We start from the raw sequence: 1063726 nt of genomic DNA on the forward strand, positions 1-1063726 counted from the left end.
TTGTCTAGGACTCAGTTCCGAATAATTATGTTGTACAGCGTAGCAAATAACACTTAGTCACATCTAAACATTTTATTCTGGTATTTCCATCGCAACGTTTCTTTGTGTCTTGAAAACGATGGTGTGTAAAATTGTCGATATGCGTTTATAGAAAAATTTGCACACGTCTATATCGCTTTACTTGCAAATTCATGGAAGAAGAAATGTGCACTTTTTCGGTATAACATGTGATACCACATGGGAGGCCAATGTCAAAATACGTCCTAGAGAAAATGATAAGTTGGGGGCTGAAGGTAAACTTCTGTAATAACTATAATGAACTTAAGAACTGTCCTAAATAAGCCTATGTGAATAAAGTATTAACTGGTCAAAGTAGAACTTGAAGATTGCTGTCTTCTGGGTTATTGCGCCGTGTAGTCTGGTTGATTTCCACCAACGTTTCAGAGGTCATACTGAACATTCATTGCCCTGACGACGGAGGCAGTATGACACGTATGAAACGTTGGTGGAAATCTACCAGACTACACGGCACAACAACCCAGAAGACAGCAATCTTCAGACTCACCGCTATGAAAACCTCAAATCCTACAAAGTATAACTTCTTTAACGGAGTTTATGAAATCAAAACACCAGAAAAATAATATTTATTCATAAGGCTTATAGGATGAGAAGTAATTGAAAACAGATTTATAGTCTGCCGTGAGAGTTGTTAACAATGATAGAACTACAAAAACTTTCGGTTCATGGGCTTACGGACGGTACAATATCCAAGACTACTTGCATAGTCTCATTTGTTCCGTTTTACAAAGAAAATTTGCTCAAGCGTTAGAGCTTCTCTTTTATGTCCAAGAAGTGACTGATTCGAAACGCGACCAAGAAGCAGACTATTCTGTCTGAGGATTTTCATGGTTTTTCCTAATACATCCATGCTGATGCAGGGATAATACCATTAAAATAATTCACGAACACTTTTCTCCTTTCCTTTAAGTTCTTCTAACAAAATCATCCTCTCATATTATTCGGAAAAAAAAAACATTTGCAGTTGATAAAGCATTAATAAATAAATTACGATCCATCCACACAATATAATTATGTACTCATTATCCTTTATACTGAGGACTGAAAAGCAAAGAAGAATTTACAGTCCAGGAACACAGTCTAACTCTTAAAATAGATATAAACCTATATAGGCCATTTGCTCAATGTGCCCCTAGACCTCTTTTTAATGTAAGAATATTTTAATCCACTGGTAATACAGACACTGAAATGCTACTTCAAGTAGTACGTCACAATGATTTCTTAAAATACTTAAGTAAATTTGTTTCGTAAGAAAAATTATCCAAGGTTTGCGTGTAGGCTGGTCGAATGCCAAGTGTCAAACACGTTTGAATATTCACTGCACACGACCCACATGATCCTGTTAAAAGTGACTCATCCTTCAAGCCGTGAAGAAGTATTAAATCACTCCGTTGGAAATGCGTGTAATCTGTCCAATATTTTCTTTTTGAGGCATGACTTTTCATTTATTATGATTACAGTAATGGCGTCAGTTATAATCGTCACGTCTCAAGGATACCGCTAAAATAAGAGTAGAGTAGTATACTCCAGTGGAGTACTGTTCTTTCCAAATAAACTTTCTCCTATTTTAGATATGTAATTGTCTTCATGTTAAAATAAACTGCTATACATCGCTATACATTCAGCATATCAAGTAATTTTTTAACAAAAGTTGTATAATTTAATGACATATATTAATCGTTTAGTAAAATGCTCGTTTTGAAGTTGTTTGAATTTTGCATCGATTATAATGGACTGGTAAACGTCGAAATTAAAATCTCCCTGCTTTAGTGTAGAGTACCAATATCAAATTTCATAAAAACTCGTATAGTTACGCAGATGACACATTTAGAGAGACACACAAACTTGCCTTCTCATTATGAATGCACGTTATTCAAATTACGCATAATACATTACAGGTTTAATCAGCTAAGAAACGAAGATGTCGCAGTTCTGCTTTGGAAAATATTTTGTTATTTTACGTGCATAAGCCTTGCAAAGAAACGTAACGGGCATAATAGTAAAGGATCCGACTGCCACATAAAGATCCACCAAAACAATGTGACTGACAAAGCGTTGCCCTGGAGGACTCTTGCACTTATTTGCAATGTTAAATTAAACCCATCTCTACTACCACATTTAGTCGTGGCTTGTATTTATAACGCCTAAATATTTTCATCTCTAATAATAGGCAAAAACCGAAGACTTGGAGACTTGTGCTTGCCTTTGCGGGAGGCCTGTAACTACCACCAACAAGGGATTCACATATTGCGTGAATAAGCAGAACATAAAATGGTCTTATCGAATGCGTCTGGTCTGTTTGTAAAAACAGCTATGACGAACGATTATTAAAATCGCTCCATCCTCACGGCTGTCTGTCTGTCTGTCTGTCGGCACTCACAAAACAATTCGTGTCACGACACATTTAAATTTTATACCGGACAGTTTTAAGAAAATTTTTTGAGCCATTTCAACTTTAATGTAGATGGAATAAATTTAACGACCACTTTATATAAAAGGGTTAAAACTCCATAAACTTATATAATATTAAAGAGAACTAGTCGTCTGTAACATAGCACATAATTTCACCTTCGGCAGCCTAGAAACCCATTGTTTTAGTGCAAAAAATTCGAATTTTCTCGCGAAGACTTCTGGAAGTTGAAGTATATAAACGTAGCTTTCTCGTGCTACCAGCCGTGTACGTTAGCTTAATGAAGAAAACACAAACGTTTAGAGAACTATTTTTTTAACATTTATTTAGCATGCCCCATTACAAGATTGCAATATTACATGTATTAATATAAAGCACTTTAACAGATTATACAACTGTAACGTCATGATACATTGTCACTGTTTGTACTTATGTTTCTGTGCTAAACTGCATTATAATCGATGGATTTAATGAATGTATTAAAATGTCCTAAATATTTCTGAACAAGTGCTTCATGCAACACTGGCCATGTGCCACCATTCTTGGCTATTGCATCTATTAATTTACGCCTTGGTTGTTGTAGGTTATCGCAGTCATAGATGAGGTGATCCACTGTTTGTGCCGCTTTCAGACATGAGCATGTTGGGTCGTCAATGATCCCAAACCTGTGTAGATATGATTTATTTTTGCCATGTCCAGTCAATTTTGCTGTCAATTCGGGACTTATTTCAATTTGTAGCTTCATTCTTTGTCGCACTGATGGGAAGAATTTCTTGCACACTGCTCCTTTATTGGTGGCGTTCCACTCATTTTTCCATTTTATAATCCCTTCCTTCTTTGTTTCTTGGATGATTGTACTTTTAGGCTTCTTTGCATATACTACATTTCCACCATCTTGTGCTGCTGCCTTCGCTAATCTGTCTGCCATTTCATTACTGAAAATTCCGATGTGTGCTTTGATCCACCCAAAATGAATAGTCCAATTTTGATCATTGAGATTCCTTAATATTTTTTTTATCTTAGATATTATGAAGCCGTGTTTGAAGTTATTTTTTAGTAGATCGAGAGTAACTTGACTATCTGTGTACACCGCTACTATTCTTTCCTCGATGCTGATTTCCCTTAAAGTTGTTACTGCATCCAAGGCCTCTAGAATTCCGATCTGTTGCGCTTGATTGTTTGAGCAGTGATCATGTAACTTAGTTTTTAAGCTATGAATTAGTTCTCCATTTTTGAAGAGAACAGCAGCAGCACCCACCATTCCCTGGTGTTGCTTCCATCTGTATATATTTCCACAGTGTATTTATTTGAGTCTTTCACTTCATCAAGAGTTATTCTTGGCGCTGGATGAGGCCATTCCTTCTTGTTTAATGGTGCTTCGTACTCAGTAGAGTCATCTTTCTCTTCATGTGTAGTTTTATATATCTGCACTGCTTCTTTCATAATAATGCAGATAGGTTTAATCCCGACAACGACACATGAGGCTTCATATGATAGTGTTCTGTAGGCTTTCGCTATTTTAATATTAACCAGCCTTTGTGCTCCTTGTAGTTTAAATATATTCTTCTTTTTCTGTAGGCCTTCTTCCCAATCAGGAGCTCCATATGTCAGCAAAGCTCCGTTGTATATTGTTCTCAAAGCTTTATGGCCTAAACCCAACTGCAGCTTTGCTGCTCTCGTCAGCATGTGTATAAGTTGAATAGTCTTTTCTGTTATACTCTCTATATGCTTGTGGAAATTGAGTTTGCTATTCAGATGTATTCCCAGGTATTTTATTTCGTTGACTTGTTTAATTCGTTTATAGTTTATGTAAATATTGATTTGTTTATTTGCAGATTTCCTTTTCTTTGTAATCAGCATGGTCATAGTCATGATCTGTACAGCTCTCTTCCTCACCACTCTTCCACTCGGTAATGAATCGAAGCAGTGTAGTGTTGGAGATTGCCAAGTCTATTCGATTGCGGGCTCTTCTAGTTTCAAATGTAATAATAAACATATTACTGGTAGTTATGAATTCTTCCAACTCTTTCCCTCTTTGATTCGTTGTAGAGTCAAACCATACCGTGCCTCTTGCATGTGTATCTGCTGCAATTATCTTCTTCCTCGTTCTCAGGAGATGGTTCTCCAAACGTTGGTGTTTTCTTCATTAAGCAACCTTACACGGCTGATAGCCCGACAAGAATTTATTATAAATAAGCGCAATTAAATAGATCTTATTTGTACGCTATGATTCAAGTACCATTGTTGTTTGAATCTTGTCAATATATCTTGCCCTCTTGCCCACTCCACAATTCTACCAAACAGCGCCATTAAATCCAAATCAGTACCTAAGTCCTGCCCTATAAAAGGCTTTCAGACCTCGCCACACTACACATTCACTTAGAAAATGGCAATTGCAATGAATAATCATCAACATTCCACGCGACTCACACTTAAAGGCCGAAGTTACACATCTTGAATATATTATTAAATCTGTAACAAAGATCTATTTAATCAAACTCTGTCGTTTTATTGTAGGTGCTACAGCGCACGGATCAAAGGACATTAACCTTAGAAAATTCTGACGTTACCGGAGCCAATTGCAAAGGTCAAAGTTAAAATTCTAAACAACTCGCCAAACTTGTGAAGTTATTTTTTATTAATTTGTTAATTTGGGTGTCACCTGTTTGATTCTTGTTCCCTTCACTTTATTTCAACTGCATCCGAGTATGCCCATCTGTTTATCTGTAGTGTCTTTAAAATTCTAAACAATTTTATCGGTATTTAGACCAAACTTTATCTGAACCCTCTTTAATAACTTAATGAGATATTCGATAACATATATTTAGCCCAAATGTAAGGTTTATTAAGTGATTTTTAGAAGAAAATCGGTAATATAAGGATTGAGACAAGGCTCCTTTGATCTTCAATTTGTTGAACATTGGGACTGCGTAATTCATCCCGTTCATGTGACAGTTTTGTGTGCGTTTTTATGTATGTTGTGTTGTCTGCACATATATTTATGCAAGTCGTCCCACATTACAGGATGCCTGCAAAATGCAGGTTCTTACGATGTTGAAGATATCGATGTTGTTCTGGGTTATGACGCCGTGTGGATTCGTAAGCAGATACCATAGCTTCGAAAAAATATTTTCCATCTTCAGATAGAGAAGAAAACTATGTTTCTTCGAAATATTGGTATGCAACTACAAATCCACACGGTTTCACAGCCCAGAACATCAACCTCGATGTCTAAGGAATTATTGTTATAAAATTAATTTTGTATCGTTACATCAGAGCTGGAAACTGATAGCTGAAGGTTAAAAACAGTCTCTTTCTTTCCATTTATAATAATTTTAATGAGGAATACGGACCATGTTAAGATCTGAAAATTACATTGTTTGACTGATAGCATTCAATTCGTTCCCATTATTATAATTAACAAAACATTGTGTATGCTTGTCAAAACCGTTCTGGTGTTAAGTTCTGAATTAACAGCTAACAGTTGATGGGTGATCCGAGAGGGATCTCCGACGCATTCTGACTGTCTTCTGCTTAAAGCATTTTACCTCTATCACCCGTCCTTCACGCTACGTTTGCATGCACTTTCAATTATGAAGCACAAAAAAATTTCCTGAAATTATGACTGATTCAAATCACACTCTTAAATATTATATGGCCTCAGACTTTGTTACTCGAAACCAAGGTTCCATTTATCAGTAACCTTGGTGTCGTCATTTAGAACTAGCATGCTGTGCTGTTTTCAGTAGTCTTATAAGGAAGGTACTGTTAATGTTTTATTATTTTTATCCTTCATCAACAGCTAATGCAATTTTTCAATACGAACTAATGACATTGTAGTGCCGGAGTTATATTGTTACAAAGTAAATGATTGGAAGACTGATTATTTACTTACTGTTAAGTTATTAATCGAACTGTTATTTGTAAGTTAATAGTTACTATTTAGCAAAGAAAAATATTGTTCTTTAATTGCTGGTGAATAATAAACAAAAAAATTAAAAAAGACATGACCGAAGCTGTTATTCAACATTCCATTTATCCGAACTAACATAAAGCCAAACGTAAACAACATTAAACAAAACAGAACTTGTGGCCTATAGTAGAAATTTCTACCAAATTTTGGACAGACATTGCTGTTGGAGGTTCAAGCTAACTATTAAGTCCTTTCTGTAATAATTCTAATGAAATATATCTAGTAGAATGTATCATTAGGCAAATATGTAGCTTTTATCACCCTCTCTCTCTGAAATTAGAAGCAGCAAGTTTGTTCTTTCTTTGGACAAAAAGCTCAAAAGTTGTTTGTGCTTGTCTGCCTGTTATTTTTTATGAAAACTCCTGTAATATTGCTACTTTAAGTACGTCGACATATTCCGATTTTCTTGCCATACATTCAGTCACGATTGTTTTGACACGCGGATTACACTAAAGTGTTTCTGACACTCTGCAATGTGCATACTACATTAACAGTACAGACTAATAAAGCCATCCCATTAAGTGTCCTCTAGGTGCACAGGGGATAGGAGGTACAGTTGCTGCTCGTTCTATCAGTGGTCAGCGTCACTCCCCGGCCGCGCTTTACCCCCGGGAAAGGAGCTTGGTATCCATTCGACTGGGGCTGGGTGAGCCCCAGAGCCGGGCTAGACGCTGAGGCTAGAAAGAAAATCCTCTGCCTCTGTCGGGATCGAGCCCGGATCGCCGAACCTGTAGTCAGTCACTATACCGACTGAGATAACCGGCTCACAGGTGAAAAGTATTATTAACCAATTTTTCTTCACTTTACCTTACATCAAATGCTTGAAGAACAAAATAGCCTTCTAACCCTCCCTAAACGTAGTAATGTATTATGGAATTACAGGCAAAACCAACGAAATAATTTAGATCGCACGGCTTAATTATATTTCTAATAACAGGATACCAAATTATCAGAGCGGTTAAGGTTGAAAAGTTTTATGCGAGAAGACAGGCAAATCAAATAAAAATGTACTTACATATAGGACCATTTGCAAACGGCGCATAAAATAAAGTCACTCATTCGATTTACTTCCATATTTTAACTTCATTTATTATCATAAAATATAAGATCAGTTTGCGTTACAAATTGTTTAACTTGTGAATCAGTCTTCATGCTTAGACCTACCTCTCGATAAGATTAATAACTTCTATATATTGTGTTACTATAAATTCATGTAACCAAAATATTGGTCAAAATGAGAAATCATCATAAAATTGCTGTTATGAAAAGGATCCAGCGAAACCGACCTATCATTAAAGCACAACTGACCTTCATTTCAATCAGTGACATAATAAAATATAGAGTTAAGAACATTACTGTATTAAGGTGCAAATTTGTGTCGTGTGCTCTTGAAACGTAACGTTTAGTGATTTAATTCTCTTGTCCTTATCACCACAAAATTATTTATTGTTTTTAACGATACTTTAAACTGTTTCGATTCAAGCATGAAGGGATTATGTGTAGTAAACGATCTGAAGGGAATATCGTGTTATACGTATGTATGTATGTATGTATGTATGTATGTATGTATGTATGTATGTATGTATGTATGTATGTATGTATGTATGTATGTATGTATGTATGTATGTATGTATGTATGTATGTATGTATGTATGTATGTATGTATGTATGTATGTATGTATGTATGTATGTATGTATGTATGTATGTATGTATGTATGTATGTATGTATGTATGTATGTATGTATGTATGTATGTATGTATGTATGTATGTATGTATGTATGTATGTATGTATGTATGTATGTATGTATGTATGTATGTATGTATGTATGTATGTATGTATGTATGTATGTATGTATGTATGTATGTATGTATGTATGTATGTATGTATGTATGTATGTATGTATGTATGTATGTATGTATGTATGTATGTATGTATGTATGTATGTATGTATGTATGTATGTATGTATGTATGTATGTATGTATGTATGTATGTATGTATGTATGTATGTATGTATGTATGTATGTATGTATGTATGTATGTATGTATGTATGTATGTATGTATGTATGTATGTATGTATGTATGTATGTATGTATGTATGTATGTATGTATGTATGTATGTATGTATGTATGTATGTATGTATGTATGTGTGTGTGTGTGTGTGTGTGTGTGTGTGTGTGTGTGTGTGTGTGTGTGTGTATGTATGTATGTATGTATATATATATATATATATCAATGTTCTAAATCTCTGAACCGTTATTCACCTGAAGATAAAAAGAAACCAAAAAAATGTCGAAACCTGGAGCCTTCCGACTAAAAATCTCGACTATTGCCTTTGCCTTCACACAGACCTGCTTCATATTCCACTATTAACTGAATATTTTGTTAGACAAAAATTTGGTTTAATAAGGATCCAGCTACTTGCATGCTGTTGAAATATCCTTTTGGTTCATATATGGTCATGTTTCCGAACTTTCTGGGAAACGTCTCTCATTATCAATTACTATTTTCCTTGGGCAATATTATAATTGCCATGTAGCCTACACGGAGTTCAGTTTTGCAATACATGTATTTAAAAAAGATTATTACTCAAGGTTAAGAGACGTGAAGAGCATAAATATGTAGTTACATAAAACTACAATTTACAAATCTAAAGTTATCCATTGTACAAAAAGTATTTTCTTGCTGCTTTTAACAGCAGACTAAGAACACGTTAAATTCAACCGATTAAAACACCTAGCTATACATTAAGACAGACGTTAGACCCATACAAACATCGAACTGTAAAGGCTTCTAACAACGGTTCTTTAAGTTCCGTACTCTTTCTCTGGACTTGATCCATTGTTAACTGTTCTAAAATCGAAGCCATTACTGAAGTTGGCTCTGCTCTGGATCAAGGATTCGGATTAGCCCTTTGGTTTGGACGAAACGGAATAGACAGGAGTAGAGCGACCTCCAGAAATGTATTGTTCTTGTTTTAGAATAATGAGTGATGGATCAGTCCAGGGAAATAGCAAAACTGAACGCTATATGTAAGGTTTAACATTTAATGCCGACCCCTACGTCATTAGCATACGGGTCATAGGTTACATGATGCCAGCATGGCCTTGTAAACTATCTCCTCCGTCCTTCAGAAACACAAGTGATAACGGTTCACAAATGTGGCTGCTAAACAGGAGAGCGCATCTGGAAGGTGAAGTCTTGTGTAATTTAAAGAAACCGCAACAAGGACTGAGGTAATGACAGTGTTTTGGGGACTAAGAGAGTTCTGATAATAATCTTCCCTGTTAGAGATTTCAGCAGGACGCAAGAAGAATTCAATGTTTGGTACGTAACCCGCTCACTGCACAGCATCTATCTTGTATCTAAACGTAACGACTGCAGAAAATTAATTAAGGTTTCTATTCACTAGTCAACACTCGTTTGTAATTTGACATTCATAAATTTATTTACGCACTTTGTTCTAAATTTATAAATATTTAAATTGTTATTACTTCTTATTACTATTCAATATTTATTTTAAGTACTAGGTTAACAATGGTCTCTAAATTATACAGGTTAAATAATGCAAGATAGTATGGAAATGAGGTAATAAATGGTGACAATAGGAACTTCTCAGATGGCTGTCGTGGCCTATTTCAAAGCATCGCCATGGCATTGGCCTGGAGTTACAAAACCACGACTAACGAAAGTCAGGATAGCCGAGACTTGAACCATGTATAGTTACAGACCTCTAGCCTCACACCTACCTAATCTCTGTTTATTTATTCAGCCTTCGTAGGCCTAACTGAGGATTAGTGGTACACATATATTTTGATAGATACTTTCCTTGTTTACAGTTGCCTAGTTTAAAAAGTTAGCATCAGTTGCCCTTTAAAAATAAATGAGCTGTAACAAGTCCAGAATAAGCATGTGATCATGTGGCCACTGTAACAAACTAACATACGCTTGGGTTCTAACCAATGTGATTATATCTGGCTTCGCCTGCTGTGTTCATTAGCGCCTGCTGAGTGTAATGCATGCTGTACTGTGACACACTCGAGTTTACAATTACGTAACTTCACAGCTTCTAAAAGTATGACTCCGTAAGATGAAAAGAAATACAGGCCTGACCCAATGGAGCAAAATAATTCTTATGAAGCCAACAGTCCCTCATCATCGCCTTTTATAGAACCAAGAAGTTCATTACAGTGCTCACAAGAGCCCGCCAATGGACCTTATTCCGAACGAGGTAAAATCTGGCCTGTATCATCATACACAGTTTCTTCAAGATCTGTTGTAATATTGAGTTATCCTCCCAAGTACACCTGAATCCCACAACTGATCTCAACTTTACGGTCAACCACTGAATCACAGAGATCACGTAATGCTGCTAGGAAGGAGTTGTGAAAGGTGGATTCTACCTTTTCCTCCCACACTCTTCTCTTTGTTAATATCAAACCTACTCGCCATCCCCAGGGCGTTTCTAAATGACCTCCTTCACTTGCCCACAGCATTTCCCAGGGCGGTAAATACAGACACAATATTCTTTCCTGCGGCGTGGAGGTCGTCTAGACATAGGCTACTGTAGTTAATTACTAGCACATTTACTCTCTATACTGCGGCAACACGGCCGTAATCGACAGTCGTATAGGTTTTTAAAAGAAAGTTTTATGATAAAAGATTTAAAGGCAATGAGTAAATCATGGTATATAAGACCAAACGTTTTAGTAATATAATATCATACTTTAATGATTACATAGGTAGTTTAGTGTAGATTTAAGCATAACTTTAAATTAAACACGTGTTTATTTGCCACCTTGGAATTCCGTAAATACTTACTCTGTTAGTACAGAGCCGACGCTCATAAATCGAGGCACATGGACAGAACACAACCAAGATAATAATTTCCGTGACTACTTATCTTAGAACAGATTGTACTTATAGAATGTAGATTTGGGTTTCCTATGGAGGTGGTGGTACCGATTCTTGGTTTCCTGGTTATGACACCGTGTAACCTTCTAGTTGGTTATCAACGTTTTGGAGGAACGTATCTCCTCCATCCCAAAGCGCGTCACAACATAGAAGACAACAATCGACAATTTATTTCGAGTTTCCGAAGCCTAATAAGAGATACGTCCTCAGAATTCTGGCAATAGACAAAGCTTCCCATTTTTAAATAATTAAAATTAAACATTACCACGAAAGTGTGCTGAAGAAACACCTTTCTTTATGCAAAAGAAACACGCAGAATATGATTATGAACCTTTAAATAAAATTTTAATTCTCTCTTATTCTAAACAAAGAAACCGAGAAAGACCATAAATGAGAAATAAATAATCTTGAACAATACATTATCTTGCTACGTGCAAACTATGAGCTCGCTAACTTAACATCCTAAGAAACCATCTCCAGATTATAGGATTGACCAGTTTCTGTTACTAACATCTAAACAAAGCAATAGAATTTTAATAAAATGTCCTAAAGACGGAAGCAGAATTTCCAAAACGTTATGCACGGTAATATTAATATTATTATTATTATTATTAATAGATATTATTCAGTATAATTTTAGAGTAATGATAATTAACTAACTAGATAGCTTACGGAACCCAAAGGTTCATCACCGAATTAACCAAAGACCTCCACCGCACCCTGTCCTGGGTCAACAAAATCCAGTCGCCTTCAACTCCTATCTCCCATAGATCCCGTTTGATATTATCCTCCTTTCAACGTCTAGGTCTATCCAGCGGTCTCTTTCCCTTAGGATTCCCGACCAATACCCAGTGCACCGCTCTCGCTTAATCCATGCGCGCTACATGCCCCGCACATCTCATTCTTACTGACCCTCACAATATTGGGGGAGGAGTACAAATTTTTAAGCTCATCATTATGCAGTTTTCTCCATACCCCATCATCTTCTTTCCTCCTCAACACCCTATTCTCAAACACCTGCAATCTGTGTTCCTCCCTCTGAGTGAGAGATCATGTTTTACAGCCATACAAAATAACAGGCAAAATTACCGTTCTGTATACTTTAATTTTCAGGTTCTGAGAAATCAGAGGGGAAGACAAAATATTTTTAATTGAGAAGTAGAAAGGATTTCCGGAATTTAATCTCCTCCTAACTTCCTCATGAGTGTCATTTTCATTTCTTATTGTTGTTCCCAGATATTTGAACTTTGTAACCCTTTCAAAGGACTTATTAGCCACCCTAAGATAATTCTGCCCGCCTGTCTGCTGACGACGAGATACTAACATGTACTTAGTTTTTTCTGAATTTACTTCTAGCCCCACCTGTCTACTAGCCTCTAGTAAAACTTCTGTGTTCCTCTTTATTGTATTTATATCGTCACCCAATAAGTTAACATCATCAGCATATGCCAATAGCTGATGTGTCCCATTCAATTGTAAACCCTCCTGCCTATCTTAAACTTTCCTGAAGGAATATTCTAGCGCAAAGTTAAAGAGCAAAGGAAATAAAGCATCTCCTTGTTTCAGACCAATCTTGATGGAAATATAAATATTTACCTATACGAATTTTGCTACAGGTTTCATTTAAGCACATTTTTATTAGACTCACTAGCTTCTTTGGTATACCAATTTCAATGAGAATATTGTATACAACTTCTTTCTTAACAGAGTCGTAAATTTTTTGAAATCTATAAACAATTGATGTACGGTCCTCAGAGTAATGCTTGTGTTCATAAAACAATTTACATGAATCTAAATGTGATTTTACTGGTACCCGTGGAAAAGTATGGTACTGTTTCCATTTTATTCTTTTTGTGCAAAGAAAATAACAACGTAACATTTCAATTAGGAAAATAACGAGTGGTGTTCGTGGTTTATTCTTATGGTCGCGGCAGAATAAAATACGTGAGATTCTTGCACGTAAACGCAGCATCCCCTTCCACCACAATAATTTCCATACATACCATACAGAAGTATAAGGCTAAGAATGCATGTTATCCTGCCAGTCTCACATTTATGTGGTGCATTCAGTCTTACAAAGAAATTTATTGAGATTGAGTCATGGCGGATCCATTAGATAGGCCTACAGCGTGAATGTAAGGATGTTAACAACATTTATATACATTAGTTTCAGTTTTGGTTTGATTTGTTTATTGTATTGACAGTCTGAATTAATGAGCCAATTTAAAGTCTATTAAGTTACCAAGTGTTGTTTAAAATTATTTTGTGACATTAAACTGTAGAAATAATTAACCACAATCTGAACTTCAAAGAGGAACTGTTGTTATAATGAGATAAACAATTATTTAACGATGCTGTTTCAATGACATGTTAAAAAGGTAGAATAAAAAAATATCAGTTAATAATGAGAGGCCCATGTGCTGGTTCAGAACTCTAAGGACTTCAGTTAGGATAACCAGGAAGCCTATTGACTGTCGGTAAACATTAAGGTAAAGGATATGTTTAGATGCGTACTTGTTTAGTTGTTACGTCATACTGAAAAGGCGTGAACTGGCTTACGTAGGAAGCGAAATTTGGAATATAGGGCTAATTCTTGAACGAAACTTTGTGTTCTGATTAATTTTTCTTTGGTACCTTTAAAGAATTCTTCATGCCACAGAAAAGTGCATACTTGAAAGATAATTCCCCAAAAGAAATATGCCGTATGCCTTCAATAACATTATTATGCACAACCTTAAACTGTTGGTAGCCGCAGGGCAGGTGGGGGCTTGGGTATTAGCTTGCGGTAAGTGAAGGCGGGGAAAGCAGAAGTCAGCTTGCTCATTCTTTTACGATGCGTCACCCTCCACTATAGCTACTCATCCAGCAGGATAAAAAAAAGAATCAACAACAGAAGAGATTTGCGTCATCAAAAATTACTACGAAGCACAAAATATATGAGCGATTTTTACCAAAATAAAGAACTTCGGAAGACGTTATGTGGCCCCATCCCACAATTACTATTAACACAGAATCGTTTTTAAGGAAATTTATATTTTGCGTAGGACGAATCTTAAAGAAATAGATACTTTATTTTTCGAAGGATCAATAATATAACTGTTTTACGATTTACCAGCCACTCTAGTCTCCAAAGCTAATTTCTCATTTCTGTGCCTCATCGCAGAGGCTGACTACAGAGTTATATTTGCATCGTGGTCCTGATGACTGTAGAAATTCCGGGTTGAGTTAACACCACGTACACATTTTAGACATAAGTGGAGTAAACGACATCCTCCGTCTGCCTCTTTAGAAAAGTATTTCGTTGAGAGTCCGAACCATTTTAACCTGTGGATGAGGTGGCATAGACATCGTGCAGGAATTGAACAGAAGTTTATTGATTTAGTGGAAGAAGAATTCAGAGAAACAGTGTTAGACTTCTCACCATGCGACAACGGCTCACCAGGATAAAAAGAGTGTCAGGATTCAAACTAAAGTTTTGTCTTTAGGTAGAAACATTTTGCTTTGTAAACACCAGAAATAAGTTCGTATTATTGTTGTTGATAACCGAGATTTGTAACTCACTTCTCTTTACCTGGAGACTTTATATAGCACGTAGGCACTCCTCAGTTTAACTAATACGAATGATTTTGTTGATCATGTTATTGTGAAGAATGACGCTTCAAGATTTAAAACAGTAAATTATTCTTATCTTAAGCATTGTTATAAAATATTTTTATAATCCACCTCACAAACTTTTTGGGACAGGTTATTTAACAATGTTACAAATTCATCAATTTCAACTGACTAGGAAATTTCTGAGACAGTAAATAATTATAGAACTTGTAAACATAATTTCGACTGAATGTGTTGTTTAGTTCCCCTAGGGAGACCTAAACGTAGATGGGAGGATAATCTCAGGCGGGATCTATCGGGGATAGAAGTTGAAGGAGACTGGATTTTGTTGGCCCAGGACAGGGTCCAGTGGAGGGCTTTGGTTAATTCGGTGATGAACCTTCGGGTTCCGTAAGCAATCTAGTTAGTTAGTTACTGTTGTTTAGTTAGCCTGTTTTCATTTAAATAACTCACTGAAATTAGGCCAAATATCTTTTAAGAATCCAGGTTTTGTGATCAGAAGTATAGAACGGAATAACCTGCAAAACACATTAATCGAAATTTGTCTGTCGTGTGAGCGAACTATGACCATCTTCGCTTAATGTAGTTCATAATTAGTGCCATGGACGCCTAATATAATGCATATATACACATATATTATATATTACTTTCGTTCTGTTGTACTGATGTCTCGTTTTCGGCAATTCATAAAATTTGTGCTGGATTTTTCCATAGTTTCTCTCAGCATTTATACAAATTCTCTTAGAGATTTTTAATAAGCACCTATATCATGCATTACTGTACCCTATTACCTATTTATTGAGACTGGCACAGAACACATGAAAATAATTTCAATTTCAGCTAGCAGAGAAGCTAAGTCTGCAATAATTATTTATATTTAAAGCCATTTATTGAAAAGTGAAATTCCACTTGAGGACTCAGTCACTGGACAAACTAATTAATGATGTGGGAACTGAAATTATTGCAGGTACGCATCTTTGGTTTATTCTAAGAAATGTCTTAGGAATGCACAAAACCTTTTGTTCCAAGAATGATTACGTTTTAGATTGTTCTTAATTCCTCAGAAATTTGCTGGCTTGCATCTTTTCAGAGAATCGGGATAAAATTCCTTCGAGAAGGGAGCTTGTACTGGACCACGAAACCACATAGCTTGTTTCAAATAAATATGCACAGACAAAGTGAAGGCGTGTGTTAATTAATGTTTAAAATTAATGCGAAAGAAGAGTAACTGAAGTATATAAACTGCAGCAACTTTTGCAATTTAATTTAATGTAATACACCAATTTGATTAAAAAGTACTTCTTCCGTCAAAGGTCTTAGTTAACGCGGCATTGGCGAGGCGAGTAACTGATAAATTTTAGATTATTTAACGACGCTTTCTTAACTGAATAAGTTGTGTATAGTCGAATCTTATGTTGAATGTGATTACGAGTTAGAAAATATGTAAAGAAAGCATATCAAGCCTGTTTATGAGACAATATTTTAAAAAAATATCTTGTAACGGCCGTCTTTACCGAGAATCAAATCAAAGATATCTTTTCGGTGTGGCTTTTTTCCCTTAATCTCCTCTTCGAAAGAAACAACTTTCATCTTGACACCGTTCTCCTATAGCACTTAATTTCCGAGCTAAAAAACCCACCATCACCATAACTGTGAGTCAGGGCTCTTTTCCAAAATTTAACCATCCTATGACCCCTTCCTGATCTCAATAAATACGCATGCAAAGTTTGGAGCAAATCGCTATAGCACTTTCTCCAACTACAAGCGAATAAACACATAAACCCACAATTTCAGCTTTGTCTGTAAGGTTATTAAGATAAGCTTCGGCTCTAAAGTGTTAAAAAGACCATTGTCCAAAATATTTCTGAAACAAAATTATGTACATGTAGAAGACGTACCCGAACTCCTTTCAGTTATGAAGATTGCTGTCTTCTGGAACGTTGCACCTTGTAGTCTGGTAGGTGGTAACGATAGAGGCACTTAGCTTCTCTGAAACGTCGGTCAACATCCACTAGACTACAAGAAGCAAAATCCCAGACAATAGCCATCAATATATTCATCGCCATGAGAACTACATCTTTCAGTTACTTCCATTTTGCTAAAAATATAATTTATAATATACCTTATTACTTAATCTTAAAACTGATTACGTATTTTATATTTCTGTCACGTATTACATAGAATGTCTTGTACATTACACGCCGTGAACATTGATGTAAAAACTAGTTAATGAAAATTAAATGAAAAAAAATTGTTATTATGGTTGTGCAGCATCTCTTAAAAACTATTGAAAGAAGAACAGACTAAAGCAAGTGTTCCTTAGGACGGAATACTGATATAAATATTTGTCTGAACGGGAAGGAACTGTTTGAAGGCTGTATAACAAACACTTTCGTAATATGTATGGTAATATTTACTGAATATTAATATAACGATCAAATCGAGTAGGATGAGAATTACGGGGCATGTAGGACACATTGAAGAGATGCTAACTGAGTACAACATTTAATTTAAAATTCCCAAATGGTATAATAGAAATTACATCTAAAACGTAGATGTAGTTGGTAATAGCTCAGTCAGTATAGTGACTGGCTACGGACTGGACGACCGGGGTTTGATCTCCGACGGGGGCAGAGGATTTTTTGTCTATCCTTTGCGTCCAGACCGGCTCTGGAGCCCACCCAGCCTCCTATCCAATGGGTACCGGGGTCCTTTCCCGGGGGTAAAGAACGGCAGGGCGGGATACTGACCACTCACCCCCCCCCCCCATCTAGTGTTGAGGTTAAGAATGTGTAGGAGCTGTACCTCCTCTCCCCCCCCCCAAACGCCTATATGGGGTATAGTGGAACAGCTTGACTTTAATCTTTAATGTAGTCGGTATGAGAGTTCGATATCTATTAAATTTGAGGAGTTAGTTGTGGTTTTTAATGTTTCGAACAACGGTGCATTGAAGAACCCTTCTTGTTAATAAGATAACACAGGCAGCGTCAGACCTAATAGAAGAATGTCGGCACTTAGAAAAAACTTCAGCATCTATTACTGCACCATTGTTTGCAGATGAAAGGTTAATACACAGGTCGAGATTACGACGCTGTTGTCTCATATTGTGGCTAAATATAGAGACTAATAACCCATTTCTGTACACAACGAACATCCTGTTTCTTAAAGAAAATTGTTTCGTCATGGTTTCTAAATTATACTTATTCCCTTATATGCTAATATTCTATAGAATGGTAATGCATAAAACAAAGATTGTTTATTCTACAAAGTGCTTTATTATTTTAACGAAAACCGTAAATTATAAACGAATATGCAACAGAATTTCCGCAACCTTGAAGAAATATGTCGCAATTTTTGTCAGTTAACTACTCTCTTGTAAGCTACTGTCACGATATAAGAAACAATAAACCCTTACTTCTTCTTCTGGGACTTGCTTTTAGCGTTTAATTTTCAGTAATGTCAGGGTTGTGAGTCATGGATTACCTTCCTTGCATTCTATTCCAGCAGGTCAGGTCCAATTTATCGATGATGGCTTTACTGAATGTAGAGGAATTTCTTGATCATCACCCTGATGATGGAGACAGGAAGTAAATCTGAAACACCTGTCACTTTTTATCAGATTATATTACGCAATACCACATAATCTCTTAGATTTTCTTTATCCAGAAGGCAAACAGTGGCCCAAATAACCAAGGGCCTTTTCATGTGTAATATGAATAGATTCTTAAGCATTTTTCGTCATATTTTGTCTAATATCTCAGGAAATAGGGAACAGGGCCAGAGTTTTTGACGTAAAGTGCAGTAAGAAAGGCAACAATTTAAAAAACTGGAACATTTAAATTTATGTTCCTTTATGGAAAATGCTCTTCTTTAAGTCTCACGTTTTCAAAATTAACTTATAGAAAAATTCTTGCCATCAAACTAGGAAACGAGGTAGACATTTAAGGGTTCCAGAAGATAAAAATTGTGAAGATGTAAAAGGAGACGGACACATCTGAGGAAACAAGAAGTCGGGGTAAAAATACAGTGAACAAATAATATTATATTTGGGGATCTCACGGTTCTCTCCATCATCCGGGAGAAGGAGGCAGCAGGGACCTGTGAAACGTTGGTAAACTTTTACCAGACTATGCGACGCTACAACTCAGAATACATTCAAATTCTTATTCTCTGGATTGTGACGTCGTGTGGGCTCGCAGGTAGATACCAACGTAACTTTAGACCGAACATGGAGACAATATGTTTTTTTTTAAAAAAATGGTATATATATACCTACACCCAGTAAAACAACATCAAAGTCGATAAGTACACTTTACATTTCGCTCCGAAGATGTAAATATGTAGGGGAGCCGGGAGCAGAACGGGGTATCAGCTTTATTTCGTCTGAAATGCGTTGCGATCTATCGGGTGAAATACCATAAGCATACAGCACAGGGTCATGTCATGTCAGTCAGCGCCATTTTGTGGTTACAGTTTCTGAAATAATCACCCATGCTGGATTTTGCTCCTACATTTTAGAAATTTTTCTTAACTTCAAGGGAAGGTAAAACCTATTTATTATTCATATCCACTTTGTTACATGATGCATATTAGAATGCGTTTTCTTGAAAGTCTTAAACACGACATATTTATTTATTTTCAAGATGTAATTTTTAGTGGGACAATCCTAACCTGAAAGAGTATACGAGGGGGAGGATGGGGTAGGGTAGAGGATCAAGATGAAGAGTGCCTGTACTGTGGCGATGTCTATTCGCATTCTATTGAAGGGTGGATCCGGTATTCGTCTTGCTTGAAATGAGCCCTTAACTCATGTGCAGGTGTTGGTAGTCACGATGATGAAGAGACGCACATGTGTGCTGTCTGTGTTAGGCCTAAGTAGATTTCAACTCTGTAAAGTTTCGACATTTTACGTTGTATACTTTACCATTTTTATAACCTACGTCATAATTATTAGATAAAATGTGTCTTCTTACAATTTCTTCAAATATATACCAACAATACCCCGTCTTGTCCCGGGCACGGAGCAAAATGGGGGCAAGTTACACTTTTGTAAATAAATTAATATTTAAAAACCTGTAACTCTTACAACTAAACTAATAACTCATTATAAATTTAAAATAGACAATAAATCCACACAAGGTTCCACCATGTGTTTGTCTTTATTATCGTCCCTTCCACATGCCTCCAAAGATTAAGTTCCCCGTTCTGCCCTAGGCTCCCCTATAATCTTGCGAAACTGACTGTCATGTAAATTTGTTTGCCAACGAGACACAACTGCCCAGACTGTCATCACTGCGGTGATTCTGCTCTTAAGGTCAATCACATAGCTTCTTCAGAATCGACCGAGTGCTTAGATCAAACAGACCACTGCGCTCCAAATCTTTATATTCCCTTCGTTTCTTTTGCCCGAAATTTAGAATAGGCTCATGCTCGGCGTGGCCTAACAATGGATAACACTTTTGGTCACCGATGAGTAAAATTAAGCGGCATATTGTGAACTTATCACGTGACTGGAACATAATAGCGCGTCTACGTGACAAGGGTTCAATACACGATAGCAACGGCAACTTCCTAAAGGTACATTCGGTTATCTGGGCATCCATAAGATGTCTTCTGGCTTTTGCCAACAGAAACATGAATAATAGCACATAAACAAATATGTTCCTTCTACGGATAATGTTTTACTCCTTGACAATCGTATATGGTAGATAAAGCTAGAAATTTAACACATCCTATTAAAATGGTGTCTGAAAGAAAAACATTTTCACTGGGCAAAGTTTTTTGTGACAATGAAGTCTCTCCGGCGAACAGCCGTGTAAAAGTGGAGTTAATGTTTAGCGATTCGAAGACTCTCTGTTTTCATCAGCAGAATAGTTACTCCATCCTCACAAGGATTGTCGTTCAATAAGAGGGCATTGGTTTAGTTGACGTGAAAACTTAAAGTCTTATATTGCTGTAACAATTTGTAAACTTCCGAATTCTTTAGACACGTTCATTATTACATTACCCATGATGCTAGTGTCAGTACCAAGCGGACAATTACATCCGTTTCCTTAAAATTTACAACACCTCAAGTAAAATCCCGTTGTCCATCGCGGCCTGTCTCATATTTTGTCTGTTGATATCCAATTTTGTACCTTTTTCTCGCCCATCGTACGAATAAGACCGTTCAAAAAAATCTGTCGTCTCTCATTTTCTTCCACGCTGCTGTATAGAATACGTGAAATTACGCGCCTGAAAATTCTTTATATCCACTTTACTTACGCTGCCAAAACAGGTCAGTCTTGAATTGTTTTGAGGTCGATATCACACAAACTGAAAATACGATGTCGCTTTTCTTATTTTTCGTCAGACCGAACTATAATGCTCTAAAACATTTGCCGAATTATGTGTTTACGTTTATTCTCAGCTCTGCCGTTACCTTTAAACAGTTAACAACAAGTCAAATTCAGTCATGTCAATTAAATTTCTCATATAAATGCCTACGAGATTTCGGTGGCTGAAAATAACGTATCCAGTTTCACGCCACGTGTAACTGGTAAGCCATGACTATTTTGATTCAGGTCTGAAATAGCAGCAAGAAAGAATAATATAGGATTTGAGACTTTCGCGGCGAATACAATCAATAAAATCTTCTCGGACAATCAGCCGCGTCAGCTGGTTATCGTAGTAAACCGACGTTTCGGGAACCAACTCTGTCCCCATCAGGGTTCTGATGTGACTGGATACCAGTGGTATCAGAACCCTGATGATGGGGACAGAGTTGGTACATGGAAGTACATACCCCATAAAGTGGTGAATAGATGGGATAATAATTATAATTAATTATTATTATTATAATTATAATTATAGGAGCAACAGGAACTGTCTCCAGGTCACTCAGAAAATATTTGGCCAACATCCCAGGCGAACACGACATCAGGGAACTGCAGAAGACCGCCATTTTGGGAACTTCAAAACATCATCCGTAAGACGCTTTCATAAAATAAAATTATATAATACATGTGGCACTTGCTGAAAACAATATGTATCCCGTAAATAGCTGCTGCCCTATGTACCTTATGGATAAGGTCTGTCTCGGATACATGGAAGTACATACCCCTCCCGATAAAGTGGTGAATAGATGGGATAATAGTAATAATAATAACAATAGAAGTGAATTGAGACTGAATTACCTCTTTGAAGGGAAATGAACTTGTCCCAGTTCTTCCACCACAAACCCCAGGTGAATGGCCTTGAGACTGAAAGCGAGTCTCCGTGGTGAGTGGCCGGCCGGCCACTCACTGAATATTGGCTCCACCGTTCAACTCTTAACTTCGGATACTGACTAATCATTCAGGCAAGGTCGTTCCAAAGGAAATATGCATCCTGCCGAGGAGCGTCATCGTTGCTTCACTACACACAGACTGGCGCAAAACGTCATGCTTAAATGACGCTAAAGAATTCTCTAGAAAACCCAACAGCACAAAGAAAATTATTTACTGATTACGTACGTGCTTAAAACCATTCCTCACTGTGAACAGTAACAGCCATGACTTATTGAGTCCGAGTATAAGGAAATTATAGCCTTTGGTTGCGTAGCTGAAGACATGTAAAACCATTTTTCTCTTAAAGTTGAGGCTTTCGTAATATTAGAGGTCTACATTTTGTTGGTTTTGCAGTTTTCATCACATCCTCTACTACCTTAAAATACGTCACTGTTTCTCACAATTCAAGATCCAAAACGACTGCAAAACGTCTCCTCAAGACAAATGACGAAGGTGTTAAACATTGGTGCAAATATCATCAACACAAAAACTCTCTGCAGATTGTCAGTTCTGTTCATTCAACTTCGTCCTGAAGCAGATCTTGTGTTGTAACAAAGGTTTGTTTTAATAATGAGTTGTCTAACTCATGACACTATAATGTGTGTATGTCCTACATGTTCATAATCATCATATCTACCCGAAACATTTTCTGGCCAAACTTAACTCAATAAGTAACACTGTGATCAAAACCGGAAGGTAGCTGACTGCCTTGAATGACTGATTACCCGAGAAGGCTAAATTGTTTAAGAGTCAGAAGTGTTTCATTTCATAGTCTTAAAAGTTTCCGATATAGTCAATGGCTGAGGAAAGTTGGTGCCATTTTCAATTTCTATAAAGTAACTGACGTGCTGATTTGTTGCGAAAATGTTGCTCGTGTCTGCCGACCTTAAAGTACGGTGACCTCGGATTTTACCGTCCCGTGTCACGTAACTAGCGTTTTGTAGAGTTGAAGATGCTAGGCCCACCTCCAACTCCCACGTGTTAGCCGCCACTTTGACCAGAAACCCACACACTTAAGCTAGTTGAACCTTAAGAAAGACGGACTTCAGTTGCTATGTACACTAGTATATCTTTGCAGTATTTCTGGGTCCCATGTAGAATCTCATAGTGTAATGAGCCAGAAAACTACCACAATCGGGCCTTTTCATCTTCCGAATGCAGGTACACTATGACAGAAGCCAGAAGTAAGCGGTCTAGAGCAGTCAATGTTTCTGTTGAGAATACAGAAAAACACAAAGGTCCTCTTGCACAGTAAGGGCTGAGGGTAGCGTTCGAGAAAGTACTGAGTTTGTCTTCAAGAATGAATTGATACGCGTTTACCGATGTGACATCTAGAGAGGTTACATCAACTATTCAACATTATTTGGTTCACAGACCAATTGAGAGAAGAACATATTCGGAAAATATTTCGAAATAATCTTCAAAAATACATCAAAATAAAATACTTTCATAAAAGTTAATGTTGTGGAATACATAACATTATGCAATAACGAACTCTGGCATTCTTCAATTAGTACAGTTCTGTTAGCGTAATTAGACCGAAAAGACAAGTACGACCGAAGAACTCTTTATGGGCCCATCAATGTCTGTCTGAATGTCGCTTTTTTAACAACAATGATCCCAAAATTCACTGCCATTTCTATTGATTTTTTTTATTATTATTACTGTCATTTATACGGTTTTGTTCCTACCGTTGTGTTGTTGTTACTGTCCTTACTGTATTGTCGTTATAATTTAAAAATAACCTCGGATAACATTAGTGTAACTGTGACGTAAGATCACGTTAGTAAAACAAAGACCAAAATAAAACACTGGCATTTGTTATTCCCTCAGTAGACCTGCTTATATCAACGCCCGTGTTGTAGTGTGAAGAACAGCTTTGAAATGTCAGTGTATAATCGAACTTCCAGTGACAGATACCTTGCAGTGGAGCCGTAGGAAGCTACAAGCTTTAAGAACATTATGTAGCTTTAGATTTTGATGTTCGAAATACATCCCACAATTTCTATAGACCATCTGAGGAAATTTACGATCCGCTTTAAATGTCCGCCCTGCAGATTCGAAAAGCGCTTTGTTACAAAAATTTAATTAGCTATAGCACCTTAGTAAAATCATAAGGTGTAATAACTAATAAAATTGCCGTGAGACTCTAATGAACTGAAATCCAGTTATCGTATTAGAAAACTACAAAACTCACCTAAAGGAATTACAATCTGTCAGCTTTAATTTCAATTTTTTTCCTGTTTATTCAAAATATTTTATCTGTTAAAACAACCTTTTGACATAGAAGGCTAATGGAATTATCTGTTGTGTACTCACATTGAATATCAGTACACGACACGACACTCCCCTCAGATAAAACATCAACATATAATGTTTTACATAGCTATGTCACAGAAGTAAAATAGATATGTTAAAATTTTAAAAATGTTAAAAGTTTAATTGTTTCATAAGTATAATATTAAAGAAATCATTATATTATTATTTATTGTATTTTAGTAAGCATTTGTAACAATTTTGGACAAAACAAGCATAAAAGTAAAACTTGATATTTAATGAGAGTGCAATAACCACGTAGACGTATCAAACCTGCAGATGGTCACATGCGGGCGAAACACATAGTTAGATAAAAACTTAGTGGTAAACTGTGTGTGTGGAAGTGACAGTTGAAACAAATATAAAGAATCTACTGTATGATATTAATATGACCTTGAGATCTTGTATGCAATTTGGTGACTACTATACCAGTAAAACTTATCATTGGTTGTGATACGTATTCCGTGAAGCTCATCACAAAAAAGGAGTAAAATTGGCCAGCTGTTATAATTATGTCATCAAGGAGCATTTAGTTCAGGAAAAAGTCAGCTAAGTCTGGAGAACTATTCTTGATGTGGTTGTGATGAAGAGAAAAATGGCGGTTCCCTGCTGGAAACTAATTCCCGTCCGTCCGTTCAGAAGTTAATCACTTCACTACCTGAAATGTCATGACACTATAAGCAGTTCTGATGTCAGCAGTGGGCAGTTTTGCAGCCTGTGCTAGACACTCATCTCATAGTCGTCCTCGATCTCACAGCAGGTTATCGCAAGTCCTGTTTCTATGAAATACGAACGTTCAATACCGTCATCACCAGAGCCCACATTGGACTTTCCCATTGGATGTGCAGCGAGAATAGTAGAAGTGCGTCGCGCAAATTAATTTCACGTATTCATTTTACTACAAATGTTGCCGACATGATTTGAAATTTCGAAGCCCTTATGCCTTTTTGGACCACGTACTCAATATAAAAGAAAGATTTTTATAGCCCCCAACTATCTTTATTAAATAGAAAAATAAATTACACAATATTTCGTAATATCTAGTTGTGCAGTATTGAGCGCAAAACTTGGTCACTCATTTTATGGGAGGAACATAGATTGAGAGTCTTCGAGAACAGAGTGCTGAGGAGGATATTTGGACCTAAAAGGGAGGAAGACAGATCATGGAGAAAATTTCATAATGATGAGCTTCACGGCCGGTACTCCTCACCTGATATTGTTAGGGTGATTTAATCGAAGGGGATGAGGTGGGCAGGACATGCGGCACGCATGAAGTGGGAGGGGGGTGTTTACACGGTATTGATTGGGAGGCCTAAAGGGAGGAGACCGCTACTGAGACCTGGGCGTAGGTGGGAGGATAACGTTAAGATGGACCTTAGGGAGACAGGAGTCGATGGAGCGAACAGGATGCAGCTAGCTCAGGACAGAGACCGGTGGCTGGTTTTTGTGAACACGGTGATGAACCTTCGGGGTCCATAAATAAAGTGGGCTATTCTTTACCAAGCCGAGAAACAATCGACTTTTCAAACACATTCTGCGCCATAGAGTAATTAGATCAGTTAATTTACATAATAGGTTATGTACAGAGTGGCGCACGAAATGATACCCGACTGAAAATTTAAATAAGGGATTTACTATTCATATAATGGGACATATATATCTATGAACACAAAGAACAATTTATGGAGATTTATCCTTTATGGATTACATGCTTAATATGACCACCGTTCTGTCGTGCAACTTCCGAAACACAAACGGCTACGTTCGTGATTACTCGATGGCACATATCCTCCGAAATTTCACCATACATTTAAACAATCAAAGCTCTGAGTTACATGATTGAGGCTGGATTTTTTGGAAACAGTTTTTCCTTAAGGTAACCCCAAAGGAAAAATTCGCAGGGGTTTATGTCCGGACTAATGGGTGGCCACTTCTGTCCACTTCCGTGGCGAGCAGGATATCGGTGGGAATCACACGTGGACCGAAAGTGTCGTGCAGGAAGTCAAAGAAAACGTTAGCTGTGTGTGGTGTAGCCTTCCGGGTTGATTTTCCCGGGCTTCTGTGCATGGCTACTCTGACAGCTTCAATGTTCTGTGAGCTACGCACACTTGCGGCACGTCCACGTTTCTTTCCCAACACTGTACCATCCTGTTGAAACTGCTGATGAAGTCTGTGAATAGTTTTTGGAGCAGGGGCCCACCGCGTACCAAAATGGGCATGAAACCGTCTCTGTGTTTCCACAACACTTTTTGTTTCCGCAAAAAACAAAACTGAACCGTAAGTCTTCCCTTGTCTGCCATCTTCTGCATACTGGCGGGAAACCGCGACATAATCACCGCGCGTTAGCGTTAACGTGGTTGCTGATTTATCGTTAAAACAAATAGGGCAACATTTCGTGCGCCATTCTGTATAAATGATACTCAAATTGAGTCCGATTATTTCACTACAGATGGAGAGATTTTATGCTCAAGTGGTTTAATTTGGGTATTTATTTTTAAATGCTTTTCCCAGCTTAGGATCCCAGGCCTTTCTTAATAACTGACGGCGTGCTCCACATCATTCAGCCCCGTGAAGCTTCAATTTACAAATATATATATATATATATATATATATATATATATATATATACGAGGCTCGTCCTTAAAGTAAGTTTCCCTGGGGCCGTTTACAGAAACAAAACACAATTTCATGGAAATATTTATTGCAACAGATACAGCAAGTGTCCAGCTATTTTTCAACATATTCGCCACCGGAATTGAGACATTTGTCATACCGTGGGACCAACTTTTGAATACCTGTGTCATAGAAGTCTGCCGCCTGGGATTGGAACCACTGTGTGACAACCATCTCCGCCTCTCTGTCATTCTCAAAACGCTGACGCTGACCGGACATTAATTTCTTGAGGTGTAGGAAAAGATGGAAATCACTGGGAGCGAGGTCCGGGCTGTAGGGTGGATGATTAAACACCTCCCAGCTGAACTCCTGCAGGAGACTTGCTGTCCGTCGAGCCGTGTGCGGCCTAGCGTTATCGTGCAGGAAGACAATACCGGCACTAAGCATCCCGCGCCGCTTGTTCTGAATGGCCCGTCGCAATTTCTGCAGTGTTTCGCAGTAACGCTCAGCATTCACCGTCTCACCTCTGGTCAGGAAGTCGAACACCGTGCACATCACTTTCCGCGCCGACAACGTCTGCTTGAATTTCGTCTTACAGGGAGATCCACTGTGACGCCAATGCATTGACTGCTGCTTGGTTTCTGGGGTAATGTGTGCAATCCACGTTTCATCACCTGTGATGATCCGGTCCGGAAACTCGTCGCCGCCATCATGGTACCGCTGCAGAAATGTCAATGCTGACTCCATGCGCTTTGTTTTGTGTTCTGGTGTCAGTTGCTTCGGCACCCACCTGGCACACAATTTCTTGAACAACAGGTGCTCCGTGACAATTTTGTGCAACAAGGAGCGGGAAATCTGCGGGAAATGACTGCTGAGTTCCGTAATTGTGAAGCGACGATTATCCATAATGCGTTCTCGCACAAGCTCCACAAGGTCGTCTGTAATGATGGATGGCCTCCCACTGCGCTTCTCATCATGCACACTTTGTCGAACTGCTGAAAATTGTCTGCACCAGCGACGCACCATTTGCTTGCTCATGACGTTAGGCCCATAGACCCGGCACAGCTGACGATGAATTTCGATCGGCGCTATGCTCTGTGCATTCAAAAACTTTATCACTGACCGCACTTCACAGTCGGCGGGAGCTGGAATAAGAACCTCCATCTTCAACAGCTGCAACGATGCTACTGTGAGAACGCGGGAAGTACCGTTAGTGCATGCGCCATGCTACGTCATTGCTCTATCACGTACGCACAGTCGCTTCGCTCAATATAAGGTTTGCTAGCTGTGGGACGAGTGAGAAACTTACTTTTGGGACGCGCCTCGTATATACATATATATACATGTAGCAAACAGGAAAGTACTCTCACAAAATACATCTTAATATTACCAGTAGACCTACAATAATCTGCCAATAATTTTTTTCCAATAACTTTATTAACTTAATGGGATAAGACATAGCAAGTTTGAAGATAACTTTCCAGTGAAAGTCGGTTATCAAAGATCGTTTTAGCTTTAATCTGGTGACCGTATTTCCGGCTACACATTGGCACCACGAGCGTAGGCTTCCAGATTGATGCTATGAAGGTTAAGTGGAATACAGAAACCCGTTTTAAAAAATATCGAAATTGATCTGTCACATATCCAGTGGCTAGACTCTGGTTTCTCACCGCCAAGAGGATAGAGCAAGTTTTTCTCCAAATTATTCGGGTTTTATTTATTAATCATCTTGCCACCATTGCCCTACTCATCTGTCACCTGTCTTCTGACGTGTGCGATGATCAAGACGAAGCATCACATTGTTATACCCTCGATCCTAAGTTGAAGCTTCATATATGACTAGGAGCTTGGTCAGTCTCAGAGTAAAAACAGATTATAAAATAGACGCTGCTGAAACAAAGATTTCTGACAGACAGCCACATGCTGAAGTCCTTTTCAGAAGACTAATATATGCACAATAACAAAGAAATGTAACGTTGAAAAGAAACTAAATTCTTGCCCAAGTATTGTTCAAAAGAAGGTCTTACATGGGCTGATTGCAAAGATATGAAATCAATAAATTCATAGTCCTGTAAAATGTCAGTGTTGAAAATCATCTTAAAGTGGCTGAATGGAAGGCCGACGCTTAGGTTGTAGTTAACACTGAAATTTATTCTTTATATGGACTGACCTCGACTAGGTGATGAAGTCCTTTTCTTTAAGATTTTGTGACCAAAATTCTATACAGAATGGAGCATAATTAGTTACCTTATGAACAAGCGGAATATTCTGAGCGCTTTTCAAGCTATCTTGGGCTTTATTTCTTGCATCAGCTGAATCTTGCACGGGAAAATATTTAAATCGTACGTCAAGATTCGACACAGCCGTTCGGATGATAAAATTTCTGCGAAATTCTCTCTGCTTTAATGAAAATGAATAATCGTTTTTTAATATCAATTCAAAAATCTGTGCACGCTGCTGGGCTGCATAACGGTTCATAATAATTTACCAGGCCTCTGATAACTGAAAAATAAAAAAACTAATAAATAAAAATTTAATTATTTAAAGTGGAGTAATGAATAAGCACCATTCTGTTTGTGTCTTCAAATATGAAATCTCAATTTCAAGCTGATAAAAAATTAAATATTTTGTTACTTTTGTTAGCCGATACTTCGTCCTCAATAGAAGTTCACTCGCAGTATTTTCAGTTTCCGTCCTTTGTAGTTGATGCAAATATTCACTAAACAACACACGAATAACATGTAATAGGAAATAAAATTTAATGGAATATGATTCATCTAACGACCTTGTTAATTTCAAGAACCTTGAATTCACACCCTTAAATGTTGTTTAAGTGAATATATTCTTTAAGAAGCCTATTATATTGCTCCTTCATGATAGGTAATAGACAATGAATCACTTAAAATGCTATGAGGGAAAATCTATATTGCATAGATTTTCCCTCATAGTTTATTAAACGGATGAAAGTGTTGACCTTCCTTCTTAAGAATTGAACTCAATCTCCATGGCAACAACCTTGAGTACTGTAGCAGCTCCTGACAAATTAGCATCTAATGAAAGACTGGCATATACTATACTATCCACAACAGATGCAATTCTAAGTTTACAATTACAATTCTACAGATAATTTTAGACCATATTAATTGTTTTATGCACAAAAATATTCTTCAGAGTCTCGTACACTCAGATAAATGACATAATAATATAGAACAATGTGTGGGACATTTACGCGATTCTAGGAATTCGAATTTACATTAGGGTGTTAGACATGTCTGTTTTCCACGAAGCTATATTGCACTCTCCGTTGTGCAGCAGTGTTATTTAGCCTGAAGGAACTATAATGAAGCCCACGACAGAGCGAAAAGAACTCCACCCATCACCATAATCAACACCCACCTGAGTAACATAACAGAAAAGTCTTTTTAACTGTACAGAACTTTCGTCTACCCACAGGACCACAACCAGCTCCCACTCTCAAGGAAAAATCATAACATAAAATATTATGCCCATTATATGAAATATGCATTTGTCAGAAAATGGATTTATCAAGTATCTGCACACTTCCTTGAATATGCAGAGAGTAAAATCTAGTAAATCTGAGCTTTTACCACAAGCGCTGTTTCCTTATGGGATCTTTGAAATAGATTAATTCCTCGTCAACTGTGGGATGAAGTTTTTAAAAGAGATTGCGGTGTGTGTCTGAAAAATATAAACAGATTTCGAATGCCAACACAGCAAACATGAATTCCCTTTGAGGAAGGTACGATTATTTTTTTAGTGCGTAAGTAAACTGAAGATTGTGCTTACACCAAACAAACGCCGTGGCATCAAACGTGAATAAAATTTGAAATGCTCACCGTGAGCATATAGTATGTAATTATAGTTCAAAAGTTAATATATGTTTCTAAACTGTGTATGTTTAGTAACACTTACATGTTTTTTAGCGTTAAAACGAAACACTGCTTTGGTTTAAAACGTTTCTGACTTTACATTCTAACGCCGCTAACATATGAAATTTGACATTTTGAAACTCTGTATACAAAGGCGACGATAATCAAAGCTCAGAAAGAACGGATCTTATTTCGAATATATTTATTCAAATAAACAAACAACACATGAAAAACTAAATCCCTGGTAGCAGAACCCGCAGGTTCGACACCGACAACACCAAAGCCCGCCACCGGCCACGATCCTGAGCCAACTCCATCCGTTTGCATTCCTCACAGCCCACCTCTCTAAGATCCTTCTTGATATTATCTTCCCATCTCTTTCTTGGTCTTACCAGTGGTGTTTTCCACAAAAATAAAGAAATACCAGCAACGCAATAAAAGCGAATTCCATCGTATCGAAAATATTGCATACAAATAAATATATGAATGTTTTGTTTTTTACACTACATGTTTCGTGTTAACTTGTAAATAACAATTTGAGTTTTGTTTTTCTTAGGGCCTTTACGCACCAGGCCCTCTGGGCTGTCCAGTTTATGGTATTACGAATATTTACAGACACTTGGTGGGAGTACTTCAACGGGGATCGGGTTATCGCAAGGTCTCTACCTGCATAGAAAATCGGGAACAACAAACATCCACGGCTCCAGCGGAACTTGAAACCACAGTCCCAGTGAACAAATAGGCCAAGACCATGGGCCATGCCATTGCTGACAACTGACAGGTCAAATACAAAAATCGAAGCTTGTCTTCACAAAGAGACTTATTTAGTTGAAGATGGGTTGTTGCGCCGCGTAGTATGGTAGAAGTTTACCGACGTTACAGAGGTCCTTGCTGCCTCCATCATCATGGTGATGGTCTAGCACCTTTGAAACGTCGGTAAACGGTTACCAGACATCACGGCGCAACGACCCGTAAGACGCTTATCTCCGAAGTCTCAGATATTTGTGTGATTTATATTACCGTACTGCATCGCATAAATCGCTGTAAAACATCAGCCCCACCCCCTGTGTGAATGGAATATTTACGACTGAAAAATCTTGCGAAGTGTCACTCAGGACTGAACGTTATCTGAGAATTAATTAGAAGAAGTGACAGAAAACAAAAGCCTGCAGCAACCGCTGAAGTCTCTGAGATGACATTCACAATGAAATGTTAATTAGCATTCAGCAATAAGTAACTCTCTGGTACAGAGCATTCTTTGAGAAATGTGTATAGGTGTAGCTACGGCAGTTAAGGCATGGAGTAAAATGTTACCTTGTAAAGGCATTATACTTCACTATTTTTATAAATTTTATAAAAAAATTAAATAATTTGTAATGTTTATAAAGCAATTACCAAGGATTTTTTTCGTAAACAATAAATAATATGCCTTTTCCTTTGTTGTTAATGTTAAACTTACAATCAGTAAAACCACCATAGTAATAATGTTGGTCGACCTTGTTGTTTAACAATCGTGAAATAACTATAGTGAAAGACTGTAATCTTGAGACTTGCGGGGTTAGGAAGTGGGGGAGGAAGGAGGAAAGACAGCGTCTGCCTTTAACGCTTCGGACTTCCTGCATTCCTCGCAAGTCTCAAGATTACAGTCGCGCACTGTACCTAAGGCTCATACGACTAAACTTGTTTTGCCTCCATGTGGGAAGCTCATGCGAGAAGCTTCAAATCGAGTCACAAATTGCTGTACCTGGATGATTAGTGGGGTGTAAAATAATTATGAATTTAGAAGTGGAATAAGTTTTAAAGTAAGCAAATACCTCAAGCATCACGCTCTAGCTAAAACGCCCAGTGTTGTTGTTGTTATCCTAGTTCATCTGTCTCTCGACTCGGAAATGGCTGAATGGATGTTCATGGTATATGTTAAGAAGTTTTGTGCAATTGAAGGTCAGTTCAAACTAGTAGTTTTAATTTCCTGCAATCAAAAATAAAATCGTGGCAGATGCTCAAACTTGTAAAGAGGGAGGATGATCTCCCGTGATGACGCCATTTGACAGTTTCCGCATGTTCGATGAAGTCATCGCTCGTGATAACGAAATCGCCCATACGCAAAAAATGACTCGACAATGGCTGAACGGAGTTTTAAGAAATGTGGTATGGGCGTTATAATATTAGATTCTACACCAAACTCGTACTATTTCTTATTACTGTTAATATTATCATTATCATTATTATGAGCCACGCACCGCAAAGGGTAAACATAGATTTAGTGTGTTATAGAACAATTTCCTAAGGAAAATATTTGGATTTAAAAAAGTAAGCAAAGGGAAGCTGAAGAAAACTGTATATGAGGAGATTCATAATTTGTTCTCTTCACACAATACAGGCATACCTCGTTTTATTGCGCTTCGCAGATATTGCGTTTTTTACAAATTGAAGGTTTGTGGCAACTTTGGTTGAGAAAATCTATCGGCGTCATTTTTCCAACAGCAAGTGATCATTTCGTGTCTCTGTGTCACATTTTGGTAATTCTCGCAATGTTCTCGTATTTTTTAGACATAATGCTATTGCACACTTAATAGACTAGAGTATAGTGTAAACATAACTATTATATGCACTGGGAAACCAAAATATTCATGTGATTCGCTTTATTGCCGTGGTCTGTAACCGAACCCGCAACATTTTCGAGGTATGCCTGTACTACTAGGTTGATCGAGTAAAAAGGGCGAGATGGCGGAATCTGCAAGACGACGTGGTGTTATAACCCAGAAAAAAGCAGTCGTAGAAACCTTAATCTGTCCTTCATGACCACATACTAGTATTGGTGAATGATAACAATCAGTAATTAAAATATTTCTATTCACTGGACCGATTTTCCGTACTATTACACATGAACACTGAGAGAGTGAATGTATATAATCGAAAGAAAAAGCAAATACTTGCGAAGTTAACATACAGTAGAGGTGATTTATTATTGTCCATCTATTTGTATGCATATACAGTATAATATCATCAAATTGCATAGTCTATTTTAGATCCTTAATGCCAAAATCAGTCAAAATTAGGAAATAAAATGTACAGACGGACAAATACTACATTACCTATTCGTGAAAAGTTTTCTTTGCGAAGAACTATGAAAGCTAAAAGAATGAAACCTTCGCAGTACGCTACCGGCTTTCTTACCAGAATGTACGAAAAATTCCTCTTTGTAACGTTCAATCTTATTAATATTTTTGTTTACTTAGAAGTTCGACGAAAGCAGATACATACGTTACTATACTTTCTCTTTTACAGCGAGGTCAATGAAGGCGGTAATAGATGGAAGAATAATTATAAACTAGGGAGAGTCAAAACTTGAATAGGAAGTGATTATGGCTTATTGCAAAACACGTCACATTAATAGGCTTAACATGCAGACGAGCTAAGCGAGGCCAGTAACACGTTGCTTCAATCGAAAGTAATGCAAACCTCTCGCATGTTACTGTACCAACTCCAAAGTTAGGTTGTACCGAATGTTCTCGTCCGTTCACTCAGTTCGACACGAAGACTCATTAAATAAGCGATCACACTTTTCCCTTGTAACCGTCCACAGATGCCATTCACAGTTAACTTCTACTTCCTCCATTTTTTAACACATTAATCTCGCTATATATTTTTAGACATACTAGTCTTCAAGGTAGAGGTTTCCAGTTCAAACCTAATTATCGAGGCGATGCGTTCCTACTACTTGATAACCACATAAAAAGACTACATTGCTTCACAATCCAGAAGACAACAAACAATTCACATTTTCTCCGTCGTAGAAACCTGTTAAGTGTACACTTCAAGCAATTTTACTATTCTTTCAGTTTGTTGATTTTTTCGGGTCTAAAGCTACCAGTTTGTTAGCTAAACCATTAGTGGGTTTGTTTCTCTTTCGGCGAGTAGGAATCAGCCCCTAACAAGTGGACTATAGTTCCCCTGCAAGTCACTGTGTATTCTCTTTGCCACTGTGAACAAACACCCAGGAACAGCTCGATTCCTCCATCCTAACGAACGCACATTTTACGGCGTAAATTCACCAACGTTCAGCTGAATAAGACTGTCAGCAACAGAAAAACACGGGGGACTGAAGAACGAAACGAAAAAATCTAATTTAGAATCATTATACTATGGAATATCTTAAGAGCAGACGTCTTGGTTATAAGAAGGGTTCAGATGTTCGTGACATGTCATATTTTTATTGAGGCTTCTATTTTCATTCTAAACTGAAATTAAACACTAACTGAGTTATCCTAATCACAATTATGCTGTTTTTATTTTGCATATAAATGCATATTTAGGTCATTTTTATGTGTTTGGTCATATTTGTAGTTAAATGCATATTTCTGTTGTATTTTAAGGATAAAAATCATATTTTGGTTGTATTTTAGGTATAAACTTTTACTTGTAACTAAAGTTCTCAGACACTTTCAGTGAATCCCTATGTGAAATGAACTGCCAACTGAACAAAGTGAACAATGAGCAGTTCAAAACGTTTTTCAAGAAATACACGACTCAGTTAATTCCAGACGAATTAACACTACGAAAAAACTATGTACCTGCCTGATATGAAGATGTTCTGAAAAGAATTACATGTACTGTGGGTGAGAATAAGATTTGGGTTTCGATTTATGAACGTCATGAAACGTTTGTGATGTCTGAAGTTACAAAACCACATTGTGCGACAATCTAAGAAGATTTTAATTTGAGACCTTGAAAATGCAAATCGCTATATATTTTAATGCTCGTTACAAACCATCAGAATTAAGTTTTTACATATGTCAGTGTCCTTCTTTAATTTGTGCAGCACATTTTACCCGCAATATTCTCCGTTGGTTTATAATAAATATGTGTATCCCATTGCTATTTTATACAATTCTGCCATCAGTTCGTTTGTCACCACATTTCGCCACGTGTCACTACCATTTCACACTTCCGAAACACTGTTTGCAGGATCATCATCAGCTCATCCCAACACACAGCTGATGCGCTGTATGAAAATATTCTTTACGCCACGAAGGAGCCTTCAATGTCTACAGCAGTCACCAATGGTCAAGGGCTAATCTAATCGTGAAGCTACTCATGCACGTGGATATCAAGTCTGCTACAGCGTAATCGTGTGGGCTGTCAGCGTGCGGGGCATCTTCGTGGGCACTTATCTGTTAACACTCCGGCTGCATACTTGACTTCTGTAAAGATGCTACGCCCCATGTAGGGGCTCAGGGAGAGAGACGGTATAGCTACAACTCAATCTCAACCTCGGCACTAGGTGGGGGTGAGTGATCAGCGTCACACCCCTCCGCGCCCCCGAGGAAAGGAACTCCGGTACCCATTGAATAGGAGGCTGGCTGCGCCCCAGTCTGGACACTTGACTCTTGTAAATTTTCTCAAACTGTCGCGCTGGGGCTGCTTGATGATGTACCCCAGATGCTTGACAGGCCTCATGCCTCCAGCACACGACACGACGGAGTCCCAGTGCACTGTGGAGAATATGTACCAAGCGTTATAAAATAGATAATTACGAAAACGTTACTGTATGTTTTACAAATATGGGTTTACTTCTTGATAAAAACATAAACTGATGTTATTAAACTAACAACAAGGTCTAGCAAGCATCTCCAGAATTTAATCTCCTCCTAACTTCTTCATGAGTGTCATTTTGATTTGTTATTGTTGTTCCCAAATATTTGAACTTTGTAACACTTTCAAAGGACTTATTAGCTACCCTAAGATAATTTTGCCCTCCTGTCTGCTGACGACGAGATACTAACATGTACTTAGTTTTTTGTAAATTTACTTCTAGCCCCACCTGTCTACTAGCCTCTAGTAAAACTTCTGTGTTCCTCTTTATTGTATTCATATCGTCCCCCAATAAATTAACATCATCAGCATATGCCAATAACTGATGTGTCCCATTCAATTGCAAACCCTCCTGCCTATCTTGGACTTTCCTGATGGCATATTCTAGCGCGAAGTTAAAGAGCAAGGGAGACAAAGCATCTCCTTGTTTTAGACCGTTCTTGATGAAGAATGTCTCAGATACATATTTACCTACTCGAATTTTGCTACAGGTTTCATTCCATAAAAGACCGGGATTTTTTAACCACGTGAGTAATTATCAGCTTCTAAAATAGTCCTACTGAATGAGGCAGAGACAAGAAGTTTATTGAAGCAGTCGCAACAATGAAAACGGGAACAATTTTTACGCTACGCTGTTAGATTGTTTGTTCTAGGTTTCCATGGTTTTGTAGGTTCAGAATACGAAGAGAAGTGAATATGGCTGGCAACAAGCGATTTATTAAAAGGAAGAAAGATTCTGACAATCATGAATCTCCGAATGACAAAGGCTGCGGCTGTTGGCCACGTTCCTTCTGGAAATTGGTAAGTAACATTACCTAGATGGATTTAACTTTATAGGTAACATTTTCCCGTGGCGTTACTTCCAGGGTGCCATTATCTCTTGCATATCATCTAGTATTTGTGATGTTATGCAAATATGACAGAGATAGAAATAAGATTTAAGCAATGACAAACCACATTACTTCCGTTTTAAGGTGACATCTACAATGTTACAAATACTTATTTTTGTTGTCCATCTCTCATGAGTAATGTTCCTGAGTTTTTGCAGTTACGAAGAAAGTAAAATCAGACTAAATTAAATAAGTAAAAGTAAAGCTGTCCCACTATACGCCATGTAGGCGCTTGGAGGGAGAGGTGTTATAGCTCCTACTCATTCTTGACCTCGGCACTAGATAGGGGTGAGTGGTCACCATCACTCCCCGGCCGCGCTTTACCCGTTGGATAAATTAAATAAATACTTGCAATAAATAAATTTAGAATTGTTTCTTCACGTAATCTGTCTAGAAACGTAAAAATGAAAACATATTAATCTACTATTTTTCTTCTGTTTTCAAATTTCTGACACTTGGCGTGTTGAAAACATCGAGGAAAAATACAAATTAAGGTTGTTTTAGAACAGGGCTTTGAAGACTTATTTGCTGTTTATTTAACGACGCTTAAACCAGCTCAGACAATAATTGATGATTAATAAACAATGAATTGGAAAGAATGTGGAAGAACGTTGCTGTGGCCTCATTTTAAAATAATATTTCAGTATGTTTCTGGAGGAACATTTACATCCGGTCTTGGGCCGAGATTTGAATCCGTGAGAACTGGACCCAAGTGGAAGTAACATGAGGCTGAAGGAGACTGAAAAATGATGGAGCTCATATCTCGTACTCTTCAACAAATAATTTTAGGGTGATCAAATTAAAGGCGGTCGAAATGGGTGGGACATATAGCATAAATGGGAAATATGAGAAGTTAATACATAATTTTATTCCGAATTTCTGAAAGGTACAGTGTACTTGATACACTTAGGTGTAGACGGTGTGCAGTATTAAAATGGGTCTTAAATCCGACTTGAGGACACGTGTGGCCTTGATTCAACTTACTCAGGGCAGACACCAATGACGAACGATTGTAAATACAGCAATGAATCTCTTGATTCCATGAAAGGCGAGGAATTTGTTGACCAGTAGAGAGACTATTAGCTTATCAACAAAGACTCTGTACCACATAGCTAAAAAGTTTTTTTACAAATTTGTTGCTGCTATTTTGGTTTGAAAAGTAAACAAACGTTTCAGAATAAGTATTATTACGTGCCTCGTGTTACAGATAATTTCTGAACGCTACAACGATAACAATCGAAGTTTTCTAATTCAGTTCGAAGATCGTAGATATTTACTAGAAGTCTGTGTTTCTGGTGTAGCTTTGTAATTCATATCTATGTTTTGTTTAACAGTGCCGCGGTGCCCGGACTTCCAGTAAAGTAAAAAAAAAAAACAGGTAAGTAAACTACAGTTTTGTAAAATTTGAGGTTTCCACAGCGGTGAGTATGAAGATTTCTGTCTTCTAGGTTGTTGCGCTGTGTAGACTGGTCGATGTTAACCAACGTTTCAGAGGTCATACTGCCTCCGTCATCAGGGCATGGCTTATTCATCGCCCTGATGACGGAGGCAGTATGACTTCTAAAACGTTGGTTAACATCGACCAGTCTACACAGCGCAACAACCCAGAAGACAGAATTCTTCAAACTACAGTTTTACACGTATCACTTTCTGCGCCACAGTCTGAATTTAAATGCCTGCCGTGCATCAACTGCTTAGGCCATTTATCACTTACATTTAACTCGCCCGGTATAAGGTAAGTGTTGAACCAGATAATTACGCCAGTTTCATTGCTAACTATTACTGTCAGTTGCACAGGTAAAATGTACTATGGTCTTACACTCCTGCGGTCGCTTCGTATCTCAGAAAACAATTGAGTTCACGAAATATGTGCATATATTGCAACACCCTACAGTTGTGGGTTCGAATCCCCTTACCACCAACAACCATCATATTTATTGCCACAGTCTCCAATAGCGGGAGACTGCCACAACATACTTTTTATTGATTTATGGGAAGTGATCTGTAGAACTGAGAAATCGCATAATAAAGAAACCAATTTGAAATACCTATAGAGTGGACACCAGACAGAATTTCAAAGTCGTGGCTATTCTTATACGATACGACAAACAGAATTTTTCCACTTTTTTGCTGCTTTCTGTCCAGTTTGATTCTTGAAGGTTTTCACCGGCAGCTACCTAGCTTTCTTGACGTTTCCTCCACGTTCTCTTCTATCTCTGCCCATATGACCCCGTAGTTTTCAGCAGACGATTTCCTGTTAAAGGTTTAACAATTGACCTCTACAAACAACTGGGAAACAACTGTTCCTCTTTCACTTTTTATATTAAAATCTACATGTTTTTAAAATGTCATACAGAGTTGCCCTCTTGAAATGTTCGGGCCATCTTCACAGAAGTAAGAATTATGTCAATATTAGAAATATTATTGAAGAAGTCCACGCCTTACATTTCTCTCCAAATATTAAATTTTACAGACTCATCACAATTTTTGTTACTGTTCTCTTCAATTGTGATTTCTCTGCGGCGATTAAACTACACCGGTGGACTTATATTCTTTGTGCATCTTAAGTACGCTACTCGCTGATACTTCTGTCGAAGAGGCCAGTTTTTCTGCTATGACTTACAATGTTATATGAGTGTTATTTGTCAATAATATTTTACAAATCACTTCTTCACATGAACGGATACCTTTCCCACGGATATGTTTCTGCCTCAATAGTCAGAACACACTCGCTGAGAAGAACGACAATTATTAGAAAATAATCAGTTTGTATATTTAAATCACAGGACGCGTTGTATGTAATATGTCTGATTTTTCGGGATCTTAATTGGCTACTATTGCATAATAGAAAGAAGCTGTGCAAGCCGTACGAAGGGATTTTTTCGGCCGTCAGCCCGTATTGTTTTTTGTAGATCTTCGTCTCGCATTGCACTCCGTACCCGATATCTCACCATCAGAAAATTTATAAATTAAGCTCTGTCAAACGGACAACAGTGTGATGCACTGTCACAGTCCTATAACTCTTCGATTAATCTGAATTTTGAATGATTATGGGACGAATAATATAGCAATGTAAGCAATTGTTGTGTATCCCGTTTGTCCACAGATCTGGGGCATCCAACAGCAACAAGGATTCAATCCCTAAACTTGTAGGCCACGGCATTAGCTCAGCACAAACCAAACGTAAAGAAAAGGGACGACCAACTCCCAAAGGAAAAAGACGATTAAGCAACGATTGTTTCAGAACATATACCATCATGACTAAGAAGATAGAAGACGAACTGCAAACTGTTAGATTAGCGAATTCTCGATTCAAGAAGGCTACAGGTCCTCAGTCAGACATGAAGCCACCTACTGAGTCCATAAGGTCACCAAAAACAACAACTAAGAAAGAGAGACGACTGACCTTAAACGAGACGAGACATTTAAACGAGGAGCTGTTCAGAACATACACCATCGCTACTGAGGATATAAAAGAGGCACTGCATATTACAGGATCAAAAAAATCTCCTTTAAAGAAGGCTACAGGTCCTCAGTCAGATAAAAAACCCAGGAAAGTCCGTATCTAATCTTTGAGGCACGCACGCAAAGCGCAAACCTACAACAGAAAAGGTAGGCTAAGTGAATGCCTCTGATTTGCCCCTAAACTTCCAAGCCAGGATATTACCTCAGCATAATCTACACCTAGGGAAGGAAGACAACTGACTCCCAAGCAGAAAAGACAATTAAACAAGGAGCTTTCAAAACATACAGCATCACTACTAAGAAGGTAAACTACGCACTGTAAATTGTTGGATTAGCAGATTTCTGGGTATTTTGAAACTCTAGTTTCTTATTGATTGGCGTTTTATCTAACTCTTACATACATTATCATGTGCAAGGGATCCCGGACTTACTATAACCTTGGAGATGCGTGAAATTATTAAGGCAGCTAGAGTATACATACTTCTTTTGCCAGTTAGATATGTTAGATAACGTAATTTATCTGTCGGAGGATTTACCTGTATATAGATTATTTGGGTATTAAACTGAATTCTGTTGTGCACTTAATTACGTATTAGACTGTATCTTAAGCACCTATCCTATTTAATTAGAGTGGACTAGGTGGAAGTAGTTATCGGTGGAATACGTTATTTTAACTCAGTTGAGTTCCACATACTTCACTATACTTCTTAAAACACAGTCCATTACGTAGGTAAATGTACAACAGAATTCAGTTTAATAACCAACCAACCAAAAAGCTAACTAAGGGCGGAGTCCTGCGCAAGCGCAAGCATCGTCTCTTCCTAGGTGACACCATTCCTGCGTACGAGGCATATTGCTGGAAATGGTACACGGTCTTAAACTAAAAACGGAAATTTTGCTAACGCTAACAGGGTTTCAGTTTAATACCCAAACAATCTTCTTCTTATACCCAGTTCTCTGCTACGTAGAGCATATTGGTCGCCTTGCGAAGGTTTCTAATCTATTTTTAGACGTTTGGTAGGGAATCCTTGGACGAGTAATCATACCATCGCAAGGCCTCTGCCAAAAACATGTCTGAGAAATGGCCGCTGAATTTTGCTTACGAATCATATCTTTCATGCTCGTAAGGTTTCTTTACATGCCGTAAATCTACGACATGGAACCGCCGGCTTTACTTCCCCTACGAAGGAAGTAGTGTTACGGATTTTTTTCACCCTTAAAAAATCTATCGATCTCGGCCGGGATGAACACGCAAATCTTGGGTCCAGTGGCAAGCACGATACCATCGAGGGCAACACCCAAATAATACAGGATGAGTCAAAAGTATGTTTACAAACTTTATTTGCTTGTTCCAGGATCAAAAATAAGAAAAAAAATCCTATGAACCTTGAGTCCAAAGTGTTACATTTTCGAAATAATAGCCAAAAGTAAGTTTCAATAAATTACTTTATGTCAAAGTGAATCCAGCTTCCAGCAAAGATTTTCAATTAACGTTTGGACAGGAATTGTTGGCGACATACTTGGTCCACACATGCTTCCATCGCGTCTAAGAGGACCTTCATATCGGCGATTCTTAAGAAGACACTTGCCACATCTCCTTGAAGTTGTACCACTAAATATAAGAAGAAAAATGTGGTTTATGCACAACGGAGCCCCAGCACACTTCTCCCTTCGCGTCAGATATTATGTCAATGAACAGTACCCTCAGCGATGGATTGGACGCATGGTCACCGAGGTCACCGGACCTGAAACCATTGGACTTCTATCTGTGGGTCACTGGAAGTCCGTCGTCTGTGCAACACCCATAAAATAAAGAAGACCTATGGGAACGTGCGCGGAATGTATGCCAGATGATTCGAGGAAACCCTGGTGTGTATGAACGAATCCGTCAGTCTTGTGTATGTCGTGCTCGGGCATGAGTGGAGAACGGAGGAGCAACCTTTGAGCATATGTTATAAAGAAACATCCCTGTCCTTATACTCGGCAATAAGGGCATATATTTAAACTTATTTGTGGCTATTATTTTCAAAAAGATGTATTTGTGAACACATGTTTATAGGATTTTTTTTTTTGATCCAGCAACACGCACACAAAGTTTGTAAACATATTTTTGAATTATCCTGTATATTCACAGATAAATACCCCAACAGGTAAATCACGTCATCTAATGCACTATCATACTTAACCAAAAGTCCTACTGGCACGTATCGTCATCGGTACATTCAACCTGGGATCCCTTCAACATGATACTGTAAGTAAGAATTAGATAAAACGCCAATCAATTAGAACCTACACTTTCAAAATCCCCCCCCCCCCCCCAACAAAAACCTATACTGATGTAATACACTCATCTACGCCACTTCTATAATTCCAATCTCTGCTGATTTATTATACAAAAATTAATTCAATAAAAGTGCAACAAGAAAGCTTAATTCCGCCTCCAAGTTTAATAACCCGAAAATATTTTAACTCAAAGACAGCTAGCATCCTAATAGTTTAGTATCTTAAACAATATCTTACAAAATAGCCACACAACTTATAATTTCCTCCAATAGATTCAAGAATATTTTTTAAACCCGTGAAAAAAGCATGTTTCTACTCTATGTTAAATTTCCTATGCTTCCATATACATTCCTATTATGAATAACTGTAAAACATTCATGCAGATTCATTCAAATATCATCTGTTTCAAATGTGTACACAATTTAGCAGGCGCATTTGTTAGTTTCAAGAATTGAAAGAGAATCGCGTGAAGACAACTAATTAGAGTCAAAACATGTAAAGCGGATCTTAATAAACATTGAGAGCATAATCGAAAACCACTGTGCAGACGGACTGTCAACCTAAAATTATTACTCATGTTCACCCTCTTACTATGTTGATTGTAGCTCACAAATTTCGAAGTCTTGTAAGTGTTATATTACCAAGAGCTAGTATATTTAACAATTTGTTTGTAAACACGTTAGCAAATGCGAATAAAATTCACAAACATTTGACAACGCTTCTAATTAGGAGGCAAAATATTTTGTTGTTCACGATGTTCCGGTTTTCAGAGTAGATTACCAAATATACTTGAAGAGTATGTTTATCATTACAACACTCATTCTTTATAAAATGTTACTATTATATAAAAAATTGTGATTTCTAAGAACCTGAAAATTAAAGTATAACAAAACAATAATTTTGCATGTTGTTTTGTATGGGTGTGAAACATGGTCTCTCACTCTGAGGGAGGAAAATACATTGCAGGTTTTTGAGAATAAGGTGTTGAGGTAGATATTTGGGCCTAGGAGAGAAGACGATGGGGCATGGAGAAAACTGCATAATGATTAACTTAAAAATCTGTTTCTCTCTCCCCGTATTGTCAGGGTGATTAAGTCGAGAAGAATGAGATGGGCGGGGCATGTAGCGCGCATGGATGGGACAAGAGGTGTGCACCGGGTATTGGTTGGGAAGCCTGAGGGGAAGAGACTGCTGGGAAGACCTAGACGTAGATGGGAGGATAATGTCAGGCGGGATCTATGGGAGATAGGAGTTGAAGGAGACTGAATTTTGTTGGCCCAGGACAGGGTCCGGTGGAGGGCTTTGGTTAATTCGGTGATGAACCTTTGGGTTCGGTAAGCCATCTAGTTAGTTAGTTAGTTAGTTAGTTATATAAAAATTTCCACTAAACTCGAAATTAAATTATCTTTCTACGTTGACACAACTAGTCTTTAACTTTCAAATGATTAGATCTTGTTGTTGCGTACTTTGAAGTGAATTATATAACTTGCTGCTTAAGTTCCTGGGTTCCTGATGCGATTTTAACAATTTAGAATGCATCAGGCCCATGATAAAATATAAATGATGGGATAAAACAATTTATATTTCTTATTTCTTGTCAGTACATTTGTGCACCTTTAAATGAAACACATGCGGAATGATTTTTGTGTGGATAACCAGAAATTTTGGAACCTTTGTTGTGACTCAGCTGAAGATGAAATACATTTTCAAAAATATTCCTTTCTTAAGCTCAACCCCAGGGAGAAAGTCGAACATACACTGAACTTCTGTGGGTGAAATATCACCTTGGATAGTGAGAAAATGTTTTACAATTTAGGGATAATAACGTCACCTTGTAAACTACCGTGCTAATTATGTTAAGGGAAGATCTGCCACTCAGGTAGTCTGTGTGTAAACATTTCGTGCCGCAACACTGTGCTAACCATTCTTTACAAATACACGAGAGAGTCACAAGTTTTACCTGTGCCTTCAAAAGAACCAGCCAGTAAGGGCCTAACAGGCTGTGGATAGGAAAATATTGGCCTGCCTCTGGTGTTACTGTCGCAGGCGAAGAGATAATTGCTAACCCTCAACATGAAAAGTGTTAGTACATACAAAAGTTATAATAAATGCCAAAACATCCGATTTTGTACTACTGGACAAATATATTACGAAACAACTTTTAAATTGGAGCCACACACTAAGACATATTCGGAACCGTGAAGGAAGAAGCTGATATGTAACCCCAAGAAGTGCGGGAATTATCTTTTTAAACATTTCTTCCCTCGCAGGCCAACAAAACGCAAAGGCGTATTTCCAACGAACCGAAGTCACTTTCGTGACATGTTCAAGATACAGAAAATAAAATCGAACAAATGAGAATATATTTGAAAAGCTTATCTAGATACATAATATATTATTATAAAAGTGGCCATGATGGTGTAAATTGAAATGCCTTCTAGTCTGTTTGTTGTTTCTTTCTTTTACCAATGTTGAACATTCTCCATTTTCTGAGGTGTAGGGGACTATTTGATACGAAAGACATTTCGGGAGTCATATTTACTGCCATTTCCTGTTGATAAACCCTGCACGGCCCACGTTCTTTCCTCTAGCCTCTGCGTCCAGACCGGTTCTGGGGCCCACCCAGCCTCCTCTAAAATGGGTACCGGGGTCCTTTCCCGGGGCTAGAGCGCGGCCGGGGCGTGATGCTGACCACTCACCCCTATCTAGTGCCGAAGTCAAGAATGAGTAGGAGCTATACCTCCACTCCCCCAAACGCCTAAATGACGTATAGTGGGACAGCTTTACTTTTACTTTAGACGGATGACAGTAATGTAATGTAATTGATACGTTTTGTATAAGAATTTAATTCTCTTATCCACTGTTTGATTTTCTGTTCCAGTTTAAAAAATAAATTGTAATTGACTTCAGCAGGATAATATATAAAACCAGATCTGAAAGCAGCAACAGTAGCATAAAAACAAAGAAATCACAGCGTGCAACGGTTGGTTCTTGCCACACGCAGACACAATTGTGCGAAATTTTTTTCCGTAAAGTGAACAGTGATATAGCAAAAACGTATTTGCTTTTCCTTTGCCTGTATTTCTTCATACGTAAACATGTACTTTCAGAGTCATGCGTCTTCGGTTCTCAAATTTTTTTACAAACGCGATTTTTACTCACAGAAATACCTTTTATTTTGGCACCACGTCCCAACCATGTGCACATATGTGTGGCTTGTTCCCTGACTCCATCTCACTCGGAATGATTTCAGAAGTAATCTGTCGTGTAAAGTATCGCTCACGAGAGATACTCAGTTGTAAAGCACAGTATTATACATAATGAACGTAAATGATCTGAGGGGCTTCAACATTTATTAAATGAAACTAGATGGTATAGATCAGTGGTATACAACCTAGGGTACGCGTACCCCCAGGGGTACGCGAGGACATCTTAGGGCGTACGTGATATTTAAAAAAAATATATATATTATTTTATGATAAACACTGAATAATCAGTAATATAATTGATTTAATTTATTTTCTATGTAGATTATATACTACGTATGTGTAACTTGAATTATACACCAACAACTTTTGGAGTACAAAGTTGAAGAGAAATTATATCTGGGGGTACGCGAACAGAAAAGGCTGAATACCGCTGGTATACAGGATTGAAGCTTATATAGGTCGGGCGAGAAGTGCTGACACTTGCGTAAAGGACTGCTTTTGGTCGTATGAGATGGACCTGTGCGAAGCACGTGCTAGAGGGGTGTCAGCTTCAGTTGGTATGTAGCTCTAGCTGTGTTTAGACCTCTGTGTCACCGCAGCTGAGGCTGTGCGACACCCACTACTATTGAACTCCCCTCTCTCTGCTTTCACATCCCACATTTAGGAGCCACGACTACTCGCGCGACTTCTACCACCGAAAGGAAAAATTTAAAAAAAAAGTTTGTACCATGCGGGAAAAGTGGCGTAGCTCCAACAATGCCCTCTAGAAGCACAATTATTGCTATGATAGTAAAATGGCGACTTGACACGAGAAAGAATTTTTTGTGCTAGAGTTCCATTCTACAAAATCTGTGACCACTATTAAACTGGGTTTTCGGAGCGAGTTTCACAACAATTCTCTTATACAGACAGGCAGTTATATTTCATTGTTACATTTTAAACTGCACCAGAAAGTATTCAAAAATATAAAGTACAATACACAATCGAATATATTCCATTCTTGTAGCTCTTACGAACAAAATAAAATATATTCAGCTGAATAAACTTTTACCTTGTTTTGCATTAACTGTAACAAACTCGACAAACCAGTTCTCTGAGATGTAAAAACCATTTATCTGAAGATAAAGGGAAACTTTACTTGAGACAGGCGGAGACACACACAGACAGGCTTTAGTCGGTAATGAGGGGGTAGCCTATACCATTGACACCCGCCTGACTTGTCGGTTGTCTGAAAATTGCTGTTGGTATATTATTTAAGCCGCAATTACATGTTATTATATTTTACAGTTATTAAGTATTCTTCATGTATATAGTTGAATAGAATCCTTAATAAGAATGGCTTGTCTGTAGCAGTTTCTCGACAAAGTACTTTAAAACTGCTTCCTATAATAGATACGAACACTAAGTAGTTGAATTATAAACCCCGGTATCAAATGTTGATCTTACATTTTTAAATTTTTAATTTAAGTCTCAAGACGAAAGCAAAAACATATCGAGTAATACTTTGACCACTACTAATAATATAGGTTATGCACTCGTAAGATTTATACAGGCTGTCATAAAAGAAATAAAATATTTTTGGCAAAGGAAACAACAAACAAAGAACGTCATGATATATACATCATTGTTATCACAGTTTAGCATTTCAAATGCTAAACACGGAGAGCAGTCTATGATTCACAAACTACAAATTGTTCATTATTCTGCGAAATATTTTCGGTTGTTCACTTCTTGGTTTCAGTTGCATTTGTGCAAAATATTTAAGACAATATTGATGGAGTTAAATTTTCCTATGCTAAAAATTGTAATTAATTAACACACGATATTCAAGTGCATTTTAGCTTTGCTAAATGCCTAGTCAGTTGTCTAAACTGCCCGAAAACAATTTTTGTGTCATTCTTTTAATCATCTAGTTCATAGTAATTTTAAATTAATCACGACTGTTTCCACCGACATTTCGTCAGGTTAAGAGCAGATGATTTCCACACATTAAAGGGTTTGTGGTCGATTTTATGTTGTTTTAATAATATTAAAAGAAATTGTAACGAATATAAGTAAAGTAAAGTTTGTTTCACTATACGCCATGTTGGCGTTTGGGGTGAGTGGAGGTATAGCTCCTCTCTTCCTTGACCTCGGCACTAGATGGGGGTGAGTGATCAGCATCACGCCCCGGCCGGCTTTACCCCCGGGAAAGGACCCAATACCAATTGTAGAGGAGGCTGGGTGGGCCCCAGAGCCGGTCTGGACGCAGAGGCTAGAGGAAAAATCCTCTGCTCCCGTCGGGGATCGAACCCCGGTCGTCCAGCCCGTAGCTAGTCACTACACTGACTGAGCTATCCCGGCTCATTGTAACGAATATAACGTTTTTATTTATAATATTAATCCATGCACTTTTCAAAAGGACTCACAATTCTTGACAGACTATATCACAGACGACTATAAACGTTAAACTTTTTAGTCGTTGATAAATAGTTCTCGTAGAGGAAACAATGCCCGCTTATTTAGTGGTGATGTGTGAAGACTATGAAGTAACATAAGTAACATGCCAGCCAGTTCGTAACTGAAAGTCAGCATATAAACAATGTTAATAATGTACAGAAGTTTAATGTAATTTTAATAGATAAAACTAAAGATATAAATAGACTTAGTGTAATTTAAAACGGGAGTATGTTATGTGAAGTCTCGAACATACGAGTCGGTTAATAGAGAACAACGAAGTTCATTCACCTAGCAACGAATGCAGCCGAAACCACTGAAGGCTAGAACCGCTACTTGTTTCTTCCTGTAGCGTTTTCTGTGATGAGATGTAACAAAAGATGGGATATCGTCAGTAAATATGGAACTTAATGGTCGCTTTCGTTACTATTGTAAGATTAATTAAATCATAGCACGCAAGTGTTCTAACTCTTCATCGTCCATTAAGTCATTCTGTTAAAGGAGGGGATTTCAGATACCACGAAAATATTATAACGTTATAAAGACAGATGTAGCACAAAATGACCTGGTTTCAATTTGAATGGCATTATTCTAACGGTTTCGTAACATTTAAAAAAGTAAAAAAATTGTGTATCGAAGAAGAAAGTATTCCAATAAGTAATTATTTCACAGTAGTAATAACAGCAATTACAATAATTAGCATCATCTTGACAAGGAAAGGTAACAACAAATTCAAAGGTTCAATGCAGTGAATTTAAGAGCCTGTTACTAGTCTCTATCATGGTAAAGACGAATACAGTCCAGGCCCTTCCACGGTATTTCTCTCAGATTCATTTTGGTATTATGTACCTATCTACGTTTAGGTCTTCCGAGAGGTATCTTTCCTTCAAAAGCTTTCCAGCCAGAATGTACTTTGGCAAAATAAATTGAAAAAAACAGTAATAAAAGAGGTTAGTTGGTTAGTTTGTTTTGCCAATACTACTCTATATTTTCCTATAATATTTCTGCAAATATTATTATGATATTATCCACCTGTCTTCGCCTAGGTTTTCCGAAAGGTGTTTTACCTTCAGGATGTTCAATCATTTTTCTCACTTCATATCTCCCCTACGAGAGCTAGATGTATCGCTCCAAAAATAACATCTGGCCAGGGTTATAAATAACGGAAGCCTTCATTATGCCGTTTTGTTTTTTCAACTTTCTGTCACTTACTTCCTCTTAGACCGAAATATCCTCTTCACCACTCTGCCCTCAAAGACTTTCAGTTTTCGTCCTTTCCATGTGATAGGCAAAGTGTAACACCCACACGAATTGACACGTAAAATTATAATTTCTGCATATTTTCATTTTAGATTTTAAGTAGCAGACAGAAAGATAAAGATTCCGAACTACAAGGTAGAAGGTATTCCTGGAATTTAAACTTATATTAATTACATCACGATGATGGCAATTTTGATTTTCTGTCGTACCTAACCCAACCTTTAGAAGCCGATGTTAATTCGTCAACAAATTTGTCGCGCTTCACGAAACTCAAAGGTTCATTATCGTGTTCACAAAAGCCTACCACCATCCTTATCCTGAAACAGATAAATCTAATTCATGCACATACACATTATGGCCTTAAGTTTTAAATTAATATTATCCTCCCATTTTCGCCTAAGTCTCCCAAGTATAATATCCTCTTCGAGTTTCCCGACTGAAATTCTGTATGCATTTCTTTATCGTTGTTTTCCTCAATTCGGCCACTCTAATAGGCCTAGTATAACAAGGTGAATCATAAAAATTCGAAGTCTCTCGTATACAGTTTTCTTAGCCTTCCTATTACTTCCTCTCTCTTAGATCCAGACATTCTTCTCTTTTCTTGCGCACCAACATCCTTAATCCATGCTCTTCACTTAGGGTGCAAGACCAAATTACACGTCTGTACAAGACAACAATTGAAAACTTCCCGTTACGTCACTGTACGTTTCCATGACAACCCTTATGTTTACGGCAAAAAACTTCTTCATTCTTCACTTAGTACTGTCAATAATTTCGAAAATATTTTCTAATGGTGATTGCCGGTACAAGGTCGTTAATAAGTGAAATCAGTCAACAGAGTCAGTCTTACGGCAACCAAAATATTACATTGCGTCGTACTAGAAGTTCAGTGGTTAGAACCGCGAAATCCTGTCCTTATATTAACTACAATCCTTTGTAGTTTTTGTTTTTTGTGGAGGCATAGCTTTATAAATTCATAAATGCCCCTATGTTAACACACTTTCGATTTGCTAGGCAGAAACGTGTTGGATAAACTACAGTGAAAAACAAATTAAAAACCGAAAGAAATCAGGCAGTGTCCATAGGACTGAATATGCGTTACGAGATTTGACATAAATTCAGATGTAAAAACACATTCTTGCAGCAGTTTGTGGTCGTACATAGACTTGGCAACAATGGCCACCGCCGACTGATTTCTCATCTTCACCGCCATCTCGTTCAGTGCCAACAATAATTGTAGTGGGCAGAAGCGAGCCCCATGCAGTTTGAGGTTGATGTCCTCTCGTAGCGGCGATCGGACTACCCACAACGGGATTCCTTTATTCGCCTTTAAGGCGGCTTTTTGTTGTGGACAGGCAGTCGCCTACGCAACGTGACTTCAACATGCGCTGTCTAACATTTATGTTTAATCAAAACATATATTAATTATGATACGTATAAGCCCATTTAATCTTTATGTGGCTGGGTCTGTATTGAATTGTACTAAGCGTTGTGTTTATTAGATTGGGAAAAACTTTAAAAAGCACACACAAGATTTCTGAGAAAGTAGAATTGATAAACTGAAATCACGAATATGATAGTAACTTTCGCTCTGAAGACAGCTCTCTTCTGGGTTCTGCGATAATGGTAGCAGTAAACCTCTGAAACGTCGGTAAACTTCTACAAGCCTACAGGACGCAACATCTTACAGCTCACCGCCGTAAAAACCTCAAATCCTTTCGACTTGTGCTCTGTTAGAATTTCAAATAACTAAAGCTTATTGTTGTAATATCATATATCAGATTAGGAATTGCCTAATAGTCTAATTTTGGGCATACATTTATTTTTAAGGTACCGGAAATTATGAATAAGTATTACTAAATATTTGTATGGATAGAGATGGTATTTAACTGCTGAGAAAAATTACTATAAGTAAAACCTAGAGATAAAACCACTTATCTCTCCACAAACTTGGTAGCGTCAAAGCAATAAGGTCAACCAGAACGCCTACTGATTGTATGGGACAAAGGAAAATGTCTAAAATATGACTTTTTACCGTACCATTTTATATTTTCTGTTTAAAATGCGCCGTCATAGTGGCCGCGTGGTCTGAGGTGTGTGCCCTGTGCCGCTTGGGCACTGGGACCATGGGTTCGAATCCTACTCAAGCCATGGATGTCTGTCCGCGTCTCATGTGTTGTGCTGTCCTGTATAAAGGTACAGGCCTTGCGACGGGCTGATCACTCGTCCAAGGAGTCCTACCAACTGTCTAATAGATCAAAGCCAACGAAAGTTGGGACCCGCAGATGCTCAAGGCACTGAAGAACGGGTCTAAGTATCCTAAGTAAGTAAGTTTCAAATGCGAAATGACGAATTGCATGCAATCGCAAATTTGTCACATAAAGTCTGAAACCTGAACATATGCAGTTTTCTTTGAATAATTTAAAATCAGATTCAATAGATTTTTAGTCATTTAACAAGGTTATAGGGGCCAGAAAAGTAGCGTAAGAAACTGTCTAATCGGACCTTCGGAAGACTAATAATTGACTGAGTCATTACATGAACAGTCTGTTTGCTAGTGACCTTAAGTAGGAACAGAAGAGCATCAACGAATGCTGAGTAATCAAGGATGGCCTATATAACCCCAGGAGCAAGGGGTCATGAACTATTTAATGACGACCCTTTTTAGGCACTGAAGGAAACACATAACGAACAACCTCGGTTGGTGTAGCCGACTACACAGTCGACATCAGCGTCCTGAAAATTATAAATGGCTGAAATCTAACCTCTACAGGGAGTCATTACTGCGCAGAGTTCGACGACTTCGTGTGTAATCAACCTTCACAAATATCCACGGAGCACAGATCTTCGTGAGAAGATAATAGTCGCTCAGCTGGTCTATAAATTTCGTGCCCCTCCTTTTAAGATCACTAAAGTCCCCCTCCCCTCTCTATTTCTGTTCAAAAGATTATGACATTTTTCGTAGATTACGAGGGTTGCTATCTCGCTTCTAACCTAAAGGACCGCTCGTCAGCGACTACTTAAACATGTTCGAAAAGAGGTGGAGAGGAAAATAAGAGTAAACTGGACTGTGTTATCGAAAGTGATTTTGGTAAATGAAAGGCTTGATGAATGAGGTCCTATGTAGAGCGCTCGCCGATGGGAACGCGCTACATAGAACCAGTTTCGTTTCGTAGTTGCCCCGAGGATGAGGGCAGAGATGGCTCTCGAAACGTTGGCAGAAGAAATGGTTCATTCACCATTCAGCCACCTGACGCGGCTTGTTACCCGAGAGTCTTTAATCAACTTCAGTCGCCGAGAAAGCTTCACTTTATATAAATAAATGGCTTATTTGTGCTTGTGAACGGGAAGTGTACAAGCTGGACTCCTTGGCTGTAATTGTCAACCCTGTTGCCCTAAAAAGCAACTGACTAAATTTCGAATTTCTTAATGACGCTAAAAGAGGCATACGACTCAAAGGAGAAATACAGAAATTGTACATTTAGTTTACGTTACAAAAGTAAGTATTAAAATGGCATTAATAAAATCTTGCACTGTTACTGATCGGGTAGGTTAGGTTTGCATGAAAGTTGCAACTTCAGAGAATGTCGTCTTGTCAGAAATCCATGATGCTACATTTTTTGGACACTTACGTATTCAAGATTCGTACTTATCTTTCCATCTTAATAAATTATTTAACACCTGTAGATGAAACAATAGGTCGTCTCTTGTAATTAAAATAATAATAAAGCAATCCGCGACAAACTGGAATCAAAGTGAAAGAAAGTCGTAGTGAATGATAAGAACAGTATAGAACGTTATTGGAAGGGCTGTAGGAAACTAAAAAATACTCGGTAGTATAAGCTATAATTGAACCCAGGATATTCCAAATACCAAATACTGGTGCTTGATTTAGATACGTCAATTTAGTTGAATTGAAAATAAAAAAGCAAAATTATATTACGAAGTGTAAATTAATATGTTTCAGTCAGAAACATAAATATTTCAACTTGAAATATAAATCGTAACCACAGACGCTCAATGTTGCTGAAAAAAAGCAAAGCGAATAACTGATTTTTTATAATACAAACAAAATTAAAGTAATTTAATTGTATGAATAACTGTTTAGGCCTTAAATTGTGCTTTTAAAGGATACGAATGAGTCGTTTACAGTCTCTTATTAAATGATTTGAATGAATATAGGAAATTTATTATGAAATTCGAAAAAAATAAAACAATATACTGGTGGGAAGTATAATCAGTTTCGAAAAGTAATTCGTCCTTGAAGTGAATTATTGAAACGAACGAAACAATTTCTATCTCACTGATGATGGAGGCAGCATGGACCTCTGAAAAGTTGGTAAATTTATACCAGACTACACTGTCAAAAGAGCTATCGTCAGACTCACCGCCATGAAAACCTCAAATCCTATGAAACATGTTTGGTTTAAATAAATTTCGTAAACTGCAACTGTTTATACTTATGATTCTCTGCTGTTTGAAAAAATACATAGCCCATTAGCTTCTAAAACGAAACAAACTTCATATTTCCTTTCTTTGCGCATTGCGTACTGGATAAAGACCTTTATTTTGCTTCAATACGTAAATTTCCCTCTCTACCGCTTTCTGTATCTAACGTGACGCAGAATTTGAGTAAAAAATAGAAGTATGACTGAAGGCAACGAAGAATGGGTGTGCGGTTAAAGCAAACAGTTGATCTTTTCGCTTTACCAGGTGTTTAATACTTATAAAAGATATTATCACGCACACCTTTTGAGATTGGATTCTAGAAAGCAATAGGGTGCCTTTATAACCCCCACACTTTCGACACACAGCTCTCCCCATTGTTGTGGCTCAGCGCTACCAACTGCAGCAAACCATAAAACTACCTACATAATAGATGCATTTATTGCCGTATCTTAAAAATTCCTCTCCCTATGACGGGTATTAAAGCATATTTCCCCATTACGATCTCCCTGTGGCAACATGTTTAAGAAGACAAACCTACAAAATAAACCTTTTCAGGCAGAAGACTACTTTATCAAGTTATTTGAATAGTTTAAGAAGCCTACATTCTTTTAAATCCCTTAGTATATAGTACGAGTGGATAATTACCGTTGAAATTCTACGGAAATCATTTCTTCTTTTCCTTTATTCCTTTGATGTCTTCATTTTCGTGATAATTCTAAAATATTTCTGATGGTACAACACTGTAAAATAGAATATTCTGACAAATTTGTCACGGACACCACACACACACACACACACACACACACACACACACACACACACACACACACACACACACACACACACAGTCATAAATAATATCTCATTATACATTCATTTATTTTAAATTTTTTGTGTGGCTAGCTGGAACTAACTATACGAGTTCTGAAGTGAATTTTTCAACCTGTTGTTCTGGAGTTGTTCATATGCTTGCCTATATGTAGGGGAGCCGGGAGCAGAACGGGGTATCAGCTTTATTTCGTCTGGAATGCGTTGCGATCTATCGGGTGAAATACCATAAGCATACAGCACAGGGTCATGTCATGTCAGTCAGCGCCATTTTGTGGTTACAGTTTCTGAAATAATCACCCATGCTGGATTTTGCTCCTACATTTTAGAAATTTTTCTTAACTTCAAGGGAAGGTAAAACCTATTTATTATTCATATCCACTTTGTTACATGATGCATATTAGAATGCGTTTTCTTGAAAGTCTTAAACACGAAATATTTATTTATTTTCAAGATGTAATTTTTGTGGGACAATCCTAACCTGAAAGAGTATACTAGGGGGAGGATGGGGTAGGGTAGAGGATCAAGATGAAGAGTGCCTGTACTGTGGCAATGTCTATTCGCATTCTATTGAAGGGTGGATCCGGTATTCGTCTTGCTTGAAATGAGCCCTTAACTCATGTGCAGGTGTTGGTAGTCACGATGATGAAGAGACGCACATGTGTGCTGTCTGTGTTAGGCCTAAGTAGATTTCAAATGTGTAAAGTTTCGACATTTTACGTTGTATACTTTATCATTTTTATAACCTACGTCATAATTATTAGATATAATGTGTCTTCTTACAACTTTTTCAAACAAATACCAACCATACCCCGACTTGCCCAGGGCAAAATGAGGTAAGTTACATTTTTATAAAGAAATTAATATTTTTAAAGAAACTCTAACTCTTACTACTAAACTAATAACTCAGTATGAATTTCAAATAGACAATAAATCCATTCAAGGTCCGTCCACGTGTTTGTCTTCGTTATTGTCCCTTCCACATGCCTCCAAAGATTAAGTTCCCGTTCTGCCCTGGGCTCCCCTACCTGACACTAAAGAATTAAATTAAAAGTTATCGACTGCTGAGTTACTCGTTAGAGGATAACGAGTGAAGCTGTCGTTTTATTCTACACAATAGCGAGAGCCGAATATTCTACACAGGAGAAGAGAAATTAAAAAGAAAGCCGGGGGCGTCCACTCACTAGACTTTTATACCTAAATCTGAAGCACGTACCCACTGTGGATTTAAAAACTAAGAAAATTTAATTTCAGTTACCTTCTACACGCACGTTCCGTTACTTCTTGTAAAAGACTTTCAAGTCCTGTACAAATGCATGCATCTCTTACCCCTGAAACTTGCATAATATGTTTACATCCAGTGGTAAATGGCTAACATCCAATACCTTGTGTTTTACTTTCCAATTACGGCAGGCGTTAAGATTCTCATTGACGTACAATACGTTCCATTATCGCAACCGGATACCTGAACGCACCATGAGAACACGGATACCGCTGGCGCCTCAACTTGTATGTGCTGTTACTGCAGGATAACTTAGAAAAGAATTTGTGTGTGTTTGAACAGCATGCGATTCTCGACGCTATGATCAGGCATAGCAACCTCATTAATCGCTGAATGGCCAGCATTGTGTGTTTCAGTGGCTGTAAGAACATGTAGCCTCTACACTCTAATTGGCATTATTTACTACTGCCTTTGAAGCCATGTCACAGACGCAATTATAGACACATTAAACTTTAGCTGTTTCCTTATTCTGTTCCTACTATTTGTCTCATTACTGGTCAATCATCCGTGTGTTCTTTAATGTATAGATGCAATTATCTACCCATCTTTTTGTCAGTCTGGGCATTTTGTCTAGTTTAACACCTAAACGCTGGTAAAGAATTCGGGTTATCATGACTGCGAGTAAAATGGCCCTGATGATGGAGGCAGCAAGCACATCTGAGACGTCGGGAAACTGTATCAGACCCCGGCTTCGTATTCGGGAGGTCCCGGGTTCAAATCTCGGCCCGGAGACCGGCTATCCTAACTGGGACTTTTCGATGTTTTACTCAGTCCCTCCAGGCAAATTCAGGGGTAGTACTTTAAATTAAGCCACGACCGCTTCCTTCCACACCCTTTACAACTCATTATTCACTGTCGTCCTCCCATTCGACGCTATACACTCTCAGCTACAAAACAGCGTCGTTAAATAAAACATAAAAAATACAAATAATGTATCACACTACAAGGCGCACGATTACAGGAAGCAGCTATCTTCGCTGTTAAAGAAATTATAAAACTACGAAAGATTGGATACCTTAGGTATGTATGCCTACGGGTGGAAGTTAAGGTTGAGTAACTGGCAGTTCTAAGGCATGGGATCGGATTCCTTAACTGAGGTTATACGCTGTGTTGTCCACGAGAATGCTGCGATAATAGGGTCCTCCTTGAATCAGAACATGACTGTATCGACACGCGTCCTACAAAATCGGTGCCCAGTCACATCCCCTTTCAACGATATGAGACCTGTGAAGTTGAAAAACCATGGATAAGCAAACTGATAAAATCAATTTCTCAAAATTTTATTAGGGTGAACAACTCAAAGTTGATGAGGCAGCAACAGGCATGACTCAAAGGAGAAATGCATACACAAATTTACTCGGAGTATATTAAATCATTGGACTATTGGAAACCTTGATACAGATGAGAGGAACTAAGCCTATTAAAACACACCTTAAAGAAATATGATCTGACAAGCTGAACTAGAGCCATCTGCATACGACACGCTCTAATGCCAGGCTCTTGTGATTATGGTGATGAACTTCCGAGTTCAACAAAGTCTGAATATTTATAGACTAGCTGAGAGACTAGACTGTTAGCTCGTTGAGAAGAACCTTTCTCTACAGCTAGTTATAAAAGCAGGAACTTGGTTTAAGTGACTGAGGATAAAATCCAGTTGTAACCCTTTGTATTACGATTCCACTATAAAAGGGAATTTATTGGTGATCAGGAACTCTCAACTACCAAAGGACGATCTTATGCCATTGATTTAATCGTTTTTAGTTAGTTAATTAATTTGTTATTAAGATAAAAATATCTTACCCAGTACATTAGTATAGTTTACTGTTTTTTGCAAATAAAACTCATGTTCCTTACTTATAATTATGTTTATTATTATTTAGTGTTCTGTCTGACGACAGGTCCATATGAACAGGATCCTTCTATCCTTTTCTCGGACTGGGACCTGTTCATATACGTTCTTGGCAGATGATCCAGAAGTGGTTTGCCATTGCCTTCTTCTGTGTGTGTGAATGGAGTAATTGTTGGGAAGCCACGGAGAAACCGGGGAATCCCCCGGAGGAAAACTCCGTGTTGCCTAGACCACGGCCTTGCCCAACACAAGTTATAAATTCGGGCACCGCCGGGAATCGAACCCGAGACCCCAGGATTACAAGGCCAGCGTTCTAACCGCTAGACCATAATTATGTTTAACCTAAAATTATTAAAAATAGCTAATATCGAACATAATTATCCTAGCGAATAAAATGATTGTTTATATTGGGAGAAACGTATGATGTCACGTTGTTTTTAAGTTAAATTAATTATATTTACGGACTACTTCTTTTGTTCGAGGTTTCGAACCTCGTGTAAAGGATGAAACACACGAACATATTCGTTGATATCTGGAAATGTACAAAGCACTTCTAAAGTATTACATTGCAGTTCCAAAAAGTTCCCCTTTCAAATTATGCATTGATCATTAGCTTTAATAAACATCTTATTAATCATAATTGAAAAAACAAATTATTGATAGCCTACATTACTTCGAAAGTCTCTCGTTTTCTGAAAAATAAATTACCTTCACATCTAACTCAGAAATGATTATTATAGCTCAGTCAGCAAAGTGACAAAATAGGACGACTGGCTAGAATACCATCAAGGACACATTTTATATCTTTGCTACAATGTCTAGATCGGCTCTAGCGGCCACCTAGACTCCTATCCGATCCGTACTTGGTGATCTTTCCCCTGGGGCTATTATTTTCTTTAGTGCGTAAATTTTATCACTCATTTCATTTCTAGAGCCGTGATTAGGGATGATTAAAGCGTCGTATCCACACGTACATGCCTCTTTCGTGGAGTTTTGGGGCTGGTGCAATTTTACTTCTTTATATACATACACGCCTAATTCCTTCTGTAGAATACCACAGGTGACGACGGCTAAACGTAGATGCCAGTTCTCATATTATAGTATACTTTCTTACAGCAGCACTCGATAATGGGAACATTTTTGGATATAAGTGAGCGGGGTACTAAAGGCGAATTTTAGAAATTAGTCAGCCGGATCTGGAAGCAAACGACACGTCGCCAGATAGTGGAGGTGGTTAGAAATTATGAATGTCTGGCAGGGACTCCCAGGTGAGACGGGTCGACTTTTAACACGCGCTAACCAGAGGAATGGCTGCAGGGGCACGTTCTTCCACAGGAAGGAAACCTAACTTCGCGTCCTGAATAACCGATTACAGGCAAGCATTGTCTGCTGCTGGCACCACACCCGGCCAAGGGGTTCCACCGCGGCCGATTGAATCGGTTAGTAGAACAAGGGTTCATATCCATTGCTCATATTTTTTCCGGAAACACAAAAAAGCTGTCCCACACCCAAACTACACTGCGTATCTTTATGTGCTTCTTATTCATTATAATAATAGTAAATAAATGTCTTTGCACGGTTTTAAAGTAATATTAGGGATATCTAAAGTAATATTAACTATTTTGGTTTATGGATTTCGGCCTTTTTCCTGATAAATTGTAAGAGATGTTTCTAAATAATTGTACATATTGACAAAGATCTTTATATTTATACAGACTTTTCCATGTATTTCCCATAATATTTTATGAACACAGACCACCAGATCTGCGGGAAAATCTAACGTTCATAAATTAAATGACCTAGAAATAATGAGATGAAATACGTAACATGAGTTGTTCGTCATTGTGTTTATTGTTAATGTCAGTGGGTCAGTGGTTTCATTCGGACCTTTATCGACTCACACATATTACATCACATTTCTCATCAGTATAAAGTCTGATTTAGTCTTGACATTCTTCTACACACTAGATGCGCCTTCTTAAATACATCTTCATGTGAAAAAATCGTGTTAGCGCAGTTATTGGACTTCGGCCCTTCTTCTTCTTTTTACCCTCACACCTTGACATTCAAAACTTTAACAGCGACTGCCAAGTTGCCCATGGGGGCAGTTAAGGCCACTTTTCTCAACCAAAAATATGAAAAATTTGGCTTTGAGCTTTGTTGTTGACAATTAAATAACCTCCTAACAGCATGACTATTTATATTAATAAACAGATAAATAAACTACTTTGTACAAGAATTCCCAGAACAGTCAATAGTCATTCGGATCTTAAGAAATTTACCGTTTTTACTGCAACATTTTTAATAATTGTCATAACAAATCCCGTAAATGGGCACACACCGATTCGAAAAGTAGTTTAAGAAATCGTAAACGATTAGATGTGTTACAAGTAATTTGTTTTTCTCATTAAAAGCTTTACAGTAAACTAACTGGTAGTACAATTCTAGAATGGAAGTGGAGTCATAATAAAATACGAATTACTGGTACTAGTATAAAGTCGTGTGTTATATGTTAGTAGAGGTACATGGTGTCGCAGAAAATACAGAGATGCACTCCGAAATATGACTGTGCAGTATTTCCTGAATTAATACATTCAGAATGAATCTACACCTTGTGAGTTTCTATACGTTGTGTATTAAAACAGCAAATAAACATTACGTGTAGAAAAGATTTCTGTCTTCTGGGTTGTTGCGCTGTGTAGTGTGGTTGATGTTAACCAACGTTTCAGAGGTCATACTGGCTCCGTCATCGCCCTGATGACGGAGGCAGTATGACCTCTGAAACGTTGGTAAACATCAACCAGACTACACAGCGCAACAACACAGAAGACAGAAATCTTCATACTCACCGCTGTGAAAACCTCAAATCTTACATTACGTGTACTCTTACAACACACGAATGCCAGCACAAAATATTCGATTTACAAATGTCAAACTAACGATTAATCCGATGAATTAATTTTAACAATAGGTATCTTGTTTTTAACATAATATATTTTCGTTAAAACAAAAAAGACATCAAAGACTACGGACAACACTCGATGCTTAAATAGGCCGTAGGGCCAGATTTATATTTGGTACGTTTGTTTCACATAGTGTACAAAAATTAGAGCGTAACAAGGAAGTAGTTCTTGTCTATCTCCCCATTCACATGCTTCATCCACTAACGTATTGACTTAATTTCGATTAAATTTATTTTTGGAAGGCATTAGCATTAATGCATGTTTAAAGAATTTAATGTTGGCTCGTATCAGCAAAATATAATCCATACTTTACATGAAACGCTGAATGTATCCACTTTTTCAGCAACATATTAAATCTGACTGTCTCATTTATTTACTTTCCTTCAGTATTAAAAATAAATTACACATATAATACAAATGTGTGTAGCAAATTACATATATTCATCCCTAATACTGCTTATAAATAAATACTCATATGTTATGTGTACCAAATATTTACCCTATTTTGCCTAGAAAGCGTAAAGAAAAGACGAACTATGAAAAAGAGAGAGAGAGAGAGAGAGAGAGAGAAATGCTGCACGCAAAACCTGAGGAGAGGAGATTTCTTGGAAGATCTGAGGTGAGATGGAGGAGTAGTAGTATTAAAATGGATTTCAAGGAAACGGTGCGGCCTAGAGCCATCTGACTCGGATAAGAATAGGCGGCTGGCTCTTACAAACACGACAATGGGTCTTTGAATTCCTTAAAACGCAGAGTGATATTAAATTATAAATAACTGTGCACTATTACTTAGATTCATTTATCATTTTTTCAAGGTTACTTTGTCTCTAATTAGCCTATAACTTCATATTAATGAGATTAATTTTCGTTTATCGTATGTTTAGAAAAAAGACGATCATGGTTCATATCGAATCTGCGAGAAATAAATGAAATTGAGACCGTTGAAGTGATTTGGTCACATCAGACAAATGCCATTGGACAGAAGTCCAAACAGAGCTACATTGATCATTGACATCCCCCAGTCGGAAGCAAATTATGCCGCCTTAACTGTGGAGACTTCTGCTGCTTCTAACATCCGGCCTTAATGAGAACATCGCTGGATATAATCACACACAATCACAAAGACGTTATTACTCATAAAGAGAACACTTACTGGCAATATTTCTCCATGGTAGTCATAAACCGCATCTCCCATTACGACTTAATGCAGTGTGTTATGTTGTTTCTGTTTCTGTTGTTGTTGTAACTTTAAATCTGAATCCGGATGCGCAGAAGCCTCCACTCAGATGCAGGCGGAGGAACAAGTAAGCCTACAAGAAATATGGCGATAGACTCTCTACAGGAGTTACGTACTCCAAATTGGTTGACAGAACTGATCTAGTAGCAATGATTACCTCAAGTTATTTTGCAAAGTTGCGTAATAAATACATAATTATTAAATAAGTGTTGTACTTCATTCTCTCATAAATTTCCTTTAATTACGATCAGTGTCAGCTTCAAACTTACCGAAATCAAATTTTTGCGTTTTTGGGGTTTCGGTAAAATGAAATGAATGCACATATATCAGTTTTATTTTTCAGATTGCATCTATTTGTGTACGTAAAATTGACAATGGAAACACTTATTCTTATTAAAGATATTTATGTGATAATATCAACTTGTACACATGGCACAGACTAACGAAACTGTATTCCGCGCTGCTGGTATATTTAATGGAGACATTTGTATGTGCCTAATGGGAGCATGTTTCTCTCGTGCCTTATTTATAAAGCTTGTGCTTTTCTCAAACACAGAGTGAGGAATATTATCCTGTTTTCTATCAAATAAGGCTAAATAATATAATCTATTTCAAAGCATAATAGACAGGAAATTAACATGAACCTAAATTACCGTGGCCATCATTAACAGCAACACAACGTTCGTCACGAGAATATTTATTGTCGCAAAACTTGAAGCACCTTTTTAACTCTTGCATGAAACAATGGAAATTATTTAGAAGTTGCTTCGTCTATGTGGTCATTCATGTATTAGACTTGGTGCTGCGTTGTTATTTATAATCTATAGCAAACTGGTCTTGCTGTTATAAATCTACATGTCTATGCAAAAGCCATTGAATTCACTTAACAGGCAGCGAATCTGAATCCAGCATCTACTTCAGTGGTGGATTCCAAACATGACAAGGTGGTCTTATGATTAAAAGAAACCATATCGTGACTTCCGAAGAAAATAAATAGAAATTACTGATATGTGCTTTTCGTGTCTCATTATGAAGTCAGCAGGTAGACTCTCAATTATGTTAAAGTAGATTACATTTATTCTTGCAGATGTGTTGTGATAAATATTCATTGCATTGCAACGTGTAAAGCCTGTCGTCGGTATGCGTAAGTAAATTCTTTAAAGGGCCTTCTTTAACTTCCGATTTCAATTTATCAAACGTATCAAGAAAACGCCAAAAGAAACTCCTTTAGCATTTATTATTAGAACTGAGACCAAATCTCTATACTGGAAGTCAATCCTAAACCATTTCGATCCGAATCCACATTCCCTCACACCGTTTCTTTTAAATCCATTTTATTATATTACTTTCCCGCTTTCTCGATATTCCAAAAAGAGTTACGTCCCCACAGCTATATATGTACGTCTTGTGCCCATATCCGGGCCAGAATATAAAAACTACGGCAGTGTAAACAACACACAAAATTAGCCTAACACCCTTGAAAATGAAGACAGTATGGTTCTCCGAAACGTTGGCACCTGCCTATGAGTCTACACAGGTCCAAAACCTAGAATATCACCTTCGTTAACAAAATTTTCATCTTGCTGTGAAGGCCACTAAATTGTCTTCTTCAATTATATCTGTGCCATGTTTACAAAAAAGCAACCCTTCCAAACAACTAATGTACTTTGTTGATAACCTGAACTTTTCTACCCAAACTCCAACTCTTCCTTCGCGAAAAATGAAACTGAAGGCAAGTTATTTAGTTAGCTTACATTATAACCTTTAAAGCATGGACAGGCTACGATCGATAATAATGCTGTCGCTTGTAGTATTTTAACAATTTAGGCAGTGACGAACACTTTTTAATCTGTTTACACTGCAAAGAATGCACTTTTATTTCCTTGTATTCCGTGAAACAATCATCTTAATGAAATACATAGATGTAAATCAGCAATAAATCTATTTTATGCAAATGTATGTATGATAAGCTGCTTTTGGAAGTATCGCCCTGATGATGGAGACAGACATATTCAAAGTACAGCCGTGAAAACTTCAAAACCTACATATTTACAAAAATGTCATTCAGTCATAACTAGCTTAGCCTTGATGACACCAGCTGCGAAGGTATTTTTTAAATTCCATATTACAAAATATTTGACTTCATACTCCTATAAGATTAAAATCTACCGCTGTTACATCAAAATCAACAGACCGCATAACCAGCTTCGACCAAACGCATTCTTTAATTTTTATCCTTTTGTTTCACATGTATGTCGTATCTTGGAAAGGAAACGAATTCTTGAAATTTACTAATCCAGCTTGCACTATAGTCAGTCCTAAACGCTTGACGGACGAGTATAACTGCGTGTATTTTTTAATATTATGTACTAAGTACGACTACAACAAAAATCATCTTCGGTAACAGCAGCAGGAGTTTAGAACAAGCTACAATCCTTAAAAAAACAGGTTTAATAGGTTCATTGTGCCTCAAGGTCCGTCAAGGACGAGCAGAGATCCTTCCTAACATCCCACTCTCTCTCACTCACCATGACGTGGCCTGCAAGTTCACAACCTTGCGATTCCTCCGATAAAAAAATTACAGGTTCTTTCAAACTGCCTAATCTTAAATTATTCTTCAGAAGAGTTCATGCCTTCACAAAGAATTAACAGCAGTTTGTCTAAAATCCCAGAATTCTGCTGTAATCATAATTTCACTTTTAGAGACATTTGCATGATACAAATTCTTCTACTGAGTAGAAGGCGTGAGAGAAGATACTCTTTCAATGCTGACTTAAATATTTTTATATCATAATTTGAAGTTTTGATAGTAGGTGGAAGATTATTGAATAACTTAATTCCAGCATAGTAAACTACTTTTTGATATTTACTGAGGTTAGAATTTGGCACATGAAGGTTGTATCTGTATGTTGTTCTTATATTGTGGATATCTGAATTTGTTTGACATTTTTCCATGTTATCCACTGCAAATGATAATAGTGAGAGCAATAATTCACTGGGCAGTGGAAGAATATTAAACTTCTTAAATAATCTACAAGAGGCTCTCCTTTTAGTGCCTGCCATTATTCTAATGATTCTCTTTTTAATATAAAATATTCTTTTGCCGTCCGTTGAATTTCCCCAGAAAATGATTCCATGACATGATTGAATGGAAGTAGGCTAAATAAACTAATTTTAAAGTTTCTGTTTTCATGAGTGCTGCAACTGTCCTCATAGCAAAACATGTCGAGCTTAGTTTAGGGGCATTGTATTGAATATGTGTTTTCCAGTTTAATTTGTTGTCAATTTGTGGGCCAAGAAAATTAGTTGTTTCTGTTTCTTCGATTATTTTATCATCATGCCCTATATTTAGATTTACACAAGTTCTGTTGTTAGTATAAAATTTGATGAAATTTTTGTCAAAATTAAATGTGAGTTTATTGGCTTTAATCCATTTGTTCAATATAGCAAATACAACATTTATGCAATTTTAAAAACAGTCAATTTCTGGATGTGAAATGATAAAATTAGTATCATCAGCAAAGAGTTAAGGTTTAGATTGAGTTGATGGTTGGGGGCAGATCATTGATATATACAAAAAAGCAGAGGACCGTGTATTGAACTTCGAGGCATTCCATGTATTTCAACGCCCCAGTTTGAGTAGGCGCTATCATTTGAATCTGATGATTTTATTTCTACTTGTTGCTTTCTGTCATGAAGGTATGATTTATATTACCGACCAGCTATACCTCGAATTCCATATAAATTTAGTTTTGATACTAATAATTCATGATATACAAAATCAAATGCTTTATTATTTAGTGCACTTTAAGATTATATCTGTGAAACTGAACAGGGCTTTATCAGTTGAGAGATTTTTCCTAAATCCAAATTGTTCACCTGCAAAGACGTTATTTGAGTTTAAGAAATCACTTACTATCTTATATATAACTTTTTCAAATATTTTATAAATGCTGATAGTAATGAAATTTGTCTGTAATTAGACATGCAAGATTTTGCACCTTTTTACATAGAGGTTTAACTTTTAAATATTTGAGTTATTCTGGGAAAGCGCCTACTGCCATTGATTGATTGCACAGATAACTTAGAGGAGCACTATTATGGTTTGTGTAGCTTTTTAGCAAAGTTGTATATATTTCATCATAACCACATGAATTTTTTAATAAGAAAGAATTTATTATACAGGTAAACCTCGATTTACGCCGGGGATGCGTTCCTGGAGGAACCGGCGTAAATTGAAACTCTTTTTATAATTTAAATCAACGGGACGACCTAAGTTCCTCAACAATTGACTTCGCCTTATCCGTGATAGCAATTTCAGTCAAGGGAATGTTTTTTCGATTCATGTCAACCACCCATAGCAACAGTAATTTATCCATTCTTTCTAAAATTTTACTTCTGCTATAACTCACTTGCGTTGCACTTACTCTCGTAGCCTGTTGCATTGACTGTTTTATTTTATATAAATTTTTCATTATGGTAGCCACAGTGGAGGGAGGCAACTTCATACTTCTGCACACATTACGACGGGTATCACCACCTTCTATTGTATGAATTACGTCCATCATATCTTCTAACGCAATAGACCTACGCAACTTTTTAGCAGCACATTCACTTCTCTTACCAGACATGGTGGCTCTTCTACAATTTATAAATATAAGAGAGTTGCTACTGCAGAATTGTGGTCGAACAACACAAACACGTTTAGCACACAGTTTTCAGCACATTCAATGTGTCAACAAGAAGCGAACTGAGCGCATTTTTCCTTACTCCCATATCAGGCTAAACGCAAATGACCTAACAGTACACACAACACAGAATTTTTAAAAATGTTGAAAATGTTTACGTGAGCCGACCCTTCGGCTCTAGATTGCATAAAGCAGTGTTTCACAACCTGCTACGCGAAGTACGTAAGAAAATAAAAGGATAATATTAACATAAATAAGTTTTCCCTGAGCGCATTTGGTTAGTGGTACATTTATTGTGTTAAATTAGAATTAGTGGTATGTCAGCGGAAAAGGGCGAGAACCCCTGGCGTCGAGGCTAACCGGGACGACCTCGGGACTGGTGAGGGCTGACTCAACTACGGATGTCGCATTAATACCAGTCCTTTTGCTGCGCAAACGCGGGATGTATAAGGGCAGGATTGGAGGGGATTTAAAATGTCTTGTCCGATTCTAACCAGCACTGGAGTCACTCTCGTCCGAACTGCCGTCTGTTGATTTATTGCAGTTTCTCGAGAGAGGTAGCTGCTTTGATAAAACGGGTGTGTTTTGTTTGGATATTTGTGTACTAGTTGAGTAGGAGGGCTCATCAAGAGTGGGTAGCTACCCTATCCCTCGGGGAAAGGAAAACACTGAGGCCAAGTAATTCTTTTTGGGAGTGGGAGACAGATTTTTTATTTATTGTAAGAGAGAGTTTTGTATTTATTGTAAAGAAAGTTATATTTATTTATTGTAAGATGATATGATATGGTTTTGCAGCAAATATTGCTGTGGTTTTGTCAAATTGGGTTTTGAGCTCAAGGGTACATATATGTTTGATTGTGTTTCTGAAAAGAAATAAATTTTGTACTTTTCTTTTATGAACATCGTATTTATTTACGTTCAATGTACCCAAGAGGGACTTTCAAGGGAACTAACGACAATAAGAACTAGAAACCCCCCCCCCCTACCTTCTTGACATCTTTGAAGGGGCGATTCGGTTTATAGGTATGAAAATATTCACCATGTGTATAATTCTATTGTAACGAACAGGCCTATAAACATAATGAGTAATACAAATAAAGGGAAAACATTTGCTATAACATAATCAAATATGTCGGTAATATTTTAATTTCAATTTAAATCTGAACGAAATAATAATTGTGTAATGTAAAAGTTCCCTTTCGTGTAATTTCTAATATGTACAAATATGGTGCAATATGGTAGTTGTATACTAAGTTTTATTTGAGAAACACGCTGTAATGTCGAAACGTCTCAAGTAAATCAATAAGCTACTGTCAACTGACAAAGCAGTTGTGCTGACGATTGCAACTAATAATATAACTAATTCAATGGAGCATAGTCCTTCCTGATAAGCTGATATTCGCTCAGCTATTTAAGAAATTCCATTGTGTTCCATGGAAACCAAATTACCTTTACACTTCACGGCGATGAATAAGCTGCTCGGCTCTCTTGGCGCCATGATAATGTTGGCAGCAAGTACCTCTGAAACGCCGGCCAACTTCTACCAGAGTACACAACGCAGCAATCAGAAGACAGACATCTTCAGACTCACCGCCGTGAAAACCTCAAACCTCAGTATTTAGGTCTCCAGCACCGTCATACTTCTCAAATTTGCCTTAAAATAAGGATAAACGCTTCTCAGCAACACCACACAAATCTATAAACACCACTCTGTTCTGTGGACATGCTAAACCGTCTTGTTTTATACGTCGGTCTTGTAAAATCTACACATCCCAACAAGCTAGATAGTAAACAGGAAGATGTATTCCCGACTGAATCGGATTTACATTTGTGGGGGCGCCGAGACAGTCAAAATGCGGAGGAATTTAGGTTAATGCAGTAGCTTATAAATAAACAAATTAAGTATAAATTAATATCACGAGATCGGTTTCCGGTGATTATCTGGACGCATTTCGCCGTAGATAAAGAAAATATGATTTTATGGAAACCTCAGTTTTATGGAGGTCCCGTGGCGATCCCCCCTTTCCGCTCCTCCTTAAACTCGGCCGTGCTTCACGCATTTCTTCACATGTTTGGAACAGCTTTTGAAACACACGGAACTGGATGCACGCTTCGAGGGAATTTGTGCCTGAGATATGCTTTCCCTGCTCTTTCATCTCTCCTGTGATTGATTCCGCCAGTTGCTAAATTAAGTGTAATCATTCTTTACTGTCACTAAAATCTACGATATTTCCCTCAGAAAGTAGACAAAGGACATATAAATATCAATCCATGAAGAGCGTGGATGCTTGAAATGAAAGTTGATTGAAGTTTATTAAGTAAAATAATTATTTGTAGTAAGATTAGTTTTAGTGGTAACTGCAGTAAGAGAGGTTGACAAGAATTATGAAAATACCACATGAACACTGATGATAGAGGCAGCAAGCATCCCTGAAACATCGGAAAATGTCTACGAGACTACATGACGCAACAACACTCAAGAGAGCCGTCTTCAGAACTTGGATAATTTTCGTATTTATTTTCAATACAAATAGAAATAGCCTGAAGATGACATCTTCTGAGAATCGAAACATATCTCTCGAAATATGAATGGTATAGTATAGCCTTGTAATAAATTCATTTATTACAGAAATTATTTTACCTTAAAATTCTAGAAGTTATTCCACTTCGAAGATAACAGAATTTGTTCGGCATTGAATATGGAGGCGACAGATTTCCCCGAAATGTTGGTAACTCCAAAATATACATGGCATCATAACATAAAAAACTATTATACAATCCACATGTTCCCTGAAGTGAAAATGTTAGATATTATCTTATCCCTTCATGGATTAACCAGAACACAGTTTAGATGGCGGTCTGAGCCTTTCGAGGAAAGTAGGATTTGAGGTTTTCACGGCGGTGAGTCTAAAGAAGGTTGTCTTCTGATTTGTAGCGTCGTGTAATCTGGCAGAAGTTTTTTTAACGTTTCACAGATCCTTGCTGCCTCCATTATCAGGGCGATGAGTGACGCCACCCTTTCGAGGAAAACTCATCAGTGAGATCGTGACAAAGAAATTGCATTCGCTACTGGATAGATGGTGAGCGTAATGAAAGTCCACGGTGACCTCTGCAACCTGATTCCGTGCTTATGCCAGGCTCGAAGGGTGGTGCCGTTTGCTGTTTGGCAGGAATCCCATCGACGGGTCGACGCGCGTCGTGACAGATATTAAGTCCTAAAAACAAGGACTATGTTGTTAGGTGATTAGTTCCTTGTTCATTTAGTTAGGTGAGGTAATACGAAATTTCGTCCTTTAATTATTTAACACCACATTACTTTTTAAATTATCATCGTAGCTTTATCCTGCCTTGTCTTCCTACCTTAACACGTTTCATGGTGTGGCAGGGGTATTTGGTCTACAGTTCTTTAATGTGGTTTTAATGTGAAAGCTGTGTTACACTCCATACAAACTGAGACCCTAATTCTGAGACTAAAACGTGTATAAACAGGATTAATCCACGTTATCCCTACAGTTAACAGCTTGTTTACACTTGCGTAAAGGCGATAACTGAAGCAACATGGTCTTTCTTCTCGACGAACATAGGAACTCGTGTTCATCAACGACCGAGTTGTTGATCACGCAGTTACGCTTCACGCACGAAGTAAATTCCTACATCCTCTTACGGTGCTTTTAACTCCGTGATGTTTCTCGTCGACAATTTTTTTTTTAATTGTACACTATAGTAGAAAATTATTTTCAAAAGAACTTGCTTTTGCGTTTGAATGCGACCTCTTTCTGGTCTGAAGAATAGATCACAATTTAAAAACTGTCCCTTCACTTAAAATGATTCCCCACCTGCAACTTTTAGTTTGTCGAATCCCTTGAAGCATGACGAGAGGGACAGGAAATGAAGTAACACGATTGGGGGAAGAGGAAAGAGCATTATTTTGTTAAAACGTCCTAAGGTTTTGCCCGCCCAAGGCGGAGATGGCGAAATTTTTATTTTCTGTTAGACAATTTGGAAAGACAAAGCAAGGGAGTAAATCTGATCAATTTAAAAAGAGAGACCTGCATGAAAAGCATATAATCGCCACTTAAAACATCAGAACAATCTCAGAATTTTCTTTTTTAGTAATACAAAATTAATCTTTACAGTTCAATTCTTGCCTCGACCAAAAAAATAAATAAAAAAACGTGTCTGTATTACAAAGAACAACCGATCAATAATGTTTGGGGACAGCATCTCTGTATATTCTGAGAATGATACTAATCTCACAAAATACGCTCTGTTGGCAAAATATACATTTGTTGATGTTAAAGCAGACGATACATACACTAACCACAGTAATTTAAGGGTTTGAGACTCGTCCAACTGCATGGGTTGTAAAAGTTAGTGTCATAACGGACGGTGAATATAACTATGAAATGGCAAGGATTAAGTAAGCATTATCCTGCCCAAAATTAAAGCCAGGATATTTAAAATATGAAGAAACTGTACCACTAATGCAACCACAACAGTCACCATGGGCAATATTAAGTGAGAAATAAAATCTTCCAGACTACGCCAGCAATATAACTCAACACAATACAGCGTCGTGCGCGTGTGGCTGTTTGCGTAATATAAAGATAACTGATTCAAAGTACATATAAACGGTATGGTGAAGCAGGCAGGAATAACATGTTAATTACACAGCCTACATTTCTCATTTTGTTTCTTTTCGGTGTGATGGAAAAATAATTCACGAACCTTTTGTTATAATTATGATTTTCATTGTTGTGTAAACAATTTACTGTGACGTTCATATTCTTAATGTTGAATGGGACTGTAATTAAAATGTCCAAAACAAGGTTAAAAAGAAGTAAAAAACAATCTTTTCGGTTGAAACATTTTGTGATGTTTGCATTTTCGCATTACACAGAGGAGGAAGGAAGTGGAAAATGCTCAATTAACCAAAATTTTAAGATTTTCAAATGTATTATTTAAAAACACTGCTTTAACTTTCAGTGCATAGTGGTATGTACCACCTACTCCACCATTCAACAACTCTGCATTTTTCAACACAATCCTTGGAGTAAAAGACGATTATTTCCCTAACAAAATTATAAAATTAATCTCTGTAATGGAGACGTGTTGTGTTTTCTTCGAGGTAAGAAAATCATTTTTAAATTCAATTTCGTTCGTAAAATGGTTCATATAACATGATCTTTTGACATATTATTTCGATAGCCTATGTAAGCGACTAAGACAGCCATAATCGATATTCGTTTGACTGAACTGAGTGAATATTTCTATCTGGAGTGCAACTCTTTATATTACTTATCTTAAAACAGGTTCCTGCTTATCTCTTACTCGATATTACAGATACTGGAGGCCTGAAGTAGGTATTAACAAATTTAACCCCAAAGAACATAACTAGAAATTAACTCTCTTTGCGTGGTTAAATATAGGAAGATCTATACGTGACATTTTCTACATTGTGACGAGGCTGCTTGGATATAAGAAGTATTGCGTGTCTCATGAGTTCTTACATTGTATTACTAACCTAGCTTTCTGATTGTACCCCCAAATTTAGCAAGCGAGGCCCGAGCGAACAATTCATATTGTAAGCTTTATTTAAGGTTCTCAAGGAGGTGAGTATGAAGATGGCTGTATTCTGGGTTGTAGTGCAGTACAGTATGTTAGAGGTTTACCAGTATCTCAGAGATCGGTGCTGCATTTATCATCAGCGCGATGAATAAATTCCTACCGTGTAAGATTTGAGGTTTTCACAGCGGTGAGAATATATTCATCGCCCTGATGACGGAGGCAGTATGACCTCTGAAACGCAGGTTAACATCGACCAGACTACACAGCGCAACAACCCAGAAGACAGAAATCTTTAAATTCCTACCGGACTACACAGCATTAAAACCCAGAAGACAGCCATGTTCGATTCATAGTGTTTTAACCATTTTGATGCCCAAAGGAAATGACAGTTAAATATTTAGGTTATATTATGGTAAATATCTTTTAATTTTTATTTTGCAGTAATTCTATCATGGATTGACAGAAGCAGATAACTAGCGCAGTTTATTTCCCTTGTGCCCATTAACGAAGTAACTGACATCATAATTTTCAACTCTCGAATGTCTCCGCTCACTCCTCAGTGCTACGAAGCCCAAAATAGCCGCATTACTAGAAATATAACATATAAAACGTTGCTACTGGAGCTTATCCATTCAGATGAAACTGACTTTAAAAGTTCTATCTGTATTTACCCACACTACAGTAAAAATCTGAAACGGTCCAGTTGCTGGAACTTTCTTTGCGTGCCTCGTTACTTTAATAACAACGAGACCCAAAAGGAATTTACAAAAACTCATGACGTTTCAACTCCAGAATGTTTAATGGACACCTTTCTGCTTCGGTACTCTTAAAAAGTGGGGAGAGGCAACTTAGAAAGGATGCCGGATATCAAATGAGGGGTTGGAGGAGGAGGGGTACAGTCGGTTTCATCGTCACTTGTCTGTCCATATACTCAGGTGGATGTTTCACGAGTCGTGACCGGACTATATAATTACATGAATACTATCACTTCTAGAATCCTTATGCAACTTCAAGGAAACAGTGAAGATACAAAAACCAAAGCATGTAACCTTTCATACAGAGCTAAAAGCAATGGGCTGAAGCGCTGGGAAGAGAATCAGTATAATTTATTCTTTATTGATGACATCAGCATCTCAGAAAATCGGGACGTCAGAAAAATAATACAAGAAGATCGTCTGTGTCCTCGAGTCGAATGAAGTCACAACGCCATCCTTTTAATACCTGTTGCCCTCACTTAATTGTTGATGTCACCATGGTGCCGATGATGCTGTGATGATGGGAGAGAAGAATTCCAGCAGACCTAGTAAGTGAGAATTTCTTAAAAGCCATGTCGTCATCGGACACAGAAAAAAACAACAGATTCCCTTGTGCCAGTGTTTCCTTTTTGTGTATTAGTGTTCGAGCTTTCCTCAGCCACGTAACTTATAGCATGTAAGCTATCATGGATACCTTGCACCAAAATCGCAGCTTCTGGTAAAATTTCTTATTCGCTCTTGGAAAACCCGAGAGTTTGGATTACAATGGTTATACTTCTTTCTCGCCAAATTCAATCAGTATTCGCTGTGTACCTTCACAGCCTCTCTTTCTTAGAAAGAAACAAGAAAAACTTTGACTCTCTGGGAGTCTAGACGCAAATATAAGGGACGTAGAAGAAGGACCAAACAATTTTTATTATTTAGATTTCCAAAGAAAAAAAAGTTGACAGTGGAACCACGGTTCCGGAGAATTTGACGTAAATACGTCTATACGGAAAGGAAGTTTATATATTGGCTTTATTCTAAATATTTCCTTTATATATGCTTTACAATTGAGATAAATTTGATTAAGACATTGCTTAATCAACTTGAATTAGTTACGCTTAAGATGAGTCTGTGGTAGCTGAATGTAATGTAAAGTAATGTAATGTAAGGTAAGGTAAGGTAATGTAAGGTAAGGTAAGGTAATGTAAGGTAAGGTAATTTAATGTAATATAATGTAAGGTAAGGTAATGTAATGTAAAGCAACCAAATGATAAAATTACACTAAATAATTTATATTTATCAATACAGGTCTACTGGGGCCACAAGTTGACATTGCTTCATACACAACCTAATATAGCCTATTAAATAGTAGGTTGAGTATGTTCTTCGACAGTGATGTTCGGAACATTTTATCACCATCTGGAATGATTCTACTGCCCACAGAATCACAGAATTCCCTAAAATTTGTTTGATAATAATTTCTTTGTGAATACAATTTTGATTCGTTACAGTCGTTAAAAAATGTTTTAACTTTACATTTTTGAAGGATTTATTAGATGCCATTATATAACGATTTTCTCCTATACTTAGTTTTCTCTTAGTTTACTTGAAAGAAGGATATAAAACATATTTTTAAGACCATTTTGTATAAGAAATACGAGACTCGTCGACCTGAAGATGGAGGCAACAAGGACCTCTAAAACGTCGGTTATCTTCTACCAGACCACATGGCGCCAGAACCCAGAAGCCCAGACTCTCAGCCGTTAAAACCTTAGATCCTACTAAAATTATACATGTCGGAAGCAGTTTTATTTATCCATGTCCAAGAAAATTTATTGTGTGTGTACTTGAAATTACCACAGGTAGATATATAATTTTGCATATACTTTTAATTAAATTAATTCCATACACACTAACGTAATCTCTTTACTACGTGTATTAATCTCTTCAGCCATGGGGTCTACTGTTGATCGCTAGTTTTTACTTATTTAAATATTTGTATTCGTCTAGGTTTGTAGGATCTTATCCTACTAAGGGTATTTGCCATTCTCATTTATGTTATTCTCCTTAATTTAATTTTTTTAGGTCTTGTCATAGCTAAGTTGGTTAGTTGTAGGCTTTTCAACACGGAGACTCGATTTCACTTCCAGTCAGTCCATGAGGGATTTGTGGGTGACAGGGTCCTTCCGTTTTCCACTTTCGTATTCCACTTTTGTTCCATATTCACCCATGTATCATATGGGGTATAGAGATCAAGTTCTAAGTAGTTATAGTCTCACATCATAGCAATAATAACAAAAGTCTACTTTATGTCTGTCACTCAATATTCGTGTCCCACTACAGTGTCTTTCCAAGGCACAGTTAGTATGGAGTGCCTTCAAATTCCATCATAAGTGAAATCTCTATATCGGTGTATGTGAGATCATACGAATAGGATGATAGCCATACTAAATGTTGCCTTTACCTCTAAACAAATTACGCGATATTATTTTTAGATTTCGAAAATTTCAATATAATAGCTGCAGATATTTAATGAATACATATGTTAAATTTCCGAAAGTAGATACTGAAATGCATTCATAAAAATATTGTTTTCATTTCGTGCGTACGAAAGGCATTGTATATAAGTGCAAACGTCATGCGACGACCTTAATTATGGCAGTTAAACTAAGGCCTTCGCTTAGTACGTATATTCTTTTGTGTTTATCGGTATAGGCCTACGAATTTCATGAGTCTTTCATTTGCCTACATTTGACGCGACCTTCCTTCTAACCAGTCTTCAAGCAAGATACTCTAAACACTACAAATATAATGTTTCGCCCTCGCTTGCAGCAGATAAAGGCAAGCCCTATCTTCAATTATTACTCAGCTGCGTTTTTGTTGTGTTAATGGATAATGGCTGGGTTATGAGAAGATTTACCTCACCTTCGCACAGTGATTGATGATTCTCAGCACTCTGTTGCAGCAACAGTAAGGAAAAAAATAATAAAAATTGCTTCCCACATTGTGAAATACAGCTGTTTCTTCAGCCTTTTGATGTAAGACACCACTTACTTGTCTGTGGATTTCGACGTAATCGATCAACTGCTTAAAATATATTCTGAATTAGTCAGGTAATAGCAGAAGTATAATGGAACAGCTACTTGTAGAATTGAAGATAATCTATGCCAAATGGAAAAATTATTGTTATAACCTTCTAGATTAGTTTGGTATTTCCATGAAACCTTTAGCAAAGTCCGTACAGGTAAGCATCTGTCTTATGCATTTCAAAATCAGAATGTTCTGAAATTAGGAGATGCTTTATCAACTCTGCTTTTCAATTTTACTTTAAGATACACAATTAAGGAGGTCCAAAAACATTATAATGGGATGTAACTATATAGAATATAGAGCTTCTGTTATAACCTAAAGATTCTACTGCTGCCTGCCACTAAGGTGAATCGCTTGAAGAAATGCCAGCATAATAAAGAATTGAGAAAAGTCTGATTCAGCAATAGAAATTTCAAGCCGTACGTCGAGGCATCGGCCGTTGAGACAAGAAACTGTATGTGATTACTCTAATCAACGCAGTTAGTCTTAGTGTATGATACAGACGTCTTCCGTTTGTGACTGAAACACACTTTTTGTGTGATAACTTTAAGTTGCAAACAATAAGTCATATATTAGACTAAACGTATTACACTACAGTTTGTATATTGATACGAGTTTTAAAGTATAATTATGAAACGCCAATAAACATTTCGATATGCAACTTCCTGGAAGTTTGAACATTTAGTACAGAAGAATCCGAGGAAATCGACCTTGACAGTTCGTTCCTTTGTCACCATTTCTCTGTGACTCACCAACATTTTATCACTAACATGCTCTCATTGGACACTGAATAGTCTGAGGCACTCAAACACCGTCATTAAATAACTATATATAAATGTAATGTATTTGCTTTTTTGTTCTGTTCGTCCCTTTATCTCAATGAGTATAATATTATAAAGAGGAAACATTCCAACCTAAATTTGTCAATTTTCCCGTCAACTTTTAATTACGTACTTATTACAAAATGATGAACAACCTATCTTATCTTGTGGAGCACAGCAAGTACTTCTGTAACACTAGACCATTTGTGCTTGGGAGGATACAGTTTTAAATCTCGATTCAGAGACCTTCTATCATAACAGCTTTTCGTCTTTTTCCTCAGTTCCTTCCAACAAATCCTCATTAATTCTAATGTAACACATATACTATTTTTCTCCAATTCGCATCGCATATACTTCTGGTCAGCATTTCTAATGTACCAGCATGGTAGGTGGGAAGTTATGTAAATGAAAACCTATTCCATCGCTATTTATTTTACTTTGGTGGCACTAACAAAGACATTTAGTAGCGGCAATTATTCCACTTACTTTATATGGATATGCAGATTTAGAATTATTTGTTATACGTTCAGGTTAGGAACTCAATGGCCATTATCAGCCAAAAAGATACTACATAGACAACTTTGAGGTAATTATGAGCTTGTTAAACCTATTTGCCGAGTATCTTAGAAGATATGGAAATAATCCCAGGGGTTACTGTCACTGCCGTGTACATTTCCTGATGTTATCGGAGTTCTTAAGGACAGTACTATGTTAATAGACAGACTAAGAGATTCGTGTTGAGGATGATATTTGAGGTTCTCACATCTACGAAATTATCAGTAACTTAAATTGAGGAATACGTTTAGTGCAATTAACTCTTTTTCTTCAGGTAGACCTGTAAGTTCTTTATATTAGCAACAAAGGGTTTACCTCTATATATATATATATATATATGTTCGAATAAATATTACATGTGCATTAATATTTATTAAACGGTAGAATATGAATGAACATTCCATGCATTAGCATGTTGGTCTACGATTACTAGTAACGTTACGACTGAGTCGTGTACGTCAATGTTTTGGTTTCTGGAGAAACTTAAAATCTAGAAAAAGGACAGAGATTTTAAATAAAGTTTTCCTAATTATCTTTCCTGTAACTGTCAGAAGAAGTGTCTTAAAATATGTCACTGTCACGTGATTTATAACTTTTCACTGTCTGTCGTTCGTATTCAAAGACAGGCCAACATAATGTATGCTTCTGACACATTACGTTTGCATGAAATTGTTAAAAACGCTTTGGACAGCACACGAACGTTTTATTCATATAAGGGTAAGGTCATCAAACACAGTTAACTTTTCGTATTACCACAATGTCCAATGTAAATCAGCAGCCCACGACTTCATTAAATTGTCTTCTGGAGACACGAGCTACCCACCCAGCAGGTCTAACAAGCAATTACTGTACTACGGTTTCGTGAACAGAATGTAGAAACAGGACGTATAAAAGAAGGTCTTGTCTGCTATTCTATCTGTATATGTGGATGAATTTAATATTATAAAGACCTACAAGTCGACATGTAAGATACAGCATTTTATTTTAAATAGTGTTCTTGGTTCAGGATAATGCCCATTACAGAAATTTTAATCCCGGTAATACTTAATTGGACTCTAAAAATAAGACTTACGGAGAATTTGTTAGCTGTGTGATTATTCACTTCTAAAGGAGGACTTTGCTCCATGTGCTTAGTTGGTCAGTCAGTCAGTCAAGAAAAGTCACTCACCATTACGAAATATGGTATCTGTGCCGTCAACTTTGTAGCAGTAAATTTGTATTGCAACACATTAACTTCAACAGTAAAAATAGTCGGACGCAAGAAACGCATTTGTAAAACATTAAAGTATACGAGGCTTATCAAAAAGTGGAATTTAGAAAAAGTGTCCATAGGAAGCACTTACAGGATCCTATAGACCTACATTCTGTTCTTTTTACTGTACTTACATTTCAATTAGCTATGTGCTGAAAAAATCTTACATAAAAGCTCCAGTCATTGAAACAGAATATTTGCTGAAGTAGTAGGAACGAAAAGATAACCGATTACCACACGAAATGCAGACTGAGGTCATGTGTCATGTCTTTAGAAAAAATGGCCAGCTCTTTCGAGCACGTTGAATTGTAAATCTGAACCGAATATGCTTCCCTATTATCGTATAATTGATTACACTATTAGTTATGTGTGGGCTACTTGGTTATAATAAAATTGTAACCAAGTTAATAAATAACCAAACAAAAAAGATAATCTTGTCGTTTGTTTTCTACAAAGTGAATCACCTTGAATGTTCTATGATAAAAAGTCGTAACCATATCATAGGAAAACAGAGCAAGAAGTTCACATGACGTTGTAAGTGGTAAAAACACTTAATTGTCAGTGCGGTGATAGCATCATACATCATGTAATCAGAGTAAAATAACAAATGTTCTGTAAAATAGTAAACAACCATTTTATTTATATCATTTTCAAGCAATAACAGATATCGATATTTGTTTACTAGAGCTACTAGTAAGAAAACTTCATACCCAGCGGTTGGCGGTAATTTGTTGATTTTAGCAGAAGTTCTAATATAATGTAACTAAACTAAATTACAAAAATAAATTCACAGTAAAGAGCTTAATAATCTTCAGAACCAATTCTTCAAATAACGCTGTTAATATGGTTATATCAAGACGTACAAGAAACGAAGATAGCTGTATTCTGGGTTGTAGCGCCGTATAATCTGGTAGACATTTACAAATTTATCACCCTGATGATGAAGGCGGCAAACCTTTACCAGATAACACGGCGCTATAACCGAGACAGCCATTTTCGTACTTACCGCCGTGATAACCTCAAATCCTACTAAGTGTGAGATGTTTATGCTAACGTTCGTGGTTTATATACCGACGCTCTTAGTAGATCAGGCAATATAACATCAAATTACAGTATAGTTAATAAATAACAAATTAGGTAGATCGTAAAAGGAAGTGGTCGTGGTCTAATTTAAGGCACAATATAGACATTTTCCAAGGCGATCTGAGGAAAACCACGAACGTCCTCATTTAAGATAACCGGTCTCTGAGCCGAGATTTGAACCAGAAACTACCAGAATACGAAATATAACTAATAATCACTCATCTGCAACGCTTAGGTCAGAAGTATGAGGTGGCTGGAAATGTAATGACAAGGGGAAGTTGGAAATAAACTTCTGATTAGCCTCTCCCAATAAAAGAGTCAATTTGAGACAGGGTCTTGATGTGGAAACTGGACTCGGCTACCTCAAGACAAGGCCCAAGTGCCTGCTCTTGTGGAGACGGCAACAAAGCTTGAGATTTGATCATAGCAAAGAACTTCTTGGCCAGTGTAGCAATTAATAATATTTAGAGGAAGACTTTGCACACCATGAAGTTAGACGATGCAAAGCAACAAGATGGCAACTGTCTATCGGCAGCTTCTAAGTACACGTTGGAGCAATAAGTAATAATTCAATCAGACACACCCTAATTACACTATTCTGACTTCAGTACTTATGGCTGTTCTCGGATTAAACGTTTAAGAAACTCGCATAACCACAACAAAGGAAAATTCCGTAACATAAGAGGTCTAATAAATCTTTTCATTAGTGCTGTAGTTCAAGGAGTTAAGAAAGTCACCAAATGAAAAATTACATTCATGATGACATTATTATTAGAAAAAAAACATGGAGGAAGATATACTGAAATTCAGCTCAAAATGTCATTTTTTTCTGTATTCTTCAGGCCTAAAAACTATTTCATGTGACATGAAATTTGTCCTCGCAGTCTGAAAGATGAATGAGGTTAGAAAGTGTATAAGAATAGAATAACAAAGACAATATTTGGAAGCAGTGATTAAATATAAGGAGTCTGAAAACAGTTGCATTATGAAAAGTTTGATAATCTTTACACTTCACCTGATACTGTTCTATTGAACAAATCGAAAAAGAAAGATGAGATGGACAAACATGCAGAGGGCTCACGGAGCACAAGAAATACATCCAAATTTTTGGTTGAAGAGTAACACGAAACCATACCACTTAAGAGACTTAATACTAAAGTAGTAAATAAGCTTAAGTTGAAAATATTTGAAATTGGATCTAACTGGACCAGGACAGTATTTTAATGGCGAATCATTGTGGTGACGATGATCAACCGTTTGGTTTCATAATGAACAATTTCTCCTCATGTGCCGTAACTATACTGAGTAGACTAATCAATCTTTATGACACATGCAAATACGAACGGCATGAGTCATTTTCTTTTGTAATACAAAAGAACATCTGCATACATTTCGTGAAAGGTTTTGTGTAGTAACAAATGTAATAACGGGTACCGCCTGCCGTAACGACTAATAAACTGATATGTCGTAAATAAATCATTGTCTCCACTGTATCTCACAGTAAACTGCCGTTTTTCTAAGCATTTTCAACTAACTTTTGTGACAAAACAGCTAAGATATGCCTGTGTTTCACTGATAATATATATTTTAAGTGCCGTGCAAAGCATAATCCCCTTTGAAGACTTAACGGAAATTAAAAGAGACTTAATGTAAATCTCTAGAAATCGAATAAATTAGAGTGGGCTTGTGTAAGCGTCAGCACATTATAATAAAAAAATCTTGAATTATAACTTCAATTTTGAAGGAAGAATTGCCACAAATATAAAAATGTAGGTTAACATAAGAAAATATTACAAATCTTTCCTAATGTAAGAGTGAATACATAAAATAACCCCTAGAAGAATACATTTAAGTAGTACCAATAATAAATTTCTTACACAAGTTAGCCAGACTAATTACCTGGCGAGATGTGAGTGCCTTGAACCACGTCCTTCCAAACCCTTAAATTAAAATCTCCCCCTACACATTTCCTCTTTTGTCTCACTACTTGCTCATCTGTTGTCATTTTATCACATCTATTTTCGTGTGATTACTGCAGTCAAAACAGAAGAAGATGACTAATGACATTTAATAGTTTATTATATAAATATGCTGGAAACAACAATTATAACGCTTGAAAGTCTCCAGACTTTGCTTACAGCACAGCTGATGGCGTAGGCTACATAAAGGAAGCGTGTGCTATGCCAAACGAGGGTCTACGTGGACGATGATATCAAATGGGTAGTTCCATGACTCGGAACGAAGGATGTTGCTTCATGTATGACCTTGACCCTCTTCACGCCTATACATCTTGTAAAACATAATTGAAAATGTAATGTTCGAATTAATTATCTTATACCTGCTCAGGGACTTAGCAATTACAAAGTTCTGAGAACGCATTACCCCCAAATATTTAGGATGTGTTACGAATTCACTCTTCTAATTCGAGGTTTTAGAATGACCGTAATTGGTTCCTTAGTTTGAAGTTAAACATTAATGCGGAACACCTCACAAAGCATCGTATTATAAATTGTGAGCTTTAGACAATAAAAACAATGTGGCTCATTTGAGCACCATAATTGTGGAGGGTAAACACGAGAAACTTCAGACAAGATAATTCACCTCACGATAAATCCGTGATATCCTAGATGATAATCAGCAATACTACATTATGGAGTTTTCTTGCAAGAGAAGCTAATGAAATTGTACAGAACAATGGAAACAAGACAGTCAGGTGACAAATGATTTAGCACAAGTTTACTGAAGGCAAACAAGATGTCCAACTTACTAAGACAAGGAAACCAATCGCTAGAATTGTAATGCAGTTTATTCTACGGATAAACTTTAAATTTATTTCGTAGTGTCACTGAACATTTGAAATTCTTTTACCATAAAAATGATCGGGAACTATTCAGTCTCCGTATTTCTGTTACAATTGACGACGATTTTGAAATTATTAATAATTATACAGAGAGAAAATGCATTTTTAAGTATCTGTCTCGGATTTCCTGTGTCATAAAGCAAGTCATGGTCAGTTCTTTGTTTTCTTTTTTTCATCAATCACGTATCATTGAATCATATAAGTATCTTTTTAATTTGACGATTTAAAACCTCAGCGTTTTGTACATCTCAAAATAAAGTGCACGATACGATATAGAAGTTATTTTCTTTGTTACGTACTCAAGCAAAAAATTGTGAATCATTCTTTAGCAGGTTTGTTTTAATTATATTTCTTTCTCTCCGATTTTCAGTAAAATCAATGTGGCTGATAAAATATAATTACAACTAAATAAAACGAATTTCAAAATAAAACATAATGGTGAAAAATTTTAAGGTTAAACAGTATGACTGCCAGAACACATAGTTTCATTGCCATTAGGTCTACATCAAAGTGTCATGGGTTAAACGTAGCGAACTGCAGTTTTAACTATGACGTCATTAATTCTCGGAGGCCTAGCCAATGGTCATTTGCCTCTCATGCTGAAGGAGATCAAAGATTGATAAAAGGAGACGGAGAAATTGGAACAAAAGAAACTTGATCCTTTATATATTCCACTATGTGCTGTTAATGTGATTCAGACAAGGTTGTTCAAACAGGACACTAAGTGGAAAGGAAGAAATGGGTAGCATATAATATTGTCTTGAAACCTCTCGAAAAGAGGCCACTTAAAGTACAAAAAATAAGACTTTTTGACGATATTTAAAATTCTTCATAGTGAAATTGGTTACGATGATATAAACCAGGTTAAAATGCTTCTTCCGAAAATAAGGATTGCTAGTAAATTTGGCTCGTGTCGGTACAATATAATTATAATTATAATAATTATAACTAACTCCCTGATAGCAATACCCTCAGGTCGAACACCGTCAACACCAAAGCCCGCCACCAGACACGATCCTGAGCCAAATCCATCCATTTACCATCCTCACAGCCCAACTCCCTAAGACCCATCTTGATTAATTTATACGAAACTAAGATCGGAGTCAGTTTTTCTAGGGCAGTTTATTGTCCATGTCACAAAATATAGATCTCACAAAGAACCGAATGTTTTTAGACGTGGTGAATATGTGACGAAATACAGACACTTAATTTGACTCTTGTAGTGTAATATTTGTAGTGCAATTAGCAATGGAACAATACATTTGCATATTATAAAAGCCGACATTAAAGAAATTTATTTAAGCATAATCGCAAAAGAAAATTAAAGGGTGGTAATGGTGAGCTTCACGCTTAGGCCGCATTTGCTCTGTCGTCTTTCGTCAGATTTGAGGCGATAGATGTATGATTAGACATAGGCCAGGTTTAGATGCTATTCCTCTAGTGAAACAAAATTTATTCCTCTCGCTTAAAACTTTATTTTATTTGCAATACGAGGTGCGATAGGAAAGTTTCAAGACTGTGTCAATAGAGGGCGAACCGGATGTAGTACGAGCTTCTGTCGCTAGGAGGTGCGACCTACATTAATAGTAAATCAGTGTGCCAGCCGGCATCATCGAATTAGCATTTGTTTCTTAGTTACGGGCGTTTTGGTAGTGCATTACACCGACCCTCCTGCGAATTCGGAATGGCGTGTGCATCAAATTTTGCCAAAGACTCGCCAAAACGGCTACGGAAACCTATGAAATGCTAAAGCAAGCATTTGGGGAGTCCGCAATGGGTCGTGCACAAACGTTTGTGTGGCATTCACGTTTTAAAAATGGCCGAACCTCTGTCGATGATGACGAGCGTTCTGGACGACCATCTTCGAGCACAACGCCCGAAAATGTTACGAAGATTCGGCAGGCCATTCACGAAGATCGACGTCGTACCATCAACGACTTGTGCGACATTGTTGGGATAGGCTATGGGACCTGTCAGCTGATTCTAAAGGAAGAACTCCACATGCGACGCATCATGACAACGCGCCAGCGCACACCGCCCTCAAAGTTCGGCAGTTTTTGGCCTCAAACACCATGGCCGTCATCCCGCACCCTCCTTATTCGCCGGATTTAGCTCCGTGTGACTTCTTCCTCTTCCCAAAGATGAAAATTCAGCTAAAGGGAAGGAGATTTGAGACGATAGAAGAGATTCAGGCAGAATCGCAGATGGTGCTTGACAGGCTGACAAAGAAAGATTTCCAGGGATGCTTCCAGGCTTGGCAGCGGCGCTGGGATCGTTGTGTTCACTCCCAGGGGAACTACTTCGAGGGTGATGGATGAATTTAATACCTGAGATAAGTGTACGGGTTTTTATAGGCGCAGTCTGTAGATTTTCCGATCGCACCTCGTATAACGATATAACATAAAACGCAAATCATTGACATTCTTCAAGTAAGGTTTCAGATTTCCAGTGTAACTTTTCTTGCTCTGACATATGCAAATTCATCAATTACATAAGTATAATTAATGGTCTATGCGATATTGCAGTCACTGCTAGGAGAACAAATGTCCGAGGAAAGGATTTTGACATCATTTACACTCCGGTTACCTGATATATCACAACGTATTCCACAAAGCGAGGAATTTACTTACATTAAAATATCGTTATAGTTGGTGCGCCCTCTGCAGCTGCCCCCTTGTCCTTCCTCTATGTGGACTAAAGTGACGACAAAGGGAAATAAATATTCCAACTGACAACAGCGTTGCCTTAACGGTGCAGCTGGACAGTTAGCGTAAATTCATGCAGCTGAGGCCCGTTGTGTTCCAGTTTCGTTCTTTACAGAATTATTTTGAGGATATCTAATATCATTCTACTAAAATTAAGTTACTGATATAATTTGGTGAACAGCATCGGATTTGATGTATTATAAAATACGTAGACACGTCATGTGAAAAGTTGAAGTATGATGAAAGAAAGAAAGAGGAGGAAACCCGTTTCAAACGGCTCCTTGGATGTGGTTATTGAATCTTATTTAAGCGTGGGTGATAAAGTCCTTGTACATTTTTATATGTAGAAGGAGCTCATAAAATGCTTTATAACCAGAGGCCAAACAAACAGCAGTTTCGAACGTGATCATTGAAAAGTCCCGCTCTCCAGATGGCCAGTGTCGATGCACAACTGTCACATGTAACAGAATGAAGCATAATTTCATACTCTAAAACGTCTGCGTTTTAAAAGATAGAGGATTCTTTGGCATAAACAGTATTAACGGGTAAAACTACAGGTTCTCGCAGCAGTGAGCATGAAGATGGTTGTCTACTGGGATGTTGCGTCGTGTAGTCTGGTAGAACCTGACTCGACCATCTGAGCAATCATCGCCCTGATGATGGAGTCTGCGGAAATTAAGTGAGCTTCTAAATGCCTTCCAATAGGTTAAAGACTCATACTAAGAAAATTGCAACTCGTATCATCTGTTAAGAATTTACTGACGAGCTAATCAAGGCAACGATAATTAACCCCTTAAGCAGTTAATGGTTATTCGGCTGCATGAGACATTTATTATCTGTATCGAACCCGTGGTACATTACCGTGTTTACGATAGTACGAGGGTGTTTCAAAAAGTAACAGCAAATTAAATATTTTGAGATATATAATTTAATTAGAGATACAAATGATTTGTCATTTTTCTACATAATCACCCTCCTTTTCAATAAACTTCTCACACCGTTACACCAACTTCTTTATTCCATCAGAAAAAAATGTTTTTGGTTGTGCCTTCAGCCAGGAATGTATCGCTTCTTTGACCTCGTCATTATTCCCAAATTAACGCGTCCTTCAGGGGTCCAAACACATCCAATTAAGCACGCCACGCCATTTATTGGGCAGTGTCAAAACTTTCTCTAAGAACGTTACTTCCCTGCGCGGGAGTTTGAAATGCCTGGGGTATTCGTTTCGTGAAATATTGTCAATTTGCTGTTACTTTTTGAAACGCCCTCGTACCTAACGTTGTCCTATCTTGGGACATTGTCATTTACGTCACATCTTTATAACTAATTCCCAAGTATACATTTTAATATTACCTTCTATATATACCGAAATTTTCCAAGTAGTCTTTTGACGTTTTCCCACAAAAATGTTGTATAATTTCTCTTTCCATTTACATCCTACGTTCCAAGTGTGTCACCTGTATCGATTTATACTCACTCTACGGTGAAAAATATTCTTTTAAAAAGTCTATTGTCACTCCGCTTTTTCAAAGAATAGCCCACACTCTTTATGGAACCCAAAGACTCATCATCGTGTTCAGAAAAGCCCGCCACCGGTCTCTGTCCTGAGCTAGCTGCATCCAGTTCGCTCCATCGACTCCTGTCTCCCTAAGGTCCATCTTAACGTTATCCTCCCACCTACGCCTAGGTCTCAGTAGCGGTCTCCTCCCTTTAGGCCTCCCAATCAATACCGTGTAAACACCCCTTCCCCCCCACTCCATGCTTGCCGCATGTCCTGCCCACCTCATCCCCTTCGATTAAATCACCCTAACAATATCAGGTGAGGCGTACAGGCCGTGAAGCTCATCATTATGCAATTTTCTCCATGATCTATCTCCTCAACACCCTGTTCTTAAAGACCCTCAATCTATATCCGCATTGATTTAACACCTTAAAATATCCATTATATTGTAACGTCATAATTCTACGTGCAAATATGTGCCTGAGCACTTTCTTCTCAAACAGCCTCAGTGTGTCTTCTCTTCACGTGATAAAATAAGTTTAAACACGTATTAAGCAAGGGATGAGACGATAATTTTGTTTTAATAATTAGATTCTAAGAAAAAAGACCAAAAACTTAATATATACATTAAACTGAACTGTGACAGGGATATCCAGAACTAACCTCTTATTTTAATCGTGAATGTAATTTCTCTTCATACCTGTTACAGTTATTTCTAGGTACCTGAATTTTGCAGAACCCCTACTCTCATTTTATCTAAAAAGACATAAATTTCCGTAATCAATAACATTTGATGTAAAAGTCCATGTTGAGTGGAGAAACCGTTGAACTTGAAAAGCCTTATCCCGGGCATGATCCTAGTTTATTTGCATTTTGCTACTATATCACACAGTTTCTGTGTTTATTGAATTTATACCGACACGTAATATAAAAAGTGATCGTCACAGCAATGCCATTTACTACAAAATCATGTAGAACTGTGAAAGTGTGCTGTCATGATAGGCCTATTGACTGTCAGAGAATCCTTTGCTTATAATGTTTTCCTCTTAGTTTCAGGAGTAAGTTGTATATAGTTTCACTTTCGAATGAATAGAATCAAAATTATAATTCACTCTTTCATGCGTCCGTTTTGTTGCCTGTGTCTCGGTTAAGTTTCGAATAGAGGACCTTCCAAATACAAAGCATAATTACCAACTGCTTGACGGTGACCTTCGGTAAACTACGCAAATTCCACAGTTCTAACACAATACAAACTAAACAAACTATGTAATTTACCATTAATAATATATTGTATTGCAATCACATTGAAGTCTATGTAATGTGGAGTGTTTGTGTACTGTTTTATAATCCGACATTTCAAAAGAAATCTTGTTGAAGTTGCAAACACGCTGTCAAATAAAAATCAGTTTCTATGAGATACTGATGACCTTGGAAACATCTTAGCAATCTTAATATATGACGCCACTGCATTATCTTCACTTGTCGACAACACAAACTTGTTTAATATTATAAACATAGGAGATTTGATGTGTCACAACAAATTACGCACAATAGCAGCAGAGCCCGTTTCGTCTTGTTTGTGAAGTCGTAACATCTTCATATATGTTCTTCATTTGACTAAGCCATCAGTGCGGTAGCAAAACCTAATAGTCCAATACCTATAGGCTAATACTAAAAACCCGCCACAGGATACGATCCTCGGGCATTTCCATACACATTTTATGCTCACAAACTTTCTCTCTGGTGTCATTTCCCAATATCTGTATAATTCTTCCAGTGTACGTACATCAAGAGTTTTCCAAACCACAATTCTGTATGTATTTCTTGTATCTAAAATCTGTGTCATATGTTTAAATATTCCAAACAATACTATGTGACGTAATGAATCAAAATATCCCACGCTTCTTTATTTACGAATGCAAATAATTTTCTGAGCAGCTTTTTTAAACAATTTTAATTTATTTTATTTTCTGAAACAAAATAATACTTTTCACGCTTATACGTAGAAACAAGTGGCAAAATTATAATTTTATATACATATCCTGATATTCAATATTTTGAGTGTGATCGGTATGATTATATTTTTTAACTGAATAACAAGCTTTTCCAAATTTATTCTTTACTCGACATTCGGCTTGAATGCATTTCTATTTTTGTTGTCTTCAGAAACAATCTTAAACGATTTAGTGTTATTTATGACTTAATTTAATGAAGGGACAATCACCCACACCGAAGTGTTAATTAAGTCTTTTTCCTTTCAATACCAGAATGACATCGGCAGAAGTGATTAGCCTAATGTTGCAGAACAGAGACGCTGGTTTCTACTACGCAGATGTGTAATTAAAACTCAATAATTTTTATCAGTGTTGGTAACATCACAAAATTTCTTACGGCCGCCATGTTCGAATGATGGAAGTTAGGTGTAGACCGACCAAGGAAAAAAATACTGGAATTGACCCCTCAGGGTAGAAGAAGAGAACGGTCAACAAGGTCACAGAATTCTGTGTAAGGCCAGAAGAGAACGTGGGATGAAAACTCGAGACGTTTTCACTCAGGCCTCCGCCCTTTTTACAAGGACGCCCCCTAATCGTAACAAAGAATCCTCGAGTTCCAACTGTTCAGCGCTAGTCCGTTAATTCTGTTTTTCCTTAAAAAGACAATGCCCAGTTTTCTTATACTAATTCTCTCTATAGCTTTGGTTTCTTTTTAAGAAGCTGACAGTTTCTTTGCTAGTCAAGAAATGTTTTATTTTAATTTTATGGATCAAGAACGTTGAATATTACGTTTATAAGAAGATAAAAATTTATTCTGTTTCGACTCTACTTCTTCCATGGCTGAAGCTAATTATGGTTGCAATATGCGACTGTCTTCTGCTGATAGGTTAGGTTTAAGGCAAGATTGAGGTTTTCACTGCGGTGATTCTGAAGATAGCTGTCTTATGGGTTGTTGCGCCGTGTCGTCTGGTAGAAGTTACCGACGTTTCAGAGGTCCATACTGCTTCCATCATCATCGTCCTCTTGATAGAGGCAGCAAAGACCTCTGAAACGTTTACAAACTTCTACCAGACTACACGGCGCTACATCCCATAAGACAGCCAACTTCGGCCTCCCCGCCGTGTGCTTAGTTACTTAGTTACTATTTTCGAAATGGAAAGGACAGGAAGAAGATACGGGAGGCCTAAAGGTGGGAGAAACATTTGTCACAGAAACGTGAATTGCCAATAAAAGTGGAACGTTTCATTGTCTCTATATATTTTTATTAATTCTCTTTCTTCCAAATTATCGATTATTCAACAGTCATTTTAAGCGCATTTCAAAACAGAATTGGAAAAGCCTCTGTTGTTTTGAACATGCCTGTAACAGCAGCGATTATATAGGGCCAACTCAACATGGCAGAATTAAATTAATTTCTGTCCGGTAATGTTCGTATTTGTTTATTATAATTATTACAAAGGTCCCTTCTTTATTTGAAAAACATGTATTTTTGCTGATTTTTACGAAACATTATATTTTTTCCATTGGAATTTGTCGACTGCTTAAAAATTATTACTTGCTCCAATGTCAAATGAATAATGAACAACGAATTAAGGGAGCGGTTGTGGTGTAGTTTACTGTGCTGTCCTGTAGCCACTCCGCATGGGGAAATAATAATTGCGCACAGACTTGAGGCAGACTGGAAGATAATACAAAAGAAGTGGATCGTACACAAATGGAATGTGACGACGTGGACTGCATTTATGTGGCTCAGGGTAGGGGCCAAATGACGGGATCCGTCGTGTTTGCAATTCTAAACAAGTCCCGTATTTATGGATATAAATTTCTCTTATTACGGTTCATTTATTGACGCTGTTAGTGTCTTACATTATATCCCTATAAGGTGAAAAGATAGGATTAAGAAATAAAATGGAAGAAAGCAATCGTGGCCTAATTTAAGGCATATTTCCCTGAAGAAACTGAGAAAAACCACAAAATCCTCAGTCAGAATAGTCGATTGCCTGGCCGAGATTCGAACCCGAGAACACTTACTAGCCGCTTGGCCGGAACACTACTTTATGAAGATTTTTCGCAGTTCTCAACAGTGTCGTCTGTTAATTTAACGTATCAACTTACTCGCCACTGTGAAACGTAAGAATGATTTAAGATGTATGCGATGCAGGAGACATCTTCAGTTACCTACGTTAAGCTCCTTTAACATTATCGCAGTCACCTTGCAGCACCACCGTCCATGTTTTCTTCCACGAGTATTTGGCGGTCTTTGGATCAGAATTGTAAAAGAGTTAAGGAGGTAAAGCGATGCCTTCTGATACTCCACGTGCTCGAAAGAGGGGAGAAGCACGTGAAGGCGTGGCTTCTATCACGTGGCTGCTGCGATCCGAGCAATGGCAAGCGAGAGGTGTGGCTTTCACGCAGGCGGGAATCAGTACTACCAACTTCTGAACGTTACGTTACCTCTATGAATCTTATGTATTTCTGATTACAGCCGCTTTTATTTGACTAGTAACAATCGGTTGGAGAATACTGGAATTACAAACAGAATAAGAAAAACATTTTTCTGGTGGGTGTTTCATCATCGTTTTTATTAAAACAGGTTATAAAATAAAATGTAATTACTTTGTTTCTATTTACAAGTGATGTTCTGAAATGATTTCGAATTTGATTTAACATTTGCTGAATTCATATGAAAACTTTGTTACAAAAATCGATTTGATTGGTTTGTATTTTGATAGGAAAGAATGTCTTCTTTATTTGTGTTATCATTATTAGCAGGTTTTCGATAACAATATCAACGACGTTCATTGAATAACTGTGCAAAGTGCGGTTCAAAATTTAAGGGAAGCTGCATATATCGAGAGAGAGATAGTCCGGGAAAATACGAACATCCATCCATCACATTTCATATTTAGCTGTAGTACAAATTATCCAAGAATGGTTGACATATGAACAGTCCCATGTCGTGGTCATATTCCACGGTTATTGTTCGGCAATCACCCATATCCCATAATTCATAACTTAGAGGGCTGCGGGAACAAGGGAACAGGAAGACGGTAGAACTGGACACTGAGCAAAATTATTTTTGTTTTACTAAGGGGCACTAGCATTATTTATATGCAAATCTTCATGTTTTATACGTACTTCCAATATATTAGAGAACACTATAATTCGGTGAAACAAGAAACTTCGGTACGTGATGTATTGTGACTGCAACTCACGGACGCATGAATACAACAGACACGTGCCAATCTTTGTGAATATATGCCGTGTTTTTTTTATTGCTGGATTACTGTGCGAGTTCACATTCATTTACCTCTTGCTACTTCATAATATCCTAATATGTGCGAGGCTCTACCGAGTCCGTGGTAAGGAGAGACTGACTGACACTCTTGCTTTACCATTCGTGGGGAATATATTTTTCTTCTTTGGAAACGAATGATGGATGTATGAACTTCGTCTGGTCATTTAAACACCCCCTTTCATTCTTTAAGGAAAATTATACCACTGAACTCCTTTCATCTTCGTTTTGAATGACTGGTTGGTAGCAGGTCTGAAAATCAAACCTTAACGACCGGCGACCATTGGTCAATGGGTCCATTACGATTGATTGCTCCTGAACGTACACCATCCACCCTGTTGCAAAAGTTGTCCGTCCTTGTCTTATTCCTTGAAGGCGCATGTCTACATGTGGTGCTGGAATTTGTATCGACGTTTGTCCAGCAACTACCCACAATGACATCCCCAGTGCTACATGCTTCAAGTTACATTGTTTTGAGTAAGAGCATACAGGAATGTGTCACAATCCGAACTCTGGTACTGTCTGCTAGCTGTCTGTAAAGATAGTGCTTAGTAAGCACGGCGTCATGGAAAAATACGTGCGAGTAGAGACGTAGCTCGACGCATTGTTAAGCTTGGATCTAGACAAACAGCGTGGATTAACCACACTGAACATGATTCGCTAAACCTGGCGCTTAATTTGTCAAAACAATACTCCGCTCCACTCTAAAAGAATGTCACGAAAACGTCCATAGCAGTCGTCAGAAAGACTAAGTGCTGTGAGCATTGATACTTTATTATCACTAGGATGTTTTCTCGGTATCTCACGTTCGTGGTCCAGAAGCACGTGAAACACAGGCGCCGCAGCAAACTTGGATATCCGTTTCTTCAACATTCGTAATGAAAGTTTAGTCGGATGCTTCTCCTCCTCTTCTGAAATTTTCTGGACGATTTCGGTTCTGCAAGATCTGAAGCGATGTACTGGAAGTTAACTATTGACAAGTTTCACAGATAGCCAAGCTGGAAGGGTTGGACAGTAATGAAGCCTCTTTCCTACACAAAATATCAGCATGTCTTCTGGGTGTTATGTCGTCGACGAGAGAGGATCGGGTCGAAACATCGGCAAATTTTAGTTTCTACGAGACTCCTTAGCATCTTCATACATGCCGCCGTGAGAACCTGGAATCTCACTTACGCAAAATGTAATGCTTACAATGCTGAGATAAACGTAGGCCTATTCTGAATTGGAGCCACTGATCGTGTGTACAGATGTTAAAGGGTAAAAGCTCAGTAAAATGAGAGATGATAATGTTTGTTCTCGTGTGCCAACCGTGGAGACCCAAGTTCGAGGACAGAGGTGGAACTTTTAGGAGAGGGAGCAGTGGACGAGTAGATTTCTTTATAAGAGGTTCCTTCTGCCTTGTATTATCATCTGTTTCATCAGACAGACGTAACCCAGTTACGCGGGCCGGGCACCGAGGTTCCCGTAAAGAAGGTGCGCACACCAGGCGTTAATGTGGTCTGCTGAGGTGGACGCGAGACGGACCCTGACTCCAGAGCGTCTAGGCATTGTGGTGAGATTTCAGGTTATCACGGCGGCGAGTATGAAGACGATTATCTTATGGGTTGCAGCGCCTTTTATTCTGGTAGAAATTTACCGACGATTCAGAGATGTTTGTTGCCTACATCGTCAGGGCGATCGCCCTCGTCTGGGTATATTCCAGGTACCAGAAGCAATCGCTTGGGCTTGATTCGCCCACTGAGATTTCGAGTTGGTTTGAGCGAATACTAGGGGCGTTGTTTTGCGATCTGTTTGTTTCATTGGTCGGAAAAATTGAGGACCTAATATTACAATGCATCAAGAAATCGGAAGGAAGGGTGCGGACTGGATTCATCTGACTCAGGGAAAGGAAGAGTTGTTAGCTTTTACGCGTAGACCTAGCAATAAATAGACTCAGAACCATGAGGCTCAACACAAACAAACAGACTAACATTTTCATAATCCTTCTACGCAAATATACATTCAACTCTGTACACCGAACGTAAGTATAAAAATGTAAAATTACGTTTGCCGCCTACAGAAAACATTAACTTCTCTAACTATAAATATCGCAATCAATAATAAAGTTGTTACTTTAATACCAGAGAAGGGAACTGAATGTTTTACTGTTTCAGCTTTTTACCACCTAAGTCTGCAATAAACAGGCGTAGACGATGTGAAAGACAAAACTGAATAACACTTGCCCGTTCCAAATAGGCCTAAATGCATATGGAAATGAATCACAACATGACAATGTATCGAAACATGTCGTTAGCAATAATTAGGCCCAATTTCCATTATTTAACAATGAAGGCTCTAAGAATTAAGCTTACTAGTTACGTAAAAACCTACGTGTGTGTAAGACATATTAAGTAGCCTATTCTTACAAACGACCTGAATGTTAATGAATGTAACCCTGTAAAGAGATTGGGTAAATTCAAATAGGCCACTTATTGTAGCGAGATCTATTGTATAATTGGATAAGATTTTTGTAAAGAGAAACGTTGGTGAAACTCGCCGAGTTTATCTGACAGAGTCGCCAAGGTCAGTGATGATACCGACATGGCAACATTCTAAAAAGGCATAATTCACGGGTATAAATCGTGATGTTATTTCTTCAGTTGCCTAAATTTCTTTGAATTCAGCCATATTCTACACTTCTGACCTCCTAAACTCACCTATTCTTACAGAACACTATAATCGATCCTACAGGCTTTAGGGGTTCTCGCCCTTTTTCGATGACGTGCCACTAATTCTAATTTAACACATTAAATGTACCACTAACCAAATGCGTTCAGGGAAAAATTATTTATAGTAATATTATCTTTTGATTTTCTTACATAGCTCGCGTACCACTCAACATTGGCTAGCCTACCATAGGTTGAGAAACGCTGATGTAGGCTATTCGTGAAAATCGAGACCTACAGGAAAAGTCATCTCATTTTGTTGTCAAAATATTTAAATAACCATAAACTTATTAAATTGGAAGGCAAACTCAAAGATTTAATTTTCTTATCAGCTAATTGCCCTTTGTATGTCTGTCCAAGCAGCAGACAGCTTGCCTGATATGACTAACATATTTAACGTTCCCCGTGCCACGCACGACCAGTGAAAAAAAGTTTACAAAAGTAAATACAGCGGGCATCGAAAGTGGACCTATTTCACACACACAGACAGACTTTGTTGTGGGTAAGTGAACATTCTTGCTTAAAGATATTGGGATGAAGTGAATTTAGCGATAGCATGAAAACGATTAGATAATACGTAATGTTGCGTAAGCTAAAGCATTGAAATAGTTCTTATAAATCTATGTAAACGTCATTCTTACACCCAGTAGCCTACAGTTTGTAAGTACCGCAGGGCCTAGTTTGGAAACTAACGACATTTATGTACTCGTAACTCCGTTTCTTACAACACAATCCCCCGCCAATCCTAAAAAACAATCTACATGCAGCAGAGTTATTGTTGAGTAGGTAAGTCACTTCAGCTATAGTACAAAAAAATTACCTGCCTTTTATGGAAACCGAAGGTTCACAAAAGCCCACAACTGGACACTATTCTGAGCCAAATAAATCCAATCCACACCCTTCAAACCGTTTTTCGTAAAACTAACTACCTGACTTAGGGAACACTAAAGTTCAGCACCGAATTAACCAAAGCCCTCCACCGGACCCTGTCCTGGGCCAACAAAATCCAGTCTCCTTCAACTCCTATCTCCCATAGATCCCGCCTGACATTATCCTCCCATCAACGTCTAGGTCTCCCCAGCGGTCTCTTCCCTCAGGTTTCCCAACCAATACCCGGTGAACACCTCTTGCCCCATCCATGCGCGCTACATGCCCGCCCATCTCATTCTTCTTGACTTAATCACCCTGACTATATTGGGGGAGGAGTAAAGTTTGTCCAGCTATACGCCATGTAGGCGTTTGGGGTGAGTGGAGTTATAGCTCCTCACTTCCTTGACCTCGGCACTAGATGGGGGTGAGTGGTCAGCATCACGCCCCGGCCGGCTTTACCCCCGGGAAAGGATCCCGGTACCCATTGGACAGGAGGCTGGGTGGGCCCCAGAGCCGGTCTGGACGCAGAGGCTAGAGGAAAAATTCTCTGCCCCCGTAGGAGATCGAACCTCGGTCGTCCAGCCCGTAGCTAGTCACTATACTCATTGAGCTATCCCGGCTCATACTGGGGGAGGAGTACAAATTATTAAGCTCATCATTATGCAGTTTTCTCCATGCCTCATCGTCTTCTCTCCTAGGCCCAAACATCCTCCTCAACACCCTATTTTCAAACACCTGTAAACTGTGTTCCTTCCTCTGAGTGAGAGACCATGTTTCGCACCCATACAAAACAACAGGCAAAATTATTGTTTTGTATACTTTAATCTTCAGGTTCTTAGAAATCAGGCGGGAAGACAAATTATTTTGAACTGAGAAGTAGCAAGCATTTCCGGAATTTAGTCTCCTCCTAACTTCCTCATGAGTGTCATTTTGATTTGTTATTGTTGTTCCCTGCAGGCGATTACACGAAGGAAAGTAAACTGGCTGGGACATATTATGAGAAGGAATGGGTTACTGAGTGATATCATCGAAGGCCAGGTTGAAGGAAAGCGAGGCCTGGGAAGAAGACTGATACAGCTAACCGACGATCTTAAACAAGGAAAGAAGATGAAGTTTCAGGAGTTAAAACGAGAAGCTGAGAATAGGGAAAACTGGAGAACTCTTTATGGGCAGAGCAATGGACCTGTAGTCAGACAGAACACTCAATAATAATAATAATAATAATAATAATAATAATAATAATATGGGGCACAAATCGGATCAGCAGCCTCCTCGTGGCGTGCCCTGGACAGTCTTTGTACTGACAGATGCTGCCGTCTGTGTGTCGGGCCAACCACCCGGCACGCAGTCTAAACTGGTTCCCAAAAAGAATCATAGTAAAGCCACTCCCAGCCGGCCTGTTTCGGATGTGGGCCCTAGAGGCGCTGGGAGTAGCACAAACCGTGGGGCCGTTCGCATGGTGTGGACGGACGATCTACGGCGTGGCCTTCTTGCGTGTCACGCCACCAGTGATCCTTCGCGGAGAGGATACATGGCACGGATGCATTCCCTTTGGTGCGAGATGCATCCTGAGCACTCCAGTCTCTCGCAACAAAACCTGCGAGACTATGTGAACCATCTGCGAAGGAAAGGCTTTGACTTCAAGCCGCAAGATCCAGTTGCAGCTACACCGCATAAAGCGGAAGAAATTAAAAATATCGCACCATGTCCCCCAGCTGCGACTGTTGATATCGACATTAAAACGCGGTTCTACCAATTGTTGAACTCCTGTGAATATCTGAAGGACAGGCAGCGAACAGTTCACCACAAGATATCGCTGCGGGCCAAACATCTGGCCGAAATGAACGAAATCTTAGATGAATTCCTAAAAAATGATTCTGATCTGCTTACTATCAATCGCGCCGTTTACGCTGCAGCCAGGTTATTAGTAACCCCAGCCCCGTTTAGGGTGGCAGAAAAAGCTGAGCAGCAAACAAAACGTCTGGACGCGAAGTTAAAGTTGGAAAGGCAACTGGTATCCAGAATTCACTGCGTGATTGAGTATGTAAACTCTGGTCGGAGATTTACCACCAAGCTGAGGCTTATCGCCCGCTCTCTCAAGGCCAAGTATCACACACTGAACAAGAATACGCTGCTGACCATCAAGCAGCACTCTCTGGACAAAATACGGGCACTAACCGCGGACAGGAAGAAGTTAGTGAAACGTTATAGGGCTGTAAAGGAGAACACCATCTTTCGTGTATGCCCTTCCCGTCTCTTCAGGAAGAACACTCCAGTCGTTCATACCCCACCAACAGCAACGCAGGTCGAGTCATTCTGGAAGAAACTCTACGAGACTAGATTTCCGTTGAACATAGATTCTCCGGCCATTGGCCTCTTTAGGCAGTTCTGCGATCGCCATTTAGAGGATGATGATGTGCCCCTAGTGATCACCGAACAAGATGTGAAACGTGCCTTTACTGGCAAAAAGAATTTTTCTGCTCCTGGAATAGATGCCATCAATAATTTTTGGTGGAAAACTTTCACGAGCACACACAAACATTTATCTCGTATCTTTACATCTTTTTTGTGTGGTACAGAGCCCATTCCACCTTGGTTAACAGAAGGGCGCACCGTTCTTATTCCGAAGAAAGGAGATTTGTCTAATCCGGAAAACTACCGACCTATTACCTGTCTTAATACTGTATACAAGGCGTTCACCTCCATCTTGAACGAACGCATACTGCACCATATTGACCCTATCTGGAAAGAGGTATATGAGCAGCGGGGTTCGAAACGTGGCATTGCAGGTTGCAAGGACAATCTGTTGATTGACAGATGCATCTGTCAAGATGCGGTCCATTATAAGCGCAACCTGTCAATGGCCTGGGTGGACTACAAAAAAGCTTTTGACACAACATCTCATGAGCTAATTGTCATCTTGCTCAAAGTGCTGAAAGTCCAACCTGACATAGTGAAATGCATTGAAAATCTACTACCGCTCTGGAAAACGCGCTTCATTCTAACATCTGGGAAGCGTGTAGTGTCAACCGAGTTGGTATGCTACCACCGCGGAGTGTTTCAAGGTGACAGCTTGAGCCCTCTTCTTTTCTGCATCACGCTACTTCCTCTTTCCGTTGTGCTAAGACGTGAACGTGGCTACATGTGCGGTGCACCTTCCATCCGTAGCCACAAAGTCACACACCTTTTTTATATGGATGACTTAAAACTTTATGCTGCCAGCGACAGTGGCATTCAAAGTGCACTGAACACCGTGCAAGTATACACTCAGGATATCGGCATGGAATTTGGATTGGACAAGTGTGCAGTTCTGCATTTGAAAAGGGGAAGAAATAGGGATTTCGGCGAAGACGTGCAACTCGTGGACGGAAGCATCATACACCATCTTGATGCCGAAGAGTCCTATACATATCTTGGTGTGAGTGAGAGTCACGTCCAAGATGTCTCCAAGGTCAAAGAGGCTCTGTGCAGCAAGTATAGACACACCCTACGACAGATTTGGAGTTCCGAGCTCTCTGGTAGAAACAAAGTCACTGCCACCAACATGCTTGCTGTTCCGATCCTGCTCTATACTTTTGGAGCAATGAAGTGGACAGTTAACGAGTTGAAAAACCTGGACAGGGCCACCAGAAAAATGATGACCATGCACCGAAGTCTTCACCCTAAATCTTCTGTCCAACGCATATACCTCCCGCGTCATCTTGGAGGTAGAGGTCTCTTGGGTCTGGAGAATCTTCACAACAGGATAGTTCTGGGCACAGCTCATTCCATCATTAATAGCTCTGACCCCCTTCTGACATTCGTATGTTCGCATGAGTCTGCGGGTGTAGGGGCGTTTATATTTCAGGCGGCAAAGAGAGCAGCAAATGACCTCGGACTTGACTTCGACACCAGCTCAGTTGTACAGCGAAGACAGTTGCCCCTCTTGACACTGACGTCAGATCAATTCAAGGGCACTGTTAAGAAGGCTGAGCAAACTTTGTTGCTCAAACAACATGCAGATAAACCCATGCATGGGGCCTTCTTCAAAAATGTAGAAAAAATGGGCTTGTCAAAACACCTGACGTTCGCCTTTCTACGGTCGGCTGGACTAAAGTCTGAAACCGAGGGTTTCATCTTAGCGTGCCAAGATGGTGTGGTAAACACACTTGTGTACCGCCGAATGGTGATGGGTGTGGGGGTAGTGGATACTGTCTGCAGGGCATGCCGAATGCAACCAGAGACGTTGATGCATCTTTTGTCGGCATGTAAACATTATGCCAGCTGCGCCTACATTCATCGACATAACGCTGCTTTACGTATACTCTACTACCACCTGAGACACTTTTACGGCATAGATAAGACACCCGTTTTGCCTTACGCTCCTGGGGACATTGAGTCCGTCGTTGAGAACGACAAATGTAAAATTTATTGGAACTATTCGTTCCCCACTACCAGGCAGTTAACAGCCACTAAACCTGACATCGTTCTCATCGATACCTCTGGATGCACCATGTATGTCATCGAGTTTTCGGCCCCGGCTGAAACCAACATAGTTGTGAAGGAGGCTGAAAAACGGACCAAGTATCAAGACCTTGTGTTTGAGCTAAGACAGCTGTACCCAGGATTCACTGTCAAATTAATCGTCCTTATAATTGGAGTTCTTGGAGGAGTCAAGTCGTCACTGCTGGCTAACATCAAGCTCATTCCGGCATGCCAGCGTAACGCTGAAGCACTACTCAGCCGGATGCAAAAGGCCGTGCTTCTTGGGTCGCTCCGACTACTGCGTGCGCACGACCCCAACTCACTGTAGCCGCCTATCTCGTGGTTCGAGCCGTGACTACAGTTTCATCTGGCCTGCAAGCATCCGAGTTATGACGGCAACACGCCTGAAGTTTTTGGCTGCTTGTGGACCAATTAAACAATTCATGTAATAATAATAATATATTAAGGACATGAGATTTGGTACCTGGAACATTAGGAGCCTCTATAGGGCTGGGGCACTGAAATCAGTGTGTAGGGAATTAGGTAATTATAAGTTAGACTTAGTGGCAGTGCAGGAAGTGCGATGGGAGGGGGAGGGCACGATCCCAGTGGACAATTTTACATTTTTCTATGGAAAGGGGAATGACAATCATCAGCTAGGGACGGGTTTTTTTGTTCATAGCAGAATTAGGGCAGCAGTTAAGAGAGTAGAATTTGTTAGTGACAGGTTGTCTTACGTAATTTTGGAAGGACGTTGGTGCGACATCATTGTCCTTAATGTTCATGCCCCAACTGAAGACAAAAGCGATGATATCAAGGATAGCTTTTATGAAGAATTGGAATCAGTATTTGATACATTTGGCAAGTATCACATGAAAATTCTGGTAGGAGATTTCAATGCAAAAATTGGGAGGGAGGATGTCTTCAAACCCACAATAGGCAGCGAGAGTCTCCATGCACTTAGTAATGATAATGGCGTCAGAGCAGTGACCTTCGCTACGTCAAAAGATTTAATTGTAAAAAGTACAAAATTTCCACACCGTGATGTTCATAAATACACTTGGACTTCCCCAGATGGCAGAACACACAATCAAATAGATCATGTTTTAGTAGATAAGAGAAGGCAGACAAATGTAATTGATGTGAGATCATTCAGAGGAGCAGATTGCGACACTGATCATTATCTGGTGGTAGCAAAAGTGAGGGAGCGGCTTTCAGTAAGTAGACGAACTAAACAAAATTTTGACACAGAAAGATTTGATTTGAAAAAATTAAGTGAGGGAGAGGCAAAGGAACAATATCAAGTTGAAATTTCGAATAGGTTTCAAATTTTAGAGACAAATGAGGATAATGAAAGTGTGGACATCAACAGGGAGTGGGAAAATGTCAGAAACTGCATCAAAATTTCAGCAAAAGAGAAACTAGGATACTACAGGAGAAAGCAAAATAAACCGTGGTTTGATGAAGAATGTTCAAAATTAATAGATCGAAGGAAGCAAACAAAATTTCAATGGTTGCAGAACCCAAACAAAACAAATGCGGATAATCTATGTAACGTGAGACGTGAGGCTAGTAGAACCTTTAGGACTAAGAAAAGGGAATACCTGAAGGGCAAAATTGCTGAACTTGAGACAAATAATAAGGAAAAAAACATCAGAGACCTGTACAGAGGCATTAATAACTTTAAGAAAGGATATCAACCCCAGACTAATTTGGTAAAGGATGATAGTGGCAATTTGCTTGCAGATCCAATAAAAATTGTGAATAGGTGGAAAAATTTCTTTAGCGAGCTCTTAAATGTTCATAATACTGGTGATATTAGACAGATTAAAATGCATACAGCTGAACTGTTGGTGCCAGAACCTAGCTTAGATGAAGTGGAACTAGCCATTGGGAAGTTGAAAAGTTATAAATCTCCAGGAATTGATCAGATTCCGGCCGAATTAATTAAAGCAGGTGGCAAAGGGTTGCATATGAGGATCCATAAGCTTATTCAGTTAATTTGGGATAAGGAAGAGATGCCACATCAATGGAAGGAATCCATAATTATTCCTATTTATAAGAAGGGGGACAAGACTGAGTGTGGTAATTACCGAGGAATATCGCTGCTATCAACCTCATACAAAATTCTATCCAACATTCTTTTGGCAAGATTAACCCCATATGCGAATGAAACTATTGGGGATCATCAGTGTGGGTTCAGACGAAACAGATCAACGATTGATCAGATCTTTTGCATTCGTCAGATACTAGAGAAAAAATGGGAGTTCGGTGGGACTGTACATCAGTTATTTATAGATTTCAAAAAAGCCTATGACTCTGTGAAGAGAGAAGTGCTATATAATATTCTTATTGAATTTGGTATACCAAAGAAGCTAGTGGGTCTAATAAAAATGTGCTTAAATGAAACCTGCAGCAAAATTCGAGTAGGTAAATATGTATCTGAGACATTCCTCATCAAGAACGGTCTAAAACAAGGAGATGCTTTGTCTCCCTTGCTCTTTAACTTTGCGCTAGAATACGCCATCAGGAAGGTCCAAGGTAGGCAGGAGGGTTTGCAATTGAACGGGACACATCAGCTATTGGCATATGCTGATGATGTTAATTTATTGGGGGACGATATAAATACAATAAAGAGGAACGCAGAAGTTTTACTAGAGGCTGGTAGACAAGTGGGGCTGGAAGTAAATTCAGAAAAAACTAAGTACATGTTAGTATCTCGTCATCAGAAGACAGGCGGGCAAAATTATCTTAGGGTAGCTAATAAATCCTTTGAAAGGGTTACAAAGTTCAAATATTTGGGAACAACAATAACAAATCAAAATGATACTTGTGAGGAAGTTAGGAGGAGACTAAATTCCGGAAATGCTTGCTACTTCTCAGTCCAAAATATTTTGTCTTCCCGTCTGATTTCTAAGAACCTGAAAATTAAAGTATACAAAACAATAATCTTGCCTGTTGTTTTGTATGGGTGCGAAACATGGTCTCTCACTCAGAGGGAGGAACACAGATTGCAGGTGTTTGAGAATCGGGTGTTGAGGAGGATATTTGGGCCTAAGAGGGAAGACGATGGGGCGTGGAGAAAACTGCACAATGACGAGCTTAAAAATCTGTACTGCTCCCCCAGTATTGTGAGGGTGATTAAGTCGAGAAGAGTGAGATGGGCGGGACATGTAGCGCGCATGGATGGGACAAGAGGTGTGCACCGGGTACTGGTTGGGAAACCTGAAGGGAAGAGACCGCTGGGGAGACCTAGACGTAGATGGGAGGATAATCTCAGGCGGGATCTATGGGAGATAGGAGTTGAAGGAAACTGGATTTTGTTGGCCCAGGACAGGGTCCGGTGGAGGGCTTTGGTTAATTCGGTGATGAACCTTCGGGTTCGGTAAGCCATCTAGTTAGTTAGTTAGTTATAATAATATATTGTTGTTCCCAAATATTTGAACTTTGTAACACTTTCAAAGGATTTATTAGCCACCCTCAGACAATTCTGCCCGCCTGTTTTCTGACGACGAGATACTAACATGTACTTAGTTTTTTGTGAATTTACTTCTAGCCCCACCTGTCTACTAGCCTCTAGTACAACTTCTGCATTTCCCTTTATTGTATTCATATCGTCCCCAATAAATTAACATCATCAGCATATGCCAATAGCTGATGTGTCCCATTCAATTGCAAACCCTCCTGCCTCTCTTGGACTTTCCTGATGGCATATTCTAGCACAAAGTTAAAGAGCAAGGGAGACAAAGCATCTCCTTGTTTTAGACCATTCTTGATGAGGAATGTCTCAGATACATATTTACCTACTCGAATTTTGCTACAGGTTTCATTTAAGCACATTTTTATTGGACTCACTAGCTTCTTTGGTATACCAAATTCAATAAGAATATTATATAGCACTTCTCTCTTCACAGAGACATGGGCTTTTTTGAAATCTATAAACAACTGATATACGGTCCTACTGTATTCCCATTTATTCTCTAATATCTGACAAATGCAAAAGATCTGATCAATTGTTGATCTGTTTCGTCTGATGATTCCCAATAATTTCATTCGCATATGAGTTAATCTTGCCAAAAGAATGTTGGATAGAATTTTGTGTGAGGTTGATAGCAGAGAAATTCCTCGGTAATTACCACACTCAGTCCTGCCCCCTTCTTATGAATAGGAATAATTATGGATTCCTTCCATTGTTGTGGCATCTCTTCCTTATCCCAAAGTAACTGAATAAGCTTGTGGATCTCCATATGCAACTTCCTGATTTCCTAAGGCCCATTTTAATATTATCACTCCATCTATAACAAGGTCTTTGAAATGATCTCCTAATTTTATACTTCCTAACCAAAATTGTCTTAAATTTACGTACGAGTATTTTATCTCCCCCATTGTGCCCCAAATGTGATAACACTGTATTGACCTATATTTTTCTATTCTGTCCTCGCCAGTTTATTTAATCCTCATCGTTTTATCCTGGCTCATAGTCTTAGAGTAACTATTACATTACATTTTCGAAGCAGGCTTAATGGAAGTTTAATTGGTGTTTTGCTGGGTATGTTTTATCGTATTTTCTTATCTTGCTATGCTTTGAATAGACCTGTAATAATTACGTATCTTCAATTTTTACTGGACCACTGTCAGGCTCAAAGTTGAACCATAAATATTCGTACAATTTCTACAACCTACAAAACACAAGTTAAAACGAACTACAAATTTCAAATCTTTGGGAGCAAGAAGTTGGAGTAATACTTGCTCACGCTACCTCCTGTTACTTCATAATATCCGAGTCGACGGAAGTTGTTTAGAGTCCGCGGATGTGTGTACGGTATCACGCACAAGACATACGGAATATGGCCTCGTTCTGGACAGAATGTTGAGTGAATGAAGAAGTAATTTGTGTCTACACACTCACACCATTCCTGAGATACGTCCTATGCTCTCATTATCTCCTCATTACTGCGATGTTGTTTTGGGTCCGTAGCGACGCAGGAATGTCCCCGGATGGGGAGAAGAAGCTGTACTTCATTTTAGCGATCATAGATGGCAGCATACGGAAGGAACGCCGCAAGAAGTAATATCCGTCGATCCGCGAATATATGTTCGTGAAATCTTCATTCAGTTCTCTTCTTTGTGACCTGCACAAATGCGTTGTTGGCTTATTCCAATCCACTTATTTTTCGAATAATTTAAAAATCCGAACAACAAAATGTATTATTATTATTGTTGCTGAATAAAATAAATATTAAAATATTATGTCGTATGAACTGAGGCAGCAGAGAACACTTTCTGGTACGAAATAACGTTATATATAATTGTTGGAATTTTGGTGATATTTTCGGCTTAAATTTCCAAAATTACTGTATATAAAGTGATGCTGAATGTAAGATAAGAAAATTAGACATGATAGACAGTTATGAATGAATTTATTAACGTAATTAAAATTTACTTTGAATGAGGAATGAAGTGAGACTGAATGCAAATGTCACCTAAAGGTGATGTAATTTACGTGTTTAATAATTAATTTAGGAGACCCCTAAACAACAATTTGTACCTGGTACTACTATTCAGTAAACCGAATATAGGTTCTTAAACTGCACGGATACGGAGATTCACACTGCCATAAAGTAATTTCTTTCATGAGTGAAGATAATTAAATGCATCATACATAATTGTATGATCCACAAGGATAAATTATGTAATTTAAGAAGAATCCACAGCTTATTCATTACACAGTTAAGGAATTACGGACTGGGCGTCCAGTGTTCGACTCGTGGCAAGGGCAGGAATTTTTCTTCTTCACTGCATCCAGATGACTCCGCGGCCCATTTAACTTCTTTTACAGTGTGACGTTACCTTTGTCCCACTCTGTACTTTCCTTTGTATCACCCTGTTCTAACCTTGCCTTTTTCACGTCAGAGTGCTCCCTGATCTTCTTCTGTTTTGCTATGATACACGGGGACCAATGTGAGTCAGTCTCTGCCCAGTGGTCTGACGATTATCGTCTCTTAGGTTTTTCCTGGCTTACAAAGGAGGCAGAGGACCGACACAGGTTCACGGGGCTGCTTGCTGATCCATGATTCTTTCCCGTGTGTGACTAATCTTGATTTGTGTTTTGTGAGTAAATAATAGTCTTATAAAGAAAGTGGGCCTGTGTGCGTTTCAACTCATAGCACATAGCGTGGTTTTTCGATTTTAATTCAAGATATTGTTATTCTACATGCACTTTTTTCTTTTGAATTGTTGTTAATCTGTCTCTGCAGGTTTTAATTGTTATGGATCTAGCACTTCCGAACCAGGATTACCTCAGGAAGGGTGAGCTGGAATACGAGATCACCATACGGAAGAGACTGCACCAACAACAGCTGAAGGTCCCCGGCCTCAGGAAATATTTACGTGAATTACCAGGCAGCGAGATTCACATCTTGGCCATGGATTCCATCGAACCACTGGGTGAGTTGCGAACATTACGTAATAAATTGATTGAGATTCAAGAAGTAGTAACAGAAGTTTGGGCTGCCAACGTCACGCCTAATCAATATGCCAGGATGAGGACGCGCCTACGTCATTTGACTTACAGGACTCGTGACCTAGCTAACAGGAAAGTTTTAGACCAGGCCAATACTTCCTCCCTAGAAGAATTGTCTGAGGGCGTTTCCCACTTAATGCCGTCAATAGAAGAGTTTCTTATTCATCTCATCAAGCCTTCGCAAGGGTCCACTCCGGAGCTCCGTTTTCTTGATCATGTTACCTCTAATTTTACCCAAGCCGGCCGCTTTAATCAGTTGCAGGTTTTGGAAACTTCTTCAGAGTCGGTAAACACACGCCATGTCGATACGCGCGCGTCTCCGTGTACGAAGTTGCCCATCACTATTGAGGAGGGGATTTTGTCTCGTTAACCTTTATTATTGAGTCAGTGTTGCATTTTTTAAACTACTCCTGGAAATACGTATTTATGCTGCAGTCTTCTCCATTCCTGATACTTCTGTTTTGCAAATTGTACACCCGTATGCGGCAGGCTCATTGTCGCGGAGACTTAGAGAGTCTATCGGCGCTGCTAAGTCTCTAGAAGGGTATCATGAGGACACGCTGGAAGTATTTTTCCCGGCCCCCTCTAGAGCTGCGTTGAAGCAGTTTTTCTTACGTCAGGGCGAGTTTCTAGCAGATTATGTGGCCAAAATTAAACTATACCTTAAGATTCTTCGTTTCCTGTGCTCTGAGTGTTATTTTGGATGGCTTAATTCCTACTGTAAGGTCATGTTTAGTGTTCGCGAAGGATTGCAACTCCTTTGTAGAACTTGAAAACCTTTACGTGCTCTCCGCTAGCTCTGAATATTCCTATAGTATGACGATCTCACTTCCTCCAGTACGGAATCCGCTACCAGTTTAAGAGGGAATGCGGTTATTGCCATCGTTTGGGACCATTAAACAAGGATTGTTCAAAGCGTCCTCCACGCGGATCCCTTCTCGTTCTAATATTCAACAAACGCCCGTGACCCGGACATGAAAAATAGAAAAGCCCCGGTCCGGACTCGGCCATATTTTTTATTTTTTAAAGCGTTTTCAAATTTGTGCGTTTTGTTCTCCGGATGTACCACGAGTTTGCATTCGCATTGCCGGTCACAAGGTTTGCGCTCTGCTGGATTAAGGAAGTTCTTGTTCTGTTGTTCCATTTGCACTCTATCGGGAATTATGTGATCTAGGGAAGATCCCTTCCTTTAGGGGATTGTTCTTGTGTATTTGTTTTGTTACTGTTTTGCGTACTACGTATATGTATTTCCATTTGTTTGCTGTTCAGTTTCTACTTCTTCAGGGGGCATTCTTCTCCGTCCTTACTCTTCTCATTACGCGTCACCCCCCCTCCCTCCCTCCCTCCCTCCCTCCCTCCCTCCCTCCCTCCCAAGCTTCTGCTGGATCGGCCTTTTCTCCCGAAGAGCTCCTCTTTCGGAACCTCTGCAGTGTCATGAGTCTACGTGTCCAAGAACCTGCACCGCAGCTACTGTATGGAACTTTTCTCCGGACTGTCCTCTTTAGAAGGGGGGGAGGGGGAGGATGTGACGTTCCCTTTGCCCCACTCTGTATTTCCTACCTTTCTTTTTACCACCTGTTCTAACCTTACCTTTTCCAATCAGAGTGCACCCTGGTCCTCTTCTGTTTTGCTATGATACACGGGGACCAGTGTAAGTCAGTCTCTGCCCAGTGGTCTGACGATTATCGTCTTGAATTTTTTCAGCCTAAATTTGGTGGGTCTTTTCCTGAGAAAGTGGGCAGAGGACCGACACAGATTCACGGGGCTGCTTACTGACCCATCATTCTTTTCCGCGGGTGCGTGCCTGTGTGTATATATATATATATATATATATATATACAGATATATACAGTGTCTCCCAAGAGGAAAGGTCGATATTCTGGGAGGTCATAGTAGCAGGGAAATTCTAGGCCCAAATTTATTCAAATTATGAAACATTCTTTTGATGAATATTTAAATAAGTAATAAAAACATTCGGTTCCTAAACTGATATAATCCTAGAGTTAGTAAATGTATTATGCAATATATTTTTAACCATTTATTTCGTTAACATACTACGAAAGTTAAATTTCATATTTAACTTATGATGCTATATTTATAACCTAATTAATTTAGCAACAGTGTTTTTGTAAATGTCGACGTGATTAAAGGCTAACTCAAAATCTGCATGTTTCTTATCTTCGAATTTATTTTATTAGGCCTACTGATAGACTCGGATGTAATCAATTTTCATGGCCGCGTCTTCTTCGTGCCATGTTGGTAGCCATTCGCTGCGACGTTCCCAGAAATCTTTCATAGGATGGCCGTCCCAGCTCCACGGTCGATTACCAGTCCCTTCGGGGAAGAAAGTACCCCCAACGGCTACGTTCAAGATGATTTGGAACTGTAATACAAGTCAATGGACACCCAAATATGTTTCAAATATTAAGGTTGCCTTATTATCCATAGTTACAATCTTAAAAACGATGTAGAACCTATTATAATTTTTGGTAATGGTATTAAGAGACAGTATTGATGAAAGGATTATTCTGGAACGATACGTTTGCTATTACGACGGACAGCAAGTCTCCTGCAGGAGTTCAGCTGGGAGGTGTTTAATCATCCACCCTACAGCCCGGACCTCGCTCCCAGTGATTTCCATCTTTTCCTACACCTCAAGAAATTAATGTCCGGTCAGCGTCAGCGTTTTGAGAATGACAGAGAGGCGGAGATGGTTGTCACACAGTGGTTCCAATCCCAGGCGGCAGACTTCTACGACACAGGTATTCAAAAGTTGGTCCCACGGTATGACGAATGTCTCAATTCCGGTGGCGAATATGTTGAAAAATAGCTGGACACTTGCTGTATCTGTTGCAATAAATATTTCCATGAAATTGTGTTTTGTTTCTGTAAACGGCCCCAGGGAAACTTACTTTAAGGACGAGCCTCGTATATTAATTTATCAGCGGATAGGCCTATGCCAGTTATTCGCCATGGGTTCTCTTGAACCAGATTTAACTGAAATAAATAAATTGCTTATTTAGTTATTTTTGTACACCAATGACACCTACACTAGTTTACCTATTCTAAGCTCTACTTAAATTTAAGTTCTAAAACCCACGTGGTGTGACATTATAGCTACTTCTCTTCCGTTATTGGTGATCATTTAACAGCACAGCGACTTAACAGCGGTGGCCATGCTTGCATTAAGTAGCACGCCGTTGAATAACGATGGAAGAATGGACATTAAATCGCTTTGTACGCAACAAATCGTACAGGTCGACGGTCTCACATCAGTCATCTAATTACAGAGAGGCTAACGGGTAGGAAAGAAACTATTAGACGGAAGGACTTCACATCGCCTTCATTTAGAGGGAAACATTATTTGGTGATTAGGCTTAGCTAAATAATTTTCTAAAGTGGTGTCAGCCATAATGGCGGCTGAGTGGTTAGCATTCCCGCTTCGTATCTGTGAGATCCCGAATTTAAACTTCGGCCAGAACACCAAACATTCTTACTAGGAGTCTTCATAATTTTCTCCACGCAAATACCGGGATAGTATTTTAATTTATTCCACGACCGCTACTTTCCACATCCTTTCCATCACGTCATTCGATACTACACAGTCCGATCTAGAGTGTCGCAAAATAAACCATAAATATGAATTATCAGCTGAATAGTGTCACTGCCCACTTCGTTGTAGTACGCACCACTAACAATAGTGCTTCAGTTCTTTATTGTACACTTTTTCTTTACAAGTTCCTGTGAATTTAATGTATTGTTTATTACGTTGTAGGAAAACCAACCATGATTGTATTATATCAGTTCGGATTAAATTTGAAATTTTATATTTAGTCAGGATAAAACATTGCAAAGGCTAGATATTAGTGTAAGGTAAAGCTAGTAGAGATTGCGCATAATTCGGGAAAAAATCACCGAAAATATAATGTTTATGTATTTTCGTACATAAGTGTACACACGTGTTCTTTGGTATGATAGGCATATTTAATGAACAATAATCCGATTGTTTTTTTTATTTTTGATAAGATAATGCAGTTTTTTCAGACATTCAATTTTACGCAATCTCTCCTAACCGGGTAGGTGAGATTGCGTACATGGGTAGGAAAGATGGTTTTTGGTTTGAATTACTTATTTCGACCAACCTTTATTAGAAATTGTTATTAGAACATGTATTAGAAACTTTATTATTACAGAAAATGAATAGTAATGATAATAAAAATAGAAATTGTTTTATTACTACAAAAATAATAATAATTGTATCCGACTATTTAAACTCAAAAGCACACATATTATTCTTCGTAATTTTAAGAAAGTTAGTCGGCCTATTGTAAGTCAAGAGAAGAAACACACTTAATCAAACGACAAACGTACTTAATTACTAATATTAATATACTCCGGATACCATTCTAATACAAATTCTTTCTTCTCTTCTGACGGATTTCTTTTCGACCACAATCAATACACTGTTGTTCATACATAGAGCATGAGATGCATTTTATCCAGTCCGATTTTCAAGTCGTAACGGAGTAATGTTCTAAACACTCTGCGCATTCGTCGTGACGTGGTCTGAAAGAAGTTCCATTCCATCGCTGTCTTCGCCAGATGTGGTCGATGGTGTAGGAGAATCATATTTCAACCTTCTACGGCCTGTACTTTCTTTCTTTCTTGTTAATTTAGATTGCCGTGACCTCACAGTCAGTCCTTGTTTCGTCTTATCTTTTGCTGTTTTCTTCTTTTTTAAAGCTGCTACGTTCTTCTTTCTTTTACGTTCTTGAACTTCTTTCTTTTCTTTCTGCGCATTGATGTACTCAGGATCAGTAACGTTTGTCGCACTCTGCTTCCCTTTTGCTTTTGAAGGCTGGAAACTGTGAGGAAAAGATGAAATTTGTTGGAAAACTTTTGTTGGTGTCACCTTAGCTTGCGTAGATGTTGACGGCTGACAATTGGGTAAAATGTCTGAGGGATACAAATTTACCATAGAGGGAACCGTTGATGTGGTCGGTGTGCTTTCAGGAGAGACAGGAATTTGAGCGGATGTGGTTGTTGGAACGGATGGAGAAAACGGAGTTGTGACTGCAGGTGTTGTGCTAGGAGTATGAAATTGTTTAGTGTTTCTTTGTTGGGCATCTACATCACAGGATAACAAAGAGGCGTGTTCGGGAATTGCATCTATGTTTAGAGGATAAATGCCAGTGGCACGAAAGTCATAAGTTGCGAGTTGAACGTTAGCGGCACGAGACCATGCTGAATTTAAAAGTTCGCCGAAATCCTCTCTTGTAATTCTTCCCATTCCTTGTCGAGCAGTGACAAACTTTCCACAAGCATCTTTGAAACAGGTTTTGAAAGGCTTAAATACAACCCGATCCAAAGGCTGTAGATAATGAGTTGTGACTTGGCAAGCAAAGGATGATAACATCATTATCTGCGGCAACTTGCAGCATGTCTGGGCTGTTCATATGAGAACTGGCCACCAAGTATCAGCAAATTTTTACCTGGCGGTTTTCGTGGGATGAAATGTTGAGTGATCCAATCCATAAATAATTTACTGCTGATATAAGCGCTCTCTCTCTCTCTCTCCCCTCATTACTGAACCTGGTGGTGCGCCTCTCTCACATTGAGGTTTTGCGTAAACGCCCCCCCCCCCCCCCCGCATTGCAACAAGCCAGAATAGTGATTCTCTCCTTTTTCGGCGCTGGTGACTACATGGACATCCTAACTGCCTTTCGTTGCAATTACTTTACCGGGTTCGTTATTCAATTGTAGGCAAATCTCATCGCAGTTCCACATGCAGCCTCGTTTCCGCAGAAGATCATTTTCGGTCAAAATAGATGTCATAAGACTGAAATAATTCTTAACTTCCTCACGATTCATGCCTTCTGTTCTTGCTCGACTGATTCCTTGCGATTTCCTGACACTTAAATCACGATTTCTCCGCATTACGATGCCAAGCAAACTTTCCCAGCCATCTTCTGTTCGGTATTGAAAGTATGTTTAATACCCAGTGTTTCTGCTAAAGAGTATGCCATAATTCTTACATCGCGTTGTGTTGGCGCAAACCCAACTGCCTGAAGTTTTTTGATGTGATCGGCTAATTTCTTTTCCGAATCGATACCTATTTGCGAATCTGGACCCAATGCATGCTTTTCAAAAACATTTCTCTTTAGCCTATTTCTCAAGGCTGATTCAGGAATATTGAATTGTCTACTTGCAGCGCGTAGGGTGAAAGAGTCATTTTTATAGCTTCTGTAACTCGTCGCAAATCCTCCTCTGACCAAGACCTTTTATTCGACTTTCTCACATAAACGTTTGGCATTGTGACCTATAAGGAGAAATACCAAAAATAATTAGTAATACTCTGCACTAGAAAAACAACTCTGAAAACAAAGTAGGAATTGCATGTATCATTCTATGCTATTTTATTCCTTAACTTATGTAAAATACAGGTAAACGCAGTAGAAAAGATGAAAACACAAAGAGAATACTTCATTTTTGTTCCATTTTGCAATTAATTGAGTAAACAAGTTTATTTTTTAATCTCTCCTCACATTGAAACAAATGAAAATCCTACGCAAACTCTCCTAACTAGCGCTAACTACACTCACTGGGTAGGAAAGATTGCGCACCCACGTGGTCGGCATGAAAATTTCCACATGACTCGCAACGGAATGAAACACTGGTCTCAACAAAGTACTAACTTAGAAACTATACTTTATTTGCAATTATTTATAGGTGAAACATTTATTTTGCTGCCAATATTATATCTGTGAATAAACTGGGTTCACGTTCGGCTAAAACTTTCAATTGACAGAACTGATTCACTGCATGTTCAAAGAAATTTATAGATATTTTGAAACGCATTCAAAACGCACCTGTTACATTAACATTACCCAAAATATTCCACTGTTTCTGATAAAACGCTGTTTGATAGACCAGCACTAAATTTTGTCAATCAGTCAGCTTTGATTTTGATTTAGTTTGGTGCATTTTAAGGATGACTTTACTAAAGACTGAAATGAGCTGTAACATACGCTTTTTGAAACGTTGAACAGACCTCGACACTTATGGTATACAAACAATACCTTGTATAAGTTTGTTTTATTAAGGGCCAATTTACCTAGAGCAGCGTTTCACAACCTATGGTAAGCGTACCACCGGTGGAACGCGAACCAAGTAAGAAAAACAAAAGATAATACTAACATAAATAAGTTTTCCTTGGTTAGTAGTACATTTAGTGTGTTAAAATAGAATTAGTGGTACGCCAGCGAAAAAGGGGCAAGAACCCCACATTTAGAGGCCAAAATGAATTTTTATTTACATTTTTAAGTTCTTAGACTGTCTGTTATGTGATTATTGAACTTGTGATTTGGAACTCGGAATTTTAGGAGTTTCTGCAAGTCATTTTCATTAAAATGTGCAGGGTGTGTGACATGCATAGAAGATGTGAGAAATGCAAGCAGAAGTTGAATTAGAGAGCATGAAGGAAAGAGACCTTTACAGATGTTTGTGTAGTTGAAAGGATGACATTAAAACGAATCTTAAACATATCTTATGAGAGGGTGTGGACTGGATTACTCTTGATTCATGAGAGGCACCAATTAGGGGGTCTTATGAACATGGTAAGGGGCCTTCAAGATATGTAAAAGGTGGTAAGTTCTTGGCCAACTGTACTATTGTTATCTTCTCAGACTCTGCTCTGTGAAGTTTGGTATGTTTATGCATTGCAGTAACTGACCATTTTTATGTAGTGTTTGTACCAAGCATAAGGGATACTTTGAAAGTCTTCCAATGTTGTAATGTTTCTCTACCTTAAATACAATAGATCGAAAGGCATTATGTTTTTCTTCTTCAGAAATATGCATATTAAGGACAGTAAAACGCAGTGAAGGACGATCAGTAAAACTGTGAATTCTTTTCTCACAAAATAATCTACTGAATATCTAAATTTCAGATTTGTATTCTCTGCCTCCGTGGAGATATGTTTTATTTCATTTTAACAGTATCGGAAATTTAGATAACTGTGGACATCATTATGTCATTAATCAAATTATTCTATGCTGTGCGCCCAACCGGTGATTGTGACAGGTTTGAAATAACACCCAGAGACCGGGAGGTGGTACGGCCGTAGGATTACAGAGGTTAATCCAAAATAATATAAAGGCAGTTCGAAATAATCAAAATATATTAAAAATATAAATAAAACAAGAACATGCAGGATAACGACAAACAACGAAACCAACAGCCAAACCAAACTCACTCGGCTCAGGCTGGGATACTGACCAGCAACTTTAGACATATACATAAACAAAACGCAAAATCAGACCTAGCTCTGAACAGGCCGGAAAACTTGTCTTTAGGTTCTCTCCGGTGAAGCATCCTGCGTAACGGACACACACAGACTGCCCGCCGCACTGCCTCATAAGGGCATCGAAGCCTGGGGCTCCAAAGATCGCGGAGATGGGTCACTCCGAGCCATGAGGCACTGCTCAGCTGAAAAACTTAAACAGATTTGTATAGCTATGTAGAATTATTTAAGAAATTATATTCGAATTATTTGCAGGTTAAGTTTTATTCGTATACGTTTTCCACCACAGTATGTTGTTTTAGTAAATTGTAACTGTGAGAAAAAACAAACATAGATTTTATTCTGGAAGTTAGACGTGTAACACTGAGCTTAATTCAGAAAAGAAAACATTTATAATTTAGCGATATTTGTGATGGGCAAGCAATCACTCATTGATGGATGATTTGACATGGAATGAGTCTGTATTGTATTAAACAAATGGAGGAATTTCATTTAACCCATCACATTAACTTCAGTGAATTAAATTCACACATGGCAATTGATTACTTATATACCAGAAGTGCCACAAATCAAAACAGTGAAAAAAATAGGGCAATGTGAGGGAAAACGCAACAGTTAAGGCATTTCGCGGGGATAACTAGAAAATGGGTGAGTAAGAAGTACCAAAAATTGACATATTTTTCAAACCTTTTTGTATTCAAGTAATTAATTACAATTAAAAATGAGATATATAAAGAGGCAAAACAATTCTTCGAATACAACCTTGCACAACTGGCATGTTTCCCCGACTGTATGGGGAAGATGCCTCTGCTTGCAAAGAGAACAGACAGACATTTAACATTTGGTACAATGCAAACTGTCAGAACTACAGTTTTTGCCACAGCTGACACACTGAATTCGGTCACATTTAGGGCCAATTTTGCGTAAAAGTACCCATTACAAACAACACAGAAATGATCATCATCCAGATTGTCGTCGCTGTCGCTTTTAGGTAAGAATTCATCAGCAGAGGAAGTTGACGAATTGAAGCAACGACTTTGCCCGGTTCATTGTTCATTTGCAGGCCGCATTCGTCCATACTGTGGATCTTACTGGGGTTTGCTAGGAAGCCGTTTTCCTGGCAAGTCTGTAAAAGCAGTGTACGTAGTTGTCTACTTCTTGCCGGCACATGCCCAACCCACGTGCGATAGACACACCTTGTGCCTTCCTCATTCCAAGTTCAGGATGACATTTCAAAAAATAACTGCATGCAGTCATAACCAGTAAGCCTTGTGACTCTGTTGAACCGATGAGGAATGCAATTTTTCTCAGCAAAACTGTAAGCTATCTGCCGTAGGAATTTGCTTGTTAGTGGAAAACCAGCTTCCTCTAGACGCTGCATATATTTTACAAGGGCTTTTTCTTGTTCTCTTCTAAGGCAGCCTGAAATCGTTTTAAGTTCAATGTGAAACTGAAATAATATAGGAACTAACCTTTATTAAGTAAACTGAGCAAAGAAATTTATGACGTAAAAATATAAAACGAACCTGCAGGGCCAGGAAACTCTTTCACGATATTTTCAGATTCAATGCGTCTCTTCAGGGTTCTATATGGGATCTTATATGTTTTTGACGCATTCCACAATGTAATTTTCCGTCTTCATGTCGGCCTATAGGAGCCACCTCTTGATGAAAATATGAACTGAAGTTTAAAGTAGCTGATGCAGCCTTGTGCTTCCACCTTCGAGCCTTATATGTAATTACATCAGCAAAACTAGCCAGCGCCGATATATCGCAGCCTTTGCTTTTTAGTGTTAATCATACTATTAATTACAGCATTTATAACTGAAAAATATCTAAAAGTCAAGCTTTTCAATCATACTGGTTTGAAAGGTCCCAAAATTTCAGTGTTTTAAATAAAAGTGTTTATTTTCAACATTGCACTTGCTGCATGATTAAGTGTTCATGTTTCCAGGAAGATGGATCGGCAGAGATGGTCCAATGCCTTGGCCTAAACGTTCACCAGACATAACACCACTGGATTTTTTCCTGTGGGGTTATGTCAAGAGCAATGTGTTCTGAACACCAGTTAACAGACTTGATGACCTGAAGCCCCGTATCAGGAATGCGATCTCGGCTATTCCAGCGGACATGCTCCACAGAACTGTAATCTTCCGCAAATCGCACATGGTTAGCTCAATTTGTTTGCGCACCACAATTTTTCAAAACCCCGAAGGGACTTTGTGGACACACTGTATTTTGTAATAGTGTGTCATCCTCTGTGATGAAAAATATTGTTACCTGATAACATCAGAAAACATCTTGTTAATGCAATCAGTATTTGTTGGTAACTATTGTTGTGAGCACTTTCAACTTAATGAAACTGTTGACAGAATATAAAATTAACAGTATTTCTAACTTATAGTCGTGTTAATATATAACATCATTTTAAGAACTGCTTATGATAATAAATGTCGGTCAGGTACTATAATGTATTTTACTCACCAGTGTCAGATCTACTCAGGCAGCTGATGAATGGTGAAAACCTGTAAAACACATATATATTATTCAAATCAGATCAGTGTTCAAAATTACAAAGTGTAGTGGTACAGCTTCAGGTAACACACAACACACAAATAAGAAGCACGTTTCTAGACTCAAGCAAGTTATCAGTTTTGTTTTAGCCTACTTTCCTTATTACAGGGAAACACAGACATGGTATCACAATACAGTGTCTGTCTATCCATGTGGTTATTCTCCTTAATTACTTTCAAATCTATTGACCAACTTTCACAAAACTTCTTATAAACATCATGTCACAAGCAGCCATGCGATCTTCACACTTTTTAATTTTTCATGTCATCCACAATGTCTAAATGGCAACAGTGCCAAACTCTTAGATGCAGGTGGCACCAGTGCCAAATAGTATGAAATAATAAAATTTTGTTCTCAAAGATCTTCAAAACGCAAGCAAATGCTACTGAGGTCATGTTGTAGAATATATCTTAACATGCCACGTCTGATGGCAGTAACTAATGAACCACTTCATCTATGCACATGTAATTTGGTATGGAGACAGACCACGCAAGAAACATTGTTTATGTGGAACATTATAAATATAGATATGGAGTGACATTTTGGAGCTACAGTTACAAATTTCATATACACTAATTTTGTACTACCAGACAATATGCACAGAAAGAATTTTGTAAGGTATATAATTATTAATTCTAATTACTGCTGCTTCTTCTTCTTCTTCTAAGGCGCAACAACCCGAAGCCGAACCTCGGCCTCCTCCCAATTGGGAGGTTTCTTTGTCGTTGAAGTGGGCATTTATGAGTATTGAGTTACAAGCCCACCACCGCTGCACACTTTCTATTTAATCCTGATTTGACTACTAGAGCCTTCTAGTAATGAATCAGGAGTGACTTTGGTGAGAAATGGCCACTGAATTTTGCTTATGAAACATCTTCTTTCACGCTCGTAAGTTTCTTTTACGTGCCCTAAATCTATGACACGGGAGTCTCGGAAATATTTAAAGGAATCCAGACATCAAGTTCTTGTTTCTATCAATGAACAGCACTCTACAACCAAACTTTACTGAACATCTTTAAACATAAATATTAAAACAACAATTTTCCAAAAGTTTGCATCAGTTTTAACCATTTCTCAACCTTCAACTGTGTTGAGTTAATCAACATCACTAAGTAGACTAATTATGCTCTGTATTTTACATGACACAAATTACATACAAATAATGTTAAGAAACAGTAGCCAGATGACATTTGGAGCGAACAAAACAGAATATTCTGTTGTGGTTAAGGCTGTCTGTCACATGTCAACACTTCCACCATACTGAAACATTGCAGATATTTTATTTTGTAACTGCAGAAACCCAGTTGCTTTCTTCACAAGCTATTAACAACTATGAATTCTCTGGACGAATTCTGGAGCACTGAATGAGTATTTATTAAGACTGTAAATGTAAGGATGTGAAGAATCATTCACTTACTTACAAGTAAAGGTAAAGCTGTCTCTTTCTATAAAAGTTTTGAATGAGATATTCTGAACATGAACATCCAGCAACTCACATTTTATACTAACCTCATTTTCACAAAAACAGAAATAAAAGAATCTACATTCGGCCATACCTTAATTATTGTACATTTAATTTATAAAATCCTGCAATAATGCCACTGACCTGTCAGTATTTTCATTACTTACTTAACTGATTCTTAGGTAAGTTATTGAAAGTGTTTCACCAGCAGAAGTTATATGGCATCGAACAAGATAAAAATATGACGACTGGTAATTATGTAAGTATTTGGAAGTTGGTCACAGACTATTTCGAGATACGCCACCATTCAAATGGAATGAATGTGGAAAGTCACTTAAATTCTCAGTCAGAGAAGCCAGTAATTCAGACATGATATAAACTAGGCACCTCTTACATAAAAAGTCTTAAATGCGATGACATCACCAACCTGCTTGAAAATTCTTTTATTTATGAAGCCCTTTTAGTAGAATTCAAATTGCACCACTTCACTGAGATGTGCAATTACATATAGATTCTTCTTCTTCTTCATTAAGCAACTTCTACACTTGTGGGTCAGCTTTTGAACAGGGATTTCCAGCTGTTTCTATCTGCGTATTATGTATGTACATTATTATTTCTCACTCTTGCTCTTCTTCTTCTTCTTCCTTGGATCTACAACCCAGTTGTGGGTCTTCACCACCTCCTTTTCAGAGGTATTTCTCACACTATCCAGTAGAATTTTACTCACCCAATATGCCCCCTAATGCCAGTTGCATAAAGAGTACTGCAGTTTGTCTGACTGCAAATATATTTTCTTTCCATCCATCATGGCTATGAAAACTCTACCGACTACAAGAAAACTCAATATTAAAATAAAACAAATCAAGCAATGCCAATATTAAGCTGGCAAAGGTGTAGGGCCTACACTTGAGACATATCAAACTGAGTAAAACTTTACACCATCAATGATGTGAACACCTCCTAAAATTAAAATGTATGTTCACAATCAATGCCACGTGCCATACAACCTGTTCATGATCAAAGGAAAAGCTAGAACTTTATATCAGAATTTGAAGAATATTTACTTGTATTCTAGGAAAATCATGAATAAGTTGAAATTTTAAAGAAACATGTAAACCTACATAATATTAATGTGAACTGGAAGGCAACAAATGTAGATTTTGATTGTGAGAGGCCTGTCATGAACACAACAAATATATGAAGGTTGTGGTTATGTTCCCAAACAACACTTGAAATATACACGAAATAAAACATTGTGGAATCACCTCATGAACTATTAAATTCAAGTAAGAAGTATCACATTCATCCACAACAAGTAAATCTAAAGTAATGTGACCTCACCCAATACAGTGTCCACTATGCATTGTGACAAAAACGCAAAGAGAGAAGAAAACCTAGCAGTTTATAGAACAGCAAACCATCCTTACACATCTAATGAGCAAAGGGAAAACTTGGTCTCTGACACGACAATTAATTATTTACTGACATACAAATATATACATAGAGAGATAAAGTGTGTGTGTGTGTGTGTGTATTCTGGATGGTGACTGCAAAATTTACCTGGCTCACTGTCCAGCATCTATTACTGATGTGTAAGACACCAAAGCGTAGCCTAATAGAATATCTCAAGAAAACACAATTGCATAATTTAAGGTTATGATACGACGCAGCATACTCTCTACATCTATATTAACAATGAAACCAAAAAATTAACTTACGTTGAGATAGATCAGGACCTCATAATGTGTGTTTCACAGACGTATCTTCAAAACACACAAACGTTCGTGCCTATTAAACATTAATATCAAACCCACGTGTAAAACACACAAACCGTGATCAAGGGCAAGGTTCCCACATCGTGCGATTTATTGAAATGAATTAAATTGTTTTATTGATAAGTACTAAAAAAATTATAAACCGAACATGAACCGCAAGAACCAGTTTCTTTGACCACTTATTTTCAAATATGCATATCCTATCTATTTTACTAATTTGTTGCCGATTCTTGTATTTCGAAAACCAGAATCCTTACTATGATTAGATCAGGTTATGATACAAACCGTGATTGCAGCACAATTCACTAGCCGTGTCCTGACATCTAGTGTGGAAGATTGAAATTCAAAGTATGCCGTCGGGGAGTAAACATTTATTATACATTGATATGTGTGAGCCTGCGGTCACACTGCAAGCGTATTCGCGCGAGTACGGGCGAACTATCAAACACGTTACACGGTATGTAACTGGTCACACTGCAAGCGAAGTTATCGCTCGTCGTTCAAACATGTTTGTTTCCATTCGCGCGAAGAGATGGATACTGAAAAATTAATTCATCTTGTGTTCAATGAGAAGGCTTTGTGGGACCAAAAAATGAAAACTTATCACAACAGAGAGGTTTCAAGGAATTTGTGGCTAAATATTGCAATATAAGTTTATTACAAACTCTTCCTTGCCACACATCAGTTTGAGGAAGATTTGCATTTTGTGGCAATTTCAATGATCCATTTCCGAGGGATATGTAAAAACTTGATGCAGCGAAGGTTCCTACGTCACTCTGTTTTCCGTGCCAGCCTATATCAACACACACAAATTTATAGTTTGCGTTACACACAGCTTGAAAAACAATGGAAAAGATTGTTTGTAATTATAAAACTGCGTCCCCGATTTTTTTGGACATTTCAAACGAATATGTTTCCTATCAATGTAGCCCACAGAATTAGGAAATTTTCATATATCAAAGAATTCAGCAGCGTTCTGATGGTGATATACAGTTTCGAAAATTACTCTGTTTTTTATTGCTTCCTCAGTAGCATTTAATATGTACTGGTATGTATTCAACGACATTCTGTAATAGTCATGAAAGCAATTTATCAAAACTTGTGTGAAATTCACTTTCACTTCTGTCTTGGTAAATATCATTCATCCAACATCGTCATGCGTTTCTTCCAGTTACTAAAAACCTAAGCAAACGGTTCTATTCTTCAAGCTCCATTTTCATACTGAAGGCTCGCGCCACAAACGTTCGCGCGATGTCGCTTGCAGTAGTACGACTATAAGTTCGCCGGAACTCGCTCGATAACGCCAAACAATTAATTCGCGGCAATACACCTGCAGTGTGACCGCAGCCTGATATATCCTTTAGTTGCGAAGATTCATTAAGTTCTAGTGCTCACTCAGAGATGGCAACATCAATATCACCCCCGTAGAATATTGCATTGCAATTGATGTCAATTATTATTATTATTGTTTATTAAGATTGAAATTCAAAGTATGTTTTAACCAAATGTAGTGTTGAAAACGATAACTCACTCTCACTTTTGAGAGTCTGAGAGAAATAATTTTCAAAAATCTATTGACATCAATTGCAATGCAATAGTCTACGGGGAGAAATTGATGTTGCCATCTCTGAGTGTGCACTAGAACTTAATGTATCTTCGCAACTATAGGATATATTACACGTATCAATGTAAATGTTTACTCCATGACGGCATACTTTGAATTTCAATCTTCCACACTAGATGTCAGGACACGGCTAGTGAATTGTGCTGCCATCACGGTTTGTATCATAACCTGATCTAATCATAGTAAGGATTCTGGTTTTTGAAATACAAGAATCGGCAACAAATTAGTAAAATAGATAGGATATGCATATTTGAAAATAAGCGGTCAAAGAAACTGGATCTTGCGGTTTATGTTCGGTTTATAATTTTTTTAGTACTTATAAATAAAACAATTTAATTCGTTTCAATAAATCGCACGAAGCGGGAACCTTGCCCTTGATCACGGTTTGTGTTTTACACGTGGGTTTGATATTAATGTTTAATAGGCACGAAAGTTTGTGTGTTTTGAAGATACGTCTGTGAAACAAACATTATGAGGTCCTGATCTTTCTCAACGTAAGTTAATTTTTTGGTTTCATTGTTAATATAGATGTAGAGAGTATGTTGCGTCCTATCATAACCTTAAATTATGCAATTGTGTTTTCTTGAGATATTCTATTAGGCTACGCTTTGGTGTCTTACACATCAGTAATAGATGCTGGACAGTGAGCCAGGTAAATTTTGCAGTCACCATCCAGAATACACACACACACACACACACACTTTATCTCTCTATGTATATATTTGTATGTCAGTAAATAATTAATTGTCGTGTCAGAGACCAAGTTTTCCCTTTGCTCATTAGATGTGTAAGGATGGTTTGCTGTTCTATAAACTGCTAGGTTTTCTTCTGTCTTTGCGTTTTTGTCACAATGCGTAGTGGACACTGTATTGGGTGAGGTCACATTACTTTAGATTTACTTGTTGTGGATGAATGTGATACTTCTTACTTGAATTTAATAGTTCATGAGGTGATTCCACAATGTTTTATTTCGTGTATATTTCAAGTGTTGTTTGGGAACATAACCACAACCTTCATATATTTGTTGTGTTCATGACAGGCCTCTCACAATCAAAATCTACATTTGTTGCCTTCCAGTTCACATTAATATTATGTAGGTTTACATGTTTCTTTAAAATTTCAACTTATTCATGATTTTCCTAGAATACAAGTAAATATTCTTCAAATTCTGATATAAAGTTCTAGCTTTTCCTTTGATCATGAACAGGTTGTATGGCACGTGGCATTGATTGTGAACATACATTTTAATTTTAGGAGGTGTTCACATCATTGATGGTGTAAAGTTTTACTCAGTTTGATATGTCTCAAGTGTAGGCCCTACACCTTTGCCAGCTTAATATTGGCATTGCTTGATTTGTTTTATTTTAATATTGAGTTTTCTTGTAGTCGGTAGAGTTTTCATAGCCATGATGGATGGAAAGAAAATATATTTGCAGTCAGACAAACTGCAGTACTCTTTATGCAACTGGCATTAGGGGGCATATTGGGTGAGTAAAATTCTACTGGATAGTGTGAGAAATACCTCTGAAAAGGAGGTGGTGAAGACCCACAACTGGGTTGTAGATCCAAGGAAGAAGAAGAAGAAGAGCAAGAGTGAGAAATAATCATGTACATACATAATACGCAGATAGAAGCAGCTGGAAATCCCTGTTCAAAAGCTGACCCACAAGTGTAGAAGTTGCTTAATGAAGAAGAAGAAGAATCTATATGTAATTGCACATCTCAGTGAAGTGGTGCAATTTGAATTCTACTAAAAGGGCATCATAAATAAAAGAATTTTTAAGCAGGTGGAAGATGTCATCGCATTTAAGACTTTTTATGTAAGAGGTGCCTAGTTTATATCATGTCTGCATTACTGGCTTCTCTGACTGAGAATTTATGTGACTTTCCACATTCATTCCATTTGAATGGTGGCGTATCTCGAAATAGTCTGTGACCAACTTCCAAATACTTACATAATTACCAGTCGTCATATTTTTATCTTGTTCGATGCCATATAACTTCTGCTGGTGAAACACTTTCAATAACTTACCTAAGAATCAGTTAAGTAAGAAATGAATATACTGACAGGTCAGTGGCATTATTGCAGGATTTTATAAATTAAATGTACAATAATTAAGGTATGGTCGAATGTAGATTCTTTTATTTCTGTTTTTGTGAAAATAAGGTTAGTATAAAATGTGAGTTGCTGGATGTTCATGTTCAGAATATCTCATTCAAAACTTTTATAGAAAGAGACAGCTTTACCTTTACTTGTAAGTAAGTGAATGATTCTTCACATCCTTACATTTACAGTCTTAATAAATACTCATTCAGTGCTCCAGAATTCGTCCAGAGAATTCATAGTTGTTAATAGCTTGTGAAGAAAGCAACTGGGTTTCTGCAGTTACAAAATAAAATATCTGCAATGTTTCAGTATGGTGGAAGTGTTGACATGTGACAGACAGCCTTAACCACAACAGAATATTCTGTTTTGTTCGCTCCAAATGTCATCTGGCTACTGTTTCTTAACATTATTTGTATGTAATTTGTGTCATGTAAAATACAGAGCATAATTAGTCTACTTAGTGATGTTGATTAACTCAACACAGTTGAAGGTTGAGAAATGGTTAAAACTGATGCAAACTTTTGGAAAATTGTTGTTTTAATATTTATGTTTAAAGATGTTCAGTAAAGTTTGGTTGTAGAGTGCTGTTCATTGATAGAAACAAGAACTTGATGTCTGGATTCCTTTAAATATTTCCGAGACTCCCGTGTCATAGATTTAGGGCACGTAAAAGAAACTTACGAGCGTGAAAGAAGATGTTTCATAAGCAAAATTCAGTGGCCATTTCTCACCAAAGTCACTCCTGATTCATTACTAGAAGGCTCTAGTAGTCAAATCAGGATTAAATAGAAAGTGTGCAGCGGTGGTGGGCTTGTAACTCAATACTCATAAATGCCCACTTCAACGACAAAGAAACCTCCCAATTGGGAGGAGGCCGAGGTTCGGCTTCGGGTTGTTGCGCCTTAGAAGAAGAAGAAGAAGCAGCAGTAATTAGAATTAATAATTATATACCTTACAAAATTCTTTCTGTGCATATTGTCTGGTAGTACAAAATTAGTGTATATGAAATTTGTAACTGTAGCTCCAAAATGTCACTCCATATCTATATTTATAATGTTCCACATAAACAATGTTTCTTGCGTGGTCTGTCTCCATACCAAATTACATGTGCATAGATGAAGTGGTTCATTAGTTACTGCCATCAGACGTGGCATGTTAAGATATATTCTACAACATGACCTCAGTAGCATTTGCTTGCGTTTTGAAGATCTTTGAGAACAAAATTTTATTATTTCATACTATTTGGCACTGGTGCCACCTGCATCTAAGAGTTTGGCACTGTTGCCATTTAGACATTGTGGATGACATGAAAAATTAAAAAGTGTGAAGATCGCATGGCTGCTTGTGACATGATGTTTATAAGAAGTTTTGTGAAAGTTGGTCAATAGATTTGAAAGTAATTAAGGAGAATAACCACATGGATAGACAGACACTGTATTGTGATACCATGTCTGTGTTTCCCTGTAATAAGGAAAGTAGGCTAAAACAAAACTGATAACTTGCTTGAGTCTAGAAACGTGCTTCTTATTTGTGTGTTGTGTGTTACCTGAAGCTGTACCACTACACTTTGTAATTTTGAACACTGATCTGATTTGAATAATATATATGTGTTTTACAGGTTTTCACCATTCATCAGCTGCCTGAGTAGATCTGACACTGGTGAGTAAAATACATTATAGTACCTGACCGACATTTATTATCATAAGCAGTTCTTAAAATGATGTTATATATTAACACGACTATAAGTTAGGAATACTGCTAGTTTTCTATGCTGTCAACTGAGGGAGCCCATCCATTGACGCTGTCTAAATCTGACGATTTAATTACATAAAAGGCTGCCTGGTGGTAGTTTAGACGACGTTTAACTCATATTTTAATCAAAAGATTTCTCCTAAATCCCGACAAAATATTTCTTTGTTAAAATGAAATACGTTGAGCGCGTATGTATACTTTGTAGCCTGTTAACGTTTTTTGCTCGTGGTTTTTTGTTTACGTGTGCTAAGACAAGTGTTTAGCTTCGTAATTTTGTTTTAATTAGAAAGTTTATTTAGTACTTATTATATAATTTCGTTGTTTTCCATTAGTGTGTTGTATATGAGTTCATTTAATGTGACTTCTTCAACTAGGCGATGACTGTTTCAAGGTCAAAGGTACGTGTACATTGTCTTAACAAAACTGTTGTTGTTCAGGACCAGATAATGGTACAGACACCAAACATATATCAAATTATGCAGAATTAAATGTTATTTCTTGCAGGATGAGTGATGAAGCATGGAAAAAAAAATCAGTTATGTCTTTACCTCCTGAAAATGAATTTTTAATTTTCTGTTTTTCAACTTTTTTGTACGTTAACTATAGCATTAGAATTATGATTTTTTTTAAATCTACTGTATTTAATGAATAAGTGTGGTTTTTTATGTGTATGTGTGTAAAATTATTTTTTTTACATTTTAAGCTGTGAATACGTGAAAATTGACATGGATGTTTAGACCAGAACAGTGGAAATAGGCTTTGGAACTGTAAGGGTTAAATTTGTAATTTTATATTTAGTCAGGATGAAGCGTTGCAAATACTAGAAATTAGTATACAATTTTTAAAATTGTTGCAGTACATCACACATATGAAGTTGCATGTCAATATTATATCCATCAATAAACTGGGTTCATGTTCTGCAGACAATTTCTGTTGTGTATGTTTGTTTTATTAAGGGCCAATTTACTTAGAGGCCAAAATGAATTTTTATTTACATTTTTAAGTTCTTAGACTGTCTGTTATGTGATTATTGAACTTGTGATTTGGAACTCGGAATTTTAGGAGTTTCTGCAAGTCATTTTCATTAAAATGTGCAGGGTGTGTGACATGCATAGAAGATGTGAGAAATGCAAGCAGAAGTTGAATTAGAGAGCATGAAGGAAAGAGACCTTTACAGATGTTTGTGTAGTTGAAAGGATGACATTAAAACGAATCTTAAACATATCTTATGAGAGGGTGTGGACTGGATTACTCTTGATTCATGAGAGGCACCAATTAGGGGGTCTTATGAACATGGTAAGGGGCCTTCAAGATATGTAAAAGGTGGTAAGTTCTTGGCCAACTGTACTATTGTTATCTTCTCAGACTCTGCTCTGTGAAGTTTGGTATGTTTATGCATTGCAGTAACTGACCATTTTTATGTAGTGTTTGTACCAAGCATAAGGGATACTTTGAAAGTCTTCCAATGTTGTAATGTTTCTCTACCTTAAATACTATAGATCGAAAGGCATTATGTTTTTTTTCAGAATATGCATATTGAGGACAGTAAAACGCAGTGAAGGACGATCAGTAAAACTGTGAATTCTTTTCTCACAAAATAATCTACTGAATATCTAAATTTCAGATTTGTATTCTCTGCCTCCGTGGAGATATGTTTTATTTCATTTTAACAGTATCAGAAATTTAGATAACTGTGGACATCATTATGTCATAAATCAAATTATTCTATGCTGAGAAACGTAAACTGATTTGTGTAGTTATGGAGAATTATTTAAGAAATTATATTCGAATCATTTGCAGGTTAAGTTTTGTCCGTATAAGGTTTCCACCACAGTATGCTGCTTTAGTAATCTGTAATTGTGAGAAAAGCCAAACGTTTATTTTATTCTGTTAGGCGTGTAACATTGTACTTAATTAAAAATTTATGATTTATCGATATTTGTGATGGGCAAGCAATCATTTATTGGTGGATGATTTGACATGGAATGAGTCTGTATTGTATTAAACAAATGATTGAGGAATTTTTACATGTACAGTGTAAACTATGTCGCCCTCGGTGGACTAGCGGTTAACGTGCTCGCCACTGGACCCAAGGTTCGCGGGTTCAGTCCCGGCCGACGTATATGGATTTTTAAGGGTGATAAAGATCTGTAGCAAAACTTCCTTCTTCCTTCGGAGGTGAAGTAAAGCCGGCGGTCCCATGTCGTAGATTTACGGCATGTAAAAGAACGAGATGTTTCGTAAGCAAAATTCAGCTGCAGTTTCTCACCCAAATCTCATGATTAACTGCTTGATGGCTATGGCAGTCAAATCGGGATTTAATAGAAATTATGCAGAGTCAGTGGCTGGTCACTCACTACTCACAAATGCACACTTCAACTCCAAGAAACCTACGAAAAGGAGGCAACGAAAATCCGCAACCGGGTTGTAGCGCCAAGAAACAACAACAACAGTGTAAACTATGCGTAAAAGTTCACTTAGCCCAACAAATTTACTTCAGTGAATTAATATTATAATTAACTTATATACTCGAAGCGCCACAAATCGGAACTGTGAAGGAATTAATTATATAAAATTTTAACTTGGCATTTAAATTGCGTTTTGTTGTAATGTTTAGTTGTGAGTAACACGAGTGGTTCTCATATCGTGTATGAAGCTGGGCATGACGGGATTTACAAAGTCTTAGTCGTTCGGAAGCTTATCCTCGCATTAAGGATGACTGTATTTCCCTGAAATACGATGCACGCAGTGGCCCTCCACTTTTTGAAAGTCCAGTATTTGCCACTTTAATGAACTCGTGGAAAGAGTGATACAGATGGACGCCATGATGATAAGCTGCTCTTAAACATGCATGTGAGCAAAATGAACTCGCGACCCAGCGATCCTGAAAACCAAGTCGTCCAAACAGCTTTCAGTATTATTAGGGATGCTGTTCAATTTGGAATTCCATGTCGATATCAGAGCCAATTTATATCGATTTCGAATCGTTTTATACGTTCGGACTTATAAGTTATGTAGGTATACGTTCCTGATTAAATTCGTCTTTGAACATTCTGTAACAGTTTTATTTGCGTGACAGAACTGTCGTGGTAAATCACACATTTATTTCTCTCTGATCAACTGAAATGTATTTGATTGTTTGTGACGAGTAGACGGCGAACACGACATAAGAAGGTCTGATTAATTTAGTTCCTCGTTCCCATTGAATACAGTGCACTTTTAGCATGTTCTTAGGCCCGTTTGCAACTGAAAGTTTAAAAAAATCTGCGCATTAGCTCCACAACATGTCTCTCCGTCCGTCCGCATGTAACAACTTTAGAACCACCAAACGGATTTTCGTGTGAAAGTTGATTTAGGCTGGTTTTATTAAAATTGTCCACATATTCCAATTTGGTTAAGATCCAACAAAATAACTGGTTCTTTACAAGAAGACAAGAAGATTAGTTTTCGCGCGCTGACGTGGTCAACCAGGGAATTCCATTCGCAGTAGTCAACGATCAGATTCTGGCCAATGCGCAAGAATTGTTACGCCATGCGTTTATTAAAAGACTTGCTATTTTGAGAGCTGCTGATTCAAGTGTGTTAGTAAAAGTAAAGCTGTCCCACTATACGCCATGTAGGCGCTTGGGGGGAGTGGATGTATAGCTCCTACTCATTCTTGACCTCGGCACTAGATGGGGGTGAGTCGTCAGCGTCACGCCCCGGCCGGCTTTACCCCCGGGAAAGGACCCCGGTACCCATTGGATACGAGGCTGGGTGGGCCCCAGTGCCGGTGTGGACGCAGAGGCTAGAGGAAAAATCCTCTGCCCCTGTCGGGGATCGAACCCCGGCCGTCCAGCCCGTAGCTAGTCACTCTACTGACTGAGCTATCCCGGCTCCTAAAGTGTGTTAGTCCGTCCCAAATTCTAAACATATCAGATACAGAAATTAAGCATCTGAAGTTTGTTTCTTTCTAAGGTTAATATATAATCCGTACTAAATATTGTATTTGCTGCTACAGCTAATGGAACAGTTTTGTAATGGATCTCTTCTATGAAAACTTAAAAACACTGTCTAAAAGTTTGCCAGAAGAGATGTGCAGGTATCAGAAAGAGAGAATTTCAAGTTTGTAAACAGTGAGCCACTTTCTTTGATTTCATAGTTGTTCTTCTTGAAGGCTTTTTGGAACGATCAAAGTTTGTAGAAGAGCCTTCGAACTGAGCCTCAGTTGAATGTTCCAATGCGTCAATGCTGAGGAAAGAGTTAAGTTACAGCAGGGAACGGGAGGCACTTTATCATAGGAAATTGGAACAAACTTGGCTACAGAAGAAGCACTTGAAACACTCGACGAACTTGTAATAGGAGGATGAATAAGGAAAGTATCAACCGGTGTTCACCACAGTTCCATTCAGAATGCTGAGAAATTGATGTTCAGTTAAGTGCAGTGTGAAAATGTGATCATCACTTAGTAGGTACAGGTAAATTCTGAATTGTCAAATTAATCAACTCTCAGAATCAATAACCCTAGATTTTGAAAACGAAATTTATTAACCGAGTTTGGAACTGCGGTCGACACGTTGTAGGTTGTTAAAGTATGGCGGGAAAGACGCTTTTATCAACAGTCTTGACTCATTATCTTGGAACTTCAGCACATAGATTATTGGGTGTTAAGCTCTAGCGTGAGGGAAGAATGTCTTATGGGCCTGTTCATGTCTGTCTGTCTTGACTGTTGCGGTTTTCCTACGATCTGTGTAACCCGCATGACTCGGAGGGGGGGGGGGTCATTGCTTGAACTCACTGTTGCAGCAGTTGAACTGAGGTCAATTTTGAAACACCTCATTTCACAACAGCGAGAATCGATACCATAGTTGGAACACATTGTTACACAGCAATCAGAACCGATGTAATACAGTAAATTGTAAATTGGTGGATTAGTGGTTAGCGTTCTCGCCACTGGACCCAAGGTTCGCGGGTTCAATCCCGGCCGATTTCGATGGATTTTTAAGGGTGATAAAGATCCGTAGCAAAACTTCCTTCGGAGGTGAAGTAAAGCCGGCGGTCCCATGTCGTAGATTGACGGCATGTAAAAAGAACCTTACGAGCATGATACGAGATGTTTCGTAAGCAAAATTTAGCGGCCATTTCTCACCCAATTCTCCTGATTTACTACTAGATGGCCCTGGTAGTCAAATCAGGATTGAGTAGAAACTGTGCAGAGTCAGTGGGCTGGTCACTTAGTACTCACAAATGCACGTTTCAAAAGACCAAGAATTCTCCTAAGTCATGGCCCGAAAACGGGCCGAAGCACCATAGTTGATGATGTTGGAATATATTGTTGCAACAATGGCAACTGAGGTAATTTTTCGCTCACATCACTGACCTCGGATCACATTATCGCAAAAACGACCTTGCACACCATCGTTGTTAGAGCTAAGGATTATCATGTAAACATCTGTATGCCAAAATTCATTTGGTAGATTTAAGGATTACCGTTTAATTACTGTAGGCTATATGCCTGTGTTCGTTTGGCACCAACTTCACGGAGGTCGAGAGAGTTCACAGTTGTATTGACCTGCACTGTAAAATGCTGGCCTTATTATGTATTTATGCAACAAATATGCAAGTTATGTTTTCATAATCGACAGTTCGAGTCTGATGGGTAGTGTGCGGCAACTTGCGAGTAGCTGATAACGTACATGATGCATAGCATTTCATGCGAATAATTATGATTTTATAATCGTGTGTTGTTTGCTTCTGTATTTTCGTATTCTACTTCTTTGATACTCTGATGTAGCATATCTTACAAACTATCAAGCCATTTGGACTATTTCTTGATTGATGTTTATCAGAACGTTTAATTATACATTACCTTATATTTTAGTCTGACAGTTTGTATTGAAGAGAGACGTAAATAAAGTTCTAAAGTGTTTAATATGACACGTTTGATTCTCATATGCACAGCAGTGGGGTAACTTGATAGATGAAATTTATTAATCACAGAGCAGGAATAAATGAATCGATGCATTAATTATTGTAAAATTTTTCATGAAAAGTAATCGTTAATTTATCATCAAATATGTGAGCCTAATAACACACCATCTAGAGTAAAAAAAATTGGTTCAGTGCGCTTTTCAGTTAGACAACTCAAAGTCAGGAAAATATATTCGTTGATGCTTTATTCTTGAGAGTAATTGAAATAATAGAAATATAAAATATAACAGGATTAAATATTTGTATTATGGACACCGAGAACAGAATTCTGGCGTAAGACCTACGAGAGAGTAACATGAAGATGGAGGTAACTACATAATGGGGAATGTCATCACTTTAACTTTCATCTGACTATAATTTTGGTGATCATATACAGAAGAATGAGGGGCGAAACGTAGAACATATGGGTGAAGGTGGGATATGCATTCACAGTTTTGGATGATAATGTTAATATGAAGGGCTGGACTGAAGTCATCTGACTCGGAATAGTGTACAGCGGCGGGTTTTGTAAACACGTCATTGAAAATTCCCGATCCATAAAAGGTGCTTATCTGAGTGAGTATGGGATTATCTCGAAGGATTTTGCTCCATGAAGTTCAGTTATCGTGAAGTGATTTTATGTTCATTATGCCCTTATTTATGTTGTTTGACTTCTGTGCTCTGAGTATCAGGGAATGTGATGCCTGTTTAACTGGTACTTTTTTGTTTAGTCCTACAGGTATGTCTGGTCTACTGTGTGCCATTGTAATAACTGCTATTCATTCCAGTACATGTTGTAATTATAGTCCTCTTAATACAGGATTACACTTTTTCTGTAATATGGTTTAGTTAGTTGTCTGTCTTAATCTTTATGCGACTGCGAGCTTGTGGTCTACTGTTTTACTCATCCGAATGTGTCTGTGTATATACCACCTTTGAGGTAATCGTCATCGACTAATCGTAAATGCCACATGCATTCATTATCGTTGTCATTATATTATTTTTTGTATGCAGGGAAGGTTAGGTTTTGTTGCGATTTTGCCGGCTAAAATATTTTCACTTCTGATGAAGGCCATGGTCCATTGAATTCCAAACCAGAATGGCTTGGAGAAATGTAATATGTCTGAACATGTATAGAAGGATGAAACGTTTCGGTTGGTATGTGCGATTTTTATAAAAATCTGTTTCCCCCTTATTCCATTACATCGAATTCTAATATCATTTGTAATTTGAACATTCCTCTTTAATACACTCCAGAGACTAAAAGCAGGAATTATACTTTTCATTACTGAACGTGAGCTTGTGTACACATTGGGACCCTCGTGCGTACTTTTTCCCTTAAAGTGCTCTCTCGAATATCAATGGACACTCAGTTGTATTTCTGGGATCACGAAACACATTTATATTATTTTTTTAAAAAATAAGGGCCACTATTCAGAACACGTAATTTTATACTTCCTGTGCTTTTAGGGTGTTGCCACCTAGGGATTTTGACATGTTAACGTGGGAAAATAAACTTTTTCCATCTTACAAGATGTCGGTCTGAAGCGCTCTAGCAAAACTGGGCACCACACTGTAAATGCCTGCATATACAAGATGCCACATAATTCTTTATCCAAAAGTAAAAACGTATTACAGAAAACTTTGCACACCCAGGCGTGGAAAATTAAAAGAAAATCAAAACATGGTGATGTTTCGTCAGTTCTCCACACGGGTTTTGTCACTGGCTGTGAACGTGTTTGTAACATGTCCGTAGAGGAAGAAGTTATTTGGAAAGAGATAAAAACAGGGGCCACACCAATTATCACTAAATGATACATTAAAGAAGTCGCGCACCGCTGGTGCTTAATGACGGGCGGCTGCATCGTGTAAGAAAACGGCAGTCGTGGCGAGCAAACTTGCGTTATTAGGGTAAATTCAATAAGTTTATGCAGCTCAGCTAACTTGCGCGCAGAATTTGGATTGGGAAACTTTGTGGAAAGCCGAGAGAGAGATAGATAGAGGGTAGACCTAATATTGAAGTGGTTCGCACAGAAGTAGTTTTTAAGGAACTGAACTGGTTTTAAGTTACTCATTAAGTATAATAGCGATGTTAAAAGTGTAGGCTCTTTTATTGGGGAGTTAATTACAGATTGAACCTTTCATGCAATGTAGTAGAATTATGGCAAATCTGAAGGTTACATATGACATTGCTGTTCCTGCAAATACGTTTGACAACTTACTTAATCACTATATAAGTGAAAACTTTACTGGTTAGTCTTATTTATCGATTTTATGTAACAATTATTGTGCTGCCCAGACTTCCAGACGCAAAGGCATACGCCAGTATTGTGAATAAGTATAAGGTGGGTCTAAAGAGTAAATTATATGAACGTTCTCTTAGGTACCATTTTGCAGGTCCCTAGAGACTACGCCACAACGCATTTTTTCTCCTACTTACATCTCCCACATCAGGTTATGTTCAGGAAAACCCCCATGGCTACGTATGGTAGTAAAGTTAGCCTACAAATGGACTATTTCCCATCTCGTCTTCTTGTACAAGGTAGATATATAGCCCTTCCCCTTTTCCACCAAGACCCTCTTCTCCCCAGCTACCTTGTTCATCTAATATTGTTTGCTTTTTATACACCTGAGGTTTTTTTTTGTGGCTAGGTTTTGGTGGTTGAGGTGGTATCGTTACTGTTTCGTTCATAAAAGGTGCCGAATTCAGGGTGAGCACAAAGTATATTTACATCTTTGAAGGCATATAGAAATTTAATGTCATAGTAATACATTATATATCTGGGCAACAACGCCAGCAAGGCATTGTTTGCCAGATAGTTCAGGTTTACGCTCGCGGCGAGCGTGGCTTTGTTGGCTGAAACTGGCTAACGATGCATTTTATTCGGTCGGCCCTGCTGTGTTCTAGTGTACGGAGTACCACTGAACCACGAAAGTAAGTCAGGACGTTTTATTTTTCAAGGTTTTAGCCGGTTTAACACGATTAGCATGAACTCTCCGCCCTGATCACAACGGATGGCCCGGCTCATGGTAACGTGGTGGTTCATCGGGCCAGTCGCGCACCTTGAGGCGGTCATAGGTGTTTACGAGGCATTAGTGAAATGATGATTGTCAGTGGAAAGCCAGTGCTACTATGTGGACGGACTTGGAATTGATCCTGGGGCTCCACTATGAGATGCGGCAGTCACATGTAGCCTTTATTATATTATTTGGATCTTTCTCGTGATACAAATAGTACTTTATAACATAACCTACTATGTGCATTGACATGTATTTGAACAATATAATTACATTTGACGTAATTGCACAGGTCTCCATGTCGTGATGTTTGTTTTTTCCGAGGATTTTGTAAGTGTGGTCTGTCTCTTAATATTCATGTGCTCTTCGCACCCGGTGAACGCAATGAATGTATACCTTCGTGGGAATGTTATGTCTGTCTGTCTCATGGCCTGAAGCACAAATATGTTTCGATGAAATATGGATGAGAGTTCTGTATTAAGAACATTTGATTTTGATGCGTGTCTGTCTGCTGTAACCTGCACTTTGTATGAACCTTGTATTTATCATAAACTGTTCACCATACAGAAATGTCATACAATAATTTTACCTGTGGTCTGTGTGACTTCATTCGAATTTTCCCTTGTATATGCACAAGGGAAACGTCTTTATCACAAACAAATAATTTGTACCTTAATTTAGTGCCACGTAGTTGCGGGTGATAATATTTGTTAACAATGGTCTTATATCTGTAAAAATCACATAATTCTATTCGCTTCTACGAACGCAAAAATGGGCATAGTTGTATGCAGTATAGTCTTACATATTCACGAAACTTTAGGATTTTACGGTGATCCGTATTTCTTCTAGAATCTTCTGAGAAAATGTTAAAAATTGCTGACGTTTTGGATGAACTTGCTGCTCATAAATGCCATTTATATTTCAATCAATCTGAGTACTGACGAAACAGACAGGCTACCGACAAATGAGGAATATAAAATCACATACTGGAGCACACGTTTCTGCTATGGTTTGTCATGTTTTCAAATTTCCTATTGGTTGAATATAATTTTCAGCTTGCTGGTGCATTACTTTACTCTGCTTTTCTGAGCCACATGACAAAGCATTAATATGCTTCGTACTTACACTGACAATGTCTGCTTTAGGTCACTTGATCACTAATTTCACGATAGGTTATGAAGATCCACATATGAGTGATATTTTATAGAATCATGCTGCTGCAAAATTGCTCAGTAGATATAGTGTTGTAGAACTGGAGGATGAAAGCAATACCATTGTTGATTCACGTGAATACACATACCTGTGGGCAATAACCAGATAGCTATCGTTTATAGTGTTTGTTCGGCTCAGAGGACACAGTGAATGACCATATAGGTCATCGAACCTCACACCATTTCGCTTCATTCTTTAGATGCATTTAAATACGTAGGTCGTAAACCCTTTGACAACTGGTAGCTTAAATTCAACACGTCTAGTAGTTCTTAACCAGCGAGTACTTACACCTGAATGCATAATTTGACATATAGCTGGTCAGCTACGCACTTATAGTAAACTGTGTGCAGTTAGTAGTGTTTCATAACCTCTTTAGCATGCAGGCTCTTTTTTAAATAGGAGGGATAATTTCGGTTTATTGGTTAAGCTTAAGGGGTAACAAAACTTAGTTGATAACCACTGAACAGGTGTGAAAAGATGTCGGAGCGATGAAATAAGATCAAGAAGGGACTGGAATTAAATACAGTTAGGTGTGGAATTCTTAGAATATTTAACTGAGATCTTTGGTAGTATTTAAAACATCTAATATTTTCTGAAATCGCAGAGTGGCAGAAAAATAACGTTTCTGTTATGTTACCTTGCGCGTGCTTACCGATGTTTCTTCACTGGTCACGTTTTTAAGTGAGTCTACTTTAACCCCTAATTATTTCATACTAGGTTTCATCGTGACAAAATTCATAGCTTAGAAAATTTCATACCTTTTAGAAGACGTATTCGTTTTGCGGGGGTGGGTGGTTCGTATCTCTCTAGTGCTGAATCCGTGCGGCAAAAATTAGCCATAAAATTTTGTGGCTGTGAATAACATGTCTTTTGTGCGTTCTTCCCCCGATACTTTCGGTTCCCCTGTCATTTTCATTCTTGTATCTGTTGAACTGAGCCGTTTAACGACCCTCGTCGTAGCAATAAATAAGATTGGAAAGCTGTTCTCTTTGGAGCACATTGAAATTCCATTTAACTTTCTTTACACCACAACACGGGCGGTTCCAGGTTCCTTCTTTGGTAACCACGATTAAAAGAAATATGGGCTTAGGCCACACTTACTTGACAGGACCAACAAAGACAATAGTGGTATGCATTGTGATAGGAGGCAATTGTTGTGATCAAACAATTACCTCGGTTCACATTGTGACCTCGATTCCTATTGCTTGCAACAGAATTCTAGAAACGGCCACGGTTATTGCATTAAATGTTTTAACAGTTGCCTCGGTTCCCATTATTGCAACAATGACAACCTAGTCATGCTGGTTGTCTAGTTACGGGGCCATAAGGTGTTCTTCGATCGCGTTGGAGTGTGAGGAACACCCAAAAAACGTCTGTTGTTGACTAAACTGATTTAGAATAGTGGAATTAGGATTATTCTTTCTTGCATGCCTAAACGTTTCGGGCTAAACATATTAGGAAGAAGTACATCTTTCGGAAGTGATTGTTTTCTAAGTTTTAGGTGACTACATTATTAAAATGCCTTCATTTCATCTTAACCCATTTTACTGCACTCTTGTACCAGGAATGGATATTAAAATTAGTAATATAGAGCGACAGTTGTCACACACGGAATCATATACATATTATACCCATTGTAAATATTTAATTATGCACATTATAAGAATACATTCAAATAAAAGGTGAATGCGGCATTGGGATATATGTTTTTCGTCGCGTAGTTTGGCGACGAAACGTTTTTAAGAAATCTAAGAGATGTAAGTTTCGGAATTGTGTGAAATAGTGATTACGCTTGATACCTTCACACATAACTGAAATTAGACCAAAGTTTAGTGTGAACTTTCTAAACCATATTCAATTCAAACCACTTGAACAGTTTCGAAGACGATACATGCCGTTGTGTGTTTGTATGCAAAGAACGCATGACAAGTTTCAAACTTTGTCTGCATGTAAAAGAAGTTTGGAAAAGTGCAGCCTTGCCGGAATAAACATAGTTTCCACTTGCTTTCTTTGCAAGTTTATATTCTGAATTCTTCTAGCTGTTCCGACAGCTTTGATTATTAATTACCTTTCTGCTCTTCTATTTCTTTTTTCAGAAGCTTATTGTGAGAGTAACAATAGTTCCAAGTACAGGGCGTTGGTTTTGCGTTTATATGTTACAAACTGTTCATTACGTGGCGACATATGCAATATGTGTCGACATTGTTCGCAACCTGTAATTTTAAGCTAAGGTACTTATGGAACAAAACGTTTCTTATCCTTATGAGACAAACATCTTTCAGCTGAAACATAAGAAACCATATATTATGTCAGGTAATCAGGTATTTAGGTAATATTCGTATTACCTAAATGCAATCAAACTCATGGGATAGTGTGATGGATTTGTGGGCGGATGGCCATACAATAGAATCCTGGCTGAGTGGGATTTTTTTCTTGCTTGAATTTTTCAGTGAGTTGTAGATTATTGTTCTTTTTCTTGGAAATAACTTTTATCTCTTCCGTCCTTCGAAAGCGTCCTACCAAATAGCTGAGGTTCGAGAAGCTAGTAAAAGTCTTCCAGAAAGGTCACGACTTTAGTGCCTGTGCAATTATTAATGGGAGAAATATTTAGATCTTTTCCAGCGGTCTGGTGACTTTCATATCAATATACAAGTACCAAGGAATTAGAAAGTGTTTAAAGCAAGTTTATATGGTTGCATAATTTTGTTACATAATGCAATATATACCTCTTTTCACTAACGAAGCGTGGTTATCTATTCGACACAGTGAATTATTTACATTTAAAACAATTTTTGGCGCAGAACTTCCTTGTCTGTAATACAGCTCAATTATTTCATCATAGTCCTCTAGGCGTTCGCACAAGGAGAGGGAAGTTAACGTCACTGACGTTTCCAGATTCCTAATCGCCATTCTTCTGTATCTATCAATCTTTTTTTCATTTGTCTCTGCATTTGCTTCCCTAATTCCTTTCATCCAATCTTCTCGGTCTTCCTTCTTCCTGGCTGCACTTGTATGGCCCGTCTGTTGTCTGCCATTCTTTGGACGTGTCTATACAATACTGTTTTGTTTTATAATCCAAAATAAAGTTTTATGGGGTCCGCAGTAGCCGCGTGGTCTGAGGCGTGGGCCATCTACCGCTTGGTCGCGGGGACCGTGGGTTCGAATCCCACTCAAGCCATGGATGTTTGTCTGTGTTGTACTGTCCTGTGTACAGGTAGAAGCCTTGCGACGGGCCGATCCCTCGTCCAAGGAGCCCTACCGAATGTCCATAGATCAAGCCAACTGAAAAAAGTTGGGGACCCGTAAAGGGTACAGGAAAATATACAAACATTGTTAAACCGGAAAAAGAAGAAGAAAATAAAAGTTTTATTTATATTTTTGTGCAGTTACATGGTTTGGAACTTCGTCTTTTCATTACATTCTTGCCGGTGGTCTCCAAAAATCCATTTCTGCTGCCAATAATCTTTTTCTTCTCAAAATGTCATGGTTCTAAACTATATAATTCAATATTCTGTGTTATTACTTTGCTGTAAACTTACTGTTCAGTTTTCCCTTAACTTTTTTATTCCGTAAACTGTAGAGGGAAGAGAAGATTACCAAATGCAAAACCGCAGGGGCGAGGCGTTCATGTTAGTAGTGTCAGGCGTGTTAGCCGTGCTGACACTTTAAAAAACGAAAAATAAAAAGCCTTGAGTCTTACTTCCGTTGTTCATTGGCACTTCATACACTAGAACGTAGCAGAACCCATAAGATAAAATGCATCGTTAGCCATCTCCATCCAGCCAGGTGTTGTTTGTTTGTCATTTAGTTAAGGCTTACGCTCGCTGCGAGCGACTGGTTGGCTGCAGCTGGCTAACGATGCATTTTATCTCATCGGTTCTGCTGTGTTGCAGTGTATGGTGTGCCAATGAAGCTTTGTATTTTTCATTTTTCAAAGTGTTTGCCCGGCTAACACGATTAACACGTCGCTCCTGCAAAACATTGAATTTCGATATTTCTTGCTGGAGATATTACTGTGATGTATTGCGGGGATATTTACATTTGGGTTACTAGATTTTTAACTGGCCGTTTTTGGGCTGTGCATTCTTGCTTGTTGTCTCCTATTACTCATTCATAGGCTTAGTTGGCACACAAAGAACTGAAGTTTTGTTTGTAATCTGTAGTATCACCACTCTTAAACAGCACACTAGATATCTCTCGTATTAGCAAACTTATTCACACACACCGTAAGTACAGGTGCCATTGTGATAGTGGAATTGACCAAATTTCGTACCCAGCCATAGCTCATTGGCTCAGGTGACATATTTTGATTGCATGTAATATATTTGCTGTTTGTACACGTATTGGGTTGTCCTGAACGTACACGTGAGGGGGGGGGGGGAAATTGTAAGTAGTTGTTTTGTAATTGTATTTGTAGTTAATGTTATACTGTTGATTTACAGTTGAGCCTAAGTAAGATTTTGCCAAATTTCTCTTCTTTTACCTGCCAGCATCATAAAAGTTTAAAGTAGCTTTCAGCCTTATTAAAGGTTAAAATGTTTCTCAACTTCTCCACTGTAGTTCAGAGCCCATGAAAGTCTTTAAATGAGCTTGCACCCAGCGCGTTGCTTAGCAACGCCTTGGTTAAGCAGTTAACAACCGTGGAGTAAACGGAATTCAGTGTTGGAGGGAATGAATTTTAAGGAGAACCGAGTATTGATTATGCATGTATATGTGTATATATACACACTGTGTATGAATTTGTAAATGCGAGAAGTCGTGCTTTTGATCTTCTGTTTTGTGTGATACTTTTAATTGAGCTACAAAACGCAGTTCAGTGATCGACCTATTAAAGTAGACCTACACTTTCTTGGTGTGCAGGGTTATAGCCTATAGATGTATTTGAACTTATGTAAAATCAAAATTGTTTTTAAGATGAGCGTTACTGGATTTTCTGAGTGTTCATTGTATCCTATTTTATGCGTATTTTACGCAGTGTTTCGTTTCATGAAGTTTTCTTTTGTAGACAGTGAAATTGATGTTGGTGGCAGTACATTAATTTGATATTTATTTGCCATGTTGTACTATCACATTGTTTGAAGATCTAAATGATTGGTTATGTTAATGTCGTTAAATCGAAGTAAAATACACTCTCATAAGTTGTGTAACCGACACGTAAGTCTGATTTGTGACTGACCCCATTGGCCGCGTGGTTTAAGACGCTTAGTCTGAGACCGTGGGTAGAGGTCATGCGATGGGCTGAACCCCTGTCAGAGGAGTCATATCAAATGTCTGAAGTAATTAATTATTTCAGAAGTTAATTTTCATTTGAAACAGGCGCAATCCATATAACTTGAAATCTGATTTGATTACTCTGATATGTTGACAGTTGCTACTAACCAGTTCAGTTGCTGCGACTTGACTCGTTAGAAATAAATCACTGATTTAATGATGCAGCAGCGAGACCTTAGCAGACATGTCTCTCATGCATGAATTGGAATGAGAAATAGAGCAAGAAACTATCAAGCCTCTGCGGTTACTTCATTTTCATTTCATTATATAAAGCAGTGTTTAACTTACATAATATGTGGTGTATCGAGTTGTAAACATGCGGTCTTCCAGCGGGAACACAAGTCAGGTGCGACTGCTTAATTGGCGTCAGATGAAACAGACAAGTTCAGTTTTGGTTCAGAAGTTATGGGTAGGGGACAGACACACGAACATGAGGTTGATATTGTCTGTCTTCACAGAATGAAAACATCGGGCTAAAAATGTATTAGCTTTTCGTGAGATGAATGTCATTAATTTTGTAAACCCTGATTCAAGTCTACTAAATGCCAGCTATTCGAGTAGAACTCTCCGTGTTTTTCTTTGTACTTTCCGCAGTGATGAGGTAAGCCTTAACAAAAGCCATTGCTAGAACGTCAAAACTCATTTTCCTCCCACCTCTGCATGCATATAACTCGAGAACGGCTGAACGGATTTCTATGAAATTAGATACTGGTAATTGTTACGGAACGTTATAGAGTTATGTCAATTTTTGTAAAATCGGACAATAACTGTCACTTTGCTTGAAAACATGACGAATTTCTGCACGCAGAGGTGACTGGGTGGGGAATTTCCAAGCTTCCTTGGTTGTCATGGTTAATATGACGAACGCACTAGATTTTTTGTGTGCATTTCATAACTTGTAAACGTTTAGAGATGGGCACATTGAGCTAGTTCCCTGAGCCGTTTAACAAAAATTGTTCTAGAATTATTGAGAAAAGTAGTACTCGACCACCATAATCAAGATTTCAGTTACAAACTCGCGTGTTTAGAACTTTAACTTCGTTTCCTGAAGGCGACAGCTTGGAATCTCTGGTCCGAGTGCGACAACGGTAACTTAAAATTGATGACCGTTTCTTCCCATATCCATTACAGTTCACAATTATCTTCTCATTTACATGTGCGTAAGTAAGAACAATTACTATTGGCCCTATAGCACTTAGTCTACTTATTAATTGAAGAGCGTTGTTGAAATAATCAGGAACATTGACTGATGTACTGAATGTCTTTTATGTCCATTGCAGGGACAGCGGAGGACGTAACAGTATTGCATTCGTTCGGGCATAATTTCCATTTCTGTCATTCCTATTTTATTTTTACTGTAACAAGTTCGACGGATACTTTTGTTTAATGTCGAAGGCGCCTATGCCACAAATTCTGAAAGCCACTGCCACGTGCATGTGTGCATCTCATGCATAAAAAAATCAGTGCAAGGCAAACGCATAAAATTGCACGTAGAGCGGTGAATCAAGTCGTTTTAAGGTCTGGTTACTTACAGAAGAGGAAGGGTGATAGGGGTTAAGCGAGACCTGAACTGAAATATCAAAGGCGGAGCTATGCGAAATATTAATAACCAGTTAATCTCCCGTTATATTTATTGGTGAACGACACACGATTTTTGCTTTTATATTACTGTTATTGGATTCATGGCTTCTGTAGTTTCAGGCGTGGTTACTGTCAGCGAACAAGCTTATCAGCTAGCTGCTGCCTTCCTTCATTTCTTCATTTCTTTCTTTCTTTCTTTCTTTCTTTCTTTCTTTCTCCCTGCCTTCATTCCTCCAATAACTGCAACGTTTCGCTGTGAAGGGCCCATTGTAAATATCACTCTCACTATCCATGATTCAAATAAAATGGTACAATAGTCAAGAAGCCGGGAGATTTCTGAATATGCTGGAGCAAACTCCATGTTTCTAGCCCCAGTTGTTAATTTCCTGCGTCTGTTTACTTCACACCGTACTTTATCGTGCGTTTTCTGTGTCAAACTGATGCATTTCTAATCCGACTTCTGAAAAAGTACGGTATTAATCCCGGGTAAAATTGTATAGAATTTTGCAAGTTTTTCTTTCGGGAAGACATTGGTTCAAGAAACTTTTTCCAGTTTAACTTTTTTGTGTTTTCTGGTGTTTTGTGTACCACACGTTGCCAGTCTTTCGTACAACACAACGCGCAGAGTTACGTAGAAGAAGCTCCGAACTCTGTACCTCTTGCCTATGCAAATCATGTTAAAAGAGAGAATTATTTGTTTCTGTGGTCTAAGAAATTACTTGGGTGTAGAGGGTTGTAACTAAATAGAGGGAGGGGTCAGTAATCGAAGTGGTGTTACTTGAACGAAGTATTCAAATCACTTACCGTCGCTCATAGCAACCATTGAGGATGCAGCTGACTATTTTTTCCTGAATAAGATGCGGATGCAACATACGGTCTGGTAATTAAAGATAATTTAATAGCTGTTCACTTTGATCTATGCTTGAAGGTAAATTCTGATGGTGACACTGTTTTCTTGGACAGATTTATAAATTATTTGAAAGAGGGTAGTATAATAATCTTGGGGAGTGCAAGGTACCGTTTATGTACAAAAAACGAAACTTCATTTTTCAAAATCAGACAAGAGTTGCGCTTTTAAAGCTTGCGTTTGAGCTGGACCAACTGGTTAACCAAAAGGAATACCAGGTGATGCGACTCCCTCCCTGTCACTGTCACCATAATCCCACAGAACCCATATAGTCACAAGTAAAACAGGGAGTCTAAAAAAGGAATAAAGCTTTCACAGTGGGAGAAGTCGAAAGATTAATGAATGAATAGATTGAGAGGGTGACACAAGAAGACCGCGCTTCCTGCGTAAGACATGCAGAACATTTTCAGGAGGAAGTATTTTCAAAAGAAGTCGAATGGGACATAATTTTAGAGCCCATTATTATAAGTTACATGACAGCGGCCCAGAGAATGAGGTAAATTACGAAGACAACAGTGACGTTATTGGTACTGGGGGCAGACACGACGACAACATCGATGATGATCATACATACTCCTTTAGCTGGTCCGCTTGATTATAACCAAATAGCAAGGTATGTGTTGTTAGCTTCGGTAGTCGATTCAGTCTTCCTCTCTCATTCAATGCGCGTGTCTTATAGTAACTGTGTATCCTTTACTTCTACTTCTCCCTACTCTGGTTAGACATCCGTATTTCGCTGTCAGGTCAACGTGGTGGCATCGCCGTAACATTGACCTGTTGATAACGTAAAGAGTGTAGCGCCGTAATTGCTCGTCCAAATTTGAACAAATTTAAATCTTAAGACGGAATACGTTATTTGGAACAACTTTTCCCTGTTTACATTGTTCCGTGTTTTGCCAAGTAACAGAATTCTTTTATGGCCCCGAACTTATGAGATATTGTGTTTTTGTGTTGGGTCAGAGTATTGTTGCCTTTTGATGCTAAATGCTTACCACCCATCGCGGATTTGCATATGCTTGTGACGGTGTTCCAGAGCATATATACAATTGCCAACAACATCACAGTGATTCGTTATTGGTTGTCTTCAAACGTCAGGAGCCGTGAATTCTGTAATAAGCACGTGGCTCAGCTCTACACCAATTCGACACTGCTGCTTTTGTCTGTGCGCAATTTATTCTTGTACCGACAACGGCCAATGCTCCGGTTCTCGCTAGTAGTTAGGCACCAGACCAGTGATATTGGAGGAATATAGCGTAAATGTGTAGGGTAGTGCAGTGTAGTATAGTATGTACAGGAAAACACAATTTTGGTTTATTATTATTCCATCCATTCATCATTTTACAGGGTATTTACTTCCATGCACCCGAGATAGGCCTTGCCCCTGAGGTACATAGTGCAGCAGCTATTTCTGAAATACAATTTGTTTTTAATATGTGTTACATGTATTATATAGATTTATTGTGAGGCATGACTATGTATACTATATATTTTACATAAGCATCTTTCGAATGATTTGCTATTATTAAATACCGTAGCACTGTGATGCGAACTGTTGGGGAGATTTAATAAGTAGGATTTGAGGTTCTCACGGCCGTGAGTCTGAAGATAGCTGTTTTACGGGTGGTAGCGCCGTGTAATCTGGTAGAAGTTTACCAACGTTTCAGAGGTCATTCCTGCCTCAATCATTGGGCTACAACCCAGAAGACAGGCACATTCGAGATTTAATAATTTAGTGTTTCCACACGACTTCACTTCCATACCAGTATATGACTTTAATGTGTAGGTTTCATATAACAATTGACGTGCATATGTTCCCTGGAAATACCACGCTAAAGTCTCCACACTCGACTGTTCTGGATTTGACTTTATTTCCTGCGCATTCAACAGCTACCCTAAAATAACAGGATTTGTGCATTGGTATCCCGAATGATTCTGTTAGCGTCGTGGATATCGTTTGAGTGAAGAAGTGTATAGATTGCGATAATGCTACTGCTGTTGACGATGGTGATAAATAATAAAAGCAATAAGTAATACCTGATTCTTCAGGAAACGGGAGTGTAAAATCTCTTTTACCCTACCATCCTGAAACAACTACTGTGTTTCATATGACAATACATGTTATTCTTTGTAGATATAATCGTTAATTGACGTTAGTTTTGGGTCTCTCCGGTTTTATTTACGAGTGATATGTAAATTATACATTTAATTCTGTAGAAACACACAGTTTAGATGTTGCCTGTGGCAGGTTTTCGAAATTCGAGCAGTGGTTAACGCTGTATCAAACATAGGTATTTAGGGTTCGGTAAGGTTTCTTTTTTTGTGTATAGCTTTGGGAAAATGTGACTTTGCAATATGTGCAGTACAGGCAAAATGTTGCCGTAAGCAGATGAGAATTATTCTCCAATTGAGAGGATTTTTACATCTGAACAAGCACAGCGTAGTAGAAATACACTATGTGTACTGCTAAAACAAACGCCACAAATTTTTAGAAGAGGATTGTTATTTAATGAGATATAAGATAACATTAAAACATTGTGTGTAAAACTATAGGCCCTTTTGTGTTTTCATTCATATTGTAGAAAATAATTTATATGTGTACTGTGTTCAGTTGAGGGGGGTGTCAAAGAATACACCATTGATATATATGTCCAATAATTGGGAAGAAAAAGAGGACACATATATAGTATGCGCCATAAAATATTCAGGTTTTTTCCTCCCCAACTTTTCATATATTTTCATGGCTTTTTCTTCTTCCTTTACACAAGCGACGTGAATATTTTCTTTTCTCTGAAAATGTAAAAAGTTTTTCTTCCCTGCTTCGCTTCTCTGCCCATTCCTCTTCCATTTCTGTTTTCTTCTACCTACTTCAGTTCCTTCTCTCTCTGCCTCTTCTTACTTTTTCGTTTCCCCTCTTTGTTTGCGGTAAGCAAGCGCGTGGCGAACAATCTTTTTGTACATATAATAAAATTACAGTCAATACATCCTTTTTTATTATCACCATTATTGTTTTATTAGTACTTTACTGTATGTTTCGGTCTATAACGGCCATCTTCAGGTGCTTTTCTTAGTCTGATTCGTACAGAATGCAGCATGAATGCTTTTAAGCTACGCCATGGATCTTATAGTTGGCTCTTCATCATAGAATTTATTGTTTTTAGCTCAAATTTGAAATGGTGCAGTAAAGATATAAAGTGAGAAATAGTATAAATAATAAAATAATTATGGTATTTTTATTATTAATATTTGAAAATTTCTTGAATGGTCAACTTAAATAGATAGAATTGAATTTAAAATCGGCTTATAATTGGTATCATGAGCCGGGATAGCTCAGTCAGTATAGTGACTAGCTACGGGCTGGACGACCGGGGTTCGATCCCCGACGGGGGCAGAGGATTTTTCCTCTAGCCTCTGCGTCCAGACCGGCTCTGGGGCCCACCCAGCCTCCTCTACAATGGGTACCGGGGTCCTTTCCCGGGGGTAAAGCCGGCCGGGGCGTGATGCTGACCACTCACCCCCATCTAGTGCCGAGGTCAAGGAAGAGAGAAGCTATACCTCCACTCACCCCAAACGCCTACATGGCGTATAGTGGGACAAACTTTACTTTTACTTTTACTTTTATAATTGGTATCATTTGAAATAGTCGGTGACTTATGTTGTGATGTTACAGTTCTAGAAGAGGTTACCGGTTGTATTGGTTCAATTTTAGGTGGATGGCATTAATACTGTTCTGTTAATATATAAAGAAGGAATAATTGTGTAAGAAGAGTGGTATGCGTCATTTTGTGTGGAATACCAACTTCCATAGTATAATGTGAGGTGTGTGTGTATTTATGTATATATGTTTGTATATATACTTATGTATACTTCGTTAGGAGCTCCAGTCTTTATGAACCAAGACTAACAATTAAGACGTGCCCCTTTCTTAATTGTGTTCTGCAAATGTAATTAACCTTTGTGTTATTATTTGTAGTTTTATACGGGGATAAAAGTAATGGATTTTCATAAAAGTTTTAACACAAGTATTATTTTTAAAACTCAGGTTTATTTATGACGTTTTGATATGTTGGCTTTGGCCTGTCTTTTTTCTTATGTGCCGTCGACTTCTTCTACAGGATGAAGCCTCCTTGCACCTCGTTCCTCCTTCCCGCCCCGTCCGAATATACTGTAAAGAAGCTACTAAATAATGGATTCCTGAGAGTTGCAGACTGAGTCCCACAGGAATACATTTCATTTGTACAAGAAAGCATTCATTTTTCGTGAAGTGGACCTTTGGGAATGCCTGTGATAGAGATTCAAAGAGATTGGCTTGCTAAAGTAGAAACTAAATGGGGGATCTTGAGACTTCTTGATTTATTTATAAAAGTTTTATGTTTTTGTTTTCTTTTCTTCTCAGTTTGAATGTTGTAGCTACTTGTGCCCAATTACTGAGCCTTCCGCCAACAATTAGTAGAAGCAACTGATTATCCATTCTTCTGATGCTTTGTTTGTGGTATTTCACGTAGTAAAGCGTATAGCCTATAGGTAATCCACTGTGAATACTTCATTAAATTTATGGTCTTATTTATCCTAAGGTAATATTTTGTAAGAATTTTAACGTTCCTATTTAAAAACATGGCAAATATAAACGTAAGTTATATGCCACAAATCATTAGACACTTTATTACATGTATGAGATTCCTTGTATAATGAGCAGTTTGTAAATAACCGGCATGTTGATTTTCTGCATGAACTATCTTCTTAAAATCAAGATGTGAAGTTTCTAAACTCCCTGGGCGCAGGACTGTAAGTGCTTTGGAGCAAAGCGTAAAAATTCTTCACACTTTGAATGTCATGATAGAATTCCTTGTTGAAGAAACATATTGTCGCAGGTTTTGGTATTCATTCGAACATTTAATAAGTTCCATCTCGGGCAATGCTTATGTAGCATCATATTTGAGTTTCTTTAATTGATTTGCCATAAATGACACACTTCATTACATTAAACCCAGTAATGAAGTTCCACTGAACAAAGGCCTTGAAGTGCTTCCGACTTTTTTTTATAGAGGATAATATTCCCGTCTTGCTGCATATTTAAGCTGAAAACATATTTAACTGATTTCGATTAAATTTTGTATTGCTTCGGGCGAGTTTGATCTTATTCCGTATCGCCCCATTATAGATATTATAATGCATTGTCATGAATGGTATTTTGTTGTATATTATTAAATGCAGGTCTACACCATATTACAAAGTGTGTGAAGTGAAACTTATAGTTTCCTTCCAAATAAGATTGATATTTTCTACCAAGTAACAGTTTTTAACAGTGAACTGTGAGAAATTTGATAAAGTCTCATGATTTTAGTGTAAACTGGGGTTCCAGTGGATCTACAGAGGCTGAAACTACATTTATCTGACAATTATTAGTGTAAAATCCGATACCACGTTCCACGGAAATTCGTTTTCTAGATTTCGTGTCGCCCAGACAAGCGTTCCTAACTACGTACATTGACCTTTCGTGGTAAGGTTTAATCTCCCGTGTCATTTATGAAAATTTATAAACATCCGGAATAATCTAATAAACCTCCATTTAAGCGCCAAACTATTCACAGTTTCTTACAAGATTCGCTGTTTCATAATCACACGTATGTTGCAGAATTGTGTATTTTTAAAACAATATGTGAGCTTCATTCGAAGTTTAAGAACACGCTTCTGGGTTAATCATTTATACGTTAAATTAAGGTGCATGTAGTGGTCTACCTGCCCAGTCTACAGAGCTCTCGTGATTATTGTACAGAAATGCTCGGATCTTTTAAATTTGCATGAAAGCCCTATGTGCGTTGATCGTAGGAAATTATATGGGTAATGATTAGTGATCTCTAGTTGCAGTATGTTCATACCAGGTTTAATAAAAAATCCATCATTTGGCTCAAAGGTACTAGGCAGTACAGTCACACAGACAACATGCGTAGGCCTAAGACATTCTATCTTTACAGAATAATTAAGTACAGTAGCCGGGACCAAACTATGCGTTTCGCGCACGTCATTAGCTTGCGGGCAGAAGTAAAACAAACTTATATGCTTAGTAAACTAGAGACATTACCGACACAGGAACTCTACAGCGAGTTACAAAGCATGTAGGATTTGAAGTTTTCACGGCTGTGGGTGCGAAGATGGTTGTATTCTGGGTTGTAGCACCGCGTAGTTTGGTAGAAAGACGATGGAGGCAGTAAGGACCTCTGAAAGGTTGGTGGTCAACTTCTACCAGACTACTCGATGCTATAACCCAGAGGATGGCAATCTTGGTAACGTCATGTAGGACCCCCAAAGCTCAGGCCAGTGTCAATTGGCAGGCTAATTAATCTTCCATAAGAGGAGGGGAATTTCTTGACTATATGAGCGACTTTACTTCCAAAGGACTTGTATCCATGGAACTTGTTTCCTCGTAATAAAATTTCATTATGTGAAGCTTGAAACTTAAAACGGCAATTTTATCGTAAATGTTCATTTTATTGAGCGCTGTTCGTGTATAAAGAATCCTGTACCATACAAATACTGCATACGCCAAAGATTCATAAATACTAAATACTATTCCTCTTTCTTCTTTCTTGTAAATTAATAAAAGATTTTCTGTAGTGTGTTTTGGACTGTTTATTTTAAAGTAGAATTAGTAATATGCCATAGGTTTTCACAAGAGGTTTATTATAATAACCTAGAGTTGGGAATTCCACGAAGTAATTTACGAATAATTTATAGGTTTACCGGATCTTTGTATGACTTGTTATGTTGAAACTGTTATTGAATTGGAATGTGTGCCTTTTGTAATAAAAGTGCTATTGAACACGTGTTTTAAAATAAGATCTCGTCAAAGATTACGTGTGTCGGAAAGAAACAAAGGATTTTTGGAATAGGATCAGTGTTGTGAAGAACAAATTACGAAGTTTTGAACCATATGGCTGGTGCACAGAAGTAAGGTGATGGCCACATTCCAGTAGCCCTCTGCTTGACTTTGATGTCCTCTTCGCCTCATTCCTTTTTTCGACACTGGACACAGAGCAGCTGCGATGTGCTCTGTTTTGTTAGGATCTTTGCTGAATCATTAAGCGAAAATGGTAAGTGATCTAGCGTCGCTCGTAAAACGGTAATAGTATTGTTATTTTTTTAATAAAATTCGTGTGTTATTCTTCGAGATTAGTCTTTAACGTTGTTTCTTGCCATACAAAGTGGCCGGGGAAGTTTACATTTACATTTTCGATAAAATGTTTCTTTTCTTCTTGGTTTATTTATCGCATTCGGTATATCCCAGATTTAAGTTGACATGTTGAAGTTTAGCTAACCATTTCAGCTCTTTCAGCAGATAGTGGGTTTATGTGAGTAATACTTTTCCTTGAGCGTTAAACATGTCGAGTTCGCTTATAGTATGGCAAATTCTTGTCTCATTAGCCTATCATGCGTTGAATTTGTTCACTTGTAGTAAGTACCGAGACTTGTGAGTGGCGAAGTCTCAGGTTTGACATGTTCTCCGCATCAGCTTTTATACAAATCGAGATAATTTTTTCATAAGGGCTTTGAACGATTCATGTTCGCATGTACACAATCATGTCAACTTATTTACATAACCGTGACTGCCGGAGGCATTTTGAATGTAATGTAGTTAGAATATTAATTAATTAAACAAAAGAACTGTTGTAATGAAGACAGCAATCTTCAGACTCACCGCTGTGAAAACCTCAAATCCTTCATAACTTTTGTAATATTTGTTTATAGAAATGCATTACACAACATTTTTGAACAGCGATTAGGATTATATCGAAGGTTGTACATTGTAATTGAATTTGTAGTGGGTCAGCCTTGTTTGAATCATAAACCACAAAACCGTGTTTGTTGATAACGGGTGCAATAAATTCATTCGTTGGTCATTTAATGACGCTGCAGAGGTTATACAGCGGTGACTGAAATAAGAAGATAATTGTGAATCTGCGCATTTGACTCAGAAAAGATACGATAAACCTCAATAAGGACAGCCGGTAACTTGGCCCCAGTTGGAAACTTTTACTCTCTCAATTTGCAGTTGCTTCGCCAGTCCGTTCGGTCTTTGGTTTAGAATATAATCGACTGGAGACGTTACTAATCACACTATAGGCTTCTCATTAAGCGAGTGAAATCTGATATTGCATGGCAAACTGAAATAAGTAAACTCTGTGACATTTCTTCTGTACCAGATAGGTTATTGTGTTTATGTCGCCGTAACATTAATAGTTTGTGAGTATGTAGTGAAAAATTCCTCAGAATCAGATTGAATGGTTGTAACGCCATATCCTTGTATAGGAGCCTCTTTTCTGAAAAATGCTGTGTGCTCCGAAAAGAATTTTCGTACAGAATTTCGGTTGCAGTTACACGTTAGAATAATAACAAATGTGATATATAAGACTTTATTAAATATGAAATCAGTATGGACCAGTTTAAGGTACAGGTCTTTTAATTTCTGTTTGTAATAATTGTGCACTATCTGCAAATATCTTAAATGTTGAAAACACTTAAGAAGTATATTTCATGATTTTTAATAACTTGCATAAAACATATGATCTTAATTCTGTTTCATCCTACTCTTATTTACACCGCTTGTTTACTTCAATATTCATTCGCACGTGTTATTTGATACGTGGAAGCATACCATTCGTCTTATTTTTACACCAGATACAGGCTACATTATAGATTAGTTGGGTAGTATTTTTGTACTGTACTTTTGCCATTCATTCACCCAGCTTTTGGAATGACAGAAATTATTTGCTTGACGTTAATTTTGAAGCGACTGTGTGCATGAGTTCCTCCAGATTCGACTACAATAGCGACGTTCTCATAGAAGCAGTGGTTACAAGAGGCGTTGCAGAATGTGTATGTAAATATAAAATTTACATTCAATTCTAGGCAACGGCAGGCTGTGCTAAAAAATACGGACTCTGGACGACAAATAAAAGAATTTACTTTTACACTTTTCCGCCCTATTTTAACGTCTCGCACTTTTTTGACAGATTCGTGATGATGATGACTAGACAGTCTCACAGTACTTGTTAAATATTAGAGCAATGTACACATAATTACTTGATGACCCCGACACATTTCTAGACAATATCATCCTCAGATGTGAATGATGCTTGTACGTCGAAATTATAGTTGAAATTTAACACAATTTTAAACTAAAAATTTTATGATGGAAGAAAGCCCCAACTCCAGCATCGGTTTAAGGCAATAATAATTTTAACCGAAACTTCGAAGGTTTCTACAAGAACAGTATGATGCTATAAGGTACCTGAAATTATTGTCATACCTATAATTTTTATTCACAGAGCGAAAAGAGAAACGTCCCGTAGTAAGATGATGACTGGCTTCAGGGATATTGCGCCATGTAATCTGGTACAAGTGTTCCGACGTTTTAGAGGTGATTGTTGCCTTTTTCGCCCTAATGATGGGTGCATCAAGTACCTCTGAAACGTTAGTAAACTTCTGCCAGACTACATAGTGCAACAACTCAGGAGACAGCCATCTTTTTACTAGCCGCCTTGAGAGGTGCTATCTACGTGCTTATTATTTGTTAATCAGTGGTAGATGTCAATAGTTTGAACTTCGCTTAATCGCTAAATAGCACTCTGAGTTCAACAGCAATTGTTTGGAGCGCCACTGGTATTCACAATCTCTGGTCTCCAGACATACGGGATATGGGCGTTTATCGTAGCAGTGAAATGAATCTCATGATCTTTCAACAGATGATAACAAAACCTACAGCATCCATACAATAGACAAAATCTTAACATAGTATCAAAATAGTACAACATTGTCAAAAACTTAAGCGTAATGAAACATCGCGGTCAAGGCTTGATGATAATTCAGTAGGCCTGTAGGATCAGAGAACAACTTAATATGCTTAGATTCCGTTTTGTTTAGCTTTCCTCAGTTCTAGTCTCTGGACACTTCTTTGCTGACACACACACACGTTTATTTTTCCATTTTGAAAGATGTATGTATTATATCATGTATAAGATACAGAAATTCAGGAGATACATTTGAATATTACAGTGGTAAAAGCGTTTCATCTCTTGGAGCTGCAAGCACTCTTTTGAATTGGATATTTCAGGACTAAGGGCATGATGAGACCATACCTTGAAGAAGAAGGGAGTGTGGAGGGAGGGGGTATCAAGGTGTATTTTATGGCAGAAAGTTGAGTAAAATTCACTTTTAGAAGAAAGGAGTGCAGTGAAGAAGGTGAAGGGGATAGAATGGTTAGAATGAAGAAAGAGAGAATAGGCTACAAGAAGAAAAAAGTTACACAATACACAAACATGTTTTTCCTGGGTTGCCGTAAGAAAACTTGCTTAGGGTTATGTACTACCGGTAGTAGTAGCCTGTATTTTATTACCGTAGTTATAAGTCCGATGAGGATATGCTTTATTTTTAAACATAAACTAGAAAGAAATATGGTTGATGTCTAGGAAAGAAAATACAGGCTTTAACATATCTTGATGTACAGGAGCAGCTTATATAAAATACAAGAGAAGAGAATGAAAGGAGGAAAATTGGATTTTTAAAAGCTCGTAACTCGGAAATGTTTCCTGGAGTTCGTTTCTGTTGACCAAATGTATGGTTTCAGTGTTTGGGGAGCCTGAGAGCGTTATCCAGTCCTACGAAATTATTAAAATAAAAGTATGATTTTCTATTAGTCTGCTAGTATTGTAGTTGACAACAGTTGTAACGGAATATCCGTTCATTGTTGCATATTCACAAATGAGATCCAGTATGAAAAAGTAATATCATATTTATTGTCCTGAAAAAAAACTGTTGTTAATGTATATTTTTCAAAATGCCTTTATCGTTGGTGATTATCTATATGACGAACACCTGGCAGGTTTTGCCCGCGAAGTAGAAGCTGCACACCACCTTAAAGAAGGTCTTGTTGCGTTGTTTTGTTTCCTTGGTACGATGTCCCGTTTGTCGGTCTAGTAATGTTTCAAAGCCGGGAGTTTATAAAATAGTCCGTCTATAGTTTTGGCAGTTTCAGTCTTGAAAAGTCATCAGAGAATGTGTCATAATGAGCAACACCTTATCTTTAAGGCCACGGGGAACCACGAAATGCCTAATGGTAGGCCAATTTCATATGGGTGCTTCTATTCCGCCTGCACCAGTGACTCAGTCGCTTCGGTATCTTACGACTTTGGCCATATAAGATGTAATTTTATTTATGTGTTTATAATTGATTTAAAACGACGCTATTAGTGTTGCGAATATATAGCGTCGAACGGCAGCGTGAATAATAAATTGGAAAGGATGCAGTAGGAAGTGATCGTCACATATAGACCGGAATTAGCCTAGAGTGATTTAGGAGAACCACAAGAAAAATGTGATTATAGCCAGCCCGTCAAGATTTTAACCCGGGTGCTCCAGGATACGAAATAGGTACCCGCCGTGCGGTTTAGCCCCTGAACATGTTGAAGAGAAGTGATTTTGTTGATAAGATAATTCAACGTACAATGGGCCTAGTCGGTTCACTCCCTAGTATTTAATTCCGCTTTTTGTGCCATTAATGCGTCACTGTGAGCAGTTATTTTCTGGCTAAGAATAAGTCATATGCAAAGGCATATACCTTTTGAGCTAGTGGGCTACCATTTGAACATTGTTTGATTTAAAACTTCATTCATCGAGGACAAATGGACAACTAGTTTTAGACAACGCAGTAAAGGTTACCTTACAAATACAGATATTTCCTAAAGACTGTCTAACCATTTTAAACACTGTCGTGTTCTCTCATCATCTAACGAATTTTGGTAAGATTTTATATGGGACACTACTTAAAAATGTGTTGGACGACGTCTGAAAGTTAAAATGTCAGTTTCCTAAGAGAGCTGCTGACTATCTCCAGCTCTTGAACCGAAGTCTTTTTTGAGAAGCTAATAGTCGCGTTGCTATTCAAAACATGTCCTATAATTTATTGAACCCGACGTTAGTTCATTACCGTGTTCACAAGAGCCCGGCACTGGTCTCTGTTCTGAGCAAGATAAATCCAGTCCATGCTCTATTTAAGATCCGTTTTAATACTATCCTGCTATTTACGCCTTGGTCTTCAAAGTGAAGTCTTCAATAGGCTATGTTGTTAAATTATTTAAGAATGAAAAATTGTTTTGTCAGGAAGTTGTATAAATATTATTAATTTATAAATAGTATATTATTATTGTGATTTTATGAGAGAAAATTAAGGCTAAGACAGTGGTGCTGAATTACTTGCCCATACTTTCATAAAACAATCGTCTTTGAAAAACAATGAATGCCATGAGCAGACTCACCTTTGTGGATACTACATTTACCACGGACGTAGTAATCTGCGGCTTCCTCTGTGAATATCACGGACACTTCCTCAGACAGCAGTTTTCCTATCGTGCTTTTGATGTGACCGTTCTGCACCTTAGGTATCCACGCTTCGAAAAGCTTACCACACTTCCAGTAATTTACTGCATGATGAATGTCTTCGTCGTAGCATACTACCACAAAATATTGTCTTCACTGTTTTAATACTGAAATAGACATTTATAGATCCCCACGAAACAGGGATGAATCGTATGCGAACACTTTATTGCACTATATAAAACGAACACGCGCCTCAGCGTGCACCTCCCCCTCCCCCGTTCCTCGGAGAATCTGCATTTTGCTACTTTTAAGAAGAGTCTACATCAGTTGGTGTTAGTGTGTGTGTGTTTGTTGTGTAGATTTACGATAGTACACATTTTAAATGTAACCTTGGTTAAGGGTGGAAAATACAAATCGGCAGTTAATGTACAACCCTACATCAAGAATCAAATTTGAATTTGACAGTAGGTAGAATATGTTACTTTTATCAGTACATAGTATATTATGAGAAATGAGATCTAGAATAGAATAGAATTTTGAATGATGGCTCCAGCTGGTAAATCGCGTGAAGGGATGAAGAGGTTACAAGGGGGCTTATACCGTCCATATTTACCGACTCTGCCCGGGTATATAATGATTATTATTCATAAAAGAGTACGTTCTCTTTTCACCTGTATTTGCATAGGGAAACCTAAAAGGTTATTCCACATATACTCTGACATATATTATAATTGAACGGTTTAGAGAAAAAGTGTACTAAGTCCCTTCCTTAAAGCTAGCAGTAAAGTGTGCAGGATTTATGTATAGATAATTTTTCGTCGCTGTGTTATGAATATAGCCATGTCTGATGCCATGTTACTGGCATAATAAAATTCTGAAACTATGAAAATTATTTTGTGTTGTGATATTAATTAAACTGTCGACAGGGTTGAATTGTAACTTAACATGTTTCTTACTTAAGCGAATACATTTTTGTGGTTATAGTAAAGGATTTATAAGCCCGTGAGCTGTATGAGGATCACGACACTTTTTTCTTTGCATATGATGCATATTAAACAGCCTTCCCATCCTCCCTCTTCTGTATCAACCCTTTCATCTAACGTCTCACTCTCAAGCGCATTGAACTAAGGGCGGGAGCATTAAATTGAGGTTGAACATGATCCCATGAGGTGACATGTAGACAATGTGCTCCTTTCTCTTGGACCACCAGACATGCCCCTCTGACGCTTTCCTCCATCTCACACCCATAGCTGTTGCAATTGTAACAAAACGTAGCTGTTGATGTCTTTCTAAACTCCACTCACCCCATTTTATCCCCACTTTCAATGAGAAACGAGTCTCATACATGAGAACAAGCGATCGTTTTTCTTTTCTTGGTGTAGCTAACCACCTAAGCTTTTTTAGCGGTTCAGAATCTGTAGTAGAAGTGTCCAAACCATACGCCAGGTTTGATGTACGGATTATAATTATATTGTATATTATAAACAAATACTTTCGGTAATAGGTTTAGGAAATTTGTTTCTTTTGCTGAATTAAGCATCAAGCACTGGATTGAGATAAGTGTCAGCTTCACGCCCTGGCCGTTTTAACCGGGGTTAACAGCTGACTGTACCAGTTGGAGATAAGGCTTAGAGGGTCCTAAACCCGGTCTAGACACGATGGCTAATAGAAGTTTTTGCCGCTGCCAGGAATAAACTTTAATTAAAATCTTGCCGGTGAATATATTTGACTTTCTGTGTCCATCTAAATCTCATATCTTCCAGGAGCTTTATAACCCGATGTGGGTTTTAGCGTTCTATACAAGTTTATTCCAGGCTTCTCTGTTGATGGCTTTCTGTTTCCAATTTATTATTTTCATAGTTTGTAAGTCTTCCAACACATCCTCCATACATCGTCTTTTCGATCTCCATCTCATTTTTTGTGCCTAGATATATAAAACTAGAGACACTGTTAAAGTTATATTCTGCTATACTCAAATTACGTACATTTATATTTTGCATTCTGGTACATACCATATATTTTGTTTTATCTCCATTAATAATAAGACCAGCTTGTTTTGCGTCTCTTTCTAATGCAATAAATGTTTCTATTAAAGCCTTTTTGGTTATTACCGTGATAACTGTATCATCTGCATATACACATATTTGCTTTAATGTGGTACTTAAATTTTCTCATACGTCTACTTTTCTAATAATCATTTTTAGTGTTAAATTAAATAATACTGCAGGTAATATATATCCTTGTCTTATGCCAACACTAATTTCAGATTCATCGGTAAATTCGGATTCTAATGTCATAACAGCTTTACTACCATTTAATGTCGTATGTATTAGTTTAATTAATTTATGTGGAATCCCAGCTTCTTTTAAGGCTTGTAACATATTAATTCTGTTCATCTTAATAAGGGCCTGTCTGATGTCAATGAACAAGTTACGTAGATTTATATTAAACTCAGTGCATATTTCGTAAGTCTGACTCATTATATGAATGTTATCTGTTGTACTTCTGTTATTACGTAAGCCATTTTGGTACTCTCCTATGTATTTTTCTGCATACTGATTTATTCTATTAAATATGAGACAGGACATAATTTAGTACATTTTCCCTAGTAGAGTGATAATTGTCACATACAGTTTTGTCTCCTTTTTATATATATATATATATAGGATGTATAATTCCGATGTTTCAGTCATCAGAATTTTTCTTCTTTTCCCAAATATTTATTATTAGTTTATGTATTTGTCTTCACAAAACAGGGCCAGCTACTTTTATCAGTTTTGAGGTAATATTATCTTTTCCTGGGGCTAAATCTGATATAACCCTACCATTATTCAGTTTGCGCTAGCATCACTGTCGTTTGACCTGCATTTTAATTCGTGATGCTAGTGATGTGATGATGGAAAGAACTCGGATGTAGGCCTACAATGAAATTGATTTTCAACTTCTAGCATCATGACGTCGTAAACCTTATCCAGCTAATTTCAGGATGTCTTAAATTTAACTCTTTATATAAAACCTTCATTAACAAGAGCTCCCAAAGTAAAGGCGTTCTGGGGAATATTTTTTAGTTAACGTTGATTCAATTTTACGTACCATTATGGACTCATTAAAGTCTTTGAGCTAACTTTCACACCTCAGTCTGACTCCATCAGCTGGCGACCTGAAAGTCTCATTTATGCTGGTGTAGCTGTGTTAAGTGTTCTTTACATATCTTTAAGCTTCTAAATCCTTTGCCCAATGTTATGATTTAGTATGGAAGATAAAACTAAGAACATTACGTAAGGCTTTATCGAGTAATTAGATTGTAGATTTTATATGGGGGTTTAAATGAACCGAAGTGTTTGAGACAAATTTTATATCAGCTGAAGCTGTATACTTCATAATACTGTATTTGCATGATGTGTGAGATTGTGTTTCCTTCTTAAGACTCTTGACAGCATTTTATTTGGACGTTAAACACTTCTTTACTAATTCTGTCACCAGTACCAGTGCGCATAACTAACTTCGTGCTACAGATTCTTCTTGAGCAGTTGATAGTTTTCTAGCTTGTCAAGGAATTCAGTTTTATTTCTATTTTAACTGGTTGTTTTACAAGGAGAGGGGGAGATAGATAGCTTTGTTATAAAATAATGCTCACTTTTATTACCTGTAGATGTGGTGGCAAGGATAGCAGTAAAAAGTGCGGTACGTATTATGACAGTAAAGATCTGTTTGATAGGCTGCTTTTCCACGAATCTCGCATTCCTACTTAACGAAGTTATAATTACATGTATAAAATTATGAACTTTATTACATTTAAAATGTCTTAAAATGCGTAAGAACAATAACTGTGGTGTTTTACAGCTTGGTCTTCCTATTTTATCTTATTAAGATCTGTAGAAATGTTATTTCATACCTTTATTATACGGTTGAGTCTGCAACGCCATATTTTTCAAAGTTCGTTTTTTCCATATCCGTAATTTTTTCACAAAATGAAAGTGCAGGTTACATATTAGGTGTCGCCTTCTAATCTTAATCGAAATGTCTGTCTCGTTGACAAATGCGTTTCTTTGAAATGCCTTGTGGTATTATTCATACTTTATTCCTCCTGCTGTATGTCCCACATTTTTAATACCCGTAACAATATTAAGAAAGTACCGCTAAAATATGATGGTGTTTGTTAGTTCCAGGGGCTATATTCCTTAGCACGCTGTTCTCAAACATCCTCAGACAGAAACACCAAGTTTCGCACTTGCACCACGTACTAGGCTGTTTTAAACTATTACCTTAACTTCCGTTACCATATAGTTGTCTTTATTTGTTCCAATTATGAAAATTTACTTTCGCGGATCGGAAAATTAAGGTGGCCTTACGATGTGCTATGCCTGCTGTCCCGTATTTTAATTGATTGAACGTCTTATAATTATGTAAATTTATATGGGATGCCCCTACTGAGAGGCTGCGAGACTGCCATTTTACTGGAATGTCTAATTAAGCCTGCGTATTAAACTATTTAAACATATGCATCGAAAACTACGTATAGCGAAAGTTACAGATATTATTATAGCTTCTTTCTGAATCATATAAATGAAATTCGGTTTGAATGCAGGGAACTTCTGTGGGAGTATTTTTCATTATATCAATGAATGCTCGGGTAAACATTAGCGAATTAAGTGACATTTTCTCAGTGTTCCATTATTTCTGTTAGTCACGTCCAGTACACATTTACCTCGATTTAGGTCGTGAGTGAATTTTGCGATACTTCCTAATGCTGCAGCATTTCCGACACCCGGGTCTGTTCTGTAGCCCACTAATGTTGTTTGGTTTGGCTAACCCTTGTGGTAGCCTACTGGTTTCCTGTTCCAGCACGCGCTCCGTTTTGAGACCACCTTGCCTGCTGGTCTGTTTGGTCGGGCACTTTGCATATCAATATACCCTTGTAATCCCTACCCGAGAATGCATATTCTAGTTTCTGAAGTTCGCTTCACCATCCGCTCTCATTATTGTTGCACGTTTTTGATTGGAACCATTTGTCAATCAACTCGAACAGGAATCCATATGTAGAATGAGGTTTCTGTAACCTCATTCAAGATTCAAAAGAGTTCTTTCATGCTTTTCATGTGTTGTGTGTCGCGTGGACGAACCGTTTAATATGTAGATGTTAGGACTGGAAAGGGATTTAACATTGAATTGCTTTCCATATTACATGTGACCGACCATTGATGGAAATTTACATTTGGGCCCATTGTCGACAAGAAAAATCCTACGTTTCTTGCATTTCAACTGATGAGTTTGTGAGTTTGAAAGCTTGTTATCCATTTTGCTTCTGAATGTAGGAAGTCAGAGGTTATTGTGGTCAGTTTTTTTTTTAAAGTTTAGTTTACTTTCAGCTACTAAATAGTTTGTATTGGACTTGACAACTTTTCTGGTATTGCACAGAGATCTCACTAGACAAGTCGGATAAAAATCCTTTTATTTCCGTCATACTGTATTGACTTGGCCATACTTGAGACTTCTATTAAATTATCTCATGTCATTTTCGTCTTAATAAACAAAGCAGTTGATATTCATATTGTTAAATATAAATGAAGATCTTCGAACGTGCTGGTAGTACTTGTAATTGTATTTGCAGACTGTTCTTTGTATTGTGCGGTGTGTCATGTAGGTAATAATCCTCGGAAATTCCACCTCGTGTTTCTGACTCCTAAACCAGGAAAGGTAGACAGCCAATAATTAAGATAATAATGAATTTTGCGTATATGAAGGCTGCGTTGAAACCTTTTGTGACCTGGTGTGAGAGTGAAAAGAATACTGTATATGCTATCATTGTTATTTGTATTATTTCTTACTGTTATTAATTGTTAGTGATAGTATAGAGTCCACTGGAGTGTTTCAGAGGCGAAGAATTACTTGACCAGCAGAGCGACTCCTAGCGTCTTAAAAAGGAATCTGCTGCATGAAGTTGATTGAAGAATATTTCCTTTTGTAGCCCTTTATCTCATACACAGCTTTGTGCATCACACTAGAGTATTGCACCACGTGTGGGGGAAATTCGACAGGGAATGCATGCAGTCGGTTTTGTAGCTCTCAGAATGAGGATTCGCTCTCTGTATTTTACGCGTGGAAATGGGAATGGCTGCTTGTATAATCTTACTTGCACAATCCAGAGATTTGTAAATTATGCACTGTGGTTGAAAGCGAAATCGCTGCAATTATTTTCTAATACTCGTGAGGAGCATTCTCTCGCTATGACGTAGAGTTCCTGTCGCATTTGTCAGTCGCTGTTGTCGGTTGTCTGGCGAGTCTTCCGCTGCAGAAGGCCGTGTCTTCTGGTTGTGCTCTCGCCTGCTAAAACATGTTCATCGTCTCAGATAGAGACATGTTAACATAATGTTTTACTCTTCTTGGATGACGTTTAATGCTGTATCATTTCCTTACTGTTAGCGTACTTACTATTTTCTTCTTAATTCCTTTTGTTTTATATAGTTGTCTTTTCTTTTCGCTGTATATTCCTTTTCTTATCTTCTATCCTATTAACGTTTCCTTCACTTCTTTGTTTATATTTACTTCGATTGCATAAAAGTGCCACGCATATTTAATTTTATCCATTCGCTTGTACCTAGTATGTTGGTAGTGACGTTTGTAGGGGAACAGAATCAATTCTGCGGCAAAATTGTAAGCCCATAATACAGCTAATTTTATTTCCTTTCATACTGTGTTTATGTATGAACTGAGAAGTAGCTTAATGTAAAAACATTTACAGCGCATTAGTTTCCATCAAATATGCCTAATTGTATCATGGGAAAATGTGTTGGAAACATTTCAATGCTGAGTACATTTAAAAGAAACTGAAGCCATTCGTTTAAAACGTGGCATGCATTTTTCATTATTGTCAGCATAGTATTTTGCCTCAAGCTGATAGTTTAAATTTAAACTGCTGTGACGTTATCTTTGTGATAATGGTACGGAATATTAAATCGAACTTACCCGCTGATGCTGATACCATTCATGCAATACGGCTTAGGTTCCTCTAGTTTAATACTGTATCTATACAATGCATATTGTGTATGGAGACATTACTGTGTTGAAATGGCGGTTACAACTTGTGTTGTAACGTGAAGCCTTTACTGCTGTCTGCCTGTCTGGTCCACGAGCCAGTAATCCTCTGGACACCCGATCTCAGCCTCTCTTAGTTCATTATTGTCGTAGTTTTCCTCTCTTCTCATTTGAATAGGGAACTTCTGCATGCATAAATTTACAATGGTGTGAGGAATAGACAGAGTTGTTATAGTCATCTGATGTTCATTTCGTAAGCTTTTGCATTAGAAGGACTACGCCAGAACCAGTTACTGGCGTGTAGAATGAATGTAATTGAATTATCGCGTGTAGGTTACTATGGTAAGAAGGTTAAGGGCAGAAATCCAGTTGTTTGTAGTTAAATGGAACCAACCATTTGTAAGATAATTGCAATTCTTAGTTTATTCGTGAAATGAATGATTTTTATTTCTGCGTGTGTTCATAGTCAGTAGGGAACGGTATTCATTGAAGGAATCAACTTTTTTGCTGCTGTGTACTTATGAAGGGGATGGAAACTGTGTTTTACATAAGCGGATAATTTTTCAATGAGCACGGCTAGTGTTTTATCCACGGCCGGCTCAAGGGTTTTTGGCACCCTAGGAGAACTTTCAGCATTGCCCCCTCCCGTCCCCCGCCCCGCTCACCCAACTAACTTCCAGAAATTAATATTGTGCATTACTATGTGCAATGTAAGAATGCAAATTTATCTCAAATCTTATCACAAAGTGACTACAGGTCTCGTAAGTGTAAGCGCCCGCCCTTCCAGTTTTTTATGACAGAGAACTTTCCTTTAAATAATATTTACTTTATTTTAATGTTTGCATATGTAACATCTAAGACGGTAAGTATAAGTGAACAAAAGCGAAAAATCCTATTAGCAGAAAATCTGTCATGCAAATGACGACGGCGGTTAAAGGAGCACAATCACGAGGCAGTCTGTTCGCCAGGAAACATGCCGACTGATTACAAGTCGACTTCGTTGCGCGCACATAAACCGTTTGCATACGATATCGGCGGTATGTTGCAAGTCCGCGAAGGCGAACACGCATTTATGGAGAAGGAACAAATTTGCTGGTACATTTGCCTTATTTGGCTCTATACTTGCAGAATAGTTCAGGCGTTTCCACACTGGGACAATAAGCTGCTTTCTTTCTAAAAGCATTACAACGATCATTTATGTGGTTTGATTTTCTGCAACAAATGACATTATCAGTGAGTCACTTGCCACCGCACATGTTTGAGAGCTGTGCTAATGTCTGAGAACATGAGCCACGTCAGAAATTTAAAATTTCCGTAGGGAAACAGTTTAGAAAGAGATAACAAAGACGGAAATCTACAAGAAAGGAATGAGAAAAATGAGTATGTGCCATTAAAACTTACGTTTTTATAAGTGTTTTATTAAGAGTGATGGTTTAGTCACAAAAATAACTAGCTACGGACTTCAAGATCGGAATTTGATTTCCATCACGACAAAGATGTCTATGTTACCGGGTTCCAGACCGGCCGTGGAGCGTCAAACTGGCCACTCTCTTCTAGCTAGTACGGAGGTTAGGAAGTCGGTGGAGCTTAATTTTCTGTCTGTCCTGTGGGCGTTCATTTCGTGGGTCTTGGGCACAGGGGCGGCAAACATCTAATTCAGTGATGGGTTTACAAGCCGCTTTTCGACGTTCGATTGGTAATACACCGTGTTACAAAAGTAGCTTTACAACTTCGCAGGAGAATATAAATTTATTTAAAGGACGTTCGCATTATTTTTAAATGCGCAAATTTTGCCAGACACGTCAAGTTGCATGTGCCATACCAAGAAAGCCGGTATTCCACGTGTTTCTGAAGACGCCGTGGAACAGATTAGGGAGAGCTTCGCTCGAAGTCCACGCAAGTCAACGAGACGTGCATCTCGAGAATGTGGGATTCCACATGTGACTGTGTGGCGAGTGCTACGAAGACGTTTACACTTAAGAGCGTACGGATTATCCATGGTGCAAGCCATTTCAGATGGTGATAAACTGGCTCGTAAGGAATTTTGTACTGAAATGTTGCGGCTGGTTGAAGACGACGAAGGATTTCTGGACTCGGTAATTTTCAGTGACGAAAGCACGTACCATGTCACTGGTAAGGTCAACACCCACAACTGCAGGATTTGGAATAGTGAAAATCCACATGCCTTCGCGACAGTCCAAAAGTTTGTTTTGTTGTGTTTTGCGCCCTCAGCAAAGATAAAGTGTACGGCCCCTTCTTTTTCATGGAGAATACCATTACCGGCATTGTGTATCTGGATATGCTCCAACAGTTCCTCATTCCTCAACTTGACGAAGATTACCAGGAGGGACGCATTCACTTCCAGCAAGACGGTGCACCCCCTCATTACCTCGGAGAAGTGCGCGAGTACCTCAACAACCGTTTCCCAGGTAGGTGGATTGGTCGAGCCGCAACAATAGCATGGCCACCTCGGTTCCCGGATCTAACACCTTTAGATTTTTTCTTGTGGGGATTTGCTAAAGATCGAGTGTACGTGCCACCTTTACCTGCAAATGTGGCCGAACTCCGAACTCGAATTACCGCCGCAGTTGCTGAAGTGACACCGGAGATGCTACACCGCGTGTGGCAAGATATTGACTACAAATGGGACGTCTGCCACATAACAAATGGAAGTCATATTGAACCATGAAGATCCGATGGACATAAAACTTGAAGTGTTTGACTACATTTCTATGTTCTGAAATTATATGTTTCTCCTATCAGTTCACCAATATCTCGCCCTCAAGTTATAAAGCTACTTTTGAAACACGCTGTACAATAAAACTATGGAGTCCGAATTCTTCTTCAGAAGTTAACAGTTGCTCATATAGCCTCACCTTTCACGAAACCTGAAGGTTCATTGCTGTGTTGACAAGATCCCGCAACTAGCTCCTATCCCTAGTCAGATAAATTCATTTTACAGATCATCATCCTCATCATTATTTGTAATCGTATACCCTATCTACGCCCAAGTCATCCAAGAGGTTTCCACCCTTTAGGTTTTCTGACTAAAATTTGTTTCCTCGTGCTTGCTACATGCCCACTCATATTATTCTCTTTATTAGACCGCCTTAATAATATTTGGTGAAGAGTATGTATTTTTTATAGTCCTCTCTGGTCAATACCTGACCGTCGTGACCCCTTTCGGGGCTCTCATGCGAAAGTACCACGGTGGGTTCACACTTCCTTCCGTGGCCAGTCTTTACCTACCAGACTGGAAGAGGAGACGCGGACAAACATCCATGTCTAGGGTGGGACTCGAACCCACGGTCGCAGCGGCCAGGCACACGAGGACCATGCCTCAGACCGCGTGGCTACTGCGGCCGGCCAAGAGTATATATGTTACCGTATAAGCCCGAATGTTGGTGAAACCTAGGATTTACCAGATAAACCTAGGTTTTACCAAGCAGTTTTGGTAAAAGTCCGGAAAAAGAACTACTCGCGCCTTATTTCGGGGTCTTACCAGTGGGTGTTGGTAAATGTTAAGAATTACCATAAGCAGGTAGTAAAAGGTTTAGGTTAGGTTAGGTTAGGTTGGGAAAAAAAATTCTAGAGCAAATCCTCTGGTGTTTTATGCATTTCCAAATGTTATAATAACTCACCTTGTTGGAACAAGTAAGTCTTGGAAGAGCAGTGAAAAAAATGTACTTTGATGATTGAAATGTCTCATAATTTTTTATTTCACATTTTTTTATTTCGTGCAATGTTTTTGACTTCTGTTAAACTTTTTTAAAAACAACTTAGATAAGGAGTGTTTCTAAACCCCGAAAATTGGGTTTTATCAACAGTGAATGGTATAACCCCGAAATAAGACGCGAATAGTTCTTTTTTGGACTTTGCTAACACTGTTTGGTAAAACCTACGTTTGTCTGGTAAAGCCTAGGTTTCACCAACATTTGGGCTTTTACGGTAACAAATACATTAAAGTTTCTTATTACCAGTGTGCAGTTTTCTCCTTTCTCCTCTACTTTTTCTCTCTTAGGTCACGCGTCCTCCTTAGCACTATGTTCTGTAGTTTGTGTAAACCAGGGAACGTCATTTGCAACGAGATACATAGAAGCAGTTCCAAATTTTGGGAGATGATGGATGTCATTCTGAAACTTGGAGGGTGCTTACAACTGGTCTGACATACATTGGGGTGAGGGGTGTTTCGGGAGGTTATTTTGAGTAAAAAATGTTGATACAACGTTGGCCCAATTTCAAACCATTGCGGAACTGTGGCGGTTTCAAGGTGCACGTGAGAGTATTAATCAGATGAATTGATAGCTAAGTTTTATAACTATTCAGAAAGGTCTTACACGGTTTTCAATGCACAGCCTTCTTTCCAGGCAAGAATTTACTGCCCGATGAATCAATCCGAAATATGATTAGGCTTGTACGTAAACAGCAGCATCTATAATCGGAAACAGGAGTTGCTCTCTCGTGTGTACTTTGGTCCTGTATTTCATTAGACCCCGTGAAGCGGAGATCGGTCCGGAGATCTTTGCGGCCAGAGTATTGGACCACGACTAGCATTCCAGCGATATTCATAACATTGATTCAAGTAAGCCGTAACTTGACCAAAATGTGGTAGTAATATTGAGAACCGAAACCGTCAGCATTGTTTCCATTTATGGAAGTACATACAAGTGGGCATTTGTTGTTTTCACACTTTAAAATGTTCGTAGCTCCGAAGCTGTTAAAAATACGACCATTATTGTGTTAACAAATTTTACTCGAAATTGCCTCTCGAATCACCCTTCGATGTATGGCGGACTGGTTGTGAATATCGTGTATAACACGTCACAAAATTCACTCCACTGACTGCTCTGACTAGCAGGTTTTCAATTTCGTTTGTAATTCTTATAAAACACACGATGTTGACATCAAAAGAGAGCCTGAGGTACACGATAAATGTCATTTTTTCTGGAAACGATGTAACCTATTATCTTTGAATTTCAACTCTTAGCTTTATTCTTGGTTGGGTAGAATAGCGTAGCCTCTTGAATATATATGGCGACCAATAAATTGCAGGCCTTGAACCTTAGGTTACACATGCTTGATTCACAAGAATTGAAGTACATATAAACAAGCTTCTGTTATTGGACATGTTTTAGCTCTGTTCACATGTATGTCTCTCTTGTTAATTATCATGCATTCCATTATCAGTAACGCTATTAACAGATTCTCGGTCTACGTCTAGCTGTCAGTTGTCATGGCCCACAGTTTTTATGTGTGTGTAGTTTTAGACGATTATTATTGTCACACGTGGAAGTTCTTAGTTTATTTATGGGTAAAAATGGAAACCTAGAGTCAGTCGACCGGTTCCCCAGTTTAATGTTGTTTTCAAGAAAATGGCATTGCCCGCCGTTCCTACTAGGAATAGATATCTAGACTGAGCCTGTACAGTCTGATTACAGAACGTCTGAGAGATAGATTTTTGTAGCCCAAATTTTAAATGATTAATTTTTGTATGTTATATATAGACTATCTGTTTGATTATATTGGCGTTTTATTTTTGTTTTGATTTATTTATTAAGATATTTTGTGTAATTGTGATATAATTAATACTGGTTATTCACTTTAATACATCTGCAATCTGTCAGCTTGTTTTAATTTCTTATTGTCTGAATAACACTTGGTGATTGATATTGTAGGCCTATTTATTATTTAGATTTTTAAAAATATTTGTTGAAGTACATTTAATATTAATTCGTTTTCTATTTTTATGTTTATTTTGGTTGCAGTGACTGAGAGTAATCATATTCCTTTCTGTTTTTGGTTGCCCGCTGCAGTTGCGACTCCCGTATGTAATCTTAGGTGTGATAATAGAAACTTTGTTCAGAAGTGACGTTGGAGTGCCCACAAATGAAAACGTGTGTGGAGATATTATTTCTGCTATCAGTTCAATGTACTTAAATATTCAGAAACATAAGTTAATATTTCGCAAAAAGTAACAGATTTTTAGTCAAAACCTCTCCTTTTAGGTATTTTGTAAATGGGGTTTTATTTGGAAATGATTTAGTGTGAAAGATGATGAATATTGCTTTTTATAATTTATATCTTAATTGCGTCATGTTTGTGTTTTATTGATACAATATTTTATTTTCCGTCTATACACAAACTTAAAATAATGTTGTTTAAAATTACTTAAAATTATAACATTCTCAGTAGATACTGCATCAACAAAAAACAAAAAACACAAAAAACACAACAAAAACACAAAAATGCAACAAAAAACAAAAAAACACAAAAAGCAAAAAAAAAACACGAAAAACAACAACAACAAAAAATGTAACAAGATGCAGTATCTACTGAGAATGTTATAATTTTAAGTAATTTTAAACAACATTATTTTAAGTTTGTGTATAGACGGAAAATAAAATATTGTATTGCTTTTTATGTTTCATTATATAAATAATCTTTGAAGTCAGTTACTCTTTCGTACATGCTGTATGTGTGTTAAGCATTTGGTTTAGTTGGTATGTAAGTGTATTTGCGTTCGTATTTCTGATTTACTAGAATCGTGACGGCGTATTTAGCTGTGTATCGTATTTATTTATTTGGTTGACATTTTGTTCGATTTTGTTCGTATATATGATGAGGCGCAGATGGTTTTGACTCTCCCTCTATTTCTTCCGTCTTTTACCCCCTCCCATACTTTCTCCCCGCGTATCTCAAAAGTAATATTAAATTTTTATAAGAAGGATAAAAAAGAAAAATAGAAAATTCTTTTTCAGAGTAATATAGGTTTATGGCTTCCATCTGTAAGATTACTTTAGACGTTTCGAAAGAAAGTGGACTTTTCTAAGAGATGACTTGGCGTGGGGTTGCGGGGTGAGGCGGAACACAGAAAAGAGAGAAAGAGAATGAGAGGAGTAGTAGCAAAGAAGAACCTTTTCCTCTCATCTTTTTTTCCGTTTTATTTTAAGAGTATTTTTGTGCTAAAAGCTGTTGTTATCAGATCCGCTCAGATATTGTTACATTTACACACAAACATACTTCGCCACCTAGTTCATAATATCCACGAAACAATGATTTTACTCTAGAACAGTATATTACAAAAGCGAAGCAGCGTACTCATTTCGCCCAGGCTTCATTTCAGATCATTATTTCCTTTCTGAGTTATTGTTTTGTCTGTAGATACTTGTTCCCTTCCTTGTTGAGTATTATATTATTATTCTTCCTCTCCACCCACTAGTACTCCTAACTCAAACGTCCCCCTGGAAGTTGGTACAATGAGACGCACATAATCACGACGCCGTAGTTGCAGATACTACAGCGAAGAGCTTTATTTAATCCGTTCACCATAATTTCTTGAAACATGATCACAGCTTCCTTGAGCCTACTGATGAACAGACATACTGTTACATATCTTAGTCGTAATTAACATATCTCGAATTATACTCGTAATTTCAAGTTATAACTACGTGAGTAATTTCAGTTGACATTATATACATTTTAGATGGGGTGTTACATCTTTATTTATGTCATTCATTTACTGTTTATCTACAATATTTATTCTCTGTAGTGTACAGATCCACGTGCACAGATATTACAAAATAATACAGTGAATCGTAAATTCTAAATTGATGCGCCCTGATAGTAAAAGTTTGAATATTATATGCGAGTTTATCCTTTGTATAGCAGAGAGGTTTGTTGGCGTAGGCCGGGCAGTGAGAATAGAATTTCTTCCTTTTGTATATAGTGCCTCTTGTGTGTTGCATTTTATTCAAACTTACTGCGAATCACAACGTTTTGTGAACTCTATACATATGTATAATAATCAGATTACCCTTTTAGTGTAATGTGTGCGTAAATATGGTTTCCTTGTACTTTCTGAGTGTAAGGATTCTTTTCTGATAGCGTGTTCGGCGTAGTGTATCCTCTGATATAGAATGCGGCATGTATTTGTATGTCGCATTCTAGGTTGCATGATTTGATTAGGACTAAGTAATTATTTACGAAATATTTGAAATAATTTTATAGTAACATACACTAATTAACCATGCGATATTGTAACCGTTGTCTCTCATACTTAGTGTTCGAGCTTTAAGTTCAGCATATGAATGAACCCCGATAATAGATATTTGAATTACACGTGAGCTTATTTCTGTAAAACTTACACTTCGACAGACTCAGAATAAAGTTCTTTTCAGAATAGAATATCCGGATTTAACCAAGGTTTCCTGATTTTACAATGCAGTACCTTCATGTGGGGTAAAATTCAGGATGAAAGTTATCCTCAGTACAGTATATTACGATTGTACTGTTTTATTATGCCATTTTTTAAAAAACCGCCTATAAGATGTTAGTTTCAAAGTCATTAAATGTGCCTTATACGCCGAATGGCACTTACATGTAATTTAAGTCTTTAAAGTTTAAATGAACAGGATAGTAGTCCATGTAACAGTTTAAGCTATTTCATAGTTCCATTTAATAACGCACATGTTTAGGGATCCAATATTTTTCTCATTTCCCACAAGCAGACTAATCTTGCTCTTAATTGAGGTCCATGTAACCATCTATAATTGAAGTCCATCTTTTTCGTCTTTTTACTAAATTCCACTTAGCATTGCGGCGCCATAGACTAGCGATATGAGATAGTGTGTAGTAGAGTGTGAATAGTTCCCAGGAAGGAATTTTAGTAATATGAAAAGCGTAGACGTGCCAAGAATGTGTAATATTGTGCGGACTCGATATCGAGGCGCTGTACTTATAATTCACAGTGTGCAATAAAACGAATGGAAGATTCTCATAGAAAATTAACCGGTTTTAATCTTGAGTATTAGGACTTTAAACAATACGATGTCCAAAAATATTATAAAAATTATTTTTTTAAATAAGTAAATTGTTTTAGGTTTTTCTCCTGATTCATGAACGAGTGTGCAGCTTTATAGCTGCAAATAGGCTATATTGCCTGTGGCTTAAGTTCGAAGTTGTAACACAAATTTCTTCTTATTTCGATAACAGTAACAAATCAGTTGTAGTCTGAATTGCTGACGCCAGCATATTAATATTAAGTCACAGACCAATTACTTTGTTTTGCGATGTGTAATTTAGTTTGTAATCTGATGGAGATAAAACGTGAAGAATGCGTGTGAAAGCTGTGTGTATTCGGTACGAATTACACCTGTCCAGTCATATTTAGCAAGTGTAAAAACCCTTTACAACTGACTAGTCGCTAGCCCCTCTCCTCAACCGGAACAAACCGGTCCATTGACTACGATACTATGGCCGTATAGTATGGTGGAATTTTACCAGTGTTTCAGAGGTACTTGCTGCCTCCATTATCATCAAACTGCACGGCCCTACATCCCAGAAGACAACCATCTTCGTACTCACCGCAGCGAGCACCTCAAATCCGACTACGCTGTTATTTGTCTGGCCCGTACGCTTTCGCCTGTCAGGCATGGTTTCAGGGCCTCTGGAACACATTGTAGTTGTAGTTTTATTGTGTCGTAGGCAAAGCAGACGGTAGTCTGGTGAACGAGAATTCGATGTTAGTTGCCCGATCGTTTCGAATGGGAGCTTTTTTGAACAGTCTGAACGTTTTAAGACCTAACGAGACGGCCATATGTTTTCCAATCCTGCTTTGTAATTGGGAGGATTGGAATCTTGGTCCGGAGACTACTTTTACGAGATTGTCTTTAGTCCTTCCAAACAAATGCTGGAACACCGTATATATTGTGCAACTGTGTTCTCCACTTCGTACATCAGAGTTATGTTTTTATGTAACCTGTGTTACAAAAAGAGTCTTGTTTAATAACTAAAGAGTCATATCAGTTAAATATCAGTATCGTACGAGATAACATCAAACTGTAACCTGGATCATCTTCACTTTTATTACGCTTCTTTCTTGTAAATACCCCTTGATTTATTCCGCAAACAATTTTTGTTTCAAACTGCACGATTACTGTGTATTTCAGTAGGCTACAGTTTGACTTGGAGTATGAACTCCATAGTACAAGGTTTCACATCTCGAAATTCTGCCGGTTACAAAGCAAATATTAAACTACCATCACGGCGTTGTGCATTGATGTGCTACTTTTGCAAATTGTGTCGTTTGTTTACTGTATTTTTCAATTTATGTTGTAATCAGCCAAATGTATTTACACTGTCACAACATGCTTTATGTCAATATACGTTAAATATTCCACATTTCAGTCAACCTAATCTGCATCCATTTGTAGGTCGGACTCTGATACAGAAATATGAGAGATGATCTTCGCGAAATGCCACTGGTACAACAGCGACGCGCGTTCTGAGGTAGACCGTGGCGTAGCGCGTGCTTAGGTTAGAAGCTGAGCGAAACGCACCATCGGAAACTTCAAAGACCATTCCTGACAGTGTATTGGGATGTCTACGTCGAATATGGAATTTACAGATACTGAGGAATGGCTGGTTACTCTTTAGATTTTGATTAGTAATTATTCAGGGTTCAGTCGATATTGATTATTGGTTATAGCTGGGCGTGTTCGTGGACGTCTGTACGCCACATTTATATTCGTGATTAAACAAGGGATGTTTCTTTACACTATACGCCATGTTGGCGCTTTGGGGAGAGGTGGAATAGCTCCTAATCATTCTTGACCTTGGCACTAGATGGTTTTGAGTGGTCAGCATCACGCCCCGGCCGCGCTTTACCCGCAAAAGCCCCGGTACCCATTGGATAAAAGGCTGGGTGGATCCCAGAACCGGTCTGGCTAAAGGAAAAATCCGCTGCTCCTGTCGGGATCGAACCCCGGTCTTCCAGTCCGTATACTGAGTTAGCTACGCCGGCAACAATCGAATTTGGGTTATAATTATTCCTTGAATAATTATTCATTTTGGCAAAAATCATGTTAATGATCTTGAGATATGAGTAGGAACTCCCTTGTTATTATTACCTAATTACTAAATGAGATACGTTACTTAATAGATAGAATTCTATTATCCGATTCGTCAAACAATTAACGCAGTGTTTGTTAAATTCGCCTTTGGTTTATCTCTGTTTTCAAACCGCATATTCACACTCGAAAATAAATGTATGCAAACTTTTACTCGGAGTAGCGGCCTGAAAGAAATGCCACTTGGGCGACCCAGGCGTAGTTGGGACTATAATATTAAAATCGATCTTACAGAAATATCAATATGCTTATGAGAGGATAGACTGGATTCAGCTGATTTAGGAGAGGGTTTCATAAAAGGCTAGGAATTTTATGGCCAGCTTGGGTTCTATCAGCTTCTAAAGAAGGATTCTGTATAATGGAGGTATTTGTATACATTCAGTTCTGCCTTTATTAAGTAGCAGCTATTCTTTCCTTCTGTGCAAACATGTTTTCATATTGTCTTATTCTCGTTTCTGAAGGTTTTATTCGTATGCGGTCCTGGAAGTCTTTCATAAAATACATTGTGTAAGTTTTGTCTCTTGTATTTCGCTGCTGAGTAATGTCATTTTCCCCACAACCTGTTATCTTACTGTCATCAGCAGCTGTTGATAGTAGTTTTATAGTGTAAGAATAATTCATCTGGCTAGTACATTTTCAAATCTGCAATGGATATGTTTACTTTCCGCCCCCCCCCCCCCCTTTAGGCCCAAATCAAAATAAAAATTGAGGCATTTGGGGTAACGGAATGCGTCTCCCTTGCCGTATGCAGACAAATAACCACGATACGGCCCGCATCTTGTTCTGCATTATTTTTGGTCTTCAAAAACATATGCTTTTGTGCGAGAAGAATTTTGTTGTGGAAGTAGGGATGTCCAGACACGTCTCATTCTACAGAGATGTCGCTCGTGTGTTTGTGTTCAATGTGTTGTTTCTAACAGGGGGTTGTAAGTGGTCTGTGATGTGAAGAGCAACTCGAATGTCAGCCGCTAAATTAGAGGCGTGTCAGTAGCTTGTTAGGCTCCCTGGTTGAGCTCTTCTGAAATCCAGTCCAGGTTTATTTGAGGTTCTCAGGGCAGCTAGTATGAAGATGGCCGTGTTCTGGGTTGTAGCGCCGTATAATCCGGTAGAAGTTACGAACGTTTCAGAGGTCTTTGCTGCCTCCGTCTTTCGGGCGATGAGAAACGTTTGTAAACTTTTACCAGATTACGCGGCGCTATAAGCCAGCAGACAGGCATCTTCCGATTACCGCCTTGAAAACCTCAAATCCTACATACGTATCTGTATGCGTTCGTAATTTAGTAAACTATTCGATATCTGCACTGAAATATTACTTCTACAATAACATTTTCTGACCTCATGAACGGCCCTTAATATTTCCGGTTCAAATGCCTTATTTATTTCAAGTTAACCTTATTATCATACATTAAGTAATATTACTCGCACTAGTTGTAAGAGGTGATGAAAAAGCGTGGTACGCATACGCAGATTGTCCATTTCAACTTGATTCGCTGTAACTTAACAGTGTCATTATACACTGATAACAATTCCGCCATCTGAGGACACGAACAATTCTAAATTCAGTCCTAACTCGGATTAAAATAATCTCAAACAACTCGAAATTTGTGTATTTTCTTGTATAACACCACGTCTTCTTGTGTTAGAGTTTTAGATTGTTTGGTCACAGTTTGGCCGTCCCTGAAGACAGAGACAGATATGCAACCATTATGGGCGTGGAATTGCCCTATCTTCCCTCATGTTGGCAAAGTGTTTTCCCCCGTTTCTTAACTGCTCGAATGCCAATATTTTTATTCCTCATGCATTTTTATTGTTGTGGACCCCAGGAAGGTACAACACCGTACAAGTAGTGTTACAAGATTTGGCCGCGTATTTTATTTTGTAACACGAACGGAGACCTGAGAAGTGTCCATTTGCATTGCATATTGAAAAGTATGTTATAGATTTGCCCGCATTTCGTAACAGCTCCTTTCCAAACATTCTGTAGGATTTGGTATCAGAAATTATTTGTAGTAATTTAAAATATAGTTGTGCTTTCTTACGGTCTTTGAGAACAAACTGCCGATGAGAATAACGATGAGCTTTGTAATCTGTACTCTTCATAAAGTATTATTAGAATGATCAGATCAGAAGCTTTAAATGGGTTGAGTATGTAACGCATTTGTTGAGAAATTCACAGACTGTAGGCCTATATATTTATTTATAGTTTATTTAATGCCACATACAGTAGCTCAGTGCCAAATGAGAGGATATTAATGAATTGGGAAGGATGTAGAAGGAAACGCTCGTGGCCTAATTTAAGGTACTATCCCGGAATTTCCCCGTAGGCACTGAGGAAAATTACGAAACATCTCACTCTGTCTCCGGGACGAGATTTGAACCCAGAATCTTCGTAGCTAATCACTTCCACGACTTTCGATGTGAAATACATATTGTTTCAATGGGAAAATCTGAAGGGAAGAGTCCACTTGGAAAAGCGAGTGTTGATGTGGGGATATTATTAAAATGGACACAGTATTTCTTTAGAAACTGGGTGTTGGGGTGGGGGTTGGATCTAGCTGACTCAGAGTAGGGGCCAGTGGCGGGCTGTAGTGAATACTGCAATGAACAGTCCATTGTCATAAAACTAAAAGGCGGGAATTTATTGATAGCTGAACTCAAGAAGGGTTCTGCTCAGTGGAGTACGGTAAGTTCGTTTTAGGTCTACATTCACTGCTTCAGTAAGTGACTTAATCATCAAAATTTTGCATACCTTAATTATTCTGCTAATGTATTCAGACATTTTGCGTATTTGTTTTCTTCGTTTATAGCGAAATGGTCTAAATTTGTGCGCGTTAATTTCAGTGATGGGAGATAGCATCATATAATAAGTATAATAAGAGTTAGTAATAATTTTGCGCGGATCGTCAGGTCGTTCATTGTGATCGTTAATAATTCTTAATTACGTTATAAGAAAGAACATAATTCTCTCCAACTTCTCTGCTGTCACAGGAATTCTCCCTCTTGAATTTATATTTGACAAATAGCTGTTACTCTGCAACACTTTGATGAAATTGAATTGCCTTTTTTTCATTACATTATCCCTCGTATCTGAAGAATCGGCATTAAATCTTCCTAGATATGATATCAAGAACTTCTTTCCATTAAAATGACTGTCATAAAAATCCGAAACAGACAGGAGTAAAATACAAGGGTGGGGGAAGTTTAAGGCCCGTAAATAAAAAGAAGACAGTTAAAACACACACAAGTGTTGTGTTATACTTAAAAATGAAGGCGTGCATCGGAATACACGAGAATTGATCACAAAAATAACAATCCTGCATGAGTATAAAAATCTCCCTTCCCCCGTTCCCGTTCTTGTATAACGGGAGGTTTTATTGCTTTGCCTAATGGAAAACATATTTTAAAGTAGACGTCACACCAGACGTACATTGAAGAGAGATTGTGTTTTAAAGGATGCTAGAGACAGAATCAATAAAACTAAAAAGAGGTGTTTAGTCACACTGAAATTCCGAGAAGTTGGTATGATACTGAAATAATGGTTTTAACGCATTGTCATTTGTTTCCAATTCTTGCTACCGGAGAGAGAAATATACTTTGCAAGAACTCGCAACGACATTGGAAGACATACGTTCTAGGAACATAATAAGAATTTGATTTGAATGTTGTAAATTATCATAGTTAATGTCATTGTATTAATAATTTATTGCGAAAATATTTGAATATATTTTTATCTGTTAGTTGATGTTATTTTATATAATAATTTCGGAGTGGTAAAATCAAAAGGGTGGGATCATAAAGTACTCATGATATGCCTGAGAAAATCATACAAATTGTTAATCGGAAAACTTGAAGAGAGGAGATCACTTGGAAAACCTAGAAGTAGATGAGAGGATATTATTAAATGGTTCTTAATGAAGTAGGTTTGAGAATGTGGCTTGAATTTATCTAAGGACTGGGTTCAGTAGTGGGTTTTGATTACGGTTGTGAACTTTCGTTTTTAATAATGGGTGTAGGATTTCTTGACTAGGTCAGCGACTGTTAGTTTCTCGAGTAGTACTGTTCTCCACGGAGTTGGTTGGGTTATTGGTTCGTTGATCGTGCCCTTCAGGGTTGCTTTAGAAGTATGACTATCTATTGAGAGGCACAGATTTTAGCATGTATTATTGACCTACTGAATGGCTGATATCGACGTATGAGTACTGCAGTACTTATACTAGAATTGTGACGACACAGAGAAGATTAGCATGGCCCCTGCGCAAAGATGATACGAAAAATCGTGTCACCTGCGTCTATAGGAATCGAATTCTGAATCTCCAGAATGCATTAGGTACAACTCTGTTTCATTCGTTTGTTTAGGGATATGCCGGTCCTCTGAACTTAAATAGCCGGTATACGATTTTCTCATTGGAAGTAAATGATTATAACGTTCCGGCATCGATTTATATCTGTATTTCGTTTCTACATTATTGTACACACATGCGAGGAGATATCTGGACTAGCAACTCTGTGGTAACAACTTTCATAGCATGCTGCCTCCATGAGCGTGCATTATGTTCATGAAATTAGTTTCAAGTTCTTAAGCATGAAATTCCATGCTATTCATATAATCCTGAAAACAACATGTGATTTCATTGAGGAACGTTTGTTTATAAGAGGGACCCAAATATCCCTTTACTTGTATAGACCTGTTACTCATACCTCAAGGCCGTTATATTCGTTGTTCAGTGATAACTCCATATGCTGGAACACAGCAACACCAATCAGATAAAATGCATCGTTAGCCAGCTCCACTGAGCCAGGCGTTCTTGGCCAGTTAGTTGAGGCTTACGCTTGCCGCCAAGTGTGTTAACAGGGCTAACACGGTTAACATGAACGTTCTGTCCCTGCCTGTCATGGGGTGTTTTACGTCTTCATACACTGTAATTTTCGTAGACATGCATTTGCCTGGTAATGCATAAGGGAGCTCCCCGCATTTCACCTCATATACTTAACAAACGTGCGGTTAAATGCAAACAGTTTTCGTTGAGAACTGAAATTGCAAGACGTGCAGTTTGGAGATGATGCCCAAACTTATGTTTCATATGTTTTTGTGTTGCGCATTGTTTCAAAATTTGCCGGTAATCGACTGCGAGATGGAAACTAGCTACAACTTACTCGTGAAGCAGAAACCTGCTTCAGAACGTGATTGTCACTCGGTCTTTAATATACATTTTAATGTTACATTCTCATCTACGCCTAGGTCTCTGACATGCATCTCTCTCATGTACGCTGCACGTCTTTTCAGTTTCTTCCTTGAATTTATCATCTTATTTTTACGAAGCTCGTGATTATGCAGTTTTTCCAGTTTCCTTTTATTTCCTCTCTCTTAAATCTGTAAATGCTGTTCTTATCAGCGATGGGAAATGGAAAGACCTAATATCCCGGGACTTGTCATTATGTTTATATTTGGCTCTTGCGATAAAAGTGGCCGTCACAAAACTGCATATTCAAGCCTGTGGGAGGACTTAATCTCCCCTCTTTTCTCTTCGCTCTATGCCAGAGCAAGAGTTCCTAGCTTTGTTGCGCTGCGAGTTGCGAGCTGTCTCCACTCGCCTGGGGTTCGCTATTCATAGCAAAGTTGTACGATTTCGCTGTGACCTTGAAGCATCGAATTTGTTGACGGCTACTGTAGTAGCTTTATCCGTACGATTAGTAGACTAACTTTCCATTTGTCAGTAATTGTCGTCTTCATATGGTCAGCCGTTATGTCATTCGGTTTTTGACTTTATACAAGAAGATTAGCCGAAACAGTGTATATGTAGGTGTCCGGTTGCCAGAAGCCAATCTCAGCAGAAGGAGGCTGCTCGCTTATAAGTGTATAGTGAATGATCACATAATATATATATATATATATATATATATATACACACACACACACACATACATACATACATACATACATATAAACCCAGCATGAGGTGGAAGCTCAGAAATTTGTTACTTTGTAAGTAAAATGCTTGATTAGAATTTTTTCGTATTTTAAATCTGTCCAAGCCTTGATTGCAGGATAGTGAAATTATACAGTTTCGTTACCTCATGTTCAGGGTATTTGAAGTGTTCTAAACACAGTCCTAGACTTATGATGGTAAGCTGTAGTGTTTCCAACCATAGCAATTTACAGGTAATCCTGTGAAGCTGTATTTTTATATTCATTTGTAATTTATATTGAAACCTATTAACATGCTAATAAGGAATCGAGGGGCATAGTAGAGCATAGTTTTCAGGAAAGGCCTTTGTTTTTTTTATTTAAAACACTGTTATTGGTTTTTATATGTATTTGTATCTGAAATAAACTACGAACGTAAATGTCAAAGGGAAACATTTTCCAATCCATAAACGAACAAAGGGTTGGAGTATAATAAAGAGTAGGTTACTAAAACAAAAACAAAAAAGCGATAATTTTTACACACAAAATATTACGTTGCTGCTGCAGTGTTTATAAAAAAACGGTGGATGGGGGAAAAAGAGTACTGGGGGTTACTGGGGTGGGGAGCGAGAGGTAAATGACAAAGAGTTTGTCATGCAGAACTTTTTCACTCAATTATTTCCTTTGTATTGTGACAAAAAGCCAATTTCCATCGATTAAAGGTTCATCGCGATTTGCATGGTTAATGGTTTTTTGACCTCCCGATCCCTCCGACCCCCTCTTCTTGCAACATTTACAACTGCGTTTGTTTGTTCACAGTTGGACCCACTCATTATTTGATATCCTTTACTAGTTCTCCCTCCTCCGTAATTTTCCAACTTAATTATTTTCTGTCTGTATCACCTTCTTCCTTAGTGTTACTCTGTGTTCAAGTTTTGACTTACCTATAAATTACAAATTCGACCTGTGAATTGGCTTTTAAGTTACTGCATGAAACCACAGCAATATATCCGTTTGTCTGGGGAAAGTGCTTTTAGTTCAGCCAACTTTAATTCTTGTTCGCTACCATCTTAATCTAAATTTGAATTGCTTGTTTTTTTTTTCCAATTACCAACAAGACAGTTGCCAATTTCAACATGTAAAAACTTGGCGGTACTGTTCTGAAGTGAACAGCAGCCAGCTTAATTGACATTTTGAATGGTGTGATACATAGAAATTTACTAAAATTTAAAAAATCAGAATAGCCAATTATGGCCAGGAGGTCAAAGTATTCATTTACGACAATGAAACAGAGAAATTTGTTTCATTGATGTTGCAGTCCCAGTTCAAAATTCCTCTGTATGTGTGTGTGTGTGTGTGTGTTGCCTGTAACTCCATGAAGCAGAATATTTCTTGAGAAGCTAATATTCTCTCAGCTACTCTGCCTACGGTGTAACCCGAAGTTTTTGCCTTGTTCACAAGAGACTGCCACTGGTCCCTGTCCCGAAGACCCATTTTAATCAATAAAATCTTCTCGGGCAATCAGCCGCGTCAACTGGTTCCCGAAACGTCGGTTTACTACGGTAACCAGTTGACGCGGCTGATTGCCCTAGAAGATTTTATTGGTTGTACTCGCCGCGAAAGTCTCAAATCCTATACCCATTTTAATGTTTCCCTCCCATCTACATCTCTATGGTATTTGCACAAAAATTAAAAATACAAGATATATGTGGACTGGAAGAGATGATAAATTAATGACAATATCAGCAACATGAAAGATGCTACATATATGGGTATATCCGGATTAGAACTGTCTGTTATGCTTGATATAGCCTATACAGTATCACAATACAGGTTTTGGTTTGTAAATAGAACAGTAGGCCTACTTACACTCAAGCTCGTTGCAATTGTGAAAAAAGACATTCTTCCACTTCGACTGTTGAACGAAAACTGACAGACTGAATCGAGCATGGCCTGCATGTGCTTTTATATGGCCATAGCGATATTGCGTGCTTATTAATCCAATCACAATGTATTGAATTTCAGCCATCAATAAAGATTTTAATGTGGGCTGCGTGACTTTTCGATCAGCCTTGACAGACAGATATATCTATTTTATGTAATAGAAGTGTGAGGGCTTTTGCGAGATCAAAGAAACCCTGCATAGCTCATATTAATATTATAACAGTTTTAGCAATAAGTCGTGTATTTAATTTCAAGGTCTTTCTGAGTGTCAGTATTGGCTTGACACCGAATGTATTGAAATATCAATAGAGTGTGCTGTTCGTACTAATAGCCGTATCAGACTTTTGTGTTATGGGAAACAAGGGATCTTTTATTTTATTACTAGCCACGACACTAAATCCTGTGTAAGCCAAACTCGCACAAATCATACTTTCAGATATGGCAACCATGAAGTTGCTTCGTAATAGCAAATAAATCACATTAAGTAATTTAGCAGCAAGTGTTGGTGTTTGCAGATAGGAAGGAGTTGTTGAAGTAAGTCTTACAACGGCCCTACATTTCGCTCATATCAGTACTCTGCTGTTGGCATTGGCATTTTCAATGTGTTATGCCTGTACAGTTGTCCAAATAAACATTGACCGATTTTCTGTAGCGGGAAATAATCATTCGTTCTTGTCTCTGTATAAGTCACACTTAAGCACATGCCACATTATCCTCAGGGTTATTTCGATTCCAGATGTAAATAAATCTCAGTGGAGCAGAATCCTTTTTGATAAGCTAATAGTCACTTAGCTAGTGAAGAAATTCTGCGGCTTTTAAGGAAACTGAAGGCTCATTATCGTGTTCGCAAGAGCCCTTCACTTGATATGGCATGAACCCGTCAAATTCAGTCTACACAATCTACTTCCTATTTATTCAAGATCTGTTTTAATAGTGTCTTACCATCCTTACCTACGTCTCCCAAGTGGTAATTACTCTTTAGATTATCCGACCAAAATATTGTGGGCATTTTTATTTCCCCACAATATCATCAATCTGATCCTCCTGGATTAATAACTTCCTTAACAATATTAGTTAAATAGTGAACATCATGTAGATCCTTTTATTGGATTTTCTCCATCCTAGACATCAATATGCCTGTTAAGTAATAGGTAATTTGAAACTTGTTAAGAATTGCCGAATTATGTTCAAGTACCCAATAACAGTTGTTCATGACGGAACGCGTGCTCAGGGGAAGTAAAATGAACACAACTACTGATTCTCATTCCATTTAGGGAATGTATTAACTCTGTGTATAGGAAACCTATACTGCATTGAATATTACAGCCAATATCCAATTTTTATTATTACCATCTCTATTACTGACGATTGATTGATATGAAAGTACTGTCTTGATTGCTTTATAGAAATAAAGTTATAGAGAACGAAGTTATGTTGTTTGTACTAGTGGCATCGATTTGTTTTCAGTGAATTGTTTACCATTCAGTATCATTGTCGTACCTGCGAAGAGAATTAACGAAGGAGAAATACTATAAATTAAAATTACGTTGTAGTAGTGTATTTGTATAGTAATAAGTATAACTTGCTGGTACCAGGCCAAAGGGATGTAAGCCCAACGACTGCAACAGAAGTGTGATTGACATTTTGCAGCCTATATTTCATATCGCCCGCAAGTTACCAAAACTGCCACTTCAGCCGTAAGTCGACGTATGATTGTATAACCATATTACATTTGTTTAAAAAAGAACAATAAACCAGATTTATGAGAAATTAAAAAAAAATCGTTTCATGAAATTAAACGACTTTACAGCAGCATGCATGCATTTAGTTTTCGGATCAGCGTCGTTCTTGTATCGGTCCATCGGAGGAAACTAGTAACCGAACGTCATCGATAAATAGTTAATACTACTGCTTATTATTGAGAGAGGTCTTGGGTTCAGTTCTCGGCCAAGAGGCCGGTTATCGTGACTGACAGGCGTCATGGTTTTCCTCTGCCCCTCCATATTAATGCTGGTATCGTGCCTTAAAATATGCCATGACATCTTCCTTCCACGTATAAAATGACGCTGTTCCCGGATGTAGCGCCAGGTAGTCTGGTACAGGTTTGTAGACGTCTCAGGGGTGAATGCGTCATATTCGCCGCCTCTTTCCATATTAGTCCCAGTACTTGATTACCTTCATCTTCCATTTCAACGTAAGTGTATAGTCTGTGCAGCTCAGAAAGCTTTTTCCCTTAATCATCATCATAAACTTCGGCGATTATATTTTTTAGTCTACTTCGGCTCCAACAGCGATCTCCAGGAATTTATCCCTTTGTCTTACGCATTTTCGTCTTTCTTATTTTCCCATTGTTAAGTACTAAAGGCCACGCGGTCTGAGGCATAAATCTCGTGCGCTTGGGCACTGGGACCGTGGGTTCGAATCCCACTCAAGGCATGGATGTTTGTCCGCGTCTTTCTGTGTTGTGCTATCCTGTGTACAGGTAAAGGCCTTGCGACGGGCTGATCACTCGTGCAAGGAGTCCTACCAAATGTCTAATAGGATTAAATGAATGAATGTGTACCTCAAAAAGACTAAAAAAAGTACTAAAGCCTCTAGATTATTTTTATGTATTAATTTGAAAGTTTGGATGGTGGAGGGATCGGGCCAAGGGAAACAGGTTCCTGTATAATTCATAAAATCCATCTGCATCCAAGCTGCATTCGTTTGTACCCAGAAAATTGAGTCAGCACGTTCCTCAGAATCGTATCAACCTACACGATTACACGGTATCGTAACCCAGAATTATTTTTTATGTTTTGTGTAAGGCTGTTTATTAGCAGCCAGGGTTTAATAATATAGGCTTACAGGATGTTCCTATGATGGTGTTTAGCATGGATGTTGACTTTTAGTAGAAACTCCAATACAAAGGTCGTAACCGGTACTCATCTTCTGCTTCAGTTTAAATGGCTATGGTATATTTTATATACTGACTGTGAGTATTGATATTAGGAAAGTTTCCTGGACTGAGAAGCAGTTGGCAGGCCTACTACCTGACATCTTTTCGACTGCTCCCGTGCAGCTGTTGTATTGTTTGATCTTGCTTTGTGAACATAACATAATATAACACTCTACATGAAAGCATGTAATTGTTAAAATTTTGTCTTCTTCTTACTCGGTCTGTGAACTACCTCTCCTGAATGGAGGATGTGAAAGGCCAAACAAAAACAATTAATATCTGCAACAAATTCAGAGATGCGTAGCTTTTTTATATTCGCTATTCTAGACTTACCACGCGACCGTGAAGATTCCGTACATAAGAACCACAATAAGGTATGAGTTCTCCAAATAGAAAGCTTTTGTAGCATTTTGTTCCGAGGACCGGAGTCCTTGAGAAGCTAACAGTTGTTTGGCTAGTCATGCATTTTCCCACTTACGTGTACATGTTAAGTCATTATATGATGATGGTCATGAGTATTAAATCTGCGGGTGTGGGGGGATTCGAAGCTATATGCTAACCCCTGAATGGCATGATGGATGATCAATCTAATCACGGTTAACCTGTAGGCCTCCTCACTAGAATTGTTTGGACAAGCTTTTAAGTCTGTTCGCCAACTGATACTTTGAAATATGTGCGTACAACCGCTGCGCCTATCCGTGTCCGTGTGTACGTCTGCATGTAACAGCTCGAGATCCGATGGACTGATTTCCACGAAATTTGATATTGGGGAATTTTAGTAAAATGTCTCGAAACGCTAAAATTTTTGGTTTAAATCCGACAACAATAACGGTCACTTTGCATGTGTACTCGCATGTACATGTGGAAGTGACTGGGTTTAAAATCTTGGGAATTCTATCGCCAGTTACAGAGACAAAGGTAAGGTTATGACAATCGAGACAGAATTATTACATTTTGCATATATTTCCAGCCTATCGCTGTGGTCGTGCGGTGGGGGGTATGGGTCTTGATCGCTCGGGAACTGAGATTGTGGGTTCGAGTCCCACTCAAGTTATGGACGTTTGTCCGCATCTTTCTGTGTTTTGCTGTCGTGTATAGGTAGAGGCCTTGCGACGGGCTAATCACTTGTTCAAGGAGTCCTACCAAATGTTTAAAAAAATACTAAGAGGGAGGAGGCCAAAGTCCCTCAAGGACTGTAGAGCCACTGATGATGATGTGATTATATATTTCCTGACTAGTAAAAGACACTTATGTTGTCACTAAAATATAGTATATAAACGTGTTTATCAGTTCAGCTGGTACACAGTCACGAGAACTCCTTGAAGAAATAAGAATTGTGGACATCCACCCAATTATCCTTAATACTGATATTGTGAGAACCCTAAGGCTGAAAACGCTCTGACATAGAGACCGACACATAACATTCCGTTACTGGTAGTCAAAAAATGAAGAGACCCATCCACCCGGGGTCGGGCGTCGATATAAATAATGTAAATAACCAAAGAATTATACCGAGTGATTTAAGTAAGAGAAGTCGGTAAAAATACTGAGATAATTTATAATAGACATATTTTGCTTTCTGCTTACCGCAAAGCTGCAATAATGCAGAATGCTGGGTCTCCCTTCAGTTCATTAGATATATTTCCTCTCGATGACTGCATATACTCCGAGGATGACTGCTCCAGCCCGTCACAGGTTAGGCTGTTGATGACCACAACGAGACGACAAAGCTTGGCAAAGCTTGTCAAACGCCATCTGATGAAGATCCATCTTCGAATGGACTTTACTCTTCTGAATCCTATGTTAAACTAGCTATGGTCGTTTCACGCAACCGAAACGATAAAGAATTCAAGGTTCAAGGAAAAGCTTTTGTTTTTTTAAGAAAATTCTAGAATATTGGATACTTTTCCTAAAATGTCCACGTCAGCTACACAACTTCTAAAGTGGTTGGGTTGTTTATTGCTATTGGAATCTCAGTGATATAAGGAAGAAACGATACTTTAAATGTATAGTACTGTCAAGTTCATAGGTGAAAACTAGCTTTGTAGAAAGGAGAAAAAATTATTGCAAAAGTTTTGAGCATATCAAACATCATGGCACTTAGAGAGTGATCGGTCTGTAAGAACATCGCCATATATTATCCAGAATCCTGCGAAGCGTTCAAAGATTCACAGATAGAAGACCGGATACAGTATTTTCAACGCAAACCATTGTTTTACGAGAGATATAACGACTGCAAAGGGAAAAAAGCAGTTCTGTACCACCTTCATATAAAAAGGGCGTCTCAAATTATACCGGGTGAGACTGCACATTATGCGTTGTTTTGATACCGTATGTAATAAATAAAAAAGTTTTACTCAGTTATCGTATCCTAATATTACTAAGCTGAAGACACGAAATAATTTTGTTACGTATTTAAGTTATGCTTAATTATATCAGAACGTTATATTCAGTGTATCACTTGTATAATATTTCATTTCAGTGCTATAAAAATTATATAGATAAGTATCCCTGTTTATTTTACCGACTTCAATGAAGCAAAGCAGCAAACAAAGTCACATTTGACTCTTGCAGTAGGCCTACTTATTCATTCCTGAAACGTCTCCTTCGTTTAATAATTCGAACATTAAGAGGTTAGGAGTACAAACCATGAATTTCATCGCGATGTACTAGTCTCAGTTTCTCCATCGGAAAATATTTCTTTAGGTGGAAAAATTCTCTTCAGAATTTAATTTTCAAGCAGAGCTACGACATCCAAATTACCGTCACTGAATGTTAACGTTTTCTCATATTGCTACAGAAGTACGAAGGCACGTCCAGTTCTTTATTTTATATTTTAAGGCACACTTAAACATTACTTATTAACAATTGGTTCCATAGAATAAGTTTGTAATACCTGACTCTAATACTAGTATATCTGACATCAGGATTCTTTGTTAAAAATGCAATCGGAACCAATGAATTGGTCTTCACGGGTGAAGACGGTTGTTTGAATAAATCACGTTACTTTGTCTCTTTTGAACAAGAGACCCTTTGGTGCTAAAATACATTAGGGAGCTAGTCACGGTAGTATTCCATTACGAAACACAGCGATTTAACATGGGAATCCAACAAATCAAATTCGCAAACAAAAACGGATTTCATAAAGTGTCTGCAACGAAAGAGATAAAAATAATAAAATCAAACGCACCAAACTGTATTGACCATTATATGTATTCAAATTCAACCCTTTCAATCTGATGAAATTTATAGCAACCCCCACACGATATCTCCGACACCCTTCGCACGACGGTGGTGAATAGAATCCAACCCAGAAACATACCACCAAATCACACAAAGAGAAAATGGCGGCAGGCAATGCAAGGTATTTGTAGTTTCCATACCAAGTGCGTTTGAATACTCGCCTCCCTCTAATCACGTAATCTATAACACCAACTTACCAATGCAAGGGACAAGCTGTTACTAAGTTTCAACAACTACGAAGAAAATTGAAAATTATAGTGAAGAAAGGCACAAAGTTACCGAATTTTTGGCCGATTATCTGTTAAGATATTTCTACCTTCTAAGGCGAGTCATACCCAGAGGAAAACAGTTGCATGAAGTCAGTTTCATGAAACTGGAAACCAAGGTTTCATCGGGAAAATGCCTTTGTTCCAAATTGGAGGTCACACAGATTCGTATGAAGCGACTGCTGCGCAACTCGTCCAACATGAAACTTAGCCAGAAGGTTTCTTGCAACTATCGTTTCATTGGGAACACTACGCTTAGATACGTGCTTTGTAGTTACAACCTGGTATTAATAACAGTGGTCAAAGAAGGTGTTCCATACAATCTGAAGTCTCTCGTCTGCCCTAATTGGTGTCAGATTTTGTTAACTTTGTCACAACTAGACGCGCGAAATCCTGAAGCGAGTGGCTTATCGTGCAGAAAGACGAAACTTATGATTATCTGTATTAAATTATTTGTACTATGCGAGTACTGTACGGCACATTCACACTGTTAATGTAATGTACCCAGTACCGTCTTCTGTTTCATCGGCGTTAACATTACCAGAGGATCAAACATTCTCCTTGTCTGATGACATGGCTGGACCAAAATAGTTTCTCTTGTGTACTGAACGGCAAGAAACTGTTAACAAGAAACTTATTACATGTAACTAATTTCATTCATGGTTTTTGTCTGTGTATGGCCAGCTCATAAATGTCGTTTCCAATCTAAAATGTGAAGAAGACTTGCTTAAAAATATAAACTGCTTTCTCATTTACATTCGTTAGTTTTCTCAGAAACTTTCAAGTGTCTGTCTGTCTGGCATGTGAAGAATAGCAGCTAGGTTACTACCCACATTATGGTAAGGAAACGGGTCGTGCCATCCATTATAAGGCTCAAGTCGTTAACTACGTGTAAGGAAAAAAAGCTGTTTGCTGTGGGAATCATACACGTGAGTACAAAGTGCAAAGTTGTTGATTGCAGGCGGCACATATAATTACCACTGCGCTTTAAAGGATTAAGTATAGTAATTGTCTTGTTTTATGTATTTAGAGGTTACATGGTTTTAATTGAAATATTCTTAATTAAGAATTGGGACTACACACCAGCAACCAAGTTGTAACCACAAACCGCGGATGATAAACCATTCGCTTGAAGGTGCTTTACCGACCTTGTTCGCAGAAATAACCATACCTGTTCATCTGAAACCCACAGCTAATAGCCACCTCGACTTGGAGTATCCATACTGGTTCTGATAACTTATACATTGATAAATGGTAAAATGAATGCTACAATATGCAGATGATTCTCGGAGTGTGTCTAGACGTTCAAATAACAATCTTGGAAAGCGTATTCCATACCGATATGCACATAATTTCCTCGTGCATTCTTTGCAAAGTACATTTAGAAATGTTAAATCTGCCTTGTTCGATAGTTTGGAACTTTAGTCATCAGATTGCAGCACCTAAGTGTCTTCCGCACGACTTTCCTCATCCGTCATTTTATCACACAACTCGTAGGTTATTCAAAGGTACGATTTTAAGGTCGTGCAGAATAGCATAACCTCCACATCAAATGTAATCCAAATCCGTCCACTGGTTCTGGAGTTGAATCGACTGGGCGGACTGACGAATGGACAGACATGACGTGTTGCCGCTGTGCACTTCATGCGAAAGTCGCATTACACAGAAGTCCGCTTGCCCAAATACACTGGGATAAATCGGCGGGGGGGGGGGGGGGGGGCTGAACGCTGGACTGGGAAGAAATGGTGTTTATTCTAAATTTCGGTGTGGGTACCTTTGTAAAGATACAGTTTTATTTATCACAGTTGAAGTAAACAGTAACAGTTATTGGAAACACAAGGAGATGACAGACATTCGGTTCACTTTACATAAATAGACTTTAGAGAATAATTTTATTATTAGCTTCATTGTTGACATGCATCTTAATTAACGAGTTTAATTATATACAACACCGGTGTTATAACCTAGTGATAATTATCATGCAGTGCATCTTACATTTATATACCCATATTACATAATTTACTGCTCTAAAAGATTATAGGATCTATAGGACTATTTACAGAAAATTACATGTTTCTGAAATTACGTTGTAGGTGGTGCTTGTGGTCATAGTGTTGTGGTATGTTATATGAAGTTCGTGTGGCCTTGTAACACAAAGGCCCACATAATTCGTTCTCTTCACCAAATATTAGGGAGATGGAATAAATTTGAGAATGGTTAGGCGTGGCAAAGATGAAAAATGCACATAGAATTCTAATTGCGAAACCTGAAGGGAAGGAACTTTTGGAATACCGACGTTTTTATATAAAGATGACATTCGAATAGATATCAGTTATGTGGTGAGAGTGTTTGCTGTATTTAACTGACTCAGGGCAGGTTCAAGCGGTGGGCGCGAATGAACATAGCAGTGAAGTGTCTACTAACCGTCACCAAATTGCAAGTTTCAAGGTCACAGAAAGACCGGAGCCCAGGCGAGTAAAGACAGTTCAACCAGCAGCGGAGCAAAGTTTTTCATTCATTTTTCAAGCTAGTAGGGTTTGGGGAAGGGGGAGGTGGTGGTGCAGTCCTTCAGTGGTTCTGTAGCATGCAATTTGGTGACGGCTGCTTTAGTGTTCTGTAAAAGGCGAGACATTTTTTGACCAGCAAAGTAAGTGTCTGGTTCCATTGAAATAGTGGAACTTTCAATAAATGATGGGCAGCTTCATATACTTTTAGCGCAAGTTAAATTTTTTATTTTCTCTAGGACAAACATTTTTCGTGCACACAAAGCCATGGAAAAACATTGCCTCCACAATTAATCCTTTTTAATCAGAGCAGGCTCTCCCTGTTGTATTTTTCTTTCGTGTCGTTCTACGGCGCACGTAGCAGCGTAGTCGGTATCCCTCTAAATTTTCCAACTTATCCTCTCACTGTCCCACGTACGCCAGAGCACAACTCTTTTTTTAGTACGGGTATTTAGATATCCGGAGCAGCGTGTCAATATATTACAGTTATGATCCGCTCGAGAAATTGCATGTCACGGGGGTGCCATAATTAACTGCCACAGTTTTTGCCACTATCCTCCAAAACTTTTTTATTCGGGAGGGGGACATTGTGTGGAAAATTTTCCTCAGTAGAGTATTGCTTGCATGAAGGTAAAGAAAAGAGCATGTTTTGCCCAGCTTTGCAGTATAGCTACTTAAAAATCACACGTTTTATTAATTTTTACAGTGTGAGGAGGAGAAAGAAGTGAAGTGTCGTCAAAAATGAACCCTTGTTCCTTATTAGTCTCCCCATCCCACGTAATTCCCAAGCTTTCCAGTCCCTTCCACTCCGTTTGTGCCGAGCCTTATCTGGTTGCTAAACTTTTTTTTAATAATGGAAGCTGATAAAAGCGGAAGGTTTTTATAATGAAATAAAAATTACGTTTAGGTAGACTAAAAATGTTCTTGTAATATGAACCACAGATCTTTATTAATATGGGAATATGTAAGTGTGTCACTATTTTTGTGTCTGGAAATAACTCGACCGACAATGGCGCTGCCTCTTGTAATTACTTAAATTAAAAGAACAAAGTTTAATAAAATTTTTTGTATAATGTAGGGCTGAAAATACTGTGAGTGTCATGTCTTACACGAAGTTTATGCTGTACAGTTTTACACTTGTCGTAACTTCTTCTTTCCGTTTTTGCTCAGCTAATATACTGTATCTTGCTCATACAGAAAAAAATACCGATTTTAACATGTCTTACTTAGTTCGTCGTATATCGTTTATCAGATATCATTACATCAAAGGCTCATGTGTATTTCCAAGGTCATAATTTCGCACGACATCAAAGTTCGGGTGGTCTCCTATGGATTGACATTAATTCATTGTTTGAATAAAATTGGTTAGCTGGTTTACAGATTTTTCGGACACTCATGGATATGATTTTAAATGTGCATTTCCGTATGTAGGCTAAAAACCGACAAAAGATTCTACAGATGAAGTGTTGTGCAGCGGGTTGTTACAGTAACTTAAGAAATTTAAAATAAGTAACGAAACAACATACTGCATTATATTGTTTTATGGAATACATCACATGTAAGTAGACTACAGTTTTACTTAAGTGTAGTTCTACACATTTTTTTTTCTGCATCTTTATTTCTTTCGTCAGAAATGCGTTTAAGCAGACCTGTTTTTTCTGTAGGGTAACTTAATTTTTCCATGATAATGGGCGTGTTCTTGGAAGTTCTGATTTTCTCCTTGTTGATATAGGCAGTAAACATCTTTGACGCGTCCGTCAAGTTCTAGCAGACTACACGTTGTACTATCCAACAAGACAGCCGTTTTCATATTTGTCGCCTAGAGGACCTTAGATCTCATTAATTCTTTCGCATGTGTGAAGGAATGTTGAGACAAGTCTAGGAAGCATATACGGGGCAAAAATATGTTAACAGAAAACGAAAATATTCATGTAGATTATTTTGTTAAATTATTTTTTCCATCCCCACTTTAAACAGTGTCTGTATATTATATATATTTTTTGTCAGTTGTTTCACTATAGTCTCATTTTAAAAATTTTGTCTGGTAAATTTAGGATTGCTTTTAATCCACATTTCGTTGTAGAAAATGTTACTGTCTTATCATTTTAACCTCATTGTTTGGTTGGATTTGATTGATGGGAGTGATGCAATGCTGTTACTATATCGGGGATTCTGTTGTTGATTGTAGTGGAATCCCTTTATGTTTGTAATTTGTCGTGTCGGGGCGTGGTGTCATGGAAACGTGCCGTCAAATTGCTCACACTAAATGAATTACACATGTAATGGTCCTGTTTGGAAACGAACTGCACCAGTAGCTGAATCGCCAGGAAGGACATGCGTCAATTCCGAACGTTATTGATAGGATTGGCCTAATGTTGCGTTATACACGACGCATAAGTTTCACCATAGCTACGTTTCCGCCTCGTGTACCTTTAACTAAGTAGATGCTAAATCCTGGAATTGTCTTTGAGCTCAGAATTCTGGAAGCACACTCTGTATACACAGGATTATTATATAATTGAAGGTTTTGGCGCGAAAGTGTTAAGTTACAAGACGACGACGACAGCTTTGTTAGCGTTTCATGTATAAAATTACTCCAGATATCTAGGCACAAAAATAATGAAAATCTTAGAAATTTATAGCGTCTGTGAACGCAGGTTTTTTAGTAATTAGCACAGTAGGTCTGTATTACGTTATTTGCAAGTTTCGCACGAAATAAAAAACACAAGTTTAATCCTTCTTGCTTTAAACGCTTCGATTCCGAAATTGATTGAATAAACTGGTCACTGAGGCTTGCTGATTATGTTATATTAGTAATATGAATGAGAGAAGCAAGCAAGATCATTTCGTACAAAAGTTGTCTCTTAGGGGAGGAATCAGAACTACAAATATGTTAACAGTCTCTATGCCGATATTTGTTTAAAAATATACAAAATTATATACAAGAAGTCTTAATATTATTGAAATTTAAACTTTAAATTATAATGAACTTCGTCAGCTGAATTCAGGATTTGTTGTTGGATTCCGCCAAATATATGTTAGGTGACTGTAGTGTTATAAAAATAATTTCAAAACTATTTCTGTAGCCTTGGAAATGTTTTTGCTTTAAATAAGTTTTGTTAAGAGAATACATGCAAATTCTATGTTTCATATTATAATATCCATAGCAAAACTTTAAAGTTGCTATTGAAATATTTTAACGCGTTTGTTGTATCGAAACTACCAAGTTATGTATGAAAGGAGTATACAGTGCTTGCTTACTTATTCAGTACGTGTTTTGACGGAGACGGGCAACGCCATTTTATGCCTCCAGTTTATTTTCTAAGTTCTTTTAAGTGGATAATTATCAGAACTCATGTGTACGAGACACAGGGTCATATGATCGCGCCCTCTCTTCTCATACCCATCCTGAATGAGGGAAGGTCCATGTTCTTCTTTTGTTGTTGTTGATGATGCACATCTTCCTTTTATGTCTTCTTTTGTTGTTGTTGTTGTTGCACATCTTCCTTTTATGTCGTCAGTATGTTTTCGCATGTAAGACGCAAGGATCTTGTGTTCGTATGGTTATGTCTCCGCGATACTGACTTGTGGAAAGAACGTTTGAGAGCAATGGTTGAACTTTCTGTGCTACTTCACCACTACCACTGTTTTGCCTCTATCAAGGCAAACTCATTCACGATTAAGGTATTTGGAACAAGTAAAAAAGAAAGTAATATGTTTCGAAATATCTTACGGCCACACTCATATCACTTGGCTTACTGCTTCTGAAAAGTGCGAATACTTTTAGACATTGTGAAAAGTCTGTCGTCGTCGTCATCGTCGAGTAGTTCTTAAGTCAGCACGTTAAAGAATTGTATTGAATTATTAGTTTTGTCATTTCTGCTGTTATTGTCGTCCGATGATGATAAAATAATTTTTACTGTTGGGGGGTGGGAGCAGTGTTTTACTATGAATTTCTGTTATAGCCTCCAGATGTTGGAAAACAGGATCAGAAACTGGTACTTGTTCTAAGTAATGCTTTTATGAATTGTATTTGGTTTGTTAATGTTACTTTTCTTTTCTGGAACTGAGGAAGTTATTCCTCTGAACTACCACTTGTTTCTTCTTCTGTCTTTGTTTGTGTGTGTGTCTACGTTATATTTGCTACACAATTTAGTTCTCTTGCTTATGGCAGTGTTACAGTTTAAGTCCATCGTTTTGCTGCTTGTATCGGAAAACAATATTTTCGATTACTTCTCTCTTTTTTGTGTCGTGGAACGGAACTGGCCAATCTGTAAGAGATAGCACAGCAGAGACTGTAACATTACCGTACATCACTTGCTACAAATCCTATTTCGAGAACATCGAAAACTTGCCCACATTTTATTGCTTCACTACTATCGATTTCAAATATTGACGGTTTTCTATAAAGAGCATAAAACATTTTATCTCGTTATGCCATAAACATGAAATGTCTTATATTGTGTTATTTACTGTTACACATTTTAATTGGATGTTAGACGTGTATGCAACCTATGATCCGCGGAATATAGGCCACTTTAAGCTGGTACAAAAGTTCGAAGATGGATTACATCCAGGAAACTGCGATACTGAACGTATTCTGGAGGTACGGAAATTTTATATTCTTTCTCAGTGCCCCAACTATCGCATTTGATAGTATCTTGTATTATTACTATTGTATTAATGCAATGTATGTTAAGTTATTTTATGTCATTTCCATTGTAGACCTGCTTAAGATCAAGTGATCGGCACAGCTGAATACAGAGCAGGAAAATTCAGACGTACATATTCTGTGTTGTATAAACTTTATGTAGTGTAAATGCACTTAATTTATACAACACGTTTATTTTTCAGTTTGTCATAATGTTTATTGCTTATTATTGATTTTTATTCAAAATATGTGAGCTTTGAAAGTGTTTTATAAAAACATTACAAAAATGTGCGCTTACCTATTGGAATCAACGCATTGCAGGACTCAAAGGAAAGAAAGTTTATTACCTGTTGACATTCCTGATTAGTGATTTATTTGCGTGAAATATCAGTTTGTGTGTCTGTTGTTTGCATTGTTTCATATTCCATTAATGAGGGTGTCGTCCGTCCGTCTTTCGGCGAATATACTTCTATGCTTTTAAGGAACAAATGTTGTCTACACGCATACAGATAACATTTTTCACTTGTTGATAACTGGACAGGCTTTAAAAACGTTATAACCATGTGTAACCTCATGGTGCTTCCTTTCGAGTGAGCAACGTAAATCTCCGAAGACGTTTATTGTTAAGTGAGGGAGACGCTTCGATTTTATTAGGGTTTGAAAACGGAAAGGGGTTACGTGGAGACGTACCCTTTTGGGTTGCTTAATAATGTTTCGAAATGAACGCACAAAATGTTTTGATGAATCACTGAAGTTCCCCGTCGTATTTATTTCTCACCTTTAATGTTGGCTTATTGAAATTGGTTTCGAGTACTTTCTGGAGTTGATAATTCGTAAGTATTGAGTTATAGCTGAACTGTTTTCGTAACTAAGTTGCTGAAAGAGTGTGATGGAGTTTCAAATTCTACAGAAGCCTCATGTAGGGTATATTTTACTGACGTATTCCCGTTTGGTCTGCAGCTAATTCGATTATATATAGGTTGAAATTCATTAGAATACTCAAGCAGCTTCTTACTCCAAGGTGCCTTGTCTATGGTAATATTTGCAACCAAAAATGATCTTTATGTAATTGCGGTAGAGCAAGTCACAAGTGTTCCGAGGCGAGTAAACGAACTGAACTTGTTTGTAGCTACGCTTCAAAATCCGAAGAAACTGTTTAATGAATTATTATTATTATTTTAATCTTTCTGTACGTTGTTATCCAAAGAATACCAAGAGAAGCCCATGACACGGCATGGTATCTGGTTTTCATTCCGTGGTTTGTGTATATTGTTTCCATAAACAAAAATGGCAGGGACATTCTTTCATGGTTACTTCTTCTTCTTCCTTGGCTCTACAACCCAGTTTTGGTCCTCGCCACCTCCTTTTCAGAAGTGAGTGACCAGCCCACTGCCTCTGCACAATTTCTACTCTATCCTGATTTGACTTGCAAGAACCATCTAGTAGTTAATCAAGAGAGACTTGGGTGAGAAATGACCGCTAAATTTCGCTTACGAAACATCTCGTTCATTACGTGGTTACTAGTCCTGCAGGATTGTGGTCTTCGTGTGATGTTTTATGATGAATGCTCACACTTTTTTGGTTGGCTGCTACGAGATGCATTGTTTCTTCTTGCTTTATAAACGTGGTCATTTTGGAAGGTAATGTTGTGCCCTATCCGTTAGTTTGTTCCTTCGTTCAGATTTTTTTTCTGTGTTACTTTACTGGTCTTTATGCACACAGCCCCTTGTTTAAGTTTGTGCATTCAACCGTACTAAAATTTCTACGGGCACATTTCCGAGGTAATATTGCTTGTTCCATTCGAATGATCAGAATATCTCTAGGCGAACCTTTGAAGTAGAGTAATGTATCGTGCTTTCGTCAGTACAGAATTATAGTCAGATGCAACTCTATTTTTGTAGGGGGTTTCAGTCTTTTCACGGACCGGCAAAACAGAAGTTGGTTTTAGCAAGATCTGTACAATCTCACATTTTACAGTAAACTGCTGCTGGTAGTTTACAGATATGATTATTATATCAGTTTTAATATATTTGTTTAGAGTATGGTCATTAAAGCATTATCTCGGCATTTGTGTGGCATCGATATGTGTCCCCGTCTTGTGTTGTACTGCCCTGTGTAGGTAACGGCCGACTCTCACCTCGTACAGGGATTTCTGCCGAATGTCGACAAAGTTTCGGAAAGCTGTTGTAAAAGTTCCGCAGAAATGCCAAGGCCCAGAATAGTTATATAGTGCCTTTGTAGTACTAGTAATTTGGTATTTAAATCTAAGGGACACTTCTGTTACCGTCGGGATTATAAATTATACACGAAGGTGCAAAGTGTTTAGTCCCTTAAGGGAAATTAAACGGGTGGGAGGTTGCTACTTGTAAAATAGTAATTTGCTAAGTTGTGGCAAAATATACGGTATAGTGCTTTGCTAACACGAATCTCGTGGCCGGCATAAATTACAAACACTGTTTTATAAGGTCGCTCGATGTAATAGCTGCATATGTGAAGTAGGCACAGGCAGTTAGTGACGTCATTTTGAAGCAGTAGTTATACATTTAGACTATTTAATTGTAGGGTTTACTGGAATTAAACCTAATTAAATGATCCATTATTATTTCAAGTCCCTTTGATAGTGAATTAATAAGGAAAAGGTAATATTATGGACATTTTTATAAGAAATTGACAGTTGAATTACAGAATTTATCAGCAGAGAGTATCCAGTTTTACAAAAAAAGAAAATAACAAACGTTGCATGAAACCATTATATGCCCAATAATGGTTCTACATGACTTTTATATCTGTCGTCGTGATCGAGAGACGTAACGCATTTATGAACACGAATATTATGTATAAAGATAATGGTAATGCGCAGTTTTACTGTCGCCGTTCCGCTTTGTTCTTATTTCGTACCATTTACATTGATTTTGTGGTAATTTCATATAAATTTATAAATTATTGCTATTTTATAGAATCATTTGGTCAGTATCGCACTTCTGAATGTTATATATAAATATTTATACTCCCGCGTTATTAAGAACAATCAGTAAATAGCTTATAACATGCATCGTTTTAATAATATTTTTAGTATAAAATTTAACACGTATTTGCAGCTGCTCTATTTTCAAATTGTTCTTTTTTCCTGCTCTAGTGCCTTAATGTTATAATTTAAATATTATTTTACAATAATTTACAAATGCTCTGTTCATCATGCTCCCCTCTTGTAATAATTATGTTTCACTTGTATTGAATACACTATGCATCAGTCACTCAAAATAATCTTGCAGGCAGTTTGTACAGTTGGCATATTTATATTATAACTATATATTTTCCCCAACAATGAAGAGTAACAGTGGCACGCCAATATTTTGTTTTATAATGTTCTAGATATAAATATTGGTCTGGCGTTGCAAAGGTATTTACACTTCATTCAACAGTTATTTGTTTTTCGCATCGGAAAATATTTTATAAAACTGTAAATTTTAATGAACGATAATTTATGCTCTGTGTGTATTTATGTAATGAACACTTCTTGATAAACCCGATAAATTTATGTTTGAGCGATGCAACACAAACCCGGCGTATTTTACTCTATACCTCCAAATTCTAAGTGTCATCGGAATGAGCTGATGATGAAGATTAAATATGATGGTAGACAGGAACCACATATTCTGTACATGCTGCTTATGAATTTATCCTTGTACGGAGATATCGGAGTTTAATCCGTTGAAGCGCTAGTTCGTCTAGATCAACGTTTCTCAACCTTTTTGCCCTTGCGGAACCCTTGAAATAATATTCATGTCTCAGGGAACCCCTACATAAAAATTATTATATATCATTATTGATATCTTTCTTTCTTTTTTATAAACTTAAAGTTTATAAGGAAAACTTAATATATTTTTTTCTGATAGCTGGTTTACGCAAAAAATTACTTACGTTTTTCTCAAGTTTATTGACAATACAAAAAAACTGAAATCAAACTGCCTGTTCAAGAGACCTCATACGGAGGTTTTCATTCACACAAAAAATAAACATAAATAACCAATATCGTATATAACACATATAAACAGAACGAAAACAGATAATAACTACTACAATAACTAAATCGTTTATTGACAGTGTTAAAAATGCATAAGATAAATCAAAGTAAAATGTCATATGAACAAATATATGTGTCAAGGAAATGTTATTTTTGAAGCCAATTTAAATAATAAAATTTACTTTTCTAATGTGTAAACTGTGCTTGTCTTTTGGTACACAAATACTTAATTCGGGGTCGAACTTTAGATAAACACACACGGATTTCATCTTCAACTGAAAGGAGACGATTTCTGTCTTTGGTCTTGATACTTGTTAAATAAGAAAAAGCTTGCTCACACATGTAAGAGGTTGAAAACTGCAACAATATATTTATTGCTTTCCTATGGGCGGCCGCACACCAACTGCGTCAAGACAAGCATCAAGACATGAGACAAAAGACGCATTCTTGCTTCATTCGTGATTCAGACTCGAGTCCGTTACACACCGAACTAGCACGTGTCTGCGTCTTATCACATCTTCTCTAGTTGATGACATGACGTTGTCCAGTGAGGAAGATATTTTGATGTACTTGTGGCTTAAATTACGTAAAAGAAGGAAAAGGAAGTGGATTCATGACTTTAATGAGTCCTGTGCTCAACATGGTGCGTACGTTTTAGCGCGCGACTTGTTAAACGATCCGGTAAAATTCCAGTCTTATTAATGAACCTCCTCCTTGTTTGAGTGGCCCGGTGACGAATAATCGTATATTACCGGGAATTTCTCAACCTTCTCCACTATCTTAATATTTGTTTACTCTTCACTCATGTCGATAACGTACACTGGTGCTGTTCCTTGAGTACTGATATCTCAGTCTTGACGCACAGAAAAGGAACATGCCGAGTCTCGCTGCACGTGTCTGCAGCATGAAGCTGACGTCAGCATCATGACTCAGACCGGTGTGCGGCGGTTTTCATAATCTCATTCGTTTCAACTGTGCTCCTTTCTTGCGTCATGTCGCAGACATCGTGTCTTGACTGTTACATGTCTTGACGCATGCCGGTGTGCGGCCTACCTATGAATGGCAGGATACTCTTCTTTCACAGAAATCCAGAACTTGTCCAGGGATAGGTCAGTAAATCTCATCTTGAGTACAGCTCCTGTACACTGACCACTAAAGGCGGTTTCACGCTGGCGCCGTATAGACGTCGCTAAATATATTTCTTATGATTATTATATTTCTAAATGACATAACAGGTTGAAGACTTTATTATAATATCCAAGAATTTTCCGAGAATATGTCGTACGTGTATAGTAAAATTACGAATATGAAATTAAACATAAAAATGACCCAAAAATACATTTACATATGATTAGCCTATCCATCACTATTTCTCGCGGAACCCCCGGCGATTGCTCGCGTAACCCCGGTTGAGAAACGCTGGTCTAGATAATAGTAGTACACTGTAACAAGACTGGAAAAATGTAATTAGGAAATAAAAGTGGACCATGTCAGCTCCTGTACTGCTCAAGCGCTACGAACAGTATCGTCCACATAAGCATAGGAACACGCTGAAAAAGAAAACCCTGGATTGTATCTCTTCAACTTAAGATTTAGTCATTAACACATAGCTACTTATCTACTTACTAACAAAACAAACAAAACAAACAAGGCAGTTGCAGTATAGTGTATATTCTTTCTGCAAAGTTTTGACTGAAATGCACCAATTTAAGTTTTAGATATTGTTTTCTTTCTTCTCTGCTAATCCAGTTGAGCATCGGAAACATTATCGACAGAACAGCATAGATCGAGATGATTGACCTGTATTACAAACTGATCAGTGTATTTAGTAGGATTTGAGGTTATCACGGCGGTGAGTCCGAAGATGTGAGTTGTTGCGCCGTGTAGTTTGATAGAAGTTTGCCAGCGTTTTAGAGGTCATTGCTGCTTCCATCATTATGTTGGTGACTACCAAATCACACGGCACTACGACCAAGAAGACCGCCATCTTTCATCAGTGTATGCCTGCCATTTTTGATGAAATGTGTCTTGGCGTGCTAGTTTTTTAAAGAATAGTTATTAATAGAAGATGTCTGTTATCTTACTTAAACTACTTCAGTTCCTAATCGTAAGCATCATATGCTATTAACGTCTTTTTTAACTACGTAAATTGGGAGCGGCATGACACAGTGCGCTTTAGCTTTGTGGAAGCATAGTGGATTCATACGCATAAGGTTGTGGTATCGAATCCTGGTCATGTCAGCTATCATCTGTGTTCCATGTAGCCGTCATGCTGTTATTTTACATATGCAAAGAAACACTGTACCATACTTCCGCATTTTTCGAAAATTTATAACCATGCATCATTATACGGCCCTATTTTAAGTGTTACTACTGTTGATCCCCCCCCAGAAAAAAAATCGTTCGTCTGCCATGTTGGTATTACCGATTGTAGGAAATTGAAAAGCACGATTTTAGGGTGGACCCCATTTGTCTAACGCCCATGCACAATTTTATTCAAATTCGTCCAGCGGTTTTCAAGCTGAATTGTGCCGACAGACAGACATGGTCAGCCCTATATGCGTTTGTTTCATACACATTATGCATATACCGCTTAAAATGTTAGTCCTTACCTCAAAGAATACACAACGTTTCTTTATTATAAAGGTCATTCGGTTAATTCTGTGTAGGGACATAATCGCCGTTTATTCTGAGAATCATGCGAAACTAAATGCGGAGTTACCTATTGTTAAAGGAAATTGTACCTACAGTCACTGCTAGTTTTTAAGGGGATAAATACACAAGTTGTGATTATGTTGTGAAAAGTTTATTGATTTTGCCCACAGTGCACAAAGTGAACAAAGAAACCGCATGTTTCGTCTCCAAATTTAATTAACTGATTTCGACTCAGTTTGATATTGGGAATCTGCGTTAAATGTCCCGGGCGAATGTAAGGCACTTTACACGTATGTTTTAAAATTGAAGGAAGGGAAAGTCGGGGTGGAAATTGGTAAGACATTAAATGGAGCATGAAGTTGATATTGAATGTAATAAAAATGTGAATCTACTTTCTCATTGTTTCCTACGAATCATGTTATTTAATTTTTCTCTTTGATGCACTGCTCCATAGTTAAATGCTTTTCTTCCTCTCTGTTATGGACCAAGCTGACCTACAGTGGCATCGGCATTAAATTTAATTAAACGTTCTTACAAGAATAACATTTCGTATCTTCCCGACAAATATGTGATTACTGAGTGACGAAACATTTGGTAACGTATTATAAGGTATATGGTATACGAACGCCGCCAGTTAAAATGCCTTTAATATCCTATTAAACTAGCCCGGTTGCTTTTAGTAATTTACGGGGAAGCTATTGTGAGTTCTAAACGATAGTTCATACCTCGTTAAAAGAAAAGTTCGTATCCTGTAATATTATTAGGTCGAGATATGTTTTTCCATAGACTTAATATCACCCGTACACGCACGATGCATTACTTTGTGACAGGAATTAAAGTGGCGTAATATATTTAATATTCGAGTAATCCGGTATTGAATAATGTCGAAGCCATTTTCCTAGACGTCAGACGGTTAAAACTTACGTGACAATGGTTGCGTGTTGAGAATTCCTCCACTACCATTTTCGTTGGCTGTTTGTTTGTAATTGCCACAGTTAAATATCTTTAAATTTTGAAAAAATGTGTCCCGTTTGCAGCTGTTTCATCTCATTCCGTTTTTATTACGGTGTAGCTACAACTTGTAAACACCAGAAACGAACAGTTCGGCCTGTAGGTTTTTGTACAGAAATATTTAATTTCCTTTGTATTGATATTTCGTTTCGTTTTGTTTAGAAATTCTTTGTGAAGCTTTATCCACAGAACACAGTGGGAGACAGAGATATAACTTAATTGTTTAAGCTTTTTATATAAAGCACTGACTCTCTTTACTCTACTTCTGTCATTGTATGACATTTTTAATTTTAAAGATGCTATTTATTTAGAACATTGATGTTACAAGTGACCCAGTAATTTGGCTTCTCATCAGTGTTCTGTTATTCTACGCCAGTGCTGAGTTTAGCCTACTGTCTTACAGCCTTCTGTGTTGCTTACACTGACGTGTGAGCTTGTAAGTAATGAGACCTGTAAGGAAAACGCTATTATTGGCCTGTTAGGTGTGCTTACAAAGAATAAGGATATCCAGGCAGATCTTCAGTCCCTGTAACTGGTTCCTTGTTGTGTTTCGAACCAGGTACTATTTGGATACGAATTAAAATTCTTATGGCTGTGCTATCCAACTCGGTACAGGGATGCAAGGGGGGGGGGGGGAGAAAAGTAGTTTAGCTACGACTGTAACTGGTTTATTAAAGTGTTTCTACTTTTTTAGGCCTGCTGTAGTGACCATATTTCGTACATCAAGGCCACGGAAGGACATCTCTTCCCTTACCGCGCCGCTCCGAGTCACTAGTTTAACGTTGCTGGTTTTGATAAGCTGCTGTTTCTGAGCTGTCTTTACTCACTTGGTTTCCGCTACTCCTGTTGCAACGTTGTGTGATTTTGCTGTGACCTTGAAACATGCAGTTTGGTGATGGCTACTATATCGTGCACTCAGACGATACCTGACATGTTTATTCTCCAATTTGCTGTCTTCATTGCGTGTCTGTCTGACCTAATTAGATCGCGTCATTAAGTACAGTACTTCTTCAGCTTGTTAGTCGACGTCGATGGTTATGAACATGTTTGGTAATTGTATTTTGTTACGATGTAACTGGCATCAGTATGAAAACCTGTCATTTGTAGAAGCTGAGGTAGTATAAAAGAGGGGCAGAAAGAGTGAAAAAGAAGAAGACTAAGATAAATGTGTGTTTCTCGTGGTTCGTGCTCATTATTCTGTCTGCGTTATTGCACGCGAGGGATCCCAGTCTCGTCCTTAGATTAGCTTGGAGTTGGCTTCAGTTTGGTTTGGTTACGTAGCTTAAAGGAAGGCGAATGTTTACTGTTGTGTCATTACTTCATAAAGTCAAGAAATCCTTATCTCTAACACATCCTGAGAGGAAAACTTGAATAATGGAATGGAAATCTAAATTGTCTGTCGGAAATGCAAGTCCTGTTAGTATTTATACCATGTATAAGTTTAGTTAATCCGTTTGTGCAATATTATCCATTATTATTTTACTATTATTGTATATATTATCAGTGTTTGCCTGTTATTGGCTTCTTGCTGTTGGCAAACACGTAAATAAATTAAATGAATTAATTGAATTGAATTATTTGGCCAGGCAGATGCACGCAGTATTGGTTTTTAAGGAATACTTTGAAGGGAAATTTGACCGACGGTCATACCTACTGAGAGTCAGAATATTTAGAGACGCTTCAAGATGTTTAGTTGCGCCTGCACCTTTTAAGATCGCAAAATGACTTTACTCTTTCTTTTTCTCGTTGTCCATTCCTTCGTAATTATTTTGATTGTTTATTATGTGGTTATATTCTTGACTCTTCTTTTCCCATTAATATTAATGCATTGGCTTAACTACAAAGTGGATAATCACAGAGAATGCTTTTTAGGTATAACTTAGCGGTTCTTTTTAAATGCAGATTGTAGCCTACAAACGGAGAGCCTTTTTTGTTTAATTACTACAATATAAATTATATTTGAGGAGGGATTTTATTAATATATATCCTGCTGACACTGACGAAAACGTAAAACAAACTGAATGTTTCCAACAGTTAACCACGTGATTTAAAGTTCTGTAATGTAGTATGTCGCTGTCTTTAAAGAAATTTACTTAGTTGCCACAATAAACAGCAGAACGTCTATCATTAAAAGACTGAACTTTGCAATGGTGATGCGTTATGTTATGAGGTAGTAACCGATTTCTTAAATATTACTAATATGCTGTTTCTTCTTTAATGGTATACATTTATAATAGAGGAAATGATGAGAGATAATGTCATATATTTAAACGAAACGTCATTTAACAGTAAAGAGTTTAAACCAACTTTAAGGTGGCAGTAGGTTTAAAAGCATGTTGTAGTTATTGAATATTGCTGTGTTACGTGTATCTTAGACTAAAGTTGTGTAAACTTTTGATGTGTTCTTAACTGTATAATTACATATTGCTAAATGAATATCGTATAAATGCTTCTGTACCTTTCATCTCTGTCTAAACTTTATAATATAGCCAATTTAATTATTTAATTATATCGGTCTCTGGCATATATCATTCACTGGTAATATATTATGGCGGGGATTACAATTCCGAAATAAGGAGTCGCTAATTTTCATATACTGTCAAAAGAAAATAAGCCGATTAGTGCTTGTAATAATGTTCGTTGTGGATCATGAGACAATTGTCGTATTAATTAATGCAACGTGCTGATATTGCTCTGACAAAAGAGTGAGCTGGGCGGCCGTAATTCATATCTTCCGAAACCGTAAAATGACTACAACTTATCAGTAACTGAAATCAGTTATTGATTTGGAAGTTGAAATCAGCGTAGGTGCGATCAGTTCAGTTTGTATTTGTATCCTCTAACCTTAATGGAATTGACTGGGATGTATGGAAGAGGGGAATAACAGACCGTGAATCTGGTATGCATTTGTATTTACGTGTAATAAGTCCATAAACTACAGAAATAGAACTGCGCATATCACGTCGATTACTACTCCATATTTGGCAGCGAATGTATGCTACAGAATAAATTATATTGCATCGAAAAAGGAACTGAAATTAAAATTAAACAGATATTGTGGTGTGAATTATACTGCTGTAAGACTTGAGGTTCTCACAGCGGTGAATATGAAGATTTCTGTCTTCTGGGTTATTGCGCTGTGTAGTCTGGTCGATGTTAACCAACGTTTCAGAGGTCATACTGCCTCCGTCATCAGGGCGATGAATATGCCAATAGGGTGTGAGGAGTTGGATTTTATTTTCGATGTCGTGTCCCTCTTCACCATGGTACCCGTTGGTGATGCTCTACGTCTCCTGGAACGGCACTTCGATGGCGACGTCTTGAGGCTGTTCCACCTGGTACTAACCTCTTCATATTTCAAGTTCGGCGGCCGGTTCTACGAACAGACCGACGGGGTGGCTATGGGTTCCCCACTATCACCTGTCATCGCCAATTTCTACATGGAGAACTTTGAAGAAATGGCGGTGGACGGGGCGACCTTCAAGCCCCTCTGCTGGTTCCGTTACGTAGACGACACGTTTGTCATCTGGCCCCACGGCCCTGACAAGCTCGCGGAGTTCCTCAGCCACCTCAACAGCATTCACGAGAGCATCCGGTTCACCATGGAGACTGAAAAGGACGGCCATCTCCCATTCCTCGACATAGACATTCACCGGAAACCTGACGGCTCATTAGGCCACAAGGTGTACCGGAAACCAACCCATACCGACCTTTACCTCAACTCCAATTCCCATCACCACCCGTCCAACAAACAGGCCGTGCTCTCGACCCTGGTACACAGGGCTAAAGCCCTTTGCGACCACGACAGCCTACAGAGTGAACTGGAGGCACTCACCACCACCTTCAGGAAAAACGGATACAGCAACCGTCAGATTCAGAAAGCTCTCAATCCGCCTGCGAGGCTGCCACCGCCTACTGAAAAACCAGCCTCGGTTGCCTTCCTGCCCTACGTCGGGACGACCTTCAACCGCATAAGCAGGTTGCTGGCCAGGCACGACATCAAGTCTGTTGGTCTTCCGCCAAAGAAAATTCCCAGTTTTCTCCGGCCGGTAAAGGACGACCTAGGACTGAAGACGCCTGGCGTATACAGAGTTCCCTGCGAGTGCGGAAAAGTCTACATCGGCCAGACAGGCCGTTCCGTTGAGGCCAGGATCAAGGAGCACGAACGCCACATCCGGCTCGGGCAGCCCGAGAAATCTGCGGTTGCTGAACACCGCTTCAACTTGGAGCACAAGATACAGCTAGAGGACACTTCTATCCTCTCCTCAAAAACCGGCTACATGGACCGGTTAATCAGGGAAGCCATCGAGATCGAACTTCATCCTGATAACTTTAACAGGGAAGATGGACTTCACCTGAGCCGGTCCTGGAAGCCTCTGATCCACACACTCCGAGGACTCCGAGAACGAGCAAGAGTGCGCCGCCAGAACCAACCAGACCACTAACTCGGCCCCTTTCAGGGCCTTTATCCATACAACTACACTCACCTTTCTCTCTCTACTTTCTCTCCCTCTCCCACCCTCGCCCACGTGCTACCATTGGTCCACTCCCATACCTGCTCCCATTGGCTCGGGGCAGGCTACACCTTTCACTTCCCTGCCTATAAAATCCAACTCCTCACACCCTATTGGCATATTCATCGCCCTGATGACGGAGGCAGTATGACCTCTGAAACGTTGGTTAACATCGACCAGACTACACAGCGCAATAACCCAGAAGACAGAAATCTTCATACTGCTGTAACTTTGAGACTGAAGAGAAATTTTGTATTCACTTAAAATGTCAACTGTACTGCCATATGAATGTTATTAGTAGGCTACATTCACCAAACAATTACAAACTTGTGACTTTGAATAGGTATTATTTACCCATGAACACACGTTTTGGAACACAACGTAATGCAAGACTCGTGTAATTTTTAAAATTATTTTGGAATGAACAGCAAATACGCTCATAATGAAAAAATTAGAACATTTTGGTTACAGTAAATAAGTTCGTATATTGAAATTATATAGGCGGTATAATAGCTTAGCAGGAGACTTAATTATTATAAAAGGTGAATTATTTTCACATCTTCGTGGTAGACGTAGGCGAGCTTGTGATAAGGGTCGGTCCACCCTTCTGTTTTGTGTATTCGTGTATCGTTTGTGCGTCTATCTGTCCATCATAAAATCCACCCTGCCATATCTATCAATCGACTTTTACTGGAAAGTACAGAATGATGTGAAAAAATTAAATTATAGCAACTGGAACAGTTACATTTGGCTTCTTCCGTGCCGACTGTTTTTATAGTTATCAAAAATGTTTGATAATTACAACTAATGGAGACTGAATGTGCATTCAAATTATACTGCCAATCCTGTTTTGTATGCACGATATATTAAACGTACAATTAGAATGAAAATAATACATACGTTGAATGAATCATGCATGCCTAAGCAGCAGCTTTACACATGATAAATCCTATTTTACTACTGAAACAAAAGAAAATTTAATTAGGAAATGCGTATATTATTTCCAAGTCATGATACAGCCTCTGAGTACGAAATAAAGCCATGTTGAATAAGGACTTAACAAAGAATAGTCCTGCATGTTGTGCAAAGTTTAATCAGTGAGAAAAGTGTCTGAAAATAGGAGGTGAAGTTGATGTTGTACCTTCTGTGTTTTGTTCCTTTTCTAAAGAACTGTTCATGCAATGGCCACAACATTTTGCAGGCATGCAGATCCACTGTGTCGTAAGACGTAGGTCTTTTCCGAGCCTATTTTGCCTAGTCTCTTAGGCCTGGAATGAACTATGTCTTTTTCATGAAATGCCTGTATTTATCGTGGAATGTGAATTGCTTTATAAATATTTTAAAGATCGTTTTCTTTTAAAAACAAGTATCTAGATGATGTCTACATAGTTCATTAAAATTGTGTGCTAGAATCTGAGATCTAAAGTGCCGAAGTTCACGCCTCTATGGATATATATGACCACGGTCTATTCGAATATGCCTTCTGTTAATTTAAAACGTGTTCTGCAACCAAATAATATTGATTGTGGCGTGCATATACGAATAGGCCTAATGTAATTACTTCTGTCGATTGTATTATGAAATAATTGGAATATATTAGGTGCCATCAAATTCAATAGGGAAATGGTGTCTTTCTTCATCTTCGTAGTTTATACAAAGCCTGCTTAGATAATTTTTAAGCTGTGTAAGATTTGAGGTTTTCACAGCGGTGAGTATGAAGATTTCCGTCTTCTGGGTTGTTGCGCTGTGTAGTCTGGTCGATGTTAACCAACGTTTCAGAGGTCATACTGCCTTCGTCATCAGGGCGATGACGGAGGCAGTATGACCTCTGAAACATTGGTTAACATAGACCAGACTACACAGCGCAACAACCCAGAAGACGGAAATCTTCAAGTTTTAAGCTGTTTATCGGAAGCGTTAGGAACTTTATTCATATGATGATTAGGCCTGCGTTAAAATTGCTTTGTTAATACAGCATATAGAATCAGTTACAGATTATGTGTAGTTCTTTCCCTACTTACTGACGCAGTTGATAACAATGATGTTGTTACACCGTTGTTTATTATAACAGACTTTAAAACTTATCTTCTGTTTAAATAATTCTATTGTGAGTTGTGTTTACATTTGCAGAGGAAGTAATGGCTTTCTTTGAAATTAGATGTAACAAATCTGTAATATCTTCAATTTGAAGTTGATTTCAACGCTACCTTTACATGTATTATTTTGGTACAGGTATACCTCGGAGATATTGCGGGTTCGGTTTCAGACCACCGCAATAAAGCGAATCACACGAATGTTTTGGTTTCCCAGTGCATATAAAAGTTATGTTTACACTATACTGTAGTCTATTAAGTGTGCAATAGCATTATATTTAAAAAAAAACAATGCGAGAACATTGCGAGAATTACCAAAATGTGACACAGAGACACGAAGTGAGCACATGCTGTTGGAAAAATGGTGCCGATAGATTTGCTCGACGCAGGGTTTCCAGAAACCTTCAATTATTAAAAGACGCAATATCTGCGAAGCGCAATAAAACGAGGTATGCCTGTACTTTCGTGTCTGATATAGGCTGCAATACTGCAGTTGGATTTTCGAAGTGTAATTAGTACTTATCAAATGCAAATTATTTTATGGAGTGGTGAGAGATTTTCTTTAAAACAGGGATCTAGAAGGCGATTGTTAAAATCATTTTAAGTGCTCTGATTTGAAGCGCTGCCATTTAGATCTATTAAGCCTATCCTTTCCGGAATTTACTGGATTAATACATAATGGGTCTAAACATCTGCAAATATTGTAACATCCAGGTAACTCCGTCGGTTACTGGAGTCATTAGTGTTTTAGAATTTTTTAATTTATAGCTTTTCCATACATATTGTAACGTGTATCGTGACCTGTGTGACTAAATTCTATGCGTCTGCTAATTCTGAGTAATGTCATAGGACCTAACATATTTTAGGTCTATATGCACACATATGAGTTAGTTATTAAAACTCCACTGGAATATTATTTTGGTCTTCATTTTTAACACCAAGACTGTTGAGAACTTCGTCAGCCTCATTATTTCTTTGGTATAAAATGGATTTATTACTTAAAAGTTTAGTTCTGTAATGTATTACAAACATTCTGTATCTAGTCTTGTTTTAATTAGTGAGACAGTACTTATAAACTGTTCTGCAATAGATAAAATTTTACTGCCTAAGCATGCATACGTTAAATTACCGTTTATTACAACAAACCTCTAAACGTTACTCTTTTGACTGTGCTAGAGGTGCCTGAACTCCTGGGATCGTATTTACCGTTTCTTATCGACACGAGGTACACCGAGTTTTAATTGAGGTCAATGTATTGCAAATTATCGATATTTTATTAAAAATTATGTTTAAAAATGTTTACATGTTATTGTTATTTTCTTTACCAAGTTACTTGAGTTGCTGTTTTTGTTAACACTGTTTAAAATTGCATATTGAAATTTGGCGGTAACCGTTTGTTCGTTATAAGGGTGATTACAGTTTTTCTAGAAAGTGTACCAGCACCGCCTCATGTTGATAACACTATCAGATTTGTATTAACAACTCAAAGTAAGAAACTCTGGAATTAAATATAGCTGATATGAGCTGTGTGATGGCCGTGACCAAGCATCTTATTATCGTACCCTTAGTCGTAATTCTATCTCTGACTCTTCTGTCGGCTTTGTTCATCTAAAGGTAGCTTTTAGTTAAAAGATATTTTGATGTATCGTTCATTTTAGGAGAACGTTGTCCTAGTTAAACTATTAATAGTTACAAATTGAAATTTGAAATCTCATAAACACTCAGAACACACAATTTTCTGTAACAACACAGTGGTGCCCTTAACCAGCAAAAACAGCTCCAAGTTAAACCATGACGAAAACTTTGTACTTTTAAAGTTACAGCAGCGCACTTAAGATAATTGGCCTTTTATACAAAGGTATAGCTATCACATATGTGTACACAGTGCATATAAAAACAAGGTATTAGTTCGGGATAAGAGTACGGACACACATGGGATGTTGCAGTTTAAGGTTTAGTAAAAAGTGGCACACGTCGCGAAAATGTTACTGAGCCCCAGGTTTTTATTTGCCTACAGCTAACCGACGAGGAAAGAAGATGAAGTTCCAGGAATTAAAACGAGAAGCTGAGAATAGGGAAAACTGCAGAGCTCTTTTTGGGCAGAGCAATGGACCTGTCGTCAGACAGAACACTGAATAATAATAATAATAACTGTTCTTTTGGCACTTTTGAGTCCAGTCACACCGAACTCCAGATAACATTACTAAATGCCTATAAAATGTCTCAGCTTTAGTTGCAGAAAATGAATCTTAAAGTAAGCCATGACCGCTTTTTTCTTTCGTACTTAATAACAAAGACGAGTGTTTTGTATGCCTTGTTGCAATTGAAGTATGCATTAATTGCTTGCCACTTGCCTTGCACTGTGTTCAGAGCCTGCTTCTCGGCTATGTAATATCGATTTCTTCTCTCCTGTGTTGCAGATGGTGTTTGATTTTGAAATTCAATGATTTCGCCGCAGAATTTCGAAGGTAAGTGAATATCTGTATTCATTAAAGTAACTGAAATGGAATTTCTTCCATTATGCAAAGATCAGTTATAAAGTCGACCAGTTACCTTTCCGTTGGATGTTATGGTTGTGACAAACACTGTATTTGTGAGAGTTACCTAATTGAAAGTGTTTCTTGTGAAACTTATGAACATGTAACGTTCATATTTTCTATTTGTTGGCAGTATGTTTGAGCTTAGCATTTTGAAATTACATAAATAATTTTAGTCCTCTGCCATTCTCCAATCGACAATATTGCACTAACATTGGTACAAGTAAAACTGTACTGACGATAAGAATTCATCATCCGACGAAGATTAATACTGAATATATTGAAGTTCAACACATAACACAGACTGTTACATATGTAAGGGTACTGTTTAGTAAAATTTGAATGTGTGTGTCATGGATATGCAGACTGGAGGCGAACGAAAAAGGTTGATATTTGTTAGATTATGCTTTCGGTTTACCACAGGTAATTTGGATAAAATGAACTAATCCGGGCATCTTTCGTTTAATTGATGGAACGTTATTTTCTTAAGGGATCCATTTTACTGGGTGTAAGTTTCGTTATTGGGCCAGACGCAGGTGCAGTAAATCTTGGAACTGTGGCTAATCAGCAATGGCGACGCCTTATTTCACTTTGTATCGATAGAGTCGATTTGGTATGCTAATCTCAAGATGTTGAATTGAAATTGGACAGTGGACACCGTTTCAGTTAACGCCATTTGAAATTCCTCTGCAGTTTCCTTTTCATTTCGGTTGCTTTGTTCTCGAAGGAAGATGAGATGGTGTAGTTAGACCTGGAGGCGTATTGACTTGTGGAAAAGTGCTGTGCACCAGTCCTCCGTTATTATGTATCGAGTGATATTTTAGGTGTTACATCATTTTCGGTTAAATTTGTATCTAAATTTTGTTGTGACAAAAGGCACCGGTTATTGTAGGAGCTTAAACTTAGTTTAATTAAAATTTCCATTCCCTCCCCCTCAGCTCCTCCCTTCCACTCTCTTTTGTCAAAAGAGAAAATAAAAACTTTTTGTTAGACAATAGTCAGACGAAATGAATGCTTTTACGATACCAACGAAACGAAAATCCATCCATTGTGAATGGCTTCAAGTTATTAGCATAGACACAAAACTTCGGAGGAGGCACGGAAGTTGGCACACTGCAATAAAACAAACTCTTTCCCATCCCTCCTACAGTCAACCCATAGCAGAGGATTGCTGTTTCTATTGCTATGTTTTCCAAGACCCTGACGTATAATGGCCCTTTTATAGTTGAAATAATACGGCATTCCCTTTCTCTACTTTGTCTGGAATTAATTTTCCAGTTTGGAAATAATTTTAAAACTTTTGTGTTTGCCTCTTCTGTTGTTTCAAAGAAATGCCATCATGTAGTTGGGCGGAGTTGTATATGCATGTATATGTATATAACCCAGTTGCTGGCTGCAATTCAATTAAACGATTTCCAGCACCTAATTTCCTTCGGAGACTTGTTTCACTATAGTATTTTGAGCGGAGGTGTGTCAGAAATGTTTCGTCATATTTTCAGTGCGGTTTATAGTAGCTGAATTGCAAAAACTCTGATAGGTCGAATTTTTCAAGTTGACAAACCAGAGACTATTGCTGGGGAGAATAGTTTTGAACTTCATTCGACACTATAGCGACGAATTTTGGAAGTATGTGTCCATCTTACAATATCGTAAACACTGGTGACTGGGACTTCAGGTTTGCTGGGACCGGAGCCAATTTCATAATTCTTTCGACAGTATGGCCGTGAATATGGGGGAGTATGTGTCCATATTACAATATTCCTACACATTAGTGGCTTTGACGTCAAGTTTGGTGTTCCCCCGTGCCCCCCCCCCCCCTTCCTTCATTTTTCCCGACGGAAAATTATCCAATTTAGTACATCACAATTCACTACTCTCCTTTCCCATTTAAACACTTCCAACATATTTGTGGACAGTTGTATACAACGGTACAAATATAAAATCAAAAGCATGTCAACTCCGATGTAATAGTCTGTCCTAATCTCCCTAGTGAAACTATTCAAGGTCATCCTGGTTGCTATATCGCTGCTTGCTACATTTGCTCAAAAATAGTGAACGTGCTAACATCGTCTATGTATGTTAACGAGCAGAAGGTGTGTTCATTCTCGAACATTATTTCGCATTGTTTTATACAGTTTTTGAAACATTTAGCACTCAAGTTTTTACTACAAGAGTTCATTGGTGAGTGCCGCCTCTTCAGACTTCTAAACCAAACCACAAGAAACCTCCGAAATCCACACTACACGACCCTGGATATCCGACACCAATCGCCGCGACGCCAACACAAGTCACTATATTTATCATGTACGAGTCCATAGATGCTACTGGACCGTGTGATGCGACGCCGATTGAGATTTCTAAATAAAGCCTTGAGGTGTCTCGGGTCGCTATAGGATACAGTGCTCACAAACCGACGCCGAGCATCACGAGGTTGATAATTGTAAATAACCTTTCCGCACACTGACCTTCCATAATCTGACTTGAACTGACCCAACCTAACTTACTTAAACTAACCTAACCTTAACCTAACCTAACGAAACATAACAACCTAACATAATATAGCGTCTTTTTCCTAGGAACCTATTATTAAATCATCGTTGCTTCTTGCATTCGATGTTGTCTTAAAATCGAGGATGTACGGTAATTGCTGTAGGTGATACTTTAAACATAGATGTCCTTGCATTTAGGGACAATTTTTCCTGGGATATTTAACGATACCTGTCTAAAGATCATGCTTACGATGAGCTTTCCGACACGTAAGACTGATAAAAAATGTAAGCATTTGTCCAATTGCCCCACAATTACACTGCGGATACTCTGCCTTTCTAAAATATACGCCAAACAGTGAACATTATCGTCCATGATATTAATATAACGAACGAATCAGCTATTGCTACAAATATTAAGTAACCAATTTAAATGATGTAACGAGTTAGTTTGCCCCAAGGTGAATATACATGCTATGAAAATATGATGAGCATTTGATTTTAAATAGATTTCTAAATAAACACCAGAGATGGGAACAAACACGTAAAATTGAAAGCTAGTTTGTAATAGCATTGAAGATGTGAGAAACTGCTTGGACTTGAAGCATGTGAGTCTATTGTTGTTAATTGAGATAACAGATGTATTAAAGGTTATTGAAGGTAATTAGTACATCGGTTTGGGCTTAATTGAATACTTATCTGTAGTTTAGGTAAAGATAGTATTTGAATGATTTATTTGTTGATTTAATGGCACATAGCGAAATGTCCCTTGAAATTAAAGGTACATTTTTAATTACGTGAATTTACCCAATTTTGTTTTTTTTATGTCTCAAAGAGTGTATAAGAAGAGTTTCTTGTGAGAACATTTTGAACACGCTGTTCTCAGTATTAAGAACTGAACAGATTTGCCTATCTTATGTGTAAGCAGCGGATAAGAATAACCTACAAGAACATTTCTTGTAATTGAGCTAAGTATAGAAGTAGCATAGTTTTAACCGACTATTCAATGTATAAAGTGACATTTGATTTCAACCACGTATTGTCATACTTTTTATCCGCTATGCCTTTGCTGCTCATTTGTAGTTAAACAGAAGAGCGAGCCTTAGTTTCGAATTAAATCGAATTTCTGACGGAATGAATTTTGCAGAATGGAATTGCCTACGAGTTTATCACTGTTCTATGATATTATACATGCAAGGACGTGTCATTTTCCGTCAAAGATTGCTGTTGTTTTCTTACTTTTTAAAGTAGCGGGAAAATTCTGAGTAAGGTATGATTGAATGGGTGTGGATATAGATCTGCAGGTATAAAAATCAATTAATATTCACTAATTATCAACGACCGCCACGGTGGTCTAGCGGTCACAACACTAGCCTTGTAAGCCTGGGGTCCCGGGTTCAATTCCCGGTGGTGCTCAAATTTATAACTTGTGTTGGGCAAGGCCGTGGTCTAGGCATCACGGAGTTTTCCTCCGGGGGCTTCCCCGGCTTCTCCGTGGCATCCCAACAATTACTCCACTCACACACAGAAGAAGGCAATGGCAAACCACTTCTGATCATCTCTGCCAAGAACGTATATGAACAGGTCCCAGTCCGAGAAAAGGATGGAAGATCCTGTTCATATGGACCTGTCGTCAGACAGAACACTACAAATAAATAATCAACGTTTAGGGGATTAATGTCGATTGGTCGGCACTTTGACGTTCTCGTAATTCAAATAGTTGTTACACTAGTCCTAATCTATGCAAGAAATTTAAATTCCTCTCATGCCCTTGGTTATTGTCATTCATTTTTTCATGTCGTTGGATGCAATCCTGCTATTCCATGGATCTGCGCTAGAATGTACGTGTTACTTTACTGATTGGTAGTACTTCATAAGCTTTGTGTTATATTGTGCAGAATTATATCAATTTGAAACCAGTGCTTGGTGACTCGGAACGTGAGAATCGTTTAACAGCGTGGAAACTATATTCCACAGTCTGAATTATATCATTTGTTTTGTTAGGTTACTTGTCGTTTTTGTCATATCCGAAATATCGCTAGTCACGTATTTGATTCACCGGTTATTATAATTCTTCCACCATTATATAGACAATATGTTTATTTTAATATCAAAATTCAATTTCACAAGTTTAGCATTTCTTCTCTTTTATGAAACAGTTTTATTTTCTTCTACTTTTCTTGGCGGAGGCAGTTTTTTATTTTTCTTCTCTTTCAGAAAATGAGAAACAGAATATTGAAATAGCTAAAAGTAAACTTTCTCTGGCAATGACTTGCGCACTCAGAGCAGCAGAAAATAACAAAAAGAAATAATAATAAGAAAAAAGCTTCGTCCCTCAACCCCCGCTCCTCTACCGAAATGGCGGAAAGAAAAACAAGGGGAAGGTAATATGGTGAATATGTGATGGGAGTTTGGAGAGTGAGTGGGTGAAAAAAGAGAAACAGTACGAGTGAGAAAGGAAGTGGATCGATACGTCATTTGGGCTGTTACCATGGCAGCATATAACCTCTCCCCCCTCCCCCACCCTCTTTTTTTTCTATACACGATGTTGCTAAAAACGCGAATGAATATTTTCTCTTCAAGTTTGTCTCTCTGTCTCACTCATGGGATGCTGTTGCTCTACCAATATAGTGGGTACTATGAGGTTCTCTTCTACCTATTTTATTTCCTTATCATGGCGGTGCTAGGCGATTCTGTCCGTTACTGGATGTTAACTTACAACGTTAGTCGTTTGTGTCATCTCAGTGTCTTGTAATATGGCTGTGTATCAGCATCCGTCTATTCATCCATCATCATTTTGTCGACTTCCCCTCTGGACTTAACTGTACAGTTGCACATTAAGCTCCCAGAAATGTGCAAGGGGTTGGAATCAGATGGAATCGCCGAATTTCTAGCAATTCAACCGGTGGAAGTTTTTTTATGTAAATTATTCGATTTGTAAAGAACTGCACTAATTTATATTAGCTGTAACATATTGCTTTCTTCTTACAGCCAAAAATTATTTTATTTGTGAAGCCATACAATTTCACTTTATTTGTCTGTTAATACTACGCTAATTGATATTGTTTACTAAAAACTATATAGAATGAATTAAAACATTTAAGAATGAATCGTTCAAACCTTTATAGATCTATAGGCTAGATCTCTTGCCCATTGACACAAACACTTAAGTCTTCATCCGGGCATCTTTCAGAGCCGTAAAGTGGCTACCCGAATGGACGGTCGTCTTTCAGCCGTCAAAGTATATTAACGAGTTAAATATTCTTGTGTCGAGATGTGTAACGCTGTACGCAGTGTGGATACATTTAGGAAACAAATTAATTCCTACACAGACATCTCTTAAATGCATAGCCTATGTAGTAGGTCTATGTTTTTCTGTTTTGTTTTTTGTGCTAGAAATAAAATAAAATTTTCTTAGATTAATTTCTTCTTCATTATCATCTATTTGTCTTATGAATTCGCCAACTAAATGTCTGTATCACCCTCGCTTTTTCTTTTCCAGTATTTGTTTGTGTTCTGATTTTATCCATCTTATGTATGAGATTTGAAGTGGAAATACGAACGCTGGGTCTTTTGGTTTATTGCACCTGGTAATCTTTTTCGCAATTACTAGTTCTACTTAGAATATGGAGTAGATGTGTTCTTTCGACACTTTGGAAACCATCTACAAGACTACGCTGCGTCATAATTCTGAATAAATCGTTCCTCTTCATTCTGTAACTCCATAATTCAGTGCTAACTTCGGCTGCCTGTCTTTACCCGGTCCTTCCCGACTTCTTTCGTGTAGTAATTTTAGCTATGTTACAGACCTCTCGTTTCTTATGTATTTCAGTTATTTGATTATAATTTTGTGTGAGGTTCTTGAAGTTCATATTTCTGAATTTTTCTCTTATTTTATCTGCCATCCCATACCCATGTTTGTCATGATTATAGGATAAAATATTTGGTTCTCTTAACGCCATATGTTTATGTTCTAATTGTATCAGCATTTCGTATATTTAAATATTCATAGTTAATAATATGTGTATTAAAATAGACTTCTTAAGAAGCAAATGTTTATAAATATATGAAAAAAATTGCAGTTTTTGTATTCGTGAACCCGGAAGTCTGTAGCCCTACTCGAGGCATGATGTCTTACAGAATTTGGTTAGTTTTATTAGGCAAATTCTGGAATTATTTCGTAATTCCCCCAAAACAATGTAGACGTTCCTTCCCTAATTATTGTATTTTACCATTTGTTGAAGGACGTTGTCAGTGGCTCAGACTATATAGCGTTGAATGATAGGATGATTCATGTATGATGATTCGGAAAGGATATGGAAGGAAGCGGTCGTGGCTTAATTTTAGATATTACGGTATCTTTGGAGGGACTAAGAAAAACTACGAAAATCTTCAATTTGCATAACCGGTCTCGGGGACCTCCTGAATACGAAGCAGGAGAGTCTCTTCTTGTAAGAAATGGACAGTACGCTCCTTGCTACAGTTAAAACTATTTTGTCCCAGTGCAGATGTTATGGAAGTATCACAAGTGTTTCTTGAATGAAACGGTGTAGGCTGTAAGAAAGATATTAAATTTGTTTCTGCGATCTTCCGTATGAAGTTACGTGTTAAATTCTCTTTCGCCGTGTTGATCTGCTATACATTGCAGCTAATTTTGTTTTGAGTGTTCAAATCGGTGTTGATTGCATGCTACGGAAATAAATGGCTTTTGCTTGTTATTGAGTGAGCGTGCCCCCGTTATGCTCATTAGTACCAAGAGGAAATATTTGTTTGGTTTTCTTATGCGCTATATTTTGGTTCTACACCGAAAACGTGGTGTAAAAAGGTTTAGAAGATAGTTGTTCAGTCACTGAAGTACCGTATTTCCTCCATGTTATACGAGGTGCGATCAGAAAGTTTCAAGACTGTGTCAATAAAGGGCGAACCGGATGTAGTACGAGATTTTGCCGCTAGGGGGTGCGGCCTACATTCATAGTGAATCAGTGTGCCAGCCGGCATCATCGAATTAGCATTTGTTTCTTAGTTACGGGCGTTTTGGTAGTGCATTACACCGACCCTCCTGCGATTTCGGAATGGCGTGTGCATCAAATTTTGCCAAAGACTCGCCAAAACGGCTACGGAAACCTATGAAATGCTAAAGCAAGCATTTGGGGAGTCCGCAATGGGTCATGCACAAACTTTTGTGTTTCATTCACGTTTTAAAAATGGCCGAACCTCTGTCGATGATGACGAGCGTTCTGGACGACCATCTTCGAGCACAACGCCCGAAAATGTTACGAAGATTCGGCAGGCCATTCACGAAGATCGACGTCGTACCATCAACGACTTGTGCGACATTGTTGGAATAGGCTATGGGACCTATCAGCTGATTCTAAAGGAATAACTCCACATGCGACGCATCATGACAACGCGCCAGCGCACACCGCCCTCAAAGTTCGGCAGTTTTTGGCCTGAAACACCATGGCCGTTATCCCGCACCCTCCTTATTCGCCGGATTTAGCTCCGTGTGACTTCTTCGTCTTCCCAAAGATGAAAATTCAGCTAAAGGGATGCTTCCAGGCTTGGCAGCGGCGCTTGGATCGTTGTATTCACTCCCAGGGGAACTACTTCGAGGGTGATGGATGAATTTAATACCTGAGATAAGTATACGGGTTTTTATAGGCGCAGTCTAGAAACTTTCTGATCGCACCTCGTACTATTTCGATTCTTAGTGCCATCAAATGTAAGACGCACCCCGATTTCAAATATTTTAAAATGTGAAAAAGCGCGTCTTAAAAAATATGATATGAGAATTAAGATTGTTTCTTGCTTATCCTGAATATATAGAAACCAGTCATAAAATAAAATTAGCGATATGGTTTATTGTCTGACTGTTGTTCGTAAATCGGACCAGGATACATGATTTCCAGCACCAGAAAGCTGGATTTTATTGAAACTGAACAGAACATCTACGCTGGGGCAAACTCCCTAAGAATCGTATTCTGTGGAAGGGTCTGGGCTGTAAAGCACGATGGATTAAATAACCCTGATTTTGAATAGGCATTGGGGGCCTTTCGAAAAGGGTGTAGTCCCCGAAACTGGTGTATTTTCGTGGATTGCAAAACCCCTCGGTGGCAGTTCAGATAATCCCCAAACCTGAAATGGTAGAGGCCCAGACATGTCCGAAATATTATAGGCAAGCCAAGTAGGCAATAGTATTAGGGGTAAGCCCTGAGGGGGAGAGCACCAAAATAAGGTGGCCTGGATCATGCAAAGGCCTGCAAGGACCAGTGAAGATGCATTTCATCATAGTCGAAGCCCTACAAGGGGAAACAAATGATAGGCAAACGTCTGGTGGGCTAGGCACAGTACAGAAAGGCCGGAGGGCATAGCCCCAGGAACAGGAACCGTAGGGGGTCAGGCCCCAACAAGATGTTAGGGCATGAACTTGTGGTGTCTCCAGGGGCGCGATCCCCAGAAATTACTTTGCCTCTTGGGTGGCGAGGCCTGTCGGGACATTCCCAGTCTTCCTGAGGCCTGGATTGTCTTAACCTGAGACGGTAGAGGTGGTAGAGGCTTGGTGGTGTCGAACCCAGCGAAGGCAAGGCCAGAGAATTGTATTGACGGTAGGAACATCAGTAATAATAAGATTAACAATAACAGGTTTACATTAATGCGCAACAATGACCCACGGTCATGCAGGTTGATTTTCTCTTGGAAAAAAAGGGACGGACATGGTCGGTCCCATAAGGTATTCTTCAGTCACGCTGGAGCCTGGAGAACACCTGATAACTACAGTCGAGCCCATTTTTACATTGGCAGTCATTGCTTGCCGTTAACTGGTGGACACTTACCAAATCAGCATTTGATAACATATATAGCAGACCCTCTGTCATGAATTTGTTAAAACTTTTCCGCAATAAATTCTTGACAGTTTCCGAAACTTAACAACGTTCCCTTGTTCCTCCGAAAGTTGCTCCTGTATGAATTGTTTTACTCCCCTGCAAATTTTCTCAGGGACGTGTTATACAGAGGCCAGCGAATCGGCTGGAATCTTGTTTTTCCATAAACATGTAAACGAACAGGTTGGCTCACAGCAATTCGCCTGGTCGGTTTTTGTGAAGTACCCGACTCGAATCTCGGTTGGGGCACAAGCTGTTCCCATCGCCGTTTTCCGTGGTTTTAATTAGTCGTTCCAGATGAATACCTGGAAAGTACGAGCATGGTGGAATGCTATGACTGCTTCACCCCCCCCCCCCCTTTTCAGGTTCTAGCAAAGGATCATCCATACTTTGTTCGAAGCAAAAAAAAAAAACCTTTTAAGTGACAGGGAGTTGTTAAACAATCTGCGAGCCTTCTATTGATCTAAATATCGGGTCGTCAATATGATACTTAGGTTCGATTCTTAATCGATCGTCCGGCTGTTGTGACTGCGATTTTTTGAGATTCTCCCCAGATGCAAGTCGATAGATTAAGTGAAAGTGGACTAATCGCCTCCGTTCTAATCCTTGTCTAGTCACTATTCATGACCATCTTCCAGTCTCATTTTGTAGTCTCCACGTATAATCTCTGATGTTGGGCCAACGTAATTAAATATGATAAATCAATTTCTGTCATAAGTTGAGGTTTATTGAGATTGATGGTTATACGGAGATTTTCGGAGCAAAGTACTGGTTTGGGTTATTTTTGGTTTCAATGATATGACAGTGCCAATGCGCCTGATTTGCTTTCGGAAAATACGTACCCGGTCCGAACTCGAGTTGACGTACTGACTATGCTAAATGATGTTTTTAAATTTACATATATTTTTTTTCAATCGAAAGCTGGGCCACTGCCTCTTCCCGTTAGCTATAATTTGCCGTTCGTTACCTTTCTCTCATTTTAGTCATCACTAAATAACCACATATTTCAAACTGTTGTTAAATAGCTGATAGAATAGTGATGTAAAGAATTACGATGGGTTGGATGTATAACTTTGGTTGGGAAAAAGTAAATGGATACATAATTGTCTTGAATAACTTTCACATGAAGAATCGAGAAGGTGGTGGGAGAAAGGCTTACCGTTGCGATGGATTGGATTTTGGTGTTGTCGGTTGCAAGTGCCGGACTGTGAGACAGTTGGCTCAGGTTTGTGTCCGGTGGCGAGGTTAGTTGTGTTAAACCACTGTTCACCCTCGGCACACCCTATTTTCTCAGAGACACGACGCACCACAGAATTTTGTCTCGTGGAGAGGGGGAACAAAACTATATATGGCCATAAATATAAATAATATACATATAAATTTTTCCTCATAAGAATGAGGGCATATGAAAACAAAAGTAGCACATGTTGAATTAAACAGTCGATGATGAACCAATGTGTGCATAGTGCGAATTAAATTACGAGAGATAAGCTGTTGCGTTTTTATAACTATAACGTGTGAATATTCAATATATCACGGAAATTTGCGACACGCTTGGAACCTTTGTGCGGAATACTGTGTTAAACCTCCGGCTTCTGCGATCAGTTAGATTTGTTAAATAACCTATGAGCGAATTTATGCCAGGTTTGGGAAAACTCTTACTCAAACGAAGAGACTGAATCCTGTTGTGATTTCCTGTATTTTAGTCTGCATGTCCAAACGATGAGACTGTAACCTGGTTTATGATCGCAGTTCGTTTTGACCCTCTTTGTGATGAACCGCCACAGTTTTCAAGCCTGTCTAAACTAAGAGATTGAATCTTGTTTTGCATATTTCTGTCATCCCCCCTTTTTATGAAGAGCCGCCACTGTTTTCTTGTCTGGCTGTCCAAACTAAGAAATTGAATCCTGTTGTCTGAGTGTAATTTTTAGTAACCCTCATTTTGAATAACCGCCACTGTTTTCAGGTATGCATATCCAGGCAAATAGATTGAATCTTTTGTGCGTGTATTTTATTAGCCCTTTTTTGTAAGTGCCTCCACCGTATTGAAGTCTGCATACCGAGACGAAGAGATTAAAACCTGTTGTGTGAGTATATTTTAGTAGTTTATGTGTCGAGCTCACGTGCTGCGATGCAGTAAGCCACATAAATGATAATGTGCTTATTATAATAGCCTATAGAGTTAAGCCCCTTAATATTCTATCAGTCTCAGCCTCTCTCTTTCCAACTGCACGCAAGCTGTAATATACAGTGTCTATTTCATGTCAGTCCATTTCCCTCACGATATTGCCTAGTCCCCCACCACTGCCACGATGTACTGAGTAATAATCTGTTTGGGTAACTGCGAAAAATGAGGAAAGATATAGCCTATTGATTTTTGTAGAATTGCCATTCCGTGTGTAATGGACGTCCATAAATACTGCTAGGGTGTTGGGTTTTCACAACGAAAAAAGAGACTACAGTTTCTGACGTAATATAGCCTAGTGTATTTGATAATGGTAACTAGGTGACATTTTAGGTTCTCACGGCGGCGAGTGTGGAAATTAGTGCCTTCTGGTGTGTTGCGCCGTGTAGTCTGGTAGAAGTTTTCCAACGTTTTAGTTTGCAATGAGTGATGGAATCGCTTTTCTCCTCTGTAAAGTAAGTCCTTTGGATTTTGTTGAAGTAAATAATAAGAATTACATTCGTTATCCTTCTCTGCACTGTCGAATCTTTATATATTCTTGACTTTCATGTGAGAGAAAACCCAGACCTTGGGGTTTACTTGTAGGGACATAGGCTCGGAAGTTAACGACCATCTACCACAATCAACTCTCATGTAGTTGGCGCATTTAGCAAAGGGCACCGAGATACTGGCCCGCACTTAACTGGTAGCATATGGGTTCATTTTGTAAATTAATTTCTTACCTTACGAGGGGTGACGTAACGATAATGCACTTCCAAGTCTTTTCGAACTCAAATATCCTTCTCATTCGAAACTATATAGATAACGTTAACAATAAACTAAAAATCACCCAGTTATCACCTCGTACTGCAGATAGCATAGATTTGTTATAGTTTTGAAAGCAGGTTTTGACTTACAGATGCATTCGCTTGCAACGTCTAAATATAGAGATAATTAACAAATCACATTTAACGTAGTTGAATTTCAGTTTCTGACTGGAAATTTGTGGCACCCAGTACGCGGTTCTCTTTTCTCGTGGTGTGTAGCAGGTGATGATGGTTGTGCGCCATCTGTTTGACCACTCTTTCGCTGTATCCTGAGTAACAACGGCATCTTCTTGTTCCTTTCGTTTGTCTTCTGTACGAGACGTGAGCGGCCGACCGCGACAGACTGCCTGCAAGTTGAACACCACACAGTGGCGGGTCTGATTTTTTGTGTCCTTTAACTGTTCTCATAGCTGTAACACCCATTATATTAAGTCCTATTTCGTATTCCTAGTTTCGATCCTTGTGAAGACTGTGTTTTGCATACTAACCCACATTAACACGCAGCGGACCTGTTTTTCTTCGCCCGGTTGTAGGCTATATCTTGTCTTGTTTGTGCATAAAAGTGTTTGTTGAAGATGGCTAGGACAATCGCCGTGATCATGGCGGCAGAAAGCACTTCTGAAACGTCGGTGAGCTTCTATCAGATTACACGGCCTAACAGCTTAGAAGACAACCATTTCAATTCTCGCCGTCATGAGAAACTTAAATATAACTTTTTCTGTCACTCTGATGTATTTCGTGGGTTATAACATGATAATAAGCGACGTTTCGTGAACTTCATTAATAGAAAAGCATATAATTAAGAAGTAGTTGAAGCGATGAGTTCGAAGAACGTGAAAAGAAGCGGTGGTGTGTTTAAAATACGTCGAGTTTTTTCCTGGATTGGCTGAAGATGGTCACAAGAAACCATAGGTGGTCTCGCGGCGCATACTTGAATCTCGTGCTTTGCTATGCGGAGCAGGAACGCAAACCGCGAAATATCGACGCTCGGCTGGTTTCTTCAGTGATGAATGGTGTGGAAGAAGAAGTAAACTTTTATTTGAACAGTTTCCTGTGAAAAGTTTTTAATTTTGTCTTAAGCATATATTTGATGATAATGAACCATGTGCTTTGGCAGTAATATACAGTGTGTCCGTAAAATAATGGTGGGATAACAAACAGTCATAATTTTGGAACAAAGCACGATAGAGACATGAAATAAACGTCAAAATAAAGAGAAACTCTCTGGTTCTTCATTAAACACACGACGGCATTCACACATAACAAGTGTAACTGACTCAGACTTAGGAAGCCACAAAACACATTGAACCTTCCTCTGCACCGTAATCCTGGCGACTAACAAGCTTCACGCGACTATTGACCTTGTAACACAGCGCGCATGCGCTTGCGCTTGAACCTGTTTACGTATCGAAAAATTGGAGAATTTCTCTTTATTTTGACGTTTATTTCATGTCTCTATCGTGCTTTGTTCCAAAACTATGACTGTTTGTTACCCCACCATTATTTTACGGACACTGTATAATAAAATTGTATAGAGGCTTCACATGACGACGACCGAAGTGCGATTAAATTCTTCACCACAACATCCAGACCGGCTCTGAGGCCCACTTAGCTTCCTGTCCAGTGGATACCGGGTTTTTTCTCACCTACCTTGAGTCATCCAAGTCCACACACTCATGCTGTTTTTTAGACCGATTTAGTGGACGTTGTGGCCGTGTGGTCAGTACAACGTCGTATTCGAGTGGTCCTGGGTTTATCTCGACCCAGAAATCGGCAAATATTCGGACAGTACCTGAAATGAAACTACGATCCCTTCCTTCTATGCCCATTTCTTCTCTTAATCATCGTATCATCCGACGCTATATTTTCTGAACTACTAACATCGTCATTAAATAAAATACAAATCAATAAATTTAGGATCCTGTCCAATACTACCCGTCCCATCTACACCCAAGATATCATGTATCTACAAGAAGATGGATGTCTTCTGGGTTGTGATACCGTCTAGCCTCATAGAAGTTGACAAGCGTTTCTGAGGTACTTGCTGTCTTCATCATCATGGCGATCGCGCTGTATGAAGATGTTTGTCTTCTGGGTTGTTACGTTGTCAGAAGATTACCCTCGTTTTAGAGGTAGTTGCTACCTTCATTATGAGAGTAAAATTCTACCAGACTGCACGTCGTAACAACCCCGAAAACAGCCATCTTTATGCTCGCCGTCATGAGAACCTCGAATCCTACATTTATCTAGAAGTTTTAAGAAACAAAATTTTGTACATATGTTTAATCGGTCCCATGCGTACTACGTGGCTCGCCCATATCATCATCCTTGATTTTTTTACGCTTATGAAACGTGGTGACGAGAAATTTGTTGTAATGCAGGCTCTCAGGCTCGGTGATCCAATTAGAGCACAGACCAGAACATAACTAATTGTATTCAATTGAATGATGTATCTTGTGTACTGGTGATTCGGTGAGGGGGCATACTCTGATGATGGAGGTGGTAAGCTCCTCTCAAACATCATTCCAGTCACGACTATGCGTTTTAAAGCCTACTCATATCTACCCTGACATTTCCGCGTCTAACCATCTTGATGATGTTTCTCTGAAACGTCAGTCAGTATCTACCAGACTACACGGTTCAGCATCCCAGAAGATTGCCATCTTCATACTTGTCGCAGTGAGAACCTCAAATCTTACTTATTAGATCAGTCTGGCTCATTGTTGTAATGTTCTGCAGTTTTCTCTCCACCAAGATAGTTCGGCGTGTCTTATTCATATGGTCTCTTTGTACATTGAACAAATGAGGCGTGTGTCGTAACATCACGGAAATCGAATAGGTGAATACTTGTTCTTGTGAAGAGATACAAAGAGAATTGGGAATGGGTATGAGGGTAAAGTGAAGCTTTGATTGTCTGTGAGCAAACCGAAGGTGAAGGTTTAGTACGGAGGTAGACCTACATAGTTAGCCCCTTGTAACGCACTTTCACGTTATTAGTATCGTAACGATCTTGTATTATACCACAAACAACGTTAATTAACAAGTAAAGCCAGTTGGCAATTATACCTTTACGGTTCTCCGAATCCATAAGCTCGCGATGTGACTTAATGTATGTACTTGATGAACTGCTTTATACCTTCATAATAAGCAGTTTTAGAAGCGTCGTATATTTTAATTGAAATAAAATGTTATATTGTAATTCGTAGTTACACTGGCACAAATCTCAAACTTCAGATGTTAGTGTTGATCTATTGACACTATTTCAGCAAGGTTAATTAATGACGCTCTCGAGTGGTCTGACAGTGGCTGATTCATTGCACCGCAGTTATTTGGACATTGTTTATTTCCTCAAATAAATCATGTGTGCTTTGCATGAACTATATAGTATTGGGGTGGGGGGTTGTGCTGTCAGTTTCTCATTTTGCCCATCAGCACGTATCTCTAAACTACTCATTGGGTATCGGTGAATTTGGTACAAGGGACTGCACAATACATTGTCGCATTTACCTAATCGACATGAGCGTCATTTTTATACATTACCTGCTTTTTAAGGAAAGCGACCTTCAAATCCTGAACTGGAGTTAGTACCAGTACTAAGTTTTGGGGCTGCTCTTAGAATGACATTCCAGACTTGATACGTTATTCCAACTAAAACCTCAGCTCAATAGTTAAGCTGCTAGTTGTACTGTGAGCTTGTATAGGCCATTAAGTTGTCATTATTTTACATTTCAGATTCTCTTCACCAGTAAGTAGTTCTGCGAAACGTTAATATTTTACTTATTACGAAAATGTTACGTTTCTTCTTATTTTGTTGAAACATTTTGCATATGGAGAAAATAATGTAACTTTTCCTGGATTTAAATAAAGATTTATTATATAACATCTGTTTAAGAAATACTATTTTTCATATTTATAATTTTTTAAATTATAAAATAATTACAGTTGTTGAATAAAGAACTACACCTCTGTGTTAGTAAAATTATGAAAAGTGAAGACAGTCGACTCCGACAGCGCTTACGGCGTCGTTGCAACTAGTAGCTTATTTGATTCACTGGCCTGAATCAAGTTCCGTTCTTTTATTCTCATTTTCCTTTATAAAGCATCGGAGAGGATTTGAATGCATTGTAATTAATTCGATTTTATACCGTTTATCCTTTTTTCAGTTATATGAAATTCGTGACACATTTATTGTTTATGCAGACAGCAACCATACTTCGGTTATACAATGACGTTTTATCTGCACCGATTGTATAGTATCAGATATGATGGAAAAAGATGATTTTGAATGCTGAAAAATAAAACATTTCAGTGGAAGCAATCGTGCCATGTTTGAAGACAGGCCTAAATTACTGGAATTCGCCCGGGGTGTCTCGGTAAAACTCAGTCAGGATATATGGTAGTCGTGCTCAGCGATCGTGTCGAGAGTAGATCGTAGTTTATGTGTACGCGCAGTCTTTTGCAAGTTGAAGTAATACCACAATTTTAACAATCGTTGAATGATATTCTTTTGTTGTGTAAAAGTGCTTCGTTATTCTCAATATTTATATACCTCCTACGCACCGACATTTTGGCCTGGACCTCTTGGAGTCTTTCCAAGGACGTTGTTTTTCGTCAAATGATAAATAAATGTATTGGTGACTTCCAAATTCGATAAAGATTACTCGCATTTCAGTTTCTTTATAGCCCTGAAGACTTTGGCAGTATATTCCTTCGAATCGTTAGTGTAACGTACAAGTCACAGAACCGCAACACATACTGTCGGATTAAGAATGCAGTACTATTTTGATCACTACTCATAGCAATGAAACTTATTTAATGAAATTCTTCCGTGCGTCGAATGTTGACACACATTGCAATTGCCATCATCAAATGCATATGGCCAGATTCACTCTGAAGACAACTGCAGTATTTGCTGAAACGTTGCTCTAGTGTCAACATTTGACGCCGTCTAACCTCTGAAGCCGAAGTTACATATTGCACTCCATCCAAAAAGTTACAGTGAAACCACGGTTCCGGAGAATTTGACGTAAATACGTCTATACGGTAAGGAGTTTATATAGTGGCTTTATTCTAAATATTTTCTTTGTACTCGCTTTACAATTGATTAAAGTAAAACAGTACTGCCTACCTTGAATTAGTTACGCTTAAGATGGGTCAATGGTAGCTGAAATATGTTATAAAATTTGTACATTTTAGAGTATCAACATATCGTGCAAACACCTTATCTATACAAGATTTTGATCTAGTAGTACTACATTGAGGAATTGACATCAACATTAAGCCAAACGCTTCCTCTATAAATGTGACAAAACTTTGATTTTCCTCCTTCTTTAAATCAATGTTAAAAGCTCCTGTCAGTATTATCGGCATTGTATTAGGATCTTCTGTGGCCATAACTGAAAACATCTTTGTATAATTTCTCAAGTGACTCAAAATAAGTCTCTTACAATCATCAATAGGTGTGTGGTTACAAATATACAGAGTTACAATTAAAACTTTTTCACCATTGACCATACACTCTGCCGCACAGATATCACCTCTCTTTTCAGCTGCAGCTATTCTGTAATCTGCTCCATCCTCCTTAGGTAACTTCATCAACAGATGTGGGGTAGCCATCGTAGTCGCTCCATGTTTCTCGTACATAGCCACTCCGCCTGCTTTTTGTTCGTCACGCATAAATTGCGTGATGCATTTATAACCTTCCAAATTTACAGTTTCATTGTTGTGCATCCACGTTCCGGTGAACGCCAGGATATCGGTATCAGTTATCACTGTATCCGTTGCTATGTCTTGCACATGAGTTTTCAAACTCTGTACGTTTAGAGTAGTCATTTTTAGATCACGAATACCAGCACTCCTTATGAATGCTCTCACCGAAGCAGTCAACGTGGGCAATGTATGTGTTTCTAACCGCCTCAGCTCAGTGCGCGTCCTCTACCTTTGGGTTGTTTTTTCCCTTGGCATGATAAAACACATATTCTGCGTTATGGAGTCTTTTAGTTTCAATGTCATCCATCTTGTACATAGTATGACGCAACAAACTAACGCAACAACAGATTACTTAGTAATTCTTATATAAGATAAGTACTTGTGATATTGTAAAACGTTTTTATCAGCACAAAATTATCTACTCTACGACGCACTTCTTCTAGAAGCGATTCACAGCTCAGCTCTTTCCGCAATAACGAAAGCGGATGTTGACGGCAGTAATGTAACGCAAACAATGCCGAGTAAACAGATGACGTTTCCTAGGTAACATAACAATGCATGCAAGCTGACCATTGTTGTCAGTCCATATTTACAAATTGTTGATATTTTCTAGGTAACCATCTTACACATTTTCCTGTCACTTTTTCGTTACACTTTTTCCTGTCACTTTTTCGTAACACTTTTTTGCGAAGTGGCCCTTCCATATAGACGTATTTACGTCAAAAATCTTAAGGAGAAGTTTATTCTATTAACCCAAAGTTTCTGTTCCGTTAATAACTTAACTTAGTCCACCATTGGACACTTTCCTGAACTAGTTCCATTATTATCTCCCATCCACACAACTCATTTGTACGCCACGGAGTACTGTGATTACCAGGAATTTTCATTCACGAATTAGTCTCCTGATTTCTGTAGTTGTACGTATGTTTCGTTTCAGAATCATTTGTGTGTTCTGTCGAATGAGGATCTCTGTTATACACGGTCAAACACACAACTATAAAATGCAATGTTGTAGCCGCTACAATTTAGGTGACGAGAAGTTTGTTTCAGAATACCATTACATTAGAACTGAAAGCAATTCAAGAACTATCTGGATTGCACATAAGCGTTGTCTTTCTGTACAAAACATTTGAAGCCGTAAAACAAAGTTAAACGGTCTCATTAAAACTTTTGCTGTTAGAACCTTACGTTGGCTTTAATGTGTACATTAGTTTGAAACCGCAGTTACATTTATTGTGTGAGAACGAAGCATAAGGAATTTAAAAGTACATTTACTTTGCGCTTGATAAGAATTCTAGTTTCGTGTAGTGTTGCAAGTAAAGATAATTTCTTTCTTCTCTGCTGATTGCACCAAGTAGACTTCAGATACCTTTAAGACATTTAATATAAGAATTATTTATTACTAAAATATTCATCGGTATAGTACGAGACTACATTATTGCAGCCATTACATTAGTGTGGATATTACGCTGAAGTCGGCTTCTGTGAAAGGTATTAATCTACTTTTCTCATTTTATAAGGTAAGATAACATCACGGAATCATATCCATGACAAAATCGACAAACGTGCTTGTAATTCAGTATGATGATCATGCCATAAAATGTCACATCGGCTTCGTACCTAACTTTTAATTTCCTGTCATAATCTGTACCAAAATACCCATGCCATACTTTAGGCAGCTCATCGCGGAAACCTGGGTGTAATTCCAGGTGACTTCAAGTCAGATTTGTTGTGCACAAACTAGTATTGAAGAAGTAATTTTAGAGTTCTTCGGTTTTGCCTTGCTAATCATCATAACGTCATTAATGCATATTCATATATCAACGCCACACGAGGAATACGATTGCCCTGACCAAGCAGAACATATACACTCAATCCTGTGTTGGTGATTTCACCTGAACCGGCGTTTGGTTGGTCTCGATAAAGGAAGCGTTTCAAACAATACCAATGTGGAGATCGTGCGTATTTCTTATGTAGGAGAGACTTTAGAATTACGTAATGTTATTGGGCGTCTTGAAAAAAATATTTAATTTATACCAAGGTACATTAAAGTTTATAACGTGAAACATAACAGCTGCCTGATGTTTTCATTTACTAAATCATTAGCGATTAGCATGATTAATTCAGAATTTGGATGGAATTTAATCACATTTACCAATTCTGTATGTTCTTCATTCTGTGTTTCGTAGAATAATTATTCTCACCTGTGCTGCTAAGAACCTTGTTTTTTATCTATGTAGTTGATTTAAATTTTTGTTAAGGCTTAACAGCATGCCCGTGCAGGATAATAACCTTTCTTAATTTTTATTCCTTTGTCCATTATTGAGCTGATTCAATGGCAGCATCTGGGTCTGTGGGAAACTGCATTGTTCAATATAATAAATTCATCTCGAGCTACCAACCGTGTAATACAGAAAACACCAACGTGTTGAGAACCATATTCGTCCTCGTCTTCAGGGTACTGCATTTGTTGAAACTTATATTCTTCATCACGGAGTGATTTAATTGAATTCTGTTGTTTCGACAAAAATATAAAATAATGTACAGAAATATCGGATACTGCACTAACAATGCCATGCAAATCAAGCTCCACTGACCTCAGCATCTGCTAGTTAGAGGGCGTGCGATATGACGTGAAATATTCCTTTGAATAATGCAAGCTTCAAAAGCAGTGTTATATTTTAATTATACCAGAAAAACTATTCTTATGTATGTAGTATCTAATAGACTCTTCTCCAGTTATTTTGGTTTCAGAAGAGTTTGATGAGCAAAACAAAAATTGAAATAACTCTTTTAGACGAACGTGAGATAGTTCTACAGTAGGCTCAGTCTCGGCAGCTTCTTAACAGATTCACACTCCAATAAAAATTATAATAATGTGCTTCATGACGGACAAACTGTATTGCTCTTCTGTATCAGAATGGGTGTAAGAGGAAGGTGCAGCGAAATAACGCTGAAACAAATCGTCTAATGGCTGCAATAACTTCAATTTTAATCAAATTAAGTGATACGGTAATAAATACACTTGTTTGAACAAACCACATTAGGATGCCTACCTACAAGTTAACCTAATGCAACATAAGAAGAACTTCGCCACTGATCTCTTTCTATACGCACTTCATTACCTCATATCAATATCAGATTTATTATGAACGTTAAGCCTTAATTTGTACATTCTACTAAATTATAATGCCAACATACAAATTAATCTGGCACACAGTGGCCATTCCTTCACCAGTGATATCCGTTTTATGCATTTACAAGTAGAATATATCTGTTGAATTTTTATCAAAGTTGGCATAGACGCTGTGCCATAGAACGCTTCTACAAACCCATAATCTCTTAAGTCTGCACACTCGGTAATACCAACGCAAAGGTTGGTCGAATTTGGGAGGTGGGCCATTGCTCGTAGACGTGGGGAAATTTTAGATGGGGGTATAGGCATAAACTTACATAAACGGTGTTATGATGTGGAGAGTTTTTGTGTATTCAATATGTGGAACGTTTTAAGGCCACGTTAGACTGCTTTGAATTTTGATATTGCGTAATCCGAACAAGACACACCGGTTATATACAGGGTGAGTCAGAAGTATGTTTACAAACTTCGTGTGCGTGTTCCAGGATCAAAAATAAGAAAAAATGTTCGTATGAATATGAGGTCGCAAATTTTTCATTTTCGAAATAATAGCCAAAAATAATTTTCAATGTAGGCCTTTATTGAAAAAGTATAAGGACAGGGAAGTTTCTTTATAACAGATGCTCAAAGGTTGGTGCTCCATTCTCCACACATGCACGATCACGACGTGTGCAAGACTGACGGATTCGTTCGTACACACCAGGGTTTCCTCGAATCATCTGGCATGCATTCTGCACACGTTCTCATAGGTCGTCATCATTGTTTATGGGTGTTGCATAAACGATGGACTTCAAGGGACCCCACAGATAAAAGTCCAATGCAGTCAGGTCCGGTGACCTCGGTGGCCATGCTACTGGATCACCACGCCCTATCCATCGCTAAGGGTACTGTTCATTGAGATGATATCTGACGCGAAGGGAGAAGTGTGCTGGGGCTCTGTCGTGCATAAATCACATTTGTCTTCTAGTATTCAGTGGTACATCTTCAAGGACACGTGGCAAGTGTCTTCTTAAGAATCGCCGATATGAAGGTCCTCTTAGACGCGATGGAAGCATGTGTGGACGAAGTATGTCGCCAACAATTCCTGTCCAAACGTTAATTGAAAATCTTTGCTGGAAGCTGGATTCACTTTGATATAAAGTCAATTCATTTAAACTTATTTTTGGCTATTATTTCGAAAATGAAATATTTGCGACCCCTTCTTCATAGGAAGATTTTTTTCTTATTTTTGATCCTAGAACATACACACGAAGTTTGTAAACATACTTCTGACTCACTCTGTATAATATTGTATAAATCTTATTGGAATTTCTATCCATTTTAATAAATGTTAAACAAAACACTGTGTCAAAACGCGACAACAAAAAGACTGGCGGATCTCAGTGACTATTTGACAATAAGTCTGCTAAATCAACAATATTTCCAGGTGCTTCACAAAAGCACGGGTTCGCTTATTTAACTCTTACATGTCATATATCTGTCTGAATTTGAAATGGTCTATGTTTTCTTTCGACATAGTTAATATAAGCACATTGAAATGTAATGCTTGTCTTAATCAGCATAATTATTGATAAATGAGTTATGTAAATTAAAAATAGTCATTTAGTTATAAAATCTATCACGATAGCTTTAAGTTAGTATGCCGCAAATTCACATGGAATTGAGGGGATGAGGTGTGAACCCAAAATAGCTACGCTTAAGAACGCGTGCCACGCACACTGACACGAGTCGCAATAGGATCAATATCTTTGACACGTTACATTAATATTACTTAAGTTGTTGGTTTGTCTTCATATGCCTCGTTGGAAGAAACAATAAAATCTACTTTACCTGGTCAAGACTAGCCCAGTGTGTACTTTTCGTTTTATGAGCGATACTGGACCAAATATATCACGAGAAGAACGTCAGTGTATTGTAATTTTCTAAGTAAAGGAAATGAAGCCTTCGAAATACGTTGTTCAAACTTTTTCGCGTCCGTGATTCATGTTACATGAAGTAATCTCATATTATTCAGGTTTACTAGTAATGCTAGGTCTGATTTTAATAAACTGTCACTCATCGTGTTACCCTATCATTGTCACTTTTTGTACTTGCCATGTTGCCTAAATTTATTAAACGGTTGTCAGCAAACATTACGGTCGACTGGTTACCATTCCGGCTTTATGTTTTGGAGGTCCTATTTTGACTTGTCCACAGCCGTGTATCATGATAAGGTTTTTCATTGTTGTCCTCGGTTCCTCTGTGGTATGCTTGGATCATGCCTTAAAATGAACCATAAACGTTTCATTTCATATTTTCTCAATTAATCACAGAAATTTGGAGGTTTTGCACCAAAATTTAACGTTGTCGGAAACTTTACAGCTACTAGTGTACGTTATGGCAAGAAAGAAGTTGCTGAATGTGTAAGTATGTAATTATAATTGTATAATTATTAATTAACGGTTTCTGCTGTTCTCGCCATACCGACCGAAAAATTTGAACTGAAGCGGGCCTATGTGTATATTCTCTGCAGAACGTCTTAAAGTGCAGCCATAGAATTCTTGTGCTGGAAGCAAACACAGAATATGAAGAAAATCTATTTGGCCATTGACAGTAGCTTGAATTGTGTGTAGATAAAGCCAGTACTCCTAACATCACTCTCTATGTTTTGTGAAATAGTGCTTCATTATTTCTAGGTATGGTTTTGTTCGTGTACGTATGTGGCCCTATTTGTTACTGTATTAAAAAGTTATACAGCTTACCGTTAACACATTGGTTAGAATTTGTTTCTTCTGCGTAGCTATATTTTACGGTTCAGTATCAACAGAGCAGAATCGAAATATGTGAATACGGTTATAAACTGTAAGTTAAAATGACTACGTGGAAGCGATCGTAAATTATGTTAAGGTATAATGATGATTTTCGCATGAAGTAACTTGGTAATATCTACAAGAAATGGCAGTCGTGTTGGCCGGTGTTGTAGTCGACTGTAGGACAGGGCACTGCTGGATTAAACGAAATTTCTGTATCTTATAGCTGTGTTGTTAGAACACTTTACGTTAAGCTTACAATTAAAAATGGTTTAACATTATTATTATTATTTATTATTATTCAGTGTTCTGTCTGACGACAGGTCCATTGCTCTGCCCAAAAAGAGCTCTCCAGTTTTCCCTATTCTCAGCTTCTCGTTTTAATTCCTGCAACTTCATCTTCTTTCCTTGTTTAAGATCGTCGGTTAGCTGTATCAGTCTTCTTCCCAGTCCTCGCTTTCCTTCAACCTGGCGTTCGATGATATCACTCAGTAATCCATTCCTTCTCATAATATGTCCCATCCAGTTAGCTTTCCTTCGTGTAATAGCCTGCAGAATGTTTCTTTGCTCGTTGACTCTCCTCAATACTTCTTCGTTGGTCACTCGATCCGTCCACCTGATCTTCTCTATTCTTCTCCAACACCACATTTCAGAACTCTCCAGGTATTTCTGTTCCTTCTTCCTGAGTGTCCAAGTCTCTGCTCCATACAGCGCGACACTCCATACGTAACACTTCACTAATTTCTTCTTCATCTCCAAGCCCAACTTGCTAGTGAGAAGTATCCTCTTCTTGACGAAAGCTGCCTTGGCCATGGCTATCCTTGCTTTTACTTCCTTGGTGCATAGAGCGTCCGTCGTGATTATGCTTCCCAAGTACTTGAAATGCTCCACATTCTCCAGCTGTCGGTTTCCAATTACAACGTTCAATGGTTCTGCTGTCGGTGCTATCCTCATTATCTTTGATTTTTCAATGTTGATTTCTTAACATTATTGTATAATGTTAATTTATTAGGTTATTTTTCGACGACTTTTCAAATGTAGGGCTTATCTAGCATGGAATAAAGTGGAAATATGCTCGTGAATGATATGTAGGCGAAGGATTTGAAAGGAAGTGGTCGTTGCGTATTTGTTGGTGCTGTTCCAATATTCGCCTTGAGAGACACAAACACTATACATGTAATTTATGCCTCAAGGCTTTATAGTGCGAAGTTTCACACACACACACACACATATTTATTTATTTATTTATTTATTCTAAGTCTGTGCTTACTATTGAACTTATGGTAATGAAACTCTTTATAAAGAAACGTTTTCATTCCCGGGTCGATATAAGTTGCATATCAAATATCTGGCACCGCGAAAGACTGGCAGAATATGTATTTCCTTTATATATTTATGTATGTTTAGGCCTATATGTTGCCCTCAAGATTCAAGTTTCTCATTTCACGTAGGTAAGCCTATGCATCTTTATTTTTTCTTTCGTGTATTTTTTGTTAGTTTCCTGTTCAAACTTTAAAATGAGCCCGAACTCCATCTTATTGGGAAAGTCTTTTCATTTTTCTTTTCTCGTCTGCCTCCTCTGCATATGTAAGGAGTTTTTCAATTTTTCCCTATTTTATGTTTCTACTTTGTGTTGTACACTCTCTCTGACGTTACAATAGACTTCATTTAAGCTCTTAATGGGAACACTACATGAATTCTTTATTTAACTTGGGATTACACTCCATATTTTGTGAGTCTGAAGTGCAAGATGATACCGATAGTTTGTTTACTTTCCATTGAGTGCATGCCTCAGTTGTTGTATACATAGCTCATTTCTAAGGAAACCTTGGACTTTTTTATATTCGTTCTACTCCGCCGTAAGCGATCAGTGCATGTGCGTGTGTGTGTGTGTGTGTGTGTGTGTGTGTGTGTGTGTGTGTGTACGCAATGTATGTGTAAGAAGTCTTGTCTGCTTTGGAGCAAACGGAATTCTGACTTGGTCGGAAAATTTGTATTTTCCAAAAATCTTTTCTGCAGTGATTGGACGAATTAAGTTCCCCCTTTGAAAAAATATCTGCATAATACTTTAATGGACTACGCCAAAGTACTGGAACAAATAGATCAGTGTGCAGTGGAAGAAAGAGTTGAAAAAAAGATGCGAACAAACCAGAAAGTGTGTGCTGCTTAGTAAAATATTATGTAGCATGAATTTCTGACTTGTGATGGGAAATTGGTGGGGTGTATGATTTACTGAGCTACACTTTCTGTTATATAGTAGTATGTGTTGTAAAAGGGAAACTTGTTTGAAACGGAACAAGTAAGCCTTACTTAAGATTTCTTGGGATTCAGTTATAAGTAATTTTTGTTGTTATAGCTAAAGTTTTGAAGAACTTTCGAAGTGAAAATCGTTACGCACCAAGTAGCAGTAATGGTTTTTATTATCCCTGTTCTTAAGCCCACATTGATTACCTCAGTCAAAAGGTAGCCAGGATAATCTGATAACAGGGGAATTTACAATCACAACAGAGTTTCATACTAGAATCCAAGAATGCACTGAAATCGTATAAAGATTAAAATGAATTTGTAGGTTCGTAAGACGTCAAAGATTCTGACTTCAAGAGCATCATTAACACTCAGACAAAATTAAAGGCGACGCACGACCAAATAATTTCGTTCTAATACATTGAATTAAAATGTGAAGAGGTCGATTCTAATTATTGAACATTTTATATTGATCGTATGAATAGCTTTCGTGAAAGCTTAAATTTGGCTATTGACTTTGAAAATGAGTCCATTTACGTCCGGAACGCCTCTGCGGTCCACCCGATTTGTAAATGTTCTCTTGGGTGCTTTATTTTAAGTGACCACTTGGCGACCTGGTTATAGTTGAGAGGATGCCTACCTGCTGTTCGCATGGATCTATTTTAGAAATTGGTTGAAGATTTGTGAAGGAGATTGCATCGGTTGTGTGTAATATCCAGTGTTGTAATTCTGCCATGACGCATTTTACACTCGTTATTTATTGATCAAATGAAGCAACTGTCATCCACGAAATTAAGATCCTCTACCTTGTAGTTAATGTTGTATTGCTAAAGCTTATCCCTAGGCTCTACACAAAGCATTGCAGACGTATGGAAGTGGAGGTAATGCTCCACACCTTCCTAATTACTGTAGATGCGGGTAATCAATCATCTTCACTCTCCAGTCGAGTTTTATTGCGAATGAGTCCCCGGTGTCATCCGATGGGATGGAGTTAGATCACAGAACCGAATTCGACGTAATGGCAAAGAGAATAATTCCTGCCTCTGTGGAGAATCAAACACTGATATCTCAGCCTATAGCTAGCTGTTTTACTGACCGATATGTCTTTAGTTCTTATCTTGTACCTTATAGTTTTTTTTTTGGGGGGGGGGGGGCAGTCAGAACTTCAGACTTCACATTTCATCTCGGAGCAAATTGGTTCTGGATCCAACAATCGAGAGCTCACATTTGTTTTCTGTAGACAACCATCAAATCTCTTGATGCTCGGTGCATGATACCAGTTGATTAATTACAGGAATGAAATTTAATTAAGAGTGCGGGGATTTAAAGTAACAAAATGTAATAAAAGTCGGCATGTAGTATGCCCACTCACTGCTGGATTCTTTCATGTTCATTGGGGCATTGTTTTGAAGACGATTCTAGGTCTGTAATCACAGCATTGATAATGTGACTAGCTTATCTTCTAGCTTACATAACTGGCTATTGTTAGAGGGCAGGAAATCGTGTTTTTACCTTGTTAATGAGCGTTATGCTTTATGCAGTCGTTTTCAATGTGAATTTATACATTTATTGAGTCATAATTACACCACTGGAACTCGGTTTAACGAGAACGAATGAACTTAAGTCGCTGGTGTTCGATTTGGGACCAGAATACCGTTATTCAATGGGCATAATGCACAGCTGTTCGGGACACCTAGCGAACGAGAGTCGAAACCGTGCGCTTGAACCTACCCGAATGATTTCCATGTATCTGAAGAATGTATTTACGGACAGTTTAGTCTGTGTTGTAATAAGTCTACAGTAATTAAGTAAAGTGTTTGTCTTAATTTGTAGTATGAATTTAAAATGAAAATGTAGTTCTGAAGCTGATGAACTTTAACGTTAACATTGATGCTTTTGCCAAAATCAAACTCAGAAAGATGTTCCATTCCATTTCACTGCATTAACATTACTCAGTTTGTCTGTTTTTGTGTACAGACGTTCAGAATTCTTTAATTTCAGTTTGTAAGTTCGATTTAGGTGTCGGGCAGAAGACCATGAAGGAAGAACAACTTTTTGGGGGGTGGGGGTTGTACGTTTTGCATGTCAAATTTAATATATAAGGTTAAGTACTATACTTTGAAAATAATTTTACATGAGCACAATTTTTAGATATGTCCGAGATATTCCCTGCATTGAGGCCCCAGCTACTTCCTTCAATGTCCTTTCGGATTCATTATTCGTTAATCATCCTGTCATTTGTTGCTTCATAATCTGAGTGACAGGCAACGACGTTAAATGAACCAAAAATAATGTTTTAACATTTTGTGTACTTTTTCCTTTTATTAAAAGAAATAGGTTTTCTATTGGTATTATGTTACTGTGTTTTACATTTATATTAGTGTTCCCTAGGTGGATTATTTGCTTTTATTTATATTTCTTCATTTATATTTCTTTGTGTGTAATGTTGTTTCTATTTTTGGTTTGCCTGTAGTTGGCTGTTATATTTAATACTGTACATATACATGTTTAGTTAATCTGGTTGTGTAATATTTTTTATTATTATTTCATTATTATTGTATGTATTATCAGTGTTTGCCTGTTATTGGCTTTTTTCTGTTGGCAAACACTTAAATAAATGAATTGAATTGAATTTGCTGTTTACAGACTAAGAGAGGGAGATTATACGTTCGTACTTTGCTTAGGGCCCACCATTAACTTAAAGCAGCCTTGTTCGGTTGTTCTCACCGTAGCTAGTACCTTGAAGTGTAACATTTCTCCTTATTCGTACTACTTTCCGGTTCACTTTACACAGTTATCCTTTCTTCATATTCGGAGTTAAATAATATTGAATTTATCAAATCTTCATTTTGTTAACCTATCAATCTCCCAGTCTTTATTATCTTCTCTCCAAGAAATTTTGGCATTTGGAGTCCAGTTTATGTTAATTAAACTCGAAAATATGCTGAAAATTATATTTGAAAACTCAGAAATTGTGTGTTACTTTCAGCTACACATATACTAACTAGTCCGTAAAGAAATACACAGAATTTATCAGTTATATTTCACCTGTCTATTTTTTTTATACCTGTGCATACGTATAAGCTGTCTCTGATCGAGCAAATGTCTACTGTAGTCCCTTTCTTCCCAGCTGTACATGCTTAACTAGTTGAGGAACTTGGTTGCAAAAATACCATGGTCAAAATTGTGGCGAAACCCGTTTACATGTTCGGGGGTTTGCTGACTTGACTGAAGTGTATTTGAATGGTGAAGTTTCCATTTATAGTGGTCTGAAGGCAGTCGTTTTGAACATTTGCAAACCTCTTACCGACAGCTCCCGAAACAAGTAAAACTGACAATCTTTACAAATCCGTAGCAAGGAGAAAATATCACTTGGCTCATCATTAGTCTGGAAGGCGCTGAGTTCTAAATTAAGAAAACAAGCACTTGTTGACATTTAGCCTCTTCTTTACTCTACAGAACACACTGGATATCGGTTCACATGTTGAAAATTACTATAATTTTCAACGTAGATTATAACAAAACATTCTCTCCCTGTCAATTTTTATTATAAATTTTTTTTTTCCTCTCTTGGAAATGATGTTCTCATATATAGAAGACACCCCTATTCACAATTTCAACGTCAAAGTAAACACGAGCCAAAGTATATTTTTATCTCTTTCATGAAAGAGACCACATCGGCTTTTCTAATTCAAACCAACTTTGATATACCCCCAGACGGTATAATTTTGTTGCGGTAATTACTAATGAACATCAGTAACATTCCAAAAAGAAGAGCCTCTCTTCTCTTCCCTTCTGTTTGCTGCGTAGTATTACAGGGGTATAACTCACTTTCATCTCACACATACGTGCAAAACGCAGCAGATTTTTACGGTCGTAATGTTACAGACATAGATTAAAGGCATACATTGTGGAAGAAGGTGCCTGGTGCTAATCTCGGCCGGACTACAGCTTATCATGATCTAAGGTTTTTTTGACATTTCTTAGTTCTGTGAGCCGAATGACGTAAACACCTTAAATTAAGTGACATTTTAGGTTTTGACGGCGAAACATATGAAGATGTCTGTCTCCTGGGATGTTGCGCCGTGTAGTCTGCTAGATGTTAATCGGAATTTGAGTTGTTTACTGTTTTCATCCAGGCACAACATCTCGGAAGACAGCCATCTTAATATCTTCAGGTAACTCTCATTCCAAACCTTTATCATTATTGGCTTGTTCTTATCTAATCCGACGCTATGTAGTTGAAACAAAGACGTCAGACATCTTCGAAAGCAGTTATACTTATTTAAAACATTAAAACTCAGAGTCGATTTTACAGTTTGGAATTCTTCGGTACCCCACAAAAGACTACCCAACTGCATATTTTGAAGGCCCCCGTTTCGAATCTCGGTCGGTAGTCCGACTAGTAGTTATCGTGAGTCCTTTTATTCCGTTCCCCGAATCGAATTAGAAGCTGCCACTTTCAAACAGGGCAAGACAGCTTCTGGCATATTTTCAGTTGATCATTCGTGATCGAATCATGCCTCATTCAACACTGTCTAACCTCTGCATTTTGCATCGCGTTTTTAAATAAATAATTACACTAAGATTCCTGAAACAAACTTATTAAATACGGTAATGGGCAGGGCAGCTAGTGTTTTAATAACTTTCGTTAATATCAATATTTGATATTAACTTTAGTAACCTCTCGGATTGTCAGCGTTACAGGCATTTCAATTACGCTTTGTCAGAAGTCAGTTAAAATGGAGCCTCATCTCTTTGCACAATCTTTTATAAGTTTTTTCTGGAATATTTGTTTATTTAACGATGCGATGTAAAATGCAGAGATCAGATGATGTTGATACATACGATCACGAATGATCAACTTGAAATATCTGAGAAGCTGTCTTGTCCTATTTGAAAGCTTCAGCGTCAAATTCCTTGTAGGAAATGAGGAAAACCACGTAAATATCCCAAATATATCTATATGTAAACAATCTACATTTTATGAATATAGTTAAAGATCGTTTATCATGTTCAAATTAGTTGTGCATGGAAAAACACAGAGCCCGTCATTTTAAGTTTGAGTGGTGAATAGTTAGGCTTATTAAAATTTGTTTAAACAAAACCTGTAGTAGAGTCCATATAGGTAAACATTTGTCTGACAACGTCTGACGTGTTTCCTATTGAAAATTGTCTAAAACAAGGAGATGCTTTATCGCTGTTATTTTTCAACTTTGCTTTAGAATACGCAATTAGGAAGGTCCAAGAAAACCTGGTGGGACTGAAATTAATGGGACACATCAACTTCTAGTCTATGCTGATGACGTAAATCTATTGGAGGACAACGTAAATACCATACGGAAGAAACACAGAAGCTCTAATTGACGCTAGTAATGAGGGATTCATGTGGAAATTAAGAGCAGATTAAATTCGGGCAATGGCGTGCTACTGTTCAGTTTAGAACCTATTGTCTTGTCGTCTGCTGTCTAAAAGATTAAAATATACAAAACATGTAAGTTTTCCTGTAGTTTTGTATTGGTGTGTGACTTTGTCGGTGACACTAAGAGGAACGTAGACTGAGGGTGTCTGAGAACAGGGTGGTGAGGAGAATATCTGGGCCAAAGAGCGAGGAAAACTAGGAGGCTGGAGAAAATTGCTTAATGAGGAGCTTCATAAGTTGTACTCCTTTCCAAATATAATTACACTGATCAGATCAAGGAGGATGAAATGGGCAGGGCATGTAGCCCGCATGGTGGAGAAGAGGAATTTATGCAGGGTTTTGGTGGGCAAACCGGAAGAAAATAGACCACTAGGAAGACCTAACGTAGGTGGAATGATAATATTAAAATTGATATTAGAGAAGCAGGATTGGGCGTTATGGACTGGATTCATCTGGCTTGGGATAGGGACCAGTAGCGGGTTCTTGTGAATACGGCAATGAACCTTCCGGTTCCATAAAATTTTGGGAATTTCTTGAGTGAATGTTGGCGTCACTTAATACAGTGTCCTGAAGTGATGTATGGTAACACTTTCTTAAGTTATTTTACGTAGAATATGAAGCAGTTTATGTAGCAGCTGTTTAAAATCTCTGTGTATTTAATTTTCGGTTTCATGGCTATAATTGTTGGACCATTCCAGCTGGAAACTTAAAATTTGACCTGCTTCTTCCGTCTCTGGAGGAAATCTGTAACTTATCGTAGTTTATATTCGTTTTTATGGTCTGCTTCTGTGATCCCATTTCATGTTTGTAGATGTTTCATTTCCAAGGGCTTGTTATTTATTATAATAATCCCGGTGTAGCATCCGTAAAGTAGACACAGTCATTGCTTTATAAAATTTGAGTTGATTATATGTTCATAATTATGCATTAGAATGGCTTGGTTTGTTACCTGACATTTTGATAGGACTTCAACAACGCGACAATTGAACATTAAATAGTCCGAATATAGGAACATTGTATATTAATATCAGTACATTGACCAAACGTTGATTGATACCGTATTGTGTTCAGCTTTTTATAACATGATGGATATTTCAAAGTTTAAAATCGATAATTGGCTGTCGACTGCAAGATTGACATGGGCTATTTACAGTAAAAGGCAAACAGCGATGATAGGTCACATTTGTCGTATATGCTTCAATAATTATTAAGTAAAAATCTGTTGGAATAGTCGAAGCAGCACTTGAACTAGTGACAGGTATTTGAAGGTGTTATTTATGTTACAGATACAGTATTATGCACATAAATCAAAGATAGTTATTGAGTGTTAACAGTGTGTGTTACAAACCTGTAGGGCATCGGTTCTGAGCCGTTGGTACATGTAGAATACCCTTAAGGGGTACTTGAGATACAATTCTGAACACAGTTATGAGTGTTGAGGACAATCAAAAGTGACGCAACTCATTTCAGAAACATTACAACAAAGAAACAAAAAGAGTATTATGTAAAGTGTTAAAAATATCCACCACATTCAGCGAAGCGTGCGTTCCTCTTTTCCTCATGTTTGATGCAACCTGGTGAAGAGTTTCTGCACGCTTCGTGTGTCACGGAAATGGTTCACCAGACGAGATATTGCAGATTATTTTTTTGGCACAGAAGAATCGGGAAATGTATCCCTAATCTCATTCTGGCAAGTTACGAAAGAACAAGATGCCAGGTAGTGTTTGACAATGGACGCTCCTTGCATCTGTTAAAAATACATCCTTTCACTTCGACTGTTGAAAGATAACTTACGGACTGGTACGAGCAGGTTACAACACTTGTATGGCTCCTTTATAGTCACAGTGATATTGTGTGTTTGTTAATCCAGTCCGATTATATTGAATTGCAGCCAATAATAAATATTTAGTATCGGTTTGCGTGTCTTTATCATCCTATATTACTTATTGAAATAAAGTGTCTACATACTAATCTAATTTACTTAATATACTGCCTCATTAGGATTTGAGGTTTTCACAGCGGTGAGTATGAAGATCGCTGTCTTCTGGGTTGTTGCGCCGTGTAGTCTGGTAGATGTCCACCAACGTTTCAGAGGTCATACTGCCTCCGTCATCAGGGCGCCCTGATGACGGATGCAGTATGCTCTCTGAAACGTTGGTGGAAATCTACCAGACTACACGGCGCAACAGCCCAGAAGGCAGAAAGCTTCATACTGCCTCAGGTTTTTCTAATTTCCGAATATTTATTCTTTTTTGGCGAATATTACTTTCATATGAGCGGTAACGGTTTGTTGTGTACGTTTACATCCCTTTGCTGCGCCTATTCAAATCGCATTGTCCTTCTGTCTGCCAATGTAATAACTCGAGAACGGCTGAACTAATTTTTATGAAAATTGGTATGGGCGTTTTGTCATTGTGGTCTGTTCCAAATTTTTTTTTTTTTAATTCCCTACAGTGGGTAATACCAGCGTGGCGGATCGTCGAACTTGCAAGGTGTGAGGATAATCTTCGCTATTACGTCGTTAAATCATCCTCTCTGGTGACATTATTACGATGATTCGGTACGCCGCCCTTGGTGGCATCTACACAGTTGGTGGTGGAGAATGTGATTTTAATCGGTCTCGTTGAAATGCTAATGCCGGGAAATATTGACGAATCATAGAAACTGTGCTTGGCTTCGTGTGCTTCATACTGATCTGGGGTTTATTAAACAACACTGAATCCATCGTGAAGTGTTCACACAATTCTCGTCTCTACATTACGTCTTAATATAGACCTTTAGGTAAAGAATCAGAATTTTGCACACGGAAACCGTTATATTTGTATTTATTGCTTGGACATCCCTGTAATATACAGAATCTAAAGAGGTGTGATACGCATTCGTGTGATACTTTGTAAAATGCAGCTTTGCATCGTCATAGTCAACAGCCCCTCAAGTTATTCACGGCATAGTATAGTATTTTACATTGCATTTTCTGAGAGTAAGAGGGGCATATCGTTATACCTCTTCGCTGCAATAAGATATGCTATCTTGTTGCATGTTTCGTTATTTATTTTGAGAAGTCTCATATGATTTTCTGTGATATATTTTAAAAATAATTGCTGAAGTTTGTAATTTAGTCAACATTGAAGACAAATTCATACTGAAGTGATAAATTACTTTTGTATTTGAATAACTGTATTGTTTCTGTAATGCTTCCAGCAGTTGAATTTGGTCTACACCTGTGTAGATCATAATATTAGAGAAAACACTGTAATTTTTTTACTTCGTTCAAGGCCATGTCCTTGATTCACGTTTAAGTAATTATGTTGTAGCAACTCAGGGTCTTTTCGATTCCGGAACTCAGCAGTATACCTCAGGAACCTATGGTTGTATGGGTGTGCAATTTTTTCCCAGCTTATAAATTTTTTCTACTATAAAAGTACACTCGTGGGAACTAAGAAAGATGCAGCTATGGGTTTGATATCATATGACTATCTAAAATCTGACGCTGTTCTGATTAACCAACTTCACCCCTCAGTGACAATCTGATTAGAAATGTTATTTCCCCGAGGGAACACTCTCTGCCTAAATATGCCGACATTCCGGACGTAAGACTGTCAGTTAGACAAAATTACCGCCAAATACTTTACCAGAAAGAAACGTTTTTAAAAACATGTTCGGTGACATATTCTCCAAATGAGAAGAGTTAGAACCTACTTAGAAGAGTATAGTTTTTATATGCGTGTGTGTGTAAGCGCGCACCCATGTGTGTGTGTTTGTAATATTTCTTGGTTTCTGGCAGATGTTAAAATAAAGTGTGTGTTGTTCACATTATAAAAGTGTGTTTCAAGAATTCCAGAGGCTGTGTTTATAAAGTATACTACGTCAATAAGATCATCGCTTAATAGACGTATTCAGTATCATTCCGGCCCCGTGTTGTAATCGTTTTCAGACATGTATCCCGAGGTTACTTGGATTCTAGTGTAACAACACTCCCAAGACATCGACATTAACCGTGATTCTGACTTAAGCCAGGACTGTCCTGCCGTACTTATCACTTGACATAAATCTTAAGAACCAGTAAAAGTAAAGTTTGTCCCACTATACGCCATGTAGGCGTTTGGGGTGAGTGGAGGTATAGCTCCTCTCTTCCTTGACCTCGGCACTAGATGGGGGTGAGTGGTCAGCGTCACGCCCCGGCCGGCTTTACCCCCGAGAAAGGACCCCGGTACACATTGTAGAGGAGGCTGGGTGGGCCCCAGAGCCGGTCTGGACAAAGAGGCTAGAGGAAAAATTCTCTGCTCCCGTAGGAGATCGAACCCCGGTCGTCCAGCCCGTAGCTAGTCACTATACTGACTGAACTATCCCGGCTCAATCTTAAGAGCCAGTATTATGTCCAATATTATCAAAAAGGAGTGACGAACAATAGTTTTTCAAATGCCCAAGAGGTTCTTTCTTGGACTTCAGGCAGCCACAAGGTTCATCGCCATATTTACAAAATAATCTTTCTCCTTCATGTTTTCCGACCTCAGTGTTATATGCGTTTCTAATTTCCGTCATACATACTGCTAAATGACCTGGCGAGTCCATCAGTATTGGACAAAGGGTGGAAATTAAGAAGCTTTTCTTCAATATATTTTTGCTTGATATTCTTGGGTTAAAAATGGCCTCCTCAGCGCTATAAACTCAAACGCCCCTGCACCTGTGTGCTGTCCTGAAAATGAGGCACTCCATGCAAAATAACACACACATGTATATGTTACGCATTTCTCTTGCTTCACATTTTAAGTTTTAAGTGTATATTGACGTTTAGACATTCCTATATCCAGCGTGCTACAGGAATGTCCCACAGCTTTTTAACCTCGACTCTGACACAGTAGAGTCGCAGGATGTTAAAATAAGACCGATACATGCATGGGATTTTTTTTTTTGGGGTCTAAACAGCTGCGGCATAATTGACTCGGGTCCCTTTTAAATTATATCTTCTAATATCTAAACCATTCGTGAATGTTTAGTTCATTATGAAAACAATATTTTCGAGTACTGAATTGATTTAAATCCGTGGCGTAACAGCTCCAGAGAGCCAAAGCTGACTAGCTTGACTGCTGGCCTCACGTTCACATGCCTAAGCAGAGGTGAGCGATCATCCAACCAGATATAGGATGACGTGTGGTCAGCACGACGAACCCCCAGCCATTGCTAGCTTTCCTGACCGGATTACGCTACCCATTGTAGCTCCCCAATTTCCTCACGATGCTGGGTTGGCACCGGTCCCATACACTGGTCGAAAAGCTCATGAGAAAATTTCTTCTCCCCCGAGACTCGAACCAGCGCGCTTTCCGTATCGCCGGTCCGAAGCATGATGCCTCAGACCGCGCGGCTACGGCGCGGGACTCTGAATTGATTTATGTAGTACATACTTGTAAGTTTCTGTTCCGCGAGAATACATTAGACCTACCCGCGGAAGAAGAAGGACCTCAGAAGTAATCCATTAAATGAAAATGAGAAGGGCAGCTGGAATATTCTCACGAACCGAAAGTCCACGTTTTAATAATAGTCTAATATTGGCCTATCTCCATAAATTTAGAAATAGGCATGCTTTAATCCAAAATTTTATTTCAACACACGTCTTCCCAAACGTTAGCAATGTAATTGTCGTTATGTGACATGTTCTTTGTATTCTTTGACGTTTCGGAGCTTAGCTGTATCTCCGTCTTCAGGTAGGAGGAACTAACGTCTTGGAGCAGCGGTATTCTTGAAAAGCTAACAATCGCTCAGCTGGTCAAAAGATTCACTATTATTAATGGAATATTAATTACCATATTTCAAGAGAACCTTTAAGTGGCGTCTGTTTTGAGCTAAATAAATCTAGTCTTCTCCAACTTTTATGATCGTTTCTACTATTTTCTTCGCGTGAGTCTCCAGTTCCAGTCTTCCTTTCAGGATTTCCAATTAAAATGTTCTATAACATACACTTCTCACGTCTTAAACACTCCGGCCATGTCATCTTTCTTGATGTGATTTCTCAGGCAATATTTGATGAAGCGTGCAAATTATGAAACTCATTATTCAGATTTCTTCAGTGTCCTGTCATCTGTCTGGGATTCACGTATTCTACTCAGCACCCTGATCTCAAACACCCTTAAATAAATATAAGGAACGTTACGAAATTTGTTTGGTCTGGTCCATGAAATTAGGCCTCTTCCTTGCCTGTATCCCACACCACCACCATGCATGATTTTTACAGCAGTCCAACTCTTTGTAGCAGTGCTGGATGGATGGCCAGCCAGACTAGTCGCAAAACTTTAAATTTCGGTATTGTATATGAGAATAGTGACGAGTACTAAGACGTGTTTATTGTGTGTTCACTGAAACACGAAATTCCTCCTAATCACGTACTGGTCTGCATAAGCGCACAGAAGCAAATCTTGGCTCAGTGTACTGGACATGGGATCTGGTATTTTGTCTAAAAAATATAGCATTATCATTACAAACAAGAACCATGCTCCACTTATCCAGAAGGTTTGTCGTAGTTCGATGAACCCAGATGTGGAGAAAGAAAATGAGTTTTGTAAATGAACCAATACTGGTCATCATGTGTCATTTACAATACGAATATTTAGGGTACTTTAGAACTTAAGAAAGGTAATGTATAGCGTCGAAAAACAAATCTTAATTTAGTGAAAAGTTAATCCGTACAAGTTATATTCCTAACTTGTTATTCAGCTGGTCAGAAAGTCCTGTTCTCTGCTTTTGTGAAAGCAGTAGGTCGTAACCGTATTCACAAAACCCTGCCTTCTCTGAACCAGTTTAATCCGTTTCATTTCCCACCACATTTCTCTTAAGATCTGTTTGTATTGAAATTAAAGCCTCGGTTTCCCATATGGTATTTTCATCTGGGGTTTTCCAACAAGAACTTTACATTATTTTTTCCCCTCATATATCCATCCGTCGTGTTCTTACTTATTTAAAGACTCTGACAGTACTGTGTGTTGTGTAGAACTTGTGAAGCTGATTATGTCACACCCATTTATTTGGAACATAATATTTATTAATTCCAAACAGTGCTCTCTGCAAATTCTCAGACACCTTAGTGACAGACCGAGAGACAATTTTTAGTAATTATATTACACCATAGGTAAAATGAATCATAGTTATTTTAGATAAAAATATTTAGTTGAATCATAATAATTGCGCATTTCCCAGTTTAATTTCTATACTTTATTCATAACATTATTATGTTTTATGGCGACGATTTGTTAATCCCACGCCCAATGCCAAAGCTTGAGAACCGCCCCTTGTCGACTCTCCGCAATTGCTTACCCAGCATGTTCCCAGCCGTTTAACTGATCAGGAGGCTGTCGTCCCAGGGCGTTTCATATCACCGTTGTGACGTTTAATACGTATTTAACAATGTTATGAGTTGTGTCACTTTTGTATGAAGTTTATTTATTCGTTGGCTACTGTGTTTTTAGTTTATGTGAAGAACAGGTTGAAAGATTAAACACAACGGAAATGAGTAATTATCTAATATATATCTTTCATTTAAAGAGGAATGTCCATATTTGAATGAGATTATAAATGGAAGAATATAATTGCTTCGTTTTGAATAAAACAAATATGTATATTGCTTCTCTAATTTGTTTTCTCCTCAACGGAACTAGAATGAGGACGTTATTATTATAAATTCCTTTTTGTGTGGAACGTTGATAACATCTAATACCTAAAATTCTTTCTTAAAGGTATACCATAATATTTACATATGACCTACAATTACTTTTTGTGCTACCAAAAATTTAACGAGTTTCTAGGTTCGTTCAGATTCAGATGAGAGTCTATGAAAATTGCTTCGTCTGTATGTGTCTGTCTGTCCGCCCACATTAAATGACTAGACAGTGACTTAATGAATTTTTATGAGGTCTGATATTGTGGAGATTTACTATAATTTGTTAGCGAGTTCCAGAATTGATTATAATCGGACAACAGTAACGGACACATTACATGGCCTATTTGCGTTTCTGTACGCCGAAATGACCGGTTGCAGAATCTGCAGGCTACCGTTACTTCTCATGGTTACTATGGTTACCTTGGTTCAAGGTCAAATTCTGAGGACTCTGCTGGAATTGTTGCGGAGCGCAAAGTCCTTACCCAAACGTATTGGAGCTAACCATAATCGTATTTTGTATGAAACGTTTACTGTGCTCTAGCAATATTGACTCTGTACCGAAGAACTATGCCATGAAGGTGAATGTATGTCTATCTTACATACGATGTTGACTCCTTTGTTTTAACAATTCTCTTTGTTTACATTTTGTTTTCTATATCCTTTAACCTAATCGTAGTTAATAACTCTGCAAGAAAATGTAAATTTCAGGCATTGAGAACGCAAATAACAAACCAAAATTGTATCTACAAAGGTATTAAAAACAGACTTCCCGTTTGATATGTAAAAAAGTATAAATTCAAATATGGTATGTGAAACTCTGATTTTGCTTGTTTTGTGTGGTACGAAACGTGGTCTATCACATCTACAAAGGAACACGGATTGAACTTGTTTGAGAAGAGGGTGTTGAGGAGAGTATTTGAGCCTAAAATTGGAATAATGAAGGGCAGGGCTGTTCTTCATTAAACATTATTAGTATCGAAATCCGTTCAGTAGTTTTGTAGATGAATAGTGTGGACTGACGGAAAACTAAGACAAACGACCTGCTTATTTTAAAACTATTCTTTAGTAAACACAAAAATTGATGGATTAAAAATGACTTGGAAAAGATACAATGAAATCACAAAAACAAGTGGAAAATTGCATTATCTTCCCACAAACTAGGAAAATATTTACTCATTTTGTAGTCGTTGTTAAAATAACGCATAATAATGGTCGTAGAGGAAACGTCGTTAGGATCTTGGCGATAAAACTATAGCTATCTTTAAAGTGTATGAAGTGACATCTTATATGTATTATTAGTAGGGTGTCATGGGTATTGTCTGTGGCTGGTAGATTATAGAAACAGTTACGGGTTTGACTTATTAGACAGGAAATCCAATGAAAATATCAGAGTCAGTTTTAATAGGAACCGGGATAGCTCAGTCAGTATAGTGACTAGCTAAGGACGACTGAGGTTCGATCCCCGGCGGAGGCAGAAGATTTTTCTTCTAGCCTCTGCGTCCAGACCGGCTCTGGGGCCCACCCGGCCTCCTATCCAATGGGTACCAGGGTCCTTTCCCGGGGGTAAAGCGCTGACCACTCAACCCCATGTAGTGCCGAGGTCAAGAAAGAGTAGGAGCTATGCCGGCTCTTCCCCCAAGTGCCTACACGGCATATAGTGGACAGCTTTTACAGTTTTAATAATCTTCAAAGTTAGAGGCAGATCTGGACTGATCATATACAAGGAAGATATCGACTCAAATACAACTTTGATAGTAACTAGTCCGTGCGGGAGGGTCGATAAGGCCTAAACATTTGTGAGATTTCAGGTTCTCACGGCTGTGTGTATGAAGATGGCTTTTCTGGGTTCTTGTCTTGTAGTTTGGTAGAATTTCAGAGGGGCCTGCTGTCTCCACCATCAGGACGAATCACCTACACTACACGGCATAACATCCAATAAGACATTCCATCTTCGCTCTAGAGTTTAGGTTGCACATGGTTCCAGTCTCGGCATAACTACAACCTGTTCTGACTGCGGAGTTTTGTACTTTTGCTCGGTCCAGGTGAATGCTGTGATATCTTTAAATAGGTCATAATCGCCTCTATCCAAAACCCATTCCGTTTCCATCAGTTGTCATCTTCCACTCATTTCGATGCCATATAAGTTTTGTAATTGAAACGATGGCATTAAGTAACATGATTATGTGTAGTTTGTTATAGTCGTTATTATTTTCGCAATTTCTGAATATTCTTATTGTTTTGAAATTCCGGTATTCAGATATCTTTATGGAGCGCGCATATATTCGAAAGTCTCCTCACAATTACAATGGAAATGTAATTTATTTTGCATGTGGAAGAATTTGATTCTGTCCTTATGGCAGTCGATAATATGACATATAACGTCAGGGTGTTGTGATTTCAGCTTCTCTCGGCGGCGCGTTTGAATGTGGCTGTCTGCTGGGTTATTGTGCTGTGTAATCGGGTGAGAAGTTTATCGATGTGTCAGAGGTAAAGTCATCGTCCTGATAATGGAGGCATCAAGCACCTTCGAAACGTCAGTAAACATCTACCAGGTTACACGGCGCAACAAACATTTTTGGGATCCGTGTTGCTTTGTAATTTCTTTTGTGAACTTGATTGAATTCCTGAAACATTTAGTGGCATGCGCCCCTCCAGCGGTACTGTAGCAGTCATCTCTGCAACGTAAGAGTAAAGCATAGTCATATTAGATTTTTTATTATGCTTTGAGCAGGCATATAATTTAATTCCAAAGTGACTAACCAGTTTATTTTTGTTTTACCGTCATCCTATACTTTTAGCATTGGCTTCCCACACTGAAATAAACAGCTTGGCATAGTAACGGTTTTAATGATCAGTGTTTCGTGTGAACTCGCCTTTGGGCTACGACCTGAACACTTAACTTAAAGCCGCTAAAGAGAACTTGAAGCACATAATTTTAAAATTATACAACATGCCGACCTGGTTGGAATTTTAATATGTTTATTTCTCAACAGATCTGACTACGTCTTCAAGAATGTTTTTGACGTGAAAACGTCTTTAAAATCGATGCCGGGTGTGGGGAGGCAATCGCGCCCAAATGAGCGACAGTTTCTGTCGAAGTAATTTCAAACTTCAATAACTCGGCTAAAAATAGACATAGCGCCGCCATCTTAGTCTCGTTTTAAAGAGGAAGGATGAAGGTTTGTGACAGTACCGCTCCGACATTCGTGGCGGCCGGACGTCGCGAACTGCGCACGCGCAAAGTGAACCCACGATTTTTGACTTTCCGGATTATACACGTGTCCATAAACGGGATCATATCTCAGAGACTAATTATCCGATCCGAGTGAACCAAGTGTTGTTTTGAAGAGGAGTGTATATGTTGCAACTCATCCTGACCTCCAAGTGTGTATCTCAAAAACTCAAAATGATACGAGGCTGTGAATTTGAAAAAAGTTTGAAAATTTCCCGATTTTCTTAAAATGTCGTGATATATGAGGACAAAGTAAAACCAGAATTACAAAAATCGGGCACGAATGCGTAGAGCACAAAATTCCAAAGAGAATGACACCGAAAACGCCGGGCCCGGACCCAAAACCAACGCGCAGTACTGCCGCGAATATAGGCAACGTAAGCGCTCTCGGACAACTCAGGCGGCATCTGACGAGCCTGGGTCAAGTATGGATGTGTACCAATTAAGAAATAATCATTTATAAAAATGATTATATTTACAATATCATTAAGTTAAACTATTAATTATTAACTAATATTTTCGTTAAGAAATTTGCAAGAGGTATTCAAATAATTTCAAAGCCATATGTATCCTACTTCTCATACCACTATCCTGTATTCAATAAATGTAAGTTGCAAATGAATTAAACAATTCAAAACAAAATTTTTGTTTAATTTCAATATACTATACACGATTGACGTTTTCACGAAAATAACTGCGGCAGTGTCCGACACTGCCTATCAATTTTTTTTTTCCGGAAGACCAGAATCTTGTTTATATTTGTGAACAAACACGCACACTTTGTTATGTAATTAATGAAGTTGTAAATAATTGCTGGGCATGTAAGTGTAATGTAACGTTTCTACTTCGGGAAGAATATGTAATGAATAAAGCGCTTGTCACACGTCATGTCATGCATGGAGAGGTGAAGCAGGTGAGTTTGCTGCCTGGCTTTGTGTAGAGCAAGTATTTGGTAACGGCAACTCCACAGATGGAAGTTCTTTTCTTTACTGCCTCCACGTTGAGTAATACCCCCTCCACACTGCTGCTAACCCCGAAATTCTCCTCTCAGACTTATTCGTATGCCATTGACTAGTGGCGAGGAGTCTATCTTATATTCCGTTCTTTCTTCATTCTAGTCGACATTCCATCTGCTTCGCTATTTAATTTCCACTCTGTCCTTCGTGCCTACATTTTCCATGATAAAAGTGTTACCAAGGCATGGACATCTTTGTTTTGCTATTCTGGATGTTCCTCATCTACATAACTGACTCTACAGTTGTCATTATAAGGCGCATTGCAGTACTTTGCGAACGAAGTGCCACTGCCAGTACAAAATGTTTTTCGGTATGAAGTGGGTTTTTCTTCGCCACCAAATTTCATGCTTCAAGGTCACAGCGAAATCCTGCAACATTAGAACACGAACAGCGGAGCTCAGGCGCTTAAAGACTACTCAGAGCTTGCACCGTAGCAAAGCTAACAACGCTGTGTCACCCCTTCACATTCTTAATTTAAAATAGATTTAGCACAATCCTTCCATCTACGCTTAGGTTTTCAGTGTTATTATTTCCCCCATGCGTGGTATATGTCCCGTCCACCTAATATTTCACTATGTATTTTTCTGAAGTATTGTATTATTTTCTGTTTGAGGGATTTCTTTCGTTAGCATCGTGTTTGCAAACACTCCCTCAGGGCGAGAAATGAAGTTCCACACTCACAGCATTTTAAAGTGCCTATAAACTCCATATACACTATTTATTATATTCTTAGACTAGAGGACACAACTTGGGAATCTGATAGGAAATTGAATGTGGAGTAAACGGGTCCCCATAAACACGGGTCTGGAAACGCTTCATAAAATGTTATAGTCGATGAAAGAAGGGAAAGCCATAATTGTGTTTGTTGGTACATTTTAGAAAGAAATCTCTAAAAGGTTGGTTATCCTAAACAAGGTGAATGCACAGATTCCGTGATCTAACTCCGTTAGATATTTATTTCTGGGAGACGTTAAAAGTTGAAGCAAAAACCAGTTGCAACAAGGCAAGACCTGAACAACAGAATTTAAGATGCATGCAATAGAATTCAACAAAATGGGGACTAATTGCGAGTAAATAGCTCAGTATTAATCAGGTACCATCAGGTGGACGAATTTTTGAGTATCTGTAATAAATACGTTTAAATGCTTTAGGTTTACCAGAATGATGTGGTATCATTTTAGTTTTGTAATTTGCAATCCTGTTGCAGTTATGTAGGTTAGAAGTTAAATTTGGTCTACATATTTTATTAACAAACATCGATAGAAATCTGTTCCCTGTCTTCGTCGGCTGTAACACATTTTTTGAGACGTTTTCGTACTTGTAATTATAGGAAATTTGTTTACATAGGATACTTGTATGTTGTATGATTTGGGGTTTTCACAGCGGTGAGAATGAAGATTTTAGTCTTCTGGGGTGTTGCGCTGTGTAGTCTGGTCGATGTTTACAAACGTTTCGCCCTGATGACGGAGGCAGTATGACCTCTGAAACGTTGGTAAACATCGACCAGACTATACAGCGCAACACCCCAGAAGATAGAAATCTTCATACTTGTATATTGCTCACAAGTTTTTTAAATGTAGTTTAGAGTTGTGGTAGGAAATACTTACAACTGTTTTTATTTGTAGTTGTATAGTATTTCAGGGGTTAGACTTTCGTGTTAAGTAATAACTCTGGTTAGACGATCTGATCCATGCTCTTATCATATTAGCGTGTTGGTAATATTGTGCCTCATTTAAAACAAGGTTCCAAATAGGTGCTTCTTAACACTGCTCCGCTTCCTGTATCCACATTTGTTCTCTGTATTTTTATTTCAAACGAACGGTGGTGGTTTTCATTTATTTGTCTCTACTATTCCAGTCAAATGTGATGTTTGTAATTCCACGAAGGTTGCGATTCAAATGCGATAAATATAGTTCATGCCAGTGAACACTTCCGGTATCTTTACGGCATTGAATTCGATTGCAGTGGTTCCATTAGGGACAGCTTAAATGAATGAAAACACGCACTGCGGCAAAGGCTCTACGAACGGGAACACATTACACTGTAGATCGTTACTAGACAAAAATAATTTGAGAATTGTTGAGTATCTGCGTATGAATCGTAGCGAATAGAACTTCAGTTATCACATTTAATCAATATTAGTTAAAACTGCGTAATGCATTAACTGAAGGGCCCTTACAATTAGCCTTGTAATTTATTAATTTCAAAGGAGATATTCCGATGATTCAGTAAAGTCTGTCCGCTAAACAAGAGTGGAAAATTGCAGTTCAAAATGCTTCATTTGTGATTTGATGCATCTAATTGACATTAATGTTTATTTCGGATGTGGACTAAACGTCGTAAATTTGATCACACTATATATATGTGTATATATATATGTATATATATATATATATATATATATATATATATATATATATATGACGTTGGATTGTAAGAAATTATTTTTGCGTTACTTAAAAACCCTCCAGAATAATAAAATGTTTCCAACACAAACTGTAGACGATACGTTTATATACCAGTGTTAGTATATGAGATATTTTAGTCGATAAAGATCGGTTTAACCTCAGTGGATGTGGAACCTGTACGAACGAAGATTAAATTCGCCCGGCAGCTTTTAATTGGGCTGCAGTATTAAATTTAACCAGGAATCTGTCGAGTAACGCCAAGAATGAAATATATTAACGGTGAGACAGGATTTGTGCAAAGATTATGTGACGATATGCAGTGGAACAGATTTTTATGATGTAGAGTCCTTTGTACCACTCCACGCCCATAACATGAATACACTGGCCTTTCGTAGAGTTTGGGATGCGTTACTATATCTTAGGCACCGACATTTATTTTGTACAGCTTTTACCAAGTAAACGTTATATAAATCTCTTGCCATTCATTGAATAAATGGCAACATATTTAAAACTAATATTATCGTTCTTGGCAACGGAATAACCTACAGCACACGAGAAAGCTGGAGGAAAAGTTAATGAGGTTAAATCAAATCAGTAAGAAACATCTACGAGAATCGACAATCTTCTTAGTAGGACGCGCCAGTGCAAAGCTGCAGAGATGCAAATGTGATTTGGCTATGTGGAGAACAGCAATGGAAGGAAGCAGATGGAAACCTGATTTGTGATCAGAAAGCAGGCTGTGCTGTTTGCGGGCAAGGGGCGAACATTGCTTGCTTACTTATATACAACACGACTTCCTCATATAACTTCTTATAAATATCTTATAACGCTTTGAGTTACAAAGAATGATAGTGAACGACAGAGGTGAAGTAAAGACTTTATAGACCCTGTTTCATAGCATTATCGCCCGCTGTACTGCTGGGGGAAAAATGTGGGTCTTGGGTGGTCCGCACGAAGACTAGTTTTTACTCTCATAGTTGAAAGGAAATCTCATATCACTGTGCCAGGGATGGAACACTTTACTAGTCATTTTATAAATTATCTGTACTATTCGGTCTTGCCTGGGGCTTTCCTAGGGATAATTTTTATTTGAAAAGAAATGCAGGCCTGCTTATTTTTATTAAAATCGCGTAAGCTGTGGAGTTGGGAAAAGAATAAAAACTCCTATGTATGAATTTATTTCCTTAACCTGAACCATTTCTTCCAGATACTTGCATTTTATTTCAACTTCCATCTAGTTAGGGACACTACCCAACGGTCATGCAAAACAAACTCAGAAAGTATGTTAGAAATAGACGAGAAACTGATCAATATGAAGTTATTGTGTCAATTCTTTCACGAATCTCATTTTTAGGTTTGTTTTATCCCAGAAGTACCATTTGTTTCTTCTTTCATGTGATTATCCTTTATCAGCTACATAACTTCGGATGACCAAATGAATTGGGAAGATCGTGGGAGGAATCGGTAGTGACACTTGTTAAGATGGGCTTGTAATTTTCCTTGGAGGGTTCAGAAGAGCTACTAAAGGCTTCAGTCAAGTAAATATATATTCAGATAGGTTAAAGTAATAAATTTGCCAGATACCAGACAGAAGCTATTGTTGGTATACCTTTCTTAAATCTGTACCATGCACGAGGGCAATTTTCAGCAGCGTGTGTACATGTAAGTTTTCCCAAACTCAGCGTATTTTTACTAACATTGTGTCAGTCGATTAAGTTCAATTACTGTGACAAGAACAATTTAATATCTGCTATTTCTGTATCGTAACATCGTTTAAAAAGGGCGCAGATATTCACTGAATTCAAAAGTATTGATTTTTATCTGTAGCTTGTCAGTGTGGTGTTTGCGAGCCGTGTGGGGCGCATACAAATGTAGTTGGGTGAATTCACAAACGGACGCTCGGGTATGGAAAGATGGAAAAGTCTTTAACTAAAGCTACAGTGACCTCGTTCAGGCAAATGTTTGCCGTATAACCTTCTTACGTGGAATAGACTGAAATAAGGGGATCATTTATCGCCTTTGCATTTTGATTTAGCTTCACAATATACCATTACGAAGGTCCAAGAAAATGATGAGGGATTGCAGATGAATGTAACACAATCTCTGGACGCTAGTAAGCAGGTCAGTCTAGAAGAAATTAAGAACATAAATTGGTATTCGTGTATGTTTATTTTCTGAAGATGACTTTCTTCTGGGTTGTAGCGCCGTGTAGTATGGTAAAAGTTTACCAACGTTTCGCTGGAAGTTACTACCTGCATTATCAGGGCGATTATCCGACCATTCGACACTATATCGTCTGACCTACTGACAGCATCGTTAAATAAACCATGAATAAATAAAAAAATGCTGAGTTCTCCCATTCGCTGTATCTTACCTTAATGTGGCTTTGGAGTCATCATTTCTGAGTGGACTAATAAATACCAAGAGATGACATTGTTCATCTGAATAAAAGTATGAAGGTGGCTGTCCTGTGAGTTGTAGCGCCGTGTAGTATGGTAGATTATTACAGACGTTTCGGAAGTGCTTGCTGCCTCCAGAGGTTTCTATATCAAGCCGATTCCTCGCGCGGCTTACTCGTCGCTCTGATGATGGAGTCAACACTGACATCTGAAACGCTGGTAAACTTGTACTAGGCTACACGCACAACCCAAAAGACAGCCATCTTCGTACTTACCGCTGAACGCTGAAGTCTTCGTATGTTTATGTCTCGTCTGCGGAATACAGGACAGGGTTATGTTATAAAAATAACTAATAAAATGGCTTGAAAATATCTTGAACTTATGCTCTATCCATCCATAAACATAAATTACATGCTTCTTTAGCTGTGGGGTGATTATTGCTCGCATGACTTCAGATACGATGCATTAAAAAAGCCATTCCGCAGGATACCACTGTTGGTACTTCGCGGGTAGGAGGTATAGCTCCTACTCATTCTCAACCTCAGCCTTAAAACGGGGTGAGTGGTCAACATCACGCCCCGGCCGTGCTTTACCTCCTTGAGGATAGAAGAAAATTCTTTGTATCTGTCTGTAATCGAACCCCGATTGTTTAGCCCGTAGCCAGTCATTATACCGACTGAGCTACTACCGATCCTTTACATAGTTTGAAATGATAGTGGGTAAAAGTCTAAGCAGATTATTTTTGTGTTGTAATAGATGTAGTAGGGAACGTTTGTAATACTTTTTTCACTCGTGGGAAACCCTGGATTAAATTCTCGGCGCCGAAACCGGCTACTCAGAATGAGGTTTTTCGTTACTTTCCTCAGTCAGTACAGGTAAAATGCGGGTGTTAGTACCTTATATTTTGACGTTGCCGTTTCCTTCTACACTTTTCTAAATTATTGTAAGTTACTCAATAATTCTATAATTTGTCGTTAAATAAATGAAGAGAATCAATATAATTTTGTGACTTATTTCACGTTCGTTCTTTAGATGGCCAACTCATATAACCTGCCTACGACCATATCTTCGGTTTGCCTGTTGCTACGATTGTGAAACTCATTTTCTAACTCCAAGGGAAGAAGAATGTGTATAGATTCTTGCTGAGAATGTTGGGACCTAGGGATGAGGATGCAGTGGGAAAATAAAAGAATGTGCATGAAGATGGACTTACACTTTTTAGTCTTTACCAAATATTGCTTGGGCCAGTTCTGTTTTCAAGAATTGCAAAGGTTTATATATTAAAGATACACGCTATAATACGACTTGCATAATGTCTGAACTTATCTTTATGAGTAAGCAATTGGCTGCTGAGTCTCTCTTTCTCCCCAGACGATTTTCGCTAGACCTGTGTTAGACGTCTAAATACGTCACAGTTTTTCGTAACTGTGTATTTACTAATACAGCAGCAGTAGTAGCTCCATTTAGTTAGGTATCGGGGGAGACCGTGCTGTCTCGAGCGTCCGTGGCTTTACCAAGAGACGGAATTGAGTTTAAAATATGGTTTCATTTCAGTAACACCCTTAAAACTTTGGTCATCTGTTCTCAACTTGTGTGGCTCGGTGCGGTTGTTCTTTTCTGCGCTTCCCTCTCCTTAATCATCGCTGTAGCCAACATTTAGCACACATTTTCTCGTCGCCCCATAAACATTCTGCGCGACTAGAGAAAGTTCCGACCAGAAATCTTAATTTAAATCCACATTTTCCTCATTCATTATTTATTTTAACTTTTTTTAGAAGGGTAAAAGTAATTTTCTCTTGAATATGGAAAGACCAGAGATGTTGTTTTTCTCTCTCTTGTCTTTTATAACCTAAAACAATGACTACACGCGGAGTGTAGCATCCTAGAACTGTGAATACTATACGTTTTCTTTTTCGGTTATCTTAATTTTGCGCTTGCATTTTATTGCGGGATAAAATGTAGTGAGATTCTTAAGGCCATATTTTATTGCGACAAAAATCGCCAGTAGTTCCATTATGCACGTTTTATTAATATAAAGTTACGTAAAGCCATTAAAATAACTGCTTAGAAGTTGAAGATTGGAATCAAATTTCCATTTAAGAACGATTCTGTGATCTGAAGGTTTGTTAATTATGTTGCACACTGTCCACTCAATGACGTACCTGAATTTTGATATACACAGAATTTCGGGAATTATTTCGACTGTTGGCTTCAGTTGATTGGCTGTTATTATAGTAGCAGATTTATTTTCTCTTTGTTTTAAGGATTAATACCAAGAGTGCAGTTGGAACCCGAAGCCCTTTCAATGTTAGTATTTTACGCTAACCTCATTGAATATACAAAACAACATGGAGAGGGACTGAGGAAAGCTGCGAAATATCTAAATAACCATTGTCTTATTCTGTAGAAAGAATCGAACCCTGAACTCCCGAATACGAAGTTTAAATTTAAATAGTACGATTATAATGTTATGCCCGCGATGGGTGTTCCAGTGTGAATTGTGGGTTCGTTTTGAATAGGTAGCAATTTATTATTACCTACCTGTGTGATCTTGTCTGTTGTTTAGTCAGCTTAGGACCACCGTGTATATTTTTTGAATAAAGAATTTCATCCGCGGACCGCCTTTGACGAATCCAACACATTTCTCCGGTATCATACTGAGGAAATTAAACTTTAGACATCCCACTCTAGATAACACACTAATTTAAAGGGGGGTCTGTATTTTATTGTTTCACCCAGTTTTCAGGAGATACCATGCATATGTTCAGTCATTTGTGCCACCATATATTTGAAACTGTGATAAATATTGTTACAGTGACATCTTACCCTTGTATAGAATTTTGATGTGGGATGGATTCTGTGTTTGCATTTGACGTTCCATGCTGATGTTATTGTCAAGATGTGAACCAGAGACCATATAGCTGAACGATTTAATCATGTACATGATTGCCAATATCCAGCTGCTGCTATTATTAATATAAGCGTAATAAAAACCAACATTTCTTCTCGGCTCATAGTGCGTAATAATTACATTTGTTCGGATGAACGAGTTCTATATCAGTTCTGCATAATCAGTTTCTAGTTTGAAAATAACGTCCTATATAGTATTATTCACTGAACGAATGTATTTCTGGTCGTTGGAACTACCCGCCTCGAAAACGACCATTGTAATAATGTTAGAACCACGGTGTTGTTACAACTATACAGTACAAGTGAGACGCATGGAATTCTGTGTAACTGCAGCATCATCCCAGTAATGAAACTTCCATTCTTATATTGCTTGAGAGACGAGATGATGATTCCCATTTTCGGAATCTGCGATCAGCAATTAACTTCTCATGTGCCAACACTGTCAGTCTCCTCACTCAGGGGAATGTAATCATCGCCTACCAGCACCATCAGCCCCATTTCTGCAATAGAACCAACAGGCTGTCATTTGATGATAGATATAGCAGTGCAAGATCGACATAACTCTTTACCTGTTAGTCAAATGAACACATTTTTATCGGGTTGTATTAAACTTGCCGTTTCTTCCGTTTGTAGAAAAATATGAGAATCAAATATTAGTGGGAGATTAGCTTCGTAATAAGACGAACGGCAGCGGACTATAACCCTTGTTCTTTCATGTTGGCACATCTCACATGGTCAAAAGAGCCCGTGTTATTTTATGTTGGGCCAGTTTTATACTGTTTACATTTCATTTGTATATTGGACTTAATTTGGTAGTAGTTGTGTGTGTGTGTGTATTGCATGAACGGAAGAGCAATTATTATATTCCTTAATTATATCTATGCTGTATTTTAAAATACAGGATAATTATTGTCTTCTTTTTAAAGATATTTGGTTGAATTGTATGTTGTAGTGTGGCATCTCGGTGTGTAATGTTGGATTCTTGGTTTTACGGTCCGTCACTTTCAGTACACTCTTTTCACGGCCTGTTCACTTAAATAACATGTTTCGAACCAGTGTGGCCATCATCCACAACGACGCACCACAACACTTGCAACTCAGAAAACACGTCGAGACTCACCAGATGCTTAAAGAAATAGCATTTTAATTTTAACCGAATTAACAAAATTATAAACATTTTAATATATAGTTGTCATTATTTCTGGAAATCGGGAAGGAGATCCTTAGTGCAATGACATCGAAGCAGGGAAATGGACCTGATGATGGCCAAATTTCTTCGAAACATGTTGTTCAAGTTAACAGTAAAAGAATGTGTGAAAATTGACAGGCACATAAAACAAGAATTGTATGTATACTTCTAACACGTATGATATTCCTTTTCCAACACGACGTGCCGTCTGCTGGTGATTAAAAAAAGACTTCCAGCAGTAGCAGGAGTGGAGTGCTGCAGCGATAGTGTGTGTGTGCCAGAGGCGAGTACTTTGACTGGAATTAATGACGAATTGGGTATTCGATCATGTTCCGAACTTTTTAATCAAACGTTGTATTATTTATTGGGTTACGGTGAAGATGTCTTGCATTATTAATAAGAATCGAGACCCAGTTAAGAGGTAAATAGTTGGCGCAAAAAGTAGAGCACAAGTATTTTGAGCCTGAAAAAAATTAGAGCTTCTGTTGCCATGTCGGTCGTCATGCATGAATTGTGTCAAGTTTTGTAATCACTGTGACAACAATGAGTCATTTAATTTTCATATGTGACCTGCGAACACTAACAATAGTGACGAAGGAAATCTGTGCAGTGGGATTTAGAAATGAATGGGTCATGTGCCCGCCCTTTGCCACAGGTAATCCCACTATCATTTTATTTGAAAATTTCATGAATGTATTACGGGGCCCAGTCACAGTCCCGTAATTGCCTGCTGACTGTCTTCCATAATATAATTTATATTGAGGCATGGAAAAAACTCATTAGAGCATTTAAATTGTGGTTGTGTGCACATATTGTAATCAAAACTATTAGCGAAGTTGTTACAGATTATCAATTTTTAAACAGTCATGACTTCTCATGAGCCTCTAAAAGTTCAATAAAATCTTCTCGGGCAATCAGCCGCGTCAACTGGTTACCGTAGTAAACCGACGTTTCGGGAACCAACTCTGTCCCCATCATCAGGGTTCTGATGTAACTGGATACCTCGAACGCCGCCTGTGTATATACCTGCCCGGGACCAGTACTCATCAGTATGCAGTCACATCAGAACCCTGATGATGGGGACAGAGTTGGTTCCCGAAACGTCGGTTTACTACGGTAACCAGTTGACGCGGCTGATTGCCCGAGAAGATTTTATTGATTGTACTCGCCGCGAAAGTCTCAAATCCTATAGCCTCTAAAATATATTCAATAAATATTGTAGTGCATTTTAATCTTTTAAAAGTAGTTTCAGACAGAAGTTGTAGGTTTGATAAATAATTGATCACTGTTGTGTTTAGTCCTTCCTTGGAATAAAAGAATCGGCCGAATATCCTTCACTTGTTTTGCTGTAGAATATTGTCATGTTAACAGTAAGGATTAAACAAGCGTTCGACTGTTCATAATTCTCACCCCCGTCAATTTGATTTCATGTGGACGACCCCCTTGTGAGGAAAAGCCTGCAGTCTCTAGGGAAAGAAATAATGACCTTCACGTGACATGAATTGCTCCATATTGCAAGGACAACTATTTATTTGAATCAGCGGAAGTTTCCTGTTGAGTCATCATTTCTGAGATTCATAAGTGTACACTTTAAGAGTATTTCTTGAAGAATCTTATGAAAGAATTTCACTTCAGTACCGACTTGTTTTATTTATGAATAAACAAACGACATAGCGTATTTTCCTCATTCTGTAAGACAGGGTACGTTTAGGGTAAAATTATATCCCGTGTCATTTACTCTATAAAGTTTTGTAATTTTGTAACACGTAGTAATAATATCAGCGTGTTGGGATGTGGTATTGCCATTTGCGTCATATAATGCAAAGTCTTCAAATTGTGTGTGCTAATAGATCTTCGAAAAATTTGCAACGTATATAGGACATTGTAGACTGTAAAAAAGTAAACAACATAGTGGCCGCTATGTAATCTGTAGGTAATAGCTTATGACCGATGTGAGCGAGGCATTTTAAATTTGGTTTGGAGATTTATCACAAGTATTCATAATTATTCTGTATTACATTTGTATATGTTAACGATAACAAACATGGTGACAGTGAAGTTATTTCGTTGTCGAAATTTGCCATGGTGGAAATTATGCACAGATATGGATTAATTAATTGTGTAATTATTATTTGACTAGCTTTGTCTGCGGTGTTACTGCTGGAAGTTCTACAGATGCTTACATATCTTATCAATCTTTCTTCCCCAAAAGTTTTTCACTGCCTGATCATTTTATACACGTCCTTTAATATCAGAGGAAAATTTGCCACCCCTTTACCCTAGAACATACATCATTACAGTATAATCTGCAATAATTAGTGTGAAAGATTTTCGTCAGGATTCTGCCAATTCGTTCTGCATGAATATAAATAACAGTTGGGCCCAATCTTAATCATCAGGTTAGTTGCACTCTAAATTTGTTTAATTCTGAATTGTATTATACAGCGTCAAACTAAGAAAAGTATTTAAATATTTACGGGGTATTTTCATTTTAAGAATACATTAGAGTTGAGAGTTCTTAATTTTTTTTAGGAAAATTCTGAAAGTAACAGATTAAAACTACGAATTCTTGAGAAAGCAGGTGTTGACATTCTGTACAAATTACATATTTTGTTTCTCTGTTGGTGGCAGTATGTGTAAGCCTTTTTCAGAATCAACGTTTGAGCAAGAAACGTGGACTTACCCATTAAATCAATATTGATGGGGCGGATAACTGTCCTTTTATTTAAAAATTACATTACACTGCGAACCGGTCGATTGTCCATTTTAGTCTCTAAAGGAACCAATAAATTTCAATAATGAAAATCACGGGGCCGAGAATCCCTAAACAGGATTACCATGCAAACGATATAGCAGACATATATATCGTATTATTATTATTATTTTCCCATAAGGTCGAAAACCGCTGAGCAGTATTACCAAGGCAGTTGTAATAATCGTGCACACGAATGTAGCGGACATCGCTTATTATACAGAATGGCGCATAATTAATCATCCCATTTGAAATAACTGAATACTTTTCTTTTTGCTTTTTATTTTTTAGAAATAATGTAAAGGCTTGGAAAATGATTATGAATCGTTATACATCCCAGCAGCATGCAGCAGTTATTGAATTGTTATTTCACAAACAATTGCTCAATTTCATTGACGCAGGACATCCATTCTCTTCCGTACAAGATTCAGCTAGTGCAAGAACTGCAGCCGAGAGATCATGAAAAGCGCCTAGAACATTCCCGTGTTTTCTACAGGTGATTAATTATGCGCCACTCTGTATTATATGTAGATAGATTCTACTGTCCTCATCTTTCAGGCGGAATAATTTTAAGGAATGCTTACAATGATTTTTGTAAGTAGAAAACAGTGAGTGAGTAAGGTTTATGCGGTGATCAGCGGTTGCACAACCCAAGACGCAATGCGAGAGAGAATTCCACTAGGAAACTGTCGTAACGAATCGCACGGCTTGTGTGCTGGCTCTTAAATTCTACGAAACCTGTCATTCAAGTAATTGTTCAATAAACACAGTTTGTCAGCAAAAGAACTGGTTTCACGTGTTAATGTGCGTAGACAATGTTGCAAAATGGACCGTGTTTCAGTTCCTGTGTCCTGTTTCCCAGATGTGAAGTTTGGCCTGGAATGTTTTGACATGACTTATGTTGATGAAACAACTTATTTACGCATGGTGTCTTCAAATTCGGCTCGTCCATGGAGGCAGTCAAATCCATGAGATAAGCAAGATCTTCAGTCAAGTTACGCAATTCCTTGCCTTAATTTCTAGGAACTTGAGATTTCACTTGTAAAATCGCTTCAACACTTTTCCTTCACTCAACCATCCATCTCCGTATAAATGTTTCAGATTCCCATATTGCACATCGATATATTCGTGAAATATATTAACCTGTCGATGATTAACTCTTCTTGATATGAAATTAACGTAATTAACAGCCGAAGATATAACATGTGCAAACTTATCGGCTTGACACACAAATTCTGCTGGTATAGTGTACAGTGAAACATGCACAGTTGATTTGCATCCACATTCATAGAATTCAACTCGGCTTTTATTTCTGTAACTAAACCAGTCTCACTTATACCATGCAGGTGCTTTGTTTGTAGAAACCAAATGAAGTTTGCCAAAAATGAGATATTGTGACATTGTTTTATTTATGAAAGATAACGTCTCCAGTAAAGTTTCATTCACTGGCTGAATACCGAACATTTCTTATATTACATTCAACTCAGCATTGACTCCACTTACAAACAGCAAGTTGGGCTTTATCTGATACATCGGTTCTTTTGACAACGGTCCGAGGAAAATGCCACATATTTTGAATCTCTGTCTATTGGACTGTGTTGTGAGGTCTACTGGTAGTTCGTCAATATTGTACGACAAGAAAGACTGATGTTATGAATGTCGTTAGAATTGTTTCGGCAAACATATCTATAGCTGTGGCCAAACATTCTTTAACTGACTTACTATCCGTGTGCGACAGAATGTTCCGCATTAATCTCACGGACAATATTTTCATCTTTCAGCTTCTTTTTACAATTTACGTCTGTTGTACATTAGTGCCTCTTTCGGATTTTCTGTTTTATTTTATCCGAATTAGCCTTAAACACATTCATATTGGCGATGTTTAGCTGGCTACTTTCATGTTATGTTCTTTTACGTGTGACCACTACTAATCCCTCGCAGGTCAGACACATGGGATTGTCTTTTAGGAGTACAAAAGGCTGTTTAGTCCACATTTCCTGAAACACTCTGCCTTCGGTTTCTACGTTTCTCTTCATACACCACGCCATTTCACATAAATGTTTTTTAAGAATAAAAAGTATTGAAACAATGCAAGAACGAAACTCTTGTAACATCGAATTATCCATCAGCATTAAACGTACTGAACAAATTACCTTACAAAAAATACTGTTCCACTGGGAACGAGGAAAATATAAATTGGCACTGCAGCCAGAATAGTTAAATTTGTAAGGCCTATCCGCAACATTTACGACTTATTCGTATTCTTAACGTGTGTGGTTACTTTATAGGTAAGCAGAAGTCACACAAAGATTGTGCTGCCTTCTTCATTGCTAGAGTTGTTTGAAACATACTGACCGAGCAGCAGCCATCTTGCTAGTGACGTGCTGCGCTTTGTCCACACTGGGCTCAGCCATGGACTGTAATAATAATTATATACGAATATTGATCTGTCAAAGTTTAAAAAAATATTTATTTTAAACATCACATAGTCAACAGCCGTGAGTTAAATAATGAGATTAAAAGTTGTAAAAGCAGCGCGCGGACTCCATATTAGCTATAAATTATGTACATATTCCAGTTATACCTAGTTGAATTTGTATGAATTGTGTTTACTCGAACGCCAGGTACGTGCCATGGTGTGCCAGTAGTAGTCTAGTAAAGTTAAAAACAATGTCATATCGACTTTCGTTTGTGGACCGTTTTATTTCCTTTTGATTGATTGTTCTGGGAATTTCATCGCAGTATGTAGCCTATTGTAAAAGAGCGACCCTGTTATGTAGTGTAATTTCACTGTCCTTTCGTAACATAGATCTCATTTGTGAGATTTCAGGTTCTCACGGAGGCGTGTATGAAGATGACTGACTTCTGGGTTGTTGCGCCGTGTAGTCTAGACTACACGGAGCAACAACCCAGAACGCACCCGTCTTCATAGGTATCGTTTGCGTTTCATTATCGCAAACTTGTTATTAAGTGTGAGGTTTCATTCGTAAAATTAAATTTGTTTTCTTTATGCTGACCGAACCTTGACTCAGTCTATCATCTCAGAGCTCCGGTTTCAGCTACAATGTAGTTTATGAGGATTGTGTGGTTGTCAATTGCTCTTTGAAATGTTGTCATACTACCAGTGCTGTATATTTATGTATCGCTGCTCATGTCCTTTGCGATAGACCTGGGCAATCAGAACGTTGTCACAACCTTGATTTTTGATTGAGACTTAACCGCTGAGTGGAAAATTTAGCATAATTTGGACCAAACGAGTAATTTAACTCTATGGAACAGAGTCCTTGGGAAGGAGCTTTTTGAAAAACTAGAGGTCGCTTAGCTATTAAAGAAATTTCTCGCTGTCTTTGGAACCTGGCCGTGTATTGTCGTACTTGAAGCTGGGGGATAATCTATTGTTTGTCGTCAGAGTTCTTACTCAGTATATTCGCTGCTACCTTCTATATCTGGAGGCTGTCTCTATCCGCAGCATAAGGATTCTCCATACTATCTGAACAAGGAATAAATTTGAATGTCGCTTCATTTGTAGATGCTTCATGTGAAAACATGTTCACGAATTTGCCTGATGAAAAACTGATGTACATATTAATGTACGAGGTGCGATCGGAAAGTTTCCAGACTGTGTCAATAGAGGGCGAACCGGATGTAGTACGAGCTTCTGCCGCTAGGGGGGTGCGGCCTACATTCATAGTGAATCAGTGTGCCAGCCGGTATCATCGAATTAGCATTTGTTTCTTAGTTACGGGCGTTTTGGTAGTGCATTACACCGACCCTCCTGCGATTTCGGAATGGCGGATTTTCATGAACAAATCAAATTTTGCCAAAGACTCGCCAAAACGGCTACGGAAACCTATGAAATGCTAAAGCAAGCATTTGGGGAGTCCGCAATGGGTCGCGCACAAACTTTTGTGTTTCATTCACGTTTTAAAAATGGCCGAACCTCTGTCGATGATGACGAGCGTTCTGGACGACCCTTTTCGAGCACAACGCCCGAAAATGTTATGAAGATTCGGCAGGCCATTCACGAAGATCGACGTCGTACCATCAACGACTTGTGCGACATTGTTGGGATAGGCTATGGGACCTGTCAGCTGATTCTAAAGGACGGAAGCGGCAGTCAAAGTGGCGCAACCACAACTGGCTGCTGCATCATGACAACGCGCCAGCGCACACCGCCCTCAAAGTTCGGCAGTTTTTGGCCTCAAACACCATGGCCGTCATCCCGCACCCTCCTTAGCTCCGTGTGACTTCTTCCTCTTCCCAAAGATGAAAATTCAGCTAAAGGGAAGGAGATTTGAGACGATAGAAGAGATTCAGGCAGAATCGCAGATGGTGCTTGACAGGCTGACAAAGAAAGATTTCCAGGGATGCTTCCAGGCTTGGCAGCGGCGCTGGGGTCGTTGTGTTCACTCCCAGGGGAACTACTTCGAGGGTGATGGATGAATTTAATACCTGAGATAAGTGTACGGGTTTTTATAGGCGCAGTCTGGAAATTTTCCGATCGCACCTCGTATCTGAAACTGGGTTCAAATAAATTTGAAAACTTATGTGTAATCGATCTACAGTATAGAACACTGTGCTTCCCCGCTTATTTTATGAGCAGTGCCTTAGAATTTACGTCCGTATTGATTTACCTATTTACATTTATATTCGATGTCGTCTGTGTAGTAACTTCACCTGTTGTCTTCTTGGTGGACTGAGACACGTTGCATATTGCCCTTACAGATCAATAGAAAGGAAAGAAATGAGGTCCAATGTCAAATGATGCCAGATTATTTTCTTTTGTAACATATATACTGGGTACTGGGAACAACCCGTTCTTCAAGTGCCTGAGCACTGCGGGTCCCAACTTTTCGGTAGGACTCCTTGGACTGTCGCAAAGCCTCTGCCTGTACCCAGGACAACACAACATAGAAAAACGCGGACAAACATCCATGGCTTGAGTGATCTTCGAACCCACGGTCCCAGCGACAAAGCGGCACAAGGCCCACACTTCAGACCGCGCGGCCACTGTGGACCCCAACATATATAAATTAGGAAACTATTTAGAAATTGATAGTGGCTGCTTTCTGGATTGTTGCGCCATGTAGTCTAGTAGAAGTTTACTGACGTTTCAGAGGTCCTTGCTGCCCCCATCATCAGAGAATATGAGTCTTCCCCGTGACTACACGGCGCAACAATTTAGCCATCGTGAAAACCTCAAATCCTATTTAGAAATTGTTCCAGGCCACTTTTTAGCCATTTTATGTCTATTTGTATTAGCCGTGTGTAATATTACTGTTACAGTTCGATCCTGTCATTTTGTGTAATTTGTTACTTTTTAACAAAGTCTGGTCAGGTGAAATTCCTGACTAAACTGTCACTTACATAAAATCTCGAGGGATGATTAAGGTTGGCAATCAGTTTCAGTTTCAGTGTTTCGTAATCTAGAGGACGTAAGGTTTTGGACACAGAATATTTGTATTCTCATTGGTTATTAATGAGATATGTTACGTTTGCAATGAACATTTCCCCAACACAAACAAGACTGTCTGTCATCTCATGACATGTTTGATGGTGTAATGCAAAGTATGCTTATTCTTTATTTAATTTCGAGATCATTAATTCATATTAATATGTTTTGTTGTATCAGTACAAATAAAAAGTTGGGAGCATTGATTCTTTTAATTCTTTAGCTCTATGATAAATGAAGAAGTGAAAGTAAATTGGGTACAAGTGAAAACCGGCTTAGTGAAGCTGAAAAATAGAAATACGTAACGTGAAGCTTGCTAAATACTGGTGCAAATTATTTTTGTCATGTTTTGTTCATCTTGCTTCGGCTGTATTTCAATTATCGTAGTACATAATGAGACAGGGTTGTACTTATTTATAAATTGGCATTCTTATAAACGTCCATCGTGCGCATTTCAAATTACATTTTTAGGAGACACACAGTGGAAAATTGCAGGGGGTATATTCATTTATAGCTTATATAAAAGTAAAAAGTGATGCCTGGCATGACTCGGAACTTTGTACTAGAAGGAACAAGCTTTTTAGTTTGTAGATGTATAGGACAACATGCCTCAGTACGGAGATAGGCGTGTTTGCAGAAAGGTAATATTTTAAGTGTACTTTATAACAATCTTGATAAGTGGTATCGATTCTATACCGAAATCTGCATTGACACGTATGAAGGCCGTATTGCATAAATTTCTCCCCACCGTTAATTTGTTTTTAGTTTTACTTTTCACTGCATGTATGCGCAACGAGAATGAGGATTAGTAATATTGAGTCGTTAAAAGATTTTTCAGTCCCTAATATTGCTCGAGTCATTTATCTTTGTGTCATAAAAGAGGGGGCCGGGAGAGAGGAAAATTAATATCGCACTGCGCACGCGCTGCTCAGTGCTGCCATTAAACATGATATTTATCTGTTATACTCACTGTTTAAACAGTGTACACGCACATGTAACAGTGCACTTTTTTGTTGACCGGTGAATATCTGCTTTGCTGTCTTATTGCATAAATCAAGCGATAACGGGTCCAGCCAAAATTACTACTGTGGACTGCAGACGCCATGTAACCTGACATGGACAATACCCGATTCTAACCTAACAGGAAGAAAAGAAACAGGTGTTTTCCGGTTACAAATATATTCTTTGCTGCCAATGAAATTAACTTTGTCGTGAAGTGTTAGAAATAGAAGGGTTAATGTACATAAGTAAATGCTGTACTTGTCTCAGCAGGAACTCTCTTAGAACATTGGTATAGACTGGGAAGCAAGTTTTGAGACAATTATTTTTTTGAAACAAGAAGCTGATAACTGCCAGAATATATGGTTTAAAGAATATCGCATTTTTAAGGTAGATTTGATGTATAGAACATATCTTTGAGTTTCGGCATTAAATTAAGTTTGCGGTACTTTTTGTCTAGCCTTGATAGATCTAGTCATGTAAATTTGAGGCAGTGCAGACGGCATAGGCTAAAATTTTCCCACAACGTCTTGTTTCGTGTAAAATAATTTAAAACTTATATTAGGTTCACTTCTTTTGATAATTTTTTTAAAGCAGTAACCGAGTGAAAATTTTAATACTATTATTCACAATTATATTTTGAGTAATATGCTATAAACATCAAAAATGTTTCAGAAATTTCCTTTAGTTTTCACATGTCTATCTCACCTGGTTTCGATAAAAGTTGTGCTGTGTTAGTAACTGACTTTCTTATACACAAACTGGTTACTAAGTTTGGAATCTTCATCGCTCCATTTCATGCAAGCAACTGTTAAGACATCGCATGCTCTTCGTCATAATTCTTTATTAATCCGTACATAAACCTGACTTCGAAGCGCGAATGATGAACTGTTAATTTTACGTTCCAGGCTGTCTTAAAGTTAATCGGAACTTTTCAGTAATTTATATTTCAATTGGGTATTATACCATCCTTTTTCTTTATCATACTCGGACATTAGACTAGGCATTGATATTTGCGAACCATCCGTTTACATGTCACGTTTATATTCGTTACTTTCAGCAAGTTTTTAAATTAATGCGTTGTGGGAATTTAACGTCTGTACGAAGATGGCTGTCTTCTGAATTTTAGCACCGAATAGTCTGATAAAAGTTTACAAACGTTTCATAGGTCCTTGCATCTACCATCATCAGTGTGAAGTGATGGAGGCAGCAAGGACTTCTTAAACGTTGACAAACTTTTACCAGACTACACGGCGCTTGAGTCCAAAAGACAGTTATCTTCGTATTCACCACCGTGATAACCTCAAATCCTACGTAATACCTGTTGTTTGAGATAATCTGTCTGACCTGTAAGAGCCATAATATCAGGAAGCAGGGATTACAGCAGGCATTCATCTAACGATTATAACCAACATACACATACGTACACACTCATACTAACATCTGAGACTTATTCTGCTACCACATTATCTTTTTTGTTAATAATTAACTAACTTTTTATGAATATTTTTACTTTCACATAAACAAGTTCATAAAAAAGTGATTTTGGATAGAGCGTGTTGACTGAAAAGTTTTTAATATTGTGCGACATGGGTCTGTAGTTCGCTCAGTATATTTCTTGGGAACAAGTTTGTAATAATAATCGTTAAAAGCAAATGAAAAACTCTGTGAGTAACAAGCTTTATACAGAGAATTCCAAACTCTACATGGTACAACATAACTCGTGCGACCTCGACATTTGATGAGTTAACTTTTTATAATCTAACTTGACGCCTACAAAGTTTTCTTCTTTGAAAAGTAAAGTGTATGCTAAAGATATTGAAGAAACAAGAGGGGAATTGTGTTTTCTTGTAAGGTATTTTACGTTTTTTATATGATGGTTATAATATTGAGTTTTTACATAACATTGTGTCGAGGATGTAATTGTAATGTATGATCTTGTTATTGTCTTTCTTCATCGTTACAACAATTTCTGTAACATAATGATGTCTGGAAGATATTGCATCGAACTCGAATTTTCACTCATCACGATTCTTTAGCATCGAGACTTATTACCGTTTGATTAATGCAGGATTTGCATCTTACATTTTGAGTACATGCATGGTTTGTACTTATTTAGTGTTCAGTTAGCGCGTAACAATAATTATGCCATACTTTTATTTTTGTGAACATACTGATCTACTTTCGCCTGCAACTCTTTGTAGCATGTCTGCATTAGAATGATAAATGCCGTGATTGCGGAGAGGCAGGTTGAAGTATAAGGTTGCACATAAGAGTAATTTTAGACATCTATAATAATTTTAGTATTCTTTTCTTATTCGAAGCAAGAATAACGTGTTAGGTAGAAGTCTTGCCTGGCAATTTCTCTGTTGACCCTCCGAAGCCCAGTGGTAACTGTGTACCATCTGCGTTATCCATCAGTAATTGAATTTTATATGTATGAGTTTCATATGATTATCGGAATGAATAACTTTTATTTCGTTAAGACTGCTCTAACAAGTTGGTCTTTGTAGTGAGGCTTGGTTTTTTTTTTTGAGATATGGGTTGAATTCTTTGAAAGGCCCGGTACTTTGACGTCTTTCGGTCTTAAAGGGTTAACAGGTTATTAAAGCTTATCTAAAACAACAGTGTTATTTATTTGTCTGCCTTTCTTAATTGTTAGATTTTTATAACAAGTTTGTGTTAAGTGGACCCCTTACAACAGCATGTTTATAGTCAAGTTGCAAATGGAGTAGATGACCTCAAAAGTAGCATGATGTTTGAACTTAGAACTTCAGACGTTTCTACAGGTCACGTTCAATAACAAAATTTTAGCCAGAAAAACTGGACTGACAGACTTTTTGGGAAATTAATGTAGATGTAAGGATAATATTAAAAGATATGTACCACCATTGTGTGTGAGCTTGGACTAGAATGAAGTAGGACAGGGTAGGCCCAGTGAGACTTTTCTGAACACGATTCCATGAAAGGTGGGGCATTTCCCTGCCAGCTAAGAGACTGCCAGATACTCAAGAAGGACTCTTTTCCGTGGAGTTCACTTTCAGATTACTGAATCAAGGAGATGTCTGCCTTTCACCAGACTTCACAGCCGAGTAGGTAGCACTCTTCTTCCTGTTCGGATGATCTCGGGTTAAAATTTCGTCCTGGATACCGGCTATCCTGATTGATACTTATCATGGTTTTCCTCAGTGCCTCCAGGAAAATACTGGGATAATAAGCGTACCTTGAGTCAAACTCTGACTTCTTCCTTCCATGTACATTTAAATTCATTTGTATTAATCATCCTAACATTCTACGCTATATTGTCTGAGCTATGTACAACGTCGTTAAATAAACTATAAATAAAATACATTTGCTGGGTTCTACCTTATCCTGTAGGTGACTACCCGTATTTTAACTTAATGTACCTTGACGTCATTATTCCGGACTGTTAGCAAATGTTGACTGACATTGTCCACCTTAATAAAAGAATGAAGATGACTGTCTTGTTGGTTGTAGCGCAGTGTAGTCTGATAGAATTTTGCCGATGTTTCACAGGTTACCAAAAGATACCGCCACACATAACTTGTTAAAGCATACTCGAGAATTAATTTTGAATCGGTTAAAAATTTTATGTCGGCTAGATCTTTTAGTTGTTGTTATTATTATTATTATTATCCGTGGAAGGTTCAAGCAAAAGTAATCCCAGTGGTTATAGGGGCAACAGGAACTGTCTCTAGGTCACTCAGAAAATATTTGGCCAACATTCCGGGCGAACACGACGTCAGGGAACTTATTATTATTATTATTATTATTAAAATTAAAGACTTACCTTCATTTGTAACAGAAACAGACGTCTGACGTATTTGGGAGGCGGGATTGTATAATATACCCCTTGAAGAACTAAGTTCATCTAAATAATGTGAAAAAATTAAGTTCTTAGTTCAGAAAAGAAAAGAAAAAACAATACGCATCTCCATTACAAGATTTGTTGGTTGCTGTGTATTCTTTCAATCGTTAGAAACCCAGTAATATACTCTGCAGGAAAAATACAGAGTTACCGAATGTTGTGGTACGTATAGGTAGGCTTATCGATGTGCTTAACGCGTTGAGTTATAGTGGGCTGATGTAAGAAGGGAATTCCATATCCTTTCTGTCATGGCATCCATCAACATCACTCACCATTCATCAATATAGATGGTTCGCAAAATGTAATCTTAGAAGCATCAGATTTCTTAATATCGAATATCGATTTGCCACTGTAATAAGTTTGGATGTTTCATTTAATGAAATGGTCACAGAAGATTCTTCCACAATGAATGAGCCAGTTAACTTAGGATTCTTCCACAAGCATTCTAGCTACTTTGCTCGAATCCCGAAGTCGGTAATTCTATATAGTATTTTGCTTTATATCCTAAAGTTAGTCACTAATTATCAGTTACTTCCCACCAGTTGTTGCAACTTATATCCTATCATGGAATGACCAGTAAAGTTTCTGAGGTCAGAGCTTCGACATGACCTTGAGTTTAAATAGTGGTTTAGTCCTTCTAGTTTTTATAACTACAAGGCAGACGTAGCATCGTACATATGGGCTTATATCAGTTCTGTCTTGTGTTGTGGACTTACCCGTCAGCGACTGTTCCAGAGTCGTAGCGTACAGCAACTATGTGTCTGTTTTGAAAGGGTTACGTGTTGTAGTCTTAGGGTGACCACATGGTACTCGTACCCTCTCAGTTTGACCTTCCTACTAGCACCTGGCGTAACTTCTTCAGCCCAGCAGCCCTAGTAGCTCTCAGCACCTGCTCTCTTCAGGACCCCAAATAACGATGTCTACTGCTTCTTCAGCGTCCGTAGCACAACTTCGTTCAGAGGGGAAGTAACGCTGGTGGCCCCATGTCGTATATTTACGTTATGTAAAAGAACCTTACGAGCATGATACGAGATGTTTCGTCAGCAAAATTTCAGCGGCCATTTCTCACCCAAGTCTCATGATTCACTGCTAGATGGCAGCCGAATCAGATTTGAGTACAAATTGTGTAGAGTTACTACTCTCATGAACGCCGGAACGTCCATTGGGCGTTGCCGGACACGGAAATAAATAAAAGCTTGACAATACAAAACTCCGATATAAATCCATTCTCTGAGTGTTTGAATTCGCGGTCTCACTGTTCAGGTGCTTCCAAGACCTCTCGGCACCTATTGTCACACTACGTTAAACGTTTTTTTAAGTGATCGATGCGTCATCCCTGTGCATAATTCTTCCTCAGTCCCCTCGCTCTTGAGGTAGATGTCACACTTATTATAACACCGTATGGTTCTAAAATTGTTCTTTGTGGTGACATCGTAGAAGTTGTTTCTGTAACTTCCTTCAGATTAATCCAAAAAATATTGCGTGTAACTTGTATTTAGGGAGTTCCTTGGCTGTATGTCGGACTTGGAACTAGCTATATGACTGAGTTTTTCATAATTTTCTTTATTCCTGCGAAACGAATGGTGGGAATGGTACCTTCAAGCAGCCACGAACGCTATCCCACAATCATTGGGCCGTACTTAATTATCCTAACAACTCATTCCATCATACATAATTCTTGACAGCGTCTTAAAAATGTTGCAATCCTTTAATCTGTTAGTTTTATGAGTTGTTCATTATGTATAAATTTCTTCTCCAATTGAATCTTATATTGTATTAGTGTGTACTATCGAAACGTCGATTTTTACGACCATCTGATTTTGCTGACTGCCCGTTAAGAGTTCATTAAATATAATAGGCGCAAAACTATAGATCATACCATAATATATACATGTACTTTTGCTGTATTTTATATTGATGAAGTGATAAGTCATTGAATTGTGACATCTTGGTAAACCGATTTGAGTCAGATTACGAAATAAGTTTGCATAATTTTAATGCATGCAGGTTTTTACGCGGAGGGACCAAATTTGCGCCAAATAAGTTTATTTAAACGATGTCAGTCATTTCTTTGATAATGAATTAAATACGGCAGTTTAACATACCAATTTGTAGAATAACATAAGATTGAGAATTTAGCTTGGAATTTTGTATGGACACGCAGATCTTGCAAGAGACGTAATTTATGCTACATTCTTGTTACTTTATTTGAACAAACGATGTTAAAGGATGTTGATTGTGATCTACTGGATCGCCACGCTGTGTGAACATTCCAATGTTTCAAGGGGAACTGAGGAGCCTTGAGTCAGCCTGGCCGGCCCCGGGTCTCAGGATATCTCGAAAGTACAACAGGGATTATAACCACTCAGCCGCGAAGTTTCGGTGTTTTAATCGCTGTTATTGATGGATCGCTCTTCATGGATGGATGTGTAACTCAGACTATAATGAGATAAATATTTCATTCATTCTCATTCTTTAGAAACATGCTTTGCCGCTCAAACGCAGACAGCTAATTCTCTTTGAAGAAACTTCTCATCGTTCGACCGTTTTGAACAGTCGTAGGTTTTTATCTTCGTTCTGCTCAGAAATGCACTGTTTCAATCATACCGAGTTAGCTGATGTATCTCTACAGTTCTGGATTTGTATTCACAGGATACCTGTCTCGTCTGAGACTTCTCGTTGGGTTAGGGCTCGACAGCACCAGCAGACATTGTCTTCAGGTAGTTTAGGCAGACAGTCATAAATTTTTTTTCGTACTTTCGTCCGTCTTTCCAAACAGTCCGCAAACAGATATTCAGTATTTGTAATTTCTGTTTGCAAATGGGAAACAAGATACGTTTGCAGGTGTGGACTTGTTTCTGAATGTCATCATTCTGTCGCGAGCTAGTGCTCAGAATATGGATAAACGAGAGCGCGTTGAAGCTTGATATTTTTAAAACCATTTATTTGTAGGAACACTACGAAATCTTTTGGTGTTAGTATGACATTTCTGGCGTCATTTCCATCTTTGTCTTTCATCTGTACCTTAATTTTTATATCCAATCCTCGTTCCTTCTTCGAGAAAGTGTCTAGTTCAACAACGTCTATGATTTCTTCATCGCCGCGATTCATTCAGCAGAAATACGTAGCTATCGCAGATTGCAGCCACACGACATTATATTTTGAAATAGCTGATCAGCGAGATGTTTGGGCGCGAAACATTTGCAGGTGTGTACTAACCATAGTCTTTTCAGCCGAATGCCCGAAGATTTCCTTGACGATTGCTTTTCCTAATCTTATGTACTCGCTGCTCATAACTACCATCTTATCTAATTTAAGAGATGTCTCTGTAGTTAAAGTATTAAGAGCATCATTACAGAATCTAAAACGCAATAAGTTTACTCTTTGAACCACACGAGAATATGTCAGTCGCTTAGTGTACTTGCTGTGACAGGTGAGGGTTTACAGGAAGGGAGTAATGTTATAATTGAGAGTATGTCTCTGTTGAATTGGGAATGCAACGGGCCCTTTGTCCATCCCCCATCTGATGATCTCCCCCCCCCCCCCATTCTGATGAGTCAGTATGGAGCAGTGTTGAAATCACTTCACACAATTCCACACAAAAGCGTTTCAAGTTCGATGCGCATGATTGGTTATGGTCGTGCTGTACTTTCATTATCACACCAAGCACGCCCGCTCGAATGTATTCTTACCTGCATTGCACTTATCGTTTGGCGGAGCCTGTACCCAATACTGTGTTATTTTCTCGTGAGATTACTCCAGCCCAGTGATTCATACAAAAAAAATCACCATGCAACCATTTTGTTTCAGACGCATGGCCCATCAGATGCTGATGTTAGTTTTTGTTTATCGTATAACAAATGATTTTGTTTACATTGTTGACCCACCTTGATAGATCTTGCATAGATTATTAGATACAGATTCTACGTGGGGCTTCAAATAGCATGTGTGACGTTAGGAACCATAGTAGTATGCGATGATATTTAAGGATTCTAGTCCGTGTTTGAAATAGAATACCATTGAAATTATGCAGTATTTTAAAACGTGTTTAACTATGGGAAGTGTTTGGTACCTGACAGGCCATTTACCGGAAAGTGTCTGCTGTTTAATAGCCACTTCCTTAAATGTCTTATCGACGTAATGTATAACGTAAATGCCTCACAAGGACTATGCGACGTTATATAACGCATTTGTGATATAAATGGGAAATATTTTATACAGATGAGCTGAGACAAATTACTTCATCTGAGCAAAACTTTAATTCAGAAATATTTAATTATTACTACCACCACTGTAAACCCGGCAATAGAAACATGGCTTAGGCGTCAAATTACAGGCAGGTTGTATTGTAATTGACCCCTTCCGAATAAAGATACTGACAAGATTCCAGCCATTTGTTTCAGTACTACCCCTTTCCCGACAATCATTCTACGATATCTCATTTTCCTCTCCATAATCTTAGCAGTTGATACGGATACCCTCCATATGCAGTATAAACCCGGGTTTTCTCTGATACCTGTCCCTGAGCCCCGCAGAATAAAACTCCTGCTTTGCCTTTGATGAAATAAAATTTAATTAAATATGTAACTATGCACATTTTAGTGACAGTAGCTTCAGATATTGTATTAATTTATTGTTGTTGCGTAAGCAGTACGACAATGATTGATCGATTGTAGCACGACATGCCATCTGCTGAATTGAAATTACATTAAATATTTAAGCTTCGTGACCGTGACGACGACGTTTGAAGACAGATGCAATTACGAGGTGTTGCAGAGAATAATAGAACCATCGGGAGGACCAGTTTGGTCATGATATGGGATCCCGGTAAAACGTATCTCGTTTCGAATCGGTACTGAAAACTTTGCTTTCATATACTTGCAGCTTATGTCCACTAATATTAGAGACAGCTTTTCGCGATCCTTTAGTTAAATGATTACAAGTTGGGAGTCAGTAAAATAGTTTAGCTGCGGACTGGACAGCTGGGGTTCTATCCCTGGCTTGCTCAGGGACTTTTCTCGTTGCCATCACTGGGTACTGACGGCTCTTTCAGTTGGTGTAGAGCGACTGCAGGGCGACGCCGATCACTCGCTTCCTGCCAGTGTCGAAACCTAGAACTCAGAGAGTTCACCTTCAAGCTCCTTGTACGCCTCCATAGTCTGATGCTAAAGAGTAAAGACTAATCATAAAGGGAAAGACAGACAGACAGACAGTAGTAGTAGTAGTAGTAGTAGTAGTAGTAGTAGTAGTAGTAGTAGTAGTAGTAGTAGCAGCATGGTTATACTTGACCTGTGTACTGAAAACTGGCTCCGAAAGTAGTTATATCGCAAAATAGTGTGAAAATTGTAGAGTTAATCGGAATATAGACGCTATTTTACAGATTCACTCAAAAACATTCAAATCTTGCACAGCACGCATTTGTATGTTCAGGTTCGTTTCTCACTTATTTTGTTTATTTAATATTGCATTGCAGGTATTTAAATTTTCTCTAGCACCAACGCATTTGTTATTTATACGGTTCAATTTTAGTTATCTAAGTGTGAGTCTAAGCAATTACTGCCCTGATCAACAAATCGAACAGTTCGAAAGTTTGAGGAAAGGCTTGTGGCTTTTACCGTTAACTTTTAAGGAATATCTATAATCCTGATAACCACCATGCATAATGCAACAAAAAATTAATAATACTGAAATAAAATAAAAACAAAGATGCATCTGACAACGTATTTTTTACCCGTTTCTCTCAAACTGTGATCGTCATTCTGCGCTTTGCCTCTTGTTCTTAGGATGATACTGAAATACCATGATTAGTCCTCATTAATGATGGTGTTTAGAAAATCAGGTTCAGCGTCAGCTGTTTGTACAAAATCCTTCGTCTGATTTTTTCCTCATCACGCAAAAAGTGTGGCATAAACTTCGCGCAAGTTTTTCTCTTACCCAAGTCTGATAATTATGGATCTTATCGTTTTATTATTGTTCTCATTTAGTTCACCTGCCATAAATCTTAGTGTCAGTCGGCTGTCTCTTGTTAGTAAATTGCTCACTTTGTCCACTAATTCGGGGTTGACGGTCATTTCCGGTCGTCCACTACGAGGTTTATTTTCCACATCCTCTCTGCCCTCTTGGAAACGCTTAAACCATCGAAATGTTAGTGCTCTGATTAAAACCTCATCCCCAGAAGCTGTTAGTAACATTTCATGTGTTTCAGTGTCGATTTTCCCCAACCTTACACAAAACTTGATGTCACGTTGTTCCATTGTGCGGTTTCTGACGACTCAGTAATACGCGATGCACGGATCACTTCCATACGAAACAACGACCCAACCCCAAATGGTTACAGTTAGCGGCACTGCCAAAGTAACTCTTCATACGGCGTACTTTTATTTTGTGTCAGTTCCATTACTTTTTTGCACACTGTGTACATTATGCACGATCGTTTGAATACTGGAGTAAAATCTGTTCGTTTTGAATTGAGGTATTCTTCTAATTTGTAGTCTTTTACGTAGTTAATGACGTTTCAAACGAACGTTTCGAATGCATCGTCTCTGTACTTCGAACGTGAACATGAGGGCGACGCGTTCTTCATAAGCCTGTAACCGTTATAGCCCAGAACACTGCCATCCTTATTATCACCGGAATGGAATTTTGAAATCTTATAATGTCTGTTTTTTCTCTGTAAACGTTTTGTAAGGACGTACGTTAGGCTACTTTTTGTAGGCATACACATGGAAACGAGAGACACTACACAACTGTAGAACGACGTGCAAAGAATAGTTTTGTGAACCGAACCCATGTTACTTTACATATATCTTACATTTCTTGGCCACTAACTAGTCGCCCTGACAAATTTGAAAATATTTCACTAATGAAGTACGTACAAAGTAACGAATTATTAAAACTCTGGAACCCAGTTTCCCTAAGATCCATTTTTTATTACTTTCCCACATAGGCGAACTTTTTCCTTCAGATTTTGTTACTAAAATTCTGTGTGCATTTCTCATACTTACCATACGTGCTACATGACCTACCCGCCATATACTCCTAATAATATGTATTGCAGAGTATAGATAATTGCATCTCTTTACTATGAAATTTATTCTTCAGTTTTCTTTAATTCCACCCTTCTCAGGTCCAAATATTCTTATCAGCACCCAATTCTAAAACTTCCAAACTCCATATTCTTTAATTAGGATGAAAGATGAAGCTTCACACCTGTACAAAATAACAGACAAACTTGTAGTGTTGTATTAGATTGTAGGCTTTGGGTTTCTTGGTAGGAGGCGGATAGACTAACGATTCTGAACGAGATTGTAGCATGCATTTTGTAATTGACTAACTCTCTTAAATATTTATCTTGTTGATGCTATGTAATTTGGATGTTTTGGTCTGTTGGCTTCATGTTGTGTGCTTGTAGATAATTAATCTACGTATAAAACCTTGGATATGCCTATGAAGGAGGTTTTCACTTTCTGTTAATCCACCTGGTAGAACGCGGGATCAAAGCAATTCTCCCGATGTGTATTCAGTCGTTGCTTTAGGCTATTTGACCTGAATTCCAGTACAGCTGAGGCCGCACGCCGAGATGGAAAACTTTCTCATGAGTGAACAAATTATAACCCTCTCTCACTGTTATTAACCGTGGATAGTATTCAGCTCATTTATGCTGTTTAATTACTGATCGATTCTTTGGCCAATTGAAAATGACGAGAACTGTGAGTAGATGTGAATCTGAAACTAACTAGATAGCTTATGAAACCCGAAAGTTCATCACCGAATTAACCAAAGCCCTCCACCGGACCCTGTCCTGGGCCAACAAAATCCAATCTTCTTCAACTCCTATCTTCCATAGATCCCGCCTCAGATTATCCTCCCATCTACGTCTAGGTCTCCCCAGAGGTCACTACCCCTTCGGCTACCCGACCCATACCCGGTGAACACATCTTGCCCCATCCATGCGTGCCACATGACCCGCCCATCTCATTTTTCTTGACTTAAAGACCCCGCAGTTTTCTCCATGCACCATCGTCTTCTCTCCTAGGCCCAAATATCCTCCTCAACACCCTATTCTCAGGCACCTCCCTCAGAGTTAGAGACCATGATTCGCACCCATACAAAACACCAGGCAAAATTGTTATTTTGTATATTTAAATCTTCAGTTTCTTAGAAATCAGACGGGAAGACAAAATACTTTGAACTGAAAAGTAGCTAGCATCTCCAGAATTTAGTCTCCTCTTAACTTCCTCATGAATATGATTTTGATTTGTTATTGTTGTTCCCAAATATTTTAACTTCGTTACGCTTTCAAAGAATTTATTAGCCGGCTTAATATGATTTTGCTCGCCTGTGTGCTGATAGGATACCAACATGTACTTAGTTGTTTTCTTTATTTACTTGTAGCCCTATCTGTCTGCTAGCTTCTAGTAAAACTTCCTCTTTATTGTGTTGATTTGAAAGGTACTGGTAATTGCCTATTGAAACATATTTCGTCGTCATTTCTTTCATTGCATGGTGTATACGAATATATTAGTACTCTTCGCACCATAAATAGGAGTAAGGTAACAACATTCTTGGCCGTGGCGAACATTCTGCTCTAGAAGTGAGGTCCTGAGAAAATATTATTACTCAGCAGCTGTGAATGTCAGTTACATTCTTGTACTAAAATCAACACTGTAAAATACAATAAAAAGTTCCAACTCTTTTGTAGTTAACAAAAATCATTGCAATTAAGAAGTTGATTAAAAATACGATCTTTGTTCAAGTCGTCATTGCTTCCACGGACTGTGTTGGCGGCAGAAACACATCTGGCTTAGGGGATGACCTTGAAGCTACGATGCACAGTAAAAGAGTAGTGTCTCATAGGCCTAACTAAGAATCGCTCGACAAGTTTTAAGTTAGACACCCTCACCAAATTGTGTTCAAATACTTTCACTAAATTCTAAGACGAAACATTCCAACGTGCACCCTGTGACACTTGAAGCTTGTGATTATTGCGTTGAATAAGACAGGCCTTAAATCACAACGCACCTTATAATATGCCGTGCTATTTACACTTATGTATGTAGATTATAATACTCATAGTGCGGTAATAACGTACAGCGTACATGGGCCGACGTAATGGCATGCCTTAGTATTGCATTCCCCCTTAGTTCGTTGTGATTTATTATTATCGGTTATCGATATGAAGGAATCGATAATTACCGGTATTATACATTTCGCACATGAAAGTTATTTGTAGCTATTCCAGTCCTCTACATGTTTGTGTGTCTGTGTAAGGGCCAAAGGATAATAACTGTTGTGTAAGGTCTTAGGAATTCATGTTAGAAACACCCAAGAAAACTAACTGCGTGGAAAATGGCTATTTTGGGCTATGAGGTTGACTCATCACAATTACTCTCAAACCAGGTACTTTATCCACTTCAGATATAGTTCCATACTTTTATGATGACGGCTGCCTTCTTCAGTGGTATTTCCTATAACCGTTATAATTGCTGTATTTCTGTAACTCGGGTTCAAGAGTCTCGTTCGTGAGAGCAATGTTCACCATGTGAGTGTTTTTGGCATTAAAGTATGAGGGTGTTTATATCGCGCGCCCTATGCTTCTGGAAAAGATAGAATATTAATATAAACAGGACAGAAGAAGGCGAAAGGGTTAGGAAGGGAGGATGCATAATGTTAGTACAGGTCTGTTCTGAGAAAAGGCGAATACGAAAGGTTAAATATTCCTGTTTCTGAAGAACATTAATTCACTCTTTTGGAATGAAATTTTACTTACTTGTTCATGTATTTACATGAACGCACATCTTTCACCGAACGTTGGATATAATGGTTCTAAAATTTTTGTATTTAAATTTTACTTAATCATTAAATGCCACGTCAGTGTACCATATTATGTAATTCAGAGACAACAAAGACGATGGGACTGATTTCATGAGATGCTGTTAAGTCGGAACAGCTAAGTACTTTTAATTTCTGAATTTGCTGCTGGTGATGATGGCTAATTCTTAAATTATTTACATTTACCGTGTCAGCTGCATATTTTACATATTCCAATGCCATGTAAGATAAGCATGGTTGGATGGCTGGTATGGCTTTTGGAAGGACGGATTTATGGTATATTTCAAAGTATTGTCTCAGCATTCAGTTAGAGACGCAGATGAAAATTGTAGATACATGGCTCTGAGTTTGGAAATGGCCTTCAGATTCGCCGCACAGCTGCAGCGTGCGAAATATGGGAGGGGCAGGAGGGGTAGGTCGTTATTATGCGTTCTTTGCACGAAGTGCATAGCGATAACGCGTTATGGGCTGGTTGTCCGTTCAGTCAGTCGATTCACCTCGAGAACCACTTGACGGATTTGGATGAAATGTTATGTGGAGGTCATGCTCTTCGGCACGACCTTAAAATCGTGCTTTAGACAGACGAGGAAAGTATTAAGACATTAAGGCGCTGCGATCTGGCGGTTGAAGTGGTAACTATGGAATAAAGCTGAGTTAACACGTCTAATTCACACTGTAAAGAAATCATGAGGATATTGTGTGTATTCTGGTACGGACTACATTTTTCGGGCTTGTTTGAAATCTAGTATTATTAACAACTTCGTTTTTGTTAAGTGCATATAGCTTCAGGGAATTCGAATATCGCATGCTTTACGTTGATAATCAGGACAAATAATTGTATTTTATATTTCGTTTATTTGATTTATGGCATAAGATACCACATCAAAAGTGTCAGATGAATTACGACCTTGTATTGTCATCGTGCTGTGGTCTTTTAGTGAAGTTTCGTTGAGTATAATTTTCCGTCATTCTGTAACTCCTTCCATGCCTTGTTGGTTATGATCATATTGTGACCCTCTTCATCGTCAGAAACTTGTAAGAAAACGTAGTTACTCTTATATTTCACTGGCGAAGTTTGAAGTCGCACAGCTTTAAACATATTCGGAACGTTTTATTTGTTTTGTTTGTTATCCCCTCCCCCCATTTCCTTCTTTTCTTTATTGTTTATAGCTAGGTTTCTGGTGTGGGTAGACATTTATTATTTTATTATTACAGTCATCTGTGCAGCTTCAGCTCCGTTTATTGAAGCACTAGATAGAATCAAGTACTTGGGAACAATAACAAATAAAATGAGATTTATATGTAATCAAAAACAGAATCATATAAAATGTGTTTCTAAAGACAGAAACGGAACCAATATTAAAACGTATACGGTTTGCTGAAGGATCTATTTGTCACTATAGTATGATTTTTTAATGTCTCGTTTATTTCTTAATTTCGTTTATTATTCCCATGCCTCATACCCACCATATTTGTCTTGTTTATCTAATACCAAGACTATCGTTGTCTCAATCATATTCATTCATCGCATATATTCGCAATCTTGAAACTTAATTTTTCATACACATTCCTAGACACTGGTGTGCACGTATTTGAATCGCCTAATTATCCGGTTATTTAGATCGGGCACTGGACGTTTTTCAGAACCAGATAAACCCAATGTATTTTATTATTTTGTTGGACTGTACCCATAAGTGTTTTAATAAAAAGGACAACGCTTCGGAGGTTGTTTCTACCTTCGTCTTCCTGTGGGAGGATCAAACCGCGATTGACCCAGTCCAAGGTTGAGACTAGCTTGAGTAGAGTTTTGGTTTCCTATCCGAAGACGGAAATGATAGACGGCGAATAAATTCCAGCAGAATAATTGTACACATTGTGTGACAGCATACTCAGAAACCTGCAAACCTTAGATCAATCCAGTCCATCCATACCTTATTATCCCATTTTTAATTAAATTTTATTTTTATCTATGTCTGGGCCTCCCAAGTGACCCCTTTTCTTCATGTTTTCGGTCTACAATTTTGTATTTATTTCTAATCTCCATGCTCACAGTATAGGTACCTCATTGTCGTCATACATTGTATTTATAGACCTTAAATATTTTTCGTCAAATATGGCTGGTTCAGAAAATTCTGATCCTATAGCACAAGTCGTTTTGTTCTTTCTGTTAAATGAAAGTACAGAAAATCTTTAAGGTACCACAAAGTTTCTTGTTGTTGTAGACTGATCTTTTGATTAAAGTTGCTCGTAGCGGCAATCCGTTGGCTCTTTGTGTGGACGTTTATCAGTGTCACGTTAAAAAGGCTGACATTCTGCGTGACAACTCGCCACATTGTTTATATGTCTTTTTACTTTGTTTAAGGATATCTGCTTTTGATGCATTAGTTCTCAACTGATACCGTAAAGGGATTCCTTCTTTCTAGATGTTTATGATTATAGCGCTGGAGTATGTAACTAAGACTGCAAGGTTGTTATTCTTCCATTGTTTTAGTAATATGCGTATATACTTACTTCATTGTCCAGTTGTTTGTAATATCTTTTAATACATAAGTTACATAAATTATGGCGTTGTCACGGAATTCTAAGAGGCCCGACATTGGAAGAAACTATTTCCATGTCATTTAAATAGATATGAGTTGACCATGTAAACGCAGCTGGGATGCCAGCGGTAGGCTGCTGACTAAAATACCAAGGATTGATCCTAATGGTCGTCTGTTCCAAAAGAGTGGCGATCCCTACCTCTTTAAACTACTAGCGCCGTTTAATTTTGTGGGCAGTTTTCTGTTTAGATGTAAGTTTATCGCATGTTTCTAAACGTCAGCTTCCAAACTGCTATTTCCACTTTTCGGCTGCCGCAATAAGCACAGTTTTAAATGAATTTTTTTCTGTTGTAAGTTACAGGCTTTTTCTTCTTATTGTAGTTCCGATTTATTCTCATTTTCTATGACGTTTTTCTTTAGGAGGCAATTTTTCTTTCCCGAATTTAGCCCAGCTGCCAACGCCGGACTTCATGATGCGCAACTAAAACATTTGTTTTTGGAAATTACCTATTTTTCTCTTCTTAGACGAAAAAGCAGTTACAGAATTATAATCTCTACGGTGTTTTATCAGTATTTCATGGATTTTAAATATGGCGTAATTTAGAAAGCGAGGACTTAATTCTTTCTACTTGCTCGCAGTAATTAATGTTCCAAGTAGGACTGCCGTTTGTGGCTAGTATGCAGATGAAGTGTGAAGCGTTATTACTTGCTTGGCTACTGGAGCGTTCCAGATGATGGCAACAACGAGCTGTCTAGACTGGAGGTTTGGAAATATTACAGTTATTTTGCAGTAATGCTTTTGTTTTGACATTGTAAGTCACCATGTGTCTAACTCGAAGGGACACGAACGTCTTCAGAAAAAGGCAAACCTTCTTTTTCACCTGATCTGGAAATTCTCTTTCACTTAAGATGAATGTTAATAGCTGGCATCTAAATCATCTGTTATTTGTCCGTATCCTGAGCTATTATATTTCACTTCTTATCCTCATAGCCAGTTTGTCTAAAACCGGATTTGCTATCATTTCATCTACGTGAGGGCACCAATAATCTCTTCTCATAACGTCTACAACCGGAAACTTCACATGCTTTCCTTGATTTCTCGTGCCCATCCCATTTGTCACTTATTCATTGTATTACACTTAAGATATAATGTGACGAGCTGGCATTGATGAGTTCTCAGTACTTAATATTCTCCAGTATCCTGTCTTGTATTTAGTTTACAAGTTATAAAACTGTTCTGCAAACTCATTCCGAAATTTTGTTCTATTAAAGATAATAAAGGATTTTCATTCATTGAATCTGTTGCAAGTGCCTGAAACACATAATAATTAAGAAATAGTTTGTTCTGCGAATTATAACTGGAACTATCGGGAAGCCATTGAAGCACCTGCTCACATTTGACGTGGTGGGTTGCAAACAGCCTAATACTATGAATTTTTTTATAAGTGTTCTGTTTCTTATTGTTTCACCTTATTTATATAACTGTACAACTTCATTCAAATTTAACTACGTGTTTCGATTTTTACCTAAGGCTGGAGTCATTCAGGCCCACCACGAAGAAGACTAATGGAATTCACACCTTCTTACGACATTGATGATCAAATGTCGTATAAGCTGTGTTGTTCACTTTCGAGCACAGTGACCGTTCACTCTCTGTGGCAACGTTAGCACTGGCTTCAACAGTCTTGGAAAGGAAGTGTATTTCTTGCACGAGCTTTGGATGCTCATCCCAAGGCCTGCATTTGTAGCTTGCTTACCTTATTTTATATGGTATCAGCAAGGAAGCGTATTCTTGTATCTGTTCTCCTCTGTTAATTTCTGAACCAACTGAAGTATCTTAATTGAAATTACTAGGCGCGTCCACAAAGTAAGTTTCCCACTCGTCCCGCAGCTAGCAAACCTTATATTGCGCGAAGCGACTGTGCGTACGTGATAGAGCAATGACATAGCATGGCGCATGCACTAACGGTACTTCCCGCGTTCTCACAGTAGCATCGTTGCAGCTGTTGAAGATGGAGGTTCTTATTCCAGCTCCCGCCGACTGTGAAGTGCGGTCAGTGATAACGCTAGGCCGCACACGGCTCGACGGACAGCAAGTCTCCTGCAGGAGTTCAGCTGGGAGGTGTTTAATCATTCACCCTACAGCCCGGACCTCGCTCCCAGTGATTTCCATCTTTTCCTACACCTCAAGAAATTCCTGTCCGGTCAGCGTCAGCGTTTTGAGAATGACAGAGAGGCGGAGATGGTTGTCACACAGTGGTTCCAATCCCAGGCGGCAGACTTCTACGACACAGGTATTAAAAGTTGGTCCCACGGTATGACAAATGTCTCAATTCCGGTGGCGAATATGTTTAAAAATAGCTGGACACTTGCTGTATCTGTTGCAATAAATATTTCCATGAAATTGTGTTTTGTTTCTGTAAACGGCCCCAGGGAAACTTACTTTGTGGACGAGCCTCGTAGTATTATCATTATACTACTAGTGGACATTCTCCCTTTCCACCTAGTAATGTCCTGTCATCAATAACACCAACTAACGAACTTGTGATGTGAGGGCGGCATTAGATCCACCACTGATACACTACCAGAGGATACTGAATTTTCTATAGTTTAACTCTATGGAGCAAAGACCTATAGAAGCCAACAGTCACGCAATTATTCCAGAAATTCTCAGCCCTTACCGACGCGCGAAGTTTCATCGCCTTGTTTAAGAGAGCCCACCGCTATTCTCTTTAAAGAGGCGAATTAATCCAGCGCACATCCAGGGTGAGATGTTGACTATTCGTCACCAGGGACAGAGGGGCCCTGGGGTCAACCAGTCCTTTTTTCCGATTGGTATTTGTGATAGAAATGTCGAAACGTGAAGCTCACCACTCTGTTTCATGTGGACTTGAAGTCAAGAATTTTTTTTTTTTGTACCTCAGCTCTTATATGCACTGCTGTGGCTTGGTTCTGAGGCACTGAGGACGTTTTAACTTTATTTTCAGTGTGTAACGAATTAGTCATAAGTCCATTCCGCTCGAAAAACTTATTGAAGGCCAGATGTGGTAATGAAGTCTTGAAAGGATGCGTGGACTGTATGATTAATTCTAGCGTACTGTTAAAACTTGGGCTCGAGGTTAATTGTAGCGGTTCACGAGTTGCTCGTCCGTTGTGCATTCGGAAGTTAATTGAATTGAATCTTGAATTGGCTACGGCGACTTATATTTTTATATTTGTCGTGATTTCCTTAAGAAAATAGGCTACCAGTCTCAGACTGTCTCGCACAATATCATGGAATCATTTAAATTGTTATTCACAGCCGTATTATAACCACCGTAATTTATATTAGTCTCGCTGAACGTCGTTGTGTTGTGATTAGCGTCCCTGGTTTATTTTCGGGATTTCCTGTATTCGATTCTTGCTCCGGAGACCGGCTTTCTCATTGTTTCCTTTAGTGGCTTCCTGTGCTATCTTACAGTTGAGATAATTATGTTACCTTTAAAATATTCTGGAGGTCATTATTTGGAATAAGTCTGTCAATCGACATTGTTTATTCAATGTTCTTCAAAATCGTCGTTAAGTAAAACAAGATTGATTAGCCCCAAAGTTATATTCGTAAAATTTACGGTAGCAAGTTGCAGACACATATGTAATGTTAATTCTTACATCGAAACTGAGACGAAATAACTGTGCTGTTAAACAGCAAGAGTGACATAATTGGCTTTTAACGGCCCGGAGACCTGTTTTCAAGCTCAGGTTACATCCGGTGAGATTCATGGTGGATGAAAATGCACTCGAACAGACTGTTCTCCGAATTTGATTTTTCCCTCGTTGATCATCATTCAACCGTTGCTCCACGTATCACCATCCAATTAACACATTTGACCCTCGGGTCAAAATTTGAGACTTGGTCTCTTACCCACGCACTTGTCTGGTCTCAGAGCATAGGTAGTTTTCTAGTTATTAAATAATGATAAGCAGTTGATAACTGGTAACTATTTGTGACTATGAAACGTCGGGAAACTAATACCAGACAACACGGCGCAACGTCTTCAGAAGATAGTCGTCTTAATTTAGATTATATTCAGCCTCTACAAATATCTTTATTCCTTCCAATCTCCTCGCTTTTCTGTTCTCGCCGTGAGAACCTGAAATCCCACCTAATATAAATGACGTCGGAAAGTGCAGATCATCTCAACAAATGATTTTGAATTAATGAAACTAATATTACCAGATATGTTTTACAGAGAATAACGTAATTGTCCTTAAAGGGTTACTTATTCGCCGTGTATTTGACTCATGATTATGAAATTCGGATAGATTAAGGCAATATGAATCGGCGTGTTGGGATTAATTAGGCTCAACCAAGATGAAATGTTCTTGTGGAAGGGACACAGACATGACGTCAGATGTCTACAAAAAGAAAGCCTTCTTGGCGTAATTGACCACAACGAAATATTGTGGGTGGGGTGATTGATGCGCCATAATTTTATTAGCGGTAATCAAAGTTGGCTCCAGACAAATGCGTCAGAGCAGAAAATTATTTCCCATGGTTTAGATTTCTTGTTAACATTTAAAATATTTTGAAACTGGGGTGAATTTGATCGAGTGATTAATTTTAAGGATACTGCAAATAAATTATATGAAATAGTTACTGAAGACATTTGTTAAAGTGTGAATAGACAGTTACAATTATCATATTTTCTTAAGATCGATATTGCTTTAGAAAACTTAGATTATGGTTTTACTTCCAGTGTTTGCAGCTGGGTCTTATTTTGTGGATATGATGTCTTCCTTATGTGCTATTTATATAATATTCAACTGCCTTCTGCTTAGTGCTTTGAAGGCCTTTACCTCCAGTACATATATATATATATATATAAATATATATATATATATATAATGTCAAGAATACTACACGCATACCTATAAATCTGTTTTTGTTTTTCCTGAAGCTAGAACAAAATTTCACCAGCACACGCTTTGCAGTGTTGATTTCCGGTGTTGAAATCCTTACGTAGCACTTCTGAGCCTCCTCCCGATGGAGTAGTCGCTGCATCATAGCCTCTTTTATTGCTAGTTGAACCAATGGCTGTGTCCGGATGATTACGTCTGTATGACTTGAGTATGATGATTCATCAGTCTTAGCGACACTTCGCCCTGGCTGTACATCAAAACGGTTTCGTTTCCGCCTGGACTGGAATAGAATGTCATTTATTTCTTGTGTCACTGATGACTCGCTTTGTGTTTGTGACAACTTCTTGAGTACTTTATCATTGTATAGAAGGAAAAATTCTGTAGGTTGGACACACTCATTAAAATTTCCTCCCATATCTGTTAATGAATTTTTCTCAAGAACAGGAAATATATCTTTTTGGCATTGTTCGACTCCTCGGATATATATCGAGATTGAGAGAGAGAGAGAGATATCCAGCCAGACAGCCAGCCGGGTTAGCTGTCAGTATAGTGACTGCTTACGGACTGGACGACTTGGGTTCGATCCCCGTGAGGAGCAGAGGATTTTTCCTCTAGCCTCTGCGTCCAGACTGGCTCTGGGGTCCACCCAGCCTCCTATCCAATGGGTATCAAGGTACTTTCCTTGGGGTAAAGCGCGGCCGGGGCGTGATGCCGACTACTGAACCCCATCTAGTGTCGAGGTTAAGAATGAGTAGGAGCTATACCGGCTCCCCCCCTAGCGCCTACTTGGCGTATAGTGGGTCAGATGCGAGTATGTGTGTGTGTATATATATATATATATATATATATATATATATATATATATATATATATTCCCAGTTCAGAAGTTGTTTCCGCCATGCTGCTTTTATTGGACGAAATTTCTAAACATCGCTCTCTTATTTTCTCATACAACATATTTTTTTCATAAAACCTTCCTAATGTTACGACGAGGTAAGATGTATTTGGAACAGCGGCCATTAGCGGAACCATCCCCGCAGTCTGTACGTGGGTTAATTTGGGGCAGCGGTAGAGTGGTACATGGGAAAAGCGAAGGACTTGGTGAGAAAGCTGTAGACGTGCTTTGTCCACCATGAATTCCACTTGGACTGTCCGAACCCGGACTTACACGGTGGGAACCTGGCGACTAACCGCCTGAGCCCTTATAAATCTTCTTGACATAAATGTGTATCAGTACCAAGAGGAGAAGAATACAATACTAAACTCCCCTATAACTACAATTTTATAACCGATGATGAATTACAACTTTATAAGTTAATGACGCTTTTGGCAGCCTCTGTGAAATGAAAATGATAATCCGTCGAACACTTTCGTTACTCGCCTGAAGAGACTGATGAAAACCACGAAATGTGTAGAATGAATGGTTATCCGGGTGAATTTCGATTCAAAACCGGCCTATGCAGCATAATCGCCACACTAGCGTCCACAGTCGTCACTGTTGATAAGTTCTTGCATTGGAATAAGAAAGTCCTTTGTCGTTCGTGGATCCAGCTGCAGGTGAAGTTAGAGCAGTTGCATTGCTGATTCTTCTTACGTTTCTGTGCAAGTACATAATTGAAATGTCACATTTAATTGCAGTGCGTCAGAAATCTTTAGCACCCCTGGTCTAGACTGCCGGGAAGCGGTGAAGGATGACAAGATAGAATTCTACCCAGCAGCAAGCATAATGGTTCATTGCGCGTTTGTAAACAGCTTCCATACCTCCGTTTAATCGATCGTACTATGCTGCCCGTCTTTCAATTTAACATCGAGTCTGGAAATCAGAGAATTGTTTTTAACCATTTAGTTGTTGTGCAACAGCTGTTAAAGGTGTTGCGGGAAAGTTTTGTTATGTCACAGTTTCTGCAGAATAGAACGCTGTTCTTAGTTATTTTTCGCGTTCATGATGAGCGAAGAACACGTGGAACCGTCCATGTCTGTTTGTCTCCTGCTTTTTTCCTAGGAACTAAGCAACCCACATGGCCCAGGGTGTTTGTTATAGCTCGTTGCAACAGTGGGAACCGAGGTCATTGTTGGACACAACATTGGGCCGAGGCCATTGTTAAAACACTGTTGCAAAAGTGGGGAACGAGGTCATATATGAAGCACATTGGTACAACAGTGGGAACGACGTTATTTTGGGCACACTCCACTGACTTCGTACAACAACGACCTTGGGTGCCATTCTTGAGTAATAATGATCAAGCTCCATGGTTCCTTTGAATCATGGCTGTTAACGAAGCAACCTGCAGACATCACCGCCAGTGTTGTGACTAGAAGAACATCTTCATTAACATGCATAGTTAAGTTATTAATTTTATTAGGTCGTGTTACTGTTGTTGGCTCCTCAGATCTGATACTTTTAACGAGGGTTAAGAATATTTAAATTGTTCTGAAGAGAACCGTTGGTAGATTTGCAGGTACATCACTCCATGTTCAAATTGCACATAGACATGTTTCTACTAGAGTGTGTGCATCTGAGAATAATTTTAAATAGTCGTTTAATAAATTGTGATTATTAATTGCAGGTATTAAAATACACATTTGAGAAGCTGAATGGTGAATGCCCATTTCCCGATAAGGAATCTACTTAGCAGGGGGTGAGTATCATAAAACTTTTGATAAATCTGTTACCAAGTAAATTATTTTCCAGTTTTAACTTGTTTAATTAATTTCCATCGAACCCTGTGAGCATTAATATAGTTCTTTGATAAAGAAAGGATTAAGTGCACATTAATTTTATTGCCGTTTGCATTTAAGCCGTACTTTAGAAATAGTTTTATTTATATGCATTCAGTATTACCAATGCAGTGGTTGTAACAAATGAGCTGAAGCACTTTGATGAAAAAAGGCGTCATTATTTCTTCCGAGAACTTGTTACTTAATAAGATTACACCATGGTTTTAGTCTGCTTTACCCTATTCTTGATGAAACGTCTAAGCCATTACTTAAACTAATGTAAGCGAACCTCTCGAAAGCTGCTTACTGCCTTGTGGGTGAGAGGTTTCCGAATAACCATAATACATTAAGGGTAAAGTAAAGTTGTCCCTGGAGCTTAAGTAAGCACCACGCCATGCATTGTAGGGGGTCAGTGTACAGCGCCTCTTATTTTTAACTTCAGCAATACATAGAGGTGAGTGGTTAGCTCTTACCCTCGACGAAGGAAACAGTTCCGATTGGGTAGGCGGAAGAATGGGTCCCAGCGACGGTCTTGACGTTGTGGCGAAGAGGGAAATCCTGCCCTGCCGGGAATCGAACCCTGCCTACCAGCCTATAACGCAGTCTTCTTACGAAGAGTCACCTTCCATTACGAACATAATTTTCGCAATTCGTGACTCGGTATTTATTGAGAATTAATATGTCGGAGAAAATGTTATGGATCATGTGCACAATACATTTACAGTTTTATATTTACTTCTTCAAGAGCTGGGTAGCTCAGTCAGTATAGCGGCTGACTACGGGCTGGATGATTGGGATTCGATCCCCGCCAGGGGCAGAGGCAGAGGATTTTCTTGTAGCATGTGGAGCCTACCCAGTTACTAGTTACTGGGGTTTTTTTCCACTGGGGTAAAGCATGGGCTGGTCGTGACACTGACCACTCACCCCCATTTAGTGCCGAAGTTGAGAATGAGTAGTAGCCATACCACCTCTCCCCCCTGAGCGCCTACATACCGCGTGGCGTGATAGCTTTATTTACTTCTTCACAATCTTGCCGAAATCCCTGAACTATTCGATATACGAGATCGTAGATCTTACTACTATATATTGATGTTAGGGCGAGAAGAGAAGTTGGCTGTTGTGGGTGATAAAATTGGAGGCGGTCTTCTCTTTTCTGCTTCTTGTTATTAGAAGATGGCGTAAAGACATTGCTTACTTGACAGCTTCTACGTGTCTTCGTATTCAGTTATGTACACAGCAGAAGCAATGGTTCGCCCCTCTTTTACCACAGAAGACACTTGTACGTTTACGGCTGTACACATTTTAACCACTGAACTGACTGTACGTACGATCATGGTATCTTATAACCCCTTCAGCTGTCATGCTGCTTACTGCTATGTCCGACAATACGATCCTACCAAACAATTTCATTGGAAGTGAACAAGTTGGAGTAATATTACTGGCATTTTCACTTCGTACTTGGATACGTTTTTATTTTATTTGTGTTCTCTTGTATATAGAGCTGTGCCCGCATAACACAGCGTTCTTACGATATGCAGATTTCTTGCGTGTGTGTCCATGCCCTGATGACTGAGGCAGTATGACCTCTGAAACGTTGGCTAACATCAACCAGACTACACAGCGCAACCCAGAAGACAGGAATCTTCATACTCACCGCTGTGAAAACTTCAAACCTTATATTTGTCAAATGACTGAGGCCGTTCTTATGGAAATATTTGTAGGGGAACAGGTGGCGCTAACCCTGCACTTCTTGACGCCTGTGACACGCACGTTCACAAATGCACAGTCGTGTTTACCCTTTGGCCGGTTTTCGCCCCAGGAATAGGCTCAGTGGTTGAGAAACGCAATGAAATATTCAAACGTGTACGCATGACTTTTAACTGTAGAAACTTAGACTGAAGACAGTAATTTTTTAAAGATGTGTGACAAAGGTTGATTCTTTATACGTGCATCATGTTTGACACTGTCCAGATTCGCCAGCATTTTATACACACGACGTTTCGGAAGTTGGGTCACCATCTTCCTTGAGGTGACTTGTATTGTTCTATTAAGATTTCGTTATCAGTGGCAAGCTAGTTTATAACACAACGAAACTTAAAAGTCGTATTGTTTGTCTGTAAGGAGGATATAATTAAGAAGGCGGCGAACTTAATCGTTTGAGGATCTGAGGAGCCTCTTGCATATACTACCTACCTTCGACATTCACGAAGTAAGTAAACCTCTTGTTGTCAGACAACGAAAATTTTATTCCTGTTCATACTATTCTTAGGCATGGTATGATGAAATTCAGTTAAAATGTTTTATACGACCAAGCGTTTCACGGCAGTAATCATTTGGATTTCACCGTAACGACTGTCTCAGAGCTTCTATTTTTCCTTTCAAGGCAACGGTGTTTCTGCATAAGACATGTTTTGAACGTTAGTTGCAAAACTTTGTCTTTATTATTTAGCACGACCATCATTTTTAACAAGATTGCTGTTTGTACACATCTCATTCTGTGGTTTGTTTAAGAAGATTGGAAACTGTAGTTATTCAAGGAAGTTTTTAACTTTCCATGAGAAGTTTTGCATACTCCAATTCAGTTTTGTCATATGAAAAAAAACAGTCTTTGTTTCACAAGGTTTTTTATTTACTTCTGTGTGATCTGTAACAAAAAAAATAGGATATAGTAAAGCATTAGAATTTCTGCCCAGACATCTTGGATGCGTGCTGTAAGCCTTCCCTCCCTTTTGCTTACACGTGAACTTTGTTGATATTTAAATTAATTTTTGTCTCTCTCGTGTTAGAGACAGGTATGCTTACAGCGATGTATTAAGGGAGGCAGTGAGACACTGCATCATGCGAAATTGACGCAACTTGCTTGGTCGGTATTAATTATGTTAGACCACTATAACTTGAATCTTATAAATTAAAAGAATTACAGGATAGTAATATAGTTGACGTACTGATTCTATATATAAGTTGGAGTTGATCGGCGACTGAATTAAAATTACAGAAAATTGATAATTTGTCATACGTATTTTTTGTAATTCTTACTCGTGTGGTAATTAATCCATCCGTTCCAGTATTCAATGTGTTTTCGTATTCCTTCGTATAGGATTGTCGACTGATCTGAAATGATATTGTTTAATGATATATTTTTGTGAAATATACACTTTTGGGCTATTTAACATTGATATATTTATTTGCTTTTATCTAGTCTTTACTTTCCGTCCTTACTCTTTGATGTAAGAACATTTTATTTTTCGACACAAAAATGTTACTCAAGTATTAGCAATGAAGCTTATATAAATATTAAATAGGTCTAGTTGTAGTTTCCATTTTCTGAGTACAATATCTAATTTTCATTATAAAAGTCTGACAAGGAAACTACACCCATATCTAAAGAAATGTCAACAGACGTACAGGAACATCATTTCACTATGTCAGAACAAGGCAGAATCAATTTGATCTTCTTGACATGTTGCCCGATCTTGAGTGTCACGAAGTGGTGTGGGTGGGGTGGGGGTTAAGACCTACTTGAACTGATGGTCTAGTTTCTCTCTGAATGTCTTTGGCTGTGGTCTTATATGGATACTTTCTTTTTTCAGTGCAGAAGAGGCAGACTCTTGCCTTAAGTACGCTGGCATGGTTAAACAACGTCCTTTGAATTTAAAGATTGAGTTAGGAAGTTATACAGTTACGCGATTTAAGACGGGCCTGGATTATCTTGTGCACCTAGGCCAGTGGCAAGTCCTTGTGAAACGGTAATGAGAATTCGGGTGTCATGAAAGTGGTAGAATTTCTTGGCCTCACGAATATCAATAACTTAGAAAGAAGAATGTGAGACAAGCAGCCAGTCAGTTACGTTTGGTATGTCGCACTGTCGTTCTTTTTCCAGCATGAATTAAGGTAACCGTGATTCTTTAAATATCATAAGTGTGTCAGGTAAAAAGTAAAGTAAAGTTTGTCCCACTATACGCCATGTAGGCGTTTGGGGTGAGTGGAGGTATAGCTCCCCCCTTTCTTGACCTCGGCACTAGATGGGGGTGAGTGATCAACATCACGCCCCGACCGGCTTTACCCCCGGGAAAGGACCCCGGTACCCATTGTAGAGGAGGCTGGGTGGGCCCCAGAGCCGGTCTGGACGCAGAGGCTAGAGGAAAAATCCTCTGTCCCCGTTGGGGATCGAACCCCGGTCGTCCAGCCCGTAGCTAGTCACTATACTGACTGAGCTATCCCGGCTCTTAAGTGTGTCAGGTAGAATATTATAATTACTTCGAACTTGTCTGCACAGCCCGTTGAGGATTACGGCCATCTCTAAATTTCGATTATTTGAGATCAATACTTTAGCTCTTACAACATGGTTGAGTTGCTGGAGTGTTTCAGTAGATGGAGTTAATTTTTTGTGCGTTTGGGTGTAACAGGACTGCGAAACGATGACATGACTAAGAGAGAAAAGAGAGAGAGAGAGAGCTACAAGCGGTTTCGTATTAAAAAAATACTTTCAGTTTCCATTTTGTACTTTGAGAGCTGCAGAGAGGGCGGACTTTGAAGATATGTAAGGATGAGGGGAAACGCAAAGTAATGTAATGAATACAGATCACCTCAAAGACTCATCACTACAACCACCGACTACTGTTTGATAAAAATGTAGAATGGAAAAGAAATAAAACAAAAAATGGAAGGCACAAAAGAAGAGATGCTAAAAATCTGTTGCTCATGAGTAGCCTATTTTATGCGCACACTGGCATTTTATGATGATGATTTTTTCCCGGATTAGTTTGCTGTCTTTGTCTGTGCAGACAGAAGTTGGCCTTGTGGGCCATTTACTTGTTACATGTCCGGTTCTCTCATTTTAGCTATATATCAGTAATGTTACAAAATTCGGGGACAATGACGAATAACTTTAGAAATGTTCTGAACTACTTAATCTACAGATTTCGTAAATCACCTTCCTCCCCCCTGCTGCTCGGCTGGATTCCTCCGACACACACACGCGCACTTGCTCGCGTACACACTGAAAATAGATATTTATTAACCAGTGTGCTGAACAGAAATGTTACCTACATGAGATTTTACTTTTTAATGGCGTTACTAACGCTGTGTAATGTCGTTACTATGTTTCGCAGGAATGTGAAGGCTCCATCCTTGTTGTAGGAGACGGAGACCATAGGTTCCTCCGATAGATTGGCAAATGACCATAAAATAACACAGCTCCATAATCCAGAACTCATTGCAGAAAAGGAAATACAAACCTACAGTGAAGGAAAGTGTTAATTATGGAGCATGTTCTGACCATTTGCTTCAAGCTTTGTCTAATTGTTTTGCAGTGTTTATTACTAGAAATTGGTGGTTTTATTTGCATGGGGACTAAGGCAGAATTCATGCGAAGTGAAGAGTGATTGGTTTTGAGTACAGTTGTTTAGGGATATAAAACGTGCACACTATGTAGATGGGATTAAAATCCGGTTTGCACACGCCTATAGCTTACCACAGTGATTCAGAGGGTTAAGAAAAGCTGTTTGAGATAAACGTAACTGCGTACCGCCTACTTTAGCAGTCAGTATTTTGTATTTAAGCCTTTTTTGCGATTTTCAATGTAAAGAGGAAATATTTCCTTAAACATCATTAACCAGTTGATCTTTGTACTTTTATTTTTCAGATATAAATCTCAGGGATCGCACTGTCGCCGTGTCTGTAATTAGTCACATGTGAGCAACATTTCATACTCACATTGACATGCCTGTATACAATGATTCATTATACTTAAGTTTTCACCGAAAGTGATTCATTAGTTATCTCCATACAAGCTAACCTAAAGCTAAACTCATAGATTTCGAAGAACCGCAGTATTATTTTGCATTCTACCAAAAAAATTTCTTGACATAAATTACAGATTCTTCTTGAATATATTACTACTCAAAAGTTCAATATCATATTAGTACGCTAGTAGTGTTATATTACGAAGTAATGATTGGCTACTATAAAACTAGTAATTTTAAAGATGCATATTGTTAAATAATGAAAATTGTTATGAAACATCTCAATGAAACTAAATAAATGAAATTTGTCTCTCATGCCGTTCATAAGAATGCATTTCAGATTATGTTTTATTCGCACGCAGTATAAGTTTCTTCGGGTTTGTCAGGATCACAATCGACATTTTCTGTAATCGAGTTATCACACCATCATGTAACGTCTGTGATATGGCACATTGTAATTTATTTTTACTCTTTCAAGTTTTTTTCTCTCATGTAGACGTATTCAATGAATGATATTTATAAGACATAATTAAAAGGTTCCCACTTTTGCAAGAAGCAGGCCAGGACCACCCAAAAAAAGTAGCAACTAAATAGAGCTTGCAATGGATTTGTAGCGCTTATGAACACTGAAATGCACAGGCTTGCACATTGGCCGAAGAATAAATTGTAATTGGCGTTGTTTCAGAATACTTAGGAAAGCGTATCGGAGTATCTTTAATGGATAATTGCTGTGCTACTGTCGATTTAGGACTCGCCCGGGATTGAACTTTTGGACACTAGCGTGTAGTTTCCTGAGCTGTGGCACTGCAACATTTGCCTTTAATAATAATAACAAATCAGAACAGGACGACGAATTCTTGTTGCACCGACCGTACGAGAAACTTTAACGCTTCCTTACGCGGATTTGTGGAAGCATTGTAGCTAGCTTTGGGCATGTAATATGACGTTCATTTCAACTTTTCTGGTAGGTGGAGTGAGAAATCGTAAAAGTTTTTATTTGCACTTATGACTACACGTAACAAGACAGCTGCAGTTTATAACGACATTTACGCTGTGAAGATACGCGTGGAATCGTACCTATTATGATTTATTTCGGTATATTTAGTTATAAATTTGCACTTGAGTCGGACATCTTTCTAATCGTAACAGCGTATTAACTGCAATCGGAATAATTCTTATCAGTCATCGCTCTGGATCTTTCGTACATGTGGCGATTTCTCCAGTGTGGTTTGTTGAGTGCCGCTAATCCACAAACATTGTAGGAATGTAAAATAGATGTTTTACTACACAACGGCTTATTATTATTATTATTATAATATAATATATTAATATATTTATTAATGATATTTGCGACTCCATACATAACTCACAGTGCCTTTTATTTGCTGATGACTTAATTATATATCGTAGTATTAGCGATGTTTATGACTGCAAACTGTTACAGGACGATATTCATTCAGTGCAAAATTGGTGTCTTGTGAATGGGATGCAACTTAATTTAAGTAAAACGACTGCTATATCGTTCACCCGAAAGACAAACAGTATTTACTTTAATTACAAATTGTGTAACAATCTGGTGGCACGCTCTCATTGTGTTAAAGATCTCGATGTTCTATTGGACTGTAAGCTCTATTTTCATCAGCACATTAACTACATATATACACATAGCTTAAAAATGCTTGGCTTGATTCGGTACATTTCTTCTTCCTTCTCCACTGTTGATAGCCTTTTGGTTTTGTACAGTACTTTAGTCCGTTCCAAAATTGAGTATGCATCCGTTGTTTGGAACTCTGTTACTAATACTGATTCCTTTAAATTGGAGAGGATTCAAAGGAAATTTGTAGCTCTATGTTACACTAGATTCTGTAATGGCGTTTGTGCCTATAATTATGATGATATATTAGTCAGATTAAATTTTTTATCGTTGCATTTAAGGAGGAAGCTTTTGGATGCCCTTTTCCTCATTAATGTTTTTAAAGGCAAAATTATTTGCTCATCTGTTTTTGATACAGTTAGTCTCTGCGTACCCACTAAGTCTATCAGAGACTACTCTACCTTTACTGTACAACGCAATTTCAAGGCTAGTCCCTCTGCCAGATGTGTTTCTGCTACCAATGCAGTCTGTAGGGGCATCGACATCTAAAGATTGTATTTTGCTTACTGATGTCAGTCAGATTTTTAAACACTAATCATTGTTTTTTATTGTTTATGTAGTATAACATTTATTTTGTATGTTGTTTGTTCAAAATTGAACTGATTTTAATTTAATTATTATTTTACTTATGCATAATATTTAGTTCATTTACTATTTTGCAATAACTTAATATTGTACATTTATATATTTAGTTCATTGTATGTTTGCTTTTGTATTGTAATGTTTGTATTGTTGCTAGTGCTTGGCTGTTTTTCGCTTTTTTTGGCTGTTGTCAAGCACTTTAATAAATTAATTTAATTATTCCTTCTATTCACGACTTTATAGGGTATTTACTTCTATGTACCCTAGACAAACCTAGCCCCTGAGATACATAGTGCAGCAGTTATTTCCGAAATAAATGTTTTTAATATGTGTTACATGTACTATTATACGGTTTTTTGTGAGGGATGACTACATATTTTATGACACTGTCTTTCGAATGATGTATGAAGATCCTATAATGGAAGTTTTCTGAAGGTCCCTGATGTGTTCGCCCGGAATTTTGGCCAAATATTTTCTAATTTATTTGGAGACAGTTCCAGTTGCTCCTATAATTATTGGGATTATTTTTGCTTTCACTTTCCACATTCTCTGTAGTTTAATGAGAAGGTCCTTGTATTTCAAGATCTCCGCTTCCTTCGTAATTACATTCTTGTCAGTTGGTATTGTTATATCAATTAACAGACAGGTTCCATTATTGTTTTGAATTGTATCAGGTTGTTATTATTATCATTTCTTGCCGTAGCACTATTGTGCAATTTTTTAGTAGATTTAATAATATTGTTTTCAAACGACCTGACTTCTGGAGCACGATTCGCCCCTGCCCGAATTCCCTAATTTATATAAGTTCTGGGATTTTCACATAATTGTATACTTGTCATCCACAGTCTAATATAAAAGTTTGTGTTCCTGCTGACAGTTACGAGATACTTGTGACAAAGTATGTAGCCTTGAGGAATATAGGTAGTATACTATATCATTTCTGTTCATTTTATAACTAAGAGATATAGCCGATCAAAGCAGGGGAATGGGTGCAGGGAACATAATAATAAATCTCATTTTAATATACTAAGCTAATACGTGTATGGGTGGGACATTGCAATATATATTTGTAATACTTTTTGTAGTAGTTTATGTCTGTATACTGTCATGAATAAGTCTGTAGTTCAAGATCATTCTAGAAACGTTTATCGCTGTTAGAGGATCAAGGAACTATAATACTCCGAAAGAATATTACCGTGGCCCATTGGATTTTGACCCGAGCCAGCTGAATGCTGTCCGTATTTTCACGCCTTTTTAAAGGTCAATTTTACCCCCTTTCATACCCAAGTGTTATAGACCAATCCCCTCTCCAATTTTTTCATATTTACCAAGCCCGTGCTGCATTTTTCGCCCATCATTCACATTTATGTAGTACCCTTACTGGTAACCGAATAAATTAAATTCCTTCTTCGTTCCAAACATTCTACTGAGAACCTTGTTTTCAAGCATTCATTGTGTTTTACTTCGGAACCTGAGGAACTAATCGTCACAGCGATTATAACATGTAAAATTAGAATTTTGTATTTTTGTGCTGTTATGATTAGCGGTCTTAAAGCCACATATGTTTGTATAATTATTTTTGTTTGCTTCATATGTATTCGGATTTCCGGATCTGTATCTTGCCTCCATGTTGCTTGAATATTTGATTAAATTTTTCAACTCTTTCTTGCCCATTGTTTTTGTTTGTACTATAGGCTACAAAGTTAAAGGTCAGTAACCTACAATTGACGTGTAATTGAAGAACATAATTACTAATACGAACAGAAGACCCGTCAACTCACATGGGGGGGTGCATTATTTGTTTGTGATTAATTAGCTTTGCTGTCAGTAGCTCAGATACATCAGTGTTGAATGACGTGATGATTTTTGAACATTGATTTAGAAAAGACGTGGAAGGAAGCGGTTGTGACTCGTCTGAATAGTGTATCTTCTGGTCCTGATTTCAACCCGGGGAACACCCCCCCCCCCCCCCCCAATATGAAGCAGGAATGCTAACACTATTTTACAGGAGATGCGTTTAGTGCTATATAGTTTTTCTTAGCAGCACTTTTGACGTCACTTCCAGTATGGATACAAATCAAACAACACAGGAGAACAAGTTCTTGTACTATATGGGTGCCTTAAATTATAGGCAGTAATACGAAATCTTTATATATTCTTTCAAATATGGTCACACAAAGCTGGATGTGCAAAAATTGGAGATAATAATAATAACTGAACTTGTCTCTTAATCGGTATAGCAATACCAACCGACAGAAATGTAATTTAGAAGGAAGCGGAAAAGATCTTGAAATACAAGGACCTTGTCATTGAAGTATAATAATAATAATAATAATAATAATAATAATAATATCGTGAAATTAGAAATGCTGGTAAATTAATTTCTTGTCTTAAGGCATCAGCTTCCCGACATCATTAACGGAGACGGTCAATGTACTTCGCTGCACCTGGCACATTTTATAATTTGTTCTGATTGACGAACAGTCTTAATTTCGTATGTTCTACTTAAACAAGTTAGTTGAGTTCCCCGGAACGTTAGACTTTGAAACTGAGCTGAATACACCAATTGTCACAGTGCCTGTTTTCACAAGCCTTACAGACTTAATTGTCTCGTAAATTTGTAGCCTTCCGAGCAAAAACCCGGAGAGAAGGAATTATTAGGCCGTGTTTTTATTATTCAAGGATCGACGATTAGAACAACTATAAAAGCTTTGTTGGAAAAATATACAACACACAAACTAAAAAAAAGTAGAAAGGGAACATTAATGTCCTCCATAAACAATGCTAACCCCATTCATGTTTTTGATTTGTCGGGGAAAACAAAAAGAGTTTGATGCTAGCCCTCCATCGTCCCCTCCCCCCTTCCCCATATACACAGAATAGAGTTTCAAAATAAAAAAGACCTCTATGATATACAATGGCACACTTTGGCCTCCACAGGAGATATTCTGAACATATTCTGTCATAGTATAAAAGGCGCATTTTGGCAGGGGTTATAAATCTTTGTCTCCTAGACAGAGAGACGAAATCATAGACAGAGAGCGAATAAGGGAGTTGGGTAAATTGTGAGAGAAAATAATGGAATGGAAAAATAAAGGTACAAAGAAGAGAGATGCGGTTATAAAGAGATTTGAGGGATGGGAAATAATGTTAGTGAATGCTGGAAAGTAGAAGGAAAAACTTGAAGGAATACAGTGGATTCTGAAATGTTTCTGGTGGGGAGAAAGAACATTGCTCCTATGAAAATGTGACACCACCACATAATTAAGGTCGAAACAATGACCAAACTCATTTATTTTGAATACTATTTTGTAAAATCTCGTGATAACACCTTGTAAATGCGTCTTTGTTTTCGGCGGCTTCCTAATTTTAAAACGTGGTAGACCAATTCTAAGAAACACGATGAAGTAGGAGGTTGTGCAATAAACATTAGTTATAGCCAGCTGAGTTAATTACTGGATTTGTAAATATTAAACTCGATTCATATTGAGTATGAGTTACACAGGCACTGGCGCGAGGAAAATACGACATGACGTAGCCTCCGTGGGCTCTTGTATAATCGCAGCGATATTGTGTTTATTAATCCAATCTAATTGTATTGAATTTCAGCCATTAAAAATATTTTAATATGGATTACTTGACGTTTAGATTATCCTGTGTATGTTATACCTGAGCTGTGACAACACTGGCTGAGTAGAACCTCGTACACCACTTAATGAACAGCTGAAAGGGGGGGTTAAGGGCACATGGGTACAAGCTTGTTTCCGCTCTCTACGTTATTGCTATTTTAACATATTAAGGTGTGAAGAATGCCAAAAAGAAGTCTGAGGGAAGGTGACGACAAAGTTTGGGCAGGGAGCAGTCGTGACGGAACGACAAACACAGGAAGCCATTCCCGTGACAGTCGGTATTTTGACCCGAATGCAGAACAACAGTAAGGATGCGGAACATAAAAGTGTTTTTACTTACTTACGTAACCCAGAGCTTGTGAATTTTAGAGCGAATAACACGATAAAGTGAGAATACGGTTATAAGATGAAATTTGAGAGTTTCAGTTTTCGTTACTGATCAGTTGGCCATAACATTCACATACTAAGTTAGTCTCTGTGTTTGAAACCAAGCTTACTGGCTGAAAATTGTTAATTGCTTTGGTATTACATGAGATATTACCTTCTATCGCGGCCAAGTGGATAGCATTCCATATTCGTATTCGGAATATCCCAGTTTCAAATATCGAGAGACTGGCCTTCTTGACTATTTCTCGTGATTTTCTTCAGTCCCACCAGTGAACTGTGGGATACCTTAAATTGGCCTACGAGTGCTTCCTCACATATCCTCTCAAATTCCTTAATCATTATCGTATTATTCCATACTCTGTAGTCTCAGTTGTTGGCAGCATCGTTAAATAAACCAGAACAAAAAAGGACAATATAAATTAAAGGAGTGATATGTAACAACCAGCAAAATCAGTTGCAGTATTCATGAAATGTTTCTAATGTCGACCTTATTTAATACACAATATTGTAAAAGTGTACTCCAATGGAGTACGCATATCGTTATGTTATAGATCCGTTCTTTCTTATTGGCCATGATATTTCTTACTGTTTATAAACATTCAACACGTTGAGAATATGATTAAGGAATTTTTTAGGACGCGACTTAGTAGATGAAAGTGATGACGTTTAATTTGAGATTCATATAAAATATTCGTAGTGAAATTGGTCCAAGTCGAACCAGAAATTAATTTTTGCTCATTATTTAGGTTGACACCACAGTGCCACACTTAATTGATGTCCGTTTACTAGATTCGGAGATGAAATATTTGAACGACAGGTAAATGCGTTCACCTTGTTGAAATATCACATAATAACTAAACTAGCTCTTGATACATTGCTGAAGGAATCATGTTACAGGGATTTGCTGTATACTACAGTAGTTCTGCATACCTCATAACCACGATCTGCTCATAAGCCAGGACCTGTTATGGAATTTGACTGAAGCCTGAGGCATTGTACTGCAAACGCAGTATTTAATTTTGGGGTCGTGGGAATATTAGATGATGGGCGTAGCTATCGATCAAATGTCAAAAGCTCCGCGTTCGAAGGCTGCTAGAACGCTGTTTACATTAGGCACCTACTGTTTGGGACTCAGCTTTGCGACCACAGTTGCTGACAAAATGTGGGGGAATTGTGCCTGGCTCTCATTCCTTTCAGAGTTAGAAATCTGAGTCAAGAATAAAACTTAAACAAGATATTTAATACACGTTACAAAACTATTTTAAGCCTAAAGTTTTATGGCCGATCTACTGCACAACAGAGTCGAATAAGATATTAAATCTTTGCGTAAGCTACACACCCAAACCCACCACGTTTACAAATATCTCCTGTTTTTTTTCCCTGACAATAATTGAGCGTGTATCCCACTCCGATGTTAGACTCTTTGGTTCCTCTACATTTTTCGTGGTCGACCGTGAGTTCATTTTCCGTCAGGTTCAAAAGTTTCATGCGTGAATATCGAAGAGGTGGAATCCTGATTACCTGCTCTGTTCATATTACAGTTTCAACAACCCCTAACTCTTGCAACGTGCTGATCACTCATCCAAGGAGTCATACCAAATGTCTAAACACATTCATGATTTCAGAATTACGTCGGAATTTGAACAGACCTCAAGGCCCAATCCGTAAGAGTTGATGATGAAGAACTGTCCCATATTAAGTTCATTCTTCATTTTATCCCTCCTCGTCACACGTAAACGAATCTCTTCGTATAAATTGGTAACGAATTTTTGGACGTATTCATGCGTTAAATAATTAGAAACGTTCTCCATTAGGTGTATCACTTGTGATTATGTGACACGGACTGTATGTTCCGATTAATATAAGGCAGGCACTGCCTTTGACCGCTCAAATCCTGATTTGAATCCCAGTGGGGTAATGGAAATGTGTTTGCATTGTCCTGTGTTGTGTTCTTACATTGGAGTCCTACACATACCAAAGCCTGAAGTTCTTATTTATGCATTTATTTATAGTTCATTTAACGACACTTTCTCAGTAGCTCAGGCTGTATAGTGTCGAATGAGAGCATGAAAGGGTGTGGAAGGAAGCGGTCTTGGCCTAATGTAAGATACTATACTGGAGGGACAGAGAAAAACCATGGAAACCTCAGTCAGGATAGCAGTCCTTCCGGGCCAAGATTTGCAAAATTGTTCTTTTAGCGTTTCGGAAGCCGGAGTTTGCTTCCATCTTCGGTAAAGAGTGGAGGAACAGGGCAGAAAGTCTATCTAATGGACAGTTTGGTTGAGGTGGCCACAGACTTGGTACAGGTCTGAGACTACCAACATTTTAGAAGAACGTACCCCTCCGTCTGGAGATGGTGTGGACTTTCAACAAACGTGCTGTCGGGCTTTTGAATGTAAGTAATCATTTGCTAGTAGAGGTTCTTATGTAGGTTTGCGTATGCGTTTCTTTTCAATCATGTGGTTGTGTGATATTCTATTTAGCGGGCGAGTTGTTTGTATATGGTAAAATAACATTAGATCTTTGAAACTGTATAAACAGTCACACTTGCATGTTAACATGGTTTTCGAGTATGAACAGGCACGAACAGTGGTCTCGTAATATTGTAACCAAGCCAGGAATTATAGTTACCATAATGTAGTTTTGGATGGTGGATTTGTTTTTATGTTATTTAATTCCTTGATTCACCTCCAGACTTGATAGATATGTCGCAGAATGAGATACAAATATGACCATGGATGTCGGGTACGTAAGGACTTCGAAGTGATTCTCCTTCGTATTCGAGAAGTCCAGTTTTCGAATCTCGGTTTGAGAACCTGCTATTCTGAGGCATGTCGTGTTTTCTTCCCTCCGGGAAATTCTGTTAAAAAATATTCTGACCTTTTCCGTTTCATAATTCACACAATCGTCCTACCTATGACCTGAGGAAGTTGATTAGTCAAGAACCATAAACATTATCGAGTCTTTCTGAACGAGGAGTAACAGAACACTTGTTTTGTGAACCGTTCTGGAAGGATTGAATTGTGCAACTGGTCCCTGGATTGAATACTCTCATTTGGCTTCTCTCTTCTGTTCTGCGGAGACGGCAGATTTATCTCACTTTGTGCTAGTCCAGACACTTTTTTTATGGCTGGTTTTACTCGAGTTCAGCTATGCCATTCGTGGTCGTCCTTTTTCACTGGATTACTTACAGACTTTGGCATACAAACGAAACACGTACAATAACTGACACGGCCAATTATTGTCCAGGTTATGAGAAACTGTAAGAATGAAAGTAACACTTTTTTTCCCTCATACTTCGCAAGTTTTTTGTGTTTTGGACAGAGAAAGTGTATCAGTGGTCTTGAATGTTACGCACCACGAGATTCGTGTTGTTTGGTGGTTCCTATCTGATGCCTATTCCCTACTGTATGAAAGCTTTCTTTAATGGTGTTACAAATGGATGCGCCACGCAGATAGGTGTTTGTTTCAGTGTGACAACCAATAATAATATTGGGGCAATGCAACACGTTATTCACGCACTGTTAGTTCTTGTTAGGTAATCTGTTACATACCGAGTCGAAGCCGATTTTAATCACCAGCCACATAAATTGAGATTTTCCTGTGCTTTTCACAATCTCATCTGGGCTATTTAAGCATAATACCTTCAAGTGGGCGACAGTCGCCCCCCTTTAACTTCCCCGTACATATTATATCATATTTAATATGGTAAGCGCTGTAACTATTAAAACATTGCTAAATAGCCCAAGAATCATCATTACCGTATATCAGGGTTTTGCTTGTATGGTGAGTGCTTCGAATACCATTTCTTCTAGATCTTCTTTCCTGGCCGCGTGTTTCCACCTCGTGTAAAGTTCTGCAACAGTGATATTGCGTAATTAGTATATTTTTGTTACTTCACGATCTCTTAATTCTGAATATCCCACTTAAATCCTTCGAAACACGAAGCTCCTGTGAACAATTTCAAGATAATGTTCCTTCCTCGCATCGGCGAAAAGTATTTATTAATATTGTTTAAGGAATCATCGTCGTCATCCGTCCGCATCTTAGGTTCAGCTGTCATTTTAATATAATAATAATAATAATAATAAGTTAAATTTCTGTGTTGTTATATTTGTCAACGGCACAGAGCTTGTGCCAGGCAAACGCTAGTAAATATGTACATTAAACGAGAACAAATGAAGAAAAAACTAACCTAATACAGATGATTAATCAAATCACTTTCTCGTATTGAGATAGTATCCTCAAAGAATGTACTGTTTCTGCTCGAGTGCCCGAAAATCTGAATATGTCGTTTGCAGCAATGTCGCACCAAGCTGAGGGACTGGGTATTATGTCATGAATTATTATTATTGTTATTATTATATTCTGCGGACTCGATAATTTTCTCCTGTAGCTGCTGAGGTAACACCTAAGTAATTGAATTGAATTATCATCTTGTACATAAGAACGTGTCCGCGGGACAGTGTTGCCTTCGCAGTCCGCAGTTCTTATACATCTGTTTCTAGCAACGCTACTCGCAGCAGCACTATAAATATAACCATTGTTTTCGATTAGTAAATTCTCTCACTTACATCTAAATTTTAGAGGGTATTTCTGCATTTTTAAATGTATAACATTAGTATAATTTAATATTCTGTTATAAACTAAATATTCCTTTATAATAAGCCATTTTGCATAGAATATGTTCCCTCTACTCCGCGGGCCGAGTGTCATCTGTTCACTATCAAGTTAATTATATTGAATTTTGCGCTCATGTTAATAGTTGGTCCTAAAGTACGACATGCCTCCAAAATTATTAGTTTTGTGTATTTATCCGATTTTGATGAGATCTCTGTGTAGGGCCTACTGTTTTGGTGCACTGCGATTTATCCCTTATGTAAAGTGGCAAACAGGCGTAAGTAGCTCTCCGCCCAATATAGATCAATATGTTAATATGCTTTTAATCACTGCGTAAGCCGATCTCAGCCGCTATTGAAAATTGGAGCAAAGGAAGGTGAAACCTGAGATGTATTGTAATACGAACTTCTACAACGCCGCCACCCACAGTATTTGATCACATAGCAACTTTGTTCTCGGTCAAGGGCACCCGCTTTTCCTTTCTCCTCCCTTGTATATTTTTAGTTCATACTGTTGGCCGCATTGGAAAGAAAGGCCCTGAGATGTGTATGCTTATCTGAACTCTTAATGTTGTACACGTTGAAGAGGTGAACCCCTTACGGGCACGAAAGGTTAAAAAGCGAAAGGCCTTGGCCGAACAAATTCATTTCTTTATAGTGGTGATCATGTGACCAACATCATTGTCTTGTGTACTGAACTAATACCAGTTTAAAGCCGCATTATCATTGTAAATCGCATTGAAAGTGCAGATTTTATGAAATATATTCATAAACTGAATTAAATGGGAAAACTTCTTTACGGTGTTGAAGCCAGGTTCCTGTCAAGTACACCACCACAAAATAGACCTGATTCTAGACTCACGCCAAACCCTCACACCGCCACACCCCATCATAGACGCCACCATAGGCTTGTTTGTATTTCTTACTACCAGAGTTTCCACTATCAGTACTTGGGTCTAATTTTGTCTCCAACTCATGAGTGGTGCATTCGCCCAGTCGTTGGCGCCCATATTAGAAGCACTTTGTCTTGGTTTGTCTCTGAGAAAATTGTAACACTTGTGTTTATCCATGAATAATTTTACTTTATCTGCAACCATTTCATGGATCTACTGTGTTTTGTGTATCAGAATTATTCGTTGTGGGTACAGTTAAGAACATAGTATGTGTCGGCTATGTAGAAGTTTCAATTACTGATGAATGGTAATTATAATTGAGTCGCGTTGACTTCGATGCATGCCTACATATGCAGTCAAGGCGTGTCAGATAGTTTTTTCTGGGGAATTTTCAAAATTCTGCGGATACATCACTCGGTTGAGTAGAGCGAGTGTTGGCACTTCGTCGTGCTATGTATAAACTGTCTATCGAAACAGGTGTGTTTTTACGAACCTGTTTCAGAGTGAGCAGCCTCAGAAATCTGGGCTGCAGGGAATCTCGATCTGTGATGTGCTCTTTATATGCAAGTTTATATGAATGTGGCGTCCGATGGGACGAGGTTCGTTACTTGGTGGTTTTTAAAATGAAGAGTAACGATGTCATGTAGAGACACTAGCGTCGCCACAGCTCTGATATGTAACGTGTCAGGTTACTTTGGGTCCATTAGAACCCACCCTCCCCTTGCTTCAATCTCAGAACCCACGCATGTGTCTACGCGACCCGACCGCAACCTTGTTATGCCTTCATTATTACCCTTGTAATGGTCACCATATATTTATTACAGCAAGTCTAAGCCTAGCCCCCCCCCCTTCCAAAAATATGCCCCTTGATTTTTTGTTGGATGTAGTGTTCATGATAGACTTAAGATTCCTTATCCGAATTTAGTCATTACTTTTTTGTATAATGTAGGTCCATACTTTTATTTCTGTCACGTACAAGATAAAGTTAGTTGAGCCACACTCTCGAAATTAGTGTTTTTTTTCGATGTTGGTTATCTGGATTTTAACGCCATGTGGGTTTGTTAGATACCAACTTTTCAGAGCAACGTACTGCCTCCATATTCAGGGTTGATTGGTTAGGTTTTTAATATTTTATAACGAAACTATATTAGTTTATTTTGAGGTCCTCTATAAGTTACAAGTACTCATTTGGAAGCATTGAGTCAAACACGAAACACGTAATGGTTTTCGCTCCAATTCCAAATTAGCTCATCACGCGTTCCACAGTACTAATGTCCATTAGCTTCACTTTTTCCTTCGGTTTATCTGTTCGCATGTTGTAACTTCGTTCTAGATGACGGATTTTTACGATATTTGACGATCTGCAACGCATTAGTAGAATCCAGTTTTGTGCTCGTTAGATATAATCTGGACTGTCTCTTAAAATGAAAATCTGAACCAAAATCAGTGAAACTTTTCGTGAGTCTTGTCGTATTTAACCCGTTCCTATCCAAAAAAACCTTGTAATCTCTTTCAAGTATCGTCTTTGCTTTCTTGTTCATCATTAACCGTAGTGTTAATACTTTTATATTTTGTCCCCTATGTCTTTTTCACCCAGTTTTACCCAGGTAATCAAGTGAAGCTGATGGTATGGGCACGACATGTAGCACGTTTGGGAGCTATGAGAAATTTCTTAAAGTTTGATTCAGCAAACCTGGTAGGAACAGACCACTTGGATGAAATATTCATAGGCTGAATGGCTGTGCTGTGATATAACGATAGACACCTCAGGCTATTGGATGTAGTAGCTTCTTTGTTGTTGATAACAGAAGATGGCTGTCTTCTGGTCTGTTGCTCCGTGTAGTCTGGTAGAAGTTTACTGACTTTTGAGAAGTATCTCCCTGTTGATGGAGGCAGCAGGGACTTCTGAAACGTCGGAAAACTTCTACCAGATTACACGACGCAACAACCCAGAAGACAGCCATCATCACACTCACCGCCATGAAAACCTCAAATCGTACATGTTGATAACAGTTTAACTTCTAACCGGATCTCGACCTCTAAAACGTCAGTGTGTTTTATCTGTCTATTGAAACTTTATGCTTTTAGAAACTTGCCTGAATTTCTACAGAGGGTGGTTGGCATTCCTACTTCGTTTCCGGTAGATTCTGGTTTAAAATCTTGGCCGAAGACCGGCTATTCTCTCTGAGATATATGGTTGAGGTGTTAAGTTGTTTCCGTCATTACCTTCAGGCAAATACGGAGATGTAGCTCACATTAAATTGGGCCACAGGACTTCTTTCTATTTCCTTTCCGATTCATTGTCCTGTCATTCGTCATTACATAGTCTGAGCTACGGAGGGCCTCGTTAGACATCTCGTAACCATAAATAATTTTACTGTGTTTTTCGTATTCATGTAAATTTTTGAAGATTTTGTTGCTCGCCTGGTCATTACAGTAATTGCGATTGACAAAATTTGCAATCATTGATATGGACAGAAGATAATTCTACGTTCTAGTTCAATGTAGTTTTTGACAACTTTTTGCTGACATCTGTTTCTTCGTTTGTTCATACTAATGGGAATATGAATGTATTATTTGTTATAACTTACGGGGCGGTTCTTATATTCAGACGTATTGCGTTCTGTCATGTGACGTGTTTTGAATCTCTAAGGAAGAGTGTATTAATATGAACGTAAGAGCAACAAATTTGCACACGTGAGTAACTGTTTGTTACTAATCTTCGGCCGTTTTTGTTCCAAAGCTTTACGAGGACCTTACAATTACAAATTAATCTACTCTGTTTTTAAGATAATTTTCATCTTTTTTGTTTAATGTCTTATTCCAGCGGACACATCATTAGACCAACCGGTTTTCTGGTTCCACGCTTATTCTTATTTGTGAAGCCATAGAACTAAGTCGGTGTTTCCGTGGTTGTACCATGCTGAGTGTGCACTTTTTTCGTTTTCCTTTGCAAGAAACCAGAAGTGAGGGAAATAAAAGAGTGTAACCTACTAATATTTTACGTAGTGTCTGGTGTATTATAATATTTTATTTCAAATTTGATCATGTCGGATAGGAATCTGAGTTATTTACCATCGTTAAACGATTAGATGTGTAGCATTAATGATTTTTATTCTTATTTAATTACATGCTTGACGAAAGATATATTATGGGTCGTATAAATTTATTTTGGTACCGACTGAGTCTGACACGAGTCGTTTTTGTTGCGAGACTAGACGCTTTGCACAAAGGAATCAGCTCGTCTTCAAGCTTTTGCAGTTGCATGGAAATATGGTAGAAAATACCGAGAGATGACGTGAAATCAGAGACCGTAGCGTGTAACTCAGACTATATAATTCTGTATAATAATTTATTGTATTATGAGCCGGGATAGCTCAGTCAGTATAGTGACTAGCTACGGGCTGGACGACCGGGGTTCGATCCCCGACGGTGGCAGAGAATTTTTCCTCTAGCCTCTGCGTCCAGACCGGCTCTGGGGCCCACCCAGCCTCCTCTACAATTGGTACTGGGTCCTTTCCCGGGGGTAAAGCCGGCCGGGGCGTGATGCTGACCACTCACCCCCATCTAGTGCCGAGGTCAAGAAAGGGAGGAGCTATACCTCCACTCACCCCAAACGCCTACATGGCGTATAGTGGGACAAACTAAAAAAAAAAGACTAATTTATTGTATTAAGTTGTATAATTTGTGTCATATAACAGTTTTGAAGCCTTTTAGGTCGAATTTCAAACGATTCATTTGTTTAATATTTATTGTACATGATCGTAGTATTTCTCTAAGGTGGCTGATGTCTGCAAAATGGGTTATTAAAAAATATTTCATTCTGAGGTTTTCGGTTAGAAATTATGTAGTTATGTGTGCAGTCTAATACATCCCAACGGTGCTCCGCAGATTGGGCGGCAATCTGATGTGGACGATACTTCTAGCAGTCTTGCGCAACACCTTAGTTTCTGTGCTTTTTGAGTTCCTGAGCCGTTTCAGGTCCAGTGGAGCAATTATCGTGCCTCAGAGAAATAACATGGTCGAAATTTCTTGGAGGACGTAGTTTGTGGGTCCAGGGGTGTGAATAAAATGACTTTTCAAGCATTTGTGCTGAACACTTTGGATGATTTATTATTATAGGTCCACTTTGTAGCGCTATTAAATCACAGCAAACACAAGTAATATAAATATATTCTCAAACAAAACTGTTAAAACTTATAAAAGACACTAGTGCCATAAGTGTTAACAATTTTGTTTGAACATATTTTTATATTCTAATACACTACACAAGGAAAGAAGATGAAGTTCCAGGAATTAAAACGAGAAACTGAGAATAGGGAAAACTGGAGAGCTCTTTTTGGGCAGAGCAATGGACCTGTCGTAAGACAGAACACTGAATAATAATAACACTACACGGTATGCAAAGTTTTATATGTGCTTTATAATCACATTTGACAGATGTTTACGCTTAGATGAAACGAATGGTTACTGATACTTGATTAAATTGCTGTTTTTTTTTCCTTTAGAAACTTAGGTGTTTGATTTTGATTTATGACTGAAGTGAATTTCTGTGGTAAATATTGTTGAATGAGTTACGATGTATGCAGGAAATTTCCTCTGCTTCGACAAGTACATATCAGCAAAGCTTTATTCTTCAAACTTGAAATTTTTTCATCCCAGTTAAAATCAGATCTTAGCAATATCATTAGTTACTTCATTTAGTCGATTTTTGATTTCGTGGGAAAAAAGGGTCAATATTCGAAATCAGTATTCTGATTGGTCGCTTGTTTATAGGTAAAACGTTCCCACAGCCGTTGGAAACACCGCGTAGCATGGCGTGACTTACGCTTTTCCCTTCACTAAGCCATTTGAAATAGTTAGGAGCAGTTCGTTGGCAGAAGAATATTAAAATTGCCAACTAATTTTCTGGAGTAATACCGAAAAAGCGTATGAGGTTCCAGCTGTGCGTTCCAGTTCCCACACTACAGTTCACTTCAGAACTCTGCTAAGTGGAAGCTTTAAATCTGAGCCAAGATCTCCGCAGTAATGAAGTAGTCTTTCTAATAGCAGATGATCGTATACGAATTACTGGCATGAATTTGACAAATGAAATGTAGGAATTAGTTGTGGTCTTTTACTAGGTATTGATATTCCGCTATTGCTCTCTGGTACAACCACGGAAACCAAGTACATAGCAAACGTCACTGTATTTGGTGTCTCTAAGTTCAGTAGTTTTGAGAGAATGTGATAGATACCCTTGGAGGCAGTGTCACGAAATAGGAGTGATCAAGTTGGCGTACTCAGTAGAGCAGCCTGTGTTTTTGGTGAAAAGATTTTATCTGGTAATTATATGCAATTAGAACTGGAGCGTCTTTTTAGAAAGACCCTGCAGATTTGAAATAGCCGTTCATATTTCTACCCGTCTGGTTGCTAGACACAGAGGGCATTGTATTCTTCTGCTACAAAAACAATCAGCAAAGTGAGGGAGCTGGGTCGTAGAAGAAACTCTCGTATTGCATATGTATTTAATTCTTGGCTTGCATTTGTTGTCCAAGACTTATTAATAATTGGTATTCAGTAGATATATTTTTATCGTTAACATGAATGTCGATGTTTCTGCAATATTGTTTGTTATATTTCATATGTTGGAGGATACCGATCATATTCGTAGGTTTAGAACATAGGCTTGCTCATTTCGTTTTCCTGTCCCACAGTTGGATAATCACATTTACTGTTGCTGTACGTATACAAAGTCCCGAACACCGTGGTTTTGTGTACCACTCATGCGTGAAGAATTTAGCAATCAAGCTTTTCCCCCCCTAAAGCATTGCTTACTTTTTTAAATCCAGACCCTAATCTCGGCTCGGAATGCTTCCTTGTTTGTAAATTAAAACCTTGTTTCAATTGGTGATTTTTTTTTCGTTTTAATTCTGTTGTTTACTTCGAAATTAAGAGTAATGTTTGGACTCTTTTTTAATTTACGATATGCAAAAATAGCTTTGGTCATTTTGAGGGACGTGTGATCGATAGAATTAATTACTGTACTACTATTTCTTTGATTTTTTCCCTAACGTCCAAGACATATCGAAAGTTGGAATGACCATTGCTTATTTTCCTGGCGGATTTGCATAGGAATAAGCTATGTACGACCCGTGATTTTTCAAAACTCGAGAATTTCATTGAATATCCCTTTCAGGATGCATGGACAGCATTATCCAAAATAATTATATAAAATGTAGCGGGATAATAATATTCACAAATGATGCGTTGAACTGACATGAGAAAGTTTTGGCGATAGTTGCGAGACTACGAAGCCAAAATATTTGGTTTCTGAGGACGGTGGTTGAAATTGAAAGTTTGGCCGCAGTCTATGCTGACTTCCACTATGCATTAATCCTGAATATATACTTGCTCGTTCTCCTATCTGATATCCATTATGTAGTGCGAAGTATGTTGACAGTGTCAGTGGTTTGTACGTGAATATCCGTGGTTTCTGGTTTCTGTGAACTGTTCCTACAAAACACACTGTAAAAGTGGCGTGCGGTTGTGGTATGTCATCTTTTTTGTCCTATGTACTTTGAAAGGGAAGTGGAAAACAACGTTTACAAAATTAGGCATTGTTTTGTTTATGACAGCTTGATATTAGTGTCAAACCTGTGGCTGTGCTGTGTTCATAACCTAAACATGTATATTATACTTACCGGTTTAAAATTAGATTAACGCAACATTACATGAGTTCCAAAACTAAAATAAATAATCCGTAACACATTTCAGTAACTCATTCTCTGCCAAAGCATTTCTTGTAGCGTTTCAGTGGTATGGTTCGCTGTGGTAAAATCAGTTAATAATACTTTCGGTAGTTTTGATTTCAGTGATTAACGATAACATACCGTGAATTGACACTTCGAACGGTTGCTGTTTGCCATAAGAGTAATATGGAATTTGAATGTAATGATTCACGAAGTGTGCTATGCTTCGTATTTATTTTCCGTAATGGTTTTGCTTTGTAATATTATGATTGAACACAGGGTTCGAAAATCATTGGTACCAGTGCCAACTCTTGAGATAAATTAAGGTTTTACAGCACCTGAATAATTTATCTTAATGGGTTTCATTTGAAGTTATAAATTGACGATAGTCAACTGATGGAATTGATCTCGAATAATTTGATTTCTACCGTAGTTTGTTTATGTTTAGCAGTATGTATTTCACCTATCTCTACTCTGCAAAGGAGATTACATTTTGTAGTTTGGATTATAAATTCAGAGAATCTCCGAAAGATCCTTAATGTTACTTTAACGCTTTGTACTTTTCCGGGTGGAAGAATTATTGGTTTTAGTGCGGATTCGCCCTCAAACACCTTCCGACAAAATGATGACGGAGATCCATCCATGATGCTGTTGGCCATTCCAGTTCTTCTCATGTTTTCCTCCGCACTGCGATAAAAAACAAGGGCGAAACGTTGCAAACAAGGGTGAAAAGAAACTCGGGCAGGAATGTTTAGCAGAGAAAGATTTAGGATCATATCGAATACAAAATGCTGTCTTTAACTCATAAATACCATATACGAATATCTGTGAATGTGTTTAAAATATGAAAATAATTGTTTTCTAAAAAATCGAATGAGAATAATACACTTTTCACAAACGTCATTTATAAGTCACAGGCCTCAGTTTCTGGAACAACCAATGGTGACAACAGGGGCCGTCTCGAGGCTTACAGTAAGACAAGAAATGCTGACAAACCAAGTCTGTAGAGTACAAGAAGCTGTGCGTAAGCAGCCCGTAAACAGCTTTATGAGCTCCACTTCTTTAATCTGAACTTGGGCATAAAAACATCGAAAAGGGACACTTGCCGTACTCATGACATACTTAGAGTTAGTATATCTCTCGCTAAAGGAGAAATTTAATTTTGATTTGAGAAAGATTTGGCAACACATCATAATCTTGCTTATGCTCCTTGCCTGTCCATAGGTAGAGATAAGGAGGCTGAGGTGAAAGATTAAAGAAAATCGCTTTGATATTTGATATGCAACAGTGTCCTCCTTCGTATGCTAGAAAATTCAGTTGTTTTTATAGCAGATTTTTATGGATTTATTGACAATCCATGGATGCAGAATTGGTCAGGCGTGCTGCTGCATATGGAGTGAGGTAGAGGGGAAAAATTAATCGCATCTTGTCGATAGACTTCTGTTAAGTATGTCCCGTTACGTGAAACATTTTGCGATGCATTCTGATACGTGTGTAGGAAAAGGAATTGTTCAGTTACACCACTTTTTATGCATCGCTTGTACCTGTTAAGTTTTATATCACAACAGAAAATAATAATAAACCGTGGCGTAACAGCTCCAGAGAGCCAAAGCCGACTAGCTTGACTGCTGGCCTCACGTTCACATGCCTAAGCAGAGGTGAACGATCATCGAACCAGATATAGAGTGACGTGTGGTCAGCACGACGAACCCCTAGCCATTGCTAGCTTTCCTGGCCGGATTACGCTACTCATTGTAGCTCCCCAATTTCCTCACGATGCTGGGTTGACACCGGTCCCAAAATCTAATGAGAAATTTCTTTCCCCGAGACTCGAACCAGCGCGCATTCCGTATCACCGGTCCGAAGCATGATGCCTCAGACCACGCGGCTACGGCGCGGGACTACACCACAAAATACTCATGTAAAATATTCATTTAAAACTCCATATTGGTGAAGCTCTTTTCATCGTCTTCAGTAGTATCTGGAAAGCATTGTCGTTTATAATTTTCGAGAAAGGTTTCCGTAACAGAAGTGAATACTACACGAATTAGATTAAGAAGGTCAGATGATCGCTTTTCTTGTCCTTGTTAACTGCTAAAAATCCTGTGTAAGGCATAGTAGACTTAAGTCGGTTTTAACCGTTTCCTGGACGTTTCCATCACACTGCACTTGAACGAGAATTTTCAAGCAGTACAAGGCGCCTGTGCCCTTGGTTGAACGCGAGAATTTGATTTTCGATACTATTTTTCGGCCAACATAATTAACTTTCTTCATATTAATAATGTTTTTGAAAAGTTTTTATGACAGAAAGAAGTCTGTTTGTTTTAAATGAATAATTCGAGAGGGTTGTTTTCCTGCTTTTCTCAATATTTACATTCAGTTATGTTGGTGAAAGACTGCAGCGTTGATTTTATTCTGCCTTTCTAAGAGTGGTCTGTAGCTGACTCGGTATGTGTATGTCCCGCTAACAAGAATTTGTTAGTAATTGTTTCTGAAGACTGGTATTTTTCATAAACGACATGCACATTGACGTTGTGTGGTTATTTTTGTTTCGTGTGAAAGGGTAGTAAGCGACATGTTCAACCAAAATATGATTGGTGCCATATATTTCCTGTTATTGTAAATTAGGGTAAGTGGCACTAAAGTATGTATAAATTGTGTAATTATATTTGTATCAATATTTGTATCAATATTAAAAGAGTCGATAAACCTGGTTTGTGAAGAGTTTCCATGTCTGTTTTCGTTTAATGAAGACTTGTTTTGTGGACTTATGCGGCATTACCCTCCCACTGCCCATATATTCCTTTTGACCAATATTTTATTACATTCCTCTTCAGCGCCACATAGTGGTCGCTTGATGCATTAAACAGTTGTCAATTAATGAAACAGCAAAAAAATAAATTAAAAATAAAAATTGAGCGCTTATAAATATTTTAAGCGGTTGTCAAACAACCAATCAGCTGTGGGCACGGATTGGTTATGCACGTTGAAGACAGGTTATGGTCTCATAACAACACGAACAGAGACGGAAAAACAGGTCTGTACGAAATAGTTAAAAACCAAAGATTGTGTCAGTTTTAGTCACTGTGAAACCATCAGGTCATTTAAGACTATCGATTGTTCACATTGTGTTTTCTGCCTAATTCGCCGGGCATGTGTTCTATCGTATCTTGCGCCAGGTACACATCGCCTATATGAGTATCCTTTATAGAATTCAGTTGTATGTTCGAATGTGATTATTGTGCCTATTTCTTAGTTTATTTGACGACGCTTTCTAAACTGGCTGTATACATACTGTTATTAAATTTGAACAAGTGTAGAAGGCTTTGCTTAATTAATGTAATTACTATTCTCGTATATAGCTGTAATTACTGATGAAAATCATGACAAACTTTAAAACCTTAATAAGGGCAGCGAAGTCTCGTATTAATACATTAATACTTAGTTATGTAAAGTGTAACAGTATCCGTCTTTGCCATGTTTCAGCTTGCTTACTGTTAGTGTGTGTATTCCGTAATTAACGTACTTGATAAATAAAACACAACTTAGTTAAAAGAAATAAGTAGGATTACAACGGCCTAGTGATCATTCTTAATATGTATCTGAGTGTATTCTCATTCTTCTTATTAAAGAATAAGCCATGAATACATTTATCGGGAGTGAAATCTAATCGAACGTTCTACGGGTTTATGCCGCACTTATAAATGCGTTGCATGTAGGAATTTCTCTTTATAAGTCGTGCTACGATTTTCTGGAAACCAATTCTATAGAAATTCAGTCTAAAAATGCTTAGTGATTTAATTATAGCTCATAAAAACGCTCTTTTAACCTCCTTTTCCTTTGCGAATCTAAAAGTTTTCCCTCTCTCCTTTTGTCATCCGTAATGAAGGTCGTATAACTTTTGCTGATCGTTCTGTGAGAAAGATCTCTGTTATCTCAGACTCATCGAGAGTGTTAAGAGGAAGCTCCGATCACCACGAAATGTCATGGACTGAAATACTTATTATAACATGTCCTTATTGTTTGTGTTATGCTGCTGTTAATTTATTGAGTCCGCCTGGTTTTGGCTGCCTAGAAACGCGAAGGAGTCCATTCCCTGAAATTTTCTCCTCTGGGATGTGTGGGAATTAGTACTGATAGTTGTATCCGGGCAAGGTCGATTGTGAATAATTAATCATGATGGTGCTAGTGAGCATAAGAACTCTTGTACAATATCGCCTGTTCAAAGTAGACTACGAATTCAATTTGTGCACTTCTGTGTCAAAGAGGGTAGTGACCAGTCGCGTTGACTAATGTACATAATCAATATTGTGGCAGTTAACGGCTGGTATTTGAAACAGATTTAAGTTCAGCCATGCTGATCCTTTTTCTCCTTCCGCTGCGAATACGTGGGCTCCACGGTCTTGCTTCCTTGCGCCCCTTTAATCTTTATTCGCCTCTCGCGATGACAAGAGACCAACATTAAATAATAGTACGGTAGGCCTATATGTTAGACCTACGTGTCTTGTCATCTCGACACAGGTTTTCTTGGTTTTCCTCTGTCTTTAAGCAAATGAAAAGATGGTTCCCAAGTCCCAAGTTGCTCTCCCTAAATTCATCAAAATTCACCGCCTTAAATTTATCAAAATTTACTGCCCTGCAACGGATGTCTCTAAAATTACTTACTCTTTTTTACCTTCCAAATTTATTGCTCCAGATTTTTCTAACAAGCAAGTCAAAACTCCGCCGTCTCTGCTATCATACTCACTAATTATTGTCCTAACGACTTCACTTTTAATCTAACCATACAAGAAGGACGAGCGGGCATTACCTGGGGACCTTTTAACTATAAGATGCTCTTTCTACCACCCAGAAATCGAAGTGGCTCTCACTTCTCCCTCGCCAATTTTTCTCTTTGCTTCTACTCTTCTGCTATCCTTCATATCTCTCTCTCTCCCTCCCTCTTCTAACTGTATTTAAGGTGTGAGTCTTGTAGTTCAGTCGTGATATTGACTGGCTGCTGGCTAGACAATCGGGGTTCGATCCGAGACAGATTTTTATTCTGGTCTCTGCGTCCAAACTGGCTCTGGAGCCCACCCTGCCTTCGGCCTTCTGTTCATTGGGTACCAGGGTCGGCTGGGGCGTGATCACTTACCCCCTTCTAGTGCCGACGTTGACCTCCTCTCCCCAAAGTGCCAACATTGGCATATAACGGAATGACTTTACTTTTTAATTTATTTAAGGTAGAATAAGGATGATGGCTTATTTTAACTCAGATTTTGGTCTTTATGCCACTTACAGGGACGGAATGGGGTGGAGAGTTGTCGTGAAGACCAATATTATATACAGAAATGGTACTGTTGTGACAGAAGTAATATTCGTAAACTGACTGTACAGTATGTGGGAGAGAGATAACAGATAGCTCGCCCGTCCTATGAATTCTAAAAGGAATATAGTTACGGTATGAATTTCTTTTGTAAGACTTATGTTCGGCGTTATTGTTTCGTTGCTACAGTTACAGAGCTCATGCAAGATAGGGAAGCCCGTATTTTCTCCAAGCGCTAGCACTGCTGCCTTTGTTGAATTCTACAGAACTGATGCACGAACATGCAGAATACACGTCCTGAAATTTCTGGCTGCCATTTGAACAATTCCTCTAGTATGACTGATAGAGACGCCCACGGTGTATCTAACTAACTAACTAAATCCCTGGTAGCAGAATCCGCAGGTTCAACAACACCAAAGCCCGCCACCGGCCATGATCCTGAGCCAACTCCATCCGTTTGCATTCAATCCATCAGATTCATCTTGATTGTATCCTCCCATCTCCTTCTTGGTCTGTCCAGTGGTTTTTCCAGAAAGATTCCCTACAAAAATCCTGTATGCACCCCTTGCCGTCCCTCGTGCGTGCTACATATCCAGCCCATCGGAGCCTCCCTGATTTCACTATCCTCACTATGTCGGTGACCCGTACAATTCACGCAGCTCCTCGTTATGCAGTATTCTAAATTCCCCACTTGTTTCATCATTCCTAGGTCCAAATATCCTCCAGAGTACATTGTTTTCAAACACTTGTAATCTATGTATTTCCTTCAAGGCACCAGACCATGTTTCACTACCATACAAGACAACAGGCAAAATTATTGTTTTATATATCCTGATCTTCAGTGTTTTGGATAGTAAACGAGGTGATAACAGTTTTTGAACTGAATAACAAAAGCGTTCCTCGAATGTTTTCTATTCTTAATTTCATCATGGACCTCATTTCTGCTTTTTATTGTTGTTCCAAGATACTTAAATTTCGAAACATTTTCAAATGATGTGTTGCTACGGTGTATCTAGCGAATTATTTTGCATTCTTTGCACGAAACACATTAAATGCGCTCTTGTCAGGCAGGTAGAAACCGTTCTTCTGTTCTTTCTCATCTAATCCCTGTTTCGATTGAACTCATACTAAACATTTTCAATATAATTTAGGTTCGAATCGGTTCGAATATGAAACAAATCAAACTTGAAGTTACCTTTCCTTTCAACAAACACCTCATTGCAGTTGCTAAGCCTACTTCACAAAATATACGACCGGGACTTATTAAGATCTCGATCTTGCGTTTTAAACATTTTTCGATAGGCTTGTACTTAATTTTTAAGGAAATATAACGGCAGAGATAAACAATTTCTGTCAGTATTCTGTAAATCTGTAGTGCGCTTTTTTAAGTAATAGATTTACATCTGCAAAGATTGAACGTAAGGGACAGATAGGTATGAAACACATACATATCAAAAATGCGTGTTTTGGAAATATATTATATGCACATCGCTGTTTTACGCCCTTTTCACTCTTTTATTAATTCTCTTTGGCCAGTCCCATGTTTAGACGGGAAGAAATTACGGGGTTCGAATGTCCTTGAAAATTGTCAGTAGATTAAAATGTTTCCCTAGCTAAAAACTGTTTTATTTGAAATGCAATCCAAACTACACAAGAAGTTATAATTTTTAATGACGTCAGTATAACAAGACAAACGAGTTTTCTTTTTATTTGATGCGAGGAACATGCAAAACAGCTTTATAGCAGATGCTGAAAATGTCCACCATCTTTTCCAAGAAATTAATTCACCATTTGTAGTGTATTTCTTGTGACTTTACGAAGTGTTTGTGGGTCACTGTTAGCAGGAATCTGTTATAGTTACTTTGAAGCTTCATGGGTCATTTGTATAAAATCTTTCTTTGAGACATTCTTTCAGAGAAAAGTCTGGTTGGATAAGGTCTTGAGGCCGATGTGGTCAAGGGCCACGCTCAGCAATGCCTTCACCGAGGAACGTTTGCAGTAAAACACGTTAGACAAGTCCCTGTAGCAAACACTCCCTGTATGCGGTTTTTTACCAGTAGTCTTTTTGTTTTATTCGGCAATTTCTTGTCAGGGCATCCTAAATGTTTTACTAACAGAATTAGACAATTTAGATAAGGAGCAATGTTCGAGATTCTTATGATTTTGTTTATATCGTAGTATGTGATTGTTTTGGAGTTGCATTTTAAATGGCACGTTCTGTATAATTACAAATTATTCACAATAGTCGAAGCTTAAGCCCAGCGGCGCTTTCGGATCCAATTTTTATGTGAACTCATTTTTACATGTCTTTGGACGTCGTCTCCAATATCTTCATGTGGTTTGCATTCGAGCCCACATCATGGATTTCGCTTTGATACCGTTCTTGTCACGTTCAACATTTTTTGTTGATTTTGTTTTATTTGCGTATTAAGTTCAATATATTTCATTCCTGTCTTATGTCCTAGTTTCTTCTTTTTTGTATTGTGCCATAACCCGCTAGTGGCATGAAGATCAGCATCTATGCTGATTCAATTCTTTTATGCTGTTGTAAACTGATAAAATAAATATTTATTAATAAAAAACTAAGGTATCTTGTTAGTATATTATGTTATGTGTAAATTTATCTATTTTTATTTTTAAGTCCAGTTTCTGTTAATATTCTTGAAATAAAGTCCTAACGGATATGGATTTAATTTCCAGCGTTCCAAAAACTTATTTTAAATACTGTTGTTTTATGTCCAAGACTGCAAATCACACAAGAACGTGCTGTGTTACGAGTTCGAATCAAGGTGCCTGAGTACAGAGAATATCATGTAGAGCGAATTGGCCGTCTGGAACATTGTATAGTTTTATCTTGTACGCCACATTAGAATCTGCTGTGGAACGCACACAGCGTTCTCTCCAAATGCCACAATTTTAACTTTTTTCAGAGATAAAGACTACCGGAGCTTGAAACCGAAAATTTATTCCATACGAGATTTTAATATAAGACATGTATGTTGGGACGTACAAAAGTTTTTCGATGTTGGTCTTCTGGGTGTTCACGCCGTGTGGACTTGTAGGTAGATACCAACGTTTCGGAAGAGCATTCTGCCTCCTTCTTCATGGTCGACAACAGCGTAAGACCTATTTACCTTCACGTCCACACAACTTTGGAACCAAATAGACTAACACTGACATCTTCGCCGCCATAAGAACCTTAAATATGTCCCAAAACTTATCATAATCTAGTCGTACGTAAGTTTTGAGGCAACTTTATGAATACTTCGAATGAGCGTGAAATTTGGGTGTAGTAGTAAATTAGGACGGTAATATGAAATAATACTTCGAATGGAAGAATAACTAGCGTATGTTGGGTTATAAAATTGTAACTACCCGTTCAGTAAATCGAAGGGACCGTGAAGAATGAAGCCATAAATCGTTTTAGGATAGACAGTGTTTCATATTGTTTCGGTAGAATACAGGCCTATGCACACATTTTATATTCTGTATGTATTGTATAAAGAATACTCTGCTCACTCACTGGGTTTTTTCTGATTTACTAAATCGAACACTTACTGTTAATCAGTTCGATAATCGTTAGGTGGGATACAAATTATTCTCACATTGATTTTTATGGACGTTTGATTTTCAGTGACATTGCTTCCATAAACTGACAGTCAGAAAATTTAGTAAGTCAAGATGCGAATTTTTATAATTTCTTGAAGGAAATGAAAATAAGTCGGGCTAAAATAGTTTATGAGTTGCTTACGCTCTTATGTGCAGAGGTGGGTTCTAAAACTGGAAATCCAACAACCAAAGTTTTAAAAGTTCATTAACCATAGAAGTTTAGAAATGTTACAAGTCTGCCATGACTACATTATAATATTCAGTTTAAAAGTTTAAGATTCAATAATCTTATGTTATAATAAAGTTTGTGATAGATTCCATGATCATATTATTTTTTTATTTTCAAAACTGGTCATTGAAACCGTTGCAGGGTTATTGACATTTATGTATTTTATGTCAACGATAGAGTCATCTGCATCAGTCGGAAATACTAAATGGATGTGGGTCCAAAGAAACATACTAAAATTTTTGCGTGGCTTTGTTACATCACAGTAAGAGGGGTAAAGGCAATGGGGGAAAGACGCCTTATGCGCGATCACTTCCCCTCCCTCCCCGTACCTCGGCTGGCTGGCCCAAACGTGAGCCTGAGAAATCTGCAGTGGCGAAGCATTGCATAAACACAGGGCATCGCATTCACTTCAGCAATACTACAGTGTTAGATAAGACTACAGGTTGTATGGACCGGCTCGTGAAGGAAGCAAATGAAATTCGACTGAACTCCTGTAACTTAAAAACACACGGGTTTTTTTCACATTAAGCCGGTACTTGTAGCCGGTGATGAACATGTTATCCAATCGAAAAACTTGTAAAAAAGTAGCAAGTTCATCACTCTGCACACCAGTTCCTATTGGTTAACGTACAGCCAATAATAATACGGTACAGGTATATACGTAGAACGGACGGGATCTCCTACAACTTCAGTACCCTGAGGACGAAGGCGCAAATGGTTCTCGAAATTTGGTGTTTTCCTCGTTCAGCCACCTGACACGACTGGCAGCCCGAGAAAAAATCATTATACTTGAATAATGTTCCCTCTGTAAATAATATGCGTTTTCGCACCTATGCACACAGACATACAACTTTCCCTCCCCCCTGATCTACAGTGTTTAAGAAAAGAATATTTTACCCATGTATGGGACCAAATAAGAAGCATTACCGAAACGTATTGCATAGTTCCGAACAACCACTCCGTGCTAACCGAATATACATACTGAAATTGAATAGGTGGAGGGTCTGTGTTTCTCGTCTGAACAGTGTTACAGCACCGATCTGCCTCGGACAGCTCGAACTCAGGGATGAAGGGTTTTAATTCTTCTGGAGTCCTATTTTTCTTCTGTGTTGTGTTGCGTAAGTATAGGCCATTTTCATCCATTGCCCAGCTGACAGAAGTAAATAGAAACCTTCATATATAGTAGATGATGAAGAAGAAGAAATAAATTGTCTTCTGTTTATTTGAACTTATAAAATTATAAGATTATGCTGTTATTATAAGATATTGTGTTCATTGTCATTTTTTTTTAAATCGGTTAACTGCAGAAAGCGACAACATATTTTTGTGTTCTCCTAGACCAAATTTTTTTTTACAGAATATGTTCCAAGAAATCTAGGGAGTAATCATCTATACGCATGTGGGTTTATAATTTCTTTAGCCATACACCAAAGACACTGAAACACGGCCACCGTTAGTGACTACGGAGCATTAAGGTGGGAAGGAAGGTGAGCTGGGAGGCGGGTTCTGTTTCCTCGTGTCGTCTAACCCCATCTAGGGTATTTCTGAAAATCTTCCTCAAAAAATGTTCCCTAATTTAACCACCTGTGGCTGTGGAGTAATCCCGCAATAGTCGTACGCCGTATCAACTTGGTGGTTTTTTGATAACCCGTATTCCCGTATCCTCATATCCAGCTTCGACGCTAAGTGTGAGGAAGCTATCTGGGACATTGATGTGCTCCGATGAATGATATCTTGTTTTATTACACTTGTTTAACTCATTGTGTATGTGTCATTGGCAAATTCGGATTTGAAAAAGCTGACACGGAACCGGCAGACAATTTTACATTCTCCAGTTGAAATGAGAATTCCAATGATTACTTAGGGACAAACGTTTTTGTACATGAGGGAATTATATTAACACTTAAGAGGGTAAAGTTTGTTAGTGATAGGTTGTTGACAGTTTCTGATATGTAAAATGTGAATATTAAAATTAAAAAAAAAGATTTTGTATGGACGTGGAACTTGATCTCTCACGTTACGGGAAGGATACATATTGAGGATATTTGAGAGTAGTCTGCCTAGGAATACGTGTGGGCCTAAGAGGGATGAAGTAACAGGAGGATGGAGAAAACTGCACATTGAAGAGCTCCAAAATTATTTCTTTGAGGATAAGATGAGCGGGGAATGCAGCACGTATGACGGCTGTGATAAATAAGTACAATGCTTTGATTACAAAGCTTGTTTGAAAGAGACCAGTCGGAAGACCTTTGTGTAGATGGGAGGATAGTATTAAAATCGTTATAGGGATATAAGGATTGGATCTACCTGGCTCAAGATACGGTCTGGTGGCGGGTTCCATAAAAGGCGTGGGATTTATTGACTACCTTTCTGTTCTAATATATTCTCAAGACGGTCTCTGCTCCATGCAGTTTGTTGGTTCTTAATTATGTCATTGGTAACAGTTATAGGGCAACATTCCGATCGAGTGGTTAACATTCGAGAGGGCCTGTTTTCAAATCACAGTCCTGAAACCGGCTATTCTGGCTGAGATTTTATGTGGTTTTTTCTATCTTCCCCTTACCGGCAGATGTCATGATACTGCCTTGAATTAGGCTACAACCGCTTCTTTCTGTGTCCTTTTCAGTTTATAATTTCCTGATGCTGTATATCGACGCTGTATAGTCTGAGCAACCGAAGTCGTCGTTAAATAAACCACAAATGAAAGAAAAGTGCGCATGTTCATGTTTTTATCTGTGCACGTCGCTCACTGAATCTGTTCGTGGGCTTAGTTCTGGTTCTGTACGTAAGACCTGCTAGACTGCATTGGTAATATTGTTCCAATGTAAGAAAAGCATTTGTAGATAGTGTTTTGTTTTGTATTGATATGTTGTGGGATGTGACGCAGTGCAGTCATGACGCACAATGACACAATATGAATACTGACTGCCGTGTAAACCTCTAACGTCGTAGTAATCAGATAGAAATTAGATGTGTTTTATCACTATCAGGTTTAGCTGGTTGCCTTCAGCTAAGTGAGATTAAAACTTGTGAAATCTCTGGCTTCTGATGAAATCTGGTAATTCAGATCTTTGCTGAAATATGTCATTCAAATTTAGATTTGGTTTTCAAATAACTTGGGCCATTTTGATTGAATTCTCTTATGCATGTGTGTGAAACAGGAGGGTTGGAGGGGGGTGGTTCAAAGACCTCACTTTCGAATACACAGGTTGCAGACATAATATTCACATAACGTATAACCTGTCACATCAAGGCCTTTAGATAATGAAGCTGAATGTGTGTGTTACAGAAGCAAGTGTCTGTATATCAGTTTTAGCCATTACATATTCATAACCAGGCGCACTATGTGAAAAGTTGATATTGATAATTGAAATGAAACAATTTTATTTCATGCTCTATACATCGTATTGCACATGTGCACGACGATACTGCACACAACACGAAGCCACCTTATCCGATAATATCAGGATCACTTTGCCTTTCGGTCAGAGTTAAAATAAATCTGAATTTACGTTTTATATGTTGCATGATGTATACCGCAGTGAAATTTACGGTTCTCACGGCAGGAAGATGGCTGTCTAGGATGTTGAACCGTGTTGTATGAAAGAGATTGTTCTATGTTACAAAAGTACTTGCTTTTTCCATTATTAGGGTGATGAATAAGCCGGGTACCCCACCACCAACCCAAAATAAAACTAAGGACAGAGTCCTGCGCAAACGTAAAACACCGTTCCTTCTGGGCTACACCTTTTATGCTTACGAAAGTTATTGCCGGAAATGGTAAACAGTGCCTTAAAACTAAAACGAAGATCCCTTACGCAAACGGGCAATTTGTCGTGGCACAAAGCCTTGACTATTCAAACTAATGGCTGTTGCTACTGGTGGGAGATTATTCCATCAGGCAACTTGTCGTTTGTGAGAAGATTATGGTTGGATGGCTGTCTGGGATTTGACCCAGAAGTGGTGGGGATCTCTTCAGCAGATGACCTCTGCTGCTTGAGGAAGGAGTGGATCACTTCAGCTCCATGATTGGGGAGGGCGGGCCGTGCTCCTTTAGGATTACGCCTTGGAATTTTCCTTATAACTGAATAAAATCACGGTAACTTCAGTCAGGGTAGCCAAGTACTTAGGCCAGTCATTGCGCTGACTTGGCCGTCTTCTCAAGGACATCCGCGGTTGGCCTGCTGAAGACCAGCCATCCTGCCCTCGGTTTCTCACGGGTGACCTTACTCAGCCCTTGGTCCCTTTCAAGTTGACGAACTGGGTTCCCCGCATCAGCTAAGTTTGAGTCGAAACTCTCAGTCATTCTCTGATGTGGTCGGCGAAGAATGGAATGTTCAAATTCTCTTGCATTGACCTGTTAAGCGCGCTAGTCGGAATTTGAAGACAGGGATTCTAACACTTGCAACATTCGCACGTGACTGCAGGCAGCTGATCTCCAGATAGGGCTTGCGTAATCCATCATAGGACGGATGAGCTGCTTGTAGATCACCATTTCTTATAGACAGGAGGGGGCCAAGCACGCCCACTCTCACTTCGCTGACGTGCTACATCAGGTGAGCTCGGTGTCAATGGTCAGCCCAAGATATCGCTCTATTTGGACGCATTGTATCGGCTCTCCGAGAAACTGCACTGCTCTGGGCTTTTTAATGCTTTTCGCGGACTTTGCGAAGAGCTCAGCGGTGCTCTTAGAGACGTTGTTACGAATTGTCTAAGCCCGTAGCCAGAGCTCGAATCGAACGAGGAATCCCTCAAGGTTGTTATGAATCTGATAAATTAAATATTAATGAACGTGTGTTATAAGAATTCAATGCAGAGTTGTGATTTCCTTGAATATGGCTTTGGGTGTAATCTATAAATTCTAGAGCGTTATGCATAGGTAGATTTGCCCGAAATCATATGTAAATCTTACGACGTAGTGAATACGGGAATGTATCCACTGTATTTTGTGTCGTCTACTTCCCTTGCCTTAACGCTTTCTGCTTCTGTTACGGGTTACGTAGAATGAATGGTGGTTATGGAATAGTAAAGCTGTCGTGGTCTGTTTTAAGACACAAAACTAGCATTTGCCTCGATATGTATCTTTTTTTCTCCTTTTCATAAGCAGTTCGTACCGACTGTGGACCTCCGTCATCGCTGGTGTTGTTAGCAAGTTCCTCACGTTCTGTCTGCAAGCATGTCTTGAACACTGGTCCGGTACTCCAGCAAGTGGATGCACGGATGCACACATGACGCACTGCTGCAAGCCTCTATTGCTGAAATCTGTTATCCTTCTTCTTATACGTTATAGTGACATGGCCACCTACAGACCTTATCTGTCACCATCCGTCTGCATTCACATATTCGTCTTTTTGTTGGAATCGTTATTTTGTACGACAGCCATGTTCTTCTCAATTGTATGTAGCCCTATGCATTATTGATGTCGTAAGTTGGGAGGTCTCCTGTTTTATGCAAATTATATATTCATCTATGCTGTCGAAATAATTCTGTTTCTTGTCAAGAAAAATTATACCTGTAAGGGATCGAACTGTTCGTAGGTATCATACAGGAATTGAGAGGTACGGTCGACTCCAGTGGAGTTCATACTTTCTGCAAATATGTCCTTTTCGATTCCAGAACTCGTTGGCTTAGATAAGAAAGTATTATTTTAGCACCAGTCACACTGCATAGTCGGGTTACATTTAGTTGTATCTCGTTAAATATTTGACCTGAAGAAGTCTAAAATAAAAGTTGCATGTCCTAATGAGGTCTACATATTAAATAATGTTAATGTAAAATTTTGCGATAAACTGTTTGCAAAAGAATTTCTAAATTATATTTCAACTTATATTAAAAGTTTGCCCTCTCGATACTGAGTTTAATCAATATTTATTTATTAGTTCGGGGTATGAAACGTACAGACACATAGAATAACGCTTACGACCTGTCCATTACGCACTCTTTTTGTACATTTCGTACAAACAGTGCCCGGTTATTCTTGAATGAACATCTCGTGAATATCGTAAGGAAGCAAACTTGGTACAGATATTAACTAAAAATCTATTGCGGTAGAGACAGAAACTCTTATACTAGTTGCGTACTCATTATTGTTACTGTAGCGACTGGATGAGACTGTCTCTGTGGAACTGGGTCTCTAACGGGCTCTTTGTGCACCCCCGCCCTATATATTCTACGAGTAAATACAGTTCAACTCACTTAATGTTGTATATCATGTATTTGATAGACTTGTAGAAATTGTTGGGCCTACTAGGCCTGAAGATGGCTGTATTCTGGGTTGTTGCGCCGTGTAGTCTGGTAGACTCATCGCTCTGATTTTGGGGGCAGAAAGGACCTCTGAAACGTCGCTAAACTTCTACCAGACTACACAGCGCAACAACCCAGAAGACAGCAATCTTTGGACTCACCGCTGTAAAAACCTCAAATCCTACTACTAGGTCTATTATCGATTTGCGTTACTTTGTTAAACTTCATGATACACTGTTGGCTGCGGATGTGTTTCGTGTCTTCTGAGAGTGTAAGTTTGAATTTGAAAGAAACCGATAGTGATCCTTTGTATCACAGAGTATCATTAAACTTAACCATTGGAGGAAATGGAAAGCAGTTGAAAATTAAGCAGGCACGTGGAATTCGGTTTTGGATAATTTATCTTTTAACCCTTCAGTGACGGCATTTGTATCTGATGCGTTACTGAACTTTAAATGCATCGATTGATTTTATAAAATTATAACTTTATAGTTTTTTCCATAAAACACACAATCCCTTTGTATCATATTTTCATTTGAAGATACTATCACTGTTAAAATTATATATAAAGTACAGTAGCTGGCATTTGCATTGCATATTATTTAATAACAAAACGTGAAGGTGACACTGCTTCTTTGTTTAAGTTCTAAATTAATTAACTGTGTTTTTATTTTTCTGTTTGTCCCGTTTGAATACAGATATCACATTAGATATACATGCTTGTAATTGTCTGTATCACATGTATCGGGTAGCCTTCTTTCATTAATATGTGCCGTAATATGTATCTTTTTATCAGTCGAATGCTTTGATGTAGTCAATGAAACTAGCACACATTTATCTATCAAATTCCATGTATTTTTTCAGTGATGTTATTGATAATAGAAATATTGCCATGAATATGTACGCCTCTTTGTAAGCACGATTGCTGCTCTGATTATGCGTCCACCTGTTTCCCTTATCAAGGAATTCATTTTTCTGGAATAAGTTTGTGTGTAGATTTTATGTAACTAATGCATCTGTAGTTAGGTATTAGTATCCTTGTATTTTCTTTCTTACGTAGGTTCTGTCATTACCATTTTTCTGGAATATGTTAACCTTCCGACATCGATGTATGGAATTTGTTGCTTTATTATTTGATAATTTATTCATATAATTGCTTACATATATTGTAGAACCTTTCAAGGTGTGCGTTTGATAATACGTTTGTTATTATGAAGCTGATTACTTGATACTTTACAAACTTTGATTAATGCTATCCAGTTAATTACACATACAAAACAAAATACGCATGGAGTTCAGAAAATATACCTATTCAGAATTTTCCTGTTTTGAACTTCAAGATGATGTTCTTTAAGTAAGCATCGGTCGTCATCATATTTTATAAGGTCACGAGATGATAACCCTAAAAGAAAGTCTAGCTTGGCTGACGCAACACTGTTCCCTGTTTCTACAAAATATTTTACCTTTCAGTTCGTATACCTGATACATCTTAACCATTTGTTTGGAAGGAAAGGAATAGGCCACAGTTTTTTGTTGTTAATTATCCTTTTGTTCTTATTACTGTCCCTGTTTCTGTACTTAGTCCTTTTGCATATCCATATTTTATTAGGAGTGCACTTCTCCCTGTATAATCAGTAGTGATTTAATGCGGGTAAGTTGGTTCTCGAAACGTTGGTGTTTTCTCCATTAAACCACCTGACACGGCTGGTAGCCCGAGAAGAATTAATTAAACATAATACTCATGTATCCAATATCCTAACTTAAAGGGTAAACTTTTACTACGTTAAACTTTGTTGAGTCTGGAAATAAATATGTTGTTGTGGGTGTGGTAAAAGGGAATGTACTTTACTCATGTGCCTAAGATTGTAGATATTTTCTGAAGAATATATCTTCTTAGTGGAGCCAGTTTGGTGATAATGAGCATATTGGAAACGTACTCATGGGCGGTAGAATACATTGTTAACGTAGTATATACGAATTGTAATTGTTCATTTTTCTTTCACATCTATGCAGTTTTGTTTACTTGGAGAAAAGTGCATTTTTGTTGGCAGAAATTAATATTGGACGGAATGTAAGGTGCTTGTAGAATATCGCGGCCATGTTCAAGATCAAAATTAAATGCACTTTATTAATATTAGGCCTAATTTCGTGTTTGAAAAATGTATCGTGTGTTGCAGTAGCGAGAATAGTATGATCGTGAAATAATTTACCCCTGTTCCATATGTGATGCGTCTTTGCGCGATATATAACTTGAATGTGTAAATATAGAGTGAAGGGTGTAAAGCCGTCAGTCGTAAAGTTTGACGTGGGTCTATTTTCAGAAGTGACTGAAAAAGTAACAGTAACATTTATGTTGCCGTAAATTAGAATTGCTGCTCGTGTTATTTCGTCTTCACGGCTGTTCCTTTTGGAAATAGCAAAATCAAACTAAACAACGCTTGATATATATGTTTTGTGTGTGTGTAAGAGAGAGAGTGAAAAACAAATTATGATGTGGGGTTTGGTGAATGTAAGAATGTGCACAGACAAAGCAATAAATTGTCTGCTTCATAGTTTTTTTATGTTTCAGTCACATTTCTTCAGACTCGCTTTTACACACCCTATAAATCTGGTCCTTCAGTATTTCTGGTCTTTGAAATTTTCCTGTGTTGTATGTATTTAGATAGATCTGCATGAATGACTTAGATTTTTGTATCCAGGTCGTATTTTCTCGTGAAACCCAAAAAAGGGTGCAAGATTGGAAGAAAAGACGAGAAGAAAGGTAAAAGGTGATCTACAATAACTCTAGAAGGCGATGTGTTTTTGAAGGGAGTTGTACCTATGATACTGCCATGTTTTCTGTTGCTCGCGAAATTTCGATTTCCTGGAATGACGTCGTAAAGAAGTTTGTATAGCTCTGGTGGGATGAGGAGAGGGCAGTGTCGAGAAGTTACATCTGCGGAGAAGGGAAGAAGGGGGGAGCAAACAACGAGGGAAAGAACACAACGAAATTGATTGAATAATCAAAAATGCAGAGAATGGAGGAAAAAGAGAATGCATGACTGTCTCTAAACACGAAAGAGTATTATGCCTATGTGTTACTTACGAAACATAATGTGTTCAAGATATCATGCCACTGGACCCTGTCCTTTGCCTTTTCAGTCCAGTCCACACCCTCCCATTTCTTTTCATTGAAATTTTAATAACAGCCTCGTTCATGCCCCCGTCCGTCAACGTCATGTCTTTCCTTTGCGTTTTTGCATGCGTTCTACACATCATGCTTTCTTCTTCCTCTGAGAGACTCCAGTGTACGTGCATTCGGCCGATAAAGTAGTGTTTTGTAACTTTGATTGGAATTCTTTTGTAACTCATTACGAAATCTCGAAACTACACACATTAGCTATTGTGGAGTGGGACTTTCGTGTTTTCAAGGACACTGCACTGTGAATCGACTGAACTTTTAGGTTGGAAGGGCCTTTGTCAGTGGAAGTCTGACGATACCTTTGTCTCTGTTGCCCTACGCTAATATATCATCATATTCAGTTAATGTGTAAGTGACTATTTGTTCATTGTGATGTTGTTAATTGTATAATTCTCGATCAACTTGCTACTTATACGGTACTGCAGCCTCATAACGTTTTTACCATTAAGGACCTGTCTCGGCTTCTCCTATATATTTTGAATACCTTTGGTTTTATCAGTTCATTGGTGTATGTCTGCTCCCCTCTTAAGATGGCTGATTGTCATCATTAGGGTTCGGATGTTCATGACATGTCATATTTTTATTGGGGCTTCTATTTCCATTCTAATTGAAATTAAACACTAATAGGGTTATTCTAATCACAATTATGCTGTTTTTATTTTGAATATAAATGCATATTTAGGTCATTTTTATGTGTTTGGTCATATTTGTAGTTAAATGCATATTTCGGTTATATTTTGAGGATAAAATTCATATTTTGGTTGTATTTTGGGTATAAACTTTACTTGTAACTACATTTCTCAGACACTTACAGTGAATACCTATTTGAACAAAATGAATAATGAGCAATTCAAATTTTCTTGGAGAAATACATGACTCAGTTAATTCCAGACGAATCAACACTGAGGATAAACTATGCACCTGCCTGTTATGAAGATGTTCTGAAAAGAATTATATGTACTGTGGTCGAGAATAAGATTTGGGTTTCAGTCGATGAAACAACGGATGTCTGCGTCAGATGTGTTGCGAATGTCGTTATTGGCACGCTCTTTGCTGGTTGCGCTGGTGACTTATTCCTTCTTGATACAGTAAACCTCTCCTATATTTTACTGTAATTTTCGATAACGCCATGAAACGTTTGTGATGTCTCAAGTTACAAGACCATATTGTGCGACAATCTAAGAAGATTTTCATTTGAGACCTTGAAAATGCAAATCGTTATATATTGTAATGCTGCCAAGAAAGGAGAATTAAGAAAGGTACTTAATATCTTGAATTTTGTTTATTTATTTGTAATTAATGAATTTGAGATGCATGAAAGACTCTTTCTTAAAATTTATCTCATTTTTATAGGAGCACGTATACTCAACATCTGATGCTAATCCAAAACGAGGCATTTACAACTTAAAGCGACTGAGATTTTTAATTAAAATTGTTAGGAAATCAAGTAATGTAATAGTTGTACATGCATATGTAAATAAATAACATGATGTAAATACAAAGCGTTTTTTTAAATTTTAGCGAATAATTTTTCATAACAAATTATGTCAAATTTTGCCTTTTTGGGTCATATTTCGCTCTTTTTTGGGGGGGGGGGGGCATATTTGCATTCATATTTCTCGGTATTTTAGGTCATGAACATCCGAACCCTAGTCATCATGCTTGTTGTATGATGGATTTTTCTCGGGCTCCCAGCCGTGTTACGATGGTTGAATGGAGAAACCACCAACGTTTCGAAAACCATTATCGTCCTCGTCCTCAGGGTACTGAACTTCAGGACGAAGATAGTTTCCGAAACGTTGGTATTTTCTCCATTCATCCACCATAACACGGCTAGCAGCTTGAGAAGAATTCATCGTACTTCGTTGCCGTGAAAGTTTCAGCTCATACATCTTACTCGTTGGTATTTATTTGCCATACTAGCGTTTTACTCTGAATGTCCCGAGTTTGATCACAACCGTCGCTAATAATATAAAAATGTAATAAATCTGTCAGTCTAATCACAGCTAGTCACCTGAGTACTTGAGCTGAGCCAAATCCTGAATCGTCATGTAGGCCTATATCAAATATAAAGACAAAGTCAAAGGACAATGCCCAACGTTGTATCTGTATAATGAATCAAACATTGTTGTGTCTTAGGGGATTATATTTCAGAAACAGAGTTTCAGTGGTGACAGGGGAGTTTGTATCAGTGCGTTGGACAAAAAAACATAGGCCTATGTAAAATTCGGTCGATATATTGCAGGCATAATTCTCAATCCTTTGCTCATACTACGTATATGTTATATTATAATTTTTAACGATTCGTGAGTTCGTGATGCATTTTTTCCAGGAAGTGATGAAGTAGCCGAGATGTGTCTGGCCATCTGTCGGAATTTTGTTGTGCAAAATTATTGAACAGATTTACTTGGCGTTTGATGTAAGCTGTGAGGATTTACAGCATAAGTCGTCGGCGGAAGTTAAATTTGGTCATCGGTCCAGTATAGTTCGAAGGATAAAAATGAAATTCATCCTATATCCTATATACATAGCCCATCGTACAGAAATGTGCACGTCATACAATATAGACCTGTTTAAGGTCTACACCTGGTATTTATTATCACTATTGTACGTGAAGCTCAAATCAAACTTCAATTCTATCGGCATTTTTTCCAAAATCTGTCAGTCATACGTAAGATTTCGTAAGATTGGTACCTGGCATAAAATGTAATTTTATAGGAGTCTGCACTTTTATTTCAAGTATTTTTGATGTGGTGTGTATTTGACGAAATTCGAGCAAAGTAAAATATTTTTTATTCACTACTTATGTCTGTCTTTGTCAATTCTGCTATTCGTTGCGAATATTTAACGCTATTTTCACAGGACTTTATCAATAGAAATGATTTTATTTGTATCTGTGCAGTAAAAGAATAGCAAGACTTTAGAAGAATGCTCGTTTGCAAAGGAGCCCATTTAGAAAATATGTGTACTCGACTGGAGTACTAAATGTTCTTGTCATGGTGTTGCATTGGAAACCGTTCTGAATCAGTAATCTTGTATCAGGTTGTAAGCGATATGCAGTATTCTTCTAATAATACAACATTTACTGTTCTAAAATCCTTATAATCACGTAGAAGGCCTACTTATATCGATTTTGCGTTTGTGAAGCATGGTTAATAGATTAAGATATTAAATTGTAGTATAGCGTAACCACTGTTTTACAGTATTTTATATCCAGAAAAATTAAAATTACATGCATTCTGAGAGGTAAGTTTGGCTAGAAGAACGTTCAGAGACGATAGCTCGAGAACTCCGTCTATGCATTTATATTGTAATAATTTTGTCCTTTATGAGTACGTATGTGCAATAGCCTAGTTGTTTTAAGCAGGTAATAAACTGCGCTTGGTACACAGCCTTCGTGTAACTTAAGTTCCTCACATCTTTATTTTTCCTTTGAAATATACTTCATCAAAGACTTCTATAACATGATGACAAAATTGCATGACTGTGTTCAGAAGAGACTTAAGCGTTTCATGTACACTCATTGGTTTGCGTGAGTCTCTTCCTGTAAACCGTAGCACCTTTTCTTAGTAGATTTCCAATATATTCAAATTTTCATAGAAATATGAATTCCACGTATTAAATCGTTCAAACAGTCAGCATGAACGGACTTTAATACCGGGGGAAATGAAGAAAAACATAATCCATCAAAGACAATGAGGCTTGTCTTTTCCCGAAGCCCGTTAAATATCACGGCCATGGGACTGCGAAAAGCATCTAATAATAAGTTGTAAAGACCACTGTTCTCTAGGATTTAACGTACGAGTTGCTTACCCGTGACCTGCATTATAAAGGATTTCACAATAGTCGGAATCATCAGAAAATTGTGATTTTATAGAAGGTCATTTCTTCCTGTAATTCGGCAACCGCTGTTAAGTGTATTGTCTGTTCCGATTCGGTAGGCCTATTAAATAGTGTAATATGGATCCTTTTGGACATTTGGTACGACTTCGGGGTATCCGTCCATCGCAGGGCTTCTGTCTAAATAGGACATCAGCACACGCAAATATTGTTGAAGAGTTATGGCGGCACACCAACCCCATTTTGTATATTGTGTGTTGGGGGAGGGTAGATGGTTTTTGGCATTGATTGGCTGCGACAACTTCGAACAAATCGACCCAAACCGAAAAATGTTCTACTTGATGTTAATAATTATCGCTCTTTATTATTGTCATTTACTTTAAATATATTTATTATTTGAAATAAATTAAAATATATTTCATATTTTTATATGTAGATTACATGTAATTATTTCACAGTATCCAAATCAGTTTCCCGCAATCCAGAGATCTCATTGCATACGGAATATTTTTATGAAATATGACCGTCATTTACAAACATTGGATGTCAGCAGAGAAAATATCAGATTTAAAATAAAGCTAGACATCAGTAATTATATAATTATGAAAATCTTTTTTCCGTTTAATATCTATGTGTTTCCCATTTACAGTCGCCCCTCTTTTTTTGCAGAAAAATTCATATGGTAGCAATAAAAGTAAAGGGGTAAAAATGTTTTTCTGCAAAATGGTTGTTTGTTTCCAATTCCATTCAGTAGATCTTGCCTGTCCTCTGTCTGCCCGAACATAATGAAGAAAATGTAAACTGAGACAGAGCAGAAAGAAGGCAAACAATTATTTATCTCATTATGGTTATAATTATAATAGGTGAAAATTTCGTGGCACACCCAGATGGCCTCCGCGCCTCCACACCGGTTGCGCATCACTGGACTAGGTGAGCGGTAGACCATGAGATTCTCAAGAAAAACTCTGTTCCTTGTAGTTGGTTACGTATTCGTTACTGTATTAGGCTATTTCTTTATTGTAAATCTAAGACATGTATCTACACTTTATTTTGGCTGACGTACGCACAATTAACACTTTTAAAAGTTGTGCCCTGTGCAAAGAGGAATGTGATATTTTAATTGTATTTAACTAATGGACGTTCGATAGCATTATTCTTATATCAACCAATTTCCGTAATGATGCCAACCAATTGCGTTTCACTTGGTGAATTTGTGAGACGGCTGCACAACACTGCATCTGTTGAGACGGTTGTCTGCAATTAATTAAACTCTTTCGTTTATTCCGGCCGAATTGTGTTATTGAATAACTTGTTTATTGTGCACTCTTCCCTCTTCTTGATTTATGTAAATACCCTTCACCCGTGTCACGACTGCTTTACTTTAACCTCGTAACTGAAGCCTAGGCCTTGAATATTTTCGTAATATTCCTTGCCATTTTCATTGTAGGTTACCACAATCTTCAGATTTGAATGCCAGTGAGACTGTCGTTGATAAACCGTAGCATCCTACCGAATTTTCGCTCTGATATGGTCGACTCTTCAGTAAAATTGAGTCAACTGGAGCAAGTCGGCGCTAAAGCGAGTGTAACAGGTGGTGGTGTGGTTGTTGGGTCTGGGGGCTCGGGCGGTTGGTCGGTTGGTCCCCCGCTGTTGCCCGCCCTCGTGCCAACACCTGACGCCGGTCTGCCGGCCGCAGTGGCCCGAGGGGACGCGGCATCTCGCGCACCTGTCGTCCCCTTGGCCCCTTACTTCTCTTGTGAGGAAACCAAAGCCTCCTGAACACGACAATTTGAAGCCCAATTGTGTTACTGTGTATGTAGAAAGCGTAATTCTGTCTGCAGCTTACTACTGGAAATTAATTCTACGGAAAAGACGATAATAGTCGCTCAGCTGTTCAAACTTTTAAAATCTGTGGCTTTGGTAGTTAATAGAATTATTGTAAATGAGTCTTTGTTTTAACTAACTAAACATCCCTGGTAACAGAACCCAGAGGTTTAACTTCGACAAATAAATGCTTCTTTTCAGTTACCGAGGTGTTGATTTGAACCATGGTAACCATAGTAACAAAGGTTACCGTAGTGACAAAAATAATAGAGACAACTGAAGTATCATGGGCCGTTGTTATTAGATTTTTACCGAAATTGGAATGCTTGGACAAATTTTATTAAACATTCCAATATTACATTTTATGAAAAAGTTTTCAGTGGGCAGATAGATGTAGCGGGCTTGATAGGTGTATTTTTACAATTTTTAGTTTTAAAATGGCTGTCTTATGGGTTGTTGCGCCGTGTACTCTGGTAGAACGTTTCAGAGGTCCCTGCTGCCTCCATCATCAGGTCGATTACATTAGCGGGACTTGAATCAACATGGTACTATATAGGGATCCAGGATTCAGCTGGCCCATAAAGCATTAACTCGCGTCACGTTAACTTACCGCGATTTGCTGGCGCCCTCTGCAAAGAAACCTTACCGACAATAGTTTAATTATAAATCAGTAACTATACCTTCCGTACTGTGAGATTCTGCCTCATATTAGGAACTTGAGTTCTTTATTTCCTTTCGAAAATAACGGCTAGACTATGGCGAATTTTATGAGCTATGTATAATATGTGCAAATATCTTAAAGCCCGTAAGACTTGAGGTTCTCACAGCGGTGAGTATGAAGATTTCCGTCTTCTGGGTTGTTGCGCTGTGTAGTCTGGTTGATGTTAACCAACGTTTCAGAGGTCATACTGCCTCCGTCATCGCCCTACACAGCGCAACAACCCAGAAGACGGAAATCTTCATCTTAAAGCCCATCTTCAGATAAAAAGTAACATGAAAATGTAGTCCTGCAAAAGAAATATCACGCATGATGTCCTTTATCCCACTCATTCCTTTTACTACTGATCACCTTCAACGTCCCATTGAAACATTCCGCGTCCATGTCACTAGGTCTGAGGGTAAAGTTACGTCAAACACCACGCCATGAAGACGCATGGGGGGCTGGAGGTATATCTACACATATTACATCGACATTTTATAGGGTGAGTTGATTGGTGAGCTTTGTGCCCCAGTGCGGATATTCTACCCTCGATTGAAGAATTCCCCGTAGGACCTACAGGATAGGCGACTGGGTGGACCCCGTAGCCTGTCTTGATATGGTGCCGTACAGGAAGATCCGTGCCCCAGCCGGGAATTGATACCCAGTCTTCAAGCCTGTAGCCACTTTAGAAATGGGTCATACGTTATAATGAAGAATTCACGCAACTCCCTTCGTAATTTCCTCAGTGAAGTCATGTAGGGAATGGTAAATGTATCGTCTGCATGGATCTTTTCCCCCAACATAGGCCTACACTTAATGAGTTTAGGGTCCGGTCTTTCTTATTCCCTCGCGTGCCTAAGTTAGTTTCGGGGGGAGGGGGTTCTTGTCTCTGTGCTCCATCATCATCATCATCATCCTCATCAAAACCACGGCAAGCGCTAGTAGTGTGGTTGAAGAGGACAGTGACTGAAGTGGTTTCGAGGTCCTTCGGTTTTTTCTTGTAGCGTGTTGGTTTTACTGCCTTATAAGTACATTTAATAACATACTGCTTTAGATACAAATAAGTTCGTTTAATTATTGGAACAAACATCACTCAATTGTTGCGTGTGAGTGTTAACTTTCTTGTTAAATGTATAACTGCATTTGATTTAATTGATAGTTGTGTTATTGACAGATTTTTGGTACCATCGTTTGACCAGAGGACTTTATTTATCTGTTTTGCTCCTAGGTGCCAGCAGCGAATTGTATTCGTGGTGTACCTGGCTGCGGTTACTTGTTCATCTAGTTGGTGAGTAACAGCACGTATATTTAGTGTATTGGTGCCGATGGATGGCTGTTTTATAATGTTTCCCAGGAGCTTCAAAATCGAAACTTGCCTTAATAATATTTAAGAATTCAGTCCGTACCTCAAAGAAACCCCAATACTTCCACCATTACAAAGATCAATTTGTTAATGATTTCTAAGGAAGTGATCCCTGTTTGTAGTGAGAATCACGAAACCCATGAATGTGAAATAAAAAGTTATTGATTTGTTGAAGGTGTTACCCCTGGACTTAAACAGGTTGAGATAGCATCGAATGATGATATGAATAATCAGTTGGAAAATATATGGAAGGAAGCGACCGTGGCCTAATTGAAGGTCTATCTCGTCATTTGCCTAGAAGGACTGAAGTAATACTACAAACAGCCTTAGGATATCTGGTATTGATATTGAACCCCAGACATCCCGAATACTAAGTACACCCTCACTTGAGATTAAAGTATCTATTGTGCTGAATACGTTTCTTCGTAGTCTCGTGGATGAATAAACATGATTGTTGTTGTTTTATAATTGTTTACTTACTAGAACTTGAATAACAGGTTTAGAGTCTGTGTTACGTATTACGTATTATGGATATGGATTAAGGATACTTAGGTGATCCGTTCTTCAGTGCCTGAGCATCTGCGAGTCCCAACTTTCGTTGGTTTTTATCTATTAGACAGTTGGTAGGACTCCTTGGACGAGTGATCAGCCCGTCGCAAGGCCTGTACCTTTATACAGGACAGCACAACACATGAGACGCGGACAGACATCCACGCCTTGAGTGGAATTCGAACCCACTGTCACTGTGTCCAAGCGACACAAGGCCCACACGTCAGACCGCCCGGCCACTGTGACGGCTGTTCTATATTTTTTTAGTCGTCTCTGGTCAATACCTGAACGTCGTGACCCCTTTCGGGGCGCTCATGCGAAAGTACCACGGTGGGTTCGCACTTCCTTCCGTGGCCAGTCTTTACCTACCAGACTGGAAGAGGAGACGCGGACAAACATCCATGCCTTGAGTGGGACTCGAACCCACGGCCAGGCGCACGAGGACGATGCCTCAGACCGCGTGGCCACTGCGGCCGGCTGTTCTATATTAGGAAACTAAAAACAAGATTTTTTTTTGCTAGGTTTCGTAGTGAATAACTGTTTAACATCATGCCCTCATCTTTGTCTCGATGATCACATCAAGAACGAGATGGGCGGGGCATGTATCGTGCGTGAGGAAAATGAAACTTGCGTACAATATTTTTGTTTGGAATCCTAAAAGGAGGAGTCCTTTCAGAAGACCTGCGAGGATAATATTAAAATGCAACTCAAGGATATAGGAATGAAGAGTGCATTGTATTCATCTGGCTCAGGACAGGGACCAGTTCCCGGCTCTTGTTAACACGGTAATAAATCATCGGGTTCCATTAAAGTCGGGAATTTTTCAACTAGTTTATCTTATTGTCAGATTTTTAAGGACGGCTGTGCTCCATGTAGTTAATGTCCTCTTCTTTGTTTTTAAACCGTAAAACAACACCCGTTTATAATTCAAGATTAGAGTGCATAAAATGATCATTTGACCATAAAGTAGGTGCTTAATACTAAGGAAGTAGAACATAAAATGTACAAAGAATCTGGAACTCCGATCAGCTCATTTGCTATCTCCTATTAACCCAGCACACCATGTACTGTGGTATCGACCAGCTGTTATCTTCGAAACTACCTGGCATTGAGTTCTTACAATTAAATGAAAAGGATAGCAAATTAATACCACGAGAATTTTCTTTACTGTTTTTTCTGGTTCTTCAAATGATTTAGTGGACAGGCGGCCCCATAAATGGGCTAAGAATAAATTTAATATAATGCTGAAGTTTATTTTATCCCAACAGTTTCTTTGTGTATAGATATTAGGCCTTATGTAGTTTCGTGCTAATTCTTCTTTCAGTCGTGAATTGAATAAAGATCAGTTGATTGTCAAGATTAAGTTACAAATCCTAGATTTTTTTGTAAAATTCCCGCATGAGTTGGATAACTAAGCGCCATTACATTCTGGTCAAAAACGACTCTTTTTTACCAGCCTAGTATCTCCCATCATAAATTAATGTTGCTATGAACATTAAACATTGTAGACCTGTCACATATATTTTAGGCTTATAAATAAACATAAACTAATAATTTATTATGGAGCATGATAAGGAATTTCAGACAAGGACTTGAGTTCATTGTACTGGTATTAAACGCCGTTTTATTATATTTGTGTTTCAAGGCCTAAATTTATTATTTATTCCAAAACCATTTCTGAGAACTTTAGAATTTATTCTGACATTGTGAATTAAGAAACTAAGAACAGGAACAAAAGAAAAGGTGTCCCAGCAACACAAATTTTAGTATTATGGCTACTAATCAAATTACGCTATTTGGAGCCGTGAAATTTATCTCCCAGACACCACGTACGAGTACATGTAGCCAAACCTCAGTTAGCATGAGGGTTGTGTGAAGTCAACTTTTTGACATTTTTAAGGCAAAAAGGAAAGCAGTATATCGTATTGTCTTTATGTGGACCAAGGTGGTATTATTCAAGGCATCCCTCATTTCCATTTTCCGTTTCACCTGTTGTTGGAAGTATATAATGCAGATAGATATGCCTTTCCATTTGTATTGATTATGAGAGTGCTGAATTGTTGAGGTGATGTAGAACTCGGGACTATCTGCTGAGCGTAGGTTTCTCCATTTACAAGATAATCTTCTAGAAGTTCGTTCTCCCCATTGCTTATCCGAAAAAGAATATTATTGGGTCACATCTTCGACCTAGTCTGAAAGTCTCGGTAACGGGCCACGACCATTCATCTTGCCCCTAAGTCCTGATTTTTAATTGTCGATCAAACTGTTTGAACATATTTCTCTCCACTCGTGGTCTGACTGGTAGCTACTAGTTGTAACATTACTGCAGCTGTAATGATGACCATAAACTAAGCACATACCAGACTACATGACACATCCCAGAAGACAAGTTATCTTTCCAGTTTCGTTTACTCTAACAAGAGTTGCCGTCACGCGGAGTGATTAAGAATTAGCTGCTTCAGTAGGGGAAGATCGTATAGTACCGGACACCTAAGGATTTCGGGGCGGGGGGAGGAATGTGTAATGTGAAATTAAAAAATCTTATTAATTTTCACAAATTTGAACTTTTTTCTTCCTGAAACATGTATTTTAAATAAAACAAATTGTCAAAAAAGTAAAGAAAAATGTGTTTAAACAATTGTTTACATTTTCAACATTACAAAAATTGGCATCTAATATCGGACATTACTTTACTTATGATGTTTTCTTGGTTTTGATAGAAACTTTTAGTTTTTATGAATCTTAACCTTATCTATAGCAAGTTTCATTTGATCTTCTGTCCATTGTCGCCGTTTATTTTTTGCATTGGGCTCGCTCGTCATCATCGACAGAGGTTCTGCCATTTTTAAAACGTGAATGCCACAGAAACGTTTGTGCACGACCCATTGCGGACTCCCCAAATGCTTGATTTAGCATTTCATAGGTTTCCGTAGCCGTTTTGGCGAGTCTTTGGCAAAATTTGATGCACACGCCATTCCGAAATCGCAGGAGGGTCGGTGTAATGCACTACCAAAACGCCCGTAACTAAGAAACAAATGCTAATTCGATGATGCCGGCTGGCACACTGATTCACTATGAATGTAGGCCGCACCCCCTAGCGGCAGAAGCTCGTACTACATTCGGTTCGCCCTCTATTGACACAGTCTTTAAACTTTCCGATCGCACCTCGTACAACAAAAGTAAAATAGATTAAATAATTATTTCACTTACCGGAATTAGTTGATACAGCCTTCCAAAAATAAACATCGTATCTAAAAATTTGTACAAATTGAAAGGTTCACTCACAGCGGCTGACCGGCTCAACGGATTTACTCAGACTAGGGAATGTCGTCTATGACGAACAGAGGCGAGACTCCGATACTTGACAAATGTGACTAACTAGCGACGTTTCGGCAAAGTAAGCATGCTGTCCGGTACTATACGACCTTCCCCTAATGGTGTAGAGTTTCTATCACTTATGTTGGTGCAGTTTCGATTCTCGTACTGTGATTTTAATTTTTCTTGTTTGTCTTTGATGCCTAGTCGTAAATTCAGTGCAAAAAAATGTGAGGATTATAGAACAATTAGCCTCATGAGCCATTTGTTAAAATTACTGTTGAAGATCATTCATAGGCGAATATACAGGCTATGCGAAGAAAAGATTACTCGCACCCAGTTTGTATTTCGAAATGCTGTGGGAACAAGGGAGGCACTATTTTCGATCCAAGTATTATTTCAGCGCTGCAGGGATGTCAACTGTTTCGTTGACTACCAAAAAGCCTTCGATAGAGTTCGGCACGATAGGATGGTGGAAGTCCTGAAAAATACTGGTATTGATGGAAAAGATTTGCGTCTCATTGTGAACCTCTATTGGAACCAAACCGCTAACATCAAGGTGGAAGGTGTCTGTTCAGAAGACATAAGAATAAGGCGTGGTGTTCGGCAGGGATGCAATCTATCTCCAATTCTATTCAATCTCTTTTCGGAGCACATATTCGAAGAAACATTGTAAAATGTAAACGCTGGAGTGCTTGTGAATGGAGAACGATTAAATAACATTCGGTACGCGGATGATACTGTTGTGTTCGCCGACTCTCTGGAAGGTCTCCAAGAATTGATGGATCATATTGTGAAGACCAGTACCAACCACGGCTTAGATCTTAACATCAGAAGAAATGCTGTATTACACGATCAGCTAGTAGTTACTATTTAAAAAAAATAGAATATCGAAATATACATACTTGGGCAGCACAGTTAATGACCAGTAGGATCACTCCTTGGAAATAAAGTGCCGTATCGAAAAAGCCAGAGCCACTTTTATCAAAATGGGATAAATGTTCAGGAGTAGAGACTTAAACACCAAGTTAAGACTACTCAGATGTTATATTCTCTCTGTGTTTTTATACGGCGCTGAATCGTGGACGTTGACCGAAGCTTCTTCAAAAAATATGGAGGCCTTCGAAATGTGGTTGTACCGACGTATTCTCAGAATTTCCTGGATTGTCCGTGTAACCAACAAAAAAGTTCTCGAGAAACTCCGCAAAGACGTTGAGGTTGTTAACACCATAAAAAGTGAAAGTTGGAATATTTCGGTCATATCATGAGAAACAGTGATAGATACGGGCTGCTTCAGCTGATAATCCAGGGGAAAGTATTTCGAAAGAGGGGACCTGGCAGGCCAAGAATCTCCTGGCTTCAGAACCTAAAAACTTGGTTCTCGGTGTCCACTGGAGGGCTGTTTCAAGTAGCAGCCAGTAAAGCTCAAATTGCTATGCTGATCGCCAACATCCGGAACGGATAGGCACTTTAAGAAGAAGAAGAAGCCTAGTCGTAAATCGAGGGATAGAATTTTGAAGGACAATTAAACAAATCGTAAAGATCGTCAGCCGGATTAAAGGGACGCTGAATGAAGTGTCCGGTTTATTATTTTGACGATGAAACTCAGGGCATAATAACAGAAAATGTTAACATGAATAGCTGGTGCGTACGACTTTGTCCGTTTGTCTTAATCGATTCTAAATATACCCTCCAGTCTATTTTCACACTGAACTTACCAAGGTTCCATATAAATGCTATATGCCATGATATTGCTCTCATGAACCAGTCAGTGTTTGTTCGAAAGATTTACAGCAGCAGTCTGTAGCTTTTGCGGTTTCTGAAATATTCTGTATATCCGCATAGAACATGGGGGAAAAGAGGTGTGTTGTTGAAAAAGGTAATTGTGGTATTTGGAGTATTATATAATATTTGAAATTGTACTGACATTTTATCTGTTATTAGAATCTCTATAACCAGAAGCGGTTCTCTTTGTTATTGATTACGGATCGTATTGTACGAGAAACGGGGAGGTAAAAGATAGCGTGCCTCAAATTCTCCATGTTTCGCCTTAGGTATTCAGACATACCAGTCATTCCGAAATTGTTTGTATTTCTAGAAAGCATCACAAATGAAATCGTGCTTTAGTGCGGGGTTAATTCTCCTGAATTGTGGTTATGTGAGTGACGGGATATTAAGTATTGAACTGTGGGGCTGTGATAGTGGTGGAATGGACATTCCTATATTTTCAGATTGTGGTCTTCTGCGTTATGACACCGTGTGGTCTACTTGGTTGTTACCGAAGTTTTAGAGGGACAGTTTGCCTGTAACTTTAAATTTTGCCGTGTGAAAATAGTAAGTTGTTTATAGGCCTTTAATATTTCAGTCTCACGCTCCGAGTCTGAAGAAACCTAATTTTCTAAAGAAACAGGTACAAACGTAATGTTCCTAATTCAAAGAAGGTAATATCACCCGCTGATTCTCATGTCTGTTGGAGATATGCTATACATGCTGCTTGTCTTAAGAACGTATTGAGAAATGTTGTTTTGCCACTCCTATGTTTATTCGGAGAGAGATTCACTCTGTTTGGCTAAAACAACACAATTACGAAGTAAACATCAGGTAGGTAAGATGCGCGGACTATTTGATAGTGACCTGGTGTCCGTTCAGTAACATGAAGTTGATCCCACCTGCCGTCGTATCAGCTTATTTTTTTACAGTCTAGTCTATCTGGTCTAGTTATAAAATATAATTTATCACTTAATTTTAATTCTCTTTAATACAGAGAAAACTCCATGTGACAATCATTCTTGAGAAGCTGATGGTCTCTCAGCTAATCAAGACATTTCTCACCGTTTATGGAACTCGAAGGTACACTACCGCGTTCACAAGAGCTCCCCGCTGGACTTTGTTCTTAGCCAGATTCATCCATTTCACGCCTTCACACACCATTTCCTTCAGACCCATCTGTCTAGCATCCTAGCATCTACACTTAGATCTCCCAAGTCGCCTATTCTCTTTGGGTTTTCCGTTTTAAATGTCTCGTAACTCTCACCATTGATATATACGCCGCTCTTCTCACACTTGTGTTTCTTGATAAGATGATCCTGACGTTTGGTGAAACGAGTAAATTACGAAGCTTATTATGCAGTTTTTCTCTTTCTCCTTTTGCTCCCTCTCACTTGGGTCTATATATTGTACTCAGCAGTTTGTTCAAAGACATTATCCATCTACGTTCCTTCCTTAGAATATGAGACCAAATTTCAATTGCATGCAGAACACCAGGTTTCACATTTTAATATCTACATATTTAGATAGACTCACGCGTGAACTCAGAAAAAAAAAACAAGCATGAAATGAATATTGTCTTTCGGTATGTTGCTCTATGTAGTTTAATGCAATTACCGACGTTTCTCAGTGTTTCTCATCTTCCTGATGATGGACATAGCAAGTTACTCTGAAACGTCTTATAGTAACTACCAGACCGTGCTACAGCACCTTGCAACATTCCAGAAGCCAGCTGACTTGATAATCATCGCCGTGAGAACCCCAAATCTTATCAATCGAGGGCATGTTTTCCAGTTCAAGAAAAAGTCTCCTGTCAACGAATGCCACGAGCTCTTGTGCACGTGCCCTTTTTTATTTTTGTCAGCCGAAAGTTTTGGGAATCGTGGTTTTAAAATGCCGAAATAACTCGCCCGCATTTTCAAAAACACTACGTTTACATTTTCTCCGTATACTTTATCGTGAAGGACGATAGAGGCTTAGCACCGTTTCTGTGTAGGAGAAGTGTCGCTATGATTCATCAGCCGTCATAAAACACAAAATATATAGGAACGAAATTGTGGTGTGAACACCTGAAGGAAAGACATTATGCTTGCGAACTGGGAAGAGGGGAGACAATAATGAGAAAGTGAATATTAAAGCAATGGAATATGGATTGAAGTCTTATAGAATTGATTCTACTGACGGGCTGTTCTAAACCGAGTAATGAATATTCGGGTTTCATAAACGTCGGGTTATTTTGACCAGCAGAGCGACTTCCAGCTTCTTATGAAAGGCCTTGCTTTATGAAGTTCGTTAATAGGCATTCTGTTGGTAGCTATGATGCCATGTGTTTTAGGTATCAAATGTCTTAGAATTTGTATATTTATTAAATAGGTTACGTGATAATACTTTTTTAACCAATCTACGTTCACTGGTATTGTTTCCACCTCGGAACTACCCACGAGTACATCGTTCTTAATACTGAAAATAGGATTTAAGAATAGTTCGTTTTGACATCCAGTGATGTGACATATCTGAAAAATCGTGACGTTTGGTATGTTCATTAAAAAATTATTGAGGGACATTTGAACAGCGTGCTTCTTGTTATTACTCGTCTGCCTTGACAGGTGTTGAAAAATATTCTGCCATTCTTAAATTAAACACAGAAGTAAACGCATCATTTGGGCGTGTATCAGTTTCCAAACGGAGTATTTATGTGCCAGATGCATCTATCTTCAATATAACCAGGCCTTCTCTGAAACGTTGCTATGTAAAATACAGGCTTCTCTTTATAGCTTAGAATATCTAGAGAACATAGGCTGCACATTTCTCGTTAACTTTGTGTTTGCTGTTTTGTGTCAAGAAAGCGTTACTCTATGCTTCACTTTACATGTGCCTGTCTTTATAATAATTTACGGGGCTGTATAGACGAAACTATTCATCGAAAATCATCAGGACGAACAGTCTTTTCGTTATTTATCTGTTATGTGGTTGGACCACACTAGGGGAAGAATATTCCCGATAGACTTATTGGAATTCGCACAATGGAACGGAGCTTTAAATAATTTTTTTATGCATGAGGCAGTCGGCCATTTTCATCAGTTTATGTGAACGGTATGAATAAAACAAGAATACATTGCATACTTGCAACATCAGTGTATTCCACACTTTAACGATCCAGTTCCTACCACAAGGAAAAGACAAATTTCTCCATTACAAAGATCAATTGTGTAATGCTGTTTATTGAAATAATATATCTGTTTTCTTCGAGGATCAGTTGAAACTCATATATACACTGTGGGAAAATTGCAGAGTTATAGGTAGTAAAAGCAATTGGTACATGTACTTAGTAACGATTGTCGTTTAAGTAGCTAAGAGGAACTGTATCCATTGTGTATTTCTGCTAGTGGAGGCACCTTCGGAACATTTGGACGCCTTCACAATAAGTCGGGGCGACCTGACGCAGCGCTGCCTAAAGAACTCTCTGCATAATTGTTTATGTTGTTGATAATGTACAAAAGTTGAACAAATGAGATATGTTTCTTTAGTTGATCTTAAACACCAAATAGATCCAATACGGAAGGGCCAGTGCTTCTGGTCGAGATGTCTCATGCTTAATATTGAGAAGGATAGGAGGCTGGATGGGCAGCAGAGACGTGTTGGATGTAGTGACAAACGTTCCGACTGTATTTGAACTTGACAGTCGAGTCTGTTGCTAGTCACTTGACTGTACGAACCATTACGATTTATTTATAGCATTAATTGCAATTATAATAACGGTATGCATTTCATCGTGTGACACTAACTATATGCATTGATGTTGCATGATACTGTACGATATGTAAATTTCGTCATTAATTTGCAAAGGACGTATTTTCACGGAGATTAAATCTTTGTCGTATGAAGCAGGTTCATTGACTGCTGTACTACGGATGGACCTGAGGATGACCATATACGGTCGAAACATGTACGTTGACACAAAACGAACATTCCAAAGACTTTGTCTTGGTATTGCCACTCTTTGGAAAGTAAACAAATAGTTTTGTACAGAACGCATAAAGCCGTACACGTGCAAGACTAGCATAACTTGTGTAAATCACTCGTGTGTTTTATGTGCCGTTTCGATTTTAGTCTGTACGATTAATGTTTTGGAACCGACGGATATAATAAACCTCATGGCTTTCTTTGGGCTCAATAATATTGACATGCAGTCCTCATATAACTGGAATTATTACGCAACTGTTACACATGCTTCTGTATAGTTAATTTGTTACTCCGTTTTCCTATCTTAAATTGATTATTCTTACCTATGTATTATGTGTAAGAACTATCTTTATTTTCTTCCAGTCTTGTGTTATTTATGAGGGGATTGCCATGAGGGTAGGGCGAATCGTTCATGTCCGTCGGATGTGAGACTTATTACTACGCACGCAAGCGCCATTGCAGCCTGCTGTTTTCATTGCTTTATCCATTTGTCTTGTAATCACATCCGTACCAAGTGGCATCAATCGTACTTGCCACTCTTGGTCTCGCCTGTGGCTGTATTGATGTATGGAAAGATGCCATCCCATTGCTGAATGTCACTGGTCGTCACACATTATATCTGTATTATAAAGCCATAGGAAATAGAACGAAATGTGCTTGTTCTTATACATAGTTTTCTGTCATCATTTTCATATCTGTTTGTCCGCTTTCCATTTGCCTCTTGATATTTTATTTACTTGCTCATGGCCGTGTCGTTATCAGCAAAGGAACAAAATTTACGCCGCTTTAATTTTAAGTCGATTCACCTACTTAGTCTGCAATGTTGAGTTTATCAAATGGATGAGAACTGCATGTGTGGTTAGCGAATAAGAAGTGAAGAAAATTGTCGAAGCCTGAAAAATATCAGGATATCCGATTTCGGCATTTATTCTGCACACTCCAGCACTAACCACTTAATAATCACAACAGGGATTCGAATTTCGCTTTTAGTGTTATTAGGTTGGTATAAGAAATAAGAATGCCATGGAGGTACATTATTTATGTCTTGCGTTAAATTTTGACCGAATTGGCAAATTTCATGCGGTTTAATTGGAAAGATGGGCTGTGGTACTGGAGTTACTCCGATGACATTTTATAAAACTGTACTTTAATCAGTTCACACATCGATGTCTTGCGGACATTTCTGGCTATAACAACACCACTTCAGGAACGCTAACAGTTTTTTGTTGGAAATATCCGACATGTTTTTATGCATCCTGTGTTCAAGAATACAGACAGATGCGGCGATTGTCTGAGCAGATGAGGTTATGTTCAGAAAATACGCGTAACTGGCCTGTTCTAGATAGAATCTCGTTACATATTATTCTTTGCGTTTCGTAAGTGACTGGAGGTAGTAAATTTCTTCTGAATCGAATATTTTATATCACTCGTTTATTCCCTACACTTTACTGAATTATGGTAGCTCATGTCCACCATATTCGGGGAATGAAGGTGAGTTTGTCTTACCAGTAGATTGCAGCCTGTGATTAGGCATCGCTGACTGCATTCTGTTCTGTCCTTCATACGGTAAACGTGGATACACGCCAGCTGTAAACAATGGCGTTGTATGTCGACGCATATTAGAACCGTTTAAGTTGTCAATCACTGTTAACCCATGGACACCACTCCACCATCAAAACACTCCACATTCGTGCTAGATACTTCATAACACATAGAGTAAGCTGCCCATATGCTATTTAATCCTCTTTTCATAGAGGGATGCCGGTGTTATTATAGCATCTGACATTTAGAACCACCTGTTTATGCCGCTCTTGATAATCTCTCTAAAATATATTTTTAATATACCAGAAAATTTAATATTCGCAAACTTTGTAAACGTATGCCTTTCAATGAAATAAATGTATTCCTCATAAAATCGAATTATTTTTATATTACTTTAAATATTTTTTTTTAGTATAATTAACTTTCATTCGTTGATGTTGTATCCAACTTACATTTCAATCTGTTTCGGTATTCGATGTTCTTACTATTTTTTTAGGCCTAAGAGCCATTACTTGGTGTGGTGGTGCGTCATGCAAAAAGCTAATAGTTTCAGGTGAATGATTTCTATGTAAATTGATGTTTTCTAAATGTTATAATTCCTTTTATTTTGTATCTACCAGAGATATACCTCCAAAAAATGTCATCGTAAGAGATTTTCCTGTCCAATGTACAGTTTTGTGAGTTTAACAATTTTATTACATTGCATTGAAATAAGATCTTAATTAATATTGGCATAAATAACCAGTACTTTGATTCCTGTTAGTGATTAAACTGATAATGTAAATGAAAACATACTTCTGGTCCACTTAAAAAATGTGATCTCTGTTTGGTGTCTCTTTCAGTTTGAATTCTACAGTTTTAAATATTTATGTGCGCATAATTTTTTTTTAAAATCCTTAAATTGTCAGACGGGGGGGGGGGGGGGTAATTACGAATATGCCTCCGCTGTAATAGAAATGTTGTGTCAGAAGTACAGTATAATTAAATGTGTTCTTATTTTATTACTTGAGAAATATTTATATTTTTTAAATTGTGTAATAGCCGGCCGCAGTGGTCACGCTGTCTGAGGCATGGACCTCGTGCGCATGGCCGCTGAGACCGTGGGTTCGAGTCCCACTCAAGGCATGGATGTTTGTCCGCGTCTTTCTGTGTTTGTATAGGTAGAGGCCTTGCGTCGGGCTGATCACTCATCCAAGGAGTCCTACCATTGCCCAAATAGATCAAAATGAATAAATGAAAAACCTCGACACCTACGGGTAAAAGAAGATGAGAGAAAGAAAGAAATTATGTAATCATTTACTTGCTGTGAAATAAACATAATTGTGAAGTTCTCTTCAGGTGTTACCTGTAACAGCATTGGTAATGAATTCATTTTCTTAAATAATTGTCATTACTGTTTTTACTTCTGTATTACTTTTGCAAACTTCGGGGTTGCAGGTACTTTACTTTCAACTCTAGAATTGTTTATTCTCTTCTTACGAGATCTTGTGAGTGGTTTATTTGCATAACTTGGAATGAGTTTGCTTTGAAACTGAATTATTTGTAATGTTGGCAATTGTACTGATTGCATAAAGTAAAATTTATATCCCGCTTCCATTTATTATTTATAGTACGCTCTCGATTAGGTCTGTATCAAATACTTATGCATTTACTATTTTTATTAATTTTCAGAGGAAATGTAACTACAGAGCAGTAGTCAAATTACATTTTATTTGCAGTGTTCTACTACGAGGTGAATACAATGGAGCATTACCCGTAGTCTGTATTATGGCGAAGTAGAAAGTGATTGGTTACAAATGAAATAATGAATGGTGTAGGAAAGTGTAATGTTTGGTTCAGCCCATTTGAAATTCCCAGTCGTATATCTTTCAGCTGTAATATTAACACGAGCACGTGCAAGGGGCTGTGTGTGTCAGCATTTATAGTAATTTGAACCCACACATATAATATAGTTCGTGTTACTTGTACATTGATTACATTCGGTATGTCGTTTAGGATTTCAGAAAACACAAGTTATGCTATTACAGTTTTAGTCACTTGGATGTCCTTCACTTGTATGCACCTTTATTTCCTACTTTATGTGTGGTCATTGACATGTGACATAAACCTAATCATATAAATGGTTAGTTCTATACAATGAATTAATTTATGTTCGTCCGTTATGCGTGTTAGTTGCTTCGACGTTTTGTGAATTCCTTGCTTTGTCTATCCTTATTGAGGTATTTCGCGGCTATTCTTAGGTTTTACAGACACGTGCCGGACTGTTACTAAATAAGTCACGACCACTTCCTTCCACGTCCTTCTCACTTCACTTTAACAAATCATTCTTCCACTTTACGATGTACTACTATTGTGTGTTAAATATACTTGAAAGACGTCGATAAATAGGTATGGTTATACAGCATCTTAATGCTGTTTTTGTTTTACTGTTCCTGACTCTCTTCGGAAAAATATTGTCTTCTAATCATATGTAAATTTTAGTTTGTGGCAAATTGCAGGTACGAAATCTCTGTTATTAACCGCCAATACGAGGAAGATAGTTTGTAGTCAGTTATGATACAGTTTGTAATTAAGTCTACGGTACTCTATACAGTTTATCTTCACACCGAGTGCTCGAAGATATTTAGATTTTATGTGGATCTTGTGTAAGTTATTTTTGTATCTATGCGTAAGGTAGCTCTGTCGAAACATAGCAACGTAGTATTATAATGGTTTCAGTTTTGTCTGCTTCTAGCAAATTCGGGCGTTGTTTCATGAAGATATCTTAGAACAGAGTGGCTTATTGTGGAAATTTATTAGTTATTTCAGATTTAATCGATAAAACGTTCCTTTGAATCAACTTAATAATAAATGCACGGGAATGCTTTTCACCTAAATGGATAGAAACCCTAATAAAAGTAAAGTAAAGTAAAGTTTGTCCCGCTACACGCCATGTAGGCGTTTGGGGTGAGTGGAGGTATAGCTCCTCTCTTCCTTGACCTCGGCACTAGATGGGGGTGAGTGGTCAGCGTCACGCCCCGGCCGGCTTTACCCCCAGGAAAGGACCCCGGTACCCATTGTAGTGGAGGCTGGGTGGGCCCCAGAGCCGGTCTGGACGCAGAGGCTAGAGGAAAAATCCTAACCTAATAGTATTGAATAATAGCTACATTTCTGTTGGAATGTAGAAGTTGGACAGAAGAAATATGTGCAGTTGGTTCCGCCAACATAACGAAACGTAAATGAAAGAGATACACGTGGCTGTCTTTTTATCGCGAGACCGAGCACTGGAGCGGACTATATCGTCCGCGTCAGTCGCCTCCGCAGGTCCACTACACTCACTGTAGCGTTAAAAGAACTGATGTAATGCTCCCTTATTATTACCCGTTTCAAGTATATTATAGTGTAAAATCGAGCACAAATAAAATCGGTTCGAAGTTCAAAATTAGTGCTGTTATGTTTAGAACATGTTTAATCTGTATTGACCTATATACTGCGCTTTCAATTACTTTTCAGAGACAATTAGGCGGCCGGTTGATAATTACATAACGGAAACATAATTTGTACTCTTAAGTATAATTGCGTATTAAGTTCTGTTATGAATTGAGCTTGTCTGTATTTGTATAATTTGAGGTTTTCAGAGCGGTGAATATAAAGATTTCTGTCTTCTGGGTTGTTGCGCCGTGTAGTATGGTAGATTGCCCTGATGACGGAGGCAGTATGACGTCTGAAACGTTGATAAACATCTACCATACTACATGGCGCAACAACCCAGAAGACAGAAATCTTCTTGTCTGTATTTATTTTGTCTCAGATGTGTGAGCATGACACATGTAGAAAGATTAGTAATTACATGTAGGCTGTATTATAAGTTTATAGGATACGCACAGCCTTCATTTAAATTTGCACAGGATTTTACTCGCTGTTCGAAATGGTCGCACTACTTTAGGAACTGTCGATGCCCTACCCTGTGTATTTTGTTGAAAATATGGGAGGTTACGCAGCCCTCAGATCTCTTCATGGGGAAATGGGAACAGGTATTTTATTTGCCTTGTTTTCTTTCTTTAACGTGGAGTCATATAGTTGTATTTCTATTTTCTTTTCTTCCTCATCTGGCTCTATTCTGGTCCTCATTTCCACCCCCATACTCATTTCTCACCCTCTCTCCACTGTTATTTTGTCTTCCCCTACGCATTGTTCTTCAGCTTTACAATCACATCCTCTTCCTGCCATCTTTATTTTCTCCCCTCACAGCAACAGAAAAGTTAGTGTGCCTTGCTTCTAAATGTAATTAATTTTCTGAGACAAGTATAATCGGGCTGGAATTTCATGCAAGACCATTCTGTTTATCATTTGGTCCAATAATGTTAATGATATTATTCTTTGTTCTAAACGCAGTAGCTTGTTTTATATATCCATTTAACTATTAATTAAGAATGTAGTATTCTCTGTTATAACACCGTTGAGTCCTATAATTGAATACCAACTTTTCCGGTGAGCGTGCTGTCCCCATCTTCAGGCTTAAGACAATCGAAAATTTCACTTTCGCGAAAACAGCAAATTTCAACCTGTTCCTTGGTTGGCTGATTTATTACGTTAAACGTTCTATTTAAATGTCCCTTTCAGCTTAACTGCTACTTATTGCGGTATAGATAGTTAGAAGTACCAAATGCGTCCAGACAAATAGTGCGCAGGCCTTAATCTTTTCGAATTGTTTTCTTTACCCACCTGTGTTTCCAGTTTCTCTTTGAGTTTGAAAAGTTAGTTTCCCCTGTATTTCATGAAAGTTTGTTACAATAGTATTCTTAAAAGTTTGTTTCTTACTTTCAAATCAGTTATTCAAACTAAGCTTTTAATGCAGCTTGAAATAATGTATTAATAATTAAAATTTCAAGTATGTAGGAACATTAAATCTCATTGTCGTTTGTTTTGAGTTCTCTGTAATTTTGCTTTCTTCTGTGAATAATGTTGCTTTTACGAACACCTTCTTGTCGTATTATCGAACGTCATCACATTTGTAGTCATTTATATAGTCTCTGTATTCTGACCGCGCGTCAGGAGAAGTCCACTGGGAACAAGAAGCGACGCACTGAGTATGGGAGGTGAAGTTACTACGCACTCCCGCCTATTCCTATTCCAAACACATTATACTCCAGCAGTGTATGTGTTACCGGCAATGTGTAGAATGCCTAAAGTCAGTAGGCAAGGTATGAAATAAATCGTAATGTTAATATTGTTTGGTTGTGTAAATTAAAACTTTTCCATATAGTCGCGAAAACACCAAGCTACTGAATCTGAATATAACAAAAGTTTTGAGAATTAAAAAAAAAAATTATATACTAACCTAACCTAACAAAATTTTGAGAATTGAAAAAGTTTTATATTAGGTTTTTGAAAATATAAAAGATAAAGGAAAATTGTATAAATCGTATTATAGAAACTTGTGTAATATATACTTTGCCTAAATAAACTGAGGCATTTTATAAAATTCCTAGGTATTCTATAGAATACCTAGGCAATGTATAAAATAAACTGTTATTTTCATACATTGCCTAAACGTTCTAGGCATTTTATAAATTGCCTGGGCATTCCACAGAATGGCTGAATTTCATACTTTGCCTACTGACTTTGGGCATTCTATACATTGCCGGATTTCATAGTTTGTCTGTGACATATGCATGGTATACACGAATAGTACTGCGGCGGTGGACGCATGGTTTGTGGAAGAGCACCGCGTAGCCGGTCATGCCCACCCCACCCCACCCAACTCTCACCGGACTTCTCGTCGCGCGCGTACTTTACTAGGAATAACCAATTGTTTTTTTTCAAAGTTCGCATGTATTCAACGGGTGCAAACGTTTCAATGTTTCGATTATTGGTCCTTTGGAAGTTAAATTGCCGAAATGGTATTGCTTACGAAATTGGCGTTAGTGACGTTTGTTTTAAGAAACGATGTTAATGGTGATATGTAGTTAAACTGTTTTGTGGTAATCTGTTATTAGGCTGAGTGGTTAGCAGTTCTGCTTCGTATTTGGAAGAGTCCGGTTTCAAATTTCGGCCCAAACACCTGCTATCCCGCTCGAGATGTTTTGTTGTTGTTCTCAGTCCAATCAGTCAATAGTGGTGGTGGCGGTATCTTTAATATACCATGACCACTTCTTCCCACATTCTTTCCAATCCAGCTTTCATTAATCGTTCTGTCATTCCATGTATGTGGTATGAGCTACTACAAACGTTGATAGACGACAAATAATTCAATTCAGTCTATTTATTCATGTGCGTGACAACAGTCAAAGAAGATCTGTTACAGCCATGTATTAAAACCACAACAGTAGTAATTATCTATGCAATTTGAATGGTAATAATAATGTTTTTTTTAACAGAATATTTGTTTCTGTAACTGCGAGTTACTGTAGGATGGGTGGCGTGGTCGGTAATCTTCGGCATCGATTTTATCACTTCTACCGTCTAGGACACACGGTCCTCGAAATGGCGAATGTTTTGCGTCTTATCCTTCTTTCACGCTGTAGAGAAGCCGTAAGAGTCAGTGAGAAAGATTAAGAAGCATAATACAAATAGGTCGGCTTGTAGGACGTGTGGAAGTGGTCGTGGACTATTACATTATCCTGACATTCGTCTGGAGTCAAACTGTTAGAAAAACCGAGTAACTGACGTCGTTTGCTGGAATTTTAACCATATTCTCTTCGAATACAATTAAACATTCCCGATTTCCTGTTCAAGAAATTAACTTTGTGTGTAAATTGTTTCCGCCATGCTCTCTGTGGCACATGTATATTTTGAAACTAACAGATGGAACATCTTTCCTTCAGATACTTATAGTCGCTCATCTGATGGGGAAATGTCCTCTCTTTTGTAAAACCCCAAAATGAATGTTGTGTTCACAATAACTCGCCTCTGGGCCCTATTCTGAAACAATTGATTTTATTGCAATTCTTTTTAATATCATCTCCCCATCTACCTCCCTCTCTCTGGAATAGTATTTCGCTACAGATAGTGGTCTACAGTTTTGTATGCATTTCTTATCTTTATCTTTACTTCATCAGTCAACTTATAATACTCTGATACAGTTTTTTACATTTTTGTAGCCTACAGGATCACCATTGTTACTTTATATCTAAATAAGATCTTTATTGATAAATATACTCGGATTGAGTGAGCCGGATAGCGGTTTGGGCGATCGATGTTTGATTCCCGGCAGAGGCAGAGGATTTTCTTCTAGCCTTTGCGTCCAGACTTGCTCTGACGCCCACCTGTCCCCTGTCTAGTGGGTACCGTGGTTCTTTCAAAGGTTAAAGCGTAGCCGGGGCTTGCTGCTGACCACAAATCCCCTTCTGAGGTTGAGGTTGAGAATGAGTAGGAGCTACACCTCCTGTCCCCGAAGTGCCTACATTGGCATGTAACTGGATGACTTTACTTATACATCGGATTGAAGAATTGTTTCCGACATTCTAAGACTTCCTTTGTTACGCACGTGTTTAATTTTAGACATGCCATGATTAAATATATATGTGATATTTTGTGAAATAGTCTCCTTAAAATAATTTAAAAGTTAGGTCTGTCTGTGTAGAGCAGGCATATCAAACACTGTATCGTCTTAGCGCCGCTTAAAAATAATTGACTGTTCAGGTGGCCATCATGGTTGGTGAGAATCTTAAACGCCTTACTCACTCCATGGAACCGAGTCCTTCCTGATAATCCAACAGTCTCTCAGCCACTAAATAAATTCTCAACATTTTATAGAACCCGAAGGTTCATTACCGTGTTCACAAGAGCCCGCCACTATTCCCTATCCAGTGCGAGATGAACCTAATACAATTTTCGTTTTTTCTATTTTCCCACAAGCTGGCACTAATGTCAATTTTAATGCAAAATATTTGCTACTTTATTCAATTAAAATATAAAACTGCGATCCACAAGTAGGTATTTGACATGCATTTTAAACTTATTTTATTTAAACTGTGACATTTGGGACCGAAGATATTGTATAATACGAGAACTGAGTCAGGTCGCATAAAAAAATCGAAGATATGGCTGCTGCTTAGAATATTACGGTAATACAGACGACAGACAGTTCCTATGTGGGACGCGGGAGAAAATGTATTTTCGAATTAATGTTATTTCGTCTTGGCCTAACTCTGTATATTAAACTCTTTTACATTAAATTATACGTATATGCATGCCTGTTTATCATACAGTTTATGTTTTTACATACTTTTAACACTGGATTTGATTATTATTTGAAACATTTTATTGAAATTGGATTTGTATCTGCCCGCATTTTAAGATTGAGATTTGTAGTTTCTGTATTATACATCCTTCCTTCTAGTCTGGTATTGATCTCATGCTCGGTTTTATCTTGAAACGTGTTGCCAGTAGTATCAAAGAGAACAGCTTTAAAATACTTTTGGGTACACCTAAAGAAACGTTGTTTAGGAAAGGTATATATTTCTTCCTGCTTACCACTTCCTTTACCCCAGGACTATATGAGAATGGGAGCAGGCTGGAAATAAGAAGGAATAAAAGAGGCTCATAAAGGAGACAGAAGTAGTGGGACATCTCTTTCTCTCTCCTTACATCTTTTTGTAACGGAAAATCGATTTTAATTTACAATTCCTTTTCCAGCTTTGTGTCAACTGTAATCTACTCCAAGAGTCTCACCCCCCCCCCCCCCCCACCTCTCGCTCTCCCCGAGATTCTCTTTTCCATCTTTATCTCGTTCCTCAGGAGCACGACTCTAATGCCTTTCTTCTAGTTACTGAACTAATTTAGAAAGAAAACCAAATTTAATAATTTTCCCTCTTTTGTTGAAAGCCGAGAAACTTGATCTCATTCATCTACAATCTTGTCCAAAATGAATGCCATCAGCTTCTTAAATCGAATTCTTCAATGAACAAGTATTCATATACTTTCATATCGTATTTTTAGTCGAGCATAGGGCCGACTTGCGCCGTTTATTTTGAACCCATTACTGCATGTACTTACATGTTATATATTTTAATAGCTTCCAGAATTTCTGTTTTCGAGTGCATGTCTATGCGTATTCGTATTTTTATTTCATGCATACGTAACTTCTATGTTACTAACATTACATGGAGCGTTGATTGACAGAAATGTTTTGCGAAATAGAGTCTAAAATGCTGATTCACTGTGCAGTGGTTCTAGGTAGTCCTTTTCGACACGTAGTTTTATAATAATTCTTAAAGTTTCAAAAATTTGCAGTTAAAAATTTTGCCTTCCAAGAAACATGGTTTGTAGGAAATGAGAAAGGCATATAGCGTGACTGAATTTTGCAGTGTATGCACAAAGCATATAATTTACCTACAGACATAAATGTGATGGGTGTCTTGTGAATCTGACAGATGGAAATAGAATAAATATAAAATATAATATGTTTCAGTACAGGGCACACAGAAACAAATGCAGTGAAGCATTAATTTTTATATTTGTTTGTTTTCTTGTCTGCTGAAGTTTCTATATATGTCATACGTTAAGTACTGTGTTTAAACCAAACGCTTTTCAATTCATAAATGATTGATGTAACAGATAAGATCTTTCTAAAAGTACTATTACAATATAAAGTTAGAGTTGTCAAATAAACCCTTGTCGAACTTCGTCAGAGTCTGCCTCTGAATTCTATTCAAGAACTTCTCTGCCTTCAAGCTGACATTGGGATCATTTCCATCTTCCGCACACGTGGCTTGTTGCGGAATTTAACTTGTGGTCTGTTCTTGTGACTGGAAGAATAGCTTGGTTTAGGCAGATTAGAGTTAACTCATTTAGACGCTTTTATTAATTGTGTTCTTGATTTGGAGTCTCCAGATCTCAATTATCTAAACTTGATTGAACCTCGTATGAATCTAATTTTTCCTAGCCGATAGATTCGTATAGTGTGTAGGCTTCAACTCATGCGAATAACCAAGGCAGTGGGGGGCATCTAAACCTTCTACTTATTTACGTATAACTACGTACCGTCGTGTGTCTTGAGAAGCACAACAGCTTAAGAATTGGCACTAGCAGCCGGTTCGAAGAAACGCTTATGAATAATAAAAACTACATAATGCAAAGCAGCCTATGTATGTAACGATCATTTTCCGGATACATTTTATTGTTTGTGAAGATAATTTCTTTATGTAAAGCAAATAATTATTTAACACAATGACATGAACAAATATGCTGATTGTGCTAATTTGCATCCACTGTTCGAGTACAAAACTAATAAAAAGAAGTCTTAAGGAGTTCCGTTTGTATCGATGGAACCAGGTCAAAGGTGGGGGGGGGGGGCAACGCCTGCATTCTCAGGGGTCTCCTTAAGTCCTTGTCAAATGCCACGGTCTCGCTCCCCGGTTCACCGTACATAATATTTATTTTGTTTCCTATAAATAACCACTGAAGTTGATACAGCGCCATTAAATCGTAAACTATCCAACTGCTGGTGCTTGAAGTCTAGAAAATGATTGTCTCCTCAAACAGAACTTTCTTTCTTGTCTCAATACCAACGAGTACTTCACAAAATGACATTTTTTGTAGCTGTGCTGTGAATTGTTCACCCCTGGTATAAGATTTAAGTTCATGCTGTGGTAGTCGTCTCGTTACAAGGAGTTCACAAATCTATTCTTATTAAAATATCAAGTTTTTTTCTTCACTTTCTTTTTGTTAAAAAATCTCACTGCGAAAGATAATTCAGATCGTGTCTTCTCAATACTCAATTAAAACTAAACTTCATATCCTTTTCATATTTTCCCCAATTAGATTATACAAGAAGCAAAGAGATGTAAGTCTTTACAAAATTAACTCAAACATCATTATAAATACGGGCGATGTCGACTGCACCAAATCAAATTTGATTCACTGAATTCATTAGCTCTACGGCATTAGTCTAAGAAGTTGTGCAGAAGTGGGCCTTTGTAGAGCATTTCTGCTGTAGTAGGTCTGCTTTTAAAATCATTAACTTTAAAGCTACAAGAAACAGTCTGTGTTCTTCATATCAGTGGAGTGAAGAAAGACAAAAAATAAAGGATTCCAAATTGGTATAATTTGCTGTTTAAAGCTTGTATTTGGGAAATGCACGTTATAGTCTGCCGTATTAACTAATGTAATGTTGATTCATTACTTACGTTGATATTGTCTTTGGGTGCTGACACCGTGTGAAAGTTGCCTGTTTTGCCGACGATTCAGAAGTATCTACTGCCTCTGTCGTCAGCGTTGAAGTGAGACATGTCGGGGCATGATAGAGGCAGTGTGGACCTCTGAAACGTCGGCAACTTATTCAAGTATACTCATGTGCTTTTAAAATTGCGTGTTTAAGTCTTCTGTATTGTTTACGGAATTTTCTGTAACAGAGGTCTCGGCTTCGACCACTGCCTGTCTCAGACACTGTCAAACATACATTTGACTGCATCATCTGTGCTGTGGTCAATGCAAACTTTTGCGTGCAGAACTGATGGTTTATCAGTCAGCCCTTTTATTTGTTGTGCTTGGATCATAAAGGTGTCCCTGATGATTAACTAAGCATTACGCCATGTCTTCGTATGGTGGAATGGAGGAATGGCTTCACACATTTTGAATTATATGAACTTGAGTGGGATGCCACTGCCGCTTTATCCCAAGGAGGCAACTCCCGTTCCCACCGGATAAGAGCCTGGATTAGCCCTGGAGCCAGTCAGAACGATGTGACGAAGGGAATGATCCTGTCCTGCTGGGAGTCAAACCTCGGTCATTCAGCCGTAGTTAGTGGCCTGTGTTATCCTGGCTTTTCTTAATTGGTAGTGTTCCTCTCATTCGAAGTTCGCTGTAAGGGTCATTAAGCTTAATTTCGAGCAGATGCACCTTGAAAGCTCATAACACGTGTAAATGGTGGACAGTGAGACATCACCTCCTCTTGATCACCATAGACCAACACTGAATTTTGTGATGGATTATCAATGAAGGGTGGCTTTATTCCGCACACCATTCCAATTAACAATCTCCGTGATAAATGCCGTGTCGGTTTACAAGTTGCAGTCTTCATTATCGATTCCCTGACTTCACACTGAGGAAACTGCTGTCTTCCGTCTGTCCAGTGTTAATACTCCCTTCTCATGGTCGGTAACTGCCCACTCTTCCGTGCCACAGAAGCCCTTCTTCAATATGCACAAGGGTTGCTTCAACTTGACACATTGACTGTTACATGCCAAGCGGCAGGTATTTAATACAGGATGATTCAAAAGGTTAGGGCCACACTGAAGGAGCGTTGAAGGTAGGGAAGTCTGATAACATAACGTTGAAATAATCGAATTTTTCTATTCTCCTACTAGCTTAATTTTGAATCACACGTATCACGCCAGATTCTACAGAGGCCTCTGGGCTGTTTACATTATGTTTGTGAGTTGATAGTGACTGGTGTATTGCTGCTTCGCCGATGCAATGTCTACATATTGTGGAGGACGCCACTTTGAACACCTGTTGTAAATTTGTTTTGTAAGATTGCTAATGTTGTCCTTGTACATTAATAAAAAAAAATAAGCTAGTGGGAAAATAGCAAAGTTCGATTATTTCAACGTTATGTTATCAGACTTCCCTACCTTCAACGGCCTCGACTGATTCAGGATAACTTCGGAGGACATGGGTTCCTATTCGAAAGTTGTTCTCCCTGAGTCCCTTTATACGCTCCTTCAGTTTGGCCCTAACCTTTTGAATCACCCTTATAATGGGGTAATCACGAGCCAATATTCCGAGTGCTCGCCACAATATGTAGAAATTGAGTTTTTTGTGGTGGCGACGCGAGTCTTATGGGTTGTTTCGTCGTACAGTGTTCTGATCGTATACCAACGTTTCGGAGGAATATTATGCCTCCTTCTTCAGAGCTAAAGTGGGGAAGGTTAAGAATTTGAAGATGGACGATCAGGTCATGAAGTTTCTGTTCCATTCTTTTCCGAAATTGATTTCATATTCCGAATGGCTCTGTTAAGTTGCAGATTCTGTAGTAGTTGATTCCTTAGATTAGATGCTTTATTTCTCATAATATGACGGTACACCGTCTCCTCCATCCACCTGGCCCTATGTTTAGCGTTCAATGTACTAAAGTTGTGGTGTTCGGAGGTCAGATGAAATAACTAGGGACAATTACCAATGAGAAGGAAATATTGTGAGAGTAATTCCGACTTAGGCTAGTACTTATCCACATGCGCCCATGTATAAATAAAGGGACCTCGTGAGAGTTGTAATTTCTTTGTGATTGTAGATTGTAATGCGTACAAATGTATCATTACCATGGCGAGGACCGAGTTAAAATTCACCTGCCTCTTTAAAACACACTTCCTTTCTTCCCCTCTATAACCTTAGACGTCTGGAGGGAAAATATTTCCTCTTTGACTTTATGGTGTTCAATTAATGCTTGGTGGAAAAATAAAGAACGAGTTAATGAAGACTTTAATGAAGTCTCTGAACAAATTTAAAAAGTTTTCTTTGTCTCTGTTAAAGGCAGAATCAACCATAAACAACTTGAATGACAAAAGATTGTTGTAAGGAATTAATATTTTCGCATTGATTTTTATCTGACTACTTGAAACAGTTAGGTTTTAATAGAATTTAGAATGCTTAAAATACTTTAAACAATTTTAGAGAAATTAAGCTTTATTTCATCTTGCTTAAAAGTCATGCGAACAAAATATAACATCTGCTATGCTCAGTAACACTCCTGTTTGCTGCTGGATCTATGAAAAATTTAAATTCACGAAATTTTACTTCTGATTAAAATATAAAGTAAAGCTGTCCCGCTACACGCCATGTAGGCGTTTGGGGGGAGAGGCGGTATAGCTCCTACTAGCTCTCAACTTCGGCACTAGGTTGGGGGTGAGTGCCGATCGTTACCCCCTGTTACCCATTGGCCAGGAGGTTTGGTAGGCCCCAGACCCTATCTGGTCCCAGAGGCTAGAGGAAAAATTTTCTACCCCTGTCGGGAATCGAATCCCTGTAGTTCAGTCCGTAGCAAATCACTATAGTGACTGAGCTACCCCGGCTCCAATTAAAATATAAAAACATGGAATACCCAGCATATCTTGACACAAATGTTGTTGTATTTTCTAATCGTGTGATATTTCGCTTTGTTATTATGACATTGACTATTTCCATGAATTAATATTGGTATTGCATCAATGATTTCACCTTTCCTGTGTTACAGTGCAGTAAACGACTGAGTTTTATACTGTATAATATGTTTTAATTAAATTTGTCCAACGGCATTTAATATAGATAGTATACAGTTTTATCGGTATCCGTTAAGTAGTTTCAGAGATTAAACATGGGAGATTCAGCCTGCCGATGATGTGATAATTTTATGCACTTTTTGAAAGGGTTATCTAAAAGTGCTGTTTTAGATTAAGGCCGGTTAACCGCATTCAGGAAATTAATTTCCCGTAAATCTATCGCCTCAGATGTGATCTTGAGCAGTTGTAAAACAGTAACCTTAGAAGTTTAGGTTTTGGGTTTAAACATCAATAAAGTATATTTCGACATAATATTAGCAGTAAGTTTTCGAATGATTTGATTGAGTGACATTATTTTAACGATGCTCCCTGATGTTGAGGTTATGGAGATGTCATTCTTCGTCTTCTGGGTTTTCACGCCGTGAGGGTTTAGTATGGTTCTCCGCAAAGTGCACACAGTATTACAACCCAGAAGAAAACATCAACATGTTCCAAACATTGCGGATAAAAGTTTTTAAATACTATTTACGATCTAGTATGAGCGAGTGACACGTTAAGGTCCAGTCCATGCCTGCCTGTCTATCTGTCACTATTTTCCCTAGGGACAGAACGCCCGCATGATCTGGCGTAATTGTTGCGCGACAGTGGGGCCCGATGTCCCATTACAGGAAAGCATTGTTGCGTATATTGTGAAACGGAGTACAATTGTTCGAGCGGATTACAAAAATGGGAACTGATGTCGTTGTTGAAAGTGTAGCGCAGTAGTGACCTCGTATCACATTAATGCAACAGTGACCTGTATAATGCAACCAGAAGAACATCATTTGAATGTATGCGCTCCAAAGAGGACGCCTTTCAGATCTTGTTAAGATTAGTGATCATGATTGGAACATTCCATTAAATGACAGGTCACCTGAAGACGGAAGTAGAGCCAACTCCCGAAACGTCCCTTATATAAATTATGCCTCAACAGTGGGATTTTCCAACGTAAGCCCATATTGCTTTTCATCATTCTGTTGAGCATAAAATCATAAAACTTTGCGTACTGTGGAGTTGTGCCGTATGTTTTAACATGCCTGTACTACAGTGCACTACCTTCAGTTAGAGGCGTGAGAATCATACTGAATCTTTCTTGTCCAAGGTTATTCTTTTACCTTCCATATCTGTAATTATCTTGGACTATAATCGTGTTTATCGTATAAGGTTCTTTGTGCACTATTTATAATATTTTCGTAAATTGTACATTGGAATGCATGCAGGTAATGTAATTTATAGATGGATTCATTCATATACATATATTGGCAAAACTAGTGTAAAAGTCGTGAAATTATAATTTTTGTATCCTTTCAACACGTGTACAGTAGTGGTAAGGTATTTTAATAGTGATGTTGATAATGATAATTATTCAATTCTTTGTTTTAATGTTCTGCATCAACAGCCTATTGGTCAATTACAAGTACAGCACAGTATAATAAAAACCAGAGTACAACAGTAAAGATTAAATTATTTGTAAATAATCAGACAAATTAAATATACTCCTTACACGCATTAGGCCACTTTTCTAATGCACTGGAACGTACATAAAAATATCTATTAATGATTCACTGTGATTACAAAGGAAACAATTACAATTTTTATTGACACAAAAGCGTTGTTTTGAAATATACTTAGGCATAACCAAATTATTTCTAAATATGTCGATATCTTTACTCGCAGTATTTGCGGCTGGGACAACTTTTACATGAAGAACAAACATAAAACAAAGGAAAATCTCTAAAATTACGAGAAGGAGCGCGTAAGACAGCAGTTTTTTTAGTGAGGAAGGGCATAATTTGTATCCATTAAAAACATTTATAACAAAAAGCTCATATAAAGTGGCGCCTCCTATTGCTTAAGATATGAAAATAACAATAATATCCATTTATTTATGTTCTTGACAACAGCCAAACATGGTCAATTGTAGCCAAGTACTAAAATAACAGTATGAGGAATGTAATACAGTATACTCTTGTGTCAGACGCGAGGGTTTTGTCGGTGGTGTGAGTTCAGTCATAACAGTGTAAACTCTTTGTGTATAATGTAGTCTTCTGGGTTGTGGCTTCGTGTTGTTTTGTTGATTCTTTCTAGCATTTCCCCGAATAATTATAATTCTGTTAAATAGTCTGCACTTAGACAACTTCTACCAGTGACTGTTACGATAACACTTGTGTTCTTGCAATGATTTACTGGGGTGACATTTTAACATGTTTCGATTATCATTCTGGCATCTTAAGGTTCATATTTACATTGTTTACGCAGTTTGCTGGACCTTCTTATTATACACCTGCATGCCCCTATGTGCCCTGATGGAAGAGGCAGGAATCACCTCTGAAACGTCCGTATAATTTTATTACACGGTGCAACAGCCCAGAAGACATCTTCATACTCGAGGCCTTGAGAACCTGAAATTTTACCAAGTAAAGACAGTATGTAGACTCACAATAAACGCTGATAAAATACGCAGACCAGATATTTATTTCTGTTGTCAGCTCCTCTACCAAGCGAGAACAAGGCAATGATAAATACAGTTGCACCACATAGTAGAGGAATTGACAACTTGAATATATTCTCAAGTTCTTATATGTTTTTTACTCATTTTAAATCCAGCATATCATTCATAACGAGAGGGCGCCGCATCTTGCGTTAAGAAAACTGTAGAAGTGAACTTGAACATCACAGAGTGACGGTCGAAACATGTTCGAAGGTGTTCCCAGTGAACAAGTGCAATGGTACAATAGCCCAGGTGGATTAAACACAGAAGGTGGAGAGAGGTTGTTTAAAAGTGACGGTTTAATAGGACTAAAAAGTACTTCTATGTAAACTTGTTTATCTGAAACAATAGTAACCATTTACAAGACTGCACTACTTCAAACCCCTCAGTATCAGAGTCTGCATTTTCATCGCCGTTAAATGTCATAAAATACGTGTGTTGTAACATCGTGGGGCAATCGGTCTGCTGTTGGGAAGCTGGTTACAGTTTTGTACAGCACTTTTCTGCACAGCCAATGGTTTATTGTACTGTAGAGTAGGCCTATTGTACTACGTCTAGCTTGAGGGGTGGCCATAGATCTGGGTTTCATTCTATTTGATTCGGCCTGTTACCTGAAATAACTTCACCGCACGTGCTTTGTGTCATACTGACAGTAAATGGTAGGTGTTGAATTTTGTTTTGGGAAAAGCCTCAGTTACGAAGTGTAGCTGTATTCATGGATAAATTAGGAGATCACGAGTCGAACATTATCTACGCTTTCCACTCTTCCCACCAAGTTATCACCATGAAGAGTCTTAGATTTTGTTCTCAAGTACGACCTATTTCTGAAAAAAAAATGTAGATCTAATTCGGTTGCTGAACGATTTAATGTCATCTAGTACATAGATGTTATAGACTAAACTGTAGTCTTTTCAATAAATGGACGAGTTCAATTTATTTTATTTTATATGGTTGTTTGTGATATTTGGAATTGATATATCTCTCTGTTCATGATCTGAGATTTGGGGGGGGGGGGGGGGGAATTTACAGAGGACACATCGGCGGCGACATGACAAATGTATACAAAATTTTATTTGGAAAATCTGAAAGAAAGATACCACCAGTTCGGTGACCAAGGTTAAAATTGGAGGAGAGTATTAAGACTGGTCGTAAATAAACAGAGTGTGAGGGCGTGGAGTCGATTTCTGTGAGTCAGGCCAGTGGCAGACTTCTACGAACACGGTAATGAACGTTGGGGTTTCCATAGAAGAAGGGGAATTTCTTAACTCAAGAAGGTCTCTGCTCCGTGGAGTTGGTTAGTTTAGGATGAGGTCCAAGACGTTTGTAATACATTAAAGGTTACATTCTTTCTGATAATGAATTCTTCTCCACTCAACCACCTGACACGGTTGGTAGCCAGAGAAGAATGCATTATATTTAGTCGACGTGAAAGCTTCAGATCATACACATTCTTTTTGACTATGAAATTCTGTGAAAATTTCACATTATTATTATTTTCATCATCATTTAAACTAAACGCCTGTTTCGTGCATGCAAGGCAGAAGTTTGACATTTGTGTGGTACCAGACAACTTCACAATAGAATATTTATTAATTTATGCACCTCTAGAGAACTGGAGTTTCTCCGTTTCGGATTTAGAATTTATTTAAGTCCGGATTAATTAGGTTGATGATATGAGTAAGGGGAATAGCGCTGATTAAGTTTGTTATTAGAGTATGCAGTTTCAGCTCTTTGTAGGGTCGAAATTGTAAATTGTGTACAGAAGGGCGTAGTCCTACAAATATTTACTTATTTCGTAATTCTTCGATTTCAAGATACTTCTCTATGTTTCTTGTGTGCAAAATTATTATTCTTGTGGTTTCAGTTCACAGCCATTGTAACTTGTAAGTTATTTATTATATAAAGAGTTCTGAAGCCTGATGTTCACCGATGTACTGCCCATTTCATAGGTGATTTTTTTCCTGCTTGTAATTCCCTTTGTATGATCTGACTATTATAGCGGAAGATATTGTTTTCTGGGTCTCCTTGTGTGATTCGGGGCGTTCTGTTGTCCTTTGCCTGGCTCGCGGCCCCACAAAAGGGCTCAGCCGATGTGGAAAGTGCTTTACGTTGACCGATGGAGCTTTCTCTTGCTGGACAGTCTTTTGACCGGTACGACAGAAAGATCTCTCTCTCACTCACTGTGTTGCGTACACCGTTCCGAGTGAAATGTGATTATCTACTGACCACTGACTCAGAAATGGCTGACACGTAATTCCTCTGTAACTTGTATTCATTTGTGAAATTCACAAGAGGGGAGAAAAAAAGGCTTCGTTAGAGTTTTATTGGTAACCACGTAAGCTGCACCGATTTTATTGATTTATGTGCTGAGAGGGATGAACCTTTGTATGAAACTTTGCCATAGGGCGTTGACTTCTCATGTCGAAGGGGATAACTGGGAACAAGCCTGCTTTAGGTTCGGGATGATTTGCATTGGGATGGCAAACTCGTGCTGACAACACAAATTTCACTGAAAAATTACCTCTGCTGATTATTCAAGAAAGTTTTATGTTTACATCCCACCCTTTTATTAGTTTGTAAGGTGTCTTACGAAAGTAAAAGAATGGGGTTTTATTTTTCCTAATTTCGTCTTATTCTTTCATAAACATGGTTGGTATGTGTATGTAAGAAACTTGTCTTCATAATTCTTGTGGGTAAATGCTTTTCCGCTATTTATATTCTGGGGAATACTTTGAACGACCCGTTCTTCAAATGCCTGAGCACTGCGGGTCCCAACTGTAGACATTCGGTAGGACTCCTTGGAAGAGGGATCGGCCAGTCACAAGGCCTCTACCTGTACACAGGACAGCACAACACAGAAGATCGCGGACAAACATCCATGGCTTGAATGGATTCGAACTCACGGTCCCAGCGACCAAGCGGCACTGCCGACCCCGCTATTTATATAAAAATAAATTTTATCTGTCTGTACACTGTTTCATATTCAGGGTTTCGGATTGGATTTTCGGTCCGGAGATTGTATCCGGACTGAGAATTCGAGATTCACTTCAATCTCTCCAGGAAAATACTGGTTACAATCGCTTCCTTACATTTCCATCACAATTTGTTATGTAAAGACATCATCCGATTCGAAGCTCCAAAGCCGAAGAAGTTAAGAAAGCTTTGTTAAATAAACTAAGAAACAATCTCACGCGGAGAATCAGCTTTTATAAGCCTGAAAAGAAAGACTTCCCCATTTAAAAATAACATTGGGTACTCCAATAATGCTAATCGCTGTTTACTGTGACTGAGTCAAGTTTTGATGCCTGGTAAAACTTGGCCACTGCTTTCTAAACTTATACAAATGCAGTTGGGTTAGAATAGAGACTGAATGTTTCAGGAGTACAATGCATTGTTTTCTGAAGGTTGCAAATTTGATAGGATTCGACAATACTAGTCTAGCCATTGCGGTGCTCGTGTGTTTCTGAATACCGAAACGCCTCCCTGGCACATATTTTAAAGACAGTTATATTAAAAATGTGAGGCTTAGCGTGAGGATAAGGGGGTGAGAGCCCCCTCCCAAAATGTAATATTTGCCCCTGTAATAAAATAAACAAGTAAAATACGAAGTTATATAGGTCATGTACATATAATTTGTGCCTTCATGAGCTGTTTATCATTTATTTAAAAATCTGCCGTATAATCAACATTCAGAACGGCTACATGCCATTGTCTGATTCATGTTTTATCTTTAACCTGGAACTACTTGTCAGGCCACCCTAGCCCTTTATCTTAAGGACAATACCTTTGGGGTTGCCCTGATGCTTTAATGCTCCAAGAATACAAATTTAGTAGGTTTAGAAGCAAGATTAGATGCTTCAGGAATCGTGTATTATTTCTAAAGTTACGATTGTAATAGGTTCAAAGTGAGGATTGAAATTGAAGCGTTCGGGATGAGGAATTAACGTCTAAATCTTAGATCAGATTGTCCGAAAATTCCATTATACTTACGCAAATATGGCCAAATTGTTTCATGTTAATAGTAATTTCCATGCGGTTGCTATTAATAAAAGTTGTATTTATCCAGTATTTGTGTCTGAATTTGAGTTCTGTTCAGTCTTTAGTATTTTCTGCTTGTTCAATAACTCATTGCATGGCATTCTTTCACTCTCAAAAATCTGTATACCATAACATTGTTAATGCCATAAATACTTAATTTAAGATTTTTCGTGGCTGTGGCTAAATTTTTTAAAAGGGTGTCCTGTTTTATTTGCTTATTTTAATAAGGTTGCTGTTTATTATCGCGAGTAACTTCCTGTTGGAATTTCATCCTGTTATCTGGGAGCGGCTTTTTTACGTTGAGAGGCCTTATTTTTTCTGGAGTTGGGATGTCACTGTAAGATTTGAAAACAGCTCTTGTGGACCCTGTGTCTGCCAGTGAATCGCAGTACTTCATTTCCTATACTCAGTTTGCAGTATTTATTTACAAAAGTTCTTGTATATCAGTTTCTTGTCACCTTTTGTGTTTGTAAAATTCTTATCAGCAGCGGTATTTCTTCCCGAATTTGTTTCTAAATGAGACTCTAGTCTTTTAGTCTGTCGAATTTGTAATTCTAAATTACTGTCGTTCCGCCTGTTTCGTGTTCTGGTCGTGGCATTTATAGAAACCATTTAATCGAAATTCTGTTGTCATACACGTCGAATGAGTGTCCTGAGTGCCATGGCAGGAGGCACAGAGAGGTCAGTCGTTTCATAATATTCATACAGTGTTGCTTGCATATTCGACGTTCCAGTTAATCAGGGCTCTATAAAACTGGCCACTTACCCATTACATCTTAATTAACAGGGACTGCTGGTGTGTGCATTAACTATTTGTATGAAGAATTCTTGTATACTATGGGGAAACAGATGTTTTGGCGGTTTGTTCTTACATTGTATTTCAGTTCTCGCGGCGGCGAGTATGAAGTTGGCTCATTTGGGCTGTTACGCAGTGTAATGCGGTTGACGTTTACCGACGTTTTAGAGGTGCTCGCTGCCTTCATCATCAGGGCGATGAGTAACCCGTGAGCAGCAAACGCCCTTAAATGTCGGTTCACTTCTACCACACCGCATGGCGTAACAATCCAGAAGGTAGTCATCTTCAGTTAGTACTTAATAAGTCTTGGGTTTCCACAATTTCACATCGTGTTTGTTCCAGGAAGTGTCCGTATTTAAGTAATTTAGAAGTTGGTTCCTTCGAAGCTGATCATCTGTTACTTAGAGAACTGAGCATTTATTGGGTTTTATGTTTGTGCTTATTGCTGTGTGTTCCAAATTTTGTGAAATATTTTTATACGCATTCTTCCTTCCAACTTTCATTCTATGGCTTTTTATTCTTATCAGTTTGTTCTCTGTTGTCGCTGTTTTCATTGTTTTAATAAGTGCGGATTGTTGGGTAAATGGGCGAAACCAACGGCGGTTAGATTGGGGGGGGGGGGTTGTGCCGATGTGCAGATAGCGCCAGTTTTGTGCGACATCTTAGCAAATGAAATAATATACGTCTTAATGCTGCTGTCTCGGACCCATTGTGTCATATATTACATTTTCAGGGTCACGTTAAGGCAGTGGTGGATCGTAGATATGTAGCCCATGATTTTGTCCCCTTCCCATTACTTTTGTATAAAATGCAAAAGATCTTACAGTTTGATGCCAGTGAAAAATTCGTTTATATTAAGAAAAGCGAAAAGGTCAGAATAGGTTAAAACACGACGAATACAAAAAAAATGTTTTGAAAATTTGATTAATTAAAATCAGAACTATGAAATGTTAAACGTACCAACATAAAAGAAACTTTGTAGCTTTTTTGTGTTCCTACTGCCCATATAACCTTATGTGAATCAAACCCAGAAGCTGAGCTAGCCATTAGAAACTTCTGAAGGTTTTCGTGATGGTGACAGTAATGTTTGGAAACTTTATGTAATATTAATTACAAAGTCCGAAGATATGTTCTTGAGATATTTGGAAATAGTTTCGGTAAGTTTAAGCACATGACACCGACGGTCGTGTGATGGAGCCGTGGGCAGTTGCCCATTTGACTGATTTGCCACAGTATATTTATATGCGATTCTGAACAGCGAATCTTCGTTTCTGTTGAAAATTAAGAAACCTGTTCATAGTTAAGTTGATGATGTTTCGGTTCAGGTAGTTCTGTGCTGTAAGACGACACACGTTAAACATTTCCAATTATGGTTTATGTTTCAGTTTTGTAATGTTGCAGAATTTGGAAGGTGGGGTAATAATACACATTCTGTAAAGGAAAATTATTCCTAAAGCGTTGTTGAAACTGTCCTAGTAAGAAGAGAAAGTAGGTGGAATTCTCTTCACAGAAATGTGCGCGCAAATAATGTAAATTCGGTACAGTGACTCCTCGTTTTACGAACGTTAATTTAACGAATATTCGCTTTTCCTTCTTTCTGTACACGTAATTAATTTTCGCTACAACGAAAATGACGAACCAAGCGTACATTGGCCGTCATTCCTTCCACACCGAGCAAAGGCCAGTCGTCCCCATCTATTTGATGTTTGTTACGTGCTGTTCGCCATTTCTGTGATTGTAGTCTTAAATATATATTGCCTTACATCTTTTTCTTAAATTGTACCTTTTTAATTAGTGTTTATTTTTAATTGTTTTAATAAATGAAAATAAATACGTATATGTGTATGTATTGTTGAGGTCTTACGATAGATGTCATAATATCTGAATACACTGTAGGAAACTAAACATATGTAGTTCCCATTTCGTTTCTTTGTGTAAACTTCAAGTTGAATTTAAAGAGCTCTACGTACCTACACACATATCCGGTTATGGAGACAAATGAAGTTTCTTTTATGAAGCTGAGCAGTGACTAAGACAAGATGCCTGATTAGGTGCTGCTGTAGCGTGAAAGAAAGGTGCAAGTTAACGACTCGTCAAAGGAAACGGTAAATAAATGTTTACGGAAATGTTTTTGACATATGAAGAAGAATGAAATGTAGCCTGCAGCGTATGCATGACTGACAGTTTATCTCAAGAAACTGCTGTTCAGATGATGTATCAATGATCACCGTTTGAGCGGGTTGTTAGCAGAATGGAAAGACCGTTAGTGTGTAAGTGGCAGGGATGAGATTGTTCCGTTCTGCAAGTTTTTTGTTAGTGCCGGTATATTTACATATCGCCTCCAGAATGTAGATCACAATCATAATATGAAGATAACTGATATAATCCTTAAAAAATGTGACACTCTTCCAGCATTTCCGAAATTCAGTAACAAATCATAATTTCGTTCACAATGAGTTACGGGTAGATTAAATTTGGGTGTGTTGAGTTCAGTTCAGAATTTAACTTACCGATTACTGTGTGAAACAAAAAGTTACGAATATGCAAGTGTAATTTTGCTTATGCATATGGAAGCGGACCTTTGTTTTTTTTTTTCACTTTAAGCCTATAGCATTGATTGGGGATGTTTGAGTTTATGATGGTGAGAACATTATTTTGATCCAAGGAACAGTGGTATGGAAATTTATTTTTCATAATGAGTATTTTAATAGTTACTACGGATAATTTTCACAAGATATGATCAGGGTGACGAAATAAAGGTAGGTAGAATGACTTGGGGGGGGGGGGGGGTGAGATGCAATATGCTTAAAAATTATTGTGGAAAATCTGAGAGGAAGAGAAGTAGCCTACATGGAAGTCCTAAGCGTAGATTGAAGGATTATATTAAATGGATCGTTCGGATTTAACTACGCCCAAGGCAGTAATACCGTAATGAAATTCCGCGTTACATAAAAGGCTGAGTATTTCAGCTATAGTCGTTGAGCGACTATAATTTCATGGAGGACTCCTTGGAATTAGTATCCATTCTGTGTCCGAAATCTGTCTTTGATAAATAATATAAAGTTCTGTTTGAAGTTCGTGTGAGTAGAGATTACGTTGGACGGATACAAACAAAAGTAAAATTCTCTTAGCAGTCTTAGGTATAGATTCTCATTGCCACATTTAATCGGAATCCTTAGTGGTTTCGGAGGTTAAAAGTGCAAACATGCACAATATTTCCATTGTGTTAATTTTTGCACTTATTCCAAAAATATGAAGAAGAAAAAATATGCGTCACATTGGGCCCAGAAACATTTTTTTGTGCTGAACTTTAGGATTTCATCGTAGAGGATTCCCCGATGTGTATACTAATGAAAGAGTCATTCCCATGGGGATAGTTAATTAGCCATGAAAACTATTCAGTGATAGCATCGACGTTATGGTAAGTCGAAGCTAGAACAGTGAATTTGAAAATCAGTTTATAGGAACTTCGAGACAGTCGACAGCTACGGTAGGCGTACGCGCTCTTTAGCCTACCTGTTTTGTAGAATATGGGTTGAAAAAGATGGCTGTCTTCTGGGTTGTTGCGCGGCTTACTCATCGCCCTGATGATGGAGACAACAGGCATCTCCGAAACGTCTGTAAAGTTATACCACATAACACGGCGCATCTAGTCAGAAGACATGTATTTCTTATACAAACCACCACGAAAACCTACCTCACAAATGTTAGCAGTTAAATTCTGTTGCCGATATCGGAAAGCGTTCAAAATTCTGACAGTCGTGGAGGAGTCTGACGTAGCCTCCGTTATTGTTAGTATTTTGCGTTATTTTGTTCCGGTTCTCCCGCGTTTAGCTAGCTCCCTTCAGGCAGCGAGGCGAGATAGCGTCGTGTATTCTTATTATTTTTATTTGTTACGAATTATAGAGCACCGTGCTATATTTCCTGTTTATTGTGGGCTATTTAACGATATGTTGTTGCATAGAGCTGCATTAGTATCAGAAGCAATGTTTTCGTACATAATTAAAAATTAAACTAACGTTTTAGCAGCAGCACTGAAGTTTGCATGCAGATTTGAAGGAAAATTATACCGTTTATAGCAATATCAGCTGTAAAATACACAAAGCCTATACGAAATTAGTTTGCACTTACTGTGTTGTTTATTGTACACAGTCATTGAACTTGTTATTGTAGTTGTTATTAGAAAATTGGCATCGTTACGTAATTATCGAGCGAAATGAGTATTGATATCGGGCACGTGCCAGGGGTTGGTTAGGTGTTAGTTGTTCCTTTTATTTCCGATATCGGACATTTATGAAAAGAATTCGATAACTAGTTGGGTCGATATTGCTGGATACTGATTATTAAAATGTAAAGTAAAGTTTACATTTTAATAATCAGTATCCAGCAATAATCTTAGATAAAAAAGAATAATACGCTCATACAATTCTCGTTTTCGCGGATGGAATTCAGGTAAGAGCCACTTTGAATGTTTATTTGTAAGCAACGTTTAGGCAAGCATTGCAGTTGATATTTTGAAGGTGACGATGAGGTGGGGGTCAGTTCTGAAGGCCTTGTATAGGGCAGGCAGTGAGAGATAAATTTGAAGGTGCTGATTCGACGCTACTTTCGCCCGAAAGCCGAAATTCTACGCTTATGTAAGAGTACATATCTGTCGAACGGTTGACTAAGGGAATGTTTCGTCACTGAACAGGAGAACAGTGAACAAAAATCATACCGAAGCCAACTGTTGTTGTTCTTGAATCTGAATTAGCAACGCCTTTCCTCGTAAAGAAAATCTAAGTTTGCGTTAGCTGCACTCGCTGCTTAACGCTCATTTTGAATGTACTTTCTGGTTGCATGTGATTACGGATCAGCCATGATTTGTAACGATAATGCTGTAGTTAGTAAAAAACCAGCCCATGCAAAAAATAAATTGTTTTCTGGGTTCTCTGACCGAGAATATTTGTAGGTGGTGACCAACGTTTTGGGGGAACGTATCGCCTCCTTCTTTGGTGTAGAAGACCACAGTCAACGTCTTTACCTCGTATTTCAATGTAAGCAGTTTTTGTTTGTCTCTTGCAAGTTCCTGCTCCAGAATTGAAAATTTGATGGGGAGATTTGAGTAAAGGTGATCGTTGTATTCACTTCATTCGAACACATTATTAACAATGAAAGTAAAAAAAAGTGATTGTCTGAAATAGAAAGTAAATAATTATAACATATCTGCTACAAAATGTGTTTACTGGCATGGTATAAATTAACGTGTTTTCAACACTATATATTACAATATTATATTTCACTTTACTTTACTTCCTTATTATATAATTCTATGCACTATATACTATCCTATACAAAACTGTAGTCCTTTGCCAGATTACTATACTATAAGGAGCTGCATGTATTATACGAAACTAAACTATAGGCTTACTACCTTACACACACATGGCATCCCAAGTGGCTTCTTTTACGGTTCTGGTACCAAAATATTCGCATTTTTTATCTCTCCCGAGCCTGCTATATGTCTCGTCCATCTCATACTTCTTGATGTGGCCACGGAGGAATACAAATTATGAAGGTCCTCAGCACGCGATTTTCTTCAGGCCTCTTGGCTATGTAGGCTATAATGTTCTCAGCCAGATTTTAAGAAAGAAAATTTTGTGTTAGAATTAAACTGTCATTAAATCCGTCTGTGTTTAAGAGAAAAACGTTGTTCTGGTTGTCGTCATATTGGCATTCTTCATACTCTGCGATTAAATAAAAAACAAGCATGACAGAAGTTGTGAAGACATTTATTGATATGCGGTATGTAAATACACCCACCCTCACCAAAAGCGTATTAAGGGAACATTATAGACCATTGTGCTGAAAAGAAGAAAACGTGCGATAAAGCGAGTCTTTCATGCGCCTTTGCTTTCGAGTGAGCGAGTCGCTAACACAGAAAACCCGTGCCTTTGAAATACAAGTGTCTCCTTTCTCGTCTGTGTATCAGACAGTCTACTTTTATCCCCTTGAGCGCATCGGTATCCCCATGGCGACCTTGACCTTAGACTGAACAAGTAGCTGTAGAGGAGAAACGAGGTCAGTGAAGCGAGGAAGGCAAGCAAGGAAATGGCTTGGCGGTGGGACGGTTCTTTGATCGGCCTTGATCATTGACCCAAGGGCCATGCCGTTCCAAGTTGTGTCAGGGGATCCCCCTAACACCACCGCTCGCGTCATCCAGTGGTCGTAGTCTAGACTGCAACATGCACAAAATGAGAAGTGAAGGGATGGCGCTGTGGTAGGGGGTTGTGGGAAATCGCGGTTTGTAGTGCCCGTGTAGAACAGACTACTGGGCGCGACTATTGGAAGACGAAGAAACTACGAGAGGTTCTAACGATTTGTCACGACAAAACACAACGCTGCCAGACACGATAATTATGAAGGTGTTTGTTATTTCGAGTATCCTTATGACAAAAACAGATATACTGCAGTTGCATTATAAACCCCAACTTAGTGCTACCTTTTATGTGTGATCTAAAATATTCCATCTTGTAAATTGGTAGCGTTACTAGCGAGCAGAATGGAACTTGTATTAGAGTGGTACATGGTTTGAATCCCGATGACGTATCACCTTGCTTACATGCTCTGCCTTTTTCCTCAGCTTGGTAAGATAGAAATGTATATAGTGATTTAAAGAAGGAATGCCTGTCGATTTATCACAGATATATCTTATTTGGCAATTCTTATTAACCTCAGCAATTGAAATAGAATTGGAAAACAGTCGATTAACCAGAGTAATAAATATAGAGTAAAAATAATAAAACGATATTATTCGTTACCATGTTCACGGTCGCGGACGGCTCTAACACTGTTATCCCGGGTTCGAAATCCTCTTGGTGAATACAGACCATATCCGTATTGTTGTATTTGTCATTGTCTCTTGTTTGTGTAGATGCTTTCAGATGGGTCAGAATTCCTTGGAAGGGCACTGCCAAGTGTTGAAACATTCGCTCATGTCACAATTAATTTTGAAATTTTGGGTCAGAATAAATCCAGAGAATTAACCAAAATAGCTCAGTCATTGTAGTATAACCTCGCTTATTAGGATTACTATGAGGCGAAGTGTGGTCTGGATTAGGCGATTTTCCGGATTAGAAAAGTGTTGGTCGATATTTCTAATAATCATCATGTATAGTACTACTGTACTCTAACTCTTGAAACAGTCATTTATTCATTATTTGTAGGCCCATACGCTGTACTCAGAAAATAGATCCTTACACTGTTTAAATATTTTGTTGTGTTCAAGAAACCTTGACCATTCGTTTCCTGTGCGGTTTATATCAGGGGCGTGGACACGGCTGCTGTGTTACGATCTCACGTCATGGCAGCAGAACAGTTGCAGACCTACCGCAAAGTTTGCGTTGTTGTATCGTGTGCAGAGGACCTTGGCTTTGTCGACCAGCTGGGCGACGACTTCCGTGACCTCCCCACTTCGCGGCTTTGGTCTGCCGTCTCGATTCGTAAAGAGACGTCCCAAGAGCGTGTAACTGACCTCATTCAAGAGATAGCTTGTTCTGAGTCGGTCCGTACTGGCATTGTTCTTCTCATGGCGTGCCAGTTGCAGAGAAATGTAGAACAAGGAAGATTTCAGGTTCTCATGACATCGAGTACGAAGATGACTTACTGTGTTCTGCGATGTTGCACCGTAATCTGGTAGAAACTGACGGACGTTTCAGAGGTTCTTGCTGTCTACAGCATCATGGTGATCGCCCTGATGGTGGAAGATGTAAGCACCTCCGAAATGTCTTCCAGTTTCTACGAGACAATACAGCGCAGCATCCCAGAAGATATCTTCTTCAGTTGTAGAGTATTTATGAAACCCATTTTGTAATCTGCATTCTTCCTCTTATAACGAGAGATAGGTTTGTCATTTGCCTTTCACCAACAACCTTTTAATTAATTTTAAGATATTTATGATATTCTGTTTAAACACCATGCCACAGGGATCACCCCACCTTTATATTTAACTTCCTGTTATAATTAATACAGATATGAAGACCATACGAAATTCAGTGGTGTAATTGATATTGCTTGATTACTTACTCCATGGAGCTGAGTCCTTCCTGAGGAGCCACTCAAGAAATTCCCAACATTTTATGGAACCGGAAGGTTCATTGCAGCATTCACAAGTGCCCGCCACTGATCCCTATCCCAAGCCAATTGAATCCAGTCCATCCCCACCCTGTTTCTCTGATATAAATTTTAACATTATCCTCCCACCTACGTCCATGTCTTCTGGTCTCTTTCCTTCTGGTTTGCCCACCAAAACCCTGTATGCATTCCTCTTCTCTCCCATGCGGGCTACATGCCCTACCCATCCCATCCTCCTTGTTTTGATCAGTCTAATTATATTTGGCGAGGAGCACAACTTATAAAACTCCTCAATATGCAACTTCCTCCAGTCTCTTAGTAATTCATCCCTCTTAGGTCAAAATTCTCCCCAGCACACTTTTCTCAAACACCCTCAGTCTGCGTTCTTCCCTTAGTGTCAGAGATCAAGTTTCACACCCATACAAAACTACAGATAAAACTATAATTTTGTATACTTTAACATTTACGTTTTTAGACAGCAGACGAAAAGACTAAAGGTTCTGAACTGAATGGTTGCAAGTATTTTCCGAATTTTATCTATTGATGATGGCGATCTCCAGCTTTACAGTCCTGGGTGGACCTTGGTTTCCCTCACAGCAGCCCTCCATCGCTGACGATCTCCAGCTCTTGATCTCCAATCACGTATCCCTAACTTCTTGAGATCTACATCATTTTTCCATCTTTTCCTTGGGCGTCTTTTTTTCTATCACCTTCCATTTTGGAAATCATCTTTGGCATTTTGTCGTTACTCATTCGTTGAACATGCCCCACCCATCATATTCTTATTGACTTAATAAAATTCACAATGTCTTCATGCCCTATAATTAAGTCAATTTCCCTGTTAGCTCTTATTCCCCAGTTCCTTTGGGAGTATACAGGACCATAAATTCTCCTGATGATCTTCCTTTCAAACACACGTAAGGAGTTTTCATCTGCTACTCCTAAGTGCAAGTTTCTGACCCATATGTAACTACATGCCGTACAAGTGTTTTATATAGTTTTACTTTAGTTGTTTTAGATAAGATATTTGATTTAAACAGTTGGATGCTAGAGAAGTAGGTACGATTTCCAGCCATTAATCTTCTTAATATTTCATTTTTATTTTATTTTTGTTGTTTGTAATAACTCCTAAATAAGTAAATTCTATAACGGCCTCAAAATTACGTTCTTATATTGGTAGCTTTTGTAGCGGTCTGTTGATATCAGTAGATAACTTCTTCAAATATTTGGTTTTATTTTCAATTATACTTAACCCCATATTCAATCCTTCCTGTAGTTCTCTATATAATTTCTTAAAAGTTGTCAAATTCCTTCCAATTAAGGCATTATTATCTGCGAATTTAATTTATTAGCGTCACTTAATGAATTGTTGGAATTCTGTGCAGTAAAAGTTTTTTTTAATATTCTACATCTTTTTAAAATGTTTGATGTAGAATGGAAAACAAACAAACAAACAAACAACATGGCGGCCGCTCAAACTTTCTATTTTGCTGTCCATCTCAGGGCGCTGAATAATGAACCATGTGAAATTTTGTATGGAGATAGGTATGTCTAATACACGTGCCTCCAAATTATGTCTAAAATATTTTTAAGGTTACGTTGGACAAATTAACGTATAAACTTGCTAATAGTAATCACGCTGCGTAATTATTGATTTACAATTCTTCCTAGGCTTGCCATAAAGATTAAAGTATTTTAGTTAATTTCTTATTTGTTACCATAAGAAATGAGACAGTATATAAAAAACCTTGAATTATTGCGGACAGTTTTAGTTAAGTGGATCCATATTATTCTTTTTGTCCTATAAACCTGTTTACGCTACGTTAAATTATATTTACCAACTTTTTAAGTACCGCATCTTTCGTATCAGGTGGAATAATTATACAAATGTACTGCCTACATTTTGTGTTGTTTTATGTATTTATTTATTTATTTAACGACGCTGTCAGAAGCTCAGGTTGCTCTTTAACTTCGCGTTAGAATGCGCCATCAGAAAAATCGAGTATTAGTAGGGTAAGCCTGAAGGGAGGAGACCGCTGGGGAGACCTAGACATAGATGGGAGGATAATATCAAGCGGGATCTATGGGAGATAGGAGTTGAAGGCGACTGGGTTTTGTTAGCCCAGGACAGGGACCAGTGGAGGGCTTTGGTTAATTCGGTGATGAACCGTCGGGTTTCGTAAGCCATCTAGTTAGTTAGTTGGCATTGCGTTTTATATTTACAATTTGATTAGCAGTGTTTTTTAATTATGTTCATTTCCCTTTGTTTTCCTGCTGTACGTAGAGTATTATTCGTGTCTCTGATTTTACATGCTGTGCAGCACATGTCAATTTTACACAGGGCTGCATAATATTTTTGGCTCAGAATTACCTAATTAACAATCTCCTGATGTTTGGTTGACTTTTCCTCCAGTATGGTCATTACTATGTATTGTTTTATGGAAGCAGAATACCTTAAGGAATATGTGCAAAAGGATGTAATGCAGAACGTTGAGGAGGGAGACCAGGGAGTCATTCCACACCCTCTGAAACTGACATAAGCACACTGAATAAACATAGGACATCATATCATAACATGGACCTGGTTCAGGAATTGGAATTGTTCCGTTGTGTCGGACCCGACAGAATGGGTATTTTCGTCTGAAGACGAGAGCCAGGCCAGCTCCCGAAATGTTTTAATCTCGTGTTAGAATACCGAACAGCACAAAATCGTTAGAATCGTTCAGACCTCCTAACATAGTTAACGGTTTTACTGGCCCTGTCATTTTCTTATATTTCCTGGTATCGTCGGATTTTGTAAGTTTCAACAAAATACTCGAATTCCGCCGAAAGGTTTGACCATGACTTTGTTAAGGACATTGATAAGGAAAATTGTTGCCTTAAGAAAGAGACTTTCCAATCTGTAAAGGATTCTACTTTCTTTTGATCTTTCATAAAAAGAGAAACAATATAAAACAGGTCAATTTAGAAACAGCGTAATCTTACCTAATTGGGCATCACGAAATTCAACTTTCATTCTCGTTGCATTCTGGGTCACTCATGGTTCACCACCCTACAGCACTGTTCCTACACCTTTTCCGTATCGATCTTATCTTCTAAGAGACTCGTACATTTTTATTCTCTTTCATTCGTAGCAAGAGTACTGTTATTGCTGTTGAAAAGTCGTTCCCTGTTACTTTGCATATTTTCACTAGGTTTTTGTGTTTCCTTTGGATTACTAGTAAATGTTGAACTGTAACCAGGTAGCTGGGGTAAACTCCTTGGTGTCACTACACATTTAGGATGTATTATGTTTCTTCATTCGGTAATTGAAACTCGATTGGTCATAATTTAGTTTATCGTGAATTAATTATTTTATAAAATGAGGAACAAATTATAGTTTATGTAGTAGACATATCTCACAAAATGGACATTAGCCAAAATAATTACAGTTCAGTTTCGGTCTACATCAGAGGAAAAGCTTTCCATGGAGTCACAGTTACTGATCCAATATGGACATTATTTGCGACCACCACCAACTTCCTAGCATAAAAATACATAGATGTCATACTTTCAGAACTTCTGAAATTTACGGGTCTTATAAACGTGATTTTTAAACCAACAAAAGTCCAAAAACAAAGTAGAATAAAAATATATAATAGTTTTGCACTACCCACAATTTTATATGGCAGTGAAAACCGGACATTGAAAAACTACAAAAACGGAATTACAGCTGCCGAGATGAAATTTATGAGACGCAATGCAAAGTACATTTGGATGGACTATAAAAGAATGGATGGCGTACTTAAAGAGTTAAAAGCAGAACTCGTTTTAGACAAATTTTTGAGATATAAAAACAATTGGCTTCAACATGTTAACAGAATGCAGAGAGACTGACTTCCCAAATTATTAAAAAAAAAAAAAACATCACGTGGACGAAGAAACCCTGGAAGACCGCGAGGCCTTGACTGTTTGATGATGATGATGATTATAACCAAATTCCTTTTACTTAAACCCACAGTGACAAATTATGATACACATTAGGTTGTTCTGGGTTGTTGCGCAGTGTAGTGTAGTAGAAGTTTGCCGACGTTTCTTCAAGGCGATGAACGGCGCAAAAACCCAGAAGACAGACATCTTCACAGTTACAAGCCGTGAGAGCCTAAAATCTTGCTTATGCCAGAATATGCCGCCGATATGCACTCGTTGTAGGATCTAGTGTTAGTCTACTGGCGTGCCTGTGGTTAACTGACTACTTTGCTGTTTGATCTGTATCTGCAAACACCTAGACACGTTGTAACTCGAAATACTCCTCCACTCCTGGCCGCCCTTATTGCTTTGCGTGTCTTTTGACATTGTTTAACCCCTCTGGTCCTAGCGTCTTATTGGCTACAGCTGGCTTCGATTACAACAGTTTCCTCACCCAACTATAGTAGGAATGTCTCCTGAAGAGCTAACAGCAGCCTCTGGTTCAGTTCCATGTCTCAATCTCTTCCAACCAAACAAGAAGCAACGTCTAAGTAACCAGATTTTTTTTCACCAATGATCGAGACGTGGGTCCCGAAGGTTCGTTATCATGTTCACAAGAGCCCTCTAGATGAATCGAATCCACACGAATCCAATCCTGTTTCAAAGAGATTAATTTTAATATTATCCTGTCATCTAAACCTACCTCTTCCGAGTGGGCTCTTTCCCCCAGGCTTTAAAACCTACATTTTGTGCGGATTTCTCATAACCTCTATACGTTCTACGTGCTCTGTTCATTGCATTCTCCCTAAATTGATCATCCTAATATTTGGTGAAATTGTAAATCGTGGAGCACCTCTTTGTACATTTTCCTCCAGCCTCGTTCCACATCATCCCTCTTGGGTCAACTTTTTTCAAAAGTACTCTTTTCTTAAACATCATTAATTTGTGTTTGTCCCATACAAATTATCAGGAAAATTTGTAGTTTTAATTAATTTAATCTGTGCGTTTTTAGATATCAGTTGGGAAAATAAAATATTCTGAACTGCGTGGTAGTAAGCATTCCTGAATGTAGTATTTTTTAAATTTCTATGCGAATGGAATTTTTATTTGTTATCGCTGTTTCCAGATATTTTAACTTCGACGCATTTTCACAAGGTTTCGTTAAAAATGTTAGATTACAATCGGATTGTGTGTCGTGTTTATGCCTTGTGTTGCAGCAACCAAGAGTTCACGAACCAGGACATGCGCCAACATAAAGCAGACAAGTTTGATTGTGTCGTTCGTCTATTGATTTTGTAAGTACGCGTTCTTGCTTCTGATGTTTCTAGTTGCCCGTCATAATAGAAATAAAGGTACCGTGAATATGACATTGACCTGTGAACTTTATATTATTAATTATACCAAAGTTATTGTTCTGTGGAGTACATTAGATTTAGCTCTTTCTTCCTGATCCCACAGAGAAGTTGTCCCCTTCACTACACCTGAAGACGGGGACAGATCCACTTCTGACACATAGTGTTTTATAACATGAGGCGACGGACAAGGTTTAAAACTCAACAATAAATGTTATATATACCTGTTTTAATTTTGTTGTTTTAAATTTATATTATGGAAATGTATGAATGATTTGTTTATTTCGTCTGACCTGCTATTACCAGTAAAGACTTCTCTTAAAGGCACTATAATATGCTTAGACCAAAAACAATTTCTTCAGCTCTTAAAGTCGTGACTATATTTTAATGCCGAGAATTTCTCTTTTCAAGATCCCTGTCTTGTTTGCAGCAACAGCCTGTCTGAATGCCTTTCACCAGAAAAGTCCACCCACTTACAACACAGTACAGACTTTTACATAAGGCAAATATACTTCAAGTCTACTCAACGCACGATAGTAGTAAATCTCTATCCTATTTCTAGCCTGTCCGAAAAAAACTAATATCGTGTAGATTACTATCATTTGGGTTTGTAGACTGATAGAAGTACACACGTCTCAATGGTGCTTAAGGCCTCAGTCATCAGAATGGTGAGAAACTAACACTACTGCATCTGGTGCTTGCCGTGTTTTAAATACTGTATTTGAAAATGCAGCGTGGGGTTAGGATCTTCTTCTCCTGAAGATCCTGATACATTTCTGACTAGATGTAGCACGCAAATCACTTCGCGCCCAAGCTTTTGAAGGAAAGTGCCGTCAGTTTTAATATCCACTTAATAAATTTTGCCCACAAAGTGTATGTATGGGCTTTTATAAGTATCTCATAATATAATATTGATTATTTTCTTAAATAGCATTAGGCCTAATAAGTTTATCAGTTGGTAACTGATACAGTGTTGGGAGAGAGATATGAACTGGATTTTTAAATATTTTTTACATGAGTTTCGGGCATCAAAGAGTTAAATGGAGCAGTTCTTCTGCTTATTTGATCCGTAGGGAGGGGGAGCTATAAATTAGTGTTAGTAGTAGTTTTCTGCCTAAGGATCATGTGTGGTTTGACAAACATCGTAAAAAACATTTTAGAATTGTTTTCAGTACATCAGTTTTGAAAAATCCCGAAACTTGGCAGTGTCACAGTAAAATATGTAAGATTTGAGATTTTCACAGCGATGAGTTTGAAGATTTCTGTTTTCTGGGTTGTTGCGCTGTGTAGTCTAAAAAGAATGAGGAGCAGGTGCATGTCCAACGGGGCCCGGGAATTCCCATCCAACTCGCGCCGTGTGTGGTTGGTACGCTGCCGTAGTAGGCTGAAGCTGGTCCTCCGGTAAATTCTCTGGGCGGCCTCGGAATGGATACGATGATGAAAATCCAGAAAGTGCGGGACCGTGCCTTGGTCCCTGCATCGTAGTAGGAAGGAGAGGGAGCAACAACCCAGAAGACAGAAATGTTCACAGTAAAATAATTTGGGATAAAAATTAATGCCTTCTTCTTTTTACATTTGATTGTAAATTAAAGCTATGCTTTGGTTTATATAATTAAGACCATGTGAAATACATTTATGTAGAGTTCAGGCGTGTTGTATGTGGTGGCTATTAGATGTAACTGATCATCGCCTCATTTTACACTTTCTTTATTGTTTTTCCAACACTTAAGGGCACACCACAGTCTCTTTTATGAGGATTTCATTGATATGCGTTTTAGCTGCTAGGTGCGCCTGACGCTGTGATGGATTGAGAGTAATTTTCTCATGCAGCCATAATGGATGTTGGGAACAATGGTAAGTTTTGAGTTGGGGTGACCTTAATTGATAGTATTTAATGGTGAAAATGATCACTGGTGATTAGTAAGGTTGTTTTTCTGAGTTAGAAGTTTACGTTTGAATTGCAAGTTACATGTACAGTTAACCTTGTATGAATCACTTTGCCTTTCGAATGATTGTCTCTGAGAATAATTTTAGCTTTATTGTTACTTTGTAAACTGCAACGGCAGCTTGCACGCTTGGAATGTTTTTATATTTTTTTTTAATTTTGCACCAACTGCTGATCCTACTTTTAAGTCATTAGCTTCTGCGGTAGAGTATCAATTTAGAAAATACTGATTAAGATTTTATTTGCTGTATTGACTATAAGTGACATCTCATGCCACTCTGCTCAAGCTTAAATCTAACTGCCCTATTTAGCGTCTCTGTAGCAACGGGATTCCGTTCGCATGTCTTTGTATTGTTAATGACGGGTGTTAAAATTATAAGTATGAAGTAACCTTCAGTTGGATGAACTTAATAAAGTAGTTGATGGACGGAAGCTAAACCAATTCTCAGAGAAAATCCTGAATATCCTCATTGCATTATTCATTCATTCATCATTCATGCCTGATCAAGTGAAACAATGTAGCAGAAGAAGAAAACTTTCCATTGAGCTATTAATTTTTAAAGCCCAGTGGTAATTATACGTACCACCAGCTTTAATAATCAGTAGCTCTGCAGTTTTCCCACACATTGTGTTTGTTTCGATTGGTTTTCAGGGTAAACAGCGATTGTTTCTCTGAACAGCATTAACCAACTGTTGTCTTATTTTATTATTTAAATGTGCTTCATCTTGAAAGGGTTAATATTGCAGATAATGTTTAAATAACGATATACAGAGACATAATTGTAGGATTTTTTTACATTTTGGTCTGTGATGGAATTTAGTTTTTTATCGAGTTCAAAATGAAAGACACGTCAGCTTGTTGAGAGGAAAGGGGGATAAAATTATGCAATCATAATTTAATTTTACTGTATTGGAGATTTTATTTTGTTAGCCATGAAAGTAAAATTTTAATTAGGCCAACATTTCTATGCATTATGGCATTTTGACGAAGTTTGGTGTTTGATGCATATTCAGTATAAAAATTGATTCTCATGATAAAGCGTAATTTCCTATTCCAACTGTTTCCATGTTCACGGCAAACAATGCAGTTTCCAGTTCTACAAACAGTATTATTATCATGGCTAATTTATTTGCAGGTTAACGTCCAACCTAACTCGATGTATGCACATACGTTTTCAATGTGCATTTTTTACCGCTGGAGACATTTTCATTTTAAAATTGTATTGAAATTTTTCGTAGGTGTTTGTTCATGTCTGGTTAATATAGGAACGGGAGCACGATGGCGTAATGAAACAGACAAAAATAAATAAATAAAAACCTGCGAACTGTTGGTAAAAATAAAAAAAAAGTCTGTATTCAACTTGCTCTCGAAATGAAATTTATTGTACTTTCAGCTGCCAAAAGGGCTGGCTGTAAGTTCTTTAAGAAATGTATTGCTAACCTTTATGTATTAAAGTATGCATATGATTCACATTGTACCCGATTCCAAGTGAATTTTTTTAAAAAAATAAAGGTTTTCCAGTGCCTCTTCAGGGAAATGCTGGATGCTTTCATACAATAGACCACGACCCACATTCATTCTTACTCCTTTCTATCGTTAAGTAGCTAAGTTTCTGGCATTGGACCCCGAAGCTTAAAACACAGCTAATCAAACATCGACACTTACTGATTCCTATCAGAAAACATTTAAATTCGTTTGATATTACCAAAACCTAATGATTAACTTCGGAATGTAAGTAGGCGTATTAAGTTTTGTCAAACAGGAAGAAAGGTACTTTTTTTTTTAGAGAGGATTGATATCTTGAAATTTCGTAAATAATCATTTTAGAAAAGTGAACCAATTATAAATTATATAATTAAAAATAACATATTTAACAAAATTCATAATATGTATATATTGTTATGTACATATATATATGATAAGAGGTGCCATAATGATGTGCCTCCGGAATCCAAAAAACACAGTCGAAAATTATTTTAATATAATCAGGATTATACTAACTAGTAAATTTCTCGTCAGGGATAATAGAATAATGTCAAAATTTAAAGTAGTAAACACAGTCATAAACATTAACAGAATGTACAACAGCGGATTTAGTATAATTAAACTTGCGTTTAAGTGTGTAAAGTAAATGGATATACTTTGTAAATCCACGCTTATCATTAAAAATATGGCTGTGAAATCGAAACTGGCTTGTAGCCAGCCCGTGGTATGCAGAAGAAAATATTTATTTGAGGAAACAGAACTTCGTACACTACGGATGGGGAAACATCGTCCTTATGCATACCCTGCGGTTCTTCATGACCCAGTTTTTTACATTTTAAATAAAGAATTAGCACGAACATGTTACACAATTTCCTGGTCTGGTTATATTAGAAGTATTTTATTCTGTTTAGCTGTAAATGCTAAGTGGTAAGCTAAACCTGATCCAAAACATTCCTGAGAGCGGTAGAACGACTTGGAGCAGCACGATCTACTGTCCTTGTGCTCGTAAATCTTACTACACTTTCACACAGCTCGTGCTGTGTAGCAGATACATGATTACGAATAACGCGATAACTGGGTTGCACCCTGCCCTGAGAATAAAATGCAACAAAGTATTTCTGCGCTGTTATTCCACTTTAAGTATCTATTATTTATCCTCTGTTTTACAAAATGGGTAATATAAAATTTTATGCGCATTGTGGTTTGCTGGGTTGTGACGCGTGGAGGTGGAAGCCATGCGTTCCGCCGAAAGGTTTGTAGCCACCTGCAGTAAGAGATTGAGGTTTTCGCTGCGGTGAGGACGATGATGATGTTCTTCTGCAAATCGACGCTGTCTTAACTCGTCGGTAGTTTCGGATAAATACGCCACCTATACCCTGAATATGGAGACAGTATGTTTATCCGAAACGTTGGCATCTACTGACGAGTCTATGAGGCGCCAAAATCCAGAAGAACACAATCGACATTGTCCCTACCGTAATTTTACTATTTCTGCCCCGTATAGGCGCATGCTTCTTTAATATTCCATTGTTATTGATGATTCAGATACAAGTAAATACAAACCTACCATGAGATTATTTAAAATTTCTTTGTTTTCGTTTCAGAGCTCTGGAACTTCTTTGGAAATACTCATGAAATGAAACTATTCTCATTTCTTTGTAATATAATTTGCGGAATTGTTTCTCATACGTTGTCAGTGCAGTGAATAGACATTTTCCGTTTTCATGTTGTCTACTGCCCTACTGGCACATCATCGACGACTCTTTATTCTGCAGACTAGGAAATCTGTGTATCACTAAATCAACTGCCTTTATCACGACGAAATTTCGACTTTGATTATGCAAAGTTCATCTTCGGTGAATGAATCATACTTATTCTGTAATAAAATAAATCGACTTTTATGATTTTAAAGACGGCTGCATCTGTGTTCTGAACGCAGTGTGGAGATAGTAACCCATCTTTGTCTAGGTTACCAATACAATCACATCTACAAAGGCGAATAGTTATTCTGTCTATTTGACAGACATCAGGGCGTTCACGGGTTAGGTAACCATTTGCCGTCGGCGGCGTATAATAGGGACAATGTTACAATATTACGAAATCTTACTGTATCTATGAATATTTCATTTCTAAAATTATTTCCTCCACGCTGACTATTTGAGATGTGGAATAAGCCTACTGTTGAGCAATACTTTCAGTTGAAGTAACTGATGTGTTTTATTCTCTATTACATTTAAACTTTGATTAGAAAGCTACGATTCTCAAGTATTAATTGTGTATGCAATATGTTGTTAGGCTTAAAAATGAAGGTGTTATAAATAATGAAGAAGAACGTTTAAAATTCGTGAATTTATGCGTTTAGAACAACCTATTGCGAAATATTTAAGAGAAGACGCTTATCTCAAATCGCAAATGAATTTCTTATCTACTGTGTGAGATATATCCGCATGAATCGGACCATCACAAGGCATTCTTTACATCCCTGAGAACTTAACAATTGAAGCTTTCTGAATTAATTTATCTTGATGAAGTTTTAAAATTATTAAAACCAACTCATAATTCTTGGTATCTGAAAAAACGGAAAATCCAAACAAGTCTTTTTATAAATTAATTTGTTATGACAACATATTTTAATTTAGGAACGCAACTGTATTGTTGTAAGCTCGACAACACGTTGAAATTTTTCATACATGAAATGTATTGATATCCATTGAATTCTGTTTTCTATAATGCACGATTCATTTAATCCACCCACTGTCTCTTTTTTTTCAGAATCGCCATCAAACAAATTGTAATAAAACACCATTACTGCGCACAATGACATCCCATCCTAGACCTATACATTGCAAACATTTTTCAACAAAAAATGTCAAGAGAGGGAGACACAAAAGAGAATGGAAAACAACAAATAATAATAAAATAAAAAACTACTGCCCTCAGGATAAAACACATGGAGGGTAGGGGGACATATATAGAGAAAAGGCTGTCTATCTTTCGGTTCGGTAGGCGACTGGGGTAAACAGAGTTTGGAAGAGGGGCAGTGAGGGGGTTGAGCAGAAGAGTTATTGGCGAAATTTGTTCGCCGTCAGAGCAACGAAGGGCATCAAGAGAAAAAGAAAACGCTGGGCGAGTTGTGACTACAAATTGTAGAAGAGTATATATCTCTTAAGCGTAGGAGATGGTCCCTGTAGGTTTAACTCATATGGGGCACGTGGCATGATTGGAATCCTTGCTCCCACTTTCAATTTTACGCCACTTTTCGAACTTTTATGCCGTAAATATACACTCTTTCCATAAAATGCCACCTTCAGATTGCCCTTTGTCTCAGTATTCCAAACGGTGAAAGCGCTTATCATTTCTTTCAAGTTTTGTTTTCAATTAATCATTCTTTATGCTAGGAAACATAACTGATTAAATTTTTATGTCCTCCTGAACAGTTACAGAATGATTTGAACATATTTCACGATTATAATGTTGCTGTGATATATTATTTTCCGTGCTGTAGGATATTTTTATGTCATTTACTCGAAAACTTCCAACTTTGAATGAACTTTCTCGTTTTAAGTGACGCGCGTATCATTTCCACATGAATGATTTCGGGTTTTCACGCCCGTGAGTCTTCTGGGCTGTATCGCCATGTAGTCTGGTAGAAGTTTAACAAAGTTTCAGAGGCCTTGCTGCCTCCATCATCAGAACGATGACTCATTTATTTTTATTACTTATGTCAGTTGCTGCTCTAAAGCGAAGTACATTTGATATTTAACGAAATACGAGAAAGTAAAGGTATGTGTACTTCATTCGAGCATTCTAGTGTTTGTGAGCCAAGCTTTCAGTGAAAGAGGAACTGGAGGATAACCTTAGATTGGTTGGTGCCGGATTCTTTGAATAAGACAGTGTAAATTTTGTGGCGGCATTGTGCCATGCGTTGTGATAAATTGACCCGTTGATCTATTTGTCACAATTTCGGCCATTCTCGCGGGATTGTTTTACACTACTTTAAAATCTCATAACACGAACGAGAGCACATTATATAATGGATTACGTGATTACTGTTCTCGCTGTCATGAATTTTCCGTGATATCATCATTAATTTAAACTGCACGAATTGTCTCCCCTCGCTCGTCGTCGAATGACGTCGGCTTCAGAATGTTACAGGAAAGGTGTTCTGTATTTGTTGAATTACAAGGAACTAAAATATCCGTACACTGGTAGCAGTGGTTGTACTGTCTAAGGCGTGGATCTTCACTGTTTAAATACTGAGATCGTTGCTTCTAATGTCATTTCGAGTCATGGATGAACATTCGCCGGTATTTTTGCTTTTTGCTATCCCGTGTAGGTGGAGTTTCTGCAACTAGCTGATCTCCCGTTCAAAGAGGCGTACCAGACGTATAACAGAGGATTTGTAAAGCTAGATATTCTCTCGCAGCCAGGTCTCATTCTAGGAACCGTGAACTTCTTGAAGAAGAAAAATAAGGAACGATTGGTACTTTTCTTCTCTTTCGAAGCATTATTTATTCCAGAACAGATATGTGTAGCCATCAAGAATATATAGCGCCTGTACAAATTCGTCTTGAATGTTGCCCAAATGAATGCACTTCTTTGAATACACTAATTTCGAAATTGGAAGCTGAAGATGTGAGTCAGCTTTCAGTCCTGTAAGTCAGCATGTCCATTCCCGGCGTAGACCTTACGTCCACAGGAAGTGCGGTTCGTAATACTGTAATTTGGATTCTCACTTAAAATGTGTGTTTGTGTCTGCACGGTACATTGCCCCGTGATTACCTCGCAGAAGTTTGCTTCCGTAAATGAGAAACACAGAGGATCGAGTGCAAAGTCTTACTGTTTCCAAGTAGGAATCAAACCAATCTCGGGATGTTGCTGTTCGGATCCCAGCTTTTGGACCACGTGACGGGGGAGGAGAAGGCAGAATTTACAATTCATCGGTAAGAATTGGCAATATCTCACATATCAATTTTCTTTCAGTAGCATCAACCGTATCTCCAGAATATTTTGTAGTGAAATTTATTTGCAGGCGTGCAAACCTTATTCTCGAACAGTGTGTTGATTAAAGTGATATGACAGTAATCTCAGAACATGATTTCTTGAGATGTTATACATATGGTTATTTCAATATTTTATAATTCACCTCAAGGCAGTGTTGGGTTTGTTTGTGTTAAATGGATCACGTTGCATCTGTACGAATTTTAAATCTGTATGTAATTCGGCTACTACCAAGAGTTTGATCGGGCGAGACAGATGATCATTGTAGAAGATGACGACTCTATCGAATTTCCCTGTTTACTGATACGTCAACGACTCATTGGCCACCCAAAGTTTTCAGTGGGTACCGAAGGCTCTTTCGCCGGGAATAAAGCGGGCAGAGCGTGATGTTGACCACACACATTCAGGGTGAAATTATTGAAATCTACTTCTCTGATCCTTTCATACGCTTTAGTCCTTCACGAATTAATAGTGACCTTGTGCACAATCTACTTCAATATTCAGTAACTCTGCATTTCTCCTGCGTAGTGTGTTTATGGGGTTTCATGAGATTCTAAAAGTAAACCGATCATTTCCTTAAATATTATTAACCAGTTGATGTTTGTAATAACGCGTTGTTTTCTTTCTTGTAGAGATGAATTTTTATAACTTATATTATTTATATGACCTTCGGCTTCAAAAAGTTAACGACGTAGGACTTGGGCATAGTAGCAACTTGACATTACCAATGCCAAGAAGAGAATTGTTCACGTTTTGAAATATTTTATGTTAATTTCAAGCTACGTGCTGGCTTTGTTCATTTCACATTTAGTCGTGATCCCTTTTGTGTTAAACTGTTTAAGTATAATGCTTAATTTTATTAATGTTTTCTGACTTAATTATGTTATGTGCAACTAAATATCAATTCGTTAATTTGGATAATTTGTGTAAATTTAAATCTGTATACAGCGAGGCTATCTGTTTACAGATATACATTAAAAACGATGTGATATTCCATGCATGCGTAGACGTATGTGTGTATGTATTTGGGTGTGCTAGATGAGCGTCATGTACGCGTTAATTAGTACTCGCTAATTGGGGGATGGGTGGGATGTGGGGGCACCTAGTGGAGGGGGGAGAGGTGGTTGTGCTAATTGCGTGCACAGTACCACACTTGATGCCGCGGTTTGACACCGAGCGAGGACAAACGCGTGTTGCTGTTGTGTTTTGCCTCACTCTCACGTCCTATGCAGTAGCTTATTTAAACTGTTCAATTGTTTCAGTGCATTAAAGCTCAAGTTAAAAGTCGCCAACAAATGACATGTGTATTCCTGCGGGACATGCTACGCTTTCTTAAATGATATTGATGGAGCTATTAAAATTGCAGTCACTATTGATAGTTGTTTGGACTTATCCGTCGTTCTTATATTTTACAAAGAGAAAGCAACTCCTGGAAGCTGGATTTGCTTCTGTCTTTAGGTGAGAGATACCTACTCAGTTGGGTCCAGTAGACAGGACAAGTTCCAGTCCCTGGTCTGGTGTGTAGGAATCCCTCACTTTAAAACAGGATCAAATACAGGTCCCGAAACGCATTGATCTGTTTGTAGAATATAATACAATGGACAAAGTCCAAAAAAACTGACAGTACTTACTAATTTGACGCTTACCCTGGTCTAATGTGAACAATGTTAACGAGTACCTACTAAGATTCCAAACGTTAAAATGTTGTTTTGATATTTGTTATCTCCTCATATCGTTCAGTATACCTCAAAATCAAAATATTACCCTGGTACAGAATTGTAGCCTCTACCAGCACAAGCAATTAAGCCATGGATTTGTATCAACTAGCAGCCGGGTATCGTGTACAGAAGTGCCTGTAAGCGTTCTTATTGTGATTCTGGCGAGACAGCTGTTGGATTTACAGTGTAATTGTAACTGGAAAATGTTACTGTTAAACAGCTGTAATGCTTTCGCGAATGTGAAACATCTCCTGATTAAATCCAAATCTTTACTAATTTAATAGCAGATGTACTAATACTGCTTGGATGATACATGATAATCTTCAGGCATTTATTTGGAAATCTTTGGGCCATAGATGACATGCATGGAAAATGTAATTTGGATAACCTGAAAGAGAGTGATTACTTGTGAAACCTAAGCAGAGATTTGAGATAATATTAACCTGGATTTCAAACAAATAAGATGTGAGAACATGATCTATGTTTAAATGGCTCAGAATACGGACTATTTGCAGGATGCTGCAAACATGGTATTAAACCTCTCGGTTTTATAAAAGGTGGGGAATTTTCTGACCAGCTGTGTGATTAGCGGCCTGGAGTTTGTTACCCCAACAGATATTTTTATTACATAAACACTAAGCAGTGCCCTGGCAAGTTAATATAAACAGATGTGTATAAATTATAAAACATTTTAAGTTGATAGTGCTGTCCTCTGATGCAGCACTGTTTAATTAAGCGCCGTGGCTTAAACAATAAAAGTAATAGTAATAATGATAGCTTTTCTTATTTCGTATTTAAATAGTGTTTGTGTTGATAATATTTTAGCAGCGCTGAAGGCCAGCAGATCAAACTGTTGGCAACCTTCACCTTCTATTCATGATAATTTAGAAATGGCCATGGCACCGCAAGGAGCGAGGCCACGTGCCAGCCACTGAGGGAGGCGTCCATTATGAGTTGGTGATCTCAAAGCATTTGTAGGCCTACTTGCGCTCATAGCGCAATGTAAGGAGAAAGAGTTAGTACTCCAATTAGAATATCATAATAATGTAATAGAGAACGTGAACAGCCCAGAAGACAGCCATCTTCATATTCGTCGCTGTGAGAACCCCAAGAGGCTATTGTAGTCAGAGACGTTCTTTATCCCTGTGTTTTAACCAGGTTTGGAAACTGTAAAGGATAATAGTAAATAAGAGATCTGGGTATAGATGAAGTAATTCTGAACTGGTGATTTTATTGCTTTGTTGTAAAGATAAGAATTGGATTGAGGACATATCATGACCACGTATAATACGGCTGGATTGTAATAATTTAAATTGTAATTAAGATTTCTGTCTTCTGGGTTGTTGCGTTGTGTAGTCTGGTCGATATTAACCAACGTTTCAGAGGTCATACTGCCTCCGTCATCAGGGCGATGAATGAAATGTATGAAATCCGGCAATGTATAGAATACCTAGGCAATGTATAGAATGCTTTAAGTCAGTAGGCTAAGTATGAAATAAATGGTAATGTTAATATTGTTTGGTTGTGTAAATTAAAATTAATCTAAGTCGATTGGGTAAGCTGTGAAGATGGAGGTTGTGCAAGATATTCGCGAAAACACCAAGCTACTGAATCTGAACATAACGAAAGTTTTGAGAATTAAAAAAAATCGTTTTATATACTAACCTAACCTAACAAATGTTTTGATAATTAAAAAAATTGTTTTATATTAAGTTTTTGCAAATATAAAGGATAAAATAAAACTGTATAAATCGTATCATAGAAACTTCTTTGTTATATACTCTGCGTAAAGAATCTAAGGGATTTTATAAAATTCCTAGGTATTCTATAGAATACCTAGGCAAAGTATAAAATTAACTGTTAGTTTCATACATTGCCTAAAAGTTGTAAGAATTTTATAAAATACCTGGGCATTCCATTGAATGCCTGAATTTCATAATTTGCCTACTGACTTTAGGCATTCTATAGATTTCCTAGGTATTCTATACATTGCCGGTGACATATATACATTACTCATTTTTCGTCGAAAAGAACATCATAGATTCATAGGGTCTTGATTTTCTGTTACGAACTGGTCGATAACTGTACTGTATACGTTGAAGGTCGTTCTTGGCCTAGTTGTTTCTAAATAAAAATTATTAGTAAAAGATAACATCAGTTATCACACTTAGACTACTTTAGTTTATTATGTTCATATGTTGCTGTAACTAATGTAAAACTAACGGTATGACAAAATATTTTTATCTCTGTGTAGCATATGAGATTCAAGCTTTTTCTTTTTGTTTGTTTCAGCATTATATCTTTATTTTATATTATACATATAATTATTTTCCAGAAGTTTGGTAAGTAAAGTAAAAGTAAAGTTTGTCCCACTATACGCCATGTAGGCGTTTGGGGTGAGTGAAGGTATAGCTCCTCTCTTCCTTGACCTCGGCACTAGATGGGGGTGAGTGGTGAGCATCACGCCCCGGCCGGCTTTACCCCCGGGAAAGGACCCCGGTACCCATTGTAGAGGAGGCTGGGTGGGCCCCAGAGCCGGTCTGGACGCAGAGGCTAGAGGAAAAATCCTCTGCCCCCGTCGGGGATCGAACCCCGGCCGTCCAGCCCGTAGCTAGTCACTATACTGACTGAGCTATTCAGAAGTTTGGTACTTTCCGAAATTAAAGCATACACCATTGTATGGTCTAAGTGGCGCTTGTATCAGTTACACGTGACAAGTTTGTTAGTACGCCATATTGATATTACCTGTTATCGGAAATTGAAAAGTATTATTTTAGGATATAATTCAGTGGCATAACGTCCATACCAAATTTTATCCAAATCCGTCCAATATTCAAGATGCGCTTGACTGACTTAAGAATTTATCATGGCATATTATTAAAGTGTTTTTAAAGAAATAGGGTGTGGACTGGATACATCTGACTCAGGAGAAGACCCAGTAGTGGGCTTATGTAAATAGGGTATTGAAACGTGTGGTTCTGTTGGCCAGCTGCGCAGTTATCAAGATCTGAAGAAGGAACTTGAGTTGGAAGTGTATTCGATTTTTGCTATTTCTTTACCTTCCGTTTTCCTTCCAAGAAGCTAGCGGAGGGAAAACACATTAATTTTGCAGCTTTTGTGATTTAATCCGTAATGTAATTAAGTATAGGCTTACGGTTCACTGCCCACATTCATAATCCGTTACCGACTCCGTTAAAACAAACATGATCGAAATGTTCCCATGAATTCTAAATGGGTCGGGGAATTATAACTCTAGATTTAACGGCCGTGTATTGTTTATATGACACCAGATACAGGCTAATAAGGTGTTTGCATTATTGTGCCAATTGCTACATTGGTTTATCATATTGGGATCTTTTGAATTGAATATCGATAATTCGACAATATAGAAAAGTAGATAATATCGACGGTTGTCAAAAAATGGTGAATCTGTGTATAAAGAATACACTACTTCAGTACAAAAATTTTAACTTTCCATGGAGCAGAATAATGTGTTCAGCTAGTCAAATTATCCGCCTTTTATGAAACGAGAATGTTCATTGCAGTTCTCAGAAGGGCCATGTAATTTATAATTCCACATGGCAGGAGCAATGAGAGATGAATACGAAGTACCGTTTGATGTTTGGGTGCTGAAAGGATCTTCCGTTGTATATCAGTCCAATATGAACTCGCCTGAGCCTTTGACCACATTCGTTGTTTCCTGTTTTATTTTAATGTTGCGCATGCCATTGAATGAGGAAATACAACGTTTATGTGTAGGGTCTAATTCCGTTCTTGTTTTGCAACACATATAAAATATATTTAAAAGTATTTGCTGTTTACCACAGTAATCTGTCTTCTTTTCAAGTAAAATTTTCTTGTACGTCATTGTTGCTCTCCTTTCAATAGGCCTAGCTGTTTTTAGGCGCGTTCGCATCTAAATTTGCAGAAGCGCGTCTATTCGCTTTCTCATGTTTGTATTTCTCTCATTCCGTTAGCATTCTGTCCGCATGTAACAACTCGCGAGGGATTGGACAGATTTTTATGACATTTGATGTTGGAAAGTTTTATTAAAGTGAATAGATAAATTTAAAGATTTTCTTCAGATAGGTCAATAACGGGCCTTTATATGACAACCTCTTTGTTTATTTACCCGGAAATGGCGGGATGGGGGAATCCTTAGGAGACCTTGATTTCGGGGAATCCACATTTATCCAGATGGGAATCTTTGATGACGTCGTCACCGAGACAAGCGTCACTTAATTGTGACGCCTAACGTAAATTTCCTTGTTGTATTCATAGCGTACAAGATTTCGTATATTTGTTGCGGAAATGCGTTGATTTTGTTGAAACTATGGGGAAGATGGAACCTACGTTTCATGAACTTAGCCTTATAATCTGTATTATGTAGTCAAACTGTTTAGTGGGGCATGTTTACTATAAAGGGGCGAATTGTTTTAAATGCGTCACGGTTCTGCTTCCAGTATTGCATTGATGCCATTTTTGCACATTTTTTTTATGAGAAACGAAGAAGACGTGTTCTTGCAAGAACACGGTATGTCCGCTTTGTTTCATGGACACATCGTTTTTGTATTATTATGTAAAGGTGTTGCAGATGTTAATTGAAGACGTTCTTCCAAACAGAATTTGTTTCTGTGTTGGCATTGTTAAAGTTAACCCCGTGAAGTCATTAACGGGGTAAAACATTACTTCTGGCTTCATGAACAAATACAAAACGTAATTCCTGAGTAGACTTGACGTGCATCGCGGTCTGCTGGAGAAGAAATGTGTGACAAGACGAGTGTATGGTGGAGACTGTAGGAATGAAAGGAAGGTAGTGCCAGTGGTGATGAAGCTTGTGTTGTGGTTTGCTTCGAAGAACTTAGGTCAGGAAGTGTATCGTAGTCTGTTGTCATACAAGTTATATACAACAGGACTGTACACTACCAAGTACCTCAAAATAATGCAAAGAGAAGAGGTTTAAACAAAAACACAGGCGCACGTTTTCTTCTTTTGTGCCTGAAAATAAATGTCTGTACCTTTCAACAGATGAAACAAGTAAATAAATTGTATTAGTAGCTTGGTGTCTAAATTCACTTCTTTGCTATTAGTTTTCAGCTTTACAGAAAATTTTGTAAATGTAATCATTATATTCTTTTTCTTAAAATGAAGTGTTTTAATATAAGCCTGGAAGTTCTGTTAGTGTAGTGTGTGACGGGCTGCGGGCTGGATGGCAGGGGTTGGACTGGGACAAGAATTTGTGCCTTTGCCACTACACACAGACCGAGATCGGCTCAAGAAGTGTGTTCTGTAGAGTCAGTCATATGACGTTTTGATACCGTACAGTCGGCCTGCCCGAGGTGGTCTGTTGACAGATATGAGACAATTCAGCGTCTTCCTTAGTTCCGTCCGGACAATTATATGTACTAATAAGTTATTGTAGAGCTTATTATTTTGAAATAGGCTGATGTTACTGTTTGTGGTGATGTTAAAATTCCATTTTATCCATACCATATTGTATTCCATTTCCACCCTGTCGTCGCGTCATTTCGACGTACGCCTGAGACTGTGAAGTATAATCTTCGTGTGTCATCGGTAGAATACGTAAGAGGATTACATGATCACACATTCCAAATGATAGGTCGGATTATAGTATGCCTGTCGAGTTATAAGTTACAAAGTCCTTGCGCCCTTCTGTGCGTATACCCGTTTTATTTTGCTGCATGATATGGTTCGTAATGTGTGTCCAAATTACAGTAATTAACTGCATGGAATAAGGCGTTCTGAACAACTGTATTCAACTGGTTCAGTAAAGGACCAGTCGTGGGATGTTCTGAATACGATAATGAATCTTCGGACTTTCAAAGTGCGGGAAATTGTCTTTACTAGCTGAGCAACTATGTTTTTTATGAAGGACTGTGATCAACTTACTCGTTGGAAATCACTACTTCTCGCCTAACACCGATGTTAAAGTTATTGAAAATTATTTTAATTCTCTGGAAAAGAATTTAAACCCTCAAAATTTGCGGGTAGTTCTCTTAGGTGATTTTAATATTCCTGGCTTTGATTGGGTACATGGCTTCCCTCAAGCTAACTCACATCACTATATCAAAATTAGAGGGGATGTCGTTCATAGTGCCGCATGCTATCTTGGACTTGCTCAGCACAACTTTACCATTCAAAACAAGAATCTGCTTGATCTTGTTTTTGCTAACTTTTCCTCTGTCAACGTTATGATTTTTAATCACGATTTGGTTAAACCTGATGTTTTTCATCATTCCCTGCTTGTTGATCTTAGAAATATATTTCTGACTACCAATTCACAGCCCTCTCGATGTTCCCGCAATTACGCGCGTGCTGACTATTTACTGCTTTACAGGTATTTATTCTCTTATGATTGGTCCTGCGTTTACAATCAGTCCTCTGTGGACTCTGCCGTAGATCAGCTCAAGTCGGTGGTTACTGATCATTAAATTTAGTTATTCCAAATAAGCATTCAAGTAAGTATAAATTTCCTATCTGGTTTTCCGGTACCTTAAAATATTACATTAATAAAAATAATCATTATTTACGTCGGTTCAAAAAGACCAACTCACATGAACATTATACCTACTTCGCGCACTTTCGTAAATTAGTTAAGGCTACCATTAAGTCTGATAGGCGGCGGTGGTTAAAGTCTGTTGATGACAGTCTTAAAACACACCCTCAGCATTTTTGGAAATACGTTTCAGATTTCAAAAGAAAAGATAATTCCTTTATTCAGCTAAAAATTGGTGATCAGTTTGTCACTGACCCCAAACACATTGCTGATGAATTTGCTACCCATTTTGAATCAATCTTTAACACTTCTTTCCGGTCCGTTAGTCCTACCGATACTGTTACATCAGATTTTTTGTCCATCGCTCCTATCTCTCCTGCTGAAGTTAGCAAGGCGATCAAGCGCCTCAGACCTTCAAAGTGTGTGGGATTAGATGGAATTCCTTCGTTAGTAATTATGGGTTGTTCTGGTATTTTACTCCCTTATTAACCTATATTTTTAATTTAAGTATAAATAGTGCCACATTTCCATCCCTGTGGAAACAAACAGCTGTTGTTCCCGTTTTTAAAAAAGGAAACAGTTCCACTGTTAGTAATTATAGACCCATCTCTATTCTTAATAACTTTTCTGAAATATTTGAATTTATTGTTTATGATCATTTGCAAAAAAAATTTAAGTACAGATTAAATCCCACACAGCATGGTTTTCGTAAATTTAATTCCACAGCAACCAACTTGGTTACTTACTTTAATTCCGTTTTACCTACAGTGACTACTCAAGGACAAACAGATTCTGTTTACTTTGATCTTACTAAAGCTTTTGACTTAGTTCTTCATAATATTCTTCTTAGGAAACTTAGAAACTTTGGACTATCACCCAGTTATGTTGATTGGTTCCATAGTTATCTTTCTGACAGGCAATTTTTTGTTCGTGTATCTGGAACTCTTTCGTATCCTTATCGTGTTAAGTGTGGAGTGCCTCAGGGTTCCACCCTAGGCCCCTTACTTTTTAATATATTTATTAATGATATTTGCGACTCCATACATAACTCACAGTGCCTTTTATTTGCTGATGACTTAAGGATATATCGGAGTATTAGCGATGTTGATGACTGCAAACTGTTACAGGACGATATTTATTCAGTGCAAAATTAGTGTCTTGTGAATGGGATGCAACTTAATTTAAGTAAAACGACTGTTATATCGTTCACCCGAAAGACAAACAGTATTTACTTTAATTACAAATTGTGTAACAATCTGGTGGCACGCTCCCATTGTGTTAAAGATCTCGATGTTCTATTGGACTGTAAACTTTATTTTCACCAGCATATCAACTATATATTCTCACAAAGCCTAAAAATGCTTGGCTTGATTCAGTACATTACTTCTTCCTTCTCCACTGTTGATAGCCTTTTGGTTTTGTACAGTACTTTAGTCCGTTCCAAAATTGAGTATGCATCCGTTGTTTGGAACTCTGTTACTAATACTGACTCCTTTAAATTGGAAAGGATTCAAAGGAAATTTGTAGCTCTATGTTACACTAGATTCTCTAATGGCGTTTGTGCCTATAATTATGATGATATATTAGTTAGATTAAATTTTTTATCGTTGCATTTAAGGAGGAAGCTTTTGGATGCCCTTTTCCTCATCAATGTTTTTAAAGGCAAAATTATTTGCTCATCCTTTTTGATACAGTTAGTCTCTGCGTACCCACTAAGTCTATCAGAGACTACTCTACCTTTACTGTACAACGTAATTTAAAGGCTAGTCCCTCTGTAGGAGCGTCGACATCTTTAACAAAGATCGTGTTTTGCTTACTGATGTCAGTCAGCTTTTTAAACAATAATCATCGTTTTTTGTTTATTCACATGCTGTGCTGACTGCATTTTATTTTGTTTTAATAATTTTATAAGTTTTTTCTGTTTTGTTTTATTTAGTATTATTAATTTAATTATATTACTTAGGTATATTTAGCTCATTTACTTATTAATCCTTTTGCAATAAATTAACATTGTACATTTATATATTTAGTTTATTGTTTGTTTTTGTATTGTAATGTTTGTATTGTTAGTGCTTTTCTGTTATTTGCCTTTTTGGCTGTTGTTAAGCTCTTTAATAAATGAATTGAATTGAATTGAATTATTCCTTCTATTCACCACTTTATAGGGTATTTACTTCTATGTACCCGAGACAAACCTTGCACCTGAGGTGCATAATGCTGCAGTTATTTCCGAAATGAATTTTGTTTGTAATATGTGTTACATGTATTATATAGTTTTATTGTGAGGGGTGACTATATATTTTACAACAGCGTCTTTCGGATGATGTATGAAGATCCTAGAATGGCAGTTTTCTGGAGTTTCCTGATGTTGTGTTCGCCCTGGATTTTGGCCAAATACTTTCAGAGTGCCTTGGAGACAGTTACAGTTGCTCCTATAATTATTTAAATTATTTTTGCTTTCACTTTCCACATTCTCTGTATTTATTGTTATTATTATCATCATCAGTGTTTGCTTGTCATTGGCTCCTCGCTGTTGGCAAATACGTTAATAAATGAATTGAATTATTATTATGCATCTTAGTCTCAACATGTTCATTGACTTAGCATAATTAAAATTAATGTTTTCTAATCAGGTCAAATAAGTAGTCTGTTTAGTAGCGTAGGGTTATCATGGACGTATGAGTTAACAACTGTTGCGTTGGTTTTGTTCATCTGATAAACGATTGGCAGTATAATTAATAATACAATTGGAACAGCTTTAACTGAAATTATTCTGGGCCCAAAACACTGTGATAGATACTACTTGCGTTGTGTTGGCAGTAAATAGAAAGTTGCAACCTATTCTTTCATTACATCTACGAAACTGCTGTGTCACATTTTTGCATATTAGTTGAGTGTTTTCTCTGTTGTGTGCATTTTATTTTTCATGTTGTGTGAAATTGTTCGTTTGTCATTCTGTGGTAATTTTACTCGTCAGTGCACGTTTTAGCAAGGACTTGTCTGCATTACACAAAACTCATTGTCAATATTTTTAAATACACAGCGCTTTTAATTAAAATTATACTTTGGTACAAATTTTTAGCAAACATTTTTTCTTGTTGGAAGAATTTTTGCCGACAGAAAGAGAAAATAAACATAATAAAACAGACGCGTATTTTCTTGGCATATGATAAGTCTGCAATTTGAAACAATCAATCTTAAAAGAGATTCAACCAGGGAGTAAAAGTTTTCTGCCCTTTTTCTCCCCATCCTTTTGAAACTGTCATTGCAACTTTAAATAGAATGTTTTATTATGTAATTAATCTTAAGCTCGCAGATCCAGGGGAAATCATTTAAAAGACAACTTCCCCAACTCTAATTAATTTTTCAAGCCCGCGGAGCTTTGGGATTTAATTTATGTCTTTTCAAGCATAAAACTGTTTAGGAGCTAGATAGACCATGTTATAGCATAGTTTGAAGTTTGGGAGTAGCTACTTTTCGTTTTTGTCAAGTTTTTTGTCTCTCTTTCGTTCTTTCTCTACCTCTGCTTGCATTAGGTTCTATGCACATTGTTTGAACAGTTCCATGTGGAAGGCCCACTGTCCACGACAATTCTCATTCGTTCGTTCGTTTCAGATTACAATATTCATGTCTCGTTTGAATATCTCTTTTATTTTACCTGTTTGGTTCTCCTTTAATCACTTCAAGCGATATTCAGTTTCAGTGCTGCAGCACTTGTCCGAATGCCTTTCGAGTTTTATTTGTACTTATTTCGCATTATTTGTATAAATGTTACATTAATAAACCACAAGTCGTGTCTTGTAATTACCTTCTATGAAACATTGACAAAAGGCAAAGGCTTTAGCCGGAGGTGTTCTACATGATAGTGGTTTTGTTTCTTTTTCTTTGGATAGCAGATCTGACGTATGCTAATGTTATCTTGCAATTGATGTGTTGCCGTGTTTCTCTTAACATTCATAACAGCACACAGAAAGTAGCCCTTATGTTTGGCTCCGCATTGAATTCCAAATTTACATCATGCAGAATGTGTGAAATGTCACTTCCACTCTAGTGAAGCTGGATCCTGTTCTGTCACATGGCTTCCTTCATCTAATCATCTCCACCCGGTTGATAGAATGCAGTGGATTTTATTCAAGCCGTTCTCCTTATAAATTTCTCATATTTCTGAAATTAGTCACCATGGATTTTAAGCAGTTCTTTTGCTATGATTTGGAATTGTAATGTGGCAGGTGGTAATTAAGTTAAGCGGGAGATTTTATGGTCGCACGATGGCGAATATCAAAATGCCTGCCCTGTGGGTTGTTGCGCAGTGAAGTCTGGTGGAGATTTACCGACGTTTTAGAGGTGCTTGTTGCCTCCATTTATTATGGTGTTAGGAGCTGGAAACACCTCTGAAACGCCGAAAAACGTCTACCATACTACACGGCACAACCTAGACAGCTATCGTCTAAGTAAAGGGTGTTTGTTATTGGAATGCTATTACAGTATCGCTGGTTCCTTGTAGCGATTTTGGCTTAACATGCAATTCACACGCGTACAACTGAAACTAGTGTCTCAACATAATACGTTCGTTATTTTAAACCTTATGGTATTGTAATTCACTTAAAACATCGATGAACTGTGCTACACTTCGTGAGGCCCGACGATGAATTCGAACTTTTTTGTTGGGGGGGGGGGGGTTCCTATAACGTATTAATATTCTTTCGTCCGTTCTCCTTTCTTTGGGACGTCTACTTTAATTTGTTCTGCTTTTTAACAACAGGAACATTAAATAGTTTCTTTCTGAAATGTAGACCCACCTAATCAAGAACCACAGTCACAGTACAAGGGTAATAGGACAGAACAGAATTGTCTTAATATATTCTACAGATTAACCAAGTGTGTGAAGCTGAGTTTTGTGTATCCCTGTGTGAGCTGTGTTCTCTGGGGAAAATGCTGTGTTATTCTTTATTTTTATGGCCTGCAGATGTTTTTTCTTCTGGCGTGGATTTTAATCAGTACAGCATTATGAAGCACAACTTCTGTAATGCAGTCTGGTAATTGCTTTATTAAATCTAAAATATTTTAAACCCGTTTTTTGATACAACGTAAATTTCTTTTCATTTAAAGTTGCATATTGGTTTCACGTTTTAATCAATGATTTCAAAAACATTGTGTCGGGAATCACAATTTTTCAATAGACAGATAAAACTGGTTTTGAGTGATTTGTTTTTGCAATCAGAATGTCTGATTACATAAATATAAAGTACCCACTTTTAGAAAGTGTAGGGAGTGCCCGTATGTATTATTGAATGTTTAATCTTTCCTGAGAAGCTTTCTTAGATTGGTACTTTTTTTCTGCGCTAGCCGACTTATTGCATGTGCTATTATTGTTATTTTATATTAGGAAATTTTGTTTTGTATGTATTATTTGTATTTTGTATTTTAATAATGCATAATTGGTATGTTATACGTGTAATTTACATTAGAAAAATGAGTGTATTCTTCGATAACTTATTTAGTTGAGATCTGGTGATCAAGTGGAAAGTTAATATCAGAGAATGACCGTTTTGAGATTCTGTCTAATGAGTAGTAGCTTTCCCTTTCTTTAATTTAACCTAAATTTACTCACTCAAGGAGTGTAATTCTAGTTACGTTACTAATTAGTTTCTATTCAGAGCCGCGATTGATAATGAATGTCGGTTTATGTATGTAGCGTTGTATTTAGGCTCATGCGTAATGAGCCGGGATAGCCCAGTCAGTATAGTGACTAGCTACGGGCTGGACGACCGGGATTCGATCCCCGACGGGGGCAGAGGATTTTTCCTCTGCGTCCAGACCGGCTCTGGGGCCCACCCAGCCTTCTCTACAATGGGTACCGGTTTCCTTCCCCGGGGGTAAAGCCGGCCGGGACGTGATGCCGACCACTCATCCCCATCTAGTGGCGAGGTCAAGAAAGAGAGGAGCTATACCTCCACTCACCCCAAACGCCTTAATGGCGTATAGTGGGAAAACTTTACTTTACTTCTCATGTGTAATGTCTTTATTCCACTGGGAATGATATTGGAGTCGTCATAGAGAGTGAAGTTCACGAAGTAAGGTAAAGTCTCTCTTCCTAAATACAACGTGATGAAGGCTTATAAGATGCACAGACAAATTAGGATCTCGGATTGACGTTTGAAGGTTTCTGACAATGGCGCCTTATAATAAGTATTTTATTTTTATTTAGACTTTGTCCATCATCTTCTATAAAATCATAAAACTACAACGTTTCGGAGGCTTTATTACCGAAGCATAATTTAGCTTCCGAAACGTTTGTAGTTTTGTAATTTTATAGTAAGACGATGGACAAAGTCCAAAGGATTAATGTTAATCTGTCTAAATCACCAATCGCACATCCAGCTGTCAATGCCTGCTTTCTGGTCGTATCGCTTATGAGTTCTTTGAATGATGTGGTAAAAATGATTGCAAAAAGTAGGGCTGGTCATGTCGGTTTGTCGGCATGATTCTATTCGAGAACCGCTTGACGAATTTGGATGAAATTTGATATTGACGTTTTGTCATCCGGGATTACCCTAAACTCGCACTTTACAGTTTTGCACAATCGGTAATACCAGCGCGGTGGGCAAACAAACTTGTGAGGCGGGATCGACACTAGCGCCACTTGATGTTTGGTTATATATTTTCGGGAAACACAAACCCTTTCAAGAGTAATTCTGTGAATTGTGTAAGCTAACATGATGGATGCGTGAGAAATATTGGGTTCGATAAGGATTCGATCTTGCGCTCCTTGCGTGCGAGAGCTGCACCCTACCACAGACCTAACTCGCCTTATGACGGCTGCGGTATTGACTAATTTAAAGAAAGCATTAACATCACATGATTTGTGTAGTTTGAAACTAGTGTCTAATTAAGATGACTGACGTAATCTTTTATTAATACTTCAGAATCTACAAGGAACGCATGTATATTCTGGTACGGGCTACTCCTTTCCAGTCGTGTTATAATATCTTCCTGTATCGCCGTTCATTTTAACTTCGAAGTGCCATTGCTCCGTGTCCTTCTGCATTGTCTCCCCCTGACAGCAGCAGTGTTGCTGGCTGGTAGCTATTGATCCGCCCGTCGTTTCCTCTGGATGCCACATTTTTCATGTGATTTCAAGTATAAGCTAACTGGAGCCTGAAACACCACCCATCACATACACACACAGACACACACGCAGTATTATAAAAGGGATAGGATAGGCAGATTTGTGCATGATTACATTTTGATGCATTGCTACGTCAACTCGTCGAGCGAGCCTTTAGCTGATACGGGGAGAATTGTGAGATGAGGAGTAGGGGGTAGTGAAATTCAGGGAAGTGAAAATGTTTTATTTTGCCATTGCTTTTGCCTCACTCTTTTAAAATATCACAAGTAAAATCCATGAATCAAGTAAGTCTGAGACATATAGTTCTTGGAGCACAAATATGGTCATGACAAAAGTTCGGTTGTGACACACAACTTGCCTTTTTTATACAATTACTTACACACCTATAGCACACTCCTGCACTTACGTGGTTGTCATGAACTGATTTTTTCGATGCGTGGCTGGGATATATTTAGCGACACTATGTTAGTATCATCAGACCTTACTGTGATATAATAACTGTTTTCATGAGTGAATGTTGGTGAAATCGGTTGACCGAATGACAGCTGGAGACAGCAAAACCGTACCCTTGATTTCCGAAAAGGCTCCCTAACATTTATCACGAACGGTCCAGGTCTTGAAACGTAGATCTACTCCAAGCTGTAAAATTATAAGCTAGTCAGAACCTAGTTGGTCTATGGGTATGTCGTAATTAATGACCCGCACGTTGTCTGATGGTATAATAATTAGTAACGTTAACAGGAAATGCCTTGCTTAGGGTATTATTGAGGCGTACTTCCACAGTACGAATCGAGCGTAATCTGATCGAGTAGAGCCAACCCATTCGGTAATTATGCCGTGGAAAATAATACGAATAACCGAATATGCGAAGTAAATCGATATGAGAAACGAATTTCGTGGCGGAATTAACTGGAAGGAGAATACTTGCTTGAAGATGCTGGAATAAGTGAAAAGTGCATTAAAATGTGGGTAGTTGAACCAAGTTCAAGTACTGTTTCTTGTATCTACAATAATTGTGTTCCTATAAACTGCAGCAGTGCTCCGGTGTAATTGTATCGTATTCGAATAAATTTGTACCAGCTATTTTGTTGTAATAATTGAAGTTTATTTTCGTTCGATTTTTAGGTTATGTCCCAGAACGAAAAGAACATCATATTCAGTTTTGTTTAATTGATTTTATTTTTTATCTTTAAAAATGTTTGCATTGCATTAATTTAATGGAAATTTTCCTGTACACTTTAAACTGTATGTACTACCTGATTTTAATATTGAGTATATGCATTGAACACTGGCTGTATTTGTGTGTGTTCTGTGGTTCTTAGATTACATAGGAATCATTTCCTTAAATGGCACTAACCAGTTGATGTTTGTAATGGAAGCATGTTCTTTTCTTTCCTTTATAGCATTAAGTTTTTGTGCAAGGCGTAATCGAAGATAAAAACCATAATTTTGCTCCTAATTCGAAATGGTCTTTATTAACTGAAGTCTTCAGTCGCTTCGAGTGGAGCCACTATTACTTATGATATGACGTTTCTTGAAATTATGCTATAAGTTTCAGAAAAATAAAAATAATGAAAAATACAGACTGTCATTATAATGACAGCCGCCTTAGGAGGTAGAGCCAACATTCGAATCGTGCCGTATATCATATTTCACAGTGGGCATCTGCAACGTAATTTTGGTGTAATGAACCCACCGTGTTCACAAATCGTTTAGAAATTATTAATTTTTCTTTCCAAATTGAGTATATTTGTATCGGGGGGTGTATGAGTTTTAAATTACAAACACTAGTATTCTAGTTCGACTTGAATAAAATATCAGTGGTGAATGAGATGAATTTGTCTACATTGATTGATTTCTGAGTTTGTAGGTGTTGTGTGAAAACTGGGGCTGTGTAATGTCGGATAAAGTGTTTACTGTGACTAAAGGATTTGTTAAGATGCCGAGAATCGTACGCACTATCCACATACTGTTTAAGGTTCCGCCTGGAATTTAGTTTTGTGGGCCGAAGAAAACGATGAAGTCTCTAACGATGTTCAGTTCCGGTATTGAATTCGGGTCACGTCGAATGCAAGTCACCCTCTTCTTACGCATTCTATTAGTTTCGTGATGATCTGTCCTGCACTGCATTGTTGATGATGGTATTCTTTTTATTCTCATTAAAAGAGATGCAAGTTGGGAAGCATAATTAATCTCTAAAAAGACAACCGTCCCGTTTTGTCAAGGAATGCAGCTTTTTATGTTGATACTCCATGGAAGATTGTTTCGTATTCCGTTTCTCCGTAATTATCTGGTTTATGGACTGTTTTTATACGGTAATGGATTCGAGCGTTCTTGCTAATGTGATGTGCATCACATTAGTGTCATTTATTTATGGTACTTACAGAAAATTATAGAACTGCCTGTGTGTAAAAAGAAGTGTTTCATTTAATTCAAATGGAACCAGTACTCAGATTTCTTCTTACCATAGAGGAGAGAGACAGTGTAAGGTTATGAACCACTCTTGTTAGTGGAATTGTTAATAATTCTCGATTTTGTAATATTTTTCCATGTCCAAGATATAATGAATTGCAAGGCATTTAATGTGTTTTTCCGTTGCATCGAATAGTGTACATCGCTTTAAATTATTGCCCTAATTACACTAACAAGGTAGACTCCACAGAGAAAAATGAACCTGAATATTGTAGTTGCTTTTAAAATTTTATCATACGAACAGTGTTCTTCATATCACAGGAAGAAATGTTTATAATGTCTATAATCTAAACAATTTAGTGACTTCCCTTTCGTCATTTATGTAAGATTGTCTTAACTGTAAACCCTCAGGGGCCCACGTTAGTGGGTACTGGAAGTGGCGATCCCGAGGTACTCGAGCCTCTCATCGCCTGGGGGAATAGCTGGGCCACCCTGTCTCCATGGTGTAGAAATTCGGATTCCTGGTCCTCCAGGTTCGGGGTTGGGCGTGAGGTTTACGGCCCCATCCCGGAAAAAGACTAATTAAGCAGAAAGGTAATACGAGAAGAAGCCGCACCGATCTAACGATTACGCCCCCCAAAAATTACGCGGAGGAGGGCGGAGGATAGGTCAAAATGGATGAAATTTGTTAGGGAGGCCAAGGCCTTGCAAAAGGGCTGTAGTGCCACGGAGTAGTAACATTCTTAACTGTAACTGTTATAGACAAGGTGTAAGAAGACTTTATTTATACACACACAATAGCACTAAAGGTATAAGTAATAATAAAAGAGGTTTACTCTAGTTGTTTGCTTCTTGGATTTTCAGTGACGCATGTATTATCGTCGATAACTTGTGACGGTGTTCATGAATATTAAATTGAGAGGGGGGGCAGGGAGAGAATGCGTCCTTAGTCTCCTTAAAAGTTGTCCTGTGTCTCATGTTGATTTCATAAACATGAAGAAATATCCAAGGGGGTCTGGAACCCTATTTTTTTGATTAGCAGAACGTTATGATAACGTTGATCAGACAGTTTCCAGACTGCAGCTTTTTTTCGGCAAAGTAGTAATGCTCGTGACTTTTATCTGCTGTTTAATCACCGTGCATGCGGATTAAAGAAATTCGTTAATAGACCTACATTCTGTGCATAAATTTATACCCATAAATCTGTAGTTGTGAGATTTGAGATGTTCACGGTGTTGAGGATAATGATGTTCTTCTGGAATTTGGCGCCGTTAGGCCCGTCGGTATAAGCCTACGTGTCGGAGAAAATTATGTCACCATATTGAGGGCAATGTTAGGTAGTAGAGGGATTTATATACGAGATTAGTTTGAGGGAAGGCTGAGGGAGTGGGCCACTCGCAACATCTCCACTTGAGCCCTGAATATGGGGACAGTATGTTTCTCCAAAACGTCTTCAACCGACAAGTCTACGGCGCCAAAGCCAAGATCATCATCATCACTAATCAACATGTGTTAGCATAGTGTTGCTTCCGTATATAGTTATGTTGCACTCGACTTCAAGCCAGGAAAAATCAGGAAATTTAATTGTCAACATTTTGTCATTTCACTAGAGCTGAGGGGGAACCACGAGAGTCCTCATACCAGGATTCGAGTCGGGCAACTTATCTAAGCTGTCATAAAGTAGTTCTTTACTTTCCATATACAACATGCTGGATCTTTAATATTTCTCAAATTTCTCAAACACTGAATTAAGTGTTAACATATTTTATTTTTTGTAGAATTCATAGATGACTTGGTTAATTCTTGTGTCTGAATTAGATCCTTCAGAAATTCGTTTAACTTGCTTTTCTTCTACGCTGCTCTTCTAAGTTCTGCTTCAGAATTAATGCGAGTATATGTTCCAGTACCATAATTCAATTAATTTCTTTATTGTTAGTGTTTTGCATGAACAGCCAGAAGGCCAAATACAGACACGACACAAGAGATGAGCAGAAGAACACAGTAATAAATACATAAAGGTAACAGCTAAGAGAGTATCAAACAATTACATGTGCAACTTGCTGCTGAATTCATAAATATCTTTGTAATAATAACTCTATTAAGTCAAATAATTCAGATAAAAGGAGAAGCAAGTATGCAAAACAAACAAGGTATTAAATCAGAGAATTTATATAATTAGAATGATAACATATTAAGTGGTGAGTAGAGGAGAGAGAAAGACTGTAATTAATATCTAATATATGTATAGTTACACAATAATTGCGGAATGTAATTAAGGAAAACAATTTTTTTTTTCAAATGTATCGAAGTCCCTGCAGACAGCATTTCCAGCTGATGCGCATTTAGCAGAAAGACAGTTTTTAATTAAAGGACTAACTGAACATAGTAAAGTCTCTCTGGTATTGAGTAGGAATCCAAACGGCTGAGGCTGAATCTTTGGTCTATATAGGGTAAAATATGATGTATATAGGCAGTCAGGAGAAGAGACTGAAAAGGTTAAAGTTCGAAGAACACCCAACAACTTCATACACGGTGAAAACACATAGTCGACTTAGTTTTGGAATCAAAGTTTAGAATCAATAAATATTCCCACGTCTTTAATAGAGTCAGTACTAGTTACAGAGGACGGACAGAGTTTCTAATCGTGGATCAATGTATTAGATTTTCTTGAGAAGGAAATTACTCTGGTTTTACTAACACAGATTTTCATGAAGTTAGCAGTGCATCAACCATCTACAGAATCAATGTCTGAAGTTGTTTACAGTCATTAGAAGATTTAATGACACGAAAATTTTTATATGGTATACTATACGCTGGAGTGGCTTGTGTGGTCTTGTAGTTTTCATACGTGAAGGCGGGAATAAGGTCCCCTTTAACAAGCCAAGAACTGTTGAACGGAGGTTTGTGAAGTTTGATATTAGTAAACGTTTCGTCATTCCAGTTTGGTGTAAGCCGTTCAACAATGTTGGGCACTATACATTAAAGCTACCTTCGTTTTTGCGTGGTGAAGTCACGGGATGGGGATTCTCAGGTTTCTGTGTTTCCCTTGGTTGTTGATGTTACCATAGTTATCTAGGAAATCCCAAAGTCGAGAATCCCCAGCCAGCCTTACTACCAGTTCGAGGAATCCACCGTGACGACATCTTAATCCATCCAGACACCTAGTATACCCAAAGGTCATTGACCTCTATACAACTTCGATGCCATTTAGGCCAACGGTAAAATTCTGCAGATTTCAACTTAAAGTTCGAAGAATAATTAAATTTGGTGGAGAAGTTTTATTCAGAATACCATTACCGATTTTTTTAAAATCTGTTCAGTAATTTCTGACAGGAAACATGTGAATGAATGAACAGTTTCGAACTTCCCTTCTGATGATGGTATGTTAGTAGGATTTGAGATTTTCGTGGCATTGAGTCTGAAGATGGCTGTCATCTGGGTTGTTGCGCCATCATTAGGGCGATCGCCTTGATAATGGAGGCAGCAAAGACCTCTGAAACGTTTCTTCCCGACTACACGGCACAACAGCTCAGAGGACAGACATCTTCAAGTCATATTTGGCTTACGCAGTTCGAGGTGGGAGCTCACAAAGGGTAAATCCACTGCAGCTCATATACAATCATGCAGTGCAATAAACTGGTGTCACTCTTGTTAATGATCTGCCGCTGGATGTTTCTGTTTGATTATTATAACAAGAAAAATTGTCATTTTTATGAACTCTGGAAAATACGTTACGAAGTTGCGATAAGAAACAAATCATTGTATATTGAGTCTGTACAAGTGAATAGCTAAATTAGTAACTGAATAAACAGTTAAAAGAATGTTGGCATGGTACGGGGAGACACAGGAAAAGTACTCCATCTCGTGTTGACCATATTCTGTCATGCTGGTCGAAGCTACAGCCGTTGTGTTGGTCATTGTCGGTGTCTCAGTCTTACACCACTTTGCGAATTCATAGGATAAATTTGTAAAATTCATTTCCGTAAGTTGGTACAAAAGTGGGTAAAGTTAATAAGCCATAAGCTTATATTTTTTTAATTGAAGGAACTGTAAATTAAAAATGGCTTTATTTTAAATTAACAGAATTGACTGGTTTAGCTGTGGCGGCAGGTGGAGTAAACACTGTATTTGTGCAGACTTGGATTTGTAGATCCCTCTTGTTTATCACGCCGTAGAATACTACGTTTCCATATGAAATTAGATTTACATAATTTGTACTCCATCATCTGTTATTAGGGTGATCAGATCAAGTTGGGTGAGATGGTAAATGCGTAAGAAATTTTGGTTAGAAAGTCTGAATGAAAGAGGGTACTCGAAAGCCCTAGGTGTAGATGGGAGTTTAATATAACAATGGGTGTTGGGAAAAGTGGACAGGGGGCGTGGATTGGATTTACCTGGTCCAGAATATATATTTTTTACACGGTAATGTCTGTATGTCCGTTCTTATTTTACGGAAGGTGGAAGAACTAGCTAAGTGTAGATACTAGTGTCTTAAGATAGGCTCTACTTCATGATGTTATTCTGTCAGTTTGCTTCGGTAAGTCGCATTTGTTGGTTTCGAATTTAGCATTGTTTTAAAAAAGTATAAATAAGCAAGGTAGCAAGATGCACATCCGCGGAACAGGCTGTTACGTCTCTACCAGGATTATAGAACTCAGATATCAGGCTGGAGATCCAGCAGTCAGCCGTAGCCGAACATTCTGTGGGAGCTGGACAAGGCTTTGGCTTTGACAAAACAGAAGTCGTGGCTAAAATCAGCAGCTACCAGTCTGCGAAGACTTTTGACAGGTTTAGATTTACTGATCTATCGCGATGATACGAAGCTTTTCTTATATAGTGTAATCTTCAACATGGACATGTACTGAGGACCACAGACTGGCTAATTTATGATCTGAAGTTTTCACGGCGACTAAGTATAATGAATTTATCTCGGGCTACCAGCTGTGTCAGGTGGTTTAATGGAGAAAAGACCAACGTTTCGAGAACCATCTTTTTCCTTGTCAAAATGTTGGTGTTTACTCCATTAAACCACCTGACACAGCTGGTAGCCCGAGATAAATTCATTAGACTGGCCAATTTTTTTACACGTCTTATTTAAATGATTTCGAGCAAAATTTTAAACTGGGTTGTGAGTCAAAATGCTGAAGCTATAGACATTTCGAGAGATTCAGTTTCTGCTGAAGTGATGTTATCTCTGCAGTAAATTTTGTAAGTAACTTATGTGTGTATTTCCATTTTATCACGAACGACCATATCTGCCAATTCACGCTGGTGATACGATTTGGAAGGCTCGTATAAAGAAGTGGTTGTGTATTGACGGTGTGCTTAAAGTGTTGTATGTACTGTACTTTAATGGTCTGCTATACGCTGTAACGCTGTTGTAATAATGATGGTGGGTTCCGAGCATCACTTTGGCCATTGAACTGTGTTGTCGTGGGCCACAATCAGCATGCAACACTTCGCCAGGTGAAATTGAATTTTGAGGAAATATTCTATTGCATTGCTTTAACCTGTGGAACGTGACCTAATTCGTAACGGTCAACACCTCGTATCACCTATCGATGAAGTTGTTCGCCGATAACTTGATTTGGAAGGCAGAGATTTCATTTACAGACAGTGAACGTCTCGCGTATAAACAAGCGCCGAAAGAAACATATTAAGTACGGCAAGTAAATTACAGTTCGTGAGAAATTTGACAACGCTGCATGTCTAGTTTATATTTACGCTAAATATACTCAGCTGTAAAAGTGAAAGTATGTGTAATTTAATGTGCTGAAATTTAGTAGTGGATTTAATAAAGGTTCCATTAAATTTCTGCTCGTGTTTACTGATAATAAGCACAAATTTATATTCTATTGTAAACGTTGCAAGCTTTCACAAAGTGAATTATTATGTATAAAACGAGAAGTTTCTTGCTTCTTAGAAATATATTAAGGAAACATATAGTTGATTCTGGAGTGAAGGAGTAATTTATTCGCATGAAAAGAAGTTTTGGCAAGTTTCTGTTGTCTCGTTCCCTTCAACATTTTTCTCAGGATCGGTCATAGTACTAGAGTGTATTTTAATAATTTTGTAATTTTATGTGAAACACTAACAGAATCTCTTGTGAGTCCAAGTCCGTGTCTTTCTAGCTTCCGTCTAACATCGTGTAGGTCTATGTATTATCATGTGTGTCTCCTCTTTCAGTATATTAAATTTTTAATGCTTTTGAATAAGAATTCCTGGGAGACCATTACTACTTAAAATTCGTGTTAAAACCGACCAATTAGGATGCAGATTTTTTACTTGTGTATTTTAAATACACTTTTTAGAATTACGTTGTTAAAAATACACCATATCGAAAAGTGTTTCGGTTGTAGTTTATTAGATATTGCTTTCACCCACATGCATTGCACAACCAGTAACATGGCTACTGGTTTCACGAACGTGTATTTGATTTCCGACATTTTTAAACTATGCATACACTTCCTAACTTGTGAGATTTGAGGTTTTCACAGCGGTGAGTATGTAAACATCGACCAGACTACACAGCGCAGCAACCCAGAAAACAGAAATCTTCACTTCCTAGCTTGTTTTTTCAGGCTTTTATGCTATGCAAATCCAACAAGTGTCTCATCTGTAATAATAAGTATTACCTAAGAAATGCCACATCTAACATCGATAAAGGATGCAATGATTTTTTCAGCACACGCTCTTTGTAAGGAGGTATATATGTTCCTGCCTTCTTTATAAATGTTGTAACTTGTTTCGGTGAATACAAAGCGAAGATTTACGAAGGAAGTTTATGACCCATGCGTACATCGAGGGGTGAAACGTACTTGTATTGATTTTATGATACCCTGAATAAAAAAAAATGTTTTGGTAATGTTGAAGTTAACTCTTTACTCCCGCAGGAGCAAAGAATATTTACATTGAACAGGCTGTATTATACTGCATTACCGAAGGGGTTGGTTCTTCAACATGACTGTAATAGTCGGTAGTGTGATGCTGGGTTAGATAAAGTTATTTTAGAACTTTTTTAACTTACAATAGACTCCCGATTATCCGGTGGAGGGTTAATGACAATCTGTCTGGTTTAAAAGAAAATGTAAGATTAATTTATAAAATATGTTGTAAAATTAGAACTTTTAAAATGAAAGGAATAAATTTACAAAGACATGTAATGTATTAATAAATGAATTGTTGCTAAACCTCGAAGGTTATGACAATACGACGTTGGAATCTTAAAAAAGAGGTGATATGTACTGTATTAAATCTTATATGAAGTCCTTTTAGTTATTATTAAATCAAATAAACTTACGTATTTGTGACATTTGCAGTTTTTCTTTTAGTTTTGCGGACAATCTGGGAAACTATATTTCCCAACCAACCCAAATAAACAGGAGTCTACTGTACTTTGAAGTGTGCCTATTTTAATATTTTCTTGAATACTGTAAGATGCAACCATATAATTATTATTGTATGACAAGATTATGCCTTATGTAGAATTGTGGTTTTGGACTTTGTCCATCGTCTAAATTGTAAAACAGGTAGGGAAGGACGGAAGATGTCTGAGGATAGCTAAACTAAAGGGCTTTCTGCCTTCTTCCCTCAGTTTCTTCCTGCAGATCGAAGCAGACACCAGGTTCTGAAATGTTATATTTTTATAATTTAAACGATGGATAATGTCCAAAATAACAATTTTCCGCACAATAACGCACCATCGTAAGAAACCTTCAGTCTTAACGATATGCCATTCTATTTTAAACTTGGAGATGCAGGAATTTGTTCCTATGAAACAATGCTATCTACCCGCAAGTCCCCTGGGGTGTCGCAACACGTAAGACTAACATCTTGATCTTGCTTTTGACCTTGAACACTGTTGTGACCGTAATAGTCATCACGTCGTCTGTGTTATGTCCCTTGATTCCTGCTGGCCCCTTGTATTTCTGTTGCAAAGTCGCACATAGCGCTGCCATTATTTGCTTGCTTTGTTGAAGATGCACAGCTTGCATATTGATGGCGCTTTAAAAATGGCGTATATTTTGCGAGGAATTTATCTTCACAATTGAATTTATATTTACTCGCGCGCAAAAAGATGATTGCAAATGTAAAAGAGTCGTTTGCCGTTGTTGGCAGAGGAAAATCAAAAGAACTTCCCGTAAACTTTTCGTGACAGTGTAGTGTTAGAAGTGTGGGTTGTTTCAGTGAATCCGTCCGCTCCGGGGGATGCTTCTAACCTTTACATTGCTTTGCGTAGGGTTTGCGTGCTTGAATGTCAACACCAGAATTTTAAATCATGTTTGAAAATAATGTGTTTTTTTTCTTGAGGTTTGTGTTAGGGTTTTGTAAGGAGGGCCCATAAAAGGTCACTTCTCTTATTGTGACGTCAGATACAGAACTCGGTCTAACCGGATTGATTTTCTATGTTATGCGAATTTTAAATTCCCGCAAAAATACGCGAATTTATCGTTAATACAATTTTCTCCCTTCCTCGTCCCCTCACTGTCCTTTGTCTTTCTTTCCCAATCCCCACTTTATGTATCCTTGTCTGTCATACTATTGCTACCTCTTCTCTGTCTTTCCCCACCCTTTCCAGTTTTATCTTTGTCTATAGTCCTTTCTCACTCTCCCCGTTTCTCTCATTCTCCGTAATCCCATCGCGCTGTTTACAGCACTCTATTCTAAATGCAAGCTGCTCTTCTGATACAGTGTTTATAAACATTTTTGGCGACTTTACCTTAATTTCTGATTCCCCTTCTCGGTTTATACTACGTATTTCCATCGTCGTACGACGTCTGGAAGCTCCTTAATCTGAAACAGCATCCTGTTACTTGTCCTTGAATTATTATTAAATAAATTCTGAGATGTCTTGTCTCGTCAGTGACTACCATTTGTTTAATAATGAATATGAAATGTGTAATTTGAAATTCGACTTGGGTGATCGATGTAGTAGAACTCAAAAGTTTCAGTTGACGGTTTAGAAGCTGCTTTCGAACCTTTGTCATCTCCGGGTGTCAGTTCAGTTCTTTGTTATTAAGTTTGTCATTTTGATACATATTTCTGATGAAAGATATCACAGAAACTATTTCAAGTACTTTCTTTTAGTCTCCGTGGGTTGTATGATTGTCGCTACAGTACGTAACTAATCTACTTTTGATTACAATAAAAGTTGAATTTTAATTAATTTTACGTTTTTATTGGTGACACGAGAGTTCAAAGAAGATGAGCTCATGATTTGTGCCAATAGCTTTCTACCTGCAAAAAAGAAACACAGATTAGTTGTACTGAGATTGAAAGTCGACGGGAAAATAATTAATTTCATAATACTAGTACAGCATTAATTAATAAAGACGTTGTGCCTTTAATGCAGTATTAAGAAGAACGAAGGTCAAAGCGTCTAGCTTATATAGAAAGAAAAGTATTTTGTTTTGTCTAAATGTTAACGGCCGTTGAAAATTTCAGTTTTTACATTGTATTTTTTAACTAGTGCGTTAATAATGTTATTTGGAATATCTCCAATGGCAGTAAGAATTCTAAAGCATTATATAAAATGTCGGAATGTAATATACGTTTAAGTAGAGTATTTACTCATGTTGCTTTTTGCATCTCGTTGCAGAATGTAGTTGTTAAATATACAATACAGCTGGAGGTTTAGGTCCTCAGTTTACGGCTGTCTGCTGAAATTGATTTTTTTCTGTGAAGCTGTCTTCTTTCGTCGACATAATCAGGAACAAATGCGAAGATGAAACAGAGATATGGATGTTTAAAGAGGTTTTTTTAAAGAGGATCGTTACATCCTTGAAATAAAATGTAGATCTTCCTGGTACAAACTAGACGTGCATTACTGACAGAAGTAGTTAATGGAAATTATAACAGGCGTTTTGGCCTCCGCATATCAGCTCTGAATATGGAGGCTGTACACTTCTCCAAAATTTTGGTATCTACAGTACATGCAAGTCCACACGACGTTACAACGAAGAAAACCAACATGGACTTCACCTTCTTGAGAACCTGAGATCCGTAAGCCCTTCTCTATAAGAAGTGTTTACCTGCGTATCATATTATTTGTCGGTCGTACGAAGTGAAGGGAGAGTTAAAATGCAAGTTATGTGTTTTTATTTTTAGTCGGTATGGAAATGACTTTAAGTTTTAACTTCGGACGGCTGAAGTAAAGTTTTAATTAATAGCAGGACTCGAACAATTGTAGAACAAGTGCTATTGTGAATGTGAATAAAAGGAAGAAAAACTAATGCATTCACATGAAGTTCCTTTGAAAGGAAGCCGAGGTAGTTATGACATTTTATATGCAAATCTCGACGACTGTACCGTGCTAGTGTTTATAACTAACCCTGCTGTCTTGTTTCAAGAAAGTTACAGGGTAGATGTATGTTGTCTGCAATGTGAAAGGAGTTTGGTGTGAAGTGAAATTGGCATAGACTGTGTTTCTGGAATATTGATTTTGACTATCCTGGGCCATGTTTTCTAGGTAATGGTGAAGATGAAACAACACTCATAATCTGAAATTTCTTCAGATGATGTAGTAAGATAATGGTAGTCTAGCAAATGATTATTAGAGCCCAATGTTGGGTCAGAACCACGATGATGGCCTGGTAAATATCACATTACACTCGGTCGTAGGGAGGGGCGCGGAGAATCTCGCTCTGTATTCGAGGTGTGTCGAGGTCGTGCTGAATTCTTGAATGTTTCGCCGTATAGTCTGACAGACGTTCAGTGACGTTTCAGATGTGATTCATCAGGCCAGTTTGTTGTAGGGGTTGAATGTTCTTTGAGGATCATACCCAGTGTGTGGGTGTTATATATATATATATATATCTCATAAGCATGTAAATTTGATTTTTATTAAAGTAGTATGAGGTTAATATTTTCTCTTTGTTTTAATGCTAACTTCTTCGAGGAATCGCAGCTGGGCCGCACCTGAATTAATTAGAATCAATGTTCCGTACAAATTTGTGATTTACGTAGGCCTACATTTCTTGATGAATCATTACGGCTCTATCTTGTAGGTATGTATGAATGTGTCTATATGTCTGTAATGTGTGTTTGCTAATCAAAAGTAGTGGTGTATTAGTCTGCTTGAAAGTTTCCAGCCTTGAATCATTACGAAATGACAACGAAGGATATAATATTTGGTTTGAATTTGTTAATATCATAAGTTTAGTTACCCGGCCTTCAGAACTGCCTTTAAGGGGTTGATATTAGTGCCAGCTCTTCCTATAAGTAATATGTTGTGGATTTTAAATCCCATTAAGGTCTATAAGTTATGTTTGAAACATTTTTCATGATAATATTTTTTAACAAATACTAGGGAAAACCAACCTTTCATGTCCCTGTCTAGTTCATGCTCTGTTTAAAATTTTCCGACGTTTCCTCTTTGATTTCGACTGTGATGTTTGTCTTTAGTTCGGTTATTAAGTGTGAGGTCCATTCTACAACATGTTAATAGGCCTATAAAACCGACTCGTGTGTAAAGAAAGTAATGACATACATCTTGTTAGTTGTAACAAGTCAGATTTTCTTAATGTTGAAAACGCCTCCTTAACACTGGGTTAATGCCAGTGGAATACCCTATTGGGTCAACGCTGACCCATTCCTAATTTAATCGTCTGTACTCCGTCTCTGTCTTTCTCCCTCTCTTTCTTTCACTGTCTCTCGTTCTCTCTCTAAAGTAATAATACTCGACTACAAAAGCAGATATCACTTCCCCCAGTCAAAGTAGAGAGGGAAGTTGGGTTTGGGGGGCGGCGGCGGTGGTGTTGGGGGTGTAAGAGGGGGGTGAATTGAAATTCCAAAGCAGCATGGCTGACTGTTATATGATGAAGTTACGATATATATAAGGTTGGGCATGCGTGTTGGTTGCTTGCTAACAGGAAACCTGGAGGTTCGCTTGCGTGTGCATGCATTTAAGTAGGATCTAATGTAATTAACTTTATGCATAATGTAGTTACCATCATATCTAGCTGTTAGAATGAGTGATATGATTCTTCTCGGCGATGGAACCTTCACTTTGTCCTTCATTTGTAGCTATATTTTTGTGTTATTTCTTGTTCTGAAACTAGAAACGAAATGAACGACAATTTAAATACTGGAACTGAAATTGGATTTCAACTGGAGGCACGGCATATGTCTGGTTCTTGTCCTCCTTATACCGTATTTAATCCACTCAAGTTGACAAGTCTGTACCAGCCGGGCTCTGTAAGTGGTCTCTCAGATAAAGAAATGCTACTTCGCAATGTGTTGAAGTAATATTTGCCGCAATTTAAGTAACGTCTTGATCTGTTTTTGAAGGTAACACAAGTTGTAATTAAACGTAGTTTCAAGTGCTTACACTTTTAGATCTGCATACATGCTTATGAATATAGCACATACACACACACACACACACACATATATATATATATATATATATATATGTTTTTATTTAAATTCATGCATACCTATTCAAGTATTCATTATTCCGTTGTCAAAGTTTTTCTGTTACATCTCCAAAACAATCGATGACAGAGAATACTGTTGTCTGTCATTAAACTGAATGTTTTAAAGTGTATTTGAGACATTAACCGGTTTGTCTTATATGTAATATTATTTACGTTATTAATGCACAATTTAATATAATTATAACTTATAGACTGTTGTCATAATAATAATGACTTTTAAATCCAAGCAGAAATCCTGTTGATATTAATAACAAGATTAATCAGGGACAGAGTGCGTTTAGCATTCATATACGTTCTCTGCACTGACAGTCATCGGATGGGTGTAATTTTTGATATTATCTGTCCAGCATAGCCTAATACCCACTTCACAATTAGCACAAACGTGACGTTTTAGTTTTATCGAAACTTATGTATCGTACAAAAATCTGTGCCTGCGGTGCCTTAGATCGTATTACGATGCACAACTTTCATGGGGCTCATTTTATGATGTGATATATATTATGTAAGGAAACAATAAGAATAATGCTCTCTTCTGTTGTCATTAGCAGACGGATATTTTGGTAAATCGTGCAGCTGAATCTGAGAACTGTTATGTAATTCAACTTTATTAGGATCGAAAAGGGTAAACTGTCACACTGCTTCGAAAAGAAAAATCTTGCTATGCCTGAAAATGTAATAATAATTTATTCTTTTTGCTTTATAACGATCAATAATAAATTTTTGGTCATCGAGATAAATTTATGAAGAAAAGTTCTTTTCAAAAACTTCGGAGTTTGTACATAAATTATCTTCATGATACCATTGTTGTAAAGTGTCCCCACATTTCATTATTTCGTTCTCAGTTTGTGGCCATTCCTTTATTTGTGCTGCATAATTCTCATTATAAAACAACTCATAGTCAGATAGGAAAATGAATAATTCAGATTAGATAACCTAAATGAACTAATCTGCTATTTTGAAGTAAAAACGCTCCGTTAATTAAAGCAGTTAACATCGTAGTTTGGCTTTATAATGATTTTCGTCTATTTGCTCATCTATTCATTAATAAAACATGTGTTTATTGAATGCCGACTTTAACATGAGCTTTCTCCATTAGCTTTTCTTTTTCAAATATCGGATTAATTTGTTATTTAGATTTTGGCATATTAATCATATGCACTGATTTTTTTTTTCAAATGTTATCGGTGCACTTTTGGCGTAGCCAGTCTTGTGAAGTAAATGACCATTTAGCCTGAAACCATTTTAATTTTGGTTTACTAATACAGATTCGCATTACCTTTCCTAATATCCCTCCACTTGTTGATGTCACATGACTTTCAGAAGCGTATTATATCCCTTTAGAATGTTTACATTTGCCGGTAGACGAAACTGAAAATGCCTGGGGACTGGCCTACTGTAGTCTAAAGAATTTTGGACATGGAGAAAGACAGTGGTTCTCAGAATTTTAAAACCCCGGGCCACATTCATTTTTTTTTGTACTCGCAGGTCGCCAGTTTATAAATGAGGAAAATTTATTGATAATTTATTAAATCTGCTGCTAACGTAATCGAAAACTGGTTAAAATATCCCTCATTGCATTTATTATCGAATTTGTTTGTTCCGTTTTATTAATTGTTCACTAAAAACTATATCTTGGATTTGGGCAATAACGATTTCTTTTGATTGCTCGGAGTGATACGATATTACAAAAATGTGCGACGACTGCAGAAAACACATATCGGGACGTCATGCGGCCCGTGGGCCACGGAGTGGGAACACATAGGTTATGCAACGTTACTTTTGGTTTGTGAGTAGCTGTACTTAGGGGACCCATGAGAGTAAGATTTTTAATCTGTTTTTGGCATCTGATGAAGGAAGTAGATGTAATTTCAAAACTTAATAGTTAATAAATTGGAAGGATAGACAACGTCTGAAAGATTAGTTATAACATTGTCCTATCTCAGTCCATTTTGGATTTCATCAGTTTCAAGAGAAGTACTGCTGTCAAAACCTGGCACAATCTCTTTGTCGCTTCATGATTTCAGTTACCAGTATGCCCCAGTATGATCGTTGCAAAATCAAATGTTTTTAAAACACACGAAAGCAAGATTTTTAACCTCATACAAATTTGTATTGATATGAAAACGCCTACGTAATTCGTTACCTTTAACGTATAAGATTATGTGCTACATCTTGGACCTTTTATGGGCTGTCGATTCTTATGAGATTTATGTTGTGTTTCCATAATATTTTGCGTCATAGAGTACCACTTTAAATTTTAGTATGTGTCACCATTTTAATATTTGCTGGCACGAATAAATTGAATTCCTTACAAGTACAGTATATTTTACATGCGGCATTGGCGTTAACTGAGAGGGGTGTAGTCTTATCTGTATGTAAAAATGAATACTCTATACGTGTTCATTAGAAACTACTTATCTTTCGATAAAGTGGTCGAAGCTCTCACAGTTGGCAAGATAAGGTGGAGGCAAATAGTAGTAACATGCAAACTACAAGTAATGTCTGTGCATGATAATGTGTGTTATTTATGTGTATACACTTTAATATCACTGCTCATTTGCTTTCCTCTCTGCTAGTTGGGACGATGCGATAAAGAGCCTTGAGTTACTGCAAATTGACATCACTGATTTTAAACCTGGATGCAGATGAAATACTGTTTAGTTCTGCAACAACACCGTTGTTATTCTGCTTCGTCATGTTTTATGTGGCAGTATTGATACACGAGTTTTGCAATAGTACTTCCACTACTCGTTATACTATTGAGATAGCTCTTGGATTCTAGACTTGATGAGTATTTTTAATGTCTTTAATATTTCACCTTGTACATACGATGATCTTAACCACATCTTGCTACCAGCGAAAATTTAATAAATAATTAATAAAGACTTGTTTAAACGTGTATATCAGGGGTTCTCGCCCTTTTTCCCTGGCGTACCACTAATTATACTTTAACACGTTAAATGTACCACTAACCAAATGCGTTCATGGAAAACTTGTTTATGTTGATTTTCTTACTTAGTTCGCGTACCACCCAACATTGGCTTGCGTACCACCAGTGGTACTCGTACCATAGGTTGATAAACGCTGGTCTATATTGTTTTGAAGAAGACATGTATATCCCGGCACAACTCTAATCTCTTTCTGAAGTTTCCGCTTCAAATCTCGATACGGAGAATGCTTACCCTAACAAATTTTTCATTTTTCTTCCACTGTTACTCTGAAAAATTGTAGTCTGGTGGTCAGGGCACTAGCGTAGTATTGAAAAGAGTTGGATTTGATATCATCCCTCGCAATTAATCGTCAAATGAATATCTGCCACAATAGTGAGGAACAATAGCTTGATGGCGGCAGTAGACCGAGCTACAGAAACGTCTTTGTATGTCTGTACACTCTGAGAAAATGAACATTTTCTGCCACAATATTGGTGAGATTCAGAATAGACTCCCATTATCAATTCGTATATTTATTCATTCATTCCCTGTCCTCGGAAACGATAACGAGGCCACGACTCCGCCTTCTTACCATAAAAGTTCAGCGTATCTTCCTTTATAATTTCTCTCCGTTGTTTGAGGTACCATTCAAATAATATATGCTCTTAGTTCTGGAAAAGATATTTTGGGATTTAAGAGACCGCGGTGATACAATGAGGTCTTCTTCAGTGATTGATTATTCCTATCGTTATTTAATGAAGATGTGTCAATAAATATGATACTTCCTCGAAATCATTGTGCATTCTTGTAAATTCAGCATGAAGGCACAGTAGCGAACTGACGAAGAGTTCATTTCATGTAAGCCTACTTTGCCTGGATAAAGGACAAGATGTAATTTGCTTAAATGGCTTTGATTCGTAGAGCGGATCGTCCATTTATGTCACATTGGATGTAACTAGGCCATATGGCGTGACGTCGACTAATTACATTACCAACTTTAAGGAGTGGGATATTATTCATTGCACTTATCCTTTGACTGGGCCCACTCATATATTGTTTCTGTAATACATCGCTTCTTTTCGGTGTTGTTATACTGCGCTTCTATGTTTTGAAACATCATCTCTATAGTGAATGAGTATTATATGGGCTTCGTTTTAGTTGATGACGCGTATTAAATTTACATTTAAATAATCTAATAATCTATTATTTACTACCGTTTTATAGAAAGGAAGATTGACGGACTAATTACACTTATATTTCTATCTGTAACTGAAATGAGATAATAATACCGATGAAAGTTGTTTGAGAACTGTGCGCTGTATATTAATCTAAATGCAAACTAGAATTTGAGGTTTTCACGGCGGTAAGTCAGAAAGAAGGCTACCCTGATGATGGAATCAGCAAGGACCTCTTACAAGTAGGTAAACTTCTACCAGACTACACGGCGTATCAATCTAGAAGACAGCCATCTTAAATCTAAATGAAGTTCTTTTCTTTCGGTCGTAGAATGATTAGAACTTAGCCAGTGATCATGGGCTGGGAGTTCATGTAAACCGTGTTAAGGGCTAACACGATTAACGTTAACCCCCTGTCCCTGATAACTGGTTAAGCTCTAATCACAGTGAGAAGCATAAAATAAAGTCTTATTTTGGATATAGTGGTAGGTTGTTCCACACACTGGAACACAACTGAACCAGTGGCTAACAACGACTAACTGAATGGAACTATAAATTTTATCTGATCGGTACAGCTGTGTTCCAGTGTATGCAGTACCGCTGAACTACCCAAGACAGCAGATTTTTTCTTGAAAATGTCCGGAGTAACGCGGCTAACATGATCATTATGTTCTATACATTAAAATGAAACAGGATTTTTCAAATTGGAGAGAACTGTTTTGGGAGCCGTAATTTAATGATACACTTTATTAAAGTAATTTTTTTCAGGGAAATACAGAAACAGCTATGTGTATTTTGGGGCTTGAAAACCCATGTACTGAAAGAGATAGTGTGTTTTAAGGCTGATACTGACATCTGTGAAGACAGGTAGACTTATGGGACTTGATGTTATAGTATATTTATTGGCTCCATTTGTGAAGACAATTTGTGTATTTTGTTGATTGAAAAAGCATGGCATGCAGTGGATTAACACTTCGAAACCCGACAGTAGTCTAAATAATGTTTGGATATTCAGTTCGTACCTCAAATGCAAAACAGCACGGGTCCTTTACAAAGATAAATTGGTTATATCTTTAAGGAAATATCTCTAGCACTAATGATAATCATGTGACACCCGTAAAATACACAGTGAGCAAAATGAAGGATTACTGAATGTTGCACTATGCAGTACATGTAGACACCACGGTGCTGTAAGTGGTTAAGTTTAGTGGGCGTCAAGATCATGGAATCGTAAGCCTACAGAGTGAAGAGTGCGAGGAAGGACAGTGGCACGCTGGAGAATGCATTCTGGCGTTGTATTAGGCTTTAATTTGTCTAGAGAAATATTTTAAATGTTTCGATTTGCGTTACATCGATACATTAGGCGAAATAAAACGTGAAATAGATCAATAACACGCTGGCAGGATGATTTGAAAGCCTATACACGCATTAAGTTGGCTAATTTGCCAAGTCAAAAGTGTTAAGAGTGTTTTATGAGCTGTTTACTATATAACTAACTAACTAACTAGATGGCTTACCGAACCCGAAGGTTCATCACCGAATTAACCAAAGCCCTCCACCGGACCCTGTCCTGGGCCAACAAAATCCAGTTTCCTTCAACTCCTATCTCCCATAGATCCCGCCTGAGATTATCCTCCCATCTACGTCTAGGTCTCCCCAGCGGTCTCTTCCCTTCAGGTTTCCCAACCAGTACCCGGTGCACACCTCTTGTCCCATCCATGCGCGCTACATGTCCCGCCCATCTCACTCTTCTCGACTTAATCACCCTCACAATACTGGGGGAGCAGTACAGATTTTTAAGCTCGTCATTGTGCAGTTTTCTCCACGCCCCATCGTCTTCCCTCTTAGGCCCAAATATCCTCCTCAACACCCGATTCTCAAACACCTGCAATCTGTGTTCCTCCCTCTGAGTGAGAGACCATGTTTCGCACCCATACAAAACAACAGGCAAGATTATTGTTTTGTATACTTTAATTTTCAGGTTCTTAGAAATCAGACGGGAAGACAAAATATTTTGGACTGAGAAGTAGCAAGCATTTCCGGAATTTAGTCTCCTCCTAACTTCCTCACAAGTATCATTTTGATTTGTTATTGTTGTTCCCAAATATTTGAACTTTGTAACCCTTTCAAAGGATTTATTAGCTACCCTAAGATAATTTTGCCCGCCTGTCTTCTGATGACGAGATACTAACATGTACTTAGTTTTTTCTGAATTTACTTCCAGCCCCACTTGTCTACCAGCCTCTAGTAAAACTTCTGCGTTCCTCTTTATTGTATTTATATCGTCCCCCAATAAATTAACATCATCAGCATATGCCAATAGCTGATGTGTCCCGTTCAATTGCAAACCCTCCTGCCTACCTTGGACCTTCCTGATGGCGTATTCTAGCGCAAAGTTAAAGAGCAAGGGAGACAAAGCATCTCCTTGTTTTAGACCGTTCTTGATGAGGAATGTCTCAGATACATATTTACCTACTCGAATTTTGCTGCAGGTTTCATTTAAGCACATTTTTATTAGACCCACTAGCTTCTTTGGTATACCAAATTCAATAAGAATATTATATAGCACTTCTCTCTTCACAGAGTCATAGGCTTTTTTGAAATCTATAAATAACTGATGTACAGTCCCACCGAACTCCCATTTTTTCTCTAGTATCTGACGAATGCAAAAGATCTGATCAATCGTTGATCTGTTTCGTCTGAACCCACACTGATGATCCCCAATAGTTTCATTCGCATATGGGGTTAATCTTGCCAAAAGAATGTTGGATAGAATTTTGTATGAGGTTGATAGCAGCGATATTCCTCGGTAATTACCACACTCAGTCTTGTCCCCCTTCTTATAAATAGGAATAATTATGGATTCCTTCCATTGATGTGGCATCTCTTCCTTATCCCAAATTAACTGAATAAGCTTATGGATCCTCATATGCAACCCTTTGCCACCTGCTTTAATTAATTCGGCCGGAATCTGATCAATTCCTGGAGATTTATAACTTTTCAACTTCCCAATGGCTAGTTCCACTTCATCTAAGCTAGGTTCTGGCACCAACAGTTCAGCTGTATGCATTTTAATCTGTCTAATATCACCAGTATTATGAACATTTAAGAGCTCGCTAAAGAAATTTTTCCACCTATTCACAATTTTTATTGGATCTGCAAGCAAATTGCCACTATCATCCTTTACCAAATTAGTCTGGGGTTGATATCCTTTCTTAAAGTTATTAATGCCTCTGTACAGGTCTCTGATGTTTTTTTCCTTATTATTTGTCTCAAGTTCAGCAATTTTGCCCTTCAGGTATTCCCTTTTCTTAGTCCTAAAGGTTCTACTAGCCTCACGTCTCACGTTACATAGATTATCCGCATTTGTTTTGTTTGGGTTCTGCAACCATTGAAATTTTGTTTGCTTCCTTCGATCTATTAATTTTGAACATTCTTCATCAAACCACGGTTTATTTTGCTTTCTCCTGTAGTATCCTAGTTTCTCTTTTGCTGAAATTTTGATGCAGTTTCTGACATTTTCCCACTCCCTGTTGATGTCCACACTTTCATTATCCTCATTTGTCTCTAAAATTTGAAACCTATTCGAAATTTCAACTTGATATTGTTCCTTTGCCTCTCCCTCACTTAATTTTTTCAAATCAAATCTTTCTGTGTCAAAATTTTGTTTAGTTCGTCTACTTACTGAAAGCCGCTCCCTCACTTTTGCTACCACCAGATAATGATCAGTGTCGCAATCTGCTCCTCTGAATGATCTCACATCAATTACATTTGTCTGCCTTCTCTTATCTACTAAAACATGATCTATTTGATTGTGTGTTCTGCCATCTGGGGAAGTCCAAGTGTATTTATGAACATCACGGTGTGGAAATTTTGTACTTTTTACAATTAAATCTTTTGACGTAGCGAAGGTCACTGCTCTGACGCCATTATCATTACTATATAGTTAATACAAAATTATTACGTCGGTGTAGTATGTGAAATAAAACCTGTATCTTGCTTTAGTGCGTGTTGCAACAGGTTTTGATGCTGGCGGTTATTTTTGTGTCTATTGTCTTGGTATTACGTAATAGTAGCATTCATCAATGGTGTCCTCACATAAATTGAAGCATCGAGTTTGTGTGTTTTCGAGTGCGTGCGTGCGTGCGTGTGTGTGCAGAACACAATATTGAGCAGTGGTCGTGCCTAACTGACTACGGTAACAAATAATGAATGCAGCTACTCCACAGGGCAACTAGACCGTTCTACTACCCAGTCGTGCGTTGTTCAACGTGTGAAATGAAGCCTGCAGTAATGACACGCTATTTGCTGCTAATAGATTCAGCCCACAGCGATTGACTATTTAATCCCCAATCAAGTACCAAACCAGTGTTTTTGTGATGATTATAGTATGCCATTAAAATTGCCGTTGAAAGTTAAATGGCCTCAACAGTGTTTAAGTAATGCGAGGATTAATTACAAGCGTTTTAAATGATTGAAATTTACTTCAAAATGACATGGTTGACATGGATCTTTCTTCTTTATGATGACTCAATGGACTTGTTTTTATGCTTTTTTTAAGTTCAACAATAGTTTTCAAGAAAGTACTGTTGTTATCACTACCAGTCACCACCAAATGAGCATAACAAGATGTTCTGCATTATTTATCTTACTGACTAACCTCTTTCTAGCAAGTTTATACACGGAATATTTTATCTTCTTCTCTCCTCCCATGATTCCTTTCTGTTTTTTCAACAGTCTGTTTGTTCGTACCGTTTTTTCTCATTCCAATATTACGTTTTGATTGGCTAAGTCCTGAATGTTTAATTCAAGATTGGTGGTAAGAACATACATTCAACAGAAGACAACTTGCTTTTATGTTTCAATTATTATCATAAAAAAGAATTGTTTCTGTTTAAATCACCTACCTTTGTGGTGTAATGGTCATCATTCTGCTTATATTCGGAAGTTCCCTGGTTCAAATCTCAGTCGGGAGATTGCCTACTCCGACTGGGCTTTCGTGATATTCTTACTTCTTGCAGTGTCAGAAGAGTACACAACCGTTTCTAGGTTCTTTTCAAATCATCACTCGTAATGATCCTTTAGTTACTTAATCGACACCACACGGCTGTAGCGCATGCAGTTGATGGAGCGTCATTAAAGACAAACATACAATTTTCGTTTTGTTTTTATTTGTTTTTAGTTTATTTAACGATGACATCAATAGCTCAGACTTTTCCCTAATTGAAGGTACTATCCCGGTGTCTGCCTGGAGTGACTAAGAAAATGCACGAAGTAACTCAATCAGGATATCCGGTTTCAACGCCGAGACTTGAACCTGGGACCTGCCGAATACAAAGCCACTCGGTGGCGACGTGCGGTTAGTCTTACCGTCCTGCTACATTAATTTTGTTATTTGAAAATTCGCTGAATTATTTTTTGTAATTTTATGTGATAAAAACTGTTAAGACAAATAGTTGCATGAGATATGCCCGTTTGTATAATGCCGTTTATGGTAAGAAGTAAGGAGTTAGATATATATTTACTAGAAGTTGTTGAAATACTTGAGAAGTTGTGGTGATTTTTTTATGTTTCGACCTTGACCTTTACACAAATAAAGCAAGGAAATATACATGAATAATTTTGCAGCTTGTAAATTAGTATTGTGCATGATATTGCTGGTTCTATAGAGTCTTGCTATATTTCAGGCTTATTATATTTTACTCTGTATATTTCCGAAACTTTTTGTAGGAATATTACAGTCTGTTTCGATATCACCTCTCATACAGGCCAGCATAACTCATCTGATAATTACTTCACACTGTCGGACGGAAGGCTAAACACAAATTTCGTGCGGTTGCTATGTTGTTTAATATTTTACGGAATAAATTACCCTAACAAATGTTGCATTTCGATTAGCACACAAAATTAAGTAGCATTAATATCGCTCTATTGTCATACGTTCGGACAATTATTTTGTTGGTTACTTTATTGGTAAGGAAAATATACGAGGGTTAAGCAGGCTCCAACACCAATGACTTCGTACTAAGTTCAATTACAGTCTGTTAGTCCAGACTATATGTAGTGGAAGACACACATTGTTCTGTCAACATCGTGATTACGTGGAGATTAATTAATCACAGCGTTTCGTCTTTATGTCGTAGTTCTTAATTAAGCACACAACGTCATAAATATTGAACGTATGTTAAAATCAACATCTGTTGGACGTTTTGTCATTCCCAACATAATCTGTGGTCAGATTATTGACGTAGTACCATATGCTCTTTTTTGTTAATGGTGTTCTGGGCTGTGGCACTTAATTAAGATCCGCAGGACTTACGCCGTGCCATAGCCCAGAAGACCACTATCCATGTCTTACCGCCCTGAGGACCTCAGATCTAATTTCGCACAATACTTGTATTGCCAAAAAACAGCGTTCTTTGATGTTTATTGCGTAATTCATTATTCATGTTGGAAAAACATTGCATAATACGTAAACCCACATTTGAATAATAAATTTGCTAACCTGATACAAAATATACTGCCATACATTAAAAACTGGGTGGCACAAAAGAATGACGTTTAATTTATGAACGCGGTGACGACAGAAACTGACAGAAATCGAACATGTGACAGCGTAAATATGGCTGTGTTGTGGATTATATCGCCGTGTAGTCCGGTAGAACTTTGCCGTAGTTTCAAAATACTTGCTGCCTCCATTATCGGGGCTTGTACCATACTACACGGCGCTACAATCTAGATGACAGCCATGTTCATACTCGAAGCCGTGGGAACCACAAATCCTACTAAGTAGCAACGTATTTCCCGTTGGAACATCTTTTGTTTCGTCATTGGACTGTTTCTAAGAGCGGGTACTATGAATGTAACAATATACTTATTTTATAGAATCAAACTATAAATAATTTTCTGTGTAACGATCCAGCTGATCAGAATATTTTTTGTAGACAAACGTAGTTATCTTCTACACAACATACACTCGTTTCATTCAAATCTCTTAAGCTGTATATTCTTACCATTGGTTTTAAAACGTAATTTTTGCGTCACCCGGCATATAATATTCCTTTTAAATTAATATTGTATTTAGTATGTACTTGTTAGTGTAATGTGATAATGTACTGGTGCTGTCCTGTTGATATAAAATTGTCTTTTGCCCCACATACCTCACATTCTCTGAAAATTTATGTAGGTTACCTTTTAAGGCTAGTGCCAATGAACTAGGTTATATATAAAATGCGATGTATATCTTCTCGCTGCTGTCGGCTACGTAACAGGGATCTGGTTAATTGTGTCTCTCAACGTTACTTTATATAGACAGTTGTTCAGATGTGACAGAACTACGCTCTTATAGAGTGTTCTAACAGGATAAAAAGTGAAATGAGGTTCAGAATCACAATATAAAAGCAACAGATTCTGGAAAGAGGTTATGACGCGCACTTCTCAAACATTTCCATTAAGGATGAAAATATCCAGCGTATTATTAACAGTATGTGATAAGGCGATAGTGTTGCTTCCACTTATTTTATCGCCGTGCTGATATTCCTTACAGTAAATTAGTGAATTAATGAAGTATGAAAATTGTGTATTGAATTGAAAAACAATGTCGAGGCGGCCACCTTTTTCATTCCACCTGATCAAGAAATTCTAGCTTTTTATGCATCCCGAAGGCCATTCCGTGTTCATGTGAGAATGTGGTTATCTTTCAGGTTTTCCAACGCTCAGTGAACCTGACACATAGAAATTATTTACGTTGATGGTAGCAACTCTAATGTAAATTTTCAATTGCATATGTAGTTTTTATTAGATATGTTATACTTCAAGGTTGCATAATTTCACAACATGTTGCTGTTTTATGGAGCGGGGTTGTTATCCCGTTCCTAACGCCGAAGTTTAAGGACCACCTTTTCTCGGCTGTCCGTGGCTGTGTACTCCACATATTCGCACCTTCAGATATGGAGGCCTTCTTCATCCGCAGTCCAGTTGGAGTACAGAGTATATAATACGCACATAAAGTGCATATATATATATATATATATATATATATATACACATATATGTACTGTATTCTTCTCGTACCCATATAACGTGTTTGAATGCTTCATATCGGTCTACACTGGAGTTGTGCAGATATGGGCATATATATATATATATATAACCTAGCCTATTCTTCATACGTTAACAATTTATTGTTAAAGAAGACGGTCAGGACATAGGGACGAAAAGTGAAGTGTATGAATTTTAACTCGTAACTGTCGTGATACTGTGTGCATGTTTTATAACGCAGCAACGTAATGACTGTAGGGGGATATTATTTCCGAATATAAAGAGCCACTTTTATGATCTTAGTTATTTGAATTCTGTCGATTACATTAAAATCCTGTAAGAAGAAAATTGGCATAAGTATCAGAACTCCAGTGATCGAGTATTTTTCAGTTTCGTGGGATCCTTTGAATATAATAATAATAATCCGTGGCGTAACAGCCCTCTGAGAGCCAAAGCCGACTAGCTGGCTGCTGGTCTCACGTTCACATGCCTAAGCAGAGGTGAACGATCATCCAACCAGATATAGAGTGACGTGTGGTCAGCACGACGAACCCCCAGCCATTGCTGGCTTTCCTGACCGGATTACGCTACTCATTGTAGCTCCCCAATTTCCTCACGATACTGGGTTGGCACCGGTCGAAAGCTCATGAGAAAATTCTTTTGCCGAGACTCGAACCAGCGCGCATTCCGTATCACCGGTCCGAAGCATTATGCCTCATACCGTGCTGCTACGGCGTGGGACTCATGCTTTGAATATATTTTATTAAAACCCCGTCCACATCAGTTTTTTGCTTATTTTATCACTAGTATATTTATCGTTGGAACAATAACGTTGTTGTCATCGGGTCAGGAAGAAAGCCAAAATGTATAGGGAGGGGCTGTAGGCACGATCACTTTCGATGCCTTAGTGTGATCAAATGCAGGAATCTTGTATAATATGGAGGATCCTAGTGCAATATAATGATTTTCCTCGTATGGAAAACGTTTCTGTTCGTGAGGCAGCGGATTTCGATACGTTCCAGCTATTTTTGTCTTCTTTTTTCTCTTCTCTTCTCTTTATGCTCTCAATGCGATAGAAGCAATCATATTCGATGTTAAGATGAGGAATGAAACGTTCGCTGTAATATAAAGCAGACGAGGAGGCACAGTGAGGAAATATATTGGAAATTACTAAAGAATTTTGTACGTTTCAAGGCTCATATCATTTCCATCCACCTGGATCATTTAAATATATTCGAACTGAAAAAAGCATAGACAATGCATGTTGCTAAATTGATAGATGTGCAATGCAGACAATTTGTAGTCAAAGTTTAAAGATTTTGAGGATGGTGCAGTATAATATGTAAATTGTTCTTTTGGAAGTTTTCCATTGTCAGTATTGCAAAATTATGAAAGTACAACTTTTTGGAAGCTGGATTTTGTTACTGTTTTCAAGTAATAAGAGGAAAATAGGACAGAAAGTTTATCTGTCGTTTCCCGTGGTTAAGCTAGTCTCATGCATACGAACTGTTTTTTATATTACAGAGAACTTATATTCACCTTTATTTTAATGATATATTAATTTTCATGATATCGCAAGTTTTGAAATTGTAGATCCAGCTGCAGACCAGTCACGATGGCTATCAGTGGTTTTATACAAAAAACATGCTCATTTAACATTTTATTTTTTATTTTATGGCCGGGGGTGGGGTTGGTGGTGGTGAGAGAGATTCGCTAATAAAGCAAATCTTATTTGTTCATGTGCTTTGGCAGTAGTTCTTCAGTCGATAAAATGTTCTATTGATCAAACTGTGTAGTTTGTTTGGATTTCTTATTTTGTTTTCCACATTTTGTTTATATGTCGTTAGCATATTTTTCAATAATGCTTCATCGTGGGACACTGAATGCCTGGAATTGTAACCACCGTTTACAAAACATGTGTTGCCTGAACTTAGACATTGCTTCGGAATACATTAAAGCTAGCAGGTGGACAAGTGCAGCACGGAGATGCAGAAATGTTCAGTATCAGTATATCTTTAAAAGTAATTACTAATTATGTGTGTGTGCCGGTACAAATGCATCTGTGGGGCTTTGATGTCAACATGAGTTGTACTCAGATACAGAAGACATCTGAATTTACTCAATATCCGTTATTACCTCGCATCAAAATATACGTGTTTGAAGATGGCTGTCTTCTGGGTTCTTACCCCGTGTAATCTAGTAGACGTTTACCAGTGTTTCAGAGTTGTTTGCTGACTGCATCATCAGGACAATAAGTAAGTACTCTAAAACGTCGGTAAACGTCTACCAGACTACACGGCGCAATGACCCAGAAGATATCTACCTTCATATTCGTCGCCGTGAGAACCTGAAGTCTCACATGCGTATGATTATTATGAATAAGCTCTCCTTTACAAAAAAGTAATATAATTAAGCTTTCTGATTTACGGAACGAAACAACTGAAATTTAATTCTGACAGGCAATTTTCACTGTGCGATTGTGACTGTTGAGCACATATTGGGAATTTCTTATTAGAGTGGGGCCGGCCTGCTAGAATACGTGACTACCTACATACCTAGTCTAGTAATTAATTCCCCACATGTTATAGAACCAGAAGGTTTATAACTGTGTTTACAAGAGCACGCCACTGGACCCTATTCTGAGCTATACTAATCCAGTAAACATCCTCACACGCTATTTCAATAAGATCTGTTTTAATATTATCCTTCTTTGTACGTCTAGGTCTGTGAAGTGGTCTGTTCCATTCAGACTTTTTAACTTAAATATTGTACCCTGTGCATTCCTCATCTTAATCATCTGCATGTTATGTGTCCCACGAATCTCTTGATTTAGTCATAGAATTATTATTGGTATTTCGCGATAGTACAAATTATGAAGCTTTTCATTATGCTATATTTTCTATCATTCTGTTCTCACTTACCTTAAGCCTATAACTTTCCCTTAAGATAAGAGACGACGTTTCACACTCAGCTTACAAATTGGCATACTGTAACTAGCAAACTCCTTAAGTATAGTACTCATTGAGACGGTAATAGTCGCTCAGTTAGTCAGAACCCCCTCCCCCCGTATGTAACCCAAAGTGTCATTACCGTGTTCACAACAGCCCGCCACTGGCACGTATCCTGTGGCACTTGAGTACATCTCCCTACGATATTTCCTTTACCACCTCCCAAAGCCGATGTCTTCGGAGAGGTTTCTCCTTTTCGGGTTGTCCAACCAAAATTTAACAGCTTATGCATTTTTAACATACTCCATTTCATAATTTTAATTTATGGCGTCGCGTTAAATTGCTACCACACGCTAGGTTTACAGTCCGTCTACACACCAATTCTTGATTATAGTTTCAGTGTTTGTTAATAATCCACTACATGTTTCGAGTTCAACTACACCTTTGCGCCGGTAACTGTACCTACCGAGTCCATTTTACTAAAACAGGTAATCTGTTTAAGACACAGTGTATGACATAGTGAAGTCAACAACAGATAATGTTTATGCAAATTATCAGTTTCTCTCTCACACACACACACACATATATAATTTTCAAACATTTAAAGAGAAACACCTGAAGATGACTAGTTAAGGTCGAAACGTGTACACACAACAGGATGCAGCCTTTAAAATGATTGCCATGCTCTTATTTCATGTGACTGGTAAAGGAGTGTGGTATTATGTTATTCCCATTGGTTGTGAGTATTCCATTCCCACTAGTTCCCTGAACACAGAAAGGATACCTCGGGATGGTTCCAGGCGGTGTGTGTGTGGAAGTACTTACGTACTTTACGTGTAAGGTCACAGTTTGCAACAATCACTCTGGAATTTGCATAACTTTTCTGTGTTTGGTTATAACTTGGTTGGAATTTAGATTAGTCTATTGTGGCACCAAAAAACCACTGCTAGTGAAAGTTAAACAAAACTATTGGTAACTCTAAGACTAGCTGTCGTCATTCGTTTTGATGTTATTTTCGCAACCCGTGATTTTGGGTTAACGCCGACCAAAGAATGGGTGCGATTTATCACAAGAATATTTTAGACTGTATTAACATGTATTAATATTCATTATGCCGGGTTATTATTTGCATATCAAGACAGATATATACTTCCAGTAGGAACAGAATCGGATTTGGGTCACTTGTGTGTTACATTTATTTAGGTGAAAAATAATCTGACTTTCCTCAGGGATGTCATCACGCCAAGGTGTTTTTTAACGTCGTTGCCTTGGCACTCACACGTCCCTCTAGAAACTTCGCTAGATTATGTGCTATAAAAGTCTGACGCCTTTAAGATTTATGGGGAACTGAAGGCAGGCCTCGTAACGTCTTAAATTTCTGTTCTATGCAGTGGTTTCACATGCAGTGTAAATGTTAGAATTTTAACAAAATATTTAATTTTCCACTCATGGAGATAAAAGCATGAACACCTTTAAGGATGAACATTTCGTTAAGTTTTCCGTTTAAAGTGAAAAGCACTGGCGATTACCCTGTTTATGAAGACAGCAAGGACCTCTGAAACGTTGATAAAATGTTATTAGACTACACGGCACTACAACCCAGAAGACAGCCATCGTCAAACTCAAATTTACACCATTTAAATATCCGAACGCATACATGTTTTTATGCACCATACGTTTGAAGGCTTTGTGGCATTATGATGAAGACAATTCATTTCTCATGGAAGAAAACGCATTAAAAATTCAATGATTATCTGAAGGTCTGTTAACTGCGATTGATTATATCATTACATCAGACAGTATGTTAATATCTAAATAACAAAAGATCTGTCATTGTAACAGCAACCAATCATTTGAGGGCAACAGTAGAGCCGGAACCCGAAACGTCGTGTATAGACCGTACAGTTGGAGACCACAAACTATGGACGATTTTCAGTATTGGTATAACGTTAAACATTTGTTTGGCTGCACTTAAAATTTATTCCACTAACTCGTTTGAATCGAAGTACTCTAAAGATGGAGCATTATCGTCTGAAGACAAATTAGAATAGAGTAGTGGTCACATTACCAGTGTCCCGATTTTACACAAAGTGTTGAATTGTAGCTGACATTCCGTTTTATGAATTGTAGATGTCAAGATTCAACATTACAAGATAAGGTACCTCGCAGAAGGTAAAGAACTTAACTACAATATAATTTCTACATCCCTGATTTTGTATTGATAAATGTTTACGTGGTTAATGGGAAAGGCTGAAAGAAATGTTGTAATGGTATTACTTATGTAACTCTCACATTAAGATAATACACTAATTTGATGATGTTTGAGAACTGGGTGGTGAGGAAAATATTTTGACCTAAATGGTTTAAATGGTTGAAGTTTTCATAATGAGGAGCTCCATAATTTGTTCTCCTCATCAAATATTTGGATGATCAAATGAAGGAGTGAGACCGTTTATGCATGTAGCACGAACGGGGGCATCGAGAAATTCTTGCATTTTTTTTTTGTATAGCCGAGAAGGAAGAATCCTCTTGGTAGATCTAGATGTAGGTGAGAGAAATACATTACAGTTAATGTTACGAAAACAGGGCGGGATGTTGTGGACTGTATTCATTTGACTCAGGACACGCACAGATGGCGGGCTCGTGTGAACATGGTAATGAACTTTCGGGTTATATAAAAGGCTAGAAATTTCTTACTATTCACTTCTCAAGGACTCAACTTCATGTAGTTTAATTTTTATAGTCTCTATTCAAAGGGGTTATTTTGGTCTTTGCATTGCACAAGGTTTGTTCATGAACACATGATGAGGATGTTTTGTATCATGCAGGCGGGGAAGATGTTAGACGAAGTGACAAACGGTCCAGGGCACTCACGTGCTTCGCACCTGTGCTTGTATGTATCGGAATTGCCATTTATCCTTATATTTTTGTCGTGTTTTTCGTTATACATGCACTTTCTTACCTTAGACCGACAAGAGTGAAGAAGAAATTGAGACAGCAGACTGCAGATTCGTCACGTTCAATTGGGGAGGGGGGGGGGGCAGCCGTTTAAGTTACCGTAAAAGCATGCAGAATTTTTAATGACGATTACGGCCTAACCTAATTCTTTGGCCTCGGTTGACAATTTGTCGTCAATGCAATAATTACCTGAGTTAGGATTTACAACTGAAAAGAAGGAAAACTTGCTTGGATCGGACGAGCAAGTAAAGTAAAATAATTGAAATCATCTAAAATGACTTACATGTATTTTTACATAAGGGTACCCGTTGACCAAAATCACCTAGGCCCTCGGAAGTGGATCCGCCGCTACTGCTCGCATGTATGTCCATCCATCCAACCTCATGTTTTATCTCGGTGAAGGGATGTATAATTTTATGTATCGGCCTCTGTTTTAGTTTTTCTTTTTGCCGTGTTCTTGGCCTTCTTTAGCCTACGATGAATTGTAACTCTTGTAACATGTTTACTGATATTGATAAATGTCTTAACTACTTAATTTTTGAATATTTTTTTATGCTTCGTATCTTTTCACAAACAGTTGTAGACTGTCAGTGTTTCATACGTTGCTAATCGATCTCGACCTACTCGAACTTTGTCTAACAATTGAGCGACACCCAAGAATCTGATATCTATAGATTCACGATGACATGAGAGTGCTTAACCGTGTGAAATTTCTAGTCCTCGTGGGGCGAGTGTGGGATGTTGGGTAGTGAAGTCTGGTATAAATTGACAGACGTTTCACAGGTGATTCGTCTTGATGTTAGAGGCAGTAAACGCATCTGAAACATCTGTCAGTTTCAGCCAGCCTACACTGCGGAACATCTTAGAAGAGGATTGTCGTCTTCAGTGCTTAACGAGTGTAATGTTATGCTTTTCGCGAACCACCGGAGTTGTGTGATACAGTTTCACAGCTTGGCTTTTAAAGAACTTGATTCTGGAGTATCATTGTTTTGGTTGTGTTTACTTTTCAGATTTATTTTTTATCTCATTCTGGTTTGCTTTTCTTTTGTTTTGTTGACGGCTGTACCATCCCAGCCGTCACATTGTTATTCGGTTTTGCGCCAGAAATCAAATGTGATGTGATGTCAGAAATTCTCTCGCTTAATTCATGAGATTGCGCAAGCAGCAGCAACTACAAGACCTCGTTTTGAGGCAGCTGCTATGAATAATTCTAAACGATGATCTACTTCCATCCAGCATCCAGTAACCACCACTTATGCATATACAAAGCACAGCAAACCTTATTTGTCTGCATCAGTGTCAGTTAAACTTTAGCTGTGCTTACTTTCCACGAATTGTACTGTAACCATTCTTGCTAGCGTGTGGTAGTATTTCTGCATCATTTCGTGTGATTTTTTGAGGGAGTGATTTTGATTCCCCTAATTCGAACAAGTAATTCAAACTTGCGGTTAGTACACGATTCGATAACCGGATTATGTATTTAAGGTTTATGTATCTTTTGGATTAAGTTTTATTTTTGACATAATTTTTATCATTTTTGTACCTGTATGATAGAATATGCTTATTTGGAGTCTGTGCCTTTTCAAAAAGAGTCTAGGATGAGTTTTGTCTGTAATGTACCACGATTTTCTTTGCTTTTTGACCATGTGGACAGAGAATAGAATTTTCATTCAGCCTGGAGACTTCAGTTGGAAAATATACGTATTTATTTGTTCATATATATTCCGCATTTAACCGTATTTTCAAATAGTTACACATTACTTTCCATCACGCAAATAGCTTTCATATATCCGCTCCCCCTCCCCCCTCCTACTGCTTCTGAGATATAATACAGTTTGTTGGCAAAACATTAAAGTACAGCTGGTAGACAGAAATGTAAATTTTGAGATTTCGTGAAAGAAATTTCTCTGCTGTTGAACCAAAAGATCAAGCACCGTTTTCATAAATCCCCCACTGAATCTTGAATAAATTAAGTCAACTGCACACGTTCACACAATATTCCTGTGAGATGCATTTCAGTATATCCCCCTATTTATATCTGGATATCCAAATGGCCATTCCTTAACAGATTTCTCGGACCAAGATATTATAGTCGTACGCAGCTTGTCATCCGCTTCAGTACTACATATCTAGTCCAGTGTTTCCTCACGGATTTAAACACCCTGTCTTCACGTTTCTTGCGCCTTTGTTTGCCCAAACATTCTCTTCAACACTTCGTTCTCAAGCACTCCCAGTGTTTGTTCTATCCTAAGAGTCAGAGCAATTTTCACGCCTATACGAAACGACAGGTATAGTTTGCGCTTTCGGCGTGTAGGTAGTACACGAAAAGATAAAAAAACATATCGACATCTACCAAATTTAATATGACATTAATTTCTTCATCAGACGAAAAAGAAAACTTGTAGCTTGATTTCACAGCTTAATGTCATTCTTATATTTTTAAGATAAATTATAAAGATCACTGCCACAATCATAACTAATTACCTTTCTCCTCCCAAGTTTGGTTAGGCTGTCAGAGTTGAAGTTACAATTCACTACATACAGAAGTAGCGAATAAAATCATGTTCTTTCTAGGTAGTGCCTAATAAGTACTCAAAATACCCAGTACAAGCGAACTAAATACTTTAATTGTACTAGATCAAACTGCTAACAACTTCTGAAAGACATTAAGTATCCGACTTGGATTCTATTAGACGACTTAATTCTAGTATGTGATCCAATTTTCCAGGTTCTGTGATATCTACTTCCCCCAGTTTTTTCCTAAACATGAAATATTCAGGCAGCAGCATTAATTATTGCGAACAAATTTAAATGGATCTATAACTAAGTACAAGACCAATAATGATAGAAAGCATAAGATATTGTAGGCCTAGTACGAGTTTAACTGTTAACTTTTCAAGGAATGGAGTTGTTGGTTGGTTGTGTGCGTGTACTTACATACGTAATGTATAATCCGTGTCCGATTACGCATTGCACATTGTGCAGGAAAAAGACAGGCCTTCATCGTCTTCAATTGAAGAAGTAATTAAGTACTGGTGTTGTATTTCTGTTTCGAGTGTTAAAATATCACAGAATCATTTTAAAAACAAAGTTGGCGTGAAGTCCGGTTAATTAGGGATATGTTCGCGAAACGGTTTGTAATGTATTTATTTGTTTGTGGATGAACTTGTATATTCAGGAGCTTTATACATGACAGTAGTTTTCCTCTTAATGTATCCATTCACAAACTTCATTGAATTGTTTCAGATGCTGATTATTAATTACCGGTGGATTAAAATGTACATTATAAGTGTAGTCTGGTCCCTTACTGTTACCATTTTTCAAATACACGTGTATATTTTAAATACCCAAATTGTTTTACTCTGGACTGTCCAGGGCACAAAACCGACAGACGATAGAATGGAGTAATATAAATGAGGATATTTTCATATGCAAGGGGCAGAATTGGAATTCATTTGTGAATAAATAACTTTTTCATTAAACTACTTTTTATTCTATACAGATATATTTTTTCAATTAAAATTCTAGACTTTCAAATGCAATATAGACTGAATTGTACTTAAGGGCATGTTATATTGCTTTGCAGTAACTAATTTATGATTGTGTGTAGTTGTTTCCGTACAGACAACGCAGGAAGTATATATCAGTAATTACATTAACTATACGGGTGTTACAGTCCGGTCGTAAAAGAGAATACCGATTTTCGAGAGAGTTTTTACTTGAAGGAAACAAATATGTCCCGCGTACCTTTCCAGTCGTTCGGTAATCGTTTAAATTAAAAGTATGACGCGTGTGTTCAGTCATCACAAAGCCAAGAGAGTCGTAAGAGCAGAAGAGTGGTCAAATTCTGTAACCGACATGTGGTAATGTCCATTAGTCCTCCTCCATCTGTTTTTCTTTGTTTGTTTGTTTGTTTGTTGGGTAGCCTGTATATTCCTGAGTTACGAGTGTCCAGTACCGCGGGTATCTGTGTAATTCGCCTGCAGTGTTTCTTATTGTGGTCTTCCTGTGATACGCTAAAAGTTGTCTAACCGTGAGTAATAAAGCAAGTGAGATGAAGGTTCGTGGTTGTTCTTTGGAAGTTATAAAGGGGGTGTGTTGTCATGTTTGAATTTAACTGTTAGCTTTCTGCTGTGAGGGGTAAGAACTTGGGGACGGAAACTGTTATTAAATGCTTCGACCTGGGGACACTAATTAGTGAAACAAACTTGCGAAGTATTCTTACCGTCTTCCTATCGTCTGTTGCGATACTAGGGCGCGGGCCTTGGATCGCTCTGGCGCTGGGATTGTGGGTTCGATTCCCGCTCAAGGCATGTTTGTCCAAGTCTTTCTGTGTTGTGCCGTCTATTATGACTAGAGGCCTTGCGATGGGTTTATCACTCGTTCAAGGAGTCCTACTAGATGTATAAAATTGTAAGAATCCTCACATGTCTGAGGAGGCCACGGTCCATCAAGTACTCTAGAACCACTGATGATGATGATGATGATGATAATAATGATTATGATGATAATAACAACAGTAACTAACCAGAAACTGCGGCGGTCACCAGCCGTGAGCGCTGAGAACGAAGGATCTTGACATATGAAAATTGAAAGCTTTGTTTTTATTAGATTAATTTTTATGTTATGTTTTTTGGTATTTTGTGGCATTATTCAATTTGGAGAATAAAAGGGTTGTACAGCTGTAGAAGCGCGTGTAGGTCCCCGGTATAATATAACACCCGATGCTTCGCGGACTCACCGCGCACACCCACCCACCGACCCACCACCCATTCTAGCAACCGTCCGACAGACAGCCTGACACATTCACACAGTCGTCGCTATTGAACGAAATTTGAAATCTAAATCTCATTCTCTCGGTATGCTGGAAAATCCATTTCGTTTTAACTCGACGTCCAAATTGAATGTTTTGTAGTGCTTGGGGGATGGGTTGAGGGGCGATAGGGGAAGAGAGAGGATTGGGGGGAGGCGAGTTGGAAAAAAACTGCTCTTGATAAGCGTGATTTAGCAGCCCCGGGGATATTGATTTTTACTTCCCCCCACCTCCACAGCCCTCCTACCGTTCTGTTTCCCTACCCCACCTACCCCTTCAGTTTTATATGTCTGTTTTCTTACTGTAATAGCTCGGGCCTGTGATGCGCGCGCCATGTTGGATGGATTGTAAGGGTTGGGCTGAAGGGGGTATAGGGGTAGATGAAGAAAGATGGCTACCATTGGTGTTGTGTTTTGGTGGGAGACTTGGAACTCTTTAATTCAAATATTCGCCAAAATATGCTGCAGCCATGGAAGGGTAGAGCGATAGAAAATGCGACAGTACAAACACGTATTTAAGAGTGCGGCACTGGGACTAGCTGACTTGGCCTTGTTTCGTGTATTTCGAAGGAATCTTGGTAAGGAACCAGCTCTACAAACTTCCTGTTCGAGAGTCCTTATGACTATCTCGAAAGGGACACAAGTTCCGACAACTACTGTTAGTAGTTTCATGACCGTTGGTTACAAGGTCACAAGAAAGCTGTAGGTCGCAGCGAGATTTAACATTGTCCCAGTAAGCACATTCGAGACCCGACAGCTGACATGAATGAAGACGTGTCGAGTTTCACTAGTAGGCTGTTCCACACAGCAGTGAGGAAGACAGTTCCAATTTCGTGTAGTAAAGAAGGCAAATATGGCCTCTAGGCGTAAAATGTTACATTACTGCTACCTTTGTCGTACGGCCGTTGCGTTCGGCCAGATATATATATATATATATATATATATATATATATATATATATATATACCCCTTTAGATTATTTTGAATAATTGAGTCATAGCTGTCCAAAGTGAATTGGGCTTCGGACTTCTGTGTCACTGAGATAGATTTTCGAGTCCTGCTGGAGACATGGGCTTTCCTTTACAAGCCTTGCGATTGGCTGATCTCTCGTACAAGGAGGACGCATTTCTTATTTCGAAATTGCTTGTACATTTAAAATTACCAAAGGGCGTAATTCGTGAGTACTTCAGGAAAACAGACCGTTGATGATTCTACCAAATCTGTTATTTCTCGCCCTTATGTACAACTTTTAACTTGCCACTAGTATCGGCTAAATATGAACTCACCATTTGGCTAAAGAGTTCTTGAGTTCCAGTATATTGTAAATTTGAAAAGAGGGCAGATAACGCTATCGAATGGATTTCTGTTTGTTTATATGCACGTATATAAGGTACATGCAGTAATTGCGTGTGTGTCAGCAAAATCATGATAAGCTGTTGTGAGCATGCGGGTTTGACTAACGTGGAAGCCTCTTGTTTTCAGTAGCGTGACACTTTGCCCTTCGATTTTGTTTTAACGAGTGTCTGAGTTATATTGCGGCGTTAACTGAACTAAGACACATAGTGTTTGACTCGGTCAGAATTTAATCTGCTTCGCATGCTTTCCCAGCGATAGGGCTGTGATTGACTATTTTAATGACAATAGTTTCTACACTGTACGTTATGGTCAGAAAAGTCTTTTAATTATAAATGTTAAGTAACATCCATTGTTTGGCATACCATTGTTTGCAGACAGAATATAGCCGACAGCCTATGTGCACTGTCGTTCCAATAGTGCGTTTAGGGCAAATTTAAATATTTTATGAGAATTTCTTCTCCGATTAAGTCCTGTACTTCCATGCATGTGGATAAAACAAACGACCGATACTTGCTTTCCTTCAAAGTGTTTTGCTCTCTATAAAATTATAACTCAGTTTTAGTCATATTTTCGATCTAAATTAATTATTCATATTCGTTTTGAATATCAGTAACACAATAAACGAATTCCTAAGATTATTTTTCACTTGCATACAAGAAGGAAAAAACTGTTGGTGCAGTGAGGGAAGATACAATTGAAATTTAGTAATAATAAAATCTAGAGGAGTCGCTCTCTGTGGACTAGTTAGCGTGCTAGCCACTGGACCCAAGGTTCGCGGGTTCAAACCCGGCCGAGGTCGATGGATTTTTAAGGGTGATAAAAATCCATAGCACAACTTCCTTCGTAGGGAAGTAAAGCCGGCGGTCCCATGTCAAAGATTTTCGGCGTGTAAAAGAACCTTACTTCCATGAAACGAGATGTTTCGTAAGCAAAATTCAGCTGCAATTTCTACTACTAGATGGCTCTAGCAGACAAAATCAGGATTGGGTAGAAAATGTGCAGAGGCAGTGGGCTGGTCACTCACTACTCACATATGCACGCTTCAAAGGCTAGGAAAACTTCCGGAAAGGAGGTGGCGAAGACCCACAACTGGGTTGTAGAGCCAAGGAATAAGAAGAATAAGAAAATCTAGTGGAAGGTAAAATCAAATGCATGCACATATCTTTATATCAATGTGTGTGAGAAATGGACGATGATGGGACTTTTAACGATGCCATGTCTTCTGCAGATGTTATCTTTCTGTCGTATCAAATAAGCAGTTGTTTGTCATCTTCATTGAACTAGAAGAACTGTGAAGAAAAGCATTCGTGTTGCCTGTCTATTACTGCATTCGTCTAGAGCAATTCCGAAAGACTGAAAATGTCTGTTTAAAGTCAGTATCCAGGCAGAAACATTGTTACTGTAATCTTTAGGTTTAAAATAATACGGCAGAATTTTTATACAGAATGTTTTAATACCATGTTCTTTCTAAGTTAGATAGCATGTAGTACTCCTATGTAGTAGGATTTTAGAGCGGGAACGGTGTTGATGTGAAATAGAAGCAAATTGGAATCGTGCCATTTACATGGAAATAAAACTGTATGACGCAGAGTCTAGGGTGATTGATGACAAGGTTTGACCTCAAAATATGGAATCTTTTGTTTAGTGTATACGCAGTTTAAGTATGCGTTGTAAGAAAAACATGAAGACGAAAATGTTTGTTTGGTAAATTTTCTCGGAAAGAAATTTTACGTTAGGTATTAAGGAATTGTTCTGATCACTTACCGAATGTAAACGAAAACGTTTAGGTTTGCTTTTCATTTAGTTGTTTTTATTTCAGTGCAGGAGCGAAGCCGTCTGTTTCTGAGTTATAATTCTCTCATTCCGCTCAGAACACAGCTGCGTTTCTTCTTCTCGAATTCAACAGCTTGTCAGTTTCTCAAATGTTTATTCTTTTCATTCTTCACAGATTTTATTCTTTGCGCTCATGCATTTACACATGTACACAGACCTCTCGCTTTCTTAATCCACATGCATTTTACTACCTTTTATATTTTGAATCGCCATGCCTCATTGGCTGCGGTTTGTAGGAAGAAATCTCTGGTATGTCAAACGCCCTAGGCTAGACAAAGGCTGATAGACTACGTATTTTGATGAATTTTGTGACTTTCCTCAGTCCTATATAAATTAAAGTACGATAACCCAAAACAAGCCTCCACCGCCTTCCACGTTATTTCATATTTATAGTTCACAGCCATTCTGCAAGTTGATCATATTAAAAGTCTATATGTAGGATTTGAGGTTTCCACGGCGTTGAATCTGAAGATGGCTGTCTGGGTTGTTGCGCCTTGTAGTCTGGTATACCGACGTTTCAGAGCCGCCTGATAATGGAGGTAGCAAGGACCTCTGAAACGTCTGTAAACTTCTACCATACTACACGGCGCAATAACCCATAAGGCAGCCATTCGAAAAAAGTATGTAGTCGATAGATCGCCCTGATGATGGATGCGGCAAGGACCTCTGAAACGTCCGTAAACTTCTACCAGAGTAAACGGCGCAACAACCCAGAAGACAGACATCTTTTAAGAAAGTAGTTCACAAAGTGTCACTAAATAGACAGACCAGCCAACAATAGAATCGTGTGGGTGAACGGTCCTAATACGATTGATGGGCGAATTTTTACCTCAGTCTCATTTAATCGAAATAATCTGGTTAATATGTTTAAATATACAAACTGTATTAAATATTATGAATATATATGCATAAGTTATATTCATATTTAACCTCTATATCGTTCAGGAAATGAAATTATGTTCCTGTACACTCGAATCCAGAACGTTAAACTTTATGTATTGATGCCCCATGATGCTGTCAAAACTCCCAAATGTTCCAGCACCGAAGAATATAAATGTTACAAAACACAGGAGAATTTGTGCCTAATTAAGTTTTGTTGCAAGAATAGCCGCCACTAGATTGTATGCTTCAAGGCCACGGAAGGGCTTCACCCCAAACTCCTCCTACCACGCGACACGTAAGCAACAGTACAACGTTACTAGCTTTGCTACGCTGCAAGTCCTGAACTGTCCTGACTCACCCGTACTCTGACCTTGAAGTGTGCAGTATGGTGGCGGCTACTATATTGATAACGATTATCAAATATAGGTGGTTTTCTGAAGAAGAAGCGATTGCTTATTACGTTACATAGTGTTCAGATGGTTTTAGTCGGTAGGCTACTGGCTGAATCACCGGGTTACAAATGGTGGAAGGAAGGGACTGTAATTTTGAAGATTTCTGTCTTATGAGTTGTTGCGCCGTGTAGTCTGGTCTATGTTAACCAACGTTTCAGAGGTCATACTGCCTCCGTCATCGACCTGATGACGGAGGCAGTATGACCTCCGAAACGTTGGTTAACATCGACCAGATTACACAGCGCAACAACTCAGAAGACAGAAATCTCCATACCCACCGCTGTGAAAACCTCAGATCTTACGACTGTAATTTTGGTTGTGACACTGCTTCGGCGTTTTGCTGTATGGACTAATTGAAACCTGAAACAGACTTTTAGTTTGACTCATTCTACGGCCGATTTTCGAACCCGGAATTCTCTGATTACGTGACAGGATATCCATGTCATTCGATTAACATTTCAAAGTTCAATTATTTTTCTAGGTTGTATATTACTATTTTGTAAATGTGTGTACACATACATTCGTCGTGCACACAATTATTCTTTTATTTTCATTTCTAGTCACAGAACGTTGTCTGTTAGAAAAGGAGTCGAGCTGCTGAAATGTGATTTGCGAGAACAGTACGGAAGGAATTATTCTCCAAGATATAAACAGGACTGAAGGAGATGTAAGATAGGAATTGCAGTCAATAATATTGCAGACGGAATTTTAGACTGAGTAAATATAGTTGTGAGACATGTTGAGAAGATTAAAGCAAATCGAATGCAGAAGATATTTTTGAGTTGTTATTCATGGGGAAACAGGAATTTTGCAAACGAATGAAGTAGAGGATTGGCAAAAAGAACCTTTGATGGGAATGTAACAAACCATTGGACCTAATAATGGAATTGTATCTCTTATTCTGCCCTCCACATACAAGGCTTTAACACAGCTTGTTGAAATTTCATGTCTGTTGGTGTTTGGTCTCTGTACATACCCTGATTCCTGTAGTTATTACTGTAAAACGGAGTCTATTATTTTCCATTCTGTTCATATCGGGTAAACATTTTTCTCAGTGGTCATCATCCCTCCATTTTCAAAAGAGATATTCCTCTCCCATGTATTTAAATTGGAGGTTTGTAACGATGGTGTATTACCTTCGTGGACAGAGTCCAGTCTCTGAAACGTCGTATTTTAACAAAAATCAAGATATAATGTCCAATGAGTTTGATGTTCATATATATATATATATATATATGTGTATATTCGGTGAAATCAGGTAGGCTACGTTGCTTTGTATTATGTAAACATTTAATATCTGCTTCTTCAATTTTACTAATATTTGTGTTCTTCTCACTCGAATTTTCACTTCCATATAAACTTCTGGCAACAACCATGACTTTATGGCATTCAAAGGAATTTAGACATGTAAATCCCCTACGCATAAGCAGTACTCCATACTGTATTACTGAGTGGAAGCAGAACTTTACATATTCCGACTGTAGTGATAGAGGGTCAGTCCGAACCTCTGCCTGCCGCTTAGCTATTGTCGAGTCATTTGATCGAAATATCCATGCTCATTATGGGAACACAAATGGTGCAAGCCTAGCATTCAAATTTGTGTGTGCAAACGGTAAAGGGGAAAGAAACCCTTAAGTACTCTGTTTTTATTAGATTTAAGGTTCTCGAGGGGGTGAAGATGCCGATGCTGGTCTTCTGAATAGTAAAACCGTGGAGTAAATTCGGCCCCATGAAGATGGAAGGATTATGTGCCTCCGAAACGACCGTATTTACCTATAGGTCCACACGGCGTTACTTCCCAGAAGATTAACGTGGATACTTTGTTACTGGCACGTAGCCTGCAACCATCATTCTTTAACATTAAAGCATTTCTTGAGATAGTCTGTTTGACAACTAGATTTCGTTTATGCATGCATTGGCCAGTTTAATTTTGTCTGTTTTAGTAACTCCCTTGGTATTTCTTTTTGTCATTTCCGTGCAATTTACTGATAGGCCTATGTTTGATTGAAATTAATGCTGCTGATTGATTAACTGAAGCTGCGTTTAATATCGCAGTGGAGGTTGAAATCGGCTGAGGATCTGCATTGAAGTCGTTTTGAGACCGTGGGGTCGGCTGCACATACAACGCCGTCAAAGTGCCTGTGGGTTAGCAATGCTAGTCCCGCGAGAGCCGCACGCGACCTCATCAGCTTCTCTTTTCCCCACACCCAGCTGTGGGTTGGCTCCCCGCCCGCCATCTGGCCACAGCTGTCTGCCTGTTCTCCCCACTCACGTGGCCACTGGACCACGTGTTGACCTTGTGTGCATGGTTTCGAACCCTTCACCCTAAGCTATCCGCCGAATGAAACTGCAGGGTGAATTGCTTCTAGTTTCTGTGTTGGTACAGTGGGGCAGTGGGACGTAGCTTGGTTCATCTTTAGTTGTGGTGTACTTTTATTTCAGGTACAAACACAGGAAATATATCACAGTGCGTAATTCTCTCACGGCTCTCATCCGTTACGTCACGGTCACTTCTAACCCTGTCAGTGCAACACAAATAATTAAGACTATTACTTTTTGCTCGTTAACAAGAGATACTGGACTGCGTATGCTTTATAGACGAACAATAATTAGGCTTATTCATTATCTTTCTAATATTGCAATCTACATATTTTGGAATTGATTTCCATATGCTCTTGATATGAACACACTGAAATTTCCAAACATATACTTCAATGCTATACTGCGGCACAATTTAAATGAGTATTTATTCGAATAAAACATAGGCACTCACTGAAAAATGTGCGCAGATATCACGACTCTAATTCGTTTATTTTACTTTGGCATCAACGCTAATCCCCTACCCTTACCAACTTGTCTTCCAGTGAAAATGGATATCCATCCCAAATGTATTCTGCAGGTCGTTTTCCGTTGAACTTAATCACGTCTCGGGAAAGTAATCCACACTAATTCATGCAGTTCTTTAAAATATGCAGACAAATCGTCGTCTTTGTTTAAAAAATTTGTCACAAATAACTAATTAATGGAATGCAGAGATTGCCATAAAGTGGGAGAATACCACTTATTGGGATTATAGCCCCAGCTGTATGCTCATACCACTTCCGGTTTCAGAAATAGCGCTTCATTTGTTGTTGCATGGAGAGTACAAGTCGATACGGCTTCACAACCCAGACGACCACTATCGACATATTCGCCGCCTGGGAACATCAGATCTCGTATAGAACTTGGTTTATTAAGTAAAAATGCGAGAGGTACGGTACCGCTAAAATATTAAACTGCTAATGAAACTGAATACAATCCTAAGCCACTTCAATTTAACGTACATTGCAGAAATTGTTCTTCCATAAGACCTACCCTATTTCCTCAAATTTAAGACGCACTTTTTTCACTTTTTAAAATGTAAGAAATCGGAGTGCGTCTTGTATTTGATGGCGTATAACACTAATTATAGCCATTTTTCTGTAAACCTATTGCTAAATCAAGGGTGAGTCTTTCAGTTGATGGCGTCTGAAATCGAGGAAATACTGTATTTTAATGTTAATTTCCCATCTTGGTTTGGGTCTTCCAAGTGACCGCGTTTAGCCCTAATTCTGTATGTCTTTCACTTTTGTCATCGGAGCAGCGTGCCCACACTCATTAATTTCTTTGTTTTTAATATTTTTATTGTGCTATGTTTCTCTTATCCCTTGGTATGTGGAGAAATTTTATGTGTAGATTTGTGTTTTATATGATTGCCACCTTTATAAACTTCTACATAAATATTACTTCATATCACATAGTAATTGTTGCAGGTAAAGAGTTGGCCCAATCCATGAAGATGACGATGATTATGAACTGTTATCAGTGATTTTTTTTTCTTTCACAGATTCACAGTCAGAGAGAAGGCACTACTACAACTAATTTGAGCTCTTAGTACCACTCTAGTTCAGTAAGCAGGTGAGTAATATTGACTCCTTGTTGTCTTAGTAAGCTGTGTTGGACAGATTAGAATGAGTTATCCTTCGTCTGCTACAGAAAATGTCAAATTATTTCCATTTGACATAATGTCCCGTCGTTGTTCGTGATTTATATACTTCCTCGGCATAGTATGTGTGCCCACAGCCCAACTACTACGTTTCCATAGCGTTTTATATGTGTTCAGAATTCACCTAATCCGTGAGCATCGTGTTTCATTCATGACCACAGTTTGCCTGCCCCGTGGGCAGTGTTTCATCCGTGTTCACAGTTCATCTAATTCGTGGGAACAGTATTTCGTCCGTGTTCGGAGTTCACCTACTCCGAGGGCACTCTGTTGCATGCAGTGGTGCTGTTATGCAAATGAACTGATTGTAAGCTACGTATTCTACTAGCTTAGTTTGCAAGAGTATGTCATTCTGTTGACGAATGGAATGTCAGTATTAGTCATTGAAGAAACTATCATTCAGGGTTTTTTCTTTTAAATTATATTTTTGAAAGTGGAAATTAAGAATCATGGTGAAGAGGTAACGTATAAATTAGTTTTACCTCACCAGCAGTAGTGAATGTCAATCTTTACTAGACTTTTTAAAGGCTTTTGTTTATTTTATATGTGAATAGATTATCTCTTTCTCCTTGCTATATTGTTTAAGTTATTATTTCGAATAAAGGATTCACGACGTAGTATGCTGACAAACGTTCCATCGTGTAGTCAGGTAGATATTTACCGACCTTTCGCAGGAGTTCTTTTATCATTGTTCGTCTCAGTTTTAATGGTGATATTTTAAGTGTCTTGAAATTCTCGTCTAGCACCGATGTTCGTCTTTAATTTATCTCATCATTAACAAACAAATGGAATAGAAAGTTGTCAGTGGAACCACGGTTCCGGAGAATTTGACGTAAATACGTCATACATGCTTTACAATTGAGATAAGTTTGATTAAGACATTGCTAATTCAACTTGAATTAGTTACGCTTAAGATGGGTCTGTGGTAGCTGAATGTAATGTAAAGTAATGTAATGTAATGTAAAGTAATGTAATGTAATGTAATGAAATGTAATGTAATGTTTTATAGGTAACAAAAATGCCGAGTAAATAGATGTTTCTTAGGTAACCATTATTGTCGATTTGTTGATAAACAGATGACGTTTCCTAGGTAACCATTGTTGTCAGTCCATATTTACAAATTGTTGATATTTCCTAGGTAACCATCTTACACATTTTTCGTACACTTTTTCCTGTCACTTTTTCGTTACACTTTTTTGCGGAATGACACTGACCCTTCCATATAGACGTATTTACGTCAAAAAGGAGGAAGTGAACTTAGAGGAATGTGTCGTCAGTGTACGTAAATGTTTATAGCCACGTCAACAGATTCAACCTGGCTTACGCGTACGCCGCCTTGCATCGGCAACAGCGCCGGCAATTGTTATGTGCGGGTATATCTATGCTGTTTGACAGGCGCTGTTGAGGAACACATTGACTGTCTTCTTCGATTTCATTGTCGTTTCGTTGTGCATTCATTAACGACTGCCTGTTTTATGGAATCTCTAATTTCGTTTCAGGGACCGGTCACTAGATCGAGGCTGGAGCCGAATTAAAATGCTAGTCACATTAAGTGATATATTTGACGATAAGACACTTCTAAAGTCCATGTATTTTACGCCGCTGTCGGTAGCCTAGCCGGTAACCTACCTCAAGGTTTTGAGTCTTTTAAATCCAAAAATGAAACCGCAGATTGATAGAACAACTATTATGTTTAGGGGTGTTTTGTGGTGCAGTAGAACACTACAACTTTATGTCCGTGATGCCTTGATTAGCATTCTATCCGTAATACCTGAAATCATATTAAGTAAGCCTAATGTGAGGATTATAGCTGATAAATTATGTATTTCTCTAGCGTGAAGTACCCACACTTCTTTTAATGTAATACAGGTAGCCCTCCATTTACGCCGGGAATGCGTTCCTGGACGAACCGGCGTAAATTGAAACTCTTTTTATGATGTAAATCAATGGCAAGTCAATGACATGCGTTCCCAGCACTCAAACATTGACGAGTAATATAATGGCATTACATTTGAAGCTCTGAAATAACGTAAATAAAACAAAGGGAATTTAAAAAATATATTTAATACACTTACAATCGGCAATTCGTTGGTCCCCGCGATTGACTGCGATTCTTTCATGTGATCGATGTGTACAGTCATCTCTGCTGTTATGCGATAGTTGCATTCATGTAAGACGTCGGCCTATAGAAAATCGCGTAGTAAAAATAACCCCGGTACTTCCGCAGAGATTAAATTAGTCCTTTGAAAGTTTAAAGCGCCAGGAATGAAATTGCATAAGAGCAAACTCGCATATGCAAAAGTTTGCATTTCACAAACAGCTTTTACCGATTCAACGATCTCATTGGAGCAAATTCGCGTCAACGAAACATACGTAATTGCAGAGATGATTTATAATTTTCATTCAAAATCCGCGATGTAAGAATATCGATTTAGTATAAGAATCAGTATGAGATACATTGTGAAACGTTATAAATAATAGTATGTTATATTTTTTTCACTTTTTGACTTTCTGGTTTCAAAATCGGCGTTATTCTGAATCGGCCCAAATTGAGGGCTCCATGTTCTTGAAAGGTGTCTGATTGATAATTGCATTTATCAAAAACAAAACTGCGAAATATAACTACATTAAGTAAGTCCCAGTGTTGGCGTTGTTGGGGGCACAATACAAAATTAGTTTTAAAAAGAAAATACTCTGTAGACTTTGAGGACCAATAAACATGACGCACTTCGTAGAACCCAAATAAGTGCGCTACAGAATTGTTATAACAGTTTATTACGAAAGAAATTGTAAAATTGAGATTTCTTATTTGCGCCAAATAACAATTTCATCTGATACACGCAACGCGCAAACAGCTGTTACATGGCAGTCAGTTTGAAGGTCTGCGAACCGTATCACGCTATTCAATGACAGTCTTTATTTATATCTATGTATATTTTATTTTACTACGTTTTTTATTAGCTCAAACTATGTAGCATCGAAATGGGAATCTTAGACGCCTGGCATGAAATACATGGCTACATAGACGTTTTGGAGTTATTGCGAACGTGGTGTTAATGTCTGAACCTCTATAGCGTTGAATAATATTATGATTAATGAGTAAAAAATTGCAAAGAATCGGCCTGTGAAAGGAAGCGTTCATGGCTCTTAATGCAAAGTACTATCCCCTCATTTGCTAGGGGCAGAAATTCATTTCTGAGGGAAAAATAGGCCTATATTTAAAATGTGTTTACATCTAATAATTATACACTGGCTCCCCAAAACGCTTTATAAATGGGAAATGTCTTGGCTGCAGCGTTACATTTCTGTTCCTGTGTTGAATTATCATGATTTTGACTATTAAGCACGGCCTTTAAATATGGCAGATTCTCCTTCACTTGTATTATTCTTTGCGACGTTGAATTATAAAATTGCTTCATATTGCTAGTGTTGATTTGTATAGTCTTTAGAATTTTTGAAAATATAACCTCTGAAATGTAAGCTAAAATCATTGCAGTCTTGTGCTCTGGTATTCTCATTATAATGACCAGTACTTAGGTTTTTACTAACCTTTTGGAGGGACGTGTTACTTCCATCTTTGGGATATAATCGCTAATTCTTCCTTGGTGATGAAGGCAGTAAGTTCCTCCAAAAACCTTGCAACTACCTATCTTAGGACACGGGCATAACCAAGAAGACAACTAGTTATATCTTCACAACAGTGAAAACCTCAAATCTCACACCATCGCAGACATATGTCATTTACAAGGAACATGCATAATTCAAGATAAGGAAATCTTCCTTCATTATTTTGGAATTGTGATGAGGTGAGAGTATGTCTCTAATTCATACGAGACGTCAGTGAATTTTGACTGTGAATATGGAGCGTAGGTGGATTGATGTTGATAGCAGAAAGCAAGAGTGGAAGAAAAATCTCTTCCATTACCACTTTGGTCACCACACACATGAACTGCCGTGGGAGCGAATCTGGACTTTCGCTGTAAGAGGTCGGCGACCAACCGCTTGAACTATGGCACGGTCCAAAACTCTCCATATGTGACAGTGTCTGTTGTCGGCTTACATAGTAGACAGGCATGCGCTCACGAGGTCTTGGGCTCTGGACAGAGAAAAATTGTGAGGTTCCAGCTTCTTGGGGATAGAAACGTCAGGGGAGTGTCATGACCTGTTGAAGGAAAGGTTAAGGGGACTCAGGCTCCGTCGTATGGACCCATTGGATGAAAGATTGTAACGTGTGGCTGGAAAAATCAGCAGGTGCTCCCCTACCCGCGATTGTGCGTTAACAACTGTCACATTCGTGGCACACGAGCTGCAGAGCTCAACCGCACACGCAGAGCACTGTGTGAAAATATCGACAGAAGTGGGAATATCGCAACAAGTGTGTTTGATTACCCTGTTGAACAGCCTGGAAAGGTGAAGGGGTTTGTAAAGAGAATTCCACGTGTGTTGAACCACGATCAGCATGCTTGTTTCTGTTACTATCTAGTAGAGGCCTGCACGGGCCAACATTTTATAATTTTTCCCGAGCCAGCCCGTGATCGATTTGGCCCATTCTAACCCGAGCCTGAGTTCCTCATATTCTAGTCGGAATGAATCACGATCTATTTAAAATCTGCTCTGATGACGGAGGCAGTATGACCTCTGAAACGTTGGTAAACATCGACCAGACTACACAGCGAAACAACCCAGAAGACAGAAATCTTCGATTTTATTTAGTCTTGGACGATGGATAATATCTGGAAAACAGTTTACTTCAAATTTCGTACTTGTCACAAAGATGACTACAAAGTGGAAGGTTGGCAATTATCGACCCGATTTATAGAGTAAGGCAGTATAACAATGAAAATAGGAACCATTTACTCCAGTGTGCAGAGCACGTTATTTCGATGTTAAACAGTCTTCTACATCTTCCACAGCCGTATGCTGTTTATTTATAGCTTTATTTAACGTAGCTATTTCATTACCTCTGACTTGAATGAGAGGATAGTGAATTGGAAACGATGTGGAGGGGAGCGACCCTGGCCTAATTTCTGGTACAATCCCGGCATTTGTCTGGAGGGACTGAGGAAATCCACGGAAACCCGGTCAGGATAGCGAAGATTTGAACCCGATACCAAGAGTGTAAACCACTCCACCATGACGTTACAATCATATAATGATCGACGTAAGCCACAGCAGAGCCCTAGTGAATACACATTTCATGCAGTTTTTCAGATACAAGAATTGTTCATAATTGCATACATTGATTGGCAGTTGAGGAGCTCAAAGCATTCAAAATGAATTACACTAAAGGAAACCTAGGACATGTAGATTTTCCTGGATATAAGGAGTGAGATAAGAAACCGGAAGAGACAGTTCATCCAGCGTGAAATTACATGTAATTACTTGTGGACTACCTTCATCAAATGCATTGAAGCTTTCACGGTGGTTTATTGCTAGTGTGGATCCTGTTTCTAGCTGTGCGTACCATGCAGGTGCGAGCTGTATTGCTGCCATGCCATCGCCCAGAAACAGGATTCTGATTAGCGTCAAATGAATTCAGACAGTCCTGTTCATGGCTGAAGATACTACTTTTCTTTCGAATTCTGTACGATATATTATTCTGTTTATCGTGTCTCGATATTTTGTTTTTAAACCAGCGCTGATGCAGCGTTTTACTGGCATAATATTACAGTATAATATGGATGTATGTATGTACTCAGATGTAAAACGTCACTATATTCAGTTGATATGTCTGCAAGTTTCTGCAGCGCGCATTAGCTTCTGACTCACGTCAGCAAGCATCTTTTTCTACGACGTTTATTTAAGTAAGGAAATTCCGAAAGGCGACATTTATTATAGATGTCAGATATTCCCTATCGATTGATGTAACGTTTAGAGATTCTCGTATCAAATATCTAGCTATTTACTCTCCATTATATGTAACCAGCGGATGGAGTAGACGAGATACAAGGGCAGAGGGTAGTTACGAATATATTGAATAAGCAATCGCAGACACCCGACAAGGGGTGGTCCTCCAGTTTGGGTTGTGATGGGGTGCTAACAGTGTCTAGGGTTGTGATCTAACATGTCTATTTCGATGAGAAGTATATAAAAGAATTATTGTCTGAAAACCTGATAGGAAGAAAGCTCTTACATGACCTAGGTGTATGCCTGTGGATAGTATTAAGCTGCATCTTGTAATAAGATGTGAGAGATTACACTATATTCAGTTGACACTGGACAGAGTCGAGTGAGACAAGATATTACAGTGAGCTAATAGGCCTGTACAGGACTACAGATGGCAACGCTTGAAGCAAATTACGTATCTCCGTGCACAGATAGAGAAGAAGCTTTATTGTCTCTTGTACTCAATGAGAAACGTGTTAAAGTGCAAACAGCAGGTTATCTCTAGGTGTAATGCATATGACTTGTATTCGGGAGGTACACGGTCGACGCTCAGTATGGACATAGGTTATCCAAAAGTGTTAGTGGTTGTTTTCTGTCCTTGCAGGGAATGTTTGAATATTTTTTTAAATATTCCATGATAGTTGTTTCCTAAGCATGTTCGTAGTGTCGGACATAATCGTCCTTGCAGTTAAAAAGCGTTAAATAACTTGTAGACTAGTGTGGAAAACAGCAAATGTTTGGTCTGAGCTGCTTTAACCCATTAGCATACTTTGTCACCTGGGGGGGGGGGGGGTAGATATTTTTATGACTGTCAAAACACAGACAACTGATGTCCTAGTTACCTTGTTGGAAGGTGATGTGCCATACCTACACGGAAGTTTTGAGATGTGGCGCATTTGTTTTGAAGTTTTAAAATTGATTTTTCTGTATTTTAATCAGGAAACATCTAGTTACAGAGAAGAGGTAAGAATTTGTTAACTACCGAGTTGCAGAACGTGCTTCATACAGACCTATGAAAACAATTTGTACATACAGTTCCATTTTAGTAATCTTATGGTTTATAGACGATTCTGAATTGTTACATAAAAATTGTTATTTATTTTTGGTGTTTGCTAATGGAACTTATGTGAAACATTGAACAATGACTTAGGCTCTTTTTACAGAGCGCCGACGATATGTTAATAAGATGGCCACAATAGGTAAACCTGTCGCATTATTGAGCATTATTAACCCATGCGAATAAATGACATTTTTCCTATTTTAAAATATGTTTTGTAGAATGTCGGAGGAAATCCGCAGATAATGCAGTCAAGATAGTTAGCTTATCCTAACACTGGAACTGTGGCGGGGCCGTCAGTGTAACCAATCGCCTCTACTGACTCAGGTCAGTCTGACAGTTTGTATTGTACAGATCTCCACTTCACAATGTCCAATTAGCTCTGGGAGATTGTAGAAAAGTCCATGAAATAAATATTCTGTTCGTTATGGGAAGGAATTTTCTGTGTGATTTAATTTCGTGAGGCAAATGAACCATCTCGTAGACCAATGAACTCAGAAGTAGTTTTCTTGTTATTTGAAGGTACGTGCCATTAACCTAACTGAAGGTATTGAACTTTAATGCAAATTACTGTTTTTTTCAGTTTCGCATTTTCTTATACACTGCCTTTTTAACTGAGAGTTTATAGTTAATGCCCTTTTTTCATACGCTGTAGTGAACATTATAATAATTTAAAATTCAGTTGTAATATTATCAGAACTTGTTTCGTCTTTCTTTGTGCTAGGGTATATTGGGAAAATTGGATGAAGTGCCACCTCACAATGCACTGTGTAATTCCGTGTGTAAGTGAGGGAGTTACAGGACTATTTCCTTATAAGTTAAATGGATAGATAGTATGTCTGTTTTCTTGTTGTTTTATTTCTTCCTATAATATTTATATTTCTTTCTTCCTGTTCTAGTATATTTCTTACATTTTTGCTTTGTTTGTTCATTTATTGTATATTTGTTTCTCTGTCTTTGTTATCTTCTGACTTACATTCTTCTTACCTTTATTTACCTTTTCTGTGTGGCTGTTTCTTCCTTTTTATTTTCTTATTATATTAATATATTTGTTTTTGTAAAACTTTGTTCTTCCTTTAGGCCTATTTGTTTATGATACAAATTCCAGTATTTTATTGTGATACTGTTAATCTGATGTAGGACTGTAGTTTTATTTTTTGTAAGATTTATAAATGTTAAGAGAACAATATCCCAACAGTTTAGCTGAGTCATACGAACTATGACAACTCTCTCAGTGGTCACTAGTATATGGATTAGAATTCCCTGCTTCAGACCCCTTGTTTTCAGCTTTCAAATAATGTTCTAATTTCACATAGAGCTTATAACACTCATGTTTTTTTAAAGGAATATCGTTTTTCTCATTGTAGAACATGTTTTTGTTATCAGAAACATTCTCATTATTTCGAAGTATATTAACCTTTGTTTTTCAGCTGTACGCACATGTGACAAAATAGGGTAAAATGTCATTACTCTTCTAAAATCGATAGTATGTTTTGTTCCTCGTCTTATATTGTATATAGTGTAATACTACCGTCGCCATTTTCTACTGTGGAGTTAGATTAAACAAGCTTTATTGGTGTCGCTGCCATTAAATTCGTTAAACGTGAGTTACATAATTCAGTAGCGAGCGAGTCGAGGGGGCTTGTATCGATCCTTTTGGTGGCCTCTCTGCTTCTGCCCGACTCTGGTAGTCTTTTTGATGCTACAGATCGACTGTGTCCCCTCTGCTATTGCTCAGGAGGTCCCACAGAGCTTCGTTTCTATAATTATAAACTCTTCGAAGGGATTACGAGGTATGATAACTAACTCTTTCTTGAGACGCTAATTTGCCTAAGAAATTCTCCTTTTTTATGGTACCATCAGTTTATTACGGTATTCAGAAGACCCCGCCATTATTCCCTTTCCTGGGCCAAACAAATCCAGACTTTGTCCTCATGTACTACTTATTTAAGATTCATTTCGTCTCCTTAGGTTTTCCGATAACGGTGTTTAATTATTATGTGAACGAAATAACAAATTCTGAGTTAGCAGTCTCCTTGGGCTTCTGATTGATAAAGACATCAGAAATCGAACCACAATATCTGTACGCGTCGCGCCGTGTGCCTTATTTTAGACAGTTTAAATATTTATCCATTTGATGCCAGAAAAACTAAATGCTTAAGTGCATACTAACCTAGTTTTCTGTGATGTGTAATCCGAAGGTTCATTACCACAGTGCTGTTTTTTCCATGTAGTAAATGTGGGGGAACCCCCCCCCCCCCCCCCATCATTATTTCATACCAAGTTTTGTATTTATTCTCATCATCAGAAACATCAAGGTTTTGATCCCTTCTGACTCTGTTTTGAATAGGTTGCTGTTATAATAAAGCTTTGGCGTCAAATGGATCGTTCTCCTCTTCGTGTTTTCGTTTTCGTGACTCTTGATTCAAGTATAGAATTCAAATGCATGGCGAACTATAGCATGGTTAATGAACAACCAGCTAGTGCAGTATCGACGTGCGTATGAGATCGTTTACTCTACTGTGTCACGAAGTAAGCTGTCCAAAAGTCTCAGAGCAACTTTGTCGAAACACCGGGCTGTAGCCGGCTGTATCAGAGCGTCACCATATCAGTGTTACGGGGACAAAGGAACGGGAAGATACGGATGGACGGAGTCATGCCTTCTTTTGTATAAAGAGGTCGAAGAAATCGACACAAAACTTCCGACCGACATTCCAATAAGTTATTTCCCGAATGCAATCGAAATGATATTTTGTGCGGTGCCGTCTGCATTAGACCAAATTTTTCCCTCCAGGTTTCTCACCCTGGGCTGTAATGTTTCCTCCCCCTGTCGCTTCATCGTCTCACATAGTCAGTCTGGTACGCTCCAAAGGATTTCTGACGGTTTTAATATTTCTGCTTTATCGCTGTGTTGTTATGTATATGTTCTTAGAAACTGTAATTCTGGTTTTGTAGAGCACGTACCTGTACGTGGACAAATGCCTACAAGCAGAAGAAGACAATTCATTTGGATAGAATGCTGAACTAGGATAAGGAAGTGACTGAATCATGCCATGTTTGTAAGGCTAAATCAGAATGAAAACAGCAAAAAGGTCTGATTGGAGCACACACTTTAGTAAACAATGGAGTGCATTGTGTTTTTAATTTCTAGGAGCTCTAGGGACAACTTTCAGCGTGTCTGTGATATTCTCCATGCAAGAAGCAAAGTACTCGGTACTGAAGTCAGTTCTTAACTTGTAAAGACGTTAAAATGTTCGATCGTTCGTGCATTTGCTTTATTTATTTATAATTTAGGCTTCTGTGCATATATGCCTACTTAGAACGTTTCATGGAACAGTCATATCGAAACGTTTAAGCTATTCAGAAAGTTTACCCTCCAAAGCGTTACTCTTTGCATCACGTGAACACAAAATGTTCACATGATGTAAAGAGTAACGCTCTGTCCATTCGCAGATTTATCTGCTAAACTTCTCGAATGGATTTCTATGAAACTTCGTATTTTTCATTTCACTAAATCGTGTTGGGAAAGTGTAAGCGAAATTCCTGTCGGTCTTTAAAGATTAAATAGAACACCTTAAACATTAATTTCTTTTGTTATTTCTTTAATTTTATTGGGTTTTCTTTGTTCATTTAGATTTTATTTTGTTACGAATTTTATCAAAAGCAACTCATGCCTCAATCTTTCATTTGGATGCTATTTGGACCGTATTAAATCTACAAATTTTTCATACTTTTTTTGTTATTGTGTAAGCCTATATTTAACGAAGCAGCCTCCAAGGAAAAACAGTTTATACTTGTAAGACGTAACATCTCTGCGTGTTATTTGATTTGTGAACAATAGAAACTACCACTGTGCAGTGGGGTTTCTTCCTGTTGAAGTTTTTTGCAACTATACATTTATGTTTGCAATAACTGAACATCAAGACTGGCGACTGATTCAGAATCGAAAAGAGTGTAGCTGAATAATGTCTGTAGGCTAGTTCCAAACTGGAGTACACTTTTCAATTCTTGCTCTATTATATTTGTACAATCAACACTGTCTATAAATGCCATATATTGAGTAGGTTTTCTTGTGCTCTTATGAATGTCAAACACATGGTGAACCAGTACCATATTATATTATATTATATTACTATTATGTCTTATATTTCCTACAAAATTTACAGTGTACCAGCTTACAGAACCGTCAGGGTCCATAAACGTAGAAACCTATCAAACGTGTAAGTAAATTTCAAAGTCTATTTCAACGATAGGCTTGAGAAACGTATTATTATTTCATCATCGCTTCCGATCCGGCTCCATACAAGCACTGCTGCCTTTATTGGTTCCATGTCCTCGGCATTTTGTCAAATGCTTTATGGCGACGGAGTTTTCATCATTGCTGTGCACTGTAGCGGTTTCCAGTTGCGGCTTGTGCACATCTACAGCGAGAGTGCTGGTCCCAGTAACCATGTAAATGTGGAGAATTTTAAGAAGATGGCTTTCTTTTAGGTTGTTGCACCGTGTAGTCTGGTAGAAGTTTACCAGAAGACAATCTTGCTCAGACTCGCCGCCGTGAAAATCTCGAATCTTTCTTAGAGAATTGTAGACAGTCTAAACATTTAGAAAATTTTGGAAACATTTTACTTACGAAGATTTATTTATTGTTGATTTGAAACTTTCGTGATGATACATAATTAATGCTGATCCAGTTACTGGATGATGATGATGTGTGTAAGTGAGCTGTGTTGCCGACGTCGTCATAATCAAGGAGTTGTAGATTACAGTCTAAGAGGCCACATATTTCAGTTGACCTGTTTACATAATGATATTAGTTTTACTTAATAACCTTCCTTTTCTAACTACGTTTCTTCAAGACGTTTCCGGGGAGAGATCAGATCCCGTAAACGTCCTTCAAATACCCTTCACCCGGGGAACCTATTTACGAAGAGAACTAGACAATTTGATTTTAATTTTTATTTAACGAAGATGTCGGAAATGTGACATTTATCTGATGAACTTTTGTTTCCGTGAAGGTGATTCTACAGACATATATTTAATTTCGCTTTTTTTTATTTAATTACGCATTATCAACTGCAGTCTGTATGTATTGTCAGTGGTAGGTTAATTTTTTAATTAGTTCTATGCACTGGAAATCATGTGATTATTTTAAGGGACTGTTTCGTGGGAAGGATAACAATAATTCCAAAACCTTTTTTGTGATACCTAACCTCCCGGCTGAGTTTTGAACTCAGAACTCTCGAATATGAAGCAGGAGTGTTACCAATTCTACGGCGACGTACAATAATGCTGCTGTGTTGTGGGTTCGGGTTCTACGTCAATGTTCCGTATTAATTCAGTAAGTCCGATATTTTTCCGATAACAAAACATTTAACCGTTCTTTTGTTTTCTGTGATGAGCGGCTATTGGCTGAGATCCTCCTGTGTGACCCAGAATCAATGAACGCTTTATTAATTGATGAAGACTGCCGATTAATTGAAATTGGCGTGTTCATTAGCTGGCAATTTTATACAAATACATCACACGTTGGCGAGTTGTGTCTTTACTGTAATCACAGCTCTAACGGACATCTGAAACTAAACTGTTTCTGTGGAATCGACCGAAGGGGTTTCAGGGCGCATTCGTGTGGCTTCAGAGGAAATGGTGATCTACACAAAATTGCTATTGTTTTATAATATGTTTACTCGGGTAAAAATTAATTAGAATTTAAATGGAATTTTTGATGAACTGTATAACTAGTGTCAGTGGTCGGAGCTGTGTAAATTAGTTACGACTCATTTTGTTTCATGGAGTGTTTTTTTAAATACTGATTGGAAAATGATACAATTAAACGTGACCTGTCATTTTTTCCGTTCCTTTTACGGAGAGGAAAAATAATTTAAAATATGTCTGGTGCTTCGTTATTAATTTTTTGGGACTGACTGAGATTGAAATCGGCGCGGGACAGTTTTATTTTGAAGAGTTGTGCGCAGTTTGAGGGGTAATGGCGAAAGAGATAGTTATAGAGGTTATAGTAACGGTAGTGGGGGTGCAAGTTTCTTTTCCTGTGCTGTGGATGAGAAAGAGAGTGGGGGGTGTCGGTTATGAAGAAGGGGTGGTGTGTAGTGGGGCGGAGGGGGATATCCAAAGAGAGGCAAGTTTGGAACGCCGTTACCGCTGCCGTCGCCGACTCGCGGTGGCTGGTGGGACTCGACTAGCGGGCGACTACTTGCAAGAGCAGCGTGGTCGAGCTAGCATCGTCCGAGGAGTAGGAGGAGGAGGAGGAATTTCCACGCGGGCATCTCAAAACGCCGGATTTACCTGCTTCTCTTTAATCAGGACCAGCCACCTCACACAGCTTTTCCATTAAGAGACCTGGAATCCGAGAGTGGTAATCGGTGTGTACTTCATCATAGTTTAAGGCACAAGACTCAAGACTCAAGACTGTCAAATTTTAAATTACGCGCCTTTTATGTGTACGTCTAATTGACAAAAACCATGAACCAAACTGTATGGTTAGTGTCTAATGAGTTGTCGTTTGAGCTGCATCTCCTAGCAGTAGTGCAGGCTAGAGGTCCGGTTTAAGTATCTGGTCTGCGAACAGTGATCTGTGTTAGCTGTAACAATAAAGCAGTGTTTCTGTGTGTTAGTTTCTTGCTTTGACATCGCACTTGAGGCTCCACGTTTAAGGCACCGTTTGTTTTGTGGTAGCAGCGAAAGGTCGTCTTGCAACAACTGCTTGCTCCCAAGACTATATAGCAGGAAGTCATTCGTGTGAGAGGGCTGTTGTTAAATTCCGACTGTGGAACGTCTTCAGCAACGGCTGCCACGACGAGCAATTCATTAGCGGCGTTGACTCAACTTATCGGCTCGTGTGAGAGTATGGAGGCGACCTACTGCATGGGAACAGATGTAGACGTCTGCCGGATGTTCGATCAGTACCTCTACAAGGTGAGTTGTGTGGGTTCTTAAAATTACTTGTGGTCATAAATTCCTTTTCTTGTGATGACATTAATTTCATGTCTTTGGTTTTAACAAAATGGAAACTTTCGTTTTATCGCATCTACTTTCCACACTTGAGATTTTAATAGCGAAGTGCTAGGGAAGGTGTATGATTTCTTACGAAAGGGAGGAGGGCAACTTACATTTTACAATGAGGAACGTCTTGATTTTTGCACATCACTTAATGTTGTTACGACTGTTACATCTAAGAGGTTGCTGTGAGCTAAGAATTTAGGCCGAATGCTTGGGATAAAATACTGGCATTTAGAATTTTGGTGGGTAAACTTGTTCGAAAGCGTTCACTTACAGGATCATGAGGAAGATGGGATGATGTAATTAAAATATATCTTTCAGAAATAGTTTGTAAGTGTATTAGTTCGATCTGCTTGACTCTGGATCCCATCGAATGGCAAACTTCGGTTTTCCCGTGCTAAAGGGGAAATGCAAATTTGATTCAGACATCTTTTCTCGAATTTTGCAGCATTTACTATTTGAGTCCGTTGCGTTTTTTATTATCACTGTGTTGTATGCCGATTTAATTTAATATACACTTGCCACAGTTTAATTAATTTTCTATATTTTCTCTGCCACATTTTGGCAGTTCAACTTCATATTGTAACTCCACAACTTAATATTAGTTTAATTGAAATATGTTCTCTATGCTCGTAGAGTTTATGGTGGGAGGGAGAAAGCAATAAACATTCCAGGATCGTACTCGGTCAGGTTATTAGAATAATGCAATTAATATCCGACGTCATATTCAAATATATTATCGTTTACGGTACTTGTGGGTTATCGGGATACAAAACAGAGAGGCACGGCCTGACATCATCTGGATTCATATTTAGCTGAGTTCATGTGGCGGCGTACAAATGATAACGGCGATATTTTTAAAACGATTTTAAAATCTATAAACGAATTTTGGCCTCCCTAGACAGGTAGTAACAACAATTAACATCTCATGCATATCAAAATAAAATATAATAATTTGTCATTTATTGAAATAAAATATACTAACTTTCAAGTATATGTCATTTATCCGCACACATTAACCTAACACATCCTATTTTTAAAGCGATGTGTCCCGATAACCCACAAGTACCGCGTTTACGTATCTGCGTTTGGAATATGCTTTTGTCAGCGGTGCTGCATACAGGTCTACCCTAAATTCTGGCGGTACTTCAAGGCACTTGGTAAAAAGAACAGAAAACGCAACTGTTCAAGCAGCGTCGCACAAAGCGTAGTTGACTGTTGATGGCTATCTTTGGGTTGTAGCGTCTTATAGTCTGGTAGAAGTAGTGCAACGCATCAGAGGTCCTTGCTGCCTCCATTATCAAGGCGCTGTTGTTGATTGTTGATGGAAACAGCAAGGACCCAGAAGACTACCGTCTTCGTACTCATTGCCTTGAGAACCTTAATTCCTATTGAGTTAATTGTTCTTACAATTTGGCGTTGCGATATAATTATCAAACAGGCGTACCTGTACAAAATATGTTTTCATCGTCTGTATTTTCTTGCTTTTTTTAGTCCTCCGGTGTCGTATAAACCTATTTTGTATTTTTTTTTACATTAACCCGTTAAATAATGTGCTGAGCTCCGTGTGTGGGGGGTGGGGGGTTTCAGCAATCTCAGTACTACAGAAAAACACGAGCGAGATTTACAATCCGTATTTTAAAAAGATACACTACATGGCTACTAAATTTATTCTTTAAAATGTATTTAAATGTTGACAGAAGTGCTTTGTGAAGGAGGTAGTACTTAAAACAATTTTAATGCATTCTTGCGGCTGTTAGTTTCATCCACTTATAAATACTATCTCCAGTGCAGCTGAAAATTGTCGGCAATCTAACAAAATCGATGAAGTCATAGGAATTGAAGGTAGGTGCGTTTGGGGTCCACAAAATATTACATAATGTAACATTTCTTTGATGAAAGTCGGGTGTAGTGTTCTGTTTATACAACACACGTTATTCACGATATGGGAAGAGTTATTGACTCGGACTGCCCCCTGTTTTATCAGTATTGTTTGAGCTTTGCTTGGATAAATAAGAACAATACTATTTGTCTGCATAGTGAAAGAATACTTAATGAAACATAGAGGAATAGTAGAAAACCGTTACTGAAAGCAATGTTACCTTACATAAAATGAGTTATTTCTAATTTAAAGCCTAGATTTTATATATCACATCCTCTTTGGTAAATGATGGCTTACTGTGGGTACACGTTCTATTGCTAATTTTTTTCTGAGTCATCATACGTACACCTGAAATTGACGTATGGACATTTTAAACCAGGGTTATACAATTTGTTGTAGTGTGTGATTATGATCTCGCTGTAACGTATGTTTGGATGCTGTGCCACGTGTTGATGAAATGTTTATATTTCCCACGGCGCGTACGGTATTGCATCGGTCACAGGTTCGAATTCCAGCTTAGAGATTGTTAATTGTCTTTGCTTTTCTGCGATACCCTTTGCTGAATAATTGCAGAGACCTTGAAAACCGGGTGACTCCCACCGTGTTCGGAAAAAAAATTGCCAACTTAGATATATTAAACCTCTGAAAACTAAAGTAGCTGGCGTTGAAAGCAGAGATAAGTTCTTCGCGTAATAAGGACCTATTTCCTTCTGTGACGCATTGTGAATGTTGTAGCATTGCGCCGATAAACCTAAGTATTCAACTTATATAGTATACAGGGTTCGGGAAGTATTCTCGTCTGCTGTTTCGTGATGACGGAAGAAGAATCAATGCCGGCGATTAGAAAATTGCTATTATGTGTCCTCATTGTGTCGCAAAAAGTCGTAAATTAATGGAGCAGAGTTCTTGAGAAACTGATAGTCGCTGAAAAGTCGAGAAAGAGGAAACTATTACTCTTCTCTCCCCCCCGCCCCCCCCGCCCCTCATGAACACGATGGTCCATTGCCGCTTTCAGCATCATTTGACACAGATTCCGTTCATGAGCCACATCTATTTTATTTCCTTATTATTCGTTTTAATTGCTTCCTTTTATCTACGCCTAGGTCTTCTGAGTGGTCACTTTCCCTTTGCATTTATATCCACCAAGCTCACTACACGTCCGCCTATGTCATTATTGATTTGATGATCCTAATAATACTTGAAGAGTACAAATTATGAAAGTTTACATTATGCAGTTTTCTCCAGCCTCCTGAAGCTGCATCCCTCTTTGATCCGCTTGTTCTTGTCAGCGCCTTTTCTCAAACGCCCTCAATCTCTGTTGTTGAATGAATGTCAGAGACTAAATTCCACACCATAAAAACAATTGAAACCCATTGGCTTACCTTTTATAGTCTGTGGTGCATAATTCAACTACCTGACGTTTTATGTTGACTTATATGTATTTATGTATTACTAACAAGTATTTATAAGAACCATACCTAGAGGCTTTTATGCTACAGACGTGACAAAGAGGTTTTTTTTTATTAAAATTGGATACCCTAGTTTTATATTCTAGCTGTTACAATATGTTCTATTTATTAACCTCATAGGAGGAAAGAAACTTAATGAAGTACGTCTGTTTTGACTTTCGAATTCATCGTCACTTGGGCCTATACCGTGACTGATTCAGAGTCCAATATTTTGTTGTACATCGGCCATTGTCTGAGATATATTGATATAACCTACATGATGTTTCAAGAGTTGGCACTGTTCCCATCTTCGGGTGATAGGTTATCATTATGCCGACATATTTCTTTTTATTACTAAAGTTAGGATAACTGATGACGGCTGGAAAGGAACCCTCGAATTTTGGCATACAACACTGATACACTAACCACTTAACACTAACATAAAAGTAAGATCTATGTAAATTACCTCAAGAGGAGCGTAGAACCAGCTTACGGAACGTCGTGCACATGAAATTTAGGCTGAATTTATACAACAAAACACCAGCTAGCTATTGGCATTATAGACAAGATACTAAAATATTGGTCTTCTGGGATGTAACGCCATGTGGACTTGTAATAATATTGGGTTTCTGAAAATGGAGACGGTATGTTCCTTCGAAGCGTTGTTGTCTACTCACAATTCCACACTGCGCTACAACCTTAAAGACCACAGTGATATTCTGTGACCAAGTTTATTTTCCGGGCACAAATTATTCCAAAATGTTTGCGCATTGAGTACTATAAACGTGCACTGTCTTGACGTGATTTGTGAAAGCTGGTATCTGACCGAAGAAGGCTGTTTTCTGGGTTGTAGTGTCATGTAGGCTGCTAGAAATTTACCAAAGTTTCAGAAGTTTTTGCTCTCTCCATCATCAGGGCAATGGCACGGACCCATGAAACTTCCACCAAACTACACGGCGGTACAACTCAGAGGACAGCCATTTTCATAGTCACTGTCGTGGAGAACCTTAAATTCTGCTGCCCCATCGAAGAGGGGGTGCATGATTTTGCTTTGAGTATACAGTTGTCCACCCAGGTCACGTCATGTTGTAACCCTCTCGCGGAAGTCCATCAGTTGTATTTCAACAGTCGAAGTGCAAGGATGAGTTTTTCATTAGTGCAGTGCGTGTTCATTGTCGAACAGTACCTGGTTTCTCGTTCTTACTTAACTTGCCAGAATGAGGTTTGACATACATTTCCCGACTCTCCTCTGCCAAACTAATTGACAATATTTTTTCGATCGGCCTATACTTTACAGTTGCCTCTTTGCAAATCCCTACCCGGTCAACAGTTGTGATAAAATTCCTGTTTCTTTCGGCGTCACGTGAGTTGTAATTTCGCATTTCAAATACCATTAAGTAACTCAAATACCGATATTAGAAGGCGCTGGAATATCTCAATGGGCTGCACAATCGAGGTTTGATTCCTGGCAGTTGAAGGGATTTTCCTCTCCGCCACCATATGCAGGCCAGCTTCGAGGTTAACCCGGCCTCTTGTGCATTGGTAATTGAGGATTTTTCGTCGGATGCAAAACGGCCGGAGAGTGACCGCTCATTTCCATCTTGAGTCGAGTTAATGCGTTGAGCTCTGCCTGTAGTTCATCTACACGCCTCCAGTTATAGTTCCTAATCACAGGAACCACTTTACCTACACCGCACCAGTCTTGACAGTTATATAATTTCCTGCAACACACTGTCAGCCTCTAGTTATTTTCAGTTACCGAAACGTGACTGTGTAAATACAGGCCGTGTAGTTTATGGTCGACGTATTATTCAGGTGCGGCCCAGAACTCATTGCAGCAAACAATTACCGACTTAAGCGTTGCATTATATTTGTAGACGGGATGGTTTAATTACAGCATCCAATATGGCCGCTCAACGCTAAGGCAGTTTGTGGTCCAGGACTGCTCGAAACTTGGGATGTGTGTCCGCATTTGTCTGGATGGACTGATCCCACATCGATAATTCCTGATGAATGCCCAGTAGGGTCTAGATCAGCATTTCTCAACCTCTGGTACGCGTATCACTGGTGGTACGCGAACTAAGTAAGAAAATTAATCCATGCTGAAATTAACTGAAAATTTTTGTTTGGCTAAACAAGCACAACTTTCGCACTGAATCCTAAATTAGTCTGTTATGTATTCAAAAATAGGCTTTTTGTGCAATATGAAATGGTCATATATGTATGTACACTTCAGTTTTTGCTGTTATGTGGTTGAGTAGTTATTAAACTATTCACTACTTGAGCATTATTTTGCACATACCTTTCTGTATATTTAATGTAGCTTTTCTTTCAGTAAATGCAGTTAAAGAGAGAAACTGTTTCTCATTGAAGTAGTTACACATGTGGTGACCGCGAAACGTTAGTTACGCCACTGGAGGCAGGCATCAAGTTTTTCCTGAACGCATTTTGTTAGTGGTACATTTGATGTGTCAACTTAGAATTAATGGTACACCAGCAAAAGAAGTTGAGATCCCCTGGTCTAGGTTATAGTGAAGAAAGGCCTGAATGGGGTTTATTGGTGTTAAACTTAGTCTCTTACATTTAGCTGTCCCACTATGCGCCATGTAGGCGCTTGGGGGGGAGAGGTATAGATCCTACTCATTCTTGACCTCGGCACCAGATGGGGTGAGTGGTCAGCATCACGCCCTGGCCACGCTTTACCCCCGGAAAAGGGCCCCGGTACCCATTGGACAGGAATAGATTGAAAATGAAGTTATTCTGGGTTTTGGCGCCATGTTGACTCGTGGGTGGATGCCAAAATTTTGAATAAACAAACTGTATCTTCAGAGCTGAAATGACTTTAGCTTTGAAAATGGATTAATCATCATCATCATCATTATTCTCACCACTGTGAAAACTTCAACTCTCTTACAGATTGAGAACATAGGAACATGGTGAAGTGGAGAATAATTTTATCTAAGAGGAGAGGATGTGCAAGGAGGAGCTTCATGATTTTACGGTGACCAAATCAATTGGTGAGATATGTAACAGGCGTAGAGAGATGATAAATGCTGACATTTTAGCGGGAAAATGTGAATGGCTGAGAGTAGTTTGAAGATATAAGCATAGATGGGAGAATATAATTAATTTTCAAAATAAATGTAATACGAGGATTTGGATTTGATTTATTTGGCTCAGGATAGGACTTATTGACGGATTTTTAAGAACTTAATAAACAAGCGTCGAGTTCTATAAACAGCTTGGTGCTATTGCGGGTCTCTCAAGATGCAGTCTGCTGATTGGAGTTATAAATCTGTACATTGAACCTTAACTGAGCCAATAGAAGGGGGTAGATGTAATAATCTTATTTATTGATCATAAATTAGAGTCCGCACCGAAACCTTTGTTTACATGAACGGCATTTAGTTCTGACAGTCATAGAAATGAGCCATCGAATTCATAATGTCTGTGCGAGTCTAAAGAAGTCTAATATAAATTGTATAGGCTTATGGGAAACGGTAACAGATGTTGCACAGTGTAGCTTATAGTTTAAATAATACATAATGTAAATCGTTTGTATTATATTATTGTTACCGAAGCAAGGAATGCGTTAGTACAATAGTAGCAGACTTCCTGGACCATGACATGTTGGCGTTATCAGAGAATTCTTAATTCTTCAGGTCCATTTAATAACACTTTTATAGTCCAGTGGTAACTGTATATACCACCTGCTTTATAATCAGCAACTCTGCATTTTATATTTATCGGTTTCGTGTGATTCTTAGAATCAGAAGCGATTATTTCCCCCAACATTTACCAGCTCGTCTCTGTAAGCGATAAATATTTTTTGACGTAAATACGTCTATAAAGGTGGCGACTGACTTGTAACATTTGCCTGTAATGTAACGTGTTACAAATCGAGCTTTACACAAGTGAAGACAGCGAACGGAGCCGCTCGATGCGAGCCGCTCACGCTTGCGGGCGCTCCATCGTGTTGTCGGTTTTTTCGCGAATCCCTTTGAGTGTTACATTACAAGTCAGTCAGTCAGTCAGTCGAGCGGCGTCGTAACGAGCATTCACGAGTTCTTTAAATAAGAGTAGCGTATTAAATGGAACAAAGATAACACAACCTCCATGTCCGACATATTGAATGAAATGAAGGGAGCACACACGAGCACAGTCGAGCCGAGCGTTCAAAACGAGCATTCGATGCGCCTCACCAGTTGTGGTGTAATGTAACATGCTCGCCGCGAATGTTACATTACGAGTAAATGTTACAAGTCAATCGCCATCTTAACGAAGGGTTATTCGGCAAAAAAGTGGAACGAAAAAGTGTAACAATGGTTTACAAACAACAATGACATTATTGTTACCTACGTCGTCTGTTTACTTGCCATTGTTGCCGTCAACAATGGGCTTTCGTTAGTGTGGAAAGAGTTGAGCTGTGAATTGCTTGTAGAAGAAGTGCGTCGTAGTTTGTTGCGTCATACTATGTACAAGATGGATGACATTGAAGCTAAATGACTCCATAAAGCAGAATATATGAGACAGTACAGAAAAAGTAAAAATATAGAAGTTGTTGAGTCTGGAAATTGCTCCTGCACAAAATAAAACACCCTTATCCGTCATATACGATGAACATGCAGAAGAGTTGTCATTTCCAGGCATCTGTTTAGGAAGATCTAGGCAATTTAAAGAACATCACAAGGTAACACCATTCATGATGGCAACCAATTGTAAAGCGGGTATAAAGGAAATATTTATAATAAAGCCAATATATAAACTTCCTTTCCGTATAGACGTATTTACGTCAAATTCTCCGGAACCATGGTTCCACTGACAATTTTTGTTGAGGTACGGACTGATTGTTGTTTTTCTTGTTGTTGTTTAGACTAACGTCGTCATTGCAATTATTGTATTATACAGGATGGCGGACGAAATGTTACGTAAGTTTTATATTTATATTTTTCAGTGTGTGCTATATGCCCGTCTCATATCAGAATTATAAAGACGCGCTATTTTGAAACTATTCGCACATCTTAATTTGAGATTGACATTATTTGTGTAAACTATAGAGATTACTGTTGTGATCATGAAATTAGTCTAGAATACCCTAATAGTCGTCAGGTATTATACTTTTGTGTGTAGCAAACTAATGTTTAGTCCACAAATTTTGAGTTCTAATGATCACGTTGTGTTTGTAGGACTGCTAAATGTATCATGAATCTCACCTAAAATAAATTCATGTCCTTCGCAGTGCAAGTTGTCGCCTTCATGAAATCCTCGCCTTTCTTACAAGGTTTTTGCCCTTCGGACCCTATCCGACTTTACACAAACTATTCAACAACCTCATTTGTGGTAATCTCTAGCTTACCGGTAGACATGGCTGCTCCACTTAACCTGTTATTCTTAATGTTATCGGAAATTTTGTTTATTTCACAAATTCCTCACATCCTCATTTCGCTGTCTGTCTCAAAGTTACTCCTTTCAGTCCATGTAAAAGTGTAATTAGTGCTGCTTCGATCCCTTGGTTATATATCGATCTTATCATGCGAGATCACCTTGTATGTACATCATATGCCTGATGATGGGGGCGGAGATGGTTCCCAAAACGTTTTCTTCGTGTAACCAATTGACGCGGCTGATTGCCCGAGAAGACTTTGGAGTTTAGTTGCCGCGAAAGCACCAAATCATATATGCTCTTAAGCGTGTACGTATACAAACTGGCACTGTTATTGTAAAAGTATATTTTTCTTTCAGTTAAAATCGCAACATGTCAGGCCTTCAGCCTTAAAAATTGTGTAAATTGGTTAGTGAGAAGGCACTTAATGCCGTTATGACCTAAATACGTCTATATTTTAGGGTCAGTGTCATTCCGCAAAAACGTGTGACGAAAATGTGTAAGATGGTTACCTAGGAAACTTCATCTGTTTATCAACAAATAAACAACAATAGTTACCTAGGGAACGTCATCTGTTTATCAACAAATCGACAATAATGGTTACCTAAGGAACATCTATTTACTCGACATTTTTGTTACCTAGGAAACATTACATTACCTTACCTTACATTACATTAGTTTACATTACATTCAGCTACCACAGACCCATATTAAGCGTAACTAATTCAAGTTAAATAAGCAATGTCTTAATCAAACTTTACTCAAGTGTAAAGCATGTATAAAGGAAATATTTAGAATAAAGCCAATATATAAACTTCCTTTCCATATATCCGTATTTACGTCAAATTCTCCGGAACCTTGGTTCCACTGACAACTTTTTATTTAATGGAAAAAGTCTGTTTTTCAGTAATGTCTGTCTTGCATAAATCCTTCGTAAGTTTCCGTGGTTGTAATTGTGTACATAGGCCCACGCCATACTAAACTTACATGCAGACTATAGCTTGTATTTATGTTTCCCATGTTTCTGTTTTCTTTCCTTGTTGGGAGGTCATAGATGCCAAGTCCGATGAACCATAGGATATTCTAATATATTACTTAAACTTCTCCATATATGGACTTCTGTTTAATTTGGCAAGGGATATGTAAAGTAAATATATAGTTTTACGAGCTCAGATAGTTTTATATTTGCATTGTACGGAATAAACTGCTGATCAATTTTTATCCGTTTTAATTGGGACTTGAAATAAATAGTTAAAGAATTATATGGAGACGTAAGGTGGCGAATGATTGGCAATGGCATGTGTCACGACTAAAGAATAAATCAGCAGTGGTGCACATCAGTCTGTGGCAGCTTGCTGTCTATAGAAACTGCTAGTAGACCGTATCACATATTGAAGCTATTCTGTATTATTTATCGCGATCTATAATCAAAATTGTGTTTGCGCTGCATTGCTTGGCAACTGAGTGATGAACATGAAATACTTGTACAGAAAAATATCACCGTGATTATCATTATCATAAAGTATTTTATTTGTACCAGATTTTGATATTCTGTGGGTATTTATTAACTTTGTCTGAACAATAAAGCGATCTGAGGTTCTGACGGCGGTGAGTACGAAGATGGCTGTGTTCTGGTTTGTAGTGGCGTGTCGTCTGGTAGACTACACGATAATTGCGTTGGTGATGGACCTCTGAGAAGGTTGGTTAACTTATTAGACTATACGACGCTGCAACCTAGAGGAAGGTCATCTTATTAAAGCGATATTTCGCTGCGGGGGTTACATGTAATTCGGCAGCGTTGTTTCAGTTATCCTGATTGTGGGAAGATGTACGAAACTTAAACCACAATGACGAAGCTTGGGAAGAGTCACTAATTTGAATTTGGCGTGACACCGTTTTCGGAATTTTATTGTATGATTTATCTTTTGCTGTAATACTTACATTAAAATCCTTTGGGCGAATGTGTGAGTTGGTCCCTATTTACATTTGATTTGCTATAATTTGTTTTCGATTAAGCAGTTGAGGACAGCCGACAAAATATGGTCCCCCAATTTGGAAACATGGCTGTAATATAAGAATCGTTGATGTGAAATGTGTGTTACGAAACTTTTCACAAATCTCTGATAATATGGAACGGCCTGTGCGACATTTGAAGTAGGTGTGTGGAATTGTCTGAGGAGCTCGCCCGATGGCTGTTGTTGAACCTTCGGGTTCTGTTGCCTCGGTGTCAGTTACACACACAGAAACGAATTATAAAGTGACCAGTAATGTTTTTAAATCTAATATTTGTATCAGTCACACATTAAATTTACTACATTCTTTGTTTCTTAAACCCTTAAACGGCAACGTTTGTTGTAAAAATTATGTGACGTTAAGTTGCAAAACGTTAGTGTAAACTAGTCGTAGCAGGAAATTGTCTTCTCACCACCGCATCCAGACCGAATTTGAGTCCTCATTAGCCAATGAAAATTACTTCTTCTTGGTTTCTTTCCAAAGGAATAAAGCGTCCGAAGCGTGATGCTCACTGATCACTCCTGTCTACTGCCTAGGTAAAAACTTTGTAGATTTCTTTCCCACCAGAGGTATTCATGGTATGGTGCGTAGACAGAGGCTTAATTTTACTCTTTGATTAACTAATACCGTGCCAAACATATTAGCGCTTTGGTGAAATATAAATTTCCACTGTATGCATTGAGAAAATGAGATACATAAATATATTTTCGAATGTAGTGCATTTGGGTACCTCATAGCATTGAACGAAGCTGAAGTCGGCGCCATGTAGTATAGTATAAGTTTACCGACGTTGCGGAGGTGCTTACTGCCTCCATCATCAAGGTGATCATTGCACCATCGCCCTGATGATGGAGGTAGCACGAATCTCTGAAACGTCGGTACATTTCTCTCAGACTAAACAACGCAATATCCTAGAAGACTGTTATCTTCATACTTGTCGCCTTAAGATCCAGAAATCTCACCAAATAATAACTTAGCTTCATAGCCATACGATGATAGTCCTACGTAGTAGCTCAGTGTTAGACATCTTTTCTGTTCATAAGATAATCTGTTGTTGACACGTGTAAGCAGGTCGGCGGGAGAAACATAGGGTTCTCTGATGCTGTTCGGTAATCACTTAGCACACAAGTTACACTTGTGAAGATGTGTTAAGGACAGTCCATCTTTTTGAAGTATAAAGAATAAGAGTTTATATTATGGGGGTATGAGTGATCGAGTCCTAAAGTGGGATTCGTTGTTCACGTCACTTCTGTTGCAGAGAAGCTGTTTCCTACACAGCACAATTGGAGATGAGCGTTTTGTACCATCAGCAGTAGAGGTGGAGGCACCGTTCACCCTCTTCCCAAGCCCCCTAACAAACCCACCCCCAACTTGGAGATCGATGCTTTGGGAAAGTTGTGATGTTAGTTGAGGGAGACCCTTTCCAACTACTCTGCGATATAATTTGCATGAAGTGCCTCAAGCCATATGGACTACAAAATAAGCAAAAGAGACGGAGAGACAGGACCGATAACTTTATTGCATTACTTCGTTGAGTAAGCTACATTCGTGCAAGTATGATAATAGTACCGCATCTGCGCATGTATATTGCTAGGATTGCATGTTTGGAACAGCTGGAGTTATTATTCTTTTAGATTAAATAACTTCTATATTTTAAACTTTCGAAAGGCACAAAGGTGATTGCTACAAGATATTCATGTCTTTGGCTTATTTGGCATTCAAAAGAATTGTGGTTGATTTTGTCTAGACATTATGCCAGACTTCTTACCGTTTCACGTGTATCGTCATCGTCATCTTAACTCACGCCAGTGGTATTCGTTAATTTCTACAATTAAATTTGAAGAATTATGAAGAATTGATCTTATGTATGGAATCCCTTTTCTTTGGATACGAATTGAAATATTAACCTCGATATCATAACAGTCAACTTTCTGATTTTATGCTATTGCTTCAGTAACAATAGTATAATAATATCAGCCGCCATTATCGTTATTTTTAAAATAAATCAGTCATCAGTAGCCAAAGCCTTTTGTGTAAAATTTTTTATTTTAACTTGTTTTATTATGGTTGATCCTTAGTTTGCTGTATTTGTTAATTTTCTTAAAAACAAAGCACGCACCCATCTGGCTGTACATTTAAGTTGCCTTACTGGAGACCACCCCCATTTTTATACTTCAAAATTTCGTACCACCAGTAAGACTAAGATGACGATATTGCGTGCTTTAGAGGTGGCAGTAATACTAGCGCTACTTAATATATCTCTGTAATTTTGTATAAAATAGATCTTTGGAAAGATATAACTTTTGTTAATGCATTTTTTTTAATAAAAGGTAAATTGTCTGTCACGTGTAATCTACGTTATTTTTCTCAATGACTAACCGATAGCTTATGAACAACTGGACCTAAGTACGCGAGGGTTTGTGGGGTAATACGGTATATAGAATGTCAGAAAACATACTTACATATTCCGTATGAAACACGTTTTGTGTGCTAAAGAGTTCCAAACTTGGCGGCGACGGTGCTATTCTGTGAGGTTACATGTGACAAAGGTCTATATTTCATGGAATTCCAGTACTAATGGAAATTGTGCACAGAAATGTATCACGTGACTGCAATTACGGATAATCCTTTTAAGCCTGGCATAAACATAGTCTGAAGAAGAATACATCAGAACTTCGATCTTTACCAAGCAATTTCTGTATAAGGTCATCTTTTTTTAAAAAGAAGATGACCTCACACAGAAATTGCAAAAATTATAGTCACAGCGTTATCTCGAGATTTTATGGCAACATTTGACGCAGTTCCGTTTAATATTCAAGCAGTGTTTAATGTACTTCCACGTATTTCCATGGAATACTCCGTTATGAATCGTGAGTTTATGCCTCGGTGTTAACAAATGACTATGCATTATATCGATAATGATCCATGACCTTACCTTATGAACTCTGTTGTAATATACCGATCAGTGGCGCGCTGTTCTTATTTAACTATAGTTGATTGTTGTGGTGATTAACAGCTGTATGATTATATATGTTATCGCCCACATACTATACAGTTCTGTTACGAATGCAAGTAGTATTAATAGACCCTGTATTACATACTGTATTCTTGTCCAATTAGAAGACTACTGCATCAGTACCAAGGAATAATATGTATTTTAACATTACTATTACTTTGTTTTGGACTATAGGCTTCTAGTTTAATTATGTTCGTGTTTCGTTCTTAATATCTAAGTGTATCTTCAAGACGCCTGCTGTAGCAATGTTTCGTTCTTTATGAAGAAGTAACTTAAGAAATGAAATTGTGGATCTTATCACAAACTACGCTGCTCTTAACGCTAACATATAAGTTGTAACTTTTGAAACGAATAATGTATTGTGTTTGAAATGAAGAGGCTTGCATTAACCACTACTGGATAATAAACGCTTTGCTATCCTTATTATTAGACGATATAATGTGTGTTTATCACAGGATTCGATGCACCCATCTACTATGAAACATAGTGGAATAAGTTTAACAAAACTTGTAGCATTTATAAGTTGATGCCCCAAATCTCCGAAAATGATACACCAGGATGAAACTTGACTTCTTTGGATGATAACGTAATGCCCATTCTCTAAGAAACATATCTCTCGGATGGGAGCAAACCAATGAAGATTGGTTTCTGGTTGTTCTGTCTAACACTCAGGATCATGACATCAAGATTATTTCGTGCAGTTGCTGTGTCGTTATAATAATCTTTTGTAAACATCGCCGCAAAAGTATTATGTTGCTTTCCTAAGGAAAGTCACCCAAAAATCATCTTTTATTCTTAACTTTCGGTACCATTTCCCGTTATCCAAAAACGGACACTTTCAGATCTTATTGAGTTATTATTTGGAGGGGGAAAATGCCTGAGCCTGCTATACGACTCGACGTTTAAGGCTAAAATCTGTGGAGCAGAATCCTAGAGAAGTTGACAGTCGCTGAGCTGGTCAGGCAATTAATTACCTGCCTTTCATGGAACCCAAAGGTGTATTACCGTGTTCAAAGTAGCCGCCGCTGGACCTCATCCAGAACCAGATGAATCCAGTCACATTCCCACATTCTTTAAGGTCCATTTTAATATTATCCTCCCATCTCCTCCTTCACGTTTCAAGTTGTCTCTCCCCTGCGGGTTTTTGGTCTGAAGCGTTGAATGCGTTTATCCCTGATCATCAGTTACATTAGCGTAAAGAGTTAAATGAATGTTAGATTTTCGAAAACGTCTCTCTTATGAATACATTTATAGCTAGATAATGAGTGATTGTATTATAGCCATAAGGTTCTTTCACCCAGAACGTGACAACGAAGTTTGTTATGCTTCGTTGTCTTTGTCATATTATAAATATCTGAACACTAAGACGATACCCTTTTTTATTTCATACTTAAATTTAATTAATTACATTTTATGTGCTAACAGTCTTCGTGTAAGCCGTTTTTCGCTGACAAAGTCAACATATTTCTCCGTCACGTTGAATGGAAGGGGAGTGTCTATGAAAGACATCGCCTCACGGTGGGTGGTAGCCATTTGCTCCTCCAGCTATTAATTTTTTTCTTCCTTTCGTTAGCTTGGCTATTGTTACCTCTCGTCTCAGGGACATAACAGTGACAAATTAACAGTGCACGGACCACAGCAACAAAACGTTCCTTAATTAATGTTCTTAAAATGGGGTATTGGAAATACAACATGTTTTATCAACCTTATGAGCCGGGATAGCTCAGTCAGTATAGTGACTAGATACGGGCTGGACGACCAGGGTTCGACCCCCGACGGGGGCAGAGGATTTTCCCTCTATCCTCTGCGTCCAGACCGATTCTGGGGCCCACCCAGCCTCCAATCTAATGGGTACCGGGGTCCTTTCCCGGGGATAAAGCCGGCCGGGGCGTGATGCTGACCACTCACCCCAATCTAGTGCGGAGGTCAAAGAGAGAAGCTATACTCCACTCACCCCAAGCGCATGTATGGCACGTAGCCTTATTTAGTCGGGTTGGTCGTTGTGTGTTAAGATAGTAATTTCGAGTTATCTAGTAATTGGTGTAACGAATTTATGAGGGTAAGTTTTGAAAAATACAGGGGCCATGTTAACCGAAGTTGCTTCCATATGTTAGCTTCCCCACTGCTATTGCTGTGCATGTTTATCTTCGGTCTTTTGACATAAAACACATTTAGACACAATTTTCTTTGTTTTATAAAGAAAACAAGATGAAAAACACCCAAAATTGAAACTTATTGGCTTTTTAGTAGAGTTTTTGTACTTGTACAGCAAAGACTAGTTGGAATTTATATCCAAATGTGCGTCATGTGCCGCCAGCCTTATAAATAAGAACCAGTAACTCTTGTTATCAAAACGAAATTCAGTTGTCTTATTGCCGTAGATTTGCATGCATTGGCGCTACGGACTGGGACCCATCACTTTTTGATAGATTGCTTGGTAAATATTATAATGCGTCACATTAGCGTCCACACTGAAGGCCGCATGAACGTGGATGTTTTATTTTTATAGAACTACCGGAAATAAATTTCTTGATAGGAGCTGCCAGTAAGGGAAAGTGTGGCTGTCGGTTACTTGATGGAGAATGTTGACATTATTCCGTGCACTATTCCTCCTGTTGTTTCCAGGATCTAACGAAACGGTTCTACAGGACAAAGGTAGTCTAGTTTCATATCCCTATACTATTTTCTAAGTCTTTCTAATTGTTTAAAGGGATTGGTGTTTTAAAATACAAGTTACTGTCGTTATACGCGCTCTCGCTCTCTGCGTTCTCGCATTTCCGCGATTTTCAGTGTTATGAGTGTCATTAACATCTTATCCGCGGCCAAATTTTAAAGCCTGTGTCGAACGTCTTCCAGGCTTGTCAGAGAATGTGATCCAGATGTTAAGCTTAGCTCTGAAGAATTCTGGCGCCAGTTCAACATCAAAATGACTTTTTTTTTATTTTACGCTTTCGTGTTATACTCAACGATTTGCAGAAACGCAACCCCCGTTTGTAATGAGAGTATTATAATGTAATAAGGGTATTGTAAAAATGCAATTGCAGTTGAATTATCTATGTATAGAACATTTATTGCTGTGCAGTATGTTGTGTATCAGAGAACATTCTTTCTTCATTTAAGGTGTTTATGTGCGTGACATAGATACAAAATAAGCTTATTGCATAACCTTACACTAACTTGTAAGTCCGTATTTTGAATGCTTTCACAGCGAATTACGTACTTAATGTGATGCAGGTTATAATATCTAGGTAGAAAAATAATTTCGTAAGAATATCACATTGTTTTCAGGTGTATAAAGATGCGTCTTTCCATTCACTCGTCTCTGAAGATTGACAAGCCTTGTAGGTTTATAAACATTGATGTAGGTTGTCTCCCCTCACACCTCCCTTTTTATTTCACTGCTACAGTATGCCTGTTTATTTCCTAATTGACGTGTGATCTGAGTAGGTTTTAACTCTGCATCGCTAACTAATCAGTTTGTATTTACCTCTGTAATTAACCCAGGCGATAACAAAATTCTATAATCTTGGTCCTGGGGAAATTTCGATCTACTTCATAGAGAAGCCGCTGCTTAAAAAGGTTCTGTTGAGTCCACACTCTGGTGCTACAAGGTTCTCGTTGTAACGTAGGACTTAACACTGTTTCGTGATTCTGTAAGAGAAAGCCGTTTGCGACTGAAGAATGTTGTACTCTGCTTCCTTGTTTGTTTCTAATGCTCCACTCGCATGTAGTTGTATTGAAAAAATAACCTACGTATGGTGAAACTGTGTGTGCCGATCAAACTGTTGAGACTTAGACGAAGATCTTTTAAAATTATTGTAATGAAGTATGAGTTAAATATCCTTTGTAGTCTCCTTTGAATTCTTGCTCCTTTTAAGAGATTGAGGGTATGGGCATTAATCAGTCGTTGAAAATACGTATAGAGGTAGCACAGCTACTTTTAAAATGCATATATGCAGTTGTTATTCCTGTTGGGAAATCCGCTCAAGACACAAAAAGTTCATTACGACCAAAACCGGGATTATAATCTGTCCCACTCTGAAATGTGTTGTTTTTATTTTTTCAAGTATGTATTAGGATTCGGCTGTCCCCTGAAAAATACATTTCGTATTATGTTCTCTTTTGAAATCTTTAGCATGTGATATATTGTTGACAAGTTGAATACTGATATGATCTTTTATTCGTAGCACTTGTCGAATTCTTCTGTCTACTCTGTCCTCATTTTTGCTCCTATTCCTTCGTGAAAGTCAACATTTCTTTTTCCTTTTTTCCATTAGTTGTTGCTCAGTATGTTGTAAAACCGGTTCAGAGTTTTGTAAAAAGATTTCAAACGTTTTTACATTCTACTTCGTAATTTAAACGCCCCTATACTGTAAGATTTATTACATTTAAAGATAAACTTTTCGAAGTAGTACCAGACTTCATAATATTTATTTTCATGATATTGTCATTCTCCGACCTTCTTTATAGTTTATTTTTAATACATGTCTGTGTATTTTATGTCGCTCGGGTGTAGCATAAGACTGGAATGTACGAGAAGTTCCTTGCCTGATATTTAAATTACTGCTGAGAGGAATGAAGTTGGGATGCTGAAATCGACGTAGTTCAATTAATTCTCGCTCTATTTCTTTGTCTCTCATATTGATAGAATTAATAGTTCAGAGCACCCCTTACTGCATAAAACATGTCGAGCTACTATTGTTAGCGTGGGATTCACTGTTGATGCAGGCATGAATCGCCTCTGAAACGTCAGCAAACTTCTATCAGACTTCACAGCCGAACATCCCAAAATAGGTCATATTCCTGTATTTTGTACCTCAGTCTCATTTTACTGTAAGATTTCACATTTTGGACATATTTGCTTCTTTTATGTACTCATTGTGGTTAGCATTTCTTTCGTTGTGAGATTCGAGGTTCTCACGGTTGTGAAAATGTCAATGTTTTGTTGTTGTTGTTGCTGCTGCTGCTGCTGTTGTGACGCCGTGTGGACTTGATCAGTAAATTATTTTTGTATTTCGATTTTAATTTATGCAGTTTCCTTCGCGTAGCATCTTCCATAATTCTATTCAGGCGTTACTTTTGGTAAATGGTTGCAATTGGCGTGTGCCTTGTTGAAATTGATTCTGCTGTTGATGTCTGTATTTTACTTTTTTTAATGCATATTATTTTTAACTTTGTATGTGTTGGAATTAAATTGAAAGTAATTCACATCGTTCTCTTAACACCTTTTCAACTTTAACTTTATTCTATTAATGTCGGAAATATAGTTTTTTGAGTGTTCGTCACATTTCGATTTTTTAAAAAGGTATTCTCACGGACATTATATTTAATCTCTTAGGGACTTGCAGTCGATATGTCGATACAGACTTTTTCATTTTCGTTTCCATATGTCCATATTTAACGGTGTTTGGTAAGAAGTAGTTTGTACTACTAAAGTGGCTGGTTTGGTCACTAAGTATCCATTGCTCTGTGTACGGATCTTGCATACGGCATGGTGCAAATGGTAGTCTGTATTCACAAAAAGAATGCCGTTAGAGTTTAAAATATTTCTTGAGACATATATTTCAGACTTATCAGCTGACAATAATATGTTATTCCAAACGTACTACAGATATATAAATTTTCACTAACATATAAATAATGGTGCTTACATATATTAACTGGTCACTTATTCCCTAATATGTGGTTCTCCTCACAGTATCGTACTTGGTTATATTCATGTAGTCGAATTTTATTTCCTATAACCTTTCCAAGGCTGAAACACGAAGTACATTATGTGTTCCGCTTTTTGAGTTGCAAAAATTGTTAAATTGGAAACTCGGATTGAAATGTTTAAGAGGTTCTATATGAATTTTTCAGTATTCATATAGATTTTACAATTTTATGTGCACGTTAAAATTACTATTTCTCGCCTTAATTCTTCCTAATAGCGCACGGATTGTTCTCCAGTTCTCTCTCTTTCTGTCTGAAAAGCCACACACAACGTCGGGATCTTGCGACTTTCCTAAGAGAGAATTTGTTTTCCTACTTTAATACAGCACGAAACAAGTTCATAATAAAAATTATATTTAAATTTCGTACATACTGTGTGGTATCGTGCCTTGAACCTAATTGCTCTGCATTTTGGCAAATGCATAGTTAGAAGTTAATTCCCATGTGAGTACCTAGATTATGATAACGTGCTGGCTGTTCTGCCCTTTCGCAAACTCTAGGCGGTCATAGTTAAGTATGGCGCATTGAGATATGATGATTAGCAGGGGAAGGCAAGCACCGCGTGTCCTACCCTGAGATTGACTTCTGTAGTGAAAATGGATGGCTGACTATTGCTGTTATTGTTATGTACGTCGATAGCATAGGAAATGTGTTTTAACCCAACTATGGTACATTTTATTCTCCTGCTTGCAAGATAAGTAAACATCGTTAGACCGAGTGAATGGTTGGATGATTGGCTGGCTGGCTGACTAGGTGCTGCCCTATTTGTTGTTTGTATATTCGTTTCTTTATGAAGTGACTGTTTGGTCAAAAGATGGAGAACTGAGCGACTGGCTTACCGATTGGCTTATTTTAACGATGTACCTATTGCGGTTGTAAAACTTCAGTGTTACTGAGTGAGATTTCAGATGTTCACGACTGCAAGTATGAGGATGGCTGTCTTCTGGGTTGTTGAGACACGTGATCTGATAGAAGGGTGATGATCGCCCTGATGATTGAGGCAGCAGTTATTCCTGAAACGTAGGTAAACTTCTATTAGATTACATGGCTAAAGTAACGAGGAAACAGTCTTGTACAATGTTATTGATATAACAAGGCGAATTAGGCGGTATAAATAATACGCAGATAGAAAGGTTGTCTCTTGGGGTTCTGTCGGTGGAATCTCTGTTCACAGATGACGAAGGTGAAGACCAATATAAAACAAAATTTCAACGCAGAGTTGGGATGCTGGGATGTTAAGGTTGCCCACTGACCTCCATCTCCGACATTAATAATGTCTGATGTTAAACCCCCATACGTATATGCCTTTATGGCGTGATACTTAATTAAGTACGGGCTAGAGTTATAATGTCACAGTACAAAACGTAAGACGCGTTATATTCTGGTTTAAAAATGTACGGAAAGTTAGCTATTGGATGACGGTACTGTGAGTAAGTAATAAACTGACAAAACAGCAAAACTGCGAGTGAATAGTAATCATTGTTTTATGTCACAGCCTGCCATTTGAGGAACAGTAATTTCAGGTTTATGGGGAGAGAAGTCAGTGTAATACGTCCCTCTGAATATGATTGATTGCGAATTTATCGTCAGTTTAATGCTTAACAATGTCATTGGCACACACCCTTGAAATTGTTTTTCGACTGAAAATAAAAAGAAACATTTATTGCACTTGTTTTTTAACTTTGACATTAATATTCGAATTACAGTTTCACGAATCGACGTTAGTGGAATAAATTAAAGGTTTAGGATTTGAGGTTTTCACGGCGGTGAGTCTGGTAGAAATTTATCGTCTAGAATATCAACTTCTACCGGACTACACGGCGCAACAACCCAGAAGACAACCATCATCAAATTAAAGGTGTCTCGCATTACTAAATATTTTCTCTTTACTAACACTCAGAAACCAGTCTTCATTCCATATAAAGTTGATCTTGTTACTCACGGAAATTTTATTAAACGTTTAAGAATATGAAGCACGTATTGGTTATGAGAAATACTTGCAAAAACTTGTGAAAACATGAAAGAGGAGATAGTTTGGGAGGATTTGGTGTAGGCAGGAGAATATTAATAAAATGCATATTGGAGAAGTAATGCATGAGAATTTAAACTGAATTCGTCTGGCTAATAATAGGGACCAGTAGCGTGATCTTATGAATCATTAGTGAACCCTTTGTTTCCACAAAAGGCGTGATTAGTTCAGCGACTGTTAGTTTCTCGAAAAGTATCCTACTTCATGGAATTACTTAGTTATTCGAGCAAGATTTTCCAAACAGTTATTAGCTTTGCTGCAGTTGTAAAAGTGATTAATTCACATATCCGAAACGGAACGCTGTGTTCTATTTATGACTTTTCACGTTTGATCCTCAAAGGCAGCAAGAACGTTAAAATAAATGCCATGGCTTGCAGAAACATAAGCGTATTTCCCCCCTTTCAGATTGCTTTATGGAAGCTGTTAAGGGGGAGAAGTATTTTTCGAAATAAAATACCTAACCTATTTGTTTTATTTTGGCTTAGGCTGGCCTCGTTTATATAGCTATTTACATATTCCACCATTTCAGCTTAAGACTGGTGGGAATTGTGATTATCTGTTACTGCATCCCGTGTGTCCATTCTGAATTTATTTCCCATGTCCGAAATATATTTCACATCCATCTTCATGTTTCACAAACCGTAGTTTGAGCGGTCCTCATCCTGTCGGTATTTTATGAATAAATTTCTTGTACCAGTATTTGCATTTTTATTATCTCAAATTGTAACTTTGTTTTCGAGGCGCCTCGAACTCCGAAAATCCATTATCGGTTAATAGGTAACAGCTCTACGAAATATTTTTACATAATAAAAGAACGATTATTTAAAACTCGAAATTACAGTCATTTTACAAGGTTATATTTGCAGGCAAGCCACTGTAAATAATGGTAGAATGTTTTAAGGAGGCATCGCTTCTATGCGAAAACAATGTTAATCACATCATAGCGTGCAAGGACGTGCACGACTGCTTGTTCTACGAAGTAAATATCCACTCACTGGTGACCAAAATAAAACCTGCTTTTATTTGCGGCAGGCCGTCTATTCCGAATTCATAGTTCCCTATTTGTAGTCCTTCTAGTGGAATGAAGGTGTCTGATTTGTATTCAGCTGATTCCATTTCAGCCCATCCCAATTTGATTAACATGATAAACACAGCAAGTACTATGGCAGAATTGCACAATTTAACATAAATTGCTGGTATTTATCATACGAAATGTGTTTAACATTCAGAATCTGTATTGTAGCTACAAGGAGTTGTCTCTTCACTCAGTTTGTAAGTGGCACTTGAATTAATTCCACGTAGTTGTCATACCACTAATAGTATTGTTCATCTGAAGTTAAACGATGTGAATTTTCAGAAGGTCAAATGTTCCTCAAGTTAAGGACCATTTGTGATTTCTGTAGGTTGTCACGTGTGCGAGCAGGTGCGGCTCCGATGTCGCCCACACATGTGCCGCGTAGATTAGAGAAATCCGCTGCTCTTCGTAGCCTCAGGATCTCTTCTGGCCCACTTTCCATAAACCGTTGGCTTCTGTTTATGCTCTGCCTTTTCGGACTCAAAAAGACATTTAAATAATTACAGGCGTGAGTTGTATGCCTCTTTACGTTGATATTGAAGGTGACCGTTAGTTATGCCTTTTCGTAATTCAGGAATATGTGATGACGGGGGGGGGGGGGGGGGGTTTCTGCGGAGGCCATAGGCTGATTTTATAAGGAAATTTTTACGGTTTCATTTATGGTGACGAGGGAAATTGTACGTAACCGCTAAATTAGTTTGTTGCTTATAATATTGACTGTAATGATGATGATGATGATGACACAACGAATTAAGGTGCGGTGTTGAAATAGGCTGAACGGAAAACATGAACAAAGATTATTGATTAATAAAGATTGCTGTGTTCTGGGATATTGCCGTATAGTTTGGTAGAAACTGACTTACGTATCGGAGGTGCGTCCTGCATCCATCGTCAGTTTCTGCGAGACTACACATCACAACTTCCCAGAAGTTACCTTCAATTATGAACGAAGTTCAGATGCGTTAAAGTTTCCAGTATCCCGTCTCCTGTCGCGCGGAGAGTATGTGGAAGCCAAATCATGGCTGTTTCAGCATCTGTACTAGTTCGTCAGTGTTTTCTTTCCACAACTTATTTTATGCTGTAAACAAAGTTAGGGGTTCTCAGCCTTTTTAAGGCCTGCCATTACGTCCACCATTACTTACCGACTGACAGCCCGCCATGTTATGTATGACGTGAATTTATTGAAACTTCATGGCAGTTTATTAAACATGCTGCTAACAGGCTATTACAAACAGATTCGCAAATGGCTTAATTTTGTTTTCCGTTTCTGTTGATTTGTTTTTAATTAATGATTCAGTTGAAATTAAATATTTATTCAGGTTGTAATTTTTTTACAGAATTACACAATACTACTAAAATGTACGCGGCCTGCACGAAACGCATCAACTGGCCCTTTGGGGCCCGCGACCTCTGAACTGAGAACCCGTAATGAAAGTAGTTGGCAGAGCATCGTTTAATAACAGAATACATACATATATGACAGTCATTTGTGGTCACGGGTCTGATCTGAGGGCTTTCAGCTTTGAACAGCAGATTAGCGGGAAGTTAAATGCCGAGGCCTTTTTAATCTTTCGGAAGTGACTAATTAAAACGTTTCTAGATAAAGTTTAGTCTTTAATTTTTTCCTGGTACATGCCTTTGATGGAGAACAAATAAGAATAATGGAAGTTAAGAACCCACCCACTCCTGTATCCTCGACTCATTGAAACTGATGACAGACAGGTACCTGAAGTGCATCAATTTTCGTGATCCAGTGTCCCATAATTGCCTTAACGTTTTGTGGACTTGCTAATTTGAAGGACCGGATGTTCCATGTAAAGAAATTCTACACCTGCATTGAGTACAGTAATTACTGTAATTACAGATTTCCTATTTTGAATTTGATTAAAGTCCCGTTGAAAAGAGGGTTCTTCTGTAATAGTACGTTTGCTGGGCAGGTTTGAAATTGAAAGCACGTGGAACGTTTATTATCTTCACACGTAACGCCTTATTTCTTAATGTTCGGAATTTAGGACTGTCTGCATTTTTATCTGTAAGAAATACATTTGGAAGTCTATTAATAATGTGAATTAAAATATCAATAGGACTGCTCTATTACCTTTTATGAGAGTTTAATGTGGACTGTTCCATAAGTCTGGAGCCATGTGAGAACTCTGTTATTTTTCCAAATTGGGTTAGAATGTAAAGAGGGGAAGGTTGTTGCAAATGTTTTTAGTCTTAAGAATTAGAATTTCTACCCTACACTTTTGATGTTACTAGCAAAACGTGCGGCTATGTTGCCACGTTGACGTGGCAGTAAAAGAGGGATGTGTTTTCGCAGTTTTATGCAGTATCTGTATTTCCTTTCCTACCGATTCCTCCTACTCTGAAAACACACTCCTTTTTCGCCACCGTGTCAACTTGGCAATGCCGTCGTAAGTTAATGTTAATTGTTAATGTAAAGAATATAACGCCTTTACGACTTGCCAATTAACAGAGTTCTCCTATTGCCCCGAACGAATGAGACATTCTGTATAAATGTTAAGGTGATTTGAAAATTTTACCCTATTTCTTTCATATTATTTAGTTGTCTTACATTTAAAATGGAATTTTGAGATCGTCAAGCATTGGAATAGACCTGCATCAAAATTTATGACTTTTTTCTTTAAAGTATAGATTTAAAATTCTCATACTCGACTTCAGGTATGGTCTTCTGAGTATGGGTCCACGTCTACACTGATATATGTCTTTGAGTCATGTTAAAGTCGGATTACGTAAATGAAAATGGTTGCGGTCCCGATATTGGGGGGGGGGGGGTATCCTTGAATATAAATAACTGAAAACTTTTCTCACCACAGAGACATATGTTGAAATTATTTCGAGGCGCTTGCTATATTGGGGAGATTAGAAATGTTATTTATGTGAGGAATTTTAAGCTCTGAATTGTATCTGTTATTTCTTTTTTGCCTTGCACGTCAAATAAGATTCTTGAAAAGCACTCGAAGCCGTCGTCTAAATGTATTCATGTCCATCACAAAGGGAATCTTGCACAGCACTTAGTCACAAGTGAATATTGCGAGGAAGTGGGGTCATAAAATCACTCTTCTTCATCACTGTTTCAGCCTCGCAGCGACTCGCGGCAATGAACCTTGCGGCGGTACAGCCGCCAAATATCCTCACTGCACAACTTTGAGTAACTGCCTGACCTTGATCTTGAATTTTACTGTCTTTATACACCACATGCTAACTGGTGTGTTATTGTCGCTTAGCAGCTCAGTGAAATGGTACATTTCCTCTTCCCCACCCTTTAAATAACGAAACGTTTGAAATCAAAGCCGCTGTCTTTCTGTCACGTCTGTTTGTTGACTTCTTGGTATACAGTATTTAAAACACGCTGAAATTAGACAGTCACTTAAACACTAACCTGGACTCTTTAAATACAATGGTGCCTATACGTACCACCTACTTTCAACAATTATAACTTTGAATTTAACCCACAAAGCGATTTCTAGGTTTCGTGTGATTCTGAGAACAAACAGTTGCTTCCTTAAACAGCGTTCAAACTTGAGCTTTGTAATGGAGAAGTTATTTTTGCTGTTGTGGGAACTGAATGTTTGTATTTAGATGAGCTTCTGTTTCATACGGATAACCTAAACATTGCACTACTGTGCTCTGGGAAACTGCGTTAGAAAGTGGATAATTAAACAAACGTATCGAAGACTGACGTCTTAACTAATGTCCCCCGTTGATCTCAGATACTACCTTGAGAAACTATTAATACGATCTGCTAGTCAAGAAATTTTCCGTCGTTTTTGGAACCCGAAGGTTCCAGCCCGCCAACGGTCGCTGTTCTGAACCAGGTGAATCCAGTCTACACCCTGGAACCTGATTTCCCTAAGATCAATTTAATATTATCCTTCAAACTACGCCTTGTTCTTCCGAGCGATCTCATGCCTTCGGGGTTTGCAACCAAAATTTTGTACGCATTTATCGGAGACTGGCGCTGGTTAGTGTTTTGCTGGCACCACATGACAGTCCTTGCAGTGAAGCTAACAGTCATCCTCTGTCTTTTAGTGTCCTTGAGTAAATGCGTAAAGCTGGCGGACGTTGTTTTTGATTCATAGCTTTGTAACCATATGGTTGGTGATTATTCTGCTATGCTAAATTGTAAGTAGCCAAAGTCTGGCATAAAAGCAAGATTTACTTTTAAACTTCTAAATTTTAATGTGGGCGGTTTAGAAGGTGGTGAAGTAATGTTAGAGGCAACTTTACAAACTGTGATCCCCCGCGGCCGTCAGTCCGTATCTGCTGCAACGGATCACTTCCCATCTGTCCCCGTGAGTTGGGTGGTCCTACCTGCCATCTCATATCCAATCAGACCTGACGCACATGCATATTCATAAACTTGGCACTCAGTTTGCTATATTCAGTTACTGAAACTCTTTCCTCTTCTTTTGTTACTCGCCTGAAATTACCTCGACGAATATAGTAATATTCTGGAAGAGTAAGATGAGAATTACGCAGAAATCTTGCTGCTATTAAGTTTATAATCTCTTGTCTTCCATACCCTAAACGAAAACGTAAAAACTGACATGTATCGATTGTGGTCTTTGAGTTGTGACACCTTGAAATCCGTGGATTTGGTTCCAAAATTTCTGTGGAACGTATCGCCTCCATGTTCACCACATATTATTTGGTTTGATCAACACAAGAAATATTGTATGGACAGCCAATATAGCACGTGTGGGAAATAAGAAACTCGTACGTTGTTTTAGCTCAAAAAGCCTGAGAAAATAAGTCACTTGGTAGGTCTCAGGTGCCTGTTTATGTATTCCGAGGACAGTTTTGTTTACGTTTCTAATGTACGTGTGCATGCTACACGTCATTCCCATCGTATTTTCTTTGGTTTGATCGCTTTGGTAATACTTGAACAGTAAAAAATATTAAGCATACCAGAAAACGTGTTCTCCGTCCTCTTTTTACCAATCTCTGAGGTCTGAATATTCTTCTTAGAATCCTACTAGTCTTCAATCTCCTTCTCTTAGGGTGGGGGACCAAATTTCATATAAACATCTTATTTTTTGTGTTTTAATGTTCAGCTTTTAGGTAAGAAATGGGCAGGTGAACGATTCTAAACTGAATCTTTTTCCGAGTTATTAATACTCCTATTAGTTCAAACAAAAAGTGCAATTGCAACGTACTAGAAACGTGTACGTAATTTTTAATCCACTGTAATGACCTGGAGAAACTGAACATCGTCCGCATGAACTCTAATTTACATAAATCAGAAGGCGAACATTGTAATTCTTTCCAGGATATAATATGGTCGTTCGTATCCCTATATCACCTCTGTGCAGGGATTTTTATGGAGATCAGATGAAAGTAAGAATCAGTATATAACACAGTTATGAGTTATTTTAAATGTCACCATGTCACGAAAAGAGAACACTGTTTTGTATTGAAAGACGTTCATTTGGAGAGATTAGATCTGTGAGTATGTCGTGGCACGGCTTAACTGTGGTTTTCAGCTTCAGTTTTCAGGTCATATGGTAGAAAGGTCGCGTTGCCTACAGCAGTGTAATGTAATGGTAGGCCAATGTGTTCTTCCCTTTATAATTTTACTGTCAGATTTCTTGCATCCTTTGCCTGATTCCTTTGAGCTGTCTGTTTCTCCAGTAACATTGTCAGTTCATTCTAACTTCATACTTTGTTACTGCCATGCTTGTCAATATATCACGAAGACCTGAGGCATATCAGCTGACACATTCCGTTCCTCTTCTGTTCTCCTTACACATGACAAAAGTTACTTCCTGTGCGTGGAAACGAATTGTTACAGCACTGTTACCTTTAACAAAATTAACAGGCGTTTTTAGTTTTCTCCGCGAATACCAGAAACAAATTGTGAATTCAGTTGTCATTAATGTTCTTAGAATTTTCCGACTTTCTAACGCTGAAATGCTGAGGTATAAATGTTTTAATAGTTTCCCCCGATTATAATTGACAGATAAGAGCCTTAGCTTTCTAGTGACATTAGTGAATGTGGACTGTCGTCTCAGGGGGATACAAATGAGACCCGATAGATTACACACACACACACACATAGATGCATTCTTAATTTGTGACATGAATACTGTCAGTGGAAAGTTGACATCGAATTGGAAAAATACATTTTCATTGTTTAGTGTATTCAGGTGGCTGAATTTTGTGTTATGGGCCTATAGCGGTAATCGACGGTATATGTTTGTCCTGTGAACATCCATTGAACCAAAAAAATACATAAGTATAAGGTAGTGGTTTCCTGTTGATGTAAGTTGACACGAATGAGATGTGCTCGAAATTAGGGATATTTGTTTATCGAAATGAAATACAGCTTTCACAGTATCCGCCACTGTAGAGTGTCATTCCTTACAAGGACAGGGTTTAATGTCGTGTTATATGTGACGTCGTTTAAATAAAATGGTCGTTATTGTAAGTTGTCCCTTTATAGACTTGTAAGGAGCACTGACCATTACGACATCCATAAAAGGTTTTCAGCATTTAATTGGAAGGCAATGCTTTGTTTCTTGAATAACTATGCGTGGAACCTTATCTTGAGATCAGTTGATGTAATTTTGTTTTCGAACAAAACAAAAGTGTGTTGCGTTCCCTTTCTGTGATGACCTAGATGGCTGTAGCGGCTTGGGCCTTGTTCGAGTATCCGGTTGTTTACATTGGTGTTAGTTTTTTCTTCGAAGTGTAACGGTCCAGTCGTTTTTCTGACATTGCGATGCGCTGAAAAAGATTTTTTCGACCTTACTTTAAAATAAACACTAGGCCATGTTTACTATGTGGGTTGACAGGATTAAAGGAAGAATGCTGAAATACTTACAGATTTCCAGACACTGTAAAGCTATAGGCTGTACAAATTATGTTTATTATCGGCTCTTCGTTTTGACTACCGTAGTTCGTGTCGCTTTTGAACTTCTTTTCACGTGGTCTGTGTGTCGAATCCCGGGTGTGCCTTAGGACATTGCCTCCATTTTAAGGGCTGAAATGAGGACGTATTCCTCGACTTTAGTTGGACTGTTTTCCCCTGTCCCAGTTTTTCTTCAAGCACGACACGAAGTATACAATCCCCAACAGCTGCGCTTGAGATCTGGAAATAGAGGCAATATGTACCTCCGTAACATCTACATGCATACAGGTTCACGTTACTACCCAGAAGACTATCATCGACAAATAAGAATTTTGTTATTATTCCCTTTATCGTCATATTCGACCACGCCCCTTCGAAATCTGCTCTGCTGTTTTAATATTATCCATCGCACGAATCCGGAAGACAGCCATCTTCATGTGACTCAGGTCCACATAGTCACACCATTTTAAGGGACTTTTTGTAATATCATCCCAATTGTGACTAGATTCAGATTTTCCGGCAAAAATGTATTATCTGTTATCATGCGTACTACATGCCCGTCCATCTTATCCTTGCAGATTTGATCATCATAATAATGTGTTATGAAGAATGAAAATTACAAAGCTAATCGTTATGCAGTTTGTCTCTTTTACCCTCTCCTTCTCCCCCCTGTCCGATTATTCTCCCTTACAGCATCCTGGTGCCAGGCACCCGCAAGAAATCCATGAGAAAAATGTACATAATAAAAGAAAATGAATCGTACTACAAAGAAGTGATAGACATATGACAGTTTAATTCTTTCTCAATGACTAAGATAAGTTGGAACAGTGAAAGCACACATTTAAATGTAGTGATGTATAAATGGTATTGACACAAAACTTTCTCTGAACTATGGCTTTAAAATGAGAATCAACAATAGGCTCTACCATTCTCAGTTTTCTACTATACGTCATGCAGACAGATAGGCGTAATCGTAAACGAAGTTAATGTGTATAAACTACGCCATACAAATGAGTAAATTATAATTCGCTTCTGATGTAATAAATTATGTTAATAATTAGGATTTGTGATTTTCATGGCGGTGAGTACGAGTCTCATCGCCCTGACTACACGGCGCTACAAGCCGAAGATAGCCATTTTCGTGTTACCAATTGTTTCGTGCCGACTGTTTCTTCTGACTGTTAAAGTTCTACTCTTAGGTTTTGCTCTTATTTCTAGTTATTTGTGTGATTCAAATCGTACCACATTCCCTGTTAATAATAGAGAGGAATAAGAGAAGAAGATTTAGGATTAAGAACAGGAAATTATAAATAATTTTATACGTCAGATATAAGTTGATGTTTGCTATGGGAATTAAACTGTTTCTCTGTGGAAATGCGGCAGCGTGCAAATGATGTTGGTAGGGGAAGATCGAAGGACTCAGAAAAATTTGTCCCAATGCCAGTTTCTCCACCACAATTCCCACACGGTCTGACCTAGGCGCGAAACAAATTAAATAGATTCTGTAATGCCTTAATTCTGTATTAATAATTTGGTACAATAACGTAATCCTGAGGTAACTGTGAATTTTGTATATTTAGGATTTGAGACTTCCGCGGCGAGTACAACCAATAAAATCTTCTTGGGCAATCAGCCGCGTCAACTGGTTACCGTAGTAAACCGACGTTTCGGGAACCATCTCTGTCCCCATCAGAACCCTGATGATTTTAGAAGATTTTATTGGTTTTATATATTTATTTTTAATCATGTGTCCATTTGAAAGATAACGTCAAGACATCCCATGTTTACGTGTATGAAAACCATTAATACAAACTCCTAAGACGAAGCATTCAGATATCCAGCTATGATATAGCTCCACTTGTTTCTTGAACCAGACACATTTCAATGCGAGTGGTATTCACAATTCAGCCATCTGAATGCTGTGGCGGATAGAAACTTTTCCCACACCCTCGCAGTGTGTTTCCGAACTACCAAGGTTAACAGGCGATATTTGTGCAATCTGGCCTGGCCTGTCGGATACCTAGGATGGAAAGTAGGGGTTCTAGTAAGCGGGTAACGAACTTGACAGTAACTCTGAAATCGCTGTTTAATTTTAGATCAGATTCAGGTACTTCAATAAAACTTTCATATCGATATACAGTATCAATAATAATACTGCTCATTGTCATGTCCCCAAGGGCCCACCCTCAATCAGTTTCAGTTTTCACGCCAAATGTCTCGAGTATGGGGTGAACCGAAACTCCGGTCCACCTGCTGCTGACTCGGTTGCTCGTGTATTCTACGCCCCGAGATATTCGTGGGGAAACCAAGGAACATTGAAGGCAGTTGAACATTCACTCTCAAATCAAACTCAAATCCCAATCAATTGAAGTTAAAGCAATTAAATGAATTTAATATTTAAAATTGAACAAGGCAAGAATGACAAAAACAAAACTGTAATACAAAAACAAGAATACAAATTAATCCTTCAGAAGAAACAATATTTCAAGTTACCACATTCATACAGACCCTAGGTGCGTTCATACAGAGGACAGCCCCACCAAAAACACAGATTGGGAAACCATTCCCAATTTTGATACAGAATAATACATAAGGCCCCCCCGTACAATTTGTAGGTTTGCGAGTATTGGTTTAATACTCGCAAACGTCCCTTCAGCTGCCATACCAGCCGTAACATAAACATCATATATAGTATTACATACGTGATCTCGTAGCCACGCTACGTTACAACACCGTACTCCGGTTATTTGGCGAAGTGCAACTAAAGGTGTTCACACCTTTCAGCTTGCAACTTCCCAATAAATCTCAAGGTGCCCCATGGAACATCCCACAGTTTCGGGTTTCCTACACAACCCTTTGAAAAACTTTGACCTCGCCATCGGATGCCAGATCATCCCCAACTTACACGTAACATCATACACATACTAATACACAGACATCCATACACACAACAGTCGCACACACCCAACACCCAGTGAAATCAAAACACGATGCGTACGTTACAACACTTCCTCCAAAGCTTCATTACTTTTCCGATCGACCAATTCCTATGGTCCGCGATCAGAAACATGAAAGATCAAGTCCCATACATTGATCAGTCATCCGTTTGAACCGCACAAGGATTCAAACACTCATCTTGTCTCGGCGTGACACGCTCCCATGAGACCAAGAGAGCCACTAGCCTCTCAACCAGGCGTAAGCTTTGGGATCACGTGTTCCGCTACGCAGTAGCTCGTGATCGAACTGGTGGTTCCCCGAACTTATCGCGCTGCTAGCCTCGCACAGGGCATCCCATACTGCCTTATGCAACAGTCTAACGCACGCGATACATTTACCACAACGCAACAACTACACTTTTCATTTACACACAAAAACAAAAGAGTAATATACATGATTAAACAAATACAATACAATACTAGTCGACCTATATGATGATACATACACGTTTCACACTGGGCCACACCCGACCCCAAGCACACCATACTTACAAGTCCATTTACTCATAAGAATAATAACACAACAGAACAAAAACTTATGTACAGGGTGCAGATCCAGTCAACTATCATAATGACCGTACTAAGCTATGTTTGAACCAAAATTGACGGCCTCGACAATTTTTGGTGCCAGACATAACTCTACGCACGTCTGTTCATTATGACCGTCGAACCGGAAGAGGTCGACCCACCGTTAGGTCAGTCCAGATCACGCGTCTTCCCGAGCCTGAGACATGGAGAGGGGGAAGAACAGCTAATTGGCTAATAATGACGTAAAGGGACATAGAGGAATTATTACTGGAACGTTATCTTGATGGTCCATCATCCTCTCGTAGTCGACCAAACCCAGTTCAAATGCTGGCCGCCAGAGGTCATTGAAGGCCTGAACCTTAGAACGGTTCAGGGGCCTTGAGTAATATTTCGTAGATTGCTAATTTTTCTTTTGGGGGTTGTTAGCCTCTCACCCACACCTCAAAATGGGGAGAATACATATTACCACGATTTTATTACATATCCTTCCAAATCCGTGATGTTTTCACACTCATCTGTGATCACTGGCGGGGAAACGAGTGATTTCTGTACAACGAAGATATATGGAAGGCATCGATTACGGAAAAATAGAAAGTTAAAAGACAAGACATTCTTAAATGCTGTGTCTCGCAGGAACCGCTTACTAACCTACTTGACAGAGAGAGTTCAAGAATCCGTAATTTAATGCAAGTGTTTCATGATAGAAACAATATGTTAATGTTGCATGTTGGCCTTAAGAAAGGACACAATGGAAAAATAATTAAACGAGTTGCACATATCACATCACCAAATCGAATATTTAAATTGTTCGTGATGTAATTTTTGTAATTTTAAAATAATGCATTACGTCGGGTATTAACACATTTCCTTTCTTTAAATACTGGTGCTCTAATTAACATTGTGAATATGACCGTGAAAGACATTGAAATGCGTTGTACTTGGATATGGATCATACTTATTCGTAATAAGATAAATATACGCTTATTACGTTCTTTTTATCTTGTCAGTAATAGAATCTTCTTCAGTTTCTGTTGAAACGAGAAAATGGTAATACAAACTATGTGGTGCTAAACAACTATTGGTTCCGTTAAAAATATATTAGTGAATATTTATAAAGCATTTTATTTTGCAATGTAATTTGTATTTTTAAACATTACGTATCACAAAACTTGTTATTTACGACACTATTTTTTCTCTTTTCAATTTTATTTTACTTTTGAAGGATATTTTCTATATGTGTATGTACACTGCCTATTTTTACCGTTTACCACATTTTATCATTCTGCTTTGAACATGTAAACTTTAATATAATATAATGTTTTATTTTATATACGTCCGTACTGTATAAAAGAATCTCCTTAATGAATGTTCCTATGAATAGTATGGAGTTATGGTATAAATAACTTTATGGCCTACTCATATCTATAAATTTATCTTAATATTTTCTGAAGTTATATATCATCAGCAGCTGTCAAATTTAATTCCAGTCTCCCCTCCTTCTATACAGAGTTTATCATCTTTACACCTGCTTCTCTAGTTTTTATTTTCCCCTGTGGACAGTTATGATTTAAATTTATGACAGACCTACTTCTCATTTAAATATGGACGACGCATTTGAATTGCATGATGCGATTCAGTATATACAGAAAACTAAATCACGTGGGTCTCTTCTGCTATCTTAATTCATGCATTAAAAATTGAGGACAGATCTGTAATATGTACGGAACATTACAGTTGAGTGTTTAGCATTCCTGCTTCGTATACAAGAGGTTCCGGGTTTGACTCTCAGTTGGGAGATTGGCTATGCTCTCTCATGTGTTTCATGGTGTTATTCAGTGTATCCAAGCACGCACTTGGTGGGTGACTAGATCGAGCCACGTTATAGTTTCCTCAGTTGATTCATTCTTCCATTCGACGCTATGCACATTGATAAAGCACCGTTAAATAAACTATGAAATAAACGATAAAAATAACCCGTAATATATATCGTGCGTTTTAAACTTCAGAAGGAAATTTACAGCTTTTATCTGAATTATGGTGTAACAGATAATTTTCGAGGGGTCTAAAAAATGTAGCTTGCGGCTTTGAGGGTCCTCCTAGAGGACCGTAGCACAGTTCTTAAGACTGAAATATTTTTTATGCAGAGTGATTTTCAATACAGTTTACTTGAAATTTACGTTTGAGATGACGCTTTAATTCACATCTCTTGTTAATAAATGCCCTATCAACTGTATGTAATTAAATTGTTCTTTTATTTGTTTAACCAATTTGAATGTTGTTGTCTAAAGTTAGTGTTTGTTTTAGCCGCATTGCGTGTGCAAAAATGTGGTAAACACATAAATAGGTTCATTATTTTTAATAGTGTAGTAAGTTTGGTGTGCGATCCAATTTGTTTAAAAAATTTAAACATTCTGATTAATGTGAAGAGAATAATCTGAAGCATTTTAATTAAGTTTTCCTTCATTCCATCGTTAGATTTGCACGAGACATTTATTATCGATGTTAATTTGCCTGCCAACATTCTCGAAATAAATGTAACACTGAGTGAGAACGGCATTGAACGTGGTTTGCCATTCGTTAATCACAGTTACATTCCGTTTTATCTCAAATAAATAAATATGCATAAGCTGTGTTAATTGGTGAACAATAGAAAATATATGATAATTTTCAGTACATCTGAAACGCTTAATTTTTTCGGTGCTCTATTATCTTTGCTACTGACAGCATCACTGAGTAAATAATACATTTTGTTAGTAAATTGCTTTTTAATCCCTTGTAACAAGTTAATTTCGTTCATTTATTCCTTCATTTAATGAGTTCAGTTCGAAGCTCGTTAAATAAACATTCAGCTTTTAACTCAAAGAACACATAACGCATTATTAGACCCAAAACCAGCGTTTTCCTGTATTACGCATCATAGACGTTACCCTTTGTGTCAAAATAGACTGGGCATCTCGAATATTAACCGTATAACAACAGACGGAAATACTATACACTAATTTTAATTGTACAAAAAATTTGTCGCAATGCTTCTTAATTCAATTTACTAATACTGTCTGGCAGTTTCCACTCTCTGATGTGTATTTCATATCCAGGAGGTTGCTGAAGACTGCTGTTCTCTAAGAACGTCGTGTATATCAAATATGCCCCAAGATTGGAATTAAAACAAACTTAATCGCTTGAATTATTAATCAGTTTTGCATTACATTCCGAAGTAACAAAGACATTGTGCGAGAGAGACAAATGTTGCGGAAGATTGGTGTTTGAAGGAGAATTATTGGTTCAATGAAAGAAGTAAGCTTAGTGATAAAAAACCTTATTTACAGTCCTGTTCAGAAGGAAACCGTTTGTCTTGACTGAACTTTATACTGTTCATCCGTCGTTCAAGAGTTCATTCGGAGTGTTCGTTCTGGGGCAACTATCAACGGCAACTCAGCTGCAACTCATCGAAACGCAGGTAGCAATCAGGTAATTTTTCTAGCAGTCACACTAACGCAATTCGCTGTTGCTGGCTTTACCGGTACGTCCAATTCTGTATCGTCTTTCATGCTGAATCTTAATAAAATGGTCGCACGTAAACAAACGACTGTTGATTGAAGTTTTTGAGTGACTAGCACTGACATTTGCTAGCAACTCTACTTGTTCGACTGACATCAGGTTGCGTCGAGGTCTAGTCGCGGTTGATCCAGTGCGAACAAAGCAGTTCTGTTGTATGCGTTATGTTAAGGGCAGCTACAGGTACGATGAAGTCGATTCGAGTTTAGTTGAATTGCCGTTGACAGTTGGAACTGTGAACACTCCCGTAGGGTGAGATATCGAGTATCTCTATAGCAAGCTCTTTATACCCATTGAGCATTTTTGTTCAATTTTATAGCATTGAATAACGCTGTATACTTTTTTGATACGCAATTATGGGACAACTGTATGGCAATAATTCCCTGTTGGATGGCACCTTTCTCCGTTGATCGTCCAGTGACGCTTTTATCATCCACTCATCTCCTCCTGCTAGATGTATACAAAGGTTTCCGAAAAAAAGACGTTCCCACTGAAGGCGGCAGCTTCTTTGTTTGCCGGAACGTTGGAGCACCTTCAACATTCTACGGGTCTTGTTCGCCGAAATTTGAAGTTACTCATATACGCGTCAGTGTCGCAAATCGTTGAACTAGCTGTTGTGCTGTGTCTGTCTGCAGCTGAACTTCTATACGTTGCAGTGACTGACCTTCGTGATTGTTACAGCAAACGGTTTCAGCGAAGATCGTCCTGGAAATGTCTTCTCCATGTAGAAAATTTTAAAATTTTGGATTAGACAGTTTAGGGCATCGCCATGTGAACTAATATCCTTCTTCTTGACTGTGTTTTAGTTAACCATTCTCTGATGCGAGGCAAACAACATCCATTGCTATTGGCAGGAACCGAAAGAAAGATAAAAGAACAAAACAGAGAGGAAGAGTAGAAATGCCTCATTACTTATTCAATACGCGTCTTCGAGATGTATTTTCACTTCATATACTTGGCCATGGAACAGACAATGAATTTTAATAGGCACATTAAGGTTTTTAGAGCTACGAGAGTCCGGGAGTAATAAAAAAGGAAGTGCCCGAAGTAGGAGTTCGTTTTGTTCAAGGCATCCATCCCCAATTCCCTCACCACGACGGTTCCCCGTAGCATTACCTAAAAAGAAAGTCACACTCAAGAGTCGTCAGAAATATTTGTGTGTTCTTCATCATGTTCACTCTCCTTACTTGTGACATCACTTCCGTTGTCATTGTTGTATTTACAGTAATGCATTCTTTTACCGGTAAATTTTAGACACACGTACGTATTATAGTCTTTCCTCTCTCTGGCTATGCTGTTACTGCTATTTCGATTACTTATTGATTTTGGACTTCACCCATGGCCTATCTGAAAAGTTAAGATTTTTAAAACGTTATAAAGTCACTATGTGTCGAAATGTGGATCTTCATCTTCAAGTAAAAAGTTGCGGCGGAGAAACCTATTTCATTGGATCCGGTAGACTGACCTGTTCCCTGTATGTGGACGGACAGGCGATGGATGGATGAAGTCTAAAAGAAAGAAAGTAGAACATCAGTTCTGTTCGGTATAAAGTAATCAAACGTTTGACACCTCCGTCTCCAAAGTGAGATTATATTAAAATCAGATGATGACTGTCTTCTTGGTTGTTGCGCCGTGTAGTCTGGTAGAAGATCTCCGACTTTTCAGAGGTCCCTGCTGCCTCCATCATTGCCCTGTTGATGGAAGCTGAAAGGACCTCTGAAACGTCGGTAAACGTATACCAATCAACATGGCGCAACAACCCAGAAGACAGTCATCATCTGATTTTAATATTATATATATAATAATAAATATGCTAATCCACTTCCGTAATGACAATGTTTAATAAAGGGGTACAAACTGATAAGGAATTTCCGGAAAATGGGCCTATAATTTTAAACAAGAAAAATTAATCTTGCTTCTGACATATGTAGCATTACCATCGGATAGGAATGTGATACACAAGGGGCCCGAAAATAAATTCAAATACAAGAATTTAAATGTAGAAATTCTGCTAATATTGATCATGAATTATTTTGTTATACCGATATTTATTGGAGCCACAGGAATTGTAACAAAACTGATAAAAATCTGGAAACAATACGGAGAACGCATTCACTAGATTCTCTACAAAAAAACGCTGTGCTAGGAACATCAGACATTATAAGGAAAGTGCTACAATCAGAAATTCTAAGCCTGAGTGGTGGGGTTTAGCATTGGTTCAAAGGGAAAAGCACAAGGAAAACCCTCAGAAAAGAGAAGGAATGGTAATAGTAATATAAAACGTACTTTCTTTTTACAGAACTTGTAGATGGGGTTTAATGGGCTTTTTTTCGCTCTCCGTACATCTCGGGTTCATATCTTGACCGACTATCCACCATCTTGGTTAACCTCTGATTTTTTCGGTTTTCCAGTGAAATTCTGAAACAGTATCTTAACCAGGCCATGGCTGATTACTTTCGGAAGTAAGTGTAATGCTAATTCTGCAGTTAGACGCTGAAGTTTCTGCAGTTAACTAAGTGTTGTTACAAAGCAATATTTTACTTTGCCTTTACAAAACATAGGACCTTTTAAGAACATCCGTTGCTTCCACAAGCAGGTCTAATATACCAAGTGATTTATAAACTTTTCGTTTTTGGACCCATGCGTAGGCACATGTGATGATATAATGAACCATTGGAGATGCCACTCATTTGAAATGTAATTTGAAGGTTCTAATTTGCATTTACAGATTAATTAATTCCAGGTTGGGCTACAAGCCGTCTGAACACCTGGCTTGATTGCTTGGCAGCTATCAGTTAGACGCATTTTTCAAGCAGTTACGCCAGTGACTATGGGAATCGTGCGGGTTTTGCGAGTGGGAGATGTTTGTTCGGAGCCCCCCAGGTGTACCACTTTTATGCAATTACTTTGTATGTGCATATGCTATGAGTATGATAAATATCCCCATGTGATGTGATGAAATGATGTGCAAATGTTAAATCTATCATAGCGATGGAAATGTTTCATGGCGTCTGACTAATTTTCCCGTCCCATGTGTTGCATTTATGATTGTGCTTTAATGTGGTCTTTGCACGAACTTCATAAAGGGAGCACATGATGGGGACGATTCCCGTTTATCTGTCTGTCTGCCCAAATATTGTATCTTCTCAACTACTGAACCGATTCCAATGAAATTTGGTATTGGGTGTTTCGTTCTAGTTTTGTGTTAGTTCGTAAAAACCTATTATAACTCGTACTTTGCATTAATCTAAAATACGTGTGAATATAAATGAATACGTTATTGAATATATTTTTATGATTTTACTCACAAAATATTTATGTCAAAATTATTAATTTTGGCATAAAATTATATGAATATTTTATAAATGTTAGTTCTTTCTTCTTCTTGATATTAGCGCTCAAGGCCACACAAAAAAGTCCGGCTGACAACACATTCCCACGACTGGTTAAGTGTTGTACGTTGCTTCCAGGACCTGTTGGCATTGAAAGCTGAAATAATATTACAAAGTAAATATTAGATACCGAATGCCCTTTCACCCAAATGTAACTCTCCAGATAAGATTTAATATGTAACGGTGAAGTCAAGGGTGGCCTCCATTTTGAGATAACAAAACTCGATTGGTCAGGGCCCTTGAGAAACTAGTAGTTGCTCAGCTTATCAAATGATTTACCGGCTTTTATCGAACCCGAGCTTTCTTGTTGTGCGTGTGAATGTAAGAACATTCTTGTACTGCACTCAGTCTTAAGATAAGTGAATAAAGTACACATTCTCTCACCTCATTTTTTTAAGATCCAGCTTAATGTTATTCGCTCATGTGGGATTAATACGTGTTCGAAAGTGATACAACGCTTGGCAATTTCCAATTAAACTTTACGCCTACGAGCCGTTCACATTTTTCCGCGTGCTTAATAAATATATTAAAAATTTCATTCTTATTAAGTCATTCTTTCATACATAGCGGAAATAAAAAATTATCATGTTCTCCACTACGGAATTGGCTGTAGCCCCCTTCACCGTTAACATAAATAGTAATCGACACGACCCAGGACATTTAACTCAAAATCATATCCTGCAGTGATTGTTATAATCCAGAAAACATTATTCCCAAAATTACTATATTATTCATGTAAACTGTAAACCATTTCAGTCTTAAAATCGCAATACACATATTTCTTCATACTTTTGAAACATATAATTTGTCTTTTCCAAACTCTCTCTTGCGTTTAAATGTAATCGAACATTTTGGTCATATGTTTAGCAACCCTGTTGCGCAATTGGAATTCCTAGGTTCGAGTTAAGGCGCATAGAACGGTTAGCTTGACTAAATGTTTGAGTCCTTTACCTTAAAACAGTCAGAACCGCAAACTTCTAACACTTGACGCTGATACTATTATCTCGGGCTTTGTGGGGTTAGATCGGTAAGGCCTGTGCCTTTGTGTCCCAAGTTCATCTTTATTTTTCTATCGTCAGTCTGTCCATATTCTTTACGGGAAGATTGTCTGCCTGTTTGTTACTTCCGAAGAGTGATGTGGGCCATTTATTATGGCGTGAAAATTGTTGAAAACGAGCTTTAATTTGTTGGTGTTTTGCAACGTGGGGATTTCTCATGCGCACGCTGGGTGTGTGAATTGCCTTGGGACGTGTGAACGGGCGGTTGGATCAGAGGGTAGTGTTGTAGTACGTACTGCTGGCCTCAGCAGACTGCTCGCTCAGTAGCGAGAGTGGAATAATAATGCTAACGGCTGTCACTGTTCAGGATGCTGTAACGTTACTACTGGCTTGGTATAGTGTCCGTGAATCTACAAAAGCTTGCTTGAGCAAGTCAGAAAGGGAGTCATGTCAGAAATAATGAACTGTGTCAACGAGGTTAGGTTGGTTATTCGATTGTTTTGAGTCTGTATCAAAAGCTCTGATCGGTTAGACTAAATGAAGAGGGACAAGTTGGACAGGGTTTATTACACCCGTAAGGCAGTCAATAAATACACCCAGAATACGACGCGGCATAAAGGGAAGATTATAATATTAAAACGGATTATATACTTATGAATAGAGAAGGTGGTGTCAGTGGCTGCCTGTTGTGATAAACGTGACGACAGACACATTGGTTGCATAACAGTTGTTTTCTATAAACTGAATAACTCAGTACTTCATCTCAAAATATTTTATTTTTCCGTGGTCTTTATAACAAATCTTGATGCGGTATTACACTGCGAGTTCACTTTTCTTTTATTTTGTTGTGAAGCTTGGTGTGTCATGCTGAACGAACCTGTTTGAAAACATGAGTCTAAGAAGCCCTATATAGACACAGCATGAGTTTGACCAACATAGAACTTTATATATTTGACAATTGCTATCTTTATATTTTGTGCTCTTTGCTTATTATTTTTATATTAAGAGTCTGTAATGGCGGTATGTGCGAGACATGTAGTAATGTGAGGGGGGGGGGTGCCTTTTCAACACTGTGAAGAATCATCCGGTTGCGTCAAAGCAAGTAATTTTCGTCCAGTCGAATGACGACAGCTGCTTAAGGATACTTTGGTCATGCAGTCAATCATTCAGCAGCAAAGTGAATGTACATGACCTCTGCAGTTGATAATGCACCGTAAAATAGCACGAACAAACAAGGAAGGGTGAAATAATTTATCAACTGAAATGACATGGTGTTCTCGCATCATGCGAAACATACAACCACACAAGTGTCAGATGATTGTAGAATGTAGACCACGTTGGCATGTTGTGTCACGTGGCTGGCGGTCACGGCTCCCCGACTATGTTGCGGTCTGCCGTTACCTGACCGCCAGCTCCGCTAGCTGTGGCCACACCGGGGTTCCACCAGCATGTATATAACCTCACATTAATTGTACCAAACATCTCCCCCAGCGAAATATGCTTTCTATACCAATGCCCGGTGTTTATGCTGTGATCTTTATAAACATTGTTCAGTAACAATATTTTTGTTCCATTTGTTATTTATATAAAAATTTAAATATTTCATTTGACAGACAATATGATTACAGTTCTGTTTTATCAGCTTTCTATGAACTGGATTTTAGATTTCCAACCTCGATGTATCCCTTAAAAAATGTTTAGGTAACAAATTAGGGTGGTTTCGAAACATAAATCCCAACCATAATGCGAAATGAACACCTGTACATAAAATCACATTAACCCTCTTAAGCTGAAGCTCGTTTTTATACTGTTCAGACTTTCAGTTCCTATTCGACTTGAATCTTTCGAGGCGACTATCAGAGATAAGTCCCCTCTCGGAACAGAAGTTCAGATTTCTGCGCCTGCTGAGTAGTACATGTCGTCTTCAGTGGGCTTTGAAGGGTTAACGGAGCTGTGGGTGTGTCCGTTTTGAACTCAGGACAAGTGTGGTAGAACATAAAGACAAGTCACAACAGCAGGTGCTCGAAATGGACTCTTTGTTCTTCTCACATTCGCGCGTCGTGCTCTGTCTCCTCTGCCTCTCTCCCCGAAAAGAAATCCCCCTTAAATTGCTATGAAAGTGCCGCTTCTTCGATCTGCTACTCCTGACTCTGTATCCTGTTTCTTCTGCTTTAAAGGTTTGCTTGCAAACTGTAGATATTTGTTTGTAGAAACCCATTGCTTTCAAGTCCGGTGAACGTGGTGGAAATGCTTTGGATTCTCCAAGACATGTTCAGCTTTGTTACTTCAGAGAGATGGGATAAACCATCCCTTTGGTTGGCTGATATATGTTCACCTCTCTCGAAATTATAATTATCATGCGCTTCTCGCATAACGTTCACTAATTGGTTTCATTTAGAGGTGGTATCTGCCCAGTTGTAATTACGAAACTACTGATTTTCAAAGTAAATTTGACATTGACATTCTGCAACGAAGGCTGTAGATTGAGTTTAATTTTGGTTTGAATTTTTCTTTTAAAACTCAACCTAGAAACTGCCCGCCTGACTGGGAAAATGTATTAAATACGCTTTATAGGTTTCTGTAAGTAATATTAAACATCAAGGCGAAAGAGGGATGCAAAATAAAGAATAACACATTTGGAAGCTTATGTGGTTGAATTCAGGGTACATAGTGTATTTCTCCCCCTTTTTAGGTTCATGCAAACCGCTATTAAAATCAAACTAGGTGACATTATTAACGCAAAACAGTGCATATATGTGTATTCCCATTGCACTTTTCACTTGGTCAACTGGTTTTTTGCGTAATTACTTACTACGTTTTCTATTGAATTTTTTTATGAAAATCCAATTATACAAACAACTATCTTTTAATTATAAACGCTTTGTCCTGTCTTATATATATAATACTTTGGAACTATTAGCTGTATTCTGCTGACGTTTATACCATACATTGAATAGCGCACTATTTAGATAAACTGTATACAAGGTAAATGTAAGGCTTTTAACGTAATGAGTCAAATGTGTTATTTAAAAAACAACATAAGGATAAGATGATAGGGAAATGAAAGAGAAATTGTAATCTAAAATGCACGATAAGTTATCAAAAATGTTTTAAAGATATGTGTGTATGAGTATGTGTGTCGCCGTTCCTTTAATTGCGAACTGGAACATGCCACAAGGAAAGAAGTATCAAATGATAACGGAATACATTAACTTGGCTTGACGTGTATATTGTATCGATGTTGGTGTTATATTGGACGACACGTAATTACCTTAAATAACAACGTAATTTTTAGAGGCCAGTAAATACACTAGTACAAATATAAGCGCAGGATGTTGTATTAAGTTTCGAGTAGTTATATTCTCTGCAGTGGGAAACGCCCGTTGAAATTTGACGGGGAATTGTTTTTCTTTTTTTTATTTCCTTAGCCCATTTTTTCTTTTTCCGTGTCCTTTTTATCCCTTTATACCATCCTTTCTTTCATTCGTATTCCTTTCCATCCCTGATAATGTATAATTTTAAACGTTGCCTAATATCGAGTGATAGCGCTTAGTGGAATATTTTACCATCTAGTGGTTCCACACTGAACTTTTAGCTGCCTACAAACATCAAACTGGTTTTTATATAACACAGAAGCCTCATAATCAATTAATAGAATTATGACCGTGTTAAGAGACTCGGCACTTGGTAGCTTCACAAGTTATGAGACACGTTTAAGTTCTAATTCATGAGCTTACACGTTCATAGTATGATCTTCTAGTTCCAAAGACCACCACTGGACACGATCCTGAGCCAATTTCATCCAACTTTCATCCTCACAATCTAGTTTACTAAGATCCATCTTAATAAATTAGTATCTTCTCGGCGTATTGTCTCTTCACCATTCTACCTTTGCTCTTAGTATAATCATTTACTTGTTCCTGCCGCAGAGCCTGAGACGTTTCTATGCTTACAAGCACATGAAATTTCATCCACATCTGATTTATTTTGCAGAATGTGTCATCTTGAAGAAAAATCTGTCATTTATCTGGATCAGAAACTGTTTTGCGTGATCAGAAGCAAAATATGGAGAACGTGAACGTATGCAATTCCAGTTTAAGTTCTTCCCTAGAACAAACAATTTACAAGTGAGTAGTTACTGAGTCAGTGGAATGGTCGGGTGGGCCACTTGCCTGACTTCTTTGTTCCCCACACTTGAGTCCGCAGACTTCTTTTTTCGCATTCTGGAATTGCCTCAGATCGAATCTCGGCCTGAGTTCGGTTGTGCTGAGAAATTCTTTGATTGTTCCGAGGCAGATGTTGGGATAGTTCCTTAATGTAGGTCACGTTTGCGCCGTTGTTTCATGTGGGTGTGAAACCTCGTCTCCAGCCCAGAGGGAATAAATGAGATTTGGGGGTCTGGAAACTGTGCCCTACGCTATAAATAATATTAAGGTTTAAAAGAAGTGGAGGGACAGCGTAATCCAGTAATTTGAGCCCTTCACTCATTGTCGTTGCAAGTGGGTAAATCGAAGATTCTGTGACGGACGAAGAAACTCGTCTGAATTTAGTTAAAAGAAGACATCTTCTGGAAACGAAACACATAGAATTGAATGCAGTATTGAAGTAGTTCTTAGAAAAATTGTGTTATGTTATTATATTTAACTGACTGAGTAGACCCAATTTTCGGCTGTAATGATAGCCATGATAGACTTTCGGGTTCAGTGAAAAGGGGTAGTTCTTGAATGACTGACCTTCTGCATCGTGTCAAGTAAATATCCTGTTCCATGGACGTATGTGTTTGAAGTACCGTAATAATGAAGTGTAGAAGAATTTATAGAATACGAATTTATAAATTACGATGACCAAGTGATGATAGCACAAACAGAAGAAGACCTGGGATTTAGGATGAGGAAAGTAAAAGAAGAATATCAAATCTGGGGACTAACACTAAATTTAGATGAGACAGTGTATTGGAATTTAGGAAATACTAATGACTTACTGATAATGGAAACGGGAGAAGTAATAAAGAGGACAGAAAAAATTAAATATCTAGGAGCGATGATAGGGGACCACGGGATGTATGGAATTGAAACAGAGGAAAGAATAAAACAATTAAGGAGACTCATCGGAGCCCTCAACCCAATATTATGGGACAAAAATATCACAAAAAGAACGAAAGAGAGAATATATAAAACGATGACTCAAAGCGTGGCTCTATATGGAGCAGAAATTTGGAAACTTTCGGAACAACAACAAAATAAGTTGAGAATAATGGAAATGGATTTCCTAAGAAGAGCGGCTGGAATTCCCAGAAGAGAGAGAGTGAGGAACGAAAGGATTAGAGAAATCATGAGGGTGGAATGAGATATAATAGAGGAGATAGAGAAAAGACAACTGATTTGGTACGGACACGTGCAGAGGATGGAGGAGGAAAGGTTACCAAAAGAGACTATGAATTGGCAACCAAAAGAGAGAAGGAAGAGAGGAAGACCGAGACCAGGATGGAACGACAGAATTACAAGAACCATGATAGAGAAGGATGGGAAAATAGAGGAGAATGGAAGAAATAACGGTCAAGAAACGGAAGAAGAAGAATACGAATTCATAAATTATAAATGCTAAAGGCCAAGAAGTAATAGCAGTTTCCAATTTGTTGGTTATGGCATTAATAACTGTGGTGTAGTCCATAATCTGTCTTATTTTTCATATCCATTGTGATTTGTAATAATGCAACATTATTAAAAAGAAGTAGCTTGAAAGGAGAGTGCAACATCTCCTTGGTACAAAAAGGCCTACAGGTGTTGGTTATAATTGGAATTAAATTACATTACCAGGCCGTATTTCTTTTAAGTATTTTCGCAGTTACAACACAGTTGATAGGTTTTGGCCCTCAGAGGTCTGTTACGCCACGGATTATTAATAGGAGTCGTGTATCGGAATCGAGTGGTGGAGCCTCAGAAGCGGGGAACAGATGATTCCCCACGGCGCCTGTAATCGCTATCCGCGACATGGGACGCCAATTAGATCTCGCAATGTTCAGCTAGAAGAGCGAGCTACGGGAAGAAAGAGAATAAAAACGTTGAGGTAAAAAAATCCCAGGAAGAATATTGTGACGGTGGAGAAAAGGGAAAGAAAGAATAAAGGAATGGGAATAGAGTTGTTTTGCCGGCTTGCTCAGACCCTGACCTGCCTCTACATCTCGTGGTTTCCGCCCACTTGTCGCTCCAATCCTCGGCACGCGACCACAAAGCCATCATTTGAACGACCTGCACGGTTCCCAGAGCGTGCCCCCGATATTCCTGTTGTGAAGGTCGTGGTATTCCATAACAAGTGTCAGAAGAGTGTCCTATCTTTCGTGCAGTGTTGAACTGTATGATGGCACGTCAACGCATAGAAAAGTTTGCACAAACTCAACTCCGAAGTTTTAAAAGTTTACCGTCCTCACGTTGTAACCGGAGAGGAATACATGAATTGTAATAACGTTTGCGTATTGTTGACCGTGTGTAAAATGGTAGCCGGATACCAACTTATGAACTCCACGGAGTAGAATCTTCTTTTATTATCGTGTTCGCAACATCTTGCCACTGTTCGCTACCCTGAGCCAGATGAATCTAGTCCACACCCCATTTCTCTCTTCTGCAGGTTTTTTTAACAAAAATGTTTGTATGCATTTTGTATTTCCTCCATGCGTAGGCCTGTTACTCGTCATTCTCGTCTTATCCTTTGTGATTTGAACACTTATATTATTTGGTTAAAAGTGTAAACATTGAAGCTCATCGTGAGTAGTTTTCTCAGCTTTCTGTTCCTTCCTCCCTGTTTGACCTAAATATTTCTCTTAGCAGGTACAAACGCGTGCAGACGTAGGTAATTACATAAGATAGCGTAAGCACCAGTGCTTTTCGTGATTCATTCACATTGAAAGTCCTTGAATTAAAGCGTGGTCTTCTCTCCGTGCTTTTCTTCAGTCATTATAGTACAACCTTGACAGTGTATGTTCACATTTAATTTCGTTCTATGTGGAAACGACTTTAAAGATTCTTCAGATGAAATCATGATATGGATAAATTCGATAAATGAGTCAGTTGTTCAATTTAAGAACTAATCGACTTTCCAGACTTTATGTATCTAGTCCTCGGCTGTTCGCGGCTGCAGTTCGAGGATGAGTCACGTCCAATGTTCATAATTATTGAACGTATCGGCAAACATTGAATTTGCCATCTTCAGTGTGAATTTACACATTCATACTCAACGCTACCCATCACCGAAATATGACGTTTAAAGGAGCCTATACACTCAGATATGTAGTGTAAGGCTACTTGTGAGTTTTTTGACGTAAATACGTCTATAAGGAAGGGTCATTCTGCAAAAAAGTGTAACGAAAAAGGGAAACGAAAAATGGAAACAAAAAAGGGAAACGAAAAAGTGTAACAAGTGTACCTAGGGAACGTCGTGTTTACTCGGCATTGTTGTTACCTAGGAAACGTCATCTGTTTACTCGGCATTACTGTTACCTAGGAAACGTCATCTGTTTACTTAGCATTGTTGTTACCTAGGAAACGTTACTTTACCTTACCGCCACGGTGGTCTAGCGGTTAGAACGCTGGTCTTGTAATCATGGGGGTCCCGGGTTCGATTCCCGGCGGTGCCCGAATTTATAACTTGTGTTGGGCAAGGCCGTGGTCTAGGCAACACGGAGTTTTCCTCCGTGGCATCCCAACAATTACTCCATTCACACACAGAAGAAGGCAATGGCAAACCACTTCTGGATCATCTGCCAAGAACGTATATGAACAGGTCCCAGTCCGAGAAAAGGATGGAAGGATCCTGTTCATATGGACCTGTCGTCAGACAGAACACTAAATAATAATAATAATAACATTGCAATTCATTACATTACCTTACATTACATTACATTACACAGCTACCACAGACCCATCTTAAGCGTAACTAATTCAAGTTGAATAAGCAATATCTTAATCAAACTTATCTCAATTGTAAAGCATGTATGAAGGAAATATTTAGAATAAAGCCAATATATAAACTTCCTTTCCGTATAGACGTATTTACGTCAAATTCTCCGGAACCATGGTTCCACTGACAACTTTTTTCCACACTGTTTTATGCGCAAAATCCTGTGGGAATCAATTACAAGTATTGTGATGGAAAGTTGTAAATATAATATTCCGATATGAGACAAGTGACTGTATCAAACTACAGTGGAACATTTTACCGACCTATATGGCGGGAACCATAGATGGAGTAAGCCAATAATTCGGATGAGCGAGGGGAAGGGGACCGAGGTCATGGATATGAAAAAAATAAGTAGAAGACAGAGGCATAATTCGCAAAGTTGAACCAAAAACATTTAAATCATTGTTATAAATACTGAAATATACAGAGATTTAATACTGATTTTCCTCGGCAGTGATGCGGGCGTTTCGCCACACAAGCCGACGGCAATAGAGTCATTCGTGAGCGCTGTTCGAGGAAGTTCCTGTATTAAAATTATGAATTTATTAGTCATTCTGAGTCGCTGTTCATTACATAAAGTGGAGGTTCTGGTGTGATTCTGCTCGTGGCAATTGATTTACTTTCTATGTTGTCCTGAACAAGGAGTAGGGGTTTAGCTTCTACGGGAACCAGCAGGTTTGAAGAAACTATGTTTTTCAGCTGAGTTGTTTTTTGTCTTTGCCTGCTAATAACCAATTCTCTAAATGTCCTCAAGTGTCCATAATAATTAGCAAAACATGGATCTGTGGTTATTTCAATTAACTGAATAATACCATCAACATATCCCCTCACAGCCTATAGTTTTGCAGGCTTTTGCTTTCATTATTCATCATCACATTCTTTACAATCAGCTTCAGTACCAGAAACATTCTTAGCAATTTCATCTTCACTTAAATTCTCATAACCAGGATCTCCCTCATCAACTTCCAGCCATTCTTCCACATCATTTATTGAAATCCCTATATCACCAGCTAATGAAAAATTTTCATAAATGGCTGCTGGGTCAAATCCTTCAAAATCATTCACTGCTTCGGCGTCAGCGAGAATTTTTTTCAAACAATTTGCTAGGACTGAAACTTTCAGCTCTTCCAAGCATCTCCCCAGTTGAATATTGCGGACTTAATGTTATAGTATCTATATTTTGCGAAGTTCTTCTTCCTCTGGCATCCTCAACCTCATCGTCATTATCCTCTATAACCACCATATCTTCATATAAATATTTTCTCCTATACCGTCTCCTTGTTGCCAGAATAATGCCTTGATCCACGGGGTGAATTAAGGAGGTTGTGTTTGGAGGCCATGCAAGGCACTTTACTTTGCCATCTTTGCTAGAAAGCTTGTGCATGTCTGTATGTGATGGAGCATTATCAAGAAGTACAATAGCTTTGACATCCTCAGGAGGTATTTTCAGGACCTCAGTCTGATAGCGACGAATTTCAAGCTTTCATGCTTGAAAAGCAGTCACTGGTTATTTCTTATGTGAACCAAGCATTTTTTGAATTGTAGTAGTGAACAGGCAGCTTATGCATAATTTATTTTATTGCACGTGGGTGCTTGGACTTTCCTACAATCGCTGATTTAAGTTGATGGTTATCATCTGCATTACTGTACATAGAAGGGCTGAAATTATATCTTTGCATAGTTTACAGCCTGAAGGTGTGCCCTCATGCTTTAACAACTGAGTGTTTTCATAGAGAGAACGATAAAAAAAGGCCTATCTCGTTAGCAATGTACAATTGACTTAACATCAAACCAGAAGTTTTCATAATTTCTTTCAGTTTTTGCTTGAAAGGTTCAACGCTTCCAGAGTCGGCACTTAATGCTTCACCATAAATTCGCTCATTTTTCATGCCATATCTGTTTCTAAATCGCCAGAGCCATCCACTACTTGAGCTGAAGTTTTCAGTTTTTAGGTGCTTGGCCAAGCATTCAGCAGCAGCAGCTTGAATTTCAAAACCTCGTACAGCCACGCCACTCGATCTCTGTTAAGCATACCACTTGTAAACTGCTTCATCTAAAGTCACTGAAGCTGGTATTCTTAATGTTTCCGAGATGCCTTTTCCATCTTGTCTTGCCTCTTCCCTGCCCTTGTATCAACATCGAAGTTCATGGCAAATTTCCTTATAGACTCCTTATTCTTCTTTATATCTTTTACTGTAGTTACACCGATGCCATGGTCAGCTGCTAGCGTAGCTGTCGTGACACCAGATTCAATCTTCTCAATAATTTTCAATTCATCATCTATCGAAAGCACAACACGTTTTCTTTTCACCTCGCCGCCCTTCTTCACCCTTCGCCATTTTATTAGTTTATCACTTTACATTACAGAAATATTATAAAATATGCACAGTTTTGTACCACACGATGTACACAGCACGGTGTCTCTACTCGGACTGAAAACACACGTTAGCGGGACGGCCGCGTATACCGCCTGAGTCTCGCTTTACCGAATCTCGCCGGTAGATACCGATCGCAACCGATCTGGTTGAAATGCGGTCGGTTAATGTATGAGTCGGAAAAGCGAGGGTCGGTTAACAGAGGTTTTACTGTACGAAGGAAATTGTATAATGGGAAACTTCATCATCTGTGTTAAGGCCTTATTGTTCTTATGGTACATTAATAGAACGACGTTATGATGGCTTAGACAAGTAACTTGGGTCGGAGGAATATTATATGTAATTTGGTGGGAAAATCTCTTGAAATGCGGCCTTTTTGACGGCCTAGAGTAAGGTGAGTAATTTTGCGTGTCGCACATAAATACACAAAAGTGATGTGGGTTGCATTGACGGCTTTATAAGTTCATTAATTGAACGAAATTGACAACAAACATTATATTCTGCATATCTTATTACTTTGGTTGTATGTAGTGTGTTGGTTGGTCTACACAACTTATGCTCTGTGGTTTGTATACATATTGTAATATTAATGAGCTATCACCAACTATAAATATATTTTAGTAAATCCTGTAACATTTAGTCTCTTGTTGAACTAAATACATTAAAAATTAATACTGAAGTTGACCCTATAATGGCTTAAACGCATATGTTAATTTAAACAGACATTTGGTGAATAAAAGTGGATCGCGTGTGCACTGATGAGTTTGCAACTACAAGGCATGAAGACTTGTAAGATTACGGTCTAACCGTTCATAACTGAATTTAGTGTATTCACGCGATTTCTTCTGAGTGAACTCAGAGGTGTTGCCATTAGGCGAACTTAGCACCAGTAGTATAAGATTTGAATGAGAAATGTAAACGTTGATATAGACTATCTGAGTAAGTTTAATAGTCGTGAACCTACAGAAAGAAACATGTCGCGTGTTGTCTTATCAAATAATTATAGGACGTTAAAATGGGTAAAAATGCTGATAGTTTGAGTTTCAGTGTTACTTATAGGGAACTTATTACCACTTTTTTCCCCCTAGATTAGATTATCATTCGAGCTTCCATTTTGTGCTTTCAAAGTAACTACTGAAATATGTCTAGCCTAGATAAGAAAACTGATCACCCGTGATATTATATTTTAAAGATAACAGCTTAAGATATGTTTCCATGAAACTCATTACATAACCCCTTCATTTGTTTTACCAAGTATACTATTTTATGAATTTATTTTATACATATATGAAGATTATACAGCGTGAGTCAGAAATGTGTATACAAACTTCGTGTGCGTGTTCCAGGAAAAAAGTTGTCAGTGGAACCACGGTTCCGGAGAATTTGACGTAAATACGTCTATACGGAAAGGAAGTTTATATATTGGCTTTATTCTAAATATTTCCTTTATACATGCTTTACAATTGAGATAAGTTTGATTAAGACATTGCTCATTTAACTTGAATTAGTTACGCTTAAAATGGGTCTGTAGTAGCTGAATGTAATGTAAAGTAAGGTAAGGTAATGTAATAAAATGTTTTATAGGTAACAACAATGCCGAGTAAACAGATGACGTTTCCTAGGTAACAAAAATGCCGAGTAAATAGATGTTCCTTAGGTAACCATTATTGTCGATTTGTTGAAAAACAGATGAAGTTTCCCAGGTAACCATTGTTGATTATTTGTTGATAAACCATTGTTACACTTTTTCGTTCCACTTTTTCGTTTTACTTTTTGCCGAATGACACTGACCCTAAAATATAGTCGTATTTACGTCAAAAAATTAAAAAATGTTCCTATGAACATGAGGTCGCAAATTTTTCATTTTCGAAATAATAGCCAAAAATAATTTTCAATGTAGGCCTTTATTGAAAAAGTATAAGGACAGGGAAGTTTCTTTATAACAGTAGCTCAAAGGTTGCTCCTCCATTCTCCACACATGCACGATGACGACGTGTGCAAGACTGACGGATTCGTTCGTACACACCAGGGTTTCCTCGAATCATCTGGCATGCATTCTGCACACGTTCCCATAGGTCGTCATCATTGTTTATGGGTGTTGCATAAACGACGGACTTAAAGTGCCCCACAGATAAAAGTCCAATGGAGTCAGGTCCGGTGACCTCGGTGGCCATGCTACTGGGCCACCACGCCCAATCCATCGCTGAGGGTACTGTTCATTGAGATGATATCTGACGCAAAGGGAGAAGTGTGCTGGGGCTCTGTCGTGCATTAAAGCACATTTGTCTTCTTCTATTCAGTGGTACATCTTCAAGGAGATTTGGCAGTTGTCTTCTTAAGAATCGCCGATATGAAGGTCCTCTTAGACGCGATGGAAGCATGTGTGGACCAAGTATGTCGCCAAGAATTCCTGCCCAAACTTTAATTGAAAATCTTTGCTGGAAGCTGGGTTCACTTTGATATAAAGTCAATTCATTTAAACTTATTTTTGGCTATTACTTCGAAAATGAAACATTTGCGACCCCTTGTTCATAGGAAGATGTTTTCTTATTTTTGATCCTGGAACACGCACACGAAATTTGTAATCATACTTCTGACTCATCCTGTATATAGCACGTCTTCAATACAGAGAACATTCCGTTTCAGAGCGTCATTGCTGTAAGATTGTCTCAGAAGTATTTAAGAAAGTGATTATCTAGCTAGTAAATTATCTTTGAACTCCAGAATCCAGTGTCAGAATGGGCACGGGAATTTTTTGCACATACTTGAAACCTTTAGTTGGCTACCATTGTGGGTTAGAAAAATCATATACTTGGATTAACTATATTTCTCTGCTGTATCTGGTTTAATATGCATAAAAATAAAGGCCTAATGGAATTAGAATTGTTCTGACCTTTAAAAATTACGCACTGGACCTATAACTCTTTGTCTACGACATTAAAACGCATACATTCTAAACTTGATAAAGAAAGGTTTATTATTAGAACTTAGCGGGTTTAGTGTAATCCACTTTAGAGAATTATTTCCTGTAAGTATCCTTTCAGTATTATCATACAATTAAACTGCTTGTAGTTTAAAATCTCATGACGGCTGTATTTCAGAGATTTACCTAAAGACAGCTGTCCACTTGCTGTTCGTTAAATATTCTTTGTTGCACTGCACACCGTTCGTTGTACCAGTCATGTAAATTGGAACATTTTGCGAACGCAGCAAGTTCTTCGCTAGATACATAGGCTTACTTCACATTAAAACTGTAGTAGCCGTAATGTCCTTTACAGTTGCCTAATAATTCTGTGACGCCATGTCTGTCTCATCCACCGTGTCGTTACGTTCCAATAGCAGAAAAGGGTATGCTTCAGTTATCACAATTTCATGAGAAGTCCAACTGAAAAGATCTTCGGTTTACAGAATGGCCAAATACATTTATTTATTAGGCCTATGTATGTGCTAATCATTGGTACAAAAAGAACTATTTACTGAACGTCGTTGCCGAATGTTTGATACTCCACCTTCGGATTGGGTGGTCCTAGGTTCAAGTCTCGCTACGGAGACCGGACATCGTGATTGATATTTATGTGGTTTTCGTTATTGTCTCGAGACAAATGCCGGGGTAGTGCCTGAAATTAGATCAAGACCGCTTCCTTCCTTGTCCTTTTTATTTCACTGTTTATTAATCACCCTATTATATATCACTTCATACCCTGAGCTATTGGCAGCTTTGTTAAATAAATTAAATAATAATAATAATTTGCGTATCTAATGTTTAGGATAGCGGCTTACGTATAGAATCATGTCCTAGGTTATTTTTTATTATTTAAAAGTATTCGCTGTAGTTACTATGAAAAACCTTGTTTCAACTCCAATGATTTGGTTATCATTGCAATGTCTGCTAGCAACGGCAGAATTTAGTTGGAAAAGGGTTTCATTACTTTTAATAAAATTGTAATGGTGAACATTTAAGGAAATGTATTAGATCATGTTTCCATGTAAACTTCTACACAGTCCCTCAGACTGATTATTCTGTCCACCCACTCCTTCCTCTTGAAGCCCCTTCGTCTTTTTTTAGTAATTTATTACCTTTGATATGTATCAGACGACTGACTGACAGTGTAATAACGTATTCGTGTTTTAAAATTTATGAGATACGATCGTTAAATTATTCGACCTTCAGAAGGCACAGTATACATGGGCGTTGTGAATTAGCCTCCCAGTCCAGAAACTTACTTAAGAAAAAGTTTTTTGTAAGTGATATACTGTCTTGCCTGTTTGTTGCTGCAGAAAACACGGTATTCGCTGTCTCATTATGTCTTGTCTCGAGGTGTTTTGATAAGAAACTCTTCTCTACTTGTTAGGTTCATAAACATAAATCAAGTGAGAATTTTGCTGTAAGATAGCTGCGGTAATTAGGTCTTGCAACGTTCTTGCTACATGTCATTAGCGTGTTTACATTAAAGGCCTTTTTGCAGTCACTATTAAATGTTCTTTAAAACTGAATAAATATATTGTGGGATTATTTCTTTACATAGTGCGGAGCTTCATGAAGGATGGGATGGGTGGGACATCTAGCATTCGCAAATAGAATGATAAATACGTTCGGAATTAGGTCTACAAACATCAGATAGTGTACACTTTAGAGATCTTCTGAACGCGACAACGAGCCTTCCGATTCCATAAAAGGACTTGGAATTCCTTGACTAGCTTAGTGATTGATAGGATGTCCACTGAATCGATATACCTCATTTCACATTTAGGCCTATGTATGATGTTCGTTATACCATCTATTATGTTTTTTAAATTCATACTAATCTTTCTGCAGGAACCAGTGGTATCTGCAAGCGCGTTAACTGTGAACGCCAGTGGTTTCATATAATCTTTAGTCACGATGAAATATTTTAAGACATCGTGCTTATTTCTCTGTTATAAGAGGTCTGTATTTCGTGAGCATACAAATGTCTTGGTGAGATTTCAGGTTCTCACAGCGGGGTGTATGGAGATGACTTTTGATATGTTGCACCGCAACACCCAGATTATGGAGGTCTGGAACGTCGGTAAACTAACAGAGTACACGGCGCAACATCGCAGAAGACTGTGACCTTCATATAAATTATTTGTATTCAGTCCTTCACTTCTTTTTCTCTTTGCATGCGACACATTCTTATTTTCAGATAACCTGGTGCTATTAAATGTCGTGTCCTGTAATTTATTTTGATTTATTTGCTCTAACTTGGAACATAACAGGTTGCATATAGGACAGTCGTCCTAAGACAAGACGGAAGGGACTGTTGGATATTGCTTAGGGATAGCTGTTTTAGATACTCTGTAAAAAACCTGTGGATAAGGAATATCCGCACAGGCGTAAACGCCAATGTTTTCTGTCATAGTGTTGTATATAGTTACCAAAATAAATATATTGCGTTTTAAAATGATTCTGTTTGTCCCTAATGTCAGCTCAGATATTTATTTGGGTTTAATTTTCTATGGAGTGTATGCGAAAAATCTATTGGCAAATTATCGCGCTGTCACTTCCGTCCGAAAAAAGACTATGTGCACTTTAACATGGCTTATTCAGATTCAAGGAATTTACTAACTGGCATCAGCTCTTATTTGTAGCCGTTGCATGTTGATTCTTGCCACATATAAGTTATCAGTTTTGTTGTGTAACGTTTGACGTCCTCGCGGCAGTGAAGATGATTTTGGTCTCCTAGGCTGTAATTCCATGTGGTTTTGTTAGATAGATACCAACGTTCCGGAGGAATATACTGCTTGTATTTTCAGGACTGAAAATAGATCCAAGTATATTCGTCGAAACATTTGCCTCTGTCTACAAGTCCACACGACGTTATCACTCCGAAGACCAACATCGACGTGGGAGGTTGGTTGCCTCCGACAAATTGACTAACTCTCGTAAGACAGCATGGCCGATGTATGCCTCTAAAAACCTTGCATCTTATTATGTACAGTTGTCATTGTACTAACATACAATATTTTAAGATAATGGCCACGGTTTGGAGTAGCCATTTGAACGCTAGACTATGCTAGTAGTCTATTGATTAGTATGTTAGCTCATTATTAAAAAATGGCCGATTCGATTCCATCCGTCAGACTAATCTTAAATTTGAAGACTAACGTAAATATTCATACTACAAATCGTGCTATTTAAAACACATCCCAGCAACAATCACATTCTACGGCATAAAAATTAGATCAGAAGTTGGTCCTCCCGTGGTGTGATAGACTCTTACAGCCTCTCCCGTGACGCTTGGGTTAAGGTCATCCTTGTTGCTAGGCCTCTGTTCACGCCAGTTGCACAAAAACATTACTTCTCATAGAAATCGTTTGCTGCTGTTCGTGAAACATCTAGCAATGCGTGTCCTGACAAGGAAATATCGAATAAGACAACAGTACATTTACTGGTAACAAAATTTCGTGACACAGGAAATGTTTGTTTTTACAAGTGCTTATCGAGCCACCAGACAGCTGAAATTATGGCTGTGCCAGTTTCCAGCAGCACATCAGCTGTAATAACGGGATACGTTTACAAGAATTCAATTTTGCGATTGGTTGTGTGTAGCAGTTATGTTTGCGTTTTAAACGTAACGCACTGTATGACGACTCTTAGTCACCTGTTCGAAGCAACGACTGTCTCAAGGTGTTAGAAAATCTTGGGATTTTAAATTCTCACTACAGTGGAGATGTCGATGGTAGTTGTGACGCCATGTTGTCTTGTTAATTGGTCCCAACGTTGCGAATGAACATTAATCTACTCTACTCTTGTATGGAGAATCTGAGAGTAGGGAAAACTGGAGAGCTCTTTTTGGGCAGAGCAATGGACCTGTCGTCAGACAGAACACTCAATAATAATATAATAACTCTTGTATGATTTGAGGTTTTTACAGCGGTGAGTATGAAGATTTCTGTCTTCTGGGCTGTTGCGCTGTGTAGTCTGGTAGATGTTTACCAACGTTTCAGATGTCTTACTGCCTCCGTCATCAGGGCGATGAATCATGCAATAACTCATTCAATAACGCCACGAACCATTTGCATTCGATATTATAGGAATGATAATGGCTGTATTTTATTGTATATAGGAATATAAATTTGAAAATCAGGGAGTGGGGAGCACAAGTATTAATATAGAGCAAAATAATAGGACTCTAGGTTGAAGTGTGAATCTCATCCCTTCGCGATGTATTGTCGTGCTTCTGCATGTAATTAGAGATAACTATTCATGTCAGTGGGTTCGGAAGAATATTTGCAAATCTTTGTATATAACTGTACACCAACCCTTTTATCAATGTCGTCGTCATCATGAACATCTTCAACAATGGTTTTTCTTCGCTCACTGACATCTTAACCCTTCCCGTCAGTACATATTATTTCGTACTTTGGTCCCTGCATCTGTTATTCTTATTGTTTTAATGTGTCTTTTTCAGTGCTTTTCTGTGATTTGTGTAGTACTTTATTGCTTTCTTCAAATTAATATGGGCATCAGTTTCGCTTAAGGAATTACTCTCTGGGAACGTATCCATTTAAAAAACGAGGTAGGTTATGTCTGTCTGCATGTAGGTGAGTGTATGTGTGTAGGTTTATTTACTCCCGAGAGAATTCTCGGAAGAGAATGATAAAATTTAATCCGCTGGTTGTATAACCCTCGTAAATATCCATTGTGTTCAGTAATTGTATTTGAATAATTATTTGATTCCGAGTCTCCATGGGACGTTAGGATATCACAAGTTTAAATCATAGTCATTATTACAAATTATACTCATACGTTATTCCAAGCAGTCGAGAGAGGTAAGTAACCTTAGATACATCATCTCTGAATAATTCGTAGTTCAGTTTTATCGTCACAAGTCGAAATAGGAACTTTGTTGTAACAACACTGTAAAATAGAATGGACGTTATTTATAACCATCGTAGTCTTGCATAAACATGTTGGAAGGAAGATAGACCGAATTGTTCGAGAGGCACTTCTCTTGGTCATAAAATGTTACGTTCAACTTGGCCCCTTATTATTGAATAAAATATGTTTCTTGTCCATTTGCTTTGTTACCCATCGTATATCTTCGAAAATTATGAACTTTATATCCCGAGTGACAGGTTTGTGGAGAAAGTAGTGACGTCATCTGATGAGAAATGCCGTCTCGTGCAGCTGCTAATGTTCTTTATTCATTTGTTCCGTCTGTGTTTGTGAACAGGTTTCTTCTGTGAAGGTGACTGTCCTCTGGCATGTTGCGCCATTGCATTCTAGAAATTCACCGACGTTTCAGAGCTGCATAAAGTGTTCTGTGCACATCACTGTTTCTTCACTAGGCAGCCATATGCTGTCTAATGCATAAATCGATAATGATGTCAATAAAATGTTTGTTGCGCTATAAACCTAGTTTGTTACGGTCACTTAAGATTGCTTTTGTGATCGTGGGATAGCCTGGTTACTTCACATCTGAACTGGTTCGTGTAACAGGACGATTATAGAGGTAGTAGGTACTTCCAAAACTTCGGAAAATTTCTACCAGACTACTCGGCGTTACCATTCGGAAGAGTCAATTTCATACTAGCTACCGTGAGAACCTGAAATCCCAGTCAGTTCATATATCATACAGTCTTACTGAGAAGTGGACTTGCACATTTCCATTTGGTTTTCCTTTTGTATCTGATTTTTTTCCCCATAGACAATCGGTTATAAATCTTCTTTATTTGGAACATAAATGTTCTTTCTCCGGTAAGGACCTGCAACTTGCAGCGGCGGAAGATGATCGCAATTTACCGTCAGTGCTTTCTTCATTTTACGCACCCGCGTATAAGCAATAGCAGTATCAAATTCCCCAGTGTGGATTTCCAACTCGATTCCGCAGCACCTACACTCTTGTGGTAGGGGCTTTTGTAAAAACTGAAGCTGCCAAGGTAGGAAAGAAACATCTGTTCGCTAACAATGGTCTAACGATTCATCCTCCACGAGTCAAAGCGCCTGAGTGAAGGAACAGGTGTTCGGCGAGCCCTCCAGCACCTGCCCTTTATGTCCGAGAGGGTTCCCCGTCAACCGATGCCGCGGCTGTTCCTTCCTCTTGCTTGAAAAATTTCCTCTTTCTCTCCAACTGTAAATCAGCCAAAATGAAATTATCTTAGGACTATATCTGGTTGTAGAAATTTAGAGAATAATTTCATATGTTGCATACACGGTCCGTATTATGTATAACTTATGTTCTGATGAGATGGAAAAATGTTTATAACTCTATAATTTATTCTCCTATTAAAATAATGTCTCATTTTATATTGCCACCAACAGCAGAGTTAACATCTTCTTATATATCAAAGCATGTAATAGGTGTTGCACATATATAGTAATTTTATGTCTGAAATAATGCGGTGATTAGAATGGATCAGTGAACAAGTATTTTGTGCCTTTTTTTTAAACTTTGTATAGCTGGAATGTTATTCCAATCGCTTTTTGTTTTAGGAGTAAACTTGGGTGTATGAAACATATTTACACATTTTAGAATCTATGATACCACATACATATTTAGTATACCAGCAAGTGTAGATTGATGCTTGGGAGTTATTATTTACAGAAGTATTGGAGTACAGTTTAAGTATACGGTACTGTTTTTGTATAAGTGGACTGTGTAATCTACACTTGCATAGAAATACACATTGTCATATTTACTTTCTTTGCGTGTACCCTCAAACCTTTGAAAAAAGAAACTAATCTAAATCCTATTTAAAAATTAATTTCTTCGTCAAAGAAAACACATTTCTCCATTACGAAGGCCAGTTGGTTAATGCCGTTTAGGGATTTAATTACTGTACATTCTGAGAATAGTAAGAAACCCGTAAATTCACCCTGTGGGCAAAATAGAAAGCTATTGAGTGTTTAAGCAGGCGGTACATGCATAGTAAAGACCAGATTGCTGCGAGTTCGTGGCACAGCACTGCGCGCGCACCCTACGTTTTTTATACCCGGCCGTTCCGTGCATCGACCAGGCCGTGCCGTGTGCAGCTAACTACAGCACGAGGGACCTCAGCTAGCAAGTAATCTGGTCCCTACTGTAGTTACCGCTGTTCTTTTAAGGGCTGGGTATTTTGTCGATAATAGTGCTAATTTTTTGCAGCTTTTAATACTAATATTTCGTCTCTGATAAAACCTAGGAGTCACAGTATAGAGTATTGTTGTATGAGGAGGATATGTAGGCCCCGTTAAAGAATATTTTCAGTTATCATTTTAATTTCTGCTACCACACTAAAGTTTCTATTTAATGTAGGAAAATTTGCAGTGGTATTCACATTATGCTCTAAAGACCTGGGTAAATTTCCGCTGAATTCAGTTTCAATTATAAACAGCGTTTTCGAAATGATAGATTAGAATACATTAGAATTGGGGTGAGAATGTGTGATACTAGATTAAACTGGCTCATTTTAGGTTTTAGTGGCGGATTCTCGTGAAAACTGCAATAAAGCTTATGGTTTCATAAAAAGCGGCGACTGTCAGTTCCTTAAGGACTTACATTAGCAGATTTATGATAGTCCGGAATAAGCAAATTATTTTATTGCCGATGTAAAGGTGAGACATGAATTACATAAGGAGGAACATTGTAATTTATACGCGTGACCCAGATTCGTTGGGTACTGTTGAACTCATTATGTTTTTCAACCCATAACATTATTAAATCTTATTTTATCATTTTTACAGGTGAGTCTTCCTGCAAGCTTATTATCCTCCGTGCAAGTTGACATTCAGAGAAGAGCGTCTGGTAAGTATGGTACATTGTGCTACCTTAATGCTGGTTTATTTTTCGTGATAATTCTTTAGAAGCAGACTTGAAAATTAGGCTATTTAAAATGCGCACACTTCACGGCGGCCAGTTACGCTACATTATATATTTTTAGTATTGCTTTGTATTGTATAGTTGTAGTCTATATGTGTAAGTTTTTATTAATGGGCGTCTATTAGCTAACTATCTGCAAAGAGGAGAGTCCTTGTGAAGACAGTAGCACGCTCCGCTGTTCAAGACTTTCCCACCTTATATGGGAGCAAAGGTCTATTGCCATGTTCACAAAATCCCGCCACCGGTCCCTATCTTGAGCAGGATGAACCAATCCTTATTTCCCTGAGATCCATCTTAATATTATCATCCCTACTACGCCTAGATCTTCGTAGTGGTAACTTCCCCTCATGGTTTTCAATCAAAATTTGTTTGTATTTCTAATGATATCTAGTTATTGTTTTAAAATTAACGAAATATGAATTTCTAAATTACTTCTTCAAATGAAACATCTTTTGATAACCCGTCTGTGTCTACTTGGTAAGAATTGGTGGCTACTTTTCTGTAATTATTAATACTTAAAATCATGTTTATGGATCCACCATGTCTGTGCCCCCCCCCCCTCCCCCCAATAACTTGAATCAGTGGGTTGGTTTTAATCAACATGGTATGAATGTCATGCCGCTAAATGTGCTGTGTTGAATAACACGAAAACGAATACCTTCTAGCATTATGCAGTGAGTGGTTCGTCGCCTTCTGTGGCGGCTACAAGAACCTCCGAAAAGTCGGTTAACTTCTATCAGACTGCACGGCGCAACAACCCAGAAGACAGCCACTTTAATATTATTAAAGTTAAAGAGAAATATTACTTTACAAAAACGGTCCTGTGATTTGTATGAAGTGAATGGTCAGAATTGTCGGAATCTGTATTAGGAGGGATACTGTGTCCTTGAATTGAAGTTGATATCTTTAGTTTCCACTTGTCTTAGGCGCCTGGGTACATGCTAGTTTATTGTCATTTCCCTCATATATAACATGGTCGTCTTGTACAGAGCGAATATTCCTCAAGTCCGAAGTTCCTCAGTTGCTTAGCCCCGCGGTGGCCAGATGTTTTCTACCTTCGATTCCTCCTGCACGTTTTCCTTGGAACATGCTTATCCCCGTACGTTATTTGACATTATTCTTTTCCTATGTTGTGGCAACAGAAAACTCCCATTGATGCAGTAATCACCTCTGAAACGTCGTTCAGTTTCTACGAGACTACGCGGCGCAACATTCTAAAAGACTCATCTTCAGATCTGACTCCGTCATTGAGCTATTACTATTGGATAAAGAAATATTATATTCGCGGTGAAGATCAGATAGGTTCTTTCGTTTTCACGGCCTACGGAACTCCGCCCGCGGTAAGGAATTGTCATATTGCTAAAATTACGTATAGTTCGACAACAGTGTAAACTTCACGGCGTTGACACTCAGTGCGGTGACAGTGTTAACGCCGTGAGACAGGTACTCAGACATGACAAAATGGCTTGTCCGACATTCATAATTGAATTTGTACATTTCAGCATCTGTCTTAATTAAATTTATTAATGTTAATGATGTAGGATTTGAGGTTTTCACGGCGGTGAGTTTCAAGATGGCTATCTTCTAGGTTGTTGCGCCGTGTAGTCCGGCAGAATCACCCTGATGATGGAGGCAGCAAGGACCTATGAAACGTCTGTAAACTTATACCAGACTACACTGCGTAATAATCCAGATGACAGCCATGTTCAATATTAATGATCTAGAGTTTAGGCCAACCGTACTGCCATATTTGTAAAATAAAGTATTCTGTTCCAGATAAAACAAAGGACAATTTTCCCTGTGGAAACGATATCGCATGTTAATGCAAATGGGTCTATAGTCAGAAATCATTGAATAATATGGCTTATTAAAACTACTGTTGTTAGTTAGCGAGAATAAGTCGTAGGATATTTTCCCTTTGTTCGATGTCAACATGTCTGTCGATGTTTGCCAAGATATGGAAAGAAGTATAGTGTATGCATGACAAACTGATCACTGTCATATTTCAAAGGAGGGAGTTCGCTTAAATTACTGTCTTGTCATATTACAAATGTATTATTCCCATATTATTATTTAAGTATTAATTCTCTCTATTTCACTATAAAACTGATGCTTAAACTGGTTCTTACGATGGACGTGAAGAAACATCCCATACAATTCATAGCAAGATATAGGACATGAACAGGTGGGTAATTTTAGTTTGACAGTTTCCCGATTCTGACGACTCAATCACCCAAGAAAATGACCGTCTCAATTGCCTTTCTCGTGTCGATACCACCTCGGTCGATAGTTCACCGAAGTCGATCAAGAAGTCCTCGTAATGTTTATAACGAATGATGGAACACAGGAGCCCATAAAAGTGCACACTGAGTCACTTCTAAACCATCTCACCGTATTACTCCCTTGTGGTTGTCTGTAGCAACTACTAAACCCAATTTAATTGAGCAACTGCGTCCGTATCTATTCCACTTTGTCGTGAAAATAATGTTTTTTTTTATTTTCATGAAAATATACGATGGACGGTGTATTGCCGTTTTCCGTCTTGGAGGAAATGGCAACGGAACTATCTACTGTAAGCATCGCTTGTTATTCAGGGCCATGTGCTATAAGAATTTTGTGATGCTGTTTGTTAATGGTTTATTTGATGTTACCCATATTAGTAGTTCTGCCGTTTAATAAACAATAATAAAAATACGTTAGTATAGCGATAACTAATCAGTCACGTGAAGATGAAAGTAGAGTAAATTCCGAAACGTCACGAATATCATATGTAACTCACAAATTTTAGAATGTCTGATGTAATAATGGTATAATTTGTTAGTCATTTACACGAAGTGACTGTAAAAGATTCCCCACGCCAGTAAGGAAAAGGAACATTGGACTTGAACTCAGGAATACAATTAATTTTAAGTTACTTGCATTTTGTTGAGTTTTTTAACCGGTGTAATATAACTTAATTAATTGCCTGCTGATCTAAGGATATCTTGAAAATATAAAATCAATCATTTCATGACTGTTTACTACTTATATTTAGAATTATTTCTAATATGGGCCTGTCTGGAAAGCCACTTTTCATGGAGTTAATATTTAACCGGGTAGTAACAATAGTGAAAAACCGGATCCGACTTTTTTTGGGCGCTAATTGGACCATAATTACATTACCGTCTTAATTACACTGTACTAACTAATTTATTCTTATAATAAATGGCCAACACGAGCGTCTGCTAGCATATGGATTATTAGGATTTAATAAGGAAACTGTTATGTGTTCTTTTCTGTACTAAAATCACGTATGCATATTTTCTTTGCGTCTGTAGTTTTTCTTTGGCCACATTTAATAAGAATATGATAATGTGAGCGTGGAGTAACTTGAATTTAAACATGTTACAGCTACATATACACGAAGTACTTATCACTTTGTTGCAGTTAACACGGATAGGAATGCCGTATGTGTATTTTCTTATAAATAACATGTTCTGTTATAGAGAGGACGATAAAAATAATTTATACACACATACGTCATGTATGGCCTATATAGGTCTAAATAATACAAAGTCAGCGCTGTTCTTGTTCGATGTTATTCGACAGATTAATAGTATACATGGGCTAATGTAATCCAAGTTTTATTTAGTACCCTGCTTCGATGCACGTGACATGGATACAAATGGTCTCCTCGGGTGATAACTCTCCTTCAGGATTAACAACACTGTGCTATAAAAAAGAACAACCTCTAGACAGTTTTATCGTATCCTCTTTCAGAACATAATTGTTAAAAACTCGTTATTAGGATACTACAAAAAATATATAAAGGTCAATGGCCAAGAAAAGTATGCATTGTACACGTTTCCATCATTAGAAATATCTTGACTGAAAACTTGAGTGTGTCATGAAGCTTGTGTTTTGGAAGAGAGGAGATTTACTTGATTTTATTACAGCTTCTTTGATGATGTGTTGATTCTGCAGTAGAGCTCTATAATTCTGATAACTATGTAAAGGAATGACTTATTTTATAGCTCAAATACATCAGAAGGTTTCTGGTAACTAATTAAGAACATGAATTATTAATTTTAATTAGTGCTTTCCAAAACGTAGTTAGTCTAGAACCTGTTCTCACATTGCGGCACTTGTTTAAAACTTATATTCTGGGAACACGCAGCCTCTACAGGGATCGTTCCATAATAAGGAATGTGGAAATTCATCAACTGCCTAACTTGAAGTAGGCCATCGAGTGGCCTTATAAGTAAGACTGTTAACAGCAGTGACGACAGTGAAATGGCTTTCAGATATCAATAAGCCTTATGGACTAATTACGTGTTTTGCAACATGAAATTTTGTATATCGACGTGTTGATTTGGCCTCTGGTTAATAGTCTAAAACTCAACTGCTGTGTTTTCTCTTTCATAGTGGCGAATTGTTTATGTTTGTAGCCAAGCAAGAATAATCATTATCACTAAACATTACAGCGTTCTGATTAATGGGAACTAGATGTTGGTTGTATTAGTAATGTAAGTGACAGCTGTTTAAAAACTGCAAGGTGAGTAAGATTGACGGGGTTCATAGCACGAATGGGAAAGATTATATGGACACGCTATTTTAGTCGGAAATCCCAATAGGGAAGAGACGGCTTGGAAGACCAAGATATAAATTGGAAGCTATTAAAAATAGGATGATCGTTTGGACGGGATTTAGGGTAGGGAATAGTTGTGGGATTTTTCAAACACGATAATGATCTTTTGGTTTTCATAAAATGAGGGTTTTTTATTGGCTTGCTGTGTAACTTTTAGATTCCCGAGAACCCTGCTCCGTAGAGTTAATTGTGCTTTTAGAAACGGAACAATACAGCTGTGACAGATTAAACGCTATCAGAATTCGGTGCCGCTCCGAGAATGAATCTAATGTTTCCAAGAGAACTTGTAATGAAGGCTGGTTTCTAGATTCTTCGTTTTATTTGGGTCTTGAAGTTCTATAAAACATTGTGGCAAGTTCCTTTGTCTTGACATCCATCTTCTATTGCATCATTTAAAGAACAAATATTAAGCACGTAATCACACAGACACAGTAAGCACATACACACACAGTTTATTAAATGCTAAATTTTACGTAGGCTCTTTTATTTAGATTTTTTCCCGCATGTCCAAAATCAATTTCCTGCTTTCGTTCAGTTATCGCGTTTCTACAACAGAACTCGAAACTCTAAATGAAGTTAAAATGTAACCCGTTCTAACAACTACAGTCTGCTGTGCTTCCGCTAACATCCCTTGTAGTACTGCATGTCAGACTAAAGTTAAGGATTTACCTGGAAGGCATTTGTACCAATTGCTTCTATGTCAAGAGATTTGAAATGGTCTTCGGCTTGTGAAAGGGGCGATCGATGTGTATCTTCACGGATTTTGCAAATTGAAAATACGAATTCATGAAGACAAACCACTCCTCTTCTTTTTTTCTGTTCACATTGGAGATTTAGACTTGATTACGGAGTAACATTTTCTGTACAAAGAATACTGATCATGTTTCAAAACTAACTTTCAGTAAACAAACGTATAGATATCCTGAAGAAGGAGGCGATAGTCTCCATCCAGATGTTTGTAATTACTTCTAAGGTTTCATAATACCCAGAAGACCACAGCTCAAAGGTAAGAGTGCTGTTAACATAACCGCACTTTTGTGCACATAATTTAAAACTCCAGAAGGTAGTCGTGATCGTAGAAAGTAATTATGTTCCTGTATTATAATACTTTCAGAATTTAATGTTTCGTATACATGTCGAAGGAATTAAGATAGCCTTTATGCGCAAAACATATTAAACATCGTACTTTTATGACAATGTTATGATGAATGTTGCCTGTTTACCGGGTATATTTAAAGTTATATATATATATATATATATATATATATATATATATATATATATATTACGTTTCTAGAGTTGATCCTACTCCCATCTTCATTTGATTGATTGCCATTATATTCACAATAATTTTATTTATTTCAAGTTAAGTCATGGCAGTTAGGTTTCAACCTGGGAACGTTTGAATGATTCATTACACACTACAAAACGCATTAGCGGTTTACTTTTTACAGGTATTTCCATTCAGACTTTATAGAAAAACATTGAACATAAACTTAATTACAGTACTGAGATTCCAAAACAAAGAAGTTGCTGACGTAAATGTTTGGCCTTACAGCATAATGCAACCAAAATAATAACAGCGGTTCCGTGTTACTGCAGACAGTTTGAAGCGGGATAGTGAATTCGGACACATTTATCAGTTCTAATCATATGTAGTATTTAGGTAGACGCAGTATTGACGCGAAGGCAAAGGCCCAAGAATCCAAAGTAATCTCATGCAGCTGAGTGTTCTGTATCTATGCTTTTATACTTTTCGATCCTTGAAGAGTATTATTGTATTCCATTTACAAATATGTGCTGTTGTTAAAAGTAAGTGTGAAAAGTAGGCAGTCAGGAACAGTTAACGGTCAATAAGCAGCAAAGTCAACAATAAAAAACAAGTTTTTCAAGTCTTAAGAAGAAGCAAAGTAGTTGTAGGTTTGTGGGTCTGTCTTATGTTGTGTCTTCTTGACTCTTGAAGTGAAGTTGAGTGTATATAAGACGTGAAGAACCGGATTCCTGAGGCAAGGTTAGGAGGTTTGTTTGTTAGACATACCTGTAAAGGATGGTATGTTAGTCGTGGTTGTAATAGCTTTCCATTGTGTGTTGGCCTCTTTTATCTTGGACAGATAATTACTAGTGGATAGGAGTTGGGGGGGGGGGGGGGAAGAAGGAAGGGCGACTAGTATGATGTACGAGTATGTTAAATGTGTTCGTGTAGTTTCCTAAACCATAAAAAGAACTGTATACAAATAAGTACAATTAAATTAAGATGAGGAATCGTAATTATAGAGTAACAGTAATCTTGGTGAATAATAATAGACGTCGGTGATGGAGTCCTGGTTCATGAAAGCTTGGAAACTTATTTTTTAAAACAAGGAGGTAAGTGAAGGAAGGACTTACTAGGCCCTGTTGTTTCGTTGAAATTAATAATCAATGATTTTCTAAACGAAGATTTAAAAAATCATGCGCACTCGCACAAATACTTTAAGATTATTACAGGTTTGAACAGTAGTATTGACGGATGTCGTAGCTGAATGGTTAGAACTTTTGTTTCATGCTCGAGGTGTCCAGGTTTCTATTCTCGGCTTGGAGGTCTAATATCTTTACTGTCCTTTCTTCGTGATTTATCTCAGCTAGTCCACAACCGGTTCGTCTCACAGTTTTCCCAACTCGTTATTTGCATACGTCCTATTCGAGGCTATGAATCAAAACATTGAGAAAAGGACATATAAAGTAATAAATACAACGGTTTTTCTAATATTGTTGTTGACCAAGTATGGACAAACATTGACAATCTACTCAGATAACCATACTGTAATATGTATCTCAGCACACTAGTTCGCATTATTTAGGTCATACTTCGAATCCATTGACTGCCATTTCATATACCGTTATATTTTTCAAGTGTGTACTTAGCATCCTGGTTTGCTATGTTGATTCATTGTTGTTTGTATTATTCGCAAGCACGTTTTTACACACTCACTGTTTACACTCACACGATGTAGTCTTAGTGCTCCTTGTGAAATGCCACTCTTTCTGTTATGTAGTGCATAAAATGCCGTAGGATTCAAGTTATAGAAGACAATTGTACAAGCCACCAATTCAGTATCTATTAACTCTTTAAACCCAGTGGTATGTAACACCTTCTTTAACAGTCAATAACTGCATTTTGTACTCATGGTTTTATATGATTCTCACTGTAAACACGGAAGTGTTGTTTTCTTTGAGGTCTGTCTGAATTCTTAAATATTGAAGATTGCTACCTTCAGGATTATTACGCCGCGTAGTCTGACTCACCGCCATGATAACCTCAAATCCTTCTTACATATTATTTATATGAGCTTAAATATTTACTGTCATTCGAGCCGTTCAGGATATAGAATACCGAATGTCTTAGCACCAAAGAGTATAGGCCTAATATTAATATGTCTTCAACCATGAACACGATAGGGCGTTAAATCCTGTTCGTAGCCTACGTAAATTAGACTTTGCAAGCCTACACAAAAGATTAATTTACATTTATTATTATTACTTTTGAGGTTTGTGACTTTTCAGATAAGAAACTGTCTTAATATGACTGTCTGACAGAATGCAGAGACAGACTTAAAAACACATAAAGGATTAATTAACTGCGTTAATTAAGAACCCTAGGGCGTCCTTTAAAGACGCTTTGAACGAATGAGGCGGCAACGGGCCAACAGTTGGCTTAAGCTCTTAACTGCTACTTTATTGCAAACAGAAATGAACTTTAAGATATACGTAACAGCATGTAAAATTGGAACCAATTAAAAGTAAGAAGTCATACCTCGTGTGTGTGTGTGTGTGTGTGTGTGTGTGTGTGTGTGTGTAAACGAAAGCTAATACTAAAATTTGGCGGAATTAATATAAAAGTGTCCTGAATTGTAGGTTAATTGTGTTACAGCTAAAGTAGTCGTGTATCAGTAAATGATTTACTGCAGTAGAACACCTGTCAGAGGGAACACATTAAAGCCTTGCGTAGAGTGAAAGTAGAAATCTTTGGCCTTTTATATAAAATCCAATTGGGTGTTTGCTTACTTTCACGAAGATGTTTAAACGGGCGTAGACCTCAGTTGGTATAAAATAAGTTCTCAGTAATGATGCTGAATTGAAGTTACGTATTAAATGTGCTGATACCTTTGGGCAGCTTTCAGAAAACCTTTTGATGAGCATATAATGGTCGATAACGTTGAAATAACGTTGCGCATGTTATTTTAAATGTTCAAATTTGAAAGGAATGGTAGGGGAATAACGGAAGACAGGAGGAAAGCAAATAAAAGTACGAAAGAGACGAAGGGAAATAAGTCGTAGGACAAGGAACGAAAAGAAGATTTTTACATTAGTCTATTAATATGATCGCCAGTGTCCGTGACGTTCGTGCGATGCGGAAAAGATTGAAATGAAGTTATAACGGTGGTTAATTTGAAAAGGCTATGGAGGCGCCTATGGTGGGACCTGCGTAGACTGTTTTACGGGAGTCTACAGTCAGTTCGGATATGTCTTGGTGCGTTTGGCAAGAATTTTACTTCGGTCGCCTTGAAGGTGCTGTCATGTTTAATTTTGTTTATAAAGAAATATGAATATTATGTATTTTAATGCATTTTGCGAAGGTTATGCTGCAATGAATTGTGTTAGTGTTACTATGGTGGCCCGTACCACGCTACTAATAATAAAATTAAGCGACTGCTTAGGGGTTGAAGGCCAGTGTCGATCCCCAATTTGGATTTGAAAGTCACGTTTATCAAAGCCGGGTGTGAATTGTAAATTTACAGAATTCGCAGGTGGTAATTTACATCAGACAATAAGATAAAGACGATCCTTGTACGTTGGAAGTAAATCGTATCGTTATGCATTCGAGCCTGAGTTATGGCTTGAAAAGTTATGGGAGTTATGTGTATCCGCATTGATGACCCCGACCCAGTGTCGGGTGATAGACAGAGATTAATAAGGATTACTTAAGTTGTGTTGTGACTAGGGCAGAAATAAGAAGAAAAATACTAATACCAACCAATAAAAATGTAATTAAGAAAGAAGCAGAGAATATCTTGAAATACAACGAATGTGGAAAGTGAAATCAAAGGTAATTCCAATGATTATAGGAGCAACTGGAACTGTCTCCAACTCAGTCAAAAAATACTTGGCCAACATCCCGGGCGAACACGACATTAGGGAACTTCAGAAAACCGCCATTCTAGGAACATCATACATAATTTGAAAGACGCTCATGTAAAATATATAATAATGCCTCACAATAAATCTGTATAATGCATGTAACACGTGTTGGAAAAAAAATGTTTTTTCAGAAATAGCTGCTGCACTATGTACCCCAGGGGCAAGGTTTGTCTCAGGTACATAGAAGTAATTACCCTGTAAATTGGTGAATAGATGCAATAATAATAATAATAATCCTGTTCTGCATTTCCGAATAAGTTTGTTCCGACTGAAAGTAATTGACAAGATATAAATTGTGACGTTGCCCTCACTAATAATTCATTGCAAGTTTCCGTTTCTTATATCGCTAACTTTAGCCTTACGTTCTTGATATTTGTGTGCTTCATGCTTGAAGTAAATTAATACCTAGGCGCCTGCGACGTTCACCTTCCGAATGTGTGTGTGTATTTTACACCTGTTGTGTATTTAATGCTGAATACCATGAATTTGCTTCAGGTAAACATTACGTTCCTACATTATACCAGAAACATAATATTCCCATGTAACACGTATGGCATTTGTACCCGAGCAACTAACTAACTAACTAACTAGATGGTTTACCGAACCCGAAGATTCATCACCGAATTAACCAAAGCCCTCCACCGGACCCTGTACTGGGCAAACAAAATCCAGCCTCCTTCAACTCCTATCTCCCATAGATCCCACCTGACATTATCTACGTCTAGGTCTCTCCGGCGGTCTCTTTCCCTCTGGTTTCCCGACTAATACCCAGTGCACCGCTCTCGCTTAATCCATGCGCGCTGCATGCCCGCCCATCTCATTCTTCCTGACCCTCACAATTTTGGGGGAGGAGTACAAATTTTTAAGCTCATCATTATGCAGTTTTCTCCATAGCCCATCATCTTCTTTCCTCCTAGGACAAAATATCATCCTCAACACCCTATTCTCAAACACCTGCAAACTGTGTTCCTCCCTCTAAGTGAGAGACCATGTTTCGCACCCATACAAAACAACAGGCAAAATTATTGTTTTGTTATACATTAATTTTCAGGTTCTGAGAAATCAGAGGGGAAGACAAAATATTTTGAATTGAGAAGTAGCAAGCATCTCCGTAATTTAATCTCCTCCTAACTTCCTCATGAGTGTCATTTTGATTTGTTATTGTTGTTCCCAGATATTTGAACTTTGTAACCCTTTCAAAGGACTTATTAGCTACCCTAAGATAATTCTGCCTGCCCATCTGCTGACGAGATACTAACATGTACTTAGTTTTTTTCTCAATTTACTTCTAGCCCCACCTGTCTACTAGCCTCTAGTAAAACTTCTGCGTTCCTCTTTATTCTTGTACCTGAGCAAGCGTGCAGTAAGTGACAAGGTTGTTGGCTGACGATGGCACGTGGCAGTTGATATGTCGCACACATTAGACATTTTTAAAGGTTTTCCGATGTTTCTGTATTATTTGTGGGCGGAGGGGTTGTACTCTAGTGTATTGTTTTGTGAGTCTGTTATCGTCCGTTCTCTTATTTTGTGTTACGGGTATTTTTTTCTTCTGAAAAGTCGTTCATTTTTTCATGTACTGAATAAATATTTATTTTCTTACATGTATCTTCATTTTTATAGTCTAGAACATCGTTTATCAACCTATGGTACGCATAACACTGATGGTACGCGAGCCAATATTGAGTGGTACGGAAACTAAGTAAGAAAATCTAAATAAGTTTTCCCTGAACGCATTTGCTAAGTGGTACATAAAATAAGCAAACAAACAAACAAACTATTATAGTTTGTTTGTTTGCTTATTTTATATTCTAATACACTTCACCCAGTTTTAAGATAAGTGGTACATTTAATGTGTTAAATTAGAATTAGTGGTTCGCTAGCGAAAAAGGGTGAGAACCTCTGGTCTAGTACATTTCTTGTTATTTATTATTTTATTTTTTCGCCGCTTGAAGTTTGATAAAATTGTTTTTCGTGGTCAAAATATTTGCGCTATATACTTAGCCCATGTTATAAAAAGTAAACTTTGTGTCCTTCTTTAGCCTTCTTATTTGATTAGTTTGTTGATTTTCGTACCTATTCCTACAAACATGTGTATTTTTATTCAGCTCCTTTTGTTTGTCTTCTGTTTTTAATTTAGTCTAATTAGAATTGTTCTGTCCCTCGAAGTGTCGTATCAGTAGACATTAAATTAATTATTGTTACTGTACTAATTAAGCAACATGCGTTACGTAGAAACTTGACGGCTAGTCATGCGACCCGGAAGCTGACATTCGTGATCCGCCTTGTTGACAGTTTCCATAATCGTGAATTTTGTATGATTTTTGCCCACATGTTTGTACCTGTGGACGATGATTGGTGCTGCGAATCGTGGTGACCTGTGCGGAACACATTTCATTTGTTATCACACCTGTTAGGTGTGGGAAGTTCTCCTTCGCTCGCCCCTGCCTGAGCAGCACGCACATTGAGCTTCGATGGTCCCTTTTTGTGCAAAACTGAATTACATCTCATAGTCGTATGTATAACGACATGAACTTGTAACTATTTGGCAAATAAAACAGCTTACATTTGGGAAATGTAAACTGCCTTTCAGTTTACGTAATCTGTAGTGTTTTTCTCGGCCCCTACATAAAAACCGAAAGAATGAAATATACAAAATTACTATAATGTTGTCTAAAATTTGATGTTATCTTAAGAATGAATGTAGATCGATGGCCTTTGAGAACAGGTTGCTGAGGAGAATATCTGCACTTATTAGAGGGAGGAGTACTGAAAACGTTTCGTAATGAATATCTTCCTAACTTTTTACAGGTCCTTTTTAAATAATGAAATCGAGGAATATGAGATGGGCTGACATTTTGCGTTCATCGGGGAAATTTTATTCGAAGAACCCCAAGGGATTTGGTCGCTTGGGAAATAAAGATGGAAATAAAGTTGTAAATGTGAGGATAATATTAAAATAAATATTAATGCATAGGTTGTGAAGGTGTGAAATGGACGGTTGAGGATGGTGCGTAGTGGTGGCCTATTGTGAATACGACATTTGACCTTTCGGTTCTATTAAGTGTTATGAAGTTATTAATTAACCCAGTAACTTTCAAAATCTCTAGAAGGACTCTGCTCGTTGGGGTTAGTGTGTGTGTTATTCAAATCGAAAATACGTTACAAGTAGCAACATTTAACGTTTTTAATTAAACTTATGCAACAGGACATCTTAAATAAATTATCGGATATCTTCCATATTTTCGTTTCATTGTAACTGAAGAAAAAATATTGTAATTAGAGAATTCTGTTTCCTGTGATGTGAATATATACGTCGCGGTCTTGTATGTTGTTGGGCCGTGGGAGATTTAGGGCATTCGTTACTATTGCACTGCGCAACAACCCCGAAGACCACCATTTGTAATTCTAACTGATTTTTTACACTAATCTTCGTCAAAACAGATACTAATCTTCTGTGTGGATTATTGGCCCCTGAAAGAAAAGCGAGAATTCGCCGTTTGTATTTTTGCAGCTGTGGTATGGCTGCTATGTAAACCGTAACGTAACTAGAGTTTGTTGACAGGTATAAATTAAACTCCGTACGGGCAGCGATTTGTGGGACACTGCTGATTTCAGGAAACTGTCCATCCCAGTGACATTACCAAATATTCTGAGTGATTAGTAATTGAGGGAAAGTACGAAAAATTTGGTGACGCTAATTTTGAAGTGTTTGCCTAATCACAAAGAAAACAGCGTATCTTTCATGTTGCAGACAATTGTTATTATTATGTATTTTATGACACAGTTTTTCCGCATGGAATGTATCAATGTTTGGAGATAAACGTTTCGGTGAAATGAATGACACCGTCGACTCAGAAAATTGACAGTTGCACTTAAAAACACTGCCCGAAGGCGAGCGTCTCTGCCAATAACAGACCTTAGTGTGTATTGAAGTTCAGAATGCATGAGGATTGCAGTAGCGCTGAGTTATGGGGCGAGTGATTCGTGTAACGATCGTTTGATAATTACGTGTAATTTTTCTTAGCAGTTTTTAATTTTGTTAATCCGATTTATGCCATAAAGGATATAATAATGTGCAAGATAATGACAGCATTTATGGTGAAATTTAGTGACGGAAGGATGCCTCTGTTTAGGTTTACGCGTACTTCATTATTTCTGCGTAACATGTGAAAATGAATTTTGTGTGTGTGTGTGTCTGTCTGTGTATGAAACTTTTCCTAATTGTGAATATTTGCAGATACTACGAACTTCCATCAGAAAATGTAAAAGGCAGTTTAAGTCTTCAATTTTGTATAGCTGCTTCTCCTGTGATATCCATTACAGAAAGCCTGACAGTGAAGCAGAATTTGACTTCCATTTTCCCTAAGTTGCCTTTCGCTGAGAGCCGTCTTTTCTAATTGACAGCCGGTAATTTTTAAAATAAAGCATTAATGTGGTCGGGTTAGTCCGGTCTGTAAATTGACTGCGCACTGCATGACCGTGAGTCATCTCCGGATACAGAAATGTTTCGTTACCGTGTGAAGACCGGCTCTTGTATTCTGCCTGTCTTCCTATGTAGTGGGTACTTGGGGTCGTATCTCCGAGTGTCATTCGGCCGAAATGTGAATGTTAATACCCGCTTTTCACCAAAAATGTTTATCTAGAATGCGTTGAGTTTGACATCCACTTTCCCATACACCTTCCGTTACGAAATTAGCCATACATTTCTGCAAATTCATATTTTAAAATTATGTTAGTCTTGTGATATTACTATTATTGGTAGTTCCATGTCGACATATTGCCTTCTTATAATGGTATTTGTCGGACCGTAGATTTGTACCGTTCTCGTATTATTTAGTCGGCGATGACTGCAGTTGTCAGCCGTTGCTCTCGACAGATTCTTCTCCTCTAGTATTCACATCATTCAGATCCAAACAAACAAGTGGCAACTGTAACAACATCGGCAATCTTATTTATCCGGCCGATTGGAATACTAGTTTGAGGGTTTAATGGTTTCAGTCCCACTGGAGAATGGATGGTTTTGTTAGTGTGCCCAAAATGATTTTGTTATAGTAATGAAACGAAGATGAAATTTAATTCGCATTGTCGCAACGACTGTCTCTCTAATGTGGTGAAGTTTAATATGACTTTCCTAAATTTGGTACTAAAATGGTATTTTCAAACCATACTATGTAGTTGAGAATGCCGTTCAGCCTGGAAGGCATATATTAATTTCTAATTAACACATTAGCAGTTAGAAGATGCTCATACCCGAATTAAACCGAGAATGTTGGTGTGACGGCATCGCACTATATTTGTTTCGTTCTTCTGGAAGTATCCGTTTCGAGGTTTGGCCATGTTACTAGCTACACGGAGTGGTTTCGTGATTTTACTCATTCTCTTTTATCTTCAGTTGAAACCCATATTTAGTGGAAAGAATTTAACATTACAACACAAGAAATATACGTTAAATGCTATTAATATTAATTTAATATCTGTAAAACATGCTGAAAGTGTTTTCCTTCTGCAACTGTGAAAAATACTCGGAAAATTACATTTCGTTTTAAAATTTTCTCTCTGTTTAATCTGATATTGAAAACGATCCTCTGGCTTCCTTGCTTTATTGCTTGTAGGTTTAATACTGTCTATGTTTAAAGGGAGAGTTACCTCTGCAAAGAAGATTTTTGGTAACCGTTATCTGACTCATCAGTATTACCCCAATCCACTGTTTATAACCATCTTTTTTCTTAGAGTTACTGAACCGTTGAGCAAAAAACAAGTGGGCCAGAAAACAACCATTTTATGCACTGAGCGCGAATACAACTAGTGATAGTAGTTGTATATTCGAACTGTCGAAGAGGACGCACTTTATTAGTGTTATTAATGTTATTACTTTTGTAATTATAACTTTGATGGATTCAGATACGCTTACCTTTCCCTTCGTCTTGACTCGTGCCGATATGTAAATGAATTATAAATCCATTCTTTGGTCAGTTATGTAATGGATTTCTGTACATGTGTTGTGCTGTCGTTATGACGAAAGAATCTTCATAAAACTTCGATATTTCACAAATATACACACAGTCTCATTGGTTAATTCCGTTGTGTAAAGTTAAAGGCTCGGCCCTGAAGACTGCTAACGCATCAAGACCGTCTTTTGGTTTTGCCTCAGCGAGTCGACACGAACTCCCTCCCCCGAAATGTTTGTTGTAAAATACATTGAGAATAATGTTGAACGAATAGTTTCTTTTTTTGTTTATACCTGCTTGGTGTTTGTATATCGAATGTCAGAAAACACACAACTGAGAAGTAGTGGTCTAGTCTACATTCTAATTTGGAGAGTATTTACAAACTTGTGTGGCCTAATTCATGTAAAGAGTAAAAATAAATATTGACGGGCTCATAATATTACCACAGTTATTCCCTACATTTTACATAAATTAAAGGTATGTTGGGCCCTATTCTTGATTAAGATTCGGGTCATGAAGACGTTTTATGCAGCATTGGAGGCGACGCTCGATTTCTCTTTCAGGTAGGCATTAAATAAAAGTCAGTAGCCGCTTTCACGCTCTAGACGTTTTGCATTCTCGAAAGAGTCCCCCGTTCCCACTTTATAGATGTCTGGGTGTGCTTTGGTGCTAGTTTGGACGAATTATTTGCTCGTACTGGGAATCAAACTCTAGTCGTTAAACCATAAAAAGTCACCGTACTCATTTCAGCAATCTCGGTTAATTTTTCTTATCGTTTTAGCCCTATTTAATAAGAATTCTGTCAGGTGAAAGTACGAAGACAGATTTCTCTCGAATGTTTGTAGGTTTCCGCTCGTTATCAAGTTAACGTTTTACTTTTTCTGTTTATTAGTATGTAGGTTAATGCAATGTCCTGCAGTGGTTATGATTAAAATAGCGGTACAGAATAAACAGAATTATGGTTGAATTAATTATACCGTTAAACATGTTAAGACAAATTAATTCGAAAAGTCACATATACTTTTGGTTATGGAACACAAGAATTCCGTACAATTAGGACAAACGAGCTTTAGTTACGACTACGGAAACATTCGGACACAAAAATCGAGTGTCCTGTCTGTATACCTTCAACTTTCGAAATAAAGTTATGTATATAGGCTACGCACTGTTTCTCGTCTTGGAGATAATTTGAAACAGAATCGATTCTGCACAGCTAATTTAAAACCCGTAGTGTATAGGTAAGTTATAAACAACTTTCTATTCCAGTTCATCGCTGGCTTAATGCACGTTTAAGCGTGCGTACGTGACTCTCGGTAAATCTGCAGAGTTACGTAAGAGTATCGTATTCCGCGTAATTAAGAAACTTAACAGGATAGATTTGTTACTTAATAGGAACGGGGGTTTGCGGAAAGAATCAAAAACACTTTTCTGACCTACATTTAAAGTAGGGTTTAGCATTCCTTTGCTAACTTCATTACGACAATGAAATAATTAGCACTAGTATTTACTTTTAATCCTCATCAGCCCAGTGCACCCTAGTAGCTACCGTAAACTGTATTGATTAAGATACTTACAGCGCTTACTTTTTTGCTGAATTGTAACTGCACAAACAGGAATTAGCGCAGATAAAATTGTGCGTATGAAGGAAAAACGAAAAACAATGCAATCTAAAATTTTGGACGGAGTTCGACATGATTAAATGCCAAGAACGTCTTGAAAATATGTCTGCCCTTTTTAACTTCTGAGTGTAAGTCGGAACGCGTATAGAGAAACCTTGAGATATTACATCACTTATCATCTACCAGTCAAGCAGTGTGTGTGTGTGGTATAGCGAATTTTTACATAAAACTTGGCTCAGTTTATGAACTATTGGAAGGATTTAGATGTTGATTTTATAGACTTATACCGCGCTACTATGGGGCGTGGAGAAAACTGCACAATGACGAGCTTAAAAATCTGTACTGCTCCCCCAGTATTGTGAGGGTGATTAAGTCGAGAAGAGTGAGATGGGCGGGACATGTAGCGCGCATGGATGGGACAAGAGTTGTGCACCGGGTACTGGTTGGGAAACCTGAAGGGAAGAGACCGCTGGGGAGACCTAGACGTAGATGGGAGGATAATCTCAGGCGGGATCTATGGGAGATAGGAGTTGAAGGAAACTGGATTTTGTTGGCCCAGGACAGGGTCCGGTGGAGGGCTTTGGTTAATTCGGTGATGAACCTTCGGGTTCGGTAAGCCATCTAGTTAGTTAGTTAGTTAGTTATACCGCGCTACTTAAATTCTGTGGAAAATAAATTATCAGGACTAAAACGACAGGTCTCTGAGAACGCTGCGAATTATGACATTCTAATCCAAAAATTACAAAAGGTGGGTTCTGAAGCAAAAAGTGGTGGTCTTGTAAAACGTTTGAAAATATAAGAAGTTCCCATCGAAAGGCATGTGAAAAGGGAGTTGCTCACAAGAAATCGGGCTCTAGCATTGACAATGCTGATAGAATAAGTTCATGAGTTGCAGACAGTATCTTTGGTATTCTAGAAACCAATAATTGTTCATTTGATAAAGAAATATCCCGCTTTGTATAAAAAACCCGAAAGTTCATTATCGAGTTGCAAGGACCCGCATGAAAAGTACAAAACCCGTTATTTAATTCTGTCCGTTTGAATAAATTATTTGTAAAGTACACGGATATGGCATATTAGCGCAGCGGTAAAAGCGATTGTGTGTGCATTCAACACGCGTTAAGGGACTGTTATATTGCTCAAACGGGCGTGTAGGCTCTGTCTAATTGCGTAACTATATTAAAAAGTTATTTTTTCAGTATGGGTAGCAAAGTTTGTTAATCGGGCAGTAGAATATGCCGAGAAAACATTTTAAAAAATTGCCAGTGCTTATGCAATATTTCGAGTGCTTGAATTACTGCCTGGTAATTAAAATAGCTCTAATTGCCTCCAGAGAAGTTAATATTAGAGTTTATTCCGACTCTCGTATCGTTTGTGAGATTTGAGGTTTTCGTGGTGGTGAATATGAAGATGGGTGTCTTATGGGTTGTTGTGCTTGCTGACTGGTTTACCGACGTTTCACAGCTGCTTGCTGCCTCCATCATCAGGGAGATCTTGTAGCCCATATCAGCTATATAGTTAAGTTGCGTTATTGCTGAACTGAATGTGTGTGTTAAGTCCTATTTTCTCCAATGCGCCTTGTTTACGTGATTGAATTTACATTCTTCTTCTGGATAGAACTGTAACAGTTTCTTGACAGACAAATATCAATCTTTGTTTATGCTTTTTTACCCGTATCTTATTGCTGAATGTTTCGTCTCTCATAGCAATATTTTTCAATATGGCCTGCCTGCTTAAACGTTGACCACTCCTGTGTTATATCCATACTGAACACAATCATAATCCTCTTCTCACGGTCTACCGGAGTTCGAGTTGACGGTCGCTGGACACCAAAAGAGGGAGAAACAAACGAAATGTTCATGTATTCGGATTATATAATAGTACATTATTTTTAGTGATTTATTTCTTAATTTACGGACTTTTCTAGCTGACTGGTGCTCTGTGACATATGTTTTACAAAACGTGCAGTGCCTGTAGGAGAAGCGGAGTGCCATGAAACGCTTGTAAATATTTTCTGTTTTCTGCACACTTACGATGACTGGGATATCACTTTTCGTTTTTTACATCACTCTGTAATAGTTTAGCTTGCGGAAGAGTAGTAGCAATATTAAGCTGTTCGTTACTTTCTGTTGTTCCCAGTAAATAAAGGTATCGATTTTCGGTCTGAATTTTATTTCGTACTCCTGCACCCCCACCAGTAATGGTAGCAACCCTCTCTTTCTCTTCCACCAATTTTCAATATGTCTGTACCCTTACTTGGCTTGTACATAGTATTTACACGTCCGTCCGTCTGTTGTCATGTGTTAATGAAGTTAACCCGTAATGGATGCCATAACTCATGCAAACTACAAACAAAACAGATTTTTATGTGCAGCCCCCCCCCCCCCCCCCCCCCGGTTACTGTATAAAAATACTTCCACATATTTGCTTTTGTATATCATGCTAAAATCCCTGTTGCCGCCGAAACTTCTAGTTTTGTTTTACGATGCTTTTGTAAACACCAAAAATTGCATACTCTAAAAAACGGCGTATGCCGGTATATGATTTTCCTGTTATTTACATGCCATGGCTTCGCCATATTAAATGTAATTCGGATTCTGTGGAGGCCCGTTCTACTTTTTGGTTCACAACAGCCAAGTTATTTGGTAGCTTTTATTGCCCCATTCGTTACGAGCATGTATTGTAGATTTCATTGTTTTGATTTACACACGAGAGTTATTTTACATTGCACTAAAAAGCTGGGCCCTCCCTCACCCCTCTCTCTCTCTTCATCCCCAACCTACTCTTCGCAGAGCACCAGCGCTGTGAAATTTACGGTGTTTTCCCTTTCATAGGATCTAATTTAAATTCAAAATATTAATGGGACTGCGTGTGTAATAATATTCTCTATGGTGTACCTATAAATTCCTGTGCAATATAATATGAAAATCAAGCTGAAATGTTAACCTAAACGACATTTTAAATGGCCGTGTATCATATTTTTGTTTAGGTGAGACGAATTTATAGACATTGCCTTGTTGCATGGTGCCTCCTGTACTGCAGTGTAATAATTAGGCGAACTTTAATGTGTTTTATTACGTCACCATCGTAGTCTTTTATTTGAAATTGCCCGTTCGTTGTTTTTGTGCTGTGTTTTACGGGCTTTGTGTGGGGATAGAGGGGAGGAGCTCGGAGATGTTTGCACACCGCATACTCTCGTCACCAAAATAGACCTGTGCGTGGTTTAAAATATATCGGCTTGTCGAAAGACGCCAGCTAAATGATAAATTTCTACATGCTGAAGATGGATTTTACTGTACAATGTATCTCTCCTAGGTATGTCATAAAGTCGATATACAAAACTTACCCCAAGCTTCATGTTAATGAAACTTCAGTCGTCTATCGGCATTTGAGGTCAAGAAAACGGCGAGATTATTGTTGCTGTGTTAATATTAGCGATCATTTGCCTCTAACTACCGTGTTCGTTATGTTGGCCGCCACAGGCTTTTGAGTATGAGCCTCACATAGCAACTTTAACGAGACATACATTAATCATTAATGCAATTTGCAGTTAAACCAGTATGTTATGTACTCTGTTAGGCCTGCTACTTGGTCACAGTCTTTGTCATCTTGCAAAATATGCGACTTCCATTTGTGCACAATGTAATATAATGTTTGTAGCAGGAAGTTAAGTACCGTTCTAACCTCTTTCCTAACCTTATATTTTAAAATGAAACTTGGTCTCTCACTACAAAGGAAGAGTAAAATTTTAAGTTCCTTTAGATAGCGTTCCTCACCCTGTGGTATGCGTACCACTGATGGTACGCGAACTACGTAAGAAAAAATATAATATTATCATAAATAAGTTTTCCCTGAACGCATTTGGTTAGTGGAACATTTAATGTGTTAAATTAGAATTTGTGGCACGCCAGCGAAAAAGGGTGGTAACCCCTGCTTTAGATCAAAGGAACATGAAGACGATATTTTGATTTGAGAGACAGAGAGAGTGAGAGAGGACTTGGCAGGAGGTTGGGAAAAACTGCATAACGATAAATGTATTTGTACTCTTTGGTCGTAAATCCTTTCGTAAAGACCATTTGGCAATTTAGGTCTGGATCTTATGATATTGTTACAATGGGCCCTAAGTAGTGTTTAGAGTGTGGAGTGGATTCATCTGGCTCAGGTTAGGACGCAATAGTGGAATATTGTGACACGGTAACGAATCTTCGGGTTCCACAAAACGCGAAGACTTTCTTCACTATCTGGGTGACTTAGATTCTCAAGGACGACTCCGACCCATAGAGTTATTTAGGCACCAGATGTTTGGCCACTAACATTTTAATTGACTAAGAGCATAACCAGCATATGTTCAGCCCCACATTTATGTATATTTACGCCATCCCATGCACATGCACAGTGCATCAGAGTCTCCGAACATTTTCAGAAATGCTTTGCTGAGCCGCCGGAAGCATTTGAAGTGAAGTGACAAAATACTCTTGTGATTTGAGTTTTACGCGGCCGAGATGACGATCTTAACAGTAACGCGCTGTGGACTTGCAGGCAGATACCCACGTTCCGGAGAAACATATTATCTCCAACTTAGGGCTGGCCCCAGAAAATTGAAACACAGTTTAATTGTACGCTTTTCATAATATTTATAACGTAAAATTAGACGAAGTTATTTCAGAATATAATACAAATCTTCGTTTCCCTCTTCCACATTTCTGTCGATGTTTTTGCTACCTATTGGTCGAGCTTCTTTAGTTAAGAAATCTACAGACCGTGACCTTGAACCCCTCGACTTGACATTCGTAATCGACTTTCTAGGACATGCTTCATAATATGTACGCTGTAGTATCACAGAACCTGATTATTTGTTTGTATGGTTTCATGACCACAATAGTATACGATGTGGTGGAACGCAGGTAAGTACGTGTTTTGTTCTTGCAGCTCGTTTTATTGACGTAATTGACCTAGTTGAGTGTTTATTTTTTATATCAATTCCCTTGGTGTGCTTCGTGTCACTACAGTTTCTTATATTTTCTGTCCATGTTACCGTTCTGAACCATTTCTGGCGAATATTTGAAGTCGTCTCATACACACTTACAGCCACCAATGCCGAGGTTAATGAGTGGAGCTATACCTTTATTCCCCCGTACGTCTGCATGGCATGGTGCTTAATTAAGCACCAGGGACAAATTTATCGTTCATCTTTTTCATAAATTTAGACATACGTTTATACATGTGTTTTCCAAAACTTTTTGATTTCAAAAAAGAGTTCTTTGATGAGGTTTTAACGACTGCATATTCTTCGGGGCAAAATATTTTGTTCCATTTTCTAGGCATACAATGAGTGTAAACGTAGTTACAAATTTAAGATTAGTTTACTTTTAAACATAATGTACCTTGTCCTTGGCTTTTGTTATGCTTTCCGGTAAACTAACCTGTTTTGGTGACAGCGAGTTTTTTAAATCACCTGTGCTGTGTCTTGTATGGGCCTACGCTCACACTTCGTGTTTATGTGGAAGAGAGAGAAATGTAACTTTAAAATGTCACTTATAACTTCGGCTGTTGGGGATACGTCGCGTAGAATATTGGTCTTCCTGTGTTTCGGCAAATATTAAAGTAGCCATCTTCAGAGTGAGTGTCTTTGACGACGTTCAGGAGGACCTTATAGATCTGGCAGGAAACGGTGAGTGAGAGGTGAAGGCGTGATTGGACGAACGGAGCAACGGAATGTTACTTTCTAGGAGGCAACCACGTGCTTGAGTAAAAGATGCTGTGGAAGGGTTTTTAGTGACCACATAGTTAGGAAAAGAGGAGATGGTAATTTCTGTTAGATTCCGGCATGCCTGCCGATTGATGTATATAGGTCTGTCTAATATTGTTGTTGGCGGCTGTGTTGTTTCTTGGTGTTGGCCGCACGCAGTCATTTGTACGGATAAATAAATATACATTAGACATTAAACATTGCTGTAATTGGCGTCGTTATGAACGGCCACGGATTAGGCCAAACTATCTTTTTCTTGCACATTAAAATCTTCCTTGGTCGTTTAATTTTTCATTGGTCTTTTAGCACTCCTGTTTCATCATGGAACAGAATTCTGAACTCTCTTAGGACACTCTTCAGTCTCCTCGTTAAAGAGTGAATACATGAAGGTGGCTGTCTTCTGGGTTGTTGCGCCGTATACTCTGGTAGAAGTTTACCGACGTTTGAGAGGTTCTTGCTGCCTCCATCATCAGGGCGATGAGTCCTTGATGGAGGCAGGAAGGACCTCTGAAACGTCGGTAAACTTCTATCAGACTACACGGCGCAACAACGTAGAAGACAATCATCTTCAAACTCACCGCCGTGAAAACCTCAAATCCTACACAGTGAGTAAATGTTCTGTTACCTAAAACTCCCATGGTTTTGACTTAACTGGTGATATCAGTAGATTATTTATTCAGGATAAGTTACTTCTTGGTTTATAATATTGATTCATGTCTTTGCCTTGAACAAAACTAGCGTAATTTTCGGAAGTGTGTGCTTGCACGATATGAAGATAATTTTATTACATAATCGTGAATACTGTTTGAAGGAGAATGGTGACTTGTCTCTGTTCGCATAGTTTTCATCTTAAACTTAACGAAAGATGCTTGGAATTAAGTCTCAGAATTTGCAGGTAAATGTACGACTAAAGAGAGGTTTATTCAGTTCTCATTGAATCTTCAGCTTAATGTGATCCGCTTTTAATAATGAGAATAATTTTCGGTATAGACCGTCTTTATACATCCATTCTCTTTCTTCAGCTTCCGAAACTCTAACTGTAATCTATTTCCATAGTTTCTGTATGGGCAGAGACTTCCACCAAGAAAATTGGTTATGTATGTTTGTAATTTATAGTCAAAGTTTCCAGCCAGAAGCATTGCTATTATTATTCAGTTTCTCTTTCCTCTTTATCCCGTTTACCCCTTTCTAGTCCCCCTACCTTCATATATACGATGCAAAACAAAAGAGAAGCTTTAAAATAACAATGGTGGAGCCTCGTACTGCATAGATCAATAGCGAATGTTCCCCATTCAAACCTACAGATCGAACATGGCTGCTGAGCGCAGGGAAAAGAGAAGAGAGGGAGTTCTTATTGTCTCATGTTTGTGACGTCAGATAATGGCACATCTGTCGAGACAATTTCGATGTTTTTAATCCTCGTTTTCGTTGGATTGACTGTTCCTTAATTTTGGGTCGTATGTATTAGTGGTAAGTTAAATGAGATCATCTTGATCAGTCGATTTGAAAATATTTATTACTGTCAATAACTGTGATGCTGTGTATGAGGTAAGCATACATACGGACTTGAAGGGAAGATAATATTCGTGAAATAGGCTTGAAAATTTAAAAAGCAGGGTGTGAGCTCGTGAACTGGGCCCATTTTGATTAGTGGCAGGTTGTTACAAACAATCTAAACAATCCAAGTTTTGAGGGTATCTGACGATGGTGCGACATATTGTGTTGGACTGCTTCTTTGGACTTTGTCCATCGTGTAGGTGTTACTGAAACCATAAAGTTTCGGCTCTTCTTCCGTCCTCAGGTGAAAGAGGGCAAAACCCTAATCCTGTTGGGTCCCCTCCCCTGGTCCATCTAGTCTCCGACAATCCGTCACTCATGTGTCTGTAGGCGAACTTGGACAAGTATCCTGGTACACTGAATCAGACCTGAATACGAGTGCGCCAGGTAGCGTATTCTAGCGGTAACACCCTACACTTGTACACTGGAGGTGGCCAGTGGGAATCTTAGGCGGACCAACGACTCTCCTGATGTTTCTTTTTTCGTATGATCTGAAGGTTTCACGGCGACAAAGTATAATGAATTCTTCCTGAGGACGAGGAAGAAGATGGTTCTCAAAGCGTTGGTCCTTCCATTAAACCAACTGACACGTGTGGTAGCCCGAGACGAATTTCTGACAGCGTCGTTAAATAATCCATAACTGAGCAAGTAAAATAATTTCCATTTCATTAGTAGCAATATGTCATACTATTGAAATTGCATCATCACGTAATCCAAGAAAGAAACAAACATGAAGCATTTCTTAGGTAAGCAAGGTAATCTAATCAGAATTTTAAAATGTTTCACCTGTGCCTTTACACACGCGAAGTATTACAGCTCTGTTTCTGCCTAATTACCATTTAAGCGAGAACCGATTTGCACGCATTATTATTGTGTTCCCTAGGCCCATGTTGTTTTGAGCTACAAAATGCTGAAAATACGAATTCGTGTTCACTGATAATCTCGAAGTAATTTAGTAATTCAACACGCAATCAATACAGTGACAAAGGATAAACAATAAATATTTTTGAAAGGTGGAAAAATTACCAGCATTCTGATGTTCAATAACATCAAGTTTCACGAGCTTTGTTCTACTCTGTTCGGTATCAGAATATAATTCGTGTGTATTATATACTAAATGCAATGCGTGTGATCATTACGGGATACGAGTTGCACACGGAACAAAACATTCTTACTCATCATCAGATCCTAGGATTCTGTGGTAGACGCTCCGTGTAGTTGCGTGAGTAACACTGTTGAAGTATTCACTCGAGAGGCGGTAGTGATGTACTGCACACTTAAGTCTTCTGTGATGTTTCCTTCACGCGACTGGTTCAATCGACAATCGTGACTCGGCGCTTACCATAGGAATTGAATGAGACACCCGTTTTCATAAGAGTTTTTATTTCCATTATTATATTCCCGTGTGATAAGTGTTGAATCGTTTATGGTCGCACGTATTCTGACGGGCACACTGTATATGGCTGCTCCGTTAAAAGTTAGCGGGAATTTGCTCTTAGAACAAGTTATTCTTTATGTCTGGAACTACAAAAAAAAGCAGTACACCGTAAATAAGATGTAAGCTGCTGTTTATTTCATTCAGTAATTCCAAAACGTCATTCTCCTTTGTTGCATGCTGTTCTGTAAGAATACTCTTTGAAGCCCAGTGGTTGTACAACCTAACTTAACACTCACAAGTTCTGTAGTTTGCTCACAGTGTATCTTTAAAATGTTTATGATCCCCAGAATGAACGGCGTTTACTTCCATAAACAGAATTAACTTATTGAACTTGGTGATAGAAGTAGGTTGTGTTTTCTTCAGATAGGAACTGAACTTTTAAATATTGTTAGGTGGGCCTCGGGCTTCGAAGGATTAAGAAATACTTCCCAACAAGCAAACTATCTCAGCGGTAGCTCATGTGATTTGTGTTTGCAAGTGATTCGTCTTTCGTGGCAGCCTTTTTTCATGTATTATCTCAGTTATGATGGTATCCAGTGGCTGGTTGTTCTGAACGGAAGTCCGTAAAATGCACGAAATATTTATACTGAGTCTTCATTTCGTAGCATTTCTCGGAGGATATGATTGATAGTTAAGCTATTTAACGACGCTGCTTCACGTGCAGAGCGTATTTAGTGTCAGGTTCGATTGAAATATAATAAACTACTAATAATTGTGTTATCTCGATATTCGATTGGAGAGATTGAGGAAAACCACGATAGACTTCATGATTTCCGGTATGACGATCGAAATTCGAACTGGGTACCCTCCTCAATTGGAGTGTAGGGAGTTACCGCTACAGCAACCTGCTCGATTAATGGGACTGAACGAAGCCTCAAATGACCGCGGAAGGATATGAATAGACTGCATGGTTAATGTGCACCGCGTAGCCGTTTACCATGCAGACCCGCTGTAAAAATCGTGACTCATGGAAATTGGTCCCTTTGATGTATGAAGGACTCCGTGATACACCAAACAGCTTTCCCGTACCGGTACTTTGTTACAGTGCAATACGTATTCAAATTAATATGGAATTATTTTTCGGTGTGGAGCAATGATCGCAACTTCTTCACACGTCATGTTAAATTTAAGCTTATATACTCAGCGTCATGAGTTACCAAATGACAACTGTACCTGAAACTAGAAGGGCAGTGAAAGGTAAGAATGCCATCTGTTGTTGAGATTCCATATTCAGAATCTTTAACTTCACAAAATAACCCGCCGGTTTCAGCCGAAGAAATATTCATCAGAATCTAAACGTTTTTGGCGTTGGTTTATGCTAATCAATATGAGTAATATTTTGAACATTGTACATCGTCTTATGTTCGTTTTCAGACACGATATTTAGGACATTTGGCATTCTTGCTTCATATTATTCCGGGTGTTTCATGTTAAAATCTTGCCCCTGAGACATTTTGTGGTGTTTCTCAGTCCATCCATGCAAATACAATGGATTGTACCTAAAATTAGGGCTGTGCTTCGTTTCAAATTCTTTCCAATCTATAATCACTTATCTTCCTATCATTTGACGCTGTAAATTCTGATATACTGACAGTGTCTTTAAAAACTGTAAATAAACACGTTTTAGAAACTGAATCTGTTTCTGTTATACGATAAAACTGTGGAGAAGGAGCCCTACGCTATTTGTCCCGTTAGATGGAACTAGTGTTGAACCCTGAATCGACACGCAGTGGCAGATGCAGTCGGTAGTCTGCTCCCCCCCCTTCACGCAATGCGCACCTCTCCTACAACCGACGTTCAAGCACCACTCTGCCTCTTGAGGCGGGAGAAGTTTATTTCATTATTTGTTGTAATTATTATTGCCATTGAAAGATATAATTATTAATTCTTGTAAATATTTGTTAGTTTGTATTAATAAATTAAACTTGAACACAGAATGGATGTGGGCAGGCGGGAGCGAGGGAAATCTTTGTCCATCTTTACGTCGACATGTGCATTGGGCCCAGCAGATTGTATTCTTCCGTCCGCATCGCGGAAATTGTTCTGGATAATTTCCAAAACGTTGTGTTCGGTAACGGCATAAGATGATGGATAATTTCCAAAATAGTTGTGATGTTGATTATTCACCAACATTGTTGTACATATTGCAAATTCTTGTAAATTGCATTTAGCCTCATCGAGTTATAACAGAGGCTTGTCACTCACTAATCAAATGCACCCTACAACACTAACAAGGACAAGTTGCCATGAGCAATCCCTGTAGAAGATGATGAGTTGTAACAGATAAGATGGTGTAGCTGTAACCATTAGACTTCTAATAGGAAAATACCCCGTTAGAATCTCTGCTGGGCTGGTGATTATTTCTGAATGATGATTTAGTTTTCCTCCGGCTTTGCAGGCGAATATTGGGACAGTATCTTCTCCATCTATTTCCAGGTCGTGTGTATTATTCATTCAAACTCGCCTTTCGAAGTCATTTGGCGGTAAAACGTTTATAGCTGAAAAGTATTGTTACGATCGTTGAAAATATATGACTTCTGTCATTTTGTCTTTCCATGTAAGCCTATTTCCACTTACTCCAGACCAGGCAGGCAGTATGAATGAAGAGCAGATGGAGAAAGATAAGATGTTCAGCATCAGTTACATTGCAGTTTTGATCTGCAGTAACGTCGAAACAGATTCGAACTGTAATTATGAAGCGAACGTTTACACATTTTCTTCAGTTTGACAGATCAGTTGCCTGAATAGAAACTTTCTCTTGCTGTCAAGATCTTATTAGCAGCTGAAGGAGAGAGCTGAATCATTACTGTGATTATCTTGGAATTCACATCCTTAATGGGAGTCTGCATTGCACCATAGAAGTCAACTTTCAAAATCATTCTTGACAGTTCTCTCTTTAAATCTTTCTTATTTCATATTTTTAGACCCCAATTTTTTTCAGGTAAAGCAGTACATTAAGCAAATTACATTTGTAATAAGCAATAATGTGTTTTTAATTAACCTTATAGAATTCTTCTTGTGTGTTTAAGAAATATGATCTTGAGATCAATTCGTCAGATTTAAGTTTATTAAGAAATCCAATCAGCTTTCCATAATTAATTACCCTACATTCCGAGGGATTATGATTAAAACATAAGCCATATTGGTTTCACATGTTAATGAGTTAACGACATTTGATGCACACAAAAACTGTTGTAGCTGATACCGAATTATTTGTAGTAAATTTTCGCATAGTTACCACTGCAGACTATTATAATAATAATAATAATAATAGCCCTGTAATTTGGAGTACCACTATATTTGGGAAATCAAATGTGGCAATAAAATCCCCCATCCCAAAAAAGGAAGCTTGAATTGAAGGATGGTTAAGTTAGGTAGTGATTGTTCTTATCAGTTTTGTTCATTGATGGTCGTTGAAAGAATATTCTTTCACAAAGAAGAATTATGGATGCTGTAGATTCATACAAAAATGTTCTGGTACAAATTACTGTAATAAAACATGCATTAGAAAGTGTTTCTTAGTTTTAAGTTGGATTGAATTTTAAAAACAATGTATAGAAAGAGCTTATTTATAGTGGTACGGCTTATTCCATACTTTCCGTATTAGTTACCATATTTTTCCAGTGGATGAACGTTGTGTATCCCCAATAAATATTTTAAGCAAACATCTAAATTTCATATTACATTTCAAACACATTGCTTACATTGTACATGGTACGCATTTTGTTAGGAATAATACATATAACGTCTAGAATTACAAAGTTTTGCATTGAACTTCTTGCTCGGTAGAATATACAAACGGTATTTCATGTTTGTCACTTTTCATATTACGATAGTTAATTATGAATATACGAGATATTTTAAGCAGACACATGCAGTATAAAATTTGCTAAAGATTTTGTTATGACATGTGGTGGATGATTTTTATGATAAACTAAAGTAAACAGACAGCATATTAAATATGCATGGTTCATTTAAATTTCTGTTTTGTGTCGTCCTCTTCTTTGAACCCATATCAGTTCACAAAACACAGATTTCGTCTACATGGACTTTGGAGGGAACTAAGTGGGAAACAGCATAACGAATATGTTTAATTAACGAGGAACTTATCAAAACGTTTGAGCACTTATAAAGCTTTGTAAACAGAAGGTCAGGCGCATTACAGACTGTGAATAAAGAAAAGTCTCTTCCCGTTCATAACTATTTTATATTGATACACATAATACAGTATAAAATTTATTCAAAGAAACTTCTGTGAACTCTGAATGTAACTACATTTCAAAATCCCACGTCTCTAATTAGAGCCAGGTTACGTTGTACGTCTTTCAGTGCAATTTAATTTTCCATTCACATCTCACGTTTCATATTTACACATAACTTCGTTGATACGTACCACCACTGTCTTTAACGTTAATGTTTATTTCTTTACAACGCAATTTTTCGTTGATGACAACGAAAATTGCACGACGTTGTGCTCTGGAGTGGATTCAAACCCACGTGTCTTGTATAGCCCACAATTGCTTTCCCCTCTTATTTTCAATTTGTCATATGATAAATAATCTTCGCAGATAGGCCTAACGCATTGTCGGTAGATAAGAAACGGGGCCAGGAACCCTCAGATTCTGAGATAATTATGTAGGGGGTATATAAATTATCTTAAATTTACTCTTTGATTAAAACTTTGTGTCAAGACACTGTTTCGGCGTCATCTGCGAGAGAATCTCCTAAAGTTTGTTCTGAACATTGCGCGCATTCAACATGGGCACCATTTGTCACACGTACAATGTCCAAACGATATTCATGTTCCATCCATGTACACCGCAGCAAGTCAATATCAACTATTGCAATAGCAGCTGCAATTCTACCCTTGAAATCGTTGATGTTTGCCACCGGAGTTCGGTACAGTCTTTTACGTATGCCCATAGGGAAAAAATCACAGGGTGATCTGGCCGGCCAAAAGATGGGACCATCACTGGCAATTTATCGGTTACAGAAATGTTGATTAAGAAATGCAAGCTCCATTGTGATGGTGTGCCATCTAGCCGGAAGAACACGGCAGGTTGCAGTTTTTGTAACTGTGAATAAACAAGGTTTTCCAGCATATCCAGATAATCACTGGATATCTCAGTCGCTTCGGTAAAGAAAAAGTGTCCAATCAAATGTTCGTGTAACAGGCCACACCACACATTAACTTTGGGGCTGTTTCTAATGTGCTCTACTCTAGCAGGAGTACACAGATGCGTACGTTCTGTTTGTTTACCTTCCCTAAAACGTGGAATATACGAGGTGCGATCGGAAAGTTTACAGACTGCACCTATAAAAACCCGTACACTTATCTCACGTTTTAAATTCATCCATCACCCTCGAAGTAGTTCCCCTGGGAGTGAACACAACGATCCCAGCGCCGCTGCCAAGCCTGGAAGCATCCCTGGAAATCTTTCTTTGTCAGCCTGTCAAGCACCATCTGCGATTCTGCCTGAATCTCTTCTATCGTCTCAAATCTCCTTCCCTTTAGCTGAATTTTCATCTTTGGGAAGAGGAAGAAGTCACACGGAGCTAAGGAGGGTGCGGGATGACGGCCATGGTGTTTGAGACCAAAAACTGCCGACCTTTGAGGGCGGTGTGCGCTGGCGCGTTGTCATGATGCGTCGCATGTGGAGTTCTTCCTTTAGAATCAGCTAACAGGTCCCATAGCCTATCCCAACAATGTCACACAAGTCGTTGATGGTACGACGTCGATCTTCGTGAATGGCCTGCGGAATCTTCGTAACATTTTCGGGCGTTGTGCTCGAAGATGGTCGTCCGTTCTGGACGACCATCATCGACAGAGGTTCGGTTATTTTTAAAACGTGAATGCCACACAAAAGTTTGTGCACGACCCATTGCGGACTCCCGAAATGCTTGCTTTAGCATTTCATAGGTTTCCGTAGCCGTTTTGGCGAGTCTTTGGCAAAATTTGATGCACACGCCATTCCGAAATCGCAGGAGGGTCGGTGTAATGCACTACTAAAACGCCCGTAACTAAGAAACAAATGCTAATTCGATGATGCCGGCTGGCACACTGATTCACTATGAATGTAAGCCGCACCCCCTAGCGGCAGAAGCTCGTACTACATCCGGTTCGCCCTCTATTGACACAGTCTTGAGACTTTCCGATCGTACCTCGTATTCTCGTCAGAGAACATTATTCTCCTCAGGAATTCGTTGTCTTCGTCCAGTTTCTCTTCACTGCAAATTCCTTACAGTCTACCCTTTTATCTGCCGTAGTTGCTTGCACTACGTGTAACTTGTAAGCATACAGACAAAAGTTTTCGCAATACCCCATGCAGTGTCGAATGCGGCATTTTCAACTCTTATGCTGCAGGTCACGTCGACTTGCGTGGATTGCGATCCTACGTATCCTTTTAATATTTTCATCATAACACCTATGGAAGCCCTGTACCTTTCTTGTGCAAAACACTTCTAGTCTCCTTAGACTGCTTGCACCAGGCGCACGTGTTTCTGAAACGTATTTGGACCTTTGTGTACGATTTAGTTTCGATAAACCACTCCACGCACCGTGCCTTCTCCTTCAGGTTCATGGCGACTGACCTGATTTTACAAAGATGGTTGCAGTGCAGTGGAAAACAACGGGCGCAACCATCTACGGGAACTCGGTTGAGAGGATTTCTCGCAGATGACGCTCAAAGCAGTGTGTCTTCGTCTTTTCGTAAAGGTTTTTTTATTCACAAGTAAAAATCCAAAGATAATTTATATACACCCTGTGCATTATAGCGTAGAGATGAGGGACTTTCCGAAGACACATTTTCTGTGTGGGAAGCAAGCCGTCGTGTGGTGATGATTTTGCAAAGGGAGATCATGTAGCCTAGGTATCACAGCTATTTGACCGAATTGCATACCATTTTGATCACCATCAGAAAGCAAAGTAACGAAACACCGCAACAGGTCTGTCGTGAATGAGGTCCTACGTCATCACTCCAGTTGTTGTTGCTTCATGTAAAATCATCTTAGTTAATTATTTAATGATTTAGACCTATTCAGTTTAGAGTCAGTTGGGTGTTGTAATGTGTCGAAATGGCAAAACTATCTATGTTTCGGAGAACTTTCTTCATCCTTGTATTTATATGTGTGTGTACCTGAGTTTTTCTCAGCCCCTTGAAATAAACATTTGGTTAGTGAGCACTTTAAAATAGGCCACAACTATCTCCTCTGCGATCTCTATAAAATGACTTAACATATGTCAAAACCTGTATTAGTTACAGCATTGTAAACTAATCGAATGGACAATGATACGACCATACATGATGTCCTCTATCTCAATAGCTTGTTCCTGTACAAGGACACGTCCTATTGCGATTTGGGGTTTAGACTACTCGTTTTATTAGGTTATCAGATGTTCTTCGCAGACTAGGAAGATAAACTTTATTTTCGAAACATTGGTGCTACAATCAAGCAGTGTTTTAAGACGCTACAAGTGTTGAAAAGCGTTACGTAGTGTTGCCATGTTCACAAGCTACAAATGCAGTCCTGGAACATTATTTCAAACGGCTAGTAGCTGAGTGGGATATGTTGGCCCCTTCTCGTCCCTATTTCCCACAATGCAATTTATAACCGACCACTTAAAGCTATTCAACATTATCCCCCCCTTGATGTCATCACTCAGCAGCAATAACTTTGAGAGCACTGACAATAATACTCTCTCTCTCTCTCTCTCTCTCTCTCTCTCTGTCTTCTTCATGTTCGACAGTTCCTCAACACCCCTCTCCTTTTTCATAATACCAAATCTTTTCAGGTTTTCCAAGTAACTTGTTCACGAATGTAAGCTAGGAATGATTACGACAAAGCTGACGCATATTGTTAGGGCTCGAGATGGGTGGGGAGCCATTAAGTACGAATGCTGTCCATTAATCTAGTGCCATGTGTATGTGTGTGGAGCGTGCGTCTATTTCTTGTTTACAGCAGTACTCTTCAGATGACATGTAGTGGTTATCTCTATACGTCAGTAAAATGCTGTTTCTTTTGGGATTAAGTTTCATAGGATTATGACCTTAATGGCAAATGGCTAAAATATATATGGTAATTTACTTAGTCGTGTTTTTTTTTCTTTTTCGGTGTGACGTATGAAGTGTTGTGTTTGAATGAGACAGAATTTGTACCACCACCTGCCTCTCTCTCGAAGCATCTCGCTCAAAAATAGCCCACTGTTGGAATTTTTGTGCATTATTGTAAGCAGTTCATTTTCATTTCTTTTCCATATGTATAAGCCATGGAATGGAAATCAACATTGAAAAATCAAAGGTAATGAGGTTAGCACCGAGAGCAGAACCATTGAACGTGGTAATTGGAAACCAACAGATGGAGAATGTGGAGCATTTCAAGTACTTGGGAAGCATAGTCACGACGGACGCCCTATGCACCAAGGAAGTAAAAGCAAGGATAGCCATGGCCAAGGCAGCTTTCGTCAAGAAGAGGATACTTCTCACTAGGAAGTTGGGCTTGGAGATGAAGAAGAAACTAGTGAAGTGTTACGTATGGAGTGTCGCGCTGTATGGAGCAGAGACTTGGACACTCAGGAAGAAGGAACAGAAATACCTGAAAGTTTTTAAATGTGGTGTTGGAGAAGAATAGAGAAGATCAGGTGGACGGATCGAGTGACCAACGAAGAAGTATTGAGGAGAGTCAACGAGCAAAGAAGCATTCTGCAGGCGATTACACGAAGGAAAGCTAACTGGCTGGGACATACGAGGCTCGTCCTTAAAGTAAGTTTCCCTGGGGCCGTTTACAGAAACAAAACACAATTTCATGGAAATATTTATTGCAACAGATACAGCAAGTGTCCAGCTATTTTTCAACATATTCGCCACCGGAATTGAGACATTTGTCATACCGTGGGACCAACTTTTGAATACCTATGTCGTAGAAGTCTGCCGCCTGGGATTGGAACCACTGTGTGACAACCATCTCCGCCTCTCTGTCATTCTCAAAACGCTAACGCTGACCGGACAGGAATTTCTTGAGGTGTAGGAAAAGATGGAAATCACTGGGAGCGAGGTCCGGGCTGTAGGGTGGATGATTAAACACCTCCCAGCTGAACTCCTGCAGGAGACTTGCTGTCCGTCGAGCCGTGTGCGGCCTAGCGTTATCGTGCAGGAAGACAATACCGGCACTAAGCATCCCGCGCCGCTTGTTCTGAATGGCCCGTCGCAATTTCTGCAGTGTTTCGCAGTAACGCTCAGCATTCACCGTCTCTCCTCTGGTCAGGAAGTCGACGTGGAGAACGCCCCGTCTGTCCCAGAACACCGTGCACATCACTTTCCGCGCCGACAACGTCTGCTTGAATTTCGTCTTACAGGGAGATCCACTGTGACGCCAATGCATTGACTGCTGCTTGGTTTCTGGGGTAATGTGTGCAATCCACGTTTCATCACCTGTGATGATCCGGTCCAGAAACTCGTCGCCGCCATCATGGTACCGCTGCAGAAATGTCAATGCTGACTCCATGCGCTTTGTTTTGTGTTCTGCTGTCAGTTGCTTCGGCACCCACCTGGCGCACAATTTCTTGAACAACAGGTGCTCCGTGACAATTTTGTGCAACAAGGAGCGGGAAATCTGCGGGAAATGACTGCTGAGTTCCGTAATTGTGAAGCGACGATTATCCATAATGCGTTCCCGCACAAGCTCCACAAGGTCGTCTGTAATGATGGATGGCCTCCCACTGCGCTTCTCATCATGCACACTTTGTCGACCTGCTGAAAATTGTCTGCACCAGCGACGCACCATCTGCTTGCTCATGACGTTAGGCCCATAGACCCGGCACAGCTGACGATGAATTTCGATCGGCGCTATGCTCTGTGCATTCAAAAACTTTGTCACTGACCGCACTTCACAGTCGGCGGGAGCTGGAATAAGAACCTCCATCTTCAACAGCTGCAACGATGCTACTGTGAGAACGCGGGAAGTACCGTTAGTGCATGCGCCATGCTACGTCATTGCTCTATCACGTACGCACAGTCGCTTCGCTCAATATAAGGTTTGCTAGCTGTGGGACGAGTGGGAAACTTACTTTTGGGACGCGCCTCGTATTATGAGAAGGAATGGATTAATGAGTGATATCACCGAAGGCCAGGTTGAAGGAAAGAGAGGACTAGGAAGAAGATTGATACAGCTAACCGACGACCTTAAACAAGGAAAGAAAATGACGTTCCACGAATTAAAGCGAGAAGCCGAGAATAGGGACAACTGGAGAGCTCTTTTTGGGCAGAGCAATGGACCTGTCGTAAGACATAACACTTAATAATAATAATGTATAAGCCAAGGTGAAGCTTAAGCTAAGGATCGGTGGCAGTTTTATTAACACAGTAATGAACTCTTGGTTTCGTGAACGGTAGGTCAGTTCTCGACTAGCGGGGCATACTATCAGGTCCTCAAGAATGTCTGTGGGGTAAATTTTAGAGTAGGCTTAGGTGAAAGTAAGAGAGACAAATTGAGTGAGCAGTTCATGGCATTAAACACAATGAGAAATTTCGTCATTAATGCAGTTCAACCGGTATTATTATTATTTTTTTAAAAATCTGCAAGGTTACCATGGGATGGACAAGTGGTTTCGATACGGACGCAAGAAATGCATGCTGAATTTAATGGAGGAACTAAATTGAAAGCGGTCATTTCGAATATCGATAAGTAGTTAGGAATGTGACATGAATGTTGATCATGGCTGGTTGTATGACAGGACAGGATCGTGTCTAGTGACTGGTTTTGGTTTTACTGAGAATGAGTTTCTAATTAGTGCGGATGACGGAAACCCCACAATTGTATGCAGGGTACCGTTGAAATTTAATCTCTCGTGTTTCCCTTCATATGTAAAATTTGATGCTTTATTTGAGATATAACAATTACCAATTTGCATATTTCTTAAGTGATTTTATAACCGGTTCCTTGATCCGCACAGCTCAGTCACTAGCGTCCCTGATTTCGGGCAGAGACGAGCAGCCTTAAATCCCTGGTATGCGCTGGCATTCTCTCTTCGTCAAATCGGCTGCGAGGCCCAAACCCAGCCTCAAGTCTCTTTGGTTGGGGTGTAAAGCGGCTGGAGCGTGATGTTGAAAATTCCCAGTTTCCGAAGTAAGAATGCGTCGGACGTTATTTTATCTCCCTGATGCGTCTTCATAACATAATGCTTAAACACATGAGAAACTATACACAATGTATGTATCTTTGGATTAGCTTCAAATTTAAGTCGAACATTTGACTTCGTCGTTCAGATAGTTCAGGGTGTGGAATTCGAATCTGATTAAGTAAAGGAAATTTTTCAGCGAACACCGAAGTTGAGTGATTGGCGCCTGAATCGCTTCCTGGCTCTCATACCAGCAGTGGTAACAGATCTTTAGCGGTTTTCCTCAGTCTCTCCAGGGAAATGTTGACGTAGCGTCTTTTAACAGAACACCGTCACTTTGTTTTTAATTTATCATTAAACAACGTAGTATTACATTACGACCCTATGTTATTAGGTAAGAAGCTTCATTAAATAATCCAATAATCACCACTTCGGTTTTCCTATACCGATCATTATTTCACTACTGCTTTATATTTATCAGTTCATGTCATTGATTTATACTTTAAACGTGACCAGCTAACGCGACTGTAAATCGCGGTTCTCAAGTAGGACGTCGCAGTCAGCCCCATTGAAATAATTATGTTTGTTTTCATCATACAGACGTCACTGAAAAAAGATGACGCTGATGACTGTGATTTTGGGTGCGGTCACGGAGGGGGGGGGGGGGGGGGGCTTATCTCGAGTTCAAGATCCATGGATTCCGCTGAGGTTTGCTTCTTTTCCTCGCGAATATAGAAAATGTAAGATTTCATCGCTCTGATGATGGAACAATTTTCAGACCTAGGGTCACATTCACCCCTGCTTATCGACTCACGGGCCGCAAGATAAGGGCATTATTGAAATTTCAGACCAGTGTACGAACCTACTATAAAAAATAGGTTCACATAACTGAATTTCGGTAACAAAATCAATCATTATTAAGATATTGACATTACTTTTGCTTGGGTAATCTTTTAATGTCATTTTTGATTTCCGTTATTGCAATTTGCTTGCATCCCTTCAAGTGTTTAGCGCTAAGGCACGTTCTAGTTTATGATTTGAGTTTAATCAATACACTCTACAATTGCTCACAGCAATAATTACTGCCAAATAACAATGACATTAACAATACATGTGTTGTTCATATGAGGTAACAGTATTTTTTTCTGAACATGGTGACACAGTGTTAAAAGAAATATACGCGGGCCGCTCAAAGCATATTGGCAGGCCGCGGGTAGAGAACTCATGGTCTAAATGTTGTGCAGTTTGTACATTAGGTACTAGAAATTTTAATATTAATACAAGCAGTGATTCATGTTGGTGCACTTTATGATTTTGTGGTGCTTCGAGTGGACTGCACCTGCTACCTTTACCATTGATTTATAAGCAAAGCGTCATAAGGAATATTTCAAGACGTAAGAGGTAATTTGTATCTTGTCGTTCGGATGTCTGTTAAGTTGTGTCTTTGCATAAAACAATAACAGTGCAGTTTCAAATCGTGAATGTCATTATTTTGAAAAGTACTCCATTATCTCTTCATAACACATTTAAACAGATCTTATTTTCCTTTATATGGTCTCTGTATGGTTAACATAAGAGCAAATGGTCGCAAAAGCACTCCCAATAGGCTGTATTAATAATATCCGTTGAGAAAAAGTAATAAAGAGTAGTAAAACATCCATTAATATAAATGAGCATTGTGAATTCCTCTTCCCCGGGTCGCAATATTAACTAGCCTCGGGCGAGCGGACAAATCATATTTTTCAAGCCGTGTGTATGTATGTGTATAAAATCTGGATTACACGGTTCTTTATTAAGCTAATGAAAATTAAATATAGCCCTACGTGTATGTAAAAACAGAATTTTCAGAATTTGAGCATACTCGCCAATGTATGCATCTGTGCCATGCGCCTTGAAGGAACATGTGGCCTCTGACAGGTCCATGACACACGGACCTCGGATGCGATTGTGAGTGTATTGTGCCCAAAGGCACTTTACCTTTGGAGATCGAGGGAAGAAATTTTACTGCTGAAGATGGCTGTCTTCTCGATGGTTGCGCCGTGTAGTCTGGTTGAAGTTTACCTCCATCATCAGGGCAATAACTTATCGCCCTGATGATGGAAGCAGTATGGACCTCTGAAACGTCGGTAAACTTCAACCAGATTACACGGCGCAACAACTCAGAAGGCAGCCATCTTCAAACTAACAGCCATGAAAACCTCAAATCCTACAAATTTTACCCCCATCTGGGCCGAACTATTTTTCATGGGGTACTTTTTTCCCTTATTCCTGGTTGTATCATTCCGCTTGTGATGTTCTGTGAGACAGATTTGACTCCTGTTAACCTTTTAGCTAGTATATGTATACAGTGTCCCATAAGTTTGATTATTCGGCAAAATACTTGATAATGCAAAGAGAGAGAAGTTGATGCAAATAATGTGTTTCCAGTCTGAAGTTCTGGATGTTCTTACCTAAGGCGAGCCGTTACAGCCCTACAGCCTTCCCCTACTCTGGAATCCCCCGTTTGTTGCCATGTCAACGCGTTATTTTGCATTTTAAATACGCATGGCATTCACAAAATAAGTTGCGTGTTTATGAAATGTCTAACAACTCTACTTTTGTTTTTACCTCAACATTTTGTTCGACCTTGCGTTGGAATTTAAATATCGACAGGGATTTAAAACTGGGAATTAGGGGTTCATCTAACTGCAGAAATAAATTTTATATTTGATACGTACTTCAATCGTATTACTTAAAATTGGGCAGACACGCCCACTCGTATTTAGAAATGATTCTTTAATTTAATTTTGGTTCGCCTGGAACTTGCCTGCAGGTTTGATGCCAAACTTTTATTTTTGTGTACCACAAACTTGCGCTTGTATGAAACATAAATAAATATAATTATATTTACGTATGTGTGTATTTTAGATATGGATCCATAATAAGTACAGGTATTCGTTAGAATATACAAGGTCCAAATCTGTAGATTTTATTTCAGAAGCCAACTTTCTGTGTACCGATTTAGAATTTACGTATTGAAACACGCACGCCTGAATTTGCAAGTGGATGTTGTGCTGTGTAACAAATGTACAGTATTGTACAATTGAAATTCCTTATCGCAACGTAGTTTCTGTCGTTTCCGGCCGTTTGTGAGTAACTGTACAATTGAAACTATAGACTGGGCCACTGCTGTACGTGCTTACATCTGTGCCATGTTTGTGCGTATTTCTGATTCTGAATGCTGGTAGTGGCATGAGTAATACTTACAATCAAATCAGAAAACAGAAGTGTTTTTTTTTCTGTTTAGTTTCACTGCTGGTAGGTTTAGTGCAAGGCGACAGTAGTTAGGTGGTAAGTACTGTGGTCGAAGAGAACTCTAACTTGCTATTTGCTTTCTGAGGCAAATTTAGGGTTGAACGTAGGGCACTTCGAGTAAAAATTGTTTGGCCAATAGGTTAAACGGATTGCTGTGGTTAATAGTTAACAATATTTGAGTAAATACGTAAGTATCTATTACATTTTCTCCTAGTCTTCATTTAGTTTAATTTTATACGTCATTGCACACATTAGTTTACTGCTAATTCCATCCATTAAAGGACTAGGTTATGTTGATAGATCATAATTTACCTCCACTAATGTATCATAGGTCTCATAATTTTCAAACGTTTTCACCATGCTTTTACGAAAATCAATTGTTTTCAACAGTAAGAAAGTAGTCCTACGAGTTTTTCTTCAGTGGGACTATCATTGCATGCAGACAGAGCCTTTGAAATCCACACAGCATTGACGATTTGTTTAGTCATTTTTCTCTCGTTCCATTATCATATTCTAAAGATTGCATTGTCAGTGTATTTAATATAAAGGGAAAACTGCAGTTAATATATTTAGAAGGGGCGTAATTTCCATTAAACCAAAATAAGACTGCAGCGTTGAATCCAATTTTGAGGTGAGATGACAATTTTCTGGAATGTTACACACTGCGGTCAGGCAAATATCGACCGTCATTTTAAAGGGTCTTTCTGCCTTCATTTTCACGGTGATGAGGTATAGTTCTCTGTAACGTCTTTCAACATCTACCAGAATACATGGTGCAACATCCCAGAAGACGGCCATCTGGCCATGAGAACCTGAAATCTAACCCAAAGTTTTCAAGTGGCTAATGAATTTGAGATCGGAAAACAGTAATCAGATACGCGTGTAATACGGACGTTGGTGAAACATTTTTGAGAATCTGTGAACGTCTTTGTTGTTGAAAGGGAGCAACGCCTTGATGGAAATGGTGTGCCAGAAATCTTTCCCATGTCCTAAAAAAGTCTAAGGTATTTGGTTTAAACATCAACGCCTTTCTTGATGACAAAAGGCGATTCTGTCGCGCCAGAAACTTGGAATGGTGGACTGTAGTTACAACTATGCCTTTTGTGTATTGCCACTGCAGATCTGTAGCAGACTTTTCCCATCACCTCATTCCAGAGGAACCGAATACCACCATTCTTATGATTTTATTAATCTTACGCCGCCAGACATCTACTTGTGTGTTTTGAATGAAAACATTTTTATTATCCCACACCGAGAATCCTACAGAACCTACAGGAAATATGATGCATGACACTGTCAAACGATATCTGAAAACCTTAGCCATTTGAAGTATGCCTTCAACGTGATGGTTCTCACCTTTTGAGTCATATACATATGATTTCACGGTGTAAAAATGACGTGTAGTATTTACACTTTATATTTGAACCTGATTGATACGGAGTATTTGAAACGTTTGTTACGTCATATTTTCTTAACTGATATTCATAGGCCATTTGCGTTCTTTATATAAAACATTTGTATTATTATAATAGTCACCTTTGCTCTTTATTCAGACACAACTTGTGACTCACTTTGTAGTGTAGACTTCCCAAGATTGACATCAACTTCTTTATCTCTTGACCATATTCTTTGCCTTTCTGCAATCTGTCGGCATCTGACTGCAACAATTTCACTTCAAAATCATAAAGTATATAAACAGAGGCGGACTAATGTGATATAACAGTTCATAGTAGGATTTGAGGTTTTACAAGCCAGAAGACAGCCACCTTCTAACAGTACATACTGTCCTTGGAGTCTCCTAAGATTTTTTTATCATGTCTGAGTCCAGGTGTACGCAGGAAGGTATACTGTCTACAAAAAAGTGGCCTCAAATGACCCCGATCCACATCATAGCATTCACATACTCACCCGTTCCTTAAACAGGTAGTACATATGGACGGATGACTGTTCTAGCTTCCACTGGTATGCTTTGTTTATTTGTCTCTTTTCCGCTTAGCCGGATATGTCTGTAGTCTTTGTTCTTGTCATATTTGACCTACATTATTTGTGGTCATTATTTCGCGTAAAACAGTGCCAGTCTCATTGCCATACTTCCAAACAGAAATTGGTAGCGAGTTATTTCAGCTTGCCCTACTTTGAATGACTGAAAGAGGCCAATCTTCCCTCTGTATTTGTAGCATTTCAAACACCTCCCTTTTAAATACCGACAGCACCTAATTAGATAACGTACGCATTTCATAGTCAATTCAGAATTCTTAGACGTAGTTCTTAACCCTTAATAATATAATAATAATCCGTGGCGTAACAGCCCTCTGAGAGCCAAAGCCGACTAGCTGGCTGCTGGCCTCACGTTCACATGCCTAAGCAGAGGTGAACGATCATCCAACCAGCTATAGAGTGATGTGTGGTCAGCACGACGAACCCCCAGCCATTGCTAGTTTTTAACCCTTACAAAATTAATGTGTGTAGGACTATGAGACCTGCAAATATGGTAGAATAGTCAAGCTTTGCCCGATATCAATGTAAGGAATCAGTAAAATGGTCTTAATGTTGGGTCACCGGTTATTTAATGAGGCTTCGCCGGTATGTAGTATAATTGGAGATCAGGTAGTCTTAATGCATTGTTCACATTTTATACAATAACTGAAGCAGCCACGTAAGTAGGAATGACACTCAGCTGTGCCTCTTTTAGTGGATCTGACGATTGTAATTCCCTTCCGTTTTATTGTTCTTCATTTGACCTATTGTGCATTATGGGAGTTATTTCCTTAATTTAATTTCATTTAGATTGAAATGTTTGGTACTGAAGTTTGTGATTTATGTCAATGGTTCAAAAATTTTGCAAATGTTTATGTTTTGTTTTTTCCCCTCTTCAGTTATTCAGAATTCTATGCGCGAATATCCAATATGAAGTTAAACAGCTTAACTCGATGTAAATTGTGTAATCAGCTTATTTCGGAATGAATTAACGACAGACATTTCATGTCTTTCGTTTCTGCAGATAAGGCCGGACAGTCGTTAACACTAAAGCGATATAATGAGGATACTTCGTAATTAATCAACGATAAGCATTTATTTTGGATCAGTTGACGTCTGACAGGACATCGAAAAATTGTACTCATTGGTCGATAACATGGAAATGAAGTAAACAGTGTGCTGTATAATGAATTTATGATGGTTCCACATAAATATTTAATTTCTTTTGTCTCCCTCCTTTAAAATTCTTTTTAATTACTCAAGAACGTGGTATTAGTAAGAAAAAATTTCTCTCTGTAACGTTGAGCCTGCATGTATTGTAACGCTTAAAAATAAACACCGTTTGTATAACGACTAAAGCCGGAAACAGTTACGTACATGAATGTGTAATCAAGTTTCATGAGATGCGCAGTCTAGCAGTTCCTTATTCTCGTGATTAAGATACACGTTTTCGTGAAGGCAAGTTGAGTCCATGTTGTTTATATTCTTAACTTTCGTAGGTTTACACTTTCTTGAAGCAATTACCCGTCCCTAAGTCTTGTGTACATACAAAGTTCTTTCACCTAACGCTTCCATTCAGTAATGTAATGACTTGTCGATGTTAGACGTAGTAATGTGTGTGAACTTGGAGGTTGATAGCAACGTTTTGGAGGAATCTTTTTTGGTGACTCTGAAATATCGTCATATACGGCCCATGCATTTGCACATCAAACCATTATAAATATTCGTCCAATGCTTTGTAGCACAGTTTATAGTTTTAAGCATCAGAGTAATTTAAATTCATGGTTGCCGGCGAAAATGCGAACTTTGCCGTTCTCAGATGTAGTCGCCGTAACATGCTACGTTTACTAATATTCTTAAATCTCATGTAATAAGGTTTTGTCCAATTTTAAAATTAAATCAGTTTTTTTTCTCAATGTGTACACTTAAACGCGGTACAGTGGATTTTCATATAAAGTTGAGTTCACATATAGTCCTAGATCCCCACGGTTTTTTAAGGGTCAATATGGTTGATTAATCGCATTGAGAACGCATTGATTCGGATTTATTGTATATTGTTGAATTTTAAATTGCTTATTCTGGGAAAGAAAGCAAGGAATCTGTCGGTGAGGAGTAATTAACATTTGATTCTGTTCATCTATGAGAATATTTGTGATTCTGGAAGTTTTATTCACAAACCCACTGGAAATATTAGTCTGCAGTTGGCATTCTATTCCCTGACATAAACTTCCACTGACACTCCGGCATACGGTTACGCCCCCTACCCCTATTAATACGATGCTGACTTCGGTGTTAATTTTTTAATATAATTCAAACTTGTGGTTCAAAACGACGACAAAAGTAACCTGCTTTGGAAGGCTGAATTGTACACTGAATTGATATTTGTCAATCGTTGTGTAGTATTACTGGTTTGTCTGAAGAAAGTTACTGTTACACAACAGAAATCTACATTACAGGATTGGCTCCTACTTATGCGGTATACCTTATTTCTGAGGATGTCGTAATTAGTAAAGTAAGCCATTTGTCAACGTTTGAAAAACTGAGTTGATGTTGCCTACATGTTGATTTTGGAGTTGGAAGATTTTCCGTTTCAGATTCTCGAGTGCAAGTCAGAAGAAGCCTCTACGCTTCCCCACCGGTTATTGAATAGTGCAAGTTCCGTTCATATTGATTTTGTGGCTGCTAACAGTGGTCTTATGTGGACGTAATTCGTATTACATCGTCCTAAGTGGTCCATTGATTCAGAAATCGAGAATCATACAGGATTTATTGCAGAATCACGTTAATCTTAATCTGCTAATCTTCAGACATGAAGTCTTCAAGGCGGTAAAAATTTGGGTTTCAGACTTCCGTGTTATGATGCGGTGTAGACTCGTGGGTTGTTACCAACGTTTTATGCGAATTTATTACCGTATCTTCAGGGATGAATCCTCTGATCTTGTTTGTTAGTTTTCCGAAACTTGAATACCGTAGTTGGTTTTACTGATTATAAGGGCTCGAGTTTACGTCTTACATGAGAATTATTTGGTTTAGTGGTTCGAACGGCTATGTTCTTATTGAACGTCGCAATGGAGTGGTTAGCACTCCTGCTTTATACTCAGGTGTTTAAATCTCGGCACGAATTTATGCTATTCTAATTTACTTTTTCTGTTATTTTCCTCAGGATCTCCAGGAAAGTTCTGGAATGGGACATTAAATTATATTACCGCCGCTTCCTTTACAATCCATTCGTTATTCTTCCTTTCACTTGACGCTATAGAGTCTAAGCAATTAAAAGCTTTATTAACTGAATCAAGTGTACAAGAATACAATAAATAATGTTCTTAACATTCACATTTGGTCAACTCTTTCTCTCACACACGAAGTACTACATCAAGACATGCAATGTGAGGACGTTTCGTGTGGCCGTGGTAAATTACAAAATCTAACTTCATAGAACAGAGTCCTTGAGAAGCTATTAGTACGCTCATTTAGTCATGAATTTTCCCGTCTTTTTTAAAACCTGAAGGTTTATTGTCGATTCCACAAGATCTTGCTACTGGTATTCAATCCACACCCCGAAATCCATTTCCCTAAAATTCATATTAATTGTATCCCTATTTTCCGTTTCGTACGTTGTTCCAAGGAATCCAAGTCTGAGGCCGTGTGTAACGTGCTCGTTTTCCTGTGGGAAGTTGTTAGCCTCCCACCCAACCCTCAGTCTGGAGTACCAATAGCAACACAGCGTCATGAAACAAGCAGTAGGACTGCGTCTCAATATAACAAACAGTGACGGAGGCTTCACCTTGAGCCAGCAGTTCAGTGAAACACCAAGGCCACGCGCACAAGTTCTTGATTCTGCCCTCGAGCTCCTGTCAGATGGGGCCCAGCCACGAGTACTTGTACTAGGCCCAGGTGTACAGTATAGGAGACGTTCGAGGTATTCAGCCGCACCAAGAAAAATTCTAGGTGTAATCTCTGACAGGAAGATCACATGGAGAATCCACACAGAAACCACCGAAGCTCATGGCCTTCAGAACATTTCTTAGAGTTCACTCCCTATTTATTCAAAAGTGAGCGATTAAACGCTGATATTAAATTAGCTGTGGTTAGGTCCATAATATTTTATGCCTGTGGTTATATCACAAATTTTATGCAGACAGCAGTAAGTAATACGTAGCTATCAACCAAGGAAATGGTCTAATTTTTAATTATACAGTTTCCTAGTAATTTTGTAGGACATCACTTTCACTGCGTGCTTGACCTATAGGAAGTCAGCTAATTTAACGAAGTTTAGATTACATAACAGTAGTAAAATGTGCTCTGTTTATTAATCATACCATTTACAAATAGTGGCTGTGTACATAAGATGGCTACGAGAATGATGAGAACTCGAATATGCTATTAAATGACGGTTCAAGAGGTCAACAAATGATTACCTTCACTGTTACCTTATTTTATAAACTGCATGGCAAGTAAAACTTCAGTTCACAATAATATCGATGAATTTTAGATGAAGACTTGATAGTAATTGAATAGGTGAATAATTCCTTTCCTTCTTACTGTGTTTAAAAGAACCTTGTTTTTAAACATTTGAGCACTGTACTCTCTTCCTTTGATGTTTCCCGATTAGTTTTTATTACCATTAACATCTCAATTTCTCCACACACACGACATTCCACGCTCCATTTTATCCTCTGTTATTTAATCGCTCTAACAGTATTAGGTTATTAGTACAAATACGATACTCGTCCGTGTCATTTTTTTCTTAATTCTCCGTTTGTATCCTGTTTCTTGACTCTGAATATTCTATTGAGCACTGCATTTTCAACCACCCTCAAAGTATTTTCTCTTTGAGGAAGTGATAGTCCAACTTTCACAAACGCATAAAACAACAAGATTTTAAATAGGACATAATAAAGTGAAAGTTTCGGTACTAAGTAATAGGTGACAAAAAATTAAGATGACTGTCTTCTGGGTTGTTGCGCCGTGTGGTCTGGTAGAAACTTACCGACATTTCATAGGTGTTTGCTGCCTGCGGCAACGTCCTGATGATGGAGACAGCAAGCACCTCTGAAACGTTACTAACCTCAAATCTTTAAAAAAAATACATGTGCAGAGGAACTTTGAGATTGCAGACATCGTCATTCACTCGATGACGTTGGTGATGAAAGCCATCAATGCCTTGTACTACACCACTCGGGGCTCGATAGTTCGTGAACATACATAATACGAGGCAATGCATTCGGTACTTTGGCTTCCTCCTCTGGCAATTAACGCAATGAACACGTTTTGATGACCTACATTGTATTAAGTCGAAAGGGGCTATAAAACAGGGCCATTTTACGTTAAATTGGGATTAATATCATTCCTCAATTTGTGTGTTAAGACGATGCTACATCCTCGAATTTAACGTGCTGTAGAAGAACTTGACACGCTGAATATGTTGAAGAAAAACATGTAACAACCAGATATACTCTCATATTCTCCATTTAATCCTTATTTGTGTTTCCTGATTTATAAGAAACGCAAGACAGATACTTTGTACGAAATTTTTGAGAAAAGACGCCGGACTGTCCTTACAATCCAGGAATTAATGAACACTTCAGGTCGCGTATTTAATAGCTTCAAATTAAAATCACACATGAACGTCACTCCAAACGGCCAGTGTAAATAGACTTCAGCCATCAGATTCTCCCGTATTTAACTCCATGGGGCCCAGCCCTGTTTGTGAAGCTAATTGGCACTCGGCTAGTCAAGAAATTCTCCTGCTTTTACGGAATCAAATAGTTCGTTGCCGTGTTCACAAGGGTCAGTCGTCGACATCTATCCTGAGCCAGATAAATAGAACTCACTGCCTCAAATCCTGTTTCCTAAATATTTATTTAAATATCTTATCGTATACGCTTGGGTCTTCGAAGTCGTCTGTTCCCTTCAGGCCTTCCAACCAAAATTTCTCATGGCATATCTAAATATAGTCAGTTCAGTTATAACGCGTGTTTTGTTACGCAGTTTGGATATAATACGATGGATGTATTAGACAGCAACGATTTTTACCACAGTCCGTGTTGCAGGCCTGTGTAACATTGCATCTGCGCAGAAAAATGAGGTGGAAAAGTGTCACTTTAGTTCTTCTTATACTTTGTGATTATGTCGTTATAAAACTGTAGCGTTTTGCAGATATGACTGTACTCTCAGTCCCGTATCTGTTTTTTTATGAAATATGCATTTCCATATTCGTGTATGAGTGTTTCATTACGTTGTTTTGTGTGTTCATTGACATTGGCCCAGCTTTCTAAAGTCTTACGAAACACCACACAGTTCACAACCTGCTATATTTTCTCCATCTCAAAATATATTGATTAAAATATCAAAACTATCTTTACCTACTGATACAAGGTTGTCATGGTAGTGAGTTGTAATGTGTATTCTTGTAGGTGGTTATGGAAGATTCTTCGAATGTTACAATCGGTGTGAAACTTGGTATCTGGCTCTGTAGACAAGAACGGTGAATGAGGGTACATTGAGAGAAGTATAATGAAGTGATTATTTGGCGCTGATAGGGAGGAGTTTCAAAATTAATAGATCGAAGGAAGCAAACAAACTTTTAATGGTTGCAGGACCCAAACAAAACAAATGCGGATAATTTATGAAACGTGAGACGTGAAGCTAGTAGAACATTTGAGAATAATAAAAGGGAATACTTGAAGGGCAAAATTGTTAAACTTGAGACAAATAATAAGGAAAATAAATATCACAGACCTGTACAGAGGCATTAATAGCTTTAAGAAAGGATATCAACCTCAGACAAATTTGGTAAAGGATGATAATGGGAATTTTCTTGCAGATCCAATCTAAATTTTGTATAGGTGGACAATTTTTTTTAGCAAGCTCTTAAATGTTCATGAGACTGGTGATATTATAAGATTAAAATACTTACAGCTGAACTGTTAGTGCCAGAACGTAGTTTAGATGAAGTTGAACTAGCCATTGGAAAGTTGAAAAGTTATAAATCTCCAGGTATTGATGAAATTCCAGCAAAATCAATTAAAGCAGGTGGCAAAGGGTTGCATATGAGGATCCATAAGCTTATTCAGTTAATTTGGGATAAGGAAGAGATGCCACAACAATAGAAGGAATCCATAATTATTCCTATTCGTAAGAAGGGGGACAAGACTGAGTGTGGTAATTACAGAGGAATTTCTGCGCTATCAACCTCATACAAAATTCAATTAAAGATTCTTTTGGCAAGATTAACCCCATATGCGAATGAAATTATTGGGGATCATCAGTGTGGGTTCAGACGAAACAGATCAACAATTGATCAGATCTTTTGCATTCGTCAGATACTAGAGAAAAAATGGGAGTTCGGTGAGACCGTACATCAATTATTTATAGATTTCAAAAAGGCCTATGACTCTGCTAAAAAAAAAGAGTTACACAATATTCTCATTGAATTTGGTATACCAAAGAAGCTAGTGAGTCTAATAAAAATGTGCTTAAATGAAACCTGTAGCAAAATTCGAGTAGGTAAATATGTATCTGAGACATTCTTCATCAAGAACGATCTAAAACAAGGAGATGCTTTGTCTCCCTTGCTCTTTAACTTTGCCCTAGAATGTGCCATCAGGAAAGTCCAAGATAGGGAGGAGGGTTTGCAACTGAATGGGACACATCAGCTATTGGCATATGCTGATGATGTTAATTTATTGGGGACGATATGAATACAATAAAGAGGAACGCAGAAGTTTTACTAGAGGCTAGTAGACAGGTGGGGCTAGAAGTAAATTCACAAAAAACTAATTACATATTAGTGTCTCATCAGGAGACAGGCGGGTATAATTGTTTTAAGGTGGCTAATAAATCCTTTGAAAGGGTTACAAAGTTCAAATATTTGGGACCAACAATAACAAATTAAAATGATACTCATGAGGAAGTTAGGAGGAGACTAAATTACGGAAATGCTTGCTACTTCTCAGTTCAAAATAATTTGTCTTCCCGCCTGATTTCTAAGAACCTGAAGATTAAAGTATACAAAACAATAATCTTGCCTGTTGTTTTGTATGGGTGCGAAACATGGTCTTTCACTCAGAGGGAGGAACACAGATTGCAGGTGTTTGAGAATAGGGTGTTGAGGAGGATGTTTGGGCCTAGGAGAGAAGACGATGGGGCATGGAGAAAACTGTATAATGATGAGCTTAAAAATTTGTACTCCTCCCCTAGTATTGTCAGGGTGATTAAGTCGAGAAGAATTGAGCTTGGCGGGCATGTAGCGCGCATGGATGGGACAAGAGGTGTGCACCGGGTATTGATTGGGAAGCCTGAGGGGAAGAGACCGGTGGGGAGACCTAGACGTAGATGGGAGGATAATGTCAGTCGGGATCTATGGGACATAGGAGTAGAAGGAGACTGGATTTTGTTGGCCCAGGACAGGGTCCGGTGGAGGGCTTTGGTTAATTCGGTGATGAACCTTTGGGTTCGGTAAGCCATCTAAGTAGTTAGGGAGGAGTTTAAAAATACCGAAGAAAAAAGCGTAATGGGGAAATCCATAGTTTTTAGTCCTTACAAGATATTATTACGATGAAATCAAAGATGATACGATGAGAATGGCACGTAGCACGCATGGACGAAACGAACATACATGCAGAATTCAGTTGGAGAACCTGAAATGAAGAAGCAGTTGGGAAATTTGAGCAGAAATGCGAGGATGGTAGTATAATGGATCTTAATGTATGCGAGGGACCTTTTTGAAGACGGTAAGGAACATTAGAGTTCCATTAAACATTAGAACTATCTTGGCTAGCCGAAAGACTCACGGAGTCTGCTCTCTGAAATGAGTCAAGAAATGCTTTCTTCAACAGAAGATAACCTTTCTAAATTGGTATTTGACTGCTATTGTGTTTCAACTTGCCATTTTAACGTTGCGTGAAACAAAGATGGGAGGAATAAGTATGTAAAATATTCATTTCTTCAATTGTAAATGGTGTAAGTCGCTAGGATTTTCTGAATTTCAATTTCGAGTTCTGATACACATTCCCTTTCTTATTCATACTTTATTTCCCTTGCTTTGTCTTTACTGCGACGAGAAATAATAAATAAATGCTGAAAGTATTATTTTCTGATCTTATATTTCTTGTCAGTATTTTAATTTCCATTTTATCCATAGAATTCTTTATTCCTTTCTTCTGTTTCCTGCTAGCGGAGTACCTTCCCATTAATGGATAGATCATTAGTATTTCAAGCTGTGTGACGAAATCCGTCAGGAAATAAGGGAGGCTGTGAAAGTAAATAAAGTTCGAGCTTTATTGAATGTCTTCACTCTTTAATGAAGCCGTAAAGCATGTTTTCAATATAAAAAACGTTGACATGATTAAGAAGAGTTCTTGAGTGCTTATTTATTTCGTTAGTTTACACACACACTCCCCACTTCCCGCGTGGCTCTGAAGTCAACAACACAGCGCTATTAACTTTGCTACACTGTGAGTTGCTACGTTCTATGATTTTGTTGTGACCTTGAAACAAGCAGTTTTTTGACGACTCCTATAGTAACGTCTGTTTGAAACTGATAGCGGTGGTGTTGGAACAGATTCTTTTCACACCCTGCGAATTGAATTGCGAATTTCGTTGTGTGTTACGAACTTGAAAGGATATGCTTTTTAATTACATAGACGTGTATTTCTAAACAGAGAAATTTAGACCCTGGAAGTACAAACTATTATTCGGTAATAGTATTACGGAGAAAGTTTTACTAACCTGTTCTCTTCTTTTGTTCTGTTTTTGCTTACAGATAAAGATGTAGAGCAGTGTCTTCAAACCGAAGCTCGGTGATGGATTAGAAATAGAAGGTTGTAATTTGTGATGATACAGATTATATTAGTATCGTTTACAACGGAACCCAACGACGGTACAAAAATTAAACTAGACGCAGGTCATTCCTCTTGTAATAGACACTGCCAACCTCCCCCAGTGACACTCATTACGTTTAGGCTTGTTGCTAGGCCACTGCTCAGGTGAGCTGCGCAAAACGAATATGGTGTATTTACGAGCTCGATCTGTATTCATTCTCGAACATAATTTGCTTCGCTGTTGTCTGCTGCTGTCCGTGAAGCATTTAACAGTGCGTGTTCTGACAAAGAGTAAGGCAACACTGCGCCGACTAATAGCATTTCCGGACACAGGAAGTGTTTGCGACGGGATAAATTGTAGACGTCGGACAGTGTTCATAGGCGTTTAGCTGTTCTTTATAACAAATAAAAAGTAAAAAAATAACTTCTATGAATTTCACGAAAGCTTAAAACTAATGTTGTAGTTAGGGTTACGTTTTAGATAGAGCATTCTGTACATTATCCGGAACGGGGTGCCGTATTAAGTGAGGTGAGATGAGATGAGATGAGATGAAGTTAGTTTTTGAAAACGTGGGTCTGCTGAGTGTGCGCATGTGCACTGAACAGTCATCGCGCCCTTATCTTTCCTTCTAATTACCCTGGGTTATAGCTGAGGGCGCTGTATTAACTGGCGACCCTTGTGATATCTCACCACCCTCCATATGCAAGATGGCAAGTAGTATGTTTCTGAAAACCAAACATTGTGCGAGATTTTCATATACATGCCACTTACTTCGCGGTAGTATGTATATGGCTAAAAATTGATGGGCAAAACTAAAATCACGTCGTATATTTTGGAAGCGTTTAGAATGTTTTGAAATAACGTTTCGGAAATGTAGGTCTACAGTGTTTCAATTCTGAACTTCAACGCCCCCCCCCCCCCCCCCACCCTACTGAATTTTGCGTAGTGGTTTCAATGGGGATCTTTAATTAGATTTTGTGCCTCTTTAACAGTTCCTCGGTTCTGTGAGTTACGTAAGTTAACACGAAATGTGGAAAGTGTATTTGGTGTCACATACGCATGTAAACAAACTTTTTCACGCATGAAACAAAGCGAATCGAAATCCCGTTCAAGAATCACCGATGTTCACTTCCATGATGTGTTGCGAATTGGGATTTAAAAAATAGAACCAGATAGTATTATTCTCTTGCTGAGCAAAGGCAGGTCCATGTCTTACATCAATAATGTATGTTCAGGATATTTTTATTATAATGTTCAGGTTTAGTTGTTTACCGGTAGAGGTATATTAATGCTTCGGTCTTCGGATCACATTGTACTTTTCAGTGTGACCCTTCTGCCAAAAAAGGTTGAAGGTTGATCACCTTTATTGTAGGTTGATTATAGTACAGTTCTTTACACGAACGGTGTTGTAAAATTTGTCTGCATTTTTATATTTTTTACTATTTATAGTATTCAGATCTGATTATGGTATTTTGAGTTACAGTTTTAATGGATGTACTGAAATTATAAAGTCCAAGATTGTTTCGTTGGCATTAGGTTATAACTCTGGAAAATTCTCTTGATTTTAACCCGCTTGGTATTTAATAATAAATCTAAATTTCAGACAGCTGAATACGAGTTATTCGTCAGTAATGTCAAAACTTTCAAAGACAAATTCAAGCCCATATTTTCTCCTCTTATATGAAACTTAATCCATAACCAGTAAGCTTTAATTCTGTGATTACGCGAAAACTGTCACATCCACTACAGACACGTTAATCGTTACTCTTGGTTTTCGGAGCCCTGTTTATGAAACGGATTTTTCTTAACGAAAGCATCTGAATTTGAGTCCGTATCTCGTATTTGCTTTTCTTCCTGAGGTATGAATATGTTCATATCCACATTATTGATCCCTAGGAAGAGGTCATTTGTGAAGTTGATGTTGACTTTTCATTGTATTCAGCAAGCAGTGTGTACCTAAAGACCGGCTGAGCTAGCAGTACATTTTCTTAGAAGTTTGGCCAACGGTTTATACAGCTAACTAATAAACTCTGCTGTAACTGCTGTTTGTGTATTCTCTGAATGAATGTTACTTGTTACTTTAATGACAGTTTTAGTTAATTGCATTTAATAGCTGCATCTGCACCATTCTTGTTTAGTTATAACGGTTAGTTAACCGCTTAAACTGTCAGCATATTGTATAGTTAAAGGGATGCACTAATGACCTTGTTATATTCTGGCTATGTTGCCAACTTGTCTCCAGTTCTTGGATTTAAAGCATTATTACCCAACTTATGAGTTTTGCAATAAGGAAGAAACCAATAACAAAAAGATTTTGTTCGCCATTTTGATTGAGTCGAGTACCAAAAATTCTTGTATAAAACGAAATTGTGCAAATATTCAGATTTATTTTCTCTGCTGGTACGATAGGACTGCAACGTGGTAGGCTTATGATCATAAATACAGGTATTATAGTATTGCCTAAATATGATGTTACTCTTAAAATGGCGTTCTTATTTGCCAGTAGCGGAAGGGAGACACATAGTTATAGTAATCCCTTTCCGATTGTGGTCTTCTTAATCGTTATACCGTATAGTCTTTTAGGCAGATACCGACTGTTCAGATGAACATGCTGCTCGCATCTTAGGCGTTGAAGTGAGAATTGTTAGATCTTTGGGTTGTTTTAACAGTGGGAACTGTTGTACTAGTGCTCTTCTGTTAGTATTTTAATGCCCCTTAGCCTACACATTATTATTATTTAAATATATTATTGATCTACTACTCATGTTTTGGTAGCCATTTTGTCATCCTCATAGTTAAAACCATTGTGTTGAAGCTGATAGAAGTGTACAGTGTTGCCATATGTCGTTTTGGATTTAATTAACTTGCTTTCAATCACGGTAGCGAAGTTAAAATCTGAATTATGAACATTCAGGATGTTTTCTTACAAGTGTGTGAGTAACATAAAATGTGCTTTATTTTATTATCACTTCTTTTTACACTTTGTTTTCTACAGCATTCTTTTTTTGTTGATTGTTTCTTGTTGATTCTTCTGTTGATAACTGTGTTATATGATAATGGAATTCTCTGTCGCTGTGCTTTGTGTCTAAGTGTTTATGTTTACCTGTGGACCGAAGAATCAACAAAAATCATTGTCTAAACAGATTTTAAATAAAAGTCGTTCTGATCCTGTGACACATATAGGCCAGGGCATTTTTTTGCAGAATTTTTTTTTGAATATCCAGGATATTCATAGTTTTAACTTAAATATTAGGATACACGTTGATGACAACAGCAATTTTATATGCTAATATTATTTATGTTTAACATTTTTATTGCAACATGTAGTCTGTTTTCATGATGGTTGCTATAGTTAAGAAATAATAATAATAACAATAAAAATTCACTCAAAACATATTTGTCCAACATCCCGGGGGAACACGACATTAGGGAACTTCAGAAAACAGCCATTCTAGGATCATCATACATCATCGAAAGACGCTGATCTAAAATCTATATAATACATGTAACACGTATTAAAAACAAAATGTTTTTCAGAAATAGCTGCTGCACTGTGCACCGCAGGGGCAAGGTTTATCTCAGGTACATAGAAGTAAAATGGTGAAGAGATGGAATAATAATAACAATAAGAACAGCAGGAGCAATACAATGTAATAGTTATATTTGATTGTGGTATGAAAGTATAATAAATGTCGATGGCTTTCAAAGGGGAACATACAAGGATCTCGCTTATGTGGCGGACTTCAACATTGAAGATCGAGGGAGCATATTCCTCCTAAACGTTAGCATCGTGTTGTAAGATTACACGTTGTAACAACCCGGAATACCACAATCTGAACTTAAGTCGCCTCCAAACCTCAAATCTCATAAGTAGTAACAGACTTTTAAAAATGTATAATTTCATAATTGCTAACTGCATCAAAACTAAGTCGGATTGCATCTTATTGTTATGGATAGTTTGCCTACAGATCAGGTGTGGTCATGATTAGATGGACACATCTTGACTCATACAAGATAATTTTGTTTCGAAATTTATAAAATTATGTGTTTATGTTCTGCTGTAAGTCATATCATTTCAGTAGTACCGGAAGAAGTTTTATACCCTAAAATTTGTAAACCTTAAAACCACTGAATTAAATTAATGTATTTATGTTACAACACAAATTAATGCTAGATTAAAATCAAATCATGTCCGAAACACGAACATCTGCTTTGTTGGTGGAGCATTTAATTTTGTGACCGTAACCCCTGTTTACTGTCACATTTATTCATTGTTCGAGCATCAGAATTTAAGATAAGTGCACGTTTTTTAATGGAATCAGAATCAACTCGTTAATTGATAATCTGCTCACATGAAATGGACATAGATTACCATACGAATTTTATTTCTTCTTTGAATCTTATTTTGTGACGTTCATATTCATGATCTTTTAATAGGCTCTGAAGGTCTACAGAATGAATAGTGCAATTTATTTAACTGTAGCACAACAGATTGTCAATGAGAGAAGATGAATCTTAACTGTGTATATCTTCTTAGTAAGAAGATGTACCAGTCACATGTTCACTGGATGTTATAAGAATGTTTTGTCGAATTATTCTTGGGTTACTTTTTGAATAAAATACAACACCAGTTGCATCGTGTCTCTATCATTAATCGTTTAGAATGGTGGTTCTTATTCGTTCCTGACTTCATGAACCTTAAATCAGCAGTGGACATTCCAAGGACTGGCATCCTGTTTCACAGTGTGCAGTTCAAATAGTTAACTTCAGATGTAATTGTTAGTAGTGTGTGCAGACGTGTCTTTTGCAATAATATGTGTTTGAAATCGAAGTTCCATTATAATTACCCAACTTAAACTGTAGACAATACGTGGAGTAATTTCTCAGAACTTCTGCGTATTGTGAGTTCTGGTGAAAGTTCTGGAGCAAATTGTCGTAATAATGTGTAACACAAACTGTTTAGAGTCAAAACAAAAACGTCGCTTGTTTGTAAAAACATTAATTTTCCCAGGTCTGCTAAAATACATAGTAGACACTGACATGTAGAATTTGGTGACCATTTGAATTCCACAGACAACAGATATTAACATAAATTAGGAAACAAATGTGAAATTTCGACACCTATAATAGCTCGTTTTTCGTTGTTTTTTTTTCCTGTAGATATACGCACCCATTCGGAAATGCCACTGTGTTCTGTATTTACCATGTGTTAGATTTTCTTCACGATTTGTACAATTCCAGCGGCTACGTTGTTGGAGATCAGAAGTGTGAAGTTAAATATCATCGTAACCACGCAATAAAGAAGTTTGTTTCAATAAATTACGTGTTATCTTAAACGGAAGGTGCAGCTATTTACTCTTGGCCTTGGCCTCGGTCTAGGCCTTTCTCTGGGTGACCTCCAGGTAGCTTGCAGTACAAATTGAAACAGAAAATGTTACCTTGTCCCTCATGTTGTTTCAATACGTGTTTTTGTTTCCTGCGTTGGTCTTTGCGCACACGTCATTCTACAAATTCCATTTTGCGTTTAGAATTTATTTACCGTGTTGATAGGACCTGTTCTTCTGCAGTGTTTGACAAGGACAGTTCTGTACATTTACAACGAAATTGTACTTGTACATGTAACTGGTCGCAGGTAGGCTACTTTTACTTAAAACAAATTCGGTTAGTTTCGTTCTCGGCTGAGCGATTTGTCTGTCAGCTTCTTAAAGATGATTCTGCACCTTAAAAAAGTACACATAATTTTTAGAACTTTATGATGTTTAAATGTGCTTATTTAAACATTATTAAAATTCTCTACATTTGCACATAAGGTCTGTTGACCCATACTATAATAATAGATATTAAACTCCATAGTCTTCAGAAGAGTAACAAAATGAAGCTCATATTTTATTCCAACAAGCAAGAATGATTTTCTGATGTGTGTGTGTGTGTTTGCACGTGTAAAAAATGAAAATGGAATAGTTCCTTTTTGCTACAACTTTTAGGTTGCTTTCCTTCTGCATCTTTGTAATCTTAAACCGGTGTGTATGAAATGTGATATTCAGATAATCGTGCATAAACGCCATAGTCACACTTCTTTAAGGCATGTAGAATATGGCGCCCACGTGAATTTTATATCATCGCAAACAGTATTTTGACATTTCTGCTAAAAAATACAAGTACTGTAGTGCTACTTTTAAAAAAAATAACATGTCTGTGCGAAACGTTGCAACTGTAACAAGAAATTCTTTTCGTTTGTTATAAACACTTTTCTTGTATTGAAAATTCCCGTCGTTCTCGCTATGTTGTATCTCAGTTTTTATTTTGTAATTTCTTTATATAGTTCACAGGGTCTCTTGTTAATAGAGATAAGCATGAATGTATGCCCCTTGGTAACATGCTAGGAGCTTAGGAGTACTGCTGAATTTGTACTGTAGGAACCAGATTACTTGCTAGCTGAGCTCCTATAATGGTGTAGATAGTTGCACTCGGCACGGCCTGGTTGGTGCACGGAACGGCCGGGTAGAACGGATAGAGAAGACGTGGAGGTGCGCGCGCAGTGTTTATCACCTTGCTCTTCACCTCCGTGCCAAGAAATCACAAGTAATCTGGTCCTTACTATATTCGGGAAATACACTGTGGAAATCTCGGCCTTGACACTCTTTATAGGGACTTAGGGTTTTTCTTAGTCTTTCTAGTCATTGATGGAGCAGTACCTTAAACAGATCACGACCACTTGCTTTCGGCCCTTTTAAGTACAGAGAACATTGCCATTTTATCGCATCTTACGTCTTTAAATAACCACTGAAGTTGATACAGCGTTATAAAATAAAGTACTATCCATCCATCTTATTAGTGATACAAACTTTCGTTTTAGTTGAATTTTTTCTCCACTTTTTCTAAAAAAGTACTCCATAACGTCTCAGGTCTCGAAAAACTATTTTAAGTGTAGCTTCTGGGTAAATCGCTTATATTAAAAAGTGTCGTGATGTTTACGGCATTAAATACAGGCTTACGTGATAAGTACAGCGTGTAATACATCTACTTGATCATATTTCCCGTCCTTAAAACTGTGTTCTGATGAATCGCGATTGTATGAGTCGTGGTGTAGAAACATCAGGGAATAACTTTATAAAATATTTAAAATAATTAAGGCTACTGTTACTACTTTGTTTGTGAATACACAAGTGATAGGAATTGCCATAACAGGTGGTTGTTTGAGGGGGGGGGGGGGTTGCAAGGCCGATGGAAAGAGTACAAAAACTAGTTCTACACAAGGTCACCGAGTCTGCGCTTGACTAGAATATTCGCTTTTTAATTTATAATTTCAACGTTCTTAGTGTTTCAAGTTTCTCAGTTCTTCGATAAGAAGAGGACTGGCTACTTCGACACGATGGTTAATTCTTTCGCAATTTTAAAATATAATTTCGAAAGTATCATAAAAGTTTATTATATATTAGTGTTCCCTAGGTGGATTATTTGTTTTTATTTATATTTATTTATTTTTCTTTGTGTATAATATTGTTTCTATTTTGGGTTTGCCTGTATTTGGCTGTTATATTTAATACCGTACATGTATAAGTTTAGTTAATCTGTTTGTGTAATATTTTTCATTATTATTGTATGTATTATCAGTGTTTGCCTTTTATTAGATTCTTGTTGTTGGCAAACACTTAAATAAAGGAATTGAATTGTTTTAGATTTCTATATCATTATCTGTGGACTGTATCCATTTATGATTCTGTACCTATCAGTACGTTTGTCTCCATTTATCTCTTGTTGGCACAGAAATTTAATCATATATTGTGGAATTTGTTTGAAATTGGTTTATGATATACAGGCATAATTTTGTAAGAAATTGGGACAGTGACATTTTCTGTACACTAACATAAAATGTAAGAGGAAGGTTTGTGAACATCGAGTTCTTGTCTTGTTCCAGTACAGGGATTGAAACTTCCATCTCTTATCGGTCGTCCCAGGCTTCTTCTGCCTATGGATTTATAATCTGTATTGGTGGCGTATAGCAACGAAAGAATTTAATGTTACGGCATCCTTTTATTTGTTTTAGTAATGTTTTATCATCTCATATGGTTTTCCCAGTTTATTTGTAATATGTTCATATGCTATTCTGTATCCTGCATCTATTTGAAACGAATGCACTGCTTCTGTCTCCATCTTCTCATTTGTCCTTTCGTTAATGCCAAACATTCGCTTCCATTTCAAACATAAGTAGCCTACAGTTATTACTGTAAAGAACTTCAGTAATGTTCGCTTTTAGCATCTCCGTAGAAGATCGTTTTATAGTTCACCAGAACTGTTGGTATCTGTTTATCGAGGGCTTTAGACTGGGTTGAGCTCACGAGCGGAGTGCGGCAAATGAAAACATCAAGTCCGGCTTGCGAAGTTTGTAGAATATCATTAATGACACAGCTTTATGCTTATCTCCAATTTATCATATGCAGTATAAAAATATGTTGTAATTGTAAGAATTGAGATATTTGCAAACATTCAGGTTGTGTCTCATTACACGTGAGTCTGCTCTAGGTTAAGAAGTTTAATTTGTGATAACACGAACCAGAGCTGAGAAAGTGAGATTTGAGGTTCTCACGATGGCGAGCATAGAGACGGCTCTCTTATGGGTTATAGCGCCGTGTAGTCTGGGAGAATTTTACCGACGTGTCAGGGATGGGATGCTTCCTGCCTCCATGACCAGGGCGCTGAGTGAGCAGCGCGCAGCTCAACAATCCATAAGATAGCTCGCTTCAGATTTGAGGATGGCGTGGCCAAATTAATAGTTTAAGGTATTTTTTAGTCTTTTGCTATGACTTTAAGATTATTTTCAATCAATATGATATATAATAAAATAATAAAACTACATAACAGTTGTAGAAGTGTTATATTTTTCTCACGAGGTTCTCCGGCCCGTGGCTGCTACGAAATAGCACCCAGATGAAATGAATTTCTCGCCCTGGTTTTAGAGGAAAACGTGAAGCACCTCAAAATATGGTTTTATTCTTAGAGATAGAAGTAAGAGGCCGGACTACGGTTTTCGTGCACATATAGTTCAATTTTCTGACTGCTTAATTCAGTTTTGTATTGCATATTTTTAAACAGTGTGTCCCAAAAAGCAACTTTGGTGGTGGCTTGTCAGTTAGTTGTTCATAGCTGTCAGTTATGCCACGAAGCTAACTGTGTTATTTTGAATTCCTACACTAGATTCGCTTATTTACTTGGTCCCAATGCTGACATACGAGCATATAATGGTTTAGTTTATTAACGTGTCTTTATTTAATTTATTACGTGTGTATATTCCTTTTTTGAGACATTTTCGCTTTTGTCCATCGTCTGATTTATAACATTTTAATTATATATTATTATATAATATTTAGTTGATCACGAAAACATAATTTAGTTTTTGAAACCTTATAATGTTATAATTTAGCCAATGGGCAAAGTCCGGAAGAACAATTTTACATGTCACAACCCACCATCGCCAAAAACCTTTAAGTTGCGGGTGTCCTTTAAACTGTGGAGCATTTGATAATTTTTGAGAGGAGTGGGGGCTAAAATTAATTTTTCCTTTATACTGTTTTTTTTTCCTTTTCTTTTGTCTCCTTAATCTTATTTCTTTGCGTAATGGACTCCGTCTACATGACCAGTGTGCTGCTTGCTAATACAGTGTATTGTTATTTCACTCACTGAAATTCGTGGCTTATTTGTTGTAAAATATTTTTCCACACTCTTCAAAGCTTACTTTGTGTTTTTATGCGCTGTTCTCGTGTTGCCTGTACTTCTTATTGAATTTGCACTGTATTATCTGAAGGTTTTATATCATGTTAGTGGCTAACTACATGTCCACACGGCGTTACAATCGAAAGACCACCATCGACATCTTCACCTCTGTCTGGATTTCATATCTCACAAACCGGACCTTTTCGTATCTTGTTTTAACCCCTTTTTTGTGATAGTTCGCAATTGGATTTCTTTCTGTTGTCGAGCTCTTGAATAAATTAAGTGAATTTAATTCTTATTGCTATGACTGCGAAGTTCGCTACTTTTCTTGTGTTATTATTCCGGCAGTGCTTATATGATGATGATGATGTGAATATTTTGTATAGGAGACTGGAAGATGTTGCAAGACAAAGGTGCGATAGATATAGGCCAAATATGTCTCTCCACTGTTTCCTACTCTGACCTTCTGATGCTGTGAGAGGAACGTAGATATGTCAGTGTCATTTTCAATGTTACATTCATGAGGTGGTCTTTGTTATTGTCAGAGTAGGATATAAACGGCGAGTTCCTGTTATTCCATTTGACAGGACGGTTTGCTAGTAATAACATAATGATATCACCTCTGTCTATTTTCAAATTGTGATCCATTTTGTTGTAGCATACAATTGATGTAGGTGTAATATAAATGTCCGTTTCCGTTTATTGAGAATAAGAGGGTCAGTGGAGAAATAAATGACAGCAGTTAATTAAAAGGAGAACAATAAAAAATAGTTTTTATCTTTACGGTGCATTCAAGCCTTTAGTTATTGCCCCCTTTTACGTGTTTGTTTCGTTTTCATAACGACGTGTGTATATTTGTAACGATGGGACCCATGTGAGTATTTATGTCCTCAATTCGCTATTAAATATCCCCCAAAGGAATTTAAAGAAGACATCAATATCGTTGTTTTGTCACGATGCTTTAAGAACTTGCAGGGTAGGAAAGCGATTCCATCTCAATTATAATTACTGAAATTCAGGTGTATGCTTATATCGTAATATACTAGTGTGTGTGTGTAAGATCTGTAATGGACCTACGTCCGAAGAATGCTAGAATCCTGAAACAGTTGTTTTATAAAAATGTTGAAACGTCTCACATTCCAGCGGTACATCCTTATAGCTGTATTATTTATACACTTTTAAATAAGGATAATCAAAATTTTCATGCATCTTCACGGCGTGGCGCTGAAGCACGGAAACAACTTTATCTTTGTGTGTCATGGAATTTGGGTGAATTTAGGTAAACCATGAAAGTATCTCACGTTACCTAGCTGGTGTTCACACCACAATCCAAAATGTGTTGCATATGTTGGATGTCTTCAGGACTACAAACGGTGTTTGCATCCAAATTCATTAAGTATGTCAGAAAACTGAGAGTTCCTTCACATATTAGAACTGGGCTTGATTTTGTTTCATATTTTACGAGTTACAGCGTCTGGAATCTTGGGAGTTCTTTTATCGATGGCTCTGTATAACGATGCATTTTTATTTATTTATTCTATTTTTTTGAAGAGACTGTATATGAGGTAAATGAGATATGTAAATATTGTAGGGAGCTTAGGATTTGGAAGGAGTCAATCCTGTGTTTTTTAAAACAACTCTTTTGTTCACCTAGAGCGAATATACTGAACACTTCGGTTATGCTAACCCATAACCGGGTCGAGATTTGAACCGGTTGCCTTCTGAACACAAGTCTTAATTCTTACCCCTAAACCAAGTTACTCGATAGCAAAGTAAATGAACACATGTTCGTTTTCGTAACTTAACTGTGAGCCTATTACGACGGCAGCGGACGGTTGGAAATTCATTTTGATTAAGTGAAAGTCTTTTGTGTGGGCTTGGCGTGCACCAGAAAGAGAGCGGTGTTATGTACATATCAAAAGGAGAGAGTTCATTTAGTTTGAGTTTAGTTTGGTTACGTTTTGGTTTCGTTTGATGTGCTCGATCGATTTATCCGATAGCATGTTTAGAGAAAGCAATAGAAATGAAATAGAGAGTCACGTTTAAGGCATTGAGGAAGTGTAAAAGTAACAGATCTCAGTGAGGCTACAGAAGTGGACACGGAAATGCTATTTCCGTGAATTTCGTAGACAGTCATTTTCGTCGTACGGAATCTGATTTTTCTTAGTGTTATTCACATGTATACTGACCAAAACTCTCTCAGTTCTTGCCTGATTGCCATCCCTTGATAGACTCCAGTCTTGGCTAACAGTTGTAATTAGTTTTGGATTCATGAAGTTTGCCCTCCCTGTTTACAATATGCCCATCTGTTCTCTTCAGTGAGGAGATCTGAATAATGTATATGGATGGTATTTTACGACTTTAAGTATTAACCTGTGATCACACAGCAATATGTAGCACAATCTTGTGACAAATCTTTGAGGCACCCGCTTGAACTCTCTGACAGGGTCAGATGCTTTTCCTCAGTCGCTGGAACAGTGCCTGAAATTAGATCAAGACTTGTAACGTTTACACTCGCGTCTTGTTGTCATTCATGACGATAATGCTATTGCGTGTTGGACAGGACCGAACAAGTTGATGTAGTGACAAATTTCCATACTTGTTTTCTGGAGATAACAGATATTAAAATATTGGTCTGTATATCAGCTGCTCTGGCTATTTACTGCGATCTCTCTAAGACTTGGGTACTAGCTTGAAATATTCCGTGACTGCCGTTTTGAAAATGCTTTTACCTACTTACCATTTATGATAATTTTTAAACAATTCTGATTATGGAGGCAGCAAACGCCTCTTAAAAGTCGGCAAACTCCTGTCCGGAAAATACTGAGAACACCTGCTGTGGAGAATGAAAGTTATCTGCCCTGTTTTCCTGCAATCCGAAGTTTGGGAATGTTGGCGAGAAATATGACTGGCAACGATCAAACACAAATATCCGTTTCCTGGACGTGATTCACTCTCCGCCGAGATGAACTTAACGACAATGCCCGCCGAGGCCTGACCTACATAAATTGTATGGGTAATGGAAGCAGTATGATTATAAATGATGAATTTGAAATGAAGCTGTCTTAATCTGTTCTAAAGAACCAGCCAAATACTTGCGTAGAGCTGGATGCATTGAGCATAAGCCTCAAAACCCCAGTCTCCGGTTCGAGACAAGTCATTGACCGGTAAGGTACACTCTGTAATGAGCGAGTGTAGATGGTGACATGATAACAGGGATTCATTTTTGGAAACAAGTATTTTGGATTGATTATGAGGTTTGTATTGGCTACGAAGGTAAGCAGTACCAAGGCAAGATCATTTGTGTTAGCTTAAGAATGCTGATTTTTCATAACTAAGAGATTTTACGGTTCAAAGTTCACACAGTAATGGGGTTTACACTATTTTTGTTGTCTTCCGGATATGTCCAGTGAATTTATTAGCAAGTTTTACAATTGGCTTTACTAAATTTGTGGTGAGCCCTGTACCTGGGTGGCATATGCATTTAATCACGGTACGACTATATGAATGTTAACGCTGTTACCGCAGTAACGGTACACTGCATCCCTGTCAAATTCTGGTGCTGAACCCTGTCTAAGTTAGCAGTTTTTCTATTTGTTTCTGCCACTTATGCTCCATACCCTAGGTGAGAGCGGGAGGAACAGAAAGAACGGACGACGAAAGAAAGGAACAGTAAAAAAAGAAAAGAAAAATATAAGAAATTTGTCTTTAATACGTTTTTATATGTTTAGGTTTCAGCCGTAACCATACGAACAATAGTAATTGAACTAATGTGTAAAGTAAAACAAACCGCTGACTGAACAGATATGGCTGTCTGCCCGGTAAGTGAAGTGCTCGCCCTGAATGATCAACTACTACGCCTTGTAATCTGATCCGAGAAGAGAAGCTTCTTAATTAGATTTGATCCGGCTTCGCTTTGCTTCCCTCCCCTGCCCCCCCTGCTCCCCATGTTTATTCCAATTATGCAAATCCCCGTCATTCCTAAACTTAACTCGGCACTGTACAAGTGAAACCATTTCCCTACTCCCCTGTTTCCCCACTTCTGCTCTTCTATACATTACATTACTACTTGGAAAATCCTATCTTGTATGTAAATTTAATTCCAGCGCAAATGAAATTGATGTACTTTGGGTGTTTATAAGTAATTATCACAGCACACCGAAGTTTGTGTGGCGGATATATAATTTGAGGGACAAATTATTTTGACAGTCCGCCCTGCCTCTTCTTGTTATTCCCAGTACTGCTGCTACTGATTTTCGAAGAGCGTTGAATATGTCGTCAGTTATGCATGCAGCACCTCGGGTTTTAAAGGTCTTGGGGATATTTGTGCGCGTGGTTTTCTCCAACTCCGGTCGCCTTCTGGGTGGCAGTTGACAGTTTGGCACAAAATGCCGCGTTACATTCCGGGAACCAAGAAGACATTTCTCCTCTGTTGAGACTGTAACTGTAGCAGACTAAAATGAAGAGGACAGATCTTTAATCCATTCATGTTTGTGTTCACAGGAAGGAGTTTCGATTCAGTCATATTTACACTGGATTATATCAAGGATTTGTTATTTTGTCATAAAATTTTACCGTTCTGATGACCTGAAGACCTGAAACAAGAACCACGCATACTAATATAACCGTTCCAATAGAATCGTTTCTATGCTTTGTATGTATGGTGTATTATTGAGACTCTCAGCAGAGATGTTTTTCTTCTGGAAGGTAGCTGTGAATATATAGAACACTCATCAACAGCTGACAATAGGCGATCCTCCAGCTTGAAAGTTAGATGGTGCTAACAGAACCTCGCCTTAAAAGAAAGGAAAACTTGCATGTGAGATTTGAGGTTCTCACTGCGGCGAATGTGCAAATGAGTGAGTTCTTACAGTGTGTAGTCTGATAGCAGTTTACCGACGTTTCAGAGCTGCCTACTGTCTCCCTGTTGATGGAGGCGGTAAGCGCCTCTGGAACGTCTTTAAACTTTTACCAGACTACACGGCACATTACGCCAAAAGACAGCCATCTTAAAACCTTATTTATAGACTTAGTTAATGGACTTCTGTTTCTCAAAGTCCACCCCATAGTGTCAGCGTGTTTTGGTGCACAATTTTCAGCCGTTAAATTATACACGACTTTCCGTGAATTGTAGAAGACAAGGCTTCTTGTCATAAGTCTCTGGGAACATCTGTCCTTTCGTATGTGTCCACTGGATACACTCTGTCCCGATATTCAGACGGTACTGACTTTCATGTTACTCGTGGAGAATTAAACGGGCGTACTTTATGGTTTGCCCAGAGTAACTCGTCACGTTACTAAAATTTGCAAAGCACTGAATTAAATGTGCCCAGTTTGTAAGCTGTCTCCACCTGAACGACGGTCTTTCGACTCCGGTGTCCGAAAACTTTGTCAGTCAGTAACTTCATGTTGTTCTTGCACTCCCTGGCTTTGAATGAAATTTTTTCAGTACAATTTATAAAGAGGTGGATTTAACGTCTAAATTTCTACACCGGTTGTACATAGTAGACTCTGGTTTGTGCTTGTATTCGGGAAGCTCTTGGTTCGAATTTAGTCCGTACAAAGGGCAATTTTAACAGTGATGTCGTATGAACTTTGTTCGTCCCTTCGACGTATTAAGGGTGTTACGGCTTTTCTTCAAATACATTTGGGAAACGCTTGTTTTTATTCAATTCAAAAACTGTTATCACCTCGTTTGCTATCCAAAACACTAAAGATCAGGATATATAAAACAATTTTGCATGTTGTCCTGTATGGTTGTGAAACATGGCCTCTTACCTTGAAGGAAGAACGTAAGTTAGAAGTGTTTGTAAACAAGGAGCTTAGGAAGATTTTGTACCAAGAAAGGATGAAATAAGTGGGGAATTTAGAATATTGCATAACAAGGAGCTGCGTGAATTGTATAGGTCACCTAGCGTAGTGACTTCTAGGAGTCTCCGATGAGCTGGACATGTGGAACGCCTGAGGGAGGCAAGGGGTGCATACAGAATTTTGGGGGGGAATCCGTCTGAAAAACGACCACTGGGCAGACCAAGAAGGACATAGGGGGATAATATCAAGATGGGTGCTAGGGAGGTGGGCTGTGAGGAATGCAAATGGATGGAGTTGGCTCAGGATCGTGGCCGGTGGCGGGCTTTGGTGTTGTCGGTGTTCGACCTGAGGGTATTGCTACCAGGAAGTTTCTGAATGCTGGTGGCATCATTCACTTTGCTGTGTATTAAACTTGTTAATAAGCTGAATTCCTGTACTCTTGCAAACATAAAGTTTGTACATGTAAGTTATGCGAGAAAATGTTTAGTGGTTTTTGGGACAACTAGTAAACGTTTGATGTGTTAGACTTCATGTGAATCGGGATCTCATATTCTTGTTCTCCCCCCAAACGCCTACATGACGTGTGTCGGGACAACTTTACTTTCTTTTTATATGGAATCGCATTGTTGTTAATGTCGATTCATTTTTTAAGATATTAAAACGGAGTTAACTTCGGAATAATTTTTCCATTTTTGCTCAGTGCTAACTGTATGCACCACCTTCTTTAAGTCTTTAATCCTGTACTTTGCGCACAGTGCGTGTTTATGGGATTCGTACGATTTTTTGAGTAAGCATACATTCTTTTCTTAAACTGTGTTAACCACTTGATCTTTGTAACGGAGACTCGGTGTGTTTTATGGCCGGTAGAAATTGAATCTTTAAATGTTCAGGTGAACTTCGGCTTCAAAGGGTTAAGGGAACATTAGATCGTAGTCATTAACACAGTTTGCTCTACTGTAGTAAATTAAGTTGTTTCCTTGACGGAAAGATTAAGTTGTGGGTACTTCAGTTTGAAATTTAAAATTTGTTGACAATTCAATGAGGGAGCAAGGACCTTTAAAACGTCGGTAAACTAACAGTCTACATGGCACAACTCGTCGCCTGGAGAACCTCAATCTCACGTACAACAGATATACATTACGTATCGGTTTCGATCTGTTATCGTGTTAAGATGATTAATTGTATTTGCATTGCGAGTGTATTTTCTTGTTTTATTCTTATTTCCTGTTACAGTGGCTGGAATCAAAGACAGGATTATTTGCATACGTTTACTTCGATCTTTGTGGATATTGGAGGGAAAACGCGAATTAAACAGATTAAGTTGTCAGAATAAATACAACCAAATATCTTAAAACGAGAGTAGATCCAATTATCGAAGCGTGGTGTAGGTGAACCCCTATCGCAGCCTATGATAGTATAGTAGAAAGCCCGTAGAATATATTTTAGAAACCTACGTTTATAAGGCGTTGTATTTAATATTTAAAATTAATCGATGTTATTGTGTGAAGGTTTTTTGTTGTGGTTTTTAAACAAATAGCTAATGTTCCACGAGCAGCATGTGCGGCTTAGTTTGATACCGCGTCAGAATATAGTGAAGACTGCAGTCATAATTCTTAGAATGGTCCCCGTTCTCTTCTTGTACATGTGTCTGACCCACTGTCTGGCGTTTGAGAGCGTGAACCGTTAGAAAATATGGTACGGGTCAATCATTGTTGCGTCTAATCTCGGATACATGTAAAATTGAACTTTAATGAGCCGTACTGTAATTCCAGCCAGACAAAGAAACGGTTGTGCAGATACAAATAATCATAATTGCTGTCTATTTTTATTTCTTCAGCTTTAAAGTTTGATAGAAGAAGGCGTTGTAAGAAGATGACAAAGGTGTTGAAAGAACTCATTAACGTTGTTTCAATGAAGTTTTACTTTTTAATCATCCCCAAAGTTTAATTGCGTTGGATTAGATTTGAAGTTTCTGGTCTAAAGTAGCGCCAGTTTTAATGGTTACCAGCAGAACTATGTGCGTGGTAATAGGGGACTGGTAAGACACTGGAAACAATTCGAAACACTTAAGAACTGAATGACATCACGCTTGTCTAGAAATTAAATCATTTGTTATACAGAGTACGTCTTGATAGTATCAACAATACTTAACCATCTCAGTGTGGTCACACGTAGCAATACTTTCATCTGTTCGGAAAGCTGTGTCTGTTTAATAACAGCATCGGTATATTCCATCATCTGTATGGTAGTTTGAGCATTGAAAATTACATGAATTGGATTAATATTCTGGCGTAGGGATGTAGCGACCCATCGCCCAGTGGGATGCCACTACAATCAGCCACCCCGAGTACTGGCGGGAAAACCAGATCTACAGAGGTGGTAGGAAATGACCAACCTCTGCCTCAACACAGAGGACGGCCAGCCAGGTTGCTTAGGAGGCAACCCCTCCAAAGCTGGCAACCAGTCGTTGGGCCAATCACCTACACTTGGTTTTTAATATGATTCAGAGAAACAAAGGTTGTTCGGCCGGACAGCTTCCATGGGGACGACATAGGCGAGGAAAGGATATACGATTCGGAATTTGGAATACTATTAGAGAAATAGGACATGCAAAGGGGAAAAGTTTAACGCAGATGAAATTCTTAGCAAGGGATAAGAAGGAATGGAGGAGGTGGACTGAGCAATCAACCCCGACGCTATAAATGCAAAAAGGGAGATGAGAAAGAAGAACCATTAATATTCTGTGGGATATTGTCAGTTATCTTAAATGTGTTTTATATTCACAACATTTCGAGAGTTCGCTCTACTCCTGTCCGAAGATAGTTGATTTTATTGTGCTGTCACATTCTATTACTGCGGTGAAGATTAGTCTTGTACAAGCCCTGTTCAGGATACTGTTCAAGCCCTGTTCAAAAGATCCCGCGTTTGATCCAACCATTGCTACCGATATTAATTAAATATGTGTTAAAAATCTGTAGGCAACGTGTATTGAGAACGTATCACCTTAAGATTGGAGTAAAGACAGCTTCCGAAATGTCTGGTAGGTCTGTATCATATATACCTCTGACCCAGCTGACAGTGACCAACTATTGTAAGGAATCGACAGTTACTGCAAACTTTTAAATCCGACGATCTTAACACTTTATGGCCAGGGGCCAAATTATACCTTTAAGTAAATGATGGCAGTTTATTCGAACTGCGTTATGATTACAGTGCTGTTGCTCTGCTCATAATGACGATTACTGCCAAATATCGACGACATTAACAAAGATTTTTCTTTCTTTCTAATATGAGGTAACTGGTTTCATCAATATTATACAAGTCTTACAAAAATATACGCGCTCTGCACAAAACATACCGACGGACCGCGGATTGCAAACTCCTCTTGTGTAGTATCGTTATAGACCTGTGAAATTTTTCGTGGTTACAAACAAAACAGCATTACTGCGAAATTAAACATCGTAGAAATGGGGGAATGATCATGTTCATAGAATGTCTATGCTTAGACCTGTACTCGTATTCTCTTATGGAAGTGAGACAACTCCGTCTATCGATAAGCTCGTAAACATTTCGATAAGGCGGGAAATACTCCAAGAATTGGCCTACAGCGACGGTAGTTTTTTGCGTGATAAGAAAGAAGTTAATCTTTATTTTTAATGCACGGTGCATCTAAATCTACGAATTACGTCATTAAGTCGCATAGGAATGTCATAACACACGTACAGTCCCTAAATATGCTCTTGCATTGTAATATTATGTTTGTCCTAGTGACAGCAGCTAACATTCATTAATCTTCAAATTAAAAGTTAAGTTTTCCTTTTGTTTTATTGTAACATATTTTCTTCTGAGCAGTATTGCAGTACATTTTAATTAATCGGTGAGTTATATAATTCAGCGGCGTGAGGGGGGAGGGCGAGCTGGGCGTGCCTCACAACTGTGCTTGTTTGTCAGTCAGAATTGGATTTTCTCCATATATTGTCGTAGTTTTCCTTATACGTGTAATTTGAACTGAGACCGACGTAAAAAAGAAGGTATTGATAAAGTTGTTGATAGAAGTCTGTGGAAAAATATACGACAATTTTAAAATACTTTTCGTAAAATGGTTTTGTTGACGGTAGATTAATTGTGTACTGTTCGGTAACATTCTCGCTGTTCTGATATTTGTTAGTGCAGCAATTACCCGTGTTCGGATTTACAGCTGAAAATGTAAGATTACATGATGGGGTGAGTCAATTTCAGAGAGGTAGTTTGCATTTCGTTAAACCTAAAATAAATTAAATGACCTAAAATGCCTTACATTTGTATTTGTCTTAAGGGCCTCGCTGAGGGCCGTGCCCAGTGCCTAGCAATTATCTTCACCGCCACTGGTTAAAAATAAACTGAATTGTAAACTTATCTGACCTTAACAGTTGTAGACCGATATTGTTTGTACTTCTATCAAAGCGCGCGCTAACTGTGAAATTATAATAATTGGATTTTTGGAAAACAACATTCTACTTTATCAGCAAATGATATGTTTCAGTATATAGGCACATCTTTGCTGTTAGTTTCACTGATATGGGGCATTTTTTCGTCAAGTCTGTGGCGAGCTTACATAAACTTCTAAGGTCATAATTGATTCTTATGTTCTTGATTCAGGTTTGTAACAGTCGTTGCTAAGTATTTTTATTCTGTCCACATTATTATCCTTACATATAGTGTGATGGCTACATATTTCGATACAGTGGTAATCATGTGGCTATAAGATCGATTATATGAAAATAATTGTGTGTAAGAAATACTAGTAAGTAATACGTATCATCTACTGATTCCCCTTATTTGAAACACTGAGTTTTGAATGGATGTTGTTTGCAATCGATAAAAACAGCATTTGACGGTCAATGTGGCTTTCGATTTAATGGTTTGTCGATAACTGTGATTCTGTCACATGCAAGGTTTCATGCAGGGCAAAGTTTTAGGTACCCTTAATTTTTTTTTTTTTTAGTATAAATATCGCGAATTTGTGGGCGCTTTAAATTTTAATTTGAACAAAGAGAAGTACTAATTTGGTTGAAAAGGAATATAGTGTCACACGCAACGAAGAGAACTGACCTTAGTTTGTAACTAATAGTCCTGGAACCTGCTTTTTATAACAGTGAATGGAATAACAGGGAATTAGTTACAATGTTCATGTATTCGTGTGAAGTCGTGGCTTGAAGTGGAACTTATGTGCTGCTTTTATAATAACCATCTTTACTGCGGCATTATTTTCTCTGTTTCAGATTATATATTGATAATTATAAGTTTATACTAACGAATGAAAGCGAAAACTCATATTCAACACTACCCTTTTCGCCCCATCCCTAATATTTTCTGCGTTTTAAAATTGTTGTGAACATTGTTAATTTCGGTTCGTCAGAGAGTGTTGTGGATTTTAATTTCAAGCGGGTAATTGAAAAGTTTATACTTTGTGGAAAATTAAATTTGATGCAAATTCCTTCACCTCCTCTCGCCCTCCCGCGCACATCCCTTCTAATTCGAGATGGCTCGTACCAACGTAATAACTTATTACACAGATTTATAATCCATGATATAAAACACTTTCTGTTGCCTGACTTTTTATTACAATACCGGATTTTATTTAGACACATACTAGTTACAGAATTTGCTCCTTCGTGTGTTCGGCCTGTTGTTGCATTTTGTAACTGGAAGTTACCAGCCCTCCACTCTCACTCATTTAACCCCGGAGCCTAAATGGTTGTTATATATAATTCAGTATTGCAATTTAAGGCAATGTCTGAGTATATCATGCAGATTATTTATTTCATAATAGACTTTGTTGATACACAACTTTTCGGTAACAACACAATGGAAAATTTAACCACTCAGTTTCGAGAAGTGTACTTAACTTCCAGTGTCAATGAAACGTCGACAATACAGCCTGAATGTAGCCTACCCGGTTCCATCACCCAGAAGCCGTGTACCAATTTTGTGATATTTTGTTTAAATATTTGGTCACCATTATTGAAGATACTTTCCACATTACTGCAGAAATATTCGTTTCTTTAAACGTTCTGGTTAGTTATTTGCATTGCCGTAATTAATGCTTGCCAAACTGTAGCCTTGGCATATTATTTTAAATAAATATTTTAAGTTAAAATTGCAGTTATTAAATGAGTTCATTAATTTTTGAAATACCACTTGGCAGTTGGAGATCATATTGCGAGAGGCTGGTGAAACTTATTTATGTGTTGCACGATGCATGGCATGGGCACATTATACATAGCTACGGTTGAGAATCGGATTACTTCTCAAACAGTTGAGTGGTTTCTGAAAGAGGCTTCTCTTAGATATCACGGTACTACTAGTTCGATGAAGAGAGGTAGGCCTAGGGTGGAAAAGAACGTGAAAAGGTTTCTTTCTGCATTTTTCAGCTGAAATTCTCCTTCCCCAACTATGTGCTTACATACATGCATACTTATACCGGCTAAAGAATCTACTTCACAGGACAACACACCCACATGAATGCATATGTGCTCACGTCTGCCGTCGTATTTGTCTATTCTCTTAACGTACATGTGTATTTCTGTGTGTTTCATGTCTGTAACATGCGAAAAGTAGTGAACGAAGAATATGCAAAGAAGGTTTTCTCTCTTCCTACTGCCTCTCCATTCTCCTCTTCACTTGGAATTCATTAATGAATAATTCACATAAATGTGTTTTGTGTGTGTGGGTGGATCAGTATTCGCGTCACGCGCAGATTGACGTATATGAAAGTGTAGCGTTCTTCAGACTGTCGTAGCACCAGCAACTTTATATAACGGCATTTAGAAAACATAGCCAGAATAATAAAATATATTTATAAGAATGCTTCAAAGAACAATGCAAACTATTTCCTCTACACTTCACGTTAAAATGTGTAAAGATGTAACTTCTCAGATTCAGTGTAAATAAAATAATGCTATAATACAGTCATTTGAACTAACATATTTAGTGGAAATTATCACTTGTTAATATGTTGTACCTGTGTTTATAAGTCCCATTTTATATTTTAAACTACAGTTAATTATTTAATTACTATAAATGAATTTGAAATGGGAATATTATTTATTAAACTGTATTCCAGTAATATAGTTACATTTTATTATGCCAGTCTTTTTACTAATATTGATTTTAACATTATTTAATCGTATTATGAAGGCCTAAATTAATTTTAAAATATGATTTTTGTGCATCAACTTGTACATTTATTATACAAGTTTTTCACGGTGACTGAATGATCTTGGGCGATGAACCATGTCAACGCGTTCTAACGCCTTCTGAGTGACTGACATATTGGCCGACATATTAATTGTTCGTTTTTTCCTTGAGTTCTGTTACAAAAATAGCATTCAGAAATGAACGTCTACACCTGACTAGGGTGCCGATTGGTCGCATACCGCTTTGCGATTTGGGCTGGAAAAGGAGACAACATGTTTCTATTAAACTTGGGTAAACAACTATAAGACCACAATCGAAAGTCATACCGCCCTGATCAGCTCAGATCATACAACTTATTTTTATTTTTCGTGTCTCCAACATGGCCGACATGCGTGCTGGCCTACCTGTCTCCAGTAACTGGTCCCTTGATGCGTACGGCCCGCTTCTTGGGAGTCCACGATGTACGGGTATCGGCAGCTACATCTAGGGAAGCATGCTAATCGGAAGGACGAACATCATCTCGTCCTGCTACCCTTGTGTTCGCTCTTCGTTCCATTGTTTTATGTCACCTTTTTATACCGTTAAGGATGATATTCCCACATAACAGCGCCTGATTTGTTATTAATAATGTTGATGTTTGTCATTCATTACTCTGCGTTTGTCTCTATCTGTCTTTGATTCTGTTGACTGAGTTATGACTATCCAGTCTTCGTGACGTTGTGTGACCTGCTTGCTAATTTAGATCTTAGTGTAGACCTCACCACAACAAATCGTACAATTGGCATACATGATCTTGTTAAATTCAGCGTTTTCTTTCTCGACATTTTAGAAGACTTAACAGGATCTACACTTAAGTGCACAATCACCACAGCTTATATTAGGCATATTTATTAAATTTTTGGATATGTGTTTCAGTGAATGTTAATCATCATCAGGCCAGTTACTCAGTGTCCTTGTTCATAACTCATTTATTACATCATGTAGCTTTTTGTTTTTGAAATTTGGATAAAACACTACACAAGTGAGATTTCAGAAATGTACAGTGGTGAAGATGACGATTATTTTACTTCTGGGCTGTGACGCTGTGTTGACTCACAGGTAAATAACCAACGTCTCGGAGAAGCCTTGAAGATGCAGACTGTATGTTTTCTTCAAAACGTAGGTATCTACCTACCTACGAGTCAACGTGGCGTCAAAATCTGGAAGAACAGAATCAATAAAACATTACGTAAATTTTTTATTCAGATGTATTGTTAAAACATTAACTTTGCAAAAACTAAACAAATCGTAGGCGTTAAAATCATGTTTGTTGTTCTGATTTTATCAGTATTTCGAGATTCACTGTGTAAGGTGTGGAATAGATGCGGATTATTCTTTTGTGTACAGTTGTTTTTGTATGCATTCGTTTGTATTGTATTTTTTTCCTGTTGTTTGCTGTATGGCAACGCCTGCTATTAGCATAAGAGCTAGCTTTTAAATAAATTTAAAAGGCTACTTTTATAAAAAAAAAATTTGAAGTTGGTCCTTTTCCACGTCTTGGTTCCGGCATTTGGCTTTATAAAAGGAAAGGTAATGAGCAAACGTTGTTAAAAACCCTGTACCACCTGTGTTTTCATAATTGTTTTCTAAAAGTCGCTGAAGATTGAAGGCCAATTGCATTTGAGCTGACCCGGAAGCTACTGGCTAGTAGAAGTGGAACTTTGCCTCCTCTGATTACATGGTATGGTGCTTAGGCGTAGGGACAACTTTTATCTCATCTTTAATACGGCCTGTCTCAGTGACTTCAAAATTTAGAACAGGAATAATGATTCAAATTACCGTAATGTGTGTTGAGATTTGTTTTGGTGTTTATGAATCAATTACATAAAATGTTATCGCTTGGATTGACAGAAACAAGCAAACATATAGCACAAATAAGCTGATTCATTGAGTAGACCGTCTACGTTATTTTTAACTTGGAATCGCACAGTTGGTCGTGTGTCTAGTTTGAAGACATCTTTCTTGCATGATGAATCTTTTGTCGATGCTCTCGGCCCTTGTGAGAGAATTGTTGAGGCAGGACGTGTCTGTCTGTGTGTCGTGTTGCTGCTTGTAACGCCCGGTCTGGCCTGGTGGTCTGTTGTAGATGGTTACATACTTTTTTGAATGTATATATGCATATAAAGTATTAAGTTTTGTATGTGTAAGGTTATCTTAACTCCATTTTTTCCATGAGGTGTGAACTTATCTCATTGGGGTTTTGCCATTCTAAAGGGTTTCGAGACTGTAACTCCCGCGAACGGCGAGGGTGTTCTGTAGTAACGTTTCAGAGGAACGTTTTGTCTCGATCTTCTACCCTACGTGTCCGTAACACATACAGGTCCACACGGCGTCATAACCCAGATTACAACGATCGAAATCTTCACCGCAGTGAGAACCTTAAATTACCAATTTTTGAGGGCTTATTTGCAGTAAGTTTTGGTCTCCTGTACAGATACTGTTATTGAGAGGTTAGTAACCTACGATTAATGTCATTAGCACTGCCAGTCACTTAAAAGAGCATTAACCAAACTAACTGTCTACATACTTTTGCAGTACTCTATACCTGTGACTGTCGGTATAGTAGAATTAAAAACTCTGACGTGGAAACTTATTCGCAGCAATGCCAGTTATTTAAATGATCTGTCACTCAATAGAGATTTGTTTTGAGCCAGAACTAGTACACTGTGTTCTCTCATTCTGCTTTTGAATATATGTGGCAGTTCACAGTCCATTGATATTCATCACAGGAGCAAATCGTTTTGCATCAAAACAGTGTCATTACGAGTCAAATCAATTCTGTCTTTAATTGGCATGTGCCATTGTGAGGCTAATCGATCCCCATATCGATTGAGTCAGTTTAGATGCCTGAACAACATTAAAACACATAGTACAGGATAGAAGGATAATTGGGTGACTTATGGGTGTCCACTGCATTGTGACTGTTATGTAGGCGTTTTAAATCACCTACAACCGCATTGATTTTCTGTCAAATGTCAATACATGAGTTTTAAATACACTTCAAAAATAGCCTTTGGTGTACAATGGTGGCATTCTATGACATTTATGTATGGATATTAGCAGTTATATGTTAGTTTCCTTTGAAGCTTTTTTCTATTGGTCACATTGTCCTTTTATCACAGTGCAATTTATTGAAAGTGGAAATTTGTCTTAAAGTTTCATTTACGGAACGTCTGAAATGTTTTTCACAACATATTTATATGTACGCTGCTATACGTGGGTAACTCTTGGAATATGGTAATCGGGATTGTTTTTACTGAACTTTGTAAAACACAAAAGCAGCACTGTCCCTGCGAAATATTTTGCAGAGTTTTGATAGTGTATATATTTCGTATAAGACAGTTGTATCTGGATTCATTGAGGTCCTTCATATGTCCTATTTAACTTTTTCTTATTACACAATAACTATATAGCTGCAATTTATATGTATTTCGTGTCTGATAATATTGTAGAAAGAAACGCCCATTGTCGGATTTAAACATGAAAATTCAACTAGTTGTGACTTTCTAAACATTTAACTTACAGATTGCTGTTTTCTGGGTTGTTGCGCCATCTAGTCTTGTAGAGGTTTATCGACGTTTCAGAGGTTCTTGGTTTCTCTGTCACCGCCCTGATGATGGAGGCACTACATATACTCGTCGCCGTGAGAGCCTTAAATTTCACAATGTAACTGAAACCTTTCCATCGAATATACGAACAAAATGAAGTTTCCCTAAGTGAATATCAGCAGGGATCGGATTAAACCCTGAGGGAGAAATTAGTGCAGATGAGTGTTGCGACTGTTTACATTTTGGCATTATCAACCATACGTGTGTAGAGTTCCCCATATCTTGTATCCTTGACATGATAAAGTCGTTAAATGTGACAAAATAACGTAAAATATACGACAAACGCAGGAGTGGGAACTACTTACACTGTTAACAGGGAGTATGCACTTGTCATCGTCAGTCTATTCATGAGACTTGCTTACCGGTTGGCTAAGTTGTCATTCGATCATGGGAATCATTTAAGTAGTTACGCGCACTGACCGAAACTTACCAAGTCCAACTTACCCCCGAACACAGAATATAAAATGTTTGTACTCCTAATCTGTTTGTGTGACTGTTTGCCTAATTTATCCTCTTTCAAGTATCTTGTTGCAGTGAAAAATAAACTTCGCGGAGGTTCTGAGAAAATTCCATCATTGTGCGGTCAAGTATAGCTGTAAATATTGGTACGAGCGTTTTTAATACGGCGAAAGTGAATACCTACATTTTTCGTTACATTATTCCACCTGTATCTCCTTTCTGTCTCTCTCAGGTTTTCTTTTTCTTCCGATTTCTGTATGTTATCGATTATTTGATCGATCTGCTGTTTCCGCCGTTCTCACTGTCCGTGTTTCTTTCTTTCTTGCTTTTGTTTTACAAAGCCAGTATTTTTTCCTTGTAATTAAATTAAGGTACATTAAAAATGCGGTTCAGTTGAGAGAGCGTCGTGAAATAACAATTGTAGCTTTAGTAATTAAATAATTGAATCAGCGAATGTAAGGAGTTAGTTTGTATCAAAAGACATCAATTACGAACTAAAATCGTGTAACCTTCCATGTATTTTCGACTTGTGTATTCAGTAGTAGAAAGTGTGTTGATACTCGAACATTAGTTCTCATCGAAATCGTTTGATGCTGCTCGTGAAGCAATAAATATTCTGACAAAGATGAAGTGCCGAATAAGACTATAATACACAGTTTGTGGACGCAGGAAGTGTGTGTCTATCAGAAGTGCTCATCGAGCGACAAAGTAGCTTAAATTTTAACAGTGCCGATTTCGAGCCAGCTGCATTCAATATTTCCATTTGTTTGGTTCATTTGTGCATGAAAATGTTTGTGTGAATTAGTTAGGGTTGAGTTTTAAATGTAAGTCCTGTGTTTTACGTATTGTCTCTGAAATTACTGGCTAAGAGATGAACGACTACTTTTCGATTCCTGGTAGGAATGGGTACCTTTACTTATATTCCACTTCCACACTGGATTTGAGACTGAGCTCTCTGTTTAATGGATATTTGTAGTCTTTTCACTAAATAAAACTACCAATTTATGTAAGTGACTACTGGCCTTTGTCTAGTGTAGATATGTATAATAGCCCGTTATCTACCTTACTCCACTGTGTTGTGCCTAGGTGCAGGTCCAGTAATTTCGCTGATAACAGGATAAAATATACGTTGTCATGTCTAAGTAAGTTTTGAAACTTTTACTCCTCTACTTAATGGTAAACCACATGCAAATTAAGCGTTAAATCGCTTAAACCTCTCCCGCGTGGGACATTCCCTGTGCGGACTACGGAATCAACTGTTCCCTTGGCTAGTATATTAGCGAATCAGTATGCCTATAATTAAGAAGTACTCTATAAAGTGTGACTTGCTTGTTCGGAGGCTTATGGTATCACTTGACAGAGCAAATAAAACATTACATAAACACTAGACATTATTAGTTGGTAAACTTCTACCAGACTACGCGGCGTTACAATCCAGAAGACTGCCATCTTCGGACTCATCGCCATAAGAACCTCAAATCCTGCCTACTATTCAGTTTGGTGACTTGTTCAGGGTTTAAGTTATCAACTGAATGTCGACGTTGGTCTTCTGGGTTTTATCACCGTGTGGACTTGCAGGTACCTACCAGACACCACCTCCACCTTCAAATATTGTTCCTCAGAGACGTTGTTGTCTTCTTCCAAGTCCATATGTCATTTTAATTGACTTTCCCTGCACGCGTTATTGTAGCATACGTTAATAAAACGCCGTGTTCTAACGAAAAGCAATAAGTTCGATACTATCTTAAGAAGTAATTAACTAACACTTACCTTTATCTTGGAGGATGAGGTATACCTGGTTTTGTTTTCCTGTTTATGGGAATTTTCTGTAACTTTCACTAGAACTCTACTTGTTTAATCGTTCTCTTCAGTTGCTAAAAGAGATTTTATTTACTGTAAAGGTTTTTTTGCATGTCTCTGTATTTTATGTATTATATATATATATATATATATATATATATATATATATTTAAAATGTTTATGGTAACTACGTTTCGTGTAATTAATACGATTTGGCAATCGCTGTTACTATATAATTATTCAAGAGCGTTTCTAAAGCGTCACTGGTCGTAACATTCATGCTATCTGAGCCTATGTTTAGCCTTCACCATTCTTGAATTTCTTTGACAATACATAATGATTCTAATTATATATATAGTGCCACATTAAGCAACCATATTTCATATGTCAATTACAACCGTTTCTTTTTAAAATAAGGTCTATGGATGGGGCACATACCGTGTTGACTGAGGATTTTCTCGATTTACTGCATTACATCCAAGTAAAAGTTATATATCTGTTTCTTTAAATAGGCTACGGTGTTTTGCTGCCATATGCTTTCTAATACATCATTCATAGTAATTTTCATTTGACGCTATGTAATTATTCTAGTTCCGCTACTTTTTAAAGAACGATTATATTATTAATCCTCATATCTAAACCTAGGTCAAGCTTTCAACAAACACTTAAAGATTTTTTCATTTCACGTTTACGCTACTTTTCTGCCAATCTCATCGTCCTTGATTTGAATATTCAAATAATATTTGGTAAATAGTGCTAATTATGGAACTCCTTACTGTCAGTCTATTCCTGTTAGGTCCAAGTATTCCCTTTAATACCCTGATGTCACATTTACCCATAAGAACTTAATAATTAGCTAGATGTGTGATGGCAGAGGCCGAAGATTAAACACCGCTGATAGAAAAGCTGGTCGTCGGGCACGATCCTGAGCCAGTTTCACCAGTTTCCGATTTTCGTAACCTAGCTCTGTAAGATCCACATGATTGTTGCCTCACATCTCTCACGGTCGTAAGAGTGCTTTCCCATCAAAATTCTATATCCATATCTTGACCGTTTATAGTTTACTTTCTGGAAGACAATCTCTGGCAAAGTAAGACAATAGTTTGCGTTGCATCGTTCTGTTGATGATATGTAGGCCCTACGTCTTTAATGTCTCTGAGAACTAGAATACTCAAAATAAGTTTTTCATATCCAGATTCAACCCTTTTGATGGGTGCCCGCGTTGTTAGGGAAAGAGGTTATACTGAATAATGAAGGCCCTTCAACTATGAACATTATAAAATCAAAGCACAGATCTCTACTTACTAATGCCCATCTTGACGATTGTTTGCGAGCAGCAACATCATCCTACACTCCCAAATTTGAAAAAATGGCCGATGAAATGCAGCGCCAAACATCGCACTAACTTCCCACTTGAGTAATAATAACTGTACTTATAAAACTACGTATTTTTGATTGCATGGTTTCTTGTATCATTAAACGTCGTGTTGTTTTGTATATTATTTGGTGTCGTGTCAGACTCTTTTATACCTTCGTGTTTAAATCTTATCCATAACTTTCAACGTCCGTTATATGCTCCTGCATAATTAATCTGGCAATATAATGTAATGTTCATGCCATTTTCCGGTATTGACTGATGTGGAAAAACTAGTTTTTATAAGGTTTTAATACATACGTTTTTAACATACAACCACAAACATTGTGTTGTTTTGATCTATTCCGTACCATACTCCGTTTGTAGCGACAAAATAAATGATACATTCACCCTTCGGCAGGTTTACCCCGGAATAAACAATCTCTGGTATCACTTCGATCGGAGGCTGGGTGAGACCTAGGGTCGGTCTGGTCGTGGGGTTGAAGCGAAAAATTCATTAATTTCCTAGAATTGTACCCGGGTACCGAAGACCGTAGCCAAGCCATTATTTTGGCCTTTCATATAAGGGAACAGATTCAGTAGGTTGTCTGATGATAATAATACCTAATTTTATACTTTAACATTTGTTTCTGCAATATATTTTAAACTACGAATAGATAGGATTAATTTGGAAATGTCTGTAGTGTGTTCCGCGTTGTTTGCAGAATTTACCGGGAGGGACTTCGGTAATCTACATATCACTTATAATATTCTACTCGCCCGACATCTTTACCGTGAAGTAGTCTTCCTATACTGTGAACGTGTTTTTTATTCAATGTTTTTTTCTCCATTTCTTATATCGCTGCTTTATATTAACTGGCACGTTTGGCGGTTACAGTTATTACGTACTGACAGCCTGTATGGTGTATGGATTATCGGCAGTAGAATGAAACGATAACAATTTCGGGGAAAAGCTAATTCATGTAGCGGTAAAATAGCTGTTATAAATTATGGACGTGTTTGCGACGAGTGAATTTCTGGTTCAAGCCCTTTAATCGACAGAATAAAACGTGTCAATATGTGAAGTATTGTTATTTTTGTATAAAAATCAAATTAGACGAAGCAAGGTTATTCATTACAGGTTGCATTTGGCTTTATACGTTTGAGGATATGTTTTTATTATTTATGGTCTGTTTAACGACGCTTTAGTAGCTCAGAGTATGTAGAATTGAATGAAATGACAGTGAGTACCGAATTGGAAAGGATGTTGAAGGAAGCGGCTATGGCCTAATTTTAAGGTACTATCCGGGAATATGCCTGGAGAGACTGAGGAAAGCCACGAAAAATCCAGTCAGGATAGCCGGTCTCCGGACCGAGATTTGACCTGGGACCTCCCGAATTCGAAAGCAGGAGTTTTAACAACTAGATCGCGACCTTCTTATGAGGATATGTTGTATGACCGTTATCGACCTATAATAAATGTAAATACACATTGGTCCGGAAATGTATCTATTTTGATTTACAGCCCTTTAAAATTGATACGTGTTCTTGGATGGTACAGACAGCGTCAGCCAAGGGGAGTTTCTTTCCGTAGCGATTGATGGGAGTTTAATCAACTATGCGACGAAAGTGACCCCCAACATAATCATCGTCATCGTACATTAATATGACTTTAAACTGGATTACTGTTGAGTACTACAACATAATAACGTCGTTTTTGAGTTGAGTACTAGTACAAAGTCTCCGGTTTGATCTGTATGCTTTTGACGTTTCAATAACATAGGTGTTACACAAAGTGAACTGGAAGAAAGCACTAGTTTTTGCTGGTAAGGAAATTAGCAAATAAGTACAGATGTACAGATTCACAGCTGATGTTCATAATGACTGGCTGTTGAGGGACGTTTCAGCGTACAGCCATTTTGCGACATTTGAATTTCCGCATGGTTAAAATGGATAAGATTCATATCTACGTAGTTCATTTTGCGGGCTATTACATTTAACCATTCTCCTTAATTTCCATATTCAAACTGAGCTACAAATCGCCTCGAATCATATGTATTTCCTTCCTTGTAGTCGAGTAACCTTCCGATTTCCGAAATTTAAGAAACCACAGCTGATGTTAATAATACCAACACATAACACGTACCATAGTTGCCAGGAATCTTCTAACCGGAAATCTCTTAACACGTTCTACGTAGAAAATTCGAGAGAATATACCTCGGAACAGCGACCCTTACGGGCCGATGTGTATTTGCAGTTTTATCTCCGAAGTCATACAACATATCCTCAAAATTATGAGAGGCGGTATTGAATCTTCCTGAATGTGCAGTTTGCAAAGTAAATTAACCATCTTCGGGACTTAGAATTTATTAATTAGTTGCCATCAACATTCCCACTCTCTCTGTCCGGTATTTATGTATTATTTATTCAAAGATTTCGAAGTAAATGCCTCAAAATTATCATAAGACGCCCGTCGAAAATATGTGATACCGCTTGCCAGTAAGTTTACTTCCATCCGAAATGTTTCACATCGTTCAAAGTAGGTATATTGATTGAAATTGGTGGCGTGTTCTTCAATACTGATTCTCTTTTGGAAGGTCGCGAGTTCATATCTCAGCGCCGAGACCAACTATCTTGACAATTTTAAGGGCTATTTTTCTGACGATTCAGGGTAACGAATGACCAAATTACGTGACAGATAAAGTGTTCTGTTGTATTATGAAATGTACCTATGTAAGCATTTCAATAAGACGTTTTCTGCAGTTGTAGTATGTAGTTTCATCGTCGCAAGGGGTAAGATGAATGTTATACAGAAACAAGCAATAAGTGTGAACACTGTGCATGTGATGTCCCTTATATGCTTCCCATGGGGCGCCTTATGTTTCTTTAGTATGCATAAACAGCGCTCCATAACTACCTGACCCCGTCTAAAATGCTACTGCTGCTTTTAAATAATGGAATAGTGCAACGGCCATAACGTTGTAGAGGATTCCTTCCTCAAGAGAACTGTTACTTCTCTTCGTTCGTCTTCTTGTCTCTCCGGTCCCCTTTCTGACTCATCTTCTGTAAATCTGTCAAGTTAAACTGCTGGCCCCGTCTTATACGACATATAAAATGAATAGTTCAACATTTTACATTCAAGATACTTAACAGTGGTATATATCGAGTGTAAGAGGATGTTAAATGGCTCGTAGTCTGACGTTGGTATCGAATTGCAATCACATGTGTATTTTATAATGTGAATTATATGTAAATCGGTAGAAAACCGGTATTTGTGTGTACAGTAAACCCTTGTTCAACGCAGGTAATACGTAATGGGAAAGTGTAAATTAAAAAAATTATTAATGTTACAATGATATTTATTTATGAACAAACTGTGTAATATAATTAAATGTCATTGCAAAGGAGCATTAAAGTAATATGTTAACAGAAAGTTGCATTTTAGAATAAAATATCAACGTAATGTTCGAGCAACTACTGCTGCGATTACACCACCGCGCAACTTATCTCGAATCTTTATTTGATCATCTAGTGTCGTAACTTTACAACCTTTTCCTTGCTTATTTATCACATTTACATACACGTTTTGATTCCATAATGCTGCTCAAGGGCATTATCATAAACAATAAAATACACGACACAAGATGGCTGTCTTGTGGATTGTTGCGCCGTGTCGTCTGGTGTAAGTTTATCGACGTTTCAGACATGCTTATTGCCTCCATCATTAGGACAGAAGAAAACACGGTAACAGTGTGAACAGTACAGAGACCGCGGGTTACGTGCAGTATGTGGGAATAAACGGGGGTGAAAAGCACGGAAGGAATAAATCGCACGAAATTGCCATAAAAGTAAAGCCGGCCCGTTACGTGTCATGTGGGTGCACGGGGGAGAGATATGTCTCTTACTCATTCTCAACCAAGGCACTAGATGGCGGTGAGTGGGAAAGGACCCCCGGTACCCATTGGACAGGAGGTTCGGTGGGCCCCAGAGCCGGTCTTGACGCAGAGGCTAGAAGAAAATACTTTGTCCTTGCCCCAATTTAATGAAAATCCATCAGTTGATTTCACATAGTTATGACGGGTAGCGCGCAGTCATGATAATGTCCTTCTTTTCTTATATCCTAAAGTAAGGACAATTGATTAAAAACTATACTAATGTTGTGTCTTAATATTCTGTAATTTGATTGTATTGTTCTCATTTTCATAGTTTGTTTTTGGAAGAAAGAAAGTGGCATTTCTTTTCCGATACCCAGTCTACTTATACATAGGCATATGTCTCATTTTTTTTATTTTTCTTTTTCAAAGCGATGTAGGTTAACTCTTGTAGAGAGAGGGAATAAGGTTTCTAGATTTCGAATTGTATGAGTCCACCCCCCCCCCCCCCTCGCCCCATTGCAATCATTAGTGAATGTCTGGTTCTGTTGTAGCTTTACTCGTTATTATAATAAAACCATCTCATTTGTATTCGATGACGACGAAACTTTGACAACTTAACTTCTCTTGTCTTGTGATCAATCTCAAGGTCTGCCTTATTTTCTCTTGACTCAGCAGTTGTGCCTGAGTCTCGTTATTGTAATGCTCTAAGGAAGGATATCTTGATGAACTTTAATATCTCTGCTGCTGCCTCCTTTGCCCCTGCTTCAATTAACTTCTTAACTTTTCCAGTTCTTCTAACTTTCTGACAGAATAGCGTTATTTATTTTACAAGTTATTACAGTAATTGGAGTATGTCGGATAATAAACTTTAAAATGGGTCGTATTTACGGAGATAAAACGCGTACCGAAAGTTTCGTAACTAATGAGTTTTATAGACTCTGATTAATATCGGAACATTTTTATTCCAGAGGTATTTTGTCATTAAATGCAAATTTGTCGAGCTTAAGAATGTAATTACGATCTACCATTGCTGCACGTCTTGCAATTTGTGGCTACGCATAAAACTTGACGATATGTCCAGTGTCTTTAGCAAATACGGTCTTAGTGAATTCTTGCCTGCTCAGAGACAACAGGTTTATGTAATATAAAATAAGTATTTCATTTTTACACTGAACTGTAAACTGTTAACATCTACTTTTGTTTATGGTTTGTATTTCTTTATAGGATGAGCCGGGATAGTACAGTCAGTATAGTGACTAGCTACAGTCTGGGCGACTGTGATTCGATCCCAGACGGGGGCGGGGGAGTTTTCCTCTATCCTCTGCGTCCAGACCGGCTCTAGGGCCCACTCAGCCTCCAATCCATTGGGTACTGGGATCCTTTCCCGGGGGGTAAAACGCGGCCGGGGCGTGATGCTGACCACTCACCCCCATCTAGTGCCGAGGTCAAGAATTAGTAGGAGCTATACTATCTTCCCCTAAGTGACCTACATGGCGTGTAGCGGGACATAGAATATTGTCATTATTGCATTGCATTTGGCACAAACCGATTGAGACGTGCCATTTTGCTCACCTGCATGCACACACCACTTCTCCCGCCCTTCTAACTCTGACTTATGATATGCGAATACATTATATCCCTATTTTAACTTAGTGGTATATTTCTCTTCGTCAAGTTAATGATGTAGTATATGGCTGTGCAGGTATTGCCCCAGTAATAAGGCTCGTCATAGGAGTAGGAAGGGGTAAGCGAGTCGAAGGGAAGAAGGGTCTTTCCCTCCGTAACGTATCTGCTGCACAAAGTTGCCAACTAGCACATACATGAACCACGTTTGCTCGTTATTGTTGTTTAGATTTTTTTCTCCAAACACCGTACTTTTTAAAGGATGAAAGAGCGAGAGAGAGGGTGGTAGTTTGGTTATGGGGTGTAGGCTAATGTACCTCGTTCATCACCATTTCGTTCAATTTAGTGTGTGGGGGGGTAGGTGTTCTCTCTCTCCTGTGTTGGTAATAAGAATGAAAGGCAGGCCGTGTTGCCTGGCTGGATGGCTAATACCCATGTCCGATCGCTCAATTACTTCTACTTTACCTGGACTGGACTCGACTCGACTGAATGTGCTGCTGTTGGACATTTTTCAGAATTTTTTTTACTGGAAGGAGAACTGGAATTTAGGTACATTTTTCATACATGGATGTTACAGATTTATAATAACACACATATTCCGAGAATTGGATGACTTCAGTGTTTTACAGAGGAATAGGCCTCATGGCTGCAGTGCATAGTAAACGTACATACAATCTGAATAAAGGAGCTTGAAACATGACTTTTGTGTTATAAAGTGGCAACCAGATCTCATTAATTGCCGAACGTTTTTGCATATTTTGAAATATTGACAGCTATATGTGCATCTGTTTATCATCATTTACGTCGAGGGACTAATTATGTCCTTCAAATTGTCCCGAACTCCATCACGTACTTCTGATATGAAGGTAATTATACAATCATTTTAAATTATTTGGGCCCCATAACAGAAATAAATGTTCTTTTCTTGCGTACTGGATTGATATTTGAGAAGATGCCAGTTTGCATAATCTCTCTTTGAATGTACTTAGTGTAATTGTTGCGTTAAGAATCTATATTCCCGGACTGCATGCAATAAACTGGGATGGTGGTATTAGATTTGATTAAGAATAACGATTTGAGCAGGAGAGTCTGAAAAATGTATGAATGAGGCCATCCACGGATTAGGTTACTTTCCATGGTTCTAATATTATAATTTTAGTTTGTTACAGGACATTTTTATCTTTCTTGCAATTGTTTATAATTATCCAAAAGTTAAAATACTATCATTTAGAATTCATTATGTTTGAACTCTTTTTTTCTCCTAATTTTTTCTGTTGTATTCCTTCTCCAACCCCTCAATCATATATTAGTACAAAGACGTGATTTTAAAATAATGTATAAAATCATGATGACCGAAATGATTCCGAATTATACGTTATTAAAGTCCCTGGTACATTTACATGATTTCCTTCCAGGGTATTTTTTTTCCTTCTGCTTATTTTTTAGTAATGATAGGTTGTAAAAGAAAAAAACACGTCATAATTGGGTCGCCATGTTTCTCCTCGTAATTTAGACTAGTCACGATTCTGGTGAGGCCTACGCTCGTATCTTACACTACATGCAGGTAATGCGTTTGAAGCATAACCCTTCATTCTTTCTAATATTGGATTGTATAGCAGTCATTGTAGTAATTCAGGAACAACGTTTCTGTAACGTCATAGTTTGTAAAGTAATGTAACGATGTTTCTTCGCATGAAAGATCAACTTAACATACATATACCACCGATCATCCTGAAAATTTAATGCTACATAATAATTTGATTACATTAAAGAAATGCATCAGTTATTGGACCGTGACATGGTAATTTCAGTAAGTAAATTGCGTTCAAGAATGTTCTTGACTGAAATAATATTTGGAAAGGAAAGTTCCTTCTTTTTGGTGTTGATACATGATTCTGCTTCTCCGCACGTGCCTGGAACTACGTAGCAGTTTTCATAACCTGTAACATTTATTTAAGTGTTTTGTGTCACTTCTAAAATTCTATTAGACGTTTCGTTTTTAATTTTGGAGTTCTCAATCTTCTTATAATATTTGAGTTACTTTCTGGAGATGGCATCCCAAAAAACGACCTAGTCTGTAAGACGCATGAACTTTCAGAAGGGTCAGACGCAAAACATGAAGTTCATAGAATGAGCCGGATGCAACATATAAGTGATTGTCAATTCACTTAGTCCGAGGACGAGCCTTCTGCGTACTTAATACTTGTTACAGAAGACCATTCTTACTTTAGTTTTTGTCTATTTCTTACTCCGTGACTCTACAGTACCTGAAGGACCTTAGCATCCTCACTTGTGGGAGGTTCCTTAAACTCTTCTTAGACATTTGGTAGGGCCCCTTGGGCGAGTTATCAGCCCGTCTTTAGGCAGGACGGCACAACAGAAACACGGAGACAAACGTCTATGTTTTGATCGGGATTCGAACCCATGATTCCAGTGATCAAGGCCCATGGCCCATACCGTGCGACCGCTGTTTCCAATTAATTTTGTTTGTTCCTTCCTTAAAATTTATGTGATTGCAAAGAGCAGCTTAATAATAATTATAATAATAATAATAATAAGCTGAAGCACTACTCAGCCGGATGCAAAAGGCCGTGCTTCTTGGGTCGCTCCGACTACTACGTGCGCACGACCCCAACTCACTGTAGCCGCCTATCTCGTGGTTCGAGCCGTGACTACAGTTTCATCTGGCCTGCTAGCATCCGAGTTATGACGGCAACACGCCTGAAGTTTTTGGCTGCTTGTGGACCAATTAAACAATTCATAATAATAATAAGAAGAAGAAGAAGAAGAACAACAACAACAACAACAGCAGCAGCAGCAACAACTGGAACTGTCTCCAACTGACTCAAAAAGTATTTGGCCAACATCCCGGGCGAACACAACATCAGGGAAGTTCAGGAAACTGCCATTCTTGGAACATCATACAAGGTGCGATCGGAAAGTTTCAAGACTGTGTCAATAGAGGGCGAACCGGATGTAGTACGAGCTTCTGCGTTTAGGGGGTGCGGCCTACATTCATAGTGAATCAGTGTGCCAGCCGGCATCATCGAATTAGCATTTGTTTCTTAGTTACGGGCGTTTTGGTAGTGCATTACACCGACCCTCCTGCGATTTCGGAATGGCATGTGCATCAAATTTTGCCAAAGACTCGCCAAAACGGCTACGGAAACCTATGAAATGCTAAAGCAAGCATTTGGGGAGTCCGCAATGGGTCGTGCACAAACTTTTGTGTGGCATTCACGTTTTAAAAATGGCCGAACCTCTGTCGATGATGACGAGTGTTCTGGACGACCATCTTCGAGCACAACGCCCGAAAATGTTACGAAGATTCCGCAGGCCATTCACGAAGATCGACGTCGTACCATCAACGACTTGTGCGACATTGTTGGGATAGGCTATGGGACCTGTCAGCTGATTCTAAAGGAAGAACTCCACATGCGACGCATCATGACAACGCGCCAGCGCACACCGCCCTCAAAGTTCGGCAGTTTTTGGCCTCAAACACCATGGCCGTCATCTCGCACCCTCCTTATTCGCCGGATTTAGCTCCGTGTGACTTCTTCCTCTTCCCAAAGATGAAAATTCAGCTAAAGGGAAGGAGATTTGAGACGATAGAAGAGATTCAGGCAGAATCGCAGATGGTGCTTGACAGGCTGACAAAGAAAGATTTCCAGGGATGCTTCCAGGCTTGGCAGCGGCGCTGGGATCGTTGTGTTCACTCCCAGGGGAACTACTTCGAGGGTGATGGATGAATTTAATACCTGAGATAAGTGTACGGGTTTTTATAGGCGCAGTCTAGAAACTTTCCGATCGCACCTCGTACATCGTTCGAAAGACGCTCATGTAAAATATATAATAATGCCTCACAATAAATCTGTATAATGCATATAACACGTGTTGGAAAAGAAAATGTATTTCGGAAATAGCTGCTGCACTATGTACCTGAGGGGCAAGGTTTGTCTCGGGTACATAGAAGTAAATACCCTATAAAGTGGTGAATAGATGGAATAATAATAATAATAATAAAACTATTATCGTCGTCATCATCATCTTCATAGAGTGATTAGGAAACCGACAGAAACTTGTGTGATTGAATCGGGTCGGTTGTCATGCATCGTAGGATCGCTTCATCCTTCAAGGGAGTCTGTCATCCTCTAAGACCTAAAGGAAAGTATTAACTTACATGTACCGCATGATTTAACAGTCAGTAACCCTGCATTCTGCCCATTGAGTGTACTTGGTGGATTTCGTGTGAGTTGCAGTTAAATAGTGAATATTCCCCTACACAGTAACCACTTGATCTTTGTAATGTGTACACGTTGTGTTTTCTCTCAGGTAGGAACTGACTTTCAAATATTATTAAGATTAACTTAGAGTTTGAAAAAGGTTAAACGCATAGAACATTTAAACCCCATGTTCTATAAACACGCTTTTCTTTTCATACCTATTCATAAGAAATTGTTAGGTGACACCAAACATTCAGCCACCATAGAGACAATACTTTATTCACTCTTGTTGCAGCTGAAAACCCAATGCAGCAGTTCGTGTCGTGATGAGTGGAGCAACACAGTGGCTGTGCGTTTGCAATGTACATAATATAATGTTCTGTTGTCTGAACGAGTAGTTCACCCTTGCAATTTTCTGTGTACTACAGGTGGCGTATAGACAGGTTCACATGTGGAGCATTACTGGGTATAATCAGCTGTATGTGTACTGTCATGATTTAAGCAAAAGCAGTATTTCTGCTAATAGCTTGTGTGCACCGCATTTATGAGCTCATGCTATAAAATCGCGAGGCATTTGTAATGCTGCGATTTCTGTTGAAAATCACTTGAATATGCTCATTATATACGCCTAACAATCTTGTTCTATCCGTACAAAATCCACACACCGTGGATCTTCTGCGTCCTTGCTTTTTGAATCCTAAAATAGTTCGTCGTTTTAGATTTTGCAGTATTGCTGTCTGTCTTTACAAATCTTCTCTCTCTTTCTTATGTGTGTCTGTATGTGAACTTTGTTATTTACAAACGTACAGGAATCGTATTTATTGCACAGAAATCGTATAGTGAAGGAGGTGGGTGTCAGCTGACTTGACGTTCTGGTAACTGAAATTCAGCACACAGTCTGAAAATAAAATCACGAAGACAACACTGCCGTGTGACTTCACAGGTCATAACAGTGGTACATACGATTGCTACATAGTATGCATCTCACGTGGTTCTTGTAATGGTCCGAACCTGTAGTGATGATAGCGATATTCGTTGTGGAATCGTGAAAGCCGTCTTGGAACAGTATATAGCTCTTGTCAAGGTCATTTTCAGGACAAAGGAAAGGAACGTCTTTGTGAGCTAGTGAAAATGTTCATATTTTTATTCTTTGGTTCCGATGTCTTTGTATGACAAAACTCTACTCATGTGCATATGGTGTTTGATATGGCAACATGCTACAAACATATTTACAAATGCTTATCTTTTTTTTATAAGCTCTTACCAGACGCCTAGTTTTATTTACTCGTGCATCATTGTACTCTATAGTAGTAACAGCTGTTTCGTATCCAATACCGTGAAGCTAAACAATGCCCCGTAATTCAGTGCCACCAAATCTCAGTTCAGTTCAGTCCACTTCGAAAATCGTTTGGATGATTTTAGCAATTTTGTGTGAAAGACATGTCGCTGTAGGCCAATATCCTACTTAAATATTGGCGTATTTCTTGCCTTCTTACGGGAGGACACGATTGGGAACAACATGTTAGTCTAAGTCCCTGTAATTTTTCGAGGATTAAAGAATGAAAAAAAAGGTCATTCCGTAATGTGCCTTTTTTCTTGCCTACTACGAGGTGCGATCGGAAAGTTTCAAGACTGCGCCTATAAATACCCGTACACTTATCTCAGGTATTAAATTCATCCATCGCCCTCGAAGTAGTTCCCCTGGGAGTGAACACAACGATCCCAGCACCGCTGCCAAGCCTGGAAGCATCCCTGGAAATCTTTCTTTGTCAGCCTGTCAAGCACCATCTGTGATTCTGCCTGAATCTCTTCTGTCGTCTCAAATCTCCTTCCCTTTAGCTGAATTTTCATCATTGGGAAGAGGAAGAAGTCACACGGAGCTAAATCCGGCGATCCGGTAAGATCTTTGAGCTCCTGACAAACGAGAAGTCGATTCTGCTTCTGGTCCTCAGACAGGAGCCTTGGCACAACCTGGCTGCGATGCGTCGCATGTGGAGTTCTTCCTTTAGAATCAGCTGACAGGTCCCATAGCCTATCCCAACAATGTCGCACAAGTCGTTGATGGTACGACGTCGATCTTCGTGAATGGCCTGCCGAATCTTCGTAACATTTTCGGGCGTTGTGCTCGAAGATGGTCGTCCAGAACGCTCGTCATCATCGACAGAGGTTCGGCCATTTTTAAAACGTGAATGCCACACAAAAGTTTGTGCACGACTCATTGCGGACTCCCCAAATGCTTGCTTTAGCATTTCATAGGTTTCCGTAGCCGTTTTGGCGAGTCTTTGGCAAAATTGGATGCACACTCTTTGTTCATGAAAATCCGCCATTCCGAAATCGCAGGAGGGTCGGTGTAATGCAGTACCAAAACGCCCGTAACTAAGAAACAAATGCTAATTCGATGATGCCGGCTGGCACACTGATTCACTATGAATGTAGGCCGCACCCCCTAGCGGCAGAAGCTCGTACTACATCCGGTTCGCCCTCTATTGACACAGTCTGGAAACTTTCCGATCGCACCTCGTATATCTACACCCGTTCACACCTACCTGATCAGAATACGCCAATCGGAGGAGTATATCGTGCCCTTTCATATGTATAGTTTGAACGTTCTTCAATATAACGTGTTTACCATGACTTTTGAAGTAACCCTCGTAATTTGTGGTACGTTAGTGTTATATATAAACGCAACGCAGTAGTAATTACGTAGAGCGGTTCAAAAATTAAACCAGAAGCAGGTCTATCCCCCGTGTAATAGACTCTCCTCAACTCCCCGTACTAAATAATAGCAACGAGCTGTACAGGTGCGAATATGATGCCATCACTAGCAGAACGTTTGTTTATTCTTGAACATTACTTCGCATCGAAAACGTTTGCTGTTGTTCGTGAGGAATTTAGCTATGCGTATGCTGGCGACGAAGTATCGAAGACTGGTCACAGAATTTTGGTACATGGAAGAGTGCATATGATGTGGTTACCGAGCGACAAAACAGCAGATATCCCTGATCTTCCGATGTTAAGCAGTGGATCAGGTGTAACAGTAGAATACGGATGCAATATTTTTATTAGTTGAGTCGTTTTATGTGCGAAGGGATACATGTGTAGTATTTAGGGTTGCGTTTTAATTGGATCATTCAGTATACGGATGTTCAAACGAGCTTTTTAACGTGCATCCGCTCTCGCAAGAGAGAAAAGAATCAATGGAGTTAATTCCGGAGACCTGAAAGGCATATTCATTACGTACATCTCTACCAATCTGTCTTCCGATGTAACTTCTTAATTTTTATACCCTTGGTGTACTACTGAAAAACGCTTCTCTACGATGTCTCAATCCGTCGGCTTGAGGACAGGATTATTTCGGCTCCTATATTTGTCGACATTCGTGGCTTTTAAATGCTTGTGGGTCCTATGTTTCTGTAGAAATAAGCGGTCGTTCTGAATTTGTCATCTTGTAAACTGCGTATATCAAACGTAAATTTAAAATCTTGAAGGTTGGTTCGTTCGAAACTGTCTCTGAACTACAGTTATTGATTTTCTTCATGATTTAAACCACAAAACGCAACCAGCTTTCTGCACTTATATCGACATTCTTGAATATAGTTTTACGAAAATAGAATTTCAGGGCGTGTAATTTTGTTTTATGGCGGTCATATCAGTAAACGAAATCAGATTTGTATCTTAGTCACTGTTTAATATCGTTCTGAAATAAATTACGTCCCACACCTCAACTATATACTACACTTGCCCACACTGTGAATAGCAACGCTGCTCGTACTGAAAACATGAGTCTTTTGTACTACTGATGGAAAAAACATTCCTCTCAGTGAAGTGTTTTGCTCTGTTTGGGATTTTATTGTTTATCAGATGCTGAATAAAGCTGGGGATGTATTCACTAGTCGATCGTACAATCATTTTCTCTAGGACTGTACTTCATGAAGATGGTTAACTCTCTGAATCAAATATGTCATCTCTATTCTTTGCTGCCGAAAGGACGTAATATGGAGAACCTGTGCTTGGTTTCCAAATGTAACAAACAAGTACTGAATGTTCGAAGATATCATGTCCTATAAATCAATTTTTTGAACGTATGAAGCTGGAAATTGGCTCTCAGCATTTATCGTAAATGGACATTCCATGATATTTCTGACACAAGACAATTATTAAATGGAAATAAGGGTGTTACATTTTAGTAGCCTGTCGGAGCTATTTGCTTATTGCCTTGTGTGTGTGTGGGGGGGGGGGGAGGTAAATGCTACTTTCTCCATTTGGATTCTCTGTAGGCTAAATCAAGTTGTGCAGATAAATAATCAAATTATACTATTCTAACGATCTGTTGTTGAATGGCCAGTAACGTCCAAACGGATTAGAACCTGCTATAGCGATTAACATAAAGACTTGCAAGAATACAAATAACTCAGTGAAAATATACGCATGGAATTAGCTTTCGTAAAATACTCTCCTGTTATATACCCTCTCTGACTTACGAAACTAAAATTGCCTTCCAAGCTAGCGACTTTGCTAAACTGGTACATAATTTCAGCTTCACGGATTGGCCCGTATGACCTCTTCCGATTTATACTTAACCCTGAACGTGTGCATTTTCCAGACTCTGTGAACAGGACCTTGGCCCGTCTCAAGGCCTGTACCTACGTAGGACAATGTAACACAGAGAAAGAATGCCTTGAGAATTCAAGCTCGAGATAACAGTGTTTCCAAATGCGCTGTCATTATCATGACAAGAGTCCGTGAACTAATGAAAAGTAATAAAAAGTGGACTGACATGTACCACCAATCAGTGTAGCATTCTTCTAAAGTGTACTAAGAACTACATTTTCTTTATGTGTTGATGCTTAGTGTGTTTTGCTAAATAAAGATGGTCCTGTAAAGCGTACAAGTGCACTTCATTTTTGCTGTAATGGCAACAGTGTAGCAAGGAACAGAGGGGAATGGAGTCCACCAGCTACACTGCAGCCAACACGGATTGCAAGCGCGGTTTCAAACAGGGCTCTATCATTCTTCCCTATAAACCTGAGGTGGTAAGTTTACTCTTGCGCCAAGAAAGGGACGTAACATATCTTGTACAATTTATTATAGACACATTACCATTCTGTACATACCGATCTCAAAATGCTTGTAGCTTCAGCAGTTTCGGGGTTCCTACTTGCATACATAAACATCCCAAAATCATTTACCATTGTTTACAACACTGTTGCAGTGAAGAACAGTAATGTTCTGCAAACGTCAGAGAGGGTACGTACGGAATAATGTCCGTGAATTCTTAACCTGTTATTTAATTGTTTTTCATCATAAAACCGTAAACATATTTTAATAGAATTAAATTATTGTTCAGAACATACTTGGCTGGAGAAATGCCAGTCATAATACAGTACCTCATAAGGCGCTTGTAAAATTTAGTTATGATGGAACGTACTGTTTTCTGCTTTAAATTTGCTTCGTAATGGCGCGGATTAACTCCGCTTTTTATTATCTTTATTTTCCCTCTCTTTCATATACCCGCACTGATAGTTTGCCCATTAATGCTGATGAATTTTCCAGGAAATTGCTACCAAATTGCCCCTCGTATTAGATGGTAATGTCCTGATTTCCCATCCTATCTCAAGTCAATCGCACACTGAATGTGTTCCGACTGGGTCTATAAGGTATAAAATCTGTTTATCTGGGAATCTTACAATCTATGTCTATAATAAGCAGTGCTAGTTTGTTGGTGATCATTTGATGTTAAGGGATTTTGGGCATTACGCGATAATATCACATCCGTTCCCATGATAATGCTGTTGAGGGAGACCTACTGTGTATGTCTGCATGTACTAGAGCGTAGCACAGCTGTGACCGCGATATAAGAGCGTATGTGACATAACAGTGCATGAAATCGTAGAAAATTATTTAATTAAGTAATGATAAATAGTGGCATTAATTCTTTTGTTCCACGACATTACTTAATTTTAGTTTTATGTGCTGCTTTGTGGAGGCAATGCAACGGAAACAAAAGACTGTTCGCTCATGCATTGTCTGTTATGTATACAAAGCAGCAAAACAGGTTCTTACGTTAACGCTTCGCAGCTTTCATAATAAAGTAGAGATTAGTAATGATTGAAATGTGTATATGCTCCATTGTTACACTTTTCAATATTACTGTATTCATGTACTACAGATTTTCCCACCATTCTCAATGGTAATTTCTCTCTCTTTCTCTCTTTGTATAAATATACTGCATATTTTGCAGCACCATGTCCAATCGAATTTGAAATGTCTGTTGACATGCCAGCATAACTTCAGTCTTATGTATCTTGTATTCTTCTGCTGTTTGACAAGATTGTATCATCTATAGAGGGTGTTTATTGTGAACTTGAGTTTGGAGGATATTGGCTGACATTACTGTCGTCTGGGCGGTAACCACATAAATTTCTGTAATTATATTTAATTAATTCTCCATCCTAGTATCGATATAATATCTTAAAAAATGCAACTGGTATTATTAGATTATTACTGCTGGTGAAAATAAGCTTGTTCTTGTTTGCTATGTTGGCAAAACTTGGGCCCCGCGTTTATCGTTTAGTCGGGGGGCCTTCATCTCAACGTCATTGCTTGGTCGTTCTACGAGTACGTAGCCATCCAGGATGCACCAGATTTGTGGAAGATACTGCACAGGATCGGGGGGCAGACACGCTGAAGGAAGTACAGTAACGCGTACAGTTTTGACCCAATTCAGTAAACGTTTAATTTAAGCTTCGTATATCATTGAAGATTTCCAGTTCTCTTCGTAGGGGTATCGACTGCATTCATACCTTCTTAACAAAGTAATGCAACGATGTACTTCATTGCAGCGCGTCTTTTCCAAAAGTGTACATCGCTAGTTTGCGTTCTTCGTTGGCTCTGTTTATTTCAAATTGATACGGAGTTCATTGCGCTACACATGTTTATGTTTTTTTGACGTAAATACGTCTATATTTTAGGGTCAGTGTCATTCGGCAAAAAGTGGAATGGAAAAGTGTAACAATGGTTTATCAACAAATAAACAACAATGGTTACCTAGGAAACTTCATCTGTTTATCAACAAATCGACAATAATGGTTACCTAAGAAACATCTATTTACTCGGCATTTTTGTTACCTAGGAAACGTCATCTGTTTACTCGGCATTGTTGTTACCTATAAAACATTTCATTACATTACCTTACCTTACATTACCTTACCTTACTTTACATTACATTACCTTACCTTACCTTACATTACATTACATTACATTACATTACATTACCTTACCTTACTTTACATTACATTACATTACCTTACCTTACATTACATTACCTTACCTTACCTTACCTTACCTTACATTTCATTACATTCAGCTGCCACAGACCCATCTTAAGCGTAACTAATTCAAGTTAAATAAACAATGTCTTAATCAAACTTATTTCAAATGTAAAGCATATATGAAGGAAATATTTAGAATAAAGCCAATATATAAACTTCCTTTCCGTATAGACGTATTTACGTCAAATTCTCCGGAACCGTGGTTCCACTGACAAGTTTTTTTCATTAAATATTTCTCCGTTTTTTAACCGTTTATAAATCGTTTCAAATGAACTTGTAGATATTAATTAGGCCTGCTGTGCTTACTGTCACTTACCAGTGATTTATACTCTACAATGAGTATTCTTTACGTTGTGCTGGTCAACAGCACGTCTGAATGCATCCGACAACGTTTAGTTCAGACCCCCTTCCACTCCACCCATCTAGCAAATTTAATAAAAATCCGTTTAGCTGTTTCGAATATTAGACGTGCGGATAGGTGGACGTAATAATACATCTGAATACATTGGCATTGTGCTCTAAATGCATAATACGCCTGCATCGCCATAAGCAGATGTCCATGTGAAAGAGAGAGACAGGTTTCTGCTTCTCACAGCAAATGAGCACCGAAGAACAACTTTTTGGGGAACTAATTAATGCATAAATAAGAGTGGCCAAGCATTAGTGAGAGTATAATTGTATTAGCATGTTATCTAATTGATGTAATTACATACTCCAGTTTTATTAAAGAATTTGACTGTGCTGCACGGTATTAAATCTACGTGTTCGTTACAAGAAACCACTGAATGTATGTTTTCTATCATAGGCCTAGCGATAATATTTGACAGACATCGATATATTATTTATTTATTTTCTTATATTCCCCCATCACACAGTTTCCTCACTTTTAAGAAACAGATTTTTTTCCTCGTATAAATTTAAAAGAAAATCCAGATGTTTGCGATTCGAAAATGTTAAGTAATATCAAGAAGCTGAATCCTTATTCTTCTTCTTCTTTGGCTCTTCGGTCCGTAGTCGGTCCATGGCCTCCTCAATTCTCCTCTTCCATTCGGCCCTCTGTTAGGTCCAAAACATCTTCCTTTTTACGGTGCAAGGTTGTTAGCCTTGCGACCAACCCCCAACCTGGAGGACCAGGGTACCTGTCTTAGTCTGACCTCTCCCCCTCAACCAATCTGGCTATGGAGGCCCTACCAGTAGCTCTTGGGGTCACTGAGGTACTCAAGCCCCACCACCACGACAAAGTGCAGGTACCATTAAGTGGGGAAGCTGAAACCTTAGATGAGAATATTCAGACTCGATACTACTTGTTTGTACATCGTAGCATGTCCATCTGTTTCATTACATTTTAAGGTTAACAAGAATTATAAATAAGTCGATGAACCTTTTCGAGTACGACTACCCAGTTAAAATAGGCTTACTGTAAGTACATAAGTTCCAAAGTTTTCGTCTGCAATTAAGTTCATTTTTGAGCTCGTATAGAAAATTATTAGCAACATATTTGTTACTCAGAACTAAATAACCCCATCTTATTTCGTGATATCTTGTTGCTAATGTGTATGAAATTTAATTAAGTTTTCAGTAATAGGTCATTTCAGAACAACACAGCCATTGGACTATGTGAGCTGAATTGAAGGAAAGAGGGATCTAGCTGTATGAATAAGGAAGATGGAAGGTTCTGTTATTTCACATAAGGTACATACCGAACATGTGGCGTCATATAATAAGTCTACGTTAGGTCTTGTTTAGAGCAGTTCTTCGTTGAATTTCATGCGGGAATTGTTGAAATACAATACGCACATAGTTTTATTAGACTGGGATCGCGAAGTTTCTGTGTCTGGATAGGGAAATTTATGTTTGTCAGCATTTATCCTAACTAGTTTTAGATGGTAAAGACTCAAACCAGATAGTCTTAAGAAGTTTGACGAATTATATGTGAGTGAATAACAACAAAAAGGTAATGGATTTTAAACTGCGTTTCCCTATTCGGTGTAAAGTAATTATTTTAAAATTCAATTACATAACTAATTTCACATTTTAACCACTTAGGATCTATAAAAAAATCTGCGCCCTATAAGTGCGCATGCATTTGAAAGCAAAACATAATGCATGTTGAATAAAACTATCGATGATGAACGTGTGTGTGTTTACGGTTACTAATTGCGAAATATAATATATTTTCATTTTATAACTCTAACGTGCGAATTTATATTTTCTCATAAAAATTCGCGGCACGCCGGTTGTGGAACACACCTAGAGAGTTTGCCGGTCTTTCGCGGTCTAATTTCATTGTAGGACTGCCTCTGTAGGCCTTCAGACTTGCCTGGTACATATTTGTTTTGCCTTTCAGCTAGGATGTTCATGGTTTTTGAAGATAAGAACAAGGCAACAATGTCGTCCGTAATGTAGTATTTTGTGGATCTTCCTGCCATGTGTATATTTAGCTGTCAAATTTAAAATAATTGAAATTGTAGTTGTGGCATTTGTCAAGTACTCCAACCATGTTTCATTTTCCTTTTTTAAGTGCAGAGCAAAGTTCAGGATCGTAATGGAATCTAGTGATGCACATTAGGACTTTACAAGTGGCAAAATAAATCATGGTCTCCTCTAATTAACTCTGTACAAAACTACAAAGGATGTACAGTTGTGCTTTTTAAAATTAACTGATGTGTGTTTGATGGGTCATTCATAACTACTTAACAAGACCGGGAGCTTGTTTCGGCCGATTCATTCCCACGCGTTCACATTAAACATAAATGACCGTTTGAACATGATCTTGCAATTGTGTTCCGTAACCAATTGAAGCTTAGTTTGTCAGATTATTGCACAGGCTTGAATGTATCGTTTATAATGGAAACAAAAACTGTTAGAACTGGTACTTGATGGGTTAAAACCGTGGACTTCATACCGTATGCTGCAATGCTGCAGCTGATGTCTAACGGAATTGTCAAATTAGATTTAACATTTCTGTATGTTTCTGTCTTTCAGGTGAGTGGGAGCAATCTGTGGTAACTACTCTCCATCTTGGTTAAAGCTTCAGTTTGGTAAGTAAATTAATTGTTTTTGCTTAGAGTAGCTGTAACCGTTTTTTTGTATTTCTGTTGTCGGTATAAATTATTAGGCGTTGCAAAAACAATTTTCGCGTATCTGGTACATACAACTTCGGTCTTTGTAATCTGAGGTCGTCACAAATTAGGTACCGGCATCTGAAGGTTTGTTGTTTTAGTTCCAAGTAGGAATGACGTCCTCCGTATTTGCAGATGATTTCAGCACATCTGGACTGTAATGAACTTGATTCTTAAATAGGGAATTTAAATTTTTTCGAGGCGTAAATATTTTGTGTGGCAGTGCCATATTTTCTTGCTTTTATCATTTCGTCTGATTATCTCAGAAGAACGTGAGTTAATTCAGCAGAAGTAGGCAGCATCATTTAACGTATTCATTGATTTTAAAAATTGCAGTTTGTTATACTATTAAAACACTTGCTTTCTGTTGGCAGCCAAACACAATTTCTGTTTGGGCTGGCAGTGTTTTAGTCTGTGCCCTAGATTGATGTTTTTATAATCCATCATCAATCTCTTCGTGTTCCTTATTCTTTTGTGTTTGTTTATTCTTTTTTTCCTTCGTTTGTTTACCTCTTTGTGTTTGTTTCTATATTTATAGTTCGTTCTTTGTTTCCTTCTGTTCAGCTGCGTATTTATATTTTACTGGGTCCTGTAAGCTCTGTAGGTTTGAAATAAAAAAGAACACAGATTGACGATGTCTGAAAACGTGATACTGAGGAAAATATTTGAGTTCACAACAAATGAAATGACAGTTATGGAGTTAGGTGCATTGCTTCGTAATTTGTACACTTCACAAAATATTATTTTGATGATTAAATCAAAGAAGATGAGATGAGGGGTGCATGTGCCATACATGGGGAGCTGAGAAATGTACACAAAATATTGGTGGGATAACCTGTATAGAAGAAGCCATTTTGGAGATTGGGTGTAGAAAGAGGATAATATTGGAGTGGATAAATGGTATAAGATGGTGTAGAATGGATTCATCAGACTCATGACAGGTGCCTACTCGAGATGCATTGGAAGGGGGGGGGGGGGGTGCCTTGACCATCTATGCTACTATTATCTGCGCTGTGATGGTTCTACTAGAAACTAATTTATCATTGATAAAATTAAGATAATTAAACGACTTCCTGCGCTGATATCGATAAACGTGTTCATTTATTCGCCCCTTTGCGAAAGGCAATGCATATGGTTCTATGCTTAATGTAAAAAGAGTCATATCATTACATAATTCTGCTGTGCAGTGTTGTCTTAATGTTTTATACTTGCTGCCTTGTATGTGCTAGTTACACATGACGATGCAACTTCCTAGCGTCCGCCTGCCAACGTGCTCGCAGTGTTTAATAAAATGTTACTGATGAGAAATACATACAAGACGTTTAGTTTTTATCAGACTTATGAATAAATTGGAAACAACCTCTCACACTTTAGCTGTTCTTATATGGGATGATTCAAAGCTTTAATACAATACTTAACCAGGGTGTTGGGGAGAATATTTGGAGCAGAAAATATAAATAACGTTTATATTCTTTTCAAAATCATTAACATTTCCAAGTGACAAAGATTCTTACGTTTGTACCGCTTGGTATTATTGTGATAATTTGATGAGGGTTTCGCGATTAGAATTCGTGGAAGTGCTCACATGTTCCCGCCACACGAACAGGAAAGGATTCGAAAAGAAAAAGTATTCTCCAGTTGTCTGGATGTGTTTTCCACTCATCGCAGTCTGTGCTGACGTGTGTATATGGCAGGAAAATAAAATGAAATTGTAGCTTCTGGCCATGCAGTAATCAGTACTTTTATCTTAGCTTATTAGTTTAACGTTAGAAATATGCAAAAGTCTCGTTTTAGTAATGCCATTTTGTGATTGTAATGATTATTATATGTGAAACAGAAAAATAGTTACCGAAATGTGAATTAGTATTTCCTCTACTGGCCGCAAGTATTATACATTCTGCACATGTATTAAAATATAAAAGATTAAAACAATAATGCCCTCTTCACATTCTGGTACTGAAGTTAGGTTGAAAGTGGCTGTCTTCTGGTTTGTTGCGCCGTATAGTCTGGTAGAAGTTTACTGTCGTTTCAGGGTGATGATGATGGAGGCAGCAAGGACCTTTGAACGTCGGTAAATTTTACCAGAATACACGGCTCAACGACTCAGAAGATAGCCATCTTCAGACTCACCGCCGTGAAAACCTCAAGCCCTAGATGAAGCTGGGTTGTTTCCGTAGGTTAGAAACTGTTCCGTTATTTTTATAATCTGCACCGGAGTTATTATTCTGGCTTACTGCAGTTTATGAAATTTATCTTGAGTTAAAATAATTGATACGTGTAGTTGAGAGGTGATAAAATATGTTTTTACCGCTCTATTATCTGCCTGGAATGAATGACGATAGTAGTGTTAAGTTTGTTTTTCTTAACTTCAGTTGTATTTTATTTCTTGGCCGTTGAAATGTGTGTATTATTTTCTAAATGCAATATGAAAACATCTTTGTATAACTCTTCTTGGTTGCACACTGCAGGTTTAGCAGAGTGAGTAGAATTTATCAGATCAAATTTTTAAATATTCTGGTTATGCTTCTTAGCTTACCTTCTTTACTCAATGGATTGCATTAGCCTTTTGTTGCCACTCTGTCTGTTTTCCATATTGTTATTCTATACCCCGCGATAGAAGTACTTATACCCTGCCGATGGAGGCAGTATGTTCCTCGGAAACTTTGGTAATCGCTTACAAGACTACACGACGCCACAACCCTTGTACCGTGATTGAAATCTTCACCCCCATGAGAACCTCACGTCTCATTTTTTTTTAATTTTGCCTAAAAAACTGCATGAAACGTTGTTACGGGCATAATGAAGGTCTCAGACTGATTAGATAGCAAGTCAGAGTAGAATATTAAAATTTATGTTATAGAATTGAGGTATGGAGGTGCGTATTTGATTCATGTGGCTGCGGATAGGGTTCAGTGATGGGGTTTTAAGCACATGATGATGGATGATGAAGTTACATAGATTTTGGAGCAGGTGTGTAACTACAGACCTTTAAAAGAAGACAGTGTATTATAAAGTTGGATAGTAAATGTTATATTGAAATCAATCGAACTACGCCATTTTCACAGACTCCTCTATCGGAGGGAAGTTCGATTTGACTCTAGACCTGCCAGCATCTTGGTGCCCTGGGAAGGGTTTTCGAGTGTCCACCGGCATTTTAGAACGTATACAAGGAGTTGTAAATGTTTAATACTTTGTTAGATTATTTCTCACACTCTCCCGATATTTGCTGTTGAGACAGTTGGTACAGAAGATGCGAGAACACAGTCGTAATCTAATTACTTCTGTTAGCTTTTTTAGCATGTGCCCATTCATTATACACGATAAGCTCCTCCTAATTACTCGTCAACAGAAAACGTTTGGTGAGCTAAATTATGTTGCATAGAAGATTAGTGAATATAACTCATATTTAACACACAGGGCGTACGTGTAATTATTTATACTTTGGTATCACTTCTGTAGTCTTAAAATTACTTGTCAATGTTCTGCGGTTTTTATCGTCTTCATCATATGGTATCATGTCTGACTTTTCTTGCGATGTGTTTACTGTATGAACTTTCATTGTAATCTTGCAAGTAAGTAACATCATCGCAGGTCACAAAGCCTTGCAACTTGGATATACCAATCAACATTTCTTGAAATGTGTCCACGAATATCTCCTTTAGTAAACGTACGAATCAAATTTGACTTGGAAGGATTTCTGGTGGCGGCGGGAGAGCATATTGTGATTTATTTTGGTACTCAATCTAACGATAGCATTTAGACATATGCTTACGAAAACTACCTGCATGTCAAGAAATACACAGTCAACTCGAAATAAATTCTTCAGTTCAACAAAAGAAATAAGATATTTCATCCATTCGTTTAAGAAACGTCAAAGACGAGAAAGAGGAATCATAATAAACCGTTTCAATTTTTTCTTTTCTAAAGAACAACGGATAAGCAGGACGTGGTTTTATCAAAAAGTTTCAGTGCTTATTCGACAAGGATTGATATTGTCCGCTGAATTATTCATACAAGGAGCTACCAGAATCTAGTTGAGAATTCCAATGTGGAGTAAAATGATGGAATAGTCTACGTGCCTTTCCGAAGAACATCATCTTTAAAGTTCTAATAGCAAAACTTGGTCTGGGGGCCGGGGGGGGGGGGGGCACAGCAAGAGGTAAAGATGGAGCCAAGTCTTTGTCAGCCATGGAGTCAGGAGAAAAATGTAATAATATAAAGAAAATGTCTTTATATAACTTCTAAAGCAACGAAAATATGCAGAGAAGAGAAACTTGTGAAGATTAAATTTCGTCGGAAGATGCACCTTAAGACTAGTGAAACGCTTGAAAATCGAAGTATATTCATGGCGCATGTTTTTCGTGTGTGGTTCTGACGGCCAGCTCAGTAGAACGGTTCTGTTTTGTGGCACTTACAGAGATTTTATTGGGAAATCACAGCTACTGATGAGTGGATGAAGGAAAGTTATTAACGCCCTGGGAGAAAAACAACATTAAACTGAATGCCTGTACAGACTTCTTCGTTACTGAGCGAAGTTGTCGGAAAGAACTTTTTTAATGTCTCCATCCATATAAGTGAAATTTTTCCACAATTGAACCTCCTACACATTCACAGTTTATTAAATTTGCCATGATTTAAGCCTACCTTAAATGACTGAAACAGTCTTCGTATTTGAAACTTCAAGTCCGAAAGTTCTGTACGTTTATATTAGCTTGCCTAATAATAAGTCAGGAATCATGAATTAACCTTTAAGAGTGAAATAGATTTAAAAACAAAAGTCGAAAGGAAACCATAATTTTTTTTAAAAAAACAGGCCTTTATAAACACAGGTCGCATTAGTTGCCTTAACTCAGTCAGTACAGATGCTAGCTACTGGCTGGACAACTCGGGTCTGATTCCCGACAGGGTCGTATAAAAAATACGCCGCTGCGTCCAGACCGTCTCTGGTACCAAGCTACCGTCTTTCCTCGTGGGTACAGCGGCCAGAGAGTGAAACTGACCACTCACATCTATCTAGGACCAAGGTTAAAAATACGTGGTGCTATACCTCTACTCCCCCATACATCTTCAGAGCGAGGCCAAAGAACTATAACCACGCGTAATTTCGGGACTAAGGCCTACATTAAATAGAGCTATTTCGCCCAGCTGCCATATTGATCTGTTACGTTTGGTACAGAAGACTGCAACTTGCCTCTAACCTCAACGTGACATCTTGCTTTAATAGTTATCAGTAATGAAGCTAGATAGCCAAGTGTCCTGTGAAATGCTCCAAAGAATAAATTGCACTGAGGTTCTTTGGTTCCCCAGACTTCGATATAACACGGAGTAGAAACGTTTCAATGAAATAAGTTTGCGTAATGGACAGTGTATTTAGTATTTTACATTACGAAATGTGGGCATAATCCTATTTAATGTGAGTTGGTGAACTTACTTTCAGAAATAGATGTGGTACAGTATATTTAGACAATCGAATTTAGCAATTTATTTAAATGGACTAAATTCTCTTTATTGGATACTGTATATTTTTCTGTAAAGTAGGTTAATCCTGTTTAGTGTTTTGAAGTTTATTAAGAAAGCGGTATGATATAAAAAGGTAATTGCTTTTAGATGTGTGGAATAAAAATGAGGACGCGATAATAAGGAAGGGTCGATGAGAATAAGATTTAGAAGGGGTGGGAAAGAAATACAAGAAAGGTAATAGTACGAAAGGGACAAGAGAAATGAAAAATGGAGGGTGAGATATGAAGATACAAAAGCAGTGATTCCCTGTTGAAATTCAATGGGATTTCACAATAACCATTAATATAAAATGCTTCTGTTTTCTTTACTCTTTTCGGGTGGCTGCCAGAGACTACATTCGACAAAGGTCTAATACATAAAGCGATCTGTAAGGCCATTTTCTTCAATATTCAGTCACAACTATACGATTGTATGCGTAAATCGAGTCGTCTGGTATATACACGATAAATAGCAACTTAAAGAAATGTGATGCCGCACGATTTGACTTTTGGTGCCTGAAATTAATTGCAATGAAGAACAGATTTAATTAAATGTTTGTGCAGTGGACCAACTTTCAGTAATCACGTAAAAGTTTCAAAGCATTGTGTTATTGCTTGCATTGCTTGTTAAGAGTATTATATATACATAATCATCATCATTAGTCCTGCTTTCAATGTTGAAAGTTGGTGACCCATCATTAGTCACGTTCCACAATCCGTCATATACATAATATAATAAAATAATTTCATTATTACACAGAATTTCGTTTGATGAAATACCGGTACGAAGGGTGTTTCAGCAATACTTAAAAGGATGTGTGACGTTTTTCATATTCAGGTTTATTAGATGGTTAAACGACGGGAAATTGGCCACTGTTTGCCAGCTAAAAGATACAGGAATGAAATTGTAGCTCTTGCGAGATTTCAAGTTCTCGCGACTGCTAATCGACGATGTCTGTGTTTTGGTTTGTTGCACCGTGAAGTGTGGTGGAATTTACCGACGTTTCAAAGTTGCTTGCTGCCCCCATGAACAGGGCGATCGCTCTGACTACATAGCGCAACAGCTCAGAAGGCAGCCATCGTCAAGTTGTAACGGCCGTTTGCTTCAATAAGAAAATATTTCACCTTTCTTTCTGACTGTTATAACGAGGATTTTGTGAATACGTGACCTTTCTGCGAAGCATAAATAAACCAACAGCTCTACTATAGCAACGCCACCGTTCAGTGTCACAAGTTCTTTTTAAAGTTATATTTTATTTGCGTGACTTCCATAGCACGACAAATAAGATTCAATTATTTACAAAAAAACATTGTCATACATTTAAAAAAACTTTTTTTCCTAGTGGCAGTCATAAAGAGACAGCATATGTCGCGGAAAAATTCAGAACATGATATAATGGCTAAAACTATGTTTAGACATAGAAGGAAAATATATCATTTATCTGATTGGCTGACGAATCTGTTTCTGATTTCCACTATTATTTATTACCGAGATCTCCACGTCATTCAAAGCAGTGGAGCTGGACATATTTCTTATACGGAATTACATATATAACAAGAGGCATAGTTTTTAATGTTTGGCAAAATGCATTAATATACGGTTCAGATCTAAAGCGAAGATTCCTTCCATATCAATAACTGAATGTGAGAGAGGCGAGGGCTGTTCAAACCACAGAAATGTACCAAGGTATTTTAATAAGAATTTATAAACAAATCCAGGACTAGGAAACTTATACTGTAGTCATCATTTGATGATTCTTCGTCTCAGTGCTGCGCGCTGTCCGTATCGAAACACCATTGGTCGAATTGTGTGTCTGCCAGGGCTATTAATATGCTTTGCTTTCTGAATCGCGTGACGATTCATTCTGATGTTAATCACACCGATATGTAATCTGACGGCCATAAGCTTCCGACTGAACGCGTTGACGTTTCTAGTTCAAACGAGGAGTAGACAACAGCAACTCATTCTTCCGCTAAAGCTGCGGCCTGCTACGTTATACACAGGCGAGGCCAGGAATGTTTAAATAGCGGCCTCTTAATATGTTTCAAAGTTGCTGGCGAGACAGAAGCGATGCCCTATAATGCGACATACGTAAGTTACGAACAAAGTACCAGTTGTAATCTGGCATTTCTGACCTACCTTTTAATCATTAACCACCTCCAGCAGAATCCGTGAAAATGTTTCAATCGTTCATTTGATCAAGATATTCATCAGTTTTTATGGAACCAAAATGTTATTACCATGTTCACTAGAGGCTGTAACTGGGCCCTTTCTTTCTCGAGCCAGTTGATTCCAGTCCACAGGTTAACGCCAGATTTGTCTCACTTTAATATTATTCTCCAATCTATGCCGATGTCTCTCAAGCAGATTCCTTCCTTTCAGGTTGTTCTACTAAAATTTTGTAGAACGTGTGCATTTATAATTTACTATATCCGCCTCACATCCCTTGATTTTATCACCCTAATAATATTGGGTAAAAAGTATTGTTTACAACCATCCTCAACACATTTTAAAATGTGTGACGTCTGAAGTTGAGAAGGCTTCTCGCCTTTTGGCGTGTTCACAGTGCCTGCGTCTATGTGTTAAAAATTAAAAGATATTAAGTGGACTTTAATGCGTTCGACCATAATAAAGAAACATTTAACTCCAATGCTAAGTACGTAGGTAACGAACCTTCACAGTCAACTCTCAAGTCATGTACCTTTGGTGTTTATGGAATTGTAGATTTGATTAAATCGCCCGTGATGTCAAAGATTATAATTGGCTTCAGATTGGACTAATTCATTTTCTTTAATAATGTTCTACGTACTAGCTGATGAAGTACGCTTTACTGGTGGCGCCACGGTTCGTCTATAGAAATTAGAATGTGGATGTTATAACGTGGCAGAAAACAGACGCTTTAGTTTTATTTAAAATCGGATATTGTAAATTATATTAATTCGCAGAGCCCATGGAGTATTGATTTACTTTCTATAGTAATTGGTTCTCGATGCTGAATTTCCAGTGTTATCACTCGATACTGCAATAAGTATAATTTTTAAGGTTTCCGTATGTTATAGGAGCGTGTTCAACTAGCAGCCCGCGTGCTAGATCCAGCCCGAGACTACTTGTAACCACTCCAGCGAAATGGTTTGTTAATTTGTCACTACTTACCACAAGCTCATTATTTATTTCTTACCTCGAAGAACTTGAAAAAATAGCGACTTTTATATCATCCGCTGCTTTATGTACAAGCGCAGCAAATCCTATTGGCTTCAAAACTCTGCCGTATAACGTAACTTTTAAGGGAGGAATAAAAAAGTTTGGACGACCCTGTGCTGTAAGATGATAACATATATACAGTCACTAAGAGTAGCCGCCACCAAATTGTATGATTAAAGACCACATCTAAAACGTACAACATTGCACAGGGACAGCGGAGTCCAGGCGAGCGAAGACAGCCAAAACTCGCACCGTAGCAATGCATGATGTCTCAAACCAGAAGACTGGAATCGACATCGTAAGAAGCAATATGCGGCATGTACGAGGGAATGAAATTTATAATAATGACCACTAACCCATCAGTCCTTTATTTGTAGCCTAATTATACCTTGTTGCTGTTAACTGTAACATGACCGTGTGAAGCGACGACGAAATGTTGAGTATGTACTACCTGCCGTCATAAAACATTCTGTAGCCTTTAAATGAACTATAATGATGAAACGTTGATGATGCCATGAGAGCTGTCGGAAGATGTACATTCACAGCACGTTTACCAGAGCTTAAAGCTTTACAAGGGCTTAAATAACGCTCAGATTAAAACTATATTTGTGTGCTGGAGCTATGCAGCTGTCTCTTGCATTTATTTTCAGATGCAATATTCCCATTTTGAACTACTTTTATCGTGTGTTGTTTCATTTTTTTTACAGGGCGTTTCATTTATAGAATTTGATGTTACGAATAAATGTTAGTTTCTTGATCTTAATTTTATAAACATTTTCTGCTGCTGATGCCTTCAGATTTGCTTTATGAAACTGTTTCGTACTTATTAAAATGTAAATAGTTGAAGAGGCTGGGATAAGGGCTGTGGTTCAAATTTCAACGTAAGTAGGAGTAGTTCGTGTCATTGACCTCGTTCATTTAATACGTTACAGTATAGGCTACATGGTGTGATAAAATGTACAGCCGATGAAGACACGACCGTAGGTTATTTTGAAGCAACACTGCTTGGACTGTTTGGAGAAAGTTACTTAAGCCGAGCTCAGACAGGTTAAGATAGTTTATAACTTATGCTTCCTTATCATTAAAGATGAATTAGAGTTTTTAAAATTATTCTTTATGTCGAAATTGAAGAAAAAATAACCTAAAATTCTTCATGTTTTACTTTTTATTTCCCTATGATATATTTATGTTATCCTCCTTTCTTGGTGGTCTTCGAAGTGTGCTTCTTACGGTAGGTTTCCCCGCAAAAATTCTGTATGAAATATTTTGCTGTCCCATTATCGGATAGTGCCTAGCCCTTTGTAACCTCCTACATTTCACTGTCCTAGAAATACTCGTATGTGGAGAATGACTAGTAAAGATTTATTGACTGAGGTGTCTGCTATTAGATTGTTTCTAGTCGTGTGCCTAAACGAATCTTATCTCCACATCAACAAACGTGGGATTCATAGCGGATAAACTTAAATGAGGCGGAATCTCACAAGGATATTATTAGGTTCCTGCACATCTCTCTAATATCCATTTCTCCTCACCATTATCACCGCCTAAAACAGCTTATCACTTAAAACGTTTAAGCATATTTAACGTTCGCTGGTGTTGATGATTGTGACTTAGGCACGGACGGGTTAGAGTGTATTTTGAGTGAAATAAACACCATTGAGGAGGTGGCAGAAAATGGAAATGATTAATCGCAAACGAGTCTGAGTGAAAGTCAAGAGTGAAAGTACAACACACATTAACACGTCACACACAACGATATCACTGACATAAATTAAAGAAAGTTTCACCCACATGTCTTTAGCTTTTCAATTCTTGTAAATAAATGTGCTCCGTAACGAACATCCTGAAGCAGAGGCAGGCTTCAGTCAGGTGTTGCTGTGGAAACCGAAGTCTCTATATCATAAATACAGAAGTCCGCTGTTAATCTTTACTTTGGGCCACTTCACTTCACTTCACTTCACAAACACGCACCAGTGATTCTTCCACATATGCACATTTTTACCATGTACCATAGTCTCATTTCAAAAGATTTTTTGCCTGCGGTGTGCGTCTATGTCGAATGTATCATCAAAGTTTCGCACCGTTGCCGGGTTAGCTTACTTATAAACAGTAGCTATTTCATGGACTACCTGATTTGTACGAATCTTTATCATCTATATGTAACCATAACTTAATATTCCTAGCTCCAGTGGCCTATTAGTTATACAATAGCTGTCAAACTGAAAGTTAAGTTAATATTTTCGCACGGCCGCCATGTTGTAATTTTATATTCTATGAAGGAAAGGTGCATATTATTTTCGAAGATCTATCACCACATATTATTACAGGATGTTATACAATGTGACGCTAGTTTCACTTCCAGCTCAAAAAGTCCGTGCGTCCGCTGTGTTGTTATTACTGAAATTAAAAGGTAAACGCGATATTTCAAGTTGTAACGGCGGTGTGTATAAAAATGGCTATCATCCGCGTTATTCCACCGTGTAGTCTAGTAGAAGTTCACCAAATTTTGAAGGTGCTTGCTGTCTCCATCAGCGGGCAGTTGGCCTAATTATGAATGTAGCAAGCACCTCTGAAACGTCGGTAAACTTCTACCAGACTACAAGAAAGTCAGCAAATTGGGTTGGTTTCCTGTGGCATAAAGATTATATGAAATATTTAGAAAATCAATAACTTGGTTAAAATGTTGGCAGCTGTGGCATCCTCACAGGACGGTGATTTGATAAGCCTGCTTGTTTTCTTATAAAGTAGCGTAGGCCAATACAAATTAAATGTAGCCAAAACTAATAGCCATACCAGCCGGTCCTCTTGAAATACGCAGCCCGAATTTGAATGTCTCAGAACTTTCTGTGTCTTTCGTAATAGAGTTTTTGGCAGATTGTTGTAATGTAACTGTTTCATCAGAAAGTCTTAATCTGTTTTAATACACTTTGTTTGCTTTCCGCCTCCTAGTTCTGGGCTGTATAAAATAGACTGGGACTTTAATATCCCTTTTTCAGGAGCAGATATTCATGTTCCTTTAAAGGTACCAACAACAGGCGTTCTGGCCGAGACCTAGTCAAAAATCTCTGGCACAGTTGACGTAATATTGTTATCTAAACTGGGATATAAAATTTGCGTTTAGCCATTATAACACATGATCTCAATTACAGTTCTTTTTTTACTTTTGTAAAAGCATAAAAATTCTGTGAAATCGCTTAAGACAAGGCGCGTTGTTTCAGAACAAATTCCCAACGAATAAAGAGGCAGCCCTATTTGTGAGTGAGATTTATACAAGCGTAAGTAACATTTCAACGTATTGTCTCCGATGGTATACATGGAGAAACCAATATTTGCTCAGTTGGTCAAGAATCGCCCCACATTTCATTTGATTTGAAGGTTAATATTAAAAACTTTTATTTGGGACACACTACAACACAAATATTCACGTCATTAATAGGGTCTTAGTAGAAGAGTTGCAGGAAATATAGAGGAAGAAGAATAAGAGGATTTATGATACTTAAGAAACTGAAGAAAGTACGCAGAAGGATCATATATGTAACCGATATATTAATGACATAAATGTAAATGGACATTGCATGATATATCCTGAAATCCTGAACCTTCTATGTAGAACAGTGATGATACTTGGCAAATTCAACTGTACAAATAAGTTTCTCAGATTTTTTTTCCATAGTATTAATAGAATTAATCCATGTAGTAGATAAAATTTTATAACAATAATAACTTCATCCGGCACTTGGAATACAACTAAGAAACGATCTCGCACTTGTGACATAAATTGTGTCCAATTAAACTGGTACATTTGAACATATACATACGTACGTACATAAATACATATATGATTCGCATTTACTCGCTCACAATTCACTCTATGATAGAACAAACACACACAGAGACGCAAGTTTTGCATTTCATAACTTGTAGCGTGAATATTTTAATCATGACATGTTAGTCTGAAAAATTAAAAGAAAATATAGGCGGAGAGAGTATTTTTAATGCTATAAATCTTTTTATATTAGTGTTTTCCCATCCACCATAAATTCTGCGTAAAGATGAGATGAACAGGCTTTTCCGTTAGCGTGTGTCGGCCATGATTCATGTCAGAAATTAATTAGAGCTCGAAATGAAAGCCTAGGAGAGTATGAAGAGAAAGAAAAACCAAAATGAACAGTGCGACGGTTTTCGCGCGCAAAATAATTCTACAAAGTTTTTTTTTTTTCATTTCATGCTGCGTGACATTTGCTGTCCAGTTTATGTTGCATACAAAATGAAAAGTTGACCCCATCCTCATCCCCATTTGTAAGTATTAGTAGCAGCACTTCAAAACACGTGGTATTGTTGTGTCGCTGTAATATTATACTTCTGTATTTTCCACGGGATTAACATGATGGCGTAATAATAATAATATGAGGCGTTGGTTAAATTAAAAGTGCTATGAATATTTTGACCCTCAACATCATAAAGTCCTACATTTTAAAATGCCAACACACGTGCCTTCATAACAGAAAAAGTATCTGTAAATGTTTTTTCGTACATGCTTGGGGCAATTTGCAGATGACGCTGGGCGTCTGAATACTTCGAAATGATAGCATAATAAATTTAATAAATCTAGGCATATATTTCTAACGCCAAGAATATGGCTGAAATTGCTCTTTATAAAAGTGTTGTCTTGCATGAGAGGCCGGTCTTATTTCACAAACAAATATATGAATTACGTAACAAGTTTTTTATAATTACATAACAAATGCGTTTAAGTGTTATGATGCGATTTAGCACAACGCCACAAATGTTAATTTTCCAATGTCGAACATTTATATTCTGGTACTAGATGGAGACAAATAATTAAATATATGTTATGATCCCTTTAGTTTCCTTCTGAAAGACGACATTGTGACTACATTGTGCATAATGAAAAACAGCAACATCGTCTTTGTAACAGAGAGGAGTATAAATCACGAAATTATTGAGTTTTCCCAGTTCCTTACTTAGCTGATCCCGCTAATGGAAGAGCTACCGAAAAATAGGCCCAAACCGATACTGTTCAATTAGTACCTTGTGAATTTTTACCATTTATTTAACAGGCGAGACTCGTGATATTAAAGAAAGAATATAATGAAGATGCAATAAAATTAAGACGAAACATGCCGATTTTTTTTTAAAAAAATACGGTTTTTAAGTGGAATACTTCTTTGAGATACAACGAATGTGAAAAGAATTAGAATAGAAATTTTCTTCAATTTTCATACTGGCCAACATCAGGAAAAAATAATTTAAAAAAACCTAGCTGTGCTCATTACTTTGTTCTCCACTATGTCCTCCTGCTATGTGCATTTGCAAACCTCATAAAGTACATTCCTTACCACTTTACGGTAATGTATGTAAGATAATCAGGTTTGCATAAGTACGTGAGAATGTCCAACCGAAATTTCATCATGTTAATGAGAGTGAAATTTTTGTTAATTGCAATTAAAATAGAGCCGAGCAGATCAAACGGGCTGGCTATATACCTACAGCTTTAAAAATTACTCTTCTTTTATTTTTCGGAATTTGGTATTTTCAGTCACGTATGCTACTGAGAAAAAACATAAAATTAATTGTTCAGAATATCGAATCGAAGGTGACGTATTCCCGGATTGTATTTTGAAACAGACTGCAGTTACATAACAACTCTAAGGTCTTGTCGGCTATCCAAAGCTACTTATTCAACATATTCGCATCTACCCTTCATATCTAGATGCCTTCTCCTCCATCAGCATCCTGAGGACGCGCTATGCCGTGGTGACAAGTGATCCACTTAACATGGGCACAATTCAAACATAACTATAATGAATGAAGAAAACGTTTACAGTACGACTAGAATGGGGGTCACATTGCCTAATCAAATAAAATCTCTCAGAGGAGAACAGACGGTACCAGACTACGCAACTGATCACAGAAGGAAATAAAGTTTTTTCAGCCTGCCTAAATTGTAATACTCAGTAAAACCACGACTGTCTCGAAACTTCTTCAGCAGCTGCTACAAAATCCAAAGCACACATTCAGAGACTTACTCACGTTTACTTTCTTAATAAATCACCCAATTAAAACATCTAAATAGATACCCTTTACCGTATTAAAGGCCTGAAAATGTGGACAATGCTATCGTAAACACTAGGATCTAGTAGTGTTGGTTTATAGGCGCTTCAAACGCATTCCACCATTATTTACCACAGTTAGCAATGCACATGTTACTGACAAATTCACTTCTACAGAATAGAACTAGAAACATAAATAGTCTATGTGAATATGAATAAAACTATATGTCACGAAACCAACTATAATATAATATAAGTATAGGCAATTAATTGTTTGAGAATGCTTTACAATTAAAATATATTGAGGACAACGCAACAATATATTTATAATGAAGTTAGCAAAATAAAAGAGTGTGAATGTTTTCTGTTCCTCATTTCATAAATTATTATTATTATTATTATCCTGTCTTTTTTCCAAAAATCCGATGATTAGGATGTAGACCTAACTTACAGAGCAATAATCTTTCTGTTTATTTAGAATGGGTATGAAACATGTTGGGTTTGTCACGGCTGTGAGTACGAAGATATGTACTCTGGTTGAATTTTACCAACGTTTCAAAGGTCTTTGCTGCCTCCATTATCAGGGCGATCGTTCTACCAGTCTGCACGGCGATACATCCCACAAGACAACCATCTTCGGTGTGAAACATGGTCTCTTATTTTAAAGAAATAACATAAATTACAAGTGTTCGGAAGCGAAGTTTTCAGGAAAATATTTAGAATTAAAAATACTAAGGGAAGCCATTTAGGATAGGCTATTGCATAGGTTGACGACGAACGTGATTTGTATGTGCCGCCTAATACTTTTAGGGTTGTAAATTGTCGGAGGCTATTTTGGGTTTCGCATGTCGTTACGGTTGAGAGTTTATAATTAAAAGTTTCGAAGGCATTTTGACGATCACGTGACGTGAAACTCATAGATTAATTTCGAATTTATGATGTGAGACACAAAATCACATCCATAGACGTCCACTTATGTTCATTAACACTCGTGAATTAATTTTCGTTTGTCATATTCAGCATTGTAATTTTGCTCTGACTTGAATCTCTCTCTGACTCTGTGAACCAGTTCGTTCGTATTGTATCTTGGGATGTAATTTTACAGCGAGGTTAGAATACTGCCTCTTTCATCTTGTTTATTGTGTTTGTGTAAACAGCAGTAATTATGCACACGTATGTATATACACGTTTTATTAGTGTGTTAAATGTTGTCATGGTACTCTGTTGACTCACTGAGTTTAATCGGGTTTTATTGTGCTATGAAAGGCTCTTACCGGTGCCCCGAATTTACAAAACACGAAGTAGTTGGTTTAATGTAAAACATGAAGGATAACCACCCAAGTTTCTCGTCTTAAACAGAATGGCTATTTATAGTTCCTGCCACCCTAAAAATATAAACATGTATTTTTATAACAGGCTTTAATTAATTTTGTTAGGCATTCCCTGTTCTGAATATATTTATAACATAATTGTCATTTCGACCAATCAGCGATGAGTGCCTTGATAATGGAAACAGTAAGAACCTCTGAAACGTCGGTCAGTTTCTACCAAACTACACGGCAAAACATACTCGTCGCCGTGAGAGCCAGAAATCTCACCAAGAGTAGAGACAGTTGTTGAGTGTTGGATTGGCCTGGACGTGAAACAAGACAGCTCGTATAGATTTTGGTTGTTGCTTCTCTTGTTTGTAATTTTGAAGCGTCAGTATCTAGTCTTCGTGGAGTAACTTAATTAAACGACAATCGGAACTTTGTTATGTTGTTCAGTGAGTTGAGTTTCATTAACTATCAAAGGATTTTTTACAAAATGCTAGTGTATAAATAAATGGGTGTGGAAGAAACTTATTACGGCATATCACTTGTTTGACTAAACAGATTCAATTTGATAGTTAATACCGAAATATTTTAAAGCTGTTACATTAAGTTTTCAAATACTGGCTACAATAATGCCGACTATTGAATTGACAACTTGTTGAGAAGTGTCAGTTCTGGCTTCACCTTTCATTATTGAAAGTATTAATTTATACTGATCATGTTTGAAGTTTTATGTCTTCGGATAAAAGTCAGTTTACGACTGCAGAACCTCGAATGAACTACTGAGCAAACTTATATAGTCATAAAAAGTAAGTAATTCGTCGTTTCTGTAATGCTGCTGACATTATTGTGTAAAGCTTACAAATATGTTATTTTCATCGGGCGTTTCATCACACACTGGATAAATACAGCATATTAGTATGCAGCCTTATTGTAATAGTCCAACTTTCTTAATTGAAAAGAAACTGCATTAATATTACATTATTATAAGGGTACATAATTATGTCAGTGAGTCAACCTACACTCTTATGAATTTTTTGTTGTCGGTAGCGAGGTATTAATTTAAATGGCCTCGTAGTATTCAGAAACGATGTCTCGTAACACGTAAATATGATTGGAGAATATTTTTGTTGATCTTAGGTTGACATTCACCTTAAATGTATATTACAGAATTATAATAGAACATTGCACCGCGTGAAAAATTATGCTACTCACGTTTATGTGCCTCTGCAGCTTTCGTAAAGTCAGTTTCACAATCTATATGACTGGTAATATAAATCGTGAAAGAAGTGGGTGTGTGTCCCAGAATTCTCCTGGAGGACGGGAAGTTTGCAAAATAGTTGGTTATACATCCCATGATACAGTTAATAAAGTTCTGAACGCAGATCAAATGTTTAATTACAGATTTAACTTACCTTGTATTGCTAATTGATACAGGGCTACACAATAATGTTTTCATGGGTCTTTCACATTACAAAGAACGTGTCTTAGAGCCAAGATTTAATAAGTTATTTGCCTGTTACTCTGGAAGGAGATCTGCTTATTGACATTGCCGTGCGTGCTAAAATGATTTTTTTATAATATCGATAAGTACTGATTCTTTGTTGATCTTGGTTGTTACGCCGTGTGGACTTGTAGGTGAAATTGATACAGTACGTTTCTCCGAAAGTTTCGTGTCTATTCTTACGAGTCCACGTGTCTTCACAACTCGGAACATGGTCACCTCCGTGAAGAATCAAATATCACACACTGTCTGTTTCTTTGCTAGTTATTCATCAACTTATAATCCGTGGCTAGTAAATCCACACCATTGCACATCATTGTAGCCATCTTGCTCTGCTGCTGTCTGTACATACCCACACAATACAACAATCCTCTGTGTGTGAAATTCATGGTAATAAACAAACGCTTGTCTGTTGTAGGGGGTCTTAAAGCCCTTAACGAAAGTAAGATGAGTTACAACTTCGTGCTTACAAGTTTGAAACAGTATAAATAAAAATCATGTTTAAAACTCTCTGTTTAAGTTCATTTATGGAGGTGGTTACATGAAACACTGTTGATGTTTGTCGTTATTATTGAATTAAAGTTTCTTCTGGTCAGTTAGACCTACTTTTCTATGTTATAATTTGTTTTATTGTGTGTCTTAAATTAGCTTTCTGTTCAACTACAAGATGTGTTGAATTGCTAACCTACCCTGAAGTAATACACCGTCATAGTACTAATTTGTTTTCAAGAATGCAGCATACATGACCAGTGTATTTCAGTGTTTGATTAATTACAATGTCCCCTATGGCAGTGTTTTCTATTACAGCAAGTATAGCCTACTGTTATAAAGATAAATTAACAAATAAGAAATCTGGAACATGTCTTAAGTGAAATTCGAAATCGTTAGTGGACTGTCATTATGCAGTTATGTTGCCCATTAGGCATTAGGAAGTAAATAACACCTCTTAAAACTACGTCCATGTAATATTTTCCCACATACATTTCTTAGAGAATTTACATGAAAGAGTTTTTTAAACGTGGACATAAATACTTATATGCGCGCGCGCGCGCGCACACACACACACACACACACACACACACATACACGTGCATACGAGGTGCGATCGGAAAGTTTTAAGACTGCGCCTATAAAAACCCGTACACTTATCTCAGGTATTAAATTCATCCATCAGTAGTTCCCCTGGGAGTGAACACAACGATCCCAGCGCCGCTGCCAAGCCTGGAAGCATCCCTGGAAATCTTTCTTTGTCAGCCTGTCAAGCACCATCTGCGATTCTGCCTGAATCTCTTCTATCGTCTCAAATCTCCTTCCCTTTAGCTGAATTTTCATCTTTGGCGAAGAGGAAGAAGTCACACGGAGCTAAATCCGGCGATCCGGCAAGATCTTTGAGCTCCTGACAAACGAGAAGTCGATTCTGCTTCTGGTCCTCAGACAGGAACCTTGGCACAAACTTGGCTTCGATGCGTCGCATGTGGAGTTATTCCTTTAGAATCAGCTGACAGGTCCCATAGCCTATCACAACAATGTCGCACAAGTCGTTGATGGTACGACGTCGATCTTCGTGAATGGCCTGCCGAATCTTCGTAACATTTTCGGGCGTTGTGCTCGAAGATGGTCGTCCAGAACGCTCGTCATCATCGACAGAGGTTCGGCCATTTTTAAAACGTGAATGCCACACAAAAGTTTGTGCACGACCCATTGCGGACTCCCCAAATGCGTGCTTTAGCATTTCATAGGTTTCCGTAGCCGTTTTGGCGAGTCTTTGGCAAAATTTGATGTACACTCTTTGTTCATGAAAATCCGCCATTCCGAAATCGCAGGAGGGTCGGTGTAATGCACTACCAAAACGCCCGTAACTAAGAAAGAAATGCTAATTCGATGATGCCGGCTGGCACACTGATTCACTATGAATGTAGGCCGCACCCCCTAGCGGCAGAAGCTCGTACTACATCCGGTTCGCCCTCTATTGACACAGTCTGGAAACTTTCCGATCGCACCTCGTATATACATGCACATTCACTTATTCCTTCTCGTGTCATTGAGTTTTCTGGAAATTCTCTTGCCCACTATATCACAAATATAGGATGAATATTTGTAGCTTATAGGAGTGTGAGACCTACAATGGCAATTGTATGAGGCCTTGGTAAACCAGAATTAGAACAAATTAAAAATATCAGATATACTGTTATCTAAATAATCGTGTTTGCATATTTTAAAGTGTTTTTTTTCTGTATGTGTTTCCTTTCTTCTAATTCCCACTTGTCCGATCACAATGGAGAATGGAATTTAAATAATATCTTTGAAACGGTTCAGGAAATTAACGTAATTGGTGGGAGGGGTGAGATGGAACGAATTGTGGCCATTTGCTCAACAGTCGTGACTGGTCGTACAGTTCCCATCATGAGCACTGCAACACTGCTTTGAGTGTTAACATCGATCTCTTCAGCTCTGACGAATCTAGTCAGTTTCATACTGTGGCGACACTGTAAAAATAGATATTGTGGTAGACTATTTGTGTCAGATGAGTTACCTAGTATCGTGTTATTTCCCACAGAGCTTACTACCTTTCGTAAGCAGGTTATTACGTTTTGTATTTATACTGTTCTAATTTCGAAATAACACATAATTGGATAATTATAATAATTTAAATTGAATTTAAATTAACTACTGGCTTCGCCGTCTCACAAAAAGTCTGTGCAGTTTATTAAATTTTGTATCATTAAGTGTGAATGCTGTCCAGATGTAATCATTTGTGGAAATTATTTCATAAATATAGGTTGTATTATTAATATAGCTATATGCCTGCAGATCTACATGTGTGTCCTCGGCTGTTTCGTGTGACGTTATAAAAATACGTATATTAAACTTACTAGAAGCTAGTAGAAAGGTTGGCCTAAAAATAAATTTTAAAAAATTAAGTACATGTTGGTATTCCGTAAGCTGACATGCGCGAAAAATCTTATTACAGTAGCTAATAAATCCTTTGAAAGTGTGACAAAGTTAAACTATTGGGAACAACAATAACAAATCAAAATGATATTCCGGAAATACTTGCTACTTTGCAGTTCAAAATAAGTTGTCTTCCCGTCCGATTTCTAAGAACCTAAAGATTAAAATATACAAAACAACAATTTTGCCTGTTGTTCTGTATGGGTGCGAAACATGGTCTCCCATTCTTAGGGAGGAACACAGATTACAGGTGTTTGAGAATTTGGTGTTGAGAAGGATATTTTGGCCTAGGAGAGAAGACGATGGGATATGGAGAAAACTGCACAATTACGAGCTTAAAAATCTGTACTCCTCCCCCAATATTGTCAGGGTGAAAGAATCAAGAAGAATGAGATGGGCGGGTCATGTGGTCGGGAATGCTTTAGGGAAGAGACCGCTGGGGAGATCTAGACATAGATGGGAAGATAATATCAGGTGGGATCTGTGGGAGATAGGAGTTGAAGGCGATTGGATTTTGTAGACCCTGGGCAGAAATTGGTGGAGGGCTTTAGTTAATTTGGTGATGAACAAATAGATACAAGTAATTCAAGGATTTTGTAAGAACAACATCCTCTTAGAGGTTTGTTAAGTGCTTTGGGATTTTATGGACGTTAATTCTTGTACATAATCGAAGCTTTTCTTGCGTGTCGTAGCACTGAATATCGTACATATCATCTAGGCGTACGAGTCGGTTATTATCTGATTGTGCGTGACAAATAATAGGCGAGTCTTGGTTGTATTATTGTTGTTACTTGCTGGTACGTGATGCGATTTAAATAGCCCCACTGTTACGTCATGTGAATTGTTGCTTGGATCGAATCATTATAGATGGTGATTATTACGTTGCTGGCTTATAAACAATTACTGCAACATAAATCTTGTGTGCTGCAGGGCTGAACATTGTCTAGCTAGCAAACGACCTTCGGTGAGAAAATAAATACGAGCACGCTAAAACGTGTTCTTTAAAATTTATTTTGTTCCTTCACACATTTTTTTTTATTTAATTACTTTGTTTATTTAGTTTGTTAGTTGTTGTCTATGGTTTGTGGAATTTTTGAAACTGACAATTGAAAGTTGTTTTCATACTAATTGCTCCGCTAAGTTGCAGTCCAAACGTCGTCTACTTCTTGGGGAACATTTTTATTGTTTCCATTGATCGTGAGATGTGCAGTGAACATACGTGCCTATAACTCATTGTTACTTCTACATGTTTATATTTAGCCTTCATGTGATTTTGTGTATGACTTGGTGATAAATACGAATGAATAATTATATAAATAAAATTAAATAATCACAGAAATACTCGATGAATAGCAGTACTCAGGAGTTACTGTCACATTATTGCGCTGAACCCTTATAGCTCAGTATAGTGACTAGGGCACGGGCATGATGATCGGGGCTCCATTCCTGACAGGACAATATATTTTCTGTTAGCTACGGCGTTCATAACGGCTCCAGGATCCATCCAACCTCCTCTGCGGTGATACCGTGGGCTCTGTTTCCGGGGGTAAAGCCGAGAGTACATGTTAACCGTGTTAGCCCGGCTAACAGTTTGCAAGACAAATTAAACTAATTTGTGTCTAAGTTTCGTGGTTTAGTTGTATTTCATACATTGGGCCATAGCAGTATCGGTGGCATGAAATGATTCTTCATCTAACTCCAGCCAGCTAGATAGTTGAGGCTTACGCTCGCGCATCTGAACATTATTCTGTCAAACGGTTTTTAGTGTTAGGTGGCGACAGTGGCCTGACATGAATCTGAAGTATTTGTGTTGTCTAAGCATCTCTTTTCTCCGAGTACACAGTCAGTAAATAGTTAAAAGTGAGGACAGCGGTGTATTGACATATATTGAACACGCTATATGTGAAGTTTCAATTATTTATACTCCTATTTCTGAGGAACTTACATGACAAAGGGACCTACTCTCTACTTCTTTGATTATTTATGCATGCTGTATGCTATTCTTCCTTCTATTTCTTTTCGTATCTTCCACCCTCATTTTTTTAAAAATTAATGTATGGTACGTACACGCGTGGCTTTTATCAGTTCATAACAGTCTGTCTGTGTTTATGCACCATGTGGGCTTCATTTGTTGATTATTGTTCTAGGTTTAAAGTAGTTTATTTTTCAACTTTAATTCAAATAGTGGAAAGCGTGTTAAATAATTTATTAAAAATAGACAGTAAACGAGACACTGCTGCAAATAAATTGTTCAAGTAATCACCCTTTGATTTCTACAAATATACTGAAAATTAAACTGTTGAAACGTAACTGTGAAGACTACCAGAAAACTGTTTCGTTCTGAGAATACTGTAGTCCGAATCTAACATGGCAGTAAGTGTTATTTAAGTCCGAATGACGTCAATTATCATATTCTAGTGCAGTGCTGAAGAACTGTCTTTCTTGAGGCCTAGTTCAGTGTGTGGATTACAGAATAGCCCGGTGTACGCTGTGCAGCTTGCCGGGGTAATTCGGTATAGTGACTGACTCTGGGCTGGACGACCGGGGACAGAGCATATTTACTCTAGCCTCTGCGTCCAGACCGGCGCTGGAGCTCTCTCATCCTCCTGTCATTGGGTACCGCGGTCTTTTCCCGGGGTAAAGCGGGACCAGGCCGTGAATTTGACCACTTAAACCCTTCCCCGCAAGCGCCTACATGGCGTGTAGCGGGACAGCTTTACTTTTACCGGATCCAACAGAATACGATTTGGTGAGTTACTACGGAATCGACATGGTTGCCAATAAATTAATTTTCAACCGGTGTTAATTATGCCAGAAAAGTAATGGATAAAATTTGCGAATGAAGTTGATGAAAAAATCTCCTTATGAATTAGTGCAGAGACACAAACTCTCTTTGTAAATTGGGGCAGTAATACATTCCTTCCATTTCTATGGTAGTCGTAATAAGTCATGTATTTTCATTTATATGCAAATAAACAGCAGCTGGTATATGATTTGTACGTTACTAGGAATTGTTATGGTATATTAGGCTTAGTTATTTTTATCATTTCTCTGAGTCTCATTGTTAAGGTAGTTTAGATTCTCGGAACATTCGTGATGTTTCTGGGTGTGTAAGTATGGGTATTGTTAACAAAACTGTGTTGTCGAAGATGGCTGTCTTCTGGGTTGTTGCGCCGTGTAGTCTGGTAGAAGTTTACCGACATTTCAGAGGTACTTGCTGCCTCCATTATCAGGGCGATGAGTACGTCGGCAAACTTCTACCAGATTACACAGCGCAACAACCCAGAAGACAGCCATCTTCAGACTCACCGCTGTGAAAACCTCAAATCCTACAAAATGTGTTGTCATTTATCGTCGTCGTCGGTACTAGTGAAAGATTAAGGGAGTGTAACTTATTTATTTTAGGGTTAGGTCATTTGAAATGTTAATTATCTTTAAAAACACATTTGGAAGGATGGATCCTCCATCGTCTTCAGGTCTGCCGAAAAGAAGAAGAAGCATACATTTCTTTTTGTAATAGTTCAAATTTTAACTGACGATGGTTAAAGTCCATAACAAAAGGAAAAATATAATACAGTACAGTCCCCGTAAACATTTAGAGAAGAAGTCAGGGAGATGTTTGTGATAGGACTACCGTTGCCACCAATTTAACATATGAAGATCTAGTCTCGAACTCAGTTGTCTTTCTGTAGAAGTGTTTGGGTTGTTTAAAAACATATGTGTGGGGTCTTTCACTTTGTGAATACGAAATACAGAATTGAGAATGTGAAATATGTTGAATAGTTTTTCGGAAAATTTACTGGATTCAGAAAAATGGGTAAAATATGTGTGTCATAAATGGGTTTCGGAACATTAATTCTCTTTATAAACATGGAGGCATAAATTACGGTTGTAACGTCATCTTAATGATTACGAAGACAGATAATATATACGTAGCTACAGAAACACATTAATGTCATAGCTTAGCTCGCTCAGCCATTTTTCGTCTTTATTGCACTTCAAATAAATAACTGCGGAGCCTTATAGCACTTAAGTATAGTGTAATTTAAATCTAAAATATGAATAACAGGGTTGTACATATTTCACAGTGCTGCATGTTGTCCCATCTGGCTGTTGATGTAGGACACTAGCAGTAAAGAATTTAATTCGATAATGCAATGTTTTTCATTGTTACTCTTTGACAGAGATCGTACTCTTACATATTCGAAGTTTCGGGTTTGTAAGTTGTAGTGTTTTTTGAAAGAACAGATTCAATTTTGGAAATGCTTGATATGATTGAATTTAGAATATTTTGTCTTGCTGTCATATGTTCTAAACCCTGAGGAATAACAGACACAAACTTTAGTTTTACTTTTGTTTTGCGTGAATGTACCATTTGGTCTCGCGCCTCCACGGAAGAACATATATTGAAGCTGTTTGAAAACGGAGGTCAGAGGTGAATATTGCCACTAAGGGAAACAAAGGAAGATGAGGATAGAGAACGCTGTGTAACGAGGAACTTCATAGTCTGTAGCTTTCATCAGATATTATTAGGATGAACAAATAAAGAGGAATGGTATAGGCTGGCCTTGCAGTATGCGTGGGCCAGAGTAGAGATGTATACAGAGTTCTAGCCGGAAACCCTGTAGAGAGGAGACCACTTTGGAGACAGCTGTGGATTGGAAGGTAACCAGTCATTTATTAATTTCAGTTCTCTAAACAAAAGACGGTCCTCCTAACACTGGGTTTTTGTGGTCAGTTTTGTCAGAACTGTGTATAGTGGTACTGTTCTTTAACTTCAGAAACGATGAATTTGCTCCTCCTTCCCTGCTTTCAGTTATATATTACGGATTTTATTGGGAGGCTAACATTAACGTGGTCTTCAAAGATGTTTGATGGTGAGGAGTGGACTGGATAAAACTGACTTAGAACAGAGACAAATAGTGGCGCCTTGAGATTACGGTAATGAAATTTTTGGTTTAATAAAACACGAATCATTTTTTATGATGAGTGACTACCAGCTTATCAATAAATCTGTTTCTTGGAACCTAAGAATTGTTTATTTTTATTATCGTTCCATGCATTTTACCCGCCCTCCACGCACTGTAACAGCCATTCTTGTCTGGAAACAAGTCCGGCTCCAGGCTACTGACCTCGTCCTCTTGTGTCTTGTTACATAATTGTGCCATATCAGCACGTGACTTTACATTTAAGACTGAGAATGCTGGAAAATTTCAGTCCTACTCGTCCTTACACACGAATTTTAGCAAAGAATGTGGCTGTCAGTCTTTTAAATCTCGCACACATTTTGTACGAAAGTTTGACGGATCATTAAGGAACTATGTTATTGTTATGCATTGATCAGTGTGTCGGCCTTTGGCGTAACTGCCTAAACAGCTCTTTTGGACAGAATCCTGAGTACTTCCATCTCCCGTCCTCACAACCTGTCTTTGTAGGAACTTTCTTAATAGAACTGCCTTCATATATAGGCCTTTTGTGTGGGTCGCGAATTTCATATACCCTTGGCATGGTCCTACTTAAATAAAGGCATAATAACTTATATGTAGTTGTGTGTATTTAAAAGTATGTTCCTAGCCCCATGGAGAAGGGTCCTTAACAAGCTGATAGTTGTTTAGCTGGTCAAGAAGTGTCCTATCTTGTATGGGACCCAGAAGATTTATTGCCGCGCTGAAAGTAGCCCGCCGTTGAACTCCGCCGTGAACCATTTGAAACCAGTGCACACAGTAACACTATATTTCTGTAAGATCAAACTTAATGCTATCCTGTCATCTCCACATGCTGCAGGCCTGCTATTTGTGTTAACTGCGAATGAAACCAGGCCACCGCTTGTTAGTCGTAACAGTTCTCAAGGTAACACAGAGTGACGCAACTGGGAAAAATATTATATACTGGGATTAATGCAGTGTTCATGTTGCAGGCGACTGTGACTTTGTGTTCAGGATACCCATATTGGCATCTACTCATCAGAAGCATTTATTTAACATTTTTTACATTTACGTGAAATACGAACATGTTTGTTGTTTTGTAAAATATCGCCTTTGGTGTGAAGTAAAATGTATTTCATTGCATTGTTCTTTTATTTATCGTTGTTGATTTGCATCTAATTTTATCTCTGCTGAGCAGTTGTTTGAATTACATGTGTACCTAAAACTAATTAAACTACACTGATTGAGGACTGAATTATAATCTGCGACTATAGAAAGATACTTGGCCGTCTCTCATGAATTGAAGGGATTTGTGGACAGACTGTGAGATCATGCTATTTTTGCCAATTGGCTTTTATAAATTATTAGATTAATAGAACCTGTTGCTAAGGAGGACAGTTGTTAACAAGTAACTTGTAAGTATTAGTGCAGGAATTTTGTAGGTGCAGTTATTTACAGATTGATCACATTTTCATTTGTATCGAAACATTAAAATAAAGATACTGTAATATCGCTCCAACCTGTATACATACAATTGCATTTCTGCGTTTCAAATTGTACCGATACGTTTAGTGGGGTAGTTCAGTCAGTGTAGTGACTGGACGACCGGGGCAGAGGATTTTTCCTCTGGCCTCTGCGTCCAGACCGGCTCTTGGCCAGTGGGTACCGGGGTCCTTTCCCGGGGGTAAAGCGCGGCCGGGGCGTGAAGCTGACCACTCACATCTGTCTAGAGCGGAGATTAAGCTTACATGGCGGGTAGCGGGACAGCTTTGCTTTACTTGACTTTATCGCTACGTTTAACCCTCTGTAGCCGAAGCTGGTCTTAATGTTTGACATTCAGTCCGTACCTCAGGGAAAACACAAGCCATGACCGTTACAAAAATTAGTTGGTTAATTCTGTTTAGGGAAATACGTGTTACGAAGATGGCTGTCTTCTGGGTTGTAGCACCGTTTAGTCTGGTAGAAGTTTACCAGAGGTCCTTGCTGTCTTCATGATCACAGCGATGAGTGACATTTCTGCGGGCGAAACGCAGATTTGCTGTTTGATAAAGCAGGTAGTACATACTGTTACCACTAGGCTTTAAAATATTATTGCAGACCTGGGCCTATTTATCCATTATACGATATCGTATAAGAAGATTTTCAGTGTTAATTTTGATGTGTTAGCTTGGTTCATTAAAATGGGAAACAATCTAAAATTAGATGTATGAATTTAGTAAACGGTCTTAAATATAGTCCTGTATTGCTGTAACTCAACGGGCAGTGGGGACAAAACACGTTCAATGCAAACAACGCTCTGTATTAATTCGCACCAGCTTTAAAACCTTTTTTGTGAACTTTGGTTTGTTTCGATGGTTGCAAATTGATCTGCAAACTGAACTTAATAATTTGCTAGCAACTACATAAAAAATTGAAATTACCTATTAACGATTAGGCTTGAAATAATGGAAGCCGAAGTGGAACTTATATATTGCCAGTCCGGTTCTTTCTTTTGAATTCTCTCGCTCAAAGAAATGTATTCTTCTTTCATCTTTTTATCCCCCACCTCTTAGATCACTAGAACTCACACCATCCATCCACTCCCAATTTCTGTTCCATTTTTTTGCTATTTATGCTTCCTTCTCTTGCCTTTCCACCCTTCTTTCTAACCCATAGCCTTACACAAACAAACCAAGCAATCCCCGTCTCAACCAAGATTAGAACCCATTTACATGATCAAAGAATCTTTCTCCTATCTCTTGAGTTTTCTCTTCTTTTATATCACCCTTCCTTTTCCAAGCTCAAAATATATAATCTTCTGAACCCCTGTGTTTAATCTGTAATACAACCCCTCTTGCATGATTCTCTGATAACCCCCATCCTTGTTCCCATTAAACTTTCTTCGCCTTCTTGGAAAACCCTGTAAAGACACTGACATAAATGTATAAATCTAAAAATTTACCCTCTTTCTTTCCGACCTTATTCTATCCCCATTTGTCTCCTTGTCAGGGTAAAATTTGTTAATTTAATGATATCAAAGAGTGCTTGAATCCTTTTCCTTCAGCCGGTCACGAGCTATATGCCAACCTAGCATATGAATTTATGAAGCTGTTCAGTTCTCATCTTTCAACTCAATTAACCCTTGACGCAAAGTGATACGGCAAAGAGAGGAAAAGAGAGGCTGAGATGACGAGGAAAGGAAATTACCACCAGTCGGTCCCGCCATCAGACGATGTACTAACCTTACACTTTTCAGGCATGCTGTATTGTAGCATGTCATTGTTTATATGTTTTTCTTCCCATCACATATTTATAATACCTTAAACCAAAGTGGCTTCGTGTAATTCGTAAAGGCTTCAAATACGTAATAAATATTAACATTCTTGAAACTGTAATTTTACGTATTGTTTTTCACTTCCTGAGGGAAGAATACACATTGAAGGTATTTGAGAACGGGGTTTGAGGAGTATGGACTAGAGACGGATGAAGTAACAGAAATAAAGTTTTATCACTTATGGTTTTACCGAATATTATTAGTGATATCAAATCAGTGGCAATGAATTGGGTGGTGCATGCAGCAGAAAAGAGAAATATCAAAAATTCTTATAAATTTAACTTGGAAGAATTTAAGGTAAGAGGGCAGTTGAAATTATTAGGAGAATACGGGATGATAATATTAAATGGATCTTTAGTAAATAGGGCGCAAGAGTGTGAACTAGATTGATCTGATTCAGTGATAGAGACCTGTGGTATACTCCTGTGAACATGATAATGAACTTTCATGTTTCTAAATTTCTTCCTAAGTGAGCGACTGTTAGTTATCAGTTACGTAAAAATGAAAGTATATAAACCAAACGTAGACTGATGGAAACATGGTCTAAACATTCTTAAAAGAATAGTTAGTTGAAGTCACTTTCTTATGTATGAATTCTGAATGTAAATGAACATGGAAAATCGTATAATCATAGCAAACAGAACTAACCTATTCGTACTTCATCTGAGATCTACTATGTTAATGTAAAACACGTTATTTGATTACAGCACTTAGCACTATTTTATTTATGAGTGTTTAAGAACTACCGTATCGATCGATCGATCGATCTGTGCTTTGCGGAAACTGGGTGCAATACTTTGAAGTAAAGTCGAATCGTTGGACTTCAAAACCATTTGTTAGTCATATCCATCGAGGTTATTCAGGGAGAAAACTTGTACTTTATTTTATGCCATCGTTGAAAACAAATTGGGTTTTCTGTCACGGAGCAACATGAACATATCCATTTAAAATTATGTGCACCCATGCCCCTACATGGCGTATAGTGGGACAGCTTTACTTTTAAATAATTGCTGTATTATACGAGGTGCGATCGAAAGGTTTCAAGACTGCGCGTATAAAAACCCGTACACTTATCTCAGGTATTAAATTCATCCATCACCCTCGAAGTAGTTCACCTGGGAGTGAACACAACGATCCCAGCGCCGCTGCCAAGCCTGGAAGCATTCCTGGAAATCTTTCTTTGTCAGCCTGTCAAGCACCATCTGCGATTCTGCCTGAATCTCTTCTATCGTCTCAAATCTCCTTCCCTTTAGCTGAATTTTCATCTTTGGGATGAGGAAGAAGTCACACGGAGCTTAGGAAGGAAGTTGGGGTCGGTTCTTGCAAGATCTTTGAGCTCCTGACAAACGAGAAGTCGATTCTGCTTCTGGTCCTCAGACAGGATGCGTCGCATGTGGAGTTCTTCCTTTAGAATCAGCTGACAGGTCCCATAGCCTATCCCAACAATGTCGCACAAGTCGTTGATGGTACGACGTCGATCTTCGTGAATGGCCTGCCGAATCTTCGTAACATTTTCGGGCGTTGTGCTCGAAGATGGTCGTCCAGAACGCTCGTCATCATCGACAGAGGTTCGGCCATTTTTAAAACGTGAATGCCACACAAACGTTTGTGCACGACCCATTGCGGACTCCCCAAATGCTTGCTTTAGCATATCATAGGTTTCCGTGGCCGTTTTGACGAGTCTTTGGCAAAATTTGATGCACACGCCATTCCGAATTCGCAGGAGGGTCGGTGTAATGCACTACAAAAACGCCCGTAACTAAGAAACAAATGCTAATTCGATGATGCCGGCTGGCACACTGATTCACTATGAATGTAGGCTGCACCCCCTAGCGGCAGAAGCTCGTACTACATCCGGTTAGCCCTCTATTGACACAGTCTAGAAACTTTCCGATCGCACCTCGTACAATTAGATGTGTGTGTTTGTATTTGCGGTCATTCAATTTAAAATATTTATCTCTAAGTTTTCTGTCCAAAAACCTACAAATTATAATACACAGAATTATAATGCTAGTGCCTGTTGTTTTTGTGGATGTAAAACTTAATTACGTTTAAAAGAAGAACTTAGATTGAGGGTGTTTGAGAACAAAGTACTGAGACGAATATTTATACCAAGAGACATGATGGGAAGAAGGGTGGAGATAATTACTTAATGATGAACTTAAAAATGGGAAAACACCTAATAGGCATTCTTCCACGAAATACCATTTAAATCCCAGCCCTACAAAAAAGAAATACAGTCACGTTCTGCGGTACAAAAATTAAATGAGAAGCAGGTTCTCTCTCCCAACGTTCCCAATGACATTCAATTCAAGGTCACCCACCCTGGTTCTTGCGTCAGTTGCGCAGAAGCTGTGCAGAACATTTCATTCTCGAACACTACTTCTCACCTAAATCTGTTATGCAGTTCATGAAACATTTAGCAGTTCATAGCCTGGCAACGAAGTACCGAATAAGACAACAGTACACCGACATCAGGATGCAGAAGTATTTTTCTGTGACAAATTTTTATCGAGTGACAAAACGGTTGAAATCAACGAACTTACCGTTGTCAAGCAGTGCATCAGCTACAAGAACGGTATACGACTGAAAGAATTTGACTATGTTATTGATTTAGTCGTCTTTTGCGTGAATAGAACGTCTTGTATTACAGAAATATTCAAATTAAGAATGTTCAGATGGAAGGATCGTGGGGGGGGGGGGGGGGATGAGAAATACATATGCGTGATACATTTTGTCGGGAATCTTGAAGGGGAGAAACCACATGTGAGACTTAGACGTGAAAAGAAGGATAATTTTAAAATGAATCATAGAAAGATAATGTGGGTACCCGACTGATCCGGCTCAAGGGAGGACCAGACGACAGTAAACACAAAAGCAATGGAATGTTTTTACAAGCTGAGTGACGAGAGACTATCTCGCACCATTCTGTTAGTAAGCGTATAAATACTTTGATGAGAGGAATGTTGGAATAGAGTGAGAGACTTGTGGAGTGTGATTTTTATTTCTTCTATTGTTACTGCTACGATCGTATGGTGGCTTGGTTTTTCACCTTACACTTCAGATGTTTGTTTGCCTGCACTGTAGTTATGCAGTTGTAGCAAACTTGCTATCAGATGTTTGCCCTTCGTAAAATGGACATACCAGAGCCTTCCAGTGCCGTCTATCGTCGTAGGACTTGATGTTTATTTTCGTTGCCCCTGAGTTTAAAGTTCAATACCTAATTGTAGATACTGCTTTGAATGTGGCACTTAAGAAATGGGCTTCCGTTTAATTAAAGTTATTTATAAGTAGGATCGGAGGTTTTCACTGCAGTGAGTCTGAAGACAGCCATCTTCAAATTTATTTCTGTTACTGACATGTTATGGGGTAGTCAGTAAAGTGACTGGACGACCGGGGTTCAATTTCCGACAGCGGTAGAGGATTTTTCCCCTAGCCTTTGCGCTCGTACTAACTCTGAGGTCCCACCCTGCCTACTGTTCAAGGGGTACCGGGTTTATTTCCCTGGGGTAAAGCTCGGCCGGGGCGTGATGCTGACCGCTCACTCCCAGCTAGTTCCGAGGTTAAGAATGTGTAGGAACAAACCCCGTCTCTCCCCCAAACGCCTACATGATTGTTAGCGGGACAGCTTTATTAAGTTTATTTTATCGTACCGCTTAATCTTGTTATTCATAAACTTGACGTGAGGTAGAGTTGCATTTGTCCTGCTAGGTATATACATCAGACCACGTAAACTGTTCTGATAAGAGGAATTTGTGTAATTTTTTACATGTAGTTGGATGAATATGGACAAATTATGACAGTACAAGAAAAGGTACGTCCTCAAAAATAGAAAATCGAAGCTATAATTTTGATAATAAAAGTAGAAGAAATTATGTAGTGTCCTTTTAATTCTATGTGATGGCCAAATATTGCGTATTCCAAAGTAATAGTAGTATTTACTCTGTTTTACAAGACTTGGCTGTTGTATCTATACCATTTTTAAATAAATATGTTTGCTGAATACATTTTTTCTTCTTCTGATTGACGAACACGTTCATATGAAACACTTTGCGTTTTCTATGTTTTTAACTCTTGGAAATGTTCGGTTCGAACATCCTCCGAGTTGCCCGCTAACGTAACTGAAGTTTTCGTGGTTCTTCTCAGTCTTTCCGGGCGCATCCTGGAGCAGCATCTTTGGAACGACCACGACCACATCCTTCTAAATCTAGTTTCGACGACATATAATTATAACTGCATTACTAAAAACCCTAGAACCAGTCTATTACCTGCCGTCCGATGTAGATATTAAATATACTGAATTCTTTAGCCATTTATTGTAACCCCTTGTTACTAAGACACACTTACATTCCTGTCGGGCATTGACATTAATTTCATTAAGTGCAGCACCTTGTTTTTTGATAGGCCTAATAATTGTTGTGCGTTTTAAGATTGAGGTCTTCACGACATTGAAGTCGTTCATTGGCTTCTGGGTTGTGACGCCGTGTGGACTTGTAGTATACGAGTGCTTAGCAACGATACTTCAAAACAAATGCATGTTATATTGATTTTAAAAAATGAATGAATTAATTTCCCTGTTGCCACTGATGATGACCTCATGAGTTTGAAACGCGTATTATTTTATATGTTATATTGAGCTGAATAACAACATGGCTACTTACTTTGAAGCTCGTGTCGGACGCATTACATTAAGGTGTCCTGTTGCTGAATCGATTATAAAACTTCTCTGCTAATAAAATGACATTTCCATGTCCACCACTGATCCCAAAGTGCCGTACTTTGTCAGATTTCAGATCTCCACAGTGACGAGTATGAATATGGCCGTCTTATGGGATGTTTCGTTGTGTAGTCTGCTAGGTATTGACCGCTTTCTGCTTCCGTAATCAGGGTGCTGAGTCCTCGCCCTGATAATGGAGGTGTTAACAACTTCTGAAAAGTCATCTAATGTCTACCATCCTACACCGTGAAACATCTTATAAGACAACTGTGTTCATGCCTTACTTTGGTTCCAGAAGAAAAAATGCCAGTATAATACTGTACTGAAATCAAATGTCGATTTGGTTAGCTGGCGATGATGTACGACAGTTCATACCGTAATCAAAATTTGTGTTTGTTCTTGCGTGAATTTTACTTATAATGCGTGGAGGGAATACTTTAGGACAAGTGGGATAGATGGACCTTGCGTTGGGCCTCTCGCCGAGTTTCAATTTTCGAAGCGAAATACATTTACCAATGTCGCATCACAGCAGTAATCGATATCATATAGGAGACAGAAAACGGATAGGTAGAGACAGAAGAAAAAAGAGATGAAAAAGAGATATCTAGCCTATTCAAAATTCTATTATCCCCTCTCAAAATCTGGTTAATTGGAAATTTTGAATCTCTGTGAGCTTCGAATTTCCTGCCGGGGATTACGTGGCAATCTTCCCTTTACCCCTTATTTTCTCACCCTTCAATTTCCCCCTCCCCATATCAAACTCTCCTCTGCAGCTTTGCCATACCTTTCAATTTCTCCTGACTGGAAAGGGTTTTGAAAAGCGCTGGGAGAGCAAGCGATAGTGAGACGGGGAGGAGAGCGGTACACGTTCTAGAATATTATTCCTCTGGTGGGGGGATCCAATTATTCTCCTTTGCATATACAGTACACATTAGTCCATGATGTATTTCTCTACAGCCGTTCAAATGACAAGTAAAATCAGAATTAATCCAAATCAATTAATCATGTCTGTTATTTTCTTCGTATCCTTGAACAACAAATAACTCTGTTGAATTACCCCAGAGTTCTACGCTAGTTAAACTGTTTATGTATGTAAATGAAATATGGTAGAAGGAACTTAATTAAACCATCGGTTTGGAATGTGTGGTAAGGAAGGGTAAAGGGCCTGTGCCTAGCCCTCAGAGCGAAGCATGAGACGAGAAGATACCAATCTACTGACAGCTTATTACGTTATGCAGACTCGTTCCATATCGATCTGTGGCTTTATTTTATTGTTCAATATCCTGAGGCAGGTGGTGAGCTTATAACGAATTAAGGGAACAAATCTCCTTCGGGACAAGAATAATAAAGTTCCAAAATAAATAGTTCTACTTAATTTTAAGTGCCGTTTATACAGAAGCGAACGAGCGAGGTCTTTTCTTTCCGTCAGTTCATTTGTATAAACTTATTAAGTTGATTCTCATGAAGGTGTCTTTTTTGTTTTAAATATTTAAAGTAGAACTGTACCTGTATGTACCACGTACTTCAACATTTAATAACTCTGTATTTTTCCCAAGAAATGTGTTTATTAATTTCTTGTGATTCTCGGAATGAACACCAATTAATTCCGTAAACAGCATTAAAGAAATTGTCTTTGTAATGGAGATGATTTGTGTTTTCTTTGAGGCACGAAGTGAATTTTAAAATAATATTTAGATGAACTGTGGTCTTCAGAGGGGCATATGCTTATTTTGAGTCATCAGTTATATCTGTAATTAATGTCAGTGTGTCATTTCGCTACGAATACCATTTCCTCATTAAAATATTTCCTGAAAATCCATGACATCGTTACATTTTACTTTAAATTGATTTTATATAATTATTCCTTTTTGAGTGAACTGTCTCAAATTTTGAAACGAATTTAATGACCGAATTATTGGGTTAATTTATAGCTTCTTCATTTTCTCCTCAATGATAATAAACATCAAGTCAACCGCTCGATGAATAGGCCTTCAGACGTGTGAAATTTTGTATGGTCATATACTTACCTAAAATACTGTAAAACATTTTTGTGTGTAATTATTTAAAACTTGATGGCTATACGCTACTTTGTGGTACTACGTATGGTGCAGAGTTTAAGTAGTTGGAAGCTGTTTAGTAGGTCTGTAGACTAGTATAGTATTCCGCAGTTTTTTCTCATCTACGGCACACCCTAATTTGTCAAAGAAACACGAGAGGGTACACCATGTAATTTCGCTTCACGAAAAGGGGGTGCGAAACCATATATGGCCATGAATATGTATTTACTTAGAAATCCTTGTTCTATAAGAATGTAGGCATATGAAAAGAAAAACACATGTTGAATGAAACTGTGATTAATCTGTGTGTGTATTATGAATTCGAATTATGAAAGACGAGGTTATTGCCATTTTCAAACTATAACCCGCGAATAAACAATTTTCTATTAAAATTCGCGGCACACCAGTTCCCGAACACTAGACTAGTGTGTAATGTAATTCCTAATTAATGGTTCAGGCTACGCTCATCGTATATACAGAGTGTGCCAAAAGTATGTGTACACACAACCTTTACATATGTCAACATTGTCTATATTTCTTTTGGGGACCGGTGTACTGAGGCATGTGAAGAATAGTAGACGCCATGTGTTTTTCCAAGAAATGCCGCATTTACAGTAAATATTTATTGTGTCTACTGTCCTCTTACACTGGGAATGTTTGAGTCCTAGCACTTTTCGTCTTGCCGACCATTGCATGCTCTTGCTATGTGCCTTTTTTCGATTCTCTGTCTGATAAATTTCCTGTTCAGAATGAGCTTAAACAATATGCTGTATCGCCATTTCTTTCAACTTCGTTTTGGACTACAGTGCCGGAAAGTCCAATAAAGTAGCCAGCGACTGGAATTAAATGCGACACACTGGCTCGTGGTTTATGCTGGGCGGCAACATAAATAAAACATCATCTCTTCTAGACGTTACTAAGTAGGTTGTATAATGTACAAGCATGTTCTCGTCTCCTCTATAAAATATAAGACAAAATTATAATATAAAAATATCTAATAAATGTGGCAGAATTAAAATATTTGAGAAAGATAGTATAATACCAATTTAAATTCAGAGAGAAGTTAAGAACAGATTCAATTTAGGGAATGTTTGCCAACTTTTCGGTTCCGAATCTTTTAACTTCTCATCTCGTGTATAAAACAGTAAAGACGAGAGTTTTGAAACTTACGTTACATGTATGTGAAAGTTTGTATCTGTGGAAATAATATCGTTTTAATGTTGAAGAACAGTTGTATGAGAATATGAATGGCAGGTCAATGGTGAAATTGAGGCCCTTTCTTGTTTGTATTCTTCACCGAATATTGGCTTAGTTTGGCCTGTTAGGTCGCACGGCCGTCCAGATACGTAAGGAACAACTGCAAGTGTTCCACATTCCTGATGCGTGGGCGTGTGGTACAGAATTTAGACCGACTTGTGTGCAGATGATTATCCCTGCTGGACTTTAAAGACCTACTGTACATCTATATATGAGGGCGTTCTTTGTTCTTGTTATTAATATAGAGTGTTGTGTACTTTCTTCATGCATGTTTGTTTGTCTGTCTGTCTGTCTCTCGTTTTCTTCTGATCGTTCCGCTCTGAGGTCTTCAGAGGCCGTTCGTTCTTATGGTAATGGGATCTAAGTCGTTCGTTATAACAGTAATGTCTCCTGCGTCTGTCGCTTCCCCCCGCCCAGTAAAACATGTCGTCATTTGATTAGTGATACAGCTGTTTCATACCCATTGAATGCACTTAATTAATTCTCTATACATTTTATCTCTTCTTAGCCTGCTCACTATTCCACTTCCTTCGCCTTACTCTCAGATGTTTTACGTTCCATTTCGTGTTCTATCAATCATTTCCACTAGAAAATTACAAGCCTGGAAACGTTATACGACCCGGTCAGTTTACTTAGAGACCGAAGTGTACATTCGTAAACGGAAGATATGTCCGCAACATGTGTCGGATTTTTCTTGGTAATGATTCTTCTTACTCAGTTTTGTATTGTGAAAGTCTTCAATAACAGACCTTTATTGTTTGACTGAATTTCTTCTCTGGTTATTGTAGTTTGCTCTAATAATGTCGTGTTTAATCACTACAGGTTGGTGCAGTCAAAGAATTGCTACCAGTAACTTACCCCTGTTTCCATTATCAGGTTCATATTGTTCTCACAAGAAGCAGCAAAGCTTTTAAGCATTGTTGAAAGACTGAACTTATATCTGTGATACCGTATGTTTCTTGAGGTAGAGGTAGGTGTTCCGCCTTTGTCGACAGCAACAGTTACAGATGCTCCGTTGTTTATACCTGCCATTCAATTAATTGGCAATCAAGCGTGTGTTACCCATTCACTGTGTATTAACGCTTATTCTTGCAGGACACTTCGCATCCTCATGTGCATTACCATTATACTTACATTAACATGAGCTGCGTGATTTTGAGAATTGAAGCACACAGACAAAGTGCCCCCCCCCCCCCCCCCGAATGGATTAACTGTGGGGTTATGCCGGTTCTTCGTTAGCTACTCACAGGTATCGAGGCCATATACAAAAACGTAGTTCTAATTGAATAGCACAGATATGACTTCGCCGTTTAGTTTGAAACGTATTCTTAGAAACTGAATGTGGTTTCGAATATGACTCGAATGGACGTTGTTCTATCAAGCACTCACTCACTTTATGGTGTAGGAAATTCTTTGAAAATTCCATTGTATACTCGGCTTGTTAAAAGATACCCTACTTTCTATATGGAACCCAGCGGTTTATCACCGTATTCGAAGAGGCGGCCACCGGTCTCTGTCCTGAGCTAGCTGCATCCAGTTCGCTCCATCGACTCCTGTCTCCCTAAGGTCCATCTTAACGTTATCCTCCCACCTACGCCTAGGTCTCAGTAGCGGTCTCCTCCCTTTAGGCCTCCCAATCAATACCGTGTAAACACCCCTCCCCCCCCCCACTCCATGCGTGCCGCATGTCCTGCCCACCTCATCCCCTTCGATTAAATCACCCTAACAATATCAGGTGAGGAGTACAGGCCGTGAAGCTCATCATTATGCAATTTTCTCCATGACCTGTCTTCCTCCCTTTTAGGTCCAAATATCCTCCTCAACACTCTGTTCTTAAGGACTCTCAATCTATATTCCTCCCATAAAGTGAGAGACTAAGTTTCGCACCCTCACAGCACAACTGGAAAAAATACACTTTTGAGTATTTTTTTATCTTTAGTCATTTTGATATGTGACGGGGGATAACAGATTTTGGACTGAATAATAGCAATCATTCCCTGAATTTAATCTGCTCTTGTTGTCGTCGTGAATGCCATTCTGACTTGTTACTTCAATTTTGCAACATTTTCGAACGATTTATTAGCTATCCTTATATTATGGTTTTACTGAATTTTGATGCCGAGACATGATCGTATACGTTGTCTTCTCTGCATTTATTCTGTGCCAACTCTCGTACTAGTCCTTACGAGTGTATCTGTGTTCGCATTTGTACTATTTATATTATCGACCAGGAGATAAATGTCATCAGCATAAACCAAATCTGATGTGTCCCATTCAATTCCAAACCGCTCTGTTTTTCGTGGACTTTACTGATAACATATTGCAAGGCAAAAAGCAGCGGCGATAAAGCATCTCCCTATTTCAGGTCATTTTGAATATAAAATGTATCGGAGAAATGTTTACCTGCACGAATTTTGAAAGTGGTTTCACATAAACACGTTTTAATTACCATGAATAGCTTCTTAGATACACCAAATTCAAGCAAAACATTGTCAATAGCTTTTCTTTTAATTGAGTCATAGGTTTTCTTGAAGTCTATAAATAGTTGATGGACTGTCCCCCTGTACTCCCACTTTTTCTCTTGTATCTAGTGAATGTAGAAAATTTGATCAGTTGTAGATGTATTACGACGGAAGCCATACTGATGATCCACAATAATTTCATTGGCATGTGCAGTCAACCTCGCCAGAAGAATGTTGGATAAAGTTTTGTAGGCCGATGATAAGAGGGAGAGTCCTCTATAATTATTACAATATTATCACCCTTCTTTTGAATTGGTACAATAATAGATTCCTGCCACTGCTGTGGCATTTCCTCCTTATTCCAATTAGGGCAAATAGGCTTTGCCTTCTGCTTCAATCATTTCGGCCGGAATCTGATCAGTACCCAGGGATTTATATTTTTTCAACTTCTCAATATCAGTCTCCACTTCGATAAAGCTAGGTTCTGGCACTAATGGTTCAGCCATATGTACGTATATCTATCTGCGCTATATCGTGAACCCCATGAACATTTAACAGCTGGTTGTTGATATTTTTCCACCTAATCAAAACCCTGTGAGTATCTGTGACAAGATAAACCATTCTCATCTTTGGTAATATTAACTCTAGGTAGTTAACCTTTTTAAAATTCATTTATGCCTATGTATAAATCTCTAATATTTTTGTTTTTGTAATTAGTTTCAAGTTTATTAATTTTGTTTTTCAGGTATTCCCTTTTATTCTTCTTAAATGTTCCACCGGTTGTGCGTCTTAAATTTTGCAGAATATCTCCAATGATTTTGCTTGGGTTTTGCAACCATTGTAATTTAGCCTGTTTTCGCTTGTCTGTTAATTTTGAGCGCTCATTATGAAACCATGGTTTAAATCAGACTTTTGCTTTGCTTATTTACGTCTGCAAGTATTTCCCTTGATTCTGCCACTACCTGGTAATAGTCGGTATCAAATCTGACATCTAATATACTGCAGTGTCGTCTTTTGTCAGTTAAAACGTGATCTATCTGATTATGTGTGACACCATCAGGAGAAGTCTAAGTATGTTTATGAATGTCGCGGAGATTGAATGTTGTGCTTTTGACAATTTGGTGTTTTGAAGTTGCTGTGCAATAAAATTATTATGACCGAATTGATAGCTTTATGTGGTTGCTGGAATTCATAAATGGTCAAGTAATATCTTGTTTAAAAATTAGCAATGCTAATCGGATTAATTTATATCTTAAGTGGCACAGACAAGTCGTAAAAATATAAGTTGATGTAGAATATTTTACTGTCAAGGTTCAAGTTGCAGATTACATCGGATATTCTGTTTAATAATAATGTCCATGGAATAAAGTCCTTGAGAAGTTAATAGTCACTGAGATAGTTAATAAAATCCCGGATTTTATGGAACCCATGTTTATAAGAGCCCGCTACGGGGCCAAATCTCATCTTGGTAATCATAAAACTACACGGCGTCAAAACCCAAACTATCCCAATTAAGTTCTTCACAGCCGTGAGAATCTCAAATCTCAGAAAGAAAATAGTCTGTTATTCCATTGTTGATCGCGTTTTTGAATATATTAATAACTTTATCATGAAATGTATCCCATATTATTCTGCATGAAGTTAATTGTGTTTTATTTTAGTGCTGTATTTGAATTTCATAGATTCTTGACGTTGTAGAAATGTTATTTTTCTCGATCTGGTTACTTTACATTCTGATCTTTACTTATACATAGAATTAGAAGCGAAATGAAAAGTCTGTGTGTGAGAGTGTCTTCCTGAAATAGTGACAAAATTTGATCCAACTCTGTTTTCGGCACGGTTTTAGCTTCACAATCGATGCGTTTAATTAGTGGTATAAGGGAAACAAAAATCAACGACGGTGTTGGATGTCTGACTGAAGCGTTTTGTTTCCGTTTCTATGACTCTCCTGTCAAACGTAAGAGTTCGTTGGATATTCTGTTATTTCCGGAATGCTCTTGATCTGCGTTTCAACCTCAAGAGGTCATCATCAGTGGCAACAGGGAAATTAATTCATTTAACCAAAATTGGCGTATGGCACTAGTGTCTTTTTATAGTGTTAATAGTTTGTTTGCTTGCTTATTTTTCATACTAATACACTACACGGTGTGCAGAGTTCTAAGATGTCTTATTTATACAAGTGTGTAAGTCAAATGCTTATAACTGCTCCTATAGTAAGCCAGATTATTTGTGTCAAAGGCTGCTGCTAGTATGCCCTGTTTGAGAAAAAGGAAGAAGGATAAAAAGCGAACAGTGAGTTTGAGTCTGGTAAACATTTGTGTAGACTTGCTGTGCGATTTGCTCGTGTCTCTCCACAACAAATATTTACTCGTTTGTGTGACACAGCGGGACTGACAAGAATGTAGTGGATATTTTACCACAGTTTTGTGGTTTGAATTTACAATTCAACTTTAAATTGGTTAATAAATAAGATGAAATTCAATTTGTTAGTGTTTGCATTTTGTATGGAAATGATGTTGAATGTTTCACGCCTCAATATGAATTGAAGAGGAATATTTATTCTTTGTGCCTTACATATACTCATATTGTTACCACATTCTGAGCCGCGAGATACATTTGAAGCTTGCGGTGTAATTACGAAAGGTTGCATTCATTGTTCATCTTGTAGCCCATAACATTATAGCGTGTGTTTAAAATAAAAGCGGTGATTTATTGGCTGTCCAAAAAAGTCATTTTTCATCATTGGAAACTACAAGAACTGTTCAAAGTGGTGCCAGTCGTGCTTACAAGATGTCTGGATAAGAATACGCATGTCTTCTAGGCCAATTTGGTGCACCTGGGCAACGATTTTGTATAAATACAATTTAATATTGAAGCACCATTTGCATGTAGGCTCCTGTTGCAACTAATGAAGTTCTGGATATTTACATATATCGATGATACGTTCTCGTAGCCTGCTGATCTGCTGTGATTGTTGGGCCTAACGAAGCCCGAGAAGTTCAGTGGATTCAGATCCGGAGATCAAGGTGTCCAGCCAGTGTCTGACATCAGGAATGATGTATATTGTATGGGAATGTAGAATAATGTTTTGTAATGTTCTCAGTAATGTGATTTAAATCAAGGGAATAATCATATATAATAGTTCGTTTAACGAACCGGCCGTCCCTTTTCGAAATGAAACTATTCTTAAAAAATAACTAAATGAGTTTAAAAACAAATACAATAAAGTTAAAAATGAAATTACGAAATCCTGCGTTTTAGTGACTAATTGCTAGTTCCAATTTTTCCCATATTAGCCAGCCTGCTAGTAATTAGAAGGCATTGAACGTGCACTCTGTATAAGAAAATCTGACATAGGATCGTAGTGCTTGAGTACAGCTGTATTTCCAAACAATTCAATTAACTTCTGTGTTACTGACATCTTGTTTGGTTGCCTGTAAAAAGTCATTGCTTATTTTCCGCATGGGAAAGGAAAATCGCTTCATTTGGTGTTTTCATTGCGGTCTGGACCAAGGCTTTAAAGTATATAACAGCCTAATTTCATCCTTAAAGTTTATGAAAACAACAGTAGCTCGGAATATTGGTAATACTGAAGTGTCAACCACGCAAGAGCACTGCGTCAATGTTCTTTTAAAGATGAAAACCAGTACAATTTTATTAATGTTAATGAGTTAAATTAATATACCAGAAGACATTTTAACATTTATGAAAATATGTTAATTATATAAAACGTAGGCATTGTTAATATTTTCATATGCCTTCCCATTTCATCAAACTTTTACGATTATCAGATTTACCAGCCGTCTACCGTCTTTCATATTACGCGTTATAGTAATTTGGATAAAGGTGCTATACATAATACGTCAATCATTTTGAAGCACGTTCGCTCCCTTATTGCCTCTAGATTTTCGGGTGGTTATCACTGTCTTATAAGTAGCGAAAGCATTATTGGAAAATTGATGCTCCATTAAAACATGACCTTTGACGTTCTGAAATGAATATACTGGCCGTTAATTATGTCCGATTTTAACTAAAATTGGGAAGCGTCCACAAAATGCTGATGACCCTGATTTGTGTAAAATTTAATGAAAATCTATTCAGTGGTCTTGAGTTGTTGCAGACAGACATGCAGACATGGCAAAGCTAACAGGCGATTTTTTACAATTTTCAGTTTGATGAATTCTTACGCTATGCACGCAGTTTCTGACTTATTTGTATAGGTGTTTGGAGGCGGGAGGATCTTTCCAAGTCTAAGAAGTGCCATGATTAAGACTGATTCATTCTTCGGGTTATGTTACGACAGTGTGTCAAACCGAACTTTGTGGACGAGTGGTCAGCATTCCTGTTTATTTTTTGGGAAGACCTGGTTTCAAATTTAAACCTGGAGACCATCGATTCCTCAGATTATTCTAGCAGATGCCAGAATAGTACCTAAAATTAGTCCACAACCGCATCCTTCCACATTATTTTCAATTTTTTCATTCACCGATTACACTGTCTTTCGGTATTTGGAAATTAGAAGTATAAATACATAAATACTATCAAAACTGCATAGGTTATGATGGCTGAAACGTGATCATAAATGAACAGATAAGTATTCGGAAGGCGCCGGATGCAGATTTGGATTCAGCATCGTTCTGGTTATTATGCTGACAAGGAAAATTTCTAACGCTCTGCTGAGATCAAAACCTAGCCGTCCAGTCTGACGATTTGGATTACTGACTGAAAAACGAGGTACAGCTCTTTGGTTAAATGGATTAAAATTTACGAGGAAATTGATCTGCCGAACAACACAGAATACAGCCATCTTCGTGCTCGCCGCCACGAGAATCTGGTATCTCACTTGGCAGTGTATTGCCAACGTATTATAGCCCTATTCGGATCCGATTCCAGATGACTTTGTCGGTTGAACGAGTGTGGTTGAAGTAATTGAACGATACAGAGAAGATTAGCATTTACCATGCGCAAGAATCGCTAAGCATTCCACGTTTCTTAATGTACCTACTCTTTTCTTGCATTATTTTCATTATTTTGTGTTTACATTCGCTGCTTTCACTTAAGGGTGAATTTTAGTTCTTTCCTACAATATAGTTTGCTTGCTCACTGTCATTCAGACACTGTACTACAGGTCTTGTTTAATTTGTGTGCGTTCATTTCTTAAAACGTTAGCTACGCACTGAACACGTCGGAAGATGAGACTGTCCGTCGTCCGTATGTTCTGTTGATCATAACGCATGACTTAAAATACCAGTTTCATTAAAGGCTACAAGTTTTTCTACAAACACTTTTCGAAATGCAAGGAAAACAATTTGTGGTTCTCTACAGTTTGCGTAGCGACAGTAGATATGTATCTTCATTAAATGACTGGCAACGCCATTGTTACACGCAGATAACAAAAAAAATATGCATTTAGTAAATACTTGTATTCCATTGAAGTATGTTGGTGAATGATTTGGCATAGGTAGGTTACCACATTTTGTTGAGATTTCTGTTACGAGAAAATTGGCAGTTACAGTAATGAATTTTTAACTGTATTTCGTGAATTTAAAGCCGGTATTCCTGGGTATTTTGAATGACAAGCTCATATAACTTAGATATTGTGGATACATTGTGGAAATTATATTGCGTAACCTTCCCGATAATATTACGTTCTTTGAAATTCGCTTGATTTCATCTACAACTTTATGAATAGCGTTTGTCGGCCATTTGAATGAGTTCAATGCCGAAAACTTGACCCGAATACAGTCTGTTATGGGGAAGAAGGTAGCGATTCGAGAAAGTTTTCTGTTTTCTATTACCTACAAAGAGAGTGATGATGACCTTTAGTCAGAAATGGCTGTCGACTTTCGAACAATTTCGCCTGTTCACTGACATTTCACGGTATCACTAAATATTAGTGGAGAATATACGGCAGTATGGCCCGCTTTAAATGATTTTCCTTAAAGAATTAGAAGTGCTGGGAAGATAGTTGTTGAAACGTTTGACTTGTTTTTATAAAACCAGCAGTCACATAGCGCCTCTTAAATTTATAAATTTGGGTTCACGTTGATTGTAGTTGAGTATCAACTTGTTAATACGCGTAATTACGAATCAGAATTCCGAAGAATTTTGTTTTATTTTGATATGGCGACTGTGTGAGTTAATATTTCTTTCAATTACCTTCCGACTTTCGTTAGGCGTTGCTCATTATATCTGTTTATTATTAGAACATAAGAAATCATTTTCTCTTTAATCTATCCAAATATTTGTAGACTCGACAACAAAAGTGTCCATAAATTGTCATTTGAACAATCTCGAAATGTATATTAATATTTCATATTAAATTTTAAGGTAAAGGTGAGGTAAAGTTGTCCCTGTACTTAGTTAAGCACCACGCCATGAAGACGTGGGGGGAATAGAGGAATTCCTAGCATCGACACTAGATGGAGGTGAGTGGTAGGTTTACGCGCAGATTAAAAGCCCACAGTATCCCTTGGGTAGGGGGTTGTGTGGGCCCCGGGCGGTCTGCGCTGTGTGGCAATGGGAGAGATGTCTGCCCCTGTTGGGAAACTTAACTCCCGTCTGTCAAATTTAAAAAAAAATACTTTGAGATTGTTTTATCAACACATTTTCCCGTTGTCTGATAAAGTGCCTTAAAGTTACGTGGCACCACAGCGGACTTTAATGCTTATTAAATTAATCGTGACCTATATATGCAGAGTTACTTGGTTAACCCTTTTAAACCAAATGCTTTAACATTCAGTAATTATGCATTTTACCCACAAAGTGCAAGCGTATTTATGATTATCGTACCATTACCATAACAAACATTGATTATTTCTCTAAACAGAATTAACCATTTTTCTTCGTAATGGTGACACGCTGTTTACTTTGATGTAGGAACTGGACTTTTAACATCATTAAGATGAGCTTCGCTTCGAAGGGTTGATATGATAAAGCTCCAACAGCGTCATCAACATCTACCTGGGTGAGATTCTGAAACTGGTATTTCTGAGATTAGTCTAATTACAGTTGAGAATTCCTTCACACCGAATATCCAGATATGAAGAGACCATGGTTGAGATTGATTACGACTGGCGTCCTTACAGGTGAAAATATGGCGCTGTGGTGTTTCTTATTACAAGCGTTTCAATTGAAACCACATGTAGCGCTGGGGAGAAACATGTAATTAGTTAAATAACACTTGCTGGGAATAACTTCTGAGGCCTACTTTCCCTAGTGCATCGTTATGAATAGGATGTATAAAACCTGTGATAACATATTTAAAATGCAATGGTTAATCTCTCTCCTGTATTTGAAACTATAGAACGCTGTTATTGTTTTGGATATGCTTAATATGTATCATGCATAATTTTTTAATGTGCGATTTGTTGTTTTCACAGTGGTGAAGAAGTCGATGTTGTTCTACTGCGGATAATAGCTTATGTTTCTCCGAAACGTTGGTATCTACCTGCTAGTCCTCACAGAGTCACAACCCAGCAACCCAGAATAACCCTTACATAATGTTGTAATGTTTATAACGCATCATATGATAGAAATAATATACCAAGTTCGGTTTTATTGCCATTAAATCGATGAAGAAATATCTGTCGTGCAGTCGCCATATTATTTCCCTTTTTCAAATAAAAATACGTAAATATAAGTCTACGCTTTCAAAGGTTGTGAGTTTCAACACACTGCTGACCGCCACTAGTGTTGATGCCACATCGGAAATACCTTAGCTTCTGGTGGTGAGAGATGCGTGAAAGAAAGATTAATTGCTCATCGAGATAATTTTTATGATAGTTCGTCACTTCTTTCAAAGTGCGTTTAAAAAGACAAACAGTGAGCTGCCTCCTTATATATTAAATTTTACAATATTAGATATTGTATAATTCTTAGTCGGGCTGATCTCTCGTCCAAGGAGTTCTACCAACTGTCTAATAGATCAAAGCCAACGAAAGTTGGGACCCGCAGATGCTCAAGGCACTGAAGAACTGGTTGCCTAAGTATCTAAGCAAGTATAATTCTCAGTATTAATTAATTATCAGTTTGAATGGTGAGTATATTTTGAAAATTCAGCCTGATAGTTGGTAAATGCTTTTCAAGAAATGTGATTAATGCTCGTTAAAGGCACCATTTTGGTAAATAATGACTCATAATGACTGATTGTTCCTCTTTACATGACCAACTCAAGTGGATACTTATTATTATAATTTCTGTTCCACACGAATTGTGTGCCTATTGTAACTGTAGACGGTATGGAAGACGAATTATTAAGTCAGAAGTCGTTGGTAGTGCCCATTTTGCGTATCCCTGTGACGTGTTCATAGAATTTGTATCTCAGTTCTTCGCTCCATTATACTGTGTAGAAAGCGAGGCAGATGAATCTACTGGCTGTTCAAACACTGTAGATGTAGGTTCGTATCAGTGTTTTGGCTCTGTTTTGCACTCACCTGTTCTTCAATTCTTTTTTAACGAGAAACGATATTATGTAAACTTATAGCTACAGCTATATTATTTTTTACTCGGACTCCACTGCTATTCTCGTTAGCCTTTGTGTATACCAGCAGAGTGATTTATTTGGGTTTTTTAATTAACCTTTTTCTGCATGTGTATATGTATCGTATAGGAGAATTGTCGGGGTGTGGGCAGAGCATGGACAGACGCAGATTAAAAGTAAACAACACAGCTTGGCCCAGTACTGTATGTTCTCCATTGTACAGAGAGATTTCCACCCCAGCCGTTCTCCCTCCTCTCTCCGCACCGTCAAAACCCCCTTCCCCAATTTTCCTTTGTCATCAACCTATTGTCACAGCGACCACCAAACAATTTCGGGCGCATGGCAATTAATAACGTACCCAGCAAATATATATTGAATAGAAATCGAAGCGATGGAAGATTATAGAATCTATTGAATTTTTTTAATTGGGGGGGGGGCGAGGTGAGGGTGTAGACACGCAAAAATAATGAATCGTGGAAAAATCTGTTGAACGTGAAATCGAATTTCTTTAATTGCTTGTGTACTACAGGTGTATAAATATACTCATGTGTCTTCGTGAATATATCTGTAGTTGAGTTAAACACGAAACGTGTATTGGTTGAACAGATAGCAAGTTTGCTTTCCAAAATCGTAATCGTTTCATACCATTCTTTAATTGGATATCTTCTGCAAATAATATGTGAATCGATCACCTCGCCCACTGCCTTTTGTGAAATACCAGGAAGTATTAAATAGTTTTCCTATCCTACTAGGTAAAATATCGCAGGCAATTTTGTCTTAAATTGCGCTATGCAATTGATTTTCGGTAGAGATGGTTACTAGTGCAAAGGCTAACTTGTTTCGAGAAATCACACAACATACCATTGTGTAATTCTATAGGTTCTCCAACAGTTTGTAAAACTGCAAGATTTCAGTTCACGACGATCACTAAACAGCCTTATTTATTTTGTTCTGGAGTTTGTCTCCATGCATAGTAGAAATTTCTTCCGACACTTCGGAGAAACATGGTGCCTCCAATACAGAGTAGAAATATATGAGACAGTATGTTCCTTCGAAACGTCAGAAACCTTTTCCACTACGGCGTCATGACCATAAACAAGAAATGCTGAAAATTGATAAGAACCCATAAAGTACGTTAATTTTTCGTTGTGAATTTTGTCTTGGTTGTGTTGCCGTTGTATGCTTAAAATACCAACATAATGAACAGCCTGTGTTGCGAAGTAAACACGAAATACCAAGACACAAATGAATGTGTCATAGGTCCGGAAACAATGTTAAAGCACTCCCTATAAAACGTCTCTGCTGAGTGGTTATCACTGTATTCAGGAGGTCCTGGATACGAGTCTCGGCCCGGATTCCAGGAGTATCGGCTATCCTAACCGAATATTTTCCACAGTTCCTTCAGGAAAATTCCAAGATATCTCATTAAGACACGACTGCTTGCTTCCATATTATTTCCAACTTATCATTTATTAATTATTCTGTTATCATTTGTCGCTGAACTTGTGGCAGTGATGTTTATAAGTCACAAATAAATAAGTAGATAAATCGTCTTTTTGTGCGTGAAAGCCGTTTTTGAACAAGTTGTTGCCTGTTTCGTGTTGAGCGCCATGTCGGCTTCTGTTGACGCAAAGGACCGTGCTGCTTACCTGCGCAGTAGCTATTGCCCGTTAGATGTTTTAACTTGCCTGCACCGTCATACGCCACATCGCGAAATCTCAGTTCCATTCCCGTTGTAATCGCATGGGAATGGTGTCGTTAAGGGTTTTTTTTGTAACGATCTTTAGCTTTTTCAAAAGTAACCTTCCGAAGCAATCCACGTCTAACCTCTCAACTTTCGTTGGCTTAAGCGTACTACAAAACGAGTTGCCTACAAGAAATGTAACTCTGTTTCCCCGTATTTCGTAATTTGTATTTTTTACAATTCGTATGTTTGTTACTTTTCATTATTCAAAAGCATTTGGCAGTTTGTTTCTATTGTGTCTTTCATGTTTATTTAACCCCAATGTTTAGTTAACTTCTAATCAGCATGTCATATTTAGTCCTAAAAGTTAAAATGTAATTAGAATTGTTTTATATGTATGCCTGAGTCTACATTAACAATTCCATTGAAGAATTGTAAAGGTGTAAGGAAATGTGAAATTGCCCCTAGTACATAAGTCACCACATAATAAAGACATATGGGCTAGTTAGTGGAGGTATGTAAAACCATACGTTCTTGGCGTCAGCACTAGATGGCACTAAAGCGTTAAAAGAATGTCAGGAAAAATTTTACAAACGTCATATTGTGTGAATAGTGTAAAATTGACGCATCATTGTTTACAATATGGATTGTTGGTTTTTTGGACTTTGTCTATCGTCTAATATAAAATACACAGCTTTTCGAGGACTGCATCTGCCAGTGTCTTCAGGTGTAGTAAAGGGGCCTCTACTCTGTGCGGTCCTTTTTGAATGAGCTAATCACAATCACTGGACAACCTTTAGCAAAGAGTTTTGCGTAAGGGCACGACATCGTCCGTCATTAGGTTACATCATTCCCGCATATAAACACGCTGCTGGAAATAGACAACGTAGGACGACCAAAAAAAATCAGGGTAACCAAGGTGAATACAACTGATGTACAAGCACCTGAGATCAAGCTATGTCAACAGGAGATAATAAGACTAAGAATAGAAATTATGAAAAGGCATATTAATGTTTAGACAAAGATTAACGGGGAAGTGAAAATTAAAATGCATCAAACCACCCAATCCAGGAACCCTCGTGCAGAAGAAATACGAAATATTACTCCCATACCGTGTCCGTCTACTGCTGGCGCCATCTGTGGTCCAAGAATACAGCAGTAAAGAGGACAGATTCAGTCCTTGAAACTCTGTGTAACATTAGACGATTGATAAGGTACAAAAACTCACAATTAATACATTTTCTGTGTTATTAAAGTTAGCGTGAAACTGTATACTACAGTGACAATCTGTTGTTTCATACGAAATAGGACCGCGGGTTTGCACCATGTCTCAGAACAATATCAGTTAAACTGTCTGAGATCAGGAATTACACCCCGAGACTAAAGGACTAATAGTTATAGTTATGTATTTCAGAGGAATTGCTGATTATTGATATTGATGGATAGAATTTGTTGCTATAATAGAAGACAGTTTTATCCCAGACAGTTCTGAATTATGGCTCATGAGGGAAAAGGTGTGTTAGGAGGTCAGTGCAGATATAAAAAAAATCGAAATTATAATACTTTAACGTGGTAATGTATCAATTTCATGAATTTAACCGCTAAATTATAAAATCGCGGATCATGAACTTATCGTCATTGAATATCCAATGCTTTTAGTAGGGCGGTCTGACGACAATATCTTTAAGACGGAGAACGACTTAAGTTGAAAACGCAGCACCTCTGTCTTAGTGTGAAGATTTTAAATTAAACATTGAAGAAAAGTCTATGTACTTTGTATTCTTGATCCTGCTAACTATTGAAACAATAACGCCGTAAGAGTGTAAACTCCTTGAACTGGGGTGTTTGTATAACGAAACCATATGATTACAGATGGCATGTGCGTACTTCACGGTGGTATTTGAAGATGGTCTTGTGCAAACATAATAGTTGTTTGTTTTTCACCACTATCTGTACTGTTAATAAAAATAATATGTTTCGTAAACAAAAAGCACGTTACGAAGCCGAAAACCTTAACACATCACTTTTATTTCCCATCATTACGTGGCTCTTTGTGTATAAAGTAAACTGCGTTTCACGAGCATGGTATTCTCGTAACCAAAAGAATGCCTGAGAGTGTGTGTTAGTAAGGTAATGAAGTACAGTTGTTTTGTTAGTAATAATACGAGTGATATTTCGGGCTGTTACCAGTAATCTGCTGATATTTATGTCGTTGTTGGTCTTCTGGATTGCAATGTCGTGTGGACTAGTAGGTAGATCCCAGCGTTTCGGAGGAACATATTACCTCCATCTTCAACCATGAAGACCCGGAATACCGTCATCATTATCTTAACTGCCATTAGAACCATATCACCCATGTCTTCATAGTGCAAAAGAGAGCTGCATACAAATTAATACTGATTCGAAGAGAAGATTTTCGAAATGCGAAATTTTCATGGTTAACCAGGATGATAAATGCATCTGTTTCAGCGTAACAGCAACCGTAAATTTCATTGGGGCGTAATTAAGGTTGAAACATCAACACTCAGTAGGAATGTTCGTGTAATATGTTATTAAAATAACATTGATCATTCCCAACGCTATATAAAATCTATGTTTAAGAGAACTACTATTATTTCCAACGTTAAAGTGTGCGAAATGTATGTTTAAACAAGTAGGGATTATTTCCGACTTTTCAGCAGATTATGGTTAAGAGATTATTTCAAACGTTGCATGATGTTCTGTTTGAAAGAACAGCTGTTATTCTCAACGATACAGTAAATTCTCGTTACTAGAATAACGATTATTTCTAACTTTGAAGAAGATTCTGGTTAAGACAGCACCGATTATTCCTAACGTACAGCAATTTCTGTTTAAATGAGAGATCATCTTATATTTATGCAATGTAAAGTTAACTTTACAACTGTTAGTCTACTCTCATGAATATAATTTTACTTCACGAGGTCGGTGTCGTTTCCACGTATCGCTGATATTTCTTATTTTGCTGTGCGACGTGATCCATGTTAAGTTATGAAACACGGATTGTACTGAATTTGTTTTTGTGCTTAGAATGTACAGGGTCAGTAAGGAGAAAAGTAAGTTTATAAGATAACCATGCTGTCTCTATGCGTGCGTGTGATTTTTACCAGTTAGCCTATTTTCAGTACTTCGGTATGAACGTCATGCCATTGGATGTCAGAACAACACCGTACTCTTTATTCTTTGCATTCAGTAATAACAGCATGGCTGATGCGCGAACTTCTTGAGGTGCAAGCAAAGTAGGACCACTTAATATAACGTTCTGAAATAATGTGTGGTAATACTTTCGGTCTCTGGACATCTACATAACGATAAATGAAATATTTTGTTTACGGTAACACCTTAAGTGTCCAAGTAATAAAAGTGTAACACAAGGCATATTAAAGGATATAATGTCATTGTAATCCCAGAACAGAGATAGGAATACGCTCTTTATTAAATATACAGCTTGGCGCTTGTGATGTTAAACGTAGTTTTCCATCCCTTGTGCTTGTTCTGAAAAAATCTTAATAAGGGGCCGACATAGACTGTTTCTCCCAGGGCTCCTTACACTTCTAGGGATGGCTGTGTCCGTGAAGGTATTTCTTTTTCTAGAATATAAAACAACATGGCGGCAGGCCTATTTCCTCTAACGTTTAGTTTTGCAACCGTGACGAACTGCTGCAGGTAGGAATACGAATTCTGGTATGAAGATAAATTATTAACATTCCTACAAATAATATATGAACTATTGCTTATGACTCAGTATTTCAAAATATGGCGACGTTCATGCTATATTCGACAAGTTCATGTAGACAGAATCTGTTTTTATAGAATCAGCTTTCAACAAAGGAAAATACTACTGCTACGACTGATGTTGGTGCGGATACTTCTGGCATTACCGCAGCTAATACCAATGGTCAGGACAAACACACGTTGTAATAATGTACAAGTTACTTGCAATATAAGCAAGGAAAGGTTTTGAATAGAGAAGGATTCTAAACGTTAACCATGTAGGACGGAAATAGGATGGGATGGTATGGACTGGATTCATCTGGCTTAGGATAGGGAACGGTGGCTTTTGTGAACACGACAATGAACCTTCGGCTTGCATAAAATGTTGGGAACCTCTTGACTGTTGGCTACTCAGGAAGGTCTTGGCTTCATGTCGTAAGGAACCATGCAGGACTGCTCTCTGGCCTGTGCTCTAAATTTTCGTTTTATTTTTGAATTGCTTGTATCATCTATATATAACATTAACGAAACAACCGGTGTAGTCTGTGCAGTCGGTAAGTTCTGCCTGGTTCTCCATGTCCTACATGATTTTTCATGTAGGCTATTTCTTTTCACTATACGTCTAATAAATATTGTGACATTACCATTCATGAAATTACTTGGTCCTGAGTGAAAAGGTAAGACTGACTAGTAAGAGGGCCACAGAAAATCATATTCTAAGAGTGAGTCAAATTCCAGTTTAACATGGAACAGAGCTCAGATTCTGTGGGTAATGCAGTAGTGTATCAACAACAGATTGGTTCTGCAATGTAGCAAGCTCTTTCCATCTTCAGGCTGCCTCTAGGGACTTCGTGTCAATCCTAGCTGCTTGTTTGGGAATGAATAATAAACCTTAACGCACTTTTCTGATTTCCATTTCTTTCCAACCACCACACCCGTTCTTCTGATACGGGGGGGGGGCCTGGTTCAGAACTTGAAACCTATTGAAGAGGCTAGAAGGCGCTGAGTGGAGAAGAAAGAACAAATAGACTGACTGTTATTTGTAATTCTGGAAAGTGCTTTGCTGTTTCTGTTCTTTGCACTCTTCCCCGCCTCTGCTTTTTATTTTCTTGTATTTCCGTTCTCTTCCTGCTTTGAGTGATGCAAGTTATTTTTATTCTAAACAGACATGGGAAGCAATTGTATTCTTCCTTCACATTGTTTTCAGAGTTCAACTGCGATCTGGGATATTTTCAGTATCTCTTCATTTCGATGTCGTTCTCAGAAAGCAATATTTTACTAAACTACAGGTAGCCCTCGATTTGCGCCTGTTCAATTTGCGCCAATTCACAATAACGCCGATTTTGAAACCAGCAAGTCAAAAACTGAAATTTTTTTACTATTATTTATAACGTTTTACAATGTATCTCATACTGATTCTTGTACTAAATCGTAATTCTTACATCGCTGATTTTGAATAAAAATTATAAATACAGTCATCTCTGCAATTACGTATGTTTCGTCAACGCGAATTTGCTCCAATGAGATCGATGAATCGGTAAAAGCTGTTTGTGAAATGAAAACTTTTGCTTATGCTAGTTTGCTCTTGTGCAATTTCATTCCTGGCGCTTTTAAACTTTCAAAGGTCTAATTTAATCTCTGCGGAGGTACCGGGGTTTTACTACGCGATTTTCTATAGGTCTGCGTCATACATGAATGCAACTATCGCATAACAGCAGAGATGACTGTACACATCGATCACATGAAAGAATCGCAGTCAATCGCGGGGACCAACGAATTGCCGATTTTAAGTCTATAAAATATATTTTTTAAATTCCCTTGATTTTATTTACGTTATTTCAGAGCTTTACATGTAATGCCATTATATTACTCGTCAATGTTTGGATGCGGGGAACGCAAGTCAGTGACTTGCCATTGATTTACATTATAAAAGAGTCTCAATTTACGCCGGTTCGTCCAGGAACGCATTCCTGGCGTAAATCGAGGGCTACCTGTAATGTCATATACTCATAAGTGTATATTAAATGTGTTTATAATGTGAAAATCAAAGATAGAAAGATAGAAAGATAGAAATGGAATATACGGGAGCAGAACCCGGGTTATTTTCACAACGCTTTCTTTAACAAAGCTTTTTCATTGTTCGATATTGCTGTTTCTCTGGACTTGATCGACCAGTATCCTAAAACAAGACAACTACTCGCTGTCTTCAGGTGAAAATACGTATTCCACTGGGTGTGATAGAAGGGGTTAATCCCAATTTCTGGGATTGGGAGCGGGTTCAGTTCGCGAAATGTAATGATGACGGAGGCAGTATGACCTCTGAAACGTTGGTTAATATCGACCAGACTACACAGCGCAATAACCCAGAAGACGGAAATCTTAATGGTTTCTATTCAGAATACTGAACGATAGATAAAACCCAGAGAAACAGCAGTATTGAATATAACACACCTTTGTTAGAACACTGTAAAATAAACTATTTTCATTGCCCTCACCTTTTGGAGAACGAAATTCATCCAAACAGTGTTTAAACGTCTGGTACAGCAACAATTAATTCAATTCAATTCTTTATTATTAGTGTGCTGTATAAACAGCTAGAAGACCAACTACATATACAGCACAGATATAATAATAGTAACGACAACAATAACCACGACAAATACAATTTGTAATAACAATATAAGCAATAAAAGATTTTGACCTCGAGGATTCAATACATTTAACCTCGAGACTCTTTGCTTCTCAAAACGGGCTGTGCTGCATGGAGTTGGAAGAAAGTTGGTTGCTTTCTTATTGAGTTAGTTCCTACCTTAGAAGGAAAAACAACAAATCTGCTGTATATTGTGAGAATCTTACGTACGAAATCCATAAATCCATTTACTTCGTCGGCAAAATGCCTAGAGATATTGAATGTTAAAGCATATCGTGCTGTGTGTTAAAGAAAGGGTTAAGACGTCGCAGCTGTAGTTTCGAACAGTGTAATGATACATGTAGGAAGGAATTACTGAACTGTCACTTTTCTTTATATGTTTATTTCTTCAGGCATTTCTACTGAGTTGTAGCGTCTACCTGCTTTGAAGTCATTTCCGCCTCTGACGGTAACTGTCAGGTTTGACTCATAGCTCAGTTGTTTTTTCCTAATCTGTAGGCTTACATGACGTAGGCTGCCTCTCTCTATCTGAACATGAACTGAAATAGGATGCTGTCACCCTGATGCTTTAGTTTTGCTTCGTTGCACCATCATTTTTATAAAACAAAAGCTACCAATGCTAAGACTAGCTGGACCAGGCGGTCCAGTAGAGTAGGGTTTCGTCTTCCTGGCGGAAGAAGGAAGTCAAATCGTGTTTTTCTATTTAAAAACTTTTATACGACGGATGGTATCACACACTTAATAAGCTTCTGTGGGTGAGACGAGAAGTGCGAACAACATTTTTGTTGGGTAGCTTGAAGGGTGGGGCCACTTGGAAGGGGTGATGGTGATTTATTTATTTTAGTGTGCTGTATCAGTCAAATATCCAGTTACAGGTACAGCACAAACACAAATTAATAAATATAACCAAAATAACTACAGACAACTTATAATAATGATTAATTAATTATATTACACAACGGCGAATTAATGAACAAGGCTACTAACACAAAAAAAGAATTACTTTAAAACATGCTTATGCATAACCAAGTTATTCTAAGTGTGACTTTCTATTTACACAGTATTTGCGGCTTATGCACTTATAGTGGAGGGACAATTTTTGCGTGAGGCATCAATATAAATGAAAGGAAAATTTATAAAATTTCAGGAAGGAACGATAATGTGGTTTCTAGTGAGGAAGGGCAGAGTAGCTGTACACAGCTTTTCCTGTACATATCATTAACGTTACCATTATATTGTATAATATATTTTTCTACATGTTTGTATTTCTGATTCCCCATAACGTTGATTTATGACTATATCTCACTAATTTTATCTTCTCATTTGCACATAATTTTGAACAAGTATTTTCCAGTATTCTTTAAAAAAATCAACTAAACCAATACAATTTATTATGTTATTATATTCTAGATATTCAGGTATGCCCAGCCATCTATTACAAAAAAAATTCTTCCTCCATTTTCTCATTTTCAAGAATTTCTCACCCGAATTTTGACCTCAGATTTCTTGCTTCAGATTCGCAATTCAGTAGCACAATGTGGATTTGGAAGCCAAACCTTATCTTACAGCTCCTGTCAGTGGAATCAATCCGAGTCTCAGGAGATTAAGCTTATATATTGACACGTGACGGTCTGACGACAGTTTGAGGGTACACTTTTTGAGGAATACTGCAAGTGTTTCTGTGAACTCACCAGTGTATCGAGGGAAAGCTGATACACTTGTGGTGATAAGTCCCCCAGTACCACTTAAGTGTCATGGTTTTGAACCCTGTATTGCGGTAACTACTAGATGTTGCATGTTTGTTTTAGTGAAATACCTAATCTTAGATTATAAAGTGCACTGTATATAAACTTTACCGAACAACCAAGCACTCCAATGGGAAGAACAGAGACAGAATCTAGTCTTTGTAGATTTCTGAGAGATTGTCAAACTTTAAAGTGTGCTCTGCAAACAAGTTCTGGAATATTGATCTTCCGTAGGGGTGCCCAGTATGTGATCGTAGAGTCTAAGATTGAATACCATTTATATGTTAAAGAATTGTGTATTGGACTGGAGCGATCATAGTGACCGCGCGGTGAGGTTGTGGGTGGAGGCTAGGCCACTCCAATCCCACTCGAGGCATGGGTGCTTGTCCGTCATTCTGTGATGTGTCTTAGATTCGGATCCTCCCTCCTCCCTGTCCAGGGAGTCCTAATACAAGTTGAAAGTGTCAGAAACGTTTAAGGGAAATGACCCAAGATGGTAGTGAATAATGAATTGGGAAGGTTGTGGAACATTTCTTAACCGTGGGATGATTTAGTTGTTTTCTTCCCTCGTACTATGAGTAGCTTTTCCACTGAACCCAAGTGTTAAGAAACACCTTGCGCTATTTTTAAAAATTAGTGGTCGGTATTTGTTGCCTTTACAGAACATCTTTGAAACTGGCACATTTCCGTGGTATATACTCAGATGTAAATCATATTGAAATTTGCACAAATTGCCATAAAGTTTCATATTATTTTAAATGTGCTCCTTTAACATATTGTATCTGACAAAATTTTAACGTGATAAACTTCCATTTGACGGTGAATTTTTGTTTAGTGTTGCCTGTGGTACTTGTACATGAATCAGAAAACGAGATAAGAATCACGACTTCTTTCATCCCCTTCGGAGTAAAGAAAACAAACGATCTCGTAGTAACTGGTAGTAACTTAACAATTAATTTTGTGAGCCTGGCTACAAGAGACTTCGGGTCGGATGTGGCCCGCGGGCCGCCTGTTATTCCATTCTGTCATAACTTAAAACGTGAAACTTTTTGATTTTAATAATAATATTAATTCTTATAGGAATTTTTCTGCCAAACCTATAATAATAGAACCAAGGAAATTTATATACGCAGTACACCCATAAGAGAAATATACAAAACGTTTCAGCAAAGTGCTCAGAACTCCTTCATATTAGGTCCGGAGACCACAGAACCCCAGTTAGCAACGTATTGTTTCAGAATTCATAGTTAACGTATTGTTGTATTGACATTCACACAGTTTTAGTTACATTGTTATGAGACTGATAAATTCGAAGTGATAAACATTACATTTGTTGTTTTTAAGATTTTATTTAAAGTAATCCTTAAATATTTATTCAATTAAATTTCTTTATTCATACTAATAAGAACGGAATAAGTAGATTACCAGTTTTATCAGGTGTCTACTTCAACATACCGCCTGTTTGAAACACAGGCCAACAAACTATTGAAACCACCGTGCAGTATATTTTATTTGCGGTCTTTGGTTTCTATATAATATTAAAAACGTTGGTTACTTTGTTTGTAAAAGATAGTGGTGGTAGTTTTTGTAATAGTTACCTTGCGGTACTTGTACAAAATTGTTTGTGTGGTACGTGATATCAATTGCTTTTACCCGGGAGGGATGCAAATCCTCTGTTACGTATTGCCCCTCTCTGATAAGTTAGACTTGCAGATACTGTTTTGAGGTAGATGAATAAAATTCGTCGTAATAAAAGCCGACAAATATAAAATGCTGTTGTTTACATTGTAATAAAGTTGGATTGAATTTGTACATAGTTTGAATGATTTGATCATGTTATTTATGTTTTTTGAAAATGATGTCTCTGTCATAGTGTATTATAGTGTCATGTTCTCCCTTGGTTTCTAGTAACTGCTGTTTTAGTCCACGAACCAAATACCTACACTTACTGCTCCGTGTGCGTTATGTACGAGTTTATTTTGGGCCCTTAATAATAACTTAGTTTATATTTTAACGACGATAATGCATATGCTATGTTTGCCATGAAAATTTTAATGGCCACTCATTTGACGAGGATTCATTGCTTTCTCGATAACGCAGCTGCCTCTCATTGGCTGACATTGAGGCGTTGATTGAGCCATTTATTAGATTGTTATAGGTGATAATTTAGCAGCGAGTGCTATCGCCTTCATCTGTCAGCTCTTTATTGGCATTGCTCTCTTGTTCTCTCGCTTTCTCCTGCAAGCACTCCTGCATGTGTTGTATCGATTGTTGTTACGGAGTTAAAAACTCTCTTCTGAATGTTCATGACGTACATTATCGTTACGAAAACGTCCACTTATCAGTTTAAAAAAAACTGGTGTTTACTTTTTTATCCAAAAGTGCTTGGGTCATAAACACTCCTCGTAATCTATGACCCAAATAAGCCTGTTGGCAGTTTCGTGAAGCGTTGTAACTTGGGTGTAAATATATTATCGATTCGAGTTGGGCATCTTAAGGGTAATCGGTTGACTAACTCCTATCGACCTTGGTGATGGCTATAGCTGTTGATGTCCCGTACACTACGTAACTATTTACTGACAGGAATGTGCTCCAACATCTACGGACATGTCCGTGGTCATTGCTTGTTTGTTTTAGTAATCTAGGGCAGTGATATTCAACCTGGGATACGTGAATTTTAAAGAATATATATATATTATTTTATGATAAACACTGAATAATCAGTAATTTAATTTATTTAATTTATTTTAGATGTAGATTATATACTATGTATAACTTGAATTATACACCAACAACTTTGGGGGTACAAAGTTGAAGAGAAATTATATCTGGGGGTACGCGAACAAAAAAGGTTGAATACCACTGATCTAGAGTAACGGATCATCTGCTGCCCGAATATTGTTTTCCAGTGGTAAACGTTCGACGAAATTTAGCGGGGAATTATTTATTTTATATTTTCAAATAATTTTTTCTTTTTATTTTCACCTTCGTACTTTCATTTATTCGATCTCTTCCTCTGCATTCCATCCCTATCAATGTTATTTAAACGTGTTGTTATATATATAGTAGAATTAGGCTACTTATAAGAGCTTCGGAGTGGTACTGCTGTCGTGAAACAGAACATTTTGTCATCTGGCGTCTTTATTGAGAACTCTGGCCTCTGGGACCGTATAATGTGCAGATAGTCATATGCCATATTGTATTTTCTATATGTGAACAATACGTGTATTTGAAGTCGTGCTAGATTTTTTATTTATGCAGTAAAGTTGTTGTATTTTGTTTTGTGTAATGAATTCACACATTCTGGAAGGGCGTGATGTGCCTTGCGTTAATACTAATGATTTGATATCAGAACCCTGATGATGGGGACGGAGATGGTTCCCAAAACGTTAGTTTCTTCGTGTAACCAATTGACGTGGCTTGTTGCCCGAGAAGTGTTTTGAGTTTAATCGCCGCGAAAGCTTCAAATCATATAATATTAATGATGTCTGATACTATTTTCGCTACGAGCCTCATTTTAATCTTATTATGTGAATACGCATTGTATAGTTGAAACTGATGGTTATAAAATGTAGAGCAATTTAATTTGGTATTATTTATTATTTTACTTTTAAACGTTAAGAGTAATAAAAATATATCACTGTAATGACAAACAGTCTCATGAATCTAAAATTTTCTGTGGACTGTTGTTTTATTAAATATGATTTCCTCAGTGTCAGCACTCATTGTTTCGTTTGGAACAAAACAGCTATTTATACAAATTTGCCCCAAGACAGAAACCTGTCCTGCATGTCAAAATAACTTTGTGCTCTGTTTCTCTGCCTTCTTCCTTGCCTTTCTAATCTGTTGTATTAAGTTATAATAACTTAATCGGTGTTGATAAATGTTTGATCAGTGTGTTGGTGAACTAAACCCTACTGGATATTCTTGGCTATTGATGATAAAATACTTGAACGAATGATATAAAGTTCTTACGTAAAAATCAAATCCATGCAACATATACCTTCTTGAGAACTTAACAGTATGCTCAGTTAGTCAAGAAATTCCTTGCCTTTTTATGGAACACGAAGCCTCATTACCGTTTTCGAAAGAATTCGACACTGTTCCCTATCCTGATACACATGAGTCCATCTATCACATCCTATGTCTTCATATTCACACATTTTCTTTTATTAAAATCATATTAATATTATCTTTCCATCTCTGCCTATGTGTATGTAATATAATGTAATGTATTATATTTCTTGAACGGAAGGGATGATCCATTTTAATATTATGCTTCCGTATATAATGTGATTCTATAGCGTGTCTTGAATGGGATTCTTTTATTGTTTCAGAGGACCGAAAATTTGGATCTGTCTCTATCCGTGCCTCACGCTTTCCACAATAACGGATATAACATGGCTGACCAGGTAAGGAAGCATTGATAAAAATCATGGCATGCAAGTGTTCATATCACTAGTGGCACATTAGCTTCATAAGGTGTTTTAAAAGAAAGGCGTCGCATTTGCTCATTGTCACTGTATTTGACCTTCAGTGCTGCATTCCAAGTACTTTTCCGTACCAGAATAGTTAGCGGTGTATAGTATAAATCTTGAAGATGGCTGCCTCCATCATTAAGGCATCGGCTTGATGGTAGAGGCTGCATCTCAGAAGAGAGCCACCTTCCCTTCAAATCCTACACAGCATAAATCTTACCTATTATGAAGATTTTGGTGTCGTATAAATAATTTCTCTCACACGCTGCATACGGCATAATTGAAAGAAATATAAGAACATTTATATGTCAGAATGTTTATACCGATATGGTATGCAATGGTATGTATTTTTGCACACTAAAGTAAACAATCAGGGCCGGACATCTGAGTCAATGTAGTGACTAGGCTGCGACCGGGACTCGGTTCCCAGCAGGGCTGGATTCTTCTCGTCATTTCAACGTTCAGACCGACTCTGGGGCCCACCCAGTCTCCTATGCATTGGGTGTTGGTGTCATTCCTCGGGGATGAAGTAGCTGAGGTGCGAAGCTATTCACTTGCCTTGTATTGTCGATGTTAAGATTGTGTGAAATTATACCTCCACTTACCCACAGCGTGATGCTTAACTAAGCACCAGGGACAGCTTTTAATTTAGTTATTTCACTAAGTTCATCATAATGTCTGTAGTTTTTAAATTATTCATTAGCTGATTTTGTTGATTTACGACCCAGTAACAGAGGGAATGAGTTCGCGTGTGTGTGCCCGCGCGCGTGGTGTATGTGAGAGGAAAAGTAATTTTTGTTGCCATTAATTGTGAGTAATTTTGCACAATAAATTACACAGGTTATCACTTGCAAGATGTAAGTTCCGTTCTAGCACTAGTTTCGTTAATAGTTTATCTACTTTTAGGCCTAAGTAAGTAGCTATCTTTTTTCCTAGCTAATTCAGCAGACTTCTCAGAGTTGCTGTCTGGTGGAGTTAACATTTTAACCTGACATCATAAATTTATGTCAGCAATAAATAAATTCTAGAACCGTTAAGATCTCCAAGTTGCAAATAACACCTTTTGAAACTTAGTAATCGTAATTCATAAGCCTTGTTTACCATTAATGAGGCTATTTTAACCGCTTCGTTACTTGTAACTCCCGAAACACGTGATATATTTTTGTTTCACGTCATCCAGATTATTTAAGCCAGGCGTTTTATATACTTTTGTGTACCTGGGGTCACATCATCCTTTCTTATAGACTTGCGGGCCGCGATACTTTAAATGAGGACAGTTTGTTGAAACACATGGGCAATTATTTAAAATGTTATTAAATTACACCTAATATTTCAAATGTTTTACTCAAATTTCTTTAACAATATAAGTCATTAGTTGACGCTGGATTTACTCCACTCATCTGAATAACAGGTTCAAGTTTTGTTGTGGTGGTTCTCATGAATCTGTGCAACTGTTCATCAGAAAACGCATCCTGGTTTATTTTACGTTCTTTATTAGTTACTGCCAAATACTAATGCCATTAACGAAACGATCCTTCTGATCAGGTAACTATACTTCGTGGTATATTACACAGTAGTGATAAGTACGTAGGCTGCATAAAACTCTTATGGCTGGAGAGATGCGAGCCGTGGGTTTTAATCCCAGATTTAAACGTAGCAGGTTTGGCTTTGCGGTAGGGCGGCGGACTTGTATTCTGGAGATACCAGGATAAGAATTAGAAAATAAGAATAATTCTGTCCCTTCACATTGTTGCCAGCTCGTCATCAATCAATTGTCTTTCGGCTCTGTATAACTCGTGCAGTTGAGAACGTGTCGATAAATAAATCATTAATTAACTGAGTCCTTAAGATAGGCAAACTCAGTATTGACCCTCATAGCCAGCTGTTGACTTCTGGATTGTGAGCCGTGGTGTCTTGTCAGTGGTAACCAACAAAAAATATTTCGGATGAATGTATTGCCTCCGTCTTCAGGGTTAAGTTGATACGTTCTACCGAAACGTTTGTAACCACCTACAAAACCACACGGCTTTACAACCCAGAATGCCACAATCGATGTATTTACCGTCGTGCGAGTCTCAAATCCCAAACATTAATTTTTGTTCACTTGTTTCATGTGTTATTGAATTTACAAGGTGTCCGTGGTAATCAAAATATTTTTTTATGAATCACGATTTGTCTAATGAATGATTAAATCCCAGAATTGATCTGCTCGTGTTGTCATACCAAAGCGAACAGCTCGTTGTTATGGCTTTATCCGAGCGCTAGTTGATGCTGAATAATACTTTCATTGATTCTATAGACTGGGGACAGGTCCGTTCTGTCAGACTGTAACATTGATTAGGTTTTGTGACATTCAGTACTTTGCACGTGAAGTTAGACATGCCTACAGAATATGATAAACCGAAATCAAAATAGTGGAAATACCTTTCAGTCCTTGCATCGCATTGTCTCTTCCATAGTTTGAATAAAAGTATGTGTTGTTGGTATTTATATGGACGAAAATAAATCAGGTTTACGGAATAAATACATACACATTCGTATTGTAGTGTAACTGTAAGAAGTGTAACCCCCCAGGTGTATACGTATTCACTGATAACATTACTGTTAGTTGACGTTTAAAGTTTATAAAAATGTCTTTTCTTAATTTCGTAATAGTATCTGTTGGTCTTGTGTGTTCTAAGTGAAAATAAGAATACATCGCCCTGATGACGGAGGCAGTATGACCTCTGAAACGTTGGTTAACATCGACCAGACTACACAGCGCAACAACCCAGAAGACAGAAATCTTCATATTCACCGCTGTGAGAACCTCAAGTCTTACAAGAATACATTAAATACTCATAAATTGACAATTTTTATCTTCGTTCTTTAATCCCATCTGTACCCAAATATTTGCTGAAATTATTGTCTGGTACCGATTTTCACAGTAGGAAGGTGTCAGAAAGTTTCCGCAATGGTTTATTTTACAGCTTATTGTGTTGGCTGCACTGCTTATTTTGCACGCAGGTAGAAGCACGAACACTACGTTGCTGTGAAATTCTTTCTACCTTGACCGGCCAGTTGTAGTGTCGTTGTAGTAGAGTTTACATGGCCGCTTCGCTTTTTTGTGCACCCAACGTGCAGTGATACGATTTCTGTGGGCTGAAGCTGTACCAGGGGTAGCAATACATCGCAGACTTTCAACACTATTTAAAAAGTGCTTTAACGCAGCAAAGTGTGTACGAATGGTTAACCGTGCCCACAAATGGTCGCACAAGTGTCACCGATGAAGAACGCTCGGAGGCCGTCCACGTCTACTGCAGAGGAAGAAGACATTAAGGAGTCCGTGCTATGATAATGGTAATCGACAGGTGACTATCGATTAAGTGGCGCTTCATCTGCGCATCAGTCATGGTTGTCCTCATGAAATTATCCAAAACCGACCGGCTATTCGAACCAAACGCCGAGGACTATTGTCGAAAGGCGTCTCAGTTTTGCGCGATAATGCCCGTCCGCACACTTCCGCCCACACCGTTGAAAGCCTCCTCCAACCGAACTCAGAGGTGTTGAACCTTTCTCCGTGTAGTCCTGATCTGGTTCCTTTTGAATATCACCTATTGGTCCACTGAAAGACACTCGCCAATGACCAAGAAGTGTTAGAAGTGGCTTTTCACTCAACCAAAATTTTTTTCTGGGGCATACAGAGGCTTGTGGATCGCTGAACTAAGTGTGTTGAAAAGGACGGGGACTATTTCGAAAAATTATGCTATTGTGCAAACTCGTTGTCTTTTTATTATTAATAAAAATAAATAAATTGCGGAAACTTTTTGACTCACCCATGTAAATAGCCGTACAATCTCGAAGTTTTTTTGTCGTGTTAATTGAAGTTTGTGGTGTGCCATTTATTCAAACAAATGGACTTCAAAAGTGGTTCCTTAAGTGCCTAACAGATAGGTCTATTAGGAAAATCAAATTGCATTCCAAAGTCAGACTCAGTTCTACAGTTTGAAGTAGAAATAATACACACTGTGCCATGTGGAATGTATGTTTAAATGCCTGGACCTCAGAGTTTGTTAAAAGTTCTGATTTCTTCCTAGATTTTCATTGATATAGAATAAAGATATCTATCTTCTGGGGTGTTGCGCTACGTAGTCTGGTCGATGTTTACCAACGTTTCAGAGGTCATACTGCCTCCGTCATCAGGGATATAAAATAATTTGAGGACCATTCTGTTCCGCATTTTCTGGGTTGGTCTAATTCCTTATTTTCCTATAATATATGCAAAATGCGTAGCCTGTGGCTCTGCAGTATAACATTTATCAGGCTGTAATTTCAAATTAGCATTTCTTGGCTTTGCATTACAGGTGTATCGTGGTGTAAGTCTCAATTTTGTGTTGGGACCTGCAAAGGTTCGCGCCTTTCTTTAATAGAATGACATTGTGGATAATTTTATTGTTAGGCAAACTTTAAATACTAAATTTTATTTACATATAACCAGAAGGGGGCCAAAATTGTTGATAGGAATTTAATTAATGAAAACAGTAAAAGTTGTATTCATGGTAAAGAATGACAAGTTGAACAGTGCAGTAAGTAAACAAAAGGAAGTGAGTGAATCTGGAATTAAACTGTCATGGCACTTGTAAATTGTCAAATTCAATTTCTTTCGTAAATATTTTGTATCAAGATTTAAAGTAGAATTCGCATATTTAATAAATGTGTGGTAGACTGTACATTCTTGTGTCCGAGTACAGTGTTTGTATCAGAGACATCTTCTTACCTCCTCTAGACAGCCCCAGAACAGAGAGGAATCCTGGTGTCCCAGTTTTTAGCCTGAATGTGTGAAGTATTGTTTTATGCTCTACCAGAATTAATTCAGCATTTTCCCCTATGTCCCGGACTTGGCGAAGTACTCTTCGTCTAGGCTTAGGATACTGAACTATTGTAACGCCGAGGTATGGTCACGCTGCCCAGATTCTCCCTAGGCACTACTCCGGACTGTCACTTTACTACAGTTGGTGTTAGAATCGTGACTTCCTTCCCATGTCGACAGATGTTGCTGCATACAAATATGCGCCTAATTGCGCTTTTAACTAACGCTGGAAAATTTAAAGATTGAACCTCTTTTATCTTTCTCTCTCTTCCTTTTCTTCATAGGATCGACGTTGAAAATTGTGTTATTTATTTAAGTGCACCACAGGCTCTGCAAACAGAAGCTGTTAATTAGTGACCGTCTATATGTTCAGAAAATTGTAACTGGTGTTTAAATTGCACAAATGTTGACATGACTTTGATTGCTGGGGTTGCGATTTTAATTTGTATCTTTATAATGTTATAACGTGTTCAGTACAGTCGGTGTTTCTGTACACTTATAACCGAGAACTGAATTTGCATTTGATTGCTTTAAGTAGTGTTTTTGTACAATTGTACTCATTTATATTCACCTATAACTATCTGAGAATATAATATTTATTTCTGTAACATCTCTTGAACATGGGTTTGGACTAAGATATTAGGTTCTTATGACGGAGGTCTCTGGCTCGAAATTGTTTGGAAACGTTGCATATATTTCCACGTGCCGTGCGTATTTATTACTGTAAATAAATGAAAATGTGACTGTTTGGAATACCAGGCTGCCGCCATGATTCTGAGTTAACATTAAGCTGTAGTCCCCCTTATCAGACCACCCTGTCGCCACCTGTTTTGGAAGTAAATAAAATAGCGCAATCGTCAGACGAGGCTTCTAGAAACTTCACGCCACTGGATGCATTATATAAAATTACATATCAATGTCATGTCATATAGGCATTATTTTTTGTTTTAAGCAGAATTTAGTGAAAATAGAAATCGGTAAAACAAAACTTTGCGCAAAATGATCTAATTATTTACTAAAACGTTAATTATTCAGACCTCATTTAGATAGCCTCTTACAAAATATGGAATAAATGGGTCAAACGGTATTGACGGTGTGACGGTGCTATGAGAGCTACAAACTGACGGACATGGAATGTAAATTGTTTGAGCTGATTCTTCCTTCTTGCTGCCCGTAACGGAGCTCGTTAAAGATATACCTCACAAACGGTGTTCTCGTTTACGTCGTAATGTAGCATAGATATTTCTCTGTTCCTTTCTTATTATTCTTCGAGCCAAAGAGTGAGATACTGTTGGCTACTAATGATACCAGAGTGTTGTATTCTTGCATTTCGCACTTCATCACAGCCGCTGGCACTTTACCAGTGTAGTGAGATATGGCAAAAGAGAAAAAAAGTAGGTTGTAGAGAAAGGAAGAAATAAGAGCAAAACAACTGAGGTATAGAATAAAGAAGAATGGCTGAAGGAAAAAGAGGAAGTCTGAGAAAGAACAGAAGCGCTTTGGCAAAGTGGACGAAAATAGCCCTTTATGCTTATATATTCAAGAAATAAGCCAGTTTGATGGCTATTACGTGGAATGTCACATATCAAATGAGGATTAGTCTCCCTTTCACCATATCAAAAGGTACATAAAGTATTTGCAAAATGTAGGCAATATCTGTTCGGTTTTTTTAAAAAATAAATTATTTCGAAGAATTCTGCTAGTAGTGCCTTGTTAAAATTACCTAATTCCATGCCAATGTTATTAAATGCGTACGTACATACACGACTAAGTTAATCAGTCGGTTAAAATCCTTGTGCATATTTTTATTAATCCAAACATTTCGTTAGTGCAGATATTTCACGCGATTCTCAAATTAGCTTAAATAACATTAAATACGTACCTAAGTAACTGACGCCATGGAACAGGGTCTTGCTTTAATAGCTTAGAGTCGCTCAGTTAGTCAAGAAATTCCCCTCAGTTCATGGAATCCGAAGGTGTTTCACTGCGCTTAAAGAGCCTACCACCAGGCCTTATCGTGAGCCAATCAATCCATTCCACACTTTGCACTCCCTACTCTATTCCTTTAAGGTCAATTTTAATAATATATTGTGGCCTCTTTCCTTCAGGCTTTCGGTCAATAATGTTGTACGAATTTCTCATTGCCCTCATTCTTGTTACATTCCCCGCCCATCCATACTCCTAAATTTGTTCGTCCTAATAATATTCTGAAAAGTGTACAAGTTATGGAGCACCTCATTATGCAGTTTTTGCAGCCTCCTGTCACTTCATTCCTCTTAGGCCCAAATATTCTCCTTTGCGTCTTGTTCTCAAACACTGGGATAATATTATGAAACAACATTACGGAAATAACAAATCGTTTAGAGAAACGTTCGTCCGTTAACAATGGAAAGAACTATATTAACTCCGTGTAGCAGATCCGCCTTTAAAAGCTAATAGTTAATCAGGGGATCATGAAATTCCCTTCCTTTTATGGAGCCCGAAGGGTCGTTACCATGTTCACAAGAGCCCGTCAGCGGTCCATGTTTTGGGCTGGGAGACTACAGTTCACATACTCAAATACTGTATGTGAGACAGAGACAGTCATCTTCATACTCGCCGACCTAAGAACCTGAAATATCACCTGTGATTTGAATGAGTTTCGTGCTTAAAAGTTTATAAAATATATTTTTTCCGTCCTTGAATGCCTGAAATCAGTCACATTCTCTCTGAACTGCAGTGTTTGCCAGCATTGATGCAATGTTTCTGAATGATTTTATTTCGTATTTCATAAACTCATTTCAGTTACAGAATTACAAATGCGATAGAACATGTTACCTCGTTGTAAAATGTCGTTTTTGATGACGATACGAAGATGTATTTTATATTGTAAAGGACTTTTTATTATTATTTTTAGCATATAGCAATGCGGCACATTAGCCCATAAAGCAAGCACCGCATTTAATTTAGCTATACAAGCCGGATACCATATGACATCGTTTCCGCGTTTTCCAAAATATCAAGAGTTCTGAGCTTCTGGTAACGAGCTTTTCATACCTATGGACGAACACAGGAACACGTTTATGAGTGCCCGGTAGTTGCGGCAAGCTGCCGAGTTGAGGGATTCTACATCTTAATGGGTTAGTTGCAGTTATACACCGCACTGTTCATCCTAATAGCAAAATTATGGTCTTCAAGTCATCTTTGCTAAGTGATGGATCTCTCTGCATCCATGAGAAACATATACGGAAACTGTGACTTTTTTAAGACTAGTAACTTTTATAGGCCTATCTGTCCCCCAGATAGAGTCATTATAACTAGTCGTTCCTTGTAGCTAAACGATGTTGAATGGTCAGGACCATTTCGTTTATCACTGGGTAAGGTTGGTTGTAATGTACTTGCGGAAAATTAAACTAGAGGAGGAAATGTAGGGTTGAGGTGGGTTCTGTTTATCTGTTTTACTAATACATAAGAGACGCATTAGAACGGCTGCAGTTGCAAAGTGTGTCAACTCACTGCTGGTCGCAAAATTGTTTCCTTCGACCTCTAGTGAACGTGTAAATTCTTATTGACCGTGTGACAAGTAGCTGGACTGATCTTAAAGGTTTTCGTCCTGTTATGAGTTGCAAAATACAATAGTAGAGCATAGTCGACACAAATATAAAATTATATTATATTGCGTTGTGTCACATATTACAAAAGTTACATGTTGCGACATGTAGCCATCAGGTGAATTTTGATGAGATATCGAACGTCAAACTTTTTAAAATTTGAAAACGTGGAAGTACTAAAATATGGCAAAAACTTAAGTCATTAGTAGATAAGATCAGATTAGTAATGAAATTAGAAAGAGTATGAGGTATAGCAAGTTATAGTGCCTTACTGTATCATCCAAGTTAAATTATAAAATTAATTAGTAGTACTCAGTATTCGCGTGTGAATAAAGTAATCTTATCTATATAATTCAGTGATTTTGTGTCAAAGAGGCGTTAGGATTCAGTTTGTTCTTTTGGTGGCATGTGGTGTTTTATTTACTAACACTTGAAGGGAGAATGGATTTGTTCACATATTTTCTTGTATCTTGTTAAACTGCGATGATTTTCTATGCAGTATTTGAAACTGATGCCGATTTCAGGTGTTTGCATTTTCTGAAGCTTGTCTCCAGGGGTTATTTTGAAGTGATGTCTCGATTTTCGATTGTAAACTTCTGACGTCTCAACCGAGAAGACTATAGTGAAACATCTTCATCGCCATGAGAACCTTGTATCTCAACATTTTGATTGCACCCTGCTGACGTATTTAAACATTGCTTGCTCCGTTAAAACTTGTTTGTACATTCATCTTTTTACGCATCAGACTTTTTCATCTTCTGTAAAGTCGATGCATTAGTGCGCTAAAATATTATTCTGTGGTTAACATTGTGGTAGCAGAACCAAAAGTCAACCGATGAACAGAAACCTGAGTTTATTCCAGCCATATTTTACCTATCCACTTTATTGCTACCCTCCCACCTGTTCTCTGTTTCAAACCAGATATTTTAATTGCCAGTGAAACTTTGAGATAGTGCCAGTTGCCCTCCGTGGTGAGATTTCTTACTCTGGCATTTTTATTAGGGTGATGGTCTTATTTGGGTAAGCACAGACTATCCGACGTTCGTCGGGATTGTGTTCCTGAAAACGAGGCTGAATCCCGAGCAACAGAATGTCGAATGCACATAGGCTTAAAATAACTTAAGATTAAAACAAAAATGTAATTAAAATATGGGCATGGGCCCGCCCTAATAGTTCGATTCCAAAGGATTTTGACGACGGTAGATTACAGTTAAAATTATTCGTTGTCGATTTAAAAAGTCCTGACAGCGAATAATTTTAACCGCCCTAATAGTTTCAACTGCGACTCTGGAATTGGTATATTAATTGAGCATTTGGGAGTTTTTAATTGGAAGAAAAAGTCTAATTCATTGAGCTAAAGTTTGTAGCAAATGTTTATACTACTTCTGCTGTCTTAAAGAACGTGTCCGTATTAACCTATGTTGCAACCTTCTTTAAGAAACGAAGCCATTCCCGTTCAACAGCGACAACATCCACCACCCCCGGGACTGTGAATGTGTCCGTCGCATGTTCTAGAATGTTCTTGCTATATTACATAAATGCTACCCGTCGGCGAGTCATTACCCCAACGATACTGGAGTTTCTGCGTAGATTTTCCTGTGTCAACACGCTTTACAATGCCTGATGTAGTGCTTACATCTTTAGAGTCTTTAAATCTTTAAAGTCTTTTGCGTTCCTTTATTTCACCCACTTGGATTGACACACCAACGTCTTATTTTTTATTTCATGTAGGCGTTTGTACAGTATTTAACAAAGACACAAAATTTAGTGAAATCGGCGCAAATTCAACCAGTGAAATGGCGCCCCTGAAATAAACTAGCATTGGCGTTGTTGGGCATGGAAGAAGTGCATTCCATTTATTCGTTTTTTTTATGACGGCTGTGTCAAACAGGTGGGATTCGACAAATTTAAAATGGAATTAAGGTTGAAATATGAAAAATGGACATGGCTGTCGAATTCTGTATTTTGCCGAATACTGAACAATCGAAACCTGGGAGTTCTGTTTACAGTCGATATTTGGTCCGCGCATATAACTTACTATTTTGCTTATGGGTATAGTTATGCTTTCAATGTCGCAAACTAAGAGAAGCTAAAGATTTCTGTCTTCTGGGTTGTTGCGCTTTGTAGTCTGGTAGATGTTTACAAACGTTGGTTAACTTCGATCAGACAACACAGCGCAACAACCCAGAAGACAGAAATCTTCATACTCACCGCTGTGAAAACCTCAAATCATACATGAAGCTAACATGGATGACCGTGTACTTTTTGCCGTCTTGAACGATCCTTTGCATTTGAAGTTCGTTTACAAATCCCAGCTTTAACCTGGACGTTTTACACATCTGAGATTATAAAAAGGCATTTCTCTTAATTGGCCCCTTCATTTGCACATCGTCTTCTTTCGCATTAAAATTCATTAAAATACAATTTTTATAATTCCTAACAAAAAATTAATTACTTTGTAACACCACTTCATTAGCATGTAGATTAAGCTTTAATTCGGTAATTTCCACATTGTTCTCTACCAACCCCATACCCAAGTTAGTTTTGTCGGCTGGCTGGCGAGCGAGGTATGAGGATGCCCGGAGATTACTCTTGGTTTAGGGCTGGGGGATTACAGCTCCATAAGGAGCGGCGTGGCGAGGTGAGGGACGAGGACGGACAAAGTTAACTTTATGGACAGCCCCCCCCCCCCTCCCGATTACAACCGTCAGTCCTTTATTAAAAAGTTTGCCTCTTTACAAGAACCTCAAACCACATCGGTTGTGTCTAACTACGAGATTACAAGTTAGTGCAGTGTTACAGTTAGTTGCCTCTTTCTCTGTTTTACGAACAAAGTAAACTGTATTTTTGATTTGGGTTTACGTAAGACCATATGATAGAATTAAGTCTATGACTCTGTGAAGAGAGAAGTGTTATATAATATTCTTATTGAATTTGGTATACCAAAGAACCTAGTGATTCTAATAAAAATGTGCTTAAATGAAACCTGTAGCAAAATTCGAGTAGGTAAATATGTATCTGAGACATTCTTCATCAAGAACGGTCTAAAACAAGGAGATGCTTTGTGTTCCTTGCTCTTGAACTTTGCGCTAGAATATGCCTTCAGGAAAGTTTAAGATAGGCAGGAGGGTTTGCAATTCAATGGGACACATCACCTATTGGAATATGCTGATGATGTTAATTTATTGGGGGACGATATGAATACAATAAAGAGGAACGCAGAAGTTTTACTGGAAGCTAGTAGACAGGTGGGGCTAGAAGTAAATTCAGAAAAAACTAAGTACATGTTGGTATCTCGTCGTCAGCAGACAGGCGGGCAGAATTATCTTAGGGTGGCTAATAAATCCTTTGAAAGTGTTACAAAGTTCAAATATCTGGGAACAACAATAACAAATCAAAATGACACTCATGAGGACGTTAGGAGGAGGTTAAAGTCTGGAAATGCATGCTACTTCTCAATTCAAAATATTTTGTCTTCCCCTCTGATTTCTCAGAACCTGAAAATTAAAGTATACAAAACAGTAATCTTGCCTGTTGTTTTGTATGGGTGCGAAACATGGTCTCTCACTCAGAGGGAGGAACACAGTTTGCAGGTGTTTGAGATTAGGGTGTTGAGGAGGAAAGAAGATGATGGGCTATGGAGAAAACTGCATAATGAAGAGCTTAAAAATCTGTACTGCTCCTCCAGGATTGTCAGGATGATTAAGTCGAGAAGGATGAGATGGGCTGGGCACGTAGTGCGCATGGATGGGACAAGAGGTGTGCACCGGGTACTGATTGAGAAACCTGAAGGGAAGAGACCGCTGGGGAGACCTAGACGTAGATGGGAGGATAATCTCAGGCGGGATCTATGGGAGATAGGACTTGAAGGAGACTGGATATTGTTGGCTCAAGACAGGATCCGGTGGAGGGCTTTGGTTAATTCGGTGATGAACCTTCGGGCTCAGTAAGCCATCTAGTTAGTTAGTTAGTTATATGATAGAATCGGTATTTGTTTCTTTATGGCATCCTGTTAAGGAATACTTACCCGATTATATGTTTAAACATCAGTAATTTAAAATAATTATTGCTGTTCACATTCGACTTCACACTTTTTCCATTCAACGCATTCGTTTTTTTCAATAAATTTCAAGAGAAAATTTAGGTTAGATAAATCATAACAAATTTAAATTTAAAGAATCCGTCAAAGTTAAAAGAAACTTAAGTTGTATACGTTGTTATATTTGAATAAAGAGGTTAAACTTGTCTCGCCAGGAGATGGTAATCAGCAAATACATTTGCATGAGGAAAGTAATAAAACATAAACTACTAGGAAGCAGAATAACAAAAACACTTTTGCGTCTTGTAAATTATCATCAATAATACGCTGCTATGCTGATTTGATTACATTGCTGGTATAGACGTTGTATGGCTTTTTCTAAAATTACAGTGGTCAGTTTGCACTATGTTATGAGATTTTTTCTTCATCTCGCATTTCTGAACATACATAAATCTTAACTTGCTCCATACTCTAAGTTCTCCCATTCTGTCTATCTGTCTCTCTCTCTCTCTCTTTCGCCTCGTTCTACCCTTCCCCCTCCGACATGGGGGAAATGGTCCGTATATAATATAAAACTATGGATATTATATTGATCTCGATATTAAACTTTGAATGGAGTTGATGATTTACTGGTTTATATGCTTACAGCTCTGGCTTGCTGTGTCATATATAATACATATAAAATGCAGCAGGAGCTTTCAAATTGTGTTGGAGTAATGGCGGTAAGTGATGAGTTATAGTTGGCAGTTCAAGTTTTACTCTTCTTGTTCCTTATTCGTTTCCTTGTCAAGTTTTCCTTCTACTTTGTAGATGTCGTTTTTAGTGCGGTCAACCGGAATGGAGGAAATTGCTTATGAAAAAGTTTAGTCTTAACTTCATGACTTGGGTTCGATTGTGCGCTGCATCTAGGACACATTCCCTACACATCATTATAAAACCCGCTTCACATAATGTCATTTGATACGTAACACTATGGAAGTCAGGTCTTTTATGCCCATTGTATCTTTGTTTTACATTGTTACCTTTCAGAGGATATTTACTTCATCAAAGTCGTTCCATGTGTGGAATAAATAACATTCTACGACAGTAGGTAGATTGCACATTGTGAAGATAAGAATGTAGTACTTGTAAACTAGCCCCACAGAGCAGAGAGTCGTTCAGCTGATCAAGAATTCTCTTGCCTGTTATAGAACCAGAAAGTTATTTCCATGTTCACAAGAGCCCGTCACTGCGCCCTGCCCTGAACAAGATTAATCCAGTTCACACCCTCAGTATGATCTATTTTAGTATTTTCCTCCCATCTGCTCCCAAGCAGTCTTCTCATTCCTTCGTGTTCTCGTTATTAATGTACATTATATCTTAATTGTGGTTATTTGCATAAGTTATGAAAGGTTTAAACTAAGAAAAAAGTCTTAATTATATGTCGGCAATATAAAATACGGTGTATTTTATATTGCCTGCTGAAAATCACTGTGAATGTGCACTAAATCGAAGAATCTTCAAGATATTAATCATAGGCTTTATTTGTCGTCTCGTATTCCGAGCTGAAATTAGATTGTCCTGTTACAGATTAAGTCTTTTCAGCCGAGGGCGAAAATATCCAGTTTCAGAAGCATACTCTCTTAGGATTACAAGTCCAGGAACCGTATGTCGTATTCAGAACACTTAAAAATAATTATGGGGCCTTGCAAGGTACATGTTCATATCCCGTGTATTCATTTTAAGTTGAGAAATTGTATGAGGGTTGGGGAACTTCGGCGAATGTTCGCTGTAGTAAGCAAATATTTCCATTAGCAACACAGTTTAGTACGTTGATATCCACTGACAGATTTGCTGGAGGTGTCTGTATGGGCACGCGGAGATTGCTTGGAACTATTTCCCTAAATTGGATTGTGCATTGTGATATATACGCTTAGAAATTACAGTAACTTACTTGAAAATGGTTAGTTGAATAATAATATGATCATAAATACTCGTACTGCTAATGATGGCTGCTCTAGATTGAAACAGGTGTGGATGAATTAAAGCAGTAGAAGTGACATTTCATTAGCACCAGTGTTCAGCTTAGCAAGTTGATACATTGATATTGAAATAAAGGTCAGTTTAATGTACGAAACAGAGTTTGTATTTTTACTGAATGGCCTTTTCTGAATTTGTAGAAAACTCGACTAACATCAGTGAAACTCTTTGTGTCAAACTATAAGTTTCAATTAATCGATTATGTTTTGATTTAGAATTGAGAGCTAGCATATTAAAATCTCATACGTATAGCCATTGGTATTGATTTTGTTTTTCTCAGTCCCTCCACTGACAGTCTGTAGAGACGCAAATCTTGGTGTACCTCCACTTACAATCCAGAGTTTACCCTTCTTTCATGCTCAACGCCTCTTCCAGACAAGTGGATACTATTATAATACCCTTATGTAATAGGTCATGACTTCCTTCATTCACATCTTTTCATGCCCATGATACAAAATCATACTTGTCACATAACCTCTACAGTTGATGAGGTGTCTTTATACATTTTATTTATTTATAGTTTATTTAACGGCAATGTTAGTTGCTCCGACAATGACCCAATAGCGTCTAATGATAGGATGAATAGTGAATAATGAATGAATTGGAAAGAATGTGGACGAAAGCGATTATGACCTAATTTAAGATAATGCCCCTGAATTTATCTGGAGGGCTTGAGAAAGACTCCTCCAAGTCGAGATTTAAATCCAAGACCTCTGAAATATGAAGCAAAAGTTGCAACGATTCGGCCGCTATGTGCGTGCTATGTAATTCACTTTCTTTGAAAGTAATATGTCGGCCTATAGCCTTAATCTTGTATCTGGACCCTACTGTCACTGACACCGTATTCTTGAATAGATTATTATACATCTCACTTCTAATGTATATTTTTTCGTCACAATTTTGCTATTTGCTGATACTTAAGAGAATTTAAGCAGACTTGCTCTCGAATCCGGGTTATTATGATGTTTATGCCTTACAGCAAGTAAGAGAAGTTTAATAATTACCTTTTCTGATTTAAATGTGTTAACTAACGTTCATGAGTTCCATGGTAATAGGTAAAATGTTATGTGAATTTAAAGTAATTTTTTAGTGTGCAATAAACAGGTTTCTTCAGGCTACAATGGAAATAGTTTTGTACAAGAAAAGCCCATTACCAATCAGTGTAACATGCAAAATACGTGTTCTTTTGTAGCCACGACGCCATGTTGGAATAATGGTCCACCTGTTCAGCTTATTTGTTGCGCACATGCTTATTTTAAAGCAATAACTTTACGAATTTATAGCGTCATAAACTTCACTTTATAAAATATATAGTTTAATAGTAGGTCCGTAGAATATTTGATACTGAAAGCCGAGTTAATATTCGGGAGCTTGAAACGGCATAATGATAATGAACTCCTCTAATTAAGGTTTCTTTGTTCTACATTGTGAGAACACTTAGCTGTATGGATTACAATATTGCTTATTTTAAATATTAGTTGTTTTGTTTTATTTCCTTTGAATAGATTAGTAAACAGAGAAGAGTTCTTAAGATACTAACTATCGCTCATATGGTCAAGAAATCCTCGTCTTTTTATGGGACCCGGGAATTATTACCGTGTCGACTAGAGTTTGATACTACCTCTATATTAAGTTGTTCGAATCCGAAATACTCCTTCTCACCTGATGTATTTACGACGTATTTTGGTATTTTGTTCCTATTTACGCCGACCTGCAGGTTTTTCGGCTTGAATATTGTATACATTTCTCGCTTCTACCACAGATGCTACGTGTTCTCTTGTCCCTTGCCCATTGACTTAATCATATTCATGATATTTGATGTGCAGTACAAATTATGGAACTCCTCAATTGTATTTTACCCCAGGTTTGTGTTATTTATTTCATAATATCGAATATTCTCCTGTAAACAGAACTTCTATCTGGTTCGCGAAAATGTGCGTAAAATAGTTTTGCTTCTCATTGTGCTTGCATTCTGCCATGAAGCTTGGTCGATTTGATCTAATTTTGACATTGAGGTTTTTACATCGGAAAAAATGTGATCCGCTGTTTTCTTGGTTGTCGCCGTGTAGCCTTGTGTGTGGTTACGAAAGTTTCGGAGGAACCTATCGCCTCCACCTTCAGGATGCCACTTCTGACCTGAAGATGGTTACATATGTTGCCCCCAAAACCCTGACAGGCACCTACAAGTAGATGGCTGTCTTCTGGGTTGCTGCTCCGTGTAGTCTGGTAGAAGTTTACCGACGTTTTAGAGGCCCTTGCAAAGGCGCAACAGCCCAGAAGACAGCCATCTTCAGGCTCACCGCCGTGAAAACCTCATATCCTACACCTGCAAGTACTAGACATCGGCACAAAGCAGACCAAGGTCATCATTTTCACTGCCGTGAGCAGGCTTTGTACTGACTGTCAAGAAAACATTGATAAAGTATGCCATTATTATTACTGGTCTCTCTCTCACACACACACAAATTTCGTACTGTGAAATGCTTTGTTAAACCTGCATCTGCTGATGGTTGTCATTTCTAACATGAGTCGCCCCCGCACGCTGTAGTATGAGCAAGTTGGTTAAAGATCGGAACAGAGCAAATGTTTCCTTATATACTCGTACAGATCCTCATTCCCGATTCTTCTCCCCACTCTTCCCACATTTTTATGCAATATAACCTACCAGAACATAATACTTCTCCATTGGCTTCATACGTCACAGGTTGATACTCATAATGACGGAGGCAATAAGCTTCTTCCAGACTTAACGGTGCAACATCCCAGCGGACAGCCATGTTCATACGCATCGTCTTCGGGTTCCGAAATCTTACAAACCACAAACAAATCAGCAAAATATGAATCCATCACTTTCGGCTTAGGTGCCAATGACAGGTCAAGAAATCAGTTGACTTCGAGCAGAATTCGTATTGGAACCAGATTAAAGCTAATTTTTAAGCCAAATATGCACTTGTCATGGCACATCTCTCATTGCTTATACGTATAAACCCCCTCCCCTTTCATTATTTGTCAGTCCCAAATCAAATTACAGCACTTTAATGTGGACCATTGCGAGCCTTTGATAATAATGTTTGCATCATTGTGCCAGTGATCCCCTCAGTACTCACAGGTTTTTGTATTTATTATTCGAATAGCTACAATGAATAGGCTGCAAGTACTAGCATCATTGTCGTCCCTTCCCCATACACCAAGGGGGAATGTTTTAAATCCCAGTCCCGAGGGAGAATGCTGATGATTAAAAGGGGCGGTGAGGGAGGTGGTTTGTTAAATCGAATCGAGTTGAACCCCCACCATCCCTCCTCCCCTACCCACCTTGTTTCAAACAACATGCGCATGTCAGTTTTTTTAATGCCAGAGAAAACAGGTTTCCTGCTTGAAAGGTAACGAGCAAAACAACCCCAGTTTGTGTTCTTACAGTTGGAATAGTTCCCCATGCGTAATCTAATGAACTCTGAGTGTGTTCATAAAATTTCCGCTAGATGGCAGAAGTAGTCGAAAACTGGAGGTAGGAAGCTGATCCCCCAGTTACATCGATAAGGCATATTTTGTATGAGAATTATGTAACTAAATATTGGAATTGGACTTGTTCAGACGGTTGATGATTACGCAGCTAGTTCATAAATGTGTTCAAATCAAAGTGCAGCCTGCGTGCTGCGTGTACTGAATAAGAATTTATGTGGGTGGTTCAACAAGCGTCGCTTAAACATGACACTTATAAAATAAGGAGTTACAGAAACTTTAATAAAGAGTTGCAGATATTTTAATGTGTTTTTACAATGTCAGTTTTGTGAAACTGCTTATGCAGAGCTTTGACATCGTCGTTATTCTATGAATTTCCAAAAACAGGATTTTGTCCAAGATTTCCTTTCTACAGTGCCATCTTATTATTTGCGAGGACTGGAAGATGGTCATGAATGAAGTAGGATTTGGAAGGAGACGGTTGTGGACTATTCAGAAGCACTGCTCCGATGTTAGTCTCCCCGACACATTCAGGAATATTACAAAATACTTCATTCAGGATAACTGACAACCTGATGAATGTTCAAACCAGATACAAATTGAATACAAATCTACAGCGTTACAACTACAAGAAGCTGAAGAGACACTTTAAGTTGAAACTGGGCTGTGTTTTCCTTCTAATTAAATTTGTCTAGAGGAATTTGTTCATGTCGTCTGAATCCATTGTTTGACGACATCAGCATGATCCAACCTAGGAACATCAGGATGACTTATTTTGTAACGGTCTGAATATCTTATTACGAAACGCACAATATGAAAATTATCTCAGTGTGTTTCGTGATGGACTGTCTGAAGCTCTCACTTGAAACTTGGAGCCAACTTTCCAGTGTTGTTTCTCACGAAATCTAATACTTTGTTTGTTGATAATATCTGTATGTTGGAGCCTTTCAGCAAAACAGGGCATAAAGTCGTCAAAGTTACATATTGACGCCTTCTCAAGAAAATCTCGTAATTATTCAAAGTTTAGTAAGGGAGTTCCCATGCTGTGTGGTAGGTAAGACCCTAACCGGAGTTTCGGAAAGCCTTTTGAACTGCAACTTGCTTTTTTGTGAGGGCGATTACATCTGACGCGAGTCTTGATGTTGTGGTTATTTTCAGTCAGGTAGTGAATGCAACTTTCCTTTGCCAAACCGTGTCTCTTAAGGGTGTGTGTCCTCTGTTGACTTTTCTTGGATAGAGCTGCCCTAGGCAGAGTCATTTTAAATCTCCCAAAATTAATCTAGTAATGTACATAGAACTGATAGTGCTTTGGCTAAAAGTAATCTGAAACCTGGGGCTGTTCTACTCTACACTATTTGGCAGCGTAAACGGTACGTAATCTAGTGGCCGGTGCTAGCTCTGATCAAACAAACAATTTCCCTACCCTACCTGGGTTATAACTGTCCATTCATGTCTTTTTTTGTTTGTGGTGATTGTGATTTGTTTAAATGTAACAGGAATTTATATCTTTTAATACTGAGAAGAACAAAATGTTGAAGGAGTATAGGAAACCGGGGAAGTGGGGCATTGACAGCTTTCTTGTAAAAAATTTAATCTTCCCTCTTATTTTCGCTTAATAAATTTCCGCAAGTCTCTTCTTCTTTCCCTCTTGTAGTCTACTTTCTAAACCACCTTTTTTGACGTAAATACGTCTATATTTTAGGGTCAGTGTCATTCGGCAAAAAGTGGAACGAAAAAGTGTAACTGCATTGTTATGTTACCTAGCAAACGTCACTTGTTTACTCGGCATTATTGTTACCAAGGAAACGTCATCTGTTTACTTAGCATTGTTGTTACCTATAAAACATTTCATTACATTACCTTACCTTACCTTACCTTACCTTACCTTACATTACCTTACCTTACCTTACCTTACCTTACCTTACCTTACATTACATTACATTACATTACTTTACATTACCTTATCTTATATTACCTTACATTACATTACTTTACATTACATTCAGCTACCACAGACCCATCTTAAGCGTAACTAATTCAATTTAAATAAGCAATGTCTTAATCAAACTTTACTCAATTGTAAAGCATGTATGACGTATTTACGTCAAATTCTCCGGAACCGTGGTTCCACTGACAACTTTTTCTTTTGTAGATACTTTTCTCTTCATTTTAATTATATAATAACAGCAGCAGATAAACTTTTAGCACGACGCTTGATCTGTGTTGCTGTACTTCGCCTTCTGCTCCGCGATGCATCATGCAAGTTTACGTACCTTCTAGAATAATCTAGCTAGAGTTACTTTACATTGTTTTAGGAATAGTTACTGTGTTTGCTTTAGAATACAATTCTTGTTGCAGTCTGCTCGCATACCTAGAGAACTCCATAGGGTCAATGGTGTTAGGCAGAGGGAAATACATACAGCCGAGCTGTTAGTACCTGAGCTCAGTCCTTTTGAGTTTTAAATTGCTATTGTAAAATTGAAAAAGGTATAAATTGCGAGGTAGTGATCATATTCCGCCAGAACTGATTAAAGCAGGAGATGAAATTTTTCGTTCTCAGTTCCATGAAATCCTTAACTCTATTTGGAATAAGGAAGAATTATACCACAGCAGTGGAAGGAGCCTATTATACTAATTTTCAAGAAGGGCGGTATAACTGACTGTAGTAATTATCGAGGCATATCACTGCTATCAACTTCATTCAAAATCTTATCCTACATCTTTCTCTCAATGTTAAGTCCATACGTAGACGAAATTATTTGGATCATCATCAGTGCGGGTTTTGACGAAAAAGGTCAAGTACTGACCAGATACTAAAAAAAGGGAGTACAGTGAGGGAGTACATAAGCTATTCATAGACTTAGGAGGCGTGTATTATACAATATATTCTCATTGAGTTTGGCGTACCCATGAAACTAGTTAGGCTTATTAAAATGTGTTTGAATGAGAGGTGTAGTAAAGTCCATATACAAAAACATTTGCCTGACACGTTTTCTATTCAAAATGGTTTAAAAGTAGGAGATGCTTGATCGCCATTGCTTCTCAACTTTGCTTTAGAATACGCCATTGGAAGGGTCCATGGAAACCAGGTGGGGCTGAAAATGAATGGTACACATAAACTTGCCTGTGCTGATTGTGTAATACTGTTGGGAGATAACGTAAATGCCATAAATAAAAATACAGAAACTGTAATTGACTCTAGTAAGGAAATGTGTCTGAAAGTAAATACAGAGAAAAGTAAGGTTTTGTCGTAATATAAAGATAGCTAATGGATCCTTTGAAAATGTGGCGAAGTTACAGCCACAGTAACAAATCAACATTTGATTTATGAGGAAATTAAAAGCAAATTAAATTCGGGCAATGCTTGCTACCATTCAGTTCAGAACCTTTTGTCGTTTCGTTTGCTTTATCATTTTGCTTGTATTGTTGTATGGGTGTGAAACTTCGTCTCATACACTAAGGGAGGAACGTAGACTGAAGGTGTTTGAGAAAAATGTATTGGAGAGAATTTTGATCTAAGAGGGATGAATTACTAAGAGGCTGTAGAAAGTTGCACAATGAGGATTTTAATAAATTGTTCTCCTCGCCAAATATAATTAGACTGATCAAAACAAGGAGGATGAGATGGGCATGGTATGTAGCCCGCATCGGAAAGAAGAGGAATGCATACAGAGTTTTGGTGGGCAAACCAGAAGGAAACATATCACTGGAAAGACCTATACATAGGTGGGAGGATAATATTAAAATGGATCTTAGATAAGTAGGATGGTGTGGTATGGACTGGATTTATCTGGCTCAGGACAGGGTTCAGTGGTGGGATCTTGTGAATCTTCGGGTATCATAAAATTTTATGAATATTTTGTGTGGCTGAGCAACTGTTGCCTTCTTAGGAAGGACTCGGCGCCATGGGGTAAGTAGTATACAGGTAGCCCTCAATTTACGCCGGGGATGCGTTCCTGGACGAAACAGCGTAAAAGGAATCGGCTTAAATTGAAGCTCTTTTATAATGTAAATCAATGGGAAGTCACTGACTTGCGTTCCCCGCACCCAAACATTGACAAGTAATATAATGGCATTACATGTAAAGCTCTGAAATAACGTAAATAAAATAAAGGGAATTTAAAAAATATATTTTATAGACTTACGAGGTGCGATCGGAAAGTTTCGAGACTGCGCGTATAAAAACCCGTACACTTATCTCAGGTATTAAATTCATCCATCACCCTCGAAGTAGTTCCCCTGGGAGTGAACACAACGATCCCAGCGCCGCTGCCAAGCCTGGAAGCATCCCTGGAAATCTTTCTTTGTCAGCCTGTCAAGCACCATCTGCGATTCTGCCTGAATCTCTTCTATCGTCTCAAATCTCCTTCCCTTTAGTTGAATTTTCATCTTTGGGAAGAGGAAGAAGTCACACGGAGCACACACACACACACATGAGGATGTTTCCTTAAAAATTGTAGCAACGCTACTACTGATGTTATGGTCTTCGTGCATTAGTTGTAAGTGCAATATTCCGATGCATAATGAGAACGTAGTTGCATGATTACGAAGTTAGGTAAACATTAAAGGCAGTTTTGTTAGAAGTTTTAACAAATTGATAACACTTTTATATTTTATAATAAGTTATTGTACGAGTTAAGTGTTTCGTAAATTTCTCTTTGTTGTTTCAAATAATTTTTCCTTCATATCGCACTGTTTTTTTACTGTTAAGAGTTTTTTGTTCCTTGTGAACACCGTAATAACCAAACCGATACTAGTGACGTCCTGTGTTCAGGCCTCGAAGTGCCTGTCGCTGTGGAATGCTACTGTGTAACTTCAGGCGAGTCGTGATATCAAAACTTCATTTAATAGGCCAACTTCTGATGGCTGTTATTTATCGGTAGGGCGACCGTAAAAATATCGACTATAACGGCTCGGAGATGTAAAAGTATAATATATGGGCATTGAAACTGCTGTTGTATTTAATGTTTTTTTAGACTCAATTTACCATTAATTACAGTGTATATTTATTTGTTTTTTATGTTTATCTTGACGTAATGGCATTTGGTTGCTATGATTGATGGGTAAGAATATGATAGAATATGTTGTTTTTTCCCCAGGACCTATAACGTTAGCAGGTCTATAGCATCGAGCGATAACCTAGTTTACCGAGGTGCCAAGGGAGACCCCACGCTATGCGAGTCTAGCCTGTGAAATGCAACATTTTCGCGCGGAATTTCGCGGAACGTGTACTAATACAGTGATTTTGTATTTGTTTGTGAGTCATAACCTATAAAAATTTAACTCTATTTTCCTGCAAAGTGAACACCTGGCTATTCGAGCCTTTGTCTGCTCTAATCACAAGAATGTTGTAAGATGTAATCAGATAGGAAAAAAGACGTGTTAGACGCATTGTTACTGGGGACGAGACGTGGATCCACCATTACGCCCTAGAAAGCAAACGCCAGTGTGTGTAATGTGAACATCCGACATCGCCGGTCACAAGAAGTACAAAAGTTAACCATCAGCGGGAAGAGTTATGTTGACGCTTTTTTGGAATGGACAGGAGCCAGTTTTGAGACACTGCCTAGAGGGGGTCACAGTGGTAAACAGTGTCTGTTATAGTGACATGCTTCGGAATCCGTTGAAACCAGCTATTCGAACCTAACGCCGATGAATATTGTCGATAATGCTCATCCGTACACTTCCGCCCACACCGCTGGAAGCTTGCGTCAACTGAACTTTGAGTTGTTGAAGCATTCTCTGTAAAATCCTGATCTGGCTCCTTCTGAGCACCTGTTGGTCCACTGAAAGACGCTTTGAGAGGCCGCCACTTTTTCCAGAGACCAAGAAGTGGAAGGAGCTGTGCATGCGTGGCTTGTCACACAACGAAAAACACTCTTTCTTTCTGGTGGTACACGGAAGCTTTTGGACCGCTGGACTGCGTGTGTTAAAAATGGCGGTGACTATATCGAAAAATTATGCTGTTGTGCATACTAATTGTCTTTGTATTATTTAATAAAAAATTAATTGCGAAAACTTTCTGACTCACCCTCGTATGGTTTAAATATTTCGTGATTTGTGTGTATCTTTGGTCTTGTAATTTTTTACACTTCTGTTCAGTTTTTTATAGTATTCATTACTAACCATGAACCGAATAAGCATTTTATGTTAGTTAAGTAACAGTTTTCCGTATAGCTGTGTGGGCGGTATGGTGTGTATGATGTTATAGTGTGAAGCGAGCTTGTTGTCATTACGTCTGTGATGAACGTGTCTTTGTTGTAAAGTAATTTGATGGGTCGTTTATAGTCTGCGTTTATTACTCTGAGAAAAGGAAACATATGAGATCTGACGGGTTATGTTTTATTCTAATATTCCTCCCAGACCCTGAATGCACAGTTGTGCAAATCAGAGCATTACAGGAGGAGGAAGAAGGAAATGATGAAGGAAAAGAGAAGAGCAAGGTGAAGATGGTTGAGAAAAAGAGAAAGAAAGCGGAGAATTGTACGAATAAGAAGAGAATGAAAGAGAAGGAAGTGGAATTACAGTTTCCTTATTATGTCATATTGCATTTTCTGTCTTTAAAAAGCATCCGTTCTTCAAAAATGGGATTTCTTCTGATGCCTTAGGTCTGTAAAGGATAAATTTCATACCTACAAACTGATATCTGAATCAGATGTCGAGATGTAGTCGTTGGCACGCCTGTTTCGTATGTATGAAGTGTTTTCAGTGGGAGTATTCCACCAAATAACAAGGGGGAAAATATTGAAACCTAAAGGAGACAAACTAAATGGGAAATAGGAATAATTATATAACGAGGAACTTCGTGGTTTATATTCATTCTTAATACATGGTAGTTAATGCAAGGAGATTACATTGGGGAGAAAAAAATATTCCGGTAGGAGAAACGAAACCGGCAGTTTGATGTGGAAGTTGCTTAAGCGTGCATTTTAAAGATTATGGAGATGAAGGATAGTATTAAATTAGGTCTTACTTAATGGAAATATAACTTAACTGACTCATTGAATTAAATGACGTGCTTCAGTGTTATTGGTATTGCGTATTCAAATTATAATACCGGTGAGTATATCAGTTATTTAAACTATTCGTTACTCAGAATCAAATATTATAGCATAAGGTAACCATGAAGCAACTGAATTTTACAGCGGGAGTTTTAGTACCCTTCAGAACTATATAAGGAACGAACCATAGAACAATCGTGACTCCACAAATGGTTTGTTAAAAGTACAGTATTTTGGACTTGTTGGAATTTTTGTATTGTGTGGCGTTGTGATTAACAGTGACGAATAAAAATGTGGCTTTGAATTAATACATTTCTAGCGTAAGAAACCCATTAGAGTTTAACAGGGATTTATTTTCTTCTGTCACTCTCTTTCTACCTTTCTTTTATTCCTTTCGTACCTTTTTCTCCTTCCCTGTAAAATATGTCGTAACGGAAGAACAAAAATTAAAAAATAAGTCATTTTGCGTGTTACGTCATTTGAATTTTTTCCGCTAAATTCATGCCCATTTAAATGACGCGCAAATAAGCATGAAACTATATATTATGTAATACAAATTGTTGAACGTCTGGAAAAATGTTTTTAACTTTTTAAGACATTGCCTCGCCAGTCTAGTTTCGTTTGTGCCTTAGTTTGTTTACCGACGCTTCTTCGTCTGTGTAGGTCGTGCGTTCTCGAATGAAAATATTTAATTGAATAATATATGGACGTTCGGTCAGCATTTTCCGAGAGATGGAAACGCAATGAAATATCATAGCAGTTGGCTACAACCGGGGCTCCATTCGGCCTGATGTGAATACTGAGCTACCGAACTCATTAATCGAAATGTGAGCGGTGGGTGTTGTTAATTAACTACTTTCAGTTATGATGTCTTTAAACTATTGAATAAAGAATCTTCAGAATTTTCGTGAGGTCAGTACGTTTTCTGGAGTCATTATGCCCTTTCCTGCTACATTATATTGACAGCCATGTTACGGAAATGCGGAGATGACGGATACTATCATAGAAGTGATTAAGATATTCATTATTATTTATTAGTTAATTGTTACAGACACGTCGCGCTATATATTGCATCGGATAAAAGTATTCAAATTGAATTTCAGAACTGTATAAAAGGTGAAATTAAATATGGTATCTGATTCTGTAGATAAAGTTCCACTAATCACCTACTGCCATGAGGTTCTAATAGGCCTATCTTCATTAGCTGTTATATAATACTCTACAGCTTCTATCATCAATTGCAAGTAATGATAAAGCCATGAAATCAGTTTTCTGCTTGGGTCAGGCCTCATGCCCAAAGCCCTTAGCAAAAATTTGTGACCTGAAGACAACAGCCTTGTCTCGTCAGGGTGATGCCGTGATGGTGGAAGCAGCAGTCATCCGTGAAACGTCGACGAACGTCTACCAGACTATACTGTGCAACAGCCAACCAACCAAAGAAGCTAACTGAGGGCAGAGGCCTGCGCAAGCGCAAGCATCGTCCCTACCTAGGTGAAACCATTCCTGCGCACAAGACGCATTGCTGGAAATGGTAAACGGTCGTAATATAAGAACGGAAATTTTGCTAACGCTAACGGGGTTTCGTCGTGGCGGGAGCCTCGACCATTCAAACTGGGATTTGTTGCTGCTGATGGGAGGTTATCCTGTCAGGCAAGTTGTCGAAGGAATTTGGTTGGTTGGGTCTCTGGGGTATGAACCCAGAGAGGGAGGGGCCGTTTCGGCTGAAGGCCTCTGCGGCATGGGGGGAAGATCACTTCAGCTGATGGCCTCCATGATCGGGGGGAAGGGTGGCGGGCCGTGCCCCTATTAAGTTATACCCTGGCATTCGCCTTACAACTGAGGAAAGCACGAAAAACCTCAGTCAGGGTAGCCGAGTAGTCTAACCACTCGTTGTGCTGACTTGGCCGTCTTTTGGGGATGGCTTCGGCTGGCCTGCTGAACATCAGTCGCCCTCGGTTGCCCTTGGGTGAACTCTGGCAGCCCTCATTCGGCTGTGCAACAGCTTATAAGACGGTTATTTTTATACTCGCCGTCGTGAGAAGGTGAAATATCACTTAATAAATCTCTGTAAGGAGGTTGCTCCTCGCCACGTTCGGATATTCGATGCCGTTCCTCATCTCCCTGATGATGGAGGTTGCAGGCACCTCTGAAACGTCAGTAAGCGCCTACAAGAAGACCTACTTTTGCATATGATACCGACGCTTGGGCAGTGGGAGGTCTTTGGCAACTATACACTTTGCACCTTGGATAACGCGGCCTTGTGATAGGCTTGCACTGCTGATTGCTAAAAGCTAGCTTTCTACTATGCAAGACCAAAGAACATAATATATTCTCAGATAGTTGTATAAAAATAATGGGTAAACAATGAATGGGCGGGCACTTTTTTGTTATCAACACGAAACATTAAGCTTTCTTTTCCATATCAGTTCTTGTTATGGCCCTAAAGCATGCTACTGAGAACGAAAAGAAATGATAAAGAATGTATTATTTCTAAGCAGGATTAACTCTAGAGTAGTGCGAGTAGGAATTTTCATCAAACTTGTCGTTTCATCACTGATCAGTACACAGGCCTCCGTCACCGCAATCTTCGAAACAATAAAAATCAAAGACAATATATGTCTCAATTTTTTTGCTCTGATGTGGTATTGTAACGTGGGAATGTATTGTCCTGTAGAAGAAATTGTAACTTGTGACAACAGCGAGCCGACTGTCTCTGTGCTGTATAAACGGGCTAAAAGGATAACATTGTTACTGAAGGACAACAAAGGAAGCTGTATGTTTGTGTTTGTCGATTAGACGAATATCTTGTTTGATAGCTGCCAGCTAATGATACGTCTTTCAGTACGACCTTCTGCTCATTTCCTCGGCAGAATTTAATTTGGAGAGCAGCACAATTTAATCGTCGTATATCGTGCGTCATTTCGTCGACTCCTCTCGTCGTACTATTCTTTGATTTTGATAGTATAAAGTTCCTGTGGGAAACAAAACTTTATTCTGTTATTCTTTATCTTCTCTTTGAGAGGTGGAATAATAATTGTAAGATGTGGAAACGTCCGGTGATCAGCTGTTTGAGATTTCTCATAGGCAATAGTGGAAATTGTGTGGGTCTTTCGTACCGGGAGTTGGGGTTGGGACTTATCAATATCAGTTGGAAATTGGATTCAATAAATCAGTGACAGTGACCGTTACCCATTCTTCCATGTCTTCAAACTTAGAATGGAGATGATAAGTTTTAAATGTTTAAATTCCAGTTAGTACGTTTTACTAAATTATGTTAACCATGAATGAGTGATTGAAAACTGAGATTAATTGATTTAATGTTTCAGTATGCTTATAAAGGCTGTTTGTAATAGTTGATAGCGTTTATCTGACTAGACACCATTTGAAACCCTCGTTTTTCTGATTTTGTAATTTTTTGTTTTAATTTGCTAATTACGCGATTATCTGTAATAGTCTTACCCTTCAGTTTCCTTCTTCATATGGTAATTTAAAAATGCAACCTCCTAGAAACGTCCTCTTATAAAATTCTAGACCTCTTGTCTGCAGCTGTCATCTTGCACGCTTTCAATTTGCGGCCCAGTGTCCAGGCCTGTCCTATGTTTACACTTTCTCCTCTGTACCATTTCAAAGTTTGCAGGGGATGGTGAAAAAGAAATACATTGATGGAAAACTTGGTAAACATCCCAGTTATGAGACACTCGTTTGTCAGTTGTACTCCCTAGGAACGATACACCTGATTTTTGTATAGTTATACGTAAGGATTTTAATCCTGTAGGCTTATCCGCTGATAACTGTGGCCATCTTAGCAGCTTTCTTTGTCACGTAGGGTACATAAATTGTTGGAGCTGGTGTGGTCCGTGTTATTGAGAGTTGGAAATGTTTTATTTCAACTGCAGATCTAAGATCTGAGTCATAACATTACTTTATTTTATATATAGTTTATTTAACGACGATTTTCAGTAGCTCAGACTTTATGACGTTGAATGAGAGGATCATAGTGAATAATAAATTGGAAAGCAGTCGTGGCCTAATTTAAGGTAGGCTACTAACCCGGCATTTGCTTGGAGGAACTGAGTAAGACTACGAAAATAGCAGGATAGCCGGTCTCCGGGCCGATATTTGAACCCGGGACCTCCCGAATACGAACACTCAGCCGCGACGTTCGGTTGTTGAGCAGGGAAGTCGATGTGTCTTGAAGACAGGGTGTCCAGCTTCACATCGTCTCACGTGAAATACCGTAACCGCATTCATGTGCCCTTATAAAATTCGGCCGTTTAACAGTCTGTTTAAAGCACGCTAATACAGCTGATACAAATTATGAAATTTTGTTATGATCCTGACGCAAATTTATTTTTATTTTTCTGTTGTATTCTTGGAAGTTCCAAAATCGGCGACAGTGTTGTATGCTTTATTTATATGCCTGTAAGTCTCGGGTTCGATTCCCGGCGTTGCCCGAATTTATAACTTGTGTTGGGCAAGGCCGTGGTCTAGGCAACACGGAGTTTTCCTGCGGGGGCTTCCCCGGTTTGCCCGTGGCATCCCAACAATTACTCCATTCACACACAGAAGAAGGCAATGGCAAACCACTTCTGGATCATCTGCCAAGAACGTATATGAACATTTCCCAGTCAGAGAAAAGGATGGAAGGATCCTGTTCATATGGACCTGTCGTCAGACAGAACACTAATTAAATTAAAAATAATAATTATTATACAGTTTTGCTGTAAGTCGTACAGAGACTAAGTTAGTTTTCCCACTCGGTGTTTGTTTCAGGAACCCAAGAAAATACAAATGAAACGTAGAATGTCGGCGGTGATCGTTGATTTATAGGACCTTTAGTTGTAAAGGTTATGTGCTTCTATATCAAATTGACCTGTGAGTTGTACTGAACCTAAGTCCGATCATAATTTTATATACATACCACCTTACGCGTACGGTAACTAAGCCACCGCTTAGTGCTTTTAAGTATGAGGGGCCTAAAATGCATTATTAATTTTAATGTGTAGCTTTACACAGTCATCTTTGTACCAATGCTAGTATAATGGTTTAATTCACATCAGTTTCATGTTTAATTTTAACGTTCCCTTCAGTCTGAATAATAAATGTATACTTCAGATTTCCGGAATTTTTGGTTCCCCTTAACGTGGCAGTTTAGGACCTTAGAAAGGCAAATTATGGCCCTGTATATCACAATAGAATTAAGATAATAACATTAAACAGGTCTCACGAGTATAATTTGAGGACTAAAAGGTTCCAGATTTAGACTTGCAGATTGCTACTGACAATTATATCCCCAAGAAAGGTTAGGAACTGTGCACATAACGTTAGAGTTTTTCCTCTTTCAACAGACTGTTGCTTTTTCAACGGCTTCATTGACGCAGATTTGCCTGAGGTCAATGCCCTATAAGTGGGCTGTGTCTGACTTCATGACGTCATCGCGGATATCCCCCCCGTCCCCAAAGTAACCTTGCTATAAACGTCGTCTGCAGTCATATTGAGATAAGCTCAAAAGTAATTTTCTTTTGTAAATTGAACGTTAGAATTGGCAGACCGAAATTAAAACTGAAGTGGCCAGATGATATTTACTAAAATTCACTGCTGTCAAATTTTGTCCAAATCTTTTATCAGTCCCGGGGTTGTTTCATGTGTAGGATCGACAGTGAGACCAACGGATCGATTGTAATGGGCGCTCCGCAACGTTTCGAACATGTCGAAATTGTTTAACGGAATGCACTATAGAAACAAATACGCCATATTAATGGCTTATGACTAAGATGCGGTAAGAACTGACGATTTAAGAAGCAATAACTAACAACGTTACTGTTTTGTACCTATTTAAAGAGCAATGTAAGGTTCAATTTTATTCGCTTAAAATAAAAATGTATTCTGTTTTTAGGCTCTGAAGCTCTGAACTGTAGGTTATTCATTTTACACTTCAGGCCTACGTTGATCCGTTATTGGTTGTAAAGCTCCCCTGTTTACGAACGTCATTTACGCATCACCGTGTGTATCCAGTAATTTATTTTGTACGAAGGTTGGGACGAAGTTACCGTCTCATCCGAAAATAAAAGCATTACGACGCAAATAACCCAACACTGCATTAGGCCTCCGGTCGTCTTAGTTGTTGACGTCGTGGGTTCGACCGTCAACGAGTGAAGTGATGTTGCATTGTTACACCTTTCCATATTTTGTCACTCTACTCATTGTGAACTCTGATCATAAAATAGATGTCACAGATGGATATCAACTGTACATGTTATCCCATTGCGTAGAGTATGCATAAAATCCTCTGGAATTCAGTTCGTATATCGCTGTTCTGACACTACGACGTTCAAACGAATTTTTGTTCAGATGGAATATTAATGCTAGAAGGAAACTCTTCAGCTCAGAATGCACTATATCATAGAATGCAGACGTCAGAATTAGAGGATTGGCTACTAATTTTGTTCCTTGCATATGTTTTCGGTCTTGTACCTCGCAAACTTTGGAACTGCGAGTTCATATCCAGCTCAGAACATTTGTGCATATCCCAATGTTAGACGCGTGAGTTTTCTTTTTTCTGTGAAGTGTTTTCATCCGTAGGTTGATTCCTCGATCCAAGGAGTCCTGCAACATGTCTAAATATTCATCATATTCTTCTTCTGGTCACGAGGTTAGGTCAGTAGATGGCTTGTTTCGGCTTCAAGATTGCAACATTCTACAGCGCGACCAACGGTTCTAAAACCTCAGATATATGTGTGTACTACGGGTGGAGTTCCACGCCCGTTGCTTGGGAAATAAATCTATTCCGCCTCTGCTAAGAAACACTTTGTCTCATCTGCTGGCCAACACTTGTCAGCCAAACTGCTGTCAAAGTCAAAATTAAAGCAATGTAGTGACTTGTACTGAAGACGGTGTACAACATGCCTAACAGAGTTGTTCGCATTGGGAAAAGAGAGAATACTGAATAAATGAATATTGTATGCTAAAACCATCATTAAATCCAGCGTGAGTAATCTGGCAACTCAGCATATCCAAGTACAATTGCTACTTCCTTACTGGAAAAGGGTAGTCAAGCAATTGTTTTGAGTGTCTAATGATTTCCATCCTCCTAACATGACCTAAGTCCTAAGCTTTTCTTTGTACTGTGTTAATTTTGTTTTTATGGGCTCCATACGGAGTTCTCATAAGAACTAATCGGCATAGCCGAAGTCACTGTGCCGTTAAGAAGGCCTTGGTTAAGGAGGAAGGTAGTGATAAAAGATGATGCCAATTCTAGGGTTAGGCCTACTGTATTATTATTTAGTGTTCTGTCTGACGACAGGTCCATATGAACAGGATCCTTCCAGCCTTTTCTCGGACTGGGACCTGTTCATATACGTTCTTGGCAGATGATCCAGAAGTGGTTTGCCATTGCCTTCTTCTGTGTGTGAATGGAGTAATTGTTGGGATGCCACGGAGAAACCGGGGAAGCCCCCGTGTTGCCTAGACCACGGCCTTGCCCAACACAATTTATAAATTCGGGCAACGCCGGGAATCGAACCCGAGACCCCAGGATCACAAGGCCAGCGTTCTAACCGCTAGACCACCGTGGCTGTACTAGGCCTACTGTACGGAAGCGAAATTAACAATGTAACAGACAGATAAGAAAGTGAAATCCGATATCTAATGACAGCATATAGGAGAATCTACTAGAAAACAAACAGTGACAAAGAATAATTAATGATTTCAAAATATCAAGATAATCGGTTTGCAAAAATAAATGGATAAACCATTCACAGAGTGTAAGCCACTAGAATAACATGGGATTATGGATTCTAAAGCAGTTAGTAAAAGATACATTGGACGACCTGAAAACGATGGAAATATTAAGGGGGAAAAGCATTGATGCCTAATACATGAATGGTGATGTGAAAGAACAATAGCTCTAGAACCAGAAGAAGAAGAAAACGAAGGTCATGATGATGGTTTCAGTTCCTCCACTTTTTGTTCGCTAAACTTACATTTGTAATATTCTGCATACAACTTTAAATAATTGTAGTGGCAATGTATTACGTAGGCCTGCGCGTACTTCTGTTTGCATTGTTGGTATTTGTTTACCTAACCATGCACGTGGATTCTCCTCCGTTTTAACGAATACTAGCTCTTAGTAAATAAATCTACGAGGCGCGTCCTTAAAGTAAGTTTCCCTGGGGCCGTTTACAGAAACAAAACACAATTTCATGGAAATATTTATTACAACAGATACAGCAAGTGTCCAGCTATTTTTCAACATATTCGCCACCGGAATTGAGACATTGGTCATACCGTGGGACCAACTTTTGAATACCTGTGTCGTAGAAGTCTGCCGCCTGGGATTGGAACCACTGTGTGACAACCATCTCCGCCTCTCTGTCATTCTCAAAACGCTGACGCTGACCGGACAGGAATTTCTTGAGGTGTAGGAAAAGATGGAAATCACTGGGAGCGAGGTCCGGGCTGTAGGGTGAATGATTAAACACCTCCCAGCTGAACTCCTGCAGGAGACTTGCTGTCCGTCGAGCCGTGTGCGGCCTAGCGTTATCACTGACCGCACTTCACAGTCGGCGGGAGCTGGAATAAGAACCTCCATCTTCAATAGCTGCAACGATGCTACTGTGAGAACGCGGGAGGTGCCGTTAGTGCATGCGCCATGCTACGTCATTGCTCTATCACGTACGCACAGTCGCTTCGCGCAATATAAGGTTTGCTAGCTGTGGGACGAGTGGGAAACTTACTTTGAGGACGCGCCTCGTATTTCCTTAAATTTCTTGTTTCGGTCCTTCGTAATAGGGTTACTACTGTACTTTTGGTCCGACTGTACCATATTCTTCGTGTGACCTCTTCTCGCTACCTGCTATGTATATTTAGCAGCATTTATGCGCTTCATTGAGTAGACATTTACTGGCTGTGATTGGGTCCTGTAGCTGGAATGCCGGTCGGTGATCAAGCGATGACGCAATTTCATGCACGGAACAAGTCTCGGGGCGGCCATTCATTCTGCCCCTAGCGTCAGACATTTGTAGCAATTTGCAAAGAAAATATGGATCCTTCCTTCTTTTGCTGTCCTTCTCAGTGAACTTTCTTTCACTCATATTTTATGCAGTGTCATAAATAGTTCGTTATTGGATGCCTTCGTTTTCCGTGGGTTTTTAACAGGGGTACTCAAAAAGAAATTGACTCCTAAACTGCGTTCCGCTAAATCAACATTTTCGGAACAGTTTAACGGGGGGGGGGGGGGGGGGGGGGGTTCACTGGTTTCATTACGATGTATCTGAGGGGCTTCAAATTCAAACAAGTTCGGACATATTTGACTATATTGTCATGTGCTAATATTCTGATACGTTTAGACTTGCACGAAATATTTAATGCGGAGAACAATTCAAATTTGCTTGCTGTTCTCGGAGGTAACAAAGCTAAAATTCTTCCTAGGGCTTAACTAAGCACCACCCCATGAAGGAGTGTAGAAGGAAATGAGGCAGAGCTTCACGCATTCTTATATGGAGTCATTGATCAGCTTAGGGCTTCGGTCGATTTACCCTATTGTATAGGAGAATTAAATAGTCCCCAGCCTCGGTCTAGATGCGAAAATAAAAATGGTGCCCCTGCTGGGAATTGAACCTGGTCATACAATCTTCGTCAGTAACTTTCCTGAGTGAGTTGTCTGGCATGAATTTTGGATACCAGGACGTTAATGAGATTTTAACCCTTTTGTTTGTTCTTTACTTAATAAGAACAGTGTTCATTGGTGGGACTGAGCAAAACACCTAGACATCAAGGTATCAGTTTCCGGGCCGATATTTGAACCTAGTACCTCCCGATATCGACGAATGCCATGTATTCCCTCGCATAGAGATTGCTGTGGTTTCACCTCAGTTATCCCCTTTGCATTAAGCATTTGGCCGTTGTATAGTATCTGTTTCCATTAAGTTATGTCTAGTCACGTATGTCCAACGCGGCGGACTAAGAAACGTATTTCGTTTGACATTTAATGAGAATAATAAATTATAGGTGTAGTAATTAAACGTCGAACATTCATTCCACATACTCAATAAAGATGCTTGAAGACCTAACTACCTTCTTTGTGTTACGAAGCTAGTAATTGGAATGTTGTATCGGCGTGTCAGGAAGAAATTGTTATCATTATTACATAAAAGTCGTTAGTACTAACTGTGGCATGTTAGGAAAGTTCTTCCGCTTCTGCTAGGACAGACCAGTGTTAGGCCACAAAATTTCTCTCTAGAAGAAGCGTGAGGGTAGCAGTTCCATTAAATTATTTCTGGCAGTTGCGCCTCCGTTCTCTGTTTTGTGTTCTTCGACGCTATATAGTCTGAGTTACTGAAAAACCGTCGTTAAATAAACCACAAATAAGTTGTCTTTTCATTCGGGCTTTTGCGAGGAAACAAGAAAAAGGATTCTTTGTGTTTCTTTATTGAACTCATGTGAAGGTAAACTGTTTGTTAATGCGTTGTTTCTAAAATATGTCCTGTCGCTTACAGATGTATTTCGGTGGGTTGTGACATGTTCGTGAACATTTTAAACAAAAATATGACGAGGAAATGCAGGGCTACCGATATTTGTGTTGACTGAGTAGTTGTTACGTTGTTACCAACGCAACTCTCTTTAGCTATAGAGGTTAGTTATGTAGCGTCGAATTGCATGCGAATGTGGTCATAGATAGTGAGCCGAAGAAGATGGTCGCAATCTATTTACAGACTGAATATAATATATTGAAGAAACATCACGATACCCTGTAATTATATACTAAGATTTGAACTGAGTACCTATCGAATACAAGTAAGACGCATCACTGCTGCACTGGCTTGCTTTTTAAATCGTTTAAAAATACGAGTGTCCGACATGATCATCCGTTCTCTCTCGAAGGCACGCCGATTTGTTTGAATCGATTCCTCTAACATTTCAAGCTCTGTGCTGCATATCTGAGGTTCTTCTGCCGCTTATACTTCTGTCATATACAAGATGAATTCATACGAGTGTTGTGTGAACTGGACATGTTTCTATACTTCACTTTGCTCGATCGTTAATTTTTAATTATTTAGTTTTGCTTTCAAATTCGTAGTTTTATTTATTATTGCTAAATATTGACTAAATGCGTGTTCAGACATATGTAGAGATAATTCATAGTGTAATTAAAATTATTATTAGGATTATATTGTTGGAAACATAGTTTTTAAAATTAGTCAAGTTTTAAGGCGGGCAGAATTATCTTAGGGTGGCTAATAAATCCTTTGAAAGTGTTACAAAGTTCAAAATATTTGAGAACAACAATAACAAATCAAAATTACATTCATGAGGAAGTTAGGAGGAGACTAAATTCCGGAAATGCTTGCTACGTCTCAGTTCAAAATAATTTGTCTTCCCGCCTGATTTCTAAGAACCTGAAGATTGAAGTATACAAAACAATAATTTTGCATGTTGTTTTGTATGGGTGCGAAACATGGTCTCTCACTCAGAGGGAGGAACACAGATTGCAGGTGTTTGATAATAGGGTATTGAGGAGGATATTTGGGCCTAAGAGGGAAGACGATGGGGTATGGAGAAAACTGCATAATAATGAGCTTAAAAATTTGTACTCCTCCCCTAGTATTGTCAGGGTGATTAAGTCGAGAAGAATGAGATGGGCTGGGCATGTAGCGCGCATGGATGGTACAAAAGGTGTACACTGGGTACTGATTGAGAAACCTGAAGGGAGAGACCTCTGGGGACACCTAGACGTAGATGGGAGTATAATGTCAGGCGGGATCTATGGGAGATAGGAGTTGAAGGAAACTGGATTTTGTTGGCCCAGGACAGGGTCCGGTGGAGGGCTTTGGTTAATTCGGTGATGAACCTTCGGGTTTGGTAAGCCATCTAGTTAGTTAATTAGTCAGTCAAGTTTTAAGCTAAATATATGCCAGTTTTGATAAAACTTCATTCACCTGCCATCTTTCTTGTAACACGAGGTGTACTGCATGATTAAAGTAGCATACTAAATATGGCAGCCGTTGTAAGTACAGTATTTCTGTGTGTGTAAATCTTAAAATCAGTTAAGTAGAATTTAAGGTTTCCGCGGCGATGAGTCTGAAGAGTCTTCTGAGCTATTGCGCCGTGTAGTCTGGTAGAAGTTTACCGACGTTTCAGAGGTCTTTCCATCATCAACATCATCATTGTCCTGATGATCGAGGTAAGATGGATATCTTAAACGTCGGTAAACTTCTACCATACTACACGGCGAAACAACCCAGAATTCAGCTATCTTCCTTGTAATAAATTTCCGGATGACACTTGAAGCAGTTTTCTTCATAACCAGTACATAGACCTGGCTACGGGTAGGAGGATCGGGGTTCCGACTTCCGGCAGGGTAGGACTTTCCTCTCGTATCTAGCCGGTTCCGAGGTTTTGCACTAGGAGATAAAGAGGCCGGGGCATGAAGTTGGCCACTTGTCCCATACGTTTTCCGAGTTTAATAATACGTGGGGCGAAACGTCCATTAGGATCCGGGGTAGCACAGTCAGTATACTGACTGGCTACGGGCTGGACGATCGGGGTTCGATCCCCGACGGAGGCATAGGATTTTTTCTCTAGTCCAGACCGGCTCTCGGGCCCACGCAGCCTCCGGAGTGCTTTCCCGGGGGGTAAGGCGCCGCCGGGGCATGACACTGACCGCTCACCTCCATTTAGTGCCGAGGTTAGAAATGGGTAGGAGCTATTCGTCCTCTCCTCGTGTAGCGGCACAGCTTTTCTATACAACTTCACCTGTATCGTTTGTAGGTATACCGATCCTACGGTGTGATCCATTTGTCATACACACTACAGTTTTTGTCGTTATGTATGGTACGTCCTGAAAACATTTAGTGGCAACTTGTGCTCGTTTCTGAAGATCCAAGCAAGTGTTAATTTAAGGGAAGAGCCTCATTTCGTACAACAACAATAGATAATAATCTCTATATACCAGAGTTCTTGAAAAACGAATGGTCTCTAAGCTGGACACAATTCCCAGCTTTTTATGAAACCATAATAAGGTTTATGACCGTGCTCATAAAAGCCCACCACTGCTCCCTGTCTTGTATCAGATTAATTCAGTCCAGAACAACAATAATACATTAATACTGACAATTACTTAGGAGCTGGCTGGAGTTCGTAGTTTTCTCAGCTGTTTAGTTTCTGATTTAAACTGTTGAGACTGTACAGGCATAATGCACTTGAGAGTGAAAAATGTAATCGCTTTTACAGTAACAAGTATTCCTCAATCCCTCTCCGATACAACTCAACAAGCAGTATATTTTGTGTGAAGAAGTAGAAGACTTGTGGATGAATGAATTGTCAGAGATCATATACTGCCGTATATTTGTAAATTTGTCCCTACGATTAATTAAACACCGCGCCTGGAAGACATCTGTTGGAATTGAGGTATAGCCCCCATACATTCTTAGTTTTGGCAGGAGCTGAACATGAGTGGTCAGCTTCACGCTTCGGTTATTTGATCACGCGGAAAGCATGTCTTGTACACATTGGGTAGGAATACTACAACTGTTTTGGGCAGTCCATTCTTTCAGGTAGGTATCTGTATTTTATATAACTTTATGACATTCCAGGGGTTGGCTTTACACCCGGTCATCATATTGATGGTGGTTGTCATAATAAGAATGTTTTTTCCCGGATTAATGACACAATTTCAACCGAATCTACAACCCGTTGTAGGAAAAAAGGAGAAATTATAACTATGGAAGACAGCCATCTTTAGACTCTGCCGTGAAAACCTCAAATCCTACTGAGAAATGATAAACTATAGCCTACATGGGAGTGAGCAAACTTCCATAATTTTGTTTATTTTAACATTTATTTTAACCTCAGAAGATCGATATTGTGGTGTGAGTCGACCATAACAGACCATTACACTTCAGAGTTCTTTTTCGACGTCTTTTCTTCCAGATTTCGAAGATTATTTTATCGTGGATTACTCGCTTTGACGGGAATTCTGTTGTTTTGTGTTGCAGACCTTTCATACACCTAGTTTTGGTGACGAGGAGTTTGATATTCCTCCAATTAATCCTCACCATCAGCAGCAACAACAACAACATCAGCAAGGTCCCAACCAACACCCCTCCCAAGGCAACATGGCGTCCTATCAACAGCCCCAGATGATGGGCAGTCAACCCACTGATGGCATGGTGATGAACGACCCATCAGCCTACCAACAGCCTCTCTACCTGACTGGACCACCCGAGCACTCCATGGGAATCAGTGTCAGGTGAGCTGTGATCAGTGATGCAAAGTAGTGAAACGTTAGGCCCCGTGGATAAAGACATTTTTGTACAATCAGTCCGATCCATGTGCACTGCGACGTTATAAAACAGAAGGTTACAACCTCTTCGGCGTACAATGCAGAAGTAGCATTTTTCTCCTACTGGTCGTTCCATTGTAGGGTCAGCGATGTAAGAACTTGGAACCCTAGACATAAAATTGACAGGCCAGGTAACTTTTCTTATCAATAACTTATACAGAGAGACACATTATATGCTGTTAAAACTCGAAATTCTAGTTTTTCTATTTGTAGTATATTCTGTCTTCTGTATGGGGTTTTCAATCCCTCCCCTCAGAACTCGACCGTGACGTCTTTGCCTTAGTAATGAAAGGAGATGCTTCCTGCAAGAGGGCGCAGTGCAGGAGGGAAGCCTGTTGTTGAGTATTCAGGTAGAGAAGGGATAGTTTTCTCTGATACTTATTAGTAGTTTAGTGTCGAGGTGTCGCACAGCTACCAGCTGTTCAGGTGTTAGTAGAAACGTGTATATTTTGTATATGTTGCCCTTAGCTGATAAGATTTTTCGACGAGTTAATATTGCCAATATAAAATAAGGTGCTACAAAAATAGAGGTAAGTACATCTTACTAAATATTGTACCCGCCAAGTTGTTTCTTTGTGGTCTGAAATTTAAATAAATAAAGAAACCATAGGTAGTAGGCAAGTTATATTGAATCCAATCTAACATTTCTATTGCTGTTATTGTTGTTAATAATATTTTGGAACGAAAATTATAACTCAGGATTATAAGAACTAATTTCAATAGAAATCACCAGACCGGCTCTAGGGCTTATCCAAACTCCTATCTAATGGGTATCGGGGTTCATCATCAGGGGTAAAGCGGGTGTGATGTGAATCTAACAGCTTATCTCCTTTTAGTGTTGAGGTTAAAATATGTGGAGCTTTTCGTCCGCTCACCCATACGCCTGTATGGCGTGGTGCTTAATTAAGTACCAGAGACAAATTTACCTTTACGTCTACCCGCTCTGGCCCTAGTAATATATGAATTTTCCCCCTAAAAGGCACTACACCTTGATAGGAGGTGAGAGGAAAGCGTTATCCTCTACCCTGCATTCGGGATAAGTACGAAGCGCATGTAGAATGTCGTCAGGAGACTGCGTGCTTGCATATTGTTGGCTGACGGCCTGGAGAAGTCTTCTTTCGGTTCACGCGGTGTATCTGTTAATTATAACTGTAGTGCGTTAACACACTGTAGAAATCATAATGTATTTTGTGTGTGTCGTTATTTGAAGTTATGGTTCGAATATTTTACTTCCGGTAAATGAAGCCTTTCATTTCTTCACCATGGCTGAAAACCCTCAACCAGGGTGTTTAAAGTTTCCCTGGCCAAGAAACGTGCTGAGGGAGAGGTTTCTATAGGGGTGAAAAATTTCAGTTATGAATATGTAGAAGATTTTGTTGAAAGACAAACCTCACACAGCAGTAAAAGCGGCCTCTTCGATGGGAATGGCAATGCTGAAAGGAAAAGGAAGAACAAAATAAATAACATTGATGAATTTTATATAGGTGTCATTAGGAGAGTACTACGTAGTTTGTACTTTATCGGTGAAATACTAGACAGATCCTGACTGCTTTGAACGGTGCTCCTGAATTCACTAATTTCAAGAGGGCAGCTTCAAATATGCACGAACTTTTAAAGAACGCAAGCAACCAAAGAAAGAGACAATTGTTTCCGAGAAGGAAATGATATTGTGTTGTACCGTCGCAGATGTGTTTGAGATGTTAGAAAATTAGACGCTATCGTGCGGAGGACACAACAGTCTATTATCTAGAACAGTGGTATTCAACCTGGGGTACGCGAAGACATCTTAGGGGGTATGTGAAATTTAAAAAAATACATATTATTTTATGATAAACACTGAATAATCGGTAATGTAATTTATTTAATTTATTTTAGATGTAGATTATATTCTATGTATAACTTGAATTATACACCAACAACTTTGGGGGTACAAGTTGAGGAGAAATTATATCTGGGGGTACGCGAACAAAAAAGATTGAATACCACCAATCTAGATGATACTTAAGTTTATGCAGGCCATACAAAGGAAAATGGCGAGATCGGACGAATAAAACTGCCAAGGTTGCTTTTTTTTTTTAAGGACATTGAATAGGACTCCATGGAGTAGTTCAAGAAAATACTACCTAGTCTTGGCTCTGTATTACTGTAATTAACAGCACACTGAAGACAGAAACGTTAGCTACATCTTGGACAAAAATATATTTTAGACTGGCTCAGATCAAAGGAAATCTCCATGGAGAATAAAGAGCTACTGAAGGTGGTGATGTTCAAAATACGTATTTGTGATAAAAATGTGGTTGACGAAATGGACAAATTACAAAATAATAAATACTTTATTTTCCACCGTATCATTGTGAGCTTAATCCTATAGAAGTCATATGGGCCCAGGGTACTTGCAACGCATAATAAAACCTTCTTGCTAATGGATGTTGAAAAATAGGATTTGGGGTTCTCACAGCGGCGAGTACGAAGGTGGCTATCTTCTGGGTTGTGCCGCCGTGTAGTCTGGTAGTTTACCAGTGTTTCAGATGTCCTTGCTGCATTCATTATCAGGGCGATTGCCTTGCATCAAACGAGGTTATCTGAAACGGTAAACTTCTACCGGAACACACGACGCTACGATTCAGAAGACAGCCGTCTCCTGTTGTAGAAAAGTTCCTACAAAACTCTATTGGAGAGATATCTTCAGATAAGTGTGCAAATTGTGTTTGTCATGTAGAAGAAAAAGAAGAACCGCGATTCTAGGGACATTGATTACAGAGTGAAAAACATAAAAGCAGTGATTGTCACTGTTGCAGACGATTCTACTGCGGACAATGACAGAGGACGAAAACTGGGCCACGTTCAGTGATAACATCTGATTGTTTTACTCTTTATTCACAGGAATTTGAGCTTTAGCCGAAATTATAATTTTAAGTAGAAGTTAGCACTATGTATGTGAAGGAAGCTATTAAAATGATACTTCATTTAATACAACGTGAATAACGATATATACGGAATTGTCGACACGTTGCTTCTTGCATTGCATGCGTTCCGTAAAACCCGAATGAAGGAAGCTTTTGAGTTCGCTTTGCTCTCTCGCTGCTTTACCCTCGCGGAAAGAACCCGCACTTTCTAGTAGGGAGGAAAGAAGTTGTGTGAACTCCAGAGCCGGTCTAGGTGTGGTGGCGAAAATAAAAATCCTTGCCTTTTCCGGGAATCGAAGCCCCGTCTTCAGGTCCGTACTGAATAACTGTTTGTTATTGAATCTCAGTTTTGGGAATTTCACAAATGCATATTAGCATTTCAATGAAAATTTTGCATAACATAAAACGTCTTTATCGATAACAAAAGATGATGGCCGATCCAAGAAGTAGTCGATAGATTTAGATATTCATGCTCATTGGCAACATTGGCGAAAAGAAACTGTATTAATACCTGTTACGCCTTTCATTGTCCAGATCAAGCGACTAGACTCGTGTTTTCAGAATGTCTCTGCGTACTTTGTTTTGGATTTATGCAGCCATCCGCACCTAACGTCAATACACACGAGATCTTGCATTATATGTCGTAAAGCTTTGTGTGTGTGTATTTTCATAAATTGCGTTCATAGGACCATAATTCCACACACCTCATTTATAAATTTTGTAATAATCGTTATATTTCACAAAAAAATTAACAGCGGATTAACATTTTAGAAACAATTAGTGAATCTCAGTGGTCGGAAATACAAGTGAAACATTACGTTAATCTCGAAAAAATGCCGCAGGTATCAAACATGAGGATATATATATATTTTACATGAGCGTCTTTCGAATGATGTATGATGTTCCTAGAATGGCGGTTTTCTGAAGTTTACTAATGTCATGTTCGCCCGGGATGTTGGCCGAATATTTTTTGAGTCGTTGTTGTTATTAAGCGTGAAAAAACTCATTTGAATTCAAAATGTCGCGTCACACCGGTTTTGCGCGATGAGTCATGTTGCGCGGGGTTTCCTGTGCTCCCCCCACCCGCCATGTTGCCATATTCATGTTAACCAGTGTGCTACTCACTGGAAGACGCTGTTGTAATTAAAGTGTTGTATCTGTCGTGCTTGTGTTTTCGTAGCTCAACATACAGCAATCCTCAGCCCACTTATACGATGGCCGGCCCGGGACAAGCCGGCCCCCAGCTCTTGATGCTTCAACAGCAGCACCAGCAGCTCCTGCTAACTCACGGGCAGCCACCCCAGGGACAGCTGCAAGCACCATATGGTCGCTCCCCTCAAGGTAACAGCCCTCCGACAGGTCAAGAGAACACTACCACCAGTGAAGACAGTGACGACAGCACACCGCACTCCGCCATGGTGAGCTTCTTAACTCTCTACTGCCCAGTATTAACTGTATATATCACCTACTTTAGCAGTTACTAACCCTGCATTTTATTTACTTAGTATGTTTGTGGGTTTCATATGATTTTCATTGTAAACAGTGACTATTTTCCGAAATACCAATAACCGATTGGTATTTGTACTGTACAAGTGTTGTTTCTTGACAATAAGAACTGAATTTTTAATTATTATTTAGACTAGCAGAATGTCCACAGTGTTACTGCGGGAAAATTGAACAAATTCTTACATTTTGTCTGAATTTTGCCTGATCATTCGATACTTATCTTTGAATATCACAGAAAACAATTATTAATGTAAAAGTAAAGCTGTCCCACTTTCGGTCAGGCAGGCTCTTGCGGGGGGGGGGGGGGAGATATAGCTTCCACTCTTTCTTGACCTCGGCACTAGAAGGGGATGAGTGGTCAGCATCACGCCCCGGCGGTGCTTTACTCCCGGGAAAGGACCCCGGTACATGTTGGATAGGAGGTTGGGTGGGCCCCAGAACCGGTTTGGCCGCAGAAGCTTAGAGGAAAAATCCTCTACCCCCGTCGGGGATCGAACCCTGGTCTTCCAGTCCGTAGCGTCATTGTACTGACTGAGCTACGCCGATTATCGTCCCTAAAACCAGTATCATCATCAGGATTCGAACCCAGACGTTTCCGTGATTGTGGACTCTGTTCGTGTAAAATCTCCTCGCCAAAACAAACATTTTTGGTCTTGGCGCTGTTATTTTATCGTGCTCTGCTTCCGAGGTACAGAAACAATTTTCATCTGGATTCGAACCCAGGACACTTTCTCAGCATTGTGGCCTTTGTTTTCCTATTCTCCTCTTTGAAACAAAGAACTTTGCTCTAGGCGTTGTTCTTCTGTCATGCTTAATTTCCGAGCTACAGGAACCGCCGTCACTGGGACTCGAACTCAGGACACTTTTCCTGAGCTTCGATATTCGTGTGTTATCTTCTGGTCTCGATAAATAAGCTTGCCAAGTTTTGTGCAATTTGGTATAGCCGTTATCAAGCTATAAACGAATACACAAAAAAACACGTGTTCAATGATGGTTCGGCACTGGATCGCCGGGAATGCAGAAAATTATTATGTTCACGAAACTGAATTTCAAAGTAGGCCTACTAGTAACATCCACTTGTATGGAAAAGTAAAGTTATTCTGTGTTTAAGAATCGCGCCATGAACGTGTGTAGAGAAAACAGAGAGGTAAGGCACACTTTGCTATCTCGGCACTGGATGTAGGTGAATGATCACTCCGGCCGGTTTGCGTAGAGACAAGTGTCAGTGGAACGAAATGGATAGGAGGCTGATTGAGCCTAGAGCCCGTGTCAAAATGCTGGTTAAAAAAACTCTGCCTTCCGGAAATCGAAGCCTGTACCCAACTTTACAGCCAGTCACATACTGAATAGGTAATTTCAACTAATTATTTGCTTATCTCAATTTAGAAGCCAGGGGTGGACAACTCAGGGCGGCAAAAATTTCACTGTGGCCGTCGACGGTGTTCACACATTATCCTCTTGTTAATGTGGCTGTTAAGAAATATTTATTTATCATATTTTGATTTCTAGTAAACCCCCCTCTAAAACAAGTACGTAATCTCAAAAAATAAAAAAAACTCCGCGAAACAGAGTCCTTTGAGATAAACCAGCATTCGGTCATTTATTCAAGAAATGTTCTACTTTTATGGAATCCAAAGGTTCGGTATTGTAATCACGAGAGCTCGCCTTTGGATCCCATATAGTGCCACATGAATCTAATTCACATCACACCACATTTATTCAAAACCCATCTTGACATTATTTTCCCATTTTTTTGTTTAGGTCTCCCAAGTGCTACATTCCCTGCAAGTTTCCCAACTAAGATTCTGTATGCATTTCTTATCTCTTCCGTTCTCTCTGTAGTCATTTTCCATATGATCCTTCTTGATTTGATTACCTTAATCGTATTTGGTGAGGAGAGAAAATTATGAAAATCCTCATTATGCAGTTTTTGCCACCGTCCTGTTACGTCCTCACTTTTAGGTCCAATTGTTCACCTCGGCACCCTGTTCTCAAACATCGTCAGTCTGTGATGAGATTTCAGCTTGTTATTGCGTTAGTATTAAGATTACTTTTTCTGGGATGTTGCGCCCTGGTGATAGAGTCATCGAGAACCTCTGAAATGTTGGCAACCGCCTAATACACAACCCGGCGCTACCTCCAGAATTCATTCATATTCATCTTTAATTTCTGTATTTTAAATTACGTGATTTATATAATTCATTCATATATAGCTACGTATCTGGGTTTACTGAAGTACGGGTTTGTTCAGAAATGATATTTGTTTATGTACATTTGAATTGATGAATTTTATTAAACTATTCACTATCTACTGGTGACCTGTGTTTATTTATAATGAAGAGAGTGGTGAAAGAACTGTTCTAGTTGCAATCTGTTGACGGGTTCACACGTTGTGTATTGGAGATACACAATACGTGCTATTTCGATCTCGTACTTCAGTAATTCCCAAATCGATGTTGTTGTACGTTATATCAAATTTAATATAGGTCACTGACGTGTCTACCTAAACGTCAATTGCTGACAGTGAAGTATACCTCGGTGCTATAATGTTTCGCACTTTTTGTATAAGAAAGTTGCAGTTATGGAAAGCTACACAATCTATTCCTTCCCACATTAATTTTAGAATCCATGTTTCCTTTGTGTGTGTGTGTGTGTGTAAAGAGATTTTTTCTCTCGCGGAATTGCTTCTGCGGACGGATGTTCTCTAAAGTCCGACTATAAAAGCATAGTTATAAATGTATAAAGTTTTAAGTGATTTTTTTCTTTATAAAAAGAGAGGAAGTTCTGACGACTTCAACTTTTGTTAGAATAGCTTAAAAAAGAAAGAAAATTGGCACCTCATATAGATGATCGTATTTATACCAAGCTTTTATGGAGGGTTGAAAAGGATGGATAATGTAATAGACACTGACACCATATTTCGATTGTAGGATAAGAATGGAAACACGAACGTCATAACGAATTCTGTAAGCCACTGAACCGTAAGAAACGAATGTTGTTTATGATTTTATAGAAAAATATTTTTAAAAAAAGACTTTTAAGTGACAGGAAACTGGAGAAAATTACATAATTAAGATAATCGTACTTATACCCGTAAGCAAATAATATTAATTATGAAATTATGGAGGATGAGATGAGTAGGGCACGTAGCACGCATGAGGAGATGGCAAGTTGTACGAAGGTCACTCCAAAATAATGCACCATATTTTAAAAAATCCGCCTTTTTTCTTACGTGTTGCTATTCACACAGAACACATATACACTAGTCCCGGTTGTACTATAACTTAGTTCATCCTTCTCCCGAAAGTGGCACATGTGTATAATTCGTTAAACATGGCTGCCGTCCTTGACGTTCGTCAGACACAACGTGCTGTTATCGAGTTCTTGGTGTGTGAGAACGAGACCGTGGGAAACATCCACAAGCGATTGCAGAAGGTGTACGGGGTGGATACTGTCGATCGCAGCACAGGTAGCCGCTGGGCACAAAGAACATCAGGCAAAGATGGACATGCAAATATTTGCCATTTGCCGCGCGTCGGAAGGCCACAATCAGCGCTGACGGACGCTAATGTTGAGAGGGTGAACAACATGACTGTGAAACAACTGTTGCTCCGACTGGACATTGCCGAAGCCAGTGTGTGCAGAATGTTGGAGAATATGGGACTTTCGAAGGACTGTGCGAGGTGGTCCGCTGCGATCACAAAATTGTGGTGAACAGTGTTGCCACACCAACCACAGAGTCCCGATCTGGCACCGCCAGATTATCACCTGTTCGGTAAACTGAAAGGCAGCATTCGTGGGACAAAGTTTGAGGGCTATGACTCCCTTGTGGCATCTGTGAATAAGTGACTCAAAAGCGCTGATCCCGAGTTTTACCGTGAGGGCATACATGCCGTAGCGCCGAGGTGGCTTAAGACAGTTGAGAGGGACTGAGACTACATTGAAAAGTAGCATTTTGTTCCTGAAGGCTTTACCTATCCACTGTGTGAATAACAAAATTGTAAATTGAAAATTGGATTTAAAAAAAATATGGTTCATTACTTTTGGAATGACCCTCGTATTTGTAAGCATCGATGGGATGTAAATATTAAACTTGATCTTAAGGAAATAGGGTGGGAGACTGTGGACTGTGCGACTTAGGAGAGGGACTGCTTGCGGGATTTTGTGGCCATGGTAATTAACCATCTGATTCCATGAAAGGCGAGGAATTTCTTGACTAGCTGGTAGTAAACATCACAAACAGAACTCTGCTCCACGGAATTATTCTTGTCACTAGGCTTTCGCAGTTACCATCTTCAGGTGAATGTATAATGGTTGGGGGAATTTTGAAAGCCCACAGAGTGCAGGCAGTTGGTGGCGATTTCGATCTGATGCTGCTGATTTGTGAAGCGGACGAACGGGCTACACGATTGATTATAGAATTTAATTTCCGATGCTAACTAAACCAGCTCTATGCAGGTATTAGAGTTATTCTTGAGAAGATGTTAGTCACTCAAATGATCAGGGAATTCCTGGCCTTTTATAGGACCCAAAGGTTCATTACCGTACTTACAACAGCGCTCTATTGGCCCTTATCCTGGGTCAGATCAATCCATTCCACAACCTAATCGTTTTCCTAGAAGACTATTGAAATAGTATCCTTTCATATACGCTATTTCTGGTGGATAGATCGTAAATATCTGTGTCTTGCCAGTATATAGTGATACCATGGAGCTGTTTACAGCCGCTCACAGTGGCAGATCCCCTTTGTTGCATCGTGTACTAACCGCGCAATTGTGCCCCGGTGTACAGTTCTAGCTGTGGTGGACAAACTGGCTGCCACCTCCCATCCCCTAACTGCCATATTTCGAATTTAACCATTTTCATTACATGGAAGACTTTTTATGCTAAATGCTACTGAAATGCTAAATTAGATAATCTTGTTTATTTCTACAGTCATTGCTCAACAAGGTTATTTTTTAAGTTATTTAACTTGAATCAAAAATTAAATAATGCAGTTAACAATCTTTTATTATATTTTCTCTCATGTGAGTTTCTTTGTACATTAGATTCCGGTTAATTGGGCCATCAGTTAATCGGGGCAGCCGTTTATTTGGGACAAATTTTAAAGAACAAACCTTTTTAACTCTTTACGTGGAACTTCTCTTAATTGGGGTAGCCGCTTAATTGGGCCAAAGTGTTTTAGTCCCGATGTGTTTAAATTAACCGGAATCCACTGTATTCTGCTTTTTAAAGTAGACGCGACGTGATACAGTTATTTCTCTAGAGCAGTCTTTCTAGAGGTGTAGCCTTTTGTGGTTGTTTCAGATTTAAAATCGCCGTCTGACAGTTCTATTTGCAGTATTATGGTTCTTCCCTTCAATGTAACCATAACATTATTTCTGGCTGCGTTCTATTCATAGGCTAAACACGGAGTATTAAACATTTGCCTCTCCGCGGCTTGGCGCCATGTTACAGGAGTAGTAATATTGTCACACAAGTGACGTTGCTGTAGTTTAGCCATCGCTAAGCAGTCACTCTGAGATTGGTTGTGTTGGGCAATACATCCATCACGCTCTTGGTCTCTTTCTTCTGCGCACGTTGCTCTAACTTTCATCCCCTTTAACTTCTGTAAGGATTAGATGGTGCTGCTTGTGAACTTCTTAAAATACAGGATTCAGAACTGTTTTTGCTATAAACTGTAGAAATTATTTGTCACCTTTTGTGTGTATATTTTGTTAAGGGAAGAATATGTGACACTAAAATTGCTTCAGTATTCTGTAGAGTCTGGTAAAATGCGTTTTAAAAATGAATGCAGATACTCCCAATAACCTATTTTATAAATAATTTGCTTTACAGATGGCTGGCATGAAGCGGCCGTCTCCAGAGCCGGCAGATAACGGACTGGCAAAAATTCAAAAGAAGCCGAAGGTTCAGAAGAAAAAGAAGAAGAGAGATCCTAACGAACCGCAAAAGTAAGTGATGTACGAGGGTCGCTCATTAAGTAATGCCCCACATTTTTTTCCTCAGAACATATTTATTCAAGATGGCTCAAATTTAGTGACAATATAAATCAATGTTTCCTTTACACATACTATTTTTCCACATAGTCCCCATCAACTTGTACGGTTTTACGCCAGCGTGGAACAAGTGCATGCATGCCTTGCCGGTACCAGCTCTTGTCCTGTGCACGTAGCCATGTCCTCACTGCTTGAATCACGCTCTCGTCATCTTCAAATCTTGTTCCGCGGATAGCATCTTTAAGTGGCCCAAAGAGATGGAAGTCGGAGGGTGCCAGATCTGGACTGTAGGGTGGATGGGGTAGCACCGTCCAACCCAATTTGGTGATTTCTTCCCGGGTTCTCAGACTTGTGTGAGGGCGTGCATTGTCGTGCAGGAGCAAAATTTCTGCTGGATGCTTGTGAGGCCGAACTCGTCGAAAACGCTTCTTGAGGGTTTTCAGGGTCCTGATGTACGCGTCTGAATTGATGGTCGCACCTCTTGGCATCACATCCACAAGAATGACCCCATCACTGTCCCAAAAGACAGTCATCATGACTTTTCCGGCGGAGGGAGTTGTCTTGAATTTCTTCTTTCTCGGTGATTGAGGATGATGCCACTCCATTGACTGCCTTTTTGTCTCTGGCTCAAAGTGGTGTATCCAGGTTTCGTCACCTGTAATGATCCGGGACAGAAAGACCTCTCCCTCAGCATCAAAACGCTCCAACAATTCAGAAGAAATCGTTTTCCTTTGAATCCTGTGGTCTGCTGTGAGACTTCGTGGAACCCATCTTGCGCACACCTTCGAATATGCGAGAGCCTGGATAATTGCAATCACACTTCCATTGCTGACTGAAAGCTGTTGGGCCAATTGTCGAGTTGTGATGCGCCAATCCTCACGAATAATGGCATCCGCGCGGTTCAACATGTCTGGAGTGGTGGCTGTGGCAGGACGCCCAGAGCGCGGCAGATCACGGAGCTCGGTTTCTTCACTTCCTGAAGCTTTAACTCTCTTAGCCCAGCGACCAACGGTGCTCCTATCGACTGCACAGCTTCCATACACAGCACACAAACGTTTATGAATGTTCACCACCGTTTCTTTTTCAGCAACAAGGAATTCAATTACAGCTCGTTGCTTGTAACGAGAGTCGTTCACAGACGCCATTTTAACAGTTCACTACAGCTCCGCTATCGGTTGGAATCATTTGAAACTCCGTACACGAACGCGGGAAACATCAAATCTCAAGCATGTAAAAGTACACTTTTCTATCTTCATTATTGGCTGAGAAAAAAAAATGTGGGGCATTACTTAATGAGCGACCCTCGTACAATTTTGTATTTAACACTGATCTACCGGCCTCCACGTGTTTTACGTCCTCCCCAGTGAAATGCGACAACTTTCTTCAATATTCTCTTGTAAGTTGTTGCTATGCTGTTCCAAAATTGTGTCAATAATTGGTTGTGTTAGCTGTTGGGTTACAAAATAAAAGTTACAACAATGATGATATTCTCTGTTCAGAATAACTGAAGCCTAGACATAACTGAGCTCCGATAAAATACCGGCCTTCTAACGAGGGAGGGTTGCAGAAATATAGGCGTGTCTCGAAACCAAACGTATTGCAGTGTATGTGGACTGGAAGAGTGTTTGAATTAATCCATTAGAATCGGCCTAGTGACTGGTGGTTTGTTGTCAAAAGTGGCTTGCCTGCTGCAACGTGGATAAAGATCCTCATTCCAGGTGTTCCAGAACGTACTTCGTGAAGAAACATTCTCCATATGAGTTCATTTGTTTTGCAAGTATTGATTTAGGTGGCTAGACGGTGGCATCCTACCGCGGAGCATGAGGTACAGTTCAGGGTGTCCTAAAGAAATATTCGTGCTGGAAGAAACTGCACAGTGGCAGATTTCTCTCAGAATTAATTACTTTTTACCTGCCAACAATCATTCCACATACTCTTCTTTCACCGAGGTGTGAGTTGGGTGTTAGCCCTGACCAAGCAGCACATTCTCACGTCCTCTCTTAGGCCCACTCGCTTAGCTGGTCGCAGAGTAAAGGTAGTTTCTGTTTCTAGTAAGAAATGTAGGAAGAATTTTAAGCCACGCCGTGGCTTCCTGCTGTGAATGGTTTGGCTGATCCAAGAAAAATTGTCAAACCTTTTTGTTACTAATGTATAAAATATCGAAATATAAATGCAGGCAGTTCCATACCTAAATTAGTATCTTTATTGCAGCAGTCTTTTGTTTGTTGTGTTTATTTTTGGTGATTAAAACTGGTATCATTCGTATCGCGGACGTCGGCTCATTGTGAAGTAGACTTTCAGTTTACCGTATATCCTCTTCTTCGTCCGTATTTGTAAGCAGCTTACTGCCATTTCTAATAATGTACTATAGTAAACTAATTTATTAATAAATTAAAATAACGTTTTAATAATATCATTTTACTTCAAATTGATGATTACCTTAAAGAACTTCGAAACCACTGAGAAATTCTTGCAGGGCCTGTTTGTGGGAATACTGAACTAAGATCATGAGTGTTTGGCACTCGACTCAGAATTCTTATAACATAGGCCTACTAATTCTGTGTGGTGCTATACACGTGATAGTACCCAAACGAATTTCGGACTGCATTATTAAAACAAGCCGGTCGCAATGGCCACGCGGTCTGAGGCATACACCTCGTGCGCTTGAGCAATGGGACCGTGGGTTCGAATCCCACTCAAGGCATGGATGTTTGTTCGCGTCTTTCTGTGTTGTGCTGTCCTGTGTACAGGTAGAGGCCTTGCGACGGGCTGATCACTCGTCCAAGGAGTCCTACCGAATGTCTAATAGGATTAAATGAATGAATGAGTACCTCAACACCTGCAGCTAAAAGAGGATAAAGATTTAAAAAAAAAAGCAACATTGGCCTAATGGTTTAATTTATTTACTGTTAATGTGTCTAAAGAAAATCGAAATGGGTTCGTGGATAAGGGGTTTTCGTTTTCAGAACAACGTGGATTCCGTAAGTTGGTTTTAACAGCGAGAATACAAGAAATGTGTGCATGTGTGTGATAAAAGTTCTGTCCTTTTACTGTCCGTATTGCTGATTGTCGTTTAGTGAGACATTTTGAGTACGTCCGAAGTTAGACTACCAGCCTCACCGTGTAGAAACTACATTGGCTTAAATGGTGTCCAAACAACAGGTAATATCAGTTGTCAAAACAAATATGAAAACAGAATTTGTTCTTTCAAAACGTAGAGTGAAGACTAGTATTAATTTTACTAAACCGTAAGAAGTGCAATCGTTGTATTCGTAATGAAGATAAATCAAGATCTCTTTCCGGTCTGAATCTTCTGCCTACTTTGGAAGATTATCAAAGACTTTTGCTGGAGTCTAATCTCTTTTACGTAATACAGTACCAAGTCAGCTTGGATGCGAGTTTCTAAATTTCTTCCACATTTCAACGAGACACAAATTACGTCAGTGATTAATGACTACTTTAAAAGTTTTAATTAACTGAAAACGTAAAATAAATTATTTATTATTACGCAATTAACGTCTGGTAAGTAGCTGGGGGGATGTGGGATTATATCCCTTCCCACCGATTGCCTCGTACTACCACTCATTTCGTTTAATTACAGTCGTCTTCGCTTTGTAGTTGGCTAGGGTTTCTTTCTCTAGCGAAGCATCGAAGCTTCTTTAATTCCATTCTGACGGCCGCCATATCTTCACACATATCAGCTTTACAACCGTTTGATTGAGGGAACCTCATAGCCTGCGGTTTAACTGATTTTAAGACAGTCCTGCCCTATGTTTTCTGATCAGATGTCGTGTGGCAGGCGTAAAGCGTTTTTCTTCACATTCTCCTCTTCGGCTTGTTGCCGCAGATGTCGCGTGTGTGGTCCAGAAGCAAGAGATATGAAGAAAGACCGAACTAGTAGAGTTTATGTTTGTAGGATTTGAGGTTTTCACGGCGGTGAGTCTGAAGATGACTGTCTTCTGGGTTGTTGCACCGTGTAGTATGGTAGAAGTTTACCAACGTTTGAGAGGTCCTTGCTGCCTCCATTATCATGACGCGGGCGCGGCTTACTAATCGCCCTGATGATGGAGGCAGCAAGGACCTCTCAAACGTTGGTAAACTTCTACCATACTACACGGTGCAACAACCCAGAAGACAGTCATCTTCAGACTCAGTGAAGTATAAAAGTTTGCATATTTACTTTCATCGGGCGTGTTCCTTGTAAAAGTTATCCATCCCCCTAACGGACTTATCATCGCCATTACCAATCACTTCAGTATCCATGGACATTACTGCTCCTTTCTTCTTCTTTGCTTGCTGCGTAGTCAGACACATGAATTTCCAATTTTCGTCATAGCATATATACAAGAGTGGGCAGTGGCGGCTTGCATAGACAGAGAAGAGGGCGGGTGGGGTATCAGAGATGAGGTAGCCTGCTTGACAGACGTATACTGCAATTTAAATGGGCCATGTTTTATTGATTGTACAGAAAGATCCATTCTGCAAACCCCCTTTCCCCCCGGTTGCTCTCGCTCACTCTCGTCTCCGTTCGATAACAGTAACAGCTTCTCTTTCCATAAAACATTACTCTGCTCCCCCCTACATCACCTTCCCCTCACAGCATCACTGCGCCATCCTGCCAGTGGAGAGAAAACATGGATAATTTGATTCTAGGGGCTGTCTGTCCCCATTGCTTGATACATCCATCACAGCTGAGTAAAGTAGTCAGGGCCATAGATCTTAAATATACTGTTTTATATATATCATTCTGAATTACAACAAGGGTTGAATACAGCCGTGAATGGAAAACGTGTCTAGGACTGGGAATAAGTAGGACGTTTTCGCACTTGAAATTATGTCTTCATATTGCAACACCCACTTTTTACATTTATTGCCAATAAACTAGAAAGGACTCCCAGCATTTTGAGACCGTTGTGAATTTATCACACTACATTTTTCGTTTAAAGTTCTTTGTTATCTACTTACGGTGTTTTATGTATTTTTATTCAGTTTAGGGTACACATTAGCTCTGAGAAAATATCGGTGTTTTTCCTGTGGTATTGATGGTGTGAGAATCAATTGTGATTTATCACAGATTAGAAGAGAACACGTGGTTTTTGTTACGAATTCTGAATACGGTAATGACCTCTAAGAGAGTTTCTGGAAAATTTTTGTTAACAAGATTTTATGTAAGATCACAGCACACAAACACGCCGGTAAAGAAGACGACTGCCTTCTGGGATGTTGTACTTTGTAGACTCATAGAAGTTGACCGACCTTTCAGAGGTGCTTATTGCCCTCATCATCGGGGCGATGAGCATTGATCAGCCCTGATGGTGGACGCTGTAAGCACATCTGAAACGCTAGTCAGACTACACGGCGCAACATCCCAGAAGACAGTAAACTTCATTCTCGCCGCTGTGAGAACCTGAATATTACGTCCCCGAAGTGCTATGGTACGCGTACCACTGGTGGTTCGCGAGCCAATATTGAGTTGTACGCGAACTAAGTAAGAAAATCAAAAGATAATATTAACATAAATAAGTTTTCCCTGAACGCATTTGGTTAGTGGTACATTTAATGTGTTAAATTAGAATTAGTGGTACTGCATTGAAAAAAGGTTGAGAACCCCTGGTATATAGCCTATATGGAACACGTTACAATTTAACATATGATATAGGCTCCTGGCCTGATAACAAAATTATGGCGGAGATAATGGCTGACCGCAAAGAGAACGTCGCCGGCCGACCGATGACCGCAGGCAGTTCTTGCTGAGTCAGGGTGTCGAACTACTTGTTACGTGCTGTAGAGGTTCCCAAGCAGTTTGTTTTTTGATTCGTGATACATGAATACACATTACACAAGGAGAATTTAACTTTCATCGTTTTTAAAACATATTTTTAAAATATCGCGGCATAATGTAACTGTTTGCTGTTCGTTGGGAAATGTTTGACTTAGTGCGTCGATTTGTTTTCTAAAATTTAGTGGAAATAATGCGGCTCTAAGGTTTTTGGGACGTAAAACTAGACCTGCAGACCTATCTTTCTGTTGGTCTCCGCAAGTCTCTTATTAAAGTAGGCTGAATAACCTGACGGTACAAAGTCGTCTTCAGTAGTTGATACTTACTTATCTAATAAAATAAGGTGTTGCTAGGAAAGCGAACTTGCTGCGTGCATACGTTTTGTTTAATGAAGGACGCTGTCAAAAACACAACATTTAATGTTGTTAATAAACCTGGATGTTCAGCACTGTTATTACAAAATCCTGTATTTATATTTTCCTGAGCACATGGAAACCATTTTCTTTTAAATCAGTTTGAATTTTATCCTCAACTGCATCTAGGTTTCCCAGTTAGTCTTCCGTGCAGTTTTTCCTTAATAGCTGTATCTATGTGACTTGAAGCGTAGAAATTATGAAACTCTTCATCACATAATTTTATCCATTCATTTTGATCACGTGATATCTCCTACATCCAGATGTGTTCCTTGTCATTATGATCTCATGATCCCTCAGACACCCTTTTTCCATCTCAAAAAGGCAAGTCAAGTTTTTCATCCACATGTAAGAACAAATACAGCCTGTTTTTTTATGATAGAATGTCAAAGTCAAGTGGTTATCACTCCTAATCTTGGCCCATAGACGTTGTTATGCTGCTATAGTACCTAAAGGCAACGACCACTTCCTTCTGCATTGTTTCCAATCTGTTATTTATTAATCATCCTATCATTAGATGTTAGTCTGGATTACTGAGAGCGTTGATAAATAAACTACAAATAAATAGAGAAATGATGTTTAGGGAGTTGATTCTACTGCCAGTCTTCATGTGATTCATTGTGATTGCACTGACACATCTTTTACCACTTTTTTATTTCGATGTTAATGACAGCTTATGGTAACGAATGTGGAACGTTTTTTCATGTTAGGCCTGTAAGTATGTGCTAGCCACTAGACCACTGGATAGTTCAGAAATGGTTGTTTTCACTTGTATTAGACATTAGATTTCTTCCAGTCCATAGCAGAGGCGGTTGTTGAGCTAATGGGTAGGTCCAGTTAATATGACCATCTAGGTTCAGAAGAATATAAACTGTGTATCTCATATGCACCGGCCGCAGTAGCCATGCTGTCTGAGGCATGGTCCTCGTGCGCCTGACTGCTGCGACCGTGGATTCGAGTCTCAATCAAGGCATGGATGTTTGTCCGCTACCAACCCGCACTGGCCAGCGTGGTAGCATATGGCTAAAATCCCCAAATGGGAGTTCTATGTCCAGTAGTGGACATTGAGAGGTTGAAGGTATGATGTTCAACATCACATTATTTTAAAATGATTTTGAAAATGAAAATTGATACCTGTATATTGTATTTTATGTTCTCCAGACCGGTGTCTGCATATGCCCTCTTCTTCCGTGACACTCAGGCTGCCATAAAGGGACAGAACCCAAATGCCAGTTTTGGTGAGGTGTCAAAGATTGTTGCCTCAATGTGGGACGCCCTTGACGCAGAGCACAAGAATGTGAGTACCGTACTATATTTGATCATTCTCAATAACTCTTCATTCTTTTCTGCTTTGACTTACACAAGATTATTCTGTTTTGCGCTGAATATGCTGTTGGTATGATTAAAATGTCCTTTGTGTGGGTCCAGAGCAGAATATTAGTCATAATGCAAGATTGCTCAGGTTCAGTGTACGTTGATAAAATTCTCTGTTTTGAGTCCTTGTTGAAATTTATCAAACTCACTTCAGCTAGTTTATGCAAAATTAACTTCTACTGAGATATTGACAGTATTATTAAATTAACCAAGAATAAATACATAAACTGATACTGAGTAGCTGTAGAAATTGTACTGTTTTGAATGAGTTAAATATTCTATTTTATGTTAATTTTGTAATATTATTATGTAAGATTTGAGGTTCTCACAGCGGTGAGAATGAAGATTTCTGTCTTCTGGGTTGTTGCGCTGTGTAGTCTGGTCGATGTTTACCAACGTTTCAGAGGTCATACTGCCCTGATGACTGAGGCAGTATGACCTCTGAAACGTTGGTTATATCGACCAGACTACACAGCGCAACAACCCAGAAGACAGAAATCTTAATATAATTATGTTTGGCTCACTAGAGTAGCCACACAGTCTAAGGCATTTAACTGGAATTGTGGGTTAAAATCCCGCTTGAGGCTTAGCTGTTTGTCCATTATTTTTTTAGTGTTTTGCTGGCATGTGTATGTAGTGGCCCTGTAATTGACCAATCCCTAATCCAGGGACTCCTGTATAAACATTAATACAAATTAATAATTTCAGAAATTAATTCTGAACTCAGAGATTCCAGAAAACCTTATCTATAAATGTTACAAGAAAGGAAAAGAGTGAGAAATAATATTTTTAGAAAATTATGACCAAATAATGAATTGAATATGAGAAACGTGTGAATAAGGTGACTGAATGCAGTTTGTGTTTTAAAACAGATCTTGAATTTGTATATGTATAATTCTGAGTACACGTTTTGTAGAGTTTGAGAACAGAAAGTCATATCTTGAAACTTTCGTTCTGGTCAGCTTAGTCAGCTTAATGGTGAAAGTGCCTGAGATAAGAATGAGGCTTCCAATACGACTTCTGAATGTGTGGCTTCATTCTGATTGCTATCAGAACTTACATACTCTGAACAGTTTTGTATGTGGCGTGTGTTACTGTAAAATGTACAATTCTTCTGAACTTGCTATTGGTGGTCCTATGTCCATGAAACATATGAGCAGAAAACAGCCACTGTTTAAATTATCTAAAATTGTTTTCCCTTAGACATAGGTTAGATGTCAGTAGGTGTTTAATTCTTGGAAACTAATTTTCTGTTCCATTCTGCCCCAAATGTTTATTTTGCCCTTTATTATTTGCACAAAGTACATGAAAGTCAAGAGTGATGTGGAGATCATGTCTGTAGACATGTTATATCTATTTTAGAAACTATTTGATGGATTTTATTTTATTTTGGATTGGGGTCTACTGAACCAATAAATACCCCCTGCTTGTTGTGAATTTATCATAAAACTTTTAAAGATTTTGTCAGTAATGTCTCATGGTACAGAAAAATGGTTTATGACATAAAAGACTAATCTCATAAAGTTCTACAGCTTGCTTATGAAATATCTTTTGGCATGACTTATTTTTGATGGATTATAAATTAAATATAATTTCTGATTGTTGGGTGGTGTAATTTCTGCAAAGAAATATGCTTTGCTGCAATTAATTAGTATGTATGTGTAATAAATGAACAGTAAGGCCTGTTTGGAAAGTAGGCAAATTAAAGTTTGGAGTATATCTATACATTTTTACTCTTAAAAAGAAACTATTGCTCATAAATCTTGTGTTGGCCTGTGGTTATTTACACAGGTATCATTAATAGGTTAAAAACAGTGCTTCTTTCATGTGTAGTGTCTCCCATAGTGACTTAAGCTGTCCTTTGGACAGCTGGGTTTTCATTCTTTGCAGAAACAATAACTGAATTCAGGCAATCTTTTGGGCCCCACACAGCCTTCTATTCAGTGGGTACCAGAGTCTTTCCTCAGGCTGAAGCAGCCATAAGCTGACAATGCACCTCTATAACCCCGGGACCTCTGCAGAGATTAAATTAGACCTTTGAAAGTTTAAAGCGCCAGGAATGAAATTGCATAAGAGCAAACTCGCGTATACAAAAGTTTGCATTTCACAAACAGCTTTTACCGATTCAACGATCTCACTGGAGCAAATTTGAGTTAACGAAACACACGTAATTGAAGAGATGACTATTTATAATTTTTATTCAAACTCAGTGATATAAGAATTACGATTTAGTAAAAGAAGCAGTTCGAGAAACACTGTAAAATGCTATAAATAATAGTAAAATATATTTTTTCACTTTTTGACTTTCTGCTTTCAAAATAGGCGTTATTCTGAATCGGCGCAAATCGAGGGCTACCTGTAATGTGAGACATGAAGCTAGTAAAACCATCAGGAATAAAGAAAGGAAATATCTGAAAGGCAAAATTATTGAGCTTGATACAAATAATAAGGACAAAACTATCAGAGATCTGCACAGAGGCAAAAGTGATTTTAAGAAAGGATATTAACCTCAGACTAATTTGGTAAAGGACGATAATGGCAATTTACTTGCTGATCCAATCAAAATTGTGAATAGGTGGAAAAATTTCATTAGCCAGCTCTTAAATTTTTATGAGACTGGTGATATTAGACAGATTAAAATACATACGGCTGAACTGTTAGTGCCAGAACCTAGTTTAGATGAAGTTGAACGAGCCATTGGGAAGTTGAAAAATTATAAATCTCCATGTATTAATCAAATTAAAGGAGGATTATTTAAAACAGGTGGCAAAAGGTTGCATATGAGGATCCATAACCATTTCAGTTAATTTGGGATAAGGAAGAGATGCCACAACAATGGAAGGAATCCATAATTATTCATATTCATAAGAAGGGGGACAAGACTGATTGTGGTAATTACCGAGGAATTTCTCTGCTAGCAACCTCATACAAAATTCTATAAAACATTCTGCTGGCAAGATTAACGCCATATGTGAATGAAATTATTGGGGATCATCAGTGTGGGTTCAGACGAAACAGATCAACGATTGATCAGATCTTCATCTGCCAGGTACTAGAGAAAAAATGGGAATACAGTAGGACCGTATATCAGTTGTTTATAGATTTCAAAAAAGTCTATGACTCTGTGAAGAGAGAAGTGTTATATAATATCCTTATTGAATTTGGTATACCAAAGAAGCTAGTGAGTCTAATAAAAATGTGCTTAAATGAAACCTGTAGCAAAATTCGAGTAGGTAAATATGTATCTGAGACATTCCTCATCAAGAATTGTCTAAAACAAGGAGATGCTTTGTTTCCCTTGCTCTTTAACTTTGCACTAGAATATGCTATCAGGAAAGTCCAAGATAGGCAGGAGGGTTTGCAATTGAATGGGACACATCAGCTATTGGCATATGCTGATGATATTGGGGGACAATATGAATACAATAAAGAGGAACGCAGAAGTTTTACTAGAGGCTAGTAGACAGGTGGGGCTAGAAGTAAATTCAGAAAAAACCAAGTACATGTTAGTATCTCGTCATCAGAAGACAGGCGGGCAGAATTGTCTTAGGGTAGCTAATAAGTCCTTTGAAAGGGTTACAAAGTTCAAATATCTGGGAACAACAATAACAAATCAAAATGATACTCGTGAGGAAGTTAGGAGGAGACTAAATTCCGGAAATGCTTGCTACTTCTCAGTCCAAAATATTTTGTCTTCCCGTCTGATTTCTAAGAACCTGAAAATTAAGGTATAACAAAACAATAATTTGCCTGTTGTTTTGTATGGGTGCGAAACATGGTCTCTCACTCAGAGGGAGGAACACAGATTGCAGGTGTTTCAGAATAGGGTGTTGAGGAGGATATTTGGGCCTAAGAGGGAAGACGATGGGGCGTTGAGAAAACTCCACAAAAACCCCAAATCATACTATATTTTTGGATTCTGTGAATATGTATTAAAATGAAAGGAGGTGTAATTCTGACTTTCAGTGTAGTGTCAGTAGCTTTGCAACAGTTTATTTGTATCTGCATGGTAAAAGTTTGATTTGTTTGTAGCTGAGTGGTTATAATTCGTCTTTGTTCGGGAAGTTAGGGTTACAAATCTAGGCCCAGATCATGACTGACTGTCGTGGTTTTCGTCATTTTCTCCAGGAAAAATGTCGGGAGAGTATCGCAAATTGTGCCTGACAGCTTTCTTACAATTCACTTTCCATTAATCATCCTGTTATTTTATGCCTTCAGCTTATAGTCTAAGCTCCTGATGTCTTTTTTGAACCACATATAAATAGCCTGACACAATGTATACGGTATGGTCACTGTACACTTCAAACCATTGAAATATTATGTTGTTTAAGTTTATAGCTTCCAGTTTGTGACTAAGTATGCTAGTATTTACTTTATGTTCTTTTTAAAGCTAGAATGAATTGTAGTTGGCCGTAAATCGAGATATTTGTTCGTTTTTTAAATAAATAAATGACTGGAAATCACTGTGTCTATCTTAAAATCACCTCACAGGGCTGTGAGACTGCAGCGTTGTTCACAATTAAGGCGAAGCTAGGAAGGCCATGACAAGGTCACCAGTCATAAGTCAGTTTGCTTGTTGCCGACGTTTCAGTGGACCATACTGCATCCACCATCAGGAGTTTAACGAACTAACCAAAAAGCTAAGTAAGATTACAGTCTGGCATATGGCTTACTAAACGCATAACTGCAATTGAAGAACAGGGCCCTACAAGGTACTGGGTTCAGCACTATTCGACTTCACACACTGAGGTTTTCCGTGATTTTTCTCAGTTGTAAGACAATGGCAGGGCATAGTTTAGAAGGAGTGTGACCCGCTTCCCCCAGTCACGGGGGCTTTCAGGCGAAGTAATTCTTCCTTCCAGTAGCTGGAGCCTTCAGCTAATGCGATTCCAACATTTCTGGTTCAACCCCCAAACATCCTTCCTACCAAAATTCTTTTCTCAAAGGACAAACTGCCTGATGGGAGCTTTCTACCAGTACCCAAAATTTCTTGGCTTGAACTTGTTAAGGTCTCCAGCCAAGACAACAAAACCCGACAGCTTAAGCAGATTCTCATTTACAGTTTACAAGGTACTGTTCTCCTAGTGCAGCGATGTGTTTCATACGCAAGAATGGTTTAACGTAGTAAGACCGCATTTGTATAGTTTGAATGTTTGGTATAGATACTATTACTTTCACAGTCTCTTGGTTGCGACGCAGAGAAAGTTGGTCAGCCAGTCCATGAGCTTGCGCCAAGTCGCATGCGCGTAGATCAGTGTGTTTCTGCTTCAGAGTGGTAAGGAGTGAGAATGCTGCCCATTCAGTCCGAACTTTATCGAAGGGCAATCACGGGAGGTTGTACCTAATTTACTGCATTTCATGCAGAAGGAAACGGACGAACACAGATTTGTTATCCCAGTGAGTAAGGTGCACGAACGTGTTGCATCCGCAACCGGAGTCTCTAAAAGTTCTCTAAACATTATATAAAAAAGAAATGGTACATTTGCAGGCTGGGGCAACCACCTCAAAAAGCACACCAAGAATAAATAAAAGCAGCCCCGACCGTGTACAAACCTTGACGATTTTGGTATCTGTGTGGTACGTAGAACAATTCACGAATTCTATAATACATACATGAGAAAAGGGTACCGACAATTAAAGTTGTGTTGATAAAGTTGGGGTAAACAATAGATACAAAGGACAAGCATCCAATGTGTTGGAGATATTTAAGGCATTCGGATTTCGGAGGAAAATGCGAGCTAACAGGCGTATTCTCATTGAAAAACAATATATTAGAACGCGTGTCGCCGTTTTAAGAGCAATCACTACTACATTCCGCCGAGACGGTCATGCGATTGTGTACAGTGACGAAACACACTTCCGTAGCTCCCACACCACAAACAGCGTGGACTGATGATGATGCTCCCCAAGGATACATGGTGCTAACCTCTAAGGGGCAGCAGTTGATCATTGTGCACGCCGGAACAGAAAAGGGTTTAATTCCTGGCGCACTACTGATTCTTAAGTCAAATCAGAAAACGGGCGACTGTTACAAGGAAATGAATAATTCCCAGTTTACCACAAAACTGCGTTTTCGTGGTTGATGACGCCGCTTATCACTTTGTGCTTGGTGAGAGGTGTCCTACATCTGCATTAAGAAAGAACGATATAGAAGACTGGCTGTTCCAGCACGAAATACCATTCAGCAGTGGCTTGTTAAAGACAGAACTCTATGATCTCGTAAAACTTCATAAACCAAGGCAGAAATATGTTCTTGATGTCATTTTAAGTGCCCATGGACGTACGGTTCTCCGTTAACCCCTATACCCCTTCGATCTCAACGCCATTGAAAACATATGGGGAGATGTCCAGCGGTGGGTCGGACAACGTAATGTGACATTCAAGTTGGATGACGTGTGGCAGTTACACGAAGTTTGAAGAAATCGGCGAGACGGAATGAGGAGCCATATGTCGTCACGTATAAACTGCAGAGCAGCAGTGTATTGAGACGGGACTGATGGAATCGGAAGTGGAAAAGTTAGTTTTCTGTGTCCGTGGTGGTATCAGCATTGAGGACGCTCATCTTCATGTACGGAAAGTGACTCAACAACTGACGTGGGGTGCTTAAGGTCTGACACGGACTATTTGCTACGCGGTATCCAGCAGGATCTTGAATATTTCTTATCCTCCCTTCTTTTGCGGCAAGCTGGTGAGACTCGCGCTGAAGATCGTTATGCAAAATGCCAGGAACTTTTTGAAAGTAGTCTACCTATATACCTTCCTCCTCACATCAGCCTTGATGAAGGAGACAGCACGGTTTTCTGAAACGTTAACAAGCCAACTACTATTCGGTGGCAGTTCCCCAAAAGTAGGTACAACCAACATCAATGAAGTTGACCCTTGTTTGACTCTGTATGTTTGTAGGTTTGATGCTTGTAGGCTCGTGTGTTTCTTTGCGCTCACAGGCGATATATTAACATGAACGCGGAGCTCTTGTGAAACGTTGAAGTGGGTCTTGAGTCACGACTGATACTTTTTGTATTCTTGTTTTGTAACGGAATGTTCTGAGCAATAAGAAACCAAAACCAGAATAACTAGGCGTTGATGGAAAGACAGTATTAAAATGGATCTTGAGGAAACAGGGCGTGGACAGGATTTATGTGGCTCAGTATAGTGAACGGTAGTGGGCTTTTGTGAACACGGTAGTGAACTTGGGTCCTGCAAGATATTTATTGACAAGCTGAAGTAATAGTGCCTTATCAGCAAGAACTCTGCACCATGGAATTAGTTGGTCATAAATTGTTTTCGGTTTATATTGTGTATGTGTCGTGTTTTAAAATATTTATTATGATGTGGAAGGGATAGAGAAAGTTGGGGTGGGGGAGAAATGAGGTAAAGTTTTAAAGGTGCGAAAGGGACTAAGAAAAGCAAGAAAGAGAGAGGCAAGTATTAAGATACGAAATAAATCATTCCACTTTGAATGCCGGTTTGCTTTTATAGCGGTTTCTGGATGAGATCCAAATTTTTAAACATATCACATAAGAGCATGGGTTCCTTGTTATCCAGACCTTTTAGGGTGAAAAACACCATTTATTAAATTTCGAAGTAACCGGCGTCGCCAGCATGTCGCTTGAGATCTGTATGTGGCAGGTTCGTAATGCTAAATCGTTTTTGTCGAACACTTGTATTATGTTCGATGTCGAGGTTATCTTAACTGATGGCTTCCGTGGTTTTCCTCATTACCGTCCAGTCGAAAACCGGTTCCTTCTCTTATTCCTATCGATTCATCATTCATAAGACAGAACAACGTTATTTGACCAATAAGCACAAAAATGCATGTTGCCGAATAAATAAAACGACTGTCTGCATGTTTCTTGTATGCAATTTAACTAAAACTAACTTCTGCAGGTCCAACAACGACAACACCAAAGCCGCCACCGGCCACGATCATGAGCCAAATCCACCCATTTACCATCCTCACAGCCCACCTCCCTAAGATCCATCTTGATATTGTCCTCCCATCTCCTTGGTCTGCCCAGTGGTCGTTTTCTAAAAGGACCCCCTCCCCTGCATTGAGCCCATCGGAGCCTCCCAGATTTCACTATCCTCACTATGCTAGGCGACCTATACAATTCACGCAGCTCCTCGTTATGCAATATTCTAAATTTCCCACGTATTTTATCCTTCCTAGGTACAAGTATCTTCTTGAGTTCCGTGTTATCAAACACTTGTAATTTACGTTCTTCCTTCAAGGTAAGACACCATGTTTCACTACCATACAAGACAATAGGCAAAATTATTGTTGTATATATTCTGACCTTTATGTTTTCGATAGCAAATGAGATGATATCAGTTTTTGAATTGAATAAAAACAAGCCCTTCCCGAATGTGTTCCACTCCTAATTTCATTGTGAACCTCATTTCTGATTGTTATTGTTGTTCCCAGATACTTAAATTTTAAAAACATTTTTAACTGATGTGTTACTTATAATTATGTTCTACCGCTGTTGCTGATGTTGATCCTGTAATACACCCATACATTTAGTGTTGTCTACATTTACTTTAGGCCTATTTTCTTGCTAGCCTGTAGGACAGTTTCTGCATTCTCCGTTATGGTACCCACCCCACCCCCCATAAGATTGACATCACCAATATAAGCAAGTACCTGGTGTAGACAATTCAATTCAATTCAAGCCCTTATTAATTACCTCAGACCTTCCTGATGACATGTTCTAGAGAAAAATTAAAAAGCATTGGGTACAAAGCATCTCCCATTGTTATCGGACAGAAGGTTACGTATACGAACTGTACTAGATACCCCATACATATCTTAATTAACCTAACAAGTTTCTTTGGTGTTCCAAACTCAATTAACAATACCTCTTTTCCGAGTCATATGCCTTCCCAAAGTCCACCAATGGTTGGTCCACTGACATACTCCCACTTTTTCTCTAATATTTGTCGAAACCAAATGATCTGATCAATAGTTGACCTATTACAGCGGAATCCACACTGATCATCCCCGATAGTTCTTACATAAGTGGTGTTAATCATGCCAACAGAATATTCGATAAAATTTTGTATGATGTTGACAAAAGACACCTCGGAAGTTACTGTACTCAGTTTCTCACCTGTTTTATGGAATGGGACAACAATTAATTCTTTTAACTGTTGTGGAAGTACTTCCTGGTTCCAAATCGAGACAATAAGCTTATGTATCTCTGCGTGCAGTGTCTTACCATTGGAATTAAGTCGATACCTGGAGATTTATAACGTTTTCGTTTCCCAATGGCAATTTAAACTTCACTAAGGCTCGGTTCCGGAATTAAGGGCTCTGCTCAGGCTCATTAAATTGATGAGCTCCGTCAGCGTTTAGTAACTAACTAAAGTAATCTTTCCATCTCTCTACGATGTTACTTGAGTCCCCGAGCAGATGTCCACTCTCGTTCTTGATCAAATGTGTCCTAGGTGCGTACTCCTTAAATTATCTTACGCCTCTACACAGATCTCTGGTATGTTTATTTTCTCTGTTAGTTTTCAGCTCCCCTGTCTGATCTTTTAGATACTCTTTCTTCTTATTCCTCAAATTCTGCTTGTTTGACGTCTTGCATTGACATATGTTTCCCTGTTTATTCGAGTATGGGCCTCATCCATGGCAGTCTAACCTGCTTCCTCCACCTTACTAAGTTAGCGCGATCTTCTTCAAACCATGCTTTATTTCGCGAAATTTTGTGGTACCCCTCAGCTGAGATTTTCATGTTATCCCATTTCTTCCGGGCTCTATTGGCGTCTATTCCGTATTCTTTGTATTCCCTTCAACGTTTTCTAGGATTGCAAATCTATTCTAATTTTGTACTTGATACTCTTGCTAAGTTTCTACATCGCTCAGTTCTTTGACGTTGAATTTCTCAATTCTGTATATCTGTCACTAAATAGTAGCCAATATCAGTCCACTTCCGTATGAGATCTGATCAATCGTTGATCTGTTTCGTCTGAACCCACACTGATGATCCCCAATAATTTCATTCACATATAAAGTTAATCTCGCCAGAAGAATATTTGATAAAATTTTGTATGAGGTTGATATTAGAGAAATTCCTCGGTAATTACCACACTCAGTCTTGTCCCCCTTCTTATGAATAGGAATAATTATGGATTCCTTCCATTATTGTGGCATTTCTTCATTATTCCAAATTAACTTAATAAGCTTATGGATCCTCATATGTAACCTTTGATACCTGCTTTAATTAATTCTGCTGGAATCTGATCAATACCTGGAGATTTATAACTTTTCAACTTTCCAATGGCTAGTTCAACTTCATCTAAATTAGGTTCTGGCACTAACAGTTCAGCTGTAAGTATTTTAATCTGTCTAACCTCATCAATCCCGTGAACATTTAAGAGCTGGTTAAATAAATTTTTCCACCTATTCAAAATTTTGATTGGATCTGCAAGCAGCTTGATATCCTTTCTTAAAATCATTTATGCCTTTGAACCGATCTCTGTTATTTCTGTCCTTACTATTTGTCTCAAGCTCAATAATTTTGCCTTTCAGTTATTCCCTTTTCTTATTCCTAAAGGTTCTACTAGCTTCACGACTCACGTTACATTGATTATTCGTTTTGTTTGGGTCCCGCAACCCTTGAAATTTTGTTTGCTTGCTTCGATCTATTATAATTTCGAACATTCTTCATCAAACCATGGTTTATTTTGCTTTCTCCTGTACTACCGTACTTTCTGCTTGGCTGAAATTTTGATACATTTTCTGGCATTTTCCCACAGCTGTTGATATCCACACTTTCATTCAGAAAATGTTTTCCTGGTAATATTAAGGTCCGTAATTGCCTAATAAGTATTGTGGCAGTAAAATATTACCGTAATGCTTTGCTTTTATAACAGTAGAGTTGTTGGTTTCAGTACGTTATGACATTTTAGCTCCCATTTTTGCCATAAGGTGTCAGCACGAGAAGGGTAAAATGAAAGAAACAAAGAAATTGATTTGTAGGCCTATCTGTGATAATCAAAATTATGTTTCCAGATGAATGAAATTTAAAAAAGAAACAGTACATTTACTTCTTTAAGTTACCTTTTACGTTTTTGTTTTTGAAATTTATTGGATAGATGGACAATGTAATCGCGCTTATTCAAAATGCAGTTATGTTTTCTTACATCTCACAATGATACATAGGCCTGCGTACAATTCCAGGGTCACATTAAATTGTATTTTCGAATTTTCCGCAAACTAATAATTAATCAATTTCGTCAAGAGGCGCAATCTACATAGCGCGTAAGGTTTTATCCAGTGTCGTGTTTTGAACAAATGAGTAACTTGGGTGGGAGCGTAAATGTGGAAGCATTTAGGTCTACTAGTGAATCGATGCCGGCTGCAGTGTCCACGCGGTCTGAGGCATGGCCACTGCGACCGTGGGTTCGAGTCCCACTCAAGGCATGAATGTTTGTCCGCGTCTCCTCTTCCAGTCTGGTAGGTAAAGACCGAAGGAAGTGCGAACCCACCGTGGTACTTTCGCATGAGCGCCCCGAAAGGGGCCACGACGGTCAGGTATTGACCAGAGACGACTAAAATAAGTGAATCGATATTAGAGAGAGGGTATGCCTTCTTATTGCATAGTTAGTTGAACTGGGAGCTATGAGCATTTATCTTACGCACGAGTAGGTCTCTGCCCTATAGAGTATTAGGTTGCCTGTAGATACATGCTTGTAAGTAAGTACGGTTGGGGAGATTCGTCAATAGGTGATATAGTTGGTCTGTGCATGCTGAACTAGCTGGCCAATGCAGAACTAACTACACGTTTTGTTTCCCAGTTTTATACAGATTTTTTATATGTGTATGAATCTCACACTCACCACGCATTTCATCTCCAGGACTACTGATCTGGTGTCTATGAGACTTAGTATTGGGAGTCTTTAACTGAAAAGATATTAAACTAGTTTAATTGCGGGTCATTGTGAAATATAAATAAATTTTACGTTAGTTGCTGGAAGGTTGAACAGTTGAAGACCGCATTATCGCGAGTCCCCATGTTCACTGTTTTCAATATGTAAAGTTTTTATGCACAATGTATTAACACCTCCATAACCTCTCGTCAGCATTTGCCATCGTAGAGATTGCTAATATTCACTGTTTACTGACCGTCTCGGAGTTCGCATGGCTCCTGTTATACTTCTATTCCTTGCTTTAAGGTGACACCAGAGCATGGTTTCTTTTTTAATCTGGCCATCTTAGTTCCATATTTATTATAGGGGATACAGACACGACTGCTTTATAATAACTTTGGACATTTTTCTTGATAATACTTAAGCATTTTTTGCTTTGTAATGTCAATCCGTCTGTACTCATATAACAGATTAGTTCTGAAAGAGATTCTGTGATGAATTTCTTTATCTCAAGACTTCATTAAAATATATGCGATGATGTGTGGTTGTTTCAGGGGCGCTTGGTATTTCTCCTAAATAGTTTAAAGGTTGTTACAACTAATTAATTCGAGGCTGGTTTCTAAAGGAATGCATGCATCTGATATTTGAATATTTTTATGAAAAACTCAATACCATATAATACATGAGATTGCATTCGTTAAAATTCATGCTGCGTCTTTAATTCTAAGGCTAACTCGAATTCGGGAGTTCAGTTATACGAACACGAAACTTGAAATCTTCTTTTGACTGCAAATATGTTACGGAAATATTAATTTGTAAATAGCAAAGTACATGTTTTCTTCACCCAAAAAACTTAGAGTTTTGACTGCCCGACTAATACTGGAATGCCTTGTGTTAAATAGTGCCTCATTAATTTGACAGTACGTCTGTTCTGCAGTTCGGGCTTCTAAACATTCATTCATCAATCTTAACAGTGCCTTGTGATGTCTCCCCTCGCTCACCAGTTGTGATGGATCGGTGCCGTTATGAATGCATTGATAATAATTTTCAGTTAGTACAACTCCAACAGAATACTTGCTGTAGCGGTTGACAGTTTGAATGGATAGTTCTGTCTCTCCACCCAGCGAGACATGAATATTGGTTGTCACGGAGATATACAATGTTGTGACTAATGAAATAAGCCCCAACCTGCCTGTCATGTAGGATGTGTGTCTTCAATTTCCGGGAGAATAAAGGTTGTTATAATCACTCAAACTGTCTAATGAATAAAAATACATCGAAGTAGGTAGTAGTTTAATATGATGAAAATAATTATGTTATCAAGTACAGCAGGAGAAAAATGCATCCGAGCCGTTTGACGAACTAAATTCACTATCTGAGCTGACGTACAAACAATTATTGTTGCAGCACTGATTTGGTTATTAAACATTATGATTTGTATATTTGTAATTTCTGAATGAATTGTAGCAGAAACATGTCGAAATGGATACTGCTTTGTAGGATTTGAGGTTTTCACGGCGGTGAGTCTGAAGATCGCTGTCTTCTGGGTTGTTGCGTTGTGTAGTCTGGTAGAAGTTTACCGACGTCCTGATTATGGAGGCAGCAAGGACCTCTGAAACGTCGGTAAACATCTACTAGACTAGACAGCGTAACAACGCAGAAGACAGCAATCTTCTGGATACTGCTAATCATATAAATAATTGGATGATGCAGGGTCTTGAATAGTGACGTTTGTTTAGCAGGTAAACAAATTTCTCCGATATTAAGGAACCGCGAAGGTTTATTACCGTGTTCACAGAAGCACGCCATTCCCTTATTCATTCCGGTCCACACAAAAGAAGTGGTAACATTGTAGCTTTATTCTGTAAGATAAAAAAGGTACAAAGTTCAGAGGGGAACTGTAGCAAGAATTTATTTAATTTTAATATGCCCTTAATTGTATCATGAATATAATTTTTACATGTTACTGCCATTCTCAACTTAGCCATTGTAAAATGATTTGTTAGTTGTGCTTGTGTTTTTAGTTTATCGTGCAATCTAGTGACGAGACATGGATATAGGCCTGTATGTACTTCTTATCTGCTTATTTCTTATGAGATATCTTTACAAGCTTCTGGTTGAGGTTTTGTGTTCTTGTTTAGGTATTTATGTTTCCGCTTGATAAATTGGCATCAATTGCTACACATAGAGTAATTTTAATAAGAAATTAGCTTACTGGACAACTGAATACTGCAGACTGAGCAATGCACAGCACCCTCTGGAATGCTGATAGTCCAGCAGAGATTCAAAATGTGTACCTTCTGATTACAAGTGTTACACTACATATAAAACTATTCAGCCATCTTCTGATTCTATATAAAACAAATATTTGTAGACTGAACTGGGTAATATCTGAACTATCTGGTAACTTAATTTGTAGACTGTTGGTGTTTATTTAATAAATTCAGTACTTCTTGCCTCTTTGTTTTCTTTGTTCTGAATATAAAACCCCACTTTTTTTATTTTATAATAATCTTGTTTTTACTTAGTTATAGAAATAACAACTGTCATATATATATTTCATCACATTTTACTTATGTGGAGACTTGAGATTTAATGTATTTTTAATATATTGACTTGTTATGTGCACATGATGGAATTAACATTCAAAATACTTTTTTGCTGGTATTAGTCCTCTTGCTAAACAAAGATTTTTTAGTACAAATTGTGTTAACTTCTGATCATCCAACATAAATTGATATGTAGAAATTTTAATAAATGTTGGTTAGATCGAACACACTTTACAAAATAAAATTGTTAGATATTAATGGCTGATGTCAAACTTAGAAATTCATAGAAGTCTGTTTAAGAGACTAGAGATCCAAGCTCTTCTGTGTGCATGCATATTCTCACTAATGAACTTCATTGTAAATAACTCAGAACATTTCCAAATTAAGTCTGCTGTTCACATTGTCATCACAAGGAATTAGAATCAGCTTCACAGATCAATTTCCAACCTCTCATATTTTGCAGGAATCAGTATTTTCAACAATTTACCATCAAGTCGCACAAATCCTCTTAAAAAGGCATATTTTAATGTAGTATTAAGAAGATACTTAATTACACAATCTTTTTACATTCTTGATGAATTTCTAATGCTCACAAATAAGTCTTGTTAATAAATTTTTCTTGTATTCACATAGTAAAAATTGGAAGTATAATTTATATATTGTTGTAATTGGTGGATGTATTTGGAACTTGTCATTAATTTTGTGAACCCCTTGTTTATATGTGAAATTTTATAATAGTACATATTGTATTATTATGACTTACTCAGCATACTGTTGTCATCTACCTTACGGATTCATGGAATGTAATAAAGATTTTTCAGTATAACATAACAGTTAAACATTATATTGGCATTAACTTGTGGCTAAATATTTAATAAATAAAGCTTATTTTTGATTGCTGCGTGAGTATGTGAACTTTATATAGATAAGTATTCTTAATTTTTAAACATTGTTGTGTGGTATGAATATTTTATTTTAGGTTATAAAATGAAGTTTGTTAGATTATAAGGTTTTGATTACAAGTATTTTTCTGATGTGCACTTTCCTTACTTGACTGCATTTCACATGATAGCTGAGAATTATGATAGTTACCACTTAAGTTTTTGCTACAAAACTGATGTAACCTATTTGAATCAGATACTGCACAGTCAATAAGCTTTTTTTGTATCATGAGTTTTCTTTGAGGAAAGTAATGAAACTTTTGTTGACAGTTTTACTAACAATAACAAATGTGATCATTATGTTTTATTTAATTCTTTAAATACTAACAGCAGTGGAAAGCTCTGCTTTGAGAATGTAGCACAGAAGTATAAATTATGTGCATAGTAAAAGTCGGATGATCACACGTTCAGGAGTATCCATGCCCATTCCTCAGAGAGACAAAGAAATATGAAAATAGGTAATGTGAGGAAGCAGGCTAGCAAAGAATGAAGAAGGCAGGGAGGCTTTAGAATGGTAATCTATTTGAAGTCATTTCTTATTCAAATGGCAATAAAGAAAGGAATTTCCAATCTTTGAGTGGGATTTGAAAGAAAGGAAATAAAAGGTTGCAAAATGAATCAAAGGCAAAGAATATAGAGAACATAAATGTGGATGAAGGTGAATTTTAGAGAAAGAAGGCGGGCTGAATAAGATTCAGGTGGAGGTTTTGTAATAGATAAAGTCATGAAAGGCTTCATTTAAAGTCATTTAGTATTCTTTGTAGACACTGATCATTGACATTGGAATTACTACTGTTTTATAATCACTGCATCTGGGAAGCATTTGTAATTGTGAAGTTTGATAATTTATTTTATATTTGTTTTTAGGTTTACAAAAAGAAGACAGAAGCTGCTAAGAAGGAATATTTGAAGGCTTTGGCAGCATACAGGGCAAGCCTTGTGTCCAAGGTAACTAAACTAAACCATATTTTCTTTATTTAGTTTGGTTTCTTTATTTAAGAAGTGTTGTGTTGCTTTGATTCTATTTTAATTCCCACATAACTCATACTATGATGACAAATTCCTCTTTATGCAACTAGATTGTTGAATGATACTGAAGATCTGTCTTCTATGCTCTGAATACGTTTGTCTTGCTTACTCTAGTGTCGTCTCCTGCCATTGATACAATACAGTGTAGATTATTATGTCATTGACTTAGAGAAAAGAAGTATGAATACTGCCATGTTATTTGTTTTCAGTTTCAATAATAAAATAAATTATTGTTAAAATCGTTTGAGGACAATATATTTTAGATTTGGAATTCTGTTGGAAATGTAACATTTTGTGCTTATGTATGCTGTTCATTTGTCACTATCTTTATCCCTTTTCTTGTTCCTTGCATAAGGTGCATAAAATGAATGCATATGTGGCTGACTGTATTTGTTTTTCCATCTGTTCACATGATGCAACTCAACTGCAGGACCCATTTTGATTAAATTTGGTATTTACATTTATATCATTGGGGACAACCCTCTGGGTTAACTCAGTCAGTATAGTGACTGGCTGTGGACTGGATGACCAGGGTTTGATCCCCGATGGGGGCAGCGGATTCTTCCTCTAGCCTTGCTTCAGGAATGGCTCTGGGGCCCACCCAGCTTACTATCAATGGGTACCAGGGTATTTTCCCTGGGGTAAAGCGCTAACCACTTACCTTCATGTATTGCTGTGGTTAAGAATGAGTAGGAGCTATACCACCTCCCCCCCCAAGCGCCTACATGGTGTATTGTGGGACAGCTTTATTTATTTATTATTTTTTTACTTTACAATCTATAATACAAACGATGGATGAAAGAACTTGTGAGGTGGTAGTGATAATAGCACCATTTAATGTTGGGACATACAATGATTTACTGTAATAGTTCTTCAAAAATATCACCCTACTACAGTAATTATTTGTACACCCATAAACAACAGCATTGATGTATGATCTGAAGCTTTCACATGGACTAAGTATAATAAATTCTTCTCGGGCTAGCAGCCACGTAAGGTGGCTTAATGAAGAAAACACCAACGTTTTGAGAACTTTGGCTCCACCAGGATTTGATCATATGACCGTCGGCATACAAGTCCAATATATTACTGCAGAGCACTCTCATTGTGTTACGATGTTATTGAGTTACATTATTTAAAGAATGTAGAGCATATTATTTTCAAAATTGTAAGTTCTAGTTTTATATATTAAATAAAACACATTTTCATTTTGAATACTTTCTCTTTAGAATTAATAGGTTAAGAGACATTTCAACATATAGGCTATACATTTCACTTATTGGTTAGTTTGTAATATGTATAGAAACAAAGTCAGGGTGCTGTGTTTGAAATTGTGCTACTCTATCAACAATTAGTTTCTAATAAATGAACAAATCAATCGAAAGGAAACAAATCAACATATAAAATGTATGCCTTTTATTGATAATAATAGTAATAATAGTGGAAGGTAATAAATTGGATTGCCTTGTGCTCAAATTTTTTTGTGAATAAGATAAATAGGTAAGAGTTAACAAATAAATTATATATTGAAAATAAATACTTCTTTCTTCATCATGTGCAACATTTTACTATGCTTATGGAGAAAATATTTTGGTAACATATGCGTAGTTATGTGTATATTGACGAGAATGGGGATCTGCTCATGAACTCACGTGGCATCATAGATTGATGGAAAGATTGCTTTAGTAAGTTACTAAACGTTCATGTAGCTGATTAATTTAAAGAGCTTGAAGTACATACAGCAGAGTCTTAATGCTGGAACCAAGCCTTAATGAAGTTGAAATTGCCATTGGGAAATTAAAATATTATAAATCTCCAGGCATCAAGTCAGTTCCAGTGGTAGGATACTGCACTTAGAGAGACATAAGCTTATTGTCTTGATTTGAACCAGGAAGTACTACCACAACAGTGGAAAGAATTAATTGTTGTCCCAATCCATAAAACAGGTGAGAAACTGAGTGCAGTAACTTCTGAGGTATCTTCTGTCAACATCATACAAAATTTTATCGAATATTATTTTGGCATGATTAACGCTACTTATAAAAGAAACTATCGGGGATGATCAGTGTGGATTCCACTGTAATAGGTCAGCTATTGATCAGATCATTTGGTTTCGACAAATATTAGAGAAAAAGTGGGAGTATAATGTCAGTGGACCAACCATTGGTGGACTTTGGGAAGGCATATGACTCAGAAAATAGGTACTGTTGGTTGAGTTTGGAATACTAAAGAAACTTGTTAGGTTAATTAAGATATGTATGGGGTATCTAGTACAGTTCGTATACGTAACCTTCTGTCCGATAACAATGGGGGATGCTTTGTACCCAATGCTTTTTAATTTTTCTCTAGAACATGTCATCAGGAAGGTCTGAGGTAATTAATAAGGGCTTGAATTGAATTGTCTACACCAGGTACTTGCTTATGTTGGTGATGTCAATCTTATGGGGGGTGGGGTGGGTACCATAACGGAGAATGCAGAAACTGTCCTACAGGCTAGCAAGAAAATAGGCCTAAAGTAAATGTAGACAACACTAAATGTATGGGTGTATTACAGGATCAACATCAGCAACAGCGGTAGAACATAATTATAAGTAACACATCAGTTGGAAATGTTTCTAAAATTTAAGTATCTGGGAACAACAATAACAATCAGAAATGAGGTTCACAATGAAATTAGGAGTGGAACACATTCGGGAAGGGCTTGTTTTTATTCAATTCAAAAACTGATATCATCTCATTTGCTATCAAAAACATAAAGGTCAGAATATATACAACAATAATTTTGCCTGTTTGTGAAACATGGTCTCTTACCTTGATGGAAGAACGTAAATTACAAGTGTTTGATAACAAGTTACTCACGAAGATGTATGTACCTAGGAATGATGAAATAAGTGGGGAATTTAGAATATTGCATATTGAGGAGCTGCATGAATTGTGTAGGTCTCCTAACATTGTGAAGATGGTGAAATTTAGGAAGCTCCGATGGGCTGGAAGCAAAGGGGGGTTGCAAGGGGTGCGTACAGAATTTATGTGGGGAATACTTCTAGAAAACGGCCACTGGGCAGACCAAGAAGAATGTGGGAGGATAATATAAAGATGGATCTTAGGGAGGTAGGCTGTGAGGATGGTAAATGGATAGAATCAAAGAATGCATGTGGTAGCTTGTATATTCTAGTATGGATTACATCTTTTTAATTATGTTTCAGTGTTGTTTTGTCCAGTAGTGTTGTGCATAATTCCCTTTTTTATTATTATCAACTATGTATCATAGCTTATGCACATTCACCTGGCTGCCAGCCTTGTAGTAAAGGGTTATAAATATCCTATTTTATGTGATATTGGTTAAGATAAGTTCTTATTGAACTTAATTTTGTTTTATGTGGAATTAGCTCTATGAGCCAATGTTTTGTAATCAGCTACAACACTGCATGATGTAATAAAACTGAAGATCACAATAATGATTTCATTACCATGATAATCTGAAATTTTGTATGGAGTGGCAACACTACATAGAATTTTATAATTCGAATCCCTTTATATGAAGAGATCCAATTTACTTATTAACTTATGCTTTGCAAAATAACACAACAGTTACCTGAATTCTTTCAGTTTTGTTATTAAAGTTTAGACCCATTTTCAGAAGACCCCAAAAGACCACACTTGTGTATTATATTATGTACTTTTCAATTTAAGGGTAACTTTCAAGACTATAGCTCCTTAGTCAATGAAATTGCAGTGAGTGTTTGACTTGTTGTGGGTTTAACTCTTCATTATAATTTGCAATTTTTGTAGCCTTCTGTTTTGTGAATACTGGTGGACTGTTTTCACGTGCATTCTGAATGATATGTCCAGTTTATGTTTTTATGGTCAGTTATATTAAACACAGCAGTAACTTTATTTTAACACATATTGTACTCAAATTTTCATTGGATTGAAAATTTACTTTCTAAGAGGTACTCACCAAACATTGTGTGTTCTTTCTCATTTCTCCATTTGAACTGATTTTGTGGTCTTTGATATCACCATCCTTAATGATACACAGTGATCATTATTCATAAAAGTCTTTACTCTAACATCCTGTAGACTGTATCTATTAGAGCACTTTGTTTTATTGAAATGCTTGATGTCTCTTATATTTTTGTCTTTTGTATGTCAAAAATGTTAGTTTTTAAAATTACACTGAAACATTAGACTACTGGTTTCATACTTTGTGGATAATATTAATTGATATCACAATGAAACATGCATGTGATTGTACAGGGGGCCGGTGACTCTGAGAACTTGTATGGAGGCTATGCAGGTTATGGAGGTGCTTACAGTGGGTATTCACCACCTACAGCTCTCCCCTCACCACCCATGGCTGCACCCACTTCTCAGCAGCAACAGCAGCAACAACAACAACAGCAACAACAACAGCAACAGCAACAACAGCAACAGCAACAACAGCAACAGATGACCAATATGGCCAAGAAGACACCTCTTCTCAGTTCCATGATGACTGAGAGGGGTAATGGACCACCACAGCAGGGCATGATGGGGTCACCAATGGGTCCCGTTGGAGGACATATGCCATCATCACATCTTCCACCACAAGTGAACCAAAGCAGTTATATGCAGCAGGTAATTAAATTATTATAAATATCACTCAGCCGAAACAAACACTATACTGTAATAACCACACTATTATGAAGCAGGGTGACCAGACGTCTCATTTTAACAGGATTTTCCTGGTTTTGAGGGAGGTGCCCTGTTGTCCGTACAAGGATTAAATGGGATACCAAATAGTCCCATTTTTCAACAGTGCTGATTTGTTTATAACCGATACAGATTTTTTATTATGGCATACAAGCAGCAGCTGGAGCTTAGATGCTTAACTAACTAGATGGCTTACCGAACCCAAAGGTTCATCACCGAATTAACCAAAGCCCTCCACCAGACCCTGTGTTGGGCCAACAAAATCCAGCCTCCTTCAACTTCTATCTCCCATAGATCCCACCTGACATTAACCCCCCCCCATCTACGTCTAGGTCTCCCTAGTGATCTCTTCCCCTCAGGCTTCCCAACCAATACCCCGTGCACACCTCTTGTCCCATCCATGCACGCTACATGCCCCGCCCATCTCATTCTTCTTGACTTAATCACCCTGACAATACTGGGGGAGGAGTACAAATTTTTAAGTTTGTCATTATGTAGTTTTCTCCATGCCCCATCATCTTTTCTCCCAGGCCCAAATATCCTCCTCAACACCCTATTCTGAAACACCTGCAATCTGTGTTCCTCCCTCTGAGTGAGAGACCATGTTTCGCACCCATACAAAACAACAGGCAAATTATTGTTTTGTTATACTTTAATTTCCAGGTTCTTAGAAATCAGATGGGAAGACAAAATATTTTGAACTGAGAAGTAGCAAGCATTTCCGGAATTTAGTCTCCTCACAATTTCCACGTGAATATCGTTTTGATTTGTTGTTATTGTTGTTCCCAAATATTTGAACTTTGTAACCCTTTCAAAGGATTTATTAGCTACCCTAAGACAATTCTGCCCGCCTGTCTGCTGACGACGAGATACCAACATGTACTTAGTTTTTTCTGAATTTACTTCTAGCCCCACCTGTCTACTAGCCTCTAGTAAAACTTCTGCATTCCTCTTTATTGTATTCATATCGTCCCCCAATAAATTAACATCATCAGCATATGCCAATAGCTGATGTGTCCCATTCAATTGCAAACCCTCCTGCCTATCTTGGACTTTCCTGATGGCACATTCTAGCGCAAAGTTAAAGAGCAAGGGAGACAGAGTATCTCCTTGTTTTAGGCCGTTCTTGATGGAAAGTGACTAAGATAAATATTTAATAAGAATCCGTGGTGTTACAACCCTCTAAGAGCCAAAGCCGACTAGCTGGCTGCTGGCCTCACGTTCACATGCCTAAGCAGAGGTGAACGATCATCCAACCAAATATAGAGTGATGTGTGGTCAGCACGACGAACCCTCAGCCATTGATAGTTTTCATGACCGGTTTACGCTACTCATTGTATCTCCCCAATTTCCTCACGATTCTGGGTTGGCACCAGTCCCATACACTGGTCGAAAATCTCATGAGAAATTTCTTTCCCTTCTGCTGATGGCCTCCATGATCGGGGGGGGGGGGGGGGAGGGTGGCGGGCCGTGCCCCTATTAAGTTATACCCTGGCATTCGCCTTACAACTGAGGAAAAGCACGGAAAACCTCAGTCAGGGTAGCCGAGTAGTCTAACCACTCGTTGTGCCGACTTGGCCGTCTTTTGGGGACGGCCTCGGCTGGCCTGCTGAACATCGGTCGCCCTCGGTTTCCCTTGGGCGACCTCTGTCCGTTCTCCACTCGCGTGGTCGGTTTTCCTGATCCCCTTTCTTCTTTCAACCAACCAACCAAAGAAGCTAACTGAGGGCGGAGGCCTGCGCAAGCGCAAGCATCTTTCACTTTTCTTCATTCCTTAAATAGGTCACAACCGTCATTTGTTTACTCGGCATTGTTGTGTTGGTATACCAACACAACAATGCCGAGTAAACAAATGACTACAAATTGGTTGGCGATGACGACAAATCAAATTGTTGTGTTCTATTATAAATAGAATACAACAATGGCGAGTAAACAAATGTTTGTTTGATGACGTCATTTTTTGGCTACAAAGTGGTTGGATACAAATAGGTTGGCGATGACGACAAATCACAAATTTTTATAATAGATAGAAGATTTTGGAAGATAGGAGCAATTTTATGTGTACACTCTCCAATTAAGTACATATGGGACTCGCGTAAAAATGAAAAGTCTCCACAGTGTAGGAATTCTGTTTACCATCTCTTCTTCTCATGATTGTCTCTTCAAGGGAGCATTTATTGTATTTACCATTACTTTATTATGACATGCTGTTCTGGGGAAACAGTGGGGCTGGCAGAGGGATGGAAGTTTGGCTATTGTATGTTGATGATACATGCATTCAGATCCATATCTTTGTCTTGTCTTTAAAGGTTGTTGAGTCTGTAAATTTTGGAAAGAGTGCACGATTTATAAATCTTATGTCAAGTGAGAAATGAATCATCATTCTAAGATAAATATTCAAAAGGTTATATGCACTTTTAGTATGAAGTGCAACTGAAATACCTGAAACCAGTACATAAATAAATATAAGTCAGTCTAGATATCCATTGAATAAAGATTTGAGTATATTTTCAGGTGCCTCCATCACATCACATGAGCCCACCTCGCAGCGACCAGCATTTGGTATCAAGTCCACCTCCTGGGGGCTCTGTAGGTGCAGGGTCTCCTGGTGGTCCCACACTACCTGTACAGCAGCAACAACCTCAGCAGCAGCAGCAGCAACCAGGATCTGGCACTCTGCGCTCAGGTAACACGTGCATCCGCCATGGCTGCCCCAATGCAGCAATTGCCAACTCAGAATGGGAGGATGAATACTGCAGCAATGAATGTGTAGTCAGCCATTGCAGGTCAGATTCCACTTCATTTCCTTAACAGCTAGTGTAATGTTTAATCCTTCAGATTTGTAGGGAGCACTGAAGAATAAAGTCACAGTAAATGAAAAATTATGTTATAGACAATATAGATCTTTTGTGTTGTACTGAAACCATGAAAACTTAATGTCATAAATGTTGATTATATAGTAAAGAGGAAAGCTGTAAATGAGGTACCATGGTAACATGAGGTAAGGCATAGGTTGAGAATCAGTTGATATTTTGGTATATGATATTGTTTGGTGACCACAAGAGAAGGAAGTCACAGAAAATTACAGGTTTGTGTGTGATATGTAATGTGCGGTATTAGTGGAAAAGTTAAAAATGGGTTGGCGTGTGCTACCATTGATTTGTGGGCAGGTTTATATGTAAAATGAAAACTGACATAATAACAGACAAGTGGAAAATGCTTTTCCTTTTCGGTGGGGTTAGTGTGGTATATGGTGCAGGAAAATCAGTGGATGTGGGAGGAGGGAAGTGATAATGCAGGTGTGTGCAGTGGTGATGTATTCCAGATACAGCAGGTGTGTGTGTTGTTGCATTATGCAGGATAGGTAAGGTTTGATGAAGTTATTTTTTGTATGGTAGGTTAATTGAGTGAGACAAAGAAATGGAGCTAATCCGTTGTTGTTAGGAAAACTGGTTTGGAAGAAGGTGAGGGGGAGGGCACATTTAATACTTCTAAATGTACTTTGTAAAGAATGCGTGAGGATACTCTGTGTATTCCAGTACAGGGAACACTTTTCTGGTTTGTTTTTGTTACAGTTATCATATTTAATTATACTTTAATGGCAAGTTCTGTGTATTATTAAATAGCAGTAAACTATCCAAGGGTTAGAATTTAGTCTTAATATTGTTTATTGCTTTAATCTGCTTCATACAGCTCTCCTGGTTATTCACAATTCTTTTCTCCTAATAATGAACTCCAGTTTCTCTGCAAATTGTAGGAAATATATGGAGCTACATTTTAAAGTATTTTCTAATAAATAAATGATAGATAAATTGTGTTTTTAACATCTGGATCATTGTTCCATTTCAGATTGTGCATAATTTTTATTTTGTGCAATTTGTGATTCATGCCGTGCCATTTAGTTTTGAAATTTGTCCCATTCACTTCCTATAGCACCCCCAGTTGCAACTACATGTTTATACCTGCAGTAATATGATAAATATGTATATGGTCAGTATGGGATATTTTAAGTGTCTTTAAGTTAAGAATGCAGAAGAAAAAAAACATGAGGGAGAAAGCTCAACATTAATGTCATATACCATAGGATCATGGAAACCAACATGTGTAGGTGGTTGTTTCACATGGAATATGTTATTTTAAAGTTTGTGAATCACAAATTGTCCTAAAATTTCAGTGAACAATTTCAAAGCAAGCCACAGAAATGCAGTTCAGTACTCTATCTGCAGTAAGAGAAACACACATTGTTTGTCATGTTCTTCAAAACATGTCATCTAGTAATTAAATTTCACTGAAATTTCAAAGAAATTACATTGATGCCTTGAAGTAATAAATTTGTTCTTACTGCTTAACTTTCATTTTCAGAGATGTCTTCAGTTCCTGGGTGGCATCCAATCAAAATTCAACACAGAACTTCTCAACTGTAAAATAAGGGTGTTAATCTGATACAAGCAAAAGAGCAAGCAATTGAGCACATTGTAGGGCATAAGCTGATGGTGGGTGGGTAGGGTCATGTGAGTACCATAGACCAGAAGCCTACATTTAAAGAGTGATAAATGATGGGACATTTTGTTGTGGATTTGTGTGTGCTGTGGGTAACCAATGCAACAAAAAATTGAGGTTGTTGAGGAGAAACTTATCATCGTTGTTATACTGGAAGAATACTTGTAAATGTATATATAATTATAAATTTACTTGGTATACTTAAAATAATATAGGCACAAAATGGTGTGCCCAGTATATTGAAATAATAGAGTACCTTATTGACTGATAAATGGTGAATGATTTTATCCTCATTAAAATTTTCTGGGGCAGTCCAGGAGAAAAGCAAGTATTATCATGAAACAAAATATGGAGTATATTATATAAATATCTCAAACCTTGTATACTTCTACGGGCAGCAAAGTCTGCTATCCTTTGTTGCATGTTTGGCTCTTTTAATGAATGTAGTAATAAGAATACCTCTACCCATTTAACTATGGTATATTATTAAAATATCCTTTGAAGAAATAGTATTTTCCCCACTCATATAAATGTTGCTGTTGATTTTCTGGAGTCTGTAAGAAATCACTAATACTAATATGTATCATAGCTGTGGAAATGTGATGAGGGGCTTTCCCCACAAGAACCTGTTCCTTGATTAGTGTGCACCTTTCCTCATTTCTTAGAGAGGAAAAGTTAATAAAATGATGATGACACAACAATGACAGTGGAAGGCTTATTTTTATATCATATCACCAACAGTAAAGTAAAACAAAAATGTGGTACTTTCAAAATTTTGGCAGCACTCATATAAAGGAAGACACAGCTGGAGAGGTATTCCTGCCTCACTCCCAAGTTCTACTGGAGGTTGTGATTCCTTGCATTACAAGACAGAAGTTGTTGGTGAAAAGATCAAAATACAGGCAGAAATGGGGATGTTGTCAAGCATGTGCTGATGGCCTGAGGGCCTGCTCAAATGTTGCTCTGATTCTCAGTTACATGAACACAAATTAACATTTGAAACTTTTAAATTTTGGTGTGGTGGTTCAGAGATAAAGGAGTTATATTTTACTTCTCTTCAAGCTCAGAAAAGTGGACTGTACTGCAAGTTTTTAAAAGTTTAAGTTATTGTGTTGTTCTTTAGTTCTGTATCTCCTTGCACTTTATCTGTAGAGTCTCAAAAGTTACTAATAAGAAATTAAGTACTATTTAATTTTAATTTGTGACTGTAGGTTTTTTCTCCTGTGGAGTAAAAACCTTCTTTCTAAATCATAAGATATTTCAGCAGGCCAGAGTGAATGTATTATGTAATTCACCAATTGGACCAACATATAAAATTTGTTTTCTTGTTACTTCAAGTACTCTTATAGTTCAAAGTACAAAGTATTTCGATTTCATTTAAATTTTAATTCCTTTCTTTCTTTAGTAAATTTAAATAGGATAGCAGTTAGAAAATGCTCAGTAACTGTTATATGTTATCATAAATATGGGTAGTTATCACAATTTTTTCATCCAAGATAATATGAAATCTGTTTTCAGTCTTTTCAGAAGTTTTACATCAGTATAAACTGGCTGTTAAAGAATTATACAACATAAAATACATATTTTCCGAATTCTCTTGGTTATGTCCTGTTCTTATATGAAACACAATTTTCATAGCTGCATGTAACACTTTAAAGAGGAAATCTTCTGAAATCCATATTATTTGGTTGTTGCTGTATGTTAACAGTAAATTAAGAGTGTCAACGTAACCTGAAGGCAAACTTCACTGATGTAAATATGGTGAGAAGCTACTCAAAGTTTTTTATATGGGTCTTCTAACTGCTGTACTGTTAAAACACTTTATACTTGCTTCAAGTGTGACTATTGGTCATGATGCTGGTCTTTATTATGATCAAATGATGTGGGGCTACTTGCTTGCAACTCTTTCATCTTGTTTCCACTTACTCACTGGGAGACTGACAATATCTAGACTAGTTCCTGTGCACTGTTATGTTACTTTTTGTAGTTTCCATTCTTTCTCCCTCTGTATGTTTAAAACTGTACTGTGGTGAAGGGTGTTGCATTTGGTTGTGGGTTCTCTGAAATGGAGTTGTTTTTTGCAGGCAGGTAGATAAGGTGATTATTGCAAATATGGACCATCTTGCTTTGCTGAAAGAAGTCTCATTGCACATTATTCATTATTTGTGCAATATGAGACACGTTTATTTTTTTCTTATTTTCCTTCCATCATGTTCCTCATTTTTGCAAAGCAGAGTTTTCGCTTCGCACACTTAGCAATATATATTCAGTGGTTTGTGAAATGGTAACCAAACTACAATCACAAAAAAAAAAAATATATATATATTAAATTTGAGGAAATACTAGCTGTAAATGAACTCCAAATATTAGATCTCTCTAGTGTACAGTCAAATTGTTATTATGTAAAGTGTAAACCCTACCCTGGTTTTATAAGTGTATTTTCGTTTTTATGATGTGCATATGTGATCTTGAAACATTTTGATGATCATCTTTTACAGCTGAGGTCATTTCTTCTGTGTGCAAATCCTAATAAATGGATTGTATGAAAGCTGTTTGATTTCTTACCTGATTATCCAGTGTATCTAAAATAAGTAAGAGTTGGAGTTATTGACAGCTCCTCCTATGCAGATGGGTGTATGTAGATGTGGTACAGTGCCCACTGAATGTAATTGTAAATGCATAAATAAATCGTAATAAATAAAACTTTGTGTGGTTTTAAGTTGTTTACAAAATTTAATATTTGCCCTCTGATAATCCTATGAATTTCCAAGGTCCCCTGCTCTCACATATGCCATACACTGTTCATGAAGTCATAAAGACCAAACTGAATTATGATAGCATTCAGATGTTACTTGCATTGCTAAAGTCTAGGTTAGTCTCTACATTGTGGTGTCACTGACATTGACATTTATTGAGTCTGTTGGATACAGTTTAAAATGTCAGACATGACTCCCTGGTCTTTTGTCCGCTTTTGCATATATTTACATTCTTTTAACCAATATGGTGTCAGTAACTGCAGTGATCTCTCTTTTTGGGAGCTGTATCATATGTGATAAAGTTTAAATTTAATTTTATGGTCATTGTACCCCATCTAGTGTATGAACCATAGACCTAATGGAATAGTAAGACTGAATTATGACATGCAATGCAGTCATCATCATAGAGCCTCACACCATGAGCTTGAACAACATTTGTGTAAATCAGAAGCAGAGTTACATATGTACTGATACCAGCACTAATTATAATAACATCCCAAGACTTAGATCATGATCATAAAATGGGCAATAAACATTGAGACAGCAAGACATTGTGCCGGGATTCTGCAAATTGATGGATTGACTGAGGGTGGGGGGAACCAAAGGAGTCAGATAACACTAAATGGATGTCTGGTTACCGGACCATGGATATCCTATGGAGCGAGTCTCAGGTTTAATAAAACAGTACAGTTGGAGCAAAGCTGGGCTGAACAATAGAGAGGGAGACTATGCTTCTGACAGACCAAGAATGAGAAGATAGGATGTAGAAGGCCATATGTGTAGGCGTCTTAATCCTTATTTACGCAAGTAAGTGTAAGAAGGCTCAGCTCTGATTTAGCCATGATCAGGGAATCCGACAGACTGTTAGTTTTAGGAAACATTAGACACACCAGGAACTGAGTAGGCAGTAAAAGAGACCTCTAGGATGTTGACAATTTTGTATGAGTATATATTTCATGTAATATGACTGTACATAGGAATACTGAAGTTCCTCAGCTGTTATTGGTTCCCAGACCCTCGCCTGATTCTAACTCCAGTCCCCACTTGTCAGGCCAAGGTTCTTTCTTGACTGTCAGTCTCCTGTTACTCTAACCCGTTGTCCTACATAAGCTATCAAATGCGGGCAGTGCAGGAGGCGCGGCTGACACGGAAGTATTAAAGTGGCTGTTTGTGTGGCAGATAAAGAGTGTTCAAAATTAACAGATTAAAGGAAGCAAATAAAATTTCAATGGTTGCAGGACCCAAACAAAACGAATATGGATAATCTGTGTAATGTAAGACGTGAAGTTAGAATATTTAGGAATAACAAAAGGAAATACCTGAAGGGCAAAATTATTGAGCTTGAGACAAATAGTAAGGACAAAAATATACAGAGGCATAAATAACTTTAAGGATATCAGCTTCAGACTAATTTGGTAAAGGATAATAATGGAAACTTGCTTGCAGATCCAAGCAAAATTTTGAATAGGTGGAAAAATTTCTTTAATCATATCTTAAATGTTCATGAGACTGATGATGTTAGACAGATTAAAATACATACAGCTGAACTGTTAGTACCTGAACCTAGCTTAGATGAAGTTGAACTAGCCATTGGGAAGTCAAAAAGTTATAAATCTCCAGGTATTGATGAAATTCTAGCAGAATCAATTAAAGCAGGTGGCAAGACGTTTCATATGAAGACCTAAAAACTTACTCAGTTAATTTGGGATAAGGAAGATATTTTGTCTGCAATGCCTTGAGATCTATTGGGACGAGTTGAAATACCATTAGCATACAGCACAGGGTCATGTCATGTCAGTCAGCACCATTTTGTGGTTACAGTTTTTGAAATAATCACGCATGCTGGATTTTGCTCCTACATTTTAGAAATTTTTCTCAACTTCCAGTAAAGGTAAGACCTATTCATTATTCATATCCACTTTGTTGAATGATGCATGTTACAAGGCGTTTCCTTGAAAGCCTTAAACACAACATATTTATTTTCAAGATGTAATTTTTGGTGGGACAATCTTAATTTTAAAGAGTATACTCGGGGCAGGATAGGGGTATGGTAGAATGGGGTACCCCGTTTTTCCCCGAGTAGACAAGAGGATCAAAATGACAAGTGCCTGTATTGTGGCGATGTCTATTCATAGTCTATTGAAGGGTGGATCCGGTATTCGTTTTGCTTGAAATGGGCCCATAACTCATGTGCAGGTGTTGATAGTCACGTTGATGAAGAGACGCACATGTGTGCTGTCTGTGTTAGGCCTAAGTTGATTTCAAATGTGTAAAGTTTCTACATTTTACATTGTAAACTTTATCATTTTTATATCTTACGTCATAATTATTAGATACAATGTGTTTTATTACAACTTTTTCAAACATATAAGAACCATACCCCATCTTGCCCTGGGCAAGGGGCAAAATGGGGCAAGTTACATTTTCGTAAAGAAATTCATACTTACAAAAAGTGTAACTCTTACAATTATAAATTTAAAATAGACAAAAAATCCACACAAGGTTCCTTCATGTGTTTGTCTTTGTTATTGTCCCTTCCACATGCTTCCACATATCAAGTTCCCCGGTCTGCCCTGCACTCCCCTACATATGTCAGTTTGTGTATACACTTTGCTATAGAAAATTTTAAATGGACAAGGAACACATGTAATAAGAAAATACTTAAAACTCTTTAGTGTTCAGTTTATCCAGGTTAAAGAGTATGTTAATTTTATTCTTTCCTAATTCATATTTCATCTAATATTTATTTTATAAAATTGCTATATAAAGTAAGATTAGTTTATCACATTAGGAATATAGTTTAGTAGCAAATCTACTGCAGCAAAATTACATATGAATGTGTAGTTGCTTTTTCTTCTGCTTCTAGTTTCCTTTCTGCTTGTATCTTTTCTAGTTTTTGTGCTTCTAATTGTTTCATGTATGCTAGGAAGCAAGTCCAAAGTAGACTGCACATGCCAACATATGGAACGCGGTTCTTCTCTGACACAACTGTGTAGTTTATTAGTTGCAGAACTGGCCACACACATGCTCCAACCTGCGGAAAATATAGAAATTGTTATGCTCATTGTGTTAGAAATTGACTTTTTGTATGATAAGACTTTTGGACAGTAAGTAAAATAAATATTATACAATTGCTTAATAATGAATCTTGCATTGTGAAGATAGCCTTAGATCTTGTACAAAGAACATTGAAAGCTTCCACCATATGTATTTTATGTACTGAAATGCGGCATCAAATTCTCTTCAAACTGAGATAAACAAGAGGATTTCTGTCTGCTGGGTTGTTGCGCTGTGTAGTCTGGTCGATGTTAACCAACGTTTCAGAGGTCATACTGCCTCCGTCATCAGGGCGCCCTGATGACGGAGGCAGTATGACCTCTGAAACGTTGGTTAACATCGACCAGACTACACAGCACAATAACCCAGAAGACAGAAATCTTCATACTCATGGCTGTGAAAACCTCAAATCTGACATGAGATAAACAAGTTTCTCTATACTGACTACTGAAACAGTATTATTGTAAATTACCTTAGACATCATTGTTCTCCAGTTTTCACATGCATGTGGTATTAAACACTTTAACACCTAAGACAGCAATGAATGGGTTAATCATTTCTATCTTAGCTAAAAGTGTTTTTATTAAAAATAACTTAAACTTCAATTATACAAGCAATTCGAAGGGTGAAGAAAACAGCCACTCATATGCTATATGTTAAGATACCTGATATGTTGGGAAAAACTTGACTCGGACTTCTGCTGAAGCCTGTCCAATTGATTTTCCTTCCAGTAATGTCATTATAAAAAAGAAACACACCATAGCAAAAGGAGTGTAAGAAATTTGTTCAACAAGTGCCTGAAAAGAATTATATCTGATTAATACAATCTGCATAGAGGAATAAAACGTTTTATGTGTAGTAAGATAGTTTATCAAGCGTTATCAATAGAAAATGTAGCTAAGTCAATGTGGAAAGATACAACAGCTGTTCAATGAATGATTGTTTGTAAAATGTTGGAAGGCTTGAGGGAACTTTCATTTATTGTGGTTGGTAGTACTGACTAGTATGAGTCAGCATCTGCAGTTACAAGTTTCTATATGTGCAGTTGTGCTTATGCTGTGACCTTCATTTCAAGCTATGGCTGTCTCGCCGCTGGTGTAACATGTCTGTCATGATGGATATTAAGCTAAACAAGGCGCAGTCTTAAATTTTGTTCGTCTTAAAGAAAACATAAAGTGAAGCATCCAATTTGTTAAAAGAGGCTTATGGGGAAGAGGTTTTGAGTCAGTCAACAATACCAGACCACATGTTACCAACATTGTCATTTGTTTTGACAAGTAAAGACATTCACTGCTTCCCCCACATTCCCTACAGCTCAGATCTAGTGCCATGTGACTAACTAACTAGATGGCTTAGGGAACCCCCTCCAACGGTCCCTGTCCTGGGCCAGCAAACTCCAGTCGCCTTCAAATCCTTTCTCCCATAGATCCTGTTTCATACTAATCTCCCATCTACGTCTAGGTCTCAGCAGTGGTAGCCTTCCTTCAGGCTTCCCTACCAATACCCAGTGCACACCTCCTCCCCATCCATGCACACCACATGCCCTTCTCATATCATTCTTCTTGACATAATCTTTCTGACAATATTGGGGGAGAAGTAAAAAATTTTAAGCTCATTATTATGCAGTTTTCTCCATGCCTCATCATTTTCTCTCCTCAGCTCAAATATCCTCCTCAACACCATATTCCCAAACACCTGCAATCTATGTTCCTCCCTCAGAGTGAAAGGCCATGTTTTGCACCCATACAAAACAACAACAAATTATTGTTTTGTATCATTTAATCTTGAAATCAAAAGGAAAGACAAAATATTTTGAACTGAAAAGTAGCAAGCATTTCCAGAATTTGGTCTCCTAATTTCCTCATGAATAACATTTTGATCTATTATTGTTGTTCCCAAATATTTGAACTTTGTCACACTTTCATAGGATTTATAAATCACTCTAATACGATTTTGCCCCCCTGTCTGCTGACGGGATACAAACATGTTTAGTTTCTTCTGAATTCATTTCTAAGCCTACATTTCTATTAGCTTGTAGTAAAACTTCTGTATTCCTATTTATTGTTTTTATATCCTCACCCAATAAATTAACATCATCAGCATATGCCACTAGCTGACATGTCCCATTCAATTGTAAACCCTCCTGCCTATTTTGGACTTTCCTGATAACGTATTCTAGCACAAAGTTAAAGAGCATTGGAGATAAAGCATCTCCTTGTTTTAGACTGTTCTTGATGGAAAATTAATCAGATAAGTATTTACCTATACGAATTTGGCTACAAATTTTATTTAAGCACATTTTTATTAGACTCACTAGCTTCTTTGGTATACCAAATTCAATTATACTGTTGTATAACAGTTCTCTCTTAACAGAGTCATAGGTTTTTCCAAAATCTCTAAATAATTGATGTAATGTCCCACTGTACACCTATTTTTTTCTCTAGTATCTAACGGATACAGAAAATCTGAACAATTGTTAATCTGTTTCGTCTGAACCCATACTGATGATCCCCAATACTTTCATTCATATACGGATTTATTCTCACCAGAAGAATGTTTGATAGAATTTTGTAAGAAGTTGATAGTACAAAAATTCCTTTGTAATTACCTCACTCAGTCTTGTCCCCCTTCTTATGAATAGGAATAATTATGGATTCCTCCACTGTTGTGGCATTTCTTCCTTATTCCAAATTAAATGAGAAGGGTATGGATCCTCATATGCAATGTTTTGCCACCTGCTTTAATTAATTATGCTGGAATTTCATCAATACCTGGAGATTTATAACTCTTAAACTTTTCAATGGCTAGTTCAGCTTCATGTAATTAGTCTGAGGGTGACATCCTTTCTTAAAATAATTTATTCCTCTGTACATATCTGATATTTTTGTCCTTACTGTTTGTTTCACTCTCGATAATTTTGCCTGTCAAATATTCCCTTTTCTTGTTCCTAATGTTTCTACTAGGTTCACATCTCACGTTACATAGATTGTTCGTATTCGTTTTGTTTGGGTCCTGCAACCACTGAAATTTTGTTTGCTTTCTTTGGTCTTGAACATGGTTTATTTTGATTTGACATTTGGCTGTAATTTTGATACAGTCTTTGACATTTTCTGTCTCTAATATTTGAAACCTATTCAAAATTTCAACTTGATATTGCTTCTTTACCTTCCACTCATTTAATTTTTTCAAATCATATACGCATATATCTGTATTAAAATTGTGCTTAGTTTGTCTACTTACTGAAAGCCTGTGCCTCACTTTTGCCACTACCAGATAACAGTCAGTGTCACAATCTGCTCTTCCGAATGAACTCACGTCAATCTTACATGTCTGCCTTCTGTTATCTACCAAAATATGATCTGTTTGATTGTGTGTGATACCATCTGGAGAAGTCAAGTGTATTTATGAATATCATGATGTGGGAATTTTATAAACTTTACAGTTAGATCTTTTGACATAGCAAAGTTTGTTACTCTCATATCATTGTCATTGCATATTTCATGTAGACTCTCATTACCTATTGTTGGATTGAAAATGTCCTCTCTCTCATTTTTTGCATTGAAATCTCCTAGCAGAATTTTCATGTGATACTTGCCAAATGTGTCAAATACTGATTATACTTCTTCATAACCGCTGTCCTTGATACCATCACTTTTTTTCTCAGTTGGGGCATGAACATTAAGAACAATGATGTCGCACCAACATCCTTCCAAAATTCTGTAAGACAACCAGTCACTAACAAATTCTACTCTCTTAACTGCTGCCTTAATTCTGCTATGAACAAAACCCCCATCCCTAACTGATGATGTCATTCCCCTTTCCATAGAAAAATGTGAAATTGTCTACTGAGATCATGCCCTCCCCCTCCCATTGCACTTCCTGCACTGCCACAAAGTAACTTATAATTCTCTAATTCCATACTAACTGTTTTCAGTGCCCCAGCCTTATAGAGACTCCTAATGTTCCAAGTTCCAAATCTCATATCCTTTTTAATTGCCTTGGTTGTGTCAAAGAGTCCATCTGGTTCCAAGGTGTGGCATAATTTTCATAACAATACAGTTTTTAAGGTGAAAGTTTGTTAGCCTCACACACACCCCTCAAGCTGAAGGACCACTCTTTGATGGCTGTCCATGACTGCTTATTCAATATATTTGCAGCTAACCTCCATAACTGGAGGCTGTTCCTCCATCCGCAACCTGAGGATGTGCCATGCTGTGGTGACAGGGATCCACCTGACATGGCTACCGCCTTGTGATTTTTTTTATTTCCTGCACAAAAAAAGGAAGCTTCGAGGACAGTTCTTCAAGACCACAGCTGCTGCAGTCAAAGCTGCAAGGGCGATTTTAAAGATGTCCAAAAATTGCCTAAACCATGTTTTTGATGAGTGGCAGAATTGCTGGGATAAGTGTTCAGGAAGCACTTGTAATGATTCAGAATAAAGGAGGCATGTTTTTTTTTTAAAAAAACAACAACATTGTCTTTACTGAACAGCCCTCATAAATAACGGCTGAGACATACTCATGAATTTTGATACTGTGAGTCAAATATTTTCTATCATCAGTAAATCTTAAGTCCAGGGTTGGTAAAAGCCGACTCAGCCATGTATCAACTTCCTATGACTATGGGACTTACTTATTTTAAAAGATAACTAATTCTCTGATACTGATAGAAAAGTGTTTCCTTAGACCTTAGTTTGGGTCAGTTCAGACTTATTTTCCTAAAATTCCTCTGTATTCTTTCCTATCTCTACTCTGATCTTGTCCCTTCAGGTTTTTGAGATATACTGTAGGTTTTTCTGAAGCAATAAATGCTAGCGAGCATATACTACATGCAAGATATTTTGCATAAAATACATACCTAAATGTATATAATTTAGATACAATTAGGGAAAGAAATGTCTCATGCCATCTGTCAAGAATGAAAGCAATTTGTGTTTTTTAACTGTAGAAATTATTTTATCATACAAACATTTTAAGAGAATGTGTTCTCATTTATTGACAACAAATATCTGAAGAATATGTATATCTTCAGTTTTTATTTTGAAGAATAGTTGAAAATGGTCACATTCACTCTTTGTTCATAAGTGCCCATATTAAAAAAGTTTCATCCCTTTTCTTTGTCAAGCAGTGAAGCATTGAAAATATTGGGTGGTGTTTACCATGAAAAGCTCGTTGCTGCATTAGAGGACCATTGTTCTACATCACTGCAATACGTAGGTAAGGAAGTACATAGATTGAGACAACTACAATGGACTAAATTTCGTGAAATACGTGGATTATAAAATTATTGCTTCACCAACATTGGTCCCTATTTTAAGCCATATTAGTTTAGGGCACACCCTCATAAATCTTTAAGATTAATTTTAAGATGATTCTTCTTTTATGCCTAGGTTTCATGAAAGATCTTCTCTCTTCAGGGTTTTGGACAGAAACTTGTAACTGATTTTAAGTGTACAGTAGCTAGCAAATATGTTACTAACACCAAACTGTATTTATAATCACATTATGTTACTAAAGCAATGAAATTCACTTCACAAGGGAACTGATTTGGATATGCTCTTTAAAATCACAAAGCCACAATATAATGTGACTTGCCTTTGCAATTGCTGATCTGTAATTGAGTTGTGGCCACATGTTGGCAGCCAGTCTAAGCCATCCATATAAGGTTGGAGCGACGAAACAACTGCCATATAAACAGAATCTTAGTGCTTCAGCAAAATCCCATTCGTTAGATCCACGTATGGCTTGCTGACACAGGTTGGAGATGGGCCAAGTGAAAGAGTATGTAATCATTCCCCTAATAAGTGGATACCTTGTAGTGAAGTCACTTAATTTGGTGAGATATATTCTGACATTAATTTTCTTAATTATTGTTCCTTTGGTAGGAAATTTAGCCAAACCTCTGAAAGGAATTTTCTTTGAGATGACTACAAAGAAATTCATTTTGAAATAATTGTAGTAAGTTGTCCCCTAAATATATTGTTTCCTTATATCATATCTGCAATGATTTGGATGTGCTGAAAAAAATGCATAAAATAAATTAGTAAAATTATTATTTTGGTTAGAATACTTGTATGTTTGATAATAATGTGAAACATGAATTGCATTTAGAACACCAAAATATTGTAAATGAATGAGGTGTTTGTCCATTTGGCTTTTATCTTAAAAAGAAAAGAAGGCATACTGCACATTTAGATCTGTTGTAATACGAATAAGAAATGTGAATATAAGAGTGTAGCAAACATTTCATGAGCATGACTATAGGAGATATTTTTGTATGTCCATGCAAATATAAGTTAATATTTGAAACTGATACAGGATATTTTAATGTAGTAAAGGTTAGCTTGTTGGAAAGTGGATTACATTGTCAACTGGCAACACTGGAAATTAAATTAAAAATACACTACAATTTCATGCAGAGCAGTCAAGCTGAAACTAATTTAAATAATATTTAAAGATTTATGTCTTACACAAAGAAAACACAACACTTGTCCATTACAAAGATTAAATTGTTAATGCTGTTTACAAAAATAAATAGTTGTAATTTACTTTGAGAATCATGTGAAACCCAGAAGTACACTCTTTGGGCAAAATGCAGAGTTATAGATTGTTAAAGCAGATGATACATATAGTTATCACTTTAATTTGAAGAGTTAATGAGAGACTGAATGATTCACTATTTTAGATTCTTTATACAGTCGTTATAGAAAGTACAAATGAACATACAATGAGAGGTAATGTCCACCTTACATGTCTAATCTCCAATAAAAAATCAAGAGGTTATGAGAATTTAATCTTATGTGAAAAGATACATGTGCACTGCATTTATTGACTTCTTTGTTATATGTATTGAAACAAATTAAAGTCCTATTAGAAATTGTGGTGTTCTCTTAATAATTTATTTTTGATAAGGGAGAGAATCAACATAGAATAAAGAAAAGAGTAACAACAACAGCAATAATAATAATAATAATAATGGTGAAAAGTACATAAACTGGGTTAAAATTTACTCCAATTTCTTTTAAGAATACGTTAAAGAGTATATATGTCGAAAAGATACACTGTAGTTTTTGATTTCATGATGAATAAAGGTTTTGAGAGTAAGGAGAAGTATATTCATTGGCATGACATGAGAATGTTGGTGACACATAATAATGATCTTGTTGTGAAGACTGGACATTTCAGATTCATAAGGTCATTTAATGAGCCATCTTGTTGATGGCTATGTTGGGTATATGTCAGAGAAATGCAACGATAGCTTTGTTAAACTAGGTCACATATTTTGGATTAATTTTATTGTGGCAGCTTAACATGTAAAGATTGTAGTATGAAGGTTTCATTTGGAAATTACACTCGGTACCTAATATCATTTTTCAGTTCTGTAAAACTGCGTTTCAGCAAATGCTTCATTTTGGGTTACAAAATTACTGCAAATCATCAGATTACGTGGAGATCTTTAAGAATAGTACATGTATTTTACTTTGAGGAATTTATTTTCTCTTCTCTAGTGACAATATTTTTTTATTGCGTAGAAGTCTGCGCATAGATGACAGAACAATGTGTGCCTGACTTCAATGGCAACATTTGTTGCCAACTTGTAACATTGAGTTACTGATTTGTGTTTTGATATTACTTATGCGGCTCCTCTGATTACAAGTGTGGTGACAAGGTCTCAGCTGTGCTGAATATGCAATTCTAGGAAGTTTTGCAAGTAAGCAAACATAATTTTATTTCCTTGTAGCACGTAAGATGAGTTTATAAATCTTTGTTCATGACATTACACATAATTGAGTTTTCAAATGGCGCATTGAAAACATTGCTGTTAAAAAAGTACCAAGCCGTTTTGTCAAAAATGGCGTGTCAGGAACCCCGAAATGCTACAATGGTTTAATATTCCATACTACTGGCACATAAAAATATTGGAATGTTATTTTTAGTCCGAAATTATTCATACGTCGTATCTTCAGGTTTTGACAACTTGGGAAAAGAAAAATCAACATGCTGAGAATACTTGTTTGGAAGAAAGTTCTCACGAGATGTCAACGGGGAAGAATGGATCCAGTGTTGTTGTTTTTTGGTTTGTTTTTTCAGTTTGTGGGCAAGCAATGAATGCACAGGATGTGAGAAGCTGCTTTGGCCTATGTTTGTGATTTTTGAAACACAGAGTTTAATGTGGGCTTAAAAGAGATTTCTCTGTGCCACGTCACCCGTCCTATTCCATATTATGTGCAAAACAATTTTTATATCACATTGTGAATAACAGCATTCTTATCTTGTGTGTAATTTTAGAACAACCTACAGTGCATTAAATTTTCTTAAACTATACGATACATTTCAGTTTTTATTTATAAATTTTCAAGAAATCAAGGAAACACAAAATGGCATTCCATATTACTCGAATATCCTCTACTAATAAGTCGTGTGTAGATTATGCATATGATGATAGCAAAGGTTTGAGTACCGTCTACACAATTACTTATTTCAGTTATGATAATAGTACATTAGCACGACATGTTTTGGCTTGGTTCCATCTTTAAATGTATCGTCAAAAGCATGTGCTAAAGTACACAAGTACAACATTAAGCCGGTATGGATCCATTCTTATAAAGAGAAGTTAAAACGCTAAACGCCTGTAAATGTTTTATGGCTAGTAAAAAGAAATAAAATGAATATATACATAATCGGTAGACATGATCAAAAATGTATATACAGAGCTGGATTATTCGTTGTGGAATGCTCAGGTTAATAACTGACCTGTCTGAAGGCAGCGATGACGGCTTCTACTGGTGAGCTTGGAAGAAATTACGGTATAAGGCTAAGAAAATCAGGAATGTCAGTGTCATCCTTAATTTAAGGTATCGGTAAGGCAGCATGATGAACGTGAATGAAGTCCAATAACGTAATACGAATTAGTTCAGGGGATAGAGTGCTACATTTATTACTGACAACTTCAGGTGCGTTATGGATTACTATTTTTATGATTTATTATTATTAATCGCTATCTCGGACTCCGTTATGGGTGTGAAACGTCGAGTCGACCTTGAATTATCTGAAGAAAGTGTATGGGTTGAGATCTCTATGTGTAATGGGTATAATTTTTTCAACCTATAAGATAAATAATTATTTCAGTTTCTTAGAAAAATCATTAGATACTTTTAACTTTAGTATCTTGTTGATCGGAGACTTTAACTTTCCTGGTTTCGATTGGAATTCAAGTTTGTCATTCCTAAATTATTATTATGCCAAGCTGAAAGGAGAGGTGATGTACTCTTCCACTTGTTTTCTTTGTTTGTCAGTACAATCACTCAGAGGACGACATCAACTTACTTGACCTTGTTTTCTCAACCGTTGCAGATATTACCGTTAATACTACTACATATGGCGATCCTCCCTTAATCATTGTTTGCGTCGTGCCTTCTCGTAGTTTCAAACAAGCATTTAAAAGATACTCCGCTGGCGACTGCCTTATCCAGTCATGACTGGCCTCCTTTGTATAAAGATCTTGTGTTGATACTCCCGTTGCTTGGCTAAATACCATGATGTCATGGATTTAGCAATCCCATCTGGATTGATTAAAAGGAATAAGTATCCCTTTTGGTTTTCTACCTAACTTAAATTTTATATCATAAAGAGAGAACATTTTTATAAACGTTTTAGGAAATATAAGACCGAATACTTTTATAATTGAATTGAGCTATTATTATTATCCCATCTATTCACCACTTTATCAGAAGGGGTATGTACTTCCATGTATCCGAGACAGACCTTGTCCCTAAGGTACATAGGGCAGCAGCTATTTACGGGATAGATATTGTTTTTAGCAAGTGCCACATGTATTATATAATTTTATTTTATGAAAGCGTCTTTCGAATGATGTTTGAAGTTCCCAAAATGGCGGGCTTCTGCAGTTCCCTGATGTCGTTTTCGCCTGGGATGTTGGCCAAATATTTTCTGAGTGATCTGGAGACAGTTCCTGTCACTCCTATAACTATTGGGATTACTTTTGCTTGAACCTTCCACATTCTCTGTATTTCTATGAGAAGGTCCTTGTATTTCAAGATCTTTTCTGCTTCATTCTTAATTACGTTCCTGTCAGTTGGTACTGCTATGTCAATTAAGAGGCAAGTTCCGTTTTTGTTTCTGATTATTATGTCAGGTTTATTATTTGGGATGGTTCTATCTGTTCTGACTTGTTGGTTCCACAAAATAGTTATTTGGCCATCTTCACTTGTCTCCACTGTCTTCGGGATGTGTTCATACCAGTTCTTCCCTTCTAGCTTTACCCCAGCGTTCCTGCATATGTTAAAATGTAACTGAGTACAGACACGATCATGTCGTTGTATATACTGCTCTTTTGCCAGCACGGGGCATCCGGACATAACGTGATCTGTCGTTTCATCAAATTGCTTACATAGTCTGCATTTGCTGTCTGCATCTTTTTTTAATATTTTTGTTGCGTAATATTTTGTGTTTAGTGCCTGGTCTTGAGCTGCTATAATCTGACTTTCAGTTTCCCCTTTCAGATCTCCTCTTGTTAGCCACAGAAACGTATCTTCTTTGCTTGTAAGTTGTCTGTCCAAACTTCGGAGATACTGTCCATGCATTATTTTGTTCTCCAATTTTTTCTTTATACTTTCTTGAATCTTATAATTATTATGTATCTGCTATTGTTTTCTAGTGTTCCTCTTTTGTGCAGTGTCTGTAATTGGCCTTCTGACGGTTATTATTACTTGAAAATTATGATTTATTTGTTTCCTTCTCGGGAAGAACGTCGTAGTCAATGAAGTTTCTGAACATTCTTGTGATACGATTTGTTTCGATAATATGACAGATGAAACTTCACGGATTTGATTTTAACTGGTCTATTACTAAATGACTTATGTAGTTTGGTTGCCAACTTATACCAGACTGCAGTTTTGATTAGCTTGTAGATCTCCTATTAAGATCAGGGAGCAGTGTAATGTTAGCTAAAGTTTGGTAACTCAGGTCAGCAATTTACATTGCATTTTTTTGCATGTTATTACAGTGATTTACTATTTATTATTATTGTTTTGTGTCAGAATTAATGTTATTTAGCAAATCCAGTATTTGGAAAACAATGTAGTACTGATAAGACTACCATCTATTCCACGATTTGATATAGAAAGTGTTCAGCGTACAAGTTGGACCTATACATGAGGTTTGCATGAAGCAATCCCATTGGGAAAAAAATGGAAATATCATTCCTGGAACAAAGTACGGTTTGTCTAGAAAGCCAAGCATTAGAAAGTGACCTGATCTTGCAGGTGACTGTCAGTGGCGGTTGATGTGTGAACAAACCACGTGAGAACTACGGACTTAACATTAATGTAGGCAAGAAATTTCTCTCTCCAAATGGCCACAGCCGGGGGGTGGGGGCGGGCAGAAAATTAAAAGATTAAAATGAATTAAACAGCGGAAAATAGAAAAATAAAACTGAAAGCAAGAACAAATGTGTTCAGAGTTCGGGGCTGTGCAATGTACAGCCAAGAGTACTTGGTTTCGTATACAAATGGTTGACGTGTGTAACATAGGTCCCTATTCCACATATTGATATTAAGCAAATGTAATATGAAAGCGCCTTCACATGTGTGTGTTTGTTGTAGTTGCTAATGTTAGGTCTGGCATTGATATTGCTCATATAACTTATGACTGTCTCTTTTGGTGATGGAACAACTTTCCTTTATGATTTCCTGTAATGAGATCACTCCACATGAGTGGGGTCGCACTCATAAGGAGAATGACATCATACCTCGTGACTATTGATCATTCACCCCACCTTATATGATATCATATATTAGTTTCATTACCCCAAGGCACATCATCAGAAGGTGGTCATGAGTGTTAATTTTGAGTAACCTACTGTTCAACTTTATCTTGTCTTGAGATTGAATAAAACTATTCATATTAGTATCTATAAACCGACAGTCTTCTTCATTTGAAATACTTAGCTATTTCAACTTATCCGCTAATCCTACAAAACACTACCAACATCTAAGGATTACCAACTTTACCTCACGCACTTCCAAACGTATAACAAGTGTTTAGTGAAGTCGATATTGTGACCAGTCGGCTCAATTCCTGACAGATTTCCTCGTGAATTGACACCTTCAGTCGTCATCGTTATTCACGTGTCTGATCTTGTGCTAATAGGGTCTGTGTTCCTATTATTCAGTTATTTTTGCAATTGTCTTCTTCAGAGGTTACATTTACAACTATTATTTGAAAAGTAACTATTATTTATTACTAAGAAGGAAGTTTTCTGTTACAAAGAACTGGATTCGCTTGCGTCATTTTATAAAATTGCTTGACAATTGACCTGTCATTATGACAGGTTAAAAATAAATTCTAGGGTACAATATCTTAAACGTAAGGTTGAAAAGGAAGAAGAACAAACGAAGCAATAAGGTTCTTTTCTGAATAAAATTCTGCATTCTTACCTGTATTTCTCTTAGTAAATGTTTTGTGTAAAGTTTAGAACAATAGAAATGTACATTTACCATCATCTTACTCTCCTTTATCATGTAGACTAAATCTAAGAACATTGAAAGTACAGATTTTTTTTTCTACAAATGCACAATATTCATTTTCGGAAGTTAATTCGAAGGGGGCGTGGAGCTGAAAGTTCACCTGAGGCGCCAGATACCCATGCGACGACTTTACATATGACAAGTTTTGGTTATTAAAATTATTGAAGGATCTGAAAAGCATTTTATAGGTGAACTATGCTAACTTCATTACTATGGACCTATTAGTTTCGAAAACGACCTGGGATACAGAAGGGGGTTGTTTCGGGGTTGTCACCTTGATCGGCGAGAACGGGACATTCTCTCCCCGAATCTCTTATAGTTGTTGGACATGGTAAGCAACGCCATCCGCTACTTGCAGCACAACACGTTCATATCTATCTATCTTGGTAAGATTCCATGATTGTTTTACAGGTTGTTTGAGAAGGGCACGTGTCACTGACTTGTGCCATTTTAATAACTACAGCGGTGTTCTGGTGGTAGTCTTGAAATACTGCCGTTAACTAGAAACCGAAATATCTTCCGCTGCCACAAATATCAGTGGAACAGATTGTTTTCTATTTTCCAGATCAGGTCATATGTGTGTGGAACAACAAATCTATAATAATCCCGCATTTTTATCCCCACAATGAAAGGCAAGCTATGAGAGGACCCAATGAAACCTTTTCCTTTTAATTGGTTGCATAACTAACCACGTATCTGAAACTGTAAAGGAACTGCATATCTTTTCCTTACATTTGTCAGATTCCTTGCAACGTTAGCTGCTAATTATTTTAATACTTTGCTGCCGGATGACAGTTTGACAGGGAGTTTGTACTTAAAACATTTTACACAAAATAAATAACGTGTATACACCTAATGAATAACTAACCAAACAAACTGAGACTGAACATCTTTTATCCCAGTCACTGAACCATAACACGCATGCGAACGTACACATCACTTTAAGAAGAACCCAGTCAAGCAGCTTAAGTAACAGGATAATGTTCTGTTTAAACAACAGATTACGAATCAGTTGAGTTTTAGATGAATTTTACTACTGTCAGAGTGTAGTGCTACGATCAGGTGTAACGCCCGAAATCCTAAACTTCCAACTTCTAAGTGTTGTTTTGAAAATGACATGTTATTTTAATTGCAAAACAGTTTTGTTTTCTTGAGATTACATTACGTTTTAGTAATATGAAGTCTATGAAAGCCATGCTATTCTGTGTTGTGTTAGCGTTAGTTAGAAACAAGAATACAGAAATTGTGTGTGCCCATAAGATGAGCGTAGTTTAATCGTACGTACCTGCTGTTAGTGCCTTTGTTGCTTCGTAAATCGCAATAGCAACGAACTGGCCAGCATATAAAACACTAATTACACTGTATTACATAACATTTGGTCACAAATTGGCCTGTTGCCGCTATGTTTCACAGAGTAACACATAGTTATTTATAGCACTAGGTCGCATCGCAGTTTGCTAGGTGTCGCAAGCTCAGATACGGCTTCCATTCACAACAGACTACATTTTAAGACATCCATTCCTTCAGCACCAGGGAGTCCGATTCGAAGTTCACGACGAAACAAAAACATTTGAAAGAATCTGAGCAGTTCTGTATGAAAAGTCATTGATTCCTTTGAAAATTAAAACTGGCTCGTATGAAAAGGGATCGAATAGTGCTTATGTTCTTGAACAAGTTGTGCAAAATCTGTATCCTTGTTGTAGGCTATATATCAAGTGTGGGAAAAGTATAACCCACGGAGATGTCCATTTATTTTTTATGATTATAATACGGTCCTCTTCTTCTTCTTCGTCTCCTTCTCCTGCTTCTTCTTCGTGTGGCTGTACAACCTAGTGTGGGTCTTCGCCGCCTACTTTCGGAGGTTTCTCAGTCTTTTTAAGTGTGCATTTGTGAGTAGTGAGTGACCAGCCCACTGCCTCTGCTAGAGCCATCTAGTAGAGAATCAAGAGACATGCGTAAGAAATGGCCGCTGTATTTCGCTTACGAAACATATCGTTCATTTAATGGTTACTAATCCTGCATAATTGTGGTCTTCGAGTGATGTTATATCATGAACTGAGTCGACCTTGGGTTTCTAGTATCCAGATTAGTATGGAGTTGGCCATTCTGTCGATCACCTTTCAGACACAGCTAAGAAGACATATAGGGCGATAGCTGGAGGTCAGGGACCGGTCTTTATTCTCTTTTAGGATGGGTATGGTGATCGCCTCTCTCCACTTTAATGGAAAAGAGCCCTCACTCCGGATTCGATTGTACATATCCAAGAGCAATACTGGCGTGGAATGGGATAAGTGTTTAAGCATTTGGTTATGAATGGTATCCGGTCCGGGGGTTGTATCACGGGCGTGTAACAGAGAACATTTTAGCTGTGACATCTAGAAAAAAATGAGTTATAAAGATCTATCGCTCCATTCGCGAATATGAGAAGGCTGCTTTCCTGACGTACTTTAAGTTGCAAGAAGGAAGGAACATAGATGTCGGAGCTTGAGGCCGCTTCAAAGGAAGATGACATGTCAGCAACTTCATCTCTTGAAGTTACCATTGCTCCAGTCAGAGGAAGGGCAGGAATAAAAGTATGGCTACATTTGCATGATATATTCTCTAGACGTTCCCATACGACAGAGGAAGGCGTGGAGTTAGATATTGAGGAGACAAACTTTTCCCACAAATTGCGTTTAGTCAGTCGAAGAGATCTCTATGTTCTTGCATGTCGGCGTTTGAAAGTGATTAAATTCGCCTCAATTGGGTGCCACTTGAAATTCCTAAGAACACGTTACCGAGCTCGGATATTGTCTCGACATCCCTTAGTGAAAACATGGAAAGGAAAAAGGTGGTGGTGGTGGTGGTGGTGGTGGTGTCATGGATGATTGGGGGATAGATAGATAAATAGACACATTTCAACGTGTGAGATTTGTTATATGGTAAAATAGATGCTACGGTTAATTTTATAAGGAGTTTCGAGACGAAATCAGCAATCGAATTTCTTAGAAGCTCCAGCGTGATTAGAAGGAAATAGTCTGTATTACGTCATTGAAGATAAATTCACTTTTATGCAAATACACTGATTTACAATAGGGTGTTAACACTTTGAAGGTATATAACACGGCATGTAATTATACTAATAGTCACTATTACACAGAACGTATAGACGTGTAGTCGCGATTTAGTTGGAATAGGTTTACTGTACTGTTCTAAATTCCTGTACCTGTAATATGTAAGATTAATCAAAAAGTGTAGCATTAACGGGGTGCCCGACCAGACTCGCTCAAAGCAGATAATGGATTGTCTAAAAAAACGCTGCTGTACATGAAATTTACTTCCAATTTCCCTTCCGTTATTTTAAATTTGTAATATTTCATTGGTATTCGATCCATGAAGACGTTTAAAGTTTGAGGCGATTGGTCGACTTTAAAACTATCCAGAAGATTCTATGAATGTTTTGTTGAATATGTATGCGTAACAAGGAAGAAGTCCCGCAAGTTTGAAGATTGTATCATCTAGTCTCGCTAATGGCTGTTCAGGCCTTTATCTTAAAATAGGTAAATAGTCAAGAAGTAATTTTGAATGTTTATGATCAGGTCTAGTAGTTATATTGGTGAAACAACAAGATATTTGCAAGACATAGGTATAAAACTAGATTGTATGCCATTTCAAGAACGAAAAACAGAATAATTCTCATACTTGAATTCTTCACAGAATATGTGAAACATAATCTGAGAAAAAATTATTTTATGTTTCAATATAATGTGCAGCAAAAACCACACTAAAACTGTTATGGGGTTATCAATACATTGTAATATGTAATGTACTATGTACCTTGAACCCTCCTCCTAAATAATTATGTATTTATTCCTTTGACATTTTATTATCAATATGTAAGTCAGGGAATAAACAGACCAGATAGTGGAATAACTTATATCAGTATAAATTAGCATATTTTGGAAATAACGGATGTATAAATCTTACACTCAACGGATACATAAATTTGGTGCTATCTTGTGGATGACATTTGGCCCCCACAGATGTCAACGGTCAAAGGTTCTGATTGGGGAATTGCCTCATTTCCGTCCCCATAATGTGACTATTCATTCTGATCCTATATAAACCACTATCTGGACTGAAGGAAAAAGATTACTATGCTATCACTGCTGTTCACTGGAACTTCAGTTTACTCTTTGAATAAACTCTACTTGGACTTGGACATCGGTTGTTGCTGGTTCACCTCAAGGCTTCCTGCGTGAGGAACTTAGATTCCTCACACTACCATCTGATTATCCTGACCAATAGAAAATATATCAGGAACTCTACTACTACAACTACCGTTATAAACTACCTGGTAGTAACATCAGTACAACAACTACAACAAGAAAATACATTACATGGTGGCAGCGGTGGGATAACAGGGAGCTACATCACCAACATCCAGAATTTCGGCAGTTGGACCAGGCTAGAGGGACTTCTATTCTTGTCGAGGCAGGAAGAAGCCCACTTCGAGGAGAGTCAACGCTCTAGAGGAATCCTCAAGGCGCCGAGATACCTGGAGAAGACTGCTGGAGCCAAGTCCGTGGGCGAGGGGCTATCATCAGCGACCCGAATTGCATCCTGAGGGACAACCCGAGGTGACAAGCCGATAGCAGCACCTGACGCGAGAGGAGATCTACCCTGAGGGGAGCCATCTAGGCCATCACTGGACCTCCGAACTTCAGGGCCTTCGTTCACCCTACTCTTCTTCTTAACAGGTTAGTTCACATCCATTATGGCAGACGAGGATAGGAGTGACGACGAACACGAATTTGTTTCTGTGGCTCAGGCAATAAAATTAATTCCCAGACCTTTTGATGGAAACCCGAAATATCTAAGAGAATTTTGTGAGGCAGTAGAATCAGCTAGGGAAGTAGTAGCTCCGGCTAAACAACCACTTTTATTAAAATTTATCGAGTCTAAAATAACAGGAGAGGCCAAGGATAGATTACTGGCTAGAACTGAACGTACTACATGGCAGGAAGTTAAAGCAATTTTAGAAGAGAACTATTCTGTCCGCAGAACATTAGAATGTTATGCAAGTCAGTTATTTACAACAAAACAAAGTCCAACAGAAACTGTCTCACAGTGGGGTTCTCGTATTGATGCTATGGGTATTGAATTAAGGAGAGAAGCCAGATCTAGACTTGAAAGATTAAATCCAAATTTTGTTGAAGGTGGAATTAGTTTAATTGGGGAATTTTTAAAGGGTACTTTTGTGGCAGGACTTAAAGACGATAAGGTTAAATACATTGTAAAAGCTAGGAGTGAAGATGATTCCCTTGCACAATTGATTGAAACTGCTCTTCAGGAAGAAAGTGAAGTTAGATCACAAAAATATAGACAACCAGGAAATTATGGATGGCCAAATTATTCGGGAACAAGTAAGAAGGAGTCATTAAATATTAAAGGTAACAGAAATCCTGGTAAACAAGGGAACCTTGTGGATTCTGCAGCTAAGTTGGAACGATATGAAATATATGTCATATGTCCACAACTGAAGGGAGGGCTTGGAATAGCTCTTATAGATACAGGTTCTCAAGTATCATTGGTTAAAGAAAATTCTTCAATTTCATTTAAAGAAAAAAGGAATAATTTAGAGGTACAAGGAATAACAGGAAATAAACTGAAAATAAAAGGCAAGGTAGCCTTAAAGTTTGAAAATGCATTAGAACCAAGTGAGTTTGATTATTTTCTAGTGAATAATTTACCTAGAAATTTAGATTTAATTCTAGGTCAGGATTGGCTTTCACTAAATGGCTATATGATGACAAAATCAGTGGCGATTCCTCCATATAGTGAAACTTTGGTAGAATTTCCAACAAAAGAAAAAGGGACACGTTATATAGAACATCAAATTTTGCAACCTGGTGTTATTTGTGCTTCTAGTTTAGTGAGTTTTGAACAAACTTTCCCGTGTTTATTAGTAAACACGACACATGAGACACTCATGATAAATAGAACACCTAGAGTGGTAAAACCACCTACACAATTAAAAGAAACACATAATAGTGAACAATTGTTTTCAACTACGAGGTTGAATCTGCTGAATGAGAATTTAAGGTTAGAACACATAAATGAGGGAGCAGAAGATATTAGGAAAATTTGCCGAGAATATAGTGATATTTTCAAATGACCTGGTGATAAATTAACTACTACAACAGCAGCAAGGCATTCTATCCCCACTCCTTCCATTCCAAAAGGTAGAGCAATAACCTTAAAGAATTATAGGCTTCCAGAGGCTCATCAACAAGAGATTAAAGTTCAAGTAAATCAAATGTTAGATGATGGTATAATTACAACTAGTAAAAGTGAATGGAATTTCCCTTTACTCGTCATCCCCAAGAAATTAGATGCTTCAGGAAAAAGGAAATTCAGAATCTGCATAGACTTTCGCAAACTTAATGAAATAACTATAGGTGATAGTTATCCTTTACCTAATATCCAAGATATACTTGATAAAATTGGAAGAGCTAGATATTTTTCAGCCTTATATTGTGCTAGCGGATACTTGCAAATACCCACTGAGCCAGAAGATCAATGCAAAACAGCTTTTAGCACTCCTGACGGTCACTTTGAATATAAACGTATGCCATTCGGATTAAAATCAGCACCAGCTACATTTCAAAGAATGATGAATGCCGTGTTAAGAGAATCAATTGGAAATAGATGTTTTGTGTATATGGACAATATTTTAATTATGGGAGAAACGTTAGAAGAACACCATGTTAAATTACGAGAAGTATTTGAAAAATTAAGGGAATACAATATTAAGATTGAACCTGACAAATGTGAATTTCTGAAAGTAGAACTTAACTACTTAGGACATATAGTAATGGCTAACGGTGTAAAACCAGATCCTAAAAAGATCAATGCTGTTAGTGATTTCCCTACTCCAAAAACACAAAAAGATATTAAATCATTTTTAGGGCTAGCAGGATATTACAGGAAATTTATTGATAAATTTAGCGCTATAGCCAGACCTTTAACAGACTTGTTAAAGAAAGATCATGATTGGCAATGGAGTGAAGCAGAACAGGCAAGTTTTGATCTGTTTAAATACAAATTAACCCATACTCCTTTATTACAATATCCCGATTTTGCAAAACCATTCATATTAACCACAGACGGCAGTGGTTATACTATAGGTGCAATTTTAAGTCAAGGTAAATTAGGACAGGATAAACCAATAGCTTATGCTAGTAGAACAGTGCAGAAGTCAATTATAGCACTGTAGAGAAAGAATTATTAGCAATTGTGTGGGCTTGTAAACATTTTAGACCTTACCTGTTAGGTAGAAAATTTCAAATAGTCACCGATCACCGTGGCTTGGTTTGGATATTTAATGTTAAGGACCCTAGTTCACGTTTGATACGTTGGAAGCTACAGTTAGAAGAATATGATTATGGGATTCAATATAGAGCTGGAAAAAGAAACTGTAATGCTGATAGTTTGAGTAGGTACTCTGTAGAATGTTTAATTACACATAGTGAGGAAATAACGGATGAAAGAAAACAGAAAATTATAAATGAAATGCACTGTTGTCCAGTAGGAGGCCATCAAGGCATACAGAAAACAATTGAAAGGATAAAATTATATATATCATGGCCTGGACTTGAACACGATGTTACAGACTTCATAAGAGAGTGTAAAATTTGTCAAGTAAATAAAGACACCCGTCCGAAAGTAAAAAGCCTTTAGAAATTACCGACACACAAACAGCACCTTGGGATAAAATTTATTTAGACATTGTAGGCCCTTTGCCTCAAACTGAAAAAGGAAACAAATACTTATTAACATGTCAAGATAATTTAAGCAAATATGTCATTGCCATTCCACTGCATACACAAACTGTAGAGGAACTGGCGACTGCATTCATGACCCACGTTATTTTAATTTATGGAATCCCTTCATCTATTATAACGGACCAAGGTTCAAATTTTATGAGTGATATGTTTAAGAGATTATGCAAGTTAATGAGAATTGAGAAAATAAATACAACTGCATATCACCCTGAAAGTAATGGAGCACTTGAAAGAACCCATAAATCATTAGTTACGTTTTTAAGATGTTTTTGCGATCCTAAGACTTCAGACTGGGATTACTGGATATTTTTTGCATGCTTTACTTACAATACAAGTCCTCATTCTGTAACTAAATACACACCGTATGAAATGTTATTTGGGAGAAAAGCCAACTTACCTGGTAATTTACAGCAAATACCTCAACCATTATATAATTATGATGATATTGTTCTAGATATTAAAAATAAAATGCAGAATTGTCATAAAGTAGCGAGAGAAAGGTTAATTCAATTTAAAGAAAAACAAAGAGAAAAAGTGAAAGCCAATGCCGTAAAATTTGAAGAAGAGTAGAAACCAAACATAAATTGGAGCCTTTGTGGAAAGGTCCATTTGAAATAAAGAAAATCATTGGTTCAAATGCTATAATACAGGAATTGGGGAAGACAAAACATCACGAAGTACATACCAACAGGTTAAAACCTTATTTCTCTTCCATTACAGGTCGCAAACATGAAGCTACTTAAATTATGGTCAGTGATATTGATCAGCACATGGTGTTGGGTAGAGTTTCAAGCACAGGAAGCACAAGAAATTCAGTCTAAAACAGGCATATATTTTGATGAAGTGGGCACTTTATTATTCTATCCTATGAAACGGAAAGTGGTTACTTATATTAATCTAGAACCAGTCAGAGAATTGTGGAAACAAACCAAGGACCATCAGCGTAGAGTTACAGAATTTTGTTCTAAAGTCCATAATAAAAATTGGTATCATTTAACAGATTGTGGAGCCTTTGATCAATACGTGAAATCAAAAATTAGATATATCGACAATTTAAAGAATTTAATTAGTGAATATTTGATAAATACGCCGAATTCAGGAAAAGTCAATTTGAATAAAATTCGAGTAAAAAGGGGAGTTTTGAATTTCGTGGGCGACATAGCTAAAATTTTATTCGGTACTCTGACACAGTCAGATGCTGAAGAATATCATAAACATGTATCACAATTAGAATATGAACAAGCTGAATTTTTACATATTTCTAAAGGACAGATGATAGTTATTAAATCAACAATTAGTTCGGTTAACTTAACACTCCAAAGAGTAAATCAAAATGAAAAAGTGTTAAAAGATGGTCTCACAAAATTAACAAATTATAGTTTTCAAAAAATTGGAGAATTACAAGAAGAAATTGAAAATGTAAACTTAATAAATGAACAAGTCAGATTAGTCCAGAGAGGTGTGGATGAAAGTCAACACTCATTTGAAATTTTAATAGATGCCTTTGTGCATGCTGAGCAAGGTACTCTACAGCCACAATTAATCACAACAGAGAAAATCAGAAGTTTGATGACTAAACTAAAGCTGCCAAATGGATTGGACTACCCTAACTTTCCTTTCTCTGAACTACAAAAACTTTTTACACCTCATGCTTACACTTACAAACAATATTTGGTATATGTGTTAGAAATTCCTTTGAAATCTCCTACTACATATCACCTCTATCGAATTCTTCCTTTTCATGTAAAACGTCATGAGTCTACCTATGCTTACATTAGTTCTAATAAAGAATATGTGTTTAGTGACCCCATCCATAAACATTATGGAAAATTAACCACTAATGAATTAACAGGATGTTATCAACCAAATATATTGCAATTTGTGTGTAAAGAAGATATTCCATTTATACCTATATTCCAGAGGCAGATTGTGAAGCTACTTTGCTACATCCCTCCACTTCCAAAATCCCCCCAAGCTGTGAATACAGAGTGTTAAAATTAGACAAATCATTTTGGATACCCTTACATATGAGTAATGAGTGGCTATATATAGCACCTCAACCTGACACTCTAACTGTATTATGTCCACATGAGACAAAGACTGTAAAGATTGAGAATGAAGGTAAATTAACTCTAAAACCAAGGTGTAAAGCATTTTCTTCTTATGTAACTTTATATGCTATTTCTACAATTATTGATAATGTTACTGTTGACTTTATGCCTACAGCACCAATTGATTTTGATTGTTATTTTAGCAGTTTGAAAAATGAAAATTTTGAAAAGTTACCATTGGAAATACCTTTAGCAAATATTATGTCATCTACAGATGACTTGAGGTTGGCCAGTTTAAAAGTAGAGGAAGTAGATAAATTAATAAAAGAACAAGAAGAAAAGGAATATGATAATTGGTTTCTCACTGCCACCTCATGGGGTTCAGCTGTTGGAATATTGATAATGATTGTTTTATGTTTTTGTTGTAGCCTTTGTTGCTGCAAATGCTGTCGAGAAGGTTGTTTTTGGCTTTATAATAAATGGTCACCTAGAGATTGTGTTAGACAAACTCATGAAAGACTGTGTGTCAACATACTTAATTACCCTCAGAGTGTGTCTTACACTAAAACAGAAGGTATATCACCTTCAGTGTCATTAAAATCATTACCCATAGTGACACAACCTAAGGCCAAAAGTAACACTTCTAGCGATGAAGAGAGTATAGCTCTTAGGACTAGAAGTAAACCAAGATTATTTCGATAAGATAATTGGAAAACAAAAAGAGAAAAGAGAAAAAGTTTTCACCAAAAAGTGTAGGTAAAAACTTTCTTAAGGGGGAAGGTGTAATATGTACTGTACTATTTACCTTGAACCCTCCTCCTAAATAATTATGTATTTATTCCTTTGACATTTTATTATCAATATATAAGTCAGGGAATAAACAGACCAGATAGTGGAATAACTTATATCAGTATAAATTAGCATATTTTGGAAATAACGGATGTATAAATCTTACACTCAACAGATACATAAATTTGGTGCTATCTTGTGGATGACATTTGGCCCCCACAGATGTCAACGGTCAAAGGTTCTGCTTGGGGAATTGCCTCATTTCCGTCCCCACAATGTGACTATTCATTCTGATCCTATATAAACCACTATCTGGACTGAAGGAAAAAGATTACTATGCTATCACTGCTGTTCACTGGAACTTCAGTTTACTCTTTGAATAAACTCTACTTGGACTTGGACATCGGCTGTTGCTGGTTCACCTCAAGGCTTCCTGCGTGAGGAACTTAGATTCCTCACCTTACCATCTGATTATCCTGACCAATAGAAAATATATCAGGAACTCTACTACTACAACTACCATTATAAACTACCTGGTAGTAACATCAATACAACAACTACAACAAGGAAAAACATTACAACATCAAGAATTTATATTGAAGCTTGATAAAGAAACATCTTATAGACTGATTTCTTATTACTTTTTCCTTGCACCTGAGCTGTTTTATTTTGTTTTATAGATCAATTTTCCATAAACTAAATATGATTTTAGTTGTCTTTGTTTCACCTGAATATTAAGCTTGAAATATAAATTACATTTAAAATATTACACATATTACTTTTATATTTTGTCATACAATAGTATATAACAAGTGAAAAACTGACACACACACACAAACCAGCTCAAGCTGAATTCCTCATAATAGACTTTTTCTAGAGAAATATTATTAATGATCTAACAAGAAAGACCGGAAAGGTGCATTCCATACAAGAGTATATATATATATATATATATATATATATATATATATATATATATATATATATATATATTGTGACGTGTCGCCGTGGGTGCCGTGGCCTCGCGCTGGAGGGGGAGGGGCCGCCTAACTTCCAGGCTGCCTGGTCTGCATCTTTCAACATCTTGGAGCGGGATGATAAACAAAGTCGCATTCCTGGGCGCAGCCGAGTTGTGAACCGGAAAGTTGTGTGCGAGGACATAGCGGCAGGAAGACCGAGTGAAGTGTTGAGCGTGCAAAAAGTGTGTCGGGTCATATTCAAAGCAGCAGACTCCAAAAAAGCAAGGGTTGACAATAAAGGGCGTAATTACCAACCTACGTCACAATATGTTTCACATGTTTTTTGCACCCTTGCAAGTAGCTATAAGCAAATTTTCTGCACAAGCTGAAATTTTTCAGTACCTTTTTAGCAAAGTTTTATTATGTTCAGATCTTTACACAAACTCAGTCTCACAATTTGACTACTCGTGTTCATTTGTTCTGCTGATGATTAATTTCTCAATAATTTAGACAGTGCTTCCACAACTACATTTGTTCTTTACACCCGAAGTTCTTTACAATGTTAATGATATTGTGAAGCTCTTCCTGTTCATAGCTCCTCTTGCTCCTTCCCAGTTGACACAATGCTTATACAGGAGTACTGGGCAACATTTACCAATCAACGTAAAAATGAATGAAGTGGAAGAGCGTGGATTTAACCTGGTTTGCTAGCAGTTGGTGCATGAGATAATCTCTGGGGTATGGGATGCAAATAAGACAGTGATTGATGTGATGATCTTTGTAATTCCAGTTTGCCTAATGCCTAGTGTATATTATGTTACCAAACTTTAGGAAACAGTTCCATGGTAAACACAAAACTAAGTACTGGAATATTCACACATTGTGCCAAAAGAAAATCAGGTCCTTGGGACAAATAGGAAACCAGAGTAAAGTAACCGAAGTAGCAGCATGAAAACTTAGAAGCTTAAATAAAAAAGGAAATGAATTATCATAACCCACTGATGTAATTGCATTGCATTGATGAACAGAGAAGAATGGTCTGTGGCCCAAGACATGGTAAACCAATGAAAACGAAGCAGGGCCCACATTGTGGCTAAAATCTCCCCATGTTAAACATCACAAATTCAATCCGAATATTTTTAACTTGCCACGGTGGCCACCATGTCGTGTATCAAGACTACAGAACGGCCAAAGCAAAGATTTTGAAATATACAGACAATATGAAATTTAGAATGGTTCCAGATTAAGTTTGGGCATGTAATCACACAGCCGAAATTTACAGTCCCCCAGACCTCCCTCAACTGTGAAGAGGTGAAGGCATGATGGGTGGAGAGCGCATGCCCACAAGCTAACAGCCGAGACTGAGGTGCTGTCATGATGAAGATTTCCAAACCACAACACAGTACAAAGCAGGTTGCTTGGAAAGATAAATGTACCACATTTTGTTAAAATGGAGAAAGTAACTCCTTTTGCTTGTTGGTTTGAAGCCCATATGATTTGCCAAAAATCTCATCATACCTTGCTGCGACGACATACTTTTGTTTAAGCTTGATGATAAACACTAATATTATCAATAAAGTACCACTACCTAATTCTATAATTACAAGAAGAATTAATGACACAAGTTGTGACAAAGTGAGTTGAAAGGATCAAAAGCAATCATGGTTTTACTATGCAAGTTGATGAATTCACTGGTTGTTGCAGGTTGCTGGTCCTTCTGTTGTGCTTGCATTTGTGAGACACATATATAACAATAATATTGAAGAGGAAGTAACTGTATGAAAATATTTGCCTATTAATACTATATAAGAAGATACTAATTAAAATATACAAGGCTAGAAAAGGCTTTAGTTGGAAAGTATATTGATATTTGCAGTGGTTCAAGAAAATGCATAGCTTTATTGCCCATGTCAAAGTCATTGCACTAGTGATAGATACTTAATGATGGAGTTGCTCCAAAGGAATGTATCCCTCCTAAGAACTGGCAGCTATTTGCTGCTACCTGAGAAGCAATGAAACATTCCCTCATAAACTATTCAAAGTTCCGTCTCACAGAGTTTCGGAATGAAGTTGCACACGCCACACTTCTTTCTGCCAATGGCAGTCACAAACGAATACAGAAAACACCAACAGACAGCTTACAACGAAACTGCATTGTTCGCAGTCTGCTCCATGCTGCTGTACACTACGTTGCCGAAGTGTTTTGTATGAAACTTTATTTCCCTAATAATTTTTTCTTCACTACTTTGTAGTTAAAGTATATAATATCTAATATATGTAATAAATTAATGTCACCTCCGTTTTAGTCCCTTATTATAATATCCAGTGACATACCTTGGTTTATTATTTATTTTACTTAATTAATATTGAGAAACAAAAGATGAAGATTGTGAGTAAAAATTAACTACCAGTATATATCCTCCAGCAAAGTTATTTAATGTACGATTTAGATAGTACTAAATCAATTTCAGGTACAACATGGGAGCTTGATGATTGATTACCCCCCCCCCCCCCCCCTTCCCAAACCCAGCACCTGTCCCTTAAAAAAAACTTTTTGGAGAAATTAAATATGAACTACTATTTATATTTCTCAAACCTTAGAACTCCTACAGTTCTAATGCAAAGCTAGTTCTTAAGCTACCTACAGACCCCCATGAGGATAACATGGGGCATATTCCACAAAAGTATAAACTAATAAACTACAATTTACAAATACAAGTTCCTGAACAATTCTGTTCCAGACTGCAGTACTAGCCATTATTTTTGAAGGTTTTACTGTGAAACAGATTCCAAGTGCATTGAGAAAGTTGTTAGATGATAGTAAATTTTATAAAATCAAGACCATTAAATTTAAGAAGTTTTTGTGTAATAATGAGTAGCATGACAGTGTTCTTCTGGATTGTGATACAGCCCTGAAGATGGTGATAGTATGTTTCTCTGAAATACTGGTTTCTGCCTACAAATCTGCATTACATCAGAACTCAGAACGATACTGTCATCTTTATCATGGTGAAAACCTCATATTTCAAAAATGGGTAGCAGTCAGACAGCATAACTGCTGTGTAGTGACGTCTGACGTAGAAATAATAAAATAATGAGGAATTAACTGACAATTCAATAGACACAGGTTTGAAAGATATATACACAAATATTTGGGTACCTTTGGGCTGGTCTCAGGGAAGTGTTTCTATATATTTCAAATGCAGCTGTAAAGAAGTTACTTCCATTTCCATCAACATATCTGTGAGAGACAGAATTATGAAGATATATAACATATATTAAATGCTGACATTAGCTTAATGCAGAACATGACATGATGTTTTCAAAAATTATACCCCAAATGTCCTCTGTTGTAACCAGTAAGCAGGTCCACCTCTATGCCATATTTCTAAATTATTTTTATGGTTTTAAATAAAAAAGTACAAGGTTTCCAGAAAAATAAGTAAGCATAAGTTGAGGTTTTCACAAAAATAATTTATTATCAATCAGCAGTAGAATTTTGAGGAACACTTATGTAGAGTGAGAAGTGTTGAATGTAAGCTTCAATTTACATACAAACAATTACTGATATTAGTCACATCATTCAATCAGTAAACTACAGCACAAGAATTTGTGTCACATGTAAATGAATGTCCTATCTATATGTTATCTGGACATTTTTTCTCCATGTCACCATAATTTAGTGCCCATACTCAACATATAATAAACATATATTGAGTTGTTTTATTTTTTTTTCTTCAGCTGAGCTCTTTGATCATCTGATGATATTTTGTTTGTTTTGCTGATTACTTCATCCAGTCTGTATAAGTCCTTGAGTGACATTTCTCCACTTCCTCTTGGTAGGGGCTTTGGTTGTGAGGCATCTGGTTTCCAACCAAGCATATAGATAATCTGGAAAGTAGCAGGTATAGAGCACTTTCCATCTTGCTCTTTTCCATACAGCTGCTTATAGATGGCAGCAGCAGCCACAGCAGTATCACGCCGTAAATGTAATTTCCTGTTGATAAAACAATTTTACCATGTAAAAACCTTCATGTAATCCACAAAATTGTGATGTTGATTGGCTTGCAATATAAGATTTTAGGCTTAACCTTTAAAGACCCAGCATGGCTTAAAACATGGCACTAATATCCCTAGTTGGTACACCATAAACTTTAAGACATGGCACACATATTAACATGGCTCCATGATCATTAAATTGGGCTCTAATCCATGAAAACTATGTTAGTATACCCTAGGTTGACCACATAACCTCCTTCAATTTTGTCAAAAAGGACCCTTCACTTTCTTTTACAAATATTTTTACACAACCTCCCTCAACACTTAACAGCTAAGATTTGCAAGTGGGAATTACCTTCTTATTTTTGGTTATGCTCTGTAACTTTGAAATAAATATTAAGCACAAGGCTGCACACCGATAAATGGTACTCAGATATTTGAATATAATGTTTATTATTTTTACAGTGCACTTTGAAAGACACATATTTGTGTGCTTTATTAAGGGATTATATGCAATTAAATACTTATGTTAACAATTTTCTTGTACAATTTTGGGTTTCACTGAAGTAACAGATTCTATAAGGACTTGTGTCATTTAAAGGCATTCCAATACATGCCTGCTCTGATTTAATGAATGATTTTACCATACATAGGATTTGAGGATTTCATGACTGCGAGTCTGAAGATGGTTGTCTTCTGGGTGGTTGTGCAGTGTTGTCTGGTAGAAGTTTACGGGCGTTTCAGAGGTCCTTGCTGCCTCCATCGTCAGGGTGATGATGATGATCACCTCTGAAATATTGGTAAACTTCTATCAGACTACACAGTGCAACAACCCAGAAGACGATCATCTTCAGACTCACCGCCATGAAAACCTCAAATCCGACATAAATACATAAATATCACATAATTTTTCAAAGTATTAATCTAAAGATAGCAGAAAATGTTAATACATTCCTTTCAATTACAAATAATCTTATATAGTGAAAGCTTGAGGAATGGATCCAAGCAATGAAATGAACTCTTCTAAGCAACGTGCAATTTATTTCATTGTTGTATGTGGGTTTTTAAGAAAGATACCTTGTTTTATCAAAAAACATGCACAGCGTAATATAACTGTGGGGTTTAATTTGGGCCATCAGGGGATACAGGGATTTAAGAAAGCCTGGTAGTTTAAAGGTTAATAACTAAATTTATTTCTGTGTTAAATAGTACAAAGCCTTTATAAGTATCACTGAGAATATATTCTGAGAACTTTGCTGTTATATTTCAGGTCAATATTAAAATTTCATGACACCATTTCATGAAAATTTAATACCAAATTTTTCAATTAGCCCATTAAAATAATTTGTCACTCAACTTGGATATATTACTGAGCCTTAAAAACATGAGAATGATGACTTAAAATTGGCAATTCTGCTGTTTTATAATTATTTATTTTTACATGCTACAACAAAAATTCTCTATCAAAAATTTTGGAACAGATCCAGTTAACATTCTATGTTGCCACTTGAAATATAGGTGATGAAATATTGGGCAATCAGGCTTAATCATTTTTAGTTATGATGAATTAATAATTAGTATGAACTGTTCTTAAATAGATCAAACTATGAAATTTCATTTTCAGTTTGAAACTGTCACTTTTAGATTAATCTTTTTATTAACATTGGAAAGCGTGAGGGAGGGTAACATTTTTGTATTAAAAACAAACCAACATTATTACCTGAATTTTACATTATAATTTAAAAATAAGAGTGAAGATTTTTGGCCTGTTAAATAAGAAGCATGACAGTGGCCTACTTACTTGGCATCAAATAACACCCTAATATCTTTTCACACAGGACAGTGGTGAACCTCCTTGCAATTTTTATATTGGCAATATGGGTAAGTGGTCAAGTCTCCTGGTACTAGCTGGATAAGAAGGTAAGTATTTCAAATCAACCTTTAACAGCCCAATGCACCCTGGTAGGGAACATAAACTGTATACCATGAAGGCCTTTCATGATGTTTCATTGCATGCCAAATTGTACTTATACTACTGAGATGTCATCATTTAATCAGGCCATGAATGTCTAGAGTGTTATTATTGGGGTACTGGACAAGCAAATCATTCATAAATACAAGACAAAAATAATATTACACCTGTTGTAGGCTGCATTACTCTCTCCCATTCCTTTCAGGTCCCACATTAAGTCAAACATTGATGGATAGGAAACCACAATTTCATCAGTATCGACTGTTAGCATTGTAAAGCCTGCTCTTGTAAGCAAGCTACCAATGTCCCGTATTTCTGTAAAGGGTGAAATGTGAGGAGCAATGCCCCCATGACGTTCTAGCTCTGCAAGTTGCAATGAAGAGCGCAGTTCATACAAAGTGTCGCCTCCAAACACAGCACCCATGAACACTCCATCATTTTTAAGGCAACTGTTTATTTGACGAAAGGCCCCTGGTAGATCATTAACCCAATGCATGCTTAAACTACTTGTTACTAGGTCAAGAGATGCTGGTTCGAAAGGAAGGCATTCTTCATCTACAACTTCACGTTTTACTTTAACGCTTTGTGGGCATGACACTTGTTCTAACCAAGTTGGACTCATATCGCACACAACCAATTCCTCCACATATTCTGAATCTATATGTTTAGCAACATAACCTCTACCACAACCCAAGTCAACAGCAAGTCTGAATTTCCTTTTGATGTCAAATATGCGATCAGCAAGTCTGTAACCTACTTCTTCTTTCAAATAATCGTATACAGCTACGTCTGATGCACGAGCAGCCCTTTCTCTTTGCAAAACTTTGGCTTGTCGATCGAAGATGTTCACTGTTGTTCTTTCTGCTGGTTTAATTTGCATTGGTACACTGCTTTGATATAACTCACGAAAAATAGACTTTCCATATAAATCTCTCAAAATTTTGTTCAACTTATTTTGTGCATTTAAAGATCTGTTTAAATTATAACATAACCTAATTTTCGTATATCTGTCACATTCCCATATGAATTCGGTTGAATGTATTTTGAGAAAACGACGTGGTGTACACAGCACTGTACTTCGGGCTGCCCAACATGAAAGCATATCACGGACGTATTTCTAGTTCAGACGAGATTATTCTTTTATGCCTGCTCTACTCTGTGCACAAAGTCTGCACTTTCATATTTAACACGAAGTCTTTTCCATTGATAGCATCTTTGTGACTGTAGTAGGAGTAATACTAATTTACTCGAAAATTATCACATACTATGACTCGCGCATCTGTGGGAAGCAAATACCGATTTCACACACACACACACACACACACACACAAAAGAAGAAGAAGAAGATTACGAAAATTGTGTCACGAGCTTCCTGTGTTCTCAATAATTTGTTCTGAGTCGTCAGTTCGTAGTTGAAATTGTATAGGTGAAGTAAAGAGAGAAATACATTTGTAGTTAAAAAAGCAAGAATGGATGCACATATCCATCCTGAAACACTAGAGGAGAAGCCTCCTGAATTCCTATCGAGTTGGATTTATTTGGGTTAGTAATAACAGAGGGCAAATATTACCCTGCAATATCGGCATGCCATGTTAATGTTTTGTTGGTTATTGGTCACCTTGTCTTTGTTAATATTTTAGCTACCAATGTTTATAATAAGTGGAATGATTTTAAATATGTCAAGAAAGGTGTTCTCGTTTTCTTTGTCATTAATACAATCATTTTCAAATTAATTTTGAAAGCATTTTGTGTGTGTCAAACATAAAGTAGTGATTTAGATCTATATACTAATTACTCTTAGTTCGCTGATAAATTAGTGGACATTAGGAGATGTACTTTACCAACCAAATGTATTATTTTTCATTCAGATACATGTAAATAATTAACAAATGATTATGTACTTTCAAAACGAAATAACGTGTGATTCAGCATTTAAGTGATTAATTATGTCTGACAACGTTTTATATGTGTGTGTTTTGAGAGAGGGAGATTAAGTAAATATGTTTTTGTATATTCTGCAGGAAAAACATTTATTCAACATAATGGCTGGCTTTTACTTGGTGCTGGTGTCATACTTTGCTGTCTGTGGATAAGAATGAAGTCATACATTGAAAAATTTAGGGAACAACAGGAAGAAAGAAGATATGCTGCTTTGTGGCATAAGAGTAAGTAATATTAGAGAGGGTAATTTAATTTTACTGTTCATAATTAACTACCTTACTGCTATGCTAGAGTTTGTAGATATGCTTTATGTTATTTAGTCTATGATATAGAATCTTTCTTGAGGAGTCTATAGTTAGTTGGGTCATGAAGAGATTCCCTGTACTCATAATGCTTGAAGATTCATAACAGTCATCATCAAACCTATCCTGGACTCTATACTGAGTCACTTCAATTCACTTCATAACTACATATACTGTTTAAATTTAAAGTAAAATCTATATCTTGCACCATTAATCTTAATTCATTAGTTTATAATTCTGCCCAGTAAGCAAGATGGAAATTGTGCAATTTGAGGATATGCAGTTACTCATGGGCAACCTCAGTCAATCCTTGGTTGGCAGATGTGCCTTCCGCATTGCCAAACTAACGGGTTCCCCACATCATCTAACTTTGAGTGGAAACTCTCAGTTAGTGCTCTGATATGGTTAGTGAAGAATGAAATCCCTAAATCCTTGTGAATTTGCCTGATACTAATGTACTGAGGTGTGTTAGTTGTAATGCCAAGACACTTGAATTGTGAAACTACTTCTGGACATGGCTACAGGCAGCAGACCTCCAGATTGGCCATGCATAATCTGTGATAGGATGGATTTGCTGCTTGTAGATTAGGTCCTTGCTGCCAACAGATGATGGAGGCAGCAAGGACCTCTGAAACATCAGTAAACTTCTACCGGATTACACGGTGCAACAACCCAGAAGACAGCCATCTTCAGACTCACCATTGTGAAAACCTCAAATCCAATGAGGAAAGGACTTGAGAAGATATCGTATATATACTGTTAAAACATTCAGAAATGAGGAAGTTGAAGGAACAATTTTTGTTAGAAAATGCTTATTGTAAATGAAGAGATAGCTTGCAAGTGAACAATAAGTTATAGAAATGCTGTAGCATTAAGAGATATAGGAAAAAATTATAAATTGAATAAAATCAATAGTATGTAATTGGAAATGGGCTGTAGAATTATAGTTATGAGAATGAATATTATGTAGCTGGAGAATAGTACCTCTAGAAATAGTTTTATAACAGCTGTGGACCACAAAACCCTAGTTTCAGGCTGACACCGTCTTCTGTAAAGAGGTCCTAATGAATGATTGATATTGATTCAATTAGTACATTTCAGATCCTGATTTAGTTCATGCCCGCCAAGAAGCTATGGAAGCAGCAAGGCTGAGATTTCAAACTGAACATGATAAAAAAGCCAACCAACATGCTGAAAAAATGAAAGAGGTTTGTAGTAACATCTGGACATAAAAACACTTTCATTTTTGGATAATTGTATTGGTGTTTTTCATATGCTTTATTTTGTGTTTGTTGCAAAATACTATCAGCAAGGCTGACAGCCATAGTAACAGTTGTGTACTTTTCACAGTTGCTCTGAGCAAATCTTTTAAATATCCATCATCACTATTTGTGAATGTCTTGAAAATTATTTATACTTGGTCTACCTCAGGGGTTGTCACCCCCTCTATACCTACCACCCAATTATGTATCTTTGTTGATGGTAAAATTTCCTTACCGCCCACCGGTGCCGCATGTACTGCCCACCACCATGAAAGAGGTACAGCTCGAAGACTGAGTGATGGCCGGTGGTAGTCCCCCACCCTCGTTATGCGCACTAAACTTGTGCTTTTGGCTACGGAGCTCACTCGTTGCTCCCTCGTCCACGAGTATACTTTGAGAAGTGTCCAGTGAATTATTATCTGTATTCAAAGTTTAGAGATGGAATTCAAAAGTAAATTGCAAAAGCATATTTTAAAAAGTCAAACTCGTGAAGTTGTTAGCAATGTATTTGATATATGGAGGAAGAACCAAATTGGAACAACGGACAAAAACCCACACCGCCCACCATGAAAGCTTGAATCGCCCACTAGTGGGCGGTAGGGACCAGCTTGACGACCCCTGGTCTACCTCATCAGAAAATTTTAGATTACCAGCTGAAAGCAATTCTGACATGCTCTGTTCCAATAGAAACAAAATACTTCATTTCAGAGTAATTGCAGTGTTTGTGAAAGATAACAATAGTTTTGACACATGAGAGCAGAATTGGACACATGTGGAATGTTAACATGGGGTAGGTAGAAGAATTGTTTTCATCTTGAATGAATAGTGCATCAGATTCTTCCCAAATCAGCGTTTGAAATTCAGTAAGCAGAGAAAGGAAAACAGTTTGCACAAGAGCAAGCCACCTGAATTTTGAGATCTTTTTATAACAAATTAACACTGCGTAGATGTAACAAAATTTTATTTTGGTCTACACTATTAAGGAACATAATTTCACTCCTCAACATGCTGCTCCTTTGCAGCGTGATGCAAAGAAGAGAGAAGAATATCTTGGAAAGCAAGGAGAAAGAGTGCCAGTTCGAGTTGGTTACAGACTATCAGACCAGACCAGCTCTTCAAACAATGAAGGGCAGACACAAACAAAATCTTCATACCGACCAGGTACTGAATATCTTCTTTATTAATGCCCATAAAAGTGGGTATGCATTATTGGAATTTATTACCTAGGGATATTTGTAAAGTTAAGTTGCCTTATATGTTGTGATGTAATCAGTGATTGCACCATGGGCTCTTGCAACTACAGTTGATTATTTACTGGATTAATGCCTGGTGCTCCACAAGTCACAGTCCAGGGATAAATGCTTTCTTCTTCTTATAGTGAGTCTTTTACAGCCTTTTGGTCATTTATTGCACCCTAGTCACCTAGGATTTTTTAGCCTCCATATAATTTTCAACTCTATCCTGATTTATCTGTAGAGCCATCTAGTAGCAAATTAGAAGAGACATGGATGAGAAACATGGCCACTAAATTTTTCTTATGAAACACCTCTTTCATGCACATAAGGTTCATTTACATGCTGTAAATCTATGACATGGGACCACAGGCTTTAGTTCCCCTTCAAAGGAAGTCATGCTACAGATTTTTATTACCCTTAAAAATTCCTTGACCTTGGTTGGGTTTGAACCTGTAAACCTTGGGTCCAGTGTCAAGCACGCTACCACTAGATCACTGATGGCAATTAAATGCTTTCTTCTTTGTCATAATACACATCTGCACTCTGGTTCTGTCCACTTTCTGTAGTGTTTTGCCTTGTTTAAGTTACACTGTTTTTTAATGTTTTTTGTACAGAGTATACTTGTATTAGATGCATGTGGATACCAAGCAGTTCTCATGGATTACCCGATGCTTTGTTTCCACGTGGAATAAAGTTAGTTTCCCAGCTCGCCTACCTAATCATGCATGTGTCATTTTGACACATGGGTGCTTAGAGTTCGTGGCAAAGGCAACTTGCCGTTTTTCCCTGGAGAGAACTTGGTGGTTTAGAATTGTGCAATTAAAGTTATGATTTAACAAAAATAGGAGGACAGGGCAGTCAGTTCTTGACATCCAAACTGGGTGGATGTAAGACACCACTACTGACTTCATGGCAACTGCTAAGCATAGTTATTTACAGGTAGGCCTTGGAATGTCTGAGTTTGTTTAGAGAAAAACTAAGATGGGATTTACTAAATTAAGGTAGGAAAATTGAAGGTAATGAACGTGTACAACTTTTGACTCTGTTAGTGGTGAGAAGGCTCTCTGAACTATTCTACAATTAAGAACATCAAAACAGTTTTAGGGCAGAGAACTGCTTACACAAGTGTCATATTTATAGGCAGTAAGCCCCAGGTATTTAAACTATTTTCTTTATATTGTAAATTTTAAGACCTAGTTTGTAAGTGAATAAATGTGTGTGTGCAACTGTTGCCTATACATTCTTGAGCTAGGATTTAAGGACAAGTTTCCGGATGTCCTGGACTAGGCCCGAACTCCAGAAGGGCTTAGGCTTAGGGAAACGATTCTGTTCAATGACTCGGCAAAAGGCTTCGCTACCCTCACAAATTGTAACCAGACTCTATCCCGGATCGTTACATTTCCATTGACTTCACACACCTTGTGTTCTGCTTGTTCTTTTAACACTGGGTGTCCAGCACTGCAAATCATTTGTAATACTTACAGCTGTTCAAATGTGATGTACATGACCCTCCATAGTTCCACACTTTACCTGTGTTGCACCAGAAGCCAGGAGGAGACACTAGGTATGGTGCCAGTCTGTTCAGGTGTACCTACATCATTTTCACTCTCAGCTGTCACTGAATTCAGCAGACCATGTTGTTGATCCAGGTGATCACTCTGTACAGATGGACCTTCCTAGGGTGGTTGGAGCTTGGGTGACTTTTCTTCTGGTCTAGTCTGACAGTAGAGCCAGACAGTTTCCTGCCTGAAATCCTGTGGAATTGGTCAGGTGGTCATAGCTGGCCTTTATCCTGTCACCTTAAAATGTTGTTGGGTAAAGCGATGGTTGTCATGTAACCAATCTGTGAGGTCCAGTGCATGTTGTCAGAGGGAGCCCTGAGACAACTCCCTCCCAAACACTGTGCTGTTAGGCATCATGACTGTGGACTCATGGGTTGATGCTCTTTAGGCCAGCAGGAAGATGGGTAGCCTGTCTGCTCAGTCTCTGTGATGTGCTGAAACAACCCTACACAGATGCTTATCAATTGCCTTCACATATTGTTCCAGCAACCCATCTGACTGAGAGTGCAGAATGTTGGTCTGTGTTTAGCTTATTCTCAGGCACTATAACACGTCTTGCACAAGCTGAGATTCAAAGTACCGCCTTGTCACTCTGCAGCTATCTTGGGACTCTGAAACAGCAGAAGAAGTTGCTCACCAGGGCATCTGCTGCTGTCAAAGTCTCTTGGTTTGGGATAGCCGATACCTCCAGCCGATTGGTGAAGTAGCCCATGGCAATCAGGCAGTATTAGTCCCTGCTCTTTCTCTCTGGGAAAGGTCCTGCAATGTTGATGATGGTTCTTTCAAGTGATGCACAGGTGTCATACTGTTGGCACCACCCCTCAACATGACTCCTAGAGTGTAGGCACTTCTACTGCTGTCCAATCATGTCATATGTTTGTTGACCTCAAGGTTTCCTCATGAAGTTCCTGCATGGAGTTTTGCCAGCACTTTTATTACTTTGCCATTGGGAAGGACTGTTTGAGCGATCTTGGTTCTAACATTGGCTGACATCCAGTGATGCTCAGGTGAGCAATCGCTTACAACTAGTGATTTCCATTGGACCCCATAGCTTATGTATATGGGACTGTGGTTAGCAATATCCTTCCATTTAGCATGTTTTCCAGTCTTTACTTCCTGTAGGATCTGCATCACATCTTTGTTTAGCTGCTTCCTCTGTAGGGCTCCACGATCTGAACCATCAGCAGTGCCACCAGTGATAACATGCACTGTCAGGCTACCTGCCTGCCATTCTACCTTCTGGCAATTGTTACTTTCTTCTGGACACAGTCTTGGAGAGGGTATTAGTGTTGGTGTGTTTCCACCCCTTATGTTGATTAGATGTGATGTTGCACTGCTGGACACTGGACCCAGTGGGCTGACTGTTCTTTCAGATTCTTGAAACTCAGCACCCAGGTCAGGGCAGAGTGATTGGTGCACAGGTGGAACTTTTGGCTGTAGAGGTATCTGTGTAAGTGTTCTGCCTGTCTTCACAGTAGCCATTAATTCCCTCAAGTGAAACACACTAATAATGTGAGCCCTGGACAGTGGCCTTCCTATACTTGTGACAGTCCACCTCCAACACCAAAAATTTCTTTCATCTGTGTTCATGATGAACTTCTTCCTTAGCCACTTATATCCTTGTTTAGGTGCCATACAGAGGGCCTCCTTTAGGGGTTGGAAAGTGGCATCTGCTTTCTTGTCTTCCTCTCTTTAGTGAATTAAGTCAGTGGCTTGGCAATATTGACTAATCCAGCAATGAACTTCCTCTTCTAGGTACAAAATCTGAGTAAGGTCTTTAGTTTGTGTTTTTCCCTTGTCATTGCACAGCCTCCAGCTTCTCTGGATCTATAGTCACCCTATCAGGTGATAAAGTATGTATATCTGTCACATCTCTGGTTTAAGTTTGAGACAGACTTCATGATCCTCTGGAAAGCATTACACAGGTTGTCAAACTCTTCCTTGAATGTTCAGCCAATGATTATATCATCCAGGTATACCAGATCGGCTTTGTGAGTTAGGCCATGCAGGTGCATGACTTTAGATGGAGCATTGCAGAGGTCAGAGGGCATAATGGTGAAATACCACAGCATTTGGCTGCTGGAGAATTCTTTTTCCTTGTCATCAGGATGTAGGGCCACCTTCCAGTAACTACTCCTGGGGTTGAGAAACATTTGGCTCCATAGGGCACATCCAGGATGTTGATCCTTTGTAGTAGGAATGCAATCCTTGGTGATGTAATTCATCTTCCTGTAGTCCACACAGAAGTGAAGGTCCCTGTTCTTTTGACAAGGATGACAGGCAATGACCAAGAGTTTTACAACTCCTCAGTTACTCCCTATTCTTCTTTGTCTCATCTCATTAACTTCAACCTGCATGTTGAATGGCAGTTCACAAGGGGGCTGATGGATCAGATGAGCATTGCTGGTGTCGACATGCTGGTAATCTCTGTCCTTGTTGCTATTTTTTGTGAAAACATTTTGGAACCTTTTGAATTCCTCCAATTTCTGGGTTTCTCTAGTACACAGTTGCTCACAGAGCCTTCACATCCTCTGATGTTGGGCTTCAGATCATCTAGTCTTGGTTGCTGTCGTCATGATTCTGACAGGCACCTTCTGTCAAGCTGCAGCCAGTGCCCTGACTATGTAAAATCCTTGGTGACAAGCCTTCATAGTGGTTTGCACAAGGCCATTTACTGCCTCCAGGGACCCTATTGCCACACCATCACCGTCCTTGCATATCTGGCTCGAATCACCATTGCTGGTCAGAGTTATCTGGGATGATTAATAGTCATGTTTCAGATCTCCACAGAGACATTTTGTCGTGGTTCAGCCCAGCTCACTGATGCATTGCTCTGCTCACAGGATATCCATCCCCAGGATGATCTTGGTGATGAACACCCATGTTTTCAAAGTGCTCTGCCCCAGATTCAGCTCTGCCAGCACCTGCTTGAAAACTGGTATGGCCATCTGCAGAACACAGATCGACCTGGCTTTCTCTCAATATGTCCTGTGACAATGTCTGGCCTGGTAATGGTCACATACACCTCGGTTTCGAAGGCGTGGTGTGACATGTCAAGTTCTGTATCCAGCCCTCAGAAGTTCCCTTTGGATAGCACATTCAATGTGAAATGAGGGATTAAAGGTGATGATGCCAGTGTTCCACCTTCCTTGCCAGCTGTTACTCATTTTCAAGTCATGGTAAATTTCTTTATCAGTTCTTTGCTGACAGTCTGTTCTGAGGTGATGGGCATTCCCACACTGCCAGCATACTGCTCGTCCATTCCTGCAGTGTACAACTGGTGATGGCTGCATTTATATAATGGCCGTTGTTACTTGAAGCTGGTGGTCAAATTGCAGCTTTCACTGCCTCTAGCTTTAGGGCCTCATGAAGTAACCTGTTACCACCCATAAGGAGATGCTTTTTCACTCTCTTGACTCACTCTGCCAAAGAAAGCATGGTCATCTTCCTTCTGGTTTAAGTCCACAATAGCCTGACGAGGGCCCTGTTTCCAGCCATTCGACAACTGCCACAAAATCTTATAGTGACTCACTGATTGGCTGAGTCCTGTATTAGAGTTGTGCCCGGCAGGCCGCTTCTAGTTGGTGGTCTCCATAATGGCTCTTCAGAGCCGTTGCACTCTCTTTGTGTACCACTCCAGCTCCTGTTGAGGTAGATCAGTCTGCATCCTGATGAGGGGATGTAAAAGGGGCTCTCAAGTTTTCCTTTCTATTGCCTTGTCATCTTCCATTTTCGTGTTTTATCTGGCCATCTCTGTAATCAGCCCTTTTCACTTGTGAACTGACCCTGTGCTGCATAAGACAGCTTAGATTTATATTCAGTATGTGGATTTAAGGCCACATAAATTTATAAACTCCTGCCTCACCAGCAGGGATCTGTCCTATCTCCATGGTGCTGTCCCATGGCCTTTGGTGTGAACTTCATGTGTGTCTTGATGGTGAGCGCAGAAGATGAGGTTAAGTGCACCCTTCTCACTGTCCCCAGCCTCATGATCTAGGTATAACAAACCCAGTATCATTTCATGAACACTCCCATAGACCCCAAGTAGTCTGGCACTGCATTGCCACCCATGTGGATTAATTTTACAGGGAGGGTAGTGTGGTACCAATTGGTTACCGCTGAAGGGAACACGATGTAATCAACCACAAGTCCCCTGAATCCTGCTAATTTAGAGTGGGGAGCCATGGGCAGTTTGAGAGGTGAATGACTCCTCATGAGATATAAAATACTGCATACCGTGATTCCTCATAATCGGACATATTGACACTGAGAAGACTAGGAAGGACTTAAGTTTGTTTTATATTCGTGCTATGTAGTCTGGTAGAAGTTTACTGACGTTTTGGAGGTCCTTGCTGCCTCTATCATCAGGGCAATGATACACTCCTACCAGACTACATGGCATAACAAACCAGAAGACTGCCATCTTTGGTGGTTTTGTCTATCTGTGCTTCTTCCTTTGTTTCCATTGCCCCCCAGTGTCATTCAGATTTCTACCACTGCCAGCAATGTCTCCAACTACAGATGTCAATATGCTTGTCTTTTCACATCTCTTGTAACTTGTCTGTTGAGTTTCTGGGTCTGTGGTTTGGCCACAATTACATTTCCCTTCAGCTGCTTGTATTGCTTTCCTATTTTGTCTATATATGCATTTTGGCCAGACCCAATGGCACTGACTTTGGTGCATGTCACTTTGTTTTCCATTTTTTCTTGGCCTGAACTTATAAAATCTTTCATTGCCTGTTGGCCAGCATCTTTATCCTTTTTGTTGCCTCCTGGCTGGCACTCAACTTATTCTTCTAGTCCATGATGAATTGTAGTGCCAGGGTCATTCTTGCCACTTTTAACACCAGTTGTGACAATTAATGATTACACCGTCGGTTCAGAATAAAGTGGATTTATTTCAGAATAATATGAGTACATTGGATTATTTACTGAATTTATGCCTGATGCTCCAGAAATCACAATCCTCATTATCCAGATATAGATGCTCTCTTTTATGTCATAATGTACTGTTCTGCACTCTACTTCTGTCTACTCTCCACTGACTTCACACTCCTTGTTGTACTGTTAATTCAGCACTGGGCTCCAAGCACCACAACTCCTCAAAAGAGCAAGAACATGCATGTGCACTTCCCACTTCTGCTGCATCAGTGCATTAATGCAAGAGGCTGCAAGCAACTAGATTGTTGCTGGGGGTAACATCTACTCTTGGGCATCATTGTTGCTTGTGTATGTAAGAATATAAAAGTAAAAATGTTTCCGTGTGTGGGTATGGGGGTGTGTGTGTAACTAAGCATGGTAAAATAATGATGCCAAAGAACAGAGTCGTTTGTTTGAAGGGGGGATTACAGAAACAGATGCCATAACTCCGAAAACCTGACTTGTGTTAGAGTTGCAGTGAAGATGGTTTATATGTATTGGAAACTAATCACAATAAAAGAAGAGTGCCAGTACCTGAGGTATTTGATTCAGCAGCAAGATTACAAGAATATGATCTCTTTGTTACTGTTGTAATAGCTACATATCAGGAGTTTGAGTTACCCTGTCGGTTCCGGATGAAAAAGCTCTTGGATACAATTTTACATAACTGATCAACATGGACATCTTTAAACTAATTCACATTTCATGATAAAGACTAATCCCATATATAAACAGCTAAGTATTATTGACGTTCACAGAATAGAAAATGTGCATTGAAAGACTGTTTGCTCATGTGTGACTTTATTTATTTAGTGTTCTGTCTGACGACAGGTCCATATGAACAGGATCCTTCCATCCTTTTCTCGGACTGGGACCTGTTCATATACGTTCTTGGCAGATGATCCAGAAGTGATTTGCCATTGCCTTCTCCTGTGTGTGAATGGAGTAATTGTTGGAATGCCACAGATAAACCGAGGAAAACTCCGTGTTGCCTAGACCACGGCCTTGCCCAACACAAGTTATAAATTAGGGCACCGCCGGGAATCGAACCCGAGACCCCAGGATTACAAGGCCAGCGTTCTAACCGCTAGACCACCGTGGCTATATGTGTGACTTACTGTACATATTTATGTAATGCAGGAAAAAAAATTGTACTGATGTTACTGATAGTTCCAAAAATATAATTTTACAGCTTTCAGAAATCAGGGTTATATTAGCTTACAGTTGAATGGCTGTACATCCCAATGGGTACTCTTGTTAGCTCACAATTTCAGTTTTGTTACAGAATTCTACCCATTGATAAACAAAGGCAATAAAGTGAAAAGTGAAGTTGTCTTGCTACACACCATGCAGGTGCTTGGAGTGGGGAAGGGGTAGTATGGCTCCTACTCATTCGTAACCTTGTCACTAGATAGGAGCTAGTGGTCCGTGTAACACTCCAGCTGTGCTTTGCCATGACATGGACCCCAGTACCCATTTGACAGGAGGCTGGGTAGGACCCAAGAGCCAGTCTGGACACGTAGGCTAGAGGAAACATCCTGTAACCCTGTCAGGGATCAGTCCATAATCAGTCACTATACTGACTGAGCTACCCCTGCTCATTCAAAAGCAATATCTTTTAAAATTTTGATGTGAATATTTTATAAAGTTCTGAAGCTGAATGCCAGGTACTGGAAACTGAACTTTGTGCATTCAGAATGCATGGCACCACACTGTATTTGCATGAACATTTTAGACATTATATACATTTTCCAAAATAAATGTAGGAAACAAAATTCATTTTTAAATATTTCCTTCTAATTTTTTTCTGTTCCTCTTAGTCAACCTGTGTGAATTTTTAAAATTTAATGAAATGACTCATCTACTTTTCAGATACTTGATTTTTTATTATGTTTTAAGACATTGATATACAACTCTTTATTCCATCCATGTAGTGAAGACTTTTTCATCAAGTATCTTATAGCAGTGACATGTACTATGTCCAGTATATTCTGCTGTAGAGTATGTGCTGATAGAAAATGCCCTATTTGAATAAAATACACATGATACATTGAAAAATTGTTGTTTCACAGATTACAATCCACTGATGGGAGCAGGTGGGTCTGGTGGCTACAGACCTCCTCGGCGCACCTGTCCAGGTGGTGGCTGTGGATAAATACTGGAAGTGAGTGAAAGTGCCTGCTGACAATCTCTGTAGCGTTACTTGGCTCACAAACATACCCATGAAGTCAAAACTATTCCTCTGTTATCTAACAGACAACTGACTACATTTGTGCTTATTTACATTGGTGTGTGTAAGTACTTAATTGATGCTTATTTATAAAAGTGGTGAATTGTGTGCTGTTAACAGCTTCTAGTGTTCTGGCTAACTATATGCTGGTCTTCAAATTGTGGTTCCACGCATTTTTTGTGAAACATGTGCTGCTTGTACTGGGATATTGTATTGTCATGCTATGTAGTGATATTATTACAGATTTGTTATATTGTAGGTAAGAACTTTATGACATCATTTCAAATATTTAGATTTGCTTTCAACATTTCTGTGAATTTTGCAAAAACAGTGAACAGTGAAACGTATATAGTTCTGAATGAAGCTGTTCTTGCTTTTTTTTTTCTCCACAAAACTGTCTAAAGACACTACATAAATACTGTACCTTTCATAAAATTCACACCTGTTAGCTCTACCATGTCTGATTCTTTCTGCATGTAACAGCTCAAAAACTGCTGGATGGATTTTCATTAAATTTGATATTGGGAGTTTTTCTAAAATATGCTGACACATTCTAACTTTGGTTAAAAATCTTCAATAAATCAACAATTTGTTACTTGAGTCCTCTGCTGAACACTGGGTTATTGCAGTTAACAACTCTAATGTAGCTTTTTCTAGTGGTGCTATACTCATTAAGACCCCTTTTATGCTTGAATCTTAAGTGTAACTTCCTAAACATTTATCAAAGAAAAAATATGTGAATTCATTTTTAAAGAAAAATTATAACATTTTATGCTCATTACACTTTTTATGTGTCTTATAGTTTTTAAAATAAAAAATTGTGAGTTTTGTGGTGAGTCATCACATGATTTGAGAAACCTTGGACTCATTTTGATCAAATTTCATTTCCACCCATCCTTGTGCCTGTCTCAACTCATCTACCTCACATATTTTATGTTGTGTATAAAAGAGCAACAAAAGTCAAAATCACAAATTAAAAATATAGAGGCAATAGCGGAATGTATGTGCCTGAATTGGTATGTTAAGCATACAGATGAGCCATCTCAGAAATGCAATGCAGTGTAGTTTTCTACCAGTTTCTCTGTCAAAAATACACCAGCTCACGTTTTCTCTCTCTCTCTCTCTATTTTATGTCATTTCAAACTGTGGAAGGGCATGTTTCCGTGGTGATAAGAGGGCGAGAAGCAATTTTCCATGCTGTTCTGTTATACTGCAGTGTCCTATAATTTCCAGATGTGTCTTTTATGTGATAACTGTTTGTCACGTTGTCACTGCTGGTCCCATGCACCCTGTTTATCTGTCTTGTATTGTGGCTGATTTCAGAGCATTTACATACTACAGTTCAACGTATGTACTGTTCTGTTTTTCAAAAAAATAAATGTTGAAATAAGAAAAAAAGTATAATAAGTGTTGGAAATGTAAACTACATTCAGTGATGCATGCATTTGCTATTTTCCACATATGATGTAACCCAGTGAAAACTTCCTGTGTGACGTAAACAGTTCACCAGACAATCTATTTGGCACAGTAGAATCGAGAAATGTATCCCTAAACTCATTCTAGCAAGTCAAGTGAGAATGAAACACCATCTACTGTTTGACAACACTTGTTGTATTTGTGAAGAAGACATCCTTGGACTTTGACCTTTGAAAGAAAGCTGAATGACTGTAACCGCACTTCCACACACAACTCGTCTTTCTACTGATGTAGCCACGGGTTCAAACCCAGTAGCTTGCCCGGCGCTGGTGCGGTTACAACTTTTCACACTTCGGTGCGCAGAAGGGGTTAAAGGTTATCTCAGGGTACTTTGATATAGGGTTAGTCGGTGGGCAAGGATCTCTGACTCTCAGGGAATGTACGGGGGAGGCCTTAATTGGAGCGTGAGGGTAGCGAAGTCGTTGAGCTGGTGCAATTGGTAATGACACATTTGCTATTGTTGAAATCAATCAATTTAAACACTGATGCAAAAGACACAATTATGTTGATATTTAGGCAGTGCAATGAATCGGCTGTTTGTGTACTGAAACTTTGCGAACAGCACACTTCTGCACGACTTGAAACCAACACTTGAGAGAGCGCCGCAGCAACACATGCGCGCTATCACAGTAACTGTTCTTAAATTTTGAATTGAATACGGCGATCCGATTCGTCCCCGAAAAAGTCACCCCATGACTTCGGAAACGCGCCGAAAAGCCATATTCGAAATTCATTCGTCCCAGTCGTAGTAAGGCGACTGTTCTAGGGCAACCGTCATTCCACATCCGGAAGGGATCAAGTTTTCGCCTCGTTAACAACTTTTACGAGTGCGAAAGCTTTGTGAATGTCACGTCGCCGCCAGACTGAAAGTCTGGAAGAAATACGTTCAAGCGACTGATTGTCGCCACTCTCTTCCAGTTTAATACATTAAACAATGCAAAAATTAAGAAAATATATCAAATTTTTTTATGAAGTAGGGCGTACCAAATGTCACCTAATTACGCCTCCTTCGTTTATATAAACCAGATTAATATGCTAAAGCCTGGTTTATCCCTCATCACAAAGTTCAGCCTGTTCGGGAATTGAACTACGAACCTGGACTGGCACATGATTGATGTGAGCAGGTTACAACATGAAGCTTCCTGAAAATTGCTCTCTTCAGGGTTGTTGCGCCGTGAAGTCTGGTAATTTCAGTTCCGTGTAAAATATCGTACGTTACGTTCATTCAGAAGTGACTGAAATTTTCAAACCAAATTGTTATTATTAGGGTCCGGATATTCATGACTTAAAAAAACCAGAAATATGCATGCAAATATGCCCCCCAAAATAGCTAAATATTACCACAAAAAGGAAAAATATGACCTAATTTCTTATGAAAAATATTCGCTAAAATTAAAGAAAAGCGTTTTGTATTTCAATCATGTTATTTATTTACATATGCATGTACAACTATTACATTACTTGATTTCCTAGCAATTTTAATTAAAAATCTCAGTCGCTTTAAGTTGTAAATGCCTCGTTTTGGATCAGCATCAGATGTTGAGTATACGTGCTCCTATAAAAATGAGATAAATTTTAAGAAAGAGTCTTTCATGCATCTCAAATTCATTAATTAAAAATAAATAAACAAAATTCAAGATATTAAGTACCTTTCTTAATTCTCCTTTCTTGGCAGCATTACAATATATAACGATTTGCATTTTCAAGGTCTCAAATGAAAATCTTCTTAGATTGTCGCACAATATGGTCTTGTAACTTGAGACATCACAAACGTTTCATGGCGTTATCGAAAATTACAGTAAAATAGAGGAGTGGTTTACTGTATCAAGAAGGAATAAGTCACCAGCGCAATCAGCAAAGAGCGTGCCAATAACGACATTCGCAACATATCTGACCCAGACATCCGTTGTTTCATCAACTGAAACCCAAATCTTATTCCCGACCACAGTACATGTAATTCTTTTCAGAACATCTTCATAACAGGCAGGTGCATAGTTTATCCTCAGTGTTGATTCGTCTGGAATTAACTGATTCATGTATTTCTCGAAGAAAATTTGAATTGCTCATTCTTCATTTTGTTCACTGGTATGTTGGCAGACACCATCATTTCGCACAGGTCCTTTGAAAATTCCGATGTTTTGTTTGATGTGAAGTTGTTGCAGTGTTATTGAACAGAAGTTGCTCGCTTTGATGACTGGTTTATCGGCTCAATTTATTATTGTTTTGCCGTATCACAATGTTGTTGCACATTAAATCGCTTACCAGCTGTAACTTTAACTTCAAAAAAGTTTACAGAACATAATTGTTCCATCAGAACTAAAATATTCCTCGCTAAAAGTTTAACTAAACCTCTTAACTTCGCACTTTCAGAACACTTCACTTTCGTCATCTTAACTAACTGAAGGATTCACTGTAAATGCCTGTGAAATGTAGCTACAAGTAAGAATTTTATAACCAAAATATGAAGTTTATCCTCAAAATATAACCAAAATATGCATTTTATCCTCAAAATATAACCAAAATATGCATTTAACCTCAAATATGACCAAAAACATAGAAAATACCTAAATATGCATTTATATGCAAAATAAATACAGTCTAATTGTGATTAGAATAACCCAATTAGTGTTTAATTTAATAAGATAGTGTAGTTGCGTCATATTGTGACTTATTAATTAAAATTAATTATTTGGTTTTCCGTCAAATCACAATGTATTTAAAATAAGATAATTAAAATAATTAAAATATCATTCTGTGTTCCATATCGAATAATCGATTTACAATTGGAACAGTTACAACATGTTTCGGTTTTATTAAACCATCATCAGGTGTAAAATTATATTAAATTTAAAACTCAATTACAATTTTATCATATTTCGTAGTGTAGTTTTTTGGAGGTCGTGTCCAGATATTTTCAATATAATGGATCAACTTTATTGTTTGAAGTGATGCTGTTGATGTTTACATCAGTCAAGAGATGAAATGGTAGACAACGCAGTTGTGTCTGGAGGAGATCCAGAAGTATTACCGTATCCGAACAAGGTTTGTAACAAACCTTGTTCGGATACACTACGAAAGATGATAAAATTGTAAACAATTGTAATTGAGTTTTAAATTTAATATAATTTTACACCTGATGATGGTTTAATAAAACCGAAACATGTTGTAACTGTTCCAATTGTAAATCGATTATTCGATATGGAACACAGAATGATATTTTAATTATTTTAATTATCTTATTTTAAATACATTGTGATTTGACGGAAAACCAAATAATTAATTTTAATTGTTTAATTTCAGTTTAGAATGAAAATAGAAACCTCACTAAAAAAATACATGTCATGAACATCCGAACCCTAGTTATTATTAATATTTTCCCAGAACACGAATAAAATATCTGGGGAATATGTAAAGCATAGACATCAGTAATCCTTCAGTAGGTTAAGTCCAATGCAACGTTAACGCCCTACATAAGTTTGTTTCATAAGTTAAAACTGTCATCCTAATAAATGATGTTGTATGTCTCCGGTCATCTCAGTAACGATGTTTAGAGTCAAATATAGGCTAGTTTCAATATGGAGTCGTGTGCAGTTAATTTTCACAAAGTTGTCCGTTCATAATTGCAAATCTCATTTTTGGAGTTTAAAGAGTGAAAAAGCACGTGTCTGGAATATTGTTTATAAGCAGCCTGCGAATTCCTAGTTCGTCGAGAGCTCTTCCTAGCTGCTTTCGTAAGCGCGAAAGAATTAAGCGAGTTGATAAAATATATATATGGGAATTAAAGCGAGAAGCCGAGAATAGGGACAACTGGAGAGCTCTTTTTGGGCAGAGCAATGGACCTGTCGTAAGACAGAACACTTAATAATAATAATAATATATATACATACATACATATACATTATACATGCGAAACATGGGTACCGACCAGTTTTAGTGCCGTGTAACATATAGTGTCCCGCGCCATAGCCGCGCGGTCTGAGGCACCATGCTTATACATTCTCCAGACATTTCGTTCGTGTTCCGGGGTCCTAAATGTAATGACAAATGGTTTTGACAATTACACAATCATAAATGAACATGACGTACGAGATTTAACACGGTACTAAAACTGGGCTGTAATCCTGTTTCGCAAATATAATATATATGTCATGACGTCTTTACACAACTATTTCTGCAAATTTTTTAAACAAATTTCAAACCCTCTAATGCTTTCACGCAGGTTTAAGCATCTAGTAACAGCTTCCCATGAACTAGGAATTCGCAGGCTGCATACGAACGAAACTACAGATCCGTACTTTTCAAGCTCTCAAAACGCCAAAAAATGAAAGTTGCAATTATGAAAGGACAACTTTGTCAAACCTAACTGTACCCGAGTGCATATTGAAACTAGAGAATATCCGACTCTAAACATCGTTTTTGTGAAGACCGGGCACATGCCTGTTCATTTATGAAGGCGGCAGTTTTTAAACTTGTTAAAGAAAATTACAGTCTGTAATTGAGCAGGGGACTTAACCTACTGAAGCTCGACTTTTTTTTATGCTTTACACATTCCCCAGACGTTCTATTCGTTGTTTATTGGGGCTAAATGTTAATAAAAAGAGGAAATGAAAATTAGTAATGTTTGAAAGAACATGACATATAAGATGCTACACGGTAAAAGAAAATGGGGCTCTAAAATGTTTCGCATAAATAATACATTCATGATACGACGTCATCACACAACTTGTAGCCGGACATTTTTGAAGGAAGTTAGTTTAAAGAGTTGAATTTTTCAAAGAACTATGGGCTGGCTGCTCAGCTTGTTGGGAATTTCCGATGGAGGTGTTTTGGTTCGTTCCACCCCGCGCTATAAACTGTTGGCGTCACTAACGGTCAATTCCTGGTCAAGAGCAGTTGCATTTCAGTGCCGCTGTGTATTACTAAAGATTCCAATAAAGTTTTTATAAGTAGCTCTTCCAAAAAAAATGTGTCACTTTAAATGCATCCCAGTATCCCATGAGAAGACCTCATGATTCTGATGACCGATAGCTAGTGATAAGAAGATAGTGAGCTGTTCGGGTTAAACTACAGTCCACAGATCACGAGAAAAGCCCTGGTAGGAATGCGATATACGCGCATGCGCAAGATTTCGCGGTGAGTGACAAGCTGCTACCAGCCAACCTAAAAGCATTCGTTCCACAACCACTGAAGGAACAACAGACAAAAGGCTTTCATAAGTTCTAATGAGTATAGCTTTAAAATTACCTCACAGTGGCCGAGTGAGCTCGGAGTCATAAAAGTCAGTTGCTTCTTCAGACTCATCATCTTCGTCTCTTCGTCATCGCTACTGTCATTTGTATTGGCAATAATTATTGAGTCGATCATGTCAGCAACAACCCCGTCCCGCTCCCAGTATTGTTTTTCCAGTTGTTCCACATGTTGGCAGTATCCTTCGCAATCCTTTGTAGTCACAGTTGCAATCCCTTCTGTTGTTAAATCCAGCAGCCGCTTCAAAGACAGATTCCCTGTCACGTTGTTCTCGCGAACGTACTTTTTACCTTAGACCATGCTAGTTATATTGGGCTAAGGTCATACATATATGGAGGCAACCTAACTACAATGTGACCATGGGCGTTTAGTAACTGATCAATTTTGAAAAACAATTCTTTTAGTTTCCTTGTCAGTATTAGGTCATACAGTTGGCCTTTTCTCATAGCTGGATCTCAGAAAACTCCGTGCCGCTGTAACCATGAGATCATTTCAGATTTAACCGAATATTTTGATGGGGCTTTATCTGCTTGTACACTGTGGTATTGAGCGTTATCAAGTACTACCACTGAACTGGGGGGCAAATTCTGTAACATTTTCTCTCTAACCCACTTTTCAAAATTTATACTGTTCATCTGACCATGGCAGTCGCCACTTGCCGGAGCCAGCTTTATATATCAGTCCCGCACCTTGAAGGAAACCAGCACGCGATCCAGCGTGAACCATAATCAGTCTTTTTCCAGCATTTCCATCAGAGCATACCCCTTTAACTTCCGTACTTTGCCAGCACTTTTTAAAAGTTAAATTGCTGTCTACCCAGCTTTCATCTAAGTAGAATATTTGTCTTCCTTCATTGCGAAGCGTCTTAATATTCACTAGATACCTCCCTCGCCAGTTTACTATGTCCGGCCTTTCAATCAAGATCTTGCGTTTACTCAGACATTTCTTCCACTTAAACCCTAAGTTATGTAAAATATTCCGTAGAGAATCAACACCCCATGGAAAGTCAATTTTTTGTTTAATCATGGGCAGTAGCTTGGGGCAGCTTGGTACTCTCTTCTGTATTGCTTAAAATTCTTGCACAATCCGCCTTATCACTGACATGTCAAAGGAGTCAATGTTGACATTCCTGTCAGTAGGTCTAGGCCGGTGTTTCCCTGGCGTGTGTAAAGGTGACAGTGTGCCCTTCTAGTCTCTTTCTTTTGACTCTCGCCTTACCTTCTTAAAAAGCCTTAGATACACCAGCGTATTTGGCTGCCCTGTCTGTTGCACGGGTCAGGGAAAATTTCAGCTCTTTCCGTCTTGCTTCCTCATGACACAGCTTCACTACGCTGGATATTATTTCCCGCGCTTCCCTGTGAATAGTTTTCCCCTGTTTACGTACACTCGACATCTTTAAATCACCTGTGATTGAATATAGTATATTATCGCAACACCCACAGAACACAGTACAGACGCACTAAATACACGATAATCTCAACTGCTTGATGTTTTCAGTCTGCTTAGTAGCATAACTCTTTGGCGTGTCACACTTCCCACCAATAGCAGCCCTCTAGTCCAGCTGATAAGTTACATTCCCCCCGCACCGCACCAGAAACGACTACCCATTGCAGGAATTTTCTCGTGATCTGTGGATAGTAGCTTGAGTGTGACTTGGCCTCTCACACACAGGAGGGAACATTTGCTTTTAGTGTGCTGGAGACAATAACGCTGAGGAGAATATTTACTCCTACGAGAGAAGAAAATAGCAGGAAGATGGAAAAATTTGCATACGTCTAGCGAGGAGTTTTATAATTTGTATTATTAACCAAGCGTTTGCTGTTAGGGCCGTCAAATCGAGAAAGATTTGATGGAAAGTTTCACGTAGCCCTTCCTAACGTGGCACTAAATTATCAGGTTCCGCAAATGACGTGGAATTTCATTACCAGCAAAGAAGTCTGAAAATTAATTTTCCATAGTTTGTGGCTTTCATTTATCAGAGTTAATTTCGCAGTTCGCAAGTCTTTTGTCTTTTTCATAGGTTATTTAACGACGATCTTTCAACTTCGAGGTTTGTAAGTTCTACGGTGAATCGAAAGGAACTGGGAAGAATTTGATGTTTTATTTAGTATTTGTGGAGAGTCTAAGAAACGCACGGATGATGGATGCAGGAAAGCTATTTTTACATCTATTTCTAAAAAAGGCATGTAGGCCAATGTCACCCAACTGTTTTGTCTTTGCCTATGATTTTTGTGTGAAAAGTTATTCTAAGAAAGAAGACGAATGGGAAGACGAGTACAGGTGACTTGTTATTCACGCTTTCGCTATTCGCGTTAGCGTATATCCTCGGGGTTATTTCAGTGTCATGACGAGCATGAATATACTATACGCGGCCAAAATTTAAATCCTTTTATCTGCGTCGAACTTCCTTCATGCATATCAAAGAATGGCATGCAGGAGATTTGCTTACAATCTGAAACACTTTGCGAAACGTGCCCATGCAAATACAGAATGCCGATAATTAGTGTCCATTTTCATTAGGAACAAACGTTACAAAGAATATGAACCACTTCGACAAGATCATTATGGGAATTTTAACGTCTATTTCACATCCAAAGTGGAATATCAAATCATAAGTTTATTTGTACCTGGGTAGCCCACTCGACTAGATAAGTGTGAAGAGATACAGACGTTATCTATAACAAACAACTGCTTATCGCAAGAAGCTCAATATAAAATGACAGCTTTATCATATCTCTATGAAGATGAGGATAAGCCTATTTGTAACTGCGCCCTCAGAAGATTCTTATTAACGTCGTTATTTAAAATACTGAACTGAACGACTGGTGGTGTGAACATGTAACAGCTGTTTGGGAAAAAGGGAATAAAATTAGCCTATAGCTACAGATAAGGAGATAATTGTGTTTGGGAATATTGACAATTTCATTATTATCATTCCATATGGTTGCTGTTCGTGCCCTTATTACTGCTCTAGAAGGGAAAATGTACGGGGTCTGGAAGTTACATAGCCAAGACTTGAAAATCTATAACTAACTAACTAACTAGATGGCTTACCGAACCCGAAGGTTCATCACCGAATTAACCAAAGCCCCCCACCGGACCCTGTCCTGGGCCAACAAAATCCAGTTTCCTTCAACTCCTATCTCCCATAGATCCCGCCTGAGATTATCCTCCCATCTAAGTCTAGGTCTCCCCAGCGGTCTCTTCCCTTCAGGTTTCCCAACTAATACCCGGTGCACACCTCTTGTCCCATCCATGCGCGCTACATGTCCCGCCCATCTCACTCTTCTCGACTTAATCACCCTCACAATACTGGGGGAGCAGTACAGATTTTTAAGCTCGTCATTGTGCAGTTTTCTCCACGCCCCATCGTCTTCCCTCTTAGGCCCAAATATCCTCCTCAACACACGATTCACAAACACATACAATCTGTGTTCCTCCCTCTGAGTGAGAGACCATGTTTCGCACCCATACAAAACAACAGGCAAGATTATTGTTTTGTATACTTTAATTTTCAGGTTCTTAGAAATCAGACGGGAAGACAAAATATTTTGGACTGAGAAGTAGCAAGCATTTCCGGAATTTAGTCTCCTCCTAACTTCCTCACAAGTATCATTTTGATTTGTTATTGTTGTTCCCAGATATTTGAACTTTGTAACCCTTTCAAAGGATTTATTAGCCATCCTAAGATAATTTTGCCCACCTTCTGATGACGAGATACTAACATGTACTTAGTTTTTTCTGAAAATCTAGTTTTTTTATTAGAATTACGTTTAACGTTACTGAACAAAAATTAGCTACAGCCTTTATTACATGTCTGAAATTATTATAAAATCAAATACGTCTTTGTTACATATGTCAGAAATTAACTGAATCTTCATGCACTTAAGTATAATTTACACCATCATAAATATTTCAGTATTATTTAGAAAAATTATTAATTGTACATATTTCTAAAAGACAAGGCAATTATTTATTTTATTACAATTCATTTACATAAATGAATTATAATTTTGTATGATGCCTCTTGTTTCCATCAAAATAAAGTAAAACAATACGAGACAGGCGATTGTAGTGAACGAAATTTGTTTTGAATATCAAAGTTGGTGTTTGTGTAAAACTAATTAACCTCTTGGGCCATGGGGGAAACTACCGAACAATGGAGGGCCGCAGTTGGCCGGTGGAGTGGCGGAAAACCTGGGAAGTGCGTGATTATGGAAAGTTTCACTGGTAGAGAACGCGATAATGAAAGTTTCAGGTGGTTCAGCTGTTTTCTATTGGCTTCGCTCCTTGTTATCGGCTGTGTTGAACTGAATCCGGGCCCAAACGGAGTAGAGGTAAGATCAGCAATTCTTTAAACTCTCATTTATGCCCATGATTACGTTTCATAGGGAACGTTACAGATTGAATGTCATAGGGATTTAAGAAATATAAGCCATTTTCATAGGAAATGACTTGGACGTCGTTAAAATTAACACAAATTAGACTAACAAAAGATTCAGCTGCTGATTTTATAGTTTCTTGTGGGGATGTAAGCGGTTTCTTGTCAAGGTATTAACTTTCATTTGATGGAGAAATTGTGTGAAAATAAAATGTCGGAAATAATAATAATAATGAAACCTTTCGTATTAGCATGAAATAGAGAATTATACCGTGCACCATTTTAAATGCAACCCAACAACATTCACTTGCTCCGGAACAAAACGTTATATCAGAAATTGACCTAACCCCGTATAACAGATCTTTCCAGTGTTGCCCGTGGTTACTGGTTTCTAGGGCGCTGCTCGAGCGAGTTGCGCGATAGTTGTGTAGGTGCAAACATGGCGTATTCACGAGGAGAACGTGTGTCCTTTCTCTTTTCCGATCTTCGTAAAACATTTTGCAATGCGTATACTCACAAGGAAGTACCAAATAAGACAACAATGCACCGACTGGTAATAATGCTTCGACAGTTTCTCGAGTGTTTTGAGATTCAATTAACAATACGAGAATCATTTTCTTCATTTCATTTCTCTGTTGAAATAAAGTGAAACGTACTGCTGTTTCCAACATAATGGGGCCTTGACTCAAACTGCGAAAATAACTGTTTCATTGTAAAAAATATTCTGTGAGCTCATTGTTGGAAATGGACGTGGTCATACTTTAACCTTCCAGATATTTATGCATGGAATTTATGAAACAAAGAATTTGTTATAATAACTCGCGAAGTTTGGAGGAACTGAAAGAGACTTGCAAACATTGAACCTGAAACACCTCGAGAAGTAGCGTAAAACATATTACATATTTAGTTGTTTATTTTCTAGAAGGCTCTGGACGTTCTCAGCATTTGCTGTAAAGCTGTTCTACAAGTTATCACTAACAATCAAGAACTAAGTGGAAAAATACTCGTCTCTCTTGTTGTTATGCATGCCACCAAAGCATGGAAATACTTTGTTAATTCGCATTGCACCCTAAGCGTACAGTCCTGTACATAACAAATGTATAAATTTTGCGAGTTGGGAAATCACTACCCAGCTGTATCTACGTATGATGTGTATTTTATCATAAATTGCATCATTTTATTTCTTTCGTAACAACTAAAGGCCTACCAGTATAAGTCATTTAATTCATTACATTTGTGAGAATTGCATACACATCTTTCTAGATTATTCTACATGCAGAACGTGATCACAAGACACTTTGGCTGTGCCAACATAGATCATGATTTACCCAAAGAATCCTTGCGTCACAATCCCTCGATTCCAGAAAGGATATTTGTGACAAGTTCATAAATTTCGCATACTAAGTTATTGTTTACTTATCTTGATGTTAAATGTTAAACAACTGAATTAATAATAAGCCTTATCTATAATCTTTTATGGTTATAAATATTATCTTACATTCATACAGACAGACAGTTTAAATGGGTTTCTTTAATATATCGTGTATCTTGATACAGCTTTAGTAATTCAGAATAATTTTACGTCCGTCTACTAAAGTTATGTTTCATGTTAATAAAGTAATGAGTAACCGCACATAATAATTCATTCCTTTCGCAAGATTGGAACATGTGCTTTTTGGAGTAAACTGAAATTCGAAAGGTGTTCTTTATGCCACATCAGTGCGATGATATCTGGAAGGCAACTAAGGAAATAACTGCAACAATGATATATGGAACAAAATCCTACCAAGGGTTATTGTTGATACAATGTTATTCATGTAATTACTGCAACAATGTAAATTAAGCTAGTGTCATGACAATTGTTCAACAACGATAAAGAAGCAAGGCAGGAAAATAAATATGGACAAGCCCATAAGTTGTTTTTATCAAACGAAAGGGTTAAGAACTCGTACAAACTGCCATTTCATTGGTCACGTTATGTAGAATAAGTTTTTTCCTTCGTCAACAGCCATGGAGACGGAGGCAGTATGTTCCTCCTTAACGCTGGTATCTTCCCAGAATTCCACACGACGTCATACCGGAGAACACTAACATCGATATGTGAATTATCCACTCCGAATATCTGCTTAATTCTTTCGTAAGGAAACATTGGCTTTTCACTTATCATATATCTTAGCCTTTGTGTGACTGTTCTAGACAACAGAGTTATCCAGGAAAACTGTATGAACTTTGTCCGGAGATGTCGCCAACGAAAAATATCTCGAGCTCGTAGTGTTTTAGAATGACTGCAAACATAATTACTGGGCGTTTAACATAGAAGCAATCAATACCATTACTGTTTAGGCCAACAGAATGCGAAAATGTTTACTCATGTATAGGCCATCCAACACACTTTCGAGACACGTACGCCTAATTTCATTAATTATTAAGCAGAAACGTGGCTGTTATGCTGGTGCTATTTTAGCTCTCAGGACGAGCTCACATAGAAATAATTGGAACGGAAACGACTGTGGGAAAAACCCTTGTAAATTTCTTGTCACGTCACCAGCTTATCATTCATATCAGATAATTTGAAGTGCTATTGTTTGCGACGTTAAAATACATGGGCCAGTGCGAAATAACCTGTAAGGCCTATCTACGTACTATGACAATAGAAAGTACATTATGTTGAGACTGTTAAAACAAATATAAGAATGTTTCAAACTATTTTGCGTTCTTCACACAGAGCTCACAGGGTGAACGCATATAAGGAAGGTCCTGTCCGTCCGTTTCCATGTTTTATCTTCGTTAAGACTGAACGGGTATTTATAAAGCGAAACTTTGAAGATATATCTGGTCGGAAACTTCTCCAGAAATTGATCCCTAAATTATTAAATGATACGTCTCCCCAGCCTCATTCGGAGAAAAGTACGCGTCATTAAACAATGTTATTTTATTGGGGCCAAAGTTAATTTTCAGGTATCTCTGTGATCAGATACTTTATCAATTCTGGACTGCAGGCCAGACAGATACAGGTAAATAAATTATACAATGATCTAGCTTATTTCAAAAGCTTGCTGTCTCTTAAATAGAGAACACTTTTTATATTTGTATTCTAACCTATGCCTGAGAATATGCAATTGCCATTTGATGCGACTGCCTAATAATTTTAGATGAGTGTAAGCTAATAATCCTACAGTATCTCAAATCCAAATAGGCTTGTAATAGTATAGAAATTTATACTACTTGTTAAGGTACTTGTACTAGTATCCGTATTATGAAACGCAAAGAGAATAAATTTGAAGAAAGATAAGTAAGTATAAACAATGTAAGCAGTATAAAATAGCATAAATCTTGGGGATAATAATTTTACTCCAAAGGTAAGTTAACATTTTACGAAATTCGACAAACAGCCTTGATCATAACGATTCATGTGTCACAGTATACAATTCAATGACGGACTCATGTGGACAGAGTAATTGATCCATATATTAAGTCGGAGGATGTCTTGATTAACTCTGTAAGAACATCAAGAATATATTTAATATACTGAGTCGGTGTCATGAAACAGTCAAGTATTAATGTGGCACGTTGTTCCGAAATGAAGTCACTTAATTGCGTTTTCTTCAACCAGGACAACCCGGCCACGACCTACCAAGACGGAGTTCTTCCCAAGTACATCAAGAGACCTGGTACAGTTTCAATAGAAGGAGAGTTGTACGGCATCAGACTGGCTTCGTTCCTCTTCGCGCGGGGCCTCTACAAGACAGAGGAATTCCATCTGGCTTCAAACGTCGACGACGCTGGGGCCTTTGATGACGTGGTCTTTAAGTACAGATTGAAAGGACAAGATATTTGTAAGACGTGTTTCATACAGCTTAAGCATAGGAAAACCAAGAAAGTCGAAAAGCCAATTCTGCGCTCCAGCTTCTTACACCTGTCTGGAGATTTCAGTTTGTTCAAATATTTTGAATCGTACTGTGAAATTAAACGGAACGTTTCAGAAGACAGTAATCTGAAAATGTATGGATCGTTTGTTGACTTCGAGTTTATAATTTACACTAATGCCAGGCTGAAAGGCGGCATTGAAGTTGGAAACGACAAAAACCTAGTGAGCATATTGAGTTCAGGGCCAAATGACGGGAAATATGTGACTTTCGATGAGAAATCTGGTAAAGATGTTTTCGACTTTTTTAAAGAACTGTTAAATTATTATAATTTTCTGGTGCAAATGGCAGCATATACAGATGAAGAAATTAAGCAAGAAATAGAGAATAAAATTAGCAACTTTACAAACGGTGACATAAAGAAGAAACTGGAAAAATTAATATCTGAGCCGAGCAGTGATGACTTAGGAAAACTGATCAAGGAACTGGAGAAATGTGATTTTTCATTATACGAAGAATTCTTGCAGAAAGTGAAAATATTTCAATGCCAGGCAAATGAAAGTTCCTTCGTGGAACTTCAGGAAGCTTGTCATACATCACTTTCAGGCACAAATTCCATCTACGAAAATCTCAAACAAGTTTTGGAAAACTGGTGGAAAGAAGTCGACGAAGTAGATATTCTCAGCGAAAGTTCGCGTCTCTGGCAAAATATCAAACAGCTTTGGATTGAGAAGATAAAGGAATTATCGAAAATAGACGTTCAAGGATCCATTGAATTTGGTATACGTTTCACTGAACAACATATGCAACCACTGTCTGATGCCTTGCAACGCAGCAAATTATTAAACGTCATTACCAAAAAAAATTGTGGCACTTTATCCAAATTGAAAATATATCAGGCTCTCAATTCTTTAGATCAAGAAAATTCATTATTTATTAGTTTAAAATCTTTACTGGATCGACGTGAAGAAATTCGTGAATTCTGGCCTTGCAAGTGGAGTTCTGTCTTGGTCATTGACTGTGAGGAAGGCTCTGACAATGATGATAAAAATTTGGCCGATATTCTTACGGACATATGGCACCTCCCTCAGAAAACGTGTGTTGTAATTTCACAACATAAACACCCACATTTGGCTTCCCAACTTCAACAGAAACTGGAAAATGTATACGCGGAGTATGAAGATGACTGCAAATTGTTTGACTTGGATTACAAATCACAGGAAATTGTGCTGAAAAGAACTGTTGATTTTCAAGGTACGGAGGTCCCTTTAGAGGCACTGATAGGTAAAGACCCTCTTGAAGATACATAGCATAGTATAAACTCACAAGCTTTGTCATTATTATTGGGAAGGGAACAGAAACTGTGTATTGGTAGAAAGTTGTCTGATTCTCCTAGTTGCTATGTCTCACGCATATTGGAGCAGCAGGTGTATCTGAATGATGATATTCTGAAGTTGACAGACACCCCTGACGCGTTTGCAATTACTGGGTTAGAGCCGAGCCAACTGGAACATTACCTACCAGTCGTAAAGAGAATATATGAATTTAAATTTGATGAAATATCAAGAAACTATGGTTTTAAGATTGTAGACCCTTCCAACAAGCCTATAGGACATCATAATGTTTTTCAATCAGTCAAACCAGAGGAAGTTAGATACGTTATTCTTGGAAACAAACACCCAGAAAGCAACTTTAAGGAACTGAAAAAGTTTTACAAAAATGTGCATTGGGTTCACAGGACAGAACGTTACTTTGTATGGAGAGACTCGAGTAGTGACATTGATGTCATCCGAAAATATATTGACAAAACTAATTGCGAGTCGTATGACGTCTGCAGTATAATGGAACACACTGACTCCACCATGTTGCTTGCAGCTGAACCAGGAATGGGAAAATCTACGTTTTTCTCCCACATGGAACATGAAATAAAGAAGTGGAAACCTTCGATGTGGGTGCTAAGACTAAATCTAAATGATCATACGAGTACACTGGAAAGTACTAAATTTGAAGAAGAATGCACCGACAAGTGCAAGGAATTCCTGTGGAAAGCCGCTCATTCGAAGGAACAAAATGCTTTAGAACTAGAAAATAAAATATTCCTACATGCGTTGGAGCAGAGAGGTAAAGTAGTTTTAATGTTAGATGGATTCGATGAAATATGTCCACATTACAATGGCAAGGTAGAGATGTTAATAACAGAAATAAGGAATAAAACTGCTTCGAAGGTTTGGATTTCATCACGTTCCACCTACCAGAAGAAATTGGAGAAGATCTTGAAGAAATTTGCTTTTACGTTACGGCCATTTACTAGGAAAAAACAGATTATTTTTTTGAAACAGTATTGGAATAAAACAAATGGAAAACTGAACCAAGGAAGTCTGCGAAATTTTGCCGAAAAGTTGCTCAGGTCGACTTCAAAGAACTTCAGCGACAAAGATGGAAACTTTACGGGCATTCCATTACATACAATGATGTTAAGTGAAGCCTTTGTGAATGAAGTTGACAATTACTGCTGTAATGGGAAGGATAATTTACCAGAAAACTTTAATTTACTCGATCTCTTTATGAAATTTACGGAGAACAAATGTGATATTTACTTAGGAGAGAAGAAAGCAATGGATCTCTCAAAACCTGATTCAAAAGATGCGAGACAGAAGTACGTAAAGAAACACATGATTCCAGCGTTAATGTCGTTGTTCACACGCGACGAACTCAATCTGCTATTGGATACAGAAGTTACCAACTACTTGCAAAAAGCAACGAAATTCCTTCAAAGCACAGAGGCAGATCAATGTGGAATGATAACTGACTCTACGGATAGCAGGCCGCGTTTTATCCATCGATGTTTTTCAGAATATTTTTCTGCCAAATGGTTTACAAAGAATTTTTCTAGGTGTGGCAATTTCATTTCGGACTCTCTTTTCTACCCTAAGTACGAGATAATACGGAATATTTTCGACAGGATGCTTGCAGAAGAATCCAAACTCCATGATGCTGTTTTGAACAATGACCCGGAAGCTGTCAATAAGGTGCTGGGGGAGAAAACAGATGTGAATAGTTTAGACAAGGGTGGTAGAACTGCTTTGCTCTTGGCAACTGAAAGGGCACATTGGGACGTGATGGATTTCTTACTGGAACAGGGCGCGGATATTAATGGCGGAAATGTTAGACGAGGTATACGTCCGTTACAACTTGCAATTGTGGTACACGACTTACAGACAGTGAATTATTTAATTGAAAGAGGCGCTGATATTAATTTTACCTTCAAAAATGAAACCGATCTTCACTTCGCTGCTCAAGCTGATAAAGTAGACCTTATGACGTTATTAGAAGATGCAGGAATGTCTGTCAACCAGACGAATTCAGACGACGACACTCCGCTACACAAAGCAGCTCGCTATGGTAATCTGAGAGCAACAGAATTTCTAGTGGAAAGAGGCGCTCATTTAGAGGTAGCTAACGCAAATGGCCGGACTCCGCTGATGGTGGCTGCATCTCGTGGCAAGCTAGAAATAGTTCGTTATCTTGCAATGAATGGAGCAGACGTAAATGCTTGCACCATTTATGAAACTGCTTTGCTCTTGGCAACTGACGGGGCACATTGGGACGTGATGGATTTCTTACTAGAACAGGGCGCGGATATTAATGGCAGCAATGTTGAACGAGGCACAAGTCCGTTACAACTTGCAATTGCGGATTACGACTTAAAGACAGTGAAGTACTTAATTAAAAGAGGCGCTGATGTCAATTTCTGTAGTAGTGATGGCAGCAGATCGCCACCTTTACATGTCGCAGTGATTTGTGATAACTTGGATGCCATGAACTGCTTAATAGAAACAGGTGCTAATCTGAACATGCGCGATGGAAATGGCTCAACTCCACTTCATCACGCACTTTTACGCAACTATACTGAATTAGCAATGCATTTGGTGGAGAAAGGTGCAGATATAAATATTCCGGATTCTTGCGGAAGATCACCTTTACAACTTTCTGTGATTAAGAACAACGTAAAATGTGCAAAACTCTTAGTGAAGTTTAATGCTAACGTCAATTACCAAGGGCCCACAAAATTGACCGCGCTCTCATTGGCCATCAGACTGGGAAGGATGAACATAGTGAATGTTTTAGTGGAAATTGGCGCCGATATTAATCTTCGTGATGACCGCGGACAAACTGCACTGCACGCCGCGGTTTTGAAAGGGGAGTCCGGTCTTGTTCAATACTTAATAGCCCGAGGAGCAGATGTAAATATTTCGGATTCTGCCGGAAGATCACCTTTACAACTTTCTGTGATTAAGGACAACGCAAAATTTGCAAAACTCTTTGTGAATTGTAATGCTAACGTCAATTACCAAGGGCCCACAAAATTGACCGCGCTCTCATTGGCCATCAGACTGGGAAGGATGAACATAGTGAATGTTTTAGTGGAAATTGGCGCCGATATTAATCTTCGTGATGACCGCGGACAATCTGCACTGCATGCCGCGGTTATGAGAGGGCATACGGGTCTTGTTGACTACTTAATAGCCCGAGGAGCGGATGTTAATATTCCAAATATCAGATTGGAAACTCCAGTAGATTGGATTTATTCAAGTCAATGGGAAATTCTAGCCGACTACTTAGAACGTCATGAGCGTAATTCAATACCTGATGTACCATTGCTTGTGGACCTGTTTGCAACTGAATTGTTTTGATCAGAAGCAGTTCTTCTGATGCAGCCCCCAATGCAAGAAAAACACAAAAGACTATATACATATAACACATATACTTGTTTACACTGCTGATAGCAAACTAATTATGCCCCTTTTTGATGTAAGGGATAACGGTTTTAAGAAGCTATCATATACACACATACACATATATTATTTATTGTAACCATTTATTCTTTACATGTTACATTTCATGTAAGGAGCAAGAATGGCGTATTTAACAAGTGGTTTCTTTATTATAAGCCTATTATTCAATTAAATTAAATTCAATTCTTTATTATTTGTGTGCTGTATCAACAGCCTGATGGCCAATTACAGATACAGCACAGAGATGAGCTCATGAACACAATAAAAGCATAAAAGATAAAACAAGCTATATATAATATACATTGTTACGGAGGACATAAATACACAAGAAAATTGCAACTAAATATATAGGATATTTGTAAAAATAATTTAAATCAACTAAGTAAATTTTACAATTATAGAATGTGAAGAAGTGTGACAATTTTCATCTCGAATATGTCCAAGTCCCTGCAGACGACATTAGCAGCTGATGCGCATCTACCAGAAGGACTGTTTTTGATCAAAGGGCTAACACTGAACATAGAAAAATCTCTCAGATTCCGAGCAGGGATGCGGAGACCGACAGCTTCCAGAAGGGAAGGACAGCATTTAAAACCGCGGTAAACCTGCGCAAGGAACAGTGCATCACTGCAATGCCTTCTCTTACGCAGGGTATGGAGTTTTAAATACTCTAAAGCATCAGCATAGCTGTAATGCACTTGGGGGAGGAAACGATAGTAGCAAAGGGCTGCAAACTTCTGCTGGATACGTTCCAGTTTGTTGCCATCAGTAGTCGTAATAGAATTCCAAGCGACCGAGACGTACTCGAGCTTGGATCTAACTAAGGTTACATATAACATATACAGGCAATCGGAAGAAGAAAACGAAAAGGTTAATGTGCGAACAAGACCCAGCAACTTAATACAATGTGAAAATATGTGGTCAACATGGTTGTGAAATCGGAGCTTGGAGTCGATAAATATTCCCAGGTCTTTAATGGTATCGGTACGTGTTATGGAGGACTGAAAAAGTTTGTAATCAAAGATCAAAGTAGTGGTTTTCCTGAAGAAGGAAATTACTGTAGTTTTACTAATATTGAGTTTCATGAAGTTAGCAGAGCACCAACCTTGTACAGAGTCAATGTCAGTTTGAAGTTCATTGCAGTCGTTGGGAGATTTAATGGCACCAAAAATTTTGATATCATCAGCGAAAAGAAGGCATTTAGAGTGATTAATTACTTGGCATATATCATCAATAAACAAGTTGAAAAGTAGAGGACCCAAAATAGATCCTTGTGGAACACCAGAGAGGACCACAAAAGGAGACGAAAGAGTTCCAGAAACGCGAACCTGGGATTGTCTGTTGGTTAAGTAACTACGAAACCAGTTTACGTAACCATCAGAGAGTCCAAAAGCACTGAGCTTGTTGAGTAGAAGAGTATGAGGGACAAGATCAAATGCACTGCTAAGATCAAAATAAACAGCATCAGCTTGACACTGGGAGCCAACTATTGGATTAATAAAATCAAGATAGGTTACGAGATTATTAACTGTAGATTTAGATTTAGTAAAACCATGCTGACAAGGATTTAATTTAGACTTTATGTAATGTGAGATATTATCATACGAGGCGCGTCCTCAAAGTAAGTTTCCCACTCGTCCCACAGCTAGCAAACCTTATATTGCGCGAAGCGACTGTGCGTACGTGATAGAGCAATGACGTAGCATGGCGCATGCACTAACGGCACCTCCCGCGTTCTCACAGTAGCATCGTTGCAGCTGTTGAAGATGGATGTTCTTATTCCAGCTCCCGCCGACTGTGAAGTGCGGTCAGTGATAACGCTAGGCCGCACACGGCTCGACGGACAGCAAGTCTCCTGCAGGAGTTCAGCTGGGAGGTGTTTAATCATTCACCCTACAGCCCGTACCTCGCTCCCAGTGATTTCCATCTTTTCCTACACCTCAAGAAATTCCTGTCCGGTCAGCGTCAGCGTTTTGAGATTGACAGAGAGGCGGAGATGGTTGTCATACAGTGGTTCCAATCCCAGGCGGCAGACTTCTACGACACAGGTATTCAAAAGTTGGTCCCACGGTATGACAAATGTCTCAATTCCGGTGGCGAATATGTTGAAAAATAGCTGGACACTTGCTGTATCTGTTGCAATAAATATTTCCATGAAATTGTGTTTTGTTTCTGTAAACGGCCCCAGGGAAACTTACTTTGAGGACGCGCCTCATAAATAACAAGTTCAAATAATTTGGAAAAAGTATTAAGTATAGAAATGGGTCGGTAGTTACTAACAGTGGCAGAGTACCTTTTTTAAAAACAGGAACTACTGCTGCCTGTTTCCATAAAATAGGGAAATAATTCTGCGTTAAACTTATATTGAAGATGTGCTTGAGAACAGGAACAAAGATCTCCGAACAACCCTTTATAACAAAGCTAGGAATGTCATCAAGTCCGACAGATTTGGAAGGTCTCAGACGACGAATTGCTTTACAAATGTCCAATTCGGAGATAGGGGCTAAAGACAAGAAGTCAGAGGACTCCACAGGGGAAGGGGATACGCCTAAAGAGGTACTGTAGACCGACTGAAAATGCTTAGCAAATGCATCGGCAACAGAATGGGGTTCAGCCAAATGAGTGCCGTTAACTTCAAGCTGAATACAGGTGGAATTTCTTTTTCTACGTGACGCCACGTATTTCCAAAATTGCTTGGGTTGCGACTTTAAATTGTCGTAAATCGACTTCAACCAAATATGTCTGTCAGACTTGATTGTAGCCTTCACTAGCTTGCGATAGAAGGAAAATTTACTATAAAAATAATCAGAGTTATTCTTTTTAAAACGTCTGTAAAAGAAATCTTTCTTCCAGATGTAGTACCTTAAGGCACTCGAAAACCAGTGAGGGAATTTTGAATTTCTGATATACCCGCGGGGAATAGCCTTATCTATAGCATTTAAAACAACCGAGTCCAGGCTAGCGACAGCATCATCGACAGCGGTGATACTGTACATATATGACCAGTCATAACTCGAGAGAATGCTATACAACAGGGTGTAATCCCCAGATGCAAATAACCCGAAAATTTTGTGTGTCCAAATTGTTTTCTAGAAATCGAAAGTAATTAGCAACAACTTCAGGTTTAGCATCAGGCGGAAAGTAATGGTTGCCAATGAGTAGATTTAGACCATCAAAACTGGGGATTTCAACCCATACACATTCTTCGAAAGATTCTAAGTCGTGCCTGCGTTTACAGGCATGTATTCCGGGGGATAAAGCTATTAACACTCCACCTCCACGCGTCTTATTTGTGCATATTCTGTCAGAACGGAAAACAGTGTAACCGTCCGGAAATAAATTGTGATCGTAACACGAGTCGTTTAGCCATGTCTCAGTTAAACATAGATACTATGACCAGAGGACCAGACGCTATCGTAGAATTCGAGTTGCTTGGTTCTGAGACCTCTGACGTTTTGGTAATAAAGGTCCAAAGAATTTAAATGCTGTTTTCTAGTAGACATGGAAAAACCACCCGTGTTGACATCACCGGTGAGAGCCATTTAACTGAGTGAAGTAGCCCCATCTTCCAGAGGTTCCTCAGAAATGGCATTTGCACCTAATTGATCTGAAGGTGCGACCCCTAAAGCTGAAACCTCTGCACCAGGGGAGGACGGACGAGATGAAAGAGTCAGGGGGGAATAACTTTGGTCAGGAGTAAGACGACCTAAATAAGGAGCAATTAAACACCCACTAGGCCAAACACCGATATTGTTTACAAGATGGAAGTCATCCTCTACGACTGAAATGTGGAATGACGCATACGAGTTAAATTTTGTCTTTAACCTGGTGCAGGTAAGCGACGTCAGTTTTAATTGGTCTTTAAGCGAGTCTTCTATATCTGCAGAAGTGACGTCCGGGGAGAAGCGAGAGACGAACAGCGACTTCATTCTCACCCTTTTCGCTATGACATAGAGCGAAGTAGAGCTCCTCACTCCAATCATTGTGGGCCTCACTTCCTTGGAAGAATTAGCCGATCCAGGAAGTTCAACTCTCTTCTTCCTAGAAACAGTTATAAAGCCATCGTCGGCAGACCCAGGACCTCGAGCTGAAGTAACGGGAAGTCCAGGTACAACGGTCCCCTCTGAACGAACTTCATTTATGGTGGTCTTAGGCGACACAATAGCAGTAGAAACACTATCCGACAGCGCATCCTTGTAGGATTTGGGTGCGTTGAGCTTGGGACCTCCCAATGACGTCACGTCCCGCCGAGGCAACAAATCCTGCACAGATGGATCTCTAGGTTGTGCCGCCATATGCATAATATCCATCATGATTTTCATTGATTCATTTTCCTTCCGTAGTTGGCCGACTTCGTCAGTCAGCTTGAGAACCATCTCAATTAGGGTCTCGATTTTGCTGTTGGTGTAAACACCATTAATCCGAACAGCCTCGAGCTGCGCACTCAGCGCGTCATTGGCGTTTCGCTGGGAAGCAGCTTCCCTAACAGCGGTCGCCATTTTTCCGCCAGTTTCAGAGGCCGATACGGACCTAAGAGAGCGAACAGGAGTATTTTCGGACCTCACTGACCGTAACTTCCTATCGCAAGTGTCGCACTTATAGGTAGACTCGCCGTTTAAAGTGTAACAGGAATATTCTGCATCACTCACTCGCAGGCACGATAGATGATATCTTGCAGAGCAAGGCCCACTACAACGGAGAAACTTCTGTTTCCCATAAAATGACTTCTTACAAATGTCACACGTATCTTTGCTGGCAGTCATGCCAGCAAATAAAAGATGATGCTGAAAGAGGACTAAATCCGCACTGGAAAAGAGTACACCACAGAATACCACAGACAGCAGGTAGCGGAGCACGGAGCGAACACGTCTGCTCTCCACGAAGGACAGAACAACAGAAAGCATAATAATGCACGTTCCTGAGCCGATATTACAGCGCGTTAAATACTTCAGGGATGCTGATTTGCTTCGTACAACTAATAAGCATTGCTAGTAATAGAACATCGACATTACAGCTCCTCCGCAAAGCAGTTTCAGAGTTTGCTGGATCTTTGTTCACATCATTGCTAAAGTACAGTTTATATTCTGCAGGAACGACATCACTTATCATCCCAGAATCAGTGGCTCTAGCAACTTTTACGTAAAATGTCACAATTAGCTAATGACACACTATTGAAGCTAGGAAATTTATATTGTTTTAGAAGTGGGATATTACTATACCACTGATATCAAATTCTTATTATTCTACAAAAACATACCTTCTGATACTTGGGTATTCATGATGATGATGTTAATGATATATGGAATCATTATTGTCTAACAGCAAATATTGTCCATTACCGACAAATAATACGCTAAATCAAATGCCTAATAATAGCTGAAAAACAAAATATGACAAACAAATAAAAATGGACTACCCCCAGCAGTCCTTGATTTCCAAGGTACTTCAAATTAAAGGAATTGTTAACAAAATTCAATTACACTATCTCTAAATTTTAATAACCTAAACTCTCTAAACATCTTTTGTATTATAACATTTAAAACACTTGATTGTCAGATGTTTATATATTTTCTGCTGTATTGTCTGGTGGTTTTAGTACAAATTGATTCAACGGCATACCTTCACTTTAAATTACAGTAATTACCTCTTCGTAAGAATAAGAATCTTGGCTTTCGCAGTTTCGAACTTTCAGAATATCAACTGAAAAAATCTAGAATTTTATTATGATAGAGATCTTATTTAACCTTAGAACTAATTAGTTTTGCAAACTAAACACAACGGCATCTTCTTAGGTGCAGTATCCATATAATAGTATTGTGTTATTTTGTTTCATTACTTTTAATTAATTCTTTTTTTTAACGTCATACTGTTCAATTTTATAATTGCATCAAGCACTATGTTCCACTTGCAGATGGCCCTTCAAAGTTCCGAATCATGTGGCTTGGTTATCTGTTTTTTGTATTTCTTTAACATTTTACATTTATATTAGTATTCCCTAGGTGGATTATTTGCTATTATTTATATTTCTTTATTTATTTTTCTTTGTGTATAATATTGTTTCTATTTTGGGTTCGCCTGTATTTGGCTGTTATATTAAATACTGTACTATTAATTAATGTATTATCGTACCTAAATATCGAGAATATATAATTGCGAGAGAATATAAATGGCTCTAAAGTATTTTTAAAGTATGCATAAAGTATATTTTTGGGTATTATAAAAGTATAAAATTACTGACGATATAAACATCTAATTTTGTGAAACATGGAAGAATGCGTGAAAAGTCTCGGATAATTGCAATAAATTAGCAGCTCTGCACCTGCACAAAATGTTTTGTTTAAAAGTCAGATTTTATTGTTGGAACATTTATCTGTTATAATCCAAAGAATGTGTTGGAAAATGCTGTTACCTGTTATTTTGGAGTTCTCAAATACCATACATTGTATGGATAAAGTAATATGTGTGCATAAAAGACTAGTTTTAAAACCTATACTACGTATTCAGAGTGTTTAAAAACAACCGCCATCTTAATTATTGCTCAAAACAATAAATTTCTTTTTTACGCAGGGAAAGACAAATTCTAAACAGAATGAGCACATTTACTGTTGTGGGGATAGAAGTGAGTAATATTCCATGTTTCTGAATCTCCATAGGATACAGTCAGCCGTGAAATAAAATCCAATTTTGTGAAAGTCGATTAAACTCTATACACTACCAGAGTTTCAATAAGTTGGATGTATTAACACTAAAAGTTAATAAGCTGGTTGTTACCCCAACTGAATACCAATTATGACGATTACATTCTACAACTGGAGCTCCCCCCCCATTTTCACAGGAATGTACGAGTGCTTCTCAATCGTGTTTTTCCACAGCGCTGGATCGGACGTGCTGCTGCAAATGGAGACAACAACCTTCTCCCTTGGCTAGCCCGTTCGCCAGATCTTACACAGTGCGATTTCTTTCTTTGGGGGGATCGTTAAAGACAGCGTTTATGTAGCACCATCGCCCACGTCCATCCATGAACTTCGTGATCGGATAACGCATGCACTGCAAGCCATTACAGCGGACATGCTACACCGGGTCTGGGATGAGTTTGATTACCGTGTGGATGTGTGTCGTGTGACCCAGGGTGCACGCATTGAAGGATTGTAATTAACGCATAAGAAACGTGGACAGTTGCCGCCGCTGACGGTGTATGTTGTGCCCGTGTGAGGTTAGAAATAATTTTTTTATTTACTTTTGAATCCGCACCGTTCTTTTGTGTATACCCTGTAGATTCGAGCACCTGGCAGATAGCTTCAACATTCGCTTTGACTTCTAGACCCCGCGTTATTTTAGAAAGAAACCGTTTTACAATACACGCATTCAGTAGACTTACAAATAACGCTGTGATAGCCGAGATCAGAGGTTTAACGACGCTAATACCAAATTCTTGTTCCTATACGCTTAGGTTATTCGAACAAACTTTATACACATTTATCATTTTATCAACGCGAGTTACATGAAGTGTTCATATCATCACTAATGAACTGAACTAACTAACTAGATGGCTTAGGGAACCCGAAGGTTCATCACCGAATTAACCAAAGCCCTCCACCGGTCTCTGTCATGAGTCAGCAAAATCCAGTCTCCAATGATCTGTGCATCCCGGTCAAAAAGTCATTTACGAGACTATTTCTCTACACCACTTATGTTCCTGAAAGACATGAACGTAGGTAAACCAACGTCTTATAGAAATTTTAAAATTTAGAATATTATGAAGTAGTATATGTAGTAATATTGTAATAATGTGCCATAAAGCGACCCAACGAAATATCCTCGAAGCTATATAATTGTTTTCGGGTGTCATTACAGATTTGAAACAGCAAATGTGGATGTGCTGGTGATTAAACCATCTATTCCCCCACCCCCTGGTTTAAAAAGGATGTGGAAACTTTAAATCTGAAGTTGGCGACTATTCCTCATAATCCCTCTCCATAAACTCTCTCCGAATCTCTTAGACTTCATCTAAAGTATGCGCAGAAACAAAAGTGAGACAAAGAAAAAGAAATCAGTCTCAAACTCTTGCTGCAGATGCTGAAGTTCTTTCGGAGCTGCCCTTCCTTCCACTGTTTTATGTACCTGTGGACCCTCCTGAAGCACGTGCGATATTGGATCCAGAGTCAATTGCGAGTAAGTAATGAGCGGAAGTAATAGCATTGATGCGACCTCTCATTCTTTTGGTGGGTGGATGAATAACCCGATATCCACCCCTCTAAGTAATTTCCCCGCAAATGACCGAAGGAATAAAAGAACACCATTTAGCAGTACGTTCGTCTATTTATTAATTTTCTGTTTTATACCCGTTCTTCTTCCGGGCCTATATTAAAATGAACTTATAAATGACACTCGAAGGAAACATGTCCAATGCAGAGAATATGGCCTAGTTACTGCCATACTCACACCTTAACAGGATATCACACAAAAAAGGAACGTGAGGTCACAAATATCGGCCAAGGTTTGTTTGGTGACGCAGTCGCCAACTGCGCGGCGTTACATGTTTTCAGACGCCATTAAATATCGGAAGAAGAAAAGAAACAACTTGATTCTAATTTTTATAATACAATTAACTCGCTATTAAAATTCGTAAATATAAAAATATTAATTGATACATGCTGAATGAAAACGGAAAATTCTGTACTTTTATTCAGTACAACTAGATTTTTCATCATCCTTTGTTAGATATTCTTCTGGCAGGGATAATGCAAACATAACAAGTGCAGGTTACATGCCCCATATTCCTCCCTCCCAAAAATTAACCTACTCATTTTTAAGGATATTTTGATAAAGTCAGAGAATTCTTCATGCGATTAAGTATTATGGACCGGCCTGAAAGGATTTAAATTTTTTACAAAACGGATGCAGGTTTATCTTTTTATAACAAGGGTTTGTCACTTCACTTCAAGTTAAAAATATAAATATCCTTTTTGCTGCTTTCAGATTAAAAGTAAAAATATTCCTTAATAATCTTATGAATTTTCATGTTTCTCAATTATTTGAATTAAATTTCTTTCCAAGGACGAGTTTGGTTGGCCATGTTATCTGCACTGTGTAATAAATATGGTCAAAAGCTCACCTTTCAGAAAATAATTATTTTATGCGCGCTTATGACAAAGGACGAAGGATATAACATTCTGTTAATGTCCTCTTAGCCGCAGGGGGTGTGCATAACGCGTTTGTTTTTAAACTATCGTTATTATTATTGTTATTAATTGAATTGAATTGAATTATTATTATTTATTTAGTATAATATTTTATTTTGTATGTTGTTTGTCCAAAATTGAACTGATTTTAATTTAATTTTTAATTTACTTATCCATAACAATTAGCTCATTTACATATTAATTATTTTGCAATAAATTAATATTGTACTTTATATATTCAGTTCATTGTTTGTTTGCCTTAGTATTGTAAGATTTGTTTTGTAAGATTTGTATTGTTGTTAATGCTTGGCTGTTATTGGCCTTTTAGGCTGTTGTCAAGCACGTTATTAAATGAATTGAATTGAATTATTGTGAAAGAACAGAGAATCTTAGCCCACGAATTATACGAAAGCATCCCGTTCCAGATTATATAAACAATAAAACTTCTCCTTACTTTTAATCACGCAACTTGCAAGTATGTTTAATCACAAAAATTAACTATTAAAACATTAAATGTATAATGTTTCGGCCACATTAGGCATTCTCAGGTAAGTATAGACTTAAGAAGTTAATATGTAGTAACCATGCAAAATTATTTATGTATTACAATAAAAACAAATTATAAAATTTTGTCGGATGTATAAAATGTTTAAATTTATATCTGTAGTCATCAAAGGTCATGCGATAAAAATGGTTTACATAAATATAATAATTATGATATATGTTGTTACAGAATAATATTAACTTTAGATATAATATATTTCAGCTGTTATAATGTGTTGGCTTTTGGTTAGGGTTCCTTACAATAGTGATGGCGGGGTTATATATTGTTGGATTCGCAAGAGGCCTTCATGTGCCGAATTAAGCGGGAGACAAGTGTGGGAATATGATAAGCGGCCTCCCGGAAAAGTTTACATATATTTTTGTTACTTCAAGAAGATTCTTAAAATATGTAATAGACGCTTCGAGCAACTGAAATGTAGTGTTTTAATAATAAATTGGTGTGAATACGTGGAGATTAATCACAGAGCTGCCTTGCCAAATAGAGGGCCGGGCGATAGGTAGGGGCGCCGATGGTGCTATTTCCTTGTGGATCTTCGGGAGCCAATGCAGTCTAGGAGGCCTCGAACTCCGTGGCCTCAGATGTTCGATGACCTCGGGAAGCGATGGCTGCTTGAGAAGGAGAACAGTCTTCCGTCCACGGTAACCTCCCGTATATGACTCCTGAGCCAGCACTTAGACAAAAATATTTTAGGCCTTGCTCCGAAAATCTTCAGTTTCCTTCGGCCTGTGAGAATGCCTCGGGACTTAAGACTCCTGGCGTGTATAGTGCGCCCTGCGAATGCGGTAAAGTCTACATCGAGCAGACCGGCCGATCCCTCGATACCAGAATCAAGGACCACCAGCACTACTTCCGTCTCGAGTATTTACACAAATCCGCCTTGGCCGATCACGGTATCAACCTGGGTCACCCATTCAACTCCAGAACACCACAATCCTTATCCACCAAATCCAAATACAAGGACCGGATGATCAGAGAGGCCATTGAGATCAAGCTAAACACAATTTCAACAACTTCATCAGCGAGGAAGCAGAGGGTGTTTGTCAATCTACATTGAAATAGTTAGCGACTGAGCACTTGCCGTTGTTTTTAATATCAATTGTTCCCGACAGATGGTTACGAGTAGTTTTACTACTATTGTGGTTAGGTGACAGCACTGTAGAATGTTACGTCATCCACCATGCAGTTTTCTTTTGTTTAACACTGCGGTACCGGAATAATAGATGTCTTTTGGGTTGTAGCATCGTGTAATGCTGCTTCCACCTTCAGTTCAATGACGTATTAAAAGCGGCTTTTAATCATCTACCAGACTGCACCTCACTATATCTACGCTGCAACCCAGAAGACAGCCATCTTACATCAAGATATTAATAGCATTTCAGAAATTTATCGCATTGTATCTGCTTCATCAGTATGTATAACACCATATAAAGTTATGTAGACTTGTATTGATTATCCTTCATAGTGTTTTCGTATGTATTTATCAGTGTGGCTGTTTGCAAATCTGTCGAAATTAAAAATGCCGAAGGTATTTGGCTTGTCTTTTAATTACGTTCATGTCATGTGTACGAGATATTTTAGTATATCAAGGTTTTTATTTGTTTTCACTGCTGTATACTATGAGATGGTAGAAGTTGAGGTATACATGATATTAGTTACCGTATGTCTATTACACCATGAGTTTTTACTACGGTATACAAGCCACCTTCCACTTGTAGTACTTAAGTCTGTGAAAGGTGTAAGGTAAGCAAAGTTGCATTATCATTCGTGTTATATGGCTGTTAAGTGGAATGTTATGTTCTAAGGAGTAACTTAATTGATTGCAGTCGTTCAATCGTGATAGTATTGTTGTGTTCGTTCAGTATAAATTATTTCTAGTAATCGACATTGTTGTATGTGCTTAAATTCTCATTTGAACTGTGCGCGTATATATTACCAAACAATATGTTTCAAAATTTTGATGTGCAACTCATACCAGGAGTATTTTGAAATGGATACTGAAATGCACTGATTGTGATATTTGAAAGAGAATATGCAGTCCAGTAAAATCATGTCAACAAGCAAAAGTTATCATCAGTATTATCATTTATAACTAGATTATTTGTGGTGTATTAATGAGGCTAGAAGTGCCTCATTAGAAATTGAACCACAGCTGCCCCCGCACACTACTAACTGAACAGTTGGTGTCACTGTAACTATTTATCCTTTCATTACATGAAAAGTGGAAAGTTAAAATTCCATATTAAATGAAACAGTGGTGTAAGATTTGAGGTTTTCACAGCAGTGAATATGAAGATTTCTGTCTTCTGGGTTGTTGAGCTGTGTAGTCTGGCCGATGTTTACCAACGTTTCAGAGGTCATACTGCCTCCGTCATCAGGGCGATGAATATTCACTACACAGCGCAACAACCCAGAAGACAGAGATCTCTAAACAGTGGAGTGTGCAAAACTGGAGCAGAATCAGAGGGTTACAGTTGACAGAGTTCTCTTGCCTCTACACTTTAAAATGTAAAGAAACAAGTACTCTGGGTGGCCATTAAAGTATCTTTGAGTCTGTTGCATAAAACAACCATACTGATATCCATCTCAAACAACAAGGCATGTAATAACTGAAACCCACAACAAAGTTAATACAAGTTTAATTAACAGCGAAGTTGCTTTGTCAAATTGTTGTGTTTGATCTCCAATTGAGTCCATGCCATATTGAATGAGTTCTACAGTTGATGCTCAGTGATTATAATGTCGTTGGCTTGAGTTATGATGCCAACTGTATCTGTACGTTACTTACAGTAAGGGAGAAGACTGAACTGGAGAATGCTTCCATAGAGTTTGTGTATAATTTTTTGTCTTCATGCTTGCTATGTAAAAGAAAATAATTTTACCTGTTGGTTTGTATGGATGTGGGACTTTGCCTTCCATGTTAACGAAGAACACAGTTTGAGGGTGTTTGAGAATGAGATGAAGTGACTGAAGGGTGAAGAATATTTCTTAATGAGAAGGTCCATAATTTGTACTCTTCACCACATAATATTAGTTGATAAAATAAAGGAGTGTGAGATGAGTGGTGCATGTAGCACACATAGGAAGATGTGAAATGTGTACAAAATTTTGGTTGGGAGGGCCGATGGAAGGAGGCCACTCAGAAGACATAGATGTAAATGGGAGGATAATTTTAAAATGGATAATAATGACATAGGGTTGGAGAGTGTAGATTAGTTTCATCTGGCTCAGGATAGGGATTATTGGTGGGCTGTTGTGAAGACAGTACTGAAGTTTGAGTTTTGTGAAAGGCCAGTTGGTTAATGCTGTATAAGGAAGAATACAGAGGTACAAATTATTAAAAAAGTGATATATAATTATCATCACTCTATTTTAAAGGGTTAAGTAATTAAAGTAACAATACTTCTGTGACTTTTCAGTGCTGTTAAAACCAGTTTTTCAGGTTGTGAGTCATCATAAGATGACCTAACCTGTGATAATTTACAACATTCCAACATAACCCCAATGGTAGACAAGGGACAATCTCTGAAACATTGGATTTTAACTCCATTCTCATACAAGGCTGTCACCCAGGAACACTTCAAATCTTGAACGTTCACACACACATATATGAACTTTGTTGATGCTATGTAACCTATGAAGATGAGGAAACAATCATATCTTCTTAAGTTGTCCAAAGAATCCAGAATAATGTTACCACAGAACTTCAAGAGTTTATTGGCACGTGCTTTGGATGAAACCAGTTTTTATCTTATTTCACACCACTTTATTGTATCTGTGTCAATGCATTTATTTCTTGTGTGATCACCCACGCATTGGCAAATATTTTCCACAGAAAATTACATATCTATAGCAGTAATTGACTGTTATGTAACATTTGTGAAATTAGGGATGCAACATGCAAATGGTTATAAAAATTGAATATAAAGTTCTAAGTTAGTTATTTCCCTAGTATAATTAATTTTATTGTATTCAGTTGTCACAGATGCTTGAAATCATGCAGTGTGTATTTACCCAAATTTGCTGTTGCTTACTGCATTTATTTGTGGGCATAATGTTTATAAATTGGTTTGATGTTTATGTAAAAATTCCTAGAATAATCATTATTATTATAGGTTTACATTTATAAGCAGTTAATTTTGTGTTTCAGATGTGTGTGTATGTATTTTTAACTACAATGTTTGTGTCTGATCTTTAGCAGATTGTGACATTGCCTGAATTGACTGAATTGGACAGAGCCACAGCATTAATGACTGAGAATAGAGGAGATGGTTCAGGATCGGGGACCGAATCTGATTCAGATGACACAATACCAGAGCTTGAGGAGCCTGGAACTGGCCAGACTTCTGGTGTCTTCCCAGGAGCTACTGCAGCTGGATTGCCCATGGATATGGTCAGCAAAGCTAAGCAGAGTAGTGGTGAGAAGAAAGCCTGCAAGATTATGTCAAAGTTAGGACTGAAACCAGTAAGTCACCTTATTTAAATATAATTTAAACAATAGCATGTAATTTAAATAAATTTGCAAATAGTAAACTTTAAAAGTAATGCAAACTAATTATATATGGAAAAGTCGTACAGTTTGTTAAGTATTCCAGTTGAATGGCAAAAGTTACAGTGGCTGTTACGTAATGCCTTTTATGCATGGCATGATGTTTTCACACAGTTCAACACTGTTTTCTAACAGATTATGTACTTGTATTAGTAGGTTCATTTCAGATATTTTCACTTGTTCAGTGGAACCTAAATATAGTGCAGCTGTTGGGGGACAGCATCAGTACTCGCATTGTGAACTACCCGCATTAAAAGTGAACAGTGTAAAACATGTAATCATAGTGGAGGACATGATCAAATCCTCGGTACATCAAGATCCATGGTATAACTGCATGTATTATATTGAGGTTCCACCGTATTTATTTTTTATATTGTTGAGAAATCTGAATTCAGGGACTTGTTGAGTTTTGTTGTATTAATTTATTTTATTTTACTTTACAGTATATTTATGTTGCATCGAGTTATGATAAATGGAACGATTTTTTTTTTAGAAAATTAGCAGTAGGTGATGTACCTGTGTTCATGCTAAAGACACTCAAGTACATAGTCACTATAGTGTAACTTTGTTTAGGTTGTACCAAAGTAGAAGGGTACATTCTGCAGACCTACTAATGATGGATGTAGTGGTATTTTAGCCTCACTATGCCACGGTGGTCTAGCGGTCAGAACACTAGCCTTGTAAGCCTGGGGTCCCGGGTTCAATTCCCGGTGGTGCTCAAATTTATAACTTGTGTTGGGCAAGGCCGTGGTCTAGGCATCACAGAGTTTTCCTCTGGGGGCTTCCCCGGTTTCTCCGTGGCATCCCAACAATTACTCCACTCACACACAGAAGAAGGCAATGGCAAACCACTTCTGATCATCTGTGCCAAGAATGTATATGTGTATGAGCAGGTCCCTGACAACCTGAAGAGGTTGGAAGGATCCTGTTCATAATATATGGACCTGTCGTCAGACAGAACACTACAAATAAATAAAATGCTTTGTTAGTAGTTCAACTACTAACTTGGTGTTCTTCATCTGTTGATAGTCGTTCATCCAGTTAAGAAACAATAGTTTTGGGGGTGGGACCTGAAGGCTCAGTACCCATATTCACAGTAAATCTTACCATTGGATATATCTATCTTTAGCAGATGACACATTATCTCCAAATAGTCCAACCAAAATCCTATATTCCTCTTGATTTGTCTGTGCATTTTACCTGTCCCACTCACCTCCGCATGAAGCAAGCAGATTTGTGCAACACGATGGTCACCTGGTTCAAATCTAAGCCTGTTTACTGGTTATCATGAACTTCTGGCGGCTCACACAGTAGCGAAAGTTTTCTTAAGATATTTTATAGCGAGGTCGGAGTCGGTACATTTTTACCGACTCCGACTCCACAGCCCTGACTGTAGCACATTTCAAGGTTTGATTGTTCCAAATAAACTTGTTACTTTTGTAAGATTTGAAACTTTCATGGCAAATGAATGCTATAAAATCCTCTTGGACAATCAGCTGTGTCAGTGCGAAGTTAAAAACCAACATTTTGGGACTGGCTCTAGGTCAGTCGAGGACAACTCAGATGCTGGAGACAGAGTCAGTCTCTAAGGCAATGTCCTACGTAAGCGATAACAAGCGAGCTATGCGAGCTGCGTAAGTAGCATGGGGTGTCACTTATTATGTCCTAAGTGAGAGACTGCAATAGAAGCACACGGCCTTCCTGCGCATACACCTTCCGTGTACTGTGAGCCATGCCTCATGGCTCGAAGTGGCCTATCTCTCCTCTCGACGTTCTTTGGAGTCGCTGGTTTCGAGGCCCTGATGGGACAGCAGGGCAGTCAGTCTGTGTGTGTCTGCCGGGCAGAGAACGAGTCGAAGAGGGCGGGCTTGGAGAAAGATAGATCTTATTTTTTGTTTGACGTAGCTAGTTGTAACCCCGACCGGAGCCTGAGCCTTGGAACTTTGTTCTCCTTTCAATTTGTATATATATTTTTTTAAATACATGTTTGTAATTTGGGAGTGCTTTTATTTGTATTTGGGTTAACCCTTGTGATTATCCTATGTCGTACCACCTCCTGGCCTCTGGGATAATGTGGTTATAGTCATGAGAGCCGGCAGGGTTCAACTGCATGGTTAGAGCTTTCTTGCGCACGCGCCTTACTGGCCAGCGCAGCGACTCGCGTGAAAATATCAAAATATTTGATCTCAGACTTTGGCGGCTGACCGCTTCGCTGTAACCTAGGACAGCGCCACACAAACAGCCAGTTTGATATTTCCGCTTCACCCACGCAACTCGCACCGCTCGCATTTAATCGCTCACGTTGGGCACCGGGTAAAACTCTGGTTTATAACTCAGCAGTGACATGACTGATTGCCCAAGAGAATATTGTAGTACTGAGTGGTATTTGTTTATTGACTTCTTATTGGTGAGGGTAGGTAACAAGGCCATTATTTTTAGCAAAACTTCCATTACCTGTATTTCTTACTAGGCTGTTTACTACAGTGTCTTGTGACCATATGATATAATTTCAATGTAATGAACACCGAGATGATGAAATTTCAGAATAATGAAGATATTGTTAATCCCCATTAAAATTGCCATATACTCTTGTGGAAAAAAGACTTGTTCAGATCAACAACTTTTTTCTAAGTGTTACGTAGAATGTATTAACCCATCCTGAGCAAACTTTGTTCTGGTAATGCAGGTAGTATTTCAGAATTAAAAGAATACTGCTGTTTCTTTCAAATAATTTGTTGACCCTTCAAGCCCATCTGCCACAGTGAACACAATGGATCTTCCACATCACATGTTGGTGTCCATCATACTCGGTACATTTATATAACTTTCAACATCAGTTTTTCTGCCAACATTTTAGTAAATATATTGTGTTCTTGTGTGCTGAAAGATAAAATCGTAAGGTTTCTGTTTGTCATTAGATCATTATTTATTAACAAATAATGTCATATATCTCCCCAGTAGTTCTCACGACAAAGTTTTTAATCTCTGTCAAGAGTTTCAGTACGATCAATATGTGGTTATATATAGTAAAGAATTTTTTAACTTGGATCATACAAAGGTTTCAGGAATTGATACGTCTTCTCATTTGCATATGATCAATTAAAGGAGGACAAAACAGGGATATTACTGACACTAAGTATTTTACAGCTTGTCAGTCAGTGGTTTTTTTTTTGTCTCGGCCTTGTCTCAGTCACTATTTGAATAAAAATTTTCTTGGATATTATCCATTAGCTAGTAAAATAAAATATAAAACCACGTTTCAGAGATGGGGCTCTATCTCTGTCTTCAGGTACTTACTCAGTTGGGCCCAATAGATAGAGCTAATCCCTGTCTCCGAAATGTCATTTTATATATTTTATTTTACTAGACGATGGATAATATCCAAGAAAATTTTTATTCAAATGACTCACCATCGTCACCCACTTTTAGATTTCGGTCACTATTTGTTCGGAGAAATTATAATATTAATTAATCAAAGAATGTGTTCACACTCAGTGTGAACCCATACCACTGCCTGGGCCCCCATTCACTTCTTATGTTGATACCGTGGCTTTTACAAGTAGGAAAAGTTTCAAACCAGACAAAGATGTGAAACTTGTGGAAGACTGACGATTCCGATATAAGTTTTGTCAGTTCTGAAGTAGATAGGGATCATTTTGTTCATGATGTTTCTGTGGTTAATATGCTAGTGAATATTGATGACATACTAGTGGAAGTCCAATGGTTCATTTCACAGACCTTCCAACCATAAGAACAAGGGAATGCCCAGTGGTTTTCTGTGCTTCTGATTGAAAAACTAATTACTAAAACCAGAGGAATATGTTATAAAATTTTTATTGGGCTAGATGTTCAGTAGGATAATTGAACCGTTCTAAGGTTCAGGGCCTCAATGACCTCTGGCGGCCGGCACTTGAACTGTGTTTGGCTGGCCACGAGAAGGTGAAGTACCGCAAGACGATGATCCAGCTAGCATAATCCTCGATGTTCCCTTACGTCATTAGTAGCCAATTAGCGTTTCCTTCCCCCTCTTCTGTCTCAAGGCTCGGGAAGACGCGTGATTAGGATTGACCTGGCTTGGGTCTTTCTCTTTCCGGTTCGACCGTCATCATAAGCAGACGTGCGTTAGGCTTCGTTTGGCTTCAAAATTCTTGGTTCTCTATTTTCGGTTCAAAATTAAGTCTGATATGCTTATTACGATGGTCGACGGAATTTGCAGCTTGTGTATATAGTTTATTTTCTGGTGTGAGTTTTTTTTTAATGAGTAAATGGAAATTGTAAGTATCGTATACTTGTGATAGGGTGTGGCCCGGTTGTAACAAAGGGCTTCATCTTACTGTCGTGTATGTGTATCGTCATATAGGTGGCTGGTGTTATTTTGTTTTTTTCTTACGTATATTACTCTATTGTGTGTGTAAATGGAAAAGAGTAATTGTGTGTTTTGGTGAATGTATCGCGTCTGCAGACTGTTGCATAAGGTAGTATGGGATGCCTCTGTGCGAGAGTAGCAGCGCGATAAGACGGGGGAAACACCAGTTTGATCACGAGCTACTGCGTAGTGGAACACGTGATCCAAAGCTTATGCCTGGTAGGGAGGCTAGCGGCTATCTTGGTCTCATGGGAGCGTGTGTCACGCCGAGACAAGATCGAGTCTTTGAATCCTGGTGTGATTCAAACGGATGACTGATCAATGTATTGGGATTTGATCTTTCATGATTCTTCGCGGACCATAAGGTAAATAAGGTCGCGTGGAAAAGTTGAAGCTTTGGAAAGAACGTTGTAATGTACGTATCGTGTATTGAAATTCACTGGGTGTTGGGTGTGTGCGAGTGTTGTGTGTATGTGTATTCATGTATGATGTGTAAGTCGAGGCTGGTTTGGTAGATGGCGAGGTCGAGTTTTTCAACGGGTCTTGTATGGAAACCCGAAACTGTGGAAGGTGCCATGGGGTACCTGGAGTTGTATTGGGAAGTGGCTAGTTTGAAATGTGTGATCACATTTAAAGCACTTCGCCAAGTAACAAGTGTGACGTAGCGTAGTGTAGCGTGGCTACGGGAGGAGAACTACGGATGTTTTGTGTTGAGGAAGCACTGCGACCCACATATTAATACTTGTCATGTATTTTTTTTGAATCTACTTGTGGTTGAGTGTACGAGGTGATGAGTTAATTGTGTTGATATCAGTGTAAAGCCGGTCTGGCGGCTAAAGGGGAGTTTGTAGGTAGCCAACTGCGCCTACAAACATTCATATTTTTAAAGGGGGGCCTTACGTAGTATTCTGTTTAAAATGACGAAGGGTTTTTCGATGATGTTGAAGGTGTGGCTGCCATCAAGTATGGACACACTTGGGCGTATGTTTGTGTAACTTTAATTTTTATCTTCCGAAAGATTAATTGTATTCTTGTTTTGTAACACGGTTTTCTTTTGTTTGTAATTCTTGCTTTTTTATCAATTTTTCATATTAAATTCATTTTGTTTGTTTAACTTCAAAATTGATTGGGATTTAATTTAATTGATTGTTATGTTCAACTGCCTTCAATGTTCCTTGGTTTCCCCACGAATACCTCGGGGCGTAGAATACACGAGCAACCGAGTCAGCGAGTATTAGGTGGACCGGAGTTTCGGTTCATAATTGAAAGCTGACTCTGAAGGCTTTATGACAAATAGCATGCAGTAAAACTTTCAATAGAAAGAAAATTATTTCTCAAACTGAAATAGGCACTTAAGTGCAGTAAAATAAAGTTTTGATAACAAAACTGTCTGGGCTTACAGTGCTTGAATCAGTCAGTTTTTAAAACTTTTAATTGTGAAGTCCAGAGGATTGTATTTGTTGCTGTCTATTGCAAATAAGATGCTACATATCCTTCCAGATTGAAGACTTGAATCAACAAGCGCCGGTGGCAGCTGCAGAGAAATTTAAGTCTCCAGAAGTTTCACAAGCAGCTGAGGCAGGAGGCAGCACAGCGGTAAGATAGGCTTAAAGGGCGCTGTATTATGTGAATATAGGCCACGTGCATATAGAAGCTACTTCCGTCTGTCGAGAAGAAGAAGAAAAATTAACGAAATGTCATTTGGATGGCACGTCAGCATTTTTAAATTACTTTCCCTAAAGTACTAGTCAATTTTAATGATTGGTACACATTGCTTGCCAGTGTTGCAAACGTGCAGTTTTGAGTATCGTAATTGCAGTATATCTGTGGGTGATGATTGATACGAGAGAGGGAGGTTAAGGTGGTTTAGGAGGAGGGACTGATTTGGGCTGAACCCTTCTCACCAGAACACTCTCTGGCTGTAGCTACAGATTCGGTCGGCAACGTCTCTCCGGCTGGGCACTTCCTTCGGGTCGACATTGGTTTGTATGTGTTTTCACATTGAAGTTTCCCGTCCTGTTTTGCCGGCAGTGAGCCGTGTCGTGGGGCTTTTGTTTTTTGTTTGTGATAGTTTTATCAGTGACCCCTGGTAATGTGTATGTATTGCTATTTGTATTAACCCTTTAGCATAGGGGCATTTAAATTCCCAGTCTATACTGTGCAGTGGGAGGATTTTCTGCTTGGAGATTTAATTTTGAGCTTGAAAGTGCATCATTTTACTTATATGGGCACAACTTCCCTAATAATTGATGAATTTAAGTGAAACTTTGAATAAAATGTTCACAACACACTATGCGTCCGTCGTCTACAGTTCTATTAATGTCTTGAGGAGACATAATCGCGGCTGACTGACGGCAGATATGTGCTATAGAATCTGTTCATACCAAGGGGAGAACAGAGAATGCATTGACTCAGCTTATTGATATCATATACCGTTGCAAAGCTTGCAATGTGTCCTACACAGCTGTCGTAACCGTAACTATATTACTCCATTCGTCGTCGCTAGACGGAGCCACAGAGCAGAGACTGAATGCAGTTGAGTTCAATAATCGATCTATATTTCAAAGTCGAAAAACACTGATTAAATCGATCTGTCAGAGTCATGTTATATATCAATCGATAGCCAGCTTTTTTCTCTACACGGCTACTGGAGCCAGAATACATAAACCACAAGGTCAGTCGCTACATAGAAGGAGAAATCTTAGCGGGCAATATGTGAGCAGGGCTCGGCAATCCACGCTGTGTGATGATTAAGTCATGACGAGCGCTGTTCGGCACTCCTAATTGTACATATTTCTAAAAGATGTGGCAATTATTTATTTTATTACAATTCATTTGCATAAATAAGTTATATTTTTGTGAGATGCCTGTTGTTTAGGCGACGATACAAACAGCAGTAAAGAGAAATTTGTGTTGAATATCAAAAGTTGGTGTCTGTGTAAAACTAATTAACCGCTTGCGCCATGGGGGAAACTACCGAACAATGGAGGGCCGCAGTTGGCCGGTGGAATGGCGGAAGACCTGGGAAGTGCGTGATCATGGAAAGTTTCGCTGGTAGAAAACGTGATAATGACAGTTTCAGGTGGTTCAGCTGTTTTCTATTGGCTTCGATCCTTGTTATGGGCTGTGTTGAACTGAATCCGGGCCCAAACGGAGTAGAGGTAAGATCAGAAATTCTTTTAACACACATTTATGCCCATGTTTAAGTTTCATAGGGAACGTTACACATTGAATGTCATGGGGATTCAAGAAATATAATCCATTTCCATAGGAAGTGGAACGTCGTTAAAATTAACACAAAGCAGATTTAACAGGAGATTCAGATGCTGATATTATAATTTCTTGTGGGGATGTAAGGGGTTTCTTGTCAAGGTTATAACTTTCATTTGATGGAGAAATTGTGTGAAAATAAAATGTCGGGAAGGATAATGGAGATAATAATAATAATGAAACCGGCCATATTAGCATGAAATTGTGAATTATAACGTGCACCAAAGTAAATGCAACCCAACAACATTCACTTGGTCCAGAGCAAAAAATTATATCAGAAATTGACCTAAACCCATATAACAGACTTTTCCAGACTTTGTCCTTGGTTACTGGTTACTAGGGCGTTGCTCACGCCAGTTGCAAGAAAGTTGTGCAGGTGCAAACATGGCTTATTCGCAAGGAGAACGTGTGTCCTTTCTCTTTTTCCGATCTTCGTGAAACATTTTGCAATGCGTATACTCACAAGGAAGTAACAAATAAGACAACAATGCTTCGGCAGTTTCTCAAGTGTTTTGAGATTCAATTAACGATACCAGAATCTTTTTCTTCATTTCACTTCTGTGTTGGAACAAAATATATAGTACTGCTGGTAACATAAATGGGCCATGGACCAAACTGCGAAAACAACTATTTTATTGCAGAAATTATTCTGCGAGCACATTGTTGGAAGTGGTCGTGGCCATATTTTACCTTTCCAGATTTTAATGCATGGAATTTCTGAAACAAAGATTTTTTATATTAAATTGTGAAGCTTGGAGGAACTGAAAGAGACTTGCCAAACATTGACACGGAAACACTTCGAAAAGGCGCGTAAAACACACTACATATCTGGATGTTTATGTTCTAGAAGGCTCAGGACCTTCTCAGCATTTGCTGTATAGTTGTTCTATAAATTCTCACTAACAATTAAGAACGAAGTAAAAAATAACTCGTCTCTCTTGTTGTTATGCATGCCACCAAAGCATGGAAATACTTTGTTAATTCGTATTGCGTCCTAAGCGTACATTCCTATATATGACAAATGTATAAATTTTGCGAATTGGGAAATCACTACCCAGCTGTATCTACGTATGATGTGTATTTTATCATAAATGACATCATTTTATTTCTTTCGTAACAACTAAAGGCCTACCAGTGTAAGACATTTATTTCATTGCAATTCTGAGAATGGCAAACACTTCTTTCTAGTTTATTCTACATGCAGAACGTGATCACTGGACACTTTGGTTGTGCCAATCATAGATCATGATTTACCCAAAGAATCCTTGCGTCACAGTCACTGGATTCCAAAGAAGGTTATCTCGTGACAAGTTCATAAATTTCACATAAAGATTTATTGTTTACTTATCAGGATGTGAAGTGTTAAACAATTGGACTGATACTAAGCCTTATCTATAATCTTTTATGGTTATAAATATTATCTTACATTCATACAGACAAACAGTTTAAATGGGTTTCTTTAATATATCGTGTATCTTGATACAGCTTTGGTAATTTAGTAATTCAGAATGATTTTACGTCCGTCTACTACAGTTATGTTTTATGTTCATAAAGTAATGAGTAACCGCACATAATAATTCATTCCTTTCGCAAGATTGGAACTTGTGCTTTTTGGAGTATATTGAAATTCCAAAGGTATTCTTTATGCCACATCAGCGCGATGATATCTGGAAGGCAACTAAGGAAATAACTGCAACAATGTAAATTAAGTAATTGTCATGAGAGTGGCTCAACAATGATGAAGAAACAAGACAGACAAATAAATATTGCAGAGCCCACATGTTGTTCTTATCACACCAAATGTTTAAGAACTCGTAAAAACTACCATTTCATTGGTCACTTTATGTAGAATGCGTCTTTTCCTTCGTCAACAGCCATGGAGATGGAGGCAGTATGTTCCTCCTAAATGTTGGTATCTTCCCAGAAGTTCACACGACGTCGTAAAGGAGCAGCCTAACATCGATATGTGGATTATCTATTCCGAAACCATGCTTAATTCTTTCGAAAGAAAACATTGGCTTCTCACTTATCATATATCTTAGCCTATGTGTGACTGTTCCACACATCAGAGTTAACCAGGAAAACTGTATGATCGTTGTCCGGGAATCTCACCGACGAAAAAGTCCTCGAGCTCGTAGTGTTTTAGAATGACTGCAAACATAATTACTGGGCGTTTAACATAAGCAATCAATAACATTACTGTGTAGGCCAACAGAATTTGAAAATGTATAATTAAGTTTAGGTCGACGAACACAATTTGGAAACACGTAAGCCTAATTTCATTAATTATTAAGGAGAAACATGGCTGTTATCCTGGTGCTATTTAAGTTTCAGGACGGGCTTGCATTGAAATGATTGGACGAACAGCGACTGTAGGAAAATCTCGTGTAGATTTCTTGTCACGCCACCAGCTTATCATTCATATCAGGTAATTTGAAGTGCTATTCTTTGCGACGTTAAATTACACGAGCCGGTACGAAAGTACCTGTAAGGCCTATCCACGTACTTTGACAATAGACAGTACTCTTTGTTGAGACTGTTAAAACAACAAATGTAAGAATGCTTCAATCTATTTTGCGTTCTTCACACAGAATGCACCGAGTGAACGAAAATAAGGACGGTCCTGTCCGTCTGTTTCCATGTTTTATCTTCGCTAAGATTGAACAGGTTTTATGATGCGAAACTTTGAAGTTATGTCCGGTCGGAAAATACTCCAGAAACTGATCTCTAAATTTTTAATTGAATAAAAATTTTCTTGGATATTATCCATCGTCTAGTAAATATAAAACGTAAAACGACGTTTCGGAGATGGGACTCCGTCTTCAGGTTCCTACACAGTTGGGCCCACTAGATAGAGCTAATCCCTATCTCCGGACAAAATAAAAAGTGAAAGTCCCAGAGTAAAAAGGCATTACCACACCATCCATCCATGGGACGTAAAAGAATAGTATGTAAAATCAAAATTCATAAACACGATAAAGCCAAAAAATAAAAACTCACAAAAAAGGTGGGAATAAATACACATGAATATCAGCTCGAAACTCGATGCCCAACTTGGATTTCTTCGGAGATTACAGGTATCCAAATAGGAGATAAATCCAAACTAGGCTGGCTGATAGGGTTGGCGAGTAATGCCATGTGTGCTGCCTCCTTATATTTTCTGTAGATGGTATTAGGTTCTGTTAATAATACTCTGGCTCCATCCCAACAGACATGATGATCTTCTTCGTACGCATGTTGGGCCAATCTGGATTTCTCCAGCAGGCCCTGTCTGAAATTATATTTGTGTTCTTTTAAGCGTACCTCCAGAGGTCTGCTTGTTTCGCCGATATACCATCTACCGCAATCACACGGTATTCCATACACACACTGCCTAGTCTGTCTCTCGACTGTTTTTGGTCTCATGGAACTCAATAAACTATGGAGAGTGTGTCCAGTTTTAAAGATTGTCCTGATGTTGTATCGGTTCCCAATTCTTCTAAATTTTTCAAACACACCTCTGACATATGGGATAACCGCCGTACCCAGAGGCGTTCTGTCAGGAGAAGGCCGGATGTTTTTTTCAGACTTAATAACAGATTCAATTAACTGTCGGGGATACCCATTCAGAGATAGATCATGTTTGATGTTCTGAATTTCTCTGTTAAAATTGTTTTTTTCTGGTCATATGATGTTTGCTCTATTGACCAGACTGTAAACCACTCCCCTTTTTTAACGTGGAGTGGGTGATTAGATTTGAAATTTAAATATCGACCAGTATGTGTGGGTTTCCTATAAACATCCGTAAGTAAACTAAAACCATTCTTCATGACTAAAACATCCAGGAACGGAATAGTACCATTGTTTTCCATCTCCATGGTGAATTGTATTGACGATCTGAGACTGTTAAGATGGTGAAAGAATTCCTGCAATCTCGCTGGACCATGTGGCCAAACCACAAATGTATCATCCACATATCTCAACCAAGTGGCTGGTTTGTGATCAGTTGTGTCTAAAGCCAAAGTTTGAAAATACTCCATATAAATATTACTAACGACAGGCGACAACGAATTCCCCATCGCCATTCCCTCCTTTTGTTGATAGAATTTATCTTCATATTGAAAGTAGGTAGTGGTCAAACATATCTCTAACAGTTCCACCAAGTCATCAAACTGTAATGGTGTCCGGTCCGATAAGGTAGAATCCGTACAAAGTTTTTCCTTGATGATACACAGGGCCTCTTCCACTGGTACGTTGGTAAATAGGCTGACTACATCGAAACTAACCAGTATATCTCCACTTTGAAGATGGACATCCTTCAATAGTTGTATAAAATGTTCCGAATTTTTAACGAATGATTCCGTGCTATTACTCAGAGGAACCAAAATCTTGTGCAAGAATCCCGCAAGGACGTAACAAGGTGAACCAATAGAACTCACGATCGGTCTGAGGGGGATATCTGGCTTGTGTATCTTAGGAAGGCCATACAGATAAGGAGGTTTACTGTGGTATGGTGTCAATCTACGTTTCAGATCGGTATCAAGTACAGATTTATGCTTAGAAAGGATCTTCTGTATTTTCCTCTCCACTTGGGATGTAGGGTCCTTCTTTAGAGGTTCATAGACACCAGACTGTAACATACTCGAAATCTTTTGTTTATAAGTAGAATTATCCATCACTACAGTACAGTTCCCTTTATCAGCAGGAAGAATTCTTAAATCTTTGTTGCGTCTCAAGGCCAACATGGCCCTAAACTCAATCTTAGTTATATTAGATGTTGGTGGTTTTGATTTCTCCAACATTGACCGTATTCTCCAACTGAATTCCATTCCCACAGTAGGGGGAAGTTTGGCATAAGGCCTTTAGGCACAATGTCATGAGATTTGTATTTCATAAGAAAAGTAAGATGATTAAGAGTCTTGGCCAGTTGTTTTTTTACGTGTTCAAACTTCCTGAATTTAAAAAGTACACCAGGTCCATACCTGTTATGTATATCAGATCTAAAACTTCTTGATGATGGTGAAGAGTCAATTGAACAGATTCAGCAGCAACTGCCAGGTCCAGGTTGAACCTAGTCCTACTCAATGCAAAATTGAGCCCCTTCTGAAGAACAGCTTCCTCCGATTTTGTAAGAGAGTGTTCTGAAATATTGAGAATGAACTTCTTAGACCCCGAAGATATTTCTCGAGCTGAAGTAGTAGTCTGATGATTATTAATTAAAGTAGAGAACTTCTTGATTTGGATGTTTTTTTGTTTGAGAAAATAATATTTGAAGGAGCCTTCCACTGCTGTAAATATACGTTGTCGGTCCACCTGATTAACTGTCCTCTGGAAGAAAACTTCTAGGTCGATGACTTGTTCCCCGAGGAAAAACTTTTTGGAACGATAAAACTGTATTCTTTCCCTCAGAAGAGCCTGACTTGCTCGCAAAGCTATTCTAAAAGAGCGGCGGCTATGATAAGGTACTTTCAGTGTAAGGCCTTTAGGCACAATGTCATGAGATTTGCACTTCATAAGAAAAGTAAGATGATTAAGAGTCTTGGCCAGTTGTATTTTTACGTGTTCAAACTTCCTGAATTTAAAAAGTACACCAGGTCCATACCTGTTATGTATATCAGATCTAAAACTTCTTGACAATGGTGAAGAGTCAATTGAATAAAAAATTTCTTGGATATTATCCATCGTCTAGTAAATACAAAATGTATATTTACTAGACGATGGATAATATCCAAGAAAATTTTTATTCAATTGACTCTTCACCATCGTCAAGAAGTTTTAGATCTGATCTAAATTTTTAATTGACATGTCTTGCCAGCCTAATTCGGAGGGAAGTAAGTGTCATTAAACAATGTTAGTGTACTGGGGCCAAAGTTAATTTTCAGGTGTATCTGTGTTCAGATACGTAACCAATTCTGGACTGCAGGCCAGACAGATGGAGGTAAATACATTATAAAACTATCTAGCCTATTTCAAAAGCTTGCTGTCTCTTAAATAGAGAACACTTCTTATATTTGTTATCTAACATATGCCATTGCCATTTGATGCGACTGCCTAATAATTTTAGATGAGTGTAAGCTAATAATCCTACAGTAACTCAAATCCAAATAGGCTTGTAATAGTATAGAAATTTATACTACTTCTTAATCCACTTGTAGAAGTATCCGTATTACGAGGTGCGATCGGAAAGTTTCCAGACTGTGTCAATAGAGGGCGAACCGGATGTAGTACGAGTTTCTGCCGCTAGGGGGTGCGGCCTACATTCATAGTGAATCAGTGTGCCAGCCGGCATCATCGAATTAGCATTGGTTTCTTAGTTACGGGCGTTTTGGTAGTGCATTACACCGACCCTCCTGCGATTTCGGAATGGCGGATTTTCATGAACAAATCAAATTTTGCCAAAGACTCACCAAAATGGCTACGGAAACCTATGAAATGCTAAAGCAAGCATTTGGGGAGTCTGCAATGGGTCGTGCACAAACTTTTGTGTGGCATTCATGTTTAAAAAATGGCCGAACCTCTGTCGATGATGACGAGCGTTCTGGACGACCATCTTCGAGCACAACGCCCGAAAATGTTACGAAGATTCGGCAGGCCATTCACGAAGATCGACGTCGTACCATCAACGACTTGTGCGACATTGTTGGGATAGGCTATGGGACCTGTCAGCTGATTCTAAAGGAAGAACTCCACATGCGATGCATCATGACAACGCGCTAGCGCACACCGCCCTCAAAGTTCGGCAGTTTTTGGCCTCAAACACCATGGCCGTCATCCCGCACCCTCCTTATTCGCTGGATTTAGCTCCGTGTGACTTCTTCCTCTTCCCAAAGATGAAAATTCAGCTAAAGGGAAGGAGATTTGAGACGATAGAAGAGATTCAGGCAGAATCGCAGATAGTGCTTGACAGGCTGACAAAGAAAGATTTCCAGGGATGCTTCCAGGCTTGGCAGCGGCGCTGGGATCGTTGTGTTCACTCCCAGGGGAACTACTTCGAGTGTGATGGATGAATTTAATACCTGAGATAAGTGTACGGGTTTTTAGAGGCGCAGTCTTGAAACTTTCCAATTGCACCTCGAATGAAAGATAAGAAAATAAATTTCAAGAAAAATAAGTAAGTATAAGCAATGTAAGCAGTATAATAATTTTACTCCAAAGATAAATTAACATGTAACGGAGTTAGACAAAAAGCCCTGATCATAATGATTCGTGTGTCACAGTATACAATTCAATGAAGGACTCATGTGGATAGAGTAATGGATCCATATATTAAGTCGGAGGATGTCTTGTCTAACTGTGCAAGAACATGAAGAATAAATACAATGTAACGTGTCGGTTTCATGAATCAGACAGGTATTAAAGTGCACGTTGTTCCCAAGTGAAGTCACTTAATTGCGTTTTCTTCAACCAGGTGACCCCGGCCACGACCCTATACGACGGAGTTCTTCCCATGTACAAGAAGAGACGTGGTTCAAGTGCATTGCACAGAGAATTGTACGTCATCAGAGTGGCTTCGTTCCTCTTCGCGCAGGGCCTCTATAAGTCGGAGGAATTCCATCTGGCTTCAAACGTCGACTTCGCTGAGGACTTTGATGACGTGGTATTTAAGTATAGATTGAAAGGACAGGATATTTGTAAGACGTGTTTCATACAGCTTAAACATAAGGAAACCAAAAATTTTGCAATTCCGCGCACCAGCCTCTTACACCTGTCTGGAGATTTCAGTTTGTTAAAATATTTTGCATCATACTGTCAAATTAAACGAAACGTTTCTAAAGACAGTAATCTGAAAATGTATGGTTCATTTGTTGACTTCGAGTTTATAATTTACACTAATGCCAGGCTGAATAGCAAACGTGTACATGGAGACGACAGTGGTCCATTAAGCATATTGAGATCAGGGCCAAATAACGGGAAATATGTAACTTTCAATGAGAGAAATGATGAAGATATTTTCCACTTCTTTAAAAAACTGAAACAGTATTATAGATTACCTCCGGAACTCAAATATCTGGAGACCTGTGATTTTTCATTAGACGAAGAATTCTTGCAGAAAGTGAAAATATTTCAGTGCCAGGCAAATGAAAGTTCCTTGGAGAAATTAATTAAGAAAAAGCTTGAGAAAGCTTTTCATACATCATCTTCAGGCATAAATTCCATCTACGAAAAGCTTGAAAGATATGTGACTCAGTGGTGGAAACAAAATCCCAAAGCAAATTGGCTCAGTGAAAGTTCGCGTTTCTGGCAAACAATCAGACAGCATTGGATTCAGAAGATAAAGGAATTATCGAAAATAGACGTTCAAGAATCCATTGAATATGGCATGAGATTCACTGAACAACATGTGCAACCACTGTCTGAAGCCTTGCAATGCAACAAATTATTAAAAGTCATTACCAAAAAAAATTGTGGCACTTTATCCAAATTGAAAATATATCAGGCTCTTAATTCTTTAGGCCAAGAAAATTCATTATTTATTAGTTTAAAAACTTTAATGGATCCATGTGTAGAGATTCTTGAATTCTGGCCATGCAAGTGGAGTTCTGTCTTGGTCATTGACTGTAAGGAAGGATCTGATGATGAAAAAATTTTGGCCAAAATTTTTACTGGCATATTGGATCTTTCTCACAAAAAGTGTGTTGTAATTTCACGACATAAACACCCACATTTGGCTTTTCAATTTCAACAGAAACCAGTAAAAGTGTACGCGGAATACGAAGATGAATGCAATTTCTTTGACTTGGATAATATATCACAGGAAATTGTATTGAAAAGAACTGTTGATTTTCAAGGAACGGAGGTCCCTTTAGAGGCACTGATAGGTAAAGACCCTCTTGAAGATATAAAGCAGAGTATAAACTTACAAGTATTGTGTTTATTGTTGGGCAGGGAACAGAATATGTCTATTGGTAGAATGTTGTCTGATCCTTCAAGTTGCTATGTCTCACGCATATTGGAGCATGAGGTGTGTCTGGTTGGTGATATACTGAAGTCAGCAGACACCACTGATGTGTTTGCAATTACTGGGTTAGAGCCGAGCCAACTGAAAAAATACCTACCTGTCGGCAAGAATATATATAAATTTAAGATTGATGACACTTCCAACAAGCCTATAGGACATCATAATGTTTCTCAATCAGTGAACCCAGAGGAAGTTAGATACGTTATTTATCTGACCATCCTTCCCCGTCTGATGGCCATTGAGAGTGCGGTCAATTTTTTGGGCCCTTGGTAATTGACGTTAGCATTAAACTTCACAAGGTGTTTTACACAATTTACGTTGTTCTTAATCACAGAAAGTTGTAAAGGTGATCTTCCGCCAGAATCCGGAATATTTACATCTGCACCTTTCTCTACCAAATGCTTTGCTAATTCAGTTATTCTTGGAAACAAACAACAGGAAATTAACTAAAAGGGACTGAAAATGTTTTGCAATAATGTGCATTGGGTTCATGTGAAAGGCGATTTCTTTGTATGGAGAGACTCGAGTAGTGACATTGATGTCATCCGCAAATATATTCACAAAACAAAATACGAGTCGCATGACGTCAGGAGTATATTGAAATACACTGACTCCACCATGTTGCTTGCAGGCGAACCAGGAATGGGAAAATCTACGTTTTTCTCTCACATGGAACATGAAATAAAGAAGTGGAAACCTTCAATGTGGGTGCTAAGACTGAATCTAAATAACCATACCAGTTCACTGGAAAGTACTAAATTTGAAGGAGAATGCATCAACAAGTGCAAGGAATTCCTGTGGGAAGCCGCTCATTCGAAGGAACAAAATGCTTTAGAACAAAAAAAAAATATTCCTGCATGCGTTAGAAAAGACAAGGAACGTAGTTGTAATGTTAGATGGATATGATGAAATATGTCCAAATTTCAGTCTTAAGATCGAGAAGTTAATAACAGAAATAAGGAATAAAACTGCTTCTAAGACTTGTTTCATCACGTGCCTCCTATCAGATGAACTTGCAGAAGATCTTGAAGAAATTTGCTTTTACGTTACGTCCATTTACTACACAAAGTCATATTACTATTTTGGAACTGTTCTGGAATAAAACAAATGAAGAACTGAAGCAAGGAAGTTTGCGATATTTCGCCGAAAAGTTACTCAGGTCGACCTCAAAGAACTTCAGCGACAAAGATGGAAACTTTACGGGCATTCCATTACATACAAAGATGTTAGCTGAAGCCTTTGAAAATGAAGCTAAAAATTATTGCTTAAATGGGAAGGTTGATTTACCAGAAAACTTTAATTTACTCGATCTGTTTAGAAAATTTACGGAGAAGAAATGTGATATTTACTTAGGAGAGAAGACTGCAATGGATTGCACAAAACCTAATACAAAAGAGGAGAGACAGAATTACGTAAAGAAACACATGATTCCAGCGTTAGTGTTGTTGTTCTCCCGCAACGAATTCAATCGGCTCCTGGATACAGAAGTTACCACTTACTTGCAAAAAGCAAAGAAATTACTTAAAAGTAGAAAGTCAGATCAATGTGGAATGATAACTGACTTTACGGGAAGCAGGCCGAGTTTTATCCATCGATGTTTTGCAGAATATTTTTCTGCCAAATGGTTTTCTAAGAATTTTTCTAGGTGTAACAGTTTCATTTCAGACACTCTTTTCAACCGAAGGTACGAGGTAATACGGAATATTTTCGACAGGATGCTTGCAGAAGAATCCAGACTTCATGTTGCTGTTTTGAACAATGACCCGGAAGCTGTGAATAAGTTGCTGGGGGAGAAAACAGATGTGAACAGTGTAGACAAGGGTAGTATAACTGCGTTGCATTTGGCAGCATCGTATAATAGCATAATTATTAAAAGGCTGTTCTCAGTAACAGGTATTGATACCAGCATACCAGATGGAGTCCTTAAGTGGACGCTGCTGAGGTACGCTGCCACAGCGAGATCATAAATGGCTGTGGACAGCTTGTTACAGGGTGGCGCTGACGATAATGTGCTTACTGAATTTTATCAGGACCAGGAGTGGAGACGGGCAGCACTGTTTGCATGTGCAGAGAAGGGACACAGAAACTTGTTGGAGTTCATATTGAATTCTGGATTTGATGTTAATGAAGAACTGATTAGTGAAAGTATTTTTAATAATTTCTCTCTTCTTCATATAGCCTCACAGTACAGCCAAGAGGGAGTTGTAAGACTTCTTATTGAAAGAGGAGCTGATATTAATATTCAAAACTTCGACTATGAAACTGCTCTTCACTTCGCTGTTGAACGTGGTAATGTAGGCATTATGATGTTATTAGTAGATAAAATAATGTCTGTCAACGAAACTAGTACAGGCGGCATGTCTCCGCTATACGACGCAATTGGCCGTGGTAATCTGACAGCAACAGAATTTCTAGTCGAAAGAGGCGCTGATTTAGAGGTAGCTGAAGATAATGGCCAGACTGCACTGATGGTGGCTACATCCGGTGGCCATCTAGAAGTAGTTCGTTATCTTGCAATGAATGGAGCAGACGTAAATGCTTGCACCAATGATGAATCTGCATTGTTCTTGGCAACTGAAAGGGCACATTGGGACGTGATGGATTTCTTACTGGAACAGGACGCGGATATTAATGACAGCAATGTTGAACGATGCATAAGTCCGTTACGACTTGTAATTGAGAAAAACGACTTACAGAGAGTGAAGTTCTTAATTGAAATAGGCGCTGATGTCAATTTCCATAGCCGTGATGGCAGCAAATCGTCAGCTTTACATCTCATATTGCATTGTTGTAACCCGATTGACGTGGACTACTTAATAAAGACAGGTGCTAATCTGAACGTGCAGGATTGGAACGGCTTCACTCAACTTCATTACGCACTTATTTCCAAATGTACTGAATTAGCAATGGATTTGGTGGAGAAAGGTGCAGATGTAAATATTTCGGATTCTGGCGGAAGATCACCTTTACAACTTTCTGTGATTAAGAACAACGTAAAATGTGTAAAACACCTTGTGAAGTTTAATCCTAATGTCAATTACCAAGGGCCCAAAAAATTGACAGCGCTCTCAATGGCCATCAGACGGGGAAGGATGGTCAGACAGGGAAGGATGGACATAATTAATGTTTTAGTGGAAAATGGCGCCAAAATTAATCTTTGTGAATACAATGGAAATACTGCACTTCATATCGCGGTTATGAGAGGGGATACGGGTCTTATTCACTATTTGATACACCGAGGGGCAGATGTTAATATTCCAAATATCAGATTGGAAACTCCACTAGATTGGATTTATTTACGTCATTGGGATATTCCAGCTTCATATAATAGCATAATTACAAAAACACTGTTGTTAGTCACAGGTTTTGATACTAACATACCAGATGGAGTCCTTAAGTGGACTCAGATGAGGTACGCTGCAACAACGAGATCATGGATGGCTGTGGACAGCTTGTTACAGAGTGGTGCTGACGATATTGTGGTTGCAGAATTTTACCAGGACAAGAGTGGAGACAGGCAGCATTGTGGGAATGTGCACAGAAGGTACACAGAAACTTGTTGGAGTTCATAATGAATTCCTGGAATTGATGTTAATGCCATTGTATCGGATCCTCAAAATAATCACTGTAAATTACCTCTTCTTCATATAGCCTCACAGTACAGCCAAGAGGAAGTTGTAAGACTTCTTATTGAAAGGGGCTCTGATATTAATGTTCGCACCTTCTTTAATGAAACTGCTCTTCACTTTGCTGCTGAAGCTGAAAATGTAGGCATTATGACGTTATTAGTAGATAAAGGAATGTCTGTCAATGAAACGAGTACACGCGGAACTCCGCTACACAAAGGAGCTCGCCATGGTAATCTGAGAGCAAAAAAATTTCTAGTCGATAGAGGCGCTGATTTAGAGATATCTAACGCAATTGGCCGGACTCCGCTGATGGAGACTGCATCCGGTGGCCATCTTGAAGTAGTTCGTTATCTTGCAATGAAGGGAGCAGACGTAAATGCTTGCAACAATGATGTAACTGCTTTGTACTTGGCGATTGAAAGGGCACATTTGAACGTGATGTGTATGCGGTTTATTAATGGCAGCAATGTTGGACGAGGCATAAGTCCGTTAAAACTTGCATTTGAGGATTACGACTTATAGACAGTGAAGTTCTTAATTAAAAGAGGTGCTGATGTCAATTTTTGTAGTTGTGAATGCAGCGTACCGCCACCTTTACATCTCGCAGTGATTGGTGATAAACCGGAAATCATGAACTGCTTAATAGAGGCAGGTGCTAATCTGAACCTGCGCGATGGAAACGGCTCCACTCCACTTCATTACGCACTTTCTTCCAAATATACTCTATTCGCAATGCATTTGGTGGAGAAAGGTGCAGATGTAAATATTCCGGATTCTGGCGGTAGATCATCTTTACAACTTTCTGTGATGATGAAAAACGTAAAATGTGTAAAACACCTTGTGAAGTTTAATGTTAACGTCAATTACCAATTGCCCAAAAAATTGACACTGCTGATAGCAAAATTATTAAGCCCCTTTTTTATATAAAGGATAAAGGTTTTAAGAAGGTATCATGCACATATATAAATATTATTTATTGTTACCATTTATTCTTTACATGTTATATTTCATGTAAGGAGCAAGAATGGCGTATTGTAACAAGTTGTTTCTTTTATTATCAACCTATTATAACAGAAAGCATAATACTGTACGTTGCTGGGCCGATATTACAGCGCGTTAAAAACTTCAGTGATGCTGCTTTGCTTCATATAACTTGAGCCGACTACATTCGGCTCTGATGTTGTGACCATGAAACTTCGAAAGCGGTGCGCATGCGTGTGGGGAGGTTAAGCTGGTTTAGGAGGGGGGACTGATTTGGGCCGAACCCTTCTCGCCAGAACACAGACACACTCTCTAGCTGTAGCAACGTCTCTCTGCCTGGGCACTTGTGTTTATTGTTGGGCAGGGAACAGAATATGTCTATTGGTAGAATGTTGTCTGATCCTTCAAGTTGCTATGTCTCACGCATATTGGAGCATGAGGTGTGTCTGGTTGGTGATATTCTGAAGTCAGCAGACACCACTGATGTGTTTGCAATTACTGGGTTAGAGCCGAGCCAACTGAAAAAATACCTACCTGTCGGCAAGAATATATATAAATTTAAGATTGATGACACTTCCAACAAGCCTATAGGACATCATAATGTTTCTCAATCAGTGAACCCAGAGGAAGTTAGATACGTTATTTATCTGACCATCCTTCCCCGTCTGATGGCCATTGAGAGCGCGGTCAATTTTTTGGGCCCTTGGTAATTGACGTTAGCATTAAACTTCACAAGGTGTTTTACACATTTTACGTTGTTCTTAATCACAGAAAGTTGTAAAGGTGATCTTCCGCCAGAATCCGGAATATTTACATCTGCACCTTTCTCCACCAAATGCATTGCTAATTCATTATAGTTGCAAATAAGTGCGTAATGAAGTGGAGTGAAGCCGTTCCAATCGTGCACGTTCAGATTAGCACCTGTCTTTATTAAGTAGTCCACGTCAATCGGGTTACAACAATGCAATACGAGATGTAAAGCTGACAATTTGCTGCCATCACGGCTATGGAAATTGACATCAGCGCCTCTTTCAATTAAGAACTTCACTCTCTGTAAGTTGTTTTTCTCAAATGCAAGTCATAACGGAGTTATGCCTCGTTCAACATTGCTGTCATTAATATCCGCGCCCTGTTTCAGTAAGAAATCCATCACGTCCCAATGTGCCCCTTCAGTTGCCAAGAACAATGCAGATTCATCATTGGTGCAAGCATTTATGTCTGCTCCTTTCATTATAAGATAATGAACTACTTCAAGATTGCCTTCGGATGCAGCTACCATCAGCGGAGTGTGGCCATTTGCGTTAGCTACCTCTAAATCAGCGCTTCTTTCGACTAGAAATTCTGTTGCTCTCAGATTACCACCACGAGCTGTGACGTGTAGCGGAGTTTCGCCGCGTGTACTCGTTTCGTTGACAGACATTTCTTTATCTACTAGTAACGCCATAATGTCTACATTATAATATTCAGCAGCGAAGTGAAGAGCAGTTTCATTTTTGAAGCTGCGAAAATTAATATCAGCGCCTTTTTCAATTAAGTACTTCACTGTCTGTAAGTCGTAATTCTCAATTGCAACTTGTATCGGACTCGCGCCTCGTTCAACATTGCTGTCATTAATATCCGCGCCCTGTTCCAGTAAGAAATCATCACGTCCCAATGTGCCCTTTCAGTTGCCAAGAGCAAAACAGTTACATCATCGATGCAAGCATTTACATCTGCTCCATTCATTGCAAGATAACGAATTATTTCTGGATGGCCACCATATGCAGCCTAAATCAGCGGAGTCCGGCCAATTGCGTCGGCTATCTGTAAATCAGCGCCTCTTTCGACTAGAAATTCTGTTGCTCTCATATTATCAAAGCAAGCTGTGTAGTGTAGCGGAGTTCCGCGTGTACTCATTTCGTTGACAGACATTCCTTTATCTACTAATAACGTCATAAGGTCTACATTATCAGCTTCAACAGCGAGGTGAAAAGCAGTTTCATTAAAGATGTTGCGAACATTAATATCAATATCAATTAAGAACTTCACTTTCTGTAAGTCTTTAATTGCATGTAATAATGGACTTTCGCCATGTTCAACATTGCTGCCATTAATATTCGCGCCCTGTTTCAGTAAGAAGCCCATCATGTCAAAATGTGCCCCTTTAGTTGCCAAGTGCAAAGCAGTTTCATAAATGGTGCAAGCATTTACGTCTGCTCCATTCATTGTAAGATAACGAACTACTTCTAGATGGCCACGAGTTGCAGCCTCCATCAGCGGAGTCCGAAAAATACCGTCAGCTATCTTTAAATCAGCGCCTCTTTCGACTAGAAATTTTGTTGCTCTCAGTTACCACAGAGAGCTGCGATGTGTAGCAGTGTTTTTTGGTATGTACACATCTCGTTGACAGACATTCCTTTATCTACTAATAATGTCATAATGCCTACATTTTCAGCTTCAGCAGCGTAGTGAAGAGCAATGCTTTTGTCGGAGCTGCAAACATTAATATCAGAGCCTCTTTCAACAAGAAGTCTTACAACTTCCTCTTGGCTGTACTGTGAGGCTATATGAAGAAGAGGTAATTCATAATAATCTTCTCCAGGATGCAATACAATGGCATTAACATCAAATCCGGAATTCAATATGAACTCCAACAAGTTTCTGTGTCCCTTCTCTGCACATGCAAACAGTGCTGCCCGTCTCCACTGCTGGTCCTGATAAAATTCAGTAAGCACATTATCGTCAGCGCCACCCTGTAACAAGCTGTCCACAGCCATTTATGATCTCGTTGTGGCAGCGTACCTCAGCGGCGTCCACTTAAGGACTCCATCTGGTATGTTGGTATCAACACCTGAGACTGACAACAGTCTTTTAATAATTATGCTATTATGCGATGCCGTCAAATGCAACGCAGTTCTACCACCCTTGTCTACACTGTTCACATCTGTTTTCTCCCCCAGCAACTTATTGACAGCTTCCGGATCATTGTTCAAAACAGCATCATTGAGTCTGGATTTTTGTGCAAGAATCCTATCAAAAATATTCCGTATTATCTCATACGTAGGGTTGAAAATAATGTCCGAAATGAAATTGCCACACCTAGAAAAATTCTTAGTAAACCATTTGGCAGAAAAATATTCTGCAAAACTTCGATTGATAAAACTCGGCCTGCTTCCCGTAAAGTCAGTTATCATTCCAAATTGTTCTGACTTTCTACTTTTAAGGAATTTCTTTGCTTTTTGCAAGTAAGTGGTAACTTCTGTATCCAGGAGCCAATTGAGTTGGTCGCGGGAGAACAACGACACTAACGCTGGAATCATGTGTTTCTTTACATAATTCTGTCTCTCCTCTTTTGTATTAGGTTTTGTGCAATCCATTGCAGTCTTCTCTCCTACGTAAATATCACATTTGTTCTCCGTAAATTTCCTAAACAGATCGAGTAAATTAAAGTTTTCTGGTAAATTATCCTTCCCACTAGAGCAGTAATTGTCAACTTCATTCACAAAGGCTTCACTTAACATCATTGTATGTAATGGAATGCCCATAAAGTTTCCATCTTTGTCGCTGAAGTTCTTTGAGGTCAACCTGAGCAACTCTTCGGCGAAATTTCGCAGGCTTCCTTGCTTCAGTTCTCCATTTGTTTTATTCCAGAACAGTTCCAAAAGAGTAATCTGATTTTGTGTAGTAAATGGCCGTAACGTAAAAGCAAATTTCTTCAAGATCTTCTCCCAGTTCATCTGGTAGGAGGCACGTGATGATACCCAAGTCTTAGAAGCAGTTTTATTCCTTATTTCTGTTATTAACATCTTGATCTTAAGACTGAAATTTGGCCATACTTCATCGAATCCATCCAATAATACAACTACGTTCCCTGTCTGTTCCAACGCATTTAGGAATTTTTTTTTTCTAGTGCCAGATCATTTTGTTCTTTCGAATGAGCGGCTTCCCACAGGAATTCCTTGCATTTGTTGATCCATTCTCCTTCAAATTCAGCTCTTTCCAGTGTACTTGTATGGTCATTTAGATTTAGTCTTAGCACCCACATCGAAGCTTTCCACTTCTTTATTTCATGTTCCATGTGGGAGAAAAACGTAGATTTTCCCATTCCTGGTTCGCCTGCAAGCAACATGGTGGAGTCAGTGTGTTTCAATATACTCCTGACGTCATGCGATTCGTATTTTGTTTTGTGAATATATTTGCGGATGACATCAATGTCACTACTCGAGTCTCTCCATACAAAGAAATCGCCTTTCACATGAACCCAATGCACATTTTTGCAAAACTTTTTCAGTTCCTTAAAGTTATTTTCTGGGTGTTCGTTTCCAAGAATAACTTATCTAACTTCCTCTGGGTTGACTGATTGAGAAACATTATGATGTCTTATAGGCTTGTTGGAAGGGTCATCAATCTTAAATTTATATATATTCTTGCCGACAGGTATATTTTTGCTGCATTTTCTGGTGGTTTTAATACAAATTGATTCAATGGCATAACTTCACTTTAAATTACAGTAATTACCTCTTGGTTAGAATAAGAACCTTGGCTTTCTCAGTTTCCAACTTTCAGAATATCAACAGAAAAAATCTAGAATTTTATTATGATAGAGATCTTATTTTACCTTAGAACTAATTAGTTTTGCAAACTAAACATAAAGGCAACGTCTTAGTTGCAGTATCCATATAATTGTATTGTGTTATTTTGTTTCATTGCTTTTAATCAATTCTTTCAAATGTCATACTGTTCAATTTTATAATTGCATCAAGCACTATGTTCCACTTGAAGATGGCCCTTCAAAGTTCCGAATCATGTGGCTTGGTTATCTGTCTTTTTGTGTTTCTTTAACGTTTTACATTTATGTTAGTGTTCCCTAGGTGGATTATTTGCTTTAATTTATATTTCTTCATTTATTTTTCTTTGTGTATAGTATTGTTTCTGTTTTGGGTTTGCCTTTATTTGGCTGTTATATTAAATATTGTACTATTAATTAATGTATTATCGTACTTAAATATCGAGAATATAACATTGCGAGAGAATATAATTGGCTTTAATTATTTTTAAAGTATGAATAAAGTATATTTTTGGGTATTATAAATGTATAAAATTACTGACGATATAAACATCTAATTTTGTGAAACATGGAAAAATGCGTGAAAAGTCTCGGATAATTGCAATAAATTAGCAGCTCTGCACCTAGACAGAACGTTTTGTTTAAAAGTCAGATTTTATTGTTGGAACATTTATCTGTTATAACTCAAAGAATGTGGTGCAAAATGCCAGTTACCTCTCCTTTTTGACCTCTCAAATACCTAACATTGTGTGGATAAAGGAAATAGTGCGCATCAAAAGACTAGTTTTAAAACCTGTACTACACATTCAAATTTCTTATTTACGCAGGAACGGACAAATTCTAGACAGAGTCAGCTCCTTTACTGTTGTGCGGATAGAAGAGAGTAATATTCCGTGAAATAAAATCTTTCTTTTTCTTCTTACCATAAGTAAATTGATTCTTTTGCTTGATGTTTCGGATATTTATTTCTGGTTGAATACTTTGTCGTCATCTGTGTGATTCCAGTAAATGCATTTGCCTTTCAGTGGCCCGCGTTAAAGTGTAGAGATCATTCAGCCCTCAGAAGCAACACTTTTTTGTATATCGTAATTAATTTATAGGAAAACGTTCATGGCTTGTTTTCTCAAGGAATCCGATGTAAAACTTATAGTCTGAATCGTCTTATCGCTGTCTTCTTCAGTCACATTATTCGAATTATAAATGAGCTGCTTTGGCGGGGCATAAGTCCTATAGGAAGTCAAGGACTCACATCTATATTCTGGCAGACAGGTCACGAAAAGTACGCCTGCCAAATAGCCGAATTATATATTTTTTGAGGTCTGCAGTGAAGAGAGGATGTTGCTAAGCCAAACGTTGTTGCTAAGCGATCTATAGTCGACAGCCATTGTTAAACAGCAGTTGCTAGTCTGTGAAATTAGTATGGATGGTGCCATAGGCTGCAACGGCCGAAGGAAATAAATAGTACATTGAGCAAACATCTAAAACCATCACACAGAATAAGAAATCACAATTCAGAAACTGTTTACTTTACTTTGTACTAAAATACTTAGTTTGTTAGTCATACACCTATATTATATTTAAATAATATTAAATATGTAAGTATTGATTAATTCTGAATCCACTGTTATTTCATAATTAAGATTATTTCTCGAATATTTAAATGTACATAAGTACTTACAATGATTATATTCTTACTTTGTAGTTTATAACATTCGCTTTCGACATTTAACCACGTAGTGCGTTGGACATGGTTCATAAAATAATTGCAGTTGTAAAATTTGAGGTTTTTACAGCGGTGAGTCTGAAAATTCCTGTCTTCTGGATTGTTGCGCTGTTTAGTCTGGTCGATGTTAACCAACGTTTCAGAGGTCATACTGTCTCCATCATCAGGGCGATGAGTCTGAAGATTTCTGTCTTTTGGGTTGTTGCGTAGTGTAGTCTGGTAGATTTCCACCAACGTTTCAGGGGTCATGCTGCCTCCGTCAGCAGGGCGATGAATCATTTGTGGACATTTACCAGACTACGCAGCGCAACAACCCAGAAGACAAATATTCATAATTGCAGTTGACACTTTACCTGTTGTCTAGCTTGAGTGTGACTTGGCCTCTCACACGCAGGAGGGAACATTTTCTTTTAGTGTTTTGGAGACAATAACGCTGAGGAGAATATTTACACCTACGAGAGAAGAAAATAGCAGAAACACGGAGAAATTTGCATAGGTCTAGCGAGGAGTTTTATAATTTGTATTATTAACCAAGCGTTTGCTGTTAGGGCGGTCAAATCGAGAAAGATTTGATGGGAAGTTTCACGTAGCTCTTCCTAACGTTGCACTAAATTAGCAGGTTCCGCAAATGACATGGAATTTCATAAACATCAAAGAAATCTGAAAATTAATTTTCCAAGGAATGTAATGCACGAATTTAAAAGAAATTTTGCTTACATTTCCATCATTTGTGCTTTTCATTTATCAGGGTTAATTTCGCAGTTCGCAAGTATTTTGTCCGTTTCATAGGTTATTTAACAACGATCTTCCAACTTCGAGGTTTGTAAGTTCTATTGTGAATCGAAAAGAACTGAGAATAATTTGATGTTTTATTTAGCATTTTTGTGGAGACTCTAAGGAATCGCAAGGATGATGCAAAGAGGAAAGCTATTTTTATATCTTTTTTCTAAAAAAGACAAGTATTCCTATATCACCCAACTGTTTTGTCTCTGTCTATGATTTTTGTGTGAAAAGTTGTTATAAGAAAGAAGGCGAACGGGACGACGAGTAGAGGTGACTCTCGTTATACGCTCTTTCGCTATCCGCGTTATCGTATACCCGCGGGTTTCTTTCTGTATCATGACGAGCATAAATATCCCATACGCGGCCACACTTCAAATCCTTTTATCTGCGTCGAACTTCCTTCATGCATATCAAAGAATGGCATGCAAGAGATATGCTTACAATCTGAAACACTTTGCGAAACGTGCCCATGCAAATACAGAATGCCGATAATTAGTGTCCATTTTCATTAGGTACAAACTTTACAAAGAATATAAACCACTTCGATAAGATCATTATGGGAATTTTAACGTCTATTTCACATTCAAAGTGGAATACCAAATCTTAAGTTAACTTGTACCTGGTTTGCCCACTCGACTAGATAATTGTGAAGAGATACTGATTTTATCTGTAACAAACAACTGCATATCACAAGAAGCTCAATATAAGATGACAACTTTATCATATCTCTATGAAGATAAGTGTACGCCTATTTGTAACTGCGCCCCAGTCGCAAATACCAGAACCGATCACTCCAGAAAATTTAGATGAAGGGACTGCGTTTGTTTTACTTAAAGAGAGATTTATCTTGCCGATTCTTATTAACGTCGTTATTTAAAATACTGAACTGAACGACTGGTGGTGTTGGGGTGTGAACATATAACTGCTCTGTGGTAAAAAGGGAATAAAATTAGCCTATCGCTACAGATAAGAAGATAATTGTTTTTGTGAATATTGACACTTTCATGATTATCATACCAATAAGGTTGCTGTTCGTGCCCTTATTACTGCGCTAGAAGGGAAAATGTACGGGCTCTGGAAGTTACATAGCCAAGACTTGAAAATCAATAGTTTTTTTTTTATTAAAATGGCGTTTACCGTTACTGAACAAAAATTAGCTACAGCCTTTATTACATGTCTGAAATTATTATAAAATCAAATACGTCTTTGTTACATATGTCAGTCATCAACTGAATCTTCAAACACTCAAGTATAATTTACACCATCATAAATATTTCAGTTTATATCTTAATTGCGTCATGTTTGTGTTTTATTGATACAATATTTTATTTTCCGTCTATACACAGACTTAAAATAATGTTGTTTAAAATTACTTAAAATTATAACATTTTCAGTAGATACTGCATCTTGTTACATTTCTTGTATTGACGACATGTTTCAATGTATATTACATCATCATCAGGTCTATCAGTTTTAAAAACTGTTGTACATCTTGCGTTGCGTATATTGATTTGTTTGATTTTAAGTTTTGTCTCTTCCTTTAAATTTGGAGGTTGTGCTTGGATGTTTTATATTTGTAAAATTAATTCTCGAGCATAATTGTATTATAAATATATTAAACAAATACCAAATCAAATACTACAGTAGATATGTAGATGATATACTCATGATTTTCGATGCAAAAAATACAAAAATAAAAAATGTTTTAAATGAATTTAACAACATAAACCAAAATATACAATTCACTTTAGAAACAGAACAAAATAACAAATTAAACTATTTAGATCTAACTATAATACGAAACAAAAATAATTTCGAATTCAAAATATACAGAAAACCCACAAATACATGCACCATAATTCATGCCTCTTCATGCCATCCAAATGAACATAAACAAATGGCTATCAATTACTTAATAAACAGAAAAAATACATATCCCATAACCACAATAAACAAACAAATTGAATGTAACATAATAAAGCAAATTCTAATAGAAAACGGATATAATAATTACGAATTAAAACCCAAAAAGAAAATAAACAATGTAAACAACATAAATGAAAACGAAAATATACAAAACAAATGGGCCACATTCACATATATAGGTAAAGAAACCAAATATATAACAAAAATATTTAAAACAAATAACATAAAAATAGCATTTAGAACAAAAAACACAATAAAAAACATCTTGAAACAAAAACCACAATTAGACACAAAAAATCAATATGAACAACCAGGCATATATAGGTTGAAATGCAATGATTGCCCGTTAACCTATATAGGCCAAACCGGACGCACTTTCAATCAAAGATACAAAGAACATATAACAGCCATTAAACACAATAAAGACTATTCAGCATACGCAAAACATATATTAAACACTGGACATGCATACAACAAAATAGAACAAACAATGGACATTATAAAAATAGTACAAAACAAACGACACAGAGACACAGTAGAAAAATACCATATACAAAGAACACATAAACAAAATATTGCATTAAATGACAGCATGCTGTGCTCTACAGTTCATCGACCCAACCCCCTGAACAACTTTCACTCAATATATATAGCCACACGCGACACACACATCTCAGTTGCAGTCTACCGTCTCTCAATATCGGACACACAACACATCATTTACAACCCGGTATGTTTTACTACCTTTTACTACTTTTTATTATGATTCTTTTACATTGTATTACTTTATATTACGTAATAACTCTTTAAATTATTATATTTCCTATGTCAATATCCAAAATCACGATTTGAAAATTAATTTTACAGATATAAAACATCCAAGCACAACCTCCAAATTTAAAGGAAGAGACAAAACTTAAAATCAAACAAATCAATATACGCAACGCAAGATGTACAACAGTTTTTAAAATTGATAGACCTGATGATGATGTAATATACATTGAAACATGTCGTCAATACAAGAAATGTAACAAGATGCAGTATCTACTGAAAATGTTATAATTTTAAGTAATTTTAAACAACATTATTTTAAGTTTGTGTATAGACGGAAAATAAAATATTGTATAAATATTTCAGTATTATTTAGACAAAATTATTAATTGTACATATTTCTAAAAGACAAGGCAATTATTTATTTTATTACAATTCATTTACATAAATGAATTATAATTTTGTATGATGCCTCTTGTTTCCATCAAAATAAAGTAAAACAATACGAGGCATTCGATTGTAGTAAAGCGAAATTTGTTTTGAACATCTAAGTTGGTGTTTGTGTAAAACTAATTAACCGCTTGCGCCATGGGGGAAACTACCGAACAATGGAGGGCCGCAGTTGGCCGGTGGAATGGCGGAAAACCTGGGAAGTGCGTGATTATGGAAAGTTTCGCTGGTAGAAAACGCGATAATGACAGTTTCAGGTGGTTCAGCTGTTTTCTATTGGCTTCGATCCTTGTTATGGGCTGTGTTGAACTGAATCCGGGCCCAAACGGAGTAGAGGTAAGATCAGAAATTCTTTTAACACACATTTATGCCCACGTTTAAGTTTCATAGGGAACGTTACACATTGAATGTCATGGGGATTCAAGAAATATAATCCATTTTCATAGGAAGTGACTTGAACGTCGTTAAAATTAACACAAAGCAGATTTAACAGGAGATTCAGATGCTGATATTATAATTTCTTGTGGGGATGTAAGGGGTTTCTTGTCAAGGTTATAACTTTCATTTGATGGAGAAATTGTGTGAAAATAAAATGTCGGGAAGGATAATGGAGATAATAATAATAATGAAACCGGCCATATTAGCATGAAATTGTGAATTATAACGTGCACCAAAGTAAATGCAACCCAACAACATTCACTTGGTCCAGAGCAAAAAATTATATCAGAAATTGACCTAAACCCGTATAACAGACCTTTCCAGACTTTGTCCTTGGTTACTGGTTACTAGGGCGTTGCTCACGCCAGTTGCAAGAAAGTTGTGCAGGTGCAAACATGGCTTATTCGCAAGGAGAAAGTGTGTCCTTTCTCTTTTCCGATCTTCGTGAAACATTTTGCAATGCGTATACTCATTGCTAGCTACGGGCTGGACGGCCGGGGTTCGATCCCCGACGGGGGCAGAGGATTTTTCCTCTAGCCTCTGCGTCCAGACCGGCTCTGGGGCCCACCCAGCCTCCTCTACAATGGGTACCGGGGTTCTTTCCCGGGGGTAAAGCCGGCCGGGGCGTGATGCTGACCACTCACCCCTATCTAGTGCCGAGGTCAAGGAAGGGAGGAGCTATACCTCCTCTCACCCCAAACGCCTACATGGCGTATAGTGGGACAAACTTTACTTTTTAATACTCACAAGGAAGTCCAAATAGGACAACAATGCATCGACTGGTAACAATGCTTTGGGAGGTTCTCGAGTGTTTTGAGAGGCAATTAACGGTACCAGAATCTTTTTCTTCATTTCATTTCTCTGTTGGAACAAAATGAAAAGTGCTGCTGGTTTCACCAAAATGGGGCCATGGCCCAAACTGCGAAAACAGCTGTTTTATTGCAAAAATTATTCTGCGAGCACATTGTTGGAAGTGGGCGCGGTGATACCTTATCTTTCGAGATATTCATGCATGGGAATTTCTGAAACAAAGAATTTGTTATAATAACTCGCGAAGCTTGGAGGAACTGAAAGAGACTTGCAAACATTGACCCGGAAACACTTCGAAACGTCGCGTAAAACACACTACATATTTGGCTGTTTATTTTCTAGAGGACTCTGGACGTTCTCAGCATTTGCTGTAAAGTTGTTCTATAAATTCTCGCTAACAATCAAGAACTAGGTGTTAAACTACACGTCTGTCTTGTTATACTATTGCTTCCTAAGCGTACTTTCCTGTACGTAAAAAAATTGTAATATTTGCGAATTTGTAATTCTATGCCCGGCTGTATCTACGTATCATGTATGTTTGTATCATAATTGGCATAATTTTATCTTTCGTAAAAGCTAAAGGCCTACCAATATAAGACATTTCTTTCATTGCAATTCTGAGAATGACAAACACTTCTTTCTAGATTATTCTACATGCAGAACGTGATCACAAGACACTTTGGCTGTGCCAATCATAGATCATGATTTACCCACAGTCACTCGATTCCAAAGAAGGATATCTTGTGACAAGTTCATAAATTTCACATGCAAATTTATTGTTTACTTATCTCGATGTGAAGTGTTAAACAAATGGACTGATAATAAGCCTTGTCTGTAATGTTATATGATTATAAATATTAACTTACATTGGTACAGACATACAATTTAAAACAGTGTGCCAGTCCAGGTCCGTGGTTCAATTCCCGAACGGACTGAAACTTGAGATGAGGGGTAAACCAGGCTTTGGCATATTAATCTGGTTTATATGAACGAAGGAGGTGTGATTAGATGATACTTGGTACACCTCACTTCATCAAAATTTGAGTGATTTTATTAAGTTTTGGCTTTGTCCAATGTATCACATTGGGAAAGAGAGTGGCGCCATCCTGGCGTGTGAAAGTCTCTCCCCCCGACATTCAGTTTAGTGACCGTTGGTTTGGGGCGCCCTAGTATTTGTGAAGTGACGATTGCCAGATGACCGCTGCTCCACTACGACTCGGACCAATGGAATTTGAATGTGGCTGTTCGGCACGTTTCCGACGTCATAAGTGACTTTTTGGGGGACGAATCGGATTGTCATATTTAATTCAAAATTCAAGAACGGTTACGTTGCGGGAATATAAAAAGCGAGATTGCGTTGGGGCTCGCTCTCTAAAAGTTCGGTTCTTCAAGGCAAGCAGACAGTTTCTCCTCGATTCATCAAATTTCAAGTACAAAATACAACAGCCGAATCATCGCGCTGCCCAAAAATCAGAATAACTTATTGAAAGGAATTAAAAGGTGAAATATTTCCAAGGTGACTTCGGTGTGGTCTGCAGTTGATCATCCCCACAGATTTCACGTCCTTGGCCCACGGCCGCTCCAACTATCACAGTCCCCGTATAATCCCTGAGAGTCGGACAATCTTGCTCGCCGACAAACCCTACACCAATTATTATTCCTTATATCCTTCCGCTTTATATCAAGCTGTAACCGCAAGCAAACCGGGCACGCTTCTGGGTTTGATCCCGGGGCAACCAGAGTAAGAAGAAAAACAGTCAGCGGAAGGGCGGTTGCAACAGTTTTCTTTAATATAACATATATCTTTACACAGCTTTAGTAATTTAGTAATTCAGATTAATTTTTCGTCCGTCTACTTCAGTTATGTTTTATGTTCATAAAGTAATGAGTAACCGCACATAATAATTCCTTCCTTTCGCAACATTGAAAGGTGGACTTTTTGGAGTATACCGAAATGCCAAAGGTGTTCTTTATGCCACATCAGCGCGATGATATCAGCAATTCAACTAAGGAAATAACTGCAACAATGTAAATTAAGTAATTGTCATGAGAGTGGCTCAACAATGATAAAGTTACAAGACAGACAAGAAATATTGCAAAGCCCACATGTTGTTCTTATCACACCAAAGGTTTAAGATCTTTTAGAAACTACCATTTCATTGGTCACTTTATGTAGAATACGTCTTTTACTTCGTCAACAGCCATGGAGATGGAGGCAGTATGTTCCTCCTTAATGTTGGTATCTTCCCAGAAGTTCACACGACGTCATAACTGAGAACACTAACATAGATATGTGAATTATTTATTCCGAAACCATGCTTAATTCTTTCGTAAGAAAACATTGGCTTCTCACTTATCATCTATCTTAGCCTGTGTGTGACTGTTCTAGACATCAGAGTTAACCAGGAAAATGGTGTGAACGTTGTCCGGGAACCTCGCCGACGAAAAAGTCCTCGAGCTCGTAGTGTTTTAGAATGACTGCAAACATAATTACTGGGTGTTTAAGATAGAAGCAATCAATAACATTACTGTGTAGGCCAACAGAATGCGAAAATGTTTACTAATATATAGGCCGTCCAACACACTTTCGAGACACGTAAGCCTAATTTCATTAATTATTAAGCAGAAACGTGGCTGTTATGCTGGTGCTATTTTAGCTCTCAGGACGAGCTCACATAGAAATAATTGGAACGGAAACGACTGTGGGAAAAACCCTTGTAAATTTCTTGTCACGTCACCAGCTTATCATTCATATCAGATAATTTGAAGTGCTATTGTTTGCGACGTTAAAATACATGGGCCAGTGCGAAATAACCTGTAAGGCCTATCTACGTACTATGACAATAGAAAGTACATTATGTTGAGACTGTTAAAACAAATATAAGAATGTTTCAAACTATTTTGCGTTCTTCACACAGAGCTCACAGGGTGAACGCATATAAGGAAGGTCCTGTCCGTCCGTTTCCATGTTTTATCTTCGTTAAGACTGAACGGGTATTTATAAAGCGAAACTTTGAAGATATATCTGGTCGGAAACTTCTCCAGAAATTGATCCCTAAATTATTAAATGATACGTCTCCCCAGCCTCATTCGGAGAAAAGTACGCGTCATTAAACAATGTTATTTTATTGGGGCCAAAGTTAATTTTCAGGTATCTCTGTGATCAGATACTTTATCAATTCTGGACTGCAGGCCAGACAGATACAGGTAAATAAATTATACAATGATCTAGCTTATTTCAAAAGCTTGCTGTCTCTTAAATAGAGAACACTTTTTATATTTGTAGTCTAGCGGTTAGAACGCTGGCCTTGCAATCCTGGTGTCTCGGGTTCGATTCCCGGCGGTGCCCGAATTTATAACTTGTGTTGGGCAAGGCCGTGGTCTGGGCAACACGGAGTTTTCCTCCGGGGGCTTCTTCCCCGGTTTCTCCGTGGCATCCCAACAATTACTCCATTCACACACAGAAGAAGGCAATGGCAAACCACTTCTGGATCATCTGCCAAGAACGTATATGAACAGGTCCCAGTCCGAGAAAAGGATGGAAGGATCCTGTTCATATGGACCTGTCGTCAGACAGAACACTAAATAAATATATTCTAACCTATGCCTGAGAATATGCAATTGCCATTTGATGCGACTGCCTAATAATTTAAGGTGAGTGTATGCTAAAAATCCTACAGTATCTGAAATCCGAATATGCATAGTAATAGTATAGAAATTTATACTACTTGTTAATGTACTTGTACTAGTATCCGTATTATGAAACACAAAGAGAATAAATTTGAAGAAAGATAAGTAAGTATAAACAATATAAGCAGTATAATAATTTTACTCCAAAGTTAAATTAACATGTTACGAAATTCGACAAAGAGCCCTGATCATAACGATTCATGTGTCACAGTATACAATGAAATGACAGTGTAATAGATTCATATATTAAGCCGGAGGATGTCTTGACTAAATGTGTAAGAACATCAAGAATAAATGTAATGTACTGAGGCGGTTTCATGAATCAGACATGTATAAAGTCGCACGTTGTTCCCAAGTGAAGTCACTTAATTGCGTTGTCTTCAATCAGGACACCCCGGCCACAACCTACCAAGACGGAGCTCTTCCCATGTACAAGAAGAGACGTGGTTCAAGTGCATTGCACAGAGAATTGTACGTCATCAGAGTGGCTTCGTTCCTCTTCGCGCGGGGCCTCTACAAGACAGGAATTTCATCTGGCTTCAAACGTCGACGGCGCTGGGGCATTTGATGACGTGGTCTTTAAGTACAGATTGAAAGGGCAAGATATTTGTAAGACGTGTTTCATACAGCTTAAGCATAAGAAAAACAAGAAAATCGAAAAGCCAATTCTGCGCTCCAGCCTCTTCCACCTGTCTGGAGATTTCAGTTTGTTCAAATATTTTGAATCGTACTGTGAAATTAAACGGAACGTTTCAGAAAATAGTATTCTGAAAATGTATGGATCGTTTGTTGACTTCGAGTTTATAATTTACACTAACGCCAGTCTGAAAGGCGGCATTGAAGTTGGAAACGACAAAAACCTAGTGAGCGTATTGAGTTCAGGGCCAAATGACGGGAAATATGTGACTTTCGATGAGAAATCTGGTAAAGACTGTTTCGAATTTTTTAGAGAACTGTTAAAGTATTATAATTTTCTGGTGCAAATGGCAGCATATACAGATGAAGAAATTAAGCAAGAAATAGATAATCTCAATAACAAATTTACAAACGACGACATAAAAAAGAAGCTGGAAAAATTAAAATCTGAACCGAGGAGTACAGCCTTAAAAAAACAGATCAAGGAACTGGAGAAATGTGATTTTCGATTATACGAAGAATTCTTGCAGAAAGTGAAAATATTTCAATGCCAGGCAAACGAAAGTTCCTTCGAGAAATTAATTAAGGAAGAACTTCAGGAAGCTTGTCATACATCATCTTCAGGCACAAATTCTATCTATGAAAAGCTCAAAGAAGGTTTGGGGAAGTGGTGGAAAGAAGAAGGAGAAGTAGATAGGCTCAGCGAAAGTTCGAATGTCTGGCAAGACATAAAACAGTTTTGGATTGAGAAAATAAATGAATTATCGGAAATAGATGTTCACGAATACAATGAAAATGGTATAAGTTTCACTAAACAACATATGCAGCCACTGAATGAAGCCTTGCAATGCAGCGTTTTATTAAACGTCATTTCCAAAAAAAAATTGTGGCACTTTATCCAAATTGAAAATATATCAGGCTCTCAATTCTTTAGGTCAAGAAAATTCATTATTCATTAGTTTAAAATCTTTACTGGATTAACGTGCAGAAATTTTTAAATTCTGGCCATGCAAGTGGAGTTCTGTCTTAGTCATTGACTGTGAGGAATGATGATAAAAATTTTGCCGAAATTCTTACAGACATATTGCATCATCCTCAGAAAAAGTGTGTTGTAATTTCACAACATAATCTCCCTCATTTGGCTTCCCAAATTCAACAGAAATTGCAAAATGTATACGCGGAGTATGAAGATGACTGCAAATTGTTTGACTTGGATAATAAATCACAGGAACTTGTACTGGAAAGAACTGTTGATTTTCAAGGAACAGAGATCCCATTAGATAAACTGATAGGTAAAGACCCTCTTGAAGATATAAAGCAGAGTATAAACTCACGAGTTTTGTCCTTATTACTGGGTAAGGAACGGAAACTGTGTAAAGTTGTCTGATCCTTCTAGTTGCTATGTCTCACGTATATTGGAGCATCATGTGTATTTGAATGATGATATTCTGAAGTCACAAGACACCACTAATGTGTTTGCAATTACTGGGTTAGAACCGAGCAAACTGAAAAAGTACTTACATGCCAGCGAGAAAATATATGTATTTAAACTTGATAAAATATTAGGAAACTACCGCCTGAAGATTGTAGACCCTTCCAACAAGCCTATAGGACACCATAATGTTTTTCAATCAGTCAACCCAGAGGAAGTTAGATACGTTATTCTTGGAAACAAACACCCTGAAAGTAACTTTAAGGAACTGAAAAAGTTTTGCAAAAATGTGCATTGGGTTCATGTGAAAGACGATTTCTTTGTATGGAGAGACTCGAGTAGTGACATTGATGTCATCTGCAAATATATTGACAAAACAAAATGCGAGTCGTATGACGTCAGGAGTATATTGAAACACAATGACTCCACCATGTTGCTTGCAGCCGAACCAGGAATGGGAAAATCTACGTTTCTCTCCCACATGGAACATGAAATAAAGAAGTGGAAACCTTCGATGTGGGTGCTAAGACTGAATCTAAATGACCTTACAAGTTCACTGGAAAGTACTAAATTTGAAGGAGAATGCATCAACAAGTGCAAGGAATTCCTGTGGGAAGCCGCTCATTCGAAGGAACAAAATGCTTTAGAACTAGAAAAAAAATATTTCTACACTCGTTGGAACAGACAGGTAGCGTAGTTGTAATGTTAGATGGATTCGATGAAATAAGTCCATATTACAGTGGTAAGGTAGAGAAGTTAATAAGAGAAATAAGGAATAAAATTGATTCGAAGATTTGGGTTTCATCACGTTCCTCCTACAAGATGAACTTGGAGAAGATCTTGATGAAATTTGCTTTTACGTTACGGCAACTCACTAGGGAAGAGCAGATTACGTTTTTGGAACAGTACTGGAATAAAACAAATGGAGAACTGAAGCAAGGAAGCCTGCGAAATTTCGCCGAAAAGTTGCTCAGGGCGACTTCAAAGAACTTCAGTGACAAAAATGGAAACTTTACGGGCATTCCATTACATACAATGATGTTAAGTGAAGCCTTTGTGAATGAAGTTGAAAATTACTGCTTAAATGGGAAGGTTGATTTATCAGAAAACTTTAATTTACTCGATCTGTTTAGGAAATTTACGGAGAAGAAATATGATATTTACTTGGAAGAGAAGAATGCAATGGATTGCACAAAACCTAATACAAAAAAGGAGAGACAGAATTACGTAAAGAAACACATGATTCCAGCGTTAATGTCGTTGTTCTCCCGCGACGAACTCAATCGGCTCCTGGATACAGAAGTTACCACTTACTTGCAAAAAGTAAAGAAATTCCTTAAAAGTAGAAAGTCAGATCAATGTGGAATGATAACTGACTTTACGGGAAGCAGTCCGAGTTTTATCCATCGATGTTTTGCAGAATATTTTTCTGCCAAATGGTTTTCTAAGAATTTTTCTAGGTGTGGCAATTTCATTTCGGACATTATTTTCAACCCTACGTATGAGATAAATGAGCTGGGATAGCTCAGTCAGTATAGTGACTAGCTACGGGCTGGACGACCGGGGTTCGATCCCCGACGAGGGCAGAGGATTTTTCCTCTAGCCTCTGCGTCCAGACCGGCTCTGGGGCCCACCCCGCCTCCTCTACAATGGGTACCGGGGTCCTTTCCCGGGGGTAAAGCCGGCCGGGGCGTGATGCTGACCACTCACCCCCATCTAGTGCCGGGGTCAAGGAAGAGAGGAGCTATACCTCCACTCACCCCAAATGCCCACATGGCGTATAGTGGGACAAACTTTACTTACGTATGAGATAATACGGAATATTTTTGATAGGATACTTGCACAAAAATCCAGACTCATTGATGCTGTTTTGAACAATGACCCGGAAGCTGTCAATAAGTTGCTGGGGTGAAAACAGATGTGAACAGTGTAGACAAGGGTGGTATAACTGTGTTGCATTTGGCAGCATCGTATAATAGCATAATTATTAAAAGACTGTTGTCAGTCTCAGGTGTTGATACCAACATACCAGATGGAGTCCTTAAGTGGAAGCCGCTGAGGTACGCTGCCACAGCGAGATCATAAATGGCTGTGGACAGCTTGTTACAGGGTGGCGCTGACGATAATGTGCTTACTGAATTTTATCAGGACCAGGAGTGGAGACCGGCAGCACTGTTTGCATGTGCAGAGAAGGGACACAGAAACATGTTGGAGTTCATATTGAATTCCGGATTTGATGTTAATGAAGAACTGATTAGTGAGAGTATTTTTAATAATTTTTCTCTCCTTCATATAGCCTCTCAGTACAGCCAAGAGGGAGTTGTAAGACTTCGTATTGAAAGAGGAGCTGATATTAATATTCAAAACTTCGACTATGAAACTGCTCTTCACTTCGCTGTTGAACGATGTAATGTAGGCATTATGACGTTATTAGTAGATAAAATAATGTCTGTCAACGAAACTAGTATAGGCGGCATGTCTCCGCTATACGACGCAGTTGGCCGTGGTAATCTGACAGCAACAGAACGTATAGTCGAAAGAGGCGCTGATTTAGAGGTAGCTGAAGATAATGGCCGGACTGCACTGATGGTGGCTACATCCGGTGGCCATCTAGAAGTAGTTCGTTATCTTGCAATGAATGGAGCAGACGTAAATGCTTGCACCATTTATGAAACTGCTTTGCTCTTGGCAACTGAAGGGGCACATTTTGACGTGATGGGTTTCTTACTAAAACAGGGCGCGGATATTAATGGCAGCAATGTTGAACGAGGCATAAGTCCGTTACAAGTTGCAATTGAGAATTACGACTTACAGACAGTGAAGTACTTCATTGAAATTGGAGCTGATATTAATATTCACAGCTTCAAAAATGAAACTGCCCTTCACTTCACTGCTCAAGCTGATAATGTAGACCTTATGACGTTATTAGTAGATAAAGGAATGTCTGTCAACGAAACGTGTACTCGCGGCGAAACTCCGCTACACGAAGCAGCTCGCCATGGTAATCTGAGAGCATCAGATTTTCTAGTCGAAAGAGGCGCTGATATTAATGTTCACAGCTTAAAAAATGAAACTGCTCTTCACTTCGCTGCTCAAGCTGATAATGTAGACCTTATGACGTTATTAGTAGATAAAGGATTGTCTGTCAACGAAACGAGTACACGCAGCAAAACTCCGCTACACAAAGCAGTTCGCTATGGTAATGTGTGTGCAATAGAATTTCTAGTCAAAGGAGGCGCTGATTTAGAGATAGCTAACAATATTGGCCGGACTCCGCTGATGGTGGCTGCATATGATGGCTATCCAGAAATAGTTCGTTATCTTGCAATGAATGGAGCAGACGTAAATTCTTGCACCAATGATGTAATTGCTTTGCACTTGGCAACTATAGCGGAACATTTGGACGTGATGTGTATCTTACTGGATCATGGTGCGGATATTAATGGTAGCAATGTTGAACGAGGCGCGAGTCCGATACAAGTTGCAATTAAGCATAACGACTTACAGACAGTGAAGTAAAATGTATAAAATGTTTAAATTTGTATCTGTAGTCATCAAAGGTCATGCGATAAAAGTGGTTTACATAAACAAATACAAGAATTATGATATATGTTGTTACAGAATAAGATTAACTTTAGATATAATATATTTCAGCTGTTATAATGTGTTGGCTTTTGGTTAGGGTTCCTTGCAATAGTGATGGCGGGGTTATATATTATTTGATTCGCAAGGGGACTTCATGTGCCGAATTAAGCGGGAGACAAGTGTGGGAATATGATAAGCTGCCTCCCGGAAAAGATTACATATATTTTTGTTACTTCAAGAAGATTCTTAAAATATGTGATAGACGCTTCGAGCAACTGAAAACTAATGTTTTAATAATAAATTGGTGTGGATACGTGGAGATTAATCGCAGAGATGCCTGGCGAAATAAAGATCCGTGCGATAGGTAGGGGCGCCGATGGTGCTATTTCCTTGTGGATCTTCGGGAGCCAATGCAGTCTAGGAGGCCTCGAACTCCGTGGCCTCAGATGTTCGATGACCTGGGGAAGCGATGGCTGCTTGAGAAGGAGAACAGTCTTCCGTCCACGGTAACCTCCCGTATATGACTCCTGAGCCAGCACTTAGACAAAAATATTTTAGGCCTTGCTCCGAAAATCTTCAGTTTCCTTCGGCCTGTGAGAATGCCTCGGGACTTAAGACTCCTGGCGTGTATAGTGCGCCATGCGAATGCGGTAAAGTCTACATCGAGCAGACCGGCCGATCCATCGATACCAGAATCAAGGACCACCAGCACTACTTCCGTCTCGAGTATTTACACAAATCCGCCTTGGCCGATCACGGTATCAACCTGGGTCACCCATTCAACTCCAGAACACCACAATCCTTATCCACCAAATCCAAATACAAGGACCGGATGATCAGGGAGGCAATTGAGATCAAGCTGAGCACAAACAACTTCAACAAGGAGGATGACCGCCTGAACCGATCATGGAAATTCTTCATCAGCGCTCTTGAAGGATCTAGGAAGCAGTGGGTGTTTGTTAATCTACACTGAAATAGTTAGCGACTGAGCACTTGCCATTGGTTGCTACCATTGATATTAATATCAATTGTTCCCAACAGATGGTGACGAGTAGTTTTACTACTAATGTGGTTAGGTGACAGCACTGTATATTGTGACGTCATCCACCATGTCAGTGGTACCGGAATGATAGATGTTTCTTTGATTGTAGCATCGTGAAATGCTGCATCTATCTTCAGGTCAGTGACATATTAGAAACGGCTTTTAATTTTCTACCAGACTGCAGCTCACTATAACTGCGCTACAACCCAGAAGACATCCATCTTCTTACTCACCACCGTTAGAACCTCAAATCTTACATCAAGGTATCAATATGTGCGTATTCTGTGTGATTATGTTTCTGTTCTTCTGTGGTCACGGAAGGGAAATTACTCTCCTATAATGTTGTTTATAACCGTGGTTTACACAATGTTGGTATGACAAATAATACCAACTGTTGGTAACTACCAACGTTGGTATAAGGGTTATCGCACACTTAAGACAAACAGTCCGACGACTGTTTCGTCGTTCGCACAAAGCCCTTACCCGGTGTCCTACGTGAGCGATTAAATGCGAGCGGTGCGATTTGCGTGGGTGAAGCGGAAATATCAAACTGGCTGTTTGTATGGCGCTGTCCTAGGTTACAGCGAATCAGTCAAGAGAGTAAAGCGGCCGGATTCCGAGATCAAATATTTTGATATTTTCGCGCAGGTCGCTGCGCTGGCCAGTAAGGCGCATGCGCAGATAATCTCTGACTGTGCAGTACAGGGAAGGGGCATGCGCAGGAAGGCCGTGTGTTTCTCTCACCTAGGACACAACAAGCGATTCCCTTATGTCATATGACACCCCATGCTGCTTATCCAGCTCGCACAGCTCGCTTCTTATCGCTTACGTAGGACTAGTCCTACGTAAGCTTCTCGTCAGGTATTTTGAGGCCTACCTCTGTAGACTGGAGCTCTGGCTCAGGGCCTGGAGGATTGCTATCAACGTCTCGAAGAGCACCGCGGTTCGCTTCGTTAAGACGATGATATGCATCCAACAGCCCAGAGCAGTGCAGTTTCTCGGACAGCCGATACAATGGGTCAAAACAGTGCGGTATCTGGGGGTCACCCTTGACACCGTAAGGGCTTTGCCGGCCGGAGCTTCGGCTCATGGTAGGGTCACCCAAACCGAGCAGGTCTAAGGCGATGCGCCAGACTGAGTTGGGGGTTGGGCGTAAGGCTAACCCGGTGTCCTACGTGAGAGATTAAATGCGAGCGGTACGAGTTGCGTGGGTGAAGCGGATATATCAAACTGGCTATTTGTGCGGCGCTGTCCTATGTGACAGCGAAGTGTTCGGCGACAAAAGTCCAAGATCAAATATTTTGATATTTTCGCGCAGGTCGCTGCGCTGGCCAGTAAGGCGCATGTGCAGAAAACCGCTGACTGTGCAGTACAGGGAAGGTGCATGCGCAGAAAGACCGTGTGCTTCTATTGCAGTCTCTCACGCAGGACACAACAAGCGATTCCCTCATGTCATATGACACCCCATGCTGCTTATTCACCGTAAGAAAAAGCATTGTTACGAAAAAATTAAGTAATCTAATGAGTAACCATCTAATGTCAGGTGCCTGAGGCAATGCCGCCACCGTAATTATCTTTCAAACGATTTCAATTCCGCAGAGGCCACGCGGTCTGAGGCATAGACCTCGTGCGCTTGGGCAGTCGGACCATGGGTTCGAATTCCACTCAAGGCATGGATGTTTGTCCGCGTCTTTCTGTGATGTGCTGTCCTGTGTACAGGCAGAGGCCTTGAGACGGGCTGATCACTCGTCCAAGGAGTCCTATCAAATGTCTAGTAGGATTAAATGAATGAATGTGTACCTGGACAGCTATGGGTGAAAGTGGATAAAGACTAAAAAAAGATTTGAATTGAGCGCGTTCTGTTCGCACTGACATCTCTAGTGAGAGCTTACAAACAGTCTAGATGTATTATGGAGCCTGAGTGGGCGTTGTTTGTTTATGTTGAAGAAATATTTCGTTGTAGGCGCATATCTTCTAAGTTTTAAAGTTAGCAGATTGCACGGTAAGTGTAACTGACTGTTAGTTATTCATAATACAACTGATAAGATTTGAAAGTACAAATATATATGTCTGTCCTGAATCTACAGTCTTGTAACGTACTGGGTTCAGGCGGGAATAAATAATGCGTTTTGTTACTACGGCGGAGGTAATGGTATTTTCTGGCGCTGCATTGGCCATGTACCAGGCAGTGTGACGGCATAAAGTCTTCTTTCAGCCCTGCTTATGGTCTGTTTAGCAGTTTCTGTAGGTGATTTTAACTGGGAAACATGCTGTGAGTTCCCGATGTTATCAGAGCTAGCATATTTTTCTTTTTCTCTGTGCGTAATAAATGCAAGTTCCTAGTTGCGCGTATATTGTGGTTTTGTTTTTTACTTACATATTAAAATACCAAAAATTACCATTACCCTCTAAGATTCAGCATTTAGCTTTTGTAAACAATGTTCATAAAGCAAGAAAATTAAATTTTCCTTTTCCCCACTTAGGCTAATCTTCTGCATGTAGGCTGGATGTTAGAGAAAAAGGGTTATGAAGGTAAGTGATGAACTGAACGGAACTGGCTTTGAACTGTTTCCATTGACAATCTTGAATGCTAGCTGTCCTCAGTGTTCTGCTTCTAGTACCACAGCTAGTGAGTAGCATCTGTTTTTTAAGTCCTGTCCTGGAACTTATGTAAAATGTTGTTTTGTCAGCAGGATAAACTAATGTAGTCCTGCTTCGGTCCACTACAGTACTTGGCCCCTAAAGCAATGAGGGGACAGGGCACAGCATGGTAATTATTCCATTCCATAATGATACAGTTTAATTTAACTGAACCACCAGTGGTTTTTGGATCTGGTGCAGTCGCCTGCCTGGTATCTGGTGGAATAGGTAATGCATATTTGTAAGAAAGTGGAATTTGAAACACAAGCACTGGAGATTCTCTGAAGTACTCAATAACACTTCTTAATTCTTCGTCTGCTGTTGCAAGAAAAAATAGCTGTAATTGTTAATGTTGGCTCCATTATTCTTCAAAACATAGAGGAAGATATTAACATCCAAGACACAAACTGAAATTTAAATGTTAAATATAGTGTGACATTCACCTCTTGTATTAAAGTATACAACAAAATTTGCAAGAACTTCTTTTTCAATTCAATTCTTTATTATTTGTGTGCTGTATCAACAGCCTGATGGCCAATTACAGATACAGCACAGAGATAAACTCAGAAACACAGTAAAACATAAAAGGTAAAACAAGCAATATATAAAATACATTGAAACGGAAAATACACAAAAAATTACTACTAACTACATTATGATATTTGTAAAAATAACATGAATCAATTAGGTAAATTATGCTATTATAGAATATGATTAAGTGTGACAATTTTCGTCTCGAATATGTCCAAATCCCTGCAGACAACATTAGCAGCTGATGCGCATCTAGCAGAAGGACTGTTTTTGAACAAGGGGCTAAAACTGAACATAGAAAAATCTCTCAGATTCCGAGCAGGAATGCGGAGACCGACAGCTTCCAGAAGGGAAGGACAGCATTTAAAACCACGGTAAACCTGTGCAAGGAACAGTGCATCACTGCAATGCCTTCTCTTACGCAGGGTATGGAGTTTTAAATGCTCTAACGCATCAGCATAGCTGTAATGCACTTGGGGGAGGAAACGATAGTAGCAAAGGGCTGCAAACTTCTGCTGGATACGCTCCAGTTTGTTGGCATCAGTAGTCGTAATAGAATTCCAAACGACCGAGGCGTACTCGAGCTTGGATCTAACTAAGGTTACATATAACATATACAGGCAATCGAGAGAAGAGAACGAAAAGGTTAATGTGCGAACAAGACCCAGCAACTTAATACAATGTGAAAATATGTGGTCAACATGGTTGTGAAATCGGAGCTTGGAGTCGATAAATATTCCCAGGTCTTTAATGATATCGGTACGTGTTATGGAGGAATGAAAAAGTTTGTAATCAAAGATCAAAGTAGTGGTTTTCCTGGAGAAGGAAATTACTGTAGTTTTACTAATATTGAGTTTCATGAAGTTAGCAGTGCACCAACCTTGTACCGAGTCAATGTCAGTTTGAAGTTGATTGCAGTCGTTGGGAGATTTAATGGCACGAAAAATTTTGATATCATCAGCGAAAAGAAGGCATTTAGAATGATTAATTACTTGGCATATGTCATCAATAAACAAGTTGAAAAGTAGAGGACCCAAAACAGATCCCTGTGGAACTCCAGAGAGGACTACAAAAGGAGACGAAAGAGTTCCAGAAATGCGAACCTGGGATTGTCTGTTGGTTAAGTAACTACGAAACCAGTGTACATAACCATCAGAGAGTCCAAAAGCACTGAGCTTGTTGAGTAATAGATTGTGAGGGACAAGATCAAATGCACTGCTAAGATCAAAATAAACAGCATCAGCTTGACCCTGGGAGCCAACTATTGGGTTAATAAAATCAAGATAAGTTACGAGATTACTAACTGTAGATTTAGATTTAGTAAAACCATGCTGACAAGGATTTAATTTCGATTTTATGTAATGTGAGATATGATCATAAATAACAAGTTCAAATAATTTGGAAAAAGTATTAAGTATAGAAATGAGTCGGTAGTTACTAACAGTGGCAGAGTTACCTTTTTTAAAAACAGGAACTACTGCTGCCTGTTTCCATAAAATAGGGAAATAATTCTGTGCTAAACTTAGATTAAAGATGTGCTTGAGAACAGGAACAAAGATTTCCGAACAACCCTTTATAACAAAGCTAGGAATGTCATCAAGTCCGACAGATTTGGAAGGTCTCAGACGACGAATTGCTTTACAAATGTCCAATTCGGAGATAGGGGCTAAAGACAAGAAGTCAGAGGACTCCACAGGGGAAGGGGATACGCCTAAAGAGATACTGTAGACCGACTGAAAATGCTTAGCAAATGCATCGGCAACAGAATGGGGTTCAGCCAAATGAGTGCCGTTAACCTCAAGCTGAATACAGGTGGAATTTCTTTTTCTACGTGACGCCACGTATTTCCAAAATTGCTTGGGTTGCGACTTTAAATTGTCGTCAATCGACTTCAACCAAATATGTCTGTCAGACTTGATTGTAGCCTTCACTAGCTTGCGATAGAAGGAAAATTTACTATAAAAGTAATCAGAGTTATTCTTTTTAAAACGTCTGTAAAAGAAATCTTTCTTCCAGATGTAGTACCGTAAGGCACTCGAAAACCAGTGAGGGAATTTTGAATTTCTGATATACCCGCGGGGAATAGCCTTATCTATAGCATTTAAAACAACCGAGTCCAGGCTAGCGACAGCATCATCGACAGCGGTGATACTGTACATATATGACCAGTCATAACTCGACAGAATGCTATACAACAGGGTGTAATCCCCAGATGCAAATTTACGGTAGGAAAGTTCGGAATTTCTTATACCTGTTTCCAGGGACAATGGGACATTAATAACAAAAGGTGGGTGGTAAACATCCGGCTTTACAATAAAAGTATCAATAAAGCTAGTACCCAACTCACTGAAGTTCGTAAATACTAGGTCAAGGAGACCACTGCTGCCAACAGTTTCCATGCATTGTCTGAGGTCGAGAAGACACGCGGAGGTGTAGTTGGCATCTCCCTTGAGTTTAGAATATTGATGGCAGTTAGCCAGAGGGAGACCGCGCTTCCAGTCAAAACGAGGGGTGTTAAAATCACCCATGCGAATAACCCGAAAATTTTGTGTGTCCAAATTGTTTTCTAGAAATCGAAAGTAATTAGCAACAACTTCAGGTTTAACATCAGGCGGAAAGTAATGGTTGCCAATGAGTAGATTTAGACCATCAAAAGAGGGGATTTCAACCCATACACATTCTTCGAAAGATTCTAAGTCGTGCCTGCGTTTACAGGCATGTATTCCGGGGGATAAAGCTATTAACACTCCACCTCCACGCGTCTTATTTGTGCATATTCTGTCAGAACGGAAAACAGTGTAACCGTCCGGAAATAAATTGTGATCGTAACACGAGTCGTTTAGCCATGTCTCAGTTAAACATAAGATACTATGACCAGAGGACCAGACGCTATCGTAGAATTCGAGTTGCTTGGTTCTGAGACCTCTGACGTTTTGGTAATAAATGTCTAAAGAATTGAAATGCTGTTTTCTAGTAGACATGGAAAAACCACCCGTGTTGACATCACCGGTGAGAGCCATTTAACTGAGTGAAGTAGCCCCATCTTCCAGAGGTTCCTCAGAAATGGCATTTGCACCTAATTGATCTGAAGGTGCGACACCTAGAGCTGAAACCTCTGCACCAGGGGAGGACGGACGAGATGAAAGAGTCGGAGGGGAATAAATTTGTTCAGGAGTAAGACGACCGAAATAAGGAGCAATCAAACACCCACTAGGCCAGACACCGATATTGTTTACAAGATGGAAGTCATCCTCTACGACTGAAATGTGGAATGACGCGTACGAGTTAAATTTTGTCTTTAACCTGGTGCAGGTAAGCGACGTAAGTTTTAATTGGTCTTTAAGTGAGCCTTCTATATCTGCGGAAGTGACGTCCGGGGAGAAGCGAGAGACGAACAGCGACTTCATTCTCACCCTTTTCGCTATGACAGACAGCGAAGAAGAGCTCCTCACTCCAATCATTGTGGGCCTCACTTTCTTGGAAGAGTTAGCCGACCCAGGAGGTTCAACTCTCTTCTTCCTAGTAACAGTTATAAAGCCATCGTCGGCAGACCCAGGACCTCGAGCTGAAGTAACGGGAAGTCCAGGTACAACGGTCCCCTCAGAACGACCTTCATTTATGGTGGTCTTAGGCGACACAATAGCAGTAGAGAAACTAACCGACAGCGCATTCTTGTAGGATTTGGGTGCCTTGAGCTTGGGACCTCCCAATGACGTCACGTCCCGCCGAGGCAACAAATCCTGCACAGATGGATCTCTAGGTTGTGCCGCCATATGCATGGTATCAATCATGAGTTTCATTGATTTATTTTCCTTGCGTAGTTGGCCGACTTCTTCAGTCAGCTTGAGAACCATCTCAATTAGGTTCTCGATTTTGTTGTTGGTGTGAACACCATTAATCCGAACAGCCTCGAGCTGCGCACTCAGAGCGTCATTGGCGTTTCGCTGGGAAGCAGCTTCCTTAACAACGGCCGCCATTTTTCCGCCAGTTTCAGAGGCCGATACGGACCTAAGAGAGCGAACAGGAGTATTTTCGGACCTCACTGAACGTAGCTTCCTATCGCAAGTGTCGCACTTATAGGTAGACTCGCCGTTTAAAGTGTAACAGGAATATTCTGCATCACTCACTCGCAGGCACGATAGATGATATCTTGCAGAGCAAGGCCCACTACAACGGAGAAACTTCTGTTTCCCATAAAATGACTTCTTACAAATGTCACACGTATCTTTGCTGGCAGTCATGCCAGCAAATAAAAGCTGATGCTGAAGGAAGACTAAATCCGCACTGGAAAGAGTACACCACAGAATACCACAGACAGCAGGTAGCGGAGCACGGAGCGAACACGTCTGCTCTCCACGAAGGTCACAGTAAGAAATGTAATTAAGCTTGCAGCAATGAAATAAGTACATACCAGAGTCATCAATCATAGCACGTCAACAACTCAAATTTTAAAAAATACCCCTGTTAGCTCTTTTATTTGTGATAGTTGGCTGTCTGTCCGACCACATTGAAGAACCCGGGATTGGGTTTTCATTACATTTGTTAATAATGCGGACTCATTTGCTGAGGTCATCAATGTCACATGATTTTGTAATATTAATTGAAAAACAAAAATAAAAAAGTGACTTTTAAGTTACGAATAAGAAATATACGAGGGAAACCATAGAGAATTCAGCATGGTTTATGTCTGGCTACAATTACTATGTCATCTTGATTTACGAAGAAAGCAACTGTTTGTTCTTAGAAATGTTTAAGTTAACATCAGATGCACGAAATAAACAACTCTGTTTGAATATATTCTTAATTATTCTGTTTCTGGAGGCCGTTGTGAGCATCTGTGATGGAAGGAGTGAAGAAATAAAAGTGACTCATTTCAGCTGTCGTCCTAAATTGAATTCTTGTAGGCAACTGATTGGTGGGCTGTGCGGTTTTGACGCACGAGATGCTGTCAAGAGCTATGCCTTTTGAAGCAGAAGGAGAAAACAACCAGCAGATGATATTTGAGTGAGTCTCGGCATCTAGAAACAGAATGGATATCCATGTTTCCTGGGAACAGCAAGTTTTTTAAACAAGTTCTAAAAAAATTAGTTTGTCCCTAACAAAGACTCTGTTAATATATATTGTCTGTTTTAATGCCACTGAAGTAGGTGCATTTACAAAATCCATTCAGAGAACTACCTTATGGCCAACAGGAAATAAGTAATTATGTTTATAAGGGAATAAACAATGTGAGGGACAGGGAAAGAAATGATTCCCAAAGCGAAAAAAACATTGTAGGAGAGCAATATTTCCTAATCTGGAAACCTAAATTAAAATGGCCATTTATCATAAAAATGACAAAAATGAGAAACATTCTTTGGAATATAAATTGAAATATAACTTTCTAATGCGAGAGAAATTAATTATATCTTTTTTTGTAGTCTAATTCTGAAAGCAGATGTGATTGTGCTCAAACACTTCCTACCAGGAGTGCCAAATCTCGTAGTGAGTGACACCAAATTACATTCAGGTGAGGGAAGAATGAGTGCCGAAAAAATGAAGAGGCGTCCATTCAACACTAAGTTTTTTTTCACACATCTGTTACCATAAAGTATAAATGTTTCAGTTCTAAATTGCCTTGTTCATGAATCTAATACGTTAGAGTCCTCATTATCAAATCTAAGCAGGATGTAAGGATGATCAGATAATTAAAAATGTCAATCCAGAAGCCTGAAGAAAGATGAAGGTAGTGCTACTAATGCCACATTCTCTCCAAAACCAATTATGAAGGCACTGTGAAGAAACTGATTTCACAAAATGTAGAAGGGGCTTGGTCAGGAAGTGTGATTCATTCTGCTACATACTCAGTTGGCAGCTGGTAAAATGAAACATTCTGAGATGGCACTTTGATAAAATGGAATGTCAGATAACTGAAGGTCAGATAATTGGGACCTTACTGTATTAATAATAAAACCCAGTGTGCAGTTTTAATGTTTCTAGATATTTTTTTGAACATCAGTAAATAAATAAAAATGTGGTTTATGTTCCCTACAGTGGGCTATCCGTAGGGTGGGGTGAGTGTTCAGAACTCCACATTTTGACATTATGAAGCATTATATATTTCATGCTGAGTGACAAATTAAGCACCTTATATAGATAGAAAATAAACACAGAGCATATTAGTTTAATTGTATTCATAGGATAGAGACAGGAATACATGTACAGTTTAAGTAAAGTAAAACTTATTACAGTTGCTGATCTTATGGAACGGACCCACATAGAATGCTTTACCCAGGCTCTGTGCCCCTCTGGGAATGGCTCCTCCTAATGAAACATCTCATGTGCAATAATTCTGGAAGCACTGGCAGTAGTTACATAATAAAATACATTAACAGGCTTAGGAAGACACTGCAAAACTTCCTGGGAGGTCAGAATTTCAGAAGAAACACCTCAGTACATGAGCAGACAACTTGAAACTTCCCTCCCAGTAAATGCGTCATTGCAAAACACTTACAAAGTGCACAGTTTGTATTTACACAGAAGACTTCATTTCATGATCCTTGTACATGCTCGCTTGATAATTGAAGGGTCTTTTAAACCGAGGTACTATCGTGTCTGCTTTGCCAGACTTCAGTCTGCGATAAGCACGCTGTTCCATAGCATTAAAGCTTGTGATTTGTACTACAGGACACCACGTGGGATGATATTGTGCCAGTCCAGGTCTGTGGTTCAATTCCCGAATGGACTGGGCCTTGAGATGAAAGGTAAACCAGGCTTCGGCATGTTGATCTGGCTTATAAGAAAAACGAAGAAGGTGTAATTACATGATTTTTGGAACGCCTTGCTTCACCTAAATTAGACTGAATGCTTAATTTTGGCTTTGTAAACACATTGAGTTGAAGGAATGTGGCCCACATGGCCACTTGCGGGTCACCCTCCTAGGCATTCTTTCTGTCCCAAGGGAGCCTGGAGTAGAAAAAAAAAGGCAAACATAAACCAACAAAGAAAATACTTAAGCCACCCCACACATGGAGTGCATCCCTTCCAGATGTGGTGTGATGACTGCATTACGACCATCGCATCCTTGCGATGGACCAATTGAATTTGAACTCAGCTTATAGGCGCGTTCCTGCCGTTGTGGAGGAACGAATTAGATCGCCGCATTTAAGCCAAATTCAATAACAAATTACGTAATGCAGGAGTATTTAAGGGCGATCGTGGTTGCGGGGCGCTCTCTAAAGTTTTGGTCCTTCGGTTGAGCGGGGGTGTTTTTCTTTAGCAAACATACGAAAGAACAAAGGAACACCCGAGCCATCCAGCTGCCTCCATGAATAGTGCTTAAGATATATATGTTCCTGCGTGTATTAAGGAACGATAAAGTGTCGTCCATCAGTGCAACACAGAAAAACTTTGTTATCCATTTGTGCAGAAACCTGCTCCACCTTCTAATCCCCGTATGTTCCCGGGGAGTCGGAAACTCGTGCTCACCGACAACCTCACACCATCATCAACAATCCCACGTCAAGAAGCTGTAACCATATGAGCAAACCAGGCTACGACTATACAAAACAAGCAGTGTGACGTGTGGTGTAAGAAAAGTGACGGTTACAATATCAGGGCAAAGGCAGTACTTCAGCTGTACTTCAGCTATACTTCCTGTTTCTCGATGACAACATTGTCGATGATGATGATGAAGACCAGTTTGGTGTGGATGCTCACCCTCGGTTACCGGACACACAGTCTCACTTTCAAGGTCAGCAGAAGTATTTTGCAACATTTTAGTATGTGTTGCATGAGAATAAAGTTTATTTCTGGACGTTCTATTACTTTAAGAAAAAGTGCTGAACCTGAGGGCCATGTTGCCGTCAAGTTACATAATAATATAAATGTTGCTGTTTTGATTAGGCCTTCGCTGATATTTGTGCACTGTAACTCTGGTATGATTCAACATTAACACTGCCTTATTCTTTAACTTGCTTAATGCATATAAGTATAACCAGTTACAGTTAATGCAAGGCAGCGCGATGATTCAGCTGTTTGTATAATAAATTAAAGTACGTGTAGATCGGGTCTGCACGACGTGAAGATCAGAACCTAACAGAGCCCCATAACATTCCTGTCAGTCAGTATTGTTATGTCAATTAAGAGGCAAATTCCGTTTTTGTTTCGAATTATAATATCTGGTTTATTATTTGTAATGGTTCTATCTGTTCTGACTTGTTGGTTCCACAAAATAGTTATTTGGCCATCTTCACTTGTCTCCACTGTCTTCGGGATGTGTTCATACCAGTTCTTCTCTTCTAGCTTTACCCCAGCATTCCTGCATATGTTAAAATGTAACTGAGTACAGACACGATCATGTCGTTGTATATACTGCTCTTTTGCCAGCACGGGGCATCCGGACATAACGTGATCTGTCGTCTCATCAAATTGCTGACATAATCTGCATTTGCTGTCTGTATCTGTTTTCAGTATTTTTGTTGTGTAATATTTTGTGCTTAGTGCCTGGTCTTGTGCTGCTATAATTTGACTTTCAGTTTCCCCTTTCAGATCTCCTCTTGTTAGCCACAGAAACGTGTCTTCTTTGCTTATAAGTTGTCTGTCCAAACTTTGTAGATACGGTGCATGCATTATTTGTTCTATATTGGCCAAACCGGTAGGGATTTTAAAACTAGATTTAAAGAACACGTCCACGACATTAGATTCAATTTAACAAAATCAAAATATGCAGAACACATCCTCGAACACGGACATGAATACGGCCCCATAGATGATATCATGGACATATTAAGAATAGCTCCAAAGGGTAAAATGCTAGATATTTTAGAAAAATTCCATATATACAAAAGCAGTAAACACAAAGCCATCTTTAACGAACAAAACACCAAAGATTCTAACGTATTATTTGACCTAGCATTAAACAGGAGAAAGTAAAAATTTTCAGTAGTTTGCCACCCTGATTTCAAGCTTATTTATACCCTTGCATTTCCAACTGACAGTCTCTCACCCACGGTTCTGGAGTTCTTAGGTACAGACGACGCGACTATAGCTCGCCGAGACCAGCTACGGCCACCGAACAACAGGATCAATAGCTAAGCGCAAGTTTTACTCCTGTAAATAACAGCATCTAGTGTAGTGTCACTTCAAAAATCTTGTCAAATACCTTTTCATTTTTAATTCTGAATCTAGTTTGAACCATATGGCAATAGTGTCCATCATAGCATTAATAGTTGTTGGTTTGTTTACTCTATATTCTAATACACTACACGGTATGCAAATGAGCCGGGATAGCTCAGTCAGTATAGTGACTAGCTACGGGCTGGACGGCCGGGGTTCGATCCCCGACGGGGGCAGAGGATTTTTCCTCTAGCCTCTGCGTCCAGACCGGCTCTGGGGCCCACCCAGCCTCCTCTACAATGGGTACCGGGATCCTTTCCCGGGGGTAAAGCCGGCCGGGGCGTGATGCTGACCACTCACCCCTATCTATTGCCGAGGTCAAGGAAGGGAGGAGCTATACCTCCTCTCACCCCAAACGCCTACATGGCGTATAGTGGGACAAACTTTACTTTTACTTTTACACGGTATGCAAAGTTTTAAGACTGGTATAAGTTTACCAAAGTTTCAGAGGTCTTTGCTGCCGCCATTATCAGGCCGATGAATAGACATCATCTTGATGATGGAGGCAGGAAAGACATCTGAAACTCTAGTAAACGTCTACCAGATTACAAGGTGCTACAATCCAGAAGACAGCCATCTCCGTACTCACCACTGTGAGAGAACCTCACATCCTACAAGGTGGTAATGCTTTTTATGCTGCCACTTTGTCCCCGCAGATTGAGATAGTACCGGGTCTACAATTTATGCTGTAACGGCCTTGCTTGCATTGCGTAGTCGGCCGAGTGCACTGTTGGTGTGGGACAAAGATAGCGTGTTATTCCCGTGAGTCACAGGCGAATCAGTTTCAGTGCCGCTAGTAAGAGCGAACTACGAATATTTCTCGATACTAATACATGTTATTACATTAATTGTTCTTACCTTAAATCACAAAAGATGTTCAAAGTGACTTCCTTGTGCTTGCAGGCAAGCACCAGTGTCAGGATTTGTGAGTCTCTGAACAACAGTGGTCTTACATGATCGCAATTTCAGAAGTCTCGTTACTGTGTGAGCAGATCCCAATGACACGCCAGATTGTGCAGCTAAACGTACCAAAGATTTCCTTGGACTTTTTTCTAAGAAAGCCCCAATTTCATCCAATTTCTCTTCCGTCAATACACTCCGTTTCCTGTTCTTCTTTTTATCCAAAACTGATCCCGTACTACGAAATTTTTTTATTAATCTCTCTATCGTGGGCCTGCTAGGAACACTTTCACCGGGAAAATGTCTGCGATATTTACGGCGGCATCTTCCGTAGGATGAATATTTGGCATATGTTTCGACTAAGAACACACGTTGCTTAATACTGTACACCATATTATCAACGTCAATCCGCGACAAGAGACGCAATGAAACTGATTCGCCTGTGACTCACGGGAATAACACGCTATCTTTGTCCCACACCAACAGTGCACTCGGCCGACTACGCAATGCAAGCAAGGCCGTTACAGCATAAATTGTAGACCCTATGTGTCTGTAGACTCTCTCCATCGTCAGTTGAGAGGTGGCAGTACTTTTGTGTATATGAAATGCCTTGCCATTCAGCCCTGAAGGTGGAGACTATTTTTCTCTACTGATTTTTGTGAGAAAATAAGAAAGCTTTGCCACTTGGGGCTTGAAGATGGTGACAGTATGATTCTCTGATACTACAGAAGACTTGTGACAGCACAAAACTCAGAACAACATCACAGTCATATAAAGCAGAGATAAAATTTTGAATTGGTTTTAGTAGAATGTTTGTTCTCTGTAATATGGTTTAATCTAAGTACTTTTTGGGGTAATCTTGGGAAGCCAATTGTTAAAAATCTTTGTTCTTATGTGTATCAGTATGATGGTTTTTCACTTAATTTAACTGATGTTATTAAATGAATATGGATTTCAGTGTTTAAAAAAGATTATTTTTCTGGTTTGATGACCTATGTAAAAGATATTGATTCTGTTGGTATTGGCAAGGAATTGTCATTAGAATTCTGTAATGAATCTTTTGCCTTACATATATTCGCACCATATGGTATGTGTTTATCCCATTCACTGAATACTACGTACCTGTTCATCTGTGTCTAAATGGATGACACGAGTGATATGCGGTAGTGTGTTTCCTGTAAATGTCAAAACTAAGTTTGCTTTCTTGGTTGTTTGTGTCAACTTGCTGTTACATGAGGTGTCATGGGTTGATGCTCTGTAGGCCAGCACCAAGAATGGTATCCTCTCATCCCAGTCTGGTGCATTAAATGACCATCCTTGTATGCTACTCAGCCACCTTCACATAGTATGCCATGCTGTCTGACGGCAAGCAAATAGGGGTGGTCCATGTCATGTTTATCCCAGCTGATAATCAGAGTTGTCCCTTGTTACTGTGAAGCTCTCTCAGGACCCTGAAGTTTCAGCATCTGGTTCCTGGTTCTGTCTTCTCGGATATTGTGCCTTGTAGAAATTTACATATGTTTCAGATGTTCTTACTGTCTCCACTGCCAAGGCAATTATGATCATCTTGATGATGAAGGTAACAAGCACCTCTGAAACGTCTACCAGACTGCAGGCTGTAACAACTTAGAAAACTACCATTTTAAGGGAAATAGTTGTTCAGAAATAATTTGTTGAGGCATTAAAAGAGTACGCATGACTTTTGATCAGATTAATTGGTTAATATTTTCATTTGATTCAAGAAAGACTGTTTATTGAAGACAAGTTTTTGATAAGTAGTTGTGACTTACGGCTGTTATAATTTCCATACTACCACATCCCTTTAAGTGCCTCAAACAAGCCCTCTTTCAACAGTAAATGTTTACTAATTATTAAGATGTTCATTTAACCACAAGGCAAGCATAAAAAGCTGTACTTTGAATTCTCTTTCATGATGGTAACTGCTAAAATATTTAATTTAGATTGGTTGCAGATCATAACAAAAACATGCAAATTATAGGAAATACATTTGCTATTTATTAGCAACTACATACATCATCATGATGTCAAAGCTTTGAGGTCGTATCTGCCAAGTTTTAATTTGGTAATAATCAGTACTAATGAATGTTATGCACTGAAACCACAAGATTGCATATTTTGCAATTATAGTATCCCCACTAGCCTCACCATATAGATTGAAAAACGTGAAGGAGAAAAGGCATCTGAATTTATTTCCTAAACTGCTTCAACTATAAAATGGTCACAACTATAGTTATAGTAACATTTGGTTTACCTTACATCCTGAGCTAGTTATAGACTGGTCAACGAGGATTTGATTAGTGCCAGAAACACATATTGACCAGTTCTGCTCTGGGCCTTACACTGCCTCCTACATAGTACCGGGTCTGCAACTTATAAGGCTGCGGTCGTGCTTGCATTGCGTGGTCGGCCGGCGCTCTGTTGATGTCGGCGGGAGTCATGCGCGTTCTTCCGGTGGGTGACCGGCGAATCAGTTTCAGTGCCGCTAGTAACAGCAAACTACGAATATTTCTCGTCACTAATACATGTTATTACATTAATTGTTCTTACCTTAAATCACAAAAGATGTTCAAAGTGACTTCCTTGTGCTTGCAGGCGACTTCACATCTCGTTAATATGTTTCAAAATACTCGACGAAGCTCTTCTTGGGAAATTGCAGAAATCAATTGTCGAATATTTTCTTTAAGTGCATTTCCTGTTTCTTGCGTTGGTTTATATTCCTTTGCACTAAAGTACCTACCGTGTAGACACGTGAATGGAAACTTGTTAACTGTCACCATGTCAAAATTTTAATTTTAATTTGTTTCTCTTAATTAAATCAAAAATTCATATAACAAGTTATTCAGAATGTTGTTATATAAATCGACGTTTTATTAGACGAAATTCTATTTGAATTTATGTAAATGATAAGTTCCATTCTTATAGCTAACCTGTACGAACCAAAATTAAAATTTTCTCCATTGTCGAGTTTTCTTAAATCCGACAGACGGATTGGCGGAATTGCATCCACATTGCATATACCCCTTGAAAAGGCATCGCGACGCGTATAAATGATAATGTACTCTCTCTGTGTGTGTGTGTGCACGCGCGCGCGCCATCCATGTTTAATGAAAAATCATTAAACTGTTACTGATAGGCGTAGTGAATCTTTTATGAAAATGCTTTTAGTTTATGTGGGAAATACTTTAACGGAAAATAGAATCGATCTCATCGTGCGCCGTTCGATAACATACTGAAAGTTTTCGATAAGAAATTATGACTGAACCGTCTCTTTTTTTCTTGATAGAGAATATGTTGGTTTATCTTTCATGGAGGTCATGTTCTCTCGTCTAACCCACATTTTTCAAGAGTTAAATTTATGAAAGATAGAAGATTTCTGTCTTCTGGGTTGTTGCGCTGTGTAGTCTGGTCGATGTTTACCAACGTTTCAGAGGTCATACTGCCTCCGTCATCAGGGCGGTGAGTATGAAGATTTCTGTCTTCTGGGTTGTTGCGCTATGTAGTCTGGTAGATGTTAACCAACGTTTCAGAGGTCATACTGCCTCCATCATCAGGGCGATGAATCGTTGGTAAACATCGACCATACTACACAGTGCAACAACCCAGAAGACAAAAATCTTCATACTCCATCGCCCTGATGATGGAGGCAGTATGTTAACAATGTGTAAATATGGACCGACAACAATGGTCAGATTTTATATGAACTCCTGCGTGCATTGTTATGTTGCCTAAGAAACTAACTGTTATGTTATCTGTTTATTCGGCATATTTGTGTTTCATTACTACCGTCAACAATCCGCTTTCGTTATTGCAGAAATAGTTGAGCTGTGAATCGCTTGTAGAAGAAGTGCGTCGCAGAGTAGATAATATTGTGCTGTTAAAAACGTTTTAGAATATCTGCCCTCCACTCTCGCCGTTTTAGATTTGATTAACCTTCGAGAGCGCTGATGAAGAATTTCCATGATCGGTTCAGGCGGTCATCCTCCTTGTTGAAGTTGTTTGTGCTCAGCTTCATCTCAATTGCCTCCCTGATCATCCGGTCCTTGTATTTGGATTTGGTGGATAAGGATTGTGGTATTCTGGAGTGGAATGGGTGACCCAGGTTGATACTGTGATCGGCCACGGCGGATTTGTGTAAATACTCCAGACGGATGTAGTGCTGGTGGTCATTGATTCTGGTATCGATGGATCGGCCGGTCTGTTCGATGTAGACTTTACCGCATTCGCAGTGCGCTCTATACACGCCAGGAGTCTAAAGTCCCGAGGCAATCTCACAGGCCGAAGGAAGATTTTCGGAGCAAGGCCTAAAATGTTTTTGTCTAAGTGCTGGCTCAGGAGTCATATATAGGAGGTTGCCGTGGACGGAAGACCGCTATTCTTCTCAAGCAGCCATCGCTTCCCGAGGTCATCGAACAACTGAGGCCACGGAGTTCGAGGCCTCCTAGACTGCATTGGCTCCCGAAGATCCACAAGGAAATAGCACCATCGGCGCCCCTACCTATCGCACGGATCTTTATTTCGCCAGGCAACTCGGTGATTAATCTCCACGTATTTACACCAATTTATTATTAAAACATTAGGTTTCAGTTGCTCGAAGCGTTTATTACATATTTCAAGAATCTTCTTGAAGTAACAAAAATATATGTAATCTTTTCCAGGAGGTCGCTTATCATATTCCCACACTTGTCTCCCGCTTAATACGGCACATGAAGTCCCCTTGCGAATCCATCAATATATAACCCCGCCATCACTATTGCAAGGAGCCCTAACCAAAAGCCAACACATAATAACAGCTGAAATATATTATATCTAAAGTTAATATTATTCTGTAACAACATATATCATAATTCTTGTATTTGTTTATGTAAACCACTTTTATCGCATGACCTTTGATGACTACAGATACAAATTTAAACATTTTATACATTCAACGAAATTTTACATGTATATAACCTCTTCATTATTTGTTTTTATTGTAATACATATATATGTAATCTTGCATGATTACTATATATTAACTTCTTAAGTCTACACTTACCTGAGAATGCCTAGTATGGCCGAAACATTATACATTTAATGTTTTAATAGTTAATTATTTTGGTTAAACATACTTGCAAGTTGCGTGATTAAAAGTAAGGAGAAGTTTTATTGTTTATATAATCTGCAACGGGATGCTTTCGTATAATTCGTAGGCTAAGGTTCTCTGTTCTTTAATAATAATAATAACAATAATAAAAAATAATTTTAAAATAAACGCGTTATGCACATCCACTACGGCAAATAGGACGTTAACAGAATGTTATATCCTTCGTCCTTTGTCATAAGCGCACATAAAATAATTATTTTCTGAAAGGTGAGCTTTTGACCATACTCGTCCTTGGAAAAAAAATTAATTCAAATAATTGAGATACATGAAAATTCATAAGATTATTAAGGAATATTTTTACTTTTTAATCTGAAAGCAGCAAAAAGGATATTTATATTTTTAACTTGAAGTGAAGTGACAAATCCTTGTTATAAAAAGATAAACCTGCATCCGGTTTGTAAACATTTTAAATCGTTTCAGGCCGGTCCATAATATTTAATCGCATGAAGAATTCTCTGACGTTATTAAAATAATCCTTAAAAATGGGTAGGTTAATTCTTGGGAGGGGGGAATTGATCCATGTAACTTACACTTGTTAAGTTTGCATTATCCCTGCCAGAAGAATATCTAACAAAGAATGATGAAAAATACAGTTGTACTGAATAAAAGTACAGAATTTTCCGTTTTCATTCAGCATGTACCAATTAATATTTTTATATTTACGAATTTTAATAGCGAGTTAATTGTATTATAAAAATTAGAATCAAGTTGTTTCTTTTCTTCTTCCGATATTTAATGGCGTCTGAAAACATGTAACGCCGCGCAGTTGGCGACTGCGTCACCAAACAAACCTTGGCCGATATTTGTGACCTCACGTTCCTTTTTTGTGTGATATCCTGTTAAGGTGTGAGTATGGCAGTAACTAGGCCATATTCTCTGCATTGGACATGTTTCCTTCGAGTGTCATTTATAAGTTCATTTTAATATAGGCCCGGAAGAAGAACGGGTATAAAACAGAAAATTAATAAATAGACGAACGTACTGCTAAATGGTGTTCTTTTATTCCTTCGGTCATTTGCGGGGAAATTACTTAGAGGGGTGGATATCGGGTTGTTCATCCACCCACCAAAAGAACGAGAGGTCGCATCAATGCTATTACTTCCGCTCATTACTTACTCGCAATTGACTCTGGATCCAATATCGCACGTGCTTCAGGAGGGTCCACAGGTACATAAAACAGTGGAAGGAAGGGCAGCTCCGAAAGAACTTCAGCATCTGCAGCAAGAGTTTGAGACTGATTTCTTTTTCTTTGTCTCACTTTTGTTTCTGCGCGTACTTTAGATGAAGTCTAAGAGATTCGGACAGAGTTTATGGAGAGGGATTATGAGGAATAGTCGCCAACTTCAGATTTAAAGTTTCCACATCCTTTTTAAACCAGGGGGTGGGGGAATAGATGGTTTAATCACCAGCACATCCACATTTGCAGCTTCAAATCTGTAATGACACCCGAAAATAATTATATAACTTCGAGGATATTTCGTTGGGTCGCTTTATGGCACATTATTACAATATTACTACATATACTAATTTATAATATTCTAAATTTTAAAATTTCTATATTACATTGGTTTACCAACGTTCATGTCTTTCAGGAACATAAGTGGCGTAGAGTTCGGTAAGAGGAAAGAAATAGTCTCGTAAATGACTTTTTGACCAGGATGCTCAGATCATTGGAGACTGGATTTTGCTGACTCATGACAGAGACCGGTGGAGGGCTTTGGTTAATTCGGTGATAAAACTTCGGGTTCCCTAAGCCATCTAGTTAGTTAGTTAGTTTAGTTCATTAGCGATGATATGAACACTTCACGTAACTCGCGTTGACAAAATGATAAATGCATATAAAGTTTGTTCGAATAAGCTAGGCGTACAGGAACAAGAATTTTGTATTAGCGTCTTTAAACCTCTGATCTCGGCTATCACAGCGTTGTTTGTAAGTCTACTGAATGCGTGTATTGTAAAACGGTTTCTTTCTAAAATAACGCGGGGTCTAGAAGTCAAAGCGAATGTTGAAGCTATCTGCCAGGTGCTCGAATCTACAGGGTATACACAAAAGAATGGTGCGTTTTCAAAAGTAAATAAAAAATTTATTTCTAACCTCACACGGGCACAACATACACCGTCAGCGGCGGCAACTGTCCAAGTTTCTAATGCTTTAATTACAATCCTTCAATGCGTGCACCCTGGGTCACACGACACACATCTACACGGTAATCAAACTCATCCCAGACCCGGTGTTAGCATGTCCGCTGTAATGGCTTGCAGTGCATGCGTTATCCGATCACGAAGTTCATGGGTGGACGAGGGCAATGGTGGTACATAAACGCTGTCTTTAAAGAACCCCCAAAGAAAGAAATCGCACGGTGTAAGATCTGGCGAACGGGCTGGCCAAAGGAGAAAGTTGTTGTCTCCATTTGCAGGAGCACGTCCGATCCAGCGCTGTGGAAAAACACGATTGAGAAGCACTCGTACATTCCGTCCAGTTGTAGAATGTAATCGTCATAATTGGTATTCACTTGGGGTTACAACCAGCTTATTACCTTTTAGTGTTAATGTATCCAACTTATTGAAACTCTGATAGTGTATAGAGTTTTAATCGACTTTCACAAAATAGGATTTTATTTCATGACTGATTGTATCCTATGGAGATTCAGAATCACGAAAAATTACTCACTTCTATCCCCACAACATTAAATGTGCTCATTCTGTCTAAAATTTGTCCTTTACTGCGTAAAAAAGAAATTTACTGTTTTCAGCAATAATTAAGATGGCGGTAGTTTTTTAAACACTCTGAATACGTAGTACAGGTTTTAAAACTAGTCTTTTGATGCACATTATTTACTTAACCCACACAATGTTTGGTATTTGAAAACTCAAAAAGGAGTGGTAACAGGCATTTTGCACAACATTCTTTGGATTATAACAGATAAATGTTCCAACAATAAAATCTGACTTTTAAACAAAACATTTTGTGTAGGTGCAGAGCTGCTAATTTATTGCAATTGTCCGAGACTTTTCACGCATTTTTCCATGTTACACAAAATTAGATGTTTATATCGTCAGTAATATATATTATACAATTATAATAACCAAAAATATACTTTATTCATACTTTAGAGCCATTTATATTCTCTCGCAATTATATATTCTCGATATTTAGGTACGATAATACATAAATTAATAGTACAGTAAGATCCAGTTCATATGGACCTGTCCTCAGAACACAAAATAAATAACAGTATTCAATATGACAGCAAAATACAGGCAAACCTAAAATAGAAACAATATTATACACAAATTAAAATAAATGAAGAAATATAAATAAACGCAAATAATCCACCTAGGGAATAATAATATAAATGTAAAACATTAAAGAAATACAAAAAACAGATAACAAAGCCACATGATTCGGAGCTTTGAAGGGCCATCTTCAAGTGGAACATAGTGCTTGATGCAATTATAAAATTGAACAGCATGACGTTTGAAAGAATTTATTAAACGTAATGAAACAAAATAACACAATACAATTATATGGATACTGCAACAAAGACGATGCCGTTATGTTTAGTTTGCAAAACTAATTAGTTTTAAGGTAAAATAAGATCTCTATCGTATTAAAATTCTAAATTCTTTCAGTTGATATTCTGAAAGTTCGAAACAGCGAAAGCCAAGATTCTTATACTTACGAAGAGGTAATTACTGTAATTAAAAGTGAAGGTATGCCGTTGAATCAATTTGTACTAAAACCACCAGACAATACAGCAGAAAATATATAAATATCTGACAATCAATTGTTTTAAATGTTATAATACAAAAGATGTTTAGAGAGTTTAGGTTATTAAAATTGCCTTGTTGGACTTGACTTGCCTTGCCTTGCATGGCCTTGACTTGCCGTGCCTTGCCTTGCCTTGCCTTGCCTTGCCTTGCTTGACTTTACTTGCTTTCCTTGACTTGCCTTGCCTTGCCGTGCCTTGCCTTTACTTTCCTTGCTTGCCTTGCTTGACTTGACTTGCCTTGCCTTGATTTGCCTTGCTTTGCCTTGAATTGGCGTGTCGTGCCTTGCCTTGCCTTACTTGATTTATTTGTCTTGATTGCCTTGCATTTCCTTGCATTGCCTTGCCTTGACTTTACTTGCCTTGCCTTGCCTTGCCTTTCCTTGCCTTGCCTTCCCTTGCCTTGCCTTGCTTGACTTGCCTTGCCTTGCCCTGCCTTAACTTGCATTACCTTGCCTTGCTTTGATTTGCATTGCAGTGCCTTGCTTGACTTGGCTTGCCTTGCCTTTAAATTCCTTGTTTTGCCTTTCCTTGATTGTCTTGCCTTGCCTTGCCTTGCATTGCTTTCCCTTGTCTTGCCTTGCCTTGCCTTACCTTGACTTGCCGTGCCGTGCCTTGACTTTCCTTGCCCTGCCTTGCCTTGCCTTGCTTGACTTGACTAGCATTGCATTGCCTTGCCTTGCCTTGCCTTGCCTTCAGTTGCCTTGTTTTGCCTTGCCTTCCTTGACTTGACATGCCTTGCCTTGCCTTGCCTTGCCTTGCCTTGCCTTGCTTTGCGTTGCTCTGCTTGACTTGACTTGCCTTGCCTTGCCTTATCTTGTCTTGCCTTGACTTGCCTTGCCTTCCCTTTCCTTGCCCTGTCTTGCCTTGCCTTGGGCTGCCATGCCTTGCCTTGCCTTTCCATGCCTTGATTTATATTGCCTTGCCTTGCCGTGCCTTGCCTTTCCTACCCTTGCCTTGCCTTGCCTTGCCGTGCTTGACTTGACTTGCCTTGACTTGCCTTGCCTTGACTTGCCTTGCCGTGCCTTGCCTTGCGTTGCCTTGGCTTGCCTTGCCTTGCCTTGCCGTGCTTTGCCTTGACTTGCCGTGCCCTGCTTTGCTTGATTTGACTTACCTTACTTGCTTTGCCATGCCTTGCCTTGCCTTGACTTGACTTGCCTTGTCTTGCCTTGCCTTGGATTGCCGTACCTTGCCTTTTCTTGCCTTGCCGTGACTTGCCTTGCCTTGCCGTTCCTTGCCCTGACTTGCCTTGCCTTGCCGTACCTTGCCTTACCTTGCCTTGCCTTGCCATGACTTGCCTTGCCTTGTTTCACATTACGTTACATTACTTTACCTTACATTACATTCCATTGCATTGCCTTGCCTTGCCTTGCCTTTCCTTGCCTTGCCTTGTAATGCCTTGCCTTGCCGTATCTTGCCTTGCCTTTTCTTGCCATGCCTTGCCTTGCATTGCCTTGCGTTGCATTGCGTTGCCTTGCCTTGCCTTGCCTTGCCTTGCCTTTCCTTGCCTTGCCTTGTAATGCCTTGCCTTGCCGTATCTTGCCTTGCCTTTTCTTGCCATGCCTTGCCTTGCATTGCCTTGCGTTGCCTTGCCTTGCCTTGCCTTGCCTTGACTTGCCTTGCCTTGCCTTGCCTTGCCTTTCCTTGCCTTGCTTTGCCTTGCCTTGCCTTGCCTTGCCTTGCCTTACCTTGCAGTGACTTGCCTTGCCTGGCCTTACAATACTTTAACTTACGTTACATTATATTACATTTCATTTCCTTGCCTTGCCTTGCCTTGCATTACCTTTTTTGCCTTGCAGTGACTTGCATTGCCTTCCCTTACATTACGTTATCTTACGTCACCTTTCAATATATTACATTATATTGCCTTGCCTTGCCTTGTCTTCTCTTGCCTTGTCTTCCCTTTCCTTGCATGGCCTTCACTTGCCTTGCCTTGCCGTGCCTTGACTTGCGTTGTCTTGTAGTGCGTTGCCTTTCCTTGCCTTGTCTTGTCTTGCCTTGCCTTGCCTTGCCTTGTCTTGCCTTGCCTTCCGTTGCCTTGCCTTGTCTTGCCGTGCCTTCCCTTGCCTTGTATTGCCTTGCCGTGACTTGCCTTGCCTTGCCTTATATTACGTTACCTTATGTTACCATACTTTACATTACATTGCCTTGCCTTGCTTGCCTTGCCTTGTCTTCCCTTGCCGTGACTTGAATTTGCCATGTCTTTCCGTGACTTGCTTTGCCTTGCCTTACATAACGTTACTTTACGTTACCTTACCTTACATTACATTGCCTTGCCTTGCCTTGACTTGCCGTGCCTTGCCTTGCCTTACATTACGTTACATTACGTTTCCTTACATTACATTACATTGCCTTGCATTGCCTTGCCATAATTTGCCTTGCCTTGCCTTGCCTTACATTGCCGTGCCTTGCCTAGCCTTGAAATTCCTTACTGTGACTTGCCTTGCCTTGCCTTACTTTACGTTACCTTACGTTATCTTACTTTACATTATATTGCCTTGCCTTGATTTGCCTTGCCTTGCCTTGCCTTGCCTTGCCTTGCCTAGCCTTGCCTTATCTTGCCTTGCCGTGACTTGCCTTGCCTTGCCTTACATTACGTTACATTACGTTACCTTACATTATATTACATTGCCTTGCCTTGCCTTGCCTTGCCCTGCCATGCCTTCCCGTTCCTTGCCTTGAATTGCCGTGAATTGCCTTGCCTTGCTTTAAATTACATTACCTTACGTTACCTTACATTACAATACATTTCCATGCCTTGCCTTGTCTTGCCTAGCCTTGCATTGCCGTACCTTGCCTTTACTTGCATTGCCGTGACTTTATTGCCTTGCCTTGCCGTGCCTTGCCTTACCTTGCCTTGCCTTGACGTGACTTGCCTTTCCTTGCCTTACATTACGTTAACTTACTTTACCTTACATTACATTATATTGCCTTGCCTAGCCTTGCCTTGTCTTGCCTTGACTTTGGCTTGCCTTGCCTTATATTACGTTACATTACTTTATTTTACATTACATTACATTGCCTTGCCTTGCCTTGCCTTGACTTGTCTTTCATTGCCCTGCTCTACCCTGCCCTGCCCTGCCTTGCTTTACCTTATCTTGCCTTGACTTGCCTTGCGTTGACTTGCCTTGGCTTGCATTGCCTTGCCTTGCCTTGCCTTGCCATGCCTTGCAGTGTCTTGCCGTGACTTGCCTTGCCTTGTTTCACATTACGTTACATTACTTTATCTTACATTACATTCCATTGCATTGCCTTGCCTTGCCTTTCCTTGCCTTGCCTTGTAATGCCTTGTCTTGCCGTACCTTGCCTTGCCTTGCCGTTACTTGCCTTGCCTTGCCTTACATTACGTTACCATACGTTACTTGACATTACATCACATTGCCTTGCCTTGCCTTGCCTTGACTTTCCTTGCCTTGCCTTGCCTTGCCTTGCCTTGCCATGCCTTGCCTTGCATTGCCTTGCCTTGCCTTGCGTTGCCTTGCTTTGGCTTGCCTTGCCTTTCCTTGCCTTCCTTTGCCTTGCCTTGCTTTGCCTTGCCTTCCCTTGCCTTGCCTTGACTTGCCTTGCCTTAACTTGCAGTGACTTGCCTTGCCTTACAATACGTTACCTTACGTTACATTATATTACATTTCATTTCCTTGCCTTGCCTTGCTTTGCCTTGCCTTGCATTACCTTTCCTTGCCTTGCAGTGACTTGACTTGCCTTGCCTTACATTACGTTACCTTAAGTCACCTTTCAATATATTACATTATATTGCCTTGCCTTGTCTTCTCTTGCCTTGTCTTCCCTTTCCTTGCCTTGCCTTGCCTTGCCGTGCCTTGACTTGCCTTGTCTTGTAGTGCGTTGCCTTTCCTTGCCTTGTCTTGCCTTGCCTTGCCTTGCCTTCCATTGCCTTGCCTTACCTTGCCTTGCCTTGTCTTGCCGTGCCTTGCCTTGCCTTGTAATACCTTGCCGTGACTTGCCTTGCCTTGTCTTCCCTTGCCGTGACTTGCCTTGCCATGTCTTTCCATGACTTGCTTTGCCTTGCCTTACATTACGTTACTTTACGTTACCTTACATTACATTGCCTTGCCTTGCCTTGCCAGGCCTTGCCTTGCCAGGCCTTGCCGTGCCTTGCCTTGACTTGCCGTGCCTTGCCTTACATTACATTACATTATGTTTCCTTACATTACATTACATTGCCTTGCCTTGTTTTGCCTTGCCTTGGCTTGACTTGCCTTGCCTTGCCGTGCCTTGCATTGCCTTGAAATTCCTTGCTGTGACATGCCTTGCCTTGCTTTGCCTTGCCTTGCCTTGTCTTGCCGTGTCTTGCTTTGGCTTGCCTTGCCCTGACTTGTCTTGCCTTGCCTTATATTACGTTACCTTATGTTACTTTACATTACATTATATTGCCTTGCCTTGCCTTATATTACGTTAACTTACTTACCTTACTTTACATTACATTGCATTGCCTTGCCTTGGCTTGCCATGCCTTGTCTTCCCTTGCCGTGACTTGCCTTGCCTTGCCTTGTCTTGCCGTGACTTGCCTTGCCTTGCCTTACATTAGGTTATTTTACGTTACCTTACATTACATTACAGTGCCTTGCCTCGCCTCGCCTTGACTTGCCTTGGATTGCTTTGCCTTGCCTTGCCGTGCCTTGCCTTACATTACGTTACATTACGTTACCTTACATTACATTACATTGCCTTGCCTTGCCTTGCCTTGAAATGCCTTGCCTTGACTTTGCTTGCCTTGCCTTTGCTTGCCTTGCCTTACATTACATTACATTGCCTTGCCTTGCTTTGGGTGCATTTCCTTGCCTTGCCTTGCCTTGCTTTGCCTTGCCGTGCCTTGCCTTGCCTTAACTTGCCTTGCCTTGCCTTACATTACGGTACCTTACGTTACATTACATTGCCTTCCCGTTCCTTGCCTTGCCTTGCCTTGCATTGCCGTGACTTGCCTAGCATTGTCTTACATTACGTTACCTTACTTTACCTTACATTACATTACATTACCTTGCACTGCCTTGCCTTGCCTTAACCTTTACTTGCCTTGCCTTGTCTTTCCTTGCCTTGCCTTATTTCGCCTTGACCTGCCGTGCCTTGCCTTGCCTTAACTTGCCTTGCCTTGCCTTACATTACGTTACCTTACGTTACATTACATTGCCTTCCCGTTCCTTGCCTTGCCTTGCCTTGCCTTGCCTTGCCTTGCATTGCCGTGACTTGCCTAGCCTTGCCTTACATTTCGTTACATTAAGTTACCTTACATTTCATTTCATTGCCTTGACTTCCCTTGCCTTGCCTTGCATTGCCTTGTCTTGAATTGCTTGTCTTCCCTTGCCCTGCCTTGCTTCGCCTTGCCTTGCCTTAGCTTGCCTTGCCTTGAGTTGTCCTGCCTTGCCCTGCCCTGTTTTGTCATGTCTTGCCTTGCTTTGCCTTGCCTTGCCCTTCCCTGACCTGCCTTGCCCTGCCCTGACCTGCCCTGTCCTGCTCTACCCTGCCCTGCACAGCCCTACTCTGCCCTGCTCTGCCTTGTCCTGCCTTGCCTTGCCTTGCCTTGCCTTGCATTGCCCTCACTTTATCTGCCCTGACCTGCCCTGCACTGCCCTGCCCTGCCCTACCCTGCCCTTCCATGCCCTGCCTTGCCCTGCCCTGCCCTGCCCTGCCCTGCCCTGCCCTGCCCTGCCCTACCCTACCCTTCCATGCCCTGCCTTGCCCTGCCCTGCCCTGCCTTGCCTTGCCTTGCTTTGCCTTACCTTGCCTTGCATTGCCTTGCCTTCCGTGCCTTGTCTTGCCTTGCCTTGCCTAGCCTTGCCTTGCAAGGCAGGGCAGTGTAGGGCAGGGTAGGCCAGGGCAGGGCAGGGCAGGGTAAGGCAGGGCAGATCAGTTCAGGGCAGGGCAAGGCAGGGCAGATCAGTTCAGGGCAAGGCAGGGAAGAGCTGCGCAGGGCAGGGCAGGGCCGCGCAGAGCAGTATAGAAAAGGGCAGGACAAGGAAAGGCAAGGCAAGGCAGTACAGAGCAAGGCAGGACAAGGCAAGCCAAGGCAAGGCATTTCACTGCAGGGCAAGGCAAGGCTAGGCAAGGCAGGACAGAGCAGGGCAGGGCAGGGCAGGACATGGTAGGACAGGTCAGGGCAGTGCAAGACAGGGCAAGGCAAGGCAGGGCAAGGCAAGGCAAGGCTAGGCAAAGCAGGGCATCGCAATGCAGGGCAGGGCACGGCAGGGCAAGGCAAGGCAGGCAGGGCAAGGCAAGACTAGTCAAGGCAATGCTAGACATGTCAAGGCAAGGGAAGGAAAGGCAAGACCAGGCAAGGCAAGGCAATTAAAGCAAGGCAAGGCAAGGCAGGGCAAGGCAGAGCAGGGTATAGCAGGGCACGGCAGAACAGGGCAGAGCAAGGCAGGGAAAGGCAAGGCAAGGCAAATCAAAGCAAGTGTTAGCAAGGTATTTCAAGGCAGAGCAGGGCAGGGCAGGACCAGGCAGGTCAGGTCAATGTAGGGCAGGGCAGGGCAAGGCAATTCAAGGCAAGGCAAGGCAAGGCAAGGCAGAGCAGGGTAGGGCAGGGCAGAGCAGGGCAAGGCATTGCAATGTAATGTAATGTAAGTTCAGTTAAGATAATGTGATGTAAGGAATGGCAAGGCAAGGCAAGTCAAGGCAAATCAAGGCAAGGCAAGGCAAGGCAAGTCACGGCAAGGCATGGCAAGGCAAGGCAAGGCAAAACAAGGCAAGTCAAGTCAAGGCGAGGCAAGGCCAGTCAAGGCAAGGCAATGTAATGTAGTGTAAGGTAACGTAAGGTAATGTAATGTAAGGCAAGGCAAAGCAAGGCAATGTAATGTAAGGTAACGTAAGGTAATGTAATATAAGGCAAGGGAAGGCAAGGCAAGGCAAAGTAAGGTAAGGCAAGGCAAGGTAATATAATGTAATGTAAGGTAAGGTAAGGTAAGGTAACGTAATATAAGGAATGGCAAGGGAAAGCAATTCAAGGCAAGGCAAGACAATGCAATTTCAAGGCAAATCAAGGCAAGACAAGGCAAGTCAATGTAATGTAAGTTAAGGTAAGATAATGTAATGTAAGGAAAGAAAAGAAAAGGAAGGCAAGGCAAGTTAAAGCAAGGAATGGCACGGCATGGCAAGGCAAGGCAACGCACGTCAAGGCAAAACAAGACAAGGCAAGACATGGCAAGACAAAGCAAGTCAAGGCAAGGTAAATCTAGGCAAGGCAATGTAATGTAAAGTAAGGTAAGGTAAGGTAATGTAATGTATGGAAAGGCAAGTCAAGGCAGGTCAATGCAAGGCAAGGCAAGGCAAGGCAAGGAAGGCAAGGCAAGGCAAGGCAAGTCAAATTAAGGCAAGGCAAGGCAAGGCAATGTGTTGTAATGTAAGGTAATGTGACCGTCCACGGCTCGTGGCCTCGTAACAGTTGCCTTATCAGGGTGTAGGATTTTTAGGGTCTAGCTAGCTAGTCGGGATGTAGCACTTTTCTCAGGTCGTGTTAACGGCGTGATCATACCAGCCAATAATGATTCGGATAGAAGTTGAAAGGCACTACTATTTATTTCAATACAATATAGTTTCCAGTATGTCCTAGAACCTCCGCCTTCGCGACTTAAAACAAAAGTGAGTCTCTACCCTAATTTTCTTCGGCGCCTGCATCCCGGGCTTGGTGCGAAGCACCCCCTGCTCTCAGAGAGAGACCTCTCACGGACCGCCCAACACGATCCTCCACACTTGTTCTTAAAGGCACTTCTTTGTCTTTCGTAGACGGAGTCGAAATCGGATTTTAACCAGATGGCCTAAAGATGACTTCTAGCTCTTAGGTCTGAAGTCCACCCTTGTTCTCTGCAGGTGGTGCTAAAATCTTACAGAAAGATTTTGAAATACTGGAAACACACAAAAAAACTAACAAAACTTAACTACTTCCATATGAGCGGTTACATCACTCCCTAAGTGTAATATCGCTGTTACAAATTCTTTGGAGCCATCGAGATTACACTTACGCCCATCAGATGCTTGACCACGAAGTAAAGAACAAACACAAACTATACTAAATAGGACAAAGAAAATACAGTACATAGGTAACAAATCACTTTCTGCTGCGGCGAATTCTCTCTACCTGATTCTCAATTTACATTAGGCGTTTGCCGTGTCGAAGTCTTAACTTACATGGTTACACAGTCTTTTGTTTCTTTCACGTTCCATCTCTTAAGTTACATTCGCCAACAGGAGACCTTTATTTTCACAACGAGAGACACATTTGGAGTGTGGTCACTCGAATATGCACTGATTCACTTCATGTTGCCACACGCACGACACTATGCATCACTAATCTTGCGATTGCAATTGGTTTGCCTGTTTAGTAATGCTTCACTCACATAATCATTCATACCCAAGCATTCACTAGACTGAAAAAGTAACAAAGTTTACAAACTCTACTCTCATTCTCTTATATTACTAAATTATAGTACCTATGGTTCAACTGGTAACTTTTCTTATTATTAGTGCACGTTATCTCAATCTGGCTCGGGACCGTTTGTTAATATACTTCAACTTTCAAAAAAAAAAAAGTTTAACGACCAAACATAAGCAATCTTACGGGTCCTTAAAGGTTAGAAGAAAAGGATAGGGAAGGAGACGACTTCGGCGTTCCAAATTAGCTGTGTCCAAACCGTACCATAAATCTGCACGAAAAAGAAACGTCGAGCGATACTAAGCAAAAAAAAAAATACTATAACCGATGATGGACTCGGGTTTAGGCTTCGTCCTCGCTCTTCAAGAACGACTTTAATGCCCGTTTGTTAAACCGGCCACGCGGCTTCCCATCTTGATCGGCAATCTCGTACGTAGCCGGTGGGCATATTCCCACAATCCAATATGGTCCTTCAAATGGGCGTACGAATTTTGCCGTAATGCCCTGTGCGGCGTCAGACGTAGGTTGGACGCGCACCAGTACCTGGTCATCAACTTTTGGCTCCCAGTTCGCGTTTCCGATTTTCCTTTTTCTTTTACGTTCAGCCGCTTTTAGCTGCATTCTGGCGTATACCCGCAGCCATTTCTCCTCGAAGGAAATCTCTCCTGGAACGTGTTCCGCGGTCTTCTTCAGCACATCCCGGAAGAGGTCCGGGGTTTGGTCGCCAAACATCAGCTCCATCGGAGTGTAGCCTGTAGCAGCACTTGTGGTTGAGTTAATCCATCGTTCCGCGTAAGTTACAAGTTCCGGCCACTTCTTATGTGCCTCATGACAGTAAGTTTTGAAGAATGTCCCGAGGCCACGCATAACGCGTTCGCTCGGGTTACTCTGGGGATGGCGAATGGGTGAAAATTTGGTTTCTATTCCCATGTCCTTTAGGGTGCCTTTCCATTTGGCATTGTTAAATTGTGTCCCGTGGTCGCACCTGAGTAAAATAATGGCCTGTTAACTTATTAAGGCAAGCCTTGGTGGTGGTGGCCCGTAGTGGATATAGCTTAACGTGCCTTGAGAACACATCCAGACACACCAAGACGTACCTCAGGCCTCCCCTAGCCCCAGGCAAATTCCCATATAAGTCCACTGCTAGGAGATCTCCCGGTTCTCTAGGCAAATGCGACCTAATCTGCGTGTCATAACTTCGGTTAGGGTGTTTCACCTTCTGACAGATCGCGCAGCTAGCAACAAATCTTCTCACTTTTCTCGCAAGATTTTTCACATAGAACGAGTGAGCGATTTGTGCCATGCACTTGTCTGTCCACGAATGACCTAGTGAACAATGCACAAACTTTATCACTTTCGTTTCCAAGTGGCTAGGCAAGTAGGGTCGCCAATACGTTTGAAGCTTGCCCTGGCAGTACAAGATTCCATTTTCAACTTTGTGGCGTGAAGCCCCCGAAGATGCGTCCTGTGAGAACCTTTGTGTGAGTTCCTGGATGCGAGGGTCCTGGGTTTGGTGGACACTAAGGTTTTTAAGTTCCCTCTTCTCATTAGGGTCTAGTTCTAAATTGATCCTAGTACCCAGAACTTCCCTCAGTCTGCTCATGTTTTCAATCTGCCTACCTGTTAGACCAACCGGGTGTCGACTCATTATGTCGGCCAAAAAGTTATCAGTTCCCTTGATATGTACGATTTCTAAATCGTATTCTTGAATCTGCATAACACCAGATTACACCTTTTCATGAATGTTAACGCCTTATTGTCGGAACAGACTACAATACGCTGGCCAAATATGTATAGTCTGAACTTCTGCAGCGCGTACACGACCGCAAGAAGCTCCAATTCGCAAACAGAAAATTTACATTCAGCTGCCGTCAATACTCTTGAGGCAGTCGGCACAATGTATGCTCTACCGTCAGTTCGCCGTTGCATCAGGATACCACTGATGCCGTATCGGAATGCATCGGTGTAGATACAATAAGGCGACGATGAATTTGCTATGGAAGTTACAGGTTCCCAAGAACTGACGCAACTGTTTCTGGTTTCGCGGCGCCGGATATTTCAGAATGGCCGCGCTTCTTTCAGGGTCGGGACTGACACTTGTCTGGTTTATCCTGTGCCCAAGAAAATTCACCTCGTCTTGACAGAAGCGGCATTTAGACGCGTTAATAGTAAAGCCTGCGTCTATAAGTCTTCCCAATATCAAGTCAAAATGAGCTACGTGTTCCCTATAACTGCGTGAGTAGACCAAAAAGTCGTCAACATATGCTACGACAAACTCGGCGGTGTCACCACCTAGCACCAGCTGTAGTGCTCTAATAAAACTGACATGGAATTTTTATATCCATACGGCGTACGTTTATATTGATAGACTGTTGATTCGGACAAAAAGGCAATGTAAGGCCTAGACGCTTTCTTCAAGGGAATTTGCAGAAAAGCAGAACTCAAATCTATGGACGACATATACCTAACTCCAAGAAATTTCTGTGGCATCGACACATATCCTTGGCGTTTTACCTTCCCTGGGGACAACGGTAAGTGGATTCAAGAATGGCGAGTCGGATACTTCGATAATATCATCCTCCAACAGCTGCCTTAAGTGTTCCATAACCACCGGTCTCAATTTAAACGGTATAGGCCTAACCTAACCTACAACTGGCTTATCATCAATGAGCTTGAACCCATATTCAAAAACCTTACAACGGCCTGGCCTGGATGTTAAGAAAGGGGCGTACTTCATTAGTAGATCAATCAAAATAATCTTCTCATCTTCCTTCAAATAACTATTACCACCAACCAAATTCGAGATTTCCGCTTCACCAATAGCACGAGGATCGGGACATTCGTTATCTACATTGCGAGTACGATCAGGAATCAGCTGCATACTCTCTGGTCTAGACCACATTTCTTCATCAACCATTTGCCTATTTCCCAGGCTACCTCTAACTTCAAAAATATCCGCACAATCTACCTCATCAGTAACATGGCATTCGCGCCGTACATCAACATGATCAACACAAAGCGAACTCCGCTCGAACACATTAGCTTCACTAGCTATAGATTCATCTAAATCGTCGGGACTGCTTAAACTTACTGTGGTCTCAGCTGTTCTAGATGGACTACCGTACCGGTTGTACCGAATATTGCAGCACAACAAACCGTGCTCTACCTGTTCTACTTCGCGAGCTTCCGTCTCTATATTCTGGCTTTAGTTATAGTTCTCCTTACACCACCCCGGGCATACTCCATACATTTACTATTAAAATCAAGAACAACGCCGTGTAATGATCAAAAGTTACAACCTAATATCATATCTGACGCTAACTGGGACGTTACCAGAAACACATGATCGAACTCATCCTCTCCTAACTTAAACTACAAAAAGGCCTGGTTCCTAACTCGTTTAGACTTCGTTCCAAAAGCATTAATGAGTACCAAATTCTGAAGTGCCAAAACCAAAACGACTACACCTGCCGTTACTAACTCATTGTAAACTCTCTATGACAATATGCTGGCCTGTGCGCCTGTATCTATAATGCTGCTAATTACTATGTCCCGAACAGACACTTCTACATGCGGGCAATTACTCAAAACAGAATCGTTGATACTACAAACAACCAAAGTTTCTGCTTCTCCTAGGACCGAATGATCATCAGGATCCTGAAAATTTAAATACTCTGCCGAATTAGAATCTTGAAGATTGCTGGATGCAAAGTGGTGACCCGTATCGTAATGACTAGCGGACAGACGTAGGGTCGTTAATCCGTCCCTTAGCAGTTTTCCGCTTGCTGCCGGCTGGTTGCACTATCCTGCCTGTCGCCACCGCAATTCCTACTTGTGAACTCATTGGCCGAAGGGTTTAGGCAGTTCGGACCCGTTCCATTTTGCCGTCCTCGTGGACCTTCGTGCGCGTATGGTCTTCCCGAATTCCAATTATCGCTTCGGCGGTGTTGATGAGGTGGCCTATGCTGCACATAACCCGGCCTGACTGGTTGGCCCTGTGGCTGCGGCCTGTTGTTAGCCCCGTTATTACGGCCGTTAACACCACCGTATGATCAGTCAAGGCCCTGATCTTGCGAAGTGCTGGCAGAGTTGGCCCGCCTCAGCCCTTCTCGTATCTCAATACCTTCCAGCCGCTTTAGCAGATCTAAAGCATCTTGAACACCAGTTAGCTGAGCTGCCGCGAAGCTATTCTGAACATAAATCGGGAAGTGAAACTTTAGTGCATCCATAAGCTCCACGTCCGTCATTTTAGGTTCAAGCAAACTTGCGAGCTTCAAGAAGTACTCGGACATGCTCAAACTCGAGCCCTTTTGGTACCGGTCCTGATAAATTGAACACTTCACAATACTCTGCTTGCTTGCTGACCAAAAATTTCTCCTAAACGCTACTTTGAATTGCTCGTAGTCCTGGAGATTGGGAGCAATAGCAGATAGCCAATCAACTACAATGGGATCGGTGACGGCCTTGCAAGCGATAGCGAGCTGGAATCTAACCGGCACAGCTTTCAGCTTCATAAAGTCGTCTAACTGTTTCAGGAAGAAGACGGCGTTAACTTTGGCACAGTCATGGAAGTAAGGGAGTGTTAAGTCGGAAGGAGCAATAAAGCTACTAGCGCTGTACACCTGGTTGAATGGCATGCACAGGTTCATATTACTCTGAATCCCGCTAGGCACCTGGTTGTTACTGGAATCATCAACATTGACACAAGATACGCTGTGATTACCCTCACTCTCAGGGTGGTGGGCAGAACCACACGTCGAATGGCTTCCTACTACATTTTTGTCAGTGGGTGGCAACGAACTAGCGTTCCCAACCACTGTTGACCCTTCCGAAATCTTCTCCTTGATACTGCTTAATTCAACATTCAATTTATCTAGCCCATCTTTATAAGTTTCAACTTGTTTAATATTTCTTTCTACTTGCGCCCTTGTTTCATTCTGCCACTTACTCACATCACCTCTGAGGCTAGTTTGCACTGACTTAATAGTGCCCACGATCTTAGTGAACCTTTCCTCCGACCTCTCTTTGTTTACTACAGTGTTGAGGGTCATTTCCTCAAATTTCTTATTGAGTTCATGCGTAAGTTCTTTGACCATTTCTTTACTTTGGTTGGTCACCCCCGCTATCTGCTCGGAAACGTGGTTGACCAAACTACCAAAACTACATTTCATGCCAGAAAATTCTTTATCGGTGTTATCTTGGACATGTTTTAAATTTGTCTCTAACCTAGAAGTCTCGCTTTAAAGCCTCTCAGTTAACTTTTGCTTAATTTATGGTGCTCACGATCGAATCTTTCAATGTGTCTTTCATTTTGTACTCTAATGTTTTCTTCCAATTCCTTCCTTAGTTCTGAATTTCCTTTTTCTATACTAACTTTGATATCTTGTATTTCATTCTGAACTTTTCCACTTAACATTGTCCTCCTTCAAACTACGAAGAGTATTAGCGATAAAATCGAGTAAAGAATCGGTATTGGAACTTAGAGTTTCCGTGTTCCTCAAACCTATAGTGGTTTGCTGAATGTCGCCAGTACTTCCTGTTCCTTCTCGTGTATTTACACCACTATTTTCTGGATCGTCCTCCGTCCTTAGTATAGAATTGCCGATCTCTGAGCTGCTTGCCTCACTGACTAACTGCCCACACGGCATTTCAATTTCAGTTTCTGCCTCACTGTTTCCGCTTGACTCCATTCTTAGTCCTACAGTTCTACCCCTCAGCTGCTTTCCGTACATTATTGTGACGACGTGACTGACATCGTTACGGTAATGCTGATATGATGAGTTCTGCATTCTGGATGCTGTGGTTCGTGTACGTTGGTTTCCTTGGTTCCTCGGTGCTTTTTAGTTGGCGTTGCGACTGTGCAAGTTGTGGTCGCTCCCCTCGCACAAGTCACTGACAGCTGCTGTTTATCAGTCGGAAGAGGCCTTCCTTCAATCCTTCGGCTCGGCTGCTGGGAGTCCAGAAGTCGTGCCCCTCGTTGTCGCGCCAATTTTGCTTAACCGTCCACTGCTCGTGGCCTCGTAACAGTTGCCTTATCAGTGTGTAGGATTTTTAGGGGCTAGCTAGCTAGTCGGGATGTAGCTCTTGTCTCAGGTCGTGTTAACGGCCTGATCACACCAGCCAATAATGATTCGGATAGAAGTTGGAAGGCACTACTATTTATTTCTATACAATATACAGTTTCCAGTATGTCCTAGAACCTCCGCTATCGCGACTTAAAACAAGAGTGAGTGTCTACCCTAATTTTCTTCGGCGCCTGGGTCCCGAGCTTGATGCGAAGCACCCCCCGCTGTCAGAGTGAGACCTCTCACGGACCGCCCAACACGATCCTTCACACTTGCTCCTAAAGGCACTTCTTCGTCTGTCGTAGACGGAGTCGAAATCGGATTTTAACCAGATGGCCTAAACATGACTTCTAGCTCTTAGAGCTGAAGTCCACCCTTCTTCTCTGCAGGTGGTGCTAAAATCTTACAGAAAGTTTTTGAAATACTGGAAACACACAAAAAAAACTAACAAAACTTAACTACTTCCAGATGAGCGATTACAGTAGAGTAATGTAATGTAAGGAGAACTGTTCAAATGATGGATGCAATTGTACGATTCTCAAAACCTAAGTTGGTTTACCAGCCTGTTGTAAAAATGCTGCTTGCTTGTAAGCGGGTCTTTGCCAGGCGCCTGTTGCAGTCACGTTAAGCAAGCGGACAGGATTTTTTGTCAGGATGGGGGCATTATTATTGCTCAATTCCGATATATATAATATTAGGTAACGATTTCACATTAATTAAACCACCACGAAGATGTATTTGAGAGGGAGGCCGCGTGTTGATTTTTAAAATAGGTGGAGGTGAGTTTTTTTAACCGGTCCGTGGCACCCACAGGAAAAGAGCTGAATTCTATCTGAATTACGTCGGAAAAAGGCATGTCCCAGGAATATAATCCTGATCTTGAGTATCTATACTCAAGTATCCAACACCCCCCCGATCTTGTATATTTTATATTTTCCAGTGTGGCTCCGACTTCTTCGCCGCATTGACAGTTAAATGTTCTCTATTAAGGGGATTTAAACTTTATCTGCATCGAACTGTAGGACGCAAACTAAAGACAAACTCCGACAATTGTCGCTTTTCGAGGTCTGTCTTGAACCGCTAGGATACGCGAGGTCAGGTCAGAACACTAAATAATATAATAATAAAATTTTAGTGAAACTGATATGTCATTATGTCTTGAAATCTTTGTTTGGAAATTTCAATAAAACTTTCCCACGTTGTATTTTCCAGATGAAAATATGTACTTCCTGTGTCAAATGTCTTGGCTGCGGCTGAGAATATCAACTTTGCTGCATATATTTTGTCATCCTCCGTTCATGCACAGCATTTTTCCTGCTCCGTTTTCCGCATCAATAAATTCGTAAACGGTATGTGATTTATTTGAACCACTAAATTCGGGAATGAGGGAACCCACAGATAAATCCTCCATCGTTTGTAAGTTTTGAGGTTTCTTTTCTTTAGCGGAATTAACTTCGAGGTCAGGTATTTGCCGTTGCAAAGCATGCAGCTCCTGCATCTCCAAGCTGTGAGATATTAGTTAGGTCTATTTTAATAATATTTTCACTGACCAGCGATCGACCACTGGGATGGGTGGAGTTGACGGATAAGCCAAAGATTTTAGTGCTAAATAATGCCAGAAACTCAACTGCTCAAAACACAAAAACGTCTGACCAAAATCAAGAAAGTATACCTCTGCCACCAAGTGCAACGATCCCGGGTGGAGTTTGCTTACAATTTGTGGGGGTTGCGAAGACTTTCCCCGATCGCTGCACAGAATCGCTTCCCGGAGCCCAAGCGCTACTGGGATCGCGTCTTATCCAGGAAATAGCGCACAACGAATGCAAACACACTTTTATTGTCTTACGAACTAGACCTCATAATCTACAATTTGAAATACTGCGATATAACCACCACAGATGATACTGGTGCAGAGAATTCTCTGTTATAAAACTTCTCTGTTATTCTAAGTGTAGAAGAGTTGAGAGAGAATTACCACCAACAGCGGAGTCTAAAGTGCGCCCTACCGAAGACCGAGACAGGATTAAATAATCCCAGATGCCGGGAGGTGGTACGGCCCTAGGATTGTTTCAGGGGTTAACCCAAAATACAAAATAAATGCACTCTCAAATTTACCAAAATATATTAAGAAATATATATCTCTTGTTTTATAAAAATTCTGATTCCCAGTCGTCGTCAAACAAATTGTAGCCAACCAATTTGTCTTCAAAAATGACGTCAACAAACAATCAATTGCTTACTCGACATTGTTGTGTTAGTATACCAACACAACAATACCGAGTAAACAGATGATTTTTCCTATTGTCGATATGTTGATATTGATCTTATACTTGTTTGCCGAATGACCTTGAGCTCCGAAAGCAGTGCTCTGCTCTAGTAAATTTGAAAAAGGACAAACTTGCAAGGGTGGGTTTGGACGTAGAAAGTTGACTAACCAAGAACTGTTAGTCAACTTTCTACGTCCAAACCCACCCCTGCAAGTCTTCTTTTTTTCTATTCTTTTTTTTGTTGAATAGTTCTGATGTTTTAGTTCTTTACGTCGCTGTTCAGTGGCCATCTGTTCTTGGTCAGTCAACTTTCTACGTCCAGCAACACCATTGCTAATCTTCGTCTGTTTTTTCTTTTTCTTTTTTTCTCTTCTCTTCTTGTTGTATACGTTTTTCTATGTTTATCACTGTAACTCTCCCTTCGTTTTTCTTTATTTATTAAATAGGTCTGATGGATTAGTTCTTTACGTCGCTTTTCAGAGGCCAACTGTTCTTGGTTAGTCAACTTTCTACCTCCAACAACACCCTAGCAAATCTTCGTCTCTTTTTCTACGTGTGTTCTTAATATGGTCTCGTTTAACAATGTAAGTCTTCTTTCGCTTATCCTTATTTGTTAAACTAGGGCAGGGCGCTCCTTTCGGAGCTCCTACGGGGGGTTTGGTCATGTTTGTAAAACGCAACCAACCTTGTGTAAGAAACTAAACTAACCGCCTCGAATTGACGGTTAAAACATTAGGGGTTAGGTTGCGTAATGAAATCTTAAGTAACATGCTAAACTAACTGCCCTTCGGGGGGTTAGTTTATCACTTGAGTAAGAAACTAAACTAACCCCTCCCCCGAATTTTGGTTAAAATACTTGACGAACCTCCCTCCGGGGGGTTGGTTGCGTTTTAAATTCTTGAGTAAGACACTAAAATATCCCCCCTTCGGAAGGGTTAGTTTATGTCTCATTCAAGTGTTTCAACCCTTGATTAAGAAACTAAACTAACCCTCACCCGCGAATGGGGGTTTTAAACAATTGACTAACTCCCCATGGGTTGCGTTTTAAAATCTTGAATAAGACACTAAACTAACCCCCTTCGGGGTGTTAATTTAGTGTCTTATTCAAGTGTCTTAACCCTTGAAGAACAGTATGACTTGGATGAATATTATTATTATTATTATTATCAGATTACCTTTTTGGTGTTGGTAACGTCTTCTTTCACTTTTCTTCATTTCTTAAATAGTCTAATGTCGCTGTTCGGAGACGATATAGAGCAGTGATAATGCGACTGGCTTGGTACTAAGCGTTATTTGTTTATTCTGCATTGTTGTTCCACAACAATTCCGTGTATAAACAAATATAAGGTGATTATGTTGATGACGTCATTTTTTCACGAAAACGACGACTAATCCTTTCGGAGCGCTTCTTGTAATCTGATATTTTACTTCTTTACGTCGCTGAACAGAGGCCAACAGTTCTTGGTTAGTCAACTATCTACGTCCAACCCCAACCTTGCAAGTAATTCCCCCTTCGCTTTTCTTTATTTGTTAAGTAGGTCTTATGTTTTAGTTCTTTACGTCGCTGTTCAGAGGCCAACTGTTCTTGGTTAGTCAACTATCTACTTCCAAACCCACCCTTGCAAGTTTTCGTTTGTTTTCTTCTGCTCTTATGTTCTTGTTAAATAAGTTTTTCTACGTTTATCAATGTAAATCTCCCTTCGTTTTTCTTTACTTGTTAAGTAGGTCTGATGTTTTAGTTCTTCACGTCGCTGTTCAGAGGCCAACTGTTCTTGGTTAGTCAACTATCTACGTCCAACCCCAACCTTAACCTTGCAAGTATTTCCCCTTTCGCTTTTCTTTATTTGTTAAGTAGGTATTATGTTTTAGTTCTTTACGTCGCTGTTCAGAGGCCAACTGTTCTTGGTTAGTCAACTATCTACGTCCAACCCCAACCTTAACCTTGCAATTAATTCCCCCTTCGCTTTTCTTTATTTGTTAAGTAGGTCTTATGTTTTAGTTCTTTACGTCGCTGTTCAGAGGCCAACTGTTCTTGGTTAGTCAACTATCTACGTCCAACCCCAACCTTAACCTTGCAAGTATTTCCCCCTTCGCTTTTTTTATTTGTTAAGTAGGAATTATGTTTTAGTTCTTAACGTCGCTGTTCAGAGGCGAACTTGTCCGTAGGAAACAAGTTTCGCGGAGCATGCTGGGAAAGGCAAAGATGATAACCTCATCCAACGCGCGTCGGCAGAGATGACTAAGGGGCAGATAAAATTATACGTCCAGTAATAAAACACTAAAAGCGAAAATATTACCAGCAGCGAAAACTCAATGATTTAATCGAATGAAACCAAATCGCTGGACGGAGGGTCAGCCTCAGACCGTAAATGGTCGTAGAGAATTAAAAAAAGCTCAAAAGACGTAAAATAAACGGCAGCGTCCTCTGTGCGGGAACATCGGGACCCACCTCAAGCGCCGTCCCGCACAGAGGGCGCAAGAGGTTATTATCTGCATTAAGAGATTTGTTTTTAAGTTCCTAAGACCACTCGGCCGCTGGGGTTAAGCCCCCTGTCGGTATTAGTCCATGTCAATTACTGCGCTTTCGCTGCTGGTACTATTTTCGAATTTTAAGTGGTCCTTTCATTATACCTAATCTTATTATGCTCTTGCTATATCCTGTAGACAAGATCTGTTGTCGAAAGAGTTGGACGAAAGAGTTAGACGACTCGCCACGCCCACGAGGTCCTGATTTCCGTAGCTTGCAAGCGCAAAGCCAACGAGTTGGACTCGTCCGACTAGGGCGGTTCGTTGGAACCCGCCACCAGGCGCCCGGCGCCCGGGCCATTGTCCGGAGCCGGGTCCGCGCATTTGCTCGCTCAAGGAACGGCCTGGGCCTCCACCCTTCGCAGGGAGGATTTTTGGGTTGGGCCGCCCTGGGGTTGGGCCGCCCTGGGGTTGGGCCGCCCTGGGGTTGGGCCGCCCTGTGGTTGGGCCGCCCTGGGGTTGGGCCGCCCTGGGGTTGGGCCGCCCTGGGGTTGAGCCGCCCTGGGGTTGGGCCGCCCTGGGGTTGGGCCTCCCTGGGGTTGGGCCGCACAGATCGCCGTCGGATTGTCTGAAGTACTGCGTCTCTGATGAAAGTCGTCTCCGACGAAAGCGGTCTGTGCCTCACACTGTGAGGCATTCGCCGAGGTTGACATGCATCCCTTGGTGAGAGTTTTGAATTTTTTTTTAAAATTTTCAAAATTTTCGAAAAATCAAAAAACGATGGAAATTGACTAAAAAGCGCACGAAACCCAAACATTTTGAAATTTCTTTACAAATTTTTAAATTGGAGTTTTTCAAATTTTTTTGGTTTTGTGCGCTTTTTGAACAATTTCCGTCGTTTTTTGATTTTTCGAAAATTTTGAAATAATTTCAAAATTTTCGAAAAATCAAAAAACGCTGCAAATTGTCTGAAACGCGGACAAATCCCAAAAATTTGAAATTTGTGAAAAAATTTAGAAGTGGAATTTTTCAAAAATTTCTGTTTTTTTTAGCTTTTTGGACAATTTACGTTTTTTGATTTTTCGCAAATTTTGAAAAGATTTCAAAATTTCTTTCAAAATTCACCCTACCTGATGCCATGCAGGACAGATCGCCGTCGGAATGTGTCTCTGACGAACGTGGTCTGTGCCTCACACGGTCTTCTATAAGCCGAGGTGCTGGATGCAACACGTAAGACAGATACCGAGACCGGCAGGGACAGGGTCGGCCCGACATCGAGCCCTGCATAGGCCGGTTGTGCAGGAACCGAGGCAGTCAGCAATCGGAAAGGATTGAGGCTGAGTCCGGCAGAGACAGGGTGAGGCATTCGCCGAGGTTGGCATGCATCTCTTGGTGAGAGTTTTGAATTTTTTTTCTAAATTTTCGAAAAATGAAAAAACGCTGGAAATTGTCTGAAAAGTGAACAAAACCCAAAAAATTTGAAATTTTCGAAAAAAATTTGAAAGTGGAATTTTTAAAAAATTTGGTTTTGTGCGCTTTTTGGACAATTTCCAGCGGTTTTTGATTTTTCGAAAATTTTGAAAATTTTTCCAAAATTTCGAAATTTTCAAAATTTTCGAAAATGAAAAGCGCTGGAAATTGTTTGAAAAGCGCACAAAACCCAAAAATTTTGAATTTTTTTAAACATTTTGAAAGTGGAATTTTTCACAATTTTTTGTTTTGTGCGCTTTTTCGACAATTTCCAGCGTTTTTTGATTTTCAAAAAATTTTGAAAAAACTTCAAAATTTCTTTCAAATTTCACCCCACCTGATGCCATGCAGGACAGATCGCCGTCGGACTGTGTCTGATGTACTGTCTCTGACGAACGCGGTCTGTGCCTCACACGGTCTCTTATGTGCCGTCTCCTATAAGCCGAGGTTCGGGATGCAACACGTAAGGCAGATTTCGAGACGGGCAGGGACACGGTCGGCAACACATCGAACCCTGCATAGGCCGGTTGTGCAGAAACCGAGGCAGTCAGCAATCGGAGAGAATCGAGGCCGAGTCCGGCACAGACATAGTGAGGCATTCGCCGAGGTTGGCATGCATCCCTTGGTGAGAGTTTTGAAGAAATTTTCAAAATTTTCGAAAAATCAAAAAACGCTGCAAATTGTCTGAAACGCGGACAAAACCCAAAAATCTTGAAATGTTTGAAAAAAATTTGGAAGTGGAATTTTTAAAACAAAATTTGGTTTTGTGCGCTTCTTGGACAATTTCCAGCGTTTTTTATTTTTTAAAGATTTTGAAAAAAATTCAAAATTTTCGAAAAATGAAAAAACGCTGGAAATTGTCTGAAAAGTGAACAAAACCCAAAAATTTTGAAATTTTTGAAAAAAATTTGAAAGTGGAATTTTTCAAAAAAATTCCGTTTTGTGCGCTCTTTGGACAATTTCCAGCGTTTTTTGATTTTTCGAAAATTTTGAAAATATTTCAAAATTTCTTTCAAATTTCACCCTACCTGATGCCATGCAGGACAGATCGCCGTCGGACTGTGTCTGATGTACTGTGTCTCTGACGACCGCGGTCTGTGCCTCACACGGTCTTCTATAAGCCGAGGTGCTGGATGCAACACGTAAGACAGATACCGAGACGGGCAGGGACACGGTCGGCCATACATCGAGCCCTGCATAGGCCGGTTGTGCAGGAACCGAGGCAGTCAGCAAACGGAAAGAATCGAGGCCGAGTCCGGCAGAGACATAATGAGGCATTCGCCGAGGTTGGCATGCATGCCTTGGTGAGTTTTGAAATTTTTTTCAAAATTTTCGAAAAATAAAAAAACGCTGGAAATTATCTGAAAAGCGCACAAAACCCAAAAGTTTTGAAAAAAATTGAAAGTGGAATTTTTCACAATTTTTTGTTTTGTGCGCTCTTTGGTCAATTTCCAGCTTTTTTGATTTTTCGAAAATTTTGAAAAGATTTCAAAATTTCTTTCAAATTTCACCCCACCTGTTGCCATGCAGGACAGATCGCCTTCGGACTGTGTCTCTGACGAACGCGGTCTGTGCCTCACACGGTCTCTTACTGCCGTCTTCTATAAGCCGAGGTTCTCGATGCAACACGTAAGACAGATACCGAGACGGGCAGGGACACGGTCGGCCACACATCGAGCCCTGCATAGGCCGGTTGGTTAGTCAACTTTCTACCTCCAACAACACCCTAGCAAATCTTCGTCTGTTTTTCTACGTGTGTTCTTAATATGGTCTCGTTTAACAATGTAAGTCTTCTTTCGCTTATCCTTAATTGTTAAACTAGTTCAGGGCGCTCCTTTCGGAGCTCCTACGGGGGGTTTGGTCATGTTTGTAAAACGCAACCAACCTTGTGTAAGAAACTAAACTAACCGCCTCGAATTGACGGTTAAAACATTAGGGGTTAGGTTGCGTAATGAAATCTTAAGTAACATGCTAAACTAACTGCCCTTCGGGGGGTTAGTTTATCACTTGAGTAAGAAACTAAACTAACCCCTCCCCCGAATTTTGGTTAAAATACTTGGCGAACCTCCCTCCGGGGGGTTGGTTGCGTTTTAAATTCTTGAGTAAGACACTAAAATATCCACCCTTCGGAAGGGTTAGTTTATGTCTCATTCAAGTGTTTCAACCCTTGATTAAGAAACTAAACTAACCCTCACCCGCGAATGGGGGTTTTAAACAATTGACTAACTCCCCATGGGTTGCGTTTTAAAATCTTGAATAAGACACTAAACTAACCCCCTTCGGGGTGTTAATTTAGTGTCTTATTCAAGTGTTTTAACCCTTGAAGAACAGTATGACTTGGATGAATATTATTATTATTATTATTATCAGATTACCTTTTTGGTGTTGGTAACGTCTTCTTTCACTTTTCTTCATTTCTTAAATAGTCTAATGTCGCTGTTCGGAGACGATATAGAGCAGTGATAATGCGACTGGCTTGGTACTAAGCGTTATTTGTTTATTCTGCATTGTTGTTCCACAACAATTCCGTGTATAAACAAATATAAGGTGATTATGTTGATGACGTCATTTTTTCACGAAAACGACGACTAATCCTTTCGGAGCGCTTCTTGTAATCTGATATTTTACTTCTTTACGTCGCTGAACAGAGGCCAACAGTTCTTGGTTAGTCAACTATCTACGTCCAACCCCAACCTTGCAAGTAATTCCCCCTTCGCTTTTCTTTATTTGTTAAGTAGGTCTTATGTTTTAGTTCTTTACGTCGCTGTTCAGAGGCCAACTGTTCTTGGTTAGTCAACTATCTACTTCCAAACCCACCCTTGCAAGTTTTCGTTTGTTTTCTTCTGCTCTTATGTTCTTGTTAAATAAGTTTTTTCTACGTTTATCAATGTAAATCTCCCTTCGTTTTTCTTTACTTGTTAAGTAGGTCTGATGTTTTAGTTCTTTACGTCGCTGTTCAGAGTCCAACTGTTCTTCGTTAGTCAACTATCTACGTCCAACCCCAACCTTAACCTTGCAAGTAATTCCCCCTTCGCTTTTCTTTATTTGTTAAGTAGGTCTTATGTTTTAGTTCTTTACGTCGCTGTTCAGAGGCCAACTGTTCTTGGTTAGTCAACTATCTACGTCCAACCCCAACCTTAACCTTGCAAGTAATTCCCCCTTCGCTTTTCTTTATTTGTTAAGTAGGTCTTATGTTTTAGTTCTTTACGTCGCTGTTCAGAGGCTAACTGTTCTTGGTTAGTCAACTATCTACGTCCAACCCCAACCTTAACCTTGCAAGTATTTCCCCTTTCGCTTTTCTTTATTTGTTAAGTAGGTATTATGTTTTAGTTCTTTACGTCGCTGTTCAGAGGCCAACTGTTCTTGGTTAGTCAACTATCTACGTCCAACCCCAACCTTAACCTTGCAATTAATTCCCCCTTCGCTTTTCTTTATTTGTTAAGTAGGTCTTATGTTTTAGTTCTTTACGTCGCTGTTCAGAGGCCAACTGTTCTTGGTTAGTCAACTATCTACGTCCAACCCCAACCTTAACCTTGCAAGTATTTCCCCCTTCGCTTTTTTTATTTGTTAAGTAGGAATTATGTTTTAGTTCTTAACGTCGCTGTTCAGAGGCGAACTTGTCCGTAGGAAACAAGTTTCGCGGAGCATGCTGGGAAAGGCAAAGATGATAAACTCATCCAACGCGCGTCGGCAGAGATGACTAAGGGGCAGATAAAATTATACGTCCAGTAATAAAACACTAAAAGCGAAAATATTACCAGCAGCGAAAACTCAATGATTTAATCGAATGAAACCAAATCGCTGGACGGAGGGTCAGCCTCAGACCGTAAATGGTCGTAGAGAATTAAAAAAAGCTCAAAAGACGTAAAATAAACGGCAGCGTCCTCTGTGCGGGAACATCGGGACCCACCTCAAGCGCCGTCCCGCACAGAGGGCGCAAGAGGTTATTATCTGCATTAAGAGATTTGTTTTTAAGTTCCTAAGACCACTCGGCCGCTGGGGTTAAGCCCCCCTGTCGGTATTAGTCCATGTCAATTACTGCGCTTTCGCTGCTGGTACTATTTTCGAATTTTAAGTGGTCCTTTCATTATACCTAATCTTATTATGCTCTTGCTATATCCTGTAGACAAGACCTGTTGTCGAAAGAGTTGGACGAAAGAGTTGGACGACTCGCCACGCCCACGAGGTCCTGATTTCCGTAGCTTGCAAGCGCAAAGCCAACGAGTTGGACTCGTCCGACTAGGGCGGTTCGTTGGATCCCGCCACCAGGCGCCCGGCGCCCGGGCCATTGTCCGGAGCCGGGTCCGCGCATTTGCTCACTCAAGGAACGGCCTGGGCCTCCACCCTTCGCAGGGAGGATTTTTGGGTTGGGCCGCCCTGGGGTTGGGCCGCCCTGTGGTTGGGCCGCCCTGTGGTTGGGCCGCCCTGGGGTTGGGCCGCCCTGGGGTTGGGCCGCCCTGGGGTTGGGCCTCCCTGGGGTTGGGCCGCCCTGGGGTTGGGCCGCACAGATCGCCGTCGGATTGTCTGAAGTACTGCGTCTCTGATGAAAGTTGTCTCCGACGAAAGCGGTCTGTGCCTCACACTGTGAGGCATTCGCCGAGGTTGACATGCATCCCTTGGTGAGAGTTTTGAATTTTTTTTTAAAATTTTCAAAATTTTCGAAAAATCAAAAAACGATGGAAATTGTCTAAAAAGCGCACGAAACCCAAAAATTTTGAAATTTCTTTACAAATTTTTAAATTGGAGTTTTTCAATTTTTTTGGTTTTGTGCGCTTTTTGAACAATTTCCGTCGTTTTTTGATTTTTCGAAAATTTTGAAAAAATTTCAAAATTTTCGAAAAATCAAAAAACGCTGCAAATTGTCTGAAACGCGGACAAATCCCAACAATTTGAAATTTGTGAAAAAATTTAGAAGTGGAATTTTTCAAAAATTTCTGGTTTTTTTAGCTTTTTGGACAATTTACGTTTTTTGATTTTTCGCAAATTTTGAAAAGATTTCAAAATTTCTTTCAAAATTCACCCTACCTGATGCCATGCAGGACAGATCGCCGTCGGAATGTGTCTCTGACGAACGTGGTCTGTGCCTCACACGGTCTTCTATAAGCCGAGGTGCTGGATGCAACACGTAAGACAGATAACGAGACCGGCAGGGGCAGGGTCGGCCCGACATCGAGCCCTGCATAGGCCGGTTGTGCAGGAACCGAGGCAGTCAGCAATCGGAAAGGATTGAGGCTGAGTCCGGCAGAGACAGGGTGAGGCATTCGCCGAGGTTGGCATGCATCTCTTGGTGAGAGTTTTGAATTTTTTTTCTAAATTTTCGAAAAATGAAAAAAAGCTGGAAATTATCTGAAAAGTGAACAAAACCCAAAAATTTTGAAATTTTCGAAAAAAATTTGAAAGTGGAATTTTTAAAAAATTTGGTTTTGTGCGCTTTTTGGACAATTTCCAGCGGTTTTTGATTTTTCGAAAATTTTGAAAAATTTTGAAAAATTTCGAAATTTTCAAAATTTTCGAAAATGAAAAGCGCTGGAAATTGTTTGAAAAGCGCACAAAACCCAAAAATTTTGAATTTTTTTAAAACATTTTGAAAGTGGAATTTTTCACAATTTTTTGTTTTGTGCGCTCTTTGGACAATTTCCAGCGTTTTTTGATTTTGAAAAAACTTCAAAATTTCTTTCAAATTTTACCCCACCTGATGCCATGCAGGACAGATCGCCGTCGGACTGTGTCTGATGTACTGTCTCTGACGAACGCGGTCTGTGCCTCACACGGTCTCTTATGTGCCGTCTCCTATAAGCCGAGGTTCGGGATGCAACACGTAAGGCAGATTTCGAGACGGGCAGGGACACGGTCGGCAACACATCGAACCCTGCATAGGCCGGTTGTGCAGAAACCGAGGCAGTCAGCAATCGGAGAGAATCGAGGCCGAGTCCGGCACAGACATAGTGAGGCATTCGCCGAGGTTGGCATGCATCCCTTGGTGAGAGTTTTGAAGAAATTTTCAAAATTTTCGAAAAATCAAAAAACGCTGCAAATTGTCTGAAACGCGGACAAAACCCAAAAATCTTGAAATTTTTGAAAAAAATTTGGAAGTGGAATTTTTAAAACAAAATTTTTTTTTTGTGCGCTTCTTGGACAATTTCCAGCTTTTTTATTTTTTAAAGATTTTGAAAAAAATTCAAAATTTTCGAAAAATCAAAAAACGATGGAAATTGTCTGAAAAGCGCACAAAACCCAAAATTTTTGAAATTTTTGAAAAAAATTTGAAAGTGGAATTTTTCAAAAAAAATTCCGTTTTGTGCGCTCTTTGGACAATTTCCAGGGTTTTTTGATTTTTCGAAAATTTTGAAAATATTTCAAAATTTCTTTCAAATTTCACCCTACCTGATGCCATGCAGGACAGATCGCCGTCGGACTGTGTCTGATGTACTGTGTCTCTGACGAACGCGGTCTGTGCCTCACACGGTCTTCTATAAGCCGAGGTGCTGGATGCAACACGTAAGACAGATACCGAGACGGGCAGGGACACGGTCGGCCATACATCGAGCCCTGCATAGGCCGGTTGTGCAGGAACCGAGGCAGTCAGCAAACGGAAAGAATCGAGGCCGAGTCCGGCAGAGATATAATGAGGCATTCGCCGAGGTTGGCATGCATGCCTTGGTGAGTTTTGAAATTTTTTTCAAAATTTTCGAAAAATAAAAAAACGCTGGAAATTATCTGAAAAGCGCACAAAACCCAAAAGTTTTGAAAAAAATTGAAAGTGGAATTTTTCACAATTTTTTGTTTTGTGCGCTCTTTGGACAATTTCCAGCTTTTTTGATTTTTCGAAAATTTTGAAAAGATTTCAAAATTTCTTTCAAATTTCACCCCACCTGTTGCTATGCAGGACAGATCGCCTTCGGACTGTGTCTCTGACGAACGCGGTCTGTGCCTCACACGGTCTCTTACTGCCGTCTTCTATAAGCCGAGGTTCTCGATGCAACACGTAAGACAGATACCGAGACGGACAGGGACACGGTCGGCCACACATCGAGCCCTGCATAGGCCGGTTGTGAAGAAACCGAGGCAGTCAGCAATCGGAAAGGATCGAGGCCGAGTCCGGCAGAGACAGGGTGAGGCATTCGCCGAGTTTGGCATGCATGCCTTGGTGAGAGTTTTAAAAAAAAATTCAAAATTTTCGAAAAATCAAAAATCGCTGGAAATTATCTGAAAAGCGCACAAAACCAAAAAATTTGATTTTTTTTAAATTTTTGAAAAAAAATTTGAAAGTGGGATTTTTTTTAAAAAAAATGGTTTCTGCTCTTTTTGGACAATTTCCAGCGTTTTTTGATTTTTCGAAAATTTTGAAAAGATTTCAAAATTTCTTTCAAATTTCACCCCACCTGATGCCTGGGTAAGGATTTGTCCCTGGGGTACAGGGTGTGGCCCTAGGTTGGCTGGCCTTGGGTATGCTGGCACTGGCTGTGGTGTTTCTCCCTGGAGTCAGGCGCCCGGACCTCCATAGACTTTGCCACATAGCCATTAAAATAGTCTTGGAAGGAAGCTGCTATGTTCACAATCTCAAGGTAGAGCAGGCAAAAATGGCTGTATGTACCCCTTATGGCAGGATTTCTGTAGAATCGCAAATCTAACCAATCGATAATCGAGAGCAGGAATGGTAGTACGGTATATTAAAACGCAAGCCAAATTAATTATTTATTACTTTTTCCGTAAAAATCAATCGTGACATAGTCAAATACGTTATGAATACTCTTAAATGGCAATAGTCTATCAACACTGTACCGATTTCTCCGATGCACTTCCGTAATAACGCGGGATTACCCGTCCCCAGCGCCCCGCGTTATAGCGAGGTTATGCTGTATTAAGTTGGTATCTGATTCAGGTAATAGTGCCTAATCATTTTATAGCCCCGTGTTCGCTGAGGTGTTTGGTGATAGTATTTACAGGAATCTGTCATGATAATCCGACTGATTATGGAGAGGAATTTTTGGGCCCTCAAGGTATTAAAAGTCTTTTCTACAGATAAACAGAACTACGTGGGTTACCAGAATAGGGAAATTGTATCTTCCTTTCTACTAATACAAACATTGAAAATTAAGATCTATGAGGTGTATTTATCATTTAAACCAGTGTTTCTGAACTGCCTTCAGTCAGACGAAATTTTATTCAAGCTACGATTAGTCGTGAGTTACAAATATTGTAGCGCACAAATACAGAGACATTTCTACTTAAATAAATATTATTATTACATTCCATTATTTATTTACATCATTTATTCAACGGTTTTATTTTGAAATATTAATTAGTTGATGTTATTCCTCGAGACATGTTTAGATATCAAATATGTCATTTTCGAACCAAATTTATTTTACTGAACTAATACAGAGTTCCAGCTTTCAGAACATAAAAAATGTTTCAATTTGCGCCTGGATTTTTGTGCGGTTGTACTATTCAGGCTTCTGTAGACGTCAAATTTTACATTTTACTTTATACATAAATAACATATTTAGGCCTAATAATTAAAATCATTATTTCAGTAGTGTAAGTATGCTTAAAGTCGAAATATATTACCTTACATGCCATAAACTAACCCCCCCTCCCCCCGAAGGGGGGTTTGGTCAAGTGTTTTAACCCCCTTCCTTTCATTGCATGCCGAGTAAACAGATGACGTTTCCTAGGTAACCATTGCTGTCGATTTGTTGATATTGACCTTACAAATTCTTCTGACCCGTCTTCCGAATGACCTTGATAGACGATTTGCTCTACTTGTTTAAAAATCCGACTGACATCAGTAAGCAAAACAGGATCTTTGCTAAAGACGTCGATGCTCCTACAGACTGCATTGGCACCAGAAACGCATCTGTCAGATGGACCGGCCATGAAATTGCGTTTTTCAATAAAGGTAGAGTAGCCCCTGATAGACCTACTGGGTATGCAGACACTAACTACATCAAAAACAGATGAACAACTAATTTTCCCTTTAAAAACATTAACGAGGATCATAAATATTTTGTTTCTGCAGAAATGCTGGAAATGTCTCGTGTCCGCTGATCGACAAAGGGATTTGTTCCATTGGAATCAGTAAGTCAGTCTGACGCTGCTGGTCGTGCGAGATGTATGCAGCCACGTATATACTTTATACAGCACGCCAATGAATTAAATTGGTCTAATCCATCAGGATCTCATAACGCACCAAACTAATGGCGTCTGGCTCAATGTGAATTCAAATTTAGATCAGACAAGTAGTGAAATCGTTCCCGCATTTTATCAGTCTCCTTCTGCAATTTCGTGGCCGTCATTTGGGAGGTCGACCTCCGACGTTGGTGATCGTGGTCTCTTCATTGGCCTCCCGTCGTCTTCCGAGCTGCTCAACTTCCTCTTTTTTGACGGAGTCTTCCTGACAACCGCAGGTGTTCCTTGCCCTGCAGGAATCTCTGTCGTTCGTGTATCGCTTATAATCTCTTCTGAAGAGGATTCCGTCGTTTGTGAATCGCTCGAAATCTCTGCTGAAGAGAAATACTGTCTGTGTTCGTGTAACGGACACAGCGATTCTCGACACTTGAACACGTCTGCTCCAGTATATTTTCTGCTGATAAATACTCTCACATTCTCTGAAGACTGCAACTGCTATTCCATGTTTTAAAAATTAAAGCTGTGTATAATTCTCACCATAAAGTCGCCTTTCTTGTTACTTCTGAGCAGTTTTATAAACTGAGTCGAATGAATGTAGGGCAGAAGGCAATTCCTGGACCACATTTTAACTAATTATGTGACCTGGGACAACAGTTTCTGCAAGCAGATGAAGCAGTTGGGTGGGAAAGGAAACTCACATCAACAGAGTTGCCTCTGTACCAAAGTTTCGGAAGAATGTACTGATACCATCTTCAGCGATGGCGATGGAGGCAGTATGTTCCTCCGGAACGCAGAAATGTATTTACGTTTGCACATGGCGTTACAACGCAGAGGACCAACGTCAACATGTCGTGTCACTTTCTGGGCACATTGAAAATCAAACTCGTTTAGGGAAACACGAGGTACAAAAAGTAGGTTTCTTCTGAAATTACGTCAAGTATCTCACCTGAGGATGAAGTGTCACTATCCTGGGATGACGGATTTTGATTATCCTTGTCCAAGTCCGGCACAAACGGAGCTATCGCGGCTTTTCGTTCTGTATCAGCCCAGTTGATGTTCTGTGGGATGAAACTCGAGCATTAACCGTGATTGCAGAGCGAACGTCTGGCTGGCAAGGCACAACTGGGAGCATCTCATATGAACAGACACTTCAGTTATTTGGAAATCTAAGGCTTGCGGTGAGAGGTTTTTTTCTCTAAATCGTCATCTGTCAATGATTTATGCATTCTCTTACTAACTTGTTACTCTGAACTCTTGAAGCAACTTCTTAACACAAGTCAATGACACAGTTCAGAACTGAAACATTTAGAACAGACACGGAGACAGAACTCACGTTGAAGAATCGGTACCTCTTGATGTCATCGACTCCGTTCCCGCCTGCACCTAGACGGTTCTCTGGTCTTTTAGCTAATAATCGTAGGACGAAATCTCTCGCCGCAGCGGAAAACTCTTTTGGGATCTTCGGCTCCCGCCTCAGAATTCGTCTGCAATGGGAGAAAGGAACGCCATTCTTGTATTTGTATACAGAAAACTTCATATTAAATACGCATCCTTAATTAGTGTGTTTAAAGTCTCTTGCTTCTATTATAAGAAACCTCATCAGTGGCTCTTTTACACGGAAATCTCTGGAGCGGGTAACACCACAGACGTTTAAGATGGATCATCTATAAGGACGCACTCAGCTTCTCAACATTTCGAACCCTTTACTTCCCTGTCCCTCACAGTCAATTAGAGCCCTGTACAATCGTCAGATTTTAAATGGTTTTGGTCACCAGGAATTTTTTCCTGACTGCAATTCGTTCCCTGCCCTAAGGTTTATTTAGCGACAAACGTCTTTCGAGAGAAACGTGTTTAAAGGAGCTTGTACGTCACAAACTGAACTCACTTGAAAAGGTTCTTGAATTTGTCACTCTTATCATCGTATTTTTCAAACGGTGTGGTTCCTTTTAGCATCTGATACACGATGATGCCTAGACTCCACCAATCAACCACCTGCAACAAAAACAGGTGAAATCAGTCACTTTTCATTTCTAAAAACTTCTACATGTCCACAAGAATTTAAGGGCGACAATATTTTTGCGGGATCTATAAGGTGTTGTTAATTTATTGCGTTAAGGTTTTATATATTAATTCTCAATTCTTCTGGCAAATGTGTGTCGGTCGGCGCAAAGTTAACTGCCCCAAACACAGACGAAAGATTCTGACGCCTATAACGTGCGCCGACTATTTATCTTTAAATGATGTTATGAGCAGTTGGAAAACACACGCAGATTTTAAAATATTTCTTCGTCGTTGGCCCTTCCTGGAGGTAGAAGAACATCTCATCCCGCATGAAATTTGTACTTATGCATCCGTACCCTCACATTGCGACGGCTGATTTTTTTACGTTAATATAACTCTTGGTTCAGTCACAGGAAACAGTGAAATCCTCATTGTCAGATTGCCATTGCGTAAGAAATTACCTTGGTATGTCCTTTGCGTGAAATCACCTCAGGAGCCATGTAATGGGGAGTGCCACAGCAGTCGGAATGTGCAGTTTTAGGCTGTCGATAGAAACAACATTTTACATAAGTGTGAGAGCATTATGACACACAAAGCAACTAGTGACTAACTTTCTGGTAGTGAGGCTAAGAACTCTTAATATCGCTAATTCCAAAGACCACCACTGGACGCAGCGCCATTTTCCTCCTGCTCTCAATATCAATTCTTTTTCTTATATTCCTCTTAACTCTGTCCCTCGATGTTCTTCCTCGTCTTCTGAATTGGCCCTTTCGAAGGGGTTTGTCCCACGAGGACTTATCCACAAAGTTTCTCATAAAATAACATCTAAATTAGTCCTCTCTGTACCTCATACAGCTTTGTTTCCATTAGAGTTTATCTTCTAACACCGGTAATTTCTGTTTATATTTCTTTATGGTAAAAATCCCGAAGGAATTGCAAACAGTTGCGCTACAGTTGAAATGGTTCTGTGCTTCTGAGTTCAGCTCCTAAACTTCGGAGCGCATCCGATGCATGTTGGTTGCACTTTCCGTTAAATATTGATACAAGACACAAAATCTGATCGCGGATGAAGCGATTTTAACAACTGAGAGACGTACAACCTTTACGATTCTTGTATTCTGGCGCCCGTCAGACAAAGCGTACTGACGGTGGTCCACGCAGCTCCTGCATTGACGGCCTACGTTTCCCCGTAGCTGGACTAAGCAACAAATGGGCCTCAGGTGGAGATTAAATTTATCTTCTGATCAGAGTGGAACATTTTACAGAGGCCGTAGTCATTGATTCTCAAGTGGCCACTGGAGTCTCTGAGGATGTTTGCGGGTTTGAGGTCTCGGTGGATGACGTCTATCTGTAAAAAACAAAACAAAAATTAACAAATTCCTTCTGTTCTGTTGTGTTTCCGTACTTATTGTGGCTGTGAGATGCACAACCCAGCAGTTTGCTTTTGTGCTCCACAACTCTTGTTATTTATTAAGTTATGACTAAGCTCATGAGTCACGAAGTTTCAAGTCACTGGGTCTGAAAGCGGCGGAGGGGGGAGGATTAGGGACAGGAACCCTGTGACCTTAACAAATGACCTTTTTCTAACACAACTCATAAAAAATAATTATTTCTTTACTCAATGAAAACAATCATGATTTTCGAAACTGTTGGCTGTCACTTTCGACCCGACACAGAAATGGGCTATCTGAACGTGCAAACAAACAAACAAATACTGTATTTGTTAGGCAGTTCATTGGCGAGGGCTGCAGTGCGCCTACCTTGTGCAGGTGATCGATACCGAGGACGATCTCCGATGTGTAGAATTTGACATCGCCCTCAGGAAGTTTCTGTTTCTTGTTCAGAATTACTTGTAAGTCTCCACCTTCCAGATAATCTGTGAACACGTTAAAAACAATAATTTCCAGACCTCGTTATTTTAAGGACCATCAGCGAATAGTAGTGTATTGCATATTAAATTCGACAAAATGTAATTGTAAAGTGTAGCTCTAAACGTAGTTACAGACTTCAGTTCGTTGCCTTTCAGGACCCAAACACCCAGTCGCGGTTCTGTCCCAAACATGAGAGCAGTTCTTTATGTACTCACCCATCACAAAGTGTAGATGATATTGCGCGATGAAGGTGTAGTGCGACTTAACCAAGAACGGGCTGTCGCCTACCTCCTCTAACACGCGGCACTCCATCATCGTCTGCCACAAAAATCTTCTGTCGGCAGTGATTTTCTTCAGTTTCATTGATTTCATCGCGTAGAGTTTTCCCTCGTTGAAGCCTCTAATCTGCTTGACCAAGCGAACTTTCCCGAAACCTGTAAAATTTCATCTGTGTTACTAATTCATGCCCTTTCAACAAACGGTTCTCACGTAGAAAACAATCTCCTCATACAGATTACGAGTCAGTACAATTTCTATGCAGCGACTAAACTTCTTGAGTGAAAAAGAATTTTTCAGTATATTCTGTAGTCAGTTTAAAAAAAACACTAGAATCACTTGCAGTAAGTGCGAAAGTTTTCGTAGTTTCTAATTATTGGAGCACATAATTTCAAGTAAGGGGTATGAATAGCCCTACTAATTGAGAGTAACATAATAAAACTTTATTTAATCTTATTACAGGTGTTCCATAATTAAACTTTTCCTGTTATAATACTTCTTCGAAGGGTTGATTGACCAAGTCACACGAGCTCAATGCCCGAATTCATTACTCTGGCGGGACAGTCAGCAGTGTTAAACTCAGAAAAACAGTGTAAATTGGCGAGAAACTACACTTCAGAATGTTGTCCTGTCAGCCTCTACCCGCAAATTTCACCCTCGACTGAGTTGCAGTGCCCGGAGGTAGCGGTCAGATGCTCGTCTCCTCATTGTCTGCTGCTTAAGAATTGCGTTAAAAAAGTCCACGGACATGGAAAAAGATTCAGTGCGGTTCCGTCGATGTTAAGAAGTATTCTACCCTGTTAGGAACTAGACCTAGCGTCACACAGAGGATCAGTAAGGAGATGTGACGACAACGAGGCAGCATTAGTAACAGCTCCGATTTGCCGATGTACTTTGCTCGGAAGGCGTTCAATAATCAGAGAAAAACGTAAAAAGAAATCAGTTTTGTTGCTGATACATTTTCGTTGTCTTACAGATGGGATAAATAAATCCTGAGTTATTTTAAATTATCTTCCACTTCTAGATACAAGGAAATATCGCAAGATGATTAAGATGCGTTAATTCCGTGGTCCTCGGAACTTTGATAGCGACGGGGATCTGAGTTGTGCTCAGACAGTTGTTACTAATTGCAATTCTTATACAGCGAAAGAATTTATAACTGATGTTCAGTATATTAAATTTTTCTGTAGTCACATGCCTATAAAAATTGTGACTGATTCAAAACTGGCTTCTGAACATCGATGTAAAGAACATCAGATCTATTTAACAAATAAGGATAACCGAAAGAAGACTTACATTGTTAAACGAGACCATATTAATAACACACGTAGAAAAACAGACGAAGATTTGCTAGGGTGTTGTTGGACGTAGAAAGTTGACTAACCAAGAACAGTTGGCCTCTGAAAAGCGACGTAAAGAACTAATCCATCAGACCAATTTAATATATAAAGAAAAACAAAGGGAGAGTTACATTGATAAACATTGAAAAACGTATACAACAAGAAGAGAAGAGAAAAAAAGAAAAAGAAAAAACAGACGAAGATTAGCAAAGGTGTTGCTGGACGTAGAAAGTTGACTGACCAAGAACAGATGGCCACTGAACAGCGACGTAAAGAACTAAAACATCAGAACTATTCAACAAAAAACAGAATAGAAAAAAAGAAGACTTGCAGGGGTGGGTTTTGACGTAGAAAGTTGACTAACAGTTCTTGGTTAGTCAACTTTCTACGTCCTGTCGCTGTTCGGAGGCGATGTGATTCCTCGTTGTCGTCAATAAATTACGTCATCAACAATGTCCACTATAAACAAAATCGGCATTGTTGTGTTCCACAACAATGCCGAGTAACCAAATAACGCTTCACAACAAATAAATCAAAAACTATCAAGCCAGTCGCATTATCACTGCTCCAGAAGCAGCACATCGCCTTAGAACAGCGACATAAAACTATTTAAGAAATGAAGGAAAGTGAAAGAAGACGTTGCCAACACCAAAAAGGTAATCTGATACTAATAATAATATTCAACCAAAAAGAAACTAAACTAACCCCCCGAAGGGTGTCACTTTAGTGCCTTATTCAAGATTTTAAAACGCAACCAACCCTCCCCAAAACGTGGGTTGTTCAAGTGTTTAACCCCCATTCGGGGGATTTAGTTTAGAGTCTTACTCAAGATTTTAAAACGTCTGACTGACCTAGAAAAGTTGTCCTCTGTACTACGATGTAAGAACTACAACATCAGACATATTTAAGAAATAAAGAGAAGCGAAGGAAGTCTTACATCGATAAACGTAGAAAAACGTATTCAATAAGAACAGAAGGGAAAAAAGCAGACGAAGATTTGTAAGGGTGGGGTTGGACGTAGAAAGTTGTGTGACCAAGAACAATTGGCCTCTGAACAGCGACGTGAAGAACTACAACATCTGACATATTTAAGAAATAAAGACAAGCCAAAGAACAATTACACCGATAAACGTAGAAAAACGTATTCAATAAGAACAGAAGGGAAAAAAAGCAGACGAAGATTTGTAAGGGTGGGGATGGACGTAGAAAGTTGAGTGACCAAGATCAATTGGCCTCTGAACAGCGACGTAAAGAACTTCTGACATATTTAAGAAATAAAGAAAAGTGAATGAAGTCTTACATTGATAAACGTAGAAAAACGTATTCAATAAGAACAGAAGGGAAAAAAAGCAGACGAAGATTTGTAAGGGTAGGGTTGGACGTAGAAAGTTGAGTGACCAAGAACAATTGGCCTCTGAACAGCGACGTGAAGAACTACAACATCTGACATATTTAAGAAATAAAGAAAAGCGAAAGAAGAATTACATCGATAAACGTAGAAAAACGTATTCAATAAGAACAGAAGGGAAAAAAAGCAGACGAAGATTTGTAAGGGTGGGGTTGGACGTAGAAAGTTGAGTGACCAAGAACAATTGACCTCTGAACAGCGAAGTAATGAACTACAACATCAGACATATTTAAGAAATAAAGAAAAGCGAAAGAAGAATTACATCGATAAACGAGACCATTTTAACGACAGTTGTAGAAAAACAGACGAAGATTTCACAACAAAGAAATCAAAAACTATCAAGCCAGTCGCATTATCACTGCTCCAGAAGCAGCACATCGCCTCCGAACAGCGACATAAAACTATTTAAGAAATGAAGGAAAGTGAAAGAAGACGTTGCCAACACCAAAAAGGTAATCTGATACTAATAATAATATTCAACCAAAAAGAAACTAAACTAACTCCCCGAAGGGGGTTACTTTAGTGCCTTACTCAAGATTTTAAAACGCAACCAACCCTCCCCGAAACGTGGGTTGTTCAAGTGTTTAACCCCAATTCGGGGGACTTAGTTTAGAGTCTTACTCAAGATTTTAAAATGTCTGACTGACCTAGAAAAGTTGTCCTCTGTAGTACGATGTAAGAACTACAACATCAGACATATTTAAGAAATAAAGAGAAGCGAAAGAAGTCTTACATCGATAAACGTAGAAAAACGAATTCAATAAGAACAGAAGGGAAAAAAGCAGACGAAGATTTGTAAGGGTGGGGTTGGACGTAGAAAGTTGAGTGACCAAGAACAATTGGCCTCTGAACAGCGACGTAAAGAACTACAACATCTGACATATTTAAGAAATAAAGACAAGCGAAAGAAGAATTACATCGATAAACTTAGAAAAACGTATTCAATAAGAACAGAAGGGAAAAAAAACAGTTGACGATTTGTAAGGCTGGGGTTGGACGTAGAAAGTTGAGTGACCAAGAACAATTGGTCTCTGAACATCGACGTAATCCTAATTTGTATGCATGTTTAATGCCAGGCGCAGTTACGTAATTTATAAAGAACCTTGAATTTTGAAATTACTCTAACACACAAAGCAAAATATTGAAAGTTTTTGACTTGGGTGGTCGTATTACATGAAATAACTAGCAGGAGTACATATGCGTGTTATTTTGTATTATCAACCTTTGTAATCCGTGTATGACAAAACAATATAAAACTACTTCCCAAATACTACTCATTATTAATGTAGCCTCCTGTTATTCTGGCGTAAACGTTCTTTTTTTAATTTTTACAGCTTCGCAGCATTTCATGTGTTTAGACATGTATAAATATCTTATTTATCACTCAGATGTTAGTATTTGGTAATTTCGTCACATTGAGCATCTATTCACAACATTAAAAATTATATTTTATATTATATATTATAAAGACAAAGTATTCTAGTCGCATGATATGAAAATAATCGTAAGAAAATGAAGGAAGTAAGTCCATATATTTCTTTAGTACTGGTTCAGGCTTCTTTATTAGGCGCGTTTGTAACATCCCTGGTTCCCTATTACTAAGTTTGTTTCGTCCGTCTGTAAGAATAAGATCTCCAGAATGGATCAACGGTTTCTCATGAAAATGGTACGTAGGTTATGCCGTTAGAGATTCGTTGAAATTTGTGCTTTTTTAATTTCCTACACTCTGTAATGCCAGCATGACGGATGATCAAACTCATGAGGTGGTAATTACTCCTCCGCGAGACGCCATTACTCATTATCTTCTGTGTCAACTTTACCAAGCTCTGCCAGTATTTCATCTGACAGAAGTCAAAGTCAGGCAAAGGCCCCATAAACATAATACAGTGCGCGCATTTGCGACATTGTTTTGGTAAAGTGCAAATTTTTATAAAATTATTTATCGTAATAATCGTCGAATCTGTTTTACATGCTGATCGACTGTTAGCTTATCAAGAATCAGTCACAATCATTAATTAATTATAAGTAGATAACTGAACACGCAGGCCGCAATATGCGCGGTTTCCGATGGTCTTCGTTCCCCGGATGTTAAATCTTCCGTTAGAAATTATGACAGAATGCATTCATACTTCAGAAATCATAGCATAACCTGGCCATAAGTTTGCGTTCTGTCTTCTTACCGTTCCTGTTTGGTATATTCTTCGGACACTGTAGTTATTAATTATACGGAGTTTATTTATTATAAAGCAAAACATTATGTCGGTGTTGGTGATCGGTTAGCACCCTCCTACAGGCACAGCATAACTGTTTGTATTAGATTTGTTGAACGTCATAAGTAGATATTTAATTAGTTTCAGTTTGACGAAGCAGCTCTGACATGAAGTTTTGGAAACATTATTAAGGAAATAACTCTTGCCAATTTGTAATTTAGTTTAGAAGGCAGACAAGCACATATTCATTCCTACACACATCGCCAATTATAAAGAAGGTTTGTTTGACGAATGGCCGTTTTAAAAATTAAATTAACACATAAATTGCCTTGTGTTTCTGTCGGTCGTCAAAATTACTTTTTTAAAAACAAAAATCCAAGTGGATTTATTAAGCTTTTATTAGAACATAAATTCAAGTAATAAATATCATGCAATGATTTAGTTTCAAGGTTCTGCATTAGGACAATAGTTTTTTGAAACCACTCGAAGATAAGTCAAAGTTCTCAGTCTTAGTTAAGCTAGATTAAATTACCATGCTAATGTTTTATTACCTGTGCCGATGGGTAGTTCCACCAGTTTTCTGTTTTTGTTACCAACATTTGATTTTATTACTAAGATTATAGTTACAAAATTACTTGTAAATGAAAGTCATTATGTTTCAAGTAAACTATATTTTGAGACTCAAACGTTACGTTAATTTAAAATGAAGCATTTTAAGAGACACCTTTGAAATCGCTGACATACGCGGAACATAAAACTAACAGAACCCCCAGGGTGAACATTCTAGCTCGTGCAGGGATATGAAATCATGTCTCCCAAGAACAAGGGAAAGCAGCAGTTACTTGCTAACACATTTATGTTCGCCAGAACGGTAGCTGAAACTAATAATTCAATTCAGTATTTCTTGCGGTGACGTTAACAGGAAGTATTTAACATTTCAAACGAAGAAAAAGTGTTAGGCTGATTTTATCGTATATTTTACGTTCGTGAAACTTTCACAAATGAATTTTGTCTAATTTTAATTTTGATAGACCTGACGATGATAGAATTGTATATCGAAACATGTCGTCAATTTTAAAATGTAACAATTTTATCCCAGATTTTAATTTTAATTTTGATAGACCTGACGATGATAGAATTGTATATCGAAACATGTCGTCAATTTTAAAATGTAACAATTTTATGTGAAATTTTATATGATTTTTAACAACAAGCTTGTGTAACGACGGAAAATAAAAGTATTGTATTTCACAAATGAGTGCTTCTCTTTATGTTTTTTAATGGACATACACTACTTTGCTGACGAAGCTGAACTTTGGGTGGTCTTCACGTTCTGACAAAATTAAACAAAAAAATTGCCTGCAAAACAAGTCTTTTCTCATGTCATGGCAATCAGCTGTGTTTCCAAATGTGTTGTGTGTTCATATCTGTTTCCTTATAAAGACCCGAAAACGTTTAGAAACATCAGATCTCATCCTTAACTCTTTGCGACAAGCTGTAGAAATTCTGTTTCACAGAACAATCGAATTGCTTGGAAATCAGATTTGGAAACGGAGATAAGGGAATAGACTGAATGACTCAACGAAAGAGGAAGCCGATGAAAGACGATAGAATTTCAATTTCACGGACCGATCTAGTGCAGCAAACCAATTACGGGTATTTAGACGAAATCCCGCCTCACAGTTTGAGATAAGTCCCATGGCGTTTATTTCACGATGACAGTAAATATAACTCGTAATAAATGTTGTTGAAACAACTGTCTGTTTTGATCTTAGCTTTATCTAATTTCTGCATTGGCTTAATTTTTATGTTGTGTTTGAAAAGTCGGTCATTTGATTGAGGAGTTGACAGTCTTATGATATCTAACATTTATAAAAATTAGATTGCTTCAGTAAGAAAGTTAGATTCGCATACCAAATAACACGTGTGTTAAATATAGTCTACGTTGCATGTTTTTGTTATAATTTTAATAAATACAATTAGTTTTTATTAATGTTCATTACTTTGAATTGACATACGAGGTGCGATCAGAAAGTTTCTAGACTGCGCCTATAAAAACCCGTACACTTATCTCAGGTATTAATTTCATCCATCACCCTCGAAGTAGTTCCCCTGGGAGTGAACACAACGATCCCAGCGCCGCTGCCAAGCCTGGAAGCATCCCTGGAAAGCTTTCTTTGTCAGCCTGTCAAGCACCATCTGCGATTCTGCCTGAATCTCTTCTATCGTCTCAAATATCCTTCCCTTTAGCTGAATTTTCATCTTTGGGAAGAAGAAGTCACACGGAGCTAAAACCGGCGAATAAGGAGGGTGCGGGATGACGGCCATGGTGTTTGAGGCCAAAAACTGACGAACTTTGAGGGCGGTGTGCGCTGGCGCGTTGTCATGATGCGTCGCATGTGGAGTTCTTCCTTTAAAATCAGCTGACAGGTCCCATAGCCTATCCCAACAATGTCGCACAAGTCGTTGATGGTACGACGTCGATCTTCGTGAATAGCCTGCCGAATTTTCGTAACATTTTCGGGCGTTGTTGTCATCGACAGAGGTTCGGCCATTTTTAAAACGTGAATGCCACACAAAAGTTTGTGCACGACCCATTGCGGACTCCCCAAATGCTTGCTTTAGCATTTCATAGGTTTCCGTAGCCATTTTGGCGAGTTTTTGGCAAAATTTGATGCACACGCCATTCCGAAATCGCAGGGGGGTCGGTGTAATGCACTACCAAAACGCCCGTAACTAAGAAACGAATGCTAATTCGATGATGCCGGCTGGCACACTGATTAAGTATGAATGTAGGCCGCACCCCCTAAAGTCAGAAGCTCGTACTACATCCGGTTCGCCCGCTATTGACACAGTCTTGAAACTTTCCGATCGCACCTCGTATTCATAGTTGTAATTCTTGTCTCTTCTAATATATTGTAAAGGAAAACTGAACAAGTACAAGTGTGAAACAATCAAAGAATGTACACTTTTGTAACCTTTCGCCGAAATTGAAGGTTTCTGCATTCCTGCTATTGGATATAACCAACGATATCTCTTTCGTAAGCCAAAATTGTGATGAGTTTAAAGGCTTCTGACCCAGGGATCGAGACTATTAACTTTTTCAAAATGATAAAACGGAGTAAGAAGCTCCTCCCCTATTGAAACCTAATGGTAGAAACAGATCCAGTGTCTGAAACATCGTGTTAAAAGAATTAAGACCTCTACAGACAATGCCTAAAGCATCAGTATATCAGATAATAGTTGATACATTACCATTTCTCCAAATAAAATATTTTTGGTTAGCATCTTTAGATAGAGAACAAGGATAAATTAAACTCATTTTTATTAGTTGTGACAACTATTACTAAGTATTTAGTAGCATGTATGTTTGTAACTAACCCAGTGGCCTCTGGACGAAGAACGTTCGTTCCTTTTCAATTTATTACAAGAAAATGATTCATTAAGATAGAAACAACAATGACATGACGTAATTTATGTTATCTTTATTAATTCAATAATAATTTCTGTACCAACTTAATTCCGGGAAAATCAGAAAACTCGGTTGTTTGCTGATGGTTGATCGACCGATTATATGGTTAAATGTCAGCTCATCTGCAACTACTGTTTGCGAATATGAACACGTCATCAACAAGGTTTTGGGCATACCACCATCGAGGAAACAAAAATGCAATAGTGGTATAACTCAATTTATGCCCCCCCCCCCCCCCCCTCGCCAAGTTAATACTTTTAAAATCAGACTAATTTAATTTATTGGAGGGTCTAAAGTCGACTGAACTGAAGTTGTATTTCGTATAAGCGAACACGAATCCACATGCGCTTTTAATGTTTACTTTAAAATTTACCTTTTCATGCTCGTGTAGGTAATTTTACAGCCACGTTTTTAGAGAAAATCCTGGCGTATTTAGAAGTTAGACTGCTTTAAAGGAATGTTTAGAGTCATCATGCCCTCTCTACGTGACCTCCCTGATAACACGCGAATCATATTAATTCCTATGGTTGCATACTTAGTTGGAAAGTTTTTACAAATTTTACAACTTTGTCAGAAGCACATAATTTATATACGTACTACACATTTATTTAAAATTAATTTTTTGATATAATAACTGTTAAATACCAAGTGACTTTATTTTGGTTGAAAATGTAAGCATTAATTTACGGTTGATTAAATGAATAAGTAAAATTGCAGGTCTATATAAAACTTTGTATTCACAGTGGTATTTCTAAATTTGAATTTTTATAGTAAAGTGTGAAATATGCAAGTTAGCATTGTATCAGAATTAATGCTGAGAAGTGCAACCTCGGGAACGCCACGTACCTCACGTGTATTTTGCGTTATTTAAAACGAAAGTAATCGATTTGCTTTCATTTTAGAATAATAATTATTTAGAATTATAAATCTGATGCTTACATTATTGAGTCTCGTAAGCGTGCACGTTTTAAAATAGGCTTAAATGAAATGGATATGGTGGCGTAATTAAGTTTGTTATGTACTAATTATTACCTATGAACTATCCTCTTCTTTTGCATACATCCTTTAAGTAAATGCATTCATTTAAAAGTAACAATACATCCGAAATTTCTTTAGGCAGATTTCACATTGTAGCAACTAGCAGCAATGTTCGATAAGCAATGTCATATCGCTTGTATGCAAAAAATAAATCAATTAAATCGCTAAGTTGGATTTGAGACTCTCATGGCGATGAGGGCGAACTCAGCGCTCGTCTAAATTGTAAATCTGTGTAGTCTGGTAGAAGTTTACCATCGTTTCAGAGGTACTTCCGGCCTCCGTTAAAAGGGCTATTTTTTAAAAATGTCGAATTAATTAGTCGTTGCATACAACAAATTCTATAATTTCTGGGACTTAAAATGTCGTTGCACTTCAACAGTCTTACATTCCATGTACTGCGATGCGTTGCATACAAGACGATTTATGGCATAATACACTAAAAATAACACTCTACTCACTTTCCACAGTGATAAGCGATGTGGCAGAAACGTTCCCTTCGACAAATATCGCCTGTCACCTAGAGATAAGTGTACTTCATACTGTAAAGTAAAGTAAACTTTGTCCCACTATACGCCATGTAGGCGTTTAGGGTGAGAGGGGGTATAGCTCCTCCCTTCCTTGACCTCGGCACTAGATGGGGGTGAGTGGTCAGCATCACGCCCCGGCCGGCTTTACCCCCGGCAAAGAACCCCGGTACCCATTGTAGAGGAGGCTGGGTGGGCCCCAGAGCCGGTCTGGACGCAGAGGCTAGAAGAAAAATTGTTAATTGTTGCTAGTTGCTTCGGTGTGAACACTGCTTTGTGGAACACTGACGTAATGCATTTTCTGTAGGAATACGACCTGACTACAATGAATAATACCAATAAAAACAAAAGGTGACACACATCGCATAAGAAATCTAAATATACCTGACTCACGACACGTCCGGCAATACACGAGCAACTTCCAGTCCGACACAAAACATGTCTTAATTGATTTTTTATATAATTTTACCCTGCTGCCTGCCAACACCGACTCTTCACGTTCCAGTGATTTTGAAACATTCCTGTATGTCCAAGTCTAATGTTCTTTCTTTCTCTGTCACTCGCCTACTGTTACGCTGTTTACAGAGAGACTGATCAAGCATGAAATACCTTTCTCAGTAGCAATGGCCTTTGTCCAATCATGCAATCATTGCGACAACCAAAATGCCAATACAAATGACAGCGACTAGCCAGAATGGGAACTGATTTTCTTTCACCTGGGTCAGATGTTTCTAATTTAAATTTTTCTTTGCGTTTCGCTGAACCTCGGAGGCCTGTATGTGAATACAAGCGTTGCCAATTAACCGGCTTTAAGGAATTTGTATAATCTTCTAACAACGCTTTAATACACTTTAACAAAATTATTTTACTTCGAAGAGTTTGAAGCAGGGGTTCAAAGAGAATATGTCCTGACCGCACAATAATTTTATTGTCAAATAATGACCAGTATTGAATTACCGGTGTTTTGATACGTTGTCCATAATAGGAATTAAAAAATTATGTTCCTAATGTGTAGTTTGAACGACTGACATCTAGAGGTAAGCACAGTAATATTAAATTATGTTTCAGCTGTAGAAAAATCCTGGTTAATTTTATTCATTTATTTGAGTTATGAGCATGATTACAAGTTGGCATAGCAAGATGCGTTGAGAACTGCCTCAAGTTCAAGTAATAGCTTACTTTAACATAATTACGATGCAAATGAGATATCTGACCATCTTTGCTTGTACTTGGTAAAAATTATATGTATCACTGTCTTCCTAACGAGAAGAATGTGACTAAACTCATTCAGTTGTGATTGTATAAAAGGGAAATTACGTAAATATAATTATATTTCCGGGCGAGAGAAGTAAATAACATAATAATTTTGTGGAAACAATTTTCACACTTTCTGTATTTAATTTTATTATAAGTGTGATAAAAATAGCAGGAACAGTAATCTAAAGATGAATTAGCTTCAATGAACCTTCTAAAGTTCATGACACGTTGAAATAAAACTTAAAACATGTTGGAGCTACTTCCATGCTTCATCAAACGTTACTGAACTGTCTGCCTTAGTAAGTAAATCACTGTGTTTGTGCATAATCTAAATAACATAAATATTTACATTATGAAGAAACATAGCGTAATATGTAAATTCCATATCTACTTAGAGTTCTGTTGTACGTGTTACGCCACAAAATTAGTTTTCTGGATTGTCCAGAGTAGGCCTATAATAATTTAACTTTCATTTTCGTATAATAACAGTTTAATAATTCATGCCACTTGCAAGGTATCATAGGTGTGTTGTCTAAGAAAATATAAATTTACTTTAAAATTCTATTTTGTTCACTCTTATAAATTTAATGTCTCAGACACTTTCTAAAATGTCAGAATAAGTGTCGGTACAAACATGTGCAATTCGTCTGTTCAAAACCCTGACGTTAATCATCTCTCACTAATTGTTAGTAATTAAAAGGCCTCCTTAGTTGCGTATCCATTTCATGACTTGCAACTCTACATTCTTCTTATCTGAAGTTGTGGGTGGAGAGAAGTGCAGTAAAGGAAAATTTCCAGTTCATAACTCACGTGCTTTACGATCTTGATTGACTATAGGCCTAACTTATTATATTTTTTGTCATTTTCGTAATAAATTACTTAGTCTCAAACGAAAAATACTATGAATTAAAATTTCGAATTTTTATACTGCGACAAGTAGAAAACTTTGAACATTATTTTATTTCTTTTTTAATATTAATATGATTGTTATTTAGTGTTTTTGTACATTACCATCTGTATTTTTAGGCACTTTTCCTTTGTAAAATAATTTACATCCCTATTTCAGGTCTTCCAGTATTCCATGTAGTAGCCCTTGTAGACCTTATTACAGAAAACTGTCGCCGGAAATAAAGGCCGTGTTAGTTACATACAGTATGTTATTCAACTGTAAATTATTCAACCCCATTATCATGACTCATGTTGAAGGGGCCGTAAAGGACAATTACTCTCTAAAACGAGACTATGATTTCGTGCTTTGTTTCACAATTCTTTCCCACAATTGCATGTACTGTAAGGCACATATCAGGTACTCCTACATGTCATTTTCTTAATGAGTCTTGATAAGGGATGTTATAGGTCATTATAGGCGGTTTAGTTATGCGTTACTTTACAATGGCAGTTAACATGCAACAGATCGAGATAGATTTTGTAATGACACAAAGAACACTTGTTCGGTTCCAAACTAACCATATAGTTACAGGGCAGGACAGAACGTAAATTTAGAATCGTGGAAGTTTCTGTATAAGGCACTCTGCGTGAAACAAAGGTCCCTAAACTGACGTTGCATCACGTCTTGTCGATTGGTAGATTCTGTACTTTAACAGAAGAACATAAAGATACGTGGTAAATCTTTTTTTGGTTTGAAAAGAAAAAAACTGCAATTAAAGTGACGGTCACGACTTTGCATCAGAACGTCATGGTGTAGTATTTGGCACTGCTTTGTATTCGGGAGGTCTCGGGCGCAAATGTTGTCCTTGAGTTCGGACATACCATTTCCTATCTTTTCCGCAATTCTGTCATTAAATATACTGAGGTACCCAAGGTACATGAATAGCTCAGTCAGTATAGTGACTAGCTACGGGCTGGACGACCGGGGTTCGATCCCCGACGGGGGCAGAGGATTTTTCCTCTAGCCTCTGCGTCCAGACCGGCTCTGGGGCCCACCCAGCCTCCTCTACAATGGGTACCGGGGTCATTTGCCGGGGGTAAAGCCGGCCGGGGCGTGATGTTGACCACTCACCTTCATCTAGTGCCGAGGTCAAGGAAGAGAGGAGCTATACCTCCACTCACCCCAAACGCCTACATGGCGTACAGTGGGACAAACTTTACTTTACTTTATCCAAGGTACATGTGACCCCAACTTTTGCATTCTTTACCGTTCATAACCTTCGGCCAATGCAGTATATATACTGTACGAACTATGCTGGACATTGTCCATTTTCTGAGACATATTTGACGACGTTTCGGGAATGGACTGTAAGTCCCACTTCAAGTTCTTGATTGTCATTCTAATACTCCCACTACAGGAAAATTATAATTTGTTCTGAACCACATTCGTGTGACTTTTCTTAAGACAAAATCATATAATATGTCGACCGTATTCGCTTATGGATTTTTAGATTGACAACTGAGTCTTGATTTCTGCAATGACACTGTCATTTTCACATGTTACGTAGCGCCGGACGATGTAATGATGATGTGTGAAATGTGAATTGGAAATGATATGGAAGGAAACCGACGTAACTTGTCTTACAATACTGTACAAATATTTGCTTGGAATATCAGAGTAAAATCACGAGAACCTCCGTCATAATAGCGGTCTCTAGATTGAGATTTTAAATATGGACCATTCTAGCTGCCTGCTAAGGTTCAAAACGTTCAGTCGAGTTTTTGTTATGAATATTGCTAGTTAATAACTTCTGAACACGAAAGTAAGTCTAAATATATAATTTATACATATTCACGAATTTGAATAAAGGCAGCTGCTTTCTGGATTGTTGCGCCATATAGTTTAGTAGAAGTTTATCAACGTTTCAGAGGTGATGAGTTGCCCTGATGATGGTGGCAACAAGTACTTCTTAAACGTCGTCAAACTAATACAAAATTACACGGGGTATCAACCAAGAGCACAGCTATCTGCATACTCGTCGCCGGAAAACCAAAAATCTCACCCGGCGTACTGAATTGTGAGATAAGGATCTTTACGCAGACATTCATAACGTGTCTGACAATTTAAAGACGTTAGGATTCCATAACTTTTATTAATTCAGACAGTGCATTTTGTCTCGTGGCGGCAAACGTCTTTACTAGAAGAGAGGTCCGCTCCATATTGTAATAACAAGCGACGTATACGATTGGGATATCCCGAGTAGACGATTATATGCCTAAAGGCTGGGAGCCAAGCAGTTAAAGTTTGGCCAGAGAAGGGCCAACAATTTTTGTGCTTATAATATACATGACCAAACAATATTTTAAATTATAAGAACTAATTCGTGTTAACGAAGTTCAAATAACCACACCTCATGTTTCGTATTTCATTAAAATTAATTAAATTAATGAACATCGGCGAGATTTTAGGTGTCTGCCCTTCTACTTGTTTCATTTCTAAAACTTTCTTAATGTTTTCTGTAAAATTTAATATTGAGATTAACACTGAATGTTTTGAGGTGGATTAAATTCTGAAACGTACTTGCCAAATATAAATCCATTTTCTGTCAAACTCAAATTTCTCTGAGTCACGAATCCTACATTCAACAGTCTACATTTCTAATTAGGCAGAATGTTATTTGTTTCTTTGTGCTAAACATAAGCAAAGGTAGTTTTATCTTGTCTGAAAAGAAAGTATTTGTTCCACTGCGTAGTGCTCATCCTGCTATGTGGTAAACTGTTTAGCAGATATTTAAAAAGAAATATACGTTCGTATAAACTCATACCACATTGCTCGTTCGTGTATGAAAGGAGAGGAATTTATGTTTCAGTTTTTTGCGGATTACAGCATATATACAATTGTGTGGCAAACTGTCTTTGCCAAATAGCGTGTGCTTCGTGACTTTGGAACACGGGTCACATAATAAGTAGTTATCTGAGCTGCTGTTGTTTTCCTGTTCAGCTACGTAGCAAAAGCCAAATGCTTCTTACTTACTCTCTTCCGTCTCGGGCGATTCATATCTCATTGTCCCTACGCTTATACTGCACTGCATGCTTTGGTATGAGGTCGTCTTTCATTTTTAGAAGCTGCTGTGGGCATTATTTCTTCGATATGCATGGTGTTGTGGTTAGAATAAATATCTTAAGTTCTTTACGAATATCTTCATTGTTGCTAATTGCAACAAGCGTTTCAGTTCTGTTATGAGTCGAATTTTAACTGTTATATACGATGACTGAAGAGACCATTTCTTTGTACATTTTAATAAATCTTACTTTATTCCCTGATTTATGTGATTTACAGCCACACACAAACGTATCTTGACCTGAAAGAAAAAAATTATACTCTTGATATTACAGATTACAGTTTGCATGTTACATAAGAAAACTTGATACCTGTTCAGTCGTGTTATTAATAATCATCCTTCTCCCATGTTGGTTTAGCACCGAAAATATTTTGTCTGTTTTGGTCTTTGCTCCAGATATTTTCAAATTATATTTCCATATAATAATATGTATTTCATGACTTTGATCCAAGCTCTTCTCAAGGCAAAAATTGTCCAATTTCAAGTAGGATACTTGTATCAGCCATTACAGTTTTTTGCATTGTGTCTAAGAATGCTCATGTAGTAAAGAATAAAAAAAATCCAATTTTGTTTCTTAAGATAATGCTAAAAATGAGCGTTGTAGTCGTATGTTTGCTAATTATTTCCTCGAGTTGGCATTTACTAACTATTACAATGATTATTTTGTATTTCTTAGGCAGTTATTTCGTATTTACGATTACAATTATTCAATTCAATTCTTTATTACCTCAAATATAATTGTTTCGCTCATCATTTCGGATTTCATTACCGCCTTCGACAATTTAAAAGGTCTTTTGTGACGCTACGCGTTTCCTCGCTACATATTTTCCACCCTTGTATAAGTTATCCTTGGAGGACCCACTTCTTCGTTTTCAAATTTTTAAAATAACATTTTCGACCCTACTTTGAGGCGAAGTCACAAATTTGAATTTATATTTTCATGTAATATTGGAAAGTAATGTGTTATAGTTCAGTGGTAATGGGTTAAATTTTGTTGCAATAGAATGAAATATTCCATTTGCTGCTGTTATCCCATGATACATACAAATTACTAGGCTCTAAAAATTGATGCTTAAAACAACGCTTCCGTCACGCCACTACGAAATATAGACAGGCAGACTATTCATCAAATGGAAATGAAAGGGCAATTTTTTTGAGCGAACTAAAGGCCAATTTACCAAGACGGAGGATCCTCGAAACTTTAATATTTAAAAACAATTCTCTTCAATTTCGTATGAAGAAGACTCATCTGAAATCTTCAAATTTCTCCTGTGTATACCACTTGCCCATTTTTTTGGAATTGAAAAGTAGACCAATCACCAAGCATTGAAATATTGAGGATGTACTACAAAATTATATGAAAGTTACACATTTTCCTTTTGGCTGATAACGTAACAGGTAAGAATAATAACACTGATATTCTCCTTTCTCACAAAGTAAACCTGTATGCAATCAGGTGCTTTAAAAGTTCAAATACATTATTCGTATTTCGAGATAAGAGTTGTAATCGTCTTTACGATTACAACTCTTATCTCGAAATACTGGAAACGTGTTTAACTTATTACGTCTTACAACGTATGTCATATTTTACAAGCTAGCCCACCACTAGTAGCGGACTAACGTGAATTATTTATATATGAAATTTGCAAAACAGGTAGTGTCTAATACCATATCAGAACTATTTCCGATATTACTAATTAAATTCCAATTTTGGAGCCGAAATGCGGAAATATGCTGAAATTAAACTAAATACCCTATCCCTCTCGATGAAAGCAACCAACACTCCTCTTTCAATGTCGGAACACAAAGTCTAGGCTACAAGTTATGCATAATACTGTTTTTGTTTAAAATAAACGTTATTTTAATTAATTTCTTTATTATTAATACGCTGCTTTAATAACAATATAGCCAATTACAGGTGTAGCACAAAATAACAATAATAATAAGAACAACAGATGCCGGGATTTGAAAAATACAGTTTCGTTTTCAAGCAAGAACAGATCTTGGCAACTCGAAAGTGTACAGTTCGTGTTTCTTTCTCACTTATTTAAATGTCAGTCTGTCCGCCTACCTGTATGTTCCACATCTGAAGCCACTGAATTGATTTTAATTAAACTTCGTATTTGGGATCTACACCAAACATCACCGAAAGAATTTTATTTTGGTTCGTACCTGTCCAAATTTACATGCAGCTTTTATTTTCACGACTAACAAAATACGCATTTTAGGAAGTCTACGGTCTCGTTTTTTAGTCTGGTAGTGTTTATAAAATGACGTTTAGATAAACGAAAATAATAACATTGATAAGGGCAGCTGATGTCATTACAGATGAATGGTAAGTTCTGGTAATGTTATCTATAGTAAAAGAGACAAATATCCCACATCTTATGACCTTTGGACAAGCACCAAAATACTGGAACCTCCGAACGAACGCTGTGTCGACTTCCGAATGTGGTGAGTTATAAAAGCTGGATAAAATCGACCCCAGAAGCAGTGATTAAACAAGTACATGCTCTGTACGTAAATCTCTGAAATCACAGAGAAGGTAGCGTAACTTCGGCAAGTGACATGCGATGATGACCAAAAAATTAGCGAGATGCGTAGCGCACATAAAGGGGGATTGTGTGTGTGTGTGTGGGGGGGGGGTAGAAGAGAGAGAATGAAATGAATCTCTCATCCTGTCTCTGTTCAAGCATTGGTAATGTCTAAACCAGAGGTTCTCAACCTTTTTCGCTGGAGTACCACTAATTCTAATTTAACACATTAAATGTACCACTAACCAAATGCATCCAGGGAAAAACTTTTTTATGTTAATATTATCTTTTGATTTTTTTATTTAGTTCGCGGACCACTCAACACTGGCTCGCGTACCACCAGTGATACGCGTACCATAGGTTGACAAACGCTGGTCTAGACTGATGTCCATATTCAATTTTGACCATAATTTCCCATTCAGGAAATATAATGAGCCATATTTTGTATGATGATGGTTTTTAATATGCATACGTTTTTCCGATGTTAAAAAATCGGGCTGACGAATGTTAAATTACAGTCATATATACTGCAGTTCGATATTACCTTTCCCATTCAATTAGCTCATATACACGCGGTCGAAGTGTATTATGGGATCAGTAAAACACAAAGGCATAAAATATTTGCGATGTATACTACACGCAAAGACTATTTTCGCCTGTCGCCCAGGAGACCAGATTAGTGACGAGACAGACCGAAACAGTGAACAGGTATATAGGAAATATCACCATAGTTGATGCGTGCATAATTCATACATGGAATAAAACAAGTGCTAAATGTGTCTCCCTAGTACCAATGCACACAGTGAATCTGTTAAAATAAGAGACAAACACACTGACAGTTCATTTTATCCTTTCCTCTTATTCACCTTGGACGGATTAGTTCTTGTGGTCTGTTCGAATTCAGAATTAACTTCTGTAATTATGAATCCTTTTCGACATTTGACAGGATTCCTTGGACGCAGGGGTCGACCCGTCATATGGCCTCTGCCTGCACAGAACAGAACAACGAAGAAGGAGGCGGACACACATCCATGTCTCGAGTGAGATTCGAACCCTCGATCCCGATGTTTGAGCGGTCCATGACCATACACGCATTAAACCACATAGCCTCTGTGATCCGCCCATGTAATATGCATGTGCATAAATTAAAATTAAGACTTATTTTAAAAAAGTGGAGTTGAATTTGTACTCGTGAACTCATTTGCAACATGCCACCATATAAACTTCAAATTTAAATTAATCATAGGGTTTCTACGATCTAGTATTCCGTACAAAAACAGTGACTGGTGTAGTTCTTTCTAACGGACCCAACTAAGTAGGTGCTCCCTACCGTTTCATCAGTGGATGGAAACAGAACCATTTTCCGTAGTTTTGTATTCTCTTTGGAATACGAGGTGCGATCGGAATGTTTCCAGACTGCGCCCCTCTCTCCCTCTCTCTCTCTCTATATATATATTTAAAAAGTACACTTATCTCAGGTATTAAATTCATCCATCACCCTCGAAGTTGTTCCCCTGGAAGCATACCTGGAAATCTTTCTTTGTCAGCCTGTCAAGCACCATCTGCGATTCTGCCTGAATCTCTTCTATGGTCTCAAATCTCCTTCCCTTTAGCTGAATTTTCATCTTTGGGAAGAGGAAGAAGACACACGGAGCTAAGGAGGGTGCGGGATGACGGCCATGGTGTTTGAGGCCAAAAACTGCCGAACTTTGAGGGCGGTGTGCGCTGGCGCGTTGTCATGATGCGTCGCATGTGGAGTTCTTCCTTTAGAATCAGCTGACAGGTCCCATAGCCTATCCCAACAATGTCGCACAAGTCGTTGATGGTACGACGTCAATCTTCGTGAATGGCCTGCTACTATACGATAGACGGAGTTCAGAAATCCAGTAATACTCATCGTTATAGCCCTATACCATGGTCAAAAATTAAAATTAGTTTTAAGTTGTAACGTAGTCAGTCGTCAATCTATAATATTCCGTTATTTTAATATTTTACATTTTTCAGAAAAAAAAGGTAACATAAAAGAGGGCATATTTTTCTGTATATCCGTCACCATAACAAATTTCAGGACTACATTGAATAGTACTGGTGCGTGCTGCTTGTTATCGTTCATGGAGTCTCAAATGGCGTATCCGAACCAAATTTCACGAAAATCTTTTCTCATCATGTAAAATTTTAGTCACGACAGTCTGTGTTAAGCTAGCTGAAAGCTGGTATCCTGCACGAAAGAGGTACAACCTGTCATTGTTACTAGATACAAGAAATTTTATCTGAATTTACTGTGCATGGGATTCGTTTTGAAGTCACAGTGTTGGGTGCACGAGGTATGATGAAGTTTTAGCTTAATTTCCTCGGGTACATCTGATGCCTAGCTGATGCAAGCAGGCGAGGAAAGCGCCTCCACGCGTGCCGAGGCCAGATTACTGACGAATAATGGTTCCTCCGGAGTACAAATCGCGAGCCATGTTTCTTCTTGCATCAATTCTTCTTCGTCTTGTTCTCTTCTCCTTTACCACCGCTACTTCTTTGAGAAGAGAAATTGGCGCGGAAATGTGCATTAGTAAGAATGATCATCAACGTGACAAAACCACTTCAATCCATTCTTTCGCCCCTTTACTTCCCCCATCCGATAATATAATTCTTCTTTCTACTTGGCTTTTCTGTCTTTGTCTCTCCTTCGAAGAAAGTTTGCCATTTTGCCTTCCAATACTACTGTGACATATTACATCGCTGGAATGTTGCCCAAGCAATAACATTCAAGTAGAACCTTGATTTGTACGTCTTCTGTGTTGGTTTCGGTTCGCGAAACAGGACGTTTTGTACATAAATTATTGTTGTCCTGCACCTAAGAGACGCGATACACGATATATGGATAAAAAAGTTGTTACAATAACATATGGGTGTTCTATTGCTGCAATGTACATATGTAATACAAGTAAAGAAAACATTAAGATAACCGAATTTAGTTAGAATGCATTTTCCTGTCTAATTTGCTGTGGCTGAATTTGTGCCACATTTCTTAATTAATGAGACATCAGGGTCTGAAAGTCTGAGATTGTATGTTTTGAGTTAAATTCCACAGTGATTCAGTCTACAGACGATGTATCTAGAAATGTTCACATTGATGTTAGTTGTGTTATTTTGAAGCCAAATGTAGTTAAATTATTAAAACAACAAAACAAAAAAATCAGATGCCATTTATATCATATATTTATATTTTTTCATATTTATATCATATATATTTATGCACTGAAAAAATAGAGAATACAGTGAACGTGTTATTTCAATAATTATATATTTGGTGCCAACATTGCTCATTATTTTTATAAATCAATATTTTTAGTGTTATCATATCTGTTTTGTTAGTGAAGATTAAACCCGGATATCTATGTTTCTCTGTATTGCTATCTTCAAACGTTTCTTAATGACGTATTCTAAAAAAATGTAATTGGGAAGTGTGTTACTAAGACAGTGCTTATTAAGAACGTTAACACATAAAATTATTGGTAATTCTAGAGTCTACCAGATTATTCAGAATACATCTAATCATTTTCAGGTCCTAAACTTACTTTAAAACTACTACATTCTTTAAATGCTCGAAGCACCTGTGTTCAATAACTCAATTTAATTCATTTGTTTAAGTGTTTTCCAACAGCAAGAAGCCAATAACAGGCAAACACTGATAATACATACAATAATAATAAATTAATAATAAAAAATATTTCACAAACAAATTAACTAAACACAGACATGTACAGTATTAAATATAACAGCCAAATACAGGCAAGCCCAAAATAGAAACAATATTATACACAAAGAGAAATAAATAAAGAAATATAAATAAAAGCAAATAATCCACCTAGGGAACACTAATATAAATGTAAAACGTTAAAGAAATACAAGAAACTAGTAACGAAGCTAGATCATCTATCAAGACAACCTATCTAGATCATTTCCCTTATTGAGAACACGCCCTCAAAGGAGAAAATGTTTATACTAAATACGTCCAAAGATTTACATACGTCATTTGCAGCGATGACGCACCTGGCTGAAGGACTATGTCTTAGTGCACTGCTCACACTTAAAGTATTATTTGCCTCGCCGGCACACGTAAACCAACAGTGTCCATGATGGAATGGCAATTTATTTTGCCCTTAAAGACATTAACAAGAAATAAAGCATCGAGATGTCGTCGTCTGGAATAAAGTGTTCTGGAATTTAAAGTAGATAAAGTAGAAACCATAGTAGTACCACATTAATTAACATTTTACGTACCATTATCTAGATATATCATAAAAAAGTACCATATATTTATATAAAGTGATTTTTGTAATTTCGGTGTAATGTGTTTAGGATTTAGGATTATCTAGCCAAAGTTATTATAAATGCGTAGGGTCTACATGCAAATAGAGGACAATATTCTTGCTCATGGAAAGTGTAAAGGCAGACGGTAATTTTTAGTGTCATTAGACACCCTGGAACAATAATAACATTTTATCAGTTTAGGTGTCGATTATCTGATTCATACGAGTTATGAGGAAAATTAGAGTTAACAACACTAAGAAAAGGCCTATATGTGTACACTGAGAATATCATACCCAGTTCTTTGGTTGTTTCTTACTTGCATTGACAGTCGTATACAGTGATTCCTGTCTATGGCAAACAGTTATTTGCTGCGCCTAGTCAGACAAAAGATACTATTTAAATATCCATACACATTTTAACATCTGCTGCAAATCATGTTTCTAAATTGTAATTGGAGATAAAACAGCATTATTTCTTGTTCGGTAGTTTAATTTTAATTGCGGTTTTAGCAATAAGAAACTAAATGAAAGCCTTCACCAGCATGGTTTGTTAGCCTATATATAACACCTGTCAGCGATGTGTGGAAAGAACTGTGAACGGAATTCGTGTTACTGATGATCTTCATCAAACACCATTTACTAAATTTAATTATCAAAACGTACTGTCGTACTTTGGAGAGAAAAAGGAGAGTAGATGTAAAGTTTTTGTCACAGTTAGATTTAACAAACAACATTGTGTGTTTCGTCACAAAATCAATGTAAATATGGTCCTTACAGCATCTGTAAACGAGGTTTCACCACCATTTATACATTTTCCCATACTATTTTATAAAAAGGGAGCTAAATCTCTATCGCTTCGAACCAAACATGCAGTTAAAATACCGATCTGGTGTAACAAGACAAGCATTCCTCAGTCTGGGGAATAATCATCAGAAAAAGTGACTGTTCCCCGTTGTTTGTAACGGAAATACTTTTATTTTGATACACGTCGTGCAAACACTGTGTATGTCTCTGTCCTTATAGGAAACTTGACGTGGTCATGTCAAACTAAAATTACTGCTGAAATTTCATAGGCAAATTTTCAGGAAATCTGCAGATTTTATAATTTAAATTTCCTGTATCATATTGCTTGGGTTTTTTAACAAAACAGTGGTTCCTTCCATGTAGTAATTAATAAATACTTTCCCTGATTTGAACCGTGTAATGTCATTAATATAAATCCGTCGTTCCGGTATTAAATATTTTTCCAGTCTTTGAGTCAGGGCTTATGGATCAGACGTTTTTGCAGGCTCTGTCACAGTTCTATGCTAATAACCTGTCATGTCTTGCAGTGAGGACGAATTTATTGGGTTATTTTCTACCCTGCGCCTTACTGTGAATGAATTACAGGGAACATTGGGGGTTTGGAAAAGAAGTTCTGAAGAAATAAGATATTTGAACCTATGTGAGATGAAGTAAACTGGCATAGGAAACTTGTGCAATAAGAAACATCGTAATTTTTACTCTGAATTTAATATTTCCCGTTGTTAGCTGGACAGACTCTTCTGCAAAGAGGGCTCAAGTCAGAAAATAATTTAAAGAAAAAGATTGTCAGATCTGATGTTCTCACGGTGTTGAAAATATTTTGTTGGCCTTCTGAGTTATAACGCCGTGTAGACTTATAGGCAGATAGCAACGTTTCGGAGAAACATATTATCGCCATCTTCAACAGAGGTCTTATGATGGGGTAGAATAAAATTCAAAATTTATTTTAAAACCCTCAAGGAAATAGTCCACTTTGGAGATTTCAATATAGGTTCGTGGATGGGTTACTGGTGTATGAAAACTGGTCTTACAAAAATATTTATGAATGTTAATTCTGACTTCAGGTAGGGTCCAATGACGTGATTTTGTGAACACCTCAATAATAATCAGCTATTGAAGAAACAGTGTGTGTTGTTGTATTTAGAGGCGCGCTTCTAAAAGGTGTCTAAAGAACTATATAGATTCAGCGTATTTACAAACAGGCATTTGTGTACTATGAATTTAGACGTGTGGTGCATTTAAATTTGTTTCAGACTTACATGTTTTAGACAAAATCGCAATATAAATACATAAATAGATGTTCACTATCAAGTAAGTAAGTTTTATAAATGATTACAACAAATTATTCGCTATTTAATTTGAAATTGAAAGTATATACAACAACTGCATGTACGAGGTGCGATCGGAAAGTTTCTAGATTGCGCCTATAAAAACCTGTACACTTATCTCAGGTATTAAATTCATCCATCACCCTCGAAGTAGTTCCCCTGGGAGTGAACACAACGATCCTAGCGCCGCTGCCAAGCCTGAAAGCATCCCTGGAAATCTTTCTTTGTCAGCCTGTCAAGCACCATCTGCGATTCTGCCTGAATCTCTTCTATCGTCTCAAATCTCCTTCCCTTTAGATGAATTTTCATCTTTGGGAAGAGGAAGAAGTCACACGGAGCTTAGAAAGGAAGTTGGGGTCGGTTCTTGCAAGATCTTTGAGCTCCTGGCAAACGAGAAGTCGATTCTGCTTCTGGTCCTCAGACAGGATGCGTCGCATGTGGAGTTCTTCCTTTAGAATCAGCTGACAGGTCCCATAGCCTATCCCAACAATGTCGCACAAGTCGTTGATGGTACGACGTCGATTTTCGTGAATGGCCTGCCGAATCTTCGTAACATTTTCGGGCGTTGTGCTCGAAGATGGTCGTCCAGAACGCTCGTCATCATCGACAGAGGTTCGGCCATTTTTAAAACGTGAATGCCACACAAAAGTTTGTGCACGACCCATTGCGGACTCCCCAAATGCTTGCTTTAGCATTTCATAGGTTTCCGTAGCCGTTTTGGCGAGTCTTTGGGAAAATTTGATTTGTTCATGAAAATCCGCCATTCCGAAATCGCAGGAGGGTCGGTGTAATGCACTACCAAAACGCCCGTAACTAAGAAACAAATGCTAATTCGATGATGCCGGCTGGCACACTAATTCACTATGAATGTAGGCCGCACCCCCTAGCGGCAGAAGCTCGTACTACATCCGGTTCGCCCTCTATTGACACAGTCTTGAAACTTTCCGATCGCACCTCGTACCTATATGGTACCTTGTAATCTGTACGTCATTCATATTAAATATGTAGTATGCTATGAAATATTTTATAAACTGATACGTCTTAAAGATTTATGAATAAAACGCATTCTAAAATAAATCCCTGTGCAGTTAATGTGTCTTTTCTAAATAGTATATAACAAAACCTAAACTACTTCACTTTAATAGCTTACTCCTATCTTTAAAGTGATTCATTTATACGAAGTTTATCACCAAAATCCCATGAAACGTCTTGCGTATCTGTCTTCTGGGTTTTAGCGCCGTCTGCTCTGGTAGAAGTTTACCAACGTATCAGAGGTCCCTGCTGCCTCCACTATCAGGGGAATGGAGGCAGCAAGGACCTCTGAAGTGTTGGTAAACTTCTACCACACTACATGACTCTACAACCCAAAAGACAGCCATCTTCGAACTCACCAACGTGAAAACCTCATATCCTAATTCTTCAGTGTCTGCCTCAGCCCATCCCAGATTTTGTATATGAGTACTTAAGGCATTTAAATTGTTTCTACTAAAGCTTTGCGATTCAGGGTATCGCTTTGGCAGTAAATGGCTTGTTAATTTTTACAGAGGTCAATTTCTCGCTACAGATATCAAAGATTAATCTTTCTGATCACAACTCCTCTCTCCCATTTGACCCTATCTTAAGAGAGATTAACCCATTTTACAATAGGTTGTCTACAATCAGTTTTAAGATTGCCACCCTTCGTTTCCTTGATCTCCGGAGTGGGTTCCAGGCCAAACGTGTATCTTCATTTCTTGTTTTCCTATGCCTATCATACCCATCCTATCTTTATTCCTCTTAATTTAATTAAACTAACAAAATTTCGTGAGGAGAACAAAACATCCTTTCCTTTTCCATTCATTTCCCTAAATTCAAATTCTTTGTTTTGAAGGGCATAAATATTTTCTCCTTTCTGGCTAATTACAGGCAGGTAATTATACTACTTAATTCTGTATATTTCATTTCTAGTTCATTTAAAAGAGATATATGAAAGGTTCTGAACCCAGTGATATACTACATATCTTTATGAACACGTAGGCTACTCAACAGTTTTATAGCTTTAATTTCTCGTATTTAGAAGACCAGGATACAAATCGTAAATGCCTCATTCAGTGGGCCAGATGAGTGCCGTGGTCATCTGTTGTAATAACGGTATTGTTATACTCGTGTGCCATCATGCTCAGCCGTTTGTCTACTCTAGATGACGGGCTAACACCCTCCTCGTCATTCAAATCTGAGGTATTAATTACAGTGTTAAAAGCATGTCTAACCCGCATGCAGACAGTGATGTGTGTTGATAAAACGTGGGTAACATTAACATGACTTGCATTAGATTTTACTATTAATAAGCTTAGCTTAAGCTCGCGATAAACTCCATTGTGTGTATTCAAGTAGCCAAGTATTATTAGTAGCCATGTGTTATCAACACCTTTGGGTCCCTGTTACAGTTTAGATCCTCTTGTAGTTGGGATATAACATTGTTTTCGGGGAGGTATATTCTGTGAAGTCAGTAATGTGTCTGGCTGTGGACTGGACGACCAGGGTGCTATTCCCAATAGGTGCAAATATTTTTTCTTCTAACCTGTTCGTCCAGACTGACTTCGGTGCCCAGACAGCCTGCTATCCGATGGGTGTTGGGGGTGATCCCCAGTCGGGGCGTGACTCGAACTAGAATAAGCTGTACCTCGTCTCCCCCATGCGCCCCCATGGTGTGTAGCGGGATAGCTTTCCTTTATATTCTATAATGAAGGGTATATACTTCACCAGAAATCGATTAATATTTTAAACTTCATAACAGCTTAAATATTACATATTGATGAAATCTATGCAAACACGTTTTCTTGATAACCTGTAACTCGCTAAGCTCGTCCTTTTTAGATCATGCAATTTTATACCTGTGCTCACAAAAGTCCTGCGCTGGTCTTTGTCCTGTGTCAAATGAGTCCAGTTGACATCCTTCAACCCCACCGGTCTAAGATCAATTTTAATATTTTTCCAAGTGGCGTCCTCAGTTCTTCCTACCAAAATTTTGTATGAATGTCATATTTCCCATGTGCGATGCATACATTCACCTATCATTCTTTTTGTTTTGATCCCCTGTTAATATTTTGTGAAGAGTACAAATTATAATTAACCTAGCTATACAATTTTATATAGGTTTATTTATCGATTTACGACAGCATATTAACGCATATGATTTTAATTTTAATTTGTTTGTAGACGCCCTTCGGTTTTTCAAGGGTTACTTCCAGAAAAATGTTGCTAAGTTGGATATTAGGGCTAAATAAATAAAATAAGTCACAAACGCAGTGATTTACAAAAAAATAATAATAGCAGATTATTGAAAATTAAAATACATATATAGGATATCTTATGGCATTTAAACTCAGCCATTAAAAGATACTCGTAAAATACCATTTCTTTAAATTCTAATTCCAATTCTACGGTAAGAAGTGGAATATATAAGACAATGTAGTAGATATGGTATTAGCACAAGAATAGACTTACTGATACAACATACTCAAAACTAAGAGCAGATTCGTCCGTGAGACACTAATAGTAGCTCACATGGCCAATAAATTTGACGCATTTTAGGTAACCCCCAGATTCATTGCCCTTTTAACAAAAGCCCGCCTCAATAACAGACAGCGAGAAATATATACAAAAACGAAATTCACAGAACATTTTAGCCTGAAATCTGACAGGAAGCGGTCACTTGAGAGACCTGAGCACAGATGGAAGGATGAGATTAAAATTCAACTTAGATAGTGTGTGATCGCAAAGACTGAATGTGGCTTAGGAAGGGTGGGGGAGGGCAATTTGAGAGCTGTTTCGATAATAAACTCCCCCCCCACCCCCACAACCGGTACTTTTTTTTACAGACCGACTCTTAGCTTCCGAAGAATTAGTGGAGTTATTTAAAATAAATAGGCCTTATAAATAAAATAAGAGCATTTCTTCGTTGCTTAAGGCGTGTGACTAGCAATCGGGTAATCATGAAATCGATTCACAGTTTCATGTATCTTACAAGTTGTGTGACTTATAACAGATTTCTCTTATAGTTAACCACATTTGTTGGTACTAATCATCATGTACAGATGTATACTAAATTCTGAATTCCTTATTAATCCCATTTTTTATATATCTTGGTTTCTGTGATATATTTGTCTTCAGAAATTAATTAATTCTTATTTATAACACGTAGACTCGGCAACGACCCGACAATATTTAACATTAGTTACCTGTAATTAACTCTTTGAAACCGAAGAAAATCTAAATAAAATTTAAAAAATTGTTTTCTTCATTTATATCCATTTTGAAGACCAATATTTCAATGCAGTTTAGGAAAATAATTCCTGTTTATCTTAGGAATTATACGAATGCTCTCCCTGAGTAAAATGAAGAGTTTCTGGTTGGTTAGAGCAGATGATGTGTACAGTTACTACGTACTAGTATCAAAAGGGTTAATCCATCATCTTAACTGAAAAAAGAAATAATCACGATTTAACAAACTGATAAAATTGGTAACGTAAAGCATCTTCTAAATTTAATCCTTAGAGTGACAATTAGATGAATGATTAGAGCTATATGAAACAGCATCGTGCAGATATTCCTCAGCACCTGTTCATTGGCAAAGTGAAGGACTGTGAGACAACTCTGAAAGTTCAGTCCGTAAATGAGTTTTCGCATATCGTGTCTGCAATCTGCCGGATGGTATGAGTTGAACAGCCTCCAAGATGTCACGCTTCAGTGGTGACTGGTAGCGTCGCATGGTATGGGCCGTCAGTTTGTCACTGTCCCATTTGCCACTCCACTTTATTCTCAGAGCCATCAAGCGTAAAAGAAACGAGAAGAATGAGGAAAAGAAATGGAGACAGAAAGAGATGGGGGAAGAATATATAGGAACTGGAGTCAAAGCACTAAATTTTAACCCAGTGCATGTTTAATTTCCCACCTGGAGCATTAATCTCCTCAGACATGTGCACGGCACAAGGAGAGCTTAGGGGACCCATCTTTCTCTCTCCCGAGCTCTCTGGCCCACAGCCTCACTGTACCTTCCCTTATATCTTCAGCAAGAACTGCCTCATCTTCCTCTAGTATTTATCAGAGCAGATTCGCCCCTCCTTCACTTACTGCTACAACGAAATAAATTGGTCACGGACAGAACATTGCATGAACATTTTCCGTGATAAACGTCTTTATGGGGAACCTGTGGCTTCATTTATATATATGAGGCGTTACAAAGTTGAAGTTGAAATTTGTGGTCTTGGGCACAGTTTTATATCCATCTTCCTTCCCTTATGACCCCTCTGCTGGATAACAGCACTCCTCTCTTAGAAGGAATCTGGCTGGGTCTACTGTTTTCCTTTGGTGGCATGACGTCCCCACGTTTGGCAGTCAGACAAGGGTTCAGCTGCATAATGTGTTAGGGCTTTATGCGGTAACACATTTTAGTGATTTTACATTCTTTGCTGTGAAGTATGGTGACAAAATGTCTTCTCTGTCATTCTTTAGGTTTTTATCACTTGATAAGAATCTGTACTAATTTATTTGTTCCCATGAGTTAACATCTCCGTGACCGCGCGTGTGTTATTGAGACGACCAGGGATGGAACATTCAAATAAAGATGAAGAAATTTAATTTATTTCTCGTTCTTAGACTGCACTAATAATGGAACTGATGTTTATACGGTACGTGAAAAATAATTAGTTATCAAAATGACACTTCCCTTATTCCAATTTCGTATAAACATTAATTAGATTATTTAAAAATACCTCCACCATATGTGTCTCAATATCTTCCTGTTTTTAAGGAATCACTAAAGACCCATATTAAATTTTATGATTTTTTGTTTGTTCTAATTTTTGGAAACCTGAAAAGCTTTTTATTTGCCCCTACAAGATTTTGTGTAATTAAGACAAAATGATTATCATAAAACATTCCATATAACTATCAGCTTTAATATTTCGGAAGTTCTTTCAAAATTAAAATAATTCACGTATGTTTTAATGATGGAACATAATGTCATGCAACTTGTGAACAGGTAGTAATAGAAAAAATTCCACAGGATATGTAGGTTGTTTCAGTGGTTTTTCAGCTATATTCTATTGAGACAGGACTGGAAATGTGTACTGAAATCATGTGAACTTGTTGGTGGACATTTTGTATAGTTTCTTGAAAATAAAATATAAACACCTCATTCAGGTCTTTTAATAAAATTTTAACAGACGTTTATTCAAATAAAAATTAAGACACAGCCTTTAATTACACGGCGTGACTGAAACGTAAAATATGTCACAATTGGGCAATAGAGGGGGAAGCTAAAGTTTCTGTAGTGAATACTTCCATGGAGTTCATCTTCGGATTCTGAACCGTGAATTATTTCTAATTTGTTTTATTCTCATTTACAATCTTTTCCTACGTCACTGGCGTTTCAGAAATGTAGAAAGTCGAGTGGTCTTTTGTACGGATGCTGAATTAACCCGCTTACTCTGCCAATTATCGCTTCTTAGTTTAAGTTTTTAACTGTTTTCTTCCATGATATTGACGATGTTATTACAAGTTATGGACTGATCAGGAAGTGGGATCACGTAAATAAAGACCAATCAGAACAGTTGTCTGAAGTGAATTATGTATTACACGTCAAGCCACCTTTCCTACTGAGAAGAAACCCTGTAAACACTTCTCTTGCAAGCCAAGTACATTTATCTTTATAATGGGTTATAATTCTGTCAGACTTTGTAGTAACATAATTCTGTTATGAAAGATAAACTCAAGCAGAAATAAACTACAGTAAAACGCCTCAGCTGGTAAAATAATAGAAGTGAGTAATCATATAAGCTCTCTATTTTGAAGGGACTGCATTGGCGTTGAATGGATGGAAGAATGAAAGTTGGTGACTTTTCGCTTCTAAAATGAGATATTTTATTTTGTGAGCTAACTCACATTTTGTTCCGAATGTTATAGTCGGAGTTATTCGTTCTTTCTAAAAAAAAAACTCTCTCTCGTGTAATGAAAGTAAAGGTTTATGTGTTCAGTTTTATCTGGGTAGACTTTATATTACAGACATATAGCCTGTATTTGAAGCTAAGCTAATGAAGCCCTGTCTATATTGTGCGCCAGGCTGGACATTATAACGTTGAATGGGGTCGTTCGTTGTGTGTCCCTCCTCTTTGCAGACATTTAAAGGCAACATTTAGAATGATATGAGTAGTCTCTGCGTTGTATGGTTACTTCAGACTTAAAAGACGGTTTACGTATTAATTTGTGATTCTCCTCCCGTGTGAAATTTGACTTTCTGAGCTTGTTTCTGTATAACCAAACTGACTACCGAAATTTTAACCAAAAATTGACTACGTAAAGAAATGTTACGTATGTTCGTGACTCTTACGCAGTGTGTACCAAAAGCCATTCAAACCAAGGTTGAATGGCATGTTAATTACGTCGTTTAAAATATAATTACATATAATTACAAAATACATTTATAGTGTCCCCCACACTGTCTTAGACATAATTCAATCCATTAAAACATATTCGTATAATCTCGGCGAAAAATGGAAACGCTGATTTTTAAGTCAAATTTTGTTTAATTATTTGGTACATCACTAATTCTTGCGCTTGTTTAAATGCGTCGTGCGATTACGTTAGAAAATAACGATCAACAATAAACTCACGTTGCGCTTTTGAAAACGTCGTGATGCTTGTTTTAAAACAACTACATAAAAATCGACTAATATGGAGAGACAGACACAAACCACCTATTTGTTAAGATAACAAGAGTACTAAGGACATTTATTTTTTAAATTATTTAACAGTCACGACATCCATGTTATACAAAAGCACGGACATGCTACACAAGACACTAAAATATTCACACTTGCAGTTTTCTCTGACACCATCGTTAAGTGTTTTTGTTTCCGTATCTCCAAATTTAGTTATCTTATTGAATATCATCCTAGTTTAAATTACTGTGACAGGATATTCTGGATTACCTTAATGTTAGCCATCATTACCGCTGTATCGATCTATAAGTACTGACCAAATTTAAGTTAAAAATGAAATCAACTTTAGCACAAGATAAGTGCCTTCAAAATATGCTCCCCCACCGAAGGCGACGAAAAATTCTTTTACAGGTTGATGAATGAGTCCTGGTTATAACGTCTTGATCTTCGTGATGAGTAGAAAATCACCAAGATCCATCGAGTTTACGAGTTTAATCACTTCATTTAACCGCTTATCACATTTTGTTATCCGAGTACTGAAGGTACTGTACAAAGTAGTTTCATGTCATGAAACCGCCATCACAAAATTTCGGCATTATATCCTGACCTCAACAATTAATATCCATTTAATATTTGAAGAATATTTTAATATCGTATAACAATTCTTCTTAGAGTAGAGAACTGTACTGAAATTTAGAAGTTGGTTTCTTAATAACTGCGATTTTCAGTGCAGAATACAGAAAAAACTAACTGGGATCTAATTTACGTAACAACCCTCGCTGTTTCAACTTTCAGGGCATACAGGATTTGAGGTTTTCAGGGCAGTGAGTCTGAATATTGCTGTCTTCTGGGTTGTTGCGCCGTGTAGTCTGGTAGAAGTTTACCAACCTTTCAGAGGTCCTTGCTGCCTCCATTATCAGGGCGATGATGGTGGCAGCAAGGCCCTCTGAAACGTCCGTAAACCTCTACCAGACTACACGGCGCAACAACCCAGAAGAACTATCTTCAACTTTCAGAATTTTGGACACGATCCTAAAGGCATGTTTATGATTTGTACGGATTAAGAAATTCTCAATCCCATTACACCAAGACGATTTCTAAATTACTGAATCATAGTGGAAGTTATAACATAGTAATCATACAGGCTATCGAATAAAAATGGAATCACATTATTACAATTATTTAATAACTTTGGAAGGTTATTTCTAACACTTCGTTTCTTTTCCAATAATTTTTATTGGTAACAAGGTTAACATGCAATCCAATAAACAATGCCTTGTTTGTATGATTTGAGGTTTTCACAGCGGTATGAAGATTCATCGCCTTGATGACGGAGGCAGTATGACCTCTGAAACGTTGGTTAACATCGACCAGACTACACAGCGCAACAACCCAGAAGACAGAAATCCTCAATGCCTTGATTGTCGGAAATGGAACAAAAAGTTGTATATGTGAAAGCGTGTCCTTAGTCGGGAGCTCAAAATTTGGTCATCCCTGTTCTACAACTTGGCCCACGGTGGCCTGGGTCTTCAGCTCTCAGCTTCAGCCATTGCGCCAGATTATTTTACTTGTTCCTTTTCCTTCGTCTTTTTCATTCTTTTTTTTTTAATTACCACGAATTAAAGCACTCCAGTTAGCACCACAAATACCGGAAGCGAGCAGTCCGGCCTAACGCGAGGACGGAGGCTCCATCGTTCCCGAGCATAAATACCCCCCACCCCATCGCCTTCTTCAAGCCATGTGTCTGCTCCATTAAACAGGGATTTTAAGTGCACTTTGAAAAGAGTCTCCCTCCATTTGGGTTGGCTTATGTTCATACGCAAAGAAAGGAGAAAAATAAAGACGTAATAACACTCCTTTAAAGGAATATATTATTATACAACGGTTTCTTCACTGTTATACGGATTTGTGCTCAATTTTTATCTTTCCAAGCTTGTAGTAACATAATGTGATATTAGATAAAACATTTATTAATTGGCTTTAAGAAGCGGATTCCTTATTGACAATTTCAGGTGGTCAGAAATTTCCCTTACTATTTATTGAACCCGAGTGTTCATAACAATACAGAAAATGGCCGCCAGTGCACCATAACGTAATCTAAATAAACCCATTTTATACTCTGTTGTTTTAAAGATCAATTTCAATATTATTCTTCTCTCTAGGCATACGTCAACCTTCTCAAGAGATTTTCCGACACTAGGATTAAATAACAGAATTTTAAAAAAAATGATATGGAATGATCTTTGAGAGGGTAAGTACTTCAGAGTGACAATCGGATATTTGTTAGAAAGAATCTCCCCGGATCGTTTGAAGAAGAGTAAGTGATGTGCTGGGGTTGTCAGCTTCCTGTGGAGCTTCATCCACCCCCGGGAAGAGAACAGACAACCTGCCAGTCAGCTTGTGCCCGACTCAGTGCCACATCGCCCCGGGTGGGCCGCCTGCAGGAGGACTTCTGTTGTAGGCTATGCCTCCAACCAGTCAGTCAATGCCAAATCCCACGAGCGTGTCGACCCCGCACTCCCTGATTGATTAATAGTTTTGATGAATTGCTACATGATGCGGTGTACTTCCAAGTCATTACGAATTTATTACTACGTTGAAAGGAAACATTTCTAACTCGCCCTTGTCTGCTTCTTGAACCTTATTATATACACAGTGCTACTTCCTGACCAGCAAACGCAGTTGGCCTTTTGTCTACAGCTCGAAACTCCCCCTAGAGTTATAAACCGTATCAATTTCTTATCAGATAAATCTACGTCATTTTCACGTCTTCCTCCCCCTTTCTGATGTCAGTCATTCAACAATTTTTGTCATTACCATCATTAAAACAACCCCACTTATAGAAGGTAAATTATTTTAGGGAACACATAGGATATTCTTTTCATGTCGTTACTAGAAGATGTGAATGCAGGCTTCAGATTTAAAGCCATGATCTCTTTCCGTACATTTCTTGAACTAAATGTTTATATTCCGCGTCTCCCCCCACACTAGCTACATTACCAGCTCACCACAGCCTCTAACAATACCGGATTAAATAGGTATTAACTTCGTCCGTTACATACACACATTTCCCTAACACTTCGGATATAAAAGATTGTAAAGAAGATGGCTGTCTTATGGGATGTTGTACCTTGTAGTATGGTAGATGTTAGTCGATGTTTCAGAGGTACTTGCTGACTCCTCTATCAGGGTGATCATCGTTGATTATACATGAGTAGTCTGCCGAAATACGAAATGATTTAAATGAATAATGGAAGAAACAAATAAATGAACTGTTAAATTACTCCTAAATCTTCAGAAACGAACAGGCATTATGTTGAAAAGAACAATATATTAACAATGAATTTTAATTTGTATAGGCTATTTCTCAACGAAGGTCCAGGTACGGACAGCGTAGCCACAGTTCACGGGGGACCACAACGCAAGCCACAAGAGCGACTTTGGCCATTGGACACAACGCTGCAACATACGCCTCCACCTCGAACAGAACAAGGCGACCCAGCACATATGAGTGACTCAATGGGACGACATACCAGTTCATGTGCAACAAACCGTAAAGATTCCTGAACCAAAAGTGTGGTAAAACATGACATAAAGGAGCAAAACACCGTCTTCACACAGAGTGCATTGTCGCAACACATTCTTTTATAGACTATATCGATTCAATTCGTTAATAGACCGATTTTTATTTGTCACTGATGATGACCTCATGAGGTTGAAAGGCGTCTGGCACGATCCAGTTGTTTTTTAAAGCGTAAAAAATTGTAAACGTGATTTATATATTGGTACTTCTCAACGTGTAACACAGTATTAGTAAATGTTCTATTGCTTCTCGGTGCCATTCTATACGAACCATTTCCACTGACTACTGATATCAGTGATGGGTACACACAAACTGACAGGATGTGATGACCAGGTGAGTGGTAAGTGATCGAAGTGATACGTTTCAGTTAGATGTTGGTAACGCAGTTTCGTATTTAGGGTCTCCACATAGATTACAGATTTCTCCTATCGCTTGATTAATACATTGCCTATCTCGTGTGGTGTTAGTAAAGCTACGACACTAACTCCTTCAGTTTAAGCGTGGCATTCGTGTAACTGCTTTCTATCCTCTGGGTAAAGAACAGTGACAATTTGGCAGACCACACAGGCAGTTATGTTCTGTCCCGGGGGCTAGCGGGTCCCGCAGGAAGTCGATATTCCCGACCGTCTTGGAATGATGTTCCTCTAACGGGGGAATGGCGGTCAGCGAGTAATGCCGGTCAAGCACTTTTCTGACAAATTATAGCAAACAGGTGGTTTCAGTTTGGGCTGCTACTGAAGCACACACTGGCCCACACTCTTTTATTGTCCAAAATAAAAATCAGACTATTATTTATTAACAGAATACACCCAAATACAGACCATTTACACACAGAATAGACTGATGGATCAGCAAAGCAGTCCCAGGAACCGGTGTCAGCGCTCTGTCTCACTTTGTAAGTCAGAAAATACCGACCCAATTTAGTAAAAAAATAAAACGCAAAAACCTCGAAGCGTCCGACCACTCGGCAGAGACTGACTCACGCCGGTCCCCGTATAGCAGGAGGAGATGAGGGCGCCCTCTGACGGGAAAAGGTAAGGTTAGAACAGGATGTTATAAAGGAAAAGTAGGAAAGTACAGCCTGTGACCAAGGTAACGTCACACTACCTAATGCCTTATTCGACAAAGTGCAAAAATGCATTTCGCCATCTTCTTCTGGAGCAGTTACCGGGATAGTTGCATGTGTTTGGTTTGTGCTTCTGTGATTTAACACTTCTGAATCAAATATCTGAGACAAATGTAAATGAACTTAGAATTAGTGAATTAAGGAGATTTATGTGTACACATTTTGTAAGGTGAGTTATATGCCTGTAAATTGCTAATAAAACACAATTTATTCATATAGGAGTTGAGACTTTCGCGGCGAGTACAATCAATAAAATCTTCTCTGGCAATCAGACGCGTCAACTGGTTACCGTAGCAAACCGACGTTTCTGGAACCAACTGTGTCCCCATCATCAGGGTTCCCGAAACGTCGGTTTGCTACGGTAACCAGTTGACGCGGCTGATTTCCCGAGAAGATTTTATTGACATTTTATTCAGTCATTGTCTCATCTACTTCAGCGACATCCTAAAGCTCGAATGGTAATGGTCATTACACCGAGGAGCGGGACAACCGCTTTAGTTTACACTTCGTAGAATACTTATGTTATTTTGAACACATCTCATACTGCGTGTTAAAGATTGCCTATACCCTTAAATTAAATGTCTATTTATTTAAATTTTCAACTAGCATACAGGCATACTTAGATATTCGCTCAAGAGACCTACATTTACCAGCTTTCTCTCTAGGTCGAACCTAGTCAAGCAGACAGTATGTACATATCCGCTGACATATGAATAAGAATACTGAATGCAATTCTTGTATATTACATTTTAGTAGATTTGTGTGTACAGACCGGCTTTGGGGCCAACCTAGCCTCCTATTCAATGGGTACCGGGGTTGTTTCCCGGGAGTAAAGCGCGGCCGGGGCGTGACGCTAACACTCACCCTCATCTAGTACCGAGGTTAAGAATTAGTAGGAGCTACACCTTCATCCCCCTCCAAGTGCCTACATGGCTTGTGGCGGGACAGGTTTTAGAGCCGAGTGTTTTTTTTAAAAAAAAGAGGTTCAAGTTAAATACAGAGAGTAACAGAAGTTTCTTCCCTGAAATAATTAAGTAATAAGCTCGTTTTCAGTACATCCACACCCGCACATGTCGCTAAGGATCAGCGGAACACAGACCTACATTCGTCACTAACAGCTGTGCTTTCGAAAAATCCACATTCAAGAAGTTTAAAACTTCTTGTAAGTGGATTCTTTGACAGGCCATTGCAGCGGGTATCGAACCGACCAATGAGAGAAAAGTTATTCTGACTTAAATTTAAATTATTCAACCAATCACAAAACAAAGCGGGAAGTCGAACCATTGATGTTACAAAATTCAGATTTCGGAATGAGTGGGCGAAATTAATATATTTGAGAGAAAACTTCTTTTAGAGTCAGTCGTCAGTCAGTTGGCAGTTGTTGCAAGTTGAAACGTTATCACGGACGCATTGGTGTAGTACATTAACTTTTACCAATATCGTGCAGAGAAATTAATTCAGCAATTACCTGAAAAAATACCTAAAGACAAAGCTGAGGCGATCTTTAATTAAACCCCGTAAACCCAGCATAAGAGTCTCACAGATTCCTTCATCAAACCCGATCCCACCTTGGCAACACCCTGCAAAGAAGAGGAACGGTTACAATATGGTCCACTTCTGTAACAAGCCGTAATGAAGCTCTCATCTAACAAAACATGGTAAACCCTCAGCTGTGTCAGTCTTTGTCCCTTCCGAAGTTGAGGCATCACAAGACGCCAGCTGGTCATCTGTCGCTGCGACAAACATGTCTGTAAAATTGTCAAATCATTCCAAATTTTGTAACATTTGGAGAAATTTATAGCATTAAGCATTTTTATGGTATCTTTCGAAAATCTTTGGGATTGTACAGTGTGTCCACAAAGTCCTTTCGGGGTTTTGAAAAATTGTGGCGCACAAACAAATTGAGCTAACCACATACGGTTTGCGGCAGATTACAGTGAAACTCTGGAAGTTTTTTACTGAGGTAATTTGTAGCATATTAAACAGAATAGAAGCCTTGACACAGCCAACTAAAAGTACAGTTTTAGTTACAAAATGGCAGAACAACAAGAATTGATGGTGATGATGATAATGAGCTCTGTGTTTGCAGAACCATAGATAACAGGCCCAATACACCAACCTCTCATCCTTTTAGCACATTTAAGTAAGAACTGCTGCTATCTGATGTAGTCACAAACAAGGCTCTAGAAATGCAAGTAAATCCACTAGCTTCTTTGCAAAATCCATTCGAGTACTCGCTCGCAGACTGCTTCAGCCTATCCTTCACACTCGCCGGTAACCGTTAACTCCCACATGCGACATGATATGCTTTCATCAACTCGCTGATGGCGTGCCAAGATACGTTGTTCATCCTGTACTTGCAGGTGCAGCCATCTGTCTCATTTCATCTCGTCAGCCCAAAGTCCTGATTGCTTTATGCGGAGCGGCGGCTTGAGGCTTCTCAGCTGACATAGGAAATGAATGATGTAATGAGCGGAACTGATTTCCCCACGCACTAAGTGACGAGATGGGATTGCGTGCGGTTGAGAGCAACCCTTCCGAACTGTCAAGCGAGCAGTGAGTGTGTGACGGAACAACAGCGTAAAACGTTTTCCTTCATCTCAGATTTCTGTCACTCCTACGATCCTACGTAATTACCGATTCACTTGAACCAATCTTCTCGGAGTACTTTATTAATTGTGTACATGGCTGACAGAATATTACGGATCCATCTATCACAGATTAAAGGTTAAATATACATGAATTTAAATGTGAACGGTGTAGGCAGTGTGTATATATGTGTGGGAAGAGATAATATTCATAAAAAAACAGATTAAGTTCCTAAAATGTTTGCTACCATTCACTTTAGAATTTACTTCAATATTCACATCGTCAATATTTTAATATTGAGATTAAAATATACAATCATATAACTACGAGCAGTTTCGTGGTCCAACATGGCTTAGGTCAGGAACCGAAAGATGTAAACCCAAGTTGAACCCCGGGTTACGTAAGTGAGAGAAACCTGGTGAGCGTCTAACATTGTAGAGTTTAAATGGTACAGACTGCACATATTAAATGTTTCATTTTGTTGTAACATTGCTTAAGAATCGAAAGGCAATGTAATAAAGCAACACATTTGAGCATTGGATCAAGTATATACTTACAGTTTTCAGATATTTCAACTTGAAACGCAACACTTACATTTGCTAAAATGGGGTATCAAAATATAAAAAGCTAAAAGCCTGCTGTGTTTACGTTAGTTTATTTCTGCGGTTACAGCGAAAAGCTGTTTGGAACGGAAAGGCCAACAAAAATGTCGACATGCAAGTGGTTTAAACTGTTTGGGAAACTGCCCCACAATACTTGCTTAACAACATATGGGTTGAAATTTAATACTGCCCTCACTGAAAATGCAAAATGTAGGTCACAAACACGTGTATTTTCCATTCCCTTGTCTTTTAGTTCCCTGGCAATATTTTAGTACAATGGAACACATTTCATATTACACTCTGTATTTCAGTGTATGGTATGTTTTAGTCCTTTCTACGATACTATTTTATTGACTTGCGTGTTATAAACCCCTATATGGCTCAAGAACTGAAATATTTAATTTCTTGTAAATTATAACGCTATAACAGGACCCTTCTTTCCGCTAAACCATGTAGCTTGAGATATTGAAAATACTAGAACAGTTAGGCAACGTTGTTAAAGGTTTAGAGAAAATATAGATATATGTAGTGTGGTCCTTGTGCCGCTTGGTCGCTGGGACCGTGGGTTCGAATCCCACTCAAGACATGGATGTCTGTCGGCGTTTTTCTGTGTTGTGCTGTTCTGTGTACAGGTAGAGGCCTTGCGACGGGCCGATCCCTCGTCCAAGGAGTCCTACCGAATGTCTATAGATCATAGCCAACGAAAGTTGCGACCCACAGATGCTAAGGCACTGTAGAAAGGGTCGTACGTATTAAAAAAAATAGAAATATGTATTACTTCGCAAAAATATGAATTATTTAAAACTATATTTAAAATAAGAAGAGTGATAAGGTAGTTAACTACAATTCTGCACGAATTTTTCCTCTCATGTACGTTAAATGCTGCTTTATACAATTCTCTTTGGTTTGATCACCCAAAATAATATTTGCAGAACAATGCAAATTCTAACACTCTTCAAAATCACTTATTTTTCATGCCACTCAAAATTCCCCTCTCTTAGGCTCTAATATTCTCTTTATTACATTGTTCTTCAACTTCCTCGTCCATTTTCTTCACTTAGATTGAGATATTATAACTGTAAGGTTTTTATTGCTGATGGCACACAGAGTTTGGAAACAAGCTCCTTTTTGTTGTTGTTTTATATATTCCTGCTTTGCATGTAAGTGGAAATGTTCATTTAGCGTAACGAGGAATTAAACTGCGTGTTGTACGCAGAACGCTGTGGTAATATTCTCAAGCACATGGCTTCTAGCTTTTGGGAAGAGAACAGCGGAGAAGAAGTGGAACTGCGACAGGGTAATGAGTCTTTAATGACTCATTATAAAGTGTTAATTGGGATTTAGAAACCTTGCTTCTTGGAGTGAGATCCGTCCCTAAATTAAAACTCCTTTCAAATACCGTAGCTTGTGTGTGATGACATAACAAATACTCTCCCGACAGCCTGCGGAAATGCCATGAGGAAAGTTCAAAGAACATAAAGGTAGCGGCTTCGCTGCCTGTTTCTTAGCTGCAACCAGCTCGGTGGAATGCAAATAAATCATTGACGGAACAAAATGTCTGACGGCAATATAGAAATTTACGTCGATGGGGGTATTCGTTAATCACCCATTCTTTTTATTACTGATCATGCCGTACAAGTAAATGATGATCCTAAAAGATAAGAACGATTAATTACATTCCTAAATTGCTTTCTTTATTTTATGATACACTGTTCGGCAGGAAAGGTCATAAAATTGATTCTCTGTGTAATAAATTGTACAGACGTTGGAGTCAGATGGAGGCAACTTAATTTCCATAACTACTAACTCACACCTGTAACAAATAAATAACAAACCCATGATTATTAATGCTAAGATATAGTTTTCTTTAAGAACTGCTAACGAATATGAAATTCGCTTCCAACACTAAGTCAAACATAAAATACTCATCTATAAATATATGGTACAACAACTCATGGTTTACGGCCTTGAATGAACCCGTATCGGTTCTTTATATGTCTACGGAAAGATTTGGATCTACGAATACTTACTAATATTTTATTCATTGCTTTCGAATTTCTGTCATACTAGATCTTTTTATATATATATATATATATATATATTTATTCATCAAGTCTATACACAAACCATTTTAAATATTGATGTTAAAAATTAAAATTGATATAAATATTCTGCGCTATTCATCGTTTCCTCGATGTTACAATTTTGCGTTATATATTACAACATGTTTCGATGTCTCAGCATCATCTTCAGGTTTTTATTTTTAAAACTATTCTATATTTTTTTTAATGCACGCTTTTCACTAAATGTAGATTATAGGTTATTGTTGTGGGTGTTCCTTTGATCTTCTGATTCTTTAGCATATTATGTGGCGTATTATGTTATTTGTTCATTATTCTGTGAAATTATCAACAATATAATTAACATTATTAATATTATTTATATGAAAATGAGTTTGGATATTGTCACAAAAATTCATTATAAACATAGAAACATAATAACATACCAGGAGTTTGATGTGCAGTGTGTCCCCGTCTGATCAGGTCTGATCAGGTGAATGTCAGTTCATAGACTGGTTTGGTGTACTGATGTGGGTCGTATATATAGGTAGAAATGGTGTTAGGGGGTTGGGTCAATAACCTGGATTGTGTTAAATATAGGATTATTTAAATATGGGTTGTTGTCGTTTAGCGCAATATTTTGTTTGTGTGTACGTTGTATATAGTATTTTTCTATAGTTTCTCTATGTCGTCTATTTTGCACGATCTTTATAATGTCCAGTGTTTGTTCGATTCCCCCATATGTGTGCCCCGTGTTTAATATATGTTTTGCATAAGCTGAGTAATCCTTATTATGTTTGATAGCTGTTATGTGTTCTTTGTGCTCTATCAAACAAAATAAGGATTACTCAGCTTATGCAAAACATATATTAAACACGGGGCATACATATGGGGGATTAAAAAAAAAAGAAGAATAGTTTTAAAAATAAAAATCATCATCAATATTTAAAATGGTTTGTGTATAGACTTGAATAAATATATATATGAATTGTAAACACAAACATGACGCATCTAAACTATAGATCTTTTTAATTTATTAATATCTGATACCTTCACTTCGATTTATTTACGTTTTGATCTTCCAAACAATTATGCCCAACCGAAACGCTGTGCCTGTTTGTTTTTTATATAATTTCGGCACTAAGCACACCGGTTCTTACCCTGATTAACTTGCCCCCACTTCGCATTGCACTGAATTATCCATATAATTCGAAATTTTTGCAGAATAATTTCGTATCCTCGACAGACCAGCTCTGGGCCCCACCCAGCCTCCTATCTAATGGGTACCGGGTTCCCTTCCCGGGGGTAAAACGCGGCCAGGGCGTGACGCTGACAAGTCACCCCTATCTAGTGTCGACGTTAAGAATTAATACGAGCCATACCGACTATCCCCTCAAGCGCCTGCATGGCGTATGGCGGGACAGCTTTGCTTTTTACTTCACTTTACATTTTACTCGACCGAAGCATGATACTAAATGACTTTTGAAATGTAATGGCAATTAATATTTCTTTAATGTGTACACTTTAATACAGAATATCAAAATCGCGGTCCTCTTTAAAGTTTTGCGGGCCCCGACATATTTTTCGAATTTTCACGATGTGCGGCTCAAAATGTATAAGTTTTATAAATTTAGAAGTTTTAAATGCATGCCAAATAGCTACACGTTTACAGCTGTTTTACATTTTAATTTATTAAAGTTAAAATTTGTTCCAATGAAAGTCATATTTGTGTGTGCTTGTGGGAACGTTGAGGATTTAAAAATATATCCTAGGTCTAAAATTATAATTAGTGTTTAATCTGCTCTATAGACACTTAGTTTGACATGCCTGCCCTAATAGATTACAGATTTAAGACTGATGTGTCACATAAGAAAACTCAAATGCTGGTTCCCCCACATAAATGTTAACATATTAGCTTTTTGCCTTTTTTTGACTATATACGTGTACTACACATTTATTTCAATGAATAACATAATAAGTAAATGGCTTATATACAGAACATTTTAACACTAAATATTATAATTTCTAGTATGTTAAAGAGATTAGAAACAAAAGCAGTATATTTGTGTTTGATGTCTGATTTTGAGGTTACTGTTTTTTAAAGCCATTTCATTGTTTCACTTTGAATGGAACCTACTGTTGATTAACGAATGAGGACTTATTACCTGACACGTAACACAGACCGAACACAAATCAGTCCCCATTTATAAAATGTACAGTTTCCACATTGAAAACATTTTATGATATAAGTGACTAGGTACGTATTTTCAATCCATAAATATGTCTTTTAAAAACGAATTTTGTAACGTTTGAGTATAAACTTAGAAGTGTTTCATCAACAGTTATTAAAGTCGTTTTTCAAAACCGAAATGGCAATTTACTTTTTTATATATACTGTGGTGAGATGAAACACAGCTGTCATAATGTTTTACCATTAATTTCCACTGAGTATTTGGGAGTGTTTATTTTAAAGTAATATACACGGACGACGCGATGTGCTTGAGATCGCGTCTATAAATTTTCGCTCCTGCAGAGGCATTTTGACATGTTTATGTCCCTACCACAGAGAAGTAGGATAATAACCTCGAAAAATTAAGTGTTTTGCTCCGAGGAAATTCGAAACACTTTTTGTTTCTTTCCTTCCACCATGACACGGCAGGTTGTTTAACATCTCCCGCGGTGGGGCGGGGGGGGGGGGGGGGAGTAGGAGTTGATCTTGGTAAACAATGTTCTAAAATACAATTGGCCTGGCGTTTCATGTTATTTTCTTTGTATTCCTTTTCATATAAATAAATTTTCCGAAAAACTTAACGTAAAGGTGTGAGAATAAGAGTCATATAGTTGCATTACATCTGTATTACATTACACGAGCTGAGGTATCCGTTTCAAGTCGCAGTTCCTTTGATGTTTTTACGGATTATTTGATATGTCTGTCTGTAGTTCAGATTATATAAGTCTGGTCGATGTTAACCAACGTTTCAGAGGTCATATTCATCACCCTGATGACGGAGGCAGTATGACCTCTGAAACGTTGGTTAACATCGACCAGACTACACAGTGCAACAACCCAGAAGACAGAAATCTTCATACTCACCGTCCTGATTACGGAGGCAGTATGACCTCTGAAACGTTGGTTAACTTCGACCAGACTACACAGCGCAACAACCCAGAAGACGGAAATCTTCAGACTATATAACTTTGAGCAGTATTATGATTAACGAATTTTAAAAGATTCATAAGAAGACTTTCGTTACCTAATTGAAAATATGTTCCTGGGATTCTCCTGGAGGGACTGAGTAAAACAGCTATAAACGTAAGTGGAAAGTCGGTTTCCGTTCCTCAATTTAAATCGGGGGACGAGCCGAATACAAAGCAGGAATGCTAATGTTCGGGTACGTCTAGTAAAGGCAGTGTTGCAGGATCTGTTTAATCTGTAAAATTTTCCATGATTCCCATACTTTTGCCCACCGAACCCATAAAGCATGGACCTATATGAATTTTATATAAGAAGCTGAATTATTAGCATAACAATCTCAGCCATAACAAATGTCGTTTGAAATGTGTCATGAAAATGTCTAAGTACGTTTTCAATCTTTCAGAAGTTTTGAAATTCGTGTTTCACTAATTTAACTGTGGCGAATCAGTGACGAAAGCAAGGAAAGTCAATTTCTCATATCAATGTTCTGATTAGCTTATTGACGACTGTTATATACGTTTATCTGTGATCAATTAACATCAAAGCGAATGCGCTATACAAGATGGAAAAGAAAACTTTTGATTCTTACACGAAAACAATGTCGTTTCCTTGCTTTTTTGTCATGAATTAATGTAGATAGTACCTCACCCTACTTCATCAAAACTTAGTGTTATTATTATATAAGTTGTGTGCAAAGATTTAGTGTGACTGGCTCGTAAGAGATTTCAGACTTCGGACTGTATGTTTCTCATCCAAGTTGTATTTCTCTTAAACACAGAGATTCCACTCTGGTTCCCTTTGTGAAAATAAGTCGAACTTTCCAAGTTTGTAATATTTGAAGACGGGAATGAGATTACTATCTTAGCCTGTATGAGGGGGCCCAGCGAAGAGGAATTTGTTCCCGCAAGTAAATGATTTAGCCATTCCAATAAGTAATCCCTGCTTGGCAAGAGTACAACGACGTATTTGTTCTGCATGGCTCCTTTCATTCATCTTGAGAATATAAATATTGTATTCTTGCCAGATATTATTAAAACAGTATTACGTGAATCGATTTATACCAGGTTCTTATTCTTTGAGTGTCTGCAGTAAATTAGTAACACACTGGCTACTCCAAGAAGAGATTTATTCGTCAAGACCTATGTAGACGTTATTATTGGTTTCACAGTAAAATAGAAAGCAAAGTTCAGATTAGAGTTTCCTTTACAACTCTCTGATATATAAAACAAAGAAACAGTAGAATGTAAACTGATTAAAACCAAGCTGTTTAGAACGGACAGAAAACTTAACCAACATTCAATTTACCACTGAAGAAACTAATTTACTAAAGTGATCTTACTTATAATCCACGACAAAACAAAAAGATTGGACTGAGAAAGCAGCATTAAAAGCCGATGCTGCTATACGAAGATTTAAGCCCAATAAACAGAGCGCCAACAGAGATCTAGTTACAAAAGAATCACAGAAATTAATCAAAGACAATAAAAACAGAACACTAAAACATGAGTAAAACAAGAGAACGCCATGATTTGAAGCTTCACGAAGAAAGTTGTAGACAATAAACTGATACTCAGGCAAATAGAGGAAAAAACAATCATTATTCTACAACAACAACAGGAGTGCAACCAAAGAATATTTAATTTTTTGGTAAGTAACAACATATCTGAAATAACCAAGTATACGATTGAAAAATACCAAAGTAAAATAAGATTCAAAAAACGAATGAAGTCAACTCAATTTTATAAAGATGGAGAAATTAAAAAATGGCTTTCTGTTGGCCGATGCCCCAACTTTAAAAACATAAATAAAATTTCACAAAATTAAGCCCGTGCGAACCGCTATTAGTCGGCGCAAGTCACCGGCAAAACTTAAGCAAATACATTAATAAGCGTCACAAGAAACATTGAATTTGCCCAATAAAGTCAACGTGAATAACTCGTTAAACCTCATTCACGAAATTTATAAATTAATCATAGATCACAATACACGATTCTCTAATTTTGTAGTACCACATGTATAAATAATAAAAATATTTATTAGGATGCTTTGGGGTGTTATAGGACGTCATGTTACTTTATGTTCTCTTTCACGCTTACATGTTTCTTATATTGCTCATATAATGTTTAAATCACACTAAGAATACGCGCCCCTAAAGTTTAGATCACGCTTAGATTTAATCTCCGTTTGATGACACTTTTAGACTACACGCACGTTATGGCTATACACCACTTAGATAACGCACAAGCGTTGTATTAAGCGTCGAAGTGAAGACGAGTCGGAATGGGTAACCTAGAATTTTAATTTTAACTTCGTGTGTGTGTGTATTTTTGTATGCTTCAATAATATAGCGAAATGGAAGCTCACATCGTTGTGACGTTAACGTCTTGGAGTGATCTACATGCTGAGAGAATGTGCGAATATTAGTGTAAGTATGTAGTTGTAAATTATTTCGAAAGTAAATTCTAGAAGAACCTTACAACATCAGATTCTCCCTAAAGCCCGTATGTCTGTTACTGCAGTCGTAAAATAGCTTTTCCATCAGGCGACTGCAAAAATCATTAATAATTTTGTGGCTTTTGTCTGTCTGTTGAGTAATGTGGTGCAAAACTGTAGTGATATTATCTGACCCCTTTGTACTACAGAGGAGCTGTGTGTCGCGTTCCTGCTACCCTGACGATGTTTGACGTGTCTTCCACACGAGATGGGCGTCATAAATCACAGTTTACAATGACGCATCTTTTGTATATGTCTGTGTGACGACAGATAAACTTTATCATTTTTCTTTGTTGTTTGAAACATTGTTAAAGTTTCCATCTATTATATTCTACCACTCCGGATATTAAAATAGTTTTGAAGCCTTGTAAATAAAGGGCCGCAGCTACGGGAAGTTGTTTAAAAAATATTGCTAGGAGCACGATTATTATCAATGTCTGTCACAAAATGTCAAAGGGAAAATGTCGATCCGTACTTAGAGAGACGTGCGATACTGATTTTGTTGTGTTTTAAAGTCGATGTTTGCTGGCGGTAGCAACTGGACATTTCTCAAGATGTGGATTTTAACTTGGCCATGGAGAATGTCTTTTACAGATGCGATCAAACCTGGGAATGGGGACATCGTAATTCTTACTCAATATTTGTAAAAGCCAGCAATTGTTCGTCATATACGGACTGGACGACAGGGTTTCGATCCCCGGCAGGGGGCAGAAGATTCTTCCTCTATCCTGTGCGTGAAGTAACTTCCTGGCTGTTGATTAAATTATTTGGAAAATGCTTCAATTTTGGACCAATATTTTATATCTTCTTTATGCATTTCAAAATTCAGAGACTGAATGGAAGTGCCCAACACGTGATATTGTCACAAAAATCTTATTTCACAGAAGAATCGACCTAATGGAACCTGGATCTTACATTTTTAGACGCGAGTACAGGCTTTATTTGAAATGTGTATGTACTATCAAAGATAAAACAGTTCATTCAGAATTTTAATACAGACCAACATGTGTATAATCGACTGATGACAATGGTGCTGTCAGTTACCCTCACAAATAAAGGAAGTTGCAACTCGTAAGATCAATGAAGAATGACTTACGTTGTCCTTTTATGAACGACACATAACACGCTCAAACTGTTTCACCTTCCGACTTCAGTACCCTGAGGACGGAGGACGAAGTTGATTATCATAGTGTTTTTGTTTGTTTTGTTTTTTCGCCTTTCAACCACCTGACACGACTAGTAGCCCGTGAGGAATTTACTTGAAAAGAAATGTTAATGATTTGCTTTGTGTAAATTAGTGTGATATAAAATTAAAAACAGAAACAAAAGAAATACTGACATTATTCATAGTACACGCGAATGGAACTATGCAATGCACTGTTCAAGAAAAGTACGTAAAATTACACGAAAGCAGATAGTCTATTTTTTTTCTTTTTTTGGAAGAGGTTTTAATAAATGCCTCTAATTTAAGCTCTCATATATGCATAGACCCTGTCATCATTAGTAAGTAAAATTGTCTTGTTTGTAATGGTATACAGTAACACGTTACTCATTCTTCAATGTTTAATGTAGTGTGTGACATGTCCACATATTCTCAGCATAATGAGAGTGGCTTCTATTGTTCTGTCGATTTCCATATTAGATATGCAAATTGTCGTGTAGGTTAGAAATTGCACGAAAATGACTTCCACTTGTGGATTTAATTTTTGTTACTTGTATAATTCAGTTTATGTTTGTGGTTACATCGCTGTCATATAAGTTAACTCAGTTGCCAGGCCCTCTGTAATTCGAAATGCCTTGTTAGTACATGCCAAGTTGTGTAACTCGTGTTTATTAACATGATGTAACCTCACTGAAAGTACTACCGTCCGTTGAACCCATGTTCCATATCATCTGAATGACAAATAATTTATTTTACTCAAGCTGCAGAACCCACTGAATGTCAATGGAGGACACCAGTTTAGTATGAACAGCAGATCTCAACACGCCGTCCTTGCTTCCATACTAAGTTAATTCTAACTATCCATAGCTGATATTAAAGCCTCATACTTTGTACGGGGCATTTCGATTCATACCACCACAAAATATGCCATTCATATACATTTTTTTATCTCTTCCCTCAGAATGGCATATTTTTAAGAATTGTCAGGAATTAAAGTTCCCTATATGCGCTACATATTCATGTTGTTTTAACTTCATTAATTCAATAATGAAACTAGAGTATAAATTATAACGTTTTCAATTACATATTTTTCCAAATTTTATATCTTTAATTTCCTCACATATATATTCCTCAGTACACTTGCTTTACATAAACTTTAATTTATTGTTTTCCTGAAACATAAGAAAATATAAAAAACATAATTGTTCTCACAACTCTTTTTAGTTTAATTTATTTTTAATCCAGTGTCTATTCATTTCTTCCTTCTAACATATTCCTGAAAGTGTAGTGATACCTGTTTTTCCAAATTGTTAATCCGTGTGTTGTTACATACAATGGGAGTATCTGCCGAGATCACTAAATCTTAGTAACTTGTTGCATCTAGAGTGAGCATCTCGCGAGATCGCTACAGGTTCAGAAAGCTGCTGCATCTAAAGGGATCATCTCTTGAGATCACTACTTGTTCTATCTGTGCTGTTACCTTTCTCCTTCGCTCCCTGTCATTCTATGGAGCATAATTCTCAAATTGAGAGCATCCACTTTTATTGGCAAATAACACGGATCTTGCCATCCCTTTAGGTTAATTCCGCTCGTACTCTCCTCGAGCTTCGAGGAACCCCTCAGACCCCTGCACTACCAAGTTATTTACGACTCTCGTAAAGTAGTGTGTGTACAGGCACTACATGGCGACGTTAATATGAGTTTATGGAAATATAGAGCTCAATATATGCCGACAAAGAGCGCATTAATCATCATTAAACGTTTTGGTAACGGCCGGACCGAACGAGGGCAGGGAAGTGCACATCACCATCAAGTTACGTGCAGACTATGGCAGATAACGAATGACTCCAATAAAAGCGACCGACGCGAAGTGAAACTGAGGGGTAACATAGAAGGAAGGAGAAATAGTCCCGACCAACAGTAATACTAAAAACAGGTGCAAATTACATTGTTCACAAATGAAAGTGCTAGATTAGGGATCGCCAACCATGCGGGCACCAAGTTACCCACGGAAGTGTTTTCGAGTGTTCTAGAGCAGTGGTATTCAACCTGGGGTACGCGAAGACATCTTATGGGGTATGTGAAATTTAAAAAAATATATATATTATTTTATGATAAACAATGAATAATCAGTAATGTAATTCATTTAATTTATTTTAGATGTAGATTTTATATTATGTATAACTTGAATTATACACCAACAACTTTGAGGGTAAAGTTGAAGAGAAATTATATCTGGGGGTACGCGAACAAAAAAGGTTGAATACCACTGTTCTGGAGAGTATTTACGTAGGTAATCAATTAGAGGCATTTCTGCCTTAGGGTTTCTTATATTTGTAATAGGTTTAAAAATATGGAAAAAAGTTGTGTAACACTGCTATTATTGGTTCCTTCATCGTGAAAAGTAGTCTTTTCAAACAATTTTGTTGTTGTAAAAGCATGTGGTGCCCGTCTAGAATTGAAACATCCTCTTAGTTGTCCTTATACAAAAGTGGTTGGCGACTCACGAGCTTGATGACAGGATAAGTAAGGCAGGACACACCGGTAAGAGGAGACACCCGTAAACACGTTTAGACAGGGTAAGATGCATTACAGCCTATGGGAATACGCACATCATGATTGAGATATTCCTGTACTGTATTTCAGTCTGTGTGCTTGCAACATTTCGATTAGTCGGCCTTTGACAAATTGTTTACATGGAATGTACAGACATATATTTTGTGTTGTGAAGGTTTTTGTTCTCTAATTTGAAACAAAATTGGATCTTGTCGACAAATTTTATACTAAAACTCCTCAGTACCAAATTGCATCAAAATCTGTTGAGCACCTCTCGTACGGACAGACGAAGCTGTTTTAATAGGCGGTTCAGCGAGTAGGCAAACGCTCCTTAAAGAGCAATGGCAGATTAAAGGAACGTCTACTTATTTACGTTGGGTTTTAGTGCAATTACATGTAAATTGCGCTTACAGATTGGCATTTTATTTCGTATTTAGTTTCACGCTATTGTGATTTCATTGTAGTTCGGCGGTTTCATTTTACTGACCCAGTGTCCTCTGAGGATGCAAATCAAAAACCAATCGTACTAATTGTTTCAGTAAACGCTTATCACCCGGCAGAAAATGCATTTCTTAAACACAAATAATTATATCGATCACAATGATGATATCAGTTACTATATCTCTTGATGAGCAGATGACAACTTAATGTGCATAATGAGCAAAGGATACATGATTTTCTTCTGGCCCTTTTTACGCATCTGGAATAGCAATCAAAATTTATATCAGCTTCCAAAGTCTTTGAGTTTGTTCCTGCCCATAATTCGTGTCTATTCTTCATGTCCTACGCTAATCAATACCGTTGAATAACCTAAAATTCATTTGTATTGGGGATAATGGAACTGATAATTGTTCAGGCGAAAATAACCGATTATCAATGCAGCTTTTGCTCATCCCTGCGCAGTGTAAACAGTCATTGAAAATGAAAACTGTTCCTGGGCCTGAAAAGTGAGCCCGCCGCTAAATCAGGCTGTTGTCTTAATCCTACTTTCTCTCTGTACATTTAGTTTAATCGGACACTGCATCTTTTTCAGTCAGAAAGGCGGAAAACTATTCCTATAAAGTTCCAGATGATGATTAGAGAGGTGATTTTGGTCGTTGTTGTCTTCAGTGTCTCATTTGTAAAATCGTAGCAGACACCGCCATTGGAAGAGCGTTCATTCCCTTCCTCTCCGCCTACAGTTCCACTTGAAAGATTCGTCTGGAGCTGGTGTTGAAGTGGTACAACTCACCCCTCCCCATTACCGCTCCCAATGTTCGCTTCTCCGCCCCATAATTCTTCAATTCTTTTAATAAATGTCCCGGTGTGCGGGATTAATGAATTCACAGCCTACAGCTCTTCTATTGATCATTGCCGAGCTTGTTCTTAATTACGTTTGTCCGCATCTTTACTCCAAAGAAGGGAGAGCTTCCTTTTGTAACTTTCTGGCTTCGTTCCATGTTCGGTTCCGACCCCGTGACTCATGAAGCTGACTTGAATAATTCTCAATTCTTTCACATTAAGCTAGGGTTGTCTTAATAATAAATTATTGTTGTAGCGAATAAGAAGTTCTTTCCATGCGTTGATTAATATCTACTTACAAATCTAGATCTCTAAATACACATAATTCAAATATATATCATCATAAGCCTATTGGACGATAATAAATTAATTTGTCCTTTAAACAAAGGTAGATGAAGTATGGTAGCTACGTAAATTATTAGTACCGCCCATATTCGGTTAGTGTTGATGTATTGGAAACGTTCCTACTATTACAGACATCAATGTCTTTTACGTAATAAAGCTCTTAATTAAAGAAAAAAATATTATCTTGTCCGGCAGTAAAGTGATAGCGGGGGACAAAGTTGTTCTCCTGAGTTTATTATTTATAATGACAAACAGGTTTCGAAGCTGTTGGAATTTTGTGGCAGAAGGCCTTCCACTTCGCTTTACGTCAACCCTTAATTTACTGAAATTACCAGTAATGTAGAGTACACAAAACTGTAGTAGTTATCGTACACTATATATACATACATATTAAAAATTTAAAACTCCGTTTTAATACTTTCTTAGATCTAATGCGAAATTAATTTGTTTAAAATGGCTATTGTAGTTTAGCAAATTATTTCTTAAAATTTTAAATCATATAAAATTTGTGGAAAAGTATTTTGAAATGAGTAGGTTGACTGGAATCGTCTCTCAGTTTTCACAGCTAGAATCTTCTTCTGTGCCAACTGTATACGGCAAAGAACCCCAATCTTGCTCCCGAAGGATATAGGCGTTCATAAGAAGTTTTAAATGTTTAAAGTTTTAATTTTTCGTTTATTTGTCACTCTCGCAATAGTTCCAATTCACTGATCTGAGGGAAACGTTTCCTCGAATTTTAAGTGCAGCTGCAAAGATGCTATTTATTTAGCATTTATTGTTTGTGCAAAACGGCCTTGTGAAGACACGCAAGCTACTCAAATTAAATATTGAAATAGCATTAATGAGGATACAGATTTTCAAAATTATAAGTTGACTTCAACTCCTTGTGCCCATACTACAGGCCACACATCGGGTTAGGTAAAAACAACACAAATTGTTTCCTAAAATATGCCGTGCACTTAATTCAACTTTCTGCATACGGAGTTGTACATTAAAAGTAATTAAAACGCGTTTTTGATTCGAGATGACGAAAATAGTTTACCGTCGAAAAGAATACCCAGCAGTAATAAATTAAGTTAGATTACTTACTATCAGAATTCTCCCTTTTGAAGATGCTGCTCTTGCTTTCAATCTATAAGCCAAATGTCTCCTTCATGCTCACATTTCCTCATTCCATCTCCTCTAACAGCTGCAAACAGTTGGATTATTGAGTGTTACATTGGATCTGTGTTCTGCGGAAGTCGAGACAGGATTTTTGCCGTTCTTTAAAACCCGGGGCTATTCCCTTAGCATTTCGCTTGTAGCATTTCCCACCAAAGCCAGCCTGGAACTGCTATGAAGACATCGGAAATCGGTCCCACACTCTTCCCTTTTACCCCCAAGGGAACACTAAGAAGAATTAGTGTAGGATTCGAGAAGCAGAGTCGATGTAGGATGTGACCTCGGAGGGCATGTTGGAGTGGTCGTTTCACCTCGATTCCGATATCAACATGTGATATCTTTCCAAGACCTGGCAACATGAAGTCAGGAGACAATACTAACATTCCCTGTTACCTCCCAATCGGATGGCTTACACTAGGATAGGTGGTATTTCTCTAACAAAACCCTTAAGATACGGTTTGTATTTTTTTGTGTTCTAAATTGCATGCTATCCAAAGAATTATGTATTTGTTTTGTACAACGTGTAACTGCTTTCGGAACATAAATTACTAATATATTAGTTCTGTTCTTACGTTGATTTAGTTTAGTTTACGATGGTCTAAATGTATTCAACACATTGCTTAAACATTATCATTCTCATTACATCTGGAAGAAACAAGAAATCAAAACATTTATGTCTGTAGACAGGCATCAACATATGTGGAAGTTCGAACAATTAATATTAAAGATTCATGTTTAAATGCTGTTTATAGCCAAGAAACAAGCAGATTAATTAACCTTATATTCCATTTAATACACAATTAATTGCCGGAATGAGGGACTAGACACAGATTCGAAAATGACGGTTCAGGCAGGTAAATTTCAGACAAATAAAAACGTTCAGTATGATTGAACAATAGACAATTATAGTTTTATACACTTCATTTTATAATTTTCAAACTTATGCAATCTTAATATTAAAGACAAGAACCAATATAAGTTAGAATTTAAAACATTTCCAATGTAAACTACAATTTCGTATATCCAAAACAGAGCAATTGAAAATTATTGAACTGTTTCAAAAACTCTAAATTCATAAAGCAAAGTTTTACAAGATGATATGACAATTATTACACACGCCATTATACACGTCATGTACGAACTTAGGCTACTGAAGGGTTTTTTGTTTGGAATTGATTTTTGTAATGGCTATCTTTGCTCCACAGGTAATTCGCTGATCAATTTTCCTATACAGCTATATCCCCTTTCTTGTTCTGTTGTCAGGAGCAAACCACAGACTAAATAATTATACCCGCATCTCCTTTTCTTATATATTATATACATACACTATATATATATATTGAATTGAATTGAATTGAATTGAATTATATATAAAAATTTGTGATTCCTCGTTGTCATCAATAAACTACGTCATCAACAATGTCAACTATTAACAAACTCGGTATTGTTGTGGAACACAACAATGCCGAGTACAACACAACAATGCCGAAAAAACTAATAACGCTTAGTACCAAGCCAGTCGCATTATCACTGCTCTACAAGCAGCACGTCGCATTCTTGAATATTGATTGACAGTTGGCATAAAACATCAGGAAAGTGAAAGAAGATGTTATCAACTATATGAAGTATCAACTCTAACAACTCCAAGAAGGTAAACTGATACTCATTAGATACGTTATGATTAAGAAAGTATTATGAAAACTGACTTTATGATTACGAAAGTATTATGAAAACTGACTTTTGATCGATATTAAGACGAAGATTTGCTAGGGTGGGGCTGGACGTAAAAAGTTGACTGAACAAGAACTGTTGGCCTCTAAACAGCGACGTAAAGAACTACTACATCAGACCTATTTAATAAATAAATAAAAGCGAAGAGAGACTTACATTGATAAACGCAGAAAAACTTATTCAACAAAACAGAACAGCAAAAAACAAACAAACGAAGTCTTGCAAGGTTGGGTTGAACGTAGAAAGTTGACTGATCAAGAACAGTTGGCCTCTGATTAGCGAAGTAAAGAACTAAAACATCAGAGCTATTTAACAAATAAAGAAAAGCGAATGGAGACTTACATTGATAAAAGCAGAAAATCTTATTCAACAAGAACAGAAGTGCAAAAAACAAATAATGAAGATTTGCAAGTGTGGGGTTGGACGTATAAAGTTGACTGATCAAGAACAGTTGTCCTCTGATTAGCGACGTAAAGAACTAAAACATCAGACCTATTTAACAAATAAAGAAAAGCGAATGGAGACTTACATTGATAAACGAAAAAGAACGTATTCAACAAGAACATAAGAGCAGAAGAAAACAAACGAAAACTTGCAAGGGTGGGTTTGGAAGTAGTTAGTTGACTAACCAAGAACAGTTGGCCTCTGAACAGCGACGTAAAGAACTAAAACATAATACCTACTTAACAAATAAAAAAAGCGAAGGGGGAAATACTTGCAAGGTTAAGGTTGGGGTTGGACGTAGATAGTTGACTAACCAAGAACAGTTGGCCTCTGAACAGCGACGTAAAGAACTAAAACATAAGACCTACTTAACAAATAAAGAAAAGGGAAGGGGGAATTACTTGCAAGGTTAAGGTTGGGGTTGGACGTAGATAGTTGACTAACCAAGAACAGTTGGCCTCTGAACAGCGACGTAAAGAACTAAAACATAAGACCTACTTAACAAAGAAAGAAAAGCGAAGGGGGAATTACTTGCAAGGTTGGGGTTGGACGTAGATAGTTGACTAACCAAGATCTGTTGGCCTCTGTTCAGCGACGTAAAGAAGTAAAATATCAGATTACAAGAAGCGCTCCGAAAGGATTAGTCGTCGTTTTCGTGAAAAAATGACGTCATCAACATAATCACCTTATATTTGTTTATACACGGAATTGTTGTGGAACAACAATGCAGAATAAACAAATAACGCTTAGTACCAAGCCAGTCGCATTATCACTGCTCTATATCGTCTCCGAACAGCGACATTAGACTATTTAAGAAATGAAGAAAAGTGAAAGAAGACGTTACCAACACCAAAAAGGTTATCTGATAATAATAATAATAATAATATTCATCCAAGTCATACTGTTCTTCAAGGGTTAAAACACTTGAATAAGACACTATTTTAAAACGCAACCAATGGGGAGTTAGTCAATTGTTTAAAACCCCCATTCGCAGGTGAGGGTTAGTTTAGTTTCTTAATCAAGGGTTGAAACACTTGAATGAGACATAAACTAACCCTTCCGAAGGGGGGATATTTTAGTGTCTTACTCAAGAATTTAAAACGCAACCAACCCCCCGGAGGGAGGTTCGTCAAGTATTTTAACCAAAATTCGGGGGAGGGGTTAGTTTAGTTTCTTACTCAAGTGATAAAACACTTAAATGAGACACTTAAATAACCCCCCGAAGGCCAGTTAATTTAGCATGTTACTTAAGATTTCATTACGCAACCTAACCCCTAATGTTTTAACCGTCAATTCGAGGCGGTTAGTTTAGTTTCTTACACAAGGTTGGTTGCGTTTTACAAACATGACCAAACCCCCCGTAGGAGCTCTGAAAGGAGCGCCCTGCCCTAGTGTTTTATAAAAATTCTGATTCCCAGTCTTCGTCAAACAAATTTTAGCCAACCAATTTGTCTTCAAAAATGACGTCAACAAACAATCATTTGCTTACTCAACATTGTTGTGTTAGTATACCAACACAACAATACCGAGTAAACAGATGATATTTCCTATTGTCGATATGTTGATATTGATCTTATACTTGTTTGCCGAATGACCTTGAGCTCCGAAAGCAGTGCTCTGCTCTAGTAAATTTGAAAAAGGACATTCAGACAGAAATTAATCAAAACACTCAGGCTCCTTCCAGGGTGACGTAAACAAACGCAAAAATCAGACCTATCTGTCTTCAAGGTCTCTCCTTGATCGGACACACACAGACTGACCACCCCGTTGCCTCATTAAGGCCTTGAAACCAGAGGCAACAATGATCTCAGAGATGGGGAGATAGGACAGACGGAGCTAAAAGTCATGGCTCAAAAGTTGTACACGTTAACTATTTTTGATTTGCCTACTCAATGCAGTAAGTCCCGTCTTGGGTTTCCTTAAAAGAAACTCAGATATTCCCTGGGCCTACTATGCGTTGCGGCTGCCATGACGTCGATAGAGCTGTCCTGCATCCTCTCACTTTGGATGTCAACGATTAACTGCCTGTCCTCTAACTTTTGTCGCATTACGATTTTAATTGCAGCATTGGGTATTAGCTAGCTTTCTAAAAGGAAAAACGCCACGTACTCCAAGCACACATGTGTCAGTAATGACACTGCATTATTAGGTATTCGAGCCAGGATACCAATTCCATTCTTCATGGAAGCAAAGCACCGGGTGATACGTAAGAACTACCTAATATTCAAGCGCATCTCGCTGCATTTTATACATTCATACTCTGCACAAAAATAAGTCGAAATACTACAATATGGATGACACATTACAAAAGACAAGTTTCTACACTGCATGCACTTACAACGGGAATTTAAGCCTGTTGTTGGAATGCATTCAAACTGATACAAGGAAATGCAATGAACATGTTTTGTTTTTATTTCCTCTCTACTTAAATTCTACTTGCATACAGAAATTAGTATCATAGTAGATTAAACAAAGAAATCGGTAATGAAATTCACTTATGTAAAAAAACTGTATTAATCTTGTATTATTAGCGATTTTCACAGCGGTGAGCCTGAAGATTGCTGTCTTCTGATCTATTGCGCTGTGCAGACTGGAATATTTCCCACGACTTCTCAGAGGTACATGCTGCCTCCATTATGTGGGTAATGAATGTACACCCCGAGACCCACTCACGTCCTCATATCGGATCGCACCCACGCCTGATTTTCTCTCTTTGGCTAGGATCAGGATACACTTATTACTCTCCGGTCCTTGTAAACCTGGCCCTTTCTGATGGATGGCCACATTCATCGCCTTGATGACGGAGGCAGCATGGACCTCTGAAAAGTCGTTGGAAATCTTCCAGACTATACGGCGCATTAACTCATTACAGCCATCTTCTGTATTAATAACTTTTGCTATAGCTTATAATTGTTGAAACGTAGAAGTTAGGCCGTTTGGAAGAAATGCAGAGCAATTTATAGAAATTGTCAAAAGGAATTTAGTTCCGTGACTCACCTAAAGCGGATCTGGCGATAACCGTTAACTCCTACATTGGGCGTCGAAATGTAAGTAACAAGCAGTATTATTTGTTATTATTGTACGCGTTTTGAGCTCTGAGTTGCACACAATTCTGTATCAACGAACATCAGCGTTCAGCGACCACATTTTATGTAGGGGATTATCGCAGCAACAAAGATGTGTGTGAATTTAAACAATGCAATGTTATTTACAGAGAGACTTTAGTTTTGATGGTTGTTTGAAGACGTCATATCATTACATGTTTTATATTAAAAACACATTTCTTTTGATGTATTCTAGCACGATGTACCTGTAACATCGTATTTAGAGGTACACGGCTTAGAACGCATAAATCAAAAAATTTTTACCCGTAAATTACATGTCTTACAAAAACTTACATAAATGGATGTTGATTTAGATGAAGGGAAATTTTTCAAATTCTTCCCAATTCCTTTCTGTTTCAGGGGTGTACAATAGCCATTTCTCGCACCGATGCATTTTCACTGATTAACACGCGAGTGCTGACAGAACATTCCAGAAATCCGAAAAAACCCAAGGTCATGTCATTATTTCCTGAAACGAACTTTCATATATATTGATTCGTAATTCAAGAGTACCGCCACGGTGGTCTATCGGTTAGAACGCTGGCCTTGTAATCCTGGGTTCTCGGGTTCGATTCCCGGCGGTGCCCGAATTTACAATTTGTGTTGGGCAAGGCCGTGGTCTAGGCAACACGGAGTTTTCCTCCATGGCATCCCAACAATTACTCCATTCACACACAGAAGAAGGCAATGGCAAACCACTTCTGGATCATCTGCCAAGAACGTATATGAACAGGTTCCAGTCCGAGAAAAGGATGGAAGGATCCTGTTCATATGGACCTGTCGTCAGACAGAACACTAATAATAATAAATTCAAGAGTCTGTCACATGTAGTGTACCTGTTATGGGAATTGTGTATCATAGGATCTAATTTGATAGAATATAAGTATTTTATCTTCTTATTTTTTTATTTATGTACATGATTTACTACATAAACCCTGAGGTGATCCTTTTCCCCCACTGTCACTAGTTCGGGATATAACTATCTCTTTTCGAAGGAGCAAAGGAGGAGAACACTTAAAAGAGACTAGTTATATCATATATTAAAGTAATTTGGAACAGGGTTATTGGTTTTTCTCATATATTTATATAGAAGTCTCTGCCATCTTCACAGTTCTGATAAAAACTTAAAACATACAGTGAAAGTAATGGAAATATTTTAACAGTGATTATTCACTGAGTGCTCTTAAGTTAGGTCTACCTATTAACAGGAGTTTGTAATTTTAATTTCTATAGGATATATCCGTGGAGTTTCTTCACAGAAAAATAAGGTTTTGTGTGTGCAAAACAGACAGATAACCGCCCAAAATCTCGTTTAGCTCGCCGCGAAAATGTTGAGACACTGTTGTATGATCACAAGACTGTGTGACACTGAAGACGCTTTCTTCATTCCATCTTCTGTATTTTCTGTCTCTTCCTCCCATTTTATCTCCATTTATTTTTCCCACAATATTCTCTTTAAATACTTTCACTTACGAAGAATAATGAATTTTTCCTCATTCAGTTTTTAACAAGTGGAATTTGACAAAATGTGTGGGGAATGTATTTTGCGCTTTTAAAGCTTTCCTTTTAAGTTAATTAAGTTTATATTAAGGGCGTATTTACGCTTGCATACGCAGCTCACGCTAATGATGTATGGAACTCATAAAAATATATATTGAAGGGGAAACTGCGCATTTGAAAGACAAGGTGCAAATAATGACCAAAGAGGAGGGTACTGTGTGATGTGAATTTGATACAACTCAAATAGTGCAGAACTCAAATACAGTCGGTATGAAGAATCGGGTTGTTATAATTCATTCTAATTAAATTTAATGTATATAAATAGAAACTATTATACGTGTACATACAACAGATTTTACATACATGATTTTATTTCTTATAGGGAGTTCAGTCTGGTTTAATCCATTGCTTTTCATTAAACCTTAAACATTAATATCTTAATATGTTACAAGGCATCGTGAGTTCACAACCACAAACTGAGCAGACATCCTGGGAACTCAAGAACGTTTAAATTTTATGCACAGAACAGCTGGTCAGAAAACGTTACTGACATTTGTGTGCTGCGTGTTGTATACACAAACGTTTCAGGTGCAAGTATACAAAATCACGGTTTAGTTATTTCGAAAAAAAAACCTGATAGGTAGTGTCGGACACTGCCGCAGTTATTTTCGTGAAAACGTCAATCGTGTATAGTATATTGAAATTAAACAAAATTTCTGTTTTGAATCGTTTAATTCATTTGCAGCGAAATCCACATCTGTACAGGACCTAGGCTAGTCAGATGCCGCCTGAGTTGCTTATATTCGCGGCAGTACTGCGCGTTTGTTTTAGGCTGCGGGCCCGGCTTTTTCGGTGTTATTCTCTTTGGAATTTTGTGCTCTACGCAGTCGTGCCCGATTTTTGTAATTCTGGTTTTACTTTGCCCTCGTATATCCCGATATTTTAAGAAAATCGGAAAATTTTCTAACATTTTCAAATTCACAGCCTCGTATCTTCTTGGGTTTTTGAGATACATACTTTTTGGCCAGGTTGAGATGTAACATATACACCCCTCTTCAAAACATCACTTGGTTTATTCGAATCGGATAATTAGTCTCTTAGATATGATACCGTTTATGGACATGTGTCGAATCCGGAAAGTCGAAAATCGTGTGTTCAATTTGCGCTTGCTCAGTTCGCGACGTCTGGCCGCCACGAATGTCTGAATGGTACTGGCACAAACGTACATCCATCGTCTTTAAAACAAGACTAAGATGGTGGCGCTATGTCTATTTGTAGCCGAGTTATTGAAGTTTTAAATTACACGACAGAAACTGTCGCTCATTTGGGCGCGATTGCCTCCCCACATCCGGCATCGATTTTAAAGACGTTTTCACGTCAAAAGTGCCAGTCGTGCCAGCAGGTGCGCCATCCAGCAACTCTTGATTTCATATTCTTCCGGGCGAATTCCAGGAATGGATGCACTCACGCATGTGACAACCGTTACCAGAGCTCCCTTCTCAGCTGTTGAGAGACTTGCAACTTGCCTTTTACCTTTCGTACTTTTGAGTTACACTAAAATGGAAAAGAACTGATCGGCATTCTCTTTGGAGAAGCCACGAATTCTTGCTGCTGTTTCCTGAATATCAAGTTAGTGTGTCTCCTGACACACAACTTTAGACATTTTCGCCCCGCTGTATTTTTCTCTCTTGAGAAGAGATGCCTTACAGCATTCCTTATAGCCAAGCTTCGACGTAGCATAGATAACAAAGTAGCAATGTTGGTGATGAGACTGCTCTTTGCTTGTTAACAAAACGTCGATGTACTGCGTGGGCTTTATAGATGAAAATTATACATTATTTTTAGAATATCACATTCTACACATTCTGATGTCCATGTACATTTACCGTTGAGTTGTCCTGGGAAATCTTGAGAGATGAGAGGTGTTCAGGCACTTGAAAAAAAAGCGCACAACTTAAGTGAGAAAGTGCGGATATCGCGGCTCGCTTATCTGAGCTTCGCCTCAATGCTGTTCTGAAACGGAAATGACTTGCTGCCATCGAATGCAGACCTTCGAGTGACGTCTTTGTCTTCACCTTCGTTTTGCGGCTGATCCTGGCCACAGAACTCGAAAACGTATGATTCATTACTTCTTACTTTAAGTTATTTCTTTCCGTGTTAGATGCGCTGTAAAAGTGATTCAGTTTTAATGAAAACAGGACGAAAGCCACGCACGGACAAAAATAATGAAATGTCGGACTGGAATTATTACGTAAACTGTACGCTTACGGATGCTTCATTATAACCTCTTCTTATTCTTCTTTCACGGCTCTGTAACCTGATGAGGGTCTTGGCCGCCTCCTCTCGGAGGTTCCTCGGTCTTGGAAGTGTGCGTTTGTGAGTAGTGCGTGACCATCCCAGTTTCTACTCAATCCTGATTTAACTGCCAGAGCCATCTAGAAGTTAATCAGGAGACTTTTGTGTGAGAAATTGACGCTGAATTTTGCTTACGAAACAATTCGTTCATATTTTAAGCTCATAGTGTACGTATACTAAAAAGTTGTCAGTGGAACCACGGTTCCGGAGAATTTGACGTAAATACGTCTACACGGAAAGGAAGATTATATATTTGCTTTATTTAAATATTTCATACATGCTTTACATTTGAGATAAGTTTGATTAAGACAATGTTTATTTAACTTGAATTAGTTACGCTTAAGATGAGTCTGTGGTAGCTGAATGTTGTTATTATTATTATGAATTGTTTAATTGGTCCACAAGCAGCCAAAAGCTTCAGGCGTGTTGCCGTCCTACCTCGGATGCTTGCAGGCCAGATGAAACTGTAGTCACGGCTCGAACCACGAGATGGGCGGCTACAGAGAGTAGGGGTCGTGCGCACGTAGTAGTCGGAGCGACCCAAGAAGCACGGCCTTTTGCATCCGGCTGAGTAATGCTTCAGCGTTACGCTGGCATGCCGGAATGAGCTTGATGTTAGCCAGCAGTGATGACTTGACTCCTCCAAGAATTCCAATTATAAGGACGATTAATTTGACAGTGAATCCTGGGTACAGCTGTCTTAGCTCAAACACAAGATCTTGATACTTGGTCCGTTTTTCAGTCCCCTTCACAACTATGATAGTTTCAGCCGGGGCCGAAAACTCGAGGACATAAATGGTGCATCCAGAGGTATCGATGAGAACGATGTCAGGTTTAGTGGCTGTTAACTGCCTGGTAGTGGGGAACGAATAGTTCCATAAATTTTACAGTTGTCGTTCTCAACGACAGATTCAATGTCCTCAGGAGCGTACGGAAAAAGGGTGTCTTATCTATGCCGTAAAAGTGTCTCAAGTGGTAGTAGAGTATACGTAAAGCAGCGTTATGTCGATGAATGTAGGCGCAGCTGGCATAATGTTTACATGCCGACAAAAGATGCATCAACGTCTCTGGTTGTATTCGGCATGCCCTGCAGACAGTATCCACTACCCCCACACCCATCATCATTCGGCGGTACACAAATGTGTTTACCACACCATCTTGGCACGCTAAGATGAAACCCTCGGTTTCAGACTTTAGTCCAGCCGACCGTAGAAAGGCGAACGTCAGGTCTTTTGACAAGCCCATTTTTTCTACATTTTTGAAGAAGGCCCCATGCATGGGTTTATCTGCATGTTGCTTGAGCAACAAAGTTTGCTCAGCCTTCTTAACAGTGCCCTTGAATTGATCTGACGTCAGTGTCAATAGAGGCAACTGTCTTCGCTGTACAACTGAGCTGGTGTCGAAGTCAAGTCCGAGGTCATTTGCTGCTCTCTTTGCCGCCTGAAATATAAACGCCCCTACACCCGCAGACTCATGCGAACATACGAATGTCAAAAGGGGGTCAGAGCTATTAATGATGGAATGAGCTGTGCCCAGAACTATCCTGTTGTGAAGATTCTCCAGACCCAAGAGACCTCTACCTCCAAGATGACGCGGGAGGTATATGCGTTGGACAGAAGATTTAGGGTGAAGACTTCGGTGCATGCTCATCATTTTTCTGGTGGCCCTGTCCAGGTTTTTCAACTCGTTAACTGTCCACTTCATTGCTCCAAAAGTATAAAGCAGGATCGGAACAGCAAGCATGTTGGTGGCAGTGACTTTGTTTCTACCAGAGATTTCGGAACTCCAAATCTGTCGTAGGGTGTGTCTATACTTGCTGCACAGAGCCTCTTTGACTTTGGAGACATCTTGGACGTGACTCTCACTCACACCAAGATATGTATAGGACTCTTCGGCATCAAGATGGTGTATGATGCTTCCGTCCACGAGTTGCACGTCTTCGCCGAAATCCCTATTTCTTCCCCTTTTCAAATGCAGAACTGCACACTTGTCCAATCCAAATTCCATGCCGATATCCTGAGTGTATACTTGCACGGTGTTCAGTGCACTTTGAATGCCACTGTCACTGGCAACATAAAGTTTTAAGTCATCCATATAGAAAAGGTGTGTGACTTTGTGCCTACGGATGGACGGTGCACCGCACATGTAGCCACGCTCACGTCTTAGCACAACGGAAAGAGGAAGTAGCGTGATGCAGAAAAGAAGAGGGCTCAAGCTGTCACCTTGAAACACTCCGCGGTGGTAGCATACCAACTCGGTTGACACTACACGCTTCCCAGATGTTAGAATGAAGCGCGTTTTCCAAAGCGGTAGTAGATTTTCATTGCATCTCACTATGTCAGGTTGGACTTTCAGCACTTTGAGGAAGATGACAATTAGCTCATGAGAAGTTGTGTCAAAAGTTCTTTTGTAGTCACCCAGGCCATTGACAGGTTGCGCTTATAATGGACCGCATCTTGACAGATGCATCTGTCAATCAACAGATTGTCCTTGCAACCTGCAATGCCACGTTTCGAACCCCGCTGCTCATATACCTCTTTCCAGATAGGGTCAATATGGTGCAGTATGCGTTCGTTAAAGATGGAGGTGAACGCCTTGTATACAGTATTAAGACAGGTAATAGGTCGGTAGTTTTCCGGATTAGACAAATCTCCTTTCTTCGGAATAAGAACGGTGCGCCCTTCTGTTAACCAAGATGGAATGGGCTCTGTACCACACAAAAAAAATGTAAAGATATGAGATAAATGTTTGTGTGGGCTCGTGAAAATTTTCCACAAAAAATTATTGATGGCATCTATTCCAGGAGCAGAAAAATTCTTTTTGCCAGTAAAGGCACGTTTCACATCTTGTTCGGTGATCACTAGGGGCACATCATCATCCTCTAAATGGCGATCGCAGAACTGCCTAAAGAGGCCAATGGCCGGAGAATCTATGTTCAACGGAAATCTAGTCTCGTAGAGTTTCTTCCAGAATGACTCGACCTGCGTTGCTGTTGGTGGGGTATGAACGACTGGAGTGTTCTTGCTGAAGAGACGGGAAGGGCATACACGAAAGATGGTGTTCTCCTTTACGGCCCTATAACGTTTCACTAACTTCTTCCTGTCCGCGGTTAGTGCCCGTATTTTGTCCAGAGAGTGCTGCTTTATGGTCAGCAGCGTATTCTTGTTCAGTGTGTGATACTTAGCCTTGAGAGAGCGGGCGATAAGCCTCAGCTTGGTGGTAAATCTCCGACCAGAGTTTACATACTCAATCACGCAGTGAATTCTGGATACCAGTTGCCTTTCCAAATTTAACTTCGCGTCCAGACGTTTTGTTTGCTGCTCAGTTTTTCTGCCACCCTAGACGGGGCTGGGGTTACTAATAACCTCGCTGCAGCGTAAACGGCGCGATTGATAATAAGCAGATCAGAATCATCTTTTAGGAATTCATCTAAGATTTCGAACATTTCGGCCAGATGTTTGGCCCGCAGCGATATCTTGTGGTGAAGTGTTCGCTGTCTGTCCTTCAGATATTCACAGGAGTTCAACAATTGGTAGAACCGCGTTTTAATGTCGATATCAACAGTCGCAGCTGGGTTATAATTATTATTATAATGAATTGTTTAATTGGTCCACAAGCAGCCAAAAACTTCAGGCGTGTTGCCGTCATAACTCCGATGCTTGCAGCCCAGATGAAACTGTAGTCACGGCTCGAACCACGGGATGGGCGGCTACAGTGAGTTGAGGTCGTGCGCACGTAGTAGTCGGAGCGACCCAAGAAGCACGGCCTTTTGCATCCGGCTGAGTAATGCTTCAGCGTTAAGCTGGCATGCCGGAATGAGCTTGATGTTAGCCAGCAGTGACGACTTGACTCCTCCAAGAACTCCGATTAAGAGGACGATTAATTTGACAGTGAATCCTGGGTACAGCTGTCTTAGCTCAAACACAAGGTCTTGATACTTGGTCCGTTTTTCAGCCTCCTTCACAACTATGTTGGTTTCAGCCGGGGCCGCTGCCCCACTGCCTCATCAAGGCCTCGAAGCCAGCGGTCCATAGAGATGGGGGGATAGGCCACTCCGAGGCATAAGGCATAGCTGAAACATGTACACCGTGTTTCAAAAGTAGCTTTACAACTTTGCAAGAGAATATACATTTATTTAAAGGAAGTGCGCAATATTTTTAAAAGCACAAATTTAGCCAAACACATCGGTTCATGTGCCACACCAAGAATGCCGGTAGGCCACATCTTTCTGAAGACGCCGAGGAACAGATTATGGAGAGCTTTGTTCGAAGTCCACGCACGTCAACGAGACATGCATCTCGGGAAAGTGGGACTGTGTGGCGATTGTTACGAAGACGTTTTACGGGTTCAAGATGACGAAGGATTTCTAGACTCAGTAATTTTCAGTGACGAAAGCAGTTTCCATGTCAATGGTAAGGTACCTTCCTGGAACATGTTCGTGACAGTCCAAAAGATAATGTGTTTTGCGCCCTCAGCAAAGATAAAGCGTACGGCACCTTCTTTTTCATGGAGAAAACCATTTCCGGCATTGTCACGATTAACCTGAAGCGGATCTGGTGATAACCATTCACGATTACACTGGACGTCCGAACGTATGTTAGATTAAAATAATCGAAAAGCTGAACGGTTGGAGATCTTTTCATGTCGAAATTGAAGTCGCCTTTAAACCGTCTCATGGTTCCATAAAAAAATAAATAGCCATAATTCTGGTAAAACGGGTTGTAAAGAGAAGGTACAATGTATTTTAATATTAACTTGTAGGGTGGTTTCCGAATTAGCAGTTCTTTTTCGTGGTGAATCTTCTCGAGGAAGAAATGGTTCCTGCCATCGATTAGTTGGCGCTTGCTCAGGTATATCGAACTCTGCTCTTCGCTCCTCTGATTAGGTTGAGCATGAGATGAAGGCAAGCGATTAAACCACGTGTAAGGCGTCCTGTAAGAAACATAAACACACATTAAACAATTGTGCCGTGTTTAGTGCAGGAAATTGAACTGCGTGCAAAATTGCAGCGACCTTCGCCTACGTCTCTGCCACGTGCTCTGTTACTTTCCCTACCCAAATTTCTGGATTACAACGAAATTTCTTTGTCTGTAACTGCAACTAAGCTCCGAGATATTTTGCGACTATCAAGCTCAGGCCATGCATGAGTCAGCTCAAAGAGTTTTCAAAAATGTTGTGATTGTATGTAACCACACTCCGACATCGGGAGGATCCCACCTAGGAGAATCTGCACCCCTGAGTCCAGTAGGATATCGTACCATGTCAAGCTCACACATTCACCGTACGCTATTCAAGATTACAGAAACTTTTAACCTAATAAGATGAGCCGGGATAGCTCAGTCAGTATAGTGACTAGCTACGGGCTGGACGATCGGGATTCGATCCTCGACGGGGAGAGGATTTTTCCTCTAGCCTCTGCGTCCAGGCCGGCTCTGGGACCCACCCAGCCTCCTTTACAATGGTTACAGAGGACCTTTCCCGGGGATAAAGCCGGCCGGGGTGTGATGCCCACCACTCACCCGCATCTAGTGCTGAGGTCAAGAAAGGGAGGAGCTATACTTCCTCTCATCCTTTACTTTGCTTTACTTTACATAACATGATAAGGCGTTGTAAAATACCCGAAGAGCGCACACAAAAATGCATGAACAACGATATTCACTCCAACAGATTCTTAATATGCAAAATGTTCCAAAGTCCTTTCGGGGAATCAGATTTACAAAATGAAGTACCAGATAAGGACTTTCGAAATTTTCTTCCAGTAGGGGGCTTTTAAATTGGGGGCTGGACAGCGGTCCGCTTTGCCAACCGGCTTCCTAACACGGTTTTCGACACGGACACAAACATCCCTTTTTTCGAAATGTCACATACGACAGACAGACAGACAAAAAGGAACGCGCTGTCAGCAATCGGCTGAGATTCTTCAAACAAAGAAACAAAAGCCATAAAACAGTGGACAGTTGTTTATAGAGTTTCACGAGAAAGTCAGCAAGGAATATCTCGATCTAGATAATCGTCTCCGGGTTGAGATTTGATATTTCTTCTTGCTTACGCAATTCACGCTCAGCATTGAACAGGAGGAATCAGAACAAAGAGCAAGAATTGCTCGATTCTTTTAAGTGAACGGGCGATGGCGTGATGCTGAGATAAACGTAAGTTTTAGTAATATGAGTAATTTGGATCAAGCCTCCGTGCTAAGTTTCCGGATTACAAGGCAAGGCAAGTCAAGGCTAGGCAAAGCAAGGTAAGGCAAAGCAAGACGGCCAGGAAAGGCAAAGCAAGGCAATGAAAGGCAAGGCAAGGCAAGGCAAAGCAAGGCAGGTCAAGGCAGGGCAAGGCAAGGCAAGGCAAGGCAGGGCAAGGCAAGGAAAGGCGTGGCTAGGCAAGGCAAGGCGAGGCTAGGCAAGGCAAGGCGTGGCTAGGGAAGGCAAGGCAAGGCGTGGCTAGGCAAGGCAAGGCAAGGCAGGTGAAGACAGGGCAAGGCAAGGCAAGGCAAGGCAAGGCAAGTCAAGGCATGGCTAGCCAATGCAAGGCAAGGCGTGGCTAGACAAGGCAATGTAAGGCAGGGCAAGGCAAGGAAAGGCAAGGTAAGAAAAGGCAAGGCAAGGCAAGGCAAGGAAAGGCGTGGCTAGGCAAGGCAAGGCGAGGCTAGGCAAGGCAAGGCGTGGCTAGGCAAGGCAAGGCGTGGCTAGGCAAGGCAAGACAAGGCAGGGCAAGACAGGGCAAGGCAAGGCAAGGCAAGGCAAGGCAAGGCAAGGCAAGGCAAGGCATGGCTAGTCAATGCAAGGCAAGGCGTGCCTAGGCAAGGCAATGTAAGGCAGGGCAAGGCAAGGCAAGGAAAGGCAAGGTAAGAAAAGGCAAGGCCAGGCAAGGCAAGGTAAGGCGTGGCTAGGCAAGGCAAGGTGTGTCTAAGCAAGGCAAGGCGTGGCTAGGCAAGGCAAGGCGTAGCTAAGCAAGGTAAGGCGTGGCCATGCAAGGCAAGGCAAGGCGTGGCTAGGCAAGGCAAGGCAAAGCGCGGCTAGGCAAGGCAAGGCGTGGCTAGGCAAGGCAAGACGTGACTAGGCAAGACAAGGCGTGGCTAGGGAAGGTAAGGCGCGGCTAGTTAAGGCAAGACGTGGCTAGGCAAGGGAAGCCGTGGCTAGTTAAGTGAAGGCGTGGCTAGGCAACGGAAGCCGTGGCTAGGCAAGGCGTGGCTAGGCCAAGCAAGGCGTGGCTAGGCCAAGCAAGGCGTGGCTAGGCAAAGCAAGGCAAGGCGTGGCTAGGAAATTCAAGGTAAGGCGTGGCTAGGGAAGGCAAGGCAAGGCCAGGCAAATCCAGGCAAGGCAAAGCAAGGCCAGACAAGGCAAGGCGTCGCTAGGCAAGGCAAGGCAAGGCAAGACAAGGCAAGGCAAAGAAAATCAATGCAAGGCAAGGCAAGGCGTGGCTAGGCAAGGCAAGGCAAGGCGTGGCTAGGCAAGGCAAGGCAAGGCAAGGCGTGGCAAGGCAAAGCAATATAAGGCAGGGCAAGGCGTGGCTAGGCAAGGCAAGGCGTGGCTAGGCAAGGCAAGGCGTGGCTAGGCAAGGCAAGGCGTGGCTAGGCAAGGCAAGCAAGGCAAGGATAGGCAGGGCAGGGCAGGTCAGGGCAGGAAGAGCAATGGATGGCAAGGCAAGGCAGGGCACGGCAGGGCGTGGTTACGCAAAAAAAGCGTGGCTAGGCAAGGAAAGGCGTGGCTAAACAAGGCAAGGCGTGGGTAGGCAATGCAAGGCTTGTCTAGGCAAGGCAGGGCGTGGCTAGGCAAGTCAAGGTGTGGCTAGGCAAGGCATGTTGTGGCTAGGTAAGGCAAGGCGTGGCTAGGCAAGGCAAGGCGTGGCTATGCAAGGCAAGGCAAGGCAAGGCATGGCAGGTGAGGCCAGGGCGGGGAGGGCAAACCAAGGCAAGGCAAGGAACGGCAGTGGAGGTCTGCGCGGGACAGAGCAGGGCAGTGCGTTCAGAGCGTTGCAGGCTAGGGCAGGGCGGGACAAGCGTGGCAGGGCAAGACAAGAGAGGGTAAGGCAAGGCAAGGCTAGGCAAGGCAAGGCAGGGCAAAGGAAAACAAGGTAATGCAAGGCGCGGTAAGACAAGGCTAGGCAAGGCTAGGCAAGGCAGAGTAGTGGAGGGCAGGGCGGGGCAAGGCTAGGCAAGGCCCGTCAAGGCAAGGCAAAGCAAGGCAAGGCAAGGCAAGGCAAGGCGTGGCTAGACAAGGCAAGGCGTGGCTAGGCAAGGCAAGGCAAGGCTTGGCTAGGATATTCAAGGCAAGGCGTGGCTAGGCAAGGCTAGGCGAGGCAAGGCAAGGCGTTGCTAGGGAAGGCAAGGTGCGGCTAGGCAAGGCAAGGCGTGGCTAGGCAAGGCAAGGCAAGCAATGTAATTAAATGTAAGATAACGTAAGGTAATGTAATGTAATGAAAGGCAAGACAAGGCAAGGCATAGGAAGGCAAGAAAAGCCAAGGCATGGCAAAGTAAGGCAAGGCAAGGTAAGGCAAGGCAAGGTAATATAATGTAATGTTAGGTAACGTAAGGCAATATAATGCAAGGCAATGCAATGCAATGTAATGTAAGGTAACGTAAGTTAATGGAATGTAATCCAAGGCAAGGCAAGTCAAGGAAAGGAAAGGCAAGGCAAGGCAAGGCGTGGCCAAGCAAGGCAAGGCAAAGCGTGGCTAGTCAAGGCAAGGCAATGCAGGGCAAGACAGGTTAAGGCACTAATCTGCTTGTAACTTACACAATATTAATCGGGCAAAGGTGCTACTTTAGAGCAATTCTGAATCAACGAACATCGGCGTGCAAGGACTACTGAGTTCGTCGGGGATTAATGCAGAAATACAGATGTGTGTGAATACATACGTTTCAATATTATCTACAGACAGACATGAGTTTTGAAGGTCGTTTGAAGACGTCTTATCATATACATGTCTTATATATAGAAACACTATTCTTTTAAGGAAATAATGCATTATGTTCATCGAACATTAACATCCTTGCAAAGATACGTACAAACGTGATAATACAAACAGTATTTAGTGACACACGGCTCAGTACGCAAAATTCCAACATTAATCAAACCGTAAATACCAGGTCGTCCAATAATTGTTAGAAATGGTGATTCATCAAGTTGAACGGAATTGTTTCGAAATATTATAAACATACACGTTAGCGTTTGATATCATTGGTTTAAAGTTGCACTTTTGTCCGATTAATATTGTTTAAATTACAATCAGAATGTTGTGTTTACATATTATGCGTTTTAAACTCTTAATAGCTCACTATTCTGTATCAACGATCATCGGCGCACAGCAACAACATAGTATTTTGAAGAATATCTCAGTTACAAAGATATGTGTGATAATACTCAATGCAATGAAATTTACTGACAAATTTGAGTTTTGATGGTTTTCTGATGACATCTTATCATATACATATTTTATATTAAAATCTCATTTCTTTTGAGGTAATAAAGAATGATATACCTCGAACATTGTTATCCTTTTACAATAACATATATACGTTAAAATACAAACACAATTTAGTGGCACAAATATCAGATCGCAAAAATAAAAACATTAAACCATCCGTACATTACAGATAGTACAAAAGCTGTTAGAAGTTGTTGTTAATAAAGTTGAAGTGGAATGTTTCCAATTATTATAAAATGTATATTTAGGATAGATATTAATTGCTCTAAAGTAGCACTTTTGTCCGATTAATATTATGTAAGTTACAAGCAGATTACTGTGTTTCTTATTATGCTTTTTCAGCTCTGAATAGCACACAATTTTGTATCAACGAACATCGCCGAACAGCGACGACATGTTACGTTTGAGAACATCTCAGTTACAAAGATACGTACAAACGTGATAATACAAACAGTATTTAGTGACACACGGCTCAGTACGCAAAATTCCAACATTAGTCAAACCGTACATTACAGGTCGTGCAATAATTGTCAGAAATGGTGATTCATTAAGTTGAAGGGAAATATTTCAAATTATTATAAACATGTATATTTAGGTTACATATTAATTGCTCTAAAGTAGGACGCAAAATTCAAAACATTAGTTCACCCGTATATTTCAGGTCGTACAAAAACTATCAGAAATGGAGTTTCATAATGTTGACGGGATTTGTTACCAATTTTTATAATCATATACATTAGGGTTAGATATACATTTATTTAAAGTAGCATTTTTTTCCTTTTAATATTATTTAAGTTACATTCAAATTAGTGTGTTGTCATTCTACTCGTTTTCAGCTCTGAAAACCTCACAATTATGTATGAACGTACACCGCAGAACAGCGACTACACGTTACATAGATATGTGTGATTATATACGATGTTCATAATGTTGATGGGAAATGTTTGCAATTTCTATAAACATATACATTATGGTTAGATATACATTTATTTAAAGTAGCACCTTTGTCCGTTTAATATTGTTTTAGTTAAAGGCAGAATGTTGTGATAACATAATATGCGTTTTAAACTCTGAATAGCTCACTATTCTGTATCAACGAACATCAGCGCACAGCAAACACACAGTATTTTGAAGAATATCACAGTTACAAAGATATGTGTGATTATATATGATGAAATTAAATTTTCAGACAAATTTGAGTTTTGATGGTTGTTTGTAGACGTCTAATCATATACTTATTTTATTTAAATACACTATTCTTTTGAGGTATTGAAGCATGATGTACCTCGAACAATGTAATCTTTTTAAAAATACATATAAACGTTAAAATACAAAAAGAATTTAGTGGCACAAAGACCAGAACACAATACGATCTGTACATTACAGGTAGTACAAAAACTTTTAGAAGTTGTGGTTCATGAAGTTGTAGGGAACTATATCCAATTATTATAAACATGTATATTTAGGATAGATATTAATTGCTTTAAAGTAGCACTTTTGTCCGATTAATATTATGTAAGATACAAGAAGATTAGTGTGTTGTCATATTATGCTTTTTGAGCTCTGAATAGCACACAATTCTGTATCAACGAACATCGGTGATCAGCAACCACAGAGTACGTCGGGGATTATCGCAGACATAACGATGTGTGTGAATATATACGAGGCAATAATATCTACAGACAGACTTGAGTTTTGATAGTTGTTTGAAGTCGTCTTATCATATAAATGTATTTTATATAAAAAACACTATTCATTTGAGCTAATCAAGCATGATGTACCTCGAACAATGTTATCCTTTCAAAATTACATACATACGTAAAAATACAAACAGTATTTTGTTGACACAGCTCACAACACAAAATTCAAAACTTTAGTCCACCCGCATATTTCAGGTCGTCCAAAAACTATCAGAAATGGAGTTTCATAATGTTGACGGGATTTGTTACCAATTTTTATAATCATATACATTAGGGTTAGATATACATTTATTTAAAGTAGCATTTTTTTCCTTTTAATATTATTTAAGTTACATTCAAATTAGTGTGTTGTCATTCTACTCGTTTTCAGCTCTGAAAACCTCACAATTATGTATGAACGTACACCGCCGAACAGCGACTACACGTTACATAGATATGTGTGATTATATACGATGCAATGAAATATACTGACAAATTTGAGTTTTGATGGTTTTTTGATGACTTCTTATCATATACATATTTTATATTAAAACACTATTCTTTTTAGGTAATAAAACATGATGTACCTCGAATATTGTTATCCTTTTAAAATTACATTTTAACTTTAAAATACAAACAGTATTATTGGCACACAGATCAGATCGCAAAAATCAAAACATTAGATCATCCGTACATTACAGGTAGTATAAAAACTGTTAGTAGTTGTGGTTCATAAAGTTGAAGGGAAACATTTCAAATTATTATAAAATGTATATTTAGGATAGATATTAATTGCTCTAAAGTAGCACTTTTGTCCGATTAATATTATGTAAGTTACAAGCAGATTACTGTGTTTCTTATTATGCTTTTTCAGCTCTGAATAGCACACAATTTTGTATCAATGAACATCGCCGAACAGCGACGACATGTTACGTTTGAGAACATCTCAGTAACAAAGATATGTGTGATTATAGGCGATGCAATGACATTTACAGACAAATTTGAGATTTGATGTTTTTTTGATGACGTCTAATCATATACATATTTTACATTAAAATCACATTTCTTTTTAGGTAATAAAGCATGATATACTTCGAACATAGTTATCCATTTATAATTACATATAAACGTTAAAATACTGTAGCGTGGGTCTATATACATCCTTGATTGTCAACCCTTGATTTCTTGCGGGGTCTACTACCTCAAATCCAATCTCAGTTGTAAACTTGGTTGGATTGTAAGAGACCACAAATTCTTCCAGCAATAATGAATTTAATTAACTAAAACGTCTTTACAGCACAAAATAATCTCGTCTACAACACACTTCTCCTACAAGCGATTCACATTTCAGCTCTCTTCGCAGTATTTCTTCCACACTCTCACCTACTACACTACTCTCAAAGCAACCAACCAACCAAAGAAGCTAACTGAGGGCAGAGGCCTGCGCAAGCGCAAGCATCGTCCCTACCTAGGTGAAACCATTCCTGCGCACAAGACGCATTGCTGGAAATGGTAAACGGTCTTAATATAAGAACGGAAATTTTGCTAACGCTAACGGGGTTTCGTCGTGGCGGGAGCCTCGACCATTCAAACTGGGATCTGTTGCTGATGATGGGAGGTTATCCCGTCAGGCAAGTTGTCGAAGGAATTTGGTTGGTTGGGTCTCTGGGGTATGAACCCAGAGAGGGAGGGGCCGTTTCGGCTGAAGGCCTCTGCGGCATGGGGGGAAGATCACTTCAGCTGATGGCCTCCATGATCGGGGGGAAGGGTGGCGGGCCGTGCCCCTATTAAGTTATACCCTGGCATTCGCCTTACAACTGAGGAAAGCACGGAAAACCTCAGTCAGGGTAGCCGAGTAGTCTAACCACTCGTTGTGCTGACTTGGCCGTCTTTTGGGGACGGCCTCGGCTGGCCTGCTGAACATCAGTCGCCCTCGGTTGCCCTTGGGCGACCTCTGGCAGCCCTCGTTCGGCACGAGTGCCTCCCGAGCTGCCGAACTAAGGGGTTCCCCACACCAGCTAACCTCGAGTCAAACCTCTCAGTTAGTGCTCTGATGTGGTCGGCAAAGAAAGCGACCCCCAGATCCTCATGTATTTGCCTGTTACTAACGTACCAGGGCGCGTTAGTAACAATGCGAAGACACTTGGATTGCAGAACTTGCAGCTTCCGGACGTGGCTGCGGGCAGCTGACCTCCAGATCGGGCATGCGTAATCCATTATGGGACGGATGAGCTGCTTATAGAGTAGCACACCGTTCCTGATGGACAGGCCACTTCTCCTATTGATAAGCGGGCCTAGCACACCTAATCGTTGCGCAGCCTTCTTTCCCACTTGGTTGACGTGCGCCGACCAAGTAAGCCCGGCGTCAAGGGTGACCCCCATATACTGCGCTGTTTTGACCCATTGGATCGGCTGTCCGAGGAACTGCACTGCTCGGGGCTGTTGGATGTGTCTTCTCGTGGAAATGAAGAGAACCGCGGTGCTCTTCGAGACGTTGATAGCAATCCTCCAGGCCCTGAGCCAGAGTTCAAGTCTACTGAGGTAGGTCTCCAGATACCTGACGAGAAGCGTTGGGCTACGGGACGTGACTACTAGAGCCGTGTCGTCCGCGTATTGTGCTAACTCGACGTGGCGGGACGGTGTGGGTATGTCGTTGACATACAGACTGAAGAGCACAGGGGAGAGAATTCCGCCCTGCACAACTCCAGCCCGCATGGTATGACGTGTGGACGTGGCCGACTGGAAGGATGTATGGAATGTATGGTCAGCGAGGTAGGAAGAGATGGTTTTTACCAAGTACGACGGGAAGTTGAGGACGGTCAGTTTGTATAGGAGGCCTTGGACCCAGACTGTGTCGAAGGCTTTGGCCACGTCCAGGAAAACCGCGCCGGTTAGCCGCTTCTCATCAAGGTTTCTGTTGACCCTTTCGACGAGGCGAGCCAGCTGTAACGATGTGCTGTGTCTGGGTCGAAACCCAAACTGCTCGTCGCGCAGCAGCCCGCGTTCACTGACCTCGTGTAGGACCCTCGTTAGTAGGATTTTCTCGCAGAGTTTGCCGACCGTGTCGAGAAGACTGATGGGTCTATAGGAAGAAGGTAGCGTGGGGTCCTTCCCCGGCTTCAGTATGGACACCACGCGAGCGTGTTTCCATGCCGAGGGGAAGTGTTGCCTGCGAAGGACCGCGTTGAACACTTTCGTGAGAAAGGTTACCGCGCGTCGTGGGAGATGTTTCAGGACCATGTTCGGTATACCGTTGGGGCCCGGAGCCTTGCCAAGCTTGAGTCCCTTGATGGCCTGGGCAACCTCCGATGGACTGGTTAATTTTGGTTCATTTGCAGGGGCATACTCGTATGCTCGCATCGCCTCGTTAACCATGTCAATTGTAGCCAGGTCCGACGGGTTGTCTACCGGCTGGAACTGGACCTCAAGGCTGTCGGCCAGGGCTTCTGCCTTCTCAGGGTTCGAGAGAGCCAGTCCTCCCGGCACTAAGACGGGGGGCGACGGAGTGGGGGCTCGCATCACACGCTTGGTCATTTTCCAAAGCGACTGGTCCTCGCAGTCCAAGGATTCGAGCGTGTCGCTCCACTGTTCGTTCCGCCACTCGTTGAGACGATAGGTCACCGACCTCTGGAGTCGATTGACCTGGGTCTTAAGAGCGGGGTCTCTTGTGACCTGCCATCGCCTCCTCAGCCGGTTCTTCAGTCGTATTTCATCTCGAATACTAGCGGGCAGAAGCGGCCGCCTGTCAATGCGGGGTCGAAGCTTGGGAGCGGACGCTGCTGTGGCTTCCAGGATAGCACTGGTCAGCTCCTCGACGCACTTGTCGATTTCCTCCTCGTCGTTTACCACGGGGTTCCCCGGGAGTCTGCTTTCGAGGCAAGCCTGGAATGCAGCCCAGTCCATTCTCGCGAAGTCCGGGCGATCAGGCAGGTTTTGAAAGGACGATCGGCACGTGGTGTCGACGAGGACGGGCAGGTGATCTGAGCTGAGTGCGGGGCAGACAGTCAGGTGCACCGTTAGGACGAAGTCCTTGATGAGGACAATATCAAGGACGTCAGGTGTGGCGTTGTGTGTGTAGGGAGCCGTGGTTGGAGAATCCGGCCCGTAGATGAAGCAGGAATTTCTGTTGGCGTAATCACGCAGGAGCGAGCCCTTAGCAGAGATAAGGCTAGAATTCCAGTCCGTGTGTTTCGCGTTGTGGTCACCAGCCAAGAGAACCGGGAAACCCCCGCTCAAGCACTCGGTCAAGTCCGACTCAATCCAGGGCCGGGTGGGTGCGAGGTATGCCGCCACTAGCTTGTCTTTCCTGGTTGCCAGTACCAGGTGAATGGCGGTTGCTTCTAGTTGTTGTAGACCCCATACCGGCACAGGGTAATGATCAATGCCCCTGCGGACAAGGATCGCTGTACCGTACGGACCGCCCGACGCTAGGGAGCGTCGGGCGGTCCGTACGGTGGCAAACGTAGTTCGCGAACCTCAAGGCCCGACCCGACGTGAGGTGCGTCTCGTTCAGGAGGCAAACATCGACTCCGTAGTCACCGAGGAACTGCTCCAGCTCCAGCTTCCTGTCGCGGACACCGTCGGCGTTCCAGTAAGCCAGCCGCAAGGCCTTGCTACCGTGTCCTCTAGGCCGTGCAGTCATTGTCGGCCATGAAGAGGAGAACGGTTTTGAGGAGGGCTCGCAGACGAGACCCCCCGGGGGGGAGTGAATGGATCGCGGCGAGGAGACGTCGTGTCAACTCAATGCAGACCCGTGGTGAGAGGGTTTCCAGGATATCTGAGATGTCCTGGAGCGGTGATTGACCCTTGGGTGGGGTGGGGTCAGTCTTCTTGAGAGCAGGTGCTGTGGGATTTGCCACCGGCGCCACAGGACGAGCGGGCTTGGCACGGCCGCCCTTGGGGATAGTCTGCCGCTCAGTCTGTACAATGGCTCCAGTTGGCGTTGGGGCGGGGTTCTTCATAACCGCAGCCTTGACGACGCGGCCACCACGGACCACGTGGTTCCACCCAGGGCCCAAGTTCTCCTGCTCGAGGGAAGGCTTAGCTAGCGCCGATTTGGGCGCTGGCAGGCGCGTGGAGACGTCGTCCTTTCGGCCGCGATCCCCTTTCGCACGCTGTGCAGCGGCCGTCTTGGCTTCCTTCCACTTATTGCAACCTCTATAGTTCGCAGTGTGGTTGCCTCCGCAGCTGCAGCACTTAAGTTGTTGCTTGGGGGTGGCACACGACCCGGATGGGTGAGCGTCCCCGCAGGCCACGCACCTGGGTGCATAACCGCAGTTCCGCTGCGTGTGCCCGAAGCGTTGGCACCGTTTACACTGCATGGGCCCCTTCGGTGCAACATATGTTTCTACCTTGACCCGCAGATCTCAGTAAGGGAACGCACTTTCGCCACGTCGGGGCCTCGTGCTACCGACACTATAAAGTGTGGCGTAAGGGGACGGTCACCGTCCTGGTCCATGGCCCGGCGCCTCGATCGCAGTTGCATGACCCCCTGCACAGCAATGTGCATGGCGGCCAGCTCCTCGCGTACCTCGGCCTCAGGCATGCGCACGCCGAGGTTTTTAATCAGCAGGCGCATGCACCGATCCTCAGGGAGGGAGAATGTGTGAAAACTCACACCCTCGCCCTCATCGAGGGACCGCAGGACCCTGACGGTGGCCCGGAACCCGTCGGCGGTCTCATGCACAAGAGCCAGAAGGTCTCCCTTCATCTGCGCCACGATCCCGCAGGCCAACTCCGCGCGAATCCTATGCAGGAAGCTGCGTACGTCCTTCACCCCAGAGACGTACACCGGGGTTTTGTTACGGCGCTCCCCCGGAGCCGTTTTGTCCACTTGAGCGTTGGAAGAAGAAGCGGCGTCAGATGACACACCAGTGAGCGGCCCGGACAGGTCCCCAGTCACCTCCATCGAGGAAGAGGGTCCCGGCTGGGAGCCGGGTCCCTTGGCTGAGGGCTGCACTGTCCTGCTCATGGAAGCGGTGGATGATGTTGCTGCTACCGACGGGCCATCGGGCCGATGAACTTTTGCCGGTGCCGGCAGAGAAGGGGACTGGGCTCCGGACAGTGGCCCGGGCGTCGGGCGCCTGGATGCGGGTTCCAACGAACCGCTCGAATTGGACAAGTCCAACTCTTTGGCTTTCCTCTTGCCAGTGTTGGCTCGAGTAGGCCCTCCGACCACGGTCGTAGCTGCTGTATTTAATGCTGCTGCCACTGCTGCCCGCTGTCTTTGCTTTTCCGCCGCGATGGCGTCCATGATCTGCTTCTGGACCTGTTGGAACACTTCAGGGAGGTGGGCCTTCAGAAAGGCCAGCTCACCTCCTTCCATGTCTCTCAAACTTTGTTCAATTGTAAGAGACCACGACGTCCACGTCACAGATTTCTCAAACTTTGTTCAATTGTAAGAGACCACGACGTCCACGTCACAGATTTCTTAATAATTCTTATATAAGATAAGCACTTTCTATTTTCTAAGACGTTTTACCAGCACAAAAGCTTTTATATGAACTCCTTTTAAAAATCTGTCAATCTCCTCCTCCCCGCTTTTATAAAATTACAACAATAGCTATGCAACAATGCCATTAAACAGACGCAACAATGTAAACACAACAATGCTAACCGCAACAATGCATAAATACAACAATGTCATTAAACAGTTCAACAATGCCAACCACAACACATCACAATACAAACAGAATTTAGTGGCACAAATATCAGATCGCAAAAATCAAACATAAGACCATCCGTACATTACAGGAAGTACAAAATCTGTTATAATTTGTGGTTCATAAATTTGAAGGGAAATATTTCAAATTATTATAAACATGTATATTTAGGATAGATATTAATTGCTTTAAACTAGCACTTTTGTTCGATTAATATTATGTAAGTTACAAGCAGTTTACTGTGTTGTCATATTATGCGTTTTCAGCTCTAAATAGCACACAATTCTGTATCAACGATCATCGGCGTGCAGAGTTCGTCGGGGATTATCGCAGAAACACAGATGTAATGTTATCTACAGACAGACATGAGTTTTGACGGTTGTTTGAAGACGTCTAATCATATACGTCTCTTATATAAAAACACTATTCTTTTAAGGAAATCATGCATTATGTTCATCGAACTTCGTCATCCTTACTTGGAAATCCCCTGTTCCATTAATCATGAAGAAAACAATGCCACATGTGATCATCATATTTTGTGTTCATAGCCTTAAGACACATATGTGATAGTGGAAACTTTCTAGCAAATACAGACTTCTGACATACCAAGATTTCGTTCATTGCACGTCGCTCTTTAATCCCGGCCTTCAGCGATTTGATGAGACATCACACTTTGTCTCTCTTGAGCTCATCGTTCACCCCGAGCTCGTCATCCACTACGAAGTCATAATACATCTCGGGGTCATCATCCACCGCAGGGTCATCGTTCTCCTCGAGCTCGTCATTCACCTCGGGGTCATCATTCTCCGCGGAGTTGTCGTCCACCTCGAGCACGTTGTTGTGATCCTAGGACCAGAATGATAACATTTACACTGCAGCTGGCAGCTTTCAGTGCAAGGTGGAGGGATCTTTTTCATAGGGGAGGTCTTGCTCAGGTAATCATGTAATAACATATGATTCCAAACATGGATATGGGAATACATTGATATTCCCTACACAGTCACTGCCACTCGCAGAAATGGATGTAATTAGTCCTATTTATTGTTAGTTATTGTTTGCTTTAACAAATTTGTGCTGATAACGCGAAGGTCGTTGGTTCGTTCCCCCCACGGGCCACAAGGCAAAACGTGGCTAGGCAAGGGAATGCGTGGCTAGGCAAGGCAAGGCGTGGCTAGGCAAGGAAAGGCGTGGCTAGGCAAGGAAAGGCGTGGCTAGGCAAGGCAAGGCTTGGCTAGGCAAGGCAACGCAAGACAACGCAAGGCAAGGCAAGCAAGGCAAGGCAAGGCAAGGCAGGGCAGGTGAGGCCAGGACGGTGAGGGCAGGGCAAGTCAAGGCAAGGCAAGGCAGGGCAGGTGAGGCCAGGACGGTGAGGGCAGGGCAAGTCAAGGCAAGGCAAGGCAGGGCAGGGGAGGCCAGGGCGGGACAGGACAGGGCATAGCGTTCAGGGCGTTGCAGGGCAGGGCAGGGCCGGACCGGCGGGGCAGGGCAAGGCAAAGCAAGGCAAAGCAATAAAAGGCAATGCAAGGCAAGGCAAGTCAAGGCTAGGCAAGGCAAGGTAAGCAGGGTAGTGGAGGGAAGGGCGGGGCAAGGCAAGGCAAGGCAAAGCAAGGCAGGGCAAGGCAAAGGAAGGCAAGGCAAGGCTAGACAAGGCAAGGCAAGGCAAGGCAAAGCAAGGCCAGGCAAGGCAAAGCAAGGCCAGGCAAGGCAAGGCAGGGCAAGGAAAGTCAAGGCAAGGCAAGGCAAGTAATGGCAAGGAAAGACAAGACAAGGCAAGTCAAGGCTAGGCAAGGTAAGACAAGGCAAGGCAAGGCCAGGAAAGGCAAAGCAAGGCAATGAAAGGCAAGGCAAGGCAAGGCAAGGCAGGTCAAGGCAGGGCAAGGCTAGGCAAGGCAAGGCAAAGCAAGGCAAGGCAAGGCGTGGCTAGGCAAGGCAAGGCGAGGCTAGGCAAGGCAAGGTGTGGCTAGGCAAGGCAAGGCAAGGCGTGGCTAGGCAAGGCAAGGCAAGGCGTGGCAAGACAGGGCAAGTCAAGGCAAGGCAAGGCAAGGCAAGGCATGGCTAGGCAATGCAAGGCAAGGCGTGGCTAGGCAAGGCAATGTAAGGCAGGGCAAGGCAAGGAAAGGCAAGTTAAGGAAAGGCAAGGCAAGGCCAGGCAAGGCAAGGCGTCGCTAGGCAAGGCAAGGCAAGGCGTGGCTAGGCAAGGCAAGGCAAAGCAAGGCAAGGCAAGGATAGGCAAGGCAAGGCAAGGCAAGACCAGGCAAGGCAAAGCAAGACCAGACAAGGCAAGGCAGGGAAGGAAAGTCAAGGCAAGGCAAGGCAAGGCAAGGCAAGTCAAGGCTAGGCAAGGCAAGGTAAGGCAAGGCCAGGAAAGGCAAAACAAGGCAATGAAAGGCAAGGCAAGGCAAGGCAGGTCAAGGCAGGGCAAGGCAAGGCAAGGCAAGGCAAGGCAAGGCGTGGCTAGGCAAGGCAAAGCTTGGCTAGGCAAGGCAAGGCAAGGCAAGGCGTGGCTAGGGAAGGCAAGGTGCGGCTAGGCAAGACAAGGCGTAGCTAGGCAAGGGAAGGCGTGCCTAGGCAAGGCAAGGCAAGGCAGTGCAGGGCAGGGCAGGGCAGGGCAGGCCAGGGCAGGGCAAGGCAAGGCAAGGCAGGGCAGGGCAGGGCAGGGCAGGACAGGGCAGGCCAGGGAAGGGCAAGGTAGGGCAAGGCAGGGCAAGGCAAGGCAAGGCAAGGCAGTGTAAGGCAGGGCAGGGCAGGGCAGGGCAGGAAAGGCAGGGCAAGGCAAGGCAAGGCAAGCCAGGCCAAGGAAGGGCAATGCAAGGTAAGGCAAGGCAGGGCACGGCAAGTCGTGGCTAGGCAAGGAAAGGCGTGGCTACGCAAGGCAAGGCGTGGCTAAACAAAGCAAGGCGTGGCTAGGCAATGCAAGGCTTGGATAGGCAAGGTAAGGCGTGTCTAGGCAAGTCAAGGCGTGGCTAGGCAAGGCAAGTAGTGGCTAGGAAAGGCAAGGCGTGGTTAGGCAAGGCAAGGCGTGGCTAGGCAAGGCAAGGCAAGCAAGGCAAGGCAAGGCGTGTCTAGGCAAGGCAAGGCAAGGCAAGGCAGGGCAGGTGAGGCCAGGGCGGGGAGGGCAAGGCAAGGCAAGGCAGGGCAGGGGAGGCCAGGGCGGGACAGGGCAGACGTCTTCAAACAACCATCAATGGTTGTTTGAAGACGTCTTATCATATACATGTTTTATATTAAAAACACTATTCATTTGATGTATTCAAGCACTTTGTACTTCGAACACCGGTATCCTTTAAAAATAACGTACAAACGTTATTATACAAACAGTATTTAGTGGCACACGGCTCAGACCGCAAAAATCAAAAAAATAGGACACCCATAAATTTCAGGTTGTACAAAAGATGACAGAAATGAGTGAATTCATACCATGCAATGTTATACACAGACAGACTTGAGGTTTGATGGTTTTTTGAAGACGTCTTATCATACATATGGTGCATATTGGAAACAATTTCCTTCTAGTTATTCAAACATGATGTTACTCGAACATTATATTCCTTTCATTATTACATATTAACAGTAATATACAATCAGTTTTTAGCAGCACTGGGCTCAAAACATAAAAAGCAAAATATTAAAATCCTGCTGCATAACAGACCATTCTTAAATTGTCAGAAGGGCTGGTTCATAATCTTAAAGGTAAATGTTTCCAGTTATTATTAACACCTACAGTATGGTCAGATATTTAATTGTTTAAAGTTGAAATATTGTCCAATTTGTTTTCTATAGGTTACAGACTGATTTATTGTATTGTCAAATTCAAGTTTTCAGTTCATGAAACGCACTTTCATTAGCGTTCAGCGACCACTTAGAATGTCGGGAGTTATCGCAGCAACTGTGAAGTGTGTGAAGGCAATGCTATTCAAAGGCAGTCTTGAGGTTTGATGTTTGTTTGAAGACGTCTTTTCATAAATTATTGCGTATTTGAAAAACTATTTCCTTCTAGTTATTCAAACATGAAGTAACTCGAACGTCAGATTCCTTTCAAAAATTGCGTATTCCTGGTTCCAACGTTTTCGGCTACTGCCTTTTGTGAATTGAAACCTCGGAGCGATTCACTTACCAGAACTGATTTCACGATGCTGCGTACAGTACACTCCAAATAAAATATCACCGAGGTATGTAACACATGAAAGTCGATTTCACTACACTACAGATCACTAGAAAATTAACACTGCAGAAAGTACTACATAATTTTATCTTCTTTACAACTCTTTAGTCCTCTTCAAATTCTTCCACTCCTGAGAGACCTTCGTTTTCTGACATATCACCCGCTTCATCACTGCTGCCGCTGCTGTTTCCTCCATTATCTACAATTGTAATGCTTTCAATAACGTCTTCGATTTATGTCTTCTTGCTCATAATAAATTTGTTCTAGTTTCTCCACATGCTGACTTACATTCTACAATTCCTCTTGCCCAATTTCTTTGAATCTCTAGCGACACAGATTCTCGACGTCCTTTATTTTGAGTGTCGTGTTCTTACTTGCAACCCATTGATTTACATTTGTCAAAATAAGTTCAATGGGGGTTATAATCAGGATGGTAGGGCGTAAGTCTCAGCACAGTATGCCCTTTGTCTGCCAGAATCTGATCAATCACATAACATTTGTGCCTTGGCTTCTATAATTTGATTAAATCATGCAGTTGAGCTTCCAACATGTCACAAAATGGGATGTTTCTTTCCAGTAACCAGGCTTTCATTTCGTTAGATGTTGGTGCTTTGTTTATCTAGGTATTGTGATACGAGGCGTTATCAATGACCAGAAAGGAGATTGGTGGTAAATTTGGTATTAGCATTGTTTTTAACCAGAGGGGCATAATTTTTATTGTCCATTTCTTTGTGATAATCTCCGGTTTTCTGCATAGATTGATAATTGAGAATTCCGATTGAAATAAAGCCTGCTCTTCTGATGGTTGAATAACTTCTTCAAAATCAATGCTCTCTTTGATCTTTAAAGTAATTTGACAATTGTTGGAACAGTTTCCTCTTGTGCATAGGAATTATGGATTGTGCACCGAACAACACGTTTATCAGAGTCGTCTATTTTTGTTATTTGCTTAGGGACGTCGTGCTTCTTGCCAGGCGTTCCAAATGAAGTGCCTTGTTCCTCCTGTTCTTCTAGCTCTTTCAGAATCCTTCTAATTGTCCTTTCTAACACTCCAGTAGCTTCTAACACTCTTTTCTGCACTTTCTGTATTTCTTTAAAGTAAACTGGCGAAGTCACTTTATTTATACCTCTTGCCTTTCTTTTCGTAACATTGCCGGCGTTCATAACAATTTCTCGGCTCTGACTGCTTAATGTTTTGGAACCTAACTTGGAACGAACAGGTGGCATGTTAACGCAGCTCAGTCGCAAGACAACAATATCAGCCTTCATCAAAGCTGCAATGCCACAGACTGTACTGACCGACAGAAACAAGTGGCAATCTTAATGGCTTACTTTCCTCACCCCTCTGCTTCTTGTCACCATTGAGTGGTCAATATACAGTGCTCTCCCTATAAGGTCAGCGGCTATAATCCCTGAACAGCACATCGTCTTCTTTGGTAATGCCCACATCTGATGCTTTTCTTTTTACCTGCTCCACGGGAAATGTCAGTCTTTACAGTGGACTAAGGAGGCGGTGTCTTCTGTAATATTGGTTGCTTCTTGTAGGTTACGATCCAATATATTTCACTTTCTCTTATATTAGGCTTTCGGAAGAAAATTTAAATGTGTAATCTGTTCCTGAAAATATTCTAGCATACTGACTTGCTTTTCTGACAAACGTGACCAGGAAAAAGTCGAACGACTTTATTTGTGAGGCGATGCTGCAGGGCTGTAGTGCTCGTGTTAAATGTATTTGCCCGGATAACAGTTTGAAGAACAAAGAATAAAATATCTCCTGTCCTACGTTTGTGGTTCAGAGGTACCCCACACACTGAAATGCAGCAGAAGCGATCAGAAAAAATACATCGTTAGGCAGCTCCAATTAAGCGTTATTAGAGAGCCATTATGACGCTTACGCTCGCGCAGAGCTTCAGAGTGGCTGAAGCTACATGGGGGATCAGCTGTCACAGCCATGCATCAGTTATGTGTGATGTGACACCAATGAAATCAAAAATCCACACTGACAGGCGAAATCCCTGATTAGTATGACTAGCAGATGATCAGCGTTACTTCATGTGAAGCTTCTGGATTATTTTTTCTCTACACAATTTATACTCGTTTCTTATACGCTATCACAACCTCTGCATCACTTAACTGCGAATACGTAGGTCTGATACTGGCATAAACTACGACGGTACGTGGTTCGATTCTCGACTTTAATAAACCTTTCTCACTCGTAAAAGTTGTTCACGAGGCGAAACTTAAGCCCTTCCAGATATGGAATGACGGTTACCAGACAACTGTTGCTTCACTGGGACTGGAACCAATGAAATTCGAATGTGGCTTTTCGGCGCGTTTCCGACGTCATGAGGTGACTTTTTGGGGAATTAATCGGATCGTCGTATTTAATTCAAAATTTAAGAACAGTTACGTTGCGGGAATATTCATAGCGGGATTGCGTTGGTGCGGGCTATCAAAAACATTCTTCTTCTTCAAGTCAAGCGGACAGTTTCTCCTTCGCCTTCAATTTTCAAGTACAAATACAACAGCCGAATCATCCCGCTGCCTTCCGATCAAAGTAATTGGCAGTACAACAGTGTGTCTCGAGGCTCAATAAAAGGTGACATCTCCAAGGTACCTTCGGTGTCTTATTCAGTTGCTCAACCACAGAGATTTCACATCCTTGGCGCGAATGCCGCACCAACCATCACAGTCCCCTACATCCCTTGTGATTCGGAGACACTTGCTCTCCTACAATACCTGCACCAATTATCCCTCTGGATCTTTCCAGATCCCGAAATTTATATCTTAAGCTGAAACCGCACGCAAACCAGGCACGCTACTGGGTTTGATCCTGTTGCGACCAAAGTAAGAAGAAGAATCGTGTGCGAAAAGGCGGTTGCAGAATATTTCTCAATTTACTTCTAAGCGTGAATTAAAGGTTCTGCTTATGACAGGGGAGGAAATTTTTCTATACTCAAAGGTGTTTACATATTCTCTAGTCAGTGCTCGGATGTTTATATAAACTTTTAGCCTGAATTTTTTTCTCTGTGATTTCGACGACCGGAGGGTGTAATAAAACCAGGGTTATGGTTCGTGTTAAATCGAGGCCACACACACCAGAAACCTTTTTATTCTCTCGTAAGATGCAAGGTCATCGTTTGACTTTAAGGAAATTAATCTGCGGTCAAGAGCTCAGGGTTAAATAATATATGGTAAATGGAAACAGACTCTTGCCATTCACACATGCATTTACAGAAACAGGCAAACACAGACTTTGAAAAAATTAGAATTATTATTGTGGATGAGATCTGTGGGTTTCACGACGGTGAGGATGAATGCAGCATGTTCTTAGGAAATGTCGGCATATAGAGTCATATAGTTCGGTCTTGAAATTCTACACAGAGACGATTCTACATGAAAATGGCTGTCTTCTGGGTTGATGCACCGTGTATTCTGGTAGAGGTTTACCTTGATCAGGGCGATCGCAGACAGCAAGGACCTCTGAAACAGCAGACTACATTGCACATCAATCGAGAAGACAGTCATCTTAGTAGAAGTTGATTGATCATTATGCAATATCCTCATTTTTCTTTCTGTTTCATAGATTTAATTATCCTCACCAGCACTTGTACTGAACCACCACATGTCTGCCTTCTTCCCACAGAAGAGAATCACAAGAAACCATGTGCTAACATCATTAATAATGTAGCTATCTTGAAAGTTATCTTTATTTTTCAGTCGCCATCTTATTACTCTTTTACAGCGATGGTATTCTCGAAAATTTATGTGATTTTTACATTTACACTGCACTTCAGATCAACCCTAAAACAAATGCTGTTTTAATAAACGCCTAAGATGTCTTCATCTAACGATAACTTGCGCGTCTTCATCATGTTAATCCCTCACTGCAAAATCAAGAAGTTATTTATATTATCAGGCAGTAGTTGATTATTATTATTATTAATTACGTTATTTTGATTCAGTTACATAAAGTATTCCACTGGAATTTCCTGAGTTCTGATACAACTGATACATGACTTTCCCACTAACGACAATAGGCGCCTGCAGTCGAAGTGAGCTTTGAAGATAGAGACAGCAAGATTCTCCAGAACGTATACATCTATATACTTGAATTTAAAGGTGTGTAATGTAATCGGGAACTAATATGTCGCTTTTTACATTCAGAGCCCATTACCACTAAATACTGATTGTGTATTACTGTTTATACGTAATACTGTAAGGAATATAAAGTTCTAGTATCATCATGTTTGAATAACTAGAAGGAATTTGTGTTTCCAATATGCACCATATGTATGTTAAGACGTCTTCAAAGAATCATCAAACCTCAAGCTTGTCTGTATATAACGTTGCATGGTATGAATTCACTTACTTCTTAGTTCCTGCGTTATTCCCATCAAACTAAGTGGTCTATACTCTCTAATAAACGTTGTAACAGAATTGTGTAATACACGAGCTGAAAACGCGATATTTGACAACACAATAAATTAAACGCCTCCTTAGTCACTGTAAAGACTAACATTTCCCGTGGCGCATGCAAAAGAAAAGCGCCAGATGTGAGCATTACGAAAGAAGACGTTGTGCTGGATGACTGGCGAGCTGTCATAAAGATCTGTTCAGCGTTTATGGCCGCTGACCTTTTAGGAAGAGCACTGCATGTTGACCACTCAATGGTGACAAGAAGCAGAGGGGTGAGGAAAGTAAGCCATTAAGATTGCCACTTGTTTCCGTCGGTCAGTACAGTCTGCGTCATTGCAGCATTGTGGAAGGCTGATATGGTTGTCTTGCGACTGTGCTGTGTTAACAAGCCACCTGTTCGTTCCAAGTTAGGTTCCAAAACATTACGCAGTCAGAGCCGAGATTCTGAAAGAGCTAGAAGAACAGGAGGAACAAGGCACTTCATTTGGAACTCCTGGCAAGAAGCACGACGTCCCTCAGCAAATAACAAAAATAGACGACTCTGATAAACGTGTTGTTCGGTGCACAATCCATAATTCCTGTGCACAAGAGGAAACTGTTCCAACAATTGTCAAATTACTTTAAAGATCAAAGAGAGCATTGATTTTGAAGAAGTTATTCAACCCTCAGAAGAGCAGGTTTTATTTCAAACGCACTTCTTATATATAAATCTAGGCAGAAAACCGGAGATTATCACAATGAAATGGACAGTAAAAATTATGCCCGCTGGTTAAAACAATGCTAATACCAAATTTACCACCAATCTCCTTTCTGGTCATTGTTATCACAATACTCAGATAAACAAACCACCAACATCTAACTCAAAGAAGGACGAAATGAAGGCTAGATACTGGAAATTTATTATCGGACATGCTATTCGAGTAGCATCACTGTTGTAAACCTCGTAAGTAAAGTGTTTCGAATAATTAACATATATAGGATGTGACGCATTCTAATAACCTTCGAATCGTAAGTCTGTCAGTGAATATCAATATGTCTGGTGCCTTCACACACATATGAGCTCCGGCGACTTTCTCCGACGGACTCAAGGTGAGCTAAAGACGCATTCCAGTGGCTTTCAAAGAAAATGCCGAAATGCTATTAATTGTCATGGATACTCTTTCGTAGTCTGTTTGTATCTTTGGCCCATAGACTCAGCATTTTTGCACTCAGGGACACCGAGGACGCCTCATCGCTACGAGTTACGAAACTAAAGCAGAATATTTAGGTTAAATGAAAGCACGACATTAATACTGGCGCTCGTGTAGCGGGGCTATACTAAGACTTCACCTATATTCACGTTTTGTACTGGCCTAGCTATTTTTCCCGATTTAATTATAAAATGTTACTCGTACAGTTTAGATGTTAAATTTCTTGCTTTCGTTTGGCATTATCCATGTCATATAACGGAATGCTCTGAACTTCCCGATGTTTTAATTTTTCCCTTCACTCTTTGATGGTATGTTGTCTTCTTGGACGCTATTTTCCCATTTATTTCTCATTTCGATCATAGATTCCAGAAAATCATTTTGTAAAACTTCATTCTTCTCCCTCTCATAGATGTTAAAAGACCATTGATAAAGAATATGGAATTGCAAATATTTATTTTTGGTATTATTTTGATTCTATAATCTCTCCTAGCTTAAGTATCTGCAACATGCGTCAGCGTTTCAGATAATATAATATCCAATTACGTAAGTAAAGTAAAGTTTGTCCCACCATACGCCATGTAGGCGTTTGGGGGGAGAGGAGGTATGGCTCCTCTCTTCCTTGACCACGGCACTAGATGGGGGTGAGTGGTCAGCATCACGCCCCGGCTGGCTTTACCCCCGGGAAAGGACCCCGGTACCCATTGTAGAGGAGGCTGGGTGGGCCCCAGAGCCGGTCTGGACGCAGAGGCTAGAGGAAAAATCCTCTGCCCCCGTCGGGGATCAAACCCCGGCCGTCCAGCCCGTAGCTAGTCACTATACTGACTGAACTATCCCGGCTCATATAATATCCAATTACGGTAATTTAAACCGTCCTAGACTAATTTATTTTGACAATAGGGGTTGAAATTTGTCTCTGATCATTTTGATGTATAACTATAGCTGTAGTTGCATTAACTCCCACTACAGCTGTATGGAATCATTGTGTGATACTGAGGAACGAGGAAAATTTGAATACGTTGCACTCCACAGATAACAAACTCAAATACACGCTCATATGAAATAACATAATTCTGATTAAACACTTTGTGTTTTAAAAT

At 38.5% G+C, this 1063726-nt stretch overlaps 9 protein-coding genes, 5 long non-coding RNA genes and 5 pseudogenes across 32 annotated transcripts; 14 read left to right on the plus strand and 5 right to left on the minus strand.

Annotated features, from left to right (window-relative positions):
* The first annotated feature begins 9612 nt into the window (after positions 1-9612).
* Positions 9613-37022, plus strand: LOC110827497 (uncharacterized). 6 transcript variants are annotated; one of them, XR_015535815.1, is made up of 4 exons: positions 9613-9791; positions 21843-21957; positions 31732-31897; positions 36085-37022. It is a non-coding gene; the product is annotated as an uncharacterized LOC110827497 (long non-coding RNA). The 6 variants fall into 6 exon arrangements; XR_015535813.1 differs by having other exon boundaries at positions 9613-9700; XR_015535814.1 differs by having other exon boundaries at positions 31732-37022.
* A 149-nt stretch (positions 37023-37171) lies between these two features.
* Positions 37172-43498, plus strand: LOC110827496 (uncharacterized). The gene is made up of 3 exons (XM_022059213.2): positions 37172-37512; positions 38936-38979; positions 40708-43498. The coding sequence occupies exons 1-3, from the start codon at positions 37408-37410 to the stop codon at positions 41168-41170; spliced, it is 612 nt and encodes a 203-aa protein (XP_021914905.1). The 5' UTR covers positions 37172-37407; the 3' UTR covers positions 41171-43498.
* Positions 43499-107003: 63505 nt separating this feature from the next.
* On the plus strand, positions 107004-118341 carry LOC110827489 (uncharacterized). Of its 2 annotated transcripts, none has more exons than XR_015535818.1 (3): positions 107004-107164; positions 107311-107500; positions 117832-118341. It is a non-coding gene; the product is annotated as an uncharacterized LOC110827489 (long non-coding RNA). The 2 variants fall into 2 exon arrangements; XR_015535819.1 differs by lacking the exon at positions 117832-118341 and adding an exon at positions 109775-110175 and having other exon boundaries at positions 107007-107164.
* LOC110827495 (uncharacterized) lies at positions 111701-117840 on the minus strand (annotated as a pseudogene). Its single transcript, XR_002542346.2, has 3 exons — positions 115897-117840; positions 113291-113895; positions 111701-113052 (listed from the first exon to the last, which is right to left on the minus strand). The product of XR_002542346.2 is annotated as an uncharacterized LOC110827495 (transcript).
* Positions 118342-123457: 5116 nt separating the features above from the next.
* LOC110827502 (uncharacterized) lies at positions 123458-595165 on the plus strand. 6 transcript variants are annotated; one of them, XR_015535820.1, is made up of 9 exons: positions 123458-123806; positions 127038-127078; positions 213589-213636; positions 299095-299166; positions 349644-349703; positions 395736-395813; positions 465767-465837; positions 541796-541856; positions 594195-595165. It is a non-coding gene; the product is annotated as an uncharacterized LOC110827502 (long non-coding RNA). The 6 variants fall into 6 exon arrangements; XR_015535821.1 differs by lacking the exons at positions 541796-541856; positions 594195-595165 and adding an exon at positions 475821-476997; XR_015535822.1 differs by lacking the exons at positions 541796-541856; positions 594195-595165 and adding an exon at positions 473087-473192.
* On the plus strand, positions 179617-179713 carry LOC147873336 (U6 spliceosomal RNA; annotated as a pseudogene).
* LOC110827499 (TOX high mobility group box family member 3) lies at positions 479031-792018 on the plus strand. Of its 3 annotated transcripts, XM_087351384.1 has the most exons (11): positions 479032-479795; positions 644255-644310; positions 706296-706370; positions 745388-745641; positions 749821-750058; positions 755985-756100; positions 763499-763634; positions 779943-780023; positions 784365-784724; positions 787314-787585; positions 789162-792018. In XM_087351384.1, exons 3-11 carry the CDS (start codon positions 706359-706361, stop codon positions 789226-789228), a joined length of 1536 nt encoding a protein of 511 aa, XP_087207510.1. In that variant the 5' UTR covers positions 479032-479795; positions 644255-644310; positions 706296-706358; the 3' UTR covers positions 789229-792018. The 3 variants fall into 3 exon arrangements, with proteins under 3 accessions (XP_021914906.1, XP_021914908.1, XP_087207510.1); XM_022059214.2 differs by lacking the exon at positions 644255-644310 and having other exon boundaries at positions 479031-479795; XM_022059216.2 differs by lacking the exon at positions 644255-644310 and having other exon boundaries at positions 479031-479795; positions 787314-787485.
* Positions 639124-655770, plus strand: LOC147873337 (uncharacterized). Its single transcript, XR_015535827.1, has 4 exons — positions 639124-639185; positions 642865-642961; positions 652950-653019; positions 653301-655770. It is a non-coding gene; the product is annotated as an uncharacterized LOC147873337 (long non-coding RNA).
* A 965-nt stretch (positions 792019-792983) lies between the features above and the next one.
* Positions 792984-809534, minus strand: LOC110827501 (PXMP2/4 family protein 4). Its single transcript, XM_022059219.2, has 4 exons — positions 808945-809534; positions 800707-801128; positions 795778-795909; positions 792984-795089 (listed from the first exon to the last, which is right to left on the minus strand). Exons 2-4 carry the CDS (start codon positions 801052-801054, stop codon positions 794868-794870), a joined length of 702 nt encoding a protein of 233 aa, XP_021914911.1. The 5' UTR covers positions 801055-801128; positions 808945-809534; the 3' UTR covers positions 792984-794867.
* A 992-nt stretch (positions 809535-810526) lies between these two features.
* On the plus strand, positions 810527-818726 carry LOC147873338 (uncharacterized). Its single transcript, XR_015535826.1, has 2 exons — positions 810527-812398; positions 816206-818726. It is a non-coding gene; the product is annotated as an uncharacterized LOC147873338 (long non-coding RNA).
* Positions 818727-822737: 4011 nt separating this feature from the next.
* LOC110827474 (arginine-hydroxylase NDUFAF5, mitochondrial) lies at positions 822738-826514 on the minus strand. 3 transcript variants are annotated; one of them, XM_087351385.1, is made up of 3 exons: positions 825423-825564; positions 823928-824072; positions 822738-823281 (listed from the first exon to the last, which is right to left on the minus strand). In XM_087351385.1, exons 1-3 carry the CDS (start codon positions 825436-825438, stop codon positions 823008-823010), a joined length of 435 nt encoding a protein of 144 aa, XP_087207511.1. In that variant the 5' UTR covers positions 825439-825564; the 3' UTR covers positions 822738-823007. The 3 variants fall into 3 exon arrangements, 2 of the variants coding, with proteins under 2 accessions (XP_087207511.1, XP_021914880.1); XR_015535828.1 differs by having other exon boundaries at positions 823215-823281; positions 823933-824072; positions 825423-826514; XM_022059188.2 differs by lacking the exon at positions 823928-824072 and having other exon boundaries at positions 825423-826514.
* A 51-nt stretch (positions 826515-826565) lies between these two features.
* Positions 826566-839535, plus strand: LOC110827475 (selenoprotein S). 2 transcript variants are annotated; one of them, XM_022059190.2, is made up of 5 exons: positions 826566-826797; positions 827277-827420; positions 828600-828706; positions 829783-829921; positions 836634-838532. In XM_022059190.2, exons 1-5 carry the CDS (start codon positions 826725-826727, stop codon positions 836714-836716), a joined length of 546 nt encoding a protein of 181 aa, XP_021914882.1. In that variant the 5' UTR covers positions 826566-826724; the 3' UTR covers positions 836717-838532. The 2 variants fall into 2 exon arrangements, with proteins under 2 accessions (XP_021914882.1, XP_021914881.1); XM_022059189.2 differs by lacking the exon at positions 836634-838532 and adding an exon at positions 838550-839535 and having other exon boundaries at positions 826572-826797.
* A 5141-nt stretch (positions 839536-844676) lies between these two features.
* On the minus strand, positions 844677-846577 carry LOC147873339 (uncharacterized; annotated as a pseudogene).
* Positions 846578-849170: 2593 nt separating this feature from the next.
* On the plus strand, positions 849171-861452 carry LOC110834166 (uncharacterized; annotated as a pseudogene). The gene is made up of 2 exons (XR_015535829.1): positions 849171-849767; positions 853425-861452. The product of XR_015535829.1 is annotated as an uncharacterized LOC110834166 (transcript).
* Positions 861453-869615: 8163 nt separating this feature from the next.
* On the plus strand, positions 869616-924923 carry LOC110840682 (uncharacterized). Its single transcript, XM_087351547.1, is given in 12 exon segments — positions 869616-869745; positions 872416-872682; positions 878633-878728; positions 887790-887978; positions 909476-909606; positions 909608-910681; positions 911057-911804; positions 911807-912676; positions 912885-913064; positions 913241-917784; positions 918476-918552; positions 923775-924923. Coding segments are annotated over 10 exon segments (5043 nt in total). The 5' UTR covers positions 869616-869691; the 3' UTR covers positions 914675-917784; positions 918476-918552; positions 923775-924923.
* Positions 890217-891307, plus strand: LOC147873340 (uncharacterized). Its single transcript, XM_087351387.1, has one exon. The coding sequence runs from the start codon at positions 890348-890350 to the stop codon at positions 891305-891307; it is 960 nt and encodes a 319-aa protein (XP_087207513.1). The 5' UTR covers positions 890217-890347.
* LOC147873341 (uncharacterized) lies at positions 891308-903474 on the plus strand. The gene is made up of 2 exons (XM_087351386.1): positions 891308-892884; positions 899324-903474. Exons 1-2 carry the CDS (start codon positions 891308-891310, stop codon positions 899391-899393), a joined length of 1647 nt encoding a protein of 548 aa, XP_087207512.1. The 3' UTR covers positions 899394-903474.
* LOC147873342 (ankyrin repeat and SOCS box protein 11-like) lies at positions 892916-893621 on the plus strand (the record flags this gene model as incomplete). The annotated part of the gene is made up of 1 exon (XM_087351545.1): positions 892916-893621. A coding segment is annotated over one exon (576 nt), but the record flags the coding sequence as incomplete, so codon positions are not given.
* LOC147873343 (uncharacterized) lies at positions 894329-899242 on the minus strand (annotated as a pseudogene).
* Positions 924924-1063726: the final 138803 nt, after the last annotated feature.

Source organism: Zootermopsis nevadensis, unplaced genomic scaffold, assembly GCF_977971745.1.
Source record: "Zootermopsis nevadensis isolate Lab colony 2312 unplaced genomic scaffold, Znev_1.0 Znev_ptg000019l, whole genome shotgun sequence".
NCBI lineage: Eukaryota > Metazoa > Arthropoda > Insecta > Blattodea > Termopsidae > Zootermopsis > Zootermopsis nevadensis.

Coding starts and splice junctions, on each gene's coding strand:
- LOC110827475 (XM_022059190.2), top strand. CDS start 826,725: ATGGATGCACATATCCATCCTGAAACACTAGAGGAGAAGCCTCCTGAA. Junction 828,707..829,782: donor ATGCTGAAAAAATGAAAGAG/GTTTGTAGTAAC, acceptor GCTCCTTTGCAG/CGTGATGCAAAGAAGAGAGA. Junction 829,922..836,633: donor AAAATCTTCATACCGACCAG/GTACTGAATATC, acceptor CTGTTAATTCAG/CACTGGGCTCCAAGCACCAC.
- LOC110827501 (XM_022059219.2), bottom strand. CDS start 801,054: ATGAATTTCTTTGTAGTCATCTCAAAGAAAATTCCTTTCAGAGGTTTG. Junction 795,910..800,706: donor ACAGATCAGCAATTGCAAAG/GCAAGTCACATT, acceptor AATTCTTTTCAG/GCACTTGTTGAACAAATTTC. Junction 795,090..795,777: donor AGTTTTTCCCAACATATCAG/GTATCTTAACAT, acceptor TATTTTCCGCAG/GTTGGAGCATGTGTGTGGCC.
- LOC110827499 (XM_022059214.2), top strand. CDS start 479,727: ATGGAGGCGACCTACTGCATGGGAACAGATGTAGACGTCTGCCGGATG. Junction 706,371..745,387: donor GATATAACATGGCTGACCAG/GTAAGGAAGCAT, acceptor TTTGTGTTGCAG/ACCTTTCATACACCTAGTTT. Junction 745,642..749,820: donor TCCATGGGAATCAGTGTCAG/GTGAGCTGTGAT, acceptor GTGTTTTCGTAG/CTCAACATACAGCAATCCTC.
- LOC147873340 (XM_087351387.1), top strand. CDS start 890,348: ATGAACTTGCAGAAGATCTTGAAGAAATTTGCTTTTACGTTACGTCCA.
- LOC110827496 (XM_022059213.2), top strand. CDS start 37,408: ATGGCTGGCAACAAGCGATTTATTAAAAGGAAGAAAGATTCTGACAAT. Junction 37,513..38,935: donor CACGTTCCTTCTGGAAATTG/GTAAGTAACATT, acceptor TTTGTTTAACAG/TGCCGCGGTGCCCGGACTTC. Junction 38,980..40,707: donor AAAGTAAAAAAAAAAAACAG/GTAAGTAAACTA, acceptor GTTTGTCCACAG/ATCTGGGGCATCCAACAGCA.
- LOC147873341 (XM_087351386.1), top strand. CDS start 891,308: ATGGCTGTGGACAGCTTGTTACAGGGTGGCGCTGACGATAATGTGCTT. Junction 892,885..899,323: donor TGTGGGAATGTGCACAGAAG/GTACACAGAAAC, acceptor TTATTTACGCAG/GAACGGACAAATTCTAGACA.
- LOC110827474 (XM_022059188.2), bottom strand. CDS start 826,357: ATGCTTTCATGTTGGGCAGCCCGAAGTACAGTGCTGTGTACACCACGT. Junction 823,282..825,422: donor AGTAATGCAGCCTACAACAG/GTGTAATATTAT, acceptor TTTTATCAACAG/GAAATTACATTTACGGCGTG.